This window comes from Pipistrellus hanaki (assembly GCF_964339955.1).
Source record: "Pipistrellus hanaki genome assembly, chromosome: 9".
NCBI lineage: Eukaryota > Metazoa > Chordata > Mammalia > Chiroptera > Vespertilionidae > Pipistrellus > Pipistrellus hanaki.
Genome location: NC_140511.1, coordinates 56,169,316 through 57,322,748, shown reverse-complemented (window position 1 = coordinate 57,322,748; position 1,153,433 = coordinate 56,169,316). Strand labels below are relative to the sequence as shown.

Genomic DNA, 1,153,433 nt, shown 5'->3' with positions numbered 1-1,153,433 from the left:
GGCTATGTTGGTATTCTCACTCACACACAAATCAGTCCCTGATCCTCAAGACTTCTTAATCACAGAAACACATTTTAAGTCTTGTGAGTGGTTCTGTAAGAACTTCCCTGCCTGGATAAGCTTCAAGTAAAAGTTTATCTGGGGTGAGGTCAAATGAGAACTCATATTATGGAAGCAGGTTTTTACCATTTCTTCTGCCTACTCTCCAGTCCTTCTGTATTCTCAATTTGATTGAGACATTCAAGAGTCAGTTAAAATTTCATATCTATTATATTTTGGAATTCTGGCCAAATCACACATACATTTATCAAAAGATAGTCAGTGAATGTGAGAGGCAGGAAAAAAAATACTAAAAATATTGAAAGAGATCAAGATAGAAATAGAGAGAAAACTAAGGATGGAGGAAAGATAGGAAGGAAAAGTAGGGGAGAAAATAAGAAAAAATATGCTAAAATATTAAAGGTTTTTATGTAGAAATGTACAAACAGTTAGGTTTTCCTCTTTAGATGTTTTGCATTTTTCAAATATTCTACACTGATTTTTAAAATAAACTTTTTATGTTAGAATAGCTTTATATTTACAGGAAAATTATAAAGATAGTAGGAAGAGTTTTCATATACCCATAAGCAGTTTCACCTATTATTACTATTTTACATTTATAGAGAACATTTGTTACATTAATAAACCTAAATTGGTACATTGTCATTAACTAAAGTTCATACTTGTTCAGATTTCCCTACTTTTTACCTAATGTCCTATTTCTCTTTCAAGATCTCACCCAGAGCACTATATGACCTTTAGTAGATCATGTCGCCATAGGCTGTAGTAGTTTCTTATTCTTTACTACTTCTGATGAATGGCCTCGAAAGTTTTGAGGTGTACTGGCCAAGTATTTATTAGAATGTCACTTGGTTGAAATTTTTCTGATGTTTTTCCTATGATTAGATTGGGGTAATGTAATTGGAGGGGGGGTGACTACAGAGATAAAATGCCATTTCATAATTTCAAGAGTAGGTACTATTAAAATGATATCACTGTTGATGTACATCTTGATAACCTGGATGGGAGTGTCTGGTAGGTTGCTTTACTGCAAATTTACTTTTTTTGCCTCCTTTTCATGCTGTACTATTTGGAAGGAAATCACAATGCACAGCCAACACTTAAAGAGAAAGGGATTTTGTTCCACCATCTTGAGGATTAATGATATAAATTACAGTATTTGAAATTCATCTGCATAAGAGATTGGTATCTTGCCCACATATATTTACTTACTCATTTACTTGTATCAGTAATATTTATTTTATACTTCTGGTTATATGATGTTTTTCATCTTCAGAAAAAATGAACATTGTAAAAACATTAGGTAAATGAAAATATTTTTACTTAGCATTAAATTGAAAACACATTAATAAGACCAGGAGAACCTTCAAATAAGCTTTATTCACATAAGTTAAATTTAATCAAATAATTTCTTTGTGAAATTAATTTTAAGTAACATAACCACAATAAAGGGGTTAAAAGATTTAACCAAATATCTTTTTAAAATATTTTAAACCAAATAATTCTTGAACTATACCTTTACTCTAAAGACAAAAAGAACTATGACTAATCTTAAACTCTTCTTGTAGGTTTGCATTTCACAGTAGCATGAGTTTAGCAATTCTGAAACTACTTTCTGTGTATTGCAGAGGCTGGAGTGAACAAGGAAAGACACTGATCATGTTCAGAGCCAAGGTTTTCACTCTGAGAGAAGGAGGATGCAAATATGGAATACAGGAATGCTAGAAAGAACTCTGCAGTGTTAGACTGAAATTTTCCAGAGCTGAGGCAGGAAGGAAAAGTACAAATGATCTTAGAACATTTTGTGATGCCACCAAGTAAGTGCTCCAAAACAATCAGTAAAGGAAAAATGATGGAGGCATGTCAGAGAACAAAGGGCCCTGGCAGGGTGGCTCAGTTGGTTAGAGTGTTGTTCCTAAACCAAAATGTTGCAGGATTTGATTCACTGGGGAGCATAAGGAGGCAACCAATGGATGTTTCTCTCTCGCACCAATCTCTCTCTCTCTCTCTCTCTCTCTCTCTCTCTCTCTCTCTCTATCTCTATCTCACCTTCAATCCCCTCTAAAAACCAATAAAAACATATCCTCAAGTGAGGAATAAAAAATAAAAGGGTCAAAGGGACTAGCCTCTAGTGGCTTCCCATGACCAAATCTGGCAGCATTGGAAGATCAAAATAAAAAAATAACAGTAATGGATTATAACCCATTGATTAAAAGAAAAATCCATGTGCCTATACTGCTGAGTAAATGGGAGAGAAAATAAAACTTTATAAAACAAAAGCTAACTATTAAAGGTGGAAGGAATGATGGTCAGAAAGTCATCATCTTGTGACTCAGGCATAAATAATGAAAGGATGAAAACACTCTAACATACATTTTTATGAAATACAGGATATGCATATTATCTCCAAGCATCTTCCCAGAAATAACTTATTAATCACCACAAATGGGACATACTATGTGATTTACTGAGGAAAAATATATTACTTCACTAATATCCCAAACAAAAATATATAACCTGAATTATAGTATATTATAAGAAAGTAACCTACAAATTGTTGAGAGACATTCAACAAAACTACTGGCATACAATCTTAAAAATAAAATGCTGGTATATAGTTAGTAAAATAGTTATTCTCATACCTTACTCATATGTGCATATATTGATGGATAGACAGATAATCAATAGCAATATATATTTTATCCTGAAAAAGGTCAGGTCTTTGAAATTACTCTCATAAGAAATGTTGGCTTTTGTTGTTGTTGTTGTTGTTGTTTTACTATTCTTGAATCTTATTGGAAACTTTGTTGGTATTGTTTTCAAAATAAAAGATAAAAAAATGATTTTCCCCTTCTAACCATATGGTTGGTATGTTGCTCATGATAGAAAATTTAGAAAGTATCAAAAATTTAAAAAAGAAAATGTAAAACTATTTGTAATCCTACTAAGTAAATCTAACCATCATTTATAAAGAAACATTTTAAGATATACTGTGAACATACTGTTTATGTAATTTATTTTCTATTTTTTAAAAATTTACTAAGATAGGGTAATGTAATTAAATATTATTTAATACTTTTTGAAGATTGAAATTTTAATGAGAGCATGATATTTTTTAAATGAAAGTTGTATTTTACTATTCCCATTAGATTAAGTTTACTTACACTTTTTACTATCATATTGCTCTGGTAACTGTCTTTGTACATTTATATTTTAGATATTTCTTGTGATTTTCTTAAGCTAAATGAAAAGAGGTGAATTTTTTCAGGTTAAAAACCTACAAACATGCATTTACACATTGCTTTCTGGAAGATTTAAAAAACAAAACAAAACAATTATTACTCCCGCAATGGTGTATGAGAATGTCTATTTTGCTGCATGCTCACTAGCATTAACATAATATTTAAAATATATATTTTTATTGATTCCAAAGAAGACAGGAGAGGGAGAGAGAGAAACATCAATGAGGAGAGAGAACCATCATTTGGCTGCCTCCTGCAAGCCCCCCTCTGGGGATGGAGCCCTGCAAGCCAGCACAGGCCCCTATCAGGAATCCAACCAGACTTCAGGGTTCATGGATCTATGCTCAACCACCAAGCCATACTGGCTGGGCTGGGTTTTTTTTTGTTTTATTTTGCATTGCTGAATTATTATTATAGATGAACATTTTTCCTTATAATTTTTTTTTGCCATGCTACTTCTGTGAGTTCTGTTTTAATACTTTGCTGACTTTTCTATTTAAATGTTAAAGCTTTTATTTTTTGCTTTGTGTAATATATATCTATATTTAGATTGATATATGTTTAAAGCTAGAGTTAAAGGTATAAAGCTGGAGATGGAGATAAAAATAGAGGGATAAGCATAAAGGGAGGAAAGAAGGAAGTGAGGATAGAGACGGAGAGGGAGAGAGGATAGCAATGGTATATATGATAAAATATAGGTTTTCTATCACTTTAAGATTCCTGAGGAAGAGATGATCTTTTCTGGTTGCTTTTTATCATAATCAATCCTGATAGTAATATGCTTCTTTAGATTAAATAATATGTTCTCTCTTAACAAAGCATATTTATTCTATTTTAAAAAAAACTCTTTTAAGAATGTATATAGTACATTATTTGAATTTGACTTTTTCTTTGCTCCCCCTAGTGAGAAAATCTATTTATGTGCATGTTATAAATTTGCCTTCTTTTTCAGTAGGTAGTGCCCTCTGGTGTTGTAAAGAAAAAATAACAATATATTTTGCCTTCAATTTTTATTTGCCTTCAATGTTTATCAGAATTCCTTGGCACTGATGAGTTATATCTATACATATTGAGATAATATTTGAATATACTCAAATTTACTTCAGAAATAAAATAAATGACAGACAATAGTTATTTGGGGTGAGTCCTGACATTAAAAAAAATCTGGTATTTTCACTTGGCAAATTAGAATACAAATTTCAGTGGCTCAGTGGTTGAGTTTGACCTATGAACCAGGAGGTTATGGTTTGGAAGGCAGCTATGCTCACCACTATACCACCAACTCGGAGGTTATGGTTTGATTCCCTGTCAGGGCACATGCCCGGGTTGTGGGCTCTATCCTTAGCGTGGGGTGTGCAGGAGGCAGCCAGCTGATCAATGATTTTCTCCCTTCACTGACATTTTTCTCTCTCTCTCCCTCTCCCTTCTTCTCTGAAATCAATAAAAATATATTTTTATAAATTGCCTAAGAAACTTACTTACCAGTGGCTCTCCTTTACAAAGTCACAAAAAGAAACATACACATTCAAACTATGAAGTTCATTTCTTGATGATATAGCAAATATGATGAGAGGGAAAGGGAACGATTCTCCAAGGAGGAGAAAAGATGAGAACAAAAGGAGCAATTCTTCTTTGTTACTAAAGGACTACTATATTTTTTCCAGGGGATTTTCCTCCTCTTGGCAATTTTTAAAAATTTTATTCTAATATAGAGATGTTATATTAGCCATTTTCTGCAACTTAAAGTTATTTCAGTCATTTAATGTGGGCTTCAAATTTTCTTAACTGTACATTGATATTTGCCTAGTTCAGTAATTTTCAAATTATTTTGAGGGAAGAGGAAGAGAAGGCACTTACTTAAAGAAAATATTCTATGGAAGTCTAATGTACACACAGCGAAAAGCAAAGTTAATCTGGCTCAAATTGGCGCACAGAGCTGGGGAGGGGTTAGGTACCCTGCTAGTTAACCTTCCCTTTAATTGACCTCCCAGTTCACAGATGGGTCACCTCTGAGGCTTCCCCAGTTCTTGAAGAACACATTATAATGAATAAGGGCAGCAAAAACAACATTTACAAATTGCCTCTGCCTCATAACTGGTTAAATGTTACCCTGAAATGCAGAAAGTCTGCTCTCTGTTTTTTTTTGTTTTGTTTTTTTTGTATTTTAAAAACTAGTAAAATCTGTTCCATTTATTAATGTTCTTAACAAATACATAATGTTAACCAGATAGTATGCTAGGTTCTGGGGGTACAAAAAATTGATACATTCCCTATCCTTCATCTTATATAATAAAAGGCTAATATGCAAATTGTCTTCTTGGGCAGTCATTTGACTAGGAGACAGGGAGTTCGACCTCTTGCTATGACATGCACTGACCACCAGGGGCTGGTCGGAACATGGTGAGTATGGGCGATGCCGTGCTGGCAGTGGACAGCAGTGGCAGTGCTGCTGGCCCTATGGTCCCCAATGAGAGCAGGACCATTGTGGGATAGTGGAGCAGATGAGTGAGTGGCGCCAGGCCAACATGGGTGCGAACTGGGGCCCAATTATCCTGCTGATTGTACTACAGACAGGGTCCAGTGGCAGTGGTGGGGTTGGGGCTGCTGCCTGGTTCCCAGGTGCTAAGGGACCTGGGCAGGGGGCCCAGCCCCTATTGATCACCCCACAGACAGGATGGTGGAGCATGTGAGGAGGTGGCACCAGGCCATAGCAGGGTGCCAGGTGGAACTGTGGGGCTTCAAGCCTGGGGGTACGAGCTGGGGCCCAATCTCCGCAGGCCACCCTGAAGGACCCCACCTGTGCACCAGGCCTCTAGTAAATCCTATAAGGGAGAAAAAGGAAAAGTTTATACACATAAATATAACATTCTGGTGGTGATACATTTAATGAGGGAGATGCAGAAGTAAGCATGAGAACATATAATAGGAAGTTTTGATCTAGATAGGATTATCATGAAGGCTTTCTAGGGAAAGTGATGAGAGAAGCCAGATCTAAAGATAAGTTAGGAGTTACCTGGGTAAAGCAAAGAAGCATTTCTTGCAGAACACACTGGTGAGAAGCAGCATGACACTTCAATTAATTGAAATGGTCAATATTGCTAAAACAAAGGAAGCTTGCTTCCTTTGCAGGGGAGGAATGGAATTAGTAGAGGTCAGGACAAAGAGCCTGTGAACTACTCCAAAATGTTGACCTATATCTTAAGAGCAATAGAAAGCTACTAAAGTTTTTTAAGGAGAGATGATATCAGCAGCTCACCCTGTGTATAGCATGGTGAATATATTGGGGTAGGTGGTGAGAAGTATGGACAAGGATACATATGAGATTTGTTAATGTCTGGTAAAGAGATTATGATGCCATGGACTTGGATGTGTCAATGGAGATTTATAAAGGGGGATATATTTAAGATATTCTTAGGGGATAAAACTGACTCAATTTGGTGAACAATTGGGTATAAGTTATATGGGAGAGGATGGTATCAAGGATAACCCTCAGATGTCTGTCTTATTTAATTGAATAGATCAGACTCCATCACAGGATAAAATTTTGAGCGAAAGAAGGAGAATCATGAGTGTCATTTGGATGTGTTATATCTGCAGCGTTTCTGAGACAATTTGTCCAGTGCCTATTGCAAATCCTTACTTGAAGTACAAAGGCACTATCTAAGCATGGGTATAGATTTGTGAGTCTTCTACGTTTAGGGACAATGGAAACATGAGCATAAATAATGGTTCTAAGAAAGAGAGTGGAAAGTGACACTATAATGGGGCCTTTGGTAGAATATTTAAAAGCTTCAACATTAAATGGATAAGTAAAGAAGGCAAAAGAATTCAAAGTGAGCAACCATAGTTGTGGCCAAATCAAGAGAGTATTATGATTATGTCCTGGGATGATGGGGAAGAAAGTATTTCAAAAATGAAGCAGCCAGCAGACTCAAAGCTGAGAGGTTAAGTCAGATAAGACCTATAAATATCCACTGGCTTTAGCAACCAGAGGTTTTGAGTGCCCTGTTTTAGTAAAATGATAGAGGACACACCCAGATTAATGTAGTTAGAGGAGTGAATTCAAGGTGAGTTGACTCATTTTTTAATATAAGTTTGACCTTAAATTTGAGGAGAGAGACAGACTGCTAATTGGTATAGGATATAGCATTGAGGAAAAGATTTTTAATTTTGGAAGGCACTTCTCTTAATAGGCAAATGGGCTTTATGTCCATTTTAACCAAGGAGAAGCATTGTTAGTTTGCTATATGGAGCAAATTTGAATATTTGGTGGCAATTAGAGAAAGCATTTGTGTTTGTACATGTGTGTATATACATCATTCTTATACTTTATCTGTAAAATAAACAGTGATATTTTCTGCTTAATTTTTTAAATGAGAAGGGGTGAGTTAAGTTTTGAGGTTAGATTAGTAGGTCAAAATAACAGAAGAATGAGTTGACCAGACAAATCTAGAAGGTTGCCCTGGGAGGGTTGAGTCTATGCCAAGATTGGTTACCATGAATTTATGGATAGCCATTCTGCTTTCCTTGAATGACTCACCTTTACAATTATGTTTTGTTTTTCCCTTTGCCATGTTCAGTTTAGCTGGAAGAAATGTAATAAGAAGGCAACCATGGAAATAAAATTTTATGTCTATTTCAAAGAGTCTGCATGGTGCTCTTCCCATTCACTGTAATAATAACCTTTTTGAAATTCCCTGGAGCCACACCAGGTGTAATTGAATAAGTACAAATGTAAAACAGGGATCTAAATAATTTAGAATATAAAATCACTTCGAACAGAAAAAGAGGTCAGAAGAGACCACAGGACCACAGAATCTAATGGGGCAAGGACATTTTGATATGCATGCTAACCTTTCCTGGCATTAGGGAAGGATAAAAGAGGCGTAGAATGGTTTCTTCATGCTTTCAGAAGCAAACCTAGGAGATGAAGCATGCTAGTATATATAAATAAAAATGTTGTTATACAGAAGGAAAGAAATGGGGATTTAATATGACTAATTTCACTTCTCAATCAATTTTTTTATGCCATTGTATGAAACCTTGGGTCCTAAAGCTAAAAGAAGAAGTAAAAAATGATGAGGTAACAAATCTTACAGCATTTCGCTGCTGCCTCTTCTTTTTAAAAATTATGTTTCTATTGATTTCCAAGAGAGGAAGGGGATGGAGCCTGCAACCAAGGCCTGGTGCATGGGATGATGCTTAGCCAACTGAGCCACACCAGCAGGGCCTGTCTCTTCTTTTTTATATGCAAGCTATTATCCTTTTTATGAGACTGACCTTATATAAGCAATAAAATATGATTTTAATATAATAATTACTATAGCTTTTTTGAATTTCAACTCTCCAGTGTATTTGGTGCATGTGTAGTAAGGAATTTAACCTGACCCAAGTGAGGTCTGGTCTTTGTTCCAGAGGTAACCTCTAAACCCTTGTAATTTCCTGAGTGACAGGAGTATCTTTGTTATTCCTGACGGGCTCCTTGGCGTTCACCTGGTAGTTTTATGCTACCTGCTATCCAGGTGGTGCAGGGTGGGCCCCTCTGTCCCATGTGATGTTAGCCCAATCTCCAAGGAGGAAGTGGACATTGGAATTGAGTTCAACCACATGAGCAATGGTCCAATCAATCAGGTTTATGTAATGAATCCTAATAAAAATCTCTGGATGTCAAAGCTGATGTAAGCTGCCCTGGGTGGCAGTACTTGTGTGTATCGTCATACAACATGGCCAGGAGGAGGTAACACTGGCTGTCCATAAGTTGATTGGGAGAGGATGGCTGGAAGCTATGTTTGATGTTCCTAGACTTTACCCTATGCTTTCATTCCTTTGACTGGTTCTACTTTCTATCTTTTCTCCGTAATAAATATGACCTTAAGAATAATAGTGAGCTCTGTGAGTATTTCTAGTGGATTATCAAATCTCAGGGTGGTTTGGGAACTCCCTAACTTGCATTGGTGTCAGAAGTCTTAGTCAGACGTGGCAATCTGGAGGACTGTGCTCTTAACCTCCCACTAACCTCCACACTAACTCCTGGCTGTGCAGATTCAAACCAAAGCTTTTGAATGTCCCCTCTTGGTTATTCAGATGATTTTGGATTCTAAAAGGCACCTTTCCTTTGCATCATAAACGAAGGCTTATCTGCCCTTTACATATACCTCTCCTCTTATTAAAAACCAGGTTTCTCTCTACTGACATCTCACTTCAGAAACAATACCCCTCTGGGAGGCTTAGCAGTGGGACTAGAAGATCCCATTCCAAATACCATCACCTCTGAAATCAGTAATTCCGGGTCTCAGAATCTTAGCGCTGTGTATCAGTCGATGCCCAAACAGAAGATAAAAACTACACAGTATTAAATAGGAAATTCTTAATTTAAAGGATGATCAGCTATAACAGTGCTTGGTGAGTAAGAGGTAAAGAGAGTTCTAAGAGGACAGGAAAAGCAGATTAAAGGAGTAGCCAACACCCCTAGTGCTAAAATAGAGCACCGAGGGTGACTGTCTCCTCAAGCCTAGGGCTGAGATCCAGACCTTGTTGAAGGCCCTGCCATGGCTCACTGGATAGTGGAGAAGTGGCTTTGGTGTCTCACTAATTCAACTTGCTGGAAATTCACCCTCTAATGGCTGGGGAATGTTATTTACAAAACTGCCTGGGTGAGAGGATTCTGGCTGAAGCTGCTGTCCACGGGGTGGTACAACTCACTGGTCACTGCAGGAGCCAAGATCTGGGGAAGCCACACTTCCTGCAGGAGCTGGGTGCCAGGGAAGGCCTCTGTGCTGCAGAGGCCTGCTAAGCAAGCAGAGTGTGACCGTGAGGGGAAATCTTTTCTCTCAGCAGTATTTCTCTAGCACCCTCTGCTGATAAATCTTAATATTGTGCCAGCTGGCAACGAAGAGATGTTTCAAGAGTCCAGTTCTATTTTCACATAGCAAGCAACAAATTATGGATTTAGATTTGAGAAAAAAAATAGATTAATGACTGGCGAAAGCTTAAAGCTATTTTACTCTCTGGAAGGTTAAGGGTGTTGTCCAAGGTTGCACAATGAGATGGGATCAGGTCCCAGGTCTTCAATACTCGATCCAGTGTATATATCGAGTATTGAAGACCAGTTGCATATATATATATATATATATATATATATATATATATATATATATATATATATGCAACTGGATGAACCCCTTTTTTTTAACCCATGGTTTTATCCAACTGAAAATTGCCAGGTATTTTTCCCCTCCAAATTATTTTCTTTTGGGAGAATTTTCTCTCTTTGAAGTTCTAGCAAGAAAAACAGCGGTAATATTTATAGGGTAGAAACTATATCCTTACAACAAACCAGAAAAAAAAAGAAACATTACTCTCATTTTATAGATGAAGAAAATAAGACTTGTGGAGGTTAAGAGATTTACTTAATGTCAGACAGTAAGTGGCAGAGTAATTTCTCTGATTCTACAACCTGGCTCTTAAACCTTTATGCTAGTTGAATCAAATGCCTTATTAATTAGAGCCAAGAAATTCTTATCTATGGGAAAAGAGATCATTGTAGAGCAATTATGGAAGCAAGAGGTAACTATAAAGTGAAAAGTACACCAGCCTGGGTGGGTGCTTGCCTATGGGAGTGAGTGGCGAGGGGTTGTAGACCGGTGTCAGTTGAGAGAACACTGGTTGGCAGCTGGGGAGAAGCTGAAGGGCACTGGGCAGCTGAGGTCAGGGTAGGACTGAAGGAGGCAGGTGACTAATGCCTCTTTCACAGCTGGTTAAAAATACAGCTTCCCCCTTGCTCCCTTCACATGGGCCTTTTCCCATGAGCTGTGGTAACGTGTGAAAATATGTGAGTGTGTGTGTCTGTGTGTGTTGGTCTCACCCATCCCGGCTGATTTTGGAACCACTGAGCTAGAACAACCCCCTAATTTTACATACAAGAAACAGGTCCCAGAGAGCAGTCGTGATTTGCCCTATACCATGGAGGGACTGTGTTAAAAGCATTCTGCTCATCTGCTTCTGGGTCTCACACATAAAGATCCTGATCCACAGGACATAAATTCAGCTGAGTTGTGAAGTTTCTTCCCTCCTTTATGCCTTGCTTCTTTAGCTGTGTATTATGAATTTGATATTAGGATGCATTTTATATTAGGAAGTGACTCACATCATTCAAATAAAGTAGGGTTATTATTTTGAGCAATTACTCTGCGGTTATAATGCCACCACAAACTGTATTATCAGTGGTGAAGGTTCTGGAAATATTGCCAAGTTCCTCAGGGTGCATACAGTATAGTACAACCCTCATCACAGAGCATAACAACTAAAGTGGTTTTATTTGTGTCCTTGGTTAGAAAATTTTCAGGGAGATGAATGAAATGTCACTTGAGGTTGGGAAAACAGCACTTTAATATTCTTGAATCAGCTATATTTAAATTAGCCTGTCCAGTAAAGGTACACCTGCAGTTCACTGTCAGTTGATAGACACAGATTAGCTGTTTCTAAGCCACTGAACTAATCTGTGCATGGATACTCAGGGGATGCAAATAGATTTTCTTGTGAATTTACAGAAAAAAGCCCAAATATCATTAGTAAGCATACTTACAGTAGAAAGAGATGAAACAAAAACACTATACAATACAAACTTCAAAATCTTTTTGTTCATCAGGTTATAATGTTCTTTATTTTCCATAAATGAGTGAGATCATGTGGTATTTTTCTTTCATTGCCTGGCTTATTTCACTTAGCATAATGCTCTCCAGATCATTATAACCTGATGAACAAAAAAAAGATAGATACAGAGGCAGTAAAGCATCGAACAGACTGTCAAATTATAGCGAGAAGGCTGGGGAGTGTTGGGGAGTGGGGAAAAGAGGTCAACCAAAGGACTTGTATGCATGCATATAAGCACAACCAATGGTCACAGAGAGTTGGGGTGGTGAGGGGGGAGAAGGGGGAGAGGATGAGGTCATGCAACAGGGAATAAGGGAGGCTGGGGAAAAAAAGGAAATATATGTACTACTATATATAATACTTTAAACCAGGGGTCTTCAAACTACGGCCCGCGGGCCACATGCGGCCTGCAGAGGAGTCTGATCCGGCCCGCCAGGTTTTTTGGGCAGTGAGCGCAGCCGAGGTGTTACAGTAGGAATTAGTAGTTCATATAGTCCGGCCCTCCAGCTCTCTGAGGGACCGTGATCTGGCCCCCACTTTAAAAAGTTTGAGGAACCCTGCTAAACAATAAAAATAAAATAAAATCAATAAATATAATTTTAAAAAAATACAAAAACTACAGTTCTATAAAACACTTTGTAGAATAATATAATTGAAAAATATCTTAGATATATTCTCATTCAGCCTATAATTTCACAAAAGGGGAACATGAGAATTGAGATTTTCCTCTGATAGACAACTTTGCTTTAGAAAGCCTTTTAATCGTGCAAATATAGCAAAACATAATGTATAGTATAGATAAAGAGTCAAACTTGTAATTATAAAAACACTAAAGCAAAACTACAAATTTAGACCTAAACCTCACTTCACTCCTCATTTCTAAATTGGGAAAGAGGGTACTATTCAAATGGAGGCTCTCCAAGCCAAGTTCTGAAATTATTATCTATCTATTTTTCTATTTGTAGCTCTGGCAGTTGTTAGGTATAGGACACCAGGCACTATTTTCAGTGACTTTTATTTATGTCCTTTGTAAAACTGGGGTAATAATTCTATATAGGATTTTTGTAAGAATGAAATGAATTAATAGCTAGAAAAGTAGTTTCAAAATATGAAGTACTACATATTTATATATATAAAATGAGTATAGTATATACTAATATATAAAATAAATGTAAGTATTGTTTTTTATATTGTTTCAAAGGGAAACCAGATAATTCTAAGCACTGAGTAGAGCTTCTATTTTCATGCAGAGAAACTCAGAGTTTTTTTTTTTGTTGTTGTTGTTCTTTTTGTTTGTTTTTATAATAAAGACCTGACTTTTAAATAAAACAGGCAACATTTAAGGCAAATACACAAAGTATATGATAAAAATTGATAGGAATCAGCACTGCAGGTATGAAAAGTCACTGTCTTTGTTTTGAAATTTGCCTAAGGCTTTGTTACTTTTAGTGCTGAATGGCAGACCTTTGATCACTTTAAATTATCTTCTCAATTAATGTTAGACTTAGTAAGATGTCTATTATTATGGCAAAATTTCCTTTGTCAGAGAGAGCAAACACAATATGGTGCATGTTTATTGTGATGAAGGGGGCATGGAAAGTCCAGTTTGGGGGACCTGTGGAAAAGGGCCTAGTGGAGTTTTACCCCCTCCCCATCATTTCTACTTCTGTCTTCCACCACAACCTTCCTTAATTTAGCACTTATAACCATTTCATATATATTCGTATACATGTTCTTTTGTTTGTACCCACCCAATAACTATATGTACTTTGAGACAATGAAATTAGATAAGCAAGAAGAGAGTCTGGATATTCTAGCTGCCCAGTAATCACTTGGATGAATGCTACAAGTCGGACTGTGGGAGAAACAGAGGAGTCAGATATAAGCACTAATTACCTAAGATGTTATTTTTGGAATCCCAAACATAGTCTTTACTTTCTGTGTTTTTGCTTATTCCCCTTTTTGGAACTTTAGCAATTCTGCTTTTCTATGATTTGTTGCCACTTCAGGGTTGGCCACATAATTCACCTGCAGTTCCGAGTAGGTTTCACTTTATACCTCCATTTGCCTAGTGAGGATTTAGTCATTTTAGGAGGCAAGTGTAACTCCTTGTTCCTATTGCAACCTGTCAAAAGTGTTTCCATTATTGATCTTTCTGCAGTGGACATATGCTATTTCTGCCTGAGAGTTAAGCCTTTTTGACATTAGTCTCAGTTTCCTCACATGTGCTTGCCCAAGTGCTAAAGAATGGCCCCTGACCAAGAGAATCTTAACCCCACAGCTTTACAAGGGCTTCTTCCTGACTCTAGGTCCCTGACCCCCATTTTCTTGGAGTATTTACTTTAGAAAACTTGTAATCCCAACTTCCGGTACCTTTGAGATGTAAATCTTTAAAAGCTTATTGCCAGTTTTACAATGATTTTCTCAAGGACTTGAGAATCCTCCTTCCAAAGGAAGACATGACTATGTCTCTGATTGTGTAAGAGGATAGGAGCCTAACTTTAGCTGGCCCCTGGCTCCAAATTGTAAAACTATCTTCTGCTATGAAGGCACATGAAAGCTTACTTTTCCTTTCAGTAAGGCCAGTTAACAAAGACAGATGGCCTATTAACCCACCCCAGATCTTAAAAACTCTCCAGATCTCATATATATATATATATATATATATATATATATATATATATATATATATATATATATATTTAGATGTTGACATCCAGATTTGGTCTGTGGTATCTCCCCTATTGCTGGTAGTGGTATTGGAGTAATATCAACTTCTGTCTGCTCATCTTGTCCAGTGTGATTTTTTTTCTTTAAGATTTCCCTTTTTCTATATCTGTTTTCAAAATCAGAACTCATTAGAATGCTCTGTGTAGACAGACCCCAATTGGGTTTTCTGGACACCTCTCTTGTTTCTTCCTCATAATATGGAATTATATATTTAGGATTTTCTTTCTAGAAACTTCTCCTTGATTTAAATTTTTGTTTTCTTTTGAAATTTCCTGTCAGATCACTATCACTATAGCTGAGTGTTTAGAGATATATTACATCATCATTATTCACAAATAATAATTTATATTATTTCAATACTACATAGCTCTTTTACATGGTACTTTATATAATGCTTTTATTTATAACTAGAGGCCTTGTGCACAAATTTTGTACATGGGAGGGGGGTTCCCCTCAGCCTGGCCTGCGCCCTCTCTGAATCAGGGACCCCTCAGGGGATGTAGCAGTGTGCCAAGTGGCAAGCAGCCAGGAAAGAGCCTGACCCACTATGCCTGCTCAACCTGACCTGCTGTACCTGTTGCCATTGCTCAGTAGTGCTGCCAGAGAGTCAGGAGAGGTTCCCACTGTCGCAGCTGTACTCACCAACTGTGAGTGGCTTCTGGCTGAGTGGCACTTCCCTTGTGGGAGCGCACTGACCAGGAGGCAGCTCCTGCATTGAATGTCTGCCTACTGGTGGTCAATGTGCTTCATGGTGACTGGTTGACCAGTTGTTCCATCATAACAGTCACTTAGGCTTTTATATATGTAGATTCCCCTGAAAAGCATGCATGTGCTCAATGAAATTCAGAAGGTTTTGTTTGAATGGCCTTCTTAGTATATTGATGTTGGGGGCAAGGGAGAGGGCAGTTGTTTGATTCTAGTTTTAGTAAAAACGCATTTTTTTTTTAGAAGTGTGTAATGGCTCAGGAACCTTTAAGGTAATTCCATCCAGATAAGAGCATTTGAGAAACAGGAATAATATAAATCATTATTTGTTGATTATTTCCTTAATCAGTGAAATGACAGGAAGCCACATTCTTGGCAAAAGACACTAAGAAAATAAAGCTTATAAGTAATATTTTTCCTGGGATTTTACTGAATGCAAATATAAATAAAAGGGAAAAGTAAACTTCCATTACACACCCCCCCCCCAAAAAAAACCCACATACACAAAACAAAACAAAACAAACAGCTTAAGTGTTAATTTTCTAGTGACATTGTAAATTCTTAATCTCAAGAATTTTGCTTACCTTTTCCTTTTGTGTCTCCACCATAGAGCAAAGCTTGGTTACCAGTAGGCTCTTATTAAGTGAATGGAAGAAAGTCTCTGTTTTAATTTCATTTTAAATTCATAGTTGGTGAGATTCATTGATACATTTTTCTTCTAATGGTGCCAAATGCATAGTGTCACCAGGAGGGGAGGGTACTATGGAGGTTCACTTTTTCACTGGGAGGAACCATTCAGTTACTTTCTGGGGAAAATTCTATTATAAAAATATAATAAACATTTATTATGTGCCAACAGCTTTACTAAATATTCTATATAAAGTATCTCCTTTTAATTTTCATTAACTGAACCATACATTTAACCTATTATTACAGAAGGGCATTCTCTAGTTAATATCTTGTCACTGATTATATCAGGAATCATTCTCCATTTCCCCATTTTTCCCCATTATAATTTCCAAAGAGTTGGAATTGATAATTTCAAGAAGGAATACAAGAAGGAAGAGACTAAATATTAAACAGCGTGAAAAGTTTTACCTGTTAGAGACTCTATTAGAAATTGAGAGCAGAGAGCTAGTTAGCTTTGGTAGGGTGAGAAAATAAAATTAGAATTTTGTGTCACCCTTCTCCCCTCTCCTAACACAAGAACAGAATATAAATATTCAGATAATCTTAAAATAGAAATTTAATTGGTTTGCTATTCTTGCCTTTCTTTGCTAACCTCCAAGAATTGAACGTAAATTTCTCTTTTTATCCCCTGGATAGTTTAAAGATTACATCATCTTTTCTCTTAAAGAAAAGGGGAATAAATTAGGATCTGACTTTAATAACCCACCAAAGTCAACTGAGGAAAATAAATAGAAAGGCTAGGGTTTGATGAAGAGGCTAAGAGAATAGGAGAAATGGAAGGCAGGAATGGGAGTGCTGTGTATTGGAGTAATATGATTTTAAAAATTCATTTGTATATGACTTAAGTGATGTTGTCTTAGTCCACTTTATATAACAAAGAAAAAAGTTGCTTTTAGAAGCAAAGTTGTTTTGATATAAGAATGCAGTAAGTTGTGTCAGGATGTCACCATCTCATCTGTTCTCATTGATAAACAGTAGCTTAGCAGCTGAGAGGCCATGCTGTGGGCTTTTCTTTAAGAACTTGGGGAGAAGCAATCATGGCCAGAGGACATTTAGACTAAAAACACCAAGAGTTTGTGAGAACTACTGAAGAGTTTCGCTCTGGGCAAGGCACACTTTACTGATCTAAACAGCTCTCCCAAGATCTTGGGAAATTTGCTTTCATTGTGGCCAAGGTGATTCTTTGGTTGGTAGTGATGGCTGAACCTTGCAGTAGTCTCTGGAGTAATGACCCTGGGTCTGTCTGTCAGCACTGCTCCTCCATTCCCTAGCAACCTGCTCTAGCAACAATGGACTTGTGTGTGTGTGTGTGTGTGTGTGTGTGTGCGCGTATGTGTGTGTGTGTGTGTGTGTGTATGTGTGTGTGTATGTGTGTGTGTGTTTTGTGTTTTGTACTGGCAGCTGGAAGTTCACTTGCAGTAGGTCAAGCCTTCAGGATACTATGATTTCGTAGTACCCTGATTTCTCCCCTGAGAAATCAAATTCATATGTTAAATTTAGACTTTATTTCTTTCACTACCCCTTGCCTAAGATAATAGTGTGATTAATGTATCATTTGTTTGGAGTGTGCTTTTTCTTTAATTGGCTTAGAGGCCAGGTGAATGAAATTTGTGCATGGTGTGGGGGGTGTCCCTCAGCCCAGCCTGCACCCTCTTCAATCTGGGACCCTTCCAGGGATGTCTGACTACCCGTTTAGACCTGATCCTGGTGGGATCGGGCCTAAACGGGCAGTCGGACATTCCTCTCACAATCCAGGACTGCTGACTCCCAACCGCTCGCCTGCCAGCCTGATTGCTATCTAACTGCTCCCCTGCCAGCCTGTTTGTCCCCAACTTCCCTCCTCTGCTGGCCTGGTCACCCCTAACTGCCCTCCCCTGAAGGCTTGATCACCCCCAACTGCCCTTCCCTGCAGGCCTGGTCACATCCCCCCCAATTGCCTTCCCCTGCTAGTCCAATCACCCCCAACTGCCTTCCCTTGCAGGCCTGGGTACTCCCAACTGCCCTCCCCTGCTGGACATCTTGTGGCGACCATCTTGTGTCCATATGGGGGCAGAATCTTTGACCACATAGGGGCAGCCATCTTATGTGTTGGAGTGATGGTAAATCTGAATTTTACTCTTTTATTAAATAGGATATCATTCTATATGCTATTGGCTTATAAAATTATTATAATTCTCTTAGTAAACCTGTGTTAATAAACAAGTGGCTGGAAAAGACAAAAACAGTTTCCGGGCTTAATTTTTGCCACCTAAAGCAAAAACAAAACAAAACAAAACAAAACAAAACAAAACAGAACAAAACAGGGAAGTGTGTGGGTCCTGAAGCTGTGGTGATCTGGCCTGGAAGTTTCCCAGAGGCCACAGATCCCTAGGGAGAAGGGCTGGGTGACTAGTCAGCAAGAGGAGATTCACTGTTCTTTTCCTCCCTCTTTGTAGGTAAGGACTGTAAAAATCCCTTTCCATGTCTCCCTTGTGTTATCAGTAAGTAGAGCAAGATATAGTTTTTGCCTTTTTCAAGCCAAAGTGTTCAACAGAAGGTGATGTAGGAGGCAGAGTCTGAGAGCAGGATCCCTATGAGGACCTGATTAAGAAACATTATCCCCCTCCCCACCTCCTCCCCACCTCAAAGGGAAGATGAAGCTCAGGACCTCTTGGGCAAATTACTCATGCAGATAGATATTCCTTCTGATGGCTGCTATTGGTGGATCTAAATTTTTGTTCTGTGATGGTAATGCTATTCAGTGCAGTCCTCTGAGGATCCCTGACATGACAAACCTAAATTCATAATTTAAGCTAAATATATTGTTGTTTATTCAGAGCTTTACAACTGAAGTGTTCTTCTCCTTTGGTTTATGGCTTGGGAAGCACTGCATTCGGAAGGAACCGAGAGAACCAGCTCCCAGCTCTTCAGTGTGCCCACCATGAGGCTTGGGTATGAGTACTGCCCCTTCCTGGCCTTGGATTTCCCTTTGTAAAAGTGTGGAGGGTGATCCTGTGCCAGTCAATTCTGATGATTGTGGATCTCTTTGCTCTCCCATAGAGAGTCATGTTATGCGAATATTAACCACAAGCTGCCAAATGGGGAAGTTAATAAGGATTTAAAAATAAAGTGACATTTAGAGATTGCCTTGGGGGTCAGTTCAGATTGAAAAGGGGGTAGTAAATCCCACAGAATTGAATATTGAAGCTGTTAATTTGGTGGCTTCTGCTTCTGTGCCTTCTTGGCTGAATTTTTAATGAAGGGAAGGGAATGAGAGAAGGAAGCCTGGAGAGGTGAGTGAACAATCATCCTGCTGTCTGCCTACACCTATGAAGCTACCTTCTCAGCTCTACTTGGACGCAGCAGGGTTCTCACGGGCAGTCTAGTACCAGTACTTGTGGATCAAGTCCGGAGGAGACCTGCCTTATTGTTATGAATAATGAAAGTGACAGTTTTACCATTTTGAACACTTATCTACATGCCAGCGCCAAGAACTTTTGCTACATGAGCTCAGTTCATTTGTACAGCAATCCTATGAAGTAGGTGTTTTTAGTCACTCTATTTTAGAAACAGGGAAACGAAGACTTCGAAAGTATTAGTGATTTGCCCAAGATGATTCCAGCTAAGTGTTTTTGTAATGGGAGGAGAAGTTCATGGCCATTATTTTGGAAGAGAGTATGAAGAAAATGGCTGTCACATCTATAGTTTATCCCCACTTTTACTCACCTGATAATCCTTTCAATTTTTAAAGAGGAAATTAAATGAAGAACTATATCCAAGCAGCAATTAAGGTGGGGGCAACATCTCAAAAGGGTACAAAATTGAGAAGATTTGTGTGAAAAGATTTTTTGTTGTAGATGTAGGAGATAGGAAAATGCCACAGCTGATGGTTTAGGAGCATAAGACTCATTTTTGTTGTTGTTGTTTGTTTGTTTGTTTTCTCAATAGATTTTAATCCTGTATCTTCTCTTCCTTGGTCAAAGTCCTGATGTCAGTCCCAGTAAGTAGATGAAGGTTTTCTTCCACTTTAGCAATCTACCCTACAGTGTGGAAAGGCTTTGATTATGAAGTCATGCTAATAGTTGAGGAAAGATGACTGGGCCATAAATACTCTAAAGAATATTTTTGGCTTTCGAATTCAGTGGATTCAAGGTAGGATACCTACCCACAAATATTTATCTCCCATCCACTGCCTCCATTTCCCCTTGTGTAAAGGGGTTGAAATAATTTTACTGTTCACCAATTAGAAAGAAAAATTCAGTATTGCATATTTGAAAGTTGCTAAGAGAGTAATTCTTAAAAGTTCTCATTACAAGACAAAATATTGTAACTGTGCATGATGACAGATGTTAATTAGACTTATTGCAGTGATGACTTGGTAATATATACAAATATCCTATCATTATGTTTTATACCTGAAATAAATGTAATGTTAGAAGTTAATTATATCTCAATTCATAGGTGGAGTGAGGGAGTGGGAGGTCTGGTTAATGCTATAGTCTAAATCTAAGTATACACCCTAGGCTAACTTTCCCAAAATAGATCCCAGAAAATACTAGTCTCACAAGTTGCTCTCTAAATTAAATGCTCTGTGGTCAAATTCCTTTAGGGGTTTCTCTGCCAATGTCAACAAGAGGTTACTAGCTTTTAATCCTAAACAATTTTTCATTGTGTGTGGGTTATCCCAAATATTGCAGGATGTTTAAAATTCATGATACCTGGCCTTTAAATGGAAGTAGAGGTCCTCAGCTATCATCATAATCAAAATTGCTTTAAGGCATTAATAAATGACCCTTGATGGGAGGTATCAAATCTCATGCAGAACAAATGTAGCTATCACCTTACGCACAGTGTCAGAGCGTATATATTAAAGACTGAGATTTATTTTTTTAAATATTTTTATTCTATTTAGCATATCCTAAATAGATATTGAACCTCCCCATTCTCCTCTCCCCTCCCCCTACCTTGTTTTCCTTAGAACACCAAGTGAAATCCCAAAGGGATACCTTTTGAAAAATACTGCTTTAACAAGAAGGACCAGGAAGGGAATGTTAGCATATGATGAGATACTAATGATCATCCTATACCTGGCACCCATTATTCACCCCAAGAGCCAGATATGGCCTCTTGGCTCTGGGGATTTTTAGAACTTTTGTTTTAAATGTGGTTACCACTCATGATCTTTGGAGCCACTGGGACTAATCATCTGTTTCTCTGTGAGTCTGACCGCCAGGTATCAGGCTAAGTAGCTTGGATAAGGGCATCATTTTATTTGATGCTGACAGTAATTCATTATACAGTTTGAGCTGTTCAGTTTTCATTTTACAAGCATCTCATCATAAAGCAACAGGGGATTCTTATGAAAGATTCTGGCTAAAAGGAAAATAGATGAGAGTAAGGCTTTCATGTGCACTTTACTCATGTTTGGGTCTTGTATAGTTCTTGTACACTTACTGTGGACCCTTTGACCCACCTCTTTTTTCAATTAAACATCTTAAACTAGGCAAGCACACGTGCATAACTGTCTATTTGTATAGTAGTCACCAAGAAAAACAAAATGCATTTTCTTCTTTTCTAACTTCTGTCTTTTGCCAATGGGAGAAACCAGCCCAGAAGCTGGTCAGTGACAGAGATGTAATTTGGCCCCACATATCCTGAAGCCCAGGCAGGACTCTTTATATTACTACATTTTGTTATTTCTTAACAAAAAACTACTGATATGGGAAATGAGGTCTTTTCAGTGAGAAGTAGATTAAAGAAAGAAATGGAACTTGATGGAAGGGCCTTATAACAGAATTCCCAGAAAGCCATTATTAATTGTTCCAATGACCCACCTTCCCCCCAACAAAAAACCCATTTCATGCCAAATATATAAGCCAAATAAACTTAGCAACTGCTTTGGTAAACCAGAACCAAGGAGCAGCGAGCCCAGATGGCAGGTCCAAGTTTCTTGGGGTCTCATAATAACAGACCAAATAAGGCTTTGCTTTTTATCCAAATGCAGTGTTCTAGTAAAAGGAGATTTGGGTTTACTCAATTCAGCCTGTCTTAGGCAGGTCTTGAGACAATCATATCGTCTTTTATTGAAAGTCCTGATACTCATTCTTTTCTTGGTCACAGTGCAGTTTTTCTTCTGCTGTTTAACTGATAAAGTTTTCTGGATATTGCTCACTCTTATTTCCCTTGCTATAAATGTAGAAATGGATTCATAAATGAAGTACAATAGTAACTCAACCCATGAGCAACACTGGCCGGGCTAAACTGTATTTTTTTTTTTTTGGTAGTTTTTCTTCATTAAGAGGATTATCCATATGTACTTTTCTCATGTTTAAACTCCAAGTGATAAGAGCTGTCTCATTAGCAGTTAAGTCCTGAATTACAGTTTTCATAGAATATTTCCCCCCAGGTATACTGGCCCTTTTTATGTCAAACTAAAAACAACAAAATTTGAACCTAAAAGGGGTTGAGATATGAGGATGTGGAGGACTCAATAGTAGATTTTAGAGAAAGTTTTGAGTTGTATGTCAAAGCAGAATTCTAAGACTCAAATACCAGATGGAATTAGGGCACAAAATAATAATGGGTGACATGTGCCAAGTACACAAAAAATAGAATAACTGCTCATGCCTGATGATGATGGGCAATTGATAATAGGCCAGTGTGGATGAGATCAGAGGGAATACCAGTAACTGTGGCAGACCCTAGTGGGTATGCTCCATCTAAGAAGATCAAACACTGTTTACCACACTCATGAGGCAATATGTCATCCTTTCAAGGGAAACTATAAATCTAGATATAGGCAACCAATTCATAAAAATATCAAACAGAATGGGCCAAGCCTCTCTGGCTCTTAGCCTAAAGGGACCGAGTCCTATCTTTATATCTCTCTGCTCTTCTGAAGGAGAATCTTCCAGCATTAGGCATCATTCTGAAACTTTTCCTCTATCTGAAGTTGGATTCCAATGTACAGGTATTGTGTTTTTCTGTTTTGATTCTTACAGTTGAATAGCCAGCAGGGGGAACCCACAGACTGTGTGACTTAAAACTAAAGGGCTAGATTTTTAATCTATCCAAGGAAAACAATTTAAAGCAGTTTTGAGGAACAGAAACCAGCTTCCAGGTATCTGGCCAGCAATTTGAGTTTACCTTAAATACCAACCCTTGCTTTTACTCGCCTAATAAAATATTATGCCAAATCATCATTTATACTATTGGAAACATTGATTGCAAAGTCTTTTCTGGAACTTAGGTCAGAATATGGCTTAAATGCTAAACATCCGAATCATTCCCTCATCTGGATTTGTCTGAGTGTGAGTGGGTGATGTGGCCTGCTATTGACACAAAATGGACCTATATCCATCAGAATGGTATTATTTAAACCTTACTATGAGTAGAGCAATGTACTATGTACCATGAAGTTGCAGAATTCTATAATATTGATTTGCTTTCTCAAGAAATATTAGGAATATTTAGATTAATTTAATTCTGAAAGCTGAGAGAGAGAGAGAGAGAGAGAGAGAGAGAGAGAGAGAGAGAGAGAGAGAGAGAGAGAGAGAGAGAAGAGAGAGAGAAAGAGAGAAGAGAGAGAGAGATTAGTATGGTTTGTCCTATGGGGATTCCCATAGGCCAGTGGTCGGGACTCATTAGTCAACAGAGCCAAATATCAATAGTACAATGATTGAAATTTCTTTTGAGAGCCAAAATTTTTAAAGTTCTTCTAATGCCACTTCTTCAAAATAGATTGGCTCAGGCTGTGGTATTTTGTGGAAGAGCCACACTCAAAGGGCCAAAGAGCCGCATGTGGCTTGAGAGCCACGGTTTGCCAACACTGCCATAGGTAAATACTTTAAAATGTTTATTTTGCAATAGCATATGTAAGCAATGATGCTTGTAGGCACATTGGGGAAAATCAATGAATCTGATGGTATAAAAGATGAATAGCTCTCTGACCGGCCCAGGCATTGTATGGCCATGAAGAAGGCTGTGGGGATCAGTATACGGGCAGAGCTTCAGTCGACTGTGGCTTTGCAGAATGTTATGGGACACTGATTTGGGAGGCTCCACTTTTGGAATATAAAGAAAGAGTAGATAAAAATAGAGGCAACTTTAGCCCAGCTGGTGTGGTTCAGTGGTTGAGCATCAACCTAAGAACCAGGAGGTCATGGTTCCATTCCCAGTGTGGGTCATGCAGGAGGCAGCCCATCATTGATTTCCTCTCATCATTGATAGTTCTATCTCTCTTTCCTTCTCCCTTTCTCTCTAAAAATCAATAAAAATATATATATTTTAAAAAATAGAGGCAACTTAAGGTCTGAATACCCTTTCTCTATTCAGTTTTTCCTAATGTTGGTTTGGTTATAAGTTATCAGCATCTGCCAAAAATAAATGAACTCATTTGTCATTTTTGTTTTCACTTTGAAAATACAAAATAAAATTAAATTTTTTCCAGAAATTTTTTATCCTTTCCAAAGTTCTAATGATGCATCTTATATCTAGAAAAGATGACATTTTCTCCAAGTATGTATTTATCCTATGGAAAAAGCTGGTTAGCTTTGTTTGGTTCATTCAGTCTTTGATGTACTGTTTTGGAGGAAGAGAGAGGTCAGCAACCGGGGATGGGGGTGGGGTGGCAGGGAGAGAGAGAGATAATACAGCCATTGTTGATGTTATTATTATTTCTAAATGAAAGTCTAATGAATGTCCATCAACCTCTATTTTTATAGAGAAATGGGTTGCTGCTATTTTGAAATAGAATAATGTTGAGTTATATTCAAGCATATTGAAGTCTAATGATAGTTATTAGTGACCTGAAACTTCTATCTTTATGCAGCGCAGTACTGAGTGACCACATTGTTGCATAGTGGCTTTCCTTTGTTCTTCTCTGTCAATCTAATCAAGATAGATTACCCTTATTAAGTACATATGTTTTCATGCTTTGAAACAACCCTCTATAAACAAAATGAGAGGTAAAAGGTGAAAACTCTCCCCTACAAGTTGGAAAACAAAACTGTAGAATTTTGCATTTTTGATGTTGAGCACAAGCTACCAAGAGTTCTGATAATAGCTTAGTTGGAATTTAAAAGGATGGGAAAAAACCTCTTAAGACAAGGGAAAGGTAAAGTAGTTTCTCCTCATTATCTTCTTGCTCTCACACCCACACCCCAGTTACATCTGGGGTTATGCTGTGCTGTGGAGAAGGGGATTGAATAAACCAGAAAGACTTGAAAATTTGTTGTAATTTAAAAAACAATCAAATGTTTTTAACAACGCGTTCAGTCTGAGTTAGGCTGGATCCAAGAAGATACTGCTTCACTCCTAAAGTGTGGGGAGTGCTATAAGACCCATATACATTTCCTGTATTCTTTCAAGTCAGTGGTGGCTCCAGTCTTTAGAATACCTCTAAGACTCTAGAGCTCCTAGCTACCAAGGTAATACATCTTTATTGTTATAAAATAAAACAAAACTCCTGAGCACTTTTCTTCAGTCTATTTTAAATTTTATTTGAGTAAAATCTCTCCCAGTAGCCCCCAAACCACCATCAGAACAATATTTTTATTCCATAAGAAAGATCTTACCCTATTTAATTATCTCCCTTGGACTATTCATGCCAGTGGCCTTCAAACTTTTCACTTGAAGAGTATACCTCATGCCGAGACCAGTTTGGCTCAATGGATAGAGCGTCAGCTTGGGGACTGAAGGGTCCTCGGGTTCGATTCTGGTCAAGGGCATGTACCTTGGTTGCGGGCATATCCCCAGTAAGGGGTGTGCAAGAGGCAGCTGATCAATGACTCTCTCTCATTGATGTTTCTAACTCTCTCTCTCCCTTCCTCTCTGTACAAAATAAAAAAAATAAAAAAAAGAATATACCTCATATTTCTTGAGTCATCAGTAAGAGCAGACCCACAGCAGATTTTATAACTCCTGAGTCAAAGGAGAAAGTAGCCATCATAGGAGTGATTGAAAACAAAGATAAATATCAATTGGATATAAATCAGAATGCAGTCAATAAAACCTTTCTTGGGTAAGTTAAGGCCATTGTATCTTGGAGTCTATGGGGAGGGTGGCTGGAAGGTAAGTGCATCTCAACTCAGCCTCTCTACCAAACTATATAATGATTCCCAACTTGGGATCCATAAGACAATAATGTGGGTTTTGTCTATTCTCCATAAATTTTTTAAAACCTAGTAGAAATTTCACAGTTTTCATAATGATACCCTGTAACTTAAAAATAAAAACCAAACAAACTTATGTTTTATTATTATTATTATTATTATTATTATTATTATTATTGGCCTGGGATTCTATTTGCTAAGTTATTTGCAATATATATTACTTGTGGCAGGTTCAAAATCCTGATCAGCTCTTGTTGGCATTGATTATCATGGTTCATGAAGAAATAGACAATATAAGAATTTATTAGGGATGAAAGACTGAGCAGTCTTACAGCATAACAATATTAATAAAAAAATAATTATATATTGTACTTAACATTTTATGAATTATCTCACTTATATATCCCAGTAGATCCAATGAAATGGGTAGGGTAAGAAAATTGAACACCGAGTACTCAAATGATTTTCAAAAAAATGGAAACAAATACAACTTCTCTAACCACTGTGATCACCACTTGGTACCATCCCTCTGTGATAGGTACTATATTATTCTCATATCATTGCAGTTATGGGAGTATAAACTCTGGACAAAAATTACTTGGGTTCAAATTCTGACTCTAATCCATAGCAGTGTGATTTTGGAAAGTCACTTAATCTTATTTGTCATTCCTCAGTTTTCTGTTGAGGATAAGAATATTCATCTTGAGGTTATGGTGATGATTATTAAGATAATAGATGTAAAGTATTTAGGAAAGTGCTTGGAATATAACTATTCAGTAAATGTTAGCTATCATTATTGTTTCAGATACAAAGATTGATTCTAGGGACTAAGATTCATAGCTCTTACATGATAGATGCCAGATCATCTTTCATTTAATTCTCAGACTTCTTCAATAATGTCCTTTCAAAATTTAAAAAGTTCAAAACTATAGAAAGCAGTGTTTGGAAGTATTAGGATAATCTGATCTATAGTCAGCCACATGCTTAATTAGTGGCAAACCTGGGAATAGAATCCACGGCTCCTTTTTTACAAGGCATGGCTTATTCAGTAAAATTCACATTTCTTATCAATTTATATAACAAATCTTAAATTCCCTGCAATGCCTTAAAAACATTTTACCAAAAGGGGAGGGATTGATGGTAAACTAAAGTCTCTATTATACACCATCTACAAAATGCAACTTTAATAATAGAAATCCTCTAGGACTGGGATTTTTTTTTCCATCTGAAATGCAATTGCAGACTGGAATACTAATTGAGCACTTGCTTTTGTGTCAGTGCTGAGGATGGCTAATCAATGCCACTGTTTGTAGAACATATTTTGGGAAAGTAAAATTGAGAAGGACCACAGCCTTTAGTGCTTTGTTTTCACAACTGAAATGAACAAAGGTGGAATCTTCCAAGCAAGCTTTCCTCCATATTTTTCCACATAGGAAAGATTTGAAGACTTGTTTTGATAATAATCATAGACAATCTGAGTTTGCCAAGGGAAGGAGAAGAAAAACTATTCTTTGATAAGACTATTGAACATGGCAAAGGATTAGAATTTCTATGCATGTTTTTAAAGGGCAGAACTAGACCAAGTGAATTAATGTTACAGAGAGACAGATTTTGCCTTACTATAAGTAAGAATTATTTTGTGAACTCTGTAGCTTTAAGTACAGCACATATGAAACACTAGTTGCACAGTAAGATTTGCTGATTTCTTCTCTCAGTATACCTGAGTTTATCTCTGTCTTGGCACTTTTATATTGTATTATCCTCTTACTTTACTGCATTTCAGGATAAGCTACTTGAAGTTAAGGACTGTATCTTTTTCATTATTATATCCATAGACCTAACATAGAACTTGTCATATATTAGCATTTAATAAGCATTGTGAGAAGAAAGAAAAAAACAAAACAAAAGGGGAGGCAAAGGGAGGGACAAATTACATTAGCATTTTCAGAAAATGGAATGAAATACTTTGCAACAAATTTTTGAACCATGGTTTCATAACCACTTACTGGAACTGTTATAGAGTTTAACTGAAATTTCTTTGGGTGATAAAATCTTTCACATGGTATAATCATACACAGTATATGAAAGGCTACATATGTCTTTTAAGTTTTCAGTTATTAAGAAATTTCATTCAAAATGTGGTAGTTACTTGTCTCCTAAATTACAGAGTTGTTATTTAATTGTCATAACATAGCTAATGAAAGCCTTGGCATTAAATTTTCCTATATCTTTGACAAACATGGCACTTAAACTCAGAAATGCTCCATTAGTCTTATAATTCTGTAACTACAGGAGGAAGATATTAAGTCATCATGGTCACAAAAAGAACTCTGAATTTTGTAGAAATATTTTTAATTATGTTAAATTGAGGCGAAGCTTGATCCCGACAATCTCGAATTATATCTGCACTATATCTACCATAGAAGGCTTCTTGGGAAAGTTACTTCTCTAATTATAACAGTCATTTTAGAACACATCTTTTTTTAAAAAAATATATATTTTATTGAATTTTTACAGAGAGGAAGGAAGAGAGATAGAGAACTAGAAACGTCTATGAGAGAGAAACATCGACCAGTTGCCTCCTGCACACCCCCCATTGGGGATGTGCCTGCAACCAAGGTACATGCCCTTGACCGGAATCGAACCAGGGACCTTTCAGTCCGCAGACCGACGCTCTACCACTGAGCCAAACCGGTTTCGGCTTAGTACACATCTTAAACTCATTCCAAGCTAACACATTTCAAGATAAATTTATATTTTCAGACCCAACAGATTTGTTCTTAACAACTGAATGTTTGTTTATTTCCCTTGATATAGGGTAATTTAGAACTTTGGCACAAAACAGATCTGGTTTGAATGTTGTTTCTTATGTTGTTCTTATGTATGTTCATCATAATTTCATATATTCTTTTTCACAAATGTACAGAAAAATAAAGGTCATTGTCTACATTATGAAAGGACTGTGACTTCATGTTACCAGTTGGGAGTAAGGAAGAGTAAAATCACTCATGGGGGATTCCCTGAGTAATGCCATTTGTCTGAAATTTCTTCTTCCAATATGTTGCCTCTACTCTGGCTTTGCTTGGAGTGACTCAGTCATTTTCTGAGAAAAAAATATTTTATAATATCTCACCAGGTAAAGATGTATAGCAAAAAAGCAGTCCATATAGAGTTCAGTACTGTCTATGGTTTCAGCCATCTACAGGGCAACTTGGAATGTTTCCCCATGGATGAGGGGGACTATTGTACATTAAAAAAAAAAAAAGAAATAAAGAAAAATACTTTTAACCTGTAAATTCTATGCTTTGACAAAACCTCTGACTCTGTGAGTATTTTAGATCTTTGTAAAGTCCTTTTGACAGGGTATTTTTCTGACTGGAAAGAGAGAGTTTAGCAAATATTTACACTGAGTTGTCCTAAGGTCTGTAAATCAGAATCTTCATGGTGGAGCCATCACTTGTTATAGGGATTAATGTTTCTGAGCAGAACTTTCTCCATGTTTTGTCAGTATTTCCAAATGATTTGTTTCAAGTGGCTTGCTCTGTTAATGAGTGTATACTCTAATTATTCACACCAAAACAGAGATAATCAATTATATTTAACAATTTTACCTACAGATTAGGTGTTTTCTCAGAACTGGTCTTTTTAAATGCAGAAATTTTTTTTTTCCAATTTAAAATTTGTGAGGACCTTTGCTTTTCTTACATGGAGCAGTCATCAGAGGTTACTTTTCTATTTAGTTAATTAACAGTGCTTCCTAGCTTTTTTTAGCCATTTATATTTTCAGACCCAACAGATTTGTTCTTAACAACTGAATGTTTGTTTATTTCCCTTGATATAGGGTAATTTAGAACTTTGGCACAAAACAGATCTGGTTTGAATGTTGTTTCTTATGTTGTTTAATGAATTGGACCCTCAGTTTCTGAGCTCTGTAACTGGTAATTAAGCATACTTCACAAAGAGAGAGTGAAGCATAGTCATTAAGAATATCTATCTTAAGGTCAAATATATTTATGTCCATATCTTAGGTCTATAATTTCTTAGCAATTTGATCTTGGAAACTTCATAACTCTAAGTTTTCTCATTTGTAAGTGGATATTAAAACTTGATAGCATTTTAAAAATACTGAGCACAATGCTGGTTTAAAAAATAAAAGTTATCCTATTTTTCTTACTATTGTCAAATAGGTAATATACAGTGCCAAACACTTAATAGGTACTTGACAAATTTTACTTCTCTACCTTTCTTCCTATAAAACCGATTACTTTTATTCATGTTTTACTTTATAAAAAAGCTAAGTAAAGAAAGCTCCTTTTTTTTTTTTTAAAAAAAAGCAACCTTTATAAAAAAAAAAAGCTAAGTAAAGAGGCCTGTTGCATAAAGAGATTCATGCAATAGGCCTTCCTTTCCTTGGCTTCCAGCACTGGTTTTACTCCAGCCCCTGGGACCCAGGCCTTTGTTCCGGTCAGAATCTGCCTTCTTCCTCTTTACTGCAGATTCCATAGCAAGGCTGGCGTCTGCCATCTTCGACTTTGCTGGGAGTCTGCAGTCTTGTCTTCGCTGTGGCACTCTGCTCCTGTAGATCCCTTAGGCCCCCGCCCTCATCTCATAGCAGGCATCCTTCCCCACCTGGCCACTCTACTCCTGGAGCAGCCGGGCTGCCACCATCTTTGAACTTTTAATTTTCCTACTCACTCTGATTGGCTGTGGGTATAGCAGAGGTATGGCCAATTTACATGTTTGTTATTATTAGGTAAGATTTATATTTAAATCTTTTGCTTCCTTTATTTTTCTCTTTTTCCAGTCAAATTTGAATAGTGAATTTTAGGAATATTCATAAGTACAGGATAGATCAAAAGTATGTTTATAGCTGTGAGTACATGAAATGCAGAGTTTACTCTTATATTAATATTTATTAGTTATTGTATTATTTTCCATACAAACATCTGTAAACCTACTTGGGCCACACACTGTATTATCTTAATGGTATTCAATTTTGCAACTTTGGGCCTTGTCTATGTAAAATATTTTCATCTACACATTTCATATATGTTTCACAGAACGTAGGTAGCCAGCCACACAAGGCATAGAGGCAAGAAGGGGGAATACTCTTGAGCGATTACTTTCAGAATGTGATACTGAAAGTATCCTGGTGTGTGTAATGATCAAAATGAGAGGCATTTTCATTTAGGATTTCAGTATGGTCAAGAAGTAGCATTTAGGAGCTTAAAACTGCCCTCCCATCATCAAATACTACAGAGATTTTATAAGATTCAGGAGTACAGATCAGAAAGCTTTGTCAGGTTTAGAGAGAGAGTGTGGATGTTCATTAAAACTACCCGAAAAAGCAAAGGGCCGAAGTTGGAAGAGTAACACTCTACAGAAACCAATTTTCAACATCATAATTAGGTGAAAAAAAATAAGTAATACATAATGAAAGACTGAGAACATCAGATAAGTAGTGGAGCAAGGAAGGGATGAACAGACATGTGTGGCCCATTGGATGTAAGTATTTCAGTTCTTCAAACATGCCAAACTTCTTCCTTAATGGAATTTTATAGTCACACCCATTTCACAGATTTCAGACTTTCTTTTTAGTAGTTTTCATTAGTTCTTATACAATAATGTGAATATGATTCATATCACATAGCTTGGATTAATTTGTTCTGGACAAGTTATCTTTATTTTCATAAAGTTCAAAATGAAAACAATCTTCCACATATTGTCATAGAGATGTGTGTGACTGGATGGACCTTAAAATAATTAAGAAATTCTGGTGCTTATCTCTTGTTGAATCTATTTTTTAAAAATTCAACTTTATTAGTAATCAAAGAAATAAATTTTGAAATAAAACAATATGCCTTATTAATTTATCAAATTTGAAAAAAAATAAAGATGACACTCATTGCTAGTCTGGAGGTAATGTAGCTCCTCTCTTATATTGCTAGTAGAAAGATACATTAATAAAATAATGCTGGAGAGCAATTCAGCGGTACATCTATATGATTAAAATAACATACTTATGATGTAAACTTTAGTTATTGGACTCTAAATGGAAGAAGTCATCAGAAATAAGAGAAATAGTTTATATACAAGGACATTTTATTGTTGTTTTTATTGTCAAAAGTTGAGAAAATTATAATTGTACAATATTCAGAGATTGGCTGGACAAAACATATGTAGATAATGTAATGTCATATAAACCTTTAAAATTGTTATGTTTAATATTTAATGTGGAGAAATTAGTAGAAAAATCTATAGTGTTATCTTAATTTTATGTATATATTCATGTATGTGTGTATACACACACACACACACACACACACACACACACGGGGTATCATATGCTTTTATTTATATTAAATATATGCCAAATGTGTTTATGCCAAAATAACTAGCAATTTTCTTGGGTTGCACACTTTATGGAAAATTTATTTTTTTCTTTATAGTTGTTTATATTTTCTATAAGGAAAATGTGCTTATTTAGAATATAAAGAAGCAAACATTCTGAGGGACCAGATGGGCATAACAGGTATTCAGTATACCTTTCAGAATACAGTGTTATCCAGATTATTTTTTGTTTGAGTCTTCTATACCTTGTACAAGTTACCTTTGATTGCTGATAAGCAGAAATTAAGATCTCTTTAAATAAATGGCTTGTCTAGCCTTCTATAATCAGCGACCAAAGAGAGATGGGACTAGACAGTAAAATTCTGGCCAGGCCCTGGGAACTTCAGCTGGTTTAGAAGCTTGACAGGACAATATCCTGGGTAAGTCCATCACTCCTGCTAAATTCAATGTGCCATGATAGATATTTGAGGCTTTCAGCATTCCAGGTCACCTTTACAAACTCCCTACAATGGTAACATGTGGTGGGAAATTCTGCCTTGAACTTCCATCCATTACTGTACTAGACATATTGTGGCTGCTCCCCTTAATGTTTCCTAGGCTGTACTATTAAAGGCAAGGTATTACTCTGCAAAGTTTATGATAGTAGTCTTGCTGAAACAAGCATATACCTTCTATTACGTTAATGTTCTATTTAAATAACAAATAGCTAGCCTCTGGCTCTGCTTCACCGTCTTATGTGTGTCTGGGCAGTCCTGCTTCCGTGCTGGTGAATATTTTTAGGCTCCTTCAAACAGCCAGAGCACCAGTGAACAGCAAGATCATCCTGACAGCCCTTTGAAAATCTCACCACCTGACGCTGTCTTTCTCTGAATGCTTTGTAAATACAACTTACACAATTCCAATCTCTAATGTAGTCATAAAAGTGTGATGTATCTTTTCAGAAGAGAACTCTGCTATAAAAAGGGAAAATTGAGTAAATGAAGTCAAGGAGCTTTCCAAGCTATCACATAAGATGCTATATACCATCATGACATTTCAACCCACAACTTGGTGCTGATGCTTATCAATTGAGCTGATGAGCTGTGTCTGCACAAAAATATTCAAAGCTAGTCAAATACTTTTCTAAGCAGCTTGCCTTATCACAATCTATGTTTCCAAGTACCTAATCAAGGGCATTTATTTCCCGTGGTTGCAGTAAAAATGGAAATATCAATGGAGAGCATTTGGTTATTAGAATTTGCTCCGTGGTTGAGCAAGGAACCTTGCAGGAATCTTTAGCTTCACATTCGCCCTATCATAAAAGCTTTGTACTTTAGCAGACTCCTTCCTAATTGGAAATGTTTCTTAATAAGCCACCAATAGGGTCTATCTTCATATGGTTATGGAAAGAAAAATTAAGTTACATGATACATGAACAGGTGATAATTCATAAACTAATTGTTAATGTAATTACTATGCTATAATAGTAACTAGCAACTTGTTTTTTTTTGTCTCAATGTCCTTTCCAACTGTAGTCTCCAGGTGAAATATTCCCATGACCTTAATTGAAACTTGCATATTTCTCATTACTTTACATCTTACAGGCAGATAATAAATTAGATTTATGACTCCTTAAAGTTGCAAATGCAGCTTTAATTTAGAAATTAGATGGATCAGTCCAAGATATTGAGCATTTCAATCTTGTTTCAAAGGTGAGATTCCTCCTTTACCTTTTCATGCCCCTAAAACAAATACTGTAATAGATCAGGAATGGGTATCACTGACCAGTAGGCAAAGCTGTCTACTAGATACCATTGCATTCTACTTATGCATAAATCTTCTGGACTGTGGCTTACAAACCATCTAAAAGAAGCAAATCCTTCTACCTTACAGAACAATCATGCTTCACCTTCTCCCACCCCCTTTATCTATAGCCAATACAAAAATCTTTCACAACAATGTACATCTTTCTTCCTTCTACATAAGGCATTAAAAAAAGCCATCGATTCCAGGATGGTGGGCAATGTTGCCTTCTCCACTTAGTCCTTCATTTTTTCCTCCTTAAGATTTCTCATTTTTTGAAGGGAGAAATAAAATTTAAATTCCTCATAGAAAAATTATAGTGATTCAATGAGATATGGATATAAATCACCTAGCATAAGGTCTGGCACATACAAAGACCTTGATTAATGTTGGTTTCACATTTGTCCTCCCACTCATAGCTGAAGCTAGGTTTCATACATTTTTGCAAGCCTTAGCAACTAAGACAAAGCAAAGCACATAGAAGATGCTGAGTAAATGTCTGTAGAATGACAAATAAGTCAAGTGTTATAAACACACAAAAGAGAAAGCAATTAATTACAAACTTATTAAAATAATCATATTTATTTTCCTTTATCTCTGTACTTAGCAAGCAACTTTAAAAAAATATTAATTCAGTTCCCAAAAAAATATGCCTACTAAAAAAATAATATACTACTCAGTTGATTTCAAATTTTTGGTTCATGAAGCAATAATGTCTCCCATAAAATTTTAAAAAAAGCTTTAAAGTTACTAATCAAGCTCTAGTGAATTTGATTAGCATCAGTTAGTCCCCTACAATCTGTTCAACCTTGAATAAATCAATAGGAGAGAACTTTTGACAATGAGAAGATGAGGATCAGGTTTTAGGTTCATGGAGACTTTGCAAAGAATCATGTAAGATACCAACCTTTTTAATGGGAAATTGGTAACTCTGAGTTTAGCAATGTGTGTACAGAGACAGGGAAAGGGCTTATTCCTTCCTTTTCTCTTTATTAAAATACTGCCTATATTTGGTTAAGACTTACTGTGCCACTCCTTACAGTTTTAAGCAATCAGGTATACTGAACAGTGATTTGAGGGAAATGAGAGTGTAAGGATATCTGGGTCAATACTGTTCCAGGCATTTGAATTGCAAGGGCACAGACCCTGAAGCATTTTCTAGAAGCCATGGTGGAGACATAGTGAGATGGGGGGAGGAGAGGGAGGAGCTCTCAGAGACCAAACTGGGTAAAGACTTGGTATTTTATTCTGAATAAAGTAGGAAGACTTTGAGGTGTTTGAGTAGAGAAATGTAATAATTGACTTATATTTTAAAAGGATCATTCTGGCTACTCTGATATCTGGGTAGAGACACAAGAATAGAAGTCATGCACCTCAGGGCACATGGTAGGGAGCTGGTTCTTCTTATAGGAGATGGATGCAGAAAAAAAAGATAATATCAGGAAGTGATAAACACAGAGAACAGCACTGATGCCTGGTTCCTGACTGTCATCTGTCCATGCAGATGTCTTCTGTGATATCTGTGATAGAAGCCGGGGGCTGCGAGTTACTTGTTCACTTTAGATAAGGTCATTAGGGTCAGTCTTTCTTAGGAAGTAACATTTGAGCTTAGAGTTTAAGATGAGAAAACCCAGCTAAATGACTATGCAATGGCAGAAGATGGTTGCAAAAATGAACATTGCTCAAATAGATCATACCAATAGCGCTCAATGACTTTGTAGCCAACATTAAGCCATCAAGCAAAATTTGAACCTTTAATGTGGTTCAAGCTTGGGGAGGTGTGTGGTATAGTTGTAGTGCATACACTTTAGAGCCGAGCTAACTTGACACCATTTCACAGTGTTCCCCTTATCAGTTTTATGACTTAAGATCAGTCACTAAAAATCTCTGCGCATCACTTTCCTCATTTGGTAATGTTTATCCTAATAGTGCTGTTGTGAGGATTAAAGGACATAACACATATAAAGTAGCTAGCATGTCTCCTGATGTATATTTTGTATTCAATAAATATTAATCTTTTCTGAAAAAGAAGGGAAGGAACATGTGTTGTAGCTGAATAAGATAAAGATGTCTTGCTAACCTGCTCCACTTCTCAGTGTCTTGCTTTGTATACAGATGGGTTCTGTCGAACTTCTATTAGAGGAAGTGGGTAAGTTTGTACCTCACAGTCACACAAGGAATGCTGAGCAAGCCACCTTCTTTGACTCAGCCTTCCTTATGCTCAACTGGTCACCTGTTATTAGGATGCTGGCCTTGGATAGAGGATTGGTGAGTTGAGAGGAGATATTCCTAGTCACAAATCCAAGAGATGCTGAGGATGTGGCGGCCACCACTGTGTGGAGTTAAGGACTAAATGTCTGCAACAAAATTTATTTTTTTCATTTAGCACAAAACCTTGAGTTTGCAGATCCAAATCCAAATATTAAATGAATGATTAAAAAATTTGGTTATTTTATTCTGAAAGAATTTTTTAATTCTTTAGTAGTGATGATTATTTCTGTCTACCCACAGACTCCAGTGCTTAAGAAATATACTCTCTGTTTTTCTATAACTCAGTAAAATTCTGTTTCAAGATCTTATTACCCTGATGACATGAACTAAAATTTCATTCAATTTAAGGTCCTGTCCCTTTATCCCCAGGATGGCAGCAAAATTCCATAGCTCATGTTGCAGGGCACGGCAATGCCTGGCTCCTATCATCTGTCTATACAGATGTCTTCTGTGATATCAATCAATCCTGGGTCATTGATTGCTGCAGATAGCTATCGTGCTATCCTTTGTATCCTCTCTGCTGCTTCAGAGCTCCTCTTGGGAGCATGAAAGACCATTGACTGCTCTCCCTGCCTACCCTGAAGCTATGGGAAACTGAGGGATGGAGTTAGGCATTTACCATACAGAGACTTCCATTTTAGTATCGCTGAGGCCCCTTTCTAGGAATCTCACCCACTTCTCAGCTCTCTTCAATTCCCTCTTCTTTCTTCTTTTTTTTTTTTTAAAAAAATATTTTTTTAATTTATTAGAGAGGAAAGGAGGAAAGAGAGATAGAAACATTAATGATAAGAGAAAAATCATTGATTGGCTGCCTCCTGCATGACCTATTCTGGGCATAGAGCCTACAACCTGGGGCATATGCCGTGACTGGGAATTGAACTGTGACCTCCTGGTCCATAGGTCCAGGGCACAACCCCTGAGCCATGCGGGCTTAGCTCCATCTACTTTCTTCTATCTAGACTTTTACTGCTCAAAAGCTACAAACTGAATTAGGCCTTTTATTGTCATCCCATTATAATAGTAAAGAAAAGACACTCAGTTGCTTTCATTAGGAGAAGAGGTTGCATAATAAATATCTTGGAGAGAAAAACATTGATTAATGTTTTAAAAATATTACTCTGTCTTCTATAGAAAAATAATTTAGGCAATTAATGAAATAACTTTTTATCAATTTTAATTAAAGCTATTCATAAATATCTAGAGAGGAGGACACATAAGAGGTGAGAGGGCCAATGTTTTTTATTGGACTATCTCTGGTGTGTCTCCTGAGTTTGGGTCCTTAATGTGTTTTTGAGGACAAACTTTTTTGAGTGATTCAGATTACCTCCATCTCATATTCTTATATGATTTTAGTCTAAATTATGTATCCTAGTAAAAAAAAAGTTTCACAAGCAAATTGGTTTATATTTATTTTGCACTGGTAAAACAAGGCTCTAGAGATTGTGACTTAGAAAGATTCCAATATACTCTATATCAGCACTCTTTTAGCCAAAAGCCCCAGGAACCTAATTTAAAATTCTGAATCAAAATGGAAAATTTATTGACTTACATATCTGGAAGCAGCTTGGATGTGCATATCAATATTTAGTGACAGAAATGATATCACTGTAGTTTTCTTTGTTGTCCTTCTGTCTCCACCTTTTAGCTCTTCCTTCTGTTGCAGGTTCAATTCTCTTTCTGTGGTGGGAGACATGAAAAAGCTTCTATCACTAATAGAGGCCCAGTGCACAAAATTTGTGCACGGAAGAGGGGTGTCCCTCAGTCCGCCTGTGCCCTTTCACAGTCTGGGACCCCTCGCTTTTTACTGCCTGCCTGCTTGCTGCTCCTTAGTGCTGCTGGGAAGGCTCCTACCACCGCCACTGCACCTGCCAGCCTTGAGCCAGCTTCTGACCACCAGGGGGCAGCTCCTATGTTGAGTGTCTACCCCTGGTGGTCATTTCATAGAGACCAGTCATTCCATCATTCTGTTGATTTGCATAGTGGCTTTTATTATATAGGATAGCTTGTGAGTGAAGAAGAAGAAGAAGAAGAAGAAGAAGAAGAAGAAGAAGAAGAAGAAGAAGAAGAAGGAGAAGGAGAAGGAGAAGGAGAAGGAGAAGGAGAAGGAGAAGGAGAAGGAGAAGGAGAAGGAGAAGGAGAAGGAGAAGGAGAAGGAGAAGGAGAAGGAGAAGGAGAAGGAGAAGGAGAAGGAGAAGGAGAAGGAGAAGGAGAAGGAGAAGGAGAAGGAGAAGGAGAAGAAGAAGAAGAAGAAGAAGAAGAAGAAGAAGAAGAAGAAGAAGAAGAAGAAGAAGAAGAAGAAAGGAGAAGGAGAAGGAGAAGGAGAAGGAGAAGGAGAAGAAGGAAACACATCCCCCACCTCGTGTTTCCAAATATCAGTTATCTATAAAGCTTGTATTATATTGGGCCACCTGTTCATGATTAGCTTAATTATTATAACCATAAAGATGGAGTACTCTGATTGGCTGGCCTTAATCACATGCTCACAGGTAGCTCATCATTCCACAGGAAATGTGGGGAAATTTATCACTGATAGAAAAAGCAGTTCTCTGTTACCAGAAAAATGAAGAAGGGCTACAACAACAATACACATCTTACTACCTGGGAGGAGGAGGGTAGACTCAGGCTCTCTTTTGTGTGTTTCTTTCCAAACCTGGTTTGAATGGTCCTTTATGATGGTACATGCACTATGATTGGAGAGCCATAATACCCAGTATCATGTAAGAAAAGCAAATGATTACTTCCATATTGATGAAGTAGATTTTCACCTTGTTTGTGAAGATGCTACGTGAATTTTCATTACGACATATTCTGTTATTTTTCTCCTCCTTCCTCCTTCCTTCCATGTCACCACATAAAAAAGGGGCTTTGTGACTACGTTTGCAGAGGGTTGACCAGGCTATTTACTTAGCCAGATAAAGTGGTAATAAATAAATATTTGGGTCTGATTTGATCCATATGTTTAAAAATATTTCCAAGTTTCCTTGGTGGTAACCTTACTCTAGGTGAAAAACTAAAAGAAAGCTGAATAGCAGAGTTCTTCATGGTATATCACACTCATATCTCATGAGCAAGTTCCTCTTCTTCACTTTGTTTCTCTGGCGTGACATATGCTCCTGCCAAAGTCAGAATTATCAGTGATATGGAGAATGAGACTAAGTCAGATTTACTGTAGCTTGTGGATACAGCACCTCCAAACCAGGCAGAAAATGTCAATATCATTGACCTCCAGGGTGATATGTGGTTTTTGCACAGTGTAGCTTTGGGCTCTTCAGCCAGCAGCAAAGCATTGAAACAGTGGTAGAGAGTGGTTGCCTCATGACCAGAATGTAAAGTGCCATCATTGATCCAGACCTCGGAAGGACTGTAACAGTTCTGAGCCTGTGCAGAGAGCACTGTCCATGAAGCCAAAAAACCTGAAATTCTAGCCCTGGCTCTTCTGCATCTCTCGGGGTTCTTGCCTAAACACTGGACTATTTCTGCATCTCTTTTATTTCAAATAAATATCATGGCAACAGTTGTCATGGAGTTCTGACTAGATATTTTATAACATAATATGAATAATAATCTACTTAGAATATTGTGATGTTTGGTTTTAAAAGGATGCCCACATAGCTGTAAAACATTACTTTTGAACTTGACTGTGAGAGTGTCTGCAGAATACTAGTATATTAGTATTTGAGTCAGTAGATTGAGTAAAATCTTCCTCACCAGTGTCTATTGGCATCATCCTATCTGATGACCCCTAAATAGAACAAAAAAAAAAAAGGTAGAGGGAGGGTGAGTTTTCTCTCTTTGCTTGAGCTGACACACCCATCTTTTCCTGCCCTCTGTCATTGCTACTCTTGGTTCTCAGGCCTTGAAATTCATTCCAGGACTTACACCAGAATCAGTTCCCTGATTCTCAGGTCTTTAGATTTGAACTTAATTATATCACTGGCTTTCCTGGTTGTGTAGCTTATAGAAAACATATCATAGGACTTCTACATCTCTATATTCTATTTGTTTTGTTTTTCTGGAGAAGCCTAAATAACAGAAATATCATCATTTAATGTTTCCTACATGATATGTGTACTTTACCAAATACTTTTCACATCTTTTATGCCATTTTAGCCTTTCAACATCCCAGTCAAGAGAGTATTCTTATTCTGATTTTTAGAATAAGAAACAGTAGTACAGGAGTGAAGTTGTTACCAGTGAAAATGAGATTTTTTTTTGTGGTGTTGAGAAAAAAGAATTTCAAACGGCACACATGTGGAGAAATTTAAATGGGATGGCAAGATTTTATTTGGGGTTAAGGGAATTAATACACCCTCGGGTACATGGAGGGCAGTAAGGCTCTAGAATCAACTGCCACAAAGCTCTTGTTATCCTCCACATATTTTCTTGGTTCACAGTAAAGAACAAGGTGCCATTTAAACCATCAAACCCAACTTTCTGATTCTTCCCAGGCTTGAATTGGGTCCTCTTCCTGTTACCATTTTAGTAACCAGCTAGTTATTATTGGTCCTTTACAGTAATCCTGCAGATTCTTTTACATATTGTTTCAGAGTGCAGTTTTCTCTCATTTGTTTTTTTATTCTTTCCAGCTCTGACTCAGGCCAGCCCAATCTGGCCTGGCACTACAGGAAGGATTTATTTTTTACCAATCTCACCTGATTTTCTGCTTACTCAGAGTGAAAGCAGGGAAAAAGAACACAAGCATGTCATGATCCATCTTTATTCCTTACCTCTCAGCTCTGACAACCAGACTGCATTTGCTGACTTAGCTCCAGGAGAGGCAATTATCTTCCCAAGTGCAGATTTCATTGCTGGCTCTGTTGGTTTCAAAGATCCAGCTGGCCTCCTGCTGCTACCAGACACTTATCCAAGGCAGTCACAGGTCCTGATTCTTATGATGGAAATGTTCCCGGCTCAAGTCATAATTAGAAAGGACATTGCTCCAGACCCTGAGGTTTCTAAGCAACAGATAGTCAATTGAATAATATTGGCTGCATATCTTGTTCTGTTGCTGCGTCCATGTTGCTTGATATAGGAACTCTTGGCCACTCTTCTGCATGCCCATCTGCTAAGATGGCAACCTGCCCTCTTGTTCTGTATTTGGATTCTGGCCATGGCTGTCAGGCCATGACAGACACCTGCAGATCAACAGGAGTGTTAGAGCTTTTCTACCTATGTCTCCTCTGGCAGCCACAGGCCTTGTAAGACATGATGCACACCTGTTGAGTACCATCTGCTAAACAGCATGAGTATTTGGGAATAAGATTAGGGGAAGGCAGCTGCCATGAAGACAAGCCTCACTGCATGTGAAAGTTGGAGTGTCAAAATACCCATACCGTTAATGAGAGAGCAGGCCTATGCTAGAAGGCATGATCAATAGCAAGGGTGCTTATTGATCATGACACCTCAGGCAAGCACAGACCATAGCAGGTTTTACTATGACTCCTCTGCAACATGGTCAAGAGAAGTCTATGTAATGAACTCACTCGTCTTTATAATAGAAAAAAAAAAAAAAAAAAAAGAGTCTGAAATATCAACCTTGTGTCTGAAACCTATTAAAAATGACTTCCCTTAGCCTTAGTTCTTAGTCATTTGAAACTCATGTGTGTATATATAATTATGTATATTACGTGAGTTTTCTTATTTTATTACTAGAGGCCTGGTGCACAGGATTCGTGCACTGGTGGAGGGCGTGGCCTGTGGGATCGGTCACTGTGGGAGTGCTGCTCATCCCAGTCATCCTGGTCAGCTGAGCGGCAATCCCACTGTGGGAGCACACTGACCACCAGGGAGCAGTTCCTGCCTTGAGCATCTGCCCCCTGGTGGTTAGTGCACATCAAAGTGACGAGTCAACCAGTTCTGGTGGTTCTGCCATTTGGCTGCTGGGCTTTTATTCTATAGGATTAGCTATAGAGGTGAACTACATGGGATGCAGAGGGTACAGCATCCTTAGGTACTGTTTATTTAGATTGATGAAGATTAGAATCAGGTGAAACAGTTATTTTGTTTTTTTAATCAAGACTTTGATAATTCTGGAATAATTTCAGTGATCTCAAAATATTAAGATATTGATCAAGAACACTATAGGTTGACATATTTAGAGAATGTAATTGATGAAACACTATAGCATTAAATTGATTTGGGATATTTAATGCTTTTATTGATGAGTCCTAACAAGAAGAAAAAAATGTATCAACATTTTTCATGTCAACATTTTTGAGCATCTATGACATGCTGGATATTTTATATGCATTCATACATTTACTCTGCACATCAAAAGATCTATGAGATAGAGATCTTTACCACATTAGTAATATATTAATCAATTATTATTATTATACAGTAACATCAAATCATTTTGTGAGGTTATTTAACATTTTTTTGAATCCTAGATACTTATAAATACTTAGGAATAATTAAGGAACTTGCTAGGTATAGGAGGAATATCAGGCAGATTTAGAGCAAATTTGTTTTACAGTTTAATTCTAGCAAGGGGAATGTATTTTGTAGATTTCTGAGTGAAGGAGAATTTTATTTTTTTACTTTTTTTTTCACACAAATGTTCATAGCACTTTTATTGTTATTGCCCCCAAACAGGAAACAGCTGAAATGCCCCCAGGAGTGAATGGCCAAACAACCAAGGGCACCACAGAACACTACTTAGCAATAAAACTAAATGAACTATTGACACAAGCAATAACTGTATAGGCCACAGGGAACTATGCAGAATGAAAAATCAATCTCAAAAAGGCCACATATGGTATGGTTTTATTTACGTAATATTCTAGAAAAACAGATTAGTAGCTGCCAAGGGTTGGAAATGTTGGAGGTATAGGGAGTAGGGTGGGAATAACTATAAAGTGCTAGCAAAAGGGATATCTTGTATTGATGGAATTCTTCTGAATCCTGGTGTAAAATGTAACCATTGGCACAAAATTGGGTAAAAGGTACATTGGGACCACTCTATACTCTTTTTGCAACTTCCTGTGAATCTATAATATTTTTAAAAATGACTTGCTCTCTATATAGTGGATTACATTAACCTCCAAAATATATAATCCAGGAAGAAGCCCACCTCTGCATTCTATACTCTTCCTATTTTATTCCTAAATCACACCATCATCTGTCACTTGTCACACTTATTTGTACGTATTTCATCATCCCTGCTATGGATTGAACATTTGTTTCCCCTTAAAATTCATATGTTGAAACCTAATCCCCAAGGTGATGATAATTGGAGGCGGGGAAGTTTGGGAGTTGGTGAAGTGATGAAGGTGGAGCTCTCGTGAATGGCATTAGTGTCCTTATTTTAAATTGGATTTACTGGGGTGACATTGGTCAACAGAACTATAGAGATATCAGCTGTACAACTCAAGAACACATCATCTGCATGCCACATTATGCACTCAGCGCCCAAAAGTGAGTCTCTATCCATTTCCATTTATCCCCTCTTTGCCCACTTCCACTGCCTCCAGATCTTGGCTGTTGTAAATGACACTGCAATGAACATACAGTTGCACACATTGTTTTGTATTAGTGTTTTAGGTTTCTTCATATATATTCTCAGATGTTGAATTGCTGGGTCAAAAGGTAGTTCCATTTTTAATTTTTTGAGGAACCCAAGACTGTTTTCCACAGTGGATGCACCACTATGCATTTCCTACTTCATTGCACAAGGGTTCCATTTTTTCCATATCATCACCAACTCTTGTTTTTTTATTTATTAACTAGAAGCTCGGTACATGAAATTCATGCATGGGATGGGGGGTATCCCTCAGCTAGGCCTGCACCCTCTCCAATCTGGGATTCCACAGAGGATGTCATCCTAAACTAACAGTTGGACATCCCTCTCACAATCTGGGACTGCTGGCTCCTAACTACTTACCTGCTTGCTAGCTTGATACCCCTAATTGCCCTTCCTTGCTGGCCTGATCCCCCTAACTGCTCTCTTCTGCCAGCCTGATCACCCCTAACTGCCTCTGCCTTAGCCCTGCCACCATGGCTTTGTCCAGAAGGACTTCTAGTCTAATTAGCATATTACCCTTTTATTAGTAGAGAAGCCTGGTGCACAGGTGGGGGCTGGCTGGTCTGCCCTGAAGGAGGTCCTGGATTAGGGTGGAGGGGCCTGTGGAAGTTTTCAGACCAGCCACACCCTGCTGGTGTGTGGGGCTGGCCTGGGTGATGGGCCACTAGGAGTTTGCAGGTCGGCCATACCCCCATCAGTGAGGGGGTCCCCATGGTGCCAGCCTGGGCAAGGAGTTGCAGTGGTTTGCAGGCCAGCCATACAGGTGGGGGTGTCTCTGCTGGGGGGGCGGAGTCAGCCTGGGCTAGGGGCTGAGGGCCATTTGCAGACTGGCCATGCCCCCATTGGGGTGAGGATCCTTGGTGGGGTGTGTGGCTGGCCTGGGTGAGGGACTGAGGTTTGTTTCCATCCATGCCCCCATCAGAGTGGGGATTCCCGCTGGTGAGTGGGCAGCCTGGGTGAGGTTCTGAGGGTAGTTTGTAGGCTGGCCAAGCTCCTGGCTTTGTCCGAAAGGATGTCTGGAAGGTCTCCCGGTCTAATTAGCATATTACTTTTTATTGGTATAGATGATAGCTATTCTGAAAAATGTGAGGTGATTTTAAATATGGTTTTAATTTGCATCTCTTTGATAATTAGTGATGTTGACCATCTTTCACATGTCTATTGGCCATGTGTATGACTTCTTTGGAGAAGTGTCTATTCAGATACTTTGCCCGTTTCTTTTAAAATAATAGTTTATTGACTTTTATAGAAGAAGGGAGAATCAAGAAACATCAATGTGAGAGCACAACATCAATTTGCTGTTTCTTGCACACTCCCTAGTGGGGACTGAGCCCACAACCTGGGCATGTGCCCTGACTAGGAACTGAACCAGCAACCTTTAGGTGCACAGGATGAAGCCCAACCAATTGAGCCACACCAGCCAGGGTGTCCATTCTTTTAATTGTGTTGTTTGTCTTCTTGATGTTGAGTAAATGAGTTCTTTATATTTCTTTGGAAATCAACCCCTTATCAAAAGGAGAGTTTTAAATGCTATATATTTCAATATAAGGTGAATTTTATGTTTTATATTGGCATGGGTTGCTTCTATCTTGATTATTATTTTAGCCCTAGAACCTAGCCCAGGAATTAAACTTTAATTGATTGAACAAATAAATAAGTGAATGGTGGGTAAGAGAATATTAACACTATCTTCAATTTATTTGTTATAACATCAATATTCTCTACAAACACACACATACACACACTTTTTTATTCACTACCAGGTGCTCAAGATATAGCTACCCATTAGGGATAATTATAGTCCAGGTCAGAAGAACAAACACATGAGCCATGGCTGTGAAAGTAGGACAAAGAACAAAAACTGATGGAATAGTATCTTTTGAAGAGGCTTTATAATATTTGTTTACTTGTGAAATGTGGGTTGTAAGGGCAGATATCAGAGAAGGGGAGTAGTTTGGGGTGACTCCTAGCTATCCAGTAGATACCCTTGGAAATAGGATAATGTCTGACAATAGCATAAAATACCTTGAAATGTTTTGAAAAGGAATACTGCTCAAAACTCAGTCTCAGATCTGGAGAGCTCAGACAACAAGAAAGAGCATGACTAAGGGAGTCTCACTTAGCCTCCTTGTTGTCACTGTACCATTACTCAGCCCCCCTCAGAGACCTGCAATGTTAAGGATATCACACAGGCATACCTTGAAGATTCTGTGCTTTTGGTTTCAGAGCATCACCTTAAAGCAAGTCACACAAATGTTGGGGTTTCCCAGTGTATCTAAAAGTTATATTTATACTAAGTGTGCAATAGCATTATATCTAAAAATGTGCATACCATAATTAAGAATACTTTATTGTTGTTCCATTTGTATAGAAGAATACTTTATTGTTGTTCCATTTGTATAGAGTGCAAGCAGAATAAATTTAGCATAGTTCTTGAGCGCCCTAGGATTTTCAGAAGGGTGAATGAGCACTGGCTTCAGCTGTAGGCCATCAGCTGCATTAGCCCCTAACAAGCATGTCAGCCTGTCCTTTGAAGATTTGAGATCAGGCATTGACTTCTCTCCAGCTATTGAAGTCCTAGATGGCACCTTATTTTAAAATAATGCTGTTTTATTACAACAACAAAAAAACTGTTGTTTAACTGCCTGCATTAATTATATTAGCTTGATCTTCTGAAAATCTTGCTGCAGCTTTAATCAGCACTTATTGCTTCACCTTGTACGTTTATATTATTAGGATGGCTTCTTTCCATAAGCTTCTTGAACCAACCTCTACTAGTTTCCAGCTTTTCTTCTATAGCTTCATCACTCTCTCAATGTTTATGAAATTGAAGAGAGTTAGGGGCTTGCTCTGGATTGGGCTTTGTCTTAAGGGACTGTTGTAGATAGTTTCATCTTCTATCCAGACCACAAAAATTTTTTCCACATCAGCAGTAAGACTGTTTCACTTTCCTGTCATTCATGTGTTCCCTGGACTAGCACTTTCAATTTCCTTTAAGAAATATTCATTTATTTTTACCACTTAGCTAACTGGCACATGTGGCCTAGCTTTCAGGTATACTGACTTTCGACATGCCTTCCTCACTAAGCTCAATTATTTCTCACTTTAAATTTCAATGAGAAATGTGCTCCTCTTCATTCCACTTGAACACTTAGAGGCCATTGTATGGTCATTAATTGGCCTAATTTTAATGCTGCTCTATCTCAGGAAGTAGGGAGGTCTAAGAGTGTGGGAGAGAAAGAGAGAGAGAAACACACACGAGACGGGAGAGAGAGAGAGAGAGAGAGAGAGAGAGAGAGAGAGAGAGAGAGAGAGAGAGAGAGAGAGAGAGAGAGAGAGAAAGAGAGAGAGAGAGAGAGAGAGGGAGAGAGAGAGGGAGAGAGAAAGAAATGGCTAGTCGGTAGAGCAGTCAGAATACACACTATTTATCAATTAATTTTGCCATCTTGTAAGGGTGCAGTTTGTGGTGCCCTAGAACAACGACAATAGTAACACCAAAGGTCACCAATCACAGATCACCACAACAAATACAATAATTATGAAAACTTTGGAAATATTGCACGAATTACAAAGATGTGACACAGAGACATGAGGTAAGCAAATGATGTTGGAAACCTGTACAAAACACAAAATCTGCGAAGCAAAATAAAGCGAAGCTCCATAAAACCAGGTTTGCCTATAAGTGCTCAGTGAATGCAAAGTGATTAAGGAAATGAATTTGTCACCAAAGTTTGTCTGGAGGCTATGACTTGTTGGAAACACTAACAGCACCTGTTATATAATAGAAATTACTCAAGGCAGTGGCTTCCTAAAAGACTTAGTGATTGTGACCAGAGGCTTTTCATTTTGTAAAGGCTTGGTTTTGAAGCTCAACCAAATTAAATGGTAGATGCCAGAAGAGATCTTGTTTCCATCAAACTGGTGACATTTATTTCCCTGGCTCTTGGTGTTGCACTAAAATTGCTATTAGTTTTTTTGTTTTTATTACCGAGTTTTAAAGAATAACATTTCGGATGGCATTTTTCTATGAGAAGGTTTTTTGCCATTAGAAAGTGCAACTAATCACTAGTCTCCCAAGTTACTCAGGTGATGCGTTCCAAAGTTACCCATGTCTTCTAAATAATTAATGAAGCTGTTTTAATGAAATAGCCTTTCCCCCTCTAATAAATAAGACTTAATTGAGCAGTGATAAATGTGTCCTTCTAGGTTTTTCTTTCATTTATTGCTTTGTAACCTATATATTATTGAAAGTCACCAAGAATCCAAAAGCCCTGAGTCATACACTAGAAATATTGGGGTGGGAAAATAAAAGTTGGAAAGATTTTTGTTAATTTTTTTTTCTTACTAGAATAGAATGTATCATTGAGATTAAATTGTCTGTGGAACACTTTTAAGATTATTTCTACATTGTTTTTTTGTATCTGGACTAATCCATTAATTATAGTATAAACCCTGATCATTGTTTTTTGTGTGTGTTTTTCTGTGTGGGTTTTTTTTTTTTTTTTTTTTTTTTTTTGTGTGTGTGTGTGTGTGTGTGTGTGTGTGTGTGTGTGTGGTTTTTTTTTTTTTTGTTTGTTTTGTTTTGTTTTTTAATGCAAGTGAGTCATTTAAGCTTTGATTACCAAGGCATCCACTTTAAAGACTGGCTATTTCAAATTAATACTTTGCCAGCCCCAAGAATAGATGAAAAGCCAGGCAGACACCTGCCCACACACACTATCCAGCTAAGTCTCACAGTCACTCTTGCCTCCTGCCACCACTTCTCTCCATCAGGCTCCTTTGTTTTAGACATTTTGGTCGATCTCAATAGCTGACAGATGGGGCCATTCCCCTCTTCCCTGATCTTGGGCTTTAAATTCTTGCTCTTATGTTTTAAATTCACCAAAATAGAGTGAGCCCATGCCCACCTTTGACCCCGATAAAGGCAGAATCCCAGGCTCACTCTCTCACTACCTCTGACCTCCAGGATCTGTAATAAACCCTTTCCTTCCCCCAAATTTTCCTGATGCTTATTGCTGAAGGCATCTTGTAATCACAATAAGAACCATAAGCGTGGGGCCAGCTACCTCATTGGTTATTGATGGGATAAGAATGTGTCAAGTTCACTCCCTCCTCTGTATCTTCATTCATGTTACTCTCCACATCTGGGTTATCTGAGTCTTATTAATTCTTCAGCATTGACTTTATACTTCCTTGTACTACTATGAAACTTTCCATGCTCAATGCACTCCATAATATACAATTTGTTCATTCATCATTTATCAAAAACTATTGGGCAAGTAATTCCATTACATTTACAGTTCAATATGGCAAGGGTTAGACTAGAGGTTGGGGGAAAGTTCTATGGAAATAAAACAAAGGTCTGTCTTCTTTCCTCCTATCTAACACTTTTGCCATTTACATCTTGCTTGTCACATCTCTTCTGTTAAATTTGACTTTTGTAAAACCCGTCTTTATTTTCATAACAGGAAAAAAATGTAATAGTAGGAGGGATGGAAAGTATGGATATAAGGTTAATTATTGGTTAAGAAATGTAGCTAATCTCCTAGTCTGGCTAGGATATAGGTACTAAAACGCTGATGCCTTTTGTAGTTTTTTCCCATTTTTTAAGGAAAAAAGAAAAATCTAGTTCTCATTAAGAACAGTGGAATATTAAGAACAAGTGTGTGTGCACCCACTCACACCCACTGCCTTCCCCACCCCTCACATACACATGTACTGAATGATGAAGAATCACCGTTTGGGGTCTTTATCAAATGGAGGGATGGATCTCTTTCTGATATATTATATTAGCTGAATCTTGATGTTTCACTTCTTCATTTTACCTACAGAAAAAGGGAACCATAGTGGGATATGGAACCATCATGAGATATGGAAAGGACATATAAGAGAGGATCAGGATGACTGCCCTGGAGACTTCCAGACAATTAGGTGGATTTCTGTGGTTCTCTTTCTCAACCTTCTTCTTTCCAAACAAAAGAAAACAAACAAACAAATTTATCAGCTGAATAAAATAAGACTAGCATAAATGGAAACATTTATGACAACAGTGTTGCTGTGAAATAATTTGCTAGGATGGAAAATCAAGAACTCCCTATTCTGAGATCACTTGTGGCTCTGCTATTAAAACTTGTCTTTAAGTAAGGGGGTTGAAAAGGGCCACAGTGAAATGGTTTTCATTGGTGGTGAGAGACATGCAGGTGGAAAAAGTTCTCTTAGGGATGTGGTTTTCAATAGATTGGCTGCAGTATATAGATGTCAGGCAAACTCTTCAGTACTTGACTGGCCATCAAATTTTAAATGAAGTGTAAAATTTGCTTTAGAAGCAGCTGAGAATACATATTATTACCTTGACATATAACAGATGGAATGTTGAACTAAGGGCTTTTTGCAACCTTTTATATAGGCAAGTCCCTCCTGCTGTGAGTTAGGAAAAAAGGGCAGCATAGTGTGGAAATGGCTTATTTACAGAAACACAAGGACTGTCTGCCAAGTGAAGGAAGAAATAATGTAGTCAAATGTTCTGTCAATGATGACAGAGTGCTGAAAGGGGAATGAGGAAATAGTAGAATATCTGTGAATAAAATGGACCCTTTAAGTGAAGATGCAAATTTTAGAATTTAGACTATAAAAGATTGAGAATCAAGATAGTATTCATGGAGAGTTTTTGTGTGGTGGAGAAATTAGCCTTGGGCAAGATCTATGAGACTCAGCTAATGGTTATATTCCTTTGAGGCCTCTTATCATTGCTCTAATTCATGGTCACTAGAGCTCTTGCCATTAAGTAATGCTGGTCAACAGAAAGCCAGGGTAGATAAGGTATGGCTTGGTGTAAACTCATAATACTCATTCATTTATTCAATCAAGAAATGCATTGTGACCTTAGTATGGATACATAGGACACAGTGCAACTTGACATATTTTAGTGTCCTGGAGAGAACACTAATACTAACTTGGTTCTCTGTTATAAAGACTACTAGAGGCCCAGTGTACGAATTTGTGCACGAGTGGGGTCACTTGGGGTGGCTTGGGAGAACTGGGCCTCAGCTCGTGCCTCCCCAGTCTCACAGCCCTACAGCACCCCACCATGGCCTAGTGCCGCCCCCTCATCTGCTCCACCATTCTGCCTGTGTGGTGATTGATCCAGCCAAGCCCCTTGCCCGGCTCCCTCAGTGGCTGGGAGCTGGGCAGCGGCCCCACCCCCTGCAGCTGCTGGTCACTGTCTGCAGCGTGATAGGGGGAACTGTCGGGCCCCCATTGGCACCTGCCTTGGCCTGGTGACTTTTGCTGATCTGCTCCTCCATCTTGCCACAGTCCCACTTTCATTGGGGCCAATTGGAACTGGAAGTGCCTCCACTGCCGCCCTTTGGCAGTGCCTTATCACTGATGCCCACCATGGTCCACGCTACCCCCTGGTGATCAGTGCATGTCATAGCGAGTGGTTGAGCAACCGCCCAATTTTTTAATTGGGCTTTTTGGTAGTAGAACGGAGTGAAGATAATTGGTACATTAGGGAGTTTTGCTTTAATGATAGTCTAATAATAAATACATGAGAATCATGCTTTAGCAAAATCAAGAATATATTATCTAAAAGACTGGGTATATTTGATTACCCAGAAAATCTCCTTGATTTTGTGCAAATTTATGACATCTCTCTGAATCATTTTTTAATCTTATTTGGAAAATGAGGGGAGCTAGATGATAATATACCTTTTAGTTTTAATACTTAATATGATATTAATTCAACCATCTTGTGATCACAGCATCTACCAACATTTAAAACAGCTGCTTTTCTTTAATTGTTAAGTATGGGCTAAATATAAAGAGGTATAGGAAGACAGTTGGGAGGTTATTGTGATGGTCTGTTTGATAAAAAAGAAGAGGATGAGGTAGGATAATGGCAGAGCAGATGGTAAGCAGAGGAGAGAAATGATGTAGTTATTGTAAAGGTGGGCAGTTAATACTTGCATATAAGCCTTTGTCCAATTTAGTTCTTTATAATAAAGACTGTCTTGATTATGTTCCTCTGAAAAGTTGAGATAGGTTATTTCATTCTTTCTGTCTAGGGCCCCCTACCACCCCATTTTCTCCTTTTCTTTCTGAGTGTTCCCTTTGAGAAAGAACTGACAAACACACATGAGTAAAGGCATAATTTGTTAATAAAAGCATATTTTGCTGCATAAGTTACTATATCTAAAATGCTTAGCTCAATGCCTGGTTCATGGTGAACCTTCAGTATATTAGTTATTACTACTTGTAAATAGTAAGAACAACAACAATGCCTTATAGTTGAATCATTATTATTACCTTTCGTTGTGAGAATTATTTTAGCCTTTAGAATAGGGATTATTCCCCGAGGTAGAGTCATTCTACAGAGGATGAGAGGTCATTTGTTCCTGCCTAAAATGTCCATGGAGACATTTGGTTCATGCCAGGAGGACCTTGATATTTGGTCCACAGTGACCCACCCACCTCACCTCATGTGCCATTACCAACAAGGCTCCCCCCAAGACAAGAAGGCTTATTACTGGAAATATAGCCACAGCACAATGATTGGGCCAATAAAACATGAGCAGCATTGTTTAGGTATTAATCCTATAAACCAAAGTTTAAATTAATGTTATGGGTTATATGAACCCAGGGACATTTTCACAGGACCAAATATCAAGGATTTTTGGTGTAAACAAAATGTCACCTGTAAATGTTTTGGAAAGGACAAAATATTGCGCAAGACTATGGGACTCTGATAGGTTAACTGGCAAATGCAACCATTAAAATGATGCATAGGAAGATAAGGTACCACAAAGTCTAAGAGTCAGTACATATATTTTAAAATATATATCTTGTGATAGTATCAAATGAAACAAAAAATTTTATGAGAAGAAAAGTTAGGCACGTTTATGATACAATTTTCATAGTAGTTTTGTTATGGTGGTATAATTTTTTTCTTGATGCCTAAATTTTTCTGATTCTTTTATTATAATTAAATCATAATTCTGATTCTGCTACTTACTAACTGTGATACCCCTAGTAAGTTATTTATCCTTTCTAAACCTGAATGTAATAATTTAAAAATTAAAGAAAATAGTAACTTTCTTATAAAATTGTGTTGAGCAGTAGGTGAAGGCAGTCTTGAGCATCAATGTTGGTTCATTTATTGTAACAAATCCTTAATAATAAAGGATAATACTTTTTTATTTTTAAATATATTTTATTGATTTTTTTACAGAAAGGAAGAGAGAGGGATAGTTAGAAACATCGATGAGAGAGAATCATTGATCAGCTGCCTCTTGCACACCCCCTACTGGGGATGTGCCCGCAACCAAGGTACATGCCCTTGACCGGAATCAAACCTGGGACCTTTCAGTCCGCAGGCTGATGCTTTATCCACTGAGCCAAACTGGTTTTGGCAAGGATAAGACTTTTGAAGTAAAGTTATAAATTGCAAAGTTACTTACATTAGTTAAATAAATAACTAATTCATTCATTTGAAAATTTATAACTTCAATCATTCATTTATTCAACAAGTACTTACTAGGCATCTATTATTTCCTAGCATTATTTTAGGTGGTAGGAACATTGAAGTTAAAAAAGCAGATAAAACTCTTGCCCTCTTGAAACTTGTAATCCTAATAGATTTATTTTGATGTAGCCATGAAATTGACAAAAACAAGCATCCATGAACATGTTATGTGCTGCTATGGAAACACCTTTGGGGGTGAGGGGTTTTCTTCGTACTCCTCAAAATATGTGATTTAGGTGTTGGCTTCAGCAGGTCAAGAAAGGATGATGTATGACATGGTCTGGGGAATGTTTAGGACGTGTATGGGATACTGACATATTTCAACTGAGCTCCAAATCCTTTAACACTATTTTCTTTTCCCATAATGAAATAGTTTCTAGGTAGTTTAAAATCTTTGTGCCTCTCCTCCTAAAATTCTGTTTACACAGAGTGTTACCACTGTAGGGAGAGAAGGGGGGGCTGGGGGGGGGGAAGACACTAGCTAAACAGGAACAAGGAATCATGAATCAGAAGTGGCACAAATGGATGAGAGGAGCTCAGATTAAAAGGAGCAAAACAGCTGCCAAGCCTAAAAATGGGAAGGCAAAGATTTATGATGTTTTTAAAAAGCCTATCAGACAAACTAATTAAAAGTACAAATTTTAATTGGAGTTAATTGGATCGGGTAGTTGAATGAAAGAAGTGGTGGTGGGTGGCAGGGGTGCTTCACTCTTTTTCCCTCCTGTCAAACAGACTAATGGATGATGAAGCACAGGCAGTTAATCAAGATAAAGGATCCAGTTTCCTCACCAATTCTGGAATGTCAGAGCCCGAGGGTTTACATTTAGATCAAACATCGAATACCATCATTCCACAGAAGGCAGCAATAAGAACAAGGGTGAATAAGTGACATGCTGAAGATTACCCATAATGCCAATCAGGGAAAGGACTTGTATCCAATTTTCCAAATTAGAACTTTTCTAAGCAATACACCATTACAGCTGAAGAGTGTGTGAGTCACCCCAGGAACAAACAGAAAAGATTTTCAGTTTAAGGCCATTCAGAAATTAGGTATTCAGGTTTCTAAATACCCAGAAATAACTCTTTTGATCACGGGATTCACTTAATTAAAATAGCAGTTGAGTAGTCCTTTAGCTGTTGTGAATGAGAAATGGTTACAAAGAAATGAGAGAGAGAGCAAATGAGGTGAACTTTTGATTGTAAAAGCTAATGCTGATGAACAAAAATAGATGCAGAGATAGAGAAATATCCATCAGAAAGTCAGACCTCAGGGAAGGTAGGGGGACAGTGGGGGTAAGAGAGAGAGAGAGAGAGATCAACCAAAGGATTTATATGAATGCATATAAACCTAATCAATGGACACAGAAACAGGGGTAAGGGCATGAATGGGGGTTTGGGGGAATAAGGACACATGTGTAATACCTTAATCAATAAAGAAAATTTAAAAAAAGCTAATGCAAGGTCCAGTATGCTTATATCCCACACCTCCCACTTGGGATTGAACCCACAACTTGGGCATGCACCCTTGGACATGGGAACCTTTCAGTCCAGAGGCTGACACTATCCACTGAACCAAAACAGCTAGGGTGACATTGGGATTTTAATGGGCATTGCATTAAATCTGTATATTGCTTTGGGTAATATGGTCACTTTAACTTTGTTGGTTCTTCTAACATAATTAAAAGTTGGTTCTTCTAACATGGAATATTTTTCCATTTTGTTGTGTCTTTTTCAATCTTTTTAATAATTTTGTAATTTTCAGTATATAGGTCTTTCACATTCTTTTTTTAAGTTTATTCTTTCATGTCCTTTATTAGGTATTTTATTCTTTTGGTTATAATTGTGAAAGGATTTTTTTTCCATTTCTTTTTCTGACATAAGTCAGACAAAGCTAGGAACTATATGATTTCACTCATATGTGGGATATAAAGCTGAAACTTGTGAACACAAACAGCAGTGTGATGATTGCCAGAGTGAAGAGGGTAGGGAAGAAAGGGTCCTAAAATATGGTGACAGGAGAAGGTTTGATTTTGGGTGATGGGCACATGATGCAATATACAGACCTTATAACATAGAAACCCACACCTAAACCCTATATGTTCTTGTTGACCAGTGTCACCCCAATAAATTTAATAATAGAAGAAAGAAAAAAAAATACAACTTCTATTTGAATGGGCAAAATACTACAGTTTAATATAAAATTGAATTATACTTAATTTTTAAGTATACCATTCGAAGTAAGAATTAGATATCTAAAACCTTGTTTTTAATCAAAACATTATGGTTCACTGAAATACTTATTTATGTCATTATAGCAAATATTTTTCTTAAGTGTTTAAGTTTTAAATTGAATTGATAATAGTTTTAAATTGAATTGATAATAGTTTTGAAAGTGAGAGAGAGAGAGAGAGAGAGAGAGAGAGAGAGAGAGAGAGAGAGAGAGAGGAGAAACACACAGTAATTAAAATACAACATTTTTGAGACAAAGTGGATATTAGATATAAAAATGAATATAATGAACAACATAAACTGATGAATAAAAATAGATCCAGAGACATAGAAACATAAACAGACCGTCCAACCACAGAGGGGTGATGGGAGGAGGCAAGGGCAAGAGATCAACCAAAGAAGTTGTATGCATGCATGCAAGCATAATCAATGGGCACAGACAGGGGGTGAGGGCATGTGCTAGGGGGTGGCAACTTCTGGGGAGAGGTCAGTGGTGGGAAAAAGAATACATCTGTAATACAATGTAATTAAACAATAAAGAATTTTTTAAAAAAATGCATTAATGGCTGTAATGTTTGCTCTATATTATTGCCCTCCATCAGTTGGATTTTAACACAAATGAGCCTTTTAAGAACTTTGAGGTCACCTTAGGGATATAAGCATACTGGACCTTGTATTAGCTTTTACAATCAAAATGTTTTATTTCTGGTAGTGCAGACTCTAAATAGATTTATTTTGATCCCATGAATTGGTTGAAATAATTGAAATATCATCGGACTTAATTGATATTTTAAAGTATATGATGATATGGATATAAAACTGCCATCATTTAAAACTGCAAAATTATTCTACTAATGGATCCAACACATTAACTGTAACTTAATTCTTGTATATACCTAAGAAAATTTGGAATTGAAAGTGAGCAAACTTAATTTTCAAAATAGTCATTTGGTTTACTTAGCCATGCTTCACAGAACAATATATAAACAAGTGTTTGCCAAAGTTAAATAGTCATTTTCTGGCACATTCTTCTTAATGAAGAACCTTTGAAGTAGACACTGATGCTTCTTTCCACAGATTTATGCCTCTCCACACATTTAGGTAATCGGTGATGTCATTCTGTCATTCATGATAGGCTGTAATTATTGACCAATATTTTGCACACATCATATAAGCATAATGAACTTTCATAAGAAAAGAAAATTCAGTATTTCTAGTTCTTTACAAACACCTTTTACTTTTTAATTCATTGCTGCCAAAGGAGTTACTATAAAATACATAAAATAAAAAACAAATGGTCTTAGATTTATACCATATAAAGTCATTGTAACAAGAATATTCTGAAAACTCTCCATCTGGTCGATGGCAGAATTGTTCAGCCTTTACCTCCTGCACTTACTGTATGTGCAAGTCAACTATATTTCTTAAACCCACCAAATGGTGGATTTATATACTTTGCATGCTGTACATAGCACAGTAAATTTGGCTTGTGTGTCCAATAGCTATAAAGTATCACAGAATCAAATAATTGTTCACTACTCCCTCAGACAACAGGAGTTAGCTTCCCTGGCTGCTTGGCTCCAGGGTCACTTTGTTGTATGAAAGGTTGTTTTACATTCTGTCCTTGAACTGGAGCTCCCGGAGAAGATCATAAAGCGAGAGAGGAATTATCACTGGTCATGTTTCAGATTTATCTTCCTATTATAGTAAATGTTCTGTTAATTGTCCATGTGGTTCATCCACGGCTGGGAGAAGCTGCAGCAGAAGCTGGGAGTACATAGTAGAGGGAGGTCTGCCAGATTCATTGCAGTGTGCTTTCTTACAATGACTAATAATGAAACTTCATAAAAAATGAAAAGTATGGAACACATGCTTAACTAGATAGGAAGTCAGACATATCACTGGGACTGCTTCAGGTAAACTGGGATGCATGGATAGTCTAGTTTTGGAGCCTACGTCAAGCTGGGAAGGGTATCACTTTAAGAGTTGCCTGGGGCTCAGATAGACACTTCAGTGGTTGAGTGTATATCTACTACCGTGTTTCCCCCAAAATAAGACATCCTCCGAAAATAAGACCTAGCGCATGGAAAGATAAGACATCCCCTGAAAATAAGACCTAGTGCAACTTTGGGAGAAAAAATTAATATAAGACATTGTCTTATTTTCGGGGAAACAGGGTAGTATGAATCAGGAGGTCACAGTTTGATTCCCAGTCAGGGCACATGCCCAGGTTTTGGGTTTGATCTCCAGTGTGGGGCATGCAGGAGGCAGCCAATCAGTGATTTTCATCATTAATGTTTTTGTGTCTCTTCCTCTCTTAAAGCAATAAAAATGTATTAAAAAAAAAAAAAAAGAGTTGCCTGAGATTACACTGAGGGAAGGAAGACTGATTCAAGCATATCTAAGGGGAAAGACAAATGATTGTGTGAGTGGGACTAGAACATGTATCAAGCTGTGGAAAGGTTGATAAAGTATAGGAATAGGCATTGTGATCTGCATGTAATTTAGGGGAAGTCTCAGGACACATTGTGAAGAGTTTGTGGCAAGGCATAAATAGGATTGGAAACTAAGTGTGTGAACCCTAAACATGAGGTAGGATATAGTAGGTTTTAACAATAACAAAATATCTTATTTATTGAATTCCTGTATAGGATAGGCACTTCACTAAGTGTCCAATCAACACAGTTACTGGGTGAGATTTGCTTTAATTTCTCCATGACACAGATGAAAACTTGTGGGAATAAAGGAGGAGTAGGAAACTGCTAGGGGGGAAGCTGAAATGAAACCCATATCTTTTTGCTCCAAAACAGATCCTTTCAACTATGCCTTTCTAACTGCCCTATTTCTTAAATAAACCGCTTACATTTTTCAAAGCAAACCTGAGCTGCCCATACCAGTATTTTTATCCTCCCTCTCACATTTGACCTTTATACTGTTCCAGGCTTAGATTCAAAGCAGTTGAGTCACTTGATTTCATGGGAGTCATGTGTGCTCACTCCTTTAGAATGTAGGCCTATTTCAGAGTAACTCCATCCTAAGTGTGCTCACTGACATCTCTGCTTCCTGGTAGAGGCAGGATATACTCAGGCTATGTTTTTTTATTGAGCTCCCTTATTTTGGGTTCTGGACCAAAGAAATCCAAGGTTCTTCCTCAAGCTGTAGGATTTAATTTTTTTGTTAAAACCAAAATTGAATACTAATGATTGAGTTCTGTACAGCCTCTTTAAGAAAATTTCCTTTTTCCAGATATAGAAAAAGCACCATAAGAAGAAAACAAAAGAATTCTTAACCCAGTCATAGTTTGAAACCTTAACTCTGTCTGACTCTTGAAATGTATGGTCTCTCACTTCATTGCTACATCTCCTATTTCTTGCTTCACCTTTATTGAGACCAGTCTGGTTTTCCTAGTTATCACCAAGGCTTCCCCTTAATGGCATCATAGTTTTTCTTCTTGAATCCCCTGTAAATTGGTATCTTCTTCCTATGGGGAGCACATTCATGCACTTTGCTCCAGCTTCACAGATCTAATAATCCCTAAGTAAACACAACATGATTCAAAATTAGTAGTTCTAATTGAAAGACTATGTATAAACCTTTCACTTTCATATCAAGAAAATTCAAATTCAAATACTACCCTGGTCCAAAATAACTTCATCTCAGTCATATCTGCCCGTATCTAATGGCCTGAGGAGAATGTGCTTATAAAGAACAAGTAGGGAGTTGAGGGTTGGCCCTTATCTATATCCACATAAAGAAAATTAATGAAACTATAACCTTTTAGGGCAGATAACCTGGCAGCCTGCAGATGGAATTCAGTCTCCTCAAAGACTGAGTGATGATATTATTAAACAACATCTGGCAGAGACTTTAAAAATCTTCCCCCTTTTTAGATCTTCATTAACTGCAGAGGAAAAGCAATCTCCCCTTTCATAAATTTAAGAAGAACAACCATCTTGATGGACTTCAGGGGCCCAGTGGTGGGCCGGCTGACAGATGGGCAGCAAGGAAAACCTGTCTCTGCCAAGTTGGGGGACTGAATGAGGCGTTGCTCAAGGAAGAAAAGCACATTGGCCAAGTGAATGATCTGGAACCCCACTCAGCCATGCCTGTGCTTTTAGGGTAAACACAACCACATTCTTATATAACCATTTGTGATTTTTTTCTCTCTTCACCATTTCCTGTGTCACTGATTGCTTGCTCTCTTTGTCACATAATTGTTTAACCTTGGACGAGAATTGCAACCTGTTTTTTTGTTTTTTTTAAGCTTATGTTTTTTGTATATATATATAAAACCAGAAGGTTGAATTTAATCAGAATTTTTCAACCTTGGCATTATTGACATTCGATGCTGGGCGAGTCTTTGTTGCCAGGGCTGTCCTGTGCATTGTAGGGTGTTTAGCAGTATCCTTAGGCTCACCTCACCAGGTGCTAGTAGCCTACCCCTTCCCAGTTGTGACAGTAATGTCTTCAGGCATTACCTTGTGTCCCTGGGGGCAGAAGCATTTCTGGTTTTGAAGCAATGCACTATAATTTTCTAAATTTCCTTTCACTTTGTACATTCTGTCATCTTCTGTTGCCTGGAGAGATATTCTTGCTTTTTCAATAGATCAAAACAACTCTTAAGAAATACAGTTCAGGAGGATAAGATGAAAATGAAGGGAATAGTGACCTGAGCTTATAATTAACAACACATGTTTCTCTGGGGAATCTAGATTTGGGCATTTGCTTCTTTTCTATATGAAGTTTGGTTTCTTATTTACAAAGTAATCTTGTTCACAACTATATTAAACTATGGAAGCATCAATGAAAAAAGTCAGTCTTATTAAAATAAGCAAAGAAAATCATATCAACAATCTGGTATATTTCATTGTAGGCTTTTGGTCAAAATGACCTAAGTTCTTTAATAAAGAAGCTTCAATCATATTTATTGAATTTTTGAATTCGCTGGTAAACTTGCTTGAGAAAATTGTTCTTATGGGAAAATTGTCTGTGCAGTGTTGTTCCCATTGAACAGTATAAATTACACTGAGATTTTAAGCATCACTTTGATGTCATTGTGAAAGAAATTCTAAATACTTGCACTTTCTTGCAGGATCAATGATGTGTTGGGCTTAATTTGTATAGTACTCACAGCTATCATGACTCCAGAGATTTGGATGCTGTGCTACCTTAGAATCCCATAGGAATATCTTCCAGGCTTTTTTTAAAAAATTAATTTAATGAATTCTTTACTTTTTTTTTCTTTTTCTTTTTTAAAAAAATATATTTTATTGATTTTTTTACAGAGAGGAAGGGAGAGGGATAGAGAGCTAGAAACATTGATGAGAGAGAAACATCGACCAGCTGCCTCTTACATACCCCCTATTGGGGATGTGCCCGCAACCAATGTACATGCCCTTGACAGGAATTGAACTTGGGACCTTTCAGTCTGCAAGACCTACGCTCTATCCACCGAGCTAAACGGGTTTCGGTTACTTGTGTTTTTCTATTTCGACTTCCTTATTGCCCAGGTTAAGCGAGTAGTATATTTTTAGCTTTCATATATTGAAGAATGTATTTTCTGATAGGTTTAATGTGTAAGAGATAAGTTGACTGACTATAGTCTCTAAAGATCACATCATTTTCCTTCCTATAGTCTCTATTACTTCATTGTTTTCTGACATCAAGTATCTTAAAATGGGATCTCATGTAAGCATAGGCCTTTTTTTTTTTTTTTTTTTTTTTTTTTTGGTATTTTAGCTCTTTTTCTGCAAAGGTACATTGAGGATTTTTTGTTTTTATTCATCTAATTCAGAAATTTTTTTCCTGGGATTTGTCTAGATAGGCACTGTATTTTATTATTTTCCCCTGCAATACACATAGGTTTTGTGTACATAGGATTTGCTTTGCTTTTTTAAGTTGAAGAATATTCTCTTTAGTTGTGAAGATAATTTTAGACCTCCTGTTTTTGGATTTTTTTTTCTTCCTTTTAAAACACAATTCTAATTACCTAGCTTATAGGGTGAAAGTGAAAGGTGAAGATGCAGTTTGGGTGACCATACATCCCAATTTGTCCAAGTCAGCCCAGATTTTTTATTTTTTTATTTTATTTTTTTAAAAATATTTTATTGATTTTCCACAGAGAGAAGGGGGAGGGATAGAGAGCTAGAAATGTCGATGAGAGAGAAACATTGACCAACATACATGCCCTTGACCGGAATCAAACCTGGGATCTTTCAGTCCACAGATCTACGCTCTATCCACTGAGCCAAACCGGTTTCTACCTGTCTGCTCTGATTTACGTCAGTTGTTCAGTGTAAATATTAATTATAATATTAATAGTTTTAAAAAATATCCAGTTTGGTCTGTGTTCATTGCTATTGACTGCTTACCCCGGGCTGGATAGTACCCTATAACCCACAGATGTTGAAGCTCTGTTCTTGCTGCTCCATTGCAGCAGCAGCAGCAGCAGGGAGGGAAATTCTAAGCCCAGGGCAAAGCAGGGGCATGTTGCTGACATACCTGAAGGAAAGAAAGTAGATAGCTGTCCCTGCTCTCTTCCATTCTGAGTCATCTTTATCTTTCCCCTCTTAGCAAGGGGACATGTTGAGCATGTCTTCATGATTCATTAACCTCTCACATTTAGAGCTACAGTATACAGAATAGTTGAAAATGAAAAGATAGAAAAAATGTGGAGCAGGCTAAATGGCAGCTAGATGGCAGTTTGGTACAATTGTAATTTCAGATTAAAAAAAGACCTTGAGGTAAAAGATGCCATGCATCGTTGAAAATTATTAAACACTGATAATGGTCAAGAGTAAAGTTTGCATTTAACAATATAATCTTGAAATAAGCAAAGTTATAATTTAGATAGTAATGGGGAGATCTAGATAAAATACCACCTGTAGTTGAGCGATTTTTAACAAACTGCTCTCAAAAAATGATAGATCAAGATGACAAATCATAATGAAAATCATTTAAAATATTCCTGTAGAAATTTACACCAACAAACACAGGACATATATTCTCTTTAACACACTTGCCAAGTCACAGCATTTAATTTGTACTAATGTCTTAGATTGGATCTCAAGGAAATAAAATCTGAGATGGAGACTTGTATGCAGAGTACGTATTGGGATGTGCTCTTAGAAGATATGCCTGTACATATATGAGAATGGCAGGATTAGGCATAGTGAGGTTGCAAGAGGCTCAACCAACCCTAGTGGGAGGTTTGGGGTTGAGAAGGACCTTCAGTTTTTCCAAACTAAGATGAGGGTATATTGTATGTCACTGGCTGCAAGCTGAACCAGGGAAGGCATAACCTTGTCAGGGGCATCTCCATGTATTTGAGTGTGGTTTCCAGTAAGGAACATGCTTGGAGTCATTGGCAGATGATATTCCCAACAGCTGGGAGATCAGTGAATCAGCTCTGACGAAGCCATCTGGATAGAGCACCACAGTATCCACTACAACTGGATCTCAAAGAGCCCTCCATACATTCAAGAGAATTAGCATCCTACATACCATATTTTCTGGTAACAAGACAACAATGAATGAAAATTAGAAATCAGTAACCAAAGAAGAGCTTAGAATTCCATATGTTTAGAAAGTTAAATCAAACTAAGAAATTATCACTTAGTTAAAAAGGAAGTCATAAAGATAAAATGATGAAATACTTAAAATTGTTTGAAATAAAAACACCACATGTGGAAATTTGTGAGATGAATATGGAGAGATACTTGTTTAAATAAAATTAAAACTTTAATTATGTTTATGAGGAAACAACAATGACCGAAAACGAGTAAAGAGTTCAACAAAAGAGGCTAGAAAAATTACAAAGACTTTTTAGTATAAATATAAAAGAATAAATACAAAGAATCAGGGAAGAAAGAAATAGTAAAGTTAAGGGCATGAGTCAAGAAAATAGGGAATTAAAATAGGGAAAATTAATAAAACCAAAGCATGGCTCTTTGCAAAATCTAACATGGCTGATAAACATCAAGTAGGAAAGGGGGGGTGGGGGGGACACAAGAAGAAGGGGAAAGATGATACAGTGGTGCCTCGCATAACGAACGCCTCGCACAGCGAACTTTGGACAGGTTTTTCATGAAACCATCGGCCAAAAAGCAGAAAATGGATGAAGATGTGCAAGATTCGGTAGACTCTACTTAGTCTGTCTTAAAATTAAAAAAAATGTGTGTGTTTTTTTTAAAAAATTATGTTTTTAGATGTATCTAAATAAAAATATGTCATCTTAGCATATTTTTTTATGTCATCTTAGCATATTTTATGCTACAGAACGAATTATTTTTTTTAACATGTATTGTTATGGGAAAACGTGTTTCACATAACGAACTTTTTGCATAACAAGCTTGCTCCTGGAACGAATTAAGTTCGTTGTGTGAGGCACCACAATAGAAACTGCCTCTGCTTTAAAAAAAACACAGAATGATAAAAGGGAAAATAATTGCATCTTTGTTAAGAGAATAAAATAATATTGTAAAGTACTAGTCAATATATTGGAGAGATGAAAAATAAAATAAAAAATGGGATAATTGACTCAAGAAGAAATAGAAAATAGAACAATAACAATGAATTTCATGAAAGAGTATCTTCCTTGCAAAATCCTTTACATACTGATGATATTAGGAGGTAATATTTATTTCATATGAGTTCTAGAAAATAAAACATAGGAATATTACCTAACTCATTTATTGAGGTGGATATCATCTCTATTCTAAGATTAAAAAGGACAATATGGAAAAATAAAACCATGAATTCACCCTTAAAGATACCTACAAATATCATTTTCTAATTGATTTTGAGAAAGAGAGAGAGAGAAAGAGAAAAACATCAATGTGAGAATGAAGCATCAATGGGCTGCCTCCTGCACATCCCTACTGGGAACTGAGTCTTCAACCTAGGCATGTGCCCTGACTGGAATCAAACCTGCAAGTTTTAAAATATATTTTATTGATTTTTTACAGAGAGGAAGGAGAGGGATAGAGAGTCAGAAACATCGATGAGAGAGAAGAATTGATCAGCTGCCTCCTGCACATCCCCCAGTGGGGTTGTTCCCGCAACCAAGGACCCTTGGAATTGAACCTGGGACCCTTCAGTCTACAGGCTGACACTCTATCCATTGAGCCAAACCAGTTAGGGCAATCTGCAAGTTTATAGTGCAATGAACTATGACCAACCAAATGAGCCAGACTGGCCAGGGATGTAAATATCTTACACAAAATATTACAAGATCAAACCAACTAGGCTAAAATAACTATCCATACCAAGTAACCATATAAAAATGGCTCCAGTTTAGAAAATATGTTAAGTCCCAAACAAGAAAAGGAAAAATATAAAGTCAATAGAATAAATAATAAAAAACAATCCGTGAGAAATCTGGGTGAGAAAAAAAAATTTTAAAACATGATTTGAAAAATACCAGCCATGTGGAGAAAAACTATTATCTATTTTACTACAATTTTTAAGGAGAAAAATTCAAATGAGTAGGGCCATAACTTTTGAAAAAGCATATGAAGAAGTTTCCCATTTGGTTATGGTGAAAAAGACCTCTTAGAAAACTAAAGATAAACTTACTTTAATAAAGACCTGAAGAAAGCCTATATCAATGTTTTCCTTAACTTGATACTTATTCCCTTTGAAGTTGTTATTAGAACAATGATTCTTCTGTCACTTCTATTGTTCATCAAAGTACTGGAGGATCTGACAAATACATACAATATAACTGAAACAAACAAAAAATATATATGAATTAGAATTGCCATTATTTGCAGATGATAAGAACTAGTAAGAGTTTGGAGAGTTGTGGAATACAAGATCAACATGCCATACAATTAATGGCATTTTTCAATACCAAATCTATAATAATAAAAGTATAACATGCTAATTAGACTGGATGGCCTTCTGGATGACATTTTGGAGGAAATGGGGGCTGCAAGGAAAGCCCAGGTCCCAGGTACAAGGAAGCCAAGATCAACAGTGATTAATATGAATGCCAGGAGTGCACCAGAAGGCTGAGTGGCTCCTTTGAAATTCACAGGGTGAATTTGCATTGTATTACCTACTGCTGACTCAATAGCCTAAAGCAAATATCCCCAAAACCTGATAATCTTACTGTTTACTATAAACATTACCATTGATATGTCTGTTTGCATTCTAAAAGGCAATTGTGTATTCTAGTAAATAAAAGCAGCTGGGTAAAGGAGATTCAGTGGAACTTGACTGCTATAGTTGAGTTTGCTCTGGCCTCCCCCCATAATTTCAAAATTAATCTTGTCTTTGTGTATCATTTGTGCATCAGTTCTTTTTCCAAGCCTTTGAACCCAAAAGCCACACCTGCCATGGCCTTTCATACCAGTGGGTACCAACATCCAGGGGAAGGAAGGTCTACTCTTGTGTGAATTTTGGGTGGCGTTGGGGGTGGGGTGGGGGAAGGAATTTGGTGGGACTCTTTTCCCCTCTCCATGTGGGAGTCTGGGGGTGGGGGAGGGGAAGGGAACTCTGTGGGACTCTTTCCCCCTCTCCATCTGGGGGTCTGTGCTTGTCCTATCTAATAAAAGAGTAATATGCAAATTGAGAATGACTCCAAGACACAAGATAGCCACCCCCATGTGGTCAAAGATGGATGCCCCCCATATGGACACAAGATTGCTGTCACAAGATGGCCTGCAGAGGAGGGCAGTTGTGGGCGATCAGGCCAGCAGGGAAGGACAGTTAGGGGTGACTGGGCCAGCAGAGGAGGGCAGTTGGGGGAGGACTAGGCCAGCAAGGGAGGGCAGTTTGGGGGACCAGGCCTGCAGGGGAGGGCAGTTGGGGACCAGGCCTGCTGGGGAAGACAGTTGGGGGGATCCAACCCTGCAGGGGAGGGCAGTTGGGGGGACCAGGCCTGTAAGAGAGGGCAGTTAGGAGTGAGCAGGCCTGTAGGGGAGGGCAGTTGTGGGGGGACCACACCTGCAGGGGAGGGCAGTTAGGGGTGACCAGGCCAGCAAGCGAGGGCAGTTAGAGGCAATCGGGCTGGCTGTGGAGCAGTTAGGCATTGATCAGGCTGACAGGGGAATTTTAGGGGATAATCAGGCTGGCAGGCAGAAGCGCTTAGGGACAATCAGGCAGAGGCAGGCAATCAGTTGGGAGCCAGTAGTCCTGGATTGTGAGAGGGATGTCCAACTGGTGGGATCAGACCTAAACAGGCATTCAGACCTCCCTCCAGGGGTCCCAGATTGGAAAGGGTCAGGCTGGGCTGAGGGACACCACCCCTATGCATGAATTTCATGCACTGGGCTTCTAGTTCTTCGATAAATTTCCACCTTTGCTGTACCATCTTCCATCCGTGGTTTCATTGTTCAACTCGGATGGACAAAGACCCAGGGAAGCCACCCTGCCCAGAGGAACACTGTGTGTTCCAGTCCCAAAATCCTGTATCATTCCCAAGCAGTAGGACCCCATTTCTTATTATTATGGGGGAATATATACTGAATTTTAATTCAAATTTAGAATAAGTCCTGCAATAGGAAATAAACAGTTAAGTGAGAGCATAATTCCATAGAGCAGAGACTCCCAAATGCGGTCTGGGGAGTGGAAGCCTACAAAAAGGGGGCTGCATTTGAGTTTGGACTTGAGTAAGTGTACAGTAGACAAAAGAAAGCTTGTCACAGGAAGAAGGAAGAGTGTACAAGGCAATGATGTGGCTGAAGCAAATACTGCCAGGCAAAGGAATGTGTTTGCTGTGTGTGCTTTGGAGGAAAAAAGGGGTAGCTAAGGCAATAAAGGCAGGTTGAAGGTACATTATTTTGAAGGATGCTGTGCATGGACATTATCCTCTGTCCATGGAGAGCAACACATCATTCTGTGCAGTTTGGAGTGGGGAGTTCCAATGAGAGGAGCATGTAGTATTCTAGGAGCAAAGATTATAAGAATCTGGATTAAGCTGAATTTACTACCCTGTTTCCCTGAAAATAAGACAGTGTCTTATATTAATTTTTTCTCCCAAAGTTGCGCTAGGTCTTATTTTCAGGGGATGTCTTATCTTTCCATGCGCTAGGTCTTATTTTCGGAGGATGTCTTATTTTCGGGGAAACACGGTATGTATATATTGAGTAGGGTTGCCAGATATAGAAAAATCTATCAATCAATCAAATAAACAAAAAAAAAATGCTGGATGAAGTCTGAACTTTAGGTAAACAACAAATAAGCTTATATTATTGATATGTTACATGCAACATTTGGGATATACAATATTTATACTAACATTTTATTTGTTGTCTACCTGATACTCAGATTTAATTGGGTGTCCTATATGCTATCTAGTAACCCTAATATTGAGAGAAAGAAGAAGAGAGTTTATAAAATTAGTCATTGTTTTAACTATCTATGAATGAAGCACGTCTTTTCTTAAACTGTAGAAATGTACACACGATTCAATCTAAATTGTATTTAAATGTTCCATGCCATTTGAATGTAATTAATTCTGGTATTGCTTTAGCAATGTTCCTTATTCTGAAATTTTTGTGTGTGTTTTTTATTCATGGAAATGCATTCTGCCCGTTATTTCTAAAGCACTCTCTCTTTGTTTAATTGCAAACATAATATCTATTGAGAATGGATTGCAAAGAAAACATAATAGTGCCAACACAGTTGACAAAAATGCCTTAAGGCTATAAAAGTATAACATTCGTCTGTGGGCTGAAATCCATTTTCACTTGGAGTAGTTTTACGGGGAATGTAACACCCACACTTCCATGGCTGCTTCAGAACTCAGGAGTGATTATTCTTCTTTGTATAAGTCTGTAGTCATATGCTCCTCAAGTTTTTCTTTTAATTGTATGTGGTTTAGTACATAGCTTTATACCAGAGCCAATCAACCAGCAAGAAATGTTTGCAGCTTTGAAAAGAACTGGCATTTATTGATCATTTACCAAATACTAGAAAGAGTATGTGTTTCAAATCTGTTTTGACTGCATCTGACACCATCCCAGTGAGGTAGATATTATTAGCCCCACGTTAAAAGTATGGAATTTAGGTTTCATAGAGGGGAGGTCACTTACCCAAAGCATGCTGCTTGGCAGAGTGAGATTTTGAGACTTGGCCATTATTAGTACATAGCCTTGATTCTTGTTTATTGTTCTACATCAGTGATTCTCAGCTGGGGCACTCTTGCTCCTCAGATGACAGTTGGCAATATCTAAAGACAGTATCGATTGTTATGAGTGAGGTGAGGATGTGATGCGGGTACCTAGTAAATAGAAGGATGTTTCTAAAAACTACAGTAAATAATAATCCAGCCCAAAATGTTAATAATGCTGAAATAGAGTAATCCCGCCGTAGAGTGCAGAATCATACCAAATGCCATTGGGAAACAGATTTAGATAAACTTAAAAAGATCTTGCCAATGATCTTATTTATCCCAGTAACTAAGGCAGGCTATGTGCAAGGCTCAATTTCCCATCACTTTAAGTATCCAAATCCAGGCTGACTGAATACCAATTAGGCCGACTATCATGGAGTTTTGCAAAAGAGGAGCTGCAGCCATTGGATGATAGTTTAGAACTAATACATAAGCTCTAAGTTATTATGATATTTCCATCTTCTAATACCCTGTTTCCCCGAAAGTTAGATAGTGTCTTATATTAATTTTTTCTCCCAAAGTTGCGCTAGGTCTTATTTTCAAGGGATGTCTTATCTTTCCATGCGCTAGGTCTTATTTTCAGGGAAACATGGTATAATCTGCATTAGAATAATTTAAAATATATTTATAAGGCACATTATAACTAGGTTTAAATTTTTCCTGTTTTTATTTATCCCAGCTTAGAGGAAAATAGAAGAAATATAGCTCTGGTTATTAAAAAAAAAAAAAAAAAGGCTTTGGAAGAATAAAATGACACTACTAAATGAAAATCAGAAATAATATTTTATAGAAAAAGTATAGGCTATTTTAATAAAATGTAACCTGAAGTACCAATGCCTGTTAAAATTGAAGAACGTAAAAGCTCTCTGGCTTTCAGCATTCACAAGAGACTGAACATCAATATTCCAAATCTTTACCCATGTTCCTCAATTCCTCCCACAGTTACCTTTATCCAGATATTATTGTCTTTTACTTGGGATATAACTACTACCTAGCAGCAGATTTTTCTTCACTTCAGGTTAGTTTAAGAAATTGATAATTTCCATTGTTCACATCAAATCCTGATGGTGAATGTGTTGTATCAAATTCACTACAATAATAGAATTTTGCTCGACTTTGAGTTACAGACTCTAACGCATTGTCTGTTACTAGCAAATGGCTGTATAATGGAGATTCAATCTGTGACATTTTACATCAAGCCTTTTTATAAAATGTGTTCATTAAATTTATATTGGTTTAACTTTTTTATCAGCATAGCTGATTATTTGGTTAGCTTCAGAATCTTGGCAATACAAACTAAATAAAATACCAAATAAAAAGAATTGTTCAAACTAATCAAATATTGCTGAAAGATAAAGTAATTCTTAGAAGAACGACAAAATATACAACCACAGTTTCTGATTTAAAAAGCTGGCTGTTAAAAGCAAAAGAAGAAAGGAAGAAGCATTTTAGGAATGGCAGGCTCAGGACTTTTGAAAATATACTTTGTAAAAGAATGAGAACACTGCTCCCCTTTGCAAATATCAAAGTCAACATTTTCAAAACTGGACATTAACCTAAGGTTTGCAGCAATCTGAGGAGAAATTTACTTCAGAAGTATCACTAAATTTCTATGAGAACAGCAAGCTTCCAAGCATTTATCTTACCATTTTCCCATTCTTCTATTCCCAGCTCTGGGATAACATTAAAAATAAGCAGCCTGTCATATAGCAGCCACTGGAGGGATGGGAGGGATTTGAAGCTCCGAAACAGCCTCATCTGAGAGAATTGTCATTATTTGATTTGTCTTGCAGCTCCCAGAAAAGTCCTGTTCACAGCTCTTGTCTTTATTGGACCTAACTCAGAGTCCACTCAGTGACAGAAGCTCTATCTCTAGTGCTTCTGTTAAAAAATAAATCCTGGTTATTGACTAATATAACACCATAGCTGCCTGAGAGCAATACCAGTTGAGGCAAACAAGAGGTTGACCAAAAAACTTAAAAGGGAAATTTGAGAGATTCGCTTAGGTTTTGAAAAGTTCCAATACATCCCTAAGGATAGAGTCATGATTCTCAAAGTGTGGTCCAGAAACTGCACAGGGCAAGCATTATTTTCATAGCAATCATAAGATATTATTTACCTTTTTTCCTTCTTATTTTCTCATAATGTGCATGGAGTTTTTCAAAAGACAGAAATATATACTCCATTCTTAACATGCATGGAGTTCTTTTGAGACCAAGAAGCTTTAAGTGTGTATGGGCATACACGTATGGGCATAAAATGTATGTATTATTTATTCTTATGAGGCCTGAGTTTAGTTCATAGCCCATTTCAAACCAGCTTTTGTATCTTTGTCTGCCAAGAAAAGAGTGAAGTGAAAATAGTTTCACATAAATTGAGCACCAACCTTAATAACTCATGTGATTACATTTGAATCGCCTTATAATAACTGATGTGGTGCTTAACAATGACCCTTGTTGTTTTTTTTTATTGGTTTTTAATGTACTTCTAAACAAGCCTCAAGTTGTTTAATACCTAGAATAGCATAAAAGCTACCATAATACAATACTCATGATGATCGATCATTTTTAAAAAACTAATACTATGCCAGACCAAACTCTAACAAAAGGGCCACAAAATTCCAGTTGAAATAGTGATGACAAACATTTGAAGTAACTACATACTGGTTGACTTTTATCTTGGTTTACATATAAGGGAATATGTCCATTTTTATTGCCAATTTCCTTATGTTTTCCTAGGTCATAATCACTCTTTACTAGACATATGTGAATATCTAAAACAGCAGAATAAACACTTCAGTAGTTATTTGTAAATAGTTATCATTATTACCTGCTTTCTTTGGAAGGAAATCATAAAAACACACACACCTATCAGCCTAAACAGTTTCTAACAGAGCATGAAGAATTGCTACTTTGCCATGAATGTTGACAACCTACAAAGAATGGTTCATAAATGCCTGAAGCACATTGCATAGTGTGCTAGGGAGGTTAGTTCATTTTGTACTCTTTGAATATAAGACTGGAAGTAGGCCTAGAAAATAAGGTGTTTATGTTAGCTATTCAAAATCTCCCAGTAAAGATTATAAATAAACTAAAGGCCCGGTGCACAAAATGGTACCCAAAGGGGGAATGAGGGGTTCCCTCAGCCCAGCCTGGCTCTCCAATCGGGACTTATAGGGGGATGCCTGACTTCTGGTTTTGGGCTGATCCCTGGGACTACTGGCTCCTAACTGCTTACCTGCCTGCCTGCCTGATTGCTCCTAAACCCCCCTCCCCAGCCTGGTTGCCCCCAACTGCCCCCCGCCTCTGCCTGGTCACCCCTAACTGCCCCACCCACTGGCCTGGTCGCCCCAAACTATCACCCCTGCTTGCCTGGTTGCTCCATGCAGCCTGCTGTTTTATTGTTACTGTGAAGGTGCCATAACCAATTTGCATATTATCCTTTTATTAGTATAGATAATGCAACAATGGAAGATATGCTGACAGGTTTTCTTCAGCTTGGTGCATGGGCTTAGATGTTCACATATGATTACAAACTTTTGCAAAACTTGGACTAACCCATGTGCAGGGAGACCTCAAGTTGTATTTGTGCCTGAGATTTAGATGCCTTCATTTTTATATTACAGCCCATCTTCAGGTAAGTCCAAGGAGACATAGATTTCAACTTTTGATTATGAAGCTGCCAAATGAGCAAGGTGACTGTTCTCTGGTAGTGGGAGTCAGCTATGAGTCTCTCCTCTCCAGAACCATTCCTACTCACCTCCACTGAACACTTTTATATTCTGGGTACTTTGAAGCAGTCCTCACTTGGGATGCTTTCAGTTATTTTTCACTAAGTTAATTAAGACTTTTTAATAGTTAAGTATAAGGCTTCTTAATTTAACCATTCTTCAACTTAATGGTAGAAATTAGAACTATATATCATTTGTGGGCAAAATCCCCAGGAAACTTGAAATGTGTTTTTTCACATTTTGAAAAACAAAACAAACAAACAAACAACAACAACAAAAAAAACAACATGTGACAACAACCAAGTTAAAGTTGTGCCTTGGTGACAGTTTTCCTATTACAATAGTGTGCAGTATATGAGGTGTGGAGCTAATATGGATTAGGCAACACACATCAATGCAGATATTGTTTAGTAGCTAATAGGATTATGACACTACAGATTGGGCTGTTGAGCTGAGATGTACATAGTGTTTTGAACAAAAGTACATTTTAGGATTAGATATAAATCAAAAGAGGTTCCTTCAATATTACTCCTTATCAATTCACAAGACCTCTTTCAAAGTAACAAGAGCAATTTTATTGCATTTTGAGCATTTAGAAGAAGCATTTATTCAGGTATGGATTGTTTTTTTCTCCTAGCTAGTCTTTGACCCTACATTTTTTTCCCTAACCATCAGAGAACCCCCACATAAGATTAGCCTTCCCATGATGGTATGAATGGACAAAGTACAATTGGATCTCTCTCAGGCCTGAGGAGCCAGCTTCCATTCTGCCACCACTATCCTCTCAGTCCTATGGCATTTGCCCATTTAATCTAGATTATCAAATTTGTATCCATAGAATTATTTATACTATTATTTTATTATCCTCTTAATTTTCACAGTATCTATCGTGATTACCCTGCTCTGATTTCTGATATTAGTAATTTGTGTTCTTTCTCTTTTGTTTCAGTTAGCCTGAGTAGAGGCTTATTGATTTTCTTGATCTTTTCAAATAATCATATTTTGGTTTCATTGATTCTCCCTATTAATTTGCAGTTTCATATTTATTTATTTTTGTTCTAATTCTTACTATGTTTTTACTTCTACTTAATTTGGGTTAAATTTGCAGTTTTTTTCTTCCTCTCATTCCTGAAGTGGAAACTTAGATTATTGATTTTACAAGTTTCTTCTTTTCTAATATGTGTATCTGATTCTATATATTTCTGTCTAAGTACTGTTTTTCATTAGGGGAGTTAGGTATTCCCCCTCCCCAGGTCATCAGGCTCTGATCATCCTCCAGAGATGAGGCTATGCCTAACTAGTTTCTGCTGGGGGAAGACTTTCTTCTTGGGTAAGAAGAACAAAGTTCTATGGCATCTTTCAAAGTGGTTCCTTTCCCCTTCCCTTTGTCAGAAGCATGAAGCAAGTAGTCTTTGATATTTACTGTGGAAACCTGGTCTAGCTCCTGGATAGATCTCACAAAATTGCGGGAGTTCCCATATGACTAATTCCCTCCTGGAGTTTTTAACTCTCAGATTTGACAGCACTGAGCAGCCAATAGTCATCAGTTACTATAACATTGGTTGCCATGGCAGTGTCTGCTCATGAGTCACTGCTTTGGTAAATTGGTGTTCTCAAAATTTACCTATCTGTCTCTCCAATCTCAAAGGCAGCTGTTTGCCCTGTGTCCTCACCTCTCTTAAGGATCCTAGAAGAGTTGTGGACTTTCCAGATTGTTCAGCTTTTTACTTATTGTTAGGATGGAGTTGTGACTTCCAAGCTTCTCACATGCAGAATGGGAACCTAGAAGTGCAGCTTATAATTTTGACCTCTTGAAAGATGGCCTTGAAGTTGCACTGCTGGGGGGGGGGGGGGGGATGGAATCAAGGATTAAAGGCCTCATGGGAATAGAGATGCAGCCACTTTAGCTACCTAATCCATCCCCAAGCTGACCACTCCCCACTCCAGCCCCCCCCTTCTCCACCCACCAGCTAAAGGGAACACATAAGTGAGCTTAGGCATACCAGCAGAATTGTCCAATCAAACCACAGAATTGTGAGAAATAATAAATCATTGTTGCTTTAAAGCTATTCAGTATTGAATTATAATATAGACAACTGAAAATTATATTGATACCTATAAATGGACCATATTAGGTAATGAGTATAATTTGATAAATCTGTTTTTTGACCTAATAAGCATATTACTTGAAAAAGTATATTAAACATAGTTATTGCTAAGGAATACTGAAACCTCATATATTTCTAAACCTTATAGGAGTCATTAGGAAAGTCTATTATTTTTCTTGTTTTCAGCTTTGTTAAGGTAAAGTTAACAAATAATATTGCAAGATATTTGAAGTGTACAACATGATGATTTGATTTATGTATGCAAGTGAATGGATTCCTATCATTAATTTAATTAATAGCTCACATATTTACCTTTGGTGTGTGTTTTTTTGTTGTTTTTCTTGGTGAGAACTTTTACATTCTACTCTCAACAAATTTCAAATTTATAATATAGTGTTATCAGCTACAGTCACCATGTTATCATTAAATCCTCAGACCTTAATTATCTTATAACTTAAAGTTTGGATCATTTTACAAGTCTTTCCTTACCCCCACCCCAGCCCTTGACAATCACTTTTATACTCTTTGTTTCTATGAGTTTGACTTATGTGATACCATGCAGTACTCATCCTGCTCTGCCTAGCTTATTTCACTTGGCCTCATGCCCCTCAGGTTCATCTAGCTCATCACAAATGGCAGGATTTCCTTTTTATGACTTAGTATTCCATAATGTGAGAGAGAGAAAGTGTGTGTGTGTGTGTGTGTGTGTGTGTGTGTGTGTGTAATCTTTTCTTTATCCACTCAGTTATTGACACCACTTATGTTGATTTAGGATCTTTTTTTAATTTTATTTAGTATCTTAACTCCTGTGAATAATGCAGCAATAAACAAGAAAGTAGAGGTACATTTTCAACATAATGATTTTGCTTCTTTGGAAATATACCAATAAGTGGGATTGCTGGATCATATTGTAGTTATACTTTTGATTTCTTGAGGAACCTCCATACCGTTTTCCTCAGTGGCTTTCTCAGTTTACATTCCCACCAAAAGTGCAAAGGTTACCCTTTTCTCTATGTCTTACCAACATTTATAATACCTGTCTTTTTTTATAATAGTCATCCTAACAGATGTAAGGTAATAGTTCTTTGTGGTTTTGATTTGCATTTCCCTAATGGTTAGTAATATTCAGTGCCTTTTTATGTAACCATTGACAATTTGAATGTATTCATTTTTTAGTGGGAGTCTATTTAGATCCTTTGTCCATATTTTATTTTGGTTAATTTGTTGATACTATTGAGTTTGTAGGAGTTCCTTGTGAATTTTGTATATCAACCCTTTATTACGGTAGATATGTAATTTGAAAATGTTTTATCCCATTACATTGCTTTTTAATCTTCCTTCCTTTCTTCCTTTCTTTTCATCCTTTCTCCCTCCCTTCCTTCCTTCCTTCCTTCCTTCCTTCCTTCCTTCCTTCCTTCCTTCCTTCCTTCCTTCCTTTCTTTCTTTCTTTCTTTCTTTCTTTCTTTCTTTCTTTCTTTCTTTCTTTCTTTCTTTCTGTGCAGGTTTTCTTTATGTTATAATTTCATATTTTTTCTGAAAACTAATCTGCAAAACCATTTTCATTTCTTGTTTATTTAGGAGTTTCCTTCTAGCTTTTGTGTGAAAATGTCTATTTAATTTTTTTTCCTTTTCTGCATCAGCTTATCATATTTGTCCATATTGCCTTTCAATGTTCCCTGATTTCTGAGAGGCACAGAAGGTTTCTGATGTGCATTAGCCCCCAATATTCTCTCACCCTTCACTGGTTTAATGTGTAGAAGCAAACGAGCCATTAAGATAATAATCCCTTTCTTACTTTTATGCCCTGAGGCTTGTTAGCTTGTATTTCTTTTCACTGAATATAGTCATTGCTTTCATCAAGTCAAATCATTATAAAGATTTCTACAGTCCCCCCCCCCCCCCCCCCCGCTTTCTGATGTTCAGCGTTCTGAATACATTTTCATTGACCCTTTGCTTCAGTCTCATTGCCAGACATAATTACATTTCTGCTTCAGGACAGATGAATGGTTAAAGTTACTGGCTTTGAAATCAGAGCTAGCCTCTACCCCTTGCCTTCTGTGTGATCTTGGTTAAATAATTAACCTCCTCATCTGTATAATAGATAGCAATAATAGCAACAAAATAAATGTATTAAGCACTTACCTTGTGTTAGGTACTTCTGTTCAAAAACCTATTCAGTGTGCTATCAACCCTTCCAGTATTACAGATAGAAGTGAAGATGAGAGGTATGGATTTACTTATATTGGAGTTGTTGAAAGTGCTGTGGAAATTAGTTCCTAATGTCCCATGTAGCCTAGGGAACACATAAATTGTATTTGATTAAACCAGTTGAAAGCAATACTTTGAAATTAAGTGGTATTATTAAATAGCTAGAGATCAAGTTTTCCCTGAGGCAGAACTAGGGTAATGACATATCTAAAGCATACATCTGGCCACAAATACCCAAGCATCTACTAGCATGTTCTTTAGGATCAAAATCTAGGGTGGCATAAAGCTGCCTCTATTGCCAGAATATATTTGCTTTAGAGACACAAAGAGTAAGAAGAAACCCTAGACACATATCTCATTCACCTCCTATCCCAGGTAGATATTGGTGAACCTTTGGTCCTTCTAGCCATTATTCCCAAGAAGGAATGATTTGTAGCCAAGAGATCACTCATTTACAGCGCCCAGTGCAGAACAAGACAGTTGGTCCTCAATACAAACTTGTTGAATGAAAGAACACATGAACTCCAGTTCAGTGGTCAAACAATTTGAGTTTTCATTCAGTTGTTTCTTCTATTAAAGGTGTCATTTATTAAAGGTTGTATTTGCTGCAGAGGACCAAGGAGAATATTCCCTGCCTTGTCTCAATAATAGGCTTAGCTTAAAGATTAGATGAGATGATGGATGTGAACATGTTTATGAAATTTTTAAATGTGCATTAGTAGTTGAGATGAGTGTTAATTTACCCTCCGTTTTTAACTTGGCTCATTACCATCATGAGCCCCATTAATCTTTGCCTGCATTGCTGCCCCTTATTTTCCTCCTCTGTAGAATATTCTCAGTTTATAATCATGATCCTATATTATATCATATCTTCGCTAAGTGTTTTAAAAAGAACAATATCCTGCTGATTATAGTCCTGCAGTTAAAATAATTCAATAATAAAATAATTTATTGATAATTAACCAGCTATAAAATATTATGTCTATTGTAATTAAGGCTGTAGTTAGTGCCATTGATTGAGATGCCAACAAATTCTATGCCCTTGAATAGCTGAAGCTTTCTTTACAATTTTTGCTAATATCTGGGCACCTCTAATCTCATGACCTCCTTTATTCTGCTTCCTGTCTCTCTCTCTATTTTTTTTTTTGTTTCCCTGGCACCTACTCAAACCCAGAAATAAACACTTCTTTGTGTTTCCAAAGGAATATATTCATACAAAAGCATTAGTAAGCAATGTAGAAATTACTTTAGATTTTGTTGGGGAGCTTAAAAAACTCTGTTTAGCAATTTTATTCTCTGATTTTTTTTTTATACTGCTACTCCCAAGGTTTCTTTCTACCACCCTTTTCCCAACATTCTTGTGCCTTTCTGAGTCCTCTCTGTTCATGAAGTATCTAAAGCTCTTTACCCACTGGAATGTCACACTTTTCGTCTATTATACAGAGTTGTTTTGTTTATTTTCTGAATCAATCTTGTGGCAGCCAACACATAGTCCCTATAGACTGGGTTGCAAATATTGAAGGCCTCAATTTCACACCAAGCACCTACTAATCCATCTTTATGGTTAAAATGGAACTTTCTCCCTTAGTCAAACTCTTTCAAATAAAACTTTCTCCATATTATTGCTGGTATATTTCATTTTGAGTCTAGTAAGTTATCTCTGTCCACAGGGACTTGAGAATAGATTAGATCTGAACAGTCACAGAGCAGAAAAACTGATTTATTGATTATGATGTCAAAGATTTATAAACACTGTTTCCTATAAATCATTTAATTTATTAATTTAGTTATCTTAATAACCCAATCGGGTGGGTAGTATTGTTTTTATTTTTATTTTTATTTATTTTTTTAAAATATACTTTATTAATTTTTTACAGAGAGGATGGGAGAGGGACAGAGAGTTAGAAACATCAATGAGAGAGAAACATCAATCAGCTGCCTCCTGCACACCCCCTACTGGGGATGTGCCTGCAACCAAGGTACATGCCCTTGATGGGAATGGAACCTGGGACCTTTCAGCCTGCAGGCCGACGCTCTATCCACTGAGCCAAAACTGGTTTCAGCTGTTTTTAAAAATGAAGAAGTTGAGGCAGGAAAGGGTTAGTAACTGCATCCAGTCTCAGATTTAGTAATGTCAGAGCCATCATCAAACCCAGACGTTTGGCTTCAGAATTAATGCTCATAATTACTATCTTACATGGACTTTAATATGTTAAGAAACTACTTAACTTTCCATTTTTGTTGACATTTCACCCTCCAGTCCATGGTGGCCAGACCACCATGGTAATAATAAGTAACAAGTTCATCAGCAGTTTCTCTAAAACAATGGATATTTCTCTTCTAGGTCCCTGGGTACCATTAAAAACTTTATTGATTCATTCCTAGCCATTGGCACTTAAGGATAAGTGTTAGCCTAACATGCAAACACCCATACAAATAGAAAGATAAATTATTCAGTCAAAGGTAGGTAATGCAGCCATGGAACCACATCTTAGGAATCAGAGCCTAAGATATGATTATAAAAGGGTTCTTATTTTGTTTATTAATTTATTTGTTTGGAGAATAAAAGTACACTGTATAAAATATATTTTAATTCTAGACATACATGAGCCATAATTCTGGATTTCCCATTTACCAGTGGAACTCTTAGTCTCAATTTCTCATATGTAAAATGGGGAAATATAACTCTCCTTGGAAGACATAAATGAAAAAAAGGCAAACTAATAGACATGAGGTAATAAACAGTGTTTGGCACCAAGTAACTATCATTTATTAGGTCCTCAGTATGTGACATACACCATGCTCAGCATTTCATGTACATTAGCATATTGTGTCCTCTGTATCATAAGCTCTCATTAAATTGAAGTGCTTACTATTATTGATGTAGATTTTTAATATCTGGACATTCTAGCCTTGGACTTTTTTTTTCCCTCTTTCAGGAGACTTTGAAGTTCATGGGCATACTGAATTAGGATGTAACTAATTTCAGAGGCCTATTCTCTTCACAATAAGATTCTATGTAAAAGTATTGGTATGGGGAAATGCAATCTAAAAAGTAAGTGTAGAAAAAAATAATGGGTTGATGACTTCAAAGAATATCAGACTTCAGAATACACGTGGAGAATGTTATTTCTGAACTTCCAACCTCTGGCAAGTCTTTCTGGAACATTTATTGCATTTCTGATATCTACACCAGATGCATAGACATAGTCTTCCCCTTTTCAACACGTCCATGATCTCTTGGAAAATAAGATGGCAAAAAGACTCTGCATTGGCTTGCAGCTTTTCTTCTGCTATATGAAAACAAGAAAGAAAAACCATAACAGTTGTGGGCTGCCTTGGAATAAATATACAGTGTGAGGGGAAAGTAGTTTAGAGTTGTTATTATGGAAAACAATACAATAATCTACACTAATAAAAAGCTAATATGCTAATTAGACTGTGAGACCTTCTAGACAAAGTCACGGTGGTGGGGCCAAGGCAGAGGCAGTTAGGGGCAATCAGTCTAGGAGGGGTCTGCAGTTGGAGGTGAGCAGGCTGGCAGTGGGGGACATTTGGGGGTGAGCAGGCCGGCAGGGTGGGGTCAGTTGGGGGTGATCAGGCCAGCAGGGGGGCAGTTGAGGACAAGCAGGCTGGCAGGGGTGGCAGTTGGGGGCAAGCAGACTGGCAGGTAGAGTGGTTAGGGGCAATCAGGCAGGTAGGCAGGTGAGCAGTTCTGGATTGTGAGAGGGATGTCCAACTGTGGAAATGGGCCTAAACCAGCAGTCGGATATCCCCCAAGGGGTCCCAGATTGGAGAGGGTGCAAGCTGGGCTGAGTGACATCCCCGCCCCCCATGCACATTTCATGCACCAGGCCACTAGTTAAGAAATAATAATGCAAGAATAATCTCTGTGTTTCACATACTCACAGCGATAAAGCTACTTTTGCCCTATCCTGTTTATAAATGTTTATAAATATATTCATATTGATGCAGATTTTGCCTTACAATGATTAGAAATCAGAAGGCATGAGAAGGATAGAATTATTGAGTTAAGTTAGATAAGGGTATGTTAAAATATGTAAATGTTTAAACTTATCTTCAGGGAAGGCAGAGTAGGAAATTTCAAATTGGTGCATTTAGTGTATTTGCTGCCTGCCTTTCAGCTTGCTGGAGCTTCTCCAGAGCCTGCTGTTATTATTTAATCCTGCAGCTGGAGGTGCTTCCCCACTTACCAGAGAACTCTGGTAAGCAAGGAGGCACAGTGCTAACTTTGGATCTCTAAACTTGATTTTACTTTGTTTAAAAGTGTTTCAACATTTCCAAATTTTCTGGAGTTGTATTTTCTTTTTAAATCACTTATACTGTAACTTGTAGTTCTAGTACTACATGTACAAAGCATTTCTAAGCCCATTCTGATTCTCTGCCTATGGTGAGGTGACAATACACCAGAACAGGGAAATCTTTGCAGTCTTTATGGAGAAGTCTAGAACAGGGGGAGGTAGATTTATTTGTTTCTCCCTGTTAAAAATGTGAATTGTGGATAGACGAATTAGAACATAAGGTTGTCTTCTTCAAGCTCCCATTCTCCTCAAATGGCAACTGATTCGGTCAGTATCAGTAGTCCAACATTGATTTAATTTGGAACCACAATACCTGGCACATAGTTGGTGCTCAAATATGAGTGAATGAGTAATTAATTGTGTGGCTACATTGAATGAAATGTCAGTCATAGGCTTCTCAGAGGTTTTCTATGAGACAATATTTGATATTGATCCTCTATTGAACATTTGAAAAGAAATGCATATAAGATCTCAGGTGAGGCATTGCAAAACCATTTAGTAAGATGCTGAAGTGGCCTCCAGATTAACTTTTATATGAATGACTTTGTGTTTCAGAATACTGTGTAGTTACAAGATCCATCAATGTTAAGCTCAGCCTTATCTCCCCAAATCTTTAATACCAGACAAGGGTTCAAAGCTGTCTTTCTTTGTTTTAGTCTGCAGTGTTGCACTATAGCTAGGGGACTTGCAAATTACTTCAATGTGGTGCTGCAAATATCTTCTAAAGTGGGGTTAGCTAGGTTAATGCCTAAGATCGGAGGACAGAGTAGTTGATAAGTGCTCTTTTCCCCAGCACTTTATTATCTATTAGTAGGCAAGTTCTTGTCTGACCCCTAGAAGGATTCTACCAAGAACAAAAACAAAAAAATTACTTTACCTTATTTCAGTCAAATTATCATTGTTAAACAGTGATTGAACATAGCCCACCTCAGTTTCTCTTGCTAGATACCTTTGTGCCTTAGTGCCATAATCTGCAAAGCAGGGGTGTGTGACAGTGAATGCCACAAGCATGTATCTTCTAGGGCATGACTTCCCCATCTTTAATGTGCATATAAGTAACCTGTGAAGCAGGTTAAAAATGCAGATTCTATTTATTAGCTCTAGGATGGGACCTAAGACCCTCCATTTCCACCAGGCTTCCAGCTGATGCTGACACAGGTGGTCCACAGCTCACATTTTGAGTACCAAGGCTCCAGGTCTATGTGGAGTCAAAGAGCATCCAGGTCTGATTTTAATAGTGATCAATAATATTTTATTCTGTGAATGTGTCATCAGTTAGTTAATATGTTGGAAATGTACTCTTTGGCTTTTGTAAATATCATTCTAATGAACTTTCTTAATCATAAATATTTGCCTATGCTGCTGGTTATGTTCATTATATACTTATTTTTTGATATATTGCTAGAAGTGTAATTGGTTTTTCAAAGGCACACATTTGGGAATGCATTTTAGTATGTATTCCCAAATTGGCAAGAGTTTTCAAATGAACTCTTTGATGAAGTTATTCTGTATAATTTCATCTTTGCAGCTTTTGCTGCCTACAGACTCATGCGACATTCTGACACTGTGACATTTTGAATAATGCCTTAAGTCACATTTTATTCCAGCTATCTGATCATGCCCCTTCTTCTTTATGCTGGTTAAGTATTTTAAGTGTTGAGTTTGTGAAGAATCATAGCTGTTGCTAAGGAAAGAATTTTTAAGTGCACTCCTGGTTCAGAATACAAATACAGTTTATGGCACATAGACAATATATGGAACTTCAAATCAGACAAAATGACTTTGCATCTTAAGATATGCATGCAACTCAATCAGTTGATTAAACATTATCCAGAACAGCTGGCAGCTGACAGGAATAACTTCTTTTAGAATTACTTGGATTCTCTAGATTCAAATATATATAAAAAAAATCAAGAAAAAATTCTTAATAATAGTTTAACACATGCAATAATAATTTTTTCATTTGTGTTTTCTACCAAGGAAAAAAGATTTATCTGAATAGTACATTGTTGATCTGGTCCTCTACCCCAACACTTTTTGGGTTGTCCTGGTTTTTTTCTTCCTGATATCTAACATCTAGATCTCTTCTGCTACAAATTGTCCAAAGCAAAAAATAGAATAAAATAAATAAAAATAAAAGGAAGAGCATGTGCTCTTTTAAAAGCTATAATGCAATACTCTCAACAATAAAGTTTTTTGTTTGTTTTTGTTTTTTAAAAGTTATAAAGCGAGGGCAAAGCCATATACTGGCAAGAATTTGCTTCGGAGTTATGTAACATAGCTTATCGAGAGGCTAACACTATGATCAAATGAGAGAATATAAATACAAATATTTTACAAACTGAAGTATCACTTACAGTAGTGAATGCCACGGTTATTTTTGAGGTGCAGTAGGGGCAGATGAACTATGTGATGCAAGCACATAACTTATCTCCTTATTTCTATCAAATACCAACATTGTCATTGTTCTTCCTATGGGAAGCTTCCACTTATTTTATACTTCAAAGTCCACCACAAATCTTATTTCTTTCAGGTTTTCTAGACTTCCCAGTACTTGGTGATTGTCCTTCCTCAGAATTTGTACAACATAATTTTTTGTTACCTCCTTGTTTACACGTGCTTTTAGATTATCTTCCTGTTATGAGCTGACCGGTGACCCCCTAAAATAAATATATTGAAGTCTTAATGCCTGGTAGTTCAGAATGTGACTATATTTGGAGATAGGGCCTTTAAGTGGTGATGAAGCTAAATGAGATCTTTAGGTTGAATTCTAATCCAATCTGACTGGTATCCTTATAAGAAGAGGAATATACCAGGCAAATAATACTTAACTTTGAAACTTAGTTTTTTTTTGTCTGCTAAATGAAAAGTATCCTTATTTGCATACCTCCCAGGGAGTTTTTGAAGATAAATATAAGAACTAAACATATGAAATTCAGAAGAAAGGGTGATTCATTTTCATAGTGAGGTGCTTTGTGATTGCAGAAACATTGGTTGTCCTAGCACAGACAGAGCATTTTGTGAAGTCTTCTTCATTTATAGAGTTACCTTTCTGGAGGCCATGAGCATGGGAATGTGGTGACATGTTTCCTTTTGGACACATTAACCAAGGAGAGCAAGATCATTGTGTTGGACACTAGACCTCTGAACACACACACACGCACACACACACACACACACACACAAAATCTATATTTCTTTGATGATAACTATAGAGAAGATAGGATCAATTTATTTTTCTTAATTTCTTTATATCTCATTGATCTTTGGGGCCCAAAACTAGTTTATGCTCAAATAAAAGGTCTCAGATAAGAGTTAATACAAAATATAAATAGCAAATTAGTATCTAGCACATCCCTCAGAGAGTGTATATAGACTGAGGTCCACTGGGTGTGATATGAAAAATAACTTGTATTAATTTATCTCATCATTAAATATTTTTGCTTTTAAAATGTATCTGATATATGATTATAACAAATAAATAAATATTTAGCTATTGGGGATGCATATTTAAAATGTGGTTATTGTTAGGAAATTGTAGTCCTAAAAATAAAGAGTTAAATGGCAGTGAGAAGAAAACACTAGGCTGAAAAGGTGGGTTCTGAATCTACTATTTTCTAGCTTCATCCTTTATAACATGTATAATCTTTTAGTCATTTAATCTTTTTAATTCTTAGTCATCTTCTTAATAAAATGGACATAATATTTATCATTCCTATTTCAAGGAATTGAACTTACATAAAATAATCTTATTTTCTACCCAACAAAAGATAAAAGAAACATAAGTAAATTATTATAATTGCCCTACTTTATTATCAATTATTATTGTTGATCTCTTATTGTGACTAAGTATGCATGTTTAGGAAAAAGCAGTATATTTAGGGTTTGGTACTATTTGTGGGTTCAGACAATCCTTGAGGTTCTTAGAACATATACAGTGAATAGTGGGGACTATTGTACCACCATGGTTTTTTAACATGATATTTTTTTAGCGTGCATTCTGTTTCTTTGATACATTGAAGGTAACAGATAACAGACTGTAGGGGAGCACACAGCAAAGGGCAAAAAATGGGTGGGGCAAAGGGAGACACTGACAATTGCCTGAAACCACATTGAGCTGGGACCCATCTTTGTCCTTGCACACTGTGTGCTATTTTGAGATAACCTATGTGTAGACTTTGTTACAATAAGGACTGGCTTCCTGCTTAGTTAACAATTGTTTGGAAATGTTACATTGGCTTACAACAAATCCACCAGAGGAAAAGCAAATCTATAGGGCCTGAAGGGGAAGATACAGGTCATATTCCAAAATGTAACCCTAATCAGCATAGAGCAAATATGACAGAGGGGTAAAATAATCACAGCAAGTGGCTGTTTGGCTGCAGAAATTTTTTTCAGGGGAAGGGGTTATGTACATGTCTAACTTCTGAGAGCCAGAAGTTCAAAGGGTTAGAAAATGCTGAAAGGAAGTGGTTTTCCTTTCCTGGATAAATTGGGGCCTTGGGGGTGGTGATGGGGGGGGGGTAAATTCAGATTGGGCTGCCTAAACCCTGACATTAGGTCAGATATCAGGAGGAGTCACCACCTGCATGTGGTGCAAATACTATGGTGTTTGGAATGGGGAGCTGGATGTTGGGGTGGTGTGTAGGGAGGGACAGAAGGCAAATTTAGCAAGAATTTGAGAGAGGCTTATCTAAACATCTTAAACATAGTTTTCACTTTCTCTCCTTCACTCAGAAAATCAACTGTGATAAATAGTTTGCAGAGGTGAGCCTTAAGCAGAGTCAGAACAAATATGATTTCAGGAGCTCTGGAATATCCCCTTCCCTTCCCTAAAACGCAATTGTTGGTTGTTGATGCCAGAAATGCCACTGTGAAGGGGGGTTGGTTCATATTTGATAACCATCCACTGATGATGGGCTTAGCCTGGCTGAGGAACATATAATAGATGAGCTGGAGGAGACTGTACCAGCAGCAGACAAAAATGGAAAGGTCCCCAGTGGCATAGCAGTATCCAGATTATGTTACCACAGGATGGATGCCCTATAAGAGGAGGTCACAGAGACAAGCAGGAGGACACTATGGGCCAGCACCTGTCCTGAGGATGTTGACCACAGCTGGTGGGCTCTATGAGCTTCTTTCATTATGCCCTTTGACAAATAAATTTCACGTTAAGGGCCAGGAGAGTTCAAATTGTATAATATACTGTTAAAACAAAACCTCCCAAAAGGGGTCGCTATTAAGCTATAATTTGGTGTGACAGCATTTCTCAGATGCTGAGAACAGGTTTGAAGCAGAGGATGGCTGAGGAACCAGAAGACACTGAGGGCTTCACCTAGGCTTCCAGGGGAACCCGTGCGGGAGGTAAGGGTGTGTGAATGGAAGGATTAAGGGGTCCAAAGAGTCCTGTATATGTTTCACAATTTTTCTTAAAGCAAGTCCTTGTTTTCAAGGCAAGGCTGGAGATCTTGCCTGGTGCAGTGGAGTAGCTATAAAAATAACTGTGTGCAAATTCCTTTTTATTCATCATAAAATGCAGCATTTTCTCTGATGGGGATAATGAAATAAATCCTGTCTACTGTATTGGATATTTGAAATGTTCAAATGAGATTACCCAATTCAGTAGTTTATTAAGTAATATAGAAATATGAGAGGATTACCATTTCTATGAACAATCAGCCATTCATTTGTTCAACTAATACCCACTGAATTATCTCCTATGTGTGAACAACAAATAAAATGATTCTTGCCCCCAAAGAAGCTAGTTATATGAATATCATTATTATGTAAACATCCTCTAAATTTCTTCTCATTTACACACAAAACAACTCCATTCATAATCTCTTTTTTTTTATTGTTTTTTTTGTGTGTTAATCCTCATCCCTGGATATTTTCCCATTGATTTTTAGGGAGAGTAGAAGAGAGGGAAAGACAGAGGGAAACATCAATGTGAGAGAAACACATCAATTGGTTGCCTCCTTCATGCTCCAGATCAGGACCTTGGCCTGGGCCAGAGAGGAGCCTGCAACTAAGGTATGTGCCCTTGACTGGAATAAAACCCGGGACCCCTTGGTCCACAGGCCAATGCTCTATCCACTGAGCTAAACTGGCTAGGCCCTTAATAAGCTCTTTTAAATTCAAAATTTTAAATCCATGGCAAAATTTCAGCAATTGTTAGTGAGTTATACTGTACTTTGTAATTTAGATTATGGCCAAAACAAATATTATCCATATTATATCCAAGAAATGCACAGTTAGTGATTAAGATGCATAAATAACTGATCAAACATTAGGAGCTGCCAACATTGTTCACTTAGGCCCTTGGTCAGCGCCAGGGAAAGTGCAAAGACAATTGCAAAAATTCAAAACTAGTACTTTGATTTAAAGGCTGCTTCTGAGAGTAACTGGAGTCTTGAAAGGACAGTCTTAGACTATTTATTTGAACAATGACAAACCCGTGAGTCACACTTTTGAAAATAATTCTTAGCCAAGATTGCAATGTGATATATGGAAAGCGCCCCTACTTCTATCTAATCTTTGGCTTATGGAACCAGGGCACGCATGGAAAGTGAGATGTCCCCTTGCTGCCTGTCAGAACAGAGTATGTATTTATTCCAACCTTTTTGCTATTTTCATCTGGGAGAGACAAGAGGAACATAGGCTGGAAGAGCAAACACATCTGACAAGGAGAAAAATATCCCTGTTTACCTGAAGCCGTGCTCATTACAACCTCATTTGCCCCTTAATGCGTCGCTCAGAAAGAGCCTTTCTTATCCTTACCCAGTGACCAGCTGAAACTTAGGAGGCAATGGGGAGTGGTCTTTTCATCCCCTTTAAATGCTGATCTCTTCACTTGGTAAGTGAGGTGAGTTCTACTAGTAAAGTGTAAATGTCTAGGCCAACTTTCTCTGAGAATTAAAACTATTCCTTTCATTAAGAGCTTAGGCTGCAAATTCATCAAGGAGGCACTTTCTATGCTACAATTACATTCTAGAATGAACAGGCAGCAACACCATTATGTAGATAGAGCACTGACTTCAAAAGCAGACACATTTTCAGTTTACTCTCTTCAACCCCCTCATCTCAATGCACCTACTAATAACTTTGTGGCCTTTGTAAAGGCACTTGACTTTTCTGAAAATTTAGTTCCTTCACCTGTGAAGTAGAAATAATAATGCTGCATGATTGATAAAGTGCCTTGCAAATACAACCCTGCACACCCTATCATAATCCATCCTTCACACTTTGACCAGGGATATTTCCCAATTCTAGTGAATGGTCCCTCACTGTTCTCATGATTAACTACACATTCCTTAATGAGACCAACATGTCCTGCATGGTTTGAACAATACTTCTCCGACTTTACCAATCACTTCTCTTTCCTACACTCAGGATCCTCAAGCATGCTTTGCCTTGAGGCGTTTTTAGTTCTAACTTCATGCCAGTCTCTGTCCCAATGCTTTTTTTTTTTTTTAATTGACTTTAGAGAAAGAGGAAGGGGGAGAGAGAGAGAGAGAGAGAGAGAGAGAGAGAGAGAGAGAGAGAGAGAGAGAGAGAGAGAGAGAGAGAAACATAGATGTCAGAGAGAAACATCTATTGGTAGCTTCTGGTACATGTCCAACCTGCAACCTGGGAATGTGCCCTGACAGAAAATCGAATCAGCTACTCTTTGGTACATGGCATGGTCCTCACCGAATGGAACAACACTGACCAGGGCCCAATTTCTTCTTTATTCTACTGCATCATCCTAATGACTTGACTAGTTTTCTTTAGAATTCTTCTTTGACATTTCTAAGGCTGGGTTAGGTGCTCCTCCCAAAGGTCTTCTTTCCCTCTCTCAGCACTTCCTGTCTTCACCTAATAGCTATAATACTGATGACACTGATTCTGTAAAGGTGGGCATGGTGGCCAACAGCAGTTGGTGTGTGGTGAGAGCACACCTCCTGGTTGTCTCTCAGCTGTGTCTTCACATGGTGGGAGTGGTGAGGGAGCTCTCTGCAGTTTACTTAACAAGGGCACTAATTCCTTTCATGACACCTCCATTGTCATGACCTAACCATCTCCCAAAGATCCCACTTCTGAAACCATTACAGACTTCCAGGCTACACCAAATCAATTCCTGGGTGTTAATATCAAATCAGAATTTCTGGGTGTTAAGTTTATAAATTTGTATTGCAAGAAAGATACCAACTAATTAATATGCACACTAAGATTTGACAGTGAAGGATACAATATGTATTCAAATGAATATTTTATAATTAACTCAAGCTGCACCAGATTTCTGTTTTCAGAATGCATCCCCAACTCTGGCTCAGCCATTGGCAAAGGCAGAATGCTGTGCTGGCTCCCTAAGGTTATTTTAATCAATTATGTAATGCTTCCCTGGAAGATGAGCAGTTTCCTCTAGACACCACTGCCATGTGCCATGCAAGTATGCACTGCGTGCATTAGACTGTAACATCTGCAGATCTAATGCAGCAGTTAACGACTTAAGGACTCTGCCTTCTCATTCATCTGGTGGATTACAACTCCAAAGGCACATGTGCTTGTTCTTGTACACTTAGAACACCCATACTGTGAGAGACAGGCCGGGGCGCCATGGGGTAGGTCCAAGGGTAGATATCAGTTCTCCACTTCTAAAACCAGAGCTTCTTTATGAAAACTTATTATACCTAATAGGAGTTATTCCTTACCAAGGCTATTTTCCTCTATATTACATCAGATCACTATTTTTAGGGACATATATCATCAGCGAATCTTAATAAGACATACTTTGTGCTGCTTCCATATAAATGTTATATAAAAAAAATAGCTCATTAGTTGGTTCGTAATGACCTGTCTTAGGAAAAATACACAAAGCACCCATAATGGAGAAAGTTACCACTTAGGAAGTCTGTCTGAATGTATGGAAATCAGAAGGGGAAGAATCTAAGATAAGCCTACTTTCTACAAAAGCTGTTTTCAAAGACATTGCCAGCTTTGCAGCATGCCCAATTTAATTACCGGGTTTGCATTCCAGAGTACATTTGCCACAGTGGCACGTTTGAAAATCACATGCAATAAGATCTCCAGTAGAATACATAATTCTGTACTGCATTTCAGAGAGGAGGCACAAGTACATAATTTGGTACTGCATTTCAATGTAAGACACAAGTATATATTAACTGAATTTTTTAAAATAAAAAAATATGCATTTGGGTCAGTATTCATTCATACCTTCTGCAGATATTAGAATCAGTGCTATGTCTAATCAATGAACATTGAGTGTGTGAACATTTACTATGCTAAGCACTAAACATAAATGATAAGCAGAACACCATCATGCCCCCAAGCAGTTCAGTCCGGTTGGGGAAACAGCCAGCAAACACGACATGAGGTGGGAAGAATAGAAATGGAGAGGATGTGTAGAGAGCCAAGAGGAGGAGATATGAACTCTAGGGCTCTGCAACAGCTTCTCAAGTCTGTTCTTCCTTAGGTAAGAAACAGAGCATCTACATTTCAGGGCAAATTTTCTAACAATTTTGTGCACTGCTTCATTGTCTAAAAAGCCCATTTATAACCCAGAGTCAGGGAAAACCTTATATCCCAAATGGAGAGCTTTTATCTTAGCCTGTGCTGCCTTGGGCACAAGATATTTGAGTAATGGGACCATCCCTCTGGGGAGCATTTACCTGAAATATATTTCTTTCCCCTTTCTAAAGCCAGAAATGTGTATAAAAGCAATCTCCCCATAATAGGCAAAGCGAGTCCCCATAAATATCTCACAAGGCAATATTTGCAGTCCTTAAGTTTATAAATTTCTGTAATAGCTAATAGGAACTTCATCTACTTGTAGCCAAGGAAAAGCCCACAAGCCTAGATGGCTGAACTTGGAACAGCTGCAGTTTTAAGAGACTGAGTGCTGAATAGAAGTAAATCAGACCTGCTATTAAAACTCAGCAGCCAGGCCTGGAATGTGAGGAGAGAGATAGCACAAAAACAAAGTGGAGAGAAAAGATGATCTAGGTTGGGACTTGAGACATCAGCTTCAAAACTCCTGGCCGGCCGTACCAGGTAATCACGGTAAGAATTACACCATGCTAAAATAATTTTTAAATAAAATAGACCATATTTTCCCAGAGAATAATCTCTTTTTTCCCCCCTCAAGGGTTTTTGTGTGTACAAATATACATTTTTTTTTTATGGATGAGGCAGAGACACTTACTGACCGAAAGCCATGGATAAATAATTTACTTATGACCTGCCACCACTGTGCTCTATTAGGTATCTCCCTGATCATGTTCGTGATTGGTGAATGGTTTAGTTCTTGAGGTGGAGTTAGTCCTGCTTCTTGCCTGTATGGAACCAAGTGAAGAAACCCCTGGGGTATTGTTAAGGCAAAATATGATACCTGAGCTCAGATGTAGGCAATGGGTCAGAACCTTTGTTCAATAGTAGACTAATTATTGCCACATTTCTGAGGTGATGAGTAAGACTCAAGAATCACAATTCCACCAAAACCAGCTTGGCTCAGTGGATAGAGCGTCGGCCTGCAGACTGAAAGGTCCCAGGTTCGATTCCAGTCAAGGGCATGTACCTTGGTTGCGGGGGTGCAAGAGGCAGCTGATGGATAATTCTTTCTCATCGATGTTTCTAACTCTCTATCCCTCTCTCTTCCTCTCTGTAAAAAAAAAAATCAATTATATATATATATATATATATATATATATATATATATGAATCACGATTCCCATTTTACAGATTAAGAAACCAGACTTCTGAAAGGTTAAGTTGCTAGTCCAATAATTTATAAATCTGAGAAATCTCATTCTCCTTTAGACAGGAGAAAGCAGGCTTGGGGAGATTAAGTGCCTTGCTCAAGGGCAGTTTTAAACTTTATAGAAGAGGCAGTACCTTAATTCAGACCCATCAACCTACTAACCTGCAAGCACTCTTTACTCTTCAAGCTTTATCGTAATGATGTAGGTTAGGGTTGTGCTGTTTAACTCTTGCTAACTTCCATAGTTTCTCCCATTCAGCATTGATTTCAAAGCATTAACCTCACACATTAGTCCAGGACTCTATTGGGGCTTGATTTGCCCAATTTCAGCCTCCAGTGAATATTCATGATTGCATTTTGAAAAGTCAGTAATCTCTGGAAGGTAAGCGCTGATAAAGGAATTGCTGACACATGAAGTCCTTAACTCCGGCAGCCCTGGGAGCAAAGGAAGGCAGTTTGCCCCACAGACAGGCTGCAGATGTCAAGTTAGCTACATTTTAAAAAGATGTGAAGTCAGCTAGAGCCTGTTTTGGCACTTTCTTAATTTATTTCTTACCAAGTAATTATGATAATATTAATCTCTTAGCTTTAGGAGTCTCTTTGGCAGCTTTAGTTACCCTCTATAAAAAGTCTCAGAAATTTCCTTTTCATACATTTCTGGGAAATACATATGGAGTATTTTGTGGAATTGAAAACATTTGCAATTACAAAAAAATATGTTTTATAACCTCTGAATAACATTCTCTTTCCTTAAACCTCCTCACTCTCCATAATAGCAGAATCTCTACCCATCAAAAGAGGCAATGTGCTTATTTTCATGGCTAGGTATTTAAGACCCTCTGACAAATAGATATGTACAATTCTGGAGCAAAAGAATAAGAAATTGGGATGAAAGACATCCAGTGAAATATTGGAAATGAATTAAGGCATCATTTTGCATGTATGTTTGTTTACAATTCTGCATATTAATGATTGGACCTCGTTATCTGTTGACTGCGAGGACATGCATAATAAGGATTGGAAGGGAGATTTTCTGAACATATGTTAAGGTCATGAGGCTTAATACTTTCTTTTAATAAGTTTCTTCTATTAATCTGGTTTAATATATTTAAGCTATCTTTTCTTATTCTCTGTTTCTTTTTCTTTTATGAGTTTAACAAGTTGTAATTTTAAAAAATGTCATCCAGGTTATCAGAAATCAGAAATAGTTAGAAATTACCTACAGGTACTATTTCTGTTTTCCATGGATATTATAAACAATATATGATTCCAATAAAGTTAGACTTGAGAATGACCCTTATAACCATACAATGAAAACAGTGGATGAATATTGAACTTCTTGAGGAGCTTGAGGTGTCACATTTAATAAAATTAATAAAATGTCCCAAGTAACTATGATCTGACTATCTTGTTTTCATGGAAGCTACCATTTACTGTGCATCTGTTATGTGCCAGTAGACTTACCCCTAAACTTTATAAAGCATTTATTATCGAAAATATTACAAGATGTTCTTTTTTTCTCATTGACACCTTCATTTTCTCATTGACAGCCAGTAATCCCCACCTCCCCCAACACAGGCATTCACCACCCTATTGTCTGTGTCCATGGGTCATGCATATAACATACAAGTTCTTTGATTGATCTCTTCCCACCCACCCCTCACCCCCATCTTCTCTCTGAGATTCTGCAGTCTCTTCCATGCTTCTATATCTCTGGACCTTTTTTGTTCATCAGTTTATTTTGTTCATTAGATTCCACATATAAGTGAGACCATGTGATACTTGTCTTTCTCTGACTGACTTATTTCACTCAACATAATATTCTTCAGATCCCTCTACACTGGCTCAAATGGTAAGACTTACCCCTAATCTTCAAAACAGCCTGGTAAAATACACGTTCTATCGTTCACTTCCCAAATGATAAAACTGAAATTCAGAGTGATTAAGTTATGTTATACCCAAGGTATAAGTTATATAGCTAACTTATATAACCACAAATAAAGTACTGGTATATAACCACAAGTAAATGTTGAAGCAAAAATTTGATCTGACACAAGTAGGGGAATAGTGCTCTCATGTGATTAGGGCACTCTACAAATATTTTTATAGAAAGTTTTACTTTGTGTGATTAGTCTAAGGAAAAAATATGAAGACCAATTTATAAAATTTATCTATCTATGTATCTTGGAGAAGAATGAGAGAGCAATTAAATACTTCTTATAGAAAACTCTCTGGGTGATCATAATGGCTGGGAAGGGAGAATGATATCAGAGTGATATGAGTGACTCACTCCTAAATACCTGAAGGGCCGTCAACCATTGAGTGGAGATACTAATAATAATTGTATGGTGAGATCAGTCACAGCTTGTGCCACCTGAGCCAGCCTGCCAGACAACTCTTGAAAACAGAGAGAGTCTCATTTATGTATGTGAGAAGAATCTGACCCAGGGTAAATCAGCCTCACAGTCTCATTCATCAACCTGATGGTTTTAATTGTTAAATCAGAAGTTTAATTTGCCATGCTTGGGTAACAATCCAATTCCACAAAAGCATATGCATCAAGTGATCAAAGGGGGACGAGCATAGAAAGTTAATTGTAACTAATCATTGAGTCCTAATGTAAATTAAAACAATAGGACAATTTTAACTTTATATTCTATAAGTATTTTATATTTTAGAGACCTATGGAAACTAACAAATTTTATCAAGTTCATTTAAAAAAATTTTTAATCTTCACCTGAGAATATTTTCCCACTGATTTTAGAGAGAGTGGAAGAGAGAAGGAAAGACAAAGAGAAACGATGCGAGAGAAATACGTGGATTGGTTGTCTCCTATATGCACCCTAACCAGGGCCTGGACCAGGGAGGAGCCTGCAACCAAGGTATGTGCCCTTGACCAGAATTGAACCTGGGATACTTCAGCCCTCTCTCTACTGAGCCAAACTGGCTAGGGCTCAAGTTTTCATTTTTACTTTTGAAAATTTATTATAGTTCAGATACACATAAAGACATGTATATTTTTGTTTAGTGTTCTGCTGACTAAATTATCAAAGGCTATTTAGGTTTGACTATTTAATCTCCACAGTAATGCTATGTTGTATTACCCCAATTTTACAGATGAGGAAAACTAATACTCACCTCTGATAAATACACAGTTCCCAATAGGTCACACAGCTAGTTGGGTTCAGAACCAGGACTCAAACCCAAGAGAGCTTGTTGTCAAATCCCATATATTTTTACAACCTTCATGTTGACTCCCATGCAAATTGAAGACAATGAAGAGTAAGCAACTAAGAGATTGACATAACAAAATGATATGAGAGAACCATGTCATATTAGCAACAACTAAAATAATTATTCATATCCATCCTAGCTAAGGGAGTACTCAGAGAAACATAAATGTTGCCTTTCAATTTATGAAAGATAATCACATGGAAGTCAGACTATACTTGGTCTCTATGCTCTCAATGGGGAAGAAGCAGAAAGCAGTATATTTTATTTGTTATGAGTGTGAGCTCTGTAGTATGGTAGTAGGATTAAGATTAATCCCCAGCTTAATTTCTCATTTTATTATTTATAAAATATGTATCATAAAACTATTAATATTTAGTGGAACTACTCTAAACATATTTTAGCGCTATATAGCAAAGTCCTACCAAACACCTGGAGCCATCCAGGAATGGCGTGGAGCTGCTCTTTAGTATTGACTTCCTCATGTCCAGTGGAATTTGAGTTAGGTAAGGTGACTATACAAAAGACTAGAGATGGTTTTAAACATTAAATGGAGGAGACTGTTGATTAGATTAGACTATTAATTTAACTATTAAGTTCCCCCAAATTAATTTCACCAAGTATTAAAAGTTTAAAAAGAATGTAATGATATGGTGACAGGAGAAGATTTGACTCTGGGTGGTGGGCACACAGTGCAATATACAGATCTTATAACATAGAAATGCATACCTGAAATCTATATATTCATGTTAACCAATATCACCCCAATAAATTTAATTTAAAAAATAGAATGCAAACAACAACAACAAAAAAATGTAATGCACAGTTCTATTTTACCAACTAAATATATATATAGAAACAAAACAACAAAGATTAATTTCAGCTATAATTATCATTTAATAAAACAATTCATATTAAGTTTAAGTATATAATCTTAGAAAATAGATTCTCTTAATTGACTAAATATAGCTTTATTTAAAATTTAGTAAAATGTCTTCTTCTAATTTTGCTTTGGAGCAAGAATAACTTTCTCATGCCTGAATATCTATCTGTGAACCATCATTTAGGAAACAATGTAGTAGATGGCTTTGAATAATTGCTTCAATATTGAGATTTCAAAATACTAAACTTCTAATTCAATGTGCTTATTTTTCAAATGAAGAAAATGAAACCTAGAGCTGTTAAGTAACTTGGTTAAGATCATATATCAAGTCTGTGGAGTGAACTAAGAGTTTAGACTCTAATCCCCCAGTTCAGTGATCTTTCTATGAGACCATACTGCCACTCAGATCTCCAAAGCTCATCTGCAATGTTTTCAGAGAGATGTTTCTAAGAAGTCTTGAATTTTCAAAAAGTAATTGACATGGTTCAGAGCATATAGGAAAAAGATTGATAACCTTGGTTTGAATCCTGGCCATGCCACTTGATAGTTATATTTTGGGCAAGTGACAATCTCTCAGAGTTTCATTTTATTACAGTGAGTGAGACATTCCAACTAGTGTTGCTGAGATAAAAATAAATGATGTAGTATGTTTAAAATTCTTAGCCCATGCCATAACTGGTTTGGCTCAGTGGATAGAGCATTGGCCTGTGGACTGAAAGGTCCCAGTTTCAATTCCAGTCAAGGGCATGTACCTTAGTTGTGGGCACATCCCCAGTAGGAGGCAGCTGATTGGTGTTTCTCTGTCATTGATGGATGTTTCTAACTCTCTATCCCTCTCCCTTCCTCTCTTTAAAGATCAATAAAAATATTTTTAAAAATTCTTAGCCCAGAGCTAAGCACATTGCTAGTGCTTCAAAATTTTTATTTTTATTATCAACTTTTACAGTTCCTTCAGAAATTCCAGAATTTCAAACTATTTTTATATTTTGTGTAAGTCCAGAATTATTTATGATGTTGCTTTTTTAAAATTAAATTTATTGGGTGAGACATTTGAAGTTTGAAATATATCATAATTTTAAGCTTTAATATATTTCAAAGTTGGAATGTCTCACTTACTTTATTAAAGGAATCAACAGACAGTATAGTGAACACCAAAAAGTGTTCATGGCAGAGGATTGGAACCAGTGCATCAGTATTGATAAGGCTCTTATGACAGCTTATTAAATATATATATAAGTTTTGTCATTAGGGCATCTGAATATATTCATATGTCTTAGCACACTGAAAATCTATAAACAGTCATAGAGTGCTATCCAACCTTTTTTTTCCCTAAACATCACTATTCTCTACCCAAACACAAACTAAGTAAAAATTATGTCCATTTCTTCTGCTCCTTCTTTGCAAACTCAGTCTTCATGTTCAATTTTAATTCCCCTTGTCTCCATTTATGGGGCAACTGTCTTCATTCAGATTCTCATTGGCTCTCTCTAGACTACCCTAAAAGACTAATCACCACACTACAACTTCAGCACTGTCCACCTGTGGTTCACCTCCCCACTGCTGCCAAAATGATCTAATGTTAAAATCTAACATTATCATTTGCCTGTTCAAAATTCACTGGTGACTTCCCATGCCTAAAAGGTAACAGAGAATCTTGTACAAGGCACACCCATGCAAAAGCTCTTCTTGAAGTATTTTCAACATGCTTGTCTAGTCTCATCTCTCTGAAGTCATACTTCAGTACCTAGCCCAATGTTAAGCATATGGTAGGCATTTAAGAAATAATGGCTGGCCGAAGCTGGTTTGGCTCAGTGGTAGAGCGTCGGTCTGCGGACTGAAAGGTCCCAGGTTCGATTCCGGTCCAGGGCAAGTACATTGGTTGCGGGCACATCCCCAGTAGGGGGTGTGCAAGAGGCAGCTGGTTGATGTTTCTCTCTCATTGACGTTTCTAGCTCTCTATCTCTCTCCCTTCCTCTCTGTGAAAAATCAATAAAATATATTAAAAAAAGAAATAATGGCTGAATTAAGAGATGAATAAGTAATTGAATAATAAATGAACAAATAAAAATCAAACACGTTTTTATTCCCCCAGTCTCCTTTTGAGCAAGTGACCTGCTAGAAATCAATGCAGCACAAATCAATAATTTCAGGCTTCCTTTAGCACAATTGTATTTCTTCCTTCCAGTGCATTACTCTACAAGTTTAAGACCCTGTATGCTTTTTATGGAACTCTAGAAATAGCTATACCATTTATTCAGTTTATTGTGGCTATTCCATGTGATTACATAATCCTATCTAATAAAAGAGTAATATGCAAATTGATCATCACTCCAAGACACAAGATGGCCATCTTCATGTGGTTAAAGATGGCTACCTCCATGTGGACACAAGATAGCTGCCACAAGATGGCCTGAAGGGGAGGGCAGTTAGGGGGGAGGGGACCAGGCCTTCAGGGGAGGGCAGTTGTGGGCGATCAGACCAACAGGGAGAGCAATTAGGGATGACCAGGCTGGCAAGGGAGGGAAATTAGGGGTAACCAGGCCAGCAGGGGAGGGCAGTTAGGGGCAATCGGGCCGGCCAGGGAGCAGTTAGTCGTCAATCAGGCTTGCAAGCGAGTGATTAGGGGGTGATGAGGCTGGCAGGCAGAAGCGGTTAGGGGCAATCAGGAAGGCAGGCAGGTGAGCAGTTGGGAGCCAGCAGTCTTGGATTGTGAGAGAAATATCCAACTGCCTGTTTAAATGGGTGGTCAGACATCCCTCAAGGAGTCCCAAATTGGAGAGGGTGCAGGTTGGGCTGAGGGACACCCCTTCCCCTCCCATGCATCAATTTGTGCACTGGGCCTCTAGTTTTCTATAACTTACATTAAATGGCTAAAGAGTATTTATTCAATCCTGTAAATACCTTATAGTTTACTTAACCAATTTCCTATGATCAGAACTTTAGATCATGTCCAGTTTTTCATTTTTATATGTTTATGTGGAATGCATATTACTTTAGGTAAAAAAAAAAAAAAAAAAAAAAAAAAAAAAAAAAAAAAAAAAGTTCTAAAAATGAATTAAATTTGTTGGATTTTAAGATTTTTTTTGTTAGATATTGTAAAATGTCCTCCAGAATGGTTTTAACATAGTATATAACTGCCAGTAAATTAAAAGAGTGCCAAGTAAAAAAAAAACAAAAAACTAGTGCCACAAGAATTACTGTAGAGGCATTTTTTTTTTGTCTTATGATAAATCTAGTCACAATATTGGTTCATATAATACCTAGTAATTATGTGGTTGAGTTTCAATGTTTTTTCCATACCATTTTTTCTTTTTCTTCCTCCCTCCCTCTATTTTGCTATTGCTTTCTCATTCTCTTCTCATAATGACTCTTTTTGCTTTTCTCATGGGATTAATAAATCCAGAATTGTGTGTTCCTCATCCTAAAAAGTATACTTACATAATCAGTGACTATTCTTTAGTATTTGGGCTATATTCATCTGAAATGGTGTTCAGAGTCCTGTCATTTCTGGGTTATGAACAAAGAAGAAACTACAGCACTAATTAATGTCTTCCTCTCAACAAAGCTTTTAAAAATTTAAATCATTATATATTTGGTCCCTTTATATTTTAAATTTTTGTTTATTTGCAGAGTCAGAAATTAAAGCCATTAAAGAAAGCAATTTTCCCTTCCAAATTTATGCTTCATTCTTAACACTTTGCAAAATAGACATTTAAAAATTAATAGATAGATATAATACCCTATTCACTCTTTTATGAGACTAATGCTCTGAGAACTTGGGCTTAAAGGCATAATTATATTTCAATTATCATGGAAAATATTAATTCTGTGATGCTTTTATTTATTTAACAGTCCTAATTGTTTTTATTAAAATTGACATGATGCTTACAGTGACATCAGGGAGTTATGTAGGCAGGAAAACCATAAGGATCTTGTAAATACCCAACTTCTTGGACTGTTATTCAGCCCAACTGCCTCTTTCTTATGAGCCCCAGGGACTCCGCTTGCTTATGTTCTCATTCTCCTTTCAGTGGCCACCACTCAGGTTTTTGGAGATTTAATCCTCCCAAATCTATGTATAAGAAGATGGAGCCTACTGGAATTCTGTCCCTTTAACAAGTTTCCTGGTTCAGGGAAACATCCTGAGTGAAAAATAGAAGTTACACAGCTGTAGAAAAACCTTACTAAGGGCTGCAGTTTCCGTTGCTTTTCTTAAGAGGCAACCTGAAAGCCTAGCATCCTTTTGTCTCTCTGTCAATGCTGTCTTAAGGTATGCTTTGACTTGTCTCTTTCACCCATAGGGGATGGATGGCTTTGGCCATTCCTGTGAGACCTCTTTGAGCTTCAGTTTTAAGGGACCATATATAATCCCATGTTTCCTTTAGGTACACAATTGCTCCCAGTCCCCTGCCTTTATTCACACCTGGGACCTTCATTAAAAAGCATCTCTAATTTTGTGCAGCCTCTCTGTCTTGTCAAACATACGTGTTGCCTTTTGGGGTACATGCTGGGTGATTTCAAAATAAATTACAGGGGAAAGAAATTTCCCACTAAAAGAAAACTAATATCAATAGAACCAGGAGGATCTTTAGGGGGAAAATTGTTCAGTACTTAACAATGAAGGACAGATCCTTTTAATACCAGTCTCTTTGTGGCAGGGACTGAATGATGATAAACTCCATTACTGTGAATGTCAGTTTAAGGGTTGATGAGAAAATTTAGTGTAATTCCACACTGAATGGCACATAGATAATCTGTTTCCCTGGCTCTCTACCTTTAACAAATCCACCTCTGACCAAAGTTAGTTGATCCTTATAAGAGCACAGCTCTCCATTATCATGAAAATAGAATATTTATGAAACCAAAGAGTTTGGAATTCTTCCATTTGTAATACATTTTCGTTGTTGTTCTAAAATAAAATGGATTTTCCCCTTTCTCATAAAACTCATTTTCTCGTGATATCCTTTGTTCTGTTACATTAGTTTACAAAAGTCTCTGTCTGCAATTAAACCTGAATGAGAGAATGTGTTAATAGGGAGGAAATAAGTTTTTTCTTCCACAGAGTACAGGTAGCTAATGGGCAAACAGATGAAGGGAAAAGATCAGGGCCATTTTACTAGAAAGTTCACCTCATTATTCATGATCATCAACCCCAATTTAAAGGGAATAATGATTCCTGTTTCTTATATCTCACCTAATTTTCTCCAATCAATGAGTCAGAACAAACTGGCCATCAAAGAAAACATTAAGGCCCCAAATTATTGAGAATCTGCACAATCTGTGGAACTTACTAGTAACTGAGCTCTTGGTATCCTGTGAAGACTAATACCTAGACATTTGAATTAGGTGTCTCAAAATAATCCACTAGCCATGTGTGAACTCTTTCCCAAATGCATTTGGCCTGAGTGGTTTCTGAAAGATGCACCATTAGTTACCTTTGGATATAGGATCAAAGGTAACTGCAGCTCTCTTCTCTGAAGATATAATGCTGATTAAAAAGAGAAGGAAGAAAAGGAGAAGATTAGTTGTATAATTGGGCTGCTTTTCATTCATTTTTTAATCACATTATTGCAAGCATATAATAAGATTCTAAAAGAATGATATTGTACTTGCTTTATTTCAGTTACATGGATGCTTTTAGTAGCCCACATGAATCACTTAGAAATCAAATTGAATTTTTAAAAGAAAATGCCAAATTTACTGGAGTTACACCCTATATAAAAAAAGCATAATATGCTAAGTGTCCAGTCGACCAGTCAGCCATTCAACCAATCAAAGTGTAATATGCTAATGATATGCTAAGACTGCTCAACCACTTGCTATGATGTGCACTGACCACCAGGGGACAGAGGCTCTGACTGGTGGGTTAACTTGCTGCTGAAGTCCGGCTGATCAGGACTGAGTGAGAGGGGCTGGACATACCCTGGAGCCCTCCAATGGTCCCTCCCTGGCTGGCCAAATTCCTGTGTTCTTTCCAGCCTCAGTCATGTACCAGTGGGGTCCCTCGGATTGGCCTGCACCCTCTTGCAACCTGGGACCCTTTGGGGAGTGTCGGAGAGCTGGTTTTGGCTTGATCCCTCAGGCCAGGCTGAGTGACCTCATTGGTGCATAAATTCGTGCACTGCGCCTCTAGTTGGTTAACAAAATTATATAGGTTTCAGGTATACAATTCTATAATACATTATCTGTATATTGTATTGTGTATTTACCTATTCAAGTCAAATTGCCTTCCATCATTATTTATCTCCCCTTTATTCTCTCCTCCCTCCCTCCACTCTTCTGGTAATCACCATACTGTTGTCTGTGTCTATGAGTTTTTTGGTGTTTTTTTTTTTTTTTCCTTTGCTTAATCCCTTCACCTTTTTCAACCTCCTTCTCCTCTGATAATTGTCAGTTTGTTCTCTGTACCTATGAATCTGTTTCTATTTTGTGTATTTATTTTATTCATTAGATTTCACATATAAATAAAATCATGTGATAGTTGTCTTTCTCTACCTGGCTTTATTTCACCTAGCATAGTAATCTCCATGTCTATCCATGCTTTTCCCTTTTTATGGTTGCTTAATATTCCACTGTGTAAGCATACCGTATCTTATTTATCCACTCATCTACTTATAGGCACTTGGGCTGCTTTCATATCTTGACTATTGTAAAGAATGCTGCAATAAACATAAGGGTTCACATATTCTTTCAAACTAGTATTTCAGGTTTTTTTAAATATAGTCCCAGAAGTGGAATCACTGGGTCATAAGGTAGTTCAATTTTCAATGTTTTAGGTTACTCCATATTGCTTTCCATAATGGTTGCACCAGTTTGCATTTCCACTAACAGTGCACAAGGGTTCCTTTTTCTCCACATCCTCTCCAACACTTGGTGTTTGTTGATTTATTGATGATAGCCATTCTGACAGTTGTGAGGTGATAGCTCATTGTGGTTTTAATTTGCATTTCTCTGATGATTAGTGACATTGAGCTTCTTTTCATGTCTATTGGCCATTTGTATATCCTCTTTGGAAAAGTGTCTATTTAGATTCTTTGCCCATTTTTTAAATTGAATTATTTGTTTTGTTGAGTTTTATAAGTTCTTTATAACTTTTTAAAAATATATTTTATTGATTTTTTACAGAGAGGAAGAGAGAGGGATAGAGAATTAGAAACATCGATTAGAGAGAATCATCGATCAGCTGCCTCTTGCACAACCCCCACTGGGGAAGTGCCCGCAACCAAGGTGCATGCCCTTGACCGGAATCGAACCTGGGACCTTTCAGTCCGCAGGTTGACGCTCTATCCACTGAGCCAAACCGGTTTTGGCTATAACTTTTATTTATTTTTATTTTTTTTATTGATTTTTGAGAGGGAGGGATATATATAATCAATGATGAGAGGGAATCATTGATTAATTGGCTGCCTCCTGAATATCGCGCACAGGGGATGGAGCCCACAACCTGGGCATATGCTTTAACTGGGAATCGAACTGTGACCTCCTGGTTCATAGATGACACTCAACCACTGAACCATGCCCATTGGGAAATTCTTTATAAATTTCAGCTATTAACTCTTTATCAAATGTATCATTGGTAAATATGTTCTCCCTTTTAGTGGGTTGTGTTTTCATTCTGTTGGTGGTTTCCTTTGCTGTGCAAAAACTTTTTAGTTTGATGTAATCCCATTTGTTTATTTTTTTATTTCCAGGAGAACTTTTGGTCTTATTTTGAGGAACACTCATATTGCCAACCTATAGTAAAGAACCCATAGGAATCCTTATTTTATTCTATTTTTTTTCTCTCTCAGCACATTAGATGTCTAAAAAGAGCTATCAGAGGTAAATAACATAAAGCAGCTTGCCTTATAGAATACATTGATCCATTTCTCAGTTCTAAGACTCGACTTGAGCACTACCCTGGCTTAGTTCATTATTGTTTTCCTTTGTGAGCAATAAAAATTACCCCCTCTCCTATCTTCCCCAGTAAACTATTTTGGGAGATGATAGGTCCTAAATGTATGGAAACTGGGGACTGAGAGGTCCCCACAGGTTTTGAGAATACCTGACATCAGTCCTTCAGCATCCCCCAGGAGGATGTCTCCACAAGGAAGGATCTAGGAAATCCAGCAGTCTGATTTTTTAGCCTGAGAGCTCAGAATTTCTCCATGGACTTAGTCTAGAGTTAAAGCCTGACAGTCACAGGCACAGCTATGTTTGGCAGTACATTAGATATGATCAACTTAACAAAAATAAATTGATGCTTTTAGACAGGGTATGCACTTTCCATTTGACAGAGGTGTCACTTCTTCCAGTTTTCTTACACTTCATATGTTTTAGATATTTTAAAGTACACGCCAGACCTTATGAGCATTTGCATTTATAACCTATAAAACTCTTTATAAGGCAGAGCAAGCCAAAGTTTTGTAGATCTAATTTATATTTCTCTCCTCTATCTCTCTTCCTTTTTTCCCCCTTTTTTTGTGGTTGTCACAGATCTACCTCATTTCTCTTCTCTCTACTTTTATCTTTAACCTCAGCCCTATTCTAAGTAGTTAATTTCCCATACAGAATTACCACTACTATAAGGGTGAATTGGGTTATTAATGTATAAAGGATTAGGTAGAAAGAAACTGTATAAAAGATACATTTCATATTCTATGTGTGTTGATTATCATTTTAGTCTTTGGAAAATAACTGAAAAAGAATCTAGCAGTATTTTTTTTAAAAATAGTTAAGGAATATAAAGTTGCTGGTTCATTCTTTTTGTTTGGCCTTGATCACAAGAAAGCACTGAGTTAAATTCTATGTTCATAGCAGGAGGCATTATTAGCCAAGTTTTCTGGTAAAACCACTTGTTCCTTCAATTGTTCAGATTTTCTCATTTTAAAATTAGCGTCATTTAAATTACCACATATCTATTATATGATATACATTAAGATGGTTGTATATTCTGTGCTATTCAGGAGTATTATCTAGCCCTGGCCAGGTAGCTCAGTTGATTAGGGGAATGGGGTATGTCAGCCTTCAGGCCATATAAGGCCTACAAAATCATTTATTCTAGTCCTGCCAAGGCATTAGGAGTGAGTTAATTAAATGTTTGACCAAATACAGCAGGCCAGTTTTTAAGTTGATAATTTTGTATGAATTGTGAATGATGCCATACATATCCAAATGGCCCTTGGCAGAAAACGGTTCTCCACCCCTGTGATAAGCCAAGGTTACATAAATAAGTGGAATAAAAAATAAATGTTTCTGTCTCTATTTCTCGAAAAATTAATCAATTAAAAAAAAAGTATTGTCTAATTTGTCTCGGTTTGAGTGAAGGCTGGCCTTACTGAGTTGCTTGACCTCTGGAATGTGATGGAAATCATATTCTGAAATCAGGTCATTCTCAAGAAGTTTCCGTTTCAGCCCAGGCCTCATGGACAGCTAGGTGACATGTAAGCAGTCCATCTATCCAATGACTGATGTGCTGTGACGAGGTTGCCTGGGTAGAACCCTTGAGAGAGAGGAGATGTCCACTTACCCTCATCTGTTAGTCATTCCAGAAGTGTCAGCGATGTGAATGAAGGAAAAATTATGGCCATTCTGTTACTAGCTGGTGTGGCATGGAGAAGATCCAGGGAAGCCCAAACTACTTGAGACTCTAGACATATGGCCTCAGCAATTTAGGGTGTTCAGACCACCCCAGTTGATAGTCCTGTCACTATGGAACAAAGACAAACCAAACCATTTCATCATTAATTCCCATGATCCTAACACACACATTTGCGTGTAGAATAAAATGGTTGTCATTTTATGCCCTGAAGACTTGGGGTAGTATGACACATAGCAACAAGAACTCGGGTTATCCAAGGCATTTTAGGTAGGTCACTTTAAGTTCTTTTGAGCAGAAGACATTTCACAAGTAATTAAATAATGTCATTTTTACCGATAATCAAAGAGAGGGAAATCCTTCAGTTGCTGAACAATGTAGTTTACATTTTTTCTCTATTTTAAATTTTATATCTTCCTCTAAAGTTTAGATTGGAAAGATAATTTATAAATTTTCAAATGCTATTGGAGTGAGAGAAAGCTTGCTTGCAAGATCAATTGAATTATGCAATAGCATCATTTTCTGACCCTTTAGCGCTATGTGGTGGCACAAGCAATGTGTTTAACAACCCCGATCATGGCATTAGTCATAAACCATGCCAAAATCACTGGATAGCACCATCTACAATTGACTGAAAATATATTACGTTTCCGTAAAGCAGCTTCTCATTCTTAAAAATGCTCTGGATGTAGAGACACTGCTTTCCAGGTGGACACATGATTTTGCCACAGAAAGACTACAATTGGGGAGTCTATGCAAGTGGCTTTTCTAACACATACAAAAATAAACACAATATACGTTATCCTCCATGAACAAACTACACTCTATCTCTTGGCCATTACAGTGATGAAATATGTCAGTAAATCACAGCCTTTACACTGTCCTTGGGTCTTTTGCAGGCTCAGCGGCTGCAGTAGTGGTATAATGTACATTGATTTCTGCCTGGAATTCAATGGCCAGGAAAGCTGCTTAATCATTTGGCTCCTGACTAGTTAATAAAGAATCTGTCTCACTTAATAAGTTTATTTCAGAGAGGACCACTATCATTGCTATGATCCCGCACCTCTATCTACTTCTTTTGGTGGTGGTGCTGGGCGGTGTAATAAACGAGGTTTCAGATGAGACAATGCAACTGTAATCTTCCTGCTGCTTTCCTTGACTGTCTCTGTGATTTGCAAGGCTGTTTGACAGTCCACCAGTGAAAGCCACTTAATCATCGTCTGCATCATTGTAAATACACAGCACCTTTCTGTGCCTTGGAAATCACTATTAAGTCAAAGAAATCTCGGTACCTCCATTCCAAACTAAGCCCGTGCTGCAATTATAGATGGCAAGCACCCTATTGCTATAATTTTCCACCCAATCACATCTCATTAGCATTCAATTTTGCTAAAACCACATGACATAAAAGTCACTACTAAGCCGCTGCATTTTGTAGGGTATTGGCAAAAAGATGAAATCAGATGCAACCGCATTAATGTGCTGTGATGGGAGCTTGCTAATAGGATTAGAAATAGCCAAAGAGGTTAGGGGGAAGCCATCTGAGAAAGTCAGTCCCAATGTTAAGAGAATCAATTACCTTGGCTCATTTTAGGATAGACGATGCAGTGCATTGACTAGGGCCTTGGGAGGAAGAAGGACAGAGGGGAGAGGATTTATTTTTGTTAGGGAGGCATGGTTAACTTCCAAGTACAGGTTCCAGAAAAGGTCCTCATAACTTTTATTAATACAAAGTAAGTGACTCCACCATCCTCAAACTTTTCTTGGCTCCCCACAGACTCTGATTTCTGGGTTCTGGCTAAACTTGCTTTGTGTGTTTTCATCTGAGCATTCAAACAAACTTGGCCTGTGGCAGCACAAAGTGCCATCTCAGACCCATCTCTAGAGTTCTCATAGAGTATCAAAACTGGAAGCGATTCTTGTAGAAAGCGGGGGCCTCTGCATGTATTCTAGGAGACAGCTGGCATGTGCCCTCTCTAAGGGCATATGCTTCGATCCACCAAGATTTGTTTGTTCTGTTTTTAAGCTGGCATGCCCATGTCCCAAACTTCAAAAGTTTCTTTTAGCTAAGTCACAGAAAAATAAATAGTGCACCAATCTTTTGCATAGAGTCTCCACTACTGGAAACCTCTGGCCAGGGAGGGTGTGTGAGGTGGGGAGCATCCCTGTCATATGTCAGGAAGTGTCACACAGGGCAGGTGACATGGAGGCCTTACATTTTAATGCTGAGAATTAATTCTCAAAGAATTAAAGGATCAGGTTCGACCTGTGAATCTCTAGCCATCTGAGTTGAAATGATAAAGGTAAACAGGTCTGGAGCCCTCCAACTTGCAAGGGGAGTCAGGTGGTCTGATCTGGGAAAAGGTACCTACAAAAACTTGAAATATAATAACAAAATGCATCAACAACCTTCCATCGTGATAGTTGAGCCTCATTACAGCCTTCAATACTTGTTGTAAATGGGTATCTAGTCAGTCAGTGGGGTTTTGTGGTTGTTAATCCTTACTGAAGGATACTTCTTCCATTGATTTTAAAGAGAGTGGAATGGAGCAGGACAGGGAAGAGAGAGAAACATCCATGTGAGAGAGCCACGTCAATTGGTTGCCTCCCACATGCACCCCCAACCCAATCCAGATATGTGCCCTTGACTGGAATCAAACTCACAACCCTTAAGTTCTCAGGCCAATGCTCCAACTACTGATCCACACTGGCCAGGGCAGTAAGTGGGCTTTAATAGCCAGTAGGCTGGTTTGGGATCCAGGCTCAGTCACTTACTGTATGCACTTTGGTAGTTTTAATTAACCCCTCTCAACCTCATTTTTCTTGTCTGTACTATCAGAAGAACAGGAGTCTGCCTAATAGACAGCTGTGAGGATTACATGAGTCAAAGCATGTGAACAAAGCACATAGAATGATGCCAATGGCCTCAATAGTCACTTCTACATGACTAAATAAATAGCAACACTTCCAGAAAGAAAAAAGTTCCCAAGAGGTATAAGCTGGCCACTAGTCTGACACTAACAATTAGTCCACGGCCTTCTCCTGTTAAATACAAATAGGGAATGGGGATAAGGAACGGAAAGACATAGGCCCTGCCTTTGAGAGCTTACATTCCAGTAGAAGCAATGACACCTAACAACTATCTTACACAACCAGTCCCAGCTGCCTAAAGCACCATCGTAGAGAACAGCAGTTAATCTTGTCTTGATCTTAGCACCTAGTGAATGGAGAGGGACATTGAAGACAGATCAAGAATGCTGGGAATGAAATTAAATCTTTCTAAATTTTGCTCCTAGTCAGGTAGCTCAACCAAAAATAAGACAATATTTCTGAGAGCTCGGTAACTATTTTAGCATTTCTATTTCTTTCTTATAATGGACACAACAGTTTTTCTTAATGGCATCTTTAGTTGAGTGTCCAGTAAATGCCAAGTACTAGAATAAATGATTTATATATATTATCTCACTTTAGTGCATATGTAATTCTATTTGGTAGTTTTGGTATTTCTTGCTATTTTAATTTTATGAGAAAACTGGGGCTTAGTAAATTTACTTTCGAAGTGACACATCATGTAGGTAGCAGAACAGAAGTCAGTCTGATTTCCAAATCTGTGATTTTATCTGCAGTCTGTGCTGCCTGCCTTTATAGTGGCTGTGGCTGGAGAACATCTTCAACATGAATTTTAGGCACTGCCATTTTTGCCTAAAATTATTCATTTTTAAAATTAATTTAAATTTAAATTTTTTAAAATTACAGTTGACATTCAATATTTTATTAATTTCAGACATGCTTAGACATTTATATAACATACAAGTGATTCCCCTGATAAATCTAGTACCAGCCTGGCACCATACATAGTTATTACAATATTATTGACTATATTTCTCATGCTGTACTTGACATCCTGCACTTTAGCTGTTTATGATGCTCAGATACCACCAAACAATTGCTTACAGCTTAGAAATAATCATTTTAAGACATGGCCACTCAGGGTATGTGACTTAATAACATTCTCCTTTTTTTTTAAGTACAAAGCAGCTGCATGCACAAGCTTGACTGAAAATTGCAAAGTGGAGAATTTGGTGCTGTCTTGTGTAGAGTAAATTTGTGCTGTCAATTGAATCTGGGAGATGGAGTGTTTTCTGAGAAATGTCGAAAGGCATTTAATATTTATGGTGTGGATGAGGAGCCATCAGAAGTCCTATAAAAGCATTTTGTGTTTTTTCTGTAAGGTATTTACAGTCTGGTAGATTAGACAGAGTGGAAAACTGCCAGATGCTCAGAAAATTGCAAAGGGGACCAATGATTGGGAAAAAGGTTCAGTTGGAACCCAGTGTGGAAAGGAGGGAGAGTAGAAAAACAAAGGTGACTCATTCTCTCTCTGGAAGGCTCGGTAGCTGGGTGACCTTCAATGACAGTAGCTGGTATGTCAGCTAGAGAGCCTGCAAATGTGAGCATTCATACTTCATAATTCAGGGCTCCTGCTAATTGCCTTCTAGGATTAGGGGAGAGTCAGTGCTCACCAAGGCTGGATAATAATAATGACATATTATCAGGCAACTAAGAGAAGTGCCTCGCACAGTGCCTGCTGGCACAATATTTATTATATACTGTCAATGAATGTTTCTTCCCAGACATATATTACTAGAAGCAAGTGCACAAAATTCATGCACTCAGGGGAGGTGGAGGAGGGGCTCCATCAGCCTGGATTGCTACAGGGCACAGGCCAGGCCAAGGGAACCCACCAGTGCACGATCGGGGCCAGGGAGGGATGTGGAAGGTTGGCCAGCCAGGGAGGGAACACAAGAGGGCTCCCAGGTGCATCCAACCCATTTTGCTCAGTCCAGATTCTCCAGACTCCAGCAGCAAGCTAACCTATCTATCAGAGTATCTGCCCCCCTGGTGGTCAGTGCACATCATAGTGTGTGATTGAGCAGCCTAGCATATCATTAATGTATTATGCTTTGATTGCTTGACCGGATGACTGGACACTTAGCATTATTAGGCTTTTATCATATAGGATACTCTTGGCCTATCTAGAGGTAATTCATTTTATTTCTTAGATCACTTAATTTCATTCATGCATAGTCCAGGATTTTTTTCCTTCTTTTTAATTTCTTTTACACCTGGTTTCTTACATATCCTCACATTAAACTGTCCAAGTAAGCAGGGCAGGTATATGTTTTCCAGGTGGTCAAAATAATCCAAGGGAGGTCAAATGGCTTATATAAGAGGTCATCATAAATCAGTCCTAAGCAGAATTGGAAGCCAAGTTTCCCTGATTGCTAGCCTTAGGCATTTCAATTCACACTAAGCCAATTTACTTTCTTGGAATATTCAGATACTTATAGGAAACAGCATTTTCCTCATTCAGGTCCCTGAGCCAGTTCACTCTGACAGGATTATGAGTTATATTATTATATAGGAGACCCTTCCTGGAGTGGTTCAAGCACACTGATTCTATTTCTGACAAACATTTTACAATGGCATGACTTTGCATGACCTAGCTTGGGCTAGTATGCATTTAATATATTCAGTGCACGCCATCCTGCCTCTTATTTACGCTGCTGTAAATCCTGATTTGCTGTTGTGTCAACTCCTTGATTTCATGAGCATAACTTCTCATTTAGGGCCTAGCTGGTGGAATTTATCCAAGCATGGAGCCCACATTTGCCACTGATAGTATTTGTTCTTCTGGATTCTTAAAAGTTCTTCTCAGTTCTGAATTGTATTTCTCTACATTAAAGGGCTGTCACCCAGTCAGCTCCTTAAACAAACCCGAGGCCCCCAAAAGTTAAGATGAATTGTTCAGAATGGCCCCTGGGAATTATTTCTATTCTCATTTTACTTAATTCAATAAAAATATGCTGTGTATTAGAGAAAATTGTGCTCAGCAAGGCTGGATAATGATAATGATAAATTAGAAATAGTAAATGAATAAGTTTACCTAGGATGGCCTTGACTCTGCAGACTTTGGGTCTGTCATTCCTGCTGAGTCCTAATTATTTCCCAAAACTGCAGATCTGAATACCTGTTCTGATAACCTCAGATGACATGTGTCAATCCCTGAGAAGGTAAAGAGTAAGAATGCCTCATAAAACACAAAATCACTTTACAAAGTGTGAAGTATCTTCAGCATAGGTGACTGAAGACCAAAATGGTTGCACCTTCACACTAAAGAGACTATGTTTAACCTGGCCAGTGTGGTTCAGTGGATTAAGCATATTCCCATGCACTAAGAAATTGCTGGCTCAATTTCCAGTTGAGAGATTCCATCCCAGTAGGGAGCTCGATCCCTAGTAGGGAGCATGCAGATTTTTATCTTTTTTCCTCCTTTCCTCTCTTTCCAAAAAGTTACTAAAAACATATTTTAAAAGAAACTATGGTTAGTAATTTAAATTTAAGGTGGTAATATCAAACTACGTTTGAATCTTGACTTGATAGTTTACTAAACCTTCAGTTTTGAGCAAATTTCTTAGTGACTCTTGGGACATACCTATAACTTCATTTTTTGTGTTTTTTTTTAATGTGTTAAATAGATAATAATAAGGTAGTAAAAGTAATTGTAGAGTCATTATAAAAATCGAAAGGTTTAATATGTAGTTAAAAACATGAAAGACCTGTAGTAGCTGCTCAATAAACTTTAGTATCCAAGTCCCAATGTCACTTTTCTAACAAATTAAAACAAATTTGAGACTAGAGTAGAAACATTGATTTAAAAAACCTCCAATTGTGCCTTAAATTAAGATTTATGTAACATTTATCCAGACCAGGTAATGTTTGCTAAGAGTCTAGATTTGGATGTAGATTTTTGAGCACTTTCCATCTAGACCACAGCATTTGCAGATGAATACTGAGGTGGAAGCAAATGACGAATAGACATGGGAAACGTGGAGAAGCTCCTCTGGAGATGCCTCTTAGACATTTGACTGGAAGAAGTTCTACACCCATCCATACACCTTCAGTAAAAAGGAGCAATTTGAAATCTTAAAGTTCATGCAGAAAATCTCAAGCTGATCTATATATCATGTTGGCTTCCTTTCAATTAAATAAAGCAAGACTATTCTACCATTTGTACTTTTCTAAAACTAGTGAGTAAGAAAGTTATTTGTATTTGACATATAATATTTAAAAATCTAAGATTAGAAATGAAAGGGATTTTAACCCTCATTTAAAGAGTGGAGGTCATTTGCCTAAAAATTCTCAGTTAAGTTAGAGTAAATATCTAGGTCTTTGTGAGTGCATGTGAAGGGGTCAAATGACCATTATGCCATATAATATATTATCTAGACATGTTTGTCAAGTTAAAATAAATCTTAATTCTAGTTTTACCATACATGTTAAGATAAAGATTAACCGAGGTGATATTTATCTATCAATTTCCTTAATTTCCTCATTGCTCAATTACTTAAGAAAATGTTATTTCTCCAAACTTAGTTTCTACATAGTAATAAATTGTATTTTCTTATATTAATTGGAGCATTATTTACAATAGCCAATACATGGAAACATTATAAGTGTACATCAACAGATGAATAAATAAATTTAAAAAAATTAAGTCAAATTTTGTTGAAGCTAGTTTGTGTCCCAACATATGGTCTATTTTTGGTAATATTCCATATGCATTGGAGGATAGTATATAATCTGATATTCTTAGATGAAAGTCTGTAAATGTCAATTATGTTCTTTTGGTCTAATATGTCATTTAAAGCTGATATTTATTGCTTTTCTGTTTGGATGATATACCTACAGCTGTCATTAGAGTATTGAGAACCCCATACTGTGATTGTGTTTTAGTTCTGTTAGTAGTTGCTTTATATATTTTGGTGCTCCCTGATTGAGTACATATATATTGAGAAGTATTATGTTTTCTTGATGTATTGCTCCCTTTGTTATTATAAAATGTCCATCTTTGTATCTTGTTACCTTTGTTATCTTGAAATCTACTTTGCCAGATATAAGTATGGCTACACCTGCTTTTCTGTGAATACATTTGCTTGGAGAATCATTTCCCACCCTTTCACTTGAGTCTGTCTATATCTTTGGAATTTAGGTATGTCACCTATATGATAAGGTTGGGTTATGTTTTTGATCCAATCTGCTACTTTGTGCCTCTTTATTGTTGAATTCAGACCACTTACACTTAGAATAATTATTGACATTTGAGAATTTCCTACAGCAATGTTATCTTTTGTTTTCTGGTAGCTCTGTTTCTCCATTGGTTATTTTCCTTTGTGTTTCTGTCTGTTGTTTATGTTCTATATTTTTTGCTTCTGTTTCCTCTTTTTTAAAATTATGTACTTCAGCTTTGGGTGTTTTCTTTGGTGTAGTTATTATTAGGTTTATGAAAAATAAAGTTTCATCATACAGTAGTGCTTCTTCTTTTGAATGCATCTGATCTTCATCCTCTTTTAGAAATTCAGACTTTACCCCACTCTCTTTTATAGTTTTATTGTTACAAATTATTTCTATTTATGCTGTAAGTTTGTTAGTGATGTTACTCATAGTTTTGTGACCTCTTTTGTTTTTTTGTTTCAGTTAGAATAACTCCCTTGAGAACAACATAAACTGATGAACAAAAACAGAGTATTTCCTTCAATGGAAGTCTTCCATTTCATATCAGAAAACACAGATATTTACATTATGATTCATTAACAGTAGCAAAATTATAGTTATGAAGTAGCAACGAAAATAAAATAATTTTATGATTGGGGATCATCACAAGATGAGAAATTGTATTAAAGGGTTGCAGCATTAGAAAGTCCCCCTGTATCTAGGGGGACTGAATGACTTGGTGAATCGCAATTAATCTATTATTTGCAAAAGTAATGATTGAACCACATTTTCCAACTTCTATATTTTTCTGAGTTTGACTCTTAATTCCCATAATAAACACACAATCTAATAACACCCATGTTCTGAATTTTTGGAATAGATTACAAGCAATCATACATTATTTTTCTCTTTCATCAATAGTAAACAATATGTAAATGATAAGACAAGTTGACTTTTTAATGAGCAAACATATCAAAGTTTATACAGTGAAATGAATTATATATTTCTAGGTATTCCCTTTAGAAGGATGAATAATTATCCAAGTATTGTGGAATTTACATAGAACATTGTTTGCAATAGAGATAATTTAAGTACTGGAAACAATTTGGACAATAAAAGGTACAGTTTTTAATGCTGCTGAGATCCTACAATGAATAGGTGGGTATATTAGGATAAGGAGTGTTTTCTCACTCTCATCATTTGAAAAATATACAGTGGGACCAGAAAAGGGGTAGAGGAGAAATTCTATGTCTTCTTCTGCACTTCATCACTAGTGGCTTTCTATGAAGCAAAAGAGGACAATTAAATTCCACACATAGTTGTTTGTTTTTTTTTAATAAGTATTTTTATTGATGTTTTACAGAGAGGAAGGGAGAGAGATAGAGAGAAACATCGATGAGTGAGAAGCATCAATTAGCTGCCTCCTGCACACCCCCCACTGGGGATGTGCCCACAACCAAGGTACATGCCCTTGCCCAGAATCAAACCTGGGACCCTTCAGTCCCCAGGCAGACACTCTATCCAGTGAACCAAACCAGCTAGGGCTCCACACATAGTTTTATTGTTGAAAGAGCCAGTGAATTCTTTTCCTTGGGCTTTAAATAGGGTTGTTATAGATATAGCAACAAGTGTAATGGGATACTCATACGGTGGTTATAAAATACATATGTAAAATTATATGTAAAGGAAGAGTTAAATGAGGGCAACAGTGAATACATAATTTTTCATTTTTAAAATGCTTCTTCATAGTGAATGATTATTGTGCGTTCATTTTCAAAATCATATCTGACAGCCTCAAGTGCTACACTTCCTGGAGCTTCTCTTTTGGAAGAAATAGATATAAATATAGAAGCCTAAGAGTTCCAGCTTTGATTGCCTAGAGTTGAAATGTTCATGTAAAGAACTGATCTTGAGTGTTCACTTTGTTCAATCATCAATCCTATAACCTGTAAAACATGCAGAGGATAAATCTCTTAGATGAAGGTAGTTGTATATATATAGTTTGTTTGTGTATACCACTTGTGGATTTCAGTAAACATAACTTAAAAATCTTTTAGATTATTAAATCATACATGATCCCAAATGTATGCATTTTCTATAGTACTCTTTTCACTTAATATATATATTAAGATTATTTGTTTAGAAGTGGGGGAAAAAGAAGCTGTTGAATTTTCTCTTGGAAATAACATTGGATTGAATAACAGAAAGCAATTTTTTTTTAATTTAAGGAGATATTAGCTATTTCAGAAACAATGCAGTTCAAGCTCTTAATTTTATAGATGAGGAAATTAGTACTGGGAAAGATGATATCATTTACCCAAGGTGACAGAGAAGGCTAGACACAGAGCTGGAATGAATCTTTATGTTTATATGATTTGCATCAAGATAGGGTACATTTATATAAATGTATTTGTGTGTGTGTGTGTGTGTGTGTGTGTGTGTGTGTGTTGATTTCTCAATCTATATCAAAATATTTGGTAGAGTAGGGCTTTCTAGGTTTTGATATATTATGAGTACATTTACATGCAAAATTAATTTTCTACTTATCTCAAACCTTTTTTTGAAACCTTTCTTATCTTTGTAATTTTTAGGAATTATCCAGTGATCTTGGATTAAAAGTTAAATATGATAGAGTCTATATCTCATTATATCTCTGACTTTCTCAGGTAGGAATTATAGCAGAGAGCAAAACTAATTAGGCAGGGGCAGAGCACAAAAAAGGGAGCAATAATCATAAACAAATTCATATCTTTATGTATTTATTATTATTGAATTTATTGGGGTGACATTGGTTAATAAAATTACATAGGCTTCAGATGTAAGAATCTATAGTTAATCATCTATATAATATATTGTGTGTTCATCACCTCAAGTCAAGTCTCCATCTATCACCATTTATCTCCCCTATATCCTCTTTTTAATATTATTGTTCACCATTATTACCTTGATAAATCTCAGATATCATTGATAATATTTGTAACTCATAGACAAATAATTTGTCTATCATTACCTAAACCTCAGTTTTCCAATGTTTGGTATATTCCCAAAAATATTATGGTGGGTTGGGGTATACAACTATAACCTATGATTGGGATTATAAAGGATGAGAAGCAGTATAGGCACCCAGAATAGAGAGAAAAAGGGATGCTATTTGGGAAGAAACAGTCTCCAAGTGGAGAGGTGGGAGAGTTTCAGATATCACATTCTTGTCAGTTCTTCCATATACTCATACTTCTTAATTACCATTCCTTGTAACCCTCTCAACGATTCCTGTTCTTCAGATTGAAAATTGGTTAATTTGAAAATTATATACACCAGGAAAGTGACCCTTAAACAAACTAAGTGACTTGCCCAAGGTCACCGAGCAGGAGTATTTGTAAATGTGGTTCTGGAGACTTCTCTCTCTGTGAGGATCCCAGCAGAATCACCAATAACCTGACTGGCTCACCTTCCTTAGTGAAATTCCAATGTCTCCACTTCCATGATCATGATCATTATCATTCAGACTTTGTTTCTTTATTTCCTCAGCCCAGCTGCTTGTTCTGTTGATGATAACCGATTCCCATAAATATCCACTCAGAGGCAAAATCACCCTTCAAATGGGAGCACATAAAACCATGAGTCTTAGTGCCTTTGCTCTTTGGCACATGACTTTATTTTTCTACTAGATCAGTGGTTCTCAACCTTCCTAATGCCGCAACCCTTTAATACAGTTCCTCATGTTGTGGAGACCCCCCAACCATAAAAGTATTTTCGTTGCTACTTCATAACTGTAATTTTGCTACAGTTATGAATCATAATGTAAATATCTGTGTTTTCCGATGGTCTTAAGCTCTATAGCAGCGGTTCTCAACCTGTGGGTTGCTACAAATATGAAGTAGCAATTAAAATAATTTTATGGTTGGGTGTCACCACAACATGAGGAACTGTACTAAAGGGTCACAGCACTAGAAAGGTGGAAAACTACTATACTAGATAGACCCAGAAGTGCCACAATGAGTTTGAAGAAAGTTCCATAGATGTGTGAGCTAAGTACCTAAGATCTGCACCCAGATCTGATTGAACTAGAACAATAATTTATTCTCTATTAATCTTCATCTCAATTAAAACAAAAAACTGTACAATAAAAGACCTGATTTTTATGTATTATGATGTTCCCAATCAAAAGGTTTATGTTGTTTTTTTTTTAACATATTTTATATTAATAAAACCAAAAGTGAGATAATGTTTAATTTTAAAAATATTATGATTATAATATGAAACCATAATTAAAATTCTCAGTGTCAGATATAAATATATATATTTGGCAATGAATCAAACTTTCAAAAGCAGTGAAAAAATTACCAAGGCCAGATTAGATAGAAAAAGGAGAAACAATATTCAAATACTTTATTTTCAACCAATTTTAGGATCTATTAAAAATAATGGCAATATTGACATAGTACTCATTATGTAGCAAACACTCTTCTCAAAGCTTTTCATGTAATAACTCACTTAATTTTCATAAGTTGATGAAGCAGGAGCTATTACTATATCTTTATTTTTTTCAAGTGAGGAAACTAAAGCATAGGAAGGTTAAAATGGTGGATGTGGAATTTGAACTCCAGCACTCTGGCCTTAGAAATTGAGCAGTTAAACACTGTGCTCTCCATATTAATGTTTTTTGTTTTTTTTTAAAATAATATCATTACATAGATGAAGCTCTGAGCTGAAACTCAGAATGGTGAAATAATTTTATCAAAGTTACATAAAGAGAGAATAGGATCATTTCTTAAAGTATTCTGAAACAGAAAGAACTTTAGAGATTATTTAGCATGTCTCCTTCGGTTCACAGATGATAAAACAGAGGGTCAAGGGGTTGTTGTTATTAGTTTTGCTTTGTTTTGTTTTTGGTCCAAGATTAAGTCACTGCTTAAGAGCAAGACTTAGCCTTCACATCCAGATTTCCTGGGTTTTAGTCTGACACATTTTTTCCCCTCCATAACAAATAGAAGAATTGCAGGCAAGACTTTGCATTGCAATTATAAACTCAGAAAAAAAAATGATCCTGATAGTTCTGCCGTTTAGGCCAAATTTCACTTTATTTCAGCTATCTGTCATGGGAATAGAGAGTAAATAAGGAAAGATTAAACTAAGAGGAGAAGAGACGAGCCATCAATAATGTTGCAGAAAGGTCAGGGGAAATGAAGACTGAGAGAAAGCATTTGAATTTTCTGGGAGGAGTTCTCTGGGGATATTTACAATAGGTGAATATTTCAGGAATAAAGTTTGGTTGTGGACGTAGGAGAGGTGAAGACATATGGAAACTAGACTTTCCTTCTGAGTACATAGATATAGAAACCAGAATGATCATGGATTGTAGAGATCAGGAAAGCATGATGTATATCCAAGTGCCATTCCCGGCCCATGTGATGAAACTTGGGCCTTCAATATTATTAATAGATTAGTTTTTAAATGGTAAGCATTAGTAGAAAAGTATACTATATAGATGCCCTAGCCGATTTGGCTCAGTGGATAGAGTGTAGGCCCATGGATTGAAGGTTCCCAGGTTAGATTTTGATCTAGAGCACATGCTTGGGTTGCAGGCTCAGTTCAATAATTCTCTTTCATCATTGATGTTTCTATCTCTTCTACTCCCTTCCTCTATGAAATCTACAAAAAATATATTTAAAAAAATAAAGTATAACTGGAGGGTATCTCTCTCAACTTCCTCATCTTCATTTTTCCAGAATTCTGTTCCATGTAGCTATTCTGAGAAAAAAGGAACAACAATTTTATTGAAAATTTAAAATTAGAGTAGGTTCCCTTTTTTTTTTTTTAATTCTCATCTAAGGATATGTTTCCATTGATTTTAGAGACAAAGGAAGGGAGGAAGAGGAAGAGAAAGAGAGATTGATGTGAAAGAGAAACATCCATCAGTAGCCTCCCATATACACTATGCCTGAGGATTGAACCCATAACCTGAGCATATGCCCTCACCTGGAATTGAACACACAGCCCTTTTGTGTACAATATACTGGATAATGTTCCAGCCAACTGAGCCACAAGCCAAAGCTGGATTCAGTTATTTTATTGACAAGGCTAATTATGGAAAAGCCACTATCTCTCAGAGTTCATGTGAATTTAAATAAATTTTGCCATTTTCAGATTTATATTGTGATATGCATTATAAATCTCAAAAAAAAGAGAGAGAGAGAAGATCTGTAATATGAATGTTTGCTCAAACTTATTTGATCAGAGATACTCTTTTTTAGAAATACCAACTTGAATATTTTATTTTCGACACACATAAAAACCTCTCCTAGAAATAATCATGTTTACTTCATTAAAATTTTTCCTTATAAACTTCTACTTCTGTGTTTTCTCTGGGATTGGATTTTCCAAATAATACACAGTCATCTTTTTAACAAATTGATAGATATGGTCATCACCCCTACCTCTTCACATTTCTAGTTCAATATGCTTAACTAGAATGTATCAGTCCTACATATTATGATCCAGTGGTATCTAAGTAGAATATCTTCATTTCCATTTATCAGCCATGAGCTTTGCAGACTTTATACCATGGACCATGTGAAAAGCCCTCAGTTGTTCTGCTTTCTGAGCACAAAATCACCACTTCAGAAATCAACACTTTCCCTCTGTGTTTTCCAATACAAAGGCTACCCCAGTGTGACACTTGGTTTTTAACATGAAATGCTTCCTGTACATGACAGTGCTTGGCAGATTGATTACCGCACAGCAGGAAGCATCCATCTTCCAGTTTTGCTGCTTTTGGTGTGTAGTGGTCCTCTTGACTTAGACTACATCCAAACATTTAATCTAATATACAAATTTCAGCTCTGATTTCAGCCCCAATCTTCTTTCCCAACCTGTCTTCCTGGAATTCCTTTGATTTTCAAATCATTGATTTATTTATTGCATCATAAATTTATCCAACCATTGTTTTCTATGCTATATGAATAGAGAGACAAATAGAGAGTTTGCCATATTTGGCTTAATAGGGGGAAAAGACATATAGAATATAATCAATGAATATAATGTGGTAAATAAGAAATTCTATTAAATAGGAGGAAAAAAAGGGCCATAGGTTTCAAGGAAGATTCTTCCTAAGAGTTGTCCTAATTCACTCTAATGTATATTTTATAACGAGATGAACACTTTTCTCTGGGATTCCTAGTTCTTCCTTTATTTTATTGGAATAATGTGAACTTCAATACGGTCACTGCAGATATATTCTGCACCTGGCTCACCTAACTCCACAATATTTTTATTATCCACCTTTTAAAGATGTCCAAAACCTAGGCCGGATAGATGCTTCATCTGGGAAGCACCCAACTCAGAGTTTTTTGCAGTAAATGGTCAGAATTTCTTGTCATACTAGCTGAGGTTGACAGTCCTTAGAGGAAAAGAGTGCCTAGCAAATGAAAATCTTAAAGGCATAAACAAATGCTAAGGGAAGAAAACATTCCTGCCAAATACGATGTGAATAAAATTGACGTTTGGTGTTACTGAATGAAAATATTAGCTGAATAAAAATGCTAACAAATGTTAACAGCTGAACATTGTTGGTAAAGCACAGCAGATAATATTTGCTGAAGATAATAACTGCAAGAGAAAAGAAAGGAGCCAGAATCCTTTATAAAAATCACCTAGAAGAGAGGATGCTTCCTGTAGTAAGAGACCACCAGAGTCAAACCACCTCAACCACAATTGACAGCGTTTATTCTTTTTTAAAAAAATTCTTATTCATTTTAAACTAAAAAAAAAAAATCAGTTCTGCAATGTTTATCTGCCCTTGACTTTTTCTTTTAAATGTGTGTATCCATCTATTATCAATCTACATATAAAGAAACATTTTAAAAAATGAAGAATATAATAAAGTAGAAATACGAAAATGTATCTTGATTTAATTGTGTAGTGCATGATCTGCCTCACACAACATTTAATAAAAATCTATACCATTGCTCACTGCTTGTATTTTTCTTCTTATTCTTTTTGTGTGTGTGTGTGTGTGTGTGTGTGTGTGCCAATTTTTTTTCTTCCTATGAGGCAATCAGATAGTATTAATCCCGCTTTTATACTTCATACTATTTTAGTATATTAATAATTGTAACTAGTTTAATGGCTTGATGTAATTCCGTACGAAGTTACCTGTGGGTCTACAGAGGGAGGGCCTCTGCGCTGTCAGAAAATGGTACACGTTATCTAACGAAGAACCTAACGCTTGCATCTACTCCGACTTTGTGGTTGTTGGTTAACATGGCTGTCCTTCTGATTGGGCAGGTCAGCATTTTAGTCATAAAAGGCAATAGTTGTGACATCCTGTACTGCATTGGATTGTAGTCCCCCATAGAGATAAGTTCCTGTGGTGATCTCCAGAACCCTTGAATGTGGCTCTGTTCGGAAAAAGACAAGATTTTGCAGATATGATTTAATGAAGACATTGAGATGAGAACATCCCACTTCATCCAGGGGGAACAAAGCCTAATGACACTTATGAGAAACAGATGAGGATACAACACAGCTACAGAGGAGAGAGCTTTGCGAAGAGGAAGCCAGAGGTGGGAGTTTGCATAGCAACCCAGGAATGCCTAGAGCCATCAGAGGCCTGAAGAGGGAGGATAGATTCCCCCTGGACATTCTCCCCTGAAGCCTCCAGAGGGAGGAGGCCATGCCAACACCTTGATGTTGGACTTCTGGTCTGGAGAACTGTGAAAGGAGATGCTGCTGCTGTTTTAAGCCACTGGTTCACCACAGCTTGTGACAGCAGACCCAGTAAACAAATAGCCACCTTTACCTGTTTTATCATGATTGGAACTGGCACGTGGTCATTCACAGCTGAGTATCATAAAGGGACAGAGGATTGAGACTTCATGGAACTAGATTTTGTTTATTGTGACACTTAGTTTTAAGAAATCACTTCTGAAATGTGATGTGCTTTCAATATAGCAAGTTTATCTTTGCTCTGGAGAGTGAAGCCGCTCATACATAGCATTTAGATAAAGAAGTGAAAATCTTATCCCGGCACAAGGGGAAATGGAACAGGCCAAGGCATACAAAACAACATTTAAATCATCTGAAGTCTGGACTATTTAATAAAAGGTAGGGTTCCTCTTGCCCACTCCCATTTCTAAATTATCACATACAAATAACAACCCAACTTGATCATTGACAGCACATCCTTATCATCCCCACTCATGCAGAGCACAGTGTCCCATAAACATTCATGAAAACTTTTCCCTTTTTCACTCATTCGGAATCCTTGCTTGGTGGACTTGTGTTAGATTTCTGGCACTGTTCAATATCAAGGGCACTGCAGCTTCCGCTGAGCAAATCATCCTGACTATCTGCAGAAATGCAGCTGCAGATGCAGATGCCACAAAGGTCCTACATCAAGATGACTGGTCCTGAACAGAATCCTTTTCTTACACACACACACACACACACACACACACACACACACACACACACAGGAGTTTTCTTCACCCCAGGCTTTTTAGCTATGTTCTTGGTGCAGTATCTTTACACATGTGGCGAGAGAAGCAGTATGTGTGCACCACAATGCTTCTGGCTGCAGAGATGCACAGATGTGTCTTCACATAATGGCACTCCTTTCAAACACGGGCAAGTATAAGTAAGTGACACTTCCATTACACGAATTGACATTTCATTATCTAAATGCATGGCCTTCTTTTTGCTTTGGGATAATTAGTTGTCAGTTCCCTGAAGCAATTACATTTTCATTGTTATTCCAGTTCTTCAAAGGACAATAGAGGGCATTAAAAAAAATCTTAATATTTAGACAAAACAAGCGTCTTGAGAAAGATGTCCTGAACTCAGAGGGTTAGGCCACTGGAAAAATAATAAATAAATAAATAAATAAATAAATAAATAAACAAACAAACCCAGCACTTTTTATGTTTCCTGAAGGAAAGACAGGAAAACAAATGACTTGGATCAGTGTCACACATCAGTGAAGTACAGAGAAGGGGCAGAATCACTGAGATTTTTTCCAGAATGGAGAATTGTAATTCTACAAGTTGGTGGTATCTGTCATTGTGCCAGACATGAAGTTCTCAGCAGGATGTGGTTTACCTCATCTAAACTCACACATTAAGAAGAAATTTCCTGTTAATTACTCTCTTCTCTGTAGCTTTACAGCATATATGGAAGCAATATATTTTTCTTTCCTCCTCCTCGTCCTCCTCGTTCTCCTCCTCCTCCTCTTCCTCCTCCTCCTCCTCCGTCTTCTTCTTTTGGTGCCAGGTATGTTATTGAATTTTTAAGTAAGTGTAAATTTACTATGCAGTGATATATATAAAGAAAAAGCATCTGGAGAATGGAAATGAATATATAGACAATACACAAATGTGAAAGATGCATGGCAGTGCACAGGGTCAGGCTTAAAAAGAGGTGACTTGATATTGGAATTAATTTAAATTAATAGTGATAACCATAGGTAAAGTAATGAGAAATCAAGATGGCAAGAAAAGGACTGACACAAGTGAGAAGCTCTTACCTGTCATCAATACGGAGCATAGAGGAAGTGCTCCCGAGCAAGGACCTTGGAGGAGGTGAATGTATGCCAGAAGGACATAGCCATACAATGCTGGACCTAATTGGGCCCTAGAGACCATCAAGTCTACCCCCTTTCAGTAGGTCAGCACATGCAAATTTAGTTTTTACTATAGATTAGATGCTGATCTATAGCTTCAATACTATTTCCCTACCTTATAAATGACTTCTATAATTGGTCGAAAATCAACAATGCCTACCATTGTTGATCAATTACCATATAAATTATACACTATGTGGCCAGATTATTATGATCTCTGAATGCATAACAATCTGGCCACTCAGTGTATATCCTATATAATAAAAGGCTAATATGCAAATTGTCCCCTCAACCAAGAGTTCTACCAGCAGTCAGTCAACCAACTGCCCATGACTCCTCCCCCTGGCCAGGCTGGCCAGACCCCACCCATGCCCAAATTCATGCACCAGAGCATTCTGAGGTCATAATAATCTAGCCACTCAAGTGTATAAGCCTACTTGATTAAAAAACTTACTTTTTTCTTTTCTAGACTTTAATTTGTATGGGTTTGTTTTAATTTTGTCATAACAATTTTCACAATATGTGTGCCAAAGTGACACCCAATGAATTTTCTTTTTTTTTCTTTTTTTAATATATTTTATTGATTTTGTACAGAGAGGAAGGGAGAGAGATTGTTAGAAACATCGATGAGAGAGTCATTGATCAGCTGCCTCTTGCACGCCCCCCTGGGGATATGCCCTGCAACCAAGGTACATGCCATTGACCGGAATTGAACCCGGGACCCTTCAGTCCCCAAGTCGACGCTCTATCCATTGAGCCAAACCGGTTTCAACCCCAATTAATTTTCTAACCACAAAAAATATTTATTTTTGCCAGTTAACTTAAAATATCATTTTCCACTCAAGGAGTACCTAGACCTCTTAATAAAATTGAATGAAATTATAAGGTTATCTGATGTTTAGTTTATGCCATAACACAAACTATTTTGTGACCTTGGCATAGTCATTTAATGTAGCTATATATACATTTTCTTATTACAAAAAATGAGAGATCAGAGTAGTTAAATTACTTTTTCTTTCCTTTTTTTCCCTTGCTAGGATTCTATGAATTTCCCTAACACTGAGGATGGGAGGAACCTAGAATTTAAAAATAAAACATAATGTCTCATCAATGGAATAGAGAAAAAAAATAAGTCTTATAGGTTTATTAAATTGAAAACGGAAAAACAACTATAAATCTCATTGAAAAGATGCATGTGAATTACTACCATCCAGAGACTCAATTATAGGCTACTCTTTGAGAGTTATTAACTAGGAAGCATCCCAACAATAATGGATAATCACCTTAGAAAACCCAGCCTGGCATAGCTTAAGTGTGTCTGGTTCCCATTCATAACCTATCATTTAAAAAAGATGCATCATTTAAAGGATAAACATAAAATATGAACTCCATAGCCCAACGAAACATTTCTCTCATCAAAACTGTAATGGTGTTTTAAATCTACACAAAGTGGCACAGAGGGAGCTAGGAGCATATCCAGGCAAAAAGAAGATTCTGCTTTGACTTGCATTTTCCTCAATTTCCCTCTTGATTTCTTCTTCCCTCCAGGGGAATGTGGACTGTGATAAGGAGCATAATGACCAGCATAATGTGGACTGCCTAGTCATATCCCCTTAATCCAATTAGAAATCCATTCAGAGCCCCTGCATGAGCTATCTGTTGCAACCATTTTTCCTCAGCCAATTTATGCTCAAATCCATCAACACCACTTAATGTGCACTGCTGTTCAGGGTCATTCAGTATTTTTTTTCTTTCTCTCCTAGTCATTCAAGCACCATGTGCATCAATATATCAACATATCTAACCTTACCCAGACAAAGCTACCTCTGGACAAGTTTTCTCCATAGCATTTTCTTATTCTTCTCATTATTTGTCTTCCCCCACCCCTTCCCTTTCTTTTCTTCTTTAATTATAGAAAAGAAAAACATTTTTTTAATTATAAAAAAGGAAATAGATGAACTCTACATAACTACTTTAATAATATTATTATTTTTTAATCAGGACAGAAAATGTGTTGGTGTATGATTTTATTTTCCAGAATGTCACCTTTTTCTTCCTTTCTTTTCTCTTGCCGTCTGATTCCAAGCATTTGCATAGAGCTTGCGAATCTCTGCAGCCCTGTTAACCTGGCAAGACACACAGCTTTCTCAGCTTCAGAATGCACTGACTTGGTATGTATAAGAGAGATTATATTTGATAGGGAATAAAGATAAGAAGAATTCTGCTGACAACTAACAGGCTAATTCTGAGCAAGGCACTTCTCTCTGAGTATCACTTTTACAATATGAGTAATGACAGAATTCATCTAGATTAGTAGTTTTAGAATGGGCATTGGATGGCCTGAATTAAAGGGCAAAGAGAAGACAGGACAGATGGTGTAGGCTTTGTAATACCCATTAGATTTTAATTTGAAGAAAAAAATTCAAGACATAGAAGTCTTAAACGTCCTTTCAAGATCTATGAGCCACAATTTGAGAAGTAACAACTAAAATGATAATCATAATAATATTTGCTAATAATGCTTTTCAGTTTATAAAGCATTTTGAATCTATTATGTAGAAATAAATGAAAACCACCAAAGGAGAATGTGCAATAGCCATTTATTTAGAGCTGGCTATAGCAAGGGGCCAGCCACCATCACTTGTGTTTGGCAGAGACTCTAAGACAGGCAGAGGGATGAGACAGATGTATAATGGGGGAAAAATAGAAATTTCTAAGTGTGCCCTGAAGGAGGCTGTTGGCATTGGAAGCTCCAGACAGGCTGAGTAGATGCAGGGTATTTTATAATATGATTAGTTAGGTGCATATTTGGAATTTTCCTGTTGATCCTAACTTGAAAGTGAGGGGAACATTTTGGGAAAACGTCAGCTATTAACCAATTCCTGGTCATTGGGGCTGATTTTTATAGATTGTTATCTGGCTGCTTGAACTGGTTACTAGAGATAGTTTGTTGGTTCCCTGGGCTGACTGTGGAAGGTAGTGAGGCACAGTTCTATTTTTACATGTAGCCTGGCTAATATGTTGTGTACATATTCATCTCTCAATGATTTCATTTGAGATCCTAAACAGCACTGAAAACATAGATGACTGGCTTTTATTTATTTTTTCAATCTGTTAATACTTTTCAATTCAAGGCCTCTCTTCATGTCAAACTTCCACATAACTCATTTATAAATCCCTACCTCTGATGTGCTTTTTCCCCTCTTTTATTTCTTCCTGATAAAGAAAATATAGGGATGATTAGTAATGTCTGCCCAGCCAGTGTGGCTCTGTGGTTGAGTATCCAGCCATGAGGATATGAATCAATGCCTGGTCAAAGAACATGCCTGGGTTTCAGGCTCAATCCTCAGTAGGGGGCATGCAGGAGGCAGTCCATCAGTGATTCACTGTTAACATTGATGTTTCTATCTCTCTCTGCCTTTCCTTCCTCTATCTGAAATGAATTAAAATGTATTTTAAAAAATAATGTCTACCTTGCATAACCCTAACTTAAGTTGAAATGAAACCTCTGACCAATATTTGCCTTCTGCCACCAATAGTGTCTCACACAGCTTTTGTGGAGCTCTTCTTTTAGTGACTACTAGGATGTTCCAAGTTCTGCTGCTTCAACACTACTTGGGATCCTTTGAAGCCAGCCTGCTACTTTCAGTTATAGAGCAGCAAGGACTTTTTACAGGATGTGTGCAAAATCTGCAACCTGATTCAGCCATGGTGGCTCAGTGGTTGAGCATTGACTTATAAACCAGGAGATCACTGTTCGATTCCAGGTGAGGGCACATGTCCTGGTTGTTTCTGTCTCTCTCTCTCCCTCTCCCTTCCTCTCTCTCTCTCTCTCTCTCTCTCTCTCTCTCTCTCTCTCTCTCTCTCTCTATATATATATATATATATATATATATATATATATATATATATATATATATATATATTTTTTTTTTTTTTTTTAAGGAAAGTCAACCTTCATCTCTATCCAGTGTCAGGCTTTGTCTCTACCCTTCAATTTTTTATTTTTTTTTCTGTAACAGGACATAAGTACACTGTCTCTTCTTTTGGGTTTACTGGGGCAAACTAAAAGGCAAAGTGACATCAAACAAACAAGCAAACAAGCCTAATCACCTTAATTTTAGTAACTCATTTTTCTTCACAGCAGATATACAAACAAATCCTAATGGTGGCCTTAGCTTACATGATTCTTGTCTTGTTGCACATGGTGGTACAAAAAGACTCAATAACACAAAAAACTAAGATGATTTTAGAATTATGGTCTTTTGGCTTTGGTCAAAAGTATGCATTCCACCATCCCACATGGTACTTTGAGTAAAAAAACCCAATATCAGTCATTCCTGTTAGGTAGATAACAGGTCCAATTTCTCTTTAGGCAGGAGAGAAAAATATAGTTTGAATTTCCTGCTCTGGATTATCTCAAGCATTTTGTTTTGAGTTGAACTAACTCAGATTGCATCTTCTTGGGTAAACATATGTTGAGCAGCACCATTAGAGATTTTTAAAGGACTTGAGTTACAGTCTTCCTTTGCTGAGGGAACATCTAGCCAGTCTTTCAGAATGTGCAAAAATATCTCAGAAATGCTGGCAAATGTGTTCTCTGAATTTAGTTATAATTAGATTTATCTACTGGTCAGGCAAACTGTTTCCTGATAAATGGAATCACTATACATGCTGTGTGCTTTAGTCTAATAGTATGGACTACTCAGTAATTTATTCCCTAGTAACACATATCGTGAACTTCCAGCAAGTATTTGATGATAATAACCTACTTCTTCATTCGACTACCGTGTTCTTGCCTCTTATATTTTACTGTTTTGCAGCATATTTTCTAATTTCATGACTCCAAGCTTTGAATTAATTCATCCAAAAATATTTTTAAACACCTTCTTGTATTGGCCTGAGTGATATATATTGTGAATCTGTTAATAGAAGTCCATTTTTCCTATCTTTGAGGACAAAATAATTCATATTGTTGTTGTTTTTCTGCCAGGGATACCCTTATTTTCCCCCTTAACTTGTTTTCTCCTACTTATCCTTCAAGACTAGCTCAAATTATCTGTGACTTATCTTAGCCAAATCAACAGAAGTCTTAAGATCAAGGTTGAGCATGATTTTTGACCTTGGGACTTCCTCCAAGATCTTTATTACCTGAATTAATCATACAAGTGAAATTTCTTTCCAATAAGATATAGTATAAGTGCCATGATTTTTCACTCTCCCTGGTTCTGAATGAGAAGACTGACTTTATTTGAGACAAAGCATGGAGGAGTTCATGCCTAACATTGTTGAAAACAATGGAGATTTTGTTGCCAAACAATTAAGAAGTGACTGCTAGTTCCAGGATCCTAGTACAACATGTAAAAATGAAAGACCAGCCTAGTTTGATAGAAGAAAAGAAACATCCATGAAGAGCCCTACTAAGATTATACTCGTCCCTGGGCTTAGTCCACTAGAAACAATCAGAGTGGGATCAGGGCAGACTTCAAAGAACAATCTAAGCACCACACAGATCTAGCAACAAAAAGGGAAACCTTTCTGACTCAAGGGGCGTAAATAGAATATCTAACCAAATCCTAATTGAACAATGTGATACTCTGAACCAGAGTCAATGCCCAGGAAGCCAAACTTAAAAATAATCACCCTCATTCCTGTTGACCTGGAAGTCCAAGCCCTCTTAAGAGTAATTAAAAAGGAAACTTGTGAGCTACTAGACCCTGGTTAAATAGGAGGCAAAACTGTAAACTTTCTGAACTGTGAACATGATCTTCAAGCCACATACAACTAAGAGTAATGAACAAGAATTTAACTGACCAATGGAACTTCAGCACAACCTTTGACCAACACATGGATTATGCTGCCTCTGGGCAAACCCCAAGAAGTCTGGCTAACATTACAACAATTATGAGTAGGAAAACTCACATGCTTCACATTGCATGGAAGCAAGGCTTCACAAGATTAATTCAGCCAAGTCACTGAATAAATAAATGAACATACAAGTCTCCGAGGCAAGGAGAATCTGGGTATAATGCAAAGTGCCTAGCACATTGCCTGGTTAGTTAATCACTAACTTTTGAGTCCTGACATTGCTCTGCCTCTCTGATCGGTGCAAGTTGCTTTTCTCCTCTGTGCCTCAGTTTTCTGTAATCCAGTAATAACACTAGCTCCCAGTTCACAAGATTGAGCATTAAATGAATGGTGCATGTAAAGAACTGGCCCATAGTCCAGTGCTCAATATGCTCAATGAATCCATATTAACTATGATTACCATCGGTGTGATTGCTTTTGTTTTTCCCATTCTACTTATGAGATCCTTGTAGTAGACTGCTATTCTTTTTGGATCAAGTGTTGGCACTTTTAAAATGTCAGTAATCCCTAGAAGGTTTTTCTGTTAAGCCATGGACTCCTTGTAGTAAATATATTCATCACTTCATCATTGTCATAAGCCAAAAGGACCAAGATGGCATAAGTTTGGCCAAAAAAGGAAAGAGGAAAACATTCAGGAAGAAAGAGGGGAACCAAGAAGGTGACTGGTTGCTGAAAGGCTAGTTATACTGCAATTTTACTCAAAAACATGCCCTCAAGCTCATTCTAATGGGTTATAACAGAAATAACTGACCTTTAATTATATAGATCAGGTCTTCTTTATTTTTTTGAAACTCTACATCCTATTGCCTGTTTCCAAGTTAGCTAGTTCTATAACTTAGTTTTTATTGTGAATGTACAGAAAAACACACTACCCTCAGATCTCTTTAGCATCCTGCAAGATTACTTGGCTTAGCATTCTTACAAACCAAACAATAGATCAACTTCCCCATCCATGGTTCCATTTGTTGGCATTATATGCCCAAGTCTCAGGAGAACTTTCCTGAGCACAGAACAGGCCTTGCTAACAGACTTAAATGCTTTATTTAAAAAAAATGCAGACAGATAGGTTTTAAGTGGATTAAAAAGCTGTGGTACATCTACACAATGGGATACTATGCTGCAGTAAAAAAGAAGGTGTTCTTACCATTTACAACAGCATAGATGGAACTGGAGAACATTATACTAAGTGAAATAAGCCAGTCAGAGAAAGATAAATATTGCATGCTCTCACTCATTTATGTAATATAAACTGATGAACAAAAACAGATCCAGAGACAAAGAAACATTGATCAGACCATCAAACCTCAGAGGGAAGGTAGGAGAGGGTGGGGGGTAAGGGTGATAGATCAACCAAATGTCTTGTATGCCTGCATATAAGCCTAACCAATGGACACAGACAACAGGGGGGTGAGGGCATGAGTTGGGGAGATAGGGCGGGTAATGGGGGAATAAGGACACCTATGTAACACCTTAATCAATAAAGAAATTTTTTTAAATGCAGAAAAAGAAAAGCTACCAATATCCCTTATGCTTGTATAAGGAGATGCATTTTTTTTATCTATGAGAATTTGGTTTTCTTGGTCTTAGCCATAAACATAATAATAAATATAAATAGCCTTAGGGCACTTAAAAAATCCCATTTAGAAAGGTTAGCAGTTGCATTACAATTTGAGTAAGGTTCATAAAAAATGACTTGATGTGCTATGTAAGTGTTTTATTTTTGAAGACAAATTAACCACTGTTTTCTGCTCCTAATTGGAGATCTATGTTTTCATAGAAGGCCTATTTATTTTCCTCTTCTCATATTTTATTAAACAAACATGTACTTTTCCTTTGTGTTATTTTCATTTAGTAAGAACAACTCTAAAAATTTTCAAACACTCACATAATAAACTGTGAGGAGCCCATAAATACATTTCCCCAACTCAACACTTTATCTAGGTTTTGTCATCCTTGCTTCATCTGTCACTTTCTATTCCTTTTTCTTTGTGTTTACATTTTAAAACACATCCCAGACATCATGTTATTTCAACCTACAGACTTCAATATATATCTCTAAAATGTATGCCCATTTTCTTACATAACCATAGTGCTGCTATTATACCCTAAAAATTAATGCTAATCCTTGGAACCATCTAATATCTAATCTATAATAAAATTTTCTCTGCTGTTTTCTTACTAATGGATTGTAAACAACTCAGGTCCACCATTGTATATGGATCTGAGCCTCTTTAAAGCTGGCATAGAAAATCTCTTTATCTTATTTTATTTTTGTCATGCCATTGATTTGTCAAAAAACAACAACAAAACAAAACCTGTCAGTTGAGTTGGAGAATATTTCACATTATAAATGTCTCTGCTTCCTCTATTCTAATTATTTCATGTAAATGGAAAGTAAGCTCTAGAGAATGCCAGTCCATTAGAATCAGGTTTAACCATTTTGGCAATAATTTTTCACAGATGATATTGTATGTCTTATTTTTATCATCTCAGGAATCACAAAATATTCAACCATCTCCCTCCTGGCAATGCTGAGTTACCAGTTGGTCAGCCTGTGACAGCTTCATCCTTCTATTCTTCTTCTCATCAGCATTTTATGTGATGGTTCCTGCCAGTAACCTTTGCAAAATATTTTTTAATAAATAAAAGTATTCTTCCCAGCCAGAGTTGCTCAGTGGTTGACATCAACTATGAACCAAGGGGTCACCAGTTCAATTCCCAGTCAGGGCACATGCCCAGGTTGTAGGCTCAATCCCCAGTAGGGGGCATGCAGGAGGCAGCCCATCAAGGAGTCTCACCATTGATATTTCTATCTCTCTATTTCCCTTCCTCTCTGGAATCAATAAAAATATATTTTAAAAATAAAAATAAATAAATAAAAGTATTCTTTCATATCATAGATTTGGGTGATCTAAAATATTTCTATAGGAATAGCTTTTAATTGTTACATTTTTATTTAAAAGGTTTGAGGCTCTTTTAATATAATTAATTAATTGAGAGAGGTATGAGTCTCTCTTTCCCTCTCTATACATTATAATGAATGTATAGATTTTCAAATACACAATGAGTTTGAGTCAATTTCGGTTATCCTTTTTGATGTTTAAATTGTTTCTATGCATATATGACCTGTAGGGGTGGATCCCTTCACGTGGTGCCTTTGACATGACCCATACATTTTTGATAATTGCATTGCTTTCATTTTTTATCCTTCCTGGATATCAAAAGCTATCCTAGACTTATCCATTTCCTATACTTTCCATATCTGGAACCAGCCATTACCTCTGGGCTCTGGGCCTCACAATCTGGACACTACATGAGCTCCTTGTTGTTGTTTTATACCTTTCCTGTTATGAAAGGTAGTGAATATGTATTTGAGGGAAAGCAACACTGAATTTATTCTGAAACTTGTTCCCTAGTGTGTTCCTTTAGGGAGGGCTCATGGGACCAATATTCCCCAAGTGATCTGGAGAAGTTTGGTGGAGATTAAGAAATAAGACTAGGAAGTCCAAGAATGGGCACATATGAGATGACAATCATATTTCAAGCCCATATGCCAAGCAATCCAGAGCTAATTAAACTAAAGTTTTTGCCTTCAAAAAGTTCACAGCCTTTAGAATACAACAGTACTATCTGCCATTAAAATCTCAAAATTCGGCTAGGGCAATACCTCGGTTGGAGCATTTTTACCTATATTTCCAAACACCCAACTTTCAGATCCTTTAAGATCAATCTGTTCCTTGCACTCGGCTTAGCTTGTAGCTCAACATATGAGTAAGAGTTGCACTAACGTACATAGGGACTGATGTCAGGCTGGAGAAAATTAATTGCATTAATAAGGAACTACTGAATCTCATCCTTGGTCTCTCTCCCATTCTCTAAGGCACATCATTTGGGCCACCAGGCTACAAGCTCTTTCCTGGAATATACACCATGCTCACAACCTTCCTTAGCATATTAATATTCTCCCATCTTAAAAGTTCATCTGAACTTTGTTTCATTTACCTAGGGCACTACTCTCATCTAACTTATTGTTCTAATTCATGGGTAGATAATACAATTCTATTTCTTATGCTAACTGATACTGACTACCTAAAAAATATACATTTCCAAAACTTTTAAGGCCATATCCGGTCTTAATAGAACTACTATGATTAATTAAGTATATTTGCCAAAGGATGAAGAAATAGCAGGTAGAAATCCCTGCATTTGTGATCTCTATGATAACTCAGGATGATGCTATACTACTTTACATAACCTTGCCCACTTCTATTGCAAAGACTAGGGTTCATTAAGTGTCTGAATTTTTAATTATGTAGCAATATGAAAATCAAGGAGGATTTCTTTTTAAAAATATATTTTATTAATTTTTCACAGAGAGGAAGGGAGAGTGATAGAGAGATCGACCAGCTGCTTCCTGTACACATTGGATGTGCCCACAACCAATGCACATGCTCTTGACTGGAATAGAACCTGGGACCCTTCAGTCTGCAGACCAATTCTCTATCCACTGAGCCAAACCGGTTTTGGCTCAAGGAGTATTTCAATAGAGGATTTCTATTTCTTGAAGATGTTTAGGGAGTAAACATTTTTGGTGTATTAAAAACATGTTAATCATTAGGTTATCATAGATACCAGTTATTCACTTAATTGGAAAAATTAAATGTCTTGAGCTAGGTTCTGGGTATGTAGAGAAATAAAGCATAGTTATTTTATAGCTAAATTTTATTGGTGAAAATAAACAAGTCAATTAGCAAATTCAATATTATATCATGTGTGTTTGCTTTGAGAGCACTGAGAAGCTCTAGTTCAGAAAAAAAGAATCAGAAAATTTTTCCTAACAGCTGAGTCTTAAAGAAGAAAAGGAGTTAGTAAAACAGAGGGTGTTGATGCAGGGATGTTTTTTCAAGAACAGAGAACACATGTGGTGAAAGCACCAGTGCAGGAAACAATGTGATGTACTTGTAGAACTATCTGTTCCCTGTAGTGTGGATGTAAGAAGCAAGTAGATGTGTAGAGAACTGAGACTAGAAAGGGAGGCAGAGACTAGTCATTATGCCCTATTGTGACAATTTCAGTTTCCTTTATTAATTTATTGAGCCAACTATTAGGACCCCAAAATATTTTAAGCAGGGAATACAATGACATAATTTAAAGATGTTTTGTGATAAGATATTCTAAGTCTACTGAACATGTTCTTTTATTTAGCAAATAATTATTAAGCATCCAGTATGTCTTGAGCACTGTGTCACTGAGTATTCATTCAAGGATTAGCAATGACACACAATTCCTCCCTGCCTTCATGAAGCTGAGGCCAACTTGCCATTTGTATTTTAGAGCCCATTCTCACCTGCATCATTCACTGGATTACTCTCGTAAAACACTTTAAAATATCTTTCTATGTTAAAAAATATAAAATAAAAAAATATTCTCCCTTTAAAATGAATTTATCTCTTTCCACTGCTCAATTTCCTTGCTCCTCTTCACCAAAGATCTACCCGCATCATCCCTCTCCTCTACTCTAAGAAGATTTTTTTCCCTATCATTTCACTGGAATAGCTTTTATTAAGGTTATGATAGCTATCTTGCCAAACTCATGATTAATTACATTTTTACTTCTTTTTAACCTCTCAACAGCAACGGATACCATTCTTGTAGCATTTTCTTTTCCAGCTCTGTGATTCCACTCCCTCCTGGTTTTCCTCCTAAATCTCAGCTTTCTTTCTCAGGTTTCTTTGCTGATTTACCTCACTCTTCTTGACTCTAAAAGTGACACATTGTCTGTCCTCCACTTTTCTTCTTGATCTGGACTCTCTTTTTAATTATTCCATCTAGACTCATAGCCTAAATACCATCCACATACTGACACCTCCCTGATTCATATTTCCAGCTTCATTTTACCCTCAGACCTCCAGATTCATAAGTTCAAATGTCTTCTAAACATTCCCATGTAGATGTTTAATGGATATGCCAGGCTGAACATACACATCTAAAGTAGAGCTCTGGTTCTTCACCTCTCACGTTCCCTCAGATCTGCTTCTTCACCAGTCTTTATCATTTCAGTAGAAGGTAGCATACATAGCTCACCCATTCACTGAAATGATAAACTATTATATTTAGAAGTCATCCTTGATGCATCTCTTTCCCATTTTTTACTTTCCACATTCAGCTAATAGAAAACCCTGGTTTCTTTTCCAAAATATCTTCAAACTGTTACCAATTTTATCATCTCTGCTGCAGCTACCCTGGCTACCATCATGTTGCCCTTGAGTGACCACAACCCTGCTCCCAAACTGTTCCCCATAGTTTATTGTCCAGCAAGCAGCCGGTATTTTTTCAAATGCAAATCAGGACAGATTCCAAAGATATTTCCCCCTACTTCTGCCAAAGTTTTCCCATTATAATGACAACAATATCTAGGCAGTAGATTGAAGGAAGGAGAAAAGAAGAGCTCATCCCCTCTCTTTTAAGAAGACCTTCAAATAAATAGTACCATAAAGCACTTCTGAAAGCTCATTGACTACAACTTGGTCATCTAGTGACACCTAGCTGTAGGCAGGTACAGGAAATGTGCTACTTTTTTGTTTGTGGCCAGGTACCCACTAAAAATTGGAGGTCTATTACTAAAAACAAAGTACTAATCTTGAGATAAGTACCTATTACTCAATGCTTCATTGCTCAAGTGACTCCTCCTCAGAAGGGTTTTATTGATCTTATATAAGGTGTCCTTGTTACTATCTCATTTTCCTGTTTTATTGTCTTCATAAACATCACTACCTTAATTTATTATACCTAGCAATCTATATCTGCCTATCCTTCTATTATGAAATTTAGCCATCCATATATTTATCTACTTGAAATCTGTCCATAAATTTATTGTCTGTTTTTTCCTTTAGATCTAAAGATAAGAAACCAGGGACATTATATGTACCTAAATCATTATATTCACAGCACCTAGAACAATGCCTGCTACTTAATAAACACTCAATGCATTTATGCTGAAAAAAATTCTTTCTGGGAAGTGAAAGATGAGGTTCTACTGGGCACAGGTGGGAAAAAATTAGGTTTACAGTTATCAGTACATGAAACACAGTTTATTCTTGCATTATTATTTATTACATATTAATTAATGTACGATTTTCCATATGAACAACTATAAACCTACTTTTGCTCCACTTTGTATGTTTGTACAGTTGGATGGTTTCAGCAGGCATATCGAAGTTTTAGGAGAATTGGTAATGTTTAAAACAGTTGGGGAGAATGTCAGAAAAAATAGTACGTTTTTGGTTGTGGTGTTAAAGACTCATTTCATAGTGGTGAATATACATTTTATAACTCCCATCTATTTTATTAAGTGACTTGCTTGGTTACTAAGATTCAGATTTGAGATATGACCAGTAAAGTTTATCTACTGTTCCAAGTTGAGGATATTGGTGAAAGTATTATTGAAATGATGGACAACTTTAACTTTTTTGGTGATTATATAAAAGAAAATAAAAATGGTTATAAGTGTTTTCAATGAAAATGATATAAAAGAGAAAAGTGGGTTAGAATAGAATATTACTGAATATTTATAGTGTCTTTTTGTATGAAGTAGTAGTGATGTGTTTTTTATTTTATTTATGTATTCTCATTTAATTTTCCTGAGTCTATAAGTAAAAATAACATGTTGGTTACAAAGTAGATATTACTATGTTTATCATATAAATAAGATATTACAGTTTAAAGAGTTTAACGACTTTCCAAAGCATATAAAGGAAACCAGAGGAAAAAGCAGAATAAAAATCCATATTTTCCGTTTATCTAATGATCCAACAGGAAAATATAGGAGAGACATCCTGATGTAGTTTACCCTATTAATTCATATGGTTTGATCTAATTTAATAACATTGGGGAATATTAGATTTCATCATATTTATATCAAATCAAAGGAAAAAATGCTTAGGTACTTAATTTTTGTTGGGAAATAAATGATGTTGGCTTTAACTCAAGCCACTTACACAAATTAAACCATAACTTTAGGTGGAGTAGTGTCATGAATTTCACATGAATAATGGATGCAAAAATAAATTCATTAAAGACATAGCATTTAATTTTGGAAGATGATAGGCGCATCTTAGTGTGATATGAATATTAACTGTAGGCAGCAAGGTGTGGTAGAAAAAAGCATGGGATTTGCAACACACAAATTAGAATCCTGACCTAGCCTTCTCTGAAAATTAGTGTTGTCATTCACAATACAGGGATGAAATTGACTCATTCATAGCATGGTTGGGAGCACTTTAGACTTACTACACAGGAATTAAATGTTTCTGCCTGAAAATGACACACTTGTGATCACATTTCTCAAAATTTAAGAGGCATATGGCCATATTTAACTCAAAGGAAAAGGGAAGCAAAACCACCATGTGGACATAAAAGGAGAATGAAAAGTATTGGTGAGTTACCTCTCATGTATACCATAATGACTACCAAAGTATGTTCCATAGAGCATCAAACTCTTCTCCATGCATGGTTTTCTTTCCCACCAGCAATGCATGAGAGTTCCAGTTGTTCCTTTTCTTACCAGCACTTGGTATTGTCAATATCGGCCATATTTTTAATAGCACTCAAAGTTTGTGCCAATATGCCACCCAGGTTCTCAAGGTGTGTCTATGGCCTCAATTTTCTGGGCCTACAAAACTGCTTAATTTTCCTTTTCATTCTCTCTCCCAGTCAATCCATCGTCTACTGATTTCATTTCCAAATATATAAAATCTTTTCATTTCTTTCCACCAGTTTTGCTACTACTACTGAAGATCATCTACCAGTGATACTACAGTGCACTGTCATCTTCTGTTTGGACTATAGCCTTTTTGTTGGTCTCCCTAATTTCACTCTTAACCCCAGCCCCACTGATCTATTCTCATGGCAGCAAGAGCAGTCCATTAATTCACCAGTGACTGACATCTCATTACATTATAACCCAATGTTAAGTATTGCACAATTTGATCCCTGTGCACCTTTTCCCATTGACGTATTTCTTGCCACTCCTGTTTTCTCCCAGTAGCCTCAACAGTCTATATTCTTACCTTGCTCAGAGGCTGTGCAACTATTAGTCTCAGTCCTTAGAATATTCCTTTGCTTCACTTCCTTACAGGCTACATATTCATAAAAATCTTTCTCTACTACCTTTTCTAAGGCAGCTAACACACTACTTCCCCCCCCCTTTTTGCTTCCTTAATAACACTTATCATAATTTACAATGCTGCTGATGTAATTATTTTATGATTAAGTTTGTCTGTATACCTCATTAGAATATAAATAATAATAAGCATAGTGAGGACAAGAATGATGGTTGTTTTATGTATTATTTAACCCCAGCAGCTATCTGGAATAGTGAGTTCATATAAAAGCAATACATATTAAAAAGAAACAAAGGAAAGTAGAGAAAGAAGGAGGGATGAAGAGGGAGAGGGAGGAAGGAAGAAAGTGAAAGAAGGAAGGGAGGGAGGAAGGAAAGCTATCACATGGTAGATGTACAGGCTGCCAACCAAGAGGCTAGTTATGTGAACAAATAAGCTATCTCCCTGTTTGTTCACATAACAGGACCCCAGTTAAAATACCACCCTCTTTTCCACCTTTATTTCATATTTTCTCTTAATAAACTTTCCCATGTAACCCTATAAGTTATTCCAAGTACTCCATTTATCTTTATATTTTGCTGTCTCTAGACTTTTGTTTATGACGAGCCAAATAATTATTTTCAATAAATGTCTTATTCCAATGCCACATTTTCTATGAAAAATAATCAGTCCTGACTCTAAACTATCATAATATTTTATTTAAATATTTATTTTTACATTTTTAAACATTTTTTAAAAATAAAAAATCACTTTCTAGTCAATGGTTTACAGACTTTCAGGTTTGTATTTTATGTCTTCTATACTGTGGGCCCCCAGAGCAGGAAGAATCTATAGCTAATTATTTTTGTAACCTTTAAAGTATCTAATCTAGTACCTTATCCATAGTGACTTTTTCCCCCCACTTAACTCTCCATCCATATACTAACAATTAAATAAATGTTAGATAGCTCAAATTTTTCAATAATATTTTAGACTTTGGCTTTCAACAAGGTTTTTATTTTTTAGACAGAAAATTAATTGTATTATGATTTTATAAGTGCCACATTACATTGATAATATAAAATATTACAGCAGGCAATTTCAATACACTTATTTGCAGAGCATGGAATATACAGGTATTTAGTGTCTACTCTGCACATAAACATTAAACATTAGGAAAATAAATTGCTTTTTTTAATTTTTTTATTTTATTTATTTTTTTATTTATATATTTTATTGATTTTGTACAGAGAGGAAAGGAGAGAGATAGAGAGTTAGAAACATCGATGAGAGAGAGTCATCGATCAGCTGCCTCTTGCACACCCCCTACTGGGGATATGCCCGCAACCAAGGTACATGCCCTTGACCGGAATCAAACCCCGGACGCTCAATGGATAGAGCGTCCCCAAGCCGACGCTCTATCCATTGAGCCCAACCGGTTTCGGCATAAATTGCTTTTTTATTCTTACTTTTTTTCTCCTTCCAAACTCCAGTACTTTAACAATTTTGCCAAAACCAGATGCTTAAATATCACGGTCTCACTCATCTGTGGAATATAATGAACAACATAAACTGATGAACAAAAGCAAACCCAGAGACGGGGAAGCATTGATCAGACCGCCAAACCTCAGAGGGAAGGTATGTGAGGGTGGGGGTAAGGGGGAAAGATTAACCAAAGGACTTGTATGCATGCATAAAAGCCTAGCCAATGGACACAAACACCAGGGGCATGAGGAAATGAATGGGGGGCCGGGAGGATGGGGAGAAAAGGACACATATGTAATACCTTAATCAATAAAGAAAAACAAAACAAAACAACAACAACAGCAAAAAAAAAAAGCAACAACAAAAAAACCCAAGTTGTTTATTTATGGCACCACTGCATTGGAGGTTATTAATGCAGACAAAACTGTTGACACATTATAGCTAAGCTACAGCCAAGTAAAAAGTTTAATCAGCTATAAAAACACCAATGAATTAGATTCCAACTATGATGGGCCACCACAGGAAAATGATTATTGATGTAATTCTGAAAATAAGGTCTTGGGTGGGGAATTTTGCTGATTAAGGACATTTGGGCTTGCATCATTCTGCCTTAAAGGAGAAGAGCTTGATGTTCATCTCTCTAATAGAAATCATTTGGTACCAGGCCATGAATGGTGAGCTTGCAAAATGCACAATGTAACTACATATGATATTACCTTGCCAGAAGTATGTTCATAGCTAGAACTCAGAGCTTGATGGGAAATACCCAAACTCATATATCCCTAGAGTGCAATGAGTATCATCTTTGCCTCGTACCTTGTCACTTCATCATTACACCAATAATGTGAGCTCAACACTTTTTCTGGCCTCAGGGTTTTCACACTGTTGTTCGCTACTTTGGAGAACTATTTCCTTAGATTGTTTCCTTCTCATCTTTCAGACTTTAGTTCAAATGCCACTGTTCCAGAAGGGCTTCACCACATCTTGTTTACCCTATCCTCTCTAGTCACACTAGGACACAAAGCTGACTTTCCCTACCATTGTAGAATCAGTCTTCAGCTTATTAAAAGAGGTCAATAATGCACCAGCTATTTTCCTGCTGAGAAAATGATGCAGAAAGATTTGCTATAAGTTCATTTAGAACATTAACTGTGAAAACCTGCTGGAGTTCTCAGATTTTACAAAGAAAATGAACACCTTAAGGGAGAAAGCAGAGGTGAAGAATTAACATTTATTCAGGATCTATCATGTGCCAACTAATATGTTAGGTGCTTTGGACATATTATATACTTATTAACCATAATAATAATGATACCAAAACTATTGAACACCTGTGTACCAAGCACAACTTTGAAATCTTTCATTTTATTCTATTTTTTTTCTCATTAAATCCACACCATTACACTTATGAGGTAGGTGTTATGATTATCTTCATTTTATAGTGATGGAAATGGCTTAATGGGAGGTATTATTTTCTCATTTAAGATTGGAAAACCAAAGTTAAAAGTAATGCTTGAAGGCTATACAAATAGAGTAAATGACAGCATTTGGATTTGAACTTCAATTTAATTGTCACTTTTGTTATGAAGGGGAATCATAAAAGGCTTTCTAATAAAAGTGACAATTGATCTGAGTCTTAAGGAAAATAAGTAGTCATTTTCAAGAAAAACTAGAGACAAAGGCAAGTGACATCCTCAACCCAAGACAGATCATGTGTGGAGGCTGGGAGGTTTAAGAAAAACCACTAGCACAAGTCTCACCTTTGCAGAATCACATGCAGAAAAACAATCTTTGCAGCCTTTCAGAAACCCTCTATTGGGTAATTAGCTTTCTGGAACACAGCCAAGCAGCAGCAAATTTTTCTTTCTCAGCACTCCTGGGATTATCTGAAATGCAGGACAAATATTCTTGCCACCAAACAATGTTAACATAATTAATTTGCATGAAACTCCATGTAACAACACCCGTATTCAATGTTAAATGAGTGGATTATTTTCCAGACACAGAATCACTTGACAACTTTATTCTTAAAAATGTGGTAAGCTCACCCACGAACTTAATGTAAACCCCTTTATTGAGGGAGTACTCAAGGTTTAGGAGTGCAATCACAATGGTTTTCCTGAATCGGGGGCAGAATCATGTTTAATTCAAACATTCTTCTCCAGTGATCATAACACTACCTCTGCTTATGGTGGCATTATGTTCTTATTCCTCCCCTCTGGCATATCGAGAATAAGAGCTCCTAGTCTTTATGTTCATTGTCTTGTCAATTCTCACCTAGGAAAAAGACCAGGTTGAGAAACAACAGGAGTCATAATGACCCGACATTATTGTGGGAGCAAGACCTGTGCCTTCAATCTGTTGCTAACCATATTTTCCCCCCGCTGGTAATATTTTCTCCTTTTGCTAGTGTCACAGAAACATCCAGGGGTCTCTGTTCCTTCCTGTGTTGCAACCTTTGTACTGACATATCACCCACAAATCCTGCTGAGCGAGTAGAGGTGTGTTCAGCGGTGCCTCAGCTGAGTCACACCTGCTGTTTTGAAGTCTTTTCCAGAACAGCAGTGTGGCTTCTCCACACTGGGAAGCATGAGGGGAAACTTCTGCTTTGGGTTAGTCACTTCGAACTGCCTCATTAGGTTTGATGCCCACAATGTACAGATTGGTCTCAATTTAGACATGATGTTAAACCATTTTTATTGAGCTTCTTTATTTCTCATTTAAGATTGGAAAACCAAAATTAAAAGAGTGCAATGTTACAGTGGGTGTAGCTCCTCCCTTCCTCAAACATTTTCACTGACTGAGATGGCTGAGACCTGATATGGAAGCTGCAGGCAACTGCAGGGTATATCAGCTGAACTGGGCTTGTGAGCTGTTCTGATTCCCTCTGTGACTGGCTTGTCTGCCTGTTAAATCTTGATGCAAGCAAGAGTTATCAATACTCTCTAATTCACAGTTGTAACTAAATACCAAAACGCAGAGACAAGAATTCTAAAGATCAGAGTCTTGGGCTATAGAGGTTGATAGATCTCAATTCAAGTTCTTGTTCCAATCACTTACTAATTGGGACAAATTACAATTGGGAATATGGCAATAAAAGAATTGATGCCTGGTTTAGTCAAATTGATTTCTTTTTTTTTCTTCATCTTAGAGAAAGAAGTAACTGTAGAAAGGAGGTGATAATGATCATTTGAGAACTCATTTTCTGATTGTTAGGTATATTAATAGTCACCACTAACATTTGTGTGGCACTTAACTGGGTCCCAGGCATTGTTTTACTTGCTTGGCATTTATTAACTCATTTAATTTTCATAAGGCACCTAGGAGGAAGACATTATCACTATCTCTAATTTATAGATGAGGAAATTGAGGCACAGGGAGGTTAAATGACAAAAGTTGTTTTTGCTGGCAGAAGAGGCACATTTTTTCCCCTTTTTTACCTAGATTCAGTAGAGCACTGGGCTCTCATCTGGCTCCTCTCTCAGGCCCACCTCTGTGCAGCTGGAATTGTCTCCTGCTCTCAGAGGGTCTGGGCTCATAGGCCAGAGGACTTTCAGTGTAAAAAAGGTACCTACCTCCATGGAAACTGATGAGGACCTACTGGCTTCCCCAAATTCCCCTCTGGACAGAGCCAGATAGCCCAATGAGGGTATATGCTGTATATAATAAAAACTGTTTAATATGGGATGTGTTTTTCAAGCCAGTAAATAGATAATTCCATTTTAAGACTTAGTATACTGCAAGAAGATAAATATTATGTTTACATATTAAAGTTTTTTAAAAAAAGCTTATAAACACAGACATCAGTATGGTGATTACCAGAGGGGGTGGGAGTGTAGAAAGGGGTGAGAGAGGGTAAAGGAGATAAATGGTGGTGGAAGGAGACCTGGCAGGGCTGAGGGGACTGGGTGCCACCATCTTGAGGCTGTGGATGCCTCCATATTTGAGGGTGTGGCAGTCAATTATATATAGATGATATACTATAGAACTGTATACTTGAAACCTACATAATTTTATGAATGAATGCTACTCCAATATAGTCAATTTTAAAAGCTCACAGAAATCAAGTATGAATGATCTTATGTGAATGGACAAGTGAATATTCTCAGTATCCTATAATTTTTATAAGTGGAATTTTTAAATGAGGCTTTAGTTCTATTTATTATGCCCTTGAAAGCACATAGTACTTCTCTAATTTATGATATACTAAAGGCAAATCTTAGCACAAGCACAAAACTAGATATGCTCATTAGTTTTTACAAATATGCACATACTTAACTGAAAAATGAACAGTGAGTCCTATCCAATTATAAACTACATTAACAGCCAAATTTCTTCCTTTTATCTGTCATTCTCTTCATTGCTGCTAGAAGGACTCATCTGTCTTGAGTCACATGTTCAAAAACGTGATTCTCTTTTCTAACATGATGCTCATTGGTGTACTTCTATACAGATGCTCCTATAAAAATCAGTTCCTCTGGGCCCTGGCTGCAAATGATGATCACTTGATGAACTTTACAAACATAAAAGGGCAGTCCCTACCATGTATCAATTAAATTCAAGTAGCCAGGCACTTGATACTCAACCTGAGTCCCTTAGTAAGTAGCATCAGCATCACCTGGTAGATTATTAGAAATGCAGACTCTCAGGTTCAACCCCAGACTCACTGAATAAGAATCTGCATCTTAAGAGACCTCTAGGTGATTTACATATATATTACAGTTTGATAAATGCTGCTCTAGGGCCAGGAGTCGGCAAACATTTTCTTTAAAAACATAGATATTAAGAATAAATATTCTTAAGGCCCTAAGTAGTCTAGCACATTTTTTTCTTTTTAATTAATGCCTTAAAAAGTAAAAATCCATTCCTATGTTGGGGCTCACACATTCAGACAATCAATGGGTTTGGATACCACTAGAGTTTATGAGTCCAATTTACCAGTGAATAAACTAAGGTCCAGGAGGTTACATTTATTACATTAGAAGAGAGAGTTGTAGAATGGGAACTAGAATCTAGAATCTGCCTTTATTCTTGCTAAAGTTGTATTCTGCTTTTTTTTTTTTTAAAAAAAAAACAAAACATTTTATGTGTTTCAGGGGTAATTGCATTTCAACTGTGCTTTAAAGAACAAAGAGTTAATACTGCATGAGCAATAATACCTTCACTTATTTAGTACCTACTAAGCTTTCAACTATGGCAAGGGGACTATAAACATTGAGAGTCTGTGTGGACTATTTGAGAACTTTGGTTTGGATGAGGTGACACCTCACTAACCTAAAAATACTCTCAAGACTCTTGGGACATTAATTCCTATTTTGGTAAAGCAACTCATAGACAGAAGCAAGAAACCTTGCAGGGACCCTGTGAAAGAGATCAAACTACCCATTAACTGCAGTGTCTTGGTTTCTTAGCAATGTGTTCTAGAAACAATGAACTGTTTTGCTTTAGGTTGTTGTTTTTGTTTTGGGGGGCTAAAAATCAGCCCTCACTTGGTTGTGATCTCTGGAGTGAAATTCTCATATAAAAAATATACCTCTGTTAAATTTGGACTTCATTCCTTCAACTCCCTCTGCCTAGAATCATAGTATGATTAATCTGTCATTTGTTTGGAGTATCTTAGTCTCTTTATTTGGCTTATTAAGATATATTACCCTATATTCTATTGGCTTATGAAATTATTATAATTCCCACCGTAAACTTGTGCTAAGTAAATTGTTGACAAAGACAGAATCAGCTTTTGGAGCATAGTTTTGCTGCCTCCCCCAAAGGAAAACAAACAAACTTTGTCTTCATTTCAAGTGTTGAAAAAGTAGAATCTAGATTGTAATTCCAAAACATAAAGAGAAAGTACCACATATTTCAGATCATTCAAAGGCATCTTTAAATCTAACGCAGCTCTGCTGAGGTCCTGATACCTTGCCTAAACTAACCCCATTGGAGGTTTGAGCAGAAAGGGTTTAGATCCTGCTCTCTTGTCATCCACTTATTGAATACTAGAGGAGCTGTACATGAAAAATTATGCACTGGCCGAAACCGGTTTGGCTCAGCGGTAGAGCGTCGGTCTGCAGACTGAAGGTCCCAGGTTTGATTCTGGTCAAGGACATGTACATAAGTTGCGGGCACATCCCTGGTAGGGGGTGTACAAGAGGCAGCTGGTCGATGTTTCTCTCTCATCAATGTTTCTATCTCTCTCTCTCTCTCTCCCTTCCTCTCTGTAAGAGAATCAATAAAATATATATTTTTTAAAAATCATGCACTGCATGGGGGAGAGGGAGGTCCCTCAGCCAAGCCTGCCCCCTCTCACAATCCAGGAGCCCTCAGGGGTGGGAGGTGACCTGACAATCAGCGAAAGGCAATGCCCCCATCACACCTCTGCTGCTGCCACTGCCAGCAGTGCCAAACCTCAGCCAGCCCTGGTTACTTGAGGCTTGCCTGCACCTCAGGCTGGCTTTGGGTGGCTGAGCGGATGAGAGGACTGGGGGACTCCAGAGGCAGCCCTGGTGAGGCTGAGGGGACTGGGCGCCACCATCTTGTGGCTGTGGGTGCTGCCATCTTTGAGGGTGTGGCAGTCAATTAGCATATTTCCTCCTATTGGCTGTGGGTGCCTCCATCTTTGTGACAGTGTGAGGGTCAATTAGCATATTTCCTCTTTATTAGATAAGATAATCTTGCTATGGACAGATTGCTTAGAACCACAAATTTACCATCTGCTTCCTAAGGCCTCAGCATGTGCCTGGCTCATGGTTGGGACTCTCACCATGGTCCACCATCTGGAACATGGGGCTCTGTATGGACTGGCCAGTTGCTCTGATGGCCTCTGAAGGGGGGTATTTTCTCCAGATCAAACACCACAGTGTCCCATCTTCTATTCCTTTTCCAATAGCTCACAAGCCTGACTTTTGTAAATAAACACTCTCACTACTAGACAGTGCCCTCAGCTCTAAGTTTTCAACAATTAGCCTGGTCTGTTGAAACTGCAGCTGGTTCAGTCTACTCTGCTCCAGCTTCTTCAAGTTCCCTTCTAACCACTGTGAGTTACAGCAACTAAAGCCCCTACAAATGGCTCTGAGCTAATATTCTTGATTTCTCATTGTCTCCCAGATCATCTCTCATTGCTCTGAGGACATTAAGCTTCATTCTCATTCCCCTCCCCATGGCTCTTTTATATGACAGGGAGCCTGCCAACCACTGGGCTTTCACTCCCCACTTACTATTCCACAGCACCAAACTGTTGGCCAGGAAATTTATAGAGCAGTTGGTTAACAACTCTTAAATCAGTCTGGCTGTTTAAAACTGGAGACAGCCTTTGGCAGCAGCATCCTTAAGCATCTTGCTTGGCTGGTATTTTTAATTAACACAGCTAAACACCTTATAGTATTAGGCCAGGCCTGCAGGACAAAATTAACAGAGAGACAAAGGCAAAGATGTTGACAGGGCTGAGAACCAACTTGGGAGAGCTTGTTCTTAATCTTATTGCAAGGTTAAAATTAAGTTTCCCTAAAATCTTTAAAGGATTGTCTCTTTCAGCCCTTGAGAGTGAAGTTGCTAGCCTTCGGCATCAAGGTTTAGTAGAGTGGTCCAGGCTCTTCAGACTTTGAAAGCAAGGGACTAGAATTAATTTATGATGAACACCTCACAATAAAAAATAAAAAAAATTAAAAAAGCTATCAAAAGCCCGGCTGGTGTGGCTCATTGGTTGAGCATCAGTGATTTGATTCTGCCAGGGCACATGCCCTGTTGCAGGCTTGATCCCCAGTTGGGGGCATGTAGGAGGCAGCTGATCACTGATTCTCATCATTGATGTCTCTCTCTCTCTCTCTCTCTCTCTCTCTCTCTCTCTCTCTCTCTCTCTCTCTCTCTCTCTGTCTCTCCTTCTCCCTCCTCTCCCTGAAATAAATAAAAACCATTTAGAAAATAGCTATCAACATTTAACACTTCACCTAACTGTAAATAATATAATTTTGACTGATAAAGTAATATCAATGCAAGAACTTCAATGCATTAATTCTCCAACTAACATTGGAAGTAAATATTATTCTTCAACCAACACTGGAGGCAAATATTATTATCCTAGTTTTGGATAACGGAAAGTGAGACTCAAAACCTTTCAGTGAACTTTTTAGAATTTAAGAGTGTAAGTATAAGAGTGGGGTCAACATTGAACTCAGCCCTTTTAAGTTCATGTTACCTATAATTATATCATGATCATATCATACCTGATTTAGGGATGTTAACCAATGAGCAAATTGCCAGTTTGTACTTTGGGGAGTGCTTCCTAACTAAAGGGAAGGAGACAGCTCTCAGCATAGCACACGTGATCAATTCATTCAAGACAGAATGTGCAAAAAACATGTCATTGCCATGACCTAATGTAAGCTTACACTAACAGGGACTTTGGTTGCTGCAGCTCTTTCTGTTCCCTCTTGATGAGAATTAGCCTGGGTTGTGATCCAAATGGCATAAGAGAGTATATTTTTATTTTTATAACCAAATAGAAAAAGGGACATAAATAAAAAGAGACAAAGCTCCAGATTGGGGATGGGTTGGTTCTCTGTAACTATTGTTTGAGTGGTTTGCCTGCTCCTTCCCAGGTGGGTTTCTGCCTTACAATGGGTGTGTTTAAGATGTTCTAGTGCAGTGGTCAGCAAACTCATTAGTCAACTGAGCCAAATATCAACAGTACAATAATTAAAATTTCTTTTGAGAGCCAAATTTTTTAAACTTAAACTTTTTTTAACACCACTTCAAAATAGACTCCCTCAGGCTGTGGTATTTTGTGGAATAGCCACACTCAAGAGGCCAAAGAGCTGCACGTGGCTCGTGAGCTGCAGTTTGTCAACCATGGTTCTAGAGAGATGTTATTATTAGGCAGTAAAACTTTAATTAACAAGAGCTCAATTAACTACATCATGTGTTTAGCTGATTTTTTTCCTGAACTATTCTCATCAAGATATTGAGACAAATCTCAAGATAACAAGCTGACAATTGAGATAGTTCGAGATAAATAAGATGATACCAGTATTAGTACCTGCACTAACTATGAGATCATAGACACATCCATTTACACTGTGGAGTCTCCACTCCCATTGTGGAAGGAGGCAGCTGTTTGTGGGCAGGTATGTAGGTACTGCCATGCAGATACTGTCACTTAACCTCTTAGTGCTTCAGTTTGCTCATCAATAAAATGGGGATATGATCACTAATTTCAAAGAGTGATATTTAAAGATTAATCATAATAATTTCAAAATTTCTATAATCTGTGAAGTACTATGCATTTAGTGATGATTGACATTGACATAGTTTAGTTTTTGGCTATTAATTCATTTCATCTTCACAATAACATGTAACAGAGAAAATTATTGATTTTAAGTATGAGGAAACTAAAACAAAGACTATATTCATATGAGCATTATTATTATTCATTAAAATATTTGTTAACCACATACTTTGAGTCAAGTATGTACTTGTCTCCTTTTATCTTTTTTTCCTTTTAACTCCTCCCCAACTTCCAGAACTTTCCCTTCCTCCTTTTTCTTCAGGCAACAGAGAAAGAATGCTGGACTCAGAGGCAAAAGTTCTGTGCCAGATCCTGCTGTTATGTGATCTTGTGCAAATGTCTGTCTCCATGTATCCATTTTCTGCCAATGTCATAGGCATGTTGAAATAATGATAGAATATATCCTAATTCAACAAGCTTATACAAAGGTTGAGGTAGTAAAAATGTTAACCAAATAGTTCTAGATAATCTCTAAAATCTTCTCATTCCTGACATCCTAAGAGTTGATAATTCTTCATCTCTAACACAGCACAGAACTGATACATAGGGTGATGACTAGGGAATCATCCAGTCTCAAGAAAATAAGGTCAGCAGATTAGAGTGCAACCTTTAGTTAACCAGGAAATGAAAATAGCTAAGTCATGCTTTAAACAATCTGGATTCTGGTATATGAATGCTTTTAGTCTGTATTGAGTAGGTACTAATCTGCCTGGGAACCTAATAGGGTAGGAAAGGGGGCAGACTACTGAAATGAAAAGGGATATGAGAGTTATGATAGCCATTTGTTACAGCATATCAACTGAATTAAGTTATGTGCTCTTACCAGGAAAAGAAATTGGGATTGTCTGCTCTGAAAGGGCATGGAATAAGTCAATTAAAGTTGCCCTGTGAAGCACTTGTCTGTTTATGTGGTTGCTGAATAATTGCTTATTGATGATGAACATGAAGCCTTGAAAACATTGGTCAGAAAAATCTTTGGCCACACTTCTAGCCAACTTAATGGATATGTGAAAGGCCCTGGTGGTTTTCATTTAATTTAGTCACAACTAATAAGCCTTGATCTTATGACAGGCACTTGGCTAAGCTCTGGTGACACAGCATTGACTATTGTTCTCCAGAAGCTTTATTCTCTGCCATATGAGTTGCCCTGGTTGTAATTATATAGGAGGGCTTTTATGGGAAAGATGGAAAATGCCTCCCAAATAGTGGGATTTGGAAGTAATTCCTCAACTTATAGAAGAAAAGAAACCCACACTGAGTCTAGTAAACTCTCCGGGCTGTTGGTTCAGTGGAAGAAGGCACAGCAGAAGGATTCTTAGGTGGCAATAGTGCTCTAACCATTTGAGAATCTCATTAGTTGAAGGAATATGGGAGCAGTCTTATTTCTATTGACATAAAAATTCTCTATGTGTGTTTAAGAGAGAGAAAAACTTTGTTTCCAAGCTAACACTCTTTAATGTGGTTATGAAGAATGCTGATTAGTAATTTGTACAGAAAGTGTTCAATGCATAAATAATTTTAAAAGATGTTGTCCGTGTATTACAGAGCTTCATGGAGACTTTAGTATGCTAATGTGATACTGTTGTAATTAGTTACTTATTAATAATAGAAAAGGAGCAAAAGGAAAGCCAGGTATTGTAGGTATGTCGTTTGGGTAGCTTCATCAGGAAGCTGTAACTTTGCACTTCCCAGTGAATCAGGGGACAATTCCTTACAGAACATTGAGGAAAAAGAACCCAACAAAGAGGAGAAGCTACATACCCACTAAAGTTGGGATGACATAGGGAGGATGATTTCCTGCCAATCACACCTGAGAACAGAAATCACTAGTCAGAATGGGTGTGACCACTGCAAGTGCATGAAAAATTTAGAAGACATAATCTCCTAAACAAAGGAATTTACTCTCTTGTGATTCTTGGCTCATGAGGCGCCTTTGCTGCTGTTTCCTTGCATTGGCCTATATGGGGACCCATACAAATGGACTGATTTAGGACTGTAGCTGGAAACACAAGGTAAGCTATTTGATGCTGGATTGGAAATTTTTCCAATATGGAATAGAAATTCTGGACACTGATTCTGGTTTTAGCTCTACTAAAGGCAAACTTGGACTTCTTCCTTGGCAGTACTGAGGGAAGTGAAACCTTGGAAACTCCAGTTGTTAGAAATAAAGCTTTCCACAATACCTCATCCTCCTGTGTGAATTGCAAAAATTCCACTCCTATGAACAACAGGTTGGGACAAGGGACCCTCTCTCCCCTGGTCCCTGCCACTTCCACCAGGAACAAATACATCTTGAGAATTTTTAAGAATGATAAAAGCCTGTTACAATGAGTGGGACCAGGGCTACCATAGAGTGGACCTACATTAGTATTAGTGACCAGGGACACAATTCTCACTGGACATATAAAGGCTAAGGGAATCCTGTAATATTTTAGGGAGTTATTTGCATATGTCCTTACCATCTGGAGGAGTATGATTCGATTCTCAATACTGCTTTAAGCTCTTCCAATTCCCAGACTAGGGTTTTGTATCATAATTCTTCTTATATCATAAATCAGATTTTGACACCTCCACTTATAAAATTCCATTTAGTTGTCATGATGTATTTAGTAGCTATCAGCAAGAGACTGTGATGGTTTCACTGTGTACATACTTATGTGTGCATACTCTCTGTTCAAAAGACAGATCAGTAGCACAGTTACCTGCTATTGTGTGAATGGTAAATACCACCATGCAGTCATTTATTGCATCCCAAATTGTTACTGGCATTAATAACTGTGAAACCATGGCTGTATGTGTCAGCTAGACATATTCCCACTATTAACTTTTGGATAACAGCAGCAGCTTGTCTAATGAAAAATAATGATTTTAAAACAAGAAACTCAAAATAAATTGATTCCACAGAGAAGCCAGCAACAGTAAAGCATGGCATCCTCTCCAAGTTCCCACATTTCTTGCAGCACTGTTTCTGAAAGACTTCGTTAGCTGTCCTCTGTAGCAGCATGGGAGACTTAAACATGAGTATAAATATTTTTTCCCAGGATCTGAGCAATGCATTTGACGTGGTTGATTGCATCATTCTATTGGATAAATTAACCTCCTAGTGTGTGATGCTTCAACTCAAAAAATGAATCACAACGTATGCAAATCTAATAAGCTAAAATGGCTGAACATTTTTTGTTGTTGTTTTGGTGGAGAAGAAAGGATTTTTCTATTCCTCTTAGTTATGAGATATCGGAAGCAATCACATTCTAAACCCAACAGGAGATTTAAAAAAATTTTTCTTGTTGTATATTGCTATGCCAATTCTAAATGTGCAGTTGCAAAATGGCATCTTGGCTTATAAGGCACACCAGTTTGATTGTGTGAGTTGTAAAGCCATTTATTTATGCACCCATTTATATACAGTCTTCATCTCTACAGCATCTGGGAGTCTGACATTATTTAAAAAACACAATTAGATTTGAATACCTCATACTGGAACCTTATTATAAACTTGTTATTTCCCTTTCCTTAATTTCATTCCATTACTCCTAATTATAGTTTTCTATCATAAACAGTTCTTCAATTATTTTCTCCCCTGGGGAATTTGCAACCAGAGATGAAACCGTTCCGTCTTCCTCCCACCCCTATGTTAGTCTCCTGAACAGTGGAGTGGGGGCTATGCATCCCACACTTTCTATTTCTAGAAATCCCTTTAAGAAAAGGGATTTCTTAAAGAACAAGGGTCCTGCTCAGGTGAGTGTAATTTATCTATAAGTAAATGCAGGGTCAAAAACAAATGAGGCTGGCATTCAGCTTGGCTTTTAATTTTTTACTAGAGTCCAGGCAAAGTTGCTCATTTTCTCTAAGACCTTGTTTTCTTTTTTGTAAATTATTTATAAAAATGTGTTGTGTTTCTCAGGAATTTTTATGTTAATGAGCCCATAAGAGTGTTTTTAAACTGTTGGGTCTTATACAAACGTTAGTAAACAGTTCTACATAGCTGTCCATGGAGCTCTTTCTATGTGTCAGACACTGGGCTAAGCAATTCATGGATATCCTTTCATTTTATCCTCCCAACAACTCTTGAGGTATCATTTTAACTCCCATTTACAGATGAGCAAAATGAGGCACAGAGAGGAAAATACTCCACCAAAGGCAAAGATGAACAAACCAATACTAGGAAGACTGAAATTTACCCATCAACTGCTTTTATGAAACAGAGCCTCATGAGAGCCTGAAAGGTGGCCAAGGTAGGAATGTTATCTACACCTGAATAATGAGAAATGTCATGTTAAACTCAACCTTTAAAGGGTTTGGAAATATAATTGGTATTGTGATGGTTAACTTTATGGATCAAGTTGAGTGGCCATAGTACCATTGTTTAAAACATTGTCTCTGATTCAGCATTATTTCTGAGTGTATTTGTGAGGGTGTTTCTAGATGAGAATAGCATTTGAATTGGTGGATTCAGTAAATTGTCCTCTCCAATGTGGTTGGGCATCTTGTAATCCTTTAAGAGTCTGAATAGAACAAAGGGTGGAGGAAGGAGTATTTATTACATTTTTCCTGTCTCATTGATTGCATAGAATATCTCCTCTTCTCCTGCCCTTCCACTAGAATTTATATCATAGGGTTCCCTGGGTCTCAGACCTTCAGACTCAGATGGACTTACACCACCAGCTTGTAGATGGCAGATCATGTGACTTCTCAGCCTCCATATCTGCATGAGCCAATTTATCATTCAGTCTAAGTATCTATCTATCTCACTGGCTCTGTTTCTCTGGATAATCCTAAGTATATTAATCTAAAGCCATGACTTAAATACCAAACTCCATGTTGCTGGTTGTTTTATGTTAAGGATGGAGCCTCAGGTTAGACGGCACTTTTGTTTGAGAGAAATCATTACTTGAACTAATATTTATGAGGTAATGGTAGCTCCTGAACTTTTGTAAAGAGGAGTTAAATGGCCTTACTAATGAAGTACTAGGAATTTTAACTTTTCCATCTATGAACAAAGAAAGCATAAGTCATGTTTTAGAGTGCTTCAGCCACATGGTGAGAGTGATGGCTACAGATAGTGATAACAGGTACACACTAATCTGATGTTCAGTTTTAAGATGTTTCCTAATTGTTTCTGTAATTCTGCTTTGTTTCCCTCAGCATTCCATTAACTTTATTTAGACAATTTATGTAGCAAATATTGAGAAAGCGCAGTCTGGGAGAGGGCAGCATGTTTAGGTTTCAGAGCAAAATAGACAAGAGAGAGTGTTGGGGCAACTTCCATTATGGCAGAGTGAAAGGGTCAGTCTGAGAGAAATTAAGAACTGAGCTGGAGGCTGGAACAATCCTGTGGCAGTGTACAAACACTACACTCCCCTACTTCAGGAATTTTCCAACTCTTGGCAAGGCGCTGGGCTTCTCACATTATGTGAGATTGGGGACTGGTGTTCTTTTATTTAGACACTAAAACAAGGTGGTTTCAAAATGCTGGAGGATGCAGTGATGCTTGAACATTGCAGATAACACCTATGAATGTCTGCAGTCTTTACTGTCCATAACTGTATTATCTATTTACTTTTTTAAAAAATAAGGGCACTTTAATAGCTTCTCTTGGTGTCATATGTGTCTAACTGTTGATTCTTGACTATTGGTGACAGTACTTTCTTCAAATTGTCTCCAGCATCTCACTCTGTACTGAAGTGCAGATAAAGCTCTGGTTTACTGGCTGAAGACAGGAAGCATTCTGTTTCCACTTATTATTGAAACTATTTTTACTTAATACTATTCTAAGTCCTCCATATCTTTCTGATTTTCATATGTTATTTGGGCAATTTTGTTGGAGATTTTTTCCCCTTTTGAAAATAATTTTATTGCACTAATAAGTGTGCCATTTCACGAGGAGGAGACACTTTCATGGTTTGGATGCAAAGTTTGGTGTGAGAGAAAAGTTGTTCCCTTTCCCTGGCTCATTTTTGGTAAAGGGCCCTGACCAAAAGATGCTGCACAGGATGCTTAGCACAGACAGGACCATGTATTGCATACAAAACACAATATTTCCATGTTGATTTATTCTTTATTAATGTCCTTTAGCTAGTCTCCACATATTTGTAAAAGACCTAATTATTTGGTAAGTGCAGGGCTTAAATAGTCATTGAAATTCATAGCAATTAAAATTAATTTGCCTTTCAGGAGAGCTGTTTCATCATTGTAGCTTTCTGAAGATTAATCATTTGACCTCAGGTTCACAGAGAAGATAAGCCCAAGGGGAAATATGACTTGGAACTAGTGTGGCCTTGGCAAAAGCTGAGCCACAAGGGTTATTTGAGTTAAATAGTGGGAACCCAAACCCACATATATTAAGGGCTTGCTCACAGTAGTAACCAACAGCTTTAGAAGCCTCAAACTCCTCACTCCCTAGCTAGTGATGTTTCCATAACAACACCATGTTCCTGTATTAAGCCATTTGAGTCAACCAGGATGCTTGGATAAAATGTGCCTAATGTTTCCTATTGAATGTGAAGATCAGCCTCTATTTCTCAAACTTTTCCTTAAGGGATGGTTTTCCTATCCTTTGTCTTTCCCATATTAATCCACCACATGAGTATTTTTGTGTTTTGAAGTTACTTTCTGTTCAAGTTCTTCCAATGGTCATTCAATGTTTAGGAAGTAGGTTCCTGATCTCATTCTGCCATTCAGAGCTTTCTGTAATCTAGTAAACTGGCAGTTCAAATTTTGTCTTCCATTCATAAAAATACAGCTTCCATTATGAAGAAGTTATTCAGTATATCAGAATGTACATCTCTTGTTTCATTTAACCTCATGAAATACAATAAGTCCTTACATAGAACATAATCAATAGGTTCTATGACTTTAATTGGAAAGACATAATTTAATCAATTTTACCATAAGCCAATTGGTGTAAACAAGAGTTAAGTTTCTACCCATCTCATCAATGTTATAATGAAACAATATTATTCCAGGACCTTCTGTAGATAATATTGTTATTTTTGTTTTACTTGTTGATTGATTTTAAAGGGAGAGGGAGAGAAAGAGAGGAATGTGGATTTGTTGTTCCATTTATATATGCATTTATTGATTGATTCTTGTATGTGCCCTGACCGGGCACCTTGGTGTATCATAACAATGCTCTTACCAACAACTGAGTTACTAGGCCAGGGAGCTATTCTTATTGGGGTAGGATTGAAAATCAGGTTGTCAGACCAGACCCTTGGTCTGGTCTGACAACCTGAGCTATATTCCTGAGCTATATTTCTTCTTCTTTTCTCTCCTGCAACTTGCTTTTATTTTTTTTATTTTTATTTTTAAATTAAATATATTTGGGTGACAATGATTAATAAGATTATATAGGTTCAAGTGTACAATTATTTGATACATCATGTGTATATGCATTGTGTGCCCAAAGTCAGATCATCTTCTGTCACCAAAATTGACCCCCTTACCAGTTTGTACCCTCCAACCCTGCCTTCCTTCTGGTAACCACTAATACTCTAGTCTGTGTCTATGAGGTTTTTTTTTTTTTTCTTGTTTGTTCATTTGTTGCTTTCAGTTTTATATCCCACATATGAGTGAAATCATATGGCTCTTAATTTTTTTCTGTCCAACTTACTTCGTTTAGCATGCTATTTTCAAGGTCCATCCATGTTGTCGCAAATGGCAGTATGTCATCTTTCCTTATGGCTGAGTAGTGCTCCTTCTTGTCATCAGCCTGTCCCAGCTCCTCAAATGGGTCAGGACCTACACTTCCCTACTGTGAATACGGTTACTTTGTTTTTTCTCACAGTTAAGTCTCTGTTCATTACCTACCAGTCACCCAAATTGTCTCTCTTTATTGTCTATTCAAACCCTTATCACAAGGACTGTATTGGTTTCCTATTGCTGCTGCAAAAAATTACCATAAACATGGTGGCTCACAACAACACAAACTTATTATTTTACAATTCTAGTAATCAATGGTCCGATAATGGGCATTAAAGGCTAAAATCAAGATCTGAGCAAGGCCTCATATTTAATCCAGGATAATTATATCAAATAATTCAGGATAATTTTCTTATTTTCATATCCTTAACCACAGCTAAAAAATCCATTTTTTCTATGTAAAGTTATTATATATATTCACAGATTCTAGGAATTAAAACATAGACAACTTTGTCAGAGCATAAATTTGCCTTTCATGGAAACCAATTCCAATTTCTCCAAATAGTCCAGCAGTAGGCTATTCCATGCCATATATATATATATATATATATATATATATATATATATATATATATATTTAAATATATTTTATTGATTTATTACAGAGATGAAGGTAGAGGGACAGAGAGTTAGAAGAAACATCGATGAGAGAGAAACATCGACCAGCTGCCTCCTGCACCACCCCCCCCCCCCCCACAGCCACTGGTGATGTGCCCGCAACTAAGGTACATGGCCTTGACCGGAATCATCAAACCTGGAACCTTTCAGTCTGCAGGCTGAGGCTCTAAACACTGAGCCAAACCGGTTTCAGTATGTTATATATTTTTTAAAGATATATTTTATTGTTTTTTTTTACAGAGAGGGAGAGGGATAGAGAGTCAGAAACATCAGTGAGAGAGAAACATTAATCAGCTGCCTCCTGCACAACCCCTACTGGGGATATGCCCACAACCAAGGTACATGCCCTTCCTTGACCAGAATCAAACCCAATATCCTTCAGTCCGCAGGCCTACACTCTATCCACTGAGCCAAACTGGTTAGGGCTCCATGCTACATCTTATTACCAGTATCTTCTTAGCCTTGAAAACTTTGTCTTCCACTCAGCTGTATGATTTTGGAAATTAAGCTTTATTTGTTATGGATTCAGATTGTCTCGGCTGTAGTCTTAGAGATAATCCAAGAATAGCAAGTAGGCTTCATCTCAAATGTCACATCCATGCAGCTGGTAGAAGCAGCTCAAGGTTATGTGTTAGGAAGGATTTTGAAACTTTCCTTGTTTGAAATTGAAGGCAATGAACAGTTTAGAATGTTTGCCATGGAGGCAGGAAAGGAAAATGCCAGTTCAGGAACGGCATGCTGGACACTTCTGTTCTTCTTCTTTATCTCTCACATCGTCATCATGAGGAAACAGAGTTGGAAAAAGGCAACTTGCTTTTACACAGGACCTGTTATGTGTCTGGCACCATTCTGTTATACTAGTATTATCTAACTTAGCCCCTTTGAACCTCATAATGACCTTATAAATAGATGTTAGAATCAGAATCTAGGGTTCCAGGAGTTTAAGAGACATGTTCAAATGTCAAGTCCAAGAATTTGGGACAGGAATACAAATCTGTCTAATTGAAAAGCCAATTCTGTTCACTCTAATGAACTTGGGATATAAATGATTTATATAAGGTCAAATGAAACTGGAAACAGAATAGGGATTAACTACATATCCCCCCCAAAACAAGGACTCAGAGATGGTCATGTGGCCATAATATTGAATACTTAAAACTGGGACTTTTAGCCCCATCTGCGTGGCTCATTTACCTGGAGAATAGTTCTGTACACCAAAAGGTTATATGTTCAATTCTCATTCAGGGCAATTACCCAAGTTGTAGGTTTGATCCCAGGTTAGGGCACATACAAGAGGCTACTTATTGATCTTTCTATCTCACATTTCTTTCTTTCTTTCTTTCTTTCTTTCTTTCTTTCTTTCTTTCTTTCTTTCTTTCTTTCTTCCTTTCTTTCTTTTCTTTCTTTTTTCTTTCTCTCTCTCTCTTTCTCTCTCTCTCTCTCTCTCTCTCTCTCTCTCTCTCTCTCAATAAAAAAATATTATTGTGTGAGAGAGAAAAGAACAAGAAAACTGGGACTTTTTAAAAGAAATCCAAGAGGTATTGTTACTGCAACCAATTATAGACACATAAAGCAGAGTTTTCTGTGTTTGATGACTTTCAGTAATCCCAGGGTATTACTTATTTTCCCTGAGTAAAAAAAATCCTGACTGATTTTTTGGCTTTAAGAACTTCCTTTCTTTTACTTACACTAGGGTATTTGCCTTTGGATTTCTTTAATGTTTTCCTATAAATCAGACCTTTCCTTGTCTTTATTAATGTGAATTGATTAGCATGCTCTAGAAACCAGAGTTCTGATGAAGATGTCAGGCACCAGCTATTCCGGCTCTCTGCCCAAGGCCCCCTCTGCTAAAGCAGCATTCCCCTTGAGCCAAGAACCCTTTGCTAAAGTGCCACTCATTGATAAAACTGCCCGCAATTAGGTCAAAATCAATTTCCAAGCAATGGATCATGTCACTGTCTTGCTTAAATTCCTCCAGTGCTTCCTATCTCTTTCTAGGGAAGTCACGATCTTATTCTTGGCTACCAGGCCTCCATTGCCTTACATGCTGTTGCAACACTGACCTCATTTCCCACTGCTCTCCCCTCCCTTAGCCCCAACAGTCCCTCAGCATCCCTAACCGTACCTTCTAGCTTTTTGGCTGCTTTCAATTTTCTTGTCTAGCACCCAGGTTATTGCTATGCCCTGAATTCTATCCCCTAAGCTGTACTTCCCTCTTGCCTTGCCCAACACAGCTGCTTGAGTGATTTAAATATATATATATATATATATAAATCTGACCATGTTATTTTCTTGGTCAAAATCTTTTAGTGGCTTCCTTTCCAGGAGATCAGTGGTTTGTAACCTGAGGATATCTCAGTTGTACTGATATATCTGAGTCTTACCACCTAGTTCATCCCTAAGCAAAGGTTCTAAAGTTTCCAAACTCTCAGGATCATTCCGATAATGAGCCAGGCCTACTGCATATGCCCAAGTACCTCATCAGCACACCCATGAGCCCTCTGGGTTGGCCTCATTACATTCACATTTTATTAGAATCTACACTAAACCTGACCCACATATCCTACCCTGTCCCAATCCTAGGACTGTTAGATTTTAGCTGTCCTGACTTTCTTGTGCTTCTCTGCATATAACATGCTCTCTTTATGCTTTTATATGTGACATCCTTTACTTTCAATGAGGGAAAGATGAACTCTGTGAAAGGAGTCTTCCAAATCCAGCTCAGGTGTATGTCTTCTCAGATATTAAGTCCTTGATGAATATCCTCCATTTCCTCAGAGCAAGTTGATCATCCCTCCCCTAGGTCACTTGATTACTGTATTTTGCTTATTTTATGTACAGTGCTCTATTTTATAAAATAGCCTATTTGGTTTTTGTTCTATACTAATAAGAGTAATATGCTAATTAAAACAGAAGACTTTCTGGAGACCTTCTAAATATCCTTCTGGACAAAACCAGGGGCTTGGCTGGTCTGTAAACTGCCCCCAAATGGCCCTCAGCCCCTTTCCCAGGTCAGCCATGCTCCCAGTGGAGGCCTTCACCCTGATGGGGACATGGCCAGCCTGCAAACAGCCCTCAGTCCCTCGCCCAGGCTAGCTTCACTCCCAAAGGGGAGCCCCACCCTGATCTCACAGACCAGCCACCCCTACCTGTGTACCAGGCCTCTATCTATATTAATAAAAGGGTAATATGCTAATTAGACCAAGAGACATTTCAAACAAAGCCATGGTGGTGGGGCCGAGGCAGAGGTGGTTAGGGGCAATCAGGCCAGGAGGGTAGGGCAGTTGGGGGTGATTAGGCCAGCAGGGGGGGTAGTTTGGCATGAGCAGGTTGGCAGTGGGGAATGGTGGGAGGCAAGAAGGAGAACAGGAAGGGGCAATTGGGGGTGAGCAGGTCAGGAGGCGGCAGCAGAAGGGGGCAATGAAGCCAGAAGGAGGGGCAGTTGGGGGCAATCAGGCCAGCAAAGGGGGACAGTTGGGGGCAAGCAGGCCAGCAGGCAGAATGGTTAGGGGTGATCAGGCAGTCAGGCAGGTGTGCAGTTTGGAGCCAGTGGTCCCAGATTGCGAGACCCGCCTGTGGGATCAGGCCTAAACTGGCAGTCAGACACCCACCGGAGGTGTCTCAGATTGGAGAGGGTACAGGCCAGGCTAAGGGACACCATTCCCCCGACCTTGCACAGATTTTATGCACTGGGTACTAGTCAAATAATAAGCTTCTTGTGTCTCAGTCAAATAGACATTGTGTTAGAGATACACCTCCTTTCTTATGCACATAACTGACTAAGTGTTTATATTCTTACAATACTATTCAGGACCCTTGTAACAGCTACAAGAAATAAGTGGTCCAGTATCATCATTTCTTTAGAGATAAGAGAAATAAGATTTACAGAAGCTGGCTTACCCCATATCACAAAGAAAATGATGAGAACTCAGAATTCTCATTCCAACAATATACAATATGTGATATATGATATACCACCTCATCATCTACACTAATAAAAGAGAGACATGCAAATTAACCATCACTCTGCTATACTAATTAGCCAATCAGGAGAAGTATGCAAATTAATCCAACAAAGATGGCCCTGTTAGAGTGTCCATGTCTGTCAGCCATGCTGGGGACCATGGGAGCCCAGTGGTGAGCCTGGATCCACCACCAGAGGGGGTGGAGCCAACCTTGCCACCCCACTGCTGCTGTAGTATCCGGGCCTGTCTGCCTAGCTAGGGGCCTCGCCACTCTGTTGCTGGAGTGTCTGGGCCTGTTGGCCTGGCTGGGGGCCATGGGAGCCTCCCCATTTCACCATGGCTTGAGTGTCTGAGCCTGTCAGTCTGGCTTGGGGCTGCTGGAACCCAGAGGCGAGGCTGGATCCACTGCCATTGGAGTGTCTGGGCCTTTCAGCCCCTCCATAAGGCTGGATTCTGTGCCAAAGGTGCACAAGCAAATTGTCCCCTCAGGAGTTCAACCGGGAGACCAGGAGTTCGATCACTTTCTATGATGTGTGCTGACCACCAGGGAGCAGCATGGAGTAAAAGAAGACCCTAGCCAGCCGCTAGGGAAGGCAGGCCCCAGTCAGCAGCTGGCAGCTGCAGGAGGGAAGCACCGGCCGGCAGCTGGAAGGCCTTTATCAGCCCTGATCGCTGCTGGCCAGGCTTAGAGAGCCTATTCATCCATGAATTTCATGCACTCGGCCTTGAGTGTTCCATATAACACCTAAAGACCTATATCTTATGGTGTAGCATATAACAGCACCAATTAATAGAGGAGTCAGATTGTAAATACAGCATAGAAGATGTTAAAAATCTCTATTAATCAATATAATAAACTATTCTATAAGAAGGTAAGATAATATTTTTATCAATAATCTTATCCATTAAAAAGAAAAATACCCAACTAACCTATTGGGTAAAATAAGCTAATAAATCTTCCAATCTCTAACTATTGCCTCTTTTGCATTTCTATCCCTAGCATGATTGGAATGTCCTAATTTCTATTTTGGTAAGTAGGTTTTTAGCTGCATTCCCTTGAGGTCTAGCAAGCACAGACAGATACAAGAGAGACTGCATCAGGAAAGTGTTAGACACCAAAGTATTGATCTAAATTCGCTTTTGCACAGCTATTCTTCAGTTTATTCAACAACTTTTGGAGACATAATTTATTATTAAAATGTCATGACTTTATTTCTTCTGACTGGTATTCACACTAGACAATTAGGATCAGGTGTGTGTAATAAAGGTTCCATTTGATTAGCGCTTCCTTCATTCAAATAGAAAGATTCAGACTTTCGCTTTCTGAAAAATACAACTATTGATGTCACAGGAGCCCAAGCATATAAGGAATTAATTTTAGGAATTTTGGCATAAATGGGGAAAAGGGAAACCTTCTGTTCCCACTAATGCTTTCCTATTAAAGCATCTATTAGAAACCTTGGACTTCATCATTAAAGGATCCCTGGTAGGCAGGCTCTCTAATTGAAAACCTTAATATTTTGTATTAATTATTATTCTTCTATCCTCACCAAGAAAAATCCTCTTTCAAAATACAGGAAACAATAAAGAAATGTATAACCTCATATAATTGAAATACCAGAGATAGTGTGAGCTCCAAAATGATATTATCAGTAAATCAATAGGATCATTAAAACCCTAATGTTTTTCTATGTTTTTATTCTTCCATCTTTGGAAGGTTTCTTCTTTAATGGCTACAGCACTGGTAGAGTTACGTTCAGAGAGGGCCATATCCAGGGCAGCCTCTTTCTGTAGCTATCTCTTGGAAATGAGGGAGACTTTCCCCAAATTAACTCCCATTTCATTCATGAAGCTTCATTAGTCAGAAATGTATGATCATCCTCCTGCATAGGCCAACTACTGGCAGAGGTATAATAAGTGCTAGGAGTTAATAAAAAAAATCTATCAAATGCCACATTTCAGGGTTTTTTTCCTCTATCAGAGCAAGATAGAGCAAAACTAAGAAGGACCAAGTCTAGTCTAGACCCAAAGATAAATAAAGTAGGGAATCAGAGTACATAGAGTATGGCCACCAAAAATCATGGTTAGAAATACAATAATCTTGTGGCATCTTTCAAAAGTAGGTAAAGTCCAGGTGGGAAAAACACATAAATCCACCTGGTCCATGGACATTGGCTTCCTGAAGAATGTACCTTTGTTGGCAGCATCACTAAGGCCATTTTGGTATTCTAGAGTATGAGAAGCTGTTAATGCTTTACTTTCTTTGGGTGAGCAATTTTAAAATATGCATCTGTGGGGAATGATAAGCAGCATTTTAAAAAATCCTTCTTTTTGACCTTATCATTTCTGTGTTGTTTTCTTTTCTTTCTTTTTTTTTTTTTTTTTTTTTTTTTTGTGTGTGTGTGTGTGTGTGTGTGTGTGTGTGCATACTAGTCATCTAAAGGAAACAAAGTATGCTTAGTTCAACTGCAGAGCAAGAAGAAGGTTCTTTAATCAGTCTAATAGAGATGTAAGTTCCTTTGATCCCAACAGGCAGATAAAATGAATAATTAGTCTCCCAACCGCATCCACCACAAATACACAATGGGATAAAGAACTGAAGCCACCCATACTCTCTACTAAAGCATCGATTGGACTGTGAGATTAAAAATTATGATGAATGGGTACAGATGTGGAAAAAAATATAATCAGGGGGAAATGTTCAAGTTAGGAAGGCTGACATTTTATCTGATAAACTAATTCTATGCTGTATAATGCTGGCCACATAAACAGAGAAAAGTATTTTTATGAGCCATCTGGATGCCCAAATCACATCACCAAATTATGTCAAACTAATTCAACTTATGACAAGTAATTTTTTTTAAAACTCTTTAACAATTTACTTAGACTTATCATCTCTGATCTGAATTTAGCTTCAGACTTGTCACGCTGCTTACTGTGAGGTGAGCATGTACTTTTTGCTCAGTATAAATGCATCAAGTGATATGCGGTGGTCATTGCTGTTTTAGGACATTTTTATCCTGTAAAATTTAAGAGAAATTTATTAAGGGAATTTAAGGTGAAAGTATCCAGCAAATGAGATCACCTATTCTGGAATGATAGAATATGATGATTGATGTGAATGTATTAGAAATGTAAACAGTTCCCCGATGTAGAATGTAATGATTATTATTGTTTTTATTAATTTTTTAAAATATATTTTATTGATTTTATACAGAGAGGAATTGAGAGGGATAGAGAGTTAGAAACATCGATGAGAGAGAAACATCAATCAGCTGCCTCTTGTACACCCCCTCCAGGGGATGTGCCCGCAACCAAGGTACATGCCCTTGACAGGAATCAAACCTGGGACCTTTCAGTCTGCAGGCCGATGCTCTATCCACTGAGCCAAGCTGGTCTTGGCTGCTTTTATTAATTTTTGACTATTAAATCTCTTATTAGCACAGGGCAGTAACAAAGTCTTCTCTAATCTTGTACTGTGGAATCTTCCTTTGTATTTCCTAATTACTAAACTCTTACTTGCAATTTTTCAAGAATCTAGCACAGCAGGAAAATGTAATAAGATAGAAATCCGCCCTTGAATTGCTCAATTTTATCATAATGAATATAAATTTCACACAGATTCAGAGTTACATAGAAATAAGGGCCAAATGATGTGGTGAAATCCATGTACATGACACTAAGGAGATGCTGATTGGTTTTCAGATTCCAATAGATTTCCTTAAGGAAATTAAGATTTCTTTCTTATGAGTCTTATTTCAGACCTTGGGGCTTTGGTGGAAGTGGTTATTCAGTTTTATTATCTGAAAAGAATGATGCTCACTATAGAGTCCTTCCCAAGAGTTCCCTTTTTCAAAAGGGTGATATGAACAATATGGGACTTTTCTAATAGAGTAAAAGGTCTGAGTACTACACAGTGAACAGCGTAAAGAAATATGGTGGAGGATTACCATGTGACCTGGAGACAATCTCAGTGTGTGCTTCTGAGGAGACATGGTTAATAGTGGAGGGAAGAGGCAATCAGAAACTGCTTGTTGAATGAAGAGAATTTTCGCTGCTACACTAGAACATTAATTTGCAGAAGATTATCTTTAGATTCTAAGAGGCTAATTGAATTTCCACCTGTCAGTCATTTCAAACTGAGCATGCCCAAAATTAAAATCTTCATTTGATCCACCTTTTAAAGCTTTTTCTCCCTTCAACTTTATTTGAATGAATAATGCTGTTGCTACAGCCCCAAACCCAAGTTGCTTTGCTTTATCTATTTTCCTTATACCTGGTTTGCTGTTCTTTAAATATTCTGTAGTCTTTATCATTAAGATACGTTGTAAATATGACCACTACTCATCATTTTCCACTGCTAACACTAATAAAATCTACCATCTTTCTTACTTGGATTATTACAATTCCTAAATCTCATCCTTGTTTCTACTGTCTCCTAGAGTCAATTTCCCCAAAAATGCTTAAGGCACTCTTTAAAAAAAATGAATATGCAGTCAGATCATTTCCCTGATGAGAACCATAATATGGCAGAGTGATTATAAAATGATTTAAAGTTCTTAGGGTCCTATATCACCTACCGGTAGCTCTTTCTTGCCTCTTTAAAAAAGTATTCACAACTACTCCCCTCATTCACTGTTTAGGCAACACTAGCTTTTGGGTATTCTCTAAATGCAGATGGCCATTCCTAGTCTGGGGCCTTCCCTCTGACTGGAATATTATCCTCCTCCTTTAATTTAGTTAAAGCTGGACTTTCTCTGAATAAGATCCTTTATGTTAGGCAGTCATTTAATACGGCAGTAATTAATAATGTAATAAACTCTACTACTGGCCAAGTAACAGGGACTAAATTTACCCTCCTACTTAAAACTACTTAAAAACCAGACAAAATATATATGAAAAAATTGCTCCCAAATTACTGGACATTAGATGAAAAAGGACAGTGATCCCTGATGTATACGAAACAAATGAGGGAAATCCTATTATTTTCTTAGCTCAATGCCTGTAGATAGTTTACAGGTGGTAGTACAGGGAGAGTCCATTGTATTGAGTGAGACAAGACATGATGTGAAAAGGAAATAAAGACAAGAAGATGCATGGCATAATTTTTAAAATTTATTTTTAATATATTTCTTTTTTATTGATTCTAGAGCAGAAGGGAGGGAGGGAGAAAAGGAGGGAGGGAGAGAGGGAGGGAGGGAGGGAGGAAAGGAGAAAGAGAGAGAGAGAGAGAGAGAGAGAGAGAGAGAGAGAGAGAGAGAGAGAGAGAGAGAGAGAGAATCAATGATTGGCTGCCTCCTGCATGCCCTACATTGGGGATTGAGCCAGCAACATAGACATGTGCCCTGACTGGGAATCTATCTGGTGACCTCTTCGTTTATGGGTTGATGTTCAATCACTGAGCCATGCTGGCCTATGAACAATGCAAGTGAGAAGACTCTTGACCAACTTTTAAAAATAGAAATGAGGGAAGAAAGTCCACTCTTAGCACTTCTAGTTATCATGTACTGGAGTTTCTAGTCAGCTTACTCAGGTAAGAAACAAAAATAACAGGCACTTGATTAGGGAGGAAGAAGTAAAACTGTTTTTATTTGCAGATGATATGATCATTTACAGAAGTAATTGAGTAATTGACTTAATCTGCAAAAACAAACAAAAAGTAAATATATACATATAATGATTTTAAATATATAATGATATATATATAATGGAATATATAAATAATGGAATATATATATATATATATTAGCAAAGAACATTTGGAAATTGAAATTTAAGTGTCATACTATATATATATATATATGATGCACCAATTTATGATAGCACCAAGAATGTGGAAGACATAGGATAACTAACAAAAGATGTGCATTACATGTATACTGAAAACTGCAAAATTTTGGAGATAAATTAAATTACTTAAGTAAAATAATAGATATACTTTGTTCAGAAATAGAAAGACTCAATGTTATTAAGATGCCAAATGTGCCCTAATTGATCTATAGATTTAATGCAATCTCAATAAAAACCTGAGTAGGTGCTTTTGTAGAAATTGATGAGCTAATTACAAAATTCAAATACAAAGGATGTAAAACAGACCACTTTGAAATTGGAGAACAAATAGAATGGATTTCAATGAAATAAAATGAAGTTCAGAAAAACACTTTACGGTCGATTGGATTTTGGTAAACTTGCAAAGGTCATTCTATGGGAAATATTATAATATATTTAACAAACTCTACTGGAAAAGATGACATTCCATACTTCATACCATAAGCAAAAATTAACAAAAGACTAATAAAGAACCTAAAACTAATACTTCTAGAGAACATATAGGAGAAAATCTTTGTGATATTGACTTAACACTTTTTTCTTAGATATAACACCAAAAGTATGATATATAAAATAATTTGCTAAATTTGACTCAATCCAAAATTAATAACTTTTGATCTTCTAAAAACAGTCTTAAGAAAATGAGAGTACAGCACATTTTGGGAGAAAGCACTTGCAAGTCATCCATCTGAGAAAAGACTCCTATCAAAAATATACAAAAGAATTCTCAAACCCAATAATATAAAAACCCATTAAAATACACTAAAAGGTCTGAACATAAAAAAAACAACAACAACACATGATGAACATATAAAAAGTAGTAAACATAATTCATTTTAGGTAATAAAATAAGATATTGATATACATCTGTTAGAATGGTTAAAATTACAAACTGATTGTACTGAGCATGGACTAGGATGTAGAATTTGTAGGGTTATGCTGAGGTCACCTATTGCATTTTTAATTACACATCGTAATATTTAATTCTTAGAATATATAAATACAACTTAATTGTATTTGTATCCCACAGCTTTGCTAAATTTACTTTTTATCTCTAGCAATTTTTTTTTGTCAATTCCATAAGATTACTTCTCACCTGCTATTTTTGAAAGATTCTGAGGCTTTCTCTAGGCTTATCTGGCAAGAGTGGCATGCTTGACTAGTGATACCTGTCACGAAAACATAAGGGACAGTGGTAGCAACTGTGTACCGATTTTCAGTACCAGTTTACCTTAACTCCCCCTTTATATAAATAAGAAAATTAAGCTTCAGAGCAGCAAAGTGACCTGTTCAAGTATGGTAGGATTAAACCAAAGCCCATGCGTTTTTACTCCCTTGAAACACAGCTTTGACTGTTTTCCATTGTCTTCTCACAAAGCCCCGCTGAAATCCCACTTTCTTCAGAAATCATTTGAGCCTAGTCTTCTCAAATAGAATTCTTTTCTCCTGGATAAATAGCCCGTAGGTCATATCTGTATCATGACAGATATCTTAGTATCTCTTTCTAATTATTACAAGGCAGTCTTTTTAGAGGCAAACTGAATTTATAAATTATGTCAGTGATTCCTAAACCTAAAGTAATATTTCTCAGAGAGATGTCTAAATGTTTTTTTTTTCAAATAAAAACCAATGTAGATTTAAGGGTTTAATCACATGCTGCTTTATAATGAATTCATTTCCATGTCTTATCTCTATGTCTTTATAATCTCCACTCCTTGCCACTAATTGAAATGCTTTTATAGAGTAGGTTCTCACTAAATACAAAATAATTCTGAAATATTCCGATAGTAGATTCTTGATGAATCAACGGGTTGACCTTTAATGTTAGAAAACTCATACTTAAGAGGCCAGTAAAAGATGCTTCTAGGCAGGTAACTTCCCAATGACACTAAACGTGAAATTGTGCAGACAGTTATATCTTCCTGCCTTAGATCTCCTTTGCAAGTATATACTAGTGACTAGAATCCTCATGATTTTATGGAAATTACATAATAACAATTATTATTATATTACAAAATAATAATAATTATACTTAAATTTAAAGTCAGGGAATCATACATATTACAAAAGGAATAGTACATGATCAATTCCATTGATTTGTATGGGACAACTTTTTAATAAAAACCAAAATGTATGCAATCAGACATTAGAAATCAGCATTGGCTCAGCACTGATCATGCAAAGGGATACACAAAAGAGATTCCCAGTTTGTCATGTAAATAAAAAGAATTTCCCAAACTGACTAAAAATCACTTTTTTTTTTTTTTTTTTTTTTTTTTTTTTTGCAGGACAGCATATGCATGAGAAAATAGAACATTCATTCTGACAAATAACAAAAGTATACACCTTAATAACAGTGGGTCTTTGCTGCAGGGTATCTATGCAGTTATTTTTACCAAAGCTAGAAACTGACTTTTGTCATTGCCTACACAACATCCTCAGAGAAAATCTAGCCGAAGAGTGCCAGTGAAAGGAGTTTTAAGGTGTATAGTCCATCACTTTATCAGTGTTAGCCACCGTCTTTCCTCTTCCCTAAATTCCACTTGTGCAGTTCTACCATATAATACAAATGCAAATCAAATTGTCTGCAGCTTAGTTTTGTAGAAGAAAATTAACTTTGTTAATAATGAATCCACGGTCAATTCTTGGCACTCAGTCACTTAAAATCTATGACTCAGGCAAATTACTTAACCTCTCTACTTTCCTTATTTGCAAAGTGTGGATGATCCTATGTATTTTGCTTGCATTGTGAGACTTAGAATAATAAGATCCTTAAAACTGGTGATTATAAATTATAATAGTAGTGTACATTTTTGTGCTTATGGGGGCAAATGGAATGTTTCAAAAGATTACCTAGAGAATCAGTATTTCATTTTGATTGCTAATTTGCTCTCGTTCTCTAGGCCTGAAATGCAATATCATTTGCTTTTTTTGGCCTTTGAATAGATGTGCAATATATAGTGTTGACCTATTGCAATGTTTGTGAGTTTTCAATAATAGAGTAAATTTACTCCTTTATAAAGTAGGTGCCAATGCGCAAGGTTGATGACCACATTACAAACTCCCCAATGTGAAAGTCATTGAACTGTAATATCCATCACTAAATACAGTGGGGGAATGATTTGACTTTTCCTTGAATAATATTTACTGGATCAAATTATTTTCAGCTCGAAAATAATTGCAGGTCTCAGGTGCCCAGTTAAGCCACTGCCTTCCGAATTCACACCAATGCTTCATGATCCACCATTGGTAATCACAAGGAGCAGTGCATGAAATGTGCAAAAGCAGCACATGGTAATGAGATGACTGAAGACTTTATATTCCGATGGCCTCAATTTAAACCCTGGCTACTTTTCTGTGTAACTAATTGGATGGTGTCTGTCAAAGTACTTCCCAATATTTTAGTACTAATAGAAAGCTTAAATGAAAAAGTATATTTTAAAATTGCTGTTGTTCAGTTCTAGTTCCTATGTGTAAAGAACTCACAAGTTCTTTTTCTTGAAACAAGAAAAAGTTGGGCACACTAACAATCAATTACTTTCCTTGGACCCATTGGATAATTGAGGTTGCTAACAAACTTTCACCCCCAAATCTAGAGATACAGGTATTTCCTGAGAGACACACATAAGCTCAGTTTATCTGGAACAAAATCAATCCAGTGGGGTCATAAATGCACAGAAATATTGGAATGGTACTTTTGATGAATTGCTGAAGGTTAAGTATGGACTGGTCTGAGAATGAGAATCTCCTGGTGGCTACAGCCTTACAATGGTCCCCATACTTTCATGGGTTGTGCCTCCATGAACTCCATTAGGTTCCCAAAGGGACTGTCAAATATCGGAAGTACTAATGGATCAGAACTTTAGAAAATTAATGATAGACATCAAACTACAAAGTCAGCAAGTTCAGAGGACATCAAGCAAGACAAATTGCAACACATACACACACAAACACAGCCCTACGTGTATATTACTCAAACTGCAGAAAACTAAAGAAAATTTAAAAAAAAATGAAATAAATCAGATGGAAAAATTTTACTTATAAAGGAACAATGATAAAAAATCACAGTAGACTTCTTATCTGAAACCATGTGAGCAAATAGAGTGGAGTGAAATAGTTAAAGTATTGGAAGAAAAAGAAACCATACCCAAAGTAGAATTCTATAACTCATAAAATTATCTTTCAAAAGTTAGAGTTCCTCAAACAAAAACTGAGGGAATTTATTACCAGCAGACCTGCCATGCAAGATATTTAAAAGAATTTCATGACTAGTACTTCTCATGAACATAGATGCAAAAATCCTCAACAAAATATTAACAATTCAAATCCAACAAAGTATAAAATTAATTCTGTACCACAACCTATATACAATGCTGGTGTAATATTGGAAAGTCAATTAACATAATTCATTAAATCAGTAGGCTACAGAAGAAAAATCATCTGATCATATTAACAGGTGACAAAAAAACATGTGATAAACTTTAATACCCATTTGTTACTTAAAACTCAACAAACCAGACAGGGGAGCTTTCTCAACTTAATAAAGAACCTCTGTAAAAGTCCTCTAGCTGCCCTAACCATTTGGCTCAGTGGATAGAGCGTCACCCTGTGGTCTTAAGGGTCCCAAGTTCTATTCCAGTCAGGGGCATGTACCTTGGTTGCAGGCACATCTCCAGTAAGGAGTGTGCAAGAGGCAGCTGATTGATGTTTCTCTCTCATCAATATTTCTAACTCTCTATCCCTCTCCTTTCCTCTCTGTAAAAAAAATCAATAAAATATATGTATTTAAAAAGTCCTATAGCTAATATCAGAGTTCATTATAAGAAACTTGGAGCTTGCCCTTCCACCAGGGACCGGAAAAAGGCAAAGGTGTACGATCTCACCACTTCTATTCAACATCATACTTGAAGTTGTAGACAAGAAAGGGAGTACTAATTGGGAAGTAAAAACTGTAACTCTCTTTTACTTTTCAGGTGACATGATTGATTATGTAGAAAATTCTGAAGAATCAAAAACTTCTGAAACTAATTAGTGATTCTAATAAGATTCCAAGATACAAGGTTAATATATAATGTCCATTAGTTTCCTATATAATAGCAACCAATAATTGGAATTTAAAATTATAAAATACAGCATCATTTACTTTAGGCCCCCCAATAAATTATTTAAGTATAAATCTAATAAAATATAATCGAGATATACTTGAGAAAAAGTAAAAAAAAAAAAACTCTGGTGGAAAAATTAATGATCTATTAATAAGTAAATGGAAAGATATCGTACTTTGTGTGCCTGGGTAGAAAGACTCACAACTTCTTTTATAGATTCAATACAATCTCAATCAAAATACCATCAAGTCATTTTGTGGACATTTGAAAAAAATTCTAAAGCAGCTTTATTCATAATTGCCCAGACTTGGAAGCACCCACATTGTTTTTCAATAGGTCAATGGATAACTTTAGTGCTTACATACAATAGAATATTATTCAGTGTTAGAAAAGAAATGAGCTATCAACCCACAAAGAGACATGGGGAAAACTTGGGTGCATATTTCTGAGTGAAAGAAGCCATTCTGAAAAGGCTATATACTGCACACTTTCCCCATGTGATACTCTGAAAAAGTCAAAAGTATAAAGACAATAAAATGATCAGTGACTACCAGGGGTTCAGGGAGAGTTAGGGAAAGAGGAAGAGGTGGAACACAAGGAATCTTTAGGGCAGTGAACGTATTTTTCTGATACTGTAAGAATGGGTGCATGATATTAAACATTTATCAGAACCCATAGAACTATACAGCAGGTAAATCCTAGTGTAAACCATGGATTCTAATCATTAACAATGTATAGCTATTGGTTTATTAACTATGACAAATGTCCCATACTAATGTAAGAAGTGAATAATAGGGAAAACTGGATATGAAATACATGGGAACTTTCTGTACTATAGTCACAACTTTTCTGTAAATCTGAAACTGCAATAAATTACAATATTTATTTAAGACAATACCTGGTTTCCAAATATAACAGGTTTTTCATGAAGCATTAGTTCCCCTTTACCATATAGACTATATTGTACATAACCTAAATTCAATTCAGTACTCTTGCCATTATGTGGGATGATGTAGAAGTGAATATCATAGTGAATTAAATATAAAATTTAATAAAGTATAATCATATAGTATAAAGAGATAGAATAAAAGTTAAATAATATACAGATGAATCTCTTTTAAACTTAATTTAATTTTTCTGAAGGTTCAGATGGCACTTGGGGATTTTTAGAAGCCTTTAAGTCAGCATAATGAACATCAATTATTTTTGTAACAAGCAGAATTTTACTAATAAAGACCTCTTATTGTGGGAATGCCAATTTTAATTGGTTTGGGAATATGAGTTCATCAAGAGCATTGCGGATTTTAAAAATCATACACATGAAATATCCATCAACATAAAAAAAAAGTAAAGGTCACCATTAGACCTTTGGGGGAAGCTAACTGTGTTAGCATTTCCCTGCATTAGTTGCCTGAACTAAAAGAGCTGAGCAAAGAATTTAAGAACTAGAGACAGGCCCTCGCTGGTTTGGCTCAGTGGTTGGAGTATCAGCCCTAGAACTGAAGGGTTTCAGGTTCGATTCCAGTCAAGGGCACGTACCTCAGTTACAGGCTTGGTCCTTGGCCCTGGTGCATATGGGAGGCAACCAATCGATGTGTCTCTCTGTTGTATCGTAAATCAACAAGATAGATAAGATACTCCTTAATGAGCCAATAATTAGGAGTCTTTATTCTTGTGGGCCCAGAGGGAGGTGTTTCCCAAATCTCTGAACCCCGATATAGAGGAAGTTTCCCCTATGTATACTTTTTTGAGTTTCTTTGTCTGCAGATTTCACAAAGAAGTCTATGTAGGTTATTGTTACAGTTTGTAACCTTGAATACATAATGAACCAATACTTGGCATACGAATTTGGGAATTATTATCAGTATCAGTATTAGCCTGTTATTTCAGGATGACTAGCTTGCAAGGTCAGCTAGGTTTTTATCTTTTTCTATTATTCAAACTAAAACAGTTATTTTACAGAATAAGGGACTATCTAAAAAAACAGATTTGGTCCCACAGAATAAGAGTGTCTAAGAATAATAGAGTATTCAAACAGCAGTTTTCCAAAGGAGGAATTACTATGCTTCATCTCTTACATGGATATTTCTTTCTCTTTGTCTCTCCTCCTTTCTTCCACTCTGTCTAAAAATTAATAGAAAAAATATTCTTGGGTGAGGATTAATAACAGCAAAAAAGAGCTAGAGACAGTCAGAAATAAACAGGAAAGCCATTCTACCATCTCGGATAAACAAGGGAACGTGGTTTGCAGGTCTATCAGAGTCTATGTTGAAACATGCTAAGACATGAGCATATTCTCTGCATTGCAAATAACATGCAGGATTCCTTTGAAGAGCTCAGTGGGTGAGGGTGAGAAAACTCCTTGAACTCTATCTAGCTCCCCAGGATGTCTTGCAACTGTGTGTGATAATCTGATAAGTGTTTATCCCTGCCATAATATAGGAATTCATATATTTTTCCAAAGAGGATTTTTCTCCCTAACTAAATGCTGCAAGAGCACAGAAAAAGAATATGAAAGTGATATAGGAAATAAACTGCATAAGCAAGAGGAATTAGACTCATGTGAGAACTAAGAGGATTACATGTACTGTACTACCATCTCCAAAATCCAAAGGAGTGTATGTGTGTGTGTTGCATGTGTATATGTATGTGTGTTGTAAATAAGATTTTTAAAAAATATATTTTATTGATTTTTCACAGAGAGAAAGAGAGAGGGATAGAGAGTCAGAAACATCAATGAGAGAGAGACATTGATCAGCTGCCTCCTGCACACCCCACCCCCCCTACTGAGGGTGTGCCCGCAACCAAGGCACATGCCCTTGACCAGAATCGAACCTGGGACCTTTCAGTCTGCAGGCCGATGCTCTAATTCACTGAACCAAACTAGTTTTGGCTGTAAATAAGATTATAATTGAGAGAAAACTTTCATGAAATCCTGCAAGTCTGGTGGTGGGTAGATATTAATTCAAGAAAGGAAACTAGCAATATCTTTGATTATGCTGATGTAACAAGACCTTTGTCAATGATAAATAACCTTAATCCAGTTTACCAAATTCAGTGCATTTGACTAATACATTGATCCTGTTGCCTGTGTAAAATGATGCTAGGCTTCTCTGGTCTGTAACGAAACAAAACATCCCAAGGGATTCAATTAAATGCAAATAGATTATGTCATGTCTCCAAGTCAAATATCTTTAGTCTTTTAAAATGTCCATTTTAGTGTGAAGGAATCAGAGAAGGTAGCCAGGGATTAAGTTTCTTCTAAAAACTCCAGCTATGAAGGACAGTTGCATTTCTTTTAATAAAAAACAAACAAACAAACAAACAAACAAAACACTAAAGATCATATCTTCAGCTAAGCAGAAAATCTATAATAGTTAATATTCTGCTTTGCTCTAGAATCTAGAGTCTAGATAATGCTCATCCTTATCCTTAGCCATCAGGAACAAGAAAATAACTTGCATATATATATTTTAATTTACCTTTATTGTTGAAAGTATTATAGATGGTCCCTTTGTGTGTGTGTGTGTTGTGTGTGTGTGTGTGTGTGTGTTTTCCCATTGAAACTTTCAGACATTTTGATGGGAGATCATTTCACAACACAATGTTATTTGGACACACAATTAAATTTATAAAGCCTATTTAGCTCAAAGGCAGATAAGCTGCTAACCATAAAACCAATACTTTATGAATGCAGAGACACAAAAATATTTATATCCTTATCACTAAGCCAATATTTAAAACTAATAGTAGATCTTTTATAGACTCCATTGCCATTTTAGATAAGGTCTGTATCTTCAACCCACTTACTGTTGCAAAAGCTAGTTAAATCAACAAATTACCATGGCCTTTTTCTTACTGTTCTTGTTAAGGATTTGACACTGTCTATTTTAAGCCTATTTGAATTAATACCAAAAAAAAAAAAAATCTTACCATGCTTGTACAGTTTTTGCTTATCTTTTTTTTTTATTGATTATGGTCTCACATAATTGTCCTTATTCCCCCATTCCCATCCCAAACCCCTCCCTAGATATGGCCCCCCAGCCCCCTTGTCCATGGCCACTGGCTAGTCCCATATGTATGCACAGAAGTCCTTTGTTTGATCTCTTCTTATCTTTTTCCAACTTTTTTGGATACCAGCTTTAAAAGCTTTTGAAATTCAGTATTATTAGATGCATTTGGCAGTCACTTTTCCTGAATTACTATGTAATAGGCCATCTTATTTCAATTTGTTTCAGGCTTCTTCATTATGGAATATCTATGCTGAGAGAGAGAATATGGTTTAGCGAAAAGATCAAATAATTTTAAATAAGAAAGATTTGGGTTTAAATTCTATAATAGTACTGTCACTTCTTAGCTGTAAGACTTCGGGGAAGGATCTAACTAGAGTTTCCACATCTATAAAATGGTACTAACACCTGTATTTCCTTTAGAAGGTAAATTCAAGGGTAATCTGAGTTCATGAGTATATCATCTTAGCACATGCCTGACATAGCATCTGTATTCAGCATTTGATATTCACTAATCCCCCATTGGCTGGAATGATGCTCAAAATATTCATATCAATATGACACAGGTACATTTGATCAGTATGAGTGACAACAATTAAACAATTGAGACAGTTCTGCCAAATCGTAACTGCTAAATATCAGTCCCAAGTGTTAGAAAGCAGAAGGAAATAACATTGGAAAATTGCAGTTGGGAGAAATTTCATAAAGGCCTCATTTTATATTTAGGAAAGCACTTAGAGGTACTTCTCTGGACCCTTTACCATGAGTGAAAGTACAGAAACCTGCAGCCCAGAGAGCAGCCTCTGCCCCAAAGCCACAACTCACACCTTGAGAACTGTATTTAAAACGATGTCTATCAAACTCCAAACCCCTGCTCTCTGCCGCACTAAGGGTGTTGACTTTAGCTCTATGTGTCTTCCAGTTTCTGAGATGGTACCTCAGTGCCCTGGGCCAGTACATTTCAAAACTGTGCTCCTTGAAGTACTAGGTTTCTGTGGGAATGATTGAAATTCTCCTACAAAAAGTACAGTGAAAGCTGAGAGGATAGAGCTCATGTATCTCCTGAAATATGGCCCTCCTTTCAATCGGAACCTTACTCACTTCCTTTACTGATATTTTATTTTTTTATTTTATTATTATTTTTTTTGAATCTTATTGATTTTTTTTTACAGAGAAGAAGAGAGAGGAATAGAGAGTTAGAAACATCGATGAGAGAGAATCATTGATCAGCTGCCTCTTGTACCCCCCCACTGGGGATGTGCCGGCAACTAAGGTACATGCCCCTGACCGGAATCCAACCCGGTACCTTTCAGTCTGCAGGCTGGTGCTCTATCCACTGAGCCAAATCTGTTTCGGCTACTGATATTTTATTTAAATAAAAAAGTTTTATTGTTTTTAAAAAGGAATGTTTAAAAGTCACTGTTGCCCTAACCAGTTTGCCTCAGTGGATAGACCATAGGCCTGCAGACTGAAAGGTATTGGGTTTAATTCTGGTCAAGGGCACATGCCCAGGTTGCAGGCTCAATCCCCAAATAGGAGGTGTGCAGGAGGCATCATTGATGTTTCTATCTCTCCCACTTCCTTCTTCTCTGAAATCAATAAAAATATATTTATTTTACTTAAAAAAATCACTGTTGTATCCCAAACTCTACTCCTTGTTCCTACTCATATCCAAAGAGAGCCTCAACCTAGATCTTTGTCCATACACTTAGATATTTCAGATCTTCAGGGCCTAGATCTCTGGCTTGACTTGGTTAAAAACTTGTGCTGAAGTTTGTCCTTGACTTAGAATTCAGAAAACTCACCTCAACTTTTCTACCTAAACTCTGAATGCCATTTGCCATTCTCTTGTGTGTGATTCTAAGAAAATACACTCTAACTCTGGTTTTCCTCTCAGGACTTCATGTGACATAGGATTTCTTAAATTTCACTCCTTCTGGCATGATCTTTAGCTATGTCATTCCTTGGCCAAGACCCTGGCTTTGCATTTAGTTTTTCTGAGCTTATGAATACCAATTACCAGTACATAGTTTATAATTTGAAGCTAATCTGGCAATCAACATGTTAACTACTTTAAAAATAATCTTCCCACCCTGGCTGATGTGGCTCCACTGGTTGAGCATCATCCAGTGTACTGAAAGGTTGCTAATTCAATTCCACTACAAGACCAGGTTGTGGGCTTCATCCCCTGTCAGGCTGCATGCGGGAGGCAGCTGATAAATGTTCCTTTCTCACATCGGAGTTTCACTCTTTGTCTCTCCCTCTCCCTTTCTTTCTCCCTAAAATCAATACAAACATGTTAAAATTAAAAAAAAAATCTTCCCCTTAGGCCAAACCACTTGATGGAATTAGGTTTTTAATATCTGTGTTTTTTCTCCATATCTACTTATTATCAATTCTTTTGGCCCCTGCCCATGACTCAGTCTCTAATGACCACTGCCCTGAAATCCTGATTGCTCATTTTGAGTGCCGTCTGATGAGAGGAGATGTGCAGGGAGTGCCTGCGATGGCAGCTAGGACTGTGAGGGTATCAAGAGGCCATAGACATATCAATTGTCTTACAGCGAGGATCTGATATAGAGATCACCCAGCTCATGTCGAACTTCCACCCCAGCTACCACTCTGGTGGATTCAATTAAGTTCAGGAGAAGCTGTCATTATGGAATATATGAGTACCTGGTCACTTCAGCCCTACAATCATGAACTACTGTAATAGAGATAGGGATGGAACCACTCTGGCCACCGAGAAAAGACAGGTGTTCACCTAAAGCCAAGAGTTGGGTTCCCTCCCACTTCTAGACCTGCTCATCTGTCAATCCTTGATAAAGTTCATAACATGCAGATTTTACAGAAGCTTGTTTTTATTTTCTGTGCTATAATTTGGATGCTTTTCATTGACATGCATTCACATTCATTGATCTCCTTTGCAATGTCCAATCTCCTAAAATGCTCACTCAGTGGATTTTTCATTTAAGTCTCAGTTCTGAAACTTCCATTTGTTTCTTTTTTATATTTTTTTATTTCTCAACTGAGATTTTCCCATTTCTTTGTTATGAAAGCATTTAAGTAATAATATATGTTCCTATATATAAGTGTAAGTATTATATAAGTACACAAATATAATATACATTATATATATATATATACACACACACACTAGTACATGTAATATTTATGTAATATATACTGTATATATTACAAATAAGTAATGTAAGGTATTTTAACATTCTTATCTGCTAATTCCAAAGGCTGTGTTTTAATAGCACTTTCTGTTGACTGTTTATTCTCCTGGCTATCGCTCACATTTTTCTGTTTTCAGCATATGTGGTAATTTTTAATTTTATAATGGACATGAGTACCAAATTGTTGAAAGAGGGGATTTTAGTTTCTTCCTTTATAGAAGGTTGAGTTTCACTCTGGCAACCTATTAATTTAGTGGAGGATAAGCTTTATACTGTTGAGGCTTGTTTTGAATTTTTGTTAGGATTGATCTAGAATACCCTTTATTCTAATGCTAGTATAATACTATTACTAAGGTGTGACCTTGCTAGGATATTAACTGAATAATGCCCTGGGAGTTACATTAGGTCTCTCTACTCTCTCTATTCTGGCTGATTGCAGCAGTAGTCCACAGTCTGTTCAGTTTATTCCCTCCCAGTAACCATTCTCTGCCATGCCACGCAGTGTTTCACTCTATGAACACAGAGTTTAATATTTGGCCAAAGCTGTGAAAGCATTGCCATGCAGATTTAGGCACACAATTATCTTCTATGTCATCCAATCTTGCACATTCTGGCTGCCTGATTAGTTAGACAAATAAACTATGATCTTTGCACAAGTAAATGAAAGTACCATGCTCACTGTTTTGACTAACTTTCTCTCTAGCATTCCCAAGCTATTGTCCAATGTCCTCAGTTTGTTACTTCTTATATTTTTTCCATGTTCTTTAGTTGTTTTGATGGGAGGATATCTGCTTAGAGATGTTCCTTTTGACTCTTCTATTAGTTTAGCTAATAGTTTTAGAAAATATTTGCTAATTTTGATAGTCTTCTTGGATTTCTTATGGAATGGATAGGAAGCTGTATAAAAATTTTAAATAATCCCTTTTCTTTTTAAGTTTTCAGTTGTCCCACAAATTTAGATTGGTGTAGTTGTCAGAAATTCAAGTTGATCATAAACGTCTGAGGGTACTTTTCTCCACAAATATAATAAAGAATATTATTCTGGAAAGTTCACACATTAAAACCTCTCCCTTTTCTGGAATTTGATGGGACAGGATTTCTATGTACTATATTAAACTTTATCAAGAAGAACAATTTTGATAAACGCTCCTGTAGTTTCCTTTGACTTTAGATGTATAAAAAGAATACAATGAATTCAATTAATAGACATTAACCTAAATTTGTTGTTGTTGCTGTTACCCCAGGAATCCCAGGAATTCATAACTCCTAAGTCTCACATTATTGAACCCATTATTCTTATTTGCAATTAATTGTTTAAAAGTTACCTCTCTGAGAGAAACATTAATAATGAAAGAGAATCACTGATTGGCTGCCTCTCGCATGCCCCAGACTGGGGATGGAGCCCACAACCCGGGCATGTGCCCTGACTGGCAAGCAATCCAACCATGACCTCCTAGTTCACAGGTCAATGCTCAACCATTGAGCCACATCAGCCTGGGTAGGCTCAGCTTTTAAATTTCAGCCCAGTTAGCCACCAAGGGCCTGCCTGGGTAGGTATTTTCTTTCTTGAAGCCAATACACTTCATCAGAATCCCTGAATGTTGCCAAGGACTCAATAGTTCAAAGGGCTGCCACGTGATTCTGACCCTTGATTGGCCAGAATAGCTCAAACCCAGTCAGCCTGCCCTCCCATGACAGCATCAAGCAGGGTCCTTCCTTGTTGTTCAAGTTCTCCAGAATTGAATTGGAGCCTCACATTAGCTCATTAAGTGCTATACTTTACTATGAAGACAGTACACTGAGTACACTGAAGTGTAATGGCTGTGATATTGCAAGGACACTACGTCAATTCAGATTTAAAGTCAATCTCCTCAGGATTTTCTTCTCTCTTTCTCCCTAGTGTTGGGGTGGAAAGAGATGGTAAAAAAAGAAACAAATAAAAACAAATAAATAAAAGTTACCTCTCTGGAGAGTAAGATGATCAATAAACATTACTTGAACAGAATCAAATTCTCATGGCCTGAAGGATTTTACCTCCGTATAAGAGCTGCCATACAGCCCTAAAACTATTGCCAAAGTACTGACCAGGAAATCTAACTTATCAAGTCTTCAACAAAAGTGTTCTAGGAATATACAGGTGTCAGTAAAATGCTATGCTTTAAAACAAGGTGTCCCTCTCCTATGTACTCTTAAAAAGTACTTGCTGAGAACTAATGTAATTGTTAAGAACACACAGAACTTCCTCTGAATAACACTATTTTTGATATGCAGATTCTGCAAAAGTCAACCCAGCTTTTGAAAGTAATGTGTGTAGTAATTTTAGCAATCAGAAAACCAGATACTTCTTAAAAATGGAGAATGGTATCGCTTATTGCAATTCTAATAGCGATTCTGCCAAGCTTTGGCTTACAAATTGATCATTCCAATCATTGTAAATCTTGTTCTTCTATGTTTAAACCAGGAGTAGAGTTTTATATGACTGTGACTCACAAGATGGAATATATACTTGATGCAGTCTTTCAAGTGTTGATAAGATCAATTTAGAAGATGGAGGAATCAGGCAGTGGGATAATAACTTTCTTCGTTCTTTCCTCCTTTATCCTTCTTCTATCTTGTCTCTATAATGTAAAATCTTGGGCATCCATATAACTTTTCTTACCCAGTTTATCTATTTGCTTGTTAGGCAAAGTTGAAGATATTGGATGATTTTGTTTGTTTGATTTTTATTCTGATGCTTATGGATGCATGAAATGATAAGAATAAAACACAGGCAGTGTTATGAAATCACTGAATGCTGAGGCAAAACCCATCTCAATGTCAATTTATGAAGAAATTAATGAAAATAATTGTGGTATAGGTGGTCATCCTAACTTTATATTTTTTAGAGTTTTATTATTTTCTATTTATGTGTTAGGATTTAAGCAGATAAGCATAGTCAATAGGAGGTATGCATTAAAAGATTTATTGCAAAATATTGGTTTGCAGATTTATGAGGACTGTCAAGGAAAGTCTGAGATCTATAGGACAGGCTGACAGGAAAGGTAGGCTGGAGTGTTCTGAAGTTGCTATCCATAAGTGCAATTTCTTAAATTACTCAGGGAAGTTCAACTCTGCTCTGAAGGTGTTTCCACTGATTGACTCAGAACCACCCAAATAACCTAGGATAATTTCCCTTACTTAACATTAAATGATTATGGATCTTAATCTCATTGATAAGGTACATTTATAGCAACACCTTGATCAAGAACTTAGGTACTATTGCCTAGCCAAGTTGACACATAAAATTGACCATTATCTTAGGTTACAACTTTCTTTATTTTTTTTTACTAAGTTTAATAATAGAGAGTTATGTCCTTTCTTATTAAAATAGTTGAAAATTATATATTGGTCTCAAAAATAATTTTCTGAAATTTTTGGTTCACAAAAGCCAAAAGTCTAAAAGCCACTGCTAAAGCATAAAATTCTTCTTCATATTTCCATTTCATGTTGGGAAGATATTGAGGCCCACATAGATACTTTTTTAATAAATTATGTATAATCATTATTTTAATGGAATTTAATTTACTAGTTTATTGGCTTCCTTTGTTATCTTTTAGGTTAAACCAGATTGTATCAGTTTATTGCCTCAAAGTGAATGATTATAAAACTTTATTATCTCACAGTTTCTGTGGGTTAGGAGTTTCAGGACAGAACTGCCTAGGGTCTCACCAGGGCAAAATCAAGTTGTTGTCTGGGGTTGTGATAGTGCCTGGATTTGGGAATTCTCTTATGAATTCAATGGTTGTTGGCAGAATTTATTTCCTGGTGATTGTAGGACTGAGGTCTTTGGCTTCTATACCAGCTGACTATTCTCTAAAATGTAGCTTTCTTTACAACATAGAAGTTCGCTTCTCCAAGGCTGGCAGGAGTCTTTGAGAGTTGCAATCATTTTGACCTCCTTTATTGCTGACCTCTAAATCATCTTTTAAAGGAATTATTTGAGCTGAAACTGGTTTGGCTCAGTGGTAGAGCATCGGTCTGCGGAATGAAAGGCCCCGGGTTCGATTCCGGTCAAGGGCATGTACCTTGATTGCGGGCACATCCCCGGTAGGGGGTGTGCAAGAGGCAGCTGGTCGATGTTACTCTCTCATCGACGTTTCCAGCTCTCTATCTCTCTCCTTTCCTCTCCGTAAAAAATCAATAAAATATATTAAAAAAAATAAAGAAATTATTTGAGTAGTTCAGAACAAGTATAATCTCTTTGATTAAAATTTAAAGTTTAGAGGCCTTCAATGTATTAGGTCTAGTAATAATTAATGTCGTTTTCTAATACCTTTTTTAAATCGAATTTATTTAAACAATACAACAAAATTTAATCAACAATATAGTTGCCGTTGTTTTCTACTACTTGTGCCCAATGCTCAGGAAGCATTTTAATCCCTCTGTTGTAAAATTCTTGTGATTTTGATGCAAAAAATTCGGTCAATGCATTTTTGAGGCATTCTACATTATTAAATTTTTTTCCAAGAAGAAAGTTTTGCAAAGAACGAAACAAATGGTAATCGGAAGGGGCAATATCAGGAGAATATGCAGGTTGAGGGAGAACTTCCCATTCCAACTGGCGCAGTTTTCCAGCAGTGATTCTTGCAGTATGCGGTTGTGCGTTATCGTGGTGAAGAATTACGCCCTTCCGATTAATCAGCGCGGGTTCTTTTTCTCTTAAAGCTTGGGCTAACCTTTCCAATTGGGCACTATACACTGCACTTGTAATGGTTTGGTTAGATGGTAAAAGTTCATAATGAAGAATTCCTTTAAAATTCCACCAAACACACAACATTACTTTTTTTGCATGCAAGTCAGGTTTTGGCGTGGGCTGCGGAGCCTCATTTTTGTCCAACCATTGAGGCCGCCTTTTCAAATTAACATACAGCACCCATTCTTCATCTCCGGTAACAATTTGCTCTAAAAACGGCAAACGGTTTTGACGAGAGAGGAGCGAACTGCAAATTGTGACTCTTTGATTACGGTTGTTGTCGGTCAACTCATGAGGAACCCATTTTCCAAACTTTTGGACTTTGCCAAGTGCACGCAATTGATTGGAAATTGTTTTTTGTGAACAATTTAAAGTTGTCGCAAGCTCTTGTTGGGTAATTTGAGGATTTTGCACCAAAAGAGCTTGAAGAGCTTCTTGATCAAAATTGGACACACGGCCTCGACCACTCTTGTCATCTAACGAAAAATTTCCCTCGCGAAATTTCTCAAACCAACGCTGGCATTTTCTGGCGCTAACTGCATCTTGACCAATGTCAAGATGTTTTTTGCAGCCTCACTTGCTTTTCTTCCTAATTGGAACTTGTAAAGCATGCAGTGCCGAATATGCTCTTCATCGGCCATCTTCTTAGCCCTAGTTTTGCAACAAAAACCAAACACAAACTTTTTCAAGCAAAACTTGTTAATTGCACTTCACACATTCTGTAGATACCACGTGTTTGAAGGTTATGTCAATACAAGTCAACACCAAGCAAGATTTTAAACGAATGTTTAAAAACGGCATTAATTATTACTAGACCCGATATCTACAAAATCACTTCACGTTTGCCATATAACCTAACCTAGTTAGGTACTGATATCCTATCATATTCATAAGTCCTGCCTACATCCAAGTAGAGGGGATTATCTATTGCATGTGCATAAGAGGGCAGGAATGTTGCAGGCCATTTTAGAATTTTACCTGCCACAGAGCCAATTGCTTTTTCAACACCATGCTACTTTTTATTTTAACTCGAGGCAAGGTGAAAGTGAGAGGAGAAAACTTAACTCATTTCAGTCAGTACATTTGGGGAGGCACTGAACTGAATAAAATAAGTTAAAATTGGGTTTATAAAAGCAATAATCACCAAGTCTTTTTATGTAATGGTTTTTGTTCAGCTAAATCAGTGTGTAATGGAATCTAGATAAAATTAAACTGGAAAAAGTACAAAGTATTTTACAAACTCTAGAGATAATCATAAAAAAATCGGGAAATAGATCATGAACTGACGTTTCTGCATCATTACAGGCTATGAATGTTGGTAGATGCATTTGCTAAAGGTTATGGTCTCCTCTCATTTGGCTGCCATTCAAATACACAATTGCTCATCATGAAATTAAAAAAATATATAATGAAGCTGAATTGTGATGAGTATAAAACAGCACTCAGCATCTGAGGGAGCTGCACTGGTCTCAAGGTTCAAAGGTCTGCAGTCCATGAGTATTTCATATCTGCCTTGGCTTTCATTCTTCTCCACAGAAGTGGATTTACTATTAACTCACGAAGCTTAACATCAGGGCCTCTCACTTGACTCTGCCCTGGGCGCCTCTGAGAGAGATGTTCACAGAGGTCATCAATTTTCACAGAATTTTAAAAATAAAAAGGACTACTGACTCTTTCCACTCTAACTTCCCCTCAGTTATACTTCCTCTTAAGTTTGGAGGCATGGAGGAGCTATGAGCAATTTTTTAATACAGGGAAGTGCAAGTTAAATTGGGGTCCTATTTACTTGGGATTCAGTATGATGTATTTATATGGCTCGCACTAATGTCTGAGCATTATTATTACAAATCATCCCAGTGTAACAGTAGCTTCTGGGTATATTCTTACCACCCACTTTACTAACTCATCTAGGAGTATGACATAAAAAGTTTGACAACAAACTTATTAATAAAAGAAACCAACTAGTTCTAGCCAGTTTTGCTCAGTGGATAGAACTCCCACCTGTGGACCGAAGGGTCCTGGGTCGGATTCTATTATAGTTAAGGGCACACACCTTGTTTGCAGGCTCCTTCCCAGCCTGGACCATGGTCGGGCACGTGCAGGAGGCAACCAATTGATGTGTTTCTCTCACATCCATGTTTCTCTCTGTCTTTCCCTCCTCTTCCACTCTCCCTAAAAACCAATGGAAAAATATCCTCAGGTGAGGATTTAAAACAAAAACATACAATACAAAACAAAGCAAACAAACCAACAACAAAAAAAGCTTGATATGCTTTGAAATATGCCTGATCACATGTATGAAAAATACTTACCTGATAATTCCCAAACTTGGCAAAATTTCCAAACATTTACACAATACTACCAAAGCAAGCCTTAAATCTGAAACATTTGTAAGCTATTATTATAAGATGGTTTTACATTATGTTTCTTAAACAGAGCCTCAAATCTTTTGAGCTTGCAGCCTTCCAAAATCTGGATTTAACCTAAGCTGTTTCACTTTGTTATCCTAAAGAACATCTTTAATAGAAAGTTATAATCACTCTCTAAGACTTGTGCTATTTTATTTATTTTATAATGACATAGCATATTTGCTTTCATTTTTATTTTATACAGTTAGCACTAACCAGCTCTAAATTTTGCTGTGGCTTAACTTCTTTAAGTCTAAATTTCCTCATTTTTAAAATTGGCATCCAGTTACCTATATCACATAGGAAGCTTCTAATAGTGTAACTTTCATGGTTTTTGTCACTATTATCATCATTATTATTGTTTAAATGGTAGTATGTAAAGATTTTCACTTAGAGCTGAAGTAGGTTAATCAAGTAAACATTCATTCAAAAAATGAAGTAGGAAAAAAGTAAAAAATTAATTTCCTTAATGTATCAGACTTCTAGATAAAAAAATTATAACGATAACTTGACTCTACTCATGAATTACTGTTAAGTATCTCCAATAATTTTCCTAAAATGCCTTTCCTCTTAAGCAGTGCTACATATGCACAATGGGTATAAACATGTTGATTGATTTACTTCATTAATACTGTTAAAATACTTGAACAGTTCATACAAATGCAAAAATTAACCAATTTGTGAACCTTCTACCTGATTTTACAATGGGTGGGTAAGGGTGGTGATTGAAGAAGGGGATAATTACTCAGGGTGATTGCTTCAAACTTCAAAAGGAAGATGAACTTAGAAATTTGATCTATGTTTTCAGAGATTGGGGGGGGGGGGAAGAAAAAGCCAAAAACACTATAAAATACTATAAAGGTGTAGCATTTGAAATTTAGTCTATAGATAATTTGCCTGGCCAGTGTGGCTCAGTGGTTGAGCATCGTATCATGAACCAAGAGGTCACCAAATGGATTCCCAGTCAGGGCACATACCTTTTTGCAGGCTTGATACTCAATAGGGGACATGCAGGAGGCAGCTGGTCAATTTTTCTTTTTCATTAATGTTTCTACTTTTCTCTCCCTTTCTCTCTGAAAATAAATTTAAAAGAAAGATAAAAAATTAAAACCATAATCATAATTAGCATTTATGTGGCACTCATGGTCACATAATAAAAAATGAAAAAAGAGTAAGGAGAGGACCAATTAGAGAGTAGATCTAGTGAGTGTCAAGTAGAAAATTGGTATTTCAGAGCATTCCACCTGCTACAGAGTGACTGTCCATCTTCAGTGAAGGCTTGAGCTGTGCCTGGAGGAAGCATTATCTCTGTGAGTTACTCCAGGGTTAGGAAGGTTGCATTACTAAATTGAAACGAGATTTGGAAATAAGAGTTTTGAGGTGAATATGTGCTTGCCCTGGCTTTTCATAGTGTACCCAGGACAAGTATCTGGTAGCTGTTACTAGTAAAGTGTCTTGAAGAGACATGTGGTTCAGACAGTAACTAAATAGTCTTTAGGTCAATAGTTTTCTAACTTTTTACAAAACAAAACAAAAAAACAATCAGAGGAAGAGTTTCAAGAAGGTGAAATAACTATGAGACTCTGAATTTGGAGAACAAAGCTAAAAACATGGGCTTTATTCTGTAACTACTGAGGAATTTTGAATGATGTTAAGTGAAAAAGTAACATGCTTACATCCTTTTAAAATTTTTATTTTTGCTTGTGTGAAATTTTTTCTTGTATAATAAAAGAATGGGTCTCTCAACCTCTTCTAGGGAAAAAGAGTCCAGAATTTTAATCAAAAGGGAAAATGTCCCCTTGCAGAAGAGTTGGGAGTCATGTTTTAAATGAATATGCATAAAATGAGTTTAAAAATAAGACAAATCCAAATGATATGATAATTACCAGTAAAAGGGCAAGGGAAATGATATCCCTAATGAAAAAGGATTTTCTGACTTAAAAGAGAAAAGGGAGTAGGAGACTATTTTTTTTTTTTTTTTTTAAGGTTTTCGATCAGTGTATATGCCAAGTCAGTCCAACCTTTTCTCCCAGCTTCACTGCATGTCAAGTTCCAGCTGAAAGCTTAGGCTTCCTGATGGGCACATAGATAAGATCTGATATGTATGCTCCTAACAAATTCTACTCAATCTTTATAGCCTTGAGTGGCAATTATACTATTTATAAAAGGAAGAAGGATTCTTTTCCCTGCCTGCCACTACTACTCAAGAGAATCTCTAACTTTCCAATCACTCCCCAATATTTACACAGTGGACAATCACTGTCAGATTAACTTTCAGTCATGCAATGTGTAATTAAAATGCAAATCAATGAAATGTAATAGTGTCTGGCTGCATTACATTTTTTAAAAACAGTTTAATAACAATTGAATGAAAAGAGCCATTTTTCTTAACACAATCCCGAGGGTTCTATCCTAGAAAAACTATAATAATTTATACATTGACTTGAGTTAGCTAATGAAAGACTTATGCAATATTTAGTTTTATATAAGAGAAACTGTGTATAAAATAGTTCATAACATTGACCTAACTTCCTCAGGATTGGTGGTGGCGTTTGATCCAACTTCTGGCCTAAAAATAGCTCAGGGCCTTTTTTAAGGCTCTTTCTTGATAAGTCACTGGTTTTTTCTTCCTTGAGCTGTGGATTTCCATAAGGTTCAGGAGGTCAGGATTTCAGAGGTTTACTAACTCGTTACTACTGTCCTCTCTGTTTTTACTGTTGTTCCTCTTATATTCTATTTGCTCTACCAGAACTAGAGTGATATCTTTGAAATATACATCAAATTATGTTACTGCCTTGCTTAAATGTTCTCCATTGGCTTTTCAATGTATTTAGAATAACATCTAGTGTACTTAAAATAGCCAATTCCAATATACTGGTGTTTTGTGTGTGTGTGTTTTTTTTTTTAATTATAAATCAGATTGTGCTTCTCAAATGATATTTCAGCAACCATGGACATTATTATGTAGTTTTCTACTTAGATCTATTAATATGGTATATCATAAGAGTAAACAAAAGCGGCATTCTTCTAATAAATCTTACTTGATTATAAGGCATTATTTTCTTATTATGTTGGTAGGATCAGTTAAAATGTCTTATTTTACATTTTTATATGTGTTATAAGTATGTAATTTTTTTCTGAAGTCTTTATCAGGTTTAGGCTTTAATGTTATAAGGCATTTGAAAGTGTCCTTCATTTCTGCCTCTGAAGAAATCTATATATAATTGGAATTTTCCAGTACATGAAATTGGGTAAAATCCTTTGTGTTCATTTGTTGTTCTTTAATAACATTTTCTGTTCCTTCTATGAAAATTGGTGTAGTTAAGCTTTCCATCCCTACTAGGTTCTCAACAATCTATACTCTCAAGATTTAACAAGTTATTGTTTTATAATTATTTTTCTCTAGTCATTTATTATTTTGTATATGCTTTATTTTCTCTTGATTAACCATTAATTTGTCCACTTTATTAATAAAAATGGGATTCTTTATTTATTAAATTACAATATGCACTTCTTTAAAAATTTCTGTTTGTAATTAAATCATTTGTTTTTTATGCTTTTAAAAATTTCACTGTTTTAATTTTTTCTAGCATTTTAGTTGGAAACCTAATCTATTGTTTTCACTTTTTATGGTTCTTGAATCTGTTTATTTATGTTTATTTTAATGTTCCCCTGGTAATTCTTTAAATATGTCCCACTGATATTGACATACGGTAAATTAGTAAATTTTAGAATTTTTTAAATTTGAATTTTATTTCCCCTTTCAGCTCTAAGTTGTTTACTGATATTTTTTCAATTGTTAAAGGACTTTAAAAAAATTAGAGAGAGATAAGGGGAGATGGAGAAAGATAGAAACATTGATGAGAGAGAAACATTGATTGGGTATCTCCTGCATGCCCCCAACCTGGGATCGAGACTTAACCGGGGCATGTGCCCTGACTGGGAATCAATAGGAAATCTCTTGGTACATGGATTGACACTCAGCTACTGAACCACCAGCTGGGCAAAGGGCCTTTCTTATATTGCTACTAGTGCACAATTCATGCACCAGAGGAGTCCCTAGGCTTGGCCCGTGGGATTGGCTGAAACCAGCTCTCTGACATCCCCTGAGGGGTGCAGGATTGCCAGAGGGCACAGGCCAGGTCAAGGGACCCCATTGGTGCATGATCAGGGCTGGGGACCAACCCAGGAGGTTGGCCAGTCAGGGAGGGACCACTAGAGGTGTCCAGGGCGTGTCTGGCCCATCTTGCTCAGTCCTGATCTGCTAGAATCCAGCAGCAAGCTAACCTACCAGTTAGAGTGTCTGCCCCCTGGTGGTCAGTGCACAACATAGTGAGTGGTTGAGTGACTTTAGCATATTATTAGCATATTATGCTTTGATTGGTTGAACAGATGACAGGACACTTAGCAAATTAGGCTTTTATTAATAGGATTTGTTTTTAGCTTGTTACACTGTGATAAATGTGTAATTTCTTCTTGAAAGAAATTATTAATGCTTTTCTGTGCCCTATACATGACTAATTTTTGTGAAAATCTCAAGTGCTCTTGAGATGAAGGTGTATTCTCTATTATCAAGATGCATACATAGTTTAAGGTACAGCTGTAAGATTGTTCTTATTGACTGTATTTTATTTAGGATCCTATACTCTTATTTACTTTCTGGCCACTTGATCTGTCTTGTATAGAGAACTGAGTCTAAAATTGTTCTATTATTATTTTTATTAGTCTCTGAATCCTTGGATAGCCTTTAGTTTTTGCTTTATAAAGACAATTGCTGTCATTTTTGTGCACGTTTAAATTATATAGTCACTCTGAATTATAACTTTTAACATTAATAAAGTGACCTTAATTTAATTTGATACTTTATAATGTAAATTCTACTGGGAAATCATCAGAACAATGCCTATTTTGTTTCTATTTGCCTAGTATGTATGTGTCCATCCTTTTGTTTCTTAGCCTTTCTTATTTAATTTGATGTTTGCCTCATATACAAATTAAAGTTGGCTCTTCCTTTCCTAGCCAAATTGAAAATAACTTTTACAAGATGGCATATGCTTATTCCGTTTATTGATATGACTGATATATTAAATTACATTACTTTATAATCTTCAGGTTGGGAAAGACCTTAATAACTATATATCTAACAAATGTACTACAAGTTTAAATCTGTTAAATAAATTCAAAGATTGAATCAGACTTTCTTCTGGACTACCGAAACCCTTAATTATAATGGTACTATACCTTTTATCTTGCCCAGTAAGTATTAGTATGTATATTTTCATGAGCATCTTTTGAGCTGCTCTCTACTTCCCTTCACTAATAAGAGCCACTTGAAAACAAGCATCTTTATGTGCATTCTCTTTCCCACTAGTCCTCATTCTGCTGCCACACTTACACACACATCTATACCAGGCATATCGTAGTGCTCAATAAATATTTGCTGAATTATATTTGCTCAATAAATATTTGATGAATAACTCTGAGAAAGGAGCCTCTAGAAAGTTAATTGGTTGTTAAGTTATGTGAATTCATGGTACTATTTGTCTGTGGAGTAAAATTATATATATATATATATATATATATATATATATATATATATATATATGCCATTTATCTTTCTGGTATGGGCAAAAAATAGTCTAATTGGTTTAATGAACCCTGTTTTCATGTAATGATCTCTCTCTGTAAGTTGCCAAGGTCATACAACTGTTAAGCATCCAGATATGAGCCCATCTTTGTTAAACTGCACTGCCTGAGCTTTTAACCTTATCATAAAATCACATCTCATTTGGAAAAAAATTTATACTGTTGCCCTGGATCCTGGATATAGACATTCCCATCACACTAGGCATGTGATTCCGATCCCAGCCTCAACCTTATTATTTTGACTAACGTAATTGCTCTTTTCAATGAACCCTGGGAATTTGAAATTATGTCGATTTATTGGCTACTTAGAAAAGCACTGGTAACCCTGACTTGATAGTGAGACCTCCCTGGCATGCTTTCTCCCAGCTTTTCTTGCTCTGATTTTTGTTTCCTGAAAGAACTATGGAGATTTTAAGTTTTATTTTGGATCATTAATTTCACTAAGTCATTTGGGCAGCAAGGTACTTAAAGCTTCCTCAGCAATTTGAATGAAAGAAAACTTTGAAAGTGCCTCAGTTGAATGCTTCTTATTCTATGCTGAAGTGTTTCATTAGCAATAGACTACACTGTCCATGGAATATTTATGAATATATGATTGAACCAGGAATGACAGATATGATACTATGTGAAGCTTTCACAAATTCATAGATAAAAATAATCATTTTCAAAGAACATATATGCATAAAGACATAGCCAATAATATGGTGAACACAGATTAAACATGCATATTGACAGAGACACAGACAATAATACGGTGCAGGCCAAGGACAGAAGTGGGGGCTGGGTAGAGTGGGGACAGAGGAAGGGAAAATGGGGAACATCTGTAACAGCATCAACAATTAAAAAATAATTAAGAAATAATTATTTTCAGTGTTATGAGTGGTATTAGGAATTTAATTAAAATGAAAACAAGCTATTGGAGGAATGTGTATAGTATTCAAATAGGGTATTCCTACCAACCAGGTGGAAGAATTAGAAGTTATAAAAAAACAAAGCAATAATTGAAGATTACTTTAGTAATCAGTTCTTTAAAACACAATTAAAGTGGTTTTACTATTAAAATATCATTTCATTGTTTAAATTATTTACAGAATACTGATTAGTAGAAGAAAACAAATGTCCCAACAAATAAGATTTTGGTATTATAACCATTTTTAATGAACATACATGTAGTGGTTTACACACCTTTTACATATGAGTAGCCACATCCATATCCGTACTAGGGTTGGCATTCTTCATTTTCTGAGGGTCTGGTATACGTACATTTTTTATTCATTTGAAAATTCCTCGCCTTTCAAGTCTTGGTGAAAAACTGAACTTGTCTCTGATTATTAGGCTGGAGACACTTCGTCTCTTTCCTAGATTCTGTGGCAGCAAGTTTGTAGGGAGGTAACCTAATCTCAGCTAATCAATGCACTCACTCAGCATGGCTCATCTGCAGCTACTAACAAAAGAACATTCCTTCTGGCAACAACCAGGCAGGGAGCAGTCCCAGTTTTCACTGATTATCATGGTGGCAATGCAAGCTAGTTTCCCATGTTAATATCCTGTTTCCGCAAGGGCTGTTAGCCATCCGAGTGGGTGTGAGTGTTCTTTCCTGGTGGTACTGATTTGTCATGAACACGTTTTTACGCCAATCTTTGAACACATCCTTTTAAAAATTAATTCCTAGAATTAAAATTGCCTGGAGAAAGCATGTGTACATTTTAAGCCTTTCATAAGTGTTTCTAAATTATCCTCTAGAAAGGTTGCCTCAGCTTTGTTGCCCGCAACCTAGATAACTTGATAGATGAAAAATGGTTCCTAGTGCTTATAGTTGCATGCTAGTAAAAACCGCCATCCCAATGAGACTTACTGACTTGCATTCCTCTCCTGCTATGGATAGGATGCATAAACCCCTTCAATTAAAAAGCTCAGCTTCAATTACAATGGATCTCTGACTAATGGCAGCCAGCCATTTTCATTCTAGGACTTACATGCTGTGGACCCATGCAGAACAGAGTCTGGCCTCATCAACTATAGAATTTCCCATGACAAACTCCTTGAGGCAGCTATCTTTCAGCTACACAACAGAATGCACGTGTTTACAGCTTTGCCAGACAACCCCTGCTTCTGCCTGCTGCTGGGATACAAACACTTCTGCTCCATCTCAGATCCTCCACTGTGACAAAAATCTTGTCAGATAAATGGAAAGCCAGGTTGGGGTATGGCTACCTGCCTGTGTGATATGTTGGTATCCATGGGAAACATTTGTTGGCCTCCAAAACTGTGTTTTGGTCTAAGATGCAAACTCTTCTTCCCCATAATACTCATTTTGAAGAATAATTTTAAAAAAGCAAATTTAAGATGCATAGTTACTCATATTTTAAAGTGACTGGTAGGTTTATTTTCATATGTGTAATTGCACATACATAAACATATTTTGATGACATCACAACTGAACTTGAGTATTTTTAGCTTACAGGTTTTTCATTTCAACATCTAAGTGCATCAATGTTATTGATGAGAGAGTTGTGAACAGAGACCCACTTTCTATCTTTATTTACATATTTTTATTTCTTTTCATTTTCCTTTCACACTTTCAACAACTTTGATATTTTCAGGCATTCCATCTGATATAAACTTAGAATAGCATCAGTAATATATTTTTTATAATACTTCAGTGGTATAGGCTGGGCTGCAAAAAGTACTAGATAAAGTTTCTCTGACCTAAGCCACAAAGAAAATATTCTAAACAGCTGATGTCTGACGCCAACATTTTTTGGACATGATACAGAATGTTTAAATTCCTATTGTTCAGAGTTTAATGTAAAAAATGCCCATAAACTTTCTGGGTGAGAATTTTCAATTGTCTGTTTATCCCATTTTCATTTCCAAACTGGTTCATAAATTGCTGGATGAAGCAAGTTCATTTTAAAAACTGAAGTGAAGTAAATTTCATCCTGCATTTATTTTAGAGAACTTTATGGAATTTAATTAAATAACTGAAGAAGTGTAAAGACTTCTACACTGAACTGTCAGTAGAGCCCTGTGTTTGCAGGCACAGTCTCTCATTTCTGCCAAAAGCCACGTATTGTCTACCTTAAGTCAGTTACTTCATCTCTCTGAGCCTGTTTCCTGATAAATCAAGAAGGGTATATCCAGGCCAACCTTACACATTTTTATTTAATTATTTAAATATGTTAAATGCATTTTTGCATTATATGACCTCTAGCATATAGATGGCTCTCCATAAAGGACAGCTAGCATCCTGGCACACAGTAGGTGCTCAATAAACTCTTGTTTAATGATAAAATATCTTCCCTAAGAAACCCAAATTGAGAGTAAATTTTCAAATTTGCTTTTCCCATTGTGCAGAAAATGTGAGAAAAATGTCTAGAGGGCTTCTGCGTGTGTATGTTTTGTTTGTCTTTGTTTGTTTGTTTTTGAGGGCTTCTTTCTTTCTTCATGTTTTTCTATTGCTGCAATCTCATGCATTGAGCACTTACAAACTTCCAGGAAGCTTTTCCATGAAACCATTGCTAATCTTCAGTGGCATACTGTCCATGGTAGAAAGGACTTTACAGTAACCTCTTAAATCAGTCCCTCGCCTGAATGCTGCTGCCTCATATTTTACTTTATTTAATTTTACATTTCTTCCAGGGAAGTAGTATGAAAAATTATTGAAATTTACAGTTATGTATTATTCTATAATTCTTAATGTAATTCAGTCAGCCTTGTCTTATGTAATCCTCATGATGGACTTGGAAAGTCTCTCATCCTATGTAATAAAAGGCTAATATGCAAATTATCCCCTCAGGAATTCTACTCACCAGGAGTTCAACCACTCACTTTAATGTATGTTGACCACCAGGTGGCAGTGTGGAATGAAGGAAGGCCCTAATGGGCCCTGATCCCCAGCCAGGCCTAGGAACCCTACTTGAGCATGAATTTCATGCATCGGGCCTCTAGTTGATAAAGAAATTGAGATGTCAGGAAGTTGTGACACATAGTTAAATGTCTACTGAGTGGCAGGGCCTTTGTCTCCTAACTCCTACCTCACTGCCTGTCCCCTCCATTTTAGCCCTCAAACTCCTCACACTTGCTAATAGTGCAGGAATTACATCCATGGAGTGATTTCCTAGAAGTCTGCTTCTACCAAATGCTCACATGTGTAATCAAAATGATTCCTCTTTGTACAAAAGCATTGATTTAAAGGCAGATATCCCTGAAAGAAGTTAACCTAAATTTGAACTACCTTTGTGATATTAATAAGGGGAGTCTGAGAGAAGATTTTTAAGTGACATAAACACATGAACATGGGAAGCCAGAGCTTGGGAGGATTAGAAGTCAGCCTTTGTTTCCATTAAAAATTGGTCTATTTTACTTTTCCATTGCCATACATATTTTCATAGAAGCCTATTTCAGAAAAAAAGCAAAAAAAAAAAAAAAAAAAAAAAGAAAGAAAGAAAGAAAGAAAGAAAGAAAGAAAGAAAGAAAGAAAAGGAACTAAAAAGCAATCTTTAAGGTTTCCCAATTTGGGGTCAAACTCTCTTATTCTCTAATTTCCTTTCATTTGATGTTCACATCACACTGGTGAGGTAGTATTATCTCTTTCGAAAATTTGCATATGGTAACTGAGGCACAAGGATGTTCAATAACTTGCCTGAAGTCATCTTTCTAGCAAGTGTCTGAGCCAGGATAGGAATCTAGATTGGTCTAAATGTGAGGCTCATAGTTAGTCTAATATTAGATTGCTATTGTGTTCTTGCTGATCTTTCTCAGAATCAGGAAGACATATATTGGTGACTATAAAAGCTCTTTGTCGTAAATCTTAGAGTGTGGCTTGACAAATGTTAAGTCAAGCTTTGGCCTGCTCCGTCCTCAGTTCCATAATGAAGAAATAAAATAATGCCCTTTCTCTGGCCCCTGTAATATATGCAGAGACAGAAGCCAAGACACCCATATTCTCACTCTCCTGCTATAATTTATTGCAGATAATAATTTAACTCATATTTTCCAATCAACATTCAAAGCATAGGGCTAGGTAATAAAATACAAGACAGATTTTAATAATCAAAGAAAATTGGAAGCAACAAAATTTCTCTTGTTGTTGGTACAGAATATTGTATGATTAATGAAAAACTAAGATTTCCCAGAAACACAAAAAGCCAAAAAACATTTCTCAGGAGTGAGGTATTTTATCATCTTTAAAGGTATTTCAACACTGAGAGGACAAAGTTCCGATTCTTGGTTCTTGACCCATCACCAAAATTCCCTTCCTTAGCTAATTTTTATTTAGTCTACTCTAGCATTGTTTGTAACATTTGTCCATTCTTTATTATCTTTATGTTATTGTTATTTCTCTATTTCCAGAATTCTTTCCATGTCAGAGACCATGGACTCTTTCCCCATAAAAATAAATCCTACTCATCTTTTTTTTAATTTTAATATATTTTATTGATTTTTTTACAGAGAGGAAGAGAGAGAGATAGAGAGCTAGAAACGTCGAACCTGGGACCTTTCAGTCCGCAGACTGACGCTCTACCACTGAGCCAAACCGGTTTCGGCCCTACTCATCTTTATAAGCATTAGGACCACCTCTATCACACAGCTTAAGTATCAGGAATAAGAATGGAGAACATCTGTGTCAATAAGATTCAACTATTTATTCCAGGAAGATTTTAAACCAATAAATAATGCCACTGTTTGCTTCCGGATATTCCTGCATATTATCTTATGTGAACAAACAGTTTGTTCATCTGGGTAAATATTTGTCAGAGGATTGCTCAACTGGGCAAATAGCTTGATTGTCAAACAAGACTTTCTTCAAGGTGGTCACTGTGCTGTGTCTACCAGACTTAAGCAATTATGTCATGTTTTTATCTCAATCTCAATTAGTTACAAACTTTGAAAGACATTTAAACCACTGGAATGGAACTTAGTCCCTAAGCCTTATGCAGACCTTTATTCTCTCCTTGTCAGAGATGACTAAGGATTTGTCTGGGTGCTATCAAACAGTTTTGCTTATTTAAGACTATTATGGTGTGTGTGTGTGTGTGTGTGTGTGTGTGTGTGTGTGTGTGTGTGTGTAACTAAGTCCACACTATTATATTATACTAGAGACCTGGTATATGGAGTCATGCACCAATGGGGTTCCTCAGCCTAGCCTGCAACTTCTCGCAATCTGGGACCCCTCGGGGGATGTCAGAGAGCCAGATTCAGCCAGATCTCCATGGGCCATGCCAAGGGATCCCACTGGTGCACGAATCTATGCACCGGGCTTCTAGTATGCATATAAGATCTTTGGTTCTTTTCTTTTCTCCTTTCTCCTTCCCTCTTCTCTCTGAGATTCATCAGTCTGTTCCACATTTCCATTCCTGTGGTTTCTACTCCTGCATTGAGCATCTTCCCCCTGGTAGTTGCTTAGGCTTTTATATCTATATCTATATCTATATCTATATCTATATCTATATCTATATCTATCTATATCTATCTATATATATCTATAGATATATATTCTATTATATTAATTATATATTATATTATATTATATTATATTATATTAATTATATTATTATATTATTCAGAATTCTTTCAGAGGCAAAATAAAAAACCTAACTCAAAGTCATTTAAAACCAAAAAGGGGATATTTTGACTCATTAACTGAAGGTCCAACAGAAAATGTCAGAACCTTAGAGAGAGGTTTAAACATTGTAGCCAGGACTCAGCTCACCACACTCAAATTTGACCCCCAAATGGATTCTTCCCAGGTTAGCTTTATTACTGTAAAATGCATATATTGTTTGCAGTTAGCTTCAGGCTTACATTCTGTCTAATATTGGTTCCCTGAGAAACAGATCTTGAGAAAAAGATTCAAGCCCAAGGGATTTATCTGATACGTGCAGGTTATGTCAGTAGAAAAATGGGGATAGCAGAACAGGCCAGATAAAGAGGAATGAACTATAAATAAGGAATGAACTATAAAATCAATTGCCACTTTGGACAACTGGAGCTTAAACCTGATGGGAAAGTTTGGGCAACACAGAGCTCAAAGTTGCACCACCTAAATGGCCAGGAAGATTAGACTATTGTATATATAGTCTAATAACCAACAATAACCAACTACTACTGGTTATTGTTTATGGGAAGAATGTCCAGAGTGATGTACCTGAGGTTGGAGTCAACTTAAATGTCTCTAGAGAGTCTTTAGGTTGCAAACATATGTAAATGTCTGCAACTGGAGGTTAGCAGGCATGCAGTGAAGTCAGAGATCTGGGGATATGGGCAGTGCAGCTAAAATTACTATACTCAGATGGCAAACCCTCTGCATGTACAAAAGTAAAATTATTTGTCTTAGGACAAGATTAAGTCACATACTTTGACAGAATCGGCCACTGCAAAAACTAAGGTTATAGTAATATCTGTTACAAATGGCTGAGTAAGGACTTTCAAAAATCCTTTCATTCATAGAAGCAATGAGAACCCTGGCAGATATTGTCACAACCAACCATTTCAGAACTCTGCATCTTAACTAAAACTTTTAACCCATCTAGGGAGTGTTTATTTAAGAAAGAAATCTCAATATTGATAAGAGCAGTGAGAAATATCGAATTTTACCATCTACTCCCATTCTTCTTTTCCACAACAACCTAGAAAACCAACTCGCCACACTACTGTGGAAAACCAGCAGCATGGAAACACTAGGGAGAAAAGAATGAGACTGCAGCTTCTTCAAGGCCTGTTTCCCTTTTATACATAAACCTAGGGTTGTTGTATGGCTCAGTGATTTCACTCATAGTGTATACCCAAGATAACTGATATCATATAGTCTCACAAATGCTTGTACACTAATGTTCATAGCAACATCAGTCATAATTGCTAAAAAGTGGAGTGTATATCAACTGATTAACAGATTAACAAAAGGTGGTATAGCCATATGATGGAACATTTACTCAGCCATAAAAGGAATGAAATACAGATATATACTGCATCATGAATAAACCTTGAAACATTGTGCTAAGTGTAAAAAGACAGGCATAAAATGCCATATATTGTATCTTGTGGGATTCCATTTATATGAAATGTCCACATGGAAAAAAGCATAGAGACAGAAAGTAGATTAGTGTTTGCCAAGGGCTAATGGTGGATAGAAATGAGGAAAAATTGCTAAAAGGTGCTAGATTTTTGGGGGGATGGCTAAAATGTTCTGAAATTAGATATTAGTGATGATTGCAACAATACTGCAAATATACTAAAGATCAATGAACTGTATACTTTAAAAGAGTGAATTTTATGGTATGTGTATTATCTCTCAATCAAGAAAATATGTATGGTGCTCTGTTTTGTTAGATCTGGATTAAATCCCACTCCTGCAGAATGAGGGGAGTCCAACAGGGGCTGACAGTGGGATGGTTTCAGAGAAAATTCAAAGTGTTTTTAGCAGAGGAAGGCATAATGGATGCTGAACAAGCAAAACAAAAAATACTTTTCTACTCTGGCTATTCCATCAAAAGCTCACAAATCCTTTGATCAGAGCCATTTGTCAGTTCTGCCAATTCATGCTTTTATGAAAACGACTGCTTTTCTGCTAAAAGCTGCCACATGCTCTAATGGTTCTCTTCAGTCTGTCATGTGTCAGGACCAGGTTGGTTTCTTCTCTCTCCCAGCTATCTGTACACTAAATCATCCCTTTCTTTGTCTACAGCCAAAATAATGCAACAACACTACAGAACCTTCCAAACTACACAGGTTTCCCCCCAGATTCTTATGCATTCAATTAGTATAAATATGCCCTGGATAGTGGGGAGGGTCAGAGTAGACCCCCATACTGATTTCCTCCTAAATGCTCAGATGAATACACTAGGATTACGAGAGCATGGGTGGGAAAGTAGTCACACCTTCTATTACATATCTTTCAGTATGAAGTCCTATAACTAAGCATGTGGTAATCTCTATTAAAAGAGTAAAAATTTGCTAACCAAAATCTTAAACTTATTTCTTCAAAATATTAGTATAAAATGGATGGTCAATGTACCATGAATTTCAGGTACCCCTACATCTACTTGCTCTCTTTCTCAAAATATTTTGTTGCAAAACTACCAGATAAAATTAAATTTCTTCCTGTTTTTTTTTTCATTATGTTGTTCATGCAAATATATTAAATATTCCAACAATTAGCTTGAAAATAACTTCAAAGAGTTATTGACTTTTATTTTCTGTTTGCTTGGAAAGATGGCTTACCATAAGGTTATATGACCCAGCCTGCAGGGGAGAGCAGTTGCTGCTAATAATGACCAAGCAATCCTCATATGTTAATAAAATATGTGACTGGTCTTGCTTACTCCTGCCTCCTCTGAAGCAGTAAGTTCTCAGGTTTTGGTTCTTCTTGTCTGACTGACTAAGTTGAGCAAAGCTGAGGGACAATCCATGAATAGCTAAGGATTCTTTCTAAAAGTTCTCCCCCATCATGCTGGGTTATAAGAATTTAAGTTTACCTCAATCCACTTTAAATTCACAAAATATAGGAAAATACCATGATCTTGTTCTGTCAGCTACTCTCTTCCAAAAGTCCTAGAGTCTTTTCATTCAGCAGGGAAGTAGTAGAGTTTCAATTAAAAAATATTTATCTTTAGGTTTCTTTATCTCTTCTTAGACCGAATCATAAAAAGCATCTATTAAACTTTGCTTTTCAGGTCTCCTCTTTGCAATACTAATCCTCTCTCTTATAATTATTTACCCACAGATTTAAAGTTAGGAGTTACTTAAACTCTGAAAGAAAGCAACAAGGATCAACATTCTTTTAACACTTTCAAAAGATGGCATCATGAAAAATGCGTAAAATTGATTAGGGAGAGGAGTAAGGATAAAAATTTCTTTTATAAAGCAATTAAATTTTAGATGTATGAAAATGGTCTTATCACTAAAAAGTATCAGATAATATACAGGATTATTTTCAAATACAATGCAATATACTAAAATAATCAATTATCTTCAAGTGTTTATTTTGTAGTTTTTTTGTACAGTTAACAAAGAACACAGTCATGATTGGTAATAGGAGTTTGGAAATTATGAAGTTAAGTAATTAAATTTTTCTCCAGTTGGATAGAATTTTCTAAAGTTTTTCTGTTAATTGATATTGCCTTTGTCTAGAGAGAGAAGTTTTTATCAGAAAAGAATAAATAAATACCATTACTCCTAAATTTGAACTTTTGCCTTCATGTTTAAAAAAAAAAGTGAAAAACAAAATCTTCATTTTCTAAATGGCTCTGAAGTGAAATTATTCTTTCTTTTCTTTAAGAAAAATTGTAATAAGAAACTTAAAATGTAATAATTTAGCAAAGAAAGGTCGAAGTTTTCTTTCTTTTTTTAAAAAAATATATTTTATTGATTTTACACAGAGAGGAATTGAGAGGGACAGAGAGTTAGAAATGTCGATGAGAGAGAAACATCGACCAGCCACCTCTTGCACACCCCCCACCGGGGATGTGCCCGCAACCAAGATACATGCCCTTGACCGGAATCGAACCCTGGACCTTTCAGTCCGCAGGCCTATGCTCTATCCACTGAGCCAAACCGGTCCCGGCAGCCAAGTTTTCTTTCTGATACCAATTTTCATTGTGCTGTTGAGAACCTCAGATAGTGAGATTTTATCTTTTGGGTAGATATTGAGATATCAGATTATGCATGGAAAAAAGATGAAGGCAAGGGTACTGGTGTCTGAGCATAAGTAAAACTAATGCATAAATAGGCTATTTTCTTCTTCATTTAGACTTCCTTGCAATATCTTAGAAACACAAAAGAACATTTGTTCTGCCCAGCTGGTGTGCCTCAGTGGTTGAGTGTTGAACCAGGAACCAGGAGGTCTCAGTTAGATTCTGGTCAGGGCACATGCCTGGGTTGCAGAACCATGCCCAATAGGGGGGTACAGAAAGCAGCCAGTCCATGATGTTTCTCTCTTATCAATGTTTCTATCTCTCTATCCTTCTTCCTTCCTCTCTCTCTAAAAATAAATAAAAACATGAAATAAATAAATAAATAATGCTTTGTAACAACCAAAGGTTGATTTTGGAAACAGGGCTTGACAAAGAGCAAAAAGAAAGCACACCCACACACAAACAAATGTATGGAGAAGAAGGGTGCTGATACTGAGTTATTGACATAATGTTTCTGAGGATGAATGATGCTAGTTTATTTATTTTTTTACTCTGAGACAATGAATTGGAAAACACATATTTGAGAGAATTAGGAAAGAGACTGAGACTTTGTACATGTTCTACAAGCTCTTTATCCTACAATGGTGCTGCCCAGAAGTTGAGTGGTAATAAGATATGATTAGATTTCTGCTTAAAAATCAAGTCAGATACCTTATGAGAAAAGTAATACCTGAAGACTTGCCTGATTTCTAAACCAAACAACATGACTGTGAATACTGTTCCACCCATGAAGAAAAAAAAATGACTACTAAAACTTAATGTTTACATATTTTGAGAATAAAAATATATTCTTTTCTTAAAAAAAAATACAATTAGGTCACAATGCTGTAAATACACATAACTTGTCAGAATGTTATCAGGGAATCTGTGTGAATTTGAAATTACAGATCCTTCAGAATGTGGAAGGACTGAGCTCATTAAATTTAGAGGAGCCAAGTGTAAACATCTCATGCACTTTACCTTCTAATATATGCTTTTTTTTTTTTTTGGCAATTTAATCCTTCCTGATTCCCAGTTCTTAATTGTTGCTCCTTGTCATGTTCAAGAATTCTACCTACTTTGTCTCTTCCTATGACTATTTTCATTTATCCAGATGCTACTCACACTTCAAGGTACAGCTAAGAGCCATCATCCCCATAAAACATGTTATGACCTCATATCCATTTATCCTTTTTAATTAATTTCTACAGCCCACATTCTCTGTACCACTCATCAAACACTTATGTATTTTACTGTATGCAATAAAATTCTCTGTATACCTTTGACCCAAAACTCATCCCAGTAATTCTAATTGGTATTGAAATCTAGTGAAAGATAAAATGTTCTTTGAAGGAAACTGGGCATTTTATAATAGTTCATTGGGACCACTGTGTCAAGCCATAGATGCTGCATCAGTTTCCCAGGGTTGATCAGACTCTGAAAGAACAAGGACTGACTTGTTTGAAGCTATGTCAAGAGTTTTGTTCTCAAAGAGATATGGGGCTAAGCTGGAGGGAAAAGTGAAGTAAAGGGAAGAAAAATATTTGTTGGAATCTTCTGAAAAAGGTTTGAATGTTGTTAGAAATGATGCAATAAAGGGGGAAAAATAGCATGATTCAAAAGCTGAAGTACTATCCTTGAGGAGAGAAAAGGGAAGATAAATTGAGAACAGGAGAAAAATTGGCCTTACCATGAGAAGTACCTTCTTTAGAAGGCAAGGTAGGGTACAGATGTTGGGTAGAGTGTATGGGTGGGAATATATGGAAATTGTCTTTTGATTGCTTCTATTTTCCATGCAAATACGTTGCAATTATGTCAGTTATGAGAAAAGAGAGGTTATTAAAGATTTGAAGAAAAAAGAACTCAGTGAAAAATAATTTATGGAGCTGAGTGATCAAATGACTGTATTAGAGAAGTGGTTTTAAAATTGTGGTTTGGTGGCTCCCTTGTTCCTTTAAGTGGATCTATAAGGTCAAAATTATTTCAGCATAACATTAATATGTTATATCTTTATTCACTCTTATTCTCTTGTGAGTATACAGTGATGTTTTTCAAAGACTACATGACATATAGTGTTGCAACAGATTCAATGCCAAAAGAAGACATGGGAATCCAGCTGTCTTCTATAAACCAGACATTGCAGAAATTTGCAAAATTTAAAAAGATACCCTTTGCATATTTTTGTGTGTATTGCAAAGTGAAGTTATTACACATGAAATATTTATGTTAAAATAATGGATTTATTTTGCTTGAAAGGTATTAATAAATATTCTAAACTTCCTCTACTTTAATTTTTAATGTAACAAGTGTTCATAGATATAATCCACATATATAGAAGTTCTTAATCCTACAATTTTTAGGAGTAGAAAGAGTCTTGAGAGAAAAATCTTTGTAAACTATTGATTGAGGGAAATCTAGTTTTATTCCTTGTGGCACTAAGAGTAATCTTAAAATGAATAATTATGCATTTAAAATAAAGCCAAAAAACATCTTAAAATTTGTATGGAATCACAAAAGACAAGAATATTTCAGTAAATCTGGAGAAATAAGAGAAAGGCTTAAAAGAAAGCATCACATATTTTCTAACTATATTACAAAGCTATAGTAATTAAGCATGTATGATATTGCCATAAAAATAGATACATAGACCAATAGAACAGAATAGAAAGGTGAGAAATAACCCAATGAGTATATGGTCAATTAACTTATGACAAAATGGCCAAGGACATACAATGGGGAAAGGATAGTCTCTTCAATAAGTGGTGTTGTGAAAACTGTACAGACACATGCAAAATAAATAAAATTGGACTATCTTATACCATACACAAAATAACTAAAATGAATTAAAGACTTAAACATAAAGAATTGAAACCATAAATCTCTTGGAAAAAATGTATGCATTAAATTATTGACATTGATCTTGGAAATGTTTTTTATTATTATTATTTGACATCAAATGCAAAGAAACCAAAAGCAAAATAAAACAAGTGTGACTTTGAGAAACTAAATTTCTGCACAGCAAAGGAAATCATCAACAAAATAAAAAGAAAACCTACAGAGAGAAAATTTTTGCAAATCATATTTCTGGGAAGGGGTTAATGTTCAAAATATATAAAGAATTCATACAAATACTCTCAATAGCAAAAGAAATAAAGTAATCCAGTTAAAAATGGGCAGATAAGCTGAATAGACATTCTTTAAAAGAAGATGGCCATCAGGGACATAAAAAATATTTAGTGCTGCTGATCATCAGGAAAATGCAAAGCAAAACCACAATGAGATATGACCTCACACCTGGGAGAATTGCTATCATCAAAAAGACAAATCATCACAAAAAAAATGTTGCAGAGAATGTGGAGGAAAGGAAACCCTCGTGCACTTTTAATGTGGGCACTCTGGAAAACAGTATGGAACTTCCTCAAAATATGAAAAATAAAATTATCATGTGATCCAGCAATTACTCTTCTTGATATATATCCAAAGGAAATTAAATGAGGACCTTGAACAGATACACGCCCCCCCTCCCATATTCATGGCAACATTATTCACAATACCCATGACATAGAAACAACCTAAGTGTCCTTATAAGGTAGAATTGATAAAGAAAATGTTTTTATACATACATACACACATGTGTGCGCATGCACACACACACGTAGACATGCATATATACAGAATGAAATATTATTCTGCCATAAAAATAAGGAAATTATGCCATTAGCAATAACATGGATGGATCTTGAGGGCATGTACTACTAAGTGAAATAAGCCAGATGAAAAATAAATACTGTATAATTTCACTTATATGTGGAATCTGAAAATACTGGACTCATAGAAACAGACAATAAATTGGTGGTTGTCAGAGACAGGAGGGAGGATAGGGTGGAGGAGTGCAGGAAATAGTGGAGGTGGTCCAAAGGTACCAACATCCAGCTATATGATAAATTCTAGATATGCATGGTGACTATACTATAGTTGACAATACTGTATTGTATGTTTGAAAATTGCTAAGAAAGTATATCTTAAAAGTTCTCATCATGGAAAATAATATATAAGGTGATGGATCTTAACTAAACTTAATATCTATCTATCTATCTATCTATATCCTATTTAATAAAAGAGTAATATGCAATTGATCATCACAACAAGACACAAGATGGCCTCTCCCATGTGGTCAAAGATGGCTGCCCTCATGTGGACACAAGATGGCCACCACAAGATGGCTGTCACAAGATGGCCTGCAGGGGAATACAGTTGTGGGAAGTTAGGGGTGACCAGGCCAGCAGAGGAGGGCAGTTGGGGATGACCAGACTGGCAGAGGAAGGCAATTGGGGGAGACAAGGCCACCAGGGAGGGCAGTTGGGTGTGGGGGGGACCAGGCTTGCAGAAGAGGGCAGTTGGGGGAACCAGGCCTGCAGGAGAGGGCAGTTGCAGGGGGCCAGGAATGCAAGGGAGGGCAGTTAGGGGGGGACCAGGCCAGCAGGGGAGGGCAGTGGTGGGCAATCAAGCCAGCAAGGAGGGCAGTTAGGGGTGACCAGGCCAGCAGAGGAGGGCAGTTGGGGGAGACTGGGCCAGCAGGGGAGGGCAGTTGGGAGTCAGTAGTCCTGGAGTGTGAGAGGAATGTGCGATCAGGCCTGAATGGATGGTTGGACATCTCTCAAGAGGTCCCATATTGGAGAGGATGCAGGCTTGGCCGAGGGACACTGCCCCCCCCCCCCCATGCACGAATTTCATGCACCGGGCCTTTAGTATATATATATATTTTTTTTTTTCACCTTAAACTAATACATAGTTATATGTCAATTATATTTCAATAAAATTGGAGAAAGTAAAATGAAGCTAGTTAGTATTTTTGTTTTCCTTTCATAAATTTCGATGCCTGGTCCCTGGCAAAATGTAGATGGGGCACTGAACTTATCCAGGGCTTCCTTTTGCCAAGTAATTACACCAGAGGGAGAAGGAGTGAGGTCCTTAGGCTGGGCAGTGGAATTGAAGCTGAACAAGGAGGGAAGTGAGAAGGTAAATTCTCCTGAGAGGGAGGCAGTGTGGAGGTTCTACATATTGTATTGTGAGTCTGGAATAGAGGCAGTAGGCAAGAAAGATAGGCAGTGGTTGATGAGAAGTGTGATACTTGGAATTGCCCTTATGAGTGCAAGAAGTCAGCGAATCAAGTTCAGGGGATGGATTGCTGAATATAGTGGAGGACGAGATCCTTGGGTGAGAGTAAGTTATTGAAACTATCAAGAAGTGAGATACTGATCTGGATGCTGAAATCCTTGAGGAAGGAGAGAAAGAGAGGAGGCTATGAAGGTTATAAATGTGAAGCTCTTGAAGGAGGGTCAGAGCTTTCCTGTCAGGGTTTTCTGAACCTCACTAACAGGAAGAACCAAGAAAGCCCACCTCTGGTAAGACAGATGCGTCATTAGCCTCTCCTACCTCCATTGTGTAACCTTGGGAAAGCCTCTCATCCTCTCTGAACTCAGTTTTCTTTCTATGAATTGGATAGATTAGTACCTACCTATAGGGTGGTAATAAAAATAAATTGAGACAACATCTATAAAGAAGCTTGACACCTGGTAAGCGCTCAAAATACATTAGCTATTATCATTATGATTATCTCTCCAGCAAAATTATACTCTCTCTGAGGAAAGTCATCTTATTTCGATCACATTGCTATCCCCCTATGCAGCTAGCATAATGCTAGGTATTATAAATGTTTGCTAAATTGAATTTGTATGTCTTACTCATTTTACACTTCAATCAGCAGTTTTGTTTTTGAAAATGGTAGTAAATGATACATTTAAGATATAACTTAGCTTCTACGGCAGCCTTCAGTACCCAGCAGCAGGGAAAAAGCTGCTCCATTAGTTGCCTGAAAATACTAATCTCTGCCTATGCTTTGGAGTTTCTGTAAAACGAGGATAATGATAAAGTAAGCGTTTGCAAATGTTTTTTTGAGAATGTAGATGAATGCAGCACTAGAATTAAATTGTCACCAAATTTAAACTAGAATCTGTTTAATGCAAGATGCCTCATAAACTGTTGTTTTCTATTTAAGACCAAATCATACCAATAGTTTTAATCTTGGAATCGATATTTTAAACAAGGAAGTCTATATTTGAATTCAAGTAATGTCTTTTGCCTTCATAATTTTAACTTGTCGATGATTCACCATAATATATAATTAAGGTGCAAATGTGACTTGAGAAAAACAACTTTGCTTTCAACTGAATTAAATGTTTTGCTATATTTCACCAGTTTACTTGCAATTTCTAATTTTCTCTTTGGAATATGAAAGTTAATTTTGACCAAGGTCTCAGTCTCCTCTCTTAGTTATGAAAAATGGGACAGGATGGTACAAAGAAGAATGCATGCTATTACATAATTTTTAGGGCATTTAACTCTCACCAAAGCCCCAACAGTGAGAGAGGCCATTATTGGTTTCATTGTACAGATTTAAAAAAAATCTTTACAAATTGGAATAGAGATTATATCACCTGCGCATGATCACACAGCTAGTAAGTGGGCAGCCAAGATTCAAACCCAAGTAGTATAATAGCATTAGTGTGGCCACTTTTCAAGCAGGATCTGTATGCTTTGATACTAGCCACGACTGCCTCTTTGATGTAGAAATGGCCTTCACCTTGTTTCTAGGTAGCAGTGGACTTATCTCTTAGTATATAGCATCTCTTGTATCTAAAAGGCCTTGGGCATATAATAAAGTTTATTTTTATGACTGCTTTATTTTATTTCCAAGGAGACTTCTACATGAATAAGTACATAGAAGGCTGTCTCTTGTTTCAGATATTATGAACACCCCTTTTGAAGGGGTGTTTAATTATTCCCTTCTAGTATAGTTGTTGCATGATTAAAGCTAAAATTTGTTGGGAATAATTCGTTAAGTGTGGTTGTGATGGAATGTCATTGAATGTGGGCAACATTTTGTCATATGGAGACCTGTTATGACATCTATTATTATGACGTAAATAACCTGAGAGGTAAAATCTACACTCTCAACATGAACAATTATTTCAAAGTGACCTAAAGCTTGAGATAACCTATTCCAGGCTTACATGGGTCTCCATTACAACAATTTAGCTGTATATCAAAAATGATTGAGGGAAAATGAAAGTACTTGTTAGAGGGCCAGAAAAAATACATGGTTTCTGGACCCAGGGAAAGTAACACTGAATTAGAAGCCTCCTTCTAATTTGTGCTTTGCTTTTAAGTGACTGATATCTTGAAAAGAAAAATGTATCTTCTTTTATGAAGTAAAAGTATTGAGCTGGATGTTCCATTGTCCTTTCCAACACCTATTCTAGTATTTCCTTTTCAGGGAAGCTCAGTGTATAATAATTATAACTGTTGCTCTCTTTTTTTATTATATCTCACTAGAAGCCTGTTGCAAGAAATTTGTGCATGGATGGGGGTCTTCTCAGCCCAGCCTGCACCCTTGCACAATCCTGGATGCTTCAGGGGATGTCCACCTACTGGTTTAGCCCTGATCCCAGGATCCCACAGGAATCCCTGTGAGAGGGGGCCTAAACTGGCAGGTGAACAACCCTCTTGCAATCTGGCTTTGCTGGCTCCTAACCGCTCACCTGCCTGCCTACCTGATCACTCCTAACCCCTCTGATTGCCTGCCTGATCACTCCTAGCCACTCACCTGCCTGTCTAATTATCACTAACCACTCTGCCTACTTTTCTGATTGCTCCTAACCACTCTGCTGCCTGCCTGATCACTCCTAACCACTCTGCCTGCTTTCCTGCATGATATCCTTTAACTGCTCACCTGCCTGCCTCATCGCCCCTAACTGCCTCTGCCTCAGGCCCCATGCCACAGCTTTGTCTGGAAGGTTGTCCAGAAGGATGTTCAGAATGACATCTGGACATTCGTTCGGCTGTTCAGTCTAATTAGCTTATTGTGGTTTTATTATCATACATATGTCTGTAGGTGTTTCAAGAGTAGATGAGAATTTCAGTTTCCAAGTGGTTTACTCTAATGGTTTTAAAGAACATACATCTTGAAATTAGGACTTAGTATTGGGAAGGAAGTGAACCATACAATAGTCAGACCGCCATATGGAGACCTTCATTTGGTCATTTGTCACAATCATTCAATAGATAATCCATGATCTATCATAACTTTTATATTCATAACTTTACTGAATTAAATATTAAATTATTTCCTTATGTCTAAATATGCACCTTTTTTAGATTAAAAAGGTTTATGATCTTTCTGAAATAATCTTTGCTTTTGAAACCTATTTTATTATGGCATCTTAATCCCATAAATAATTATCAAAACTATTTAAACAAAAAACCTTTAAGGCTTCAAAAGATATTGTCAGAGTTTATGTCCTTGAACATTATTCTCCCAAATAATTTTTTTTCATAACCTTTTCTCACGATCAGTCCAGGTTGGTTAGCATAACAGGACAACCATAGCCAATTGCATGAGGCTTACCATTCTCCCATGATTTTTTAACCAAGATGCTTTCTGAAATGACTCACCTTCCCCACCCATAGTTTACTCCCAGTAAAGTGTCAGTGAAGCTAAAATACATATGAGGCTTACTTCTGACTACTGTGGCTGGCTGAACAATGTAAGTGGACAGTTATTGATTAACTGTCTAAAGTTATGGACACTAATTGTATTAAGCTGGCACCTTTGTCTCTTATTTCAGCCTGCTCTTCAAGAGTTCAGGACTTTATTCTTCCTTTCAGTCTAATGGAATGACTTGGTGACTTTTTTTTTTAAAGCTTTTCCTGGTCAGAAAAACAAATTATTATGAAAGCCCAGAGGCTGAATTGTGATTTTATAAAGCAGCTTTTGGTGTCTTAATGTGTGACTTGCTGTTTGATTGCTTTCCAGATAATTAAAATGTTTTACTGCCAAGCCCCTAATGTGAACTAAAGAACCTCAGAGTATTTCACTTTAAGAAATGTAAATTGTTAGTTATGAGTTGTATTTACTGGTGCTGTGTAACAGTAGCTAGCAAGTGAGCAAGCTACCTCAAAACAAATGTGAAAGCTGTACTGGAAGAATGTGTCTTGCATGTGTGATACCTATTGGATAAGAAAAATATATATCTTTAACAAATGCGTGTATTTTAAAGCCATACTTCTTCTTATGCACAATAATTTTTTTAAAAAGTCTTTGTCGGCTAAAAATGGGATAATGATTGGGAAGTCCAAAAAACAGGCAGTACTTAAAATAACAGGCAGCCCGTTTAATGACTCCTTCTCTTCCCACCACCACCTTGCCTCCTTATTCTAATCACTGGATCATGGACTAAAAGTTGGATTGAGTGCTCCTATTGCATATTGTAGCATCAAGCATTAATATGAATCAGCTTGACCTTGAGGGGATAAATCTCTATAATTAAAGAATAAATAATTAGAAACATGTTGTGCGGGTATCCTCTTTCTCCCTCTGGGAATCCAGCGTTTAAACTGAGATGATTACAGTCCTATTTGTTCTCCTCCAAATGCAACTAATTTGATTGCATTTTTTGCTTACTCCTGAAAGGAAACCATGACTAGTAATGAGAACGTCCATTTCTGTTTCATCTTCACAAAAGAGTATTCCTTGCCACGTGCTCATACCTGCAACTGTGTTTTCTAAATCTTCATTGTTTCCTCTAATTACTCCTTGATTGTGAGTAAATTCTTCAAGCTGTAGTGGAAAAAAAAATCATCGTCTTTTTATCACCTCCCTAGGGAATTCATTCCATTTGTTTACTGATGTGTATGGCTGACTGAATAAAGTATTCCTAATTAGAATATATGAAATAATCAGTGGTCTATCTGGAGTCATAATTAATGCATTAGGAAAAATTTACTGTCAACAAGATAAGTATTAGCATAAATGAGCTTCTTTACTTTGAAACACAGAGGATACCTTTTAAATACTGTGCTTACTAAAGCAGAGCAATAACAACATAACAATTTACTAAAATCTTTAGAGCACATCAATCGAAATATAGATTATTGGATCTTAACTCCCTTCTACATAATGTACCACATGGGGGAGGTTGGAGGGAAGGCTAGTCTGATACCTTAGTAAATGTAACTGAGGGCTTAAGGAAAGGAAGATTTCATTTGTTTTCTGCAGTGCTCCTTTAATAACTGATAAGATTTTTATTTAGCATTTTCCTGGGTGTAGGGAGAAAAAGAACTTGACTAAGAGAATTTATCTTCACTTGGGAAGGTGAACAAAACCTTTTGATTGCTTTAAGTTTATGTTTCTGAGAAGGAGGTAGTAAACTTTTGAAGCTCAGGACACAAGAGTCAAGATTCTCAAGGAAAAGTCTGGTGGCTGCCAAGGGCTCACATGATGTCCTTAGTTTGGAGAATTCACCTCAGTCCACAGTTTGGCCGCCGCCTTGCCAGCTCAGAAACACAATTCTAGTAGCATATTAAGAACATATTTGTGTGGTTTTTTGTTGTTGTTGTTGTTGTTGTTTTTTTAATGAATTCCCACACATCAAACTCAGGATGAGTGATGTAAAAAGCAAAGGCTATCTTACTGATTTGCAATGAAAAATGTAACTTGCTATAAAGCTGAGCACATTTGTATTAATATGACCACTTCGTTCTCCCACTCAGGGTATCTTCATGGGAAGCCAGATTACAATTTGAGTTTGCTTGCTGAGTAAGAGAAAGGATCAGGTCGACAAGTGAATTGTGTGGTTTGCACACAGAAGCGCCAGGCATAAACTCTAATGTCTCAATGAATCACCTCCACAATGGAGAACATTTTGCCTCACGGACTAGGATATTGGTGGTTTGTGTCATGAAACACACTAGGATCCAAACTAAGGTGGAGTAACTCCAGAGCCTGTGCTTTAAACCACAATACTGTCTCCTGTTTATCATTCAGACTCCTCTAAACTTCCCAATGCTTTCTAGTCTTCCCCTTCTCTAACTGATCTCCTGTTCTTCCTCTCCTCGCATCCATTTCTACTAGGCCCTCTGGAGCCCTCTGCAATCAATACAAGAAACACCAATTTTTAATTTTTTTTTATAGAAAGTCTGCTTTACACTTCGCTCTAGTCAAAATATGATGCTATCTCTGCAATCCCTGCGCCCCTTTGCACCCATTTCAGGAGAAGCTGTTCATCCTTCCTCAGTCCACACACCTTCTGCCCTACTCTGGTTTCCAGAGCAATAATCCCATTCTCTTTTGCAAAATGCTCTTCCTTTGAGCTGTACGCTGCCATGCTCTACTACCTTTTACCACTTCTTGTGCTGTCTCCTGTTGATATATTCTGCTACCTTCCATATGTTTTTTCTACTCAAGTAATCTTATCTTCTAGGGGCCTTTAAAACTATATAGATATCTCATTTAACACCCTCACTCACAGTCTCTTCTCTAACTCACTCCCTTGGCCATTGACCCCAATCCATTTCAACCAGATAAATCTTAAAATTGGGCCATCTTCCACCTAAAAAATATTAAATTTTATAGTTGAAATTTTAACTATAACTCCCTAGGTCTCTCCAATTGAGTTATTCTTCCACTTTATATAGTCCTCTTTCCTTTGTTCCTCTAATGGTTAATCATTTCCTCTTGGCTTAGCTTGTTGGCTCCCACTGATCAGATTTTCCTCCCTACCTAGCCTGGACTTCATGGTTGAATATCCCAATCCCTTCCTCACCAAAGCCATAAATCTCCACACTCTTTTATGTTTATGCTGCATCTTTCCAGTAAATGGCAACATTAAATCATCACTGCATCTGTGTTCTCTGCTTCTGGGAGCATCAGAAGAATATTACCCTGAAATTATTATAAATGCTTATATCAGGGTTCTTCTACTAAAATGCTATACATGTACTATCAGCATCTCTAAGGGATGTGCAGCCTGCCTCATGAAAGCCAACCCTCACATATCCACATGTATATTTATTATCAAAAGCATTTAGAATTATATATAAAGAGGCAAGACAAAGTGGATCGTAGGGAAAAAATTCTAACTTTCTGCCATTAATTTTTATGTAGCTTTGAGAAAAATCTCTGCCCTTTTCTGTGCCTCATACTAAAAGGTGAGATTAATAGGTGGCTTCAAAATACATATTTCATGAATTTCCTTTTTACAAGTCTATGGAAATTCTTTCCCATGAAGCAGAATATTATTCCATTACATTAATCTTAGTATTGGCCCAAAAATCTACTCAGGTGTGTACCTATATCTATGAATTGTATGTGTGCATATGTGTTAGTACTAGTGTAGTGTTGTATGTTGGTCTATCTGTATATGTAGACATTACAGTAGGAGGGAATTCTTAGGTTAACCCATTATATGTCATAAGCATCTATCAATGCTTTAAAATCATTTTTTTCATGAGAATTTTCAACTGAAAATATTCAAGAACTGAATTGTGAGTAATATATTTATTTTTATAATATTCATTGCAAATTGATTTTTTAATTAAATTCAAAATATTGTGGCGTGTGGAGATGGTTTTTGTTTTGGATGCGTGGCAGTTAACTGGTTAATAAACTTTGGAAATTTTTAACTACAAAGCTGGAAGTAAGCTAGAGCTCTTATGGAAGGTGTATAGAGCATTTGCAACCTTTATTTAATAACGGAAACTTCTTTGTGAAAAGTCAGTTCATAGGAACTTGTTTTCTATAGAAAATATATCGGCAAAATTAGTTAAAAGGAGTTTATTGCCTGAAGCACATTATTAACCACCACTTTTGATTCAGTTCACAGAGAGACAAGATGACATAGTTGTCAATCAATCAGTAGAATGTTAGTTAATAAAAATGAAGTGAATAAGGAATGTTATTTAAAGTAAATAAGAGACTAAGTAAACACATTATGGAACATTCATATAATGGAATACCACTAAGTATTAGAAAGACATAGACTCCTAAAATATAAAACAGTAATTGTGAATCTTCAAAATATTATTCTGAGAGAAAGAAACCAGAGAAAAACTTCCTTTCTTAGTGATTGCTTAATGGCCTATCATATACACATTAAATCGAAAGAATGTACTTCAAATAAGCTATAGGAATATTACTACTGTATATCTCTAATCTCTTCTCCCTTGTGGTAATGACCATTATGTACTCATCATATATATTTGATACAAAGCCAAATATAAATGTTATAATTATACTTTACATAAATGTGTGTCTTTAAAGAAGCTGAAAAAGGAAAGGAGAACATGTATATATTTACAAGTTGTCATTGATTTTCTTGTTTACTACTCACTTTCTTCATTGTTGCTGTGGATTCCTGTTACCATCTGGTGCCATTTCCGCACTCCAGTGCAGCTTGTTCTCATCTCTCCCTTTCTGCTTTATTGTCAAATATATTGCATATAAATGTTATAGGCCCAACAGTACAATCACATGTACATAGTTTTTGGCAATTGCTTTTTAAATAATTTAAGAGAAGAAGCGGGGAAAAATTGCAATTATACTGTCTGTTTAATTACTACAGAATTTCCTTTATCAATGCTATTTGGATGCAAATGAATGTGTGAGGTCACTTGCTTTCTGAAAAACTTCCTTTGTGTTTCTCTAAGATTAGCCTGGCAAAACAAAACAAAAAAAAACAAAAAACAACTTCTCAGTTTTTGTTCATCTGGGAATGACTTCATAGTGTCCTTATTTTTGAAGGGTAGTTTTAGTAGGGTTGAGATAATTGGTCACAGAGTTGTTTTGCCCTGTCAGAACTTTAAACATGTCATTCCATTGTATTCTGGCCTACATTGCTTCTGATAAAAAGTCAGAAATTTTTCTGACTGGGGTTTCCTTAAATGTGACAAAGCATTTTTTTTTATTGCTCCTTTCAATATTTTTTTTTCTTTGAGTTTTAATATTTTTTACTGTAATTTCTCTGAGTGTTAATCTCTTTGGATTTATACTACATGAAGTTCATTGAGCTACTAAAGTGTTGGTTAATATATTTTTATTTTTTTCATTAAACTTAAGAAGTATTCAGCCATTATTTCATAAAATATTCTTTCTGCTCCTTTTTTTCTCCTTTCCTCTCTTGATGCTACTTCCATTATATATATGTTGTTCAATGCTTAAACATATCCTATATTGTAGGGAGCGGATATAGGCTTAAGCCTTGGACTGACCTGCTGACAAAGCCGAAAACAAGTCCCAGTTTAGAGGGCACAGCCCTCTTAGCATAATTAATCTTGATCTTGTGACTGCTCCTTAGATCATTCCTGGGTAGCTAATGGGCTGTGGGAGGTGCAGTAAGTGCTGCCAAAACAAGTAAAACTTATCAGAACATTGTAAATTACCTTGTTAACTTCTGACTATAAAATAAAGCATCAGCTTGCAGTCTGGATCTGTTCTGTGGTCTCAGTCATGCACAGAAGATTCACCTTGACCCAACTATTCTCTTTGTCTTTTCTTCATCCTTCGCCACCCCTCCCTCAAGCTCGCTGAACCCTTGGCTGTGCTGGTGAGGCACACTCTATTTCTAATTATTGTGAACATCTTACTTTATTATTTTTCTGTTCTTCAGATTTCATGATATCTCTCAAACTTTCAAGTATAGGTGTATATTTTGGACTTGTTTGAAGGCCTAACATATGGCTTACCCTGAAAGCATTTCTTGTTCACTTGTGAAGAATGTGCATCTTGCTGTTGTTGGATGGATATGCTATTCTTCCCTGTGCCACCTCAAATCTACTATGAAACTACTCTCATAATTAAAAAAAAAAATTATTGTAATATCAACTCCAAAATTTTCATTTGGTTCTATTTTTATAAATCTACCTCTTTATTGATATTCTCTACTTTTTGAAACCTTGTCCTTGTACCTTTCATTTCTTTCTTAAGCATGGTTGCCTTTTGTACTTTGAACATCTTAAGAGGGGGCAGTGCAGGCCTTTTCCTATGCTGCTGTGCCTGGGGCAGAGTCTCCCTTGCACCATAGGCTGAGGAAGTTCAGGAGTCTTTGACTTCTTGGTTCTACTTGCCTGGAATTTATTGAACCTCCTAACTAGGGAGTTGAGATATACTCTGGCCTTCCTTTCCAAAGGAAAAACCACGTCTATTGACTGTGATAAAAAAAAAAACCACGTCTATTGACTGTGATCTGGTGAGAGAAAGCCTAGTGTTCTTGGCTCAATCAGCTCAGAGGGGCATTTCCCTCCTACTAAACCAGGGAGGGGCAAGTTGCTAGTGGTTCAAATGACATGGTCTCTTACTATTTTTACCCTAATTTGGTAGATGTACTTGAATAAATGTTTTTTACTTTTATTTTCTCTATGCCTTTAGGGCTATTCCCAGATATTTTGTTTTATTTAAAAAACAAACAAACAAAAAATAACATTTTCACCACTTACTGTCATTTCTTCTGGAAGCTCCTCACACATTCTGGCAGTCAACTTTAAGAGCAAGTACCTATTTGTTGAGGATTACGCTTCCAGCTACTGAGATAAGTTTTTATACATGTATTATATCTTTTTACTTACAATAATCCCAAGACATACATGATAATATTTTTCTCATTTTATAGAGGATGAGGCTAAGCCCACAGATGTTAAATCATTTGCCTGAGCTCTTTTAGGTGCCAGACCTCTGACTTGAACCCAGATTGATTGGTTCCTATATCCAAGGTTTTGGCTGTATCATTCCTGTTCCCTCCCACACCCTTCTCTGATTAAGTTTTAATTAGTTAACATTAATTATTAATGAATTAAGTGTAATCATACTCTGCAATTAATTAATTCTGAAAGTAAGAAAAAAGACCAAATCTAATGAATGTATTGGGCCAGGGTTTTCTCATGAATGGGTTGCTCCCAATTAAGTATGTGGAACTTGCCTGCACAGAAAGACCTTAACTGCCGGGGCAGCCTAGCCAGCTGCTGGGAAATTGCGCCCTTGTTTAGAGAATCAGGTCTCTTTTTTACTCCTGCCAGCAAGCTTTGGGATTTCTATATTCTGATTTGATTCTTCATTCAATGTATAATTGCAATACAAGATGGAAAATGCTGTTTACAGTGTAATTCTAAAGTAGTTTATACACTTGCATAATTGAAATGGCTTGCTCAAAACAGCTCACTGCACCCACATATGCCAAGTAGCTAAGCAGGACTTACAGAGCCATTGTATACAAAACATTACAGCAACTAGGTGAACTATATTCTGCTGCTGGCTGAGTTTTTCTAAACTGGTATATTTATGTTAAAGTTTTTCAGTTTAAGGTGATCATTCTTTCATGCTCATCAGCATAATATTGTAGGGGGGGTCTATTTATAAGTTTATTAATGAAAATCATTCATTGACTTAAAGAAATTGTGACACTACGTCAAAAATTTTAAAAAGTTTTCCAAATGCAAGGTTTTATTATCATTACTCAAAGACAACACCAATAGTTGGTATTGCCAATATAATAGTTATTACACTGCTAGAGATGAATTCTACATTTTTTTTTCAAGACACACATTATGGAAATGAACAGTATAAATATTCTGTTGTATTTTCTAGTTTTCTTTCTTTTCAAGATTAATTTCTATGAAATGTCAGCCTCTAAGATTTTAAACAAATATTTTGTGGTCATCTAAGATTTACAAATCACCATGCTAAACAATGGGAAAAATACTGAAGAAGTGTAAGACATAATCCCTGCTATCAGGGATTATGTCTTACTAACGCATGCTACTTAGGAAGATTACATAACATGAAAGAAGTATAAAAAGTTCAAGCTACAGCTCTAATATATAGTGATGGGACTTCCAGCAAGCTTTTTATCCTTTCTGAGTCTCAGTTTCTTCATCACTAAAATGAGCATCGTTAATATGTATTTTTTAAAAAATGTATGATGCTTAAATGAGACTATCTAAATACAGCACTATATCAGACACAGAGTAGAACTTATACATACTAGTGATGGTGAGTGTATGTATGACATATGTATATCATAATCATCTTCATTACACTATAAATACAAAAGGAAAAGTGGATACTATACATTTTCAGTGGCCATATCATATTAAAAGCTAATTTCAAGTTCTGAGTTCTTAAATATAATTGTGCATAAATGGATTAATTAGAAGCTTCAGTATTTTTAACTTGACAAATAACTAACATGGTTTATGAGTGAAAAATCTGGTGGATATAAATCAAAGCATACAACTTTATTAAAGTTAACTATCTGATTATATTACCAAGAGTCTGAGGAATGCCTGTATAATAGGATGGAATAGGTATTTTGATATTCACAAAGATGGAAAATAATAAAAACAATTAATATTGGCACTAGACTAAATGTTTGATTCAAGAAAGCCTGGGATTTAAATTCTGATTCTAATTTCTAGCTGTGTGCACTACACATATAATCAAACCTCCTTCTTGCTTGGTTTATTCAACTTAAAAAAAAGATATAATTTATACAAATGCTTAACATGAACCCTGATAGAGAGTCATTGCTAAAAATGGTAATTATTGTTATCTTAGCTATTTTTAAATGTTTTAATTGAATTGAAATTTGTATTGCATTTCTGACCATGAAACATCAGTCTAAAGGAATTCCTGGGTCTAATGTTTCCAGGCACTCAGGTCAGTGATAGGTGGGTACAGAAAACTGGGTTAGTTGCTAAGAGGATGCCTTCATAGAATAAATATGCAGGGAAAGTGATTCTATGCCTGATTCCTGAGCCACGGAAACTGAGATGATAATTTTTTTATCCATTCAGTTGATGGCAATTTGCTGTGTAATAATGGGAAATTAATTGGAAGCTCAAAACAAAGAAATGTGTATGCGATCTCCATGTTTCAAGATCCAAATAGGTGCAAATGTATTACAATCTAGCTCTTGTGTGCACTTTTAATTAGAATATGATGACTCTCTTATACAGCTAATAAATCAAGTTTTCAAAAATAGGCTTTGCTTCTGCCCTCCAAGGAGCTAACAAATTATTGGGTGGGATAGACATGTTAATACATTTTAAGACACAGGAAATGAACCATAAAGGTGGGACAAAAAATGGTGCTGTGTGTGTGCTTAGCATGGAGGGTCCCGTTTTCCCAGCTCCCAGGTGAGACCCTGGCTCAATAGTATAGAAGAAAATTTTTTAAATCTGCTCTAGAGACATTTCAACTATGAAAGGCACATCTTCTGCGCTTTCCCTGATTTCAGCAGAAACCACTTACACTCTTCACATTGTGAACAACAAAGCACATCTTTGGTCCAATGTTGGGATTTTATGCAGTACTTTGATTATTGGTCTGACCTGTCAAGAGTAATAGATTGTCTCACCAATCCATCAACTTAAATCAAGAGCCCCAAATGCAACAGAATCTGTTGTTATGGAAAAAAATTATAAATTATAGTGAGAAAAGACTACCCATATAAAAATAATATAAATGGTCGTATGCAAAGGATGCTGCTCTGATTTTTGCAACTCCCTTTTATTCTCTTTTTTCAGTGGAATCTAATTATGATCCTGAATGATAGGCATTCTTGGAAGAAAGGTAGAAAATGGAGACTAAAAGCCTACATTGTACTAATGGATGCAATCCATGTTTAACACTCCCACCAATATCACCATTTATTTCCAAATCCCAGAGTCTCAGTAATGTATGGTTATTACTTTACAATTTAGTGCTGCCTCCCATACTTTAACATAGTGCTTGCTCCTCCTAACATCACTTGACAGCATGAACACAATGAGAAGGCTAACAATCCTGCACCAGTGTATGCATTTAATGAGAGTAAATTGTCAAAATCTATGGGGGTTTCTATTTTACATAAAGAGCCCAGATTTTCATGCTAGGAATCAAGTAACAGCAACTCATTTGGAAGTTCTCATTAATAAGTTATGATTTAGAAGAGGCAAATAATCAATTACGTTTTCAACTTCCTGAAAAAAAGGTCCAGTCAATTATTTTATTCATTCATATGTCCTTTCATTTATACATTCAACATCTGCCAAGGACCAATTCTGCTAAATGCTGAGAATATAAAGATGGCTAAGATATGTTTCCTGTCATAAGGAGCTTTCAATTAAGAGGAGGAAATTATATGCTTCAATCACATAGGCCCCAAAGGACATTATCTATAAGGGATTTGAGGGCAGAGGAGACATACACCTGCTTCAGGCTGGAGGAAAGGGGGGGCTTGTGCAAGAGAGTGCTTTGAGGTGAAAACTTTTAAAAAGTCAAAGTGAGAGAAGAAAATGAGCAAAATGAGAGTCAAACTGAAATTTAGTTCAACCAATCCCCATCAGGAAGACTGGGAGCATGAACAATACTGCAGAGGTGTCCCATGCTGAGGTAAGGGATTGAGTTTTTTAAGGATCATTTCAAACATTTATGGGCTAAATGCCACTCCCATGGGACAGCTTATTCTCTGAGGGTCTAGCTTTTTTTTTTTTCTATTGATCTTAGGTGCAGCTGTGAGTTAGCAGCTGGATTTGGGGTGAACTTTTTCTATTTTTTAACATGATTTTTTTTTGTTTCTCTTTTAAAATCAATTTTACTTAATATTCTGTTTGTTATGGTACCTGACTAATATAATATTGATTTTTTTGGTATTTCTTTAGACTTCTTTATAGACTAATCATTAGGCTTCAATGTGTGATAAACTACGCAAATGCTTCATGTGTACTTGGAAAAATATTTGTGTAGGTGATAATGTCTATGAGAGTAGGGATTTTTGTTTGGTTTATCCCCAGCAACAATAAAATTGCCTCACATACAAAAGGCCCTTAAAATATACATCTTAATAAATTCTCACCATGTTCCTTTTAGAATATAAAGTTCATTGCTGTCTTTTCCCTCCTGCTCAGGAAATATAAGCATCCATGTCTTTATTTCCAATCTTCCATCTTTCACTTTATAGTTGCCTGGTATTTTAGTTTAATATTGTTTTTTCTTATATTTTCATTACATGTAGCCCAAGGCTCCAATTTTTATTTCATGCCTATTTGTTTCTCATCACCAAATTGTACACAAATGCATACCAATGTGTAATTGGAGGGTGAGATTTCTTTTGTTTTCACTATATAATCAGTGGATTTATTTCATGAATATTTAATAAATCAAGTTTATAAGGTGAATTTTATGGACTTTTATTTTTATCTATTTTAAATACTTTTTTTATTCTTAAAGTAATATATGCAGATGATTTAAAAAGTTAAATAATACACAAACATTATAGATATAGCTTTTCCCATTACTTCCCTTTTCCTGCCTTAGAAATGCTTCTTCCAGTTATTTTTTGAACTGCCTCTTATTTACTTTTCCAATTGTGATTACATGCACATACACACACACACACACACACACGCACATACACACACTCATCTCTTGAATTATTATATATATTGATTAGCACAGTATAATGCTGTAAAAAGTTAAAAGTATTCTACCATTTTTATAACTCTTACTTCTCTTCATCCACTCAATAGAATTGCATCATAATTAAGTCAATATTCAGTGTTTTAGTTATAACTGTTTTTATTGATAAACCAATTTTCTCAATTATTTCCTGGAGCTGATCATTTTTAATTTTTCTTATAACTCTTGCAAAATATCTTCACACATTCCAATAATTCTGTTAAAATCCTCCAGTTTCATGGAGTCAATTCTATCTGATAAAATAGTCACTCAGCCAGGAATAAACTCCTCAACTATTCCATTCCTCTGCTAAAAAGATGACTTCTATCCTCACTCTTGATGAATATTTAGGCTGGGTTTTTGGATCCTAGGTTGAAAAACAATTATTCTGTCCACATTTTTAATATATGACTTTATTGTCTTTATTTTCCATTACTGCTGTTAAATATGAGTTTATAAAATATTCTTCTGATAGCACAAATCTGTACCTTCTCAATCATATCAGGTGGGTGGATCTAATGAAGGGCTTGTAGAAAGATTGGGCTAGTCAGGCAGAGTAAATTCCAAAAGATTTTAGAATTGACCAAAATATAAAGTCTAAGGTGAACAACCAATGCAGAAACTATATATCAACTTTATTACTGACAATACTGAAATAGATTGTGGTGTAGGTGTGTGTGTGTGTGGCAAAAATTGGCTTTCTACTGCTAAACCTAGAAATTAAACATATTTATATGCCCATTCATAGGCTGGGCTGAAAAATAAAGTACCCACACACTTCTCTGCTTTATAGACCATAGAAGAGGAGATCAAAAGATAGGATTTCTGGTGGCAGCTGGCACCCCCCTCCCCCCAAAAAAAGGGGGAAAAGGAAGAGGGGTGCCATACATGGCCAGACACTACCCTAAAATATAAATTCACACTCACTCTCTCCCCACAGAGATGAGAAAATGAAGAGGCAGTTGAGAAAAGCCAAAATATTACATTAAATGTTCTTCTACACATGAATTAGTTTCTCATGGCTGCTGCAACAAATGATAACAAACTTGGTGGCTTAAAACAAAATATATTATCTCACAGTTCTGAAGACTGGAAGAATTTTTTTATTTTTTATTTTTTGAGAAATATGGAAACATCAATTTGTTGTTCTACTCATTCATGTATTCCTTGGTTAATTCTTATATGTGCCTGACCGGGGCACATAACCTTGGGACAACACACTAACCAACTGAGCTACCTGGCCAGGTCTGCAGACCAGAAGCATTAAATCAAGGTATTGGTTTAATGGGCTGCACTTCTAAAAGCTCTCTTGGGACAGAATTCCATTTCCTTAGTAAACAGGTATGAGAATCCTGTGGAGAGAAAGACCCATATTTGTTAAGATATTTTGATAAATCTGCTTCCATGTAAGTAGGAGCTGAGACTCACAGGTCTGCATGTGGACCTGTTGCCTCCTAGACTTTAAAGAAGTCAGTCTCTGATAAAGATGGTGGGATTTCGCTTGAGCCTAAGAGAGAGGAACAAGTGAGTAGGAAAAGCTTGGATCTACATGAAGAAATGATGAGAGAGAAAAGAGGTGATGGAGTGAGATGCTGAAAAGAGACCTTGAAGGAGATAGAAATGACCAACGAGATTTCAAAGTTGTTTCCTGCAAGGTCTGTGTAGACGACCTCCTACCTCATATCTCTAAAGGAATCTCAGTAAAGTCTATATTAACATCAATCTATGAGAGCATAAATCTTCTGCAACACAGAAGGTGGGGGTAAGCTATGGTTTTGGATTGGCATGGGGCAAAATCAGAGAATATTCACTAGAAGCAGTAGCCAGAAGGTAGAGAAATGTTGATTCTGGGGTAACAGTAACAACAAAGTTGAAATTAAAATGACTGGAATTTATAACATCATAGCTATATCCTTGTAAAGGTTAAAGTAGAATTTTGCTTTAGTCTTTGAATCACCTATATAATCATCTATCAATTGATTAAAAAAGATGAAAGGATTAAGGAAATAAAAAGAAATCTCATAGATACAGTCAATAGCATAGTGATTATAAGAGAGAAAGAGGATGGGTGAAGTAGAACTGGGTAAAAGAGGGATAAATGATGATGGAATGAGACTTGACTTTGGGATGGGGAAGACTCAATACAGTATACAGATAATGTATTATAGAATTGTACAGCTGAAATCTATATAATTTGATTAACCAACGTCACCCCAATAAAAATTTAAAAATAAAAGTTATGTCTAACAAAAACCACAAGAATTTTCTATCACAATTTTGGAGAGCATAAAAGGAATTTGTTATTGGTCTTCTTAGTTTCATGCAGGGCTAAAATCATAGTTGTTTAAATCATGTTAGAGTCCAAAGCTCAGCTTTTTAGTAAGTTCTTATTAGTAACTTAAAAACTTTCTTGCCCTAACTGTTTTAGCTCAGTGGCTAGAGCAGCACCCCATTGACCGAAGGGACCTGGGTTCAATTGCAAGGGCATGCACTATGGTTGCAGGCTTGATCTCTGGTCCTGTTTGGGAAGCATGTGGAGACAACCAATTGACGTGTCTCTCTCATATTGATGTTTCTCTCTCTATGTCTATCCTCCTCCCTTTCCTTCTATCTAAAAATCAATGGAAAGATACCCTCAGGTGAGGATTAACAACAACAAAGCACAATAATTGTCTTGTGTCTGTGCAGTTTTCCACACCCCACCATGAACCCAAATGTGCCTAAATTGAAGTACCTAAGTGATGCAGTAAAAAAGTTACTTAACTTTGCACCTGCTAACATTACATTTTCATGATGATCAACAGCAAACAACCCAAGTATTACCACTAAATTTTGTTCATCAGTCTGGTTTTTCTCTTATGGCAATGACTTTCCAATTCTCTCCTCACATTTTTTAGGTTATTTAACATCTCACTCATCTTTATCATATGTCCTTACCTATCCCAAGGGAAAATCAAAATCATCAGATATGAACTCTCTCAATTTCTTGCTATCACAACTTTAAAGTTAACAACCTCCAAACCCAGTATTTTCTTATATTTTCTTAATTAAAAAAGGTCTATTCCTCCTCATTTTCACCCTTCTTGGGAGGCTATCTTCTCCCATATTTTCTAGATATTTGTCATATCAATTTATTTCTAATTTTAGCTTGCCTTATTAATGTGGTACTTCCTGTTGGTATTTTAAAATGCTCAAGACACTCTAGATAACTTCCTCAAAACCAACCCGGTCAGCCTCCCCTCAGCCCTCCCGGGTCGGGGGTGGGCGCCAGCGGCTTTGGTGACTCTAGATAAAATGTTCAAGACAATTCTATAAAAAGTAAAAAAAAAAAAAAAAAAAAAATCCCTCTCTAACCCTTTTTCTCCTACTTTATCTCTCTATCTTCCTCTTAAGAAACAAATGTCTGAAAAGTTATCTATGCTTGATGTCTCCAAATTTTTCATTAAACTCATACCTCAACTCATTTAAAGTGGTATCTGCTTTAACTATTAATTCCCATGGAGTCTGTCCCCAAACTTCTGATGAGCTGGAATTCATCACACTTCTAATTTGTGCTCTCATCACAAATGTAGCTTCACTTCCATTCATATTATGCATGTGTTTGTTTGATTTTTCTGTCAAAGACTCTCTCCCCACACTAAACCTAACCTTTAGGTGGATAAGAACTATGGTTATTATTTGCTCACCATTGTATCATCAGTGCCTTGAACAGTGCCTAACAACTGGAAGTATGTTTAAATTTGTTCCTGTTGAAAAGTTATGGCTAATTGTAAGGTCAACATTAACTTCATTTTATGCCACAGTTAAGACCCATGATGTATTTAGTTTATCTCTTGTCTATTGATAATATTGCTTGAATGCCCAATATATACTGAAAATAACTGGTCCACAGGTATATAATACTGGTTTCAAGGGAAACTTTCATGGGAATGATCAAAACTTTGCCTTCATCCCATTCAAATAGTTTAATTGTATTGTTATCTTGCTTTCATTCAGAACAATTCATTCATTCACTCACACGTTCATTCATTCATTTGTATGAATATTAATTATTTAGCACTTAATAGGTATGAAACATTTTGTCAGCCCCTGGAATAAACTTGACTGTACTTTCCAGACAGAGAATCTCTGATTCTTTGCTTTTACAAAGAGATTCCACCATAATCCTTGTTACACTTTTCAATGGGCCTGTCTTAAAACATTACATTAAATATTTGCTCCTGCTTGTCTCACAGAGACCCAGAATATTTGGAATGGCAATAGTATAATTATATTTGATTTGTGATTGAGCTTACAAAAACCCCTTCCTTTATTTTATACAACAACAACAAAAAGAGAGAAAGTGGATGTTGATTATAATGTAGAGCACTAATGTAGAGCATTCATGTGTTGCTACAATACCACTCATGAATATGCATAGGCTATGCATTAGATGTTACTCTCAACAGTAGAGAAGCTATCTCAACTAATGCTACACTCATTTAGGATTAGAAAGCAGACGGGATATTAGAAAGCAAATCTAGAGAAAATATTTGGCAAAAGCCAAGCACTATGGCTTATGTCACATATGGACGTGGTCCCTAAGCCTTTCATCACATGAAAACACATCTGCTGATTTAAGGTCTCAAGAGAGGAGCAAGGACAATCTTTAGTGGCAGCTTGGAATGATGCTGATGTTAGTTGTATAAAACAACAATAATCAGAAGTAACATAGTTCAGTGCAAAGGCTTTAGCTTCAAGCAGCCCCTATTTCAAATGCTGCTTCTGTTGCATTCTAGCTGGGTCCCCTTAAGCAGAGAATTTTCTTCTTTGCGCTTCAGTATTCCCACTTGCAAAACTGTAGTATCAATGCCACCTCTTTGGATGTTTATCCAAAGTAAAAGGAAAAAAAAATCAGTAGTACTTAGGCATGCAAGTAATGCTTAGGAATGAAATATATTAGTGACATTTCCTTTATATATGTTTTCTAAAGTATTTGAAACATATGTCATTTAAAAAATGAGCTTGGTTGCAACTATTTTGTCCTCTCTTAATATATGAGATAACTAAATGATGATATTTTACCTGTTTTTTTAATGGTAATAATTTTTTAACTCTGCCGCTTCCATGGGATCCAAAGTGCTCTCTCTCTCACTTACTCTATCCTATGTGTAATAGGTTACTTCACATATATATTAAACTCACATATGCCTTCCTGAGAATTTTCTATCACCCAATTAACTAGCTCAGTGGTCGGCAAACTTATTAGTCAAGAGAGCCAAATATCAACAGTACAATGATTGAAATATCTTTTGAGAGCCAGATTTTTTAAACTTATACTTTTTCTAACGCCACTTTTTCAAAATAGACTCACCCAGACTGTCGTATTTTGTGGAAGAGCCACACTCAAGAGGCCAAAGAGCTGCAGTTTGCCCACCATGGTACTAGCTGAATGCAAGCCCATCCTTGGCTCCCTTTGCACTGTCGCCAGGCCTACCCCAGCTGATTGGACCAACAGAGAATACTTGACATAGGATAGACTTTAAGACACTCAGTTAAATTTGAATTTCAGGTAAACAATGTGTAATTCTTTAGTGTACATCCCAAAAGTTGCATGACACACTTATTTTTTAAATCTGCCAAGCCTAACATGACACAAAATGGGCCAGAGTTTCTCCCTTAAGGGTTGTGGAAGAATCTAGTTAGTCCACAGTGGGTATTGAGACTATTAAACCATGTATACCCACCTTTGTACAGTTAGAAATAAAGAAAGTTGGTATACAGAGACAAAAGAAAGAGTGACACGCACTTCTGAAGTGCCCAGGTGAGAGACCACAGAGGGATGGGAAAAAGTACCCCATTTTGAAACTTACTGTTTCTCTGATGCTCTTCATTCTGGATCCAGACTATGTCCTTTCTGTTATTGCAGTCCATGAAATGCCCCTGCATCCAATACATTTCCTTTTTTGCTTAAGCTAGTTTGAATGAGGTTTTAGCTTTTGCAAAAGATATTCCTGTCATGAAGGGAAACCTTTTCTATTCACCAGGGACACCCTCCCACACTGCTTTCAGGGTTCAGAAGATCCTGAATGAAAAACTGCTTATGAACTGTCACAAAAGATTGCCAAATGTCAGGCTGCATACAGCAGACAGATTAGAAAAATTAGAATCACTGAGAATTAATAAGATCTTATGTATTCAAATTAAGAATGTTTTGAAATATTTTAGAGTTTGAGAGACAAAGAAAAAAAGTTATTTGGGGAGAAACTGAAGTCTGGCTTTCTTTAACAAGCCTTTCAACATCAGGCAGGCTACGGTTTCTCCTGAGTTCCATCATTAATATATATAAATGTTAGTGAGAAACTCAGCAGATTCCTGCCAAACTAGCCTTTTAAGTTCCTTGTCAAATTAGGCTTTTAGTTCAGTTCATTTCCAGGGCTTTCCCACTTCAGATCTTTATAATTGCTGTTCTGCTTCTGATGGGTCTTTCTAGAGAATGATGGTTGCATCTGAAGACTTTAGCTGTTAATATTTTAAGGGGCAGTTAATGCACCATGCCCTTCTGTTTCCTTTTCCTCCCTGCCTTGTGTTGCATTTACAATAGCTCTGGTTGTTTTCCTATCCCAGGAAAGAAACTGAAACCACTCGTGGCCATGTCAATCTCAAAAATATTCATAGGATAGAAAGTTATATTGGTATTTAATGTATTTTTATTTTGAATACAAATAAAATCATTAAGTGCAGATAGACTGAGTAACAATGAAAGAGGCTATAGAAAATAAATTGAAATGTCAATGATAATGTTATGTTTATATTTTGTTCATTTGTTCACTTTATATACATCTTCGATTATTATTGTTTGCCAGGCATCTACTTTTTTTTAATCAAGAAATAAGCAGAGAAAATATCATTTTAGACCTTTTAGGGACATCAGAGAACATAGAAGAGTTCAGAAACGAATAATAGTTTAATATATCAGAAATATTCATTGCTTTATTCATTCAACAATATATCTTGTAGAAAAGTGAAGGAAGCCAGAGTGGTAAGCAGAAGGCAACACACACATCCTTTCTTTTTAACATTTTCCTTCTATAGATACCATTCATTTTAAGATACTTCAGGATACCTGTTATTTAGAACAAAAGCTGAAATTAATAATTTGGGAGAAATTTACGAGTTTTAAAACCCAAAGGCTATGAGAACCTCAAGGAAAACTCTTGGATTTGTCCAAAGCCAACATATGCTTCATTGTAGGACTGAGGAATGAAGAAGGGATGTCAACATAAAAAATGCCCAAACCACTGAAACTGGTTTGGCTCAGTGGATAGAGCATTGGTCTGCGGACTGAAAGGTCCCAGGTTTGATTCAGGTCAAGGACATGTACTTTGGTTGCGGGCACATTTCCAGTAGTGGATGTGCAAGAGGTCAATGTTTCTAGCTCTCTATCCCTCTCCTTTTCTCTCTGTAAAAAATCAATAATATATATATATATATATATATATATATATATATATATATATATATATATATATATTTAATGCCCAAACCTGTACAGAATTTTTATAAAAGTTTATTTGAGTCAAATTGATGACATAGGTCAGGGAGCAAGATCTCAAATGCTCCCAAGAATAACAGTTTTGCAGCTTGTTTTATGCATTTGAAATTAAGGTGGGAACTTAAGGAAGATTACATGAAAGTGCTTTCTTGAGAATGATTATGAATTATTGCAAAAGTGTGCTAAAAGATGCACAGAAACAATGGGACAGGGCTTAATTAATGCAAAGACCAGTGGCTTACTAAAGAAGCAACTACCCACCAACACCTGCCCAGTGAGGGATTTATTATCAGATCACCCTGTGAGGTTACTTTCTATACAACGTGTTTTGTTTTGTATTTCATCCACAGGAGAGGGGCATCAAAATTCTGGGCTTTATGACAATAAGGCTTCTCTTTTACCAGAATCTCTTGGGATAGGCCCTACTCTGCTCATTTAAACTCTGAGGCTAGATCATGATAGCTAGCAGTCAAAGAAATCACTGTGCCTGTCTGGCATGAAGTAACATTTTTAAGGTAAATGTTCAAAATCTTTAAGAGCTTGTAATTCTGGATCAGTAGATCATAGAAACTTGAAGTTAATTTTGCTTCCTTTCTCCCTATCTAAGGCCTCAAGCTATTGTAGAAGGACCAAACCACATTCAAAAGTCTCTTTCAACTATAAAAAGTATATCCCCGAGTTTCTGTTCTTCTCAAAATGTTTCTTCAGTCTATCTCTGGGGCTTTGTGAAATCAAAGATAACTTTTAGTTTGTGCGTGTGGAAACAGGACTTTGAAATTCATATTCTCTCTTTCAGTGAGTTGGTTTGAGGGAATTCATGCTTTTTATCCCCTTGGGATAGTCATAGTTCTTAAAAGTTTCTATATTTTAGCAAAAAGATAAGTAAAGAAAAGGTTAGAGAAAGGGATCGAGATTTCACTAACACATTTATAGACTAAGTTCTCCTTACCATTTTACTCTTACATACATCATTTCCTGAAACGTTGTGTTCACATTGCCAATGTACTAGCTCTAGTTAAAAATTGAGAAAATTGTATGTTAGAGCTTGTTAATGACAGAATGAAAGTTCAAAACCATCTGTGAGCTGGGCCTGTGTGGCTCAGCGGTTGAGCATCAACCTATGAACCAGGAGGTTTGGGTTCGATTCCCACATGCACAAATTGGGGGTTTGATCCTCAGTAGGGGGCATGCAGGAGGCAGTTAATTAATAAAATTCATCATTGATGTTTCTATCTCTCCCTCTTCCTTCTTCTCTGAAATCAATAAAAATACAGTATTTAAAAAAACACAGTAAAACAGCTGTGTTCATAAACATTCTGCCTCCCTATATTCTTTGCTGCATTGTGGATGAAATAATCTACCCAGAAAACATGTAATATCAAATAGGTGTATCTGTGAGATCCATAGCAAAATCCATTTGAAAAAAAAATTACTAAATTGTGAGGACAATATGAAAAAGAAAAGAAAAAAAAAAGAAAAGGAAAGAAAGAAAGAAAGAAAGAAAGGAAGGAAGAAAGAAAGATATTTTTCAGGTGTTTCTACAGTTGTAAAACAATATTTTTGTGGAAGACAAGTTGTTAATGTAGAAGGATTTGTTGGACAGCAAAATGTATTAATTGTTTTGTTATTTATCATCTACAGTTAATTTGATGACAGGGGATTTAGAATGTTTTGGCATTAACTGTTTCAGGTTTGTGTCCACCCACTAAACTTTTTTTTACTCCTGTAGGAAACTAATAAATTCTATATATCTTTATAGTCATGGTGTGATGGTAAAAGGTTAACTATGGACTCTCTGGGGGCAAAGAACAAAAAAGCTCCTGAATATATAGCACTTTCCTATTTCCACGTTCTAAACAGTCCTGCCATGGCTAATTTCAAGCTCTCACTATGATATCACTAAATATGGACTTGGGAAGAAATGCTCCTTAGGTCATCATTATATAGTACTAGAGGCTCAGTGCGCACAATTCATGTACAGGTAGGGTCCTTAGCACTTGTAAGCTGCCAGCAGGGGCCTCCCTTAGTTCCTCTCCACCCTCTGGTGGTCTGCACACATTATAGCAAGTGATTGAATTCCTGGTCAGTTGAACTTCTGCGGGGACACTATGCATATGTATTGTAAATAATCAAAAAATTGAAAGAGCATGGACAATAGTAAAATGCACTAAAATTATCAGGAGGTGTTAAATTTTGAGTATTTATTGACCATTTTTAATATTATTTATTTACATTATATAATTTAATTTTTAATAATGACTGCACTGAAAATCTGGCTTATGAAACTCCCGAAAATTGAGATTTGGTCTCATGAGCAGTGCTACATTCTATTGGCCTATGTGTCTGTTTTATCTCCCATCAAAACTGACCTGTTCAGTATCTTGCTCTTTCATTCCCTGGAGTGATAGCTATGTTTGAAAACTGTCTAATAGGTTAAGTATCCCAAAAGGACTTATAACAATAACACAAGAATAAGAATAGTAATTTATTAATTGAAATTAATGGATGACCAGTGGTAGAATTTCAGGGACAATAACTGAACAGTGGGTAAGTATTCTAGGCTGGTGGAATTCTCAGAAAATTTCAAGCGTCACTTAGTTATTGATCCTCATTGAAGGCCCTGAATCCAGATAGCCTAATGGTATTGAAATGTGATAGCCAAGTCATCTAATTTTTCTTTAAACAAAAACCAAATCTGGATTTATATGCAACAATCCTAATAGTTCTGATGATCTTTCTTGGATTTTCTGAATAAAATAGCCTCTAAATAGGTGGATTGTTGTTTTGTTTAATAGTAAACTGACATACTGCACATGTCATCAAGAATTAAAGCAAATAAAAGCCCTAGAACTGTATAATCTTAGATCTAGGAAGGATAGTGTCAGGTTATTGAGGTGAAGTGAGTTGAGACCTTTTTTTTGAATTTGACAGTGTTTTGTCCATCCAGACTTATGAGAGTATCTTTATTTTAATTTTTTTATTAAGATATTATATGTGTACATACCTTACGAGAGTATCTTCTTTAAAGTTATCCAACTACTCATATTCAAGTTCAGGGATGAAACCTTTTCAATAATAATAATTCCTTCTATCATTCCTCAGCCTTTCCTATTGCACTTTAAATTTCATAGTCTCCTCTTACTGACAAATTAAAAAACATATTGGGTGAGATTGGCACTTGGTCGCCCCCTTCAACTACCATTGGGTGAGGTTGGGAGTGGGTCCCACCTCTCAATAATCACTGGTTGATGTCGGAAGTGGGACCCAAACCTCAACAACCATTGGGTGAGGTTCAAAGTAAGTCCCACCCCTCAACAAAGATTAGGTGTCGTAGGAAGTGGGTCACGCCCCTCAACTCCCATTGGGTGAGGTGGGGAGTGGGTCCCACCCCTCAACTACCATTGGGTGAGATTGGCAGTGGGCCCCACCCCACAACAATAATTAGTTGTTGTGGAAAGTGGGACCAACACCTCAACAATTGGGTGAGGTTCAAAGTAAGTCCCACCCCTCAACAACGTTTGGGTGAGGTAGGAAGTGGGTCACGCCCCCAACTATCATTAGGAGAGGTGGGGAATGGGTCCCACCCCTCAACTCCCTTTGGATGAGGTTGGGAATGGGACCTGCCCCTCAACAACCATTGGGTAAGGTTCAGAGTGGGTCCCGCCCCTAAACAGCCATTGGGTGAGGTTGGAAGCAGGTCCACAAGGCAGGGCACAAATGAATTACAGGAATACAGATCTCTCTGAACAACCCTCACCTTTAGGCCCAGCCCTTTTGACTGGTCCCACCTCCTCCTCACTGCCCATGCCCAATGCTAACCTGAAGGAGGGGGGCAACTGTGTCATCCCAAAGCACTTCCCACCCCCTCCAAATTCCTCCCATTACCAGGAGGCACTATGTGTCTCTCTCCCAATGCTCAGACTGTGGGATGGAAACCACAGGAGTTGTACACTGAAGACCCTGGCAGACACCCCAGGATCCTGGCCACCAAGGCCAACATCAGCAGGGATCCATGGAAAAATCTTGTTGGTACCACGTGCCCTGACTATGTGCAATGAGCATGCTCCACACCAGTGGTGCTCTTCCCTAAACCCCAGTCTAATTATGACGAAAACATCAGAGAATCCAAAAGGCATCCTTCAAAACAAAGGACCAGCACTGTGCCACCAGACAAGGCCCAGGGGGGCCTGAGGGGGGGGGGGGGCTGAAAAGCTTGGAAAAGACAGACAAGAGAATGAAAGCTGGTTCTCGGTGGGATGCTGCTTCCTGAGAGACAGCACCCAAGCTCACAAGCCGAGTCTTTATTTTGTAGCAGATGCCAGGAGGCAAAGGAAGGGCTTGGTCAAGAAGTTTACAGCATTCTCAAGGGTTTCGATCTTACTCTGTTACATGCACCTGACCAAATTGGTTTACTTGAAGCCTGTATCACTCAGGCAAGTGGGCCCACGTGTTCAGACCACAGGTTCAAGCTCACAGCTCTAGCTGTTGGATGTAATTGTGCTGGGAGGCTCTGCCTTTCAAACTGGGACATACACATGGCCAAGAGAGTTAATTTGGTTGCTCACCACTCTTCCCTTTCCATGTTTGAACAAGCTCAATCCCTTATTTTTTAACATATGTGTTATTTGCATGTTTAGTTTCCCTCTGTGCAAACATTTCAATCTCTTTGTAACTAATTACATTTACCACCACCATCACCACCCACTTATCCACTTATTTTTCTAGCTGGCATGGCATTTAATTTTGGTATTCTATGAATGGCAGCAACCTGCAGCCACCAAGGAAACTGCAGCATCCCCAAACTAATTTATACTGATGTCCCCTCTTTTCTGCCTTGAAACCGAGAGATGAAACCTGGGACATTGGTACTGGCATACATATGGCAGGAAGTCAATGATGAAAAGAGTTTACTGGCAATGAAGTTCAAAGGGGATCTGCAAATCTCTACCAATGATAATGGAAGCTGTGGTAATATCACCTGCAAAATGTTCTAAGCCTGTTTTTATTAATAATGATGTTGTTTAATAAGGCAAGCACTGAACTGAGCTCAGTCACTTTTTAACATAGTTAATAGAATGAGCCCTGCATTAGAATTCGGGATATTTGGATTAACGTTGGCTCTGTCTTAATTGATGAGTTAAACAATTTAATTCCATAAACATTATTGCATATCTACATTATGCAGAGTGGTAAGTGTAGCAATATAAACAGAAATACCTCTCACCTTCAAAGTATTCCTATTGTAATGGGTCAAGTCAATTAATCTCATTTTCCAAATTATAAAATGGGGATTCAACATTACATTAAATTATCCCTAAAATCATGTTGAGCTCTACATTACCAGTATGTAACTGAAACCCAATACTGGCTTCCTGCCACCAAGAGGTTGATTCTAGTGCCAGTCGCCTGAGGAGATGGGGGACACTTGTCTTCACCCAGCTGGCATGGTTCAGTGGTTGAGCTTAGACCTATGAACCAGGAGGTCACAGTTCAATTCCTGGTCAAGACACATGCCCAGATTGTGGGCTCAGTCCCCAGTGGGGGTCTTGCAGAAGGCAGCCGATTGATGATTCTCATCATTGATGTTTCTATTTCTCCCTACCTCTCCTTTCCTCTCTGAAATAAATAAAAAATATAGTTTAATTTTTTTTAAAGCCCATCTCCATGTCTCAGTGCAGTCAGTGGTTTTTATAAGGAGAAAGAGGGAAAGCTGAACAAAAAAAGATCAAAGGGAGTGGGTTGAAAGGTTCTCTACGTGCAGACCAGCACAGTTCATTGTGATAAGGATCTTGAAATTGGTCAAGTGATAGTCTGGTTTGTCCTCGTCATGATGGTTCTACAGTTGAAGGTCAGTAAATCTCCCAGCGCTGGCATGATAAAAGGTCAGAGTCTGCATCTTCTGAAGCTAGTTTCTAGGCCAAGGCACCCCACTGGTGGATGATCAAGTCTGGGAGGGATGTGAGAGGTTGACCAGCAGGGAAGGGACAAAGGGAGGACTTCAGGCTGTGTCTGGGCAATCTCGCTCAGTCCCAATCCACCAGACCCACCAGCAAGCTATCCTACCAGTTGGAGTGTCTGCCTTCTGGTGATCAGTGCATGTCATAGCAAGCAGTTGAGCAGCCTTAGCATATCATTTGCATATTATACTTTGATTGGTTGAATGGACCACCAGATGACTACTTAGCATTTTAGACTTTTATTATATAGGATGGCACACTACCACAATAATATACTTTCTAAAATAAATTTACTTCCATTTTATTGTGATAAAATATACATCATAAAATGTATTAATTTATCCTCATAGAGTGTACAATACAGTGGCATTAAATACATGCATAATATTAGGCAATCATCACTACTATCTCATTCTACAACTTTGTCATTGTCTCAAAAAGAAGCTTTCATTAAACAGTCATTTTGCTTAGCCCTTGGAAACAACTATTCTATTTTCTGTCTCTATGGATTTGCCTATCTGGATATTTCATATAAATGGAATTACACAATATGTGACCTTTCATGGCTGGTTTCTTTTATTCAGTATAATGTTTTTGAAGTTCACACATGCTCTAAGATAAATCAGTACTTCATTACCTATTGTGGCTAGTAATATTCTATTGGATCCATATACCATTTATGTTTATCCACTCATCAGTTGATGGACATTTAAAAGGAGGCAAAGCCTAAACTATACTACATTAAATGCATACATCCACTGAAAGACACATTCACATGTTCAAAAGATTTAAATATGGCAAAATGTGCCCCTTAAAATTGAAGTGAGATCATTTACTGAAAAATATATATATATTTGAGCTGTGTTCCTCTGTGTGTTTAGAGGATTGGATTGGAGGCTGGATTTAGTGGCTGTTCTATTATAATAAGTTTTCATTTTATTGGTGAAACACTGGTGTCTTTGTTTGCATTTAAAGCAAAATTAATGAAGAAGAACTAGCAAATCAATGAGCCATATTTCTGCTTGTCACCTACTATTGGCTATGCCAAGGGAAACAACCTCAGGTACCATATTTTCCGGCGTATAAGACGACCCCCTAATTTTACAGTTAAAACATAGGTTTAGGCCTATATTCGCTGTATAAGACTATCCCCCCACTTCAAAGAAAAGACTTACTTTGCCGTTAAGATCTGCAGGTAATTTTTGTGCAATTTTGGTCTTTTGCCCCAGATTTTCGGTTGACTTTTTTTCATTTCACAGGTCATCTTATATGCTGGAAAATACGGGATATGCATTTTGCTAATAAAGTTATTTGGGCATGAGTAGGAATCTATGTTTAGGCCCTCAAATTTTAACCATAACTGTATCAAAAAGATGCATGCACTTCATTCCTCCATGAGGATGTTAAAAAAAATTAACAAGATAAATATGTCTATCCTAGAATAAGCAGAGCAAAGCTAGCAAGGATAACCTAGTAGTTGGAAATAGTCCCATTATTGTATTGGTCAGCTAAGTATACCACAATTAAGAAGTGAATGTTGACAATTTAGTTAATGCTAATTCTTGGTGGACAGTCTGAGTGGTTGGAAATTCATAAGTCATTCATGAGCTTAAAGATAGCAGTATGTTCAATAAAATAAATTAACACTAAAAACTGGCCAAAATGTTCTGGTTTGTCCATTTTAATAGAGTCTGAAATATAACAGTCAATATACAGATTATATTGTTAATTATAGGATTTCCTTAGCATAGAACTTTTTGAAGTATACAAAAATCACTTATGGAGGATGAAGACACTGTATTCTGTATTGAAAATGATGTTTATGGTAGAGTCCTAGAAAACCAGTGGTAAGCCATATTCAATTGTTTCTACCCTAATCTCTAGATACTCTTCACTGAGAAAGTGAGAGATTCTCAACACACATAGCTAACAATATAAATCAATTTAAAAACGTTTCATATCTATTTGTGTGAATACCCTGTGACCTAGTTCCTTTTATGATGTCAACTTCTTCCAGTAGGAGCTCTAGTATAGTTATTGGTCATCTCCAGTCAATCCCCAGAATGGTTGTGTGCTGCTAGTGCACTGTTTCTTCAGTCCGTGTATTTTAAGCTCATGCTATTTGTAGCATCTAATTCTTTTATGACCATCATTAATTTTACATCCTCTGACCCTTGTCACCTCAACACCTCAATCTTTTTCAAGTCTCTCTCTCTCTCTCTCTCTCTCTCTCTCACACACACACACACACACCACCACCACCACCACCACCACCACCACCACCACCACCACCACCATCACCACCACCACCACCACCACCTCAGTGGGAATATTTACTTTTTGCTTTAAGTCTTGCTGAAAACCCATTGCCTATTGGGCAGACACGTGGAAACTTCAATGCCACATATCTACTTGTGCAACTCTATTTACTGTTCTCCAGGCAACAGCAGCTCAGGGAGTTACTGCTTAATCACATCATGTGAGCTTTGCAAGCCTGAGCGGCAATCTCCACTACCTAGTAGAGATCAGGACGCTGAGTGTGCCCACGTGCATCATGCACAGAGTAATTTTCTCTCCCTGCTGGATCCCAGGATTCTAATTGTGTCTCAGTAATAGAAAGTGTGCTTCATCCTTCAACATGTTCCAAATGAAAATATTAAAACCCACATCAGGCAAAAGACATAATGAACAGAAAACATTATCTGGGATTTCTGATGCAGCAGCCTTTGGTTCCCATTTGCTTTGCTAATTGGAAGGTGGAACAGATGGTGGCCAGCTCACAAAATATGGCATACCTATAAAAATGGCCCATTCTGCCAAGCAATTTTTTACAAGCAAAGGAGGCATTAGGAGAGGCTATGGCTTTCAAAAACCGAAGTTGATCTCTGCAGGATGGACAGTTAATGCAGGGGGCAGAGTGGGCGGTTTATGGCCCTCACATGCAGCTGCTTTGTAAAACTCATGACACCTGTTACTATTACTATCCACAGGGGAAGACAATGGAGACAGAAAAGTGGCAGCTGAATTCAACTAATTATTAACATCGTAGCTCCGTCAGAAAAGCTTCAGACCGTTCCCCAGTGAGGCTCAAATCTCCCCAAACAGCCCCCTATTTCTGGCCCTCCTTGAAGATGAAAAAAAGCAACGCCAAACTATGTGTATACCTCACCTTTGGAAAGGCCACAAGAAGCAAATTCAACCATTGGCAGCATTGGTACAAAATATAAATGGAATGTTCTGTCTCACTGGATCACTGTCAGGAGTGAGCAACAGGTAAGTGTTGAAATAACCCAGCTTTCCACATTTCCAATCCCATTGGGGAAAAAAAAGAAAAGAAAAAAAAAAGAAAAGAAAAGAAAAGAAAAAAATCCTCTCCAATTATTGTAGCAAATGCAATAACTTCAAATGAAATTGGTATAATTCGTAAAATGCCACAGGTGAATGGAAATCAAGGTACTTGTAAATACGATATGCCTTGGTACATTTTCCAGTCCGCTGGGAGTCTTATAGAGACTTAATTAAGCATTCTTGGTAATGTGACATTTGCTATCAATTTATTAGTTTGAATTTGCAAGACAAGCAATCAAGAGACTGGCTATTTCCTTCTGGGTGTTTTGCATACAATTAGAATAAGCAGAAAGGGACTAGAGGTTGCTCCAGGTTCTGCTGGGGTGTGTAAAAGAAACTCTCTCCTACCAAAGGAACCAATATTTTACTCTTTAAAACAACACCAAACTTTTTCTGCTCCCCATTTAATATCTGCTCAGAACTTATTGGTATTGCTTACAAGTTCCCATTAAATGTAAGCTGTGATTCTCAGCAGCATTTTCAGCCTGTGTTTTCTAAAGGAATAACATGTTTTAATGTCCATTGTATGCCCAAGCTTATCTGAAGTTCCCTTCTTACACAGATTCAAGCAGATATTTATTTTATATTTATTTTTCTATTGCAAAAAGTGTAATTAAATAATTACACACTTACTAAAAAAATGAGGCCACCAGACAAAGAAAACACAGGAAAACAAGAATTTACATAAATCCATCCATGTTAACATTTTGATGTATTTTTCCACTTTTTTTATACATAGGTTTTAAAAGTTTTTTTAAATAATTGCAGAAATACAGTTCTCTATATTTTGGTTTGTAATTAATTGATATATTTTTTAAAATGTAATTGTTAAATAATATTCTATAGGTTAGATATTATTAATTATTTTGAAAACTTTTATTATATTTGTGAATATTGAATTTTCTAAGAGCTTTGTTACTACAAATAGTATTATGACAAAGAATTTTGTGTATAAGACCTTTTACATTTTAATTATTTATTTAGAAAAAATTTAGATTATATATATTTTAAAAATTTTGTAATTTTATACCCCATTAGCAGTTTATGAGAGCTATTATGAATATTACAAGGTTTTTTTTTAATTGTTTACTCGTCTGATAAACAAAAAGGCATTGCATTTTAATTAGCATTTCTTTGATTACTAGTGATTTTTTTCCATTTGTTTTTAATCTAATTTTATTTCTTCTTTTATGAATTGCCCATGTCTTTTGCATATTTATCTATAAGAGGCTTTCTATTCTCCGCCTCCACAGGTGTTCTCTCTAGTAGTAATGTGCTGTCACACTTGATATATTTTTGTTTCCTAACTTGTTACATTCCTCTAAATTTTGGTTGTTTCTTTGGGGAAAAGTTTTAAATTACATGTAGATAAATGCTAGTTTCTTTTTCTATTCATTCTGTACCATTTAAGCTTTAAAACTCCCCACTGAACATCAATAGTCAAAAGCTCCATAATTGAAGACAAAGACTATATAAAATCTTTTAATGAATTAATGCTTAATCCACCCAAAGTTTATATTCTTGATAAACTGTGGAAGCCATGATGACTTAATTCTACCCCAAGTCTTAATCAACAGTCCCAATACCATTTACTTAATAATCTTTCTCTTTGTTACTGACTAGTAATGCTCCATAAAACACACACACACACACACACACACACACACACACACACACACACACACCCTACATAAAAATAATGTATTACTGTTCTTTTAACTCAGAAAGGTTTGCTCCAGCATAAAGAATTATTGTCTTAAATGCAGATATCACCAGGGCTGAGACTCTTGTCAGAGCACTCTGTGCTGAGTCAACCCTGCTCAGTGCCACCTGGTGAATGACATCACAGTTCATCACTTCCCCAGGGATCCTGTTGACCACCCAACCCCCTTAGATTAGCTTCCTAATACCAGCCATGCTACTCCCTCTCAATTATCAATAATGTTTGCCTATGAAGTGGCAACATACTTTCCAAATGATCTCCTACCCTCCCTACTTCCCACCAAACTAAAACAGGGCTCAGTGTCTTAGAAACTCGCAATATAGACTACCTCCCAACTCAGGCCAAGAAGAAACTCAAGACTAATTATTTCACTCTCATCCTATCGAAATTTGTATCTATTTTCCATTCTCATAGGATAAGAACACTCTCTCTAATTGCTCAAGAATCATCAATCTATCATACCCAAATCCTTCAAGGCTGAAACTAAATATTTTATCAGAAACCACCACTATACCTGGTATATTGCAGCTGTAATATATTTCTACAAATCATAGATTTAGTAACATAAAACAAAAATTTATTCTCTGGAAGTTAAAGATCTAAACTGGGTTTCAATGGGTTAGAATCAAAGTACCAAGAAAGACTGTTTTCCTTCTAAGGAGGAATCCTTTTCTTTCCCAGCTACCAGAAGCCACCTGCATTCCTTGGCTCAAAGTCATATACTCCATTTCAAAAGCCAGCTGCCTGGCATCTTCAAATCTCTCTCTCTGCCTCCCTCTTTCACTTAGAAGGATCCTTCTCACCCTGGTCAGGTAGCTCAGTTGGTTAGAATGTCCTCCCAAAAAAGCCAAAAAGCCAAGATACAGGTTCCATCCAGATCATGGCACATACAGGAATCAACAACCAATGAATGCATAAATGAATGAAACAACAATTCTTTCTCTCTCTCTCTCTCTCTCTCTCACACACACACACAAACAAACAAAAAAAGGATATTTCTCATTACATTGGTCCTACCTAGATAATCCAGTGTGGGGGCCTGATGTGGCAGGGATCTCCCTTTTCTGCATCCAGCAGGGAAAGAGATGAATGAACCGGTTCTAAGTGGAGGAGGCCAGGGATTGAGAAATAATAGAAATAAAGAGAGAAGACACAGAGATAGATTTTAAGCTGGGAGCTGGGAGGGCCGCGGACCTCCTCTGCTAGAGAGACAGACTGAGGACCTCTGAGCCACACAGCACATCTATTTATTCTCCAATCCACCGAGGGGGTTTCACAGGAAAACAAGGAGCCTGGGAGGGCCCAGGTCCCACCCACTCCTTCCTCCTGGACAAACACAAGCCAGGAACTAAGAACATCTCAACACTCCCAGGGCAGGAGTGCAACTGACATGACTCCGCCAATATCCCGGATCCAGTCAACAACAATCTAAAGAATATCCAGGTGTCTTCCCATTTGGCCCTCTACAATTTAGGATGATCTTTCTGTTCCAGAATCCTCAGTCACATATACAAATTCTCGTTTTGTCATGAAAAGAAACATAAATATGCGTGGACATATTTAGAGGTCATTATCCTGCCTCTCACATTAAAGTTGAACTAACTGAGTGAACAATGAGCCCATAGAAGTGGTGATTTTAGGTCCAAAATAGGAGCGATCTAGTATATGCAAAGTGATACCTCAGCGGGAGTAAGACTGGGAGAGAACAGGAGTTCAAATGCTCGCTATGATATGAGCTGACCACCAGGGAATGGCACGAAATGAAGGAAGGCCCCTGCAAGCAGCCAGAAAGCCCCGATTGACCTAATTGTGAGCCAGGCCTAGGGACCTTATCCATGCAAAAATTTCATGCACTGGGCCTCTAGTATGGTAATAATTACATTTGTGTGTATTAGGTGGGTATTTTGTCCATTTTACTCTTTCATGAAATTTTTGTTAGCTAATTCAGAAGAAACAACATAGAATACTGCTTAGTTTTCCATTCACTGGAATCAGACTGTCCTATTTTAATCCCTGATTCTGAATCTTACTGCCTAGCAACTTATTTAATAAACACTCTGTGCCTCCGTTTTCTGAACTATAAAATTATATATATATATATAATCTATCTCATAGAGTTGTGTCAATTAAATAAATAAATTTATATAGAGAGCTTAGAATAATGCCTCATGTATAGAAAATATTCCAAAAGGGTTAGCTGCTGTCATCCTCAACAGTTCATTCATTTTTAATAAACACTTGAGTTTCAGGTACTAGGCTTTGTACTAGGATTCAGTGTATTTTCTTTCAAAGTCCTCAAAATCTAGGAAAAGTGACGGGCTCCTAATAAATAACTGACACATTAAGTATCTGTTGTTTAAGTCTCCCAGTTCGGGGCACTCTATTATGGCAGCACTTAACAAGCCCAGGGTTACCTAACAAGCCCGGAATCATTATGGAAGATAAAACTAAGGGCATAATACAGGGAATCCTCAGCAAATTGGGTGACAATATAGCATAGACCACATGTGTCAAACACAAGGCCCGCGGGCCAAATCCAGCCCGCCAGGCCTTGCAATGTGGCCCGCACTGCGCTGTCATCACTGCAATCCACTGTCAGTTTATGACATTGTCAGTTTATGACTGTTCAGTAAACCATTCGGCCCGCGATTTAGGCTGGATTTTAGATTTTGGCCCCTTCTCTGATTGAGTTCGTCACCCCTAGCATAGACAGTAGAAAGGTAAATCATTGGGAGAGACTTCCTGGTATATTTAACTGAGTATGTGCCTTCAAATTGTTGGGCCTTAAAATCATTTTTAGTTGTTCCTCTGTGTTGCTATGCCATTAACTTGATCCACAGTTAAGTTCATTTGCTTCATTTTTCTTTTAATTTTAGGGATATACTTCTAATATTGTTTCAAAATTTTATAAGTGATTTACATTGCCCCAGAATTCACATCTATAAAACAAAGTACATTTGAGGAATTCTAACTTTCCTGGCTGTTCCTACCCTGGGATATATTTTATCTATTCATTGAATATAATAATAATGAATATTCTTCTTTACACCTACCTTTATACATATGACCCTTACCACATTGAATTTTAATTCTTGAACATTCCTATTTCTTTCCTAATCTTATAAACTTCTCAAACAACAGATATTATGTCTTATTTTTCTCCCTGTCTTCAATATATAACTTAGTTATTTACTCATTTAATTATTTAGAGCACATGTGTCAAACACAAGGCCCGCGGGCCAAATCCAGCCCGCCAGGCCTTGCAATGTGGCCCGCACCACGCTATCATCACTGCACTCCGCTGTCAGTTTATGACATTGTCAGTTTATGACTGTTCAGTAAACCATTCGGCCCGCGATTTAGGCTGGATTTTAGATTTTGGCCCCTTCTCTGATTGAGTTCGACCCCCCTAATTTAGAGGTTCAAAATGTTTACTTAGGGCCTAGAATATGCTAGGTCTTAGAGACATGATAATGAAGAAGACACAGTTTCTATAGTCACAGAGCCTAAATCCTCACAGAAAAGGTAGTCCTTAAAATAATAATCATGATAAAGTGTAGTAAATATTGTGGAAGACAAACTACTCTGAAAATGCTTACGCAAATTAATGTTGTTTTTCTGCCAAAGCATTGCTTGAATAATTCTCATTATTTTACTTCTGTGAAGCTGAACATGCCTTGAAATAGGACTTGAATTTACTTGTCCAGTTGATTTGGTGTGTGCAGAATTTCCTATTTTTTCCCACCTCTTAAACTGACAATGACCAATCAGGTGGTTTTGAAACATGACAACTTTTCAATGACATTTTCTGCAGTGTCACTGCATAAGTCAATCATACACAAACAACAGAAAGAATGTCAGATTAGAGAGGGGAAAGGGTCAGGAGTAATAAACATGGAAATTAACACATGAAAAAAAGTCAGCACCATTCAACATAGTAAGTCTGCTTACTTTTTTAAGGGAGTATCCAGGTCCCTTCAGTCACAGAATTTAATCAGGAGCTAGAACAAGTAAAACCTATCAATTATTCATGGACACACATCAGTAACCAGCAACGATGGCATTGGTTTATAGGAATGCAGTTGGCATTGAACATAGTCTGAGATAGCTTTACAGGAACCAATACAACATCCAGAAAAAGATAACATATATATCTAAGTGGCAGCCATTGCCTTTAGTCTGCATATTTTGACAGTGTAATCCAGCATTTCTCAATTCTGGTTGCACTTTAGTGTCACCAGGGATACTAAAATAAAATAAAATAAATCTGTATCTATATCTATCTATTTATCACCATATGGACACCATCCCTCAAGGATTCTGATTTAATGGGCTTGGAGTGGGGCCTCTCATAATGTTCTTTATAAGGTCTCAGTGAGACTTTCCAATATGCAGCCAAGGTGAGAATAATTCCGGTATCCATTTCAGATTATCTTTAGGTAAAAACAATGAGTACAATCTCGTTGACATTTATTTAACCTCACTGCCATTTGCATTACGATGATAACGAATTAAAATTCCCACTGGGGTCATTGCCAGAGCCCTTGTTGGTATTCTCAGGTAAGAGCACGACCTCTATTGCTCACTCACTCTGCAATTTTGAAGAAGTCATTTTACCTCTGAGATATTCAATTTCCTCATCTGTAAAAGGAGACCTGGGTCTAGATCCGAGTCACAAACAAGAATGCCTGCAGCAGAGCATAAACATTGCAAGTCTGGCCTCTGGAGTCAGGCGGCCTGGATTCAAGTACCTGTTGTACTAATACTATGTGAACTTGGTAACGTTGCTTCATTTCTTTCAGCCTGTTTCGATTTCTACAAAATGTTAGTAGTTATATTGCCTCGTAGTGTTGTTGTGAAGATTGAGTTCATGTATGTTAAGTACCCATCAACAGGGCGCCACTAGTGTTGTTGTTATCATTTGCAAGGCAGTATAGTTTATAATATAAGCGTGACCTGTGGAAGTAAACTCTCACTGGATCTGAGTCAAGGTATTAATAGTTTATTTGTTCTGTTTGTTCCCTCCACTTAACTTACTCTGAGTTAGACACTCCTCATGGAGGAGTGTGAGGGCTAAGCAGTTAATGCAGGTAAAGCTCTTAGAGCAGTGACAAATAATCGAGCTTTAAAACACAATAAATGCTACCTATTACATCATTATTACATGGAGGGCAAAGCAGATATATTTGCAATGGCAGGAAGCTTCATGCTGTTTAAATGGAAAGCTAATACTAAGCTGCACTCGATTTTGCTATGCCAGATGATCTGATCTTTTCAAGAAAAAGGTTTTTATCTGAAATCTTTGGATTTCTAATATTGACCACTGAATAAATGATTTAAAATTAATCACCGTAAACAAAGATGTCTGGTGTCATCAGTTTGCAACCTTCTGGTCTAAAATGTGTTGAAACCTTTTTAGCTGAAGGAACCTTTTGCTAGAGTGTTTTTTAGAAAATTAATGTATTTTTATTGATTTCAAAGAGGAAGGGAGAGGGAGAGAGAGAGAGAGAGAGAAACATCAATGATAAGAGAGAATCATTGATCGGCTGCCTCTATACATCCCCAACTGGGGATTGATCCCACAACGCCTAGGCATGTGCCCTAACTGGGAATTGAAACTTGACCTCCTGGTTCTTACGTCAACTCTCAATCACTGAGCCATGTGAACAGTTCTTAAATCCTCCCCAAAGGGTATAGTTACACAGTGGTTTTCAAAGTGGGGCCCCTGGACAGGTAGCATTGGCTTTGTCTGACAGCTTGTTAGATATGCAAATTCCCCAGTCCCTCTGCAGCCAGAAGCTCAGGGTGGATCCCAGCAATCTGTTTTAATGAGCCCTCCAGAGGATTCCAATGCTTGCTCCACCACTGAGCCCCGGTTTTAGGGGGAAGAGCAAAGTCTTTGAAAGAAATTCAGATCCCAGCTCCATAGCACAGTAGCTGTACAACCTCGATCAAGTTGCATGTGGTCTCTGAAGCTGTGGTTAGGAAGGCCAAATATGAATTGCTCTTTTGCATGCAGCCTCTCCTTTCTGTTTCCACTAGAAAAGTCACAATCCTTCTGCCTGGTCTTCCTTACTTTTAGGATAATATTTATTAATAAAATGTTCAACTTCTTCACTCTAGGAGTCAAAAACATGCCTTTTCATGTGGTCTACACCTATATGAAAACACACACACACACACACACACACACACACACATAAATAAATAAATAAACAAACAAACAAATAAAAATAATTAAAAAATAGGAAACTTCTCTTAAAAAGAAAAAAACAAAAACCCTCCTGACTGATGTCTCCTGGAAAGCTCTCAAGACTCCAGAGCAACCCAATCCTAGTGCCTTGGCCTGTCTCATTCTAGACTCTCCTTTTCTGTGAGTTTCCATCTGTGATTATTAAGCTTCTTATCTGTAGACTCACAAAGTACTTTCTGCCTTCCCTATTCTTACTTTGGGACATGTCTGATTTTATGTGTTTCTTATTTTATTGTGAAACACCAAAGTAGTAAAACATAAACTTATTCAGCTAGTAATTTAGAACTTTATATGAACTCATAAAGAAACATAAAGAACAATTCTGTAATCTTAGGCCACATGGATGACATAGAAGAATGGAAGGAATTACATTAATTTTTCCTTTCAGTCCTGACCTTCCTCAGCCTCCTGCTTTTGGGAGAGAAGACACACAAGGAGTAGAGGGCAAAGAGCGGTACAGGAACACAGGTACTTGATACTGCAAAAAACTGCAAAAAGCCTCCAGTCATATCCTTCCCAAATGTGAATAGACGATGAGAATGAACTGGAAAGAGGGCTATTTTAAAAATACAGATTCCTGAGAAGCACTCTTACTAAATCCTAGACTGTTAAGGAGGAACTTCAGAGTTTGAATTTTGTTTTTCAACTCTGATACAGTGGACTGGTATATGAGAATCCTAATCTAGTATTCCTGTTTATTTAAAGCTACAGCCCCAACGAGAAACTTTTCAATTTGCATCTGAGTAGTCTCAGAGGGAAGAAACTCACTACCAACAGAGTAATATGATGCTGTGTTTATGAAGGTTGGTTCTAATCCTGGTTTTGCTACTGTAGCTACATGACCTTGAATAAGTTACTAACCTCTGTGTCCCTTGGTGCCTTAGTTGCAAAATGGGGCTAACACATGTTTTAGTACCTGCCTTAAGTTTATAATGGCTGCATAACAAATTGCCAAAGATTTAGTGGCTTGAAAGAATAGACATACAATCTCTTACAGTTCTGGTATTGGTGAGAGGATGAGACCTCCGTTCTTGTATTTTTGAAGGAAAGATATTAATCAGAGATAAAGTATAAAAAAGCAAGCAAGAATTTATTGACTGGAGCAAAATCATACTTAGGAGAGTGAAAAGGGGAAGGGCATAGAAAAAAGCAACAGAAGAGCTTAGGCTTTGCTTCACTGGGAAGTCAGAGCAAAAGGGGCCTTCGAGACAGGTTCAGGGAGCACTAACCAGTGCTCCCATGGTTGCATGTAGGAGCTACGTACCTGTGGGGGTAGGAGAGAAGGAAAGGAATGGCACACAGAGGTCAAAGTGTAAACTTGCTACTGGCTAAAGCTAACGGACAATTCTGGCTTTACATCTGCATCCAATCCAGCACTAAACTTTTCCCACCCCACTGCGGGCAGGGCTGGATAACTGTAGCAGCTGCCTCTCCCTGGGGTAGAATCTGTCCTGCCAAGCTGCGCCTACCAGAATAGTGCAGATCATCTGAGAACTCCTGCTCTCTGGAGACAGGAAGTTGAACAGGGAGAGCCCCAAAGACTCCTTCCTTCAATTGAGCTGTCCATCAGATAAGTCACACATGTTCTCTGAGTGGAATGTCTGGTACACATGCTGGTGCTCAGATAGGCCAGGATGGTTGCTTTGATGAAACATAAGAGAATCTCCTCTTAACAATTCTGCATTGAAGTTACCTGTTGTTTTACCTATCCCCAGATTTCAGGGACCCTAATGTACTGGGACTATATTTGTTCATTTTTTTTTGTTTCTAATGTGAAACACTGGTTCTAGCACAGGGGCAACACTCAGTAAATACATTTTGTTAAATGAGTGACTGACTTGTACAATAGTGTGAAGAATTAGTACTTACAGCCACAGTGTGAATTCACTGAAAGGCATTCATGGGAATAGGGCTGGCAAGAGAATATTTGTCCCTAAAAAAACACACACAAACACACACACACACACACACACAAAAAAAAAAAAAAACCCAAAAAACAAATGGTATCATGGAAACATCTTTCATAAATCTCTAATGTGTCCCTGGTGGTCTATGAAAACATAGCCAAATTTACTGCATTTCAGTTAATTCCCTTAGAAAATTCAAGGTCATTGTTTAAGCTGTGGGAAATATTTATCTTTTTACTGACAATATGGCACGCAATAAGATCTTCACTAGACGCTGCTTGAACTCCTTAGGAAAAGCTTTACTTTGACATCAGGACTGGGGTTCTGAGTCTTATTAAGAGAGTCAAGCATTGTTCTGACAGTTCAGGGTATCTCTGAGAGTTGAAGCATCATGAGGATGGACCCTGCTGTGATAGCAGCATGCAGAATCAACATAGCTATTCCAAGGAAGACTATTGTAAAATGGAAAGTAAAAGAGAAAAGCAGTCTGGCCTTTTCGAGAAGTTCAAATAGGGTTGGAAGTCAAAGAAAGTCAAAGAAAAAGCTCATTATAAAAATCTATACCCCTTGGGTGATGCTTTTGTATACATTCATCAGCTGCATACAGTATTTAATTAAATGTGTTCTTTCACCTCTGGCTATTTTTTATGCTGAATTAAAAGTGCAGTAGCACCATGAAATGGTGGAATTAATATAGGGCCCTTATTCCAGGAACAATGTGTTGCATGAAGTCAAGTGATAATAAGAAACGCTGGCCCAAAAAGTCCTTCTTGTCACATGGGAGAACCTGTAGGTAGTTCAGGCTTAAGAAAGCTCTAGGGCAGTAGAGTTTATCTTTTAGAAATTGATCAAGCAAATCCATCCCAGGGTGCAGAGGGTCTTGAGTTCAAATGCAGCTTCACTTGGCAATGAAAATAGTGTCAATAAGCCTAATTCTTGCTATAGGTGACACATTAGTGCCCTTACCTTCAGGATAATGTCCCTGCCCATTATGGGTTAAGTGGTGTTCTCCTGCCATTTACCTGCTTAGAAAGCTGTTCTTTTACTATACCTCAGTTTTCTCAGGCTCTTGAATTTTGGATACAGGTTTTCCAAAATTCTAATTTTTGCTTGAAAGCTCAAATGTTATCTTTGGTAAAATATGTGGCCAGTTGTGTTCTTTGATATGACAGGTTCACTTTGTTCATTAACTCTAATTTATCTGTCAGGTGTTCTTTCAAAGTAAAAATGGTGTTTCATGAAAAAAGCAATTAGTTGAGTTCTCAACTCAAACAATCCCAGATTGTTCTCTTTAAAACCATCATTGCACTTCCATATGGAACAGAATGTCATATGCATATCTTCCATTTGTCACACAGCATATTAAACAATCTCTTTAGAAGGTCAAGATTAAGTAGAGTTAATATGTTTAAGGCTTCTTCAAGGGCATTTTTAGGTGAAACTGATATGTTTTTCCTTGCTGGTGACAGCAGTGCGGAATACAACTAATAGTGCAATTGGTGCCATTGCCCTGATTCATGCTAAAGCACCAGCAGTTTTGCCTACTATTGCTTTTGCAGCATCAGTGCAAATGTGAACACAGTGAAAATAAAAATGTTAATAAACAATCTTTGTTATTATATTTTTAAAAATCTTGTAGATCCCTGAAAGAGACCTCCAGGCTTCAAGGGATCACAATTTGAGAACTGCTGCTTTAAACTATTTAGGTATTTACAGTATTGTTTGGCAGGAAGGTCACACTTTTTTTTCTGAATACTTAACCAATCTCCTTGATTCCCCAAGTGATTTGTATAAATTACAAGTAATTCACCACACACACACACACACACACACACACACACACACACACACACACATACACAGTCATTCTCTGTGCTATTGATTTGTTCACTAATTCTTCCACCAGTATTACAGTTTTAATTACTTTACCATCTAATATGTTTTAAAGTCCAGTGGGACCAAGAATCCAATTATAACTCTTCTTTTTAAAAAATGTCAAAAGTTGTTTTGCATGTTTAATCACCCAAGAGAAATTAAATTTTTTTAGGCCACAAAACAAAACACAATAATTCTAACTTTAGTTGAGTGAAATTGATCTTTGTATAAGGGAATATTTAACCCACCTGCTTAATCAGAGGGATAGTTTTTATTAAACGTAAACCAGTTTAAAAATTAATTCAAAAATAATTTAGAATTTTCTAATATTTTGTTCTTTCCTGGGATGTTTGGTTTCCCTTTATTTGAGTCTATATACCGTTTTTCAATGTATAATTCTTACATGTTTCATATTACTGTAATTATTTGTATTATATTTTTCTATGCTGTTATTAAGATTACTAGAGGATGGTGCACGAAATTCGTGCATTGGGGGGCAAGGGATAGTGGTGTTCCTTAGCCCTGCACCCTCTCCAATCTGGGACCCCTCAAGGGATGTCCAACTGCCCATTTAGGGCTGATTCCACTGGGCAGTTGGACATCCCTCTCACAATACAGGACTGCTGACTCCCAACTGCTCTCCTGCCTGCCTTCCTGATTGCCCCTAACCACTTCTGCCTGCCAGCCTGATCACTCCCTAACCACTCCCATGCCAGCCTGATTGATGTCTAACTGCTCCCTGCCAGCCTATTTGCTTCCAACTTTCCTCCTCTGCCAGCCTGGTCACCCCTAACTGCAATCCCCTGCAGAGTTGATCATCCCCAACTGCCCTTCTTTGCAGGCTTGGTGCCTCCCAACTGCCCTCCCTTGCTTGCCTGATCACCCATAACTGCCCTCGTTTGCAAACCTGGTCCCTTCCAACTTCCCTCCCCTGCTGGCCATCTTGTGGTAGTCATCTTGAGTCCACATGGGGGCAGGATCTTTGACCACATGGGAGCAGTTATCTTGATCTTATATGTTGGAGTGATGGTCAATCTGCATATTACTCTTTTATTAGATAGGATAGAGGCCTGGTGCATGGGTGAGGGCCAGCTGGTTTCCCTTGAAGGGTGTCCTGGATCAGGGTGAGGGTTCCCTTAGGGTGTGGGGCTGCCTGGGCGAGGGGCCTGTGGTGGTTTGCAGGCCAACCATGTCCCCTGGCAACCCAAGTGGAGGCCCTGGTATCTGGAATTTATTTACCTTCTACAATTGAAACTTTGTAGCCTGTTGCGGAGCCAAGCCTTCTGCTTGCTCCATGGCTGCCACCATTTCTGTTTGGATTTGTGTACCTTCTATAATTGAAACTTTGTAGCCTTGAGTGGAGGCCTAGGCCAGCTAGGGCAGGCAGAAAGCTTGGCTTCCTCCATTGCCAGAGAAACCCAAGCCTCCCTCCTGCTCTCTGTGGCCACAGCCATCTTGGTTAGGGTTAAACTGCATACTCACTCTGATTAGCTGGTGGGTGTGGCTGGTGGGCATGATTTCTGGTTGTAGCGTAGGTGTGGTAATTTGCATATTACTCTTTTATTAGGTAGGATTATTTTTACTGATTTTTTACCTATTGCTAATATGAAGTCTTTTGATTATGTTTTTAAGAATAGGTTTAATTTTAGTCATGATATTAAACAATCTTATAATTTTCCTCCTGTTTGTTTTATTGATTTTTATAAGACACTTAAATCTCCTACAAGTAAAGATAATTCTATCTGTTTTATAAAAAAGAAAAAAAGATAATTTTATTGTTTCCTTCTTGTTTTATATCTTACTTCACCTTTAAAAACCTTTAACAATTTTAAGTAAAATTAATGTTATTCTTTTCATTTTATTGGAATACCTCTAGTGTTTTATCATCAACCAAGAGATTTATAGTTTGGGAGGGGGAAAACCTTGTTTCACCATGGCAGTATTTTCAAAAATAAAGATGTACCATATATATATATATTAAATAACAAAAAATAGAGTATGTTTCCAGATACACACTGATTGAGTCTTTGTACTTTGAAGATAAAGAATCCCCCAAATATCCCAGAAAAACATTAATTAAGCTAATGTTAGGTAGACTCCAAAATTTTCCTTTAAAAACACAATCTGAAGACAAAGGAGTACCATTTACATAGCTGTAAAGGAAAATGTGTGTGCTGCACAATTCTATACCTAGCTAAATGACTGTTAGGCAGTTAGGGATGCCTTCTGAAATACCTCAGATATTCTCTAAATATCTTTAAAATTGTTCTTAATTTTTTTTTCATGAAATAAATTTATTTCAGTTTAATCCAACTTTTTTGAAACTTCAGAGATTTTTATCAATTGTAGACTCTTTTTATGTTTCTGGAACTTTTCCCTGTTTGTGTATCTGCACATATTTCTATTTGCCTTTTAGTGGCTGATAGTGAAATAGAAGCTGAATTCATTTCTGTTTAGGAGTCTTCTGAATTCTTTCACCTGCTACATTCAGATGGAAAGGAGATATTTAGTCAATTATTAATATGGAAAGCCAGCCAAAACCAATTTGGCTCAGTGGATAGAGCGTCGGCCTGTGGATTGAAAGGTCCAGGTTTGATTCTGGTCAAGGGCATATACCTTGGTTGCTGGCACATCCCCAGTTAGGGGGTGTGCACGAGGCAGCTGATCAGTGTTTCTAACTCTCTGTCCTCTCCCTTCCTCTCTGTAAAAAATCAATAAAATAAAAAAGCAACATTAGAAAACCAATAGCTTCAGATAGCATAGTATCAACAATTCTCATACCAGTATAAAGACCTAACATTGAGCTCCACTTTTTGCTTAGTGTGGCTGTTTGTACCAGAAACAAAACTAAGGTATTCTCCCATGTGGCTGTCAGCAACTCAATGCTACTTGTCAACCCAAGCAAGATGAACTCCAAAGGATGGAGAAACTTACAACTGCACCAAAATCTGCCTTCAATAAGAACCCCAGCCTCTCTGTTTAGGGTATGTTGTTGGAGAGCTGTTAATGCTCTTCTACTACCTATTCTTAGGCATATCTCTACCTGGGAGGAGAAGTCATGATCAACTCCCCAGTTGGTTTCTTCAGTATTTCTGTTGATGCAACATTTAGCAATTTGTGGTGCATGGAAAGAACTCATCTCTGATGACCAACGGTCTTGGTGCAATCATTCTTCCAAGTGTATGCATTGCAGTTTAATTCATTGAAAGTAGTGTTGGGAAGAGGGCAACAGAAAAAAATACCACAATTTCCAGATCTTCATATTGATTTATTCCTTTCCCATATTAGTAAAATATCTTTTAATTTGATCATTTCTATGTATTTTTGAAGTTCCTTTTGGTGTACTTAGCAGTACATAACTAATTTACCAAATTTCTATTTTAAATAAATAGAAATAGGAGGCCTAGGTTGAGGAAAAACATTATAGTGATAATGGTACATATTATAGTAACTTCTAAAACTGTGACCAAGAGGTTGTTTTTATTTAATTTGTTTGGTATGGGTTTTTTTTTGTTTGTTTTGTTTGTTTGTTTGTTTGTTTGCTTTGATGATAGTGATGATAATGATTAGTCCATTCCTGATACTCCCACTCTGCAGGGTTAAAAGTAATGACATCCTAAGGAGTCAGGATATGAGTCCCATTGGATTGTAAACTCTGGCTTCTGCCTGGGTTCTTTGGGCTCCTTGTGTCAGGGAGCAGCATGTAAAAAGAAGAATTACTATTTTGGCAGAGACGATTGGCTCTAATAATCAGAAAATACTGGGGATGCTGTTTTACAATGCAGGAAAGGGTATGTATATGAGGAACTCAGGTGACCCACTTGGTTGCCTCTTGTCTTTTTTGTTTTGTTTTGTTTTGTTTCTTTTTTTGTTTGTTTGTTTTTTGTTTTTTTCTTAAATTTGATCATAAATGCACTGAAACAGCAGCCCGGCCTGTCCAGATTAAGGACAAATACATTTATTAAGGGATATTAATAGTTTATATTGGGAGGGTTGGGAAAACAAACTCAAGTCTGGCCTTTCAGGAACTACCTTGTAGGATGTACAAGCTGCTGCCTCCTCCAAACCAACCCAGAATAGCACCTCTGGATAAAATTCTGGGACTGGGGGACCTTATCGGCAAATATTAAGTCAATTTTTTGCAAATTAGCTGTGAGGTAAGCTGTAAAATAGAGCTTTGCTTTCCTTTCACTTAACCTTGGAATATGATAATATATTATGTGGTAAATATACTATACTAAAATAATATACTAAAATCTAGAAAGGGTGATCAAAAGTTTTTGGGAAGACAAATATCGACTACAAATACATTATCTTAATGCATGCTGGCAAGATTCTATCTGTATCTTCATTTTCGGAAAGATAAAGAGACAGTAACTCTGAGAAATTAAATAATATGCCTAAGACCATACTGTTAGAAACAGATGGATTCATTTAATTCATTTTTTAAAATATATTTTTTCATTGATTAGAGAGAAGGGGGAGGGAAGATAGAAGAAGAGAGGGAAAAAAAAGAGAAATAAACATCAATCAGCTGCCTGCCTCCTGCACAACACCTAGAGGGGACCGAGCCTGAATCCCTGGCATGTGCCTTGACCCGGAATTAAACCAGTGACCTCTCAGTGCTTGGGAGGATGCTCAACCAACTGAACTGCACTGGCCAGGGATTAACTCATTATTTTAATCAAAGAGATTAAGTTCTCTTGAGGTGGTCTTCCAGGTCATGGATGAAGGAAACACTCCACTAATACATGATCCTGTGACAAGAGTCTGAACATCCTGTTCTAGTCTTAGTAAGCAATGGCACTTCTTTTAGGTTTTCATGTACTGGTTATTTTCAAAAAACTGTTTTCTTAATTAAAGGAAGAAATTGGATGAGGAATGCTGAGGCCATTTTTACATTCCAAAAGTAAGAGCCCTAACAACTCAGCAGAGCCTAGAAAAATATTTTTTTTTTTTCTAGTTAAATTGGTGCTCAATCAGGGCCATTTAATTTGCCTCCACTCTTAAGGGTTAAAAATATTCCCATTCTGTAGAAAAATGTTTCTTTTTTTAAGGCACATAATTGGACTGAAATAGTTCACAACAGTGGTATATCGTAATATAAAATGCCCTTGCTATGTGACTAATATTTCTGAATTTCCCCCACTTTAAACTCCAGTGTTGTAAAAGGAAACAGTGGTAATTTTTTCTAGTGCTTAGTCTTTGTCCAGATTTAGAACAAGGATCCAGTTACTCAGAACTCTATTTTCCTTTAACACGATTACCTGGAGAATATTTTCTAGATTAACAAAACAAAACAAAACAAAAAAATCTGCTCAAAATTTTAACTCAGAAACTGCTCACATGGCTTTTTGTGTAAGTTTCTCATATTAAAGAAAGTGATATTAAAAAAGAAAAAAAGAAAAAAGGAAATACAAACACCAACAATCTCTTTCCCTAGTAGAACATAGAAAAGATCTTAGCCATAATAGAGAATAGAGCAGGTCCTTCAATCTGGGAAAAATCTCTAATTTTTGCTGTGAAGGATGTTTGGAAAGAAAAATAAATAACTGGACTTAAGTCAGAAGACTTAATTGAGTTTATAAGTATGTTACTATATACCTTGGAATCTCTGAGTGTAGTTTTCCTCATCTTATAAATGGGCAGGATAAAACTACTCTTACTGTGAAATTGGACCCAAGCAATTGTGCTTGTAAAAATATGTAGCCATTCATGCTCCTGCATTTTTTTCTCTCCATGTACAGTTATTCCTAATTTATTGGATCTTTAGAGGGAGGGAAAGGAGAAAGGAGGAGAGCGAGAGCAGATTAAGTGGATGTTGAGGAGGGGAGGCAATTCTAATGAACAGCAAAGTTTGGGATGACTTCCTTAGTGTAAATAAGTGTAAGTTTCCAACAGCAAAGAGAAATTAATGATTTGCATCTCTATTTTCTCCTAGAAAGGTCAGTACTTCAACATACTCTTGGTTCTCAAAGAGGAGTCAGTCTTCATCTTCTCCCTGGAAAGCACAGCATACACAGAGCATATATCTGTGTTTCACTAAAATGAGACCTGCAGGTGCACTCTGTAGACTCCCATTTTTTGGCCTCAAATACCCACTGGCCCCTCTGAATGGAGTATTCTCTTATAATCTCTACCCATTGATATCCATCTTTTAAAGCCTTGTACAAATGGTACATTCTACTTGATATCTTCATTCCCTGTCAGAATTGATCTTACCATAGGTGGTATCCCATTAATATTTATCTTGTCTCTCATTTATTATAGTCTATTATACATTACTAATTTGAATAAGTCACCTTGTTTGGGCACTGATGTAATCACCTAGTAAAATGAGGGATTTGGAACTTACACTTGCAATATTTTCAACTCTCTTCTGGCTAAAAGTTCTTGTATCCTGCACACTCTCCTAGGAAAACAACTTTTGTCATTACAATGTATCTTAGTGGCACAACACATCAGTTTTCAGCTGGTAATTGCTTTTTGGTTTCTAGGCTGTCAAGAGCAGAACAATTTCACATACATGTATTCCTTTTCTTGAAAAATAACAATAGTAATTATAATGATATCTAATATTTATATGTGTATATGAATTACTATATACACATGCAGCAATACATATAGCATTTTATTTATTTATTTATTTATTTATTTATTTATTAATATATTTTTTATTGATTTTACACAGAGAGGAATTGAGAGGGATAGAGAGTTAGAAACGACGAAAGAAACATCGATCAGCTGCCTCTTGCCCACCCCCGAGTGGGGATGAGCCCGCAACCAATGTACATGCCCTTGACCGGAATCGAACCCCGGACCTTTCAGTCCGCAGGACGATGCTCTATCCACTGAGCCAAACCGGTTTCGGCTACATATAGCATTTTATATGTTTTTAAATGTTATTCATCCTAAGAACCTACAAGATAGGTGAGTAATTAAGTGTATACCATACCATCTTGCAGATAAATAAACTGAGACTCAAAAAAGCTAGCAATTTTCCCAAGGCTTCATATCCTTAATGATAATGTGACAGTGCTCTGTCTAGAATGGATCTCTTCTGCTTCCTTGGTTTAGGGTTCTTTCTATTTCACCAGAAGTATTTCTGTATATATAACACTGTGAGATTATAAATGAGACATCCATGCTGTGGACTACTGTACTCCTATTGTCTTCTTGTTTTTCCTCAGAATTGAAAACTCAAAACTCAAGAAAATGCCAAGGTTATGGAGCTCAGTTCATGTGAGACCAACTAGAAGAAATGTAAATCATATGCTCTCTGTGTGACCTCCATTTACTGATGAATATCTGAGCCAGGGAAATTGTCCTTCAGTTTTCTCTGACAAATCAAGTATTTCTGACATTAACTATCCTTCTCTGTCAGGTATTTCACAGCATGTGCCTCAGAAATCCAAATTGTTGTCATCCCTCCACAAAGCCCCAGCAGGACACTTTGTTTACAAGACAGCAGCAGTGTACATGTTTCCTAAAAGGAGGATAGATGTGTAGTTGCTGCTCAGCGGACCATGTAGAGGAGGGAGAGATGACCCTGGACCAATCTTGTATTAGAATAGCATTCTGTTTTAATAAAGTGACCTTACATCCATTATCCCCATTCATTAATAGAGGAAACTGAGGCCTCAGAGTTATAATGCAATCATAAGAGCAGAAATGGGAGAATCAGAACATGTATACATCTTTCCTGGCAGCTAATTTAATTGAGAATAGAACAATAAATTGCCCATCCCACTCCAACCCAATTTCTTTCCCTTGACTTTGTTGTCTTCTGGGCTCAGGACAAGGATCTTCCAAGCAAAGACTTGGGGTACTCCACAATGGTGCACAGCCTTTATCTAAATGTTGGCTATTAAACATAGATTAGAAGAAGGGTAGGCATGGCCTTAGCTGGTTTGTCTCAGTGGATAGAGTTTCCGCCTGCAGACTGAAGGGTCCCAGGTTTGATTCTGGGTCATGTACCATGGTTGCAGGCACATCCCCAGTAGGGAGAGTGCAGGAAGCAGCTGATTGATGTTTCTCTCTCATTGATGTTTCTAACTATCCCTCTCCCTTCCTCTCTGTAAAATTCAGCTATATATATATATATTTATTTTTAAAGAAGGGTAGGTGTGAATATAAAGGTGGTGATGGAATAGTTCTAGAGAACAGTTCTAGATCTTGATTGTGGTGATGGTTGCATAGTTGTGATGAAATTATACCAAACAGCATGCACACTCTCATGAGTGCATGTAAAATTGGTGACATTGGAATAAGGTCTGTGGGTTATATTGAACTACAATATATTATACATTGTGGTACCACAGGGTAAAATTGAACGAAGAGTACACAGGAATGTCCTGCACATTTTATACAACTTTCAGTGGCTCTATATTTATTCAAAACTTTTACAAATTTTAAAGATAGCTGATGAATTAGAGCTTCCAATGCAAAAAGAAAAGAAAAAAGAAAGAAATTGGATTGTTCTGTAGGAGTGACCTTTTGGCAGAATATATTGCAAAGTTAAACCATGAGGACCTCAATGATCTCTTCTTGCATTTGGAGGATAGAGTTTACTGGGAGGGAATAGAATTTTCTGCTTTTAGCTTCCTATGAGTGTTTTTCAGGCTTTACTGGATGGTATAGAGCTGCAAAAACAAGCTATATAGGTTCAAATCCAGGCTCTGCTGCTTACTAAATAAGCAACTTCAGGGAATTTACCTTGCTTCTTTGCACCTCAATTTTCTCATCCACAAGATTTGGTTATAAATGTATCTTTTTCATGGAGTTATATGGAGCAAGTAAGTAATCATACTGCAGTGTATAAGTGGATCAAATCAACATGATGTACACTTTAAATTTATACTACTCTTACTCATATAAACCAAGTGATATACATGGGAATGATCATATATAAGAATATTTATAACAACTACAAAAGAATGGGAATAATCTAAGTTACTATTAACTTGGAAATGATACGTTGTGGCATGTTCATATAATGGAATCATGTGCAGCAATGAAGATAAATTGTAGCTAGAAGTACCAACATGAATAAATATTGCAACTATACCCTAGAGGAAGATAAATCACAAAAATTTTCACACAGTGTGATTTCATTTTACATGATTCAAAAACATTTAAAGAAAACAATATTTTGTTTAAACCTAAAATTGAATACAGAATTGAATCTGGGAGGAGCAGACAGAAAATTTCAGAAGAAATTTATTTTTCTTAAAATGGATGGTTAAATCATATATTTTTGTTGTTATTTCTTTTAGTTGGCATAAGTTTTAATAAATATTTTATATCTACTCAACATGTAAAAACATGTAAAAATGTTTTTGCACTTTAATGTCCTTGCCTTTGAAAGGAAGCTTTTAGAGGACACTATATTTATTTGCCATGATAACAAAAAGAAAGCGTTTGATTATCCAATTGTTTCATATCTCTTTGGGCTGCTTGAAACTGTGCCGTTCAGCATTATAAACTGCGAGTGAAGGCCTTTGAGAAAGGCTACAAATCAGAAATGCAAAATGCCATCACTGATTAATTTATGAAAAAGAAATTTCCAACCTACCAGAACCAGGAGCAAAACAAAAACATAACTCACTAGGGGTCCATGAGCCCATGAAGTGTGGCGCTTGGCCATGTGTAACTATTCATCACTCCAGGTCTCAAATCTGAATGATATCAATCATGCTGCTGGCCATGGAACCAACTGAATACAAATCGGCCTTTCTGGGCATCAGCAGGCCTCGTTCTGCTAAGTGATTTGATAGTTTTTTTATTTTAAAACACTTAGGATGGATTATAGAATGAAAGCACACACTTTGGAGCTCTTTAGGAAAATCAATTCAAGCCACACGTAAGGACAAAGAAAAATCCTTTTGTTCTTTCCGGTGACATATTTTACTCAATAGAATGGTCCCATGGAGATGCTAATACTTGTAGTTTAAGGTAAAAATTTCGGTAGCGATGTGATTGTTAGCGCATGCATCATGACAGTACAATCCTGGCACCCTGTGAACTTCCAAGTTTACTCCAATGATAATGCTGAGAGTGCTCAAAATGTTTCTGGAACCCCTACCGGGAAATAGGCCCTCAGAAGCTTGAATAAATGTTTACAGTTTAGGGGTGGATTTCATTGCTGTTTAGAAAATGCCAAACGTCTTTTGGAACCAAAGTTCAGAGGATAAAGGGAGTATTCAAGGGGAGGGGATTCTGATTTGGCAGCTTATTGGGGGAAATGAGTCTTTTTTTGGTGGTTAAGTCTTGTTTCTGTGGATGGTTTGCAAAATACTCCTTAAGACCAGGGAAAGTGGAGCAGAAAGTCCCCACTTCAGATTCAGGCAGGGCTCAGCAGGGAATCCTACCTCTGGCACTTACTCTGGAGCAACCAGTGAGATACTGACCACTGTGAATCTCAACTACCTCCCCTGAAGTGAAGATAATCTTGGCTATTTTGAAAGTTATTATGACAATTTAAGGTATACATGGCTTCTAACACATAACAATATTCAACAAGTATCAAATAAAACTACCATAGAAACATAAATAGTAAATCTAAGGTCTACAGTTTAGGCAATATTGAATAGCAGGTAGGTACATGAGCTTTGGATCAGATTTACTTGGATTTAAATCACAGATTCTCCACTTCCTAAGTAGGTGATTTATATAATTTTAGGTAAATTATTAATATCAGAAAGACTCTGGAAAACAGGGTTATCACAGTGTTTGTTGAATTATCATAATAATCATATAGATATTCAGTATTATAATGGAATTGGTAAAAAAATTCAAGTGAAGTCAAAATTGAAAAGATTTAAACCTTATCTCATTTGTAACAGAAGAAAGGCTTAAAGCAGAATGATTTGGAAGAGGTACAGCATAGAGGTACAGGATTTCTATGGCTTTCTTGGACTATGCATATTAGAAGTGAAAGATTGTGCTCAAATGCAAACATCCTGGGATTGCATCTGGCTTTGCCAACATTACCAGCTACACAAATTTGGGGAAGGTTTTTAAACTCTCTATGACATAGTCTATTTGAATCTTCTTATACTCAAGAGTGTATCTAGGTGTTGAGAGCCTAAGGCTTATACAACTTTAAAAGTATCCTTTGTGAAAATAAATGCAAATTGCAAATATAAAGTTATATACCTGATTCTGAAATTTAAACTTCACAAACTCTAGAGTAAATTTGCCTTTGAAATCTTTCAGGGTTGGGGATGTCATATATATTTTAAATGTTTTCAACAGTCCCTGGTGCCTTGATTACTGTATGTGTTTGCTGTGATTTCTATCTCATTTCCATAAAGATATTTTTAGACCTCCTATACAAAAAATAAAATAAGTAGAAAAGAGGAAATAGATTTTTCCCCCCTGCCTATGTTATACATTTCAGATCATCATGGATTGCTAAAAAATGCCTAGAGTCGAGGCCCTAGACAGTACAGGTTATGGGTGGGTGCTAAAGAAGTAAAAAAAACAAACAAAAACAACAAACAAACAAAAAGAACACACCTCCCATTAAGATGCTACCAAATGTGCCTGAACGCTGCTGCGTCTAGGGCATGGCCTTGAGAAGAATGTAGCTTTGGGTATAGGTGTTACTTCCTTCAGCCTACATCTGCTTTTAGGAGCAGGTCTGGTGCATAAGCATAGAATCACCTTTAATCTATGCTATTAGATGTTATTAAGTGATGCATCCTGTGATAAATGATAAGTTTTCTCTGTCAGTCTTCCCAAATTCTGCCTCTAGGATATGCCCAATGATATAAGAGAAACAGTAGTTTAGGGAAATTAACTCCAGGGGCAAACAATGGGGGTGGGAATGGGGAAACAGGAGCTAGAGGAGGGATCCTGAGAGTGTCTCCTTAAACTCTGGACCCCAAGCATCTCACTTGCCCCACTGTAGGCCTGGCCATACTTAGGTCTCTCTTTCTCTAAGTCCCATCTCTTCATACCTAGCAGTGGTAATGGTGCTCTACTGATACCAGTTTCAGGGGATTATCCCTTCTCATGTTCAATGATCTTCTGCGTGTATCTATGCAAATAATCTCATGACTAGATTATGTTTAAATTACTCTAAAAATTAAAAAAAGAACTCACAAAAATAAGATCTAAGAAGCCCACCCCATGCAAGTACCATTGCTCACTTTTCCCCCTGTGGTAATGGTGTTTGGTAGGAGGGCCAGAAAGAGTATTGTGCCTCACTGGGACTTACCTAGGCTAAACTCAGGAAAATGTTAGTTCACCTTTTAGTCTCACCTGCTTTCTCCCTTCACTTTCCAGCTCATTCCCCACCTTATCTCCTCTTCTCCCCACATCACCATGATTAACCTCCACACCTAAGGAGCAGATTTGATCAAATAAAGCTTGCTGCACAAATGTTCTGAATATCATTCATTTAATGTTCTCTTCTATTTGGTGTATTTTATGTGCACAGAGGCAATAAGAGGTGAAAATCCTATATAATTAAAGGCTAATATGCAAATGGACTGAACAGTGGAATGACTGGTCACTATGATGTGCACTGACCTCCAGGGTGCAGAGACTCAATGCAGGAGCTGTCCACTGGTGGTCAGTGTACTCCCACAGGGTGAATGCTACTCAACTAGGCTCACAGCTGGGGAGCATAGCAGTGGTGGGGGGAGCCTCTCCCATCTCTGCAGCAACGCTAAGAATGTCTGACTGATGGCTAGGAGTGGTCCTAAGCCATGAGCTAGACATCCCCTGAGGGCCCTGGACTGCAAGAGGGCACAAGCCAGGCTGAGCCCCACCCCCCTCTGAGTGCATGAATTTCATGCACCAGGCTTCTAGTTAGTACAAAGAAAATTTAATGTATAGTTCACAGAACTAAAAAAGAGATTAACTTCTGTCTGGAGGCTTGGCAGGACACTGAGTCATGTTTGATCACTTTATCTGGTACAAATAATGTGTACTGCCTTTGTTTACCCATTCTGAGGCTATAAAGCAAAAAACATCCAGTTTGCATCTATCAGCTTTCAACAATAGAATCTATAACTGAATGAATATACATTTTTATGAAATTCTCCAAGTTTATAAAAATTTCTACTCTACTAAGAAATATAATTTTTTACTAAACATAATTCTAAAGCATGGAAGAGGGACTGGACCAGTTTCCCAGACAGTCTTTGTATGTATCTTTTCTACATACGAAGTGAAGTTCTTATTTCTGAATAGCTGGCTTGTCCTATCTAATTAAATACAACTTGTTCTCAAATGTGGCATTTCTGGCATGGGTATGGTTATAAATTTAGTTTATCCAATTAGATCTTGGTAGAAATAGACATATTTTTATTGAATTTTTGCAAATAGCTATATTTTCATAAGAAGTAAAAATATTTAATAAAATCCTGGATAGTTTTGTAGGCAAAGCCAATCAAAATGTGCTTTTATTTTCACAGAACCATCATCCTAAAGTTCTCCTAATGCTTCATTAGCTAACAATTTACATGAAAATTACTAATAGGATATTTTTCCCTAAAATTGAAATAACTTTTAAGGAATTCAATTTAGTTTGCACAAGTTTCCCTAGCTATATTGAGGCTTAAAATATGCCAAAAATGAATGAAAATGGGTTTTCCTAATGCTCATAAAAATATAGCCTTATAAAAATGCCAACCATATGTTAAAATAATAATACAATTAGATTTTATTAGGTTAATTTAATTCTACAAAATTAGTGCCAATTTGAAAAATTATACTAAAATATTAAATTGAATGCCAAAATACCAATGAAAAATAGTGTACAGATGGGATGGAATCATAAGTTAAGCACTGTTAAATGTTTTATTGAATGTAAGTATAGAAAATACTGATAAATTTTAGACTCTTATAAAAGTAAATATAGATGATAAAATTTTAAGAATACTGTTTAAAAACCAGAGATAGAGAGATGGAAGGGAAAGAAAAAAAATAAATGAGGAAAAGTATCATTAATCCAATAGAAGGAAATAAAGAGAAAAAATAACCATAGAAAAGGCAAAGCAAAATAGGACAAAATGAAATGAATTAGAAAGACTTGTGGAGGCTAAAATGAGAAGACTTAATGCAAATTAATTTATAGTTCTAGAAGAAAAAAAAAACAACAGAAAAAATGTAGTTATTGTGTAATATTAACAAACTAGAGGCCTGGTGGATAAAATTTGTGCACGAGGGTGTGTGTCCCTCAGCCCTCCCTGTACCCTCAGCCCACCCTGCACCCTCAGACCAGCCTGAACCCTCACAATCCAGAACAGCTACCTCCCAACTGCTTGCCTGCCTGTCTTTCTGATTACCCCTAACTGCTTCTGCCTACCAGCCTGATCACCCCCTAACCACACCCCTGCAAGCCTGATTGATGCCTAACTGCTCCCCTGCCAGCCTGATTGCCCCTAAGTGCCCTCCCCTGCAGGCTTGAGGTCTCCCCCAACTGCCCTTCCCTGTAGGCCCAGTTGCCCCCAAACTTCCCTCCTCTGCCAGCCTGGTCACCCACCCCCAACTGCCTTCCCCTGCTGGCTTGATTGCCCACAAATGCCCTCCACTGTAGGCCTGATCCCTCCTAACTGCCCTCCTCTGATGGCCATCTTGAGGCAGCCATCTTGTGTCCACATGGAGCCAGCCATCTTGTGTGTTGGAGTGACAGTCAATTTGCATACTCCTCTTTTATTAGATAGATAGAGGCCTCTTGTGGGTAGGGGCCATCTGGTTTGCCCTGAAGGGGGTCCTGGATCAAGGTGAGGATTCCCTTGGGGCATGGGGTGGTCTGGGCGAGGGGCCTGTGGTGGTTTGCTGGCCAGCCACACCCCCCAGTGACCCAAGCAAAGGCCCTGGGATCTGGGATTATTTTAACTTCTATAATTGAAACTTTGTAGAATGGAGGCCAGGGCTGGCAAGGAAGTTTGGCTTCCTCCATTGCTGGGGAAACCTAAGCCTCTTGCTCAATCCATGGCCACAGCCATTTTTTGTTGGGATTTGTTTATCTTTTATAATTGAAACTTTGTAGCCATGAGCTGAGGCCTAGACTGGCCAGGGTGTGCAGGAAGCTTGGCTTCTTCCATTGCCAGGGAAACCCAAGCCTCCTGCTTGCTCCATGGCCACAGCCATCTTTGTTGAGTTAATTTACATACTTCTGATTAGCTGGTGGGCGTGGCTTGTGAGTGTAGTGGAGGTATGGTTAATTTGCATATTACTCTTTTGGAGACCCTCAGCCTAGACTGTGGATTGGGCCAAAAATGACTCTCCAACATCCCCTAAGGGGTCCTGGATTGCAAGAGGGTGCATGCCAGGCCAAGGGACCCCACCAGTGCACGATTGGGGCTGGGGAGGGATGTGGGATGTTAGCCAGCCAGGGAGGGACTGTAAGAGGGCTCCAGGGCATGTCTGGCCCTTCTCACTCAGTCCTGATTGGCCAGAGCTCAGTAGCAAGCTAACCTACCTGTTGGGGCATCTGCCCCATGGTGGTTAGTGCACGTCATAGAGGTTGAGTGGCTTTAGCATATCACTAGCATATTACACTTTGATTGGTTGAACAGTCAAATGGATACTTAGCATATTAGGCTTTTACTATATAGGATAATTGCTCTAAATTTTTATACTGTGCAGATTTGCAGAATATTTCATGTCAGAAAATTCTATGTAGCAGAACTGTTTCTAGTCAAACATATATGACATTGTTTGTACCAAGAGATTGACTCAAGAATGATCCTAGCAAAATAATCAAACAGAAAAACAAATAATCTGACTGTCCATCTATAGAAGAAGGAAAGGTACATATTATTTTCTGATATATGTACTTAAAGCTTAAATTTCCCATTAGGTACTGCTTTATACTAACATCATATTTTTATTGTTTTAAATTTGTTTCAAAATATTATATAATTTTCGCTTTGATATACTTTTCCATCTATTTGTATACTTTTCCATCTATTGGTAACTTAGAAGATACATTGTGGCTGATTCTAACACTAGAGTGGTAAACAATAATAAAAATAAAAGGAAATTAGCTACAGCTATCAGCATGAGAGGTTCTCATGATGATGTTAAGTTTAAAGTAAATGGCAAATAATATATAATTTATAGAGACCCAGAACATATACAAAACTATCCAACACATTGTTTAGACATATATTAAAGAAGTAATAAAATACAAAATTCAGGATACCTTTTATCTTTGATGAAATCAGATAGTTATAAAAAAGAGGAATTCAATCAGAGAGGAACCCTCTCGATATACTAGTAAATGGTTATTTTTTCTTTTGCTATCCTGTGTGTATGAGGGATATTATGTGTACATTATGAATAGTTTTATACATATAAAATATTTTAATATTTTATTAAGTAAGTGCATATTTTATTTTATTTTATTTTATTTTATTTTTTTACTGGTTAGGTCTTGAGTTTATCATCTTTTAATATAAATATTTTCAGATAGATGTTATAATTAGAATATTTTAGAGTGATTTTTATATTTCTAGTTTATTTTAATCAGAGTAAGAGTTGAAACTTACCAAGTGATTTTTTTAATAATCGCTTGGGATGATTATTTTTGACCTATTTAGATTCCTGCCCCAGTTAGATTCCAAAATAATAAATCATATTTGCAATTCAGTGGTGAGTCCGACTTCTTTTTGTACATTATTCTCTTGATGCACTGTTGGGTTTATTTTGAATAAATAAGTCTTTTTGATCCAGTTTCCTTTTATATGCCATCTTTGTAATGTTTTGAAATCAGCTATACTTGCTTCATGAAGAAAATTGAGTGGCTTTGCATTTTTTATATTTCTGGAAAAATTGATTTTTATAGCATACAAATTGGCTAACACAAGTCTGAAAGATTCCACAATAAAAATGACCTCAAAAAAATTTTAGAAGCAATTCTTAGATGACATTTAAAATATTTGCATGAGTGTTCATATATTGTTTTTCAACTTTATCCTATTTAATGTATATGGTTATATTAACAGGGGGGGAAAAAACTTTGTTAGGATTTTTCACATTTGTATGTGCACACAATATGTAACATTACATCATCTTTGCATGAATTATTCCCCCAGCAATTTTTCTTTTTATTTGTGCCTTCTTACTTTAGCTTTTCCAGAAGCATGTACATTTTATTGTAATAATTTCTTCTGAAGTTGCAGATCTTGAATATATTTAACAGTTGAGCTATTTTTGTGATCTACTTTCTAATTTATTTTTCCCCCTCTTTTGTCTTCATGTCCTACCTCATGGGATGTTAGCAATCTAGGCCAAAACAATGGAGATAAAGGGCCCCAGGAGACTTAGGTTGAACCTGTACTTGTGAAAGAAAAGATGCTGGCTCCCAGGTGCTGTGTCTATGTGCTGAAGGATGTCAGGCACTAGCTTTTGTTTTCTACAGCTGCTCTAATCTTTCTCATGACCAGCTTCCCACCCCACAAGCAGGTGCACACTGCTGAGCAGCAGTGAAAGTATTTCAACTTTAAACTTACTAGTTGTGTTTTTATCTTGTCAGTTAGTTCCCTTTTTGTAAATACCTCATTAATGAAAAAAGCGTACACACCTTCTCAAATGGACCCTTCCCCACCTTTTCTCCTTTCCTACATCTTGACAGAAGCTCTTAGAGATTACATTGTTTTTAAGTGTTTCTAGCTTTACTGAGGAATAATTGAGCTGTATAATTGTATACATTTGAAGTATACAACATGATGGTTTGGTATACGCATACATTGTGAAAAGATAGAGATAATTAACACTCATCATATCATCTCACTTAGTATACTCTTTTTCATTTTTTTTTATTGTGAGAATGCTAAACTCTCTTGGACTCCCCACCCCAAAAGTGTTTTAATTTATTTTAAAATCAGGAGAAAAAAAATCTTTAAAGTCAAATATGATATCTGTCTTTATATCAATGCAGTCATAAAATATGATTTAAATATGTTTTTATGGAAGAATGGGCCCACAGAAGCAAAATTGCCTAGAGGCCTACAAAAGTCATAATGTGGCCCTGAAAAGGTGTTATTACACTTTGCTTAAACAGATTTTAGTGTCACACACACTTTAATGGCACATGTGTTCTCACAATTCTCAAATGTAGGTTTCTTTATTTTTGGTTTGTTTTTTTTAGGTATTTTTAGTTCCTCATTTTATGGATCATGTCTTGGAAAGGATCAGTGTTAGAGCTAAAATTTGGTTCCAATTTCCACCAACTCTAACGCCCAAGTACATAAACTTAGAGGGAATGGTCTTGTTCCTAATCTAAAATGGTGTGGGCTAGGCCTGGGCTAAGCTGACACTCCTGTGCTCTGGGTCTGGACATCCACATGCAGCTGTGCCTGACCCTTGTCAGAGGTCCCTAAGGAAGACTTAAGTACTAGTAGTGGCTTTAGCAGTTCCTCCCTCTGAATCTACAGCCTGGCCTCTTCTACCAATTTGTTTCTACAAGTTGCATTTTGCCTTTTATTTATTTTTCTATTTTTATTGACTTCAGAGAGAGGAAGGGCCAAGGAGAGAGAGATATAGAAACATCAATGATGACAGAGAATCACTGATCAGCTTCTTCCTGCATACCCTCTATTTGGGATAAAGCCCACAACCTGGACATGTGCCCTGATCTGGAATAGAACTGTGACCTCCTGATTCAAAGGTTGATGCTTACTTAACCACTGAGCTACACTGGCTGGGCCATTTTGCCTTTTAATGTTTTAAGTTCTGTCGCAGTTTGATGTTCCCAATAATTCATTCATCTCTACCTTTATTTGATGAATTTGTAATTATTTATTGCATATAGCAGAGAGTTATTTTCAAAAAGTCCTAGGGAAACAAAATGAAATTTTCAGTTCTTCAACTCATTTACTGGAGAAAACCAAAGCTCAGAATGAAAAAGTTTTTACAGTTAAGCAAACAAATGCACCTACTCCAAACTCTCTGTCATTATTCATTTGGCCTTCCCACAGCCTTTCCTGCCAAACTTACATCAAAAGCTTCTAAGGCTCATGGGTAACACAAATTCAGAGATAAATCTTGACAAGATTGTATTGGCTCCTTTGCTTCCTCACTAGAAATCATGTAATGAGACAGACTAAACCAGCAACAAAGAAGTTTTCATAAGGATTATTACAAGCATTAGCATTAAAAGTATAGTAAAGTTCTATATCAAATATCTGCAGCTATATAGTCCACCAACCAAACTTAAAAGCTTAAAATAACCATGTATCTGGTTTCCAATTCCACTAAGCAGGTCTGGTGTGCCCACAGCTTTCATATCGTCTTGCTCATGCACCTGTGGTCAGATGTGGGATGGGTGGGATTGGTTGGTCCAGAATATCCTTAGTCACACATCTGACAGTTGACTTGCTGTCTGCAGGGGTGATGAAGGCAGCTAGGATATAGGTCACATGTCTCTCATCCTCAAGCCAGCTAACCCACATGTGTTTACATGGTGGCTTGAGGCTTTAAGAGCAGCAAGAAAAGACAGCATTAAATGTGAAAACGTCAAGTCTCTGCTTGAATCATATTCACTATTGTCCCCATGGCCTATGCAAGTCCTGTGGCCAAACCAGAGTTAGCATATTTGTGAATCCAAGGCACTGATACCAGCAGGCATAAACAAATTAGAGGTTGCTATAGCAACAAAGTGTCATTTATTCCAAGCATCTTGTCTTTTTTCCACCTACCAACATAACCTAGTAACCATCCCTGGGGAGATAAATGAGAACATTATCAAAGAGGCTTGTAATCTTACACTTTCGTGTAGCCAATCATTCTCCCTAGCTCCATACAGAAAGCCAGAACAATTTAAAATTCCAGAATCTAAAAGAAGGGAGAAAATATTCTTCATATTTTTTGACTCACCTGTTTCTGAGAACCTCTAATTGGGTTTCATATTTGGACTCATTTCTTTAAAAGAAATTTTAAATCAGGGATACCAAATGAATATGTGTGAATAATTAAAAAGTAAACACACTCTACTTGGAATAGGCTTATTGGTGGAAACTCACTGAGAAAAGAGCAGTAGCAGATAAAGAGTGCTTGCTGCCAGTTGCATTAGGGGCGCACATACAGATGTAGCAGGTCTTGGTGAAGTACCAGCCACTTCCCAGGTATGAGCAAGCCTACAGCCCTAGCCCATCCCAGCACTGAGGCAAGTATTGATTGCCTTAGGCCAGTGGGTCTCAAATTTTTGGTCTCTGAACCTTTTTCAACTCAAAATTTATTGATAACTCTAAAAATATATGTTTATGTGAGTTTTATTTGTTGATATTTACTCTATTAGAAATTAAACCAATAAATTTCCTAAAATATTTATTAATTCATTTAAAAATAAACCCTTCCCCTGTTAACATAAACAATAAAAGTTTTAATTAAACATTGTGTTTTTCCAAACAACATATTAAATTAGCAACAGGAAAAAAAATAGTGGCATTGTTTTCCATTGTTGCAAATGCCTTTGATGTCTGACTTTCTGGAAAACACCTGGATTCTCATATCTGCCTCTGCACCCAGTCGGCTGTGATGTCACATGCCAGGCAGATCCTGGAAAACTCCACTGTACACTTAGGAGAGAATGAGAGACAGAAAGATAAATAACATCTGCGTATAATTATAAAAGTAATGTTGATGGTACCAAAACCCGGAGAGAGTTTTGAGGCACCCAGAGATAGAGGAACACAATTTGTGGCTGTAGCAGGTTTCTAAGAAGCTTAGCAGGATCCTAACTTCTGATCTGGCAGGGAGTCTGCCTGGAATCTGTCTTGGATAAGGTAATCCTGAAACAAAACCAAACAAGACAAAACAAACAAAGGGAAAACCATTATGCTGATGTGTGGCTTTGCACTGTGAAAACATCCCTGGAAAATATTGATAGAGATGGGGTTGGGTAAGATATGGGAGATTAGAGAATTTTTAAAAAGTGATTCATTAAAAATCTGCATAGTTAATGATCTCCGTATAATCACTATGCTCAATTCTTTAAAAGTAGTGAGTTTCCTAGGATCCCATAGTCAGTGTCACAGCCCAAATGAGAATTTGAATTTCCTGATTAACTTTTCCCTTCCTATTTACTCCTACAGGTACTCCTTCCTCACATTGGACATTAGAATTTCAACATATAAATTCTGGGGGGATCACAAACATTTAGACCAAAGCAGATAGTTTTGCTAATTTCTTTCCAATATAAATGCCTTTTATTTCATCCCCCCCCCCCCCCCCCACTAATTTCCCTGGCTACAATCCCTGGTACCGTGTTGAATAGAAATGGCAATGACAGACATCCTTGTCTTGCTCCTGATGTTAGCTCTGGTATTATTTTAGATGCTTTTCACCAGGTTAAGAAAGTGTCCTTCTCTTCCTAGTTTGTTCCATATTTTTATCATGAGTGAGTGCTGAATTTTGTCACATAGTTTCCTGTATCTGTTGAGATTTTTATGTGGTTTTGGTCCTGTGTTATATTAATTACATTAATTTATTTTAAAATATTAAACCAACCTGGTATTACTAACATAGATCCCACATGGTCATGGTATATAATATTTAAAAATTATTTCCGGGTTCAATTTCCTAGTATTTCATTGAGGATTTTGCATCTATATTCATAAATAGACTTACATTTAAACATTTTGCCACTGAAGGGAATTCTAGGAAGGAAACCATCATGTTAATATCTTTGGCATATGTTTTAAGATTATTCAGATTATACAAATGGAATTCAAATTAAATTAAATCCTCAAAAATGTTCCTCAAAAACCCTCATAAAGGGTGGGGCTTTTCTCAAAGAGCACTCAGCTCCCTTGCCTATGTTTTAGGTCTCATTAGGAAATGTCATTACCTTGAAAAGAGATATGGGTAACAGTTATCTAAGGATGACGGAGGCAGAGAAGGATTAAGAGAGCACAAACTCTCAAACTAAAACATTTAGATTCGAATTCTGGTGTTTATAATTGTTAGCTATATGACATTGGGAATTTATTCAATCTTTAGTGTTCAGGTTCCTCACCTGTAATATAAGAGTAATAATATGACTCAACTCATAGTTTTCTTGAAAGGATTTTAAAAAGCATTTAAAATAGTGTCATATATACTAAGAACTTAATAAATATTAGTGCATATTATGACATAAGCCAAAATACTTGGATCACCCACTATCATTTTGAGCCCCAATAATCTGGTCGATATACACCACAGAAGAAAATGCTGTCCTTCTAAACAACAAATTTAATCCCACCATCATAAACATGAGGAAACTAAAACCTAGAAAGAGGACATGACATTCTCCAAACTCTCCAAATTTGTCATAGAGCTGGGATAAAAATTCACAAGTTATGACTTTGGTAACACCCATTTACTAACAGCTTTTAGGATTGTGGACTTTAACCATTAAGATTGTGGACTCTAACCATTTTTCTTTTCGTGAAACAAACCCAATTTTAGCATTCACAAATTAAGACACATCATAGTCACTTAACTTGTGTTCACACATATTACTCAGGACTCTCCTGGCCTGACAAATTGTTTTAAATACTGAAGGTGTGCATGTGCTTTTGAATAAAATAAATGCAGGTAAGAATCCCAGTTTTTCTATGTAAGAGCTGCATGACCTTTAGTCAACTTATTTAGTTTCTCTAATTTCTGATTTTCTCAATCATAAATTGGTCAATCCTAATATATACTTGGCTCATTAATTTTCTCAGAGAAATAAAGTATGCTAATATATATATCTAACATAACAACAAGCATGAAATTTTGCTTTTTGTTCTTTTAAACCTATTTCTGAATGTGTCTGCTTTTTGCTTGTTTGTTTCATAGTCCTGTTAAGATCTCAAACTGACTTTTAGACTCAGTGCTTGCAATTGATATTCACTCTCAACTTTTTTTTTTTTAACATATATTTTTATTGATTTCAAAAAGAAAGAGAGAGGGGGAGAGAGAGAAAAATATCAATGATGACAGAGAATCATTGATCAGCTGCCTCCTACACACCCCACACTGAGGATTGAGCCCACAACCTGGGCATATCCTCTAACTGGGAAAGAAGTGTGACTTCCTGGTTCATAGGTCAAAGCTGAGCCACATTGGCTGGGCTTAACTTTCTTTAAAAACTTTGGGGCAGTTTTAGTTCTTCTACTGTCTTCACTCTGGCTCATCTTCCAACCTCCCTGAGATAATCCAGTCTCCAACATAATCCATTTACTCACTCCCAGCCACTTGTACAAAAATGACATCATGGAGAAAGCAAGTCACCAATCACACAATCAAACACTTTTTTTTTTCTTCATTAAGTTTATGAAAACAGAGATCATTGTCACATTGGGTGGTCTCCATTCATGTTATTCATGACGTGCTTCTTCACAATGATTTTGCTTCCATGTATATCTCATAAAATTAAATTGAATTTCACTCCTTTTCTCCAGACCATGGAAGTACAGATGGTCTGTTTAATTCCAATTACTTTTTTTTCCCAGGGAGATGTTTGGTTAGATTTCAGCTGTTTCCAGTGTAATTAGAAGCACTTTCTCTTTTTTTTCATGCTTCTCTTCCAAATAACTGGTTTGGTCATGACCAAGAATCACTCTTCCTAAATGCATGTCTACCTGCATTGCATTAAATGGTGATGTGATGTAATTTTCAGGCAGGCAGACTTGATTGCTCAAGGCTTCCTTCTAAGCTATGATTCATGGTGCTAAAGAATGAGCCTAATTTTTATATACCATTTAAATATAAACTCAAGTAAAATAATCTCCAATTCAGAGCCAATGACTGTTCCATTCCTACCTAGGTTAAATACAGTAAACTTCAAAGATCAGTTGGGATTTTAAAAATTAAATAAAAATAGGCCTTCATTTTGCCAGGTCAGATTTCCAGAAAAGCAGCTCCTAAACATAAACTTGTGGAAAACAAGGAGAAATATTATTGAGCAAGCCTGAAACATACATGCTGCTGATTGGGGTATTCCTTGTGGTAGCCAACTTAACTGCACACATCTGGATCCCACAATACTATACAAATTAAATAAATATGATGGTCTAGTTTAATCATAAATAACTATTTAATCTTATATATCCTGGAAACCCCAAATGTATAGGACCACTGGACTGTGGAAAGCATTATTTGTCTCCTGACATCTAATATCATCCTGGAGCACACAGTTGGGGAAATTATGCCTTAATTTCTGAGTCACTCTAGCCGGCTGAGAGGAGCAGCCTGGAGTCTCCATCCCCCTCCTGGGTTCTTAGCTTTACCTCCCCTTGTTGCAGTCTGCCCAGCAGCAGCTCTGCAGGAGAAGGAGAGGTGGGCAGCAGAAAGATGGGTCGTGAGTCTTGCTAAGTCCGCACTGAAGCAAAGTGCTCGCAGGCAACATTACCCTAGAGAAAAGGGTGGATTTTTAGACCTAATTTATATGCGTCGGACAGATAGTTGCTGAGTTTATGGGCATCATTCACGAAGTAGTTTTTAAATTTCTGGGAATAAACAAGGATTCTGGCAGATTGTTGGAAAAGTTCTGGACTTTCACTCCAACCGCTCTGAAGAGATGGATGTGAAAGGATGTGGTGTTCATGGGGGCTCCAAAAAATAATTATGGCACCTTTGACCTTTTTCTGTGTAGCATCGACTGTATCACTTTTCACATTGCTGCTTACCCTGGTTGACAGTCTGCAGCTCCCATCTGCACTACAGAAACATGAATACAGGGGAGCTTCTGCCATAAAGAACATGGGATACCCCTTCCTATTAGACCATTGATTCTTCTAGTAACCACCAGAATTTCCCAGAAGGGCCATGACTTATAGAAGAACCAATCATCGATGAGAAAGCATTTCTTAATTATTCTATCACAACCACTTTTTCTCACCTTTGCGGGACTGCTCCACTAAACATTTGGCCTCTCATAGGAAGTAGAGACATACTTTTATGAACCTCTGGATTTGAAAACATTAAATTGTCTTCTTTAGTTCTCAGGCATTTGTGTTAAACTCCAAATGGTTAAGGACATTTTAAATCCTCTGATCACAGCATGATGAAGGGTGCATGACTTGTAGCATAGTACAGAGAGGATATTATAGCAGGTACTACCATAGAATGTCTTCAAATAATTACATAAAACATTAATTGAGAAAAACAGAAACATTTTTAAGGTCTCACAAGAAATAGAAATATGTAGAAATCATCCTATATGCTTAGCCTATTTCTTAATATTACTGGAATAATAACACATCAGTGGTAATAATATGTGCCTGGCACTGACATAAAAGCTATACAAGTATGTTCTTATTTGTTCTCTAAAGCAATAATGATCCATGTTTATTTTGTCCTTGCTTATCTGCATTGCCTTAACTACTAGGCACAGGGAAAATCATACAATTCCTATGGTGGTCTCTTATCCTTATTTTGCAGAGAAGAAAACTATGCCACTAAGAAGTCAGTGTCATGCTAAGAAGATGTAGAGTGAGAATTTAAACCCAGGAGCCTCCTTTCCCATGATGCCAAGCAGCCTTCTAGACAGCTGTGAGTAGCTTTTTACAACATACAATGCACTTAATATTCAGCAGTTCTGACAGTCTTATGAGGTTGGGCATAGGTACTGTTTCCCCCATTTTACTTAGGAAGATCCAAGTGTGATTAAATGACTAGCTCCAGCTTGCATTAGTAGTAAGCAGTTGAAGTCAAACAAATTCTGGTCTTCTTGTGTGAAATCCCATTCCCTTTCTGGCATGTCATTCTGCCTCTTCTGCCTCATTGTTTTTTTGTTTTGTTTTGTTTTTGTTTTTGTTTTTCTTTTTTTCTCTCTAATCTTTCAAGTTCTTAAATTCATATCAAATAGATGACCAGGGTTATCATGAACCCCACTATCCTTAATCCTATTCCAGGGGCACGGGAATTATTATTTTTAAAATATGCTTTTATTGATTTTATAGAGGGAGAGATAGAAACATCAATGATGAGAGAAAGTCATTGATTGGCTGCTTCCTCATACCCCCTACTGGGGATCGATCCCACAACCCAGGCATGTGCCCTTGATTGGAATCAAACTTGGGACCTTTCAGTCTGCAGGCCCACAGTCTATCCACTGAACCAAACAATTCCAACTAGGGCAGGAATTCTTTAATGTACAGCCGGGAAGGATGATCTGCCTCAGGCTGGAGAAAAATATTGAGGGCAGATACCATATCAAATACATCCTTGGATGAAATAGGAAAATCTAGTGCTAGAAGCAGCTAGGACCCCAAGATACTAATAAACTAAATGCCATTATATGGCAGAGAAAATAATATGCTACAGAATTTTTAAAAACAGGTCCTTGTGAGCAGAAGTGACCAAGAATGAATTCACATGAAAAAGATCAACTGATATGTAAAGTTCATACTGAATGATGAGGAGTGGAAAGGAGTAGCATTCCATCTGAGAGTTCATGTTTGCCATTCCACATGTCCAGGCTGAGATATCTTGTACATATATTCTCCCAGAATTCTATGGTTCAACTTATGCTCAAACTCCCCAGTACTTAGTAGTAGGTTGGCCCAACTCTACCTTTTTCATCTTCCCCCACCTCCATTCTCTTCTAGTAACCACCATTCTGTACACAGATTACATATTATAAAATTGGACACCTAAAACCTATAGTATATTATTATTAACCAATGTTAACCCAATACATTTAATTAAAATTTAAAATTAGGGGGAAAGCCGAAACCGGTTTGGCTCAATGGATAGAGCGTCGGCTTGGGGACTGAAGGGTCCTGGGTTCGATTCTGGTCAAGGGCATGCACCTTGGTTGCGGGCATATCCCCAGTAGGGGGTGTGCAAGAGGCAACTGCTAGATGACTCTCTCTCATCGATGTTTCTAACTCTCTATCTCTCTCCCTTCCTCTCTGTACAAAATCAATAAAATATATTTTTTTTAAAAATTGGGGGGAAAATCTGGTAGGGGCAGCTCTGAACATATCTCTAAATATTCCTACTGCAGATGAAGCCAATGCTAACATTTTTTGTCAGGTAAAGGCTGCCGATCTGGGTCACGGACCACAGCTTTTGTGATAGTACAATAATTAGCCTCTTGGCATTTCATTTAAATAGGCCCTTTCCCATTGCATGTTAAGCATTATTTCATAGTCTATTATCGGTGTCTGTTTGCATTCGGTGCAGTTGTTTCATTATTAATGTACAGGAGTGATTCAGAATTTCATGATTAATTTTAATATAGAACTTCCTTCTGTAAATAATTGATGAGAAATATGATCACATCAGTACCAAAGCAGAAAGTGATATTCTGTCAACTGTTATCTTCTCAGTTGCACGCATTTCCAAATCCCCTTTGAGCACCTTCATTTGGTTGCAAATGTTTTGTATTCCCTGACTTCCTGTCACTTAGTTCTTTGGTTAGATGCCTACAAATCCTATGATCGCTTCATAAAGAAAATAAAACACTATTTCTCCACCATTTTACTCCAACGATTTATAGGAAGAAAACTCGAGGCAGCAGAAATCAAGTTATTTCTATCCTCCTGGGGTGTTGAGACCGGTGGCAAATGAGTTAGGAGAAATCCGAGAGAGGAAAAACAACTTACATCTCTATAGCCCATTACACAGTGCTTTTAAAATTAAAAACCGAGGTGCCAAGGCTCATAGCTCAGTAGATTGTAGGTTATTTCTTTCCCTCTTCCTCTCTTCAAGGGCCATTCTCCCCTCCCTGTTGAATTAGTAATCACTGGCGTGCGTTTTTTTGCCTGGAAAGTCTTGTAATCACCCCAAGCTTTGCTATAAGGAAAGAGAAATTACCAGCCTCTCAGGGCTGCTGGGCACAGCATCCTTCAAAAGCGTACTGTTATTTCCTGTTAAAGATTGAAATGGCTAAGGCATCAGGAACTGTACTCCTTAGGCGCAATGATTGCCATGACCTGAGAGGTATGTACAGGACAACTTCCACATCCCTCTCCAGGCTGACGAGGGCAGCTCTTCCTCCCACGTGTCACTGGAACTGGTCTTGGGCTCCTGGGGCTTCCTGGTTCTCACACTTGGATATTGCGTGGCTATCTGTCTCTCCTTGTCCCAATTACAGTGAAGCAGGAATAAAAAAGGGAAATTAGATTTATGGAAATTACACATTGAAATAGGTGCTGAACAGGGAAAGTAAGTTATAGAGCAGAGAGGAGGCCTCATTTAACTCTGGCTCCAGATCTGTTTGCAACAATTAATTATCCCTCTCTCTCTCACCCTTGTCTCTTCATTCATCTGGACCTATGCATGTTATTTGTGAGGAATCCAGCCCAGGCCAACATCATCTCTGTGATCCTTCAGGCCTGGATACAGCCTGTTACAAGGCTTGGTCTGGCTCACCTCATGGGATGCTGCCCTCCCCACACCAAACTTGGTGCACAGCTTTTTTGGAGGGAGTTTCAATAGATGACTTAGCCCCCTGGACACTCCCTTCCCTCCAGCAGTGCTCAGAGGAATGGAATATCTGCCTTCCTAACTCAGACACCTCCATTTAGGAAACTCTCTATTAGGGGCCATGGCTCAGGCTTTATTTTTAAATGTCTTATAGTTCTCCAGGTACAGGTCTTTTACCTCCTCAGTTAAGTTTATTCCTAGGTATCTTACTTTTTTTGTTGTTGCAGTGGTAAATGGGATTGCTTTTGCACCTTCTCCAAGACCTCCTCACCAGGGACCTTGACCATGGCACTTTTCTCCTCTCTGATCAGTACTTTTTCATTCCTAGTTTGTTACTCTGTCCAACTCCTGTCACCTGAATTCCTAAAAGGCTGAGGCCTTCTGTGTGATATTCCTTAGCAGTGGGCAGTGAGAGAATCCCCATCTGCTCTGCATGTCATCTGGCCCTTAATCAGTGTTTTATTGTGGAGAAAAATGGACCCCTGAGGAGCAGTACCTTTCTCTCTGTCTCTTGTCTGCCTTGCCACACTAAGAAGGAGACAGGCTTGATTGTTCCTTTCAGTTGGCTTCTTATTGTAATTGACAAATGAGCACAGTAAGCAGGTGGTGAATGGAGCACCATGCCATTTTGGAAGTGCAATGGGCTTGAGGGTTTCACAGAGCACTTTGCTGGTGGAGCCTGGGAAGTGCTAGCAGAATGTGTACAAACACCTGTCAGGGCACTGGGGTACCACTGGCCCTTCTCTCTAATCCAAAACAACCTGGCTGAGGTCACCCAGTAGATCTAATCACAAATCCAACAAAGGAGCTCTAAGAAAAGTATGCAGCACTGCCCTCGCCATTGCCCATGATTCTCTGACAAGGAGACCAGATATCATAATGCCTTTAGCTGAGATGTGCCCAATAATTCTAAGCAGTTATGAGATCTATGGCTGATCCCTGAATGTGATCAGCCATAGATCTCATAAGGAAAAGAGATATGGACAGACACAGGTGTAGAATGGGCTAAGTGGGAAGGAAGATGGGATGTTGTCAGTTCAGAACCAGAATTATCCACCCAAACAGATGTGAGACAAGCATGCTAGTTGATGAAGCCGCCCCAGTTATTCTTGCCCGCTGCTGCCTGAAGTTTGCACAACCACCTGCACTGGAATGTGTACTTATAACCCCCATGCCATATGATTGAGTGAGGAAGACTCCACCAAGTCATGCTCTTACAAAACACTATGCAGCTTTGACTAACATAGCTTTCCACTGAAACATAAGAAGAGAGTCTTACAGAGAGAGTAGTTTCTATGCATAGTTGCAAATATTTGTTAAAGAAGAAATGAGTGAGCAAAATAATTAAAAGCCTGGGACCAAATAATAAATGAGAGATTAACAGAAAGGATGTTCTCCATGGAATGGAATAGTATTCTCAGTGAAAGTTAATGCATGGAGAGAGAGAGAGAGAGAGAGAGAGAGAGAGAGAGAGAGAGAGAGAGAGAGAGAGAGAGAGAAGAGACTGAATTAACTGGTATTGGGGGATAATGCTGGGTTAAATGAAACTCAACATATTTTTTATTGTAAAATTCTTTGAAAATCTAAATTATACATAATATAGTGTTTTCCAATCTTATAAAAACAACAATAAACCATGAGCCACGAGCCAAGCCTTGTTTTAAAGAGAAGATTAAGGGGATACTGATATACAGAACACAAATTGCTTAATTCTTAAAGCCCAGTCCTCTAGATTAGTGAATTCCATCTATAATTGTGCATATGAATGCACACACAAGATCAAGATAGCTGCCCCCATGTAGTCAAAGATCCTGCCCCCATGTGGTCAAAGATCCTGCCCCCATGTGGTCACATGATGGTCACAATATGGCCAGCAGGGGAGGTCAGTTGTGGGAGATCAAGCCAACAGGGTAAGGCAGTTGAGGGTAACCAGACCTGCAGAGAGGGAGGGCAGTTGAGGGAGGGGGCAGGCCTGCAGGGGAGAGCAGTTAGGGATGACCAGGCCAGCAGGAGAGGGCAGCTGTGGGTGACTGTGCCAACAAGAAAGGGCAGTTGGGGGACCAGGCCTGCAGGGGAGGGCAGTTAGGAGTGACCAGGTTACCAGGGAAGGGAGGGCAGATAAGGGCAACCAGGCTGACAGGGGAGGGCAGTTGTGGGGGACCAGGCCAAAAGGGGAGGGAGGACAGTAGGGGAGAGTAGTTAGGGGTGACCAGGCTGGCAGGGGAGGGCAGTTGGGGTGACCAGGCCAAAAGGGGAGGGCAGTTATGATGCGCACTGACCACCAGGGGGCAGACGCCCATAGCAGGAGCTGCCCCTGGTGGTCAATGCACTTCCATAGAGGAGCACCACTCAGCCAGAAGCCCTGAGTTGAGTTCACAGCTGGCACTAAGGATGTCTGACTGCCAGCTTATGCCCGCACCCTCTGCCATCAGTCAAACATCCCCTGAGGGGTCTTGGACTGCAAGAGCGGGCAAGCCAGGCTGAGAAACTGTCACCCAAGTGCACAAATTTTGTGCATGGGGCCTCTAATATCACTATACGTTATCAGTCACATAAACCAATCTTGGTACAATGCAGAAGGGGACACAAGACTAAATAGCAGGGTGTGGGTGTTATTTCAGAGGCTGGCTACCATGGTGATTTTTCCAAACCTGTTTAGTATAGTGTTGGGGGCTAAAGTCCATCTAGGATATGATGAATAAAGAATGAGAGATAAAGAAGTACAGATTAATGATATGGGTAGATCTCTTATGAAGTTCTATAGAAGAGAGAGTAGAATAGTGAGACAGTAGCTGAAGGAAGATATGGAATCAAAAAGATTTTTGTCTTCCTTTTTCTTAGGCATCCTCAGTGGGACTTATTCAGTAGAGCAAGTTTGGGAGGTTAGAGATTAGAGGAATGAATTACATGATTCTGACCGTGATTCGATTAATTGTTAACAGAGGTAAGCTCTAGTCCTTGGCCCATCACTAGCTCAGTAACCTTAGGCAAATGACTTCACTTCTTGAAAGTTAGTTAAAAATCTGATAAAATATAAGTGCAAATGTACCTACATTCAATGACCTTATAAGGCTTAATTGCTATTACATATGCGAACGTCCTTGATGAATAGGAAAGAGATCTCCTAATGTGACGGAAAATAGCAGCTATTCATCCATTAGCTTTTACCAATAGTCATTTCCCCAAGAGAAATTAGGCTTTGTCCATAGGTGCTCTCTCGGCACAGAACTCTATCTTGATCATCCAGTTTTAGATGAACACAGTGGTAGCACATGGCTCTTTATTCATCTTGCAATATAATTAGATGTACTTCTGGTACTTTACATAGAGTAAAATTTCAGACCCATCATGGCTCATTTTGCAAAATGTGGTTCAAAAGCACTATTTATGGGGCACTGATCAAAGGCTCTGCTATTCATTAACTTTTCTCAATCATTGCTGGAGACGCATTAGACTCAGCTGAGAAACTTTTGAAAAAATACCTTTCTGTGGTAGTCACCTACAGAGGTTATGATTTAATTTATTGGGAATGGCATGTGCTCATTAGTACATTCTAGTGCACAGTTGGGGCAAGAACCACTGACCGAAATTATATTTTATCTACTTCTGCTTTAAGCTGGATCGTCAAAATTTTATTCTTGTGCTGCATCATATCACTCAAGCTCAGATTCTCTCTGGTAAATTATAAGTAGTTTAATATGTTTATAATTGGAATGATGACTGCTACCCTACATTGAGAGCAGTTATTTGATACTTATCTGTATTTGGAATAAAGATTTTGATTGTGATGTTATTACTAGAGGCCTGGTGCACAAAAATTTGTGCATTCGGGGGTAGGGGGACTCCCTCAGCCTGATCTGCACCCTCTCTCAGTCCAGGAGCCCTCTGGGGATGTTCAACTGACAGCTCTAGTTCTTCGTGGGAGCATGCCTAAGCCAAAGCCTGGCCTCCCTCTGTGGGAGGCAAACAGCAGGCCAATCAGCAAGCAGCTGGTCCTGCCCCCCATCACTCCTCCGCCACAGCCAGTGGCTGCTGCACCCTCTCCTGCCAATTGCCATCCCCTCCCTCTGCCCTCTGGCACCTGCCTTGGCTACCCTTCCCTACCCACTTGCTCACTCCCCCCCCCCCAAACTGGTCCTTATGCTGTTCAGTTGATTTGAATATTAAGTTTTTATTATATAGGATATATCCTTTCATTAAAAATTCTTGGGAGGAGGCTGGCCAGTGTAATTCAGTGGTTGAGCTTCGACCTATGAACTAGGAGATCATAGTTTGATTCCCAATCAGGGCCCATACCTGGGTTACGGGTTTGATCCCCAGAAGGTAGCAGATTGATGATTCTCTCGTCATTGGTGTTTCCATCTCTCTCTTCTTCTCCTCTCCTTTCTGAAATCAATAAAAACATATATTAAAATCCACATGGGAAGAAATGTGTTTTTTTGATAACAAAAGTTCTTTTTCTAAAGTCACTGGCTTATTTTCCATCTTTTGGTCACTCTGAACCATGCAGAGAGTAATGTTTTTTTAGACCTATTGATTGCTAGAAAGCTTGAGGACAACTTAGCTCTCCACTATTGCAAGTTGAGAAGTGAAGAATTACTGTTTCAAACTGATTTGTTTTTTTAATATCTTTATTGATTAAGGTATTACATATACATCCTCTTCCCTCCATTAACCTCCAATTTCCCCTCACTCATGCCCTTACCCCCGTTTCTGTGTCCATTGCTTAGGGTTATATGCATACATATAAGTCCTTTGGTTGACCTCTCCCCTTTACCCCCCACCCTCCCCTACCTTCCCTCTGAGGTTTGACAGTCTGATTGATGCTTCTTTATCTCTGGATCTTTGTTTATTAGATTATATTGTTCATTATATTCGATAAATGAGTGAGATTATGTTATTTATCTTTCTCTGATTGAATTATTTCACTTAGTATAATGCTCTCCAGTTCCATCCCAATGGTTGCAAATGTAATAATTCCTTCTTTTTTTATCGCACCGTAGTATTCCACTGTGTAGATGTACCACAGTTTTTTAATCCACTTATCTGTTGATGGGCACTTAGACTGTTTCCAAATCTTAGCTATTGTACATTGTGCTGCTATGAACATAGGGGTGCATATATCCTTTATGATTGGTGTTTCTAGCTTCTTGGGATATATTCCTAGAAGTGGGATCACAAGGTCAAATGGGAGTTCCATTTTTAGTTTTTTGAGGAAACTCCATACTGTTCTCTACAGTGGCTGAACCAGTCTGCATTTCCACCAACAGTGAACAAGGGTTTCTTTTTCTCTGCTTCCTTGCCAACATTTGTCGTTTGTTGATTTATTGATGATAGCCATTCTGACAGGTGTGGGATGATACCGCATTGTCTTTTTTACTTGCATTTCTCATATAATTAGTGACTTTGAGCATGTTTTCATATGTTTCTTGGCTTTCCTTCTGTCTTCTTTTGAAAAGTATCTATTTAGGTCCCTTGCCCATGTTTTGATTGGGTTGTTTATCTTCCTTTTGCTAAGTTCTATAAGTTCCCTGTAAATGTTGAAGACTATACCCTTATGGGTGATAACATTGGCAAATATGTTCTCCCGTGCAGTGGGCTTTCTTATTTTGTTGATGGTTTCCTTTGCTGTGCAAAAGCTTTTTATTTTGATGTAGTCCCATTTGTTTATTTTCTCTTTAATTTCCATTGCCCTAGGAGCAGTATTAGTGAAGAAATTGCTTTGGCATATGTCTGAGATTTCGCTGCCTGTGGATTCCTCTAGTATTTTTATGGTTTCCCATCTTATGTTTAAGTCCTTTATCCCTTTGATTTTATTTTTGTGTATGGCATAAGTTGGTGGTTTAGTTTTAATTCTTTGCATATATCTGTCCAATTTTCCCAACACCATTTATTGAAGAGACTGTCTTGACTTCATTGTAAGTTCATGCATTTTTTTGTTGAATATTAATTGGGCATAGTGGTTTGGGTCAGTTTCTGGGCTCTCTATTCTATTCCATTGATTTATATGTTTGTTCTTGTGCCAGTAGCAGGCTGTTTTAAGAACATTGGCTTTGTAACAGCTTGATATCTGGCTTCCGGTTTGGTCACTGGATTGCATTGTAGGGAACAGATTCGTGTAGTGGCAATGCAGCCCGAGAGGGGTGGGTCTATCCATTACTGTGGTGCTGCCTGCGAGCCTACAGGGAGGGGTATAGGCTCTGTGACTCACAGAAATCTGCAGCAGAGATGACTGGATTCTTGGTGTTTGTGGGTCTTCAGGTGTGGTTGCAGGTCTCTGTCCCCAGTGGCTGCAGGATCCTTGTTGGTGCTGAGGCCAGGATCCTAGTCTCAAGCAGCCCTGTTTCTCAAGATGGCTGGTGTGGTCTCTGTTCCAGCAATGGCCACCCTGGAGTGTCCGAGTTGGGAGCGGGGCTCAGCCATCTATGACTTCCCAGAGTGGCAGCCCCTTGGAAGACCTGCAGAATCTAACTGTCCCTAGTTCATACACACACACAGCACGCATGTCCACACACTCCTCTATTGCTCCCTCACTCTCTCACACTCTCTCCCTCCCCACCCTCCTGCCGGTCACCATCTTCCTTCCTTAAAATTGTTTTTGACCTCAAACTGAGTTTTGATCCCACCTTAATTCTTTACCTTCCATTTCCATATGCTTCAATTTTCTTCTAAATTTCAAGTTTCTAAATTGTAGGCCTTGCTTTAACTATCCTAAATCCTTTTGAGAACAAGGTTGGCTGTTTTCAAACCAGCTGATAAAATATACCAAGGAATAGTATAAACAAAAGGCTCTATTGTTTGGGTTATGAATTAAAATATCTGATCTGACATGATGATCCATCCTCCAATTTTACACAAAAATTTGGATGTCTTAAGTGTGTTTAAATTCTGAAGTCTAGCCACTTTGAAGACACATGTATACTGGCTTCATAAACAAAAGAAATTGTCTATTAGTAACCATCAAACTCTTTCTTATTCTTGCATTTCCCCTGTGCCTTTCCCATGGAAGTTTCCTCTTTTGAAAATGGGTTTAGCATGTTGAATAGGACTGAATATTCTAAGCAAGAAATAAGCCTAATGAATTTCTTATTTCACAAATACTTAGTACATCTGTCAGAAGTTCACCCTCAGAAATGAATGTTTAAATCTAATCCTTATCTACTTCAGTCACTCTATCTGGAAGCCTTCGGCTGCATATGTTCCATGTTAACATGGAGAATTAATTGGCAAATTTCCAAGCAAAGTTGATCACATGGAGAACAATGGGTTGATTTCAGACCATTTATACTAATAAAAGGGTAAATGCTTATTAGACTGGATATCTGCTGGACATCCTTCTGGACAAAGCCATGGTGGTGGGGGCCAAGGCAGAGGCAGTAAGGCATGATCAGGCCCACAGGGGAGAGCAGTTAGGTATGATCAGGCTGGCAAGGGAGGTCAGGAAGGGGCGGTCAGGCTGGCAGACAGAGGCAATTAGGAGGTGATCAGGCTGGCAGACAAAGATGGTTAGGAGCCAGCAGTCCTGGATTGTGAGGGGGATGTCAGGCTAAACCGGCCATCAAACATCCCCCAAGGGGTCCTGGATTGGAGAGAGTGCAGGCCAGGCTGAGAGACTCCCTTGCTCCCATGCACGAATTTCATGCACTGGGCCTCTAGTGTGTGTGTTTGTGTGTGTGTGTGTGTGTGTATATATATATATATACAGTCAGCAACTGGAACACTGGAACAACCAGAACAACCAGTTGCTATGACTCCCACTGAGGCCAGCAGGCCATCTACATGGGGCTGGGGCCGACTGGCCAATCTCCTGAGGCTGCTCCCCCATCCACCCTGCCTCTGATTGGCCTCTCTCACCCCGATTAAGGGTGGGGCAGGCGGCCAACCCCCTGTGGCCCTTCTCCCTAGCCTGCCCCATCCCCAATAGGCCCCCACCACCCTGATAGACCCTCAGCACCTCCCTCCAGCAGGCCCCACCCATGATTGCCCCATCACTATATTGAGGGGTGGGGCCAGCCAGCCAACCTCCTGCAAACCCTCCCCCAGGCTGCTGGCCCCCAATAACCCCCCCATCCTGTGTGGGGCCAATTGGCCAATGGCCCGAAGCCCCTACTCCCAGCCAACCCAGCCCTGACCTGCCCTTATGGGGCAGCCAAGCTGGCCAACCTCCAGTCATTTTCTCTTCTGACAGGCCCAGCCCCTATCTACCCTGATTGGGGCCATGCCAGCCAGACCCCACCAGTGTACAAATGCATGCACTGGGGCTCTAGTTTAATTACAAAGCATAGCAAATGTATGGTGATGTGGGGGTGACTGGTGGAGGGCTACGCTACCATTTTCAGTATAGTATCATCATTTTTACTACATGTCACTGGAATGACCTACACTCCAAAGTGAACAAAATGACATTTCAGGCAGGGAAGTTTAGCATCTGTGTTTATGAAACATGTCTCTGTGGTATGCTGAGTTGAATCTTAGGAGTTGTAGGAAAGGCATATCACAGCCTTATGCCCTATAAATCTTTCAGAATTGAGGGTGAAAATTTCTCACCCTGCATTCCATTCTGGCTTTCTGGCAGGAGAGACAGCTGCCTGGCTAAACAGTTAGGCATAGGGACTGAACAGGGAATCTCTTTGTATGGATCATCCAACTGATATCTGCCAAGAAGGCTGTGCTTTCCTTTTCTAATTACCAACCTTTCCTTGTTTCTCTGCTTTTTAATGCTACCAGCCTTCCCCAACCTTCCCAGGTGTCAATTGCAGGATTTCCAGGGATCTCAACCACTGTGGTATCATCTAGGTGCACTATGAGCATCTAGAAGGGATGCTAGGCATCCCTGAGAAGTGCTGGGGACTTCCTGGAAGTGTCAGGAACTGCCAGGACCAAGGCACAAGGAGATACTCTAACTTATTATTCCATCATCTTTCTTGTTAATACTAATCTACTAATGTCAAGGGTTTTTTCCCCCCTAATATTAATATTAAAGGAGCACCCAAAATTCATCTGTTTTTATCATATCTGTATTGTTATAATGTAGGATAGCTAATTATAAGTGCTTTTTGGTAACAATTTACCACTTTACAGGCTCCTTTGCCTGTAAAAATACCTAGTTTTTCCATATTCAGTCCTATCTAATAAAGAGGAAATATGCAAATTGATCATCACACCATCACAAAGATGGCAGAGCCCACAGTGGAGGTGGGGTTTCAGTAACACAAGATGGCAGCACCCACAGTGGATGCCAAGTTCCCTTAATGAGCAGTGAGCAGGGACCTGAGGCTGCGTGTGTCACTGGGCCAGGGCAGGGGACCAGGGGCTGTGCCCCCCACCCAGTTGGGCTTTACAGGGGACCTCAGACTGTACCCCCCCACAGCACCAGGCTTGGAGATCTCAGGACATGTCCGCTGTCTGGCAGGGCTTGAAGGGGGACCTTAGGATGCACCCCCCACCTGGCAAGGCTTGATGGGAGACCTGAGTCTGTGCTCCCAACCCTGTGGGGCTTTATGGGGATATCAGGCCATATCCCTCACCTAGTGGGCTTGATGGGGGACCTCAGGCCATGTCTCTGGCCCAGCAGGGCTTGACGGGGCACTTCAAGGCGTGCTATCCACCCTGGTTCTTGGCTGGGGGACCTCAGGCCGGGCCACACACCCTTGTGCCAGGCCAAGGACCTCAGATCACACCCCCCTGCCCCGGGGCCAGACCAGGGGACCTGAGAGTGTTCTGGGGGATCTGAGGCTACATTCTCTGCCCTGCATGCACTGGGGGAGCTGAGGCTGTTTGCCCCCAGCAGGGCTTGACAGGGGCCCTGAAGCTGTGCCCCCATCTAGCGGGGGTTGACAAAGGTGGGACCAGCCAGGTTTGAATCTCGTCCCATGGGTTTGGGCCTGCTGGGTCTGGGTCTCTCGTGATTTTCAGATGCCAAGGATGGGTGAGGATTTGACTCTGGATTTGACTCAGACATGCCCCAGACTGATGGTAGGAAGATTTTCATATACATTTTACTAATTTTCTTTCGTCTCTGATACTTCTATTATAGAGAAAGGGCAAATAGCAATATTAAAATATTTCCTCTAATTAATCCCCTTTTAAGGTGCTCAAATTTCATGCACTAGGCCACTACAGTTATTTAAACATTGATATATACAATATTATGTTCCCTTGACTATAATCTATTTGAAATATTATTATTTTTATATTTTTTCTAAGTTCATTTGAGTGATGTTCAAGTATCAAGATTCTGGCCACCTTTCCCACATAGGCATAGTAATTGTCTGTTCAGGGAAAGACTTTGCATAAAAAAAAAAAAAAAGTGGCATTAGAGCTAGATGCTGAATAATGAAGCCAGACACACAAAGGCCAGGGTAAAGTTCATTCCAGTTGGAGAGAATATGAGGCCCTTTAGTGAGGTAGAGACTTCTCCCATGAGAGTCAGAAATAAGATTGGAGGCTAATATGCAAGAAGGTGATGTAAAGGATACAGCATTGGAAAGGGACTAGTCACAAGCCAGGGAACAGCATTTGAATTTTATTCTAAGAGCCAAGGTAAATTCTAGGCAGATAAAATATCCTACTTAAGAAATTGAACAGATAAAGTCCATTATTTAGGCAGAAATATTCAATAGGCATGTCATCACCAGGTAGTGCAGGTGACAATTTGATTAATTGTGATGCTACTGCCTGTCATGTATTGCTAGCACCCCACTTCTCATCAGCAAGGTGCTCAACTCTGCTTTCAAATTAAAGGACATTTCCAAACTAATCCATAATCTTGTCTTGGATGGTCTATTTTTTGGTATCAATTTCTTTTCGATGTGAGAAGAGTTAGAAATCACACCAGCAATTTTAATGGGGGAAATTTTACTATAAGGAATGGTTAACTAGATATACAGCTAACTAGGTGAGTGAAAGGGTATAAAAAAATCTAAGATAATGATTGAATGAAGCAGCTAATCTGCTAGGATTGGGGAACAAAGGCAAGAAGTTGGACTAAAATGCCAGAAGGAGGGGCTAGTTGGTGCTGAAAATCTGAACTTTAAGGACTTTTCCTTGGCATGTGCTGGATTCCAAACTTCTGAGGATGGGAGGAAGGCCAGGTAGCTGCTGTGGATGTGTGTGAGATGGCTGGAGGAGGTTGTTCTGTGAACAACTGCAAACCAGACTCAATCTGGTTCCAAGGCTGTGAGGGTGGAGAAAGATTGATGGGCTGATCACAAGAAGGACGGGAAACAGAATGAAAGAAGGTCTATTCTCACTCCTGCAAAAATGTGGTTTGCACACTCAAAGTCTCTGATGAAAGATAGGGACTTTCATTAACTGCCCAAGCCTGTGATGCAGGAAAACTCAACACAGCAGATGAGGGATTTGTATATTTTGGCAAAAGCTAAGGTCTGTTTCCCAAGACCTTCTTCACTATATGGTCCCAGATTAGAGCCAGCCAAAGAAGAAACTGGTTGGGATTAGGAAGGTGAAGGGAAGCAGGAGCCAGTACTTTTTGAAGACTGCCACGAGCAGACCTGATGATGAGTGAGTGTGGAAATCCCTGGCACTTTCAGCTCGCCTTCTCGGTCCTTCCTGCCACAGCTAACTCATTTTACCAGCTGGCCCTGACGACCAACAGTGACGCACCCTACAGTCTGGCACTTGGTTGTGGACTCACAAAAGCAATAGCTACACAGAGGCAGCAGTTTCCCATTGAGCCACCCCTTTGCAGCCTTACTTCAATGGCCACTTGTGGTTGGCCTCTTACACTTATCTGCAAGCTCTGATTTTTTCCATTTGTATCAGTCTTTCAGGCTAACTGGATAGGGATGATTTCTCTGATCCCCTCTAAATCTCATCTTTCAGACTTAGGTTTTTCATATTTGTGTAGGTCTAATTCGAAAGCAAATGCCTTAATTCTTTAATACTTATAATGACTCTCTTTTCTCATTTTAGCCTTAACTAACTAGAATATCTGTTTGATGAGGTTGTAAATAACAAAGCTTGGCATAAAGTAATGGCACAATAGATGGAACCTGTGATTATTATTATCTAAACTAGAGGTCCGGAGCATGAAATTCATGCACTAGGGCGAGTGTCCCTCAGTCTGGCCTGCACGTCCTCCAATCTGAGACTACTTTGGGAATGTCCTTGAATAACATTCGTTCATTGAGTGTTATTTCATTATAACATTGATGAGATTCCATAGAAACTTACATCTTGTTTATATCAACTAGCAAATGGAAAAATTGGTTTCATTATATGTCATTTCATGTAATGTTACAGAACCTATCAAGGATATTAAATGAGGACTCACTGTATATAATAGCATTTCATTTTCTTACAAAGCAGACAAGCAATATAAAGCAAGTGTTCGCCAGGGATTTTATGCAAAACAATGTGAAAGAGAAACTAAATTGAAAGTGTGACCGGTAGAGAAAATTATGCTTAGGTAGGCTATCTCATAGACCTGGCAAATTTTTATTTTCTTATAATTTTTATTAAGGTATAATTTGCACCCAGTGAAATTAGAGTATAGTTTGATGAGCTTTGACAATTGCACACACAGGTATTCAGTGGTATGCTTGAACCAGCATTTAAGTACTAATTAGTAAATTTCTAAAAGTTGGCAAGTATCTATCGAACCATTTGTGGTTTAAAAACAGCCATAATGGGGATATTTATATCAAGAGAAAAACCTAAAATGTCACAAATGAAGACTATTAGTTGCTGAGAGTCAGTTTGTCAGCATACCTCTGTAAATTCTAGATCTTATCAAGATAGCAAACACACTGTCATACTAGAAAGATCCTCTTGCTCCTTCCCTCTCTATCCCAACACCCCAGATTCAACTAGTGTACTGATTTTCTTCCCTTACATTAGTTTAACCTTTTTTTAGACATTCACATAAATGTAATAATACAGTAAGTACCTTTTTAGTGTGTGGCTGGTTTTGCTCATTATTTGAGATTGTGTTTGCTTAAGGATTTTAAGATTTGTCTATGCTGTTTCAAGTAACAGTGGCACATATATATTGGTTGCTGTGTAGCATTTAACTTTTATAAATACACCAACAATTTTTACTCATATCTTGTTGCTAGATACTTGGGTTTTTTCCCCCCAGTCTTTGCCTATTATGAGTAAAACTGCTATTAACATTCTTGTACAATTTGTTTTGCAAACATGTTTTTATTTCTATTGGAATCTATCTAGAACATGAACTACTGTCTCATAGGACAGGAACATGTTTATCTTTATAAAAAAATTGCCAGACTTATTGCCAAAGGTGTTGGATAATTTTTTCTTTATCCTCATTTGAGGATATATCTATTGATTTTAGAGAAAGAGAAGGGAAACATCAGTTGCCTCCCATACGCACCTTAATCAGGGAGGATCAAACCCACAGCCTTTTGGTATATGGAACAATACTCCAAGCAACTGAGCCACACAGCCAGGATGATGTTGGATAATTTTACACTCATGCCAATAACATATGGAAGTTCTAGATGCTCCCATTCTTGCCAGTATCTGTCATTGTTTGTCTTTATTTTAATCATTCTGCTTGATGTGTAATGGTATTTCACTGTGTTTTTAATTTTGTTTCCTTGGTGACTAATCATACTGAGTGCTCTTTTATTTTCTCAATCGCCATTTGCATATCTTCCTTTGTTAAGTAACTGTTTAAGTATTCTGCCCATTTTTATTGGTTTGTTTGTCTTTATTATAGAATTATAAGAGTTTGTTTATGTATTCTGAATATGTGTAATTTGTCAAACATATGTATTGTGACTATTTCCTCCCAGTCGTGGCTCACTTATTCATTGTATTAATATCTTTTAATGAGCATACATTTGTTTTATTTTGTTAAAATTAATTTTAACAACTTTTTCCTTTTATGATAAGTCCTATTTATATATAAAGATCCTATTTATAAAATACTTTCTTATCCCAAGTCACAAAATTGTTCTGTTTTCTTCTGGATTCTTAATATTTTAAATTTTTTGTTTACATCTATATTCTTTTATATATATATATACTACAGGCCCAGTGCACAATATTCTTGCATGGGGAGGGGGGTCCCCTCTCCAATCCAGGAACCCTTGAGGGATGTCTGACTGCCAGGACCAGGCCTAAACCGGCAGTCAGACATCCCCCTCACAATATGGGACCACTGGCTCTTAACTGCTCACCTGCCTGCCTGCTACATCACCCCCAACTGCCCCCCTGATGGCATGGTTACCCTCAACTGCCCCCCCTGCTGGCCTGGTCACCCCCAACTGTCCCACTCACTGGCCTTGTCACCCCTACCTCCCCCCATGCCAGCCTGATTGCCCCTTACTGCCCCCTGCCTGCTGGCCTGGTTGCCCCACACAGTCTGCTGTTTGGTTATTTGGTTGCCCCTCACTGCCTGTCCTGCTGGTCTGGTCACCCCACACAGCCTGTTGTTCAGTCGTTTGGTCATCCATCACTAAGCCTCCTGTCATCCTGGTCACCCTATGCAGCCTGTTCAGTAGTCCTTTCAGTTGTTTCAGTTGTGACTGTTGCTTAGGATTTTATATATATAGACTAGGAGCCCGATACACAAAATCCGTGCATGGAGTGGGGGAGGGCAGGAGCAAGGGGGTGGTCCCTCAACCTGGCCTACACCCTCTTGCAATCTGGGACCCCTCACTCCTAACTGCCTGCCTGCTTGATTCCCTACTGCTTGGCTCACTGCTCCTTAGTGCTGCCACGAAGGTGAAAGAGGTTCCTGCCACCACTGCTCCATTCACCAGCCATAAGCCTGGCTTCTGGCTGAGTGATGCTCCCCTCGTGGAAGTGTACGGACCACTAGGGGGCAGCTCCTGTGTTGAGCATCTGCCCCTGGTGGTCAGTGCATGTTATAGTGACCAGTCATTGTGGTCATTCTGCCATAATGGTTGCTGGCTTTTATATATATTATATATACTGGAGGCCCAGTGCACAAAATTTGTGCATGGGGACAGGGTCCCTCAGTCTGGCCTTCACCCTCTCCAATCCTGGACCCCTCAGGGGATGTCTAACAGCCTCTTGCAATCTGGGATTGCTGGCTCCTAACCACTCACCCAACCCCTCTGCCTGCTTTCCTGATCACCCCTAACTGTTCCCCTGCTGGCCTGATCACCCTTAACCACCTCTGCCTTGTCCTGTACCTGGGACCCTGTATTCTATCCTCTGGCTGGCTGCAGGCCACCCAGGACCTCTGCTGGCTTCACTTGGGCTGGTTGCAGGAGACTGTAGGCAGGGGCTTCACCTGGGATGCTGGCGCTGGCGGGTGGGAGGCTTGTCCATCTTCCAGGCCTCAGCCCCAGTTGCTGGCGCCCAGGACCATGGGGCAGGCAGCTTGTCCCTCTCTGGGGCCACAGGCACAGGTGCAGCTGCTGGGTGGCTTGTCCCTCTCCTGAGACACAGCCTGGCTGTTCCCCATTCCTCTCTCACAAGATCATTTGTGCCTAGCTAGTCCCCATTTCTCTCAAGTGAGCTCATTTTTGCCTGGCTGGTCTCCATTTCTCTCTCCCCAGTTTTGAGTGTCCCCACTGTTGAGTGTCTGAGCCATTATAGTATGGCTATGGTGGTGTGAGGACATGATGACCATTTGCATATTAGATCTTTATTATATTGATTGATTAATTTCAGAGAGGAAGGGAGAGGGAGAGAGAGAAGGAAATATCAATGATGAGAAAGAATCATTGATCAGCTGCCTACTCCACATCCCATACTGGGGATTGAGACCACAACCCAGGATGTGCCCTTGACCAGAATCTAACCCAGGACCTTTCAGTCTGCAGGCCAATGCTCTATCCACTGAACTAAACTGGCTAGGGCTCTACATTCTTTTTAAATCAATTTTTGGCCAAAGCCGGTTTGGCTCAGTGGATAGAGTGTCGGCCTGCATACTGAAGGGTTCCAGGTTCAATTCTGGTCAAGGGCATATACCTTGGTTGGGGGTACATCCCCAGTAGGGAGTGTACAGAAGGCAGCTAAACTATAATTCTTTCTCATCAATGTTTCTAACTCTCTCTCTCTCTCTCTTCCTCTCTGTAAAACATCAATAAAATATATATATTTTTAAAAAATGTCTACCATTTAAATAAATTTTTGTATATGGTTTGGGGTATGAGTCATTTTCCTTCTTTGATAACATAGCCAATTGTTCCAACACTATTATGTGGAAAAATGCTTTACTTTCCCTTCTGATATGCTTTATGGTTTTATAAAATAACAAATGAAAATTTTATGGTCAAAAATGGTCTATTTCTGGGCTCTCTATTCTTTTCCATTGCTCTATTTGTCAATCTGTATGCAAGTTTCATGCTATCTTCATAACCATATTTTTATATAAAGCCTAGAAATAAGACAAGTGCTTCAACTCTTGATTATTTGGTTGAAGATTATTTTGGCATTTTCACATTTTAGAATAAGCTTGCCAACTTTCACAATAAGAAAAACCTGCAGGGAATTTATTGGGATTATGCTAAATCTGTAGATGAACTTGGGGTAGTTTGATATATTAAAATACTGAAACTCACAATTCCTAAAAATTGTATATTTCTTTACTTAAGTCATATTTAATGCTTTATACCATTCAGTATCTCACACATATTTTGTAAAGCTTATTTCTAAGTCATGTATGTATTTTGAATCCATTGCAATTTTTAAAATTTCGTTTTCTACTTTTTGTTGCTGTTATAGAAAAATACCATGGATGGCACATGTTGGCCTTGTCTCCTGCCAGTACCTGCTATCTAATTTTCATAACACAGCGTCTTTCTCTGTATGACATATTTTACTAAGTATAATACCTTTTAAGTCTATCCATGTCAAAAAATGGCAAGATTCGTTCTTTTTATGGCTGAGTATTCCATTCTCAGTAATATATTTGTACCACTTCTTTGTGTATTCCTCTATCAATGGACACTGAGTTTGACTCCATATCTTAGCTATCCTATATAATATAATAAAGAGGTAATATGCAAATTAACCATCATGCCATCACAAGATGGCTTTGCCCACAGCAGAGGTGGAGTTCCCATAAAGAGTGAAAAGCAGGGGTTTGGGGATGTCAGGCTTCACCCTCTGCCCAGCAGCTCTTGACTGGGAACCTCAGACCACACCCCCAACCCCAGCACTGGGCCAGGGGTCCCCTGCCCAGCAGAGCTTGACAGTGGACCTCAAGGTATACCCCAGTGGGGCTTGATGGGGTACCTCAGGCTGCTCCCCCAACCCAGGGAATCTTGACAGGGGACCTCAAGGCATGCCCCTCCCCCCCACCATGCAGCTGGCCCAGTGGACCTCAGGCCACATCCCCTGGCCAGTGAGTCTTGATGGGGGACCTCAAGGTATGCCCCCCCCCACTATGGTGCTGGCCTGGGGGACCTAAGGCCATGCCCTTTGCCCAGTGTGGCTTGACAGGAGACCTTAATGCGTTCTCCCCTCCCTAATGCTGGGTCAGGGGACCTCATGCCGTGACCTTTGCCCTGGGCCGGGGGACCTGAGGCCATATCCCCTGCCCCAGGGCCAGGCCTTGGGACCTCAGGCTGTGCCTCCCACCCCAGTGCCAAGCCAGGGGACCTGAAGGTGGGCTGGGAGACCTGAGGCTGCATCCCCCCGCCCAGTGGGGCTTCAAGGGGACCTGAGGTTGTGCCCCCCACTCAGTGCCAGGCCAGGGGCCCTGAGGCTGCGCCCCCTGCCCAGCAGGGCTTGATGGTGGTAGGGTAGGTCGGGTCTGGGTCTTGCATAATTTTGAGGCACATGCAGGTGGGCGGGGACTTGACTCTGGGTCCTAGGGCACACCCCAGACTCTGACAGGAAGAAGATTTTTATATACATTTTAGAAATTTGCTCTCATCTCTGACACTTATATTATACAGAAAGGACAAATAGCAATATTAAAATATTTCCTTTAACTACCTTTTAATGTGCACAAATTTTGTGCACCAGGCCACTAGTTGTAAATAATGGTGAATATAGGGGTGCATATATCTTTTCAATTAGGTTTTTTGGATACATAGATGTTTATGAGAGTTATATTCCCTTTTTGGACTGATTTCTTTTAAAAAGAAATGTCCTTTTTTTTGTCTCTGGTTACAGGCCATTTTTTAAAGTCAGTTTTGTCTGATACAAGTATTGCTATGCCAGCTTTATTTTTGTTTGTTTCTATTTGCATAAAATATCTTTTCCACCCCTTTACTTTCAGCCTGTGTGTATATTTTGATCTTAGTGAGTCTCTGGAAGGCAGCATATGTAAGGATCTTGTTTTTTTAATCCACTCAACCATCCTATGTATTTGATTTGAGCATTTAGTCTATTGACATTTAAAATAATTATTGGTGGGTATATAATTATTGACATTTTATTAATTGTCTTCTCTTATATATCTCTTGTAGATTTTTGGTTTGTGGTTACCATGTGCTTCCTATATACCAAGCTAATTTTACAGCAGTCTATTTTATGTTAATGCTTACATAAGTTTGAACACATTATGAAATCACTAAAAGTTTTACTCTCACCTACCAAAGTCATGTTTTGTTCATTATTTTATACTTCTTTTATGTGCACGTTCATTAATTTGTTCTAATTACACAGTTTTCCTATTTTTGCTACTTAACTAATGTATTGTACTACATTTCTAGTTGGTTGATCCACTCACTGTTTTTAACAAATGTTTTACCTTTGTCAGTGAGCTCATTTTTCTTTCAGACACAATCCCAGCTAGTTTTCATAGCCAGATGTTATGGGGACTCCTCTTCTTAAAAATGGTGTCCCAGGCTGGGGAGCTCAGTATGCAGTTAGGACCTTGCTCCTCAGGGGAGACCTCTGCAACCATGATATCCCTCTTGGTTCTTAATCACCACACTATGAGTAAGGCCTTACCTATGCCACATCTCCATCCCCTCTTACCAGTCTCAACTTGGTTTCTTCTTTATATCCTCAGTTATAGGACTTCTGTTCTGCTAGTCTTTAGGTGGATCTCAGTGATGGTTCTGAAATTTAGTTGTAATTTTAATATGTTCATGGGAGAGGCAAACACAGCATTTACCTACTCTGCCATCTTGACTGAGAGTCCTCTGAATTTTATTTTTGAAGTTGTCCTGTGTATATTTAGAAGACCATATGTTTGTTCCCTCCCCCCTTTTTTTCTTTTAAAGTGAATTCCACTGAGTGATTTTCAATTGTGAAACTAATCTTGCATTACTGGAATAAGCCCAACTTATTCATAATGCATTTACTTTTTTATAAAACCTAGGATTTCCTATATAATTTGTTTAAGAATTTTTGTGTCTATGTTTTAAGTTCTTGAGATGAATACTTATTGGTTTTTATTTGTTATTCTTTTCTGAAATATGTACTTAAAGCTTAAATTTCCCACTAGGTACTGCTTTATACTAACATCACATTTTCATTATTTTAAAATTATTTCAAAATATTGTTTAATTTTCTCTTTGATATACTTTTCCATCTGTTGGTGACTTAGAAGTATTTTGTTTTAATTTTAAATGTTTTCTTTTGACCTTTCTATTACTGATTTTTAGTTCAATTCCACTGTAGTCAGAGCATATAGTCTTTGATTTAATCCTTAAGATTTCTTGAGCCGTCATTTATGTCATAGTATTTAGTTTATCTTCACCATTATTTGTGATAAAGATTATTAAGACCTTCAGTTTATAATGATAAATTTCAGCAGTGATTTATGACTGATTTCAGAATACTGTGCTCTTCAATTAGGTTATCAACTGGAAGACCAGTAAAAATGTTTTCTACTATGACTCACAAGATGAGTGTTTATATTATGAGCTAGAGCTGGTCTCTTATTCTCAGATATTTCTTTGTGATGAGTGGTTGTCTTGTGCATTTGGCAGTATGCTTGGCTTCTAACAATTGCCTGATGTCCTCTGGGGGCAAAATCACCTCCAGTTATAAACCACTGACAAAGAAACACACTTTTATAAAACATATATATGTCATAGTAACCAGACTGGCTTTTATTGTTAAAGCATGGCTGTATGTTCAACAACAGCTACTGTTTGTGATGGAAGATATGTACAATAGTGCTTGCCTAGCAGGGCAAAGTAATAAACAAATTTAAATATAATTTAAATAAAACCAATTTCTGTAACATAAAAGCTCCAGAATTCAAAGTATGGTACAAACTAAAGAGGAATAACCATCAATATCCAAATGAAAATAAAAGCTTTAAAATAGTCCCCAGAGAAAGAGAACATATCTAAACATGCAGTACATTTCTCCATTCAGATTTGCCTAAAGCATTTAGGAGTCTCTCAACATTCATGATGAGTTTATGAACACATGAAAAGTTTGATTGTATTAGCTAACTAGTGGCCCAGTGCACGAAATTCATACACATTAAAAGTGGATTAACTAGAGAAAATATTTTAATATTGACATTTGCCCTTTCTCTATAGTAGAAGTGTCAGAGATGAAAGAAAATTAGCAAAATGTATATGAAAATCTTCCTCTTGTCCGAGACTGGGGTGCATCACAGAAGCCACAGTCAAGTCACCACCCACCCAGTGCACCTCAAAATAGTATGAGACCCAGTCCTTGGTCCGCGCCCCCCCCCCCCCCCAATTGGGCTATATCCAGACCTAGCCAGTTCCACCTTTGTTAAGTCCCGCCAGGCAGGAGATGCATCCTGCATCCTCAGGTCCCCTAGTCCAGTGCAGGGCATGGGGACCATCCTGAGATCCCCCAGCCTGATGCAAGGGTGGGGTTGTGGCCTGAGGGTTCCTGGCCTGGCACCAGGATGGGAGGAGCAACCTGAGGTCCCCTGGCCCAGCACCTGGCCCAGCACTGGGGCAGCAGGTGCATCTTGTGTTCCCCTGTCAAGCCTGCTTGGTGTGGGGCATGGCCTGAAGTCCCCTGGCCTGGTGCTAGGGCAGGGGGAGTGGCCTGAGGTCCCTGAACCTGATGCTGGGGCTAGGGGCTTGGTCTAAGGTCCCCTGTCAAGCCCTGCCAGGTGGGGGGCATGGCCTAAGGTTCCACAGCCTGGCACCCATGCTGATTGCTCATTAAGGCTCTTTATGGGAACTGGACCTCGTCTGTGGGTGCAGCCATCTTGTGTTATGGCAACCCCTTCCTCTGCTGTGGGTGCTGCTATCTTTGTGGTGGAGTGATGGTCAATTTGCATATTCCCTCTTTATTATATAGGATACATGTGGTTACAAAGACTATATAGCAAGCTCTTAATTATTAAGCAATATCTATATCATCTTGGCACTATGTCCTAAGTCCTCTTTCTGGAAGTCTTGCATTAGAAAAGTGAGTATGTGATCTCTATCCAAAATGTTTATTAGATGATATGCAGCATATAAAAATGCACCACCAGCTGTGCGATTTCAAACAGATGCAAAGTATTCTTATGTGCCATGGGTGGAAACCATAAGATGCACTCTATTGAATCCTCCATGCTTTGGCAGATGCCACAGTTCAATATTACACTGCTTTCCCGCTGAGCCTAGGTGTGTCCCCAGAATTCTTTTCAGTAGAAGCATGCTGATGTTACCACCAATATATCAGAGTGAGGAACTCTGTCATCTCTGCATCCCTGCATGTAGTTTTTAGATTCTTCTCTTCATATTCCACTTCCACCCATTCATTCAATGGGTAAAGGGCCACCCATTTGCTCTCTAAAACAGCACAGACTCTCTGTCTGAGGCTATGTGGACCATCAGGTTGGCACAAAGAGTTTGGGAACCCTGCTCCAAACCGTGAAACAGCAATAGCACTGGGGAATAAACTGATTTTTCAATACAAACCCACTCTTCCACTTAGAGATGGAAATAAATAAGATTCTAATAATCTGAGTTGTGAATATCAATTGTGGAAATGATTGTCTCGACGCAAACAGATTGTATAGTCCTGCAACCCTCAAAACCATGCTGCTTACAAATAGAATCAGTAGCAAAATGTATGCAGATTCATGGTACCTCCAACAGGCAGAGAGAAAATGTTGAAGAAGTGGCTTGGAGTGGAGTGTATCTTGGGAGCTTCCCCTGACAGAATGCCAAGAGTATAGGAGGAAGGAATAGGAGGAAAACCACCATTAAAGAAGAGAGACAGAGTGAAGCCCACATTTTGCTCTAACTCAGCACAAACTCTTTATTCAAGAATTATTTTTAAACTGCATTTTTGTATCTTGATACCCCTTCCTATTACTTTTCCAGGGATCCTTTTTCTCCCAAGAAACACAAGCCCAGAAAAATCACACATTTTGTCACAAAAATGACAAATTGATAAGAACCCCAGGGTACTTCTTGAGTATTGTGAGGTGAAAAACAATTCTACATTATTCCAAAATAACTCCCGCAGCTAAGACTTGAGGAAGTGATCCCTAAATGATGGTTGAAAATAAACGAGGAGAATTGTGAACTTTTTAATAGGGAGTTTTCAGCCTGAGCTCAGATATAAATATCAGCAAATGTCTCATGGTGCTTCATTGCGTTCCTCCAGCGCGATTTGTTTAGTGCTTCGAGATATGAGACAGCCATATATCTTACTCTCACTGCTAGTAGCCAATTTGCAAGAAAGCAAGTAATATAAAAATGGCTATTTACTCTGTTACAAGTGGTACAGTCCATTATCACTCTCCACTGATGCCGTTACAAGGATAGCAAATCAATAATCAGTTCTCATTCCCTCACTCAGTAAACCATCTGCTTCCATTATTGTAAACCATGCTCAGTTTGGATCCAACCTTTACTGCTGTGCCAGAAGCTGATTCATTTGCGAAGACCACAAACATCACCACAGGACAATGATTCCTTAATTACCTTTCTCCAAAATTTAAACAGTTAAGGGCAAGAGGATTTCTTTGCAATAGTAGAAACCCAATTTATAAGACTTCCTAAATATATCTGCAAAGAGAAACACATTGTCTATATTGTCATATTACATAGTCCATCTTGCACAGCTTTTTCTGAACTAAGATTGCTCAAGTAAGTATTTTTTTTCTCCATGGGGAACCTCAGTGAGACGTTTTACACAGCCTGTAGGACATAGCTTCCAGAGCAGCCATTGAGATCAAGCACACACAGTTCTGAAAACGGAGATGAAAATTGGTGGATGCATTGCAGGTAAAAAAAGTTAACAGCCCCTTCTCAGCCAGCATTGCTCAGTGGTTAAGCATCAACCTATGAACCAGTAGGTCATAGTTTGAGTCCCAGTCAGGGCACATACCGGTTTCAGGCTCCATCCTCTCTCTCTCTCTCTCTCTCTCTCTCTCTCTCTCTCTCTCTCTCTCTCTCTCTCTCTCTCTCTCTCTCTTTCTCTCTCTCTCTCTTCCTTCCTTTCTGAAATCAATAAAATATCTTTTTAAAAAATTAATGGCCCCAAGCCCAAGTGTATGAAACAATTTCTTTCTTTTATAAAATAGTTTAATTAGTGATGCCAAGTCTCCATTCAGCCCAATTCAGAAAATGTCAACCAGTAACTTCCAAGCAGATTCACTAAAATTCTGTTTTCTTAGCCAATTCACATTTTAAAAAATATATATATTATTGATTTTTTTACAGAGAGGAAGAGAGAGGGACAGAGAGTTAGAAACATCGAAGAGAGAGAATCATCAATCAGCTTCCTCTTGCACACCTCCTATTGGGGATGTGCCTGCAACCAAGATACATGCTCTTGACTGGAATCGAACCTGGGACCTTTTAGTCCGCAGGCGAACGCTCTATCCACTGAGCCAAACTGGTTTCAGCAGCCAATTCACATTTTAAGCTCTGTCACTGCCTCTTTCCAAGCCCACTCTTCCCCACCCTCTTGCCAGTGTTCAAAACTAAGTTCTGAAGAAGCTAACACCAATGTGGAAGGAGGGCCTCATTTCCAATCTTATCTATTTGTTTAAAATAGCAAATTTTGAGATACTACTTGCGGCATCTCATCTCAAGTGCGTCCCCTTTGTCACACAGGTAATGCACCAAGACAGAGATACAGAGGCACGGAGATGGGTCAGCCTTTTGTGATTTATTGTCAAGTTCCATGTTCTGAGCCTTCTGGTCTGCAGGTTCCCTCCATGGACTAACTTCTATGCCCCTTCCACAGGCAGGGGTCGAATCAGTTTTGTTTTGTATCATTTTGGAACTACAGGTGGATCCAGAGCAAACATCCATCATGGAAATCAATTTTATGAAGCTCATAGTAACTATCACCCACATCATATTCTCCAAATAGTTCTACTTAACATTTTTAAAAATCTCCTCATTCTTTCTCTTCACTTTTGCTCAATTGCTGCTAAATTCAGGCAGGAAATAGGAGTGCCCATTTATGAGAGTTATTTTTACTGATAGGTATTATCAGTCCTGAGGTATTTCTTTCAATCAGGATTTTCACAATGACAGAAACTATGGGTTTCTATAAAAACAAAATCAGACATTGAGAGCCTGGGGAGGAAAGGAAAATGGGTTTCTGTTTCAGAAATTCAGCCAATCTACTTACTATGTAAGCTTTTTCTCACTTCATTGTTATGTCAAATGTTCTCAAGCTGTCTACACAGGCAAAATGAAATATGGAGATGCCGTAACAGCTCAGCAAATTTAGACTTATAGAGAAATGATGCCACACTAAGATGTCCTGGAAGAAATTATTGTACTGGTTTGAGTTCCAGATTATCCTTAGAAACATTTTACATTCTTTTGTTGTTAATCCTCACCAGGGATATTTTTTCATTGATTTTTAGAGAGAGTGAAAGGGAAGGGGAAAGACAGACACATTAATTGGTTGCCCTCCACACATCCCAACCAGGGTCTGTGATCAAGCCTGCAACCAAGGTTGGTGCCCTTGACTGGAATCAAACCCAAGACCCTTCAGTCTGAGGGCCAGCACCCAATCCACTGAGCCATACAGGATAGGACTAAAAGCAGCCTACATTCTTAAGTGTGGTATCCTTCATAGAGGCTTCTGACCAACTGGGTTGGAGATCAGTGAACTCAGAGCCTTTCAAGATGTGCTGTTCTATAGCAGTTTGGATGCACATAACTAGAAATGAAAGTTTCTGAAAGTAAAATTGTAAGAACAGCATCAGGTCATGATTCAGGATGATGCAATGTTAATAAGGAAGCTTGGTAGCAGGGCTACTTTGTGCATTTTTTAAAAAATCAAGACAGCAACACCACTGGCCATCATCAAAAGTGTAAAGGTAGCCGAGTACTAAATTTTTCAGGAGGGTGAGAAAGGGGCCCTTTTATTGAGTCTTATTTTAGACATTCTGAGGTCTCTGAATTACTGCAGAAGGTAACTACTACAAGAAGGTAGCTGACTATCTGTCAAAATGCTTTAATATACTGTCTAGTGTCCAATAGTTCTTTTAACTCTCATACATGCTCTGTATTTTTCTTATCAAATATTTGCCCATATGAAATGTTGCATGAAAGAAAATGTTGTCTTTTTTTTTCCAAAAGGAAAAAAAAAATATGAGTCAGTTCTGCAATGAATAGTGTTGTCTTTTGGGAGCTCCTTTAGAAATTATTAGGGGGTGAAATACATTAAGAAGTTAATGACCGAATATATCTAACTGTGGCATTGAAAGTGAGACCTAACTTCCTTAGGTCATTAAATTCCAAAAAAATGTACCATTTTCTTATATCTTTCTAACTTCTCTCAATGCCATGTGTCACTGGCTACCATCCAAGGGAAAGGTAATCTGTTTCCCTCAATAGTGCACATACTTATATTCTGTGTCACCAACCCTAACTTTGATAATAGATGCTTGGTCGAAACCGGTTTGGCTCAGTGGATAGAGGACAGGCCTGTGGAATAAAAGGTCCCAAGTTCGATTCCAGTCAAGGGCATATACCTTGGTTGCCGGCACATCCCCAGTAAGGGGGTGTGCAAGAGGCAGCTGATCGATGATTCTCTCTCATCGATGTTTCTATCTCTCTATCCCTCTCTCTTCCTCTCTGTAAAAAAATCAATAAAATATATTTTTAAAAAATAGATGCTTAACTTTCACCAGCAAGCAATATCTTTGGTTTCATTGTTAAAATGGGCTCATTGGGCAATTTGCTGGTTTGTTCTCATATTCCCTTCAGTCCTTTCCCTGTTCTATTGCATTTTCCAAACTTTCTATCACCTTTGACTTAGCTAGGAAAAAAGGAAGGAACCGTAGAATACTAAAAGGTAGAAGGAGAGAAGAGGTCAGGGTATTTCTCTTGTCTCTCTGCCTTGAGCAATGTCCTCAGTAGTGCCGGTTTTTTTCTGTGACTCCCACTCTCTCCAGGCAAGCTTGCTTTTTGTGGTCCCTACCCAACAGAATGGCTCTCACCTTTTTCTAGCTTCTGCTGGCCAATCAGGACCTTACTGGAAAAGTCAACACTGAAACATCTTTTCCCCATTTTTGACTTCCATATTAGATAATCAAATGATTTTTCCTGCTCCATGTCTAATTGCTCCATATATTGACATATAAATCCCTCCAAAACGTGACTCCTGCTGCATCTTCAAATTTTCTTATCATTTTCCTCTATGTCCCATTTTACGCTTCTATCCCTGCAGTATGAAAGTACTTATAGATGCCACCATATAACTTGTTAGGCACAATGGTTTCTGGTGCTTGATTGGATCAATGCCATCTTAAGAAGCACATTGCTCTCAGTAAATGCCAATTCATGCCCAGATAAGTAGGCCATTAAATTATTTACTGCTTTGGAAAATACAGCTCTTAACAAGCACATGCCACATGGCTCCTCCTGCTGCAGCCTGACTCCTCTTTGGTATTTAGTGCCCTTAACAAACTCAGTGTTTAAGTTGGAGTTGTCAGCTTCATTCCTGGGTATCTTGGACCCATCCTCCTTTGGAGGTGAGTTCAATACACCTCAGAGCAATTTTCCCACAATCACCCCTCCATGAATTTCCTAAGGTTGTTCTCATCTCTTGGAGCACTATTCCCTTTAATATTTCCAACTCAATTCAGTCCTCCTGGGACCTTCCCTGACAACTTTCCTCCCAAAAGGATGGGTTAGATGCTCCTCCTTTTCATTCCTTAATATCTTATGTTTATCTCTGTCAGAACCTCACCACATAGCTTTTAAATTTATACTCTATAACTGCTTATACTCTATAGCTCCTCAAGGACAAGGGTCAGTATTATTTCATTCATTTCCTTTCTTGATTGACACACAATGTATAACAAATACTTTTGCTGAAAAAAAGGTCAAAAAGTGTCCTGAAAATTTTAGCCCCAGGGTTTCAATATAGTTTTCCCCTAAAACTTAAGCAATTGTTTTGGTTGTCTTTTCCTTGAATTATCTAGATAATTGTATATGAAAGAGATAATTATAATAGCTCATGCCTATTTTTTGAATACCATGTTAGTTGCTTTCTTTCCATGAAAATGCCTACACTTTCTAATTCTATCACTGTCAATTCTTTCTTTGCCTTATGACAATGAGTATTAGAATCTGGGTGGGCTAGGAAATGACTCACCCATTTCAGTCACTCATCTGTCTTCGTTGAAAAACCAAGGCTTTATTCTCAATACTAGCTATTGTTTTAAATCTACCCATATAATACAGTTCAGTAAATAGTGGTTGATCTGGTTGACGGATACATCCAATAGAGAGCATGTGGCAGCCCTCATGGTCTTGAACACATGGTGGAAACTGGGAGTGGATTTGTTGAAGCCGCCAAAAAAGCAGAAATTCATGTCAATCTACTCAGAGTCTTCTGTATAATTTAAAAAGCTCTTTTTGTCCTTTATTATTTGAAAAGTGTCACTCGGTGTATTGTTTCTTCTGAAATCCCCTCCATTTCCTAACTCTGCGGAGGAATGGGGTGGTCCGCATGTAGCTTTAAAGGTAAAATGTTTCTTCCCTGGCCGGTTTTCCAAGGGAAACAATATCCAGCTTTTCAGGACCATAAGGTTTATCAGATCAAATGACTTCGAATTACCCAGCTGCTCTTTACAGTTGGATGTTTGGTCCTCTGGCCAGTAGGTAATCATTTCCAATCATTACCTACTTGCTGGCAACCACTTATCTGTAATACACCCCTTTATCATCGTGCCACTTCCCACACAGCTTGACAGCAGAATTCAACTGCTGAGCAGTTGCAGGATTTACCTGTTTTGTTAGCAGTTTGTCATGCTTTTAGAATATTTTCCCCTGAAAGCAACTTCAGATGTTGAAGTCACTCATTCATTTCCTTGGAGGGGAAGAAAACAAATTGGATAAGCTGTGTATTTTCTTGGTGGCTCATCAGTACAGCTCAGATGTTTTGAACTCTGAAGAAGGCCATGGCCTAAACTCTGACCAGTTAGTTTACAATTGCCTAAGAGGAGGAGCAAGAGGGGGCAGGGCATAGGAAGGGGTCAATATGAGAAAGCATCAAAGACAATTCTCCTAATAATTATATTCACCGAGGAAGTGTAAAGTTTATGAACTTCATAAAGCATTTCTTAATGTAAGAAAACCTCCTCAAGGTATGTGGTATTAATGTCTTTTAAAATACACACAAGGGCCGAAACCGGTTTGGCTCAGTGGATAGAGCTTCAGCCTGCGGACTAAAAGGTCCCGGGTTTGATTCTGGTCAAGGGCTTGTACCTTGGTTGCGGGCACATCTCCAATAGGGGGTGTGCAAGAGACAGCTTATCCATGATTCTCTCTCATCAATCTTTCTCTCTATCCCTCTCTTCCACTCTGTAAAAATTCAATAAAATTAATTTTTTTAAAAATAAAACACACACAAGGATGCTGCTATTTAGGCAAAAATTGTAACTTGTTCAGTCATCTCAACTCAGTAATGAAACTGGGATTCAAACCCAGGCCTATCTGGTTCAAAGACATGTACACTCTCTACTTTATCACGTGTCCTCTGGTACAGTTTATTCTCATTCTTCTTTCACTTGCCACTTTGTTTTCCATTGTCTATGGGGCAGGTAGCTTCATTCAGATGTCTCATTATGGCATCCAAATCTAATTCTGTGACATCCTCTCCATGCTCACAATTAGACATCTTTTACATTAAAACTGTAAATCTGGGGATTCTGAGCCCTCTCCCGAAGCAGAAAGAGAGAGCAACTGAGGATCTTGTGCTGTGAGTGTTTATTGGCAAGCTGGGAGACAGCGAACACCAGAAGAAACTGCTGGGGGGCTGCTGACAGAGGTGCCCCTCACAGGGAAGCACCCACGCGGGCTGTGTCCCTGCCCGGAGCTACCTACCGGCTTGGACGGGAAACCTCGCCATCTTGAGAGGAAGATAGGATCGTGTCAGAGGCCTGAATATCCACAGCCGCAGCGACCACCAAGCATCTGTGACCCCCAGAACGCGGATCCCAAGCGGCGCGAACACTTGCCCTCACAGGATTGCCCCACTGCTCAGCGAAAAGGTCAGATTTCGCGGGGAGAGGGTGGAGAGCACTCGCGGCGAAAACAAAAAGCCTGTGCGCACAGAGTGCGCTCCCGGAAGCTGGAGGACAGGGGTGGTGATTACAAGTAGAAGCCCCCGCTGTTGGGCGGTTGTCACCCTTGAAAGTGGACGGGGCTCCTAACAGGGGAGATATCTAAAGAGCAACACATTTGGATCCGGCTCGGAGGGATATCGGAGAGTTGCGGGAGATTGCAGTTGCTCGGACCTGCCCCCTCCCCCCCTCCATAGTTCCAGCTTCAGAGAGGACGGAAAAAAAAAAAAAGCTGGAGAGGCTTTAGAGTCTGGGAAGTCAACCTAGAAACACTGCCCCCAGAGGCTAATTCACAAATTGACTCTAGTGTAATAAAAACAAAGCAAAACCTGCCTAAAAATCAGGACTGGATCATAACAATAGAGGAAGCGAATGACCTTCATTACTGCTAATTTTAATTAAATTTTTAAAATTTTATTATTATTTTTTTTTAATTTTTAAATTTTTGTTTTTTACTTTTGTTTTCATTATTTGCAACGTTTACTCAAGAAACTATTTTTTTTCTTTTTCCTCACTTGATTTTATCTTGATAATTATTACATTGTATATGTAATCAACATTATTACTACTACTAATTTACCTTTTTCATCTTATTTTCTTTTGTTTATTTTTATTATTTTTATTCCATTTGATTATATATATATTTTTTTTAATTTCAGGATTACTGTTCTACAGTCTTTATCTATCCTTCTTTCTCCAACGCTTTATTCTATCTCAACCCTACCTTTATGCCCTCACCCTCTTTCCAATCTTTTCCTTTGATATCCTGTTTATCTTAACCCTTTCCTGCTCTAGATTTCCCCCATTCCATCTGTCTACCCCCTCCTAAAATTTCACCCTACTTGTATATATCTAATTTCCAACTACCTGCTCCAAACCCATTCACACCTCCCTCGCAGTTGTCCTAAAAACAAAAAACAAAAACAAAAAAAACAAAACAGTCTTACTCTCTAACTCTGAAGTTGTATGTTGAATGTTAACTTTACTGAAGTTGTATGCTTTTCTTTTATAAGATTGATTTGCCTATGCTTTTTGTTTGATTGCATGTTTTTGTTAGCTGGGTTCTAGTCACCCTTATTGGTGGTTATTAATATCGCAAACACATTTCGATTCAGTGCCTTGTGTGTTGTACCTGGTTGTGTTGTATTTTGTGCCTTTAAATCAAAGCAGGAGAGAGAGAACTACACAACCAGACATCATAGATCATGGGGAGACCAAAAAACAGCCCGCATATGAAAGAAAAGCAGGCTTCACCAGAAAAGGAAGTAAACGATATAGAGGCAAGCAACCTACCAGAGCAAGAATTCAGAGTAACGATCTTAAGATGGCTAAAAAGAATGGAAGACAAATTTGACAATTTGAGTAAGACCCAAGAGGAAATGAAAAAAACTCAAGAGGAAATGAAGATGACTCAAGATGAAATGAAAAATGACATCGCTACTATGAAGAACTCAATAGATAGCATCAAGAGCAGACTAGAAGAAGCAGAGGATCGCATCAGTGAGCTAGAAGACAAGATGGAAAAAAATACCCAATTAGAGCAGCTTCTAGAAAAAAAAATTAAAAAGCAGGAGGAGAGCCTACGGGAGCTTTGGGACAATGCAAAACAAAACAATATTCGAATAATAGGGGTTCCGGAAGGAAAGAAAACCGAGGTAGACATGGAAAATGTATTTCAAGAAATAATGACAGAAAATTTTCCTGAGATAGAGAAGAAAAAACCCACACAAATCCAAGATGCTCGCAGAGTCCCAAGCAAAATGGATCCCAGAAGACCGACGCCAAGACATATTATAATTAAATTGGCAAACACCAATGACAAAGTTAGAATCTTAAAAGCAGCCAGAGAGAGACAGAAAGTTACATATAAAGGAACCCCCATCAGACTAACAACTGATTTCTCAACAGAAACTTATCAGGCCAGAAGGGAATGGGATGAAATATACAAAGTCATGCAAAGAAAGGGTCTGAATCCAAGAATACTGTACCCAGCAAGACTATCAATCAAAATTGAAGGGGAAATCAGGAGCTTCACAGACAAAAAAAGACTAAAGGAATTTATCTCCACCAAACCAGCAATGCAAGAAATGCTCAAAGGTCTACTGTAAAAATAAATAAATAGGAAGCGAAGAAGGAACACAGGGGTATAGAATAAAAATGGCATCAAATGAGTACCTATCATTAATAACATTAAATGTAAATGGTTTAAATGCTCCAATCAAAAGACATAGGGTAACAGATTGGATAAGAAAACAAGACCCATACATCTGCTGTCTACAAGAAACCCACCTCAGAAAAAGAGATGCACACAGACTGAGGGTGAAGGGATGGAAAAAGGTTTTCCAGGCAAATGGAAATGAAAAGAAAGCTGGGGTAGCAATACTTATATCTGACAAATTAGATCTCAGAGTGAAGGACATAACAAGAGACAATGAAGGCCACTTCATAATACTAAAGGGAGCAATCAAACAAGAAGAAATAACCCTGGTAAATATATATGCACCCAATACGGGAGCACCCAAATACATAAAAAAACTGCTGGAGGACATTAAGGGAGAGATTAACAGCAATACAATCATAGTAGGAGATTTTAATACCCCACTGTCACCCTTCGACAAATCATCCAAACAAAAAATCAGCAAAGAAATATCAATCCTAAATGACTCACTAGACCAGATGGAATTAATTGACATCTTCAGAACATTCCACCCCAAAGCCACAGAATATACATTCTTCTCAAATGCACATGGGACATTCTCAAAGATAGACCACATTTTGGGACATAGGCAAAGTCTCTTCAAATTCAAGAAGATAGAAATCATATCAAGCATCTTCTCAGACCATAATGGCATAAAACTGGAAATTAACTACAATAAAAATAATCCAAAGAAATCAAACACATGGAGACTAAACAGCATGCTATTAAACAAGGACTGGGTTACCAGAGAAATCAAGGAAGAAATTAAAAACATCCTGGAAACAAATGACAATGAAAACACAACAATCCAAAATCTATGGGACACAGCAAAAGCAGTTTTGAGAGGGAAGTTCATATCCTTACAAGCCTATTGCAAAAAACTAGAAAAAAGTGTAACAAATGATCTAACTCTACAACTCAAAGAGTTAGAAAAAGAGCAACAAGAAAAGCCCAGTGTAAGTAGAAGGAAGGAAATAACAAAAATCAGAGCACAGATAAACGACATAGAGACCAAAGAAACAATACATAAGATCAACAAAACCAAGAGCTGGTTCTTTGAAAGGATAAACAAGATAGATGGACCTCTAGCCAGACTAACCAAGAAACAAAGAGAGAGGACCCAAATAAACAAAATCAGAAATGAAAGTGGTGAAATAACAACAGACCCCACCGAAATACAACGGATTGTTACAAAATACTATGAACAACTCTACTCCAACAAACTGAACAACCTGGAGGAAATGGACATATTCCTAGAAAAATATAATCTTCCAAAACTCAATCAGGAAGAATCTAAAAATCTCAATAAACCAGTGACTTGGGAAGAAATTGAAACAGTCATCAAAAAGCTTCCAGCAAACAAAAGCCCAGGGCCAGATGGCTTCACAGGAGAGTTTTACCAAACATTCAAGGAAGAACTAAAAACTATCCTCCTCAGACTATTCCAAAAAATCCAAGAGGAAGGAACACTTCCAAATTCCTTCTATGAAGCCAGCATCACCCTAATACCAAAACCAGATAAAGACAACTCAATGAAAGAGAATTACAGACCAATATCCCTCATGAACATAGATGCTAAAATCCTCAACAAAATTCTAGCAAATCGACTCCAGAAGAGCATCACAAAGATCATACACCACGACCAAGTAGGATTTATTCCAGGAATGCAAGGATGGTACAATATCCGCAAGTCAATAAACGTGATACATCACATAAACAAATTGAAAGATAAAAATCATATAGTCATATCAATTGATGCAGAAAAAGCATTCGATAAAATCCAACACCCTTTTCTGATAAAAACTCTTAACAAGGTGGGAGTACAAGGATCATACCTCAACATAATAAAAGCTATATATGATAAACCCACAGCCAACATTATACTCAATGGGCAAAAACTAAAACCATTCCCTCTAAGAACAGGAACAAGACAGGGATGCCCACTCTCGCCACTCCTGTTTGACATAGTACTGGAAGTACTAGCCATTGCAATTAGACAAGAGGAGGAAATAAAAGGCATCCAAATTGGAAAAGAAGAAGTAAAGTTATCCTTATTTGCCGATGACATGATATTGTACATAAAAAACCCAAAAGACTCCATTAAAAAACTAATTGACTTAATAAATGAATTTGGTAATGTAGCAGGATACAAAATTAATGCCAAGAAATCCATGGCTTTTCTATACACCAACAGAGAAACTGCAGAAACAGAGACTAAAAAAGCAATTCCATTTACCATCGCACCAAAAAAATTAAGATACCTAGGAATAACTTTAACTAAGGAAGTAAAGGACCTATATGGGGAAAACTACACGACACTGAAAAAAGAGATAGAGGAAGATGTAAGGAGATGGAAGAACATACCATGTTCATGGATTGGTAGGATCAACATCATCAAAATGTCCATACTTCCTAAAGCAATCTATAGGTTCAATGCACTCCCCATTAAAATACCAACGACATATTTCACCGACCTAGAAAGAACTCTCCAAAAGTTCATTTGGAACAATAAAAGACCCCGAATAGCCACAGCAATCCTGAGAAAGAAGAGTAAAGTAGGAGGGATCTCAATACCAGACTTCAAACTATATTACAAAGCCACTGTTCTCAAAACAGCCTGGTACTGGCACAAGAACAGACATATAGATCAATGGAATCGAATCGAGAACCCAGATATCAACCCAAATCACTATGCTCAACTAATATTTGACAAAGGAGGCACGAATATACAATGGAGTCAAGACAGTTTCTTCAATAAATGGTGTTGGGAAAATTGGACAGACACATGCAAAAGAATGAAACTAGATCACCAACTTTCACCATTCACAAAAATAAACTCAAAATGGATACAGGACTTAAACATCAGACGGGAAACCATAAAAATACTAGAAGCATCCACAGGCAGCAAAATCTCAGACGTATGCCAAAAGAACTTCTTCACTGATACTACCCCTAGGGCAATGGAAGCTAAAGAGAAAATAAACAAATGGTACTACATCAAAATAAAAAGCTTTTTTACAGCAAAAGAAACCATCAACAAAACAACAAGAAAGCCCACAGTGTGGGAGAACATATTTGCAAATGATACCACTGATAAAGGTTTAATCTCCAACATCTACAAACAGCTTATACAACTAAATAAAAGGAAGATAAATAATCCAATTAAAAAATGGGCAATGGACCTAAATAGAACATTTTCAAAAGAAGACAGAAGGAAGGCCAAAAGGCACATGAAAACATGCTCAAAGTCACTAATTGTCCGAGAGATGCAAATCAAAACAACAATGCGGTACCATCTCACACCTGTCAGAATGGCCAACATCAACAAATCAACAAACGACAAGTGTTGGCGAGGTTGCGGAGAAAAAGGAACCCTCGTGCACTGCTGGTGGGAATGTAGACTGGTGCAACCACTGTGGAGAACAGTGTGGAGTTTCCTCAAAAAACTGAAAATGGAACTCCCATTTGACCCAGTAATCCCACTCCTAGGAATATATCCCAAGAAACTAGAAACACCAATCAGAAAGGATATATGCACCCCTATGTTCATAGCAGCACAATCTACAATAGCCAGAATTTGGAAACAGCCTAAGTGTCCGTCAGCAGATGATTGGATCCAAAAACTTTGGTACATCTACACAATGGAATACTATGCGGCCATAAAAAATAAGGAATTCTCATCATTTGCAGCAAACTGGATGGAACTGGAGAACATCATGCTGAGTGAAATAAGCCAATCAATGAAAGAGAAACACCACATGACCTCACTCATTTGTGGATAACAAAGAGCATTATAAACTGATGAACCAAAAGATAGATATAGAGACAGTAAATCAACAAGTAGACTGTCAAATTACAGCGGGGAGGGGAGGAAGATCTGGGGGAGATAATAGATCAACCGAAGGACTTTTATACATGCATATAAGTATAACCAATGGACACAAAACTCTGGGGAGGGAGGGGATGTGTGGGAGGGAGGGTGGGGGGCAAAAAAAAAAAAATCAATAAAATATATTAAAAAAAAAAAAAAAAAAAAAAAAAAAAAAAAAACTGTAAATCTGGCTAGGTGTCAGAAAATAGGCAGATCTCACATACTGATACCAACTCCCTAAAAACCTGCTGGCTGCCCTCTAATTATGCTCCAGAAATTAGGAATGCTGGCCTAGTCCCAGTTCCCTGTACTCTGCCACCACAGCCAGCCACTGCTTAGACCCTGCTTCTTACAGGGCCTTCAAAATAGCCTGCATGGCTTTTATTCTGAACATTAACACTTGAATACCAGCCTTAGCTTTTTTACACAGAATTTTTTTTTCTTTCTCAGTGGGATGCTGTGTAATTATATGCCTTTATATGGGTGCAACATCTTTCTTCTGAATGCCAGGAACATTTTTTCCCTGATTTATCCCTGTTTTCTTAAAAATGCTGTCCAAAATAAATGTTCAATAAAATAAGTATTCAATATCTAACCTAAATATAAGTTCATAAATGATTGAAAGAATAAATATAAACCATAGGCAGTTGGTTTCTTTTCAATAAAGAGAGCTCTTTGAACCAAGATGTGTGTATGTGCTTGGGGGACATTCTCAGAGCATCTATTGCAATTCCCACTGTCTTCCTTTTGGGCTCCAAAGCTTGAGCCAAACACAATGACTTGTAATATTACCTTTTAAGCTCCCACATCCTGCCTATTTCAGACTTCTCCAATTGTGCATTTCGTGGGCTGTTCACAAAGGCCAGTCAAATCTTTTTCTCTTGTTCTGAGTTCCCCAGCTTCACTCTTAAATTTTGTCTTTCTCACAATATGTCATTTTTGTGTGTTTCAAAGAGTGGGCATTTTAGCAGTTTTACCGATTGTGGAGTGAGAATGATTTCATATATTTTCTAAGATTGCTATGTAAAGTGACTAGAAAGATAAATCTCCCCACTGAAAAGCCGTGTAATTGAACCATCAAGATCCAGAGCAAAGAGGCAGATGATAAACAAGCTTCTGTTAGGACTGGACAGAAGTGTGCATTTCACAGCTTGCAGTGCAACCTTACTTACAAGAACAAAGGAAGAGTCACGGACTGCAGAACAGCAGCAGTAGGATGGTTGCAGACAGCTGAATGTAATTACTAACCTCACCCAGAATGAGAAAGTGAAAATTAACATCCATTGAATCATGGGGCGAGAGGGCCCTTCTAAGCATACATGTGCCAGGCATATACTTAAAAAAAACTCAGATATAGTGTAGTAAAGTCCTATTGAAAATTACAGTAAAAATGGCAGTCCTACAAGAATCAGAGTGAATCTCAGGTCCTGTGCAGCCCAGTCCAAAATCACTCAGCCTGCCATAAAATATCTGCTCTAATCATTACTCATGCTATCTTACTCTCAGTGCCCACTATTCTCTGCATAATTATTTCATTTCCCCCTCTTTATTCTGGGAAAGCCTTCTTGTTCTAATTCTTCAAGACAACTTAATAGTTCCTCTTTGAGTGTTTCTTGGTTACTCCATATGGCTTGTTAGCTTTAGAACCAGAAACTCTACACACAGCAGTGTTATATGTCAAGGTCATATCTTCATTTCCTCATTAGTAAAATGTGGATCATTATCCCCAGCTTTCAGGATTAGTTTAAGTATGAAATGAGATATCATTTTGTGTAATGCTTAGTATAGTCTTTGTCAGGTAGGAAATTAACTCTATATTCATCTTCTTGTGTCAGCTGCAGAGTTATAGAGTTTGGGTAAGTTGCCCATTAAACATTGATTTGATATTAACTGAAGTGGATTTGTTACTTCCTAGTCTACTTTCTGAGTAAAAAAAAATGCCCAAATATCTTCAAATGCCCAGAGATAGATTCTTTCAAACTACTTTTGAACTTAATGAAAAGAAGAATTTATAATAAACTATTTTACTTATAATTTAATATACCCTATTGTACAATAAAAAGATACAATATAGTGCTTTCAAGTATTCTAGAGAGATTTAACTTTATTTTTATCTTGATGGGCAAAGGGATATATTTGCAATACATACTCCTATACAAAGCTTAAAGAGTATTGGTCTCAATCTTTATCTGGGATACTATCTATTTATATAAAAGCCTAAGTGACTAAACGACAGAATGACTGGCTGCTATGATGTGCACTGACCACCTCCCATGGCCAGCCAATCTCCCGAGGTCCCAACTCTCCCCTCCTCCCCACCCCTGCCAGCCCAGCCAAACTCCCTTGGTCCCTCCCCTGCCCCAAGCAGCCAACCTCCCTTGGTCTCTCCCCTGCCCCTGCCAGCCAACCTCTCTCTGTTTCTCCCCAGCGGGCCAGCCCCAATCACTGGCCAGGTTGAAGGATCCCACCTGTGCATGAATTCATGCACCAGGCCTCTAGTCAATTATAAGGGAAAAATCTTGAAATTGATTTCACAAGAGAATTAATCAAGTTATTAGGGTCAGCTTGAAATTCTAGATAAACATCTGATGGACTATTGGTTGTTGTGTGGTTATGGGTGTTGTTTAAAAAGGAAAAGGAGCAGTTAGCTCAACTTTCCATTTCTGAATTTTTGTGATGCCTATGAACTGTGAATGGACACTAAGTACTGTTGACTATAGTGTCTTATGTGAAAATGAAGTAGCAATGACCTCATTACCTCCTTTTAAATGTTTATAATTTCCCCCTGAACTCCATCCAGGGTTTTAACCCTTTAAGATCTTAAACTTAAGATTCTCCAGAAAACAATTGTGAACTATAGAAGTTCTAGTCTATGTAAATATTTGGATGGAAGGGCATCTTCTCTATATGTGAGAATTACAGTCATGTATCTACTCTAGTGCATAAAAAAGGAGGAATATCACAACTCAACATATAAAAGAATTAAATCAAGATTGTTTTTAGTCTTTAATCCATGTATAGTAAAACAAATCACCATTTGTTATGTTCACACCTTAGAATAGCCCCAGAACCTGTGATTGTTATCTTATTTGAAAAGAGTAGTCTTGGAGAATGCAATTAAAGTTAATGATCTTAAAATGAGATTATTCTGAATTGCTGGGTGAACTCTAAATACAATGACAAGTGTCCCTATAAGAGACAAATAAACTAGAGACACACTGAGAAAAGAGGATGCAATGTTATCATGGTGGCAGAGACTGGAATGTTGTGGCCACAAACCAAAGGTTAAGTGGAGTTATCTAAAAGTTGGAGAAGGCAAAGAAGAATTTTCCCATAGAGCCTCTGGAAGGAATATGACCCTACTTACACTTTGATTTCAGACTTTTGATCTGAAAAACTATGAGAAAACAAATTTCTGTTATTTTAAGATATTAAGTGTGTGGTAATTTGTTACAGCAGCCACAGGCCTCTAGTACACAAGGCTAGTTTATTTTTTATTATTATTTTCTGAGAGAGGAAAAGAGAGGGAAACAGAGACAAAAAAAATCAACAATGAGAAAGAATAACCTATCAGCTGCCTCCTCCACACCCCCTACTAAGGATTGAGCCCTCAGCCTTGGCATGTGCCCTGACTGGGAATCAAAACATAACCTCTTGGTTCCTGGATCAACAATCAGAGCCACACCAACTGGGCCACAAGACTAGTTTTACTTTAAGTACTCTTTAATATAAATACTCGCTTCAATTATAAAAAATTTCCACCCTGCTTTATTTTTATTTATTCTCTGCATTTTTCTTCTCTGTTGAATAACAGAAAGGAATGCCAAACATTGTTTTCTCAAATGTACTGCAACTGCCAACAAGCTCTGCCATTGTTAATGAGAAGGTCTCTGCAGATGCCACTCTAAGCTCCTGCCAGCAGGTCACAAGCTTTCTGTCGTCTTATCCTACCTGGGCTTCTCTGATCTGCTGCGTTTTATCTGCTTGTGAATCAGAGTAAGGTTGGATCCTGGGTTCAGCTGTCTTGTTCCCCCAATCTAACACATCACATTTAGTCATCATTAGTACACTGTGTGAGTTAATCCTTATCTGTTGTCTTGGCAATGAGCACTTTTGATAAAGAATAAGAAATTATGATTTTAAGCTTTCTGAATGAGTACTTCCCATGAGAGAAACAAATATTTATGGTGATTGATGATAATGTTCTAAAAGTTAGGTAGGATGCTGATGTTTCACTCACCTAACAAAGGTTTCCAGTTCCAATAGAATTGAACTAATCGATAGGAATGTCAATATACATACTTAGCAAAAATAGATACAGAACATAACTGAGGAAATTCTGGGGCTTAGGCACAATAAATTTAAGGTGATTAAAGTGAATGATAAAAAGGAGGATGATATTAAGGTATGAAGAAAAGTGATTCATTCAGCTATAAACTTTGAAGGAGTATTAGGTAACTTCTAGCATTCCCTGTGGCTCTAAACCAGAGGTCTGTGGCGAATTCATTCTATAGGTCAGATCATTTTACAGGCCACATTTAGTGTGGCCTGAATGTATTCTTTTAAACTTGGATGTAGAATTTAAGACTCATAGTATCACACATCAAAATCCAAGTTTGTGGCTTCTCTTATAAAATGGAAAAGTCTGGGAATACCTGGCCAACTTCAACTGACAACAATTGGCTGATAGTCTACTGAGATCTATGAGATACACACAACTTATACCACTGCAATTCTCATGGTTCCCTCCCCCTTACTCTGTGTACTTCTATAAATGACTTTGTCTCTTGTAACATTTGATATTTTAAAATCTGTTTCAAGCTTCTGTGACCCTGATTTCTAGTTTAGTGACTCGTTTCTTTAATAAGGCATTCTCAAATTTTATATGTGAGATTAAGAACATTTCTTCTCTGGGAGTGCCTGGTCCACAGCAGGATCATCTCAGCTCTGTTATGCATGCATGATCGAAGACAATGCTTCACCATTTTTATTATTTTTTCAAGTAATTTATTGATTTTAGAAAGAGAGAGAGAGAGAAAGGGAAAGGGAGAGGAACACCAATGAGAGAGATACATCCATCAGCTGTCTCCTGCACACCCCCTACTGGGGATTGAGCCTGCAACCTAGGTATGTGCCCTGACCAGGAATTGAACCTGTGATTTTAGTGCATGGGACAATATTCAAACCACTGAGAAACACCGGCCAGGACTACTTCACCATTTTTAAACATCACAGCATGTAGTACTCCTGGATTTTTGTTATATTTTCTTTACAGTGTCTTCAAGTACCCCAAGTTAAGTTAGTGTTTTATGTTTTTGAACAAAACTCTAATTTTTATTTTGCATTTTAAAAAAAGCCTTCCTGCTTTGCACCTTCACCTTCGTTTGATCCTTTATGTTTCATTTGCCTTTAAAAAATTATAGTTGGCATGCAATATTCTATTAGTTTCAGATATGCAACATACTGATTCAACATTTATATATCTTAGGTGATCACCACACTAAGTCTAGTAACCATCTGTCACTGTGCAAAGCTATCCAACTGTTACTGGTTATATTCTCCTATATCTTTTCCATCCATTGCTCTACCCCCACCACTCTGTGGCAACCATCAGTTAGTTTTTTGTTTCTATGAATCTGTTTTTGTCTTGTTTCTTTAATTCCACATATTAGTGAAACCATGCAGTATTTGTCTCTGAATTATTTCATTTAGCATAGGTCCATCCATGTTGTTGCAAATGGCAGGATTTCATTCTTTTTATTGCTGAGTAAATATTGCTGAATATAATTCTTTGTTTGAAAGTCTAATTTGTCTGATATGAGTATTGCTACCCCAACTTCCTTTTTGTTTCTAATTGCATGAAATATCTTTTTCTCCATCATTTTCCTTTCAGTCTATGTGTGTGTGTGTCTTTCAATCTAAAATAAATCTCCATAGGCAACATATAGATGGGTCTTGTATTTTTTCTTATCCATTAAGCCAGCTTATGTCTTTTGTTTGGAACATTTAATACATTTATATTTAAATAAATTATTGATAGGTTTGAGCTTATTGTCATTTTGTTAATGGTTTTTTTCATTATTTTTATAGCACTCCTCTGTTTATTTTCTTCTCTTAATTTTTTTTTCCTTTTGATTTGCTGGTTTTCTTTAGTTTTTATTTGGGTTGCTTTGTCTTCTTGTAGTTTTTTTAATTTTTTTAAATAGGTATTTGGTTTGAGGCTCATATATATTCAACTATTTCGATAGCAGTGTATTCTAAGCTGATAGGTATTAAAGTTCAAATGTATTCTAAAATAAAACATTTTTACTTCCCCCACCGCACTTTGCTTTTAATGTCATATTTTATAACTTCTTGTTTGTGTATTTCTATTATTTATTGTAGTTGTAGCTAATTGTGTATTTTAACCTTTATATTAACTTTTTAAGTGGCAGTTTCACTGTGTTATATATTTGCTTTTACCAGTGCTATTTCCCCCTTTACTTTCTTATTTCTGATTATGGTCTTTTCTTTTCTGTGCATTATATACCTTTTAATATTTCTTAGAGCCTGTTTAGTGGTGGTGAACTCCTTTAGTTTTTCTTTTCTGGGAAACTATATTCAATTCTGAATGATAAGCTATCTAAAGCGAGATTAATCAGTTCCTCTCCAGTTTATCACTTTGCTTTTTTTTTTTTCCCCCTTACAGACTAATGCAGTCTGTAGTTATATTGCTCACTTCATTTTCTTGTTTTTCAGTCATATGTTTTATATGAAGCTACAAAGGCCATGAAAATAGAGACCAATTTTGTCTATTCTATATTTGCAGAGCCTGACACAGTAATGTTAGGTTAATGGAAGATAAATGGGTGAATGAATAATGTTATCAGAAAATAGGCTATAGACAGGATTGCCTTTCACTATCAGATTTCATTTTACTCTGAGGTATGTTTGTGTGTGGAATGGTGTTTTAATCTCAAGAAAGAGAATTACTGCATTTTTAATTTTCCTGCAGTTATTTTTCTATAAAGCATGAGACTGGGGGATTGGACAAAGGACTTGTTGCTGTTATGGGTTTAGATATGCTGTGTGGGGTTTTCATCTGAACATTTCTTATTTCCTACTATCATAATTTTCATAAAAAATACCACAATCAGGAGGGATCTATAACAAAGAGACAATAAACAGATATTACAGCTCATCCATGATTGTCTTTTACTGTCACTCATTAAGAAGTAGTAAGAAAAGCTCATTTGAAATTGAAATGTGGAAAAAACATTTAGAATCTTGAGAAGGATGGCAAAGGGGAAAACTGTGGCTTGGGTGGTAGTTCTAGGTCTATAACTAATTAGTATGAACTTTGGGCAAGTCACTTAACCTCTCTGAGTGCTGGTTTTATTTGCAGAAGTGAAGGGGAGGCATTACGTCAATGACTTTCAGGCTATGTCTGGTTAAAGTCTGTGAGTTGTGGTGGGATGTGTAAAGGAACTCTGGTTTTACAGCCCCTGTCCAACCAGAGAAACTCTGCTATAATCTGATTTTTATATTAGAGCACTAAATACAGTTTGATTTAAAAACAGGTATTACTGCTTAAGAATGTTTGAAAGCCACTAGAGTTGATTGTTTCCACTATTCCATGATAACTTTGATGCTACAATAGATAATGAATTCAATTTTAAAAATAATTATTTGAAAACCCATACTATGCAAAGCATTATGCTGGATGCTAGTAGAATTATATTGTACATAGCCTAGCACTTAGCCTATTGTAACCATAATGCAAGGAAAATGTTTATTAAAAGTCCATAAAACTGATGTAAGCACCAAACTATAAAGCTCAGAGGAGGGGAAGCTCTAAGATATCCTATATAATTAAAAGCTAATATGCAGATTGTCCCCTTGGGAGTTCAACCAAAGAGGGGTTCTACTGCTTGCTCTGACATGCACTTACCAACTGGGGGCAGTGCGGAACAAAGGGAGACCCCTGCTGGCATCCAGCAATGAGGATGGAGAGGGGGGAAGGAAGGCCTTGATCAGCCCTGATCACCAGCCAGTCCTAGGGACCCTACCGGTGCATGAATTTTGTGCACCAGGCCTCTAGTATTAACATATATTAATTACACATAACGTATATGCATTATAAATTATACAGGGGTGGGCAAAAGTAGATGTACTATACTTTGTGATTCTATTGAGTTACTAAAGTTATTGTAATAATCATAATCTGCATATCTTCCATACAAACATCTCTAAGCCCATTTTTCCATCCATGTATATATTATATATTGGTATATCTGTAAATATATATATATATATGTGTGTGTGTGTGTGTGTGTGTGTGTATATATATATATATATATATATATTTGCATTTATATATTTCATATTAACATGGGAGGAAAGAATGAGGCAAAATGTGTATCTATAATCCTCACTCAAGGCTATTTTCTATTTATTTTTATCTAGAGAGAGTGAAAGGGAGGAGAGACAGAGAAATATCTGAGTCACATCGATTGGTTGGCAACCAAGATAGATGTCCTTCACTGGAATCAAATCCACAATCCTTCAGTCCACAGGTCAGTGCTTTATCCACTGAGACAAACCAGCTAGAGAGCAAAATTTGTATTTACTGGGTGTATTTAGTTAACAAGTATGATTTTCATCTCTCATATTCTACTCTTCTGAAACATAATACTGTCAGACTATTGATAATTGGATAGTAGCTTCATAATTGCTTATCTATTCATCATTTCTTCCCAAAGCATACATTAGCATCTTTATATTTGGGATGGTGCAGACAGTGGTTATGATCTGTAAGGAGAGATTTGTCAAATATTGCTTTGGTTCATTAAATTAACATTCTTTGAAATATGATCACGAATTGGTCACAAATATATCCTCAAAAAATTAACATTGTTTTTACACTGCAAATTGCAGCATAAGAGTTAAACAGATTGCATCAGGAGATTTATCACATTATTTTAAAAGTAACTCTTTTTTCAATTTCTGGATCAAGAAGGTATTTTAGGCAGTAATTTATTTCAATAGTATCTTCTAAGGATTCAAAGATTGTCAGTACTTTCTAAAGGTGATCTTTTTATAGTAAAGACTATTCTGTTCATCCTATTTCCCTGACAAAGTATCTCAGGTATAGAGCACTCAATAGCTTTTAATAAGAAAATGTCACCAATTATTTTATAGGAAGTAAACCCCTTATTGATAGGAGCTGGCAGTAGTTTAAAGTGTGCTAAGTATCAATTCCATTTTGTCATCCAGTTAAATTCTGTCATAAAGATTAAATTTGCCCCACAGGCTCTAATGAAAGGAAGAAAATACTGAGTCTTATGATTGTCCTTGTAAAATACCAGCATGGCTCTGCAGTGTAGTATAAACATACATACATATGTTGGATATTAGCCCCTTATTGGAAGTATTGTGTGCAAATATCTTCTATTTGGTTGGTTGCCGATGGTTTTTTCAGGGCAGAAGCTTCTAAGTTTAATGGAGTCCCATTTGTTATTTATTTATTTATTTATTTATTTATTTTTTTATGTTACTTTTCTTGCCTTTGAGGCTAGTTCATAAAAACTCTTCGAGAACAAGGTCTATAAATGTAGTGCCTGTTTTCTTTTATGTATTTTATGTTTTATATCTTACATTATAATCTTTAATCCATTTTATGTCAGTTTTTGTGTATGGTGTCAAATAGCATTTGTTGCATTTCAGTTTTCTAAACAGCGTTTATTGAAGACTTTACTTTCTCCGTTGTATGTCTTTGGCTCCTTGGTCAAAAATTAGTTACTCATATACGTGTGGGTTTATTTCTGAGCTTCCAGTTCTGTTCCATAGGTCTGTATCTGGTTTTCTGCCCAAACTCGAATGCTTTGATTATTACAGCTTTGTAGCATAGTTTGAAGTCAGTGAGTGTGATACCTCTGGATTTGTTCTTTTTTTTTTTTTTTAAGCTTGTATAGGCTCTTCCAAGTCTTGTGGTTGAATACATTTTGAGGGTTTTGTTGTTGTTGCTCTACTATTAAAAATGCCATTAAGATTTTGTTGAGGGTTACATTAAATCTGTATATTACCTTAGGTAATATGGGCATCTAATGTTAAGTCTTCCTGTCCATGAACACAGATTATCTTTCCATTTCTTTGTGTCTTTAGTTTCTTTCAATGATGTCTTATAGTTTTCAGTGTACAGGTCCATTATCTCCTTTGTTAATTCCCAGGTATTTTATTCTTTTTGTTGTAATTGCAAGTGGGTTTTGTTTATTTTCTGATATTTCATTGTTCTTATATAAAAACATAACAGTTTTGGTTTTTTGGTAGATTGATTTTGTATCCTTTAATTTTATTGTATTTGTTTATGGAATCTAGTAGCCTTTTGGTGGAGTCTTTAGTGTTTTTTTTTGTGTTTTTTTTTTATTTATTTTTTTATATAGAATCATATTGTCTATAAAAATAATGGTTTTACTTCTTCATTTGGATGCCTTTTATTTCTTTATTAGGGTCCCAGTGCATGAATTTGTGGACCTTGAAAGGAACTGTGGGCCACAAGGCTATGGTGGGCACAGGGGTGGGTCTCAGCCCATACTCTGTGCCCTTGCCCAGCCCCTCCTGCCATGGTCCCTGGTCCCCTCTGCCAGCAGCCCTGCTTCTGCTGCAGCCACTTCCACATGCTGATGGTGCAGAACAATTGGGGCCAGCACCAGCAGTGGATGTGAGCAGTGACTGCTGCCCTGATTGCCCCTTAGGAGCAGGGGTAAGTGGAGAAGCCTTTAGGAGACATTAGGGCTGGCAGCTGCTGCTTGCACCCGCTGACAGCACTGAGTGATTGGGTCTGGCACAAGGCACTGGCAGCAGGTGCAAGCCACAGCTCCAGCGCTGGCTGTGGGGTTGAGCACTGGCTGGGCAGGACCATGGCACGTGGGAGCAAAGAATTTTCAGTAACCACCAGAGGCACTCCTGATGACAGGGACTGGCATCCTGCGTTGGTCTGGAGCCCCTGTTCATTTGCTCCACCATCCCACTGCAGCTGATGCCCACCATGTTCACACACACCCCCTGGTGGTCAGTGCACATCATAGTGACCAGTTGTTTGGTTCCAGTTGTTCTGCTGTTTGGTCTATTTGCATATTAGCCTTTTATTATATAGGATTGGGCTTGATTGTTCTAACTAGGATTTCCAGTACTATTATAAATAATAGTGGCAAGAACAGGCATACTTGTCTTGTTACTGATCTGAGGAGAAAAGTTTTCAGTTTTTCACCATTGAGTATATTAGGTAAGGGTTTATTTTATATGGTCTTTATAGGTTGAGGTACTTTCTATGACCACTTCACTGAGTGTGAATCATATAGGAGTGTTGTATTTTGTCAAATGCTTTCCTCTGCATTTATTGATACAATCATACAGTTTTTACTTTTATTTTGTTAATGTGGTATTTTACATTTATTTGTGTGCTTTGCCATCTTTGCATCCCTGGGATGAACTTACTTGATCATGATGTATGATCGTTTTAATGGATTGCTTATTTGATTTGTGAATGTTTTATTTAGGATTTTTGTATCTCTGTTTATCAGATACTGGCCTTAATTTTCTACTTTTGTGTTGTTCTTGTCTGGTTTGGGTATCAAGGTATTGTTGACCTCCTGAAATGAATTAGGAAATATTCCCTACTTTTCAGTGTTTTGAAAGAGTTTCTCCCAAATAGACATTACTGTTCTTTGAATGTTTGGTAAAATTGACCAGTGAAACCATCTTGCCCTGGACTTTCATTTCAATTTCCTTACTAGTGATCTATTTAGGTTATTCAATTTTTCATTATTCCATATAGGAAGGTTATATAGTATTTCTATGACTTTTTCCATTATCAACTTTAGTAGCATATAGGCTTTCAGATTATTCTAAGTGTGTTCAATAGTTTGAAATATTAATAGGATGCAAATAGACTCTATATGCATATTTATCAATTCAGTTCACAGGGATCTCAATACCAAGTGGATGGGACAAAATCACCACAGGCAACTTTATTTGTAGAATTTGTTCCAAAAATTAAGAAAAAAAATAAATAAATGGAGAAGAGTCTCTATTATGTTAGTACACAAAATAAACCAACAACAACAAAAATACATCAACGTTTACCATGGGATCATTTAAATGTATTTGCAAATGATCTGATTAGGGAAACCTGATTTACAACACGGGCAACTTCTTTAACAACCATGGACTGAAATGCACTGCACTGTAGGTCACCTAGACTAGTAGCAAGAATGAGCAAAGTGGCAGGTCCAAGAGGCAACCCCCAAACACCTTCCTTAGATGGAGACTTTGGTAACTCTCTGCGGTAAAAATCACACCAACTCCCGTTCTTCATCATGTTGGATGGGCATTTGTCCATTTTCTCCCATGACGATGAGTCCACTGTAAATACCTCAGTTATTGTGGAGACACTCCAAATCCACCGAACAGCAGACACTTCCATTCTGTGCACAAGACACAAGCGTTAGCCAGTTGAGACACAGGGTATAAATAAATTAGCAGGATGTACTTTTGTATTCAAAATAAGCATCTACTTTTGAGACAAACTCCATGAATGCTTTGGAGAAATTACTATGGAAAGAGCAGGAAGGAAGAATGTCTGAGCTTAAAGCATATTTGTGACTTTTCCCCTTATTCCCAAATTATTCACTGGACTTATTCCAAATGAGATTGTTTGCAAAAACAGTTTTCTAAAAGATAATAATTAACCATTAACAATGCTATTCGAAAGTACCTGAAGGGTTCCAGAAAGATTGGCATATTAGGAAAAAAAATATACATTCTCTCATGGTGATGATGAAAGGCATAGATAATTTTAAAAAAGTCCTTAAAATCAATTACATGTATTAATGTAAATATACCTTTACAACCCCTGTAAGTAAATCTCAGACCTAATCTCATAGAAATAATAATAAATAATAAATCTCCTGTCATTTTGTTTGCTGGGCAGCAGGTACACATGGAAACATGGCCCTTGGGCTACATAAAGTTTGATAGAGCTGTATCTTAAGGTGATATTTTCTGGAAAAGAGGAGGAAAAAATCCACATTTATAAGACCATAACAAACAAACTAGTAACCTTCCACTGGTGCCTAGGCAGGACTTGATAAAACCAAATAGACTAGTATTGTTAATAGGCTTAATCATGGGAATCTTAAACAGATGTTTTGGCACCAGTTTGACACTGCCTCACCCCCTCATTCAGGTAAGCTCAGGACACAGCTCTTCTAGAGCTTTGAAGGGAGGAAGGAATCAGTGTTTAATTTTAAAGACATATGAGGATACCTCTTGGAAACTCCTCCCAAAAAAAGAGAAAAACAATTAAATCCTGTAGCAGAGGGTCACGTCCCAGCATTAAGCACCATGATAATTAAGGCAAACAACTTCACAGAGCGCTTTGTTCCTAACTGTGACAGTTTTCATGAAAGAGCTGGTACTATTGTATTTTCCAGGATGACATGTCCTTTTTGTTGTTGTTGTTGTTGTTCTGTTCTTTCTTTTTAATATATAGGTCAAAATAGCTTAAGTCAGCCATCATTGGGACTAGTGTCAATTGTTAAAATTCTGTAATTTAAAGGCAAGGGAGAGGACTATTCTATTCCATGTTCCTTTGGGATTTGCCTTCATATACAGTGCAGCTATGATGCATTCAGACATAAGACCTCTTGTGAGAAGTAAATGCTACTTCTGTTTCTACCATGGCCCTTGGCACCTGTACATTCAGAAACCTAGGAGTTGACTTCCTGTGAGGCATGGTTATCCCAGGACACCCAGTTACCTTGCACTTGCAGGTTGTGCAGGGAGAACCAGCCATTGTCCATACCGAGCCGCTAAGCCTTGAAACCCCAGTGCTATCCAGGCAAGTTTTCCTGATGTCGTAAGTGATGCTATCAGCCAGGCAGGGGTCACTGACGCAGCGGGGACAACAATCCCCTTCCAAGGTGGCTGAGTACTCACAGCTCAAAGTGGGGCACGCGAGTGGCCAGCAATCTACCTCCCCTTCCTGTAGAGAGAAAGCCAAAAATGCTTCATCATTGTTCTTATGCACAATTATGTTGCTAATGCCCCAGAGAGGGAAGAGGCACAATAATTCTCATTGTTGTTCCCGCTGAATGTTCCTATTTACACCATGTGGGCACAATGTGCCTCTTCCAGGGGACTTTTGATGACCATCTGTACGGTAGCCCCAGAAAGAGTTAGGTCCGACAACTGTGACAAGGGCAGCCTGTAATTATTTTGTATCATATTAGTTATCATCATTATCAGTACAATTCCACAGTAAGTTTTGAGCTTAGATTTGGTCAATAAGTGCCAATCAAATGAATAAATTGATGGTAAGGTACTGGCTAGTGTGCAAAGAGAAATTCCTTTCTTTGGAGGTCAAAGGGAAACCCAAAGCACTGTAATACTGCAACCATGTTATAAACTGAGTTGCAAGTATCAAATTTAAAGTTAAGGTTGGGCAAATTCAGGAGAACCATTTCACCATGCTTTTAAATGTGCTATGTAACCAGTGGACCTCCTATGTTACACTTCAAAGGGAGCGTTCACAGATCTCAGAACCTGGTCACTGGGGCTCCACTGACCCACACTAGAACCATTTCTCTAGGTAGCTGCTTCTTCTGTTATCACGGCACTCATGTCTAATGATTTGGTCAGCTTCACAAGGCTATTGTCTTTGATTAGCTTCATGATGGGCCATGCTTACCATCCAGAGTCTGGCACAGGCAAATTCTTCAATGAATATTTCTTAAATATGGCCTACATTATTCTTCAGTAATTATTTGTTCAATTGTTTCAATTTCCCCCATAAAATAGTAAACAGGGCTAGGAATGGAAGAGGAGACATTTCTGAAATTTTGCAAAAATTTCTAATACCAGTTCTTGTGAATGTCTGATGATTGGATCTTAAAAAGGAAATGGAATTCTCTATACTGATTTTCAAGCTTGTTCTCTAGTTGTGTTGGGTTTGTCCCTGGATAGAAGTGTGAAAAAATGGCTATGGTTTGAATTTAGCTCAGTTATACTCTTCAGTAGTAAGAATGATTAAGAAGGATGTGTTCTATTAAAATTATCTGTACATTAACCAGGAGATTTTAGACAATCCAATAGAAATTTGAAGCATAATTTCTCCCAATACTTGTTTCCATATAGTATCCCTAGAGTGGATCAAATAATTAACTATGGAACTGAGCAAATATTTTCCATTAAAAAGTTGACTTAGTACGACTTAGCTCCAATGGTTATGTATGACTCCTCACAGAGGAAACATCATTATTTAGATAATAAAGTATCCTAACAGTCTTTATATACTTGGAACTCTTTGTTTATAGTATAATTTTAAAATAGAAATTAAGCATTTTCTCTGAACTATCTCTCTAATCTGATTATACCATTATTATCCCTATATTAAAATCCAAATTAGTATTTTTTCTACATGAAGGTTTGGCATCTGAAACACATTTTTCAATCTAGGAAATATGAACAATAGGAATTATTGTGCAGTAGGTACCATCTCTGTGCCAAATAATATATTTTCCCTATATCTCTAATATTCATAACAGCCCTACAAAATAGGTAATGTTCATCCATTTATGTATATTGAAATTTAAAAGTATTGATTAGTGAAATGCTATTGCCCAAGTTAATCACACAGAGCTAGCACACTGGAGAACCAGGGTTCGATTCTCGGCTGCATAACTCAATCCCTGATATTTATGTTCTCTCCCATATTGGAACTTTTGAAACTTTTTATCAAAAAAAAGGTTTTTCATTATATGGATTTGCTAAAAAGTAGCAGTTTCAAGCTAACATAATAACTTGGGGCAAATGTGTCCCATAATTTTGTTCTTTTTGTCTCACACAGTGTTTTATTTATTTTTTTAAAAATATATATTTTATTAACTTTTTACAGAGAGAAAGGGAGCGAGATAGAAACATTGATAAGCTGCCCCAGAATCAAACCTTGGACCCTTCAGTCCATCGGCCGACGCTCTATCCACTGAGCCAAACTGATTTCGGCTCGCACAGTGTTTTAAATAGTGGAATCTGCCTGTCTTCAGGCAAAACACATACTTCCTAGTGACAGAACCCACATTCCCTGCACAGGATTACAAACAGCAGGAAACTAAAGCCCACGGACCAACCTCAAGAGCAACAGGCTAACCCCCTCGGAAGGAAGAGGACATACCAGGCACCGGCACTGCTGGCAGCTGTGAGTCCAGTTGTCTCCACTCCGATAGAGCTTGTGTCCGTTTTGATCTAAACATTGACTCGTGACCCTGGTGTCACACTCCGGGCAACAGAAAAGATCAACGCTTGGATTCTGGCAATCACAAGCTGTCCGTCGGCAGAATATCTTCCCATCCTGTTTAGAAATGAGGTTAAGGAGGTTTCATCATGAGGGCTGCGCTGTGAAAACCAAACCTCAGGCTGTAGAGAGCTCACTGGAAACATTTCTTACAGTCACTGTATGCCCCCGGCCACCTCCTGATTTTTCAAAAGCGATGCGCAGGCGTGTCTCCCATACACATGCCCTTTTCTTTCCCTGGCCTTGCCTGCAAAGTGGCCTGAGTGAAAATGAAGACATTTGTAACTTTAAAAAAAAAGGTCAGTATATTTTTGGAAGCTTTTTTTTAAGTGTTCTTTAAAAGTCATATTTCTTGAAGTACCCTTTCTAAGGAACATTTAGGGGGGGGGGGAAGACAAAAAATAAACAGATAAGAATACAAATATGAGCAAGAATTCAAAATCATGATATTGTACTTTCCCCAGTTCATAATGATACGGACTACCACATTAAAATGCATCCATCTAATTTTATCTCTGCCTCAACTCTGGGAGGAAGTCTGACCATCCCTTTTACAGGAGAAGCAACTGAGGCCCAGAAGGGCTAAATGTCCCTCAGTATCACAGAGGTAGTGATTCTCTAAGCAGCATCTCCAGGTTTTCTGGTTGCATAACAACCTGCTTCTACAGGACAGACTTTAGGTTATTGCTGGGGGCTGTAATCAGGTGCTATCCTGAAGCAGTTAGGTCCCCAAATTATAAACACAGTAAAATGTCTGCAGTAATAGCTCTGGAATTATAAAGGTACTCTATAATGATACTTTTAAAGCATTCAAATATTAAGACTGAACAATTTTCAGCATATTTCTTTTATGTCTGTTGTTCACAGTAACTTTTCACCTCATACAGGGAAGCTGAAAATGTAAGGTGAGACCTGTGGTCAACCATTTATGATTATAACTGCTTTGCTGGGTATTTACAAAACCATAGAATCTCAGGGCCAAGGGTACCTTAAAGGACACATATGAAACCTCTGACCTATACTTTAATCCATTCTAAGGCAAAAATATTCAAAAGTCATCAAGCCTGTGCTTGAACCTCTCCAGAAACTCACTCTCATGGAAGTCATTTAAAATATATTTCTCTGTATACGTCCAAATGATAAAAATTGGACTTTTTGTTGCCTCTAATTATTGATCCTTGTTCATAGCTTTAGTAATCACAGAACTACCAAACCCATCGGTTACATTTCAAATCTTCTGTTAAAAGAAAGCATTTATGCAGCCACTGAATCATCTCATCTCTGGATTAAAGATCTCCAATGTTTTGATGAGTCCCCAAAATTTTGAAATTTATTGTAGTTGCCTTCTTCAACAACTTTGAGTATTTTCAATAATATTACTAATTTACCATAACTTCAACACTTATTTTGTAGCACACATTGTGCTGTCTTTTCTATGCATTATCACATTTAATCCTAATAATTATGTAGAGTAGAAATTTATATCTCAATTTTTCAAAAAAAAAAGAAGCTCAATTAGAGAACTAAATAAAATTCTTCCGTAATTGTCTGACCAACACAGAGTTCAGTGGGATTCATGGTCATCTTATTTTAAGTGCTGTACTTTCTTACTCTGGCTTGTCATAGTGTTGACTTATATTGAGCTTAATGAAGACTAAAACCCCATTGAGCCCTATTCCATCTTGCACAGTTGGTTGTTTGGAGGCAGAAAGTGTAAAACTTGATGTTTATCCATACTGTATTTCACCTTGTTAGATCCATTTCATCTCTGCTGCCTGTCACAATGATTTCTAATGCTGTTTCTGTCATCCACTATATTTTGTCCTTCACAGGTAAGTGACATCTGTAAACCTGATGGACTTTCCCCTCAGGGTCTTCATTTACTTCATCAATAACACCAATGAATAAGATAGGACTTACTGACATAAGCATACAGTTAACTAGAGTGGCAATCTTTAAATGCTTTACACTCTTTATGGAGAATGAAAAGGATATGTACTAGCTACATATATAATAATTTAACAGGTTGAAAAATGGTTTCTCTCAAATCCTATGCACCAGCCCTATTATATGAGAGATGGTAAGAAATACCGTGTTTCCCCGAAAATAAGACATCCTCTGAAAATAAGACCTAGCGCATGGAAAGATAAGACATACCCTGAAAATAAGACCTAGCGCAACTTTGGGAGAAAAATTAATATAAGACACTGTCTTATTTTGGGGAAAACAGGGTAAGGAATGACATCAGCATCACGGCAAAGTGATAGACTCCATTGTTTCTTCCCTTAAATTTACAATTTGGATAACTTAACCACAAACACACCTGAAAGACCTATGCCTCAGGGCATTTGAAGGAGGGTGAATTGGAACAGATGCGGGGCAGTGATGTTTGTCCACCATGGCTTCATTTAGTGCTGTGATGGGAGAGGAGATACTGTCCTCATACTATGGTCCGGAGTGTAAGAAGGGCAGAAGCAGTTTCCATCTCCCTTCCTGTCCTCCCCATCATATCAGAACCGGGTGGATGTGGTTGGGAAGCTTTAAACAAAAAGATGGAATCAAAAGCCATAACCCAAAGTGGGTAGAACCACTAGATCATGAACCTGCCTCTCCCCCAAAGGCTTTGGCAAAGCCAAAAACAGCTGCAAAAGAAGATAGCTCTGGGAGCTAGCAAATTGGTTTTCCACCACCTGCCACATTCCCCACTACAATGGTGGTGCCCCATAACTGAGTTGAGCTGGTGACAGACAGCACACCAACCAACCATCAAGCTGAATATGAGGCACTCTTCTTGACCAAAGCAATGCAGCTACACCAAGATCCAAGCAGCACAAAAAAGTGTGCTATAGTAACACATACTGAAAACAAATAAAGCACTCTCCTTACCAACCTGCTGAATTATTGAGCAAACCAGTATTTACACAAGAAAAGAGAGCACTACCTCAAAATGCACAGACTGCAAAACAATACATCAAATACGGAGAACAACCAAGATTATATTGGAGTAATGTAAGAAAATAAAAAGTATCTAGAAACTAAGTTCAGAGTCATGAGTTACTGTGGTTTAAATAACAGAGAACTCAAGATTGCAGTCACAAAGAAACTCAATGGTATATAAGAAATGAAGGCTTTCCCAGGCAAACAAAAGTTAAAAGAATTTGCCACCACAAGAACTCCATTACAAGATATATTGGGAGGAGTTCTATTACTAGAAATCAAAGACAAAATTATAGGAAACTCTGAGTAAGATGAACAGACATACAGAAGCAGGAAACTGCAAATCTACATAAAAATAAATTGCTAAACTATTACAACATAAAGGTTAAGTGGAAAAGAGTGTTAAAAATGCTGTAACTATTGTACATTAATTTGATAATGAATGTACAGCATAAAAAGGGGTCAGGGAAAAAAGGACTGAGCAGGTACAGGTGAATGAAGATACACTGCAATTAGAAGAAAAAGGATTATTGTATGTACGCGACATTTTACACAATCATAATGGTAACAAAACAAAATTCCAGAGCTAAGGCCCAAAATACACAGGAAAATGAGAGAAAACCATCAAATTACAATAGAAGACAGAATCACTAGAGGAAAATAAATGAGATAATTATTCTAAATGTAAATGTAAGTTCATCAATCAAAAGGCACACAGTAGCAAGATAGATTAAAAACAAACAAACAAACAAACAAACAAAAAAAGACCTAATTATGTCACCAACAGGACACTCAACTCCAAAGACAAGCATAGATTCAACAAAGTGAAGTCATGGAAGATACCTTAAGCAAATAGCCTGCAGAGAAAAGTGGGTGTAGTGCTACTTAGACAAAGTAGATTTCAAGATACAAAAAGTAACAAGAGACAATGATGAGCAGTTTATAATGATAAAGATGACAATTCACCTAGAGGACATAACATCAATATATAATATTTGCACCCAACTTGGGAGTACCACAATATATTTTTTAAAAATTATTAAAGAGAGAAAGTGACAAAAAAAAAAACCCACACAATTATAGTAGAGGATATGAATATCCCAATGACAGCAATGGATAGATCACCCAAACAGTCATTGATCTTACATGACATATTAGACCAAATTGACTTAATTGATACTTTTATTGTTGGTGTGAATCCTTACCTGTGGATATTTTTTCCACTGATTTTTCTTTGGAAATGGTGGGAGAGAAGGGGAAAGATAGAGACATAGACTGGTGGCCTCTGCTTAGATCAGGAACAAGACAAGATGCCCACTCTTGTCACTGTTATTGATCCTACTGCTGGAAGTCCTAGCTAGAACAATAAGGCCAAAGAAATAAAAGGCATCCAAATTGGAAATGAAGAAGTTTTACTGTCACTTTTTGCAGAAGATGCAATTATAAATATAGAATATTAAAGACTATTAGAATCAAATAAGTAGCTTATATGCGAAATATATAAAGAATTCATACATTTTAATAATAAAATAAAACCATCTGATTAAAAATAATTATTTTATTTTGTTGTTGAGATATATGAGTTATTTATTATATATTTGCATTTACCAATGTCACTCTGTTAAATTTAAAATTTAAAAAAAGGGAAATAAAAAATGAGAAGAGGACCTGAAGAGACAATTTTCTGAGGACATACAGATGGCCAACAAATATATGAAAATATACTCAACTTAACTAATTATAAGGGAAATGCAAATAAAAATCACAATGTGATATCACCTGTCAGAATGGCTATCTTACCAAATATTAGAGATACATATAAAATGACTGAACCTCGGCTAAGCCCACAGCCAATTAGAGTGAGTATGCAAATTAACCCAACAAAGATGGAGGTTGATTTGCATACATACCTGGGTCCCAGGAACCTCCTCAGCACCCAGATGGACTTCTTTCCTTAAGAAACTTACTGGAGTTGACAGCCCCTTTCTTGATCTCTTGGCTCCTAAGAAATTTTACATAATAACATACACACACACACACACACACACATATTCATGTATGTGTGCTTCTGGAAAGAGAGCAACTCATTGCTCAACTAGAGTTGAATTGAATCAGAAATCAGCTAGTCTAAACAAAGAAGTGGCTATATCCTAGGAATCTTCCAATAGAGTAATGGCTTATAGCTCATATACCATTCTTTTTAGCTCACTAATATATTTTGTTCACTTATCCAATGTCTAAAATGACTCCCTAAAGGTTTACTTTAATCAACAGAAGCTAAGAAAAGCAATGATAGCTATGACAATGATACAATGTTGTCAGCTCAGTGGGCACAATATTACTGTACCCCCCCCCCCTTCGTCCCGCACAAATACAGAAGGACTGGGCTTCAGGACCCTACATGGCTGTATCCATGAGTACCAGGAACACAGAAATAGATTATTTTAGAAGTGAATTCTATATAACAGGCAAAGAGTTCCAGTCAGAGTGTCAGGATTCTCCCAACGCACAGACTAAAAGGATGAATAAGAATAAGCGAATAGCCTCCAGCTTAGTGTAAAATAAAGCAATTTCACATCTCATCAATTATGTGAAAATGCCAAATGGGCCCCTCTTAGTCTCTAACATGTTCAGAACAATGGCTATGTTCACTTTGGCTTTAAATTACAGGGTAACTGTCAAGAAAATCATTTTTAATAATGAAAATGTCACAGGTGACTTCATTAATTCAATGAGAAAGCCATTATAAAACCTCAGCTCACAGAGCACAATCGCACTAGAATCCAAATTTGGCAAGAGAATGGTTCCAACTGAGGGTGAGTAATCCTTTTTGCCATGATCCCTGGGGTCATTCTCAGAGCTTGACCTTTACCCCAGCTGGAGTGGTCAGAACATCCCCACTTAAATGCCAAAGATGTATTTTCCAACACTTCTACTATAGTATCTAAATGCTTGTATGGTGTTTTATACTGATAGTTCAGCTATCTATAAACAACTAATAAGTATTGTAATATTTAAATTGCTTCTGAATTTTAAAAAGCAGTAACACATACTTTACTAGGAAATTAAAAAAAAAACCTAATTTATTCTTACTCAGTATCAGAAAATTATGGGTTTTATTATGTAAATTACACATTTTATTACTGAATAGTCCACACATGATACATTTACTCCAACTTGCATAATTATTACTGGTTTTCTTTCTGCCACAGTTTCAGAACTTTCAAATCAAGAAGGTGGACTTAAGTAAAATTATTTATGTAAATTGAATAATAATATAAAGTAGGGTTTGGCAAACTTGCCACCCAGAGTCCAAATTTGGACAATCACCTGATTCTATGAATAAAGTTTTATTGTAACATAGCTTCTCTTATTCATTTACATACTGACTGTAGCTGCTTTCACACAACAATGTCAGAGTTGAATATTTGAGACAGAAACCTTACAGTATTCAAAGCCTATCTGGGCCTTCACAGAAAAAGTTATCTGATCTCTGATATAAAGTATACAATTAGGCATGGTACTATAGACACATTTGTTCTACGTCCTCAGATACAAATTTATTTAACTGTGATATCTAATTGTTTTCTAAAATATTAATTATGCCTTCAGATTACTTCTACAAACTAATCCCTTAGTCCTCTTTAATTAGCTCATAGGGTTGACACCTTTAGCTGTCATTTAATCCAACTGTCTCACTCTAATGAAGAGGAAACCAGGTCCAGAGAGAGGAAATGGCTGTCACATGTAATAACAAAACAGGAACTAGATCCCAATCTGGAATTTTACAATAATGATTTTGTATCAGGAGGCTAGAGGGTAGGAAAAATGATTTCAGACAAACTGAGATATGAAGGGTTTATTACTGAATAGTACACACATTGATACATTTACTCCAGCTTGCATAATTATTAATAGTTTTCTTTCTGCCAAAGCTCTCAAAGTCCTCTGACCAGCACCATTAGAATTTCCCAGGAACTAGTCAGAAAAGCAAATAGTTGTGCCCAAACCCAGACCTATTAAGTCACAGTATGTGAGAGTTAAGTCAGTGATCAACCAGCCCTCCAGGTCATTCTGGTAGGGGAAAGTTTGAGAACCACTGATGGAGAATCAAAGTGCCCAGTCAATTAGGGAATTAGCGTGGTGTAGCCCTCAAGCTCCTGTGATGAAAAGAAAGGGTTTGAAACAGCACAGTAGGAAGATGGAATGGGGGGAATGGACATGAAGACCCTGTTTTCTTGACAAAACCAGAGTTTTGAGGTCAGAACTAAACCACCCAATATGTTCATCTTTCAAAGAAAAGGAAATAATCTTAGAGTTTATACAGCCAACTCCTGCCATCAAGAACACCCTAGCCAGGAGGGTATTGACAATGCTGCATATTAGGCTTAGAGAACAAAGAAAAGCAGGTTTCTTTTTAGTGAATAGGTTGCAGGATTCCAGAAAGCTAACTTCTACTATGGCCCCAGGCACAGTCTGACTCATCCCTGTTCTTTGCTCTAGGAGTGAGTGTGGAGAATGGCAAGACTATGTTACTCCTTGCAGATAGGGTTATTCTCTCACTGCCGGAAGGAAAATGAAGGAGCCCTACCATGGCCATCTTCTTCAATTTCTGGGCAAAGACTTCTAGGAGGGCAGGTGAAATGGCCAGCATTCTAGACGATCTTGTAGCAAAGGTCTTCCTTTGGGCAGCTAAGTCTCAGCGGTGCCACTCTGAAGCTTCCTCTTTGCTCACAGAATGCGGGCACACATGGTGACAGAGACTGAGTATCTGACATCATCATCCATCAGGACCCATCATTTCATTTCTGTGTCATCTTTCATGTCATCTTACCTCTCTATCCATCTTTCGGGTTCTTTTCTTTACTCTCCTGAACCTTTCCTTCAGCCTATGTGATATCTCTCCATTTAGTTTTGGTCTCTTTGGTCTTTCCCTCATGCTGTGAATCAGACTTTGATTGGGCCACGCTAACCCTAAATGAAAGCACTCTCATGATCCTCTGTTTCCCATATGATAAAGTCTAAATTCCATAGCCCGACACTGTCCTGCCAGCCTTTATCTCCAGGCTCATCACCAATTAGATCTTTCTCAGACTTTACTTGCTCCTGATATTCTAATATCATCATTCACTTCAGATTTCACTTAGCACAACAGATATTGTTATGCTTGGTATCTTCCTTGCTGTTTTCTATGTTTGAGATTCACCTTCCTACATCTCTAACTGGCTGAATTTCTTATATTTTAAGGTCTTACTCATAGGTTACCTACTCTGTGAAATCATTCCCTTTTCCATTCTGCATCCTCCCAGAATAGAGCCTACTTCCCCACTCTATGTTCCCACAGCAAACTGTTCATGACATTACCATGGCATGACAGTTGGTTAATTGTGTTTTTCCATTTCACTATTCATCTCTGTGATCTCCACTATAAAAACGCTGCATTTCCTAGAATATAATAAACCTGAGATCTCTCCATCTTCCCATGTGGAAAATAAAGATGTCTTCCTAAGGCTATGGATACATTTATGAATGAAAGAGCCACACATGGGTATCTATGAAAAGAAGTTGGATTGTAGCTAAGATTTAAGAATCAAGCTCAGAGAAGGACCATTTTTTCAATCTGTGTTTCTGTGGTATGGATAATGCGGGAGAAGCATGGGTTCTAAACAATACAGCAATCATTCTGTGCCTAATCAATTACATGGGCAAAAGGTGCACAAAACCATTGTCCCTGCCAAGGAAGCACGTAGCATCTAAACAAAAGCTAAATCCACTGTGCCAGCCTACCTTTATCTTTGAACTCCATTCAGTATAGGACTCGTTTCAAGACCTTTTTTTCCAATCGGCATAAAACAATAATGTGGTATGTTGACTCTCAAGGGCAAAGTGGCCTTTTAAAAGAATGCTGACCCTGCTTTATTTTTTCCCTGTGTTGGCTTGTGTAATTTGGTTTTACTTGGATTTGAAACATCATGGATATGATTAAAAAGCCAGTATTTTATATCCCAACCTTGATTATATTTCTTAGCCTCCAAAATGTTCAATTTGGCAGATTAAGTACTGGACTTTTTATTATTATTGTTAAATTAGAATAAAAGAGAACACCACCTACTACTTCCGACAGAATACATATACTGCCTATGAGAGACCCACTTCAGATCAAAAGGAACACACAGAATGAAAGTAAAAGGATAGAAAAAATATTTTATGCAACTAGAAATTAAAAAAAAAGAAGCTGGAGTAGGAGTAGCAGTACTTAAGGGACAAAATAGACTTTAAAGAGGGGCTGTAACAGACAAAGAAGGGCATTTCATAATGATAAAGGGATCAAGCCAACAAAAGGATATAACTCCTATAAACATTTACACACCCAATGTAGGACAAACCTGGAAATATTTATAAATTTCTAGAAACATACCAATCTCTCAAATCTGAATCAGGAAGAACAAAAATCTGAAGAAAATGATAACTTCAATAAAATAAAATCAGTAATAAAAAACAAAAAAAACCTCCCAAACAAACAAAATACCCATACCACATGGCTTCACAGGTGAATTTTACTAAACATTCAAAGAAAAATACTTCTCAAACTATTCCAAAAAAATTGAAATGGAAGAAAAACTACCATGCTCATTTTACAAAGCTAGCATTATACCGATTAAAACACACACACACACACACACACACAAAAAAAAAAAACAACAACAAAAAAAAAAACACTATAAAAATTTTAGAACAATATCCATATGAATATAGATGCAAAAATCCTCAACAAAATGTGAGCAAATCAAATTCAATAAAATATTTTTAAAAAATCATATACCATGATCAAGTAGGACATATTCCTGGGGTGTCAGCCAGGATCAATATCCACAAATCGATTAACATTATACAACACATAAATAAAATGAAGAATAAACATCATATAATCACATCAATAGATGCAGAATAACATTTGACAAAATCCAACACCAATTTATGGTGAAAACCCTCAGGAAAGTGGGAATAAACAGAATATAACTCAATGTAATAAAGGCCATAAATGTCAAACACACAGCTAACATCGTATTCAACAGTGGAAAGCTGAAAGCTTTTTCTTTAAGCTAGAAACAAGAAAAGAGACATCTTTTATTCAACAAGATATTGGAAGTTCTAGCCACAGCATTCAGACAAAAATAAATAAATAAAATAAAAGATTTGAATTTGAAAAGAAAAAGTAAAACTGTCATTATTTGCAGATGACATGATAATTATCTATAGAGAACCCTAAAGAATCCACACACACACACAAAAAACACACAACACAAACAAACAAACAAAAAAACACACACAAAAAAACACACCCTATTAGAACTAATAAATGAATTCTGTAAAATAGCAGGACACAAAATTATTATTTGGAAATCAGTTGCATTTATATGCACCAATAATCAACTATCAGAAAAATACTTTAAAAAAACAGTCCCATTTACAATTGTATCAAAAGAAATACCAAACCACTACAAGTTTGTAGTAGTCAAAACAGAACAGGAAATGCATAAAATAAAATGATCCACAGGTCAATGTAGAATAGAGAAGGCAGAAAATAAAACCATGCTTATATGATTAATACATCTATGAAAAAAGGAGACAAGAATACACAATGGGGTAAAGCCAGTCTCTTCAATAAATGATGTTGAGAAAATGAACAGATACATGCAAAATAATAAATTGGATCACTTTTTTATACCATATACAAGAATAAACTCAAGGTGGACTAAAGACTTAAATGTAAGGCCCCAAACCATAAATTTCCAAAAAGAGAACATTGGCAGTACACTCTTGGACATCACTCTTAGCAATATTTTTTTTGATATGTCTCCTTGGGCAAGGGAAACAGAAAAAACAAACACATACAAATGGGACTACATGAAATTAAAATGTTTTACACAGCCAAGGAATCCATCAAACAACCTACTTAATGGACAAAGATATTTGCCAATATTTGCCATATGCAACAACATGGATGGACCTAGAGGTTATTTTGCTATTAAATCAGACAGAGAAAGACAAATAATGTATTATTTTACTTATTGTGAAATTAAAAACAAACAATATAAATTAACAAAACAGATGGTTGTCTGATAGGAGGGGTTTTGGAGGATAGATGAAAAGGGAGAAGGGATTAAGAAATACAAATTGCCAGTTATGAAGATAATCATAGGGATTTAAAATATAGCACAGGGGGTATCTTCAATAATAGTGTAATCACTATGTATGGTGTCAGATGAGTTCTAGACTTACCAGGGCAATCACTTCATAAGTTATGTAAATGTTAAATCACTATGTTATATACCTGAATCTAATATAGTATTGCATGTAAACTGTAATTGAAATTAAAAAAATCAGAATGGAGTACCTTCAACTATAAATAATGAAAACAAACAAGAAGGGTCACAAATTCTTTTTTGATGATTATTTATAAAATTTGATTTAAGGGTCTTTATTCAGCTCATTAATTAAGACCTTCTTCATCCTCCACAACCCCCTGAAAGATATACTATTAATGAATAATAAATCAGATTATGAAGAAAAAAAGATATATGAAAAGAAATCTGCCTAGTACTTTATAAAGGAGACAATGGCGATGGAGTTGGCATTATATTAACAAAATAAGATTAACAAAATACTGTGTATCTCCTGTGGCAACTTCAGTCTAATTCTCTTAAGACATAAAAGGAACTTTATGAGTGAAAATTAAAATCAATCAACTTAGGCTGGTTGGGTTGTTAGCACAGTTAATGAAGCTTCGGAAAGCTGTAAATGATTGGTAAGTCCCTTGTTTTATCATGGGCTTAAATAAAACCCAAACTGAAAAAGAAATGTTAGTTTTACCCTAGTCAAGATTTAACTAAAATGTTTTGCCTATTCCAAGGCATGGGGATCTAGAGAGCCTCAAATAAATACATAAATACGGGGTCAGGTTGTGATCATCTTCCAAAGTTCAGAAAAACAATATTTTCTGGAAAAGAACTAGTGGAGGAAATTTTCTACATTTTGTTTGCAGAATGGAGACCTAAGTGCCAATCTTCCATAAGTTCTCAACTCTTCTAACCCACAACGAGCTTCTCTTTTCTTAAAACCTTTTTCCCTTTGAGTCAATGCCATATGGTTTAATATTTGTCCTTAATAACTTGAAAACTTCTTGAGGGAAAGTCCCACACATTCATTAACTTAGTACGGAGTTGGGAGTTTGCCCTCAAGCAAGTTGGGTTGACTGATTGCTTAATTGGTTTCACATGTGCCAATTACATCACCATAAGGTCTATAGAGTGTTACAGGACATAGGGCAAGATGAGAAAACTATGAGATGGGGGGCAAACAAGTGAACTTCAAGTCCCAGCTTAAACATTACCTGTCTTATGACTTAGAAACTCAAGTTTCCTCACCTTTCGAAGTTGAGCTATATTAAACGTGATACTGCTTTTAAATTACAGATTGCTTGGAACATGGGAGGTACTCCATAAGTGGGGGCAGTAGATCTAAATTTGGATGTACTGAACTAGGTTTATTAAAAGGGGGAAATAGGTGTTGTGGGTAATGATCTAAAGACTTGATAATATAGGTCTCCTAAGTAGGTGCTCCAGGTCTCTTGGAGGTATGACCAATTAGAAGGCAAGTAAAAGGATTGGAGCTTTTCAAGGTCTTTTCAAACGGTTTCTAGGGAGCACTCGAAATTTCTCAGGAGACCAGCTCTCTGAGGCTACTCAGCAAGTAATTTCTTGTGGTTCCCGTGCCCATAAAGCCCAAGATTAAACAGCCTCATCCCACAAGACATAACTATACAATGAAAGAGCTACAGCAAAGCACTACCAAAGGAAACTGAATAGGCAAAAAAATAACGCACAAGGAAATAACACACAAGGAAATCAAATGCTTGATAGGCCCATATTGCAAAAGCATAAAGCAAAACCAGTCAATGACAGAATTTTATTTCCATAAGCATTAAAGTCACTTCCGAAAAACTTAATGTAAGGAGCAGCCTGGCGCTGAGAACAACAAAGAACCTATCATTTAAGAGGAGGCCTCTATAATTATCGTTATCATTTGTTCAGCAGGGAGGCTGGCCTGTCTCTGACCACTGGAGGCAGGTCTCTGAGCCTCGCTTTTCTGGACAATGTCACCACAGGAAGGAGCAAATTCATACAGATAATCTTTTAGGCAAAGACTACTAATTCTAATTAGCAAGTCTGTATACATGTGGGATGAGGGCTCAATACAACTCTCAGCCCACCAACCTGAAAGGCACTGCAGGCCCTCAGGGGGAGGACTAACTGGCTTCTTGGCCCTGCAGCCCCTTCTCAAACTCACACCTCACTTTCCATTAAGAGCAAGTATGCCTGCCACCCAGCATCATCTTTAGCTGTTGGTGAATTAGAACCACAGGACGCCCGTGGGTCAACAGGCTGGGGGAAGAGGTGGGGAGGAAGAAAAAAAAAGCACCATCACAAGTTCTCAAGCATACATAACTCTTACCTTGCAGGAGCAGACAGAACACCTATCTTCTTTCAGGGTCCACACCTGCCCGTTGCGCTTCACTCCTTCTCCGTGGGGGCAGTCACCAGAGCAGGAGGGCCCCGAGGGACAGAGGCAGTCGAAGCCTCCGGCCAGGTTGATGCAGGCAGAATCATTCCAGCAGGTGTGGGTTCGTAAGGCACATTCATCAATGTCTGCAATAAAGAAAGCACAGGACTTTCAAATCTAGCCAATTATTAGAAAATACTCATCAGTTGCAAAAGCATCAATTAACAGTACTGAGCATTTACTTTGTCCCAGGTACTGTGCCACACTGCTCACATGCATATTCTCATTTGTGCTGTGGGACAGTTTTGTGGTGTAGGATCTGTTCTTTATTTTGCAAATAATAGAGCCAAGGTTCATCACAGAAGTTAATTATCATGCCCGCTGTCATTTAGCTAATAAGTGGCAGATCTGAGGTTCAAACTCACAACTATTGCACTCCACTTATTAAATTATCTGGTTGCAGCTCTGTATTAACTTTAGGATAATCTCAAGAACCATAGAAATATACCACCCTTAACAGGGTAGATGCACCCTATGGGGATCTGGGTCTTTTAGCAAAGGTGTGAATAGATGGGTTACACCTGAGTAGGAACAAGTGGGTAATTAGGGCAACCCTGAACCAGTTGGACTTTAGGCAGATCCTGGGGCCAAGGATGAAAGAGGGAATAGTTCTTGGGAGGAGCTTTCCTAATCAAGCCTCAGGGTCCTAATGGCCAGCAGCATGTTGCCAAATGAGAAAACATCTCAGAGCTACCACTACTGTAGGATATGATGTGGATGGCAATGAAAGACCATTTATTTTGCTTGTTTTCATTGATATCCAGGTATGGAAAGAAAACATAAATCCAGTCAGCCCCCCACGATATTCAAAGCTCAGGTGACCTTAACAACAATCCAGGGAGTTGTTCAGCCCCAGGGGCAATCTATTTCCTCACAAGGCAGCCAACTCCATCACTGAATTACTGTTACAAATGTCTACTTTAAATTGAAATGAAATATATTACGCAATAGCTTCTACTTCTTGGTACCTAGTTCTGAGACCATCCAAGGCAAGTCTTTTTCTTATCTATGACAATATTTATGCTATTTGAAGACACTGGTCATTTGTCTATCAGAGTGTACTATTCCATTGATCTGTCTACTGCCATGCCCTTCAAATATCCTTCAGATGGCAACATTGATTCCAACAAATTGTTGCCAAAAGTTTGCTATGCATAAGATTCTTTACATATAAGACATTGTCCTCATGAGATAAGGAGAAATACAAACTAGAATAAGAACAATGTAAATAAACTTATTCTATATCCCCAATTTCATGTTAAATATGTATAAGGTTGCAAGCACTTGATTATGGACTAAATTTAAAAAAAAATTGTCATTAGTGTTAGGGTCACCAAAGGAGGGACGTTCGAGGCCAAAGTGGTAAGGGAATATAAATTTATTAGGTCATCTGGATAGCAGATGGGCTGAACCCCCAAATGGCACCAGCCCCCAAATATGGGAAGTCAGAGGTTTTAGAAGTTCTTTAGACGGGCTTTTTCTGGGCAGAGAATTCTCTGGGCAAGTCCAGATTCTGGAAACTCTGGAGGCGAGAGATTATTATCTTGGCAAGTGGAATGTGGTCTAAGCAAGTGGAATATCCCTTGTGAAGTGGCCTAGAGGTCAGTTCCCAGGGGCGGGGGGGGGGGGGGGGCGGGAGAGTATCAATTCATTTATTTGATCAGACCTAACAATTGGCATTTCCCCCTAAAGTGTTCAAAAGCATAACATAAATTTAACTGCTACCACTTTTTACATATTGCTTCCAAGTATTTTAAAACCTTTTTTTTTCCTCATGAATTTTGCCATATAATTAATTGCAAGATGAAATAGTTATTCACATGTTACAAAAGAAGAAACTAATGTGCAGAGATGGCTGAGTGGTCACACGGCTAGTACACTTCAGAGCAAGGACTGTGTCCTGGAGCTTCTGAGAGGCGCACTAGAGTTCTTCCCACTATCCCATGTCAACTCAACATCCCAAAGTCTGTGCCATATTTCACCTTTTGCACTCCGCTGTCCCCTCTCAGGGGACATCGGAATTCTAGCATATCACTCGGATGTCCCCTCTCAGGAGACATTGCAGTTTATTAGTGATTACGGGGAATTGAGTTATTTCAACACAACTTTTTGAGACAGGCGTCAAACCACTTATTACTGTCAAACATGCACTAATCAGCCTGCAATGCATATTGGGGAGTGTTTCAAAACTTATCATACTGTACAAAATTATAAACAATAAAATATTGTTTTTTTTGCAGATATACATTCCCCGATGTCACCCAATTCATATAAGTCCAATATCATTATAATACGTTACTTGGTTCCAAAATTATACTAAATAATACGAGGGTCTGTAAATGCACGTTTCCGCCGCAAAGTAGAGTCGAGAGTAGCTGGTAGCCAATGTCCAGAATGGTTCGGAGTGCAAAGGGTTCAGTATACTATATTATTCTGTGATTTGTCTCCTTTCAATGATTTACCCTCTGGGCATTGCAACTCATTTTCAAGAGAAAGATCTTATGTGAATCTTCTTTAGTATTTTTAGTTAAAATTTTGAGAATGATACAATTAGTCAAAGTTCGCTAGAATCTTGAAACTACCTCAACTTAAAAATAACGAGAGAGAAATGACCTGTCTCTTCTGCCTGAATGTATGCACTGCATTGGTATAATTCTTGGCTTCACAGCACAGTACAAAGTAGAAGACGTTAAGGAATTCCAATAATATTTCTGGAAGCTAATTCATTCTGAGGTTTACTTTTTTATTTTGTTCCACCGACTATAGCCTGAGTCCATACATTTAGTAATGAATAATGATTTCTGCTTTGAAAACTGTGGAGATAATCCCAAATTAAGATGCCTAGATTTTAGGTTAACTACAATCAGACCTCAATTACTCCTCATTATTCCTGGTCATGCCCATGTCATTGCCAAAGCATTTTACTAGATGAAGTTCTTGACTAAAACCTCTTTCAACTTCCACTACTCCAAATCCTCTTAACTACAAGTGTGGGAGTCATATTTGAAAACAAGCTCTTTCATTTAATTGAATGCATACTATGTACAAGTCATTTGAATTATTGCACTGTATGTTCTTTCTTTTTCTCTCATTAGGTAAATGTTTTTAATTCATTTGCAAAAGTATCACATAGTTGTAATACTGCAGACTAAAAATTTCATCTTACTAATAACACCAATTGGCCAAAGTTATTATAATATTAGACTAATGAGGAGTTGGTTGGTGTTACTTTTGGGGATATAGTGAGTTATTTTTTTTTTTAAATCCCTGTGGACATGTCCTTATTAAACAACAAAAACATTAGTCAGCTATTGATAAAAAGAGCATGTTTGATTGAATTAAATTCCTGTGCATAGTAGTTAACTGATCATTAAAAGTTGCTTTTGTTCTTTATCTGTTTTTAGGTGATGAATCATAGGTTTCTTTAGTGTGTGTTCCATCAGGAAGCCTGGGGCAGATACAACCATGGAATTGGTGTTCTAAGAAAAATCAATTTAAGTACTTATTCTATCTTGGCACTTTTTAAAAGTCAGATTTCTTAACATTTGCTCAGTGCCTGTTATAGACATTTCTAATGTAAAAGGTCACATTTGCTACTTTATTTTCCTAGTAGAACATTATAATCTTCTGTAAATGGGTGGTACTATATCAATTTTTTATTTTGCCTGGAGTAGATATTAAATGTGTTATAAGAGTTACATATTTTAGTTTTCATGTTTTTACTTTTTTAAAAAAAGATTTTTATTATGTGGCTTCTTTGTCATATAATTTTAAAGTCAAATTTATTTTAAAGCAAGCCTTTCTGCAAGCTAAAAGAGAAGGAAAATGTAGGTTAAGATGAAATAGCATTATTAATTTATTTGAAATTATAACTGCTACAACTTAGATTATTCTGAAAGTTTATTACTGAAAATTAAAAATCAAATTGTTTAAACAAAAATAGCTACTCACTCAGCAGTCATGATAAAATTTAGAACTGTAGTCATTTTTTAACTAATCTCTATTTAACCATGTAAGCTTTCTTCTGACCAGCTGGCTACAAATTTTGGGGTGTCTTTCTAATTTGTCAGGGAATTAGTACATTAAAGCTTATTTATTTGTGGGGATAAATGGGGGAAATGGGAGACATCTGTAATATTATCAACAATAAAAAATATTTATTATATAAAAAGCCTGTGTTGTCACGTCATCGTACCATAATGACTGATTAGCAGGAGGCTGAGTGCACAAAGAGGCACATGTGGGTGGGTGGGGACTTGACTCTGGAGGATTTGACCAGAGGCATGGGCACATTTCTAAGTCCTGCCAAGCTGCAGGACTCTGGGTCCTGGGTCTCACATGATTTTGCGTGCTGGGCCCCTAATATATATATATATATATATATATATATATATATATATATATATATATATATACACACACACACACACACACACACATGTATGTATGTGTATATGTATATATGTATATATATGTATATACGTATATATGTATATACGTATATATGTATATATATTGTATGAAACCATATTCACTTAATCTATGATGTTTGAAAATAAAAATGTAGGTAACATAATAAAGACTAAATCTTTGGATTTTGACTTATTAAATATAAAGATTTAAGACAAAGTTCAAGCCCCATCTCTTCAGCTAAGTATCTCACAACATGAAGCCAATTCATAGTAACCATTCACATCTTCTGAATTCCCACTGTAATGGCATTAAGTGGAATAATACTAAAGTGATCCATTTGCATTATTCTTACTCCCAGTTTTTACTGAAACAAACTATTCAATCTTATGCTTTTCTCACCACTTTTATAGTTGAGCTAATATATTTAGGAGATATAGATAGTAAATTGATAGCTAGACCAATGGTTCATTATATACATAATTATAAAAATTAAAATTCAGATTTCCTCAAATTCTGTCTTAGCTCAGATCAATATTCTTATCACTGGTACTATTTTATTAGCCTCCTTTTTGGTCTCCCTGATTTTAGTCACTTCTTACTCTAAGTATGGGAGTTTCAATTGTGGGCCCAGTCAAAAGCATTTAGGGAACCTGAAAAACTACTGGTGGGCAATTCCCACTACTACAGATTTATTTAACTGGTATAAAATAGCATGCAGATATCTTGACTCTGTTCATCCAGATGAATATCATTGCATATGGGAGTAGTGTTTGTTCTAAAAGCAAAAGCAAATGTATCCATGTCACTCCTTTGCTGAATACCTCTCAGTGGTTCTCTGGTGCTTAGAATAAAAGGTTCAAATTCCTAGCATATACCATAAGCCCCTATCTTACACTTTAATGGTTGCCTTCTGCCTTTCCACTCAAAAACCATAAGTGCTACATGGACCATCTTGTTTCCTCAATCTGTGACCTAGAACATGCCTTTTCTTATTTGAGTACCCTCCCCCTTCCTAACTCTACTTTTTCTCAGCCTATTTGGAATTGGGTGGAGTATAAATTAATTCATTGTGCTATCTTAACTCCAATGTTTTCATCAAAATTGTGATCAGATATCACCACCCCTCATTCTACATGACAGTCACTATTCACATTTTGCTTTATCTGTACTTCATATATCATGCTGTTCTTGCATTCATCTCTTAGGAGTTACATGTTTAATATACCCACCTCCCTAGATAAACTAGTGAGCTTATTGAGAGTGGATACTACATATTTTCATTTTTCTCACCTCAGTGCCAACTACAATGTAATACACTCAGGATGTTTGATGTACTTTTTAAATTACTTAAATTCAGGACATTTACAGATGGTCACTATTATAGAGCCTACTTTGCTAAAATTCACTCTCTGGGTTGTTCACTAAGCCTAAGACATAGCCACAACCCTCTTCATCAGGGAATACATTTAATTGTGAAGTTTTTGTATGGAAAAGTCCTTGGGTCTGGTTCAAAGTATGATAAACACAGCAAAACAGGAACCACACTCAAATAGCAGGCAACATACCCTCTTCCCTCCCATCCCAGTTTCTTGTCAAATGTTTGAATATAAATACAGAAGAAGGCCCATTAACAAATCACTAAATAAATTGTCTGGAAGAGTAACAGATCCACAAACAGTGGCTACAGAAAGATATTTAATTTATGGTCTCCACTAAAATCTTTAAAAGCGGCATTTAATGCTCAACTAGAGTATGCTTTTTCAACATTTTGCATCACAAAGTTGCACACATATTGGCAGTGCTTTCCTCTCATAAATTAAGAAACCTGAGCATAAAGATGAACACCCTAGTGTGAGCACTAAAAACAAGGTGCAAAACCTGGATTTGCTTTTGTCGTTTCAGAATCAAAGGATTTCAGACTTGAATTTAGGACCACATTGCCTACAAAGCTTCATGTAATTGCTATACTTATGACACAGAAATCTCATTCTGCTCCTATGCAATTTAACAGATTTATGGAAAGCCAGATGTTAGCAATTATGGAAACTGACATTATTCATATTCTTGGTAATACAGACCTGTTTACTCTGCACAAAACTAACTTAATCTATTATACATGTCCCAAGGCATCCAAAGGGAGGAGGCACCCTATTTACATATAGCAACTGTTCTCTGCTGAGCAAACAAAAAGACATTCACCCATGATATTTACCCACATCATCAGACCAATGACAAAGAGGTGATGAAACAAAAATCAGGCAAAATATTCCACACTCAAATCTATAGTAGCCACTGATGTGGATCTGTTACTCTTCCAGACAATTTATTTAGTGATTTGTTAATGGGCCTTCTTCTGTATTTATATTCAAACATTTGACAAGAAACTGGGATGGGAGGGAAGAGGGTATGTTGCCTGCTATTTGAGTGTGGTTCCTGTTTTGCTGTGTTTATCATACTTTGAACCAGACCCAAGGATTATTAAAGTATACTTGGGGGAGATCCAAGATGGAAGAATAGGTAAAAAACCTATACTTGCTGCCTCTCAAAAGTACATCAAAATTACAACTGAAAGGCAGAACAACTACTACCCAGAACTATGGGAAGGCTGGCTGAGGGAAGTTCCACATCTAGAGAGGTGAAGAAAGCGCACTGATACTGGTAAGAGGTGCGGAGGTGCGGAAAGTGCTGGCACCTGGATGTGCTGCTCTTTTAATTGGGAGGGAGATGCAAGCTCCTGATTGCTCTGAGCTCCACTAATAGGCAAGACTCAGGGGACTTGGACAAATACGGGGAGAAACTGGACTGGCTGGCATCAGGACAGGAATGTAAGGGTGGCTTTCTCTCAGAGGTGCCCACAGAGATCATTGTTCCTACACAGGGGTGTGGGACGTGGAGACCCAGGGACTCTCTGGTGCAGGGATGACTGGCCACCATTGCTGTTTGCTCTGCCCTGGTGCTTCCCAGAGACCCCACCCCACCTAATTTACAACCCCACCCAAGCTGGGTGCATTGACTTTTGCATATGAATGGCCTGTCCTTTTTCTGCCTAAAACCTGTCAAGCTACAGCAGGATCAGAGAGTCCCAGAGCTTCCAAAAGAAGGCCCAAGTCCCGCAGCAGCAGCCTACCTTGCTTCACAGCTGAGCCTTGTCTGGGCACTTACAAACCCCATACAAAGAGGAAGAATCTGCAGATGCCTCTATAGCTCCTGCTGGGAATCCCCAGACAGTGGCTGACCTTGCACTTCTTTGGAGATCCAAGAGCCAGTTTATCCAGTGGTCAGAGAGAGGCCAAACTGGATTATAGCTCTTCACATCCATAAGAGACACACTCAAAGGGCAGACTCAGTGAGCATCAAAGCTCCACTGAAGCAAGTCATGCCCAATTAGAGTGTCTCCTGTGCAACAGATCTTCTAGTATACACATAGCTGGTCATCATAGCCAATTGGCCTGGAGGTCAATTCCTCCAAGTGATACCAACAGTAATCAAGGGTTAACTACAACAAGACTGTGCGAACAGCCCACAAAGGGATGCACCAAGAGCATCCACCTCAGGTGACTGGAGAGGCTGAACTACTGGGCCCTATAGGGCACCAACCACACAAGGCCAGTCTATCAACTCAAGGAGACTTAGCAGCTACCCAGTACATAGAAACAAATCCAGTGAAGTAACCAAAATGTGGAGACAAAGGAACAAGTCATAAATGAATGAAATGGATGAAAGCAAAATACTGGATATAGAGTTCAAAACAACGATTATAAGGTTACTCAAGAATCTTCTAGAAACCTCTGAGAAATTTAGTGAGACCCTCAAGGATATGAAAAAGGACCAATCAGAAATTAAGCATTCACTGACTGAAATAAAGAATAATATAGAGATTCAACAGCAAACTCGAGGATCCCAAACTCAAGGATCCTCAAGGATTCACTATCAACAAGTGAATCTAAAAATCAAATGAATTAAAAACCTGATGTACAGTACAGACTGGTGAATGTAATAGAATCAGGGGCATGGGAAGGTAGCAGATTGACAGTTCTCAGGGGGAAGGGATTGTGGGGGTGTGGGAAGAGATTGGACAAAGAGCCTATACTTATGGATGAGGTCAATGGGGAAGGCCTAGAGTGGGGTGAGAACCGAATGGAGGGGAGGAGCTAAGAGGGCAAAAAAGAGGAACATATGTTATAATCTGAACATTAAAGATAAAAAAGAAAAGCTTAAAAAAGTAAACTTTTTTCTTCTTATTATTGTAAGTTATGGTTTTCTGTAATTTTCTTTTTTTTTTTTTTACTTTGTACATTCACTATTTAAATGGTCCATGCTCTGATAAAGTTTTTTCAGTAAAATTCCACTGCTAAGCTTACATTAGAATTAATTTTCTTGCATTGACATTTTCACAATTTCTGAAAGCTATCATTGTACTCAATTTTGCTTTTAAAACAGTCTGTGCCTAAGACTAAACGACCTGCTTTGTTCTTTAATTTGAGGTTCTTAGATTACTTGAACATGCAAGAAAATACAATTCAGAAATATTTATACCAGCAGCAAGTTAACCAACCCAACCTAGCCCCAATCTTCAGTTAATGTGACCTGTTATTCCAGTTTGACTGGGACTAGTGGGGTGGGGGGGAGTTGTCCCTGAGATAGTGACTTTCACAGCTAAAATCAGACAAAGGGGACACATGAGTCAACTGTATCACAGTCCTATCCCCGCAACTCTCTATGACAATGGAAAACTTGCCTAATATCTCTGAGCATTGGGCCTATCATCTGGAAAATGTTTATAAAAATCCCCTTGGAATAATCTGGTAATTACAGTATCTTGTAATAATGGCTCAAAAATTATTAGCTGCTGTTCTTGTTTGTATGATCTGTATACTTTCCCTCTTATAGAAATCACTCATCTCATGAATACCTAGGTCGCATCTCTTCAGGATTTCCTCAGATCTGTACCATTAGCCCTGAGCTCTAAGTATGCAACCAACCCCGCCACTGTCTGCTAACTGGAGACTGCCACTTGAATTCTGAATTCCCACACAAATTTCCAGGGATTTGATCAGCACTTTGGATAGCCCAATCCAGAAATGCTGACACTCCACCTCTCTCTCCAGCCTCAATCAGTAGACCTGGGCTCATATTACCTGACTCAAATTGAAAGAGTATAGTTGATTGACCCACCATGGACTTATCTTGGTCACTGACTACATTTTATTGTAGGCTGTACACATTTAGTAAATGTGTGCACATGTTTTACTGCAGATGGATAAAACACTTTCTTTTAGGCAGGAAAATTAGAGTAAAATAAAAGCAGAGCAGCCTTCTGAATTAACCATTAGTCTACTTTCTGCCATGAACAAATCATGCTTAACTAGTGATAAAAATTTTGTTTAAAATCAATTCAATTCTGACCGAGAGAATAAATTTTAAAAAATCTATAAATATAGAAATACTTGGTATCCAAAGAGAATTTTACTGCATAGAGGCTACAGTATTGATGCCAATGATTTTAGATTTATTCATTTTTATAGCTGCTTACAGGTGCAAGAGGGGGTTTATTATTACTGCATCTGTATCACAGAGAAGTAGGACAGGTATGTTTTTATAAACTAATCAATGCCTAACCCTGGGCCATATACATTCTATTGTTATATTCATTGTGTTGTTTAATCTCTTTAACAAAATGTCACCCTCAACTGAAAAGAATTATCCCTCCTACTTCTATTTTGTTACCATATATCTTTGTTGCCTTGCGTACTTAGCTGTGAACATACTTTTCCATTTTTCTTTTTTGTTCAAAAGTAATATTCTGGTTTATTTATCTTTGTGTCCCCCACCACACTTTTTTTTAAAGAGAGAGAGTGGAAGGGAAGGGTAGAGACATAGAGAAACATCAATGTGAGAGAGACACATCAATAGGTTGCCTCCTGCACATGCCACCAACCAGGACTGGTGATCAAGCCTACAGCCAAGGTACATGCCCTTGTCGGGAATCAAACCTAGGACCTTTCTGTCTATAGGGTGATGCTCTGTCCACTGAGTCAAACCAGCTAGGGGTCACCATTCCTTTCACAGTATATTTCATATACTAAGAAATCTGAAAACATGTATTGAATTTGAATTTGAATCTGGTTGAGCTGGGATTTAGGAAATTATTGTTTGTCTCATTTTTTATTCTTATAAGTATATGTCTAATAGGACATGATATCACTCGTCTAGGGGAAATGGTGAACAACATAGACTGATGCACAAGAACAGACCCAGAGATAAGGAGCCATGGGTCAGACTGTTGGACCTCAAAGGGAGGGTGGGGATAAACGGGAGAGATCAACCAAAGGACTTACGTGCACACATATGAGCCTAACCAGTTGTCAAGGACAATAGGGAGTGGGGACATGAGTGAAGGGGATGAGGTATTAGAATGGGGGGTTGAGGTCAAATATGTGATACCTTAATCAATAAAGAAATTAATTAATTAGTTAAAAAAGAAAGAACCCTGTCCTTTGGGTCCTCAGTGTTTTCTTTACATGAGTACTTCTCACCTTTGCAGGACTGAGCTAGAACATGAGTGATGACAGATGAAGAGCCAGGTAGAGGTTAATGGCAGAATCCAGATTCAGGATAACAAAGAGCTTTCTAAGAATTAAATAGTCTTCTCATACATTCCATGTTTATGGAAACATCCCCAGTCTCTCTTAGCGAGTATATGCCAGCAGGTGCCAAAGAGAGAAAGCCTGGCATGGAGCAGCATGGTTTCCTGGTCTGCACTGCAGCGTGTGCAGCAAAATCCTTAGTGACAAATATGCATGGGAGTCCAGCAGGGGGAAACCAGAACTAGCTCTGGTTGTGTCTTTTTTTAATACATTTTTATTGATTTCAGAGAGGAAGGGAGAGATGGAGAGAGAGAGAAACATCAATGATGAGAGAGAATCATTGATTGGATGCCTCCTGCATGCCCCCTACTGGGGATGGAGCCCACAACCTGAGCATGTGCCCTTGACCAGAATCAAACTCTCAGTCCACAGGCCAATGCTCTATCCACTAAGCCAAACCAGCTATTGCAGAACTAACTCTGTTTTGACAAATCATTATCTCAAATAAGTTGTCAGATGAAAAATAATGTCTCCTCTTTCCCACATGGAGGGAAGATTTTAGGCACACAAATGTCACAAAGGAATTTCATTTACTACCAGGAACACCCTGCAACCTATGGAGAAAGCAACAGTGGAAAAACACTGTCAGAGGTGCAATTCTAAAATCATGTCTCAATGGAAATAACATTCTATCCCCAAGAATTTAAAGACCTTCCATGGCTTTTATTTATTGTTTCTTCTCACCACTTCATTTTGGCCCCAGACTTCCAGGAAGTGACAAACCTCTTCCAGAAACTATCCCCGGGTAAGGAGAGTTAGGGCATTGATCAAGAACAATAATTGGGACTACCACAGCCAAGAAGGGCAGTCTCTACAGAGCAGAACGAGTAGCTACAAATAAATCTTAATGGCAATCTCATTATCTCAAACATTTTTTAGCAGGAAAATGACCCAGTTTGAGTTGCTACAAGGTCATGTATCTAGGGATTGGAAGAAACATATTGGAACCCATACTGTACTTATATGTGTCCCCACTAATGGCTTTAGTAAGTCACATAAAAATTTCTCAGCTGTGTGGCAAAGGAAAATTCAGACTGCACTGTTCTTCAAGTTTATGAATCTATAACATGGGGGATCATAACAAATAGCAGTTATGAGAACTACAGGACAAAATGTTAGCACATACTAGTTTATTCTTGATGATGATCACAGTCAATAGCTGGCTAATTCTAATGACCTCCCCTTTTTTTTTTTTTTTTTTTTTTTTAGAAAGGCATTTCAAGCAAAAGAAATCAGAGAACAAATTTGCACAGGTATACAGAAAATCACATCAATACAAGCAGAGGGTAGGACATTTTGTCAGAAACACTACTATATCTATAGACTCTATAGTATAGAGCTATATTTTATATTAAAAATAGCCATATATATATACATACATATATATATATATATATATATATATATATATATATATATATATCAAAGTGTTTTCATAAAAAAAATAAATGTTTCAACAACATTTAGAGATACTAATATTATGAAATAGGACTCACAACTTTCAACTCATCCTAGAATATAGGAATCTTTATAACCTGGACTCTATTTCCATATTCAGGGTTCTTTTTTGTTACTTCCCACCCACAGCACACCATGTATATCAGGAACTTCATCTGCACTAAAGTCTTGCCATTCCTGGGACACATTCTGATTTCCTTCTTGACTTTGTTCAATCCGAGTGCTATTCCTGCCTGAAATGCTTACCTTAATGCCTGCTTTGCCTTCTTATCTAATAGCCTCAGTGAAAATATTATTTTGTAAAAAATCTCAGATACATTGCCAATCCAAAAGGCCTCAACCCCAAGAGGAATTAGTCACTTTTTTCTTAAAGTCTTTTAGTTTTATTTATTTATGTACCTAGATGCTCTACAGCTCCACCTGCCCTAATCCCTACCTACCCCCTCTTGCCCCATTCTAGACTGAAAGGACATTTGTCTCTGTGTGCCTTAGGCTCCCACGATGAGCACAGACCAGACCCTCTCAATAAATGCTCGTTGAACAAGTGAATGATGACTTTATGCTCACAGTGTTTTGTTTCGTGTGAGTACAGCAGGTTAAAATCCCCTCCTCATAAACCCACAGGTAAATATTTCAGAGCAACATGAGTAACCTCAACTAAAACAAACAAATCAATATTCATTTCAAAGAGGTTGTAGATGCTGATCTTTGAGTTGCTGCAGAAACAGATTTCAAGCCAGAAATCTCTCTTATGAAATACTTGCTTTCACTGTGCTTCAAGGAGACAGGAGGCTGACAACTACATGGAATTCAATACCAAGAAGCACTCAGAAACAAGAGAGTAGGTAACTCTCTCCTGAGACTGAATTGAAGATCCCTAGGTTGAAAACATGAAGAAATTAGGACAGAGTCCTGCCTGGAAACACAGTCTGGATCCTGATATTTCAACAGTGGTTTCTACATCGTTGGCGTCAGTGTCGTTCTGAGATCCCAGTGACAATTGGTTCTGGTTCCTCCCAACGATGCATATACACACATATACAGAGCATTCATGGATACTTCTGAAGGCTTTTAAAGAACCCAAGGAAGTGGTTTTCAAAGTTGAGTCCACATTAGAATCAGCTGAAAAGGGCTTGTGGGGGAAAAAAAAAAACCCACAAAAAACAACCAATCAAGCAATCAACAAACATCTCCAAGCCTGACCCTCAGATCTGCTGATTGAGGAGGTCTGGGGTAGTGCAGAGAATTTCTATCAACTTCCCAGGGGATGCTGATGCTGAGGGTCTGAGAATCACACTTTGAGAATGACTGCCCCACGCTCCACAGAACACTGGATTCATAGGCACTAATATTCAGGCAACTATTTTTTATTTTTATTTTTATTTTTTAGGAATACCCTACTCATTCTGTTGTCACTCAGCTCTCTGAGTAACTGCCAACTATTCAGGAAAAAAATTAGAAAATAAAGTCATTTAAAACCTATAAAGAAGAATTTGCAGGATATATGCTTCAAGACACTGTGCAGAAAAAAAAAAAATGCTGCTTGATCTTTCAAAAAAATGTCAAGTTCATAGTGAAAAGGAGGCCTTAAACTCGTAGGGATGTCAAACTCAATCAGAGAAGGGGCCAAAATCTAAAATCCAGCCTAAATTGCGGGCAGAATGGTTTATTGAACAGTCATAAACTGACAATGTCATAAACTGACAGTGGAGTGAGTGATGACAGCACGGTGCGGGCCACATTGCAAGGCCTGGCGGGCTGGATTTGGCCCGCGGGCCTTGTGTTTGACCCATGTGCTAAAGCAAACCATAACCACAACGCAAAGCAACTTTTAGGGGAAAATGTCAGTCTTTTCCTGCGTATCAGCCACATTATTCCTCTGGTGTGCAGTCCACCCCTCCAAAAAAGCCTTCCTACAGCCCGTCTCTACTTGCTTCCTTTTCCCAGAACTCCCACCGGGCCTGTTCCCACAGTACAAAACTGTCGTGAGTGCCTCTGGAGATCGGTTTCAGTCCCCTTTACATCCCTAGAGTCTGAATAAGCAACTGGCTTCCAATTACTGCATCTGAGTTGCCGTGGCCTGAAACATAACATTGCCAAGTCTCCACTTACCACAATGAAAAGGAGAGCAGTTGCCAAAATATTATTAAATCATTAGAGGGTAGGTTGGCAAATGAAAAGGTAACAAAATATCTATTCAAAGGAGAGCCACGTTAGTAAAAAACATAGGGACTAACACTATTTAGCTTAGAGACAAAGCGGCTATTCATACCAAAAAAGCCTTTAGAAAAATCACTCAATACAGTATGGTAGAGTTGAGTGGATTACATTTTTGAATGATTACAGAAAAAAAAAATGAAAGTAATAGACAAAAAGTCCCAGGTTAATGAGTTCCTTACACCAAAATGAAATGGTAGTGTAAAAATTGCTGGCAATAAAAGGACAAGTAGTGTGCTTAATAACTTTTTGTTACAGAAAAGCATGCACAAAATGTCTTTTGAGCAGCTCATAATTCCATAATACTGAACAAAGAAGGTTCCTAGAAATCCCTAGGTTAGGCTCTATTCATTCATAAATTTTCAGTTAGTGTATACTATAGAGTGACAATTCCAAAAGGTGTCTGCCAGGAAAAAAAGAGTTTTAAAGCCAAATACATTTGGGACACTGACAATGCATCACAAAGGCTCTGAAACTGCAGTTAATAAACTAGCTAAATTTCATTAATTTAGAATATCCTACATATATTTCCTCATAGAACCCATTCTTGAAAACACCCCAGCATTAGTATCCTAAAGTCCAGAGTTTAATAAATGCTCTGTTGGAGCCACTGCCCCAGCTGGGCTTTTACCACTGATGCCGACTATATGGCAACAAAAGGCTTCAATTAGTCAAAATCACCTGGTTGTTGCTCTCTCTCTGCCAAGCAGAAGCCAGACTCCACTCAAAAATATGTGTCCTGCAATGCAGAGCTGTGCTTCCGAGTTCCCTGCAGCTGGGGACAGGAGGCAGTGACCACTCAGACCTCAGCTGCTGAGCGCAGGTGAGCTAGCTCTCCTCACCTGCCTGCCAGGCACACCAGTCTTTCTGACTCCCCATGATGGTGCCTGAATATCATCCCGTAGCAACATCAGACACTTCCATCATCTTGAGGCTATTTTTCCCAGGGAACATGCTGATGCACTCAGGTGACCTCTTAGATGGCCATCAATCTAGGTCATTTGTTCAGTTATGAGATGACCCCATGGATAAGGTGACCAGATGTCCCGTTTTTTGGCGGGACAGTCCCGATTTTTAAAAATTTGTCCCGTATCCCACAGCGTTTTTTTTTTGTTTGTTTTTTTTTTAATTGGGACTTTTTAAAAATGCCGTGGGACGTGGGACAAATTGTTAAAAATTGGGACTGTCCCGCCAAAAGTGGGACATCTGGTCACCTTACCATGGGGCAAAACTTGAATTCTTCTGCACACACACACACACACACACACACACACACACACCACAAAATAAACTAAATTAAGAGATCAAGCACTTTGTACTAAGGTGTATATATGGGAACACAATGAAGTAGAAAATTAGGCAATTAGCTGAATAATCATCACTATTTACACCTTAATTAATCCTTTCATAAGTTACCTCCAGTTAATAAACAACTGGCTGAGGCAATTGTGGGAACAGAAAGATACACAGCTCTTTCACACATGGCCGTGCCATCAGATGTTTCTCCTCATTGGATACCCATCTCACACGAAGACTTTGGCTCTTGTATTATCACTGGTACAGCAAGACCTGAGCAGGTAATAAAGAAATATTCTTGTTGCTTTACTGTAGATTTCAAAAATCTTAAACATGTATACAGTCCTTAGGAAGGATGTTGAATGTCATTTCCTGGAAGAAGAAATCTACATGATCACACCCAATGTACTAAATATCTCCCTGCCTCTTTTTCTTTGCCCAATAAACAGATATTATAACAGTTCCCACCTGGTGGCCTTGTTTTGAGGATAAAAGGAATTAGAGAGTGCACAACTCTTAGAAGAGTGCCTAACATGAAGAAATAATTCTTAGCTATCACTAACATTTATTTTTGTAACTATTATATACCTAAGCCTTCCCATCCTTTGAGTCTAATCATCCCCATGCAGTCTGGAAAGACTACTCTTTAATCACCTACATATTTTATAAAGTTGACAGTTTCACAGTTAATTATAATCATATCAGAATACTACTGGTCAGTATGTGCATGTTGATTTTTGTCTCCAATTTGGAGTTTTACACTCCCTGAGGGAGGAATTCTCTGCATCCTCCATACCATCTAGATTAGTGCTAAGATCAAGCAGATTTATTTTTATGGATAATCCTATCTAGTAAAAGAGTAATATGCAATTGACCATCACTCCACCACACAAGATGGCCACCTCCATGTGGACACAAGTTGGCTGTTGCAAGATAACCTGCAGGGGAGGACAGTTGTAGGCAATCAGGCCACAGGGGAGGGCAGTTAGGAGCAATTAGACCAGCAGAGGAGCAGTTAGGCATTGATCAGGATGGCAGAGGAGTGGTAAGAGGGTGATCAGGCTGGCAGGCAAAAGTGCTTAGGGGCAATGAGACAGGCAGTCAGGCAGGTGAGCAGTTGGGAGACAGCATTCCTGGATTGTGAGAGGGATGTCCCAGATTGGAGGGGGTGCAGGCTGGGCTGAGGGACATATGCTCCCCCATGCACGAATTTCATGCACTGGGCCTCTAGTATACATATAACCCCATGATTATTATGAAGAGTTTGTTTTAATAGAGTTCTAATTCTCCTCCTCTTCGTTATCACCCATTTTAGTGTACTTGGAATAGACCTGAGGTTTCCTGGCTCCCCATACACGGAACACTGCTTCAAAAGCCAAATCTGTTCCCTCTGCTCCAGGGTTGACCATGACTGCCATTCAAAAGGTGTTTGAACAACAGGAAAATTGTCTTTGGAAATTTACTATACGGTCTGGGTGTGGCTTACAGAATAGACTCTATAGTTAGCTTAATGTCCTGTTAGAATAAGTCCCTAAAATGTCTGGTTTTAGTTCCAAAGTTCAAGTGGAGAACAGCACATAGGTCAGGCTATTTCAGCTGGACAGGTTGAGGGTGAACAAGAACCATGGGTTTGTGACTGAGTATACTGCAATGAACTCTATTCCGGTATCATTTTGTGAAGTGTTTATCACCAAACTGGAGGGCGTACATTGACCCTTCATTAGAAATCCCAGAATATATCCAGTTCATCATACATTCTGAACATCTCCAGGTACATGTATGTGTGCCTGGACTTGAAGGGGAGCAGAAAGCTCCCAGAGGGACTCATGGGACAACATCTGCAACATGTGTTCATGATCACTGTCTCTTTTCTATCACCAGATGTGCAGGGAAGGTACTGACATCAGTGGATAGCCAGATGATGTTATTGCCAAGGCTAAGATGAGGTCAGATTTACTGTCAAGAACCTGCCCCCTTGACATCCTGCCCCATCCCCAAATCCCTGCCCTTGAGTTCAGTGGATAAAGTAATTCCCCAATGCTCTCAGACCAGACTGGATCGAGTACATCGCCATCTGGGTCACACTCATTTTGTCTCATTCTATCCTTGCCTTATCTCATTGACATCCAGCTGCTCTATGTAGAGTACATAACTGTAGTGGTGGGTTCATCACTGATCTTACTTCCATTAGCATATTAAAAGCAAAAGCTTTGAGATCAAACACACCCAGATATGGCATGTGTGTGTCATTTATGGGCTTTGGAATCTGGAACAAGTTATCTTAATCCATGGGCCTTTTCTTCATCTTAAAAATGGAAATAGTAAGGAGGTTTCCCTTGTTATGACAGTTGTGAGATCTCAAGTAGACAAGCATGCAATTCCCTGGCAGAGTGTCAGGCTCCTTCCACAGGGGCTCAGTTGGTGAGGATGGCTGACATCATGGGGCACTTAGAATGCAAGTGCTGAACCTGCTCTTTCCATGCTAGTTTATTTAATCCTCACAATTCTGCTGGAGCAATTATGAGGATGGCACTTTTGTAAATTGCTTAGAGCAGTGCCTGGCACAAAGTAAGCTCTCTATGTTAGCTCACATTAGTATTACTGTTCCTGTCTTCATTTGACTGATGAGAGAGTTGAGGTGAAGGGGGTTAAATGTTGACTATTAGTACCTACTACTTGCCAGGACATTTGCATAAAGAATACTTATAGCAGGAAACATTTGCCAGCACCTATTACTTTAATCATTGTATGGTAAGGACATGAAGACTTAGAGAAGTTAAATATCTTGCCAAATGCTTCTCAGTTAGAATATGGCAGAGTTGGGATTTGAACCTATGTAGACTTACCACCTGCCTTTCCACTATATTGCACTGTTACCTCTAAGGTTCCATTGCCCTCGGCCCACCTCCTCAGGGAGGTTAGCCCAGGAAGCATTTCCAGGTTCCAGCTGTTTTCATCTCTGCTCCTATAAGAACCACACTCTGGTTCCAAATGCTGCCTTCTTCACAGAACTGGATTGTGGGAAGCCAGTTCCCAGAATCCAGGAACTGGCTTCCCACAATCCAGTTCTGTGAAGAAGGCAGCATTGTGAGTCCAAGAGGGGCTGTGTCCCATAAGAATTGCTACTGACTAATAAAATGGGGGTTACTGGTATTTGAAAATCTTCTTTGATGTCCAAATATGTATGACCAACATAATTTAATTCAATACAAGGTTATAAAGGATAGCAAAAGACCTAAACAACACTCTGGGCTACAGAGAACTGATGGAAAAGACGAGCCTGATATGTAAGTTTCATCAAAGGGGTAAAAACATATAACTGTGGGGACATATAAGAGGGAGGCATTTTTATTTTTTCATTATTAGAGAAAATCTATGACAGTGATTCTCTACATTAACTGAATACTCTTTCTAATCACTTGGAGACTTAACAAAAATAAGGACCTTCATCTAAATCCTACAATAGATCAACTGAACTAAAATCCCAGATGTGATGTCCCACTGCAAGTATTTTTGAAAAGCTATTCAGGGGAACCCATTGTAAAGCAGGTTTGAGCATCACTAATTTAGGAGAAGGCACTCATCAGGAATTTGACAAGTGGAAATGGGGATAAAAATAGAAGAGTGATCAGGGAAAAGCAGACAAGAAAAGGAGTAGAGAAAAGAGAGTACAGGATTTGGAAAGAGTACAGGACATATTTGAGTAGGCTTGATGATCCACACAGAGAATGAGGGCGCAGAAGAGAACAAAAGATACATGCACACAAGCAAGATCATGGAGATAGATTGACATCCGATGGAGTTGGAATCTATTTTTAAAATATGTAAAAATTCTGCTCTTTATACATGCCACTGTTAATCATATATCAGTTTTCATTTCCAAATTACCCAGATAATTATCTATAATAATAAAGGCATGATATGCAAATTGACCAAACGGTCAAAAAGTGGGACCACCTTCTGGATGAAGCTGGGACTGCTATGAGGGCCCAGGCAGCTGTTGGGGGCAGCTGCGAAAGCCTACCCTTGCATGAATTTTGAGCATCAGGCCTCTAGTGCCAAGATAAAAATGCAATTGCTCACCACTTCTGTTAAAATAAGAATCATTGATCCCTACCACTGTGTCCAAACAGAGTGCTCAAAGATTGTTCTGGTTGCTATTTTTTTAAATGTAAGCAGTAGTAGCTGATATTATTAAGGGCTTATTCTGAGGAGATAACTTTCAGTGCCATTAAGATAGGCTCTTGTGATTCATAATATTTCTGGTCATAAATTCCTTAGGAATGAGATCTTGCCTCTTTCACACTCATATTCCCAAAGACTGTGCTGATACAATGGTTATTCTCAATAAATATTTTTTTCTGAATGATAAGACTCACATGATTTTGTGATATTTGACATCTTGTGTATGTATCACACTCTATAAAGCGAGTTATGTTACACTAAGTAGAAAATAAACCTGACCTTGATGTAGTTTTGTCTATTCCTTAATCATTCATGCCTCAAATGCCTACTACTACATGACTACAGTAGTCTACATGCCTACAGTGTTCTAGTGGTTGGAGGTGCAGTGGGGAAGGACATACATGCCAAAGTGGTCTGTAGTTTCATAAAAGAGGTACAAACATATAACTGTGGGGCCATGCAATAAAATGTTTTATTACAGAAAATTTACAACAATGATTCTCTACATTAACTAAATACTCTATATACTACCACATGCCTACAGTGGTCTAGTGGTTGGAGGTGCAGTGGTGAAAGACAGACAAGGTCTCTGGCTGCAGGGAATTTGCATGTTTGTGGCAGAAGACAATCACACACAGGCATATGCACAATAAACTTCAGCACAGAAAATGGTATAGAATATGTGGAGGATAGTGAGCAATACAATGGAAGTGACCAGGGAAGGACTACTTTAGACAATTTTTTTTTCAAGGGACCAACTCCTTGAAAAGGTTGAACTGTAGCTAGGACTTAAATTTAAAAAAGAACAAGATAGAAGTCGAGTGTTCCAGACACAGAGATCAGCAAAGGTCTTGAAACTGGGTGAGTTCATTGTCATGTTCGAGTGTGAAAAGATTAAAAACGGCTAACATACATAGGGTACGAGTCCAAGAGTTAGCCCTGCAAGCCACGGGAAGAAGTTGGAAATTTATCTTACATTCAGTGGGAAGGCAATAGAAGGCAGAAACAAAACAGAGACATGATCTGATTTATAAACCTCTTTCAATGAGAAATAATTCTGAACTAACAGTGTTCCCTGAACTACCAAAGGAACAATAAATGATGCTCATATTTCTGTTCTTATTAAGACTCATTACAAAGATATTTCTAAAAGTGTAGAAATGAAGGGAAATTCAGATGAACAATTACCCCCAAGTTAGAAATGCCATTAATAAAAACAACTCTGTTCCCCTGGCAAAGTATCTCATTTGTGAGGTTTTCCTGGAAGATCAGCGATCAGTTTATGGATGAGCAAAATGCCTCCCAGGGATGCAGCAGCTTATGTTCCCACTGCTCACCCTTCACCCCCGACACATGCCACTCAGCAGAGCAGAGAAGAACCAGCAGGTAAGGGGACATGACATCTATCATCCTATCAGGGACATTTATGAGAGTGACAGGGAATGCACTGATGTAATTGATAGTTACATAAGAACAACAGGTATAAGCAGGGACTGTCCTTGGGATTTGGGATGCTGAGTCACTCATGACCTGGGCTCGAGTCTCCATTTGTGTGACAATAGCGATGCGCCAGGGGTCAAGGTGTCATCCTTTCTGTGACTGTGTTTCCTTACCAGCACATGAAGTGGTTGCATTTTTGTGTTTACTGAATACAAACTACCAAAGGGTGTCATTGGAGAGACAAAAAATAAATAAAAGCCTATTTCATGCTCACAGTCTAGTCTGAGAGCACAAACATTGTGTGGTGGTATAATAAATCAAGTTGTAGAAAAGCACACCAGCTCTAGTTAGCAGAGGGGATGAGTGACGACTCCTCTGAAGATATCTAAGAATGCTCCTGGGGGTGTGGTGGTACAAGAGCTGTTGGAGCTTGATCTAGTCCTAGTCACAGAACACCTGTTTATACTGAGCTGCATATTCCGAGCTGTATGTAAGGCAGGAATATGAAGACACAGGATAAATGCAAACTTCTCCCTGAGGTTGCATTAACCATGAAGAATCATGGGTAGAGCATGGGGCAGAATATGGAGGGACATTTAAGATCCTAACGTAACAAATATTTGTTGAACATTTAACAGATATGAATTCAATTAATTCTCACAACACTCCTATGAGGTACAGACTAGATAAGACCTTGCCCAAGGTAACCTACTTAGAAGAGGCAGAGCTGGAATGTGACTGCGGGGAATCTGGCTCAAGGGTCCATGCTTTTAACAACGACACTGCAGACTTCTCAACAGCAACTCTAAGCTGTGCTAGATAATTCATGCTGTTGCATATTGGCCTCTCATTCGTCTTCACTTTCAGGCAATCTCAAAGGAGAAGTTAAAAAACACACACAAGTAGATCCTTTACAAAAAGAGATATGCAATGAGCAGAGACAAGGAATTCTAACTCAGCCACCTGGGCTTTGGGAACCCCTGGTCAGAATGCCTGCTTGCTAGGTCTGTCCAAATCAGCCTTCAGAATCAGCTGAGTCCACATGACATAGAAGAACTGAATCATCCAAGGCTCTCATATCAACAATTACTTTTTTTTAATTAGCTGTTTGGATTTCAGGAAAGTGGTGAGGTCCTGAAGGTGAAGAACTCCATTGTTAACTTCCTCCATTCAGCATTTAATAGAACCGCAAGCAGGACTGTGATTAAAGGGGACCTTGCAAGGATGATGGTGGTTAAGAGCAACAATAATAAGGTTAATGCCACTACATGTTTGTGCATGGATTCAAGTGTATCATCTTTAAATCACGGTATCCCATTTAATCCTAACCATGCATGAGTATTTTTATCCAAATTTTTGCATATTTACAGATGAAAGCACAGAGAGGCACTGTGACCTTTACAGTACAAAAGCTCCAATTCAAACAAAACTTTCAAAGTCCAGCTACAATTCCTTCTCTTTCCCAGTTGTGTCTCCAACAGCTAAACATTCCAGCAAGCCTCCATGATGTCCTTTGGAAAGAACTAAATACCTTAGCATACAAACTCAGGCTCTGCCCTCTTGACTGCCCCTGTTTCTGTATAAAAATTAAAAAACCTCACACTGTTTAATTCCCAGCCTAATCCATGAATTACCGAGGGAGGGAGCTTGAAGACAGATGGGTTTAACCAGCGAGGGGTCGTATTTTAACACCAGGAGCTGAAGAGGGTACCAGAGCTGGCTACCCCTCCTGCAAAGGCCCTAATGGATGGAGGGCAAGGCTGAAAGCTGCTTACCAACACAGGACTCCCCGGCCAGTGAATAGGTCCCATCGTCATGGAAACCGCTTCTGCACTCACAGTGGTACCACCCTGGCAGGTTAACGCAGCGGGAATGGTGGTGGCACTCAATGAGTCCCTCTGTACATTCATCAATATCTGCCTCAGAGAAAAACACAAGCCCACCAGGACATTAATTTCTTTTGGCACTAACCCTTCAGCAAACACCTAAACATGTTCATGCCAACAAAGCAATTACAACTGCTCAATAACCTAAAATGCAAGTTGCAGGAAGAACCAAATCCCATTTTCTCCAGAATCCAAATTGAAAGCTTCATGTTCAGATGCTTTCCTATTTATGAACCAAGGAAGGGGAGCCAATGGCCATGGAGACAGTCCCAACTGCAAGTGCCATGTAGGCTTCGGAGACACCAAAAACTAAACTGAGGATGTCTGGCCCAGCTCTGTGACTGCGTGCATCTGCCGCTTCTCTGATTCAGTAACTCCAAAGTAGTAATTCCAGATCTTATTTGGGATTCTTTACCATATTCATGAATAAGTTGAATCTACTCTGGACTCACTAGTGTTAAACTGATGTTTCTTATAGTACGGTCTTAGAGGCTTATCACATTTACGTGCCCGCACAGCTTAGAGAGGAGAATAATATAAATGCCCTGCTTCCCAACTACATTTGGCTGGGGGAAGCTTACTTTGGGGGTGAGAGGTGGGGATTCCTTAATATCTTGGAAACTAGTGTTCTGGGGAGCAGGGAAACTACTGTTCTCATTATTTTAAACCTGATTCACTAGGAGACTTGATTTATGACCATCAATCAAAGATGCTCATTCTCAGTCATTCCCGACAAAGGAGAGTCCTCTGGGTGGTGTCTGCTCAGTGCTAAGGACTATAATTTTTAGCCCAGCAAACATGGGGAGCGTGCATAGACTCTACAGCCCAAAGGCTGCCTCTGGGCTGGAGGACCTGACCTTTGCAGGAAGAGGAGCTGTCAATAATGAAGCCAAGTGTCAGCTCATTCCCGCCAAGTAATTATTTCTTGGAATACAGCCACTGCTGGCTGGGAATCGTCCCCTCGCTGTCCTGGAAATGACTGAACCTTGGCAGCCTTATATGAATAGAAATCTAATTAATATTGGGATATAGCACATCATGATTAAAACCCTCTTTGCGGTCTTTTTCACCAGTTCCCTGCTGTAGGTGTCAGCTCGGGGCAATCAGCCACCAGTGGTCCTATTACCTAGACAAATTCTGAACTGTGCAAGGAGCTGTACATGCGGTTTGAAACCTGTCACTCTCATCATGCCATTTCAGCCAAGAAAAGAGATAAAAGGTGTAGTAGTTATTCTAGGCAGCTCTGGCTTTAGCTTTAGTGTTTCCCCACCAACTTCCCTCTTCTTCCTTCATGGCTTTTATGAAGGGTCCATGCAGTCTTTTGACACACAGTGTCTCTTAGGTTTCTAAAATCAGTCTGCCCTCAGGGCTTCTACGGCCCCTTCTGCAGCTGCAGCCAAGGTGTGTGGACATGTATTGTAAATCTCTACAGAATGAACTTGCAACTTCTACTTTGCCATTTCTGAAATTATACAGGTGTGCAGCTCTTTAGGACACACCTTGGGTCACTAATATCTTCAAAAATTGAAACAGAGAAGTGATTGGAGGCGATGTTTCACCAAGAGGCAGGGCTGAGGTGGCGGTTCAGTATTTTTTAATATGGGTTACCCAGGGACACACATAACCAGAAGACCGATTTTCAAAGGTAACATCTCTACATTCAGCTCAAAATACTCTCTGCGGTGCAGCAGCAACAAATTCTCCCTCAGGCATTTATTTCCAAGGCTCCTAAGAAGGCAGTCTGGATCACCACAGACACTCTCACTTCTAGACAACCAAGAGCATTTAGGCAACAACCATCTGGCCATGGTGAGTGTGGTGGGGAACCAGGAGATGCCAAAGCAAAGCTTCTGAAGTAAACAAAACAAGGCTATGTCCTAGCTCCCTCATTCACATTTGCTGCCCTTTCAGATATTTTTATTCCCAAAATGGGATGATAAGAGAGAGCAGGAGTAGTTCTCTGGGCAGGGCTCTCTCAGGGAGTGAAGAGCATCACAGGTACGCATCTCTGACTTCCGCCCAGACAAGCAATCACTGCATGGCACTGAACAGGAGAAAAGGCGTGGAGCTGTGTCTCATCTGTGAGCTATATGGCTAGGGACCCGCTGGGAATAACCGGAGCTCATTGCACACTGGCACCTAGAAACAAGGCTGGACATTGCTGATGTGGGTGCAAGGTTTATACCTGAAGCCAAACATTTCATTCCCTGTGCAACCAGACTCCTTGAGAGGCGCTCATGTTTTCATCGTGTTCCTATAACCGCTTGTTTCTTCTGCAGTCACAGCAGGGTTAAAAGCAACCACCACAGACCCCAACCCAGAACATGCTGGAAGGCTTTTTGGCAACACTGTGGGGGCTTTAGATATTATAAATGGGCTGTGGCTGCCTTTGTCCTCAGAGATCCGCTTCTCCTAGCCAGCACTTGCCACAGGCAAACAAACAAGACAGATGCTCTGGGAACAAGGACTCCGGTGAGTTCACTATGGAATCCAACTCTGTCTCTCAAGGATTTCTGATAAATTATAGTGAGCCTGGCTCATCACACAGGTTGTCAGCCATCTCAAGGGAAAGGGACAAACAAAAATAACCATGTTTCCTTCCTATATCAAGTCCTAGGATTGTGTTTAAATTTCAGCTTAATCCAGCATGGACCTGAAAATATGGCAAAGGAAACAAGAGATGCTGGGGAGTTGAGAGAGGAACCTGTAGCCTTCATTTCTGGGCCCTAAGTGCCAAGTGTCAGCAACATAAAAACTCACATTACAGCCCAGGTCAAAGGGCTAACAAACAGTGACTCTGGGTTCAGAGTAACCCAGGATCTGTATTTGTCACTAGCCTCTCAAGAAAGAAAGTTGATCCCATCAAGAAAGGAAGCTTTACGCAAAGATAACTTATTCAAGTCATATTGGTTGAGTTGGAACTATGTGCCAAGGATGGTTTTTGTGCCGTGGTGGCTGGAAACCCAGGAGCACCCAATCAAGGGAAGGGAATATTCACACTCATCCTTCAAATCTCAGCCAATATCACCTTCTCCAACTCCTCCAGGTACACAGTCCCCCACCTCTATATACACACACATCCATGTCAGCACACATCTTACTCTATATAACACCTATTTTCCTTTTGTGTCCATCTTACAAATGTAATTACTCAAAAACCCAAGAGACAACATCTTAGGTTGACATTTCTTGTGATAGGATCAATAATACAAACGTGCCCCCAAAATGTTTATGGGAATGAATGAATGAATGAATGAATGAAAATAAATGACAATGAACTAAATGAAAGGAACAATGAAAAAGAGCTATCCTAGAGACTCTAAGGACCACAGATTTCCCGGTGTTTGCAAATAACAAAGATGTATTGTCAATTCACAAAACTAAACGTAATGGGGTTAGTTTAATCTTCATATGTTATTTACCCTTAAAAAATGCCATGTGGTTTTATTTAATACTTGCTTCTATGTCTAATCTTTAGAGATGGTTAAGGAGGCACAATAGGCAACAAAAAAGAAGCATAGTTATAATTGCCTTCAAGGAAGGATCCTGCCTATACCTGGAGTTTTCTTTTATCAATTGGGAAAAACAGATGACTACCAAAGGTTTTTTCTTAGGATGTGCCCTAAGCAACACACTTAATCCGATTTGGAATGTACAGTGAATTTGCTCCCTGAATCCATTTGCAAACAAATCTGATTCTTGCAAAATGCTAGTGTCTTAAACTGGATGAACATTTTCCTTTATCTGATATCCTGCCCTCTCAGATTTGCTTCTTGAAGATTTATAAAAGCAGCAAGATTTTTCTTAAAGCTTATTTCCAAGGAGATATTTTTGCATTTCATATTAATTGGTTCATAGTGAAGTACAGGCTTAAGTAGCATTTGAAATACATATTTTATCAGGGTTGAGGAGGAGGTGGCATCATAAGAAAAACTTTTGATACTTTTATTCATTCAACAAAAGCTTATTGAGCACACATATATAAAGTATACACCCTGTGATACTGAGATGAAAAGATAAGGTTCCTGTGCTCCATACACTCAGAGTCTATCAATCAAACTGAAATGTAAAAAAAATAAAATAAAAATAACTGTGGTGGTTAAGAACATGGGCTTTGGAGACAAACATGACTTCAATTTCCCACTCACCACCACAGTAATACATTTTTTATTTTTTTCCAAATCTTTATTTTCTCATCTGTAGATTGAAGAGAATAAAGATGAATTCCACAGACTGATGAACAAGGAAGACTGTTAAGCAAAATCTATTATATTTCTTCTTTTGTATAGAATATTCACTTTGGAATCTTTATTGCTGCCAACAATCAGAAGATGGGCAAAATAACTTATATTAACTTGGAACCAGGAAACTGGTAGGGATTGCATGACTTCTGGATCTTTAAAAAAAATCACTTATATTTTAAGATAATTATAACATTATAAAACTTTCAGGAATAAAGCCAATGAATCTATAATATATGCCCCCATTAAAATGTGAATTCTCTCCTCCCAAAAGGTGAACAAGTACACTGAACACAAACCTAATTATTATCTAATATTTGCAGAATGCCAGGATTGTACTCAACAAAGCATGAGTCAGAATGTTTCCAGGGAACAAATACGATAGAGAGAGAGAGAGAGAGAGAGAGAGAGAGAGAGAGAGAGAGAGAGAGAGAGAGAGAGAGAGAGAGAGAGAGAAACTCTGTGGTAGAAAGAGGCTATCTTTCTCATTTTCTCTTCTTCTTGGGCTCCTGAGGCTGTGTCCTGAGCACTCCTCCTTTGCCGATGGGTGAGGCTATGTGAGTAAGCCAGAAATAATGTAATTCCAGCATGGCTCACAACAACAACAACAACAACAACAACAAACCAACAACAACAAAAAACAAACCACACACACACACAAAAAAACAACCCGTGTCTGAGCCTCCACCTGTTTCTACCTGCCCACTGGGGCTAAGGTGCGGGGAAACCATGAAGCCACTTGTTAAAAATGGCAGTGTGTCTGCCTGGCTGGCTTCCTGCAAGACTGCAGCACAAATCGGGCCCTGTCATGGACTATTTATACGAGCAAGAATACATTCCTATTTTACTGGGCCAGGACACAGTCTGGGCCGTCTTATTGCTACAGCCAGCATTTTCTGTTTGGATAGACTCCTTTTCATATTCAGGAGAAAGATTGTGCTCTGATCAGAACTCACGCAGACGCAAACAAGCAATCTCTGAAAACAAGCAAACAAGAAAAGAGGCTCTGCACCAAATCACTGACTATTGTACTTAAGTCAAGAGTCAGATAACAACATGCAAACAAGACCACACTTTGTAGTTAGCTATGCTTGAGTTTAAGTCCTGGCTCTGCTCCTTCCTGGCTGGGTGACTCTGAGCAAGTGATTTATCTATTTTCAGCTTCACTTTCCTCCACTCTTAAATGAGGATGCTATTACCTAGCTCATAGTGCTGTTTTAGGGACTGAATGAGATCAATGTAGAACCACTCTACAAAGCAAGACAAGAAATTTTTAAGTATGCAAAAATGAAATTCTCTAATTTCTGTGTCCATGTCAAGACAGTCCAAGTATCAAGTCTTCAATTCCCTACATATAAAATGGAAGAACTGTGCTACAGAATACTCTAGTCCTTTCTAAGCTATACCCTAGGATGGGAGAAATGGGCTGTGTGCTTATGCCTTCATCTGCTACAAACCAGCTAAATGGCTGCCATAAGGTTTAAGCTGCCTCTTTGAACCTTCATGAGCCAAGCTGCAATAAATTTTTTTTTAAAAAAATGCATGTTTTGTCTGTTTCAAAAATGAAACTCTGATAAGGTATGAAAAAGCTCTGGATGTCAATTTACTGCTACACAAAGTATATGGTGATATCATTATTACTGTGTCTTCTTTATAAGTCCTGATTAGCCACTAGTTTTGGTTCATTAAGCTGTAAGGTGCTTGTTATGAATAACAGTGGCAATGTCATTGGTTGTAGAACTGTCTGTCTGTTGTACATCTTTCTTTACTGCTTGGAATGAGAGAATCAGTCTCCTCTTGGTGTTGCCTTTCTAGTGTTATCTCTAAATTCTTCCTTTTTTGTCTATTTTCTAAACACAGCATTCCATAATCCTTCCATAGAGGACCAATTTGTGTGCACTGCAACTCTCCTCTCTAGTCTGCAGGTTCAATGATAAACATCTCTACATTGACCTCTAACATAAGTTCATATACAAACTTATATCACCTAAGAATTCACTAATCTCAGAGGCACACAGAATATATGATTCTGCACATCAAAACCAAAGGAAGAGTCAAGGAAAAAGGAGAAATACAGATCTAGGAGAATGGGAAGCAAGGAAGCATGGAGAGATGCCCAGAAATAAGTACCTGAATAAGTAAGTAGGTTCTGAAGCTTCTTTGACTTTGGGCCATCAGTTGCAAATTACACTTTAACCTTGCTTCATACCCCTCACCCTCTAAAAAATAAACATATTGGTTCACACAATTAAAAAGTGTAGGGGCTCTACTCTCTGGGATGTAGGTAATCAAGCAGTATCATCAGGACTTTGATGCCCTCTACTTGCTCTTCATCATAGTAGCTTCACTTTAAGCAATGCCTTTCCATAGAGTAGTCCCAGCTGTTGCAGGCTAATATCACTGGAAATCCAATGAAAAGAGAGATTCTTTTTTCTTAATTCATTTTTATTTATTTCAGATGGGAAAAGAGATGGAATGAGAGATAGAAACATCAATGATGAGATAATCATTGATTGGCTGCTCCTGCATGCCCCACCCTGGGGGGTCAAGCCTGCAACATGGGCATGTGCCCTGACTGGGAATCAAGCCATGACCTCTTGGTTTATAGGTTGATGCTCAACCATTAAACTACACAGGCCAGGCAAAAGAGAGATTCTTAACAAAAGTATTGACAAAAATCTATAATTTGAGCCTCACTGGTCCCATTTTGGTCCCTTGATGAGTCAGGAAGTAATCACCGTGGCCATGTCTGGATTCCTAGCCCAGCCCTGGAGCAAGAAATAAAATCATCTTGACTTAAAGTAATTTGAACTGATACCTGAGCAAGGGTTGTTCCCCAAGAAATATTGGAAAGCCATGCCTAGAATGGGTGGTATATTTGTGGGAGGTAAAAGCAACAGCCATTAGCCCCCTTTTATGTGACAGCAGATCATGAGATGGGTATGCTGGCTTACAAAACCATGCTACTTGGTACAGTCTGCAAATTTTTCTTAGGGTTGCTTCTCAGTCTAAACGGTACCTTCAGATTTCTATTCTCCTCTTAGCATCAGGTCAAAGTTCCTGATACATGCATCAGTTGTCAGAAAATCCAATATAGATATTAATGACACTCCAAGAAGGAAGTATAAAAATTTCCTCTTTGAAGATTCTAGGAGGATGACAGAATAAACTGCCTACTAGTAAGGGTCACATAGAGTGTTCTGGCAATTCTTTGGGACAAACATTTCATTTCATCATCATCATTATTGTTGCTGTTATCATCATCACCATTTGAGACCTTGTTTTATAATAGTTCTGGTGTTCATTACTCTCAATATGTTTTTAAATTCCTCTCTCAACCATACTTAAACAAAGATTTTCCCAGCCCCCTGGTCCAGTCATTCATCTGTTGGATGTATACGCAGGACCCGCTTTTCCTCTGTTGACCCCTGAGAGCTGTATTTCTCAGATTCTTTGCCAACTGGCATTGAGCTAAGTGTGGCAGATTGGAGGCCTGGTGAAACTTAGGAGGCAGAGGAAGAAGTGGACATCTACCTTTGGTGGCACCTCTGCCAGTGGCTATGCCTCTGCAGCCCAGGCAGTAGAAGTGGCTCAATGCTAATCTCTAGGGGGCTCTTACTTCCCCCCACTGTTCATTCAACTCTTCTAGCACCTCTGTAAATAATGTATTCTAGTAAATCATCTCCACTGATTTACTGCAGATGCTTTTGTTTAACTGTTAGATTGTGACCCACACACCACCTTCCATTCTTTTCTGGAAAAAGAACCTTGACTTGTTTATGTAAAGAACAGTGATTCCTTAATCTCAACATAAAGAGTAGGCCTGTTTTCAGCCTCAGGGAATGACTCACTCCTGATCTAAATCAGTGGTTCTTAAAGCCTACTCATCCAACTAGCAGCATTAATACCAGCAGGAAACAAAACAGACATGACAATTATCAGATCCTATCCACTCATACTGAACCCAAAATTCTGGAGGTAGACCCCAGCAATTTGCATTTTAACCAACTTGTCAGCATCATCCTGAGGACCATACTTTGGGAACCACTGGTCTACAATAATAAAGTTATCCCTGCCCTGCTTCCCAGTGATTTGTCCAGATCTGGGCATGTGACCAAGTTCTGGCTAATGAAAAACAAGGGAAAACCTCCAGGGGAAGAGAGAGGGAGTGGGGTTGCTTTTCAAGATGAAATAATAGAATTCCTGATATACTCTTGCTATTTAGCAAACTGGATGGAAGGCTTAATGACTGGAGATGCAGCCAACTTGGTACCATGGGGGAAATCCAATGAAGTCACAGACACACAAACTGGCCTTCTGATAACAGCACGCTACTGAGCCAACTCTGCCGCCAGATTTTTTATCATGAGATAATTTAGGATTTTATAAGTAACTCACAATCACTTGAGTTTCCTGTTACTTGCAACCTAAAGCAATTCTAACTAGTAGGTTATTCTTATTCCTGTATTAAAGATACGGCACCAAGTCCCCAAGAGAGCAAATAATTTCCATCTAGTACACAGTATGGTAGATTGAAAATTGTTGTTTTTTTTTCTGATTCCAAATCATCAGTAGGTTACTCTACCTCTCAATAGGTCACTCTGTCATTCTCAACAAATTTGATCTCTGTGACCTGATGTGTTCAGGGTACTAAGAGGCTAAGCTTTACTTTTCCCTCCAATGCCATTCCATGAAATCTGAGAACATTAATCATTGATTAAGACAGTGGTGAAGCCATCTTGAACAATGCTTTGTTTTCCAGCTTAAAAGGAGGAATGCAAGTTTGTTTTAAACGTATTCTTGCAGGATGTTAAACCTATCTCTTTAAAAACAGTTCCACATTTTTTTTAAGTATTTCAAAAGGCTGCATCTTTTGTAATGGAAGTATTTAAGCAAACACAATAAATACCATAATTTATCTGCAAATAAAATAGAGAGCTTCAACTCCCCAGTGAGAAATGTGGAGAATTTAAGTAAGTCCTTTAGAAACCTTTACCATCACTATTTGATTATACTGAGAGAAAAAATTATTGCATGTTGCATAATGGCAGACAAGCAACGAATATAATGAAAACGTTCCTTTGGAGAAAAAATATAAAAGCTTTTATTTGTCACATTCACCAAGTCCTTAAAAGGATAGAATATTTTTTCCCTCTCTTCTGTGAGTTGGGGGAAAAAATTCAAAAGAGAAAAGTGAAGTGCACTCTTAAGACACAGGCCCTGGGTTTAAGATTCCTGAAGGCATGTAGGCTGGTTTGTCTGGCTGTAGCTCCTCAGCATCCTAGATGCATTTGATTTGAAAATGTCTTTGCAGGAATGATGCTGCTCACATGGGATCCAGAGACAGGAGTGGCCCCTTGAGTCAAATTCTGAATCTTGGTAACTTCAGGAGCTCAGAGCCAGGACCAAGTAATTACAAGAGGAAACAAGGTGTATAAATAATTTCCCTTTGAATAAACAACCACTCAAATTGAGAAAGCATGTAGGCATCTAGAGAAGACAGGTTACTGAGAGTGTAGATTACATATGGTGAGGATCACTCAGAAACTAATCAGAAGATGTTATCATTGCCTGTGGTCATGGGTTCTATGTCCTTTTTTTTTGGGGGGGGGGGTGTCTATAAAGAAACAATAGCTCCTTTGAATTGTGTCATTTAGCCACTGTAATACCTGTGATAACTAAGAATGTCTAAATTCTATGTGATTAGAAAGCATTGAATCATACAAGAACAGAGGATGGATTTTTTTTATATACTACCATTGTCAAGGTCATACACTCCAAGAATTAGAGGCTCCAAGAAGGCAGTCTAGTGGATGATGTAGCCCAGGCATCAACAAACCAGGCGGAAAACATGCCTGCCCCTGGGGAGCAGCTAGTACTTAGGTGCTAGAAACATCCCCACCCAGGCCATGTTGGAATCCCAACAAAGACTACTCCTTCATGCAGTTAAATGTTCACTGGTTAATTCTGACTATATGGTTGGTCTTATTATTATTTCTAGAGGCCTGGTGCATGAAATTCATGCATAGGGGTGTGTGTCCCTCAGCCCAGCCTGCACCTTCTCCAATCTGGGACCCCTTGAGGGATGTCTAACTGCCCGTTTAGGCCTGATCCCACTGGCAGATGGACATCCCTATCACAATCCAGGACTGATGGCTCCAAACTGCTCACCTGCCTGCATGCATGATTGCTCCTAACCACTTCTGCCTACCAGTCTGGTCCCCCCTAATTGCCCTCCCCTGCAGGCCTGGTCACCCCTAACTTCCCTCCCTTGCTGGCCCATTGCCCCTAACCTCCCTCCTCTGCCAGCATGGTCACCCCTAACTACCCTACCCTGCTGGCCATGTTGCCCCCAACTGCTCTCCCCTAAAGGCCTGTCCCTCTCAACTGCCCACCCCTGCAGGCCTGGTCCTCCCCAAACGTCCTCCCCTACTGGCCTGGTCCCCCCAACTGCCCTCCCCTGATGGTCTGAATGCCCACAACTGCCCTCCCTTACAGGCCATCTTGTGGCATCCATCTTGTGTGTACATGGGGGCAGCCATCTTTGACCACATGGGGATGGTCATCTTTTGTGTTGGAGTGATGGCCAATTTGCATGTTACTCTTTTATTAGACAGGCTTATTTTAAATACCAGTTAGGCCAACATATGGCAGGACACATGAAACACACACACACACACACACACACACACACACACACACACACACACATATATATATATATATATATATATATATATATATATATATTTTTTTTTTTTTTTTAACTTGAGCCCTCTGTTGGCAAATGTTGAGTCCTATTACCAGCCTTTTACATATAGAAAATGTGAGGCTCAATGAAAAAAAAAAAAGATTTATCTGAGGTCTCCTACTTGTTGGGAAAATACCTAATAACATACGTCATAATCAGTTCAACAATTGTGTAAAAAGTAGTGATGCCAAACTGCTAGAAAAGTGCATTCCCCCCTCCCTTTCTCTCTCTCTCTCTCTCCCTCTCTCTCTCTCTCTCTCTCACACACACACACACACACACACACACACACACACACACAGGTATTTATTACCTTGCATGTGCCCATAAACTTTTCTAGATGATGCAACATAAAAAAAAGAGACTATATGGTTAGTTTTATTATATTATTATTATTCTGATATCTACTAAGTGCCCAGGCACTGTGATTCAGTCTCCATGGCAGCCCTAAGAAGTACCACTTATTCTCCTCATTTTTTAAGAAAACTAAGAACCCATGTCAAGAAAACCAAGAACCCATGTCACTCTCCTAAAGCCACGGGACAGTCCACAAAGGAGTTGAGATTCAAGTGCAGGCTTACTAATGTGAAGTACTCCTTTTCCTGCTATGCAATACTACCTCTTCATGGTGCCTTCTGTGGAATCTTAGGTAAGCATACATGAGTACATGAACTCTTTGAAAACCTCACTGTGTATTGAGGGAAACAGACTTAGAAACAAACATCTCTCTGGGGGAAGCCCTATGCTAACTACACCGAGAATCTACATAATTTATCTGGGACACACCCAGCACCAGGTCTGCAGGAAGCTACTCACTCAGCTCAGTCAAGCTTCACTAGCTTGCCCCTCTCCAACCTGCAATGAAACAAAGTGGAGAGTCCGACCTATTCCCTACAATTTCTAGAGGAAGAAACAGCTCAAGGTGGAAAGCCCCGCTGAGAAGTTCTGCCTCCTGGCTCAGTGTTCTCTGTAGCCTCTCATGCTATCTGTTCAGGCACTTGGGGATAGAGGAAAAAAGGATGTTAGAGGCAGGAAACAGAGAGGTTCCCCTTGGAGTTAACATGTTGCAGTGGAATTTGATTGCTGTTGGTGATATTTCTATAATCTCCTTCATCTCCTGAGCTTTCACTTTTATTGTATTGTTTTGGTTTCAGTAATTTTCCATCAGCTACTCACATTTGTCCTCTCCCATCATTTTCCTTGGTTTGCACCAAAGACTGAGATTTTTCAGAAAGAAGGACAAACACAACAGCCATCAAATTCCGACTGTTTAGGTTCGGGACCACTGAAGGTCACTACTGCAAAAACGATGCAAATGTCTAAAACCAAACAAGAAAGAAGAGTGAGTAAATAATTTAAGCATCCATTCCTGATGGCTCAGGAAAAGTAAAACCATCCTTCAGAGCATGTCACTATTGTTTTTTATCCTCACCTGAGGATACGTTTTAGTGTGTTTTTAAATTTGATTGCTTGAGAGTGAGGAAGAGAGAAAGAGAAACACTGATGTGAGAGAGAAACATCGATCAATACCTCTTGTACCTGCCCCAACTGGGATCAAATCTGCAACCCAGCCATGTGCCCTGACTAGGAATTGAACCCGCAACCTTTTGGAGTATATAGGACTATGCTCCAACCAACTGATCCACCTTGCCAGGTATCACCATTTTTTATTATTGCTATTGATTTATCCTCAGTCCTATCCCATCTTTAAGCTACAGGAAAACTTTCTTCTAAGAAGGACTCCATCATCCATTACCATCTCCCCGACCACTGGTATCACCTTCATCTCCTAACTCCTGGCTTCTCAAGAATGACACTGGCAAAGGAACAAATACATTGAAAATCGGTCTTCAACAAAGTGGAACAGGAATGAAACTGTACAAAGAATAGTTTCCCATTTCCTAGGGCAGGGATTGCCTGTCACAAAGCACAGACCTCTGTGCCAGATCTATTCTGAGGCCTCAGGACAGATGACCCAAACAGTCAGCCCTGGCAACGGAAATAGCCCAAGCACATTGCGTGCTCTTGCTTAGCACGCAGAGAGTTATATTTAACAACTGACCCAGGTGCCAACAGAAAGAATCTGGAGATTTCACATACAAATTTTGGATTCCTGGCATCTCTAAAAAAATCTTATCTAGCAACATTGGACCCACGTTGCCACATGACAACCACAGGTAGGAGATGAGCAGCTACCGCTACCTTTAAAAAGGGCTTAGACTCTCAATGCAGAACGGTCCATACGTGGCTCACTTTACTCATGCTTGTCAATATCTGAATTTATGACACCTGCCAGAAGAGGCTGCCCTCATGCTGGCAAAGGCAACAGAATGTCTACACTTCCTGTATGGTGCACATCTGATATTACAAATATTCATAGTGTACAATTTCTATAGAAGCATTTTGATATACTACATAAACACAAGACTTGCACTAAAAATCATAAGGTAAATATTTAAATTAATGTGTTCAGGATTTTAAGTCAGTGGATGTAATGAGGTGGAATGTAAATGGGCTTTAGCCAAAACCAGTTTGGCTCAGTGGATAGAGAGTCGGTCTGCGGACTGAAGGGTCCCAGGTTTGATTCCAGTCAAGGGCATGTACATTGGTTGCAGGCACATCCCCAGTGGGGGTGTGCAGGAGGCAGCTGGTCGATGTTTCTCTCGCATTGACATTTCTAGCTCTCTATCCCTCTCCCTTCCTATCTGTGAAAAATCAATAAAATATATATTAAAAAATAAATGGGCATTGTTGGTCTACATCTGTTGCAAATGTTTTTTTCATGGTCATGTAGATTATGTTTTCAAATTGTTTGGGGTTGAATTCATAGACCTGTCCTTTCCTTATGGTGTGGTTTTGGATTCTTTTTCCTCATCTTCGTTACCTTTAAAATAGAGATAATAATTCTTGCCTGGAGATTGTTGGGACTATTAACTGAGGGATGAACTACTGTTTCTAGCAGGGCAATAAACATGCTGGTTTCCTTTTACCCTATATCTTTGCTACCAAGGTTACAAAGTAAAATTCAATCTGTTTCTGCCTTTTAGGAGACACGTACATATACAACTAAAATAAACGACAATAAAATAATACAGTTATAAATCAAATACAGTTAACTATAAAATCAAAACTACTACATCATTCTCACCAGCAGTAAAATCCTAGGATGGCATACTCCCTGATAACATGAATTCAAATGTATTATGGTTTCTGAGTGGAAACTACTTCTCATTCTCTACCTAGCCCTCCTTATCAAACATAGGTGAAATAAAGTGCTTAACTTTTGGGAAGTTAGAAGAGAAGGCGAGGCCAGCAGTAAACAGAAGGTGGCCCTGTTTCAGGGATGAGAATGTGTCCCATTTGCCCAATATTCTTGTGGGATCCTTTAAACCAAGAGGGTACCAATTTACTAGGACATTTTTAGAACAGCAGCAGTAACCAGCCAGGACAAGGAACTAAAACCATCCTCAATGCGATATTGAGGTCTGAAGACGATCACCACCAGGTGGCACCAAATAGCAGCTCGGCTTGGGTGAGTGTGTATCCTGCAGCTGACTCATTTGGCCAGCCTCATTCCATCCTGATTCCTTAACTTTGTTATGAAGTATCCTTGCATTTTATACATTTTAATATCTTAGGCCCACTTTCACTTATGCATGGGTGTTACTGTGTTTGGATTTTAATAAGATTTGAACTCCATTACAAATCTCTATAAGAACTGGAAGCTCCTTACCTCCTTACTCACCCCACACCACTCTTCCCTGAGCTCCCCACACTCCAGACACTGCCTTTATCAAATCCATCATCTATCTTGAAGCCTTTGCACTAGCTATTTCCTCTTCCTATGTTCTTTTTTTTTTAAATATATTTTTTATTGATTATTTACAGAGAGGAAGGGAGAGAGATAGAGAGCCAGAAACGTCGATGAGAGAGAAACATCGACCAGCCGCCTCCTGCACATCCACCATTGGGGATGTGCCTGCAGCCAACGTACATGCCCTTGACTGGAATCGAACCCGGGACCTTTCAGTCCGCAGACCGACGCTCTACCACTGAGCCAAACCGGCTTTGGCATCTTCCTATGTTCTTAATACACACATCCTGCTTCTTCTATTATTTAGGACACAGCTCAAATGCGACCATCACAAAGAATGCTTCCTAGACCACCTTTTGAAATAGCTTCACCTCTCAAGTCGTTCCCTGCTCCATCACACTGTGTCTCTTCTTCACGACACTAATCAGACTCTGACATCTGGTATATACGTTGGTGTACTGCCTCTTTTTCTCCCCTGACTATAGGCCACGAGGGAGGGACTTTTCTGTTTTGCTTACTGCCATGTCATCGCATCACCCTGGTTGTTGGTGGGGAGGCAAGCTTCATGGAAGGCTACTGTGGGTTACTCCTGCGCTTTATTAAGCAAATAGATTAAGCCAATTAGTAACTCTAGAGGAAAAGTACAAATAGGGAAGTTGTAGGAAACTAAGCTGGGTTAGAGGAAGTAAGAGAGTATTCAAGTGAACACAGCTGCTGGAATATATAGGAGTTAGCATCTTAATAATAATAGTGATAAAAACAACTAGTATACATTGAGGGCTTACTCTGCCTAGCACTCTTCTAAGTCCTTCACAGGTCTCAACTCACTCAGTCCTCTCAACAGCCTGATGGTATAGATACTCTTGTTATTTCTAGTTTGCAGATGAGGATACAGAGGTTCAGATAAGTTATGTTACTTGTCCAAGATTACACAACTAGAAAATGAAGATGAGACCTACACCATGGTCATCTGTTAGCATTCTCTTATCTGAAACTGTATAGGGCCGCCTGAGAAGGCACATGGACATCCTTTAAATTTTCAGCTGAACCGGAGGCACTGCCAGAGTCCATGTCCGGTCCCCCCCCCCCCCCCCCCCCCCCGCAAAGAGGGCTGGGAGTATTATTCAGTTTCTGACTTACCTTTGTACAGGTGTCAGCAGGGGTGGGTCTAGATGTGTAAATCCAGTAATGCTAGGGCCTAGTTAAGAATGCAAATAAGCTCCTTTGACCCTATAAAATAAACCTGCTGCTTGGCTCCATTGCTCGCTGCCTCTCCATCAGAGAGGATGGCGCCCACCTAGCGCCCAGCTTGATAAATTTATTTCTGCCTCTTAGTCTCTTTCTTTCTTTAATTTCTTAATCCCAGCTCGTCCACTCAGGAACCTGACTGTTTCCTTTTCCGTGATGGAGATGGACACGAAAAACAAAGAAACTGCATGAAACTACCATTTCAAACCAAATCATGAAAATGCCCAACACTCATAAAAGTTACTCTTAAAAGAAAGGGAAAGAATAATCAAAGAGCTAGGAGAGATGGGTCCAAGTGTCTAGTCAACATGAAAGTAGGTCACATAATAAATAGGAAGATCACATGTATGGTGGTCAAAAGAATAATACATATGAGGCAATAGGAATTGGGGGATGATTATGAAACTGTTGAGAAGGCTCAAAAGCTCAGGTTAGAAAAAATGTGCTCACACCACAGGTTGATCTTCTCATGCTGCAGGAATTCATACCATCATTTAAACATGCTTTTGCCAGGCTAGATCTTGACATTTTGGCAGATTTGGACAAGAGCAAATGCCTTACAATATGTCCTCTTGAGTTATATGTAAGTTTAGCAGTTAACATATGCTCAGATTTTATATCTTCCATATCTACCAACCAGACAGTGTGAGAAGGAAAAGACTGACACCAAGAAAAAAAGAAAAGAAAAAAAAAACTCGATTGAACTTTCCTTCATGTTTCTACACAATTCAATTACAGGGCAAAAAATGGGAATTTTCCCAGTTCTGCTTTAAGAAAATGCTGTTCAAAATCCATGGAGCATATCTAAATTGCATTTGGATTCTGTGTTCCACTCCAGCATGGTTATTTATGGTGTTTATTGAATACAGCCACTATTCTCTGCCTCTCTGCACATTTATAAATACAACGTCTAAAAGGCATCCATTAAGCCTTATGATCTATAATTGCAAACAAGATGTGACCAGTCATGCATTCAGCAACATTACAGAATCATGTAAAGTCAGCCTGGCCTACTCCGAAAGGGCTGGAGAGGTCTTATTATTCAACACAAGTGCCCCCGATGTTAATTAGGCCTCAGCCCCTGGACTTTTCAAAAAGACTTCCAGTTCATGGGTTATCTCTGTGTACATGCATCCCCTGCCTCTCCTAATAGATCAAACACAAGGATCAACGCTATAATCAGCAGCAGTAATCCTCAGCAGTTTTGGAATTAATTTTAATCACCATGAAGCACTGAGAATACTAATAGTCTTTATTGCTCACCTGTCATTTTTATAAAATACTAAAGTAATTTAAATTATAAAAGATAATACAATAAAAGGATCAATATCCACCATCAAGTTAAGAAGGTAAATCATTACTAATACTGTTGACAGCACCTCTGTATGCCTGCCTCCCTGATCACATTTTCCTAGAATTAACAAGCATTCTCATTGCAGTTTTGCCATTCCCATCTATTCTTTTTAAAACATATATATTTTATTGATTTTTAAAGAAAGAGAGGAAGGGAGAGGAAGAGGAGAGAGAGAGAGAGAGAGAGAGAAAGAGAGAGAGAGAGAGAGAGAGAGAGAGAGAGAGAGAGAGAGAGAGAGAGAGAGAGAGAGAAACATTGATGTGATATGGAAACACTAATCAGCCGCCTCCTGCATGCCCCTGACTGGGGATCGAGCCCATAACCCAGACATGTGCCCTGACCAGGTTCGCAATCTTTTGGTACACAGCATGATGCCCAACCAACTGAGCCACACCAGCCAGGGCCCATATATGCTTTATGTATAAATCCCCACACAATGTATTGCATTTTAAAAATTATATATGTGGCATCAAGCTGCACACGTATTTTGGTAACTTGCTTTTTTCACTCAACATTGTTTTGACATTTATTCACACTGAGAGGAGTAAGCCTAATTTGTTCATCTTCTGTGCTATTATCTTCTCATTAATAAGAATTTAGTTCTTAGAGTTTTGCAATAATAATGAATACTCCTGTCGATGTATTCTGGTGCAAGAGTGAGTGTCTCACGTATATTTCTATAGGTGGGTTTGTTAGGTCCCAGAGCCTGGGCACAGTCACCTTTATTAAAGTACAGAACAATTTGCCAAAGTGCTTATAAATCTACATAAATATATGCTGCAGCTAAAAGTGTGCAATTTTTCCTGTTGCTTCATTTATTTCTCAACTCTTGGGATTATCGTAAATTTTGTTACCACAATAGCTGTGAAATAGCAGCTCACTGTGTCTACATTCCCCTGATTGCTAGTGAAATAACATCCTTCCATATGCTTATTGATTTTTCTTGTTTCTGTAAATTATCTGCTTGCAATTTTCCTACATTGTTTGACTTTTTCATATAGATTTTAAAAGTTATTTATACGTTCTACATAATACCTTTGTTGGTTTATTTCTATTACAAATATCTGGTCTCCAGGCATGCAGCTTTATAATTTCACTTTTTCTAGGAGATGGCTTCTTTGATGAACAGAAGTTAATTTCAGCTCATATGAAATGATTTTCAATCTTTTGCTTTATTGTGTTTTTTAAGGGGTAGTTTCTATTGATTCACCATTAAATTTGAGGCTTGATATAGGTTTTAGTACAGGTCCCATATTTCAGTTGCTAAGATTTTCTTTCTATAACACAGTGAATAAATTTTATTGAAAGCTTTTTCTATTTGACAAGATTCAATATATTTCTCTCCCTGTCTCATTTAATGTAATGAATTGTATTGATATGTTAGGTATTGCTAAACCAATCTTGAATTTGTAAGATAAAAGCAACTTGTTCGTGATATTTTTAAAACACAATCTATTTTTGATATTGTTTTCCTTGTATTTGTTCTCAAAAGAATTTTTCATTGAAATGATATGGAACTATGATTTTCCTTTATTAAATTGATTCTTACTAGTTTGTGAATACATATATACTATCTATATTTAGTGCAAAGTTTTCCCCCTCTTGTATTACCTGAAATATTTTATAAATGTCAGCATTATATATTTCTTGGATGTTCAATTGACCTTGTTGTATAATGTTTATGCTTAGGTAGCAATATCTATGTGAATAATTTTAATTAATTGAAAAATCTAATTGTTATATGTCTACTTAATTTTTACATTTCTGCTTGACTCATTTTGGTAAATTATATTATTGTGAAATATGTATATTTCATCAAAGTTTCCAAATTTTAACATAAACATATTTTTATTTGCATTTACACAATGGACAACTATTTGACCATAAAAATAATAAAATCCTACCTTTTGCCATAACATGGGTGGATCTGGAAATTATTTGCTTAGTGAAATAAGCCAGTCAGGGGAAGACAAATATCATATCATTCCACTTATATGTGGAATATAAATCAGCAAAATGGTATAACATACAAAATATAATTAGAACTATAGATACATAGAACAGGCTGACAGCTGTCAGAGGGGAGGGGATTTGATGGGCTGGGTAAAAAATAGGTGAAGAGATTAAGCAAAAATATATCCTATATAATAAAAGGCTAATACGCAAATTGACCCCTCTACTGAAAGTTTGACCCAGAATTTGACTAGGGGATGGGGCCGGCCTGCCAACTGTCCATGACCCTCCCCCTGGCCATCCCCAATCCCAATCGCCCCCTGCCCAATTAGGGGTAGAGCTGGCTGGCCAATTGCCTGTGGACCGTCCCCACACTGGCCCTGTCACTAATTGGCTGCCCTACCTCAATCAGGGGTGGAGCTGGCCAGCCAATTGCCTGCTGCCCCTCACCCCAGCTGGCCCATGCACAAATTAATGCCCTGGGCCTCTAGTATATATATATATATATATATATATATATATATATATATATATATACACATCTATAATAATAAAAGCATAATAAGCTAATTAGATCAGACAGCCGAATGACCTTCTGGACAACCTTCTGGACAAAGCCAGAGATGGTGATAGCCAGAGGGAAAAGTGTAGAGAGCGCCTGGGAAGGCACATGGGCATTTCTTTAAATTGTCAGCTGAATCCAGGGTTGTTGGCAAAGCCATGCCCTGGAAACACATTCTGCCAAAAGGCAGAATTGTTATCACTTGACCTTCATTTCAGCCCATGTGCCAGGGGGTGGGTTTTATTATGTAAATCCAACCAAGCACCTGGAAGGAATAAGAAAACTTCCTGGTATTTGGGGATATAAAATAAACATGCTGCATAGGCTCCGGTCACTGTCTCTCCATCCGAAGAGGGCAGCAGTCCCACCCAGTCCCAGCTTTTTCTTTCTATCTCTGTGTCTGTTTCTTTCTCTCATTTTCTCAATTACCTAGCCGCCCCTACTCAGGAACTGGACATACTCTCTAGCTACGCTGGATTCGGAAGAGAGAGAGAAATATTTACAGAAAAGTAGTGGTGGTGGGGGGGAGTAATAGAAGAGGGCAAAGAGGGAATAAATGGGGTTGGAAAGACACTTGACTTTGGGTAATGAGTGCATGATGCAGTGTGTAGATGATGTTTTATGGAGATGTACATTTGAAACATACATGGTTTTATTAACCAATGAATTCCATTTTAAAAAGAAAAAAAAAAAGAAAACTTACCTAAAATATTATGTTTTTATTTTTAGAAATAAGTTGTATCAGTATCTACACTTATGTCCCCCTTTTTATTCCTAATAATGACTGCTTGTGCCTTGTCTCCTTCTCCTTGATTAGTGACATGAGGGTTTTGTTTTCATAATGGATCTTTTCTAAGAAATAACTTTAGCTTCGGATGATCCTCCATTTTCATTTCTCATTTTACTTACTCTGGCTATCTTTATTATTTCCCTCTTTGTTTTTCATTCTATGGTTCTTTTTACTGACTTCATAAGTTGTACACTTTATCATTAATTTTAGCCTTTCTTCTATTCTCACAGAAGATGTGAGGTACCTTAAAAAAAATCTAAGCTGTATCCAACCAATGTAATACCATATTTTAATGCCTGAAATATCTATTGTGTTTCCAACAATTCTCTTTTTTGAAACCCTTGAGCAGGTTACTGAGTTTATTATTTTTCTGATTCCTATTCATATTATTTAGAGATTTTTGAGTGAAAGATTTTGGAGCTACACATGTTGGAACCTGGTAAGACCTGAGTTCCTCCAGAAAGAATGAGCCTTTGTTTCTGCCAGATGTCCAAGAATGATAAAAATTAAATAAAAATAAAAAACACCACACATCAATATTTCAGATGCAGGTTCTCCCCATTCATAAAAGTAATATAAATCCAAGCTTTTTATTTAAATATGTTTTTCTTTTATATGAAGGGAAGATGGATATTCAATGAAGAAGGAAAAAAAAACTGCTTAAAAAACAAAAGATACATTTTGATCAGGATGTCCCAGGCATTGTGAATTGATGGAAATAATTTAGCAGTCCTGAATTAGAATCCTGACTTTGCTTCCTCCAAATTATGACCTTGAGCAAGTTTTTAAAAAATATTTACTGTTGAAAGTATTACTATGCCCCCCCCTTTTTTTTCTCCACTGACCCTCATATTCCACTGAATAAGTATTTTAGATGTGAAAGAGTATGATCCTGGTTCCTTATGTTTAAAGAATGGGGAATATATTATATCAATAGAATGAAGATTACATGCACATAGTATAATCCCACCTAACAGAGTGCCTAGAAAATAATGTATTTAATATATGTTGTGAAAAGCCCTGTCTTTTCTTCTTGCATTTCTTTCTTGGGCATGAGAGAATGGCAGCTGAGTAAATGAAAGGACCCCTAATCTATTATCTGTCTAGCCATACTCCTAAATCCATGGCATCTATTCCAGCGGTCACCAACCAGTGGTCCACAGACCACTGGTGGTCAGAAGGGTTGGCAAAAGCTGACAACTACTTACTGACTTCATCTATGCTAAGCTGTAAAGATAGGGTTACATGGTAGAAAACATTAGAGTGGATCTAACATCTCTCTCTAGAGCTTCAGATTTTAATGGACTTAAGTTGCTAGATATTTTGAGGTAATCACTATTTGTGTGCTTTGCATATTTTATCTCCTCTAATCCCCCCATCAACTGCATAAAGTGTTTTTCCTCCCCACTCCTGATGAGAAACAGAGGTCCCAAATCACACAGTGAGAATACATCAAAGCAGGACTAAAGCCCAGGCAATTTTACTCCAGATTCTACATCAACTGTCTTAAATAGTGGCTCCTACTAAAAGTATAAGTCATAACATCACATTGTTTTCTTAAGTGTCTTAGGACCAATTAAGCCAGAAAATCATAGACACATCATCCCAACCATGCTAAGTGCCATGACTTGGGGCGAGTGTGGACCTATGAATTGTTGGGGGACCAAGAGGCACTACATTGCTGAACAACAGCCACACTGAAATGCTGAGTGTCTGGATCACAATGATCAGGCTGCCTACAGTATTCTGAGAATGTTCGAGAATAAACGTGTCAATTAGCAAATGGCAGCCAAATTGACAATTCTTTAAAGGATAATATTCCAGCCGAGACCGGGTTTGGCTCAATGGATAGAGCGTCGGCTTGGGGACTGAAGGGACCCGGGTTCGATTCCGGTCAAGGGCATGTACCTTGGTTGCGGGCATATCCCCAGTGGGGGGTGTGCAAGAGGCAGCTGATCGATGACTCTCTCTCATCGATGTTTCTAACTCTCTATCTCCCTTCCTCTCTGTACAAAATCAATAAAATATATTAAAAAAAAAATAAAAAAAATAAAGGATAATATTCCAACCCTCTTTGGGTGTTGACCTTTCTAAAAAATATTATTTTAAGACAGCACGCTGACTAACAAAATGTATTTTAACACAGGCACCAGTGTGATTTTTTTAAATTAGTCTTATACCTGTCTCGTCATATTAGAATATTTGTATTCTGAGATTCTGACATACTGGTGGCCCCGAACTAGCCAGATGGTTCTGAGATTTTGATGTATGCACCCTAGGGGAAAACTCAGAATTCCAACATTCAATCAGTCGTCAATCATTTACTGAAAGGCTACTGTGAGTGAGAAGGAAGCACAAAAGACATACATAGAAAAGGCATGGCCCCACACACCAGAATTTCATAGTCCAGTGGAGAAGAAATAGACAAATAATTACAACATACTCGAAATCATAAAGTTGAAGAGATGATGCAATATGTTTTCAAAGAGATGAAGGGAGCTACCTGTGGAATAGAGATGAAAATTAGAGAAATGGCATAGATGAGACATCTCAGCAGGGCCTTGGAAGACAAACAGAGTTTTACCTGATGGAGATAAAAGAGCACTACAAGGCCCAGGAAATGCCATGTGTAAAAACACCTGGATGCAGAGTAAAGTGCAGAGCATTTAGGATACACAGAGGAGGTCAAGGCAGAGTGAGTGCAGGGCTTATGGAGGAGTGAGGAGAGGAATAGATGAGTTTATAAGGTCCATGGTATTCTACAATGAAAGACCTTGATTTAAGTCCTATGAGAGGTTAGTCACCATCACATAGATCAGTGGTTCTCAACCTTTCTAATGCCGCGGCCCTTTAATACAGCTCCTCATGTTGTGGTGGCCCCCAACCATAAAATTATTTTCGTTGCTACTTCATAACTATAATTTTGCTACTGTTAATGAATCATAATGTAAATATATGTGTTTTCCGATGGTCTTAGGTGACCCTGCTAGCAGTTCTCAACCACTGCCTAGGCTTTATATAATTTCTTAAGAAAATATATTGGTAATTAAAAAAAGAAACACCCTGTTAATTATGAAACATTTTCTGAACTCTAAATCCCACCATATTGAAATAATCAAAGCAAGAACTACCGAGGGTGACAGCCACAGAGTCTGCAGAGAGGAGAGATTGAAGAGTGGAATCAGTAGTATCTGATGGCAACCTGGGGATGATACAAAAATGAACCAAAGATGATCATAACTTTGAAATTTCTGCTATGAGCTAGTGGATAGGTAAGTTTAAAATAAATAAAAACTAATTCAAATAAAAATTAAAGTAGTTTACATCCTCTCTGGCAGTCAGAGGAAAAGCATAAAATTGATCAAACCTACCAGACTAGGGAAACGACAGAAAAAGAGAGAATCGGAACATTTGAAAATCAAGCTTCCCAAAGCCTATTACTGGTACCCTATGATGAGAATCAAGTTCATTAAGACAAAAATTACAAAGGCACCCTGCAAGTTTATTCATTTATGCACAGAAATTGGAGTCAGACCTGGGGAGAAGCTGTGTAAGTTGAAGAAAGTAGGCAGGCCTTGTGATCAAAGACATGAGCTCCAACTCCTACCCTGCTGTTTACTCAGCTCTCTGAGCTTCTGCCCCTCCATCTGAGAACATGAAATAACAGTCCCTGCATGGAGCTCATGGGAGGATCAATGGATCTGAATGTATTTATAAACTGCAAAGCCCTTGACAAATAGGAGGTATTATTCCGATGGTATTATCACAAGAAAAGTTAAATGCACTTGGGCAAAAGCACTCTAGCTTCCAGTTATTCTGTCAAAATATTGATTGGACATTTATGTGCCAGCCTGCTGCTCTAAACCCTGGAGTATGCACAGGTCCCTGCTCTCACAAAGCCCTCATGGAACCAGAATGCTCACAATTAAAAAAAAAAAAGTCAGAAGTTATTGGGCAACCAATAGATATTTCTCTCTCACATTGGATCGATGATTTTCTCTCTCTTCCTTTCTCTCTCTAAAAATAAAAACAAACAAACAAACAAACATAAAACTGGGTGAAGATTAAAAAAAAAAAAAAGCCAAGTGCCATAGCCATGAAAAAAACATCCAAAATTAAGGACTAGAATGGATAAATGAAGAACTTATATATATATATATATATATATATATATATATATATATATATATATATATATATAGAGAGAGAGAGAGAGAGAGAGAGAGAGAGAGAGAGAGAGAGAGAGAGTCTCAGAGAAGCAGGGGCACCATCTGAAGTAGACATTATTTGCAGGGTCTACCTGACTGAGAATAACAGCTTTTAGACAACTGAATTTATACTCCAGTTGTAAATGCTATCTGGTATTTGAGAGCCCCTCAGGAAGGACAGGGCACAGTAAGGGACAAACTTGTCATAAACACACCACAGTTTGCCTAGCCTCATGGTTGGCAAACTGCGGTTCATGCGCCATATGCAGCTCTTTGACCCCTTGAATGTGGCTCTTCCACAAAATACCATGGCTTGGGTGAGTCTATTTTGAAGAAGTAGTGTTAGTATAAGTTTAAGTTTAAAAAATGTGGCTCTCAAAAGAAATTTCAATCATCATACTGTTGATATTTGGTGCTGTTGACTAATGAGTTTGCCGACCTCTGACCTAGCCTGACCCTTCCTACAACTCTCCAGACAGTTGTGCAGATGTCAGCCTTGGTGTGGAGGCAGCTCCTGTGCTGCCTAAAGCAATGCTGCCCAATAGAAATATAACATGAGCTGTATGCAAAATTTCCACTTGCCTGGAAGCCACGTGAAAAAAGTTGAGGGAGGGAGGAAGGGAGGGAGGGAGGGAAGGAGGGAAGGAGGGAGGGAGGGAGGGAGGGAGGGAGGGAGGGAGGGAGGGGGGGAGGGAGGGAGGGAGGGAGGGGGGGAGAGAGATAGAGAGAGAGAGAGAGAGAGAGAGAGAGAGAGAGAGAGAGAGAGAGAGAGAGAGAGAGAGAAGTTAATTTCACTGGGCTGGCATGGCTCAGTGGTTGAGTGAGGAAGTCATGGTTAGATTCCTGTTCACAGCACACACCCTGGTTGTGGGCTCAATCACCTGTGTGGAATGTGCAGGAGGAGGCAGCCAACAATGATTCTCTGTCATCATTGATGTTTCTGTCTCCCTCTCTCTTCCTCTCTGAAATCAATAATATTTAATTGAGTTAATTCCAATACTATACTTTAACCCAAATATCTAAAATATCATTTCAATATGCACTCAATATGAAACATTTATTAATGATTAGAAGGATGATTAGAAGTCAACAGTTACTCTGCAACACTAATAATATCTTACTTAATATAATGTGATGGTTAAAGTGAGATGCAATCCTACCAAAACAAAAGTAATTTACATTGTAAAATACCAAATATTTTTGATACTTCAATTAAAAAATTATAAAAATAAAAAGTTCCTCATCTGCACTAACCGTATTTCAAATGCTTAACTTGTGGCCAGTATTCTGGACAGCACAGATCTAGGGTTTAGAAAGAATATTAGGAATTCAAGGGAACTTAAAAATCATTAGATTGTATGTGGGTAAAAACACTCTAGCTTCCAGCTAATACTAGGGGAATTTTTATACCCATTTCACAGATGAGAAAATTCAGGCTCATACCAATAGGAGGGTTTACCTGAGGCACATGGCAACAGTGTGATACACATGACTCAAATCCATAATTCCTGATTCTTCCTTATTTGATTTCTATTTTAACATTAGTATATTCATGTGTCTTGATCCTCCTTCCAACTGATACATGGTTTCTTTGGGAATTTCAACTTACTCTTTAGAAAAATAAAAAGGCATAAACCTGAGCCTCTATTCATACTCATTTCTGTTTCTTTCAATTTTCTACTTATCATTCAAGATATGCTGTGTGTGATCTCTCTTTGAGAACAAAGCACAGAAAATGAATTATTCTATAAACATTATAAATAACAGCCTTTCCAAGAACCGGCTCAAGGAGGAAAATCATGAACAGTTGTTATATCAGTTTTATTTCTTCCCTGCACAGCCACCATGTGGGTGTATAACCAGAAAGGGCCAGCACAATTTATCTGCTCGCTGAGAGAATTCTAAAGCTCAAAACTGTCTGAAAGGCAAGAAACCATAATGAAGACTGTGAAAAACATGATAAGAACAGGGGAACAGATATATTTTGGACATCACTTCCTTCAAAATCCAATTGAAAAGGATTCTGATGACTCAGGCTGCAGAAACCCCAGGAGTGCTTAAGTCCCACAGGCCATGTGGTAAATGTGGATGATAACAGAGCTGCCAGAGTTAGGCAGAGACAGTGGGAAACAGAGTCCAAATAAATGCGATAACCAGTTTTAAGGAAAACCTGCATTTTTACTGCAGTGTATTTCAATAAAAGATTGTAGATTTTGGAGCCAGAAGCTCTACTTGAATTCTAACATTCCCTTGTCCTGTGGCCTCTCAATTTCTCAGTTTTCCCATCTAACCCTTGTTAGGAAATCAATATTAGTGCCTCAAAAATACTAGTTACTTATCCAGTATAGCACCCTAGTATGCTGAACTGATCATATATATATATATATATATATATATATATATATATATATATATATTTATTATTATTATTTTTTTTTACAGAGAAGAAGGGAGAAGGATAGAGACCTAGAAACATCGACCAGCTGCCTCCTGCACATCCCCTCCCTACCGGGATGTGCCTGCAACCAATGTACATGCCCTTGACCTGAATCGAACCTGGGACCTTTCAGTCCACAGACCGACGCTCTATCCACTGAGCCAACCTGTTTCGGCTAAACTGATGATTTTTATTCACCTCTCTATTCTTTTTGAATTTTCATGTTACCATCCCCTACCTCCATAATTGATAATATTATCAATAAGAAAGCAATGCTCTGACATATTCAGGGCATTTGTCAACTCTAAGTCATCAGAGACCTCCACCATCTGCCTTCTAAGCTGTCAGTGAGTTCTTTCCTGGGAGAGAGTTGGCAACATGCATCAGTAAGGACAGAATTTCAAAGCTATGGTCACTGTTTGCCAAAGACCAAAGGCATGAGTGGTGCTGAGCTTTTACCAGGGCAGGTGTTAGAACAGATTGAGCTTTTGGGACTTGGAAGAAAAGTACAAAATATTGGAGAAGGAGAAAGCACAGTAAGAAAAGCTATAAACATATTGGCTCTGAGACACTCTTTGTACATAAGACTTACTCTAGTTAGTCCAATTTTACTCCAACACAAACAGATCACCAGTCATGTAAATGGCGAGCTAAGGCCACGCAGAGGAGAACCTGATCTACTCCATAACATCACTGGCTGAGAAATAGCTGTCAATATTGTTTTTTCATTTAGGACAGATTTGTAATAATTAGGCAGATGGAATAAACCCCATTTAAATCCCAATAATGTGTATTAGTACCCACAATTGATTACACATTATTTTGTCCAGTTCATTGGTAGTGACTCGAATAGTGGGAATTCCTGCTTCTTTGCTTACAGGATATGCAGATGAGAAGAAATAGTAGTTGTCACAATGTTCTCCATGTTAACAAATAGGAAAAAAAGGCAAGCCCCACAAGGTAATTGCTAATGTGAGATTTTAAACACAGTATCCAAGAAGTGTGAGCCAAACTCTAGACAACACTTGGTAAGGTGAGACAACTGCACCAGCAATTTCCCAGTACAAAATCACACATCTTCAGTCGCTTTTCAGATTGAATAAGAAAAAAAAAAAAATGATAGGGAAACTGAACAAGTATTTACTGAATTATCAAACTCAGAGACAAAAGTATTCCTCTTCCTTAGAAAAGTGTGTGAGATAACTTTAGCAGTAAAAAAATTACTGAGTTCTCTCTCTCTCTCTCTCTCTCTCTCTCTCTCTCTCTCTCTCTCTCTCTCTCTCTCTCTCTCTTACACACACACACTCCAGTTGAAAACCCACAGTTTATGCATGCTGTCAAAGTCATCCTTACTTTCAGGGTCTATTTATATTAAAATACTAGGTGCATGAAATTCATGCACTGGTGGGGGCTGTGGCCTGCGGGGATTGGACTGCTGTGGGAGCAACACTCATTTGGTCAGCAGAGCAGCTGTGGACCTGCCCACTCATCCTGGTAGGCCAAGCGATGCTCCCATTGTTGGAGCACACTAACCTCCATGGGGCAGCCTCTGCCATTTGGTGGTAATTGCACATCATAATGACTGACCATTGTTCCATTGTTCAGCCAATTTGCATATTAGGCTGTCTACCTACTAAAGGAGTAACATGCTAATTGACCGTACCTTCATGTTGCCCACCAGCCAATCAGGAGTGGATATGCAAGTGAACCCAACCAAGATGGTGGGCTAATTTGTATACAAAGGCGCCAAGGGGCTGGGGGCTGGGCAGGAGGCTTGTGTTGTTGCCATGGTACTGACACAAGCATACCCCACCAACCCAGCCACTCCGGGCCTCTGGGCAGCATGGGAAGGCAGAAAGACAGCTCCTGCCAGAGTGAAGGCAGTGCCAGCAGCCAGGGGAAGAAAGGCCCATTCTTGCATGAATCTTCATGCATCTGGCCTCTAGTTATTACATAGGATTCTTCCATCTACAAACATTAGGACCATCAATGGCAAAACTTAACCCCCTACAATGATTAAAATATTTAAATGCTCTGGATATTAAAATATAACATGGGGGTGCGGGAAGTACTTGATGGAAGTCAGAAAATGTAAGTTTTAGTCCTCTCTTACATTTAATAATTTTAAGTATGATGTTGGACCTGTTTCCTGTTATAATGGTGAAAATAATTTCTCCTTTGCAGAGTAGAAAGCAAGTTCATATAAGATTGCACATCAAAAAACATGGTCAGCAAACTTGCACAAGTTTGAAAACATAACTAAAACATTCATCAATAATGAAAAACACAGGATTATGTCACTATGAACAATAAGGATACAGAGTAACAGATATAACCATTTAAATGAGAGCTTTTATCTTCTTAAGAAATAAAAAATAATTATTAAATTAAACCAGAAATCGGGAAGATAGAATCAATTTAAAGGCCAAAATTTGTGAACTATAAATAAAAAAATAAGAACAAAAATACATAACAAAAATGGGTCTTTTAGAAGTCTAAGAAATGCAAAGGAGGGGAAAAAAGACCAATACAAGTAGAAATGGGAAAAGGCATAATCATAGATACTAAAATATTAAAATAATTACTACTAGGGACACTATAGGTAATATGTATAAATATTTAGGAAATGGACAATTTTCAAAACATTAATTACTATAATTGTGCATAAAAGTAGTAAAAATATTTTTAGAAATCCATACTTAGAAGAGTTTGGAAAAGTAAAAAAAAAAATCTATATTTTCAAAGGCTTGAAGATCACTTGACTTTATAGTCAAGTTTATCTAATCTTTATAACGCTTATAATCTTACTGTAATTTACATTGGAGTAAAAAAAGACAACTCCCAAATATATATTTATAAAGCAGCATTATTAGATGTAGGTAACAGAAAAATAACAAAATCATCATTCAACTCAAGTGAGAACATATGAAAATTCTAAAATAAATATTTTAATATGCAAAATACATCAAGAAAAAATAAAACCCAATTTAAAAATGGGCGGAGGACCTGAATAAATATTTCTGCAGAAAAGATACACAAATGGCAATAAGCACACAGAAAGACACTCAACATCATCAGCCATCAGAAAAAGGCAAACTCAAACCAAAATGTGATACCCTTAAAACCCAGCAGGACAGCCAGAATCAAAAAGTCATATAACAAGTGCTTGTGAGAATGTGGGAAAATTGGAACAGTAATAAATTTTTGATGAAGATGTAAAATATGGCAGGTGACTATGTAAAAACAGTTATTAGTTACTAAAATGGTTAAATATAGAATTCTCATATGACCCCTCAATTCCACTCCTAGGTGCATACCCAAGATAATTAAAAGTATATATTCAAACAATAACTTGCACAGAAATATTCATTGCAACATTATTCATAATAGTAAAAGAGTGTAAACAACCCAAGTTCCATGAACTGATAAACAAACGTGGAGTGTGTGTATGTACATAGATAGAGTAGAATATTGTTCACCATAGGGGAAAAATGAGGTATTGATAAATGCTAAAATATGGATAAATCTTGAAAACATTATGCTCACTGAGAGATGCTAGATACAAAATCCACATATTATATGATTTGATTAATATGAAATACCCAGAATAGGCAAATCCATAGAGACAGAAAATAGCTTAGTATTTTCCAGAGGTTGCCGAACTGTGTGAGTATATTAAAAATATACTGATTTGCATACTTTATATGAAGAATTTTATGGCATTTGAATTATATATCAATAAGCTATTATTAATCTAAAAAAGAATAGCAATTGAATACTACACTATGACCAAGTGAGATTTATTTAAAACAAGTATCAACTACACTAATAAAACAATCAAAATGATTCTTGATCTCAAATATTATTATAGGAGCAGAGTCAGTGAATGCAGCCTTTTTATTAACTGCTTTTTCCCCCAGTACAATTATATTTAAAAGACTCATCCATATTACTAGAAATATCTAGTGTTCATTTATTTTGAAACAATCTATAATATTACATGGTGTGAATATACCATAATATATTTATCTATTCTGTTATTGAACACTCAGATTCTTTCTAGATAAGTGCCATTATACACAGTGCTGATGATTATATATGACTCCTATACACATATTTATTAGCTTCTCTTTGGTGTATATCTAAGGATAGAATTGCAATATGGTAAGGTGTGGTCATATTTATTTCCCCAAATATATAGTATAATGCCATTTTTATAAAGCTCAAAAACTAGTAAAAATATATAACATTTGTTTAAGTAGATGCATTGTATGTGTTGAAATTAAATATTTTAAAATGTAAGGAAATAATGAATATACAATTCTAGAAAGAATTTGCACATAAGGATAAAGGACCCAATGGATAGGACAGTGAACAACTGTAATATAAATTCAAATTATGGGTAATGTTTCTTATTTTTAACTGATTTTATTCATGAGTTTTCACACCATATGCCTCCTAACATGTGTATGAATTATAAATGCTTTTTTGTAAGAATAATATTCTTACATAATAGATATTTAAAAGACATATGACAATTTGTAGTAACTATTCCAAATAAGAACTTTATATAAACTAGAAAGATAAAAAAATTAGTGAACTATCTAAAGTCTAACAAAAAACAACAGAACCTATATCAATGGATAAACCATAAAGTTAGTTCTTAAAAAAATCAAGAAAAAGACAAATATGATCACTATCATCTTTATTATTATTCAGCAATATAAGAAAAAATTTAGCCTAAGACAAGACAAAATGAAAAATTTTGAAAATATCAAAAATATTATTAAAATCTGTCTTTGTTAATAGTACATGCAAATGATTGTTAAAAATCTATATCCTGACAAAAATATCTCCTTCATATATAAGAGCATTTGTTATCCAGAATATATGTACAATGATGATTATTGAGGTATTATTGGTGCTGAGAACAACAAAGAAAATGCTTATCAATAAAGAAAAGGTTGAGTAAATTGGGGTTTCTCCAAACCATCAGATATTCTTTAACAATTTTAAAATCAATGAGTCCATTGACTTTAAATTGATATTTTTGTATACCAAAAGCAACAGAATATTAGCAATTTCATTTTGTTATTATGATTTTGCATATATTAATACAGATCTGTATAATATGTAGTATTATTAATGGTTGTGGGCGCCACCATCTTTACAATGGCATAAGGGTCAATTAGCATATTCCCTCTTCATTAGATAGGATAGCAGAAAGGAAGGGAGAGGGAGAGAAAGGAAGGGAGAGGGAGAGAGAGATAGAAACATCAATGATGAAAATCATCAATTGGCTGCCTCCTATATGCCCCCTACTGGGGATCAAGCCCACAACCTGGGCATGTGCCCTTGAACTGAATTGAACCTGGGACCCTTCAGTCCATAGGCAGATGCTCTATCCACTGAACCAAACCAGCAAGGGCTGTTTTCATTTTTAAAATGCCATTTTTCTATAGGTAAAAAGACATTAAACTGTCTCTTACTGGTAAACTGTAATTGACCAATATTTTTTCCTGGAAGCAGAGTTAGATTTTTAAGGGTGGAGTATGGCCATGGACTAAGGAAATATGAAAACAACAGGAATGAAAAAATACCTTTTCATTTCCCCTTCACCATCAGGATTTGATAATTCCTTTAAGACAGGATGATCTGAATGCCAGAGTTACATGCAGGCTTCTTTTCCCCCTTTCATATTATTTGGAATATCCAATATGGGGTCATTTATTTGTTAAGTGTTCATTCTTCATTTAAGATTCTCCAGATATTGATCACCCATATATAACATTATGGCCTATAAACTTTTGTGGCCCTAATAGAAATTCAGGTACCTCTTTGGCATGTAAATTTATATAATGCAAAACCTTCTACAATGAGATGCTGGCTAAGGCTCTAGAAAATAAGATATATTAACAATTTGTTTCTGTTGGACATGTTAGTCATGAAAGTCAAGAATAATATATAACTTTGCAAAAGATGGGTATCAGAAGCCTTCCTTCCACGTTTGAAAGAAGCAGGTTCTATTACTTACATGAAAGATAAGTAAAAATATTAAAGACTGTAAAACATTTAGACACCAGCTTGAATCTCCTTGAGCCCTTCTTCCATGAGGTTCAATGTTAGAAAGAGAAAAAAAAATTCCAATGTCATCTAAATAAATTGTACTTTTATTCTTTTCAAGATGATTCTGGAACTTCCAAGAGTTCACCAGGGCTGAGGTAAGACCTTAATGCATACTGGATATCTGTCCTGTATTCTAGTTCTAGTCCTGTGTTCAGCTGGAATACTGACTCACAAACTTGGTTGCTCCTTGTAAAAATGGTAGTGCCCACATGCCATACCTAGAGGTTTGAATTCAAATCTAGTCTGAGTGCCTAGACTTCATATTGTTTTTGATGCTTTCTTGAAAATTCTAATGTGCAGCTATCATTTGGAGTCACTGATATCATTGGAGAGTTAGCAATCCCCCCTCAAGGAGATCACAATTAGAGGAAGACAGAAATTATCCAGACACAGACCCTCCTGCATAATTTCTCCCAATACTGCACCAGTGCCATAGTTTTTATTAAGACAACTAGCATTCTTCATGTTAGTATATGTCATGTGCATCAACCATAATGGTAGAATTTTACCTCCATTTTGCAAAAGATAAAAGTCTTTACCAGGCCCTATCACACATTCACTATGAGTCGGGCTTTGTTTGGGGCAATAGGGGTATACCTCAGGTCAAGAGGCAAGATTACAGTCCGTAGGCAGACCTCAGGAAACTGCCTGAAGTCCAGGAGGCAGAGCCTTCTCCAAAATGCCCAGCCTCCTGCCATCCAGATCCTGCCTCTGACAAGTACCCAGGCAAGGGTTTATCCTTGATTCCAGCATCAGTATCAGTTGTCCTTAGAAATAGGAACTTTTTCTCCTGTGCTCTCAGGAGATATCTAGCAGGTCTTGGGGAAATGATAAGGATGTTTCTACATTAATGCTACCCTTCCATTACTCTTTCAGTTACTTACATCAATCATGCTTGAAGACCATTAAGTTATGCTATAATCTTCACTTGCCCAGATTAAAGAATCTGTTTCCTCTAACCTTTTCCTGGAGGAATGACCTTATGGACCTTTCATTATATGCACTGCTTTTTTCTGAGCTCTCTTCAACAGTCTTTAAGTCTTTTCTGAATAGAAATCATGAATAATACCTACAAACCCTTTAGGAAGGTGCCTTTGTGGGCTTGCCCTATGGGATCTTTGAATCAGAATAGACATTACCTGTGAGGCATTCCCATGAAAAAAACGTGATTTAATATTTCTTAATTCTAATTCTGATTTGAACACCAGTTACTTACTAGTAGGTGCTAGGCAGCATCCTAGGGGACTTTCCCATGTCATCTTACTGATACTTAGAATGTCTTTTGGAGGATAGCATTATGAATTCCCATTTTATTGAGGAATAAAACTGAGGCTCAAAGAGGTTAAGTGGCTGGTAATCCGCCTAAGACCATATAGCCAGGAGCCAGAAAAGAGGCTTAGAAGAAGAAGTAAAAGGCAGCAAGCCACAACAGTAAAATTTAATTCAAGGGATATACTCCCACCTATCCAGCCCACTTAAGCTAGAAGGGAAATGTTAAAGAAAAAAAAAATAAAACAAACTCTTTTGAGAGGAACAGAATGCCATAACATTATAACTGGTTGAACTGCCTCATCCCCCTCTCCAGTACTATTGGTTAGGCACATATATATGCTAATGAGCAATTTCTGCAAGTGAGAAGAGCAGTCTCCTTCCCATTACACACACAGGAGCTTTAATCAGGTATTCTACAGGACAGTTCAGATAGTTTCGCTGTAGACAGAGGTCTGAAAGCTCTTTTAACTCAAAGGAAGGAATTTCTGTGTAGAATTTTCTGTCAGAGACGTGTGGCAATTAAGCAGGTCTGTGCTGACACTGCCAAGCTGAACAGACAGTCTAATAGGTTCACTTACAAAAGAGTCTGACAGGTTGTGTGACAGCAGGTTCATCCCAAGATTTGAAACTGCCCTTCCTCTCACCCTGTTTGGTCTCACCCAGTTTGACTAGGTCCTGTTGCTCCTTACAACCTCGCACTTGACTGATTTGCATTTCTTCTTGAATGCAAACAATAGGCAAGGTGTAGGAACAGCAGCCATGGGTCTCTTCTTGGTAACTGAATGGTTAAAACAAAAGTAGCCCCTGGGCTTAGAGTGGCTTCAAGTTTTCCTGATTCCCAAACTCATAGTCAAAGCTTCAGGAAAGCCCTAACCAGTTTGGCTCAGTGGAGAGAGCATCTGCCTGTGGACTCAAAGGTCCCAGGTTCTATTCCAGTCAAGGGCATGTACCTTGATTGCGGGCACATCCCTAGTAGGAGGTGTGCAGGAGGCAGCTGATCAATGTTTCTGACTCTATCTCTCTCCCTTCCTCTCTGAAAAAAAAAATCAATAATATATATATATATATTTTTAAAAAGCTTCAGGAAGACTTCTCATGATACTTCAGAAAGGGAAGGGTTTTTTTAATTAGACCAAAGAGAGTTGATCATTAGTCATTTGTTATTTTCTAAACTCTCCCATTGTGTACCAATTAAATTTGAAAGATGGGGAAAAAAACTACACGAGTAGTTTTCAGACAAATATAATTGTTCACACATAAGAACAATTTTATTTGTTCTACTCACTTCTGCACCAGAGGGAGGGAACTGGACAGGAGACAAGCCACAGCCCTAACCACTCTTTATTGATTTATCTTTCCCTCTTCCTGGTAACAAGAAATAAGACTCAATTATCTAAGACCTCCTACTAATTTTTGTTAAAAAGCGAAAGAGAAAGGCCCAGGACTGTTGGAATAGAGCACAGCTGGAATTAATACTGTTTCATTTCTATAGTTTGTCTATCAGATGACCTTTGCTGTAAAGAAAGCAACTGAAACCTTTTTGGCAGTGATAACAAGCAGCCTGTTAATTAATTTATTTAAGAGTGGAATTAAAGAGGAATTATAGGTAATTACACAAGTGCAATTCAGTATTTACAATATCACACCAATAAGATAAGTTCCAGGAATGCTTAAGTAGTTGGCAAGATAGCTTCCTGTGAGTAGAGATTTTCGGGCAATGGTTTGATGACTGTTTGTTGTGGTATTATAGAGTCCTATACAGAACTCAATGGTTTCTGATGGATCTTCAACCTTGCGATTTTATAATTTTTTCTTTCCTTTCTTTGAACCTCTGTTATTCAGCTTGTGCTACACTAACAAACACATTTCCCAATGAATCACAACAAAAACAACAATAAAACATTTGTTTTTGCTCATGCTACATAAGGTTGCCAGCCAGCTCAAGCTCTGTTCCAGGTCGACTATGAATTTGCTCCACATATCTTCCATTGTGGACATCGGGATGAGAGAGAGGCCCCTTTGTACAGCACCTGCCTGGATGCAATCTACAGCCCATTCACTCTTATGCTAAGGGCCAAAGCAAGTCACATGGCCTACAGGGAACACTGTAAGTGATGTGACAAAGGATACAGATGTATATTCCTCATTTAAGGGTGGGAGTATCAGATATCTATGAATGACACTGCAATTTACCACAGAATAATTCAGGAAGGAGACATGTGGATCAAAACTAAAATATTCCCAGTAGGGCTCAATGTCAGACATCAATACTTACAGTTAAAATGACACTGAGATCTGGACCTGCCATGTCTCCACATAATCAAAAAAAAAGCATAGATAAAATCAATAGAAGAGCTTTCAATGAAGGTGGGTTATAACAAATGTTAACACAATACAAAGGAAACATTTAGGGCATTAAGATAAATTTCATTTTTAGTTATTTTTTTTTTGTGTGTGTGTGTGTGTTTTGTTTTGTTTTTGCCACCTTTGGTGTTTTTTCATAGGCAGATTGTAAGGCTGATGACCATGTTAAAAGGAACATGGAGACTCACTGCAAGGATACACAGGACACAGAAAGAATCTCTTTCCACTCTGGTTCTCTTCCTAAGATGTCTTCCAGCTCTGATATTCTTTGAAATGAGATAAGAGATGTGAAAAAGTTTTGTCAAATAATTAGGGAGGGGGGAGGGAAAAAGGGGGAGGGGTAGATCATCAATAATGTTAGTTGTATTAGCTAAAGTTGATATACTTTATGCATTAATCAACGATTGCCATGTGTTATGTTAAAGAAGATGACAACCCAGATTATCTTTATTGAAATGGGAAGTGAGAAAAACAAATACCCAATTATAACAAAGGTATTGTAGAAGGAATGTAGTGCTTACCTCAACCTCTGCAATACAAAGGGCGTGGGAAAGTTTACTACAGTGAGTTCTTTCAATGTACTTTGGACTACAGAGTTAGAAGCATTCTGGTTTCATTCCCAGCTGCTTCAGTTACTACCTTGGAATCTTGAGTAAATTTCCAATCTCTATTGACCACAATGTGCTCCTCTGATACAGGGACAGCAATATTTACCAAAAATTTAATATATTTGGATGAAAAACCCATTATGTGCTGGACATTGTTCTAGGCTTTGGGTATTCAGTTGTAAGCAAGGCAGAAATCTCTGTTCTATTGATGTTTGCATGAAACCCAGATAGTAAATAAATGTGTTACTCTATACCATAATGTTAGGTGGTGTGACTTAGGATGGAGAAAACTAAATTGGATGGAAAGCAGCCAAGATCAGTGGTAGGAGAAGTTCTATGTAACAGCAGGCAGTTAGGGAAGGTCTGTTGGTGCAGAGACCAGAATGAAGAAAGAACAGGCTCTTTGGGGGGATGACCACTCCTGACAGAAGATACAGACAGTGCAAAAACCTCAAAGAAGACACGAAGTTATTATGTGAAACAATAACCTAAAGTCAACATGACTAAAGCAATTTAATGAAGTAGATGAGAAGAAAGAGGTCAGTGGAGGCCAGATTATAGTTTCATAGGCCCAGGTTGAGACTACATGTTGACATGGATGGGATGATATGTCAGGAGACAGCTTTGTAAAGGAGTAATAGCTTTAATGTAGTACATGCTACATAATGTTACTTAAAAAATACTCTATTTTCTGTCTCTTATTCCTCACACAGTAAAGTAGAGCATTCCACAACTTTGAACCACAAGGCTCTTGGAACAGAGATTTGTTCAATTTTAAGAGATATTTTGTTATCTAAGGCAGATTAGTAGAAGAGTGGACTGCTAAGCCTGGTTTGACTAATATATTACAGGTTGCCCATGAAAACCTCTAATTTCCTCCAACTCATTTGTCTACCCCTCCTCCAAATAGTACTGGATATATACAAACTATCGTGTCCACGAACTCCAAACCGGATTCAGGCTTTCCTTTGCCAGGTGACATTCAACAAATTAAATGCCAAGTTAGCCATGAGAACAGTCATCTCTCTAACATGGGGAAAAATTGAAAGTATTCCTACGTTCTTAAAAAAAATACTCTGATAATCTAATATTATATGAGTAGAATTTGAGGTCATGTCTCAGAAATTTCTTCTTAAAATATGAACAAGTAACCTCAAGTGAATAATATAATAGACTAATGATATTTTCATCTGGAAAAATCAATAGATTAGCCAGTTTGTCACCTAAAAGGCCCTAACTATCCTTCTAACACACAGCAAATGAATTTGAGCTTGTAAAATAAATGGAAAAGAGTCTGAAGAGGTTAGGGCTCAAGGATTGCTGGCCTAGAGGCCCAGAGCCATGGAGCAGAAATGAAGAAACTAATGCAAACATGATATTTCTCATCTCTCTATTGTTCTATATTTCTCTACTGGAATGTTGCCCTCATCCCCAACACTCATATGTTTTTTTTTCTGAGTCCAGTTCAAAGGCTGCCAGTCAAGGAGATTCCCTGATTCCCTAGCAGGAAGAATCTCTCATCTGAACTTCCACAGGCCTACCTGTGCCTCTCTATGGCACTGAGCACTTCCTAACGTGGATGTTAGTTACATTTTTGGACTCCATTTTTTTTTTTTTTTTTGCCTCCTCTACTACTATAAAAACAATTTGAGGCTAAGTCTTAGTTGAATTAATCCTTGTTCCCCTCTCCAAGTCTGGGGCTTTGCACAGTGCTTTATCCAAAGTAAGCATCCCATAACTGGTAATAACATAGATGGTTTAAGAGGAAGGAAGGAAGGAAGGAAGGAAGAAAGGAAGGAAGGAAGGAAGGAAGGAAGGAAGGAAGGAAGGAAGGAAGGAAGGAAGGAAGGAAGGAAGGAAAGGAGAGGGAGGAAAAGGGGAAAGGAGGGAGGGAGAGGGGAGAGAGAGGGGAGAGAAAGGAAAGGAGAAAGAAACTACTAGTAACATTTCCTATTTAGTTGTTTCCTCTTGGACATTCCTGTCATTCATCAGACACCAACAACACATACTCCACAGATTATCCAAGCAAAGTGGAGCTGTCATTTCTTCCTAGGTATCGCTCCTTAATTTTTCATTCCAACCCACCTGCTTTGATTCAAATACTACACTGAGCATTCTCCTTCTTTCAGTATAATGAGAAAACATGACATGTAACAAGTAGAGGAGATTTTTATTTTCCAAGAGGCATTTCAGAATGTGTTATTAATAGCTAACAACAAACCTGGCAGTGGGTAAAGGCCAGGTAGTAATTTATGACTCAATAATAATCAAAGGAGTTATGAGCTCAATGGCAGGAGTTAAAATAACATAATGCTTCAGATCTTTAAAGTTCAACCATTTACAGTAAGGGAAAGCAAGTTGTACTTCATAAGCAGTATCTCCAATATCTGAATGTACAATCACACTAATGATGAACCGAGCTGGAGGCAGGAAGGGGGTTGCTAATCAGGGAAAGGAGTGAATTGAATTTTTCCAGTGACTGGAGGTGTTAACTGAACAGACAGCCACCGCTGAGCAAAGTTTCAAAAAATACAGAGAGTGAATGTTGTATAATTTTTTAATACTCTACTTGCAGCTTCATATACTCTGGAGTATATATCCACTGCTTTCACTCATATGTGCAGATGAACATGTCTGTATGTATATGTGTCTGTTCAGAGAAGTGGTGAAGAGCATAAACTTGGCAGTCATATAGAATTAGTAGAGTGTCTCATTATAGTTTTTAATTTTGGACAAATTCTGCAATGTACAAGCCTCAGTTTCTTTATTTCTATAAGGAGAATAATGATGTTAAATTCCTCGTTGAATTGTTGTGATGAATGAATGTAATAAGAGATGGAAAAGGAAGTCCTTATCACAACAGGCAAACAATAGATCATAGTTATTATAGTTTATATCACATTCATTTAAAGTTTGAAATTATTTTCAGTTCCTTAGAATCTATATTAAGGAAATATCATGCTTCTGCCATTTTTATTTACCAACATTTCTAGTTCACCAGCTAAGAAACATGGCTCTGTGAGTTGGAAAGACCTAAGAATAAATCAGAAAAAAAAACACAGACCAAAATAGTTTTATTACCGAGTGTTCTAGTGGGCAAAACTGATAAATTTATCTTGAGTTCAATTTTATTCATATCCCCCAGGTTACTTTCCCTCAACTTTCTGAATTCATTTCCAAGACTATAATCCTTTCTCAAACATTGAGAAAGAGATGATCAAAGAGCAAAAAACTATTGGTACACAATATGATCCATGTACAGAGGCATTTCCATGTCGATTCATGACTATAATGATTGACAGACACTAGCAAATGGCAGGGAAGGAAATGTAGGGGAAACTTCTCTGAAGGTTTTGTAGTATTAATCAGATATGCTTTTATTTTGGATTTGGGTATGATCTTTTATAAAAATAACAATGAGAACAAATGGCCAAGAATGTTTCTTAGGGACAATCATGTACAAAAAACTTGCTATGTATTTAACATTCATCATTGTGTTTAATTTCCACAACAACCATGGTAAAGATAGTCCTATTTTTTATCATTTCATAAACTAGAACATTGAAAGAGTTGAAGTCATTTGTCCAGGTGACACAGCGGTGACTGGGAATGCAGGATCTGAAATCTAGAGTTACAACTCCTAACTGCTGCCCAGAACAACCTCTGGACCAGGACCTTTTAGTCAATGTGTCCCAAACATCCACTCTGCTCTACTGTGCCAGATGCTGGCACTATGAGAATGAGGAAGGCATAGTGTCTGTCCCTGAGGCATTCACAGTCTAGTAAATAGGAGAAACACTTAAATGGATGTCAATGCAGTGTGGTAACCTCTGGTTATAAAGATGCACACACTGTCAAATACATATATGTAGGATAGGTACCACTGAATTTAATAGGAAATGTCCAGGAAGGGGTGACATTGATGCTTAGTCTTCAAAGAATAGGTAAATAGGAAGTAGATATCATGAAATTTAAAATGATGAGGATAAAAATATAAAAAGAGGTATACTTTGAGATTATATATATATATATATACATTTTATATAGATACATATGGCTGAAATATATAGTTAAAGGAAAGAGAAGGCAAGAAATGAGAGTGGTGATGTGACCAGATCATAGAGAATCTAAGATAGCACAAGGGACACTGGATGTTACCCTCTAGATTGTAGGCAAAGGCAGCCATTGAGGCTTTTAGCTAGGAGTGTGTGTGATTATATTTGAATTTTATATAAATGATGACTTTAGATGAATCTTGAGTTTAACTGGGTTAAAGTAAAGCCTCAGTAATGGTTAGGTGTTATTTATTTTTATGGATGGAGGTTAGAAAACCTTAACCAAGTTCTATTTTTCATTATACTCTTCAGGTGAAGAATTCAAAGAAGGGTGCTAAGTGGCACCAGTGGGAACATTTGCATCCAGAAAGGTCTGCTGTTTGTCCCAATTCAACTTAAAAAGGGGAGAAATCTGGGTATCTGGCTGCAAAGAGATAGACCTAATCTTTCTCTAAACACTGTAGCGGTACTTATGCTTTGACAATGTCTGTGAATTCAAAGTGCTGAGAACCAACACCCTTTATTTCCATAGAGCTTCTTACTATGTCAAACACAGTGCCACCTCATTGCATTATCATGGGACTCACTTGTCTGTACCAGGAAGACCCTGGATTCTGAGCAACTTGAAACCATGTTCCCAACCTTTGCATCCAGGGTGAAGGGATTAGCCAAAGAATATACATGGTTAACCCTTGAACACAGACAACAGTGTGGTGATGACCAGAGCTGTGGAGAGCTGCATGGAGGTAGACAAAGTGGGGATGAGAATGGGGGACATCTATAATAGTGTCAACAATAAAAATAAAGTAAAAAAACAAAACAAAACAAAACAAAAAAACAACTACCTATATGCACAATCTTGAAAAAAAAAATGAACATAAACTAAATTTAAGATACAAAAAGTATGCATAATAAAATAATACATACTCAATATGTAAGGAACTGGGCATGGCTATCCTATGAAAAGTACTAAGACAGTTGGATGCTTACTCCTGGTAAGTTATAATTTACGTGAAACAGGACAACAGTCAATGATTGATTTTTAATGCTTTTTTCCCCTCATACTTGATACTTTTAAAGTAGACTTAAATATGTATATTCATACCCATATCATAACTATCAGGAATACAGCTGGCTCTGCAGAACAATGCAAGTATAACTATATCAGAACCACAGACCATATAAGTTGCATTGCCAGAGTAACAAGATTTCAAGATCAAGCCACAGCACTAATGTCAAACCAGGAAGTGCTCTAAGTACATGTCTTCTTGGCTCATTTAATTCTCACAACATTTTAGTAGGCACTGTTATTTTCTCCATTTATAGCTATAAAACAGGCACAGAATGGTTAAGCACCTTGGGTAAACTCACACACACAGCTCGGAAGTGTAAGTCTGGGATTAAAAGCCAGGCAGGCTGGTTCCAGAATCCTTGACTTTAACTTTCTGTCATGTCCCTTGGTGAGCAATTCCCAGTGAAGCATTTAAGAAAACAAAAAGTACACTTTTCCTCCACGTACCCCAGTTGTAACATTTCTGTGAAATGTGGTGCATGTTAAAATTGTATAACAAACAGCTATAATACTTGTCATATGTTAAACAGTGTTGGTTTATAGACCCAGTTACTTATAAATTACTTTTTCACCTACATGACTGGCTGGATGAATATTCATATAAGTCATGGAAGACATGGGACAAGTCTTCAATGTCAGTAACTATCCTCCACTTTGTAAGGCATCTGACATCCCTGGCTACCACCCACTGAATAACAATAGCATCCCCTCTGATCACCATGGAAACCAACAGGACCACCAGAGATTTCCAAAACTCCTCTTAATGCCAAAGTCTTCCCTGATCATTAGTATCTGAACTCGGCTGACTGGAGCCTCAGAGGACAGACATCTATCTATTTTCTCCTCAAAGTCACCCAGAGCAGCTCTGCTTTTATCCGTTTTATGCACTGGAGATCGAAGTAAGATTTTGTCTAAAAAATAAAAGCTTTTTGCTACTTTAAAAAAAAGTCTTCAAACTACTGTCTCAGAGTAGGACTCATTTCTCATCCTTTTTCACTGGGCATAATAGAAACACCTGTCAGCAGTCCCTACCATCTGCACCTGTCTTATCTCCATTTTTTTCCAGGTGAGAACCCTGCTAATGCCCCAATCACCTGTCATAACAAAGAGTTACAGTGACAGACTGCTGGCACAGCTGGAGAATACAGCCCCTGATGCTGCTAACAGTGCCTCTGTCTTAAATGATGTCAACTAGATCTTTGTGACCCTCCAGGCTTGTGTGCCCTCTTGACTTCAGCTAGCTGGGTGCCTTGACTAGTCCAATCACATGACATCCATGGTCTCCTGTGATATTGGGAGCCTGCATCTCCACCAAGGTTTCTCCTGGAGGGCACTGGGTTAAGCTGGAAACAAAAATACACCTGCTGTTGCTGATGGAGCCCTGAATCATGGGTGAGGAGACAAGGTTCTCTGCCACTAATTAGTCTGTGGCCTTAAGCATGTGACTCCCTGTCTCTGGGTTTTGGTCTCTTCCTGGATAAAATAAGACTAGATTTCAAAATTCCAGACCCCTTTCATCTCTGCCCTACTCTGCTTCTCTGATGCTCAGTGGACTGTAGATAGAGAGTGTGTGTAGTTCCAGGGCAAGGTCTGCTGAACAGCCAACTAAAGATGATCAAGAAAAAAACTTTTCTGAGGATGATGGTTTGCTTTTTTGACATGCTAACAAGCTACCAGGGTTATTCTGCCCACTTTATAAAATCAGCAGGAAATGGCTGGAATGGGTGAACAATAGCCAATGATAACAATGCTTTAAGGAAAATGTTTTAGAATGAGCTTTTGCCTGGATTTTATTGTCTACTTGGTCACTGCATCCTACTTGCCCCTTTCCTCTTTATACCAGAACATAACTTGTCTGTGAGGCTGTCCATGGAACTAAAACGTGAATGAATGAGACTCATGGAAGAAGAGGAAAAAACTGGGACAGGAGAGAATTCTATAAGGTGATGATTGAAATGTCAAGAGTGGCCTGCAAGATACAATAAAAAAATGCTGTGGTAAGTCTGGACAGTTGCCAAATGAGATTGTTAGAAGATGGACAGGGGAACTTCACAGCAAACAGAGGCCAATTTGCCAGGGAATCATTAGAATGCTGCATATTGAAAACAGGTCAGGCCTTGGTGTGGGAAAAGCTTCCAGTTAGAGTGCCAGGTTAGTTTTGAACTAATTGGATGACTTTGGGCAAGTTACATAATGAGCTGGGGTTTCAGTTTCCTCCTTGATAAACATTATTATTGCCAATATTTTCTATTATTAGCTGCTGAAATTCTGTTTCAGTAGAAATCCTTTCAAAATTTAAATCTTAGTAAGAGTCCAAATATCTGAAAAAACAAAGGAGGAGCTACTCTAGGTCCCCTGCTACTGCCTGCCCACATATCTCAAAGGTAACCTCTAACTCACCTCTTTAAGAACCCTGGAATGTTTGAAACCCATCAGATGGTATGTTCCCTAAGATCTCTTTCATTCTAAAGTATTCAACAAGCATTTATTGTGAGCTGCAGCTATAAGAGACACTGCTAGCACTGAGTATGTAAGATAATCATGACATCATACATGCCTTCCAGAGTTTTGTCCAATACTTACAAGTAGCTTTCTAATTATTCCTTGCTTTGTCTCCAGGGATAGACTGAGAAAGCCGGAGAATGGAAGTATCCCTAGCTAGTGTAGCTCTCCATATACATTAGTAAACTTGTCTCTGATAGTCTCCTGCAACTAGCTTCATGTGATCTCATCACCAAAAGCATGCAGTAGCCAATACTGAATTTCATATTTTCAAGACTGGGGAGAAGACAGAGCTCAGATCACAGTTAAGAGCCCCTTTGTAAGATCTTGTAGCAGCCATATTTAATACTCATGTTTAATATTTCCCTTTTAGGGTGTGGTCCACTGGTCCCAACATTTCTTGGTAAATATGTTCAGAGGCAGCAAAGCCTCTGTCAAATTTGAAGACAACTAAAATGCATCCCATTGAAGTCCACAGATCAAAACAGCTGATGAAGCTAGGGAATGTCCTTCGGCATCCAAAGAGAAGAATGACTACAAATTGATGATGCTGGTGTTCTCCTGAGGTCCCAAACTGGCCCTGCGCTGTGACCCTGAGATATTTTTGAGCCGTGAATATGTGTCTAGGTCCAAAGTACATTGTACTAAATAAGCCATATCTATTTGGAGATTACTGGGATATGTTGAAAAGGAAGTCTCAACACTTTGTTTTGCTGGTCACCGAATGTGGCAGTTTTAAAACATACTTTCCTACAAGAGGTGGGAGTAGATTATCTACTTTTGATTCTGGGAAGGCTATGACAACTTCAACTTTTGGAGTTGACATTAATATGTAATATTAAAATCGAGATCACAAAAACCATGCACCTTCTACTTTGTTTACTGAAACACATGAATTTGGATCTCTGCATATCATGGAAGAGATCCTACTACTCTTAAGTCATCATACTGTGTGAAAGCCCAAGTCCCATGAAGATGCCATGTGTAGTTGTCCTGGTAGACATGTCTCAACTGAACTCAGCCTTAAAATCATCTTAGCTGAAGCCTGTTTGGCTCAGTGGTAGAGCGTCGGTCTGCAGACTGAAAGGTCCCAGGTTTGATTCCGGTCAAGGGCATGTACATTGGTTGCAGGCACACCCCTGGTAGGGGGTGTGCAAGAGGCAGCTGGTCAATGTTTCTCTCTCATCGATGTTTCTAGTTCTCTATCTCCCTCCCTTCCTCTCTGTAAAAAATCAAAAATATATATATATTTTTTTAAAAAAAATAACTAAACTAAACTAAAATAAATAAATAAAATCATCTTAGCCTAGGCTCCAGATATATATGTAATTGAACCTTCAAATGATTCCAGACCCAGCCATTCAAGTCACTCTTCTCTTTAGCATCTTTCCAAGTGAAACCCTAGACATCATGGACTAGAGATAAGCCACCTCTGCTTGGCCTTATCTGAAGAACTGACCCAATGAGCCATGGGGATATTTAAAATGTCATTGTTGCCGAAACCGGTTTGGCTCAGTGGTAGAGCATTGGTCTGCGGACTGAAAAGTCCCAGGTTCGATTCCGGTCAAGGGCATGTACCTTGGTTGCGGGCACATCCCCGGTGGGGGGTGTGCAAGAGGCAGCTGGTCAATGTTTCTCTCTCATCGATGTTTCTAGCTCTCTATCTCTCTCCCTTCCTGTCTGTAAAATATCAATAAAATATATTTTATAAAATAAATAAATGAATAAATAAATAAAATGTCATTGTTTTTTGCCATTAAGTGGTATAGTGGTTTGTTAGTAGCAATAGATAACCAGAGCAGAAGAGGTCTGAGTTAGGTATTCTCTCAGGGGCAAATAGAGTTCTCATCCCTTACAAATGAAGAAGAGAGATCTTCCCAGGGCAGACTCTGCAAACAAGAGATGACAGATCTGATCTGGAAATAAGGAACCTTCCCAAAGCTGCCCACGACTGAGGTACTCAGCCTCCAAGGACTGGAAAGGATAACTTTAGGTTAAAACAAGTACAGAGCTGTAAAGTACAGAGGAGGAGGCCCCACAGTCATCGGTACTGTTCTGTGATCCTCACTAATACAGCACGTTTATGTGAATCTCTACTTCAATGTAGCCAAACATGAATTTACTGCAAATCAAATCCTTAAAAATCAAGCCACCAAGTGAGCAACTCTCCAAACACCATCCAAGACTTAGATCAGGTCTTGGAGAGCTTGCCACTCTCACTAAGAGTAGGAAGTAATAGCCAACTACTGCCCAAATGACAGAAAAGGGTGTTCCTCTTTTCGCACATTCATACTTTATTTTCTCTTCTGGATGGAGATCCACCACCATGCCTAGGAAAGATAAGCAGAAAAAAAGGTTCCTAGTCCTGGAGTCTGCAGTTAAGATCATTTTGGATAGGTTTTACAGAATTACTCAGCAAGTATATCCCCAGTGAATTAGATCAAGAAATCTATTTTGAATCTGTGATGCATTCCTAGCTACACTTTTTCTGCATTTTAATCTCTCTATCTCACCCAGTCCATCTTAAATGGTATCCAGATAGTGCTGCACTCAGACAGGTACTTAGATGCAACTTTGGAGAGTTTTCTTCTTTGGCAACTTTGCTGAGTTTTTCTATGGGGGCAGAAAAGGAGCAGAAGCATCCAATTCTCAAAACTGTTCAGTTTGGGTCACAGGGAATATGTACAACTTGCCTAAGGTAGCAGAAGAGGACAGGTTCATGGGTGCATATGAGCACAGGAATTTGAGGGGATGGGGAGGGCTTAAGTCTGAGAAGTCACCAACTTTGAGAACTTAGCTTCTGTCAGTTTGTATGTGATGAACAAGGGATCAAAAAGAAACCAATACAGGCCAGGTACATTGGCATTGGGGTGAATGGAATGATGGATTGCTTCCTGTCCAAATGTTCTTCTCCAAACCATATAAAACCCTCTGTAAGATGAATAAATTATAAACCTTATTGTTTTACCACTCATATGGTTCCCATGTCCCAAAACGGAAGCCCTCTTAACCCCAGAGAGAATGCCTGGTCTTAAAAATGTATCCATTTTGACCATTCTCCTCTAAATTTACAAAGCCATAAATCTTGATAAAATAGGACATGGAAGTTAGCTGTTAGAGTTAAACTAAGAAGCAGGCATGCTTAATCCATCACGATGCAGTAAGAAGATTCCTTCACATGAAAGAATTTTTAAACTCCAAATGGAACATAACAATGACTGCTGCCTTCCTAGATATATTTATTTGACCCAGTATGCTTCCCCTTTATTTAATTCTAATTGTATGAATCTTTACATTGAATAGAGTTCCATGGCCTGCCTTAATGAAATTCTCCCATTGAACCAAAATGTCCACCCTTTCATTGGACTTTTACACTCAGCAGGCTTGCCCACACACAAGACTGTGACTGACAGATAAAAGCAAACCGCAGACAGCATGCAGCAGCCCAGAAAAATGCCCCACATTTCTCTCCGTTTATTCTCAGCTCACTGCTCCTGCTTCCGGCTTTGCTTTCCTGGTTCCCTAACTCTTTGCCCTGGCTCCCCACATTTTCTCTGGCCCTTAGGAATATGCCACTGCAGGGGGCTCTCTCTTGAGTTTCTTGGTCTTGCATTTCCTCTTGGCACCCACTGAACTGCACTAGCTGACTGAATCCCAGACTAGCACAGCAGTTTCAGAAACTGTCTGTTTTCAAGTCATCTTCCTCTGGTTCTTCGTTTTATTACCTTAGGCAAGCTGCTTACATTCCCTGTGTCCTTGTCTCATCAATTACAGGATGGTGATGGTAACAGTACCTAAAGGAAGCTGTAAGAATTAAGGTAGACTTTATAGTTAAAAATCCATAAGACAGGACCTAGCTCATAGTGATCCCTTCATAAACATTAATTTGCCACTGCTGTTAACTCCGACTCATGAACAGGAGGGGGATTGAAACCTTACATCAGTGTTCCATAAAGTGTTCTGAAGAACTTTGATTCCGTAAGAATTTAATATGTTATGAGGTGAAGAAAGGTCTGGCATTGAATCTATTGGGAAATGCTAGGTTAAATAAAGTTAAAGTGATTTCTGAAATTCAAGGCTATCCAGAGAAACTTTATTGAAAAGTAGGTTGTTCTTGATCCTCAAAGCATAAATGTAAGAGTTTAAAGAAAAGCTGAATTATCATGAAGCTGAACAATAAGTGGATATTGGATACTGATAATAGGATTGAATTGTATTATATATATGAACCTTAAGTGAATTAACAAGAACTTGCTTGGTGCCAGGCATTGAGCATTGTTCATCCAAATAAATTTTCTCATTTAATTTTTTATATTTACCCGGTGAAGCTAAAAATTATTTTCATTCTATAGATGAGGAAGCTAAGGCTTAGAGAAGACAGATGCCATCTCCATGCTAGTAAGTGGTGTGTCCCACTTTAAACCCAAGGCTTCTACCTCTGACTCAGCCTTCATGCCCTGGACTACCAAACTTCCTATGTCATTGAGCACTTCTAAGTATCTGGAGAATTCTGTTCTCTGAACTAGTCAGTTAGCTCCGAGCTGCTTCTGTGTTTCAGCAGAAGTGACTGATATCAATTATGAAATTATTAACAATGCTTCCCATCTGCCTCCAGTTTCCAGCTAAGAATGTTAATTAAAACACAAATCCATCCAAGAAGTTGGGGAATTTATGACTGAAGATGTTTACCAATGATTCTGGTAAAAACACCCAGCATGTGTTCAGTAAATAATACAGATATTGATTTCACAATTCACTAGATGTCGATAATTCTTCCTTTAGAAAATTATATTACCTCCAGGGCAATGTGAGGGAGCTGTGGGTGTTCCTCTCCTCTGTGATTCATCTAGTTCACCCATCTGCTTCAGAACTACTATATATTATCATGTTTTTATATGCACAATACTGACATATCAGCTACAGAAAAGAGGTTATGTCACTTCAGAGGCTCTCCCCAAATTGTTAAAGCAAAACAATGGAACCAGGCCAGTAACAGAACGTGAGGCTTCAGGCTTTCAGCAACCAGATGTCTACCTCTACACCACTGAAGACTAAGTCATTGGATAAAATAGCCAATTTATCCCTAGCCACACACACAAAAAGAGCTCTACTGTACTGACCAGTTTGCTCAGTGGTTAGGTCATCAGCCTGCAGACTAAGGGGTCATAGGTATGATAACCAGGCAAGAGCACATACCTGGGTTGCAGATTTGATCCCTGGCTCTGGTCGGGGTGGGTTCAGGAGGCAACCAACCTCTCTCTCTCTCTCTCTCTCTCTCTCTCTCTCTCTCTCTCATTCTTCTCTATCATCATCTCTTCCACTCTGTCTCTCTCAAAAACAAACAAACAAACAAATAAAACAAAACAAACAAAAAAACACAGAAAACAAAAACAAAAATAAGCTCTACTTAAGGGCAGTTTTTATCCAAGCTGTTCTATGATACCTCGTTCTTGACCAGAAAAAAAAAAAACAAAAAAAAATAACACCCCAAAACCTGTCCCATAGCTACTTCAAGCCAATGATCCTCTGGAATCTGGAAATGGAGAAGTTCACAAGCCTGCTAATCATTTCCAATAACCAAAGCAGAATTTTTATCACCAGAGGCCCAATGAATGAAATTTGTGCATGAGTAGGGTACCTAGGCCTGGCTATCGATAGGGGCCAATATGTGGGGTGACCAATTGGGGGAGCCCCTACTGGCACCCACCTTGGCTGGTCTGGGGCCTGCGGGCTGGGGGCAGCTCCTGCATTAAGTGTCTGCCCCCTGGTGGTCAGTGCACATCAGAGCAACTGGTTGTTCCGTTGTTGGGTTGATTTGCATATTACCCTTTTATTATATAGGATTCTTTTTGGTTAATCCTCAAAGAGAATATTTTTCCATTGATTTTTAGGGAGAGTGGAAGAGAAAGGAAAAGATAGAGAAATACATCAATGTGAGAGAAAGAAATTGATTGGTTGCCTTCTACACAAACCCTGACCAGGACCTGGGCTAGGGAGGAGCTTGCAACCAAGGTATATACCCTTGACTGGAGTCAAACCCAGGACCCTTTGGTTTGCACGCCAACACTCTATCCACTGAGCCAGACCAGCTAGAGCTTATCTTTTAAAAAAATAACCATCATAAAAGTTTGTCCATATCTTGCCATTTAAATAGTGAGCAGACTACTCACTATTTTACCACCTTTAGCTTGTCAGACTACTTAGGTTTTAGCCAGCCCAGTTTTATAGACCTCAAAACAGCCAATGGAAGGCACATCCTTTATGCCAGCTATCCCCAGTCACAAGCCAGAACACCACTCCTTTCAATGAACAAACCTCTATATGACATGCATCCATTATTCTTTGCATTTTCCTATTATGTTCTTTCATCCATTTCAGGTTTTCATTACAGGTTCTTTCCATTATGACCTCTGGAACTCCCTCTTACAAGGAAAACAGCCTCTATCATTACATCCTCAACACTTCTCAGAATATATCCATCTCCTGGTATGGGCCATTAATGTTTATTAAGTCATTTGTCTAGATAATGAGAATGAGTTTGCATTCAGCATTAATCGTGCATCAGGCCATGTTCTAAGCATCCTATATAATAAAGTGGTAATATGCAAATTGACCCTCACACCCTTGAACAAGATGGTTGCTCTCATATGGTCAAAGATGGCCACCCCCATGTGGTCAAAGATGGCTGCCCCCATGTGGTCAAAGATGACTGCCACAAAATGGACAGTCGGGGAGGGTAGTTGTGGGTCATCAGGCTAGCAGGGGAAGGCAGTTAGGGGCAAGCAGGCCAGCAGTAGAGGGCAGTTGGGGACAATCAGGCCGCCAGGGGAGCAGTTAAGTATCAATCAGTCTGCAAAGGAATAGTGGTTAGGGTAGGGGTGTCGAACTCAATCAGAGAAGGGGCCAAAATCTAAAATCCAGCCTAAATCGCGGGCCGAATGGTTTACTGAACAGTCATAAACTGACAATGTCATAAACTGACAGCGGAGTGCAGTGATGACAGCGTGGTGCGGGCCACATTGCAAGGCCTGGCGGGCTAGATTTGGCCCACGGGCCTTGTGTTTGACACATGTGGGTTAGGGGATGATCAGGCTGGCAGGCAGGTGAGTGGTTGGGAGCCAGCAGTCCTGGCTTGTGAAAGGGATGTCCTAAACCAGCAGTCAGACATCACCTGAGAGGTCCCAGATTGGAGAGAGTGCAGGCTGGGCTGAGGAACACTGCCCCTAGTGCATGAATTTTATGCACTGGGCCTCTAGTGAGACTATAACCTTCTTCAAATTAAAAATCCTTCCCCTTATACCACAAGGCTACAAAGTCCAGAATCATTCTTTTATTGCTCTTTGCTGACCTTAGGTCTTTATTTCATTGAATAGAGGCCCATTGCAGGAAGATTCCAACAAGAATAGGGCTTCCTCAAGCCTATTCCTGCAAGAATAGGGCTTTCTGCAGCCGGAGTGAAGAAGAGAAGGGAGTGAAGCCTGCCGAGGCGGGCTTCCCTTCCGACTCTGCCACCTTCTTGCCTCCCTCCTGTCTCCACAGCTTCGTTCCCTTCTGTAGCACTTGGCTTCCTTCTACACTGTCTTCCGTATTAGCTCTGCACATGCATATGTAAATTTACTACTATCTTTGTTGGGTTAATTTGCATACTTGCTCTGATTGGCTGGTGGGCATAGCGGAGGGGTGGCCCATTTGCATGTTTCTCTTTTATTAGTGTAGATTCCCATGCACACCCCTTTAATTCTTTTAAGCTTATGACATCCCACTTTCTCAACTTTGCTCAACTTCCCATTTCTGTCATCTTGAGAGCTTCTGTCACTCCATTTCATCTACTAAGCATTTTACAACATGCCTCAGAATCTGTACCTCTAGTATTTTTTAAAAATATATTTTATTGATTTTTTTACAGAGAGGAAGGGAGAGGGATAGAGAGAAACATCGATGAGAGAGAAACATCGACCAGCTGCCTCCTGCACACCCCCTATCTGGGATTTGCCCACAACCAAGGTACATGCCCTTGACGGAAATCAAACCAGGGACCTTTCAGTCCACAGGCTAACATTCTATCTACTGAGTCAAACCAGTTTCGGCTGTACCTTTAGTCTTGATTTCTACTATCATAGCAATGATGCAAGTACTCATTCCCCCATCTTCCCCACACCTCCCTCCCTATGCCAGGGGTTTGGGCATGTCATCTAACAATATAACCATATAACGTCAAAGTTGTCAGTGTTCTTTATACCAAAATCTTGTATCAGTTTTCCACTTCAGCTCTTTACATTTTATCCCTGACCCCCGTTAAGTACCATAGTCCTTCCTTCCAATTTCCTTTGCTCTCACCCTCTATAAAATTCCTGTAGATCCCATTCAGCTTCATTTATTGCTAACACCCTCTCTTTCCCTTGAAATGTCCTACTAAATCATAATTTTCAATTAATGCAAAATTCTGTTTGTTTATTTATTTATTTAATATATTTTTATTGATTTTTTACAGAGAGGAAGGGAGATGAATAGAGAGTTAGAAATATCAATGAGAGAGAAACATAAATCAGCTGCTCTTGCACATCCCCTACTGGGGTTGTGCCCACAACTAAGGTACATGCCCTTGACCAGAATCGAACCTGGGACCCTTCAGTCCACAGTCCGATGCTCTATCCACTGAGCCAAACCAGTTAGGGCCAATCTTCTTTTTAGAAAATATATTTTTATTGATTTCAGAGAGTGAGTAAAAGATAGACAGAAACATCAATGATGAGAGAGAATCATTGATCAGCTCCCTCTTACACGCCCCCTATTGGGAATCTAGTCCACAACCCCAGCATGTGCCCTTGACTAGAATCAAACTTGGGACCTTCAGTCCGAAGGCCAACACTTTATCCACTGAGATAAACCAGCTAAAGCAAGCTAATCTTCTTTTTTCCCCTTGCCTACATCAAAGCATGTAATTGCATGTGGAGAAAATAAATTTATTTTTGTGATCTGGTGACATTTCAAACAGATGATCTTAAGAATACCCTGAGTACCTTTCCACCCTTTCTTTTCTTGTTATCTCTAGTCAGAGCCCTTCAATTTCCCCACAGTTATGAATATGTAAATTTTAATAGTTTTTTATTGATTTCAGAGAGAAAGATAGAGGGAGAGAGAAATAGAAACATCAATGATGAGAGAAAATCATTTATGAGCTGCCTCCTACACACCCCCTAGCAGAGATCAATCCTGCAACCCAGGCATGTGTCTTGACCTGGAAGTGAACTGTGACCTCCTGGTTCATAGGTTGATGTTCAACCAGTGAGTCATGCAGGCCTGGCTGTAAGTTTTAAGTCTCTCTTTATCAAGGTTGCCCACCTCCTCTTTTAGCAGAAAGCTCTGAACTAGACTGTGGAGACACATAGACCTGGGTATGAATCTCAACTTCACCATTTCCTAGTGTGTGTAACTCCTTCCCTTTTCCATGGAATGACTGTGAATATTAAAATATATATAATACAAAATATGTCACAAAATTAGTCTTCTAGTTACTGATTATTGGGGGTTGTGATGAAAAAAATAAGGATTTGCCTCTTGGCAAATGGAAAAAAAATTAATTTCCTTCCCCACATCTACAAATATTCTTCTATTTTCTCATTTATCTAAAACTAACACTTAAGTAACTATTGTGAGCCAATCTCTTTAAAGTTTATGCTAAAACATTGCTGTTTTCTAGTTTTTCCTACTCATTTTTATATTTTCCTTTTTAAGTTTTATATTTCAACTAGAGGCCCGGTGCACAAAATTCATGCATGGGAGAGGTGTTCTTTAGCCCAGCCTGGCACCACCTCACCTCCCTCCCATATCTGCAGCTTCGCTCCCTTCTGTAGCAATTGGCTTCCTTCTAATCTGGGACCCTCTCCAATTTGGGATCCCTTGGGGGATGCTGGTTTAGGCCTGATCCCTGCTGGCTCCTAACCACTCACCTGCCTACCTGCCTGATTGTCCCTAACCATTCTTCCTGCCAGCATGATTGTCCCAAACTGGCCCTATCATCTCCAACTGCCTTCCCCTGTGGGATTGAGAGGAGTGGGGGACTCAGGCTGGATGAGGAGGGACTGAGGAAACTGGGGGACTGCAGCTGGATGAGGTGGGGCTGAGGAAACTGGGCATCACCATCTTGTGGCTGTGGGTGCTGCCAATTTGTGAGGGTGTGGTGGTCAATTAGCATATTCCCTCTTTATTGGCTATGGGCACTGCCATCTTGTTAGGGTGTGGTGGTCAATTAGCATATTCCCTCTTTAGAATATAGGGTTTTCAATGTTTTGGATTACTCTCTATATCCAGCTTTTTTATTTTTGTTTTTCATTTTTCACTCAATAGTGTATTGCAAGAGCATTTCCCCCCAACAATTTCAAAGCCGTTGAGAACAGGATTTCAATAGTCATGCAATTCCTAACAATACACTATAATTTATATAACTATGCCTTCTTTGTTGGACATAAAAATTGTTTCCATTTTTCATTACTAAAATTAGGCTGTGATTATTATCCTTGTACATAAACCTTCATCTGCATCTCTGATTCTACCCACAGGGTAGAATTTTGTAAGTGGACTTACATGGTCCAAAGCTATATTTTTAAGGCTTTTTACACATATTATCAAATTGCTTTTCAGGAAAATTATATCAATTTATACACCCTCCAGCTGTGTATGAAAGAGATGGTCTCACCATACCCACACTGCAGTTAAGAATACTATGTCCTATTATATTTCCAACCTCACTCTCTCTCTGCTGGTTCTTACAACAATGACTAAAAATATATTCAAGTGTTGTGCCTCCTAAAAATAATAATTTTCTACCCAGTGCCTCTCTTTGCAGACCATCTTATTCTTCTTTTCACAGCCAGGTTTCCTGGCAAGTGATAAGCCTTTAGCCTTGGTCTCAATCATGTAATCTTCCTACTGTCATCTTAATTGTATCCTCACCTCTCCACTACTAAATAGAAACCTCCTAATTACTCAGTCCTGCAGATTGTTCTTGCCATTTACTACACATTAAATTTATGCACATGATTCTGCTAACCTTTTTTCTAGAAATTCTCGATTCCTTGGCTTCTGAGACACAATTTTCTTTTTCTTCCCCCCCCCCCCTTCTCATTTGTCCTTAAATATTCATTTCCTTGGCTACTTTGTAGGTTGTCCTCTATTTCTCTTTACATTTCCTCAGCTTACTTAATATACACACTCATGGCTTTGGCATCAACCTATTGCTGATAAATCCCAAATCTTCACCTTTAGTCCAACTTCTTCCATAAACCTTAATCAGTACATTACATTTAAATGTGAATTAACTATATTTAAGTAAATATAATTGGGAACTTAAAGCCTAAAAGTCTGAAATTAAATTAATCCTCTCCTCAAGCTCCCTACTCTTTTATTGCCTATACTGGTGAAGGGCACCACTATCCATGCCTATCTTTAAGAAGAACATCTAGAATTAATGCATTTACCTCACTGTTCTTAACCAATAGTCAATAAAATCTTGCAAAATAATGTTCAACCCCACACAAATGACCCTTGCAGCTGTCTAACAATACTCATCTTCATTGCATTCTGGATTTTCTGCATTTCAAACTTCTTCTAGATTAGAAAGCACAACAATATGACCCATGTCTCTAAGACTTTTCCATTTTCCCCTATACTGTTCCACCCACACAACACATTATACCAACCTACACAACAAAGAAATACTCAATTTTAAATTACCACCAAGAAAAATTCCTTAATCAGGACTTACTGCTTGCTCAGCTAGAATCGGCCTTTTCTTCCCCTGTGCTTGATATTGAACACTTACATATGTTTTCTTATTCAGACCAGAACACTTCCTTAAACTTGCTTATTTATTCATTTTTGCTCTGCTCAACTGCCTGCCCCCTGAGGGACATACCACTTCTATTTATCTTTGTAATCCTAGTTTAGGGAACGTATTGAGAGTCTATAGAAATGATCCTGGTAATCTGAAGTCAATATATCAGGTTGAATAAACTATCTTAAAAAATTACCTTCTTTGGTCTTGGCATCCCATGGAAAACAGGCTTTTATCTTCCTCTGCACTTCCTACATTTCTCTGATTAAATTCCAACTATGCTTCTTCAACAAACCCCACTTTTTACTAAAGTATTTTTGATTTACATAGTTATCTTGCTCCTTAAGGAGAGACTCAGATTCTTCTTCATCTTTTTTGTTTCTATAAAGCCTATTGTAATCGATTCCCAATAAATATTTGTTTATATAGTTGAATGTCAAAAGTGATAACATAGATCAATCTGAAGAAAATATCAAAATCTACTGAGGGAATATTTTCACTCTACCCTAACACAAAATGCACTCCTGCATTTAAAAAGTAGAAATCAAATATATATTTTTTACAAAATAACTCTCTTAGACTATAGAGAATAGGCAGTACAGGGCAGTGATCCCTAAGAAAAAAGAGGAAAATCATGTCATATAATTTCCCCTAGCATAATGCCAGTATCCAGGACACAGTGCAGAGAGATAGGTAACTCCAAACAGCAGATTAAACTTTGCAGATGATATATCAATAAAATTGAAGAGATAACAATAGAACATATGCACAAAGAGAGAAAAACAAGGAAAAAGTCTGATTGACCTGTGGGAGAATATCAAGCAGTCTAACACACAAATAACTGACTCCTGAGAAGTAAAAAGGAGGAAAGAGTATCAGAAAGTAACTTATTTTAAGAAACAATGGTAAGCTCATGGCCATAATTTTTCCAGAGTGGAGGAGAACCATAATGTTACATACTCCAAAAATTCAACAAACTCTAAGTAAAAGGACATAAAGAAAACCTCACAGAGGCATATATTAGTCAAATAGATGAAAATCAGGGATAAAAACTTCTTAGAAAGCCACCAGATTAAAAAAAAATACATTATGTAAAAGGGAGTAATGATAAAATGATCACATACATGTATTTATCTTCAAAACAAACAAACAAACAACATTCAAACCAGAAAGCATAATAACTTTTTAAAGGATTGAAAGGAAAAACTGTCAACCTATAATTCTACATTCAGTGAAAACATCTTTAAATAATGAAAGTATAAGAAAGGCATTTTTAGACAAAAGCTGAGAGAATCAATCACAAACCAACTGCAATTCACTGAATATTTAAGAAAATCCACATAAAGATGAAACAGCTCTAGAAATTGTAAACATGTAAGTAAATATAAAAGGCACTTTTCCCATTTCTATTATAGTTTTGAAAAGATAAATTGGCCTTGAAGACATAATTTTATCTATTTTGGAGTTTAAAGCACATGTAGACATACAATGTATGACTAAAATAGCACAAGGGATCAAAAGGTAGAGATAAAAATTTAATGTTACATAAAATAGAAAAAAAACTGTGATAAAGTGCTTATTCTATGTGTTAAATAATTTAATATTATCTGAAAGTAGATTGTGATAAGTTAAAGATGTGTATTGTAAGCCCTAGAGCAATATCTAAAAGAAATAAAACAGAGAGTTATAGCTAACAAGCCAAAAGTGAAGATAAAATAGAATCATAAAAAACAATCCTAAAGAAGCTGGGAAAAGAGAAGGGCAAAGAAATAAAAGAAAATATGGTATAAATAAAATACAAATACCAACATGATAGATGAAAAGCCAACTATAAAATAAATGTTTTAAATGAAAATACACTATTCTAATTTAAAGGCAGAGATTGTGAGATTGGATTTTTTAAAAAGACCCAATTATACACTACCAAATTAAGTTATTAGAATATAGAGACATTGGTATAAAAATATATACTATGCACACACAGCAATAAAAATAAATCTAGAGTAACTATAATATCAATTACTTCAAAACAAGTAATAAGGAGGGATCTATATATAGAAAAGCCTAATATACTAAGTGTCTGACCCATCAGTTGATTGCTTGATCATTCACTATGAAATGCACTGAACACTAGGGAGTAGAAGCTCTGACTGGTAGGTTAGCTTGCTGCTGGGGTCCAGTGGATTGAAACTTGGTGAGACCTCCTGGACACGCCCAGGAGCCCTCCCATGGTTCCTCCCCAGCTAGCTGGCTGGCACCTGTCAGCCTGATTGGGACTGAGTAAGCCTGATTAGCTTCAATCGCCAGCGAGGCTGAGAGACCCCTCCCATGCATGAATTTGTGCACCAGGCCTCTAGTATTATATAATGCTCAAACAGGTCAATTAATCAATAAGACATGATCCTAAATGTGTATGCACATACTAACAGAGATTCAAAGTACACTAAGAAATACTGATAGACTTAAAACAGAATGATCTTCAATTATTGTTTGATATTTCAAGACTAGTCTCTCAAAATTAAAAGATAAATCACATATACTGAGAAGATAACATGCAAATTGACCTAATGGGGAACAACTGGTTGTTATGATACACACCGATTATCAGGGGGCAGATGCTCAACACAGGAGCTGCCCCCTGGTGGTCAGGGTGCTCCCACAGGGGGAGTGCTGCTCAGCCACAAGCCAGGCAGATGGTTGGTGAGCACAGCCTCTGTGGCAGGAGCCTCTCTGGCCTCCACAGCAGCCCTAAGGATGTCCAACTGAAGCTTAGGCCTGCTCCCGCCATGGTTATTTGAAAAGCTCAATAAAGCTATTAAACCTCTAGACAGAATTATTAAAAGAAAAACAAAAATCATAACTACAGATTTTAGAGATGTCCAATTGATGCTCAGTGAACATTGTAAACCATAAATAAAACAACTTAGATTAAATGACAATATGGTGAAGACCTGGGAGGACAGGGGGAGGGGAGAGGAAGGGAGTCTATGGGAAAAAAGGGGACATCTGCAATACTTTCAACAATAAAGATAAATAAATAAAAAATCATTTGAAAGCATCAACTACCAAGGTTATTGAAGAAAAAAAATAAATAAAAGACTTCCACTTCTAGCCAAAATGTAAATTAGGGACTAGTTTTACCCACACAATACAATAGAAATCTCTAGGAAAATATATAAAATAACTGTTTGCATGACATTAGGCATCAGACAATGAATAACAATGAATATTCTGTGCTTTGATTTTTTTTCATCTATCAGATAAAGGAACTTCTTACTTGAGATATATTGTGAGGAGCAAATGAGGTTGTATATGTGAAAATCTAGCAAGACAACAGAAATGTCAGTAAATGCTTCTTTCTTTCACCACTTCCCCCTTTTTTTCCTGGAAATACTTAAACTTCTTCAAGCCAAAATAATTTAAAGGTAGTTATGTGTGTTACTATGGAAGCTCTCCCCAGAATACTTCAGGTCCAAAACAAATTCTAGGTAAAATTAAATACCACTTCTAGATAATGTTATCCTATCTCATACAAATACAGAGACACATGTGTGTGCACATATGTGCCTACATATGCACCATAAAGAAATTAATTAAGGAACTTCTTAAAGAATTTTATTTCTTAGAAGAGAAGAATCAGTCTTTTTAACACCTTTCTTAGCTCCAAACATTTTAGCATCTGTCAGACTGAATTAAAACACATATACTCTTTAAGTTACCAAATGTCACTTAATGTGAATTCCTGATCCTACTTTCCCAGAATCTTTTATATTTCTTTTAGTGGACTTAACATAAAAGTAATTACCAAAGTAGAAGTCTGAATGCAACCTCTAAAAAACAGCCTCTTTATTAACTGGTTTGCAGTGATTTCATAACAGTCAATATATTTGGATAATTGTCTAGGAAGAGCATGATCTTTGGAATCATAAAATCCTAAGACTAAATTCCAGCTTCTCACACTTAACTCTTTTTCTGAGTTCTGATCCTACCTTAGACTTAATTTCATATTCACTAAAAGAACATATCAGTGTACTGGAATACAAAGAATTAAATCAGAAGATACAAATGAAATGAAATGTCTGCCACAGTGAATGGCAAACATCTATTCATTCCCCGCCATTTATTTCTAAATGTCTATACTAATAAAAGCCTGCGTGGCCCTCACACCCTCGTGCAATGCTCTCACATCATCACAAGATAGTCACCCCCATGTTATCACAAGATGGCTGCCACAAGATAGCCACCACATGATGGCTGCCCCCACATTATCACAAGATGGCCAGCAGGGGAGGGAAGTTGTAGGTGATTGGGCTGCCCTCCCCTGCCAGTCTGGTCTCCCCTATCTGTCCTCGCCTATAGGCCTGATCTCCCCCAACTGCCTCCCCTGCTGGCCCAGTCACCCTTAACTACCTCTCCTGATGGCCTGGTTACCCCCAACTGTCTTCCCTTGCAGGCCTGGTTCCCCCCAACTTCCTTCTACTGCAGGCCTGGTCCACCCCAACTGCTTTCCGCTGCTGGCCTGGTCACCCCCAACTATCCTCCCTTGCCCACCTGGTCACCCCCAACTGCTCTATTCTGCTGGCCTAGTTACCCCTAACTGCCCTCCCTTGCAGACCATCTTGTGGTGGCCATCTTGTGTCCACATGGAGGCAGCCATCTTTGACCACATGAGGGTGGCTATCTTATGTGTTGGAGTGATGGCCATTTGCATACTACTATTTTATTAGATAGGATATATCGATATATTAGTTCCTTTTTGTTGAATTTCATGTTACAGCGGTATTCTATGATAATATTTAAAAATATCATAGATTTATTTCTGAAATGCATATATTTTATTATATATATATATATATATATATATATAGAGAGAGAGAGAGAGAGAGAGAGAGAGAGAGAGAGGCCAGATTATTATACATTCAGAGATCATAATAATAATAATCTGGCCACTCAATATATATATATATATATATATATATATATATATATATATATATATATAATAAAATATATGAATTTCAGTAATAAATCTATGATATTCTAAAAAATTATCATAGAATATCACTGTAACATGAATTCCAACAAAAAAAAACTACTTAAAATATTTTATAAGCAATGATAGATGCAGAAGTAACCCAGAGTACATATAATTCCAACCTCTCTTTTCCTGTGTATAGGCATTTTGCTTTCTTCCAGATAAGTGAGTCAATATACAGCCTTTTCCCAAACTCATCAGGTAGACTTGAAATGAACGTGATGGAGCTTCAGGAGGGGATTTGGGTCTTCAATGACTGTGCGAAAGTAACATTTTCTATTTTCCAAGGTACTTTTAAAGTTGTTGGGATTTCTGATACATGACTCCATCGTTTCTCATTTCATCCAGATTGAAATTACTTTCATCATAGGACATATTAGTTATAGCATAAATAATATTTCTATCTACAGCTATAAATATAAATGTTCACAACTGTGAAGCATTTTAAAATATTGCAAACTGAACCCAAAAGTCTTTTCCTTTTAAATTAACAGTATTTTTTTTTATTATTGTTTATTTTCTTCTTCTTTAAGGCTTTGCAGAAAATTCATTGGATTTTACCCTCAGGGTTATATCAATGAAGTTATAAGGAAAAAGTGGACACATATATATAATTATCAGGTCAAAATAATATTTTTATTTTTGGATAAATACTTTATTTTTTTTTTAAATCAAGTAAACAACAATAGAATGGAAATAAATGTCTACTTTTTTCCTGACCTTTAAGAAGTAAGCTACAGCTGTATCATACCTATTCATTTCATTAGTGTTTAACAGGTCACCAACAAAGCAAATTGAAAATGTTTTGATAGCTTTAAAAAGGATGAAACAATTTTGAAAAAGTTGGTTTAACTCTATATTGTTCTAGGATTTATTATCAAGCTATAATAATTTCATATGGTGATGGTTTAAAGAAAGACCAATAGATCAATGGGCAAGAACAGAATCCAGAAATATACTTAAAGGCAATTCCACAAAGAAAGGGTAAATCTTTTCAACAAATGACGATTGAATAATGGATGTCTACATGCAAAAAAAATAAATGAAAAACAAACAAACTTTGATCCATATTTTTCCTCTTCAAAAAAAAATTAACTCAAAATGTATAACAGACCTAAATATAAAACATACTAAAACATTTAAATTTCCAGGGAATACATTGGAGAAAATCTTTGTGCAATGGGTAGCCTAACTTTTGTTAGATGCAACACAATCCATAGAAGAACAAATTGGACTTCAACCACACACACACACACACACACACACACACACACAAACACAGAATATATACTGCAAAATACCTCTAATAATTATTCTGAGTGAAAATCATAAGAGAAGCAGAGCACATTGTAGGTGTCCATTGATTGCAAAGTATAAAAAAACAAATAATATAAGTAGTTTTGGTTGCAGGGAAGGCAGAGAAGAATGGAAAAATAACTTATGAAGACAGATAAGGAAACTTTAGGATTGATCAATATTTCCCCCACAGGGATTGTGATAATGGTTTTGAGGGTACATAACTACATAAAACTTTTCAAATTGTAAACTTGAAACAGGTGCTATTTTTTTCTATTAGACCTCAATAAAGTGTTAAAAAGAACATATGCATGTGTTAAAAAGAATATATACACTCAGCATAGGGCAAAAGTAGGCTTACAGTTGTAAGTATGCAAAACACAGTTTATTCTTGTATTATTTAGTTATTAGTTATAGTATCTTTTCTGTACAAACAACTGTAAACTTATTTTTCCCACCCTGTATTTAGGTGGGGGAAAAATAAGTTTAATGAACTTTGTACATTATTTGATCAATTTTATGCAACACTTAATAATTATAAATAAATTATGACATAGGGAATTCTTAAGATAAGATTTTATGACAGATTATCAGGTTAAAAATTTTAAATATTATACAGACTTACTGGGTAGAATAAAATAAGAGCAAAATGAAAAGAAGATATAAGAAACTATAGTCAACAGATAGCATCAAGTTTCTAAGGTCAATAGGATGGGTTATTTCATAATCAGAGACATTATTTTTATCTAATTTTAAATGTAACATTAATAAAGATGAGTCAAAATAATATAATGATAAAAAATGATAAAAAAAGAATGTTGGTAGTGTAATAAAATGCCATTCTCTTACCCAACTGATGGGAGTATTAATGAATATATAACTTACTTAGAATGATTTGTATAATAGGACCCTTAAACTTTTGCATATCAGGAAAAATTCCACTTCCAGAAATTTTATCTGAGGACTATGTGCAAAAAATGTACAAAGAGAAAATACATAAGTCATCATGGTGGTTCTTTTGCTAGAGAGTCACCAAGTTTCTCTTTGCTGGTCAACAGTAAGAAGCAGCTTGGAGTGACAACATTGTAAGTCTATTCTCTAAAAATATAGTCATGATATTCTGTGAAGGGGAAAGTTTTGAAATTCTACATAGCATGATCTGTGGTATCAGTTATGGGGGCTGTTGGGAGGAGTGTGTAGATTCATATATTTCCTATTTTAATAGGAAATGTCTGTAATTATACATAAAATATTAATGTGGGTTATTGCCAGTTAGAGAAACAGTGATTATTACTTTTTTCCTTTTATGATTTCATATTCTCTGCATGTTCTACATTAAAACTGAAGCATATTTCAAAATCAGGGGGGAAAAACAACTTCCATTTTAAATGAAATAACAACCAGAAAAAAACCTTCAATTTCCATTTTGAATGGGACAAAAAAAAAAGACAAATGATCCTTCAGTTTCATGACTATCAAGTTTTGCTTCTCACCACGATGTCTAAACAACTGCAATCACTCAATAATATGAGCACTGAAAATCATTCATTAGCCATCCCTCTAGTTCATAATAAGTGCATAATAAGAAGTGTAGAATGAAAATAAATAAAAAGAAGGGAACACTTCTACTCACAGGGAGCAGTAAAACTAATAGCGGCCAACTTCCCCTTCAGAATGTGAATGAAAAAGGGGCCACATGCTAACCCTGACAAATGCAGGAGATGCCTGCATGGCAGGCCTTACAAACTCAGAGAACAAAAGAAACCACATAGGACTGTCTCCACATAGACATTCCTAGCTAACAGTGAGTCACATGCTAGGCCTGTAGCTTCCCTGACAAAGGTCAGTCTTTACATGAACTGAACCTGTCTATTATCTTTTTGCATGGATGATAACATATCTTGGAGTGACAGAGTAATTCCCTCTCCTGGACCCCTCAGGGCACAAGCTCCTACCAGAGCAGGAAACCATGGGACCCCCTCACTGTTATCTTATCCCCCAAAACCCATCTTCATGTGCTGCAAATATTAACTATCCTATACCCACTAATGTAAAGAAGTACTTGTCTCTCCATTTTACCCTTTATCCAATCCCAGGGATTTCCCCCTCTTTATTTTTTCCTGCCTTCCTAAACGTACCACCAATGAATTCCATGTAACTCCTCTTATATACTTTAATGGTAATGTATAAAATATTAAATGCAAAACTTCAAATATCCAGAGCATTTTGTCAATCCACTGAGATTTTGCTTCCCAGCAATTGTCAGTTTGGCTCAAATAAACTCATAAAAATCCTCTACAGTTTTGGATGTTTTTTAAATCATCAAGGGTCCTCACTTATTAGTGTCCTCATCCACTTCCATTTTGTTTACATTGTGGGCCTTGACTCTCACGTAGGCGAGCTCTCAACATACCTGATGTTGAGGTGTCAATGTCAAGTTGTGCCTCAGCTCCAGTGCTGTTATACACCAGTTTCTTGCAAACCTGTGTTGAGTGTACATTTGTATTATGGATCTCTGAAAGCATGAGATGATTCTACTGAGCCCATCAGAGTTCCAAGCACATAAATGGGGCTCAATTAATATAGGTAAAATAAGTCAACAGGTTTCATATTTGAGGGACCATATTTAAACGTCCCTCCCCAAATTGAATTGGAGTACTTGACACAAGTGGATGACTCTGCATAATTTACTTTCATGTTTATTAAAATTAATTTTGTTCATCTTCCTTCCTGTTGACCCATCATTCACTGCCTTCAAACAAGTGCTTATGGAGTGGATCCTCTGAGGGGGTTATAGTTCAAAGGGGTGGATGATCATCCCTGATGGAAATGAACAGGAACCATGCAATCATGAATCTTATTCTCCATTGTTGGATACAGAGGAACCAGGAAGTATTTGGCCAGCATTAATACCAGGCTCTGAATCACAACCCTAGGCAATCACAACAAGCTTCTTATCATATATTTATTTTAACTGACACCTGAAGAATAAATAGACATTAACCAAGTAAATAGGGTGACATAGTGAAACTACAAATCATTTTAAAAACCAGTATATTTTCTCCTCTAGTTTAGTAAGTGAAACAAATAAGTCTTTTTTGATGACTTAGGGTCAGAGTAAAGAACCTGAAGATGAACTTATGTTATAGGAATCTGTACATGTTCTTTGTTTTGCTTTAAATTAAATCATTTTTGCGCATCATTAAAATATCTAAGGGGGGATAAAAGTAGCATAGTAAAATTGCTGGTTAAATATGCATTACATTAACTCGGGGTCTTTTTAATCAAGTTTCAATTGTGTATTCAATAAAAAGAATGTCAAAATAAATTGAATATAGGACTATCTGTTTAGCCAAGGCATTAATGAAATATCTTGAAGATGTATTGCCTACTGATGCCAGATCTGATCAATCAAACAACTGACAAAGCAAGATAACTGACAAAGCAATATAAAAATTTATAAAGAAACTAAAGAACCAAACTCTTACTATACATTTTTTTTGCATTTTCATAGCTGCTCTGTAAAGCAGTTATTTTTATCTCAATTTTATAGCTGGAAACTGTGGCTTGAGAGTTATGATTTAAATCTGGATTTATCTAAAGCAAAAGTTACATCACACAGACTCCAATTATTGTGCATATATTAGTGCAGAATACTGTGAAAATGCAAAGTACAAGGCAGCACCCCTGACTCCAGAGAACTATGCAATACAGCTGGGAGGATAAAACATATTGAAAGACAATTCAGAACATAGCAAAGTATGCCAAGTGACAAGTGATTGGTACACCCCCCCAACATTTTTTGAGTGATGGTATGGTGGTTCAGGGTTGTCTTGAAAAACATTATAAATAGAGATATTTCAAAGATAGGCAATTTTCTGAAAGGAAAAATAGGGAGAACATTTGAGAAAGAAGAAACAATATGAGTCAAAGTTTGGTTTGGGAAAACTGTATTTTGGAGAATAGAGACTGTTCAATGCCCATCTTTGTGCTAGAAATAGTTCTTTATTGATCATGGTGCAAGCGGGCTAAACAGTGTGACATAAGAAGAGATTGAAAAAATAAATAGAAATGAGCATAGTGCTTTCTATTTTCATATGTATCTTTAAGGTCCACATGAGAGCATCTGCTTTCACAGTAGTTAAAACCAACCAACCAGGGCACTTTAAGGTGAGATAATCATTTAGTAAATAGGCATAGGAGGTTCTCTAAGGCATACAGAAAGATGTATGAAGCCTGGATGGTCTTTACACTCAAGAAATCTATAGCACACTGTTGTCTGCTGGTGGTAGAGGTTTTTAGACGAAATAGTTAAGAGTCTTCAGTTTTCTGATTTACACAAAGTAGAAAATGAAGTTCACAAGAATATCATTCAAGACATTCTTATTACTCATAAAATGCTACAAAATGTATATATTTTTAAAAATATAGTTTTTTTAATTTTTTACAGAGAGGAAGGAAGAGAGATAGAAACATAGATGAGAGAATAACATTGATCAACCGCCTCCTGCACACCTCCCACTGGGAATGTGCCCACAACCAAGGTACATGCCTTTGACCGGAATCGAACCCAGGACCCTTCAGTCCATAGACCGACACTCTATCCATTGAGCCAAACTGGTGTTGATTTATTAAAATCATATAAGAAACATCTTCACTGAAAACAAATACAACCTTAAACTATCCCCAAAATGTCAAAATATAGGAGAATAACCAAAGAGATAGTAGAATGTTCAAAAGTGTTGGATTTCAAGCTCTTAATTGGATAAGTTGGTCAGAGATTATTTTAACAGGAAGCATAACAAGGCAGTTGCTATGTTTAGTTGTGATAATAAAAGCCTAATATCTTTGTCTTACGTGCACTTGTCTCATGGATTTATACTACCTGCCAGATACCACAACAGAAGCCTAAAACATGTAGAAATGGGTGGAAGGAGAGCATATAACAAGTGTCTGAGATGTTCCAAGCACTGCATAGAATGTTGCTATTTTATTTCATCTGCACTACCACTTTTTAAGGGAGACATATGTTATTCTTATCGTTTTTCAGGTTAACAAATTAAAGGATCAAGGTAGATCATTTTGCCTCTAAAAAGGAGGGACTGCTCTGAAGTTTTAGGGTTCAAAGATACTCTCTGAAATCTTGTGAACCCATTATCCCAGGCTGGTCAACTTATCTTACATATAGAAACTGCCTCTTCTTACTAGTAAATATGCAAAGGCTTTGTCATCAATCCAGTCTGACATGGGAGACTACATCAGAGTATATTTCCCTCCTCAAAGAAGGTGAAGAGAGTAGCCAAAGAACATGTATGCACAGCCCACGGACAAAGACAACAGAGTGGTGAAGGCCAGGGAAGGGGGTTGCAGGGACTGGGTGCAGGTGGGCAAAGGGGGAGAATAGAGGATATAGTGCCAACAATGAAATACAAATAAAGAAGAAAAAGAACAAAGGGATTTATAAATTATATGGCATTTGAATTTCAAAGATGCAGCAGCTCAAGATGTGTGGGTTTTGAATATCAAACTTGCTTGGAATAGCAAGTCATACTTTTGCTGGGCATTGCACTGAAATCGGGGTGTATATTGTCAACACGGGATCAAAGCTTCTTTGCCTGCCATGGTTTTCATGCCTGCAACACACTAGCTTTCACCCTCATATGCCAGTTTTAATAAAGTCAAAAATTCCCCTTCATTACTTTAATAGCTAAAATAAGAAACTCAGATTCAAGCACTGGATTGGAAATCAGTTAAGACATATGAATCATCTTTCATTCCTCCCAACTTGTCAGGGTTACTTTAATATTTAAGCCCTAGAGTTTTATCTAATTGTCTTAAAGATGTTTTAAAACATTTTTGACTTTTCGGTTTAATATTAAGTGTTTTAAAATCACTATTTCAGTGAACAAAGCAATCACATTGTTAAAGCAATTTCTTTTCTGCATGAGCAAATGAAAAACACTACTTGTGAATGTAAAAGTGGAATTCACATCAGCGCTTTAGAAATTCAATGTCATTAGGAATAATAGGACCAGAACAACAGAATGAATTGGTCTGGGACATGGTGTTGGCTATGAATCAGACACTGCAACATACAGGCTTATAATGGACATGGCCATGAGGCTATTATTACCCACATACGAAATGCCAGTAGCAATGCTTAGCAGGTCTAGAGGCCCCATGTGATCATCCATAGATTTTTCACAGATGATCACAGCTAAGCAAGTCACTGGTGCTGCTACTTTTCACACCTCTCAGAGCTCCTAGATCAAGTGCATGTGCTTTAAAAACCTTTGGGCCATATTTTATCATTTGTGAAGTAGACACATTATTCTCTCTCCCTTCCTTCCTCAGCACTTTCCCCCAGAGATCTCCAAGTCTCTCCTCCACAGTGGCAGGTCAGCTAGGAAAGATGGTATTTAGAGTTCCTTTAAGAAAGCAGACGATTCCCAAGCCTTAAATCTTGTGGAAATAAATGCCTTATGAGGTTTTCCTTTTAAGTAAATTAGGACAGTTCTTACTTTTCCATCTGAAACATTCTATCAGACAAAAATAAATAAATCAAAAGTTGGAGGGGAGTAAAAAATTACTATTCCTAAAATGTTTATCAAGCAGGAACTGAATCCAAATCATTTGCCTAGAGTAAAAAATAATAACTTGATCAGAAATTCCTAAAATAAATTCATGAGTTCAGAGTAAAATTGGCTAAGAATGCCATAAAAAACACACTTCTGTTTCACCCCTTTGCCAGGAAACTATTTGCATTAATGATATTCTCCATAGAAGACCTTAGCTCTGGCTCTACTAAGGACTCTAGGAAAATGGAGGACAAAAGATAATACCCTGCATATTCTCCCTGGAGCTCAGAATATAATACAAGCTTTCTACTACCATGTTTCCCCGAAAATAAGACATCCTCCAAAAATAAGACCTATTTACAGGTTTCCTTCTGAGTGAAATAGAAGGCATCCCCCCAAAAATAAGGCCTCCCTAGGCTAAACATGAGAGATTTGGTCCACTGATTCTGAAAGACATGGAGCCACAAGAAATTCGCCAGGAAATTCAGGAATTGGATTGTTATGATGATGTTCCAGAAGATGATGACATGATTGGCATTGAATAAATGAGTAAATTCTTGATACTGTAGGATTCAGTTTGTCTTGTTTGTGTTGACAACTACAGTACTAGCGTACTGTATACAGGTAATACATTTCTTTTATTTTCATTTAACAATAAATGTGCACCGTATTCTTCTTCATGGAAAAATAAGACATCCCCTGAAAATAAGACCTAGTGCATCTTTGGGAGCAAAAATTAATATAAGACACCGTCTTATTTTGGGGGAAACAGGGTAACACTCCTTTGCTTCTTTCTCAAGTAAATTTAAACTAGAAAGTTTTTCCAAAGCCAACTGCTTGAAATACCCTATCTGTTCACTGAAAATCTATATAATTTTATCTTTAAGATAACAGTTCTACCTTTGATTGTAGGAACCTCAGGTTTTTCTACCTAGATTCAGCACCCAGCTTCTTGAAAGTATAAATCAGGTCAAATTCATCAGTGTAACCACTACACCCCTTCTTTTTCCTACCCTACCACTGCTTCTGATTTTCCTCCACCACTTTACTATACCTTAATTGACCAGCTCTTTTCACATGGGTATAAGATTAATTTTTTAAACTAAATTGCTTATTGCCATAATACTTATAATAGCTCACTTATCTAATTAAATCTTCACTGATATATACCCCATTGATGTTGAACTTGACCACATGCTTTGCCCAATGAAAGATTAGAGAGTAAAACACAAGCAAAGGATTTAAATACTCTTGCAGAGTTGGCTTAATTCTGTAATTCAGCCATCACCATGGGTAAGAACATGTTCAATAGCTGAAAGTTCAAAGGGAATGAATAGATACGTGGAATATATCTAAGCTGAATCAGTACCTGAAATTAATTCCAGCCAACTATTTGATGAACCTAACAGAGCCCTAGCCATTCTGCTAGCCAGAAAAAAATAATGTTTGCTATTATAAGCCATTGCTTTTTTTTTAAATCAGTACATATAATTATTGCAACAGTAATTGACAAATACTCTCAAAGAGGTTAATAAGAGATTTATAAAAATCGGATTTGATTCTAGGTTTTTAGATCCAAGTCCAGGATGCCTTTGCTCTGTCTTGGCATTCAATGGTTTGGTAATACTAGTCATTGGGAGAGGGATAAATATAAATTATTGTTAAGTATTTTTTAATTGTTCTAATAGACTGAAATAGCTGTAATCATCATAGACAGTTTCATTTCACTGCCACTTGGCAATTACTGTGAGAAATGTATTACAACTGAAGACATGGAAGTCAACTCCAGATAGCTGGTAGTATGTTGCATATCCTTGTTAGTGACTGGCTGAGATGACCATAGTGATCAGCTGTGGACTCAACCACTCAATACAGTATGAAGAGACATTGTTAAAAGTGTACATAATTATATAACACACTTTAAAGTTATGAAGGGGAAACAATGTATTGCCTGTATAGATATAGGGACATTTACTCAAAAAGGTTTCAAATATCCACTTTTCATGCAAAATCTTTCAAAGTATTTTCTTTCTCACATTAACCTGTGATTTATGCTGCTCATGAAATCACAATAATGATTATGTATTTATTCCTCTTTTTTTGCCAGAATTTCATTTATTCAAACACTCTACATTGTTGGCCACAAACTTTTACTAGATTCTGGGGTAACATGATGAATGGGACTCAGAACTCAGCCCGAGTAGATATGTGCCACTGCTGTCACTGCACTGGTACTACAGAAGCAGAGCTCAGGGACCAGTGCAGGAAACAGTCCCTTGAACATAACATTATGTGTGGCATCCAATGTAAAACTCAATTTCAAGGAAAAGTAGAAGTATTTATAAAAAAAAAAAATAGAAATGTGTGGTACATCTACACAATGGAAAGCTACGCTACTGTAAAAAAGAAAGAACTCTTTTACCATTCGCAATAGCATGGATGGACATAAAGAGCATTATGCTAAGCAAAACACTATGAGTCAGAGAAAGAGAAACATCACATGATCTCACTCATTTATGGAATATAATGAACAACATAAACTGATGAAGGAAAATAGATCCAGAGACAGAGAAGCATCGAAGAGACGGTCAAACTTCAGAGGGAAGGCAGGCAGGTGAGGGCGGTTGGTAAGAGATCAACCAAAGGACTTGTATGCATGCATACAAGCATATCCAATGGACACAAACACTAGGGTGTGGGGGTGAGGGCATGTTCTGGGATATGGGGGTGGCTGTAGAGAAGTCAATGGGGTGAAAAAGAAACATATGTAATACTATACTATGGAATACTTCAAACAATAGAGAATTTTACAAAAAATAGAAATGGATTCCACTAGTGAAAAAAAGAGTTTTCTCCTTTCCCATCTCATCACATTTCTTTTTGTGTATTTCTAGGCCAACATAATCTATAAACAGGGTTTAAAAGTATCAAGTCCTTCTTATTTCTGACATCCAGTTTCCAAAGGCAAGCATATTCTTCCCTTTTAGCTATGTCTGCTCTTATTTATCCACATATGTAAAGACAGTTTGCTTTTAATCCCCATTTCTTGATTTTTCTAATTTTTAACTTTTTATTTATTTTTTAAAATATATTTTATTGAGTTTTTACAGAGAGGAAGAGAGAGGGATAGAGAGTTAGAAACATCAATGAGAGAGAATCATTGATCAGCTGCCTCTTGCATACCCTACTGGGGAATGTGCTTGCAACCACGGTACATGCCCTTGACCGGAATCGAACCTTTCAGTTCAAAGGCTGACGCTCTATCCACTGAGCCAAACTGGTCTCGGCTAATTTTTAACTTTTTAAATTGGCTTCTTTCTTTGGAAGATCAGATCACCTTGTGCTCTCTGCTACTTGCACATAGTTATCAGAAATAACATAGTTATTAAATAACATAGTCCCAACATAGTTATCAGAAATTTTTGTCTGCCAATCTTTAGTGCTTACATTATGAATATGGAAATAGTGTCTATGGTTGGCCCAAGTTGATCTTATAGTTATGTATCCCATCCTTTAAAATTGTTCTCCTGCATATAGATGCTGACTTCGCCAAATTCCTACATATTCTATGATTCCCAGCCTCACTTTGGAGGAGCACATCTCCAGTAGCTTCCTAAGAAAGCAAGGATGGAAGCATTTTTGGGAACTGGCATCAATACCTATAGTTGTCTTTATTTTCCTAACAGAGCAATATTTAAGTAGTTGCAGAAATGTAGACTATAAATAACTTCCCTCAAAAGTGCCTTTATCTTTGTATTAGTTTCCAATTGCTTCTGTAGCAAATGACCACAAACTTAAAACAACACAAATTTACCATCTTATAGTTCTAAGAGATCAGAAATCTAAAATATATGAGGGGACTGTGCCCCCTCTGGACGCTCTAGTGGGGGGGGGGGGTGTGGAGTCCATTGCCTTACATTTTCCAGCTAAAGGCTGCCTGCATTCCTGGGTTCACTGCCCCTTTCTGGCATTGACATCACTTAAGCCTTTCCTTCCTTCACTGTTCAAATCTCCTTATCTGACTCTGAGCCTCCTGCTGGCCTCTTATAAGAAATCTGTGATCACATTAGGCCCAACCTGATAATACAGGATAATTTCTCCTCATCTAAAAAATCCTTAATTTAATAACTTGTACAAAATCCCTTTTGCTATGGAAAGTAGCATATTTATAGATTCAGAGAATTAGGACATGAATATCCTTGAGGAACATTAGTCTGTCTACAACAATCTTCATAATTTACTGATATTTAGTTGGCTGTAGAATGGTAGACTCTAATTCCCTTAAAATTTTGGACAACTTCTTCTACTGTCTTCCAGTTTCCAATTCCAGTGGTGGGAAGTCCATGCCTTTCAGATTCTATATCCTTGATATATGACCTGATTTCCCTTCTCTTCTAGAGTTATTTAGACCCATCCTCTTTCCTCTGTTGTTTAAAGTTTTACAATAATGTGATTTTAAAAAAATTTACCTAAATATTTAGTGAGTTATTCATGTATAGCAATTCATGTCTGTGAGTTCTGGAAATTTTGTTCATTAAATTCCTGAATGTGGTTTTCTAATTTATTTTGATTTGTTTCTGAAATTTTCATTTTCCAGAATTAACCTTCTGAACATGTTCGCAAATTTTTTTTATTTGTTCTCCTTTATTTCCTTCTTATATTTTTTATTTCTGGATTTTACTCTGTTCTTCAGATATCCTCAACTTGACCTTTTACCTAGTCTAATCAACTTTTGTATTTCTATCACACTTTTCTAATTTCCAAAACTTTTTTATCTTGCATGTTTTGTTTTATAGCACCATGGTATTGTTTCAGAAAGACAATGTCTTTTTCCATTTCTGAAAATATTACAGACTTTCCCTTGGTATTTTCTTCTCCTATTTTCTCATTCTCTGTGGGTTTTCTTTATCCATTTTGATTGTTTTGTCTCTACCTTTCATCTTTTAGACTTTCCTGGCTACTCTGTTGCAAGACATTCAAATTCTAGTATACCAAAGGGTCTTTTCTTTTGGGTAGTCAGTGTTTTCAGAGAGGAATTCTCTAATCATCATTTTGAGAAGTAAATAGGAGACGGAACTGAGTGGGGATGCTGTAATTTTGGAGGTTTCCTTTGATTCTCCTTCTACAATTTCACCTTGCCCAATGCTGTGCCTAGTGCTCCTGTGTAAGATGCTTTTCTGGTACAATTTCTCCTGACAGGAAAACTTCACAATCTGAAGGAGAAAACGGTATAGCCTTTGTCTGCAAAAGGGAGGGAAGGACCTAATTGCTCCTCAGACAAGTTTTCATCCAATCCTACTCTGTTCATCCCATGTTTGATCCTCATCTCGAGAGATAGCTTGTGGTGTCAATAGGAATAGCATGTACAAAGTCAAAGCAATGAGAAAGAAGTTATTATAAGCATATAAGCATCAGGAATGAGAGACATTTTTTAATTGTGATGTGATCTGTATGTGATGAAAGAATTTCTCCTAGGCTGACTGAATGAAGGTCTTTATCATCTGAAATTGTATTTTTGCAATCACTTATGTGTACTCTTACTTACATCTTTCAGTTTTTTTCTTCATCAAAGTTACAACCTCAGTGTAGTCCCCCCAGGACTTAGGTAAAGTTATATTCTGGAGTCACATTTCAAACATGTGCATCAGACTAACTGCTTCAGGGAAAGCTGTTCTTCCCTGGGACCAGCCACAGAGAATATTCAGAGAAGAGTGTCAGGTTTCTGAGAGAATTTCAGCACATGCCTTTGATGACAATGGCAGCTGCAAAGAAGTATGAGAAAAACTGAATTCATGACTGATTGGGACTCTATTTCTGTGACCCATCAAAGGCTCTTCCTCTGCAACATAGTGAGTTTCTCTCTACTAATACTCAGGTTAATATTTGTCTGAGCATTATTTAAAAAAAAAAGGAGGGGGGGCGATGGATTCCATGACAACAGACAGAAAAACTTAGCTGGTAAGATTCCTCCCCCCAATTTTATGTGGCAATTTCAGAACTCTCAAAATTGGTTTTGCAGGATTATAAGAAATCATTTGGAGATTTTTCTTCATAAAGACCCTTTCTCTCAATTGCTTTTACCTTTATCAGCATTTGCTGCCTCTATTTCATACTTTTTGGTAGTAAGACAAGCTCTCCAAGTATGAGGGCCTTTGTCAAAGGTATTATATTACAGTGTGATGTAACCAGGGGAACGTGCTGTTCATCTGTATCTCAATCCTCTTCACTCATCCAGACTTCCTGGAAGAAGCCTATGTGAGCAGGGATCATTAAGAGGAAGAATGGGTGGGGATATCTGTCTGCTTTTGGGAAAAATATTGGTTATTTCAGGCTAGACATGCGGCAGTAATAAACAACTCTAATAATGCCCGTTTCTACAGCAGTGGTTTAATTCTCACTCACTGTGCATGTGTGTTCAGGGGACCACAGCTCTGCTCTAACCCTTTTCACTCTGGAATCCAGACAGAATGAACAACCTATATTTTGGACATGCCATCCACATGGAAGAGATGAAAAAAAAAAAAAAAAGAGAGATAGCTGAACCATGCAATGGGTTTTCAAGCTTCTGATCAGAGGTAACACAAGTTTCTCTCATTTATATTTCATTGGCTAAATCAAGTCATATGGCCAAGTTTGATGCCATCAGGGAGGGCATATAATTCTGCTATGAGAGGAACCCAACAAGGAATAGTTTAGCAACCTGGAAGGAAAGCCCACCCCCCTCAAAAAAAAAAAAAAGACAAAACAAAAAAATTAAACAATAATATAATCTACTTCAAGGAAGAAGGTACTATTCCTCACTTTGCAGCCCTGGGCCCTCACTGATTTTTTGGCTCAGAAGAGCCTTTATCCTGATGAAAAGAGTCTCCCTATCCATTAATAAAGCAATGAAACTTGTGTCTCTGATCACAACTATAATCTGAAAGTTGCCTACTCATAATTGTTGTCCCTGTCCCAGACTAAATCCCTTGAAAGAAGCTGATGGTTTCGTATTCATCCTTGTATCTAGGGTATTAAACTCTACATACTGCAGTTTAGTATTTATTGGACTGAACTGAATTGAACTGAATTTCATAGCACTGACCAGAGAAGACATAAATTCTACTACATCTTTATTCATGAATTTATTTATGTAAACATCATTTATTTAAAGGTCACTGAATACCTACTATGCATAAATAAAGACACAACATCTGCCTTTATGGACCATATAGGCTAGGCGAATCAAACTTATTTTATTTCCTCTATAGTGTGTCAAACGTTTTATGATTTTTGTGAACAGATATACTGCTCACATTATCATAGAAAGGTGGTCTCTGGATGAGAGCCTGCAGGTAAACTTCAATTATTAAGTCTGAATTAAGTACAAAAACACATATCGAGTGCCTCTCTTTTGTATAGTAATAAAGGACAGCTAGTTGTTTATATTCTCCTATTAGACTAAGAGGTAAGAGTAGGGACTGGATTTTCTTCATCTGTGTGTCACCAGTGATTTGCACAGCTTTAATACATGTTTAATTCATGTGTGCAATGGAATGAATGGTAGCCTGCTTCCCCAATTCCATTCACACCTACACTTTGTATTCTGATTTATCCATTTCTATTAGTTTCTCAGTTGTTGCAGAGGCCATAATGTGACGCTAGCTGCAATTAGTAGATAACAGGGCAAACATCACACAGTCAGTCACTGGGATCTGAGACTGGCTACTTGGTTTCAAAGGCTACTCTTCCATAGCTCCCTCTAGTGTCCATCTACTTCACTTACCTAAGTGTTAATAACATATTCATTTGAATGATCACTTCATGTCCTTCACCTCCTTTCCAGGAGCAGAAGCCCTGACTATTTTGTTCCCTCTAATATATCTAGCATACCTCCTAACATAAGTAGATGCTCCATAAATGTCTGTTGAACACATTAAAGACCAACCAACTGATTAGAGTAAATAAAGATATCAGTATATCGCATTGGTATGAAAATAGCCTAGCTCATCCAACAACTGGGAGGACTAACTAAGGAAATGTATACAAAAAAAAATCAGCATAGTGCTAGAGACATAGCAGGCCTATAAAAGAGCAGTGATTAGAAAGAATAAAATTCCTACGAGAAGGTGTAGTTTGAACAGGTGGGGTTTGGAGAGGACAGACATGTTTTGTTGTTTCAGAGAAAAATAACAAGGGTATTGGATGTGAGGTGGGATAAAGGGGGAGTGGACGGGGCATTTCGGAATTGGGTCTGACTCTGGTTAGAAATCAAATGGTAACACAGGGTCAGATGCAGTTGCCCTTGATAGTGATGGAATCCTGAGATAAGTCATCAAGCATTCCTAACCCATTAACTCTTTTATTCAATTTTAAAAGGCTTAACATGGCAATGCAATGTAGTAAAAGTCTGATTTAGAACAATTCTAAAAGGTACATCAGATAATTTATTATCTGAACAGTCATGTTTGAGAGATGAGCAAAGTATCCTCTTTTGGTTATGAAAGCTCTGTAAACAAGGATTCTGAGTTTTGTAAAAATCATGAACATTGCCGAAACCGGTTTGGCTCAGTGGATAGAGCATCGGCCTGCGGACTGAAAGGTCCCGGGATCGATTAGGTCAAGGGCACGTACCTTGGTTGTGGGCACATACCCAGTGGGGGGTGTGCAAGAGGCAGCTGGTCGATGTATCTCTCTCATTGACGTTTCTAACTCTCTATCCCTCTCAATTCCTCTCTGTGTAAAATCAATAAAACATATTTAAATTTTTTTTTTAAATCATGAACATTGCTAATGTAAAAATCACCAAATACATGAGAAATATATGAAACTTTCAATAGTGAATGGAAACCTCTCAGTAAGTTCTGAGTAAATGTATCAAAGAAGGTACTAAATGCAGCAACTTATTTAATGGTCAATTGTATCTAATATACCACATTGTTGAAATAAATATAGTAATAATTATTATATAGTGATTGAGCATTAGGAGGAGGAGGAGAAAGAGGAAGTAGAGAAAGAAGGAAGATAAGGGGGTGGGAAAAGTTGAGGGGGTGGAGGGAGGAAAATAAGAAGAACCTGCAGAAATAGCAAATACTCAGATAACATATCCTACATTATAGGCTCTGCTCTAAGTCTTTTACACATATTAACTCATTCAATAGTAAGAGGCAGTGTCATCCTGTTGAGGTATATGGACTTGGAGCCATGCTGCCCGGATTTGTGTCCTCAATCTGCCACTTACCAGCTATGACTCTTTGGAAATTACATAATTTCTTACTGCCTTATTTTCCTGATCCATAAAAAGAATAAGATCATAATTTTTGTGGGGATTATATAAATTAAATATATCACCAATACGACATATGAGACAGAATATAAATGAATAAAATGCAATTTACACAACTGTTGCTGGGGCACAACTAAATATCAAAGGAAAACAAAGGGCTTAGAATCTACTCCAAATGTGTCCCATAAGGTGAAGATCTATCAGTCAAGTCACCCAAAAGTTGCCTCTAGTGCCATTTCCTGTCACTTCTCCCTACCCCCAGTTTTGATATATGATTGAAGAGCCAATTCCCCATTGTATGGTTTTTGTGTTGAGCAGTGGTAGGAGATCCCATATATAAAAATCATCGCATTAAATTAACATCTTCCAGTTTAAAGCTGGGAAGATAGGAAATCCATTTATCTTGCTCTCATCTGAACTCTCTTCAAAGAATTCTGGCCTGATTATGTGAAATTTAAAGGAGATATTTACAACCAAGAGTCAATTTCAACCCCCCTTTTCAATTTTCTTTGCAAATGACCCATTAATGCAGGGAGTATGGGCACAGAGATGGGGTGACATTTGAAGAGGAAGTGAATGCCCACAGTGGCCACCATTGGTGAAACCAGCCACCTAATTAGTAGGCAGGAGGCCTTGCCCCAGAGTCAGAAACACTGAACTGTCTTGTCCAAGGTAATACTCATTTTAGCATATTACCTGGCAATGAGTACCCATTTTCATCTCTGCCTTTTCTGGACTGACTCCCAAGCCTGAAATCCCAGAAAAACTACAGTCAAGGGGTGGGCAAAACACAGACAATAATCTTGGTCTTCAGCAGAGAATCAGCATGCACTTGGAAATACCTCGCATGGAGTTTTGTTTTCTCTCTGAAGGAATACATTGGCTCCCCGGAGTGTGGTAGCAACAGGGCCTCCAGGAGACCAAAACATTGCATAGCTCAATTGTTGCAAGAGGCATAATTTCTTTGCAGGCACACAGCATCAGAAGTTGGTTTACCAAAAGGCTGCCCTCCCTCCTTCCCTGTCCCTTCTGCATCGGGAGAGCATGCTGAATTTTAAAGAGTGTGGAAATACCAGTTCCTGGTGCATGGAACCTAATTAGTGACAACTAAAATGTCACAGTGACTTCTACTTTCTTTCCAAGGGTTTGTGACAAAGAATAGAAACCCCTCCCCTCCAACCAGTCTCCTTTTACTTAACTTTTTTTTTTCTTTTTTTTTTTTTTTCAGTAAAGCAACTGGAAGCAAAGGTTTAGAAAATCCTCTTTTACAGAGTAAGGGCTTAAAGGCCTCTACCTGGGTGGTCAGTTGTCATTAAAAGGAGGAACATCATAGTGACACAGTGACTGCCCTAGACCATTGTTATCAAATATAGGAAAATTGTTGAGAAAAATGAAAGAAAAGGAATACAGAGCTAAACAAACACAAGAAATCCATAAACACAGAGATCAATAAATCTAGGATCATTTTTACATTTTTTTAAATATATATTTTATTGATATTTTTACAGAGAGGAAGGGAGAAGAGTAGAGAGTTAAAAACATCGATGAGAGGGAAACATTGATCAGCTGCCTTCTGCACACTCTCCACTGGGGATGTGCCCACAACCAAGGTACATGCTCTTGACAGGAATCAAACCCAGGACTCTTCAGTCTGCAGGCCGATGCTCTATTCACTGAGCCAAACCAGTCAGGGCCATCGTTACATTATTTTTTTTAAACATATTTTTATTGATTTTTTACTGAGAGGAAGGGAGAGAGATAGAGAGCTAGAAACGTCGAAAAGAGAGAAACACCGACCAGCTGCCTCTTGCACACCCCCCACCGGGGATATGCCCGCAACCAACGTACATGCCCCTGACCGGAATCGAACCTGGGACCTTTCAGTCCACAGACCAACGCTCTATCCACTGAGCCAAACCGGTATAGGCCCATCGTTACATTTTTAATCTGTACATACACATGAAGAGTCTTGTCAATCTGCTAAAAACAAACAAACAAATAACCCAAAATGGCCTGGTGTTATCAACCTCCAATCCTTTATAAATCTGGGAAAGTGGCACCTACCCATCCAATCTAAATAATTTGTTCCTCTCCAGAGCAATTGGCTTTAAGGCAGCCACAGGCTGAGCACTTCTGAACAGGGCTGGCAAGGAAAGGTACATTTACCTATCTTTTTCTAATGGCTCTGGCCTTCTCTTCCATAAAATTGCTGAGAGCAAGGGCAAAGGAAGGTGGAGGAAATGATACTGTAATTGTGCTTTCAGGACTAACAGTTTCTCTGGCGAGCCCAGCTTCCTCTGTCAAGGCTCCTGCTTAGTCTAGTTTCAGAGAGTTCTCACAGCCCCGAGGAGTGAATGGCACTGACTGGGCATGGTTAACTGCGTGATTCAGGAGGCACTTTAGAGATTTTCTTCATTTGATTTTCTTCATTTCCTGCTGCTTTCTTTCTTTGGGGGCATTTCTTGATTCTTGAAGGCCTCATTCTGAGGCCGAACAAGGGAGAGGAGAAAATGGAAACTGCTCCCAGTAAACGTAGTTGTCCATTAGAAACTCAGGAGGGGAGGGGATAACTATGCATTGACAAAGACAGAAACTACTCCAGAATGATCGGTGGAGTGCATTCACCCAAAGTAACCCATGGCAAGAGGGCTGATAACCAAAGTCCCATTTCCAAATGCTAGACCCAACCCCACTCCATAAAATGCCCCTTAACATCTCAAAGATGCAGTGAAAAACAATAATATATGGGAAGAAAGGAAGGGTATATATTAGAAAAGGTCTGAAGAGTTTTCACATTAAAGAAAAAGAGTGAGGGAGAAAAGAAAGGTTTCTCAGGCATAATATAAAGCAAACCACACCTGGGTTGGTCTTTTGCTGCACCTGTGATTCTTAAGCTGTGATCCATGGATGCCTAATGTCAGTGGGTAGACTTTAGTCAGTCACCAAAATCTTTTTCTTATTCTCAAACATGTATACAAATATTTCTGGGGATATTATTGATAAGCTCCCAGCAACTTCCCAAAGTGGTATGTGTATATGTGAATCAAAAAGGTTTAAAAAAACAAAAACACAAATGCCCTGCATACACTATTCTCACCAGTTCTTGCTTCCTTGACCCACCACCTTTTGCCCACCCCTCCTCCATAAAAATATTCAAATTAGCTTGATTTCCAGAGACCCTTCGGCAGAACCAGTGACACAAAACTCTCACCTGCTTCCAGCTCATTAAACACATTAGTCTCTGTGGATGAGCACCACGGTTGCTCAAGTTCATGAATTTCTTTCTCCCTAATCTCCAATTCTGTATGGGTTTGTGTAGCAAGGCATCAGAAAGACCAGCCTGTCATTAAATGAAGGGCTGTAAAGATTTTACTACCATCATGAGCAACACAAGCCTTGATCATACTGTTACTGCCTCCATAAGAGGAACATAAACAAAAATGCCTTTTCCATGTCCCCACTGAGGCCCGCTACCTCCTGACAGCTGATGAAATATGTCGTGCATTTTGCCTCCGGAGGGACTGATTCAAATTGTGACAGGTTATGAGAGGAAATAAGTGTTGCTATCTTGCCATAGCCTCAAAAAATATTGTGTGTGTGTGTGTGTGTGTGTGTGTGTGTGTGTGTGTGTGTGTGTGTGTTTTCCTACATCAGAGCAATTGGTCTTCGATTCCTCACAGATGACAACTAAGGTTTGAGGAGGATGGGTGAGAAGGCCACTCAGATGCTTTGGACACAGTCAGGCCACAGTAGGGAGAAAACCTGAAGCCAAATGTCAGAAGATTCTGGTTCCCATTTAGTGCAGTTAGTAACCCAGGGTGAGTCCCTAGGTAATGGGATTTGATTAAAGATTTATTTAAGCTTCTCTTTATAAGCAGGGATTTTTTTATTCTTCAAATCTATCCTTATATAAAAGCCTAATACATGGAACCATAAAAGTAAAGCTTCTCTGATCGACCTTGGGATACTGCTAAAAGCCCATTACCACATCCATCCCACCCCCAGCCACCTGTGTTATCATCTTGGGTTAGGAGGTATCTCCCATCCCATCTCTGTGAATGACAGATGGCTCAGCAATCCTGAATAAGCTGCCCAATGGTGATACTTATCCTTAAGATAGTGACAAGGAGCCACTGAAAGGGTCGAAGGTGCCCTCTGAATTGGCAATCAGAGTATTATTGGATTTAATAAAGTTTCTCATGGGTGTAGTTACTGCCCACATTTTTATTAGCCAATGTACTAGATTATCCATAATACTACATTCCATACACATGGGAGAGGAGGGAGAGTGTACCATGATCAGCAGCCAGGACCACTGCCCCCCGGTATATCTGCAGAACTAGAGATTTACTTCCCATACCTGTGAAACCTCCTGGTTGGTTAAAGGTTGCAAAGTGACGCAGAAGCAATAGGCAGGCTCATTCAGGTAGGGCAGGTGAGACTCAGGGGAAGACACAGCACCAGACCCAAACACTGTACACTCAGGCCTCTGATCTGGCCCTACATGGCCTTCCTCCCTTAATGACACACACACTCTCATCAAGAGTCACACTGAAAGTCGTTATATTCCATCTACTGTGCTTCAAGAAGGTTACTTTTGTTTTTCTATGTATGGAAGCTTTTCAAAGGAGGTAAATATTTCTGAGGTTGATCCCATTTTTATTCCTGATACTTCATTTTTCTGAGAACTCATTTGCCTCCAAATAAAAAGTAGAGATTCTCAAGACTCAACCCTTCCCTTATGTATTACACATGAACATCAGAATTAGGAACATGGGCTCAAATCCTACCTGTCACTAACTGACTGGGTGATCTTGAACTCAACTTCTCCAGACCTCAGTTTCTTTACCATTATATAACCCATGTTGTAGAACTCATTTGAGCATTAAAGCTGATAAAGATGAAATGCATTTGGTTCCTTTTTTGGTATAGCAGAGGCACTCAGAAATGATAACGGTTATTATTTATTTAACAATAACATTAGTTTCTACTTATCTACAAATTTATAGTATACAACCCAAACAAAATTAACAAGTTTCTAATACCTAGATTTAGAAGAGGAAAATTTCTTTCTCTTGAACACAATTTTAAAAAAAAGTTATTATTAATTTCAGAGAGGAAGGGGAAGAGAGAGAGAGAGAAATAGAAATTTCAGTGATGAGAGAGAATCATCGATTGGCTGCCTTCTGCACACCCTCCACTGTGGATCAAGCCAGAAACCTGGGTATGTGCCACCGACTGGTTCATAGGTTAAGGCTCAACCACTGAGCCATGCCAGGCAGACTGAACATAATTTTTGATAACTATAAACTCACAAAAATTAAGTAACTAGACAAAAAAAGCTGCTATTATTTTCCATCAATCATACTGTTTTGACAATATAATTAATATTTTACTTGAACGTGAAAAATGCAAACTTGCCAACAAAGTACTAGAAAATTAGTTACCATTAAGATTCCCTCTCTCACTATGGCCTCTGGTTAAGGTTCCTCAAACAAGAAAATCTAGATGACCAGGTATTCCTGTTATTGAAAACCAATGGGATAACAAAGGTAATCAATATAAATATCACATTATATTGATAGTCAAAGTCATTGAGTCAAGTTTGTCAAACTGCTTCTTCTCCAAAATCTCCCAACCAACATTTAAAATCTCCAAAAGGAACTAGTTTATATACTTCATACTTTCATTGACCTTCATACCAGCATTTTCCAACCCATCTCACTTATTGTACCTGAATCCCACTTCTGTTATATGCTCTCGTTATTAGAAACTTGGTATTTTGTTCATAGATTTTTATATTAATTTCAATTTTATTATTATTTTTTTTAATTTTTATTTATTTATTTATTTAATATATTTTATTGATTTTTTTTGCCCCCCTCCCTCCCTCTCACACATCCCATCCCTCCCCAGAGTTTTGTGTCCATTGGTTGTACTTATATGCATGTATAAAAGACCTTTGGTTGATCTATTATCTCCCCCAGATCTTCCTCCCCTCCCCGCTGTAATTTGACAGTCTACTTGTTGATATACTGTCTCTATATCTATCTTTTGGTTCATCAGTTTATAATGCTCTTTATTATCCACAAATGAGTGAGGTCATGTGGTGTTTCTCTTTCATTGATTGGCTTATTTCACTCAGCATGATGTTCTCCAATTCCATCCAGGTTGCTGCAAATGATGAGAATTCCTTCTTTTTTATGGCAGCATAGTATTCCATTGTGTAGATGTACCATAGTTTTTGGATCCAATCATCTGCTGATGGACACTTAGGCTGTTTCCAAATTCTGGCTATTATAGATTGTGCTGCTATAAACATAGGGGTGCATATATCCTTTCTGATTGGTGTTTCTAGTTTCTTGGTATATATTCCTAGAAGTGGGATTACTGGGTCAAATGGGAGTTCCATTTTCAGTTTTTTGAGGAAACTCCACACTGTTCTCCACAGTGGTTGCACCAGTCTGCATTCCCACCAGCAGTGCACGAGGGTTCCTTTTTCTCCGCAACCTCGCCAACACTTGTCGTTTGTTGATTTGTTGATGTTGGCCATTCTGACAGGTGTGAGATGGTACCGCATTGTTGTTTTGATTTGCATCTCTTGGACAATTAGTGACTTTGAGCATGCTTTCATGTGCCTTTTGGCCTTCCTTCTGTCTTCTTTTGAAAATGTTCTATTTAGGTCCATTGCCCATTTTTTAATTGGATTATTTATCTTTCTTTTATTTAGTTGTATAAGCTGTTTGTAGATGTTGGAGATTAAACCTTTATCAGTGGTATCATTTGCAAATATGTTCTCCCACACTGTGGGCTTTCTTGTTGTTTTGTTGATGGTTTCTTTTGCTGTAAAAAAGCTTTTTATTTTGATGTAGTCCCAGTTGTTTATTTTCTCTTTAGCTTCCATTGCCCTAGGGGCAGTATCAGTGAAGAAGTTCTTTTGGCATACGTCTGAGATTTTGCTGCCTGTGGATGCTTCTAGTATTTTTATGGTTTCCCATCTGATGTTTAAGTCCTGTATCCATTTTGAGTTTATTTTTGTGAATGGTGTAAGTTGGTGATCTAGTTTCATTCTTTTGCATGTGTCTGTCCAATTTTCCCAACACCATTTATTGAAGAAACTGTCTTGACTCCATTGTATATTCGTGCCTCCTTTGTCAAATATTAATTGAGCATAGTGATTTCAATTTTAAAACTACATTACTCTCTGCTACCTCAACTAAGGTTCATCATTATTTATTGTTATTGATAGGCACATATTCATGTACATGTGTGAACATTACAGCCATTGCATGGAAATAAACATTCCTCAAGTTTATAGTTTCAAAAAAAAAGAATTCCTAAGAATTGTACAACAGAACAAAGCCCACAAACTGGTTTACAAAACTCAATGAAACTATAAAGCATCTCTGAGTGCTCATTTCCTCTTCCCCATCCTTCCCCCATAAAGCAGGATAGCAACAATTTTTTTCCTAAATGCCTACTATGTAACAGATAGTACGCCTGGGCATTTTCCAGGTACTGCATTTAATTCTCTCAACCTTGTAAATTAGATATTATTTTCTTCACTTCCACATGAGCAAATTGAAAAGTAAAAAAAAATACTAAATTATCCCCGAGTTTATGATATTAATTCATGAGAAAACCAGTATTTGAACTTGGGTAATCTGACTTTCAAATTGGTGCTATCTCTACCACATTAAGTATATAAAGAGGGGGGAAAATTGGCCAGGTAATAGTCTCTTCAAAAGATATATAGTATATGCCATCTGTTGGAGTGGGAGAGGTAAAAGGAGAGCAGAAATTATTGGTTTGTATTAAGTTAATCCCTCCATAACTGCATTGCTTTGATCAGCTTCCAGCCATAGCTTCTGTAATCCCACAGATCAGCAGGTGCCATATGCTCCTGTGCAGGGCTGGGAGCTCGCCAGGCACAGGGCACCACAGGAACTTCATGGTAGGCACACTTGTATCAAATATTCTCTCCACTGAGATAAGGGAGAACAAATCATTTTTGTGATCAAACAGCATAAAGCTTTTAAATAGGTAGAGATTACATATTATATCTTATTGCTGAAAATCTCAATAAAGATACCATAAACAGAAATCCACACATATAACAAATCACATTTAACTGCGACTGGTATCTGATTTATATTAGATGGTAAATTATTGAATCATGTGAATATATTGCTGGAATGGAGCCCAGAACAGGAAATATGAAAAGGATTTTTTTTTAAAGGGTGGAGAAAAAATTCTCTCTTTTCTCTCCTCTCTTTTCCTCTCCCTACACCACTTCCTCTCTGTTTTAAAGCAAAACCTGATGAACCTGAAATTTATTCAGAATGAATTTTTCCCAGTTGGCAATGTGCTTCCCAAAATAACTAAAGGTTTCTCAGTTTACTGTGGAATGGAAATGAAATGAATGACATAAGAAGTGCATACTCGCTGCACCTCAGACGTTAATCATCTTGTCCTCTCAAACAGGTTTTCTTGTATCTACAGGACAGAACAATGGAAGAGAAAAAGCAATCGACATGTTCAATGTACCAGAAGAATAAAACAAGCCCCACATAGAGAAGAAGGGGGATACCATGCAATGCAGAAAGAATAGTCATCAAGCAAGTTCTTTGCTAAGCAAAACAAAACACAAAATACTCATCTGAAATATGTAATTATTATTATCTTTTTAAATATATTTTATTGGTTTTTACAGAGTAGAAGTGAGAGGGATAGAGAGTCAGAAACATTAATGAGAGAGAAACACTGATCAGCTGCCTCCTGCACACCTCCTACTGGGGAATGTGCCCGCAACCAAATTATATGCCCTTGACCAGAATCGAATCTGGGACCTTTCAGTCTGCAGGCTGATGCTTTATCCACTGAGCCAAACTGGTTAGGGCTGAGATATGTAATTATTTAAATTAATTTCAACATAAATGAGTTCTTAATGAAATGATTGCATGTGCTAAAATTAAAAATTCAAAGCCCATTAGAATGGTGTTGTCTTTTCCTGACTTTGATTCATTTTTCTCGCATTCTTTCCTTCTTTGTACTCTCACTGTCATGAGTGTATGTTGATAGTGGTTTCCTGGAGTGTTATGTTAGAAAGGATTCTGAGGTCATCAGTACCTGGGATTCCTAGGAAAGGGAGCTGTGGTGAACTCGTGGTGCCCATCACGGGCACAGATAAAGTATACAAGCCAAGTACTTGCCACCCTATTATGTGCAGCTAAAGACTCTGTAACACAAGAAAAGAAAGGGGCGGGGCGGGGGGAAGAGGAAGCTCCATTAGAAGCATATAAGAAATATATTCTAAGTGTTCAAGGAGATAGAGAGTTGAGAAAGAGAGAAAGAGTATGCAATGTGAAGAATCAGAAAATACTTTATGGAGGAGAGGGTCCCTTTGAAATTGTCCATAGAAAGTAAATAGAAACTGAACTGGTAAAGATAAGGAGATGTATTTAGGGTATAGGAAAATAGAAACAAAGTACCCAATAGCAATGCTTAAGGACTCTTTGGAGGAATAATGAGTAGCTTTATTTACAGGAGGGAGATGAATGCAGGAGAGGGATGAGTTATGAGGTAGGAAGGAAAATTTGGGGAGATCCTGGATAAGGCACTGCCTGCTGGTATGAAAGTGTATTATCAGTCTTGGCAGGTGATGAGATCCACTGAAAAATGCTAAGGAGGAGAGTCATGTAATTAAAGTTGGGGTTTATAACAATGATCTGGCAAACAATTCAAAGAAAAAAAATTGACAGAAGCCTATGTAGAAAACAGAGAGACCAGCCACTGCATCACTGTGGACTAGAAGTGTTGGGAGCCTGAGCTAAAGACAGAGTTCTCTCAATTCAACAGAGAATTCAGAGAATCTATTTGATGTCAATAATCAAAATAAGTAATTAAAAAAATTCATCTTTTGAGCCTGAGTTATAAAAGTAGCAATAACAGAAATAAGGAGATAATTTAGTGAGATGGCTAATTGCCTAATTCTGAAATCAGCCAGTTTAAAATGACCTTGGACAAGAAATTTGTTTCCCTAAGCCTCATTTCTTCATTTGTACAAAGTATAATCCTGCTCACATCAGAGTGTTTTGAAATTGAGAAGTTAATGAAGACAAAGTACTAAGTAGTGCCATAACTGGAAAAAAAGTAATCACTCAATAATCTTCTTGTGGTAATTATTATTATTTAAAAATTCAGGAAAAGAAATGCCTTAAATGTGAATAATTTGGTTACCAGAGATAAAACCTCACTTAAATTTAAGGGCAAGTATGATTATTTAAAAACATATAGAAGACCTTCAATGAACCGTGACAGAAATTGGTACTGATCTTCCAAGGAGCTAGATAACCTCAAAAATGGACTCTTCCAGCCTGGCCATTGTGGCTCCATAGTTTAGCATCAATCTATGAACCAGGAGGTCACCATTTGATTTCCAGTTAGGACACATGCCTGGGTTGCATGCTCGATCCTCAGTAGGGGGTGGGCAGAAGGCAGCCATTCAATGATCTTCCCTCATCACTGATGTTTCTATCTCCCTCTCTCTCCCCCTTCCTTTCTGAAATAAATAAAAATATGTTTTAAAGAATTTACTCTTCCCAATCTATTTAATCCAATTGTCTCTGCTCCTGCTGTAGACTGGCTTACAATACTCTTATTAATGCTTGCCTATAAGTTTAGTTTTCCTAGTACCAACCCTGCTCCTAAGAACATATAATCATATAATTCCTGTGGCCAGTACAACCTTCCTCACTCTGTAGCTGCTTTCTGTTTTGAAATCCCTGGAAGACAGAATCCAGTTGGCCCAACATGTGTTCAGGGTCCATCTTGGCCTACTAAGCATCTTCTTAGGTGTCAGAATTTAATTTGATTATAGGTCCCTCATTTGTGGCAGAAAAAAAGGTGTGTTGGGGGAGAGGGAAAAAGTATGGTGGAAAGGAAATTAATAGAAAATTTTAGCAGAAGGAATTACTTGAGGACAAGAAAATATACTATGTCCTTTTTTGACCAGTTCAAGGGTTCAAAAAAAAATGAGAAACCAATTTCAAAGCAGCATGTGGATCTGCAGTTTGGAAAGCATTAGGCCCAGGAATAAAGACTGGTGAGTCATATGCTTAGAGGGTGATAATTGATGCTGCAGAGGTAATAATGAAACTCCTACAGAAGCAAACAGTACATGGGGAGAACAGTTTGTTTTGGCCAATTTTCTCATGGCCCTGAATCTAATTTCTCGTATTATCTTCACTGGAAACATTTCCACTGACCTCAATTACCTCAGGCCCTAGACCTTCATGTTCCCTTAGTACAGAACATGATGACAGATCTAAAATAGTAAGTAAAGCACACACAGAATTAGAATCTTCTTTCTTTTAAAAATAAAACTATATTAAAAAAAAAAAGCTAACCAAATACAAGATCTTATACCCTTTACACAGTTAGGTTGGGGCCATCAATTATAGCCATTGTTGGGATACTAAACAAGACACTGTTAAAATGAGTGATGGTGTTAGCCAAAGGGAAGGCATGAAGAAGCAAGGCTGGTGTAGCAATGTGGCTTGTGTGATTGAACAGGAGGTTGGCAGGCCCAGAGGATCTCAGGGTAGAACCATAGCCATCAGACGCTTAGAGATGAAGAGACTTGGGCTTTTCGGGGATCTTTCTGCAAAACATCATTCCATATGTAAGATTGCTTACCATGCCCTGTTTAAGACATGAAAAGGCAGAGCAGCATGGCTGAAGTGGGAGCGGAGGACTCAGTATGGGCTGATTGGCTCCCAACGCATCCCCAGTAAGCAGCAAGCTAATTTTGCTGAAACCCTGAAGCTCCTCCAAGAAGCAGAATTTGAAAAACATTGACAGAAACTAGATCCTCTTGGCCACTGAGGAACGTCCCCTGACTGAGATTTAGGAGACTCAGGTACAGATCAATCCCAACTCTGGGGCATACCAGTTACATGTTGAGTGCCTAGATTTCTTTATTTTTTTATTTTTGTTGATTTTTTTACAGAGAGGAAGGGAAAGAGATAGAGAGTTAGAAACATCACTGAGAGAGAAACATCAATCAGTTGCCTCCTGCACACCTCCTACTACTAGGGATGTGCCTGCAACCAAGGTACATGCCATTGACTGGAATCTAACCTGGGATCTTTCAGTCCACAGACTGACCTTCTATCCACTGAGCCAAACCAGTTTCGGCAAGTGCCTAAGATTTCTAATCTGCATCATTATTATTTCCATTTTACATGAAGCTGTTGTGATGACTCAGTATCACCGTATCATGCCAATGATTGCAAGCCCCCAGGAGAGGGGAGTTATAAACTAGTCCAGATGAAGACATTTTGAACAATTCACAGTATGTTTGGTCTTAAGTTTGCCTGTAAAATGATAGTTAGGACAAGAGTTTCTAGGGTCCTGTGAAGCAGAACTGGACACTGGACAAGAAATTTTAAATAAGAAAATCTGGTCTTATCTTAATTGCTCTCATATGGGCCACATACTCCAAAGTTCCTGATAAAGCCTCTGAACTCTAATATCTGCCCCCAAAATGCTATATGAGAAAAACTACTTGAAAAAAATGCCAAGAATTAGGTCAATCAGCCAGTCCATTCTGAACGTATGACCTACTGTGGATCAAGAAAAAGATAACATGACTCCAAAGCAAAAGTGTAGAAATATTATTTGTAGTCTCTTCCTTGTATTTTTCCATTCATTACCTCCAGGAATAGCCAGGCTCCTGCTATATTTCAGACCTGACAATAAAGTGTCTTGCAGGTCACATGTCTTTTGTGAAAACTAAGGTACCACAATGACATGGAACTAACATGTCTCCGAGGGGAGGAGCCCTGTGCTTTTGATCACAGAGGTGGGAGCAAGAGCTCTTTTCTGCAACACCCAAAAAAGGAGGGAGGAGGATGCCTTTTACAGGTAGTGGGAGCCTATGTCCCTCATCCTCAACACCCCACAACAAGGGACAAAGCTGGGATTAGAGATATAGTTGAACAGTAAAAGACAACTCACAAAATTGGGCTCCCAGCTTTGGAAAGATTCCCATTTTCAGTGCCCAGGTAGACACTGGTTGTTTTTGCATGACCAACATCAAATCCCATTCTTTCTATAAGATATTTGACTTTTATTTAGGGATTTCTTCCTCCTTGGTCCCTGGGATTTGTGAAGAATAATCAACACTACTTAGTCCAAACAGTGCAATGAGAGCCAATGAAGGACACAATGGTTGGAAGGGCTACTAGGATAACCAGCATGTGAGTGAGCATGGGTGCCTTGTGTGGCAGGCAGCCAACATTTCACCATTGGGGCAAGAGCTTGCTGATAATGAAACTAGTCCAGATGAAGACATAATAATTCACACCCATTGTTTGAGCACCTTTATCTTGCTCTGCCTGAGACCAGACTCTTTGGAGTTTTCAGTAATATGGAAAACATTTCCTGTTTTTTGAGTAAGGAAAGTTAGGTTGGATTTGTGTCACTTGTAAAGCCTCCAATGTTAAAATGTATTCAGTGAGCATCCCAGCATTGACCACTGTACACTATATGATATGCTCACATGTTTTGTGCCGCCTGAGACTTCATAAGACTCTTGGAAGAAGTAATTCCCACTATTCTAGGAAATGAGCCCACAAAAAAGGACTATAATTTAATGCAATAAAAATAGAGGATGCTGAGTTTTGTGTATACCTGAATCTTTGAAGAATAATTTCAGCAGCAAAGCGTGGCCTCTACAAGAGGTTAACTACCTCTTACTTGATCCTGTCAGTAGCTTCCCTGCAGATATTGATAATGGAGTTACTGCTCAAGTCTTCAGACATTAACCAGTATCAACAGGTCCAGATAACTCTTAGCTGCTCTCACCTCTGCATCATTATCCAAGTCAAACCAAAAGTTGCAATGATCAGCTCTATTTCAGGGTGACTTTAGAAGTGAATGGGAGGAGTTCAAACTCTTCATGTGTTGCTGATGGAAAATGAAGGAAGACCTTCCTTTCAGATGCTCTCTTATGTTATAGAATTGTAGTTAAACTACCCTTCACATGATGGGAGATAAAGTTTATATTTTTACTCTTTAGTAGAGTGGTAGAGACCAAGGTACCAAGAACATACATCTAGATTAAAAGGCAAATTAGTGAAAATATAGTAATTAAAAAAGAATGCAGTTTTCCATCAAGCATTAGATTAGGGTACTCTGTAGTTGCAATTGTTCTTCTTAATTCTGCTTCCCGCCCCCCCCCCCAGATGAGCACAGTTGGCAACCTGGTAATGGGAGCTTAGGGGCTACATTATAGGAATACCCAGATGCCCGGATCATGGCTGACACTACATACATTGTGACACTGTATGAGATTACACCATCAGAACAGTGCTATTTCATGTAAAAACCGTAACCACTTAGTCAAATGCAAATATTGTGGAGAGATATCTTGCCTAAAGTCTTAAATGTTTTCTGTCAGATGATATTATAAGGTTACTGTCTTCCCCAAGTAGGATGAGGATGAGGAAAGGAGGCTGCAGGAAGTAGGAGATGAGACCAAAAAAAGAACTGTTCTAGAGTGCATTTGTCAAACTCATCTATATAAAAATTTTAGTATAATTGACACTAAAAAACTCAAATGAGAAACCAAGCATTACCATGGCCAATTCTTGACAACTGGGAGGACTGACTAGAAGGCAGATTGAATTATATGAGCCTGCATCTGTTCTTTGAGATTCTAGGTATAAATATTTAAAGATGGAATCAGATTTGAACATATTTTCTCACATTTAAGTGGCAATCTAACTCTTTTCCTGTTCAAAACATTTAAATCAAAAAAGGATAGAAATTATATCTAAAACTATGCTGTGGTTCAAGGCATTATTACATTTACTAATCACTGCAAATTTGTGAAGTAGAGGTTATTATCCCATTTTTGTACTTTAAGTTTGAAGAGATCATATGAGTCTGCATATAATACAAAGTTATTGGCAGGTGGACACCGGATGTACACCCAGGAGTAGGACTTGAAACTCACACTCCTATTTTAGTATATTGCCTGCTATAAGGTCAAACTTGCTTCATCCTTAAGCTAAAGAGCTAAAGAGCCTGCCTTGTTCTCTCTGACAGTTCAAACCTGCTACAAGTCCTTTCCTTACGTGCAGTGATGCATATTTCCCTGACAGGTACAGCTTAACATCCTTGGGACAATTCTGAGGTTATGAATGAAACCTGCCTCCAGTGGGACTCAGAATAACTTTTCAGGTCAGTCTGCACGGTATGGGTTACGGTACCACAGGGGACATAGTATAACCTACCTAAATTGCTGACTTCAGTAGGATGCTGGATGCCCGAGTGTGACAGTCCTTCATAGCCTTCACTTAGGCCTGTTTGTCAGGCAAGCATTTTGCATTTAAGAATTTGGGGGGGGGGGGGGGGATTGGTGCCATTTTTTAATCTATCAAAGTAACAAAATCTTCCAATTGCTCCTTTTAATGATCTGTTTCTTATCCTGTACCCTGAATGACAGCTTTCTGGTTCACAGGTGACTTACACTGCATATATATATATATATATATATATATATATATATACACAATATATATAATTTTCCCCCCTAAGGACCTCTGGCTGAAGATTTATATCATAATTCCAATATTTTTTGTTTTACATTTGCACTGAAAAGACACTTGTATGTTTTATTAAGACTGCTCTACAGAAAGCAGTCTTTCAGTGTTAACAGCCAATGTTACAGAAAGGGTGGTATAATTTAAAGTAGAAAGGAAGGCATAGAGATGGAATGAGGTGCTTTTCTTTGCCATATCCTGTCTATAGCTCTGCAACATTCATAGACACTCTGTGAAATTTGCCACTATGGCCATTACTGGGGTCTGAAATGTGTTATTTTCTGTATGACTGACACAGGACCTTTCATAGTCAGTCTCTCTCTCTCTCTCTCTCTCTCTCTCTCTCTCTCTCTCTCTCGCACGCACGCACGCACACACACACACACACACACATCTCTCCTCTTATATTCTCTCTCTTTCTATGACTTCTATGCCAAATGCTTCTCCCTGGCAGGGATGTGGTCAGGAATCATTAACTATGAAACAACTGTACAGCCAGATAGAAAAGAGCTGAAATCAGTGCAACCAGATAGGAAGATAGATGCTAAAAGGTGACAAAGTAGTGAAACTGATGGTTTAATTCTTTCCTGTGTTTGTGGTATAGACAAGTCAAAATACATGATGATTTTGCTTTATAATCTGGTTGATTTTGGCAGAGCAGAAATGAATGTTTCCCTCAAGTCAAAAATGGGGAGAGAGACAGAGGGCATGGCACATTTATTAATGTTAGAGAGGAAATGAAACTGGGAGGCAGACTGTGAAGATTCAGGATAGCAGAATTATGACCCAAAATGAACTTGAGAGCCTGGAGCTGCAGGTCTAATCCAAAGGGGAAGTTAAGTAAGAATAAACTTAAGACTTGCCACTTAGCTACTGGAAAAAGGTTACATGGATAGAGTTAATTTCCTAATTGGTTCAAGATGGAAAAGTAGGACCAACAGCTGAATTATAAAAAGCTGAGTTATATAAAAACAGCTTTTTGCCTGAACATAGAAATGACTATAAATATTTGATGAAACATGCTGCTTTAGTGGGAGTGAGCTCCTTTTCCAGAAAACAGACAAACAACCACCACCACAACAAACAGACTACTAGAATGAGTTTGTAAGAAAACAAGCTCTGGGTGCAGCATGGGGAATGGGGTAGGGATTGAACAATAAAATATCTGATGCTCATCCCCGATTTTGAGATGCTAAGAAAAATTCTGTGACCCTCAATGAGGGTTTTATTAAAGTTGAAGAAGTGTGAAAATGAGCAGGGAAGAGACACACAGAGTTAGATGTTATGTTAAAATCCTATGGAATCTCAGAGTAGGCTAGCAGGAATGTGTACAGAAAAAAATATTCCACCTGTGAAATTCTATACAAGCAGGCCAGGAGAAAGAAACTTGCCTAGAATGTTCTTTTCTTGAGTTAGCACCACTGTCTCTGTCAACCTCCATTATCAGTATCACCATTACCTCCCATCAGCAGCATCAGAGCTCTCACAGAGGGCGTATTATGGCACAGTAACAGAAAGAAGAGTGCAGTGTCTGTGAACCAGGTTGATTCTCACACGGGTCCACAAGGGAACGGCGCAGGGGCTGTTAATAACAACAGCTGTGGTCAAGGGGACTGCAGCTGCCTGAGTTTAATTTCGAGGGGAAAACGTATAAGAAAAACCTGATGGAACACACTTACAATACACACTTAGAATACTGCACCATGAAGCATTGCATGCCTGAGTAAGTGGACTTTAGGGCAATTGATGTTAATTTTAAATTCATATAAAGATGCCAATTATTGGATCCCAACAGGAGAGTCCTAACTATCCTTGCTCTCTCCCCTCAACCTCCTCTCTGGTTTGCAACTAATTCAAAGCAGAGCTGAAGCATAATTGTATTTGCTCTTGTTATCCACACAACATTTGAAATAACCTGTTCTTGATTATTAATAAAAGCGATATTTACTAATTCATTCTAAATGGTGCATCCATAGATGAAATTTCAGTTTTACTCAAAATATAAAGATGCTAAGTTTTTAAAAGGGAAGAATAATAATAAAATGTATAACATTGTATCATTTAAATAAATTGAAAAATTTTTAAATGCAAAGGGGAAAAAAAGAAGCCCGACAAAAAAATTCACATGAAAAGGAACACATATATGTAAAGAAAAGCATTAAGTCATTGTCTGTGAGGTGGAATGAGGCAGGAGAGTAATGAGCAGTGAGCGAGAGAAGGGATTAAATAAAAAAGAGAAAGCGCACAATGATAGCATGACAATAACTGAGAGAGATGGCTGACTTATCCTTCTGCATCTGAGCTAAATGCAAAAGTGTAATCCCAAACTCCCTTGCAAACTAGATCGCTCAGCTTTCCCAAGCAATTTTTGTAATTTCACATCACAAAATTTTGTACATGCCATCCTCTCTCTGGAAGGCCGCTTCTCCACTTTGAGTTGGATATGTCTGAATCATTCTTTAAAGCTCCATCCAAATGCTGTTACACATGGCCATTTTCTTGATCTCTCTATTACTCCCAAACAAAAGTAATATCCCTGATCTAAAATTCCACCAAAGCTTTTTATGGCTCTCTTACAGAATGTATCATTTAAAAAACCTGCATTAATAATTATGTGGCCCTCATCTCCCCTGGTAGATCATGATCTGGATTCATTTTAAATTGTTTCTGTACATAGCAAGTATTTGGCAACCATTTATGGGCCAAATGAGTACATGTGAATTTTGTAATTCACATGAGGCCCTAGAGGCCCTAGATGCCAGGTCATTATCTTTTGTTAGCCCTTTCTTTAGAAATCCGCTGTTTCACTGGGATGGAGCCTGTTTAGGCTCTTGTATCTAACATTCTAAAACCAATTCTTATTTTCTGGATGAATGACAGGTTATTTTATAATTTTTGTATGTGTGAATGAGTCAAACAATTCTGTAAATGTGGTCATCTCCTTAGCTGGCATTGGGAAATTGCTTTAGGAAACAATTGCACCCAAAACTTCCTTCTTGCAAGCTTAAGTTTTCTGCGGATTGCTCTCTTTAGGACGAAGGTAACACTACGGGTGATGAGCAAATTCACAGGTTACGACCCATTTAATTACAATGCTTCTATGACAAGCACTGGGGCAAAAAAATCAATGTATGTGCTGAAGGAAGGCTCATCATCAGGTATGTGCAAGTGAACACTGCTTCTGCCAAAACTTGCAACTGCACGGTCCTGGAACTGAAGACCGTGGCAAAAAGACATTTGAAATCTGCACCAGTTGACGTGGTCTCTCTAGGTCAGAAGTCCTCTTAGCTAGTGTTTGGTTTTCTTTTCCCCTAAAATCAATAAATTCTCCTACTTGGTTGATTTTGAGGATTGATGTTTCTTTTTTATTTTTTTTTTCAGGCTGCTTCATTTTTGTTAAGACTTTGATTCAGGTGTTCTTTCAGAGAGGCCAAAGTAATTTCTGCTGATGTCAAAAAGTAGAATTGTGTTCTTAATATTTCATGCTTTTCAAGGCTCTACATGGTAACATGACCTGTGGTATCTTGCATACAGTGTTAAGTAAAGAAGGAATTACTATTACAAACGATTCTATACTCTGCCTGAAGAAATTTCTCCACAATCACTGATGCCATTTTAGTGGGTGAAGTGAGCCCCAGAAACTGAATGAGTCATTTAAGTAATAGTTAGAAAGGAATGCATTTTAGGTCTCTTGCCCCAGGGACTAAAACAGGGTTTCCCTTCCATGTGCTTTATCTAGCCAAAGATAGATTCAAAAGTTAGAAAGAATAGTCTTGTGACCAGTGCACTAAAATCATTTCATAAACTGCTTGATCTCTCCCAGAGGGGACACCTGACTTTCCTAAATGTGATTAACTTTGAATTCAGACCACCTCACTTTTATTACAAATTCAGAAGCCTCAGGAATTCTGATTAGTTTCAAAGAGGGCATAGAGTCTAAAGCTGTCAGTCCCCTAGACATCTCTTCCCACTGATAATCTTCTGGATTTCCCCTCACATCTTGCTCACTCTCCAGTAAAGCTACCTCCAGTTTACCCTTCCATACACCCATCTCTTAGGTGTTTTTGGTACAATTCTCATGGGTAAACTTTCTCATTCTAACGGCTTCCAAATTAAATCATAAAGTGTTTCTTAATTCTCTGTAATCTACTGAATTTCTCTTATATTCCACAGGTATCCTCATGGCTCTAAACAAACCTAAATTATCTGAAAAACAGAGAGTTCTCCACAAATTAAAATGGAGCTGCCATACATTCCAGCCATTTCACTCCTGGGTATTTATCTGAAGATAATGAAAACACTAAAAAAAAAAATAATTTAAGAAGACATACACAGCCATATATTCATTGCAACATTACTATTAATAATCAATATATGGAAGCACCATAGATGCCCATCAATAGATGAATGGATAAAGATGTGGTACATGTATACAATGGGATATTATTTAACAATAAAAAAGACTGAAACATTATCATTTGCAACAACATAAATGGACCTAATAATGCTAATAAGTCAGAGACAAACACTATATGTATGATCTCTTATTTGTGGAACTTAAAAAGAAAAAATAGCTGAAACTAATTTGGCTCAGTGGATAGAGCGTCACCCTACAGTCTGAAATGTCCCAGGTTTGATTCTGGTCAAGGGCATTTACCTTGGTTGAGGACACATCCCCAGTAGGGGGTGTGCAAGAGGCAGCTGATCAATGTTTCTCTCTCATCAATATTTCTAACTCTCTATCCCTCTCTCTTCCTCTCTGTAAAAAATCAATAAAATATATATTTTAAAAAAATTTTTTTTAAAGAAAAAATAAATGAATAAATAAAACAAAGCAGAAACAGACCCATAAATATAGAGAAGACAAACTGATGGCTGCCAAAAAGAGGGCAGGATAAAAATTAACTCAATAAAATAAAAATATTATTAATAATAATAATAATAATAATAATAATATAATGGATGGAAATAAAATAAAATTGGTGTTCTAATAGCCTATACACAAGAAATTGATCATTATTTTTCCTTCTGAGTAGGGAAACTTGCACCTGAAGGACAGATAGAGTTTTAATGGATCTCCTTAATTAAGCTTGTAGAATATGTGAATATTCTAACAAGCAATACCTCTTAAAATATTAATTAATACTTAAACATTTTAAAACATCGTGACTCTTAGGAGTCTATCTAGGTGACAACGGTAGGAAATGGCATTGATTATGTAATTTCTGCTACATGTTAATTAGTTAATGCGTCTTCCCTCCCTAGACACAAAATCAATTTACCTAGGTACAAATCGTTCTTCCTTTAAAATGATTTGGGTTGGAAATTACAGAGGGATTTCTGTTCACACACTATATACAAGACTAGCTTTGCCAATGAGAATTGTAGAATAAAAAATGTTTCTCTGCTTAGGACAAGTACTGGTACCTAAAACTCTGAAGAACAGACAAAATATATACACATATTAGTTCTGCATATATTACTTATGCCAATATTTTATGAGAGATGGTATAACACAGTTGAAAAGAGAACCATATATAAATCTTAGAAGCAGGCATCCCTTGGTTTGAATTCCAATTTTCCTACACTTGTTAGCATACTAGTGGCCCAGTGTATGAAATTCATGCATTGAGGGTGGTTACCTCAGTCCAGCCTGCACCTTCTGCAATCGGGGACCCCTTGCGGGATGTCTAATGCCTGGTTAGGCCCGATCCCTGTGATATCAGGCCTAAACTGGCAGTTGGACATCCCTTTCACATTCTGGGACCTCTGGCTCATAACTGCTCACCTGCCTGCCTATCTGATCATCCTTAACTGCCTCTGTCTTCCTGCCTGATGGTTCCCAACTGCCCTCCCTTGATGGCCTGATCTCACCCCCACTGCCCTCCCCTGCCAGCTTTATCTTGCCCCCAATGGCCCTCCCCTGCTGGCCTGAACTTACCCCCAACTGCACTCTCCTTTTGGCCAATTTGGTTCTGATTGGTCAGTTTCCATGCCAGTCAGTGTCAAAAGCTCCACCTCCTAGGAATCTATTGGATTCTCACAGCCCACCCAGATTTGGTTCTGATTGGCCAGTTTCTATGCCAGTCAGTGTCTCTGGGCCTATCTTCAGGCCTGATCAGAGAGGCAGGGCTAATCAGCAGCCCCCTATGGAGGCCTGGAGAGAAACAGTTGCAGTTGCTGGCGAATCCCAAAGAGAAAGAGAAAGGCAGCAGCTGATCAACAGCTGCCACAGAAGCTGCAGATCAGACCTTGCCTCTCTCTCTGAATCTCTCTCCTGGCTTGATCCACAGTCTCCTTGGTAGTCGGTGCTGGGTAGCTACATCTGTACCAGCTACATCATCACCACAGCAACCCAGCACTGACTGCAGGACTGACTTCTGGTGTTTGGTTGAGCCTTTAGTCAGTCGTTATGGATCCTAGATTTTTTTATATATTCAGATTTAACCTCAGGTGACTTTCTTACATTTTTCAGGCTTCAGTTTTCTTGATTGCAAATTGGGGATAAGAATAATGTCTTAGTCTTTAGGATGAGTGTGAGAATTAAAGGAGTTAATTTATGTAAAGTGCTTGGAACAATCATGACACAGGTGAGGTGCTTGATAAGTACTTAACATCTTTTCTACGTGTGACTTTGCATAGAGATGATTCTGATTCATGATTTGGTTGTCACTATAACTTAACCCAGGCTACTCTCCAGCCCCTAGATCTTTGTGGGATTCTATTCTGTTGACATTGCCACTAAAATCAGACAAGCTATTCCAATACCCAGGTCTGAGAGGTTTCCTACCATGAGTACTACAGGGACAGCATATAAAATTACCCACCACTTTCCATCACTTTAACACAAACAGTTAACATTTGAAAGTTAAACTCAATTCCTTCATAGTGTGTCCATTCTCAGTGGTTCTCCCCATGTCATATCATCCTCTCCAACACTTCTTTATCTTAACCACACTGATCCATTATATATACATTTTATCCTATTAGAATGTAAGTATATCTGAGAATTAGAGTAACTCTTGTATTTGTAAAGCCAGCCTATAACTAAATGTTTTGTGAATATTAGGCATAAAATTATACTTAAAGTGCATCATCATTTTAAAATGAATGTTTTTCTAGAGCCATCAAGCTCTGTTCTTGTTTAAATAACTTACTCATCCAATACAAAATTTATTTTAGCTTTACTATATTCTAATCATTAATTTTTTGCAGTTTAACTTCAATTTTTTTCATTGAGCAAAGTGTATTTAATTGTAATTACCCTATCCAAGTTTAATTTTATTCTTCTGTGCTCAGAGCTATCAAAGCTCTTGACCCCTAGGTCTTTCTATATTATTTCTCAGTTCTCCCTGGTATTTGTAACTTCCACTAAGGACCATCTGTTGACTTAATTAACTTGTTGAATCCTCCTTCTTTCAGATCATTAATGAAGTTGTTAAACAAGTCTGAGGCCAGTGCTCATCTCTGTGGTATCTAGATGGTCCTACAACCCCAATTATGTACTACATTTCCCTTTATCTTTTTCTGTTATTTATATTCCCTTGATCATTTCTAAAGCCATTGAAAGGCTCACTTCCAAATCATTTGAAATTATATTTTAAATGAAAGTCATGTGAAATAGCTCTTGATTTGTCTTTAAACTGACTTAACTATTCTTGGGAGAATGTCAGTTTATAGACCCAATTTCCCATAATGTCCTACAAATGTAAAGGAATAATTCAGATAGTTACATCTTAAGTAATGCTCTATTGGGCTTTGAAATTAGGGAGATACTCTAGTTCCAAGGGGGAACTGTCTATCCCCCCACCCCCGAAAATATCTTCTAATACTTTTTATAAAGAGTAATTATCATGGGATAATTACAAAATGAAATTGTATCCCTTCTTATAATAATCTTTCTTAAAAAGAAATACATTTTGTACAACCTGATTTCACAGTCTGTTATACAACTATTATTGTATGTACATCTTCATGTTACCCGGGTTCCTTGTGACCTTTCATCTATGGGTTAGAAGATATTTTTGAACTGAGGGGATAGCTTCCAGTTAAAAACATTAGACTAAATACTCAACATTTGCCTCTACTTACTTCACCAAATGCTAATAGAATAATATTAAAGACAATTATAAAATCACAAGCCCTCAAGGAAAAAGCACATGGAGAGGAGAAAAGAGCAACATAATTTTGGAAACTTGAAAAGAGATATATGAGGGTTAACTCACTCAGAAGGCATGAAAGAAAATGATTCATAGCTCACAGTGAAGAAAGACAAGGAGCAACCTGATTTACATCACAGAACTCAGGAATTGGTGGCATCAGCTATCTGTGGAACTGTGGGGAATAGTGAAGCTGAAAGAAAAAGCACTAATTGGAAATTAGATAAAGCAGCAGTTAAGATTCCTCAAAGCTGCTCTCTCCACCCAGCCAAACTCCTGCTTTTAGCCTGCGCCTTTAAATACTGGAGGTTTATTCTCAGCAGAAGCTACCATTAAAAACCAAAAGACAGTTGACTGCCTAGTTACCATACTAAAAACAAGAAAGGTATGTGAACATTTACATACTGAATTTTAAAACCCTTGCTTTATACTACCCCCTCACCCCCAAACTGGCTCTCCCAGAATGCTAGCAAACAAGTTTAATTCTTCCACAAATTTAAATAATTCCTTCCATTAGATTAGAAAAATCATCTCTATAAGAACTCTGAATATCTCAAAAGAATGAACCTAAAATCATTTACATCAACATCCCACATAGGTAAACTAGCTTTTCAACCAATCTTTTGAGGTCCCAATCAAAACAGTGAAGCAGATAGCCAAGGCTACTTAAATGTTTGACCAAAAACAAAGACAAAAACAAAGTAGCAGAAAAAATCAACTTAGATAAAGCGAACACTATTAAGCAATAAGAAAGCTTTAAAAAATTCTTGCTATTTTATACACAAAAACATTAAAAAAAAAAAAAAAAGAGAGAGAGAGAGAGAGAGAGAGAAATACTATCTACAAGAACAGGAAATAATCCTAATATATAAAAACTCTGGGTCTGTCACATCCGCAATGACTGGAGAGTCCACCAGTTGCCCAGGCTGAAGGCTCTGGTGGATGGGGACTTGTGGCAGCGGAGACTGGGAGGGGGGAGGTGGGGCCAGCACTCACACTCACTCATAACCTCACACACACTCAGACACACAGCCCACAGCCTTTTCTCCCCTGCTTTCTCCCAGCTCCCTCTCAGAGCCTCTCTCAGAATGAGGAAACAAAACAGACAGGGCCTTAAGAGGCCTGGGTGGAAGGGAGGGCGGGCAGAGGGTGGAGCAGCCCCCATTGGACCCACCCCCTCCCAACTGGGAAAGAGGAAGAGGCACAGGACACAGGAAGGCAGGAATGTCTGAAGGACTGCTGAGAAAAACAAAGTGAGACAGAGACTGGGTGAGAACAGGCCAGCAGGGGAGGGCAGTTAGGGACAATCAGGCAGGAAGGCAGAGAGTTTAGGGGTGATCAATCATGCAAGGGGTTAGGGGCAATCAGGCAGGCAGGCAGACAGGTGAATGGTTAGGAGCCAGAGGACCCAAATTGTGAGAGGGATGTCCAACTGGAGAGGGTGCAGGCTGGGCTGAGGGATCTCTCCATCCCATGCACGAATTTTGAGCACTGGGCCACTAGTAAAAACAAAATATTCAGAAAACAATAATAAAATGGGATATCAGGAATGAATAACAAAACTTAGGATGAAAACATTGATAAAATATCTAAATATTCTGAAAATGAACAACAACAAAAAAAGGAAAATGAAAAACGAGGGAGAAGTAATCAAACAACTAAAAGATTAGTCTAAAGATCTGACACCCAAAGAATAAGAAATAAAAATTAAAAAAAACACACACACACACACACAAACATGCAGGGTTGTAGATCATCCAAGGATTTTTTTCTAATTCCAGAAATGAAAGCAGGAAATTCCACATTGAAAGATTCTTCAATGTGTCCAGACAGAAGTTTAATAACAGACCCTCACATAGGTACTACATCATCAAATATTACAACACTACAGTTTAAAAAGGAGGTTTAATGCTCCAGAAAAATTAAAGTAGGTGTCATACAAATGATCAATAAAAAAACGGCACTGCATTTCTCAAAATTTACATTACAAAATATTACAATTGTGTTATTCCTATGACATTCTGAAAAATAATCCTAGTTAGCCTACAATCCTGTACCCATCCAAACAATCAATTAAATATAAAGTGAGTGTAAAAACGTCTTCAGGCATGCAACATTTGAACAACGTTTCTTCTACACTTTCTCAAGAAGTTAATAGAGTATCTGCTCCATAAAAAGTAGGGTATAATAAATTAAAAAAAGAGAAATAGGCAGTATTCAGGAGACGGTCAATTGGATAAAAAGATATTATGTTTGAAAGAAGATCCAAAGAAAACAGCTGTGTTGTAGATCTAAAGAGCTTCCAGCATGAAATGGAGAAGGTCAGAGGGTCTTGAAAAACTTTCCTTACGAAGTTAAAGTTATAAAACATAAAAACACTTCAGATATTGGGGCACACTATTTGAGGAACATCTGGGTTGAAATAAAAAAAAACAAACTGAGCAACAATAACAAAATGAGAAAATAGTTAAAGCCAGGGAAACCAACCTTTTGTGTAATTGCAGAGAAGTAATGATAGCTAACTCCATAGCTCACTTATAAGTATCACTTACATAGACATAATAAGGAAAACAACAAATATTGATCTAAGAAAAATAGAAGAAATAAATAGAAGAAAATGTTCATGTGTGTAAATGTGTGCTTATGCCTGTGCACTGAGCTGTGGGTGAGAGATAAAAAACAAACACACAACTAAATAATTATCTTCCCTGGAGATTAATAGATAATACCTAAAATGAAAAAAATCAAGAAATAATAACAATATTATTATTATTATTATTATTATTATTATTATTATTGATGTGGGAAGTAAATGACTGACTGACTCCGGAGAGCAGGAATGGAGTACTATAGGAACAGGGAAGTGCTGGTTTTTTTCATAACTAGTCATGTAGAACTACTTGACTTTAAAAACTATATGCATTAGAAAGAACAAACAGGCTCAATACTTAAAAGGGCCGAATATAACTAGGCACTTCACAAAGCACTAAAATCAAATGTATTATACTCACATAGTGTAAGATCAACTATATTATCATCAGAAAAGTGCAAATAAAACCACAACAGAATATCACAACAGCAGTATGGTTAAATTGAAAAAGACAGACAGTACATAAGTACTGATAAAATTATGATGCAACTGTAATTCTTATTACTTCTGGGAATGTAAATAAATACAATGACTTTGGGAAACTGTTTGACAGTATCTATGAAAACTGAACCAACACAGACCCAGCAAATCAATTCTTTCATACACAAATAAAAATGCTTATAATTGGTCACCCAAAGAATATTTATTGTACCAAAATAACCAAAATTGGAAGGAAAAAAAAACAAAACTCCAATGTCCAACAACACATTTTGTCATATTCAAAAAATGAAATACTATTCCACAAGGAGAATTTAAAAATGACAAATACAAGCAACAATGAGGACAAAGCTCACAAATCTAATGTTGAACAACAACAACAAAAAGACACAAAGGAGGTCTTATGGTTTGATTTCATTTGCACGATGCTCAAATAGGCAAAACTGAGGCACAGTATTAGAAGTCAGGACAGTGGTTTGGCTTGGTGGGGTCTTAGAAGAGGACAGAAGAGGGAGAGCCTGGGATACAGCTAATGTTCTATTATTCAAAGATGCTTTTAGTTTATAAAAATTCATTGTGTGGTAGAACCATGTCTTGTGTGCTTCTCTATCTACTTGCAACCTTTCAATAAAAGCTCCTTTACTTTTTTTCTGTTTTGTTTTGTTTTCCAGAGCTCCTGCTTTCACCTTTTCATCCACTATTAGTATTATATTTCATCCACTATTAGGATCTAGTCAAGGCCCTAGATATCCCCTTAGTTAAAAGGAGACAAAATGTGATATTTACAAATCAAAGGCCTGACTTGCTAATAACTCTGCTAAATATTTCACAACTGAAGATAGAAAGAGAAGGTTATTTAAATACATAATTCCAGAAATAAATTTTTGGGATACCTTCAAAGAATAAATAGCTAAGAACTTAAAACAGCAGAAACTGCCAATGGTGTTGTGGAAGCAAATTCCAGTCTCAAACCTAAGAGCTATTCAAGCCTCAGTTTCCTCACCTATAAAATAAGGATAATAACAGCATTGCTCCTATAACTCATTTAAGCACTTACAATAGTGGCTGGCAAATAGCCACCTCAAAAATACTAGTGATAGATATGTTAGTAGACAGGAGAACACAAGGTTCCTCTCAAATGCCCAGCACTTGGGAGCTACTAACTACTAACAGGTAAGCAAGATGGTTCACTTCATGAAAACGTATTTACTTGCCACTAAAATAGGTTTTCTTTGAGGGGGAGTGAACTTAAATCAGGGAAATATCTTCAGATATATACAAAACAGACTTCAGATCTTTCCAGAAACATCCACATTGTTCGTACAATACTTATTTGCAAACATCTGTTCAGAGATCTGGCTTCTCTCTGATTTCTAAAATTTCACTTCTATGAGGATGTGGTCTGTCATGCACTAACTTGTAGGGGGTGTATTTAGAGGCCTGGTGCATGAATTCATGCACAGTCGGGGTCCCTCTGCCTAGCCAGTAATTGGGCTGATCAGGGCTGGCAGGCTATGGGGAGAGACTACCAGAGATTGGTTGTGGGAGCGCACTGACCATCACGAGGAAGCTCCTGCATTGAGCATCTCCCCCCTGGTGGTCAGTGTGTGTCATAGTGACTGGTCTACTGGTTGTTCAGTTGACGGGTCATAAAGGTCGCTTAGGTTTTATATATATATATATATGTCGGTTAGTCCCTATTGGGGTGTTATCACCACTGAGAGGCTCATGTTGCTTTTATTCCATTTCAAGTATAAAAATTGGAAAGGTAGAACTGAAAGACTCATATACAATATTTGATTATCAGCTCAATGCTTACAGATCCTATAAATGCAGGCAAGTCACTTTAACATACATGTTTCTTTGTCTGTAAGATGAAAATTAATTTAACTTCACGATGCTTTCTTGAGATACTTTAAAAAGAAAATGTCTTTAAAAGAGTCTGTGATTATAATATAAATATCAGCTACAAGTAATAACATTGTCCTCAAATAGAAAAGCTTTAGATGACAGTCTGTATGCTGTTTTTATTTACAATCTACTAATTTATTATCTCCTGCTATGTACTAATTGGACTTTCTCTAGTTCTTACAACAATGTTGAGAAGTAACTGCAGATTGAAAAGTTATATATCTTGGACAGTGCCACATAGTGAGTGGCTGACCCAGCTTGTGAAGTTATATTGTTCCCCATTGTCCTGTGAGAATGCACAATGGGCAAAACAGTATTACAATGGCATCCTCCTGGCATTTTCAAAATTAAACCTCTATATTAATAACTCGGGGCCAAGAGAAATGAATACTCCTGTAGGAGGGAGGTTGGGGGGTGGCATGACATAATAATGAAGAAAAAAATTAAAGCATAAAATTTTAAACCACCAGAGAATAATTCAATTCCCACCTGTCCCTCTTATTAGTGTTATAAATGTGAACAGGTTCTTTAATCTCTTAGCCTCAGTTTCCTCATCTGTAAAATGAAGATGATGATAATATATCCCCCGTGGAGTTGTTAAGAGATTCAAAGAGTGATGATATGGTGCCTAGAAAAAAGTGTTCAAAATTTGTACTATATGAAATATTATTGTTACAAGGTCCCCTTCTAAGAAAGGGCATATTAACTAAAGTATAGAAAGGAAAGTTAGTTTCTCAGAACATCAGTGTGGTAGATATAAATGAAATACAGAGGAATAATTGTGGCACACTCAGAATTCAGAGGTCAACTGAGAAGATAACATGCAAGAGATCAGCTCTGACACTTGTCAAAGCCCTTTTAATCGTCTCGCCTTTTTGAGAAAGGCAGCAAAGGACTGTGTTTTAAGCCTGAGCTTTGAGGTACAAAGAACTGTTCAAATCACAACTTTGGCACTTCTTAGGCCTGTAACCTTGGGCATGTTATTGTTCAGTTCTTATTCTCTACTTATTCAATAAATGAGGACAATCATTCATCCACTCAATAAATATTTCTTGAGTGCATACTAAGTTCTAGGCACTATAGCTGGAGATATAACAGCAAACATGGACAAAAAACCTCAACCTTCAGGGAAGGGGGACAATAAAGATAGATGAGTAATATGTTCAGTGTCTTAAAAGCCAATAAGTGCGATGAAAGAAAAAAGGCAGAAAATCGAGGTACTATCATTAGGGGCAAGATTTGGGGTTGCGATTTTAATGGATGGTAGGAAACATCTCACTTCAAAGTGACATAAATAAATAAATAAAACAAAACACATTTGCCAGTGGTTTAGATTAGGCAAAAGGATACAGAAAATAGACTGTGATGATTGATTAAATTGGAAAGTGAGGGAGGATGAAAAGCCAAAGATAACTCTGACCACATAGGATCTAAAAATATCAGGAATGAAGGTGTGTGATTGACAGCAATAATTTGCTCATTCTTCCCAAGACATATCATGATGACAGTAGTATGGCTTTGGAAACTAAACTGAAAACTAAAAGAAAGTGTTATTAAATTATTTCTTTATTTAACTTTTGGGCCACTGCTCTGGGCCCTGGAGATACAGTGGCAATAACACAAAACACCTTGCCCTCATGGAGCTTATATTCTGGCAAGGCAGTCAGACCACATACAGAAAATATTATTGTGTCAGAGAATAATTGGTCTAAAGACAGTGAGACAGTGCCAAGGATGGGAAGATGTATTTAGTTAAGGGTGAAGATCTCTCGGAGATCTTCATGAAATTTCTAAGCAAACCCAACTGTAAAGGAAATATGGCTATCATGGCATAGGACAATCACAAAGACCATTGCATACCTTCCTCGGAAGGAAGGTATACAAGTAAGGGGGAACAGAAGGAATGTTGAGGGTAAAGAAGTAATAGAAAAGGGGGGCCAGAGCCTGGAAAGACTTACAGACTATTGCAATGACTAACTTTTTCTGAATGACAATATGGAGCACAGAGAATCTGAAGCAGAGAAACAGCTGAGTCTAACTTATTTTTAAACAACGTCCCTTTGACTGTTGTAAAGAGTCTATAGCTGCACAACAGTGAAAGGGAGATGAATTAGGTTTTTACATGAATCTGGAGTACAGATGAGGATGTCATGGGCAAGAGGAGTAGTGTCGGAAATCAGTTGAAGATGTGTGAATTCTAGATATACAGCATTTAGAAGGTAGAGCAAGGTTTTGGGCATGAGATGTAAAAGAAAAGAGAAGTCAAAGATATCAAGATCTCTATCCTGAAAATGTGAAAGGACAGATTTTGCCATCAAATGGAATGAGGGGGACTACAAGGGAAATGATTTGAGAGGGGGAAGAGCAGGAGCATTCTAGATTAACAGAGACACTTAATGACCAATATTTCAACTAGAGGCCTGGTGCATGAAATGTCATGCACTGGAGGGTGGTGTCCCTCAGCCCAGTTTGCCCCATCTCACAGTCCGAGAGCCCTTAGGGGCGGGAGGCAAACTGGTGATCAAGGAAGGGAACATCCCATCTACTGTTGCCACTGCCAGCAGCGCAAGCCTTGGCCAGCCCTGGTTACCTGAGCTGTGTGCAGCCAAGGGCAGCTGGGTAGCCACCATCTGAGGCTTGCCTGCACCTCGAGCATCAGCTGGGCTGCTGCCATTCAAAGCTTGCCTGTGCCTCAAGCCAGCCCTGGGTTTCCTTCTCCTCCTGACTTTCACAGTTCAACAGTAGGAGCTAGCTTGATGGGAAGAAAGAACTTCCCATCATCTAAATATGAGGAGACTGGGGGACTCCAAAGACAGGCGCATGGAGTGGCCAGGCCCACCTGTGGGCAGGCCCAGCCTTGCTGCATGCCTGCCGCCCCAGCAGGGCTGAGGTGACTAGGCGCCACCATCTTGTGGCTGTGGGCACTGCCATCTTTGAGGGTGAGGCAATCAATTAGGATATTCCTTCCTTATTGGCTGTGGGTGCTGCCATCTTTGTGATGGCATGAGGGTCAATTAGCATATTGCCTTTTTATTAGATAGGATTATTTGAATTAATATCACATATTGGTAATCAATGTAAATCTGTTATGAACATTAAAAACAAAAGCTGAGAGATTTGAAAAATGAAGAGGGATTTCAGTGAACAGAAGTACTTTATACTGGGCTGGAATTTGAAATATATGTGTAGGAAAAGGAAGAGATAAAGCTGGAGAGGTAGGCAGAGACCCATCACAAAGGTCTTCAGTATCACACCTTGAGATTTGGACTTTATCTTGTAAGCATCAAGGAAGTACAGAAAGGTTTTTCTTAGCAAAAATTCTTTACTGAAATCATCTCCCAGAATTTTCCCTCAGGACTCAATCTACTAAGTTACTAGTAAAATTGCTGTCACTCATAGGTAACTCCAAGTTATCTTTAAATTAGAGAGTGCTTTTAAAACCACATTAGCCCACCAAGCTAGAAGATGCTTATGTTATTAACCACTGCAAAATGAATGCATATATCTTGATGTTTGATTCATCGTATTTTAGACCCAAATGAACATTTTCAGGGAACTACCTTTTCTAATCAATGGATCCTATTAGGAAAGAATGATGCAAATCGGAAGAGTTATATTCCTTCTCCTTCAGTCTACTGGCTTCAATTAGTCTTTTTCCACATCATGATTAACAGTGCAGTACATATTATTGGATACAAAGATTCCTTGGATAGCAGTTACTAGGGAAGCTTGTAATTTCAAGGCTCTAATTCATATTTTCAAAGAAACATGGGTTTCACTTCTGTTTAGTCATTGTGCTGCAAGTTACAGTGATGTTTGCATTCCCCAGGGTATAAAATTAAAAAATGACGGTATGAACCAAACTCCTGACTTTCACAGGTCAACAGTAGGAGTCTGCCAGTTGGGAAGAAAGAACTTCTCATCAGCTAAATATTCAGGAATTATTTTCTGCACTACTAACAAGACAAGGTAAACCCTAATAGATACCCTGTGTTTGACAGGGAAAGCAAATCTATTAAAAAATTGGCTTTCCTCACCTTGCTTTCTGGAAAGTCATGCTGACAAAGCTACTGGAAATATATAACATTTCTATACTATTCTTCTTCTTTTAATATATTTTATTGATTTTTTTATAGAGAGGAAGGGAGAGGGAGAGAGAGTTAGAAACACCTATGAGAGAAACAACGATCAGCTGCTTTCTGCACACCCCCTACTGGGGATGTGCCCGCAACCAAGGTACACGCCCTTGACCAGAATCAAACCCGGGACCCTTCAGTCCACAGGCCGGACGCTCCATCCACTGAGCCAAACTGGCCAGGGCTATGGCCAGTTTGGCTCAGTGGAATTTTTCTCCTCCGTCCTCAATATGATATACTTACTAAGGCAGCATATTATTTGAGTTTCAATTTTATCAGCCAGTAAGTTGAGGATAGATCCTACAATAGATATAATCTCTATATACCTACTGTGTGCTACACACTCTACCAAGTGATCTAATTAGACTATCTCATTCAATATTATGATATAGGTAATACTGATATCCATTTTTAGTGCTAACTGAAACTTAGAAACATTGCATATATCTCATTCCATATCACAGATTCCAATAAATAGTGGAACTTCAACTCAAACTAAACTAGCATGACTTCAAAGATTGTGCTCTTAAACCCTATGCTTTTTCACTCTCTTCCTGCCTTAGGCACAGTAAAGATATTGAAAGGAAGATAAAAATAAAGTACATAATCAAGCAGAAAAGCATGGCTCATTACTCACAGGAGAACATCATTTATTTGGCCTCCCCCATAATCTTAGATTTAATTTTCCATGCACACAGGTAATGTGATCAAGAGGCAACTGATATTGGAATGTGTATAAGTTTAGATTCAGTCATACACAGATTGGAATCCCATTTCCACTAGTGATTGGCTGACTAAATACTTATACAAGTCCTCATAAGTTTGATGGTTGCCAGATTAATGGAGGCAGGGTGGGGTAGCTAAAAATGGTGAAGGGATTAGAAAGTACAAATTGCCACTTACAAAAATAGCCACAGGGAATATAATGTACAGCATAGGGAGTGTAGTTAATAAGATTGTATGGTATCAGATAGGTACTAGATCATTAAGGTGATCACTTCGCACATTACATAAAAATATAATTACTATACTGTGCATCTGAAACTAATATATTGTATGTCAGCTGTAATTGGAACATTTAAAAATTAATTAGAAAAAAGAGAACAGGCTTTTTAATAGTCCCAAGTAGCCCTGAGAGTTAAGTGGCAACTCCATTTTGGAGGCATGGGTAAGTATATTAGGTCTTTAGCTCAGTTTCTCCATCACAGCTTCAAGGAGAAAGTTGAGTGGGTAGAACTGAAGAGAGGAAGGGGGTCCTTAACAAGGTCCTCTAAGTTCCACAGCTGAACTCAATGCTGAACTGCTCTAAAAATGCGTTGTTTTTAGTGTCCCTGAGTGGGATCTCCTCTCAAGCTCCAGCACAATGCATCTCCTCTGCCATTCTATATCCCTGCAAAGGTCCCATGCAGGACATAGATCCAAACTCAAATCCATATCCATCTAACTTGGATAAAATTTTAAAAGAGCATCTATGTCCATTCCTTTTTGGTGGATTTAACTGGATGAACAACTCAGAGAGACATCAAATCCTCATATTTCTCTTTTTAAATGATGCCAGAAAAGCACTGCTTACTCTTTTCTGGGCATCTATCAGTGGCACAATAGCAACAACAGCAATGTTAATAATAGAAGCTGCCATTTACATGTGCCAGACAACCAGAGAGATCCTGTTGAGAAAAGTTAAATAAATATTCAGACTGCCAAGATGTTGAAGAGGCACATGTGCACTCATCTCAGATGCGTTCTCCACAGTGCTGTGATGGGTGGGGAGAAAGCAGAAGAATATTTTCCATTAACAGAATGGAGCTATTATCTACTTCTTTTTTTAATATTTTTTATTGATTTTTACAGAGAGGAAAGGAGAGGTATAGAGTTAGAAACATTGATCAGCTGCCTCCTGCACACCCCCCACTGGGAATGTGCCCACAACCAAGGCACATGCTCTTTACCAGAATCAAACCTAGGACCCCTTCAGTCTGCAGGCCAATGTTCTATCTACTGAGCCAAACCAGTTAGGGCTTATCTACCTTCTTAAAGGCTCTTAATTTTTTCCCCCTGACACAAGGATGGGCAGAGAAACTACAAATAGATGCATGCCAGTAGAGTTATCTGAAAATCAGGCAATATTTAAAATTTGGAAGAACATAGAAGTCTTTATTTCTGACCATTCTCTGCACCTGATGGGTAAATAATATGCATAGAGCAAATAATTACCTCCTGTCTACATACCTGCAAGTCCCTGAGGCACAAAAGAAAGAATAGAATAAATTAACTTGTAAAAAGTCATTTCCCGCCGAAACCGGTTTGGCTCAGTGATAGAGCGTTGGTCTGTGGACTGAAAGGTCCCGGGTTCGATTCCTGTCAAGGGCATGTACCTTGGTTGCTGGCACATCCCCATTCCCGGTAGGGGGTGTGCAGAAGGCAGCTGGTCGATGTTTCTCTCACATCGACGTTTCTAGCTCTCTATCTCTCTCACTTCCTCTCTGTAAAAAATCAATAAAATATATATTTTTTTAAAAAAGTCATTTCCCTTTAAGAAAAGTTAATAGATCCTCAAGAACTTTTAAAAACAAAGTCCTTTACATGGCTTTTATGTCCTCATAATTTTAAGCTTAAAAAGTATCACTTCTTATTATAAACAATTTATATTTACTGTGGAAAAAAATAGAAAATTTAGGTAATCAAAATAGAAAAAATAACTAATGGAAGCCATATTGAGAATGAATAATGCTGTTAAACTTGCTGCTATTATTAAATTACCAGAATATTCTTGATCAGATATTTAATACACTTTACAAAGGCTTGGGGACTGTGAGAAGTTTGATGGTTATGTGCATTTATTGAATGATATTTACAATAAATGAACCCATTTTGGAAACGAATGAGGGGAAAAGTCCAGGTCTATTATTTTTTATAATTTGAGCATGTTTTTAAACTATTTTTAATACCACACTATGGTCTAGCTTATAGCTTGACTAATTTTGTCCAACTCTCACTGTCTGATTCACAAGGCACTGGTTGTAAGTACCTGATGTCTATACAATTGCATTTACGCAGTTTATAACTCATGTAATACACAAATAGGAAAATGCAGTAAAATTATTTGTCAGATCTATACCATCACAAATAACTATCTTGATTTATAAGTTGAAACTCCTACTAATTGAGAAGTCTTATATTAAAAAAGTACTTCATAGCAAATAAAATTACCATCTTACTACATACTTTGAAAAAGTTATTCTAACAAAGAAATAATAAAGGGTTTTATTCTTCTTTAAGTAAACAGTCACATGGTCCTTGTGTGGGTTTGAAACATCCATGTTTACTCCAACAACAAGCGGGTGAGGACATAGAACAGGCCCAGCTCCTACATCTATCCTATCCCATAAGAAAATGTCCCCCATACAGCATATATGGATACCAGCTAGTCCCTGGCTCTTAAATGGTTAAGAATTCTCTAAATATAGTAATAAGCACTTTAAGAATGTTCAAGGGATGCTTTAAAAATACTTGTTTACCAAAAGTGCTTATAATTGTATGTTATCAAATGCACTGAGATACATTTACCTATTATATGTCTGTGTGCGCACACACACACACACACACACTTTTTAAAAATGTTTAAAATGCTACATCTAGACCTGGCATTGCAACAGGTAGGTTCTGCCTCCCAGGAGACATTTTGCAATGATAGGAGACATTTTTGATCATCATGGCTGGGGTTTGGAATACTAATGCTATCTAGAGGGTAGAGCCCATTGATGCTGCTAAGCATTAAGAAACCCCTAACTAGACATATAATAGTTTAATACCTTACAGTTAATTTCTACTTATTGTTGCTTGTAAATTTGCTTAATACCAAGTAAAAAACAATGTGATTCACATTTCAGAGGATGATGTTCTGCTGTTTTATGACAGGTAATATACTTATGGATTTAGTGTAGCTACTTGATTTTACATTAGGAAGACTTTGCATTGTTTCATTTTGTGTGATGGTTGGCTATGTATGTCAGTGTGGACATGATATCCTAAGAAAAGAGCTTTTGCCAGCAGCCCTTTTCTAAAGAGTAGCAAAACTATTTTCTTTACTGATCTGATTCATCTCTCTCTATGCATCTTGATATTAAATGTGAAACAAAATCAAAGCTAAGGGAACAGAGAGAGAACAAAGGTAAAAAGACCCAACATAATATGTTATCCAGGAACATATGTTTATTTATATTGAATGGGGTTATGAAATGTTTAAGTTTACTAAAATCTCATCACCATAAAATAAATGGTGTTGTTCATCTTTGAATTATTATATATGGCAAACACAAGTGGGACTTTTAACTCCAGATAGGCATTTTCTTTAACAAATGATTTCAATAATTTAACTAACAGCACTTGTATTCTGAAAGGCTAAATATCACAAACAATAAATAAAACCAGTAACTAAGGGAACCAAGGGAAATCTTTTTAAGACTAAATATAAGCAGATTTTGTATGGCTCAAAAGGGACCACTTAGTTAGTCTTCAAATTAAAACAAAGCAAATCAGAGATTTAGTGTGATCATGCCATTGACAGTTACAATGCACTTGCATTTTTCCTTTGCACCCTAAATCTCAAAGCATCTAGCATCACTAGTATATGGAAAATAGCATTACTTAATGCTCATTGCTAATTATCTATGACTCAGTGTTTCCCAAAGTGTGGTACATGTACCCCCAGGGGTATGGGAAGAGTTTGGTGGGGGTACGCGTTGCACCGGAGTTTGGTGGGGATACGCACTGCACCGTGCTTAGCTGCGCCTAATTCTACGTTCTCATGAGTACGAGGGGTACTCAGCGTTATGAAAATTATAGAAGGGGTACACATATGTCAAAAGTTTGGGAAACAATGATCTATGTGATAAAATAATTCAAACAATATATGGAATATATTTTCAGTATTTGTTCTATAATTTTTCTAGATTCCTTGCACATAATGAACTGAAATATATGTACTTTATCCTCTCCACAAAAAATTACATACTTGTATTGAAGATGAAATACTGCCATTTGCAACAGACAATATAGATGGACCTTGAGAATATTATGCTAAGTGAAACAAGGCAGTCAGAAAAAGCCAAGAACCATCTGATTTCACTCATATCTGAGATATAAAACTGAAACTCATAGACACAGACAACACTATGGTGGTTACCAAAGAGAAGGAGGAAGGGGTAGTACAGGGTAAAGGGGGCCAAATATATGGGGATGGAAGACGATGTGACTTCAGGTAGTGGGAACACAATGCAATATACAGATCATGTATCACATAAATGTTCACTTGAAACCTACATGATTCTACTAATCCAGTGTTTTTCAACCTTTTTTGGGCAAAGGCACACTTGTTTCATGAAAAAAATCACGAGGCACACCACCATTAGAAAATGTTAAAAAATTTAACTCTGTGCCTATATTGACTATATATAAAGTAATTCTCTTGAATAGGAATCAAATAAACACAAAGAAAGTATTTTATAATTACTTTATTATGAAATATTAAGTAAACAAAATAGTGAAAAATTATAAAATTCTTGTCTTGTCTGCACCTACGGCACACCAGGCAACATCTCGCGGCACACTAGTGTGCCGCGGAACAGCGGTTGAAAAACGCTGTACTAATCAATGTCACCACAATAAATTTAATTTAAAATAATATTGGCCAATATTAAAGGGAATGGTTTTGCTGCTGATGGGAAATAGCATTACATGCAAAGAGACCTTGTTATTTTATTTCAATTTTACCTTAAAACAACTGTGTAAAAAATTCAAGAATATGCAATCTCAATTTTAACTTTTACATAGGAACTCATGTCCTGCCTATCTCTGTTTTATCTTTTCCTCTGACCTTGACTTTCTCCTTTAATTCTAACTTTTCTTGTTTCAGGTAATAAACCAGAATGTAAGCATTCATTCAACCAACCTCTTCCTGAGCAGAGAAGAAGATACAGTCAAATCAACAAGCCATAAGAAATGATAATTAATTTTTCCTAGGCTGCCTCCAATTCACCCCCAAGTTTAAAATCAATGTTCTATCCCAATTATTTATAATGTAAAAAGAATTATAACGTCAGAGTAGATTCCCCAGTTAAATATCACACTAATATAACAATAACCAATTTATAACAAGCAACCAGAGGTGCTTGGTGAAAGTGTAGCTTCATGGACCCTCCCCGAGATATCCTGATTGACCAGGTCGAGGTTGCTGGCCCAGGAATCTGGGTTTTAACAAGAAGTTCATGTATTACTTTAAGAAACACAGGCAAGGATTTACAACGCAGGCTTTGTGGAATTTTATTCTCATTTCTAATACTGACTGTAGCATTGCAAAAGTTACTTTGCTTGACTAAGCTTTATTTTGCTATTTATAAAGTAGGAGTAATAGTATTTATCTATGTTGTTTATTCTTAATATATTAAAATATTCATTTAAAAGACCTAACACATAATTATTACATAATAAATGGTCTATCATTACTAGTAGTATCCATTATCATCAACACTATCATCATCACCATTCTGTCCCCATTACTTCCTATACACTCATTTTAGGGGATCACAGCAGTGCTAGAGGACATAATGAGAAACCTTTACATATATTTGTTTTTTCACTTTAGAAAAACTAATTAAAATCTAATGCATTGAAATGAAGGCATGTGTTCTAAGTTACCATTAAGTTTCTTTGCTTTTGGCAAGAATTCTCCAGCTCCATGTGGTAATTCTCATGCTGCTCAGAGGCAGTACTTAGCTCTAATATGTGTCTCTTTAAAGAACAAACCAATTAATTTTTATTTCATAAATGACATTCACTTCATTGATAATACAATAAAATATGGAAACAACAGGGCACATATTATTTGTTGTCTTCCTTGTTGAATAATTTACATGTTACACTTTGACCTGTTTTTGAAAGGATTGGCTGCCTTATACAGGCAGTGCAAAGTAATACGTAGAACAAGTTGGGGTATAATAACTAGGATCATTTAAAAATGTATTATCTAACTTCAGAAACCTTTTTTACATGAAGAAAAGGAAACCACAGCTTTGCTTCAATAGTTGGCATTAAAGCCATCCTCTCTCTCATGAAATAACAGACATAATAACTACATCATCACATCTCCATATTTTTATGCTGTACTGTAAGAAGTGTCAAGTGTGATATTCCAGACTCAGGGAAAAAAAAAACACAATACAGTAATATCATATGGGCAAATACACAGAAATATTCAATTTCGCAAGACAAGCCATCTTGCACTGATATGTATGTATACAGTAGCACACTGGCATTGAGGGTCAATTTAATTTGTACCCAGGTGGAAGGACATCTCCAATTAATAAGACAGCTGATTTCACCAAATAGCATCAAGTGTAAACACTACATTTATTGCAACTAGAATGATGCACATCGTGAAATCTTAAAAACACTGAACTGGCTTCTATTATCAGGACCGGGAATAATAATGTTCCTTATAAACCAATATTAGAACCACATCCCAAGCACAGCGCTAAACCTGCTGCCAGAGTTACTTAGTGTGCTTTAATGCGGGAGCATGTGGTTCTAATCTAAATTCTGTGGACACTGCAGACTGCTGAAACTCCAACAGTACTATGTGATGCTATCCCCAATAGCTGGTAATAGGGGCAGGTCAGTTCTTCAGGCTTTATCTCCCATTAGCACTAAAAAGGCACACTCTAAACTACAGCAGAGAAAGACTCAATCTTGCTCTATTAGAAACATTGAAGGGAGGACAAATGAAGCTCTATTTTCAGAGGGAGGATGCCAATTATATAGTAATCAAACGTATCCATTTTGGGGAGCTACATCCTCCAGCAAGACATAATGCATCAAGTCAACCCACAATACTATATACTCCTAGAGAAAAAGTTTCCCTTCTCTCTGGAACTCTTTCTGTCCCCCCCCACTTCCCAAAAAGGGCTAAGGTTACCTTTCTCACAGTTGCTTCCTGTGAATCCAGAAGGGCAGACACATTTGTTAGGCGCCACGCACGTTCCACCATATCTGCAGCCCTTTTCACAGAACGCTGTTGCAAAGGAATGAGGGAATTTCTATTAGATAAAATTGGAATAAGAAAACTCATGGGAAATGGCATAAGCATTGAAATCATTCATTCTTTGTTGCATAGAAAATACATAGCTGAGTTGATATATTTAATAGTTTTGGCTGTGAAAAGAAACCAATTTATTAATACTTACTTCACTGATTTACATAAGGTCAATTGTGATAATGGAGGTAAAGTGGTTAGCACTGGGCTGCAATGTGCTAAATGGTAACTAGTATGAACAGCTATTACGGTTGCTACTGTGGTTTATTATTGACACATGTGAAATCATATTGGATAGATCAAGTAACTAGAAAGGGTAGGATTGGAACAAAAGCAAAGGCAGGAATTTTAAGTACTTATTTTATGACCACTTTTTTTCTCTAAACATTTTTATGACACTAAAAACACTTTTTCATCATCTTTAAAATAGTTGGGTAGATATAATTTTGATAACATAACACATTCAACTAACCACTTATTTTTGAATATTTAAGATGTTTCCAATATTTCTGTACTAAACCGATGCCCTGCCAGTATAGGTAGAATGTTTAGCACACCCCAAATTATTCCCTTAGGGAAAAGGGCTCAGTGTGAAAATACAGTTTTAGAGTGTGGAGTGTGTTAAGCCTTTGACAAGCATTGCAAAGTTATCCAACTCCATCCCAGTGCTACCCTGCTAGCCTTCCCTCCTCAGTGGGTAAGTTTCCCTCATTGCACACCCGAATATCTTGGCACAGGTCCACGTACAGCTCCATACATCTCTCCTTTGAAACATTAATATTATTGTTTACTTATTTATAAATGCTTATCATTTCCTGTCAACTCGTTGGGATTGTGCGGCCTATAAGGACAAGTCACATGCTTCTTTTTGCTTCCTGTTGTACATACAAAGCCTTAGTAGCTGAGTGCATGGTAGATACTCAAAACATATTTGCCTAATGGATTAATGTATATGCTGCAGGTTGTTTTGACAGAAAAACCCTTCCTCCAACAACTCTGCAGCACTTCCATCCAGAACAACTTTCTTTTCTATGCAACCTTGCTGGATAATCGATAATTTAGTGTTCTAACGCTGCAAAATGTCTCATTAAGGAAGATGGTTGAAACTTGTTAACCCAGGGCTTCCTTTAGTCACAGAAGAGGTAGGTGAGAATTATTTTATTTATAATTGCAGTTCGAAAATGTCAGCCTGGAAAAATGTCATGGTTATATTTTGCCATCAACATATAAATAAGATGGGTTTAACTTCAAAAAAGCCACAGATCACCTGGAGGTAGTTGAACGCTAGTTCAAATGAACAGAAATTCTCATAATGTTGTCATTTTTCACATCATTTAATATCTACTATATGATTTTGGAGCTTAGCAATTAATTGTGAATTCCTTTCTTCCTTCCAAAGGACAGACAATGGGTACCTATTTCCAGCCTTTAATTATCATGAACCTATGCACACACAAACACCCCCCACACACAAACACACAAATGCACACATGCACATGCACACACACACACACACACACACACACACACACATGCTGTCTTGTCTCAAAAATTGCATCTTGTGGGCTCTGGTGATGGACATTTCAGAAGTGTAGCTCCATATCAAAGTTAATAAGAGAACAGTAAATAGTAAAGTGTTTTTGAGGCTAAAAGTGAGAGATAGAAAACCGTTAAGGAAGGTTTTAAGTGGCACCAAAAGAAGACAGAGGAAGCAAGAAGTTCAGCATGGGTTTTCTTGTTTTTGTTTTTTCCCCCCAGTAATGTAGTCAAAGCAGCACTTGATCTAGATTTGTGTGTGAGCATACATTCACACACCTGTGCACACACATATTGTAGAACTGGTTAGGAGACTCGGTGTTATTTCATGATACATGTGTGCTTTTGATTTATGCAGCCCATAAACAGAAACGATAATAGGAGATTTTTGAAAAAAGCAGGAGAGAGCTGTGATGTCCTATGAATGTAAAGATGTGCACAATGTACACCCCTATGTTCATAGCAGCACAATTCACCACAGCTAAGATTTGGAAACAGCCTAAATGCCCATCAGCAGATGAGTTGATGAGAAACCATGATACATCTACACAATGGAATACTATGCTGTTATAAAAAAAAGAATGAATTCTTACAATTTGCAACAGCATGGATGGAACTGGAGAGCATTATGCTAAGTGAAATAAGCCAGTCAGTGAAAGAAAAATACCACATGATCTCACTCATTTATGGAATATAAAGAACATTATAAACTGATGAACAAAAATAGATACAGAGGCAAAAAAGCATCGAACAGACTATCAAACTACAGCAGGAAGGCTGGGGGGGGGGAGGTGAGGTAAGAGATCAACCAAAGGACTTGTATGTATGCATATAATCATAACCAATGGACTCAAGACACTGGGGGGGGGGGGGCGGGCGCAGTGAGGGCATGTGGCAGGGCAGGAGGAGAGAAAGGAGGAGGCCGGGGGAAGGTAAATGGGGAAAATAAAGGGACATATGTACTACTATTTCTAATACTTTAAACAATAAAAGAAAACTTAAAAGAACCTACCTCATAAATGGGGTGTTATGAGGATGAAATGAGTTAACATTTGTCAGTGACTTTAAATTGTGTTTGGTGAATAGTGTTATAATGTGCCTTTTAAAATAAAACTAATTATAATGATAGTAATGCTATTATGAGTGTGCATCATGGACCCAGAACAAATTTTACATCTAATACTCAGATAATTAAACTCAGCCTGAAGGTGTCCATTTTCACCGGGTTGAGTTGCTATGACCTTGTGAATGATGCTTGCTTTAGTTTCTAATGAAGGTAGTTGTAGCCCTTATTGTGGAACTATCCAAGAGCTGTTACTGTTTTCTCTGTAAACATGGTGAAGTAGGGGCTCAAAAATCAAGTCACCTCTAAGGCTACACAGGTAGTAAGTAACAGAGTTAAGATTCAAAGTCTTACCTACTCTCCATATAACACAGTGCTGGTTTATCTGTAATCTAATAATTACATAGGCAGGCTTCTTTCTTTTTTGAATAGCTTCATAAGGGCTAAGGAAACTGAATCCAAGTTAAAAAAAAAAAAAAGCACAATGTGCCAACCTTGCCAGTTTGGCTCAGTGGATAGATTGGCCTGTGGTCTGAAGGGTCCCAGGTTTGATTCTGGTCAAGGGCACATGCCTGGGTTGCAGGCTTGATTCCCAGTGCAGGACGTGCAAGAGGCAGCCAATCAATGATTCTCTCTCATCATTGATGTTTCTATCTCTCTCTCCCTCTCTCTTCTTCTCCGAAATCATATATATATATATGTGTATATATATATATATATATATATATATATATATATATATATATATATGAAAAATAATGTGTCAAATAGCACATGTGGCATTAAAGAAGGCAGGTAGGGAACTGTTCAAGTTCATGACTTCTAACCTACCTCTGCTACGGTCTGAGACTAGTCATATTTCATCTAATCTAGGCATATACTTATTATTTTTAATGAAATGGATCTCAGGTAAAGAATAAATTCATTGCCTATGTGCACCTTACATAAAACAAGAGTAATTAAAAAAAAAAGAAGCATGTCATTCCAAACTTAAACTACTATGGGGAAATCAAGATCAATGTGCATTTCCTTTGGATACCTCATAAAACATCTAAGCATATTGTTGTATCCTAGTCTAAAGCTTGTGAAAAAAGCATGTGTATCTGGCTATGTTCTTCTTGATCATTTAGGAACCTAGCAGTTCAAAGAAAAGGATCCTGATACTCTGAACACCTGTAATTTGCACAGCATCACTTGGCAGATGGCATGACCCAAACAAGAAGCCAAGTCCCCAATGCATTTCTTTCTAGCTTAAGAGGAAATGAGGTGGTAGAAACTACCTGGTCTAAATCCTTGCTCTGTAGGTAATAGCTCTATGACCTACAGCAAATTATTTCACCACTCTGTACCTAACTGTCCTCAAAAGCAAAATAGCAAGGATAATAAGTATAACACCCAGGCTGTGCAGGTTAAATTGAATTACCAACGGAAATGACCCAGCACAGACACTGCCAGTGGAATGTGAGCCAAAGCTACATGTGATTGTTATTTATCAACAGGACTCTGCCTTTCCGAAGAAGAATATTTCTGTGCACTAGTTTCTGTTCTAGATTCTGCAGATGCAGCCGTGAGTCAGACAGTAAAGATCCCTGTGCAATGGAGCTTATTCTTCAGTGAGAGCACATTACCACTCTTGCCTAAACTTGATGGTCTTTGCAGTGTCATGAGGCTTGCAATGAATGGAACTTGGCCCCTCTGCAGACTTAGAAAAACTCAGGCATCCTGGTATGTTGCTCCTTAGTCAACCCATTTCCAGATTCCCAAGTATGGCTTGAACAGATTGTAGATATGTAATAAGATTACAAACCTGAACCTGCCATTGGTTATTAACTTACACCCCAGGGAGATAATGGAAGGGGTCAACTCTAAAATGGCCTGATTTCTATTTCTGAAAGGATGCTTTGCATTGTGTAAGAAAATAAAATCACAGAACTCAAAATTAAGGGAGAGTTAATTCACAGAAAGACTACTTTTTTATATTCAAATTTTCTCAGCATGAGTCATGACATTTGGAGAGTATGGGAAACAAAATGAGAAGGTGGGTTTGCACATGTCAACTGTATAAATGCCCAGTATCCCCATCATGTGCTCAATTGGACAAGAATAGTTTTATACTAATAAAAAGTAATAGCTCTTCAAGTTCTAAACACTTCTCATGGTCTTCTCAAAGATTTACTGGCATGTGTTTAGTTCAGAAAGACACCCTGTATCCTGATAAAATAAGGAAACATACATGTTTCAGTCATCTGTTAGAAGGAAATCCTGCTTTCTTTGAGGAAGCATTTTCCTCCAGATCATTTCTGACCTCTCTTTGCCAGCATTGCTCATTCTGCCCCTGTAGAGGTAGAGGAGATTATTCTATTGATAACTCTGTAAAAAATCTATATCAGGCTGATGTGAGTCAGATGGGAAAAGCAGGAGGATGGGATGGGAAGTGCCATAAAATGAGCATTTCTTTGGACACTGAGATATCAGGTGTGAATTACATTGTTAAAATAACTACCAGGATATAAATAAAAGTTGTTTACTATGCATAATTACAGGGTGTCATGACAAAGATTGTAATTAATTTGATTATGTGCACCTAAAATCCAAAGTGGGGAGAAAATATTTACAATTTGGTCATGCCTAGCAAAACTCCAGGCCCACCTCACTTCTTGACTTCAGATGGCATCAGGTTTCCCTTCTTCCCTGGAATTGGTCTTCATTCTGTGCTTATTCTTAGCAAACTAGCTTGGTTTATAGAGTTAAATTTATGTTTCCCCATCAAGCTCTGTCAATAATAGAAGCATCTCCTCCGTGTTTACTTTGTGGTTTATTCGTTGTCTTGTTCAGATTATGATATTTACCACAGTTGCCTCAAATATTTTGATTGTCACAAGAGGTGTTGTGGGGTCAGTGTGTTACTGGCATTTGGTGGGCACAGGACAGGAATGTTGCTAAACATCTTACAATGCACAGGACAACCCTGCATAACAAAGAATTACCTGGCTTAAAATGTCAACAATGTTGAGGCTGAGAAACCATTATAACTTTACACAATTAAGTCTACTGAGTAGCTTCAAGAGCAAAACTATGAGATTTTAATCCCTTTCCCATCACCCCTTAAGTCCCCCCCCAAAAAAAAAATACAGTTTAATATATAGAGAAAAGGTGAGAGTGAAAAGCATCCAGATGGTTAGTCTGAAATACAAAAACCAAACATGCTGATGTCTGCAATGATCACTTTTTCATATCTCCATTCTGGTCTTAAGCAAAAATAAAGTGCATAGTTTAATATTTAATCATTGGCCCCACCAAATCACCTTCAACCCTACCACTTATGTGTGTCTATTTACAGCTCTACTAGCCATTTCCATTCTACTTTTCAACAATAACAACAACAACAGTAGTAATGGTGATTCCATTTATCAAAGGCCCTTTAAGTGCCATATAGACAGAATACTCCATTTCACCCTTACAGTAACTCTGTGCATTATTCCTTCATGTCATCCTCATTGTCAGAAGAGAAAGCTAGCTTCTAGAGGTTAAATAAGTTATCCCAGTCACTACGTGGCTTCCTGGGTTTCAAACTCAGAGTTGAAACCGCATCATTAAGACATCTCCCTTTAGGGCTGGGCCACCCACTATATGCAGACAATGTGCTGGGGACTAAGGAGTCTACAACTGAGCATGAAGCTGTCTCTGTCCCTAAGAAGCTCACAATCAAGTAGCAGAGACTGGCATGTCCAAAACCAAGCATAATAAAATGTGATAAATGCCATTGTAGCAATATGAATAAAGTGCTGAGAGCATATGGGAAGGGGGACATGATTAATTGTGCCCAGTGGACTGAGGCAATGCTTTGCAACAATGCTGGCATTTGAGTTAGGCTTGGAAGAATGGATAGGATTTTTGTTACGTAGAGAAGCACAGGAAATGGGACAGTTCATACCAAGGTTTTGTCCTGGGCAAAGGCAAAGAATAGAGAAAGAAAATGAACAGGAGTTTATCAACATTGGAGACTGAATGTAGAAGACAATGCAGTGGACCATGCAAGGAAGCAGGGACATTTCAGAATCTGTGAACCACCCTCTCCATCTCCCCATCTCCATCCACTACCCGGATTTATTAGTTACCTTAAAGCATAATAGTGTAATGCCTGGATATCTGTCTAGAAACTTCTCTTTTCTTCTGTTCATTATTCTAGTTAACCGAAGACAGTGCTTTGCTAATCTTTTTTTTACTACACTGAATAGTAAAAAAAATGTTTTCAATCAGAAACCCTTACACACACACACACAAACATCCAGAAATATAAACCTTATTCTTAGTGCATGTATGCATTCTCATATTTTCTGCTGTATTGACTTCCATTGTATTGTATTGTATTGTATTGTATTGTATTGTATTGTATTGCATTGCATTTTATATTATTATAGAATGCAGCTATGATCCAACGACTTGCTTTACTAACCCGTTAAACCTGCAGTTTAAACTGTGCATTTGTTTCACATACTTGGTAGTTGCCATAGTCTTCTACCCCAAAACATTCTGTGATAGGATGGGGGCACAGAGTTACTTTAATCTTGATATATTCAAATGGAGATGTCGGTCTTAGCTCTAGAAAGACAGATAGGAAATGGCCATTTTCTATGGCGGTAGCTGCAAAGTTGAAATACTTATTGTGTAGGTAGGCCTTTATAGATAATCTCTGTTACAAATGAACTCAATGAGGGTGATGCAGGTTGAAGGGAGAGATAGTGTCCTTTTGCATTATTTTTGGCCTGTATACATGCTTCTCTAACTGTGAGATTCTCAAGGGCCAGGGTTATTTCTTTTCAAACTCTCCATTCCACTCTATCATCTTGAATGCTGATGATACTAAACACATATTTATTGACAAATTATATAGAGAATACAACAAGTTTGATAAGACATTCTTATCTATAAAACTGTATCATGAAGTCTGAGATAAATAAATGACATATAGTTATCAAGTTAGGTCAATTAGTTTTAAATACTTATCAAGTATCATCTTGGTCAGGTGGCTTATTTTGCTGGAGCACAATCCCTTACACCAAAAGTTGTGAGTTCAATTCCCAGTTAAGGCACATACCTAGGTTGTGGGTTCAACCCCAGGTTGGGGCATGTACAGGAGGCAACCAATCATTGTTTCTCTCTCTCTCCACTTCCTCTCTAAGGAATTAAAAATGATAAAATAAAATTTGTTAAGCATCTACTATGTTGATACTCTAATATGACACGATCCCTTTTCTCCAGGATCTGAGAGTCTAATACAGTGTGGCTCTCCCTGAAGACAATTCCCTGTTAGGGGACATTTGGCAATGTCTGCAGTCATTTTTAGTTTTTGCAGCTGTGGGAGTGCTACCAGTGTACTTACACCAACAATGCTGCTAAACATCCTGCATACACAGGACAGACCCCCCCAGAAAAGAATTATTCAGACCCAAACTTCAACAGTGCCCAAGCTGAGCAAAGACAGGCAGTCATTTACTTAGTCATTCAGCAAATGGTTATTGAGCAACTTCTCTCTCAAAGATTATTCTGAGAATCAAGGCTCATGCAAAACAGCTTAAAAATATTTTAAAAGGTAATGGTTTATATTCTACTGGGAAAATATGGCATAGCAAAATCAATGTGTAAGTTAGATGATAACAAGCTATATGACAAAAGATATCACAGAGCAGAGGACAGGGTCTGTGCCAGTGGGAAAGACTGTAATTAAACAGGGGGATCATGATGTGGCCAGCATGGCTCAGTGGTTGATCATCACCTATGAACCAGGAGGTCAGGGTTTGATTCTGGTCAGGACAAATGCCTGAGTTGTTGGTTCAATCCCCTGTGAGGGGTGTGAGGGAAGCAGCCAATCAATGATTCTCTCTTATTATTGATGTTTCTATCCCTCTCTCCCTCTCCCTTCCTCTCTGAAATCAATAAAAATATATTTTAAATAGAGGGATCATGAAAGTCCTCACTGAGTAAGGAAGAATGAGTGAGTCAGGCAGGTATCAAATAAAAGAATGTTCCAGGCAGAAGATACAGCAAGTGCAAGGTCCCTGAGGAGTGCGTAGAGTGTGCAGATCATGAAGTACCTCACAGAGCCCAGCAATGCGGCCTGCACAAGGTCAGTAGGAGGTAGACAAAAGGAAAGGGTTGTTTCTGCTGGAACATCAAGAACAGCCCCACAGAAGAGCCAAGGCCTCAGCTGAATCAGAACAATAATAACCAGGCAGATTGGGGCCAAGGATGTTTGAGTCACAGGACAGGAAAAGCGTGTGCAAAGGTGTAGAGGCAGGAGATTCCTGGGTAGGGGGAAATGGCTTCAGCCCTCTGGAGGATCTGCTGTGAGGAAGGAGGAGCAGTGACTACAGTTGGTATTTTATAAACTCAGGCTTTTGGCAATTTCACAGAAGAGCCGCTCTGCTTGGCCTTTTTCACCAGATGCCCACCAGTCCTAGGAAGGATTTAGAATCACCAATACTGCCTTATTTTTCTACAATTTCAATTTCATTCAGAATAAGAGTGGTGGTTTTTTCCTAGGAAGTCAGAGTAGAAATGTTGAATGAGTCCATTTTTATGAGTTTAAAATCTCTGCAATGTATACATGGAAGAATCATAAAAAAGAAACAGCAATTCAATAGGAAGCTGCTAAGAAGTTGAGAGTGAGGAATATTCAGCCTTGACTTTTCATACCAAGGTTGTGTGGTGTGTGTGTGTGTGTGTGTGTGTGTGTGTGTGGTAAATGACTGGCATATTATCCCAATAATCTGGTGCCCAGACAGTTCTCCCACACAGAACTTTGTGAGCAGTTAAGCACATGAGTCTGGTTAACAGAGACCTAGGGGCCAGTCTCAGTTCTAGCACTTATTAGCTGATTAATTTATTTCCACCTTTATTCAGATAGAACTGATATGTAATATTGTATATGTTTAAGGTGCACAATGTGTTGACTTGATGGACTTATATGTTGCAAAATGATTACCAGCATGACTGAATTTTAAAATTTACTTCATCTCCTCCAACTCCCAATCCCCTATTTGTATGACTGGGTCAATAAGAGAATCTAATCTATCCATACAGGTATTACCAGGATTAAATGGGATGGTGGAGATGAAGTACCAGGCATAGTGCTCACACATACTAAGTGCTCAATAAAGGTTAGTTTCTCTTCAATCTGTCAGCCTCTTTCTCTCCAGTATAATCCCCAGAGTGCAGCACTGTCTTCACAAATATTGAAACACTTTGCCATCTGCCTTCCTTAAGAAGATGCCAGATTTTGAGATCTGGAAGAGTACTGGAATCAATTGCAAAGAAAAAGATGAGGGATTAAGACAAAAACCTAAGAAGAAGAAGAAAGAGCTAGAGATGGTGTTATAGAAGCATGAAGTGGCTTTCAAAAAAAGCAAACTTAAAAAAGGTAACTTCAGGAAGTTAGGTAAGAACACCTATAATGTAAAAGCTAGGGCAATTGTCAAATAATATCTTTGCAACAAAAACTATAAGAGCAATTCAAACTTTGGTGCTCAGCAATTACAGGAGCATCCCAGAAATGGGAGCTGGAAGGTGCTGTCTGTGAAAAGCAGCTGAGGAGAAAGCCGGGGTGAGATGGTCAGAAGGTTGTCTGTTGCACTGTCCTATTGGTTCCTACACAGCTCTATTATCCCTGAATAAGAGTGGTGGCTTTTACGAAATAAATTTCAGCAAATTTTCCCAGGGAAAAGCATCCTTCTTTTTTTATGTAACCACATGGAATTTGATGCTAACGCCTGAGTGAGACATGCATGCAAGCTGCAGTGGTCCTAGCTGGATAATGTAGGTAGACCAGAGCTCCAGAGAGGGCTTCTCTACTTCCCACCTCTGTCTTGAACCTTGAGCAGTTTCTCAGACTTGTGATGTATTTTGTGCTTCTTTTAAAAAAAAGTGCTTCCCAAGAACCTTAAAAGATAAGCTGTAAGGATATCTTCATCTTTTGATGAATGGGGACACTGAAAGAAGAGAAGTTAGATGACTTGCTCAAGAGAAAGTGAATAAGAAAATGGATACTGAGAATTCCAGGCCCCGGGATTCTGACATTGCATCAGGTGCCTGAGCAATGAGGCCAGCTTCAGCCAATGGGATAAAACTGTTGGGGAATTTTAAAAGATGGGGAAGAAAGGAGACATGGGAAAATAATGGGAGAGAGCGATGAAAAGAGAAAAAGAACAGAGGAAAGAAAATTAAGAATTACCTTAGTAGCAAATACTGCTCTCTCCACCCCCTCCATTTCAATACTAACACAGACTGACAGCTAGGCTGTCTGGTAATGGATTCTGGGACAAGGCAATCTGAGTGAAAAGCTCAGGTTCTCCTTTTTCTAGCTGTGCAAGATGCAGCTAATCTAGAAACATTTGGAAACCTTATTTTTCTAATGACAGAACAGGAAGTTAAAAAACACCACCTTCTTGATATGGTTGTTATAATAAAGATTTCTGTAGGTTGAGCACTTAGATCCAGGTGCAGTCAAAAGATACTGAGTATTATTGACATTATTATTATTAGTAGTAGTTGTTGTTGTTGTTGTTGTCGTCGTTATTGAAATAGTTAGATGCTTACATACACAGTGGGGGAACCCATTTGGGAAAAATACATTGACATGGGGAACTAAAGGTAAAATAAACCATAAGTCAAGGTTATTAGGCTGTCATTTGTATTTTGTGGAAGATGTACTAGTTTTTAATTTTCTGCTTAAATATCTGAACCGAGGAATTCAGAATTAGAATTATTAATTACCATGTTGTAGAATGCAAAGAATTCCAAAGAGCTCTTGCTAGAGGGTTCAAAAAGCACACATTTGACCTTTCTTTGGCTGCCTTCAAAGTCAAAATGCAGGGTCCTCTTAAGTGAGCAGGTCTGATTAATGGCCACTTTCATGCTGCACACGCCTTCTGGGCCTTGATCCTTCACCACTGCATGGTTATCTGTCTTCCTGGATGTTTAGCTATATCTCATCTATAACATGTGCTGGCCCCGTTCTTGAGCTAATGTTATTTTTGAAATATCTAGGCTCAAGTCCCTCAAAGTGTATTTCTAATTTATAGGCAGCATGGTGCAGGTAAAGAGCACAGAGGGACCTGGATTAAATCACTAGCTGTGTGACCTTCAGAAAGTCACTCACCTTTTCTGAGCCTCAGTTTGCCCACTAGTGAAATAAAGACCTGAATAGCTCTTCTCTAAGCTGCTAAGAAGGTTAAACGGCAGGAAAAATATGAGAACAAGTGGCCCAAAGCCTGATACATTGCCTCCCTCTCCAGATTTATCCCTGGCCACTTTCCACCAGCAGCCTTATCCCAGCAGGGACAGACCTGCAAACATTCTGAGGTTGCTTTTCTATCCATGTGGTCAGCTCACAGAATACTAGCCATGAAGGGAGTAAGCAAGATGCCCTGGCTGGCTACTTCCTGAGGATGCTATGCAGGAATTTTTGTGATGTCCATCTTCCTGCCTGCCTAGGGGGTTGTTCATGGAGAGAAGTTTAAAAGATGTCCCCCATATGCACAGTGTGCAGAGAATACTGAATCTGATCAGTGCACCGATTCCAGCTGAGAAAAGTCAGGTACAGAGTACTCAGGGAGAGGGACAGAAAGAAAGGGCACCTCACAGCCCCAGCCTGCATTTTACAAGTAAACAGAAGAGAAGAGCAAAGCCTCCCATAGAAATCACTGAGTAACATTCGGCCTCTAGGACTCTGTTCTTTCCTTGTTTAAGAGTAAGAAGAAGAAACTCAAGGGAGGGAGGAGGAGTACCTTGCAATAAAAACTAGCCTGTGAGGAGTCAGAATATCATTGAACAGGATCTGAATGGACCAAATCTACTATTAAAGCCACACTGATTAGGGGTCATCCTTATTTTTTTTACTTGATCACTTGTTTATTATTTTAATGCGAAGGCATGTGAGATCAATATCAGAATCCACTCCATACCTTAGAAATCTGTGTTCTATAATGCCACACTTAAAATTTATCTAGTATTATAATAAAGCATGAGTTCAGCTATGCTCATCAAACATTTTCATTTCTTTTATAAAGTTCTCAGTTAAGAAAAATCTAAGAATTGTTCATCCATTGATCTAGCAATTGAAATTCTACTATGCACCCAGTGCTCTGCTGTACAGTTAACATATCAAAAAACTATCAACTGAAATTCTGCAATGCATCAAGCACTCTGCTAAGTAGTTAACATCATACAGCAATGATCAGAGCATACAATGTCCTTGATCTTATGAAGCTTATCTTTTGGGGAAGGAAAACAAACAATAAGCAAAAGCACACACACACACACACACACACACACACACACACACACACACACACCAGATAACAATAAGTGCTATGAGGCAAAGGAAACCAGATAGGAAGATAAGAAGTGTTTGGAGAGGAATTATTATTTACTTAGGGTAGTCCTTGAAAGGCTTCATAAATTGGCATTTGCACAGAAACAAAAATGATGACAGAGTGCAGAGGAGGCAGATACTGGGGTGAGGAGTGTCTAGGCAAAAGGAACATGGGACTACACCTACTGCATCCAGGGATTGCAGAAAGGCCAGATGAGCCAAGAGCTGAGTCATAGAAATGGCAACAGAGAGCTCATGGGAGGTCAGTTCTCCTGGGGCCTTAAGGAGACTTAACGGATTTGTGTATGTTATTGCTCTGAAAGAAATTAAGAACCACTGGAATGTTTTGTGCTAAGGAGTGATATAAAGTCACCAAGGTTTTAACAGGATCTAGAAAATACAGCATGGGGTAGACAGACAGTAATGAAAGTACCAGTTAGAAAATTTTTATAAAAATCAAGTGAGGTTCCCCCCAGCCAGTGCTACAGAAGTGGAGAGGTGAGAGAAGTCACTGATGCTTCCAGTATCTACAGACCCAACAGACTGCTTGTTAGTAGAGGTGAAAACTTTGTCAAGAGGAGGAATGCTAAGCAGATAGGGTGCCACTTGCCTTCTATAGAATTAGGAACCAAGGAGGCAGATTTTTTTTTCATTCTGACAATAATATGTGCTATATTTATATGTATTGTCTCTGCCTGTAATATTCTTCCCATTGATAAATAGAGTAAGTTCTACATGGCCTCCAAATCTCAGCTGAAATATCTCCTGAACTGGGAGGCATTTTATAATGGATGACCTTTCCCAACCCCAGGCCTCCAGTCTAAGTAAAAAGCCTGTCTCAGTTTGTCAAGGCTGCCACAGCAAATTGCCACTGACTTGATGACTTAAAACAAGTAAAATTAGGCTCTCACAGTCTGCAGTCATTTGTTGGCAGGATTGGTTCCTCTGTAGGCTCTGAGAAAGAATGTGCTCCAGGCCTCCCTCCTAGCTTGGAGTGGCTGCTAAGGATGCTTGTCACTCCTCGGCTTGTAGCTTCCTAAATTCAATCTCTACTTTCATCTCATATCACCTTCCCTGTGTGTCTTCATGTCAAATCTTCCTCTCATTTTTCTCTTAATGACACCTGCCACTTGGTGTAGGGCTCATGGTAAATCTAGGTTGCTGCTATCACTTCAAGATCCATAGCTAGATCTTCAAAAACCCTATTCCAAATAAGGTCACATTCACAGTTTCTGGGGTTAGGTCTTAGATATTTTGGGGGCCACTATTCAACTCTCTACAGGTCCCCTTTTTTATTCATCTTGTGAACAAAAGAGGGATGATGTAATAAATCCTAAATTCCTAACTTGGAAGTTAGGAATTTAGTGAAAGATTTTTGTTTGTTTGTTTGTTTGTTTTTTACTATATTTTTTATTGATTTTAGAAAGAAAGGGAGAGGGATATAGATATAGAAACATTAATGATGAGGGAGAATCATTGATTGGCTGCTTACTACACACACCCTACTGGGGATTGAGCCCACAACCTAGGCATTTGCCCTTGGATGGAATCAAACAGAAGACCCTTAAACCCTTAAGTCCGCAGGCGGATGCTCTATCCACTGAGCCAAACCAGCTAGGGCTAGTGAAAGGTTTTTAAGACAGCCCTGTACATTGTTCTTGTGCATCTAGGCTAACATACCTTCACAATGCCAAAAATAATACCCCTTGAAGGTACAACGACCTTTGAAAGCACACACTGTAATTATCCTGTAATCCAACCCCTGCCTTAATTTCACCTTTATGTAATATGCCTTACATTCCCTCCTTCATTCCAAATGCACAAGAGAAACTGCAAAACTGGTATTCTCCAAAGCATTTAAGATCTTGCTTCCCGGCAACTGTCACCAGTTTTGGCTCAAATAAATGCTGATACAAATTCTCTATAGGCATTAACACTTGTTAGTTCTAACTCTTTTGGCACACTTCTTCATAGCACTTACCATCCAGTCTTCTAATTGCCTTCTTACTGATCTGTTTGACCTAATAGGTTTGAGCTTCTCAAGCAGACAGGCCGTGTTTTTTATCACCCTATCTCATCCCATACACACTTCCTGGCACAATACATAATCAATAACTCCTTATTGAGTACATTAATTACAGATCATAAAGAAGACTTGTTAAACCAGCAAAAGATTTAGCTGACTCTCACCAAGTAATTTAAGCTTCCTATTATCAAGAGAGAAGACACTAAGGTGTTGGCATGAAACACTGGACTTTTACAGATGCTTTGGCTTCCATTTCTTCTCCAATATAACAGAAAATGCAGTATAAATGGAATTCTATATACACTGGGCAATGGAGAACAAGAATTTTTAACCTTAACAACAAAGGCTTTGTTCAACATTGGTGGTTTTAAGTTGGTAATCTATCTCTCTAAATTATTTCCTCCTTCTTTCATTAGCCATTCATAGTGCTTTTTCTATTTGCTCTTTTTAAGAACTGAATCACGAACCTTCAACATCCAGAATGATACCACATCCAATGATACCACAGCCAGGAAATTACTGGAGTGGAGAAACCATGTCAAAGCAGTGAACACAGGAGAAAACATCTAGATAGCCAGAATAAGTGAATGAAATTATTAACCAAAGTGTGTTTTGATTGTGTTAGGAAATTCAGAGTAAAAGTGCTTGATGACAAGTAGATATAAAAGCTCTCAACTTGAGAAGATTGGTCAGAAAAGAAAGGGACATGAGAGAGTTAGAGATCATAATCCAGTAACAGGAGCTATGTCAAAGATTAGAAGCAGGGGGTTGAAGAAGTATGACATTTATCAACATGAACATGAGAAGAACACATGAAAAGAGAGGGTAGCGGGTGACATGGTCTCTTAGACTAGGAGTTCCCTGAGATCACAGTAGCAACTTCCTGAGTATGACTACAAAAATACCCCTATTTATCAGATTTATAAAATCTGCTGGCTGTGTCAAGACAGTTGATGAAAGGACTAAGTATTTGCTTATGTCAAGAACTGCATAATAAATGGTAATGATTATAATCTAAGAGGCTGTGAATATATAATGAAAATCCAAATCAATTCATGTTCATTTTATTGCTTTCATAGGGTTTAACTATAATCAAGTGGAGTCATACTGACAACACATTGACCAAACCAGGGATTCAGATGATGTGCATTACCAATAAAGTATGAAGCTAAACTGTAATTTAATAATATGGAAATCTACAGTTTCTTTATACACAAGTAGAAAACATAAAAAGTTACCACTATCAAAAAGACAATCTAACATAGATTCCAAAACTTAAATAATCAAAATAAATCAGTACAGTAGGTTCATTGTTAAATAAAAAGGATAACATTTTACTAAGGAAATACAGTAGACTAAGTTCTATGTTTATTTTTTTTTTTCTTTTCCCCCAAATAAAGGCACTTCAGAGTAAGACAAAGCCTTGTGGACATTAAAAATGACAATAATGACAAAATAAATAGAACACCATTAAACACCAATACCATTTTTGGAAAGATTTCATCAACCTCTTTTCTTAATGTGGTGCATTTCTGAATAGTTTTTCATGCTGATAAAACTGAGGTAGATGCTTCCAGTACATGCCAAATAGACTATGCCAGGTGCTGGTGAATTACATTTCCAGAAAATGTAATTCCTGGAACCATACAGACCATGAACAGGTCAACTATTCTCAGACATGGTAACACTGTCAGCTCCTATAAAATAACATCACTGATGAGTGGTAAATTTCATCTCACAGAGTCATCTAAACCATCACATGTGTACTTCCTGCTTTCAAAGCAAAAATTATTTGTTCCTCTCATTGTTCTCTTAACATTCATCTAAGAGTTGGAGGTATAATATGGAATCATCCTCCATAATTCTATGCTCAAACACAGATGTCCTTTAGGCCTCTTCTCTCCATACCATCCCCACTTAAAGAAGTTTTCCTTGGAATGCCACAAAGAGCCATAAATACGTGTGTAAAGTTTCTCTCAATATTTCTCAACATGTTTTATGTATTCTACCATACATATCGCCCCTTTCGCACTTCATATTATTTTGCATGATTTTCCAACCTGTAATGTTATTTCCCACTTATCCATTCATCCTTCAAGACCTAGTGCACATGGCATCCCATCTATAGAGATTTTCCCAGGCCTCAAAAAAATATAATATTTCTCCTTCCTTGTTATCCCAAACCTTTGCTGTAATCACAAGCCCTAGAAAAATTACTGCACTATATCTGCATACTACTGCTCTTAATACTGTTTATCTCTTTTAATCCTTCTCTAAAATATTATAAGATAGGTGCCATTATTATTTCAACTTAAGGTAATAGAGGCTTTAAGAAGACAACTACCTTCTTAAATTTACATAGCTCTTGAGTAGTGGTGTGCCTGCCACATACGTTTGAAATTGTTGGTTTATATATCATGATTGCTAAACAAGTTTATGAAAGAGCAAGATCCAGAAATGCACATTTCTGTATTTCATCCAGGACCCAGCCCAGGGCCTGGTACACATTAGATAAATGGACAGCAGGTGTTTAGCAACTGAATGAAAGGATGACAAATACAAAGAACATTATTCGATCTAACATGTTCTGTCCTATTTTTGCCATTCATCTCATGCTCAAAGTCTTCATCATACTGAAAAAATAAAACAAGGTTTTGGGAAATAGCTCCATCATGTCTCTGCCTCTTAATGTGATCTAAATGATTCCATCTAAGAAAAAGAGACCTTATATTAAACAGGAAAATAATACATATCCTAGAAAGCATCTCAACCCAAGTTGCACAGCAATACTTCACCTGCTTCTGAATTCCCAGCCATAGAGGATCATTCTGAAACTCCTTGCTCAGCCACATCACTGTTGGCTCTCCCTGGTTGGGTTATAAGGCTTTCCTCCACTCTCTTTCTAACTCTTAAGAGCTTAACCTTCTTCTGAACCAGTTATCCCAAGTCAAACCAGGACCCTTCTTCCAGACATGTCTTATTCCAGGGGTTCCACATACCACTGTCAGTGTAAAGGACTTAGTAAGTACTCTATTCTCTGGCTCACAGAGCTCTGCCAGCAAAATCCTGTGCTTGGCTCAGCTCTAATCTTTTAAGAAGGGAGATTCAATTAATAAACATTTCTTGTTCACAACAATGACTTGGTGCTTAATTTTATATGTGTCTATAATCATGTTGAAAGTTAAAAGTGACTCTCTTCAGGGGAAGGGCACCACTGATAATGTCTTCTTATGATTCTGTTTCTTAAACAAGACAATTCTTTACCGCTTTGGGGCTTTTCCATTTGTTGTGCCTCTGCCTAGAATATGCTCCTTCAAGTTGTTCACATGACTCACATCTTCCCTTCATTTTGATCCTCCACTCAAATGCTACCCTCCTCAGAAATACCTTCCACAATTGATAACTTCCCAAATGGCACCACTGCAGGGTGACACTCCCCCTGCCTCTGTCCTGCTTTGTGCTTCTTCACAGCACTTATTTCTCCAAAATATCATAGTGTCAGCAGCAGCAACATGGCACTATGATATTTTGGAGAAACAAGTGCTGTGAAGAAGCACAAAGCAGGACAGAAGCAGGGGGAGTGGCATTCATGGAGCACTTAATTTTCACCAAAGACTGTGTTAAGCACTGGCACAATTGGGCATAGAATCTCCACAACTAACTTAAAAGTTGATGATTTCTATTTTGTCCCATGTTGCAAATGAGGAAACTGAAACATATAGAGCTTAAATGACATCCAAACCATCTCCATAAAAGGCTTTCCAATGCTTTGGAAACTGCAAAGCTGTGTGCAAATATCATTATTGTTATTGTCATCAAGAGATCCTGGATTGGATCTAAGCTTTGGCACTCAAATTCTGTGTGATGATGAGCAAGTCTCTTATTTTACTTTTTTCAAAGATGAGATAGGAGGGGAAATGAGAAGAGATTAATCAAAGAATTTATATATGCATAACCAATGGACACAGACAATAGTGTGGTGAAGACCTGGTGTGAGGCAGGGGTTGGGAGGAGGTGGGTAAGAGGAGGGGGGGAGAATTGGGGGACATCTGTCATACTGTCAACGATAAAATAAAATAAAATTTTAAAAGATGATATTGAACTCAATGGTGTTGAATATTCCTTTCAACTATAGCAATATTTTAGTAATTCTCCAACTCTGCACTTTGCCTTTGTGGAAAAGAGGGAAATCACCTAAATTAACAAAGTGGCCAATTGGAATTTTCGAGAATGCAAAATCCAAGCTATTTAGGAAGCCAATGCCCAATCACAGGCAAGTCCTAAAGCCTGTGCACCTACAATTACAGTGCGGATAACGGACACAGAACTCCCCATGTTAACGCGGAACAACAAATGGGTTAAATCTGCATCGATTATTTGCTTAATAAAGCGGTCAGTGCATTGTGTAGTCTTTGAGAAATGCTTCCATAAAAAATGTTAAAATTAAACTTATGGAACTTAACGGATTAAATTACAAGGAAAATTCACTTAGGGTTGACACATCGTTCCCTGGAGAAGCAGAATAATTGAAGTGTTCATAACACAACAACTATCAATGCATGGTATTTTAACAGCCAAAAACTGCTAGAAATTCAGTGAGATGCCATGATGAGGCAGTCAGGTGTTACCCCCATTGTAAAGATGGAAAAGTCCTGATCTGATGTAACTTCACTCACATCCAACACACAGTTAGTATGTGGAACACGTGAAATTTGGATTTGGGGTCTTTTGACTTACAATTCTCTTTTAGGCTATATTCCCTCTGAGAATCAACCTGCCCAGAATTACTACCAGGTGCCACTGTTGTTGTTTTTGTTTGTTGTTTTGTTTTGTTTTTTGTGTGTGTTTGTTTGTTTTGTTTATTTGTTTGTTTTTCCTTTATGTTATGCACATAGAAGAGACTGTTGAGTTTTTGAATGGGGATAAAAAAGAAAGCTGTTATGAGAGACCTAGACTAACTGAGTGCCATTCAGCAGATTTCAGATGAGTTTGCTGTCTGGGTTTACACAACCAAATACACATCATGCAATACTCCTGCTTCTAGGACATATTTCAGGCCCGATGCCCACACATGTGATTGATGGGACTCAATTAATACTTCTCTCTACTGTCTGATTTGTTAGTGACACCAAGTTATCTCAGCATGCTACGGCTGCCCTGAAATCTCTCCACTGGCTCCTGCTACAATTGGGTATTGATTGGAAAATTCTATTACTGTACTTAGTTACACAGCTTTCAATAAACAGGTCACAGACAGTGCTGAGGCTCTTTGCAAGGAGAGCTGAAAGACCTGAGGGCAACAGGATACCTGAGAAAATTAGCAAGAGCCCTTAAATGCTTGGGCAGTCTGCAGAGATCTCCTTGTTAGTGTGTGACCTGGCAAGTTAGCAAGTACTGACTCACTCTGGTCCTTAAATGAGGGAAACATGCTGTATACAAAATTTAAAATGTTTAACAGTCACCTGATTGTACTTCAGATAAAAACAAGAATAAACACTGGACATGTGTTTTTTTAGAGGGGTTAACACATGCCCAGTTCAATTAAAATTTATTGAGCAATACCTCTATCCCAGACACCAAGCTAGACATGATTATCACAATCAAGTGTTGACAAACTAGCCGAAACCGGTTTGGCTCAATGGATAGAGCATTGGTCTGCGGACTGAAAGGTCCGGGGTTAGATTCTGGTCAAGGGCATGTACCTTGGTTGCGGGCATATCCCCAGTAGGGGGTGTGCAAGAGGCAGCTGATTGATAATTCTCTCTCATCAATGTTTATAACTCTCTATCCCTCTCTCTTCCTCTCTGTAAAAAATCAATAAAATATATTTTTTAAAAAAAAGAGTTGACAAACTATAACCCACAGGCCGAATCTGGCCAGCCATATATTTTTATAAATAAAATTTTATAGGAACATAGACTAGCTTATTAACTTATGTATTGTCTTTGGCTACTCTTGTTCTACCATGACAGAGTTAAGTAAGTGACAGAGGCTATATATCCCATATTTACTAACTGGCTCCTGACAGATAATGTTTACTGACCTGTGCGCAAGACAAGTGTGAGAGCAACAGGTAGTCATGGATGGGTGATTTGAATATAAAATCCTAAATTCCTAATAATTGCACACAGAGTGATAAGAAACCATTAAGGAAAGGTTTCTAAGCTTTCCTAAGGCTGCCAGGAGGAAGTGAAGCATGAGTGTTTTTTTTAAAGAATGAGCAGAGTTGGCTAGGTGAAGCTAGATAAGGAAAAAAGAGGAGGTGCAAAACAGAAGGACCTGCACAAGCAAAAACACAAAGTTGTAGCACAAGGTCATTCATGCATGTGGAAATGCAACCTCCAAAGGAGCAGCTGAACTCTACTGGTCTCAAGAGGAAGCCAGGGGTCTGCTTATATCTCATGCTGGAGGGTCTGAGCTTTATATGCAGGAAATTGCAGGCAATTACAGGGACAAAACAAGAAAATATACAGTCAACATTCTGTTTTGGAGAGATCTTTTTTGGAGCAATGAGAAAGATGAATTGCAAGAAACAAACTTCTTAGACTTGTGAGGATATTCAATAGTCCCAAGGACAGGTATTAGGTCTGGGCTATGGCTGTGGGGAAATTTCCATTCAATAATATCAAAAGGCGGAGACTAAAGAAGAGTTACATGAGCCTCATTGATGAACTGCCTGAAAACAATGCTGACCAAAAACATGTCTTACAAGCTTTTATGCATCTGATGTATATGTGGACATAAAATCACAACACAACGTCTTTGGTGTGTTCTGAATGTAACAAAGGAAAGATGAAAAAGGTAACAGCAGCTGAGTAAAAGAAGAGAAGGATAACTAACAATGTGCTCTGTCCCAGGCACACTGCCAACCTCTTCACATACATACTATTACTTGAATCTTTCAAATGCCTAAAATAAACAAAAGAAGGGATGAGTGAATGAATGAATGAATGAATGAGTGCTAGTATACACATTTTAAAATGAAGGAAAGGATCTCCCTTAAGATTTTGTGAAGATGCTGGGGCATGACAAGTGCTTGACAAAGTTTTAGTATCTTTTCTTATGGGAACGCCCTGAGAAGGTATCCTTACTGAATCCAACCAGAAGTGAGGGCTCTCTTATGCAAATAATGGTTTTATACACCAACTCTCACCCTGACTTTCTGCAGGTACTCAGGTTCCAATAAGAACAACAGTTTAGACTTGGCCTTAACATCATAGAAGTCGGAGTCCATGGTACTGCTATACACATATCTCTTAGGGTAGTGAGGGTAGAGTTTGGAAGTAAATATCAGAGTTTGAGTTAATTCCACATTTTGACCATTTACTAGTATATATAGGGTGCCCCAAATATGTATACCCACACTTTAAATAATTATAAAGACAGTGTTTATTAAAATTTATTTCATTTTCAAAATTGAGTTATCAACTGTGAAAGTATGTATACATTTTTTTTTGGGGGGGGGGCATCCTGTACATAAACAAATACACGTGGCCCCCTAACTATGTTGGAAAATATAAACAGGGAAAATAAGATCCCAATTAATTTCTTCTTAAGAAAAAAAGTATTAAATATGCAAATTCCTTTATTTGAAGCTCTTAACTCCATGTGAAGTTTGCTTGCTTTTTTTCCTCTAAACCTGTATAAGTTATACACATCAAGTGTTAAAGTAATTAAGCCAGGACACCATTAGACTGAGGTGATTCTAATGCATCTGTTGCATGCAAAAGCAAATGAAAACTTAAGTCAGAGTCAATTACTGTAAATGCCTTAAGATTCAGAAATTGAAACTTAAGAACAACTAAACACAAACAACCAACTAGGCTTTCCCAAATAAAACAATCACTGGAGCTATAGCCAACCAAATAATTTCCTTGCTTTATTTCCATGTCTGCTCTAAAAAAAAGACTTCCCTTAGCTCCTGCTTTGGGAATGCTGCTCCATTCAAATAGATGCTTGCCCAAAAAAACTCTAGTAAATCTTACCAAACCTCAGTTTATCTTTAAAATCAAGAGTGGGGGTTCTAAGAGCTGGTTGGCTCTGCATTTAGCACAGTGTGAGGTGCAAATAAGGACTCTATAAATGCCTTCTGAGGAGGGTAATGGCTTGGTCAGGGGAATAGATTTAGCCACTGGCCATGTGTACTTAGCTGGAGAAATTGTATTTCCTTACCCTCCAGTGTCAATTCACGCCCAATTAATACAATTCCTCACATACACTCCAGACTCCCACAGTCATAAACACTAATTACTTCCTCTGAATTGCCAACATGGGGCCTTGTTTACAAATGCCTGAGTTTCCCACTTGAAATAAGACTCCCCTTTGCCTCCCACAAGCCCACTGGTGAGAATTCAAAAATTGTACAGAAGACACTAGACCTATATTTGTGTTGTTTAGCGATACTAGGAAACTACAGCAGAAAAACAGGATTCCCATAGTCAATAGTTTATTTTGTAATTCTGGAAGCTTATGGTGAATCTCCTTTTACTGACCTCTATCCCAATATAAATATATAAATATATCAACATGCAGCATTGTGTGTTATCTAATTGCTGGGGGGGGGGGGGTACAAATTAGACAGGTCTTGCCCCAAATCATGAGTTTGGTGTGTTTTTCTAAATGGCATATATCCCTTTTCTATCAATAAATGCCCAATACAGGGATAACCACACACATATTAAAAATCAAAACAGGAGTAAAAGTTATATTTTCTTAAGTTTATGGAAAAAGTAGGGGGATGATGGCCCAATTTAGTGAAAACAAGAAAGAGAAATTGAGAAGTGAGGTAGAGAAGTAGCTATATTTGTTTGCTAGCACTGTGCATAGGGCTACCACATAAATTTTATCTTTTTCCCCCCAAAATTGTGATTGTACTTTCACACAGGAGGATTACATTTATTTCACTTCCTTAACATGTGGTCAATCAAAGTGCTCTGACGAGCATTTAGCAAATGCTGCTGAATGAACCAAGTCCCACAGCACATTACCTGTACAAATTATATGACATGTGTTTGTCTGTTTCAGACTGCATTGTCTACACATCAAATCTCCCTTAAAGACTGTGAACAACCAGAGCTTAGAAATCATGTTTGATTCTTGTATGTTCCTCAACTTAGAAACCACCTGGCTCAGAGTGGTTGGGCTGGGCCAAGGGAGAGGCAAGAGAAGCATCTAGAGCACATAACTTAGGAGTCATTCCCTCTTAGCCTTGTACAGTAGATATAAACTTTGTTGGATAGTGGTTGAATGAAGGGAAAACAAAACAAAAAAAGCAATAATGGAGGAGCAGCACTTGAAGGAAGATAGGACTAGAAAAATAAAAAGAGGGAGGGAAAAAGGCAGGGTAGCAGGACTAAGGAAATGAATCGGAGTTAATGGGTCAGAGGCATCATTGGCCAAATAACCAATTGCTCTTCTACATTTCTCAGCCTCCCTTGCAACTGGCTGGGGTCATGTTACTTGGTTTAGCCAATTAGCTGTGAGCAGAAATAACATGTGCCCTGATTTGATGTGCTTTGTCTATCCCTCCTTTATAGGCTGCAGTAATGATGTTAAAGGCCAAATGGGACACATGGTATAATTATCAGATGGAGGAGGGTAACTCAATGCTTATCAGACTGTAAATGAGCAAGAAAAACTTTTATAGCATATGCTACTGAGATTCTGGGGTTTACTATCAGAATGGCACAGTCTTTCTATCCCAGTTAATATAATGACACATCAAGTGTGATGGAGTTATGCAGATTATATTGTTGTTATTTTGATCATAGGAAAAAAACAAAATGAGAATAACCTTTACTCTATTATGAAATAAATGATACAGACTGATAAGCACTTCCTGGCCTCTCTAATGCAGGTTCATTTTTAGGAAATATTGTACTCAGTGGTCCTAAGCCAAGTACCTTGAAAATTGTTCTTTCCCTGAGAAGAGCCTCACCACCTGCCTAGTCTCAGCTTGCATCAAGAATTCTTTGCATTGAAACAACCTACAGGAGAGTTCCTTCTCAAAACATCAGCTATTCTAATGACCACATATTGTTTAACTGAGCATAATACTCGCTGAGTTTTCACATGCAAAATTGGTCTCAAATTTAAACCCAGTTATCCCTTTATTTAAGTATTACTCTCTCAGCATCTCAATAAGATCTTCAAAGGGAAGACCTTTTATTTGCTGTTATTTTTAGAGTTTAACTTGTTCTTGCTCTAATCCTCAAATGTAATAACTTCAGTAATTAGAAGTTTTAAAGGGCCATTGGAGTATAGCAATGAAAAACAGATAATTAAGCTAAAAAATGTATCCTGAGTACAAAGAATTTTATGTGTGCATATTATGTGTATATGTATGAGGCACAGGAAGTGTAGTGCCAAAAGCAACAGATTAGCAGAAAAAGGTCTGAATTCTGGTGCTGCCTCTGCTTGTTACTCATTATGTGACCTGAGTAAATCAAACTATTATTTGTTTGTTTTGAAAAAGGTTGAGAGAATAAAGCAAAACTAAAAAAAAAACAAGATGGAAGATCCTAAGTTCTGAGTATAATAGTCCTGGGAAGGAAACCTAACCTTCTTTAGTGACTGTGGCTTGGGCAAGTCATGGGCCTCTACCAACTTCAAATGGCTCAGGTGGACAAAAGGGGATAAACTCGCACCATTCAGTTACTATGAGATTCAATCAGATAATGTATGTCAAAGGGCTCAACACAGAGCCTGGCATATAGAAAACACTAAATAAATGTGTTTCTGTAAGTGCTACACAATTATGGAGCGTTACTATTACTCACTATACACACAAAGGTTCTAATTAATACTCAAGGGCAAGTTTATGTCATAACCTCAGAAGTTTATAAGAAAGCGGGGCTTTGACATCACAATCTTAGTTCTGATAATACTCTTAGGCATTATCTAAAGAATGTTGAAGGTTTTTTTAATGTATTAAATAATGTGCATTAAGAGATGTACGGCAATGGCAGTTGATTTTGCATATGATGAATACTGAAACAGACTTGGGATGAGCTGTGGTAAGAGCTGCTAGTCCATCGGAACTGAAGCATACTGTGCTCTGGAGTGGCAGGTTTTGAGTCTATCAATTCTGCCTTTGGGCTTGCTTCCAATTAGCCATGTAAATTGATCTGACTAGTGATGTGAACTTGGACATATTGGTTTAATCTCTGAGTCTTAGTTTCCTCCTGTGCAAATTGTGGAAAATAGCAGCAGGGACTTTGCTAACATTTGTGTGTGTGTGTGTGTGTGTGTGTGTGTGTGTGTGTGTGTGTATGTGGATGGGGGAGGGGTGTCTTAAAGAAACAATGTAAACCATTTAGCAGAGGATAAACTCAACACAATAAATATTGACCAGGAGTCATAAAAGATTGCACACTACTTATGAGGAGCTTGGTCCTGACATGTTGCTTAAACTTTCTTTGGACCTGTATCTATATCTAAAAATTGGGGGTAACAATAATATCTGTTTTCTTAGGTTCATGTGAGAATTAAATAAGCTAATACATTTAAAATGTTGAGAATGATCAATAAGCAAGGTATGGACTATTATGATCATTAGGACTGGTTAAAAATTATGTGGTGAGGGTGGGTAAGAAGAAAAGTTATAGATATCCCTCAAAAGGAAACAAACAATTGCTTCTGTTTGTTATTAGGGAATAAAGAAGAGTTCCATGAAAACAGCAAGGAATTGGGAGGGGGAGGTATGAGACTCCTGTAGAAAACCTCTGTGGACATCTCATTCTGAGTTACTCTATGGATGGGGCCCTGGTACTCATGGTGAAAGCCGGCATTATTGGGTGAATGAACGACTCCAAAGTTCTGTCAGCCACTCTTTGGTGCTACAAAGGGAGTAGATCCTGTGTAACCAATAAAAATGCATTGTGCCCAGATGGTCTGGCTCAGTGGTTGAGCATCGACTTATAAACCAGGAGGTCATGGTTCAATTCCCAGTCAGGACACATGCCTGGGTTGTGGGCTTGATCCCCAGTGTGGGATGTGCAGGAGGGAGTGATCAATGAATAATTCTCTCATCATTGATGATTCTCTCTCCCTCTACCTTCCTCTCTGAAATCAATAAAAATGTATATTTTTAAAAAGCTTTGTAATCTATAAAAAAAGATACAAATATTATCTTTGGTGCTATTGCTATACAACATCATGCCTGTAGAATATTGTTCATTCATTTCCAACAGATGTTTACTTATTCTTTCCCACTGTGTGCCAGACACCATTCCAGGGAATGCCTCAGTGAACATGCAATCCTGTGCTCATGAAAACAGTCATGGGAGGAAATGGACATTACAAAAATACACAAAGAAGCACAAGAATACAAGTTATGAAAACGTGATGAAGTAAGGATGGTATAGTGCTTAAGAGCAAAAGCTTTGTTAAAATCCTGGCCCTCCCACTAACAAAGGATGTGGCTTTGGGCTGACAACTTAACTTCTCTATGACTGAGAAATTCTCCTGTAAAAGAAGAGAATGGATTTCTTCATGAATTGACTATGACAAATCAAGTGAGCAAATGTTCAGCAAATATTACCTATTACTATTTTAATTGCAGGAATTTAATTTAAAAAAAGGCCTTATTTACTGTTTAATAAATACATCCACATGGCAAAAAAAATTACACAGATATATATATATATATATCATATGTACATAAAGATCATTAGTCTCAATTATTATTCTAATCTGTTAGAATGCATTGTGCTTTATATACAAAACATAATGGCTTAATCAACCTTCCCTCTCTAACTGGATGTTATGTATCAATAGAAATGGATGCAAGATTTTAGGAATGAAAAGGACTCAGCAATGTCACTGGTTCTACTTGACTCTCTTAGCAGGCAGCTTCCCAGCTGCCCTGACAGTGGGGATCCATCCACTTCTGAAAGATCTCCTGGGAAGGAGACATTTTAATCTCCATTGGCAGATAGCAAATAACTGACATTGGAAATTTCATACCCAGATGAAGGGCAATGCTTAATCCTAAGTGATTTATGGCTTGAGTCACAAGGTTATTATTGACAATTCCTTGATTAGATCTTTGGCATTTTCCCCAGTCATATGATTTTTTTTCCTCAGTTTAAATAAAATATGATCAGATAAAGTCAAGACACTGAAACAATTAGAAGAAATTAGAAAAGTAAAGAGAGAGAGAGAGAGAGAACACACACATGCAAGGGAGAAAAAAAGAGGAATAAATAAAATATAATATTTGATAATTTTTTACATTTGAATTTTTTTATTCCTTTCCACTTCTTAGTGTAACTGCAAAAAAATATTTAGAGATATCTATAGGAATATTTGAAGTAAACCTTAGGATAGGTTTATTATGGAATACATCAAATTCCTAATATTTTAAGTGTTTTAGGGATTTTAAAACTATCATTAAAAATATTGTATTCTGCAATATAATTAATATAATAGGTTTTAAAAGGTAATAAATGTTCTATTTTTTTTCTAATTAAATTTGAATCCCCTTTTGGGGCCCACCCAAATAACTTAGTGTGTTCATATAGGATATTAGGCCTTTGATTTATTAAATACAAATAGATTTGTTTTAACCTGAGTAACAGTGGACAGTCAAAACTAGCACGTTTATTAATTTTGCTCTGGGACAGTGAGACCTTTTAATTGTTCTTTTCTCTTCCTTGTCTGGTCCCTCAGCACCTAACCTCAATGGCCCTCTCTTGCTGCCTCAACAGATACAACACACCATAGTGATGGATTAGCCAGCTACTGCCATGTAATCTACATACTGCAGTAACTTCCATAAAAGGTGCCAGAACTTTGTATGAAAATTAATTAAAGGCCCTGGTCAGGTGGCTCAGTTGGTTGGAGCACTATCCCATATACCAAAAGGTTAAAAGGTTGTGGGTTCCATCCCCAGTCAGGTGCTTATGGGAGGCAATTGATTGATGTTTCTCTCTCACATCACTGTTTCTTTCTCTCCCCTCCTCTAGCTGTAAAAGAAATATCAACAAAAGCATGTCCTCACGTGAAGATTTTTTAAAATTAAATAATTAAAGGGTTAAATCTGCTCTCAGAAAAGACACAAGGGCAGCCAGATTAAAATATCAAAAAAGGTATTGGTAAACACACATGCCATTTACTTTTTTTAAGTTTATAGGATAGATTAAAAAAAATAGAGAGAGATATATATAAAAGAGATAAATGGAAACAGAAACAGGGAGCTATCCCTCTCAGAGATCCTTTAAAAGAATAGGAACCATTCACAGCACCTGGGTAGAGGTAGTATCCATCAGAATTTATTATATATTATATAGTTGGCATAATTAGGGATAAGCAGACCACAGCTACCAATTGTTTTTGTAAAGTCCATGTGACCTAAGCGTGGTTTTTATTTTTAAATGTGAAATGTGAAAAAGACTATTGGCTCTTTGGCAAGTGCAGGTGCGCCATTTTGCCCATTGGCCCACAAAGCCTAAATATCTACATTCTGTCCCACTACAAAAACTTTTGCTGATCCCTGGTCCACACTGTTTACCACCCATGGCACCTTGCACTTTCCTTTGCAGCACTCACTATCCTCATGCTCACTTGTTTAAGTCTGTCTCTAAACAAATACTTTGAGGATCAAGACAAGGACAGGTTCTGTGTCTCTAGTACAAGACGTGGTGTCTAACACACAGAAATTACCCAATAAGGATTTGATTTAAAAGGTAGTAAATGAATTCTAACACACATGCAAGACTTTTTCTGGCCCTTAAGCCAAACACCAAAATAGAAGCCAAAGAGGAAAAGGGACCTTCCCCAAATCTCACACAACTTAACAGTGGAAAAAAGGAATTTCAATGCAGTAGTTGTTGCTCCTATTTCAATGCATTTTCACTACAAACTTCCATTGAAGCAAAGGAGAAAAGAGCCAATTTTGTCTGATGTGTTTGGCACGTGTGTCCATGAAGAACAGATAAACTGGACAGAGCACCTACTCTCCAAGATACAAAAAGTCTGTAAACACGTTAGCCTCTGTTTCTCCCAGCCCTTCATCCCCGTCAATGCTTTGATGCTTAAGGAATCTGTTCAAAAATCAGGAACTGAAATCAGCTTACAGACATAACATAAATAACACAACAAATAATAATACAATAATAAATTTATTTTATATACACTGTAAAGTTACTTTTCCACCTCTGTATGGTAACTCATGCTAATAGTATGCAGAAAGAGATGGATGTAAGGAAACCACTTAATAATGGCATATATATATATATATATATATATATATATATATATATATGTATATCAAGTGACCAGAACTCCAGAATGACTGGAATAATGGAAATAACCAGTCCTATGATGCACACGGCAGTTAGTCAACTGGTCCAATGGGAATGAGGGAAGGGCCAGCTGGCCAACCTCTCATGGCCCCTCCCCAGCCTACCGGCTGATCCCATTGGCCCCAACCTGTGCACCTGTGATGAATTTGTGCACCAGGCCTCCAGTGTGTGTGTGTGTGTGTGTGTGTGTGTATGAAATCAAACTTAGAAGCACACTATCCTACTTGCCTTTTAAAGAAATTAAAACCAGACCATACTCCCTCACCCTTGCCCACTTATATCACTCAAACTGCAAGATCACTTTTTTTTTATCTTTCTGATTTTCATCACTATAATCACAATGATAATGGCCATGGTGCTGATGTGTCAGGAACTCTTAACCTACACTGTCTGATTTCACCTTAGCCATAACCTAGAAAGTGGAGTAAAAGTTCACAGAGGTAGTAGCTGATAGGTCAAAAATTAAAATGTATATATTTTGACTGCTAGTCTGGTCATTTTAACCATTGCCTTAAAGAGCAGCCCACCTTGGCTGCTGCTTTGACCCTTACTGCTTGTCTTTATATCCTCATTTCCATTTTTATTGCTTTTCAGCATATTTTATCTTTTAACTAGAATCATACAGTATGATTTGTGTTGATCTCATAGCAACCAAGAATGACCTTTAACCCATGACAAGAGATTATTGTGCACTAATTCAAAAACAATTGACAATACTTAACTTTGCATATATATATTTATTTATAAAACACCTTTGTCGACAATTTTAAGAAAAATAGAATAAAAGTCTTATGAAACCATCTTATAATATATACCAAAAATAATCATGGTAGAATAACAATAAAATAGAAGAAATGAAGTTCCCTCCCTAATAAAAGTCCATAAAACTTAGATAAATGCTTGATCTCTAGTTGGGAGAAATTACAAAGAAAATACTAATATAAGTTGACAAAAACAATTGAAAATAAAGGCAAATTATATTTTTAAATGGCAGCTAATATAACATACAAAGGTCTAATTATTAGGTTTGTAAAGTGCCCACTCAAATAAATAAGAAAACACACACACACACACACACTAAGTTAAAAAAAAAAAATCAGGCAGGACTTGTACTCCCTGAGCTGACAGATTAAATATAAGATTATTACTTCTAGACATACCTGTATTGCTATAGCTGTATAAAATATATAAAACAACTGTTTTTAGACATCACACAGTGGGAAGCACAGAAGATGATACCTCACAGAAGGAAAACAAATGAGATAATCCCTAGGATTGCCTTAGCTTTCTGCCTGGAGGAGCTTTCAATACACTATGAGGTAGCCCAGGCAGAGCACAGTATTCTTGTTGAGGTTAGAACATAAATATTAGAGTTCCAGGAAGCAGAAGTGACTGGAATGTGAGGATAGAGTGTCACAGAGGAGAAAACCAAACATAAAGTTTTTGGAAAATCTGCCCTTAAATCTTTAAATGCAAAGCTGGGCATCCTTGAAGTAGTACTCAAAGAAGCAAGGCTAACGGGAGCGGGGGGGGGGGGGGGGGGGGGGGGGGGGGCATGCGACCTGAAGAACTTACTGGACCTTAACAGGGCTGGAAGACATTTGAGTTCTAACAGTTGAGAGACTTTATTACATACCCAGGGCATTCAGAATAGATGCCAGAAAGGCCACATTAAGAAACAGGGCTAACTGATTCCTAGAGTATAAGGCCATATTAGAATCACTCAAACTAAACTTAAGAACAAGCCTCAAAGGAACAGAAAGCTTCAAAGCTCCAAAGATTTTTGACCTGCATTTAGAAAATTATGAGACAATGAAAAAAAAAAAAGAAATTGAAGAAGATTCAAATAAGCTGACGCATATACCATGTTAGTGGATAGAAAGAATTAACATTATTAAAATGTAATGAACAATTTAAAGAAAAATAACAGTCTGGGGTTTTTTAACATGATTGATGTGAAATGTACAATATAACAATAAAAACAGATGCTGAAAGGGAAAAAAAATTGAAGTACACTCTTTTAAAGATTTTCATTTAACCATGAACTAGAATAATAGCATTTGAAGTTTGTGATAATTTAAGGATGCATACTGCAAGCAGTGCAACCATTAAAAAAATAGGAAAGATTAAATGTAATAATAAAAAAGTACTCTATTAATCTAAAAGGGCAGGAAATAAGTAAAAGAGGAGCAAAGAACAGATGAACCAAATAGAAATATAGCAGATTTAAACCCAAAAAGAGACTTAGTGTAAGTCTTCATTCCAGGTTTACTCATAATAGGGAAAAAAAATGTAGACAGCACAAATGTCCCTTCACAGGAAACTAGATAAACACATTTTGTTATGTCCATGCAATTAAGTGCTATTTGGAAATAAGATGGAAGAAACTACTGATATACCCAACCAACCAGATGAACCTCAAAAACATTATCAAGAACCAAAGAATCTTGTTACAAAAGCATTACACATTGTGTGATTCCATTTTCATAAAGTTCTAGGAAAACTATTGTGAAAAACTATTGTGAGAGAAATCAGAACAGTGATTGCCTCTGGGTGAGAAGGGGCATAAGGGAACTTTCTGAGCTGATGGGAATGAGTATAGCTTGATAAGGATGAAGTAAACAAGTGTAGGTATTTTTCATAGTTTGTTGAAAAGCATAGCTATGATATGTGTATTTAATGATATTCAACTAATACCTCAATTTAAAAATGCTTTACAATAGGTAGAAAATCTTAACATAAAAAAACATGCAAAAGACCAATACACAAATAGAGGGAAAAACACCAACCTTCTTAGTAATCCAAAGGTTCACTTTAAAACAATGGAATATTAACTTTTTACTCCAAAATTGGTAACAAATTAGGAGATAATATTCAATGCTTGCAAGGTGCAGCAAAATGAGCATTCTTATGCAATACCTTTGAGAAACTAACTTTGTTTAGCTTTTGTGGAAATTCTACTTTTGAGAATCTATTCAGAGGAAATAAATCTGAGATGTAGACAAAGATTAATGTACAAAGATCCTCTAAAGCATGATTTAGAACTGGGTAACATTGGAAACAAACTAAATGCTTAATAAATTTTAAGAGGAACAAGTCAGAAAACAGAATCATATATTCCATATGACAAAACATGCCATACAAAAAAAAAAAAAACATGAAGTAGTCAGACTCTAAAGGAATTAATAGTATTTTCTCTGAATGATGAAACAATAGTTGTATTTGTACTTTTTCAAGTGTTCTCAAAGATGTTTCTTTCTCCAAACATGAAAAAGAATCTCTTATTTTAAAAAGGCACACAGAAGAACTAATAAAGAGAAAGTCAGTGTTGATTTACAAAAATGAAGGCAGATACGTTTACAATAAAGAAAAAGCAAATATGATTTGGAAATTCTTAGCAGACAGGAAAGAAAAGGGAAATGTAATACATTATTCTCTTTAACTAAAAGGAAAAAATGCAATTGTTGGTAGAGAGTAAATGTTTCTAAGACCTTACTCCATAGCAACATGTCTTCCACCTCTCACCCTTAATTTTTCCTTCTCACCCTTAATTTTTCCTTCTCACTTGCCTATTAATGTTGTCCCTTTTATTATTTGTATAATTTAGAAAGAACAACCATTGCATTTTGAATAGCCCTTCTTCTCTAGCACTTTGGCAAAGAGGTACAAATTGACAGATAACCCAGATTTCTCAGAACATTCAATTAACCACTGGACTGCACTTTGGTTCAGAGCAGATTCTATAGTTGCTAATCTTTTTAAATAAAGCTCACACTGCACTATCTGTAACAAACAGGCACTTACTAAACATTAATGGTGACTGGAAAACTTTAATCTGTTTCACAGGGGTTGCCACTAGAATTTCTCTGGTAAGCAGGTGCTTCTATCACCAGCGCCACAGTTATTTGAAGAATATGCAGGAAATAATAATAAAATAAAATGTAAGATCCCTTGCAGGAATTAAGAGCACTACTCTTAAGAATCAAGACTGAAGCAACTTAACTTTAAAATTTCATTCACTAATTTTTGAAACACTTAAAATAATTCTCTAAGCAGAGCCCAAAGGACTACAAGAATGAGAAAAGAAAGTAGAAGCAAAGGCTCTTTTATGTGAATACCATCTCTGCCATTAGCCAGCTAAATGAATTGAACAAATCTCTTAAGCTTTTAAACCTAGGATCCTCATCTACACAATGGGGAAATAATAACTACCTCATGAGGTTGTGGTGAGTTCCACATAGGTAGATAATAAATGTTAATTTCCTAAATAAAATGCTGTGCTTTCCCTTTGGAGCTTAGAGGTAGCAGAAAATGGGCACATTTACATTAGAAATGAATGGCTGAGACAGAAAGTAGTGCAAGAGCAAGTTCTTTTTTTAATTTCTTTATTGAATAAGATATTACATATGTGTCCTTATTCCCTCATATCCCCCATCCCCCATTCATGCCCCCACCCCTCTGTTGTCTGTGTCCATTGATTAGGCTTATACGCATGCATATAAGTCCTTTGGTTGATCTCTCTCTCTTACCCCCACTGTCCCCTACCTTCCCTGAGGTTTGAGTGGATTAAAAAACTGTGGTACATCTACACAATGGAATACTATGCTGCAGTAAAAAAAGAAGGAATTCTTACCATTTGCAACAACATGCATGGAGACGGAGAGCATTATGCTAAGTGAAATAAGCCAGGCAGAGAAAGATAAATATCACATGATCTCACTCATTTGTGAAATATAATGAACAACATAAACTGATGAACAAAAACAGATCCAGGGACAGAGAAGAGCAAGTTCTTTGAAGAATGGGAAAAGTGAACATTATTTTTTGTTTATTTTACTTTATTTTTAGATTTTTAGTTTGGAGTTAGGGGGTGGACAGTAAACACCTAATATGATACCAAATGCATTAGGCAATGTTTTGGCTTTGGGTTACAGTGGGGAGCAGATATAGTCCTTCCCTTCAGATAATGAACATGAATACAAATAAATAAGAAATTTTAGATGACAGAATTTAAAGGTGTCTTCTAGACCACTAAGAATTAGGGTAAAAATAAAACCAAACTCATGGATGAAGAGAAGTGGGGGAGAAAACCACAATAAAGTATTCCAATAGGTTTGGTTAAATGACCACTTCCTTCCCCATAACCTTATTAATAGCCTCACAAGCAACAAAGCAGAAGTCCTGGGAGAAAGGACTCCATGGAGTGACCAGCCACTGAGCTCAAATATTCTGGGTCCTGGTGTGAGGAAGTCACTGTCTGAGACCTCTAGTCTTTAGGGCTCTCAACCTCAGTTTAAAAGCCTGTTGAGTAGCACAATATTCCTCCATCAGGCAAAGGGAGAACACCTGGCTAATAATGAAGCCACATCCCAAACTGCAAGTGCTTTACGGCATTGCTGTATACTGACAAAATATGGGTGATTATTTTTTTCCTCTCCGGTTAAGCTCCCTGCTGCATTAGAGAGTTTTAAAGAGCTCTTTGATGATTGAGGGAAGCAGTTTTATTTCAAGCTGAATTAGCTGATCACTTCTTCACACAACAATGGCTTGTGCGTCTATCCTAAGGGGGCACTTTCAATTCACTTAAAGGAGAGCAGAGGGTCTAATGAATCATGGAGGCAAAACAGGAAATTGGGAGGGATTGTCTGCCTAGTTAAAGAGGGAGGAACAATCATCCCAGGGGCAATGAGGAAATTGCTCTTCAGGATGAAGTATTATATATATATATATATATATATATATATATATATATATATATATATATATAATTTTTTAAATCTTTCAAAGCAAACAAGAGGCAGATGCAGCTTGACCTTGGAAACTCCTCCTTGTGGTCTGATCCTATAGAACCAGGCACAGGTAGGGGGTTATAAAGTCAATATGAGGTTAACTTATTAGATCCTGGTTAGCACGTCTACAAAAATGAAACAATGAATAGACTGGAATAAATGAAATACAATAGATTATTGAAGAGTATACTATATAAGTGATGGTATTTTATGAAACTTTCCCCCCTGATATGTGTGTCTATGTGCATATGCTTGTATATTCAGTCCACAATGTAAAATGTATACTAGTATCATACTATTGGTAATAATAAAAAAATAAATTAAAAGCCACTGTAGCAAGGGGATATCCCATTCAGGACATATATCATAAACTCACAAGCAGAGCGTCTGAGCTAGGACAAGCCAAGAATACCATCTACACAGGTTAGTTTGCTGACAGGGAAACAGCTAAAGAAGTGAAATTACTTTCCCAAGATGACACAGGGTTCAAGACATGAAATTTTCTGTAATTCATAGTTAGTGATTTTTACCTTACACTACAATTAAAGTCATAGTGTAACATTGAAGAGGAGTTGTTCTAAGAAACAGAGTTGTCCATGGATTTTCCTGCCACTGAAAAAGTTGGGAGTTAACTTAGACTCTAGGAGCTCAAAATCCATCATTCAATGGGATCTTCCTGCCACACTGCCCCCCAGAAAGTGAGTTCGTCTGACTCATTTGTCATATCCGTTTCTTTCAATCACACATCAGCAAGTGTTTGTTATTACCACCTCTCTTGATCAGTGGTGGTGTTTTTATCTTTATTTTTGAAAGTATAACAGATGTCCCCCTACTTCCCCATGCACCCTGCACCAGCCCCCACCCAGGCCTTATTGAACTACTGTCTGTATCCATGGGTTATGCATATATGCAGACAAATTCTTGGGTTAATCTCTTCCCACCCTTTTCTGCCTCTCTCTTCCCTCTGAGATTCAACATTCTGTTCCATACTTCTCTATATCTGGATCTATTTTGTTCATCAGTTAGTTTTGTTCATTGGATTCCACATATGAATGAGATCCTGTGATACCTGTCTTTTTCTGACTAGTTAATTTCACTTAGCATAATACTCTCCAGGTTCCTTCATGCTGGCTCAAAGTGTAAGAGACCCTTCTTTTTTTACAGCTGCATAGTATTCCATTGTGTAAATGTACCACTTTTTTTTTTTTTTTTAATCCACTCCTCTACTAATGGGCACTTGGGCTGTTTCCAGATCTTAGCTATTGTGAATAATGCTGCTATGAATACAGGGGTGCATATATTATTTTTCATTGGTGTTTCGGGATTCTTTATTCCTAGAAATGGGATCAATGGCAGTCCTATTTTTAATTTTTTTTGAAAACTATATACTGTTTTCTATCAGTATTTTTCTTACTTTTAACTGAAGAGAACTTCCTTTCTTAAAAGACAACATATAAAATATGAGATAAAATGCAAACCTATTCAGGAGTGCTGGTGGTAGGCCTCCTTCTTGTCCACCGCAATGACCCCTGAATCACCTCTGAGAACCCCAGGGTGGATCAGAATCCTGCAGGAAAATGACTCCGTGGGCCAAGGCCTTTCCCTCTCTCTGGCAGGATGACTGCTGAGGCTGATGGGGATTGCAGAGACAGGTCGGAAATGAAGCCCTGCAAGGAGCACCTGTCGGAGCCACATGACTGCAAATCACCTGGGAGACAGCATCCCACTGCTCCTGGATCACACCAGGACACATCCTTAGATCCAGGGAATTTCAGAGTAGCACAAAACACCACATCCTGTGAAAGAATCCAAGGGAGGAAGGCCTACTCTAAAACAAAACCTGCAACCTGCAGAAACCAATGTCAGAGGCATGTGCAATTCCGCTGCATTTCTGGAATTTATTGATGGCCCCATGTCTAACAGCTTCCTCCAGGCACACATTTGCATATGGAAATGTGCAATGCTTTTTATTCATTCTCATTTCTTTCTTAATGTTAAATTAACTGGGCCAATAAACCGCAGGAAGTATTACTTGAAATCTGACTTCAATCACTATTAACATAAAATATTTAAGTGCACGTATGGAAGGCATATTTCAGAGGGCTCGTTCTGGAGAGCAGCAAGTAGAAAGAAACATCAGAATTTCATGCGAGGTAAGGGAAGGTGGTTAATGCTGCTCTGGAGCTGCCAAGGGGACCACAGGGAAGCAAAATGGGAGATTCCCACTTGGCTAGGAAGAGCCAGAGGGGCTGAGAGAGCGATTCGGAAGCCTGACTCTGCCGGGATAGACTGCAGCTTGAGCCTGTTGCTTTGGTACAACTTCTCCATCTGTCAAACGGGAACCATACCATCTACTTTCCAGGGATGTTGTGAGAACAAGATAATGAATAAGAGAGTACACTGAGTTCCCTGCCAGTACAGTGTCGTATTCACGCCAAGTATTTTCAGTATTTAATGGGATACTTCACCACGTTGCAGTGAAGCTGTGAGTGTGTCTCAGAGGATCAGGGTGATGCAAATGCACACTGTTAGGTTTTAAGTGTTTTAATGAAGGATGAAGGCTTCCCCTCTCCCATGCTCTCTGGGGCAGTCTGTTGAAGAGCTTTGTATTTGATTTCCAGAGAGTAAATACAAATAATTATTACAATGATTATAAATAATGCCAATGACAGAGGCTCATTTTCAAACATATTTGCTTTGAATGGGAACTGAAACCAGTGTTTGGAGCAGAAAGATGAGTGCTGGCCAAGAGTGGAGGAAGAAGCAGAGAATTCCTTCTTGCCAATGCTTAGCAGGGAGGCTCCACCAGGAGCTGAGGGGTCTGCAATGATTCAGGACAAATGAAGTGCAGTGATTTACTGGGCAGCCTCTTTGGGGGAGGGGGTTTGAGGTATATCTGAGGCCCCTGCCTTCTCCCTCCCATCAGAGCTCTCCTGGGTTCTATTCTCTCTGCTTACTTAAATCTCATAAACTAGTTCAAATAATATCTGTTCCAAGGTGTGTTGATGCAAGAACGGGGTTAGGTGTCTGTAGGTCTTTTAGCGCAGTGTTTGCCATAAGCCCTTCAGGCAACCAGCATACGCCAGGCATTTTGTTATAGTTGCTAAATAAACAAGAGAGGTAAACATTGCAAAATAACCTCAGCTCTCCCAGGGTTTGCAGTCTAAAGCATTTCACGAGGTTGACAAATGTAACAGTTACCAGTGCTTTGAAGACTTAAACGGTCCAAATTTCTGTGTCCGTTACATTTGATAAATCCTGCTGAGACCTTACTATTAGATGAGAATCAAGAATCAATGCTGAATGAGGCTCTACTTGAAAGAAGCTTCTCAGTTAACAAATCATATTAACATGCATACTAATAATGATGAAAAAAGCAAGTAACACAAGCTCTTTACAAGTTATTATCCCATTTAATCCAAAGAATAGCCTTACAAAGGAACACCACTTTGCAGATGAATATACTGAGGTGCACAGGAGTTGGCCATTTGCCATGGTCAGTCACACAGCTCTCAAGAGCAAGAGCCAGGATTCAAACCCCCCACAGTTTGACTCTTGGGCAGGTACTCTCAACTATTATGTTTCAGTTCTATCAGAAACAGAGCATAGGAGGAACACCAAGGGGAGGATTCTTCCTGGGAAAATTATTCCATCATTTACTGTATCCATTTAACAAACACTTATTGAATACCTACTAAGCTTTGGATGCTGGGAATGCAAAGATGTATGGGATGCATTCTGCTCTGGAATTTACATTATCAGTGAGGGAGATGAATAAATAAAGGAGAGGAGGATGATATTAAAAAGAGAGATGTCATGGGGATCACTTCCTTCTTAGAAGAAGGAGCACTTCAGAGGACCTTGGAAGGATGAAGAAGACATTCATGGTGCGGTAGAGCCACAATGGCCTTGTTTCAAGTTACTTACAAAAGTAGTAACTTCAGAAAGATGAATTAGCCCCTTTCTAGGCAAAAGGGACCTCTTATGTGGCTTTCAAATACAGTTCTGGGGTGAGCTGACTGTGGCTGCCATCCAAAAGCAGCTATTTTCAATCTGTTTTCATCTCATAGCACACACAAAGTAATTACTAAAATGCTGTGGCACACCAAAAAATATTTTTTTGGCCGATCTGACAAAAATAAAGTAGATGTCATTTTAATTCACTCACACCTGACAATTATTGTATTGGCTACTGTTATTTATTTGTTTGACAATTTAAGGGGAAAGAGATCAGGGCCCCTGACTAAATAGTCAGGTATTTCAAGTTTGAAAAATTCTTGCCACATACCAGTTGGAAATTGCTACCCTAAAGTATTGCCTCCATGACCCCAAAGAGCAGATGGTGCCTACAGGACTAAGAACATGGATTTCATACTGTTCTATCTCTATGTGTTAATGTCAGATTTGGCTTGATTTACATTTCCTCTAATTTTATAAGAAACTTTCTCTACATTACCAGAGAAAGAACACCCTGTACTACCCAGTCCAGTCAAGGTCAGGGAAATCATATCCTCATAGGCTGGAGAGAAAATAAGAACTTTGGGGTTTTAAATTGTTCACAACTGACATATATCCCCACGATTCATCCAAGATTATTAATTATCTTCTGAAATCTGATAGCTTTTACTTGAAAGCATATAGATCCTACCCTATAACCAACACATATTCTTAGAATTCAAGTGACATATTGAATTTGTATTGAGATATAGAGAATATTAATTTATTTAATTTGCATGATTATAGAACAACTAATAGTAGAATTTTAAAGACTCTTATAAGCGTCTAATCTAATTTTATCATTATAGCCTACTAAAAGAATGCCCAGAGAGCTAAGGTGACTTGCCCAGGGTCATGTCCCCTTGTTTGCCCAACCCACAAACATTTAGTCAAACTAAGTCCAGGTTCAAAAAACAATGGCTTTACTTTTCAATGTCTGTTTTTGCTAATGTTTCCTTTGCTTAAAACTCATTCCCTCCCCCATACCTCTTATTTCCCATGGTCAAAATTACCTCTAGGATATCAAATACACCAAAAAAATGTCTAATTCCCTAAAGGAAATAGAACATCTCTTACATGAAAGCCAACAGAGTGCCTTCCACCTTGTAGGTTCCCCATGGGTGGTACACAGAGAGGCAAAATAAAGCTGATCTTTGGATGACAGTGGGAATTAAACCACATTGAGGGAGGCATTTTGACATATATATCAAAAGCACAGACTCCTTGCTAAACTTTGAGTCAATAATCCCACTTTGATGAGTATTTCTTAAAGAAAAACAAATATAAAGCAGTGAATAACAGAGCAAGATGATCACTGATCACAATTATATTATTTATAATTGGGAAAAAATAAACTGTAATAACAGTTCTTCATTTCAGTAAGAATAATTAAGTAAATTTTAATTTGTACAATCAATGTCATTCTATAAAGTGACTATAATTATGCTTACAAAGAATTTTGGCAATAGCATTAGTAGCTTAGAGCATGAATTCTGGTTCCAGCTTCAGTTTTACCACTTACTGTGTGATATTAGGCAAGTTTCCACAAACACTGCATAAGTGTAAATTATTATGATTATCCTCATATATGCTACCCTAAGAAAATAATGTTTGTTCTGGTTCAAATATATTAACAGGAGTAAAGTACCATCTAGGCAAATAATGATATCTTATGATCACAGTCAGAACTACACAAAATAAGGAACCACTATATCAAGATAATAATTTGGGTCCCTGGTCTTGTGCTTATGAAGTGTTTTCACTGCAGCCTGAGAGCTCACCCCTCCCCCACCTCCCTCTGCAGGAGGAAGCCATCTCATAACCAGAGACTCAGTGGTCACGTGGACACCCAGGCATTTCCCTTTGCTGTCCAGTGAGGACCAGCTGCCAGCATTCTTCCTAAAAATTATCTATCATAAATGCCACTCGCCAGTATTCTGAGACTTTCCCCAGACCATATGCAACTCATCTGTTATGGAAAAAACTTTCCATTCAGTGATCTAGGACACTCTTCAGTCCTCAGGATTAGAGAAGGAAGCCCTGGCTGGACAGTTTAGGGGTACATTAATGGTGGGAACACCTGATCATGGTGAGAATAGATGAAATCAGTTTGAGATTTATCATTAAGACAGGGAAGAAGCAGGTCATCCCTGTAACTGTATCTCCACCATAATTATAATACTAAAGACAGAATTCAAGATTGGAAGGAAATATATTAACACATAAACGGTGGTATTCTCTAAATAGTAATATTTTGCTATGAGTGATTATTTTTTCCCTTCCTTTTATTTATTCTTCAGTGTTTTCAATAATGGTTTAACTGGCCACATATGTTCTTTATAATTGGGAAAAATAAACTCTTCAAACGTGTAAAAAAAAAAATGGATATTCCTCAAGTGCTTCAAAGGAGTGTGAATAGCATGATGTCAAATGAAAGTCATTAAGTGGACTTTTTTCCATGTAAGAAATGTTCCAAAAGAAGTCCGCTGGGCACCAGCAGATTTGAAAATCAGGGATTTAGCTGTGGGAACAGGGAGGATTAGAGCTGTGAATGGCACACAGGGAGGAGAAAGCTGGCTTTCTGAGGATATTACTAAAAACCAACATCTTTTTTACACTCAGATTTAGGAAATGCTCCAAATATGTACTAAGGAACACTAGGCTTTTTTGAACAAGAAATAAACTTAATATATCCATATGGTAAGACTATAAGATAATAGTTGGAAAGTCATTGTATTTGTAACTTAAACTTTGCCTTTTACAAGGAAACCTCTTTACAGGGGGGAAAAATATATGTATATCCTAAGTAAAGTAATTCCTTTAATTGGCTGACTGACCAATTCTTGTGGTCTGGTGTCTGGTCGTTTCGGTCGTGAGGCCTCTGGCTTTTTATAAATAAGATTATTATTATTTTAAATTTGATAAGTTTACTGATTTCAAAGAGAGGAAAAGTTCTAAAGCTCTGCAATATGTTTAAAGGGGGAAAATTCCACCATCCAATATATGAGGGAGAATGCTGTTATTATATTCAGCTTTGAGAGTGACTGACTGTACTGACTGTGGAGAAATAATTACAACATTCTAAATATTCTTCCAAAATGTGACAATCATTTATAGAGAATATCCCAAGACCTTTGCAAATCTCCAAGATTTAGAGATACCTTCAACATAATTGAGATCACACAATGCAGTGACATTTGGGAAATTTCAGTGACCTCCACAGACTCTTTTACAAGCATTACATTCAGTTGAGTCCCATAGAAAGAGCCTGGCCTGTCCGCTATATGCAACCCTTCATCAAGTTCTGTCCATTCTTCATCATAAAGTCTTCCTGGGTCTGTGTCCTGCTCTCCATCATTAATGCCTCCACACTCCGCAAGCAAGCTACCATTGTCTTGCCTATATCACTGCACTAAGCAACATCACATGGCTAAGAATATAGATTCCACTCTCAGCTTCACCACTTACTAGATGTGTGTCTTTGGGCAATTCATATTTTAATAAACCACGAAATGTTTCTCTTATCCATATACCTGCCAATATCTGTGTTACATGCAAAAGTGTTTACTGTGGGGGCTGTGCAAGCACTGGTTAAGAGCCCTCATGTTGCTCACTAGACTGGTCCTCTAAACCTTCCATTGTCTGCCAGTAATCTTTCCAAATCCTACATAATAAAAGGGTAATATGCAAATTGACCAAATAGTGGAACAACTGCTCACTATGATGTGCACTGATCATCAGGGGGCGGTGGGTGGCAGTGGACACTGGCAATGCCAGGCCAAGGTCCTGCCCTGTGCCCTGCTGGTTGCCCCCACACACAGAGAGTGACCCATGGAGGAGGATGGGGCTGGTGAGCTGGCGGGAATAGCCAACCTCTCAGTCCCTCACTCCCCTCCCCCCACTCCGGCTGCCAGGCCTATGGATTAAACCTGTGCACGAATATTGTGCCTCTGCCTCTAGAGCAGGGGTCCTCAAACTTTTTAAAGTGGGGGCCAGATCATGGTCCCTCAGAGAGCTGGAGGGCCGGACTATATGAACTACTAATTCCTACTGTAACACCTCGGCTGCGCTCACTGCCCAAAAAACCTGGCGGGCCGGATCAGACTCCTCTGCCGGCCGCATGTGGCCCGCGGGCCATAGTTTGAAGACCCCTGCTCTAGTGTATATATAACATGTCACCTTTCCTTCTTAGCCACTTTAGTCGCATTCCATTGACTTGAGGATTAATGCTAACTGTTACATTTACAATCTCCGGTTTCATCTACCATCACTTCCCACTTCCTATGCTCCAATCATGCTGTTCTTTCAGCTCCTCAAACACTGCTTTCATGAGAGTAGAGAGCACCTCTGGGCTTGCTCATCATTTTGTTCCCGCACCCTGTAGAGTACTTGGAAAATGATGCTCTTAATAATAACAGCTAACATTTACTGAAACTGTGCCTCACATGTGCTAAAGTGCTTTCCTTACATTACCTCACCACACCTCTATGACATCAACTCTATCACTACTCATTTCACAGACGGGGAACTAGGGCTGACAAAGCCAAGAAACTTGCTCAAGGTTGCAGTCAGAAAATGACAGCAGGGATGCTAACCTAGGAAGAAGGGCACTGGAAGGTGTGCTCTCAGCCACCCTGAGAGATGCTCCATAAACCTTTGTGGAATAATTAATCGAGTAACTGTCTGTTTCCAGAGTGCCTAATGACTTGACCCTGAAATGTAACAGATACAAATCAGCACATCAGCAAAATTGAGAATTATCTTATGTTAATGGCCTTTGAAGTTGCCTAAAAATAGTCAAGCGGTGAAAGCCGTGAAAGTAAGATTCTTATTATAGGGTATCGAAGGTCATATTCCTGATGGAAGATTCAACAAGCCAAATCTACTCTGTTTTCCTACTTATCTCATTGAATTCGGTGCTCTCTGAATCCTGGAGGAGATATGGCTTTAGGTGGGTCCAATGGTAAGTACTGTGAATCATGAAGGAGAGAGGACATTGGGCGGGTCCAGTGATCAGTGTGTGAATCCCAGAGGAGAGCTAGCATCGGGCCTGCTCACTGCTAGCTAAGTGCTCAGGATCAGGCAGCCAGATTGCCAGGCTTCATTACTAGGGAAGATTTCAAGAATCTCAATTTTAAAAAAGGAAATTAAAGTAACCAGACAAGTAATGATAGTCATTACCCGTTAGTTTTTGAAGATTAAATGAGACAATATATAAAATAACTAGCATATAGTAGTTACTCAGTAAATGTTAGCTACTATCTTCTTAGGTGTCAGAAGAGGCTATTCAACTTCTTTTAATGCAGAAGCATGGGATTATACAGTTTATAGAGGATATGTTCAAAATGTCTTGGGGATAGCTCTAATTTTCACACTGGAAGTTAATGTGGCATGTAAAACATGATCTATGTTAGAGGTTTGTAAAGCAGAATCCCAGGTACACAGGATCATGTTATTAATATTTGCTTTAAAAGATAAGAAAATATATATTTAATTTTATGCCAATGTACACAAAAAGTAGTTCCTAAAATGTATATGCCCTCAAAACCCCAATTATACATATGCAAAACTGAAGGACAACAAGGGCAAAATAATGTACATCTTTTCACAAGGACAGATAATACATACTTTTGGGAAAAGGTAATTAAAGCCTGCCAATCAATATAGGCTAACAACATAAACTTCTTGAACAAATATATTCCCATGGGTTTATGCTGCCTCTTTTGCTCCAATATAATTTTATGACATTTAGTTTGCAAAAATTGACTAAAGAGATGTTTAGTATATTGCCATGCAATGCAACATTTAATTTTATAGCATGGATAATGCATTTCTTTTTGCAAATGTATTGGTTCCCAAATAGCATCAATAAGCTTCTTCAGAGTCATTAAATTCTATGTGAGAAACCAGTAAAGCTACAGATTCTGCTACTGAAACACACAGATTAGTTTTCAGCTCATAAAGTTACTACATGGGTTACCTGCCTGGTGTCTGCAGCCCATACACGGAAGTTGGAAAGGAAAGCTCAGTCAACTTGGATGACAAGGTTGCACACAAATTAAGCCTTTCAATGAATGCTCATCAGATGCTAATAAAAAATTCTTAACATGTACTCAGGGCTCTGCAGGATCCAGCCCTGTCACTTTATCGGCTTCCTCCTGTTCAGCTCCAACATGCAAGTCCTTCTTGCCCTTGAACCTGCACATAGGCTGTAACACCATCCTCTGAGTGACCACTACCCTTCCAAACCACCAACCTTTGTGAAATTCCTATAATGTGACATCAACCCTAAGGGATGATAAAGGGGAACGTGTTTGACACACAGCACATAAGTGGTTCAAGAAGGAAATTAAACCATTCACCATGTCTATAATTAGAAATAATGTCAGTGGTTTATGGTGCTATCATAAGATAATGTCATAAGAAAATGATTCCCCACTGCTAGGTCAACTTATGAGTAAAGTTGAAGAGCTAGGAGTGAGCTGGAGAGAGGAGAGATATTGTAAAATAAACAGAAATAGAGTTTTAGAGGAATGGAAGAAAAATAAGATTTTGATGTTCCCTTTAAATTAAAAACAATTTTCTTCCTAGAAGACATAGTAATGTTAGAAATGGAACTGTAAACTTTATGATAAGAGAATAAGACACTTTATTATTCTTTATAGTTTATGCTACTCCCATCACATTTCCATATCTTAGATGCTCTTCACACAAATTTTTTCACATCCTAACAAGGAAATTCAAGGTCATACAGGCCAGTCTTACAAGTCTTCAGTCTCCCTAATGACCTAATATCAACCCTCTCAGAGGGACAGTTTAAGGAGACTAAATGTGCCCTCATTCTCAACTTTCTTGGTATCTCCACTCAAAAACTAGATCTTCAAATCTGATGGGCTATCTCTAACACAGGTGCTATACCGATCAATATTGTTATTTTAATAACTTCCTATCATGTTACACTGGCTATACCATCCTCTACAAGCAATATCTCCTTGAAGCTTTAAAACAACTTCATGAGGTGTTTACTCTTTTATCCCTATTCTATGGGTGAAGATATAACACAATGAATATGTGAGGAACTTGCTCAAAGTTGCACAATGGTAAGTGACAAAGACAAAGCTGGCTGATACTCTACAGCTCATGCTATTTCCTGCACATGCCTAGCAATACTTAGCATTTGATATCATAAGAAATGTTTGTTTAGTTTGACTCTATCTATGACAAATAGCCCTGAATCCTTCTTAGGTGAAATAAGAATAGAGAATCATACTTCCTTAATAATATTTTAAAATGAATTCTAAACAGGTTTCCTTGTTTCTACCACTCACCAATAAAATTGGGTCTTGAGTTCCTTACAATTTGAGTTAACCAGACTGCTGAATTGTGTTTCAATCTGCTTGTTTAAAGCAGATGTTTAGCTGGAACTTTCCTTTGACAGACTCTAGAAGGCTTTTCTGCTTTTAACTTAGAATTGAAGCTAGGGAGCTGTCCCTATACTTAATCATAGTGGGGATGCAGAACTGGTGTGTCTGTCTTGGGCTGGTTTGTGGGGGCAGGGCGTGTGATTAGATCTCTGCCCCATTGATGCAGCTGATTTGTTCAGAACAGAGAGCCCAGAAAGGAACTATGCCCGGCTGAGTTGAAAACAATTATAACTTTATTGTAATTGCTCTTTTGAGCAGAGGTGTTTTCTTGTGAGTGTGTCTATAAATATGTGTGAATGTGTCTGAAAATGGGTGTTAAAATTTTTCTAAAAGGGAGAAAGGAATTGTCCACTTTTTTCCTGTTATCTTAATTCACTTCTTTAAAAAACACATATACATTTGCATACATTAATATACAGAAGTTGGGCAAAAGTAGGTTTACTGTTATTTCAAATAAATTATAAATTAATTAAGTAATGCAAGAATAAACTACTTCATGTACTCACAACTATAAACCTACTTCTGCCCACCCTTGTATATATGTATTTGAGGGTAGCAGCAAATGGGTTAAATGACTGGAATATTTTCATCTATAAGAGCTCAAGTATAATCCAATTCATGCCACATGGATACTAACATCTGTTAATTAAATTTTAATTAGCCAAAGGGCTGTTGATGTTGACAGCAGATGACACCTGCCAGGACAAAATAGCATCCCCTGATGCAGGACCAAGACTTGTTCCACCAGAACAAGAATTCAGCAATAATTCATTTAGAGGGTCTATTTTTAGAGCAAATATCCAAAGAAACACATACACAAATTGCATAGCTGAATTGAAAATCCTGGTAAAAGGTACACTGTTTTTTTAGTTTCTGTTTTGTTTTGTTTTATTGATTTCAGACAGGAAGGGAGACAGAGAGGGAGAGAGAGATAGAAACATCAATGATGAGAGATAATCTTTGATTGACTGCCTTCCACATGCCCCCTGCTGGGGATCAAACCTGCAACCCAGACATGTGCCCTTGGCCAGAATCGAACCTAGGACCCTTCAGTCCACAGGCCTATGCTCTATCCACTGGGCCATACCAATTAGAGCAAAAGGTAAGCTTGTTAACCCTCAATCCTCTGTCAAACAAAACTATAGTGAAAGCATAAGTTCCCATTCAAAGCATGGGATAAGATAAAAATAACTCAGACCCTTCTTATGCCTGCTGACCTTGGCTCCTACTGCCTCTAAATGTTATTATCTCTTAGGGTCATAATGGCAAAGTTGGAGATATCACTACTAATAAAAAAATCTTCCATAGCGTTAGAGGGAAAAAAAGTTCCCTCATTAACCTCCAGTGCAGTAACCTTGAACTCATAATTTCAAATGGTTTCCTATCATCTCTTTATCTCTGGATCTGGCATTTATCCAACTGCAGAGTGCAACCCATGATAAATGAGCGGAAGAACTTCCTCATTTATTAAATGAAGTCGATGAGAATTTCATCTGGCAAAGGGTCACTGAAAGGAGAGAATCAAGGCTGTTAATTTCCAGGGGAAGATTACTCTCAGAACGTCCAACTGGAAAGAAGATAAAAACATGGACATACTGCAATTAGAGCAGAGGCTCCTAGTGTACGTGAAGCAGCAGCTGTTTCCTGAACTTTTTATTGTCCTTATTATTATTATTCCTTAAAAAGAATCGGAAAGGAGGTGCATGTGAACTCATGAGCAAGGGACAAACTAGTTTGTGCAGCTTATTATCTGATTTTCAGCTCTCCTGTCTAAGATGAGTGGTTGGATGCACCTTGATTCCACCAGATGTTTCACTAAATTGATCCACTCATACAGATGAAATGACCTATCATGCCAGGAGATTGACCAACTGTTCCAGAGAATTGACTAATTGTTTCAGTATATTGACAATTTGCCTTGACTGGGAGCTCTGGCCTCTGCATAGATGGAATTCTCAGTGAGATATCCAAATGAAAAACACTAGGCTCCCAGAGATGAAAGGTCCAAGTGCAGAGCAGAGGAAACAATTAAATATCATCTCAACCTCATTAGTAAAAATAAAAAATGAAATAAAAAGAAAGAAAAACACCTAATAAGTGCCAATTTCCACTCATCAAATTTAGCAGACAGAATTGATGCAAAAATAATTCATATGCTTTAACCAACTAATTTCACTGTATGGTCTCTTTGGAAAATAATCCTTAATACATAAAAAATGGTGCATGATGTCGGGACCGGTTTGGCTCAATGGATAGAGAGTCGGCTTGGGGACTGAAGGGTCCCGGGTTCGATTCCGGTCAAGGGCATGTACCTTGGTTGCGGGCATATCCCCAGTAGGGGGTGTGCAAGAGGCAGCTGATCGATGACTCTCTCTAATCAATGTTTCTGGCTCTCTATCTCTCTCCCTTCCTCTCTGTACAAAATCAATAAAATATATTTTTAAAAAAATGGTGCATGAAGATATCTATTGCAATATTGGTTATGATGATGAAAACCTGGAAATTGAAATGTCCAAAGGTATGTAAAAGGGCTAAAATAGTTACAAATGTTCAAAATAGAATAATACGCAGCTATTTTCTTAAAATGATGCTTGTGCAATGTTTAGAATCTACATTGTCTAGATCATGCTCTGTAGACAGTTTTGCAGCCTGTTCACCACATGGCTTTGTAGCATGGGTCTTTTGCCCTGCTCTTTATCATAGTCTTTTCATATCTTTTGGAAGCATCCTTTTGATAAACACATTGCTTCGTTTTACTTGCTAGAAAGGCAATTATGATTAATTTGGATGCATTTATGCTTGTCACCCATCAGGAATCAAATTATGTTCTAAGTATCCCTAGAATCTATGTGCTCCTCAAGCCTTTTACAGTGTAACAATCCTTTTAATAGTTTTTTACTGCTAAATTAAATTTAAAATTCAATTACCATAAATAAGGAATAACACATCTGCATCTGCACATTTTTCTCACTGAACGCAAAGTCTAACATCTTTTCTTATTTCCTGGATTGCTCTTGTCATTGCCGAGGAAAAATTGACCAGACAATTGAGCAAAACGTTAAATGTCACCTCCAAATACAATTAAGTGTCAAAGGCTGCCACTTGGGCCCCTAGAATTTTGGTGTCCTTACAAGCACTGGTGATCAAACTGACTTTCTATCACCTAACAAATAAAACCCGGACTCTTATGTGTGACATTGAAGACTTGCTCCACTGTGCATCCCACCTACAGTCTCATTTTCATCCCTCCTTGCTCCCCGACATAAATTAAACTCATCAAAAAACTAAGACACCTATTGTCTTACTGTCCCTTCTCACCACGTATTCTTTATCCTGAAATGCCCCCTCCTATCTTCCACCTTCATAGCCCTTTAAAAGAAAAGAACACCATGTATTTAATGGGGGCCTCCTCTATGCAGCAAAGCTTGGGAAGCACTTGACATTCGTCTTTAAGCAAAGCCAAGGACAATCCCTAATTTATTGGAGCTTGTCCTAGAAAAGGTGAGTCAGAAAAAATGAAAAATAAAGAATAAGTAAATGATATAGAATATTAGGTGATAAATGCTAAGTAAAAAAAACAAAAGAAGAAGAAAAAGAACAACAGAGTAAGGGAGATTAGACATGCAGAAGATGCCATGTAAACTGTGAAGAAAATGTAGGCTCTAAGTTAGCATACTAGTAGAAAAGTGGGCTGCAAATGTCTGTGCTTTAGAGAAAGGAGTTAACTTTTTCTTTTTCAAGCAAGAGAAGTTGATTTGTCCAAGATCACAGAGCTCCTTAGTTCAGTGCTGAGGACCAGAACTTAGGACCAATATTTTTCCTCTTGCTATTTCTTTGTTACAAACCTATAAAGAAAATGGGTGTGAGAATCTAGAGTGGCGGTTCTCAACCTTTCTAATGCCTCGACCCTTTAATACAGTTCCTCATGTTGTGGTGAACCCCCAACAATAAAATTATTTTCGTTGCTACTTCCTAACTGTAATTGTGCTACTGTTAATGAATCATAATGTAAATATCTGTGTTTTCCAATGGTCTTAGGCGATCCTGCTAGCGGTTCTCAACCAGCAGGTCTTAGCTTAGGCATTCAAATTAAATGAGCAACTCACAGGTTGAGAACCACTGATCTAGAGGATCAGAGTAAGAGCAGTGGCTCTGTGTGTATTGAGCAAGTTAGTTTACTCTTTTACTTAACACTTTCTTGTCTAGAAAATAAAGATAATTACAGTACCTACATCACAGACATGTACAAAGGTAAAAGAAAATGATGCACAGAAGGCATTTAGATGTTAAATGATATTGTTACTTTTATCTTTGTTTTCAGAACTCATTAGAATACCAACTACTTTTATTATAATAAGGAACAGCAGGTCTTAGCTTAGACATTCAAATTAAATGAGTATCTATTTACATGTAAAATTTTATATTCTTCAGAAACCTGTCATACACAAGATGAATAGATTGGAACTTCTCATTCCAGTGTTGTGTGTGTGTGTGTGTGTGTGTGTGGAGTTGTTGTTGTTGTTTTATTGGAAGCTGTCCCTGGAAGACTTCAATGAAAAAAAAAAATCAATACTGCTTAGTGACCAAAACCAGTCAGAGACCAAATAAAGTTGGAGGTCATAGTAGCAGATGAAATTCTACTTCTTCAAACATTGAATTAACCTAGATACTAGTTCATCTTTGAGAAAAATTGATTTTTCACAAAGCCCTCTAATTTTCTGAAAATAAATAAATAAATAAATAAATAAATGCTTCAATTCTTTTCATGGTGGAGAAAATCATAGCAACCAAGAGAAAAGTATAGAGTTTATTAAAAAAGAACATGTCTCTGAAATTTATTGAGCCCTAAGAGCAATTTGTAATATATCTAAGGTATATATTCTATCCACCAACTTGTGCCTATTTTTAAATATATATATTTTATTGTGTTTTTTTTTTTACAGAGAGGAAGGGAGAGGGATAGAGAATTAGAAACATTGATGAGAGAGAAACATCAATCAGATGCCTCCTGCATACTCGCCACTGGGGATGTGCCCGCAACCAATGCACATGCCCTTGACCGAAATCGAACCTGGGACATTCTATTCACTGAGCCATATCGGTTAGGGCTGTGCCTACTTTTTTAGGTACTTACCTGATAGCATAATATTTTCTTTTAGACTCTATGAGCCTTGGGGAAAGAACCCATATCTTATTCTGTTCTTCACAGTGTTTTACTCATGGTAGGAACCCAATAAATGTCAACACTTGAGTTATACATATCTGGTACCTTAGCTTATGCTTAATTACTGAGTCTTACTATACCACAAAAGAGGAGATTCTTCCCATACATTTCTGTATAAAGGCAGAAGCTACTATAATAATGTCATAGGTACTGGAGGATCCTAATGAATCCTCCTCCCATGTGGAGTCTTTCCCTTTTAATGTTAGACTTGTCTATATGACTTGCTCTGAGGTAATGGCATCATCAAGGATAATACAAGCAGAGTTTGATAAACCCTTGCACACTAGGGCTTGTCTTTCTGGAATGCTCCCTCTTGGTGCTCATCTAACATGTAGTAAGAAAGCCTGTCTAGCCTACTGATGGTTGAGATGTCACATGCAGGAGAACAGAGACACCCCAGCCACCTTGCACCAGCTGCTAGCCATGGGAGTGAGGTGATCTTGGATAGTCCACACCCTGATTAACTCTCATCTGTTTACAGCGCCCTGTTACAATCCCAGTCAACAACACATGGAGCAGAACTGCTCACTGAGCCCAGCCAAACCCCAAATAATGATAAATAAGAAACATTGCTGTTTTAAGCTATAACACTGGTGGGAAGTAACAGATAACTGAAATATACATGAAAAGATCCCTTGTTTAAGAACCCGAGAAGCATGGGTCTTAGCCTCCCTCTTCCACCTACCAGTTTTAAGACTCCGGGCAACATTGAACACACTATTAGCATATTAGTTTCTTCATCTTTTAAGAAGGTAAAGGCAATTACAAAATTGCCGTGAGGATTAAATGAAGCAACATCACACCTGGCAAGTACCCCACAAATGGCTATCACTGTGAGCATTACTAAGGTTATATAATCTGGACTTCATCTCTTGTTAGTGTTATTGATGAAAATCTCATTTGGTAGTGCAACCTGAGCTGAATATTATATCACTCTTTCTCCTCCGCCCCAGTCAGATGCACAGGTTAAGAAAAGTGTTAGAAGAGTCCATGGAAAAGCCTCTATTTTGGACTAGTCTCCTATTGCCCTCCTGGCCTCCACTCTTCTTCCCCATCACAGTCCCTCATCCACACAGCAGCCAAAGGGATCTGTCCAAAGGCCTAAACCATTTCCCATCACTTTCCAGCTTTAAACTTATCTATGGTCTAGCACTGAAATATTAATAAATCCCAGAGTCTGACTTGGCCTAGGACTGCCTTCCTTTCTCATTACATGCCCTCCTCTTCCCCTCTGCAGTGGCCTCTCCAGCCAGACCAATCCTATTGCTTCTTTAAACACCCAAGTTTATCCCAACTCAAGCTTTGCCTTTTCTGATCCTTCTTCCTGGACCAGACATTCCCATGTCTCGCTGGCAACATTCAGAGGTCAACTCAGATGCCATCACAAAGAAGTCTTCCCTGAGCACCTATAGCAAACCACACCCTCCATCCTTCTACCGCCAGTTGCCCTCAGTCACTATACCTATGTTTTATTTTGATGTTTTGTTTTTTGTTTTCTTCTTTCTTCCTAGCCCTTAGGACTTGACATAATATTCATTATTTAAATGTTTCCATGCTCACTGTTTTCCCTCCTGGAAAATGTAAGTCACATGAGATCAAGGCTTTGGTCTTATTCATTACTTGAACCCCTTTGCCAAAAGTAGTGGGTCAAAAATTATGGCTTGCAGGCTTGCTTTTATATGGCACATGAGCAAAGAATAGCTTTTCCATTTTTTAATGGTTGAAAAGAATCAAAATAAAAACAGTATTACATGACATAATAAGTTCAAATCATAGTATATCCTTAAATAAAGTCTTATTAGAATGCAGCTATGTTTACTGTCTACTAGAGGCCCAGTGCATGAATTTGTATACCGGTGGGATCCCTCAGCCTGGCCTGCATGGATCAGACCAAAACCAGCTCCCAACATCCCCTGAGGGGTCCCAGATTGTGAGAGGGTGCAAGCCAGGCTGAGGGACCCCACTGGTACACTATGGGGGCTGGGGAGAAACCACAGAAGGGCTCCAGGGCATGACGAACACATCTCACCCAGTCTAATCAACTGAACCCCAGCAGCAAGCTAACCTACCAGTTGGAGCATCTGCCTCCTGGTGGTCAGTGTACAGTATATCATAGTGACTGGTCGAACAGTGGAAAGAACAATCAGACACTTAGCCTATAAGGCTTACATTATATAGGATGCATTATTATATGATGGGAGAACTGAATAGCTGCAACAGAGGCCATCCAGCCTATGATGTGTAAAACATGTACCGTCTGCCCTTATTGTCTCCCTACACAAAAATTGCTAACCCTGGTCTAGAGTAGTGTCTGACTTATTACAGGTGACCAATCCATATGGGTCCAAGGAACTTTTTAAAAGGCAAAAAAATAATAATAAATAAAAATAAATAAATAAATAAACAGAAAAGAAAAAAAAAATGTATGCAGACCCAGGCACAGGCAACGCCTGACCAGGAATGCGCTTCTTTGTGAAAGGTTAAGCACAAGTTTGGGACAAGGCCCTTTGACATCTCTCAGGTTCTCTGATCTTCTCCTAACACAGTGCATTTCTATAAGGAGCAGGGCCCCATGTCTGCATTCTCAACAAGTCTTCCAATCGATCCACACAGAGGAATGCTAAGTGAACAGCAGAGAAAACGAGTGGAAAAATTAAACACAGATTTCTTAATAAACCCGAAAATAGCTTAATAAAGCTGAAAATAGGCTCCTGGCATCCCAAGGCATGTTTATTTTCTCTTTAAATAGATGGCTTCCCATAGACTGTTAGCTCAGAGGGGATCCTGGGAGAGAGTGCTTCCCTCCTCCTGTGCATGTTAGGCTTTTTCCCGATGACACTCAGCCAGACACTGAGAAAAGCATCTGTCAGTCTGGATAAAAACAATAATCATGGTCAAATAAGGCTCATACCTCAGCTGCCCATTTCTGGAGGGCTCTACACAGATACAAAATAGCTTCCAAGGAGAAGATTGAGAGCTTGAAATCCTTTTGGTAGAAAGGCTACTTGGAAAAAGATGATGAACAAATCAGACAGAAGAGTCAGTCATTCTCATTAAAAATGCTGTCTTTGCCATTTGTTTGTTTATTTAGCTAAAGTTGGAGTGTGGTATATGTTTTGCCCAAAGCGGGGAATTGATGGCACTGGGACTATGATAGATCCCCAGGCTGAGGCTGGATGGCCTGTGGAAATCTTCTCCAGGCAATCGGGTGTAGAAATAGGTATAGTGGAGGAGGGTGATAAATAAGATACCAAATGAACTCCAAAACCATTTCCAGGAGGAGTAGGAGATCCAAATAGTATCATGACAGGGAGTTCATTCAGCAAAGAGGAAGAAGAAATGATCTCTTTCTAGAAATCTATGTCACTATCAAGAAGGCATTTGAGGAGGCATTAAGAAAGCAGGAGATGTGAAGGAAAGAACAAAATGATGAAACCCACTTGCTCCCAGAGTGAAACATGAAAAAGAACAAGCAGACTTTGAAGAGGCAGCAATTGGGTTGAGCGGTAGTTTAAGAAAAAACAATAAATCTTTTAATCACAAGAATTAGAGCCACCACAAACCAATAGGTATCTAATCAGGTTAATTAGTCAATGTGGAGAGTTCATCATTCCTCCAAAAATTACTTCTTAGAAAAATCAGATGTTCACCTTAATTTTTAAAACTTTCACCTTATAGAAGATCAGAAGCAAGGTAAGTTTTTGTAGGTAAAATGAGTTCAACAATAATTATATGCAAGATAAGAAATGATGGGGGAAAAGTAAAAGCTTTGAATACCAGGTAATGAGCAGATGGTGGCCTGTGATGACAGCTCTCCCAGCTGTCAGCGTCTTTGTACTCACCCAGAATGCCCACGCTTTTTTTCTCCTCCTCTTTCTTCTCCCCCCATCCTCCTACCTCCCTTGTTCTTTCACTCATCCATTCACTCATTCATAGAGGGACAACTTCCTTTGGTGAGCTTTGTAATTTCCCCTCTTGTGTGCTCTCATAGCACCTGTTTATACTTCTGTTGCAATACTTATATAGTCCATTATATTGCCCAAAGATTGTTGATTCCCTCAACCCCATGGGATACTGGAAGGAAAGGACATCGATTCTTAAAGCTTCTACCTCTGTGGCTTGCACAGCGCCAGGGTCAGCTCAAAGCAAATACTCAATAAAGACAAGCAACATTGTGTAAATGCAAGTGAGCCCACGAAGAGATGAAGTTATTGTGTAAACAAGGATCTTGCTGCTGACAAAAATAAAGTTAGATTCAAGATAACCTAATTCCATCACAACATGAATACCTTGAAAGGATCAATCCCAGAGACTTTGTCTTATCCTGGAGAAAACAAGATATTTATAAATCTGGCCTTCTAACATCTCTTTTTGATGGCTTAAAGTGAAGGTAATTTTTATACCTTTTTACAGAAATAACACCTTTTATCAATCTGAAAGACAAAAACTAGGTGAAGTTACCTTAGTGAGCTCTAGACACAGCCTTAAATTATTCAATATAATTTCAGTTGAATGTCCTTTGCATTTCTTTCCACAATACTACTTGTATATCCAGAGATCTCAATTTCTTCCTTTGCTATTATATATTATTACTCAATGGCTTCAAAATCTCCTTTCCTTTCCCACAGAATGTTCCATTTTGGATGTAATGTAAATGCCTCAATAATAAGCAATCACCAAAATAAGAATGATGATCCCCTGGTTATTAATGATATGATCTAAATGAAAGAAAAATGTGCTGGGCAAAGCTGAATGACTTTGAGGAACATATTAAGTAGATAATTATCTGTGTATAATGTTTGATTAATGGATTCACTTATGCACAGGTTATTAAATACATTCTTTAACAGACTATATTAAATAATAAACTAATTTAGGAATATTACTTTTTCTTTACTATGATATCATGAAATAATTTAATTTAATCTCTTCCCATGAATCTTTACTTCAAATCTTTCCCAACCCAAAGCCATTTTCAACTTCTTTAAAGTTTCTAAACCTATTCCATTTGTCTAAGTTGTTGAGATAAAGCACTGTTTGAATACATGTTTGATGCTTTCATTGAAAATGTTAAGTGAAGTTGCAAAAGTCCAATTGCATCATATTAGGACTACTTGTTTTCCCATTTATCTAAAAGGTAGGTTTGTGACCAAAAAAACTAAACTGTCTTAAGTGATTTTTAAAAAGCATACACATAATGGCAATCAATACCTGCAACTGTGAGAACATTCTCTCAAAAATAATAACTATTATTCTTTATTGAGGGTTTTGCCTCTTTTTAAAATTTATTCTCCTGATAATTTCTATGAAAATTCAGAAATGGCATTGTTAATGTTATTGTTTTCATCCCTAGAGTAGTTTCTTCTTGTTCAAAACAATAAAGTAAAATAAAATAAAATAAAATGCCAAGAGAATAGCTGATAATCTAAAAACATTTATAAAGATTTGAGTTTAAGGCAGTTCCTTTTTTCTGAGGAAAAGTACCAATGAACTCCAAGACCATTTCCAGAAGGAGTAGGAGATCAAAATGGTATCAGGAAAGGGTGAAAAGTATCACCTTATATTTAGATATAAATATTTTCTCTCTCTTTATAGCAACACTCATTCATTTTATATCCATTCTGCATGGACTAAATTTGCCATTAAACTATAGCAATGCTGATTATAGCCAGACTTAAGTTTTCCTCTATGGACACTGTTTCGACTCAGGATGTGTTCGTTTTTAAGCATTTGCAAAATTGGTGGCAAGACATTCCAATTTTTTAAATTGATTTTGTGAAACTAAGCCTTTTTTCCCCATTGAAATATGTCTCCTTTCTCTTTTAAGTGTGTTTTGGCACAATCACAAGTGGAATACATGGAGCTTCCCATATCAGTGTAAGAAAATTCATTTTAGTGTGAATAACATTTTACCATATTGAGTTTCTATGTTGTACAAGCTGTCAGGGAAACTCCAAGGACCAAGCGCCTCCCTTCCAAAACCTTCCAGCTCTGTAATCAGCTTCCAGCAGATATTTTGCATAGTCCCAACTGAGCCATTAGTAATACTGTCAGTGTTGAGCAACCTCTGTAATGACCCAGAATTGGATCAATTTCTTGCAAATCCCCCTCCTATGTTCAAAAGTCAGCATTGCTTTGTTTCCACTTCATATCATTATTTTACTTTACTCTCTTGCTTTAAAAATACATAATATCTCTACTAAGTTTTGTCTCTTTTTGTCTGCCATTACAACAAAAAAAGTAATTTCACTGCTTAATTTACCATTTTTTTCAGATGTCCTCTCTCTTTAATCTTTGGTTCAGGTACCAAATAGTCTCATTTATCTAGTCTGCCTGTCTCACCCTGGACTATAGAGGTCACCCAACATTTTGAGAAGCAGCTATGGTAGCAGTAGTGGTGTCACCAGCTTGATTTTCTCCTGGCTCCACTCTCTGACTGACCTGGAGCAAGTCAGCTAACTTTTTCTGTGTGTCAGTATCTCTGTCAATATAATTGGTTCTTGTGAAGATTAAACAAGTTAATATATGTATACCACTTAGGACAGTAGCTGACACACAGTAAATGCTCAAAAATGTTAACAATTACTTTCCCTTTAGGTTACATAGAGAAAGAGCCAACTATACTATTGTATAAAGAGATAATATGCAAATTAGGTCGGGATTCCATTATGGGTCATGACCAGACAGGAGGAGGTTGCCTGCACAGGTGAGACTCAGAGCAGATACAGAGACAGAGGCAGGGGTGCCTGCCCCAGCCGATGCGGTGGCTTGGGCGGCCCAGGAGCAGACACAGGCAGTGGGGCTGGGAGACATGGGAGTCAGATACGGGTCCCGACCACCCACAGGGGGCCTCCTCCCAGGGCGGTAGGTAAGGCACCTCCTCGTGTGATTTCAATTGTGCACTGGGCCTCTAGTGGGATAATAAAAAGAGAACTGTATCTGGGATCAGAAGCATAGTTCTCATCCTGACTTTGTAATGGACTAGCTGATAAATTAAGTAAGGTATTTTGCCTTCCAGGATTAATATATGAAATGAGTGAGTGTTCTAAAACTTTTTTAGTTTCGTACATCTATGGAATTTTCATGAGGAAACATTGATCTATGGCTGAAACCTAGTCCATTTTCCAATAAATGTATGAGAAATTCACAATGCACACATCCCCTTGGTCAGGTCACACTTGGGTGCTAGAGACCCTGCTAGAACTGGAACTCAGCATTCACTGGGTGTCCCTCAGCCCAACCTGCACCCTCTCCAATATGGGATCCCTCGAGAGATGTTCAACTGCCTGTTTAGGCCAGATCCCACTGGGCAGTCAGACATCCCTCTCACAATCAAGGACTGGTGGCTTCCAACTGTTTGCCTGCCTTCCTGCCTGAGTGCCCTAACCGCTTCTTCCTGCCAGCCTGAACACCCCCTAACTACTCCCTTGCCAGCCTAATCGACACTTAACTGCTCCCCTGCCAGCCCAATTGCCCCTAACTGCCTACCCTTGCCAGCCTGGTCACCTTAACTGCCCTCCCCTGCCAGCCTAATCACCCTAAACTTTCCTCCCCTGCAGGCCTGATTTCTCCCAACTGCTCTTACCTGCATGCCTGGTCCCCCCAACTACCTTTCCCTGCAGGCCTGGTCACCCCCAACTGTCCTCCTCTAAAGATCTGGTCACCACCAATTGCCCTCCCTTGTAAGCCTGGTCCCTCCCAACTGTCCTCCCCTGCTGGTCACCTTGTGTCCACATGGGGTGGCCATCTTATGTGTTGGAATGATGGTCAATTTGCATATTACTCTTTTATTAGATAGGAATACCTAATAGGGTTGATGTAGGAACTAATAAATGCAAAGCATATATTATAGAATAATGCACAGCACATCATTAACAAAAAAATATAAAAACTATAATTATTATCATATTTAATCCGAATTGGTTGTTGTTTACTTAGAACCTACTACATGCATGGCACTATGCTGAATACTACACGATCCAGAACATTGGGTAAAATATGTTTTCTACCTTCAAGGAGCATAGGATTGATTATGGCTCAAGTCAAGTAGATGAACAATGAAAACAAGACATAACGTGAAGTAGTCCAAAAGTCCAATAAAAGGTTTCTGGGGTTTCAGAGAAAATAAATGGAATATTTCTGGAAAGGAATAATCAGAGACCTTTTCATTAAGGAAGTGTCATTTGAACTAGGCCTTGACTAATGGACAGATTTGAAATGGCAGAGACTCAATTGGGAATGTTCTTAATGAGAGGAGTTAAAAGACAGGTCATATTAGGTAAATGAAAGTAACTACACTGGCTAGAACATATGGCATATCTAGGAAAATTAAACCTTCTAACAGTGGGAAGAATACAGTGTGAGCTAAAAGTTTGGAGGGCCTTGAATACATCCCCAGTTGAGGAAAATTTGAAGGGAACTAACTTAACAGGGAAACGGCTATCTAAACACTGCTTTCAAGAGATGTAGTTGAAGTCAATGTTGAAAATGGACTGGGATGGCCCTAGCTCCATGGTCGGCAAACTGCAGCTCACGAGCCACATGCAGCTCTTTGGCCCCTTGAGTGTGTCTCTCCCACAAAATATCATGGCCTGGATGAGCTTATTTTGAAGAGGTGGCATTAAAAGAAGTATAAGTTTAAAAAATTTGACTCTCAAAAGAAATTTCAATCATTGTACTGTTGATATTTGGCTCTGTTGATTAATCAGTTTGCCAACCACTGCCCTAGCTGGTTTGGCTCAGTGGATAGAGCATCGGCCTGTAGACTAAAAGGTCCAGGATTTGATTCTGGTCAAGAGAACATGCTCAGGCTGTCCCCAGGCTATCTCCTGTAGGGGGTATGCAGGAGGCAGCCATTCAATGATTCTCTCTCATCACTGATGCTTCTATCCCTCTCTTCCTCTCCCTTCCTCTCTGAAATCAATAAAAAATGTATTTTTATTTAAAAAAAGGGGGGAGGGAGAAAATGGACTGGGATGAAGAAAAGGAATGTGAAAGTGAAGAACCCATTTTTCCTTTTGTGTTTAAATAAAAATAAAGCATTAAAGACGGTGAAGCAGTAAGCATGGAGTTTTAAGTGGCTCACAGTAAAACAAAATATAAGAAAATGGAAAAAAGTATAATACATTAAATTCAAGCAATAATAGAGAATGAAAAGAGAAAATTTCATAGAGAAAAAATGTTCAAGATTTTTACCTCCATTTCCTAGTAGCCAAAACAATTGTCAATGGATTAGATACCTCACATTATCTAGCAGGAGGAGGACATAATGCATGGTAGTCCTTAGTTTTGAGAGGAGTCTTCCCTATTGGCCTTGGAAACAGATTCATTGCTCTTAAAAAAAATGAGATGTCCCCCAACATGATTTTGCATAGCAGATCTTGAGGGAAGCTATTAAAAGCACTCTTCTATGAACTCTTCTATGAAGCAAGTCTATGAAAATCATGGTGAGTAGAGACATTTAAAGGGCGATTTTAGTTCTCCAGCTTTATATTGATGTCAGGATTTGACTACTGGTGAGAAGTAGTACCACCCTACAGACTCATATAAAATAATTCCTTTGTAAAATTAACTGAGATTGAGGGAGGAGAGAGAGAGAGGGAGGGACGAAGGGAGGAAGGGAGGGAGGGAGGACATCAATTTGTTGTTCTACTTATTTATGCATTGTTTGATTCTTATATGTGCCCTGACCAGGGATCAACCTGCAACTGTGGCATATCAGGATGAAGTTGTAACTAGCTGAGCTGCTAGGCCAGGCCAATAATCACTTATTTTAAGCCATTCAGTTTTAAACTGGTTTATTATGCAACCATAGACAACTAAAGCAATGTTACCTAATTTTTACAACAATCTTATAAAGGTAAGCATTTGCCTTTATTTTACAGGTGAACAAACTGGAGATCGGAGAGGTTAAGGAACTTAGCCAAAGTTATAGGCACAAATGTCAGCTATGCTGCCTGAGTGAGCAATTTGTAAGGCCATGAGCTTAATTACTAAGAGCTAATTTTAAAAAAATAAGACTATTTATAGTTGCTATTCTTTATCTCATAAGGACTTTAAGGCACTGATTATTTAATTTACAGTACTAATTAGTTGATAATATTATTAATGACATTTCATATGGTACCCTGGCCTCTAATGACTAGAGTATAGACATCTTTCTTCTACAAAGATGCCAAGACTGTAGTATGAATGGGGGTGGAGCTTAAGGTAACCCAGCATAACACAAGCCTATAGCAGCATGCCAGTAGGGTTGGCCATATTCTTATTGCCTATATTCTTGCCTGACTGCCATGCAGCTGTTTCAAATACTGCATAGTTGGCACCAGGCATGAGGCCTGCTCGCCCAACCAACCCTGTGCAGATATTATTGACAATGTTGCCATCAAGATCTGGCTCTTGAGTCTTCTGTTCACCCTCTTGTCAATGCCTCTGGTCTCTACTAGTTTCAATAAATTGGACATATCTGTCTAACTTCTTGGTCCTCTTTTTTACATTCTTGTGTTTCATGAGGGGTCTGAGGGCAGCCATGATGCCGTAGGAGATGGCTTATGTTACCATCTATTTTTGAGAACTTTCTGCATTCATTGATATAATCATGCTTTTTTTCTTTTTCAGCCTGTTGAAGTGATGGATTACATGAATTGATTTTCTTTTATTTTTCAATTACAGTTTACATTCAGTATTACTTTGGATCAATTTATTTTGAAATGTTGAACCAGCCCTGCATAGCTGGGATAAATTTCACTTGACTGTGATGCATAATTATTTTTATACACTGTTGGATTCAATTTGCCAATATTTTGTTAAGGATTTTTGCATCTGTGCTTGTGAGACATATTGGCCTGTAGTTTTTTTTTTTATATAATATCTTCATCTGGTTTTGTCACTAGGGAAATTTTTGTCTCATAGAAAGAGTTACATCATATTCCCTCTGCTTCTCTCTCCTGAAATATGTTGTAGAGAACTGGTATAATTTTTTTTCTTAGATATTTGGTAGAATTCTGTTTTGAAAGGCTATTAATTATTGATTCAATGCATACATAGGTGTATCCCAGAGATACTGTGGGTTTAGTTCCAGAACACGGCAATAAAGTAAGTCATAATTAGGACCCGGGTGAAGAGAGTCTTCCCTTCAATTTGTAAGCATCACATCTGTGAAACACAATAAAGCAAAGCCCAAGAAGACAAGCTATGTGTGTATATGACCATATCTGTTTCTTCCTGTGTGATTTTTTGCAAATTGTGTTTTTCAAGGAATTGATCCATTTCATCTAGGTATAAATTTGTGGGTATAAAATTGTTCACAGTGTTCCTTTATTATCCTTTGAAAGTCTATAGGATTTATAATGATCTCCCCTCTTTTGCTTCTGATTAAATTGTGTTCTTTTTATTTTATTTTTTAAAATTTATTTTTTTATTAAGAAGTTACATATGTGTCCATATTCCCCTATTATCCCCCATTACCCACACTCATGCCCTCACCCCCCTGTTGTCTGTGGCCATTGGTTAGGCTTATATGTATGCATACAAGTCCTTTGGTTGCTCTCTTCCCCTTACCTCCACCCTCCCCTACCTTCCCTCTGAAGTTTGATGGTCTGATTGATGTTTTCTTTGTTAACCTGACTAGAGGCTTATCAAAGACCAATGTTTGGTTTTGCTGATTTTCTCCATTTATTTTTCTCTTTTCAATTTCATCTTGAATTCTTAAGATTTATTTTCTTCTGCTAACTTTGGACTTAACTCACTCTCTTTTTACTAGTTTCCTAAGGCAGGAGCTTAGGTTATTGATTTTAGAGCTTTCTTCCTTTCCATTATATTTATTCATTACTATACATAGTACTCTGAGTACTGTTTTCACTTCTTTGTACAAACTATCTTAAGTTGTATTTTTATTTTCATTTTGTACAACATATTTTTAAAATTTCTCTTGAGTTTTCTTCTTTGACTCATGTGTTATCTAGAGATGTGTTGTTTACTCTCCACATTTATTTTTTGATTTTCCAGCTATTTATCTATTGCTGATTTCTAATTTAATTTTCCTGTGGTCTGAGAACAGACATTGTAAGATTCCAATTCTTTTGACTATGGTAAGGTGTGTTTTATGGACCGGAATGTGTGTGATCTGTTTGGGTGAATGTTCCATGTGAGTTTGGGAACATTGTGTATTCTGCTGTTGTTGAGTGAAGTAATCTATAGATGTCAAACATATTCAGTTGATTAATGGTGTTGAGCTCAACTATGTCCTTACTGACTTTCTGCCTGTTGGAGTTGGTTCTTTTTTATTGTTAACTTTTTTAAAACTGCCAAATACTTTTCCAAAATGGCTGTACTATTTTATATTTCCACCAGCAATGTAAGAGAATTACAGATTTTCACATCCTCACCAATACTTGATATTGTTGAATTTTTATTCTTAGCCATTTGAATGGGTTGTGGTCATATTTCACTGTTTTTTGTTTGCATTTCCCTTTTCACTATGATGTGGGTGTCTTAGAGCTACCAATATTAGTAACTGATATTTCTAGAAATCAACCAATTAACCTGCAAAGCAGGCCACTTCTATGCTTCCCATCCAAGTTATGGCATTTTATTGAAAATTAAGCACATCTTTATTTTTTTAAATATATTTTATTGATTTTTTTAAAGAGAGGAAAGGAGAGAGATAGAGAGTTAGAAACATCGATGAGAGAGAAATATCGATCAGCTGTTTCCTGTACACCCCCTACTGGGGATGTGCCTGTAACCAAGGTACATGCCCTTAACCAGAATTGAACCTGGGACCTTTCAGTCTGCAGGCCCCCGCTCTATCCACTGAGTCAAACCAGTTTCGACAGCACATCTTTAAATATAAACCAATCACAATCCCACTCTCACTTAACTTTCAGGTACCAATGGCCCTGATGTAGATTACTGGTTGGTGAAAGAGGTAAGTGACTTATTTATAAAGACTTCCAAAGGACTGTTAAAACACAAAAAGATGAAGATACAGTCCTAATAAGGCCTGCCATAATGGGACACTCGCTCCCCCTGGGATGATGTGCTGGATATTTTACACCCATAACCATAATCCAACAAGGCAGCCATTACAGTCCCCATTCTATAGGTGAAAAAGCTGGTTTATCACAGATCTTATAAAACCATATTATTGCAAATGCAGAGAATGGCAATAGCTGAAGTAAGTATTTATAAGTGTTGCTGAGGCTAGGGCCAGTGCTTCTGAAACTTGATCAACCTCTTACAAAATTCCAGGGCAGGAGGAATAGGGAAACTGAGACAGGAAAGGTAAAACAAGGCCAAACAGCATGGGTTATTTGTAAGCAGCTTGTAATGAACAAGCCATTATCTTCCCCAGCCAAGGACATCAGTACAGATGCTAATGCCCCCCTCCGCTCCCCCAATGAGAAAATTCAGGAAGGGAAGAGAAAGGGAAAGGGGAAAAAGGCTATTTACTCCCTAAGCAGAGAAGTCAGCAATCTCAAGGCTTGGCAAGATAAAGTTGCCAGGTGCTTTTCATGAATTCCAGGAAGGTCACAACAAAGTAAAAAAAAAAATAAATAAATAAAAATTAAAAAAAAGAAACTCTAAAAATTAATCTGTACCAAAATAGTCAGCAGAGGAATTTGAGACCTATAGACAGGAGAGTGTATAACACCTCAGATCCCCACCCAACTTGCTCTTCAGATTAGCTGAGAGCCTATCTGTACTTCATAAGCCAGGTGTATAGGTTTGCTTGCTTTATTTTTTCAATAAAGATTCGTGCTTTAATTGCTATAATGAATTGGCTTTTCACAATGCAGATAAGGGGACAGCCCTCTCCCACTGGCTGAGGGAGATGACCTACCAGATAACACCCCTATGCTGTAAGTCAGAGGCACCTATAGCAAATCTAGGTACTCAATGAACTGGAGATTCAGATTCAGCAGTTCTGTTGAGGGAAGGTTGCAGGAAGGAGCTCCCCAGTGATACAGATTCCAAAGGACCCCCCACCACACTTTGAATCTCAATGGCCTGTCTTTCCCTCCTCACAAGGTCCTGTCAGGTCAAGATCATCACTTGGTGTGTTTAGAGATAGCTGTTCAGAGTTAAAAAAGAAAAAGCAGTACTGCTTTCTTTTCCTAAAAACTGATATAAAGTGGCTGCAGAGTAGGAGCCATCTGGGTACCTGTCTGTCACTTAATATGTCAAATAAGATAGATAACAGCTGTCCACCACCAGTGCCAGAGCAAATGATAATAGCAGGAGAGGAAGTTGGCCAAATGAAAATACCAGGAGAGAATGCCGGACCCAGCTACACAATTTTGTTTCCACCAATTGGCCACCCTTACATACGCATACACTCCACTTCTCTTACTGACACTGGAAAAGAGAGAAATCTTTTAAAGCTATGAATAAAGAACAAAGCAAGCCTTGATGGTTATAATTTCATAGCCAGACTGGCTAAAAATATCCCTGGACAATAGAAAAAGCTCTTAACTTCAACAGAACAGAAATAAGATGCTTATTGTCCAGGTATAGGACGGCAAGATTGTCACAGTTTCCCATATGTGAGTAGCAAAAGTTCAACCACATCTATTTCAAGTGTGATACTGAGATAGTAAAAAAAGATTTAAGTAAGAGATAGATGTAATCAGACTTGTATTTACAAAAGCATTTTACTAGCAAATGAGCAAAATCATCTATTGAAGGATCTCAAAACATCACTTTTGGTGAAAAATATATATGGCTAATTTAATATAAAAATGATATAAAACTATATATTTTTTTAAAAAAAATCATTATTGTTAATTTAAGAGAGGAAAAGAGAGAGAGAGAGAGATAGAAACATCAATGATGAGAGAGAACCATAATCCTGCAAGCCCCCCACTGGGGATTGAGCCTGCAACCTGGGCATGTGCCCTGACAGGGAATTGAGCTGTGACCTCTTGGACTATGCTCAACCACTGAGCCATGCTGGCCTGGCTAAAATTATATTTTAAATATCTCAGTCCTCTATAGTTAATATAAAAAAGGAAACATTTGTTAATTAAAAAATAACTCACATTTTATGTTAAAAATGTACAGAATACCATAGATTTTGTCAAAATGCTAATATAATTAATTTCATTGCACATGTCATTTGGATGATCACACTGCCTTTAATTTGAAAACTATAACTATGATCTCATTCTCATTTCTAGGCTATGCATATGTAGGTGGCTACACATAATTTCTTCATCTCTCTCCTCAGTAAAACATGTACCCATGAGTAAATCAAAGAAACAAACACAACTGAAATCCACAGTTTACAATTTATAATATTTCAAAATTGCTCTAACTATCAATGACACATAAATAACCATAGTCCATGGATATTTTCAGTCAATATAAAATAAGGTCTGAATTATGGGCAATTCCCTTCCAGCTCACTCTAATTATACCTTTCTCCACACAAGCAAGCAAGCCCTATTAAAATGCAAATGAGTGACTGGGACATCCTTAGAATGATAACTTTGAGATGAGTGTAATTATTTTAAAAACTAAATCATTCACAAGTGCTTGTAACTTAATGTTTATGAATAAATGAGTGGTTTTGACACATGTCATGACGGACTATAACACTGTAATATGTCATGCCTCTAAGGTCAAGAACCACTAGGCTGGGAAGATGATTAAAAAAAGCACAGAAAAATGATGACAAATTTGGGGATCATTAATATTTGAATTATTACAGGAGGATGACTAGAAAATAAGTGACCTGGGGGGCAGGAGGGGAATGGAGAGAAAAGATGTCATGAAACTTGCCAAGGTCATAGAAGCCAAGAGATGTGAAACACTCAAGGGATGAGTGTTCTGCAGTGTCAATATCTTGTTGGGAGTTTAAGTAAAACTAGAGTGACAATGATGAGGTCACTGACAAACTCCATGAGGCTGTGTAGGTTATTGACTGAGAACACGGGTGCCAGAGCCAATTGTGTGCCTTGTATGACTTCTATGACCTTGGCAAGTTTCATGGACATCTTTTGGAACTTAGATTCCAGTGAGAGGATAGACAGATAATAGACAGACATAATAGTAATACATAAGTGGATCTCTGAATATCAGAAAGAAGAAATTCCATGAAATAAACATAAAACCTACTGCCTTCAAGGATCTTACATCCTAGGCAGAATTAAATTAAATGTATCTCCATAGAATGTGAATTGCCAGTGGGTGCTAACTGGATGCTAAGGGACTAAGCTGAGACATGAAAGTCCAGAGGATGGATTGATTGCATAGTTGGGCTATCATGGTTAGGAAAGGGCTTCCATCAAACCTTAAAGAAGGGCTATCATCAGGTAAGTGCAGGAGGAAAAAAGGAATTTCTGTGATGGATGCAAAATTGAAAGGCCTGTAGGGTAAACTAAGCATTCCCATTCCGCTGAAAGGAAGGGTTTATGTATGTAGGAAAAGAGTGGCAGACAATTGAGGAAAGTAAATTGGGGTCAGAGGATAGACAACTTTGAATGTCAAACTAAGAAAAAGTACAATACCTTGAAGGCAGAAGAGAAACATTTAAAGTTTTCTTGAAAAGAAGACAGGTAAAGGCTCAAGATTACAGGTAAACTGGAAACAGTTTTTATCTTTTTTATCTTTTATCTTTCCTTCTAACTAAACTTTATAGCTCAATGAGCAACTTGATTAAATACTTTTCCATTACTACTTCTGCCTTGACTGTGGCACTCTAAATTTTATCTCCCTGTCTACCAGGATGGTGATCTTCCAAGGACTATTAATATTTTTTCTTCATTTTCTACAGTTGAGAGGCTTTCCTCTTAACAGGATATGTCAAGATAACCTTTTTTGGCTAATAATGACTGGATATTTCAATTAAGTCCTCTCTATGATAGCAATCTTGGTTTTTAGTTCAACACACACACACACACACACACACACACACACACACACACGCTCATCTCACAACTCTTAACACCAGCTCAGGCAACCATACATTGTGGGTTTTCTCAAAAGTTCCCAATTTCAATTCACCCAAAATCATAGTCCCTATAACCACACTCCATGCTTGTTAAACCAATGTAAACCACTTTTTATAATAAGATTATTATAATTATAGAATCTGGAAATCAGAGAGGGGCATCTGAAGCCAGTTATTTTTGTCAACTGATTTCTTCCTAGTCAATATTAGAAAGTATGCTCTCAAATGGATTCCCACCAGCCTCTCTCCCTTCACTCAAGATGGAAAATGGCCTCAAAGGGGTATCATATCTAAGGCTGTGTTGGGTATCACCTTATCTCAATTGATTAATAAATAAGAAAAGTGATATGTATAGTGGATTAATAACTCCTGCTAAGTCAGTAGAAGATTCAAACGTGGGCCTCTTCCCTCTAAGCTTGGGCTTCTCTCCAACACCATGCAGCTTTTTTTTCTGTTCTTTTATACATCTCCATGGGGAGGTAAGGGAGGGTCTCACACAAAAACCAAATCACCATGGTAGGCTGTCAGACATCTAACAGAAAAACTATAATTATACAAAGTTAAAGATACCAACAAACACATTCCCAAGTAAAGATAGCTAGTTACATGCAGGTACTTGCAAGGGCTCCCTCTTGAAATCCCATTAAACTACCTTTAAGTGTTTTTTTTTTTTTTTTTTTTTTTTTTTTAAGATTGTATACCTACCAGGACAAGGAGAATGACAGAGACAACAGAAATGGAAACCGGAGAGTAGATGGAGTGAAGATTGACAGAAGATCTGAAAATGCTTAATCACAAACACTCAGTGAGAAAAGTTAAGAGACCATTTGTTTTGTACCACAGAACCTAAAAAGCTCAGGAAGAAGCAACACCACATACCTCTGGGAGTGGCAGGTAAAGAAAGTTTGAAGGTCTCTTTAAGAAGTAACACCAGTTACATGACTGCCCCTCCACCAGCCTAGAGGAAGATGGGACATTGATGGTGTACAGCAGGGAACACCATTCACAATTGAGTGCAAGTTCAATATTGAATTCAGGGGAAATAAGTTTGTATAGCAAACAGAATCCTGGAAAATGAGTTTAGATTCCCTTGGAAGGGGTTTAGAACTGGATTTTCTAAGGAAACCAACTAACTAAAACTAAAATATTTAAAGATATTGAGAATCAAGAATTTTCCAAGAGAATGGTCCAGATCACCCTAAAATGGATTCTACTGTTAACCATCACATATGCATTTGTATAGAATTTCTGACTAGTGCTTTTATTGTTTAGTTCTTCCATATAAGTGAAGAGCCAGGTTCAAATACTTGAGGGAAGATTCTAATATAAAATTTAAAAGCCCAGCCCTGACCGGTTTGATCCAGTGGTTGGAGCATCGACTCTTGGACAGAAGGGTTGCAGGTTCAATTCCTGGTCAAGGGCACATACCTTAATTTTGGTTCAATCCCCACCCCCAGTTGTGGCACATGCAGGAGGCAACCAATCTATGTGTTTCTCTCACATCGATGTGTATCTTTCTATCTGTCTCTCCCCCCTCCCTTTAATTCTCTCTAAAAATCAATGGAAAAATATTCTTGGGTCAGGATTAACAATAACAAAAGCTGGGGGGAAAGTGCACGCGCGAGCGCGCACACACACATACACACACACACACACACACACACACACACACACACACAGGATAAAAAGTCAGAAAGGTATTGGATTTCTCAAATTCCACATTGGGACCTAGTAGAAGATGGAACAATGCCTTCAAAATTATATATATATAATTTTAAAACACAATGCCTTTTCAAATTATCAGTCAAAGACATTTACTGTATAGTTTTGTTTGCTATGTTCCAGATTGTTTTCTAAGCACAGTGCTATTTACAATAGTCAAAACCTGGAAACAGCCCAAGGGCCCATCAGTAGATGAGTGTATAAAAAAGCTGTGCTACATTTATACAACAGAATCCTACATAGCTGTAGAGAGAGAGAGAGAGAGAGAGAGAGAGAGAGAGAGAGAGAGAGAGAGAGAGAGAGAGAGAGAATGAACTCTTACCCTTTGCAACCTTTGCAACAGCATGGATGTGCCTGGAGATTATTACGCTAAGTGAAATAAGCTAGTTAGAGAAGACAAATACCATATCATCTCACTTATATGTAGAACCTAATGAACAAAATAAACTGACAAACAAAAATAGTACCAGATGCGTGGATGCATGGAACAGACTAACAGACCTCAGAGTAGAGGGGGTGGGGGAGGAAACTGGAAGAGATTGACCAAAGAACATATATGTATATATTCATTACCCATTAACAGACAGCAATGTGGCAAAGGCGGGGGGGGGGGGGAGTTACTGGGGGGAGGGGGAATGGGGGACATCTGTAATAGTGCCAACAATAAAAAATAACTCCTTTAATAAAATATAGATTTCAGAGAAGCAAGTTCCCAAAGTGTGTTCTCCCATGTGACTGAGTCATGTATTTCATTAAGAATATGCTCCATCCTGCCAGAGCAGTAAACCAAGAAAGGGTAACCATGGTGCACTGGAACAAAGGCTACACCTCAGGAACTCCCAGAATCGTGCTGAGGAGAGATTCCCACCACATGGGCTATAGTTAGCCTAAAAATCAACCAACATTTGGGGAGATTTATTTAAAAACATGAAAAGTTTAATGTCTTTGAATGTATTCATACAACTGGTGGAAGTTTGGGGATAAATTATGGGAAATCCATGGTAAGCAATAAGACGATAAACTAGATGATTATTAATGACAGGGAACAAAGAGCTGTGTAAAAAAGGAAATCAAACGTATTTGATAATTCATTTATCAAGCATACACAGTCATGATAACATAAACACAGAATATTGATCTAACAAAAAAATGTGTGGGGAGGTGTGTGAAAGACAGCCATATCCCCATCTTTTGCAAAGTTAAGTCTATAAAATATGCCAAAATTGGGAATATAAAGAAGTAGCAAAGAAGCATGCTATTTAGAGATATGGAGAAAAACACCATATGAATCTGTTGAAAGCATGAAACTGGTTGCCTCTGGGGTTATGAAAGTTTTTCAGGGGATTTATCTTTATAAAGCTGCCTGATTTACTTCTTTAAACCACATGCAAGTATATAAATTTGGTAGAATCACAAATTAATGTTTTAATGTTTAAAATTAATTTTCCTTTGAGCAGCAAAGTCTAAGGGTTAAAAGCCAGCAGATAGCTTGTGTTCTGATTCTGGTTCTTTCATTTATAACTATTTGATCTTGGAAAAATCCTACCTCTGTCCCTGCCTCAGTTTCCTCTCATGAAATAATATGAGGATAATAATATCTTCCTCAGAAAGTTTTGTGAGAATTAAATGTATGCATTTTGAATAGTGCTTGGATCAATGCATGTTTATAATCATTATTATTGCTGCAAATGCAATATTTAAGGTTATTTTGTATCAGTCTAAAAATAATAAAAGAAATTAAACTGCAACATATGTTAACTCATTTTATTTCCATTCCAAATTAGATATATTGGCCTAAAACTATAATTTAAAAATTCTAAGAACCAACAGACTAACATTCCAAAGAGTAATAATTTATTAAGCAAACATTTGATAACTGCATACAGTTGTTTATTCTATTCACTTCAATGCTTATTCAATAATATATAGAAGGTTCCTTAATATTATATCCACTTAAAGAATATTTATAGCCTTTAATCTTTTAACTTCATCCACTTAACCATTTGAGAAATTGATGAAAACATGTCTTCTAGGGAAAAATGAATTAACTTTCATTCATAATTATGTCATCAAAAATCTATCTTCATATTTCACAAGCACTCCCTAATTTTTTTAATATTTTAGGGACAATATGAGCTAAGTTCATCAATCTAGAATATGCCAAGTAAAAAGAGAGGATCCTTAATAACCCTCAAGAGGGAAGATCATTTTCTCTCACGTAGATAGGACTCTATCTGATGCATATTCATTACTGTGCTCCATTACCAGTTAACAGACAGACAATTTTCCAGCAACTAAAACCACTTCTCTTTACTGAGCTACAGTTTGCTATGAATGTCAAAGCATGGGAATGTGCATATTTAAGTGGTCAATTGAAAATGAAAGTTCTATATGGCTTTTGTCCCAAACTGCCAGAGACTGTGTTAAAAAGAAGCTACATCAGGATTCTCGAAGCTACTAATGAGCCATGTTTGAATACTCACAGTGCCAGCTGCATGATCCTGGGTTCCTCCGTAGTGCAAAGGGACATCTAATGAAGACATTCTCATGATTCTAACACAGGCTCATGGAATAATCCCTGTTTCCTGAGGAGACTGCAATACTGCTTGTCAAATCCAATTAACAACAGAAGAGCAGAAACCTATCACTTGTCTAGTACCTTGCTAACATGTCCCCAATGAGCCAATATGATATGAATACAATAACAGTGAAATCCACTGGAAAAAAACCTGGGAAACACGGTCTATGTATTTCTCAAGGTCTGAGCATCAGAAAGATTATTATGTGATAAAACTGAGTAACTATTTCCAGATAAATACATAATGTGCTAAGTTTGCCAAAATTAAATTCAGTCACAGGTGAGAATGTGAGTGTTTTCTGTATTATTCTGGTCTACTTTACTTGGGTACTACTTGATAAAATTATTTTTGGAAGGTTGTATGTCTGTTCCGAGTCTACATATAATGTATCAGTTTGTGCATCTGAAAATTAAAAAGAGCATTTTTTCTTTCATTAATCTCTTCTTTTTTCTTTCATTAATTTGTAATAGCTAACTCAACCATGGCAGTTAGTGTAGTGAATCAAGGGGGAAAAGTTCAGCTTACAGTGGAGCAACATTTGTACATTTAAATGTTCTGTGAGTAGCAACGGAAATGAATAGGGAAGAAAGGGGAGAAAAAGGAGAGATGGAGGGAGGGAATTGGAGAAGGACAGGGGGTGGGAGGGAGAGATAAGAAAAATATTGTAGCCTGTTGGTGACTCTTTATGCCATTCCACTTTACTCTAATAAATGTTTGCTATAAAATGAGAGAGTATTGTATGGAAGCTGGGAATCTGTTGTTGTCCAAATCAATCTGCATTGTTCCTTCATGCCTCTAATAACACTGGTATATACTGATGTAGTTTTAATGTTTGAAGACAGTATTTATTTTTGGTTGCTTCCAATGTGGCTCCAAAATATTCATCTGGTGCTTGACTAAAGAAACCCGAATCTCTTCTAACTCTGCATGAAAACTGGTTGAGTTGGACTTATCAAGTTCAACAGTTGTTCTTCTTGCTTTCTTGTCCATCTCAATATATGGCTTTTTTGGGAAGTGGCGGGGGGCGGTAGGTTGGGGAAGGCTCACACCAAAGGCCTTGGAATCATCACTCTTTCACTTTATTGTCTCTTATACTCACACCCAGTCCATCAACAAATCCTTTGATACTAAATTCAAACTTTGACCCAAATCCAACCACTTTCAAGTCCTTCAGGCTATACATGAATTACTGCTTCCATTTTGCCTCCTTTCAGTGTGAAATCCTCACTGCAGCCAGAATAATCCTTTTAAAAATACAAACCTAATCATGTTACTACCTTCTCAGAAAACCTCTAAAGACTTCCATTGAGACACAGAATAAAATCTGAACCACATATCAGACCAAGACTTGCCAGTCCCTGGTGATGTGGCCCTAGATCCTCTGAATGTAGCTGCTCCTATCATTCTTGATCCCTTTGCCAGGCAGCCATGTCTACTTGCAGCTCCTCCAGCATCTCCAGCCTCAGGGACTTTACACTAGCTGTTTCCTTTGAGTGGAACAGTCTTTTCAGATACCTATGGAACCTCCATCCTCATCAGTTCAAGTCTCTCAGGTATCACTCTATCAGAAAGGCCGTTTATGTTGAAGAACAGCCTCCCTCTAACCTTCACTCTGTATTTTCTTACCATCCTTATTTTTCTCCTTGGTACACATCACTAAATGAAAACATTTGTATATTTATCTGGTTATTTGTATAATCTAATTGACCAGCTCAGGGACTTTAATCTGATTCCCTGCTACCCTCACTGTATCTTGAACAAAACTCAATAAATATTTGTTACTAAATGAACTGAGAAACTGCTGAGCTGTACATACTTTATAGGAGAGTTAGAGGATTCAATGGCAAATTTTATTGCCCATATATGGTTCCACTATAAGCATATGGTAAGGACAACTCAATTTATATTCAACTTTAATACAAATCTGCTATATAGCTGGTCTGTTTTTCACTAATCTAGTGACTCAGCATCATCACATTATATTCTGTTCTCCAAAAAAGATCATGAGCAATTGTACCTCCATAATTCTGCTCATATTATTTATTCCTCTGCCCAAAATGCCTATCTCTCATATCCTTTTGGAAAATTTCTACCTGTTCCCTGAAATTCAGTTAAAATGTGGCATCTTATTACAGCAAGTAAGTCCCACTATGCTTTATAGTGATACCTTCTTTAAGGTATAATCCTATATAATAAAAGCCTAATGTGCAAATCGACTGAACTATAGAATAACTGGTTGCTATGACACACACTGACCACCAGGGGGCAGATGCTCAATGCAGGAAATTCCCATACCCACAGGCCCCAGGCCAGCCAAAATGGGTGCCAGTGGGGGCCCCCCAATAGCCCTGCCAGTCACCCCACAGATTGGCTCTGATCACTGGTCAGGCCTAGGGATCCTACCTGTCCACCAATTTCATGCACCAGGCCTCTAATAGAATCATAAAGTTATCTAAAGTTTACCCATCATACATTATAACATCCTCAAGGGCAGGTATGACACCTTATTCATCTTGAATCTCCAAATACTAGTGTAATACTAGTGCAGTATTTGGTTTATAACAAATGTTTAAGAGCATTAATCAATCATTTTTTCCCTCTTTCAAGGGATACAAAATGAGAGATTCTTTGTCCAAGACCAGATTTACTTTAGGTTTCAATTTATCTTATCCCAAGGATATTCTTTTCTGACTCCTCTGACTGCTGGCTCACATTTGATCCTGTGACTCTATTCCTCTGAGTTCCCTATTTCCTAAGCTTGGGTCAAATTCTTGCTTCTCTGAATGGCCCCTCATTATTAATAATTATGGCCCTCATTTCCTGAGCCTCTAACTCTGCCCACGCTTCACAAACACTCTCATTTGCTCTCTACGTAGCCCATGGAGTGACAAAATGGATGCACAGAGTGGGAGCGTGCTGTTTAATCTTACATGGTCAACTTGACTGGGCCATGAAGTGCTCAGATATTTGGTCAAACATCATTTTGATGTTTCTATGAGGGTGTCATTGAGTTACATTCACATTTAAATCAGTAAAACAAGTAAAGCAGATTGCTGTCCATAATGTAGGTGGGCCTTATCCAATCCAGTAAAGGCCTGTGAAAGAACAAAGGCTGAGCCTTCCTGAAGCAGAGAGAATTCTGCTGACAGCCTTCATACATGAAGGAAGGAGATATGTTTTAAAGTTTATTTTGCTGGCATTTTTGTCGACAAATATAAAAATAGAAAGGATATAATGCGCAATCAGGAAACACAATAGATTGTTCCTAGGAAATAGGAAGATGCAGATTGGTTACTATACAACTGTGTGAGAAGCAACTTCCTTAACAAAGTGTCTTCATTTCCAATTTCCCAGCTATACTGAGGTCCTTTCCTCCCCCACACCCTGCCCCAGATGTTTCCCCGGATATAATCTCGTCAATTGTATCCTAATTCCCTCTCCAAACCTAGTTCATAAAGCTAGCTTGTTACCAAACTTGGAGTGTAGTTGTTAGCTCTGTAGTAGATGATCCAAGTGGAAAAATCTATTTGCCGTACAATATATCCTGAGGGTTTCGTAAGGAGAGCTCCTCTGTGCTTCAACTACTAAAAGAGCGTGGCAATTACTTTCCTAGGAAACAAAGTCTAAAGAGCATAGATGATCAACAAACATAAGAAAACTGAGGTGCCAGACTGAGCAGACAGTTCAGCTTCTGTGGACAGGTTAGATTAATGTTAAATCCCTGTTAACCATGGTGGTGGGGGGGAGGGGGAATGCTGGCACTCCAAACCATTCCACCAAGACCATCTACCCATTGCTGAGGATATTCTCACCAGGCTATATGAAAGGCCTATGGATAGTTCATCAGGCTTCTAGTCTCTTGGTTCTTAATTTCCTCTGCAAATCAGTTCATCCCTGTCCAGTCTGGCTGTCATTTCAGATCAGTGCCATTTCTTCTGCTCCTTTCCATGTCAGAGAAAAGGGAAGGAAATGTGCTTCTGGAAAGTAATTCAGGGAGTGTTTCAAGGTTGCAGGGCTTGCTGAGCTGCTCTCAGATCAGATGTCCCTGAGCTACAAGCAGTCACGCTGCATCTCCCCTCTGACTCTGCCACCCCACCCCAGTGGCCATCTCAGCACAGCTGGGCTCTTTTGGAAATGGCTGTGAAATGTACTGTGAAAAGAAGAGTTGGCCAAAGGTCGCTTAATGGCAAAGAGGAAGCTCAACAACTAGACAGCATGGTTCAGTTTGCTGGTCTTTTCATCAGTGACTACCAGCGTGTCTGCCTCCTTTATAGCTGTTGAGTTAGCAACAGAGACAAGCCTGGTCTCTCTGAGATTGTTGAAAATGGCTGGTGGGCAAAGATGAATATCCAGGGAGTTCAACAGACTTCTGCTCCCTTGGGCATGTGCCTGATCTCCTGCTGTTCAATTTTAAAGCTCCCTTTCCATCCATCCACCCACTTCCCTTGTGCCAAGTTCTTTTTCTTTACACAGAGTAAATGGAACATTAATATTAACCTTATTCAAGATAGGAAATGTATGCATTTGTTTGCTGGGGAGTGGTTTTTGTTGTTGTTGTTTTTAAGACATCTATTAATTCATTCTGATGATGCAATTTCCATAATGCACTTTTGTAGGTAGCAAGGGATAACCTTTCTTCCATCATTGCATTTTCTTCAGGTACATTATGAGCATTTCATTTAGTCTTGCAATTAGTCTTAGATTTAACATATGCTGACCTCACAGAGACACATTTATTATTTTCAGTGCCTAATACTATAAAAAGAAATTCTTGGCATAGATCAGTGGTCAACAATTCTTTGCCAATTTTGGTAGTTGGTAGAGAGGGAGCAGTTCAATACACTTCTATGCTTTCTTGCTACTGGTCCACATTGCTCTTTTTACACTACCTTTTTTCTCTTTTTCACCCAGACTACCCCTCTATGGAAACCTCTGATTTTGTTTACCTCACAAGTTTACTCACCCTCACTTGTCAGCTTAACAATAACCTGTTCAGGACTTCCCAGACCTCTCTCCCAAACTAAGGCTGAGGTTTTGCTTTGACAAGCACATCCCCGGTTTTAAACATGTGACATATTCATGAGTGACCAAGAAGTGCAGAGTGAATTATAAGATGACTACATGCACTACCACAGAGTGTCTAATAAGGTACTGCTATATGTACCAATGACATAATTAATAGCTCCCTCTTTTACTCTCAATAGTGTCAGTTGGACAGTACAGTATCTGGTTGCATTTATGATCAGTACATTGTAAGAAGAGTATATTCTCTATTCAAAGGATCTACATTTGACTCTGAGCCCTAGTATGTCTTTGGTGTGTGGCCTTGAACAAGTTACTTCCCCTCTTTAAACTTAGTTTCATCATCTCTTAAGCAGGGTTGAAGATAATATCTCTCTCAAGGGTTATCTGGGAAATAGCAGAGTGAAAATTACTTTGATAACAGGTAAATTGCTGTGTAAATCATAGTTACCACTCTATTACTATAGTTGTAGTATGTATAGCAGTATATACAAATAGCTTTGAAACATACTAGTCCAGTAAGAATGTTTTAAATTTTTGCTTTTATTAAGGAAAAGCTTTATTATGAAGTAGGCTTAGTCCTTGAAAATGTACTGTGTTTTTTTTTTTTTTTTACGTGCTAGCTGTTCTTATCGTAATAGGGGTGAAATAACTTCAATCTGGTTTGCCCATTTCAGTCACGACTCTGGTGACCAAAGTCACATTCAAACAGAGACCAAGTGCACTATTACTTGTGCTTCACAGGAAAATGTAAAACCCTTTTCTATATGATGTAGATTCCTAAAAGTGAAGTTTAAAAGAAGTGAAATTAATATTTTTTGGGTTTCTACTATGTGCCACAGAGGAGAGGTAAGTTATTTTACTTAATCCTCATGACAATTTTATTACTCATTTTCCTCAATAAACATTTATTAAATAACCCAAATGTTGACTAGGACATGCTGTCTACCTTCCCCAGCCAGTGAGCAAGGTAGAATAGCAAATTAGCAGTTACATCACAGTGTGAAAATACCAAGGAAAAGACTGATATGGAGGACCACAGAGTGGGGGTGAAGGCAGATTGCATAAAAGATATGTTTTTAAGCTGCATTTTGAAGAATAGCAAAAAAAATAATAATAATAGGGGGACTATATTTCATTCAAAGAGAAGGCACAGCAACTAAAAATATAATAGGTATAAAGCACATTATTTAGCCCTCAAGTCTGAAAAGTTTAAGAATCTTCCAAGGTCATGAAACTGCTAAGAGCTAGAGACCAGTTTTGAGCCCAGCAGACCGAATTCAAAAATCCATGTACTTTACCACCAAGCTATTCCATAGCTAGGAACACTGTAAGTAGCTTGACTAAAGTTTTGTTGAGGAGGAAGTGGCAGAAAATAAGGCTCATGAGGTACGTGGGAGGTGGATCCAAAAAGGCCAGTGTCCTAGTCTAAGAAGTGTGAGTTCCATTCTAAAAGTCATGGGGATGCACAGGAGGGTCTTCAGCATAGAGTCACAGAGTAGACAGACAGATACTCAATAACACCCACTCTATGCCAGGAAGCACCTTAAGCACTTACCACCACAATCACCCCCGGCTTAACTCTACAAACAGCCTGTGGAAGTAGATACAATTATTTTCCCCACTTGTCAAAGTGAGGTACAGATTGGTTGAGTGACTTGCCCAATATGGCACAATCAGCTAAGAAGAAGAGCCAGGCTCCCAAGCAAGCAGTCAAGCTCCTGGAGTCACACCACTCACACTTCCGTCACCCCTGCAGGCAGGTCATGGAAGATCACTCTGGATGTCTGCTGAACTGATGGAAAAGCAGCCAAACTGAAAAAAATAGGTGGTGGTGATACCTACTCCAGAGTTTGAGTCATTCCCTCCATGTTCCTTAGGCAGGCAAATCAGCTCAGGGCAGCTAAGAGAATTTACTGTAGATCACACAGTATGTGTCAGAGATGAGATTTAATTTCAAGAGTATCAGACTCAACAGCCCTTGTATTTACAGTGTCTGAGGGCTCCTCCTGCTATTTCAGTTGCAATAAAATTATCACAGATTCCAAGTTATCTGGGTCTGAAATAATGAGGTTTTGTTCCCTGTAAATTCCAGCATTTGAGTATGATCGCACTAAGTGTTAAAGCATGTCAGATAATTATCCACAAAAGGCCATGTTTCCCCTCAAGAATGCATGGCTCTCCTCTGGCTAATGGCTGTGAAAAGAGACTCTAGAGCATGTCACTATTTAAAGTTGATAAGCATCATTGCACTGAACAGGTTATTATGGAAAGCATTATGCCTGCTCTCTTATGAAGTGTTTTTAATATGAAATTGATCTTGAAATGCAACCAAAGTAAATGCTCTAGACTTGTTTTCTTTTTTCTGTCTACTCTTTCATCTGAGTGTAATTGGAGTTTTGATGAATGCTTCTCATCGCTATTCAATATCTGACTTCATGGTGAAATTCCACCCTGACACAGGAAATGTTATGCTGTGGAAGGAATTAGACATTCTCAACCTCTGGCATATGGATTCCATCCCTATCTGCTTAATAAACACAACTGTTTTGCATTCAATGTAAAGTTGGACCTGGGTTTCTCAATAGAGCAAAGAAAATCACAGCGAGTACCATTTCTTACTTTAGGGTAGCCATACTTCCTTCCCAGGGATCTCTTCTGGGTGCTTAGGGACACAGATGAAAAAGTGTGCACCATATTAATTTCTTATTACTTGAAACCCACCCTAAATGTTTTAACATTGCTGAGGTAGCTAGCCACTAGCCACAGGTGGCTGCTGAGCACTTGAAATGTCTGAATTGAGATGTGTCAAGTATATTTCTTCTCACCCTTGTTAAGACAGCTTTTAGAAACGTTAAAATAATGTGTGTGCTTTATATTATATCTTCTAATTTCAGAGATTACACTTGTACATTTACATGTGTGTTCTGTTTTGTTATACATAAAGCAAGTCCTCTTCCAAGAAATTTACTGCACCTTGTTTTCCTCTACTTAATATAGTCTTCAAAGAGATAGTGTGGTGTGACAATATGAAGGCCCAATATCCTTATATCTACAAAAGGCTGCAAAAAAATTGTTTTCCACCTAGATGCCAAAGATGGTTTCCTAGTTTTAAACAGCCCAAGAGGCTGAACCTAAACCATTTTCCAATCTAGTCACATCTCCAAACACAGGCTATGTTTTAGAGGAATATTTACAATCCCTCCTTACCTATAAAACAATTTATACAAGCAAAATATCCATACTATGAAACTATAGTCTACATACAAAAATGTACCTTAAACTAGTTTATTATCCCTAAATAAAATTAAAAGTATGGTTAAACTAAATTTAAATAAATATTTGAATCTCTGCCTTATCCCTGCCTGATGTCTTTTCAGAATATGCCACATTTAAAAAGAGTATTATCTCCAAATGGGTAAGATGATACAAGAACACTATAAGGGACCCAATGCATGACTTAGTTCTCTGTTGTGAGTTTAAAAATAGAAAATTCACCAACTAGGGAAGGAATGATCATGACCATTAACCCCAGGAAGAGAATTGTCTTATTAACCAGTGGGATTCCATTACTTAATAGAATTCTGAGAGGCCCAGGGGGCAGTTGAAGAGTTCTGTGTCGGTGGCAGTTCTACTCAAGGAAGATGTAATGATTCCAAGTTGTTTGCACTACTTTCAAGAGACCCATGAAGCAGTTTCTCAAATATTCTAAAACCTGACAGGGTCAAAAATTTAGATAAGAAGTTAACTGTCTTTAATTTGACTGCAGCCAGACAGAAGTGGTAATGACCTGGCTGAAAGAAATCAGTTCACTCAACTGGAGAAAATTTTAAGCCCTGGATACTCCCACGAGTGATCTTCACACGGTGTCAACTAGAATCCACTTCAGCACTGCAAACAGGTTCATTTTCCACAATAAGAGTTCAGCCACTTTTATTCACTTAGCATTTTATTCACAACAGCAATATTGCAGAGACTAATAGAGCTCACACACAGCTGGGTCTCCCACACACACACACCCCCCCCCCCCGCCCTCCTTCCCAAGCACACAGACATTCAGCTCTATTGTCAGGTGTCACTATGACCTTAGGTCTACCCAAGATGTTGGGAGTCAAGCATATGTACCCCTTTCAGGTCTGGCCAATAAAAGCCTCCCAGGTATGACCTAACTTTCCTTCGCCATCTGCAAACCAGAGTGGTAAGGAATCTCAAAACCAAGACCTCTGTGAATCCAGAGGTCACAGCCACAAGATGAAAGGTGAGTGGGTTCCTGAATTCTGTGTGCAGCACAGTGTGCACTCATCACCAACTCTTAGTGGAAAGTGATGGGTCAAACATAGAATTGATTGCTTTGGACACATTGGAGGTTGGAGCTTGTCTATTACAGTAGCTATGGGTGTTTCCTTACCTTACACAAGCAGCTTCTACATGTTAGCCATTTTGCCCTATGGTTTTCCCATTTAGGAGCTGAGGGTGAAAAGAAAATTGAAAATGGCATCATGTCAATTAACAAATGAGGCAATGGCTGACAAGAGTAGGTCACATGACTGGTTCATTATCAAAGAACAAGGTGTAACCCAGATGTACTGGCAAATAGCATCTAAAAATAAATCAGATTAGGCAAGAGCAATAGAAACAAACATGGAATTCCATTTGTGGCCATGTTGGAAGACCGCTGTGTTTTATGGACTAAGCTTTGAGCAACTGTCAACAGAGCTGAGGCTCTGTGTCATGAGCATCTCTGACTTTATATAACAGAGGAGCATGCATGAGGCTGAAATGAGGAAACCCATCATTGTTAGGGGATAGGATGAGACAGAAAGGGAAAGGCTGTAAACCACAACACATTCTACTGGTCAGTACTAGTTAAGCATTCCACCAATATCCTATTAAGGAAAGGTTGCAACTAGCACTACCCCAAATTATGTGGACCTTTGAACACTAATTGTAATTGTTTTTCAATTTTTCCTTTGTATCTTTAGAGTCAAGAGAAGCTTCTAACTATTAAAAAAGTATCTAGGTCAACCCAATCAGTGTGGCTCAGTGATGAGCATTGAACCATGAACCAGGAGCTCATGCTTCAAATCAGATTTGATTCCTGGTCAGGGCACATGCCCAAGTTATGGGCTCACTCCCCAGTAGAGGGTGTACAGGAGGCAGCTGATCAATGATTCTCTCTCATTCTCTTTCTCTCTCTCTCTCTCTCTCTCTCTCTCTCTCTCTCTCTCTCACTCGCTCTGAAATCAATTAAAAATATAAAAAAAAAAAGAGGTTTCTGGGCCAGTCAGAGGCTGCAACAGTGCTTGACCTAGGCTCCTGACTGCTTAGCTCTCACAGCACAATAGACATTAAGAGGGAAAAGATCTATTGAAGCCAACCTTGCCTTAAAATGTGGCCAACTAGGTACTACAGTTTCTTTGTTTTTTTTGTTCTAGATAAGGTGAATGTGTTTTGCACATATTCTGAGCTACTACTATGGGCATGTCAAGTATAAATGGCACCATTCTAAAATCGTACTAGTTGTTAAATACTTTGAATTATGTTGTGAATTATTGCTCCCCAAACAGACCATAATCCAGCAGGTAGCCTAGATATTGCCTATGACATGTTTCAATAATGTTGCCTAAAGAAAGTCTCCTGGTCCATTGAGAACTATTTCTTAGGAAGGAAATATAGCCTTAAATTGATTGCTCAACAGCAAGTCGATGTTCAGTAGCCTGTTTTAAAATAAAATTGACTGATATATATTTATTTGGCTCTGTTAATCTCATGAGTCATCTCAAATGTGACAATTATGGATAACAAACATCTATGTACCACATCAAAGTGCAACCTCAAAATGCACTCAGAAGTATCCGAACTTGTCTAAGTGTCAGAACTCCACACCCTCTGACATGCAGACTGGTTTAACATGTTTTCCTCAAACCTCGAGGGACATCATTACTGTCCACTGGGCTGCAAATGTTGAAAGGTAAGCGCAGGCTCTGGTAAATGATGAAAAGTTCTTTAAGTGCATCCAATAGGCTCTTTTTTGTTGCACAGTGGAAATGTACTTTAAGGAGAATATCAGTGGCCAGGATGAGACTATATCAAAGTCAGCCTTGTTAAGCCAAAATACCACAACTGATACACTGTGTCCAAAGCTAGACAAAGTCCCTTGCCTTGCAGTCTTGTGGCACTGTTGCTGGTTTCAAGGCTTCAGTATAACTCCTGTGTTTGCCTGCACATCTTTGACAAACTGACAAACATGTCTCTTGATAATGCTGACTAGACAATCAGTTTTACTTTCTTGTTTTAGTCACATTTTTTTTCAAAGAAAGCATCATTAAAATTTAAGCATAATAATCTTACCTTTGCCCAGATAACCTTCCTTCTCTTAAAATTAAATTAGCATTATAAAGCCCCCGCTCCTTTGGCAGTATAACAAATACACCCATGTTTAAATTTAGTGACAGGTAAATATTTGTAGGACAATGAATTTGCACAAAGGTTTGAAGTTATTTAAATACTGCTGAATCAATACACAAAAACTCATGGTAATATTATTACCCTTCTATTTTCACTATTACTATTAATAATGCACTTATAATAGGCAAACATTTCTGGAGCTGGGGGAGTGGGCTATGAGAGTCCTTATCTGCCCCAGCCCTTCAGAGATAATGTTAGTGGAATGATTGTTTTAAGTTTCTTTGTTTCTGTACCTAAGACATAACTTTTCCCTTTATGAAAAGGAGAGTTGGTTTGCAAGTCTGAGGAAAATTGGTACACATATGTTAGAGATCATGGCTCAAGCATGGTACAAGACATCTCTTCTCTCAGACCTCCTGCACTCAGTCACAGTGCGATCTCCAGAGGTTCCCATCCCTATGGCAACACCTTATCTGCTCCTGTCCTCTGAGCAGTGTGGGAAGGCAGAAAGTCAGCTCTGGCCAGAGCAAAGGTAGTGCTGGCAGCCAGGGGAAGGAAGGCCCATTCTTGCATGAATCTTGCATCAGGCCTCTAGTAAAATAAATATATGTTCTACGCACAATAGATAATGTCTTTGAACTTAAATAGCAGGCCCATTAATGTTTTTCTAAAAGTAAAATAGAAATTATACCAGCATTTACTTTATAATTTTAAGTTCTCTTTGATTTTCTGAATGGTGGTGCAGTAGCAATTAATACATCAAGCCACAAGAGCAGAGCTGGTCTGTGTCAGAGGAACTGGCCAGTACTCTGTTGGCATCAATATCTGTTTACTGAGCACCCAGGAAGCACAAGGTCTCATGTCAGTGGAAAAGGCTGATGCATAAACAGCAAAGTTTAATGAGGCATAATGCTTTAAATACTATAATCAGAATTGAGAGGAGAAAATTTATTCTGAGAAGATCAGGGGGAAAGTAGGATTTGAGCTGGACTAAGAGGAATGAACAGAATTTCAATTAGAAGAAGAGAAGCATGAAAAAAAAGCTGATCCTGTGTATTAAATGATCCCTAGTAAAGGGAGGAAGGCTTGAGATGACCTGGGCTGGCCTATTAGGACAGGTAGTTCACTCTCTGGAGTGACTGGTGAGGTATTGGGGACAGATGACATTGTAAGATACGAGGATCCAAATATCCAGATGGGGCCAAGTGGTAGCAGGTCCTGAATGCTAAAGAGTTCATGTTTTATTCAGTAGGAAACAGCTTTTCTAGTAGAAAAATTGTGTCATCATTCTGCAGCCCCCTCCTCAGGTCTATACATATGTAAGCAAGGCATTATGGTTCTGCATATTCTGAACAAGCCATTTCCTGCCGTTATTTGTTTACATTTGTATCCCTGTGTTAAGAACACTTTCTAATAACTGTTTGAACTGATCTAAAAAGTGTTTTGTCATAAACATAAAGACATGAGTCCTGTCTTTACGTTTATTTTTGTGTAGTTAAATCATCTAATAATAGCAAAAAGTATAAAGTCACATCTCTTACAGTCATCTGACCCGGCCTAATTATTTCAATATGATCCTGAAAAAAAATCTTAAACACTACCAGAGGGACACCCTTCCACATCATCTTCTACAGGTGGAAAATTTTAAGAGGCTCTAATTGCAAGAAGGGTAGTCCACATTGGTTGCAAAAAGTATTTTCTATTAACAGAGTCTAATCCTGAGCTACTTTTAATCAACCTTCTTTCTAACTTTATAAATGAATTGGTATAAAGTACAGCTTTAAATATTTCCTCTAAATATTATAAAATTGCTCTACAACCAGAGATGTACTCTTAGAAATACACTCACCACCCTTAGCCATGTATCACTATGAATGTGTTTTTACAAAGACCTGTTCAAAATGGGTCAAGCATCCTATAACGTTAGTGCATTTTGCCTCCCGCCATTCTCGGTAACATTTTGTCTCTAAACCTAAAGGCAGAGTTTTAGATGGAACCTTCCTAAGGCTGCCTCATTACATTAACCACGTTTGAGAACTACATCTAGAGTTCTGTAAGTATTTTTGCCAGAGGCTCTCCTATTCCCCATGCTATTTGCTTTAAAAACCTCAAATATCTATTCTCTGATTCACAGCCCAGCAGTTTATCAATTTTATTATCATCAGTGATGTCTTATTAAGACAACTTACCTTTCTACTCTCCCTTCCTCCCTCCTATGTAGCCTGTGAGTCTCTGGAAGCATCTTTATGCATGTGAGCCTCATATATTACTTATTTAATTAGATATTTCATTTCCACCTTTATCATGAGCCATCGCATGTGATATAATTTTTCTGTTTATATTCTACAAACCTTCTGTTCCAGACTATCTGTGTCTTTCTTGAACAATTTTCCCAGCATCCCATCAAACAGAAACTCCTAGGAAGCAGTGTGTCTGCAGGTGCACCTCAATGTCAGCCAGCACATAATGACTTCAGAGCACTGAGGGATTCCAAAGTGCCTTAGAATAAGCATTCGCCTATGATGCAGGAACTTCCACAGTGAACTGGATTTTATTAAAATGATGTTCTTTGAAAGCCAGTCATGCATTAGCAATGCAGACTCCACATTAGAGTCAGTTTGCACAGCTACCATACATTTGGTAGTGACTTATGGACGACTGCCTAGTTAGAGCCCACCTTCGGTTCCAGGCTATCTCAGGACTGGTTGTGTAAATCTAACTTGAAACAGTTTGCACATGTTTTCCCCACTTAACTCCAAATAATCGTATTTAACAGCAGCTACTGCCTATTGTAAAAGTTCTTTAGTCTGTTTACAAAAATGTCCATAAAATATTTTTAATTGTAGATTCTCATTGTACTCTCTCTTCCCTTTTTATTTTCTTTAGAGTCTCTAGTTAGAATATCAAGTGAGTGAGAGAGAGAGAGAGAGAGAGAGAGAGAGAGAGAGAGAAATGGTGAACAGCCACAGGAAAGAAAAGGAAGTGAAAGCATAAATGGAATTGGAGTAGGAAATGGGGGGGGGGGGGTGATGAAAGAAAACAAAAAGGAAGGGAAAGAGAAGCCGAGGGAAGAAACAAAAATCAGTCACACTAACAGAGTTAAATCAGATTCAACTATGTCTTACTCAAGTTTCACCTGTGAAATAGACGAATGCTAGCAGCCTGCCAGGGAAACAATGGGAGCTGAATGAGATGATGCATGTGAACACACCCAGCAAGGTGTCTGGCACATACATACTTGTGACTGTTGTTGAAGCTGAATTGGCATGTTCCATCCTCATGAGAAGTCAAAAACTCCTCAGATGGACATAAGCCTCTAGGAAAGCCCATCTGACAGAATTCACACCAATTAGTATTTTTGAGAAATAGCTGCTTTGGTTGTTACTAGAAGTGTGAACAGGTAGTCAATTCCATCAACATCATGTCTAGAAAAGCTCTTACACATTGCCAAAAAAAAAAAAATTAGTTGTCTGGTGATCCTTATCCACTCATTGCCTCTGTAAATGTTTCAGTTACAGGTGGGAAAGTCACTGATAAAATGCCTGCCCTGAAACCGAGAGACAAATTTGGGTACAGGTACATCTCAGAGACATTGCAGGCTAGGTTCCAGAACACTGTAACAAAGCAAGTATCAATAAAGTAAGCATCAAAATGAAGTATTTCAATAAACCATCTCAATAATTTAGGGGTGCAGAGTCTTCCCTTCCATTTTTTAAAAATGCAACATCCGTGATGCATGATAGAAAGGGCAGAGTAATAAAATGAGGTCTGACTGTACTTCAGTCAGAAGGCTGAGCTTCAAGTGGCTCATGAGTGTCCTCCCCTTTTTCATCATCTTTGCACCACTAATAATGCTGCCTTCATTTCTTATAGCATTTGATAGTTTAAAACTCTCCCATACATACTCCTCTGATAAGGCTTTGCAATAATAGCATTGTTGGATAAACACAGAAGGTGGTACTAACTCGATTTTACTAGGTAAAAATATAGAATTTGCAACTTGCCAGTGATAAAATTGGTTCTAAACCTCAACTCTCCCAACTGTTTGTCTAATTCTTCAACTGCACTGCACTGCCTCCCCAAGCAACGTTTATATAACACAGGATTCTCCCACGTTACTGAGGTCAACACAATGGACCATGAAAATCACTTCAAGAAAATTATTTTTCCTAATTCATAACTTTCAAGAAAAGATGTATTTCTAGACACCAGAAACATTATTTGAATACATATTTTTCGCAGAGTTGGACTTTCAAATCCACAAAGGTGAAGTGACCACTTATCACAATGCTGTGAGAGGGCTTAGCAAACATAAACTCACTGCACCAGCGGAATTAATATTATTTGACAAGGTAACATAATTCTGAGACAAACGCATTAAAATCAAATCCCTGTGTTGCTCCCTCCTCAGATTTACAGCATGAGTGTGCAGCTACTAGCAATGGGCTTGGTAATCCGGAGAACTCTATTAATGTTTGTGTTTTATTTTGCTTTGAAAATAGCTTCAGTCTTTTTCTAAAAGCTGAGTACTGGTTTCTTTATTTGCCTCATGGAACTAAAAAACACACACAAACAAACAAACAAAAAAACAACCAACACACAAATATTACATGTATAAATTCCCATTGTAAGAGATGCAAACAATACTGAATACATAGCAATAAGTGAATTCTATTTCTCTCTCTCTCTCACACACACACACACACACACACACACACACACACATACTCGCAAGCACCTCTGAGGAAGATGGTGAACAGTTTGCATGTTTCTAGTGCCTATGCATTTGCATAAATATATGTTCAGATATTTTAAAATAATGAATTATATATGTAGAATGCTATAAGTATTGTCCTATAAATTGATTTTATTTACTTTTTTATTTCTTTTTTTTCTCCAAAATATGTCTTGGAGATCTCTCAGAATGCATGTGTGTGTGTGTGTGTGTGTGCGCACGCGTGCACACACACATGCATGTATACATGTATGTGCATATATATACACTTAAGAGCTTCTAACCACTCTATTCTATTCCATAATACACAAAATAGATTAAATCATTCTGTTACTGATGAGTATTTTAGCAGTTTCTAGTTTTTGATGAATACAAATGCCCCAAAATATCACTGTCTGCATGTCATGAGCATGTGCTTTTTTAGGACACATTTCAACCGGTAAAACCAATGGAATCAAGAGAATCCCTACATTGCTCTTTAGATTCATAAACAGATAGGCTTTGTCAAATTACCATTAGAAAGGTTCACCAATTTAAACTCTGTTACGTATGAGGCTATTTACCCCAAGATCATCAATAAAATGAAATCAATCTTTTCAAACTATCCTTTCACCTAATTATTAATATAGTGAAGTAAGTCATTATTGCTCTCTCATCATCAGGATGTCATCTCTGTAGACGATAATGTGCTGTGTGTCATTGGGCAAGATATTTAAACTTTCTGTGTCCCAGTTTTGTCACCTCTAAAATGAGGGTAAAAATAATACCCAACTCCAAGGGTCATTTTCTCTTTGGGGGGTGGAGCTGTACATTTTGCCTCTTCCAATGTGATTGTGTCTCCTTTCCCTTTGGTTGATTTAGTCACTTAACACTTATTTAAGGAACACCTACAATATGCCAGGCACCCTTTCAGTTGCTGGGGACAGATCAGGGAGACAAGGCCAAGTGGTCATTCTTGTGGAGCTGACATCCATGGTGAGACAGACAATGCATAAGCATGTAGATGTGCAATATTCTATCAGGTTGTATCAGCAAAGAAAAAATGAAGTAGGGCACAGAACTAAGAGGTAATAGGGATGTCATTTTTAACAGAATGGTCAAAGAAAGCTCCTGTAATGGATGATACTGGGAGAAAAAATGAGCCTGGGGGTTGAGGGAACAAAAAGCAAAGTCCTGAGACAGGAATGTGATTGGCATTTTCCAAGAATAACATGGTCATGAGAGAGGAGTGAAAGGGAGAGAAAAGAGAGAGGCTGAGAGGACCCAGGGACCTGATGCTGAACCAAAGGGAGGAGTTTGTATTTTATGCTAAATGCAAATGGGAGCAAGGGCACTGATCTCTGAATTTGCTGAGCTGCTACAAACACAGGAAACAGCTGAAATTTTAGGCTCCTTCCCCAAATAGATGCCTCGAGTGTGACCACGAGCAGTGCCCACTTGCTCTCTGAGCAAAGCCTCGCATGGAATGGAGGCAATCAGAACATCCTTCACCAGCTCAGGCCCAGAGGCAAAGCTGAACAGCCATCCAATTGTGGGACCATGCCCCTGACCTGCACGCACACCTTTTTCATTCAACCCAAAAGGTACACTCAAGGCATGTCTCCTCTCCTCTGATGCACAGTGCCCCTGCCAGCTGATCAACCAGGAGCAGGAACCCTGACCATGCAAAGTGTCGAAAGCACTCTGCACATGAGTACTGAGAGCCCAGGTAGGGTGGCAGCTCACAGTGTACCCCCCGGGCAGCAAGCCTACCTCTGCAGATGGTCCCGTTCCCCACATAGCCTGGTTTGCAGGTGCAGCTGTGTCCTCGGACAGTGTTGGTGCAGATGGCATTCTCATCACAGTTGTGCTGCCCACTGCCACATTCATCGTGCTCTGTACACAGAGGGAAAAAGAAAGAGAGACACCTTTATTTAAATGGGGATCACTGATATTGAAAAAATTAGTTGGAACTTCCCAAATAGGAATGAGAATGACTATAGTCCATGTACTGGGACGTTACTGTGTACAATCAGGTTTCTCTGCTTGATGTGGTTGAAATCTCGATGACTCTAAAAGATGATGTTATTCTCCCCACTTCGCAGGGAAAGTGAGTGAGTGTCAGAGAAGTCAAGTGACTTATGCAAATCAAGGATTGATGTGTGCTTCTCTAAGAACATTGCTTCTTCCACGTTCTGTGAAGGTTTCTGCAAAGGCTTCAAGGCAGTGGTGCTCAACAGGGGGCCATTTGGAGTCCTCTTTAACCCTTGAAACATTTTATGGTGTCTGGAAATGTTTTCGAGTATCATCATTTGGATACAGGATGCCATAAAACCTAACGGACAGAGGCCAGGGATGCTGCTAAGCATCTTCCAAATGCACAGGAAAGCCCACCACAACAAAGAACTCATTAGTGTAAGATGTCAGTGGTACCAGGGATGGGAAACCTTTCCTCCAAGGTTATAAAAAGACACAAACCTACATGAGATTCTATGGCTTCTTTCGAACAGATGAGACTGGAAAGGAAGACAGTTACATACTCTGGCAAAGGAGCACTGACCGAAGATTGGCACTGGTCTCAGGGAATGTTAGCCAGGCCCAGCTGTGCTCTGAGTAGAAAAGCAATTTACTCACAAGACACTCTAAGGCTTTCAGCAGTTTAATTTTCCATAGAACCCATTTACATAGGGTTCAGAATTTAATCTCTGGTTTAAATGTGTAGTACTATGGTTATATACAGGGTGGAGCAAAAGCAAGTTTATAATTGTATAGAAAAAAATATAATAATTAATAAATAATAATACAAGAATATAAACTGTGTTTCATGTACTCACAACTATAAACCCACTTTTGCCCAACCCATATATTCAAATAATGGTGACATCCTTAAACCACAAGATGTGTTATTAGGGGGCAAGATCTAACAGTACACCATGGACCAAAAGATTCCAAGGAAGAAATCAAAATTTCACAGACAACTATACTTTCTACTTATAGTTAGGAAGTTTAAAGCCATCTAAATTATTACTTTGGAAATAAATAAATAATACAGGAAAGGCTATGTCCTTTAATCTCTTTAACATCTGCTAGTATAACATTCAAGAAATTTTAAGAAGAAAAATCAAGTAGGGTTATTAAATCATAAAGGTTCTAAAGTAATGTAGAAGTTTCAGGTAAAAAAAAAACACAATAAAATAACACTAATTGAATAAAAATTAAAATCCAATACAATTTGTTAACTATCAAGCCCAGTTCGATTGATGCAGAATACAACTGAAATATCATCTATCTTCATTAGTTTTCATTCTAAATTTCATAACAGAGACCCAGAAATGAGCTGTTTCAGTCATACAATTAAACTAAAAGCACGCACATTTGACTGGATTTAACAACTTGGATTTTTCCAAAGGAAAGTCTTCTTTAGGCCTCAAGACCAACCGGAACTGTCAGTGAGAAACGTGCACAGGTTAGCAATCACTGGGAAAGAAGGAGATTTATGAGCACACACTTCTAACCTGTGCTACAGACATTTCCAGCACACTCCCAAAATAGCATAACCCTGTGGAAGTCTGACCAAATTTACAGACCTATCAAGCACCTGATATGGGCAGCTGCAGTACCAGATGGTTTTAGGAATCAAAAAAAAGAAAAGAAAAGGTCTAAGAATACAGAGTTTGACTCCAAGAGCTTTCCCACCTCATTTAAATTCACTTAAAAAATAATTATTAGTGTCTGTACTGGGAACACAAAATGAGTAGATATGATCTCAGCTCACGTGAACATTTTAATAGGGGCCACCAGATGGACATATGTAGCACCAGAGAAGAGAGATAAGAGTTAAAAGTGGGTGACCTTACAGTTTATCATACAAACAAAACATATTTCAGAGTCAAAGGGGGTTCTGCTAGTAAGTATATTAGAAGGGATAATAGGCACATAACTCAGGATGACCTAAGCAAACCTGCGAGTGTGGTCACGCCAGATAAGAACAAAGATGGACTAAGAATTCATTACAGGAAATTTCTAGGAATAAGGAGAAAAGGCTTCTTGTAAAACACAGTACTTGAACTGGTCTTTAAAAAATAGTCACGATTTTATTACCCAGAATTGTCCAAGAAGGGCACTCCAGAAAAAAGAACAGTGTGAAGAAAGGTATTGTTTTATGCAACATTCCAATCTATATCTTAGTTTCCTGATATATACAAGTGTGCATAATAATAGAATTTATCTCCTGGGATGGTTGTAAGGATTAAATTACTACAGCAGGTAAAATACTTACCACAGCACATCACAACTAGTAAATGCTCCAAAAGTGTAAGCTATGTTATTATCACTATTGCTATTGCCATTACTACCACTAGTAGTACCACTTCTATACCACTAGTACTACCTACTACCATTACTACTGCAATTACTTGTGAGGAGACTTCATTGTTGGATGGTGGTAAAAACTGGTTTAGAAAACTTTCTCTTTCCTTTAAGGCTGATAGTTCAGGCACAAAGGCTGTGAATAGATATGCTTTTGAAGACAATTAAATTAGAATGCCTCTGAAGATCCAAGGAAGTTATTTGCTTAGATTCAATTATGGTCCCCAAGAAACAAGACTATGGATTGGGGAGGTAAAAGATGTATGCTTAAGATTGTTTATGTGTGACCCGAGTTTCGAGTGTCAAACCTCTTAGGACAAAGGGTAATGATGATAATAATTACTGTTATGCTGGCTAATATTTATTGAGCGCTCATGAAGCACTGCCATTGTCACGTAGTTCCTTGCTCCTTTCCCTTTTCTCTTTTACAGGGTAGCTAAGAAGGACTCTAACTAATCCACCTCTGTAACATTGCAATCAATTGCAATCAATAGCCATTGTCAATTAACACATTGTTTTCCTTAGAAAACTCATCAGGACCCACACAAGCTACTGAAACAATCAATGCAGCTATGGCTGCAAATGATTCATGCATAGGATCTGGCTGGTGTGTAGCTTTACTTCGTTCAAGGAAATCTCTTTTGTATTTTAGAAACATTACAATAACCTCACTGGGATATGCCAAGCTGGTCTACCAGTCACATTTTACAGATGGAGAAATTGGAATTTGGAGTACATTAGAGGCTTTTTTTTATAAGTACATAGGTAATAAGCTTTAAGCCCAGAACTCAAACTCCCATCTCCTCATTCCTTCTCTTGCACTCTTTCCAAAACCCCACTTAGACCACAGTGTAGGTCATATTTACTTAGAAATAATTGAATTAGGAAACTTAGAAGAAAAGAGCTTACAAATAAAATAGAATCAGATAATGATATGTTGATGCTTATTTACAACAGTGATTTGTGGGGGGAAGAGAAAGAGATGTGTTTCAGAAGCTCTCTTTGAGGTAGGCCTGTCATTTCATTAAGAATTGCTAGAGACACAGTCCCTGGACTGTGAGAAAATATTTACAAAACATATATCTTATTAGTGCCTTGAATCCAGAATATATAACGAACCTTTAAAACCAAGTCAAAAAAAGATAACCCAATTAGAACATAGAAGAAGTATTTAAATAGACAAATCTCCAAAGAAAATAGACAAATGGCTAATATGCATATGAAAAGATGCTCAACATCTCCATTAACCAGGGAACCCCAAAGCAAAACCACTGAGCAACCACTGGAATGGCTATCATTAAAAAGACAGAGTAAATATTTATAAAAATGTGGTGAAATTGGATCCCTTGTGCATTGCTAGCGGGGATGTAAAATATTCGGGAATACTATGTCAGTTCTGCAAACTATTAAAGACAGGATTCCCACATGTCCCAGCAACCCCATTCCTAGGTATATACCCAAGAAATATGAAACACATATCCACACAAATATTTGCACACTGATGTTCATATCAGCATGATTCACAATAGCCAAATTGTGGAAACCACCCAAATATACAACATCTGATGAATGCATCAAGAAAATGTGATAGTAATATAACAGGATTCAATAATAAAACAGAATGCAGCACTGCCACATACTACAACTTGTATCATGGATTAACCTCAAAAACATTTTTTAAGTGAATAAAGTCAGTCACAAAAGATCATATGCTATATGATCCTTTTACATAAAATTTCCAGAATAGGCCAATCTATAGAAATAGAAGTAGATGAGTGGTTATTTAGGACTAAGCTGGAGAGAATGGGGTACGACTGGTAATGGGTACTATGATGAAAATATTCTAAAATTAGATTATTATATGGTTGTATAACTCTGAAAATATCCTTAAAACCACCAAATAATATACATAAAGGAGGTGAACTTTATGCTATGTAAATTACACCTCAATAAAGCTATTAAAATTATTAAGGAGAAAGTTATGAAATAAGTTAACACACTAACCAGTGTCATGTTTTAGGACAGTAATGTAAAGACTCAGTAGAAGTCATTCTTAGATTAAATGATCTTACACAAACGAGGATTAGAAATGTTAGTTATTACCAAAACCGGTTTGGCTCAGTGGTAGAGTGTCAGTCTGCGGACTGAAAGGTCCTGGGTTCGATTCCGGTCAGGGGCATGTACATTGGTTGCGGGCACATCCCCGGTAGGGGGCTGTGCAAGAGGCAGCTGGTCGATGTTTCTCTCTCATCGATGTTTCTAGCTCTCTATCTCTCTCCCTTCCTCTCTGTAAAAAATCAATAAAAATATATTTTAAAAAAAAAGAAATGTTAGTTATATCTAAGAACTACGCCATACTTCCTTAATTGAAAAACAGCATTTATTTAATAGCAATATTTTTGAGAAAAGTAATTATGTATAAAATGTATGCATCAACTACAAAATGATCTAGTTTCTTAAATGTGAAATCTGAAAATCTTTGCCTTAAGCTCAAGAACATATGTTATTTATAATCCAACACAGTGCTTGAATTCAAAAAACAACTTCCTAAATCAAAATAAATACTACTCTTGCCAAAACTGGTTTGGCTCAGTGGATAGAGCATCAGCCTGCAGACTGAAAGGTCCCAGGTTTGATTCCAGTTAAGGGCATGTGCCTTGGTTGGAGGCACACATCCCTAGTGGGGGATGTGTAGGAGGCAACTGATCAATGTTTTTCTCTCATCAATGTTTCTAACTTTCTATCCCTCTCCCTTCCTCTCTGTAAAAAATCAATAAAATATATTAAATGAATGAATAAATAAATGAATGAATAAATAAACAAACAAATACCACTGTAAACACCCTACTTGCCAGAATGGACAACTAAAAATCATTTATTATCAGGCTCCTTTCCACCCCACTTTGCCCTCCACAGGAACCCACTATGGTCCAGGGGGTCTTAGAGGAAAGCTTGTGAGAGAGCTGTTTGATTTTTACACTGGTTATTGACTTACTCTATAAATAGTAGTATGAAGCCCTACTAATTCCCTGTTAAACTCAGGTGTTGAGATTTTTGCCAAGAGCAGGCCCTCTAATGTCAGGGTCCTGAATTTTGGGGAGTACCACAAATCCATTCTCCCCACTCTGAGAGACACTATGTAAAGAACCTACAAATCTCCATCTTCACTCTCCTAGGTCTAAGCTACTTTAGACCACTTTTGCCTTCCAAACACAAAACACAAAACCCCAGTTAGCACAGTCTCATTGAAAATGTGGACTAGTTCTTTCAATTGGCCAAGAAGCTTTGAGTCCCTGGGAAGCTGTCCTTGAGTCTAAGCCTTAAAAAGGGTGATGGGCAGAATGATAAGGTAATAGGGTTGCAAAGAAGAAGGTGGGGATGGGGTTGAAGAGTGGAAGGAAACTAGTTCCCATACTTCGTGTGTGTGTGTGTGTGTGTGTGTGATTTGTATAATATAGTTTTCAATTTTTATTATACTGTATATTCATCTTTTCTCATTTTTCCACAGCAGTAAGGAACAAATCACAAAGTAGTAAGTCAATCAAGAGCTTTTCTTCTCCGATATATAGTATTATGTTTTAAATATGGCAAGTTATTTATAGTATTTATTAATCATCTATATGTGATAAATGATACATCATAGAAAATCTATAAAATATAGGTTAAAATATTTAACAATTATTTACAATAGGGGATGGATACAGGATAGTGTGAGGTACTTACACTATTTATTCACTTTGCACTATTTCTATTCATTTAATATTTTAATTGATTTTTATAGAGAGAGAGGGAGGGATGGAGGAGAGGAGGGAGGAAGGAACAATGATTTGTTGCTCTACTCATTTGTGCATTTATTGGTTGACTCTTGCATTCTGATTGAAACTCAATCTTGGCGCACTGGGACAACACTCTAACTAGGAACTTTGTTAGTCTCTGAGTCCAAATCCAGTGTTGTCACTTGCTGACTTTGAGCCCCTGAGTTGTCACTCTAAAATGGAAGCAAGAAGAGTCATTGCACAGAGCTGTTGAGAAGATTAACAGAGAGAGCTTGGGACAAGTGTCTGGCAGTGTGCCAGACAATGGATTCAGTGACTGTTAGTTTTGTTCCACAGGGACACTTAGAAATGCATTACTAAACTACAAAATTAATGAAAAGCAGAACTATAGTGCATTATCTCTTGGGTTTCTTTTAAAACACCTAGTCCAATAGGAATATGCAAAACAAGAATAAAAGAAAGAAGTGAAATTGTTGTTTAACTGGTTTTGTAAAATGGTCACATAAGCATCCCCCAAAGTGACCCTTTTTCTGAGGCCCTTTATCTCTCTACTAAGAAGAGGTTGGTCTGTGTTTCTTTTGGTTTCACGACCACCCAGAGGAACTCAGAAGAAAACCAACTAAACATAAAACACAGCAAGAAAAATAATACTGCGTTTTCTTTATCAAAGAAGTTTGCCATCTCCTTTAGGGAATCTTGGCACGAATGTGCTATTTTTTTCCTTTTCTGAAACCCCATGATGGTGCAAAAACAAATAAAAGAAACCTGGGAGAATGACTGGGACAAGGAGGAAGGTTATTTTCCTCCCCTTTTACCAGTGGTTGTCAATCCTTAGCCAAGTGCTCTGAAGACCAGTTGATTTCTGAGGTCCCAAGGCAGATAGAATAAAATCAAAGAGAGCACAGAACCCTGAAAATGTGCTAGGCCTATCACCCTGCTTTCCCATACATCCTACTGAATTCTTTCTCCATGTTGTGGGGAGGTTGAATAGTGTTCCCAAGAAAAGGCATGTCCACTGAAACCTTAGAGTGTGACCTTCTTTGTAACAGGGTCTTTGCAGATGTAATTAGTTAAGATGAGACCATATTGGATGAAGGTGAGGCCTGTAGCCAATGACTGTTGCCTTTATAAGAAAAGAAACACATGCAAAGATACACAAGGGAAGAAGGCCAGGTGAAGATGAAGCAGAAATGGAGTTCTGCTGCCAAAAGTCAAGGAAAACCAGGAGCCACCAGAAGCTGAAAGAGGCAAGAAAGAATTCTCCCCAGAACCACCGGAGGAAGCATGGCCCTACTGACTCCTTGATTTTTTATTCTGACCTCCAAAATGTGATGGGGGGAAACTTTTGTTGTCTTAAGGTACCCTGTGTGTGAAAATTTGTTACGACAATGATAGGAAGCTAATATATCAACCTCACATATAATTTCATACCATAAGGTACTGGGGAATAGAGTAGAGGCAAGGGGCCATGAGGGACTTCCTGGAGGAAGAAGCATGAAATGTTAAGATTGACTGTGAGTAGCCAGGCAAAATGAGGGAGGGGATCACCTTTGAAAATGACTGATTAGATGGAAAAAGAGAAAAACTTAGTCCAAAGATGGGGAAATTTCCCTGGCTAGGTAGCTCAGTGGGTTAGAGCATCATCCCAATAGGCCAAGGTTGCTGGTTCCATCCCTGCCCAGGGCACATACAAGGATCAACCAATGAATGCATAAGCAAGTGGAACAACAAATTGGTATTTCTCTCTCCTGCTCTCTGTTGCCTTTTCTCCTTCTAGAACAGACATGTAAAAAGAAAGCAACTCTCTTCAATAATAGGTAATTACCTCCCTCCCTTTGAATCCTGGCTGCCTTTACAAAGTGCTTATAACCAAGGGAATGTGACAAAGTGTATTGCATGATTTCCAAGGCAAGGTTAGAAGCTAGAAGCTTCTCAAATGCTCATTCTCCACATGCCCTATATCTCAGGCGGTTATTTCTTAGAACCCAGCTACCAAGCTGTGAAAAGCTGAGGACACATGGCCAAGCACAAGTCCATACTCCAGTCAGTGGTCCCAACTGAGCTCAACCCAGGCACCAGACATGTGGGGGGGAAAGCTTCAGATTGTTCCATTTCACAGCTGTCTTGAGTCTCCCCAGTCCCTGAAGTCTTCCCAGCTGAGGCCCAGATATCAAGGATATAGCAGCCATCCTTGTTCGACCCTGTCTGGATTATTCATCCACAGAATTGATAAGCATAGTAGACTGGTATTTGTCCTACACCAATTGCTGGCCACTACACAACAATCATAACCAAATCAGCATCTTTGGCTCTGAGCCCAGGGCCTAGTGAGAATCAGGAGCTCTAAGAGGTCTTGCAAAACTATGGTGAAATACAATCAAAGACTGTGTGTGTTCCTCTGAGACAGCCTTCCATCTTAAAAGGGAGGTGGATTAACGATGACTCACTATCTGTCAATCGTTTCATGCTGTCTTTATTCTGCAAAGTCTTCAGTTATCATCTAACATGGACAGACCCTAAAATGAACCCAAATGAAGACAATTTTGCAGCAATCAAAATATATTTTCATCAACATCAGCTAAATGATTGCCCTGAGAACTCCAATGCACATGTTGATGGCACTGTCAAAACCTGTCACCAAATTTTACATCCAGTTTCCTGGTTGAAGCTGTCTGATAATGCACTCATAGGAGAGGAAGTAGAAAGTCATAGTAACAAAACCAAAGGATTTTCTGGAGAGTTGATAGGAGGCCAGAGCATAGATGAATGTCGCAGACAAGGTCCTATCCTAATTAGAGGTGGAGGCACAGGGCAAAGTGCCATGATGAGCTAAGGACACACAGTCTCAGGTTAAAGTCTCAATTATGCTCCCGAATGACTTTGTGAACTTACATTTGTGATGGGTTATTCCTCACACTGTTTCTCCTGGAGTAAGAAAGGCTGGATAAAGAGTAAATTAGATAATATGTATGCAATGTTATTCAAATATTTATCATGCACCTGCTGGGTTTGCACCACTCCAAGCTCAGAAAGCAAGATGGTGAACAAAGATAATTTCCCTCCCATTATAGAGATCACACTCTAGCACTGTAGTCGGGGAGAGAAACAGCAAATATGCATGCAAAGAAGTGTGTGATATAATTTGAGGTAGCAATAACTAATATGGGGTAAAAGAAAGCAAATGAGGGGGTGAGGTGTGCTGAGGGTACTAAATTAGACCGTGGTCTGGGCAGTCTTCTCTGACAACATTGTAACATAGACTTAGATGAAACATCTAGGCAGAGAGAATGTCAAGAAAAAGGCTGGAAGAGGAAAAAAGAAAAGTCAGGAGGCCTGGGTGGCAGAAGTAGAGTGAGGAAATGGGGTGATGATAGAAAATCAGGTCTTCCACGTAGCTATGGGTCAAACTAAGGAGGTCTTTTTAAGCCATCGGGATTGTATTCTCAGTTCAGAGGGAAGCAATTGGTGGGCTCCCCATCACCTTCTACATGAATTGCTTAACACAGCGCCCATCATATCACAGCACAAGATGAATAAGCAGTTGGGTTGTCACATTATTATGGACCAATGTCAAGGTAGGACAGCAGAGACACCTTCCCATCCTGCAGGTCAACCCCACATTCAAAGTGAGCGATAGGATCAGAGAGTGTAGGGTCTGCAGACTCCAAGTGGGGCTGATATTTTGGGCCAGACACACAAGATATAAAAACAAGGAAACAAAAAAAAGTCTGAAAACATGTCAGGCATTCTGCTCTCACCCAGACCACATTATTCTGTTCTCCATGAAAATCCAACTTGGGAAGTGACAATACGTCATGCAAGAAAGTATTATTATGTGCTTGTGACTGAGTCACTGAATAAACTCTGAACTTATTGAAGCTATGACCAGGCCTTGTTTCTGCCCTTCACTTACAGCAGCCTCTAATCATATGTGGCTATTGAGCTCTTAAAATAGGGCTATTCTGGATTGAGATGCCCTCCAAGGGTAAAATACACACTGGATTTCAGGACTTATTTCCATAAACAAGAGTGTAAAATACTGCGATGTTTTTATATATCAAAATAATAATATGTTGGATATACTGCATTTCACTCATTATATCTAATTTTCTTAATGTGGCTACCATTGTGGCGAACATTGTATATCTATTGGACACTGATATATCAGGTGCTCCTTAAATGTGGGAGCACATTTAATTCTTAATTCTTGTTCTTTTAATTCTTAATCAGAGATGACAAATTAGCTTTATCTTGAAAGCCAGGTCTGTCTGACTTGTGATTGCCTCAAGTGCTCTATTAGAAAGCAAACAAGTCCCTAGCTTGCTGGAAAGATTGCTGGGGTTGATTTATAATATTTACCATGTATAGAAGAGGAGAATGAGACAGTCATATACAGAGTAATGATCATTTTTATATGGGAATAATAATACCAATAATTTCCTGAGACTGCATTGTGCAGTGGGCATGTGGTAGATATTTAGGCCTGCGAGATATTTTCCAATCACAATTATATTCCATTTTTCAAAACCTTGAAAGGTGGTAATTACCATTCCTGTTTTAACTATGTGAAAAAATTCAGAGAGGTTATTTTCCTAAACTAACTAATCACCAAGATTAGGATTCGAACTTAGAGTAGCATCTCTTCAAAGCTCACACTCTAATCACAACTTGCTGGGACCAGATAGGACATCCTAACAGCAGAACTCCCTGGAATGCTGGGATCTCCATCCAGACAATATGGATCTCTGTCTTTTGCTCGCTCCCAAAAGGTGGTGTTTGATTTATTCCTTGACTGGGATCTGGGCTGCCCACTTTTTGAATATAATATAATTGTCTCAGTGGAGTGCACCCTCAAGCCTTTTGCCTAATGTAGAAGGTTAGTCTAGGCCAGTGGTCCTCAAACTTTGGCCTCCATGAGGATAGAGAGCTATTGAAACACAGACTGATGAGTCCTACCCCTTAAAAGTTTCTGAGGCAGATGGTCCTAGGTAAGGCCTAAGGACTTCAATTTCCAACATGATCCTGAGCAATGCTCCCAGATATTCTTGGGAATACATCTTCTGAGTCATGTTTTGAATGAACCAATGTCCAACTGAAGCAGAATCTTAATGGTGGAATCCAGACATAAACATTTTTAAAATCTCCCAGAATAGATGTGAAGGTTGAAAACCACTAAACTATCTGCTCCTTTTGTTTAATCCTCTTTCTACCTGTTCCAAAAGATAAAACTGGAAGAAACACACACACACACACATAAAAAAACAACACACAAACCCCACTCAAGGGAGGGGGCCAAGCCATAAATGTTTCACTGTAGACAAGCACAACCTCAGGACTGAGCTCCTGCCTGAGTAGTGATAAGTGGGTACAGGGTAGTCCGGAGGCCATTGGACATGTAAGGCAGCAGGAGGCAGAGCCCCTAAAAATGCCACTGGGCAGCTGACATTCATCTACCCTATAGCGATACTTTAATCGTGATTAAAGTTCAATATGGGCTTAGTCTCTGTCCTTTGCTTCACTGGAGAATGTTCCAATGTGAAGTACACTGACATTATAACTATCATTGGCTCAACAGGAATTAAATTGGATGGAATGGAAATCATCTACATCTGTGAAGCTCCCCAAGGAGAAGGCCCAGTGCAGCTTGCACATAATCCTATAAAATCTACAAAGCCAAGAATTTCAAGTATAAACACCATGATATTTTTTTTTCCATAAAAGTAGGGCAAATCCTAGGACTCCAGAAATCTGATATTGACTTCTCCCTCTGCAGTGCCAAAAGTAGAAATAGCTGACGATCTCTAAAACCTTTCCTTTATATCTGTCACTCAAAAAAAAAAAAAAAATCAGAAACATCAAATGACTTCTTATCTGTGAAATGTTCTGGTGTTTGGTAACTTTCAAGAAGTGCAACTTAACACCACCCAGCATCTCCTGGACACACAGTCCTGAAACATTTCTAGCTTAGATTCACTTACAGAAGAATTTCCTCCCTCTATAATGACATTTCCCCTCTTTTTAAATGCTTCTTTATTGCCTTGTGGCTATGCCAAAGATGCTTAATGGATCTAAAATGCAAACACATTCCCAAATATTTATTGATTTGATTTTTCAAGACTTCTGAAATGAAATGCCTTTTATTTGCATGGTTCCCTCTATGGGGTCTGCATTCACACCCAATCCTTATATAGTTCTTGAAAAATGACCCAATTCCCACCCATTTGCTATATAATACTAGTATATCAAGAGATACTTTCATTCCTTATTTCTGGTTGACTTGCTATTACTGAATTTCATTTTTTAAAATTTCTTTATTGCAAATTTCAGTTTTCCTGTCCCACAGCCTTTTAAAAAAAGAAGCATATTTTGTAGAAAGCAAAATCACTATTTGCAACATTAAAAGTTACTCCGTTTACCTATCCAATCTTAACTTGTGGATTGTCACACATTAGTAGTCAAATAACCAGATTTGCTCCCCATATGTCATGTTAGAAGAGAGCGATAACAAGAAATAAACTGTCAGGATATGCAGTAGAGTCATATTGATTTTCATTGTTTAAATATTACAAATGACTACCACTTCTTAGAGATAAATGGTTTAAAAGCTTTGAGTGAAAGACTTGTAAAAATCTCAGTCATTAAAGACTACAAGATATCCAACTTACTCTTCTTTGGACTGATATATTTTGTGATAAGTTTGCCCTATGAGGGAGAAGAAATAGCTCAAACACTAGACCTGATGTAACTGCTGTTGACTACCAGCTGCTGCCAACCTTTTGGATCTGCAGACCACCCATTTATGAACACTGGACTAGATTATTTATCCAAAGAAGTATAACCACGCATCTAGTTTTAAGTTTCTGATAGGCCTAGTAGCAAATCTAAACAAACCTCTATTTGTAAAATCTCTATAGGAAGCATCTCACTTATTTATGTGAAAATGTAAATAATGAAAATCAATTATAATAGCTTTATGTTGACTTTTCATTACATACACATACATGCAGCGGAAATGCTACTGACCTAAATGAAGCAATACTTTACAAAGCAAACAAGGCAAATAAGTCTTAATTTTATCTATTCAAATTTACCTCTGCAATTGTATATTTAATCAAGATTCACCATAAATATTTGTGAAATGTTTAATCATTAGCAAATAGTAGGATTGGAACATTGCCATCCCACTTAGTGAAAAGTAATACACCTTTTAAAATACACAAAATTTGTGTTAGGTGAGGTATGATAATTATATCCTAGACAAATAAGTGATTCCTCCATTTTATCCTCAATCATATTAAGTCAATATCATTGTGCTTACATTCAGACATTAGAAACAAAGGATGCAATTTAAATTGCATCTCTAAGATTTGAAGTAAAGAACCATAATTACTGGCCCATAAATAGAAATAAGAAAATGCTATGAATATAGAACATCGAAAAGGAAAAACATTATACCATTATTTAGTACCAATCAATGGAATTAATACCACTTATTACTCCAACACTTTCCTGTAATCAAATAGTGGTTCATGTGTAATATTTTGCCTTTTTCCATACATCTATGACAACCTAAAAAGTCCAATTGAAGTGTGTAAGTTAAATTATAACAAGAGGTTGCAGCTGAATAATACTTCAGTTAAAAAATAAAAGTTAAGACATAATTTCATTTGCTTCTCAGATCAGTGCCATAGGAAAGACCTTATTACTGCCCTCATTTCGCCTGGGACCACAACCCAAGTCTCCTGTAAAGCTAAGGATTTATTATTCCTATTTTATTGATGACCAAACTGAAACTCAGCAACATGAAAGAGACTTATCTAAGGTCACACATTTGGAAAACCAGAACTGACAACCAAAGCTACCTGGATCTAAATCCCAAACCAAAGGCTTTCTTGCACTCAAAGACCAGAGGCAGTGTGTACAAATATGGATCTTTGTGTATTTTTTCCCTTCTCTCAAATGGTGTCTAATACAATTGTTTATCCATATTCCTCAGTTCCTAACTAGGTCTCCCTAGAGCCAACAGGGTTTGCAACCCTGGACGCCCAAGTGATGTAAAAATGAAACTTACTATCCTCCAATAAATAACATTACTGTTCACCAAGGATATTGGACATAAAACCAAACACATTATCCTCTCCTTGAAACCAATCATACTACATTAGCACGCAGAACACTGTGCCGCTTTGGTTGCCACAGCTCAATAAGACTTAACTAGACTTGGAGAAGGTCCAGGGATAAGCAATTAAAGCATCCTAGGAGATGGAAAAGAATGTCTTAAGAGAACAAAGTAAAATCAATCAAGACCCTTAAGTTTACCAAGATAAATACTGAGAGCTGATAGATTCAGAGTCTGCAAAAACATGTTTTTTATTTGTTTTGTTTTGTTTTGTTTTTTCCATATAGCACCCATTTCCCCTTCCCAATGGTATCTAGGACTCCTTATGGGAGTTTCAAGTCCTTCGTCACTAGTATGTGTGTAGTAGTGGTAGAAGGGTAATTCCAGAAACTTCCTTCCTCCTACAGGATCTTAGATAATTTGGCCTTCTTTTTTATTTTTTTTTTAAATGTTTTATTGCCGAAACCGGTTTGTCTCAGTGGTAGAGCGTTGGTCTGCGGACTGAAAGGTCCCAGGTTCGATTCCGGTCAAGGGCATGTACATTGGTTGCGGGCACATCCCCGGTAGGGGGTGTGCAGGAGGCGGCTGGTCGATGTTTCTCTCTCATCGAGGTTTCTGGCTCTCTATCTCTCTCCCTTCCTCTCTGTAAAAAATCAATAAAATATATTTAAAAATAAATAAAATAAAAATGTTTATTGATTAAGATATTACACATGTGTCCTTATCCATTCCCACTGCCAACCCCCCCACTCATGCCCTCACCCCTTGGTGTCTGTGTCCATTGGTTATGCTTATATGCATGCATACAAGTCCTTTGGTTGATCTCTTTCCCTTACCCTCACCCTCCCCTACCTTCCCTCTGAGGTTTGAGTATCTCATCAATGTTTCTCAGTCTCTGGATCTGTTTTGGTTCATCAGCTTATGTTGTTCATTATATTCTATAAATGAGTGAGATCATGTGATATTTATCTTTCTCTGGCTGACCTCTTTTGCTTAACATAATGCACCCCAGCTCCATCCATGCTGTTGCAAATGGTAGGAGATAATTTCTTTTCATAGCAGTATAGTATTCTATTGTGTAGATGTACAACAGTTTTTTAATCCACTCATCTGCTGATGGGCACTTAGGCTGTTTCCAAATCTTAGCTATGGTGAATTGTGCTGCTATGAACATAGGGGTGCATATATCCTTTCTGATTCATCTTCCTAGTTTCAGCATGCCCCATAAAGCCAAAGATAAGTCATGCTTCATCGTTGATACCTTAATGTTTTCTTTTTGCCTTTTTAGTCCTCTAATATATAGTTTCAGCTTGTTATACTAAGTCTCTTTTAAAATAACCTGTATGGTTTCAGTCTCCTAGGTGGACCCTGATTGCAAATTTTAGTGGAGCCTATTTTCTTCAGTCTAACTGCCACAGTCTGAATCTCCACCACTTCCTAGTTGTATAAAGTTAGCTGGGAATTAGCTCACCTCTCTGTGTCTGAGTGTTCTCATGTGTTATCTTGGGGTAATGGTAGTACCTAGTCTATAAGGTTATTGTGACAATTAAATGACTCCATATATGAAAGGTATCAGAATAATGCCTGACCCATAGAAGTAAAATTTTGCTACTATTCTCACAGGGTGAACCATACACTCAGAAGCCTCTCCCCTGCGGTGCACTAGAAGAGATGAGGATGGTAATTTAAGGTGTTGCATGTTTTCTTCTTTAAATAAAGAGCTGAGGTTGCTGTAATCCTTTTGTGATCCAGTCAAGAAAGTGAGGGCACTTAGCTTGCTACAGCTGAGAAAAAACAAAGGAGCAAATGTCAACAAAACTAAGCAGAGACACTCTCCATCTCTAATTTTATAAAAATGGAAGCTTCTGAGTATGTCGTTCGGAGACAGTAAGAGAAGAGGTGTAATTCCCCAGCTGTTTTCTTAAATTGGCAGGTACTTACTGCTAATGTGACACTGTGGTGGAGAGAGAAAGAGAGAATGAGCTTTGGAGCCAGAATTGAATTCCAATCCCAGCTCTGCCATTTCCTCCCTCTGAGAATGACAAGTGACTAACTCCTCAGCCTCAGATTCCTGGGAGCCGCACAGCCCTGGCTCTTAGCAGGCATTCCATGAATCACAGCCACTTTTCTCCTTTCAATAAATATTCCCTGAATAAATTCACTTGCCTGGTTTCACCTTGTGCTATTTCTTACGCTTTTCCCCATAAATACAATATGAAAGTCCTGCTCGTTCCCATATATCAGTCAAACGAAAGCGAGCAGAATTCAATGATGACTAATAAATTAGGTTTAAAAGGTCTAAAAGTGGTCCAGCTCCTGTGATGCTACCTTGGAGTCAGTTTTCAGCTCACCAGAGACTTGTGGACTTTAATGGGGAAAGGCAGGCACCTGAGGTGCCTTCTCACTTTCAGATAAGCTTTTCCAGCGTGCTGCTGACTCTGCCTACTGCATAAATGGGCAGAGAAATTAGATCTACTGGTGATGTACTATAGAATTGGACATTTAAAATCAACATAGCTTTATTAACTGATATTACTCCAGTAAATCTAAAAAAAAAAAATTAAGTCCATTAAGATATATGTATTTTACTAAAATTAGAGTATAAAAAATTAAGATGAATGAGACCAGATTCAGATTTTCTACAAAGTGCAGTTTTTTGAGCAGATATATATTTTTTCAAATAAGGTGTTCAATTATTAGGGGAAACCACAGAGAAGGCTTTGACAAAACCACAAAGAAGACTTAGGCCAAAGAAATGGGAAAAGGGGGTTCCATGGACAGTAACCTCACAGGTTGATCTGATCAGAAATTCCTAACTAGGCAGGTCATGGTGGGTAGTCATGCCCCAGGCATATAATTGCTTTAGTGAAAGCTTATTTTCTTATTGATTTAGAAAGAAATAGGGGGGGGGGGGGGAGAGAGGGAGAGAGAGAGAGAGAGAGAGAGAGAGAGAGAGAGAGAGAGAGAGAGAGAGAGAGAGAAAGTAAGTGTGTGTGTGTGTGTGTGTGTGTGTGTGTGTGTGTGTGTTTCTAAGTGTTTGTGTTGGGGAGAGGGGGGGAGAAACACTGATCCATTGTCCCACACATCTAAGGTATTTCTTCCCAACAATTGGTTCAAATAAAATATTTAAAAGATTCTTTACAGGTTTGGATGCTTTTGCAATGACAGATTTGAAATGGGCCTTCTAGATGACCTGACCAAGACAGTGATGCCTACACTTGGCCTGGAGAATGGACTGGAAACATGCCAGAGACAAATAGAAGGGAGTGTGGAAATCACAGCCAAAGAACTTCTGAGAAAATTCAGAAAAAGGACCAGACCAATGTCATTGCTACTCTGCCAGAGGAGGAACACAAAATCTCCCTTCTAAATTAAACCCTAAACAGCTCCTAGCTATAAATAAATAGAAATGGGTAATTTATTTTTACATTATTTGCCTGCTCATTTCTCTCTTGCTCAGAAATCATGTCAGAGGATAAAAGAGAATCTCTATGTAGATGCTGTGAGCAGCAGCCTGGCAAACAGAACCAGACACAAATTAGGAATTCCAGATCAGAACACTCTGCAGTCATCTGAAAATTTGTTTTCTAACCAACACTGCCTAATTTGCACAACAAAAAAAGCATCTACTATAAACTCAGCTTTGGAATCCACCACAGTCTTCCAAATAATAGGATGTAAATCGAACAATACAGGTTAATTTAATTCTATAAATATGCAACCAGAGGCCTAAAATGTGTGTGCAGGTCTATTTGACTTGTCTTGCACTTGGCCTTAGCCATAAAACAAGACAAAACAAAACAAAACAAAACAAAAAGCATAATTTCACTCACCTGCTATGTGTCCCAGCCAGCAGACAAGCCCTTGAGAATAAATGATTTTTTAAGGTATGTAGATTTTTGAGATGCTTATATTTCTGCTAGTCTCCTGCTTGAAATATTTTCTCTTAAAATTTACATTTTGGAAATATTTTCTATTTTCAGGACCTAGCTCCAGTCCAACTTTTCTAGGGATAAAACTTCAATTGTTGCTCTAGCTGATTTGGCTAGAGTATCGGCCTGGGAACCAAAGGGTCCTGGGTTCGATTCCAGTCAAGGGCACATACCTTGGATGCAGGCTCCTCCCAGGCCCCAGCCCTAGTCAGGGCTCCTGCAGGAGGCAACCAATTGATGTGCTCCTCTCACATTAATGCTTCTCTCTCTTTCCCTCTCTCTTCCACTCTCTAAAAATCAACGTGTGGCCTGTGAATGATTTAAAAATGTCAGTTGTTAATCTGATAATGTGTAAGACTCATTAAATATTTTTAATTGATGGCCACATATAAGGCCAAAAAAAATTAGATAAACATCATGGGGGAAAAAAGAAATCCTTACATGAGAAGTACTACCATAAAAATGAGCTTACTAGTTTATTGACCAATTTTAGGCAACTTATATTAGTGTCTAAGAATTCAACTTGACTAGATAACATATTATTACTCCTTAAACCTGGCGTCCATTAATGTCCCTGGAGACCACTAACGTGGCTTTGGGTGAATAAGGGTCAGGATAGAGAAAGAGATGGTATACAGTCTTTATAAGGAAAGGGCATGAGCTTCAAAGAATGGAGGATCTCGATCTAAATCCCAATTCTATGATTCATTACTTGAATGAACTTGGACAAATCCATAACCTCTATGAATTTGTGTCCAGATCTTTCACAAAGAGATGGCAGCACCTACTTCATAATTCTGTAGTGAACATTAAATGAATTAAAGCAGATATAAAATCATAGTATAGATCAGACTCATACTACAGCTTAATAAATATTCATAGTTCCCTCCACCTCCGTATTAAAAAGGCAAAGCATAAAGGGATTCTGGGGGACACATAGAAGTTCTCAGACAAGGCTGAGGCACCAGGGGTCATGAGGTTTACTACAGTCGGTAAGGAATTTAATTAAAGGGAATCAATAAGAGAAGCAAACACCTCTGTGCTTCCCACATTGCTGGCGCCAAAACTGCCACAGAGTTCTTGGTGTAGTCATTTTTAAAGTGTAGAGAACTCACACCAAAACATTAGGGGATCTTTAAATTGCAGATTCCTGGGTCTCACCTGCAGTCTACAACTCTAAATTTCTGGGGTGGACACTCCAGAATCAGCATTTGCAACCAGTTCTCTGGGTATGATTATGCCACCTGAGATCATGACCTATTAATATAACTCTCAGGAAGCCTAGAGTATTTGCCAAAGCACATATACTGTAGGCAATTCTTCTTGGCTTTGGGGAAAAGGCAATGTCAGCCAAGCCTGTCACCTACCAGGGTTTCTTATTACATCTGAAGTCAATAAGACCAGCCACTAGGGGAGAAAAACACATTTAGATAATTAGGGCCAGGAAAACGGAGTCTTGGTGCTAGTGTCGCCACTAGTTTAATAGTATAACTTCAGGCAAATTGTATTTTATTGCCTCCTAGAAGCTCATTATGCCTGGATTTACTGTTAGACTTCTCAGTCCTGGGAATTCCTCGTTCCTACTACCAATCCTCCTGGAGCTTGTAAACACAGACAGAAACACAAGAGTCTATGATGCTTTGGTCAGGATTCACATCAGGCATTCACATGAGCTACCAGCTAAACTTTTGATTGACAGCAACCTAAGAGTAGAGAGGACCCATGCTTGCTGTACATCTATTGCATGTGACACAGATGTAGGCAAAATGCACGAGGAAGCCAGGCTCAACTCTCTCTTTTGTAAAAAAGCCTTCATTGTTCTGGAATTATAATGAGGTAATTTCAGTGGAATAAAATTTAAAGGCCTAAAATACTATAATGACTCTTCCAATTCGATAGCAATTACTAACTGGCTTAAGCCTAAAAGGATGAAACCTGGCAGGAAGCTGTCATCCATTAACACCGTATGCTCAAAACCTCAGGTGGACCAGGTTTGGCTCACAGGCAGATTTTTAAAGTGCCCCCCCCCCACCCCGGTAATATGCATAGAACTGTTATCATATGCCCAGCATCCCACTTGAGCAAAACAAAGGGACTTTTGAGCCAAGTATCTCCTCCATCACCACAATCCCTTAGAAACAATCTTACCTTACCTCCTGGGAAAAACACATTTTACTGCAAAGGGAGAACTCAAAATAAAGTGAAGCTGATGGAATTCTGGACTGGATGGTACAGAAAGTTCATGGAGACAAAAACTCATATAAGACAGCTCTACTTAAGTAGCACTTACTATGTTCCAGGCACTATATAAGATTGTTTTAGCTTATTTTATCCTCACAGAAAAATATGAAAAACCTTAATCATTACCATTTGTTCCTGTTCGAGGCAAATGGAGGCATAGAATTAGCAAGAAGAAATAATGGGGTATTCTAATATTGGGGTGAAATAATGGGGTGTTCTAATATCTAGCTTAGCATCCCATGTTTCCACCTTGAAGTTGAGAAATGCATACATTTTGAACCAGCACTGTCACACATTATTTCAGTGGATTCCTTCAGAATTATATATTGGACCAATGAAGGACATGTTCCACCTGATTAGCATTCATCATGAATTCAAATAATAATTGGGAATATTTACAGTGATTAAGGGATAAAAATACCTTCTCGTAACTCTTTGTATTAGGGTATAACATATGTGCATTCACAATAAAAGCGAGCTCTAACACTGACTCTTCTGTTAGAGAAAAAGAGACAGAACAAACATGAAATTGAAGAATGGTTAAAAATAAAAACCCAGTCATGTGGAAAGGCCCAGAAACTCAACAAAGGAGAAGATGTCATTTACCAGGTGCTAATGGAGCTACTGGCTCACATGCTTGCCAGAGTGTAGAACGGATAGAAAACAGCTCAGTAAATAGGGTATTTCTTTTGGAAATGAGAGAAGGCCAGGATAACCCTGCTTCCAATTTTAAACAGCATCTCAGGAAACTTCCCTTTTTGCAAGATCTTTTATTTGTACCCTGCAGCAGGATTTCCGCACACAGTGCCAAGACATACTTAGCCTGGCCTGGCTTATTTGTATGAGAGATGAATAGCAAGTGATTTGCAAGTACTCATCATTAAGGTACAAAAATTTAGAATGATTTACTTCTTGAATGTCAATAAGAAGGGATTCAAGTTGATCCTAATTACCTGTTCCCACTCATCCACTTGCATGGAGAGGGAGGGAAAGAAGTGGAGTCAGATTACAGGGATTAATTACACACAGCCTGCTGCCTTTCTCATCTGCTCTGCAGCCCATACCGAGAAATCACAAATGATGTGAGGTGAGGGCTAACCTGAGCATGCCAAAGGACTTTATTCATCAGGGAACTAAAGCACACAATCAGCAGAGAACCATGTGGCTAAGACATCTCCCAGCCTAAATGGATGTGATGAATTATCACTGCTTCCTTTTCTTTCCCTCCTCTGAGCTCCCCCATGCTGCCACATGCATTGCCACAGCCATGGCACTTTTTCTCTTTCCTTCCATCCCCATTGTCTATTATTCACTTCTATTATTCGAGATAGAGATTGCATTTAACCAACGATCTTATAATGCGAGAAGACAAATAGGGGTCTAGACCATCTGATACCTTCAACTGACAGCAAGGTCAGTAGCTACCCTTTAGCTAGCTACCTTGTACTCCACCCATCACTCTCAGTGGTACCGGACACTATGGAGGATGGGGAAGAATAACTGAGTGCTGGAAAACACTTTGCAGGCTGTGATAAGTATTTTGAGAGAAATGTGAAATTTATTAAGCAGGGGCTGTTTGGTGTTGTGGCCACACCTTTCAGTTTATCTAGAAGACTCGGTTTTTCTGCCTGAGTCTGTATTGTCCTGGCTTAGTTATACAACAGCACCCTCTTTCACACTCAGGAACAACTCTGTTTGAATGAAAAATACATCCTATGCAGTAATGAGGATGGTGTCTCTGGGATTCAAGTCTTGTTTGGCTAGATGACTCTGGACAAGCTTCTTAGTTACTCTAAATATTAGTTTTCTCGGTTGTATAGTAGGGATAATAACAGAGCTTGCATCATTGTGAGCATTAAATAAATAGACATACATAAAGCATTTAGAATAGCTCCTGGCATGCAGAAATACCCATAATTACTACTATCATTTAAGATACAGATCATGCATTACCTACTCTAAGAACCTTCCTTGAATCTGCTCCCAACCGAAAATCATACCTCCAGACCAGGTCATTATTTACGCGCGCGCGCGCACACACACACACACACACACACACACATATGCACACACACACACACACACACACACAAACACACATCGAAGAGTCAAGCTTTATAGGCCCCACGAACTGCCAACATTAAAAAATACCAAGTTTGTCCCACCCTCTTTACCTAAAAATGTTTAGGTTAAGCTGCAAACTGCCTTAAAAAACAAACAAACAAAAAAACATTAAATAAGAGTTACATTTCTGAAAATGTGTATAAATGGCCTCAGTCTTAAACACATACATAAAGCGTTTGGCACAGTGTGTGACATATATCAGACAGCCCATAAAGTGTCATCTTTGTATAATAGTAATGCCATCCTATATAATAAAAGGGTACTATGCAAATTGACCCTAAAAGTGGAACAACTATTCCCTATGACATGCACTGATCACCAGAGGGCAGATGCTCAATGCAGGAGCTGCCCCCTGGTGGTCAGTGCTCTCCCACAATGGGAGCTCTGTTCAGCCACAAGGCAAACTGAGAGCTGGGAGCTGAGCGCATTGGTGAGCCTCTCCTGCTTTCATGGCAGCGCTAAAGATGTCGGACTGAGGCTTAGGCCCACTTGCAGCCAGGAGCAGGCCTAAGGCATCAGTTAGACATCCCCTGAGAGCTCCAGAGCTGCTAGAAGGATGTCTGACTGCCAGCTCAGGCCCTGATCCCCTGGGAAGCAGGCCTAAGCCAGCAGGTGGACATCCCCTGAGAGGTCCCAGACTGGCAGAGGGTGCAGGCCGGGCTTAGAAGACTCCCCCACTCATCCAGTGCATGAATCCATGCACCAAAACACTATTCAATAAAGGGAATAGGAAAAAAGGATTAACAAGTAGTCCCTGAGACTAATTTTTTAGGAAAGGTACCTGTGCACACCCAGGATAAGAATGCAAACAAAACTATCTAGGGGATAATATCTGAAATCAAGGCTATGCTTTCAAAGCCAGGAAAGGAAGAGAGTGGATTTAGAGCTGGGATCAACCATATGATCACAGAGAAGGAGCATGTGATCAAATGAAAAGAAGCATCACAAAATCAGCCTGTCATTGTCTGGCTGGATGAAATGTTGCTTTGTCCCTACCAGTCCACATATGGTATAGGAAACCAGAAACTAAAACACACAAACAAATAAACAAACAAAAAACAACAGAGAGAAAAGTGTGAGCTAACAAGCCTAAGCAACCCCTTGGTCTACTGATCTGGAACTCTCCTATGGAACTGCTATTTGTTAAAATCTAATAACCCAGAATCGAGAATTTTAGGACTTAAAAGGAGCTCAGGAGAAAGGCTAGATTAGACATTAGTGACCTTACAGGGTTCCATAGGTAGGTCTAAAAAATAGCTCGGGGATATACTTTTAAAATGCACTTGTTGGACTTCCACTCACAGTGGAGATGGTTGAAAACAAATTTGAAACACAGTTGTTTGGGCCTTTGAAAACCAGATCATCACAAAATCCATTTTACCAGGTTCAAAGGAAGTTCAAACACATGCACATGTAATTTCAGCTGCCAGAGTCATGAGAAGAATACTTTATTTTCATTGTAATAAAAATATCTTTCTTAAAAAAGATCAGTACAAATGCAATTACAAAGCATTAAAGGAGGTTGATCTAATTTAAAGAAAACTTGGAAGAGGAGGCTAAGGAGAAAACATCGGAAATCCAGCTGCAGACCCCACAGCCCCAGAAGAGTAAGTACTGCATTACTGAATTTAACACAAGAACTTTTGTTTGGACCAGTGGTTCTCAACCTTTCTAATGCTGCAACCCTTTAATACAGTTCCTCATGTTGTGGTGATCCCCAATCATAACTGTAATTTTTCTACTGTTATGAATCATAATGTAAATATTTGTGTTTTCCAATGGTCTCAGACGACTGTGCTAGCAGATCTCAACCTGTGGTTCACAACCCAAAGGTTGAAAACCGCTGCTGTAGACCTTTACAATGTTAATAATTTGAGGGAGTACTCACATTGTGTTAAATGGAAAAAAAAAAGTGATTCATTAAAGGTTCTGTAAAGTTTTGCTGCGTTTTTTTTTAAGCAAGTGTATATTTATTTTGTGCATGAAAAACAATAAAAGTATACATAACAATTAATAATTATCTATGGGATCAGTTACCATGTTTCCCCGAAAATAAGACATCCTTCGAAAATAAGACCTAGAGCATGGAAAGATAAGACATCCCCTGAAAATAAGACCTAGCGCAACTTTGAGAGAAAAAATTAATATAAGACACTGTATTATTTTCAGGGAAACAGGGTAATAATTATCTCTGTATACATGTAAATATACATAGCAAAAAAGTGACTACATAAGCACACACACACACACACACACACACACACACACACAGGCATACTACCAAAAATTTAAAAGTTATCTCTTGGTGGGGCTACAAATAAATTTTGCTTTCTTCTTTCTGTATATTTATATCACACCCATAATCCACAGCAAGCATATATTTCTTTATGATTACAAACATACATCTAAAATAGTGGGGCTAAAAAGTGTATCATTTTGTTAGTACCCCATACCACACTTTAATGAGATCATCTTATTAGTAGGATAAGGGAATATAGGAAAGATGATGTTTCAGAAAATTAGCAAACTTCTAAAGAAGAGCATAAGGTCAAGGTTGGATATGTTTGTATTCACTAATGAAAAATGACCTAATCCAAGTCCTGACTATGGGGCTGAACCAACCTTTAGCATGGTCTCTCAAAAGCATGCATGTGACCAACTCTGCTATGTTTATCATTTTGGTCAATGATTTACATGGCCAAATATAGAGATGACACATAACATGTTAGTAAGGACAAAAGGTATTAGAAAAAAGAATTTACATCCAAAAGGATCTTAACAAGCCAGGAAAATGGAAATGAGTGCCACAGAATGCACTGATACTTAGATAAGTATAATTTTTTTTTATCATTCCCATCTTTAAAAACCAATGGAACATATTTCACACACATACTTTCAACAATATATTTAATGAAGCTTACAAAATGCATACAGCAAATTAAAAAAAAAACAGTTTTATACATGTGAGAAACCAAATATAATTTTGTTTCGTGTAAAAATAGAAATATACACTGAGTGACAAGATTATTATGATCTCTGAATGCATAATAATCTGGTCACTCCTTTTATATCCTATATAATAAAAGGCTAATAGGAAAATTGTCAACTCAACCAAGAGGCAGGCTAGCCAACCTCCCATGTCCCCTCCATCTGGCCAGGCTGGCCAGACCCCCACCCATGCACAAATTCGGGCCTCTAATACACACACACACACACACACACACACATACTGATTGGCCAGATTATTCTGTGTTCAGTGATCATAATAATCTGGCCACTCAGTATATTGTTTCATAGAACTATCACACATAGGGTGGATCTGCTTTTAGTCCTTATTGGATTTCAAATGATATCTAAACAGTGTTTGTTCTTTATCTATCTCTAGCTCTTCTTTATTTGTCTCTGTTTCTATTCATATGTCAGCCAATTCTCTTAACACAGTATCACAGACAAGCAATGTGGGAGAGAACCATGTGGAAGAAAATATGGCCACCAAGGGCTGAAAGCCCACACCTTTGCAATTATGAGCCAAAAGGAAAAGAAGTTTTTCCAACTTCTCCAATGAGATGATTTGGGCTTATTTTAATTAGTCTCTCTTGAATCAAATGCCCACCCATGTGTTCAAGGTGACCAAAGAAATTATGATTGAATGCCCCATTAAGTACAAATGGACTAAGGGAGAGGTTCTCCAAAGATAATAGAAAAAAGGAGATGTAAAAGAGTACTCTCACAATAAAAACTTCAATTAGCATCACTAATCAAATAATAGAAAATTATAAACCAGATATTATAATTTAATGTAAAAAGAAATATGGGTATGAGATGAGTCACATCAACAATAATAGCAGCAACAGAAAGCATAACATATAGTCCTGCATAGTTAATATGTGTGAGCCAAATTATAGCTGTAAGCTCCTAAGAGTCAAATGAAAGGGAGAAACATGAACAGTTACCAGATACACAAAACCACAAATAAGGATAAGCCATTCTTTAGAGAGAGCTTCAGCTTTTCATTTTGATGCTGAAACAAAAAATTTCTCTTAAATCTTCAGAATAAAAAAGGAGACTATTCTTTGTGGTAGTCGAAATGACATCCTTAACAACACTCCTCCAACAGAAATAACACATTTCTCTTGGTTATTCCCATTTACATTCCTCAGTATTTGGTTATAAAACCAAACAAAAGTATCTCAGAAGGAGAGGGTAGAGGGGAGGGAGCAAGCTCCAAGGTCCCAATAGACTTTGCTCCAGTGATCTGGCAAGATTAAAAGGTATAATTTAGAGCGTTTGGAATGATAAATAGACTGAATATCCCTTCAGGCAATCCTGAGTTTTTGATAAGAATTTTATAATAGTAGTGTCAAGGTCTTATCTTGCACCAGAATTCAGAAAGCAGCTCTACTGCATCACCAATAGAGAATTGAATCATATGCTCTGACAAATATCTGGGAAGAAGGCAGCAATAAAGTCCTCTAGCAGGACTCATGGAGTTTATTTAATGCAAATGCCGAATGACCACCTGACCTCCACACAAAACAATTCTCTGCCTGTTTCACCAAAAAAGAAAGACGAGTCATTAAAAATATGCATAATTTTGCAAGTTCATGGCCATGAGGTCTGACAAAAGCACTTGAAGAAAAATACTTAGAAGTTTTCACTGTCCATAGGTTGTTCAGAATCAGCAGCTAAGCGATTTTAGGACGATTTAAGAGGATTACAGTATTTTAAACAAGACAAAAAAATGTCAAACTCAATAGATATTAATATGGTGGCTGCCACGGAACACAGCTGAAAATACATAAATTGGAGCATGATAATGGATGAGTCACTGCCATTGAGGAAAGTAAAAAATTTTGTTAGATAAGAAACAAATGGAAACATTGGGGGAAATATGCATTTAAAGAAAACAAGATACAGAAAGGAAGGAGGGTAGGAGAGCTATCTTCAATGACTTAACAAATTGGACCCCAAGGAATAGAGCTAACATCAGCATGTCTGGGTCATGATGAGACACTATTACTTAATTCAATATAAAAGGGAAGAAGGTTCGAATGGTCAGAGATAGCCAAAGATGAAATGCAGTGCCTGGGGAGATCATAAATTTCATGTCACCAGGATTCTTAAGGCAAAGAATGGATGGTCATTTGTCAGAGATGACCTTTTAATTTCTTTCTACCACGGAGATTTTTATGGCTTTCAGGACCCATTCATTTATCACTTATAAATACTTATTAAACACCAATTGTGTTCTTAGACATTTTTCTACATATTAAGCACCTAGTATGGAATAAGACTGATATGATATTAAGTATTAAAATGTAAAGGGGAAATGGGCAATAAATATTAAGCAAGCAAGTAAGTGAGCCAGACCATTACAGATTTTGATGAATACTATAAAGGAAGTGACATAGATAATGTAAAGTAACTATGGTGGGGTTAGCGGTAGCAGAAAGTACAATTTAGTCTATTTTAGGTAGCCCAAAAAAGGGGGGTATTTTAAGAGGGTGATTTTACAATTAAATCTAAAGAATGAGAAAGAAAAAGCCATGAGAAGTTCTTGGCGGAAGACACTTCCAGGCAGAGGGGATAGCCAGTGGAAATGCCCTGAAGAAAGAAAGAGCTCAACTTACCTAAGGAATAAAAAGAAGAGCAATGCAACTGTGGAATATTGAATATAGGAGGAGACTTGTACTCCAGAAGGTCAAAGGCAAGAAGGATCATGTAACATCTTTGAGGGCATCTGTCAATTGCCAATCTCATGACTGAGTCATTCCCTCCTTCCTAACAATATCCTAAATTTTGTATTTTTGGTGTTTGGGAAGAATCCATTCCAGCAGTAAGCCTGGACTGGTTTAAAGCAACCACAATGATCCATCCCATTGCCTAAAATTACTATGGAAAAGCATGAGACCCAAGTCAGGTCTATTCAGGCCAACACTTATTCCCAGCACTTTTGTATGAAATATTCCAGGAGTATAATCTCTCTTTCTTCTTAGGAGTTAAAACTAAAAAAACACGTTGTTGTTCACAGACATCTCAGACTCCAAAGTGAAGCTGTGCCTGAGACTGCAGCAGTATTGTATAATTAAAACCAAGAAATGAAAAAAGAAAAAGAAAACTGGTCACGATATCATCGATTCACTGGATCAGTCCTCTCCCCAAATCAATCTTCACCTGGACTTATCAGTGTTTGATTCGATACATTTTCTTTGTTACTTGAGTCAAGTTGGGTTGTTTTTTACTACTTACTAGTATATTTTTTTTAAATATATTTTATTGATTTTTTTTACAGAGAGGAATTGAGAGAGAGAGAGAGAGCTAGAAATGTCAATGAGAGAGAAACATTGACTAGCTGCCTCCTGCACACCCCCTACCAGGGATGTGCCCCAACCAAAGTACATGCCCTTGACCTGAATCGAACCTGGGACCTTCAGTCAGCAGACCGATGCTCTACCACTGAGCCACACCAGTTTCAGCTACTTAGTATATTTTTAAAAAGCCTAATTTATATACAAGTTGGTCCGAAGGTTGTGGGTTATTGTTAAGCTGATTAACATTATATACAAGGTGAGGGGTTACAACGCTATCCTATGAAGAAGGGAAGATACTGGAAACATTTAACCTTAAAAAAGATATGATTTTGTTAACATTTTGTGTGTTTTTTTTTAAACTACTCTGAAAGTCCTTGTATTTTATAATAAGATAATTTATTCTTTTTACATTCACTGGCCAACTGATACTAGTATGTTTCACTTACTCTGTCAAGATTGGAGATATAAATTTTGAGGTCATCAACATGTATAAAAAGTATTTGAAAATAGTAGTTTCCCACCATCTTTAAGATATCACCATGGCAAGGACATTCTCACTACTAATCTAAGAAATAAACATATCCAAAGTCATAAAACTCAGCGGTTTGGAATGAAGGATAGAAAACACAGGGGAAGGGTCTGTCTCTGATTATGGCATCAAGAGGTCATCAGCTGGAAAATGCTATCATGCTTTCTGAAGTCAACCTTTGAAAATTAGTAACAACAAACAACTCAACACAAATAGTTAGACGTGCTTTATCTATGGGACGCTATGAATCAAAAGGACTTTTATGGTAAATTGCTTAAAATAAATAATCAAGGATATTTGATTGAATATGTGAGAACCAGTGAGAGAATAATTGAAAAGTGAACAGAAAAAAGAAAATAAAAAAGCTGCTGGTGAGGAATGTTTGTGAAAAATGAAATCATCCAGAGAAGCACCAAGTGATAAGACATAGGTATGATTCCACTTGTATCCAGAGTAAACTCTTTAAAATGAGGAATGAACCAGAAGATTTTTCTCCTTCCATCTAAGAATGCATCACAACAGAAAATGCTCTAAAGAACTGTACTTTTGACCATATTCTATTTTCTAAAGCCAAATCACTAAATGCATTTGTATAATAACTTTTTTTTTCAGAAATGGGGCCAGTGGAGCATTTTGGATAAGAGATTAAAAGTGTGGTATCTAGTGTATGCAGTCTAACAGGTGAAAGCAGCATTTGCCCAGTGAAGGTGACTTTGGCTAAGCTGGTTGATGAAAAAAAAAAAAAACAAACACTCTCTCATGTATCTAGTACCTGAGCTGAGCATACAAACTCTCTTATTAGCTCAAGAGTCAGAGCAGAAATATCACATGTAAAATTCTGAGACTCACACAGTTGTCCTAGTATCCAACAAAACTCTTGTAACTTTACCCCTTTTAGCTTCTTACATTTTATTTTTTAATATATTTTATTGATTTTTTTTAGAGAGAGGAAGGGAAAGGGATAGAGCGCTAGAAGCATCCATGAGAAAAAAAACATCAACCAGCTGCCTCCTGCACACCCCCTACCAGGGAAGTACCCAAAACCAATGTATATGCCCTTGACCAGAATCAAACCTGGGACCTTTCAGTCCACAGACCAACGCTCTATTTACTGAGCCAAACCAGTTTCAGCTAGCTTCTTACATTTTAAAGGAATTTAAGCAACCTTGCTTCACAACCTCTTACAAAGAAGAGCAAGCATGTCAAACTCAGGGCCAGTGGGCTGCATGCCTCCCTGGCTGTGAGTTTGACATGCTTGAAGTAGAGTGTAAAGAAAATGATGAAAAAGCCCACTAATAAAAATTATTTATAATTTACATCTACTTGAAATAAGCCATGGTGTTAGTATGCTAGGACTGCCATAACAGCATACCACATACTGTTGGTTTAAATAACAGAAATTCATTTTTTTACGGTTTTGGAGGCTGGTAGTCCAAGATCAAAGTGTTTAGTTTCTCAAGAATCCTCTCTCTGGCTTATAAATGAATACCTTCTCTCTGTGTCCTCACATGGCCTTTTCACTGTGAGCATGAACCTCTGTGTCTCCTCCATTTCATATAAGGACAGTAATCCTATTAGAATAGTGCTCCACCCTTATTAAAGCTTCATTTAATCTTAGTTACCTCTTTTAAAGCCCTATCTCCAAATGTAGTCACTTTGAGGGTTAGGGCTTCAACTCAGGAATTTGGCAGGGGACACAATTCAGCCCATAATAGTCACCAAGCTCTAAATGTCTATCTTTTAAATAGCAGCTCACAAATCCATCCCCAATGCCATTTATTTACTTCTGGCCATCTTTGTCCTTTAAAACCATCTTTCTTGAGACAACCATCCCTCCCATCATCCTCAAAAAGATCGCTAAAGCACTGTGATCTAAACTCAATTGTACAGGATGAAGTGTAAGCTTCTAGTGTGATGAATGAGGCCCTGTCTGATCTGAATGTTCCAGTCTCCCCATCTTCTGGACCAGCCACTCCTTCCTGACACCGCCTACTCCTCTCAGACCAGCTTATCTGAAACCCCCTCACATTTTCCCCTGACTCCTGTGCTTGGACTACCTTTCCCCATACCTCAAGGACCTGGTTTTTCTTCAATACTAGCACTGGTGTCATTAATTAAAGTCTCACTGTCCCCTAGACAGGTTTAATCCTTCCAATCTCCATATAATCTCTTCAAATTACACCAATTTCCATTATTATACTTTGTCATTATGACATGTCTCCCTTCCTAAACTATAAATATTTTGGGTACACAGCAGCTGCAATTTATGTCTTTCTGCATCTCTGTGACTCAATGAAACTGTAGAATTATTTAAAACATACCATTATACACACAAAGTACATATCGCACAAATCCCTAAGCTAGTGGCTGTTTTCCACAGGACTCAAATGGTGGCAAATACATAAACAGTCTTTGGCTCTGCTCATTCTTTGCGTAAGATTCTACAATGACTGCCATGTTTAACAGATTCAAGATCTTAAAGCTCAGACTCAACCAATTTCACTGAAATACTAATGCTAAGCATGGTGGATTCTTGGGGATATTGCTTCATGTTTCTCTTAAAACTTGGTTATATCTACACACACACAAAAAAAAAGCACCAACACATTATACTTAGACAAACCTGCCAAACAGTAAGATCCATTTGGATCATTATCTTTAAGTACATTCAGCTAGTCATCCCAAGCAGATTCCCTGCCCCCTCCTTCTCTCACGGATATCCATCTCACTGGGAACAAATCCATACTCCACCCACCCCCACCTCCTCTTCATTCAACTCACACTAATGCAGAAAAACAAAAGCAAGTAAGCAAAAATTCCCAGCTAAGTGTGAGATAAAGATTCTCTCATCAGAGGCAAGCTGGGAGAGGGAAATTTTACTTCTTAAAGCTGCATGATTCAATATGTAGCCAAATGCGACTATTCCAAATTGAGATGTGCTGCTAATATAAAGTACATACCCAATTTCAAACTTAGTGGGGAAAAAACATATTGTTAATAATTCTACATTAATTTACATATTGAAATTATATTTTGAATACATTAAGCAAAATGTATTAAAAGTGTACCTGGGTTTTTGTGTTGTTATTTTTTGCTTGTTTTACTTTTTTAAAATTTGACTAAGAAAACGTTTTAATTGCAGATGACTCTCACTATGTTTGAAAAGTGCTGTGCTATAAAACCTGGGGGAGAGAAGAGTGAAGACATCAACGGTTCTAAAGAAGAAGGAGGAAGATCAGGAGAAATAACTAATAAACCAGATTGAAGGGAAGAGGTCCTTCTCCCAGACACTCCATTCCTTTAACATGAGCATTTCTCCTTTTGGTCCATCCACTCCCATCCTTAAGCATTAAGCCCTTAGGACATCAGATTTGGTCAGCATCAAACTGTCTTATGAACAAAGCCTCAGGTCTGCTGCCCACAGAAGCAGAGTTTCAGTTAAGCTAAAGGAAACGTATTGACTTCAGTTGTGTTTCAGTCCTGGGCCCTTGAAAACAGAAGGACCCTATGGATTACAACCTCATTAACCCAGACAGAAGGGCACCATGACTGATAATCAGGACCTACAACAAGCATGTCAAACTCACAGCCCATGGGCCAGATGCCTCATTTATTTGGTCCATGCTAGCCTTTGAGTTTGACATGCTTGACCTACCATGTTCAATCACTCCCTACCCTGGCCCCAACTAATAGTAGAGCCCACAACCACAACTGCTTTAGCTATCACAATTAATGACTTTCCCCTACATAATCCTTGCCCTGGAAGCCATCGGGGAGCAGGTCTTTGAACACTAGCTACCTGGGTCACAGGCTTGGTGCCATTTCCTCAGCTAACAAACCCTTCTTTTCTTGGCTACAAGTCTCTGTTTGCATTTAATGGGGCTTTGATGAATATAGGCAAACAGACCCTTTAGTCCAGGGACAGGGACAGGGAACAAAGTAGAGTGGAAGGGTCTCTAAGATAAGTTTCTCATACTATTAATATTATCCCTTATATCTTTTAGTTTACATATCTTAAATATTTCTAAATAATTTTAAATTAAAATACTACTAAAAATATGTGTGTGAAGTGTAGCAAGAGGCTAAAATCAGTTAAAATAGAAAATCCAGCCCAGCTTTTATGCTCAGTGGACCATTGACCTATGAACCAGGATGTCATGGTTTGATTCCCAGTCAGGGCGCATGCCCAGATTGTGGACTTGATCCCCAGTGTGAGGCAAGCAGGAGGCAGCTGATCAACGGTTTTCTTTCATCATTGATATTTCTATTCCTCTCTCCCTCTCCCTTCCTCTCTGAAATAAATATATATATTTATGGGGGGGAAAACTACAGCAAATGCATGAAAATTATACATGTTTGAATTAAATAGGTTATTTAAAATCAGTATATTATGATAAAATAATATTTTGCCCCAAAGTGAGTGCAATAATACACATAGGGTAAAGATGACCTTTCCATCTATAGCTGAGCTAAAAGAGAACATGAAATCCGGTAACAAATATTACAGAAATAGTAATGTATGTTTCATCTCTTTCCATGAAAACAAGGTATTAGTCAAGTTCCTTTTGCCTTGAAATAAAATATCCATTGCTCAAAACTTACTAAAATATTCATAAATTACTTTCCCTAAAAGCTCCTTTTTTCTCTTTGAACAATAGAATAAGGATATTTCAAATATTATGATTACATACACAGAGATATAAGTGCCAGTTGTAGACTATCAGAAAAATATAAGTTGCTAATGGATTCTAGACTCTGTCATAGCTGGGAGAATCCTATCCCCTTGTAACTGGTATTCAGGAACAAAAGGGCACACTATGAAATTAAAACATGCCACACATTGAAAGTGATTTAAAATAAAAACTTCTTCCCATTGTGAATAATTAACCTAGAGAACATGTCAAGATATTTACAAATAGCAAACATTCAGAACAATGCCTAGGCATTTGTGACAGGATCTAAAGAAACATTAGCTGAGAAAAATGCCCTCCAACCAGAAACAGAAAATAGTCCCCAGCTGAGGATACTCATTATTTCCTACATGGTACAATACGGCAGTTTTTTATACTTTTCCAAAAGCTTTCACCTGTCCTCAATTTTAAAAGGGAGAGGCAGACTTAGATATGCATTCTTAGTATTCTTTGAAGAGATAAATTTGCTTGTACTTAATATGGTGGAAATAGACAGAATCTCATTGTTCTTTTGATTACATGCAGATTAGTTAACAGGACAAGAGATGGCTGGAGAAACTGCTACAACCTTTAGGAACTACTGGATTCTGATTGTCAGTCCTTGGTTCAACATCCAGTCTTAAGAGTTGACCACAGTTGAATAGAGCAGATGAAGAGGGTCTGAGTCCTAAAACTAGACATAGTATTTGGCTCAGGTAGGAGGGACACTATTATAAGCAATGAGAGAATGAATTGTTGGGGCTATGCTTAAATTTTATGTTTAAAGATGCTTAGCAGCTAAGCATATTTAATGTTGACAATTATGTCAAGAACGGTTATAGGCAGAGCACCACCTAGCATTATAGATACCTAAGAGACAGATACCTCCCTCTCCCTCCAATACCAGGATAGCTAAAACATGTGACTTCAGCAGGGACAATTACATGCTCTCTCTCAGGAACTTCAGCTCTTGGGTAGCGAAGCCAAGGAATTGGCCAGTTAGACATATTCAATGTAGAAGAAATTTAGGTTTGAGACTTCAGTGGAATGATTTTGATTATCCAGATTTGGCAAAATCAGCTGGAAGCATTCAATTGCAATAGTGCCATCCACAGCATCAAATCATCCATTCCTAAAGCAATATCATATATGTGCATTTACTCCCTTGATTTATATCTCCGATCTACCCATTCCCACATTCTTTTAATACATTTCTTTTCTACTTAAATGAATCATAGTTAAGTTTATTAACTTAACCCCATTGGAGAACTGAGAAGGATGCATGCATGGAGATCTAAGAAAGCAGCTTCAAGGAATCCGGTCACAAGCAAAAGGAATCAAAGTCTAGGAATTCAGAATGACTGGTAAGAAAAAAAGGCAGGGGCTCAGCTCATGGGGATATAGAGTAATCGAAAAGTTATTGAGATGGAGCTACTGGCAGAGAAACCAGGTCCCAACTCCCAACAGAGCTATGAGAGCCAGGCTCTTGGTCTCAAAAATAAGGCATTAGGTACTAAAAGAAAGAAATAAAACTATATATTTTTCAGATAAAAAGTAAAAAAGGCATTAGAACCAAGGTATGAGGTCAAAGCCAAACCAGCAACATTGTGCATGGTATATTGAGCAAGCACACAAATAAACAACACCATAATGTGACCCTGCACACGTCAAGCAACCTCTCAATCCCTCCATTTTTTAGTCTTTCAATATGTTAGTACCATATGCCCTAATTCTGAAATCAAAGGAGTTCATATACAAAGTTTTCTGGAAGAAGCAAAGCACACCTAGATAAAAAAGGATGTGTTACTAGGTAATACATAAATATGAATTTCATAAAGGAATCTAAACCAAAAACTGCTTTCCCACTCAGTCCCTTCATTAATGAAGGAAGTTTGAATGAAACGTTAGATATGATATGAAGACTGCAAAAATATTTTTAAATACAGAAAAAATCCCTAAGCCATGGTAGGTTTGCTCATTTACTAAGGAGATTTGTTCATCTACTATAGATACCCTGAGATATCATATGAGGAGACTAAAAACCAAGGTGAAAATATGAAATGTCAAGGTGTGAGAATCACCTATAGCATTCAAGTGATTATGCATTGGCATAAAGTATATTTAGAAAATTAACAATAGGTGACACTCATATGGAATGCCCAGTCTCTGTTTTTAAATACTAATTTAATCCTTACAACTTATTTAATCTTTAGAACAATACCATGTGGTGAAACTACTGTTACATTCATGTTATAGTTAAGAAAACTGAGGCATGGGGAAGTTAAACTACTTGTCCATACTCTCAGCCATACAACTACAGAGGGGTTTCAGGTAGAATCTGTACCCCAGCAACCGGGCTCCAGAGTCGATGTTCTAAATTACTGCATTGTATTGCTTCTCAAAGAAGATAAAATGTTATTGAAGCACAAGGACATCAGAAACATAAATTCAAAATTCAACAACCAACATATATAATCAATTTAAGATTGCAGTTTTCACTGGAGGCTGGGACAATTTGCTTTCTCATGCCTCAGCAAGAACTGTTATGCAAAGACAGATAAAGATAAGTGCATGCACTCTGTCAATTGTCAATGTGCAATTCTCAAAAATGCACAGAAGCTGGTGATAAACATGTTAATCATTCAACAAATATCAGATACCTGCTTTCATACACAATGCTTATTGTAATATGCTTGCATAATTTTCCATTACAAATAAATATAGCTAATACTACATGCCCTATTTATGTGAGGAGGAAAATGAAATCCTGTAGAGATATTTATATTGATGAGTCAGCAAGGACAAGCATAATACCAAAGACAAATATTTCAAAGATGCTGGGAGTTTTCCTTTTTTAAATTCAGCACATGTTATTAACTACCCAAATGATTTTACCCCTACTCTCAGCATTATACTAAATTATTTCAATATTCATGTAAAGGACACACTAACCACTGTATATTCAAAGCTTTTTTCAACATACAGTTTTTAATCTTCACCCAAGGATATGTTTATTGATTTGAGAGAAAGAGAGAGAGAGAGAGAGAGAGAGAGAGAGAGAGAGAGAGAGAGAGAGAGAGAGAGAGGAATATTGATGTGAGAGAGAAACATAGATCAATTGCCTCCTGTGACTCCCCAGACTGGGGGAATTGAACCTGCAATGTAGGTATGTGCCATGATCAGTAATGGAACTGGAGACCTTTGTGATGTACATAATGATGCTTCAACCAACCAAGCCACCTGGCGGGGGCAATGTTTTTTATCTCTTCTAATCTAATCATCTTCACCTCCTTCCCATGTCAGTGTCTTCTCATAATCATCTCCTGGGTACTGTTTGGATTTTGGACTGATCCTTATGAGGAATCTTAAATTCCAATACTCTGGCCCCTGACCACAAATTCCCTCCTCCCAGATCTACCCCTTCAATTTTTCTGCTACACATATTCTTCAAACTATGTTCCCTGGTCCCATCCCTTTTCCAGCCATCTAGCCTAGATAAGCTCCATAGTCCATCACATAAATTGCAGTATCTCCACATGACACACTTTCATGGCCCCGGCCAGTCTCAATCTGACATTCAGCCTCTTCTACCTGGGTAACAGTAACTGGGCATGTTGGATAAAGGTCATTTCCTGAGGAAGACTGACTTGGCTCAACATTTAAGCTTTCTGACTTCATCAGGATCTTCAACTCTTCTAATTAACTTTTTTGAATAATTCCTTTTAGGAAGCTCTCTTTCCCATATATTCTCACTCTCCTCAAATATTTACCTTCTTTTTCCCCCCAGCAAATTCTTTCAGTACCAATAGGCCCCATTAATAAGTGGCCAGTCGCAGTAAACTCCCTCAGTCTCCTGCCTTCTGTCCAAATACAGACATCCATCTCTTTGAGATACCCATAATTCCTCCTTCCCCCTGATTCTGAGGGTGAAACAGCCCTGTTCTACTCAAGACCACATTTTCTATGTGGACTCATTCATCTATGGACTATTCAAACCTGGCCTCTAGACTGTTTTTGAAACTTGTCTTCAGCTAAAGGCATGCCTAAGTCTCTCCCAATCTAATCAATCTCAATGATCTCAACATCTCCTCCCTATCCCCATATCTCTCTCTTGCTACTATCCATCTCTCATTTCCTTGTACCCAACCTCTCTGAAAAATCAATTTACACTTGCTGTCTTCAATTGCTAATAATCCACTTACCCTTTAATAAGTCCCCAGCTCTTCCCTGGCAAGAGTCACAATTCAGACCTAAATGCTAACCCAAGGGACACTTTACAACAGTGTTGCTTGACATCTGGGTGCCCTGTCCCCTCCTCCTTGAAATTCTTGTCTCTTTTAATTCAAGAACAACACTTTCCTGGTGTTTTCTCTACTATTAACTACTTCTGTTTCCTTCTCCTTAAATTACTTAAGTGTTGACTCTCCTGAGTTCTAGTCTGTGATCCTTCCAAAGTTCAGGTCATATATTTCCCCGTTTTTAAGTGTGGCTCTTGTTTTGACAACATCCAAACCCAAACACATATTTCCATACCCAATGCTAGAGTTCCAGACACATCCATTTACCCGACCCCTAGTCATTTCTATAATAGTTTCTAAAATTACCTTTACCAACCTGTCCAAATTCAACAAATGATCTATCTGTCCCACCCCTGCCTGGTTTGTTCCATGTCATCCTGTGAAGCTCTCCCTCCTAGAAGATTACATATTATTCTTCCTCCAGGAAGCCATTCTTAAGTTCCTTCTTTCTTCCTTCATTAATCTCTCTCTTCTCTTGACTACTTAAGAAACTAATATATTTTTTATGTTTTTGCCCTGATCACCTTGAAAGAGAATCTATACTTTTACATGTATGCCTCCTCCACTAGGTATGTGCTCCTTATAGGAAGAAACTGTGGCTTCTCCAATCTCTAGTCCTCAGAACTCAGCACAATGTCTCATAGATAACAATCACTCAATAAATGTTTGATGGATTGCATTGAATTGGATTTCACAGCTCAATTTTGCTTTTCAGAAATGGCCACAAAGATTAATTTCCCTTGCCACAACAAGTCCTGGACCAATCATCTTTCAAACCATGATCAATGCCCCAACCCCCAAGGGCAAGAAAATATTCTGAGATGCATGCATTCAGTTTTCATCATCAAAAATTTCAGCAGAACTAGAAATGGTGCCTTGAAAATAATCTACCTCCTACCTCCCCCAAAAAGAAGAGGTAGAAGTTCATTAGACAGGCTTTAGTAAAGACTAACATATTACCCACAACCAGTCTCAGCTCAAGCAAACCTTTCAGCACCAGCCACTGAGCCATATGGTTTATTACTAGCACAATCTAATCCCATTTTTCACAGCTCTTTTCCTCTTGTCCACTAACTGGGAAGACAGAAAGAACCATGAGTTTTGTCACACATGAAATCTTTAACACTGCCCATAGCATGGTTTTCAATCCTGCTAAAAAAAGATTTTATAAATCAATGGCTATTTCCAGAAGTTGGAAGTAAGATTTCATTGGGATAAGAACTCTTTCTCACCAGCTAAAGAAAGAGAGCAGTAGGAAGAGAACAGACTTTAGAGTCATATAATTCTAGATCTACCTCTTATTAGTGGTATTATAACCTTGGGAAACTGACATTAATCTCTGATCCTCAATTTGTCTCACTGGTAAAATAAAAATCACATATACATTATTGATTTATAATATTTATAACTCAGATAATGAAGGCAATATAGTAAATTAAACTGTCTAGCAAAATATCAGGTACATTCTAGGTACCAAATAAGTAATATTTCTTTTCATTTCCCTTATTCTATCTCCCAAAAGCCATACAATGGATGAAGTAAACGAGGGCAGACACATTGTAATGTCTGTCTTGTTCACTGCCGTATCTCCACTGCCAAGCAGAGTGCCAGGTAAAGAGCAAGTCCTTAATAACTACTGATTGAATGCTGGGAAGGGGAACATCTGGCCCGTGGGCCATATAAGGCCCATGAAATCATCTGGTCTGATCCTGATAAGCATTAGAGGTGAATTAATTAGATGTTTGGCCAACTATAGCAGGCAAATTTTTAAGTTGATAATTTTGTTTGGCCCTTGAATAATGTTATAAATATCCCAATGGCCCTTGGCAGAAAAAAAGTTCTCCACTCCTGATTTAATGAAATAAATTTTCTCCTGACAAGTCTCTTCCAACAACCCCTATCAAAACATATCTTAAATTTTTCCTAGTCAAATTAATGCACACTCTCTCTCTTTCTACCAACCCACAACTCACATACACTCACACCTGCATGCATGCATACACATGTGTTTGTGCGCACACGCGCGCGCACACACACACACACACACACACACACACATTAACACATACATAAAATCCCAAGCCAAGCTTCTCATTTGTGTGAGTTTATCTGTCGACCCCAGATGGGCTTAATGAATGGTCCATCTGGTTATATCTGAAACATCTATTTAACACACTGGCAATTTTATGATGTATAAAATACCTGATAAAAACACAATTGTATCTCAAATGCCTGGACTAACATCCATCTTCTCTGAGAAGGTTAAGGGGAACATAAAAAGTCCCAACCATGTAGGTGCCATCTGCATCAACAAAATGAAGGCAGCTCATGAATTTCAGAAAAACAATTTAGAAAGGTCACTTTAAGGGGCTAAGTGGCGACATAAATGAAGATTATAGAAAACACATCTCAACTGAGATCACACTTATCTGTGGAAAAGTCTATTTAAATACAGAAAGACTGAACCTGTTGAGACCACAGCATTAAAATTGTGCAGGATATAATTAGGTGAAAGCTCATGGGAATAGACAGCTTAAAAAAAGAACACAAAGGTATAACGTACCTCGTGGCTGAAATACTTCATTCTTGTGCTCATTCTTATAATTTCTTCTTTAATTAAAAAGAAATGCAGCCAGAACCGGTTTGGCTCAGTGGGTAGAGCTTCGACCTGCAGACTGAAGGGTCCCAGGTTCGAGTCCCGTCAAGGACATGTACCTTGGTTGCGGGCACATCCCCAGTGGGGGGTGTGCAGGAGGCAGCTGATTGATGTATCTCTCTCATCGATGTTTCTAGCTCTCTATCCCTCTCCCTTCCTCCCTGTAAAAAATCAATAATATATATATTTTTTTAAATTAAAAAGAAATGCATTTGAGGAAATTCTAATTTGAAACCCAACTTCCCAACACTCAAGTGCACAGGCAAAAGTTGGGTTTGAGACTTCATACGATGGAAATGCTAATAGCTTAATAGCTGAGAATCCACAGTATTATCATGGCTCATCAAAGTCAATATTATTATCAGGGGCCAAGTTCTATCGTTTCCTTCCTCCATCTCCCAACATGCTCAGAATCTTTCTGACAATAAATAAATAAATAAATAAATACATAGATACATATAAACTGAATTTTTCAAAAACATATTTTGAAACCATGTCTCTGTGCCAAAATTACAGTCATCTTTGCTGGTTCAATAGTTAGTATGCACCTCGTTTTGAGCAATGGAGTTGGAACTTTAATCAATGTCAAGCAAAAACATACCACCTGTCAAATGGCCACATGGGGGAAAGTGAGCAGAGATGAGGGGTGGTGAGGGGAGAATTGGGATCAGGAAATAGATTAAAAGTATAAATTCTCTCAATCAAACTGATGCTACCTTTGCTGGACAAGTGTTTTGTGTAAACAGAAAAGCTGTCAACACCCTCCACCCCCTGCCTTCCTTTGCTGGAAAGCATATGAAATTGTGACAGGAAACAGCAGGCATCGGAAACAGGCCTGCCTGGTCCTTCAGGAGTGGTCTAAACACTCTATTTGCAAGCGCATGAAATCAGGCACTTCACCTCAGGAAGCGTTTGTGTCAGAACAGACATCAACACTGTCAGCCACTGTTACCAGGAGATTGGGAAGAGACAACAGACTTCCGTTTATTTGGAAGAAAGAAATCAGATAGGCCTAATGGATGGAGGAAGTTGTTCCAATGGACACTGAGAGACCTCCTTCGCTTTGTGCACCACTTTAACCTGGAGTGATGTGTGAGGATACGAATGCACTAGATTTTTGCCAAAGCACTTAGTAACAATGATTCCCATTTAATTGATACAGAGAGTAGGACAAACAGGTTAAGCAAATGCATCAAGATTTTGTCACCATCCTGTAACTTGTTCAAGGGCTTGCCCTGTGCTAAACATTTTGCTAATAAATGTTATATGCATTATCTCATTATCAAATTTTAGATGTGGAAATCAAGATGGAGAGAGGTAAAGAAATATAACTGAGGATATTACACATGATGGATGGTTGAAGTAGTCTGCAAGATCCACTTGAAATTCACACACAGCATGCACACAGATGCACAAGGAAACACACATCACTCAAAGCACACATGCATGCCTCACACACATGACACACACTACATGTACCCTACAAAAACTCATATCCCATTTAAACCACACACATCTCCACACCATGCATACCTTGTACCCATACCACACACACCATACACATGCCAAACACACCACCTGCATTACACACATTACATGCACTGTGCACTCACACCATCGACACCTATAACATACACACCCTTAACCGCCATAAGCATTCCACACAGAGCATACAAATGTGCCACGTCCACACTGTCAAATACCACACACCTTGTACATGTACTACATACATGCCTTCACACTACACTCACATATCGTGTACATGTATGTTCATGCACACATGCTACCATAGACACACGCCACACACTGTTTGCAGATTGCTACCATAAGTCCCTGGGATGCTACCTCCACTCTACTCTCTGAGGCAACTTTGTAACTTGGTGAAGGACCACAGTTATCAAATCAAAGGCAAAACAAACAAAACAACTCTGCCAAAGCAGCAAGTATGACCCTGTAGGTCAGGGATACACAACCAAGCTGCATGGCTGGGCCACATGGTATTCTGCCTGGGCGCTTCAGGAAAAACACCTAAGTCTAGGTCTCATTCCAGATTGAAATCTCTGGGTGGGAGGATGGGTCCTTGGTTTCAGCATCTTAGGAAGCACCCACCCCAGATGATTCAAACGTGCAGCCAGAGGACACTCTGAGTGGCAGCCTCCACTCACCTACAGCCATAAAACCAAACCAACTAGGAAGCTGCTGCAGTGCCCAGGTCTGAGCCTAAGGCCCCTCTGCCCCTACCCCAGCCTAGGAAGCCCCTTCCTTGGCTGCATTTGCTAAGTGATGCTTGACAACTGTGCAGCCATGACTGGATAACAGCAAAGCCAAGGTCAGCCCCTAACAGTATACAGACCCATCTCTGCTGACACCAACTTTCTTGCCCTTTTCAAAGGAACTCCTAAAGCATCTCTCCAACCTGAGCATCCACCACTCAGCCCACTGCCCAGGACCTTTGTAAGTGCTCTCCTGTCTTGCTGAGACATTCTCCTCCCAAGTCTCTCCAGGGCTGGTTCTTTCCAATTCTTCAGCTCAAATGCTACCTCCTCAGAGAAGCCGTCCCTCACCACAAATCTCATGTGGCCCTCCCCTCAACCCTAGTCGCTTGCTAGCTTTAGCTCACTTTGTTTTCTTCATAGCACATATCGCTAGCTGGCATTCTTTTTAAACTAATGGTTGTCCTTATTCCTACCCAAAACTGTCATAAATGAAGTAAGTGAGTAAATCTGTTTATGTGTCTCCTCTCCTCTCCTAAAACATAAACTCCATAAGAACAGGAATTCTGTGCATCTTTTGCACCTCTATGCCCAACATAGAGCACCTGCCACATAGTAGATGCTCAAAAACTATTTGACCAAATGAAAAGGAAGAAAAAAAAAAGAGCCAAAAAAAGGTTTGGCTCAGTGAATAGAGCGTCAGCCTGTGGACTGAAAAGTCCCAGGTTCGATTCTGATCAAGGGCATGTACCTTGGTTGCAGGCACATCCCCAATAGGGGATGTGCAGGAGTCAGCTGATCGATGTTTCTCATCGATGTTTCTCTCTTTCTCCTTTCCTCTCTGTAAAAAAAATCAATAAAATATATATTTTTTAAAAGAATGAGTAAGTGAAAAGCAAGGACTGTCCCTTTAGGACTTAAACTATATTCTACAGTGGGAAGGAATGCCTCTAATAATATGCTGTCCAGTTAAACTTGGCCAGGCCACCAACAGAGGGGAGTCAAACTCAGGTCAAGCGGAATAACAAAGCAGGTGCTCTCAACCACTGTCACACAGAACGTAAGTCACAGAGCAGCCCTGCCTCAAAGGTCTCATGATTTTCCCCTGATGCTCTGTTCTGTGTGCTGTGACTGGTGCTAGGAAGTGAGGGGATGGGAAAGAACTAGCAAAACCAAAACAGATAAGCCCACTATCCATGAGTCATTATTTCTCTACATGGAGGATTTATTATGTTCCAGCATCGCAACGTGGCCCCTCCGCTAATGCGATATAATGAGTTATGCCAACACAGGGTTTTCTCAGACACACGGATTTTAGAATGGGAAACTTTCTGCTCACATTCAGAGACTCAGGAGGCTTCTATTTCTCCGCAGAAAGAAAATACCTCCAGTGAAACTCACCGTGGTCCCCAATCCAATTTACCAGCTCCTTACAGATGAATCAGTGTGAAAGGTGTGCAGGGGGCTATTTCCTCTAATTAACTTTCAGTGGGCGAAGAGCACACTAATAGCCCCTGGGGAGAAGCTGAGCCCACACTGCTCATCAGCAGCTCCAGGAGCTGATTGAAGTAAGGCTCATAAACTCCCCTTTACCTGGAAGCCACCAAGAGCAGAGCCAGTCTGGCTTCAGAAGTAAAACAGTCAGGGCTTGGCCCCCTTCCTCCCATCTATCCATCCATCCATCCATCCATCACCTGAAGGGAAACTTGCTGTCGCTGCTAAAACCTTGCTCTTCCCATTTTTACAGCTTCTCCTGCCTGTGCTGTCCTTTACTCTCAACCTCTCTCAATCTCTCACTCTCTCTATGAAACCCCCATCTTCTGGGAGACCCGGGTGAGACTATGCAAATGTGAGGAGCTTTCTTTATCTACATGCACAACCACAAGCAATTACTGAACACCCCTTGGTTCTATAAGGGGTCTTGTCATTTGATAAAGGATGATGCCGGATGCTTTTCCCTTTACAACAGCATTTTGAGTTCCCTGGCATCAGAGATGGTGTCAAGCCCTTTCTGTATTTTCCAGTGTCATAAAAACTTTAGACGCTTGTCAAATGTGTACCAGGGATGTGAGCAGAGGCAGCTTGCCCCAGGAGGCCAAACAGGGACAAGTCCAGTACATCTTTGTCAGCCCAGGCCTCAGCTTGAAGACCATTTGTACATGATACCTCAAATCTCCATGAGGATATGCCCGCTACTGCCAAACTAATGCAAGGCAGCCACCTTCCTGAGGGACAGAGACATTTTCAATCTGGGGATCTGCCCCGAAAACTATACCTCACATGCATTTTTTAGAGCATCCCAGAAAAACAAAATCTCACTAACTATATACCAGAACTATATCTAGATGCACAAGAACACATCATGTAGAAAAAGGATAAATCTAAGCAATCATTTCCTCCCTCCCGCTGTCAATAATCTTTTTAAGTATGTATATTTGCTTTAAACACACACACACACAAAAAAAACAACAACAACAAAAAAAAAAACAACACATTGCAGATAAATACATAAATGCACTTGCCAACAAGTGCTGACCGACACATGGCCACTGAGGGCTCTGACTCAGGAAGTCTGGACCCTAATTGTATTAGAGAAGCAGAAGGAAGAGGAGAGTGGATGGCCCCTATGCTGTAATTCCCAGATACCAATTTCTTTCAATATGTTCCAAGGATTGTTTATCCATTAAATGCTCCAAGGATACAGATTTGGGGAATGCTACACAATCCCACAGAGGGATTCAAATTGCTCCTGAGTTAGCAAAAGCTCTGAGAAATCCTTCAGTAAATAAATCTACTTAATTTTGTTCAACTCAGCATTTCCCACTTTCATTTGAGCACGGAGAACATTTTTTTTCAAGTATCAGTTATTAAAGTCCCATAGAACTATAGTTGCTCTAACTAAAAATATTCTACATAAATCCCTTCAGTACCATTTTTAGAAGCCCATGCAGTGGGGAACTCTTAGTCCTATGAAGCAGGAAATGCTTTTCTAGATGATTAAAAAGAGAGCTGTATTTTTTTTTTCCCCTTATCCTCTTTCTTTACTACTGGGTGTGGGTACCAGTGAGTGAATATTTCCCTCCATCAACCATACCCCCCATTTGTTCTCATCTTCCTCTGCCCTGCCCTGGGCCACCTGATGCTCTCTGCTGGCTGGCCATCAGCTGGAGAACAGTAGAGGGAGATGGGAAATTCTTCCCAGTTCCTTCCCTTATTTTTTTGGCACTTTCTCTGTCTATATCTTCATGCCTCCAAGAGGACAGCTCTACTGGGAAGCCCAGCTCCACCATCCTCCTGGCTCTCTCTTGCCTCTGGCATCATGAGTCCCTACCCCCACCTCTCAGACCTTAGGATGGCAAAGGCTTCTAGTACTGTGTTTCATCTTGCTTTTTATATATATATATATATATATATATATATATATATATATATATATATATTATTATTATTATTATTATTCTCACTCAAGGATGTTTTTATTGATTTTTAGAGAGAGAGAGAAGGGAAGAGATGAAGAGAGAGAAATGTCAATGTGAGATAGAAACATCCCATATGTTCCAGACTTGGTCTTGGCCAGATGCTTTAGATGCCCTGACTCAGGATCAAACCCCAAAACTAGGTATGTACCCTGACTGGGAATCAAACTCGCATCCCTTTGGTGAACCAGAGAATGTTCAAATTGACTAAGCCACCCGGCCAGGGCTCACCTTGCCTTTTATACTCTTAACCCCACCCATACTTTGTGCAGTCCCATCATTCATCTCCTTAGTTGAAGTATGTGGGGAAGAATTCTTGTGTGTTCTTCTGTCAGCCCCTGACTGGTAGAGCAGGGAAGGAAACTGACATCTATTTAGTGCCTTCTGTATATCAGCACCACAATAGAGAATTTAATACATATTACGTCACTTAATCCGTATGACCTTTGATGATAAGCATTCTTACCCCAGTTGATAAGCAAGTAGAATGAAACTGAAAGGCAATGAAATAGCTTGCATTAGCTCATGTAGCCCAGGAGTGGCAGAAGCAGAATTGGGCTGAGAGACTCAGTCTATCAATACTTTCTGTGAACTTCATTCTAGGCCCTGGGCTAGAATGAGACAGAGTGAGGAGGGACATAAAAGGAGAGAGAAGAAAAAGAGGCCTTCCCCTGGTGGGAAAGTCCTCTAGCCTTGAAATTCAATGTTGGAAAACAACATCAAACTCCTGGTATATCTGGCCCACCATCCTGATCCTGCCATTGCTTCCACAGGACACACTGGAGACAGTAAGGTCAAGAAGGGATGCCCATTGCCATCTTCTTACTGGACCTGGTCTACTTGAGTGTATCTGAAGCATCTGGCCAAGATCAAGTTTAGTTGACTGCTTGGCTCAGTATATAGAGCGTCGGCCTGCAGACTGAAGGGTCGCAGGTTCGATTCCAGTCAAGGGCATGTACCTTGGTTGTGGGCACATCCCCAGTAGGAGGTGTACAGGAAGCAGCTGATCGATGTTTTTCACTCTCTCTCTCCCTTCCTCTCTGTGAAAAATCAATAAAACATATTTTAATAAATAAATAAATAAATAGAATTTCTTATGTGATTGGATAATTAAGTGATAGCAGCACCATTAATCTGTGTATTCACACATTAATTTTAACATTTCTCTTCTGCATCTGACACCTGATTAGTATTTCATTTACCATCCCACATCTTTCTATCTAGATTACTTGGTTTAACTCTTTCCTTCTATCACACACCAATTCCATTTCAAACGATTACAGTAGTAACTATTGTTTACTGAGCCATTAGTATGTGTTAGGCATCTAACCACTTTACATAGTTTAGCATTGGGGCTCTAGATTTGGCTTGTCTTGGTTTAAAACACAAACCCTCCACTTACTACTTGAACAAATTAATTTATTTAAATCTCAGCTCCTTCATTTGTAAAATAGTGATAATAAGAACACCTACTCTTGGATTTGTTATGAAAATTAAATTAGAAATCTCATATTAAACACTGGCCTCTGTGCCTAGTACATATAATAGCAGTAGTAGTAGTAATAATAATAATAATATATAATATAGTACTTCTATATACCTGGCATTTTCCCAAGTACTTTGCATGTATTAACTAATTTAATTATAATAAAACCCTATATTTTAGGTATTATTAAAGCTTTGTGACTGAGGACAAAGAATGAAATGATTTGCCCAAAGGCACAGGCCCAGATGTGATAAAGCAGCACTCCTAGCAGGCCAGCCTGATCCAGAGCCAGAGGGGGAGAGCATGGCGACTGGCATCAGAAGGACCTCTCCATCATAGGAAGCCCCACCTCCTCTCTGGTTTCAGGGCCCAGCAGCCTTTCTCTCCCTTGCTCTCCAATTATAGCATGTTCTGCTTCTAAAGCCACAGCTCACACATGGCATTCTATTCAGGCCCATTATTCAGGGACTTTCAGCCTTTGAAGGAAGTTTAGCTCTTAAAATGGGTATCAGGGGCCTTCCACCTGCTCCACTGCTACCCTCACTCCCATCGTGTTCCTAAGTCAACCACACTGAGAGCAGCAGACCTCTGGGTGCAAATATCCACTCCCCCTTGTTCCCATGAGCCTCCTCATGGGAATGAGGCCCAGTAAGAGACTAGCAAGGACATAGGAGGTCAGCATCTGACACAGGAGAATCTTGCTGGCAAAATAAACCTATATCAATCCTATGTTATTTTATCTTTCTCTTTCTCTCTGTAGATAGATAGTTATAGACATTTGACAAATTTGAAAACCAAAAGCCTTACATGTGTTGTTTTGTCAGAGCTTATTTTCTCAGGTGTAATCTCTTAACACAAAAACAGATGCAGGGATGTGAGCATGAATGCCTATTCCATACATTGCAAATTATTTGACTGAATCATAATGCAACTCTCCCTATATTAAATATGCAAGAAAAACAGTGGCTTACTGCTAACTTCCTTTTCCCAGGGACTTGTCCCAAGGTGTTTATCCTTCATAATCCACAGCATTGTTCCCTCAACCCTCACATGGTCCACTTGAGGTTTCTTGCAAAAACAGCTAGACTGCTCTGCATGTGCCATGCTAATGCCCTTATACACTTCTCACCCACACATTCTCCCCTGAATGCTCCCAGCATGCTCCACTGTCTCTTGCTCTCTCACTTGCTTTGAGATACCATTTTTGAGTTGTGATCTGAATTCTTCCTTTCAGTCCAGATTTTATACTTTTCCCTCTCCTGCTTTTTTGGGTTTACTGCTTGCTTACCTTCTTACTCACCCCCTTTCTGGTTTTGGTGGCCCCACAGTCCATCTCCTTGCTCTCTGTCCTTACATTGGTCTTTAGAGACACTTGATTTCACTTGCACAATACATCATTTCTTTTATCTTTCCAAATCTCACCTTCTGCTCGATTTTCACACACTGCCAGATACTGAAGTCTCCTTGGGACTTTACACCGGTAATAGACATAATGGACAACCTGCCTGCAAGAAGAGAGCTCCTTGCAAAGAAACATAACCTAATTGTCAGCTCAAGATTCCCTAACCTACTACTGCACGACTGTCTGAGTCCCAGGCCCTATGTTAGACTTAAATAAAGTCCAACAAGCTGGGGCTGAGGCACATCATTTTAAAGACTTCATTAAGCTTATGGATAGTTTTACTATTTAAGTACACTATTTTTGTTTCCCATGAAATACATTTAGATGTGAAACTCAGCCCCTCCCTTGGTTTCTGAAAGAATGAAATAAAAAAATAAAAGGACAAACACCTCCATAATCTGTTCTTATATGAGTAGATATATTCATTTACTTTAGAAGAGGAGGGCCTTACATCCCCTCTATAAAAACTTAGCATAATGAACGTAAGATATTCTTGTTCTTATAAGTCCTTGGGTCATTCCTTCACTGAGGATTATTTTGCTAACAGTTTCATGTCACATAATGTTCCAACTTCACATCATCCCCCCTCCCTTCTCCTCCTCCTTCTCTTCCTCCTCCTCTTCGATCAACTTCAAATTTCTGTTCAATTCTATGGCCAAGCATTCTAATCATCCTTTCCATTCCCTCAATTGTAACCATTGGATTTATCAAATTATTTTCCTAAGCAAAAATTCCTAAGAGGAATTCTCTCACCAGCTATTAAGATAATAAAAAGTTTGCTCCACTACACAAAGTTTATCCAAAATTGTCCTTGAGTTCTAGTGAACTGGGACAAAGTAACCTTTGACTCTTGTGCTTAATGGCTGAACAGAGACTCATAAGGCACTGCTAGAGGCATAAGGAGAGAGTATGGGCTGGAAATGCATGCAGTAAGCGATTCCATAAACCCTGGCCCAGATCCTCCTCGTCTCCCTGCATCCCAAGCAGTCTGCACTTCTGAGAATTTTTGTTCATTGGTGTATATTTCAACCTCACTTTACTTACATATAACTCAGGACCCAGACAGAGCCACCCTTAGCTCCCAGGTGCCCAGGAACAGTTTTGTTGGTGCTATACTGCACTCCTTTTCCACGGGGCCTTAGGATGAAGCTCAGCAACAAGAAAGAGTGATTTGACTAAGGGCTTAATTACTGACATTTATTTCTCTCTCTAACACTAGTAAAACAGTTCAGCAGGCAGGCAGTCCAAGTATGATGCATTGGCTCCATGGTCAGCAGGATCCACACTACTTCACTGCTGCAGGTGAGAAAGAGGAGGCAAGATGGAGAGGTGGAAAAACACAATCCAGGCTGAACTTCCAGGAGCACTTACACCAAACCACATCACAGAGTTGAAACACCACTGAGGATGCCATCTCTGCCACAATCAGGAGGCTGCAGAACCAGAAAGCTGCCACCTCACCAGGAGCCCCACCACGTCTGCCCTGACCAGGAAGTGGTCAGAAAGGATCCACAAAAAGCAGGAAGCTGACACTCAGCCTCTGCTATGATTTAAACCACCAATGTGGAATCCTCCATCATATCCTTTTTTCCCATACCACTCAGCTCCTCATCAAAACTGCCAAGAATTCATCTATTTGGAAGACCCTGAGGCACAGTGATCATACTGGGGACCCTGAGAGGAAGGGGATTTGGGATGTAGATTCTAGCTTTCAGGCCTTAAGAAGGCATGTGCCAGCAGGGGTCGGACCAGGTGTTGAGTGAAACAACCCAGTCTTTGCCACCCTAGGATAATGTTATGTATATTCCATCATCACTCAATGCATGTTTCTTGAAAGGAGTGGAAAGATTGATCCTAACAGGAGACCTTCTGCTCATCAGCAGACACACTCCATTGGTAGCATCTGATGGAAATGGAAAAGAAAAACAAGAGTAGAATATGGCTTCAGAGTATCTGACCTTTGAGTCATGACTCTATTTAAGAATGATAGGAAAGAGATAAAAGGAGAGATCAAGAGAAAGAGAAAGAGAAAAAAAGAAAAAGAGGAAGAGGACGAGGAAGAGGAAGAGAGAGAGAGAGACAGAGAGAGAGAAACAGAGAGAGAGAGAGAGAGAGAGAGAGAGAGAGAGAGAGAGAGAAAGTCATGAAATCCTATACCCACCATTGCTTTCTGCTTTGCTAGGTGCTTAGAGTTTGCCCTCTGCTCTAAGCTACTTTCATTTCCTTAATCATTTCTCTTATCACTCCTCCTTGGATTTATAAGGTTCAAATACTACTGTCAATTTATCTTCAAAGATTTCTTATTCAAAATTCACTGAAGCATAATTTATCTTTACCATCTCTCTATGTGGTAGGGAGGAACTAATTTTTATTATCTGGAGTTCAGAGAAGTTAACTGCCTCATCCAAGGTCACAGGATAAGGCAGAAGGACAAAACACCTTTAGAAATGTCAACTCAATGGTATGTCCTTCCCAAAGGGCACAAGGTGGGGGAGGGGAGGGAGACTAGCTTCAGATGATGCCCTGAAGGAATAATTAACTAATATCAAGGATTCAAAGTTATGTAGTGAGATTCTTTTTAAAAATTCTTTTGAGCTTTGAGATTTCAACTTTGATTTTCCAGATCAGTTGGTTTAATCAAGCAATATTTTTCCTTGCAAAAGCATTATGTGTGGGCACAAGATGAAATAAAATGGAGGCCCCAATTTTTCAAAAGGATAACCTTAACCATTTTTCATTTGTGAAAGTTACGTTCTACAAAGTGCTTGGTTTCTTGCTCTCTTGGGTCATAGGAGCTAATTCTGTGGGGGCCTATAAAAATAGTGGTTCATGTATTTTCCCCAAAGTCAATAAAAAAGAAAATTCTGACATATAATCTAGAAAAAAACTCAATCAGAGACTGATGATCCGGGTTTAAAGCAGTTCTGTCATGAACTTCCTGTGTAACCTTGGAGTAAACTAATTTCTCTGGGCCTCAGTTTTTCATTCATAAAATGATGATAGTTTTATGACCACTAATCTCCCTTGCAACTTAAGAGTCTCCAGCATTTATAAAACTCTGAAGGAAAAGCTTCCATTAAAGAGCTGGCAACAGGCTATAAATGTGAATCTAAACAATTCTTCTTTTGCTTTTTTAGACTCATGACCTAAACAAGAAATAAATAAATGGATAATTTTTACCATGCAAGAGCTTTATGATCTGAAGCAAATGCCTTAAAGTTAATTAACCAAACTTTCAGCACTGTGGCTAAATGCTAGTCCAAAGCTGGTGATGGGCAAAAGAGATGAGCATCATAACACCCTCCCAAGGCTTTTATGTATTAAATTAATAACAATGAAAGCAATCTAACAGCAATTATTACACTCCAATGTGTCCAACCGTTCCAGTGCTTTACAAATGTGATCTCATTAAACCCACACATCCATGTTCCCATTTTAGCACAAAGCATATGAGTCTAATTGCATATTTAATTACTTCAGAAGACCTTGGGCTTGTGAAGCAAGTGATCTTGCCTGTTTGAGAGAGCTTTGTAGTTCTCTCTTTTCCATTTGTTTTTCTTTTTATCGATAACTTGATTTTTATTAGGGCACCCACACCACAACTCCATTCACACAAACACACACACACAACTCTGGTGCTTTGGGAGACATCAACTCCAACCCAGGCTCTTGAGCTGGAGCACTGACTAAAGCTAATTGTCACAATGCTTGATTCTGGGAGTGGAGATAAAAGCTTGGACCTTCTGGGAAAGAGCTTCCTAGAAATTCTGACAGAATTTCTAAAAAACCATCCTGTCTCCCCAGGCATGAAAGAGAAAATTGCTATTGGCACTCATCCTGGAATCACAATGAGTCTTAGTATGATGCTCAAATTATTGTATGATAGTCAGAAAAGAGAGATGGGAAAGGGGGAATGAATCAGGTTCTTGGTGACCTTCCTGTGTTTCTATGTCCTCAAAACTGCTTGACCTCTGGATGGATGTGTACATAAGCCAAAAATTCCTACTACTGTTTAGTCTACTTACAGCTTGGTTTTTTATTTGTAATACCTGTAACATCTACTGCAGTGCCCAGTACACAGAATATTTATTGATCACCTACAAAGTGAACAAATATTTATTAAGTTCCTACTATATACCAGACACTTTTTAGATCCTAATATATGGCACAGAAGAAAAATGACAAAATATCCTTGGCCTCATGGAGCCATTCTGCAGGGAGAACCAGGCCATAAGTAAACTGAGTGAAATATATGGCATGGTAGATAATGACACATTTCAAGGAGGAAAAATAAAACTGAGAAGGGAGAAAGGAAGTGTCAGGAAGAACTGAAATTTTAGAAAGTTGGCCCAGGGAAGTCTCACTGACATGGAGACTTTTTTTTTTTTAATATATTTTATTGATTTTTTACAGAGAGAAAGGGAGAGAGATAGAGAGTTAGAAACGTCGATTAGAGAGAAACATCGGCCAGCTGCCTCTTGCACACCCCCGACCGGGGATGTGCCTGCAACCAATGTGCATGCCGTTGACCAGAATCGAACCTGGGACCTTTCAGTCCACAGACCGATGCTCTACCACTAAGCCAAACCGGTTTCAGCTGATATGGAGACTTTTGTTAGAGGCCTGACATAAGCAAGGGAACAAGCCAGGCAGATGTGGGTGGATGGGGGGAAAGGGGGGCGGGTAGCGGGGAAGCACATTCCAGGCAGAGGGAACAAAAAGTGCTGTGGCCCTGAATCACTGGACTCATGCTACCATTTCAGGTCATGATGGCACATTTAGAAAAGAGCAACTGAGAGAATGTATGAGAAAAGATCAAACTCTTAATCTAAGAAGAAGGCCCTCTTCCCTACTTCAGTAATGCAAGGAGGAGAAACTTGTTCTGTTCTAGCTCTGTCTAAGCCACTCTGCATTACCCAAAGGATAGTACTCACTGAACCCTCAATATTCCCACTGCTGTTACTCTTACAAAAATACTCTAAGCAAGATACTCATGACAAACAGCACAATTGTTAGTTGACTTAACAGAAATAGAATCCTGGAGAGTATTATGCTAAACGAAATAAGCCAGTGAGAGAAAGCAAAGATTCACATGATCTCACTCATATGTAGAATCTAATGGACAAAATAAACTGATGAACAAAATAGGTCCAGAATGAGGAAACTCAGAGGAAAAGGGAGTGGGGGTGGAGATTAACTTACAGGCATAACCCATGGGCACAAAAGTAGTGTGGTAAAGACCTTGACTGGGAGAGGGGGAGGAGGGGAGAGAGTGGAGAAGATAGAGATTGTCAATGGGGAAGAAAGGGGGACATCATTAATACTTTCAACAATAAAGATAAGTTAAAAAGTAGAGTCCAACATTTCCTTGAATATAATTAGCTGCATCCTGGGATCACTATCAATCCAAAAACCCTGACTCAAGGCCAAATAAAGGGGAACCTGCATGGATGTTTTGAAAAGAGGGAGGACTGGCCGAAAGCGGTTTGGCTCAGTGGATAGAGCATCGGCCTGCGGACTGAAAGGTCCCGGGTTCGATTCCGGTCAAGGGCATGTACCTTGGTTGCGGGCACTTCCCCGGTAGAGGGTGTGCAAGAGGCAGCTGATCAATGATTCTCTCTCATTGATGTTTCTAACTCTCTATCCCTCTCTCTTCCTCTCTGTAAAAAATCAATAAAATAAATTTTTTAAAAAAAGAGGGAGGACTCCTCCATTGGCCCTCCTTTCAAATAGAATTGATCCCAGCTTCCTAATTACAATTAGAAACATCCTTAATTTACTGTTTCTTGAGTGTGATTTTAAAGTGGTTAAACACTCTGATAAAGCATGCCTAGTCACAGTTGGATTTCAAATTTCATATTTCAACAGCACCAACCCAGCATGTCCCAAGAAGCATTCTTGTCCCATTTTATTTTAAATATTTTTCCAGCAAGGTAGGGGGCAGATTTTTGTTTTTAAGAGAAAATTTCACAACAGGCTCTACATACAAAACAACATTTAGGTCACAAAAAAACATATATTTGCTTTTCCTTTTCCTGCTGATGTGTCTTGGGTGATAGATGGGCTGCCTCTGCTTTTGCCCTAGCAGAGAAATCATTATCTCTTTACAAATGCACAGCCTACTGCCATGGAAATGAACATGAGGTAATAAATATATCATTATGAGTGCCATCATATCTAGTAGGTGGGTAATGACAGCACTTTGCATTTAGAATCTTTCCGGTGATTTATAAAACATTAACTTAGTAATCCCCCTCAAGCCCCAGGGAGGAGAAGGGTGGTTTTATACCAGTTTTGCAGATGGGGAGACTGAGAGAGCAATTATTAGATTTCCCTGAGAGCATTGAAGGAATAAGAATTAAATGCCATTTGTGCAGAACTTGCAACCCCAGATTTAGTTGCTTACCAATGCCATCAGGTTCTTCCCACCCTCAGAGAGCAAAACACCTTCACAAAACAAAGTGCTGAGAATGTGACAAAGCAATAAGTATAGAATATATTTCAAAGGTACCTCCACTGGGGGAAGGGGAACCTAACATCCAATCTAATAAAAGGGCAATATGCAAATTAACCATCACTCCATCACAAAGATGGCAGCACCCATAGCCACAATATGGCAGCACCCAGTACTCTGAGCCCCACTGGAGACCCCCAGCCCAGGGGGGTGGCCGCTGAGAGTGAGAAGCATGAGTGGCCTGGCAGAATGTTTGAGGCATCAAGGAAAGTGTTCCACGCCCAGCTGTGAATGTGCCTCTGGCCAGGCTGGGGCACGGAATGCTTGTGTAAGAAGAGAAGGACAAAAGGACTTATATGCATGTATATAAGCATAACCAATGTATGCAAAACACTGGGGAATGAGGGCATGTATGGGAGTGTGGTGAGGGCGCAATGGTAGAATATGTACACATATAATATATAATTTTAAAAAATGGACAAAAAGAAAAAGAAAAGAAAAAAAGAAGAGAAGGATCTGGGCAAGCTGAGCAAAGTCCAGTGGTCCCTGACTCTTGGGCAGGGTCAAGTCTGGACAGCCAGAAGGTGGAGGGGGGTGGAGGATAGTGTGACAGGAAGGGCTGGTAGCAGAGGCACAAGGGTGAAAGCTGGTTGAGAAAGAGGAAAGAAGCCCTTTGTCAGAGTTCCTGAGAACAAGGAGGGAAGGCGTTTGCATTTCCCAGCCATGGATGGGCCTCTGGCCAGGCTAGGGCACAGAATACTTGGTTGTCACCCAGCAACGAGGCAAGCATTCTGTGCCCAGCCACAGATTGGCCTCTGGGCTGCAGAGAGCCTCTGGGCAGTGGACACAGAGCAGCCAGGCCCTGCAGAATTACTGGCACAGGGATTCATGCACAGGGCTAGTAGTTTCTATAGAAAAGATGGAATTAGTACATTGCAGAACATGGGTCTGACTACCTGGCTTTCACACTAGACCCTCTCCCTTCCTCTTCCCTCTAACCCTTCCTTCTAGCCTTAGAATAAAAGCATCCCAGCCTCATCCACAAGGCCAGTTCCTCCATCCATACCCTGTTCACCCATAATGACTCCTTCCTCTTATGTGTCTTCAATATACTTCTCTCAGGGAGCTTTCAAATATTCTTCATCTTAAAATTCAGTTTGAGGTGGTCAAATTTATCTTCCACTTGACCTTGCTATCCCTTTCAGGTTTCTAAACAATTATTTGTAAGAGCTTGAGTGTCAAAATCCTTCAAATTCTCACAGCTGTGCAACTTTCTATCAAAATACCTCTTTTATAATCCATTATTGGAGACAGCAATGATTCTGTTCTTGGAATATGGCTATTGACTCTCTTATTGTCACTTATAACATTTGCAACCTCCTGAGCCTCCCTCTGAGTCTCTAGCAATACTACTGACCACCCTCTTTTTCCTCCTTTTATATCAATTTTATAATATCTTTATTTTATTGCCACTTTTTTTAAAAAAAAAATTGTTGTTGATTTCAGAGAGGAAGGGAGAGGGAGAGATAGAAACATCAATAATAACCATTGATTGCTGCCTCCTGCTCACCCCCTATTGGGGATCAAGCCTGCAACTTGGGCGTGTGCCCTGACCAGGATTCAAACCATGCACGACCTCCTGGTTCATGGGTAGACACTCAACCATTGAGCCACACTGGCCAAGCTTTATTGCTACTTTCAATGATGCTTCTTCCTCCTCCCCTCCCCGCCATGCCTCTACCTGGAGCATTTTGTCCAAAGTCATAAAGCCAGCAACAGTCAAAGCTGAGATTTGAATGTGGGTCTTCTGATATGTAGCTTCTACTCTGTTCATGATCTTTCATCACTTCTTGCCTCCTCCCCCCAAACCCACCAGGCAACTCCCAAAGGAAAGGCACCATGGGCCCCCACTATCACTACACCACAAGCCTTGCCTTGCTGCTTTGCCTCTTTGGGCACCAGTTTAAACAAAAAGCAGAGTGACTATCAGAGGGGTGACATTTGCCAACAAGTGTTCAAAAATATTTACAAAACCAGGCATGAAAGAACTTCAAAGCAGGGACCAGCTGTCCACCCCAAACCTGTCTCTCCAGCACTCATCCCCAGAAATCCCCTGATGGCAAAGGAAGGCTCTTCCATCACTGGTATGCTAACTCCAGGTCACAAGTCAATAGTGGTTAATAAAACATCATATGGCCCAAGTCAATATGCAGAAGTTACATGAAATATTCAGTGCAGCAAACACGAGCAAAGGTATATGTTGGTATGATGGTCACACATTGTTTGAAACCATCTGTTAAAAAGTTTTAAATATCAAACTAAAAGGCACCTTTAAAGTAAAGTTTTACAAATTAAACAAAATGGCAATTGCAAACATGATTATAGACATAAATTTAAGAAGAAAAAAAGAGAAGAAGAAGAACAAAGAAAAATTGGTGCCTATCATGGCAGGCACTGAAGATAAAGAGATGAAAGGTGATGATTCTCAGCTTCAAAGAGGTAAGAATTTAATGAGCCCTCTGTAGGTATATTTATAATCTAATATTCTCCTGTTACAGATGATAAAAACTGAAGCCCAAAGAAATAAAATGACTTACCCAGGGGCACATAGTCTGTTAGTCTGTATTAAAATAAGTCTCTCTAGTAACCCATTATCAAATGCTTTCCTCTCTACTAAATTCCCTTTGGCAAATTAATCATGAGCATTTATTGTGAATGTTGACCCAAATTATGTGCTTAATATATGGATAGTACCATTGTTTTAGACATAAACCATCCAAACAATAAATAACCCACAGAAGCCAGCTTCAGACTTTACTTTGTATTAGAGATGACTTTCAGAAGTGAATAAACAGATACTGTAGTTGAGTGAGTGTGGATATCCTAGCTACAGGGGGAAAATTCCAACCTGACATCCCTCCTCCCCTGCCAGCATGCACTGGTTCCGTGATGCTCAGGGTAGTTCTATAGCCCATGTCTGCTTGGGTTCCAAGACAATCACCTGATGTCACCAGGGGTCCTCAAATAACCATGTCTCTGAGCCAACCTGCACAACCCACCCAAGCCACCAGTCTACCTATAATATCTTGCTGAGCAAGTCACTTAGGGACTGTGACAATGTGACAGCATTAGTTCAGTGCATCTCATACACCAGGCCTCACCTTTCTTCTGGCTAAAAGAACAAAGCCAGATGCTTACAAAGCCCAGAAGGCATGCTGCCCACCAAATACAAAATATTGACCTTCTTGCCAAAAGCCTGTGGGTGTTTGGAGACCAATGGCACAATATATTGCTCCTTTGCATTCAAAAGCCAGGTTGGAGCATCCTTTTCTTTTCTGAATTATTTATCAACAGCAGGGGGAAATGGAAAACCACAGATGTAAAAATAAAGAAAAAAGCAAGGCTCTTTCAGGTCCCTGGTTGCTTAGGGGTATTTTTTAGCCCTGACTCTCCGGTTGTCACATTTCTCTGTAAAATTAAACATGGAGGCCTTGTTAACCATAATGGGACTTGGGTGCTGAATATCCTACATGCTGTGTTCCAGGTACCCCTTCCTGAACTCTGTTCTTCTTTGAAAAGGGGTATTGTCCCCAGTAATGGCTGAGGCCATTAAAGCTTTCCTTTCCATTTAAAGAAAAATATAATCCCATACCATTTATCCCATGGCTTAACTTCTATCATCTCTAACTCCTAGCAAGACAGCCATGACCCAAACTGTGTAAAAGAAATCTCTGAGGCATATGATAGCCATGAGACCCATATTTTTTATTCCACCAGAATATACTAGAAACACGTGTAAGGTAGAGAAGGAAAGATTAGAGTGCATTCATTTAGTAAACTCATTATCTATTCCTGAGTCATTCAAGAGACGGCTAGTTTGTCCATTTCCTGTTCCCACAGCCTAGAACACTGTCATTTTAGAACCAGCAGGACTTGCTCCTTCGCTCTTCTTCTATCTTCACTTACATACCCCTTATCAGTGAGATCTTTCCAGATCCCCAGATCAAATTTCACCAATTTCCCTTCCCTCACTCTATTGGTCTCCATAGTTCCTACCTTCTGGCACACTTTCTATTGTTGACTCCCTTCAACTAAAATATAGTAAGCTCCACAGATAGCAAAGTTTTGTCTGTTTTATTCGCTGATGTATTGCTGACATCTAGAATAATACCTAATACCTGATGCTTAGATTTCTCAATCTGTTATTTTTTTAATGAGTGAATCAATAAAATAATGAAGGGGTAAATCACTACCAGAGCTATCATATAAGTTGATGCCCAATATGTGTTAGGAAACTAGAAAAACTGTGAAAATTATTTCTAGATTTGGACTACTAATAGGAAGAGATCTTTCTCTGATGATATTTTTCCCCAATGTTTTTATTGTGGTATTTAATCATTTCAAGTTCAGTGGTATTGCCTACATTCATGTTGTTGTGAAACCATCACCAGAACTCTTTTCAACATGTAAAACTGAAGCAATTAATTAAACAGTAATTCCCCTCTCCACACCTGTGGCAACTACCATTCCACTTTTTGTCTCTATGAATTTAACTACCCTAGGTATCACATGTAAATAGAATCACATAGTATTTGTATTTTTGTGACTGACTTATATAACTTTGTATAATGATCTCTGTGGTTTATCCATGCTGTGGGATGTGTCAGAATTCCCTTCCTTTTTAAAGCTGAATAATATTCCATTGCATGTATATACCAAACTGATCTGACAAGGGACACTTTGGTTCTTCCATATTTTAGCTATTGTAAAATAAGAGCCATTATCAATATGGATATTCAAACACCTCTTCAAGACTCTGCTTTAAATTATTATGGATAATACATCCAAAAGTAAAACTGCCAGATCATGTGACTTTTAATCTATTTTTAACTTTTTGGGGAAATGTCAAACTGTTTTTGCACAACAGGTACACCATTTTATAGTCCTAGCTACAGTGGACAAACATTCCAGTTTCTCCCCAGCCTTCCCAACACCTCTTGTTTTCTATATTATGGAATTTTGGACCCTGAATCTCTTATTTGACTCAACACTTGTGGGGTTTGGTCATCAAGAATAATGCATACACATAAATAAAGCTAATGTAAAAGGTAAAGGAAATAAGATTCCAAGAGAAAAACTAGATTAACACACCTCAGAGTAGAGTCAAGAAAAAACAAAAGATGAGAAAAGAGATGAAAGAGATTGAATATATCCTGTTCAAACAGTAGTGGAGTAAATTCAAAACTTCAGTAGCTTTGAGAAGGAAGCATAGTATGTTTGTGCTATTTTATGACTTGTCGGTTCTCTAAATCCTGAAAATAGAGGACTAGGGGCACTACTCTCTGGACTCCCTCCTGGGCTTAGTTCCAAAGCTATGAACTACTCCAACTTGTTTAAAAGAATAAAAGGGGGGCTTTGCTTAAGGCCAAGCAAAGCATCACAGCGTATGTCTTCATTTACTTGCCTCACCTTCATTGTAAACCACTCAGGCTGGGCAGCTGTAACTTAGTCTTTTAGTACCACATACTCTGGCTGAAACGAAAATTGTCCCCTCACACTGAAAGGCAGGGATGATGTCTGCATCCTCCAATCAATGCCATATTTTTAATATAACCACCTGCTTGGGTTAAAAAACAATAAATAATCTTGCCCTAACTGGTTTGGCTCAGTGGATAGAGCATCAGCTTGCAAACTGAAGAGTCCCAGGTTTGATTCCAGTCAAGGGCACATGCCCAGATTGTAGGCTCAATCCCCAGTGGAATGAGTGCAGGAAGCAGCTGATCAATAATTATCTCTCATCATTGATATTTCTCTCTCTCCCTCTCTCTTTCTCTCTTAAATCAATTATATATATATATATATATATATATATATATATATATATATATATATATATATATATATTTAAAATAGCCTCCTTAATGAGAAGATATCCTAAGGTTTTGGATAATCCATTAGATCTCATTTGGAGGACACCCTGTTTCCATAAGACTGTGTCATGGCTGTAGAGGATCCCACGTGATAAGACTGACACAGAGAAAGCAGTCTCTGGTCCTTGGCACAAGAAACACACAGGTCAGCATGGAATTGTTCCAATTACCTTTAGACTTGGAGGCTTCACAGCAGTCATGTCACAGTAAGAGATTCAGGATCCTCCCATGAGGCCTCACCTGCACAGGCACCCCATTGGCTTTCTCTCCCCAGAGTCCTACACACCCTACTGGGTAGATTTGGAGGCAGAATCCTTCCTCATGGACCCATCCCAGTCTCTGCATGGATTATCTCCTGGCCTGTATATCCCACCACCAGTAAGTACCAGGGCATCCTTTTTTCTTTGTTTCAAATATATTTTTATTGGTTTCAGAGAGAAAGGGAGAGGGAGAGAGAGGTAGAAACATCAATGATGAGAGAGAATCACTGAATGGCTGCCTCCTGTGCTCCCTTACCTTGAGGATTGAGCCTGAAACTCAGTGTGGGGCTTGTGCTCTGACCAGGAATCAAACCATGATCTCCTGGTTCATAGGTCGACATTCAACCACTGATGCATGCCAGCTGGGCACCAAGGCATTCTTTTCTAGCCTAAATATAAAGGGTCATTCTTCTTTCCTCTGACTGTCCTCTGATTTTCTCTCCATTCTCCAACTCTCTCCGATCTACAAAAGTAGTGGTTCTCAACCTTGAAAGCACATGAGGATCATCTGGACAATTCAACAAAAACACTGAAGCCAGGTCACAATCCTAGACTGAGAGAAAATCCAAATCTCAAGGGGCAGGTCTCAGGTGTCCACTTTTGTTGTTGCTGCTTATTCATTTGTGTCCCAATGAATGTAATCTAAGTTGAAGGTTGAAAACATCTGGCCTAAAGATTTAGGGTTTTAGAATCCTGCTTTTGGAACTGTCACCGCCGTCCTCTGAAGGGGAAGGAGAATAACAGAGTCAACTATTTAAAATGAGGAACAAGCCCCAGCCAGGTGGCTGAGTTGGTTGTAGTGTTGTTTATTACACCAAAAGGGCACATACTTAGATTTCTAGTTAGATCCCTGGGAGTGTATGGGAGGCAACCATACACACTCTCTCTCTCTCCTGCTATCTCTTTCTCTCTCTCTCCCCCCCCCCCCCACTTTCCTCTCTCTCTCTCTCAAATCAATAAACATATCCTCAGGTGAGGATAAAAAAAATAAATCAGGAACAAAGTAAAAGGATGTACCAGCCAAATAAATCAAAACAAAAGACAAATGTCTCAAATGATCATTAGAGCTTCTAATTGGGTTTTGAAACATCCAAAGGTACATATCTTATTTTGACTTTTCTTACCAACATATCAATGTTTGTTTTCTGGGCTCTTTAATAAAAAGGATTTTTGAATTCTAAAGCATTTGTATTTTCCACTAAAGTAAATGTAGTCTACATGCTATGTGTTTGAAAGATAAGGGTATCAGTGGTTCATTTACCACTGAACTCCATCAAAACAGAGACTGTGCTATTTTAGCTCCATTTTAAATGGCTCTGCTCAATGAGAAAGCACCAGGTATCTCATATTTGAATGAGTTCTGTATTTCATCAACCTTAGGAGGAAAGCCTTTTCTAGAGAACTCATCTAACAATTTTAACAGCTCATTTTTACTACTAAGTCTTTATACTGTTGCCTAACTTCTTTTCATTGCAGGTATTTATTGTAATTTAAACCATTAAATTAATAGACCATTATATCTAACTCTTTAACTAAGTTTGCTCAGAGCATTTCTCTTTTTTTTAATATATTTTATTGATTTTTTACAGAGAGGACGGGAGAAGGATAGAGAGTTAGAAGCATCGATGAGAGAGAAACATCAATCAGCTGCCTCCTGCATACTACCTACTGGGGATGTGCCTGCGACCAAGGTACATGCCCATGACCGGAATCAAACCTGGGACCTTTCAATCCACAGGCTGAAGCTCTATCCACTGAGCCAAACCAGTTAGGGCTGCTCAGAGCATTTCAAGCATATACTTATTTCCAGCTTTCACCCATGCCAATATCAAGAAAATAAAAATCCTTTTAGCAAGGTAATAAAAATCACATGGGGTATTTGTTATCTCACTTGTTCACTTTATTTCTTACCTTCATGGGTAGTTTTTGGCATAAAAATGAATGCTTACCCATTACTGTCAAGTACCTGTCTCACTGCTGTGTGCTTTTGTCGTAAATCACAAGTATCCTCCTTGAAAGCTGTCCAAGCACCTAATGATAACATCTTATCAAACAGCCTAAACACGAGAGTTTACATGGAGATAAATGCAAGTCAGGGACCAATAAATCAAGTAGGTTGACCATTCCAGAAATCAAAAGGCATAGAGGAGAGATTAGACCACTACCCCCCCCTTCTACACACTCAATTTTGGGCACTCCTCTGTTTCCAAATTCTTAACAGAGCAAGAGCAACTCAGAGATCTCTGTGGGAGAGAACATGATTTAGACTCACATGCAAATCCCAAGGCCAAAACTTCGCTCAGAGTTTGGGAACAAGTGTTTTAGATTCACCTTTTCAAATGCAGAGGGAAACTTTCCTACCAAAAGCACAGAGCCTCTTATAAAACAAATAGTTATAACAGGGAATCCTCAGCCCGGGGGGGGGGGGGGGGGTAATTACATTAGAGCATACTTTTTAAGGACTAGATAATTATCCTCAATGTTGATCTCTCAGAACTTTATTATCCAATGGAATATGATTGTTTTTCCTTGAAAAATAACTTTAAAAATATTTTTATTGATTTGAGAGAGAGAGAGAGAGAGAGAGAGAGAGAGAGAGAGAGAGAGAGAGAAACATCAATAATGAGAGAGACAAACATGGGGGGGAAACATCAATGATAAGAGAGAATCTTTGATCTGCTGCTTCTTTTTTTTTAAATATATTTTATTGATTTTTTACAGAGAGGAAGGGAGAGAGATAGAGAGCTAGAAACGGCGATGAGAGAGAAACATCAACCAGCTGCCTCTTGCACATCCCCTACCGGGGATGTGCCCGCAACCAATGTACATGCCCTTGACCGGAATCGAACCTGGGACCTTTCAGTCCACAGACCGAAGCTCTACTACTGAGCCAAACCGGTTTCGGCTGATCTGCTGCTTCTTGCTTGCCCCATACTGGGGATAAATCCACAACCCAGGTATGTGCCCTGATGGGAATCAAACCTTGACCTTGTGGCCCAACACTCAACCAATAGGCCACACCAGCTGGGCTGTTTCCTTTTTAACCAGAAAAAAGCTCAAGTTGCTTTTCTGTTCACCACATTGCCTTTCCCCTCCAGCATCTTGCCTGGCACTCACTGTCTCAGGTAGGGTTTTTCTGAAAGGGCTTCAGTCAGTGCAGAGTTCGGAAATGCTATTTTGGAATTCTTTCTGTCAAAGACCCACAACTACAGGTTTAGACTTTGAAAAGAGATTGATTTAGTAAGCATTAGAACAGTTTTGATGGTGAATGAACATTTGAGTTTTCTCATTTGAAGAAGTTGCGTCATGAACCTTGAACTCTCTGAACACCAAGATCATTTCCCACTAATCTCAGTGGTCATATTTTCTAACTATCATAATTGTACATTGGATACAAGAGTAAAATGATGAATGAGTAGGTGAGTGGATGAATGCATGAATTAATTATTCAATAAATCAATTATCACCAAAGCTGATGTACCTTCTTTAATTCTAGGCTCAATAATTTGGGAACAAATAGAATTTTCAACCTCATTATTGACTTCTAAAAAGTTAGTGTCAGGCTAAATGACATACTAAAAAAACGGGAAAGAATTATCTTATCTTAACATACTTGGAAAACCAACTAAATGGTGGAAGTAGATACTAATTGATCTGGGACAGAGAAGAGAATGATTTTTGGAAATAAGAAATGTCAATAATAAGAAATGCTGTGTCAGGAACTCAGGGTGAACAAAGAGTGCCTTCAGGCTTGTCAATTTCTCCCAGTAAATTGTTTTCTGAAAATGAAACACTGAAAATACACAGCAGCAGACATCTATTATATACCTCAGTTATTACACAGGCAAATAATCACTTAGCAGAAGAAGTCTTCTTTGCCAATAAAGAAATGACAGAGATTAGAGGCAGGGGCCTACTCTATTGTATAAAATAAAGAGCACAATTGGCCAGACTTATTTTCCGGACCCCAGGGTAAATGTCAGAGTTTTAGCTTACCATGAAAGTGTCTAAGGGATATCTTTGAACCTGGTCTGGAAAAGAAATAACTGCAGGGAGAATGCTTGTCTTCTAGGTCTCCTCATTCCCATCTATATTCCCAACTGTAAACTTAACATCCTCCAGGCACCGCCATGCTCATGTGCCTTGGGAAACTCCATCAGCTACTCTTGGCTGGTAAAACACAGTCCAAGCATTCCATTCTGGCAAACAAGCAACTTTTTCTTTGATAACCATTTTAATGAATTTATTGGGGTGACATTGGCTAATAAAATGATATGGATTTCACGTATACCATTCTATCATATACCATCTATATTGTGTGCTCACCACCCCAACTAAGCACATTTCCTTAATGCATTTGGCTTGTACTTCATTCATAGAACTTAGTCCAATGTGCTTAATATCATAATTAGTTTTGAGATGAATTTCCTCATCACATTGTGAACTTCGGTTGAAAAAAAAAAGATTATTTTAACCAACAGCTCCTCATGTCAAAGGAAACAAAATTTGTTGAGAAAATATTCGGTGTCAGTCACTTTGTATTCCTCAGCTTCATTTACCCAATGTTTCTGGTTCTCTACCCTTCTAGGTACAAGGTAGCACTGCATTTTCTCATCCCCTTGAAGTTGGCTGGGGACTGGGGACTTGCTAGTCAATGAGTTATGGGTAGGAGGACTATATATCATTCCCTGGCAAGAACATTGAATGGCTGACTCTTGACCCTCCAGGCTCTCTTTTCCCTGCCTTGGTGGCCAGCAATGTTCACAATACTGATAACTTCAGCATTTAGTAGCCCAAAGTAATAATGATGAGCATCAGCATTCCTCCTATTGACCAATGACAGGCATAATGCATGACCTAGAAATAAAATCTTATTCTTTTAAGTCCCTCATAATTTGGGTTGTTTCTACACAATATCCTATTCTGACTGATAAATGCCATGGGAAATATTTTTATGTATATAATTTTATTTTTACAGTAACCTATAAGCATAGCACATATAAACAATATTTTATAAACAAAATTTAGAGAAATAAATATTGAGCCTCAGGTCAAGTGTTTTTATTCACTCCTTCATTTAATAAACATTATTGAGTGCTGCTCTGTGCCAGATTATGTTCCAAGATAGAGTAATGAATAAAAGAGAAAAGGTCCCTGCTCCCAGAGCTTACATCCTCAAATAAAGAGATAATTTTTTTAAAGAGGCTGTTGAAGAGGGGATGATGGGTTCAGTTTTGAACATTTTTATTTTATTTATTTATTTTTAATATATTTTATTGATTTTTTACAGAAGGAAGGGAGAGAGATAGAAAGCTAGAAACGTCGATGAGAGAGAAACTTCGACCAGCTGCCTCTTGCACACCCCCTGCCGGGGATGTGCCTGCAACCAAGGTACATGCCCTTGACCGGAATCGAACCCGGGACCTTTCAGTCCGCAGACTGACGCTCTACCACTGAGCCAAACTGGTTTTGGCAAAGGGACAATTTTTTAAAAGATTATATATAAATAATAAAATTTCAGGTAGTAATAAGCACTGTCCAGAAAATTAAAATCAGGTGATAAGACAGAAAAATGGGTGGTTAATTATATTAATCAGACAAAGCTTCTCTGAGCTGATAATTTTTAAGCTGATATCTGAATGACAAGAAAAGCAGATATCAAGAGGGAAAATCTTTTAAGAAGAAGCAAAGCCCACGCAAAGGTCCTGGGGTAGAACAAATTTGTTGAATGGGGGGGAAAGACAAAAGTCAGGATAGCCACCCAATAATGGACAAGGATGGAAATGGCACAAGATAAAATCCGAGAGGTAGAAAGAAGAAAAGTCATATAGGTTTTTATATCAAAATAAGCAGAATGAATTTTAATTTCTGTGCAATGGGACACTACCTGAGAGTTTTAAGTGGATTTGTATAACTTCTGCTTTAAAAGTCTGCTCTAACTGCTATATGAAGAGAGTTACAGTAGAGGAAAATTCAGGCAGAAAGTGCTGGATGGTGGCCACTGCAGCTACTCAGCAGCTTAGTGGTACAGGATATGGACAGAAGTGGGATGACTTAGGACAGGGGATGAAGAGTAGAGTCAACAAGACTGGTGAATGGTCTGACAGTGGAGGAGCAAGAGGACAAAAGGAATCAAGTATAACGCCTAGCTGTTTGGCTCAAAAATTGGGTAAATGGTGCTTTTATTCATTGAGATGGAGAAAAGTGGAAGAGGAGTAGATTTCCAGATGTGGAAGAAAAAAAATCAGAGTTCTGTCTGATACATGTTTAACATAAAATGCCTATGAAATAGCTATGTGTAGATGTCAAGTTGAATCTATGATTCAGAAGCTCAGGAAAAGATTAAAACTGGATAGAAATTTAAATGTTATTGACAAATGTGCTGAAAGTCCTAGGATAGAATAAAGGCATCTAAAAAGAATATAGGAAGACAAACAATCCAATTAAAAAATGAGCAAATGACCTAAATAGACACTTCTCCAAAGTGGACATACAGAAGGCCAAGAGACATATGAAAAAATACTCAAACTCACTAATCATCTGAGAGATGCAAATTAAAATAACAATGAGGTATCACCTCATACCTGTCAGAATGGCTATCATCAACAAATCAACAAATGACAAGTGCCGGTGAGGATGTTGAGAAAATGTAACCCTAGTACACTGCTGGTGGGAATGCAGGCTGGTGCAGCCACTGTGGAAAACAGTATGGAATTCCTCAAAACATTAAATATGGAACTGTCATTTGACCAGTGACTCACATCAAGGAATATATCCTAAGAAATAAGAAATACCAATCAGAAAGAATATATGCAGCCTATGTTCATAGCAGCACAATTTACAATAGCTAAGATTTGGAAACAACCCAAGTGCCCATCAGCAGATGAGTGGATCAAAAAGCTGTGATACAGCCCAGCCAGAGTGGCTCAGTGGTTGAACATCCACCTATGAACAAAAGGAGTCTCAGTTAGATTCCTATCAGGGCATATGCCTGGGTTGTGGGTTGGATCCCAGGTGTGGAGCATGCAGGAGGCAGCTAATTGATGATTCCCCCTCATCACTGTTTCTGTCTCTCTCTCCCTCTTCCTTCCTCTTTGAAATCAATAAAAATATATATTTTTAAAAGCTATGGTAAATTTACACAATGAAATAATGAACAGCTATAAAATGGAAGGAACTCTTGCCATTTGCAACAGCACCGATGCTAAGTGAAATAAGCCAGTCACAGAAAGATACGTATCGCATGGTCTCATCCATATGCAGAATGTAATGAATGAAATAAACTGATGACCAAAATATATCCAGAGACACAGAAGTATGGCACAGACTGATGAATTTCAGGGGGAAGATGGGAGTGAGCGGAGATATTAACTGGGGAACTTATATGCATATATACTAGTACACAGCCCATGGGCACAGACAATAGTATGGTAAAGGCCTAGGAGAGGCAGGTGTGGGGTGAAAGGGGTCAATGGGGAAAAATACAAAACAAAGGGGATATCTGTAAATGCTTTCAACAGTAAAGATAAATTTAAAAAAATAATATATAGGTGAACATAGAATGGGTCTATGATAGAGCTTTATGGCATTCTAACCTTTAAAATGTCAACAGAGCGGGGGAATTGCTAAGGATACTGGGCAGGAGTAACCAGTGAGATAGGAGGAAACTCAGGAGAAATGATGTCTCAAAAGTAAAGAAAGTGATGTGTTTAAAAGAAGAAGGTGTGATCAGCTCTTCTAAATGCTGCTGAGAGACCACAAAAGACTTGGGAAAATGGAGTTCCCTGTGACCTTGATAGATGATGAACTTGACAGATGTAGTCTCGGTGGAGTGGTGATATGGTAGCCTTACAGGAGAGGGTTGCAGAGGATATGAGCCGAGTAAATGTCAAGGAGGACAAGAACCACAGACAAATTAAGAAGTTTTGGTGTGAATAGAAGCAGAAAATGGGCAGTGAGTAGGAAGGAATCTGGGATCTAAAGAAGTTCTTTTTTTTTTTTTTTTTTTTTTTTTTCCGAAAAAGATCTCACTCTCAATTCTATGACTTATGAAGTCCAAAGCTCTCGTCCAGGTCTCTGAAGTTGCTGGCAGTAGGATGTGGTGATAGCAATGCATGCGTGTATATGTAAATATTGGGAGGCGGAGGAGGGAATAGGAATGGCTGCCTCTGGGGTTTCAACAGGCTATACACATGTATACATTTCTGCTGCCCACCACATTGACCTGCATTCTACTGAGGGAGGGTCTTACCTAGTACTCAGGCTAGGGAGACACGGCTGGAGGTTTGAGGGTCATGAGGAAGACCTGCATTGCATAGCAAAACAATGCAAAGACCTCATCACACATTCCTACCATTAAAAGTACTTGCCATTTTTCTTCCACTGGGCAGTCTTCACTGTCCCTCCATCTTTCAGAGAACCCAGTATTCTGTTTCTCCTCCACCCTCTTGCTTTTCTCTCTTGTGTTCAAACTGTTATTCCCTCTCAGACAAAATATACACATACAAACAAAACCAAAAAAGTGCATGCATGTGTTTGCGTGTGTAGATACTTTCCTCCAGAGTAGCCTGGTCTATTTGAAGATGGGGAAACAGGTATATTTGGATCTCCAAAACCTGGCCTTTTACACCAGACAGTACAGTTTCCTCTCCAAAAGTAACTCTAGAGCTAGTTCCTAAAATAATCCATTTTCCATCTGGTGCTCTCTCAGCCACCAGACAGACCACCTGTCCTAGTAGGCGTGCAACAAGCAGCAGCTCCCGCCTTCCTCCCTCAGAGAGAAAACAAGGGCAGAGGTGGAATTCTGATGTAACTTCCACAGGGCTTTCCACCAGCAGGGTCTGGGTTAAGATTTCTTGAGTTATAGGATATGGTGCCGCTTCCTTGGGAGGATATGCACAAGTTCCTTCTAGTCTTAGGGTTAAAATAAGTGAAGACATTGATTTACTATTAAAAACAGAATTGTCATCTATAACATCACAGATTTGTATATCTGTGTTTGTTTACAGGTCCAAAAGATTTTTGCCCCCTTAAAATATTTAGATCTCAGCATGTTGTGCTTATATAGTCAGTCTCTCTCTCTCTCTGTCTGTCTCTCTCTCTCTCTCTCTCTCTCTCTCTCTCTCTCTCTCTCTCTCGGAACTTTACTTATATTATGTAAAAGAGAAATAAATGAGATGTGGACTTCTCCATTAGACTCCATTAATATGAGCTCAGCAGCCTCTTAAAGAACAGTAACTTATAAATATACAACAATCCATGATAAAGATATTTGGACATATAAACATTGCTTCCATAACTTTTAAAATATATACATATTTTTTATTGATTTCAGAGAAAAGGTAAGAGGGAGAAAGAGAGAAACATCAATGCTGAAAGAGAATGATTGATCAGCTGCCTCCTGCACAGCCCCTACTGGGGATCAAGCCCACAATCTGGGTATGTACCCTGACAGGGAATCCAATCATGCCTTCCTGGTTCATTGGTCAACTGAACCACACCAGTGGCATGGCTGCTTCCCAAAATTGTGCAACTTTTTAAAAAATATATTTTATTGATTTTTTACAGAGAGAAGGAGAGAGGGATAGAGAGCTAGAAACGTCGACGAGAGAGAAACATCGACCAGCTGCCCTTGCACACCCCCTACCGGGGATGTGTCCGCAACCAATGTACATGCCCTTGACCGGAATCGAACCTGGGACCTTTCAGTCCACAGACCAACGCTCTGCCACTGAGCCAAACCGGTTTCAGCAAATTGTGCAACTTTTTATTCTTCCCAAAAGAATAAATTTATGAAGAAAGAAGTGCATTCCATTCTCACTGAAGAATCCAGTTTTTATATACCAGGATTAAGAGAAAGATGCAAGAATCAGAAAAAAGTACAACCTGACTAAAATCTTGTGTCCACTGGACCCTTTTCTTATAGGTTTTAGACTCATTTAAAGACATTTGACCAAGAGAAGAAAGCCTCAAATTCTTCTACCACTCTTAACCAATTTACCATTCATGACTCCATATACAGTATGTGATTGGAAGTACTAGTATTTTGGGATCTCACCCAAGTGCCCCACAAAGCCAGCATTACTGTCACAAAGGCACCCCAACACAGTCCCTGGTTTCCCATTTTAGTACTGATTGCCCAGTGATGCTGGAAGAAGAGGGAGGAAACTATGTTATCAATCAAAAGTCTTGATTAGATCTCATATGCCCAATCTCTGCCCACCATCTACTCCTACTTTTCCTTTCAATTTAATCCTAATTTTTCCCAGGGGGAACAAAGTTCATTTTCTCAGATGCAAAAACAATTCATTATGATGGAAGGAAAATAGTTTGATACATTTTAGAACTGATGTCTCTCAGTCCCTCAGTGTTACTACAGGCAACTGGGACTTCAACTCCAAATCATGCACCCATGCACACATGCTCATACCCACAGGCAGAAATGCAGGGAGTGGAATTAAATTTTGCAGATAAAATTTCTTTATAACTTTTTCCTCTCAAAAAGTTAGGGCAAATAATTCAAGAGAAAGACAATTTAGGCAAAAATAGTACTGAATACACTTGATGTTAAATGGAACAACACAGATGTGGTACAGAGAAGGGTTGAATCAGCTTCTTACTGCTTACCTGTGCAAGAGAAGTCATCCACGCGAATGTATCCCGGGACACAGTCACAGCGATATAAGCCGGGCAGGTTGACACACACGGTATTGGCATGACAGTAATGCATCTTAGCTGCACACTCATCAATATCTGAAAGAGAAAAAAGAAGCAATATTCTGGTTAGTCGAATTGTTAAACTATAGTGGATTCATCTTCCAGTGAAATTAGAAGATGTGAATGCTCATTGAAACCAAGAGAAAAAAGCAAGATGCATTAAAAACAAAGTTTAAGGCAAATTTGGCTGGAGCACTAGATCCAATCTTGAGCAAAAAGTATTTTACAAAAGATACAAGATGCCAAACAACAGTTAAAAGCCCAAGAAATATAACAACTAAATGTACTATTATTCATCTTTCACCATCAAGAGAGCTTGATTTAATGTCCAAAATAAAATAGTTCTATATCCAGTGAGTTGATACTAATTAATATTTATTGGGTATCTACTTCACATGGTATAGCAGTTATCAGCAAGATCAGGGGCATATATCCCCTCCCCCTTGTGTGTCTTACTAAGACATGCTTTAATCCATCTGCTACAAAATGATGGTACAGCCACTTTCTCCCATGTTGCACTGTGAATACAGATAGCAACTGTTGCCTCATGCAAATTAATGTCTTTCATCTCTTGACTTGGAGATCTAATCCATGTGATAGAACAATGGTCTGATTCAACAACAACAAAAAACTTTTTTTCTTTATAACAAAAGTCAGAGCATCACCTCCTTTCTCATAAAACTCCACAATAAAAATTAAAATAGCCTACAAACGTAAATACAGAGTTTAGTCTTTTTCGGAGGTTGTGTTAAAAAACGACTTTATGATCATTTTACTCATACTGCTTCTGTGTGATGGCTGGAGAGAGGGAAAGATATAAATCCAGTATGGGAACCCAGGATAGAAATGTGAGTTCGAGCTCTGGTTCTGTTAGTTACTAGCCTGTGACTTGTATTTAACCACTGTGAGTCCCAGAATCCTCATCAGCTTGTCACATTGGTCAGTTAGGAGCCTACTGCTTTATGTCTTTATATACATTATCTAATTTAATCCACATATAATTCCATGAGTGAAGTATAACTTTACTCCCATTTTAAATCTATTTATTTTAAGAATAAAAATACATATTCTTTTCAATGCTAAAGATCTGTCACCCTATAAATATTGTGGGGCAATTAAGGCCTGGGAGAATCAGACAGACTTCTGTAACTATGATATAAAAACAAAACAGCAGAAATTAGTGAAATAATTCATGCAATGAACAAAGTGCACTATCTGCACAATACCATGTACACTAGTGATCCAGGACAATGCATAATAAAAACAACTGAACAATAGGAATATAAACTGTATAAGATAACATCAAGCAAGGGTGAGGAGGGAACATCTCCAGATATTTGAGATAGGATAGTAACTGCAGAGGAGTTATAACTAGAGATAAGGTTTAGGCAAGTATGATGAGTAAAAAGAGATACAAGGGAATTGAGTATGTAAGAAAAGATGTGATGAGAATGAGGTGTGAGGAACCTCAACTATTAAGGGGGGAATGAATACATGAAGAAGGAGGAAGACAGTTGAAATGGACTGGACATTATGGTGGACTCTGTGTTGGATTGCCTAGGTATCTCCTCAGAACTAATGATCTTCACCTGTTAGCCTTTCGAAAAGTTGTCCTTGGTTGAGGAGATATAGCTCATCCCCCAGTCACACTCCAACCTGAAGGTAACCTACAGTTAAGGCTGGTTCTCCTTTATCTCAAGGATGAATAATTCTAAAGGATTTCCCCAGGTTCAGAGTACTCAATGGATTGAGCTAACTCACCCCTCTACCCTTCCCATCTCCTTTCTCTCACAGGTGTGCATCCCTATAGCACTCCCTGGCAAACTTCCTTGTATGCCACCCTCCATTACATGGGCTGCTTCCTGAGGAACCAAATATCAGCAAGCATCCTGATGGAGGCAAGGAATTATCACAGTGAGGGTACTAGAGTGTGTGGGCTGGAAAACTGGGAAATGGAACCACAGAACAGCATGCTTGGCATTAAGATGTTGTAGGAAATTTAGTTATTGTCGATTACAAGGTCTTTCACATAACTACTGAAGCCTGGAAGAATAGATCCCTGTGGGGGTTGGGGAACACCAAGAGAAGTCAGGCACTGAAGGGGTTGCTGGCATTAATGTTATTCATCAAAGACCAGTTTTCCTCCTTCTGGGTACATAATGCAACAGTACTGGCCCCTCCTTTTCGAAGTTAAGCCTGGCTCTATGACTGAGCATGAGCATTAATTAGCCCTCTACTAAGCCCCATAGAAGATTGATGAAAAAAATGCCATCATGGACCTCACAGTCTGGAAAAGCACTGAGCAAAACTTGCTAAGGTCTATTGAGAAGTTAAGACTTTTCAGGCTGAAACCGGTTTGGCTTAGTGGATAGAGCTTTGGCCTGCGGACTGAAAGGTCCTGGGTTAGATTCCAATCAAGGGCATGTACCTTAGCTGCAGGCACATCCCCAGTAGGGGGTGTGCAAGAAGCAGCTGATTGGTGTTTCTCTCTCATCAATGTTTTTTCTAACTCTCTATTCCTCTCTCTTCCTCTCTGTAAAAAAAAATCAATAATATATTATATATATGACTTTTCAGCAGGGAAATTTGACCTACTCTTTCTAGGGTCAGAGAAGGATTCTCAATGGAAATGATGCTCCATTTGACACTTCAAATGAAAGTGAAAGAGGAGAGGAATAACATACCCAACAGAGAAGAATGTTTGAGAAGAATTAGTGTTAGAGGAAAGGAGTCGGGCCTACTTAAAAAGAAACCGGAAAGATAAGCTGAAGCTGGATCCTGCTGGGCCCGGTAAGTCATGTGAAGGAGTCTGGACTTTAATCAGGGCAGTGAGTGACACGATCCAATTTCTGTTTTTTTAAAATATCACTTGGCTGCGGTGAAGAGAATGGATGGAAGCAGGGCTAGCTGAAGGCTAAATCACGTTGGAATTTTACTCAGAGAAACAGCCACACTGAACTGCATCTCATTCTGCTGGGATGCCCAGCCATTCTTAAAGATGAGAAATGAATCAGGACTTGCCTTAGAGGCAATTCAATCTTCAGCCCATGGGCCTCCACTGCCAACCAAGCTGCTGACTACAATGAATGTTTCCCTGTCACAGACCCTCATCAGCTCCTCCCAGAGGGAAACCCTGGCTCATTTCCCCCAGGCCACTGGCTAACTGCTGAGAGGTGTCTGCCTCATCTAGATGGGAAGGAGTTGCTTGGCTCTAACAAGCTTATTTTCATTACAACAGCCAAGCCATTTCCTTGTTTCACAGGGCTCTAAGGCTTTAAATAAAAATATTTTCAAAAACTAGACCAGGAGATGGTTAGAAAAACCCAGTGAGGATTTTTCCCATAGGTTTATCCAACTCTTGCTCTCTGCAGGTTGCCTAGGCCACCCTCCACCCCCACCAGACACCCCTGCTGCTCTTCTATGTCTCTGAGTCTTCAGTTCATACCACTGGCAATTCTGGCTCTTGCATATCTGATAATCTCCTGGTGGCAGTCCAGAAAGAAACAGCACCAAAATAAAACAGGAAAGTTTACAAATGTACCAGAAAATTAAACTGTCATAACCTTGTCATTGTTGCTGATCTTCCATCATGTAACCTCCAGATATAAAAACTACTTCCTGGTATAAATGAGGCAGAGGGGAGAAAGGAAACGTGGGGAGCCATCCAGCTGGGCCCTGGTAATAAGATGGTGAAAAAAAGGAAGAAACTGACAACTTCCTCAGCAGTTTTGGGGGATGGGGATGGGGATGGGGATGGGGATGGGGATGGGGATGGGGATGGGGATGGGGATGGGGATGGGGATGGGGATGGGAAGGAAGGTGGGGGGATGGGAGTGGAGAGGGAGAAAGGGAAAGGAAGGGGGAGAAAGAAGGGAGGGGAGGGGGCGAAGAGCAGGGGAAGGGGTGGTGGAAGGAGGTGGATGGAGTGGTAACACATTTGCCAAAAGACTGTCTCTCCATCCTCAAGGAAAGAAACACCCTGCAGACAGCTTCAATAGGACTCAAAAGTGCTTCAAAAGCAAAACTGATTACAGAGAGAATCAAAACAGAATGGATAGCTTCAGAGAGCTAGGATATCCTGAGAAAACAATTTTGAGAAATAGGGAACAACTGAGATTGTAAAAATGAGCCTGGGACAAATACTGCTTTTGGTTCACAGACAAAACATTCTGAAAGATAATAATTACAAGCAAAGACAACAAAATAAAAAGCAGAATTCCCTAATGAAAGAATAAGCTGATGCTCAGAGACAGAGAAATGGAGTTGGCCCAAAAAATGAGGACTTTATAACCATAGCCCTGAGAAGCCACCTGGCCTTTGCCTAAATGCTGAGAGCACTCTTCCTAAAGCCATCTCTCTCTCTCTGCCAATGGTTTCTACCAGTGTGATACTCACCCAAAAGCCAGGAGGCCAAAAGAGGCTAAGTCCTGGGCTGAACCTCAAGGTGAGAGTTGAACATACTCAAGTTCAGACTGAATCAGTGGAGGAAGCTTTTCTAAGAAGAACTACACTTTACATGACATCTACTTGAAGGATACTCAATAAAGAGCTGCCATTTCTCAATATCAGACACTATGCCTCATCCATGTACAATCTCATCCCTCCATTTATTCTTTATGACTAGTGTAGGAGGTAGGTTCCCCCATGTTGTGATGAGGAAACTGAAGCTCATGGATTATTAGGTCAGTTGCCCAAGACATGTAGTCAGTAAGCATAATAGCCTAGGATTGAATCTGCACAGTCTGATCCAAAGTTGGCATTGTTTTTACTGTGCCAGTTCTGATCCTCAATAATATTTCAATCCTATGACTTTCTGATAATCTGATGCTGTTGCAAAGTATATGGAAGCAATGCTATCTCCAAATTCTATGTCCATGAGCTGGTCATAACATCAGTTCTGGAATAATGCTTTCTGTTAAATGCCAACATTATCCCATACACCTCTGCTTCTTCGGCTCTTTTAAATCAATCCTAATGCTTTCACACTTTGGGCTCCAGTCACCCAGCTCCTCCAAACAAGTAGCAGTATTCTGCTCCCAGCTGAATCCCACAGCATAATACAGTCTCTATTCTGGTTGCTTGAGATTATCAAGTGCCTCCTATTGGATTATAAACTAGAGACAGAAAGGCCTGGGTTTGTTTTTTGGGTTTGTTTTTCCCCCCCACCCCATTTAATTTTGTTAGAGAAACTCCTATATACCCCACTGCAGCATATATCAGATCAAGTATAATGGGACTCAAACTGTGATTCATTCATATAGATTGCTTGTCACCTTTGAAATATTAAAGCCCATCTTCTGGTGGTCTTTTGAGGTAATAAAAATACAAGATTTATGTCCCTACCCAAGATTCTGAAGAAGTTTGTTTTGTTTTAAAAAGGTATACTTGTGGACTTTAAAATGAAACTTGATGTGGCATAATGATTCTTCATGTATTACCAGCCTCCATCTGCATAAGAGAATTTACAGCATACAGACCCCAATTTGGCATCATCATTAAATTTGAGAGCAGTGTCTGGTTGCAAAGGGAGAAGCAAATACAAAGAATTCTCTTAATAAAATGATGTGATCCACTCAGGCTTATTCATAATAATTACCTAGAAAAAGGATCAGGAAGGTGGGGTTGGAGATTAGGATGCCTCACATCCTGAACACAGTTAAAAAGGAAATAAAGTAGGGAATGAAAAACAATATATATTGAGACTACTATGTGCCAAGCACTGGATCTCATCTCTTTACTCCCAACCATACCATGGCCTGGCATCAGAAACTACATTTACAGGACCTAGAATTTCAACTCAGGTCTCTGTGACTCCAAACAAACTTGTTCCACTCTGACTATTGGACCAGGAGCACTGGATTAACAGTACAGATTCAAGTTCCATTCCTGCTTTCTCTATTGGCTAACTGAAGTACTGAGCAATCCAATCACTTCTCATCTCAAGACATCAGTTTTCCTATTGGTAAAATGAGGGAGTTGAAAGCATCTAAATAGCCCCAGGTTCTAAAGTTCATGATGCATTTAAGTTTATCTGCCCATTTATCATAAAGCCTGACTGCCTCTGAAGAAATGTCTCTTGAACTGCCTCCTCTCCCTCTGTTTTAAGGATGATCCAAAACAGATGATCCAAATGTCTTTCCCAAACACAGGTCTTGGAAAATACTACCAAGACAATCTGAGTCTTCACACTGTTTCTTGATACCTTTGTCAACTGAGTTGGCATCTATGCTGAAAATAAGGAGCAGCTATGGCTAGCAAACCGATAGGCACACAAAACCAATGGGCAAGTTCTCTGTGAATCAATAAGAGAAATTGCAGAACAATTGTGCCAGACTTTTATCTCCCAACTGCAGAAACTATGAGCTATAAAAATATGGTGGCCTGAACAGTAGTTTGTCATGTTAGAACTATCAATACTTTCTATCTGTGTCATACCACATATTTTTTGAAAGTCAGGGTCCATATGCTCTCCAATTTATAACTTATAAAAATCCAGTGAAACAAACAAGATCTGGATTATGATGCCCTTTTTAAGGTGATAAAATAGAGGCCCAGAGAAGATGGAAATAGAAGCCCAAGGAACCCAGATAATCAAAAAGACAGTAATAGAATCAAGGTCTTCAAACTCTGGAATTCATGTTTAGCCAATACTCCACACTTATCTACAATTATAATTTTCTTCCTAAGGCTAGGGGAGAAAACCCAAATGCCTATAGAGTTAAATAGAAGATATACATGTAAAATATGTCCCTTCCACAAATAAGAAATCTCGGTTTTTCTTAAAACATATCCCTCTCCTTTTCTATTCGTCAAAGAACAAATAAGGGGAAAGGCACAGCACAAGGCCTAAGACACATGGCAAGTGACAAGAATCCTCGGTGGTAAAAGAAAATAGAAAGAGTCAAGAGTCTGCATTGCAGAAAACTAGAGCTCTACTCTAATAATGCCATGAAGAAGCAATAAGAAATATCAAATAGAGGGATCCAAGATGGCTGCCAATGGGATGGCAACCTGCAAGATAATGTGTGAGTGAAAGAATAAAAGGAAAGTACATGGGTGTGCAGGGTTTGTCTGTATTTGTGAGTGAGGGACAGTTACATTCTAAGGAATTAATTGTTGGGGACTGCCAGACCAGGCTCCCCTGGCCAGGCAGCCTCTACTGCTGCTGAAATATCTCCCTGAGATGCCAGCTCTGTCTTAAAGAGGAGAGTGATGGTGATCTAAATTCTAGTCTTACCTTCAACTAGGGACCTCAGATACATCCCTGGATCCCACAACCACAACTCCCAGGGATGATCTGCCTCAGCTGCAAACCCAGGAACACCAAGACTCCAGCCTATCCAACCATGGGTGTCTGGAAAGTCTGTCCAGAAGGAGACAAAGTGGCACAAATATGCAGACGAGCCCTGTGCATTCTCACAGAGCAGAGAGAAGGAACAGCTGAACTGATTAATACCCACCCAGAATTGGTGAACTAAACATAAGTCAGAGATATCACCTAGTGAAAGGTGAGATCTGGGATCCAGGTGAGGGTCTCCATAAACTGATGCAGAGAATCTACCAGGAAAGAGGCATGCTGAGTGAAAGGTGATTACAACAGTTTTGGCCTTAGATTGTACCCCACCCTATTTGAATCTACCAGTGTTAGAACCCCCTTCAGCCACTAGTACCAACACAGTTACTGATTGCCTCCAAAAAGGACCAAGGCTTTCTCATGATTCGTGACTTAGACCAATGGAAGAACACAATGGAAGTGTAGAGGCTAGGATAGTCTTGTCTTCCCTACAACTGGAAAAGGAAAATCAAGATACATTTACATAATAGAATACTATACAGCCATAAAAAAATAAGGAATTCTTACCTTTTGAAATAACCTGGATGGAACTAGAGATTATTGTGCTGAGCGAAGTAAGCCAGACAGAGAAAGACAAGTACCACATGATCTAACTCATATGTGGAATATAATGAACAAAATAAATGGGCAAACAAAATAGAGCCAGGGGCATGGATACATGAAATGGACTGACAGATGACAGAGGGAAGGGATGTGTGGGGAGAACTGGGTGAAAGAAGGTGTAGATATTAGCCAAAGAACATACTAGTAAATGCATAATCCATGAACACAGACAACAGTGTGGTGAAGACCAGGAGAACAGGGTGGGGGTTGTGTGGAAGTAAAGGGGTGGGAGGCAGGGAGAATGGAGATATTTTTAATAGTGTCAAAAATATAAATAAATAAATAAATAAACAAATAAATAAATAAAATGTCATGCTATCAGAAAAGAAGAAAGAGCGCTATTGAGAGACTGCTGGATTCCAAAGGCAGCAAAGGTTCCAAAGGTGAATGGGAAGTGGTCCCTGCCTCTTGACTTTTATGCTAAGTGCAAAAAGCCAGGGCATGCAGAACCTATGCTAATCCAGCAGAGAGACAATCACAGGGCATGAACCTTGAAAGCGCATTCCATGTTCTCCTAGAGATATTATAGGCTAATTCCAACAAAGGGGACAGGAGAAGGATTTACCCAGAAGACTTTTGTTTTGAGTATTGGGAAGGCAAGAAAGATACCTTCATAACATGTTGATGTCCTTTGCTTATTACTTTTATTGGACTGGACAAATCTCCCTCCTCCCACCAGCTTTCGTAGTAGGAGCCATGTTTTAAGCACTTCATGTGTTTTAATTCATCATATCTACCTAAGTACCATACACGTAGGTTTATATAAATATGCTTTTTATTTTATGGAGCCTCAAGAAGTTAACTAGCTGAAGATAACCTCATGGAATATGAATTTGGTATCTACTATATTCTGTCTCTTTATAAGACCACCTTAGCTTCCCCACTCTCAATAAGAATACTCACATTCCTTTGTTAATTGAATAGCAATTTCCTATAGTCACTTGGTCAAATCATTCATTCACTACTTCCTCCACATAGTCAAAATAAAGTGTACAGGCTGTGGTCTTTTAAAAATATATTATTTGTTGCTTGAAGTTTAGACCTGATTCACTACTTCATCAAATTAACCAGTGATTAAATGCACCCAACTCCAAAATACACAAACAAACAAGGGCAGGCAGTTAATGAGCACTAACTGGATTCAGTAAAACCAGGTCCTGTCTTCCAGTGCCTATATGATGAATGATGACCAGTGGAATATATCCTGGAAATGAGCTTCTTCTCTTCCCCACATGGAGAGATTCCTTAGGTAAAAACTCATCTTGAATTGAAATCAACATTATTCCCAATTCCAGATCCTTATACATCTGACTGAATTCATGGACTCTAATATAAAAACCAAACCCATAAAGTATCTAAGATGGTCCTTCAAATTCACCAAGCCCAGATGCCAATGCACTGTGACTGTTGAGAAAATAAAAATGAATGAATGGCAAGAAAATAGAGAAAAATTAATACAGAATAATAAGTAACCCGTTTTCTTCTGAAAAAAAAAAAGGGAAAAAAAAAACACACAACAACAATCTAATGATGGACTGGAAAACACCATTCAAAGGTGGAAAATGCAACAGAATCTGGTTCCAAGCAACCCACTGGGTTTATTTTTTAACTATTTTTAAACAGAGGAACCCTTTCAAAAACAGTAATAGCTAAAATTTATACAACACTTATTAAAGACTAGGTATTGCCCTACATATATTGCCATTTAATCCTCAAAAAAAACCTTTGAAGCAGGTACTGTTTTATAATATCCCAAGTCTACAAATAAAGAAACTGAGACATGGAACTAAGGCACTTGCCCAAGGTCACAAAAGCGATTAGGGGCAGAGCTAGAACTCCAGGCCAGGCAGACCCGGCTCCCAATGTGCGGCCTTACTCTCCACCCCACTCTCTCTCACCCAGAGTGACCTCACCCACAGGAGTTAGCAACTAGCTCTTAGGGGAGCAAATGAATCTCAGATATTATAAACAGTTTGCTATTCTCCAAAGGACCATAATCCATGAACATATATATAGTGTATCTGTGGTATTAAAATTTCATGGGGGAGAGATAAGGGAAAAGTGTCTGAAAGATATCTTAGGCAGGTGATAATGAAAGAAAGATCAAGAAACAACTGAACTGCGTCTATCTGAAATAACATCTAACTTGGAAGCTCAGTTTGTAAAATGGAATTAAACAGAGGCTATGGTACAGTAAAGGCTCAGGAACGTGGTTGGGATGGAGTGGAAAAAGAACAGTCCACAGTTAGCTATTGTGAATAATGTTATAAGGAACAAGGCATAGGTCCAAGTACCCATTCAAGTCCCTGCTTTCAATTCCCTTAGGTATATATCTAAGATTGGGATTGTTGTACCAGCTGGTAATTCTATGTTTACATTTTTGAGGAACAACCAAACTGTTTTCTCATTTCCAGGGTCTGGGAGGAGGGAGGAATGGGCAGTTAATGGTCAATGGTTACATGGTTTCCGTGGGGTGATGAGAAAGTTCTGGAAATAACAGCAATGATGGGTGCATAACATCGTGAATGTAATTAATGATGCTGAGTTGTAGACTTACCAATGGCTACAATGGCAAAATTTTATGTTATATTCTATCATTAAAGGTAAAAGAGTGTAGTATACCCAAAATCATTGATTTGTGCACTTTAAAACATTAAAATATATCTCAATAATGCTATTGTTTTTCTTTTAAAAAATGGGAGGAGGGGAATAATCGCAAGTTGGCATTCTCTTTCCTGAGGGAAGAAGAAAGACTTGTCCGTGAGAATTTCAATGCCATGAAGCCTGGAAACAATGTGACAGACCTCATTTCAAATCCTAGCTTTGCTGCCAATTTGTGTCACTCTGGGAAAATTACCCAATGCTTCTGAACTTGGACTCCCACATCTTGCATGCTGACTCTGCTCTCAGGAGCTCAGGTGGCCAGGAACTATGCTGGGTGACTGGGTCACAGACATGAGGTCAGTGTGGTCATGACCTCCACAGTGAATAGGAGAAGACAGAGGAATAAACAAAGAGGGACACTGAAGTTGAAGGAAGAAATATGCGTGGAAGAATCACAAGGAGGTAATGAGCAATTCTGACTAGCGAAGGGCATGTGAAGAGCTATAATAAAATATGAGGGAATGTTTACAAGATTGAAAAGGGAGAAGGTGCAGAATGGGAAGGAAAGGAGTCCCTGGAAAAAGAAAAGACCCAGGACAGGAAGTAGATGCATCTGTAGTTGTGACTTCACATAACTGAAAAGTGTTGTTAGGAACAGACAGAACTCGGGACAGCACAGGGCAGATCACAGCAGGCCTTGAATGCCATGCTAAGAAACATGCACTTCATTTCTGAGGTCCATGAGCTTTCAACTGAAAGATGCTACCAAGAGATGAAAATTTATGATTTTAGGGGATCATGAAAATACAACCCACCTGATGGTAGCAATCTGAGGTGGGGGACAAATTTTAAAATATTTTTATTTCAGTCTTAAAGAGAACAATGATGAAATGTATATACCTGTCAAAAGCAACATTTTTTACTTCTTCATTTATTGTTCTTGATCTGTAAATGAGTGAGTAAATTAACATAGAATTATTTAATTGCATTAAACTAAGACATGATCACAGATGTATTTTTAAAAGATCATTCATTCTGGAAACACATGGTGAGGGAGACTGTCAGGAGAGCCCTGGTGGCCACATTAAGAACAGCATGAGAATGAGGGTAGGAGTCTGGCTGCAGTGAGTTGATCAGTGGGGTGAGAGGACACAACCTTGCAGCTGATCGGAGCTACTGAGAAATGGGAGTTGGTGGTTTTAGGAGCAGAGCAGTTAAGTGATGTCAAAGATCAGGAGCATAATGAAGTGATATGGGAGTGAAGGTAATTATAGCCCTGAAGATAAAACCTCAAGGCTGGAAGTTTGCCCAGAATGATAGCTCAGCTTAGCTAGGCATGGAAGATCTCAGTGAATGAGAGGGCAGGGGCTGGCCCAGAGATTCTTCACTGACAGCCACTAGAAGAATTAACAGGTGTTATGAGCAGATGGCTGGGACTTCAAAAGAGAAGAGGTTGTTATGAGGAAGGACGAAATTACTCTAGATGCAGTGAAGCTGTCTTTGAAGAAGCCAGGTGCTGTGTTTGGGATCCAAGGTACATTAAGTTTCAAAGAAAATGCAGCCTCCACTCAGAGCTCCAGGAGAGTTGTATCCCCAGAGGAACTCAAGGAGGCTGAGACAGAGGGGCATTCTGCACAGTTTGTGGATGTGGGGGCACTTGTTTACAAGGCAACAGGAATTGTGGAGAACACAGTACAATTGGAGGAAAAAGAATGGGCAGAAAGAAGAATCAGCTTAAAGGACACAGAACACAAGATTGGTAGTGGGGTCTACAAGTCAATGGATGGTAAGACCTTGCAGTTCAGAAATGTGATGCCATCAAGGCCAGGGAATGATGTTAGGCAATACCCAAGGCCTAAAGAAGATGTTCAGTTAACAAGTACAGCCTTAGTTGGGGAACCAAAAGGAAAGCTAGAGAGTTATTTCTGGCCAAGGAAGAGGCAGAATGCTTGTGACTGCAGGATGGATAACCCCAGCAAGAGGAGTCTGCTCCGTGGTGAGAGATGGAATCAGTGTGTTATAAGGATAACTGCTACAGGTTGGCATCTGAGTCTCGATCTGGGACCGGACCTTCAGTGGTGGGCTGCAGTTGGCTTGAATGGGCTCATGAAAGCTGACTGTGTTCATATCTCCCCAAATCACAGTCAGTGACAACATTAACCACTTGGTGGGAGCATTCAATCCATGAGATACAACAAACTTCACAAATCATGCTCCTGCTGCACTGATCTTGAACCAACATTAAACAATGACTAGCATAGCACTGCCTGCCTTACCCTGGTTCCAGTACCTCCAAGGAAACAAATTCTATGCCTCTTCTCCACTCTGATCCCAGCAGACTCCTTTGAAGGAATTTACCTTCCCACTTTGGCTTCCCCAGTGGGTCTGCTCTAGGTCCTCCTTCACTTTGGGTACTCTCTCACCCTAGACCTTGGGATCCCCAGGTGCCAAACTCTTCCAGTGATTGCCCACCACCACATACTCCAGCCATCAGCTCTGTGCATGGTGAATATTAATAGTAGATGAGTAGAATTGGATGCTGATTCTCCTTCTGTACTTTGCTATGCATATGACCTTGGGCATATTCACCATCTATTTTCTCTTCTATAAAATCTCCACCTATTTCCTCTTCTATAAAATCCTCCCTGAATTTTTCTTTATTTTTTATTTTTGAGAATTTATTCATTTTTCTCATTTACTCAATAGGCAGATGATAGTAGTAGTATATAGTACTTCTGTATGCCAGACAATGTTCTAAGCTCTTTACCTACATTTACTCATTTTATTCTCACTAAAATCTTATTTGGTAGTACCACTGTTCAAACCATTTTACAGATGGGGGAAACTGAGGCACAGAGGAATTCAGTAACTCACTGAATTCAGTAATTCAGTATTGTACAGCTAATATTTAGTAGAGCAAGGGTCCAAAGCCAGGCAGTCAGCTTCAGAATGCTCACTCTTAACCACTTATCTATCTTCCTAGTAGTCCCTACACCCTACTTCCTTCACTCCTACTCCACATGAATATTTCTAGTCTTTAACTTGCCAATCCAGTCAAATCACGGCTGGCCAAGATCCTGAACTGCTAAGTCCTAGTAAGCAGTTTAAACCAAGAAAATGATAAAGCTATATTATGTTTAAACAAACAGAAATAGACTAATCAGGCCACCATGGAATACTTGGTGACACTTCTCACGTTGTTCTTCGATCCGGGGTACTTTACTCATTTGTCCTTTTAGCAAATATATTCTCATCATCCAGAGCCCATTTTCAATTTTACTCCACAAAAAAAACCTTGCCTTCCTGTCCTCTATCCTTCCACTGGGTTCCCTTGGTTCCCTATTCTTACTCCTGGCTAGGACCTACACTGATTAACATGCACTGAACCTCCTCAACCTCTTCTATAAAATTGACTTCTATAAAGTTAATGTATAGCATCATTGTTTGTACATTTGTCTACTTCCCTACTTGCCTGATTTTTTTTTTAAATACAGGGGCTGTCTTACATTTCTGTGCCCCTAACAATCAACATACATAGCACCTAAAATCAAATATGAACTAGGTAATATTTGAAAGCCAGTGATTAAAGATAAATAACTAGACTAGCACAGAGCAGGATAGATAAACAACACACACAGCAATAGAAAAGACATATGACAAACCTCTTAGATATTAAAAATTAAGCTCAGAATTAAAAGCATGGTCAATAAAATGGTTTTATCATGATTGCTTTTTCTACTGCTTAGTTTCTTTGATGAAAATTCATCAAGTTTTTAAAAACTTTGCTCTCTAAAATTGAAAATGAACTTGCATAGATCATCACCCACTCCTATCCAAGCTCCTGCACATTTACTATCAGCTTTAGAAATAACCTCATTTATTCATTAAGTCCTTTTTCTCATATAACTGGATTATTTAAACCAGAATTATATAAAGTCAGCTTTCAATGAGCTGGAAATTCCTCTAGGTATATATTATAATGCTAAGAAAATATTCTGAGATCTTTGTCGAAGCTTTTTAAATAGCGAGGTAAAATCTACTGAGTAAGCTGGTATATTTCCCAGTTCTGGAAAAGGTCTTCAGGGAAGGGGGTGTTATCAATGAGAAGATATTTACTCTTCCATGAACTACCTTACATTGGCTGAGGTCATGAATATATCATATAAAAACTACTATAGTTTATTAGCTACCTATTATGTGCAAGAAAAGGTACATTCCTTAACTTTAATCTACATGATTTTGCAAGGCATTAATTTTCCATTTTACAGAAAAAGAAATTAAGGTTTGGAAAAGTTAATTAAGTTTCCTAAGATCATGAGATTAGCAGGTGGGAGAGCCAGGGTTGAAATCTAAGCCTAATTTATTTTAAAGCTTCAGCTCTTTCAAAATAGGATTCTCATAAATAGGTTGTATAATACTTAATAACAGGACAGTTGGTTGGGAGAGAACATATTATATTGGTATTCTTTGCACTTTTATCTGGGTAAGAAACTCTGCCATGTCTCTCAACAGACCAGGATCCCCCAACAGGCACAATCATAAAAATGTTTGGCCGGGACCAGTTTGGCTCAATGGATAGAGCTTCGGCTTGGGGACTGAAGGGTCCAGGGTTCGATTCCGGTCAAGGGCTTGTACCTTGGTTGCGGGCAGATCCCCAGTAGGGGGTGTGCAAGAGGTAGCTGATTGATGACTCTCTCTCATCAATGTTTCTAACTCTATCTCCCTCCCTTCCTCTCTGTACAAAATCAATAAAATATATTTAAAAAAAAAATGTTTGCTGCCCAGGAATTTGGCTCAGTGGTTGAGCATCAACCTATGAACCAGGAGGTCAAGGTTCAATATAAATATATATAAACTAGAGGCCCTGTGCATGAAAATTCATGCACTGCAGAGTGGGGGGTCCTTCAGCCTGGCTTGCTCCCCTTCACAGTCTGGGAGCCCTCAGAGGCAGGAGCCGATCAGACGATCACAACTCTGCTTCTGCCATTGCTGGCAGCGCAAGCCTCATCCGGCCCTGGTTACCTGAGCCTCAGGTGGTCCTAGGCAGCTAGGCAGCCACTATCCGAGGCTTGCCTGTGCTTTGGGCTCAGCTCTAGGTGGCTGGGGTGCTGAGGGGACTGTGGGTCTCCTGAGGTAGGCTGAGGGGACTGGGCACTGCCATCTTTTGGCTGTGGGTGCTGCCATCTTTGGGGTCATGGCAGTAAATTAGCATATTCCCTCCTTATTGGCTGTGGGTGCTGCCATCTTTGTGAGGGTATGATGATTAATTAACATATTCCTGCTTTAATACACATACACACACACACACACACACACACACACACACACACACACATACATTTTAAAGATGTTTGCTAAGGTCCATATAAAAAGAAATCCATTTCTTTTGCAAGTGAGCAGGGCCAAGATAGCCAAAGTTTCAGCAGACCTCTCTACACTTATGACACTGATCTCACCCCTCCTAATTTGCCCTGCTCAAGATACCAGGCCTCTCCATGAGCTCAAGGTCACACAGCTAAAAAGTGACAGAGCTGAGACCAAATACAGGCAGCCTGACCCAAGCTTCACTGCTGCTTGTCAGAACTATGCCTCCACACCACCTACCAAAATATCCCTCTCAGACCTGGAGAGAGAAACACTGAACAAGCAAATAGGGAATGCTCCACTGCTTTTCTGTTATTTATGATCCTTCCTATGGCTGTATTCTGCTGACCCTCCCAGAGAGGGGTGTTAACCAGAGCTTTGTGGCTAACACCCATGCCATCAACCATGACAAACGATGCCGTTGAACACTGGGAAGATGAACTGGCCTTTATAACCCTAGCTGAGACCAAATGTTTCTGGGCCATTTAACTCCCATTCTTGAGCCATACCTCTTCTTTGTGGACTCTCTTTATTTTCTCTATCATTGTACTTCTCAACCTGCAGAAAGCGGCATGACAGAAGCTAAGCTCAAATAAGAGCTGAAGATAGTGGGCTCACGGATACACTGGTTCCGTGAGAAGCCCTGCCTCCCTCCTCCACCAGTTAGAGAAAAATGAGCATCCAGAAATTTCCTGCTGTGGCAACCTCTCCCCCTGCCAAATAAGAACCAATAGGACAATCTGAGCCCCAAAATGCACCCCTTCAGCCCACATTTGTTCTGGGAAATGGGCAGCCATAGAATGCCTTCCTCCCTAAGTTGTTTGAAATATGCCTCAATTGCTCTCTGGGTCCCTTGCCAAACTTCCTGAACAGCAATTAGAAAGTCCCCCCCACTTCCAAAAAAGTCCCATCTAATTAAAATTCATGTCCAGAGACCATTTCAGCCTCTCTTCTCTCTCTTCTCTCTCTCTCTCTCTCTCTCTCTCTCTCTCTCTCTCTCTCTCTCTCTCTCTCTGTCTGTCAATTCTCACATGAAAATATTTTTCCATTGATTTTTAGAGAAAGTGGGAGAGGGAAAGAGACAGAGAGAGAAACATCTGATATCTGATGTGACAGAAACACATCGATTGGTTACCTCCTGCACATAACTGAGGTACATGCCCTTGACCTGGATCGAACACAGGACCCTTCAGTCTGTGGGCTAATGCTCTATCCACTGAGCAAAACCAGCGAAGGGCAACAATGACTTGTTGCTGTGGGTACAAATCTGTTAAATTTGTCTTTTACTAGATAAAACTGGCTCTCCTTTGTAATACCTTGAAACCTGATGAAACTAAAGTAATGGCATATGGATACCTTTGCTGCTGTTTATAAATAAACAGCTTTGTTAACTTTGTCTTGAACTTGGCTTTCTTTATGACAGAATTTATAGTTTTCCATACCAATATGCATCCTAAGTAAGGTGTCTGCCCACAAGCAGAAGCCATTAAAAGAAAAATGGCATGGTCTAAACATGGGAAGAGATTCACTCACAATTATTTTCATTTTAATCTTACTCATAATTTTACTTTAATACTGTTCAAAACTTTAGATGAATTTTAAGGAATCATTACTGTGGCTACTTTTATACATGCCTTTCACCCACCTACAAGTGAAAAAAAAAAAGTGAGACATATTAATATCATTAAACCAATTTCCATATTCATTTAATACATATTTTACTTTTACAATCCATTAGACCCAATTCTGCTACTAGTTCAGAATGAACATGAGATTATTGTACTTGAAAATGAATAATTTTTTACTTAACACTGCCTTACTCTGAATAGTTATGTTAAAATAGTTGTCTCTCTCAGCATTTTTGTCTACCTCCCATCCCCCATCCATCTGGGAGGGCTTCTCATCTCTCTTTTTTAATCTCTAATGCTATTACATTGGCTGAGTCCTATCTCTGTGCTGTGATATTGACTAGTCTCTCTTTAAATTCACATAGATGCTATCTTCAAATGATAAATCGTGGCAGGCTACCCATATAATTGATCTCCAATCCCCTGTGCCCCCAACAACCTTTAGCTGTGGCATTTTGAAGGACTTTGCACCTCTTTGAAAAATTAAATGCTGATGAGAATTCTGAAGGGAGTATGTCTCTCTCCCTACCTAAAAAATGTTGCAAATCTCCCAAGAAGTGTGAACACTGACCTCTAGAACCACTTTGAAGATATACTTTTTAAAAATTAGATGTGAGCTATGGATAACAGTCTATGGTAGGAAACTAATATTCTCTCACTGTACAGCTGGTAAAAAATGTATTTACTTGACCTGTACATGCAGCGTAAGATAGTGTCAAGTTAAGGAAAAATGACTTGTTGCTATGGGTACAAATCTGTTAAATTTGTCTGGCTTACATCGATAGCTTACCCAGAAAGAGGCAATGAGGTGGTAGAAAGGGCATATATGAACTTCGGGGTCAAATTCAGATTTCAATCTAGACTGACTCAGATTTCTTGCTTTAGGTAGATAATTTCTCTGAGCCTCACTTTTCTTATATGAAATCCTAACCCTACCTTGAGGGTATTTGTTCTAATTACTGACAAAAAATACATAGCATAAATCCAGACACACAGATGCACTCTGTTAACATCCGTTTACTTCCATCAAGATTATTATTTTGCTCAGACCACTGCTATGTATCTCTTGAAGCATGCACTCTTGAGTCATGTCCCTTGAAGCATGAAGATGGTCATTTATAAACTGCTCCAGCAAGGTATATAAAAATCTAGAACAGTAGGCTTTATTGGAGCTACAAAAATTATTTTTGAAGCACACATACATACAGTCTCCGGGACTCACAGAAAACAAGTTGTCAGGCTAGATGACCAATAAACAATTTGTGCTTTTTTGCTTGTTTTTGATTATGACTATTTTTAAATAAAGTTGTAGATACATAGCAAGATTGACAGGAAAGTACAGATATTTCCAATGTCCTCCCTCCCTGCCCCTTCCTTATAAACATCTCCCACTAGAAAGATACCAGTGTTCCTACATTGACACATCATAATCACCCAAAGTCCACAATTTATACAAAAGTTCATTCTTAGCGTTGTACATTCTATGGGTTTGAACAAATGTATAATGGCATGCATCCATCATTATGGTGAGGTACAGAGTATTTCACTGCCATAAAATCTTCTAGGCTCCTCCTATTTATCACCGCCCCATCTCCAACAACTGGCAACCACTGATCTTTTTACTGTCTCCACAGCCTTTTCCAGAATGCCATGTAGTTGCAATCATGCTGTATGTGACCTTGGATAGGCTTCTTTCACTTAGTAATATACGTTTAAGTTCTTCCATGTCTTTTCATGGTTTGACAACTCATTTTAGTGCTGAATAACATTCCACTGTCTGGATGTACCACAGTTTATTTATCCATTCACCTACTGAAGAAACTTTATTTATAAAAATGAACAGTGAGCCAGATTTGGCACAAGGAGCATATTTTGCTGACTCCTGATCTATAGAAAGCAGAGTACCTAGAATCATCATTTTTTTAAAAATTCCTTCCTTCCCTCTGGGGTACAGTTCACCCTGGTATTTACAGCACTTTCACATCTAATCTGTTTCACAGAACATCAAGTTTGGAACATTCATAAATAATATCAGGGAAAAATAGAGAGGTCATATTGGTCTTAAAAGATTCATTTCTCACACATTATAACATCTTTCACTATAACAGTGAAAAAATAGAGAACAAATATTTCTCTCTTTCAATGACTTTTAGCAATCTACTATAATTTATAACACTAATAACTAGGAGTTTACTTCCATTATTTATTTATTTTCTTTCCAGATCCCATAGGCACTAAATTTCTTAGGCATAACCTAAGATGATTCAAACAATATATTGATATATATATATATAAAACAATATATATTTTTTAAACCCCGGGGTATGAACATAAAAATTTCTCACTCTTTTTTGTTCCATATTTGAAGCTTAGTGAAAATTCTGATTTTGCTCCTAGCTACAAAATAAAACTAACATTTTTGTTCTGTTGCTCCCAATGTCAAAGCCAAGCTTTATCTTTAGTTAAAAACCACTCTATTCAGGCTCAGTAATCTACTGGTTACTCTCTCCTTTTTTTTCTCCTATTCAAGATTTTTCTCTAGCTGCCTTTAAAATTGGTGCTTTTCATTTGAAAGTCAGGCTGAGTTTTATAGGATTTTGAACCTATTTTTGGATAAAGGCTGATAAAGCATTAATGGATTATTATGAAAGTGAGTGAAAGCTTCCAGGGTTGACAATGATGAAATAAGAATCTCCCAGATGCAATCGGGACCAAAATGCTCTCAGTTTAAGTTTACCTAAGCGACAGAAGTCCATGGGTAATAGCTGTCTACTGTGGGTGAAAACTATAGTCTCAGACTCAGCTCAAATTCCATCTACTGGTTGCAGCAATAATCACTCAAGAATTCTCCCAATTCCCCCCTACTCCATACTTTATAAATAAAAACATATTTATTTTAATGAAAACACTATAAGAACAAAGCTCTTCTTATGCTAAAACAGGTCATGTGTCTAAATAGAAAGCAAAACTGTTTAATGTTACAAAGTTGACTTTTTTATGGATGCACTAGAAGCTCAGTGCACAAAATTTGTGCACAGGTAGGGTCCCTAGTGGCTGCTGGCTGCCAGCCAGGATCTCCATTCACCCAGCTGCTTGCTGCAGCTGCCAGCCAGGGCTTCCTTTCCCCCTGGTCAAACTCCAGGTCGAGGGGACAATTTGCATATTAGGCTTTTATTATATAGGATAATTCCCATGCTGTCAGGAAGAGCTCTAACAAGCTAAATTGAAGATCCTGTATCAAAGTGCCTTCCAACCTGTGTGCAATAGTCCCTGAATCCTATCACAATTTATAAGGCAACTTCCAACAAAAGGAGTTCTGAGGAGTCCTGTATGCCCTGGTGACACTAGTAGCATAAGGAACACAGCTAGGCAGGAGTGTGACCTAAAGCAAAAATTTTATTCTCCAAGCCACCTCTTCTTTCAGAAGTCTTTTATAAAAGGAAATTTAGCAGCCAACTTTGGGGAGAGTGATCCTTGCCTGGGCTTCTGACCTCAGGCCATCTGCCACCTCACACAGTTACACTCTCCAGGCAATCTGCTCACTGTCTGCTCCCATTTGTCCACTACACTCATAACCATTTTCTTCTGTCATGTTCACAGTCCTCAGCTCTGACACTTTTGACCTTCTAAATGGCCCAATAAAAAATGTACTGACAATTCTCATGTATAACTTGCTCCCTTCTCTCTACTACACCTGGGCCAGATGCCCACTCTTTTTGGTCAGTTTGGTGAACAGCTATACTCCAAGCCTAAGGGTCTAGCTGCCCCAAATAATCCTGCTCTCTGCATTCCCATCAACCCATCTGTAGCAAAAACCCCTGAGCTCTCTGCATCCATGCCTCGCTATCCACTTTTCTGAATCCCTCTCCTGCTAAAATTCATGTTATAAGGAAATCAAATAAAGAGTAGCAAATAATGGCAATAATCTTACATCTACCAAACACTATGCCATATGCTTTCACGCCTTACATAAATATTTTTTAAAAATCCTCCCTGGAAGATATATTTATTGATGTTAGAGACAGGGAGGGAGGGCAGAAGGAGGGCAGAGTGAGAGAGAAACATTGATGTGGGAGAAAAATCAATCAGTTGCCTCTCATACACGCCTTGACCAGGGATGGAGCCTGCAACCTAGTGTGTGCTCTGATCCGGAATTGAACCCAAACCTTTTGGTGTAAAGGACAATGTTCCAACCCACTGAGCCACACACCCATGGCCATAAAGATTTTTAAATGCAGATACTGGAGAGTACAAAGCATCTTAAAGAAGCTATAAAAAGAAAGAAATCTTGAGAAAAATATGAGTTTGTGTAAGAAAAAGCAATTTGTTCATTACTGAGAGCATAATGTACAGAAAAAGGCAGAGGTAAGTCTGGGGGGAAATGGCACTGGGGGTCTTGAATGCCAAAGTGGAGAATGGGCCTTCCTCCAGCAGGCAGTGGGAGCTGCAGAGGTTTAAACCATGAGTTTGCTGAATCTGGACTGTATGTTAGAAAGGTGAATTCGGCAACATAGGGAGGATGGCTTGGAGACAAAGAACTGAAGTTGCTGGTCTTTATGCAAACCTTCCTGAGGAACTTGTCCTATAAGGACAGGACTCCACCTCTGCATCTTTGATTACTATGATTAATTTATAAGAGGCCAGTGGGTACTCTGTAGCTGCAGAAAATGAGTGTGTCACCATCATTTTATTTCTACAGACTCACCTTGGTGCTTTTCTAAATTAATCTGCATTTGGGGAGGTGGGGGGGGGGGTTTGAAGTGTTTTTATCACACTGACTCCATATCAACCGCTTCCTGAAATATTGTTTATAAAACCCCATTCATCTGAATAGAGCCTTCTAGTTCACGGTGGAGCCCTGATAAGCTTGTCCTAAGTCAGCTGACTAAAACAAGACTCCCTCTGACACTGAGTGCCAGAAAAATAAATGATCCCCATTGTAAAGAATTCAGCTGTAATTTTCAAGGTCCCCAGAGGCGATACAGATGAAGTATTAAACTGTAAGAGTTCAAGTTACTGTTAGGAGGAAAATGGTACATTTCTATGAAAGAGCATTGCTTGGTGATTCAGACTATGGGCTCTACAGTCAGTCACTGTGGGTTTAAATCTCAGTTCCTTCACCTACCTTCCTTGTGACCTGGAGTAAATTACTTCATAAAATTGTTTTAAAAACAAATGCAATAATCAATGGAAATCACTTCACACATAGTGGGTGTGCATATTATTTTATTTATATTTCTTACCAAGGTCACTCTGACTCTGAGGTATAGACAAGATAGGATGTGGAAAAAGGGGGAAAGTAAAGAGCAGAAAAGAAGCTACTTCACTAGCCCACAAAAGAAACCATGGCAGGGGGAGAAGCAGATGAACTTGATTATATTTTCTGGGTAAACAGGATAAAACTTACAGATGAAGTCTTCTTTAATGAAGTCAAGAATAACTCCCATGGCTCCAGCATTAGAATTGCCTGGGTTATTGGTATAATATATTAATTATACCACTAACCCAGGACTGTCAGAGACCTATTTACAGTAGAAATTCAGGAGAGCCTTTTAGGACACATATTATAACTGAGCAATTGGATACAAACTCAGAGCTCAGAAAACATTTGGGCTGAAGGATTGAATTTGAGATCACCTAATGTGAATATATAGAGGGAAATGAAGCCAGGTCTCTTGAAAAACATGAAAGGTTTTGATTTTGAGAGTAGGGGAGCCTTCAAAGATGGCCAAGAAAAAGTGAGCACAGTTTGGAGAAGGAAATAGAAATAGGTATTATAGCAGAAGAACAGAGAAGAAAGTGTCCAACACTGTGGCTAGTGACCAGCCAACGTGAGATGCTGCTGGAGAGATAAAAAAAGGTGGCACCAGCCCCAGGTGGTTTGCCTCGGTAGATAGAGCATCTGCCTGTGGACTGAAAGATCCCAGGTTCAATTCTGGTCAAGGGCACATGCCTGGGTTTCGGGCTTGATCCCCAGTTGGAGGTGTGCAGGAGGCAGCCAATGATTCTCTCTCATCATTTATGTTTCCATCCCTCTCTCCCTCCCCCTTCCTCCCTGAAATCAATCACATTATTAAAAATTAAAAATAAAAAAAAGGTGTTAACAGAGAGCTGTCTCCTGGATCTGATAAGACATGAATCAGAGTAGAGTGATCTGGCTGGAAGTGAGACAGAAACAGGTTGCAAAATGGGAGTGAGAAAGAATCGGGGAAAAAACCTAGGGAGACAATTATGAGAAAAGGCCGCCAAGGGACATATGGATAGAAGCAGGGACTGTTAGAGGATGTGAACAAAGACATTTTTGTAGGTTGAAAGATAATGCTAGCATACTAAAGGAAATATACAAAGAGAGAGTGAAATTGATGGTGCAGAACAAAGAGGGAGGCCCCTGGAAAGCTGAGAAGGGGAGGATGCAGAGCACAGAGAGGATGGCCTTGGATAGGTGGGGGAGCACTTGTCACAGCAGGAAAGAGGGGCATTTGGCAGCTGACATGTGTGGATCAAGGCTGGATGCTGAGGTATTTCTCTTTTCCCTAGTTCTACTTTTCTCAGTGACATATAATATGAAGGAAGGTCACAAACTAAGGGTGGGAATGACAGCGGAAGGAGAGGGGCTGAAAATCTGAGGAGTAAGAGAAAGCATGTAAGCTTACAGGTAAAACATTAGACAACTGCTGAGTGATGTTGAATTTCTAAGTGAAAGTTTGTGATCCTGAGTATAAAATGCAATGAACTTGCCTGGTTGCATTACATTCTCTGCTAATGTTCAGCCACTTGTGCACATGAAGAAACTGGACATCTAAGTTAACAAATACAATGTGGAAGAGGACAAGGGCATTGGGGACTATTTTTCAGGTGTGATTATAATGATGAGACATGGAATTCAACCTGCCCAAAAAAGAAAGGCATGAAAGGACCTAAGAATCATGGAAAGGTGGAAGCAATAGATTAAACATTTAAATTAAGTAAAATAATTTATTTTTATTTTTTATTATTTTTTATTTTTTTGCAATGGGAGTCGTTGAGCAAGGAAGACAGAGATTTTTCTGCCTAAAGAATGGAATGATTTAATATTTTGGAAGTGTTGCCCTTTCTGATGATAAATTTTCATGCATGAACATGGAAACCATCAGCAGAAAAATACTGTTGAAACCATGAGAAGGGGTATATGGATGGCAAGGGTCAAATGAAATAAGAAGTTTATGAAAGTGAGATGTCAACATGCTGGATAGGTTCATCCAAAGAGATGATGAAGTAGTAGCACAGTGGTTTAGAGCATTGTCCCGATAAGCCAAGGTTTTGGGTTCAATTCCCAGTTAGGGTACATACAACAATCAACCAATGAATACATAAATAAGTGAAACAAATCATCGATGCTTCTCTCTCTCTCTCTCACTCTCTCTTTCTCTCCCTTCCTCTCTCTCTCAAATCAATAAACAAGGAAATAATAACCAGGGTTATCATGTAAAGGACAGTGAATCAGAAATTCCATGAATAAATTACCCTTGTATTCATCTGATATAAGGGGAAATTATATAAGAGACAGCAGCAAGAGCAGGAAGAGGTTGGTGTAGTCAGATAGAGTGGATCCTTAAGATGAAAGAAACTTTTGTTATAAACTCTTTAGAAGAAAAGTTATTAATATCTACCAAAATTTGAAATGCACATACCTTTGATATAATCCACATATGAATTTTTTTCTTCTTACAAATGAACATAGGCATGTACCATGTTCACAAAGATATAAATGCAAATACTAGACACCCGGTACACAAAATTCATGTACAGGTAGGGTCATTAAGCCTGGCCAGTGATCAGGGTCAATCGGGGCCTTCCAGCTGCCAGCCGGGGCCTTCCTTCTGGCTATCAAACGGGTCCACCCTTCCCTCTCCACCAGCTGCTAGCCAGCGCCTCCTTTCCCTGGCTGCTGGCTGCCAGCCAGGGCCTTCCTTCATTCCACAAGCGATCAAACTCCCAGTCTCCTGGCCAAACTCCCAAGGGGACACTTTGCATATTAGCCATTTATATATATAGATGATGATTGGTTGAGGTAATATTTATAAATCATTTAGCACCAAGCTCATAATAAAAATATTTACTGCTATGATAATTTATATTGCAGTAATAAATCAGAAGCCAATATATCCAAAACCAAGGTCATCATTTTCTCCACCAGTCATCTTTTCCCCTCCTCATCCAGAAATCACTTTCAAAAGGTGCCATCTTTCCCACTATTAAACTATCATTTCCATTATCTAACCAGAATTTATAGCTCTTTAACAATTGAAAACTGAATCCTTCAGTTTTCTTCATCTTTACTCCCCATAACATACCTTTTGCTCTAATCAGTCCTAGGGGTACCTTCCCTAGAATAACAAAAGTATGTAAAGGTATTACTTTACATCAAAATAAGGTGAGCTCACACACCATCAATCTAGCATGCAGTGCTATATTTTCCATATTCTAATAATTCTAGATAACTTGTTGCTTAAAATTTTAATTCTTCTTTTAGCAAATAGTTATTTAAGAGATTATTTATAATATATATTCCTTGGTAGTTGAGGTTTTTATGACTACTGTCATTCTTTTTTTTTTAATTGATTTTTTTACAGAGAGGAAGGGAGAAGGATAGAGTTAGAGACATCGATGAGAGACAAACATCAATCAGCTGCCTCCTGCACACCCGCCACTGGGGATGTGCCCACAACCAAGGTACATGCCCTTGACTGGAATCGAACCCAGGTCCCTTCAGTCCGCAGGCCAATACTCTATCCACTGAGCCAAACCAGTAAGGGCTTAACTACTGTTGTTCTTTAAGAGTATTACTGTGCCAAATGTCAAGAAGGATAGCCTAGCAAATTTCTGGTTTATGTACTTTACTGCTGTTTCTATTATCATCACTAGAAATGCTCCATGAAGATTTGAAAAATAGGTATATTCTCTACGGACTGCACATATTTAGCTATATCTATGGGTTCACTTTTATTGTTTAAACCTTATGCACATTTTTTCTATTTTATTAGCCTCAAACTACAAGTAGCACATTAAAAGCTGCTACGTTTCTGTCAATTACTCCTTGCTTGTCCAACAGATTTTGCTTTATGTGTTTTGATTTGATGCTTTATTACTAAACACAGATTCATATCTATGATGTGTTTATTATGAGTTTTACCTTTCCTCACTATTAAGTGACTATTCTCATTTCTTTTAATGCATTTTGCCTTGAATTTTATTTCGATTGATATTAATATTGCATTCCCTGTATCCTTTCTATTCAGATTTGTTTGCTGTACCTTGGCCCAATTCTGGAATTTTATTATTTATTTTTAGTCATAGCTCTTATAAGCTAAACATTGTTAATTTTCAAAACACAAGAGCAGGATTTTTGTCTTAACCATTTATGTTTAATTTATAACATGCTTAATCTTTTGTTATCTTATTTTTGACATTCTGTGTTTTAGGTTCCCTTGCCATGTATATGCCTTTTTATTTGTTCATTTTATTAAGATAATTGTTATTAGTTTACTTGTATCCTCTGTGGTGATTTGGAAGACTGACTATCTTTAATTCCACTAGTATTCACTTCTAAGATTTTCAGAACCAGAATCATATCCTTCTCCTGCTCAGATGTGTGCATAGTAAGTGTGGAGAGAGGGGAGTATAGGAAGGGGAGGAGGGAGAAAAGTGAATGGGGGAGAAAAATGAAAGGGGCAGGGGAGAAAAAGGACATTCTTCAGAGTCACATGTGATATAAGAAATTTAGTTTGCTTTCAGTTCCGTTTTTATGGAACTTTTCGCTATTTAGGTTATATATTGTAACTATGTACTTCCTTAACAAATGATTTATATTAAAATGGTCTGTTTTCTTCTAAGCAGAATCAGCTTTGATATTCATTTATTTTTAAAAAATAAAATGATTACTCCATTCCCAAGCTCCTAATTTTCAATCACTTCCTGGTTATGTGTCGTGACTCTTACAATGTATGAATTTTGAGTCCCTAGACATGTTGCATCATCATATATAAAGAACAATTTGACTAGAGAGGCATTTCTTGTATCACATAATTTTCTCCATCAAAACCCAACAGAATTTTTTCTTTTATCCTTTGATAACTTGTTTTGCACAGGAAAAGTCTGGGACCCAACAGATGTTTGTTTCTTTAAGTGTATAACTTTATTATCATTTTTATCTTGTCCTCCACAGGATTCTATAGAATTTTTAAATTACTTGTCTTTGGGGGGGGGGGGAAATCATCAAAATATATTTAAGTGTACAACTATTTCATTTTCACCTGGAGTATTTTGTTCTATGAATGAATATATGCTTTATCTTTATAAATGTTTACTACATCATTTACTAATTTATGCTATTTTTATTTTTTCACTTTAGAAGCATGATTATGGTTACATCCTATCTACTACATTCTGACCCATTTTGTTGTTGTTCTTTCCCTCTGTTTCCTAAGTCAACTTCTTAAGTTTGGAATATCTGCCATTACTTTTTTCTACCATGGATTTCACTTCTGTTATGTATGGAAGTTTTAATTTTGCTCTTAAATTTTCAGTATTCCCTCTCAATTGATATTTCTATCATCTTGGATAGCACTTCAGCTTTTTATAGCATTTTGACATCTGCTTGAAATGACATACCTTTACTTCCTATCTTAAGAAGATATCATCTAAAATTGCTTTTTGTTCCCTATGGCACATCATCTACAAGATATGCATGTCTTCTACATCTTCAAAATAATACTGTCTATGCTATTCTGGTGAATTTTTAATTGAGCTCATTTACTTTCCTTTATATACATCTTTTTTAATTGAAGTTACTGGAGTGACCCTGGTTTGCAAAACCATACAGATTTTAAGTGTACAACTCAATAAAACATCATCTGCACACAGCAGCATGCACCATTGCCCCAAGCAAAGTCTCTTTCCTTGTTTATTTGTTTGTTTGTTTGTTTGTGTATTCAGAAATAGTGATTACTGGGTGTAAGGCACCCTTTCCATCACCACTTTTATTCTCTTGCCTACTTGTTATTTGTCCTTCCGTATTTAAAACTGGAAGGCAGGCTGACATGGACCAAACATAGTCAGCTTCTACTAACACTCACAAATAAAGCTCTGCTGGCTTGAGACAGTGTCTTCTCTTATCACTCCTGCCTGCCCTGTAATCTTGGGGGGAGGGGGGGTTGTCCCAAGAAGCTTAGAGGTTTGTTGTCTTTGTATAATCTAATTCAGCTTATGAGTAACTATGCTTCCTAGTGCATATACCATTTCCAGGTCATCTTATGCATGAGCCCCTGCCTACTGCAGCGGGTATGAAATAATCAGTGTCCCATACCTTGTTTATGGGTATCATTAAGGTATCTGGGAGCCAATCAGGAGCAGCTGAGGAAAAAACTCAACTAGATCCAGCTCAGAATATGATATCCTGGCATGTAAGATCAGCCCATTTCTGGTTGATGATGTCTATACATCCAGCTTGAGGCTAAAAGTGGGGATAAGTTGAGATTGCTTCCAAACTTCTTCCTGTTAGCTGTGCTGATCACATATAGAGAATAAAGGGCTGTTCCCACAAGCCAAGCCCATAAGCATTAGGAGTCAATAAAATTTCCTCTAGACTCTGGAAAACTGTTTAGTCATGTGCAGTTAACCATTTAAGAGTTCAGTTGTTTCTGTGTTCACGAAACTTCATCAAGAATCACTAAGAACCCAAGAGAGATATGATCAGGGATCCTAATAGATTCACACTTGTTCTAGGACCAGGATTCTCTCCTCTCAATTCTAATAACCATGTTTCTTCTGAACTCGGTAGGAAATGAACCATCATAGGAAATTAATAAGATCAGGAGAACACAGCAGGGAATTTAGATTGCTAGGAGTTTAAGGGTGAAGTGAGCCAAAAAATACTGTAGAGTTGAGACCTTGGCAAAGACTAAGAGCTTCCTCTTCTTGCTCATGACATTATAATAAAACAGGCACATGCTAATGAGCTTTCACATTGGAACAGCACAGGTACCAGACATCTTAACTCACCTTGAGGGAAGGTACAAGGAGGTACTTGGAAGGTTTTATACAACACACAGTGGATAGATAAAAAAGGAGATTACCTTTAATTGCAGCTTTAAAAGGTACTAAGCTCAAGTGTTCAGGAAGTACTCTGGGATGGTATAACTGTTGCTGCTTCTGTTGAATTTAGTCATACTGCAACTAACATACAGGTCTAAATACTCCATACATCATATTGCCTCCCTAATTGCTGGTTGAAAAGCGACCCCATATAGGAAAGAAGGAAAGGAGTCTACAGGTGTATTTACCCAGTCTGTCAAATAAAATTGACATAATCCTAGACTTGTCCTAAATCACTTGTCTACCCCATGCCAAATTAATCATTAAATCATTTTACTTCAGCCTCAGAGAATTCTCTAAACTCTTCCTGCATAACTGCCTCATATATCCACACACATCTTCACTCAGACTCTGCCAAATTGCAATTCTCTTGTGTCTTCAATCTGGAGAGTGTAACAGCCTCCAGCTAATCTTCTTCCAGGCGCTCTCAAGCCTGGCTTCACATTAGAATTAACTTTAAAAATAATCATGAGTGGATAAACTTTGTGGAACATAAATTATATCTTAATAATGCTGCTCAAAAAATACTGGTGTATAAACTTCAACCCAAACCAATTAGTATCTCTGGAGGTCTGCCCCTCGCATTGGGATTTAAGAAAAAAATAAAAAACACAACAAAGGATTCTAATGAACTGTCAGGGTTAAGAATTATTGCTGTGGTCTCACCAACCATCAGAAGCATTCACACCTGGATTATGAGATTGTCTGAAATGTAGACACTGTATGATATCTCTACAACCTCCCAGCATCCCAGCAGCCAACTTCTATTCACCAGATCTGAGTTACTGCTCTAAAAAATATATAATCCATGTGTCTCTAATTCTGATAATTATCAGTCAGTTGGGTATCACTGCATTACAATAGACTGCCCAACCGAGAATACTACTACCTCATACCTCAGTGCTTCACAAATGTTGAAGTGCCAACAAAGGACCTGGGAGTCTTGTTATAATAATGTGCCATCTGCTTCAGGAGGTCTGGAAGGTCCCTAAGATTCTGGATTTCTACCGAACACCCCAATGACACTGATCCTATCTGTCCAAGACCATACTTTGAGCAGAGATGTCCTGATCTTTTGGAAATGCCAAACCCCCACAAAAACTCACCCTCAACTACTAAGGCTTAATGACTGGCTTTCCCAGCCTTGCTCACATCCTCTAATCTATGATTCCAAAGGTTTGCTATTCAGATCCCTGACTACTTTAAATCCAATAGCTACTGGAAGAAGGTAGTTCCACATTTTCCCCTGCTTAGATTTCCTCTGTTTTGCCTAAAAGAAGCCTCTTTAAAATTACCTCCACTCACTTTTTATATTTCATAACATGTAATAGACATTTACTTATTCCCTATTCAATAGCACCTAGATTAATTGGTTGAACCTAGCTACAAATTCACTTTATAGAAATATATTAGTAAAATGTGAAGCGATAGAACAACTGAAATAGTGTTACTGTTTTCAAAACTCAGATTAAATGCTACTTCTTCCAGGAAACATTCCCTAACTGTGTTTACTCATAATAATCATTCTGTCTGTGAGCTGGTGTACTACCTTCTGACCCCATTGGTTATCCCTTGATAGCATATGGCTGTGATGCCATGCATTGACTTTATGCATCAAGGTCTGACCTTATCCACTAAGGCTTGAGATCTGAGGAGCTGGCATCTTCTGTGGCTCAACACTGAACAATTGCACAAGGACTCAACCTGAAAATCATCACCTCCCTCATTATATGAGTTGCACTTATTGACATTCGTATGTATCCAACCACAGATTCCCCAAATTTTCAAGCTGCAATAGACCAAAATTAGTTCCTATTCGTTCTTTTCTCTCTTCGATTCAAGAAACAGACCCAAGCCATACTGGAAATTACATCCTCTGAATCCTTCTTTAAAATCTCAAGACATTCAGTCTCCAGATCATCCCTAAGAAATCCATTTAAAGATTCCTGTGATGATTACCAAAAATGATTTGCCAAGTGCTGGAGCTGATTAGGGTTCATTATCTACCTCCAAGGTGATGAGACCAGACATGCATTTAACCTAACTGCCAGGTGCTGAGAGGCTCCAAGCCATCTTCTACCAAACTGGCAAAGAGCAGCCTACCATGTTAACAGTAGAAAGATAAAGAGAGGGAGAATGCCTTGGAAGAGGGAGTTCCGAAAGCTTTGATGTTATAAATGGAAGAAAATGTTCTAAATGGAAGATGTGGAAATGAAGTAAGAGCAAGCCAGATAAAATCGTCAGGGGCATATTTTCGGGTATTGTGTATTTCAGCAGAAAGTAAAACACATGTTAGTGAAATGTGGGCTACAGCCTTACTGCTAACTAAAGATGTACACATATGGCTAATGGCACATATTCTGAATAATCAACAGAAAAAGAAATGTTTTGCTTCCGAAACAACAAAACTAGGGCATGCTATTCCTTCCTGATGTTGCCGGAGGCAGCCATGTCTCATTACGGCTCTGAAGCATACGTTCTTCATTCCTCTTCCAGCTCCTCTTTACTGATTTATCTGGCATGAACAGCACTTCTGTTTCTCTGTATAAATCTTTGCCAAGCTTTATGTGCTGGGTTTTGTTACAACTTAACCACCTATCTTTAGTCTGTCATTTTTTTTATATCTTCCAACCATATAAAGAATTGTCACTGTGTTATATTCCTCGTAGAAAATGCCAAGGACTTTCAGGCCCAAGAATGCTCTTACACAATAAACTATTGATGTTTACAAAAAAAAAGACAGGTGGGGAGAGGGAAGGGGAAGATGCAATTGAGCTAAGAATTTTACGTCAAATTCAGACGTTATTCTATTTAGGACAATCATAGTGAGAGAACGGTGATGTATCAAGTTCAATATTTCAATGTATATTTTCTTTCTTTCAAATACCACTGGAGTAATTTATAAGCATTCAGTTTCTATTCCAGGCCATTACACTTGTGTTTAATAAATCCCACATTTATTGACTCAATCATTGTATGCCATTTGGCTATTAGCCATGTCAGCTATCCAGAAGTTCATCATCTGCCACGGTAGAGACTCTAATGTCTTCCAATATGAAGCTAAACAAGTTAGTAGACCTAGCCTTGATCAAGATACCTTAGTTGCCAGTTTAAATTCATTCACGTCTGTCTGTATTGGCAACAAGGCAATCCCATTCTGATAATGAGGAGACTGTGGCTTCCAATTGTCTTTGCTTCTCATCAGCTTCTGCTATCCAACCGAGCAGCATGATGAACACCTGCTAGTTGTGGTGAAACAAACTGGGCCATCAGGGAGAAGAAAAACTCTCCCCAGACATCAAAGGCGCCAGTCCTGAAAGGGCCAAATAGTTTCATTTGAAGATACCCATTCTACAAGGAAGAAAACAGAAATGCTCTCCAAGTGATCACCTCATTCAGGCCCCTATTGAGCTGAGGATGCTAAGAGCTTCCCATCTTCTCCCCTCTTAAAATCAAGCTTTGAATCCAGATATCTGAGTTCATGAGCCACCTGCGCTACCTGCTGCTTTTGAGAGCTATCCTCAACAGTCTGAAACACAAGGCTAAAGAGAGAGCAGAAGTCAGGTCATCCTCATGTCTGATAAAATAACAGTTGGCTAGAGACCTATCCAAATCCACACTAGCGATAAGAAAGGCCTTTGGGTGATAGGAGGTTGCTTTGGGAGATGCCATTTTAAAGGTACCCGGTCCTCCTTTCTGCTACAAAAATGTTCTTTGTAGTTGTTATTTGGGCAGATACGGTAACTTAATGCTAATGATACAACTATTATCATTACTTCTATCCATACATCCTTTATTGAAAGATCAATATATGCCAGAAATATTGCTTACCACATATTATTCATTAATTCCCTTAAGTAATATTTATTGAGTATCTGTATGGGCACTGAGGTTATAGCAATGTTCAAACCAGACTCAATCCCTTCCCCAGATAGAGCATACATCATCGTTTCTTAGTGTATTTATTCAATGTTCACAACAAACTTACTAGATAGGTGTTATTTGCATTTTGCAAATAATGAAATTGCATAGAGAATAAGTTATGGGGCAGAATTTAAAACCGAAGCACTCTAAATAGAATACTAAGCAGCTGTAAAAAAGAAAGAACTCTTACCATTTGCAACACCGTGGATGGATCTGAAGAGCATCATGCTAAGCAAAATAAGCCAGTCAGAGAAAGATAAGTATCACATGATCTCACTTATATGTAAAATCTAATGAACAACATATGAACAAAAATAGATCTAGAGACATAGAAGCACCAGACTGTCAAACTTCAGAGGGAAGGCATGGGGTGAGAAGTGGGCAGGTAGGAAGAGAACAACTTATGAATTTATATGCATAACCTATGGACACAGACAATAAGGTGTGAAGGCTTTGGGTGGGAGAAGGGGGCCAAGGGCGGGCTGGGAGAGGTCAATGGGGAAAAAGGGGACATATGTAATAGTTTCAACAATAAAGATTTTTAAAAACTAAATAATTAAATAAAACCAAGGCACTCTAATTCCAAGCCACACTCTCAACCTCTTAACCATATTGATGTTCTAAGATCCAAGGCAAACCTAGACTACATAAGATGGCAGGGCTGAAAATAAGGTTAGCTCTTCAAGTACTTAAGTATCTTTACGATGGGAGACAAGTTTGTCATCTTTTAAGCAAGCAGGATGAGCAGGGCTTCCAGCTGTCAGAATGAACAAAGAGAAAAAGTGTGCCTGGCATTATCCATGGGGCAAGTGAGACAGTGATCAGAATCTCTCCCACCTGGAGAGCTGTTTGAGGCACCTTCAGGCTCAGATATGGGACAATGATTTTCAAATACCTCCAGAAGCAAATCTTAATGCCATAGGCTCTTTAAAACTCATCACAAGCTACTGAGACATTATAGTCAAATCACACTGTGCTGAATACCAGGCTCTATATGAGATAAGAAATAGCAGATGCCGACATTAAGAAAACAAGTGGAAGACAATCTTCCCCATAAACACATTCTGTTTATTAGTATACTTACACGCAAATTAGGAAAAGATCAATATCAATCCATTTTAGTAGCAGAATACTGATGGAGCCCCTGGAGCAGCAATAATAGACTCACTGCTCTTGGGTCAGCCCCATTGTGTGGCTTTCTAATTCTTTTGCCTCTAACTGTAGCCTCTGAGAACCCAACCTCAGTACTCCATTTGGAGAGAAGAAAAAACTCTAAAGTTCATCCAACATCCTCAAACACCAAGTATACCAATTCTAAAACCTTCCTCTGCTTACAAGGGCTTCTTAAACTCCTGAAATTTGCCATCTCTTTTAAATAAGAAAGCATATGCACAAATCATATGCACAAATATTAGTGTAGAGCCAGAGGAAAAATCATATGCACAAATATTAGTGTAGAGCCAGTTTCCTTTGAGTTTTCTTCTTATTTAATTTAGCACAATGCTGTATGTTGAAATAACCATCAATATACCCTTGGCATCAGGCTACTTCAGCCGGGGAGTGACCAGGTATAACTAAGCTACTTAGGGTGTGAGATGAACATGCTACTTTGAGCAGAAAAATGATTTTGTCCCTTCCATTTAATTGACCATGTTGCCCCTGACAACACCATAACGATTTTTGAGTACTTACGTATCCAAGAAAAGGGAAGAAAATAACTCTAGAGAAAGTATCATTTCTGTGTTGGGCATTGTGCCCAAATAGTTTTGAAAAGGTGCAATGACCTAAAAGAAGCTCAGAAAGATTAAATCACTTTCCCAAACAGGATCACACAGACAGGAAGTAGTCAAGTTGCCATGAAACCCTGATTTTCTATCTCCAAAGTTCCTATTTCCCAATATATTCTCTAGCCCTTAACTGGTAATTCCCAGGCTACAGTATCACAGTCATTTGAAGAAAGAGTCTAAAACTCTCCAAGTCATACTGCAAAAAAAAAAAAATCTAATTTTAAAACCTTTCATAATCAACATCTGCCATGCAACCCTATGTGCAGAAGAACAGACTAATTAACATCCGGTTACACAACTTCACAAAAGGTTGGGTAGGACTTGCCAGACTAAATATACAGATTTTACTCTCCAAGTTGCCTCCCTCCTGGCCCCTCCTCCCAGAGTAGCACCATCAGAGTGAGGTGCCAGCAATGATACTCGAAGGTTCCAGTCCTTGAGATCTTTAAGTGGTGCTGACAGCCTCTAGAAGCCCTCACCGCATCTGAAAGGTACGGTGTGTAAGAACTTGCCACGTGGCAAACCATTCAAAGGGCTTGAAAAACAAACACATCTGTTTCCACATTCCAAGGTCTTCTCTTCTTGCCAAGTGGATAGAGATATTCCCTGTTTTCAACTCCACACAGTCAGAGCCAAATGGAGTGTTTCCACAAGAAAATTCTGAATGAAAGGCAGTGTCTGCCTCTGTTCTACAGGACTGAGGTCCCTCAGGACCCCTGAGGTATGTGCACATACCCGTACACATGTGCGTTTACAACTAATCCATTCCCTCTGCCACGGCCTTTGTTCAGGGGTTCACGGGGACTCAAAAGCCTTATTTAATAAACATCAAGCTCTTTAGGGGACCCTGAGGATTTCCCCTCAGGCAAACATAAGGTCTCCTAAAGGAAGTCCTGCACAATTCACCCAGCTCCAAGACTGTTTCGTTCAGTCAGTCTCCAGCCAAACCACACATCTCTGGTGCAGAATCTGTTGGTCAACAGCAGGTAGTCTCTGTTGCCAGAAGAATGACCTCGTCTTTTTTACTTCTTTCCACTCTTCAAGGTTAAGATTCAGACTGTTCTCTCAGCAGCCCCAGCCACTTACTGTACCCATTTATCTTCAGCTGACAACTAATCAAAACTCTAGAAAACGTGTGTTTGAAAGTACATGTTTCTGTGGGGGGGGAGGGGGGAGAGATGTATGTGTATGTGTCTGTGTGCACACAAATGTGTGTGGTAAAAGGCAAAGAAAAATGAGAAGAAACTGAGAGTAAAGCCCCATAGAGAACTTCTACATCCATTCTAAGTCAGTCAGTGTGTTCTAATTCTTACAGAATTAGCCACTGCTTATCTCATGGAATGGGAAAAGTAGTCTCTGGACTCAGCCTGGGCTGCTTTTAATCCTGGCTCTATTTATTGATTCAATGGCCTTGGGCAAATTAGTTAACCTCTCTATTTCTGTCTTAAACAGCGAAACTATTTATTGTGAGGATTAAATAAGGTAATAAATGTAAAAGGTAAACAGCTGAAAATCCTACATGGTACCTAAGCATTCCAGAATGTCAGCCATTGTTCACACCATTCCTCCATTCTAATAAAGCAGGGACCTTTGCTGCTTGCGTTTATGCTGATGAAGGATCCAGAATATACCCAAAGTCCACCAGACACCAGATTAGGAAAAGGACTTACAATAAGAGAGTGACAGATCTGGGAGAAAAAGAATATAGATTGTGGAGTTTAGAAATATACCTTATTTATGGCATACGCCAAATCAAAGCTTCCCTAAGCATTTGCATTTGCCTCTCGTTCATCCCCCGACTCCCTGGTTAACGTACTTTGCCTCAAAGCAGACCCTCTCTCTGCAAAACTTCTCTGTCACGTTTTTCCCTTGTTCGAAGACATGGCTGAAGATAGTCTCCTGAGCAATGTGAACTGCCTTCCCCCAAAAAATGGAAGGTCTCAGCAGAGCAAGCCTCACTCTAATTAGAGACAGAGTGTTTCATCCCAGCCCGCACCAGGGAGACTGAACACAACTTCAAAACCCGAGGCTCTCAGAAAACATCACGCTTGCGGATGCAGGTTTCAGCTCTCTCGCAAACAGAATCTAGGGCATCTGACTTAGCGTGCTGCCCAGAAATCTCCCTTGATCGTTTGCTCTCCTTGTACTTGTTAGGGACTCTCAGGTTTAAAAACTATGACATCACCACTTGAAAGCAAACCAGCAAACAAAAAATAAAGTAAAATACGATAGTAAGAGAATTAAAAATATACCTTCTCTACGCGAATCCCTTACTGTGAAGGGAAGGAAGCAGCATTGCATTTAGGAACTATTACTTACCAGACGGTCTCAGGCGCTGTCATATTCAAGACTTACTATAAGGGAGGATGCAAGATGGCAGGAAGTCTTTTACTGTCTTATATACCCAGTGCCCAGAACACTGCCTGGCACACAGTTCTCAATAAATACACATTGAATGACTAAATAGCAACTTGTCACTTACAGACCAGTGCGCTCATAAGACCAAGAGAAATACATTAACTTGTCCAAAGTACCCAGAGGAGGGAAAAGCTACAGATTGAAAATTCTAAATCCACAGCCCATTTTTCATCACTATCTCTTGTTATCCATTTTTATGGTGTATTAAAAACCAGAGCAAACACCAAAAAAAAAAACAAACATCCAGTTACCAACTCCATTGATATAATAAGTGAAGAAAGTAAAACACTTGTTATGGATAACTGTCAATGCAAAATGCAAGTTGATCGGACAATGAGCTCAATTGCAGTGCCGACTGCTAAGCTATAAAAGTGATGTCCCAGAAGAACCAGAAGAGAGAATGTCTTTGTGAAGAGGCCAGCAGCTGCAAGCAAGGTGGGAAAGAAAAAGGTGCCATCATTTGTCATTCAGATACCCTGCCTGAAAAGCCTTTGGTTTCGTTACTAGCAAGGTCTCCAGAGCAAATGAGCACAAGATCACAATCAAATCTGATGAACTGTATTCATTTAAAAGTGGAAGGAGGCATCCCACTCAGGAAAAGGCTACAAATCAGATAAATTGAAATATTCAAAAGTTTAAATGAATTAAGGACACCTAAGGCAGACATGGATGAGTTTCCCTGCAAAGGAACGAAGTGTTTATAAATAGTCCCAGCCAGAGAATACTGACAATAATCGGAAAATATTTGATCTTTAGAGATTGCTAGTTTGATCTTTTTAACTGATACTCTCTTTCTTCTGTGGCACACAGAATATCAGAACATTTAATCCCATAAGCACTTACTCAGTTGACTGGGGAAAAGACATTTCTTCCCAGATTCACTGTGAAACCTCTGGCCCTGTTTTATAACTGAAAGTGGTTTCAAAATTAAAATGAGCAGTGTCCCTTTAAAATTATTTACTTCACAGTTAACATCTGGCCCTATATACTGATATAGCTAGGACTAGAGATCTCTTTGAATTCAATACATGTAATCCAATGTCAGGTTACCAAGAAAACAAAAAGGTGGTAAAAACAAAATCAATGCTTTGTATTTTTCTGAAGCCTCTTATTAATTCTCTACACATTCTCTCTGAACCAGGGTGCAAAACAGTTCCATAGTGATATGAACATATTATGTTGTAACAAATTCAGACTCATCGATTCCCAGCAAATCCAAGATCAGTGTGTCCAAGAGGCACAAGGTGACTTTTGTTAAATAAATATATTTTTAAAAAGTAAAATTATATAACAAAAGCTAGGACACTGTCCATACTTGGGCTTCCCCAAAATCCTGCTTTCATGAAGCCAGCATGAACCAGATCCTTTTAAAAGGTCCCTCTCAGATAACAGCTTCCAGTTATCCTGGCATCAAGGGTCATTTAATCCATTAGGCTTATGAGCCTGTAAGCTTTTTAGGAGTCTATAAAAATCTTTAAAATGTAAAAAAAAAAAAAAAAAAAAAAAAAAAAAAAAAAAAAAAAAAAAAGCATGTGCTCAAAAATACAAAAAGAAAGCTACACAATCAATATTATGTGTTGATTTGTCTACAAAATATAGCATTATATCAATTTCTTAAAGGATAAAAATGTACATCTGTAAAAATATAATCATAGTCTTTGATTTTTCTCACTTACCCTGGCTATTCATAATGAGTGCTGAGAAATCAGAGTAATTCATGAATTAAATACGTAAACTATGCCAAACAACTTCAAAAGTAAAATTAATAAACTCCTTTAAAATTTTTATAGTAAAAAGCGCTACTGAATAGAGCACGTGGGGGTGTTTCAATTAATTCAACACAAACTGGTTTGGGTCCTTCACGTATGAGCACTTAACACGTAAAAGAAGTTTACATGGCCACCACACCCCCAGAATCCTCCACTCTCTTCCCCTTTCCCACCCTTTTTCCAGAGTGATGTCTGTAAAATACTAGACTGGGAACTCATTTGCTTATTCTCTTGAGTGGCTTCACACAGGGCTCAGGATAAAATCCAAACTCCTCCCCATAGCCGAGAAGACACCCAGTGCCCAGTCTCTCCTCCACAACTCAGTCCCTCACTGTCCACTGTTCGAGGGAATCTTATTAATTCTACCTCCCAAACATACCCAGAGTCTGGCCATTGTCACCACCTGTTCCACCCTACTACTCTGCACAACCACCATCTCCTGGCTGAATGAGGATTGCCTCAAAGCAAGTGTCGCTTCTTCTATCCTTACCGGCCAGAGTGTTTTTACTAAAGCAACCTGAGTGAATCCATTTAAAAATAAGTCAGTTCATGTTACTTCTTGGGGAGATAGACCTCCCAGCTCAGTAAGAGACAGAGACATCACTAGGTGCTCTTCACCTAATTAACATGCCTAACCCTATGTGGTTGGTTCATTGGCATAAAACATTCTTCACTGCTGCTAGACTGCTGCGCCCACAAAGGTGGACTCTTGAAGATGTCATAAATGATTTAATTGTTATAATGTAAGACTAGAGGTGCAACTTCTAAGCCAGCAACAGCCTACTCCACTTAGTTCATCTCAGGACATCTTCACAAGTCACTCTCTGCAGCGATGGAAGAAGCATTAATAGAAAGCAGACATATTGATTCATCCTCATGCTCTGTCTTTCTGTGGGTCTCAGAGCAAAGAAGAGATAATGACTGTCCCCAAGATATGAGATGCCAGAAATATCATGTTAATTATTTATATATAATGTATAACAGAAAGTAGGAGGCTCTTAATTTCCCTGAGTTATTAAATATCAATTTTCCTTTTTCTTGATGAAATAAAATTTTCCATCAGAGTAATTAAAAATTGCTTGTTGTTCACATGAGATCACCTTGCTTTCCTAGTACAGGATCAGCACAAAGATCACTACTAGGGTGTCAGCAGTTAGAGGCCTCAGTGTCACCTGGAGATCAGGGTAAAATGCTGAGAAGCTGCTCATGCCATTTCCAAAACTAATCTCAATGCACAGTGCAGTCAAGCAAGGAATGACACGGGGTGTGCTTACTGAGAAAAGCAAAAGGAAGCAACAATTTAATTTAAACAGGCTAATCCAAACACTGGCTTCTCTTAAAGCTTGGAAAAATGCCATTTCATTAAATCATGTTTTCATTTCAGGAGATGACTGTCAGACCCAAACTATTTTATTGCAATAGAAGATAGGAACATGTAAAGATAATACAATTTTGGATTAAGTTAATCAAAATGTATTTGAGCTCCTTTAAATTTTTTTTTTCTAATGAACTTATAAATTTCTAAGCCTAAACCAGGGACAGCCTTGTACACATTTGCTGCATATAACAACCATGGACTCATACCCATACAGCTGCTTTCTGCCCACAAGCCCATCAGTTTCATCTTATGGGAGCTATGCCCTCTGGTGTTAAAATCTCCTTGGAGAGAGGACTTGGACTTATACACAATCACATTGCTTAAACTCTGGGGTGGACTATCTATACCCTTGATTTGTACTCAAACTCAATTTCCTTTAACTAGAAGATGGCAAAGTGACATAGAAGGCTTTAATCAACAAACTCTGCATATAATATAAGGTATAAGGAAAACTAATTATAGACTCTTTGAACCATTTATATGTCTTTGGGAATAATTCATATAACTTTTTCTGAGTTATGAAAATAACATACAATCATTATAGAAAAATAAATATAGATTGGTAAAAATGTATAAATCCTTTATATTCTACTAGAGGCCAGGTGCACAGGATTCATGCACTGGTGGGGGTCATGGCCCGCTCTGGGAGTCGCTGCTCATCTTGGTCAGCCAAGTGGTGCTCCCACTGTGGGACCACCAAGGGGCAGCTCCTGAGTTGAATGTTTTCCCCCTGGTGGTCACTGCATGTCATAGCAATTGGTCGACTGGTAATTCTGGCCATTCTGCTGTTCGGTCACTGGGCTTTTATTACATAGGATAGCCAGTAAAGGGAGTAAAATTCCAAATATTTTTATAATTTTTCAAAAGAGAAAAACCTTATTGAACACCCCATTTGCAGCTTGCTCTTATACATGAGAATAATATATCAACTATTTACTTCTGTTTTGTTGCATATTTTCTACAATATTATTTCAAAGTCCACATTTTTTAACTATATACAATAGATATATATAAACTAAATGTGACCCGTTTCTTGTAACTGGGCATTGTTCATTTTAATCTTCCTCTATTTTAAACAAGTGGATAAACATAAAATACTAGACGCCCGGGGCAAGGATTTGAGCACCGGTGAGTCCCTAAGGGTGACCTGTAGAAATAGGGCCAAAACCAGCAGTCCAATGCCGCCTGCCACTCCTACCTGCCACTCCTGCTCATCCCAGCACTGCTGCAACTGCTGCTCTGTACTAGTTATAATTTCTAGGCTGTGGCAGCCAGCAGTGAGGTCTGAGTCTGGTGCCTGTTGATCAGCTGAGTAGCACTCCCTCTGTGGGAGTGCACTGACCACCATGGAGCAGCTTCTGCATTGAGTGTCTGCCCCCTTGTGGTCAGTGCACATCCTAGTGACCAGTCAAATGGTCAAATGGTCAAATGGTCACTTAGGCTTTTATGTATATAGATTGATATGATATCCTAAAGATAAATTCCAGAAAATTGCTGGCTCAGAGGACATGAAATACTTTAAGACTTGATGAATACTGACAAATGGCTATGTTTGCAAAATTGAAAAAATGGCATCTAATTATTTCAATTGGCATGAATTTGATTATCAGAGAAGTTTAACAGTTTTTAATGAACTTGCTCTTTTATAAAGTGCCTTCTTAAATGTTTTGGTTTGTGTTATATTTAAATTTCACATTTATCTTTTTCCTTATTGATTTGACACAGTCTTCATATACTAAAAATATACTCAGACATATGTATTACAAATCAGTTTTTTGGACTTCACTCTTAAAACCTTCAAACTTTGAAATTCAGAAACCCACCTTTCTTGCCTTTTTTCCTAGACATTTGTTAAATTTTTCAGACCATTGCTACCCAAATATTTTTACCATGAAAAATGACTGGCATTATTTAGGCTGCAGATAGATGCCAATTATTGTTTTAAAGAACATTTTTATCATCCAGTCTTTGTGTAACCTCGGAAGTAACTCACCATCCCTGCATTTCAGTTTCCATATCTGTGCTAGACAATTTCTAATATCCTTTCTGCTTCTAAAAGTCAATGATTCAATGTATTGGCAAATACTGAAATTTTCATTTTGTGTGCATTTGGTTTTAGAGGAGCATTTATTTTTAAATTTAATAAAAATAAAATGGAATTTATGAAGAGAAGAGCTTGCTAAAGCAACTGACTTGTTAAAAGCATATACTTTCTACTCAGTGTGAAAATCTAGTTGGCCTCAAATGAATGCCCATATAAAAGATGGGTCCTCCAGAAGGCTGTGTTACAATCACAAGTTGTTAGAATTCCAGAAAAGTTCCCTGAAGTTTAAATAACCCACCTCATCTTTCATATGATGACTCTGAGGCAGACAGGGAAGCTAACTAATAGGTCGCATAGGAAGTCAGAGGAAACCTTGAATGGGGACCCAAACCTCCTTTCCTCTGAGGGTAATTCTTCTGCTTTGGTACACTTTTAGCCTTAGATCCCAACTATTCAAAGTTCAACTTTTGAAAATTAGCAAATAAGGTCATATTATTAACAATGTCATGTCGTACTGCCATGGCCAATATAATGTCACACGATTCATTGGAAGGGAGCTTCTTGGTTACATACAGGAATCCATGTAATTTAGATCAACACTTAGAAGCAAGAGCTATGGAACTGCATTGGCTGGCTCCACCTCTTCTGCCACTGTGACCTGGGCAAGTAGCTAGACTGCTCTCACTTTGGCTTTCATGTCCTCAAAATGGAGAATAGGAAGTACCTACTCACAACTGTGTTGTGAAAATGAAATGCATTCATGCATGCTCAATGCTTGGCCCAAAGTCCTGAGAGTTAATAGTGCTCATTCAATGTTAGGGGTTCAGACTATTGAGATTTAGATATTACAATATTCCAAAGTGTATGGAGTAGAAAGCAGTATTTTCCTCTATCCTTCTTATTGGCAGACATCAAAAGGGGTAATTTGAATAACCAAGAAGCACTTTTTACAAAAGTTTTTACTGAGTTTCTATGGGTTGTTCAGAATGATGCTGAGCTGTCTAAGGAACAGTGATAAAAGAGAAAGAATCCATGTTCAAATGTTTCCTCTTATAAGAGGCATAAACAATCCCTCCTCAGAGTGTCCTCCACTTAATATGAAAGCAGTTAAAAAATAAAGCCATAGATCAATCTCCTTCCTAAATAGGACCAGTTAAAAAAGTTAAGTGAACTTTCTACTCATAATAGGGAACCATATATTTAACTACAAAATAACAAATTTATAAAGAGATATATAAGGCCTATAAGAAGAAATAAACTTTAACATTTTATTAAGGGATATGAAAGTTGCTTGCAAAAGAGAGATACTATATTTTTGTGAATATGTCAATGCTCTCAAAATTACTTATAAATGTAATGCAATTCCAGTGAAAAATACATATTTGATATTTGATATAATAGAAAGCACCTTTGGAAAAATCAATAAGGAAGAGGAGTCAAGCAATGTTTAAAGAAGAAAAAAAAAAAAGACAATGCTCAGTTCAAAATTTGTATAGCCCATTGCTGAAAGCATAGTGCACAAACTGACTTAAATATAAGCAGCTTTTTCTTATGATAAAAGGTATTTTAAATTAGCAATAAAATGAGGATTATTAAGTAATCCGTTTACTTAATTATTAAGTAATATGTTTGATCAACTATTTGGGAAAAAAAATAACATTAGACCCCTACCTCACACCATAAGGTGAGTTAAAGCACAAATAAAGAATTGCTTAAAATTAAACTGTAAAACAATGTAGAAATTAAAATAGTCTGTCAGTGAGGAATGCTTTCCTAATCACAAAAGTGAAGGCATAGAGCAAAATAATGAAAATGTAAAAAAAAAAAAAAAAAAAAAAAGAGAGAGAGAGAGAGAGAGAGAGAGAGAGAGAAAGAACCAATGAACATGGGCTATACTATGGAGATTGCAGGGGGAAAATGAGTGGATGGAAGAGGGTGTAGGGGGGTAGATAAATGGTGATGGGGGAAAATAAAAAACCAAAAAGCAGTGATGACGAATATCTTAAAGATTTGCTGTTAATCAAAAATCTTCTGTCAATCCTAGAACACTGTAAACAAATTCAAAGGTAAATGACACACTTGGAAAACAACTGAACTTATCCTTAAGCCCTAAAAGTTTAAAAGGTAAAGATAAATACATTTTAAAAATAGGCAAAGGGAATGAATTTGCAATTCACAAAAGACATGGATATGTGCAATATGCATATGAAAAACATTTAACACATAGTAATAAGAATCATTTAAATTAAAACAACACAGAGGGATTATTTACCCACCAAATTAGAAAGATTCAAAACTTTAATATCATAAAAATGATCTGCTTGGGCTAAAAGCACTTATATACACTATATGGTTTGAACAGTCATACAATATTTGAGGACTATTTAGCAATATTTCATAAGAACTTTAACACAGTAGTATCTGTTATATTTAACAATTCTATATGTTTAAGAAAAATAGAGATATTTACAAAAATGTGTATATAGTCAACACAATTATTCTAAAAACCAGAGGCCCCATGTATGAAATTCATGCATGGGAAGGTGTGTCCCTTAGCCCAGCTTGTACCTTCTCCAATTTGGGACTCCTCAAGGGATGTCTGACTGCCCTCTCACAATTCAGGACTGCTGGATCCCAACTGCTCGCTTGCCTGCCTGCCTGATTGCCCCTACCCACTTCTGATTGCCAGCCTAATCACCCCTAACCACTCCCCTGCCAGCCTGATTGACACCTAACTGCTCCCCTTCCAGCCCGATTGCCCCTAACTGCCCTCCCCTGCTGATCTAGTCACCCCAACTGCCCTACCCTGCAGGCCTGGTTGCCCCCAACTGCCCTTCCCTGCTGAACATCTTGTGGTGGCCATCTTGTGTCAACATGGGAGCCGCCATGTTGTATGTTGAAGTGATGGTCAATTTGCATATTACCTCTTTTTTATATAGGATAGTAAGCCTTAGAGAATTATAATACACAGGAGGTATAATGCAAGAAGTCATTCAAACTTATGGCCTTAAATATTTAAGGTTGAAGAATGTATTATTAAATAGAAAAGTATTTCACCACATAGTAAATGAAAGTACTCATATTAAAGGAAGAAAGAGATAAAAAGTGAGATACAAAGTCAGAGATAGAAATTTGAGAAGTGCATATCAAAATGTTAAATGTGTTTTATCTTTAGGTAATAGGATTATGGATGGTTTATTTTGTCTTTTGAGATTTTTCCATATTTCAAGTTTTGTGAAATGAAAATGTATTCCAGTCAGACCTCTGTATCCTTGTGTTCCACATCCATGGACTCAACCAACCACAAAGCATAGTTGTTTATTTTAATGTTGCATAGTTGCTAATGTGTACTATGTAGCTAGGCCTGGAGACTGAGTCCGTATTAAACATGTAGAGACTCTAGTTTCTTGTCATTATTCCCTAAACTGTACGTTATAACAACTATTCACAAAGCATTCACATTATTAGGCATTATAAGTAATATTGAGATGACAGGAGGATGTGTGTAGGTTTATGAGCACACCCTTTTATATAAAGGACGTGAGCATCTGTGGATTTGGGTATCACAGGAGGTTCTAGAACCTAATTCCCCGTGGATACCAAGGAATGCATGTACTTTTAAAATCAGGGATAGAAATAATATCTTGAAAGAGATATAAAAAATAACTACAAAATAGATAGATCACAGGGAAATAAAAGCCACATCAAGGATTTTATTGCTGCTGGTATTCCTATTGTTTAGATTTCATATAAAGAGCAATTGATTTTGACCAATAATCTGATTTGTCAGAAACATACATTCACTCAAGTAAGGCACCTGAAGCCCAAAGGAAACCCACTGTAACCACAAAAAAATGTCTCACACAAAGCAATACAATGAAAAGCAATTTTGCCAAACAATTAAGGAAAGCTTCCAAGGCTTGACAATGGCCCCTGTTCCAATGACCTCTAATAAAATGCAACCACTGGATCTCATTGGGTATAGAGTCCAGAAAGTGAAAGAAGCTCCTCCTAGAGACTCTTGTCACTGGGACCCCTTTTCATCAACAGGACCTTACCCTCAGCAGCAGTGACAGCCCTGGAGAACCAGGATGGCGGAGCTCTTTAGGAGTAGCCCCCTGAACCCTGAGTCAACAGAGACCTAGCCACCTGTCTGCTAGAATAAACATGAGGCTCACAGAATGACAAAGTCACATGGCACCTTAGTGTCCCATAGTCCAACCCCCACACTTAATAGATGAGAAAATGAAGTCCCATAGAAGTTGACAGACTCTGAGGTCACCCTGGTATTTCCTAATCCCAGCTACAGGAAACAACAATCATTAAAGAAAACCTTTAAAAAAAATGTTTGCGCCAGAAAGAAGCTCTTGTTGACCCTAAGCCAAGCTGCATAAGCTGATCAGGGTGTAGGTGTACATACTGATGTGTCACCTCAGGTTCAGAAATAATTCCTCTGGTCGGAGTCAGATAACACTGGGTAGTCCTTTCAGAGTCTGTGCTATCTAACATTCACGTGACACCTTATTAAACCAACTTCCTAAGAAAAAGCCAGTTTAAAACAGACTGCCTCAAAACTTACATCTATATAATTTATGAGTTTTAAGTAATCTCTATTCAGACTGTCACTTCCAAGAATCTAATTAAAATTATTAGTATACAGAAGAGAGGCAGAAGCAAGCTGGAAAAGAATAAAAAGAAAAATGTGCAGATCTTCTCATTTCCTCATCTATCTCTGATACAGCAATGCCAAATAAAACCAAGCATATTATCTGGGGATGGGAGGGGGTGGGGCAAACCAAGTTAACAATACTGCGGACAAAGACAGAAGATATCTTATTTTTATTCATTGGCTCTGAAAATATTTAGAATGCAGCAGAGCCAGCACCAGTGACTGACATCAACACCTGTGTTTGCTTGTAGCATCAGTTGTCTAACTAATATTGCATCAACATATACTTTTTTTTTTTCCATTTAAATTTTAATGCATTGGGTTCAGGCCTGCAATGAAGAGCTGCCATGAACTACAGAGTTATATAGGTCTTCAAAAGACTTGGCTCATAGGCAGCAACACAGAGCTGAGATATTTGTTGGGATGAATCTGTATGTTCTGAGACCACCACGCTGCGGGGGAGGCCTGAAGTGATTCCGGTGAGTAGACATCCAGCCCTAATCAGTTTCCCTCATCTGATGCCTTAGCAGGAAAGCACTTAGGAAGCACGGTATTTATAGTTATAGCCTGAAGATGCAGCTCAGAGAGCTTAAACACAGTTCACTTCAGTGTAGAAAAGACAATGAAAAAACTAGGGAATAGGAAGAAGAGCCCACCATAGAGCTACACCCTCAGAGGGCACCATTCCCAGGATATTCCCATATTCCATGTGAATAGTGTTCCTAAAGTTATGCAAAAAAAACTCCCCTTTTTCCCTGCTAACCTCCCTCCTCCCTTCCCTACTTTCTATTATCAGAATCAAGATACTGACATTTTTAAACCAGTGGGAACATACCCAAAAGGCAATAATAAGGACTGTGCTCTTTCCTATAAAAAAAAAAAAAAATTAAAAAAAAGTACTTGCAGCCCAGCTGGTGTGGCTCAGTGGTTGAGTGTTGACCTGTGAACTTGGAGGTCATGGCTCAATTCCCTGTCATGGCACATGCCCAGGTTTCGGGTTTGATCCCATGTGGCGAGTTCAGGAGGCAGCCAATCAATGATTCTCTCATCATTGATGTTCCTATCCCTCTCCCCCTCTCCTTCTCTGAAATCAATTTTAAAATATATATTTAAAAAATAAATAATTCAAAAATAAAAACAAATACTGCTATCTATCAGTAATGCCCTTACTTCACTCATTCTCTTCATCCATTTATTAATTCCGCATTTACTGATGGCTCACATTTTCCTAGGCATTGGAGAATCAGAGGACCAAGTTGAGTAGGTAAGAGTTCTATAAGAAACGATATCTAATGTGCAGAACCACCTTGGTCACCAGGTTTCCTATTGGCACAAGGAAAAAACAGGGAGGGGTCTCGGGGCCTTGTAATTTTGCTCCAGGACATTGCAACTCCAGATTCTTGAGCAAAGAAGGAAGAGGTCTGCCTCATCCTCTGAGGATGGAACCTGTGGTAGATTGTTGGCAAAAATGGCCCAAATCCCCTAATAATTCTCCTCCATACCACTAGGCCTTTGGGTAGTCCCCGAATTTTAATATTGGCCATGTGACTTGCTTTAACTAATAGGACGATAGCAACCATCACAAAATGGACACATAACAAGTGCTTGTGTGTTGGGGCTTGCCTGCTCTTGCTGCTATTGGGAACTCTGAAAGCACCACCCTATGAGCAAGCCCAAGACACTGGAGAATGGCAGATACTCACCTAATTCACCCATTGCCCCACCTGACATTAAGCCAATCTCTAGTGATCTGAGTGGGTTGTTCCTGGCCAGCAATTTTCAACCAGTGGGCTACAGACTTTTTAAAGCATGACTATGTAGTCAGGACCACTCATCTCTTTTTTCTTAGATTGTCAAATGTTTAAAAATGACAACAGCCAACACAACAATAGCCACCTGATGTGAATGAATCAAAATTACACCTATTTTTTTGTCAGATGGGGGGGAAAAAATTTTTTTTTGGTATGCTGCAGAATTTTAGTAATTAGTTTTTGTGTGCCATGAGATGAAGAAGGTTGAAAATCTCTGTCCTAATCTATTCCTTGACCTAAAGAAACACAAGAAATTAGTATACATATTTTTATTATAGGACAATAAGTTTCAGGGTGATTTGTTACTTAACAAAAAATGATTGAGTCAGTACTTTAAAGCAGTTTAAATGCCAAAGATGGTCTATGATGGTGGCCCTGGTTAGAAAAGAATGCATTTATGTGCAATACTAGACATTTTAATCAAACACTCCCTAACTCAGATCTTAAGGGATGTGATTTATGTTTGAATCGTGAACACTTCAAGTCTCTAGTTTCTGGCATGACCTAAAAGCCAAATAAAGCCATTTGGGGATGTGGGTGAGAGGTACCATAGGGATAAAATTTGAAAACATCTTAGGCAGAAATGGCTGGTCAGAAGTTTCATCAACAAAAGGGAGTGTTGAAAACGGTAACAGTGAGACTTCCTGGAATGCCTATAGGGGCTACACTGTTGGTATCGATAGTTAAGTCTCTCTCTCTCTAGGAATTTCAGCTGAGGGCCCCGTTTCCCAAGGTCAGGGCTTCTTCATGACATTGCGCAAGGTCACATCCAGTGACTGGTCCATGCCCTGCCCAGTTGATACAATCCTGTTATTCCTGTGTAGAGCAATTCTGCTAAGCATCCAACCCCAGAGCTGCCCCATGGAATTGGCAGAGGCTTTTCCTGCAACTGGGTATCAGTTCAACTTCTTCCTTTTTCCATCCCTCTTCCCTCATTTCTTCACAGACATTGATCCTGGGAGCACTCACCAATAAAACTCCTGCATACCAAGAGATGCTTTTGGGGAAACTGGACCAAAGACACTCCCAGGAGCACTGCTTGGCAGATGGGAATAATAACGGGCAGTGGTTGAGGATGTTTCCATCACCCAACAGGATGGTGGCAGGCAAGGAAAATGATAAGAAGCCATCAGAAGCATGATATTTTAGAAGTTCATAAAATGAGAAGAACCCCAAGGAATTAAAATTAGTTGATAAACAGTACTAAACGCCATGTGACTATGTCCCATGGTTTGTATAGGGCAGAGAAAGCAAAAAACATGTTTGGCCACAATATTGAAAGGTCAACCCTAAGTTGCAGGAGCCAGAAAATAAATTTAAAAAGTTAAAAATAAATAAGTGGAAACAAAACAAAACTCCTTTCTCTGAAGGAGAGTGCAGTCCTGTTGTCCAAGAGAGGACTGAAGAGACAGGCGAGGTCAGCAGACTGAATGAGGCACAAACCTCCATAGTTAGGCATGCAAATGAGAATCTAACTAATGACCTGAATGTCTGGAAGTTACTTTGGAATTTTCAGTTGTTCTCTATGTTAGCTCCAGCGGAACTTTCTGATGGCAGCTAATATTTTTTTAAAAATTACAGGAGGCATCTTGTGTGGGTTTGTTGTTGTTGTTGTTTGTGATTCTATGAGAATTCTGTGTTCAAAATATTGAAAAATATTTAGAAATGTTTTGACATTTTTTAAATGAATATAAACATTTTAAAGAAATAGACTGCTTTCTGAGAAACACATAAGCACAGATTGATTCAGAAGTATAAACTAATCTAAATCAAACAGCACATAAAAAATGTAAAGGCATCCAATAGTGATTTTCAAAAAAGCTTTCAGACCTACTTTCACCAGAAAAATGTTTCAGACTTCAAAGTTACTGATAACCCCTATGCTATGTAAAGGGATGGGGAGGGGGAGTCGATGTTTTCTGATAAGCACAGTCCTGTGCTAGGACTGATGAAAAAGTAAAAAAAAAAAAAAAACAAACAAAAAAAACACACAGAAGAACCTAATTATGATAGGGCAAGCCTTAGATGGTAAGAGAGAAAACTAGAGAGCTACTGGGGACTATATTCATTTCCTTGTATTCTCAGCTGTAGTATAACCTTTAGACTACATGTTAACTGGTTTGGTAGACAAACCAAGTAAAGCAGCCTTGAACTGAGCTGCAACCTCAATCAGCCCTCAGCAGCCGGCTAAACTCCCTCCCTAAGGCATTTTATTAACAAACCTTGATATGACAACAGTAACAATTAGAAAAGCAGTTCCAAGATAAAAGCCAATTTCTTACAGAGTAATAATCTACTATAAAGTAGTTATTTTAGAAATTTAGAGATTTTAAACCTGAAATGTTAAATTATATACAACTATTAAAATGATATGCATTTAGTAATGCAAGAATGGCTTAATATTAAAAATCTATTAATAAACTATATGAGATCATGAATTCATCTATTAATAACAAATAGGATCAAATAAGTGCCTGAAATAGATGTGATAAAATATGACAACAGATTGTTGTGAAATACTAGGAAAATTCCCATTAAAATCAATCAATTAAAAAACAAGATGTCTACTATCTTTTTATTTTCACTATCATTTTCTTTAAACATTAGTTACCATGGGCCAGTAAATTCACAAATATCAACTGAAAAGGAAAAGATATAATTGGTAACATTTTGCATAAAATATAAAATACATGGGTGCTTTATTTTATTTTACCTAGATTTCCCAAAATCAATTGGGTTCATAGAACCCTAAAGGTTGCTGGGTACATTCTCAGGAAACTCCAGTACTCAATAGTGGCTTTGTATTTATGTTTTTATATCTCTGATCATCTAAAATGTAAATATAAGCTTTTTAAAAATCTCCAGTGGATAAATGGGTATAGCTGGATTTGGACTACAGGACATAGAAGATTATAACTGTGAATAGCCAAGTACTGCTATTTTAATTTTTTGAGTCCTCATAACAAAAGAACAAAGTCAGACATAACATATAAGTTTTGCATTTTCATCAAGTGATGAGAACAATGAAAAGTGGGAAGAGAATGAACTTTCACAATGAACTTGATGTCTGAACTTAACCCAGCAACCCCGGGGTAAGGCAATCAGGACACTGTCACCTCTCAAACACACTTTTGAATGCAGTAAGATAATCTACACTAATAAAAGAGAAATATGCAAATTGGCCATAGCTCCATGATGCCCAGCAGCCAATCAGGAGTGCGTATATAAATTAACCCAACAAAAATGCTGGGTTGGTTTGCATAAGCAGGTGCAGAGTGACTGGGAGGGGCAGAACGCCTACCATGAATGGGAGGGAGGAGGATGGAAGGAATTGCAGGGTGGCCGGGAGTGAAGCCAGGGGAAGAAAGCCTATTCTTGCATGACTCTATGTGCAACAGGCCTCTGGTTTATAATAGTGTACAATGAATGCTATTATTTTGACTTTTATTAGTTTTGTGTTTTATGATTAAGAGCTACCAGGATAAAAAGTACATTTTTAGTTTAGGTGTTTCTGTTTTAGAACTGTTATTCTAATTATCCTCGAAAATAATTTAAATCACAAGTTGTCCAAAATATTTTTTCCTTTAAAAACTGATCCAGACCTTACTTAAATTTAAGAAACACAACCTTAGACAATCAATTAAAAAGCCTTTAACACTAATTTTAAAAAAGTTTGGTGATAAAGACAGATACAAAGTGAATATACCAAAATCAATAACATGCTTAAGCACCAGCAATAAAATGGTAAAAATATAATAGAAAATATAATCACCATATTAGCAGCACAACCAAAGATAATGAGAAATAACATTAAGAAGAAATATTAAGGCAGGACATATGTTTCTGGGGCAGGGAGGGGGGTGTGGGACTATAAAACTTAACTTTAGAAACTCAAGAGTACCTGAATAAATGGAACAGCATTTGGAATACAACTAAATAATGTTTAAAAGGCAATTATTCTAAAATTTAATTATATGTTTAATACAATTCAATTAAGTCAACACGGAATTATTACTGAAGTGTGACTATGTAGGAGTAGAAAATAAAATGGTGAGAATGTTTAAGAAAGTCTCACAAAAAGTAAGAAATGAAGATGTGCTCAGGAAAAAAGTTACAAAATAGAATTAAAGGTAATCAATTTAATTACTAATAAACAAGTATCTTTCTACCAGAACTTCCTGGAGTCTTCTACTTCTGTCTGTTTCTGGGGAAGTGGAGTTATAGAAAGGCATATAGTATTTACCAAATTTTTTAAACAAACCAACAAAACACTTCTTTATAAAAACAGTCCCTATACATCTCCAGTACAACATAAAGCACAGCTTGAGAAATGCTCAAAACACTACAAATGAAAGAGACTCCTGGACTCTCAGTCTCTTGACCTCTGCACTCTTTTCCCTCAATCTACTTTAGCCATTCACACCATTAGTCATACCCTGGACTTCCTCATCAACAGAAATCATACTACCTCCAACAATCTCATTTCAAGCCTCTTATATTCAATTCAAACCACTCTCTCTCCTGTTTTCAGCTCACTTGCATTGCTTACTTCTGCCACATCCTTCTACCTCTTGGGGGCTGCCATTCCTTAATCTACCATCTATGTTCTTACTGTTCATTAGCCTCTGCCCTCTTTACATTGCCCTGTATAGCTTAAATTCTGTGTCTTTCTTTTCTTATTAAATTTATTGGGGTTATTTGATTAAATTATGTAGAATTCAAGGGTACAATTTTATGACACATTGCATGTGTGCCACCACCCAAGGTCTAATATTCTTCTGTCACCATGTTCAGTTCATCCCAAACAAAAATATACAGACTTTAATAGCTCGATTTTTAAAAATAAAATGTATTTTAATAATAAACAATGTCTTTAAAGTTATTCAATGTGTATATTCATTTTTGGGTGACAACCTATATTTGAACCCATTTACCTTTCACTATCCCCAAACCCCTATCCCCTCCAGTAATAATTTTTGTCTGGGTCTATGAGATTTTGTTTTTCTTATCTGTTCATTTGTACCTTTCAGTTCTATATCCCACCTAGGAGTGAAATCATAAGGTTCTTGACTTTTCCTGTCTGACTTATTTTGCTTAGCATAATATTCTCAAAATACATTCATGTTGTTGCAAATGGTATCTTTTCATCTTTTCTTATGGCTCAGTTATAATGGGATAGTACTCATCCATGTCTTCTTTTCAATCATTTCCTTAACCTCCACCACCACCCCGCCACCCCCATGGCCATCTGTTCCTCTGTATACTTGTTTAGGCAAAGTTCTAAAACTTATGAAATCAATTTTCCACCTTTCTTTGCCTTCACACAATCAATTGAAAGTTTCAAAAAAAATCAAATTCCCACAATCAGTCTAAGGTAGCATCAAATGGACATTCCTATACATTGCTTTTAGCCTCTCTTCCTCACCTCTGAGAATATTAGTCAAGACTTCTCTTCTTGTGGACTATATCTACCCAGCAGCTCTCATCTGATGACTCCACTTCCCCTTCCACAGAGAAAACAAATTGCCTCATATAGAAACACTCTCATCTTTCTGCCATCAAACTGACACTCCATCTGACATCTGCCTTTCACTTTGTGATAAGATAAAATGAATGCCCCCACCAAAGGGATGCTTTTCTACTTGCCATCTAGATGCCATACCACTTAGCCCCTAAAGGATCCCATTTCTTGGGCATCACAATTATCTCTTCTATCGTATCTTTCCCATCCATGCTTGTACAGTACATGCTCTGATGCCTCTCAGCTTAAAAAAATGAACATATGTTTATACAACCAAACAAAACAAACTTCACCTTGTTCCTGATCTGTCCTCTGCCACCAACCCATTTTTCTGTTATCCTTGAAATCTCAAAAGAGTTGCCTGCATGTGCTTCTCCACAATCTTACTTTTAATTCTGCCCCAACCACTCCCAAGGAAACTGCTCTTAGACAAAATCCCCACGAGACCTTTTGTCAAAACAAATAGATACGTTTCTGATCCCCTAATGTTTCTTGGAAGCATGTGACACAAATAACTCTTCTTTAAAACCTTTTCCTAGGCTTCTGCCTTCTTATCAAAGTCACCTTCTATATCACTGGCCACCATTTATCAGTCTCCTTTGCTAGCTCCTCCATCTCTACCCAAACTCAAATCTTCAATAGTCCCCAGGATTTGGACTAAGCCCATATCATTCTTTCTTGATGATCACAACCATTTTTATGACTTCAAATATCACGTATATCTTGATAACTCCCAAATTTATATCTCTGGTGTGGACTTCTCCTTTGAACTTGAGATTCATTATGTCCAACCTCCTACTACTTGTCTTCACTTAAGTACTCCACAGGTATCTCAAATAGAATGTTTGAATGTCCCCTCTTCAAATGAAACCATCAACCACATAATTACCAAAGCCAGAAATGTTGTGATCATCCTTGACACATCCTTTTAGTTTACTCCACTATATTCAATCTATCAGTGAGTATTACCTACTTAAGTGTATCCCACTTTTTATCCATCTTCACTGCTCCCACACAATCACCATCCTCTGCCTAGGGTGGTTCGCTGGAGTCCTTGTTCCACTGTGGCCTCCTCCAATGCATTTTTTATGAACAGACATTGGGTCATATAAAAATCTAGGTCACATATTCTGCCTCTGCTTAGGATCTTTTAGCAGTAAATCATTATACTAATAAAAATTTTAAAATTACTTAACATAGCTCCCAACCCCTTCAAAATATGTACTCTGCTGGCCTCCTCAACTTCGTAATATGCCTCTTTCCCCCTATTTCTCTAAGCAAAAGACACTTTCCTATTTTATTTCTTTGTTTTCTCATGTAATATCCATCTGCCACACCAAAATGCAACTTTCACAAATTCAGAACCAGGCCTTGTCAATCTCTTTACTGGTGTATCCTCTGCAATGAGCAGAGATGCTTGGCCATTGCAGGTTCACAATAAATATTTTATTTATTAGGGATACATTACTTAATATTAGATATGTTTCACAAATACAATTCTATAATACATCATCTGTGTATTTAATTATGTAGTGACCATGCAAAATCACATATTTTTTGTTAGTGAATGAACAGAGTACTCTATATGCCTATACACTACTCTTACCCCAAATAGCACTACCGAAATTTTTTGCAACCATCTTTAGCTCTTTGAAAAAAATAAAACTTTTCATAGTCATGTCCCATTTCCTCCTTGATGAATTATTCATAGCCTTATAAGCAACTCTCAGTGTGCTTATGAGAATTTCAAAAGCTGCTTCCATGCACTGTTATTTCTGGGTCCTCAATTTACCAAAAGGCATGTTGCTTCATTAAAAATGGTAGTAGGGGGGTGTATTCCAAAGGAAAAAAATCTCACAAAGCTTGACCTGTGTTATCCATGTTACTGCCATGGTGATGAGCCAAATACATGGCTTAGAATGTGTGTCAGCAACAGTCCCCTCCCTCCCATTTACCTCTCACCAGATGTTTTTGAGCATCATCACCCACATGTCCCCCAGGCCTGCGTGGCACATAACTAGCGCTCACCAACAAGAAATGAAAGAAAGGCAGCTGCACTGAGGAAGCCACTGTCTCCAGAGCGGGTTCCATTTCAGTCTCCTGGTGCTGAGAGTTCTGACTTCTCTGTGTCTGGGCTCAGCTTTTGGCATTGGTTTAAACTATTTGGACTAAGACCACTCTGTCATAGATATAGCTCCACAGAATGACTAAATTCATTAACACCTGTGAATATTTATTTTCCTAGCCCCTGTCCCATTGCTTTCGAAACCCTGTCTTCCCTAAGAGCTGAAGAGCAGAGCAGATTGGCTCAGTATCCAAAAATAGGTCCATGGAACATGAGGAATATATACATATGTTCAGGGGTCTAAGTCCTATACAGTACAATACATTTGGACAATAACCCTACCATGTTGGTGTAAGTATGTTTGGGATTATTCAGATGAACTCTTACTGAGTTCCACTACATAACTTCTGTGTCCATTTTTGTTTATTTACAATGGGTTGTGCTATGAGATGGTAGTGTAAATACAGTTAGCAAAGAGAGGTTGACATGATTGCTAAAGAATGTATTTAACCCAAGTGAAGGCCAAATGGTATTTAGAACATGCTTTTCAAAAGAAGACTTCTACAGCAATCCTGAGAAAATAGAACAAAATAGGAGGGATCTCAATATTAAACTCTAATATAAAGCCACTGTTCTCAAAACTGCCTGGCACAAGAACAGACATATAGACCAATGGAACAGGACAGAGAATGAAAAAATCAACCCAAGCCAATATGCTCAATTAATATTTGACAAAGGAGGCAAGAGCATATAATGGAGTCAAGACAGTCTCTTCAATAAATGGTGTTAGGGAAAATTAGATACTTGCAAAAAAATGAAACTAGATCACCAACTTATCCCATACACAAAAATAAACTTAAAATGGATAAAGGACTTAAACGTAAGATGGAAAACCATAAAAATCTTAGTGGATTTTACAAGCAACAAAATATCAGACATATGTTGTAGCAATATCTTTACTGATATAGCTCCTAAGATAATGGAAACTAAGGAGAAAATAAACAAATGGGACTACATCAAAATAAAAAGGTTCTGCACAGCAAAAGAAACGATCAACAAAACAACAAGAAAGCCCACTGCATGGGAGAACATATTTGCCAATGTTATCTCCGACAAGGGTTTAATCTCCAAAATTTACAGGGAACTCATACAACTTAACAAAAGAAGGATAATCCAATAAAAAAAAATAGGCAAAGGGCCTAAATATACACTTTTTGAAAAAGGGCATATACCTGGTAGAAGGCCAAGAGACATATGAAAACCTGCTCAAAGTCACTAATCATCTGAGAGATGCAAGTCAAAACAACAATGAGATACCATCTCACACCTGGGAGGATGGCTATCATCAACAAATCAACAAATGGCAAGTGCTGGCTAGGGTATGTAGAGAAAAATAACCCTCATTCACTTCTGGTGGGAATGCAGACTGGTGCAGTCATTGTGAAAAATAGTATGGAATTTCCTTAAATTTTTAAAAATGAAACTCCCATTTGACCCAGTAATACCACTCCTAGGGATATATCTCAAAAAATCAGAAACACCAATCAGAAAAGATATATGCACCTCTATGTTAATAGCAGCACAGTTTACAATAACTAAAATAACAGCCTAAGTGTCCATCAGCAGATGAGTGAATTAAAAAATGGAGGTACATCTACGCAATGAAATACTATGCTTCAATTAAAAAAAAAAAAAAAAAAAAAAAAAAAAAAAAAAAGGAACTCTTACCATTGGTAACAGCATGGATGGACATGGAGAGCCTTATGCTAAGTGAAATAACCCAGTTTTAGAAAGACAAATATAACATGATCTCACTCATTTGTGTAATATAATGAATAACATAAACTGATGAACAAAAATAGATCCAGAGACAGAGAAGCATCAAGTAGAGTAGACCATCAACTCTCAATGAGAAGGTAGGGGAGAGGGGAGGTAAGAGATCAACCAAAGGACTTATATGCATGCATATAAGCAAAACCAAAGGACACAGACAACAGGAGGGTGAGGGCATGTGCTGGGGGGTGGGAGTGGCCAGGTAGAGATCAATGGGGGGGAAAGAAGACATATGTAATACTTTAATCAATAAAGAATAAATATATAAATAATAAAACATTATTAGTTTCAATAAACACACAAAAAAGACAATGACTTACTAGTAACAGTGGTTCAGATACTGAAAGTGAAGACAAATGAGTGATCAGGCCACAATGTGGATGTATACCTCATATCCAAAAAGCCTGGGTCTTAGGATCCACACTGTGTACACCCCACCGGCACTGATTTAATTTCAGACCAATGCTATCCCTAGTCCTGTTGCATCGGTGTAATTAATTCATGTTTTATTGGTCTGTGGTTTTGTTTACACTTCACTAGTAAATTGGTTTGCCTCAGTGGTTGTTTAAGAGCTGTAATTATCAGGAATATATACCTGAATTTATGTTTGCCCATATTTAAGAACTACTAGAATAAACATATTTAAATTAAGCTCTATGATTTTGTTTGCTTGCTTTTCCCTTTTAAAAGTTTGTGAATGCTTATGCAGGATAAAAAGCAGCATGTTTGGAAAGAGATCAAAACTCAAATCCCAGCTTTGCCAGCAACTTAGCCATACTGTCTCCTGGAGCAATTTACACATTCTCTTTGAAACACAGTTTCTCCGGAATGGCCATAGCATTATGAAAGATGGTGTGTGCTAAGTGCCCAGCCTGCAGACAGTGAGAAATAAAGTTTACCTTCCCTGAACTTGACTTTCTGGCTTTCTGCTTACTTAAAATTTTAAATATCCATTGACTATTGACCCATGAGTACCCACATTACATTAGTTTTAAGCCTTTATATTTTTATAACAGATAACTGTTGTGATAACTTGTAACAATTTTGAAAGGTAAGCAATTAAGACATTATTAGCCTGATCTTGATGTGGAAAATGAATTTTAAAAGCAGGAAAGTGACTGATTGAGGGACATGCATTGCCTTGTGGTAGGTGGTATAGCTTGGACTCGGCTCCTATAAGACTTTCACTCAAGTGCCACTGTTCTCTCCACTAGACTGTGTCCAGGGTACAGTCAAAGGAGTCCTCTAAATTCTCTCAATGTAATGTTATGCTGTGGTTTCCCAACTGATTCAAGAAGGGGTATGGCTATTTCATAAGTAATGTACATACGCAATTTATAAGGCAAAAGAAAGTTGAAATGGTGGACAACCTTGACGGGGGACACTGATTTTAAAGTAAGGACACTGACAATTCCATTTTTCCCTTCCTTTAATGGTTCTGCTCACAATTGCATCCTTTTAGAATTTAAGGCCTATTACCAATTCATGCTGCAAAGAGGTTGTGTAATGGTTTTTAAAATTATATTAGGCCAGAGAACAGCTTTTTCCCCCTAATTATCCAAGATAATGTGAGTGATAAGTACTTTAAGCATTGGCCGTGAAAGCACAGGTACAGTTGAATGTCCACTGAAATTAGGGGAACCACTCACTCTTATTTTTTCATCCAAGATTAGCTATAAGGGCCAAAGAAGTCAAAGACTGGCTAACATCACTGATAGTAAAATTCTGGTTTCCAAGCAGACATAAAATTCCCTGGGAGAACACCAGATCTTTCCCTGTGCTCAGATCAAAAAGTGCCCAAGTCAGCATACCAACAAATCCATGTCTTCAAGAACACAAGGTGACAGCGATTGAACATAGGGACACTACAAAGATTAGAGACATGTGATGCCACATTTGTACACATCCACTTAGATGATATTATTTAATTCCTTCAAAATGTAGACAAAGATGAGCCTGCATTTAAAGATGAGATGCTTACATTTACTAGAGAAAATAATCAAAGTAACTGAAATGTCCAAACAGTAATTATATAGCTTATTCTATCCTTATGACAGGACATTGTTCAGCCATTAAGTTGATGTTTACACAAAATTCTAAGGACATTCTTAGAATAACTCAATAAAAAATTTAGTGGTGTATGTCACTTGATTCCATACCCATAGGAACAGGAAACTTAGTCTGAGTAGCTGTTGATTGACCAAGGACATAGACTATTTCTGGGCTCCTACAACAGGTCACGTGCAGGATATTCCCAGCCCCTTGCTAACTGTCAGGGACTCACCAAGTGTGCATCTACCCAACTTCCACATGGAGCCCAGCATGAGTTGAGCTGGGCATAAAGGATTTCCCCTATGTTAGCCCTTGTATGGAGATGCAACAATGCCAAACCTACTATATCGCTGCACCTTTCTGTTCTGCACAAGGAAAACTGACCCAGTAGGCAATGATGATGTTTGATAGTTTTAACACAGATCTTCCCCAAAATAATGAATTTTTCCCCATTCAGAAAATCATCAAGCACTGGTAACTTTTTCTTTATAGAGCTTGTATGAAATTTCTCTAAAGGCACAGTAAACATGAGCTTTAAAAAGAAAAATTCCTCAGGGTTTCTCTCATCTAGAACTCTCTCCCTGTCTCTCAACAGAGCACCTCCCATTCACCTCTGACCTGACATCTACTTCCCATTTAGTCTTACTCCAGCTCCTTGTACCTCCTTAATCTTCAATTCTTCCTCATCCTCTAACCCAGTGTTACCAGAATTGTTATGTTGATATGGTTTGCTACAGTCTAAGGAATTTATACCAGACTAAACCAGCATGCTATTTCCTTCATAAATAATGTAAAAAACAACTGCAATGCAAGAAACAAACAAAATGATCACCCGAAATAAGCAGCATACTTAGTGACTTAATTGGTTTACATTCCAGAGTATGCTGCTTTGCTTGCCATGGACTAGTAGCAAACATTTTTGGAGCAACATCAGTCCACACACCACACTTTGAGTTGCACTGCTCTACCTCTTTCCACTTTTTCCAAAATTTTAGTTCAGACAGTGATAAACGCATTGGCTAAAATAAAACAGGGCAACAAACCAGGATGGGCAAGAAAGAATTATATTAGAAGGTGACTTCTGAGTTAATAAGAAAAAGCTAATCAAACAAAAATCTGGAGAAACAATTTCCAGGTAGAAGAAACAGCCAGTGCAAAAGTCCTGGGATGGGAGATAAAAGTTAAGTAAAAATATGACAGGATTATGTGCCAGTGGATTTTAGAAATCACCTGGGCTACAGTTTCCCAAAGAAAGTACTACAGCTCCACAGGATGGTAAGTGGTTTCACATTTTCAAAAAGTTCTCTGGTCAGGCAAGTTTGAGAAAAATTGAATTAATTAAGTTTAAATTGTGTGTGTGAGTGTGTGTGTGTGTGTGTGTGTGTGTGTGTGTGTGTTTTAATTCAGTTGCTATTGTACATCATGAATCTCCAAGTGTTCCCTGGAAATAGGTTCAGGCCTGCTGTCCAACACTGTAATTTTATGAGTGAGAAACTGAGGTTCAAAGACAGTCAATGACTTGACCCACATCCAGTGGTGCACTGATAAATGTTTCACAATCGCTTCTCCGCCACCACCTCACCAACACCAGCAGATAGATGCTTACTGTGACAGGCATGCTTGCCCTCTGGTGTTCATCTCCTGGTGCTCAGACCTTTGCATATGCTTTCCCCCTTGAATGTGGGTATGCACAACCTTGCATAGGTGATGGGATATCACTTCTGTGATTAGTTTCCATTGTACAAGAGTCCCTTGTGCTAATGGACTCTCACTAGAGACTCTGTTTCTCATGAATTGGCCTTTAGGAAATAAGGCCCACGTGGAAGGAGCTAATAGTGGCCTGCAGGTGATATCCAGAAAGACGTCAGAGCCTTCATTCTTTGTAAGGTATAAGTATTGCTACCCCAGCTTTTTTTTCATTTCCATTCGCCTGGAAAACCTTTTTCCATCCCTTCACCCTCAGTCTGTGTGCATCTTTTTTTCTGAGGTGGGTTTCTTGTAGACAACAGATATATGGGTCTTGTTTTCTTATCCAATCCGTTACCCTATGTCTTTTGATTGGAGCATTTAGTCCATTTACATTTAAAGTTATTATTGATAGATACTTATTTGATGCCATTTTTATTCTATACCCCTGTGTTCCTTCTTTGCTTTCTATTTCTTTAATTTTACAGTAGATCCTTTAGCATTTCTTGCATTGCTGGTTTGGTGGAGATAAATTCCCTTAGTCTGTGTTTGTCTGTGAAGCTCCTGATTTCACCTTCACTTTTGATTGATAGCCTTGCTGGGTACAGTATTCTTGGATTCAGACCCTTCCTTTGCATGACTTTGTATATTTCATCCCATTCCCTTCTGGCCTGATAAGTTTCTGTGGAGAAATCAGTTGCTAGTCTGATGGGGGTTCCTTTATATGTAACTTTCTGTCTCTCTCTGGCTGCTTTTAAAATTCTTTTTTTGTCGTTGGTATTTGCCAGCTTAATTATAATGTGCCTAGGGGTCGATTTTCTGGGGTTCATTTTGCTTAGGACTCTGCGAGCGTCTTGGATTTGTGTGGGTTTTTTCTTCTCTATCTCAGGAAAGTTTTCTGTCATTATTTCTTGAAATACGTTTTCCATGTCTTCCTCAATTCCATTTCCTTCTGGAACCCCTATTATTCTAATATTGTTTTGTTTTGTATTGTCCCAAAGTTCCCTTAGACTTTCCTCCTATTTTTTAATTTTTTTTTCCAGAAGCTGTTCTAATTGGGTATTTTTTTCCATCTTGTCTTCTAGCTCATTGATGCGGTCCTCTGCTTCTTCTAATCTACTCTTGATGCTTTCTATTGAGTTCTTTACAGTAGCAATGTCATTTTTCATTTCTTCTTGGTTCTTCTTCATTTCCTCTTTGGTCTTACTCATATTGTCAAATTTGTCTTCCATTCTTTTTAGCCATCTTATGATCCTTACTCTGAATTCTTGCTCTGATAGGTTGCTTGCCTCTATCTCGTTTACTTCCTTTTCTGGTGAAGCCTGCTTTTCTTTCATATGCGGACTGTTTTTTGGTCTCCCCATGATCTAGGATGTCTGGTTGTGTAGTTCTCTCTCTCCTTTTCGCCGAGCAGTGGGGCACTCCTGTGAGGCCAGGTGTTCGCGCCGCCTGGGATCTGCGTTCTGGGGGTCACAGCTGCTTGGTGGTTGCTGCGGCTGTGGATATTCAGGCCTCTGACACGATCCTATCTTCCTCTCAAGATGGCGAGGTTTCCCCATCCAAGCCGGTAGGTCCTGGCAAAACCCGAATATTGGATGGATCCACCTCTCCCCCTGCCTTGACTCTGCCTGGGATCACTGAGTACAAATGCACATGCAGCTTTTGTTCCGGTTCCGGCACGGGGCGGGGAGCGGCTGTAGCCGCCGTCCACCCGCATCTCCAGCAGAGTTCACAGAGCCTTCATTCTTAACACTGCAGGGAAAATGAGTTCTGCCAACAATCTGAGGGAGCCTGGAAGCAGATCCTTTCCAGTTAATTCTCCAGACAAGAACACAGCCCCGCTAACACCTTGCCTGAGCCTCGGGAGATCCTGAGGAAAGAGCCCAACTAATCTGTGCTGGGCTCCCAAGCCACAGAAACTGAGAAGTAATAAATGTGTGCTGTTTTAAGCTGATAAGTATATGGCAAATAATTCTGTAGCAATTCCATTAACTAATACACACACGTCTATGCATATATTTACTACCATTCTACTGCTATATAGTACTGCTATGTAGTGCTAAATATAATAAAGTATGCAATAGTCTTTATTATATATAGCCACTTGCCTCTCAAAAAAAATGCGTCTGGTGATTTTTGCTGAATTACAGCATCCATAATCTATGGTTGCAACTGATGAGTAAGTGAGGCTTCAGCATGAATGTTGGTTGATATTTTTATTTACACGAATGTGCAGGATGAAAGCGAAACAACCAACACATATTTCAAAACTTCCTTCAATTGCCAGGGCTGAGAGACTTCTTTGCTGAATTGCAAAACAGGTTTTGAATCCTCAAATGCTATTTCTCCCATTTTTGGTACTATTCACAGTGTAACTACTACAGACATGAAAAGCTTTTAAGTTTCTGGGTATTATTAACACTTTCTCCATCATTCTGCTTGGAATGAGCCAGATGTCAAGAAACATTTTCAGGGGGGGGGAAAAAAAAAAAAAGATAGTAAATATTTTAGACTTTAGACTTTGCAGACCACTTATGCCTGTGGTCATATATTCTTTGTTATGTGTTTGTTGTTGTTGCTGTTTGTTTGCTGTTACAACCTTTAACAAATATTAAAAAGCATGCCTAACTCTCTGAATATACAAAAATAGTCCTGGGCCATTTTCTTTCATAGACCATAATTTTTCAAGTACTCGTCAAAGAAACAATTACTCAAAGAAACACTGATTTGTAATATTTGCCAATTTCTGTGATGTCAATACTTCTACCGTGGTCACTTTCAAACCCCTGACATGATGTCACTAAATGTGGAGTTGGGGAGACACGCACAAAGCCCACCATTTGTCAGTCTGCTCAGGCTGCCATGGCAAAATACCAAGGATCAAGTGGCTTAAGCAACATAAATTTATTTTCCAACAGTAGTTCTGGAAGCTGAGAAGGCTCAGATCAAGATGCGGGCACATTTGGTTTGTGCTGAGGGCTTTCTTCCAGAAAGAGAGAGAGAGAGAAGGGAAGAGGGGAGGGGAGGAAGGGGAGGGAGAGAGCTCACACCAGGTCTCCAATATCTCTTCTTCTAAGGACAACTAATCTTATTCTATCAGGATTCTGACGACTTCATTTATCCTCAATTACCTGCTTATCTATCCCCAAAGTCAGGCACATTGGGGATTAGGGCTTCAACCTATGAATTTTATTAGGACACAGTTTTATCCATAGTACCTTTAGAGAGCATTTCCACATACAGATATAAGATCATAGATAATAATAGTAAAAGTGGAAGAAATAATTAGGAAGTGATGAGTTTTCAGTAGTAATTACCTTTTTTTTCTTTATATAATTTAATTGTAAATTGATGTCATTTAATTTTAAATATGGACTGTATTAGACAACTGGCTCTCAAGACTCCTGAATATCTCCTCAGTGCCCAGTACAAGCAGTTCCCGCCATCCCTGCCGAAGCTGGATAGCACCAGAGCTGGTCCTAGAACCCGTATTTGTAAGCCTGGGGTTCTTTCTTCTCTCCCCTTCCGCAAATAACCGAGACAACACTGCTGGTACATATACTGTTTACTGCCAAAAGGAAAAACAACCAAACTCTAGCCTTTGTGACATGTCATTTCTTTTCCCAGGTTTTAAAAGGTATAAAGACTAATAGATTTTTATCCCATGGCCTATAAATAGCTGGATTTCTCATTAAATACATAATTTCTACGCTCATTTACTATTTGATTTATTGCTAGTGCAGAATTTTCTTTTTTCTTTTTTTTTAAATTTATTTTATTGAATTTTTACAGAGAGGAAGAGAGAGGGATAGAGAGTTAGAAACATCGATGAGAGAGAATCATAGATCAGCTGTCTCTTGCACACCCTCCACTAGGGATGTGCCCGAAACCAAGGTACATGCCCTTGACCGGAATCAAACCCGGGACCTTTTGGTCCGCAGGTCGACGTTCTATCCACTGAGCCAAACTGGTTTCGGCAGTCCAGAATTTTCTTGGCCAAACTTTGATAAAGTGCCATCTTAAAGAAATATTATAAACCAGTAGTCTCCCAAACATCTATGCATTAGAATCAACAGAAGATGCTTTATAAAATGATATACCACGCAAACTTAGTAGCATATCACAATTTGGGAGGAATGGTCCCCAGGAACCCCATTTTAACAAGTGCTGATGGTGATTCCAATGTAAATAGGCCAGCATCTGTTGTCCAATACACGTTTGAGAAGTATTGGCATAAATGATAAAGTTAGTCTAAAGAATGAGCCATCCAGCAAGCCCAGTGTGTCGTATTCTTTCATACACCTTTCCAGGGATCCTTTTCAATCCTATCTGTATTGATCTTTACAGCACTGCTTTGTTTCAGTCCTGCAGAGAGTATGAATAAGATATAATTTCACTAGCTTTCTTATAAAGGTTAATAAGGCAAAACTGTAAGCATACAATGTTTCTCTGAAATGGTTCCAATCTTTCTGTTTCCATTTCGTTTTCCTGAATTCTCTAGCAAGCCTGCTCTAAGGAATTAGAAATGCTTATTCTCACTAACATGTAAACTATTAACTCACTGTACACCATAAGAGTCTGTAGACTCAAGTGGTGGGCCTTTTCCCCATGCCTCGTGTGTCTATTAAAAAAAAAAAAAAAATTGTTTTCCCAAGTGGCAGCCCTGACCAACTTTAAAGTCATTTTTTTTTTTTTTGGTGAGAATTTTCAGCTGAAAATATTCAAGAACACCCAAATTGTGAGTAATATTTGTTTTTATAATATTTATTAAAAATTTATTTAATTAAATTCAAAATATCATGGCAAGTGAGGATGTTTTCCATTTCGGACACGTGGCAGTTAACTGGTTAATATGGGATCAACCTCACTTTCACTCTTTCTCACTCTATCTCCAATCTTACCAACAAACCCTATCAGCTTCATGCTGTATGGATCCAGAAGCCAACCCACCTCTCACCACCGAGAACCCTAATAAACCAGCCACCACCCTCCTGTGCCAAGTAGTTAAAATAGCATCACAATGGGTCTTCTTGCTTCCGCCTTTGCCTCCCATCAATTATCAACACACAGTCGGAATTATACTTAAATGTATTTAGTTAGTGAGTTGACAGTGATGCAGAGTGTCTTCTGATCAGCAGCTATGGAGCAAGTGGGGAATGGAATGGAGACCTCTGCCAGGCTTGCTTTCCCTCCTGTCTCTGAAGCTGGCAGAATATTAGGCACTCTCCAGACACAATCCTGGGAGGTTCTGAATAATATTTTAAGGTGTCAGTAAAATATCATTTTTCTGCTGGAAATTCTTCGATGACTCCCTATCTTACAGTTTTGTGTGTATTTGTGTTTTTGTTTGTTTGTTTTTTGTTGTGTTTTTTTGTTTGTTTTTGGGGGGTGCTGGTAAAAGAAGGTAAAGCCAAAAAACATATCCAGGGTGTTCCAAAGAATGTATATACACTTTAACAGCTGATAGCTCAATTTTTAAAAATGAAATGTATATCAGTAAATACTGCCTTGATAATTATTCAAAGTATGTATACATTTTGGGGAAAACCCTATATAGGTAAAACATATTTTTATGTTTATACATTTTTGGGGGGGAAACCCTATGTAGGTAAAACATATAGACACAGACAACAGTGTGGCGATAACTAGAGTGAAAGGGGGCTGGGAGGTAGGTGGAGGTGGACAAAGGAATGTGGGGACATGGGGATGGAAAGAGACTTTGTTTTTGGCAACAAGTGCATGATGAGGTGCAGATGATGTTTTGCTGAGTTGCACACTTGAAACCTTTTGGATTTGTGAATGATTATCATCATAATAAATTAAATGAAAAAGAAAAAGAAATCCAATGTCATTACTTACTATGGTCTACCATCTACATAGCCTTGCGTTCCCTGACCAACCTGTGTAAAATGGCACATACCCAACATTTCCCCATCATCATCTCTCCCACCCTCCTGCATTTCTTTTTCAGAGCCTGTACCTTAACCCCCACTTGGCATATTCTGTGTGTCTTCCTAACTAGAAAGTGGGCTTTGTGAGAGCAGGGATTTGTTGGTTTTGTTCACTATAGTTTCCCCATTCCTGGCACAGTGTCTGCCATGTATTTGGGTAGTCGCTGTTCAATTAATATCCATTTCACATAAATTATTGAGTAAAGGTCATTATTGTCACCTTCCAACAGCAACTTCTCTTTTCACAAATGACCTACATCTTCTCCATCTACCCTTGAGATCAAGCCTTTAGCATATCCAATTCTTCTCAATCAGAATGGCCTTCATACTTGTGAAACCCAGTGCAAAATGAAAACTTGGGCCCCTTGTTAAAAAATTATTACTAAGAATTTCAAGATTACAACAGCAGAATATTAAACCAAGCGTGAGGCCTTTCTATACTCAGAATCCTGTGCAACAGTCCACATTACTTGCCCATGAAGCTGGCCCTGCTTTCAGTTCTCTGAACATAACACACTTATCCTTGTGCCAAACCTACCACCTGAACCTACCACCTTCCCCTTCTCTCCTATCTTTAGGTCCCAGGCTCTCCCTCAGGGAGGCATGTCCAAGTTCCCTGGGCCAGACTAGCACACCTTGCATTCCCACTGTGTATTACCTCTTTCATAAAACCATCGTCCTTATGATAACTGTTGATTTGGCATTCTCTGCTAAGCTATCCTATCTAATAAAAGAGTAATATGCAAGTTGACCATCACTCCAACACACAAGATGGCTGCCCCCATGTGGTCAAAGATGGCTGCCTCCATGTGGACACAAGATGGTCACCACAAGATGGCCAGCAGGGGAGGGAAGTAGGGAGGGACCAGGCCTACAAGGGAGGACAGTTGGAGGTGATCAAGCCTGCAGGGGAGGGCAGTTAGGGGTGACCAGCCAGCAGAGGAGGGAAGTTGGGGGCAACTGGGCCTGTAGGGAAGAGCAGTTTGGGGGGGGGGGGACCCAAGACTGCAGGGGAGAGCAGTTGGGGGGACCAGGCCTGAAGGGGAGGGCAGTTAGGTGTGACCAGGCCTGCAAGAGAGGGCAGTTAGGGGCAATCAGGCTGGCATGGGAGTGGTTAAGAGGTGATCAGGCTGGCAGGCAGAAGAAGTTAGGAAGGCAGGCAGGCAAGCAGTTGGGAGCCAGCACTTTTGGATTATAAGAGGGATGTCCCAGATTGGAGAGGGTGCAGTCTGGGCTGAGAGACACACACACCCCATGCACAAATTCCATGCACTGGGCCTCTAATAATATATAAGAAGGCAATGCATTATGTAACTATATTCCCATCACCAGGCCTGGAACCTAATTGGTACCCAATGACTCCTTGTTAAATTGTCTAACATGAGAAATTTGCTGGTTATGGAATTTGAGATATCAGAAAATAGAATGAAAGTGATTGGGGTAATCAAAGCAATATCCAGCCATGATAAAATTGACTCCTGTTGAAAGAGACTAAGATCCAAGCAGTCGATTGGGCATCCCTGCTTCAGGACTGGGAAGGTGTGGACTAAGGTACTAAACGTTGACAGTGGGGGCAGCCTTGACAGTGAAGCATGTGACAGAAAGAAGAATAAGATGTGAAAGTCGGGATAGAGCAAGCCTGGGAAGCAGGAAAATAAAAGCACAGTATTCCCCAATCATGTTGAATCTGAGACCACCCTGCTGGCATCTCAATTGAATCCCTACGTGGGAGCCCTGGCAGCCAGCCAGGCAGCGGGAGTGGCAGTGATGCTGTCATGATTCATTAAACAGCATCAGGGGAAAGGCCTACATAAATCTAATCCAGGTGTCCCAACCCCAGAAGGGTCTGAAGTACAGTCAATAAATCAAGACTGAACACCAGCCACAGGAATTAGAGAAGCCTGCTGGCATTTAGGGAATAACTAGAATACTCAGCAAATAGGTAGAAGATAGGGTCTCCCAGCCAGGCCTTCCAGAAGCCTGGGGTTCAGATTCATTCCAGATCCCAGTCCCAAGCTGGTGCAAACAGGCGTGGCTCTGGGATTGAATGGGGCTGGATCTGCACATGGACATCTTCTGGGCCTACACCAATATAAATATGAAAAAGGCAGAGCTGATGCAAGTGGGACTTCCTGGATCCCACTCTGTGATTTTCTCATCCAGGTGAGTCTCAGAAAATTCATCTCACCAAATACATTCCAATCTAAGTTTCCAGCACACCACTGGAGCAGACACTGTTACTCAATTATCTTGATACCCATTCCCAACTCCTTCCTTGCCTACCTATTACTACAGAGTCTGAAAAAGGTGAGCTATGCAATTTTCCAACATCCTTTGCAGCCAGGATGGCCATGTGATTCAATACCATCCAATGAAACAGAAGAGGCTGTGTCTGTGGGAGCTTTAGGCAAAGACTTTTCTCCCCTGATGCAAGGGGCAGACATAGCTGCCACTACTTGTCCTTTCTCCCTTCCTTGAACAAGAATGTGAGGTCTGAAGAATAGAAACCATCTGGATACCACAGGCAAGATTGTGGATGAAAATAAATATGTGAGAAATGGAAGAAAACTAAAAGAGTCTTGATCCCTGAAAGCATCATTGAACCAGTATCTAGATATCTTGCTATGCGAAGGGCGGGGAAAACAATCTTATTGAGGCAGAAAGCACACCTAAAATGTTTAATTCATACCATTGATTCTGTCATCACCGAAATCAGTCTGTGCAACATTAGAGTGTATTTCTAAAATGACATACATTGGTTAAGAGTCAGACATTGGAGTCTGGGTTCAAATCCCAGCCTTACTGCTTACCAGCTAATTTCCTCAATCTCTCTGTGCTTTTGTCCTCAAATGAAAATGGAAATTATAATGGAACCTCCTTTATATAGAAGTTGAAGGGTTAAAAAAAGAAGCTTTTAGAACAGTACCTGGAATATGGTTAAGTGCTCAGAGAATACTGGCAATTACAATGATGATGCTGAAAGCCTCAGCGAAAAGACTCAGAAAATGAACCATCACTGCTAGCCCTTTTGTGTCCTGTTAGCCAAACTGCAGTCCTACATTTCTCTTTCTAGTACAAATTAAGTCTGGCCTTCTCTTTTTTGTATTCTATAGCTGTTTTGCCTGTGGCAGCATCTAACTCATATATGCAATTTTAAATTGAGAGGGATAGAAATAGATTGCCTACTTATCACCAATAGACTTGTCAAACCAAGATCATCTCTGCAAAACAACCCAAGACAAATACAACAACAAAAGCATTTATAAACTACTGCCTTGCCGTTTGAACCTGTTCTCTCCCAGGCTTCTTGTATGGCTGCAATAAGGGAACCTGGCCTTCATGGACTCAGGGATCACATATCAATAACCCCATGTGCCTCCATGCAGCTGGAAGAATAGGATGTTTACAGCTTGCTCATAAACCAATTATGTTAAACCCTAACTATAAATAAGTAAACAGTATTCAGTTGACAATACAAAGTATCGTGTTTCATCTCTTTTTATTCTTGAACTTAACGGACCAGGAAAAAGACCCATTTACATTCCTGTTCTGTTATTTAACTACCAACTCATACCTCTCCCCATGCCCCCAGGAAATAAAGGCTCTCAATATATCTGTCCTCTACAAAGAAATTAGTCAGGAAAAAAAGAGAGACCCTAATTTTCAGCCATCAGCCAGAAAAATAAACGTCTTGATAAGTGCCTATTTCAAAAGTTAGTAATATTTTATAAAATAGAACAATTTTTCTCCAAATGACTATCTGAGCTTGCAAAAATATAGGGGATATTTGCAGGGGCCAAAAAAAAAGAGGAAGAAAAAAATTTTTTAATTGACTGTTGATCAAATGACTGCCAGGTTTCAATGTTCAGGAAAAGAGAAAAGGACAAACCATTCAAAGAATGAAAACAAAATTCTTCATTCATGCATTGGGAAAAGTAGAGACTAAAAATGTATCTGCTCACCAGAAAAGGGAGATGGGTAAGGAATATGCCTCTCCTGTATATATAATAATACCCCAGTGAAATGGTATAACCCTCCGCCTCTACTGACAGTGCCAGGATCAAATATATTTATCTGTGTGGTATGGGATACCTCTGGCCAAAAAATTACCATAAAGTGGCCCCATATTGGTAGTTCCCATGTGCATCTGGAATAAGAAAAAGAATCAAATACTCTGTAGCCCTATGCTGTCTAATAAGTTGGCCACTAGCCATATGATACTAAATTAAATTTATAAGAGTTTAAATTTAATTTAATTTAAAATTCAGTTCAACACACGAGGCACATTTGAATTTCTCAATATTCAGCCACATGTAACTAGTGGCTACCATCGTAGAAGCAGAGACATAAAACATCCATCATTGCAGAAACTTCTGTTTAAAAGTACTGGTCTTAATCCAGGCTTCAAAGGATTCCCTCAGCCAACTGCTGCTGGAAATAAGTTCACAATCCACAATTACAAAATAAACAAGCCAACCATGAGTGAAAATAATCAGAAAAATAACAGTGGAATGTAAGTGATAATAACTTTAAATAAAAATTTCCAATAAATACTATAAAATATATATTTTTTAACATTTTTCATTGAAGATTAACACAAAACTTTAACAATGAAAAAAGATACTATCAAATGGGACGGAATAGATTTGAAAAATAACTAACAGAACTTCTAAACATATATATGGTATATATAAGCATTCAATGTAATAATATGTGTGCTTGTGTGTTTGTGTGTATGTAATTACTGAAATTTTAAAAATTCAGTGAATAAAGAAAGAGTTCATTAACTGTCATATACATCTAAAAAATTACCAACAATGCATCATGGCACTTTGCATGGAAAGCATGGAAATATGGTTAAAGAGATATGGATGACCAAGTAAAATCTAAATGAAGTTCAAAGAGAGAGAAAATAGAAAGAATTGAGGGAGAGAATAGCTGAAAATTTTCCATGTTTTAGGACAATAACCAATGTTCAAATTCAGGAAATTAATACTAAACAGGATAAATATGAAAAAATCCATACCTGGATAAATCATAATAAAAATACAACTGACCAAAGACAGAAGATTACACGAATACAGTAAAAAAGCATAACCCACAATAGAATACTGATGGTGATAGCAACAGCCTTCTTGACACCAATAAAGGGAACTCAGAATATCATGGAATAATGCCTTCAAATGCTGAGAGAAAATAAATGACAACCTAGGATTAAATAATGAGATACATCCTTAATTAAAAATAAGAGTAAAATAGTCATTTTCATACAAAAACTAATGTATTTACCACTGAAGAAACTTCTCACAGATACATTTTGACAAAAGCAAAGTAAACTAAAAAAAAAAAAAAAAGACTGAGAGGTAGAGGAATGGTAAGCAAAAACCATGAGGATAAATCACTCTGACAATGACTATGCAATATAAGAAGTAACAAAACAAATCTGACCTAAAATTCTGGGAGAGTAACATGAAAGACAGAGGTGTTTGGACTTACACGGTCTAAGTAAAATATGTTCACTATTAATTTTGTTAAGCTAATGGTGGTTGTTACAACTTCAAGAGTAACAACCAGGAATAGGGGAATATAACTTCAGAGCTAGAGAAGATTTGATGGGAGTGATAAAGACAGACATCTGGAGGCCTAGGGTTAGGGTTAGGGTTAGGGTTAGGGTTAGGGTTAGGGTTAGGGAGGGAGAAAACGCAATGTCTCAACTGGGATGGGTAACAGGTGCATAAAGAAACATGTTCTTTCTTAAAACAGATGTTTCCTTTACAGACTTTCGTATTGAACTTTTTGTATCTTTCCAATTGTCTAAAGTACTTAATAAATTAAAACCCAACAATGATATGCCCCAATTGAGAATTACTTGCTGTACAAAGAATAGTAACAAAAAGCCCACAAGAGTCAAGTGCTTTAAAGTTTATAAAGCACTATATGACTTCCACTCCCTCATCTGATCCTCACAATACATGGAAAAGAAAGTAAGGTGTTTCATATTCTCCATTTTGGAAACAAGGAAGGAAAAATGACCTGGGCAGTGAACTGCCTTCCTAAAGTCATACAACTAAGAAATAGCAGAACTTGCCTGGCCAGTGAGCTTCAGTGACTAAATGTCAACCCATGAACCAGAAGGTCATGGTTAGATTCCTGGACAGGTCACATGCCTGGATTGCAGGTTCAATCCCCAGTATGTGGCATGGAGGAGGCAGCAGATCAAAGATTCCCTCTCATCATTGATGTTTTTCCCTCCCTCCCTCCCTTCCTCCCTCCCTCTTTCCTTCTCCTTTCCTCTTTATGAAACCAATAAAAACATACTTTAAAAAAAACCACAGCATAATTTGTCCTCAACCTAAATCTTCTAACCTTTCCTAATCCAGTTTCTTCCCAGAACACAATGCTATCTTGAATCTGTCAACAAAGTTAAAAAATAAATTAGAGAATTTGCAAACCCTGTAGAAATGGCATTTTACCTGGAAAAAAATCTGAATATTAACAAAGAATATTTTTAATAATTAAAAATATTTTAATATGAATTTTATTCTATCTTAAATTTAATTTTAAACTTAATACTTCACATATTTTAATATTCAAGAAGAGTTAACTAGCAAAACTTTGATGTTCCCTCAAAGAGAATAGTCAGAGATTTAAAGAGATTTATACAAAAGGTGAAAGATTTACACAAACTAAATAGAAGCCAGAGTATTGACTTGGGGTAGTGAACACTCAATAGAGTATACAGATGATGTGTTGTAGAACTGTGCACCTGAAGCCTGTATAATTCATTAACAATAAATTCAATAAAGAGGGGAAACTTTTTATATAAGGTTGTTCACTGAAGCAGATTTAAAAGTGAAAGTTAAGTGGGTGGCTAGGTGGCAAGAGATCAACCAAAGACCTTGCATGCATATATGCATAACTCACAGACACAGACAATAGAGTGGTAAAGGCCTGGGGTGGGTGGCAGGGGTGGGCTAGAAGGGGACAATGGGAGATTGGGGAAGAGGAAACATACGTAATATTTTTAAAAATAAAGTTTTAAAATTAATAAATAAATAAAATAGAAGTAAAATTTGAAAATGACCTCAATATCTAACAATAGGCAAGTGCAGATTGGTATGTCTGTATAATGCAATGGTGCATGAACATTATACATCATTTTATAAAAGACTATACCTTAGAAAAATGCTAATGGTGTAATATTAGGAGGAAATATGATATTAAAAGTATGATATCCATTCTATTCAACTAAAGATGTTGCTGTAAAAATTGACAATGATAGATACATTCATATTAAGAGCCTGAAGGCAGATATGCCAAAACACAAATAGAAATTATATCTGGGGTTGAGGAGTTGAAATTATTGGTGATTTTTATCTTCATTCCCTAAAATGAACACATATTGCTGCTGTCATCTGAACAGAACAGAATTAACAAGTAAGTTTTAGAACGGCTTTCCTGTGAAAGCACCAGCAACTTTAAATTTTAATCTTCCTCCAGTATTGGGTTCATCAGGTAAAAGTTAACGTGTTGCAAGGAAATAAAACCAAAAGAAAATAAGCCAAAAATGAAGTTAAAATGTCTCTGAAATTGATTTCTATGAGACCATAGCCTGGTTCTCATTACCACTGAGTCCAAGTTAAGTAAGTTAACTGGCCTCAACTATCCAGTTGAAAACCAAACATAGAAGGACCCTCATCCCTAAGCTTCTGGTTTAATGAGAGCATTAGCTGAATGTCAAAAGGGTCAGCCATGCCGAAACCAGTTTGGCTCAGTGGATAGAGCATCAGCCTGTGGACTGAAAGGTCCCAGGTTCGATTCCAGTCAAAGGCATGTACCTTGGTTGCAAGCACATTGCCAGTAGGGGTTGAGCAAGAGGCAGCTTATCGATGATTCTCTCTCATCAATGTTTCTAAATCTATCCCTCTCTCTTCCTCTCTGTAAAAAATCAATAAAATATATTTTTTAAAACGGGTCAGCAACCCCCCAAAAAAAACCTCAGCCAAGACATTTCATCTATAACAGTTGTCTGTGCTACTGAAAGATCAAACTGTGTCTCAAAAAGCACAAACCATCCAACCACGGAGATACATCCTATTTTCAGGACCCTTCCTAATCACCCCCAGTTCTTAATCCTAGACATGCAAGGATAGCAACGGTTTTCTTACCGAACACACCCATTCCACCACGCCTCTACTGCTGACCCCTAAAGACAAATCTAATGTAACCTTAATGTTTGATTCACAAGCTAGCCTCCTCTACCACAGGCTGTCACTTTGCACAACTTGTGCACCCCGATCATCTAATGTATCCTGATGAGCCTCCGATCGCTCCATTTAGTTCTATCCTGGCAAGCTCTCAAGTTCCTATTCAGTAGGTCACTCGAGGTCTTGCTGAGGAGGGAGAAATGTTAAGATCTTCAATCTTATTTTCGGGTATAATGTACCTGCCATCAGAATAAAAGCGGTTAATGGTTTTCCTGTGTCTTTTCCATTAGATGAATGGAGAGGGGATTGAAAGCTGGAAGCTAATCCACTAGGTGATTCTTCCCTTTATTTAAATCAATTGTTCTTTGGTGCCCTTTATTCAACCCCTCTCCTAAACCCTTCTTCCTTTCATGCTTCCCCTCAGAAGCCTTAATCCAAGAAGACTGGTGGCAGCAAGCAGTGCAGGGACAGATAAGTCTGGAGCTCAGAAAACCAGATGAATCTCACTAAAGGCAGTCAAGTGGAGTTTTCAGAGAAAACCCTGGTAAGTCGGGCTCTTAGAGCTGGGTTTTCCTAGTGCTTTTGGGTGGTCACAGGGAGGCTGGTGGTAGTGATGACAGGATGGGGAGAGCGAGGAGAAAGATGAGGAAGAATAAATGTAATAAGCTGGGAAATGTAGCAAATATAAACCCATCAAACAAAATAAATATGTCTACAAGCACCCAACTGACAAAAAAAAAAAAATGTAACTCAAAAAGGAGACAGTACAGATCTAATTATAATGTAAAGTTTAAGTGAAGCTGAATTTTGCCATATATTTAAGACAAAATCCATCTCTGCCTTCAGTAGATGTCCGTAAAGCATAGGACATCCCTCCACTCCTATCCAAACAAGAGGTGCACAGGGAAGCAAACAGTTCTGTGATCCCTTAATCCCCTTATTTCCAAAGACAAGTACAGAATCTGTGTCATTCTATGCTTGGTTTTTCAACACTGAAGTTAACACTAACAACCCCACAAAACAGAGGACGAGAAAGGGACAGTGTTAGCTAGCTGGAGGGCTTCTCCTTTAACTTGTGCTGCATTAACCCAGGAAGGAAATCTATTTCCCGTAGACTTCCACATTTCACAAGAGGGAGAGAGCAGAGTTGGGGGATGTGAACTTTTCAAAGCAACATATAAATTTAAAACACGAGAGCTTTTTAAGTGAAAAGAAATATAAACTGTCCAATGAATTTGCTTTTAAAATAAACCATGGGTAGTTCAATAGGTTCGAGCATCATCCTGATACACCAAGATTGGGAGTTCGATGGGGCATGTACAAGAATCAACCAATGAATGCATGGATAGGTAGAACAACAAATCAAGGTTCCTTTCTCTTCTCTCTCTCTCTCTCTCTCTCTCTCTCTCTCTCTCTCTCTCTCTCTCTCTCTCTCTCTCTCAATTAAAAAAATAAAATAAATAATTGAAAACATAGACAATTCCTCAATAAACATTGCTGATAAAATGTATCTCATCTTGTATGATTGTCAAATACAGAAAAAAGAAAAGTGTAGGGGGCATTGGAGAATAAAAATCAAAGAAGAGCCGACACCGGTTTGGCTCAATGGATAGAGCGTCGGCTTGGGGACCAAAGGGTCCCGGGTTCGATTCCGGTCAAGGGCATGTACCTTGGTTGCGGGCATATCCCCAGTAGGGGGTGTGCAAGAGGCAGCTAATCGATGACTCTCCCTCATCGATGTTTCTAACTCTCTATCTCTCTCCCTTCCTCTCTGTACAAAATCAATAAAATATATTTTTTAAAAAAATCAAAGAAGAAAGCAAAGAAAGGGGAAAAAGAAATAGAGTGTGGATACAAGTGAAAGAGAAGAGTGAGAGATGTATAGAGGGGGGGAAGATAACTGGAATAAAATCAGAGGAGGAGACAGTCAATTCTCAGGGAAATAAGTTAATGAATATAACTGTTTTTGTTAATCCCTGCTTCTCATTTCATCAGTTATTTCTGACCTTTGAAATATGGATTAAGTCAAGCTTAGCATCATTCATCTAAAGCCCCTGTGCTTCCTAAATGTTTTTATTTTACATTTTTTAGTGCTAAGTGGGTCATATTTTTCGAGCATAACTCGTCCACAGGAGGAAATGATTCTCTTAGCACCTAGACCAGAAATGGCTTAACGCACCTGTTCTCAACCCTGGCTGCAAACTAGAATCACAAGGAGAGCTTTCAAAGAAAATTCTGATGTCCTCATAAAACACAGATGCCCTATCCTAGCTACCCTGGACTCATTAAATCAGCCTCTTTGAGCAACAGCCTCAAACAAGGAAATCTGGGCTGGGTGCAAACCACTTCAACATCCCCTCAAACATGTAGAATGGCATCTAGAGTGAAGGTATATCATATTTTTTATATAATTACATTTTGGTTTTTTGCTCTATTTTCAGCTGGATTCTGCAGGGAAGAAATTGTTTTGTTGTTTTTTTTTTTTTTTTTAGCATAGGCAGCTAAGGAGTTAACAAGAGAAGGGGCCTAGATTGGCTGGGCCTAGTTAAGTCTGGAGCTGGCTTCAGACACCCCAGGGGAAAGCCACATCCTCTGCCAAAGGGGACCTAATCCCCTGAAGATCAGCTTTCCAATCTCCCTGGGGACAACTGGCTACTAGCTGGAATTACTGAGGGAGGCACAGGGGAAAAATCATTTGCTAGGTACATGCTCAACAGAAGCCAAAGTGGTGCAGAGAGCAGTAAGCTCATGTGCAGGAGAAACCAGTAGGAACAGAACTTTGGGGCATGCGGAGTAAAAGCCAAGATGGCACAGGGGGAAGTCCTTCTACTGTGAGGCATGTACAACAGGAGTCAACTTGGAGACCATAGAGGGGAGGAGTCTAACCTGGAAAAACCTAGGGAAAAGACTGAATTGAGAAAGTATCCGGAAAGAGATTGGTAAGTTTAAAAGAGTGCCCTTCTCCCCCAGCCCAAGGTAATATAATCAAAGTTTAACAAAGGCCCACCTGGGTAGCACTGGCAGCAGCATGGGCTCTACATGTGGGCCTAGATAGAGCGCACTGGGGAACAGAGTCTAGCTGAACGGGACAGAAGCTGAGCTGGCTAAGCTGTGACATGGCCTGAACGACAGCAGCTTCCAAGGCCCTGCCTATGCAGGGAAAGGGAACAACATCCCCAGACCCTGGCCCTTCTGGGCTTGGTGAAGATGAGGCTGGACTGCTTCCACAGCAGCACGGAGTGAGCCACCTGGTCATGAATGAGACACAGCGCTCCTGGGGCCAGTTCTTTGTGTTCGCTCCAGCCTCAATAAATCTTACGGGTGCACCTCATTCTCCCAGGCATCCGTCCCCGAAATGCTTTTCCTGTGACTCCGTGAAAGTACCTTATTTCCACGGGCAACACTTCTAAGAACAAATTTTGAAGACATGTTCTTCCTGCAGACTCGAATCTGCCTGACTTTTTGTAACATAAGCGGGAGGATCTCAGGTGCTGGAAAAGATAAGCTGCAGCAGGAACTCTGCCATAAAGGGCCCTGAAGCACACTCAGCCCATTCCCTCTGCTCCACTGCCAGGCCCACCCCAGCAGGCCCACCCCAGCAGGCCCACCCCTTGTGACTTTGGATCTTCATCCCCCCAAAAATGAACCGTTCCAGGGAGGGCGCTAAAATTCCAGAGAAACTGCCTCTGGATAAAAATCAAAACATACAAACAAAAAGGTCTTTTAGGAACTGTAAAGAAGAAAATTATCTTTAAAGTTGAACTTTTGCCCTCTGGGTCCATTTGAAGAGTCCCAGAACCTGAGAGGTGGTTATCACTGAGATGAGCCACCTCAGAGCGAACCAAAGATATCATTTAATTAGATTAGATTATTTATATCTTTAATTGTCACATAACCCCATGGACAGCTAGGAGAGTGAACAGTACCATGGAAGAATATACAGGCATGATCAGTGTCAACTCCAGGCCTGGAGTGAAGAGTGGCTATTTAGGAAAGGACTCCACACAGTCAAGTTATCCCTTTATTCTGCAAGTTTCAAATTTAGTTTTGTTTACTTTTGTGAACAGTCTCTAGCGCGTCACTTGCTGCTAAATAGAAGAAATGGTCCTTGCTCTGCAGAACCTTGAAACTAGGTAGAAAAGCCAGAAATACAGAGGATACAGCCAAGCCAGGCTTTCCCCAAGCACCCAGGGGAGCCGCCTTGTGAGCTCCCATCAGAGGTGTCCTGTGAGGCTGGCACTCTTAGAGATGGTGGGCTGCTGCCTCGCAAGAACTAAAACATTTTTTCTACAAATGTCTTTTAAAATAAATGTCATTCCTAAACCTTCCCCCCATCCTCCCACCCCCTTATGCTCAGTGAAAGAAGAATGATCACTTAAGGTTGCTTTTTCTCCTTTACCCCAAAGAATGCTTGTTAATCCTTCACAGGACACAAGTAGGAAATGCCCCAAGAGGACTAAAAATAGCATGTGTTTCTAAGAAAGTGGGGGTCAGAGATCTGGGCTGAATATCCAAAGCCAGCAGAATGTAATTGTTTGGAGTGGGGGCGTTAAGCAGACCCATGTCTAACCTTAGCTGTGTAACCTTGAGCAAGAGAATTCAGTATCTCTAAACTCAAGCTTCTCATCTGTAAAGTGTGTACAGTAAATATTTCATTCAAAGGATCATGTTGAAGGTATTTTACAATTTATTACTTTTTAATATATATTTTTATTGTCGATAGTATTAAAGATATCTCCCATTTTCCTTCCCATTCCCCCCACCTCCTCCCAGTTCCTACCAACAGCCCCCACTCCAGGTCTTATTTTACAATTTAATTATGAATGCAAAATGCTCAGCACAGTTTCAGACACAAAGTAAATGCACAATGTACGCATTCACTCAAGAAATATCGCGTGCATGTATTAAATGAGCCAGGCCATGTTCTAGAGTCTGGGATAATGAACACAACAGACAAAAATCCCTGCCTTCCTGTGGCTTACCATCTACTGTTAATTAAATTGCACAGTGTTTTAGATGGTGGCGATTGCTATGGAGAATACAGGGGTGGGCAAAAGTAGGCTTACAGTTGCATTTGTGACATTCTGTTTATTATTGTTTACAGTATTACATATGTGCATTGTGATATTCTTTTAAGTTAGCAAAGCTACTGTAATAATCATAACCTGCATGTCTCTCTCCATAGGAACAACTGTAAACCTACTTTTGCCGTGTATGAAAGTGGAGAATGTGGACAGGGAGTCAGGCTGACAGGCAATTTTAAATAGACCTTTCTGGTTTGGTGATTGATTGGGAGTAAAAAAACTGCAACGATGAGAGAAGGGCATGAGCCACAGAGAAGAAAGTCATCGCAAAGGCCCCGAGGGAGAGCGTGTCTGGTGTGTTTGCAGAGCAGCAAGGAGGCCAAGATGGCAGGAAGAGGCTAAGTATGGGGAACATTAGGAGGAGATGAGATCTGGGACTTACGGGCATATCAGACTAGGCAGGGCCTTGACGCTTCTTTTTACAAGGACTGAATTAGGAAGCTGCTGAAGAATGAGTGGAAAAATGAGTGACATGATCTGATTTTTACTTTAACCTGATCACATCAGCAGCAGTGTCAGCTGAGGTGGGGAAGGGGAGGGACCTATGCAAGAGCAGAAACAGAGAGAATTGCTAAGAGATTAATGCAATGATAGAGGTGAGAGTTGATAGTGACTTAAACCTGGTAATGGCAATAGTGATGGTGAGATGTGGTCAGACAGATTGTGGCTATATTTTGAAGGTTGAGTTGACAGAATTTGCTAATAAATTCAATGCACAATTTAATTTCACACAAAAATGTGAGAAATAGGGATCAAGGATGATTCCTACCCAATGTTTTAGCCTGAGAAACTAGAATGACTGGAGTAGAAGCAGGTTGGGAAGGGCAGGTCAAGGAAATATAAGTTTTATATGCCTTCTGCACATTAGAGATATAACATAAACTGTAAAATATCTGAATCTAGGATTAAGGGGTCAGGTCTAGACTCAGATGAACATCCCTAGTACATAGATGCTGTTTAAAGGCAGGAGACTGAATTTGATCACCAAGTGAGTAAAAACAAAGAGAAGTCTATGAAGAAAGTCTCAGAGTGCTTCAATAGAACTCAGGGAGGTGATGAAGAGCTAGCAAGGGAGGCCAAGCAGCAGCAGCCAATGCGAAAAACCATACATGACCTAAAGTTCCTTACGTGCAATCCATTCATCTAATTATACATGGCCACCCCCTTCCCCATGCATCTATCCATCATCTAGTCTAGCACAACATTTCAGCAGTTGGATTTCAGAATAAGATAAGCCTGGATTCTAACCAGATTCTTCCACTGACCAGGTCTGGGGCCCTGTCAAGTTACTTAACCTTGTGGAGTCTCTGCTTCCTTGACTATAAAATGAGGAGCATAACGGCCACAGCATGGGATTGTCAGGAATGAATGAGACCTTATATATAAAGCACAGAACTTAGTACACCAAGAGCACAATAAAGAATGGCTACAGGTTTGATAATTATCATTCATCAAGTTATTTTCTGAGCACCTACAGTGAATGCAAAAAACACCATGTCAGGCACTGAGGAGAAAATCAAATCCCACAGAAGATAAAATTTGGAAATTTCAAAAACACTCTATAGCCCACAGTCCCAAAGACCTTTCCTGTCTGATTTATAAAGTATCCTCAGCAAGTGAGGCAAGCATGGCACTCTACTGTTTCATGAATGAGAGACTGACATGAACAAAGACTTTGAGTTTGTGGCAGATAGAGATCACTGGGAGCTGAAATGGACAAAGAAAACTTCATTACTGATATGGGAAGAGAAGCTTTAGGCGAGTTTTTCCCATTGAATGAACCACAACTTACATAAACAGGCAAGATGAGGCGGGAAAAGTCCAGATTATTAAAAACTATATTAAAACTTGATATATTAAATTGCTTTTACTCCCTTGGCATTTGGGATTATTGAATAAGCCTTGGAACCTAAACAGAGGGAGGTTCCCCGATGCTTTAATCAATCTTGTTTTAGGGAAATTGGTTTTGATTCACATTTGTCACCCACATAATACCTTTCATGGGGGAATCTATAATAATAAAAGGATAATAAGCTAATTAAACCGAATGACTTCCAGACATCATTCCGGATGTCCTTCCTGACGAAGTGAGGGCTGGAGGAAATCCAGCCCGGGTCCGAGGAGCCTGCAGGCGGCTGGAAGAGGAAAACAGTCCAGATTCCAAGCGCCTGCCAGTGGCCGGAGAAAGGAAGCCCATGTCCCAGGTGCCTGAGGGAAGCTGGTGCCAGCCGAAGAAAGGCCTACTCTTGCACAAATTTTTGTGCATTGGGCCTCTAGTAATAAGAATAAAAGTGAACAGTCATGAAAATCTAACTTGTTCCAGGCACTCTTATAAGAAAATTTATATGTAGTTTACTCTTCAAAACAATCTACAAGATAGGTCCTATTTTATTTCCACATGATACATGAGGAGGGGAGACAATACAGTTTTAGCTCACACACTAAGTGACAAGAGAAGGAATTTATGTCTCTGACTCCAGAAATGAGCCCTTAACTGATACAGTGCATCCTGTGGAGATCATCTGGGTAAGAGATCAAAATACGAACAGTTCTCAAAGAACCTATTAAGTAAAGAAAGACATATAAGTGAATTCAGTCAGATTAATGAAGCAGATGATAATCAATATCATTCCCCAACATTTGATTTTAAGTCAACCTATTTGTCTAAATTGATTTCCTAGTTCAAATATTTGTGAGTAAATGAAGAATGATGATTAGATTAAATTAGATTAGATTAGATTAGATTAGATTGATAGGTAAAATGCACCAACACATTCCTAAAGTTTCCCAATCTCTGAGAGAGGCTGACTGTGTCTGTTCACACTCTGGAACATCAAAACACCTCTAGGTCTTTCTTCTTCTCTGTAATGGATGGGAATTGATATTGCGTTTAACTAAATAGCCATCTCTATTTGTGTGGAGGGTTTTAGAAAACATTTGCATCTGTTTTGGTAAAGCAGCTTCTATACAATGCTGCATTGCCTTAGAGAAATACTTAGTGATTATAGGTACAAGATGAAAAAATAAAATGAGGTGCACTAAAACCCATCACAGCAACTGAGAAAAAAGCCATACCCGTCAGTTATCCCCCGAGCGATGGGCCAGAAAAAAGACAGCACTCCACCCACCTGTGCATGTGCAGCTACATGGGTATTAGAGTGGGCAGGTGTCACGCATTGTTTTTATTAGCATGGCCCATGGTACATGATCTCTCAGGTAATGGTAGACAGGCCCAGTAGGACTGCACACCCCCTTCATTCTAAGTCTTAAGACACACAGGAAGTTTTTTGTGTTTATTTTTTCCCCTGGGGAGAAAGTATTTTTCCCACTGGCTTATTAAATTGGTAGATTTGTAGATTTTTCGAAATGAATTAGCAGCACTAAATATTTTCTGATTTGAAAAGTGGTACATGTGCATAACAGACTATATTTATACAAATAAACACACACACACACACACACACACATAAAAGCCATCCATACTGCCACTACACTGGAGGAATCCCTTACATTCACAGAATTTTAAGCTCAAAATCCAAGTGTAACTAGTAGCAGTGATTTGGAGGGATGACAGTCGTGGTCAAATCTGTAGTTTGTTTTCCTATTCTTTTTAACCTGACTCTGAAGTCATTTTGTGTGTAATTTTTAATGGAAAAGAAGAACTAAGGACTTAGTCCCAATTCCTTTTATGGTGAGAAAGCCAAGGCTCAAAGGAGGGAAATGCCCCACTCAACATCACAAAGCAGCTTGTCTGTGAACAGGACTAAAGGGTGGGGTTTCTAACACCAGGAGCAGCACTCTCCCCACTGAACCATTCAAGGGGAAACCCCACTGTGCGTGAATTTGGGTCTTTTCATGGCTGTTTTTCCAAAGCGCCCTATAAATCTGAAATAAACTAGGAAGTCAGAGCTTAAGCTTTGGGTGACAACATTTCATTGAGTCTTCTTTCCAGATGCAAACCTCTCAAAGGAGCCAGGGGGCCCTGACAGGTAACCCAAGCTGCCCCTCAGCTCAGGACCCTTCCTGCCTATCACAGCACTAGGATTCTGCCTGCTTTCCTTTATATCTCAATATCTATCAACATTTTACTGATTGCTAATGTATACCAGGTGCCATCCATACATACCTAATTTAATACTATGGTAGCCTTGCGTTCAGTTTCTTATCTCTATTGCAGGGGTCTTCAAACTACGGCCGGCGGGCCACATGCGGCCCACAGAGGAGTCTGATCCGGCCCGCCAGGTTTTTTGGGCAGTGAGCACAGCCGAGCTGTTACAGTAGGAATTAGTAGTTCATATAGTCCGGCCCTCCAGCTCTCTGAGAGACCGTGATCTGGCCCCCACTTTAAAAAGTTTGAGGACCCCTGCTCTATTGTATAGATGCAGAGATAGAGGAGACATATTTTCAAGGCCACAGAAAAATAAATACTCAAACCCAGACCTGAATCCTAAAACTGTGCAATTCTCAGTTCTCTCTTTTCCCTTCTGGATAAGGAGAAGGATGAACTCTTCTGGCATCTCGCTGTCACGGCTGGTCTTGAGATTCTTGTAATGTTAATAGTTACTATAGCTCACCGTGGAGGTGTGAGACAGAAAGATCAAAACAACCAGTGGGACTTTAGATTTAAATAGTCCTGATTTCAAGGTTGAGCAACCCAATTTAGTAGCTGTGTATGCTGACCTTTGGCAAATCACTTTGAATTTCTGAGCCTAATTTCCCTTTCCACAATTATGAAAATGTGAATATCTTCCTCAAAACTAGAGTGTTTATAAAATGTGTCATTTAAACCTGTACACTTTTGAATGTGAAAGGGGAAGCTATTAATAAATTCTGTGGGACCACAGATATAAAACAAGACCTGCCCTGGGAAATCATACATATGGTCCCTATAGATAACCATGTCAAAGAACCTTGTGTATTGCCCCGCATAACATTGTGTCTTATCGTAATGGGTTCCTGTCTTTTCTGTACAAATGAAACATTAAGTAGCACAGTGGCTTTCTACCGGGGGCATTTAACTCCCAGGGAACATTGGCACTGTCTGGAGACATTTTTGGTTATCACAGTGCGGGGAGGGGATGCTACTGGCATTGAGCGGGTAGAGATCAGGTGTGCTGCTAAACACACCACAACGCACAGGGAGAAAAAAAAAAAGCAATCATACCAAGGTTGAGAAAGCCTGAAATTGCAGTTTTCATTAAGAGTGTAGAACAAAGGGTAGAGAGGGTCTGATGCTGAGGACAGAAAGTTCACTTTGCTTCTCATGGTGTTATCCTGGGTCGGCTAAAACATGGCACTAATAAAAATCAGTCCCCTTGGAATTCAAGTGAAGTGGTACATTCTTCTGATACTTTAATTACAATTAAAAAAAAACTTGCAAAAAGACCTATTACCACTCTATGATTGGTACTGTCTCACATCTCAGAGCCAATTTCCTAAACAAGAAAACAAGAGACCAGGTATCGTGTACATAATGAAATCTGTGTATATTCAAGGAACATCGGTTGACGAGCAATCAACACAGATGCTTCTCTAAAGGTGCAAAATTATAATTAGCAGCAACAAAGCCTTCATCTGACTCGCCTTCCCTAGGACAGGCTTGGATGGTAAAAAATAAGTTCAATGTTTAATGCTTAAAACGTAGCCACTATTTGGGGAACAACATTTCTTTGAAAGAGAATGAGCAATCATCCACAATTGTATGGGCTATAATTAATTGATCACTCGTTCACATTTTCACATCTCAGATAATCACGAAAGAGATTAAAGTTTTCAAAGCTCTTTTGAGATGCACACCCATCCCTCCCTTATCCCAGCCCCATCAAGCCAAGTTCAATATTCAATGTTGCATTCAGCATGAGCAGCCTGGCTCAAGAGACTGGCTGTTAAGATTGGATATGTAAATACACTTATCCCAACTCTTAAGGCAAATGTAGCTCATTAAAATACAGTTACAAGCAAAACATAATCCCTGTTTCTCTGTAGGAAAGGCACTTTATAGTTTGGGTACCCTTCTGAAGGTCTAAAAACTCCAGGAAAGAGATTTTAATTTTTTTTTAAGTCCTAAGTTTCTCTCTACACTATTCAGCTAGCCAATACCTACCAGGAAGGGGTTTTTTCTGATTTTGATTGAGGGTGACCCAGTTCAAACAGCTCCCCAGACCACTGCTTTCTGGTACAATGTCCAGCTCTTGCATGGGCTCCCACACTTAGTGGCTGTTTTGGGGGCTTCCTTCAGTGGTATCTGTCCCAAGCAAGACAAGGATGAAAGGGGCATGTTCAGAAACTCTCCACACAAAAGTGTCTTTTCTGAAACACCCTTTTTAGCAAGAAGGAGTGATGTCTTCCTGCTTCTGCAGCCCAGAGAGATGAATTCAATGTGCTAGACAGTCAGGGAGATCACACAGCTGAGACCTGAAGAAGGTTCAATAAGAAGCCATCTTGGGTTCAGACAATGAGAAAAACTTTCTGTTTTCTGTCTGGAAAGCCCTTCTCCCCATGGGCTATGTCATCTTTTAAAAATTAAACTTCGGAGGGAAAAATAAATAACCTTTCTTCCCACATGGCCTTGGAAAGAATGAACTACTCTCAATTTGGAGCTCCCACAGTAGAGTATCCATAGCTCTATTACAATAAATGGTCTACATAGTAATAAATATATTTATTCATTTAGGATCTTGTCTTATTTCCCACTGTTCAGCACTGTGTCTGGCACAAAGTGAAGCAGAAGGTAAAATTTGGACCAGCTGAATTAAAATGGCATGGGAACCACATAGGGATGCTACATCGCTGTATACTGACTCTGAAGCATAGCCAGGTAGATATCTGCTGAGTGCCTAAGTGCCAAGCACCATTCTATGTGTTTAGTAATTGCCACACAATATTATTATTCCCACATATTAATTGGCCTACACTATATAAAATGGATACTAATATCACCATCCATCGTGAAGTAAGAGAAAGTACAGAGAGTTGTCTGTGTTCACATGGAGAGTAAATGACAGCCAGGATTCCAAGGGGACATTCTATCTGTAAAGTCTATATCCTTAATCCTCAGGTTATGCTGATGCAAGAGACTACTCCAGGGCAAACAATGGGCAGAGAAGACTCTAATGCAAGTTCACATCATAAGCAAGTACCAGGCTCTTCGGCTGAAAACCTGGAGCAGAATTCAGGACTTGGGTCCAGGAACCTATCAGAAATAGACCTTAGTCAGGCCTGTCCCTGTCCTCTGGGTTCTCTGCATCCTGATACTGCCCATCTGATTAGTCTGAAGCCTGAAACAGAACTAAACAGGATGCATCCGAGCTTCTCAGCCACAGCACTGTTGGCACTGAGGGCCAGCTCTGTCTTCCTGTGAACAGCTAACCTTGTGCACTGTAGGATGTTCAGTACCATGCCTCGCCTCAACTCACTGGATGCCAGTGGTACCCTCTCTCCCTCTCCTGTGGTTACAACAACCAAAAAATATCTTCAGACATTGCAAAATGTTCCCCAAAAGACAAAAGCCTCCCCCCGGTTAAGAATCAATAAAGTACCTGTAGCCCCTAACCAGATGAGAAGGCCTTGCAGAGTGTACAATGAGCCTGTTCTCCTTTCTGACATCAGAGTAAATCAGACTGTATCTGGGATGGAGGGAAACCCTTAATTCTCAAACCCCCAACTTGAGCCAAACATAATGTCACCCTTTCTGCCCCCACGGGATGCTGACAGGATAGGAGGTGATGGTCAAGTTCGGCAGCGTCTTAATCACTGTTTGTTCCTGGTGGAATGGCACACTCATTTAGAGGAAAAATAAATACTGGTTCTCATGTTGCCCCAGAACCAGAAAGCCTTTAATGAGACTAATACACCCTAGGCGATAAGAAGAGCAGTTGTAATCATTCCTATTTAAGAGAGCATGAACACGAGACTCAGAAAGGTTAAGTGATCTGTCTGAAGTCACAAAGCTAGTTTGTGGCAGAGCTAGGAATCACACTCAGACCATTCTGTCAAACTGCATTACCGTTCCCTGCCCTCCCCGGGGGAGTAAAGCTTTCCCAAGACCAATTAAAGCAGAAAGAAACGTGGAAATGCCCCAACTGGCTTCTGATGACTGAATCAGCTTGAGTGCAGAAGGGGAGATGCCCAAGCATTGGGAATACTTAAAACAAAGCAGGGTACGGGAGCTGAATGGGAAGCAGTCTGTGCCGATGAGAAAGGAGTAAGGCCTCTGCCACATCCCATCTACTTCAAACTTGTACCATTTACTAAATAATAGATCTAAGCATTCCTGCTGTAAACCCGCTGGCTAGACATTTCTCGCTATAGCCAGAGAGTCGCTGAAAATATATATCTTCTCTTGCACCAGCTCATGGGGAAATCACTATGCTGATTTCACGATGAGAAATTAGGGAAGAGAAAAGATCAAGAATAACGTCAGGTTTCAGATTGGATAGCAGTTTTAGAGGCTGCTAAATGAAGACTATCCTAATCTATTCTTTGCCCAAGTTCTTTTGCTCATGTGAAGAAGGAAAGAAGAAATCGTGTTCAAAGGCTACTCTCTTCACTTTAATGGGACTGGAAAAAAAAATCTTAGCTCATGGTAGTTGGACCATGAAATTGTCCCCCACACCCGTGACTTTAGCAGCCTACAGCGAGTGCCAAGACAAAGGGATGTGAAAGCTCCCCTAATTGTGCTCTAGGGGGGCACAGCAGAGGCGCTGGGGTTAGGAACTGGAAGCTGCCCTTCCCAGGTGTGGGAGAAGGTTGCCCTACTGGTCCCAGGATGAAATGGCTTTCCAATTAGACTCCTACTAGTACTAACAGGAATGGGCAATATCCCACCTATCAGAATAATGTGGCTTTCCGTTTCATAGACCTTTACCCAAAGTTTTCACCTTGATCCAATTGTTAAGAGACACAAATTTTAAATGCCTCAAGGCTTAAATAACAATGACTTAAACAGATTGTTTCAAAACTTGTAAAAATCCTACATGATCTATCAAAAATAAAGCCAATATCTATACTCAAATGAGAGCCTATATAATCCTTGCTTCATTCATTCATGCATGCATTCATTCATTCACTGACATCTCTGTGCCACACATTGTTGCAGGGGCCAAAGCTATAAAGATGACAGTCACATTCATAGAGACCAAGGGTAAGCAAACTTCCTCTAAAGGGTCAGATAGAAAATATTTTTGGTTGTGCATGTAGATCCCTGTTACAGCTACTCAACTCTGTCATTGTGGTGTGAAAGCAGCCATAGACAAAGAGAACAAATGGACAGGCTGTTTCCAATAAAGCATATTCAAAGACAGGCAGTTGATTAAAGCTGATCTGGAAGCTATAATTTGCCATCAATGGTCTAGACCACTAGTTTATAAAGAATGGCCCCACCCCACCCCCAATCATAAACATCAGCACCTAGGAACCTGTTAGAAATTCACATTTTCATGTTCTACCCTGGACCCACTGAATCAGAAACTCTTGAAATGGGCCCTGGAAGTCTGTGCTTTATTATCAAAGTCATTGTTACTTTATAATAAGTTCTGCAAGAGATACTGATACGTGCTCCAGTGTGAAAACCATTCGTCTAGACCTGCACTGTGACTATGGCAGTAGCAACCCACTATACAAATTACATTAAATTTTCAATTCGTCACTTGCACTATCCATATTTCAAGTGTTTAATAGTCACATGTGGCTGCTGGCTACTATTGTGAACACGTTCCCTTCGCTGTAGAGAGTTCTATTGGATACCATAGGTCTAGACACACACTTGGACCAAAAACGGACAGCTACCATGATGAGTACAAGAATCTATGGACTACAGTGTGGCATGAAGTCAGAGACAGTCAATTATGCATGTAGGGAAGGGAGTCACTGCAGGTTTCACAATGAAGGGTGGTGAGCCAGTGTATCTGCTGGTGGTGCAGAGTGGGAGACTGCAGCTAGGAAACATTTGAGGGAAAGGTAACTTTAAGGAAGAGCACAGAGCGTGGGAGGCACCAAGAGGTGAGGCATGGTTTGCTACAGGATCTGCGATTTCTTCACTAAGGCTGGAACAAAGAGTGCTTGTAGGTTAGAATGGAGAAAGGAAAAGACGGAGATGGAGAAACTACATCAAGGCACACCTACATGCCTTTCTTAAGGGCCTGGGGACCTACTGGCTGTTCAGAGTACGAATGGCTAATGTTTACAAAGATCACCTGACCAAATGCTCCCAAGGCCTAAAACAGAGTAAACTAAATGGTCTGTTTACTTATCTGATTCATCCCAAGGCTTCTCTGGGTAATTTGTTTACTTTTAGTTCCCAGAAGGGAGAACGTGGGTGAATTAAGCCAAAACTGACTTGTCATTTAAAAGAATGCATGTGATTACGCTCACCTTGCCCTGAATGGTCCTGCCTGTCCTAACAGACAATGGAAGTGGGAGGCTAGACTTCGGATATATATTCATTATCCGGTATCCATCAGTTAGTGCTCAGTGATGCCAGTAAGCACCACAATGGAAGCGCCTCTTGCCACCTCAGGATCTGAGGGACACAGTTATGTTCTGCCAATACTAGAAACACAAAAGGCAAATGCTATACGGGATCCTGCGGCTCAGTGTTCAGACACAAAAGCTCTATACATTGTTTCCATAAAAGGTGGACCTAAATGCCCATTTATACAGCGAAACAGTCACCCCAAACTGTGGCGGAACAAGGATAATTACCAGGGGGTGTGAGGGAATGGAGAACATACTGGGTTTCCAACAGAACGTGCCTACTTAAAATGGGGCAATGGCGCGTTGCACTTGAGCGCCATGTTAACACCTGAAAAGAAGAGTCATTTAGAGGAAAACACAGATGGAGCTCCGAAATCGATTCCTTGTGGGAGGGAAAGGAGAAAGGGGCAGGGGGAGGGGGCAAAGTATCTTGAAAATGGGCCTTACATTTCATTACAAACCAAAGGCATTTCAGAAGCTGCTGACCTTTTCATAACCACATTGATTTGGCCACAGGACAAAAAAAAAAAAAAAAAAAAGCCACAAAGAAAATAAAGTCACCTTAACTGGTTAAAGCAGATTGTGAGAGGAAGAAAGAAGGTTGACCTTCCAAGGCTGATACTGTCACACCAACACAGCCTGGACAGGCATTTATCACCAAGGTCACTCCCAAGTAGCAACTGCTATTCCCTCGGGGAGCAGGTGCTCGTTTGCAGAGCAAGTCCTATGCTCACTATGTGCTCACGACAACTACAGCAGTGATTTCAACAGCAAAATGAATCTCTTCTCTTCTCCCCTCTTCCGAGGCCTTCACTGACAACCCTGCTTTTATTCCCACTTGGGTCTCAAGAGACTTTCTCATTCTTTATAGAGTCATCCAGCAATAAGCAGAAAGAATATATTAATCACAACTCCTTAATGTTAAAGCTTAAGAGCAGCATACTCCCAGAATAAGAAAAACAATGGGAAAACAAAACAAAACTGGTAAACAGAAAGAAAATTTGCCAATAGATAGTAAGCTTAAGACAAACAGAGTTGACATAGCAGGGAAAAGTGCAGATATCTGAAAGAAAAATTTAAAAAGGACCAATTTCAAGTCAGTGGACAAGTATGTTCAATGATAAGTGAAAGCCAAGAGGAAAAGTATCTGATAAATGCAATTGGGAAATTTAGCTAAGGAAATCAAGGGCCAAAATCAAGGCTATTTTTTTCAAAAGTACTTTAGAGGTTGATAATAAAACAACTACAATGCAGCAAGGGATAAGGGGTGTATACAATTTTCCTTGAATATCAGTTTTATTATCTAATTTGATTGTAAGATTTGCAGTTCACCAAGTTAGAGAGACAAATTACTTTTCCAGACCTGTATTCATTTATTTAATCAACATTGTTAAGCCCTAATATAGCACTATGCTGAACAATAAATTCACAAATATGCCTTCTAGGAGTTGACAATGCCCTGAGATTAGAACAATCAGCAACCAAATTACAGAAATGTAAGTGCACACATTGAAAGATGGGCTTATCAGCCTCATAAATGTCAAACGTAACCAGGAAATAAGCCTGCCTAGTGCCGGGTTAGAAAAAAGACCAGACTACTAATACTTATTCCTTATAATGTCAGAAGCACTCTAAGTAAACAAGTACAAAATGGCCCAGCCCTCGTGCTCAGTGGTTGAGCATCAAACTATGAACCAGGAGACCATGGTTCAATTCTGGTCAGGGCACATGCCAGGTTGCAAGCTGGATCGCCAGTAGGGGGTGCACAGGAAGTAGCCAATCAATGATTCTCTTTCATTATTGATGTTTCCCTCTCTCTCTCTCTCTCTCTCTCTCTCTCTCTCTCTCTCTCTCTCTCCCCTCTCTCTCTCTCTCTCTCTTTCTCTCTCTCCTTTCCTCCTTCACTCCCTCCCTCCTCTAAAATCAATAAAAATCTATTTTTTATATATAAAAATAAAAGCCCTGATCATTCTGGTCTAACAAGGCATGACTCTGACCTATAATATTTGCTCCTGACCTTTGTCCTGTTGGTATTAGAACGCCTCCCTCTTCCCAGTCCTGCTTCCTCCCCTTTCCTTTCATAGGGATTGATCTCTAGTGAACATTTAATACCCCACACTCCCTCTCCTCAGCATCTGCTTCCAGAGAACCCAACCTGTACCAGGGAGAGCATAGGAATCTGGACTTCACTGGGAAGTCCACAGAGGCATCAGGAAAAAGGAAATTCTGAAGTTGATTTCTGCAGGATGATTAGATCTTAAGAAGCAAAGAGAAGAGAAATAAGGTTGCCACGCAAGAATTTTACTAGTAAAATCCACTTACAAAGGGTGAGATCAGCCGTCTGGGGAAATAAAACCAGAGAATGTCTGTAAATGTGTGATTGAGGAATTCGGGACACTGTAAACCCCAATCAAGGTGATTTGAGAGCAATCTCAAAAAAAGAACTGCTGTGTGATTATAATTTGCTAAGCAGAAGGAAGCATAATCAATGGCATTGTACCTTGTTTTGAGTCTTTCTCCAAAGGAGTGGGTGGGGCAGCCACAGTGGGAAGGCTCTGCAGAAGGTGAGGGAGGCAGGCTGCGAAGCTGAACAAGCTAAGGACAGTTTGCTGTGGTTTATTAAAAAATGATCTGGGCCTGGAGAGAAGGGTTTGTTTGTTTGGTTGGTTGGTTGGTTGGTTGGTTGTCTCACATGCTTTAAAGTCACCAGTAAACAATGCTTCCCATCCAGCTTTACGGCTCTGCACTATTCAAAAGAGCCCTGCAGGTCCACGGCAAATATCACCACTTTGACTTTGAGGAGGATGGGACCCAAGGTCGTAATTTGAAATGGCTTGTCCTCAGTCTCAGCATGGAGATCCCAACTGCACATTCAGCATAGTATAAACATCTCACAGCCCACCTGAGGTTTCCTGTTAACCCTGGCTCTAAAGGGGAGGGCGGGGAGAGAAAGGGAAGGCAAGGTGAGGTGGGGAGTAATTAGCCCACTGAATCCTCGCTGGCTGTAAGAGAAGGACAACAGATAATGGATAAAACTGTGTGAAAGATAGCAAGACAAGCACATCCTTAAGAAAAAAAAAAAACAAAGGAAGTAAATAGTGAAAGAAACTGCAACAGAAACTTCCTTAGAGAAGAGTGGGAAAGGATGAGCAGTGGACTGTTGTTTTTCATCCTGTAACATTTTGTCATTAAAAAATATGCAAATGCTTTATTTTTTTTAACAAAAGTAGTATGAAATATGATGCTCCAGTAAAATATCCTATCTAATAAAAGAGTAATATGCAGATTGACCATGAGTCTAACACATAAGATCACTGCCCCCGTGTGGTCAAAGATCCTGCCCCATGTGGACACAAGATGGCCACCACAAGATGTCCAACAGGGGAGGGCAGTTGGGAGGGACCAAGCCCGCAAGGAAGGACAGTTAGGGGCAATCAGGCCAGAAGCAGAGAGCATTTTGGAGGGACCAGGTCTGCAAGGGAGGGCAGTTGGGGGCAATCAAGCCTGCAAGGGAGGGCAGCTAGGGGTGACCAGGCCAGCAGAGGAGGGAAATTGGGGGTGACCAGGCTTGTAGGGAAGGGCAGTTGGGGGAGACCCAGGCCTGCAGGGGAGTGAAGTTAGGAGCAAACAGGCTATCAGGGGCGTAGTTAGGCTTCAATAAGGCTTGCAGGGGAGTGGTTGGAGGGTGATCAGGCTGGCAGGCAGGCAAGCAGTTAGGAGCCAGCTGTCCTGAATTGTGAGAGGAATGTCAAGACTCCCCGTTTAGGCCTGATTCTACCAGGATTGGGCCTAAATGGGGAGTCTGACATCCTTCAAGGGGTCCCAGATTGGAGAGGGTGCAGGCTGGGCTGAGGGACACACCCCTCCATTCATGAATTTTGTGCACCGGGCCTCTAGTATATATATATAAAAGGCTAATATGCAAAGTGCCCCCTCGGGAGTTCAACCTGGAGTTCGATCGCTTGCTGTGACATGTGCTGACCACCCAGTGGCTGGCAGCTGGAGAAGGGAGGCCGCTTCCAGCCCTGATCTCTGGCCAGGCCTAGGTTCCCTACCTATATACTGGGCCTCTAACATACACACACATACACACACACACACACATACTCACACATTTGTGGAGCACCGTCAAAAAAACATAATCAATCTGTTCCTCTAAATACTTTACACCTCAAAACAGCAAACAGCCATACCCCCAGAGCACAAGGGACTGGGCAAGTGGCAGGGCCTGTCCTTTAGAGAGGGGTCTGATGATGGCTTCAGAACAGCCACCTCCTGTGTACCATCCAAATGGACTGAGCAGCCTAAGGAACCTGTTACTAATGACACCTTCCTCTGTGCACATGCTCGTTAAGGAACCCTCTGATCACTTCAAGGTGAGAATATCCTGGTCTATCTGAGATAAACGTCTGGCCCGCCTGACAGTTACTGTAAATTATTGAATTGACATTCTGAGATAGCGTATATAATCAAGTGCTATGAGCATGTCAAATATAAGCCTGCCCTAAGGGACAGAGCTCTTCTCAGCAAACTGCCAAAATCAGATTTTCTGAGACAGCAAGATGCAGACCCTGGGCAATGGTGATTTGCACCAGAGCAAATGCCCCCTCGAGTGTGATCTCTGCGTAAGCTATCACACATCTCTCTGCTTCTCTGGGAGCCACAGGCTTGTCAGGGAGATCTTATGAAGTCAAATTAAGGCCCGAGATCTTATTTCTCTTTTCTCACTACACAGAGAACACTGTGAACACAGACAGAGGTGTCTTTTCATCTTCATATCCTCAGCAGGTTGTGTCCCATCCAGTAAATAGAAGACCTCTGGGAAATGGTAGTGGAATGGATAAGCGTATGGTTGAGTGATGCTCAATGCCATGAGACTACTTAAAAGTGGATGTGAGACAACCATGGGGACCAATGCCAGGGAGAATGCTGGATTGGGTGAACTGGTATGCCAAGGATGCTGTTCATAGCTGCTACGAGTCAGAGATGACCATTGCTGAAATCCGGCAGAAGTGGTTGCAAAAATTACAATAGTAAACTGAAGTGAAATGAGTTGAGATCCCATCAAACAAACATGGGCCCAAGGACATCTAAGTCTTTAGAAACATCCACCTCCCACCAACCAAACTGCCCCATTTGCACTTTCTTTCTCCCATGAACCTATCGGGGGCCCGTTTGAGGCTATGTTCCTTGGCATTTTGAATCGCCTCAGCTGAAGGGATCTTAAGAACAACATTTTAGGAACTTCATCTTCTCCTCCATGTTAAATACCACTTTTCTTCTCAAGGGCCCAAGGTTGGTGTGTTAGAAGAGATGGAATGACAAGACAACAGAGTGGTACTATGCCCAAGCCCTTGAGAGAGACCTCTTACTCTGCCTGTCACATTCTAGCCCAGGACCCACGTGAGGACGAGCATGGGTATCCTGAGAGGAACGAGTTTGTAAGGCTCCTTACAAGCTCATTCCTCTCCCCACCCTTCTGTTCCATAGCTTTCTTTCCTTATTAATTCTTAACCCAGATTGTTTCATTCACTTATCCATTCATTCCTTTGTTCAGAAAACCCTTATATCAGCACCTACTAAATAATTGGGAAAATTGTTATAATGGAGACTTTGTCCTGAGATGCTTACAATCTAGATACCATCCACTAGGAAGAAACCTAAAACATTTAGATTTTTTTTTAATTTCCTAGTATCCTTTTATTTGAGATCATGTAGATAAAATATCTGGATATTTCAATCCAACAATGAATAATTGCTGGGTATTTCCACTAAATGATTCTCTTCAATCTACCTTCGTGATGGAAAAGCTTTAAGATGCAGCTGTTGCCCTCAACCTATTTCCATGAAGTCAGTTAGACAAGTCTGCACATATGACACAATAAGCAACCAAAGCAAGAAGTTCCAAAATGTGTGAGCCAATCTCTAATTATCTGGGGATTCAGAGCTACAATACACTGAGAGAAGGTGAGTGGGATCAGTTTAGCCAGAGCTGGTGAGTTCCAACTCTTCCACGAAGAAGCTCAGGCAAGTTATTTTGCTTCTCTGGGCATTTCTTTCCCCTCCTGTACAATGAGAGAGTTGGCTTAAGTGATTAACAAAGTCACTGCCATCTCTGAACTCTTTGGCATGTCTCTAGTCCAAGTCATAGGAGGTTTCATGTTGGAGCACAAGCTTCGTCTGAGCCTTTGCAAACAAAGAAATGTAAATACTTCTGTTCATATTTATGCTTTTGCTCTATATACAAAGTGTTACAGAAATCATCTGAGATAGTAGGCCACACCTTGATTGTTAAAATTGCTTGTTTTCGAGTAGGCATCTAATTCTATTATCATTGTTCTTTAATTTGAGATTTGGAGGATGTGATAAAATTACTCGCTGTTAAATCATAATTACACAGCATCTACAATTGCAAATGAGTTTGAATGTGGGTGTGAGCAGCCCTCCCACACAAATCCAGCACTGAGACACCAAGAGGATGGCATCTGGCTGCTTCGTTTCTAACAAAACAAATCTCCAAGAGTGGGGAGAGAATGGCAGCACGGAAGGCTGGCAGGGTGTAAAATACACATGCAAAGAGCTCCCAACTAGAGTTGCAGCAGTTACACAGAGAGCAGCCCCGGGCTAGCAATAACTTTCATCCCAATCATTTCTGCAGTCTCTCACCCCATGCCTGATATATACCCACTGCTTGTGAATGCCCCGATCCTATCAATATGTCACATGTTATTATGTCTTCTGGGGAGACTATGTCACTGAGAACTAACATCTGTAACAAGTTTAAAGGTTCCAGTCATTTCAAAAACGCCTGCCTCCACCTCAACTTTGGAAAAACAAAATGTAACCAGACAGTAAGAGCATATGGGGGAGATGCTAGGCGAGTTACCTGCTTTCTCTTGTTTCCCAGGTTATGGTGCAGGTGGGGGATTAAGTCTGAAACAGAATGCTGCCTTGTTCAAGAGGAGAGGTTTGTGAACTTGTGCTCTAAATCCAACAATGAAGCAGGATCAGCCCACCTTCCCCACGCCTTTTTATATGTAAATATATCATCCACTATGCCACCCACAGGCAGGTATCCATAAAGTTAACTCTGCTCTTAATTTTATGTTTTACCTTCCCATGACTTGTAGTGTCAGTGTCTGTTAGAGATTATATATAATTTCCTCTTAAGACCAAGGAATTGACTTGCTCAGCTTCCCCACCTCCCTATGAAGTTATCAGAAAGAGAGAGTCAAGGAAATGGCAATGACAACTGAGACGCAATGGACCAGAGTACCCAAAACTCCAAGATGAAGCTCTCAGGTGAATGGAACGTAGGGAAGTCTTGGAATTTTGTCCCCCCATGGCCAAGGGCATAAAAGTCCATGTCACTGAGAATGACATGAAAGGTCAGGAAGGAGGGGAGTGAGCACCAGAGAGGGCTGGGTCTGTTCAGGGAGCAAGGCCTGACTCACTCACCACCTGGAGGGAAGACAAGCAAGAGGAAGGTCATGTGTAGTGACCCCTACCCACTATAAGAGGTGGCTCAGTCGCCGAGGTACATTGTGACCCAGTTATATGGAAGGCCCCACTTCTTGAGAAGGAGCAAGGAGAAATTTGGAGAGAGGGATCAAGACCTCCACATTCAGCATCCTCAACAAAAGTGGAGACTCAACCTCGAGGGGACACAAGGAGAAAGCAAGAAGGCTTCTCATTGGCTAACATCTACAGACAAAAATTATCTACTGTCTACAGACACAGTCTTTGATTAAAAGGAGTTCGTGGAATACCACCAGAACGATAACATACAGAACAGAGTCCATCCTAGTACTTTTCTAGATACTAGGCAAATATTGTGTTCTTATTTAACCTTCCCCTGAACTCCATGATATTAGTATAATTACATTGACTTTATAGGTAGAGAAACTGAATCCAGGTTAAGTAACCTGCCCAAGAACCCTGGACACAAACAGGGGGGCTTCAAAGTCAGGTCAGTGCAAAGCCTGCTTGACTGCCCCTTTGTTATACTAGTGTCACGTGACATGCTCCTAGCGTTAAAAACCATTAGCCAAGAATGAGCTCACCATGGAGGCACCCACCACTTCAGCTTGTTTCTCCAAAGCATCCGCCTCCATTATATCTGCCTCTGCAAAGCATGATCATTTGAGCTGTGATGAGCCAAGCAGGGGTGCACAGACAATATTAAAAGTGAAATGCCACAGTGAGTTAATGAAACATTGGAAAGCTTTTAACCTCAGGGATGCAAAACTGTGCCATTAATGCCGACGCTCATGAGCACCATCTTCCTCGAGAAAAGACATTGAAAATACAGGCTACTCATTCAGAAAGGCAGGGGCCAAGAGGCAGCAAAATGCCACTGATCAGGCAGCGAGCATCACCCCTTCGCTATGAAGGGGGATCCAAATGCCACCAATGAGATGACCCATCCATGTTCCCTTCTCAGCACAAGTTGAGAGTCCCGTTCAATGGCCACACAGTGGGAATGGCCAAAGTCCGGGACCAAACCACACTCCCCTATTGCTTCCAGGATTAACCCCTGGGTTGCAAAGGGGGAAATCTATAGCATTTCCTAATTTGTAAACACAGAGAAAAAGGGAATTGTCCAGGATGCTCTGGAAATCATAGGATATTAATTTAAGATGAGGTTTAAATGAGAAATAACAATAAAACTCGTTTTAAATCTTATGGTGGAATATCATCCAATAGATGTTTTTAACTACCCCTAAGCATCAGTAAATACCGTAATAATAAAAGACAAGCTCATAAGAATAACATGAGTATAGCTATTATTCTGAATATGAGCCCTTAGTTTCCAGGGCTGTAACTAAATAAACATGAAAAATTAGATTTGGGATATTCTGATTCCAGGATATGTCCCATATGGTTTCGGGGTGGATGTTTGTCTTGATTAAATTTTTGATATGAGTTTGTTTTCACATCATTCTCTTCCAAAGGCAGGTGTGTGGGGGGGTTGGGGGGGAGATTAACTAGTTGAGCTTTTCCACCAAGGTAGTAGTGATTCCAGGCTTTGCAATTAGCAAAATGGTAATGCTCCAAAAATTTTAAATAATGTTCATCTTACAAATTTTAGGACGGTAAAGACTTTTTCAATATACCATATGCTGACACTATCATTTTATTTTAAAAAGGACATTTTTAAAACAAAAACATAAAGAACATTTTTTTTATTTTTAATTGAGCATTGTAAACATCTCACTTATTACTCTTATTTTTCTCATTTAATCTTGAAAATGTGAAAAGTATCAAACTGGCCTCAGTCCAGGCCTGGTATTTAAAACCTCCATGGAGAGGTTAGAGCACAGTGGCTCAGAGCCAGAACTCCTGGGCTGCAATTTCAATTCTCCCATTAAATAGCACTAAATACTGCTGCCTTCCTCTAATATTACCTGCTTGATGGGTTTGATATTAGAATCAATTAAGGCAATAAACAACAACACTGTGTAATAAAAAAGGGCTGTATTGATACTAATTACTATATATGTTATTACACTTAAGTCATTCTAATTAATTAGATTTTAGTATCTATTATTTCAATGGATATATATTGAACACCTATCAGGTCCCAGTATCTGTGATAGGTTTTAGAGCTGTACAGATAAACATACTCTTCCCTGCCACTCAAACTCACAGCACAGCCAGAAGAAGGCATGGATATGGGCAGCAAAATGTCCATACATGAGTGATACACTGGGCATCATAAGACATAGTGGGGACACAGATGGGAGGACCTGCAGGTAAGATCATAGGGCACTAGTGAGGGAGGGATGGACGAACAAGATGTCTTCCATGTAGAGAAGCTGAGGGAGGGATTCCAAGGCCACAGAAATGTCAGAGGACATGCAGGGATCCTCCCTTGTTTCTCATGTCTATCACTACAAATATCCAGAAGAAAGATTCATCTGTAATATGTGTTTAAAAGCTTCCATTTCTTAAAATGTGAGCCTACAAAGTTTAGAGGCTCCTAATTTATAATTTATGTAGAATGCAAAAGGAAATTTGGCTTTAGTCCTCCCAGTTTGTTTCCTGGAGTCAGATATATCCTTAGAGCTGAGGATCCTGGGTCCAAACCATTCTGAAGCTTACACAGTGACAGCATCTCTTCTGGTTTCCTTGACACAAGGCTACTGGTCTCTGCACTAACACGAGTCAGAACAAAGCAGAGCATGGAGAAGGGGGTAGAATCCTAAGTCTTGCATTTATGGGATTTATGACCTTGGGCAAGTCACTTGCCCTCTTTCTCCAAGCTTGGGTCTCTGAGCCATGAAATAAATGATCTGGGCTAGATGCTCCTTCACCCATCCAGGCCATCCAATGTACACCATTCATAACAGAAAAATGGCATTTAGTAACTACTGCATTGTTGTTGCTGTGGGCTTATTCTTTGCATAAGCACATTCTGATGCAGGGGTAGCTGTCCAAATGTGGCCCACTCTGTCAAAGAACCAGGGATCCATCAATAAAGTTAAAAGAAAAAACACAGCCCTGTCTGGTGTGCCTCCTGATACAGCCAAAGGTTACAGAAGAGAATCCAGTGCAAGTGGAAGTCAGAGAGAGAATGTGTGACAGCTGATGGGGAGAGGGGAGGAATGGGGCAGGGTTTATAGAAGAGGAAGGACAATGTGCCTCACCAAGGTGACTCAGCAGAGGAGGAAAGTTTTCCACTGGCTGAGAGCCACCAGATCTCAGTCAGATGGTCCCCAGACAATAGCACCTTGTGCCACACTGAAAGCCATCCTTTGTGACAAAGCAGGAGACAGAGCGAGGGAGGGGGTGGGTGGGATGTGGGAGGCGGGTTTGGTGCAGGTCCACAAAGACATTTTCTGAGAAAAGTACCAAAGTGTAGATCCTCCTTACTCTGCAGCACACTGTTATTCTTTACTTGGTAAGATTAAAGCATCCTAACAAAACAGAATGGGATAAACTGGCAAGCAGGAAGACCTTCCACTGACCTATCCCCCCCACACCCACCCTCAGCTTTTCCCATTCACTGCTGGGATGTAAAGATTACCAAAGGCAGAATGGTCAGAATGCCCAGGTACCTGCAGAGCCTTCCCTTCTGTTCATTCATTAATATGGGCAATTGTTACAGAATATTCTTCATCAGCCTCCATATTCTTTTAGTCAAAAGCCTTTCATGGCTGTAATAGGTGTCTAGATTCCCCTGAGAAATACTTGCTGCGAAAGTGCTGGAATGGCTGGGAAACATATGAAGAAGCATTTGCCCTCCCTGGTAGCCATGGAGATGTGCTTTGGATTTCTCTTCAAGGAAGGCTCTGCTGTGAGTTGTGAAGGCACAGTTAGCTGACACCCCTCATTGACATCTCACTGGCTGCAGCACTGGGCAGAGCCACATTCTTCCTGGCTGTCCCAGCCAGTGACTGAGGACGCATAGGTGCTCAGGCCAGGCCATCTGTGCCCAAGACGGGACCCCCTAACAAATACTCTTCATGTCGGAGTTTCCCACTGACTGTCCAAGACTGCGTCAGGTTCACGTGTGGTCTCAGGCTAGCTCTGTCCAATGCTGCTTCTCCCCACATCGTTCTTCATAGGAATGTCCTTCTTCCCCAATAAATCATTTGCTCTTCAGATTCTAGTTCAGCACCTGCTTCCCAGAGAACCCAATTGACATACACGGCATATTTGAAATATGACTCCAGAGGGTGCAGGTCCTTGCGATTGGAGCCCGATACCCGGCTGCCCAGGCCTGGTATCCCTCTTCAGCTTTACAAGGTGTGGGTCAGACCCCAGTCTGCCATACTCCCCAACCTCCTGGAAACACACGAATTATCCAAAAGTATCTTTGAAGCTCTTCTCACCAGGCTCTCCCATTCCCGATGATGGGAAGAGTTTGTCAACTCTGTTCAAAGAAATGCTGTTTCCACTCACCAATTCCTCTCTCTTCCCCAATGTTTTGATGGGGGTGAAGTGGGTTGTCAAGAGTTCTCCGGTAACTCTTTGTAAGTCCTGCTTATCTGGTCCAGCATCTGTGTCTGGACTGAGGGAGTTGCCTCCTACTATCTTGTTCCATGCCCGTGAGCATCCCTCCATGGGACAGAAAGAGCCGTATTTTAACATCCCACTACATAAAGAACATTTGAATTCAGAAATAATGGCTATCAAAAGCTTCACACCTTCCGCTGTAGCTTGTAGAAAAGCAATTTATCTGATTTATGTAAACCCTGATCAAATGGACTCCACTGGGAGGAGTCAGTGGCATTACATGATTTTCTCTGAAGGAGTCTCCTGACTTCAAAATAAGATTGCTGAGAGCCAGCTTTATCTTTCCTATGTTTTCTTTAGTTTTTTTGTTTTCTTTTAAAGTATGTATGTCCACAACTGCTAGGGGAGAGGATGTTAAGAATCTAACACATTCAGAGGATTCTGGCTAAAGATCAACAACCAATAACCACACTGAGGCTCTAACTCTGGGCCCCCTAAACATGATCAGAATGACGGGACAATTCAAACAGGTGCTCTTGAGTACATCACACTCAAACATTATACAAGAACCTTGAGTCACTCACTCTCAAAGTCAGAGGAAACTGGATTGAGGCTCTTTCTTATTCAACATCAAACAACTGCGAATGTCAGCAGATGAGAAAAGTTCCCCAAAGCTAGAGTCACATCTCTCACTGTGGTTTAGTCAGTCATTGCCAACAGCTCATGTCCAACCCCATTCATCTGCCCTTGGGGGATCTGAGGGACACTGGACATCATCCATCAACACTCTAAACACATACTCACACTCACCCCCGACAAACACACACTCTCTAAGCCTCCATAAGACCTTCCAAGTAATACTATATAATAATAGGCTAATACGCAAACTGTCCCCTCAGGAGTTTGACTGCTCACTATGACATATGCTGACCAGCCAGGGAAAGGAAGGCCCCAATCGTCCCTGATTGCCAGCTAGGCCTAGGGATCCTACCCATGCACAGATTTTGTGCACCGGGCCCCTAGTCAAATATAATTAGCAAACACTCTGGAGCACTGTTCTTCACAGAGCAGGCAGAAGGCTAGAAGCTGACACTTTGATACCAGAATGAACGAAACAACAGAACCCACCTTATTTGAAGCTGAGACACACTTCCAGTTAATACAGCTTAAACCTCAAATTTAAAAAAGCCCACACACTTAAAGGTAAGGGAAAAACTCAAGTAAGGGAAGTTGAGGCTTTCTGTAGGGGTTTTAATAGTTTTATCAATGAGATTTTTTGAAAATCAAGGCTCAGAAGAAAGCACATATTAGTAAGCATGTCATGCTTTAAAAAGCACCCCATTTTCAATGCCACCATCATTGTGGGATGGGGGAATCAGTACCAATTTAGCACCAGCACAGGGGTTGGGGGAGGGGGGGGGGGTCTAATTTTGCAGTGTGAATGTAATGATGCTCCTCAGCTTCCCTTAAAGGCTTTACACATTTGCCTTGGAAATTAACATTGACTATAACCAAAAGGAAATTCAAAATGGGGCATAGATTTTTAGGATGGAAAGTCAGGAACTAGTTGACTATTTTGGGACATATGTGTTGTCAGCACTAAAAATGCCATATACCAGACAAAAAAAATATGCCATGATCCCAGCATGTTGAAATAAAGCAAAGCTGTAACATGGCTGGTGTGGCTCAGTGGTTGAGCTTCAACCCATGAAACGAGAGATCACCAATTCCATTCCTGGTCAGGAACCTGCCTAGGTTATGGGTTTAATCCCCAGTAGGGGGTATGCAGGAGGCAGCCAATCAATGATTCTCTCTCATCATTGATTTTTCTATCCCTCTTTCCCTCTCCCTTCCTCTTTCTCTAAAGTCAATAAAAACATATTTTATAAAAAAAAAAATGCAAAGCTGTGGACAGACTGGCATCAGGATAAGAAGGCAGATCGTTTTAAAGCCTGATGGAGCCTCAACTCAGGAAAGAGAAGACAGAGATGGTCACAGAAGCAATGCAGACAAACAACGCAGTAAGCAGCAGGTTGCAGTAGATTTTTAATGGATAGTGTTTTGTCATCTGAGGTTTTATTCCTGTCTTGCAGGCATGATACCCTCACTCCGGCATTTGATGTCCATCAGTGACTTAGAGTAGGAACATGGCATATAATGTAATATATTACAAACCACCACGCAGTCCAGACTTGGATGCCATGAGTCTTTTTGCAAACCTGAGTCTAGCCTAAAGGATAATAGGAATGTTATTTAATTTGAACTGTCTAGTTACATTTGTAGGCTACTAAGTGATGGTAGGCATCATCCTTTAATCTGGTTTCCACTGAAAATGTAGATTTCATTTTAAGAAAAGCTGAGTTTACAGAAAGAAAGGTTCCATCAAAGTAGCCTTTACAAGGAGGTAAGAGATGAGCAATTTTCATCGTCCTTGGCATTATACAGATTGAATTTAATGCCATCTCCTCTTACACAGAAGCATGCACTTCATTTGACTGCGGAGTTCCTAATGCTGACCAGCGGGAAGATGAAAGACAGTTGGCGTTTTCCTACAGGTCAACACTATTGACCAAGCCAAAGCTGCTAAATTAGCTGCTGCTTTGCCTCGGCTCAGTAGCTGGAAAGATGTATTTTGGTGAGGTGCTTACACACCTAGGAAAGAAGATTAATTTTTGCTAATGACAGGACTGAGGGTACCTAACGAGTTTTAATGAAATTTGAAATTGTAACCATCAACATTATGAAGGGAAAAAAAAAACATCATAAACTAAAAGTGTAAAATACAACCTTACAAAATAAACTTTGGAAACATAACAACAACAAGACCAGCTGTGGCTAAAAAAAAATTTGAAAAAATATGTATGTTATCTTAACTAAATCAATTAAATGCTAGATGGCTTGATCATACTATCAAAGGTGATAGAAGAGAGGCATTTCTTTTTATCTAAATATATCTAAAGGGCTATTTATTGAAAAGAACACACGTAAATAAAACAATGAGAAATTTTTATATATCCAAAGAAAGAAATACAGGTGTTTTTTTAAATTGATTAACATTCGTATAATTTTTAAAAATACTCTAAAAAACATTCAAGAACAGAAAATATTTTAAAATATAGGAACAAGATTGTAACAATTTACAGTATACAACAGTTTGCATTTTGCTTCTTGCTTTCTGGCTTTGTCCGCAGGTACAAATAACTTCTTTTAAATAAACTTTCTATTGCAGAACAATTTTAAATTCACACAAAAAGTTGCATAGATAGCACGGAGAGCTCCTGAATTCTCTAATCTAGATTCTCCTGATGTTAAAATCTTATTTCTCCGTGATGCACTTGTTAAAACTGAGAAACCCTTTGGTACATTATTATTAATTAATCTCTGGACTTGATTCTTCACTGGATTTTTTTCAACTGATGCCCTTTTTCTGTTCTAGGGTTTCATTAGAAATAACGTGTTGCATTTTAGCATTGTTCTCTTGATCAGGCTAGTTTGGGGAGATGGACTCCGTATCTAATCCTTGTCCTCTGGGTTGTAAAATACAGAAGAACCTGAATCCCCAGGTGTCATCCTTTAGCTTTTTGATGATGCCCAACATCTAGTCTTATCACATCCCACACATACCACTGACTTGGTATCAGGAAACCAGAAATCTTAAAATCCAAAGCATTTCACCGAATTGCAAACCAGGAAAATATTGTTGGGTCATATATTGCATTTATTAGTAGGTAGGTAAATTTTGTGAAGTGCTTCTTAAAGCATCTTTCCTCTTGATTATCCAATGATTTTGTGGTTGTTTTTCTTTCCTTGTAGCCTTTCACATCATTAAGGATAAGGTATTTTTTGTATTTTGTTTTGTTTGTTTTTGCCAAAGCAAAATGAAAGGTATGCCTACAGGGCAGGAAAAGGGAGAATATGATGAAGGGAAATTCCTACTAAACACAAAGAGGAATTTGAAGCCTTTTCAAATGGGGCAGCATGGAGGTAGGAGAGATTGAGAGAGAATATATGATGAATGAAGGTATTACAGACCTAACACCCCAAATTTTTAGTTTTGTGAGGACTGATTCATCCCCAAGAAGGCAGAGAAAGATGAAACAACAAAGAATTTCCACTTGCCCTGTGGAGGTCTGGAAGGAGATCCTCTAACAGTGGTTCCCAACAGGGTGAGGTTGCAGTGGAACAGAAAGGGCGGTACATAATGCAGAGAGGATGGGTGATTCCTGAAATCCTGCTTATGGGGCGGAAATGACTCAGGAGGTCCCCACAACAAGGTTATTAAACACCAGGGAGGCCTCACCGGAGTGTCCTACAGGATGATCCCCAGGCTGACTGCCCAGGGAGGGGAGCAGATGAGCGTAGCAACAAGGTCTCAGAGAGTCAGCAGCCCCAGGGACAGCAGAGGTGGAGCACTGGTCAAGATGGAAAAGCTCCCTGGGAGAACTCAGATGGAGACTGGACTAGGGTACAGCAAGAATGATAAGAACAGAGACCACACCAAAGACCGGGCAAGATAAATGGCATCTCGACCAACAGTAGACAGAGCAAAGTGGCTGGGAAGAATAATGCTCAGACCAGACACCCTTGCCCCACGCCAGAATGATGCAGTCTCACCTTGAGAAGATGGATCTCCAAAAGCTATGAGGGAGCCTAACACTTCGGCTTTCCTAAATGAGACTGAGTTCACCCAAATAATAACTTTCAACTAAGAGAGACCCAGTACCACTAATTTGATACGCCCACTCCCTTCTTTGACCAAGACCAAGACAGAGGAATTAGATCCAAAGAAAGAATATAAATTCTTAATACTGTATTGATTTCAACCCCAATATAGGAAAATTAACATATTAAGTGTATAGTTTTGGAGAATAGGCATAGTATGTTTCTCTTCTTCTGTCCTACCGCCCAAATCCTGTTCATTGGCCAATTCTCACCTTCTTCATGAAACCCCGTTCAGTGACCTAACATTTCTCTGAAGCCCTCCTCCCCTCAAACTCATTAGCATTCTAGTGATCCTGATTTGCTCCAAGGAGCTGCTTTCAGGAAGACAGAGGCCATGGCTTATTCTTCCTTTGATGTCGCACAGTGTCCAGCATAGAAATGTATGCTAATTGACTTATTCACTGACACACGCTAAGGCAAAGAGAACTGGGGGAGGAGATAACAAAGGGAAGAACAGAGGGATGGCATGAAGCCTTCTCCTTCTGGGATGGGGAAAGTGAAGCTGATTTTTTTTAAATGGTTTGCTTCCTCTGAGGCTTAGGCATTCACTGTTCCTGAAGGTAGTAACTGTTAATCACAGGAAAAGGATGAGCCAAGGTAATTCCTGGGGACAATCCACACACACTGTACCTAACTCGATCAATTTTCTTTGCAGCAATTAGGAGTGGGGAAAAGGCAACATTAAGTCTGTGGGATACCTGCCTCCTTTGTGGAACTCTGCACTTCTAAAAAATAACATAACATTGTGCAAGTGAGGAGAAAGAAGAAAGAAAAAAGTTTCCACCAGGGTTTCTCCCCTATTGTTATTCCAAGATTTCTAAGGACGGCATGGAGGAAATACGGGAAAGGCTAAAATCCATGTGTAACTCGGGTTGTTACAATAAGATCTGATTGCTGCCAGGTTGCATCTGTTGGAAACAATAATTATTTATGGCACTCTGTGGCAACACCCTCCAAAGCATATGGTTTACCTTATTAGAAATTAAAACTCGTTTCCATATAAACCTCAGCAGGATATTACAGCAGAATAACTAGAATAACTTCAGGGGACAGGGAATAATTCTAGTCTAGCTCTTCTAAGGCCTGACGTTTGTAATATACAATTGAAACTAATTCACTTGTAAGTACAACGTCATATTTGGAAAATGTGGGCCATCTCTCTCCTACAAGCGCAGGCATAAATAGCACTTCTTTACCACTTCCAGGACATGTGAAATTTGCATTTCCACTGCTTGGTTTTACATTTTTTGAACATAAAAAAAAAGACTTTCTGTTCATTAGCAATGCATTTGCCGTCCTTTCTTTTAACTGCAGATGTTTAGAAAGCACAGCTGACTGGTTTTCTGCTCCTTCAACAATGAACAATGCATCAGATCATAAAAATAGGTGTGCTATTGTGGGCTGTGGAGGCACTGATGCACTACAGATATTTCTCACCGTTCGATACCACGTAGGTTCCATCAAGTTTCTTTTACTGCAGCATTTGACTGCTAAGGGAATCTTCATGTGTTTTCATAGCGCTCCAAGCTTATTTTCAAAACTGGCCTGCTGAGTTTGTGTCATGATTGTTTTTATATTAGGCCGTGTGCGGTGGACATGGGTTTGCATTTGTCTCCAAATCCTAAACAGCAGCTACGAAACCTGAGGTTCCAAAACCTCTGTACGCTGCAAAAATACTCAAAAGGACATCAGGCTCCTTAAAAGTCGTTTTATTATTTGTAAGCCAGATAGGGATAACAGAATGATCACAGTTTATTTATCTTTACATGATCATCTTTGCAAAGATGAAAGGATACACGAATCACATGTATTTTGCTATCAGATCTCATTGAGAATGCAGATAATGGTGATGCCCAGCTAAAAGAATAACTAAAGCAAAACTCATTTCCTCTACTCACAAAATCCTCCCGACACCAAATGTGTGGGGTGTTTTCCCTCACAGACAGTGCCCTCGCTTGGGTGCTCCACAATTCAGTTCCACGCTGCCCTGTCTGTGGAGCCAGCGTCACGTCCCACCAGTGATGGGCACATCCCCCCAAGAAAGCCCCCGTTCAGGTGCCAATCACAAACCCGGGTCACCGTACTTCTGACTGGCTATAAACCAGAGTTCCCCTGACCCCATCTGTAATTTCCATTATTCGCTAATGTATTCAGCTCATAGAACTCAGGAAGGCACTTTAACATTCCCAGTTTATTACAGAGATATTTTAAAGGATGCAACAGGCAGCCAGATAAAGAGATGTATGGGGTGAGGGCAGGTAGGGTCCTGAGACAGGCGCTTCTGACCCATGGAGTTGGGGTGTGTCATTCTCCTGGTGCATGGATGTCTCCTTGTTGTCCACTCAGGAGCTCTTGCAATCCTTAAATTGTGGTTTTTATGGGAGATTCAACCTCCTGCCCCTCTCCCTTCCATAGATGGGGGGTGGGAGGTGGCCTAACTCGCTAACCACATGGTTGGTTCTCCTGCCAACCAGTCCCCATTCGAGACCACCCAGGAACCCCCAGCAACCAGTCATCTCATTAGCATATAAACAAACACATATCACTTCAGAGGCTTCCAAAGGTTTCAGGAGCTATGTGCCAAGGGTGCCAGGAAAGGGGAAGGGGGACAAAGACCAAATACCTATTTTTTATTATTCACATGGGTACACACAGATTTTTCTTTAAAAAAAAAAAACAACAACAACAAACCTTTACATATGTTGATTAAAATTCTGTTTGCTGGCCACGCTAAAGGGCACTAGCCAAAAGCAGTACACCACTGCCAGCCTAAGTAAAGAGTGCTGGCACGATTCCTGGCTTGCTGCAAGTGTCACCAATATTCTTGCCACAGCCCAGCAATGCTGTGTGATCATTCAGCAGTGGATACCCTAGGCCAGAACCTGCCCTCCAACAACTCAGTGTCACTCATCATGATTATTTTTTAAAAATATATAATTTTATGGATTTCAGAGAGGGAGGAAGAGGGAGAGAGAGATAGAAACATCAATAAGGAGAATCATTGATCGGCTGCCTCCTGCATGCCCCCTACTGGGGATAGAGCCTGCAACCTGAGCATGTGCCCTGCCTGGGAATCGAACTGTGACCTTCTGGTTCATAGGTCAATGCTCAACCATTGAGCCATGCCTACTGGGCAGATATCATGATTATTACAGGAGAATTATAATGAGTAGAATATATAAAATTACTGAAAATATCAAAGTCTACCCTTTGATATTCAAGAAAGGCTTCATGGAAGTGGCATCTAAATGCAGCCAGGAATATCAAGGAAGAGTTTGCTGGGCACACAAGCAAGAGGAGAAGATTCTAGGCAGACAGAAACCTGCTTCACCAAAAGCTGAAAGTGTCACAAGGCTGTGAGTGATAAGCTACGAAGTGGTCAAACAGGACACTCCACGCTGGGGGAGTAGCAGGAGAAAGAGCCCCAGACATGGTCAGAAGACAAAGGTTCTGCTCCAATCCTACCAACCACTATTCCCCTAACCTTGACCCGCACCACCTGATGGGGCCATGGACTTGCAAGTGACAGGAACAACACCTTGAATCCAAGCCCTCAACTCCTTTGGGTCTGTGTTCCTGATCTACAAACTTATAGGGGTTGGCCCAAATAATTGCCAAAGATCTCCGCAGTCTACATCTCCAAAGGCAAAAAGTAAAAACACCACAGACAGCAGCCAAAAGTACACAGGACCATTCCACCTTCTGGCAACCTTAGCCTCCAGCATTCTGGGAAGCAAGGAAATGTGTAAAGAATCCAATTTAACAAAATGGGCCAGAAATTAACATCACAGACTAAGCGAGAAACCCAGAAACCCCATCTGTTTGTGAGGTGTGAGAGCAGAAACGGAGATGACACTTAAATGGAAACTGTGGCCTGCCCCACTTCCTCCTCTGCGAAGCCCTGTTCACAGTGATGCCTGGGGAACTCTCCTTACTTACATATTCAGCAGCCTGTACCTCTGAATTAATGGCCTTGCATGTAAACACCTTTGTCTTCATAAAAATGTTATTGGGTTAAATAAAAATATTTTTAGCATTTTTTTTTTTGCATCCAACACAGGCTTTGGAGGAACAAAGGAAGGACAGGGGCTGCCAGGCCCTTTCCACACAACACCTGTCACCTTGGGAATGGGATTCTCCACAAGCACAACACTCCTAGACAAAGAAGAAGAGATGAGTTTCATTTCCTTCTGCCAAAGTAGCTTCCTCTGCTGCTGCGAGTCACGTTCATAACAAGAAGTCTGGAGGATGGGAAGCTGGTGTGGACCAGCAAGCATGGTCCCCAGAGTGGGTTCCATGCAAGAGCATGCACTCCGCAGGCCTGAACAGACCATTGGTGTCCTCCTAGGAGGTCAGTGCCAGGGCCTGGAGATGTTTACCCAAATCCAGGCCAGTTCATGCACACTACCACCCAAAGGCAGTAGGTGCCAAAGTGCTGGTCTGGCTGGAATGCAAGCCTCCTCTTCTGTCTTTTCATGGTGATGTAGGGCAAAGAACTAAGGCTTTGGGTATCAGATCATTTGGGATTTTAATTCTAGCCAAGGCTGTCCCCAGACTGGGCATATAACTTACACTTCTCAGGGCCTCAATGCACATCTCCTTAAATTGGGAATGGGGTCACTCAGCCCCCAAAGTTGTTGGAAAATTTGAGAACATGTGTATGAAATTTGGAAGGCACTCAGTAAAGGTTAATGGGTTTGCCTTTCCCTTGTTGAACTGATATCTTAGAAATCTCAGTAGCAGTTACACAGCAACTTTATAAATCAGCACAGCTCATGGATGTGCAGAACAAAGACTGTGTATTAGTATAAAACCAATAGATGCCAGAAATGTTGTAACAGAGACTGAAATAATGAGACAGGGGAAGACACGCTGGGGCCTATGCTTCCTCAGTAGACAAAGACTTGCCTCCCCTGGTGATGGCACATGGCTCCAGGCTTTCTCTCACCAAGCCCTGGTGGCCAGTCTGACCCTCTCTAGATAGCTCCCTCTCCTGGGAGTCAGAACACATCCTAAAAAGCTGGGCCTGCTGGGCAGACACTAAAGTTAGTTTTCAGGAATTGGGGCTGGGTTGAGACTATTTTGAGTGGAGAAATCCAGGAATGGAAAGCACCAGAAGACAGACCCAGAGCATGGACAAGGACACAGCTGGGGTCAAGACACAGAGACGCCAGTGCTCTAGGATATTGACAAGGACCTCTCCTCAGAGCCAGAACCAGCCTTAAAGATGAGGATGGAAAGAAGTGGGTGCCAGACACCCTCTCTCTCTGAATCACTGCAACTCCACTCCCCTCCCATCTACAGAAGCAAAAGATGATGGAGCAGGGAAGCAGGAACGTGTGTCATGAGTCCTTGGCTTGGGAGGAAGGCCTTGGTTCTGAGAAGGATGGTTCTGAGAGATTGGGGGTGCCAGCAGGGAGAAACTGGGAAGCTCTGCAGCTGGAATGGAGTTTACGCAATGAATATATTGATCTTCTCTGTGTCTGAATAGCAGGAGAAGAGTATTGGAGAGGAAGGGCCCCGGGGGAAGAGAGATCTGCAGAGGAGTGGTCCTGTCAAGAATGCATGTTCCCTGTGTGCCAGGTGAACACTGGGGAAGGTCACCTCCTGCCAGAGCCACATCTCCCAGTCACCAGTTCAGCAGGGAAACCCCAGCAGCATGAGGCTATGTGGAGGACACTAATGAGAGAGGAAGACAAAAGGTAGGGGTGGTTGGACTTTTAGGGACATGCAACCAGAGATCCCCCGGGACCTGTTATAGATGGTACACACTGATCCAGGAAAGGGCTGTCTTTGGATCCCCAAGGGGAGGCAGAACTTGAAAACCAGGTTACTCCCCGCCCCCACAGCACACCCTCAGAACAAAGCATGGGCGGTGCTAAAAGGGGTGGAAAAAGAAGAGCATTAAATTGGATGGGAGGATGAAGTCTCAATCTGGACTTTAGAGCGGAAATCACTAGAAGGCTGTGGAATTTGCTGCCTAGGGTGTTATCAAGGAAACAACTGAGGGCAGAGAGTGAAGGAAAATCACACTGTTTTTGCTTTATACTCCAGCTAATTTCAGACTGTCCCACTGACCAGTGGCAATGACTTCTGCTGTGCAATACTGAGTCTGGGTGAGTTCAAGGTCTAGAAAGGTCAAAGTCAAGTTCAAAAAGATACGGCTTTGGCCGAAACAAGTTTGGCTCAGTGGTAGAGCATCGGTCTGCAGACTGAAAGGTCCCGGGTTCGATTCCAGTCAAGGGCATGTACCTTGGTTGTAGGCACATCCCCGGTAGGGGATGTGCAAGAGGCAGCTGGCCGATGTTTCTCTCTCATCGACGTTTCTAGCTCTCTCTCTCTCTCCCTTCCTCTCTGTAAAAAAATCAATAAAATATATTTTTTTAAAAAGATACGGCTTTGGAATAGAAGGAATAAGAGCAAAGCAGGGGAACCAAACCAATAAGAAGGGATCGGTGCCCAGGCCTAGTTCGTACTGGTCACCCTCCCTGTAATGAGTGGTGGGCAGCTTGATTTTTCCAGCAGATTTGGGAAGATGCCCTTACCCAAGAAGAGGCCCTGCCCAGCTTATCTGCTGCAACCCACCTGCTGGAATGGAAGCTCTTGCTCAGAGAGTCCAGGCCTCATTAGGCCCACAGAGATCAGGACCAGAGACCACAAACCACCACTCTCTCTAGAAACTGGAGAAAACGATAAATAAGAGAGAGAGGGCTCTGTGGCACAGACCTGGATTTGCACTATGCTCTACCTCTAGTTGGCTGTGTGAGTGTAGGCAAGCAGCTCTCCCTGATGCATTTCACCAACACCATGATGGAGCACTACTCTTACACATGGAGAAACTGAGGTACGGACAGATTAAGCACTTGACCTGAGTCCAAATTGTTCGCTAGTGAGGCAGTCAAGTGACTCAGGTCCTCGTGAATCATAGTTTTCAGTGACACCAAGCTGAGAAAATAATAGTCTTCCCTGAAGCATTCTGACAACCCAATAAGAAAAAGGTTTGGGGAAAATATGCAAGTATTACAAGCCTAAGATGCTGCTATTATTCTCTATAAGCAGATGATAGTAAGGCTCCGGCGGTTAAATTCACAGCTATGATTTACCCTGTTAGGTCATTTGACTCTGCCTCAGATGAATACTGCCTGCTCGGGAGAAGGGACCCACATCCCCATGGGAGAAAACAGCAGGAAATGCAAGGGAAATTGGTCAAATTAAGGAAACAGTATTTCTTTACACAACAGGGATTCCAACTACCAAACAGAAGAGTGGAAATACCGCATCATATTTATGCTCTCTAACGGGAGTTGTAAATGCAGCAGCTGAGCACTCGAGAAGGCTGAGCTGCGGATGGTTACTTTGTAAGCACAGGCACATCCCAATCTTTTTTGTGCCTTGGTTTTATGTTTTACTGTGTGGGAAACGGCATATCATGGTTTTCAAAACCAAGACGTCATGTCCACAAAATACTCAATGTCCTGGGGAAGGCAAGACTTCCATTATAATGTGAAAATACGTGTGAAGCATTGTTCCAAACCCTTTGCCTGTATTAACTCATTTTATCCTTAGAGCAATGGTATGGTGTAAGTGCTATTACTATCCCTATTACTTAGATAAGAAAAAACGAGGCACAGTAATGTAACTCACCCAATACCCACAGTTAAGGCAAAGGGAGGGATTTCAACCTGGGTCATCTGTCTTTGCATAGATTTTTATAGACAAGAATAAATATAACTGGAGTCAGATTAGTTGAAGAGGCTTACAGATGGAGAAGAAATTAAGTAGGTTGTGTCTACAGCAAATTCTACCCAAGTTAAAATGGCTTTAACCTTTTTCATTAGAATTAGACAATATTTCAGTTCTATGGGGTTTCTTTCTTATCTATTAAAAAAGGCCGTTTTGATGATTGCCTATCATATGCCAGAGACTGTACTAAGCAAATACTGCATGCAATGGCTCCAGTCACTTGTTTCATTGATGAGGGCTTAAGAAAGGTGAAAAGATGCCCAAATGTCTAGAACTGTGATTTCCCAAGCATGTTCATGAGAGAAGGAGGCTGCATCACCTGGGAACTTTTTAAAATGCCCAATCAGCCAGGTCTCCTTGGCTCAATGGTTGAGCATCAACCTATGAACCAAGAGGTCAAAGTTCAATTCCTGGTCTGGGCACGTGCCCAGGTTGTGGACTCGATTCCCAAACGGGGATGTGCAGGAGACTGCTGATCCATGATTCTCTCTCATCATTGATGCGTCTATCTCTCCCTTCCTCTCTGAAATCAATAAAAATATATATTTTTTTACAAAATGCCAAATTGTCCAGCCCCACTCCAGAAATAATGAATCAGAAACTGGAGGTGGGACCCTGCCATCCAGCTCCAGGTGGTTTTGATACAGTTTGAAATGTGTGAGCCACTAACACCTGGTAAAACCTGACTCTTCAGGGTCCTTCAGCAGGTACTGGAGATCACAGTTACCAAGGGCTCAGAGGGAGAAGCCAGGAGAAAACCAACAGGATAAGCATCTCTAAATCAGGGGTAATGGTGACAGTGGCCAGCTGATAGGCCATCTCCCCTGACAATCTTCACTTCATTCCCATTTAAGAGAGTGGCAGACATTGTCGTGGGAGAGAACTAGACCTGGGACAGGACTGAAAAATGGTAGGATATGGAAGAAGGGTCCCCAGACCCTAAAAAGTCCTGATGGAAAACCCATGCCTTTGACACTAGCTTTAGATGTCACCTGATCTCTCCAGGGGTTCCCTGCTCCCAGAAAGGACAGCCAGGTGTATCCCCAGGAAGACTGGAAGGGGAAGGTGGCAAACTAGAGGCTGCAACCTGTGACCTGTCATCCAGAGAGAAATGTCTGCAGACCAAATATGGTCCACAGGACACCAACTTGTGACTTCTCATTCTGACTCCAACTTCCTCACGACAAGGAAGGAAGGGGGTCAAAAAGGTGAAGTCTCCTTGTAAAGCCTCACAGAGCAAAGTGGCAGCAGGAGCGTGGCCTTGAATCTCAAAGGCTCCTTCTTCAAGGAAATGCCATAATAATTCATAAAATGCATGGGCAGTGTGAATTTTATAAGTGATCAGGGTTCCTCTTTCGCTCGTAAAATAGACACAGGCCAAATTTACTATCATATAATACTGTGGCCACAAATTCAAGTACAAAATTTCCTCCTGTCTTATTCTTCTAGTCTAGATCTGATTATATTGCTGCGTGGAATTTTAGTTTAAAATTTACTTCTACTAACTGTTCTTTCATATTCTGGGAAGTCACCTAAAACTCTGTTTGGAAAGAAACAGGATATCTAATAGAAAATAATTTTATTTAACCTCTTTCTCTTCCTCATGCCACATCCTTCCAGGTACTCAAGGTTAATCATTCTGATAAGCTGACGAGGTAAATCAAATCACAAAATTACTTTACTAACATTTTCATGCAAACAGAGCTGTCTTAAACAACCTTGAAGGACTCAGCATAACTGGGAGCAAACTACTCACTTGGTCAGTTCAATAAGGACTCTCTTTATTTATTGAAACCAGGCTTGAAATCGAAGAGGGTCTAAAGTTGAGATGCTATTTGGGGACTCTGAGAGGAAATTTAATCATCGAATCTTAGTAACCAAAACGAGTTAATGTACCTTCAAAACTAAGCAAATTATTCCCATCTCGCTGCAAATGGCCCGTCATCATAAATGTTGGCCATTAAGGTGCCCTGTGATTCTGCATGGACCACTTGGAGGATGAGGTATGGTGATGACTTATCACTAATAAAGTGAACAGCATCCAAGAGGAGTCATGCAGATGCACAGCCCAGGCTAACAAAGGAGATGGCTACAAAGATCATGAAAATATGGAGAAGAGCATCCCTCCATATGTGAACATAACCTATCCTATTCTTAGGAAGCTGGAGAGGAGGAAGAAGGAAATGATGCTGAGTGTCGTGACAGGCCTGTGTTAGGTGGTTTACTACATTATCTCATTCACTTCCAACCTAGGCAGTAGAACCACTAGCACATGTTACAGATGAAAGAACTGAGATGCAGAGAATTGGAGTAATTCACTCAAGTGAATTACTAAACTAGTAAGAAGCAAAACCAGGATACAAATCCAGATCTGTCTGGCTTCAGAGATTATGCATTTTCACAATAATAAAAGATTCAAAACTTGTTGCTCATCAAATATGTCAAACACTTTAATAGGTACTAGGGATATCATGTTCAGGGAAATAATCAAGAAATCGTGCAAACAAATATAAAATTAGTATTCTGAGGATACAAGGAAGAAAAGAGATATGGCTCTAGCAGAGCATATATTAAAAATCTGACCTGATGAAGTCAACTGAGAAGGTCAGTCTGAGACCTGAAGAAAGGATGGAAGATAACAAAGTGAAAGTTGTAAGCAGTGGGGAAAGGATTCTGTGGGAAAAGGGACTAGCAGACTGTTAGTGAGAGATGCATAGCGTGAAAAAGAGAAAGGAGAACCGTGCAAAGTGAGGCCAGAAGCAAGACCCTACAGGTGCTTGTGGCTTGTGATAAAGATATGCCTTTTTCCTCAGAGCAATGGGAACTCATGCAGTAAAACCAGAGGAATGGCATGATCAGTTTTGCATATTGCAAAGATTACTCTGTGTGCAGCATGCAAAAGCAGCAGTCATAGAGATGTAAATTGCAGCATAGGGAATATAGTCAATAATATTGTAATAACTATGCATGGGGCCAGGTGTGGCTACTTGAAAGTATATGATTGTCTAACCACTATGATGTTCATATGAAACTAATACTGAATAATATGGAATGTAAAATAAAAATAAAATAAGATGAGTCATTGGAAAAAAAGAGAGAGACAGAATAAGGAAGTTAAGAGGCTACTGCTGCCCTTGAGATGAGAGACAAGAAAAGCTGGGACTGACAGGAGTCCGAGAACGTGGAGGGAAATGGATGGATTGAAAAGATACTCCGTTGATAAAATCAAGTGAACTCGGTGATGGATTGGACACTGGGGTGAAGGAGAGGAAAGCATTAAGGACGTCTCATAAATCTGTGGCCTGTGTAACAGGGCAGCCAGTGCCATCACTCACAGAGAGCGGATGTGCTGGAAGAAGAGCAGGTGTTCTGGGGGGAGATGATCCATCTGTTTGGCCACATTGCAGTTGAGATGCCTTTGAGACATCCGAGTAGAGCTGTCAAATATGCAATCAGACATGCAGGCATGGCGTTTAGATGAGAGGCCTCAGTGGGAGTCCAGTTTAAGGGTGTTAATCACTTATCCATCAGAGCTAAACAAAGCTCTGATCTAGAGGAGGCAGTGGGATGCGGGGAATGAGAGTGAGCAAAAACAAGATCTATGATCAAGCCTGAAGGAGCTCCATCATTTAATGACTGGGGCAAAGAGCATGAGCCGAGGGGGAGCAAGAATTTCCACAGTGCAATTTAAGAAGGTGCAGGTATGCCCTAGCCAGTTTGGCTCAGTGGGTAGAGCATCGGCCTGTGGACTCAAGGATCCCAGGTTCAATTCTGGTCAAGATGTACCTTGGTTGTGGGCACATCCCCAGTAGGGGGTGTGCAGGAGGCAGTTGATTAGTGTTTCTCTCTCATCAATGTTTCTACATCTCTCTCCTTCCTTTCTCTCTGTAAAAAATCAATAAAATATTTTTAAAAAAATAAGAAGGTGCAGGTGGGGTAGAAATTGAACAGTTTAAATGCTGCTGAAGGTGATAATATAAACCCACAGAGGATGAAGACCTGAAGACTCCTGTTAGCCTTTGACTGGAATCGAACCTGGGACCTTTCAGTCTGTAGGCTGACACTCTATCCACTGAGCCAAACCAGTTTTGGCAAAACTGAACTTTTTAAGAGACCTGTGGCTCTGCAACATTCAGGAGTCACAGGAATAATTGAATAGATATCTATGGGCTGAAATGTCAGCCCTGGCCATCATCCTTCTGGGATTTACAGCCTCTGTTTTAAAAGTGAGGATTATAAAATCTACTGAGTAGGAAACTATGACCATTAGACAAGAAGATCTATGTAAAGCACAAAATACCTGTGATGTGCAAGATGGACTCAGCAAATGTTAACTCCCTCCTTTCTCAGTAGTCTCAGCACTGAGCCAAGTACCTGAGAACTAGAAGTGCTTAGTAAACTCAGGGTGGAAATAGGAAGGAAGAAGAGAGATTAACTACTCAAAATACTTAAAACCTCAGTGGTTCAAATATGTCTATTTTTAACTCATTGGATATTTATAAAAAAAATACTTTCAAAACAATGCCATGAACATATCAGATGTCAGAGATGAAACCATGACTAAGACATCTTCACGTGGCTGCTGTGGCTCAGTGGTTGAGCAACAACCCAGAAACTAAGAGGTCACTGGTTCGATTCAGGAACTTAATAATTTTTCAGCAACAAGCGTTCCAAGATTTCCTCATCAGATCATCAAAAATTCCAATTAATTAAAATAATGCGCTCCTCCTTCTCTGAGTGCATTATGAATGAGTTTGACTGTGTTTTCTATAGGAACAACTTTAAGGTGCCTGGTTTAAAGCAAGTTATTTCAAAGCAAATATTATTTTATTCATTTGGGAAACCTGGTAATACGTATGTTTTACATAGATGATAACACACAAGCAGGCCCGGTAGAATTTTTTCTAACACAAATATATATATTTGTACACATAATACACACACACACACACACACACACACACACACACACACCTTCTAATCAGGAAGAGGTGACACACAATTTCTCAGTTTGGGTAAACTAATTTTCTTTTTACGGGAGCACAGTTTGTTTCTCTTTTTCTAAAAGAAAGCCACAGATTTATTATGCTCCGCCCCCACCTAAATGAGCAGAAGGGAGATTTATAAAGCAAATAAACTGAAAGATTTATGGTTCCTTTCTCAGAAGAGCTAAAAATTATGGAAAAACTCATTGACCTTTGAAGAGAAGAACTTGGTTCAGTCGGCCAGAACCTAAGTGCATTGTAAGAGGTTTCCGATTAATCCTTTAATTTAAATCCTTTGTCTGGTAAAGATGCTGGGGGCCTGCTGAATCCCGCGTGTTCTTTTTGAAGCATAACTACCTGTGACCATTACAAACAGCATGTCCTGTCACACTAAGCATCAATAATGTTGCCAATAACTAGAAAATGAAGGAGTTGGAGGGATTAGGAGAAGGGATTTTGCAGAGTAGCCTAGGGACACCATATGGGTTTTGAAGGAGGAGGAAAGGAGGAAGATGGGAAGGTGAGAAGGTCCGGGTGTAGTTCTCCACGGGGGAGGCCTGGGAAAGGGATCTAGGAAACATGCCTGCATCTAACAGGGGCACTTATTCCTCAGCTGAGGGACGTACGATGGTGAATTAAGTGCTGCCCAAATTGTTCCCCATCTAAGGTATCCAAATTATGTCCCCAGGACCCACAAGGAGGAGAGAAAGTAAAAACAAGGCAAAACATTAAAACAAAACTCATGAAAGCCATTATGTTTCTTTTATACCTGCTCTTCATTTTTGTTCTGTTCTGCTTTTTCACGGATACAAATACTACAGCCTTGGCTGTGGGCAGACCATTCTTTAACAGTGAAACCTTGGGCAAGTCATTTACAGCCTTCCAGCCTCAGTTTAATGGGAATAATAGCTATGAGAACTAAATGTAACAATGCCTATAAAATGCTCAGCACACTCTCCCTGAATAGGGGCAGTATCATCACATGTGCCCACCACAGAGCTGAATTAGATCTGGAGAAACAGTCTGGGTTGGTACAGAAGCTACTGGAATGGGTATTTAAAAAAAAACACACAGGTTTAATTATACCACCGGAGCCTCAATTCCCTCTTGCAGAGATGAGGGCTAGGATTGTAGAATCAAAGAGCTCTGACTTCCATTACTTAACTACCAGGGGAATGTAGGGCAACCATTTGACTTTTCCTAGCCTCAGGTCCTCCTCTGTAAAATGAGAATAGAATTTTTATTAGGGTAGAATATGGGGAGAAAAAAGTTTAAAAAGTGTGTAAAGTATTCCCATCTAAATCTATAAAATGTATTAATAAGTATTAGCAGCAAAGACGACTAGAATTCATTCATTCCCTAATGCAGTCAACAGTTATTGATCCAACAGCTGGTATGACCCATCTGAGCCTTGATGTTAGAAACCAGGCCGGGCAAAAATCCCCAGTCTCTCGGAGCCCAGTCTCTAAGCTGAGAGTGCCTTAGGCACTCAATAAACACCTCGAGAATGTTTTAAGTGAGGACAACCTGTGAAGAGCCCTCACTCTGATTAAGATTTCATTTTTAACTGGGTTCATTTCCTAGCCCTGATCTTTGAGCAATGTTCCGGACCTTAGTTTCTCCATCTCTAAAATATTCTAACAATGAGAATCCGTGCTGATGAGAGTTCACAGGAGATTAAGACAATATATTCTAAAAACTGCAATGCACAATGTGAACATTTGTTGTCATCATATGTATTCTACTCATATGCACACTTAGTAGTTAATTATTCACTAACATCACACCCAAACTTTACCAAATAAGAAAAAACACCATAATGAACCAGTCTCTTACTCTCTTACTATGATAAACACACACACACACACACACACACACACACACACACACCCCAAAATCTAGATTTATAATTTTCAGGTCAGGCAATTTAAGAAAGAGAAACAGTACATTTTGTAGGTATTTGCATTAAAGTTTCTTAAACTTTTACAACACACTACAGTCATGATAGAAAATTCTAACATTTGCAACATAAATATCCAGAGATTTCTAGGAATCCTCAGATTTGTAAAGATTACTAGGAGCATAGGATTATGTAGTAAAACACATTAAGTAAGGACTATTTTCCAAAATGTTCCAAAAAAGTATAATCTTATGGAGTGATCATAAATTTCACATGTATTAGGATAACTCCATGTACAAATAAATTGAATGGATGTTAGATTAAATACAGTTTTCTAAGGCATTTCATTTTCAAACCCATTAAATGCAATTTTGATATCTTGTATAGACATGTTGTAAAATAATACTTGCACTAAGAATCATTTTTCCCTCTCTTCTTAGGACAAGTGGAATAAACATTAGAAATATGACAGCAAATACACTGAAACATTTAAGTGACCACTTTAGATTTTCTTTTTTTAAAATATATTTTTATTGATTTTCAGAGAGGAAGGGAGATGCAGAAGTAGATAGAAACATCAATGATGGGAGAGAATCATAGATTGGCTGTCTCCTGCATACCACATATTGGGATTGAGCCAGGACCTGGGCATGTGCCATGACCAGGAATAGAACCATGATCTCCTGAGTCGCAGTGGCCAGACAATCCCTCTAGATTTTTCAAGGAGAAGGGTGCAATACCCAGTGACCAGTGCATAATGAAAAGCTGGGTGGGGATGTAGATACTGAATGGCCTGCTTATCACTCAGTAGCCAATAAGAAGCAATATGTTTTGACCAGTTACTACCTGTCACAGACACTCATTGCTAACACTAAGATGTATTACAGATTATGTTCAAAAGTGAAAAATCCAACCTGAACACTAGATAGATGATAGATGATATAGATAGATAGATAGATAGAAACTTATATCAGAACTAATCACAATAATTGATAGATTTCAATTATGTCCTCAGAGAGGCCAAGTTCTTATCTTGGAAAAGGATGGTAACACACTTAGAAATATCCAAAAACACTTAAAGAAAGCCCCTGAGTTTTACCACCTGCAGGAATAGCATTAGTGAATCATCATTCACTACAAATGAATTGTAATTCATCAAAACGGATTTGGGAAAGAAACCTGTTTTTTGGAAATACACTGAGATAGCAGGTATGTAGAAAATCCTAAAACCAGCTATCTTCTTGAAAACTTAAGCATTTCTAATGTCACATGAAACAGATTCCTTTGACTATTTACACCTCAGACAACTAGAGATACTGCAGCCTCGATGTGGGAGAAGTCACCCATCTCCTTTGGACTTGTGGAAGAGGAGCCAGAAAAGGAGACTTAACTACTAAAGATCCCAAGAATCCTGAGAACTGCTATTTATTACAACATGTCTGCAATTGAGAAAGGACGCTCTGTTTACCCTGCCTACCATAAAATGCTGAGCTGGTGTGTCAGAAAGACAAATGTACATTCAGAGAAAAGATTACTTCTGTGGAGGAAATTGGCCTTAGACTAGAACTGGAGAAAATGTGTGTCCAGCCAGATGTCTCCTGGCAAATAAAGACAGTATTAATGGCAATCAAGTGTAGCTACTTTTTCTCTGGATCATTCCACAGGACTATGTGAATTATTTTTTGTGTCAGGAGGGCCTGAGGTGATATCCTGGCCCGGTGGTGTCAGATGTGCAATGTTTGGTTCGTTCATTGACCGCACAGAGAGAGTTAGAATGAAATAATATAACAAGGATAAAGACCTGCACAGCACTGTGAGTGGCACTGTACAGAGTGCCAAGGACACAACTGTGAGCAAAGCAAGCAGCAGCCCCAGCCCTCACAAGGTATACGTTCAAGTCTTATAAACAGAACCCTAAACAAATAAATGCATGACTTTGTCAAGAGCAAAACAAAACATTGCACAATGCTAGAAGCATTGACAGGGGAACTATAATCTTTCCAACACACCAGGTTTCTTTAGCTGGGCTCAGAAAAGTTTCTATTAGAATTCTGAGGAGCCAGGTGTCAGCATCAAAAGACAAAATTCAGCATTGGGCAGCAGCAAGAAAAGTGGCAAGTATTCAGAAATGAATTTTTAAAAGTCCATTAATCTTTACAGCAGCTCCTTAGAAGCTATTAGCCAGCACTGAGCTTTCTACAAATATTTTCAATATTCAAAGGAGGAGGAGAAGGTTCTTGAAAAGATGTGTCAGCCATCATTGGCACACATTTCAACAGGGCTTTTTCCACTTTGAAACTGTAAAAGAAATTAACAATATCTCTCTATGAGATGCTAAATGTCTTTCTTTTTTTTAATTTCTTTATTGCTTAAGGTGTTAGTGGAAAGACGCTATAGAGCACTAGAGTTCAATCATGAAATCACACCTTTGTTTATTCATCAGTTCATGCAGAAAGTATTTGCTATGTAACCACCATGTTCCAGGCCCTGGACTGGGTCTTGGTTTACAAAGATGAATCAGACACAGCCCTGGCCTTTGAATAGCTCTTAGCCCACAAAATATGTTGGGAAGTAATTAAGATCCTGTGTGATGGGCAGTCTTATAAAGGCTTGAACAAAATGCTATCACAGCCCAGAGGAGGAAGCCACAAAGCAGGTCATTAGAGTTTGATGGGATACCGGTAAAATAACAGAGAATTGATTCTAAGTTCACTTTTTATAGACTATCCCATCTAAAATCCATCAGCCAATCCCACTGAATTCACCTCCTGCCCTTTTCCACCTCCATGTCCACCATCACACCTTGCCTAGAGTGCTACATCAGAGTAATAATCGAGTTCCTGCCTTGCTTTGCCTTCTGTCCACGGCTGGCAGAATGACTTTCCAGATATGCAAATCAGATCTTTTAAAACCTGTCAACAACTTTCTGCTGGCATTAGAGTAGAATTCAAACTTCATAAAGCTGACCAGACCCCCAAATTCTGCCTCCCTCTTGCACACAACCACTCTCCATCGCCCATCCTGGGCTCCATGCAAACTACATGCATCTTGGTTCTCTTGTACCTCCAGGTCTCCAGAGATGTTGTGCTCAACTCTTACATTAGTCTCCTCTCCTGCCTCTGCTTTTGCCAACTCCATCTCATCCTACAATCTCAGCTGAATTCACCCATAGTATCCAAGACAGCCCCATCAAAAATTTGTCATCCTCCACAGTCACTGTTGCCCAATCTCAAGACCCCTCTTTTATGCTGTCTTTCTTGCTCATTTCAATAATTAATCCTCTCCTTCCTTACTCTTCACTGACACAGTCCTGAACCATATAGTATAGGACTTAGTTATGTCTAATTGAGCATGAATTATATTCCAGCCTGCTTATTAAAATCCTATTTTTAAGCAAAATCTTGCCTTACACTGTTATGTTCACTTATGTTCTTATAGTTATTCTTAAAAGAGATTGCTAAGTGTTAGCACACTGACTTCACAAAGGGGAAATACAGAGAGAAGATAATCCTAATGCAGTTCAAAGAATAACGGCAGAGCCAGGACATCTAACCCAGGTGCTGCAAGTCTTTCCCCCATTCTTTGGCTATTTTCCCTCATTATTATGAGTGTATAATTCTTGTATATCCAGACAAGCTTCAGAAGCTAGAGCCAGCACCATACCAGTCACAAAAACAAAGGCACAGTGAAAATGTACTGAGTTCAATTCTTCTCAATAGTGTCTAAATACTAGGCATCCTGGAAATAATCAGGAGTTATTATGTTTTAAGTAACCAAAAAAGTTTAAATCTACTAAATTTCCATTTCCATTTAAAGCTCTAAAAGCTCCCTGAAAAGTGAGCAGGAATTTTCCCCTTTCCTTTTTTTTTTTTTTACATAAAAATGCTAACTACTGTATATAATGTAATATATGCACACTATCTTTCAAGGAGACACTTTAAAGTCCTAACATGTGGCACAGTGAGCCAAACGATGTCTTTGTAACTCCTAGAGATGAGAGTACATTACTGGAAATTGACCTCAGGCCAGGCTCAAGGGCTTGGCCTCTAGGTACCACCAGACTCTCTGACAGATTTACCAAAGAGAAAAGCAAGGAAGACTCGCCTGGGGAAATGCCAGACACAGGAGCTCTCAACCCTTGGAGGGAAGTCATGGCCAAAATCACATGTAATGTGTCTGCAAGGAATTGAGGAAAGGTGACAGAGAAGCTTGTCTTAATGATTCCAATTATGATTTCTCTCCTCAGTACCCACCATGGCCAAGCCTGAGAACCCATTCAGACACCTATTTTTTAGGCAGTGTTACCTTATCTGGCTCCTTGCCTTCAGAGTCTCCCCAGGCAATGTTGCCTCCATGTCGCCATGGTGATGACCTTCCTAATATCCTAATCTGATGACAACCTTCCCACCTCAGATCTTCCATGAGATACTCTGTGGCCAATAGCACTGATTTCTGTTTTGAACCATGCATCCATATTGATAATTTTGAGGCATATGCCTCCTATATGGAAATATTCACCTATTTAATAAAACATGTACACATATGAACATACCATGTACACTCTAAAACTTAAACAAAACAAAAAAAGGATGAGATGGAAATAAATATGAATAAAAGTTCTAATATGTTTCCATATACCACTGGATCCAATTTTTCACTTGTTGGGATGGCTGCATCCTACATGGGTACACACTACAGGATACAACGGAAACTCTTTAGCATGTGTACAATGCTCTTTGCCACTGGAGACACGGCTGTATCTCCATCTTCTTCTCCTACCAAACTTCTGTTCCAGCCACGTGAACCATTTCATTCTGTACTTTTATAGATGCTGACCCCTCCACTGGGGATGGCCCTCCATCACACCTCCTCCTGAAGAATGTCTCATTCTTAAGAACTCAGCTGAAATGTCACCTCCCCTGGGCAGTCTGGGCAGACTCCCATCAGCCAAGTGCACTGCTCCCACCAGTGTACTCCCAACACTCTATTCAAATCATAGGATGGGACAAATCCTATTGTGTTTCATTATCTGATTACAAGGCTTTCTTCTCCTTTAGACTGTGAGCTGCTCAAGGATAGGAACTATTACTTAATCATCCCTGAGTCCTTGGGACCCAGCACAGGACCCACCCACAGTAGGTTCTCAATGTTTGCTGAAAGAATGAGACAAGACTCTAGGTCTGATTCTTCATTTTGTCCCCGGTAGGGCCACCATGTGCAACCTTGCAGACTGTACACTGCATAATTCTAGCAGGTGCCATTCACCTAAATTAGCAAATGCAGCTGCACTTATAAAACCCATAGTGATCTGAAACCGGTTTGGCTCAGCGGTAGAGCGTCGGTCTGCAGGCTGAAAGGTCCCGGGTTCGATTCCGGTCAAGGACAGGTAAGTTGGTTGCAGGCACATCCCCGGTAGGGGGTGTGCAGGAGGCAGCTGGTCCATGTTTCTCTCTCATCGGACGTTTCTAGCTCTCTATCTCTCTCCCTTCCTCTCTGTAAAAAATCAATAAAATATATTTTTAAAAAAACAAACCCATAGTGACTAGCAGAGGGCTCAACACATAACAGTGGCTCAATATACAGTGGGACCTCATTTCTCAATCTTAATTTGTTCTGGAAGGCTGTTCTAAAACCGAATCATTTTTTTTTCCGATGAGAAATTATGTAAATTGAATTAATCTGTTCCAGACCCCCAAATGATTCCCTGTTTTAACCTTTCTTACATATAGTACCTGTCTCTTATATTGCTTAAGCTGTAAATAAGCACTTTAAAAATAAAAAGGACATGAAATGTAAATGCAAATTGGAAATGTACAATAAAAAATGAAAATTTAACAATAATTAGAAGCAGCAATGAAAGAAAAAAAATTCACAGTACAATATCCTGAGATTTTAGCAGTGGTAAACTGACTCATGTTCGTGCATTCTTTCCTTTGTCACTTGAGAAAAACATGACTTATCATAAGTATCAGCATGAAAGGATTGTCAGGTTCAGAAGTGAGTTGTTCGAGATGGGAGATGTTTGAGAAATAAGGTTCCATTGTATATGTTGGTAGAGTGAGTCCGGGTTCTCCAGACAGATAGAACAAATAGGATATACAGAGATACAGATAACAGGAGATTAATTATAGAGTGTTGGCTCAACAAATTAAGGAGGCTGAGAAGTTCTGCCATCTACAAGCTGGAGATCCAGGAAAGCAGGTGCATACCTCAATCCGGTCCAAAGGTCTGAGAACCAGGGTAGAAAAAGATATGCATCCCAAGTCAAGAAAAGAAAGAATTTGCCCTTTCTTTGCTTCTTTGTTCGATTGAAGCCTTAAACAGCTTAAATGATACCCACCCACATTGGTGAGGGTGGATCTTTTTGCTCAGTCTACAGAATCAAATGTTAATCTCTTCTAAAAGCACACTCACAGACACACATCCCTTGGTAAAGTGGAGTTGACACATAAAATTTTTCATCACAGATAGGTATATATCTAGTGTGTGTGTGTGTGTGTGTGTGTGTGTGTGTGTGTGTGCTGAATAGCTCAAGATCAAGCCCTAGTCCAAGTCCTACTACTATAAATGATGGCAATAATTATTGCTATTACAATAATAATTATATAACACACAATTATATAATTATCATCGTAAATAATGTCACAGTACAAGGCTATGCGGCTTCAGCCTTTATAAAATGCTTTCACAGTCAATATCTTATTTAACCTTTCCAACCAAGTGGTACTATTTAAAGCCTATTTGAAAGTCCTTTGTTGACCATGAGAAAAATCAAGACAAAAGAATTGAGTGACTTGCCAAGGTCACCGGCTGGTAAGTGGTAGAGCCAGGATCAATCAAGATCTTCTTATCCTTAGTTCAATGTTCTTTCACTACATCACTGCCCTCAGAGTTGTCAAGAAATGGAGGTAGGAAAAATGCTAGAAAAGAGGGCCATATCAGGACAGCTGACTACCACAGAAAACTTCAAGCCAGAGACAGTCTGCTAAGTCGCCCTGCCTAAGAGCTCTCTCCTCCACATTCACATTGCTTTCATTTTTCATGTTCTTTTGCTATGCTACTTCACATGGAAATCTGGGGATTTTCTTAATTAACAAGCACCTTCTTGTAAGAATACATTTACCCCTGGAATCAGTATGTGGCTATCAATCAATTACAAAGTATGTAGGCTTGTTCCATGAATTGCTTTCCTTCTAGCATGAGATGCATAACTGCAGCACATGAGGGGCTGCAATTTTGTTTGGAAGAAAAGATGGGCTCACTTAGGAACATGACGTTACACTGGGGATGGAACAAATCTAGGTGAGATGCTACAGCGGAGTCATAGGGGAACCTGAAGATAATGCAAACAAGAGAGTTGGAGCAAGATAGCTTAGTTAAATCCTAGCTAGTTTCCAAATAAGCAGGATTAGTTAAATCCTAGCTAGTTCTCAAATAAGCAAGTTTTAATACAATCAACTGAAGCCAGAGGACCATTTGGTGGGACACAGAAAACAAAAAGTAAAAAGCACAAAACTCACAGGGGAAATTTTTTTTTCACTTATTAACTCTGCCAAGATTGAAAAACTGTTCATCAAAACAGATTATTTTTCCTCCTGGACACAGAGCCGGACAGCATTTACTAGCCTCTCTTGCAGTTAGGTGTGGCCAGTGGCAAAGTTCTGACTAGTGGAATGTGGCCCAAGCTGGCCCAGGAAAACCTCCCATATGTCACCTTCTATGCCCTTTCCCTGCCAACCTTGGAAGCCACATATTGCTCATGATGGAGCCTGGGTCCCTGCATTGCATCATTGAAGAAAGCCACCTGCCAAACAGGCACACTCATTTAAATGTACATATGAATTTTTTTTTAAGTATTTTAAAGCTTCTATTATCTTTAGCCCCAGAGAATGTTTTCCCTAAAAGCAGCGGTCCAAAACAATTTTGGGGTTTTTTTTAATTGAGTTATAATCTATCTATCTATCTACCGTATTTTCCGGCGTATAAGACCACCCCCCCACTTCAAAGAAAATATTTGCTTTGCCGTTAAGATCTGCAGGTAATTTTTGTGCAATTTTGGTCTTTTGCCCCCGATTTTTGGTTGACTTTTTTTTGTTTCAAAAGTTGTCTTATACTCCGGAAGATACAGTATCTATCTATATTGAAGCCTAAGTGACTGAACAACCAGTCAAACCATCACTATGATGTGATCACCAGGGGGCTGACAATACAGGAACTGCCCTCTGGTGGTCAGTATGCTCCTGTGGCCCAAATTGGCCCCTATAGCCAGGCAGGCCTAGGAATCCCACCTGTGCACAAGTTCATGCACTGGGCCTCTAGTTCAGATATAACATTATATTAGTTTCAGGTGTATGACATGATTCAATATTTGTAAATGTTGTGAGATGATCACCACAATAAGTATAGTTAACTTCAATTACCACACATAATTACAAATTATTTTTCCTTTTAGTCTTGTGATGAGAACCTTAAGATCTACTTTCTTAGCAATTTCTAAATATGCACTATAGTATTAGTTATTATATTCACCCTGGTGTACATTATTACCTCCATGACTTGTTTGTTTTATAGTTTGAATTTTATATATTTTGACCCTCTTCACCCATTTTATTCACTGCCCACTCTCTCTCTGGCAACCACCAATCTGTTCTTATCTTATGAACTTTGGTTTTGTTTTGTTTTTTTTTAGATTCTACAAATAAGCGAGATCATACAGTATTAGTCATTCTCTGACTTATTTTACTTAGTATAATGCCCTCAAGGACCATCCATGTTATTGCAAGTGGCAAAATTTCATTATTGTTTATGGCTGAGTAGTTTTCCATTAGATATCCACATAGGTTGTTTTTGTATCTTGGCTATTGTAATTATGTTACAATAAACAAGGGGGTGAATATATGTTTTCTATTAGTGCATTCATTTTATTTGGATAAATACCCAGAAGAGGAATTGGGTCATATAATAGTTCTAGTTTTAACTTTTTGAGACCCTTCCATCTGTTCCAATTTATATTCTCACCAACAGGACACAAGTGTTTCCTTTTCTCCATATCCTTGACAACATCCTAACATCTGTTAGAATGACAGTCATTCTAATAGGTGAGAGGTGATACCTCATAGTGTTTTTGATTTGCATTTCATTGATGATTAGTGATGTTGAACATCTCATCTCTTCAAGTGCCTTTTGGCCATTTATCTATATGTCTTCTTTGGAAAAAATCTGTATTCAGATCTTCTGCACATTTTTTAATTGGATTGTTGGTGGGAGTTTTTTTGCTATTGGATGACCAAAACAATTTAAAAAAATAATTCCCTTCCTTCAAAAGTAAGCAAGATCAACAATTTCTCTATTGCTTTTTGGTAAAGACAGCCAACCTATAGCAAGTAACAATAGTGCAGTTTACATGGACTAAAGTGAGCAGTAAGCCTTTTGACATCCCATGGACCGGGCAGATGTTTTTGTAAAGTAGGAGTGGGAGGCAGAGAAAAGCTAGGCTCAAGAAGAAAGCTTATCTCTATTTGCTGTTGGGCAGGAGATGGAATATAGTTTATTGTAGGCAAAGCAAAGGCTAGAGATTTCTGTATTGGAAAGCTGGGGCATGGAGGGAGGAAGAGAATGACAGATACCTGGATATCAAAGATCTCCCCAATAGTCATGCAGGCTAAATAGAGGGAATGTGTAGGGATTTTTTTTTTTTTAATTAAAAATATCATGAGGGATTTTATTAAGAATTCTGAATCCCTGGAAATAAATGGAAGCAGTAACTTACAGTTAAGGTTTTACTAACATGAATAGACTAAGGAGGCTTTTGACCCCTATGCTGTTCAAAGCAGGACTTTAGGAGATGATGCCCAGATGTGAGCATAAATCAGGCTACGTGCATCATGAGGTTCATGCACTTTGTAAATAATGCAAAACAACTACAGTTACCTCGTTAATCTTTAGATAATTAGAAGTGTAATTAAGCACACTAGCCATTTTCCCACAAATTCTCTTAATCAAGAATTTACAATCTTGTTTGTATGGAGGTACACTCATGCTAGCCTTTGTATCCAATAAATACCCTTGAGCTATTATGCATCTGCTTTCTCTTTGAACTCTGACCTCTCTGCCACTTTCCCACCCTCTTAACACTTCCAGTATCAGACGCTTTGTCATCACCTCCATTCTGTAAAAGAAGTTATAAATCACCTTGCTAATCAGTTGCTGGGTCTCAGACATTTCGGTAGCTTTGCTACATGAAATTATTAAATTGATACTAATACAGGTGACTTTGTTCCACAACACAGCTCTTTAAAAACAGCTTCACTTGTGTTCTTTTTTTTTTTTTAAATAAAGCTTCTCCAATAGTGGTTTTCAAGGAAGAAATGACTTTCCCTTATAAATTATGATGTTTGATACCTCACTGCCAGAGTATGCTCCTTGCGGGGATGAGGAAACCTAGGCCTCCCATCTAAGAACAATTGCTCCTGCTACCTGCCAATTCCCCCAAAAGATGTAGATGAGGGAAACCCACTTCCTCACAGAAATTGCCTCAGTGAGTACACTCTCTTTCAATTCCAAGAAAGATCCTCAGAAACATTAATGAAGTAAGTTGATGAAAATGGTGAGGAGGATAACTTCTGTAATCCACTAAATGTTTAGTGAATACCATCCAGTGAGCTATGTTTTTGACACGCATTTCTCATTATCACCTAAACTAGGAAATCCAATTGGCATTGGCTATTTAAAAAAAAACTAATTTGCAACTTGTGGTCTGCACAAATTTTTTGCCTGATACAAGGACCACGGTGGACTATTAATGATCCACATAATCTGTACTTTTTTTTAGGAACTCTCTATATGTGCTCTACTTAAAAGGAAATAAAAAAACTGCTTTCAATCATAAGCACTGAGCTAAAGGTACTTTTCTGAAACCACGAGGATAACTACTTCAGGCAAGTAGGTGTACGCTCAGAGTAAATTATGCAAAGGTAACAGGAATGGTATTCTACAAAATTTCAGTGATTTACACAATTTTTTCCTACTCATGCCACATGTCCATCACCAATCAGTGGTCATCTTTATTCTGGAAGCTCAGCCCTGCTCTGTAGCATTTCCAGTTTTGTGTTAGAGAGAAAAGAGGATGAGGTGGAACCCTGTGGTAGATTTTAGAGCTTCTACTCTGAAATAGTACATTTCATGTCCACTCACATCTCATTGGATCAAGAGGAACAATGCAACACTGGAACAGAGTGGGATGGGAAGGTAGGGCCTGCACAAGTCAGGGCATAAATGAGCTGAGTATTATCTTTATCTCATTTCTCGTAATCTTAGTGTTCAAACTCATAAAGTGGCATTAATATGGCCAATGTTGCCATTTCACCACAGGTTTATCATAGGCTCAAAGAGCACACTATCTATAAAAAGAACTTGAAAACTTCAGAGAACTCTGCAAATATAAAGTACTAGAAGCCCGGTGCACAAATTTGTGCATGGCTGGGGTCCCTCTGGGTGGCCTGCAGGGATTGGGCCAAAATCTGCAGTCCAACAGTGCCTGCAGCTCCTACCTGCTGCTCCCGCTCATCTCAGCTCCACTGTACCTGCCTAGGGCTGGCGCCCAATCAGTCCCCATCAGGAGAGGCTTGTGCAGCCGCAGCAGCACTCACCAACCATGAGCCCTGTGCCTGGTACCCTCCCAACGGGAGTAACCTGCAGGATTGGGCTGAAACTAGCTCTCCAACATCCTCCAAGGAGTCCCGAATTGTGAGAGGGCATAGGCCAGACTGAAAGACTCCACCAGTGCATGATCGAGCCCAGGGAAGGTCCACGGGAGGCCATGTCCAGCCCATCTTGCTCAGTCCCAATCAGCCAGACCCCAGAAGCAAGCTAACCTACTGGTTGGAGCACCTACCCCTTGGTGGTCAGTGTACATCATAGCAAGCAGTTGAGCAGCCTTAGCATATCATTAGCATATTGTGCTTTGATTGGTTGGTTGTTCTGCCATTCAGTCTTTTTGCATATTACCCTTTTATGTATAGGATTATCATTTAATGCTAATCATTTAATGCTTGGCAGATTGCATCATACATATGATGTCACATTGTTCTTTATTCTTCTAAATCACGTTTTACTTCAGGAAGAAAAATGTTTATGACACTCTATGTAGACTCCACATTCAAAAAAATAAGATCTTAAGTAAGCCTCAACTGCTATACTTTGCTCAGACACTACCTGTAATTTAAGCTAATGCATCTGAACCTATTTAAGACCAACCCACTGAAAATGTCTTCAGAAAGGTAAAAAGCCTCAGTACACCAGATTCATAAAGCATCAAATTCCAACAAAAGTAGCTTTCAAATGGGGACCCTTCTTGCTTGAGTCAGACCAAGCAACATGAAATGAACTCCTGTGAATTGTATCAGAGGTGTCAAAGGATCTTATTACCTTCTATTGATTGGCTTAGAGTTCTAATATCTTCTCTATGGCAGTTTCTACAGCAATCTCTGCAAGCAGGAGTCCTTAACACCATCTCTCTGCTACTACCCCAGGAAGTTAAAAAATTTGAAAGCTTTTTGTGCTTCCTTTTGTGCCAAGAGACTGAATAGGCTTTTCAAGATGGCCTGGACAATGAGTATAACATTTTGTTTTAATTTCCAAGCCAGTCTTGTTCCTCACAGCTTGTGCAGTATGTGTCATTTTCACTCCATTTGCTCAGAGTAAAAAAATAACTTGCCTGAAGCAGTTCATAAGTATCTACTTCTCTCTATATTATGGTGAGCCAATGAACTCAGACCTCTGAGTCCCTGGTACCCAGGAGATATTTTGCGACCTCTCACCTTGTCTATCAGATCATCCCAGAGGGCAATTCTGAGGACAGAGATAGGGAAATGGCAATAAACTAAATTTTATCATAAAAGAATGGAGTCAACATAGCTTTTTGCCCACCCAAAGCCATTTCTACACTCTTCTTATTGCCACAACCCAAATTGGTTTCAGGTAAAGGACAAAGATCATTTTGTCTCTGGGAAGGGAAAATCCTACTCCAGCTTCAGGGCATGAACCCAATCAGCCCAAACCAGTGACAGTCATCTCACCCACTTTTCTCAAGCATTGGTCTAGGATGTAGCTCAGGTCTGAAAAGCATTGTTAGTAAGGGTGATTATGGGGGACCTTCTAGGAAGGAATGTCCTTAAACATTAAAAAAAAAAACACAAAAAACATATTCTTACACAGAAAAGGTTTAAAACCCTCCCCTTCCTTCCTTGCTTGTTTTGGACACTGGTGTTAAGAACAACGTGCTCGGTGCTACAATAGCTGCCACCATTCGACTATAGGAAAATAAGCCCAAAGTTCAACTTGCTGAGGATGGCAGAACAGAGAGAAGAGCAATGGCTCTCAATGCTGATATTCACTCGACATGGTTCTCAGTGCCTCCCATCCAGATGCCCAGTATTTGACTCCCTGGGTTCCATTCTTCTACCATAAGTGAGCTGTAATGCTTAGTAGTTTCTTGTTAGGTGCTGACCTCCTCTCCATGAACAAGCCCTCTGGAATTTGTGGGAAGTCTCCATGATGACAGATAAATGAGGAATCCTAAGCACATCACCATTACCAAAATGGTGGTGCCCATTGGCCCACGGTCAGGCACATACACTAAGCTGAAAAGGAGTATGTCCCCCCAGAAAAAAAAAACAAAAAACTGTAATTAATACCTAAAATCATGCAACATAATGAATAAAATAAGACCTCACACAGGAGAGCAGGTTTAATATCACAAATGGCTCCCTGGAGTAGGTTCTATGGAATAAAGAAATGTATCAGCAAGAAGAGAATCAGAGTCCCAAAAAGTATTTGCATCAGCAATTTTCTCCTGAATCCTGCCATCTCTCGGGATTTTTCCACAGTGAATGGAGATGAGGATGTTTACATTTTTTAATGTTTTTAATTATATTAATTTTCTGACAAAAAAATAGCAAATAGCATAGATATAAAATATCAATGTGAAGTATTGAAATCAATAGTCATCCAAAACTGACAATAAGTAATATGCTATTAAAGGGAAGAAAAAAGGTTCATGACCAAAGGGACAACTTTATCCTTCCAAGCGGCACGTAGCCCTAATCAACTTCAAATCTGTAAAGGTAAGCAAAAGGGGAAAATGGGTGAAAAGGAGAGGAGGAAAAATGCATTAGTTAAACAATATTGTTAATGAGAACCAACGAGGCAATGAAGAGTCTTCCAGAAGAGGTGAAAAGCAGAGGCACTGCCTTGCACTGATCAGACACATTTCCTAACAGCTGAAAAGGTCTTTAGTCAAAGCCAAAAAGTGAAGCAGGAGTCAATTATATAAAACAGCAGAACAGAAAGGGATTTACCACTCTTCGCACCAGTTGTCCTTACCTTGAGAATACCTAACCCACGCGAGAACCCAGCTGTTTGAAAGAGAGTGACCAAGACTGTGCAGCATTAATTCTATTCAAAACATCTACCTCCTGATCACCAAGGCGCAATATATTGTTAGTGAAGATTATAGGAATGATTGGGTCCAACCAGGCCAGAGAAACAATCTAGCTATCATTTCTCCTATTAGTTAAGGGAGGGAGCCAATGAGCAGCCTGAGACTGAATGGGCTCAGGCATTAGAGTGCTATCACATAGGCCAGGGTCAGAGCTCATCCCTGCTCCTCTGGTATATTAAAGGAGCAGGGGTGAACAATGCTCCCCATGAGCAGTTGAGTTCTGAGCTTGAAAAGAGGGGTTCTGCTCTTTAGAGTGAAAAGTGGGGTCCCTGATGCATAAGGCCACTAACCCATAATAATGGCATCAGTCCATGTGCCAAAGTTATGCATCTATCTATCACCTTGATTGTTAGTAGAGCTTGTTAATTATTAACCCATGACACAGTCATTAAAACACAATTGGAAACAAATGCTGACCTTGGGAAATGAAGAAAATGGCAGTAGGGTATAAAAGCATCATTCAAAAAAAAGGTCCACCACATAACATTTCATTGATCTTAGAGATGATGATACATTCAAAGAAGATAGAAAATGATGTGTTTGTGGTTTTGCTGGTGATTGTTAAATACAGTGATAGCAGAACATGGGATGTGGTATGGCCTGACTGCCCTCATTGCTTTGCTGTTTCATGACTACATTCAAAGGTCTTGCTTTCAAATGTTTCTAAGCAGTTGAGAAAAAACCAGGAGAATATATCACCTAGGTAATTGACAGAGTTTTTTTACAGGATCCTATAGGTCCAAAATCAAGTAATGGCTTTCCATCTTCAACCATGTCTATCAGGAACACATTTCTCACAAGTGACTTCATTAAATGGCTCACTTACCTTCACAGTAGGCGGGGTCTCCCTGGACAGAGATGTAACCATTCTTGCACTCACAAGTAGCTTTTGTATTCCAGTTTTTACACTCGGAGTTTTCACCACATTTAGGTCCTTCTGCACAGAAGTTATGACCTAGAAATAGCACATATATTTTTTACATCATAAATGAAGAGAATAAAAGACTGCCAAGTAATAAATAAAGCATGAAACATCAAAGCATGGGCCCTCAAGGGGTGAGGACATTTAACTGTGGACTGAGGGTTGGGCCATAATGATGGGCCTGTTAGAGACTGAGCTCTGTATGCTCACAGGTTCTATCTTAGAAAGCAATTAGGTTTTGTCTGCAATAGTTGACACGTAAGAGTCTTCCTATCCCAGCAGCCTGGCCTTTGTATCTGGCCCCTCTCTGGGGTGATATGCCTCCTTTAGGAGGCTCCCTGGACCCTGGTCCATTGTGGCACTTTGAATAGCACAGACTTCATGGACTCCCTGAGGCTGCACACTCCTTCAAATGCCCCATGTTCCCGGCTCAACAGTGTAATAGATAGCCCTGAGTGTCCACTTAACCCAGGGCTGCAGGGATTTTGATCAGATGCAATCTGTTGATGTGTGGAGGGCCTGACCCGTCTACAAACTTCTATTTAGGCACTGAATTACATTCTCACAGAGTACCTGTTTTCCAACCTCATTCCCTCTCAAACACCCTGAAATCCTCTCTCTAAAACATTTCAATTACAAATTTCACCTAAAATGATAATATAGAATAGAGGGGAAAAAGTCATATGACTCCAGGACTCTTTGGGAAGATTTAATTGAAGGGCATAAAAATCTCAAATAGCACAAATAATCTCAACTAATATCAGTCCAGGCCAGATGACAAGGCAAATGAACAAGAATTAAAATGACAGATAAACTCATTGGGAACAGATGTCGGAGAGAACTTTTTACCCAGCACCAAAAGTTTTAAACACGCAGCAAAACCCTGCAAAGTCATTGGCGACATTGAAGATACAATTAACGTCCATTACGAGGAAAATGAAACCCTGAGGAGTGTTTCAAGAGTTCGGGGATGGGCCAAACGACGTGTGTTTTCCCAGAGGGATCTTGAACATGCGCGGTCAAGATGGTTGGCTTTCTTTCCTCCCCCTTTAGCTGAGAGCACCAGCAATTCGAGAGCGGTCTTTTTTGCTGGAGCTACACACACGCTTTTATTACTTCTTCCCAGGAAGGAGCAGAGATGTCACTGCAGTGCCTACTCCTCCCTTCCCTGCCTCCTGGCCTCCCACTGAAGCAAGCAGGATCCAGCTATATATAGCCATTACCTCAAGGTGATGATGAGGGTAAATAAATTTCATGCTGCCTCAGGCACAAACTGTCCTGAGGTGACAAAGAAAAATGCTGCAGTGATTAGGGCTGCTCTGGGGGATGTGGCTGGTGACTGAGACCTGGGCCCCAGCAATTGCACAGTGGCCTCTTCCTGCCAGTGTCCATCACCTTGATCCTTTTTGCATGTCCTCCCTTCTAACTGTCCTGCAGTTCTTTCCCTGGGGGCATCCTGGCTGCACCGACAGCCCATTGGGTTTAACCACCTGTTCAGCTGATTGCTTTTGCTCTAAAGCACATGTGTCAAACACAAGGCCCGCGGGCCAAATCCAGCCCACCAGGCCTTGCAATGTGGCCCGCACCGCGCTGTCATCACTGCACTCCGCTGTCAGTTTATGACATTGTCAGTTTATGACTGTTCAGTAAACCATTCGGCCCACGATTTAGGCTGGATTTTAGATTTTGGCCCCTTCTCTGATTGAGTTCGACACCCCTACTCTAAAGGACTGGGAAATCTGTTACAGCCTTGGGCCTGACCTGAGGTATCAGAGTCCCTAGTCAGAATGTAAGTTCTATTGATACGGTGAACATCCTAAGTCAGTCACAGCCCATTATTCTTAACTCTAAGGTCTTAGGTTTACTTCCTAAAAACAGACAAACTCAGTGGAAAGCTGTAGTCTACCCTTCTTGATTAATTTGTGGTGGTCAAGTATGAAACCACATAAGAAGATGGGCATGACTCAATTAAAAAAAAAAAAAGTTAGCTGCAAAATCAAGCCACAAGTTATAACCTGAGGAAAACAAGTCCTATCTCAGCAAAATGGGCTCCACCATTATTCACACGTGCATAGGTGGAGCCTATCAGCTGGTACGAAACATAATTTCCTTCAAAGGCACTGACATAAAAGTAACAGAAATGTAGGATAGGAACATATCTTCATCTACCTTGTCTCTTACATTTAAAGAATCCTATATGGTAAAAGGCTAATATGCAAATTGACTGAACAATGGAATGTCCAGTCGCTATTACACACACAAACCACAAGGGGGCAGGCACTCTATGCAGGAGCTGCACCCGGTGTTCAGTGCACTCTCACAGGGGGAGCACCACTCAGCTAGAAGCTCTGAGCTGGGCTCATGGCTGGTGGGCCTAAGCTGTCAGTAGAACATCCCCCGAGGGTTCCCGGACTGCAAGAGGGTGCAGGCTGGGCTGAGGGCACACTCTCCCCCGCCCCCCCGCCATCACCCCCAGTGCACTGGGCCTCTAGTAAAATTCTCAAATGTGATTAAAACAATTGTCATTATTTTAAAAAGTTGGAGAGCTCTCTGGATATTCTATAATCAGCCAATTGGGATCAGGAAGCAGAAAGTGCTATGCTTCCTCCAATTCCCAGCCAAAGTCTCCTCAAGTGGTGGCTCATCAGAGACCTCAGGAAAATAAGCCTTAGAAAACTTCACTTTCCTCAACAGGTGTAACAAAGGTTTGGACTCTGGGGAATAATACTCTCCTGGGGTGATTTCCCTCAAACTGATTACCTAATATTCACAGTAAGACAGAGAAGATAAATACAGTAATTGAAGGGCCTCCTAGGCAAGTATTGAAAGAGGCTACAGCCATTTCATTTCCCATAACCAATAATATCAGAGTGGCAGGAACCAGCCGGCAAAAAAAACATGCTCTGTGCTCATCCCTGAACCCTGCATTTGAGGCCATTGGAGTCCCACCTCCCCTGCTCCCCTGCTGCCTGCCAGTCAGGGCTTAATCTCAATCCACAAAGCAAGCAGCACAGCCTTTCCCATATGAGGGACAAAAATTACTTTACATAGAAATTGAGTGTTTCTCACCTTTTCATTACATTCTGTTTTAGAGTGGGGAGGAAAGGGGGGAGAAGCACTGAATAATTCCCTTGGCTGAGGCACACTGGGCTTTCCAAGGCTCCTCAGAAAAGTAATTGTCCAACCCCTCCTCCTCCTCTGGCCAGACTCGCCTCAAAGAACATGAACAGGGAGAAAAGGGTAAAAGGCTACCAGAAGTCAAAGGGGAGAAAACATTGCCCACAATATTGTGAGAGACTATTATGTTTTCTGTGAAGATACCCTGGGAAATAAGTTGGAATGAAGAGATGTGGAATAAAATTCACGGAGAGCACCGTCTGAGACAGTAGGCCTGTGAGCTCATCCGAATTTATTTTTTATTAATCGTCATATAAATTTTATGTTTTCGTGAGAAAAAGAATACCCCGATGCTGAAATAAATATGCCTTTCATTTTCTGATTGTCCAACGTGCAAAGCAAGCCCCAGCATGTGGACAGGCAAGCTGGATGTTTTGTGCTCCTCTCTGCTCTGGGTCAACAGGGAGAAAGGAGGTAATGACAGGAAGTGCTCCTAAAAAACCTTAGTGAAAAATGATGCTTTCTACACTCCAGTGTCTGAATTCTGGGATGGGAGGAGGAACCCAAGAGGACCCATATACCTCAATAATTTAATTGCACCCACTCCCTACAAGAGGTATCCCACACCCACCATATGTCTTCTGAAGACATGCTCCAATTACTATCAAAATGTACATAAGTAATCCTCTCTAATACGCACCCCTCCAAAAAACCATCAGCAGCCAAAAAAATAATAATAATAATAATAAAAAGAGTTGGTCGCTTCCAGGCTGAGAAAGGAAGAAAAAGAAGATCCTCAATGTCCCAGATTAGCCCTGGTTATGATCTCATCTCTGAAGCCCTGTGTCTACCTCCCACGTTCCCTCAAGCTGAGTCAGACTCAGTGAAAGCCACCAGGTTGCCTTGCATGAGTCTGGTGTTTAATGGGATGTCACATCTCTCAGCATCTTCATTGGTACAGAAGCACGTGCACTCATAGAAGTGCTAGCAGAAGCAGGAACACCTGGTCTGTTGTGAATGGGTCAGAGCACCTCTTGAATTTCTGTGGGATAATCAATGATTCTATTCTAATGAAACCATAAATCAGAAAATATTTAAGTAAACGGAGTCCCACTTGGCATTTCAACGAATAGCAGCTGATGGATTTTGCAATAAATTGCAGGACCTCCCTAGCAACCCTATCAGTTTCCGATAAATGTATCCCCCGGAAAATTCCACTCCACTGTGAGGTTTTTCTAAAGTATCCTAGTGGCAAATGCGCTAGTAACCCTGAAAGCAGAGAAATAAGGGAAGATGCTCTGAGGGCATGGTGATCATGTCCCTGATTCTAAGAGCCATTCATGCCTATCAACATCCCAAGGTATCCCAGGAATCTTTCCAAAGTGCTGCTCTCTCTCGACCAACCACAGACAGAAAGCGCAACCCCACCGAAACCGGTTTGGCTCAGTGGTAGAGAGTTGGACTGCGGACTGAAAGGTCCCAGGTTCGATTCCGATCAGGGGCATGTACGTTGGTTGCGGGCACATCCCCAGTAGGGGGCGTGCAAGAGGCAGCTGGTCGATGTTTCTCTCTCATCGACGTTTCTAGCTCTCTCTCTCCCTTCCTCTCTGTAAAAAAAATCAATAAAATAAAAAATAAAAAAATAAAAAAATAAAAAAATGAAAGTGCAGCCCCAGCTGAAAACACTCCATGATCAAATACAACATTTTATGTGTCAGAAGGTGTAGCGGAGGGCCCAGAATATAGTGGGCTGCCACCTGGTTTTGTAAATAAATTTGCATGGGAACATAGCCACACTCCTTTATTTATTTACCTATTGGCTGTGCTGTTTTTGCAATACAACAGCAGAGGTAAGTAGACGCAATAAAAAAAACAACGTTCTAATCTCACAAAAAGAAAAAGAAAAAGAAAAAAAAAGAAAAAACAACAAGAATATTTACTTTGTGGCCTTTTATAGGAAATATGCCAATCTTGTACTGAAGAAATATTTTTAAAAAGTAAAATATGAGATTAAATGAGCTAACCTGCTATACTGCTGATTCTTCTTCACTGTAGAAGCTTCAAAGTAAGCCAAAAGGGATCTAACTCACTATTTGAGGATGTGGTAGGCTTTTGAAACAATAGCTGCCAGTTTAACTGGGTTTGTTTTTTAAGGTTTCAATTAAATTTAAGTTCTTCCTAACTAGACATCCTCCTGCCTGGGCGAGAAGTTTTAGAGAGAAAGTGATATTTGAGCGGGGGTTTGAGATATAAGAATACTGTATTTTTCGGCGTATAAGACGACCCCCTAATTTTACAGTTAAAACATAGGTTTAGGCCTATATTCGCTGTATAAGACTACCCCCCACTTCCGAGGCAACACCAGTTCTTTTTTTAATAGACCGCCTCTCTGACTCTGGCCAATCTGAGCAGGCTTTTTACTAGAACACAGTGTTGCTTAGGGTACAGAACATGTACACTGTGTTCTAGTAAAAAGCCTGCTAAGATTGGCCAGAGTCAGAGAAGCGGTCTATTTAAAAAAGTACTGGTGTTGCCTCGGAAGTGGGGGGTAGTCTTATACAGCGAATATAGGCCAAAACCTATGTTTTAACCCTTTGCATTCCACTGTCCCCTCTCAGGGGACATCGGAATTCTAGCATATCACTGGGATGTCCCCTCTCAGGGGGGACATTGCAGTTTATTAGTGATTGAGTTAATTCAACGCACGTTTCCACCGCAAAGTAGCGTCGAGTAGATGGTAGCCAATGTCCAGAATGGTTCGGAGTGCAAAGGGTTAACTGTAAAATTAGGGGGTCGTCTTATACGCCGGAAAATACAGTAAATTTTGGAAAGAAGGTCATTTCAAGAAGAGAAAGCAAACCAATTTCTCCATAAGAATGAATCAGCAATTAGGTATTACTCACCTGAACTGTTTCTCCTTATCGGAAATATAAATGTTATATGCAAATCCATGAGTTAGGATTTACTGTAAGTCATCCTCTGTTGGATATGAGAATTGACCCATGAAAAGGACTGAAAAAAATGCTTCCAATCTCACTCATGAGAAATATCTATAATAATGAAAGCATAATATGCTAATTAGACTGAACATCCTTCCAGATGAAGCAGGGGCTGAGAGGAAGCCCAGGTCCCAAGTGCCAGAGAGAAGCCGGTGCCGGCAGCCGGGAAAGGAAAGCCTACTCTTGCACAAATTTTGTGCATCGGGCCTCTAGGGTGATAATAATGATGATGATAGTCATTATTGCAGGATCATTATCATTATCATAAGAACTACTGTGTATTGAAGACTTATCACATGCTAGGCACGATGCTAGATGCTTATGCCTTATCCCATTTAATCCTCACAATAGTCCTAAGAAGGAGAGGCTTCCATTATCCTCACTTTACAATCAAGGAGACTAGGACTGAGAAAGGTCATTAGGGTATGCAAATCTCTAAGCAGCAGAGCAGACTTTCAGAACTTGTGCTGTTATCATCACACAATTCACTCAGCCCTCATGTCCCCAAATCTACCCACACCCTCAGCCCAACCGGGGCCCGCCACCAAGCCCTCTTACCTCGACACACTCTACAGCACTGGCTCTCTGGGAGAATGTGGTCCTTCTCTGAGCAGTTCAAAGGAGGGCATGCTTCGGTAATTTTCACTAAAACTCCACCCTGGAAGTCAAATAATAGGGAAACAAAACTGTTCACTATGTTTAACAACCCGCAGTGATAACCAGCTACCACAATTCACAGTACTCCCAAGAATCCCACAATCATGACAAAGTCTCAAATTAAACTGATGAGCTTCCTGGAGGGAAAGATACATGTCCCTTTCTATGCCAAAAGAGCCTCAATTTCAACAAACGGTTTTGGAGAGTCTGGTCTCTGTCACAGAAGGCAGAAGGTCACTGAAGGTGGTATGCTGAGAAATTGTAACAATCAACTATTGGGCAGGGAGGGGAGCAGTGGGGGAGCCTCATTTGTAGCACATGCTGATTTCTGTGTTGCAAATATCCTGATGTGGCACATTTTAAAATATATATATATATATATATATATATATATATATATATATATATATATATATATTTTTTTTTTTTTTTTTTTTTTTTTTTTACAGAGAGGAAGGGAGAGAGATAGAGAGTTAGAAACATTGCTGAGGGAGAAACATCGATCAGCTGCCTCCTGCATGCCCCCCACCGCTGGGGATGTGCCCACAACCAAAGTACATGCCCCTGACCGGAATCGAACCCGGGACCTTTAGGTCTGCAGGCCGATGCTCTATTCACTGAGCCAAACCGGTTTCGGCCTGATGTGCAGATTTTGAACTACCAACCTGATATCACTGAACATACAGGGGAAAGGAATGCACAATGAGCTCAGAGCTTCTATGAGCCATTTCAGTTATCTACCACATCGCAAGCACTGTGGACCCTAACATAAATAAGACATCTTCCTTGCCCTTGATCAGCTCACAGTTTGAAGAGAAAAAGAAAAAACATCTTAATCCAGAAACTATAATACAGTACAGTAAGTCCTTAAAAATGTGATCTAATTAAGGTTTGATAATATGCCATGGGAGAATAATTAATTCTGCCCAGATGTGGAGAAATTATGAAGATGCCACATTCCAGGGAACATGATTAATGGGGTAAAAAAGGAAGAAAACACTTTCCCAGCAGAAGAAACAGAGGAAGAGGCAAGGTATACAGGTAAGAAAGAACTAAAAAGGGTTGTTGACATGAGCACTAGATTTTCCCTAGCTATAAATAGAATCACAATAAAATTTTAAATATTCAGCACATGAATCTTTATGACCTCACTTCAACAAAGGCTGATATTATGAGCATCTGTATTTAGATTTGCTCTGAATTTGAAGAATTAGTCCATTGATTATTATAAAAGAGGGTTTGACGGTCCTTTTTAAAAAATGTTCAGGTTTTTTCTTTTTTCTTTTTTATAACTATAGCATATTCTCACTGGTATTTTATTTTTTCAATTACAGTTAATATTCAATATTATTTTGTATTAGTTTCAGGTGTACAGCATAGTGGTTAGACAAATATATATTTTACTCTGTTCCATTCTCAAGAGGATGTTTAAGTCAACCAAAAAGCAAGCTCAAGAAAGAGCCTCAGGTAAGGCCACTCTAGATAAGAGAACAGGATAGAGCTGGGAGCCAAGAGGGACGAGGAAGACTCTGAGTTTTCCATCCCCAGAGACTCTATCATCTCAGTGACCACACAGCTCGCTGATTTGGCAGTAACTCTCATTCATCAGGCACATCCATTTTTAATAATCATAAACTAACTTTGCATGCCAAATATAAGTTTAATTTGCAAATACTCATCATTTGGATAACTTGCACCATGACTTCCTGGCCTTTCTTATCATTCTCAGCCCAGACAGTTGAGCCTCTGGCATTCCTTGGGGTGTCTTTTCTTTCTTCCCCTTTGTTCTTCATACTTGATCTGCTCAAAGGCAACTAGATCTCTTAAAACAAGCCCTAAAATCTGAGAATTGATCCTGCTATTCACCCTCAGTTCACCTTTTCAGCTACATTCCATTCTGTCTCAATCCAGGCCACTCCAGGTGGCACACAGCTGCAAAAATTAGCACCAGTCTTTAAGCCAGTGTGCCTAGCACAGTGGTCAGCAAACTCATTAGTCCACAGAACTAAATATCAACAGTACAAAAGAAGATTGAAATTTCTTTTGAGAGCTAAATTTTTTAAACTTGAACTTCTTCTAACATCACTTCTTCAAAATAGACTAGCCCAGGCCGTGGTATTTTGTGGAAGAGCCACACTCAAGGGGCCAGAGAGCCACAGTTTGCCGACCACTGGCCTAGCAAATGTACCTTCCCTTCTGCAATAAACCAGTTATTACAAACCACTGGAAGTGAATGACCTTACTATTAGGACCACAAGCTAGGTGCAAAGGAACACACAATGCTTAATTATTTACCACTATGGCCTCTACTTCTATCCTTTAATATTAATATGTTGATTCATTACTTATTGCCTCTTTACATAAGTAACAAGAGTGGACACTGTGGGACCTCTTTGATCAGTTCTGGGTGCTCATCCCCCAGCTTCTGAATGCTTCACTGCTCCTGGCTCATCCCTGCCACCCTCAGAAGGTTGCCCCTGCAGAGAGCCAGAATTACCTATAAGTTCTACATCTCCCTCTCCAAGGCCAAAGCCAGTGAGTAACAAGCATGGGAGGATCTTTACCCAGAGGAGAGACAATAGCTGGAGTATAATCCCTTTACCTCAAGGGATGAGGGTCTGTCTGGCCTTTCACCTAAACTCCCCCCATGCTCAGCTTCTTGCCCTTTCCTCTCCTGCATCCCCCACTCCCTTACACTGGTTTCTCCTGGGAGCTACCATAATGAATCAGTTGTGCTGAAATCCTTTGCTTAAGGTCTGCTTCTGGGAGGACCCAAACTAGGATGCTAAGACAAATGTCACTCTTACTATCAAAAATTAAACTATTAAAAGAGATAGTCTCTAAGTAGTGAGATTCTGTAGTGATTTCCATTTTCTTCCTTATACTTTTGCCTCTATATTCCCAATTTCATATCATATCTGCTTTTGTAAAAAGAAATATTAAAAATGCTACAGAAGACTTTTTTCAAATAATCCCTAGGAAAGGTTCTTTTAAGATAAAAAGTGCTTGCTCTGCTGATTAAATCAGTCAACAATTGTAATCAACCTTTAACATATTTGATAAGTAAGATCATTCCAAATGTTTAAATAGAGACAAACCCCTTTGCCTGAATTAGAAAATAATATAAACTGTGATTACAGTCTCATAAGTGCCTCCAAATCCATTTAGGCCAGCCACACCATTAGGCACAAACCTTTCTTAACTTTATCTTCAAAACTACCTCTAGCAAGAAGTAGCTCATGATTAAGATTTTTTAATCCTCCTGATTACAGTATGTTATATGCTGAATCTTGGAACTCTGCACTATGGGAAAATATGATTCTTCCAGTTCTAATTTAGATCGAACAACTCCATGCCGTTGGTCAAATATAAACACTTCCAAGTTACTGATCACTGTGCTTCAACCTGAATTTCTAATAACATAAAATTCACATCTTTAAGTAAAGCAATTTGTTGCTGACCTAAATACTGCAGGGCATCAATAATGGAACAAAATTGAGTAAGACAGCTAGAAAATATTATTCATCTTGATTTTTAAAAAGTATATTGCCCTAGTTGGTTTGGCTCAGTGGACAGAGCATCAGCCTATGGACTGGAGGGTCCTGGGTTTGATTCCCGTCAAGGGCATATGCCCAGATTGCAGGCTCATCCCCAGTGGGGGCTACGCAGGAGATAGCAGATTAATGATTCTCTCTCATCATTGATTTTTCTATCTCTTTCTCTCTCCCCCTTCCTCTCTGAAATCAATAAAAATATATATATATTTTAAATAATATATTAACTTCTAGAAAAACTTGGTGAAAATATTTGAAACAAGAATTGTTTTTGTTTGTTTGTTTAATTGGTGTTGCTGAAGCTTTAAAATGGTTCCAGGAAAATGGAAATGAATAGATCTCCAGGCAGCCTCTGGTCAACTGTGGATATACACTGAGTAGCCAGATTATTATGATCTCTGAACACATAATAATCTGGCCACTTAGTGTATATCCTATATAATAAAAGGCTTATATGCAAATTGTCCCCTCAACCAGGAGTTCAACCAGCAGGCAGGCTGGCCAAACGCCCATGTCCCCTCCCCCTGGCCAGGCTGGCTGGGCCCCACCCATGCACGAATTCATGCACTGGGCCTCTAATATAAATATTGAGTGACCAGATTATTATGTGTTTAGAGATCATAATAATCTGGTCACTTGCTGTGTATGCATTTGAACCACAGAACACTCGGAAAAATATCTGAGTAATTATTTGCTCAATTCTCCTAAGGATGGCACTTACATAGTACCCTTTTAAATGCCTATGAAAGAAGTTAATTCATTACATACAACAGGTGCCATGGGGCATTAGGTCTTCTATCTTGAGAAAGGCTGCCAAGGAAAGACCTGAGGCTCTCTGAGCCTATACCCATCACCCTCCCTTCCTGCTGACAACATCTGTTAAATGTGTCCCCAGGCACTCCTGTGGCCTTTTATAAATGCTACCCCTTTATCAAGGCAAATCAATGAGCCACTGCCTGATCAATCTGGTCTCAGATGGATTAAAAAGTGTAATTCAATCATTCTGAACTTACTGTTTTAAAATTCAGAAATGAGAATTATTTCCAAGTAAGTCTAACACTCTGAGGAGTGAAAGAGGGAATGACTAAGGGCCAGATGACACAGGTTTAGATCCCAGCCAGTTTGCTGACTCTCTCTATGACTTTGATCTCTTGTGCCTCACTTTCCTCATCTGTATAACGGGGATACAAATGGGACTTACCTCATAGTGCTATTATTATGTTTATATGAGGTAAGATGTTGAAATGTTTATATAGTGTTTAGAAAATACTAAGTGATTGAGGAATATTAATTGCTATCAATAACCCTTCTCTTAATACACAAAGTAAACATTTCATAAGTTACTGTAGAAATACCTGGTATGGTAAATTAATGACTCTTCAAAGAGGATGAAATTATTCACAGACATACATCACTTGTGCAAAGATAATAAGTAATATCTGCCCCAACTTCTTTCTAAATTATAAAACTATAAAAAAAATAAAAATAAAAAAAAACAATAAAAGGTGAACCAAAAACTATAGAGCATCAACAATGTGCCAGCAACACTGGTAAGTGCTATTCCAAACATCTGGCATTTGAATCCATGTCCATATCTTCTAGAAATGGTGTTTGTCTTGATCTCCTCTGATTATAGCAGGGATCAAGTCATAATTGTCAGCCAAATGTTTCTGCTCAAAAAGTAAAAGGGGTTGCCAGTTGTGACAGATATATGGCAGACACTGGGGTCATCAGCAGAGTGGACAAAATGGCCTTAGGTCATCCCAGCTTTCCCAGAGGCAGAAGAAACAGTAGGGGTTTTAGAATCCAAATCATTTCCCCTCCCTTAGAAGGGAAACAATTTGCAGAGAACATGACATGTGTCTTACAGTCAGGAAGGACATGTGTGGTCATGTGGAATGACAAGAACAGCTCACAGTTAATGAGGACTGACTATGTGCCAAACACTCTGCCAAGTTCTCCACCTGGTTTATCTCATTTAGTCGGCACAACGTCCCTACGTGGTGATATGCTGGCCCCAGATGGGAGACCACCCTCCAGCTCCCCCATTCCCAGGCCTGGTAGCTGGTCCTGCCAATGGAGAGATCACACCCCCCTGCCTCTGCCACAGCATCGGGAGCCCCTGCCGCAGACAGACCACTGCACCTGCATTTCCACCAGACTGCCTGCACCCATGGAAGCTCTGGCATTCCCAATAGCAGCCAAGAAAGAGCGAATGGGAAATACAACAGGGAAGTTCAAGGGACTTAACCCCTGGGATCAATTCTGACTGATGAGAGACAGGGAACTGGAAAGAGCCTTCCCTCCATTCAAGTCCCCACTATAACAAATTGGATTCAAGCTTCTTGAGAGAATTCTGCAGATCTCTAATGACTCATTCTCCCCTATTTTTTCCCAGCAAATGAAGTAAGGCAGGGACACCTGGGAGCAAAGGCGGCATATTCTGAGACACAGTGGTTCTGGTCAAAATTTCTGTAGATGCCCCACAAAAGCAGCCATGCTTTGTTGTGGGGCTGTGGCTGCTCTGATGCACCAGCTTGCATTGGCTCCCCTCCTTTCCTTCCTTCCCTCTGTCTCTCATGCTTCCACTCCTGAGGGGACTTCACCCAAGTGACTGCAAGGCCAGCTCCCACATTTAATCCAGCACATTGTTCAAACAGCACCTCCCCAGAGAGGCCCTCCCATCCCTAGGGCAAAGCTCTCTATTCCTTCACCTGGTTTATATTGTTTATAGGATTATAGTGTGTATTTACTTGTTTATTTCCTTACTGTCTGCCCCCTCCACTAGATTGCCAGTGCTATAAAACAGGGATGTTGTTTTGTTCACCATTGTACAATCCTGGTATGTATCACTGGCTGAGTGCATGTTTGTTGAATGATTATTGAATGAGATATATGGTTCTACATATCTTATTTCAAGAAACACATGGGAGGCCGAAACTGGTTTGGCTCAGTGGATAGAGCGTTGGCCTGCGAACTGAAAGGTCCCAGGTTCCATTCCAGTCAAGGGCATGTATCTTGGTTGCGGGCACATCCCCAGTAGGGGGTGTGCAAGAGACAGCTGATCGATGTTTCTCTCTCATCAATGTTTCTAACTCTCTATCCCTTTTTCTTCCTCTCTGTAAAAAATCAATAAAATATATTTTAAGAAAGAAAGAGAGAGAGAGAGAGAGAGAGAGAGAGAGAGAGAGAGAGAGAGAGAGAGAGAGAGAAAGAAAGAAAGAAAGAAAGAAAGAAAGAAAGAAAGAAAGAAAGAAAGAAAGAAAGAAAGAAAGAAAGAAAGAAAGACAGACAGACATGGGAGGAGGCAGGCAGAAGACACAGGCATTTTCTCACACTGTACCAGGAACTTTGTAGTAAAGGTGACACTATCCCTTGCTGGTATTGCAGACCAATTCCAAAACAACTTAAAACCCGTTCCCAGGACCACCTGTCACCCTCTCTGACTCACAGTAGCTTTTACCTCTCTTCCCCTTCTCATATCCTTTCCCTAATAGCTTTTCCCCAAAGCTACCTGACCCATGGCTGACCAACCACAAGCCAATCACACAATGGCCGTGATAGGGACTCCAGTGGACCACAGAGTCCTTCCCCTCAGTGACCCACTCAGGCCACATGCTCCACTTTAGAACCCGACCTAAAGCCAACATGTCTACCTGCAGTTCCCCACCAGTGAGAGGGATCCTAAGACTGAAACTCACTCGGCATTCCCGACAGCTCTTGGTTAAAATCCGCTGGCCTTCTGCAAGGACTTTTCCTCCAAAGATACATTTTGCTGTAATAAAACAGAAAAAAATGGGTCAGACAGTCATGCTATGCAAGAAAATATCCTCAGAGGTGCCATCAAACTCCAAGAGATTCCACAGAACATAGATGCTCTGATTCTAAGTATTTCAAATACCTTTGTCTAGAGTGAGACATGGGAATAATGTGAGGATAACTGTAGAATCCCCCAGTCAAACCACAGCCATAATTATGTTTGTCATAAGCCCTTCACACCAAGGAGACACAACTATTTCCATGTTGCAGTTCAGAAGGAACTAGAGAGTGAACTGATGTGGCTAGAAGTTAAAACAAAGAAGGGTTATCATCTCCGGGGAGAACAATAGCAGTAGCTTTGATTCTGACACTCCAGCTATAAGACAAATGACCAGGTGAGAGGGAACTGGTAGATGCTCCATTCATCAGAACCTCAGCCACAATGCAGAATGATGCCATTTTCCCTTGTGACCATGACAAGTACAAGTCCTTAGCCTATCTGTTTCTGAGAAGCTCAGAAACAACTGAGAAATATAAGCCACGCCGTGAAGTGTTTTATCAATGCATAGAGAGACTGCCCTTGGAATGCTGAGCTTAATAGGCTAGCAGGGACATGGAGTAGATAGGGCTTGTAGAAAAGTGAAAAGAGAAGCATAAATGGAACTCCCACCACTCAACTTACATCCTACTAGGACTCAGTCTTAGACTCAGCTTGCTGGCCCACTTTTAAGCAAATGAAGGTGGATGAGGCTGAGTCTCTTCCTGGAGGAAAGAACAGGTATGCAAATCCCATCAGTTTTAACTGAGGTCTGGCTGCCCCGAAGAAGTTTCTCTTGGTTTTTAACACTGGTACAATGCCTTCACTGTGTGCTTCTGTGGTACTCTGGACATAGACTAACACAGTGCGTATGATGTTCTATCTCAGTGGCCCAGGTAATTACACATTCCCCTGCCAACTGCAAACCCCGTGAAGGTAGAGGCTATGTCTTTTCCATATTTTTATCACCAGCCCCAAACTCAATGCCTCTCTTGGCTTATTGTTAGTAACAATAAATAATGTTAAAATTGATGAGTCTCTAGTTAGTAGTTAAAAGCCAGTTAAATTTCCTGATTCTCAGATAAGAGTTCTTTCTGCTATGGAATGCAATTTTTTACATTTATTTTTAATTTTCAATTACAGTTTACATCCAGTATTCTTCTTTATGAGCTTCAGATGTACAACAAAGTGGTCTCCCTGCTGCTCTAAGTACCCTCTGGCCCCACACATACTCATCCCAATATTATTGACTCTATTCCCTATGCTATAATCTATATCTCTGTAACATTAAAAGCAGACATCAAGGGTTTCTGAACAAAAACAGCAGTGATGGCAATAAACAAGTAGAGAGTTGATATGATTTTCTAGATAGGTCCCTTACTCCCCTCATTAGATAGATAGATAGATAGATAGATATAGAAGATGATAGATGAGTAAATGATAGATATCTGTCTAGATATTTACTAGTAGGTAAGTAGATAGATAGATAGGTAGATAGATAGATGATAGATGAATAAATGATAGATATCTGTCTAGATATCTACTAGTAGATGATAGACAGATAGATAGATAGATAGATAGATAGATAGATAGATAGATAATCCCTGATCATCTTTTATGCCTCAGTTTTCTGGACAAGTCATGGCTCACTGGTCCTAATGATGATGCAGATTCTCCCATTTACTTGCATGAGGAGACCAGGCCTCCCAAAGCCTGGAATTCCTGTCTAATGAACTCCCATACTCCCCAGCTCAGCTGCCACCAACTTGGCAAGACAGCTCACTCCAGAGTGACAGTCCTGCTAAATGCCCTGCTGTCAAACCTGCCATCTGCATCGTGGCCCAGGCTGAGAAGCCAAGAAACAGACTTATCTTCCTGATTTTGCCCCTGGCCACCACTAAAATGGTAGGAGCCCACGGCTACCCTGTCTTAAGACACAGGCCCAAATCCTCCCTTCCTCAGATACCCTCATCCCCAAACTCCAAATCTGGAGAAAAGAATGTCTTACGGTTTACACTCACAACACACGTGGGAACACATGCAGCCTCAGATCCACCAGTCTGTTATAAAAATTAAATATCTGCTGAACTTTATGTCCCCTGAACTTTATGTCCCCCACAAAAACGAGCTCTTGGAGCTGGGAATGAAATCAGCATGATTCCACACACCTCGGCCATTTCGCTTTGGGACTGGTTGGGGACGTGTCTATGATTACGATATCAAGTACTGATGAAATCACCTTAGTAATGCTTTTGAGATCATCACTGGAGGTCACAAGACGGTCCCCTACTTTCTCACACTCAGCCCACTTCTCAGAGGGCACCCCTCCTTCCCTGCCACTGCCCTGCATATGCCTAACATCAGTCCTCATTATGGAGGACTACAGCCCAAATGCTTACTTTCAATGTCTGAGGAAATTCAAGCATAAGGTAGGTCAGGCTCCGGTGCCTTTGGCCGGGACATTTGGGACTCCAACCAAGCAGCTGTCGGTAGGAGCAGAAATGTAAATGGATACCTGCAGCCCCTCCTATCCCACTGGGGACCTGCAAACGAGGATATTTCACAGCCTGACCATGAAATTGAAACTGGGCACCAACACACACTTCTCCAAGATGTCAGAAACAAATGGACTGGGGGTTTTTGCACCCACAGACATCTGGCCCTTCAAATGTGAACCTGATTTCTCCAGTTCAATGACTGGACACTTCTGCCATTTAAGTGCACGCTGAATAAACGACGGACAGATACAACACAGCAGCCCTGTCAGATGTGGGCAGGGGTTGCTGTCTTTAATTTGGTCTTTGTACTCGCCATCCCTTAGCATTCTGCAGCTTAGGATACCAGAAGCAGCCCTCCATGTTACAGTGTAAAGGAAGGCAGCAGATCAGAAAGGCTGGACACCCACTGACCTTCCTGCCTCTCACTCATAAAGTGGACTCATTTACAAAGTGGGCTCCAGGCACCACCTCTGCAAGTCACATCCAGTGGTTTTGCTGGCAACACCTTTGCCGCAAGCATTTTCACCACAAACATTTTCACCACCTAACTGGTCATTGGCAATGTTGCCAATAGAAGAGAAAATAACTTTGATAATTCAAGTTTATTTCTCCATAGATCAGTTACCTTCAGCGGACTTAATGTATTTAAGCTAGTTGTCAATTTCATTTCACTTCTCCACTGACAAAGTTCTCACAGTATTTCCATTTTTAAAAATATATATTTTTATTGATTTCGGAAAGGAAGGGAGAGAGAGAGAGAGAGAGAGAGAGAGAGAGAGAGAGAGAGAGAGAGAGAGAGAGAGAGAATCAATGATGAGAGAGAATCAATGATCAGCCTACATGCCCCCTACTGGGGATCGAGCAACCCAGGTATGTGCCCCAACCAGGAATTAAACTGTGACCTCCTGGTTCATAGGTGGCCACTCAACTACTGAGCCACACTGGCCGAGCAGCACTCTCATTTATATATCGTATAAACCTTAGCCAGGATGCATCTTATACTAGAAGATGATTGTATATCAGTTTTGTGCAAATCCTTTGGTGACCAAAGTCATCCACTCCCATCCATTGAAATCAAACAAGCTATGGCAAGTAGGAAAAAAGCAGCTACTAATTTGCAACAGTCTTCGAGAGCATTAATCATTGATTCTTTAATAGGAAAATGTTACCTCTCTTAATCAAGAAAGAATTTTCCATGGGGGGGGGGGGGTAAACTGCAATTCCAAAAGTGGAAACAAATCAGCAAACAAATCAAAAACAAACCCAGAAGTATAACACTATGGACAAAAGACTTCAAAGTTCACAAATGTTCATTTTATGCAATGAAATCTTTTTAATTTTGTTACTTATGTTTCCTGTTGTGTTATGTCCTCTTTAATGTCCCTTTTTAATTTTTCATCCTCTTATCTTTTATAGCAAAATTGTCTTTCATCCATTGCACAGAAAAAATGCTTGCAGCAAACATAGTTGTGGCGAAGATGCTCATGGGGAAGCCACCTAGAACCCTCAGAGCTAGACGCCCACATCAAACTGGCTGCTCCTTGGGCGTCTCCAACTCAAGCACACCAAACAGAATGCACTGCTCTCTGAACTACTTCTTCCACCTGCCTTGTTTCTGTTAATCACACTGTCAGTCCCCCAACAGCCCTTGTTCAAAATCTGGCACTTTCTCCCCTATAGACAATCTGTCCCTGATTTATTTGTCTCTTGAAAAAAAAAATGCTTATGGAGTTCCTACCACCCGCCAGTTTTTCAGCTCCACTCACATGGCTCTCTTCTCTTCTCCCTAGGCAGTGCCTACCTGCAGGCCTCAATGCCTCCACCTGGAATACGCAGGAACCCCACACCCACCCCCCCTCCAGCTCCAGATGCAGCAGGGTTTGTAAAAGCACATGTTTATGCCACAACTCTGCTTTAAAATCTTACTTCTGAATACCAAAACCAATGCTTCTCTTACGTCCATCATTTTGCACGTGCAATTCCCTATGGCAAACTCCTAGTCCTTTGTCAGCACCCTGCCCAGCTATTATCCCCCTATGAAGTTTTTCCTAGCACACACGCACACATGCACACACACGTTTCTGAAGGAGTTAATCTCTGCCTGTGCTACCACTTCTCTGTGCTACCACTGTATCTTACATAGAGTGCATGCTACACAGTACTCTGCTGTAATGATATGGCATATGCATCTGCCTGGACAGCAGAGGATGGAGGAGATGGATTAAGAGCATCAGACCTGGAGCCAGACTACCTGGGTTTTATTTTGGCTCCACAAAGGCTGAGACCTTGAAAGTTACTTCTCCTCTCTGTGCTTCACTTCATTATCTGTAAAATAATCATGAGGATTATAGCTTCCGGGTGTTGAAAAAATTAAATGAATTAAACACATAAGGTGCTTGACAAAACGAAAGATCCATATGTGAGTTCTGCTACATCCAGAAGTAAGGACAGTGTTTGGGAAAGAAACCTCAGTAAGAACAACAGAACAAAAGGAATGATACGATCATCATCCAACACACCTTTACAGCTTTATTTATACTCACCCATGAGAACGCTCTGTTATCAGATAAACTTTCTCCCTTTCCCTCTGCTACCTCTACTCCCTTGTTAATGCTCTTCTGCATAGTACTGTCTTCCTCAAATCCGCCTCCCAAAAAAATGCAGAGTCCAGGACACCAGGTGATTCTAATGTGCATCTAGGCAAGACCAATGCCTTGAACAGAGCAGACACCCAACAAACATAACTTCCACACCACTCGCTGGACTGCGTGCTCACAGCTAAGAAATCTAGAAGGCTCTCACGTTTTCCCTGATGCCTCCCGAACAGATAGAGGAATATTCTAGTATCAAAACTGATACCTCCACTATCAAAATCTCCTCATTCTTTAAGAAGGCTTCTGTTCCAAAGAGGACTAAGTGCTTTTTTTAGGCAGTGAACCAAGACATGGCCACTGAGACAAAGTCCTCTCCTATTTCCAATCAGACACCCCCTTTTGTAAGTGCTGCAGCTCCTGAGGCCATGACAAGGACATGAGCACTTAATAAGTCAGCAGACAAAACAATTTGCTTTTGTGCACGGCGCCTACTGCCAGCGCCTGCTTAATACCTTTCCTCAGAGTCCCTGCCCCCACCCTAGTGGTGGACAAATTCATTAGTCAACAGAGACAAATATCAACAGTACAACTATTGAAATTTCTCTTTGAGAGCCAAATTTTTTCAACTTAAACTATAATGGTAAGTACATTGTTATTAACTTAATTCGGGTACTCCTAAGCTGGCCTTTGCTAAAAACTCAAGGAGCCGCATGTGGCTCGCAAGCTGCAATTTGCCGACCACTGCCCCACCCAAACCCAGAGAGCAGCTGAAGGAAATTTTATTGGAAAGGGACAACGAAAATAACTATTCGCCAACCGCTCTCTGATGTGAAGATATCTGAAAGCATAGAAAATCTACTGACTGATGTTAGAACTCTGATTGATCAATCCTCATTCTCCTCTTCTCCATCCCACTGATCAACCTGCCACAGTCATCTTCTAGAAGTTAGAAACATTTAACTTGGCTCCACTTCCTCTGGGGAGCATGCCAGGCCCACCATCCATGCAGGCCGCACATTTGACATGCTTGGATAGGCTAACATTCCCCATCCACATACCTAACAGGACTGCACTTATACCCTGGACACTGAGAATCATGCCTCTAAACTTGGGAGTGAGGCCTCTGAAGCAGAGACATCCTTTTACCACTATTCCAGGCACTAACAACGAGTAACTGTCTTAACACACATTTCTTTTAAAAAACAAGGAAAAAATGAAAACCCTCTAGGCCAAAGGTCTTCAACCTTTTAATTACCAGAGGTGCCTTGTATCATTTCTTTTTCATTTTTTTAAGTAATGGTCTTAATAAATTATCTGCATTACCATTTTATTAAACTATAAACATGCCAAACTACTGATCAGAGCTACTGAGAAAATGAGTGCTACCTAGAAAAATGCTAAGAATTCCAGATAAAGGCAAAAAACATTAAGTTAGCCTGTGGATCAGTATTTAGGTAAAACTGGACAAGTTACTAAAATGATTCTTAAAACTTAAACTCTCCAAAAAATTAGGATAGCTAAAAATGACTACCTACACACTTTGAGAGAACAATTTGATGATATGTATCATTTGAAAATGTCAGTCTTTGGGCCTAGTAATTCTACTGTGGAGAATTCTAGCTTAAGAAAATATAATATACAGAAATGTGTTTTTTATGCAAAACATATTATTAGTGAGTAATTTACCAGAGTGGAAAGTAGGAAATAACCTAGATAACCAACAATTGCAGAATGATTAAATAAGTTATGCAGTAGGCAAACAATGGAACACTGATGTTCAGTAGGGAGAAGGAGTAGGTGGAGGTGGGAAAAGGGTATGGGGGATAAATGGTGATAGAAAAAAAAATTTTTTTAATATGTTTTGTTTTTTTTAAAACTGGACTACACTTAAATGATAATGGTAACTCAACAAACCAGGATAAAATTTATCTGCACAATAAGATCCCAACTGTACACAAAATAAAATTTAAAAACTAAAATCTGCTAAAATTTCAAGTGTTCATTTCCAAGTAGTGGGATTATGGGAGGGTTTTTTCCCCATCTTTACCTTTATTCTCCTCTGTGGATTTCAAGTGTTACACAAGACACACATTGCTCTCACAATTAGAAAATCAAAAGGCTAAAACAAAACAGCTAAAAGACTCATCTATCCCATGTCCAAACAATAACTTCTAAAATATAGCATTAACAGATCTGTCCAGGGAGTTCAAAATAATTTAAAATACCTCATATTTTTTAAATACAAATCCCCAACATTTTTTCAACTTCTTCCTCTGCTGACTGTTACATAAAATATAAAAAAATGGAAAACATATCTGCACCTACTAAAAACTATCTTTCCACTATGGCAGTAGATTATAATCTCAACATCTGGGCATTTGAGCTATTCGTTTTGCCAGATGTGATTTCCAAAGTCCCTGATACAGAAACAAGAAAGTTTCTTTTTCAGATAATTCCAAGTATGCTCTGCTGAGTAATTGGTGTGCTATGCCAACCATGAGAAAAGGGAATATTCAAAAATATTCCTTTTGAAAAGAGTTCCACAAAAGTTTGGACAGTTGGATCAGACTAGCTCTCTCCATTTCCACTGTCATATTAGGTGACATACTAGTCTTGGCAAAAAGCTAGACCATTATCCTTTTAAACTTAATGATGTTGGTGTTTTTCAATGAAGAAATGATGTTGAAAATTATCGGCAGGATGCTACATTTCTAACTATTCTAAGGAAGACCTTATGGTTTGATGAGAGATCACAGGCTTTGTAATCAGACAGAACTAGTTTTACATCTCACCTTTGCCACTCACTGGTCTTGTGACCTTGGTAAGTTAATTTCCCTAAGTCTAAGATTCCTGTAAAACAGGGATAATAATAATCCCAACCAAAAACTAAAAATAAAAAAATAAGGTGAGGATTCAATAAACTAAGAGAATTCAAGCACCTATAATAGTAACTGGCACATAGCAAGCATTGTAAATGGCAGCTTTTACTCATTGCTTGTTTCGGTGTTTCAGTCGCTATTTCACTTGAAATGGTGTGCTTTGCAATATGGAAATAAAAGGATTCTTAAATCACTATATAACTTGGACAAGTGAACTTTGAGGGAACTTGTTTTAGTATTATAACTGAAGTTCATCCCAAAATTCCTAACAAAGACCTTTTAATTAACAGGAAATCTGGCCAAGACCTCAGGATGCCAAAACACTGAATTTGGCCTTTAGATTGATGTTCAGGATGAGGAGGACCAAACAGATGGAGCTTTGGAGTCATGACGTTAGAGATCAGATCCACCCATGACCAGTTGTTTGATCCTGTACAAGTGACTTAATCCCTGTAAGTTCCTCTATATAGAATGAGAAGAAGTAATTAGAGTTGAGTTGAGAATTTTTTTAAGTAGCCTATATACAGGTGATTAAAATACAGCAGCTCTTCTTATAATACATTTAATATTATATCAACTCTTGGTATTTCATTGCATCAGTGTGAATCTGTTGAGGCCTAAAATATAGAGGGAAAAGGTTAGTACTTACGTCGGCAGACCTTACAGCACTGGCCAGCAATATGCACGGGGAGAGAGTCTGGGGAGCAGTTGAGAGGGGGACAAGATATCCTTCGGCATTCCACAGTGCCACTCTGAGGAAGGAAGGACCAGGGAAGAAATCTTAGAAGTGTCTTCTGAAAGTCCCCTCTGCTTACACAGCTCACAACTCCCCTCAGAAACCTCATCAGGGACACAGAAGCCATGTGAGGAATACCCTGTCTGCTCCAGGACCACAAATAAAATATTTCCTCCTGCCTGAATAAACCCGTGCCACCTCAATTACTTTTCTGATATACATCACTGGCTTCATTCCACCTGCCCATGTGGGCTAAGGAGATTAGGCAGAAACCAAAAAGCTTATTTCTCAAGAACATAAATAACGCCTTTTTCAAATCCTGTCAATCATTGTTGAGGCTCTCACAATCTGTTTTGTATTTTCTCAGACAACAATGGCAGTCTTCAGATATGTATCAAATAATTTCAGCTGGACAGGGTTTACATATTAATTTGGGAAGAGGACTTTCGGAATTCTCTGCTGAATTCTCTGAAACAGATAAAGGAGTCCACAAATGATGACTACCCTAAAAGTCCAGCAGTCTTGTCATTCTCTGAAACATGATGGATACCTTGTAAAATTCAATAAAAACACTTCAGGAACTAATTAGCCCCCTTTTAGCATCTGTTCAGGTAGAGAAAAGTTCCAAATGAAGCTCACCAGTAGGTTCTCTGACAACTCAAAGGAGTTCTTCCTCCTTCTGATAGTCTAACCTCCAAACTCCAAACAGAGAGCTTCTTACAATAATATTAGGTCACATTAGAGTGTTGCCAAGGGAAAGTGGATTTTAATTTCCTAGTATTTTATATATAAAATGACACTTTTCCAGTTTCCCTCCGTAACTCACAGATTACTAAACAGCGCCTGGTAGAAAGGTAATTCCTCTTAGTTAGCATTCTATACTGAAGAACCAAATCACGTGATAATCAGTGGCACTGCCCCGTTAAAAGTGTCTTTATTTCCTTACAAAGAGTCTTACTTTGCACGTGCAGTTCCTGCAGTGGTCGCCGTCCACCCAGGAATCTTGGTCTCTATACAGCAGTCCACTCACTTGACAAGTCTTCTCGCAATGACAGTTTTCCAATTGACTGAGTCTCGTCTCTGCATAATTTAGCTGCAAACGAGAGTGACTAGGTGTAACTTCTGTAATTCCATTGCACAGTCCTAACAAAGCTAATAGCAACAAGGAAAAAAAATTCAAGTAGGAGGGAAACAATGCTCAGAACAGCTGATTCTTAGTCAGGTCTGGTTTTTTGTTTTGAATATTTCTTCTTTTACATGAGGTGGAATCATTCTAAATTAAAGACATACTGACTCCCATGGTCTAACGAGCACCAAATGAGACATTAAACTGTATAGCAGGGACTTCCTGGTGTTCAGAAGCATCCGTGCTCTCAGCTCCTAGCCCACATGGCAGCACTATAATGAATGTGTTCTCAAGGACTCATTACACTGTTTACAGGAGATCTACTGAGGAATTCCAATGCGCTCACATTTGTCTCCCACCTTCTTCTCCGTGTTCTGCACATACTAACCAGAGTGCCATGCTTTACAGGCTGGGAAGTCATTGCTTCCTCTCTTAGGAAAAATTCTGGGGAGCAGGGATCAGAAAAAGAGAAAGTCACAGAAGGATCTAGTTTCTCTCCATGTCCCAATCCCCCAAACAGAATGTCCCAAGAATCCACTTTGGTGTTCAAATGAAAGTCAGAATAGGCAACCAACCCTCAGGGGAGATCAAGATTTGGTGACAGAACCTTTTTTCGTTTCTCTAAATCACACAACTGTTGCCATTAACCACAGAATCATAGAATCTTTTATTGGAAAGGGGATATACAGCATGGATGTGTTCGCAAGTCTTTGTACATGGACAGTGGTGGAACACTTATTATCTTCTAAGAAAAAAAAATTTGTTGCTGTTAGCTCTGGATGACTTAAATACCCTTCTTGGATTGAGTCCTGAAATCTCTCCCTTTTTTCCTATTACACCCAGTTTTGCCTTTTAACCATCCTGAGCAAGTTCCACCTCGTTTCAAATACTTGAGGTTATCCTGTCCTCGTGCCTGCTCTCGACCACAGTCAGCCCCTTGTGATAGGGTCCCAATCCTCGCTTCTGATCACCTTCCATGCAGCCTGCTCCATTTTGCCTTAAAAAAGATGGTGTCAAAAAACTGAACTGTCGTATGGTCTGGCTACTGCACATCCATACTAAGGAGTAACTCAATCCAGTACCAGTATTTCCCTTTCCTTACATAGAGACTGTCTTGATTGAGAAACAAATATAACTTCCTTTAAAAAAGAAATCCAATAGGCTTTCTTCTCCTTCTCAATCATACTTACACCTCCAAGTCTTGAGTATCTTCCCCTCCTGGAGACCAAGTCAATCCCTGATTCTCCTAAGACTATATCTAACCAGTATTTTAGATACTGGTTATATACTGTATATGTCTGACCCTGGGTAATGATGACTCCCACCATTCTTCCACATCAACTATCATTCCATTCCATACATGACCCTCTCAATTGCTCTCAACAGTGCCACTCTCTGGAAATGGAATCCATATGTAACTCCAACCTTGGTATTTATCACTTATTTCATCCTCTCTCTCCAAGCTTTTGGAATTTCTCATGAAAACTTATTTGTGGTCTGCATTTCATGGGTGATGCCAATGGGCAGGGAAAGAACAACAGGATCCCAGACCGACTGCCATGCACTATAATCAGCCCTGAAGAAAGCAGAGTTGACGATGCCTAAAAATTGGCTTCCTTTGACTCTTGTAACATGTAGGTTACATTCCAAAAGTTCAGGGTACATGTGAATCTCCAGCCTAATCATAGAGTTTCTAGAATTGATGATAATTAAGTTCTTTGAGAATTTTTTTTTGAAACAAAGGGAAAATACACTTCTAAGTTGGGTGAACTCAAGTGACCAAAACCATGTATAGGTAAGAGATAATAAAAAGGAAGTGACAACATCACACATTATCTTTACTTCATTCCATGGCCCCAATAGTTCCTACAAAAGGTAGTGATTGATGTGGCCTGGGATTGAACAAGAAAGAGCTGAACTAGATCAGCATTCCTCCTAAGACTGGCTCAGCATGAGGTACCTGTGAGAAGAAATGTGCCTGCCTCACTCAGAAAAGCTGGAACAACTCTAGTGTCTGTGTCACTCAAAGGAGGAAACTTCTTAAAGATTAAATGACCCAAAAGGAGATTCTTCATCTGTCCCAGTTTCTAGAAAATCCAGGAGTTTGCCTGGGGGTCACATTGGCAATTTCCAGTAAAGTCCAACTAGCTAAACTCAACCTTAAAACTCAATTCCAAGGAAAACCTCTGTTTTAATATAATAAAAGCTATTCTAAGGACTCTTATTTACCTTCTGAACTTCATTTTTATTTTTTAATATATTTAGACTTTTCTGATAACCTTGTAAAGCTCTAAATTCTATAACATAAAAGTGTATCAGACAGATACAAAAACAAAAGAGATATAAAAGCAAAAGGCTAATTTTTCAAAGGCATTTAATGTGTAATCTTGCCTCTGCTACATCATGTTGCAACAGTAAAGGAGACAACATTGAATCAAAAAATGAGTAACATTTTCTGTCACTGATATTAGCATGCTAAATTACACAAACTCATTTTCAAACATATTTCACTACCTGCTACTTTCTCCAAGAATGCCTGCAGATCCAAAATAAGATACGGTATCAAATCTACATCTGTTCTGTTTTACCTTTGCTTGTGTATTCATATAAATAACCATGGACCAAATCACTTGTTCTTAACGCTACACATTCAAAGACAGACAGCAGCCGCCTTTTCTGCAGTAAGAGACCACTGAATGGATCTAAGTCCGTTAGTCATGTGGTAAACGGCTCATTGATTTCTTTTTGTTTTGTTTTTTCTTTGAAATACTACTTATTTGGCATTTGCTAGATGGAAGGGGGGAAAACAAATTCTTCTATTGTGTTAAACCTTTAAGCTTAATTGAAAAATCATTACTGAGCCCCTCAAAACAATAAAAGTCTCCAAATTAAATATGTTACAAACTGAAATGCCACTCCAAATGCTCCTTGATTTGCATAACTAGCTTTGTCAAAGGTTTAAACAGAAGTAATCAAGAAATCCCCAGTCTCCAGCATCTTTGCTTCCTGAGCTTGGAGAGTGGGGCAGAGTCTGACCCTAGCCCAGTGCACCTGGCCAGGGTGGTGAGGCTTCCCACAATGTCCAGACTATCTGGGAACCTCCAGAAGAAGCCAGGGAAGCAGTGGTCCCTTAGGGGACAGCTTCGCTGCACCTTCTCTGCCTTGGAAAATAGATGATTTTGCCAGAATGCCAGGACTTCTCAAGAGGGCTCCTGTGTGCCCTGACCCCTATAGCCTGTAGGTGCATGCAAGCTGTTCCCATGACCCGTCCTATATCAAGCAAAGGCAAAGTCATTCTCCAGCCTTCCCAGCTGAAAGGTGAAAAGGAAGAGCAGCAGGCCCTCTTGGGCAGACCCGACCCCTGAGCTAATCTGGTGTCTGCATCTGTTTGGTTTGGTGTGACTCTGGCTACCATCCCCTGTCCAGCTTGTGCACTGAGCTTGCACTTTGCTAGGCTTCCATGGCTCCCACTCAGACCCATGTGGGAGACTTTCTCCTGCCTCCCATGACCTCCTGGAACCTGGCTCTGGACCAAAGCTCTGATGTCAATTCACTGCCTCTGCGAGGCTGTGTGATATGAGCCACTGGGGAAGGTCTATAGTACGTTTTCTTAGGGACCCTCTCCCCACCCCAAGTTGCCTATTTAACAACAGCCATTGCTTACTGAATGCTCACAGTGTGCCATGCAGCAAACTAGACTTCCAAATCTCTCTTGCCTGTCTCATGGAATCCGTATAAAACCAAGAATAATTTTTGCTAATTTATATATGGAAACATTGCAGCTGCAAAAAGTCCAATGAACCTTTGAGCTTCACCTTGATGGCTGCCCAGGGTGCAGGGGGAGAGGAGTCAGAGCACAGGGTCTGCTCAATGGGGGGCATTTGAAAGGAAACTCTTCCATGAAGATCCGGCCCCTAAGGGCTGCAACCTCAGTTCAAACCTGAACAAAAGGAAACATGGCTTGCACAAGGCACTGAAAGAAGGTCTTGCTGTTCCGATTTTGGCACATGGACTAGAGGGAAGTATATTCCATTAAGAATCCACCTGGCCTATCCTGTGTTTGCAATTTGATTCTGAGCAGCATCTGTGATCTGAAAACCCTTAAGGAAATGACGTGGTATCAGTTGGCCCCATGAGGTGGTGACAGGACTCAGGTTGAGACTAGGAAAAAATCCACAAGTTTCCAAGGAAAACAAGAGTCAGCGGCCAAAAAATGTATGAGTGAAGGGCCTTGTTTTTGTCCTGCCCTTCCCCTTTTAAAAGCTGCTAGAAGCTCTGTGCCCACTCTTCACTCCCAACAGGTACCATCTGAGAACGCATTCCTCTTGTCCTGTTTTTTAATGCTCATTCCTCTTCTCACTGACCCCTTCATCCTCCTGCCTATGGCAGCCACCTCCCTCTCTCCATCACTCACTTCTGCTCACATGTCTTCTCTCTCTTCCTAATCCTCTCTCCCCCAACTATAAACTCAGTAACGATTCAACTCTCAGAATCTGAGTGTGCATCTTAGAACAAAGTCCTCTCATTGGAAAGGGGGCTAACACATCAAGCCTGGCTCGCAGGATGATTGTGAGGATTAGAGTGACAGGGACTATAAAAAGGGGAAGCATTTTAAACAGCACATAGGAAACAACAAATATTGCCTAGTATGATTTTCCTTCCAGCTTCTTCTACATGCGGGGCTGCCAAACTAAGGCCCATGGCCCAAAACTGGCCCACAACTTATTTTTTTAAGTATATTTTTATTGATTTCAGAGAGCAAGGGAGAGGGGGAGAGAAGAGAGATAGAAACATCAGTGATGAGAGAGAATCATTGACCGGCTGCCTCTTGCCCACCCCACACTGGGGATTGAGCCCGCCACCCTGGCATGTGCCCTGACCGGGAATCAAACAGTAACCATCTGGTTCACAGGGCAACATTCAACCACTGAGCCAGCTGGGCCCACAACTTATTTTTATATGGTCTGTGAACTAAGAGTAATGTTTCCGTTTTTCAATGGTTACATTTTAAATGGTTATTTTTAAATAAAACAAATATAGATATGATATCCTCAATTTGCCTCTTGGTCTGCAAAACCCACCATGCACTAGCTGGCCCTTTACAGGAAAAGCTTGCCTTTATCGTAGATTCCAAATTGTGCGGTGAAAATGGAAGACTCAAGTTTTCTCAGTGTAATTTTACTCATGGTTTGGAAGAAACAGACTTATAAGTCTTCCAAAGTGCAAGGAGTGGGGGGTGAAACGGTGGACTACATTATTTTCTGCTTGCCACTGCCCGCAATTAAATATCTCTACCTCGCAAAAGCTCATTTCACATAATACTGTTTGGAGGACAGGGCTCCTGGATAATGTACGACTAGGAAAGAGAAGACTGCCATTCCCCGGAGCAGGCAGGGCTGAGAAAGAAAAAGGCATCCTGGGAGCGAGGGAGGAGGCAGCCACAATCACTGGAGACCAGGTGACATGTTTCTTCTTCCAAAAGTTGGGCAGCGAGCTAAAGTATAATTAATGGTATTGAGATCAAGCTGCTCCACACAATATGAAATAAAAGCCTGCCTATGCCACAAGCTGAGAAGGCAAATAATTGCCTGCATTTCCCATTTCCACTGCACTCGGCAGTGAACTGCACACAATGCTTCAGGCTCTCCGGTCCCCGCCTCAGTTTCTTAGAAAAGTGCTCTGTCTCTCCATTTCCAGACAAAAGGGGACGTGCCACACACCTCGTTGGAAATAACACACCGTCTGCAGCAGCACAATCTACGGGTCCAAAGAAATAGTCCTATCTCCAAAGCATCTCTCCACCAATTTTTTTTTTTTTTTTTTTTTTTTTTTTTTTTTTACCAGGTTGCCAGGGCGGATGGCAGGGAGCAGTCCTAGCTGCGGGTGGAATAGATTAATGTATCATTTTCACTGTTATTAAAATTCTCCCTTTCACGGAGTCTCCCATCTCTGAGGCCCAATCTAATTCTTTCTTCGCCCTGGGCCGGAACTCATGTCCACGGCGGATGGGTATCGTAACAACACAGCCACATTTTCTGTTTATTCGTTGCCTTTCTCCACAAAGCTCGGGGCTTTTCATTACGAATCTAAACGTTATAAATATATTTATATTCATAACTATATTCATAACGTTTAGATTTATGAATTTGTATATGTATATGTATATGTGTATGTGTATATGTGTATGTGTATATGTGTATGTATATGTATATGTATGTGTGTATGTATATGTACATGTATATGTACATGTATATGTATATGAAAGCCCCTAATTGTGTACATGTTTGGCTCTGCCACTCAATATGAACGCCTCTGGGGTAGAAACCCTGTCTTGTTCACCTGCGTCTCCTTTGAACCTGACACAGGACTTGACAACTGGCAGGTCCTCTAAAGATTCTTGGTAAGTGGATGATGAAGGGTGAAAAAAGATGCAGAATTATAAAACTGGAGGTGCTGGAAGGCAACTTGGTCTCCCTCCCCGTTTAACTCAGGGCCAGTCCTGCCATGAATCACGTATTACACATGCGGTACAGTGCCTGGCTGTGACAGTGATCTCTCCCTAACAATAGCTATTTTGCCCCTTCTGATTACCGGCAATTATTCTTACATCCGAAATGCATTAGCTCATGAGCCACCGTGGCTCTGACCATAGATCATCTCCCAGTGGCAGCCGTTTAATAGCCAACGGGCAGACTCTTTTCCACTCCCAGGGAATCGGCGGTGATACACACGGCCTCTTCCTTCCAAACATTTTTCAAGAAAACGTTTTGATTCGGCCTAGTAGTACCGAAGACAGAAATAGTTGTGTTCACAATAGGTAGTGCTATTTCCAGAAATGTATTGCAGATGCCAATGCCAAAAAAATGTTTCCATTCGAGCACATCACTCTGCATTCCAGACAGCACGGCAAGAGAAGTGAAACATCACGGGTGAAATTTAGGTACCTACCTTTGCCGTCATCTTGGCCAAAAGCTCTTGTAAATCCATTATTCCTTGCACCAGGCTTAAGAAATCACTACAGGTGGGGCAAGCTCAATAAAGAAAAGAGAACACCAAGGTTGATACAGTGCTAATATTAAAAAAATAAAAATTTTTAAACAGTAGTTGTTTGGCTATGTAGAACGCTTTTTTCTTTTCTGTTTAAGTGCTACTTTGAAACTGGCATAAAATAACAGGGATTTCAGGTCTAAATTTCTCCCTTTTATTAATAAGTCAACAGGAAAAAGAAAAGAACTGCTCATTGAATAGAAAGGCAGTATGACATTTTTAAGTTAAAATTAAACCCTAGCTTTTATCGAAAGGTTAATGGGAAAATATAAATTATCATAGGAGAAGAAAAAGAAAACTCAAATCCAGGTCAAGCAGTTTAAAGAATAGTTTTTAAATAAATTACAGCATATGAAACATAGTCAAAAATACTTTAATAACTATGTAAGGTGTCAGTTGGGTACTGGAAATATCACTTATAAAGTATATGATTGTCTAACCACTATGCTGTACACCTGAAGCTAATACAAAATATCCAATGTAACTATAAGTTTTAAAAAGTTTTTAAATAAAAAAATGTAAAATATAGCAATAAGTTTGGCAACTAACTCTCAAAATTAAAGAAATAGCAATTCAAAAAAGAACAGCTTTTTAAAATATGTATAGTTAAATTAAACATATCTTTCTGTACCAAACTACTGAACCCAAGCTGCTAATGTAATTTTTCTTTCCTTCAAGAAAAGGAAAGAAAAATTACATTAGCAGCTTGGGTTCAGTAGTTTTTAATGCATAAGCTTTTTAGAAATTCAAAGACAAAGAAGTATTTATTATAGATAAGTTATCTTCCACTAACCTTGCCACCTCATCAGTCAACACTGTAAATAGTGTGTAGGTATCCTTCCTGACCTGATTCTCTGACATTATCAACAAAAAAAAAAAATGTTACAAATTTACAATGTTAAATTTCTACTTACTGCGATTCAGATTTGGACACTGCGTTATATATCCATTCGGCATAAAGATGATTTTTCCATCTTGGATGATCCCCTGGGCAACAGAAGAGAAAAGTGGGTGTTTGATATTACAGTTCCCAGCAGTTCACATGGGCCTGTCACGTGTTCTCTGTGGGGCAGATTATTTTCAAACAAGACTGAGAGCCTCATTCAAAAGTTGAGTTGGCCATGGTCTACATTGAACTACCCCAAACTGTCCTCTTCCAGGAATGTTGACAAGTACATTCATCTTGAGAAAGCTACAGATAGTAGCCACTGCTTGAGACAAAAGACATCATTACATTAAGGATCCATCAATAAATATTCTTTAACTACGGGACTGAAAAGTCACTGAGGTCATAAAAATTCTCTCCAAAGCCCAAATCATCCTGGATCATTAGATATTCATGACTATGCAGATTTTTTTTAACACGAGAGAGAAAAAAGATAATAGAAACATATTAAACTAAAATGTTCCTACTGATTCATTTAGTCAAGGGAAAATAAATTTGACTTGGAGAAAATTTCCTATCAGTCTTGGCTCTCAGCTAATTAAGTGACATGAATTTTGGCTGGTAAATGTTAAGAATGGCTCAACATCTCCCTGTGAGTAAAGGGTGGTCTTTTAATTCTGTGACTTATTCAGGAAGTACAGCCCCCATTTAAGAAAGTCATTGGGGCTGCTATCTCTCAATGAAATAATGACTTAGCTTTGGAGTGTGCACATAGGATTTCAAGATTCTATTTCTAGGTGGGTGTTTGTTTTTAACTGATTTGAAATATTACAGAACAGATGATAACTGGGGAAGCTGGTTCAGAATATTGAGCTCAATCTATAAATAAAATACAGGCTTAAGTGTGCAAGTCTTTCAAAGGAAGTAACATTTAACACGTATGTGCTCATCCTCTAAACAGCAGATGGTATTCAGTAAATGCTGTTTTCTGCTTATTATTTCAAGATAAAATACTAATTGGAAATAGTAATACAGTAGAAGTAACAGGATCATAAGACCTCCTCCTCAAAGTGAGACACAGGCAGTATTGACCTCCTCCTCTCCATGGGTCATGCAGTGCTTATGACTATGAGAGGAGCCAGCCTCACCATGGGGAGGAAGTCCCAGCCTCTGCTCCTCATGGGCATTCAGAATCTCCTGCAAGAGAATTCCAGGAAGCAATTAATGGAGTGTAATCTGAATGCATCAGCTTCTTCCTGGTGTGAAGTTGCTCAGTTTTTCTAAAGTAAATGAACTCTTTTAAGAGGACAGGGTATCTTTCAAGCACATTTTAGAACTTTGAGAGAAGCACGTGATTGGAAGCCAGAGGGTCTGTGTTCAAGTTCTAGATCTGTGTCTGGTCAACTGGGTGAACCCAGACAATAAGAACCATCTTCTCTGAGCTTTAGATACTTCATCTGAAAGGGGAAATGCTGTATGCAAAAGCGAAAGATCTTCCCAGCATCAAGGGCTGGGTCAATGAAACAGGTGACCAAACCGAAACAGTTCCCTATGCATTTGCTACCTTTCAAGGTGAATGAAAAAGTGAATTAAGGGCACAGAAGGCTGTAGATTTCCATCGTAGGAAACTGAGTATCACATTAGAAAACATCAGTCGAATCAGGTTGAATACGAATGTATTTAGAGTGACTGACTGTGTGGGTTTTCCTAGGATTTAGGGATTTCAGTGCTAAACTGAGAGAGTCCCGGGCAGACCAGGATGTTTGGTCTTCTGAGGCGATGAGGAAATGGTGGAAGCACAAGACCAGGAAAGGATCAGGTACATCTATTATCTGTTTGTTGCAAGATCCTAAATCATTCCTACTTTTATCAGCCACAGAAAGGCACTCAGAAACCTAGGATACATATATGGTGGTATTCATTACCTTTCCAAAAACAAATGGAAAACCTATTTGAAAGAGATACTCCACTCATTCTATAGCAACATAATATAGTACACAACAGCGATTTTGCTTTTTAAAAAGTGACTACTGATTTTGTTCCATTATAAATTACAAATTGCCTCTCTCATACCTTTCTTCCACCTGCCTCCCTCCTCACCTCTCTCTTTCTCCACTATGAATCTCTGGCACGCACTTGTGTGTTGCACAGGTCATTAGGTAAAGGTCAATGATGTTGACTTGAACAAAAACAGAAATAAGGGCTGGAAGCTTCTCAGTGCCCATTAATGCAAACACTCAAAGCACTTGGTGTTTTTTTCTAAGGAAGGTCATGAGGGTCAGCCCACAAATTGCATGAAAATATGTTCTTGCCAAATGAATCAAGATGGAATGTTAATTTATTTGACTGGGTGTAATTCCATGCTGGATTTAAAGAAGCATGGCAATCTATTGCGCAAACACCAAATGTAACCCAGAGAAGTCCTAGTGCATATGTGTATGCATGTGAAGACATACCTGTGCACGTATTCCAGCACCTCCCCCAGAACAAGAACCCAAAGGCTTTGCATTGAATTGCCATATTGTGTATTCAGAGCATGGACATTTGTCAGTAAAGGAACATTGATGAACTACGTAGTTTTCCTTCCAAAACGACCCCCAAGAAGGGATTTTATTCAGTATAAAGCTACAAAGTAGCTCCATCAACCTTATTTCTCCCAGGAAAATTATCAATGAGGATTTCTATAGATAAAAATTTGCCTTCAAGCACTGCAATTTCTCAAAAGAGAAAAAAACGATGAAATAAGGGATCAAAAGGTAGAATTTCTATTATTTCTCCTTATTTAACTTCAAATGTATCTACACTCAAATGCAGCTCTGGCTGAGTATATATTAGTTGACCTCATTTGATCTCATTTATTCAGACCTAAGCTTTATTTCATATCATTCATCAAGGCAATGTTTCTCAAAAGTTGAGTTTCTTAAGAATTATCTTGAGTATTTAACATTATGATTCCTGGGCCAACACCCAGATTCTGTTTTAGTGAGGTAGGAGGAGGTCCAGGAGTCTCCATTGGAAAAAAGAAAAGTTTCATAACTTTATTAACATCTACTTTACATACTATTAATTCATCCATTTTAGAAATGAAATAAAGAGCTCTGATACATATGGGGGGGGGATTTTAAAACTGTTATGTTAAGGGAGACACATTAGACTACGTATTGTATGATTCCATTTACTACAGAAAATGTCTGGAAAAGATGAAACTCTTGAGATAGAAAGCAGATCATTGTTCGCTGAGGGCATGGTGAGGGGAATGGGGATTGACTGTAAGCAGTCATGAAGAATTTTTGGAGTGATAGAAGTATTCCAAAAATGGACTGTGGTGATGTTTTCAGGAATCTCCATTTTTATTTTTTTAAATATAGGTTTTTATTGATTTCAGAGAGGAAAGAAGATGGAGAGAGAGATAGAAACATCAATGATGAGAATAATTGATCAGCTGCCTCCTGCATGACCCCCACTGGGGATCCAGCCTACAATCTGGGCATGTACCCTGACTGAAAATCGAACCCTGATCTCCTGGTTTATAGGTAGATGCTCAACCAATGAGCCACATCAGCCGAGCTGGAATCTCCAATTTTAAGGCTGTCCCCGATGACTCTGAAGAAAGGTCACATTGAAACCCCCCTTTATTGTCAATCTTTTGTTTCTTTGGGAGCAAGAGGGTTCACTCATTAAAAGTTCACAGTGGTGCCGAAACTATGAGACAAGCAGTTTTGGCAGCCCCATTAATTAATAATTAACTCATTAATGCAATAACCCTGGGATAGGTTGCCAATAATTCCAGAGGCATCTCAGGGAAAAAAACAGATAAGGAACTTATTCACGGTTTGGCTCAGTGGATAGAGCGTTGGCCTGTAGACTGAAAGGTCCCGGGTTCAATTCTGGTCAAGGGCATGTACCTTGGGTGTGGGCACATTCCCAGTAGAGGGTGTGCAAGAGGCAGCTGATTGATGATTCTTTCTCATCTATGTTTCTAATTATCTATCCCTCTTTCTTCCTCTATGTAAAAAAAAATCAATAAAATATATATTTTTTAAATAAAAAAATAAAGTTCACAGTGGTGAAAACAGCATCTAAATCCAATATATCCATAGGGTAAAATCTCCCTGATTTGAAACTGAATGGCAACCCACAGAATTACTAAATTATCAACACCATATATTTTCATCTCAGTATCCCCTGCAGGTCCTATTGTAACATATTTCATACAGGAAGCACAATAAATACCTTAGAGGCATCAAACTCCTGAAAACTATGAATTATACAATATTGAACAATATAATTTTCAGAGCTATTAGTCTGATATGTAAACTAGGAATGCACATCAGAATTTTAGGAGAGGTTGAGGAAGGACGGTCACACATATTTTGCAAAAGCTTCTGAGTCAATCTTGTTACACCCCCCATGAGGACCACAGATGTGAGGCCTGATCTAGGGCCAGATCACCTGGTCACGTGACCTATGAATAAAACCTAGAGCATTAATACCTTAAGAAGCTTTCCTAAAGGCAACCTAAATCTTAGGCCATCAACTACAGGTTTCCTAACTCCAACACCAGTGCCGGACCATGATACAACATGTGTAAGTAATAATATATCATTTGAGAAAGTTTTAGAGCTATAGGAGCTAACCAGATGTTGCTACAATTAGATCCTGTTATTAAAATAAGGTCCTATCATAATTGTCTTAACTGATAGGTACTACTCACTGTCCATAATGAATTATTTGCATTAGATGCTAACAGTTCACTAAAACAGTCCATCAGTACTGGGAAACACAGGTCCTTTTAAGTAGACTAATATCCCCCACCACCTGCCACCATCTTATTTACTCTATTAAGTTGCTAAACCATCCATCTCCTCATTGTTAGTGCAATGCTAAACCTCAGCCCATCTGAGTAGCTAAATAAATCCCTAAGATACAGAGCCCAAATAAATAAACTTTTACTATTAATACTGATGGGAAGGAGACAAATGAGTTTTCCCCCTTTGTTATATCCACCTGTTGCCACCCTCTACCTCCTGCGCTCAGCTCACCAGGCAACTGAAAGAGAAATTTGCTCCAGACAGGTTCTACATGGGCTTTTTGTTTGGAGAACTAATGCCCAATTATTTCCATTGTTCCAATAACATTTCTCACTTCACAGTGAGAAATATAGGAAGACTCAATTAAAAAAGATTAGCAAAAGTATGCTATTATCACCTTTTTATGTATGGAATAACTAAGATTAAGCAAGTTCATCTAAGACTCAGAGCTCTCTGGTACAAATAAAAGTAGATTTACCACCAAACATGCTAATTCTTTTTTAAGGCTCTCATTTCCCTACAGATCCCTGTTTACACTGAAGAAAACGGTTGTATTTTTTATTTATTTATTTATTTATTTATTTATTTTGTATGCTGAAACACTGCAACAAATTGCTTTGAAAGACAAAGGAAAAGGGGTGGGGAGAGTTCCTGCAGGGCATGTAAATACAGGGATGAAGACATGTTCTGTTTATAAACTGGCAAGGACCCAAGCTTTGGCAACAGGCTAACGAAAAGTAAGACTCCAGGAAACTCGCAAGGAGGATTTTCAAAATGCAACCAATTATGTATTTCTGCCCCGGAGACAGTTAATAAAATATTCCAGCTTGCACAGAAACCAAGAAAGACATTTGTCGACTTGCATTACGATCAATAAACACTGTCAGCTCATTAGCATATCATTAGCTGTCCTGCTGCTTCCAAAGTCTTAATGCACAGAAATATTAATCTACAAATGTATGAGATTCGCCAGCTCTGCGCCTTGGACTTTCCGCATGAAAGGAAAAACGAGAGTTAGCGATGGGAGGAATCCGGCAGAGCTGCTTTCTCTTGGTGCCTCTAAACATATGTTTACCATCTGCGGAATTATGGGAACCAGCTGAGGTAAAAAACAACAGCTGTGGCCTTAAAAAAAATTAATGCCATCCATTTTAACTTCCCAGTGACAGCTGAGCTGTTAAGAAAATGGTGATGTCCAGGTAAGGGTGAGATTTCAGACCCAAGTTCACCCAAGAGATAGGGAAACTGAGGGAGACACAGAGAGAGTGCCTTGGCCTTGAGAATTCTCCCTGAGGTCTCAGCTATTTTAACTATTTAGAAGCCCCCAAAGGACCAAACCCACCAAAGCATCCTGAACTTATTGCCATTAACCTACACTTGTTCTTTATTTCTTTCACTTTTTTTATAGAGGTTTTGGCTTTATTTTTTTTAATATATTTTATTGATTTTTTACAGAGAGGAAGGGAGAGGGATACAGAGCTAGAAACATCAATGAGAGAGAAACATCTTCCAGCTGCCTCTTGCACACCCCCTACTAGGGATGTGCCCGCAACCAAGGTACATGCCCTTGACCGGAATCGAATCTGGGACCTTTCAGACCGCAGACCAATGCTCTATCCACTGAACCAAACCAGTTTCGGCAGTTCTTTATTTCTTTACCCTCTGAAACTCACAGCCTCATCAGCTCAGAATGACCAGAGAGAAACTGAGTGGTAGTCAACCATCTCGATAATGGAAATCTGCAACAAGATTCAGATAAGCCCAGTGCTAAGAGCCCGCTATGCTCTCAGATGGATGCTGTTTTGAAGTAGAAAAAAAAAAAATCCCCAAATTGTGTTCTGTGTCTCTGATAAAAAGGACCTAATGCTAGCAACCTCATCAGGCACCATCCTGTGCTCTTCAATCAGCAGCCCTTTTGTTCTTGTTGTTGTTAATCCTCGCCCAAGGATATTTTTCCATTGATTTTTAGAAAGTAAAAGGGGGAGGGAGATGCACACACAGAGAGAGAAACATCAATGTGAGAGAAACACATGGACTGGTTGCCTTTTGCAGGTGCCCTGACTGGGGTCGGGGATCAAGCCTGCAACTGAGGTATGTGCCCTTCACCGGGAATTGAACCTGCAACCTTTTGGTCCCCGGGCTGAAGCTCCACCCACTGAGCCAAAATGGCCAGGGCAACCAGCAACACTTTTACAGTGTGATCCATAAGGACCTCCAGGGTCCAGAGAATTAGGGTTGACAAGTGAGGAGTTTCTGCTCTGACTTTGCCTAGGAAGCAAAGTGTTAATATTTAAAGCAGGGAATAATGCTATTTTAACCTGAAAACACATAATAAGCATTTTTTTTGTTCTGGAGCAATAAAGCAGAAGTGGTTGGACCCAGGAGGCAGCTTCTACAAGATAAATATTAAAAGCCTGAAGATGTGCTGACTCACCGGAGCAGGGCTGCCTCTTTTACAGGGGCATTAAATTGATGGAGGTAATTTCTGTAATGAGTCACTGACATATTTTCCCAAGCCAAGCATCTCACCTCACCAATGGATGGCCAGAGCACTGCCACACATACGGGACTCTAAGGGAAAGGGGAATTTCGAAAGGCTCCCTTCTAAAGAGTCATTAGGTTAGGCTACTCCTATTGGGGAGCGAAGGGATTCACATTGCTCCCTAGGGAGACAGACTGTGTGGAAACTCCATCCTTTCAGACGCTTTTCACTGGGACCACCTATTCCTTTGAGCCAAAGCCCTTGAAAAAGACAACAGGGTCTGTCTCCACTATGGACATGCTGTAGTTAAATGAAATGTCACCACCATCTAACACAGTGACCAGCACATGGTAAGCAAGATTTAAAAAAAACAAAACATTTATTGAATGAAATTATTAAGTGAAAGTTTGGATGAATGAACAAAAACTGAAATAAAAAAGGTCAAAACTTAAACCCCATTTCCATCACTTAGACTGGCAAATTGCTTAATCTCTCTGAGTCATACAGACTGATTTATATAATTGGGATAATAATCAACTGAGACAATATGTGTAGGGCCACACAAAGTCTAGAACAGTGGTTGGCAAACTGCAACTCGCAAACCACATGCAGCCCTTTGGCTAAGGTGACCAGATGTCCCACTTTTTTGAAAAATTCGGGACTTTTTTAAAATGCTGCAATATGCAGGACAAGTTGTTAAAAATCGGAACTGTCCCGCCAAAAGCAGGACGTCTGGTCACCTTATCTTTGGCCCCTTGAGTTTTTAGCAAAGGCCAGCTTAAGAATACCCTAATTAAATTAATAACAAGGTACATACCTATAGAGTTTAAGTTTAAAAACTTGGCTCTCAGAAGAAATTTCAATCGTTGCACTGTTGATATTTGTCTCTGTTGACTAATGAGTTTGCTGACCACTGGGCTAGAACATGGAGAGCATTCATTCAATGATTGTTGGCATTCTCTTCCACACCATTACAACTCACCTCTACAGCAAAATGATTGTCAAAGCTTTGAACACCCTTTGTGCTTTCTGTCTTTATCAGGCATGTGGGCTCTTAAGCACAAGGTCCCTTACCTCTTCAGAGAATCATGAGTTCATCAAGCTGGAATAAATAATAGCACCAACTGTTCTCCCTCTCTTTATCACAAACTCCTACTGAAACAGAAGTCCCCAAAAAGGCTGAAAAAGCACCTGTCATTTATATAATATAGTATTAAGCACACAGGGAGCAATAAACACATAAGAAAAAAGGAAGAAGATGAATATGGCAAACTTATTATGTCATCTGCATTACCATTCTGAGAGCTATCTCTGCCACTTTACAAATAAGAAGACAAATTCATAGCTGTTACATTCATTCATTTTAAGATTATATTGTCTGCCAACTGTGTTCCTAGTACTATTCTAAGCATGTGCTGAATAAAATAGACACAGTTATAATCAAAGTAAAGCTTATAGGAAAGAGTGACCAATAATAAACAAGCAAGACCATCCTTCCCCAGTCTTCTGAAGTATTGCAATGTCTACTTTCAGCTTATGCTTTAGGTTTATGTACCTTAAGAATTATTTATCGTTATGTGATCAACTCCTCAGCTTTTAAGTTTGCTATTGCCTGAGATTCTACAGTTTTCTCATGTTTGGTTTGGTCTATTTTCTTCCTCCTTTGTTCCACTTCACTCTCAACATTTATGAATCCTTATTTTTTTATTGTTTCAATATAAACAACTAGAGACCCAGTTCATGAAATTTGTGCACTCAGGGAATAGTTCCCATAGCCCTGCACCCTCTCACAGTCCGGGAGCCCCATGATTTATCAATCACACCCTGTAGACTGTAGGGGTGTCGAACTCAATCAGAGAAGGGGCCAAAATCTAAAATCCAGCCTAAATCGCGGGCCGAATGGTTTACTGAACAGTCATAAACTGACAATGTCATAAACTGACAGCGGAGTACAGTGATGACAGCGCGGTGCAGGCCACACTGCAAGGCCTGGCGGACTGGATTTGGCCCGCGGGCCTTGTGTTTGACACATGTGCTGTAGAGGGAGGCCCTGCCTACCCACTGCAGCCTGCTGATCTGTGGCCTGGGAATCTCTCTTTGGGTTGATCATGGAGGCCCCCCCTGATTGATTGCTCCACCGGCCAGTGGCCTGGGCCTTCGTCTACAGGGCAATCATGGGACAATGGCTGGGCCCACAACCAATTGCATCACACACACCTTGGCTGGCCTGGTGCCAGGTGATGTCATAGTGTGGCTGTCTGTCCGGATGGTCATTCCACTGTTCAGCCTGACAGTTGATTTGCATATTATGCTTTTATTATTATAGATATACATCAGAATTTGAATCTTATGAATCCAATATAATACTTTGACTTTAAGCACTGAGTGTAAATTACTTAAATCTGATAATAAATATTATGAAATGGAATTACATCTGCCATATTAAAAGACAGCATTTTCTCTCCTCTTTTTGGGTTGGCAGAACTTTTTAAGAAATCCTCTCATTCTCTCATAATTAAATTTGAAAGTTAAACACTATCTGTTTTTTCAGCGTTAATTTGTATTTTAATATGCAAACTTAAAGTCTAAAATTAATCAATTTCTGTACTAATTTTTCTGACTAAAATAAGACCTTGTAACACTTTACATCAGATAATCCCCTATTATTATCATTTAATATTTATTTTCAAAACACACCTATTTTTTAATTAGACATTATTATTAATATTTAATCAAACAATGATTATTCAGGTTTGTGTATGCTCTCAACAATGTATTCATCAGTTCTCCTTGCACTATATGTCTTTCTTCTTTAATGAAAATCTACTGGTCATAAACTAAAAGTTTTATTTGTTTATAAGGTTTTTATTTCACACTCATTCTCAAATAATAATTAAGTTGGATATAAGTATATACATTTGGGAATCATTTTATTTTAAAAGTTTGAAAACTTTTATTATTATATTTGGGTTTCTGCTTTAACTCTTTAAAAGACAGCTATTCTAGCTTTGTTATTCTTTTGTGGAAATTTTGCTTTTTCTCACTGGCTACTTTTAAGATATTCTCATATCTTTGCGATTCTGCTATTTCACTAAGATGTCTAGGCCTGGCTGTCTTTCAACTTATCTTGATTGGTGTAAGAGATTATTCAAATGATCAACACTTCTCCTCCTCCTTGCATCTGTATATTTGCAAAACAAATTACAAAATAGTTCTTCAAAAGATGGAGTCTATATATTTGGCCTTTGACTATATTTGGCCATAGGACTTGCTTTGGGTAGTAAATTATTAGCAAATGAGACCAAGCAAACAGAGCATTGAAGAGCACTAGTGCATCCTCTCTTCTTGTACTTGAAACCTTAAGACTGCCATGTGGATAAGCCTGAACTAGGCCGCTAGCAGATGACAGACCATCTGGAAGAGAACTGAAGCCAGTCAACAGCCAGCCTACTATCAGAGCTGTAAAGAGGCTTGGGTCATCCTGCCACCTGGTGACCTATAAATTGACTACGGACACATAAAAGAGCCCAGTAGATATAAGTATAGCCAGCCAGACTAGGAAAATCATCCAATCAATGCAAAGAATTGTGAACTAAATAAAATGGCAATTCATTAATGACCCCTGATACCAAAACCAGAAAAGAACATTACAAGAAAACAAAACTACAGGGCACTAACCCTGATAACTATAGATGCCAACATTTTCAACAAAATATTAGCAAAGTTAAATAAAGAGTGCATTAAAAATCATACACCATGATTAAGGGAGATTTATCTCTGATATTTAAGGATGATTCAAAATATGCAATCAAATAAATGTTATTATATACCACAATAGAATGAAAAACAAAAATCACATGATCATCTCAATAGATGCATAAATATCATCTGACAAAACCCAACATCCTTTAATGATAAAAATTCTTATCTATGGATAGATAATAGATTGATAATATTCAGCCACCAGAAAGGAAAACATGAATGGACTTTGAGGGCACTATGTGAAATCAAATAAGCCAGAGAGACAAATACTATATAAAATCATTTATATGTAGAATCTATAAAGCTGAACTCATAGACAGAGAGTAGATGGTGGTTGCCCGGGGTTAGGAGAGTGGGGAATAGGAAGAGGTTGATCAAAGGGTACACACTTCCAGTTATAATATGAATTCATTCTGGGGATCTAATGTACAGATAGCATAGTGAGTATAGTTAATAATATTGTGTTATATACTTGAAAGTTGCTAAGAGAATAAATCTTAAATATTCTCACTGTAAAGAATAAATAGCACTTACAAGATGATGATATTAGCTAACACTATGGTGGTAATCATTTTGCAATATATAAGTAACATATGAACCAATCGTACACCTGAAACTTAACACAGTGTTATAGGTTAATTATATCTCAATAAAGTTGAAAAAATAAATGGGGAATAAACTTAAGTCTCTAAATTCCTGGTATTGGCAGACATTCCACTGGTTTTCATTTCCTTCCATATATTTGGGCCCTTTGAGTCTCCCCTTTTATAAGTGCAATGATAAATCTTAAAAGATTTTGTCTGTTTTATCCAGCATTTAGAGGCATTATGAAGTACAAGGATTGTTAAAATATCTACTTGACCATATTGCCAGAAGCAAAATTCTGCCATTCTATTAAAGAATAAGACTATCTTAAAATTTCATGATGTTTTTAACTTTTTCAATTCATTTCAAATCAGTATCTTTATGTTTTTATAAAGTACAATAATGCAGTCATTGTACTGTCCTCTTTATAGACAAGAATATCAACATTCCTAGACACTGGTATGTTTCCTACTCTATACCTAAACATCACCCCCAAAATTATTTAATATATAGTTTGAGAATGAAAATGAACTAAAAGATGACCTTAAGAATTAGATTGAGAAATATTATAAGGATCATTTACATTCTGAATCTACATACATTCTACATCATTCATACCTGGCACCACAGTGAACTGTGTGACCTTAGGCAAGTCCCTTAACTCTCTGCCTTGCAGAGAGTTTCAAAGCACCTACTTCATAAAATCATGAAGATTAAATTATTTCATTCACATCAAGCACATAAAAAAGCATGTGTCAGAAGTAGCAAGTAGTCCTTACTTTGAATAAGCCATGCTTTTGGTTGCGCTGACCAAGCCATAAGCTGCTTCCTGGAGGAAAGTTGGTCTCAGGAGGGTCTATCACACGTTCATAAATCCTGTGGGGGCAAAGAACACGGTTACTAATACATGCTGCTTGAAGTACTCATGGCAATAGTTTCTGCTATGGAGATATGGTGCCAATGGATGGCATGTTTTAAATGACTGGTAGGTAGCCCGAATGTACACACATGTTTCTTGACAATACTTGAAGTTGTTTCACAACCTCAGGTGTTCCCTGGGTGAAATAAAAAAATGGACCCCCATACACTGAGGGCAAGGAGAGACTGAAGAAAGAGGAAGACCTTTCCCAATTAATAGATGGGAGTTTCCTTAAGCAAGAGAATTTACATAGGAGGTTTGTCTCAGGTGGCCACAGAGATCTCCACACCCACCTGCCAAAATCTTTTTTACGTAGAGGCTTTAATGGGTTTTAGGCATGTAGACCGTCCAGATGGTCTCAATAACACACTACTCTCTAGGGCTATATCCTTGAGTGACTCCTAGAATGGGAACAGTGGATGGAATGTACACTCTAAGGATAAGGGACAGGGGAGGAGCCTCCAATTGCCCAGGCCCAGCCTGTGGGTCACCCAGCAGTCCAGTCCTCTCAATGACCTCTTCCAACATTTGGACACATTACCTGGGCCCCTCATGGCTTTCTATCTTCATCCTTTGTCAGGGAAGGGAGGAAGAGGGTAACCATGAGTGTCTAGTGTGAGTAATGAACATTCCACAAACTCTTTGAGCAAAGCACTTTTATCCATGTTACAGGTGGGAAAGCTGAGGTTCAGGGAATATAAAAAGAGCCAGTTAGAGAGTAGTAGAGTTGGGATGAGAATCTCCAGTTGCCTGCTTCCAAAGTCCATGCACATCCCTTTATACTACTTCTCCCTGGCTTGGTTTATTTAGCTGCTACTCATTTCTACAATAACAGGCTATATTCCTTTACACATGTGAGTAGCAGCTGCTCAGATCACAATAGGCTTAGTCTACCTTGAAATCATCATCCAAAAAGCTATTGAGCACTTCTATGGTCTGAGTTCCACATGGAGCAACAAAAGATATAGCAATAAAACACACATACAAAGTCCTGCCCTCATGGAACAATAAACAAACAAATAAATAAATAAGATTATGCGCATGAACAAAATCTTCATATATGATATGATAAATGAAGACATATGACTAATACAGGGAAGACAACAGTCCCAGGATCATTGAAGGTACCTACTAAACAACAAAATTATCTCTGCTGTTCTGCCCTGTTAGTCACAAATATTTAGAAGTGTGCTCCCTTCAGATATCATCCCTGCCTCCACCAGTGGATCACAGGCCTCCACCCACCCTGGCATGGACCTCCCAGCACCTGGGTGCTGAGAAGAGGAAGGACAAGCTTGCCTGAGAACTGAACTTGTCTTTATATGGTCAGAAGATTCTGGGTGGGGAAAGACAGATGACCATCTGTGAAATTCAGTGCATCCTGATGGCCCTTCCTGGCATTCTCCAGTTCTTGCTCAGGAACAGCTGCAGGAGGAGCCAACACCAGGTGGGTCCAGAGGTCTACCAACTGCTCAGTCTTCCTTGCTGAGATGGCCCTGGCTGGCTACCAATGGCCAGTGGGAGACAGGCCCCTCCAGGAACTCTCAGAGGGAAAGTGGAAGAACTGAAAGATTATCCAGCTGTGTCAAGGCAGGTGCATGAGTGCATGACTCTTACAGCTGGGAGATGTCACGCCACAGCCTTGTATCTTAGCAGCAGCATCCATGACTCTGCTATTTCCCACAGAAGCGTGCTGTTTCCTAACTATCCATGTAAGATATTCACCTGACAAGGCTCTACATATATCAGGTCCTTCTTTACTAATGTTTTGTTATAAATGGAGGCTCAAAACATAAGTAAACAAAAATAAGTTTCCTTTAAAAAGACAGGATGGGTCTCCTCAAGAATTCAGCCAGTATTTTGTCTGTTAGAATGAGCCATGTTAAATTAAATAGTTTATCAAAACTGCTTTAAGGAAAGAATGTGCTATGCACTCCCTTAAGAAAAGTTTTTCCTAAAATTAGGAAGACGACAAATTTACAACAGGAGAGAAATGCATAAGTTAGAGTAGATGAGCTTGATAGAATTTACTACAGTCATTAACAGTGATAAATATGCTGGCTATGAAATATGGGAAAGCAAGCAAAATAATTTTCACTGGAGGAAAGTAGGATGCAAAATTATTTATGCACTATGGAGATAATGATGCAAAAATTATGTTCAATGTTGGTGAATTTCAGAGGCAGCCAGAGAGAAATGAAGTCCCTGTGCTTAGGGGAACAGGCAGAATTTGTGATAAGGCTTTCTTACTAATCAATTGAAAATGTTGTCAAACTATTTGAAAACATTTGCATTTGTCAGGGTGAGAGGAGTCTTTGATACCAACACTTTTTGCTTTCACAATACAGGAGATGGAGAGTCCCAGTGAGCAGAGCAGGCCCTTCCTCAATGTGTAGTAAGTCCTCAAATAAAAGGAGAATGACCAAAACTTAACTTCCTGTCCGCCGTGTCTCACACCAGAGTAACCATATGTGACTTAGAAGCAAACATCTGCGCCCACCCACTATCAGCTAAGGCAGGGCAGTGACCCATGCACCTGTGTTAAAGAGGCAAGTTAATTTCCAGTGTCACAGTTCCCATTAGGAGCCCTGCCTCCTGACCCCCCACAAAATAATTCTGCTGGCTACTACCTTCCCACCAGTTCCAAATTCATTCCAAGAGGCAGTCTTCACTTAGAAAAGTCCATGCAGCAAGCAGAGTCAACAAACTGGATATGGATATGGCAGAATGCAGAGAGCTTTAAAAACATAGTGTGTGTATAGATAGATAGATAGATAGATAGATATAGATATAGATAGATATATATGGCATATATATAGCATATATAGATATATATAGATATATAGATATATATATAGATATATATATATCTCCACACCAAGGAAATCATTCATATATATATATATATATATCCACATCGAAGAAATCTAATCACGAGGAAGTATCAGAAAACCCAATTTGAGGGACATTTCATGAAATAACTGCCTGTGCTCTTGAAAATGTCAGTGTCATGAAAAGTAAAGACAGGCTAAGAAACAGTTGCAGATTAAAACAGACCCTAGGGACATAAAAATGATATACAAGGCAGGATCCTAGATTGAATCTTGGGCAAGGGGAAAAAAAGTCCCATAAAGGACATTAATGGGAAAATTGGTGAAATTTGAATGGGAACTGTAGGTCACATAACAGTATTACATTGAGGTTCAATGTTTTGATTTTGAGAACTGGGTTGTGTACATTTAAGTAAATGTCTTGTTCTTAGGAAATATACACTAAAGTATTTGGGATAGAGGGTCATAATGTTTGCAACTTACTCTCAAAGTAATAATTTATATATATGTAAGTACACACATATAAACACACACATTATTATTTTGAAAGAGAGAGAAAACAAAAGCTGGGCAAAGGGTCTATGATTGTTTTTTATGCCATTCTTAAAATACTTCTGTAAAATTAAAATTATTTTAAAATAAAAATGTTTTAAAAATAGAGTTAAAAGCAAAAATGTCTATAAAGTGTGTGAACTAAAAATACACATACACAAAACAATTCTATATCTATTAGCCAAGGATACAGACAAAGACTCACATAAAGAATATGCTACTGTTTTCTTAAGAGAATTGGAATGGTTAAGGGGGGAGTAAATGAATGGATGAAACAAGAAAGGATAACCACACAGAGTACTGCTGATAACATAGCAAAAGCTAAGAAATAGCATGCCGGAGTACATGGCCAGCACTGGTTAGCTCTCCCAGAATCCACTTTCTCTTCCCCCCAGGCTCACACCTGTGCTATATTTCCAGACTCCCTCACAGCTAAGTCTGGCCACGAAATGTGAGTGGAAGGGGTGGGAACCACTTCTAGACCTGGCCACTCCCCCAAATTCCTCTCAGCATCTCTCACATTCTCCTCTCCCTTTCAAATGACAGGGCAAAGAGGTGGGCACAACCACAGCTGAGGACCCTGGACCCCCAAACAATGACTGAGAGATCACCTCCAGCTAGACACATTCGAATGGATGCTATATACACAGGAAATGAAATGCTATGTTAACCCGCTGAGGTCAGAGATCTTTCCATAGTTGTGGCTAATGGTATTCACCCCAACAAACATAGCCCACTGAAAAACAGAAAGGTGACCCATTGTATTTCCATGCCCACAAAGCCAAGAGGTCTCAGGGATAGTGTGATGTAGCAGAGATAACATGAACTGTGATAAAACAGATTTGGGTGCATGTTCCAGTTCTGCGTTCTACCGGCTACATAATATTATTTATTTTCTCTGTACCTCAGCTTCCTCGTATAAAAAGTGGGGACATTACTGCTGACTGGATGGATGGTGTTGAGGCTTACATGGAAAGGCATAACACCCTAGGGACAGAGTGATGCTGCCATTCTCTGAAACTCACAGATGCCTGCGAATGCAAGCTAGATGGGTCACATGACCCACTCCAGCCCTGTGGCTGCATCTCACGCCAAATAAATCCAAGGAGATGTGCTTATTAGTATCTTAGATGCCTGCCTGTGCTTTGGGATACAGTTCAAAGGAATGACATCTCTGTCACATGAAGAGGATGCAAGAGTGTGAGATTTTAATATTCAAAATCCAAGAATGTAGGGAGCAGCTGGGAGAGGTCAATAGGGGGAAAAGGAGACTCATGTAATACTTTAAACAATGAAGAATTTAAATTTAAAAAAAATTCCAAGAACGTAGTGTGCATTTTATCATAAACCTCCACCACTTAAACATTTTAAAGCCCTACGTTTCTTTTCACCTTCCACAATTTAAAAAACTAGAACAAGTGAATATGCAACAGGAAAAATAAGGAATTAACAGCACTAATTTTCTGTTACTGTTTAAACCTGATGCACTATAGAGCAAACAGACAGCCTCTTTAGATACTAAACTTTGGATTGAAAACAAAAATAAATTTTCTATGACATCCTAAAATTCTAGCCATAAATCACAACCTTTTCTGTGTGAATTATTCAAAATTCCAAGCAAATGTACTATTTAATATCTTTTAAATCCTTCCAAAATATATAATCCTTTGACACTTACAAAAGTTTGACTTTTGTTGAAAGTCCATCATAAATACATAAGGGCTCAGGGAAAGGGAGCTCAAAAAAAAAAAAAAGCAAAAGGGCTCAGGAGAAAAAAAGAAGTAGAAGAAATAATTTATAATTTATTAGACTGTGTGTTTAAGCACACAATCAACAAACCTACAAATACACTGCTTTTTATATGAGTAAAATACCATAGGACAATGTCCCTAACACCTTCTCTCAGTCCATACTGGGCACTTTCCTGGCCCATTTGGGACCATAACTGGATTTAGCCAATCCACAAACTCCTGAGAAATGGAAATGTGAGCAGAGGCCCTCACTCTTAAGTTCTTATTTCACACTGCCCTTCATACATGTTTTATACAGTAATTTTTATACATCCCAACTGCCCTACATGTTTGCTCTTTACAGGTCTCTGAGCTCCTCCCCACCTATAGGGCCCATCTATCTATACTCTCCAGAGTTTCAGGCATCTGACTCTGGACCCTCACACTACCCACTGGAGCCTAAGACCCTGGTCCTGGCCGGGCCTGCTTCCCCAGGCCTCTCTGCCAAGGAAGGAGGCATTGGTCTTTCCTGGCAACCCTGGGCCCAGCACGTTCACCCTCAAGCTGTGCTTGCCCTCACTGACTGCCACAACCACTGATCATCTACTGAGGAAAGAAATTACACCTCACACAGCATCTCTGCACCTGCTCAGGTGTCCCCCACCCTCCTAGATAAAGTAGCTCCTAACACTCATCACTTGCTTGTTTTACCCTTATCAATGCAAATGACTCTCCAAAATTATCTTAGCTCTTTCCTGACTGTCTGCTCCTACCTGACTGCAATCATCTTGAAAGCAGGGTCCTTGCTTGTCTTTTTCATGTTTGCATCTCTAGCATTTGGAAGTGTCTGGTCAGAGTAGGTGCCTATTCCATATATTTATTGAAGGAATGAATGAATGAATGAATGAATGCTCCCTGATACTATATTTACAGTGAAAGGGCTACAGTCAGATAGTTCTATAAGCCCTGAGGTACTTACTATTCAAAAGACTTCTGATGAACAATTCGAAAAACTTAACATTTTATGCAGACAATCATGAAGGATTAGGTCAGACTTAACACTATGCAGGTCAGATTTAACACTTTATGCAGATAATCATGAGGGGTTAGGTCAGATTTAACACTTAATGCAGGTCAGACTTAACACTTTGCACAGATAATCATGAGGGAAATGAAGCCAATGAAATCAGGTCAGACTTAACACTTTATGCAGATAATCATGCGGGAAATACAGCCAATGAAAGTAAGTGAAATGTAATAACCCTTTTCAACCATCTTCCTCCACTATCCCCAGCTCATGAGATTTGCATAAGAAGCAGGAAAGAAAGAGCATGGTGAACCCTTCTCACTGGTTTTCACCCAGAAAAGAGAGAGGGATGGAATTGGTCAGATAGACGACTCACTAATAGGAAAGCCAAGAGAAGCAGTCAGCAACTTGAAAATTAACTAGATTAAGTGCAGTCCTTTTGACAAGCCTACCATGTACTGCTTTAGTCAACTGCATTATAACCAACCTAAATTTTTCCCATCCCCACAGTTTTATTTGCGCCACAACTATCTAAAATCTACCCTTTCTCTTGGCTAAAGACACCTAATTTCCACTTCATCACATTTCCAGGCCTTGCACTCAAAGGTGTTGCCTAGTAAGCTGTGTTGGGAGAATTACGGGAATCTTGCACGCCATTAGTGTCCAGTGTTATTTTAAAGGGTAAGTAGTTCATTTCTAATACAACACCATGCAAAATTAAACATTCAATCAACTATAAAAACTGCCTGAGAGGAATGAACAAGAGTAGCTGACATGTCCCTTGTAAAAGTCAGTTACTGATCAAGGGCTCACATGAAGAGTTTTCTTCACAAGGTACAACCTTCGTTTATTCTCGACTTTGGTTAAGAATGCCCTCCCTAAGCAAGTGTCCCGCCTGCTTGAAAACCAGTCAATATTCTACGAAGAACTCGATTTTCTGTTAAAAGATAAAACCCTCAGAGCTCAACACAAAACAGATACAGTGATTCGACAACACGCCGTGTAAAGGAATATTGGATTTTTATTTACCTGAATGACGAAAGGCCTCTAAAGGGACTCCGAGGCACCTTTCCCAATTATACAGAAGAATGAATTTCCAATGAAAACCATGTGAATCGACATGTGTTAGCCGCTGTTCAATAAGACAATGTGATGCCCAAATGAGACGCTAAATGAAGAGGTTTTATCTTGGGCTCTGGTTGGAATTGGAGAAAAGCATTCCTTCCCTCCCAGAAGAGGAAAGTTGCGATGACCTTCCTTTGCTAGCTGCAGCCACATCCTCACTGCCTTTTAGCTGGCACATGTGATATCAGGGCACGCCTTGGAGAAAGTTCCGCATACAGAGCACAAGGCAATTCCCATTCTACTTCCCCCTCACTAACAGGTCGGTGGGTGCCTTTGCACAAGAGCCTTATAATAAAAGGGGCACAATGTAACCTTCCCCTTCTGGGCCTCATCAATGTGATTAATAACCAAGTTCTTGATCTCCACTAAGAAAACAAAAGACTTCTGTGGCATCATGAGCATTATTCTGAGCCCTGACTGCGTTGAGTATTCATTCCATGGCTATCTACAAAAATGGTTCCTTAAAGCTTACTTTACCCACTATAAACAGGAACAGGAATGCTTGGCAACTGTGCACACTGATGAGCTACTTGTTGAATTTCCATGTCGACTGCCTGGCTGTTGTGAATTATGTGCAAACATGGAATGCACATCACACGAGCCTAGTACCAGAAGAGACATGAAAGGAAGTCCACCAAAGGGGAGCTTTGCAGTCCCTGCCCACTAATCTATTTTACAAAACCAGATAACACTTAACAAATGACAAGATTTAAAAATGTCCTCCAGGTGAGGAGTAGGAAAAAACAGACCTTAATGGGGAGAAGGATTATAGGGATGAATACAGTATACCTCCAATATGAAAGAAGGCATAAATTACAGCCTAAATCCATGCAGAATGATAGCAGGACTCAGAAGGTTTCCAACCTGTTCCTTCAGAGCCGACACAAATGCAAACAAAAAAGAGGTGAAATTGAAATCTGGAACAAGATGCCCTTATTGTGGTAAATGAGAAGGCAGAAGTGTTGGGGTGGGATTAAGAAATACTGCTGGCAGGGCAGGGGGTAAACCCCCTCCAAAGAGAGAAGAGATCTTCCCAGAGAAGATCGAGTTCAAATGTGAGCTGCTTCATCCATTCAGAATACACTTATCAAACTCATGCTTTTTCTTTCATTTTACATTTATTTATTGACTTTAAAGAGGGAGGGAGGGAAGAATAATAATTTATTGTTCTACTTACTTATGCATTTATTGCTTGATTCTTATATGTGGCATAACCAGAGATTTTTCACCCAACCTTGGCATATTGGGAGGATGTTCTAACCAACTGAGCTAACTGGATAGGACTCATGCTGTTTCTTGCCTAGCAATTTTAACTAACTCCTTTTTCTCTCATATGGAGCTGCAAAGTAAGGGCACTGCCCTTCTTAGCTATAGTTAATGCTCTTAAAATCTATCTTCCACTACCTCTTACCATCTCTTACACACTGCCGAAAGTTCATGATTCAGATATCACCCCAAGCTGATGCTGATTGGTCAGGGTCAAAGCACCAACTCATACAAGACTGCCCTATTTAGCATTTTACCTATGGTTTGGCCAATGTGCTTATTGAATCTGCAAGAAAATACAAAGTTAGTGTTATAGGTTCAATTATAGCAGATTAAGGATGATAACATCAGGATTAAAAGAGACTCTAATAGGCAGGAGTTAGGGCCAACTGAAATTAATTAATTACCATGTAAAAATGAAAGACCCCATGCTTAGCGACTGCACTTCTCAAAGACAGAATATGTGATCTAAGGCTGAATAGAAATGCATATTGAAAAAAAATACTTAGTTGTTTTGATCAACATGGAGGTAAGATAAAGCTGTCAATAAAGGATGTTGTGATCTTAAACTGTATCATGAGAAGGGAATTATCTCATTCTACTGAGTCAATCTGCCCAGAGATAATCATATATAGTTGTAGGAATGTCTCAGATGATAAACAGACACATGTTACAAAGAGCCAAGCAAGACTATGAGGGCTTCGCAAGCCGAATAAAATGATGAATGGCTGAAGAAGCAGAAGATATTTAGTCTGAAGATGTAAAGATTAAAAGTGGCATGATAAAGTCTTCAAATATTTGAAGGGCTGCCATGTGGAAGAGGGATGAGACTCATGCTATGTAGCTAAAGAGGGAAAATGTGTACCAACAATGTGTAAACTGCAAGGAGGCACTTTTGGCTCAATATAATAACTTTCTAGCCATCATATAATACAGAGGGAAGGAACCACCTGGGGAGGCAGGGAGCATCCCATCTCTGAAGGGCTTCCTGGCAGATGACAGAGGATCCGTTGGCAAGGACAGTAAACCTCTTACTCAGAGAGGCAGAGAGAGACTGACTGCCTGAAAAGTCATAGGAGCTGCCTTGAGTGAGTACCTACTACACGCCAGAACTTCCTATGCTTCATAATCCTTGAAATAATCCTAAAAGGCAGGCCTAGCTATACTCAATTGACAGATGTACACAAAGGCCAAGTGACTTGCCTGAGACCATTCAGTAAGTGGTGAAGCCTAAATTCAAATTCAGGTGTACATTTCGGCCCTGCCATATTGCCTTATCATAATCTGCTGAGTCAGCTCTTTATAAGTCCAATATTCAACCAGTGGGATACATAAACAGAGTGACATACAGAAAGATCACTGAACAAGGTTCAGAAAGCTTCTGTGTGTGTCTTACTTTTACTAATTACACCTTATGACCTGGGGCAAGTTACTGAACCTCTCTGGGCCCTCATTTTATTCATTCACCAAGTTTTCATAATAATACCTAGTGCATAGGTTGGTTTTTGATGAACATCTAAATATATAAAACAGACCACCTAAATAAAATTATTTTGTAATTTCTAAAATGCTTTGAGTGGAACATTATTAATGTTATTAGGTAAGATCAATACTCTTAACTTCAAAAAACAATCAAAAAGATACTTCAATTTGAAGTATTTTCAGGGGGAAAAAATAACAGAGAAGCCTCCTCTAAGCTGTTTGGCTCAATTGAGTAGAAAACAATACCTAGTGTCAGCTTTATAACTTCTGTAAAATAGGAGCTTAAGGGCAGCAATCTGATAGGAAAGAGAGGAGGTCACTACCTCCAAAATCACCTCTAGGTATTGCCATTGATGGCACGCTAAAGCCATACTCACTGGTCCCATTTTTCCTAGAGCTTCAGACAGAACTGTGCTAACTAACAGCAGCTGGCTGCCTCCAAAATATTTGCTGAGATTCGTGAGTCGGGGGTAATTTATTGTAAGCCATTTTATTCTTCATTTAGATGAAGACTTACATGTTATGGTAAGTGAAAAAGACTGCAGCTCACAGAAAGCACACACTGATAACCAGGGTTTTCAGGGTTGGAAAGGACATTGAAGGTCTTCTGAGCCAACCTCCATCTGCTACTTGTTATATTAATGTTAAACACCCAAAAGCCATCTGTCATGCATGGAGAGTATGCGACATCCTCACACGTTTTATAGCTTCCCAGAGCAAATGGATGTCTCCCCAAAGACCTGATGATTGACCATTTCCTAACAGCCCATGTGAAATATGTCAGGGTTTAGCAGGTATGGTGAGGTACAAGGGGAATATTTTTCCTTCTCTACCTAATCCTGATGCAACCACAGAGCAACCCCGCACAAAACACTGGCATCCCCAAGATTCAGGGAAGTATACATATCCTTTGAACTGCTTTACATTTTTCAGGACCATGGAAAGCGATAAGAAGGCCCCTTTGCCATTCCCAAACCTGGCTGTATGACATCTAGTGAGCTTTTCAAACATACAGATTCTTAGGCCCCTCATAAAATCAGACTTACAGGGGGAGGTCAAAGGGGGGGAAAGAGGGACATATGTAATACTTTAAACAGTAAAGATAAATTAAAAAAATAAAAAACAATCTCTGATGGCATCCCAATGTGAGCAGCAAAGTCAGGCTAGACCTGGAGCTCTTGCCCCACCCACTTCACACTAGCCAGGCCAGCCTATGAAGGGACCAGCTGGAACTCCACTTAGGGAATCACCAAGGTGAGTGAGAGGCACATTCTCCTTTGTGGGGCCATTTCTAGAGGTTTTTCTGTTGGACTAAAAAACAAACAAGAATGAAAATACAAAGAAAACTCCTTTAGCATTCCAGATTTTTGTGGTTCAGATAAATAAGTTCTAACTATGCTCCATGAATAATGGTATAGAAGAAGGAAGAGAGGGAGAGAAGAAGGGGAGGAAGGTTGGTTGGATAGTTGGATGGATGGATGGATGGATGGATGGACAGATAGATGAGTAATAATACACAGCCAATTATATATTTATTTTTACAAAGAATAATATTATATCCCTGGCCTCCTGAATCCTGCATCGTAGTGTAGAAGAAGAACAACAACAAAGTAAACACACAGTTTTATAATTTCAAATAGTGGCAAGTGCTATGAAGAAATATAAGTGAGTTGAACTGGCTATCTGCATTTGCCCCTTCCAAATAGACTCTTTGTTCCTCTTTGTCTTGCTTTGTGCCAAAGAAGACTGGCAGATGCCCTCTCCTTTAAGTTCCAGTTGTTTTCAGCCTGGGGAAAATGCCAGCAAGGGGGTGGGAAGGGAATGGGTTGGGGTACGGGTTAATTGCTATAGAAAGGACTTAGCATGGTGCTGGGCACATGGCACTCACTGCGTAGAGGAAGCTGCCTCTACTGACAACACTAGTGAAGAAGGGTCTGGACTACTAAGTGATGCTTTCTTGTTTATTTCTTTATCCCTCTCTCTCAGCTCTGTCTATAGTCTTCCCAATATAAATGTGTCAATACAAACTTGATTGTTTTTTAATAATGTTTACAGAGAGGACAACTTGTGTGCCCTGACTTCTGCTTTGCAGCAAGTACAATGAATTATTCATTTAGTTTGGGGCTCTTTCTTTTAAAAAGTAATCATCACCTCCTTGAGAGAAAATTTTATTTTTTTCCATGCTATCAGTCCTGTCAGACTTTAGAAGTTCACAATCACCAAAGAAGAGCAAAGCAATTTAGATAAAATTTTCCTGTTCTGAGGGAAGACTTTTGTTATTAAATGTGAGGCATTCAATAGTAACTGCCAGCTGTTTAATCAAAAAGTTATTGTTTGCTGTGGAGGGAAAATTGGAGTTTCGAAAACAGTGAGGCTACAATGCCAAGCCCAGAAAGTGTATGATGGTTTCAAACTTTTTTCAAACTCCGCCTGATCATTTAAACTATAATGGCCCGTTTCTGATCAGGTATTTCATGGATTATAATAAGAAAATCACTGAGATGACTGAGATCGCCTACTGGTGTCTTTAATTATCCCCTTTTGTTGTGGCCCCTTCATGTTCTGATTACAAGGTATAAATTAAAGTTTTCACAGATATCTCAAGCCTATTATTGAGGACACAGGGGTGACTCCTTTAATTCCAAAATCAAAATGAATAATAAAAGAAAAATTAAGAAGGTGAAGAATTACAAGAAGGGAAAATTTCTGTATGCTAGTAAGAGAAGATGGTTTTGAAGAAAACTAATAGACCTAAGAGTCAGAAGGCCTCTGTTCCAAATTCTGGGTTTAACCCCTAAACTTGGGATTATTGTCACACCTTTCACATAAAGAAAATAGTGTGGTTCAGTGGTTGAGCATTGGCCCATGAAGCAAGAGTTTCCTGGTTCAAATCCAGATCGGGGACATGCCCAAGTTGCAGGCTCAATCCCCAGGAGGGGGTGTGCAGGAGGCAGCTGATCAATGTTTCTGTATCTCTCTCCCTTCCTCTCTCTAAAATCAATAAAAACACATTTAAAAATAAAAAAGAAGAAAACTATGTCTGCCCTACTTACTATTTTTTAGGCTGTACAGTCATTGCTTTGAAAACTGTTGCCCAATTCTGATGTGAAACTGGCCTAAGTAAAGTGATATTGAACCACCTGAAATGTTGTTGGGTTTCCCCCAGTGACCCAACTACATCCCTTCCTTAGCTTCACACCATGAGATAAGCTGGCAACCTTTTTACAATTTTCCACATTTTTATTAAGTTATTCAATTTGATTTCAGTGACTTACAACCTACATGTCTTAACTAGAATATGTGCAGGAAGATAGACAAAGTCAAACAATTCTGCCCTCAAATGAACTTCCATAAGGCTTGGGACCTCGCTCACCAGTGCACATGAAAGATAAAATTTCTCATTTTCTTACCTACATCCTGTGATGTAATCAGTGCTTTGTGAGCAACCTGAAAGCAGAAACCAGCTCTTATTTGCCATGGCATCCCCAGTACCTCAGCCAGGGCCAGACATAGAATATATGCTCCAGAATAATGGATTTCATTCCACTTATTTTTGCACTCATGTCTGTCTGATCAGTTCCTAGAAGCAGCCATCTCTCTCTGATTGCATGATTACCCAGTGGATGGACTGGGTTGGCTCTCCCTACCTCTTCAATGAATTAATTGCACACGTAGGTTGATGGAAAAGATTGAAATGCAAACTCTCAACCTGGGAAGATGTGTGGAATAATAGAAGCATTATTCAAGTCAAGGCCATGCTACATTTCCATGCATCAATGGAGATCTACGTGCTCATTCCCCTTATTTCCTTGACCTCCTCCTCACCTTTTCATCCAGATCTCATAAACAATTCTCAGTGACACAGAACTAATGGCACTGATGGCAGTTAACAATCATACTCAAGAACTATCAATTAAGGGAATGAATAAATGAGTAACTTTATGAAATCTACAGTCTCAGTAGTCTCTGCACTTCAAAGAGACTCCAGTCACACTGAACTATTTGCACGTCTGGAAGTTCCATGAACTCTCTAGCTGCTGTGCATCCTGGTCCCTTGGCTTGAGACACCTTCCTAGCACTTACCTGGCTATGTAACACACCATGATTCAACTAAACTGGAAAGCCTCTCTCATAATATTTTTCATCCAGTTTTATTAACAATGCTACATTCTTTTTTGGTTTCTATGTTGCTGAATAAATGTCTGATGCCAACCTGAATTTCTTTGCTTTGTAAGTGATTAGGTCTTTTTGCCTTGAAGTCCTGAGGATATTTTTATTTTATTTAAAATTTAATAGTTTTATACTAGGACTAGAGGTCCAGTGTATAAAATCTGTGTGTGTTTGGGTCAGGGGGGTCCTTCAGCCCCGCCTGCACCCTATCGTAATCTGGGACCCCTCAGGGGATGTCCAACTGCCAGTTTAGGGCCGATCCTGCAGAGATGTCCTAGCAGTCGCACATCCCTCTTGCAATCCAGTACAACTGGCTTCCTAACCTCTCGCCTGCCTGCCAGATCACCCCTAACCACTCCCTGCCTGCCTGATTGCCCCTAACCACCTCTGCCTCAGCCCTGCCACAGCAGCTTCATTGGGAAGGATGTCTGGAATGACATCAAGAAGGTTGTTAAGCTGTTCGGTCTAATTAGCATATTATGCTTTTTTATTATAGATATATCTTAGAATTAACTTTAAATGTCGGTTTTCTCAGATTCATGATTGGCCCACTCAATTTATAGATTTGAATTTTCTTTTTTCTTGCATTGTAATTTTCAGTAGTTTGAGATATTCACATGCAACACAATTTATCCATTTAAAGTATATACTTCAATGGTTTTGGTATATTACATAACTAGCTTTGTTATATTGTTGTTAAATATATATGACATTGTTTTAATGATTTTACATGTCCAATTCAGTGAGATTAATTATATTCACAATGTTGTGAAATCACCACCATCTAGTTTGGAAGTTTATCACCCAAAACAGAAACTCTTAAGCAGTAACTTCATTTTTTCACTGCTCAGCCCCTATTAACCTCTAATCTTTCTGCCTCTATAAATTGGACTATTCAAGACATTTCATGTAAATAGAATCATATAGTTGTCCTCTGTGCCTGGCTTATTTTACTTAATATTTTCAAGGCTCATTCATGCTGAAACATATATGGAAACTGCACATAGTTGAATAATATACCACATTCTACTTAACCATCTGTGATGTACATTGAGTTTCTAACTTTTGGCTATTGTAAAAAATACTGCAATAAACATTGGCATGCATATTTCTGTTCAAGTCTCTGCTTTTCATTCCTTTGGGTATGTACTTGCAAGTGGAACTGCTGGCAATTTATGTTTAACTCTGTGAACATTTTTGGAGAGAATGTGGAGAGGTTCAAATTTAGGCAATCACCATTTTCCTAGAAAAATCAAAACACAAAATAAGGTTTCCTACATCCCCTCCACTCCTCCAATCCACAAGCTAGATCAATAGCAGCATCACCTCTCAGTCTTACAACATCCTTTTCCACACCACAGCGGCACCTACCGTGTTTCCCCAAAAATAAGACCTACTTAGAGGTTTCCTTCTGAGTGAAATATAAGGCATACCCTCGAAAATAAGGCCCCCCCCTAGGCTAAACATGAGAGATTTGGTCCACTGATTCTGAAAGAAATGGAGTCACAAGAAATTCACCAGGAAATTCAGAAATTGGATTGTTATGATGATGTTCCAGAAGATGATGACATGATTGTCATTGAATAAATGAGTAAATTCTTGATACTGTAGGATTCACAGTTTGTCTGGTTTGTGTTGACAACTACGGTACTACCGTACCGTATACAGGTAATAAATTTCCTTTATTTTCATTTAACAATAAATGTGTAGCATATTCTTCTTCATGGAAAAATAAGACATCCCCTGAAAATAAGACCTAGTGCATCTTTGGGAGCAAAAATTAATATAAGACACTTGTCTTATTTTCGGGGAAACAGGGTAGCACGCAGGGTACAGGAATCACTTACATACCTGCCTGTCTCCCAACTACACCCTGGGATCCTTAAGAACTTGGATCTTTTCTTCAGTACAGGTGGTTAGAACTTTACTCTTAACCAGCTTAACTGGGTTTATAACATGCCTCTGCCACTTGCCAGCAATATACATTACTGCACCACTGCTTTCTAGTTTCCTCATCTGAAAATGTAGGTAATAGTACCTACTTTATATTGTTCTTGTGAGAATTGAGAGAACATATTTAAAGCATTGAGAATAGTGCTCATGCTCATCGTATTTTAAATATTTAATATTCTTATCGCCAACATCATCTCAAAATCCCCAGAAACTCATATGGAACCTAATACATAAAACACAATAAATACAAAACTGATGGATGGTACAGATGTCTCCGTCTTCTGAATTGTAACAGCACTGAAAATACAGTTGATATACAGTTCAACATGGCATCAGATACTAATGTGTATTACAATTTACTAGTCTGTGAGTTGTTTTATGTTCCACGTAACACTATACGCTTCTCAGAGAATATGATATATATTAATATATTTTAATTCTATATCCCCTATAGCATTATGCTGGCTCAAAAGGAAAAAAAGTTTGACATGTTTTGAAAAATGTACTAAACACTGAAACCTGAATATTCGGGACAGTTGACCATGTGGTAGCGCGCGCGCACAGACACACACACACACACACACACACACACACACACACACACACAGAATCTGAAGAGACCCCTAGAGCTACTTTCCTATGCCTCACCTTTTCCCCTCCACCAAGGAGATTCCAGGGACACAATGTCCAGCTCTAACTCTTTTGAGCCTGGAAAAGTTGGCACAGTTATTCAATCTCTCTGCAAAATGAAGTGATAGATGCCTCTTAGGTTTTATGTGATATTAAACTATTTGTAAAGCATGGGGCTAGTCTTATAAGTATCATGCCCTCCACCTCCTCCCACCTGCTTCATCTGACTGACTCCCCATCACTGATTGGGTCCAAACAAGGAAGAGACCCAGCAGCACTTCCAATCAGGCCAGCAGATAGTTTTGTTATATATTTATTGCAAAACATCTTCATGCATATCCTCTGGCCTAGCAAGTCTGACTGTCCAAAAAAAAAAAAAAAATCAATGCCATCTGTTTGGGGTTTTTTTGTTTTGTTTTTTAGATTTAGGTTTGTACCAATTGCATATCTAACTTAAAATGCTCAGCAACCAGTGACATAAGATACAAAAGCAGCAGCATTATATAGTCAATTCAATCTTTCCTTCAACAGATATTTACTGACTGTCCAAGGTGGGCACTGTGCTAAGTTCTGAAGATACAGATATGAGAAAAGTCCCTGCCACCAGGGGGGAATGTAAAAAGAGGAGGAGGTACAAACACATAACAAGCAAACAAATACAGGAAGTGATGAAGGCAAAGAGGAAAAAAACACAGTAAAGGGGGTGGATGCAATATGGTGAGAGGGTTTCTGATGAGGCAGCATTTGAATAATTGAAGAAGTCAAGAAAATGGATAAAGGAAAAGTATCCCAGGCAGAGCAAACAGCAAGCACAATGGCCCCAATACAGAATGCATGTAGAATGTTGACATAATGTCAAGCACTTAGGTGTGACTGGAGCACAGGCAGTAGGGAAGGGAGGAGTAAGGGATGAGGCTGGAGAAGTGGCAAGAAGCTCAATTACCTTGGACTTTCAGGCCATGCTATGGCTCAATCTTTTAAGTGAGATGAGAAAAGCTTTGGAGAGTTTGGAGTAGAGGATTGTCATGATCTAATTCATTCTGGCTGACCAGTTGAGAATGGACAAGGAATAGGGACATATTGTACATAGCAAAGGTGATATCAGGGACACCTGTCACAGACTACCGCAACACCACAGATGAGAGACAGTGGTTGGCACAGGCTAACAGTTGTACAGTGAGTGAAAAGTGGTCACAATGTAGATCTATGATGAAGATAATTTTAATAGAAAGTGTGATGATAAATTATATTGAGAGTGTGAGAAAAAACAAGGAGTACAAGATTACTCCAAGTATTGGGTGGCCCAAAAACTCAGGGAAGAATAATTTTCAAGTAAGGAATGACCAATTATGTCAAGTGCAACGGATGATAAGATAAAGACTGAGATTGAACCCTTTGGAACTGTTGATGTAGATGTCTTTGATAAGAGTGTCTTTGGTATGATGATAGGGACCCAAACCTGACTAAGGTGTATTCAAGAGGAAATGGGAGAATAGGAAATTAAGACAGAGTGTTTACTAGCTCCTTTTGGGGTTTTTACTGGAGAGGTGAGAGGTATCAGCCGTAGAGGGATATGATATTAAAGTATGGTGGGTTTAGAGAACATATTGCTGCTACTTAAGATCATCCTGTTGATGGAAAACCCTGATGATTTAAGACAGGGAAAATGGTTGAAGTGTGTCCTGCATGAGGTAGGAGATAACCCTAGACAGGAGCATGTGGAGAATGCATTGTAACAGGAGATGCGGAATCCATGGTCCAAGAGCAGGTCAGCCACTGGAGGTGCTGATGGGTTTTCTTCTGATTGCTTCTATTCCCTAGGTGAGGCAGGAAGTTCATCCACTGAGTTTATCAACTCACAGGACTAAGTGCTGAGTGTGTGGAGAGAAGAAATGTAGAATGATCACCTCCCAGAGGAAGAGAGTATGATGGCTTTGGAGTCATCCAGGTCTGGGTTCAAGTCTACCTCTAACCTACCTCTTACTTCTGGGACTTAGATGGGTTAACCCTCCCCAATTCTACTGCCTCATGGTCAAAGTGGAAATAAAGATCTCTTAAGAACACACACTCCCACACCTCACAGAGTTGTTCTGAAGGTTAAATGAGGCCTTTGTGTAAACTCCCCAATACCTAATAGATACCTGATAAGTATTTATTCCTTCCCTACTTTTTCTTTCTTATATCCACTCTCTATTTCCTCTTTTTTAATTAAAGTATATATGAGTGAGGATAAGACAAATGTCTCATTAACAATTTAGAAATTAAAGAACGGGATGATCCTTTACCGTTTCCTTTCTCTCTCTTCTAAACCCCCGGGGACTCTTGCTAACCCTAACACCCAATCAAATCAGTCAGCCCAGCAACCAATGGGTATTTGAGAGCCTCCTTCATGCTCAAAGGTTGTGTGTGTGTTGAGGTAATGGTGAGTGCAAGAGACATGAGGTTCTTTTATTGAAATAACCTTATAGTATGAGCAAAAATAGATGAAAAACAGATGGAAAGCTATCCTCCCACATGCAGGCTACACTCTCTAATACACAAATACTGTTCATCCTTCAAGCCCAGGCCTAAGCACATAACCATAGTTTGAGGGCACCCAGAGACCATCAAGTTCAAACTCCTCATTTTACATGATGTCCAGAGAAGGGAAGTTGTGGCCGAAGGCCACAAAGTAAAAGAGCGAGAGCTGGAACCCAAATCTTCTCATCTACTGGCTGGAATTCACTGACTTTTATTTCTTAATATTTTCCTTCTCCTATTATTACTGGTAGTAATGATAATAATAATTAAGTAATATTTACTGAGTACTTGCTATACAGCAAATATAAATCTATAAACAGACCCATGTAATACTTCAATTAAACCCATAATGTAGGGTCCATTATTATCTTTTTTTAATATAATTTTATTGATTTCAGAGAGGAAGAGTGAGAGAAAGAGATAGAAACATCCATGAGGAGAATCATGGATCAGCAGCCTCCTACATGCCTTCACTGGGTATCAAACCTTGACTTCCTGGTTCATAGGTTGATGGTCAACCACGGACCCATGCTGGCCAAGTCATTACTGTTTTGGTTTTGTTTTTTAATAAATGAGAAAGCTATTTCCAATTAATTTAGGCACAGGGAAACATCTGGTAAATGGAGGAGCTGGGCATGAACACAAGGGCCTGGTTCTAATCTAAAGCCTTACTCACAAACCACAGTTCATTCCACCTTCCCCATTCCCACTGGAAGTAGATTCTCCCACTTAACAGTTGGCTTGTGTCTTTGCTTCCATGCGGTCCTTATAGAAGGACCTGCCAGTGAGCTTGGCTTCGTAAGACAATTCCATGTCTTGGAATTGTGGGTTTATGCCCAGCTCTTCAATATCGTCTCCTTAAAGGCCCAGAATTTTCTCTCATGACTACCACAGCCACTTATAGTATTCCTTCCCGCATTTGTTCATTCATTCATTCATTTAACAAATACCCAAACAAGTACCCTCCCTGAGTCAGGCATCTGGCCAAGTGCTGGGGACAGAGCATTAAAATAAGACAATTTCAAGTTGCTGACATTCATTAATGGAAGTGAGGGGTACAGATCAGAGAGCATGAGACACAGTAAAATTGTAAACATGTAAGTGATCAAGATAATTTCCCACAGTAAAAGTGACCATCAAAGAGCACAAGATCACTGGCATGATAAAAAGTGATCAGCTAGTGTCAGTGCGACATCCCTCTGGAAGCTCAGACACAGGCCTTCCAAAGCAATTTCCAGCATAAATACCATCACCGTTTCTTTTCAGCAAACAGTGTCAAATTACCAAGAACACAAATAACAAGATTTATGCTTGCCAATACCGCACTCTCTGAAGAGCAAAAACCAAAAGCTAAGGGATCAGCCTTTTTATCTACCTCTCTCAGCACCATTTTGACAATTTCCTCTTCTCTAACTACATAATTAATTATATTTAGCAAAGGCCTTATTGAAGAGTCTACCTTAGCCAAGGCTAATGTCATCTCTAAATAGGGCCACTAATTGGAGGGATCTCATCTGTATTCAACGTGTGGTGGGCCTGTGGGCTGAGGTGAAAGGCAGAGCAGGTCCTGTGGGTGCTGTCCTCCTGTCTCCTGTTGGATGTGCTTCTTCTTAACCGTGTTGGGTAAGAGGGTGAGGATGCAGGGCCTTCTCTGGAGACCTGAAATATCCATCCTCAAAACCTCCACCATCCCAATTCTCACTTCACAGCACCATTCACTTGACATTGTTAGCACCCTGTCTTTCTTCCTGATGAGGTAGACAGAAGCAAGGGTTGCTGCCACCCTAGTTTTATTGATGAGAAATGCAGGACTCTAAGAAGTTAAGGAACTCACCTGAGTGTACACAACTGGGAAATGGCAAAGCCCAGGTTTGATTTGGGGTTTCTGACTTGGAACCTCTAGCGGTCAGGGTCCCAGTGACAAATAGCCATTCCAGGTATGCCCTGCTTTCTGAAAGTTTGCGTTACACAGCTTCACTTTTATGAAAGGCCTGCATTAGTACAATAATGACTTTTTTGTAATAGTGAAATTCCTCTCTGGATTTCTCTTGGTTAGCGAAAACAGGTACTAATGTAGGACTTTCATAAAGATGAATTGGGGTCATGCAAACTTTAGGGAAGCAGGGGCCAGTCTTCGCTTTACACCATTTTGGCTTAGGAAAGTTTTCATAAGAACTCTCTACTTTCAGGTAGCAGAGGAAATCTGTATACTGAGATTTGGCAATTTGAAAAGAGAATACAGTACTCTACTCTCACCAAGGACACAGTTTCGCTTTCCATGATTTCAGTTACCCACAGTCAAATGTGGTCTGGAAATATTCAGTGGAAAATTCCAGAAATAAATCATAGGTTTTAAATTGTGCTCTATTCTGATCATGTGATGAAATCTCATGCTGTCTTGCTCCATCACATTTGGGAAGTGAATCATCCCTTTGTCCAGCATATCCATGCTCTCAATACACTGCCCACCAAGGCATGGCAGTGCTTGTGTTCAAACTCACACTTATTTCACTTAATAATGACTCCAGAGCGCAAAAGTAGTGATGCTAGCAATTCAGATATGCCCAAGAGAGGCTTTGAAGTGCTTCCTTCTCAGTTTAATAAGGAAAGGGGGGAGGGAGGGAATGTATGTTGAGGTTACCAAGGTCTACAATAAGAACCAATCTCTGTCCATAACATTGTAAAGAAGGAAAAAGAAATGTGTGCTAGTTTTGCTGTTGCAACTCAAACTATAAAAGTTATGATCACAGTATGTGGTAAGTGCCTCGTTAATACAGAAAAAGCATTAAATCTGTAGGTGGAAGCCATGCACAGAAAATGTGTTCTAATGGACAGCAGTGTGTTGAGCCAGAGAGCACTGAGACCTCAGCAAGGAAATGGGGGACACCGAGCCAGTTACTGCGAGGAAGGAATTGTCACCATGAAATATTTTAAGTGAAAGAGAAAAGATATACATTCATATAACTTTTATTACAGTATATTCTCATAATTGTTTTATTGTAGTTTTAATCTTTTACTGTGTCTAATTTATAAATTAAACTTTAGATATATATGTATAGAAGAAAACAGTATATATATATATATATATATATATATATATATATATATATATATATATTGCTACTATTCAAGTGTCAGGCTTCCATTTGGAGTCATGGAATATAACCTCCATGGATAAGATAATTACTATAAGATATTAAAGGAATTATTTACAGAAGTATGGGCAGGGAGTAGATCAACAACAAGGAATGGTACACTACTACAGAGTTTGTACTTTTTAATAAAGAACTGGGGAATCTTTTCCTTCCTATGCTTGAAAAGGCAGGGAACCCAAAGTTGGCCACCTGAAAGGACCTATGGCTTACAGTCCTGTGGCACAGCCAACCCAAGGTAACCCCACAGAGAAGGAGCCACGGAATTGAGACCCTCTCCTCCCTCCTTCCTATTTTCCCTGCTGATAACATCCAAAGGACTCAAATGGCAAAGAAGCCCCCAGTGCAGCCCATGCAGGTCAGCCTGCTGGGATGCAGAGCAGAGTGAAGAAGAGAGGGGAGAGAAGACACTGTGCCCAGGCTCCAACGCTTCTCCACCATCCACTGTCTCCCCATGGAGGGAAGACTGGAGCCAATATTTAAGTACACTCCCTTCTAAAGTGCTTGCTCATCTTGCAAATATGGGGTCAACTTTTTCATGTGGCACTTAGCAAGCATGGGCTCTAAGGCAAGGCTCAGTCACATAATGTGTATGTTAAACAGCTTCGCGGATATGGTGAAGGTTGCATTCATTTTCTTCTCTGTAAAAATCTAGACTGCAGATTTCAGAATTACCCCCAAGACTTAAACCCATCTGTGGGGTACTGGCATGGCCATGGCATATTCAGCCCTAGCGCGCCTTATGTGCAGTGCCATCTCCACCAGGTTCAGTGACCCTGAATCCTTCAGTGGTGAAGGATTGAGAAAAGATAGACAACAGAATGAAAGCTGGAACTTGGTGGGACACTGTTTCCCTGATAGAGACCCAGCAGCTCCAAGGACTACAAGCTGTGTCTCTAGTTTATAGCTAGATGCCATGAGGCAGAGTAAGGGTGGGGCAAGATGTTTACAACATTCTCTGTGGGTTTTGATCCTACTCAGTTACATGCACCTGATCAAGCTTTGTTTACTTGCAGCCTAAATCACTTAGGCCCGTGGAGCCAGTGTTCACACCCTAGGTTCAAGATTACAACTACAGCTGTTGGCTATAATTGTGCTGGAAGGGCTCTGCCCACCAGGCTGGGACTTGCACGTGGCCACAAGAGGACTATGCCCTCTCATCAGTCCAAACCCTGTACCCGCGCCCCACACCCATCTGCAGATGTCGACGGCATTGGGGCATGGCTCTAACTCCAGGGGAAGTAAGCAGCATCCCCACAAAGCTGGGGATCCAACTTGCAGTTTACATATAGCAAGAAAAACAAAAAACAAAAATCCAGATAAGGCAAGAAGTCAACATCAGGTAGTTAGCGAAGGCAAGGTCTGGATCTCTCCTGAGGACAGAATGGGCTGCCCTGCCAGGGAGATGCCATGGAGTGGGGCTGGCAGGGGAGCTGTGAAGCTCCGAGAAGGAATCCTGTACACTGATCAGATGGAGAAGCAGGCATCAAAAACCAGGAATCAGTGGACCAAGAAGGGAGGAGGAGGAGGCAGAGGATATGGGAAGGCAGGCCTGGGCAAAGCTACCATCAGGCCCTGGCTGAGATTGGCCCCCATTGCACATTGTGGGAAGGAGGGCTGTGTTTACAGGACCAGCCAGAGAGCCATAGCTACAGGCAGATGAGCAGGGACCAGATTTCCCAAAATGACAGCCTAACCAGAGCTGCCCCTGCCAACAGGGCTGACGGATGGCAGAGGCGGGAGCAGGATGGCCTCTTCAACCCGCTCACATTCTGCCCTCCATTTGATCATGGCCTAGAAGAGCCATGTATACAAATGACCACTGATCAACCAGATACTGGCATCATCTCCTTGGATTTGTCCTCCTGCTCACTCTGCTTCACAGAGGAATCATCATGGCTAAATTCAGCAGCAGCAGCATGGAGGCATAGATTGAACTCCGGGTATGGGGCTCAACTATTCATATGCTGGGGCCACCGTTCACAGCCTACCCAGGGGCCACTTCCTCCTCTCCTTTGCTCAAAGTGCCTCAGTTCTGTGGATGGAGCAATGTGCCAGCTCCATGGTAGGAAGGATGATTGGTCTGTGACGATCATGGTGACCGCCTTTCCCTTCTGCCAGGGGAAAGCATGCCAGGGATGACAGGTAGAAGGATATAAAGTAGGGGTGTCGAACTCAATCAGAGAAGGGGCCAAAATCTAAAATCCAGCCTAAATCGCGGGCCGAATATTTTACTGAACAGTCATAAACTGACAATCTCATAAACTGACAGCGGAGTGCAGTGATGACAGCGCGGTGCGGGCCACATTGCAAGGCCTGGCGGGCTGGATTTGGCCCGCAGGCCTTGTGTTTGACACATGTGATATAAAGGATAAACAGGCCCAGATGACAGTCCGAACATCAACTCATTTCAGGCACTGTCTCCACTGAACTTCCTGCTTATGGGAACACCATATGCCCTCGGAGTTTAAGCCTCTGTTATTTGCAACTAGGAGAGCCCTATCAAATTCATGAACACTGTCCCTTTTCATTCCATTATAATTAGCCATATCTGACGACTGAGGCTTAGAAAGTTAAGGAATTTGCCAAGGGTCACAAAGCCAGTGGCAGTGCCAGAGTTGAAGCCAAGGGCCATCCAACTCTAAAAGCTTGTGAGCTCAGCCATTAAGCACATTGGCTCCTTGCCTGACCCAGTACAGCATCGGCTCCCCTTCAGCCACACAAAATAAAAATGTAGCATGATGCCTGTGCTCAGAGCAAGTGACCCTCATCACACGCCCGCTTCAGTCTTGTATTTCCCATCTCAGCACAGGCTAATTACCATGGTTGCACCTCGCTACACGGCTGAGACAGGGCACACTGACCCAGAGACAGGAACACTTGGCTCCCTGCCTTGTTTCTATAGTCACTGCTGTGTGTGACCGGCCAGAGGCATGGATGATAGCCCAAGGCAGGAGGCTAGAGGCCTGCAGGTGAATGCTGCTCCACACACACTGCCAGGCAAAGAGCTGCCCAGGCTTCCCACAAGACTCGGAGCAGCCCCCATTCCTTCTGCGTACATTCCTGCTGCTCATCAGTGGTCTATCGGGCTTTATTCTGTGAAATGAAAAAGCATATTGAAGAACAGTGCATACAAGGCTGTCTCATTATTGAAAAAAATGTGTTTGCATATGCAAAGAAAAAAATCTAGAGAAGGAAAATAAAATTGTTAATGATCACTTCCGTGGAATGGAATAAGGGCAGGGTGGTGGGTATTGTATGGTTTTCAATAGCTTGCACCTTTCATATTTTTATGTTATTCAGTAAACTTATTACATGTTTTGTCATTTACATGGGGAATGCATTATTAGAAGTTTTAGATATCCCATTACATAAAGCTAAAATATACCTATACTGCAAAAATTTTCACCCCAACCTTCACATTGTTCCTTAGAATTTCTCTTCTTGTAACTTTCTGTATATGTGGTTCTTTTTGGTTTGTTTTTTTAATTTTCTGAAACAGGCAAGCACCTTTCATAATTTAAAAACAAATTAAAGAAAAAAAAATACATCCACTGAGTGTCACAATAAGGCTATATCAAAACAGAACAGGATACTCATGAAACCCTGCCCAAAGGTTTAATGTAATGAGTTTCAGAGGAGACCCCTACTGTGGGCCCCAAATGCAGTTTTAAGAAGCACACCCACAGAATTTCATGATGGTGATATGTCCACCATACAGGCAACATACAAACACATGTACCCAAAAGTGCTTGCTCTCCAGCAGAGGGGGCATGTGCCCCTCCTCCTCCCGGGGATGGGCATATGCTCCTATCCTCCCTGTACATTGCCTCCACTCCCTCGTGCCTGCCAGAGCTCCCTCCAACATGTAAATTCAACTTGAGAGCAAGGCACAGTTCACCTTGTGCTGTGAATCAGACTGGGAAATCACCGAAAGCCTTTTATAGATTAACTGCCTTCCTCAAAAAAAAAAAGATAATCCTCAAAAGTTCAAAGCAGAAACACTGGGATTACTTCCCCATTCCTTTAGCTTGATATTTAAAAAGCACATTACAATCTACAACACACATTCCCACGCAGGTTCTCACTTGATCTTCACAATAACCCCGTACAAGTAGACTGGGTAGAGGTGATGCCCATTCTGGACAGAAGAGGAGATCGAGGCAAAGAACAAGGAGACTGAACTAATAGGTTCATCTAGAAGGCTAGAGTCACAAACCAAAAGCCACAAATACAGAGATCTACGTCAGAGCTCTTTCATTTATATATTCATCCAGGAATCACAAGTGTGTGTTCACTACCTGTTATGTGACAGGGCTATAAAATATACCGTGGATACAATAGTGAGCTCTTGGGGTGATTACAGCCCATGGGAAAGGAAGACATTAATAAAATGATCAAAAACTACTAAGAACAGCCTGCTGACATGGCTCAGTGGTTGAGTGTCGCCCTATGAACCAGGAGGTCACAATCTAATTCCCAGTCAGGGCACATGCCTGGGTTGCAGACTTGATCCCCAGTGTGGGGCATATAGGAGGCAGTCGATCAATGATTCTCTCTCATCATTGATGTTTCTATCTCTCCCTCTCCCCCTCTCTCTGAAATCTATAAAAACATATTTTTAAAAATACTCTGAATAAAATGAACACTATTCTATGATGAAAATATGAAATAGACAAAAGACTTCTTTCTTTTGTCATAAAAATTAAGGATAAGTTAAAGCAAACTTGACATGCTAGAACTAACCTGTACAGAGATCCTGTGGCTTAAGTGGACATGATGCACTTTTAAAACTAAGAGAACTTGAGGTCAAAGGAATGGGAAATCTAATGCAATACATAAACACACACCAGACTGCAAATTTTTCATATGCCTACAACTAAAGGAGGCCATTAAATGAGCTTATGTGAATATTGGAGTTGGAAAGGAATACGGTGATCAGATTTGCAGTGATAAGTCCTTGTAGATCAGCCGAATGCCCAGGAAAAATTGCCATCATGAAAATTCCTCAGAATTCAATGTGCTCACCTATTTCCTGTGCCTTCCCGCAGGCTCTAGGATGCATCTAATTAGATATCAATAAAAGAAGCATTAACAACAAATGCCCACCAAAATGGGGTCCCCCACCACCCAACCATTTATATCATCGCCAGTAGTTTTTAATGTGACCTTGTGATTGAGAAGTCACCTTAAAGAACACAGTTCACCACCTTGAAATGGTGAATATCGAAATTTATATTGGAGCTGTGTAAAACCACCCGTGTAACACTGGCAACCAGCGTAATGCAGCTATTTCACATTTGAAGAAATAGCCGAATGGCTCATTTGCAGTCAGTCATGATTTAAGATTAGGTCCTTGGCCATTACACATCAGCACAGAGGCACATGCAAGGCATACAAATCATAGGAGGAAGACGGGCCGTTCGAAGGCCTGACCCAACATTATCTCTGTGGTATTGAGGTTGTGAACCTGTCGATCAACACTCTAGATTCTAGGGGGAAAAAGGAGAGTCTTTAAATCTAAAAATAACACCGCATCAGCTTTCTAGAGACTAAAGACCATCAGTGGTTGGAATGTAAAAGGAGGTAGATTTTGATCCAACAGGAAAGTAGGTGAGCAGCATTCCCGTCTCAGAAAATAATACATCAAACTTGGCTTTTGTTTTCAGTTTATAAATGGGATACCTTACAGCAGTGATTTTCAACTGGTGTGCTGCAGGAATTTTTAAAACATACAACAGCTAACTAGTCAGGGGCACCAATCTCTTTCCCCTTAAATTATCAAATAAAAAAGAATGATAACAGGCAACACAACAATAGCCATCTGGTGAGAATGAGTCAAAATTATACCTATTTTTGGTCAGATCGGCAAAAAATATTTTTAGTGTGCCGCAGAATTTTAGTATTTAGTTTGTGTGCCATGAGATGAAAAAGGTTGAAAATCGCTGCCTTAGACTGTTTTCCATGAGAAGTTAAAAGTGTTACCTTGTCACATAGGGGTACTGACAAGAGGGAGGAGAAGGAGGAAGAGAAGGAGAAAAGAAGGTGAAGGGCCTGGTAGAGAATAAACTGCCTGAAAGAAGACTAAGGAAGGACCTCTGGTCTCTAGCTGCCCCTGACTTACTGTGAACCCCTGGACAAGTCACTTCTCCCTAATGATGCAATAGCCCACCTCCAAGGGCTGAAGGAAAGATCAAGTAAACATCATAAACATCATCCCTAATGGCACAGAAAACACTAACCTCAACTCAGTTAACAGATGAGCAATATGTCTGAGTTTCCTTTGCAGGGTGCTGGGCCTGGGAGGACAAAATGCAAAGAATTCAAGAAATGTGTATCACGCATTCCCCAACTCCTTCCTTGTTTATGCTTCAGTGACAGCATCAGAGCTAGAGAGCAGGTGTTAGCAAAGGTGCAACCAAGTGGATTAGGTGTCCTGCTGAGGACATACCAGGCCGTAGCACAGCCTGAGGCTGTTTACCTTCGGTGGAAATAAAATCCCCGTTCTGGGTCATAAGGGCATTCTGAGTATCCCAAAGAAGCCAGCTAATGCCCTCCCACCCCCCACCCCCACACACAAGCCTGTGAGTTCCTGTGTGTGAAATTCGCTGTCAGGAAAGTGATGCCCTCAGACTAATGGACATTAATGAGAACAAATGTAGCGTGACATTCCAAAGGAAGAGTTAGAGATGGCATCACGCAGGCCCTGGGAGGAGAAGGGAAATTATTTCCACTCTAATTGCCCAGAAAAACCCTCAGGTGAGGGCCCAGGCACATTAACCCACTGGGTTAGTGGCACTGGAACTACTGCTGGGAGAGGCACTCACAAGTTCAGAAGGATGAACTGAGAGACAAAAGTCAATTGGATTTGAGGTCAGAGATGGGGAAAAGAGTGCAGAGAAATCTTTTTCTCCCAAGCCTCACACCCCACCCATATGAGACCCCCTAAAAGAAAAACAGCCAGACAGCAACAGCTATAAATGTGTTTCCTTGCTTCCAACTGTTCTGGCTGTGATTATTTATAACATTAATTTAATTAAAGTTTCCATAGAGATAGATGAATTTCTTTACGGTAGTGTGCAAAATCAATTCTTTTCAATGGCAACATCAGTACCCTTGTTCAAAGTAGAAAACTAATGCATATTTGGAATTTTTTTTTCAATTAAAAAGTCCTCATGGCTCATGCATTTTTTATCTCCCAATGCTCTTTTCTAATGAGTGAGGCATAAAGGAACAGAGACAACTAATATATAAATGTACATTTCTTTTTTTAAAAAAAAATAGGTTTTATAATATGTATCGTTCTGGTTTGATGTTTTATTTTCTCTTTGCTTTCCTTAAAAACAAAATAATCACGCATATCCATCACAAAAGGACAGAGTAAAATTACAACAATAAAGATGCAAGCGTTGATATCTTTTCCTACAAGAAAACATTTATTTCTCTTACAGTCTAGTATTTCCCTTCCATTTTTCCTGTACAGACCCAGGTTCATACCGATACAATACAATCCAAAATACATCTGAAGGCATATAGGTGAAATCACTAGGAGGTGGAAATACGTATTATCTTCCTCTCTATGCTAATATAGGTTAGGCCCCATGTCTGCAATAAAGTGCCTTCTTGTTAATCTACTCATCACCTCAGGTAGCCAGCAAACCCCCATATAAAGTTTGATTCTATTGTATTTCTTTATAGGCCTTTCCATTTGCAACTTTGAAAGTCTGAGAGTACAGGTTGCTAGGGTGAGATGCAGGGCACTCATTTGTCATCCACTTCAATTAATCCTCTCCCTCCTACCTCTGTCTGCCATGGAGGCCATGGTTAACCAAAGGTATATTTAAACCCATCAGGGAACAAGTGGAAAAAAATAAAGGTTCTTGAAAAGACAAAATGAGAAAAGGTCTTCTATTGATGTCATTACAAGGCAGGGTAAAGTTAAACTTGGAACCCACCTAAGGAGGTTGAAATTAATAAGCCACAGGGTGCACAGCATGGGCAGAAGTGGTGGGGGAAGTCAGTAGAATGAAACATCCAACACAGTCATGTTTGAACAATTAACCACTCCCTACTTGGCCAAAGAATCTATAACTTTGAATGTATTACATTGGCCACTTTGATATTTAGATTCATTCTCTCCCATTACTTAAATATCTACAGTTTGGTAGCAAAGTACTTTTCCCCTTCAGAAAACGTGTTATGTCTTTCAACAGCACAACTATCCATCATCTGCTGGCTACAGTACACTATCTGTAAGTCACCAAACTACCAAGGTCCCCATGGCCAGGGCAGCCTGCATGCCCACACCCCACCTCTCCCCAAAGGCTGTCCACTGTCACATGTCTGGGGCAATGGACACTGGAAGACATGTGGCATTTACTCTAGCAAGGAGGGTGCACGCGAGAATAACAGAGGAGGCCATCTGGGCTAAGTAGTCTTTGCTTGCCAATAGCATGTTGCACTATCTATCCACATTTCAATTCAGATGATTCAACCCCCCTGGTGGTCTACTACAAAAGTGGCCCTGTGAAGATGGCAAGGTGGGAGGGGGGGTGGCACGCGGGCAGAGAGAGAAGTGCATGCCCATTACTTGAGTATTTCAGAGATGCCCAGGTCAAAGTTGAAAAACCTAGTCCTAGCCCTTTATTATATGCCTAGAGAGCTAAATAAGTAACTTTTTCAGGTACACACAAACTTAATTTCTTTTCAGCTCAAGTTTTCAGTCCAGAATACCTTTGTGCTACTAGTAAAAGCCAAAATTTCTAAGTAGAAAAGCAAATAGGGCATATTTTATTTAGGCAACCCAGGAAATCATAACAAATGAATTTTTCCCACTCAGTAAAATTTCTCCTGGCAACCTGTACTCCAGGCTTTTAAAGTTGCAAATGGAAAAGTCTAAAAAAAACACACACAAAATAGAATCATCCCTTTACACAGGGGTTTGTTGGCTACTTGCGGCCATGGGTAGATTAACAAGACAGCACTTTATGGCATACACAGGGTAGAGAGGAAGATAAGACGGCATTTCCAACTCCTAGTGAGTTCATCCACATGCCTTCAGACACATTTTGCGCTGTGTTGTATGGGTATGAGCATGGGTCTGTCTCTCCCTGCAGGCTCTTCCTCACTGCCAACTTGATACCACTTTCCCATACATACTTTTCTCCCACTTAACCCTATGATTGGCTTTGTAATACTTACAAGATGAACCTCATTCCAAGTCCAATTCTTCTGTGACTGACACACCATCAAATCACACAGTAGCAAAACTGTGAAGTTGCAGAAACTGTCATACGCTCTCACTTGGAGTGTTTAGAAATTAAGAGGCTCTTCCCCATCCCCAGGAGCTCTCCCTTCTGTGATCTCCCAGACCTGATTATCCCTACCAGGAATCCAGGAATCCACCGCGTATTCCCTTGTGACATCCCTTACACTGTTACTTAAATTTACACATGGGGATGTCCTGTCTTCCTAACTCACTTGTCATATCTTTCTGGACAGAGGATCTGGGGCGGTTGGGTTAGCTGCACAGGAGGCATACACTGGCTTCTCGATTTAATCATAGTTCATTTGATGATGAGTCTTGGGCATGTGTTCCCGTTCGTGACGTGAATAATACATCAGTGGGGGAACCAAGAGATTGAGAGTCTTGGCCCAGCTCTCATGGAAGTTGTAACCTTTGGTAGTCATTTCTTAATTTCCCTCTACTGATTGTAAATGAAAGTGTTGGTGTGAAATCAATGCAGTACATTATACATGTCGCTTAACTACCTTAGGGAATGGGAGGTCTAACAAGATGATGTTTGTAAATACTTTAGGAGCTCCCTCAAAAGGAAGATGTCATATCCTCATAACTCATAATGAAAACCTACAGCTATAAGCAGATGCTCGCATCCTAGAGTGACTCTGAAATGTCAGACAGACACCTTGAATTACTGACTTATTCAGTGGCTTGCAGTAAGTTTATTTTTCTAATTCTGCGTGCAAAAATTGAACGTGAAAAAGCAGCATGTGTTACACATAAAATCTACGTATGTTTATTGTCTAAACTATAATCACTGATTTAACCCCTTGTCAGAGTGACTATCAAGATGCAGGAGAGTGTGTGTGTGTGTGTGTGTGTGCACTGCACACACTTGCACAGTCTGAACTAATGAGGCCAGAGTTTGGAGCTCTGTTGCAATGTGACTGTGGGAGGGATTTTTCCCAGCACGAGGGAAGAGGAGGTTGGCTTAGACAGAGTGAGGACACTGCATATGACAAAATGTGCTGCCGAATGCTAGGTGAATGTACCATTTGATTACCAACACCTTTGAGTCCAGCCGTTAGCTGCTGAGAACCTCAGCTGCACTGTCACTTCAAGACCAGATGCCAGGAGTAACTATTTGCAGTTCTCTCCACTGCTCAGCTGCTAATGGGCGCTGTCAATTCAGCCTGCTCACAAGGCTCAGCCCGAGTCCACGCTTTCTCTGAATCCAGGGACCAGGGCTAGTCACCGTTAGGGACCTGGAGGTTTCTGAGTTTAAAAATGACTGAATGAATAAGCCATGAACTTTCTGATGGCAAGGACTCTGTACTCTCCACAGCCTGGCAGAGACAGTGTGTCCAATACATTAATGTGATGGGTTGAGGGATCATTAAAAGTCACAAATAAAGACAAGGAACGAAAATTCCTTTTGTGATGAAGGAAAAAGAACAGTCGGTCACTAATCGAGCATCAGTGGATTGTGGGCTTTGAGTTTGGGGACAGGCGGCAGGGTGAGCTGGGAATGCAGAGCGAGAATCTGAGGAAGGTGAGGCCAGGCCTCACCAGGCTTGGGTGGAAACTATTACTATAATATAAAGGCAGCAGGAGGAAAACCCACGGCAGTGGAGATAAGCAGTCTGGCCACCCGACTGAATGATTCCTTTCATGTTTCTAGCTTGAGGTAAGCTGCTACCCACACTTCGGGAGCTTTTAGTCAGGCCCAGCTAAGCAGCTGAAGCCAAGAGAAAGGTGCCAATCCCGGGAGCAGGCAGAAAGTGTTGAACTGCTGACAAAAATAGCAGTCACTTTCCTTTGACAATTTGTGTAATCGGGTCAGAAAAAGGCTCTGTTTTTCAATTCTATCCTTAAGAAGGTGGAAAATCCTGCCACATATGCAGTGCCTCGGAGCAAAGGAGAAATCATCTCCACCTATTTTCACGCATTCTTATGGTTCCCACTCCTTCTGCAGCAGCTCTCCCCGGGAAGGCTCCCTGGTAGGGCCGTGACCATGTCCTGGGAAGTACATGAGTTACACAGTGGGGTGGAGGGGTGGGGAGGCTCACGTTAGATCCAAGTTCAAAGTTTTGGATCTATGTTTATTACATTATATGATTGAGACCAAGGTGCTTATCTTCTCTGAGCCTTTCTAATTTCAAATCTGAAACTAATAAAAGTGTCCCCACATGGCTATCCTAAGGAATATCATGCTGAGGACATTAATTAGCCTGTTGTAAATACACAGTAAATGTAGGATCCTTCCCCGGTCCATGACAATGCAATGGGTTCTGTTCATAAGAGTCCACATCCTACTGAACAACTCCAATGATCAGCAACATAAAACATGTAGGAGGAAAATACTAGGAAGGAGCAAACTGCTCACACTGCACCAGGCTCTTGCCTTTCCTCAGTTCCAAGTCCAGGGCTAATGATCCCCACTGTTGGGCTGAAGAGCAGAGTGGCCAGAGCAGACACTCATGCATCAGATTTGGGTCCAAATCCTAGCACCACCACAGATAAGCAGCGGAATTGCAGACACATAATGCAATCTCAGTTCTATCATTTTAAAATGAGAAAAATAACAGCATTGAATGTGGGGTGAATGAATTATGTAAAATGCTTAATTAGCACTGTGCCTAACACAGTCAACATGCAATAAATCTTTTCTCCGTCACATCACCATTGATCATCTAACACAGTGGTTCTCAACCTTTTTAATGCCGAGACCCTTTAATATAATTCCTCATGTTGTGGTGACCCCCAGCCATAAAATTATCTTCATTGCCACTTCATAACTGTAATATTGCTACTGTTATGAATCGTAATGTAAATATCCGTGTTTTCCGATGGTCTTAGGCAGCCCTGCTAGCAGTTCTCAACCTGTGGGTCACTGCTGTAGAGCCTAAAACCATTGGAAAACACAGATATTTACATTACGATTCATTAACAGTAGCAAAATTATAGTTATGAAGTAGCAACAAAAATAATTTTATGGTTGGGGGTCACCACAACATGAGGAGCTGTATTAAAGGGTCTTGGCATTAAAAAAGTTGAGACCCACTGATCTGACAGGTAGAACTCTAGTGGGTGACAGGTAGAGAAAAATAAGACAGCATAACTCTAAAGTAAAAGGAATAAAAAAGTAAGAACCTTCTGATCGGATGAAATGCATAGCTTAGAGTAAAAATTCAGCTGAAGTAAAATTCATTCTCCTGGGAGGGTGGCCAGGATAAGGAGGAGGAAACCAGTATCTCAACAAGGAACTCAGAGCTACCGCCATTCTAACACAGCCAGTGCTGACCAGGAAAAAATTTGTGGAAAACATTAGCTTGTTTTGTGCACTAGGCACTAGGTACCTTCTCCTGATTCTTCCCTCCTCCTTACTGGGGACTGTTTTGGGTACTTAGTTTCTGAGGGACCCCCATTTATTTGTTGCATCCCAGCCTCTCCTCTGGTTCCTCCCTTCTAGCTAATGCCAGTCCAAGGAGCTGTATTAAAGGGTCTCGGCATTAAAAAAGTTAATCTCACTGCTTACATTAAATACTACATGTAGAGCTTGCTAAAAATATACCTTCTCAGTTTCCAGCCCTCGGGTCTGATCCAGTGAGTCACATGGGGCCTAGTTTCCCATGTATTTTCTTAGAGGTTCCCCAAGAATTCTTACATGCAATCTGGTTTGGGAACTATGTTTCTAGACTTCCTACTCCAAAATCAAAATTTACCTCTCCTATGGCCCAGTCATTCTGGGCCTTTCTTTCCCCTAACCTTTCTGAAAAAATTCATTTGTGTTTGGACCCATGAATCATCAACTGGCAACAACTTTATTTTTCTCCTCCAAAACCTTACACAAAGAACATGTTATAGCATGAACCAAAGTATGAAAATTTTCAAGAGAAGGGAAAGAATATTTATAATCCCCTCAATCCATTCTTTATCAATAGGGCTGATCATAGAATACATTGTGGATTCCAGCTCTCCCATAATCTTCCAACTTTACAGGTAGAGAGGTCAAGGTAGCCAAGAAGAACATACTGTGGATGAAAGTTTGGAGACGAAGAGGCACGAGAGATGTGCAGAATAAATAATCATAATATCAACAACCACCATGTATTGAACATCAAAGGCCAAGCACCACCCCACCGTAAGCACTTTACATGGGTCACTTAACATTCCCATCTATGAGAATATGTTAGTTTTTTATTTCCAGTTTCCAAATTTCAAAAACTGAGATGCAAAGAAATTAACATGCCCAAATTCACACACACACAGCTAACACGTGGCTGAAGATGGGAGAAGAGGACATCTTGTGGGTACCAGAGAATTGCTGAAGTCATCTGAATTTTTACAGAGAGGAAGAGAGATGGAGAGTTAAAAACATCGATGAGAGAGAAACATCGATCAGCTGCCTCCTACACACCCCCTACTGGGGATGTGCCCGCAACCAAGGTACATGCCCTTGACGGAAATCAAACCTGGGACCCTTCAGTCTAAAGGCCGATGCTCTATCCACTGAGCGAAACTGGCCAGGGTGCCTCTCTCCTCTTTATTCTTCTCCAGACAGAAGAACATTAGGGGAGGGGAATCGAATTTTGGAAGGAGAAAGCAAAGAATTGCATAGCAAGATAGCAGCAGTGTCTCCAGGAGTTCTCAGTTGGGAATTACTAAGCTATGGCTTTGAGGCCTCTTTCTGGCTGAGGACATAGGAGGGCATGCAAGGCCCTTCCTCACTCTCCCATTTGGGCAGCATACGGAGGGGGGAGGGGGAAGATGGAGCAAGAGAGCTACCAGTCTTTGGTTCTAGGTAACTGAAGGAGATGATGAGCTCTTGAAGGTAGAAATAGAGATGGCAGCATGAAGCTAGCTTTATGCAAGCTGCCAAGCCCAAGACTGCAGGGTAAAAAGACAGTGGTTTCTATGGAAACTTTGTCCGTGCACACATATTATATCTGCATAATTCTTTAGAAATCCAGAAAGTACCTTAAATAGATAACATCAAAATGGACCAAGACTCACTTCACATGGTGGAACTTCCCTTAAGACTGACACCAGTTTCTGTTCTGTGCCCTTGTAGGTCTTTTCTGAAAGAGACTACAGACCAAGGGTGGGATACATTAAATATTTCATCAGTAGTGTAGTCTGCCCAGCTGGAATGGCTCAGTGGTTGAGTATAGACCTATGAAACAGGAGGTCATGGTTCAATTCCCAGTCAGGGCACATGTCTGGGTTGCAGGCTCGATCCTCAGTCTGGGGATGACTCTCATCACTGATGCCCCCCCCCCCTCTCTCTCTATCTATCTATTGATTGGCAGCTTGGGGTGTGCAGGAGGTAGCCAATCAATGACTCTCATCACTGATGCCCCCCCCCCTCTCTCTATCTATCTATCTATCTATCTCCCTCTCCCTTCCTCTCTGAAATCAATAAAAAATATTTTTTTAAAAGAAGTGTAGTGTGGGGCTGATTGGCCTTGGGTTATCCCTCCTTCTGTTGGGTTCTGGAAGGGGGGCTGTCCCCAACATGCCTGCTCTTTATTCTGGGCCCAAAAAAGCAAGCCCTGTGGCCACACAGTCATTTTCACTTTGATGGTACCATTAATGAGAACTAACAATTCATAGGCAGTGCTTGCAATGCAAATATTTCTCTATAATAGGACTCAGATCACTATCCAGAAGGATTTTCAGTGGCTTCTGGGAAGATGAAAACATTCCCCTTGACCACCATTACCCAGCTGCCCAGCTGCAAATGCTCCAATGGAGACCAATAGTCTCCTTTCTTTAGCCGGCAGTAAACATGACCAATGATGGATACAGGGTACAGCATCTCCTTCACACCCGGACCCACCACCTCCTGTGAAACCCTCAGACCTCACAAATAGTCCTGTCATCCTCAAATGAGCTAGAAAAAGGCTCATTCCTCTGCAGAGAATGGATGGCATCAAAGATTCAAAGACCAGCCTCTTAAAAAGCCTCCATTCGGAAAGGATATTTAAGCAAAGCTGTGCCTGACGAAGTGAAATAGAATTAGCCGCCTCAGTAGCACAGGCTTCTCGAGTTCGTTCTGAGGGAGGCTGGCTTATCCGTGTCCAAGGGGAATGAACTGAACAACAATACATCATAGTTAACTGTGATCACAGATCCATGAATTTCCGACGGTGCCTGGGGTACACCGAGGTGCACTTACTGTTCCCCAATCTGTAATCAACCTTTTGTACGTCTGTTCCTAATCACAGAATACGGTTTCATCCTAATGAACTGTTTTCTTAGCGTTTTACAGTTGGTCATTTCAGCAGGTCTCAATGGCCTGCTGAATAGGTTAAATTACAATGAGGGTCCCCCTTGGTTTTTGTTTCCCGGCAAAGCTAGGAGGGGCTTGATTTCCCCCCTTTCCCACGGCTCGATTTCCAGGACAGATCGTGAAAGATGAGATATCAAAGGCAAAGACGTACCTGTTGCAGTCGACGTGAAGGAGGAGGTGAGAGGCGCTAACTGAAAGCGCGAGCTTGTGCCACTGTCCGTCTGCCATCCGGTATGGAAGGGCCTCTGTCCTGGGCTTCCCGTTATGTATGTAGTGATACCGGATCTCATCCCTCAGACCACTGCTCTCCAGTTCAAAATAGCTGTATGCGGAGCAACAAAAAACTGGTTTTATTTTTCTTCCAGATATCACAGGCATAGTCAGTCCTTGCTACTTACTAGCTTACAACCACTTTACTCAGAATCTAAAATCAGTGAAATGCAATACAATGAGCTACACAACCCAAAATCAATTGGACAACATGGAACCCAATTCACCCTTTTAGTGACACACCTTGAGTCTCTGAAATGGTATTAACTGACCCACTGTAATGTAACTGGCCACAAACTAATTAGCAAAGCACTGGGCAGTGTCTCTTAAATACATAAAAACAGTTAGATCCCTCTTTCGATTGTCTAAAAGAGACCATTCTTGTGGAACTGATTTATGTCATTTTTATTACTGCCATTTTTACTTTTTCAAGAATTAGAAAAAAATAGAAGTCATTTTGGATATCAGGGATTCAAATAAATTGTCAGAGTGAAGACAGGGAAGAGATTAGTAAGACTTTTTTATCTTTTACTTCGCCCCGTACAGAAAGCTGTGAGTGGCCACTATTCCTAGAGGTGGAAATGCTGAAGCTACTCACATATGGACTAGAATTTCAAATCATCTCAGCATGGAATAAAACATGCAATTCCCTGTTTCTTTGCCCAGATTGTGATCAACTTTCAGATCCATGAAAAACTCTTAGCACCACCATTGTGGTCTGCGCTTCAGTCATAAAACACAGCCCGGACTTGGGGACACTCCTCAGACACACAACAGGGCCAACACTTTTACAGGTGGCAGACCCATCTGTCTCCTGGGTTCTCCTGAAATGTACCATCATCACTGGGCTTAAGCTCACTGTCAGGCATGGCATTGGGCCTTTAACATACACTATCTAATTTATTACCCACAAAAACCTATATGGGGCTGATATTATTTTTTAACTATTAAAAACAGAAATTTTGAATTCAACAGCATACCCAAGTCAGAATTTAAACTCAGGCCTCAAGTTGATGGCCTATGTACTTTCTTTAAAAATATATATTTTTTTTATTGATTTTTTTTTTTTTTACAGAGAGTAAGAGAGAGGGATAGAGAGTTAGAAACATCAATGAGAGAGAATCATCAATCAGCTGCCTCCTGCACCACCCCCACTGGGAATGTGCCCACAACCAAGGTACATGCCCTTGACTAGAATCGAACTCAGGACAGTTCAGCCTGCAGGCCGACGCTCTATCCAATGAGCCAAACTGGTTTCGGCTGGCCTATGTACTTTCTACCAGTTTTCTACCCATCTCAGAAAAGATGGTCTCAACTGGCACTATCTCACAGCAACTCATTCATATAAATTCAATAACTACTCGCCTACACAGGTAACCTGGCTCAATCCCCAGACTTGGAAGGTCCTACTGCTTCTCCTTTCATCCACTGAGTTGTCCTGACCCCATTAGCCAGATCGTATTTAATCTAAAACATGAAATGCATCTTCTATGAGAACCAAAATGAATATATCATGAAACTCAGCCTCTATTATTCACAACCCCCAAATCTCACATCAGAGAAAAGGGCATATTTCTTGAGCATCTTGCACAGAGATCTTCCCAAGAGAGCAGGGCAAGGGGAAGCAGAGTCAAGACCAGCCTCTGACCTATCGCATTTGCAGGAGGCAAAGAATCAGGCCCTATGTCAGGTATACGATTGCAGCAGGTTCCTGGGCCCACATACATACTTATTAATGAGAAAAATAATGCAGATTTTATAAGACTATTAAAGAAGTCCCACCAAAACCGGTTTGGCTCAGTGGATAGGCACATGTGTCAAACACAAGGCCCGCGGGCCAAATCCAGCCCGCCAGGCCTTGCAATGTGGCCTGCACCGCGCTGTCATCACTGCACTCCGCTGTCAGTTTATTACATTGTCAGTTTATGACTGTTCAGTAGACCATTCGGCCCGCGATTTAGGCTGGATTTTAGATTTTGGCCCCTTCTCTGATTGAGTTCAACACCCCTAGGATAGAGCGTCAGTCTGTGGACTGAAAGATCCCAGGTTCGATTCCGGTCAAGGGCATGTACCTTGGTTGCGGGAACATCCCCAGTAGGGGGGGGGGGGGGTGTAGGAGGCAGCTTGTTGATGTTTCTCCCTCATTGATGTTTCTAGCTCTCTATTCCTCTCCCTTCTTATCTGTAAAAGATCAATAAAATATATATTTTTTTAAAAAAAAAGAAGTCCCTTAGCTGAGAAGATATTCATTTTAAGAGAATTCTCTAAGCAGCTAAGATATTAGAAGAATCAAACAACCAGAAAACTTCAAACATCAAGAACACCTTATAGATTACCTAGTCATTCATTAATTTATTCAAGACGTTACTAAACACACAGTGAAGGACTAAAAAAGAATTTAAATATAGATCCTGTTCTCAAGATCTTTGAGATTAATAGAAAGAGAAATAAAATATCTGTCTTTTCCACAAAAGGCTAGAAACTGGCCTAAGAAAGAGGAATGGGAGATATTTCATGAGCATCAGCAGTGGGCCAAGTACTTTCATAAACATCATCTCATTTCATTTCTTCAAGGAAGATATTATTTTCTCTATATTACAGAGGAGTTTACATATAGTCAAAGATATCAAATACCTTGAGCAAGACAATACAGCTCCTTGTACAGAAAATCAGCATGATTTTAAATTTGAGACCTTAACAAAAGTAACGTAGTGTGATAAATCTCTGTTACTTTACTTTGACAAATAAGCTATTGCTGAGAGGATGAACATAACCTTGAAACAGCATCAATAAATAACAATAAAAATAAAATAGAAATAAATAACAATGAGAAATGCTCAGAGAGGTCACCTGGTGGAATCATTTAAAAAAAGAAAGAAGCAGATTCATCTCACCAGATTTAATCATTATTCCTGGGGTTATGACCTCATTGAGCAAGTGCTCAATGTATTATAAACAGATATCTTTTTTTACATTTTTATTGAATTTATTGGGGTGACATTGGTTAAATAAAATTACATAGGTTTCAGGTGTGTAATTCTGTGATGCATCATCTGTATATTGCACTGTGTTCACCACCCAAAATCAAGTCTCCTTCTGCCAACATTTATCCTCTCTTTACCCTCTTCTACCTCTTCAAGCCACCTTATTTTTTTTTATGTGATTATCAATGGTTCTGTTTTCTTAGTTTCCCTTTCTGATAGTTCATTATTGGTGTATAAAAATGCAACTGATTTCTGGATATTTCTTTTGTATTTTGCTATTTTACTGAATTCAGTGATCAGCTCTAGTAGTTTTCTGGTGGAATCTTTAGGGTTCTCCATGTACAGTATCATGTCATCTGCACAAACAGGTCTTTTAAAGATCACTTTAGAAAGCATCGAGTAAAATGGTCACCTTGGGGGAATAACACATCATCAGAAATCTCCCTATTGTTAGGCAAATGGATACCTGTGTCTCTGTGTAAGTTTCTGACAGCATCACACAAATTCAGAGTGCTGTATGTCATACAACTTGGATGAAAATCAGGATGGTGTGTTTTATATTAAAAAAAAATATCTAGCTGACTGCTGAAGTGTCCCTAGGGATGACAAAGGCCACTATGTGGATGAGTTTTATCTGGATAAAATTGTTTCATGGATGCCTGGTGGGCAATGAGACAATATTTCTGAGCAGTAACCCTCGGCTAACCGAGATGCGAGGCAGAGTCTTAAGAGCAACCTGGAGGAGGTGGTCATCTGGCCTGATGGCTCTGGGCTGTAGCCTGAAGGGAAGCCTCAGGGTTTATAGCAGAGCCTTGCTATTCAAGGTATGGTCCACAGCTGAGCATCATCATCACTTGTGAAATTCAGATTCTGGGGCCCCCACCCTGACCAACTTGAACCAGGATCTGCATTTTAATAATATCCCCAGATTATCCATGTGCACTAGCGTTTAAGAAGCACCGCAGTGAGTACACCAGGTGCTGCTTGACTTCCTGGCAAATGGTCACGATGGGGGAGCAGAAGCCTGATACTATGAGCAAGTGAGTACCAGCCCTGTGGTGCTACCAGGGAGAGGAAGTGCCTGGCAAAGACTGTAAGCAAGTGCCTACTGAGTTCTCTGACCTGCCCAGTCCTCTCTTCAGGCCTCGAGTGCTTTAGGGTCTTCGAGGGGTTGGTGGAGGGGGACAGCTGGATAAGTGATGAAATCACCAGCCAGATTGTGTGGGCAGCATTTCTCCCTTAGCCTTGGACCTCAGCCATTGTGCGATGTTCCAATGAACTGCTTGGGCTCCCAGAAAAGCCTGTTCACCCTGCAAATATTTGAAAACAGCAATAATATCCATTGCTAAGTTCTCTTCTTCAGACCGATCTTCACAACATCTTCCTTTATATTTCTGCCTCCCACCTGGACTAAGAGGCTATCCTGAACAAGGATTCTGCCTTACTCCTCTTTTCAGATGCTTCTCCATGCTGGTCCCATGCCTTAAAGACATCATCATCCAGGAATAAAGACACTTTCTCTGCCTACACACATCTATGCATGCATTCTAACACATCATTTGACCAGCAAGTGTTTTCACACAAAATGCTACTTTTACTGACATACTTAAAATTGTTAAACCTAAGCCCTTGCCCAAGTGCTAGGCAGACCCTATCTGGAATCAGCAGGATTGCCCACTGCTGGGATAATGAAGAGAAGGCACCAAAAACAGTAGGGCATACTGTGCCCTACTTCAGGTCAGGGGCCTCGTGGTCTATGTGGGGAAAAGTGATGGCTTATTTATTTATTTATTTATTTATTTAAGTAAATACATAGTAGTGCAAAGAGCACTGTCTCCAGGATGCAGAGACTCAATTTCAACCTTAAACCTGTTACAGACATCCATGAAACATGCCCATGCCTCTCTGTGCCTCAGTTTCTTCTGCCCAATAAAGTGAGTAGTTTTGATCTACCATGCCCTGGGATACCTGGGAAGGGCCTTAGAGTCTAAGTCAGGAAAAAGGACAGGGCAGGGAGAAGCTTCACTCTCATCAGTTCTATAAGTTGGAGTTTCCCATGAGGTCTCACTTGAATAAAAGAGACCCCCTTACAAAAATAGTCTGAAACAATATAACTCAATAAGCTTCAAGGCCCAGGTTAGGTCTCGATTCCTACACTACTTTATAAACTGATAAACTCTATAAGAAACCTAATAATTGAATGGTCAGTTAGTTTCATGCTACCTTGGACTCTTCTGACAGTGCTCAGGTTCCAGGCTCATGAGCAGCCTGGTGATGAGAGGACAGGAGATGGAAGATGTAGCTGGCACAGCTAACATTCATGCCCCGCCCTTCTCCCAGGGCACACATGAGACCATAGTTTCCAGGCACCTTGACTCTCAGAGGGACCTCACAACTAGTGATCACCAACAAAACATGAGCAGAGGTGCTATGTGTAGCCCAGGCTAGGGAGTTAAGAGGCTGTGCCTTACCCAGTCAGTTACATAGGGTCAAATAGAGGTTTCTGAAGCCTTAGTGAGTGGTGGTGTCATTAAAAATAAATAAATCCGGGTCCTTAATTAGCTGTAGGAGGCAGAGATACCATTCCTAACTAACACTGAACTAGAACTAAACTAAAATAAATTGTTAATGATAATAATCCACAGAGATTTAGCAGTTCTTCAATTTAGAGGTTACTAGATAGACTACCTCAACTCATTAAAGAGAGATACAGGAACATGAAACTGAGGAAAGGCAACAACTGAGAAGTAACCATGGACAAAAGCTATTGCTAGACTATAAATAGAAAAAAAAATTCCAGGAGGCATGAATACAGTTATCTCCTGTCCTGTGTAACACAGATAATCTCCATTGTGTGGACTAAACAATCTGTTTGGCAAATGTTTGAGTTTTTTAAATACCCACACCATCATCTCCCACCTCACATACTCTACTACAATGTAATCTTTACATTATTCCAACTGAAAGGTGGGATCTATGCCCCACGACTTGAACTTAGGTGGTCTTGTCAGTGCTTTAAGAACGTCATGCTGGGTGACTACTAAGGCTGGGCCATAAAGCATGATGCATTTTCAATCTTGTTTGCCAGAACACTTGAGCCTGTAGCCCAAGTCACTGTAAGAAGTGTGACTACCCTGAGGCCACCATGCTGCAAGGAAGTCCAAACCAGACTGGGGAGGCTGGATATAGGTACCTGGTTGACAGCCAAATGGTATCCCAGGCAACCACGAGTATAAGCCAGACCTATGAGTAAATACACCTCCAGATGGTTTTCCCAGCTGAAACCACACACTGTGGAATATAGACAAGCCGTCCTTCTGGACTCTGTCCAAATTCCTGATGCATAGAATCTGTGAGCATAGTAAGTTTGGGGATGGCTTGTTACAAGACACTAGAATCGGAAAACTATAAGTCCACATATACATGTTTTTAACCTTGAAAAATTGAATCCATAGTTTAGATCTATCCCTACTAGATGCTTGGGGTCATTGGGCAATGATAAAATCACAAAGTGCCAATTTTCTGCTTAAAGCTTCACAGACTTATAACTATGCCTTTTCTTCTAACATCAAAAATGGAATTCTGCCCAAATAATGCAACTTAAACAACATCAATAAATCATATATTTTTAAATGCATGGATTTCTGTAGCTTTTTAAAGAAATAAATATCAAAGGAATACCCTGGTATCTTTCTAACTAATCCATCATTTTTTGTGTGTCAAGTCCCAACATTTTAGCCTCAAATTTCATGGAAGTTACCACCTCAACAGTCCTTCTATACATCAAATTATCTTTGGTTTCTAGTGCTAAGTTGTCTTCCAGTCTACAGAGTTACCTGTCTAACTTAAAGAGATGTCCTAATTTACGTGGACAGACTTCCCTTTATTCCCCAAATGTTTTTCCTTTATTCAAAGCTATATGTTGTAGCAGAAAAAAATATCTAGAAAAATTGTGCCTGGTGTACAAGAGGCTTCAAGCCCTACCTCTGCCACTTAATCCCTGTGTGAATGGAAATAAAACACATCATTTCCCTATGCCTTCGTTCTCCATCTAGCAGAAAATCATATCTACTTCAGAGATTTCGTTTTTTTAAATTTATTTTATTGATTTTTACAGAGAGGAAGGGGGAGGGCTAGAGAGTTAAAAACATGGATAAGAGAGAAATGTTGATCAGCTGCCTCCTACACAACCCATACTGGGGATGTGCCCACAACTTAGGCACATGCCCTTGACAGGAATCGAATCTGGGACCCTTCACTTCACAGGCCAATGTTCTATCCACTGAGCCAAACCAGTTAGGGCTTCAGATGTTTCTTTTGAGGAAAGAAATGACATAACATTGGTGATTATTTGTAATTATAACACTGGCAATTATAATTACCCTTCCTTCTTTCTGCATGCCTGGAAAAGAACAGCCTCTCCAAGTTGTGATGCTGTCTTTGCTCACAGAGAGGTGTTTCTTTGTCTTCCCCTTTCCCTTGTTTAGACTTTCCCAGGTGATTTTATTTCCAGTTCTGAACTTCCGTATCCGTTCTGTACTCAACTCTAGTTAGCAAACATCTAGCTAGAGATCAATGGTGATAGCAATTACAAACTGCCTCTGTTGTTGAAAATAAAACATTCACGGTTAAAAGAACTGTAAAAATAAGTTTTTTTACACCTATTCAAAACAGTTCCATTGCAGCCTTAAAAAGCATGAGAGCAGCCATGCTGTTCTTACTGAAGTAAAGGCTGGCATCTAACTTTCCCAAGTGTTGAGAGCCCAGAGAAAAGGCATGGGACTTTGCAAAGTTAAGATAGAAAACAATTTTTAATTGGGGGAAGAAATTTAAAATAAAAGCAGCCAACTATGAGCTAGTTTACTAGAACAAAGGAAGAATGGATCATTCGTTTTTTACTGTGAAAGCCTGCAAATACAGTTGAATATAAATATTAAGCAAACAAGTAGAGGGGATAGAGCTTAGCATCACAAAACTGCATCTTATCTTATGACAGGTAGAGCCTCAGATCTCCAGGAACTCAAAATTAAGATGTTTCTAAATATCAAGTTTCAAGAAATAAGAGCCAAAATAATAATAATAGCTATAGTTGTAGTTATGGCCACACACTTATCGCATTTTCTACATTTCTTCCTGAGTTTTCCTAAAGACTTAAAAAGAATATTATTGTTCCCAAACAAGAAATATAAAAGTCTTCTGTTTTCTTCATGCTATCAAAAAAAATTTTTTATTCATGATCCAAAACTAAATTAATGTATCTTTAAGATGCTCAGTGAAATTTTTTTCTCCTATCCTATATTCCATCTTCCCAGAACCCAACATCCCTCACAAGGCAACCATTGTTATTAATTTGGTAGGTAATCCTTGCAAAGTTTTGTGAATACATTTTAAAAAATAGTTTTAGATTGCCAGAAAAATTGCAAAGTAGTACAGAGACTTCTCATATATGCCAGTTTCCCCTATTATTAACATCTCACATTCATATGGTGCAATCATTACAATTAATAAACCAATACTGATACATTAATATTAACTAAAGTCAATACTTTAATCAGGTTATCTGTGTTTTTATCTACTATCATATTTTCCCCACAATCCCACCCAGGATACTACATTATATTCAGTTATATAATCTTAGACTCCTTGTAGCTGTGACAGGTCAGACTTATTTTTTTATGACCTTGAGGATTTTGAGAAGAACAAATGAGAAATTATGTAGAATTTCGCCCAACTGAGATTTGTCTAGGTCTCATGCTTAGTCTTGGGTTGTGGGTTTTTGGAAGAAAGACTACAGAGGTAAAGTGTAATTCTCATCACATTAAATCAAAGGTACAGGTTATCAACATGAATCACCAGTGTTGATGCTAATCTTTGTGTTAACCTACCTGGCTGAGGTAGCATCTGTCAGGTTTTCTACTGTAAAGGTACTCCTCCCCCTCTTTTCTTTACATACTGTCCTCTTTTGAAGAAAACCCCTACATGCATTTAGGATTCATTCATGCCTCCTTTTTAATCACTGAATAGTATGCCATTGCATAGATGTACCACTGTTTACCCATTGACCTATTGAAGAATATTTTGTATGCTTCCTGTTTTGTGTATAAAAATAGCTTCATGATATTTGTATGCAGGTTTGTATAAAAACACATTTTCAACTAAACTGGCTAAATTTCTAGTACTGTGATTATGGAATTGTATAGTAAGACTACATTTAGCTTTGAAAAAAAAAATTGTCAAACTGCCTTCCAAAGTGGCTGGATTACATTCCATTCCCAACAACAATAAATGAGATTTGCCTTACATCCTCACCAGCAATCGGTGTTGTCAATTTTACTTCGTTTATTTTAGCCATTCTAATTATTGATATTTAATCTAAGTGTGTAATGGTAGCTCATATTTAATTTGCATTGCCTTGATGTTAAATAATGAGCATCGTTTTATAAGTTTGTCAGTTAAATATCTTCTTTAGTGAACTGTCTCTTCAAATCTTTTGCCCATTTTTTAAATGGGTTGTTTGCTATTGAGTTTTAAGAGTTTTTTATGTTTTGGATATAAATCCCTTACCAGATGTGTGTTTTACAAAAATTTCTCCCAATCTGTGACTTGTTTTTTTCATTTTCTTAATGTTTCTTGAAGAGCAGGTTTTAGTTTAAGTAAAATCCAACTGATCAACTTTTCCTTTCATAAATTATACTCCTGGTGTTTTATATAGAACTCATCATTAAACCCAAGGTCATATAGATTTTCTCCTATGTTTCCTTCCAGAAGTTTTATAGTTTTGCACTTTACATTTAGGTTTATGACTCATTTTGAGTTAATTTTTGTGAAAGGTATAAGGTCTTTGTCAAAGTTCATTTTTTTTTGCATAAACATGTCTAATTGTTTCAGCATAATTTGATAGACTATTCTTTATTCAGAGCTTCTTATACTATAAAAGCAAATATGAATATATTCTCTCACACACACACAAACACACACACCTTTATAACACAGATGGCTGCATAGTAGCCTCACTGTTCTACACCTTAATCTTTTCACTTACTTTAACAAGAGATCCTTCTACACACAGCTTCCTCTTTATCCTTACATTTTTCAGTATTATTTAATACATATTCTCTCACTCAAAATCACTTGCTTCTTTATAGCACAAATCCGGATTACAACTACTAAAGGCCCATTTCTCAAGGCTAAGCCAGGCTTACCTACTGTGAAAGCAAGATTGAAAATCACATACAAGGGGCGGTACTAAATGTTGTGATAAGTACTAAGTATCGAGCACTGAGTAGTACAAGATCTTTGGTATACTTCAAGGAGGGGGGAAATAGGAGCAAGGATGTGGAAGAAGAAATGTGTCTGGTGCTCTCAGGAAACAGAAAAAGCACATGCGTGAAATGGCATTTGTACAGAGCAGAGAGCAGAGGAGTTGGGAAATAGCCAAAGGGGGCTAATACAGAACCAGTCTCTGACATATGGCACTTATCTTGTAGCCTAGTATTTCTCAAACCACTTTCTGCTATGACAAAGAGACAGGCATGTTCAAAGGCATGAAATACTCCCAAAGGTGTCAAAAATTTTTAAATGTTACTTCTAACTCTGGTCCTTTCTCCCTCCTCTCAGCAAGCACATCAAATCAGTGCTCTAATGTACCCTGACTCCACTCTGTTAGATATATCTCCAGTCTAGACCTGTCTTCTAAGCTATATTCTTGTATAGCCAACTATCTACTCAACATCTCCACATGGATCCTTCACACCCAGTAAGCTCAAGACATAACTTCTGATCTTTCATCCAAAACCCTGTCCTTATCTATTATATCCTTCTCAAAATTAAAGCTATAAACCTAAATATTGCCGTTGTCACTTTTCTCCCCCATGACAGATGTGCAACCCATCAGCAAGTCCTACTGCTTCTGCTCCTAGATTACCTGTATCCATTCACACCATCGGTATCAAGATCTTACAAGTGGAGTCCAGCTGTTGAGATGTGCAGGTTAGACTGGAGGTGAAATGCACTGGGTAGCAGGAGGCATTTCAGAGGTCATCTTCTCTGCTCTTGCAGAAGGCCAAAAAGGAGACCAGAGATTGACTCATATATTCTTAGAGTCGGAAACTGTGCCTAAAACTTTTCTCTGAAACCAGAGAGCATTTGCTAGGTAATTTCTTTCAAGATGCCAAGAAACTTCAAAATCAAAACTCCTAAAAGATGGTGAAGTAATTGCTTTCCATACCGGGAATTTAACAATCACATAGATTATATCCCTGCCTGTCTTGGAATTGCATTCTTAAGAAGAGTTCCTCCTTTCCCATCACACCCAGAGGCCTAGAAAAACTATTTTTCATGCTAAGCATGTCCTTTAACAGACCTTGCAATGAAATATAAAAAGAAACTCTGCTGGCCTACTTAAACCCCGAGGAAGTTAGATAAGTGAGGTGAAGAAAGAGGCTGGGGAGAGCAATGGGGTTAGGATAAGTCTATGTGTTACTCCCCATCCTAGTCCTTCTTCCACAAACAGGCCAATTGGAGCACACCTTCTCATTCTAAAACTTAAAGGCAGTCTCCCATTTCAGGCTTGGGAAAGACCTCTGTAAATTACTACTTCCTTAAATTACAAAAAGAAAAATATAATTTTACAGGGAAGAAAACTGCCAGGCTCCCTTTAACCAACAAATTAAGGTTAACGTGACAGTAATAAGATATATCAACACTAGGAACTCCTTGGACATAGAGAAGATATAATATCACTTCTCTAGTATCCTTGTCCCCCAAAATATATCACAATCACAAGAAAATGTCAGAAATTCAAATTGAGATATATTCTATAACAAAACTGGTCAGCAGTCATGAAAGATAAGGAGAGTCAGAGGAATTGTCACATTTTGGAGATTAAGGAGAAACAATAACCCCAAATGCAATGTGTGATCCTGGGCAAGATCTTACAACAGAGAATATATATGTTGTGTGTGTGTGTGTGTGTGTGTGTGTGTGTGTGTGTGTGTGTGTGTGTCAGTGGAGAAAGTGGTCAAATTCAAATAAAGTCTGTAATTTGGTTGATTGGTAGACTGGCAGCAATGTTAATTTCCTGGTTTTTATAATGTTTCCATGGTTATGTAAGATGTTAACATTACAGTAAGCTAGGTGAAGGACATATAAGAATTCTCTGTACCACTTTTGCAACTTCCCTCTAAGTCTAAAATTAGTTCAAAAGAAAAAGTTATCGAACAAATTACAGTTTTCTCACCCAAAAGGCAGAGCCAAAAGGTTAAACCTGTGGTTAATATCTCAATGAAAAAGTAACACTGTTTGTACTTGGGGAAAAGGAAAAGTTGGATCCTCTGGATATTCTCCCTCAACAAGACCATGATTCTTGACTTCTCCTCATCTCCCTCAGACATTGGATCATTCTTCCAATAAACCAAGGGAAGCCATAAAGTCACCCTGATTCTAACTGTCAAGTCCACTTTCTGCCTGTCACATAGTTGCAGAAAAGCAAAACCTTAAGAACAGCAGCTAGAAAAGGAGCTACTAAAACTTTCTGGTAGAAACTTTCTCCAGGGGGAATGGTGACAAAGAGATCAACACAGCAAGAGGAAGAAAATAGGAGTTCTCCTACCTATGATTGGCAGGCATCTGAAAGTAGGGAAGGTCTGAGGGCATGCAGAGGTCAGTGACCAATTACTAAGGAAGAGGAGCCCCAAAATAGTTCCATAAAGCCCACATCTCCAGCCATCCCAAGCCTGGCATGAATAGGCACAGGCCTCTATTCTAAACCTTGGGAAAGAGATGGGCAGATGGCTCATTAGTCACAAAGATAACAATAAGCTTTTATTATTATTATTATTATTACTACTACTACTACTACTACTACTACTACTACTACTATCATTATTAGTTCTTTTCTGGGTCTCTAGTATTTGCAAGTTAAATGCACTGGCCAGATTTCAAACCTGAATGATTTTAATAGGTAGTATTATAAGAACAGAATACACAAGATAAAGCAAGACATTAAAAATAATTTAACCCATCCTCTTTGGGCTAAGAAAAGAAAGCACAGTGGTTATATAATAGTAATAATAATAATAATAATAATAATAATAATAATAATAAACCAATGATTAAGTGCCTACCATATGCCAGACAGCATCTCAAATCTTCAGAATAAGCCCATAGGGAAGAAATTATATCTAATTTATAGATGAAGAAGCTAATGTTGGAAGATATAAAGTGATCTGACCAAAACAACTAAGATCTGACTAAGTGATGGATCCCAGATTTGCATCCAGGTTTATTTCACATTAGCCATGACCTTTCTGTTCAATGGCACTGTGTCTAAGATGCTGTGCAGGACATAAAGTTGCTGGCACCAGCAAAGACACACAGAGACTGTTGGCACGGCATGGCATGAAGGCCTTACATGTTCATAATGTACTGTGCCCATCACAACAGATGGCATTCACTGTTTATCAGCCAAGTTTATCCTTCACAACCACACCACTCCTCACAGAGAAGAAAGTGTTTTCAAAAGTAAGAAAGATGCTACATATACACTCAGCATGAAAGACACTCCTAGCTTATCACCAAAACCACATACTTCTCTTTTCGGCACACAGCTAGAATGATTTTCTGGCCTCTTGCTGTTAGATATCGCCATGCACTTAAATTCTGAAGAAAGTAAACAGAAGAAACTAACTGTTCAATGTCATCTCATTATAACTCTGATCAGATGCCATAGGAACTTAAATCTTGTTAATATCAATTAGCCTATGGCAAAATTAGTTTCATTACAGGTCATTCACTTAAAGTCACATAACATATCAATGACATTAAGAGAGGACTTCCATTATGCTGCTTTTGATTGTCCCTAAGCCTACCACATGCAGTCCTTCTCTTTCTGGTTGCCTGAATGAAGATAACCCTCAGAGCAACCTTGAATACCACATGCTGGGAGCAGAATGACAAAGTGACTGAAGCTTGGGTCTCTGACTTTCCATTAAAAGATCTGCCCAGGAGAGGTGAGAATCCAGAAATACCTGCATTGGTCTTTTATCTGAGTAACAAATGAATACAGTACCTCCCTAGCTAAAACTGTCCATGAGAAAACAGTCTCCTAAAGTCAGTCCCAGGAATCCCTCTGAGTCATGCAGGGAGCTTCCTGCCACTTCATTTGATAACATAATAAGCACTGACATTGTCTTTAGTTTTATAGATTTCTCTTTGAATTTAAATCATCATATGAATGACGTCAAGTGAAATAAGTCAGTCGGAGAAAGGAAAATATCACATGATCTCAGTCATATGTGGAATCTAATTAACAAAATAAACTGATGGCCATGAACAGAGTGGGACCAGAGACATGGAAGCATGGAACAGAGTGCAGAATTTTAGAGGGAAGGCGGAGAAGGTGGGTGGAAGTAATCAACCAAAGACCTTTTATGCATATATGCATAACCCATGGACACAGACAGAGAGGTGGTGAGAGCGAGGGGGGTAGGGGGGTGATCTGGAGAGGGTGGATGGGGTAAAAAGGGGGCCATATGTAATACTTTCAATAATAACGACTTTGTAAAAAATTTAAAAATTAAAAAAAATCATCATATGATTGAAATAGGTTCTTTGGATCAGAAGACAATATAAGGCACTCCATAAAATTAGAAATTATGCATTAAACTTAACTGGTACCATTAGAATTCCCATCCTACAGAGGAGGACACTGAAACTAAAATAACCCAAGACATGACTCCTTCTTTCTGTGCTCTCACCCCAAAACCAAGGCTTTTTTTTTTTTTTTGCAATTCTAGCATAAGCCCCTAGGGAAAAAAGAGATAGTTAAACTAACTGCCAGTAGGCAACATATCCAGGTTTGAAATTCAGGTATTCTGCATGGTTATAAGGTACCATCCCATATAGAATGCAGTTAACACACAAAAACCATACCCTCAGCAAATCTAGTTGCCTCCACCTCCACTCAGCCACTAATAACCTAACTCAAGACCCGCCCTCTCTCCCTCTCTTTTATGCAAAGGTCATGTTCACAGAGACAAGAAAATGTAAACTGTATCAGGTAAATATCAATACTTAGGTGGGCTCCCGCCAGAGCTCCTTCTTGCTTGGAGGAGTTTTATGATGATGAAAAGTTCCAGGGAAGCCCGTTTCCACAGCCAGCTTTTGGATAATTTTCCAAAATTATTACTCCCCGCAACCAACTCCTTACCCAGAATTGTGAGGTAAAAAGTAATTATCCAGGAATTCACATTCACAGGCCCAGAAAGGAGTCCAGGACTCTCAGCAAAGATTTGAAAGACTTACAGACAGAGAAAGTCAGCTGTCCCCCAAGGTGCATTCTGCCCTCCTTCTTTTAGCCATGGAATCCCAGTGGGACACCTGGCCACTCAGAATATAGGCTATATTACCCACTTCCTTGCAGTGAGGTGTGGCGATGTGACTAAGTTCCAGCCATTAAGATGTGAGTGGAAGTCACATTAGGAGAAGAGGAGCATTCTTAGTGAGCCACCATGACCCATGTGGACAAAGGCAAACCCTAGAGATTGCAGGGCCATCAGAACAACCTAGTTCCCTTCCCCTGTGAGGTTGTCAGATAAACTCTGGGCTACCTACATCCCTGCATTCAAACTGCTGCATGAGAGTGTTAAACATTCATCTTGTCTAAACCACTACTGTTATGTCGGTCATTGTCTCTGTAGCCAAATTTGTATCTAATCAATATAGATTCCTCTCAGCAGGCACTGGGAGATTTCTGAGGCATTTTCATGGGCCTCAGCTTACCTTCCAGCCCTGGATGGACAGCTCTTTCCTCTCTCTGGCTTTTTGAGAGAGAGAGCATAAGGCATAGTTGGAAATTCCTTATAGCGATGCCCATACCTTTGTCCTCAGAGCGTTTGCATTAGGATCACCTGGAAACTTACTTAAAACTGAGATTCCTAGAGCAAATTCCCATTAATTCAGATTCAAGATATTTATAACAACTCCTAAGGCCTGTATTCTAAAAGCTCTCCACCTAATTAAAATATCCAACCAGGCCTTCTGTGGCCTGCAGTTCATGGGGAGGTGGGTGTACGTGCAGAAAAGACCTCACTGCTTCCTTGAGGTCCTTCCAGGATCCCCTGCCATGGCTTCCCCTCAGGCCCTGTTTTTCTCCCTTTGGTGCAGTATGTTCCTTCACCACTCTGTTATGGCTTGTATCCCTGGGGCAAAGCTGTTCTCTCTAGCTTTCCAGATCAAGCACCTTAGATGCACCTCAAGGGACCATTCTTCACGCTGCAAACTGAACCTGCTTTAAGCCTCTCTACCCCCTCTGCCTACATGAAAAGCTCATCATTCAGTCACTCAAGTCCAAGCTCTTCAAGAAAAGCCAAGCATACAAGACTCCTAATGACACCACCAACCTTCCAAGCTTTCATCTCCAACCTTAACCTGCCCACCCGGCATTTGTAACTGCTCTTTTTTCACCTCTGGATACCTACCAACTCGTACCCATCCTTCAACACTCCACTCCAGCGTCCACAGGAAGGCCTGTGAGAGTAGTTACTATCCTGACACTGGTTCTGTGTCAGTGTCTGCTGGAAAACCCAGCTTCACAATTCTCCTTTTAAACAGATGGCTCGATTCACACCTCTCTGAGGTGTTTCCCTCTCTATATCCGCACGCCCTGTGCAGACCTACCTTCCTGGTGGCTCTTGACCTAGAAAAAGACGTCCTTTCTCAGAGAGAAAAAAAAAAGTTTATCTCATTAATTCAGTCAACATATATTAGGCATTTATGCCATGTTACTCCCTGTTAGGGCCTGAGGATAGAAGATTAAATTACCTTGTTGCTAATGGCTTACATCTGCTATACTATTTGATTTCTTTCTATGAGGGATTGATCTCCATTACCCAAGTGCTCTCGGAGTTCTGATTTAACCCATTTACTGAGCCATTCTCTTGACCTTGACCTCTTCAACTTCTGCACGCCCCTGGGAGTCTGTCTGCTTGGCTTCCAGCTCACTGCTGTGCCTGATAATCTAACTTGTGCGTGCTCCCTGACCCCCAGTGTAGCCTCACTGTCAACTCATGACCTGCTCTCTTTCACTCCCATCTTGGCCCGGCTCTCTTGGTTCTGACTTGGGGCCACCCAAACCTGCCAAGGACCTGACTAAGCACAGTGACCTCATTAAGCACTTGGATGCCTATGGAATAAGTCTCTTTGAAGAAAAGAACTGTCCAGCAGAGAGTTAACAATGTTGTATTAAAACTTTGCTAAGAGAATAGATCTTCCTAAGTATTCTTACCACACACACACATACACACACATGCAAAATAGATTAATAATAACGAGAATGAGATGGAAGGAAGCTTTGGAGGTGATGGATATGTTTATAGCACAAATTGTGGTGTTGGGTTCACAGATGTACACTAATCTTCAAACTCAAGTTGCATATGCTAAATATGTACAGCTTTTTGTATGTCAATCACATTTCAATAAAGTGCTTTTATTGAGAAAGAAGAAAAAAAAACATCTATGTGATTAGTAGCCTTCCAACATGCCCTGACCAGGAATCAAACTTGCAACCTTTTAGTAGATGGGACAATACTCCAACCAACCTAGCCACACTGGCCAGTGCTCACTAAAATGTTTTTTAAAGGAGAGGAAAATAGAAAAAATCTGGACCTCTTATTACTGCCTACCCAGGGGATCTAGAGAGAGGTCCTCAGCTCATCTATTTGAGGTTATTTAATAACTTTCTGATGGCTCATCCTCCTTTGCTAAGCAAGTGTTCCCCAGTGCACATAAAGGAACAAGAGAGCAGCCCTGATATTCAGATTAGCGATATCTGGATTGCTCCAGAATCCAGGCTGAGCCTGTTGGATCTCAGTTATTGCTGTCCTTTTTAAAAATTTAATTACAGCGTTTGAACATTATCTCGTTTTAAAGATCTGGCTACAGAGGCTCAATTAAAATTCCAAGTATCAAAGTGAGAAAAAGCCCCAAGTGGAAATCGAACTTCATCCTGAGTTTTAAATGTATGAAAACAGTTGGCCATTGTACAATCATAACAAGTCCTTTTGGAGATGGACATTATTACCCTACAATCAATTCAAGATGTTTTACAATCCCTCTGCCAGGATGTGAAACCCCTGTCTACTTCATATAAAAAGCTGGTTATAAGCTGATAATGCTCCCTGCATTAGAATGAATACACCCACCCCTTCCCCAACCTCATCATAATCATGCTTAAGCTCAATCAGGCACTTGACACATCTTACTATAGTGTGGGAGCCTGAGAACAAGACACTCAGTGGTAAACTCCCCCAGAAATAATGCTAGCTAGTAATCTGTATGCTGGAGGCAGCCGGAGGAGGGAGGAAAGTAGAAGGAGGGGAGTTAATGAGACATGCCTTTGCTTTTGCTGTCATGCCCAGAAATAGATATCTTGGTCCCTGCCTCTTACCACCTACCTCCCCAACCCACACATCCTGCACCAGGCAAACTCACTAATGCTTCAAGTTCCAGGTTAAATGCCACCTTCTCTATGAAGCCTTCCTTAATTGTCCCTGGAAGTGACTTCCTTCTCTGTGTTTCAACAGGTTAATTTCCCCTTTTATTCATTTAACAAGCACTGAATGGTGCCAGGCACCGTTTATGCTGCTGGGAATATAACATCAAGGTTTTTGCCTGTGTGTTGCTTATCTAATAGAAGAGAGGGGAAACAATGAAACATATGGATGTAAGATGAGGATAAACTTCATCGAGCATAAATAAAGCAGGGTGATGGGGCTAGAGCATGTCAGAGAGGGCTTCTCTAATAAGGTGTAAACACATAAAAGGATCTGAAGGAAGCTAGGAGTGAATCCTGCAGAAGAAAAAAGAATGCAAAAGCCTTGTGGCAGAGGCAAGCAGCTGGACAAGTATGTGGAACAGAAAGGAGGCCACTGTGGCTAAGCCCAGTGGCAGGGTAGGAGGGGCAGGAGGTGAGCGCTGACAGGCAGGTAGGGGCCCAATCACAAAGAGCACTGGAATTTTATATTGAACCCATGGGAAGCTTACTGAGGATGCTGAGAAAAGGCACAACATGAACTGGCTTGCCCCTCCTATACCAGTAAGTCTTACCTGGTGTGTTGTAACTGTTGATGGATCTCAACCTCCCCACCAACACAGCACTTGGTTTATAAAAGGTCCTTAGTAACTCTTCAGAGATGTGAAGAGCTCAGCAGGTGGCAGGTGGAAGGTGCTGGACCAGCTGTGGTTGCACATGATACAGAGCACTGGATGTCTTCCATGGATCTCTCTCGGACGAGGCTCTGCCTCCATTTGTTCTGCCACTACCTTGCATCAGGCTTTTTTTGGAAACCATTCTCCAGGCACAGAAAATAAGCAATGATTCTAGTCTTCCAAAAACTAGAGCACCGAGTTCAGACTGAAAAAAGATGCTCAAAATTTCTGTACCCAGACTTCCTGGGCCATCAAAAAGGCATTGACTACTGTCCTACGGTTCAAGTTCCAAGGCTACTACAGTCTGAATTGAGCCTCATCTCACCCTCCAATAATACCCACCACACATCTCCCTAAACAGTTTTCCTGGAGAGAGCTCAAGGGAGCAGGTGGATTCTCTCTGCATCCCTGAGGCACCACAGAGTCACAGTAAATTAGTCTCTGAGTCCCCCAGGTACTCCAAAAGATGAGAAAAGAACTTATTTTGAACCCCAGCAGTTGCTACACTTACCATATTTCAGAGCCTTTGCAAAAAGAAGTGGGGAAACAAATCTTATAAATTCTCGTGGCTTTCCTCAAAAGTAAAGTGTCAGGATTTTAGCAGCCAGTCCATTCATTTCTGGGATCCACTCTAGCTTAAGGGAATTTGACATCAGGAAAGTCCATGAGTTGCATTTTTCATTGACTAGACAGCTTGGGAATGATTTATCTTAACTTCATCTGAAACATTTCAGCAATCCAAAAAGTCTCATCTGACAATTGAGGCTGTTCGGCCCCATCTGCCTGCCTCTGAACCTTGCCAGATGGAGAAAGCACCAGGCATTGCCCTCAGTGTGTCACCAAAACCTGGCTGGGCAATGGGCACCATTGCAGCATTGGACAGCAGGCACTGCCCACCACAGGAAGGCAAAGTGTAAGCACCAGTTACTAAGGAGACACCTTAATTTGGCTCAATCCCATCACACTTCATGTGACCTCTTACTGCCAGTTCCCTGACACCTTCACCCATTCCACCATGTTCAAGGTTCCAAGACTCTCCAAACTACTTCTTTCTAGACCAACAGCCCTTGAATCAATGTTGTATATGCATTTCCCAGTGTTTGTTAGAATGATAGTTCAACCAAATGATATTAAATAACACTTCCCAAAGTACTGCATGATAAAAAAAAAAAAAAAAAAAAGTTTGGGAAATGCTATGGAAAGCAAGTGTAAGGAAGCAAAAGATTGGTTTTTAAAAAAAAAAAAAATGTGCTGAAGAGCCAGATGTGACTGGCTGGGTTTGACTCCAAGCTCTGTCATTTCACAAGCTGGGTGACCCTTGACAAAGCCACCAACCCTCTCTGCTTGTTTTCTCATCCATGAAATGGGACTAACAATAGAACCTACCTCATCGTTTGTAAGGACTCCATGCAACAATGCTTTTGCAGTGCTTCACACGGTGCCTAGAACCTTATTACATGATTTTACAGAGCCTTTAGTATGCTAATATTAATTGTGATTCTCCAAGAGAGTGTGTCATCTCCCTCAAGTTTATTTCATCTCATAACTCTTGTTCTGCAAGACTATCTTACAGGCTTGGTGACCTTGGAACCTGATAGGGGAATCCCCCGTCAGTAAGTGATATGTGCCCTGAGGCAGGCTGGGATTACATCAATCTCTACATGTCCAACTCAGCAAGACTGCAATTCCTCACTTGAAGCTTACCAGTGGTGAAGAATGATATGTAAAAATAAGGATTGGGGCCCTAGTTAGTTTTTCTCAGTGGTTAGAGAATCAGCCTGCAAACTAAAGAATTGTGAGTTCAATTCCAGTCAAGGGCATGTACCTGGGTTGCAGGCTCGGTCCCTGTCCACTGGTTGGGGCATGTGTGAGGCAACCAACTGATGTGTCTCTCTGACATCAATGTTTCTCTCTGACATCTGTTTCTCTCTGTGTGTCTCTTCCCTTCCCTTCTACTCTCTATTTTTTTAAATCAATAGAAAAAAAATATCATTGAGTGAGGATTAACAAAAAATAGATAAATTAGGATTTGGGTCAAAATCCTTAAGTACCCTTCTGGGTCATATTTCAAATTCTTCAGACTTGGGCTTTGTATTCTGGCTCTGTCATTTTCTATTACATAACCTTGGGTGAATTAATCAACCTCTCTGACCAGCAAGTTCCTGATCTCAAAGATGGAAAAATAACACATCTTATGTTGGTTGTGATGGGGACAAAATGAGATAATGAGGTCAAGCATATGGCACATTCGATGCAGCAATCAATTCTGCCTTCCTTTCACTATGTGTGAAAAGTGCAAATTCAATCTGACATCTGTCACCATATAAGTAAGGGTAGCCAGACCAACAGCTCCAGTTTCCAGCCCAAGATTCTTCTGTGAACAGTGCTGAAGTCAAAAGAACCAAACACACTCATCTGCTCTTTTACAAAGTACAGTCATGTTCTGAACGCTGGAAGCAGTCACCGCGCTTTCCCACCTCTTACTGGCTTAAATCCAGATAAACTCGAGACACTGAATATGCAATATCCAGAAAGAGATAGTTTATTCCTTATTCCCAAGGACATGCATTATTCAGATTTCCAGAGTCTCTATCTATCCTGGTTGTCTCCCTATCACTGTGAGGCCATGTGTTGATTTTTTTTTTTTTTTTTTGTTAATGTTACATTAGGAGAAAAGTAAAATGCATGTACCCATGTACAAAAGAAGCTGGACAACTGAATCTTAGGACAGTTCACCCAATTTTTAAATGTTGGCACTAATTCATGATTATTAAAATTTTTAATCAAAAAGTACTCTGGCCGAAACCGATTTGACTCAGTGGATAGAGCATCAGCCTGCGGGCTGAAAGGTCCCTAGCTCGATTCCAGTCAAAGGCATGTGCCTTGGTTGCGGGCACATCCCCAGTAGGGGGTGTGCAAGAGGCAGCTGATCAATGATTCTCTCTCATCAATGTTTCTAACTCTCTATCCCTCTCTCTTTCTCTCTGTAAAAAAATCAATAAAATATATTTTAAAAATAAAAAATAAGTAAAAGTTTAAAAAAAAATACTCTGGCAGCCATTTCAATGTGAGCCAGCCAAATAAAGCACTTCTGCAAACCAATGACAGGCCTGCAATTTCAACCTCATCTTATAACAAAGTCCATGCTCACCCACAAACCCTACAAGGCTACCTCTCACAGACAGGAGCCCACCAGTGTCAATGCCCCACATCTTTGCAAGTCCCCTGCCCTGCAGGCTGCACTCCAGCCAGAAACCCCTTTTCACAGCACCTCACTCCCACACATCACATCTTCCTCCAGCTCCGTGTCATGCCTGACTTCTAGAGGACGAGGCCTTCCATCTCTCAAGAAAGCCTATTACTGGCTAAAAGAACCTCATTCTGGCTGTCTCCGGATGAGCTGATAAAGCTTCCGATGGTGAACTGTGAAATCATGCCTATCAGGCTATGATCATTGGCCACCAACTCCATCAATGAAAAGTAGGAACAAGAATCTGAAGAATTAAAAAATAAATTACTGATCAGATTTGTTCATTTGCTCTAAAAATTGATGTAACTATTGTAGAATGACAAATTAAGAAATTATTTTGATTTCCAGGGAACAATTCTGATGGATGCGTAAACTTTCTTGGCATATAGCTGGTGCTCAATAAGTGATTTTTGAACCAGAAATGATACAGCGTATGTAAGGATCACACTTGTCATTTCTGAAGCACTCTTTCCCACACTGTAAAACTGACAAGGCAACTATCACTGTTAGCACTCACCTCCAACCACTCCCCACCTATCCTCACCCGCAACTTGCAAAGCTCTGTCTACACCAGCCCTTCATCTATCCCTGGCACACCAGGCAGGATCCTGCCTCAGGACCATCAAGGTTAGCAGCTCCTCCACCTGGGACATTCGGCTTTCTGACTTTCTCATGGCTGGCTCTTCCTTAGATTCAGTTCCAGTGTCCCATCCTCTCTGGCCTATTTTCCCCACTTGTCCCTGTTTTATTTTCCTGCATGACATTTATCATTTGGTTTCCATATGTCCGTATTAATCCTCTGATTCTCCCCACTGGAATGCTAGCTCCCTGAGGACAGGCCCCTTGCATGTCTTCTTCACTATGGCAGGATCCACCAATGTGCCTACCAACATTTTCGTGTCTGATGATGGTTAGTATCTAATGACAAATGAATTCCAATTTGACAGGTAAATAAACTGAGGTACAGGGAGGGGTCTGCCCAGGGTCTACTGGGTATTCAGTGACAGAGCCAAGACTCAAGCCCATAACTCCTGACTCCCAGCCCAGTATCCCAGCCACTGCACCACCTGCATCGATGGACTGACAGTTGGGGTGCCTTCCACCTAGAACTCAACAAATGAGGGGTTAAATCTATCTTTCACCAGTGACAATGCTTGTCCACCTACCTTTCTCACCACAGAACCAAATATTCTCCTGATATGCTGGTGTTTCACAGCTACTAATTCCAAAGAAGGTCAAAGACAATAGTTTCTTTTTTAATTCTCTAGAAGAATTCCACTGAACTTAAATGATTTGGTGCATAAATATTAATGGAATTGTGACGTTTTACTAAAAAGTAAAGGTTAATGGCTACATTTGCTGTTTTTCCACTTCTCAAACATTAAGCAATCCAAAATTTTACATGCATTTTACAAGCAGGAACAATTTGTTCAAAATATTACCCACTATTGCTGTGATAGTCTTAATTGTCTTCAATTAAGGTCAAAAGTCATCTGAACAGCTTCACTTCTTCTGATGAAGATTTAAATTTTACTTAATTAGTGTGTTTCTGAAAAAAACCTCATTTTCCTGACATGAGATCCTTCCATTCATTTTCATCTGTCTGAAAATTGCTTTCTTATGCACACTGCAGCCTTTACCCTCTGCCTTGAAGCTGTGTCTATACGCCACTAGTCATAGAGATAGAAGGATGGAAACCCAGATTCCAAACCCATTTGGATGCATCTCTGGAAGATGCACATTTTCAGCTTCTAGCTGTTTCCTTCTTCAAGCAGCGGCCTCGATCCAGAAGTGAGTAATTCCATTCACCAGCGAGTTATCTCCTGTCCTTTTTTACCCTTTTCAGCTCTTCTCTATTTTGGTTAATTTATTCAAGTTAAAATCTCAAAGTAAATTCAAAGAACTACACTCTGTGACATGAACTACCCAACCCTTCCTCTCAGCACATAGCATTCCCCAGAGCCTGAGCCAGAACCCTGGGTATCACCTTTGACTCCTCCTTCTCCACCCTCCAAGATGCTACACAGAACTATAATCAGTTCACTCTATCTCCTGACAATCTCTTAACCAACTTCTCTCCATTTTCACCACCATTATCTGACCTAGTCCAGGACTCATCCTCTAGATTCTAGATTTTAGGCAGTGGCAGCAACCTAACTGGCCCTCTGTCTCCAATTTTGCCTTCTCCATGACATTCTCCACAAAGCAGTCAGTGCCATCTTTCTAAAACACAAATCTAATAATGCCACACCTTTGCTTACATCTCTTTCATGGCTGTGCACTGACTATACAGCCATTCATGATCTGGCCTTTTGCCAAACCTTGCCCCTTATTTCCTACCTAAGTTCTCCCCACCCTCTAATAACGCTGAATTTATCTTCGGTTCTTTTAATGCACCATGATTTTTTTCATCTTGGGCCCCTTCACTCATGTTGCATGCAGAACCCTCTTCCATTCATCTTCTCCTGGCTGGTTCCTATTTGTTCTTTTTTGCATAATAAGCATAACTCTCAGTGGAAAAACTTTTTCATTTCTTTTGGGTAAGGCCAGGTATCCTGCTCTGTGCTCCTGGTAGTCCTCCTATCAGGGCACTAACTATCCATGTGTTGTGTTGCCAGCACTCTATGCTTTACAGTTGTAGCCCAGCATCCATCACCACACCTGACTACTCCCTGAATGTTGATAAGGGAGCTTACAGACTAATGAAAGCATAGTTCTAAAAGGAAATCCTCTCCATTTATATGTAGAATGTGGGGACCGTTTGTATACTTTGAAAGCAGCATGAATAGATCTGTATTAGGGCAAGATTCCAATTTCAACTTTGCTCCCTTCCTTCTCAAATGTAAGCAATTTAACAACAGAAAATACCTACTTTCTAAATAATATAAGCCTTATATACTATATCTCCTTGAAAAAGGAATTAAACTTCTAACTATATGTAAAAGATATAATTTCTAGAAATGTACTACCTTTTTTAAATAAATGTATTGGGGAGGCATTAATAAAATTATACAAGTTTCAAGTGTACAATTCTCTGATACATCATCTGTATATTGATTGCCACCCAAAGTCAAATCTCCTTACTGCTAACCACCCACCAGGAAAAGTTCTCTCTTGGGCTGGCTTCATCAAACCTTAAGACCCTCTTCTGATATTTCCCCCTCACTGCCTACCCTACATTCTGATATTCTTTAATCAATTATCTGATAGTACCAAATTATTTACATATAAGCTTAAATAATTCACAATTGGAAAGGTAAGCCTGCTATTTACCAAATACATTCCATTATGGATAGCCCTTTTTGTTTATTAACTATAACAAACTCTTGATGTGAAAAACCTAATTCCTCTGCCAAGTGGTGAGAAGAACCACTTTTCACTTCTGAAGAACTGGGGGAGAAATTTTAAAAATACTGAAAGAAGCCACGAGGAGAAGGAACATGGCATGTGTTGACTGCCTAATAAATAGGGTGTGAGGACCCATTTACCTCCATACTCTTGTTGACTTCCCAGTTGACTCCCAAGATACTGTAAACCAATATCTTCACATCACCTGAAGGTTACACTGAGGCAGGGAACTTAAGAGCAGTTGCAAAAGCTTACACTCTGGTGACTGATAAAGCAACAAATTAAACCCAGGTTTATTTGGCATCTAAGAGGAAAGTTCTTTCTACCACAAGAACTCAGAAAACCGTGTAGAGTATCTTTTGAAATACAAAAGTTTTGTTTAAATAAAAGAGATGCCCTCTTAGGAAGCCCAAAATGTCCTCTTCATCTTCTCACAGATCTGTGCAACAGGTTTCTCGTAGACCCCTAGATTTCAGCTTCCTATAATATTAATTACACTTAGATTTCATTTTATCTATCATTTAGGGATAAAATTTGAAAACAGAATATTTACCATCATATCTTTTCAAGTTGAGTATACTGGCATTACGTTCCATTACATTTAATCTACATTAATTAAGCTTTGCATTTTAACAATGCCCTATATTAACACACTTGAATTATACAAAAAAAAATAAACATTAAATCTGCAATGACATTAACATAGTTCAGCAAGACAGATTCATCTTTGTTGCTCTTCCAATGTGCTCTATTGATACTGTAAAAAAAAAAAATCCATCAAATTAGGAATATAGATTAAAATAAGAGTGCCCATTCCATTACATTAAAAAGTCTATTTTAATTGCTACCCCTAGGTACGTTTTTTAATCATCTTTGTACTTAAGTTTTCCATTTCATTTTATCTATCCACTTAAGATATCCATGGGAACTCAATTGGCTTGGTTACTGGGAAGTGTGCGGGTATAGCTGTGCCAAAAAGTTCAGTCTGGTTTAGGGAATCACAGGCTCTCAAACCACCCACTTCTGGCTGCTGCATCCCCACCCAGTGAGAGAGATGCCTGCCTTTGCCTGGAAGGGAACTCAGCCACTGAATGAACTCTCCTGCCATTAATTCAATAACGGCCTCGCCTGAGAATAGCCAGAAGCCTAGCAGAAATTGGAAACAGTAATTTCCAGAACAGTCGGTGCTGTTTCTCTGGACGGCAGGTGTCAGAAAGGCAGTGGATGATGACTTCCCGTGGTGCACATGATGGCCATCGCGAGCATTCAGGTCCCAAGTGCCATTCCGCAAGTTCATCAGCAGAGGGGAGCTTGGACTGGAAACTGAATACAACCATAAGGCCTGAGAGATACTCATTTCCCTCTTACCACAGAACTAGGGAGGAGTGACGGCTGCTTACCTGGCCACCTCTCAGCTTCCTGTTTTCCTTCAGCTTCAAATCTCAACATCATCACCAACACTGCCACCAACATGGCCAGAACCACATCACAGCCATGCCACCAAGACTTTTTTTATACAAATTTAAACTTAAAAGGTTTTTTCATTGAGTTTTGTTCTAGGTGTTCTACAAATATTTCTAATACTTACAAAAATCTCTAGGAATTATTTATTGATATTTCACTCTCCAGATACCAACACCTCTGCCCTTTGCCCTGTCCTGTACAACCTCTACATGCAGTACCTCCAGGGCAACCTCTGTGCCTGAGACAACATACATTATGACACTAGCCATGAATTTCTGGGCAACCCTAACCAGAGAGGAAACATCCCAAACAATCAAGACAGAAACTGCCCAGTTATTCCACTATCCATGTTCTCTCATCCTTCACCTGCCGCTAGACCCAATTTCCCAGGACTGGTCAATGAAATGGGATACAAGTAGTAATGCGTAACATATCTAGTCCTGCTGGCTTTCAAACCTACCCAAGGAGAATGACAAAATTCTCATCACAGTGAAAGTTATTCATTGACCTCTCCCAGAATGTCATCATTCAAGTAAAACTAAAAACACATAGGAGCCGGATAACTGAACAGCAGTGCATACAAATTCGTATCTGTGTGTATCTATACACACAAAAGCTACACCTTCTTTTAAAATGTGCCCCCAAAATCAAAATATTGAGCATGGTATATGGACACCATTTCAGCAAAAACCCAATTTTAGAAAAAAAATTTCAGCAAACTCAAAAGTCTAGGAGTCTTAAAGCACATTTTGATGTCTGTAAACAAAACCAGGTCATACAATATAGTTATTTTAATCACTTTGAAATTTTTAAACACTCCCCTAAGTGTTTGGATCAAAGAGGATGTCAAATTGAAATTTAAAACTATAGGAAAGCTCAGAAAATGAAAACACATACTGATATTAATGTGCTGAATTCAAAGTAATACAAGAAAATATAAAGCCTCAGTAAACAGAAAATAATGAAAACAAATGAACACTCAAGAAGCTAGTAAAATCACCACTAAGATGATTGAAAAGGAAATAAGAAGCAGAAATCAATGAACTTGAAATGAAAATCAGTAGCCTTGATCAATAAAACTAAGAACTGTTTCATTTAAAAAACACCAATAGATTACACAATCCCATGATGAGCCCAGCCAAGAAAAGAAGGAAATACATGTTTTACACATTACAGATTTTAAAAGATATCACCACAAATATAAAGTGTTATTACATAAAATATAATGTCCAACTCTGCTCCAACAAATGCAAACATAATGAAGTATGATTAACAAAATTTAAGTTTATTTTTTTAAAAAGTTTTAAATTAAATAGAATAACATGAAAGAAATAGAAAATGAACATTTTCAACAATAGATTTCCCAGCCTCCCAAAAATCAAATTATCAGCCCATAATATAGTCATGCTAATTCTAGCAGAAACATTTATAAAAGAGGTATTGCCTATATATTTAAACCAGTCCAGACATTAAAAATTTCAAAAATCCTTGAACTAACTAACATCCACCAAAAAAAACCTACAGTATCTTACATATCTTACTTAAAATATCTTACGTATTTAACATTTTAGTGTAAATGTTTAGAACAATGGTTGGCATTAATCAGTGCTCAAAATAATGTCAGTTACTACTATTTTTACCAACCCACCTGTTCCATCTCAAAATCATGGCAACCTCTTTCTGGGATGCTGTTCTTCTGATCCCTTACTCCTTCCCGTTCAGCCTGTCAAAGATCTACTCACTTTTGTCCTTACGCAACCGTCACCCGTCCTGAAGCTTTTCGTGGTTTACCACAACCCATCCTGAGATTAACCACTATTGCCTTTATTTCCTTTACACAGTGCATTAGCATTGCATCTATAATACTCTGTGACATTTATTTGTCCATCTTCCCCATTAACTTATGTGATCCTTGGAATAAAAATTCCCTATTATTCACCTTAATATTCCCAGTGACAAGCACAGTGCTGCACAATAAATACTTATTAAAGGTTACTGTTAAATATTGCTCATTAGCTTGCTTGATGACCTAAATATGATGGATAGAAAGCTATTTCATATGAGCAAGGTCCACCAGAAGCTAGAGGTAGCTCAGAAAGATACCAGTGAGCCATCCTTGATGTGCAAACAAGAAAGCTGCTTGGCCCACGGTAAATTCTTAATGCAAAGTAAATGTACTGATGTGTTCAACAGAAGCAAAGCCTCAGCCAGCTGCATGCTCTCTCGGAGCTACCCCCTCTAAATCCCCGGGCGTTCTGTGCAGTGCATTCCTCCTAGGTGGGTTTCTGAGACTGAGCTTTCTTACCTGTGTTCCAGTTCCCGAATGGACAGGATCACTCCAGCCGTCGACGGCTTCTGCTGCACAGTGGCCACAAAGGTGAAGTCACTCTTGTTTTGGAACAGCTGAATTAATTTCTCACTCACGTGAGGGGCTGCATGGATCTCTCTGTGTATGTCTGGGAGTCATGAAAGAAGAGCGGGAGAAACAGGAGTTAGGGTGGGAGAGAGGAGGAGGAGGAGAAAAAAGAGGAAAGGGAGCATGAGAAGGAAAAGGAGAGAAGATGCACAGTTAAAAATGCCACGTCCAAAGGAAGTGAAAGTTGCATTTTTCACTTCTCCCTCCTGTCAATAGTTTTCATTTTCAGACCCCAGCCACCACTCCATACAGCTCGCTTATCCAATGCAAAACCCAGAAATGCCAACCCAGCCACCATGCCCACTTGGCACTTTGACACATTCACAATTGGCAATTGGTGTTCTGATGGGAGTTTTGTGGGGGGCGGTTTAATATATTTTATTGATTTTTTACAGAGAGAGGAGGAAGAGAGAGTGATAGCGAGTTAGAAACATCAAAGAGAGAATCATTGATCAGCTGCCTCCTGCACACCCCCTACCAGGGATGTGCCTGCAACCAATGTACATGTCCTTGACCGGAATCGAACCTGGGACCTTTCAATCCACAGACCGACGCTCTATCCACTGAGCCAAACCCATCATGGTTTCAGCATGATGGGAATTTTGACAGGACACTGAGAAAGGTGGCCTGCTGCAAATAGATTAGGTTGCTGTAAACAAGGTGAGAAGCAGGCAAATAAATGGGGCCCTAACTTCAGAGAATCCTGAATCTAGTCAGATCCAAAGCCACTCCAAAGACTCCGAATCCTCTTTTCCCAGGAGCTCTGTGGCCTTCTCTCCACAGGGCACCTAGGGAAACCCGTCGTCCCTTTGTACCCCACCAAGATTTACTAGCGCTGATAATACCAGACAACTCCGCTGTGCCTAAAGAATAAATACAAGCCATGCCCGTGATCCACACACGTGCCTGGAATGTCTCTGCACATATGCAGTGGGTGACTTTCCTCATAAAATATTTATTCAAGTCCAGGCCTAGAGGTGCGGGAGTCCAGGCAGGAATCTCTCTCTGCAACATCCGTGTACGAGAGACATTCATCATTTCATGCTCAGGCTCCCCCTTGTCATGATAAACCGGGCATTATCTCCTCATTTTACACTGTGCTGCCTGGCATCAGAGAGTGGCACCAAGGGAGCTGAGTGAGAAAATTCTTCAAAGAATGACAAATGAACAGCAAAGGGGTTTAGTGGGACTCCGAGTTCCCAGACCACGTCCTCTGACTGTGTAACTACCTGGCTATTTCTCGGGGGCTGCAGGAGGAGCCTTCGAAAACACAGAACGCAAAGGCCCCACCGCTGCGCTGCCCATCAGCATCCCAGACCTGCATGTGGACCTTAAAGCACCTCGGCTGCAGGGTGGCTTCTGGCAAAAAGAAACCCTTGAATTCTTGACCTTAGTTTGGCCTCAGTCCCTTCATCTGCAAAATGAGGATATGGACTAGGTCAGTGATTGGCAAACTGCAGCTTGAGAGCCACATGCGGGTCTTTGGCCCCTTGAGCGTGGCTCTTCCACAAAATACCACAGCCTGTGCAAGTCTATTTTGAAGAGGTGGCGTTAGAAAAAGTTTAAGTTTAAAAAAATGTGGCTCTCAAAATAAATTTCAATCGTTGTACTGTTGATATTTGGCTCTGTTGACTGATGAGTTTGCCGGCCACTGGACTAGGTCAATTGTTAAGGCCTCCTAAACTTAACCTTCCATAATTTCATGAGTAGCTGGTTTAAATTTGCAGCACAGAAAAGAACAGCAAGGTCTACCATCTGCAAAAGCCAGGCTAGGAATGACTTGAAGGTTGGACCTCCCAACCCAGGGAGATCACTCTACCAGCATAACCCTAAACCCTACTTGGACATCTGCTTTTCTGACCAAAAAAAAGGCCTTCACGACTGCACTAGTAGGCAGCCTGCTGTCAGCTTTGGTCAAGGGCTGAGATAAGGAGAAGGTATGCTTCCAGAATACCTTCTCTTCTCCATTCTCCACACAGCAGCCAAAGAGTTCTTTAAAAGCATAGGTCAGACTCATTTCAGTTTCCTACTTGAAACCTTCTATTAGCTTCCCACTGCTCCCAGGGTAAAATCCAGGATCTTCAGCATGGCCAGCAAGGTAACCTAGAAATTGACTCTTTCCTACCTCTCCCCACAGCATCACACTCTTCTCAGTTGCGAGAGGAATTCCCCAAGCCCACTCTTACTTCAGCCTCTTTGTCCACTCTCTCTGCCCACAGTGCTCTTCTCCCACTGTTCACATGCTTGGCCCCTCCGCCTTCAACTCTGGCTGCAAATGCAACCTCCTGGTTCGTCCCTCCAAAACAGGCTCTCCGTAAATGTCTACACACCACTCTGGTTATTCTCTCCATCTCACCCAGCCTAACATATATATTGTGATTCGTTTATTATTACCTTAGATCATAATTGTATTTCATATTCCTTACATTATTTCCCTTCTTTTGCCATGAGATCACCATGAGACTATAAGCTCCGTGAGGGCAGGCATATTTATTTATTCACTGTTCTATCTATAGTTCTTAGTGCCTGGCAGAAAACAGGCAGCCAATAAAAACTTATTGAATTAATGTATTTTCCACCTATTTTTGTCATTTACAGTGTTATTTCAAGGAAGCACACATATTAGAATATAGGGATGTCATTTGGAAAACTAGGGAATCAATGGGTACTTCTCAAGTGCCAGCAGCCATGGAATTAAAGAAAATGAGGGTCAGCGCCAATTCAGCCCCTCCTCTTTGTAGGACACCCTGCCTACGGGTCTCATCCATCCCACCACACCTGCCCACACAGCCCTCCTGAGAAAGGGAACATTTCTTCTCCAGTTTTTCCCACTTCTCTGTGAGAGTGACTGGCATGTTGAAGTAAAGACCCCATTAGCACTCACCAGAGTGAAATATAAAAAAAATCTATTTTGATACATTGAGACTTTATGTACATTCTCATTCTCAGAAAAGCTCTTTTGAGTAAATGTTTACCATAATTCAGCCACTAAAAGAACACATGGCAGTATTTCCACTTCTTACAGTACAGAGGCGAGCAAACTAGACCAGGTTTCAAGGGACTGATGACTGCTCTGAGTTTAGCAGACACCTCGCTGTGGTCGTAGCATAGGATTCTTTACCCCGCTGAGCCTCACCCTCCACATCTGAAAACTGAGGCCTGAACTGCACAATCTCTGGGTTCTTTCCTAGTCTCACCATTTTGTTTAACCCCTCATAGCAAAATAGGGTATTGAGGCTATTTAAACACCCAGGTTATACCATTTTTCTCCTCCACTGATTTTCCAGGTCACCATAAATGTAAAGTTGTCAGTTACTGCGTAGAGTGACATGTCACCTACTTTGCAGTAGCTTGCTTTTATCCTGAAGTTAAAAGAGCAACCAATGAAAACCAATTGAGAACTTACAGTGAATATTACACTTGCATATTCAACCACTCTAGTGTATGTTTGCTGTATTTCAGAATATTCAATTCCGCTAAAGAAAAACAAGTGGGATGGATAAAGCTCATGAGACAAGTTAAATATAGATAGCAAGTTAGCAACCTGTGAAACGTGTTAAGCATTGATGGAATAAATGGAACATAAGTGAGTTGAACACACATTTAAAAAGGATTAAGAGTGTGATTTATAAATAGAAAGGGTGGGAGGACCAAGTCATTATGTAATACAAATCATGACACCTTCAGAATGACAGCTGTGTCATCCCTAAATCAACACCCATCTCTGACACTCACTCCACTCACACTGTGGCCCCATGTGTACTCTGAGAAATGCTAAATAAAATCCACTGCTGATCACAAAATTAACAGGTGAACTACAGCTGTAGGCAGATGTGCTTATCCCTGCTTCTCTCCAATAAAAAAAAAAAAACATGCTGTCTTCAGGCACCTCGCCTCCACTGAACCCCTTTTTTTCTTTATCCCCCACCCCAAACAGACACCATAAGCTGATCCAGTTAGTTGCAGCTTAGGAACTAGTCATCCAAAATGCTTTTCTGGGATGTATCTTGGTCTTAGGTGGGTGAGAAGAGATTTTTTTTTTTTTAATTTAGGCAATACATTTCTACCTGTACTGTATCCCTGTTTTTATAACCTCAGCTCCAATCCATGTAACCACAGCATCAGCAACAAAGCTGATAGGGCAGAGAGGAAATGTGAACATAGGACCAGTGGATAAGCCAGGAATCCAGTGGGGTCTCCTATTCTCCCCCCACCTCCACCTGTACGCTTTTCTAAGTGTGTCAGCCTACTCTATCGCTTTCCCTTACTTCCTCTTGGATATTTTTAATTGCTTTCATGAGAAATGATTCAAGCATTTGAATTTGGTCTGTCTGTGAAGCTCTTTGTTTTGTGACCTCTGGGAGTGCACTTGAAGTCTATCACTGCATCACAGTGATTTCCCACACAACCACTGCTTTGGGTGAGCACTTTACATGTTTAAAGGGGGGGGCGGGGAAGGAATGTAGTAACAGATACCCAGAGGTGTTGCATGATCAAGTTAAGAAATGCTAACTCCACAGCAAGGGTTAAGTGCTTTTTCTTTCCTGGGAAGAGGCAGCTCTACCTAGGCATTTTTAAAGAAACACTAAAAATGCTAATGTGGTGATTAAGCATCAGTAAAACAGAGTTGAGGGAAGAAGGGAGGAGAGTCGAAGTGGAGAAGAAATTAAACAATGGTACTCGCACTCTTCTCTAAGATACAGGCAACTTCATTTCTCTTCTCCCTGATGCCTAGGGTGCAATGGGTATTATTTTCATTGTGAACAAGCATGTATTTATGTTTCCTTTGTGCCAGGCACTGTGCGGGGCACCAGGGAAATGAATGTAAAAATGCAATTTCTGCTTTCGAGGGTGGCTTCCTGAGTAAGATGTTACCTGGTGACAACAGGTAGAGTGGGGCAATGCACACAGGAAGGAGGGAGCCCGTGAAAACTGGGAATGACACCTGTGGAGGATGTATCGTTGAGCCTAAGTCAAAAAAGATGAACTGGTTTGGCTTGGTGAATAGAGTGTCGGCCTGTGGACTTAAGGGTCCCAGGTTCAATTCCAGTCAAGGCATGTACCTTAGTTGTAGGCACATACAAGGTAGGGGGTGTGCAGGAAGCAGCTGATCGATGTTTTTCTCTCATCAATGTTTCTCTCTATCCCTCTCCCTTCCTCTCTGTAAAATAAAAAAGTCAATAAAATATATTTTTTAAGATGAATGAGCATTTACCAAGCAGGAGAGAGGGGGAGAAGAGGGCCTTATTGAGGGATCACTCTGAAGATGTGAACACCCACATGCTTCCCATTATCCTTGTTGCATTTTTCTTTCTCTGCAAGCATATCGCTCACTAAAAGTCCAGCAGGAATGCATCTACTCAACCTATTATTTTTTTAAATATATTTTTGGTGACTTTTGAGAGGAAGGGAGAAGGAGAGATAGAAACATCAATAATGAGAAAGAATCATTGATCAGCTGCCTCCTGCACCCCTCTACTTGGGATGGAGCCCATAACCAGGCATATGCCCTGACTGGGAATTGAACCATGACCTCCTGGTTCATAGGTTACAGTTCAACCACTGAGCCACACCTGTTGGGCTACTCAATTTAATCTTGAAAGGAACTCTCCAACACTCAGTGAATTGAACAAGCAAACACAGAAACATGACAAAACAAACACACCAGGGCAGCCCACCTCAGCTCTGACTGATGGGGAATCCAGGCCACATCTTAGCAATTATAGCACATTTACATCGAGAACCTCAATCCAAGGCAGAATCCTGATATTGGACATAGCACAGGCTCCTAGCCTGAGTCCCATGTAAGCTGGTGGTAAGACTGGCCACAAGAGGTAAAGCAGCACTTGTTCATTAAGAATGGCTGTTGGCTTTTCATTTCTGACTAACAGTGGAAGTTTGCCACTTCAAAACCTGCCAAGCATCCACAGGCGAGACTTGTTGTCAGGAAGGAGGGGGTCATGTGTCCCACTGTTAGGTCCTGCATCCTCTCTTTGAGAACGTCAGATGTTATTGATCCAAGCAGCTTTCAAAGCAGCAGAAATCACAATTAGAAACTGGTGGGGATGCCAGGAGACTCCCACTTAACATGTAGGAATTTCTATCTCCACTAACAAGTTCACAATAGCATCCCATTAAACCGTCATTAGCTCCAGAAGCCAGAATGATAAAAAGCAAACGTGGTCACGGCTTATGATGGTGCCAAGTGCAAGCTAACTGTTTTGTACATTTCATTTCCCTTACAATATTTTATTACCTTTCCTGTTTGATGGACAAAAAAGACTGAGGCTTACGGAACTGAAGTAATTTTCTGAAAGTCACTGGGGGCTAGGAAGCCATGGTGCTGAGATCCCAATGTGGCAGGCCACCCACCGCTTCTCTGTGCTGCATCTGCCTGCCACCCACGTGTGTGAATTCGGTGCTGGGGTGTGAAAAGGGGACGGATCACCATCGTATACCCAGGACCTGACACATTATAGTCACTCAGAAAATATTTATGAACAGTCTATTTGTATAACACTTCTGTGAGCTACATAGCAACATCTCCCCATTTTACAGGTGAAGAAACTGAGGTACAGAGAAGTTTTATGGCTTACCCAGGCTTAAGGAGAGTAAATGAAGACAAAATATACTCTCCCATGACACTCCATGGCATTCACCTGGCATCCCCGCTTACTTTTTATTCATCTTCTCTGTCTGCTTCCCAACCTCCTCACGCTCTGCACTCCAGCCACACAAGCCTTCTCCTTCTTTCCAGGGTCGTGCTCCTCCCCACCTTGCTGCATTCCTATCTGCAGTGACCTCTCTCTTCTTTTCCTCTTCTTCCGGGGCAAGCTTCATTGTCACTCCTTCTGACTGCCCCAGGCCAGCTCAGGTTCCCTGAATTGTTTCATTGTATTTCCATCATCATCAAGGTTTCATGTATGTAATCGTGTTATTAAATGGCTACCATGCCCACCAGGCTGGATATTCCAACAGGAATGGTTTTCCAGCATGTACCCACCCCATACACTGCACACTGCCAGGCATGTGGTAGAGCTTTACCACATGTCCATTACATTAATAATTAATATGGCTTGACTCCAAAGTCTGGACCAGAACATAGCAAAAGAGGTTTACCAATGACACTCAACTGTAACCCCAACTTGTTGTTGAGAAACGGTGCATTAAAATAATGAGCCGCCTACGGAATAAACAAGCCAGCTGAGCGTCCCCAACTCCTCCATCGGGGGACTAAGCCTAAAGGAACCCTATGCCACACGACAGTAATCATTTTTTGTAATTACTATGTTATTCAATCAAAAGAGATTGCAGCACCCCCATAATTTTACTAATTAGGCAGGCCTGTGAGGCAGCTGAGCTCTGCTCATTGTAAACATTTCAAATGCCAGTTAGAAAAAAAGCCCCACTTCCCCCTGTCACTAAGAAATTAGCAAACTGTAACCACTCCTTCTCTTTAGGCTGCCTGCCCACATTCCAGTGATCTAGTCCCCCCCTAACCCTCATCCCTCCACCCCATCTCAGCTGGACGCCTCTGAGAGAGAGGTAAAGCTGGGATGCCAGCTCTATCTGAAGCACAGGGCAGAACAGAAAAGGGAAGACTGGTGAAAAGACTGCATATTAAGACTGCATGGCAAATGGTACACATTTCCCGTTAGGAGATAAACAAGTCATGGGATATAATGTATAACATGGTGCTTAGTGTGCACAGTGCTGTGCTGTGTATTTGAAAGATGCTAAGAGAGTACATGAACCTCTGTCTCTCAGCCCCGTCCATCTAGCTTAGCTCAACCAGTGTCTGAACGCAGCTCCCCAGAGAAACTGGGAGAGCTCAGCTTCCTTCCTTCAGGCATGAGTTGCCTCGCCCACCAGCAACTTGGCAGTAAAACCACCCACCCTGCAGGGTTCAGTAAGGAGAAATTAAAGCATATGTGGACCATGACTAGCACGCAGCTTGTGCTCCATAAGGGTCTCTCCTCCCTCAACCTTGTTTTAGGACATTTCTGAGAAGATTTGCAAAGAAGGCTCAGAAATCGTTACCCTAAAGTAGGGGTGTCGAACTCAATCAGAGAAGGGGCCAAAATCTAAAATCCAGCCTAAATCGCGGGCCGAATGGTTTACTGAACAGTCATAAACTGACAATGTCATAAACTGACAGCGGAGTGCAGTGATGACAGCGTGGTGCGGGCCACATTGCAAGGCCTGGCTGGCCGGATTTGGCCCGCGGGCCTTGTGTTTGACACATGTGCCCTAAAGTGTGAGCTTTAACGTTTGCCAATGTGTTCTCACACATGATGGCATTTCATATTCATAGGAGCCCATTGGAAAGGCGCTGATTGCCTCATTTGAAAGATACGGAATCGCTGGCTTATTGAAGATGAGTGACTTGCCCAAGATCCCACTGCCAATAAGTAGCAGAGACAGAGCTTCTGACTCCAATGTTGCAGCTCTTTTTACACATTTCTGCATCGCTTCTCTAGTCCCCAGGCAAGAAATAATCCTTAAACTTGTCCATTCCATTTCCACTCCAAAGCTGGGTCTCCCCTCCCTAAGGGGCGTCCCTCCTCCAGGACCCAAAACTCTCCCATATATTAAAATTTGTTCTCTAGCCTGCTTAAAAACCGGATCGTTGGGCTGACCTAATTATAATTACTTCCCTTCGGACACAGTCCCAATTCTCAGGCATGAAAGGGACATTTTAAATGTGGTCTTGCCACATCTACTCAAATTCAATAGTAAACAGTAGGATATTCTTTTAACTGCCAAGCTAATTCATAATTATTCATTTTAAATCATTTGTACATGTTGCTTCAAATTCTCTGTTTCAAGAATAAAAATCTGCCTGCATTGAAATGCACAGTAATTTTAATATGCAAGCCTCCTACAGAGATGATGTCTCATTTTAATTATTGTTTCCGTTTAATAGGTTTTCATTAAATTAGAGGATGGAGCAATTACTGGGGTGAACAGCCAACGTTTCAAAGGTAAGCTCCCAGGTTCGCCGGCAAAGATGGAGAAGCAGAAGGCGACTCTTCTGGGGAAACCAGCGCTGGCTACTTCTTTTCCCAGCCTCAAAACAGAGCTGGCAGCCCCTCACGGTGACATGCAAACAGCTCAAGCATGTGTTTAACTTAAGGCATCTTAATTACATTACTGTTCTATCGGGGATCCGGGCTCCCCTGTCATCAGAGTAGAAAAATGCTCTTAAAAGTCCACAACCTGCAAAGCTAATATGTCAAACCACAGGAAAATACTCCTGATGAAATTGTCTTCTCTCTCACATGCCAGTAATTTAGTTGGTTTAGTGGATTAATGTCTGACTTTTCACCCCTGGGAAATTGGCTCAACTTCAACACAGGCTGTGGTGACCAAAATCATATTAATTAGCAAACTGTCGGAGCCACAATGAGAAATTACTTTGGTGGCCTCAGCGATATCTTACCCTAGAAACTGCACAAATTTGGCACTTGGGGACCAAGAGGGCAGTATTACATCTCAGAGAGAGATGAGGGAATGAATGAGAAGTAGGGAATAAGGGTAGGGTAAGAGGTAAAATCTGCTTTATTGGGGTCTCAGGGGTCAGAGGTGAGGATGCTTGCAATTACATTGAGGGTTTGGGGGCTCTGCATTGCAAAATCTGCACCCAGGGAGAAGAGTGGGGGCTTGACATGCTTCAAATGGGCAAGTCTTTTCTCTCCAAATGAGCTGAAGGAGGACAAGAGGGCAGCTAGAGAGAATGCTTGCAGAAATAAAAGGCCTATTAGATTAGGGCAGGCCTGGTCACTCTAACCTGAGTTGCCAGATTATTATGATCTCTGAACGCATAATAATCTGGCCACTCAGTGTATTTGTCTCTCAAATGGGTACCAAAAGTATTCTAGACTTTTGCTGGAGATCAACCACCTATTTGCCCTGAGCTTTCCATCAGCCAGTGCAAAGGAAAACGGATCCGGTACACGATTTATAGTATCTTTGATATCAAATAAATGAGGTACTCAAGAGAAGTACACTGAGTGGCCAGATTATTATGAGTTCAGAGATCATAATAATCTGGCCATTCGGTGTAAATGCCAAGAAAGTAATGTGGGAATCTCTCCCTTTGCTATGGGAAGGGGTGAAAATGTTTTCTACAACTTTCCACAACAGAGAGTCATCACAAAGCAGCCTCAGTCCCAGGAAAGCCAGAAGTAACCAAGTGGTGAACAAGGTACCATCACTGCTCACCACCACTCCATCCCCAGCCTGATACTGACCATGGGTTAGGGCTCACGCTGGACACGGCTGCTGGAGATGGTTCTTTTCTCTGTCACTACTGGTATTCTGAATATTTCCAAAAGGATTACTAATGTGGAACTCCTCAAGGCAACGCTTTCTTTGCAGCTCCTTTATATCCACTGTCCTAAAAAGCACATCATCAGCTCTTACCTCATGTGCACTGATCTAATTACACGCCTTGTTAGCTAATTAGTTCCAGAGTCACTGCCAGGGAGGTCTCCCTAGCTCTCTATCTCTCTGTGCTGGCCACAGGGTGTCTGTGCTCTCAGCTGCTGGGGAAACTACAATTATTGGCCTTTCAACCCTGAGCAGGGGAGGGACGGTGAAGCTCTCTGGACACCGGAGACTCCAGGCTTTGAGTGGAAGCTCCAGGAAATGGGTGTTATCTGTCCAGAAAGGGAGCTATGGGTGTGATTTCTTACAGACTTGAAAACTGACCTCTTCTTTAGAGATTTTATTCCAATTAAGGGAAGCATTAATGTCAACCTTAAAAAGACTCATGGGAAGTACTGCTTGCTCCTGAACTCAACTGCCAGTGGCTTCCTGGCCACTGGCTCCCTCTCCACCAATTTTTCCCTACAGTCCTCCCAAACAAGATCTACGACCAAGGGCAAAATTACAACCCCCGTTTACTGAAGCTCTTTTAAAGAAATGAAAATGTCAGTTTGCGGAGAAATTGGTCTTTGATCATTCCTGCAAGTAACTTGGCTCTTGGATGTCCTAGGTAACAACACTGAGTCGGTGTTCGGTACATTAAATAGTGTATTAAACAGTGTCTTCATGATCATTCATTTCAAAGGGTGTCTGTAAGTTCTCAGGGAGTCCATGTGGGTATGACTTAGCCAGCAGATACTCTTTGGGACTCCCTGGACTACCCCCTCCAAGAATGGTGGTTAGTTCATTCTGCAGCAAAGCCCTCTCGGGCCCCTGGTGAGCTCTCTGAGTGCTGAGCACAGGTGAGGAGCTCCACGGGCATGTAATCTCATCTCAACTCCTCCCACCTGAAGCTCCAGCCACCATCTCCGTGCCTATCCAAACCCTGCCCGTCTCTCAAGGCCCAACCCAACACTTCTAACTCCACGAAGCTTCTGGTGACACAACTAAGGGTAGTTTTCCCTCCCTACTTCAAAATCCAATCATTCATCCATTCCAACTTATTTGTAGAACACATTCTCTGTGGCAGGCTTTGTACTGTGGTGAATGAGACTCAGTCTGGAGAGAGACATCCAGGCAGTAGTACAACTCATGCTGACCTATCTTACAGCCTGCATCGTGCCAAGTCCAATGGCCAGCTCTCTATCCTCACCTAACAGACCTCTGGCAACCTCGCAAACAGAGTTCTTCTCTCTTTTTTTTTTTTTTTTATTAAATTATTATTTTTGTACATATACCAATGCCCCCCCCCTCCTGTACATACCCTCCCTCCCCAGAGTTTTGTGTCCATTGGTTGTACTTATATGCATGTATTCTTCTCTCTTCTTGAAGCATTCTGTCTTTTGGGCACTTTCTTCCAGTTTTCCTTGTAGCACTGGGACCATCTTTAAACTCTTTCATGTCCTCCTCTGCCTGCTCCCTAATTTTCAGAGTGCCTCTGAGCACTTCCATTCATCAGCAAGCCTGAGTGCCACCTCCATCACCACTGTGACCCTCAGTCCTCTTGACTAGAATATAGCAGCAAACACTGTATGTCAGCTTGCTTCCGCTTGTGTCTTTCCTTCTCTCCTTCCTTCTCTTCCCTCTTCTCCCACTTTCAGACTCTGTCTATGCCTGTATCAATCAATTTGATCAAGGAGACCTTTTACAAAATCAAGACACGTATCAATCACCTCATCCCTTACTTTAAACCCTCAAATAGCTGCCTGTATTAGTTTCCTGATGCTGCTACAACTAATTACTGCAAACTTAGTGGCTTAAAACAACACAAATGTATTATTAACTCACTGTTTTTGGAGAGCTGCACTCCCTCCGGAGATCCTAGAGGAAAGCCATTCCCTTCCTTGCCTTGTCCAGCTTTCCTTGGTTGTATCCCCCTCCTACATCTTCAATGTCAGCAGCCAACATCTCATAACCAACCATCTTCTGCTTTCATCTCCTCTCTGATCTTTTTGTTTCCATTTCATGTGGACGCTTCTGATTACATTGGGCCCACCTGGATAATCCACGTCATCTTCCCATCTGAAGATCCTTAACTTAATTACATCCACAGAATCACTTTCATCATGTAAAGCAGGGTTTCCCAAACTTCTCTCATGATGAGAATCACCTGGTGGAGTTGTTAAAACACAGATTCCTGAATCCCAACTAAGAAGTGCTAAACTAGAATTTTTGGGAACATATAGGTAAAATTGTATACTTAACTACTGCTCTAAGACAGATTTTATATACAGAGCACTAAGTTAGGTATGCAATTTCACCTATATGTTCTCAAAAATTCTAGTTTAGCACTTCTTAGTTGGGATTCAGGAATCTGTGTTTTAACAACTCCACCAGGTGATTCTCATCATGAGAGAAGTTTGGGAAACACTGATGTAAAGCAATGGTTCTGAACCTTTCTAATGCCTCGACCCTTTAATACAGTTCCTCATGTTGTGGTGACTCCCAACCATACAATTATCTTCGTTGCTACTTCATAATTGTAATTTTACTACTGTTAATAAATCATAATGTAAATATCTGTGTTTTCCAATGGTCTTAGGCGACCCTGCTAGTGGTTCTCAACCGCTGCTGTAGAGCCTAATATCATCGGAAAACACAGATCATTACATTACAATTCATAAATAGTTTGGAGCAGAGAGGGTTGGCCATGAGCATGAGAAGTCGTGGGTTGATAGGTGTCTTAGGATAAATTAGTTAATCAATGAGGAACAGACTAGCCCCGTGTCAGCAGAGGAAGTCTACAGAACAGTAGTTGGTCTGTTTGGTTGTGTTGCTCCATGAGGTTGATATATATATATATTTTTTAAAGTGCTTCATATCACTTTTCAAATTCATGATGTGAACCCACAGCTTCTTTCCTAAACTCTTTGCTGTTGTCCCACATCGACAGGGCATATGCATACTTTTAAGTGGATTTTCCTGCCAGGATTCCCCCCAATCTCCCCACACCAATCCAGACCCCATATCTCATATATAAAAAAAAAAGGATAAAAACAGGAGAAGGCACTCTTTTGATCAACCACAGAGTAATAATGTGAGCATAATAGATGCAAAGATGCCTGTCAGCGTTTCTATTTCTGTGTAAAACTACTGCTGGGGCCGTTCCTTAATTATGCTCATATTCACCATATGCAGAGTCTGTTGGTGTGGGTCCGCATCGAACTGAGTCCAAGAGCCCCAAAAAGCATCAATACACGCCACACCCCCTGTCGTTCCCGGCAACCTTTTCAAAGGAATGATTAGAGAGATTTAAGAATTCTTCAAAAATGTCATAATAATAACTATTTTGTCTTTTCTTATGCCGTGATGACAATTTGGAGCTTTGCTTTTCTTATTTCGCCCAGGCACACCACAACTCATGAATAAAATATGACAAATTTGATAGCAGCTATTGGAGAGGGTTCACTGTAACTGGAGACGTGATTGGTGTACAAAGAGCTTTTGTACTCTGACAGCCTTTGTCTCTGGGATAGACTTTGATCTCAAAGGACCTCAAGGGTTTTCCCATCTTCCCTATCCCCCTCCCAGCTTCCCTTTATTCCCGCCTTAGGCACAACACCTGAAACCGTGTTTACTTTGTCTTTTAAGGAGGACATTTCCAAACAATTATGGAACAAATCAAAACGACCAAAGGGCGCTCTGCTCACTAGGCAACTGGCTTGAAACCACACAGTCAAACAATCGACTCAAAGAGACACAATCAGAACCACAAACTAGTGCCTAAAGTATGTAACCTGACATTTTAAAAAAAATCACTCCCGTGACTGCACCCGGCTGGCAAGGTATTTAAAGCACTCACAAGGTGCTCACTGGAGAAGTTTCCTCTTCTGCAAAGACTGTCAAGTCTCTTCAAAGTTCAGACGCTGGCCTGCCTCACGAAGAAATAAATGTGAAAAGAGAGAGAAGGGACGAGTGGCTCCGCAGAACTATCACCATTTATCACGTGGCCCAGAGACCTCAGTCCTCAAGTTTCAAGGTTTCATTTTTTTTTTTTCAAGCTTGTTCTATCACACATGCAGCTAGCTCTCTGAGTTTCCTTCCAAATACAATTTCTCACCCCCTCCCCCAGGTGGTTTCAAACTATTTAAAAGCAAAAAGACATCATAAAGCCATCCCTTGCCTAGAACTCAGCGGACTGAGATTTCGACCTCCTGGATGAGCTGTTTGCCAAGCATTCAAAGCTGTGGGTTTGTCCGAGGAGCCAGACGGATCAATCAATGATTAGGCTGAGACTATGAGACATTTCTAGCACTCCTCAAGAAAATGAACCATAGTGTCAGCAAGAAAATCAGAATGCAAACGCTTACACATATGTTGATTTCTTGTGTTTACTGTGCAGATGGCACAGTGGTAGCTATTTTGGGAAATTACAAGCGTGGATTGTTTAACTTCACCCAGATACTCCAGGGTACCAGGGAGAGCTGAATTGTGACTCCCTTCTAGCAACGAGAACCAATCTGAAGCCCAGGTGGCTACTACATTAAGGCTGTAGGTTCTGACGGGGCCAATTTGGTCATATTGTTTTATCTCATCTCATGTTGCATTAAACTACACCTCACCAACAACTTGACACATCATAACATCAGGCAATCCATAGAGGGTTAGGTGCAGAGGGAAAATACAATTTTTCCTCCACTACCACTCCATGCCCCACACTCACACTCGGAAGCCAGAAGTGTTTGCAGTTGCAGCAATAAGCTGAGTCTGAATCATTAGCCAATAAAGAAGGTGGCAGCTGCCGAGACCGGTTTGGCTCAGTGGATAGAGTGTCGGTCTGCGGACTGAGGGGTCCTGGGTTCGATTCCGGTCAAGGGCATGTACCTTGGTTTCGGGCACATCCCCAGTAGGGGGTGTGCAAGAGGCAGCTGGTCGATGTTTCTCTCTCATCGACGTTTCTAACTCTCTATCCTTCTCAATTCCTCTCTGTGTAAAATCAATTATATATATATATATATATGAAGGCGGCAGCTTGAGCACTCATGAAACACAGTTCATTTTTATTTCCATAGGACAACACACAATAGCAGCATTCGGCACCCTGAGGAGCTGGCCATTTGAGCTGAGCCTTCCTTCCTTCAGACTTGATATTTCGGAGGCCAAATGAAGCATGGAATTTGGCACCTGGCATTTAAATTTTTAACACACACTGTTGAATGGGGTTAGACACCAAACTCTGGGTTTAGTGTAAAAATAAACAAAGAAGGAGGATAAAAATATCCCCAATTCGGTCGCATGACTACCACTATCAACAGTGCCTGAAATCCTGAGAAATATTGTCTTTAAGTCAAAGGATCTCAATTGGGAACTCTCAGAGTCTTGCCTGGTAGATCTAGACTTTGGTCACTCTGAGCCCAAATGGGTCACCCCCCGCTCTCCTCCACTAGCTGGGCATTTCCTTCCACACTCCATTTGCCTCCTCCCGCCCAGACCTTTGAGAGCAGAGACAGCACAACACACTTCAGATCCACTTTTCCCCAGATAAAGTCTGGGCACTCATAGCCTGGGATGTAAGACTGATCCACCTATGTGTCAACATCAGTGTGCACCCAAATGTTTCTGGGGCTCTCCAGCCACAACTCTGAACCAGCTGATAGGTGGCACCCTAGACCCACCTGTGCAGTAGAGAAACGTGTCACACGCTACAGGTTAGTCAAGTAAACCAAAAGGATGGGTCACACGCACTTGAGAGCATTAGGCTACATGCAATTCCAGCCTAAACCTTTCCTTTTCATGGATGGTACAGAAAATGTTGACGTTTCTCAACAGAGGGGAGTATTACACCTCCTCTCTGGCTGGTGTAAGAGGGCCGGGTGGTCACCTGAGCAAAGGCCCAGACCCCCAGGTAAAAGCAAGCCCCCCCCCCCAACCCACACTATATACACTGAGTGGCCAGATTATTATGATCTCTGAATGCATAATAAATAATCTGGCCACTCAAAATTTATATATTATATATATATTAGAGGCCCGGTGCATGAATTCGTGCATGGGTGGAGTCTTACCAGCCTAGCCAGGAGGAGGGGACATGGGCAATTGGCCCACCTGCCTACCGGTCAAACTCTCCTGGTCAAGGATACAATTTGCATATTAGCCTTTTATTATATAGGATATATACACTGAGTGGCCAGGTTATTATGTATTCAGAGATCATAATAATCTGGCCACTCAGTGTATGTCTGGCACTTCTGGAGAGGAAAACAGAAGGGTTTTTGTTTTTACCGGGATGGCAGCCTGAACATGGAGATGTCTGCTGTTGATGTCTGCTCCCTCCTCCCGAGGCCCTGGGGCAGGGTTTAAGCTTCTATGTCTCCTCTTGAGGGATAAGATTACACAGGAGATGGGTATTTTCTTGAGAGATTTTGTGGATTCTGGGTGAAGCAAGGATAACTAGGGGCAATGAGGCAAAGTGTGAAGTAGTTGGAATAACAGTTGTTCTCCTACTTAAATGTAAAAACACTCTACTCCTCAAAGGGCTGGGTCCCCAGCCACAGCAGGGGTGCAGCTCTGACTTCAAAAAACCGTTGCGGGCACCTGCTGTATACCCATCCACTAGCATCTCTGTGGCCCATCGAGCACAGAACCTGACCATGGTGGCACCCTGATCTTGGACTTCCCTGCCTTCAGAATGGTGCTGAGAAATAAACGTTTGTTGTGTAGGCTGTGGTTCTTGTTATGGCAGCCCGAACAAACACAGCCTGTTAAGAAGCAGCAGAAGGAGCTTACCAAAATGTCAAGAAAGTGAGGGCACGGCTATCACATCAGGTGCTAGAGGCAAGAGACATAACCATAGTCTCAGGTGGGACAATGAGCTTTAGAAATTTTTTTTAAATGATCCTCCAGACAAAGCCTAAAGGAGAAGTAATAGTGTTAGGGTGAAATTCTAAAAGGGAAAGAGCTTAATAAATTCATATTAGGTAAAATCAATTTGTAGTGATACAAAGGCAAGATTATAAATGGCCTAACAGGAGGATAATGGGGCAGGGCCAAATAAGAACACTGGAATGGTTGGGGACACCTGCTGGGAATATAGGGTATGAAGGCGTTTAGGATATACATGAACTGAGAGGAAACAGAGCCCAGCTGAGACCAATAATAGGTATCCGAAGTCAGCAGCCAAGTCTCACCATCTCTGCTGAGCCTGGGGGGCGGGATTCATCCAAGGTCAGGGACTACAGCAAGGCTCTGTGCCCAATGATGGGGCAGAAGAATAAACTCAGTGGATGCTGTCTGGAGTGATGAAAATTTTTGGGACAGCAACAGCGGTGGTTGCAACAATGCTGCCAAATTATATACTTAAAATGGTGAGAATGGCAAGTTTTGTTACATATATTTCATCACAATAAAAATCTATAATAATAAAAGCACAATATGCTAATTAGACCAGATGACCTTCCAGATGAAGCCAGGGCTGTGAGAAAAACCAGGGTCCCAGGTGCCAGAGGGAAGCCAGTACTGGCAGCCAGGGGAAGGAAAGCCTACTTTTGTACGGATTTTATGCATTGGGATCTAGTAGCTATATAAAGTTGATGGAAAGTAAGTGAAGCCAGAGAAAAGGAAAAGGGGGGGCGGGGGGGGATGATAGGGAAGAGTTACAAAGAAGAATAAATATTGGAGGAAGAAAAAGAAGAGAGGTGGGAAGGAGTTAGAGCTGTCCTTCTCCAACACACACCATCACCCAGTTCCTTTCTCTTCCCGTCTAAACACTCCAGTCTAAATATTCTCCAACGTTCTAATGACAAGGCTGCTATGCACCTCCCCCAGGTCCATCCCACTCCTCCAGACATGGTAACCCTCACATAATGGAGAGCCCAGAACCAAACACAGCTCCCCATGTGGCATATGCAGAATAGTGGTTCTTGACTAAGGGCATTTTGCCCCCTCCCCTGGGGATATTGGGCAATGTCTGGAGATCTTTTTTTGATTTGTCCTGGAGGGTGCTACTGGCAACAGGTGGGTTTAGGCGAGGGACTAGTGGCAGAGGTTCTTCCTGCTCAGTCCGAACTCAAGTCCATTAAAAGTTCCAGCCTTTACCACATGGACTGCCCTCATCATAGGATTGTTCTCATGGAGTTGAACTCCAAACCAATGGGAAGAACATTCTATTAACCCCTGTGAAATCCCAGTTCCTGCTGCCTGCCCATGGAGACACTGAGAACACAGGGAAGGAGCTGTTTCTCCAACAGCAGTTCCTAAACAGGGGACTTCAAACAGGATCTGGAATGGCTGGGCGTAGGAGGAGGAGGATTTGGGTTTCCCCTTCTCATCTCGCTCAGCTCCTTTCCTGCCTCCCTCATTCAAGACCATCAGGGCCTTCGCCTGGGCACCAACATGGGAGCAGCCCCCTAGGTAAGGGCATCCCTCCACACATAAACCATCCCTCCTTCACCCATCAGCATCCTCCCTGACCACCTCACCACCAGATAGCACAGCTTGTTCCCTGCATCCTCAGGAAAAGAAGGCAGATTGGCTGTGTGTCAGGCCAGACACATGCATGTATGTGGCATAGGCATGGGTGATTTGCTTCCCAGCCTCTCTTTGTATACTGTGAAATATTTTAATCAAGTGAAATTTGATTAAGAGCATTGAAAGTATTGTTCTTGCCCTAGCCGATTTGGCCCAGTGAATAGACCTGCAGACTGAAGGGTCCCTGGTTCAATTACAGTCAAGAGCATGGACCTTGGTTGCAGGCTCCTGGCTCATGCAGAAGGCAACCAATTGATGTGTTTCTCTCACATCATTTCTCTCTGTCTTTCCCTCTCTCTTCCACTCTCTCTAAAAATCAATGGGAAAATATCCTTGGGTGGAGATTAACAACTACAAAAAGAGTATTGTTCTTCTATGTTTGTCAGCAGAGCTACTAGTATGTGAATCCGAGCTTTCCACAACATCTAAAAAACCAATCAAGACCAAGTCTGACATTAAAGCTCTATGCCATGATGCACTGTCAAATATAAATCTACAAAATGACAAATCTATAGAGAAACCTGCAGAAATTACATTCATTGTCATTTTGAAAATTAAACTTTCATGTTGCAATTTTTGGGGCTACATCTATTATATTATTTTATTTTAACATCAGTTTAAGGCAGTCAATTATTCTTCCTTGGGAAGGGCTTTTTCTTATGAGATATGTCCTTCCTCCTTTTTTGATATGAAAAATCTTAGTAAAATATTGGTGACATGAATAGATGGTAGTTAATACAATATATTTACATCTTTACCCTTGGCAAAAATAAAAGACAAAGATCCTGTATCATATCCTCATTTTTTTCCTACAAATTTACCAGATTGTGAAGACCAAAATTCCAGGAGCCATTGACTTAAAGGATTGGTAAGTACTGCTATGCCGCCTTCAGCCAAGTGGCTGCTGAACAGTGCCAGCCCATGAAGGTCCAGATACAAAATCAGACAGCATGGCCCTGGGTCACCACCTTTCCAGTCAACATCAATTCATAAATCAACACTTTTGGGATATGTTTGTTCAGCCAACTTTAACCGCACCCATATATTAACAACAAGCTCACATTTAAACATCTTGCCCAAAGATCCTGTGAGACTGCTAACGGCTCCAATGAAATCAAAACATAATTGTCTGCGAGGTAATAGATGAGCTGATCAAGAACCCAGGGGTGGCCCTTCCTGGTTTGGCACAGTAGATAGAGTGTCGGCTCTCCCCGGCCGCAGAGAGGCAGCAAGGCTCAGGGTGAGGTGGACAGTGTGGACTGGGAAACCAGGCTGCCAGGACCAGCTCCGCACGTCCACATGAGTGACCTTGGGCAAGTGACCTAACTTCTGAACGGGGGTGAGTAATACCAGCGTGCATCTCGTGGGGTGGCTATGCGGTGGAGTGGACTGGGACAGTGTAGTTGGGGCTCAGGAAGTGTCAGCTCTTCCCTCGCAGCAACAGAAATGCCACTCGGACAGGAGTGACTGCCTGCGCCTGCCTGCCAGCAGCGTGGTAAAAGGGAGCTGCTCAGTAGGTATTTCCTGTGTGAATGAACTGTTCTCTCTTTAAATCTGCCCCCTAGATTAAGGCTGGTGCTTCAGGATGGGTGCATCAGAACTTCTGTTTCTTTATCCTGTTGTCTAGCTCTAGGGTTGTCTAACCTAGGCCTTTTGAGTTTTCTGAGCCGTTTCACAACTTCCTTTCTCATTCTATCCCTTAGTGTCTATCAAGCAGACAGTGAAGGGAAGTCACTTTTGCTCTTTGTGCCCAGGGAATGGCTGGGGTGGGGGCTGGGGCGGAGGGAGAGGTCCATTAGCGTGTCTGGCAATTACCCAGCTGAATCCCATCCAGATCCCAGGGCACATCAGCTAAACGAGGGGCCCCCTGTCACTTTCCCTTTCCAAGGTTTCTGAGGAGGCACTGGTGGGGGAGTGACAGACATGGAAAGGGGCTTTTCCCCTGCGGCAGCCCCCAGCCTCTACCTCAACAGAAAATGTAAATACAGCCAGACAAGGGGCTGGTTATTGTCTGCAGGGAGGTTAAATGGCTATATACACAAAGCACAGCAGGAGGCAGAGAGAGGCATTCATTTATTCATTTCTGGTGAGCATTTGGCTCCCAAGAAGCAACCTCACAACCTGGTGTGTGTCCTGCCCATCCTGGGGGTCAGGATGGCATGGACAATGCATGAGTCCACTCTCACCCAAGGGCGCTCTCCCCTGCAGGCCTCCCTGGGCCGTGTCAGCCAGCCCTGGACGGTGCAGCCAAGCACAGGCATCCTCTCAGGACTCTGCCACCTGTGGCCACCCTCCCTACCCTCCCCCACAGCGCTCTCCACAATGACCGCTGTGCAGTCCAATGTCCAATACAGTAGCCAACACAGCGTGACTACTGAGCACTTAAGATGTGGCTACTGCAACTGAGAAGCTGAAGTTTTCATTTTACTATTTAATTTTCATTAATTTAAATGTAAACACCTGCAGTGGCTTATGGCCACTGTATTGAGCAGCGCAGCTCTAAGGCGATAAAGGAGGCCTTCTGGAACCTCTGCCCCCAGTTCTGACACCTGAATGAGTTGCTGCTTCAATAAAATAAAATTAAAAACTCACACTTTCAAGAGATACATGAATTGAAGCAAAGTCTGAGACTAAAGACGCGGTGCAGTGCCACCTCTGAGGGATAACTAAACAAGCCCATCCTTCGCACATCCACCACTCTTACCAGTTTACAAAGTTCTCCCCCAGACGTTACCTCACTGGCAACTCATAATACCCCAAGAAATAAGTGGGACATGGCCCAAGGTCATGAAGTTGGCCACAGCCAAACTGGGACTGGAATCCAGGTCCAAGGCCAGAGCCAGGCTCTTACTCGATTTAACTGGAGAAAAACAGGACGGGATGAAGGTGTGGGGGTGCGGGGATGAGGAACTGCCTCTTTGAAAAACCGCAAATTTTCTTAGAAGAATCCAAGCAGCATAGTACCCCAATTTTGATTCCACAGCAGCTCATTCTAGTCTCTCCCAGAGCCTGTGTCTGCCAAGCTCAAGGGCTCCTGCTTAAACCAGCAGTGATTGCCCATCACCTGCTCTCTGCGTGCCTGCAAACCCAGCACCCTGACAGCAGCTCAGACCCTTCCCCTTTCACTCACTCAGTCTGTGGGCACTGAGCACTCCTGAGCACCAGCACTCAACACAGAATATCTCCTGCCTGCTTCTCAACCTGATGAAAGACCCTTCACCCACCCAGACTCCTCAGAGCACCCTCTTCTGGAATGCTTTCCCAGAAACATACACACATGTACGCGCGCACACACACACACACACACACACACACAAACTTCCAACCCCCAGCAGAAATATTTGCAGTCCTTACAATCCTCTAGATTATCTTTTTTCACACTATTTACACTTTGTATAAATACCTCTCTATATGCTACTCAACTGAGTGCTTTTCATTACTTCATTTATTTAACAAATACTGTCCCAATTGCTAGGATATAGTGGTTGAACACCACAAAGAACCTAAATTCACGGAGCTTATACCTAGCATGGAAGATCTACTGTGAACAAATTCACGTATGAATATAAACTATAATTCCTGATGGTTCCAATTCAGAGCATTGCGTGGTGCCTAGATAACAGTAGCTTCAGTACATACTTGATTTTTTTCCACTTTGAGTTTTTACACTTGGACTATTTATCATGGGATGTTTTAAAGTAGTACATTGAAATAATGTTAGTAACAATGTTAGTTATGATTGGCACTTATTGAACCTTACATGCCATTCCCTCACTAATCTCTCTATAGGACTTCTATTTCTTAATCTTTACAAGAGTCCAATGAATAGGATACTAGTGCCTCCCTGTTTTACAGCTGGGAAAATTGAGATCTTTAACAAAGAAGTTAAAGAATTTGTTCACGGTCCTAAATCATATTCCTTTTGAGCATTATCAGATATTACTGCGACCCTCCTCCTTTCAGCCTCACCTAACCGCCTCTCTCCAGAATTTGCAGCTCACTCTGGCCACCGGTTCCAGGGGCTCTAGCTCTCTCCTCTGTCATTCAGCCTCCGACCATCAGCCCGCAAACCCAATCGAGTGATGTCCCCATGTGGTTCACTCTGCACAACAATCTCAGCAGCTCATCTCCCAGGTGCTGTGAGCCGTGCAAGCCTGGCAGCTCATCACAGTGGGGAAGGACTCACAGAGCATCTGAGCCCCAGGCGCTCCCACGGAGGTGCAGACCTCTTCTGGGGAACAGCAAAGCTAAGCGGCGTGGGTGTCCAGTGCCCCTGCTGGGCCTGCAGCAGAGGACACCAGACAAGCCAGGCCTGGACACAACAATTTACTCATCACTGGCCTTCGGACATCAGGAAACTACAGTGTATTTAGAACCACAGAGGAAATCTGTGACCAAAGGAAGCCTTGTAAGTCTCTGTAACTTCCCCTGATTTCAGACAAAACCTCTCACAGCAGATCCCACTCTGAACGCAGGACGGTCCTCCTTAGGTGTGCACCGCACTCCTCATGCAGCTACACAGGGGCTCTTGTCTCTGTGGACACAGGGACACCTGCCCCCACCATCACCCTCAGCATGCACATGCAGGGACCCACAGGCAAGCCGCCTCAGACTGCAGCTCTCCAGGCCCTGGAGCCCACGGCTCAGGCTTCGCCCTGCAGTACTGACTTTCTATCCCAAGCAGCTTCCACACAGCAGTGCTGGACACAAATCAGAGCTAAGGGAATGTGCCCACCACTGCTTACCTCGATTTTCCCCTTCCCAATGCTGCAGGCACACACCATGGCAAAGTGGGCCAAGCACTCGTTGTTATTTGTTATTCATGAGATAATAATATTAATAATCTTTTACATGTTTGCTTATCTTCCAACTACACTTTCACCTGCTAGAAGATAGGAGGCATAACGTGGACCTGCCTGTAATTCAGTTCCTGCACAGGGCCTCGCAGATTCTGAGCCACCAGGCCCTTGGATGGTTTGGTTCCATGAGGAGACTACATCTAAGGTTCCATGGGATTCAGAGAAGCCAGGGTCCTCCTCGGAAATTCCTTTTCTCCCTACATTCCAGAGCTGCTGCCAATACACTGCAGCTCAAGCCAGAGATGGAACAGATGCTCCCCTCTTCCCTTGGCCTGGACAACCTGTCGTTCCAGCTATCACACGTCCTGTATGCATCCAATTTCCTCCCCACTGGCTCAGCTCCACAGACAGTTAGCCTTCCCAACCTCCACAGCAGACGGAGCATCAAGTCAGGAGAAAAGGCAACTCGAAGTTCTTCTCTCCAAGTGCCCCATTCTCCTGTGAGATGTGCCCAGCACAGCACAGCACTAGATATAAAGGAAGCCTTCAGTAGAGGGCAAGCACAGAGATGGTGTGTGTGTGTGTGTGTGTGTGTGTGTGTGTGTGTGTGTGTGTGTGTGTGGTGGACTGATGAAAATGAGCTGAAACTGAGCTGGAGATCTGCATATCAAGATACCTCAGAACTAACCCTTCAGAAGACATAGATTCTAGTTTCCATTCTGCAATTAAATAAATCTCTTTTTCCCCACTGGGCATCCGTTTCCTCACCTTTAAAGGAGAAAATGAGACTAAAAGGGTGATTATGCCGATAAGACACCCCAGACGCATGCATATACTTTGGATTTCAGGCCAGAGAGGCCCTAGGTGGCCACTTGCACTATTCCCATGACAATGCAGCCGCCGCCACCAACCACTCACAGACCGCCTTGCAGGCTGCTTTCCAGGTACTCTTGTTGCTCATGTGTACGCTCCAAGAGTGCCTTGCCTCCTTTCATGCCACACCATCCTCTCCTGTTCTGGGGCCTCCCTGATGCCCCTGAGACAGGAGCTGTCACAGGGCTCACGTGGCATCCGTCCGGGCAACGCAGAAGTCTGGGAACACATGCTTCATGAAGAGAACCTGGACCAGGGGCAGGGGGAGTCAACAGATACATTCCTCTCTCCTCCTCTGACTGCACGGACTGTTTGGAGATGCAGTGACTATAGATGTGTGTCTCCCAGGAACACATCCTGAGAGACTGGACAACCCTTGTCAGGAAAGGTGTGCCCCAATTAGCAATGAACTCCCTCTCTCATATTTTTTCTCCCCCTTTCTCTGCTTCAGCCCCCATTTTCCTGACTCTGGTTTCTTAGACTTGTACTCCCCAGTAAATGATTAGTGCAGAAAGTGATGATCTTGCATTTATTGCATGCTCACTGTGAGTCTGAGACTGTGTATCACCTAGTCCAGTGGCAAACTCATTAGTCCACAGAGCCAAATATCAACAGTACAATGATTGAAATTTCTTTCGAGAGCCAAATTTTTTTAAACTTAAACTTTTTCTAATGCCACTTCTTCAAAATAGACTTGCCCAGGCCATGGTATTTTGTGGAAGAGCCACACTCAAGGGACCAAAGTGCTGCATGTGGCTCACGAGCCACGGTTTGCCGACCACTGACCTAAGCTAACTGCAACTACAGTTAAAACAATTCTCATGTATTGAGCATTTTCTACAAGCCAGGCAATGGTGTTAAGTGTTTTATATCATGACATCCTTTTTAACAATCTTACAGAAAACATACTAGTATCTCTATTGCATAAATGAGGAAAATAGAGCATGTATAAGTACTTTGTCCAAGGTTACACAATTACCCAAAACATTCTGTAAGGTGTGTGATTCTGCTATCCCCTTTGACAGGTGAGAAACAGACTGAGAGAAGTCAAGGAACTTAACAAAAGTCACACAGCTACTAAGTGGGAGGGTGCAACCTGAAGTTCTGGAATACAATGCTTTAATATGCCCCCCCCCCCAAGGATTCTTACATGTTAACCTGTTAAGTCTCTGATAAAAGAGATTTGGGCCTAACTCCAGTTAGATCTCAGTACCAAGTCCTTCTCTTCACCCCTGTCTAGTCTTCCCACCTGCCAAGATGTCAACTTCTGACATCTCTCTGAACTTTCCTGGAAATATTGATCTATTGTGCTAGCTGTAATCATACTCACAAATTTTTCTTGCCCCTCCCCACACCTCAGCTAACAGAGAATGGTACTCTCCATCTCCTTTGACTTAAAGCTTGGCTATATGACTTCCTTTGGCCAAGTAAACTTGAGCAGAAGTGACACATCTCACTTCTCACCCATAGCTTAAAGGGCTAGTGGCTGCTCCACCTTCCTTTTCCCCTTCGTCACAGCACTGGTCAGCCCACTGATAGACTTGGCACTGAGTCTAAAGAGAGAAAAATGTGAGTGAGTGAGGTAGCTTGTCTCTGATAGACAAGTAGCATGAGCAATAAATAAACCCTTGATACTGGAAATCACTAGGATCTAATGGTTGTTTATTGCCATAACACCTAGCCTTCTTGTCAATACATAAGATGCTATTGTTGTACATAATAATACAACAATAAACTAAAAATATTTGGCATCAGCTTATGGCAGGAGACAGAAGGAAGCAGTTAATTGATGCTGGAAAGATGTTTATTCACATTACACAGTGATGGAATATTTGGCAAAGCTATCGTTTAAAATAAACTGGAAGAGAAAAATGTACCTAATGAGCTTGAAAAACAGCAGGTTATATGTGTCTTCATGTGTTCTGCAATGAATTGCATTTCTCCAAAATCCACATGTTAAAATGGACATATTTGAAGTTAAAGACCTATACAAAGCCAACAAGTTAATATGAGGTCTTTAGGTTGAATCTTAATCCAATACAATTGTTGTCCTTGTAAAAAGGGGAAATTTAGACATAGAAATGCTCATAGAGAGAAAATAATGTAAGAAAAGAGAGAAAACAGCCATCTACAAGGCAAGGGGTGTGAATCAGGTCCTTTTTTTGCAGACCTCAGAAGGAAATAACTGCCAACACCTTGATGTTACACATTTAGCCTCCAGAACTGTGAGGCAATCCATTTCTGTCACTTTAGTCACTCCGTCTGTGTTACTTTGTTAGAGCAACTCTAGCAAACTAATACAAAGGTTGGGGGGGGGGGGGGGAGAATTGGCCATCTTGTAGCTTAAAATGAAAGGGAACAGAGTCCAGAAATTCCAGAACTTGTAAAGTTGAAAGAGATAAGTTTTTTTTCCATCTCCAAACAATGAGAAAGATAAAACTGAGGAATACCTTCAGCAGGCCAATCAAAACTCAGCCTTGAGGCAAGGATCAAATCAAGGATTCGGATGCTCTACCCATGTTAAAACATCTGCACAAATTAAGGTCATGCCAGTGCATCCTCTCAGCTGGGGGGGGGGGGGGGGCTGGGGCGGGGCCTCAGGCTCTTGCTCAGCTATGAGAACCTCACAGGTTCCAGGTGATCAAAATTAATTGTGAGGGTGGCTCTTGGTACATTACACTGACCAGAATTAAATCAATGAGAAAATGACTCAGTATTATCCTTGCTTTATAAGCAAGGAGCCACACTATCCCTCCTATATAATAAAAGGTTAATATGCAAATCAATCAAACAGGGAAATGCTCAATATAGGAGCTGCCCCCTGATGGTCAGTGTGCTCCCACAGGGGATGTGCCACTCGGCCAGAAGCTGGGTTCGTGGCTGGGCTGGGGAGCCAGCAGGAGTGGCAGGAGCCTCTCCCGCCTCTATGACAGCACTGAGGATTCCAACTGCCAGGAGTAGGCTTAATGATGTCAAACTGTGGGGAGCAGGCCTAAGCCATCAGTTGGACATCCCCCAAGGGCTCCTGGACTACGAGAGGGTACAGGTCGGGCTGAGGGGATCCCCCATGCCCTGAGTGCATGAGTTTCGTGCACCAGGCTTCTAGTCTTAGATAAAAGAGACTATGACTTTTCTGGAAACAAAACAATACCAGGGCCCCCCACCTTTTGTGAGGAAGAAGTTGATTTTCAGCGACCAAAGAAGTTCATGGGAGAGAAGGTGAAACCAAGAGCCATGGGAAATGACAGATTGAAAATTTACATCCAGGGAGAAAAAAAACACGCCCACTCCCAAAGGGCTCTTGTAATGGCTCTCCCAGTAAATCCCCAAATCATTGTAATTGTATCTCCCATTCTTCCCTTTTCCTAAAAGATTTGAGTTATTCTGGCCCTGTTATAGCATTGTATATTGGGTAAATGAGAAGCAGGTGACTTGCCTTTTTAGTCCCTCTGAAACAAGAGGGACATAGGAGCATTCAGATGTAAGGACCCAGCCCATGATCTTTGGCCATTAGTCCACGGCAGTGACTGGGTCGGATTTTGATATGGTCTCCGAGACAGAGGCAGGGGTGTGAGTGTGTTTTGTAAGCTGAAAGGAGACGGAACCAAATATTTGTGATGAGAAGGGAAGACAATAATAAACTGTATTAACATTCACAAATATTTGCTGCTCTTCCTGGGGAAAGGCCACTTCCTTGCTTGGTCATGGAGGTTGCTTTGAACAAAAGTGACTTGCAGAAGCTTTTGAGGCCAGAGTGGGCTTTGCGTGCTCTCTTTCCCTCTGTCACACCCAGCCACGTCCTGCACAAGGATGCTCGTCAGCCTGTTCACAGGCCCCAGACATCCCTTCATGAACATGTAGAGAGACACCAGCTCTTGCTGTTATTAGGCACAATGAAATCCAGCCATACTGAGTGACACAGTGCTAAATTTCCTCCTCCTGGAAGGGTTCAAGTCAATATTACTTCAACCTCAGAAACATTCAGCTCTTCATTCTTCTCCTCCCTCTGGGGCTGAGTTTCAGTCTCAAGTTCTAGACTCTGGATAACTGACCAAGACTACAGATGAAAAAAGGACTGGGCAGCCCTGGCCAGTGTGGCTCGGTCGGTTGGAGCATTGTTCCATGAACTAGAAGGTCACAGGTTTGGGTTTGATTCCTGGTCAGGGCACATACCTGGGTTGCTGGTTCAATCTCCAGTCCAAGGGCATACAGGAGGCAACTGATCGATGTATCTTTCTCACTTCAATGCTTCTCTCTTTCTCTCTCTCTTCCCTCCTTTTTTCCCCTCCCTCCCTCTCAAAACTCATTTTTTTTAAAAAGGGGAAGGGAGAAACAGAGAAATTCAATTTGAAGACTCATAATACATTTTGCCAGGAAATAAAGTTCATAGCTTATATTGAACTTATGTCAAACGCTTGCAGGGTTAACACTATCACACAACAAATAAGACTACTGTAGGTAACTGATTTCCTGGACTACCATGCTTCAGGCAGTCGTTCCTACTTGGGGAGGGAGGGTTGGGTTACATCACATCTAAATTCTCCACATGAAGTGGAGGCCTTTAGAACAGGCAAGAAACCTCCCCACCAATGTGGAACTTTAACCAGGACTCTCCCCAGCTACTTCTCAGGAAGGGCACTTAGGTACCTTCCCCTGGACCAGGATTCTTAACCCTGACTGCCAATGAGAGTCACCAATGGAGTTCTTACAAGACTATCAAAGTGCAATGTGGGCCCACATTAGATGTAATGAATCCTAATCTCTTAAAGCTTGGTCCTAGGCATCAGAATTTGTAAAGTTTCCTCAGTGATTCTAAAATGAAAGTAGGGCTGGGACCATGACCCCAGGTAGGAAATCCCCTGAGAGCAGGACCATGACTGCCTTCTTCACAGCTATAGCTCCAGCACCTAGTATTATGCCTAGGACATAGGTGATTCTCCATGAGAGAAACAAATGCAAAAGAAAAAATCTATTAAATAAGGAAAAGAAAAAATTAAATAAAAAACTCTGAGTATGTGAATCCTGGCCCTGAACAGGCCATTTTAACCCCTCGTTTGCTTCCTCCTATGTTCTATACATACAACTTCATCCTTTAAAACTATGATATGTTTTCTCTAGAACTGCACTGTGCAATAGAGTGTCCATTAGGTACATGCAGCTACTTAAATTTAAAATACTAAAAATTGAATAAAATCTAAAATTCAGTCTCTCCGTTATACAAGCCATAATTTGGGTGCTCGAGTCACCTGTGGCTGGTGGCTACCATGCTGCAGGGTCGTTATAGAACATTCCCATAATCACAGAAGTTCTACTGGACAGGGCTCTTCTGAAATAACCAACATCGTTTTTACCAGCTGCCAGTGGCCTTGGTGATGTAAGCCAACCCTCTCCCTTTATGGATAGTAATGAAGTTTAATGGTAATGAACATAAGGACATAAATGTGGGTACAAAAACAACAACTGCCATAAGATTTTTTTTTAAGGGAGAAGTCAGAGCTTAGCAGTAATAAGTAAAAACATCATACAAACAAACCTCCGTGGGATCTTGGTGCACATTAAGTTTAATAAGAATTAATTATGTGATGGGGCTGGACAAATGACCAGGCATTTGAACAGAGAAAATAATGTCAGAAATCTGAACTAAGCCAGGTTTCCATCAATAGGCAAATGGATGAATACAGTGTTATGTGTGAACCGTTATGCAGCAGTTCAAACTAATAAACTAGATGCATACGTCCTCAGAGGAATCATGGTGAGTGAAATGCTAAGTTTCACAAAGATCCATACGGTGTGATGCCATTTATATATTTTTAAACCATGCAAAGCAACAGCTAATATGCACTAAATGTTCACCGTATTTCCAATAATACACTGGAAATACATTATATATGAATCAACTCTCTTAATCCAGAAAACAATCCTATGAGACATGATTTATAATGTCTATATCACACATGGAAAAAGTGAGAGATTAAAGAAATTGTCCAAGGTTACACAGCCGGTAAGAATCAGAGCTGGGATTTGAATCTAGGCAGTATGGTCCCCAAAGACTTGGTCACTATACCTATGCCCTCTCTCTTCTACCTCTTCCATATGCACACATATAAACAGATACATGTGGTAACATATAAGTGCACACACACACACACATTCACATGAACTTAATATTCATAAACTGTGTTAGTGATGGCCTTTAGGGAGGTTGGGAGAGGAAAGGATTTGGGAGGGGAACATAGGGATTTCAAGTTATTCTGTAATTTTTTTAAGATTCTAAGCAAATAGGAGGAAATGGTAACATTTGTTGAATCTGGGAACAGCCACGGCATTGTTCCTTCTGTAATCCTCTGTGCTTGTATTTGCTTTTTGTTCTGCAAAGTAATTCCTTGTCAAAATAAAAAATTCTGACTTTAAAGCCTTGAAGCCCAGAGAAGTTAGGTAACATACTCCGAAGTCAACCGTGAAGACCAAGCTAGAACCTGAGTCCCCAGACCCATGGCCCCGTGCCTGCTCTGCAACCCCGCACTGCCTTATTTGTGAGCAGACTGCAGGCATGAGAACTGAGCCAGCCTAGCTCATCAGGACATCTTGGCTCCACTTCATGCATTAGCTGCATTCATGAGAAGTTGCATTTAAATAAAATATTTGCATATCAAATCATATTATTCCACTTATTTGCATTATAATTTTGGAGATGTGTCCCCACAGAGAAGAGTTTACTCCCAATGTGTTAACATCAATCCCAATTAAGAATCACAGCATTCATGGAAGAGCATCGCAGTCCATGCCAATCCAACTCTCCCACAAAGCTCTCTCAAGAAAACCCCAGTCAGCTGGCCACAGAGACAACATCTCCAAAGGATACATATTAAAGTGTAACCCTATGTATTAATTCTGATTTTCTGGCATGCTCCCTCTAGGCAGCCAAAGAGATTACCAGGTATTCATCCACAGGTAGTCAGCAGGCCCCTCCAAGGGAAAGAATCATAAAATTCTATTAAACAGAATTCACCAGCTGACAAGATGCCATCTGTCCTGGTTGATTTAAAATACCTGCCAAGAGATATTTGGCCAGCTGTCCTTCGGTTACTCTTAGAGAAGCTACATCTTTATCACGTTGCCCGTATTTATTCATTCCCACTCTCCTGAGTCAGGAAAACAACCAGGAGGTGGAGTGGGGCCAAGGCAGACTCCGCAGGTATAGACTCCTGAGTTCAAACCCGCAGTTTGCCTCCACAGACAGTGTGAGGGAGTGAAACTCCCTGGGGCTCCAATGTCCTCATCGATACAAGGGATAGGAAAATAGTGCATACACAGACGTGTTAGTGGAAGAATTAAGTCAAGTAAATTTTAAAAGTTGAGATAATGTTCCTTTTAAAAAACAATCCAGTTTAGACAAGTTATCCATTCTCATTAGGAATTAAGTACAGCAGTAATTGCAAGTATATGTGTGTGTGTCTGTGTGTGTGTGTGTGTGTATTTTTTTCCTTCAGAAAAAAAAGTTTCTTAAAGTTATATATGTAAGTTTTTTTTAATTATCTGAACTAACTTTACACTTATTTATTTGCTCATTATCTGTTTCACCTTAAGAGCCAGACTTTGCCTGATTTGCTCATTGCTATATTGTTTGTGCTTGAAAGAGAGCCTAACACATAGTAGGTGTCCACTGTATGCTTTCTGAATAATACTTTTAATAATAATAATAATGATTAGCATTTAAATTTCATTTTTATCACTTTCATTTTATATATATATATATATATATATATATATATATATATATATTGGGTCGGCAACTAAGTAATTGCGGGTTTCACACATATATGGCTTCAGTTGAATTTTTAGGTTTGCAGACGTAGTACAAATGTAAAACACATTTTGTATTTGATAGTTGGCTATTCAGCTGTTAATCAATAAAAAAAGTTTTTTGATCTGTTTTGTAGTTTTTGTTTGGCGTTCGTTGAAAAATGGAAAATCAAAAGGAACATTTTCGTCATATTTTGCTTTTTTATTTCCGCAAGGGAAAAATGCATCACAAGCTCATAAAAAGTTATGTGCTGTTTATGGTGACGAAGCCTTAAAAGAACGGCAGTGTCAAAATTGGTTTGCCAAATTTCGTTCTGGTGATTTTTCACTCAAAGATGAAAGACGCTCTGGTCGTCCAGTTGAAGTTGATGACGCCCTAATCAAAGCAATAATCAATTCGGACTGTCACAGTACAACACGTGAGATTGCAGAGAAGCTTCATGTATCACATACATGCATTGAAAATCACTTAAAACAACTTGGCTATGTTCAAAAACTCGATACATGGGTTCCTCACGAACTGAAAGAATCACAGTTAACGCAACGCATTAGCAGCTGCGATTTGCTAAAGAAATGTAATGAAAATGATCCATTTTTAAAACGACTGATAACTGGCGATGAAAAATGGGTTGTTTACAACAATATCAAGCGGAAAAGATCGTGGAGCAGGCCAGGTGAACCAACTCAAACAACATCAAAAGCTGATATTCATCAAAAGAAGGTTTTGTTATCAGTTTGGTGGGATTACAAAGGAATTGTCTACTTTGAACTCTTACCACCCAACCGAACGATCAATTCTGATGTCTACATTGAACAACTAACGAAATTAAACAATGCAGTTGAAGAAAAGTGGCCCGAATTGACAAATAGAAAAGGTGTTGTATTCCATCATGACAATGCAAGGCCACACACATCTTTGGTCACTCGGCAAAAATTAATGGAGCTTGATTGGGATGTTTTGCCACATCCACCATATAGTCCTGACCTTGCACCATCTGATTACTTTTTGTTTCGATCTTTACAAAACTCCTTGAATGGTAAAAATTTCAATAATGATGATGATGTCAAATCGTACCTGATTCAGTTTTTTGCTAATAAAAAACAGAAGTTTTTTGAACGTGGGATTATGATGCTGCCTGAAAGATGGCAAAAGGTCATTGATCAAAATGGGCAATACATTAAAGAATAAAGTTATTTAGTTCCATGAAAAAATTGTCTTTGATTTTCTTTAAAAAATCCGCAATTACTTAGCTGCCGACCCAATATATATATATATATATACATACATAAAAGCCTAAGCAACTGAATGACCAAACAACCAAATGACCAGTAGACCAGTCTATGGACTATGACACACACTGTCTACCATGGGACAGAAGCTCATTGCACAGGACAGGGCTCCCTCCTGTTTGGATCGGGCCTGCGGGGATTGGGCCAAAACTGGCTATAGACATCCCCCGAGGAGTCCCAGATTGTGAGAGGGCTCAGGCCAGGCTGAAGGGCACCCCCCCAAGTGCACAAATTTCATACACTGAGCCTCTAGTGTGTGTGTGTGTGTGTGTGTGTGTGTGTATATATAGATGCCTAAGCGACCGTTGGACTCTTCGACCCTTTGACTGGCAGCTATGATACACACTGACCACCAGGAGGCAGATGCTCAATGCACAGGCATGGAAACATGGAACAGACTGATGAATCTCTGAGGGAAGTGGGGAGGAAGGAGAGAGGAAAGAGATTAACCAAAGATTTTATATGCATACATAGAGGCCCTGGCCTGTGGGGTTTGGGCCATCAGGCCTCCAACATCCTCCAAGGGGTCCCAAATTGAGAGAGGGTGCAGGCCAGGCCGAGGGACCCCACAGGTGCACAAATCTGTTCACCAGGCCTCTATTAAATTTATATTTTCAAAATTAATCCTTAAAAATCTCTTGTACCACAGACATTGCATTATTACCCAATATAAGGGGTAATAATGTTTGAAGAGGAAACAAAGTCTAAGAAGTAAAGTGATTTGCCCGTGTTCAATTTGTTAGTATGGAATTGGCTCATATACCTAACAGTTTCTAAAGAATGCTTATCTTTTTATATTCTCTGCTGTCTCTCCCCATCTCTGCTTTCCTTACTGTGCTATTTGATGGAGAAGGAGAATGACTGAGAAAATAGACTCAGTGCAGATGTTAGAAATATTCAGATTTGGGAAATAAATACAGAGTTTATTTGCTCTATGATATACACTTAATCACATAACCACTTAATGATTTTCCAAAACATGCCAGCGCAGGTGTTAATTTGCCCAAGAGAGGGACTTAAAAGCCCACTCCACTCCAGCAGCCTGCTTGAGTTTTATTTTGGCAAGAGCAAAAATACCTATATTTGGGAGATGCTGGTATGTGAATTGAATCACCCCACTAATTGATTAAATGCAAAGTTGCACTAAATCACTCCACTCAAAGTGAGGTTGACTCATAAATGCTCCCAGAGGTAATTAGCAACGAAGCGCATCCAATCAACAGGAAAAACAATTCAGACTTGAGCAACAGTGGGTGGCAGAAAATCTGGAAGATCAGCATTAAACAAACCCTTTGGGTAGCTCCATCTTACTCAAATTTCCAAGCATTAAGAGCAATAGCTCAAGCTTCAAACATCGTTTTGTAAAAATGAATACACTTGGGCAGTGCTCCTATGCAACAGAAACCACAAATTTAATTCCCATTTATCTTCCAAGGCCTCGTTCAGGCGCCTCCTCTCTCAAGGAGCCTTCCCTGGGTTATCCAGAGAGAAGAAATTACATACTCGGGACTTCACCCATACCCCACTGCAAGCCAATTCTATTTTCCTCCACATGAGAGTGTCTGAGGGCATGCAGTGTCTGTCCTTCTAGACCTGAACCTCACTGAGGTCAAGATCTTCACCTTATTCAGATGTGTCTTACACAACATCTAGCATTAAAGCCTAGCATGCCAACAGGTGCTAAAAATCTCAATAGTCTCCTGCAAGTATCCCACATTAGCCTTTGTTCTATCTTGTCACATAAAACAAGTTACTTGAAAGGTACTATCTAATTTTTTTTCTCTTTAGAAACTCCTAAAATAGAACTCATGAAAGATAGCACTTTCTGAGGGGAAATAATCAACACAAAGAATTTTCACTCATGCATATCCTAATTCGCTTTTAAAAATGAAACACCAATAGACAGACACATCCTCCCAACTACGTGACAGTAAGACACTGTCAAGAAATATTGTTCCAAACCCTCATATCTTCTGGGTTCCAGTCAAGGCAAAGCAGAGGTATTCCAAAATGATTTTTAAAAAGTCTAATGCTGGTTCAGGGGAAGGAATGGAGAAAAAAAAATCTCATGGACATGAACACAGTATGGTGATTGTGAAGGGGGAAGAGAGTGGGAGTATGTGGAGGGTGTAGTGGGAATAAATGGCAATGGATGGAGACTTGACTTGGGGTGGTAAACCATACGGTTTCATATGAATTAAAAAATGCTAATACTGGTATTTAGGATGTTTATTAGTTTACAGGAGATGGATACCAGTCTTAAACATAGCCATTCATTCTTCCTACCCCTACCCCCAATCCCTAATACAACATAATTTGTTTTGGGCAAGAAGAAAATAAAAACCTGATTTAATTTTGTGCACTATACAAGAACAGCAATAACAAAGACAACCTTAAAAAGCTTGGTAGCCCCAAAGTAAATCCTATCAAACTTTAGAGTTTGGGTTAGAGGAGAATTTACAGTTAAGTGAGCTTTCTACTTAAATGTACCAATATTTTAATAGGCTACTATTGAAACAAAGGGTTTCACTCTCTTAATATGTGTCAGCTCAGAGCTGGACTGAGATGGTGAAATATGAGAAGAAATAAACAGTAATGAAGGAAAGAATAATAAATTTGTTTTTATACTTTACACTTTTCAAAGTGCTTTCTCATTCACTGTCATTTAGTTATTGCAATCAGTCTGTGTATTCTTCTCATTTCCAGATGCTTGAAGACATTAAGAGACATGTCCACTGGCAAACCTAAATACTCCCTCCAAGTATTTTCATTTACTCATTGATAAAAGGCAGCAATAATAGTACTTTCCTTATATGGCTGTAGGGAGGATGAAATTAAGGACTGAGCCCTAATCTTCTGCCCACTCTCCAGTCCTCTGCATCCCCCACTATCCAATCTATCTCTGCAGGTTAAAATCTGACATCACTAACACTCAAGATAGTTGATACACATAGGAGAAGAAGGCCAAAGTTACACCCTATAACTTAAAAATGTATGGACTCACATTTAATGAGTTAAGGTTGGGATTAGTACTGATGTAGCACTTCATATGTATTAATTTATTTCACCCTCACTATAACCATATACAATATTATTACCCCAAGATCAATGAGTTAATGGTGATAAAGAGCTTAGGTAGCTTGCTAGTTGTTATGATACATTAACATTGAAAGATAGGATTGTGTAGCTTTCCCATGTTAACTGAGCAGTGGTAAAACAATAAAATCTGCAAGCCTCTTCAGACCTGCGCTGTCCAAAATGGTAACCCCTAGCCATATATGTCAATTGAGCACTTGAAATATGGCTGAAGAAATAAATCTGAATTTGAATTAATTTGAATTTAAATGTAAAATACATATTCAATGAGACAGCAGTTTTCAAGGCACTGGATATGAGTCAATGAAGGGCAGTGATCTCTGAGAGATGGAAAACAAAAGAAATGAGCCTTACAATTACCCAAGCTTACTGCTCTGATAGAGTTCCCAGACTGTGGAATAGGGAGAAGGAACTGAGGTAGAGCCCAGCAATCTCCCTGAATTGAAGTGAGGAAGCTGAGAATCTGGGAAGACCAAGGCACGAAGATTTCACAGGACAGTATTCATAAGAGGAGACCACAGTCCAGGGAAGAAAAATAGGGGTCTTTCCAACAATCAGTATTCAGTGGAGTACTGATGAGTGCATGCATGTAAGAAAATTTCCCAAGAACAAAGAACCACCATCTAAAAGATTACCGTGCCCAGCATATATTCAGGACTGAGAACAGTACCTATTCCCACGAGTTAAACTAGAAAATCTCATGATTTATGGGGATTGGGTAGAGTATTGAAGGATGGAAAATAATTGACTCTACTCTAGCTATTGGCACAGCACTGATCATGGTCATCTAAGAAATATTAAAAGTATGATCCAAAAATATCAAATTGTTTTCCAGTAACTTAACTGTGTCCTAGAGCAAAAGTCAATAATATCGATAAGAATACAAAAATATCCTGCACCAATACACAGAAAGAAAGAAAGAAAGAAAGAAAGAAAGAAAGAAAGAAAGAAAGAAAGAAAGAAAGGAAGAGAATTTTTTAAATGAACCAATTATCATTGAACTGTGGAACAACTTCAAGCAACCTAAGATATATGTAATTATAGTTCCTAAAGAAGAAGGGGGGCAAAAACATTGAATATATAATGGCCAATTTGTTTTCTCAATTTGATGAAGCTCAATAGATTCACTCACACAAGGAATATGATGAAAACCCACACCAAGATATGTTATAATCAAATTGTTTAAATCGGTGATAAAGAGAAAGTCTTAAAAGCAGAGGGGAAAGTTGCATTTCCTACAGAGGAACAAAGATAGGATGACAACAAATTCTCTTCAGAAACAACACAAGTGAGAAGACTCTGGATCAACCTCTTCAAAGAATTGGGGAGGAAACTGATAACCCAGTATTCTATACCCAGAAAGAATATATTTCAAAAATGAAAACAAAATAGACTTTCTTAGACATACAAAATCTGAAATAATTTGTCACCAGCAGACTTGCACTCTAAGAAATGTTAAAGGAAGTCCTTCAGGCTGAATGAAAATGATACCAAATGAAAATGTGAATCGACATAATGGACTAAAGAACACAGAAAATGGTAACTACATGAGCAAATATCTGACTGATTTGTTATTAGCTATAGATGTTCAAATTATAATTGAGTTGATAAAAATAACAACAATGTATGTAGTATGGGGTTTGTAACATGAGTAAAAATAAAGTGTATAGCAATAATAGAACAATAGTCAGGAAGGGAGAAGTAAACTATTAAAATTTTCTCATAGATAAAATTGTAGACTATCACTTGAAGGTAGACAGTGTTAATTTAAAGATATAAACTATAAGCCCTAAAACAATTGCAAAAATAATGAGACAGAAAGTTATATATAGCCCACCCAGTTGGCTCAGTGGTTGAACATCGACCTATGAATCAGGAGTTCACAGTTGGATTCCCATTCAAGTACATGCCTGGGTTGTGGGCTCGATCCCCAGTAGGGTGCATGCAGGAGGTAGCCAATCAATGAGGCTCTCTCATCATTGATGTTTCTTTCTCTCTCGCCCTCTCTTTCCTCTCTGAAATTAAGGAAAAATAAATAAGAGACATATATTTTAAAAATTAATTTGTATATGTCAAATATGAACATTATAAATCAATTATACTTCAATAAACCTATTTAATTTTTAAAATCTGATAATTAATATGTATGCAATAACTTGGCAAATAAACATTTTTGAGTTTAAATTTTATTAAATCTAATACAGTGCAATTATTTCAGGTGAAAATTTTGCTTCCAAATTAATATACATTGTAAATATAAACTAGATGTTAAAGACTTTGTAAGAAATTACAAAATATCTATTAATAATTTTGTGGCCATATTTGGAAATGATAATATATATTATATACTGGGTTAAATAATAACCACTATATAAAATTAATTATATAGGCCCACCCACATAATTTAATTTCACCTGTTTATTGTATTTAACATGGCTGCTAGAAAAATTAAAATTACAGGTACAGATCATATTATATTTCTATTGGACTGTGCTGTGCTGCAAAGTAGGACTTATTTGGAATACCCTGAAAGCATTATAGTGTTAATATTTCTGCCCAATAGTGGGTAACCATCCTATGGTAAACACAATTATGCACCCCAATAAAAAAATGTCCACATCTTAATCTCAAGGAGCTATAAATGTGTAACCTTACTTAGGAAGGGGCGGGGGGGGGGGGGGCGGGGGGAGGGGGGGGGAGAGACTTTGTAATGTAATTAAATTGTAGATCTTGAGATGAGATTACCCTGGATTATCTGTGTGGGCCCAGTATAATTGCAAGGGTCCTCATAAGGAAAGAAAAGGAGACGGAAGAATCAGTTCCAGAGATGACAATCTGACTACAGAAGCAGTGGTCAGACAGCCGTAGGGAGGAGTCATGGAGTGTGGCAGTCTCAGGACACTGGAAAAGGCAATAAACTGATTATCCTGTGGAGGCTCCAGAAGGGACACAGCTCAGCCAACACCTCGATTTTATTTCCTAAAACCCATTTAGACTTCTGACCCCCAGAACTGTAAGATCATAAGTATGTTTTGTTTTAAACCACTAATTCATGGTTATTTGTAATAGCAACAATAGGAAACTAATACAGATTTTGGTATCAGGAAGTGGCTTTGTGGAGTAATATGAGACTGAAACATATTTGAAGACCACAGTAAAAAAAGCCTAACTGCCTTGAACATACGGTTAGTATGCTGGATACCAAACATTGTCACTAATAGAGAAATGTGAAAAGAGAATCCGGAAGGCTGGTCAACCTTAATTGCTCTGAATGGTCAGAGCTAATCACTCATTGTTTAGTTGAGACATTGATAGTTAAAGCAACCTCCACCTATTAATCATATGTAAATTCTTGCTGATTGTCTATTATTGAAATTTCCTGCCTAAAGGACATGGGTGCTTCTGATAGCGTCAATAAAAGGGATAGCAAGGCCAGAGCAGTAGTAGTCCTCCCACTAGAGGTGGACTCCCGCCTGGCCCTCCATTTTCCTAAATTAACTCTTTTCCAGTCTCTTTTCATTTGTGTGCAACCTTCTCCAGAACACAGAACCCTGAAGAGGAACCCTGAACCACACAGGACGTTAGTAGAAATCTGGGTGATAAGTGGGGACTCAGAATGAGGAAAAGAGCATGGTTAAAAAAATAGAACCCCTCAATTTTCTTAGTGAACATCTAAATCATTGTCTACAGGCTATTAAAAATATGAACATTAAAAGTAATGCTTATAGCCGAAGCCAGTTTAGCTCAGTGGTAGAGCGTCGATCTGCGGACTGAAAGGTCCCAGGTTCGATTCCGGTCAAGGGCATGTACATTGGTTGCGGGCACATCCCCAGAGGGGGGTGTGCAGGAGGCAACTGGTCGATGTTTCTCTCTCATTGACGTTTCTAGCTTTCTATCCCTCTCCCTTCCTCTCTGTAAAAAAATCAAAAAAATATATTTTAAAAAAATAAAAATAAATTAATAATGCTGCCAAAACCGGTTTGGCTCAGTGGATAGAGCGTCAGCCTGCGGACTGAAAGGTCCTGGGTTCGATTCTGGTCAAGGGCATGTACCTTGGCTGCAGGCACGTCTCCAGTGGGGGGTGTGCAAGAGGCAGCCAATCAATGATTCTCTCCTATCATTGATGTTTCTAGCTCTTTCTCCCTCTCCCTTCCTCTCTGAAATCAATAAAGGAATATATTTTAAAATAATAGTAATAATAATGCTTATAAAAATAATACTGCCTGTGAGGGCTAAAAAGGAAAGAAGGAACATGTTACTGGAATTGGAAACTCAAAGACACGGGATCCTGGTTATGTAATAGCAAAATCTTAGCCAAACTGTGTCCTGTTTTATAAGGGAAGCAATTATAAGTGATGAATTTGGGCATTTGGCAGAGGAACTTCCAAGCAAAGTGCTGAAGGTGGGTTCGCCTGGCTGTTATAATGAGTTGAGACATTAGGATGCAGCAGGCATGAATTTTTGGGGACCAGAGGGCAGACTTTGTGATAAGCAAAATAATAAGTCCCCAAAATGTCCATATCTTCACACTATGTTTCCCCAAAAGGGACTTCGGCCTCTGTGATTAAATTACCTTGAGCTGGAGAGATTATCCGGGTTTACCCAAGTGGGCACAATGTAATCACGATAGTCCTTACAAGGACCTCAGTCAAATTCCCATAATGAAGTTACTCTTCCCACAGAAGCAGCCGAGTACCCCTCCCTGTGGCTAGAGCCTGGTAGGAATCCCAGAGGCAGCTTCCAAAGCGGAGAACACAGCTGTGAGAGAGCAGCGTTCTAGCCCAGTATGTCCACACTTGTGGGACAGACAGATGAGTGAATAGTGGGGAGAGCAGGCCAAAGATCCTCTTATAGTGCACACTGGACAGAAGACATTCCTTCTTCATTTTGTATTATAGTTAACTGCATTATGGAACGAAGGAATTTTAATTCAACTCAAAAGGTCTATGTGCCATGCCGAATACAGGCCCTGGAGGTGAAGGGGGAACTAGAGAGGCACGACTTCTGCCCTCACAACCTCTGCCCTCACGACGCTCACAGACAGGCCCGGCTCCCACAGCAACTCTGTGGACAAGTGTCAGCAACTTCCCTGGCAAAGAACGTCAAGGCCACGCAGCAATACCTGCGCAGATGCACAGTGAAGAGGAGAGGACTCCGTCGGTATTCTCCTACCCACACCCAGCGTACCTCCTTCGATTCCTCAGTAAGACTAAGTGGAAATGAACATACCTGTCGTCATCCTATGGGTCATCACGTAATAACTGAATGCTTAAGTTACCTGCACAGTAAATATGTAAATTTCACCCCACCTTGATGGTTCAGTCGCTCTAAAACAATCCTTTTGTTATCTTCACAAAAGGCCAAGAAAACATAAAAACATCCTGGCAGGCATTTCACAGAGGACTATCCAGGCTGCCCCACCACCTCTGATCGGGTCACTCCCTGCTCCAGCCTCCACCCACTGCTCTGAGAGTAAAGTACATAACCAGGCTGGAGTAATATTTACAACTGTCAATAACAAGAACATCCCCACCCGTTGATCAGAATGGACACTGCGCCTATCAATCATCAGTCCCCCACAGCCATGGCTCCCAGCTGAATACCAGTTCTGCTTACAGGGCCCAGTGCAACCCAGCCCCTGCCTACCTCTCCAGCCACTCACCACCCTCAGCCATGCTCCTCCGCTTTCTGCCTTGAGACCTTCATAGGTACTATTTCCTCTCCCGCAATGCTCTGAGCCCCACCCCTTCCTACACCAGCTTTTCTACTCATTTTTCAAATCTCAAAGGACATAGCACTTTTTGAGGGTACCTCTCCCCACGCCAGTTAAACCAGGTCTGCCTGCTACTCTTCTTTGACAGCCTCTACATCCCCTTCGTTGTTAAGTATAACAACTGGAATTCAAGAACCCCTGTGTAATGACTGTTTTCCTCACTCTATTTTAGAGCAGGGGCTGTACCTCGCTTATGACGCTTGCTGGTAGCCCTACTATTAGCATGTTGCCTGGTTCGCAGTAGGAGTTCCATAATAATAGCTAGTACTTACTGAGGGGTTCCCTGGTGCCAGCACTGTTTTAACCACATCACTTGATTCACTCCTGGCAACAGCCTCACGAGGTAGTATGAGTATTTCAGATGAGGACACAGCAGAGTCAGATAAGTAACTGCCCAAAGCCTCAAAGCTTGTTAGTGGCGGGGTAGGAGTCTGATCTCAGGCCCTCAAGCTCTGGAGCCCATGCATTGAAGAAGCACATGATACTGCCTTTGGATGCTTGTTGGATGATTTAATGAACTGTAGTCAATTGTAGTGGGCATCACCCACTACACAGCACCCCCAAGAGAACAGAGCCATAAGATACCTGTGTTCACGATGTGTCCATTAGATGAGAAATGCAGGAAAAGGTGTAGTTTTAGGTAAATGTACAGATAATAAAGAAAAAAATATGGCTGGCAATGGCTTTCAAGGACTTTGCAAATTCATTCCACTTTACATCCCCACCAAAATCCCCAGAGAGCCCAGTTGCTGTGGCTCAGGGGCTAAGCATCACCCCATGAACCAGGTCAAGGGCACATGCCTGGGTTGCAGGCTCGATCCCCAGTAAAGGGAATGCAAGAGGCAACTGATCAATGATTCTCTCTCATCACTGATGTTTCTATCTCTCTCCCTCTCCCTTCCTCTCTCTAAAATCAATAGAAACATTTTTTTAAATCCACAGAGAAGTTTCTCACTGCAAAGCAGTTATTTCATGTCCTGTCATGCCCCCTCTCACACCATCAGAACAACTCCGGAATATCTGAACACCCTCAGCATTCCTGAGCATTCCTTATGACAGTAACACGAGACACAGCAGAGATGATCTTCCAACAAATACACGCCAGGTGAGCACCCCTCAGGCTGCCCTCATCCCCACGCTCTGCCCTGTGCCAAAGAAGAAGCGCCTTTACCTTGAAATAAAAATGCTTTGCTGGCATTGTGCAGTCCGGACACCTGTGTGACGCCGAGGGTAGTGTTCACGAGGTCAAGTTCGGTGATAATATCCATCTGAAGGTTGGGATCTATCCCAGAGCCCAGCACTGAAAAAGAAACAGAGGGCTGTCTTGGCTTCAAATGCAGACTGCTGGCAGGAATGTGGAACAGAAATTAGAGAAGCCAGTAGTGGCCGGGAATACGAGGAAGCCAGTGATGATGCTTGGGATGCTCTCTTGCTGGGCAGAAAAGAAGGCAACTCTGCTCAGTTATCCCCCTGACATGATAATTTCCTGGTCCCTTTTCCCACACAAACCCCCATTTGTTAAAGACCGATAATCCCTTGTCGTAAACCAGTAGTCAGCAAACTGCAGCTCTTTGGCCCCTTGAGTGTGGCTCTTCCACAAAATACCACAGCCTGGGCAAGTCTATTCTGAAGAAGTGGCATTAGAAAAAGTTTAAGTTTAAAAAATTTGGCTCTCAAAAGAAATTTCAATCGTTGTACTGTTGATATTTGGCTCTGTTGACTAATGAGTTTGTTGACCACTGTTCTAAACCTTAAGGGGCTAATATAGGTCAGATTCACAATATATCATACATTAGAAAGGTAATATAATACTACATATTATGCAACATCTTCAGCAAAACCTAAATCAGTACCCCATAATCAAATACAGTATTTCTGGAGCAAAAAGTATGACATTTTCCTCTAATTGGCTAAATAAAGACTATAAATAGCCTCATCTCCATTGAGGTCAAGTTTCACCACCAAATGAGCACAGCTCAGGGTAGGTTTTGCTGTCAGGTGAGTAATGGAGAAACTTTGGGTTTCTTTTTAAAAATATATATATATATTTTTTTTTATTTCAGAGAGGAAGGGAGAGGGAGAGAGAGATAGAAACATCAATGATGAAAGAAAATCATTGATCGGCTGCCTTCTACATGCCCCCACACTAGGGATCGAGCCTGTAACCCAGGCATGTGCCCTTGACCAATTAAAACCTGGGACCCTTCAGTCCGCAGGTCAATGCTCTATTCACTGAGAAAAACCAGCTAGGGTGAAACTTTGTGTGTCTGAGCTTTTGTAGATCTAGGGTCTGTGGATACAGAATTGCAGCCCTAAGAATCGTGGCATCAGAGTCAGATACAGCAGCGAAATCTGACCTCCTGTCACCAATGAAGACCTCAGTGAGCACGCCCTACTCATCAGGCTCAACCACCTGTGTAAAGAGGAGGGCAATGGAGAGAGAGCCTGTCCCTGGTAGAGAAGGGGCAGAGGGACTGGCCAAAAAGGAGTCCCTGGAACAACAAGTGTACAATTCCATCCATTGGACTCTAGATATGGAACTAGAAAGTTAGACCCTGACTACTGTTGGAGAACTTTAATGCAGAGACATGGTCCTGAGTCCACTATTGCCCCGGCTAAGAAATGGCAAATCCCTAAGGCTGTGTCAGAGCCACTCCTACCATCACCACCCCCCGGGAGGACAGTTTTGCAGCATGATATACCCAGGGCTGCCAAGTGACTCCCAATTATATGCATTAATAAGGCTACAGCTCATTCTAAGGGACTGTGTTTAAGCCATTCATAAAGCTGTGTCTGTCTACGCTTAGCATCTCAATGGTGCGGTTCTGCTTTCACAGTTGGGAATGTTTTAATCAGCAGCAGCTGTCAACTTTTGTTTTCATGGTAATGCAGCCGCTGAGGCAAGATTTGGAGAGCCTGAGCCCAATGTGTCCCGGAGAGACTGAGTGGATGTTCATGGGGACATCATGAGCTAGTACAGCCTCATCTGTCCTCCCTCCCTCTGCCCCACCAATCTGGGAAGGCAATCTGCCCTCTTTGCTCTTCCCATGAGCAGCAATCAGGACTTCTGTCAACAGAAGGTGGGTCAGCGAAGGGTCTCTGAAGCTAAAGCCTGTCACAGCCAAAGCAGACTAAGAGCTAAGTTAAAGACACAGTGCCTATAACTGCCTGCTCCGTTTGTGTCAGGCCTCCCTTGTCCTCTGCCCTGAAGATTAAAAGTTTCCCCTTGGCATTGCAGCAGATATGAGACCGGTTTACCCAGAGGCCCCTCTTCCATCCATCCATTTATTCCACATTCATTCATTCATTCATTCATTCAATACTTTTCCAACAGGTATTCCTGGGGCTTACTGTGTAACATCCACATTGCTAGGCTCCAGGGATGCCCTCCCTGAGCGTGCATTCCTGGGGCAGGGGGTGAGGAGTGGGCAAGAAAGAAACAAGATAATCTGAGACAGCAGTGAATGCTAGCAAAAACCAAAACAGAGTAACACAATCAAGAAAGCAAGTTGCATGGGGCTTTAGAAAGGATGGTCAGGGAAGGTTCTTCTGAGCTGAAACTAAATGATGAGAAGGTACCAGTAATGGGAGACCTGGGGGGAGGGGGAGAAGCTCTCCAGGTTTAGAGAACAGCTAGTGCAAACCAGGAACAAAGTCGGCATGTTCAAGGAACAGAGAAAAAAGCCTAGTGTGGCTGGAGCAGAGTGGGCTGGTGGAGGGAAGAGTGGTAGGAAATGAGGCCAAAAATAGGGCCTGCCTTGTGAGCCCTGGAACGGGGTGTCATTGGAGGGCTTTCAGGTGTGTGTTTACAGGGCAGAGGAGTGGGATAGGCTAACTTACATTATGGTTTCATTAAGTTTCCATCCTGCCTCCTGAAACTACTCATCCCTCACACAGACTCAATTCCCAAAGACTGACTGAGCACCTACTGTGTGCAAAGAAGCACTGAGCTAAGTGAGTGTCTACCCTCCACCCAGAAAGGGTTGTGGAGACAACACTAAACTAAGAGTAGCATGGGCCTCCTGCTGAGAGTGAGCTCAGCTAGCAGCAGTGCTGTGAGCTCCTGGAAAAGGCCGGGAAGGAGCTAATATTTCAGTGTGATCTATCGTGTTCCACACCTCTATGGCAGAAATTAAATCAAGAGTGATCTCAGAGGACCTCCATGGTCTTCCTCTGGACAGGAATTTGGAAAGGACCCTTAGCAGGACATGAGAAGAAGGACGCATCCCCGTAGCCCCAGCGCCTTGCCCAGGGCCTGACATGGCAGGCCCTGAATTTAGGACCCAATTAATTAACTGGTAAGTTGATGTATGATTACCGCTTTGGGTGCAATGACCTCAGAGAAATATGCATATCTGGGGAAACCATGAGAGGACAGGATGGCATTCAAGCCAAGGAAACTTTCTAAAAGGGCTGTGGTGGACTAAATTATTGACTTCAAATCTCCACCCCTCCCATATTCACAGCCTTGGCTGTGTTGCTTTGTAGTTCCCTCCACTAGGGCGGGAGTGTAGTCCCCACTCTTTGACTTTGAGCCTGGCCATGTGACTTGCTGGGGTCATTGGGAAGCTAGCAATGTCACACGAGCAGAAGCATGAATGGTCTCTTGTCCCTCTGCACAGAGATGGTCCAGAGAGACTGAGACAGAGGGAGCAGATACCCTTCCTGAGTCTGGACACATGGCCAGCCAACTTGGCCTAGATCAGCCAACAGCTGATCAACCTCCAAACACGTGTACTAATAAATGTGTTAGGCCACTGAACTTTTGGTAGCTTATTACACACATTATTGTGGCAATAGATGGCATGCAGGGATTGAAGACCCATCCTTACGATGCCAAAATCTTCCAGACTAGGAGCCCTGCAGCTGGACAAGCCTAAGAGGCACTCAAACAGATTCTGTAAACCTGACAGAAGACCCCTGGGGGTGCCCCTGGATCCCTGTCCCCAAATGAGAACATAGCGCCCTCAACCCAGAAAGTGTTATGGAGACAACACTAAACTAGGAGCAGTTTCAACCTCTCTCACCCCCCTACTAACTCTGTGCCCTTGGAAAAATCCCTTCACCTCTCAGAGCCTCCCAGCCTCCAGAGGTTTCCGTGGTAACGATGTGAACACTCCCAGCACATCTGAGGTGCGCTGCATCTGTCTTTCATAAGCCCAGCTCTTCAGGCCATTCCAGCTCCCTGGCCCCCTACCTCCCAACTCCTGCACTTGCCTAGTGACTAGAAAGGTTCTCCCTCGGGTTTTGCTTTGTAAAATCTATACATTACCAGTACACCTATATTCACTCCTCCCCCTACAACAGGGGTCCTCAAACTTTTTAAAGTGGGGGCCAGATCACGGTCCCTCAGAGAGCTGGAGGGCCAGACTCTATGAACTACTAATTCCTACTGTAACACCTCGGCTGCGCTCACTGCCCAAAAAACCTGGCGGGCCGGATCAGACTCCTCTGCGGGCCGCATGTGGACCGCGGGCCGTAGTTTGTAGGGCCTACAACCTTTACTTGAAGGAGCTTCCCTGGCTTTAAGATAATCCCTTTGCTCTTGCCATGAAAACAGCCCTCAGAAACAGAACAAGAGAAATCAGTAAAGCTTCCAGATACGGTTCTCTCCTCTTCCTTTAATTGGTCCCCCTCAGGATGAAAATGCCTCATGCCTGTAGCAGCCTATGTAAGAGGCAGCACTTTGCACACTGCCTGAGGAGTCAGACAGTGTATTAATGAGATAGCATTTACACAGCCTCTCCTGGACCTGATGAGGTATGAGGTTGGTTTCATGAAAAATAATTCTACTTTAATGCTTCTGCTTCTGGTCCGAGCATGGAGCTGCTGCCCTTTCCAAGGAAACTCTATTAAAGTTTCCCACTTTGGCTGTAAGTGCTCTACAAATGGCTGGAGCTGAGAACTGGCATTAAGCAGAATAAAAAAAAATAAATTAAAAAAAAAAAACCTTCTATGGAAGAAATATGTTTTAAAACCTGGAAGGCAGAGTGTCACTGTCTCAGAGGCACTTGGGGCCTGGCTCTGGGATTCGGAACCTCCACCCTCATCTCCCTAATCTCCTAGGACACCTGCTGCTGCTACTGGCCGATCCCCAGCCCTGCCCGGGGAGTACTCAGGGCCAGAACCTACTCAGTCCACTTCCTAGTAACAGGCCTACGCTCCCAAGCAAATCCTCCTGGGCCTGGCTCACTTCGAATCTAATCTGGCTCATTGTCCATGGTGACAGCTGCTCCCCCCTGGTCCATGTAGAGGGATGTGATGCTGCAGAGATGTTCCAAGACCTCACTTTACAGCAGGATTTCACAACCACCTGATAGAACGTGGGTCCCCGGACTCCTACAGAAGTCGTTAATATCCCCAAAGGCAATATCCCTGCAGGATATGCTCTAGGCCTGTTCCAATCAGCCAACATTTCACACGATCACTGTGGGCTCTGTCCACAGCTCCATTCATTCAGCGCATAGTTAATCAGCAGCATAGGTGTTTCAGAAAGGAATCTCTCCTTGCCAGCCGGTGGCCCCTGGGTCCACCTCTGCCCCCTGCCTGGCGACTAAAACACGCTGGCAAGCCAAGGGGGAGCAATCACTGAACTGATGTCATTCACACTTCCAAGCCATTGGAGAAAACTCGTGGACAGGATGTGGCATTACTGCTATTATTGTAGCCTTGGAACTTTTCATTATTAATAATGTACCTGGAAGTCTCAGAATTATCTTTCACCCACAGAAGATTGGAGAACAGCACCACCTATCTTGACCCCTCTTTACTCTGTAAAACAAGTTCTCTGAACAATGGGCCGTTTCAGCAGCTTCCGGTGACACCTATCACTACATCTTCTCCTGAGTGACTGCTACCGCACTGCAGCGCTGCTTTTAATTAAAGTGTGCCTGATATCATCTACTCATTTCCATTAAAAGGCAAGGATATCGGAGCAGCGCCCTAAATGGCCCGCGTGTTTATTTCATCTTGGACTGTTAACAGCCCAGACAACAATTGCGCCACTTGACAAATAAACTTCCCAGGCGCCTGTTTGGATCCTGATAAAGTAATCACAAGACAGCCTCTGCTACCTAGGAGGATGGATGGGTGTTGCAGAGCTGATGGTTAGGGCAAAAGCAAAGAGGCTGCCCCCAGAAAGCTGCTGAGCAAACCCCTTCAAGCAACAATAAGTTCTAGTAAAAGAATTGAGATATAATTCCCTTCCCACCCACCTCCCACACACCCTCACGGCTTCTCTGATTCTTCCGATGATTTTTGCAGAAGAAAGGTGTGGTCTCTGGTGTTGGAGTAGTGCCAAGTGGCACTGGAAACCAGGCTCCCTCAGCAACTGCCACTACCACCGGGGCAGCCCCTGCCATGCTCTTCTTCGCACAGGCTGTGCCCTCTGCCTGAAATGCTTTCCCACTTTGTCCGCCTGTCCCTGCAAAGCCTTCCAGACCACTCCCGATGGTCGCCTCCTGATTAAAGCCTTCCCTCCCCAGAATCCACTCCTACTACGCCCCCTCTGTGTTTTTTAAAGACAAACTTACACTCCCACCACCTTCCCAGCATCCTCCACCAAACTGTAGAGTAAGAATACAATGCTTTGGGACGGAATGGGAATGAATACACAATGCAATATACAGATCATGTATTGTAGAATTGATGCCTATATAATGTTATTAACCAGTGTTACCCCAATAAATGTATTGATTTATTAAAGCTTTCCAGTTCCTGTCTAAGGTTCTCAGCTAAACTGTAAGTTCCTGAAAGTCAAGGACCACGCCGTTTCCTTTTTGCATAAGCAATCCCTGCGGTCAGCAAGACCTCAGCTGTTCATGGAATGAATGGATAATCTTCCCTGCCACAGAATGCTTACGTGCTGCAAAGGAGTTGGTGTGGGGAAGGGGGAAAGACCTTGATCTTGAAGATCGAACCCTGGAGGCACTGCCCACTTCCCAATGGAGGCACTCTTTGCAGACTTTTCGGAGGAGTAATGAGAACAGAGTCAGGCAGGCTCGGTGGGGATGCGCACCTGTGGGTGCGAAAGGACCGGCGGGTGCCCCCCCCCCTTCCAGGTTCCTCCCAAGGCTCCTCTGAAGATGCCCAGTTCTCCGAGCACCTGGCTGGGAGCCCACCCTCTGCACTAGCCTCTCCCGCCCTGATCTTCCGGGGGGCGCATTTCTCCAAGTTTGTTCCGGATTTTTTATTATTATTATTATTATTATTATTATTATTATTATTTTAAACTAACGCAGCCTGTTAGGGCCTGAACTCAACAAGCAACTATTCTGGGCTAGATAGAGCCTGGGCCAAGTCTCCGAAGCCTGGAAATCGCGGATGCAGACAGGAAAGGGATGGGAACTGGTTTTGTCCGTGGATCAGTTCACACACAATCTGCCGCTAAGCAGAAGGAAACCTGCTGCCCAGGTCTGTCCCAGCAGAAAGAGCCGGCGGGGATCGCCCAGCTCCCATGGCCTCGGCGGGCGAGCTCACTGCCAGCGGGGGGCGCCTGGGGCAGGAGGAGGGAACTTTTGAGCCAACCCAAACCAGGCCCTCTCCCCAGCCCTCGGGATAAACTTTCAGTCTAGCCTGGGAGGGAGGCTATGCCTCCAAGAAAGGGGAATAAGAAGCGGTAAAAGAGGAAAGGATAAACGCACAGGGGATCACTACACACCGGTTCTGAGGCTCAAAATCGGCAGCGCGCACTGAGGTTGGCTGGGGTAGGAATAAAAACTACACACACACTCACCCGAGAGCCCTAATGTAGCCAGTTTCCTACTCCATCCTACCTCATCCCCATCTCTCCACATCAACTAGCCTCCGGGAGAAGGCGGCAGACAGCCGGTCCCCAAACCCCAGGGGGGCCGAGTGGAAGCTGGAGGATGGAGGTGCCCCTAGAGTCCTCACCACTGCGTGTCTGCAGGCAAAACCAAGTAAGGACCAGAAAATTACTCCCATTAGCCTTGTTCTCACCCCCATCCCCTCCCCAACCTCCACCCGCAATCACAGCGCAGGGAGAACGGGTGTGGAGCTGGAGAACATCTCCCCGACTGTCTCCACCGCTCCAAATCCCCAGTGATTGTAAGCCCAGCACGGGGCACCGGGGCATGGGGAGGGCGGGGTAAATGCTCCTGGAGTCCCCGCTGGGGAGGGCCAGAAAGGGGGGGGAGGGGCCGAGGAGAGCGCGGAGCCCGGGTTCGCACGCAGCCCGCTCCCCGCGCCGCGCCCTCCGGAGCCCCAGCGGCGCCCTCCGCGGGCGCGACTCCCGGGCCGCCCCTGCTCGGCCGGCGGGCGCAGACAGGCTTCAGTGCCCCTTTCAAGTTGTGGGGTGCGGGCTCTCGGGCCGGCCCTGCGGTGGGCTTCCACCCGGAAGCCGGTTCCTAGCGGCAGGAGGGTGCGCTCCTGCGGCCGCGCCCCTCACTCCTGCGTCCCCGAGGCTGCGCCCTCCCCCCCCCCCAAAGGGGTGCTCCTCGGGGGCATCTTCCAGCCGGGGGTCCCACTTCCCACCCTGGCACCTGGCGCAGGACAAATAGGACCGAGGGACCTCTCCACGCTACACCGCCCTGACCCGGACCGGCGTGGGGGTCGGCGCCAGGTCCCCCGGCGCTGGGGTGGGCGCCGGGCACGGCGGAGGGGCTCCCCCTTTGCCTGTATCCCTGCGACGACCGCCCAGCCCGTTCTTACCTGCTCTGGCGGCGCACACGCAGAACCACACAACTAAAACCACATCCAGCGGCATCGCTCCCGGGGGTCCCCGAAGCGGGGCGTGCGGGAGGCAGGAGAATGCGCCCGGACCTCGAGGCGCGCGGGGCTCGGAGCGGCCAAACTTGCTAGCGGCGGCGGCGGGGGAGGTGGCGCGGCGGCGCCGGGCGTTGCGCTCGGGGATCGCGCCCTGGAAGGCGGCCCCGGCCGCCCCGCCCCCGGCCCGCCCCCCCCACGGCGGGCGGCGGCGGCGCTGGGCTCCGACCCGGCCCCTGCGGCGGCGCCGCCTCGGCCACTCCCGCAGGTTGCGCTGGGCGCGGGGATCCGACGGGATCGGGCGGGGATCAGGCTCTCCTCCTGCCCCCGTTCAGCTGCAGGCGTGGCCGCCGCTGCTCCCGGGAGCTCGGGCGCCGGAGTCCCTGGACCTGCGGCCCAAGGGGAGGCGGGAGGCGGGAGGCGCCCTCGGTTTCACGGGCTCCAGCCCGGGCGAGCTGGCTCCGCCGCTGTCGCCGCCTCCGTCTGGTCGGCGCTGCTGTGGGGGCTCCCGAAGTTGCCACCGATCATCCCGGCCGAGAGGAACCGCGGGGCCCCCGCGCGTGGGCTTCTCCCCGGGGAGAGCCCTGACGGGGAAGGTGCACGGAGCGCGCCCAGCGCCTCCCGGGAGACAATTAGTCGGGATTCGCTCCGGCAGCTGGAGGGGAGGAGCGCTTAGGGAGCTGCGGGGAAGGATGGATGGCAAAGTCCTGGCTCCCACGTGCACCTCCGGTCTGTGCTCTCCGGGGCCTTCAGAGCCGGCGCACGGGAGGGAGGCGGGGGGTGGGGGGGTGTGCACGGAGAGGGCGCTGAGGCAGCGGGTGCAGAAAAAAGGTTCCCCAGCGGAGCAAGCTGCCGTGGGGGTCTGGGAACCTCTCTGCAAACCTTCCGGTTCTGCAGGGCAAATGCTGCCACTTAGGGGACATTCCTAATCATTTTATTTCCCTTGGATGCCTTTCTGGGTGGTTTTGTCAAAAGCCCTCTTCTGCGTTCCTGGTCCCATGTCCGCCTCTCCCAGGACCCTCCCCCACCCACCCCCATCCCAACCCCCATGTTCGAAAGAGAAAAGCTGGGCTTTGTGTTATAGGCGCGTACAGGGCGAGAAGTCCTCCTCCCTCTCTGTGGCACTCCCCTCCAAACCCCGGCCTTCTCGGTACAGATCTTCCGGGTTGTCTCCCTTCCACCCAGGAATGCTATTTATCACTAGATGCAAAGCCGTGAAATCAGATGACTTGGAACCTCTGGTTTGTACCAAAGGAGCCCCCACAGGAGGTAACGCCCCCTAGTGTGCTCACACTCTTCCTAAGAGCCCACACCACCCCTTTGATACACTCCACGGGGGTCCCAGAGGAGAAGGGAAACTTCTGGAACAGAGCTCCCTCACATCGTGGGAGCCAATCCAAAGTTCCCCCCATAAGGAATCCACTTCCCTAATAAGGACCTTCTACCCTTGTCCCCTCTTGCAGCCCCTCTCACCTCCCATAGTCCTGACCCCAGGAGTCCCCATTGGAAGCCATCCAATGGCTGGCACTGCTTATTAGGAGAGAAGGATTTGCCTGCGTGCTCTGGTCTCTGCCCTCTTTTTCTGGATATTTCTGTGTGCAAGCCACGGTCCCACTTGGTCCTTCCCAGTGTGGCCCTTGGGCCGATGAAAGAGAATGAGAACAAGCAGGTCGACTCCGGCTCAGGCAGCAGAGGTCGAAGGAAGGAAGCCAACCTAGAAGCAGGGCTGCCCTCTCCAGAAGCTGAGCTGAGAGAGTAAGAGATCAACTGATGTCAGCCTGAAAGGATCCTCCAGGTCTCCTGGGATTCAGCTGAAGCCTAGGAGGGATCTGTCTGCGTTGATTCTGTTTCCATCACAGCACTTTTTCCCAGGCACTCTCCTGGAGCTCCTTACATTTACAGCTACTAGTAAAAGCACACATCTCGAGGAAAATGGAATTCCTTGAGTTTAGTTAGGCCTTGTGATGTGGACACCATAAACCAGTTCTGCTGTGAGAGGCAAGCCCCTCTCTCTGCAGTTCTTTTTTAAATATATTTTTATTGATTTCAGAGAGGGAGAGAGGGAGAGAGAAACATCAATGATGAGAGAATACGCCCCCTCATGGGGATTGAGCCCGCAACCCTGGCATGTGCGCTGATTGGAATCGAACCTCCTGGTTCGTGTCATGATGCTCAACCGCTGAGCCACACCTGGCTGGCTCCTCTGCAGTTTTTAAACCTCCACAGGAGCAGCTTTTAGTCACTCGGAACTGTTGTTTCAAAGGCCTTTTTATTGATCTCAGACATCCCAAGATCCCTAGATGTCCCAGTGACCCCAACAACGGGAAAATGTGGTCTGGGTTAGAGCTGTATCTTAAAGTCTCTGTATAATTAGTTGGTCCTGTGGGATGGGGCTTTTAGCGTGTTCCATTAAAAAATAAAGCCAGACATATGTCCCATCAAAGCTTTGCTGCATCACACCCATTAGCAGTAACAAGGGCTAATCTCAGCAAGGTCATCAATCTCCTCGGATAGCTGAGCACGTCAGTCTTCCTCCTGTGAGTGCATTTCTCGAGGGGGGACTTTGAATGTGTCAACCTGTTAGGCTAAGGTCCCCTTCATAGAATTGGCCCGCAAATCTCTGTAGTGGCAACGAAGGGACTATGTGACCATTTGTGGTTGTTGTTGGGATGTTGTAATGGGACCTGTACTCAGTTTACCCAACGCCTTATCCCATGTCTGCCCTGCCCTTCCGAATGGTCTCCCTCCACAGTTTTCCCAGGAGCCTGGAGCTCTTTGTCTCTTTGTCCTGTCTGCTAAAAGTTGGAGAGCCTTTTGCTCAGCGCTCCCCTTGTCTCCCAGCCACACTCACTCCTATGTGTTGTCAACCAGCCTAATAGCTTCAGCTACTGTCTGTATGGGTGACTCTCAAAGCTGTGTCTCCAGCTCAGCCTCTCATTTGAACCCCAGGCTTACATACCCAACTTTTTTTTTTTTTTTTTGGGGGGGGGGAGGGCAGGGCCATCTTAAGTGTAATATGGCCATATCATCAAAATTAAAGACATTTGCACTTCAAAGGATGCCACAGGAAATGAAAAGAGAATACACAGAACCAAAAAAAAGAGTGTACAAGTCTCATACCTAATTGAAACTTGTACTTATTAAAAACAATAGCTTCATAATAAAAGATAAATATAGCCCAATTATAAAATGGGTAAAGTTTCGAGTAGACACACACACACACACACACACACACACACACACACACATATATATACAAGCAGCCAATAAATACATGAAAAGATGTTCAACATCATTAGCCACCTGGGAAATGCAGATCAAAACCATAATGAGCCTGGCGTGGCTCAGTGGTTGAGTATTGATCTCTGAACCAGGAGGTCACAGTTTGATTCCCAGTCAGGACACATGCCCAGGTTGCAGGCTCGATCCTAGGGAGGGAGCGGGGTAAGGCATGCAGGAAGCAGCCAATCAATGATTTTTTTCATCATTGATGGTTCTATCACCCCCTCTCCCTTCCTCTCTGAAATCAATAAAATATATATATTTTTAAAAACCGTAATGACAAATCACTTCCACCCACTATGGGTGACTAAAAGACATAATAAACGTTGAGAAGAAGTGGAGAATTTAGAACCCTCATAAACTGCTGGTGAGAATGTGAAATGGCTCTTCAGACAAAGTTACCATGTGATCCAGCAATTCTAGTCCTGGGTACATATACGAGAGAAATGAAAACATATATCTGTACATGAGTTGTACATAAATGTTCACAGCAGCATTGTTCATAATAGCCAAAAAGGAAAAACAGCCCAAATATCCATCAACTGATGAATGCATAAATAAAATGTGGTATATTATACAACAGAATATTTTTCAGCAATAAAGAAAAATGAAGCTCCGATACATGCTACAACATATAGGAATCTTAAAAACATTATGGTAAGTGATGGAAGCCAATCACAAAGGACCACATAGCACCATATTATTCCATTTACATGAAAGACCAGAATGGGCATATCTATCAAGACAGAACATGCTTGCCTGGGGCTGGGAGGATGAAGGATTAGCAGGTGAGGGCTAAATGAGTACAGGGCTTATTTGGGGGGAAATGAAAATGTGCTAAAATTGATTATGGCGGTGGATGCAAAACTCATGGATAGTCACAACATACTAAAAGCCATGGACTTATACACTTTAAAAGGGTGAACTGTATGATATGTGAATTGTATCTCAATAAAGCTTTCTCGAAAACTTCCTCAATGATCATGAAAAAATACCTAATATGACTAAATAAGGACTCTTGACTTTTTCCTCCTCCCAAACTCTCTTCTCAGGGTGCCAGGAGTTGCTCTAACCAAATAACCTAGGGCCATCCTAAACATGCTTTGCTGATACCCCATGTCTAAGCCATTAAGCCCTTCAGGAAACCTTCAAGGAAAAACCCCAAATCAAGCACTTCTCACCAGCCCTCACTTCTCCTGCCTTCCTCCAATCCATCAGTGTCTCTTCCTGGGCTACTGCCCTAGATTCCCATTATTCTCTTGCCCTTGACAATTTAGACACACACACACACACACACACACACACACACACACACACACACACTGGCAGCCACTGTCTCTATTTTAAAACATCTATCAATCAAACCACATTCCCTTGCTCAAAATTCTTTCTGCACTTTTCCATCATATTTTTTTTTAAATCCAAACATCACACAAGGCCTTTGCCCACCTTCCCACCTTTTGCTCTCCCCGTTGCTCACCCCAGATCAGATTTCTCACTGGTCCTCAAAAATTCTAAGTTCATACTATCCTCACTGTCTTTACTATATTCACTGTTTCCTCTCCCTGGAACATTCTTTCCATCATCTTTGTGTGGGCCACTTCTCACATGGCTCAGATCTCTGCTAATGTGTCAGCGCCTCTAGGAGACCCTGCCTAAAGCAGCATCTCACTTCACCCTGGCCCTCTGCCTCCTTACCCTGCTTTAGTCTGTATAGTGCTCATGAGTATCAGGGATAATGATTTACTCACTGACACTTACTCTCTCTCCCCCAATAGACGGTAAGCTCCACAAGAGCAGGCTGTTTGTCTTTCTCACTCACCACCGCTCCTCTCCACCGAGAACAGTAGCTGGCACATTTTAGGTGCTCACTGACGTCTGCTGAATGAATCGATGCCTGCCATACTCTCCAGGAGGCAGCATGGAGAACTTCTTGTCGGCTTTCACCCACAGGCAGACTGCCTCGTCCCACTGGCCCCCAGCTGTTGCATTGCTGACTCTACGTAGGGCAACAAATTCCACAGAGAAAAAGAAGGGGGGAAAAGCCTCCTTTTTTGGACCCAAACCAGCTTTATAAGCAAGAGGCTTTTCCAAGGCTGAGAAACTCCCCATCTCACTCAGTGACTCCAGTCCCCTTTCCTAAGCCACTCCCTTTCATCCACGCAGCCTCTCAACTGCCTTCTCACAGTGGGCACACTAGTTCCTTTGTAAAACTGGGGGCAGAGGGATGAGAGGGCTGTGAGTACTATTATGGATCAGATTGTGTCCCCCAAAAAAATATATGTTGAAGTTTTCACTCCCGCTCCTGACTTAACTTGGAAATTGGGTCTTTACAGATGTAGGCAGGCTAAGATGGGGTCATTAGTGGGCCCTAATTTCAGTAGGGCTGGTGTCCTCATGAGAAGAGGAAAATGCCCTGTGAGGACAGAGACCTGTAGGGGAAACACCTGTGACACTCAGGGCAGACGTGAAATGCTACAGTGGCAGGCCACGGAAGGCCTGGGCCCTGCCAGCACCTTCATCTCAGACTCCTAATCTCCAGAACTGTTAGAGACTCAATCCCTGTTGTTTTAAATCTTCTGGTTTGTAGTGCTTTGTTATGGCAGCTCTAGGAAACTGGTAAAAGAGCAGATTTACTGGCAGAACAGCCCCAATGGTCTTGGAACTGTACATGCCTAACCTGGGAGCAGGGGTTCATCTCCCGGAATCTATGTGCAATCAGTCATAAGGAGGGGTGAGTGAGTATATCCGTGTGTATACCTCTGTCTTTATATGAATGGGTGGATGAACTCTACGTGGAAAATGGATTCTCAACTCTAGTCAACTTCAGTGACATCCAAATCAGAGGGGCCCATACTTTTGCTGAGTTAACGACTGTCGTCTCTTGCAGCTTCAAACACTTTCTGGAACAAAGCTAGGTATAAATAAATAGGAAGGCACATAGAAAAACCTACAAACATATAGATAAAGGCATCTCATAATTCTTTGGATGAAATCTCCCTAATTCATAGCATCCATAATCTCAGATGTGTTTCTAGTTTCTGATGACAAGGTGTGCACGTGCCAGGTTTTGTTACGTGTTATGGGTGTGCATGTTGTCCATTGCTGTAGACCTTCAGACTGGATTCAGCTCAGCCGGCTGTCCTCAGCAGGGCACCTGTGCTTCAGGCCAGGGTGGCTGAACCGACGCCACGTCTCACAGCAGGTCTGTGTGTCAGTTGAGCGCTCTCTCTGACCTGTCTTTCCTCTTCCTTGGATCAGGGGCCCAGCGAGGACAAGTTCTTCTCACGGCACAAAGAGGCACAACTGAGCAGGTGAAAACAGGCCAGGTCTCCTAAGATCTAGACTCAAAACTGGCACATGGACACTCTTCTCATGGGCTGTGAAGGTCCAGGGGCAAGACGTGCAATCACCCACAATGAGCACAGAGCCAGCAGGGACTCAGGTGGGGTGAAGACGTGCAGTTCACCGACCATGCCCGGCAGCAAGGGAACTGGGAAATGTCTCATTGTGATCAGGTGACAAGCCTCTCTCCTGTCAGAAGTGTTCCTGAGAAGGAGAAATCCAGTCTCTACAACTCTCCCTTCTTTGCAAAATGCCAGTACTGGGCAGTGTAAGTCCATAGTAATTCTTCCCCTCACCTCAAGACACCAGCTGTGTAGATTTATGAAGTACTTGCAAGAAGGCAAGAAAGGAGAGAGAATGTGCATTGAGAACGCGTGGGCCTGCGCTTAGCAGTGCCCTCCACTTCTGAGCAGGTGGACAGAGTGATTTTTTTTTTAATATGGTCTATCTCAAAGCCCTCAGCCAAGAAAGAGCAAATTCATACAACCTTAAAGGTAGGGCCCAAAGCTCTCCCTGTGCCAGTCTCCCCAGTACCAGAATGAGGTGCAAATGGCAGGCAGTCAGAAGACAAATTATGCAAATTGAGTATCCCTCAGAAATAACCACAGAACCCCTCAGCCTCTGCTTTCTGAAAGAACAAGGCAGAGGAACCAAGTAATGGGATACAGATACCCAAGCTGAGCCCCCTAAGCTCCACCTGCTGCAGCCCATTCTCTGACTCTGAGATTTTGCAGAGATACACAGACATGGCAGCCCCTGCAGGACAAGAATCTCCAGTTGGAGCCCTCACTATTCCTATTACCTGGTGCCACCTCCATGCAGACTGCTTAACTTTTAAATAGATATTTTTATTTATTTCAGAGAGGAAGGGAGAGGGAGATAGAAACATAAATGATGAGAGAGAATCATGGATCAGCTGTCTCCTGCACATCCCCTATTAGGGATTGAGTCCATAAGCCAGGCATCTTCCCTAACCTGGAATCGAACTGTGACCTCCTGGTTCATAGGTCAATACCCAACCACTGAGCCACACTGGCCGGGCACTTCTAACCTTTTGAGAAGGCTGGTTCCTTGCACAATCCAACCAGTGTTCTTACTGCAAGTGCCTTCCCACTATGATCCGTCCTTGACACTGCAACCTGGTCAGTATTCCACATGGACAGGTCAGACTCTAATGGAAAACACCCAACATTTATCTGCATACAAATTTCTGTGCTATCCTGGCAGCTGTGTGAGAGGGGCACCATAGCTCCTGCTCTACAAAGGAGAAGACCTAGACTGTGTTCCTAAGAAACAAAGCTGGAAAGCGAACCTAGCGCCTTGTGTCTGTGGCACCCTCGCTGCCTCCACCAAGAAACCTTCTCCACTTGGTTCCCTGTGGCCTGTCAGGCAACGTCTGAACTCTTTCTGTTGGCACTGAAGGCATTTGACCATCAGGTTCTAAGCTACATTTTCAGCCTTCGTTCTCACTCCTACAAGCATATACTCCACTCTCCAATTCTGTTCCATCCCTCTTTCTTGAGACGGCCTGTCTTACCCCCTGCCAACCCTTACTTGCTCTCATTCACCTGTAAAGCTCACCTCATAGTCAAACTCCTCCGTGTCCCCATGTCACCAAGTCCTGCCTAATCCTCTGCACCCCCTCTGTATGTTCCTGTCCTGAGTCCTCCTGTGGCACTCGGTACTTTGCACTGTGTACTGTGGTGATGTTCGTACCCCTCTCTGAAAACCCCCCCTCACTCTGAGAACCTGGAGGGAGAGACTTGGTCTTATCCATGTTTTTCTTGTACATGATAGCATTCAACTCTGCTCGCTGTACAAAGCCAATACTCAATATTTGCTCATTCAATTTAAAAGTGCATTTATTGAGTATCTACTATGTGTCACAAACTGTTAGGTACTAGAAACATATAAATAATTGAGACACTGAGTAGATCATAAGAATAAATAAATGAGTGAATGGGTCAGTAAATGGTGAAAATGTGGACCTACACTATATCCTAGGCATTATTTTCTTTTCATACTACAAATATCTGAAGACATTTCCTGGAAAGTGGAATAGCAGTGGGTTAAATGACTTGCAGTATCAAAATGCTCAAAAAATCACAGATTGCACCAAAAGTAAGGTGACCAGACGTCCCGCTTTTGGCTGGTCACCTTAATCAAAAGACAAGAAAGGAGCGACCCAAACCACACGCTGGCTCTGTTTTACCGAGGAGAAGGTGAAAATCAGAGGAGTAACCCCAATTTTTGTAACGCTGAGCTACTGTAAAGGCACTGGAGGAGTTCTCTGTTGTCAGGAGCCCGCCCCCCCCCCCCCCCCGGGTTGCCGCTTTTAGACAGTGATTACTCATCTCACATACATCTCTTTGTAAATCCAGCTCCCACAAAACAAGCTGTTGTAGAAGAATGTGTTTCAGACATGCTGGAATGAATGACGTTGGACTTCTGTGCAACTGTGAGGTTCTGGATCTCTGGTTCCAGGAAGGACATCTGGGAAGGAGGCGGAAGGAAGCTTAAACAAAAGCAGAGAGGAATCAAAGGCAGCAAGAGTAACTTGGTAAGAAAAGCATTGCCCAAGTGAAAGCCAGATGAAAGATTGGACAGCAAAAGCCAGGGGAGTGGTCAGAGCAAACACCACATGACAGGCCCCCATACCCCTCTTTACCTGCCCAGAGGAGGTTGGTCCAGCTAGTGATATGTGAGCTCAAAAATTCCCACATTTTGTCACTGTCCTCACTTAGGGAAGGACTATCTAGAAGGGGTATAAAAAAAAATACAACATGTGTGATGTGAAGTACAGCATAGGGAAGACAGTGATACTATGATCACTGTGTGTGGTGTCAGATGGGTACTAGACCGATCAGGGGATCACTTTGCATTTTTACAGATGTCTAAGCATTTTGCTATACACCTGAAACTAATACAACATTGAATGTCAAATGTAATTGAAAATTTTAAAAAAATAATTTTAAAAATCAACAGGTAAGAGATATGAAGAGAAACACACACATATCAGAGCATGTTTTAAGTAAAATCCCGTGATAGCTGGGATCTACTGGAATACACTGCACAGGAACAAAGTCTCAGGTCAGCATGGGGAGAGGGACACATGAAATAAACTTGGACAAAAGCTGATAATCGTTGAAACCGAGTAATATGGGCGTGAGTTTATTACTCTCTCTCTCCGCTTATATGGATGCTTGGGTTTCCCGAATAAAACATTGAAAGAAAATACAACTGAACAAGGGGATCTCAGGATGGAAATCAAGGATGATGAGCCGGCTCTGAACTCTGGTCCCACAGGGCACTCTGTGCCTCTCAGCGTAAGGTTGCACTGTCTGGTATTTGCTGCTCAGTCTGCCCGTTGAAGCGCGGTGTATGGACAAGCCTTGGCACATGTGGAAGTCCCATTTCCACAGAATGGACACGGGTGCTCTCAGCACATGGTTTACAACCTCAGAGGGGAGGGCATTTCTTTTCCCACTAAAGGCAGCCCAGCTCCTCCTGCCAACTGGGAAGCAGAAGATGGGGCTGGAGTGAGGGGAGTGTCCCATGTCCAGTTGAGGACAAGCAGAGTCAAGCTTCGTGGTTGACAGAATGAAATAGGAATGCCCAGCAGCCAGTCTCTGCACAAGACACTGGGGCTCGGGCTCATCTCTGGGAGGAAACCAGGGGCTCCACCCACTTAAAAGAGGAGAGATGGCATTGACCGATTTGTATGTTTGTTTACTATGAGTAGTCTTGCCCTGGCCCTATTTCTAAGTGGTTAGAGCATCGGCCCATGTACTGGAGGGTTTTGGGTTCAATCCCAGGCCCAGTTCGGGGCACTTGTGAGAGGCAACAAATCAATGTGTCACTCTCACATTGATGTTTCTCTCTCTCTCTTCCTCCTCCTCTCTATCTCCCTTCCACTCTCTATAAAAATCAGTGGAAAAAATATCCTCAGGTGAGGATTAACAACTATATATATATATATATATAGTCTTATTACTAGTCTCTCTGAGTCCCCTGAGATCTGTGGCTGTTTTCTTTTTTATTCAGTTTTGCCTAGGGTTCAACTCATTGCAAGAACTGCACACATGTTTGCTGAAGGAAAGTGCAATTGAAGACGGACAATATGACCATTAGCACACTGCCCAGTCCCACTGTTCAGGTTCACTCTGATTCTCTCCCTCCCTCTCTGACCTTCCCTAGAAGGGGTAATGAATAACTCAGAAAACAATAGTGTATTCTGGTGGTTAAGAATATAACAATTTAATTAATATTTGTTTCTTCAATAATGCCAATCTCATTTACCCAGGAGAGCAGTTTTTCATTTCTGTTCCAGGTTTCTCCCAATAAAAGAGATCAATCCTGCAGGTACCTGAAGGCCATTGGTTAAACAAGGATGTGGGTTTGTAATAGACACAATACTGTGATCATCATGTTTTAAACACAGACATTTATTTAGGGTTTTGTGAACTCATACATTATTAGCATAAATTCTAATTTATATCAGTATATAATAAGCAAATATAGAATACAATAAATTGCATTTGTGTACATAAATACAAACTTTGAGGTAGGGCCTCAAGAATAATGACTTCTTAAATGAATAATACACAGTATCTAATATGTACTCTATAAGATATATATATATGGTGCATCATTTGTAACATAATATATTTTCTTCATGTACAGTTAATGAAAAAATAGAAGGACCTGATTAGCGAACATATCTTTATTCATAGGCAACAGTACTACATTTAGGACTTTAGCCAAGTATGCAATTTAAGAATAAACCTATTCCATGATAGGTCCATAATAAAGTGCAAAGAAAGACCTCAAAAAAATGAGAGACAAAACAGCTCCTAGTCAGTAAGTATCATCCTAACAATAAAATACACCTATAAGGCAAATGGTTACCTGAAGATGTATTTAATCCGGCAGGTAAATCAGACCACTGCCTGCTTTTCAGCCCATCTGAACACGCTTTCTCTTTGGCTGCAGGTTGCTCAGCCATGACCGAGCAGAGACCACCATTCAAAACTACTCGGCCTTCCTGTGCAACTGAAGCAAAATCCGGGAAAGCTAGGAAGCTTCACCTTCACTCATCCTAGGGCCACTTTGGGGAGAATTTAGTGCCAGGATTAAGTCACCCAAAGCTTTGCTCCCAGCCTGGAAGTTTTGCTCATCATTGACCCTGAACTTCTTTCCTTGTAAGACAACCTGCCACACCGCATGCCCTCATGCGCGCCATCTGCCATGAAGAAGTGTGTCCCAAACACAAACCTGGGTGCCATCTTGCCATCGCGCGAACGTGAAGCAATAGTGAGTGCCCGAGTCTCTGGGAAGAGGACAATGGCCAAGGGCCAAGGGGACAAACAGGAAGGAAAGTTCGCAGTTTCAGGCATGGGACAGACATGCTGACAGGTGGAGGTTGTCAGGAAGCACTGAGGCACGTGTAGATAACAGGACAGATCTTAGAGGAAAACTCAACCCCAATGCGACATCCCCAAGTCTGGTCTCCATTTAACGCTCACTGTGTGAAATGTCTTCTTAAAGTGCTGCTCACTGGAATACACGTTGATTACATTCCTTACATATTAAAAACACATGGAAAGTCTCAAAGACGTTGAGGTCATTGGTTTGCATTGACCACAGATTTCATGCAATAAATCAATAGGAAGGAAAAAGGAACAAAGGTCAGCTTGGACACATTGATACACGACAAACACATACCCCTAAGGACTATGTTGCTAAGATGCTAGACAAGTATTTGCAGAAGTAGCCACAACACCAATAGTTAAGAAATATACATGTTTTTCTCCTTTAAGGATATTACAGGGTTACTGTTTTTAACATATGGCTTTTTTTTTTTTTTTTACTCAGAATCGATTTCTGGCATTGGTTGGTGTTAGGAAATAATCTCATAGGTGGAAAACGACCCACATTCTGCACAGCGAACCAATAATGTCTTTTCTCGGCAACTTGGCTTTCTCCTCGGTTTTCAGGGAAACTCTCGAGTGGTGGTTTATGGCAACGCTGTTCATTTTCCCTTTATTCAAATTTTTTTTCTTCCAGCTGACTGTGCATTTTAACACAGCATGGAAACACCCCTCTGGTCGCATGCATCTCCCCGCCCTCAGCGTTCCAGCCAAGTCTGCGGGAAGGTAGGTGCGCCAAGACAGGGGGTAGCTCAGACACTGGACACATCTGGCAAAGAGAGCTTTGAAGTGGAACTTAACTTCAGAAATGGGCAAAACCACATCTCCAAGGTAACTGTTTCCAGCTAATTTCAGAACCTTTCGCCTTTAAGAAAAGTATATGTAAAACTTTGAAGTTGGAAGGAAAAGGGGGGAAAAAATCCAGCTGCTCTTACCATCAGAAAACAGGAAACAGAAACCCAGGCCACCAGGCCACACTATTCTAAATTCACCTTTTCTACAGGGATTCCCAAAATATTTTTAAGGAAACACCACTAGGGGTACACATTCTATGTGACCACATATCACATTTGAAAAGTTTCATCTACACATGTTCAGGATACAAGAACTTAATGAAGTTACAATTTCCCCAACCTCTGCAGACACTCGATTCATTCTCATCAGAGTGTGGTTATAAGTACTGTGAATTGGGAACTCTTAAGATTGAGTTATCTAAATGTAGTCTCAAACACTATACTTAATTGGCTCACTCACTACTTATCAAACTGTATTTATCAGGAATTTCTGTAAGTACTGTGACCTAAAAGCACAGTGAATATCATGGTTGTTTTCTAGTAAACTCTTCATTTCCTTGATTTCTCTGTAACTACAATTGGAATTGACTGTGAGTGAAAAAGTTGAGAGTAAAAATTGAGAAGTTATCTGTCTTTTAAGAGTTTGTTTTTATATAGAGAAATTGTAGATAAACCAGGTTAAGTCTCATTGTCCCAGAGGCTGAGAGGCAAGGTATCTGCAGCTTATAGAAGGACATGTACAAAAGAAGAAACACTGGACCATGACATTGAACCATGGTGCTAAATGTCATGTAGAAACTGGAATGGAGCTCTACTATGAACGTACAAAATTAGGCACAAATTATAGGATGGCTTCTTGTGGAGGGATGAGGATATGACAAAAGAATTCACAAATTGGGGTGTGTTTTTTTTAAAGACATCAGCGGGAAGGGAACCAACTCTTTGTTGAGGTTCTTGTGCAGAGTGAAGTGTCTGCGTCCTCGCACTCGAGACAGTTGTTCCACAAGAAGGAAACATCCCCAATTGTGAATCAAAATAGGAATTTAACCACCTTGATGGTGCCTAAACCCACTGGCCTTGTCTTGCTCTAAAGCATGTCCTGACCACAGCTGATACTCCAAGTGTACCATGCCCTGGTCTTTCTGTGTCTGAATGAAAGCTCTATACTGCTCAGCTCAGCCCTACAACACCCAAAAGTCTGAGTTAACGGTCCTGTGATTCTGCCATTCGGCAGATGCCTTACGGGCACCACGGATAACACACAGCGTATATTTTTCTGTTGGCCAGATCGTACATTCCTCCTTGTGACATCACCAGAAAGCGCTCACCTAGCTGGTCCGCTCCTGTGGGGTAAAGCGCGTGCTCTTTGGACCAACCCTACTGCCAACAGACACCACGGACACAGGTGAACAGCGCTTGAAGAGGTCCGTCTAGCTCTTCACTACAGCATGCGACACTAGGTCCTACGGAACCACTCTCATGCACAGATACGAACCAAGAAGTGGGGAGAAAGAAGCAGCAAAATGGGAAGGAACCTGGGGAAACCAGTAGGGGGAGGCAGAGAGGGAAAACAGGACAAAGTCTGGGCCATCTCATGCCATCAGACTAGCACTGGGTGCCCAGTTCCAAGTCCTTCACAGGCATTTTGAATCCCAGGGAGGAGGTTCCCAAGGGGTCGATCATGTTCTTGTAACGCTCCCCACGGTGCTTAGCTAAGAATGGGCCCCAGTCCGGCTGCGGCGAACACACCAGCTTTAGCCTCTGCAAAGAAGCCAAAGACACACAGGGTCACAGAAGTACTGCCCCTCCTTCCCCAAGGTACCAAGCCACATCCCAAACTGTGCAGCCACATTTTCCAGGTGCCCCTTGATCCAAAAGTTTCCCCCCACCCCTACCCCCAGGAGAAGCAGGTGGAAATCAATTAACCAAGCCGTGGACTCATTAAAGAGGAGAAGTCCTTTGGTTCACTTGAAGTTATTTACATCACCCTGCAAGCAATATTACAATTGCTCAGGATTTGCCTTGCACAAGATTAATAGAGGGAAAAGGACCCAGATTTTAATTACACATTTTTTTTCCCTCTCCAAATGAACAGAACCCACATACTTCTCCCGACAGTGCCAAACGCAATTTGCAAAGGACACATGTGCTCTATTACTTTGCTCTTTAGTTCCAACAGTGGGTTGCTACATCAAAATAATTGGATTTTGTTTAGCATATTTCCCAAAAGTATATAAATGGCCGGGAAAAAATATCCCAACCTCAAAGATACATTGCCAAGAGTGAGCAGAGATTTTAATTATCTGTTGACAAAAATATATGCTTCTGACTTGGTTCAGCAGGGTTGGGCGCTGGCAGGCAAGCTGCAAATAACGGGGTCTCTCTAGTCCTTCAATGGAACTTCTCACCGAAAACGTAATCTCACGGAAACGTATTTTAGAAAGAGGAAAGAAAACATATTTCTCCCTACATAAGGGGGAAACAATTATATGTTTATTAACTATTAAAGTGAAGCTGCCTCTTACAGCTGTTCGTTTAATCTCTCCTTAATTATCCATTTGCAACCTCTGTGTCCCAAATCAACCATAGTAAATTTATATAGCCAACTCTTCAGATAATTTCAGTCTGACACAAAATAGTAGCGCTCCACCGTGTTCTGTTCGGGGAGTGGGGGGAAGAGAGTTCTGCATCAGTGGTGGGAGGTTCATCAGGGAACCAGCAAGCTTCCTGGGGGGGGGGAGGGGGGGGGTCTCAGTAATAACCTCAGGAAACAGCGAATACCATTTCCTGAGGACGGAAACCGGGGATCTGCCTGAAGGAAGACTCTGACCCCTCCCTTCACCCACTCTACCTCCTCCTTTAGTCCAGTGAAAACCAAGGCTCCTTCTCGGCACATGGACACCTGGCTACACGTTTACTCACAGGCTTTATTCCCTTCGGGCTTCTCCCCTCCGCAGCCTCCACGGACATCCCAGAATCCGCTCTCTTTTTTCAGCCTGGCCGACCCAGAGCAAAGCCTCGACAGCTACTCGGCACTGCCCTCTGTCTGCAGGTGTTTCTGCCTCTTGGTCTAACGCTAACCCCCTGGTCGGCAAACTGCTGCTTGTGAGCCACGTGCGGCTCTTTGGCCCCTTGAGTGTGGCTCTTCCACAACATACCACGGCCTGCGTGGGCAAGTCTATTTTGAAGAGGTGGCTTTAGAAGAAGTTTAAGTTTTAAAAATTTGGCTCCCAAAAGAAATTGCAGTCGTTGTACTGTTGATATTTGGCTCTGCTGACTCATGAGTTTGCCGACCACTGGTCTAATCCAATGCCCCTCACCTGTGGGTGTGAATTAGAATCACCTGGGGAGCTTGTTAAACTGTAGACTCCAGGGTCCCACTTCCCCAGGGCTCTGGGTCAGTGGAGCCATGCTGGAGTCTGATCCTCTGCATCTCCAACGAGCTGGTCCCCGGGCCAAACCCTGAGGAGCACAGGTCTGGTCCAAAATGCCAGGCCTCTGGATCTCCAAGACAGAGTCAGAGCTGCCCTATTCCCAGCACGTCTGAGCAAGCAACTTGTCGTAAACAACAGGAGCCTGGCCACACTTTACTGGTGGCCCAACAAGTGGCAGTCAGCCCCCTTCCCTTCCACTCGGGAGTGAGCGTGTGGGGGTTTTTATTTTTGTTTTGCATTGTAATTAAGAAGTAGGTCCAGCATTGTAATTAAGAAAGACAGGTCTCATCTCTGCCAGCCATGCTCTGGGCCTCTTGTTACATGATGGTGACACTTTAACCAGCCTGGACCCCAGCCATTCCTAACCCAGGCACAACGGAAGGGCAGTGAGTGTTAATTTCATGGTAACACATGCTTGGAGGGAGGAGCCTTGGACAGAGGGGGGCATTGGGAAGGGGGAATCTGATGGGTGGTAAAAAACCAAGCACTGGGCTTTAAACCACAATGAGAGGGGAGGAGGCACTTCCATCACTCATTCCCCTCGGCTGTCACTGTGCTGAGCGATAGCATAATAACAGCTCTGCCTGCGGATTGGCTCAGTGCCTCCATTAGAGGAATAATACATAATAAAAACGGGTTTAATAGAAATGCTGGCAACTGTAATCACTTAATCTCCAAGTCTCCCTCTAGAATCGGTTTGCGAATCTCTTGTTTCTAATGCCCAGGGCTCTCAGGGCTTCTCCCCTGAGAGGGGGAGCCAGGGGAGAGCAGCGGACAGACTCACCTCAATAAACCGGCCAGGAGCCAGGTGCATTTTTATCACAAACATAATGGGGATCCAGATAACGGAACAGGCTAGCATCAGCCATCCGAGCACCATGGACCAGTTAGGGTAGCGATAAGAGCCGTAGGTCATGGGCTCCCACTGGTAAAAGCTGAAGCAGAGGATAAACTAGGAGGAAAAGAGAAACACAGGCATCAGGGTGGTGAGGTATCTGTCCATCCCACAGCCACATGTCAAACCCCTGCTCTGAGCTGGATGCTTATCTATCTATGAAGTCATTTTATACCCATAACAACCCTGAAAGGGAGGTGTCAGTAATCCATTTTCCAAATGAAGAAACTGAGTCTCAGAGAAGTGACAAGGACACACCTAGCTTCTGACCCTGGCTTTGGCCTCTCGTAGGACTGGAGCACATGTGTCAAACACAAGGCCAGCGGGCCAAATCCAGCCCGCCAGGCCTTGCAATGTGGCCCGCACCGCGCTGTCATCACTGCACTCCGCTGTCAGTTTATGACATTGTCAGTTTATGACTGTTCAATAAACCATTCGGCCCGCGATTTAGGCTGGATTTTAGATTTTGGCCCCTTCTCTGATTGAGTTCGACACCCCTAGCGGAGCATTGCACCTGCAGGTGTGGGCACAGACAGGCTGAGAAGACAAGTCCTGAGAACATACATACAGCACGGTAGCTGGTGGGTGGAGGTGGGAGGGGCTGGGGGTGTTTTTAAGGGGTTGTCTATACTTCCTATGATGGGTCATCAGCTTCTGTTACAAGAAATAAACCTGTTAGGTTTATATATTTTATTTTTTAACAATTTTATATTTACAAGAGAGAGAGAGAAAGAGAAACATCAATATGATGAAGAAACACTAATTGGTTGCCTCCGCAGGTGCCCTGAGCAGGGATCCAATACACAATTAAACCTACAACCTGGGTATGTGTCCTGACCGGGAATCAAACCTGCCACCCTTTGATGTATGGCAGTGTTTGCCAAAGTGTGGTACGCGTACACACAGGGGTACAGGAAGAGTTTGGTGGGGGTACGCGTTGCACCGGAGTTTGGTGGGGATCTGCACTGCACCGTGCTTAGCTGCACTTAATTCTACGTTCTCATGAGTATGAGGGGTACTCAGCATTACGAAAATTATAGAAGGGGTACACATATGTCAAAAGTTTGGGAAACACTGGTGTATGGAATGATGCCCCAACCAAGTCACACTGGTAGGACTGTATTTTAATTTTTAAAACGTGAATTGAATCACTACTTCTTCTTACTGACGGGGGCGTGCTTGCATCCGGGAGCTGGCTATAAAGCTGGCTGAGGCCCTGAGTGGTTCCCACGTGGTGCCTGAGCCAGAAGCCTGGCCCAGTGATGAGCTGTGGGACAGAGAATGGATGCACAGCCTCCCTTTTGACTGGCTCAAGGTGAAGGGGACTAGTCACTGAGTGGTGAGCTGAGAGCCAGGAGACCAAGAGGCTAATCTCAGCTCTCCCACTAATGAACTGAGGGACCTGCTATAAAACGGACATATTTCACACCCTGCCTGCAGCATGGGGGTTCTCTGGGAAGGATAGCCTGGTATTTACTCTAGAGTTCCCACTTGTTTTAAGAGTGGTCCTGATGTCTTTTCTGCCCACTATCTCCTACCACTGCATGCTTCAACTGGCAATGCCAGGGAGAATCTCTGCAGACTGGTTAGCGCCGCTGAAAAGGAGCAAAGGGAGACGTGTGCTGAAAAAGGAAGCACGAAAAAGACAGAACAGGGGCCCCAGCTGCTCTGGCCACGCCTCTGGGGACACTGCCCTGAGAAAAGCGTGTTATTCCCTGGATTCGTCCCGAATCAGCCTGGAGTCACATACATTATGGTGACTAAGTTCGTCCTTCCTCCCCACCTTTCTTCTATCCTAAGCAATAACATAACTGTCCCAAAATGATTGGAGCAAATTATGTCAGGGAAAAAAACATACGGAAGTGTTTGGGGGATAGTGTGAATCTCTGCACAAATGTGAGGCATGTATATTATTGCTGCAAAGCCCAGGCTGCTAGGGCGAGCGAGTATTTCAATGCAATAATAACTCAATATATTTGTTTGAAGCAACATGAGCCTGAAGACAAGTACTGAAAAACACTGCTTTATGGAAAGAGATGCCGTACTCTAGGCCCCCTTTTAAACATTTGCCCCTAGAGTTATAAGCTTTATTAACCCGTCTATTGGAAGCGCGGCCTAATGTATTTATGGTAAGTTGCTCCATTTCATTTACTATATAAACAGCAATACATACGCTTATGTGTGCACATAATTCAGTGGCGTGATCTGACTATGTATACAATGATTGCATGGGAAGTATTTATAGCCCTATAAATCCAGGAAGGCATGTATAAAAATGATCCATTTTATTTCAAGAGTTTTGAAGTAATTTAAACCCATAATCTTAGCTTGTCCCAGCACACCGCAAGTATCCATTTTATAGAAGGGCAAAATGGAAGAAGTGTTAGGGTTGGTCCTTCGACACCCATTTCCAGTTGGACAAACATCATACCAAACATATTAGCAACACACTCCCCTGGGTCGAGTCAGCTTTGATAAAACACTACCTAAGAGATGGTAATGTAGCCACCGAGTCAGGCCTGCCCTGAGCTTTTCTGGTATCACCCCGAGTCGGCCAGCAGAGGGCCCGTGATTGGTGATGATGATGGCATTGACCACTTCTGCTTGCCTGTCCTTCCCCAGAAGGGAACTCTGGTTCAGGATATTTTCTGGGACCTCTCCACAGGTCTTTGACAGGATTCTTATAGTGGAAATCAAGTAAAGCACAGCATAGTTAAGGGACTTTCTCAAAAAACATAGCAAGTTCCTAGAATTCCTTTTCCCTAACAGTCTGCTCACACACAAAAAAAAAGATGTTTTTAATCCCAATCTGGAATTAAAAATCTGAAAAGCACTGGGTGTTTAGAATTTACCAGTGTGGCCTAGACAGCCCTGGACTCAATGCTTGGCTCTGCCACCTGAAAGCACAGGGGCCTTGGACAAGGTTCACCTCTCCATGGAGAAGGTTCACCTCTCCATGCCTCAGTGCACCAGGTGCCACAGGGAAAGAATCACCCCTGAGCGGGATGGTCATGAGCTTCAGAGATGGTGTTCGTGCAGTGCCCACCTCTCATTGACCTCCACAGGTAGCATGCTGACTGTTAGGATGTGAGGTTTCCACAGAAAATAATCAAATTCTTTGACACTCTCCAACAGAGGGGGAAATGCCAGAGGCAGGAGAGTATTGCTTTTTCCTCCCACCAATTAGGTAAGTCTGAATTCTTCATACACATTTCGGTCCTGAATTCAAGAGACTGGAAATTCTATCTTACTTCTTTTCAACTCGCATGCCCAAGTCTAGTGGGACTTTTCAGGCAGATAACAGCCTCTAAAATGTGAGTACAGATGGGGCCCCAGAATGCTACCTGTGTCTGTCCTTGCAAAGGGAGATAAATACTGAATATTTTTTCATTGTAAACTTCTGTCTTCTTAAAAGGAAGTTGATGTGTTTTGATTAAAACTGTGACATTATTTTTAAAAAGGGAAAACATATTTTCTTTACTATTTTACTTCCATCCTGGCTTGTTTTCCCTGAGAGAGGTTGGTACTTTGGAGTAAAAGAAGGGTCTTAATCTGGTTTCTACTGCCACCTGCTGGGTATAGGCGGAACTACAACTGGCTTCCTGCCACCTTGCTGAGAAGACACCGACATGCCTCAGGCTAGGGAGAAGAAGGAGGAAATGCAAGGTCTCCATCAGTTACTGTGCTTGGAGAGTAGATGGAGGCAAAGCCTGCAGCCTATGGCTTGATGAAAGAGGTGACGGGACGCGCACATAAGTCCCTATTGCAGATTTACTGATACATGAAGAGCTCTGATCTTTAAGATGAATGTCAGATGATCTTGAAATGTCATCACCACACTTGAAGAAGACAAAATAGTTCTCAGAGCAATAAAAAAAGAACAACTGAGTATCTGTACTGAGTAGTGGTTAGGAGTAAGCTTTTTGCAGCCAGACTGCCTGGATTCGCACCCAGCCTGTTGCTGATTATTGGATGTGCAATGCCAGGCAAGTCACAACACTTCTGGGCATCAGCTTCCTCACCTGTAAAATGGAGAGGATTATAATGCCTACCCCACAGAGCTGCCATGGGAGCGCTGAGGGGAAACATACAAAGCACCTTGAACAGAGCCTGGGCCTTAGTCAGCAGTGAGGACCGTGGCTGTTACCAGTGCATGAGGCAGACCTCTACCATGGACACACTCCATAAGGATGCCCCAAACTGTGCATGAATCCAGCTCTGCACCCAGCTGGCCAAGCACCTTTAAGCAAGTTGTTCCCCCTCTTTTCCTCATCTGAAAGGCAAGACAATTAATGCCCATTACCACCGGCTTCCCAGGCTCTTAATGTCCGCATCGTCCTTGTTCAAGAACAAAGCACCACCTACAAGGTCCCATCTGTACCATACAGCATGCAGTCCTTACGGTTAAGATGGTTGGAGTCACAAATGCCCAGCAGACTTTCCAGAAAATGTTTGGCTGGAATCCGATCATCATCTCTATGTCTTCGCAGAATCTCTGCAAGCCTGTGAACAGACAAGTGGAGGCCGAGCATGAGGTGTGGTGGCAGGAAGGGGGAGGGGCAGCGCTAGAGCCCCTCCCTCAGGTGCCCTTGGCCAGAAGACAGCCCCAGCCTAGTGTCAACATGACCCCTATTATGTAGGAAATTATCAGACAAATGACTCAGTGCCAGGATGATTAGGAAAAATGGACATTTAAGAAGATATTAAATACTTTCCATGGTGATATGCAAAAATGTCGTCCCGCGATGACTTGTCAAAGCTCAGGTTCTGCCCAAGTGTCTCGGCACTGCCACACCCTGGCATAGTCACCTGCGTAGCCTTATGTGCTTAGCAACAACTCTGGCCAAACCAACTAAGATCGTGGCCAATAAGCAGTGTATGATGAAAGCCTTGGGATTCAGGGTAAAAGCCCCTGTACATGCGTGGTTGTTTTTTGTCCCCCACCCTCCCAAGGACACCTTCCACAAGTCAGTTTATCTTTGCTCTGTGTGAGAGGATAATGTCAGGCAAAGACCCATGTAAATCCCAGTGGCCTTTGTCCACGTTGCTGAAACTCAAGGGACTGTGGCTTCTTGATCACTGATCAACTAAAGCCACATGCAGAGGTGACACTGTTCTCGTGGCCACACATAACCCCACACACTCTTGGTTTAGAAAGGTATCTATACCACTCCTTGAAAGAAAAGGCCATTGAGAGATGTTTTCAAATCCAGCAAGTTCTTGCAAAATTGGTTTTTAAGGGGGGCAATTCGAGAATGAAGTGTTAACAGTGAATTTTTGCATTTCTTATCATTCTTATGGTTCTAGGGGCCTTATATATATAAATCTATATTGTGACATACTTATGCATTTCAGTTCTCTATGTTTTGAAACTTTATTTGCTATTTTTTATATCACTTCATATTATTATTGTTATTTTTAAAATTTCTTCCTCAGTACTCCTTTCATTCTTTTATTTTTCTCTTTCATTGATGCCATGTTCTTTGGAAGCTTGATAAGAGCAAGTTACGGGCCTTTTAGGCTTCCTCCACGTGAATAGTTCACTTTTTAAATAAGAATTATATGCCATGGGTGGGGGAGCATCAGGATTTTAGAGAAGCTTAGGTGGGGCGTGACCAAAAAAAGGTTGGGAACCACTGGGCTAGATCCCCTGGGCATATGGGAGGGGTGAGAACCAACGGAGTAGAAGTTAAAGCTGTTTCTTTATTAACTCTGCCCCACAGACAAGCTTGGAATAAAGTGCTGCTCTCCTGCATCTCTTAGGTATCAGCAAGTAAGCCCTTTCACTGTCTTACTAAATATGGGAACCTGAGTATCTACACTCAGCTTTACCACAGCAGCAGGCAGGATGGTTCCCTTACCGTACACATAGGAGATCCCCACGAGCTCAAAAATGGCAATGATGACGAGGGCATAGGAGGCAGCATATGTGTCCACCAGCTGAAACATGTAAATCCCACCCTAGCAGGAAAGAGAAACAATTGAGATCAATGGGCCTGGCTCAAGGCTCTGTCCCATTTCTAACAGGAGAGGAGAGTCAGGTGCAAACAGGAGTCAAAGGATCTCCCCTCCCTAAAGCTGATCCAGCATGCAAGCTGGAGGCCTTGCCATGTTGGCAAAGCAACACCACCCCCCGACCCTCGGAGACTTGAAGCCCATCAACAGAAAAAGCACAGAAAAGGGCCTAACATCTTACTCTAAGAAGGTCAAGATCAGCATCTGAAGATGTGCATGTGAGAGCAGCCGGGTCAGTTTATTTTTGCTTTAAGCAATCGATGAACATTTCTACCCATACACCTGCATTTGGTTGACCTTCATATAACCTTGGGGCGCCTTCAGGCATTTCTCCTGCATCCCCCTGCATCGTGGCCTCACTCTGTAAGTCTCTCTACAATCCATGAGGCTGAAAGATCATCTCTTTCCAAGCCATCGTTTTACAGATGAAGATACTGAGGCCTGAAGTGGTGACACAGAGAGCAAAAGCAACATGTCCACTGAGTGAGCTAATACTCTGTGTCCCAAGGCCCTCAGGCTAGAAAGTGGCTGTAGAGACACTTGTGTATGAGGAGTAAGCAACTGGACATTTCTCTGGTCAGTAAATTTGGGTTTTCTAAAGTAGGACACACCTGCCTCGTTGGCTCAGGAAGGCTACATCTCAATTATGGAAGATGTAACAAGTGCCATGAGTAGCCAAGGTGACATATTTCCCTCTGTGGTCAGAGTCCCCAATAGCCCGGGGCCATATGCACAGAAACACCAGTGACTTGGCTACCGTTATGAGATCTGAGCGCTAAGGGTGAAAGGACAGACAGCCACTGGGTCCCCACCCCCGTTACCTGAGTGATCATCGGGAAGCCCATGATGAAGAAGCAAATGCAGCAGCCCAGAGTGAAGACCGGCTTGTGGGTGCGCAGGTACTTGGGGAACTCGTCCGAGATGGAGGTCACTATGGTCTCAATGGTGGCAAACTGCAATGGTGCCAGGAAAAGGGCGTCTGAGATAGACCACACCATCCCAAAGGCTCCATAAAGCCCTCTGTGCTTCCCACGGGGTACATGGTACCTGTACTGGGTTTGGCTTTTAGGACTGCCTTCCCTTGAAGGCCCTGAAAGGCCATGCTGGGCCCAGTCCACAAGGCCACGAGGGAATGCAAGCAGGATGTGAGCTCTAGACATTACCTCCAGCCCCGCAGAGCCTGTACTCATACTCACCCGTCAGGGTAGCTGAAGCTGCACTTTGTATTCATGAGATGTAAATCCTCCTCCAGTTTACCTGCATTTGATCTTCTGCTTGAGGAAAAACCCTCTTTGCACCCACCTCCTAACCTCTGAGCGCCTGTCAGCATGATGGGTAGTAGCCTCAGACCCAGAGCAATTCCGCTAAAAGCGACTTGATATTATTCTCCCTTATCCTGCCCCTCAGAATTTGCTTTGGCAAAATGACACCAAAGTGGTAAATACGTTGGCTAAATCATGCACAGAAAGTGGAGCGAGGAATAAAGGAAGAGAGGGCCGCTCTCTGGCACCATCTCACGAGTCCCCCACAAACGCAAGGTTATCCTGAGTCCTGGACAGGTAATTCACCATCTCTTCACAGCTTGAGAGAAAAATGTCACTAAGCCCATCCCCCACTGCAGGCAGGATGCAGGACCCAGGAGAAGGGCTTCTTCGGAAGGACCCTGGGGCAGGGATGGAACGGGAGAGGGCTCACCATGGTGTCAAGTCCAAGAGTGAGGAGCATCAGGAAAAAGATGATGGCCCAGAACGGAGAGAGGGGCAGCCTGGTTAAGGCTTCTGGGTAAACCACAAATGCAATGCCTGGCCCTGGAAAGAACAAGACAAATGATTGCAGACAGGCCCCTTCTTCCTGGAAGCCCACTGGGCCTTCTCTCCATGGAAATCCTGAATTTTTACTTATTTGCAGCTCCCATTGTTTTTTTTTTGCTTGTTTGGTTGGTTGGTTTTCTTTACTTATTTCTACCCATTTCCCCATTAGATCTTAAGCTCCTTGAGGGGAAGAACCAGGTGAATTATGGTTGACATACTATAATTCACGAGCCACTTGTGGCTCTTTGGCCCCTTGAGTGTGGCTCTTCCACAAAATACCACGGCCTGGGTGAGTCTATTTTGAAGAAGTGATGTTAGAAGAAGTTTAAGTTTAAAAAATTTAGCTCTCAAAAGAAATTTCAATCGTTGTACTGTTGATATTTGGCTCTGTGGACTAATGAGTTTGCCAACCACTGCCCTAGAACAGTGGTTCTCAACAAGAGGTGATTTTGCCCCAAGGGGGACATTTGGCAACAGCTGGAGACATTTTTTAATTTCACAATGGGGATGGTGGAGGATGATCACTGGCATTAGTGGGTTGAGGCCAGGGATGCTGTGAAGCATCCTTCACTTCATGGGGCAGTCCCCACAAGAAAGAATTATCCAGCCCAAATGCCAATAGGGCTGAGGTTGAGAACCCTGTTCTAAAGGCTAAAACACACCCAGAATGTCTTCATTTCAGGAGAAGCCATTTACATAAAACATAAATCCATCTAACACAGTTCGGATCTTGCCCTACAAAGACTTGGGAATGATGGGGGTATGTCAGTCCACGGGGGGGGGAAGAGGGTGGTGAAGCCCACTGTAAGGGTTAAGAAAGTTTGGGTTCTAATGGTCAGGCAGATCTGGGTCCAAATACATACTCCATGACTTACCAGCTGTGCAACCCTAGACAAGTAATTTCATTTTTATTGAGCCTCAGTTTTGCCCATCTGGGCAATGGGAATAACAACAGTACCTCACAGGGGGGACCGATGAGAAAATGCAGGCAAAGCACAGAGACCAGTGCCTCACTTGCAGAATGTTAGCTTCCATTACCAGTGAACAATGAACTTGGAAATCAGCATTTCTGATTCAGGTTTTTCCAAGGATACCACACGCTGTTGGTGGAGGACTCTGAGCTGCCATTTTCTCTGCCATCATAAAGCCCTGCCAGGGCTCCTATCCGCCTCACAGCCTGGCTGGGAGGATTACTCTGACCCAGGATGGCTAACGATCAGCAGCTGTGAATTTAAGCCTAACCAATGGACACAGACAACAGGGGTGAGGGCATCATGGGGGGGCGGGGGGGAGGGCATGGAGGTAATAGGGGAATAAAGACACATCTGTAACACCGTAATCGATAGAGAAATTTTAAAAGAAGAAAACTCAATGATAATGGGCAGAGACAATGCCGGGGTAAAACACGTCTAAGAACAGGAAATCACAGCACCTGGAGTTTTTACAACTCGAGCCTAACAGCACTTTTAAACTGGAATTTATCGGGTTGTTTGTTCCAAACGATGCTGAGGGCATTGGGGTATTTAAAGCATAAAGCCCCGAAGGCCTCGGATACCCCGCTTTATGCGTTTATTGAACACACAGCTGAGCCAGCCTCGGAAGGCTCCCTGTGTGAACCATAAAGGAAAAGGCTGTATTACACTTCGGCTCCAAATAGGTCTCCAATGGCAAACACTGAGGAAGCAGCAGCGCTCGGCGACAGCCGGGCCCATAAAGCGGGCAAAGGGTCTCGGGATGGCCACGGTGGAGAACGGGGGCTGATGGCTGTGGCAGGATCCAGCCCCTGGGGGTTACTGTTCTTTCAGGGTTAGAATGATTTCTTGTGCTGCCTCTGCCTTCTCAGCGGCCTCCATGAGGTATAAGGGAAGCATCATTTTCAGTGAACTCTGTTCCTCCAAGAGGAACTTTGTAAAGTTCAGGTTTTGTTTTGTTTTTTTCTCGAAAGATGGATTGTATGAACCACAGTGGAGATTCCCCACATGAGATCCATTTGGGTTTTAGCGACACGTACCCCCAAATTCCTTTCCTGGGGCAGAAAAGAACTCAGATGTTGGTCACAATGAACACGATAATGTCACAAAAATAACAAAACACATCAGGTCTGCCAGGGAGTGGGGCAGGGAGGGTCCTCTGCTGAGAGGGAATGAGGACAGTGGGGGTGGCACAGGCACCCCTGAAGACAGAGCCCTCTCTTCCTCTCTTGCCCTCCGTGCTCTCCGGGGAGCTGCAGGTTTTCCCGGGGAGAGGCCTGGCTCAGTTCTGACCCAGGGCACTGCTGCAGAACTGCACACCTGCTCTCCAGGGAGAGAAAATTACCCCCTGAAGCAGGCCACCTCTTTAACTCTTTGAGGCCTGCAGTGCACCATCAGCGCCACGGAGGCACTAATCATATTTTTTAATATATTTTTATTGATTTTTTACCGAGATGAAGGGAGAGAGATAGAGAGCCAAAGACATCGATGAGAGAGAAACACCAACCAGCTGACGACCAGCTGCCTCCCGCACACCCCTTACCGGGGATGTGCCTGCAACCAACATATATGCCCCTGACCGGAATCGAACCTGGGACCTTTCAGTCTGCAGACCGATGCTCTACCACTGAGTCAAACCGGTTTCGGCACGGAAGCACTAATTAATTACCCGTGGGGAGCCAGGAGAGACGGGCAGCCCACCAAGAAGGTGACACTTCCAGTCCTCTCGTGCTGGCACCTGAGCCACTGGCTGAGAACTGCAGTGAGCTCCTTGAAGAAAGGTAAGTGCATGGCGAAGCTGCTCTGGATTATGTAGGGCCATAGTCAGCAAACTGCAGCTGGCGAGCCACATGCAACTCTTTGGCCACTTGAGTGTGGCTCTTCCACAAAATACCATGGCCTGGGTGAGTCTATTTTGAAGAAGTGGTGTTAGAAGAAGTTTAAGTTTAAAAAATTTGGCTCTCAAAAGAAATTTCAATCGTTGTACTGTTGCTATTTGGCTCTGTGGACTAATGAGTTTGCCGACCACTGATCTAGGGCCACAGCCATGTCCCTATAGCCCCTGGCATGGCCCCACCCTGAGGCATCCCCTAAAGATCTGATGAGAGAATGGTCATAATGATAAGCAATAGCCACAACGAAGTCCCTTAATCCCAAAAACCTTAATCTCCAAACACCCAAATTCTTTGAAGAACAAGGCTGGGTGGAAATCAAGAGTTAAAAAAAAAAAAAAATTAAACACACTCACTCTCTCTGCAAAATGCTGTGCTAGGAATATGAATTAAACAAGATAAAAATATAAGCTCTCTGCAAACTCAGAAGTGCCACACCAATGTTAGCCATGAACAGAGGATGGTTTGGGTGGAGAGTCAACATTTATTCTACGTCCCTCCCACCACCACCAGCCAACCTTTCCTCCCCGCACTGGGGAAAACTGCGGGTCTGTCCTGCTGACTAAGCAGAAAGCCCTGAGAGCACATGTGACCCAACAATCAGGAAAGTGCTTCGTCAGGAAAAGGCTGCTCTGGAGGCAATGCTCTTGTGAGGCGTTAGCACTCAGTCCTGGCGTCCTCTGCAAGGGACACATCCTGCAGTCACCTGTGTGCACCTCAGCCCCGCTGGCTTCACTAATGACTCCTTGACCCACACCCATCAGGGGCAACAGGGGAAACTTACTTAGGCTGGAGCTGAGGTCAGAGGGAAAAGGAAAAATGGAGCAGAGGAGAGGGGAGCAAGGCAGCGGCTTTTATAGCAACCCCTCTGGCCAGGGCCCAGCTAGCCCTGACCCTGTGTGAGCTTCTACTGGGGATATATCTCTGTCCCTCCCCAAAGGGGAACCCAGGTGCCCAACCCCCGTCCTGTTCCAGAGGCCAACTTCCTAGCAGAGCATAACTTAGGTCTCCTGAGGCGAGCTCGGCACCTGCCCTGCAACAGTGGCTGACAGCGACACTGTACCTTGGTCCGCCACGTTCTCAATGTTGACCTTGCGCTCATTAGCCATGAAGCCAATGACTGAGAAGATGACGAAGCCGGCAAAGATGCTGGTAGCACTGTTGGTGCAGGTGACAATTAGAGTGTCCCTGGAGAAGAGATGAGAGTTGGTGGTTAGGTGTGCCTGGTGGGCAGGAAGAGGCAAGGGGGAGGACACAACGTGTGCACACGTATCTGTGTGTACATGCTATTTCCATACATGTATTTGCTGCAGGGTGGCCTTGTTTTCTTTATTCACAAGGACAGGGACAACCAGTCCTGACCACAGACTCCCTTGGGCTGAATTTATAAGCACCAAAGGCGCAAACAGATCTCCCCTAACTGCCCCGTCCTGATGCCTCTGGCTCCACATGCTGCGAACTGACAGAGGCAAGTCTGTCCATCAGAGCAGAAATGGAGGGGGTGGGGCCTTTTGGGGACAGGAACCATGGATGAGAGAAGGCAGTGGAACCATGAAATGCCACCAAAGTATGGTGACAACTGGATTGGGGCACCCTGGCTAATAAGGCAAGGGGGAGCAGAGGGGAGAGAGACCAGCGCCCTCTGCTGGCAACAGGCTGCAGTTTCCCAGCCTGCCCTGCTCTGGTTTTAAATGGAGACCATGGCCCTGCCTCCCTCACAGCTGTTGTGAGGACAGAAAGAGATTATTCCTGCACAGCACAGAGGCCAGCACAGGCAACTGCTCAGTAAACAACCCTCCTTGTCGGGCTCCTTAGTTCACCGATGAGGAAAGTGAAGCCCAGGGGGAAGTAATAGCTAATTAAGGATAGGTTGGGATTTGAATCCAGACTCCCTGCCTCACTGCCCGTGTTCCTTCTGCCACACCACCCTGCCTCATCTCTAACAAAGCACAGAGCAATGCTTCCCCCTGGGACGATGTTCAGACTGATTCTCGGTTACAAGCTAGTGAGCAGCAGTGGCCAAAGAAGTCCATACACCATAGTCTGACACCACAGTTATGGGCTGAACTACGTGCCCCTAAAATTCATATGTTGAATTCCTAACCCCAGGTTCCTTAGAATGTAACTGTATTTGGAGACAGGATCCTTAAACAAGCAATTAAGTTAAAAAGAAGTTATCAGGGTGGACCCTAGTCCAGTGTGACTGGTGTCCTTATAAGAGGAGGAGATTAGGACACAGATACACGCACAGGGGGAGGACCATGGGAAGACACAGGGAAAAAACAGACATCTAAAAACCAAAGGGAGAGGTCTCAGCCTTGTCAACATCTTGGTCTTGGACTGCCAGCCTCCAGAACTATGAGAAAATTCTGTCGTTGATGTCACGCACTATCGGTATTTGCTATGGCAGCCACAGCAGACTAATTCCAAAGGCTCTCTCCAGCCCCCTGTGCACACAGCATCAGCTCCAATCCCATTGCTCTGCCCCATGTCCCTGTCACTCATTCCCACTCATCTCCACCTCTAACTGTCCTTGCCACCTGTAAAGATTTCCTCCTGCCTGCACTGTTGAAATTTGGCCCAGCCTAGATCTCACTCCTGTGAGGCCATCCCAGCCATCCTAGGCCACAGCTTAACTATAGCTGTTTCTTCTGGGTTCACAAAATATCCCATACTTTACTAAAACCTAGAGGCCCAGTACATGAAATTAGTGCACAGGGGAGGAGGGGTCCTTCAGTCCGGCCTGCACCCTCTTGCATTCCAGGACATCCCTCTCGCAATCTGGGACCATTAGCTCCTAACTACTCATCTGCATGCCTGCCTGATTGCCCCTAACCACTCGCCTGCTTGCCTGATCTTTTCTAACTGCTCACCTGCCTGCCTGATTGCCCCTAACCACTTCTGCCTCTGCCTCTGCCTCTGCCTCAGCCCCCGCCGCCACAGCTTCATCCAGAAGGACGTTCGAAAGATTATTCAGCTGTTGGGTCCAATTAGCATACTATGCTTTTATTATTATAGATAATAATAATAACTTCCATTTAGTGAACACCTACTATGTGCACAACATTGTTCTGAAAACATTGCAAACATCATCTCTATTGCTCAACAAAATATAATTGAATTTTATAGATGAGACAGCAATGGTTCAGAGAAGTGGCATTCCTTGCCCACATCTTGGAGTTTTAGTAAATGTTGAAGAAATCTCAAATACAAGTCTGTCTGACTCCAAGATACATCCTTCTCTCCATCCTTCTTTCTTCCTTTCTTCCCCAACTCCCTCCTTTTCTTCTTTTTTCCTCTCCCTCACTCCTTTTCTCCCCTCTATTCTTCTTTCCTCCTCCTTTCTTCCTTCTTTTTTTCCCTTTTTCAGCTCCCCAAGAGAATGGGCCTTATTATCCTATTGCTTGTCATAACTCGTCTAACTTTCAATAAATATCATCTTCTGCAGGAACCCGTCAGGCTCTATCTGGGTCTTTGGGTTCCACGGCGTCCCTAACATCACACTATCCAAACATCACCGTCCTTGACTCCCCTGTGGATCTTGCCTGGATCTTTAGGTTCCTGGGCCTGCCCACCTCCAGACATGCTGATGAATAGATCTTGGAGGGGGACTCAACATTTGCATTTTTTTCAGCTACACTGAAGTATAGGTGACAGATAAAATTGTATTATGTTAAAAGTGTACAATGTGATTATTAATATATATGTAGACATTGTCACAGGATCCCTAACATCGAGTTAATTAACACACGCATCACCAAGGTGTTCTTTTCTAATAGGATCTCTAGAAAAACATCTGTAGAGTGACTGAATGACCAGACTTCACCAGTGACTCCCATACAGCTGGGCCCAGGGACTGGGCTGCTGACAGAACAACCATCACAGGACACGACTCCCTGCACACAGCCTACAGAGAGACTCTCCATCCCACATGCCAGGGTCAGCAGTGCAGTCGGGGGGCAGGCCACTGGAAGCCAGCAGCCAGGCCTGAGCAGGGTTCACCTGTGCCAGGGCAACTCTCTGGCTCTCCTCAGGTGCAGGGTGAGGGTGTGGCCTCAGTCCATTTTCTGTCCGCAGACCCTAACGCCCCTCGCCAGCTGCCACTGGGACTCGAAAGGCTGCCACGTACCTGTAGCAGTTGTTGTGGAATTTGTTGTAAGAAGAGAGCGTGATCAGGCCTCCCCAGGCAGCAGACAAAGAGAAGAAAATCTGAGTGGCAGCATCTTTCCACACCTAGCAGGCAAAAGAGGAGAAGGTCACTGAGAGCAGCCGACCCAGGCCGGGGTGTCTGCTTGGCCCCTGGCCTCACCCCTGACCCAGGCGAAGGAGGTCGGGCACGAGGTGACTTTGGCATTGATGCAATGAGAAATCTCATTGGTGCCAGATGCCAAAAAGGCAGTGAATTACCTGGCAGATTTCAGCTCCATTCTACCCAAAGGAGAGGAACTCAATAAACTACGCACATGTTCTATTTTCCATTTCCTCCCATGGAAAACTATACAGAAGGGAGAGTCCCTTCTTTAGCTGTAATCACTCTAAAAAAGAAACCAATGTGCAACAGCAAGATATATGTCGGTGGATAAACAATATAAGCCATTTAAAATTAACATTTCTACAGATTACAACTGCCATTAAAAATCTGAACTTCTGTGGCCCCTTTTGTAGCAAAGCTGTGTCTGCCACGGTGAAGGGGGTTTTATAAGCCACGAGCTTCTTGAACCTGGCTGGCATCGCCTCTTTGTTCTCTTGGTGATTTCTCTTAATTGTCCCCATAAAACTCCAGAAGGCCACTCAAGAGTGTGAGCTAGAGATTTACATGATTCGTATGATGGACCTGCCATCATTTTTTGTAAATTAAATCCAGTTTTTAAAATTGTGCTTAAAATACGCAAAGAGAAAGTTCAAAGCTGTGGGGTTTTTTAAGGCAGTCACTTGTCCAGCTAAAGAACCACCTCCTCTCATCAAGGGGATATGCAGCTAGAAGAGGATGATCATAGCATTTAGTGTCCGGCCAAAGGTGTGAAAATCAAGTGTGATGTGGACTTCTGGGGTTTCCATACTTTTAAAGAGTGAGGGTCCTATCTCTACCCCTTACCTCGCCCTTCTGTGCTACCTGGAATGCTGCTGTGATGGCTGGAACTCTGGCAGCCACAGATGGTGAGGCAGGAAGATGGGAGCCTGGGCCCCTGGTGACACCTGGAGCTGCCCAGCCAATGCTTGACTGTCTACCACTGGGCTGCTTCAGTGCATGCAAGTGAAGTCAACTTTTACCTGGGCATTTCTGTTATGTGCAAACTCACTCCTAGCTCACATATTCTGGAAAAGCACATATTTCCTTAAGGTGAGAAAACTCACTTCTTAATACACAGCACCCCTCATGTGGAGGTTTGTTCTGGGAATCTGTGCAGAATATGCAAAGAGTAAGTGCAAGTGTATACGGCTATAGCCCTGTGGCATGTGCTGCAAGTATTCAAATGCGTCTGGGCCCTTTAAAATAGAATTGCCTAAGTGCTATTATTTTCCAACCAGCAAAACTCCATCTATAATTAGTAACAGATAAGTGGTGTGAAGTGGCCCAAAGCTATTAAGGGGATTTCATTCTTCATTCCGGCCTCTGCTGCTAACCCAAATGTAGGACAACCATTCCTGGAATCTGAGGACTCCCAGTTGCCCACTTCTCATTAAGGATTTCCTGAGTGTGTGCCATTCCCAGATTAGCAGGACTTTGTCAAGGGGACAGTGAGATGCCCTGTGGGAGGAAGTCTGACCCCTTCTGTCGAAGAGTGTCCCAGCTTGAGTCCCCTCCCCATGTGCCATCCCCCAGTCTCTTCCCCCCCCCCCCCGCCCCTGACTTCCAGGTGTGTCATAAACAAAACCGTAAGCTCACCGTGGCATCCGTGAGCTTCTCCCACTTAGGTGTGATGAAGTACCAGATCCCATCGCCAGCTCCGGGCAGGGTGACCCCTCGGATGAGCAGGATCACGAGCACGACGTACGGGAATGTGGCCGTGAAGTAAACCACCTGGAAAAGCCATGCAACAGAGGACTGGGTGGGCCTGCAGCGGGTGCCTGAGGAGCATCAGCAGAGGCAGGATGGGAGGGCATCGGGTAGTCTCCCCAAACTCTGCTGGGGCTGGGGACACGGGGAAGGCACTGGGACCAAAGGTGACCCAGAGGGGACCCGAAATAAAGTCTGTGAGAGGACACCCAAGGCTATGGGTGAGTCAGCCCCCAGTGAGGATGGCTATGGGCGATCTCACCCCACCCAGCAGCTGAGTGGACAGCTGCCTCCCTAACTCCTACCCTACCCTCTGCTTGAGGCTCTGATTCCACCATTAGAGACTAATCCTTTTAGCTTAAGCTTCCCATCCTTATTCATAGATGCTCTGTTGGGTGAAGGCCCCTGATCTCATGATCAGACACTTTCAGTTCAAATGGAATAGCATCCCTGGCGATACTCTTCTGAGGAGCCATGAGAGCCTGGACGAGCTACTGAGCCTCCCAAATCTCAGTTTCTGCCTCTGTAATAGGGACAAGGGCATCTTTCTTTAAAATAAGTGATTGGGAAGATCAAATGAACCTCAGCATAGTGTCTGATTTTTAATAGATGGTTATTAGATACAACTAAGTTCAACAAGCGTTCACCAAGGGCCTACATGAGCCAGGCACTATGCCAGGCATTAGATGCATGAGGATCCAGGGACTCATGACCTGGAAGACTCAGAGACAGCATCCGAACAATGGGCTAAACCATACACCCAGGACACGGTGACATCCGGGGAGGGCACTGTGCTCAACCTGGGAGTTTACTAACAGGTTCATGGAGATGGTGCAGAAGCTGGATCTGGGAGGACAGTGAGGCGAGGAGAGGGGGAAGGCGAAAGAAGTGAGTGGGCAAGCAGATGTCTGAGGGCAAAGCTCCAATCACTGGTGGGACAAAATAAAAGATTGAGGCTAAGAGTGATGAAGAACTCCTATGTTCTTCCTTCTCATTAATGCCCCTCCATGGACCATGTGATCACTCCACCTTACAGGAGGCCTTGACTAGCAGTTGAAGGATGTTCCCAGATTCTGGAGAGGAGGGAAGGGACAGAGTCAAGAAGCATTTGAGAAATAATAAGAGCAGAACTTGGGGGTTGTGGTTGGATAGGGATGGGGATGCGTGGGAGGTGCTTTCCTTCCTCATCTGTCAATCAAACCTGGGGATGGAGGAAGGGCCTGGGATCAGGACTTGGTAGATAAGAGAAGAGCAGGTGGTAAGACAGGTTCTATAGTCCCACAGGCCTACGTTCAAATCTCAGCTCCTTCACTTATGAGCTGGGCTGCCTGGAGAAGTGACTTATCCTCTCCGAGTCTCAGTTTCCACACCTGCAAAGTGGTGATAACAGCAGCATGTTCCTCACTGGCGCTGCTGGGAGAGTACAATGGGACAGTCCATTCAAAGGGGCACAGGCCTGGGGGCCCTCGAAATACAAGTGCCACTTGGTCTTGCCTGGGTCTCACCAGTCTTGATAACACTGACAACCTTCAGCTCACAGGCCAGTGGCAACCCAATGGTACCTTAAAAGTCACCGGGAAGGCTGAGGTTGAGCTTCCATCCTGGCCCACCAAACCCACTCTGATCCATGGAGTGGGCATATACAACCATTCAGTGAGCACTGTTGGCTCAGAGCCACTCCAGTCCCACTTGCACCTTCCATCCTGGGCACCTGCCCTGGGAGGGAGACAGAGATCCCACCATGCACTGGCTGCTCAGGCTTTTGGGCCTGGCAAGGAGGCTCCAGGGTGGCAAGGACTGGCAGACACTGGGATCTCAGGGCTCGGGCAGATTTGGGAACTTGCAGGGAATGGGTTGGGGGTGGTGGTGAGATTAAGACATAACTCTTGGGATCATTTCACTAAGTATGTGGGGTAAACACAGCAAAGACCCGTACCCTCAAATAGCTTACATCCCAGAGCAGGAGACCAGCAACCAGTAGTAATCATAATACCATTCGTGGCATATTAGAAGGAAAAAGTAGAGCAAAGCAAAGGGGGTGGGACATGCAGGGGAGGCCTCATTGAAAAGCCCAGATTTGAAGGATGTGAAAGTGAGCCACTGGTTTCTGGGAGAACACTGGAGCCTGGAACAGCTAGAGAGGCCCTGAGAAGGGACTGCACCTGACCCAGGAACAGCCAGGAGGCCAGAGTATCTGGGGCAGAGCACGGCAGGAGCAGCGGGCAGAGGGCAGAGGGCAGAGGGCAGGAGGGGAGGGGGTGATGGGCAGGGGGGCGGTGGGAACAGGAGGGTCAGATCCTGTAGAGCCTTTACTGGGTGGGGAATGGGAGCTGCAGCAGGAATTTGGGCAGAGGGGTGACCTGCTCTAACACTTGAACCACACCTGGTGGCTGGTGGCAAATACACTGCGGGCACCAGGGCAGAAGCAGGGGCCGCTGTTGGAGGCCATGGCTGTAATCCAGGCAGGGAAGGACTATGGTTCCAACCAGAGTGTTTTGCAGGAGCTAGGAGAAATGTTTTGCAGGGTGAGCCAACAGGATGTTTTGACCCATTTAATGCAGAATGAGGGGCAGGAAGTAGGGAGGCAAGGATGACCCCAAAATGTTTGTCCTCAGCAACTGAAAGGGTGGTGTTGCCATTAGCAGAAATGGGGCAGGATGCAGGTTAAGGAAAACAAGTTATTTCTTCCTCCAAACCCAGTTACTCATCAAGGCCAACCTCTTTCGTTCTGGCTAGACGGGGGAAGTGCTGGTCTCCTTTCTCTGCACAGCTACCTCTCCTAATCTCTTCCCTTGCTCCCCTCCCTCCACCCTCCACCCTCCACGGAAGTCACCCCTCCCTCCTGCCTAGAAGCTCAGGGATTGCTAGGGGGTTGGGGGATGCAGGCTCTCCCTCCTATTCTTGCCAAACCTGCTTCTCTCCTTCCTCTTAAGGAAGCCTTTCTACACGGAAGTTGTTATGAAACCAAAGGCATCTGACATCTCAGGGGAAGACTGACCTCCCAACCCCACCTGGGGGGCGCCTCCTGACCACGTGGGGCTGATGGCAGTGAGGATGGAGGAGGCAAAGGAGAGGACATGACCCAGACAGCAGGGGGCAGGAAGAAAACCCCAAGACTGGTACCTATCTAACAGGCAGAGACAACCCTTCCCATTTCACTACCAGAGAGTATACGAACATGACCCCCTCTGTGGACCGGCTATTAGTATCTCCATTTTGCTCAAGAGGAAACTGAGGCTCAGATTCTGTCTCACAAGGGGTTAAATATCTCACTCAAGGTCTCCCAGCTGGAGCCAAGATACAAACTTGAAGCTCTCTAACTCCTATGTTCTTCCTTCCCATTGATAACCCTCCGTGGACCACATGATCAGAAACATAGGAGGCAGGGCCAGGGTTAAGAAGAGGCCAGGTGAGTGAGGCGCTGAGAGTCCAAAATTTAAGGAGGCACCCACTCTAAGGGTCCAACTGGCACCTGCAGGAACCTGAGAGTGAGGGCCGCCTTAAATGTCAAACCTTAAGCACTTGCTTGCCTCGCCCAGGTCTGGGCCAAGGTGTGTCGGAGGATGCTCACTCTGTGGATCGTGATCTTGCTGAAATAAAAGGGCCTGCAGTTTGGCTTAGAAATCCTGGGCACGCCTGAGTGTGAGTCAGGTGTGCGTGGGGGCTTTGTGCCCACTGGTCCCACTGGTCCCCTGGGCCAGGGCAGCTTCAGAAGGCACCTGTTTCAGCCGAAACCGGTTTGGCTCAGCGGTAGAGCGTCGGTCTGCGGACTGAAAGGTCCCAGGTTCGATTCCGGTCAGGGGCATGTACCTTGGTTGCGGGCACATCCCCAGTAGGGGGTGTGCAAAAGGCAGCTGGTCAATGTTTCTCTGTCATCGACGTTTCTAGCTCGCTCTCTCTCTCTCTCTCTCTCTCTCTCTCTCTTTCTCTCTTCCTCTCTGTAAAAAAATCAATAAAATATATTTAAAAAAAAAAAGAAGAAAGAAGGCACCTGTTTCAGAAAGTACTGTCAGAGGAATTAAACTTGAACTAATGAGTTACACTTGGTAGGAGTGGCAATGACTGGTTGGTCTGAGCCTGCTGACTGACACCTGGCCGCAGCCTCCTCACCCTCTGGAGCCCTGAACAGGTGGTCAGGTGAGGCTGCACCCGCCGGGGCTAGCTAATTAGGTTAGCGCTGTTAGCCCCTGAGGAGAAGGAGGGCATACTGTTTAGAGATGGCAGTGTTCGTGGAATTTCAGTCACAAAGGAGCTCTGGCTGCATTTGACCTTCAGGCTGCCCGCTGGTCACCCCCTGCCTATGGAATTCTAGCTGCTCAAAAGGAAGTGTGAGCCCTGGCTCAGGGTGGCTCAAAGAGGTTGAGCTGTGGCCCATGCACCAAAAGGTCACTGGTTAGATTAACAGACAGGAAACACACCCAGGTTGCAGGCTCAGTAGGGGGCAGGCATGCAGGACACAATCAATGTTTCTCTCTCATCCACATTCCTTTCTCTCTCTCTCCCTCCCTCTTCCCTCCCTTTCTCCCTCCCTCCTTATCTCCCTCCCTTCTTCCTCCCCTCTCCCTTCCTCTATCTCTAAAATCAATAAAAAAGTATTTTTTAAAGTTAAAGAGGGAGATCTCATAGAAAGCACTGAGCCAGCCTTGTCTCCAGGGCGCTGAGCAAGAGGAACTGAGCTCATCTCCCTGCAGGAGAAGGAGGACATCGCTGCTTAGCAATGGCCTGTTCATGGAAGTTGAGTCACAGAGAAGCTGGGATAATGAGAGGCCTTAGCCGCCATTCACCCAGGATTCCATGGTTAACATCTGCACGCTCCCAGGCAGTGTCATCACTTCTGGTGGTGACTGATCATCAATTCCTAGTTGGCAACCTTTCTCAAAGAAGCAGATCTAAAAGGAAAACTGCTCAAAAAGCCCATACCATCTACCACCAAGGGCTACATTCTAAATGGGGAGAGGCCGTGGCTATCATGTCCTAAACCATTACAAAGAACAGTGTGACCCGAGCATGTCCTGAGGGTCCAGACTCCCTGCCTTCATGTCTTGAGCTTGGGGTTGGAATCCCATCACCTCCAAAGGGCCAGCCGACGACAGCGCAGCAAGTCGCCAAGTATTTTGCTCAACCCAGATCCCCAGGCGGGACTGTCAGTGTTGGTGCTGGGGGCACACGGGGCACCGGGGCACATGGGTTGGAGGTTGGAAGAAGGGCATGAAGGGCTGAGAGTGTGGTGGTCGGGTGGAGAAGAAGGGGTCCCTTCCCAATTTTGATCTTTTCCCAGCATCTTGGTAGCAGCAGTCACAGCCTGGCAGCCAGACCAAGAGGCAAAAGGCCAGCAGCACTCGTCTAGCTCAGGAGAGTGACAGAGCCACGTCAGGGAGGGCCACCTGCTGAACAGAGCAGCAGCCCCGACAGAAAGGAAGGAACCTCCCCATAGTGCCCCCAGGAGCTCTGTGCACATCTGTCTCATTTAAGCCTTAAAACAGCCCTGAATGACAGGTGTCATTGTCCCGTTTTACAGGCAGGAGTCAAGTCACTCCTGAGGCCCACAGCTACCCGGGGCCAGAATCTGAACAGCACGTCTCAGGACTCTCCTTCCAGTGCTCTTGGACCTGCTCGTGACACAGTCCCCCTCCCCTGGGTGTCCCAGAGCTTTCTCGTAGGTGAACCCCATTTCTTACTTTTCCTGAAGACTTGATTCCTTTTGCCAGAGACGCATACACAATGACCCAAGCCAGGAATAGGCAGAAGGCTAGTGGCCACCTGATCTCCCCAGGATATTCAATCCCCGCAGAAATCTTCAGCACAAAGTACCTGTGAGTGGACAAGAGGAAGGAGGGAGGGGTGAGAGTCTTCGGGGTCTAATCTCCCAGCAGAGCCAGCAGCCTCAAGCCAGCTTGGCAACCACACACCCCATCAGGGACCCGACCAGATCAGGTTGTGAGGGATTCTCTGACCAGGGCTGCTGCAGAGACCCATGGGATGGACCCTGCTCTTCATTATGTGCTGGGGAAGCCACAGATGGCCTCAGGGAAGGCTCCGTACAAGACTGTCAGCACCACCATCACCCTGAGATGCCCCAGGAGGACAACAAATCCCATGGCTTTCAGGGGTCCCAGCACAGCCCCCACGGCCTTACCAAGGGTGATGTCTTCACAGAAGGCCACATCACAAACAGAAACGCTAAACTGTCCAGGATGGCTTTTGTGTGTTTTCTCTGTTCTACTCTTTTATGAGAATGCATCGCAAAAGTGTTTGCCTCGTTTTAAATGTTAAAGTTAGTACAGGGTCTGTGTGTTGAAGTCACCATCTGCCTGGAGACCCCACGTCTCTGGCAGTAGCTAAGAGCCTGGCTAAGGGTAGGCAAGCAGTTTCCCTTCTGGGGAGGAGAGGCAGCTATAGGACAGTGAGTTCTAGTAAGAATCAAACCATCACCGATACTGGTTTGGCTCAGTGGATAGAGCGTCCGCCTGTGGACTGAAAGGTCCCAGGTTCAATTCTGGTCAAGGACATGTACTTTGTTTGTGGGCACAACCCCAGTAGGGGGTGTTCAGGAGGCAGCTGATCAATGTTTCTCTCTCATCGATGTTTCTAACTCTCTATCTTCCTTCCTCTCTGTAAAAAAAAAAAAAAAATCAATAAAATATATTTTTTTTTTTAAAAGAGTCAAACCATCCCTGCAACTCTGAAGCAATCCTGTCACGCCTCCTGGATGAGGGGCTGTGTTGGGTGGTTGGTGGTTTCCTGTGACCTGAGCAAAGGCCCGGCCAGAACCCAGATTCTACGGGACTGCAGACATGACAGCCCATGTGCTCGCTTCGGCAGCACATATACTAAAAATTGGAAGACATGACAGCCCAGAGCTTTCTGAAGGCAGCAGCACCACACCGCCCCCACTCCCCTGCCCTGCCCCCGAGTGAACACCTGATAGGCTGTTTTGCAAGGCCTAGCCACACTTTTCTGAACAGGAGTGGCCACGTGACAGAGCCTGTTTCAGTCTCAATGTCTGAGGCAACCTGGGCTCAAGAGCTTAGCGGAGCTCCAGCTGGCTTGGCTCAGTGGATAGAGTCCACCTATGAACTGAAGGATCCTGAATTCGATTCTGGTCAGGGGCACATGCCCAGGTTGGGGGCTTGGTCCCTGATTCGGGGCATGCAGGAGGTAGCTGGTCAGTGGTTTTCTTCTCTCATCATTGATGTTTCTGTCTCTCTCCCTCTTCCTTCCCCTCTGAAATCAGTAATATATATATATATATATATATATATATATATATATAATTTTTTTTTTAAAGAGCTTAAGGGAAGTGACCAAGGGTGGAAGTGAACTGGGCTCCCAGATCTTCCCTGAGCAATGAAAGGGCCTCCCCACGTTCAAGGGTGAAACACTTAATTCCACTGCACCTCGGCCACCTCAAACACTCCACCCTTTAAAAAGGGCTCGTGGATGAAGCTCCTAATATCATTTCCTCTTGAAAACGAAGACTGGTCCCAGAGGACTAGTGACAGCCTCAGAAAGCTGATTCACAGATATTTAACCACAGACTTAACCCCGTGGGTTATGTGGTCGGCCCTCCTCTAACCACCAGGCAGATTCCGTTTCTCAGTGCTCAGGGTGAGTCAACACACATCCTCCCTGCTCCTGTATCATCTGGAAAGGGATTATTTCCTCTCAGCCTCACCCCCCCCTTCTGTCTGCCTGGACAGAAGAGAAATCTGATGCAGAAATTGACGGCAGCCAGGCAACTAGTAAAGATATTAGTGAGCACTTTTCATCACAACCCAGGGCCCCACTGATACTGCATTTTATTTTTTTATTTTATTTTATTTTATTTTATTCAGTTCGCTAACATTTAAAGTGCGAGACACATAGCAATTTGGACTTTACCTCCAACTTCACCTGTAACATGGAAGCTTAGCTGCGCTGCTCACAGACAGGGATGTGAAGCCGAGCACCAGCAGCTGCCCTTGCTCTTGACTGGCATCATGCCCAGTAGGCCCCAGGCCCCGCCCTTCTCTATCCTCCTGCTCATCTGTACTTTGCTCACTAGCCTGGTGAGCAGGCAAATGCCCCTGCCAATGCCCTGAGCACACAAGTGGACAACCCCCAACTTGAGGACTAACTAGAGAACATGCTTCAGGTACCCTCTGCTGGGACGCTGCCTGCACTGACCTCCCTTACAAAATAACTCCATGAATTGACTAAATCGTCCTGTAGGGCCGATGATTTTCCAGGGTCCCTGGACATCAATCCTCAGCATCTCTCAATACTCATGTAGAAAGTGCAAAACTGGGTGAAAGCGTTCTTTAAAAATGATTTCGTTCTTTACATCCTTGACCATGACTTGGTTCCTGACATTTGGCCTCTTTCCTTCTCAAATGCAAAAGAAAAAAGCAACAACTAGTCAACGGAAGGTCTGCTTAGATCACAGTGCATGGAGGTTTTGCAAAGTGTGTGTCACATCATGGTGAATTACAGCAGCAGCGATTCTGTCCCCACCAGCACTCTGCCAACTCTCACCTCCAGGCTCAGAAGCCAAACTGGGGACAGCTTCTTCCTCAGTGATCACTCTAATGGGAAGGGAGGGCATAGAGGGAGGCAGCCCACCCCTCAGGCCCCCACACCTCCTTCTCCAAGTCCGTTCATGAACTCACTGGGGGTCTCTTAGAAAGTAACACAGAGCCCTCTTACTTGAAGTACTCTTCGCTGCCACTGACAAACGTCTTATTGGCCTGGCTGGTGAAGTTAACCATGGTCAAGTTGGGATAGGCGGTCATGCAGAAGGTCGAGTTCTTGATCTGGATTTTGGGATGCTCAGCGATGACGCAGGAATCTGTAGGAGAGGACAGGATGGAAACACGGTGGCGTCTATGCGGAAAATACACCCATATACTGTAGCAATTGAAAACCAAAAGCCAAAAAGATGTGCCAGATATTGAAGAGTAACTTCAGGAAAGCGTTAGCTGAACCAACCTAGATGGAGATGAACTGCAGAATTTTATGTGTCACAGACCCCAGAACCCTGATCCACACAGATAACAGTGGCTCTCGTTTATAGACACTCCCTGTGTGTATGGTACGCACTGCGCTTAGCACTTTATGCTTTGCAGCATTATCTCATGTAACTCTCACAATAGCCTATGTGGTGAGTACTCATACCACTGTTTTTAAATTGAGGTAAAGGCTCGACGAGGTAAGTAACTCCTTAAATCATACAGCTAATGAGGAAGAGAATCGGTACTCAACCCAGGTCCTCAGAACTCCACAGAAAGTAAATGACTTGCAGAGATGAATTAGACATAAGCAAACCTCCTGAAGAGCTGCTGCCACAGAAGGCTTACTTATACGTTCACCTTGAACCCACAGCCTGGCAGGATGAATGACACATAGTAGGAACATATGACATTGTTTTCTACACACCCACATGGGCTATTGGAGGCAGCAACCATGCGTGTGCTTGCGAGCCTGCAGCAGGACCTAACCCAGGGGTTCCCTGGGGGTGAATTTGTTAGTGCCCAATGTCTCCTGCAAAGCCCCTGGGGCTGAGAACCACTGCTCTTAGCGTCCTCAAAATGCCTTCTTATTCACTATTTTGTTCTATAGTCTAATCAAATAGCAGAGAGTTGCAAGGGGTCTCTGAACTAATGGAAGCATCTGCTTCCCCAGCAGTGATCTGAATGCAGACATTTAAAGCACCATCCATCCACATCCCTTTTCCCTCCCTAAACACAGTATTTACCTCTTGGCCTCCTGCCCAAAAATGCACCCATCCCCTAAGACTGAAGAGATCACTAATATGCGAGCAAATCCCAAACTGCTTGTTTCCCAAAGTGCCATTGTGAAGCTCAAGCTAGCAGGCAGCTTCTCGCTTCGCCAGCATCTTGTCTAGATCATCCCTGCTGCCTGCAATACCAGGTCACGTGCTCCTGAGGCACTGCACCAGAGCTCCCGGAAGCCTCCTGCAATACTCCATCTCACCGCCAGATGGCAGAAGCGTGCTTCCGCGCCGTCAGGTTGGGCTCGAGCCTTCAGAGAGCTCTGCGGCCCAGCAACCCTGAACAAAGAGCGGCGATAATGATCATTCTAAATTGGAAGCTGTTGGAAAGGAATTCTCTTTACTCGGGCAATTATTAATAAATGAAAACACATGAAAGGCTAGGGAGAAAAGGAGTCATTTAATTAAAGTTCTAATGAACATTAGGCCATTCCAGAAATAGAAATGGTATTTATGTGGTTTCTGTTTTAAATGGCCCAGCTAAGCCTCCTAATTTCACAGAACAGTCGCTGGTCTCACTTGGCAGGCATGGATTATCCGTGTTCCATTACAGATACCTGGATGGTGCAGTCCGCCTAAGGAAGACAGTCTTCCTTACAAAATACACCTTAAAGACGTGTGGCAAATGGCTTCTACCCATGGACAGGGGGAGGTCAGGTCTCTGGGGCTGGCGTGGGTACCCGATCCCAGCATCTGGATGGCGAGGCAGGGCTCCTGGGCAATGCGTCCCTAGCAATGCTGAGAGGGACCTGAGGTAAATACCTCCCTGCCATGGCTGAAGGTCACAACAGCAGCGATTCATCCCCTCTCTCCTGGGACGGGCTGCTGCTATCACAGGATAGATAGAGTGGTTACAGGGTTTGGAGGAGAGGGTGAGCTTGGGAGGTTATTTGTGGAACACTGCATCCTGGAAGGAGTTGTTCTGTTTTCTCTCTCAGAGTGGCCTTTTGGGAGAGAGCCTGAGATACCCTTTGTCTGGACTCTCGACTTGTCGATCAGAGCAGTGGGGCTCTGAAGCCCCCTGGGTCTCTGCAAGTCAGACCATCATCATCTTTCTAAGTCACCCCAGGACCCCAAAGGACCAATACTACTTCTGTCTAGCCTCCGTAAGGGAACACACACGTGTAGCTAACATAGAAGAACAGATAGGGGGTATACACACACACACACACACACACACACACACACACCACACACACACACACACACACACACTTGCTTTTTAACAAACAAGTGAAAAAATTCAAGAATGAGATAAGGTCTGCCCAGCCTGTCCATATGCTCCCAGGAATAATCAATGGGAAATGTTCATTGTCTCTGCTGAGAGCTTACATAGGTTTTCTGGTTTGTACCAGTCCACCAGGAGCCTAGCTGTGCATTGTTTTTTTTTACTCTGCCTTTAAAGTTTCCTAAGTATTGTGAGCCAGACCAGGAACTCTACAAACCCAGAGATACCCCCGTCCATGTGCCCTGGCCTAGTCTATGTGCTCAGCTTGCTTTAAACAAAAACAAAAACACACACACATGCATACACATACAGGACTATCCTATATAATAAAAGTCTAATATGCTAAGTGTCCAGTTGTCCATTCAACCAATCAAAGCATAATATGTTAATGATATGCTAAGGCCACTCAACCACTCACTATGAAGTGCACTGACCACAAGGTGGGCAGACACTCCAACCAGTAGGGTAGCTTGCTGCTGGGGTCCGGCCAATAGGGACTGAGTGAGATGGGCTGGACACTCCATGGAGCCCTCCTGCAGTCCCTCTTTGGTCCCAATCATGCATGAGTGGGGTCCCTCAGCCTGGCCTGCCCCCTCTTGCAATCTGGGACCCCTCAGGGGATGTCGGAGAGCTGGTTTCAGCCCAATCCTGCAGGCCAGGGCGAGGGACTCTACTAGTGCATGAATTCGTGCACCAGGCCTTTAATAAAATAAACACATGTCCATGACAGATAATGAAGAAAAGAAAGAACGTCCCCAAATGTGCCAGTGAACAAATTGTGTATCATCTTCCTATGTTTTCGATCCATGCATATTTTCTTAAGAATAATAAAAGTACACTATAAGTCTAAATCCTGTTTTTACATTTAACACAATATGGTGAGGATGTCTCCATATTTTATGAATATTCATTTTTAATGACTATAGAAAACTTCATTGTATGGATGCACTATAATTTATTGGAACCATGGAGTTATCCAGCAATTGCTAAATTTTTATGTGTGTTTCTGATGTTTTTCCAAGATTGGAAATGTGCAATGAACAATCATGTATAGTCCTTTACTGTGTCTCTGACTCAGACAAGCTTCCTTTTTACCCCATAGAACTTCAGCTACAAATAGGTAGGGAACATCCTGCAGGACTGAGGGAGTAGAAACCCCTGGGACTTTTCAGGAACCCTGGCTGAGCAGAGAATCAGGGGTCATGAGACCCAAACCCCAGTGCTGGCTGGACCTTGTGACTCACAGCCTGACACTCCCACTCTCTGAGCCTTTAAGTCCACCTTCTCACCTACAAAACAGTGATCCTGTCACCTGCCTCTTGGAACTCTTGGGCACTTATTACAAATAGCAGAGCCATCCTTTATGAAGCTACTTTGTGGATTAGGAAGCATTTAGCATGGTAGTTAGGACCAGGGTCTTGGGAGGCAGGTACTTGGTTCAAACCCCAGATCTACCACAGAGCTAGCTCTATGATCTTGAGCTCCAGTTTTTATCACCTTTAAAGTGAAAGTAATATTGGAAGCCATATATTGGTTTATTGTTCATGTTAACATTGGTAATACGAGTAAAAGGGTTTAACAAGGTGCTTGGCATGTAGTAAGTGATGCTGGGTATTATCATTAAGTGTTAAGGTGCTGCACCAATATTGGTGGATATTGTTAGCAGAGAAGAAAGGTGTTGCTGAATTACTATCCCTCCTGGGGGACAGCTACAGGCACAGATCACTATGGTCCCTGAGGGAAGACACTGAATCAAGACAGCAGCCCTCCTTCAGAGGGCACTCCCCTCCCTGGCACAATCTGGAGGGAACAAGCTGGGCTCTGGCATGACGTTGAGATATTTCTCCATTCCAGGCCCCACATCCTGGGAGATGCTCTTTGCCTACCATGGCCACCACCTTCAGGGAGCCCTCTGGCAGCTGGGTGTTGGTTGTGAATCTAGGAACAGCTGCCCAGGGGGGGTTCTCTCAGACAGAAGCTTTTGCAGAGGTGACCACCAGAATGTGGGCAAACTGCACCGTAGTGTTCCTACTCTTGGGTGTACCCAGGGAACCTTAACAATACAGATTCCTAGGCTCCATCCCCAGGTCACCTGAATCCATTGGGCTGCCATGAACACTAGTGATGTTCAATTTGTTAGTTCCCCGGGTGAATTTTATTTATTGCTATATCCCAAGCACCTGGAGTCGTGCCGGGTACACAGTAGGTATGCAAGCAATGTGCAGCAGCTCGGTTAGAAAACCACTGCTCAACCCTAAGAATACGTCAACATGGAGATTACATAGATGAGGACACTGAGACCCAGAGAGTCTAAGAGACACTTACTCCTGCTCACACCATTAATGAGCCCCACAAACCCCCATCTCCAGGTCTGAGCACATCCAGGTGCACAGGGTTTGAATTTCATAAACACCCTGGTTTTCACTCTTCTCCAGTCTTACCTCAAAGCCTCTGCCAGAGGAGCTTGGTCAGGTAAGTATGTACGTGATCACCTGTGTGAAAATGCTCTTGTGTGAACGACTGTATGTGCCTCTATCATGAGGGGTGGGAGGGAAGGATGCACCTTCTCTCTTAAACACATCCCAAGGTTTAAATAACATCTGAGTTCTGCAAGGGCAAAAGAGCTGATTTGGGGGCCAGCAATAAGAGCCAATCTATAGAGATCACAGGATTCTGCCCTCAGCACAGTCCAGCTTAAGGAAAATGACATCACCCAGGGAGAAGACACCACTTGTCTACGGGGCCTGTTAAAAGGACCAGAGCCTTCAAAGGTGACTGATAGAAATAGCACCTTCTGTTTGTGGAACTTTATACTTTTTAGCTGCCATCATCATATCCTTTCATTTCTTTTCTCCTTATCACAATCCCAGGAGGTGAGCAGGATGAAGGATATTGTTACTGTTTGTTTTGCAAATGCAGAAAACTCAGACACAGAGGAGAGAAGTTATATACTTATCCTTGGGGCTAGGATGTTTTATGGACCAGAAGCCTTGCCCACGAACCAGTCAGTGTATCCTCACACTTACTACTCACCCTTGACCCAACAGGCTGGCTGCTCCCAAGTCCTCATATGCTGTGGTTTGAAACCCCTAGAAACACTCTCTAGTCTCCCAGGCAGAATTCCTATCTTCTACTATTACATTGTGCACATTTCTACTAAGGGCTTTTGTTGAAGTGTCTGTTTCCATATGAGCAGTATTTTGTAAAGTGTAGACCCAGAATCACTTGTATCAATCACTTCCCTAGGCTCTTGGACCTCGTTGCTTTTCAAATTGTACTATGCATACAAGTCACCTCGGGACCTTGCTAAAATGCAAATTTCCCAACTCTCCCCACCCCAAATCTAATAAATCAGACTCTAGTGGGCCTGCAAATCTGCATTTTTTTTAAACAAACATTCCAGCTATTCCTGAGCACACAAAAATTGTATTACCCCTTTCTAGGCCATAAGCTCCTTAAATATTAGAATTAAGTATATTTGGTGTTGTTTTTTTAAATCTCTGTGCCCCCAGCACCTAGCCTAAGGCAGGCAAACATAATATGTGCTCAGTTAATCTTCACTGAATGAATGAATGAGTGAATTAATGAGTACTTCACCTAATGTAGGTATATCCAAACTTACCTAATAAAAGTCTGGTTTTATCTTTGCATTCTGGCGTGTTCCAAGGGTTGTTGCAGGAACCCCAGGGCAGCACAGCCACAAAGGAGGCAAACAGGTAGAAAAGTGTGTAGCAAATAATCACGTTGTAGTATATGGCTATTAGGACGGAGATGATCAGCATTGCAATGCCACAGCCTGTGGAAGCAAAATTCCCAGGGATTCATTTCATCCCACATTCTACAGAATCCTTTCAGTGGGGCCCAGGCAGAGTCAGATCTTGGTTCTCTTACACAGAGGGATACACTCATAGTGGTGACTTTGTGTTGACAAAGGGCATCGAGGCAATCTGCCAGGAATGGGACATGCCAAAAGTGATCATGGGCCATTCTTTAGTGGGTCTCAGAGGTGGTATTGGTCAAATAGAGAAGGAAGGAATGAGTTCTATTGATCACCAAAGCAGGCCGTCCTCCCTGTGGCCGGAGAGAGCAGTGTGAGGTGGAGGAGGCTGAGAGGCAGGGGGACTCACCTTGCAGGGCTGGGATGGCCTTCCACACAGACACTGGCCCCTGGCTGGCAAACTGACCCAGCGATACTTCTAAGAAGAAGATGGGCAACCCAGCCAGAGCCAGCATCATCAGGTAGGGGATGAGGAAAGCACCTTAGGAAGAGAGAACGGGAAGTGAGAGGGCTGGGAGGCCAAGGCCGGGCTTGGGCCCACTTTCCCCCGCCTTTTCCAGAGAGCTTTTGATGTCCTAGCTCAACCACAGGCACCCAGGGACATTAAAGACATTTCACCCTTGTAAAAAATACAAAGGTTCCCTGAAAACACACTCCTTTTTTCCAATTCCCCACTGGATGAGTTACTAGGATTGTGTGCTGGCTGGATTTTAGTCTTTTTTTTTTTTTTTTTTTAAATTGTAGTGTTTCAGTGTCCCAAAATTAAGCCCTTCTTGTGTTTCATAAGTCCATACCTTTGACTCATTGCTGAAGTCAGATTTGGTGAAATCTCCCCATCTCTACAGCACCCCCACCCTCCAAGGACTTACATCTGGGAAACGAGACTTTGGGAGCCCTCCTTGGCTTACAACCTGATTTCCTAGTTACCTGCACACCTTCTCTCAGCCACGGGGGCCTGCTTTGACAGACAGGTGGCCAGGTGCCCATTCCTCTCCCACCACCGCAGCCATCACACACTTCTCAACTTCCCTCTCCACATAGGAAGTCCCTTCCATTCTCCAAGGACAACTCAAATGCTTCCTCCTCCAAGAAATCTCCCTTATCTCTCTCCCTGAGCACTTGACAGTATTTATGTGGGTATCTCATCTAGACTATGGCTTTCTTTCCCTTGGAAGATTCTGTTGGGTTTTATTGAAGGCTTGGGGAATACCCATGATCTCTGAAAAGGTTTGGGCCAGGAAGCACTGTGGCATGGGTCAGGCCAATTCCAGGACTAGTGGTGACAGAGCTCAGAACACAGTGCCCAACGGAATGAAGCTGATCCTTCCTAGGGCCCTCTTTCTGTTCACCCTCCTCCCAACTTCCTGTCTGGAGGAAAGACCTTTCCTGTCACAGGAACATCCCCGAGAGACTCTCCAGGCCAGGAAAGACCGGTGGCAGGCACAGCACTGGGCTGCTGAGGATTAAAATTAGGGGTCATGATGTGCAATCCTCTTCTGTTCCTGGGAAGGAGGCAGCAAGCTCTGCACCCCGCGCTGAGGGCTTCAGAGCCTGGAGCCGCAGTGCGGAAAAGTGGGGGCTCTCCTCACACCTGGCTGGGTGTGCAGCTCTGCAGCTACGGAACCTGGGCGTGTGCTCTGCCCCACAGTTTGCAGATCCCGGGCTAGCAAAGCCAGGGCAGGTTCACTGATCAAACTGGAGCTCTGTCCCTATGTGATCCTCCTGTCACTGAAAGCTTTATTAGAGCACCTTCCTTTCAGTCGGTTCCTGCACCCTGGTCTAGGAATTCCCTGAGAAAACAGCGGAAACCTGGAAACCCGGAAAACGGCTGTGGTGCCCTTATTTGGGTGGCCACACACATTTTTTTTTCCGGTTTCCAGGGCACCCTGGTTGCAAACGCTCTGTGATCCTCATCAGTACTCGTCAGCTTGTCCTAATTTGGAATTGGAAGGAGGGGCATTAACATATTTTTCCCTTTCAATTGCACTGTGTCCATTGTCCCTTTGCACCAAATTCCGCCTGGAGCCCATCCAAGAAGCAAAAACAAAACACAAACCAACAAACAGAACAGAACAAAATTTAAGCTGCCTGACCTGATGGGGTGAGAGTCAAGTTTAAACAGCTGTGGGAGTGAGTTCCAGGTGCAAATTCCTATTGTAACAACCAGCAGTTGGGGGGCAGCCACTGGCCCTGGGCACCTCAACCTCGGGAGGGCCAGCCAGGGACGTGGTGTCCCTCCTTCAAGGGCACAGAGGTACAGCAGATCCCAGAGGCCTGGCAGCTCGTGCTTGCTCACTGGTGTCCTCGCCCTTTCAGCAATGCTTGTCTTTCAAAAGCATTTCCTCACCCAGTTAGGGCAAATGAAAGGAATCATTTGACTACATGATTTTGCTATTCAAACTGTGGCTCTGGTGTCCAAGGGGACGTATGTGTGGGGATACTTCTGAGAGGGTTTTCAGAGCACAGCTCCTAGCCCCTCTCTGCTCACACCTGGTTCACCAGCAGCCAGTGTCCAGTATCACCCAGGTGCCCATTCCCAAGGTCTTCCGCATAGAATGGGATTTCCAAGTTATACTCTTAAAGCATCCTGAATTTGGTGTCCAGCACCACACAGAGTCTGAACTTCCCCGCATCAATGCCCACTTGGCTCAGGACCCAGACCCCCTCCCCACAGAATCAGTGGGGAATCATGCGGGCCCACCTCTTCCCCAAACTCTCTCCAGGTAACAGCCTCTGGGATCTGGGGTGAAACAGTGGCTGAAGCTCCTGCCCTCTGGCTTAACCCTGTTGCCTCAGGGGCTGAGGCTGGAGTGTGAGGAGGTTGTTCTGAGCCTCCCCTCGGGGCCATCCTAGGGCTCTGGGTCCCTCCCCCAACCCCCAATGCCCACCCCACAGGGCCACAGGCGGAAAGACTGGAAAAGCCATACCTCCCCCGTTCTGGAAGGCCAGGTAGGGAAACCTCCAGACATTGCCCAGCCCCACTGCATACCCCACCATGGACAGGATGAAGTCCAGTTTGCTGGACCAGTTCCCTCGGGCCTTATTCTCATCCCCTTGCTCGTCCTCCTGGGGGCGGAAAAGCACATTGTCGGATAACAGCCCCATGTTGGTCAGCAAGCAGGTCCCCTTCTAGCCCCTCCCCCGCCCCGCTGCTGAGGGTCTTTCCCAGCAAGCAGGCCCCCACTTTTCAACCAAGGATGCATCAGCAAGCAGGACCCCAATTCCAAAGAGGGAATGCATCTACAAGCAGGAACCTCACCCCTCAACTCTACACAGAGAGTCTTTCAGCAAGCAGGCTCCCAACCCTGATCTGAGATCCATCTTAAACAACCCCTGAGCCCCTCTTGCCCAAATCCTGCAGTCAGGACACACCAGCAAGCAGTTTTCCCCAAACCTTGAACGAGTTGATTGATCGCAAGCAGATTCCTCCATCCCCAACCCCTGACCAAGAGTTCATTAGGCAAGCAGGGCCCCAATATCATGCCCAGTCTCCAGCAAGCAGGTCCCTAACCAACCCACCCCTCCCCGCCCAAACCTCTCAACACACCCCTTCTCCAGCTCTTTCTCCCTCTGGAGCTTGTGCTAAGGCCAGAGAGAGAACTGCAATGCCTGAAGCCAGCCAGAGCCCCTGCCTCCTTTTCTCTGCCAAAGCCTGCAGGCAGACTCTACCTGGTTGGTTAATTTAGAGGAGGGGATACTTTCGGCATGGGGGAGGGGAGTAAGGGAGATGAGCAGGAGGGAGATGTGTGGGTTAAAAAGGGGGGATAATAGAGAAGTGGATATGGTAAGAGATAGGACACTTAACACCTTGAATTCTGGTCTAAATATCACCATTAACCAGCTATATAGTCCCCCAAGCTTCTCTCTGAGCCTCTGTGTCCACATCTGTAAAATGAGGAGCTTAGAACAGCTCTCCCCTGAGCACCTTCCAGTTCCTCTGCAAACTCACACTGAGATGTGTTTTTTTGTTTTGTTTTTGTTTGTTTGGTTTTTTTTTTGGGGGGGGGGCATACCTGATTCTAGAATGTCTAATTACTAAGCAGAAAAATCACCTCAACTAAAACTCTGAAAATGTTCAGGACACCAGACACCCCATAAAGCTTCTAGGACCCAGCCACTGCATGGCTTTCGTCTCCTCATTCACCATCCACCTCTGTCCTAGCAACCCAGGATGTCCCACCCTGGTCCACAGACCAAGGAGGATGAAAAGCAGCTGTCAGGAGAAGAAGTCGAGGGGAGAAAGGCAGGCTGAGGTGAGTGTCATAAAGGCAACAACAGAAAGATGGGCAGAGCTAAAAACAGGCAAATGCAGGGCTTGATCCTGAACATTTTAACATCCCCTTGCATTCCTCCCCACAGGTACTAGCCCCACCCCCACCTCCACCTCTCGTTCTTCCAGAGCTGGAAGGGTGGGAGTTCCAGCGGCTTTTGCCGCAGTGCGGAGGTTAAGAAGACACGAGAAGCAAAATTCTGCCTCCATCTGGGGTTACACTGGTGGGCACATGCTGCCAGAGGCAGTTCATACACACAGATGGACACTCCAAAAGTGGCCTCCCCAAAACAAGCGCCAAAGTGTCTGTTCATTTCTAGTTACTCTAACAGCTGAGCTCCTGCTGCATGGGTGTGTGTGTGTGTGTGTGTGTGAGAGAGAGAGAGAGAGAGAGAGAGAGAGAACACTAGAGTGACTACAAACAGAAGGGCTATATAAATCCAAAATATCTCATCCAGACAGATGTTCTGGTTTAGGCACCCACCACTGCATTCGTGCCTAGCCCCTGAGCCCAGGGAGGGGAGGAGATAGTAGAAAGGCAGGAAGGGAGGAGCTGAAGGAGGTGGAATGGGACAGAGCAAAGAAGAGAGCAGGGGAAGGAGAGAGGCTGGGGGAAACTGGAAGACGACGAAGCCTGTGTGGGAGAAGGGACCACCGGTCATAGTTGCTTATCTTTCACCCAGGATTGGGGTTTGCTCTGTGGGTTTTTCATGCCTCTGGTTGAGCATTAAAGGATCAAAATGCAGAGCTGGTTCCAGGTTTGTGGAGCCTGAAGCTTATACAATTGAGGGGAGAAACCATATAAAATTATGATGACAAAATTAGGTATCAGATTTATTTTATTTTACTTATTTTTGGAAAAGCCTTGAAATTTAAGTTTCGGGAGCAGGCTCCTGTAAACCCAACTCTCATCAAATGAGCTCTCACGTGATAAAGGGAAACTCACAGTGAAAAGGCTACAAAGCTTAAACGAGCATTTCCTCCGGGTTTTTCTTCTTTTTTTTTTAATTAAGAAAAACAATTAAAGACCCAGTTATTGGCAAGTGGGGGTTGTCTTCGTCAGGGGGTAGGAATGTATCTACCTCAATTGCTTAATCAGGCTGCGCCCGGTTTCTGCTCCCACTGAGGCTGGGAAGGGACAGGGAGCTGCAGGTCCTGAGGTCTATGCCTGGGGCCGGGTCACTACAGCCCCTTCCCCGCCGCCCCGCCCTGAACTGGAGACCCCAGCGCAGTGCCAGCTTCCGAAGCCCCAAAAGCTGCCGTCAGCACCCGTTACCTGACCCTGCCAACCAGTCTCCGCATCAGCACACGTGCACCCGCCCCTGCCCGCTTCCCTGGCGCGCCTGGGGAGCAGGAGGCTTGCGCGGGGGCTGAGAGCAACCTGCTTACCTGGGCGGCAGTGGTCGCCACGCTGCCAGGCAGCACAGACGTGATTCCATCCGTGCCCAGTACCACGGTGCTCTGGCTCATATTCACCCAGCCCACGGCCGGGGTGTTGTTCCGCTCCAGGGTGCCTTTGCCCACACTCACGTCCGCGTCCTCCTCGGGGCCCCGGAGGGCCTGGATCTTACAAGGCATTGCGTTCCCAGGCCCTGCGCCCGCAGGAAGGGTAGCCTGCGCGCCATGAGCCTCGCTCAAATCCCGCAGAACCGCGGACGGGGCTGGCGGCCTCGGCTTCTGGCTACTGAGTTTGCAAGCCCCCAGCCCCTGGCGTTCGGCCTCGCAGGCTCGTGCATCCAGGGACTGGAAAGTTTGGGCGCCGGTGGAAGCCGATCTGGGCACACCGAGCGGCGTGGCTGAGGCTGCGGGAAGGTCCTGCTCCGGGCTGGTCCTGGGCGCGCATGAACCCTCCTGGTGGCCCAGCGCCACCGCCCCCGCCGCCTCCAGGCTGCTGGCTGGTGGTTTGTTCATTTCCTTGGGAGCACCGCAATCCTGCAAATACAAGGTGAAATTCGTGCAAAAAAAAAAAAAAAAATCAAGGCAGCTTTGAAATGAACCTGTGTCTACCTATAGAGATGTTCGCAGCTCAGGTCCAAAACAGTATCTGAGGAACAAATTGAAATCTGGATTTTTTTTTTCTTTCCTTTTCCAAGAAAAACTGCAGTCAGTATTTTTTCAATTTGCCTGTCTGGTCAATAACCAGATGACATGAGGAAGCTAACATTCTCCTCCCTGACGGAGTGGAACTAGGAAAAGAGGCAGAACTGGCTTTTTGGAGTGTAAAGGGGAGGAGGGTGGAAATAGCCCTACAGTCACGAGCTCCCGCCCTCTTTGGATTTCACATCACGGCTGTAGGGCCCGTGTCCCCATCGCCATTGTAGAGAGATTCTTTAATTTTCCGCCCCATTTCCTTTGTCATTCAACAATGCACATTGCCTCTTTTTTTCCTTCCCATAAGCGATAGACAAGCTGCGGCCACAAAGCTGATGCCCTGGCACCCGCAAGGATTTCAGGCCAAATCATTTGTGCGAATCCCACTGATCCAAAATCCCCCCTGCCCGCCAGGTAGCAAAGGCAGGGAGAGCAACAACAACCCAACAACAATGACAAACCACATTTAAAACACCAGACAGTAACCAGGTTTGTTATCTTACACAATCTACATTCTCTCCCAGATTCCCAGACATGTAAAAGAACATGCAAAGTGCCAGCCTCCAACCCAGAATACCTATACACAGAAGTCTGATAACCTTCAGGGCCCTACACCTGCATGAGGACCAAAACTCATGACTAATTTTCATTTGCTTTTTCCCAACTGAGGTTCAAATGAAAAGAACTACCAGCGGCGGTTTTTCCGTCTGCTTTCTTCCTTCTCGTTATCTTTCAAGGATCCCTCAACGTTAGTACCAGAAATCGTTACTATACCGTGAGAATAATCGTATTATCGTCAGCTCATCCACACACCTCTCATCAAGTCTTCTCGCACAAGTGCACATTGCAGAACTCCTTAATTTGCACCAGTCTAAAGTACCTTGACTCCAGCAAGCGTTCTTAGCCTCTAGGATCCAGAGCGACTAGCCTCCTACCGGCATCTGATTTCAGCACCAAGGACAGTGCCGAGAATCCGCAGGGTAAGGGACCGCGCCAACCTCTCAGCTCCGTACCTTCCCAAACCTCTTGGACCTCAGCTGATGTTCACAAGTGCAAATACTACGGCTGTGACAACCGTCCTCCCTCCTTCTTCCAAAATGTACAGAACGTTTCAAAAAGAAGTATTCAAAAACGAATCTGCTCCTCCTCACCCCGCAGCCCCCTCTCTTAAAAGAACAACAAAAAAAGCCAACACTCACCATGTCTGACACCACCGGCAGCAGATTGAATAGGTAGAGAGAGTGAAACCAGCTACCCACAAGACTGGTTTCCACTCCAGCAAGAGAGGCGCTTTCTATATCTCCTTAGGAAAGGCGAGGCGGTTTGCGTCAGTGCAAAGCAAGGTGCCCTTCGTCTGACATTTTCTTGATAATACAAGTTTGATAAATCATTACCCCCATGGATTCGAGTTTTAAAGGGACAACAGCCGTGAGTACGCTGGCCCGTTGCTGTCACTCGGGAGGGAGGGGGGCTGCGTGTTCAGCGTGACTCATGTGGGTCTGATTACTAAACCGAAGCCAGCGGGAGGAGATGACAGAAGTTTGCCTCTCCCTAATTAAGGAAAACATGGGAAGGGACACGTCCCACTGCACCCAAGGCGAGACGCAGAGCGGATTGGGCTGCCGAGGTGGGCGCTGGGGAAGGAGTTAAATCACCATCATGTTCCCATCTTTCTCTGCTACTACACCCGTAGCTGCCTCTCCAAATCTGCAAGCAGAGGATTCCGCAATATTAAACCTCCCTCCCCCCCAAAAAAAACACACACAAAAAAACAATTGAGGGTCTGCTCGTAGCACCACAGCTCTGCGATGGCTGCCACATAATGACGGCTGCTCAGATAAGGGTACTCACCTGCGTGTATGGGGACTTAGAGTCTCACAGCCCTACCCTTCCAGACGACCAGTGTTAGAGGGATCCTGGACTTCCGCTTAAAAATTGAGGTCTACCATTTGCATTCCTGTTTTATCTCTATTGGTACAACAGAAATCCTTGTGTAAAAATTACGATTGCCCTCAATGGATTTGTTAAGTTCCTCTGGAAATATTTTAGAGAAATGAAAAGGAAAGTATCTTCAACACCGACCTGGTTCTTAGGTCACTTTCAAAGTCAAAGGAGACTTATGTTTTCTTCTTAGCCCTCAAAAAAAAAAAAAAAAAAATTCAGCGCAGCGAGGCCTGGTTTGGAAACGGGAGGTCTCAGACACCCTCAGAACCAGGGTCCGGGCAGCCGGTCATCCCAGAAGCCATGGGAAGCTGTGCTGCCCTACTCCGATGGGGGTGAGGGTGGCCGTGGAGATAAAAAGAGGGACTTTCCTTTGGGTGCAAAAACACCTTTTTACAAGGAAGGTGTAGTTTGGAGAGTGGAAGAGGATTCGTAGGTAAACCGCTTCCCCTCCCTCTTTCCTGAGGGCCTGGTTTGGGTAACCCCTGCCCTCTCCCCCCCCCCCCCCACCCCATGGGGAGCTACAGAAAGCACTCAGTCCCTTCGCCGCAGCCAGCCTTGGGGTCAGCGCGTTTGCACGGGCTGGGCCATCCCCACGCAGCGGGAGGGCAATGCCCAGGGCGGGGAAAGCTGCTGCAGCAGATTGTGGTGGGAGCCTGGGGCGCCGTGCAGGCCCCTCCCGCCACTTTCCAGGGGCTCGCCCTGCTCCCAGGCTCACCCGCCTTCGGGGCCCTCTGATGGAAGAAGGCTGGGGATCCTGGTCCGCACCGATATTGAAGGAGGACAGGTTCCCTGAAGAGACCCTCCTTGAGAGCTGCCTTGCGGGTTCCAGGCCGCGTTTATCGCAGTTTTGAGTTAACATTTACTAAGACCTCAGCATTGAACCACTGTGCAAGAGCTTTCCATGAACTGACTCATTTCGTATTGACAACAACCTTTCACCAGTTTTAAACCTGGGGAAACGGAAACTCATAAAATCTCCCCATGACCCTAGAAAATCTCCCAACCCCTTTCCCAGGGCTGGGCCGGGCGGGGAGAGAAGCACCTAATTCTCCCCGGAGACCACGAAGGACACCAGGCTAGTGAGAGAGACCGGGTGGGTCTGGTGGGTTTTGGCTGCGGAAGGTCAGGGCCGCAAGCGGAGCCAAGAAGCCCTGGATCATGAGCTTGTGCTCACTGGGTGGGCACGGGGAAACACCCGGGACTCTGGGAGCCACTGGGAAACCTGGGGAGAGGGGGCTTCCTTCAAAACAGATCTCCCGTTTTCATGGAGCCAAACCAGGACGCTAGAACGTGGAGGGGTGGAGGCGCTCCCCCTCTCCAAGCTCCGAGGGCCCCGGGCCAACTTCCACCAGTCACGACTACGAAAAGTTCTGGCCAGTTTCCTCAGTTTGCATCTGAGCCACTCCCGCACCATGCCGCGTGATCGCTGAGCTCCCACCCAGCTCGTCCACGCTCTGGGCGCACAGATGTCCCAGGCCGGCGCCCCCGGAACGGGGAGAACGCCCCCAGCTGTGACTCTAGGTCCCAGTGACGCCACTCCCCACTCAGTCCCCAGGCCTGACGTTGAGCCTGCAGGCCCTCCCTAGCCAAGTGCGCACTTGGTTTCCTGCGTGAGGCCCTGGATGGTCAGAGGTGGCTGACGCAGGAGGAACACAGCCGCCCTGGGAAGGGGAGGGCTTTGGCAGAAGCTCAGCTTTGGCTCCCTCCCTCCCCCGCGTCTAGCCGCAAGGTTCTGGAAAGGAGGGGCTACAGGGAGAGTGGTGGGAGGGTTTAGAGCCAGCAGCCCTAGGAAGGTCGTGCTGAATCCAGAGCGGGGGCGGGGGACAGGCACCCAGCGGGGCCGCAGGGTAGGGTTGGAGGATTGGAGGGGGCGTGCTGGCGCGGGAGGCCGGGGACAGCTCAGGCACAGGGCTGTGAGTCCCCGCTCGGTAAGTGCCAAGGATGGAGCCTCAGTGTTAGAATAAAAGGCTCAAGTCCTCCGGATGCGGCCCCCCCCCCCCCGCACCCTGTCTCCTTCCCCCCCTCCCCCCCACCCACCCACCCAACACACACAGGGCTGCCTGTTTGGAGTGATAATCCGCCGGCCGGTGCACCACTGTCTCTGCCGCCGAGGAGGCCGTAAATCCGCATCCATCACGGCGCAGCCATTCGGGCGGAATTAGCAGTCACTATGGCCTTAATTACTTTGTCAAAGATGAAAAATAGTAATTGATTTTGCCCTCGATCACACCCCCCCCCTTTGTAGATAAGCAAATAAATAGCTATTTTTGAAAACCCGTGTCCACCCCGCAGTATGGAGGGGGAAGAGGTAGTCTATTGAAACACAGGCCATCAGTGGCAGCCCTGACGCCAGTGTCTGTCCCAAGACAGGAGAGGAGAGCGGTGAGGCGAGGGAGCAGCAGAGGGCCTGAAGGGCAGACTTTGGCATTCATGATGCTGACCTCCCCGCACTAGGGAAGAGGAGAGGACAGAGAGGAAAAGATACTTGACCAGCTCCTGCTCTGGTTGGGTGGGCGCTTGCAGCAGCGATAAAGAACTGCTAGAAAGAGCTGCAGGGCCAGGTTGACAGAAAAGCCAGGAAACCTGCCTAAGGTCAACCCCAGAGTCAGGATTTGAGCCCAGGCCTCTGTTGATTTCATTCCATCCCACCCCGCAGATTTAATGTGAGCACCTACCTGTGGTTTTGATGTGGGAGCCATAAACACCAAAAGCCTTTACAGCTAACGGATGCCAGGCCGCTATGTGGGGTGAGGGTGGTATTGTCAAGAAGCCATGCAGTATTTTTGTTCCACTTGCCCACCACTGCCCAGTTCCACTGCAGTGTGGTTTCCTACTGCAGAACACCACCCCCTAGCTCTGCGACCACAAGGGATATTCTTGATCTATAAAAGGAGGATAATAAGATTAACCTACCTCAAGAGTTGTTCAAGGATTAAATGAGATATGTATGTATGTAAAGTGCCTAGACTGAGGCTGGCTGCTTTCCATAAGCAAACCTTATTATTCAGTCTGGGAGAATCATCTGTTTGAAGCTCCTCAGATTTAGCAAATAAAACAGTTCTTTCTCCTTGGTGCAGAAGGTTTAATATGGGGACGCATGCACAGAATAGAAAGCCTTACTCATTGTGCAACATTTCTCCTCCTTATTCAGGGGTTTGGACAGGCAATAATCAAGTATGCATGTTCATTAAAAGAAAATAGGAAGCATTCTGAAAAAGTGCTCAAACACAGAGGCTGCTGCGAGTGTGTTCTCAGGCACCTTTTGTTTAGATCAAGGTAAACCTAAACATAAACGACAGAAGCTCGGGGCTTTGCAATCAGCTGCATTTTCCATTTCTCATCTGAACCCTGGTGTCAGGGAGACAAACTAATCAAGACAAGCTTCCCTCACTGTGGCATTTCAGAAGAGTTCATACTTGGAAATCAGTGATTCAGCTTAGTACCTAGTCTGCGTGCAGAAAATGTACATCCAAAATCCCGAGACTGAAACAGGCAGGATGCGTGTCCCTGAGTCAGCAGTAGTGATGATCCTCACTTCACTGCAGCAAAACACAGAACAGTGGGTGGCGGCACAGAAGCAGAGACGTTTAGAATAAGCTGCAAAGGACAGTCAAGGTTATCTGCTTTAAGAGTGAGAAAACAGAGGTCCAGAGAGGGAAACTGAGTCTGCAAGGTCACTTGTAAGTTAGAAACAGTCTAGCAGCATCTCTTCCTTAAAAAGGAAAGAGAGAAAAGAACTACGCTATCCTTTGATCCTGCAGTCCCACTTTTAGGAATCTATCCCAGTGGCACAGTGCAAGAATGTTTAGTATGACATAGTTGATAAATGAAAGCCTAGGTGAAGAATATCCATATTAGGTCAGTATATCTAAAGCATGGGGTGATCTGCAGCTGCTAAAAGAATAATTTAGAGCAGGGGTGGTCTGGCCTTGCCAAGGCATTAGGGGTGAGTTTATTAAATGTTTGACCAAATAGAGCAGGCTAATTTTTACGTTGATAATTTTGTATGACCCAGGAATGATGGTATAAATATCCAAATGGTCCTTGGCTGGAAAAAAAAAAAAAAAAAAGTTCCCCACCCCTGATTTAGAGCCACACAGTTGGCTTGAACAGATTTTAATGAAATATTGAATAAGAAAAGCCAGATGCATTAAAGTGTGCATAAGTATGATTCCAGGGTGTGTGTGTATATTGTGTGTGAGAGAAAGAGATCCAATAAATAGTGAAAGCACACACATTAGGAAGCACCTGGGATTATTGGTGAGCAGTATGGGCATTGATGTGGGTGGAGAGGAAAGGTAAAGGAGGGGAAGATCTAAACAAAAAAAGAAAAAGCGAGGGAAAGACTGTACTTTAAAAGATGACTGTAATTATCATATTTATAAATTTATGTAAAACAAATAAAAAGAAAAAACTTATCACTAGAACCTACTACTTTAATTAATGAGGACATTCACCAAGCAGAGTAGTTTAATTAGGAAGTCTTTCTCTGAAGAGTAGAGCTCAGGATAAAAAAAAAAGTCAGTTAATTAAGGATTCAATTTCCCAATATTTGCCTCACCTTCCTTTCTAAATCTCTGGTGTTTCTGTCTCTAAGCTCTGCTGGGCTGCAACCAGGGTATAATCAAGACCTTTACAGGACAAAGCCTTAAAAATATGACCATGCTCTTCTCCCCCACCCCCATTCTTGTTATATGCATTAAACTATAAAATGAACTAAAATGATACTAAACTGAAAATATCTGATTTCTAATTTTTCCATAATGAGAACATTGATGCTTTTCTGATAAACAACACATTCACCTCTTTACTCTGCTTTCTTTTCTTATCATTCTTTGGGTAGCTCTGTTTTACTAGTTACAAATGTTAGGCATAACTACTTAGTAATTTCTTTCTATGTTTAAGTCTTCAGTGTTTATCCATCTGCTCAAATTTCCCAAACCCCAATGGGAGATACCAACTCTGAAAGAGAAATTAGGTCTCAACTATATTCCTTATTGGTAATAAGAGATTTCTAATGCATGGGATATAAGAAAATTGATAGTTTATGTCTACAGTGTTCATAAAGAAGATTCTCTCCTTTTTTTTTCTTGAATGCCCCCTTTTCCCCTGGCTTTCTGATACTGAGTTCGACGTCATGCAAATCTAGCAGAAATTCCCACATGTAGAGCAGAACAGATGTTGGGAAGTTTCACTATATAAGCAGTTGATGGAGTTAATCAATGCTATTGAATGGGATCTGAACAAGGTTCAGAAAAACACAAGGACGAGGACAATGATCAAGGAAGTGGAACTTTGAAAATTCAAGACCCTTTAATTTATACCAGTAAAAACTGCCAGGCAGCACAGATAAATTTCAATATCTTATGATTTTGCCACAGGGTGATACCCTTGTAAATTGGGCCTGAGGGGCTATGGACATTGACACCAAATTTGGTACTGTTGGTTCCAGTCATCTGCAGCATTCAATACAGGATGAGACCATATCAAACAATGGCTAGCCCACTCCATCATCTTTGATAGACAACCTAGAGTTAACTAATCATGATGATAGCTGTCTCCTGAGATGTAACCATTAGAGCTTAGTGATTATTTAACATAATCTATTAGGGTCTGCATTCTGTTTCAGAGTGTTTCTGTTTTCAGTGTAAATATCTTCCTGGGTTCGGGTAACATGAAATAGTGGAAATAGGGTTTTAAGTTAGACATAAGTCAAGAGTTTGAATCCAAGTTCTGGCACTTATTAACAGTGATTTGAGGCACTTACTTACCCCACCACTCCAAAATATATCCTATTAACATTTTGGTGTAAGGCCTTCTAGACACTCATGTGCACAGAGATGTAGTTTTTTGTTTTTACAAAATGGATATCATGCTGCTCATAGTCATTTGTAATCTGCATTTTTCATATATATTGTTGATACATATCTGCCCCATTGTCCTGAAACCTGCATTATGTTTAATTGCTGCACAGATTTTCACAGCAGGAATACTCCATAATTTAACCAATAAACAATTATTTTACATTTGGATTGTTTCAAGTATTTCTTACAAATAGTACTGCATTACAGGTCTGCACCTATCTACATTTCGCTTTGGTCACATCTTTAATTTGGATTCTTAGCATAGGCTCCTAAATATGGAATTAGTATTTAAAGGGATTGCACATTTTTGAGAATTGGGTCCTTTTTATCTGGACCTGCTTTCTTTTCATGTCTGCCTGAAACGCAGGCATGGAGCTGTATGTGAAGATGCACCCAAACTTTGAGCCGAGGCTGCCAGCGCTCTGTGCTTTGTTTCCACCCCTCCTTCCAATGGTGCCCAGCAATCTGTGACTGCCTCTGGCTATAAAAAGCCACGAGAGCAAATATGTTTCCATAAAGGCTAACTCCGCTTTCTTCTTTAGCATAAAGGAATTTTTTAATGAAAATATTATTATTTGGTAAATACAAATATTTGTAAATGTCACTAGGCATAATATCCAAATTTTCCAACTATTAGGACCAAACAAATAAGCCCGTCTGTTTACACAGGATTTAATTAAACAGTTGTGGGAAATAATGCAAACACTGTCGAAATGTGTGCAGGATTTGTGAACGATTCCTCTGCAGTGGCAACACCTGATTCAGGGTGCTCTCTGGTTTCTGCAGATTATATGGATGATGACATGTTTTTCCAAGTCATTAACTTGGGCACAGCTTTGGGGCCAAATGAGAAGCTACATTCTACGAGTCTGGGTGATTGGTGGAGCTGACAAAGGCAGGACCCTCTGTCATTCACCACTGTGGGAGCATTTGGAGAGTGTGATTGTCTGTGACGACTCATGGTTCAATGATCCCATTGTTTCAGGAAGGCCTGGTTTCACTGATATTAAGAGAAAAAGGTACACTTTGTCCCCGCATCGGCTATTTAAGGTTACACTATTAAAGACATTTCCTTTAGAACATTATTCTGCCATATGTGGCATTAAAATGTGGTGTGTGTGTTTTTTCATTATAGAAATACATAAGCAAAAAGAAGAAAATAAACATTATACCACCAGAACTCTTTCCATTGCAATGTACAGAAACCCAACTCAAAATTAGCTAAAATTCAAGGTATCAAGTAATGGCTAGGTCAAGGTCAAATGGAGCTAACCTCAAGGTGGGCTGAAGCCCAGGCTGCCTACAGCATCAAGATGCTGTCTCTGAGTCTTGGGCGCTGTCTGTGCATTTGTCTCATGTTTTCAGATTCTCATGTTGTAGAAGTCATGCCACATAGCATTCTGGGTTCCCAGACAGGGACAGAAGAAGAATCAATAAAGAGACTGTTAATGAGTGAGCTCCACTGTGGGCAATCAGAGTTCAGGCCCCCTCGGGCCACTCTGGCGTACCATGTGGAGAACATGTCAGAATTCTCCCACCACCCCTTCGAAATTCCACCAATTCAAAATTTATTTAGTATCATAACCAAGTTTTTAAAAAACAAACAAACAAACAAACAATCAACATACTCCTCAATAACTAATTACATATTAGCACCCTGGTGTTAAGTTTAATATATTGCTTTCTTCTTTATATCTAGAAGACACTTACAGTATCCAGAAATAAGAAGACTAGTTAACGAAGAAAGGAAGGGAGACAGTGCTATACCACAGGCTATTGTGGTGTAGAGATCTGCATCACCAAAAGAGAACAGACATTTCTGGATTTTGGAGAAGTCAGAGAAAAATGAGACACTGCAAAGATCCCTGAGGAAGGTCAACTTTCTCTCTTATTTTTCAACTATTTTCAATCACTATTTCCCGAGAATCACGAATAAGAATGAATAAATTTGTTCTAGTTGAATTAAGTTTCAATTTCCAGTTTTTCCCCCTATAGATAGAGATCAAGCATGTCAAACTCAAAGGCTAACACTGGCCAAATAAACAAGGCTTACGTTGATGTGGGCTGCAAAAAAACAAAAGCTTCAATTTTCATAGAAACAGGTTTATTTCAATAGAGACATGCTGAATACAAATGGATGAAACAAATAAATAATCATTAACATAAGCCGAAACTGGTTTGGCTCAGTAGATAGAGCGTCTGCCTGTGGACTGAAAGGTCCCAGGTTCGATTCCAGTCAATGGCATGTACATTGGTTGTGGGCACATTCCCCAGTAGGGGGTGTGCAGAAGGCAGCTGATCGATGATTCTTTCATTGATGTTTCTAACTCTCTATCCCTCTCTCTTCCTCTCTGTAAAAAATCAATAAAATATATTTTTTTAAAAATAAAGCTAAGAAGTCACCAAGCTCTGGTTAAAAAAAAAATCATTAACATAAGATAATAGAACATTTTAATAAAAAAATTAATATTTTTTTTGAACATTTACTTACCAGACACTGAATAACGGCATAAATTAATAAGAGTAATGCAGATAAAACTATTTTTCTTGTTCTCCAAAAATGAAATATTTCCTGTTGCGCACACCAAACAAGTCAGTCCAAGACTAATGACCTGACAATCAGCTGTTAAAATATCTGCTGCTTACATGAAGTGAATAGAAATGGTGAATAGAAATGGTGTACCTTCATGTAAGGTGCGTAAGGGATATGAATGCAACACGACTATAGTAATCAGTCATTAGCAAGCATTGTAGTTTGTTATTAATAACTAGAGTCCTGGTGCATGAATTCGTGCAGGAGTGGGCTCCCGAGTGGGGTGGGAGGGAGGGCTGGGATGCAATCAGCCCTTTAGGTGTGCCGTTAGATGCCCTTGGGCCCAGGATCCAGATCCATCCTGTTGACATTCAAGCCAGTTGTCAGGAGCCACCTGATGGCCGCTTTTATCATTTCTTCCTTGCTGAGCATCTAGGAAGGGGAAGGGGCCACAGTGCCCAAGGCTGACTTCCAGGAGGCCAGCAGCACTGTCCAGATCCTGCAGGCGATACAGGTGCCTGGCCTGTTCTCTGGAGAATGGGCTTGCAGGACTACTGAGGAAGTGAGTGGCTGCTGCTGGGTTGGTAGGCCGCCAAATGGGTCGGTTAGCTGAGCGGCGCTCCTGCTGTGGGAATGCACGGACCACTCGGAGGCAGCTGCTGTGTTGAGTATCTGCCCCCTGGTGGTCAGTGTGTGTCATAGAGACTGGTCATTCTGGTTGTTTGGTCATGACAGTCACTTAGGCATTTATATATATAGATTATGTATAACAGGATATTGTAAAAATTAAGTTATGAAATTTTTATTAAAACGTTTCTTACATACTGTTATATTGTCTGGGCTGTGAAAATATTCCTTGTAGTCCGCATGCAGCTGCCGGCTGCAAGTTTGACATGCTTGATCTAGATGGAAGAGAATCATTGATTGGCTGCCTCCTGCATACCCCCCACTAGAAATGGAGCCTGTAACCTGAGCATGTGCTTGACTGGGAATCGAACCGTGACCTCCTGGTTCGTGGGACGGTGCTCAACCACTGAACTATGCTGGCTGGGCCAAAAAGTGATATTCTTATACTACCTAGCTTGTAATGGTTAATGTAAAACTTATCAAATAAACATTTTTTTCAGCTTTTCTTTCTTCCCCTTCCCTTTGCTTTAGAGGTCTGACTGCATCAGACTATTTCAAAGCACTGGCCATGTCTGAAAGATTCCCCTTCTAAAGCATGTGGACACTTAAGAAGGTTTCTATTTGAAGAAAATAGAGGGAGAAATAGAAGTTTTGAGTCTGTGGCACACTGTGTCTTCAAACAGTTTGAAGGAATGAAAACCTGGATATTTAAAACCATGAATTAAACATTCCAGTAGAATATAAAAATGGAACATACATTGCTCTTAACCTTGAACATAGTGACTTGGAGATACTGTTTATCAGTTTTGCCAATAAGACCGTGGACTTCCTGATTGTTGTTGAACTTCTGGGTTAACCTCAAATGAGGTGAATTTTGCCTACAAAGAGTTTATTTGCTAAGAAACAACTTAATAGTTCTGAAATAATACAATACAATAATAGATATCAGTACAAGTAGTTCATATGTTTAACCACTTAGTTTGGGGCTCTGTGTTAGTTATATTAGCCTTAAATCAATGCAGTTTTTTTTTTTTTAATGTACTTATTGATTTCAGAGAGGACGGGAGAGGGAGAGAGAGAGATAGAAACATCAATGATGAGAGATAATAATTGATTGGCTGCCTCCTGCATGCCCCTCCACCGGGGAACGAGTCTGCAACCCGGGCATGTGCCCTTGACCAGAATTGAACCTGGGACCCCTCAGTCTGAAGGCTGATGCTCTATCCACTGAGCCAAATCAGATAGGGCAAATCAATGTTGTTTTAATGAATGATTTGTTCTGAATGGTTGCTAATACTGTAGATAATCTACTGAGGGCTACCAACATGTGAGTGTGGTATTGAACTTCAGGTTTAACTGTTGGAAGCATTGTAAATATTCAGTTCTCAACTAGGTTGTATGGGAATAGGAGACTCACTGTGTTTTTTTTTAGTAGTTAAATTTATTAAATCCCCATTGCATTCGACAGGCACATATTGAAAGAGCATTGTCATTGGTATTAGTGAGGGCATGTATTCCTTCATTGTATTTGGGCCTTGTATCACTCTCTTGATATTGAACTAGAGGTGCTTTGAAACAGAAATAATAAACTAGAATATATATATATATATATATATATATATATATATATATATATATATATAGGAAGGTCACTTCCCTAGTGCCCATGGGTTTTTCATTGATAAGCCCAGAATGGAAAAAAGATCCCATGAGTTTGATGTACTAGCTGTCTCCCCCACTATTTGTTCTCTTCTTCCATAATAGGTGGGTGTCTGGCTAAGCACTGGCAATCCATTTAAAGATGACAATCACAAACCTCCTTTATAGCTTGGCCAGCCTTTGGTCACTCCATTTTGGCCAATGGGATATGAATGAGCAAATGCCTTAAGAAACTTGAGCATATGTTCTCCTTTCCTGCTGAGCAAGGGGCTGTCTTTCTTGTTGGCTGGAAGGACAAGACCTGACAAGGAAGAACCACATGTTAGGAATGGCAGAGCTGCCTACCAGCACAGCACCTTTTATCTCTTAACTATGGTATAAATGACAAATAAATTCTTATCTAGTTTAAGTTGCTGTCATTTAGGGTCTTTTTGTTACAGCAGCTTAGACTGCTCTAACTAACATACTGGATTTCTATACATCAATCTGAGCCCACCCCAGCCCACAGATATTTCTCTGCAATCGCTCTTATGTTAGACTTTCCTTCTCACTTTTACACACACACACACACACACACACACACACACACACACACACACACTCACACACACACTCTCAAGGCTTTTTGTCAAACTGAGGCAGTCCCCATGCAATTAACTTAAGGGGATTCCCTATCACCCTTATTGAATGGGAGACCAATGAGACATTTTTCCCTACTACCCTCAGACTAGACCAATCCTGCCAATGCTCTGATTTCAAACTTTACCGTCTAGAACTGTGAGACAACAAATTTCTGTTATTTAAGCCACGCAGTCTATGGTACTTCATTATAGCAGCCCTAGCAAACTAATACACAACTACACATATTCACCATATTTTACATACAAATTCCCCAGAATATCCATGGACCCCTATTGAAGGACCACCACAAAATATTATTTCCTGAAAATATTCCAAAGCCAACATGAAAAGATAACATGAAAACAAACAAACAAAAAAAACTGTTTTAAACCACTGTTTTAAGGGCTTTTTGTGTATTAAATTATTTAATTCTTCCAATAATTCCAGCAGCCACAGGAAACTAAAACAGATTTTGATACCTAGAAGTGAGCTTTTGCTGATGTTTTTATTGCTGTTATTTCTCTGTTATAGAGTGATCTCTGGAACTGACATCCTTCCACTACTGTGGCTTAATGTCTGATTGATATAGAGTCCACAAATATTTTAAAGATAAATTCTGCATATGGCCCCAGACCTGTGTAATCCAAAGAATTAAATTCCAATTCCCTTCTTCAAATTCTTCCTGCAAAGTAATAAGTGGGAATATTAAACAAGAATTTTCATTCTTCTGGATCTCACTAAAATGCATACCTTTTCCCCTTTCTTTTCTCTTTGCCTCAGCTCTACAAGTTATTTAAAAAAAAAAAAAAAAAAAAAAAAAAAAAAACCTTTAGAGAAGAAAAGTGGTCAGATTTGTAAACCAGTTTTCCAATTACTGAGCTCTGCAAAGAAAAATGCCATGATTGCTTAAGGTAGAGGGAAAGAAAAGAGATAAAAAAGTAAATTACCTGAGGATCAATGCTAGAAGTTTTCTGAAGACCAGGGAGTATTTTCCCATTTTACTTGTCAGCACACACGAATAAAACTGCACACTCACCAGAAGATACTGCTGTGCAATCATTCTTGTGTTAGACTTTCCTTCTCACTTTTACACACACACACACACACACACACACACACACACACACACGCTCTACAAAGAATAACATTGTCATGAGCTTCCAGTGAAGGATGAGTTGGAGGTCCACAGAGAGGAAGTTGACTTGCTGACAGTATGAATGGCAAGAAAAAACACGGTGAACCAGCATAAAGAAAGATATTAAGGGAATGGTTATCTGGAATTGGTTGGCTTTAATAGTTATTTCTCACATTCTATTGTATCTTTGATTACAGACTTCATCTTAAGAGGGTGAGGAAAAAGGCTTATGGACAAGTGGTCCAACAACTGACCTTTTAATATCTTTTGGCTGATCTAGTGATTTTTTTTTTCTTGCTTGAGTGAAGTTCACTAGCCAGGGGCTTTGAAAGCACAAGGGTATTTTGTCCTTTGACCCAACATTGGGAATTCTTCCTGCAGTAGCCTTGTAGAACGCACTAAGTTGCTTACTTTTAACTCCACTGGCTTAATGTGAAGAAGAAGAAAAAAAGACTTTCCAATTGGGTTCTGTTTGACTTGGTTTACTTTTCATATACTTTTCACACTGTATGATATATGCTTATTCATTCAGTAAACATTTACAGGGCAATATCTCTACTATCCATAAGAATATAGCAATAAAATAGACAGATGCAGCCTCTGCCTTCTTTATCTTTACAATATCTCTGGGAAGAGGACTATTAGGCTATTAAGATAGAATATGATGAAGCTTATTTTAATAACAACAAACATTAATTGAATGAATTACCAGGAACCAATTTCAAAAGTACATTACATGTATTAACTCATTTAATCCCTGTGACAATTAGGTAAGGTTAATAAGATTCTTATCCCCACTTAATAGATGAGGAAACTAAGCCATAGAGAGGATCAATAACTTGTCAAAAGTTATTAACTAGTAGGTAGTAGAGCTGGGCTCTGAATTTAGGCAGCCTGGCTCCAGAGCTGGTGCTTTTAATCATTAAGCTATAATTAAAGAAGTTATAGAAACTTAAAGTCAGGGATGAAGGTTCTTTAACCTGGTACAGGTATTACAGGTGGAGACTCTGCTGAGTCCTGAAGGATGAGTAAGATTTCACCTGGGGAAGGTAGCTATATCCAGCAAAAATACTTTCAGCTTCAAGTAATGCCCTGTCAACTGTTGCTCAGCAAAAGGGTGTTATTTGTCTACATAAGAAAATGTCTGGTGGTAGGAGTTTCTAACATTGGTGCAGAGGTTCCAGGAAGCCTGGGTTCCAGTCAGTATCTTTCCTTCCTCCCACTGGTCTACAGAAGGTCCAGACCTCACAATCAATTTCTGGGAAAGAAAGCTAGGGGAGATTGGGGTTGAGAGTTTTTGCTTGCATACCTTCCTGTTATTAGGTAGGGAAAATCCTTACCCATTTTACTTGTCAGCACACACGAATAAAACTGCATACTCACCAGAAGATACTTCTGTGCAATCATCCTTCCAGATGTTTCATCGTGACTTCCTTGAACAAATAAATAGTTGAAATGGGTGATATGTCCACCTCTAGACCAGGTCTTGGGCTCACTTTCCCTGAGACCAAGGATTTCCAGGATTCTGTAGGAAAAATGAAGAGTGAATTTTGAGTAGGTAGCCAACAGGGTCTGCCAAAACAGAAAATAATATTCCAGGTAGAGGAAATCACATGTGCAAAGACTTGGCAGAAAACCAGAGCATGACAAACTGAGGAGTGGGAAGTATAAGTGGAGACGAGCTTGATCAATGGCATGAGATGAAGCTGGAAAATGATGGAGAGCCCAAAGAATGAAGGGCTGTGTATGAAATTCTGAGTTTATACAGGGCCACCCACTGCTGTTACAAACATCATTTTGGCAGCTCTGTGAAGAATATTTTAAGGAACAAGAAATATCAGAGGCAGGAAAAATAGGTGGAAAATGCAGTGGTCCTGGTGAGAGATGATATCCTGAACTCTTGCAGAGGCATGGTGGTGGAAAGAGTTGGGCCACAATATTTTGGAGGTAGAATAAAAGATAATGATTGAATTTGGGATTGAATGCCTGGTGACTATCATCTGCATTTCCACTAGTCAAAACAGAGCCAAGTCAGGACTGCTGAAGCCAAATTTCGGGGTTCAAGTTTACTATAGTGAATTGGCAATTACTACAGAAGAAATCCATAAAGTCCATTTCATTTTTTTAAATTTGAATTTTATTTGTTATACATATAAGTCACATCTAACAGTTTGATAAGGCTTGCAATAAGAATCTGCAATCCTTTGTTCCAACTCGCCCGCTAAGGTTTCTGTTCCACAGAGACATCTACGTAAGCTTTTAGCTGTTTCTTCTAATATTTATCTCTGGCTTTCAACTAATATGATTATTCTGCTATTTCTTAACTTCTAACTATGAAAGAGAGGATTCAAGTTTTTACCCTGTTTCACCTCAATTTCCATCACACATGTATACACCAGTTCCCTTCTTCTGGCCTCTTAACATCATTATATCATAATTTTAGCTTAAAATAATATTAAGCATTTGCTTTATTATGGTTATGGGAATATCACTCATAGATGAGACATGTAAGACATGATTGCATTTTCTCCCTTGTACAACTTTTTAAATAATAAATTGCCTACTTTTCTGTTAATCTAAAAGTAAAATCATTAATTCTCCACAAACAATGTATTATTTTTTAAAATATATTTTTATTGATTTCAGACAGGAAGAGATAATAGGGTGATAGAAACATCAATAATGAGAGAGAATCATTGATTGGCTGCCTCCTGCACTGCATGTCCCACACTTGGGATGGAGCCTGCAACTTGGGCATGTGCCCTTGACTGGAATCAAACTCAGGACACTTCAGTCTACAGGCTGATGCTTTATCCACTGAACCAAACCAGCTAGAACTGTAAATATTCTTTCAGCATATTCCAACACATTAGCTTATCTGACAACATCATTTTTTTTTTTAATCTTGAATACATCCATCTGTGAGCTTTCAATCCTCTTGTTCCAATGTGGGCTGGTTGTTCTCTATGCCTGTGTATCAGTTAGCTATTTCTACATAATAAATCCCCCTAAAATTTAATGGTTACAAATAATCATTTAGTTAGCTCACAATTCTGAAGGCTGGCATGTTGGGCTGAGCTCTGCTGGATGGCCTCCCAGGTTTCAGCTTGATTCCCTCAGACACTTGCAATTCACTGCAGTTCTGCCGGCTCAGGTGGGAAGCTGGCCATTGGATGGCATGCCTCATGATCTCATCCTCCAGCAGGTTAGTCCAGGTGTCACAGGGGAGATAAGGATCCAAGAGAGATAAAGGAAAATATTCAAGGCCTCTTGAGGCAGGGACTGGAACTGGAGGAATTTTTTCACATTTTATTAGCCAACAAATCACAAGGCCAGCACAGAATCAAGGGGAACAGAAACTGAATCCAAGACTTGGTGGAAGAATCTGAAAAGTCACTCTGCAAAGAACATGGATACAGAAAGGTTACCAACTGTGGCTATTAATTCAAGCAACCTATCTACCTGGGATCTCTTTTCACTAACATCCTTCGAGTTCTTGTGGTTGCTTTTTACCTGGTATTGGATCCCCTGTATAATTGTCAGACTTTGGAATCCAAAACAGCTATTTTAACTGTGTACCTGTGGATTGAAGGGGTGGCTTAGATGGTACTGGTATCTGAGGGAGCACAGGAAAGCTGATTCTGCAAGTGCTTGGAAAATTGCAAACTGGATTCAACTGTTGCTCAAGGAAGGCACTGTTTCAGCGGGGTGAAGACCTGCCAGAGGGATGCTCTCAGGAACTGCAAGTAGACTGGAAGCAAATAGGAGGGAAAAGGTCTCTTCCTCCAGCCCTCAGTGTCCCTCTAGTAAAACCCTCCCCTTCAGCAGCGCTTCCCAGGGAGCCACTGGCCAAGGTGAAAGGGTTTTCAGAATCTTGGCCTCAGCATCACAAAGCAGAGTATTGAAGTGTGGATTTGCAGCTCTGAGACAATAAGGTACTAACTGGCACACCCCAGTTTTATCTCTTTTGATTTACCATTGACCTGGATAGCACCTCTATAAACAAAAAGCAACAGAGACATGATCACATTAATTGGGAAGTATGGTAAATGTGCTTCAGAGGTTGTGGTAGATGGTGGCACTAATGTTCCACAAGGAATCTTGTGTAACCTTTCCCACATGGAATTTGAGCTTGGCCACTATGACTTGCCAATGTGAAGCAAGCAGACATTCATGCTCTGGGTTTTGTTCTCTGGCTGCTAGGAATCCTGAGACCACCCAGTGAAGAAGTAAAGGCAAGCCTCCAGGATGGTGAGTGACCACATGAAGAAGCCACACCATTCCAGCAGAGCCCAGCCCTCAATTACTCCAGCTACCCACTGACTACAAATGAGTGAGGTCGGTTAATCCCATGGAAGATCCACCCACCTGAGCCCAGCCCAAATCACTGACACACACAACTGTGAGCAAATAAAATGACTTTTTTTTATAAAGCAACTAAGTTTTGGGGAGGTTTGTTATCGAAGTGATAACCGACACATAGATGGTACATAGAAGCTTTCTCTGTTTCCTTTGCATTTATAGATCACACAGAGCAAAACTATGCTGTTTTTGTTCTATGTGTCTTTGTAAGTTTACACTTATTTTTCTCCCTTCATTACCATTTTAGCATGGTTTTGGGAAGTAGGAAAAGTAAACATACACGTCACTTCTATCACATTTAACTGGCAGTCTCTATCCACTTCTCTTTCATCAGCCCAAGAGATGTTTTTTTAGTATCTTGTATGTAGCAGCCCCAAGCATTTGTAGTGCACTCTCATTTAATCTTTACAATAACACTGCAGTAGGCACTGGTTTCCCCCTTTAACAGGTAAGCAATCAAGACTTAATGAGGTTAAGCAACTTGCTGGAGGTCATACAATTAGTAAGAAGCATTTGCAGTTAGAATTTGTGCACAAAGTCCCAGAGGTTCCAATACACTTTATTGAACTAGGAAATAGGCAGTAGAGTTGCAAAAATTGGGAGGGATGCAAGACCCATCACTGAGTAGCTGTGACCTGACAACTGACTGGATATGAGACGTGAAGAAGAAACAATGTCTGAGAATGCCACCTCCCGTTGATACGCCTTTGACCCATGAATGCTGATGGAAAAGTTTGCTTTCAGGAGCTATCTTGGATATTTCTCTTTCTTCACCTCTGCATCTTTAGATTGAGGCTCTGCTGAGCATGGTTGTCAGCAATGTTTAAGATCTTCTTTTATTGGGGAAGATTGGTTGGTGCTAATTACAGGACATTTCCCCAGGGTAAATGGTAGTTTCTGATGTTCCTCCGTGGTGGGTGGGGAGCTAAGCCCTGTGAGGCTGCCGAATGGTTACAACTCCAGGCATTGCCTGGGAAGTATTCCCAGGAGAGTGCCAATGTCTTTTGCACTCTGTGTAAGGAAAATTAAGTGCCAAGAAAAGCGTGTTCAATTTAGATCCATCTGGTCTGGGTTGCTTCTTTCCCTTCCTATTCTCCACGAAAGAGAACTATTCAAAGAGACTTTGTGATCACTTTAACCTGGTAGCAAGTGGGGGTGTTTCTGGCCTAGCATATGAAGAACAAAAAGAAAGATGGCTCTGATTATAATTGGTAGTATTTTAAGCTCAGAGCAGAACTCATCATTCAGTGCTCATTATTCTATGGCTACCCAGGACATAGAACTTGGGAGGAAAGAAAGGGTGTCTGGTTTGAGAACATCATGTTTAGAAGAATGAATAAGTGGCCCTTACATGACAATGTTGTGGGGTTGTTTTTTTGTTTTTGTTTTTGTTTTTTTTGGGGGGGGGTACCTGCTAGCCAGCATGTGAATACCGGAAGTTTCGATGAACAATGTCACTGGATTCCAAATAAAACCAAACCACACATACTCCTTCTGAGTATTAAACCATGACTTTGGAGTAACTGGTCAGTGAATCTAGAAACCACCTGGGTATATAATAAAAAGGCAAGTCAAGGGTAAAGTACATCTTTTTTAAAATAGTTTTTTTGAGTTGTGATTGACGACTCTAAAATTCACTCATTTTTAAAGCATTACCAATAATGTTTAATCACTTCATTGAATTTAGTAATTTGCTAAGTTGAGTAACCATCATCACTGTGCAGTTTCACAGTATTCCTATCACTTTTCACAATTCCCCTGTGCCTGTTTACCATCAATTCCCATTCCTACCCCCAGCCCCAGGCAATCACTGATTTGCTATTTCTACAGATTTGTCTTTTCCAGAAATTTCACATAAATAGAATCATACAATATATAGTCTTTTGTGTTTCCCTTCTTTTACTTAGCATAATCTTCTTTGAGGATCATCAATATCATGCCACAGATCATTAGTTTCCTTTTATTGCTGAAGAGTATTCCATTGCAGTATTTCACTTTTTTTTTTTTTTTTTTAATCCATCATCAGTTGGTAGACATTTTGATTGTTTCCATGTTTGGTTGCTATGACTAATGCTACTATGAACATTCCTGTTCAAGTCTCTGTGTGGACATATCTTTCCACTTCTCCTGGGCATGTACTTAGGAGTGACATTTGCTGGGTTTACATTATTATTATTTTAAAAAGAGTTGCTTATATTCTTTTGGAACTCATTTTGGTAAATCAACACTGCTCATGGTATATGAGTTAGAAGTACAGTACTCTTGAACCACATGTATTTGGAGCGGTTGCAGTTGTGTCAAATCATATGCATGGTTCTGTGCATAGGTGTAGGTTTCTGACTTCTTCATGTGTCTAGTGGGGTTGTACCCCAACATTTACATATTGCAGTATATATTATTTCTAATAAATTATTTTTAACATAATAGATATAATATGGATATTATAATAATTTTTAAAAATCAAAGATAGCCTATAATATTTATGAGTTTCATTTCAGGATAGTAAAGAGGGTATTATATTTTTTATAGAAAGGGAGTCTTGAGACAGATTGGGAAGGACTGGTGATTTTAAGGGCCCTGATACCTGTGAGTTTTTAATCCTGTGCTTAAAGAGGCTTAATTACAAAGTCAACTAGTCATCCTGATTCGAAGCAAACAGCAAATGAAAGCAATTGTCTTGCACCAGTTGCTGTGATCATCAAACTGTGGCCCAGTTCTTTCAGGCCAGAATCAGAGATGGAGCAGGATAAGCAAACCCAAGAGAACCATCATGAAAAAGTACAGAAAGACCTTCAGGTTCTATTACTCGCCCTAGGTTTCAGAATGAATCAGACTCACAGGCTGACCCAGCAGGCTGGGTCCTGAGAGACCCAAGCAGTCCAGATCCACATTGTACAAATGCAGAGAGAGGCCTGGGGTGAGAGGGAGGAGTTAACAAGCTACAACACAGCCAATCTGCTCTGGGGGATCAACCTAGGAGCCTGACACTAAATGTCTCTCCAATCAGATGTTCTTTACTAATTTAGAGAAGAGACTGAGCCCTGAGTGTGGTGAGGAGCAGGAGGAGGTGACTGTGTGTGGGGGTGGAAGGCTGAAACGGAGAGCACAGAGGACAGAACTCAGTTTCCTTCTTTCCTGCTCAAGCAGCTCTGGCTCATGCTTCCCTCTCCTGCAACCTACCCCCTAATTAACGTGGTTGACTTTCCCAGGGTAAGAAGGCAGCACTTAGCTGTTGTTACTCGGGCAAAAGTGTTGGGGAGGTCTCACCACCTCCATCCACTTCAAGTGGTTTATCAAAGCATGTCCGTGGTACTTGACTCCCATGGAGTCCTGGGAAACACAGTGACCTCCATCTCATTCTGTGCTTTTTTGCCCCCTCCTTGCAAGGACTGGAGGTAGTTGATTCACCCCTTGTTCTGGCTCTGCACCCAGTCAGGTTTTTAGCACTCCTGGGCTCCCATTCCACTAGAGCAGCAAATTTAACCCGGGAGATCAGGCCATGCAGGAAGGAGACCCTGTAAGTGGACAGGGAATCCCAAGGTTAGGCTCAGCATCCCAGGGAGGTCCTCGCTGGAAGGGGGCATGTGGAAGGGGCAGGAGTCAGTGTTGTTTTGTCACCTCAGGTGAGGTCATCATATAACTCTTTAGATTTTGAATTTTTTTAAAAACACAAACCCAGACCTTGGCAATATATTCATGCAAGTACTTGCTTGTTATCTGTAAAGAAAGTATCATTCCAAAGGAGCCTGTAGTGCCCCATGGGGGTCCCTTGAGCCAAGGAGACTGAAAAGCACTCCTAGAACACAACAGCACTGTGGCCTCACCAGGGAACAGGAAGCAGGCTGGGACCTGGGCAGGACCAGGGCCTGGCCTTGTCTGACAGGCTGCCCACATGGTGGAGGCCCAGATGCCCAAATGAAGTGTGGCAATATTGGTCCAGTGCTAGGCAACACCCTTCCTTATATCTTGCGTCCGTGGTAAGCTCTAAAGCTGGCCTAAGGTTTCCCAGCACATCAGAGCAGACACTGGAGCCTTTCTGTGCAGCCTCTGTGGGGCTTGGGCTTCGGCCTGAGCCACTACCTGATAATAGCAAAGGGCTGGCCAATACCGTGTTTCCCCGAAAATAAGACATCCTCCGAAAATAAGACCTAGCGCATGGAAAGATAAGACATCCCCTGAAAATAAGACCTAGTGCAACTTTGGGAGAAAAAAATTAATATAAGATACTGTCTTATTATATTTTCGGGGAAACAGGGTAGTAGCATTGGGCTGAGCCTCCAGTGTAGGAGGAAGGGGAGGGCTGTGGAGAGGTGCACCCATGCAGTGCAGGCTCTGACATCAGGGCAGTCTGCTGTAAAGGCTGGGCCTGCACAATTTGTCATCTCCCAACTGCTCACTACATTGCCAGAGTCATTTTCTCGTGTTTATGACGGAGGAATTATTGGTTGTGGAAAAATTACTGTGTGGAAACAACGCTTTACGACTGGAGGTGAGAGAAAAACAAATAGCAGGCACTTTGAAATCTGGTTTCTTTAGGGCTTCTATAGCAAATTTGAGTAGTGGCTGGATTACAGATGTTTACAAAGGAAAAAGAAAAAAGAATAGTTATCCTGGTTTAGATAAGAGGTGCACATCTAGCCCTCAGGAGCCAGGAGTGTATATCTTGCAAGCAAATCGCAGAACCTGTCTGGGCGTCAAGGAAACTGAACTCAGGGCTTAAAAAAATATATGATCATACTCCCTGCTTTTAAGAACTAGAGCAAGAAATGATACATGGGCTATTTTTAACTCAGTTATATGCTCACCGGTGATTAAGCACTTTCCTTTCACACAGATTATAGAGAAAGCAATAAAGTATGGAGAAAGGCAGGACAGAAAGAGGTAAGGACCATAGGCCTTGGAGTCCAGTTTTGTCTGCATTTACATCTGACCCCTCAACTTCCTGTCTTTATAATCCTCCAATCCTCAGTTTCTCACCTGAGTTTCTCAATTGAAGACTCATAATGCTGTTATGATTAGATGAAATCCATGGAAAGTGCTTAGAACAAGACCAGGCATGTGATAGGATCTCATCAAACATTGGTAAAGTATTTGACTACCAATTTTCTTCTTTCTTTTTTTTATAATATATTTTATTGATTTTTTGCAGAGAGAAATTGAGAAGGATAGAGAGTTAGAAACATCGATGAGAGAGAATCATCGATCAGCTACCTCTTGCACAACCCCTACTGGGGATGTGCCCGCAACCAAGGTACATGCCCTTGACCGGAATCGAACCTGGGACCCTTCAGTCTGCAGGCCGACGCTCTATCCACTGAGCCAAACCGATTTCGGCTTGACCACCAATTTTCATATATAGTAGCTGACTTGTGAATTAGCTAATTTTTATAGTAGGGTAGTGGGATTTTGTCACTGCCTACAGCCTAGGTTACCCAGCTCCTCTCCTCTGTTGTACACTAACACGAGCATGGGCATTTTTCTGTAGGACCAAGCTCAATTTCAGGATGTGCTTCTAGTCGATAAATTGGGCAAGATCCAAATATATAATCTTGTCCAGATGATTTAACGTTTTAAGTGTACAATTCAAACATTTTTCATATATTTACAGAGTTGACCAATCATCACTATAATCTAATTTTAAATCATTTTCAGTACCCCCCCCCAAAAAAAACTGTACCTACGAGCAGTCATTTCCCATTCCCCCCAACACTTCCTCCCCAGCCTTAGACAACTACTAATATATATTATCTCTGAAGACTTTGTAAAAATAGAATAATATAATAAACAGGCATTATTATTACACTTAAAGATGTGGAAAATGATGCTCCGAAAGCTTTTAAAGTAATGTGTCCAAAATAACACAGTTAATAAGAGGCAGAGCTGAATTTTAAACCTAGGCTGTCACTCTTCTTGTTAGGTTTCCCTATTAGAGAAAAAACTAATGATTACGACAAACACCCAAATAAAGAGCCTCTCACAAGATAGGAACCTGCTGATGATATGACTAGATCCCAACTGTCAGGGTCATTCCTTGTCACATCTGTTGGTAATTTCTCTTGGTGAGGCTGGGTTGATTTGCAGTGGGGAGAACCCAGCCATCACAAAGCATCTGGGTTGCAATGATGTCCTGATTCTTTTTCTTAAATCCAATTTTCCACTTGGTTTGGCTAGGGCAGGAGGATGTCAAATCCTGTGGCAGAGGTCAGTCCTATAAGGTGTTTGTCTCTATTTACATAATGCATTGGAACATTTCGAGGGAGGAAATCCATCTTCACTGACATCAGCCTTGGGAACCCTCCCTGGATGGAAGAGAAGCAATCCCAACCTTGGATTTCAGTGTTAGCCACTGACTGAGGTCTCAGTTTGCCTTTCCAATCAGGCGTATTTATTTACATGTGGAAATTCCCAGTGGGAAGCTGGAGAACACAACTTAGGAGTGGTCCCCAAGTGGGAAATTGAACAGTACACTGAGCTCCTTTTATTTCCATTTAATTTACCATCAGCATCATTACCATTATTTTGTTAATCATTTCGCTAGCAATGATGTAACTGGGGACCAAGGTAATTGCAGCCAAATGGGGAAGCTGCTTCTCTGCAGTGTTTCGTTAGCAAAGACTTTCATTCACCTTTTAGGGGGTGGGTATAAGCTCTTTCCTTTACTCATGGAGCCTGGAGTTGCTTTAAAATGCTGGAGATATTAAGTGCCCCCTAGAGCTTAATGAACTCTTCACTGGGTTGAAGAGAGCTTTCTGTAATTTTCAGCTCCCCGCTGTCTGAAAGTCTATCTCACTGCACAGGAAAGTGGCTTCCTGAGACACTAACAAGGCCAAGTGAAACAGACCAGTGGGGCCCCATGGCCTGAACAATATGGAGTAAATGATCAGGACTCAGCACTCAGAGACCCGTCTCTACTATTTGATAGCTGTGTGACTTTGGGCAAGTTACTTATGCTCTCTGAGTCTCTATTTCCTTATTCAAAAGAAAGTAATACGACTTATCTCACAGGTTGTTGGGCAGTAAATGAGGTAAGATGAGTGAAAGGCTCAGTGTACTCCTTGGCCTGTAACAGGAGTTCAATAAATGTAGTTTTACCCTAGCTGGTTTGGCTCAGTGGATAGAGTGGACTCGAAGGGTCCTGGGTTTGATTCCCCAGGTTGGGGGCTCAATCCCCAATAGGGGCCTGCAGGAGATAGCCAATAAATGATTCAATCTCATCACTGATATCTCTCTCTCTCTCTCTCTCTCTCTCCTTTCCTTTCTGAAATCAATAAAAATATATTTAAAAATAATAATAAATGCAGTTTCTTTCTTTAAAAAGTGCTGGCATGGAGGACCTTTCTTCTAAAGTCTCAAGATTATTTGGGAACCAAGTGGATGGAAAGTACCTTTTAGTTGGCAAGAAGGAAGATCTTGGAGGGCTATGAAGTTTTGTGATGGGACTCAGTCTCCATGCTCACCTTGAGACTCCAAGTCTTGGTTTGAAAGATAGAGATCCTGTGTGACCTAGCCCTGCCCCCTCTGTAATTTACCCTGTGCCCCTCCACTCAATCACTTGTCCTATCACTCTCACAGACTTCATTTCCACTCATGTGCTGGACATCTTCTCCTCAGGGTCTTTCCATAGGCTACTGCCTCTGCCTTGTCTGCCCTCTTCCCTAGCCCCTTTCACTTGGCTGAAGGCTCCAAATCACCTGGCTCTTTGCTTCTTTGTCATTTTCTCTGTCATGTCCTTTCTGGACATGCCCCTGATAGGCTCTGATGGACTACTGGGTGCTTCTCTGCACAGCATAGGTTGGTTTATAGCCAAATGGGCTTTTGTTTGTGTGGGATTTTAATTTAAAATACCCCCCACCATCAGGGAGTTTTTGAAGCCTGGGGCTGGGAGTACTTGGTTTACACCATCTCCCTGGGAGGTGTTCAGTAATACCTGTTGAAGAAACTCTTGGGGTAAATGAATAGGGGTCTTTGATGCTGACTGTTGAGCTCTCTTCTAGGTGTGAGGATACAACTGTAACAAGAAGTCTTTGTTGTCCTGCGCATACAGCCTTGAGAAGGGACAGATAACCAATACGTATGCATTTAGGGGCCTCTGTGTTACCCAGCCTTGCTGAGCTGGTCTGCACTTGAGCCATCTGTTACCTCATTCATTCACTTGAAAAACACTCTGAGTGCCTAGAAGCACTAGACTATAAACTAGGAATTTCAAAGCAACACAGTCTGTTTTCAAGATTTAGCCAGACTAATTAATGGAAGTATCAGCATTAAGAACAATGGAATTATGTTGTTATTACCACCCTATATAATAAAACTCTAATATGCAAATTGACCAAATGGTGGAGGACTGACTAGTTGCTATGATGCCCATTGACCACCAGGGAGCAGATATTCAATGCAGGAGCTGCCCCCTGGTGGTCAGTGCACTCCCACAGGGGGAGCGCCACACAGACAGAAGCTGGGCTCACAGATGGCAAGGGTGGTAGCCTCTCCTTGCCTCCACAGCAACGGCAGGCAGGCTGCAAGGAGCCAGGGGTCCCGGACTGCGAGAGGGATCCTGATCTGCGAGAGGGTGTAGGCCTGGTTGAGGGAGACCCCCAAACACACACACACACACACACACACACACACACAAACACACACACCCCCAGTGCACAAATTTTGTGCACCAGGCCTATAGTTAGTAAATAATAGCTAATATTTTTTGGATCTAAATTATGTACTAAGTCATTTCACTTAACCTCACAGTACCCCCTTGCAGTATGTGATATTTATCCCTACTGTTCTAGTAAGGAAACTGAGGCAACACAGTACTTCCTCAAGGTGTGCATAGTGGAGTTACGCTGCTTCCACACAAGGGAGTGACAGGCAACCTGGCTTTGGGGAGAGGCAGGCATGTCCCCCAAGCCTTTTGACTTTCTGGCCCCCAGTGCCAACAGTAATTGACCTTCCTCTTAATCAGATGCCTCCCTGTATTAGTTTGTTAAAGTCATGCTGGCTACATCAGGGAAAGATTTTGAATCATCTTCCTTGGGATCTGAAAACCTGGGCTCATGGCTTGACACTGCCACTCAGCTGCAGGGTGGGGAAGTTGTGTTAGTGTTACACATCAGATTCCCTGCTGTGCCTCAATTTCCTCCTCTGTAAAGTGAAATGATCAGATTACAGCTTCTGTAAGATAACTTCTATGTCTGCAACTTATTGATATGAAAGACAATTCACATTAGTGGATCCATAATAATTGAAGACAGAGATAAAGGCTCTTGTAGATGAGATTCAGAAAGCAAAACCTTTTTTTAAAATATTGATATAATGGACTATTTCCAATTCAAATTTTCTCTATCCCAAAAGATACCATAAACAACATTAAAATAAAAACACCTGGGGAAAAGTATTTGTAAAATACACCTGCTTAGTTTACCTAAGGTAGGGGTGTCGAACTCAATCAGAGAAGGGGCCAAAATCTAAAATCCAGCCTAAATCGCGGGCCGAATGGTTTACTGAACAGTCATAAACTGACAATGTCATAAACTGACAGCGGAGTGCAGTGATGACAGCGTGGTGCGGGCCACATTGCAAGGCCTGGCGGGCTGGATTTGGCCCGCGGGCCTTGTGTTTGACACATGTGACCTAAGGAATTCCTCAAATTACTATGAAAAAGTTAACCCAGAAGAAAGATGAGCAGGTCATGACTAGGCAATTTACAATTAAGAAAATTCAATGCAGCACGGAAATATGAGAATGCACTCAAATTTACTAGTAACAAGGGAAATGAAAACTAAAACAAGAGCTGAAACTGGTTTGGCTCAATGGATAGAGTGTCGGCCTGCGGGTTGAAAGGTCCCAGGTTCGATTCCGGTCAAGGGCATGTACCTTGGCTGTGGGCAGATCCCCTGGTAGGGGGTGTGCAAGAGGCAGCTGGTCAATGTTTCTCTCTCATTGACGTTTCTAGCTCTCTATCCCTCTTCCTTCCTCTCTGTAAAATAAAAAAAATCAATAAAATATATATTAATTAAAAAAAAAAAACTAAAACAAGAATGAAATGCTGTTTTTCATCCACTGGATTGTAACACATAAATATTCAGTACTGTCAATGATTGGCACACATATAAGGAAGTAGTGACTCTGTTAGTGGTAGTAAGAGGGCAATATGACAATATCTGTTAAAATTTAAAACATCAAATACTGGGACTCAGCAGTTCTCTTCCTCAGTATGTCCCTTAGAGAAGCACCCATACCTGCCTCGGGGAAGGCACATATGAGAATGTTTCCTTCAGCACTGCTTGTCATCACTGGGAAACAAAACAAAACAACAAAATGGGAGGAAAGTGGCTTAAATGCCTGTCTACATGAACTTCATTAGTTCTGTTATGTAATAATATGCAAAAATTTTAAGAAGAGTGTGGTGGAGTTATGTACTAACATGGAAGAGTCCATAGGATATATCAATGAGTGAGAAAAAAAAAAAGTAAGTTGTGGAATAATACAGAATATGGTACCATCAGAGGAAACAATCAATTGTTCCCATAGAAACTGCATAAAAGAATGTCTGGAAACAAATGCCAAATTGACAACATGAATTAGTTCTGGGAAAGGAAGAGAATTAGTGTTGGGAAGGCCTTATCTACTGGTAAGGTATCTTTAGAAGGACAGTTTAGCCCGGCTGGTGTTGCTCAGTGGTTGAGCGTCAACCCATGAACCAGGAGATCATGTTTTGATTCCATACCCAGGTTTTGGACTCAATCCCCAGTAGGTATCATGCAGGAGGCAGCAGATAAACAATTCTCTCTCATCATTGATGTTTCTATCTCTCTCCCTCCCTCTCCCTTCCTCTTTGAAGTCAATAAACATATATTTTTTTAAAGGATAATTTATTCATGCATTTACTGTGTAATCTTAAAGATTGGATTTTTAGAGTATTAAAAAATATCAGTGGTTGATTGCTGGCAGTTTCCCCTTTTCCCAACTTCCTATGCCATAAATTATAAGTTCATCCTGAACCAGTCCCTGCTCTCACTCATTCCCCCGCACGTGCCTTGCCTGATTCTGCCCTGAAATGATCCTGTGTCCCCCCTAACAGTCTCAGAGGCCAGGCACTCAACTTTCCCTTTCAAAGATCCCATTAGAGTTGTTTACAGTGCTTTGACATTTACTCAGCCAGAGCTAACTGCAGGGCAATTCTATGATTACAGTGGTATTTATTTATTTATTTTTTCAATAAAGAGAAAGGTTGAACATGTAATGTTAACATTCAACTTGGTGTAAAAACATTTCAAAAACTTTGGAAATTGATTTTTTGTGTGTGTGGTGAGCAACCTGGAAAACATTTGTTACAAGTTGCTCATGTTAAGTTCAGCTGGGGTTAATTTAGAGCAGTGGTTCTCAAAGTGTGACTCCGAGGTAAGCAGCGGCAGCATCACTTAGGATTTATTAGAATACACATTGTTGGGCCCCAGCCCAGACCTGCCATCAGAAACTGCAGGTAAGTCCCAGCAGCCAATGCAAGCCCTCTAGATGACTCAGGTGCACACTCAAGTTGGAGAACCCTTGATTGACATGGCTAAATATACTAGTAAGCTGCCTCTGGGAGAGCTGGTCTAGGAATCTACAAAGTTAACAACCTGAATTAAACTCTAAGTTTCTATTCATCCTTCATATGTCAGCTGAATCATCATTTTTTCAGGAAAAATTTTCTGATTCTATGCTTACATGACCCCGCGTGCCTCTTCCTTCTGCATTGGAGATGCATTTTACACTTATTTTGTGATTATTTGATTATGAATTGTTCCCCACCACCACCACCCACCATCATCTGCTTGAGTATATATACTACAGTGACAGGCACACTCAATAAATAGTGGTAAATGAATGAATGAAAAACAAATCTTTCCTAGAGAGTTTCTCCTTGGCTTTTCAACACATGTCCCACAATTTAATAATAATGAAGCTTTCATCAAAATTATCACTATTTTTCCAAATTTGAAACTTTGGTGACTTTTTAAATCTGTCACATTCATTCATCTCCAGGTACCAGCCATTTGCCTAGTCCTGTGGATCGTCCCACTGGAATGTCTTCCTTGCCTGATGGGCATTCCCCTTGCCAACCCTTAGCCAAGCTCTCATCAAGGGCCAAGTCCACCAGTTTCCCAGTCCACTCCAACCTCAGCCCACCCAATCAATTTTATTTAAATATGGTGCTCATTAAAATTGTAGGTTGCAACTATAATGTCTGATTGTCATTGCACTGTTTACAAAGTGCTTTTACCCATATTAAAATAGTAGCAAACAATTTGATGGCGGCTTGTGTGCCAGGTACTGAAATGATTCCCATGACTATGAGGAAAATATTTACTTATTTTATATTATAAATCCAGGAATAGAGGAGCCTAAATAACTGGTACATGATTACTCAGCTCCTAGGTGCAGATATAGAATGACCTCAGCTTTTGTGACCTCTCCTCTATGATAACATCCTCCATCTATCCTTTATCTGTAAGAGCTCCTGTATTGGAGTTCCATACCTGGTGCCTCCTTGTCACTCATCCATGTCCCTCCTTCTGCTGAAAACCATGCAGTGAGAATAAGCCTGAACTGAAAAGATGGGCTCTGGAGACAGACCTGGGTTCAAATCCAAGCTATGTAATCCACAGCCAATTATTTACTGTCTTTGAACCTATTTCTTTCTCTGTAAAATAAGAAAAGGTAAAATTATGACCTCATAGAGTTGCTAAGGGAACTAAACTAGATAGTTCACTTACTAGCATACTCAGAGAACGCTATAATCAATGTTAACTATTATTATTATTTCTACCTCTAGTTCTTTATATATCAAATTTGAACTCTATCCTGTCAAGGCTGCATGTAAACGGGGCTCCTCTTTTCCTCTCTAACTGCCCTTTCTTTTCTTCTCTTCTTTTTCTTCTTCTTCTTCTTTTTTTTTTTTTAAATGTTTGAAAGCCACAGCACTAAATTTTATTTTAATTTAAAAAATATATATTTTATTGATTTTTTACAGAGCGGAAGGGAAAGGGATAGAAAGTTAGAAACACTGATCAGATGCCTCCTGCACACCCCCTACTGAGGATGTGCTCACAACCAAGGTACATGCCCTGGACCAGAATCAAACCTTGTACTCTTCAGTCTGCAAGCCAATGCTCTATCCACTGAGCCAAACCAGTTAGGGCCTGCCTTTCTCTTTATTCTACAAAGATGTGTCTTTCTGTCCTCTCAGGACATATCATAATCATTGTCATACTTCCAATTATTAAAAAAAATGGATGCTCTTTGAAAAATGAAATCAAACAATACACAAAACTACAGAGTAAAGAAAGGAAATTTCCTGACCTCACCCCCCAAAAACAATCACTTTCTTATATCTGTGTGTAAGTAGTGTTCTGAAATCTAATTTCTTTCACCTAACAATATTGAATAGACATATTTCCATATCAGTGAATGCAAATCATATTATTAATAACAGTTGCATAGTATGGCATCAGATATGTTTACTTGATGGAGTGTATTCGTTAATACTGCTCCATAACAAATCAACCCCAAGCTCAGGGCTTAAAATAGTTTTTATAAATATTATATATAATACATACTCTATGTAAATGATACAGATCCCATATAAATTCCTTCTAGAGCTATAGGTGGGTATATACATCATATCTGCAGATTGGCCAGAGATTGGCTGATGTGGGCTGGCCTCAGCTGAGCAGTACTGCTTTACTTCATAGCTGCTCTGTCAACAGGCTGGCAAGGGTGGCTCTCCTCTGTGTGTGTCTCATCCCCTTTCTAGGGCTAAAGAACCAACTGAGACATGCTGTGAAGTTTACAGAAACACAAAAGGGAAAGCAGAAACACTAGAGGCCTCTTAAACATTAGGCTTAATGTTACTTCTGCCCACAGACCATTGCTCAGAGCTTACCACATGGCCAAGTACAAAGTCAGGCGATGTACAATAGAAACAAACTTTGCTTATGATCAAGACATGTGAGTTCAGATTGGGGTGAAGAATTGAGACCAACAATCCAATCTATCACACATATAATTAGTTTCCATTTTTTAAAATTATGAGACATTTTGAACCTCTTTAAACATACACTGTTGTTTACTTGCCCAAATTTATATTCTTGTGATAAATTTCTAAAGTCAAATTGCGGTGCCAAAGGGCAATGCATTTCAAATATCTTACCTAATAGACAAACATGTAAATTGACCATACCTCCGCTACGCCCACAGCCAATCAGAGTAGGTATGCAAATTAGAAGGCCAAAGATGGCAGCTGCCCAGCTGCTCCAGGTGCAGAGTGGCTGGGTGGAACAGGATGCCTGCTATGAGAGTGAGGGCAGGGGGTGAAGGGATCTACAAGAGCGGAGTGCCACAGCAAAGACAAGATTGCACACTCGGCAGTCTGCAGCAAAGACGAAGATAGCAGACTCTGGCTGGAGAGAAAGGCCTGGGTCCCGGAAGCCAAGGGAAGAAAGGACTATTGAATGAATCTCTTCGTGCAAAGGGTCTCTAGTTGATATATATTGTCTAATAATATGCTAAAGAAGTCATATAATCCTAACAGTGTATGAGAGTGCAGGTTTCCTCATACTTTTGCCACTACTTTAAATTTTGTCAATTAAAAATAAAATTTTTATAAAAAAATAAAATAAAATCTTTGCTCTGATAGAATATATCTTAACTATGTTTTTATTATTAGTGAGGTTAGAAATATTTTGTCTGTTTGCCTTTTTTATTTGTGAATGATCTCTTCATGCCCTTTACTCTTTTAAAAATAAAATCTGATTTTCACACAACGAGAATGAAATCACAGCTAACTTCTCTTAACCCAACCCTTGTAGAATTCTGTGTGCTGTTAACTCACCAGCATCCCTTCCTAAGGCAGAATGCAATTAACTAAGTTGGCAAGGAGGCAAAACATTAAAGGGATTTGTGCCCTTCACTAGACTGGGAAAAAGCTATGGATATGACAGTTAGGAGGTCAGAACCTGGAGCAAGTCTTTGTGAACGGTGACAATTCCTGCTCCTGAGGATGCTGACTCAGAAGGAAAAAGCCTACTATAAAACCACTTCTATTTTTTTGATGACAAGAGAAAATACCTGACCACCAGCATGGGCATCTAAATGGTTTCTAGTTAAGGGTATTCTTATTTAAATATACGCACATCTAAAATCCCAGTCCCTGTTGGCTAGGTTCTGGTCAGGATAGCAAATCCCAAATCCTCCTAGTGTGGCTAGAAATGCTTTGAACTCAGGAAAGAATGTCAAGAAACCCTTCCTTCCCATCCCTTTGCTTTCTTCCATATCACTTGACAGGGAACACGAGAGTCAAGGACACTGGCATGATTGGGCTGGTAATCGGTATGAGGATAACGATGATAATAACCGCTTACAGGCATATAGGAATTTCAGGTGCCTGGCATTGCTCTAAACACTTCACCTACCCTGTTTCCCCGAAAATAAGACAGTGTCTTATATTAATTTTTGCTCCCAAAGATGCGCGAGGTCTTATTTTCAGGGGATGTCTTATTTTTCCATGAAGAAGAATACGGTACACATTCATTGTTAAATGAAAATAAAGAAAATCTATTACCCGTATATGGTACAGTAGTACAGTAGTTGTCAACACAAACCAGGCAAACTGTGAATCCTACAGTATCAAGAATTTACTCATTTATTCAATGACAATCATGTCATCATCTTCTGGAACATCATCATAACAATCCAATTCCTGAATTTCCTGGTGAATTTCTTGTGACTCCACTTCTTTCAGAATCAGTGGACCAAATCTCTCATGTTTAGCAATAGCACTGTCTTTAAATGAGTACTTCTTGTCAAGGTAGCCTGCTTGCCGTGCATTTGCAATGAACTGTCAGTGATTTCCTCCCATGAATTCTTCACTTAAGTCACAACTTCTTGAAGTTTAGGTTTCACAAAGTTTCCACGCTGATTTCTCTCCATTCTATTTTCAATGTAGTCATTAATTTCCATGCACCCTAGCGACCAGTTTGCGGTAAATTAATTTTCATTCCGAGACAGAGCCTAGGGGGCCTTATTTTTTGGGGGGATGCCTTATATTTCGCTCAGAAGGAAACCTGTAAGTAGGTCTTATTTTTGGAGGATGTTTTATTTTCGGGGAAACACGGTATGTTAACTCATTTGAGTTTTGCAACAATCATATGAAATAGGCATTATTCCTATTTTATAGCTGAGAAAGTTGAGACAGGAAGGTTATATTTGCCCACAGACCCACAATTCGTAAGTGGTGGGGCCAGAATTCAAACTCAAATAATATGGCTTGAGTCAGTGCTTTAATCTCTTTGCTCCTGTAGGATGCTTACTGATACTACATGAGAAAGGAAAGTTAGATTTGAGGTTAGGTCTCTACCTCAGCCCTTCTCAGGACTTATAACATGCTAATCTAAGCGGTGGGCTTTAAAGAAAAAATTAACCATGCAGCATTTCCCAAACATATCTGAGCCTTTACAATTTGTTTCAGAAAAAATTTTAAACAATGTATATTCCACATTCCACATGCTATTAAACACTAGTATAGAGAGCTTTTGAATCAGGGCTTGCATCAGTTCATTAAGCCAATTGCTAATTTTCAGGAAACCAAGTTGTTAAACTCAGTCATTACTAAAAGCTAGAGGCCCAGTGCACAAAATTTGTGAACAAGTAGGGTCCCTAGGCTTGGCTAGTAATCAGAGCCTATCTGTGGGGCAACCAGTGGGGCGATTTGGGGGGTCCTCACTGGCATCCGCCTTGGCTGGCCTGGGGACTGCAGGTTGGGGGCAGCTCCCGCATTGAGCGCCTGCCCCCTGCTGGTCAGTGTGCATTATAGTGACGGGTCATTCTGCTGTTTGGTCAATTTGCATATTAGGCTTTTATTATATAGGATTAAATTATATAAACTTACAATTAAATAAATTATATAACCAAGAATAATGAATACTCAAAACTTACCAATTCTTAATTTTTTTTTTACACTTTAATATACTCTATGCTTTTAAAGTTATTTATATCTATAAGTGTCTATGTCAGTGTCTACATGGTGGAAATATCTGTGTGCTCTTGAGCATCTCTTCCTAATTCTATGTTCAGTGACATCATTGTTGTAGCTTGAAATCAGTCATGGTGAGTATTTACACCACCAAAATTGGCAAAGGCTCTGAGTCAAAGCTCCTTAGAGGGAAGTTCTGTTTTTGGAGAACGAGGTGTTAAACATTTAGCAGCACCCCACTGCAGACACATATGCTTAAAATATTGATGTCACTGTAAGTGCAATTTCTGGAAAAAAATGACTCGATGTTTTTAAAGTTTGGTCTTCTATTTCTTAAGATTGCTTTGAGGGTTATCTAAACTAGACTGGATTAAAGCAAGGGTCCCCATATCTGTCTGCATATCAGAATTACTAGACTCCTGAATGCACTCAAGACCTATAGCATGAGTTTCTCCTTGGAAGGTGCCCAGGGACCTGCACTTTAAATAAAGCTCCCCTAGAAATGCAGACCTGCATTTGGGAACAAGTGGTTAAAACCACCAGTAGAAAATAATATGTAGACTTCTGGACTAACAAACTCTGAAGAGTTGTATTCTCTTCCAGCTGCAGCATAAGCAGCAAACACAAAATCAAGATTTCTCTTTCCAAAGTGTGACTTATTACATAGCTGAGGCTTAGAAAGGTACCCCACCCCTACCAGAGTTATTTGGCGTCTATATCTTCTATAGCAGCAATTTTCAATCCTTTTCATATCATGGCATACATAAACTAATTATTGAAATTCTGTAGCACACCACAGTAATTTTTTTGCCAATTTGACGACAAAAAAAAAAACAAAACACAAAAAAAACCCAAAAACACACACACAAAAAAATACACACTTTTGATTCATTCACCCAGGATGGCTATTGTGTTAGCTGTTGTCATCTTTTTATTTGACAATTTAAGGGAAAAGGGGTCAGTGCCCTAAATACTCAGGTATTGCATGTTTTTTGTTTGTTTGTTTGTTTTTAAATATATTTTATTGATTTTTTATAGAGAGGAAGAGAGAGGGATAGAGTCAGAAACATCAATGAGAGAATCATCGATCAGCTGCCTCTTGCACACCCCCTACTGGGGATGTGCCCACAACCAAGTACATGCCCTTGACCGGAATCGAACCCGGCGCTCTATCCACTGAGCCAAACTGGTTTCGGCAGGTATTGAATGTTTTAAAATTCTGGTGGCACACTGGTTGAAAATCACTGCTCTGTAAGTAACTCAACAAGGAGAGGACCATTTTTCTAGGCCATGCAAAGGATGTGGAAAGAACTATTATGACATCACACTTCATAATGCTCTTTACTATCTCAAGCTGTCTTGCATCCAAATCTTGACAGAAGGCCAAGACACCTGGACCACTGCAGGCTGTACTAACCCTCTTGCTCATCATCCATACATGAACAAGGCCAATGGCAAAAGCTGATATACTGCATCAAACCCCTGAGCCAGACATTCCAGTCCATGCTCGACCTCTACCCAGCCCCAAGGCAACCAAGGAGTCAAATGGGCACTAGTTTTGGTTCAATTTAAAATGTTTTATTACCATATAACTATATGTAAATAGGCCCATCTCTATCCAACACAATAGCTCCACAATATGGAGCTTGGGCTGGGTAGAGGTGGAGCACCTTTGTTCTGTCACATCTTACCACAACTTGACACTCTTCAGCAAACGTGACATAATACAAAGAATACAAGAGATCATAAATCATGAGTCCCTCTATCCAGTCCTCTGCAACCTAATTCCTACCCAGAACCGACTTCTTTACTTTGTTAAACTATTTGTTTTAAATTTTCTCGTGGTCACTATTACATCCCTAAATAATGTTTATATATCTACTTTATGGTGCATCCATTTTAGACACTATCTTCCTCTGATAAGAGTTTTGCTTTCTTTTACCACCCTAAACTTCCCAGTACCTATTACTCTTATTTCCATAATTGGTTACTGTAAACATTTCACATGCACTTTTATCAATTATTCCATCGACACTAAATTTGTTTTAAATTCTCACTCCATAGGACAAATTTTAGGGTTTCTTAGTTCTCTGCTTTTCTGCACCAACCCATTTCCCCTCTCAGCTAATGTCTTCTGTCTCTACATTATTAACACTAAATGGATTTCTGAGAGAGGCAATCTGCCCAACCGTGCCTGAGATTTTGAGACTAAGTGGCTACTGTGATCTTCCTGGCTCAGCATATTCAGGATTGTCATCAAATGTCAGTCACAATAAAATGGCAGGAAACAAAACACAATTTTGAATTCCCTCAGCTATCCTTTAGTCTATTTAAGGAAAAGATAGGCTTTTTTTTCTTTTCTGGATCACAGGAGTTGTCTCATTAAACCAAATACCATAAAACAGCATGAGGATAGGGGCAGAGGAAGGTGTAAGGGGAAGAAATCCTATTAGGGTTCCCAGCAGGAGGGTCATTGGAGACACAAACACTAATGAAACAGAGACCTGGGGCTCCATTCATGTTCCTGTGATCTCAGCTCCAATTTCAAAGAGGGGAAAATGTGCTACTTGCTTTCAGAAATCACTCCAAGGGCACTCAAGCCACACAAAGATTTTGTTCTTTCAAAAACGTTAAGGATGGAGATGAGGATAAAAATACCACTTTAAAAAAATCCTTGCTGTTACTAATGTTATAAAACTATTATCTATATAAAAATTTTAAAAAGTTACCTGACCAAGATTTCTCATTCGCTAAAATATTCCTAATTATTGGCATTATTAGTTTATAAAGTTATATGTTGAAATTTTTGGAGTCACTCCTAATTTTGTCCTTGTTTCCTGTTTAATTCATAAAGAAAATATTAAGAAGTTTTATAATTTGATTTTTAAAACAGTATTATCTGTGCAAGCAATTTTCACACCTATCAATTATTACCCTTTGCCAATTCTAAAATATATCAAATTATCTACTTTGTGAAAAGGAACAAGTGCAAGTAAATTAAAAATAATTTAAATGTGTATATAGGGTCAGAACCATTTGATGGTCTAAGGCTGTGAATTTTAAACCATCACAGTGGTTGGGAAAAAAAGAAAATTTAAACATGTACTAATACAGTAGAGGTGTCCTAATTCAGAAAGGCAAAATAAAGTAATTTAGAGATAACAAAGTAAGTAATTAAAGAGGAGAAACTGCCATAGTACCACTGGTTAATTATAGCAAACCACCAGTTTGGATTATTGGCCAATATATTTCAACAGATATTGACTCCTACTATATGCCAGTGCACACTACACCAATTAATAAAATGAACAAAAATCCCTATCCTCCTGGAGCTCACATTCTAGTGGAAGGAAAAAGAAACAAAAAAGATAAACTGGTAAAATACAGATAGTACCCTAAATAGCAATAAGTGCTAGAACAAGAGGTATGGGAATGAAGGTGGAGGGAGTGTGTGGGTTTTACAACTTTAAATTGGACAGATAAATCTCATTGAGAAATAACTTTTGATGAAAAAAAAAATTTCAAAAATATTTAGTAAGAGTTGTGTTTAGCATTTTTACAAATCACTTCATTACCTGGTTTAGTAGAAAGGACACAGCTGTATTCTTTTAACTGCTTCTGCATTCAGTCTGTTTGTTGTTTTGGTTGAGATACATTAAGGAAAATATAGCCTCATATAATCTTCTTGAATACTAAGTCCAAGCTTGAAAGGTAGTTTCTTAAAGGCCAGTGGCAATGTGAAACCTGAAACTTTATCAATAAATTTTTATTGTTTCATTAGAATCCAGTAATTTATCTTGCACTTTGAGTGGATATTTGTAACATTATGTATTTGGGGAGGGGGGAGAATATTAGTTCCTTGAGTGATGCAGATCTTCAAAATGTTGATTCATTTTATCATGCAGGATAAAAAAATCACTACTGCTATTACTGCTGACCAGGTTTAGAGCACACTACCCCAAAATACAGCAATTTGGCATACTGGATATTTCAACTCAAGGAATGTGAGGAATGAAAGATGAACTTTCCTTTTTCTGTTTTGTTACTTCTTATGACCTATTGCTTCCCTGTAAACAGGTGAATCCAATGTTCAACAGCCACCATGAGAACGTATATTTGATCTATTTTTATGGTTTCTTTCATCTTTAGGAAGGACTTTCTGACCTACCCCTGAAGCCACTCATAAAACCCTTGTGTGAGAGGTGCCCTCCCTACATCAACAGGAAAGGAATACCTCTAAAAATGAAGGGACAGAGAGGAATCTGAATGATCGGGCCTTGCTAAGTTTGCCCCTACTTACTATACTGACCTCACCTTTGTCCTGTCACATCTTACCATGACTTGACACTCTTCAGCAAACCTGGCAATAAAAAGTCAGGTTCAACTGCTTTCAGGTGTTTATTTACTTCTGAAGGCTCCTGTATCATGTAAAACTTCTATTAAGAGAACTTAATATTGAGACAACTTAAAAGAGTAGAAAAAAATATTTTTCCTTCCTTTATGACTAATCTCAGTCTTTTTAAGAATCTGCAAGCTCAGTGGTGGATACATGTTTTCCTAAATTCTAATTTGAAAATTTGAATCTTATTAACGAAAAATTCTATCATTGTTTTATTTGAACAAGCTTACTTTTTTTTTTTTTTTTTTTTGCAGGACAATGTCTTTCACCAATTGGATCAGAATTACTTGCCCCACGCATCAAACATAGATTCCTTAAGCAATAAATGACAGCTCCATGACTTATTTGTGATCCTGGCAGTCGGCACTACTTTGGACCTTGTGCAATGCTGCACACCTGCAGAGTTGTGTTTCCTTGGAACACTCCTTCCAAAATGCTCTGTTCAGAAGATACTGCTCTACTCGATAGAGATGACTGCTATACTTGAATAAACTGCACATATTACAACATTATAATGTCAATGTTCACAAAGGAAAATAGGAAAACATGTATTTTCTTAAAGGAAATAAAAGAGAATTCTTGGGACAGAGTAATTTGCTATCTATAATCGCCCATCTGTCACAGCATGAAAGGACATTATGTTACTTTGTCAAGGGTGACAAAGTACTTATTTTTCACAATAGTTCAATGGCAGAAATTCCAAATGAAGAGCTAATATTTGGACTCTGAAATTTTCATAAAATGTTTAGGTACACAAACTATGGTTGGGCTAGTTATAATTAGGAGAAAACAATCAAGAGTCACTAGATAAAAATCCCATGACAATTAAAGAAGTTTTGAAGAGTAATCATTTTTGGTAAAACTTTTTAAGTAGCAGAAAACAATGGTTATGCACATACAAGAAAAAATAAATAAAAAATTAGAAAGTTTTTGGTTACTTTAATAATCTATCAAACTTCTTACAGGCTTCCTTATTTTTGTTTTATCACCCCACCCCACTCAATTTTGTTCATGAAGCCATCCCAAACAAAATTGCAAGTACTTTGAGCTGTACTATCTGCACCATACATTTCCAGCAATAGTCTGAATACAAATTCACGGTGAAAACAAGCTGGCTGATTTAACCCAGTGAACAGAAAAATCACACTCATGAAAAATAACTTTAGAGACTGTGCTCTGAAACACCATTGTTTGAAGAGTTAAGTCTAATTCTCTAATAAAGACCAAAGGACAATTTCTTTTCAATACAATTTTTGCTATATTAAATATTAATTTCTGTTGTAATCTTTCCACCTACTCATGTATTATGGTAGTAGTTTTTAATAAGGTTGACAATTCTTCAACTGAACTAATGTAAATGTCATATGTTCTTTGGAGGGGTTCTTGACTATGATGATGATGACGACATTATAACTTCCATGGACTGTTTCCAATGTGTCAACTACTACTAATCTAAGTAGTTAAAATGCATTAACTCATGAATTGGCACATTTATGGAGAAAGAGAGAGTTTAGGAATGTGACTAAGATCACATAACAAGTAAGACCTGGAGCCAAGGCTTCAACCTAGACAATGGCTCCAGATATCATACTTCTCACCACTGTGGCCTTGCCTCTGTTTTGTTTGGAAACAAACAAATAAACAAAACAAATTACCAGTGATTGAACTGAGAAGCATGTGATCCACCTCTTTAAAAATCCCTTCTTAAAAAACAATTCCTTTAAGTCTTATCAACATCAAAAAACCCCAAACAATCCAATTTAGAAATGGCTAACATCACTAGTCATCCGAGAAATGCAAATAAAAAATACAATGAGATATCACCTCACATCTGTCAGAATGGCTATTAAAAAGTCAACAAGTAATAAGTGTTGGTGAGGATATGGAGAAAAAGGAATCCTCCTGCACTGTTGTATAGAAAACAATATGGAGATCTCTCAAAATATTAAAAACAGAACTACCATAGAAGCCAGAAATTCCACTTCTGAGTATTTATAATGAAGAAAAGTTAAAACACTAATTTGAAAAGATGAATGCACCCTTATGTTCATTGCAGTATTATTTACAAGTAGAGGCCTTGGGCACGACATATTCGTGCACTGGGGGGTGGAGGGTGTCCCTCGGCCTGGCCTGCACCCTCTCGCAGTCCGGGACCCCTCAGTGGATGTCTGCCTGTCAGCAGGTATGTAGATATCCCTCTTACAGATCCGTGGCTCCTTACCACCCACCTGCAGTAGAGGTGGGAGAGGCTCTTGCCACTGCCACTGTGCTCGCCAGCTGTGAGCCCAGCTTCTGGCTGAGCGGTGCTCCTCCTGTAGGAGCACATTGACCACCAGGGGGGAGCTCCTGCTTTGAGTGTCTGCCCCCTGGTGGTCAGTGCACATCATAGCAACCAGTTGCTCCGCCACTGGGTAGATTTGCATATTAGGGTTTTATTATATAGCCTAGCCAACTATGGAAGCAACCTAGGTATTTATCAATAAATGAATAAAGATGATGTGGTATATATACACACAATGAAATATTACTCAGAAATACAAAAGAATGAAATCTTACCATTTTTGACAACATGGATGGACCTAGATGATATTATGGAAAATGAAATAAGTCAGCTAGAGAAAGATAAACTACCATGTGATTTCACTTATATATGGAATCTAAAACAAAACAAAACCAGACTCACAGATACAGAGAACTGATGGTTGCCGGGGGGAGAAGGAAGAATGGATGAAAAGGATGAAAGGGGATGAAGTACAAACTTCCAGTTATAAAATAAGCCACTGAAATGTAGCATACAACACAGGGAATATAGTCAATTACACCATAACATTTTATGGTGACAGATGGCTTACTAGACTTATTGTGGGGATCATTTTATAATGTTTATAACAAATGTCACATCACTACATTGTACACCTTCTAAAACTAATGTAATATTGTATGCCAAATACACATTAATATATTTTTTATACTTCTGATTTTATAAAAGGCCTTAATATTTTGAAATGTCATTTTATAATGCTAATGGCTGTTGCATATATTTTATTAAATGTTTTCAATTCTGCATTTCAAACTGAGTCAACAATAAATAACACAATTATAGAGAGTGATATATCAAGTTACACATTTAACTTTGCACAAAAATCTAGTTTGAAGAAGGTACTATATTAGTAAATAAATACACTTTAAAATCTTTTGTGAAACCTATAATAAAGATATTGAAATTAGATTTCCTGGGCAATGCTAGAAAAATAAATGGATAAAGAATATTTGCAAAGAGAAGCTACAAAATGAAAACTACAGAACTACAAAATAATCAAGCTGTCTACAGATATGATGTGTGATGCGCTTTTCCATATTTTAGTCCCTTACACTTGGTCTTAAATCTATTATATACTGATATTCTAACAAATACAATTAAAAACTACCCCTCCTCAGAGAGGAAATCTGCAATAAAATGTGCGATACCTTGTGTGTAGTTACTACTTTAATAAAACATTACCTAGATAACAACTAAGTACTGTTTAAAATTTGTAATAGGAAACTTTTAAACAATAACAAAGACCATGTCTGTTCCATATTTAGGCCAATTTAAATGATTTTCAATAAAGCTAAACTTAATGTAGGGGTCACATTTGGTTAAATCTCACCAACCAGACTTCTAAGAATGTGGCTATGTAGGTGGACCACTGAGAGTGGATTCCCTTCCTTGGCTGTATTACATTGGATTCCTGCCACCATTCTACAGAGGAGACTCATTAGGAAAGGATCTATCATCCATGTGCTCACATAAAACCCCTCCCCCTTCACCCACAATGCTCCCACCCCCACAATAAAAATAGCAAGGTAGTTGTGCTTTTGTGGCTTTTTCACTGGAGACCATAAGTTTGAGTTGAATTATTCAATGTGAGGGTCACGATGAGAGAACGTGGATCTTTCTTATTCTTCTGGACCGAGATCTTTCCTTTTAAGGATTCACCTATAGAAGGCAAAAAATATGTTTAAGAATTCAAGGAAAACAGTCCTAACAGAAAATTAATAATGTACACCAGCACTTCTGTTTTCTTATTTTTTTGTTGTTTTTGTTTTGTTATGTGAGATGTTTCACTAATTTTCAAAAACTTTTAAATTGTCAAATCCTTGAGAAAGAGCAAAACTTCGTGGTCATGTGGGGTTGGGGAGTAGTTTTACTGAACTCCTGAATATGAGTTCCTATGGTGAGTCCTGAGGACACAGAAAGATTCAAGATATGATTCCTGTCCTCAAAGAGTTCACATGATGTCCAGGTAAAGAGAAATAGCTACACCAACATTTACACAACAGGTTTATGTCTAAAGTGTGCTGAGAGTGAAAATTGGGGATGGCAGAAAAGCAGTAAAGGCATGTTTCACAAGAATTAATAAAAGAATGACCTGAGGGCTAAAATTATGGTTAACTTAAGGAGTGCACATGGAATGACATTTAAGGGAGAAAACACATGTTACAGAGAGCCTTCAGAAAATGACATTCTCAGGTACAGAAAACTAGTTGAGAAAACAAATTTATATTTTATAGAGTCATATGACAAGGCTGTTAGTCTTGAAGGTACTAACATTGTAAATGGAATACAGAACTTCACAGAAAAAAAGTTAACACACAAAAAAATTACATATTTGTTTTAAAGGTAAGAACTGATTCTCTAAAAATCTTATATAGCATGCTCCAAATTTTATTTTATTCCAAAATGGAATTATATATTGTATATATATATATATATGTGCTTTTTCTGAGTACAAATACTTCTCATTTAAGTTTTTTTTTTTCATTTATTTACCAAGAGTTATTTAAAAATAACAGATTACTAAGTTGCAACTAATCACCATTCCTTGCTTTAATAAGAGTAAGATCACCCCCAATAGCAGCAGGCATAGCTTCACCATCTGGATGAACACAGGAAGAGTCCATATAAAGTGACTAAGAAACCTATATAAAACTACCCAAGGACTGAATCAATATCTTACTTTTTTTTTTTTTTTTTTTTTTTTTTTTTAACTGCAAGTGCCCCAACATTAAGAGATAATGAATCTGGATGTTTTTCAATATGGTAGTGAAACAGCATAGTAAAACACACCAAAACCATCTAATACTTATATTTATTTCAGAGTATAAAGATATCATTGTTGATACATTCTATCTATCCCACAGAAAAGGTAAAGCTGACAGTTTCCCATCACTAGATATATCTTTGTGATAAAAGAAGAAAACCTATTAACTAAGAATTTGACATCCAGCAAAATCTTTTTAAAGTAAAGGTAAAATAAGGCTTTTTTCAAAGAAGTAAAAGACAAAACATTTTACGAGTAAATCTGCACTACAGGAAATGTTAAAAGTTCTTCAGACAAGAGAAAAAATGGTACAAAAAAGAAGCTTGGATCTACGCAAAGAAATAAACAATGCCCAAAATGTTAGGTAAATGATATACTTTTTTTTCCTTTCAAAAATTTATTTAAAAGGTAATTGTCTGTTTAAAGCAAGAATTGTAACAACATATGTGGGGCTAAAACATTTAGGGAAAGTTTTATAATAGCACAAAAGATGGAAGAGGATAAATGGAAGCATAGTGCTGTAAGTCTTAACTACAAATTAAGTGGTATAATATCATTTGATGGTTGTCTGTAATAACCTAAAGATACAGGCTGGAAACTTTAGAGTTACCATTATAAAAACAAATCCAAGAGGTACAACTAATTGGTCACGAGTAGAGATAAAATAGTAAAGAATATTTAATAATTAAAAAAATAAAGAAGAAAAGAGGGGCAAAAGACAGAGAAGATAAATAAAAAATGACAAATGACAGAGTTAAATTCAATAACATAGGTAATAATATTAAATGTAAACATGTCCAACATACGTTATAACGATATAGGTTAAAAGTAAAAGAAGAAAGTCTATATAAACATTAATTATAAAGAGGTTGGAATGGCTATAATAATTTCAGACAAAGTTGACTTCAAGAAAAAAATATAACCAGAGATAAAGAGAGACATTTCAATAGATAACTTGTTCAATTCATAAACGACACATCATAAATTTCTGTATGCACAGAGTTTCAAAATACATGACACAAACCTGACAGACCATCAAAAACAGAGAACTCTATATTTATTGTTGGAAATTTCTCCTCTCCTTTGTTGATAACTGCAATAATTAGACAAAATCAGAAAATATGGAAGATTTGAACTATTATCAACATGACTCGAATGACATCTATAGAAACAAGACAGATCATAGCTGGGTCATAAAACACTCTTAATGTACAGAAAGCATCTACACTAATAAAAGAGTAAGATGCAATTGACCATACCTTCGCGACACCCACCAGCCAATCAGGAGTATGCAAATTAACCCAACAAAGATGGCGGGTTAATTTGCATTCACAGGCGCCAAGCGGCAGGGGTGGGACAGGATGCTTGGTCGTCACAATGGCAACCACACAGGCATTCCATACCACCCTAGCCGCTCTGGGCCTCTGGGCAGTGTGGGAAGGCGGGAAGGGGGCTCTTGCATGAATCTTCATGCATCGGGCCTCTAGTACATAATATGTTCTCTGACAAAAAAAATCTATTCTGACCACTTTTATTTTTTATTTTATTTTTTAAAATCTATTTTATTGATTTTTTACAGAGAGGAAGGGAGAGCTAGAGAGCTAGAAACGTCGATGAGAGAGAAACATTGACCACCTGCCTCCTGCACACCCCCACGGGGGATGTGCCTGCAACCAAGATACATGCCCTTGACCAGAATTGAACCCGGGACCTTTCAGTCCGCAGACCGATGCTCTACCACTGAGCTAAACTGGCTTCGGCTATTCTGACCACTTTTAATTAGTATTCTATTAGATGCCCTAGTAAGGGCACTAAGGTGCATGAGGAGAAAAAAAGGGATATAAATTAGAAGGAAAAAAGATATAAAACAAACTGTATTTGTAGACCACATTTCCACAGAAGCAAGAAGAGAATCCAGAAGGTTGAAGATAGTGTAAGAAAGCTCTGGGACAATTTCAAACGAACCAACATCAGAATTATGGGGGTACCAGAAGAAGAGAGAGCAAGATACCGAAAGAATACTGGAAGAAATAGTGACAGAAAACTTCCTCCACCTGGGGAAAGAAATAGACTTACAAGTCCAGGAAGCGCACAGAACCCCAAACAAAAGGAATCCAAAGAGGACCACACCAAGACACATCATAATTAAAATTCCTAGAGCAAAAGACAAAGAGAGAATATTAAAAGCAGCAAGAGCAAAGCAGGTAGTTACCTATAAAGGAGCACCCATACGATTGTCAGCTGATTTCTCAACAGAAACCATGCAGGCCAGACGGGAATGGCAAGAAATATTCAAAGTGATGAATAGCAAGAACCCACAGCCAAAAATACTCTACCCAGCAAAGCTATCACTCAGAATCGAAGGCCAGATAAAGAGCTTCACAAATAAAAAAAAGCTAAAGGAGTTCATCACCGCCAAACCAGAATTATATGAATTGCTGAAAGGGGTTCTTTAGGAAGAGGAAGAAGATATAGATTAAAAATTATGATCAACAAATACGTAACTATCAACAAGTGAAACTAAAAGCCAAGGGAATTAAAAAACCTGATGAACAATATTAACTGGTGAATATAATAGAATCAGAGGTATGGAAGGGGAGTGGACTGACTATTCTCGGGAAGAGCCTGAACAAAAACTGTGCACCTATGGATGAGGACAATGTGGGGTGGGAAAAGGGCAGAGGGTGGGGTGGGAACCTGTGGAGGGGAGCAATGGAGGGGGAAAAAAATGAGGAACATTTGTAATAATATGAACAATAAAGATTTATTTTAAAAAATAAAATAAAATACTTTTATTACTAAATAAAGAAAGAACATAAAACAATTAAAAACTCCTGTTTTGAGATAAAAAAAAATCATCAGAATCTGATTGCTTTGATTGGCATGTCAGTGATTATCCAAAGTGATGGGTATTATTTAGAATGTCTAACCACTATCTTAAAAAATCCTTTGTGATCTGGCTGCAGTAGCTCAGTGGCTGAGTATTGACCTATGAACCAGGAGGTCAGGTTTCAATTCTTAGTCAGGGCCCATGCCCTGGTATGGGCTGGAACCCTGACGATGCATGTTCGTCAATGATTCTCTCTCATCACTGATGTTTCTATCTCTCTCTCCCTCTTCCTTCCTCTCTGAAATCAATAAAAATTAAAAACAAATCCTTTGTACATTTTAGGGACTTTCTTGTTTATGTATATGAGGTATTTTTACAAATATTTCCATTTGGCATGTATATCCTAATGATTGCTCCTCTTTGATTTAAGTTGCCTCCGAAGTGTTAAAAATATCTAAGTTGGCTTGTTTGTAAATGTTCTATTCAATCCTTAGTGTAAGGATCAAAAGAAGAATGTTCCAAGTTCATTTCAGGTTTAGAGAATATGCCTACAAGAGCTCTGTGCAATGAATTTAGCCATAGAGCCCAAGTCAAGATAAACTATTAATGGATATTTTTGTTAAATTTTCACACAGAAAATTTTAAGCATCACTACTAAACAAGCAAAACATCTGAATAATTTAAAAGGTAAAACATTGCCTTATAATTTCAGTACAATTTTCATGTCTTAAAGTGAAATACAAGTAAAATAGCTAGTTTTACAATAACCTTAATTTCAAAATGAGGGTGCAAATACCATCTATTTAAGTTAATTAAATAGCAGGAAGGGTCACAGTAATAAATACATAATTCACACTGCTGAACTCCCTTCAATTGTTTAGGACAGTGTCTGTAGCACCAGAATAGATCGGAGTAATTAATCAGTGTCAAATAGATATAAAATGACTGATGTTGTTGAGAGTGTATACCGTGGTGAGAGCTGCGAAGGACATTCTCTATGGAGCTGAGCTGCACCACCTTGTTTAATCATTGGCAGACGGCTATTAGAATACCACAAAGCAGAGCCGCAGTTCAATCAAGAACAAAATTAATCTCATTTCATGTGGTTTAAATTCAGTGGTTTTTAGAAGTTATTTTCATTCAGAGCAATGACATTTCATTTCCCCAGAAGGAACAAAAAAATTCATTATTGTCACTAATAAAGCTCAGAGTTAAAAAAAATAAATGGATTCCCCATTTAAAAACTTACTACGTATATTCAAAAAAAAAGAGAAATAGCCTGATTTTAATCATATTTCCAAAGCCAAATAACATAAAAATGATCTGGGTTTTTTTTAAGTAAACACTGCTATATAAGTCTGTAAAATAAAATTGTACAGTAGAGTATTCATTCTTATTCCCAAAATGTTGGAAGTGCTCAAATGTTTAGAGTACTTCTTTTGCAACTATTTTTTTTTTAACTACATTGTAAAGAAAATAACGAACAAAACAAAAACAAACTAGGCTCATTATTGTACAGTTCCATCTTACTTTTGGCCAAATGTAGAATCTTAGCCTGGGAAATTTCCTATTCATATTGTCTTTGCTTACTTTTTTTTTTTTTTTTTTTTTTTTTACACTATAAAACATTTATTGCTTAGAATGTTTATCTTTTAAAAAATGCATTTATCAGGGTGACATTGGTTAAAAAAATTATACAGGTTTCAGGTACACAATTCTATAATACATCATCTGTGTATCGTTTGCTGTTGACTTTGTGTGGATGTCTTTATCAGGTTGAGAAAGTTTCTCTATTTCTACTTTGCTTGAGTATTTATCAGGAATGGACACTGAATTTTATCAAATGATTTTTCTATAGTCACTGGTGTGATCATGTGTTTTTCTTCTTCTTTAGACTGGTAGCTTGTGGAGCACATTAAATGACTTAGAAATATTGAATAAGCCTTGCATTCCTGGAATAAACCCCTCATAAGGTCATGGCATTGTTGTTTTTACAATATTGCTGGATTCAACTTGCTAGTATTTTGTTGAGGATTTATGTATCTATATTCATAAGGGATATTGGTCTGTAGTTTAATTTTTTGTACTATCTTTGTCTAGTTTTTGTTATCAACAATACTGCTCTCATAATTTTAGCTCTCTTTTCTGAAAGAGACTGTATAGATTTTGGTGTTATCTGTTTTTTAAGCGATTGAGAGAATTTGCAATGAAGAAATTTGAGCCTGGAGATTTGCTTTATGGAAAAATTTTGATGCAGGCTACCTGTTTTTGTAAATAAAATTTAATTGGAACATAGTCACAGCCACTCACTTACCTGCTAGTGTTTACCTGCATCTACTAAATTCAACTTATGCATCAACAGTGAAAACAAAACTGTAGAGTTTTATGAAATATTTTAAATGTATAGAGAATAATATAATGACTAGCTGGGACCCACTACTCAGCTTTGTTCAATACTAACATTCTCCCATAATTCCTTCAATATTAAAAAGAAATAGTTCAGATATATGGCACTGAACCCCCTTCATAGCCTTCCCTGACCTTATTTCTGTCCTTCCCCAAAGGTAACCACTTAATGAATTTAGCGGTTATTTCTTACCTCTACTATGTGTGTATGTATGTTTTTAGAATTCATATAAATGGTATATTGTAGGAATCATTCTGCCACTATTTTTCTGCAATGTTGCTTTTGATGGACACATATGTGATTTGTTTTATCTGCTATATTTTATTGTATGCATCTACCAAATTTATCTATCTTCTATTGATGGACATTAAGGTTGCTTCTAATTTTTCACCTCTACAAATCACTGTTGTGAAAGATTGTGGGAGAGATTGTCAAAATAAATGCCTAGAAAAACTGTCGTCGTAGGGATGTTACATGTACTCTTACCTTGATGGTATCAAATTGTTTCTAAAGTTGTACCAATTAAGACTACCAGCAGCAGAGTATAAAAGCTACATTTGCCTACATTATTGCCAGCACGTGGCACTGTTAAATTTTATTGTGTTTTCTCCCCTCCCTATCATAGTGATAAGAAACAGTGTCTTCTTGTTTTAATTTTCTTTTCCCTGAGTTACTAGTGATTTTGAATAACTTTTCATTGAAGTTTGTTGTATTTTCAGCTTTCCTACAGTCAGGAAGCTTTCATAAAACTGAAACAAGAACACTTATGTAATAAGCAGCTTAAATTTAAAAAAAAAAAAAAAAAGGTTTTATAACCAAATTCTAACTTTTGGAGCTAAATGTGTAATATGGAAGAATTATGGGTGCTCATTTAAGCGAACGACCAATGAGATATAAAACAAAGGAAGGTAGAGGTGACCAGTCCTTGACCACTGTAGGATTTGAGGAGATGGAGACAATAGAGTGAATTCCAGACAAATATATTTTGAATATGCTAACTATTGAAGAACATTCTCTTTTATTTATACTTTACCTTTATTGGTAATATTACTCTTTAGTCAGATGGGAAATGAAAATATCATATTTTCTTTTGGTTATATTTGCAACTTAGTAAATACTAGTTATCGTTAAAGAAAAGTTTTATGAATTCTTCTGAGGTACTCAAAATAAGAAGTGCATAATATGAAACATACATATTAACTGGCAGAAATTAGATGTAAATATGTTTACTTTTAAATTACTTCTTTAAAAGAAATCTTATCCTTAGCAACAGCATGGATGGACATGGAGAATATTATGCTAATGAAATAAGTAAGTCAGAGAAAGATAAATATCATTGATTGCACTTATATGTGGAATTTAATGAACAAAATAAACAAATAAAACAGAAAAAGACTCATAGATATAGAGAGCAGTCTGACAGCTGTCAGATGGGAGGCAGGTTGGTAAAAGAGATGAAGGGATTAAGAAAAAAATACATAGACAGTAGTGTAGTGATTGTCAGAAGAAAAGGAGGGTGGGGAGAGGTAGAAGAGAGTAAAGGGGGGATAAATGGTGACAGAAGGAGACTTGATTCTGGGTGGTGAACACACAATGCAATGTACAGATGATGTATTATAGAATTGTACACTTAAAACCTGTATAACTTCCTTAACCCGTCACCCCAATAAAATAAAAAAATTTAAAAATTACTTTTTTAATGAAATGATATGCCATCTAAAATTTATTTAGATAGTAAGCTCTAAGGACATCTTATTTTAGCATCTATTATACTATTATACTCCTTCAAATAGAGTGGGCACATAAAAGTGGTTGTAGAATGAATGAATATTGTATGCTTCAGAATAAATAAGACACTTTACCCCCTTTTTCTCTCTCACCTGCTTTAACTGAAAATGGCTTTTCCAATAAAAATATTGTTTGTTTCCAGTGTGTTTCGGTACTCTGGGGGCCCGTAGAGAACAGGACCTGCAATGGTAGAGTTCAAAAGTATCTGATGAAGTACAAGATATTTAATATCATGGTACATTAATCTACTACATCAAATACAAGCTCCAATTGCTTACAATAGCAAAATGCTTACGATCAAACACCTTGGGGCACAAAAATAAAATGCCATGTATTTCACATAATTAATTCTTATGAGACAACCCATAATACTTACCCTCTTGTGACAATTCTTCTCAAAATATATATCAAAGTAACCAGCAATTGCCTGTTTTTAAAAATAAACAAACAAATTACATGACATAATTTACTATTCAGTCTTTTAAAACATGGCAAATAAAAAAAAAAAAAACTATTTCAAAGACCAGATACCTCTTAAACTTATTGCAGGTCACCATTTTTTCTGGAAAAGATTTTATAAGCAAAAACAAAGTAATATAATTTGGCTCTTTTCCCACCGAAACAACACAATAATAAGGGTAACAAGGCTAATCAAATAATCAATACACTTTATTAGAGAAATGATCATGGTAGACTACTGAAAGGGGAGAGACTATAAGAAGAGAGAGGCTCAGCAGCCCTTTGTGGGTCCAGACTCTCCCGCTGAAATGCTGCCATGGGAGGTAAAGCATCCTGGACCCTGCGGTTCTAGTCAGGCCTCCAGACAACTGCAGCAGCTCAAGAGACCCAGGAGAGACCAGCAGAAAAACTAGTAGATAATCCAGTCCAGACTGCAGAATCATAAGCCAATAAATCTAAATGATTGTGACTTCAAAGCATTAAATTTTGGGGTAGTGTGTTACACAGCAATAAAGAACTAAAACATACTCTTTTATATAAAGATAGCTCATTAAATTTCTTCTGATATTATACACCCAATTTTAAAGCAAACCACTATGAATATTTTTGCAATGAGATTATGGAATATTTAAAAGTTACTTTTCTTCTTCTGAAAATAAAATAAAAATCAGTAATAGTACTCAAATAAAACCTATGTTTAAGCAAATAGCCAAAAGAGAAACTCAAAAGTAACTCTAAGTGTTACTATGATAGTACAAAAAGGTCTCTAAAAGAAATTAACATATTCAGATGAATATAGAATTTTCATTTATTTTGTTTAAACTTTAAATACCATTCCTTTTTCTTTCACTACTGGGACTAGGCTGACTTAATCTATTTTTAAAATTGGCATTAAATAAAGCTCCTAAAGTGTTAAAAATAGGACACTGCTGCTTTTGTTGAGAACGTGAAGTTTCATTGATCTGTAGGTTAATATGGATTGAATCCAAACCAAATTCAATATTTAACCTTCGGGTTCATTATACTTTAGATACCAAGAGAAAAATCGAAATGCTATTTATAGTTCTGTCAAATAGGATTACAAAGCAACGTAGTGTTCAGCTACAGATTATTACAGAAAACCGTGTAGCTAACGAGAACATTTCTAAAATAATACCTTTTTTCCCCCAGCTGATTTCCTGATACCTCTCCAATGACTAATTTAACTGTTTTCTTAAATTTATTTCTAATATGTCTATCTTGTTCACCACTATATCCTTCGTGGCCAGAGCAGTACACAATTCATATTTGCTGACTGAATGTGCTATGATATACAATTTTATTATAGTACTTATCTATATTTTAGTTTGCCCTATCAGACTGTAAGTTATTTATAAGCAAAGCCTATGAGCAATTTATATTTTTATGACCTTTACCCAGCACAAATCTGTTATATAGCAGGTTCTTAATAAATTTTAAATTTTTTTTAGTCTTCAGTTTCTTAAATTAACTAACCTTAATTAAATAGTGCACTTGACAAAATTATTGAATAACTACACTTAGAATGGAACTAATAATTTTCAACTCTGAAAAAATGGAGAGTGCAGATCAAATATGGGGAAGAGAGAGAGCAGAGGACCCCCTAATTCTATGTATAAAGCTGCACAAGTTTCAGCCTAACCCCTGAGCTACACAGCTCAGGTGAGATCCAAATCAACATAACAGAGGCTGAAAAAAATTGAACTAAAACTTCAATCACTGGCACAAGTCCTAGGATTAAACCCTGAATAAATGTGTGTGTGTGGGGCGGGGGGGGGGGGGGGGGCGCGAAGCCAAATCAAGTGGCAAAGACTTAGAGAACTGAATCAAGATTTGGAAAAACCTGTGCGAATCTCAGACTAATTCCTTAAGTGCATATGTGCAGGAGAGACCCAAAGCAATATAACATATGCTTAGAGAATGACTAAGATTTGAACCACTCTCTGCACAGACACTATTGACAAAACTTGGATTTTGACTTGAAATGGTCTAACTGCCTGCTAATTCCAAACATGAGCATTATCCGGACAATTATAACATTACAAGAATTCACACCACAAAGCATGCACATCTAAAAGAAAACACAGTGAAATTAATCAGAAGATAGAAATTCTCATAAAAAAAAGAAAAAGAAAATATCCTATAAAATAAAAGACTAATAGGCAAATTGTCCCCTCAAGAGTTCGGCCGACCAGCAGTTCGACCACTTTCTATGACATGTGCTGACCACCAGGGGGTAGCACGCAATGAAGGAAGGCTCTGGCCAGCAGCCAGCCGGCAGCTGGGGGAAGGAAAGTGTCGGCCAGCAGCCAGAAGGCTCTGATTGGCTCTGATCGCTGGACCCTATGGACCTTACCCATGCACAAATTTTGTGAACCAGATCTCTAATGAAAAAAAGAAATATAAGGAATATTGAGAACTGAAAAATAATGGAAACAAAACAAAACAAATAATTTTTTAAAAAATCAGTGAGTATTAAGATAGATTAATCTAAATTATTTAATTTTAAAAACCAAGGGAAAAAGATTGAAATAGAATGCAGAGAGTTGCAGGGAGCTATAAAGCTAACTTATATGTAATTGGTAGTCATGATGGAAAAGATAAAGCTATTGAAGCAGAAAAAAAAAAAAAGACCTTTTATATTTCTATTGTATATCCAGCAAAAATATCTTTCAGGAATAAAGGTAAAATAAAGACATTTTTAAGTAAAGGAAACAAAAAAAATTCATTGCCAATGGACTTTTTAGAAGAAATTTTAAAGGAAGTTCTTCGAGCTGATGAGCTATAATACAATACTAGAAGGAAAACATAAAATATCAAATATAATACAAGAACAATAGGAGTAATAAATAATTAGGTTTTATAAAGGATCACTTTTTCCCTTCAGAATACTTATAACTGTTTAAGACAAAATTACAACATCATCTGGTGGGGTTATCAATTTGCACATAAAATCATAAAGATCAGTGTAGTAGGTAGAAGGGTAGGAGGGAGGAAATCCCACCAACATATGTTTAAAAAATATAAGTGTTTATAAAATCTGGAACTGAAGAAGGCTTTTTAAATGCTACACATGGGCAGACTTAATATAAGGGAAATTTAAAACTTTAATATCAAAATTGAAAGGCAACAAATCTGAGAATATTTGTAATATATATAAAAGTGTTCTTTGTACAATAAACTAAATTATTAAGAAAACAATATGTCAAAAGAAATTAAGACAAAGAACATTTCTAAAAGAAAAATCAACTGATCAATAAGCATGTGAAAAAAGATGTTTGACCTACTTAGAGAAAAATGAGTAAATTAAAATAATCAAAACTTTTTAAAAAATAAAAATATTCACAGTTTAGTGGGAAACATGGCACTCATTGTGGGAAAATAAAATGAAATAACCTTCTTAAGGGAACTTAGCAATACATATTAAAAGACAAAACATTTGATCAATAAAAACAAAAGAAAACATTTGCATTAGAAAGAAGTCATACATGAAATAGTACAAATAATATAATTCCATTTATATAGAATATTCAAAAATAGCAAAACAATGGTACTGTAAGTCAGTATTATAGTTACCCTTATATAAGGATAGAAACTGAAAGGGGTTATCTAGTGGGCTCCTATTCTTAAGTTGAGTTGAGTACATGGTGAATATTTACTTCGGGCAAATTTATCTGACTACACTTACGATTTGTGCGTGTTTTCTGTCTTCTAAGTGCATGTTATATATTCAATTAAAATGTTTACATAATGTATATACTCAATGACTCAGGAATTCTAAAAAAGTATTCTATGGAAATTATTAAGTATGACTGCAAAGATTTAGCCATAGGATGTCAATTTTAGCTCAAATTTCCAACAATAAGTGACCAATTAATAAATCATAAAATCTCCAATATAATGAAATGTCATTTGACCATCAAAAGTAATCCTATAAATATTTATTGATTTGGAAAAAGTCACAATATATTATTTTATAGTTTCCTTGGAAATGCATTATATCTTCAGCTCCTCATGCAGAGTTTACTTTCCTAATGATGTTTGGTTAAGGGTAATGTTAAGATCAGTTCTTCAGCACATATTAAGCAGAAACATGAGGAACATTAGGAAGAAATTCACCAGAGATTAAAAATTATGTGCAGCCCTGGCCGGTGTGGCACAGTTAGTTGGAGCCTTGCCCCATAAGGTCATACGTTTGATTCCAGGTCAGGACACATACTTAGGGTATGCATTCCATCCTGGTTGGGTGCATAAGGGAGACAACCAATCAATGTGTCTTTTCACATTGATGTTTATCTCTCTCTCTCTCTCTTTCTCTCTCTCTCCCCCCCCCTTCCTCCCTCTCTGGAATCAATTAAAATAAATAAATAAATAGATAAATAGATAGATAGGTATGTGCACTTAATCTACTTGTTGATTAGCATTCACATAACTGAGAAAGTGAAAGACTCTTACTCTGAAAATCCAAAGAAAATTTCTGGTTTAAAAAATTGGTAATTACCCTCAAACACAAGCAAGACCTAGAATGCCACTCAAAGAAAACATAATTTAAAAATCTTTTTTTCTTTTTGCTTAATAATTAAAATACAAGTTAGAAAAGAGAAAAATAAACCTTAATCTTGAAACAATTATATAAACCAATTGACCTATGACTAGTGTTTTTATTTCTGCAAAGCCATTATAACCAAATAATATCAGTTGATTTGGAAACAAAACTATTTTGCTTCAGAATATGAATATGCCACCTTTTTTCACTTATAGTTTCACTATCTTATTATCATCATGCCATCACATTAACAGGGTATCTCTAGATCTTTTAAATGTTAATTTCAATAAATTTATCCTTTCTCTGTGGACGCCATTCAATTATAAGAAGAAAAAAAACAAGCATAGGAAATTGAAAATGAAGTCTAGTAGACAATGGTAATAAATAACTGCAGCACAGCTTGACATGTGCTTAGAAAAGATCAGATATGTTGGGAGACCTGACCACAGAATAAATTCCTCTTTGTTCCACATATATATCTTGTCAGGGGCAAAAGGAACAGCTGAGGGGAAAAATAAACATTAAAATCAAATATCTGTAAGAGCTGAGCTAATTTCCAAAGGCAAGGTTACAATTAAATAAATAAAGTTACACTGAATTACGCAACAGCCCTTAGATTGAGAGAAAAGAACAATACTGATGATGATGGGGGGGGGGGGAAACAAAAAACAGAATGAAAGGAAAACACATGCATACAGTAAATTTTTGGAACAGTTTGATCATATTTATAATTTGTTGAAAATCCTCCATAATTACTTTGAAGTACATAGAAAAATAAGACATGTAACTTTATTGTGCATCTTAAATATTCCTAACCATCAGAATAGTTTCAGAATGATCTGTTCATCTCTTTGTGCATTGCACAAAAAGAAAAAAAAATTCACAGCATTTGTAAATTAAATCATTAAAAAATCTGTTTTAAGCCACAATTTGCTTGTTTATCCAACACTTATAAAGGTAGATGCAGCTTATTTGAAGAACAATGCTCATTTTAAGAACAATGATTTGAAATAAAAATGAATTACTTTCTCATGTATTTTGGAGTGATGAGTATTTCTTTAAAGAGACCGTAGTGTGTGTGTGTGTGTGTGTGTGTGTGTGTGTGTGTGTGAAATAAGATCAGACTAGACCTTATGAAAAAGAAGGAAATTAAAAATTATCATTATCACTATCACCTGCAGGGAGTAATTTATCATTTCTGTTCTTCATTGGTATCATGTTCCAACAGCGTGTGGTTACAGCAGATACAATTAGGCAGCTGTCCACAGAAGTAGGAGGATAATGTGCTTTTGATGGAGTTTATCCAAGCATGGAGACAGAGTGCTTGTAATCCATGCAGCAGAATCACTATAACAAAAATACAATTCATTTTTTGTGGAAGTATTTCAGAATCTTAAAATGGAATTCAAAAGCCAACTGCTAGGTCTAAAGCATGTAAAGAAAGAGTAAGAAGATAATGCATAAAAATGATTATTTTAGCTTACATCACTGTATATGAACCAACCAGACAAAACTATAAACAAAAGACATACAAGCTACTGCAAAAAAAGCATAAACTCTGCTAGTGATAAATGGCATTAAAACTAAGAAAGCATAATCAACAAACATGAAAATTGCATATCAGGATTTTCTCCCAATATTAATTATACCTTAAATTATGGACTCTTTCTTCTTCAATTAATTTTCTATTTTATCCCAAGAGAAAATTTGCATCTTTTCTTTCTTTCATAATTCCTCTAGGGAACGGTATACATTAAGTGCCGTATACTACTTCTCAAGGGATATTGCCAAATTGAGTAGTTTAGAAACAGACCTAGCAATACGGTCTGCAGCAAAACAGACAATAGGTCTAACATTTCCTAAAGGTACTTTCTTTTTTCCAATTCTTGCCTCATTTTCCCACAAGTACTAGTTCTTCCTGTGAATACACAGATATGCATATACCAGACATCTGAAAACATAGGTACTTTAGGATTTTTCGAAAACCTGGATGGCAATATTTACGATGGTTTGTACCAGAGCATTAAGTCAAAGAAAATCTGAACTGGGAAGATTACCTCTTTATAGGTCATACTAGGGAAAGTGCCTGAATCAAAGAGGAAAATACCTGGTCAAACTCATTTATTATCACAACCTAATAATTCTAATTGACAGTCTCTGAGATAAGTCTGGGGAGAACTCCCCTGTCATCTCTAATCAAGAGTCTACTCTTATTGATTATTTGATAAACAAACCATTTTTATGCTATTGCTATGCTTGAGATAAGTATTTCAGTCCTGGTTGAGTGTGATTATTTCTCTCCTAAATATTTTGACCCTTGACATTGCTGATTTCAAGGATAACCCTATACCTATCTACAATTAAAGTATGATTATAATGTAGCTTAAGAATTTCAACATTCCACTCATTATATTTTAGAACAATTTGATATTCTAGTCCTTTTTTAATATAACTCAAAATCAACGTTAATGAATTTTTTAAAGTGCAGATTCAAAGGGGCTGTAAGCTTGGCTTTCAAAAGGAGATTAAGCACAATTAGCACAATTTTAAAACATAAAAAGGCCATCAAGAGTGTTAATGTTGCTAAGAGTGTAAAGGAAACAAAGATCACAGGCCACTGAAGATATAGGGAAGCTGTTGTTAATTTAGATAAAGAAAAAGCAATTAGCCAGTGACAGCATTTTGGAGGCAGTGATATATGAACAAGCAAAGATGCTGCATGCTGACCTAAAAGACATCCCTGGAATGAGGCCACAAGGTGGTTTGATAAATTTTAGAAAAGTGATTATTTATAGATTGAACAGTACATAAAAATAGCTGATATCCACCTCATGTGCCCCTAAATGTTCACTAAATAAAATGGAGGGTATGATCGTCTGCACTATTTAAACCATTATTTCTTTCATAGACTCTTCTTTTTTTAAGTGTAAGTAGTTAATTTAGTTTAAGTTATAATTAGTACATGATGCTATTCCATTGGATTTGCTCTTTATTTTAATTTTTAAAAGTCATTTGTACTTTTCAATTAGAGTTGACATACATTATTATATTAGTTTCAGGTATGCACCCTGGTGCTTAGACACTATATAACTTACTAAGTGATCTGCTGATAAATCTTGTACCCATCTGACTCCTTACATAGTTATTAAATATTAGAGGCCCAGTGCACAAATTCGTGCACACTTAAAAGAAATTAGAAGGAATATTTTTGTGTTGCTATTCACCCTTTCTCTAAAATAGAAGTCTCAACCAAATTCACAATCGACAATAACAGATCGTAACACACATGTGCGATTGGTGTCAGCAAGACCTTTATATGTATCGTGCATGCACGAGTCAACTTAGCCTTTTATACATAGAGAATAAACTTGCTTAATTGGACCTGCTTTCTGATTTAGCTAAACTTTTTCCAGCCCATTGAGGCACCCCAACTTCTCTTTCAGGTAATTGTCAGCAACACAGCAGTAAATATCAACATGAAGCATATTATTGTAGATCACGCAGGGAGAACAAAGGATAAAATATTTAATACAGCAGTGTTGACTATATGCTGTGAGAAAACCTGAAGTCATTTTCAAGGTCCACCATTTATTTCTTTTTCAGTCGGATCAAGTTTCTAAATTTTCTAAATCTACTTTTCAGCTAATGAAAAGAAAATAGGAATCCACTAAGTCTCTTATCTACCTACTTCAGGATCAAATGAGATGAGGCACAGGAAAACACTTCACAGACATCTGGTTAAAGTGTGAAATGTTTGCACCTGGCTATAAAGCAAGTTGTGTTTCTGGGCTGAAGAAACTGCAAGGAGTCTAGTCATCATGAGGAAGAAGAAGCCAGACATTGCTACATGACATCATTACCCAGTGCCCACAGCAACTGTTTCCAGGCTGGGCTGGGCTGTGGGCAACATTTTGCACCACGAGGGTCCTGGCAGCATTGGCTTCAATTTGTTGTGTTGTTACTCCAGGGTTGTGGTGGGGTCTATGTCCCACTTGGGGGAAGCCGAGTTTTGCTTTCTGGATGCCAGGTCCATGGTGCTGTTTCTCTGTAAATGTCCAGTGTGCATAACAGCAGCTGCTGTGTTGAGCGTCTGCCCCCTGGTGGTCAGTATCATAGCAACCCATTGGATGGTCAGACACTTAGCATATTAGCCTTTTATATATACAGATTATTGACTATATTCCCCATGTTGTACTTTATATCCCCATGACTATTCTATAACAACCAATTCTTCTATATTTTAAATCCAAAGTGTGTTTATTAGGATGGTTCCCCATTTGTCAGGGTGCTTTTAATGCTGCTTCCTTCTGAAGGAGCATCCTGTTAGCCTTGCTTTTCCTTCTGTAGGCTGAGAGAGGACAGTGGAGCTACCAACACATAACTACCATTTTGTGCATGGCTAAAGGAGGTGATTTTATAGCATCCTGGTCACTGCACACCCATAAAGTAGGAACTGAGGCTCTACACCAGGAGCTTTTTCTTGTGTTTCCCTTCTCTTCTAGAGATGAATGAAGGAGATCCTTAGCAAGATGTCTAGAGGAAGCTGTCACTGCAGGAAAGGCCAATTTGTACTTCTTAATCCCTTCACCTTTTTTATCTATCCCTTAACCCCCTTCCCATCTGGCAACTTTCAAAATGTTTGTATTTATGAGTATGTTTCCATTCCGCTTGTTCGTTTATTTTTTTATATTCAATTGTTTATAGATATGTATTTACTGCCATGTTGTGTGTGTGTGTGTGTGTATGTGTGTATATATATATATATTTTTTTTATATATATATATATTTTTTAATTGATTTCATAGAGGAAGGGAAAAGGGGAGATAGAAACATCAATGATGAAAGAAAATCACTGATTGGCTGCCTCCTGCTTACCCCACACTGGGGATCAAGCCCATGTGCCCTGATGGGGAATAGAACTGTGACCTCCTGGTTCATAGGTCATTGCTCAACCACTGGGTCATGCTGGCAGGGCATTGATTTGTTAAATATCACAAATATGCAAAAATACACAGATATTTCTTTTGGCCACTGTGACAATCATTGAATATTTCAAATAATATTTTATTGAAATACACAAGTATAAAAGTGAGCAAATCGCTAAGATACAGTTCAGTAAACTTTTACAAAATGAACACTCAACTACTACCCAGATCAAGATACAGACCACTCTTAATACCCCAGAGCTTGCATTATCCCCCTCCAATAATTAAATCCTCCCACAAAATGTAACCATTATTCTATTTATCACCATGTATTAATTTAGCTTACTTTGAAAATTTAAATATAGAAACTCTTCAGTATGCCTTTTTGCCTTTTTAATGAACATTCTGTTCATGAACTTCATTTATGTTGTGCAGTTCATCATTTTCACTGATGTACACTACTATATAAATATACTATTATTTATCCATCCAATCTACTAATGATGAATATTTTGCTTGTTTCCAGTCTGGAACTACAATGAAGAATGCTGCAATGAACATCCTTATTCCTGTGTTTTAGTGAACAAATGAATACATTTCTACTGTTTAAAGACTTAAGTGGGATGGTTAAGCCATAGGGTAAACATGTGTTCAGCTTTGGTAGCTACAGCAGGTAGCTGAGTTGTATAGAAATGACTTATCTCAATGGAATTCCTTTGCCTCATCATTCTTATACATTTCTTAGAATACTTTCACTAGTATGATTGTTAAAAAAAAAATCCAACTATTAAAAATTTCAAACATAGACACAAGTATAGAAACTCTAAGTACCTATATTCAACAGTATTTGGTACACTTACTTCATCTGTTCTTCCTCTGCCTCCTGCCTATGCCCATATTTGCTGAGCCATTTTGAAGCAATGCCTGACATCATGTCATTTCTCCCCTGTATACTTCAGTTTATGGATATAAACTGCAAAGTATGGATATTTTCTTATATAACTACAATGCTTCTATCACATGGAATCACATTATTAACTCTTTGGTTTATCTAATATTCATAAGGTGAATTTTAATATGTCTCCCCATTAATGCCTTGTGAATAGAACTGTCTGCTTGGCTTGTTACTATATTCCCAATGCCTTGCAGCTCTTAGCACATAATATCACTGAAAAAAAACTTTTGATTCCTAGAAATAAGAGATTTAAGTATTCCACCGCCAACCTAGCCTAAATAGTCTGAAAGAAAAAAAAAAGTTCAGAGCCATGCTCTAGATCACATGGTTATTCATACAAGGAGAAACCTAAAACTGGTTATAGAGGTAGAATCAAATCATTAAAAATGCTCTCCCCCGCCGAAACCGGTGTGGCTCAGTGCATAGAGCATCGGCCTGCAGACTGAAGGGTCCCGGGTTCGATTCCAGTCAAGGGCATGTACCTTAGTTGTGGGCACATCCCCAGTAGGAGGTGTGCAGGAGGCAGCTGATCAATGGTTCTCTCTCATCGATGTTTCTCTCTCTCTCTCCCTTCCTCTCTGAAAAAAAAAAATAAAAAAATAAAATGTTTGTTTTTTTTTTAAATGCTCTCCCCTTTCAAGACATAAAATTTACTTAATGGAGCCTACTGAAATATATACCAGATGTCCCACTAAAATCTATGATGCAAGTTCAAGACAAGTCTTACTATTTCTAAGCAGCACAGATGTGATTTAATAATTAGTTTCTTTAGCTGATTAGCTTTCCAAGGTTAAGATTAGGTCAATGTACACCCCAAAGTACTAACAACTGACTTAATACTCAAGAATGAATTTGGAATTAGTAGGTTTCTATTGACAGAGATTTTCTAAAAGCCTTGAAAGAAGTCTTAAAGAAAACAATTGCAAAGAAATAGGCTCATTTTGATTTTTTCTTAAGCCATTAGAAAATTTTAAAGCTTAATTAAAAAGTAAAATGAAAACAAAGAGTAAGGAATCACTAAAAATTTGAATTTTAAACATTTAAAAGTTTCTTTTAATAACATCTACGTTAGCCTTAGAAAACAGTAACTCAAAAACCTGGTTTTACTCCATCCAAAGATAAATTTATCTTTTGAGTACTTATCAAGTATATGATAAAAAGAAGAAGAAGAAGAAGAAGAAGAAGAAGAAGAAGAAGAAGAAGAAGAAGAAGAAGAAGAAGACGACGACGACAAAGTAAGAATTGGGAGGTAACATACTATTTATTACTGGTTCACTAATAACTTTTATTTTTACTTACTTTTCCTAATTTTAAAAAAAAACTCCTGTTTCTAGTGAAGATATAACAGAAAGAAAACACACATTTTCCATGAGAACCATCAAATAGCCTTGGAAGAAAATAAATTTAAATAAACAATTTTTAGTGAGGGGTGAACCCTTTCTAGTTGAGCAGACAGAAATAGTGGCTTTCATAACTGAGGAATTTATTAAATGTTGGATCCATGGGGAGTGAGGGAGGGAAGGAGGAAGGGGAGGAAAGGAGGAAAGGAAAGGAGGGGAGGGAAAGAGGGGAGGGGAGGAGGGGAGGGAAGGAAAGAAGGAACAAATCATAAGCACAGGAACATTGCTTGAACAAGGAGAACCCAGCCATTTTTTTTATGGCTAGGTCTGAGCTAATATGATGCACAGGAATTTAGAGAAGCCTGAAAGATTGAGATAGTCCTCTCTGCAAACGGAGAATGTGGATGAAGCTGCTGGTTATGCTCCAAAAGCAGGAAGAGAGAGGTTTTCCTTCAGTGCTTAGATCCAAAAGCCAAAATCATCTGCAACTACACAGTTCACCATCACCATTAACATCACATTATTATTCAGTTCTCTGCTTTCCAGAAACTCTTGCCCAAGAAGAGATTCTTTGTTTCAGTCACTCAAGAAAAGCTATTTATATAAACAAGATTCTCTTCAACTAAACCTGTGAGTAAATACATTTTCTCAAGAACAGATGCCTCAGCTAGACCACTTATTCTTCTAAATTCACTCAGAAAGCCAACCCTCACAATGTCCACTAATTCTCAGCTAGATAAAGAACCATGACAAATCTAGACTAGCACCTTTTCTCTCGCTCTAACCCCTTGTTCCACACTGAAAGACCCACCAAAAATCAGATCCCCAAAACCTCATAAAATCCTGACTTTGTCTTCTTCCCTAAAACCTGCTTTATTCTGATGGTCTTCCCAGAAAATTGGCAAGAGAAAGAGGCCTAATCTTGAGCTCAAGACACTGGAAACTAACAGTGGTACAAAGCTCTGATCAAACTCAACTCCAGTTTAGATAAAAGAATCAGCCCCTTATCCTAGCTACCCAGCAGGCTCTTCTAGGGGAAATATTAACTACTATAGTCTGTACTAGTCTTTTATACAATGTCTAGCATAAAATATAAAATTACAAAAACAAAACACAGTGCCATAAATAAAAGAAGTAGAGTTACACATATCTCAGGGAATTGGTAAATAGACCCTAAAAATGATTATAAATATATTAAGGAATATAGATTTTTAAAAATTCATAGTTCTAAAAAGATGAACTATGATAATTCAAAAAATTAAAATAGAAATCCTGGAACTAAAATATTTAGTATTTAAAATAAAAATATTTATTGGCTATCAACAGCAGAAAGAATACAGACAGATTAAGAAAACAACAGTGAGCCTGGCTGGTGTGGCTCAGTTGTTCAGCATCAACCTATGAACCAGGATGTCACGGTTCAATTCCCAGTCAGAGCATGTGCCCCAGTTGCTCTTGATCTCCACTAGGGTTGTGCAGGAGGCAATCAGTAGATGATTCTCATCCTTGATGTTTCTGTCTCTCTGTCTCTCTGTCTCTCTCTCTCTGTCTCTCTCTCTCTCTTCCTCTCCCTTCCTCTTTGTAAAATTAATCAAACCATCCTATCTAATAAAGAGGAAATATACTAATTGACACACTCACAGTTGCAAAGATGGCAGTGCCCATAGACAATAAGGAAAGAATATGCTGACTGCCTGCCCTCAAAGATGGTAGCACCTAAGCCAATAAGGAGGGAATATGCTAATTGACTGCCATGCCTTCAAAGATGGCGGCACCCACAGCCACAAGATGGTGGTGCCAGTCCCCTCAGCCACTCTGTGTGCCTGCCCCCAGAGTCCCCCAGTCCCCTCAGCCCCTCAGCCACCCAGGGCCAGTCCGAGGCACCGGCAAGCCTCGGACAGCAGCTGCCCAGCCTCCCAGGACCACCCGAGGCTCAGGTGGGAGTGATTGGGTTGGCAGGCAGTCGAATGGTTAGGAGCCAGCATTCCTGGATTGTGAGAGGGATGTCCGCTTGCCGATTTAGGCCGGATTCCTGTGCCAGTCGAACATCCCCTTAGGGGTCCCAGATTGGAGTGGGTGCAGGCTAGGCTGAGGGACACCCTTTCCCCCCAGGGCACAAATTTTATGTACCGGGCCTCTAGTATAATACAGTAAAAAATGCTCAGAAATTACTATGCATGTGTTACTAATATCCATTGGAAGGTTAGCCTTTAACCATTATAGACAACCAAACTCAAGACATGTATATATAAATATCACATGTTAACATAAAGTTTGTTAATGTACAACATTAAATTAAGAATGCTACCAAATTTCTTTGATGGGTGTATGAGTGTGTTTCTGTGTCTGTGCTGGTGAGGGTCATCATTAAAGATTCTAATGAGCTTGAGAAAGTCGCCTAAAAACACTATCAGTCTATAACACACATTGAAATTAAATGCAACGGGGGTGTTCTTAGCATCTTGTTAATTTGAAAAATCCAATTTTCTCTAATATTTTAATTAAGCCACAAATTTAAAATCCCATTAAGAAATAAATGGTTATGTATATACTTAAAATGGCCTTAGCAACTCAGAGACATGGTCCCTCTTATTTTTAAGCTATGCATTCAAGTTTCAAGCACAAGAATAAAACCATTTCATATATTTGAAGGTTTGTATTTAGCAATACAAAACTGTATACTGCTTTCTTCGCTCCATCTAAAAAAAACCACACCACTTCCTCCCCAAAGTAACTTCTTCCAATTTTTACCAGGCATTGTTTTTATTTTTAGTATTTTTACCAATTCTTCTAACTAATAGGAGAAATAATGTTCCGATTAGGCACTCATCCTTTTTAATTCCTTTGTTATGAATTATTCCCAAGTAACTGGGGGAATAATCTATCATTCAAAAGTAGGCTTATAGAGTAGGCTTGCATAATAATTATTTGCAGTAGAGGAAGAGTGTAAGGAGTTGGCACCACCTCAAAGAACAAAATAGCTGGAGTGGATATGGGTGGATAGTTGGGACTCACAAATAATGAAAATGTACTAAAAGCATTAGGCAACAAACTCTTATTCCTGTCAGGCTTACATTAGAGGAAGCATGCTGGGGAAAAAAGGAAATTTCTAAGAAAATGTAGATGCTTAACCAAATAACTACAAGCTTACTCTGAAAGTATCAAGAAAAAAAAAATTCAAGGTCTAGTTTTCTCTGCTACAAAGAGAATATGTGACTTATTTTATCATATAAATCTGCCAGTTCTATTGCTGAGGAAGAACACATTCCCTTTCCCTTCCAACAACTGCTGGATTATTGGCCAACAGTAAAATTTTTCAAGTCTGTTTTAAATGTAACTTGCAACATCGTTTATTCCACACCTAGAAAATCTCATTCATAACATTACTTTATGCTCTTTTAAAAGTTTGTACATTCCACGAAGTTTTTTTTGGTCAAAAAAGAGTAAGGATATTTCACAAGTAAAACTTTACAGTGATTTATTTTTTTTCTTCACCCATAAAATGGGGAGTAATATTAGTACCCACTTCATAGTTATTATGAGGACTAAATAAAATAATGCTTTTAAAGTGATTAGCATATTGCCTGATATGCAAGAATCAATGACTCTGAGATATTATCACCATGGGAAGACAATTTATTCTAACTAAATATTTCACAGAATAATCTCAGAAGAGTTAACACTAACTGTTAATTACTAAAATTTACATCATCAGTGCCTGGCATGCATCCAATAAATATGGTTTGAAACTATACATTCCTCTCAATGTGAGTTATTCAGCAGTAATCAGACATATACAAATCTACTCCAACTTCCTGCTACCTCCTCCCAAACCCTAAGCTTGACTCATATCCAGAGTCTTATATTAAAACCATTCAGGCAAGTTAGAAATAAAAATCTATAATAATACAAGCATAATATGCTAATTAGACCAGACATCCTTCTTTTTGGACAAAGCCGCAGTGGGCAGTGACCAGGCAGAGGCCCCGGCAGGAGAGGCCACCAGCCGCAGCGGCGACGGGTGGGGGCAGGGGACAGGCCCTTGCACAAATTTTGTGCATCGGACTTCTAGTGTAAATATAAAAGGGTCTTTACAGCTACAAGATAACTCTGTTTCTGATTCCTTTTCTTATGGAACTCTGTACAGGAACAAATGCAGCAAGTACCTATTTGATACATTCTTCTTCAATATAAATTTTTTTTTATAATCTTTGGATTAAACACACTTCATTTTTTGGTTTTGTTTCTATTTTACTCTTTCAGAATAAAACTAAGATCATTGAAAGATAAATGCAATTTTTTAACCTAAAGCTTCTTGAACTCTATCTACTATTAAAACACAACACTATTACAGCTAAAACCTCTTTCCAAGACATACTGATAGCTAGGGTACAACACAACCTAGGTTCAGCCAAGCAGAAGTGCTAAATGAAGATGTGTGTAAGGAGGAACTAGCCAGCCTGAGTTGGTAGGGGAAGAACAGGATGGTAGTAGAGTTTTATTCATCTGGGGTTGTCAATGGTGGCTACCACTTACTGAGTGGGTCAGGAGCATTAGAGTTGGTAGCTTGGAAACAGGCCAGTACTATGGTGTAGTTTTAGTTGTTTCTAGAAATTTAAAATATAATCCTTTCCTTTAGCTCTCCCAATATGTCTGGAAATTATCTCATTCTCTTTAATATATTTTATTGATTTTACAAAGAGAGGAATTGAGAGGGATAGAGTTAGAAACGTCGATGAGAGAGATACATCGACCAGCTGCCTCTTGCACCAGCCACCCCTCCCCCCCCCCCATCCCAACTGGGATGTACCGGCAACCAAGGTACTTGCCCTTGACCGGAATCGAACCTGAGACCTTTCAGTCCGCAGAACGACGCTCTATCCACTGAGCCAAACCGGTTTCAGCTATCTCATTCTCTTTAGTAAATAAATCCCTTTCTGCTTAAGTAAGCTGATTTGTACTCTGTTGTCTGAAACTAAGAACCTTGATCAATACCCAGAAAATAAAGAACTTATCAATGAAACTGAATCAACTCATCTGTCTATATAAATTTCAAAAACATGCATAACTAAAAACAAACATAGTGCTTAAAAGTCTTCACTATAGTTTTACATTTGTGAAGGTACTGAAAGTAGATTTGAAATAATATTATTAATAATACTGGTGATATAACAACTAATTTCTTTGTAAGAATTCCCTTACAGGATTGGTCAGTTGTTATTAATCAAGAGGTCTTTTATAACTCATAAAGATTACTAACATCAAATTAGAGTAAGTTTAGGAGCCAAAACCTTTATTCTGTAACTTCAATTGATCATATTTCAATTACTGAAAGCAGTAGAAAATCTGGGAAAGATTAAAGGGAAGGATGAAATTTTGCTTTTCATCAATTAAATAAATAACTACAATGAGTGACCCAAAATCATAAATCTGGGATCTAGATATTTAACTTTTAAAAATTGTAAAACAAACTTCAACATAAAGAACTACTCAAAAAAGCAAAGCACACTGTCAAACTTATTTAAATATAAAACTATTGAATCAAAATGAACTGAAATTATTTTAAAGCAAGCCATAACTCTTTTGTATGCCAATCTGAACAAAATATTTAAAAGAATCGGTTGAAGAGTCAAAGTTAACACAACCATAATTTGTTTTACAGTTTCTAACAATGCAGTTTTCAATAAAAACTTTACTGCCGAAACCGGTTTGGCTCAGTGGATAGAGCGTCGGCCTGCAGACTGAAAGGTCCCAGGTTTGACTCTGGTCAAGGGTATGTACCCTGGTTGGGGGCACATCCCCGGTGGGGGGTGTGCAGGAGGCAACTGGTTGATGTTTCTCTCTCATCGATATTTCTAGCTCTCCCTTCCTCTCTGTAAAAAAATCAATAAAATATATTTTTAAAAAATGTAACTACTGAAGATATATTTAGTATTTATATATTTTAGTATTTATAAAATGATATAATGATATAAAATGACGCTCAACCACTGAGTCATGCTGGCTGGGTCAGATCTACTTTTTCTTAAGCCTAAACTTTTCTTATTACACCAGGTTGCTTTTTTTTAAATAAAGAGAAGAGAAAGCATCAATTTATTTTTCTCACATAAAAATAAAATATTGTACCTAATAATATAATTCTTCCATCTCAATTTAGTGATAAGAGTTATTGGGGCCGAAACCGGTTTGGCTCACTGGTAGAGCGTCGGTCTGCAGACTGAAGGGTCCCAGGTTCAATTCCGGTCAAGGGCATGTACCTTGGTTGCGGGCACATCCCCAGTAGGGGGTGTGCAGGAGGCAGCTGGTCGATGTTTCTCTCTCATCGACGTTTCTAGCTCTCTATCCCTCTCTCCTCCTCTCTGTAAAAAATCAATAAAATATATATATTTTTTTAAAAAGAGTTATTGGGAGGACCAGGACATGAATTCTGATCTATAAAGATAGAGTGCTTTCAATTAATTATATGATCTATAATAATAAAAGCGTAATATGCAAATTGACAGAATGATCGAAAGCAGTACGACCATCCTGACAACCTTTCAGATGACCACACTATGACATGCACTGGCACCACGTGAGCCAAGGAGGGTGCGAAGGCCTGGGCTTCCCTCCTCAGGGCGATTGTGGGGTAATGGCAGGCTCCCCAACCACGATCTATAGCCTCAAAGAGGGAGGCCCAGGCTCCCTCTGCACAGTGATCAATTACAGAGCCCTGGTCAGGTAGGCGGGGCCTCCTTCTGCAGGGCGATTGATCTGTGGGCCCTGCAATCAATCACTCCACAGGAGGAGGCCCAGACCACTGGCCAGGGACACTGTGGCGGGTCTGCGGGGGCCGGTCAGCAATCGCTCTGCAGGCCAGCCAAGCGACTGCACCCCATGCCTGAAGAGGGAAGTGACCGGTGGCAGGGGGAGGGGCAGCGCCCCACAGATGGCAAGCAGTGGCAGCATCTGGGACAGGGCCAGCTGCCGGAAGCTGGGGGAAGGATAGCCCTGATAGGCCCTGATCACCCGCCAGGCCTAGGGATCCTACCCGAGGGGGTCCCAGATTGTGAGAGGGCTCAAGCCAGGCTGAAGGACCCCCCCCTCCCGCAGTGCACGAATTTTGTGCACCAGGCCTGTACTAGGTAATAATGAATAATCTATAAAGAAAAATCATTTTGTGAATGTTGTTTCCTAATACTTTCTCTTCTGAACTAAACTACCCTTTTTGAAGTCTACTGGCCTATTAAAACAGATCTGTTCAATAGCTTAACCAAGGCAAAGACAGACTGTCAAAGGCAATACTATTTTTCATTTATCACAAGAGTGGCAATTATTTCATTAGCTTGACAATCAACTGCACTGCTGGTGATATTCGCAAAAGTCAAATGAAATAACTTACCGTGCACAAGGATGTCTTTGTGATTTTCAGGGTAAAATCTGAAGAAAACTCCAAATCTGAGACAGATGCTTTATGGCAATCTATGTGCTACCCATTACAAGAATGGAGAGAATAATTTAGTAAAAATAGTAAGGACAAAACAAAAACACAGATAAATACTTCCTTTTGTGCAAAAAGGATTACAATAAATTAATGTTTTGTAAACTTTAATCATTTACACCCCACTTTTGGGATTGTTTCCAAATTTAAAGGTTACTAGCACTATCACTTAGTTTATTTATTTTTTTAAATCACATTAGTATTATTTACTTGAACTTTTTGTAAGAATAGTGTAGTGGCTCAAAGCATGGCTCTAATGTGGTCAAGATTTTTCTAAGACATAATAAAGTACTTTCAAATAAAAAATGTTTTCCAATTAAAATTGTGTATACCACTAGTGCAATACATTTGCTAGAAACTGTATGATAACAGTCATTTCTTATAGGAAATGACAAAACATATCTTATATAATGAAAGCCTAATATGCTAAGTGTCCAGTTGTCCAGTTGGCCGTTCAACGAATCAAAGCGTAATATGCTAATGATATGCTAAGGTTGCCCAACCACTTGCTATGATGTGCACTGACCACCAGGGGGCAAGACAGAGCAGTCAACCAGTCGCTATGACATGCACTGACCACTAGGGGGTAGATGCTCCAACCAGTAGGTTAGCCTGCTGCTGAGGTCTGGCAGATTGGGACTGAGGGAAACAGCCTAGACACACCTGGAGCCCTCCTATGGTCCCTCCATGGCTGGCCAACCTCCCACGTCCTTCCCCAGTCCAGATTATGCACCAGTGGGGTCCCTAGGCCTGGCCTGCATCCTCTCACAATCCAAGACCCTCGGGGATGTCAGAGAGCCAGTTTCAGCCAATCCCGCAGGCCAGGCTGAGGGACTCCAGTGGTGAACAAATTCATGCACCAGGCCTCTAGTACTAATGAAAAGAACAGAGTGATTTAGAATTCATTTTGTAAAGGCAGTTGAAGATAAGTTGGATATCAGCAAACCAACTATGAAGATTCAACTAAAAAAAGTCAAATATTCTTATTTTCCCAATCTGCCCTAGTTCAAGTCCTTTTCCATTTTATTATGGAGGGTAGATGGAATCAGTTACAGTAGTGTGACCAGAGTATGTTGTAAGATTGTTAACAATTGACTTTACATGAGTAGATTATAACACAGTGGAGACAATGCATATGATCATATACCTGAACCATTACTCTATTTTAGATAGTTTTAGAAAATTTTAAAGTTGCAAAGTGGCTGCCTTTTATTTATAGGAGGATTGGGAGTACAGAATAAACTGTATTTACCTAAACAAACAAACAAACAAAGATTGATGCTTAAAAAAAGAGAAAGGGTATACTTTTTAAACACCTTCATCTTTCAGTCCTAAATTTTGTATTTCCACTATTTATTCATAGCATTTTTTGGCACTTAAGCAAAGAGATCACTAGGGAGAGAAATTAGCCCTGCCCTCCCCCACATAATCCTCTTTCTTCCTTCTGCTCAGCCCAAGGGCTGAGTTGGCTATAACTGTACACTCCTACTCTGAGCCAAAGAGTCCAAATAAATCACTTACTATCAGTACCAGAGCACTAACCAGTCCTATTATCATGAAGCAGGCTGTATTTTTTTCTTAAAAGCTGAACACAATTTTAATAAGCTTGTTCTTATTGAAAAACTTTACATGTTTATTATTCTATGCTAATTTTAAATACTTTATCCATCTAAGAGAATTGATAAACATTTACTGAATATCTTCTTTGTGTAGAAAACAATTATTGATGTTATAAAAGTAACAGTGTGAGTAAAAAGAGGAAACAATGTTTAAACCAAACACTAAACAATCTATATTTATTTAATTGAAACAAACAAATTAAGGAGTTTTAAGAAAAGCAATGTTATTATTCAACCCTTGTAAGTTTGACATAGCAAAATTCATAAAACTGGATACTTACAAGGTGAAAAATAAGATATTAAAACACTAAAGAAATTAACTGAACATTCTGAACATAGTTTAGTTCAATGGAAAAATTCACTGTACTTACTCTGCAAGGGATAGAAGGACAAGCTAAGTTGTGTGGAATATGTGATATGAATGAATTATCTGGCTATTAAAGGGAAACTAGAATAAATCCAGGAGGTGGTGATGAAGCAGAAATGACTATATAGCAGGACAGGACTTTTCACCTTCACTAAGTCAAAAATAAATCACTTAGGAGTGATTTAACTGGAGTATAAGAAACTTCAATATATCAAGAGAAGTTATTTCAAAGGGATGATATAGTTAACTGGTAAATATTATGACTTTAAGTTGTTTTATACTGATTAAAATAGGAAGATTACTGTTTGAAATCTCATATATAAAATCAACATTAATTTCAAATACTGAATTCAGAAATGTGGCAAAACTATTAGAGAAAATAAAATTGGTAAAACACCTACCTTAATACTACAAGCGTCTGAAATAAGAGTCTTCGGATCTAAAACTTCCACAACAGCTTCTGGAATAACTGCCTTCTTCATGCAGGACATGTTGAAGCCATAGACATCATCCCAAAAAGCAATTCTATCAGCATGTTTATTCACATCACTTACTGCCAAAAGGCTGATAGTGCAAATATCAGGATAGACTGCAAGAAATAAAATATCCAACAATTTAGCATTAGTTCCCTTTATTATAAAACAGAATTTAAAAAGGCTAAATATAAGTATCAAATCCATCAGTATGGCTCACTAGCAATTGATTACTAGTAGTGGGGGATTTATGAAGGTATAGCTCATGGAAAATAACCAAGTTCTATCATGTAGCTCCCTTAAATAAATAAAAAGATTTCCATCATTGTGATGGTAAGATTAAAATAAGGATTTCACCAATGGGTTGCTATTAAAATAATTAAAAGAGAATCACATAATTAGGTAATCCTGAAATGGACATATTTATTAATATTAAATTTACAGCATGCTGACGTTAAAAAGATACTAGATCTTTACTTATAGCTTTGGAACATGCAGAGAGGGACAAATTATTTTAAAAGTTAGTATCTTAAACATTCATGTGATGGAATATTATAGTTGTGTAGAAGACCACTTCATATCACTGAAGAGATATATTCAAGAAATATTTAAGAGGTTGAATTCATAGGATTGTAAGACTGACTGGCTATGGAGGTGAGGAAGAGAAAAGAGTCAAGGATGACAGTTTTTAGCTTTATAACGGCAGAATGTGATACTAATCATTATATGGAATAAATAAGGGCAGATTCAAGAAAAATATAAGTGTTTAATGCTTATGAGACAAACGGGTAAAAATATCCACTAAGCAGCTGAGTATAGTAGGTGTGAAATTCAAAAGAGATTATCTGGGCTCAAGATATAAATTTGGAACCATAAGCATATAAATGGACATTAAGTAATGGGAGCTCATGAGGTTCCCAAGATGAGTACCAGAATTTAAGAGATGTATAGAAAAAAGGGATGTTGAGAAGAAATGGCTGAGAACCTGGGGCCACAGGAATAAGAGGAAAACCAAGTGTTAAGAGCATTAAGGGAAGAGCATTCAGGAAGAAACTTTCCCCAATAACGAACATAAATCTTTATAGCAAAACATTTTAAATAATACTGATTTTTTTAGCAATAAATAAAAAATGAACTTTGTCCTTCAAATGTATTAAAATGAATTATCACCATATTACCATGATTTAAAATATAAATCACATTTTCTTTTAACAACAAATTGAAAGCAAGTACATATGTTCCAAAGAAATGCAAAAAAGAAGTAATTTTATGGCTATCAATTAGCCTTCAGACTTAAGCAGTAGAGAAATACCTTTCTCTTTCCCCCAAACTTTGTTTCTATTCACAGCCTTGGAAATTTTATTATTCAATGACAACAGCACTAAATTATCTTCCAAATGAAGCCCATGATAAGATCTGCTGGCATCAAAGCAATTGCTTCTTCCACACCTGACACTTGAGACTCCAAGAATAAATACTTGGTGCTATACTATTGTTAAGAAGTTTCTCCAGTCCTCCCCACAGAGGCCTGTCAGGCAGATAAGAGAGCTGAGCTAGAGTCCACTTCCATGCAAATTCAGATACTTCTACTCTCCTCCACAGATTCAGTAAGCCTCTTGCCTGTGCTTAAATTTTGTATTGATACAAATTCTTCAAAGTAACTGATTTGTTATTGCAAATGCTAACTGAACAAGAACATCAGCCACATGAAAGTATATTTAGTTTCTTATACCAGATATTTAAGATGAGAAACACTGAAGAAACAGTATTCCGAAGCAATTTTAGATATTTGGAAACTTCTTTATACATCCTTCCTGGGACTTGGTATGACAATAGTAGAAGCTTTCCCACATTATGCTGCTAAAGCAGCTACAGACAATCCTATATAATAATACTATATAATAAAAGTGTAATATGCAAATAGACCGAACTACAGAATGACCAGTTGGTGGGGGCAGGGCCGGCAAGCAGGTGGCCAGCCAAGGTGTGTGCCAGCAGGCAGAGGGAGGGAACACCGATGGGGATTGGGGGCACAGCAGTGACCAGAGGTGGTGAAGAGACGATCGGGGGCCCACCCAGTGGCCTCCCGCAGAGAGAGACATAACCTGAGGACTATCGGACTGTGAGAGGATGCAGGCTGGGTTAAAGGTCCCTCCCCTCCTCCGACCAGGGAACAAATTTTTGTGCATCTAGTACATACATAAATGAGCATGGCTATGTTCCAATAAAACATTATCTACAAAATCAGGCAGCAGGCCAGGCATAGATACCTCTGATACAGAGAAATGGATGTGGGAGGGATCAGGGCCACGTACTTCAGAGCGTGCTACACACACTGCAGTCTATGGGAATCTAATATCTTCTGGAGTTCACAAACATTCAATTTACTTAACATGGTTCATAGAGTCCTTCTACTTTAGAATAGTATTTTAAATCTTAGTGAAATTTTTAAACTATCATCAATCTCTTTATTAGGAAATGTCAAATGACAGGCCATGGGTCAAATTCAGCCCATTGCCTGTTTTTATAAATAAGTTGTTGTTCTTTCTTTTTTTCTTTTTTCCTTTTTTTTTTTTTTAAGGTATTATATGTGTACACATCTTACCATTGCCACCCCCGCACACACACACACTCCATATAAATAAGTTTAATTGGAACACCGCCATGTTCTATGGCTGTTACTGTGGAAAAGCTGAGTAGCTGGGGCGAAACTGTGGCCTATACTAGTAAAGCTGAAAATATTCATTATCTGCCCTTTGGTAGAAAAAGTATGCTAACTTCTGGCTTTGTATCTATTAAGCAATCCTATATAATAAAGGCCTAATATGCAAATCGACTGAATGGCAGAATGACTGATTCCTATGATGCGCATTGACCACCAGGGGGCAGAAACTCAATGCAGGAGCTGCCCCCAGCCCTCAGGTCCTGCCTGTTGCCCTGTAGAGGGAGGTGACTGGCAGCGGCGATGGGGGCAGGTATGGCAAGTGGGCAGTGCCAGGCCAGCCAAGGTGGGTGCCAGTGGGAGCCCCCCGATTGTCCTGCCAGTTGCCCCACAGATTGGCCCTGATCTCCGACCAGGCCTAAGGACCCTACCTGTGCAAGAACTTTGTGCACCGGGCCTCTAGTGTACTAATAATTAATACTACTAAGAATTAAGGATAAGTTTTTCATAAGGAAAAAATGGTATCTCACTAAAAGTAATTTTAAAAGTTTTAAAAATATGTTGATAAAATAAAGAAATAATCTAAAGAGGCATAAATTTTATTTTTTCTAGTGTTGAGCTAATTGTATTTCAAGCTAATCACATTTCACAAAAGTACAGAAATACCATAGTTTTTATATTTGTTAGAATTTAGAAATGGAATTATCTTTCAGTTAGTAAGTTCCATGAGTATTCATAAAGGACTTGTAATCAGTGTTATAGGTGTGTTTGGTTCTATATCCACTTCCTCACAACTGGCTAAAATGTTGGGCCACCTGCCAGAATCCTGACTAACTCTTTACTTTCACATTCTGACACATTTGTCATTTGATTTTTGTCAGATAGAATCATAATTGAATAATTATTCCTCCTTATAGGTGAAATTAACAAAGCGCTGATTGGACAAAAGCACCCTCTTAACAGACCATTTATAAATTCACAGCTTTGACATCTGTGTCCTTCTCGATTCATTGCCCAGAATTCATTTGTCACTAGAACAGCTCACATTGTGAAGAGATAAAGGTGGGAAAGCCTTTATCCCTTAGAAATGCCTCACAAACTTTTGGACACTAAAGGATAAGACTGAGCTGCATAAAGGAACAATTCCAGTAAACACTAGCATAAAAAGTTTAGAACTAAAGGAGATAAAAGTAAAAATAAACTGTCTTCTTTACAATATCTACCATGTTTCCCCGGTATACTGAACAAGTGTCTTATAGCTTCATTTAATGGAAATATCTTTCATCTCTATTGGGAACTTTCTCAGTCATGCATAGTTTATTTGAAATCCAAAGGTTCATTTGGTTCTGTCAGACTAAAATAGGTTATTAAAACAAGAATTTTATACTTACCCGATCCTCCTTTTGTCAAGTATTTGTTCTTTGCATAAAGAACAGAATCTAACATAGATTCGAAAAGAAGAAAATAACCCTGCAGAAAACAGGAAAAAAAAAATGAAGTTTGGAAATGTGTAATATCCTCACAGAAAGATCAATTTAAATATCTGCCTATTCTTTTTATAAAAATACACTGTATATACTTTGTCTATGCCATAAAACATTCTGCAAAAGTTGAAATTATTTTTTTGTAGTAAGTTCTCTACATAATAATTGTTAGAAAACCAGGCCAGGGTATAAAGTGAACCTAGAAAATTTATTATGGTAGAATCTACTGAACCTTTTTAATCTGTGCTTTCACTTTTTAGACTATTGTTTCTTTCTCATTCAAAGAAATATTTCAGATGGAAATTGTTAACAAAACTTGTAACTCTCCGGAATATCGAAAAATTAATCTAGAGAAGGTCCTCAAGATTTTGCTCTCTGGGAGACGTCTGGACACATTTTGATTGTTGAGAGGGCAGGGCGGGGCAAGGATGAGCTCCCAACTCCGCCCCGCAGGGCGGAGTTATCCCTAACCCTCAAAACCCCTGGACTGAGAGAAATTCGCTCTCTTCCGCCATGCTGCCAGCATGAGTTGGGGGGGCCCATGCTAGCATGGTGAAGGCTCTTTTGTTTATTGCATCGGACTTGGCTCCCTGGTGGTCCTTGGGGGATCACGAAGTCTGGGCATAACATTGTCACTAATGGGGATGGGGTAGAGGGATGCTATTGGCATCTATTGTAGTAGAGAAAGCCAAGGATGCCGATGAGCATCCTACAATGAACAGAAAAGCCCCCATAACAAAGAACTGTTTGGCCCTAGATGATATATCCTGGTTGATCTAATCTGGTCTAGAACATCATTTCCCAAACAGTTTCCTGCCCCAGTGACTCTCCCTTTGGTTAAAAGAAAAAAAGGGGTGGGGGAGTTGGCTTTAATCCAAGAGATTTGAGAAACACCAGATGCTACATCCTCCTCTTGAAGATGCATAGTGCACATTATCACAATAAGAGTTCTAAGAAGTGTTAAGGTAAAGAAAACTGAGGAACATACTTTAACCTCTCTTTGACTAGACACCTCTTTTTCCTATTTAACATCTATCAACACCTTGCACGGGGAGTGTTTGAAACACAGTTCATGAAACATAGCCCCACTGCACTCCAGATTCTAGAGAACAGTAATGAATCCTCTGCCAAGAAAGAAAAATCATAGCACAAAAGAAAAGATAACTTGTCCCTACCGGTGTCACAAACAGTGCATTCTTAACAGTATGCTACAGTTTATTAAATAAATGACAAAGTAATCATAAGTCAGAAGTTAATGCCAGTTTCAGTTAGTCTTTCTCCTTCTAAGGGCCCATCCGCCAACAGCCCTGATAAGCAAGGAAAATTAAATGCGTGGTGCAGAGCTTAACACATACTATACCTATTGGTCAGGGTGAACCAATATGAATTCTACCCCGATGTTAGCATTCTAAATCAAAACTGTTCTCACTCATTTGCTTTGTGTTCAAATAACTGTTCGACAGGATAAATACAACTGCCTTTAAACACAATAAGAAGTTTTTTTTTTAATGGTTTCTCTAGAACAAGAAAATGCAAATCCGGATGGATAATCTTCCCAAGAGATTAACAGCAAATTTAAATTACAAAAAACACAGCTCTCATACTTGAATCACTTATGAAGGAAGCTAATTAAATTGCCTCTAGCAACTCTACTTTGGCATTTACCTCCAACACACTAATTCATTGATAAGAAAATAATTGCCTACAAAAAAAAAAAGATTTTGCAACAAAGCTTTTACAAATGTGTTTACATTAGGAAAATTAAGGATTTGGTGGAAAGTCTTTCTCTAGATAGATTTCTTCAGTAACATGTCTAACTCTTTCAAGTTAGTACCCTTTTAACATCATCTGAGTATTCAAAGCATAAGAGATTTTTGGAATTCAAATAAATCTTTTCAATCTGACATGACATGCAGATCTATGCACACAAATACTAATAAATAAGCATTCATCAACTGACTAAGGTGAATTATAATTTATGCTAAGGAATTATTAAAAGAGGAGGCATCACCCTGGCCAGTTGCTCCTGCAGATCGAAGGTTTGTGGGTTCGAATCGAGTCAAGAACACATACCTTAGTTGCAGATTCCCCTACTGGGGTACCTGGGGCGGCAACCAATCCATATATCTCTCTACTGTCAATGTTTCTTTCTCTCTCTTTCTCCCTCTCTGCACATCCTTCCTCCCTTCCACTCTTTCTAGCAATCAAAAAAAAAAAATCCTGGGGTAAGGATTTATAACAACAAAAGAGGAGGCATTCATTTGCCCTATGAGAAAAAGATCTGCTGATAAAACATGTTAATAGGGTGAAGAAATATGGTCCCTATTTGCAAGAGTGCTAAATGTTAAAATAAAAAATAAATAAATAAATTCACATTTTTGGTACAAATTAAGTATTCATTACATTCCAATCATTTTTGGAAGGGGGTATTAAAAACTGCTACTGATTTGGCACGGTGTCAAAACTGTTTCTAGTATTACTCTTTCAAAGCAGTTAGCTAAATCTAAGTACTTTGCTTCCATATGCTCAAACACCACCTTACTTTCATGTACTACAAACCAAAAAAAGTCTTTAATCAATAGGTGAAAGTACTTCCTTCTAGCAACACCTTCCTTTATTGCATTTAAAATAAAGGTATTATTAGCCATTCATCAGAGATTAAATTACACCATATTTTAAATTGGTATTATAGTCAATACCAATTGTACAGTGGTTGAGAGGATGGATTCCTGGATTTAATCCCAGATAAACCCTCTTTTCTATGTGACCTTGGGTAAGTCAACATCATTTGCTTAGTTTCTTCAACTGTAAAGTGACAGTGACAATGACATTGTATTTCATACAGTTGCTGTGAGGATTAAATATGTTCATACATGTAAAAGGTTTAGAACAAATTTTATTAGCCCAGCTGAAAAAAATTAAGAGCTATGTAAAAAAACGTATTTGTAAAGGCTAATCAGAATTTTGAAATTATGTTTAATATTAGAGGATAAAGGTTTACCAGACTGTCCAGATTGATGTAATAACATTTATTTAGTGAGGAGTCTTATAATTCATAAGTAAGCAGTAAAATTCCTTTTTCCCCAGGAATTAATCAGGTCACATTTTCTTGTATCACTTCTTTTTTCACATCAGCCAAGACTATGAATATGTATATACACACCACAATATATATGTAATAATATATATATCTACATATACATCTGCTAAAATTTTACTTAAAATTAATAAAAATTTAAAAATCCTATCAAAACAATTTGATCAAATTGTAAACATTAGTGCCAATTCCAAGCTTCTTCTTAAAAAAGATAATCACAGAGATTTCCACCACCACCCCTCCTCCCCCCAGGCCAAAAAATCTATTTTACTTAATACTCTGAACTGGTATTTATAATTTAAGACTTTCCCATCTACTTGCTTTCATTTAATATAATAAAAACCAATAAGTATTTTCATATTTACCCCTTCATGATTACCTTAGCTAAGATTAGAATCCTGATAAAAAATATTAGAGATAGTTTCAAAGATTCTAATTATTTAAAATAACCTAATTTTCATATGAGAGAAATCAATACTAGAGAGGTTAAGTAACTTATTTTATGTCATGCTGATGGAAAAACAATACTGGACAATTTTTAACATCTCTTACAAAATAGTGGCCTTAAGATTCAATTCTCAATATTGCTAAACTAAATAGTGAGACAGATTGCAAACAAACAAAAGAAAATCATCATCCCTGGCAGTAAAAATACTCTATCATAAATGCCATGTCTTTGCTTCTCATTTTTTAGAATCAGCCAACATAATATGGTCAGAGAATTTATGAAAGTAAATCATCAAATGCTCTTCCTGATATATCATATGTAAAGAAAGCATTCAGCACAGTGCCTGGCACAGAGTTAACAATGACCATATGGCAGAGCTCTTTAATTGAGTGGAAGTCACTATATAGGAGTCAGTTACTAAAAGGTAGAACTAGACTAAGCTATATAGAAGCAGAAGGACACAGCAAGTCCTTTCCCCTATTTTTAAAAATAATTTTTGATCTTCACTGGTGTATAATTAAAAAATACTGCCTAGCCAGCATGGCTCAGTGGTTGAGTATTGACCTATGAACCAGGAGGTCACTGTTCAATTTCCAGTCAGGGCACAAGCCCGGGTTTCAGGCTCAATCCCCACTGTGGAACGTGCAGGAGTAAGCTGATTAATGATTCTCTCTCATCATTGATGTTTCTATTTCTCTCTCCCTCTCCCTTTCTCTCTGAAATCAATAAAAATATTTTTAAAAAACAAACAAAAAGCAAAAAAACACAAATTTCCTCTAGAAAGTATTATTGTTTTGCTTTCTAAAATTAAAAATTTCAAATAATAGTGGTGATGACTTTAAGTTCATTGTGTTAAGTGTCTTTATATGGATCAACTTATTTAATTCTTCCCTAAAGCATATTATTGTTATTTCCATTTAACAGATAAGAAAATAAGGCTTAACCATGTTCAATTAATACTTAAAATAAGAGGACTTAAAAAACAGCTCATAATCATGGAAACAGTTGAAAAAGCCAGGATGTGAACTGTGGTGTAAAAACACAAACCAAGTTCTGAATCATTATTTTATATTGCTTCTTAAGTTGATTTGCTGGATTGAAAATAAGATTTACTACAGCTACAATTAAGTATTCAAATGTTCTGAAATAAAAAATCTCCCCTAGAGCATATTAAACAAGAATTGAATTTACAGTAGGTATTTGATTCATAGTGTTTCAAATTGATAGTTTAGTTGGCAACTATTACCACCATTTTATTGTAAAAATTATCAGTTTAGAAAAATCAATTGAAGTACCAGAATATATGTAAGAGCAATATATGACATTTGTGAGATAAATTAATATGACTTGTTAAAAAACATTAGCAAATGAGAAGAGTCATATATGTATTGCTAAAGGTTACTGTCCTTTCTCTCAACTTTCCACTTTGGTAAACTTCATTTTACTATAGGCTCCCTCCGTGACCGTATAGCCTTTAATTTCCTGGGAATTGTCCTTCGTTCTGACCAAGTCATTCATTACTGATACCAGAAGGCTTTGCTCCAAATGCCCTACTCAAGACTATAATTTCACAGGCTGCTGCTTCACCTGTAGGGGTGCCATCTGGAAGAGAATTATACACGGTATTTTCTCCCAAAATGCTCACGGGGCACTCTTCTTTCCAAACTGACATTTACTTTTCAAAATTAAAGTTTGCATTTACACTTTAAAAATTAATTATTAAGAAAGGAATACATTGATTAAATCTGGAACTAGAATATTAACATTGTTCATTAAAATGAGAGCCTATTTCCCAGTTCATATCTTCTCATAATAAACAAAACTTATGATATCTTTGAATAAGTTTCTTTGGTTGTCTTTATTTTTTCCCGTTCAAATAACTGAATTGCTGATATACCACTAGGTAGAGTTAATTATTTAAAAGAGTGAGGCAAGAGAGAAGCACAAGTACAGTGAAGAGTGAATCTATAGACAGTTTAGTAACAAATAGTCAATAATCTTGATTTAAAGATAAAAATAAAAGATTACTTCCAATAAATAAACAAGCCTACAAAATCTAATTCCTAATTCTTAGTATGTCTCTGAAGTATAATCAATATCGATATTTGGTAACATTTTTTCCAATACTACCATAAATTCTATAAGATTTACCGTAGATATAATTTTATCCAATTTAATTAGGACTACTAGTCATTTGTTAGTGGAAAACAGTATACTTTAAGTAAAAACATATAAATGCAAATTTGTTGAACAATACCTTTGAGGATGGATCTACTGATTGGAATCCTTACCATCTTCCTTGCATAATAAACCTCACTCAAAATGAATTGTAAATAATTTCCAGTTTGGGTTATTTTAAAATAGAAAAAAACTTATTAAACAAAGTCACCCCAATAAATTAAAAAGTAAAAAAATAATATAAAAACAATCTGAGGCCATTTGCCAAGTGAAGAGTCCCTGAATTTTATAACTCTCACCCTCCCACACCTACTTACTCACAATTTGTTTTACTGATTATTTTATTCAACACTAGAGGCCTGGTGCACGAAATACGTGCAGGGGGGACAGGGGGTGTCCCTCAGCCCAGCCTGCACCCTCTCCAATCTGGGACCCCCTGAGGGATGTCAAGCTGCCCATTTAGGCCCGATCCTAAATGGGCAGTTGGACATCCCTCTCACAGTCCAAGACTGCTGGCTCCCAACTGCTCGCCTGCCTGCCTGCCTGATTGCCCCTAACCCCTTCTGCCTGCCAAGTTAATCACCCGCTAACCAGGGGTCCTCAAACTTTTTAAAGTGGGGGCCAGATCACGGTCCCTCAGAGAGCTGGAGGGCCGGACTATATGAACTACTAATTCCTACTGTAACACCTCGGCTGCGCTCACTGCCCAAAAAACCTGGCGGGCCGGATCAGACTCCTCTGCGGGCCGCATGTGGCCCGTGGGCCGTAGTTTGAAGACCCCTGCGCTAACCACTCTGCTGCCAGTCTGATCAATGCCTAATTGCTTCTCTACAGGCCCGTTTGGCCCTAACTGCTCTCCCCTGCCAGCCTGGTCACCCCTAACTGCCCTCCTCTGCTGGTCTGGTCTCCCATAACTGTCCTCCCCTGAAGGCATGGTTGCCTCCAATTGCTCTCCCCTGCTGGCCCAGTCACCCCTAACTGCCCTCCCCTGCAGGCCTGACCGCCCACAACTGCCCTCCCCTGCTGGCCATCTTGTGTGTTGGAGTGATGGTCAACTTGCATATTACCTGTTTATTATATAGGATTTTTTACAATCCTGTTCAATATTTATGTTAATATTAACTGATTTTACATAAATAAGCAGGTAAACAGTACAAAAAGCTCTTGGTAAATGCATAACCCAACTGAAAGGACAAAACAGGAACAGCATACTGAAGGTAACTTATTAGGTTTAAATGTTCAGGTAGCCATAAAAATCTAACAGGTATTATACAAAATGAAAGCAGAACATCAATTCAATTGCATAACTATGTGACAAAAAATACTATCATGATTTCACCTTTCACGGAAAGTGTTCTTTGATGCCTAAGATTAGGTTAGGTGGCCTTTGTAGTATCATCTAAATTGGAGGCTAAGTTATTAATAATGCATAGAAATTAGATCTTCAAAGCAGGGTTTCTCAATCCTGGCACTATTGACATTTGAGGCCACATAATACGTTATTGTGGAGACTGTTCTGTACATTGTAAGATGTTTAGCAGCACCCTAGGCTTTACCTGCTAGAGGCCAGCACTACTCTTCTCCTGTTGCTACCCTTTCCTTTCCCGACTGTAACCTAAGATATTTCCAGATATTTCCTACTGCCCAAATAACCACAGGAGGGAAAAACTGAACAGCCTCCCTCCATGGAGAACCACTGCTCCAGAGATATCAAAAAAAGTAATTAGATAAGCATTTTCTCCCATCTACAGTGTTATTAGCTAAAAATGTACACAACTTAAAATTTTATAGGATATGTCTGATCTCAGAAGATTTTATAAGGATGTAAAGTAACCTATTTATTTCACTCTTATGTTTAAAATAGCCTTAGTTATTGAACACCTGAATTGCTAAGTTTTTTAGTGATTTCCCCATTTTATTTTAAAATGTACTGATGCTAAGCACTTTATCACAAATACAGTAATGAAGTTATAGAGTTTTAAAAGTAATTATGCATGAGGTTATTAAAAGTTATATATTATGCAATAATGTAAATAGAACACATTCATATCTGTTTATAAATGCTTAGAATAGTACACAATTCTACGACACAATTAGAAAAATGATAAAATAGACTAAAGGGCCAAAAATATTATCTCATAAAAAATACAATATTTCAGAATGAGAAAGAGGCAAAGCTTAATCAAGAATAGATAACAATCCTAAAAACACATAAAAATATCTGACGTGCCTGGCCGGTGTGGCTCAATGATTAAGCTTCGACCTATGAACCAGGACCTGGTCATGGTTTGATTCCTGGTCAAGGCACATGCCCAGGTTTTAGGCTCTATCCTCAATAGGGGGCATGCAGGAGGCAGCCAATCAATGATTCTCTATCATCATTTATGTTTCTATCTCTCTCTCTCCCTTCCTCTCTGAAATCAATAAAAATATATTTTTTAAAAACCTGATGCAAAAACTGACTATTGAAAAGAGAAACAAACAATTCCTATAGGTAGAAACTGCATTATTCTTTTTTAGTACTTAGTAAGCAAACTTAATAAATATTTAAAAGATTAAATGATCCTATGGACAATTATATGACATTTCACGCAAGGATTGCAGAATACATGTTCATTCTAAATGAATGTAGAACATTCAATGAGACATCATATGCTGAGCCATAAAACAAATCTGAACACATTTAATGGAATGATAACATGTATATTATGGCCTATGATATCAACCAAATCAAACTAGAAGTCAGTAACAGAAAGATATCTAAAAAAGTTCCAAACACTTGAAATTAAACAACATGCTTCCAAATAATTGTGGATTAAAGCAGAAATCACTAGGGTAATATTTTGCATTTAATAAAAACAATTGTGGGATATTGCTGTAGCAGTCATAAAGGAAAAGCTGAAGGTTTAAGAGTGGTGGAAAAAACAAGGCATAGAAAAATATGTAGACTATGCTTACCTGCACTAAATATAAGGGTGGGATTTGTAATCTATTTTGTTCACTGCTTTATCCTGCCTAGGGCAATGCCCAGCAAGTAGCAGCCACACAGTATTTGTTAAATGAATGAGTGTGCCAAAGGGTGGGATGACACATACATATTTAAAATGGATTAAAATATTTCAGGTAGGATACACTAAAAACTGGTAACAGACTTTATTGGCAAATTCAAGGTAGGTCCTGAGTGGTAGGAAGGGGCAAAATTTGTAACTTCTATATATTATTACATAGTCCAAAAACAAAAATAAATCTTATATGTATATCACAAATATTTGTCAGAGCAGCTCCTACTGCATTATTATTTCACTAATCACTAGCTTAATGCAAGAATGAGAATAATGTAATAACTACCACCTTATTTGGAACCATTATGTGCGCTTGCTATTGTCTTGCATGAATACTTCCTTTTCCTCTTCTCATCCCTTACAACATACAGTTCTAATTTTCCAATGGCATGGACTTGTGGAGAACGTAACTCAGAACAAGAGCTGATTTCCTCTGCATACTCTTCTAATGGTTTGAAACACATTAGTTTAAGTCTTTCCTCCACTAGATGGCACTCTCACTTAATCTACAAAAAACTGACAAGTCAAATTAGCCCTTTCCCCCAAACTGCAGCTAACTGTCCAATCAGCAAATTTACAAAAAAAAAAAAAAGTAAATCACCTGAGATCTTTCCAAATGTACATGTGGACCTTACTCCAGACTCACAGAATCAGTTTCCAAGGACAAGGGTAGAGGATGAATGCAGTTTTCTAAAACAACTAGCCTGGTGCACTGACTCATCCAGGTCATGTCTGGCCCATCCAGTCCTGATCAGGGGATAGGGAATACTAGGAGATCGGGGTGACTAGGGCCAGCTGGTAAGGGGCGATGGGAGGGCTCAAGGGCCAATCAGTTGGACCCCAGCAGCAAGCTAACCTACCGGTCAGAGAGTCTGTCCCCTAGTGGTCAGTGAGCGTCATAGCGACTGGTTGAACAGTGGAATGAATGGTTGAACACTTAATATATTAGGCGTTTATTATATAGAATTCCCAACCTCCACAGTGATTGATAAAAATCATTAATTATAACCGAATATTCTCTTAAAAATACAATTATATTATTAGATCGCACTTTTATTAAAGAAAATTATGTTAAGGTACCCATATATAACAGAATGATTCTATAATACTTATAAATTATACAATATTGAGGCTAAAGAGAAGATGAACAATATTAACAGTCTGATTCAAAATTTAAAGAACAAGATCTCATTCCATTTCCAGCAACAATGCATTTTAGGAGATAATGACCCTCTAAGTACAACAAATATGATAGAATAAAAAGAACAATCTTGTTAGATGCACCAGTAAGCTGGCTTTCACCTTGAAAGCATTTGCTAAACCTAGTGAATAAACATAGGAAAACAGGAGACAAAACCCCAAACTGGAAATCCTTCAAAAGTCAAATGATTAAGCAATGATGTATCCATATCATGGAATACTACTCAGAAATAAGGAATATACTATTGATAGGTATCATAATTTGGATGAATCTCGAAGGAATTATATTAATTTTAAAAAGCCAATCCCAAAAGGTTATATACTGCATGATTCCATTTGCACCACATTCTTGAAGTGACGAATTATAGAAATTAAGTATCTCAGTGGTATCAATATCAAGATCCTATTGCTCTACAGCAGGGGTCTTCAAACTACATGCAGCCCCCAGGGGAGTCTGATCCTGCCCGCCAGGTTTTTTGGGCAGTGAGCGCAGCCAAGGTGTTACAGTAGGAATTAGTAGTTCATATAGTCCGGCCCTCCAGCTCTCTGAGGGACCGTGATCTGGCCCCCACTTTAAAAAGTTTGAGGACCCCTGCTCTACAGTGTAATAGTTTTTCAAGATATTTTCATTGACACAAATGAGTAAAGAGTATAAGGGATCTCTGTATTATTTCTTATAATTGCATGTGATAATCTATAATTATCTCAAATAAAAGCTTAATTGAAATAAAAATTTATAAAATAATCAAATGCAATATGTGCACCCAATTCAGATCCTGATTCAAAAAAATGAAGTATAAAAACAAAATTCATGAATCAATCAAGGAAATGTGAACACAGACTAGATATTAAGGAATTTTTCATGTAACATGGAATTGTGGCTACACTGATAATTTTGTTAAACTTCACATTGGCATAATAAAAAACAATATATATATATATATTTAAGTTCTTATCAGTTAAAGATAGCAAGAAAATGGTAATACCATGGAGAAAGATAAAACAAAAAAGGGCAAATGTTGATAAGTTAGATGATGGGTGCATGAAGTTCAGTGAAACATTCATTCTATATTTTTTTACATTAAAATGTTCTTTAGTCAACTCTTTTTATAATATTAAAATTAAATGCAATGGCTTTGCATTTACTGTGTCATTATCCCAGGTACATGGCAATACGGGGGGGAAAAGTGCAAATCATTTAAGGTAAAAACCCAGGCATAAAAGAACTTTCCACAGGTAATTTCCTGGGAAAATATATAGCCATTAAATAGCACTAGACACTCAGAATACACAAGAATAAAGCACCATGAGTGAAGGGCAACAGAAACAATAGCAAAAGCAATCCTGCAAAAATGTCAAATACTGCAATCAAAAACACAAAATGTAAAGTAAGTACGTATGTTATGATTTATTAAATGGAAAAAAGCTTAAAGATAATAAGCGAGTAAAATTTTAAAAGAACCCCCCCAATGAAATTCCTAAAACAAAACTGAAATAAAAATTTCAATGGATGAGTTTAACAAATTATTAGAAATTACTTTAGAGCTCTAGCCTGTTTCAGTCAGTGGATAGAAGAGCATCAGCCTGTGGACTAAAGGGTCCTGAGTTCAATTTCGGCCAAAGGCACATGCCCAGGTTGAGAGCTCAATTCTTAGTGTAGGAGGCAGCCGATCAATGTTTCTCTCCTCTCCTCCCTCTCTCTCTCTCTCTCTCTCTCTCTCTCTCTCTCTCTCTCTCTCTCTCTCTCTCCCTCCCTCCCTCCCTCCCTCCCTCCCTCCCTCCCTCTCTCTCTCTCTCTCTCTCTCTCTCTCCCTCCCCCTTCCTCTCTGAAATAAATAAAATATTTTTTAAAAAGAAAAAAAGAAATAACTTTAGAAAGAATTAGTAAATTAGTGGACAGAAATGAAAAATAAAATTATCCAGAATGCTGCAGAGGGCCCCTTGGGAATGCACATGGATGACCTTTAAATTAATGTCAGCTGAGTCCCAGGTGACTGGCATGGCCATCCCCTGGAAACAGCAGCCCAAAAAGTGGAGAGGGTTATCAGTACAGATTTCTTATCTTTATCCAAGTGCTTGGAATGAGGAATGAATAGGACCTTGATTTACCCAGGTCTGGATATGCTAATCCCAGGAATGAGGGAATGAATAGGACCTGGGCACACCCAAAACTTATTTGCCATTAAACAACCCCCCACCACCACCACCACCCTCCCCTTGCTGGAAATCAATAAATGTGCTGTGTTGTCTGACAGACTGTCTCTCCATCAGAGTGGCAGCCCCCCACCCGGATCCCTCTTGGTCTTTTTTTTTTTCCCCTTTCCTTTAATTTCTTAATCCCCAGCTCCTCCACTCAGGAACCTGTGGTTTTCTGTGCAGGTCCCGGAAAACAGAGAAACAGCCCCCCACAGAGTGCAGCCCAGAAAGTCAAAACATTAGAAACTATAAAGGAGGTTAAGAGGCATTAAAAAATCAACACACTATTTCATGTACAAAAGAGTAGCAATGACAGTCACTGACTCCAGATTAGAACTTAACACTACATTAAATCTGAACATTTCAAAATCTCCCTGAAACCCCAGCTATTTGGCTAGAATTTTGTTTATTCAAAATTGATCATTATAAAATAAAACAGATTATTTTCAGTTTTTGATAAATTCATTTAATGAAAACATATGTATCAAATACAGTTTTTTTGTTTTGTTTGTTTTTTCTAAATATATTGATTTCAGAGGGGAAAGGGAAGGAAGAGAGAGCTAGAAGCATCAATGATGAGAGAGAATCATTGATGGCTGCCTCCTGGGCGGAGGGGGGCACGGCCCCCACAGAGCAAGCAATCCAGGAATGTGCCCTTGGCTAAAATTGAACCTGGGACCCTTCAGTCCACAGGTCGAAGCTCTATCCACTGAGCCAAAATGGCTAGGGCTCAAATACTGTTTACAAAAGCTTAAAACTGACGAAATGGTTAAAATTTTGTCTATGTAGAAATACTATATACCTTATCTTCGTCAAATTGGCATATCAGTAAGTCAAATCAGCTGTCAAATAACATTAATTTTTCTTTACACATTTAAAAATAAATATTCTGCTTTGACTTATTTCAAAAGTAAATAAAGTTCTGTAGTGTACCTTAATTATATTAATGCCAATAAATTCTACTTTATGCAATAAAAGACACTGATAGTATGGCCTAACAAATAAAAAGACAGGACATTCAGTATGACAAGCAATAAAAGCAACAACATGTTAATTTTGATAAAACAGTACTAATAAGTCCTTACTAGCCTGTGGAAGCTTTTAGGAAAACATATTTAGTTCTCTAAAATTTAGAAAGTAGAAAAATAATACAGAAATTATTATGACTTTAAAAATAAAAAAAAAATAAAGTTGATTTATGCTTAAAAAAAAAATATTAGGAATGACCAGTAAATAAGAGCCATTTCAGAATCAAGTACCACAGGAAAATTACAGCTGCTTTAAAAATAATGCTACCATTCTGCCACTTGTCAAATAAAATTGAATGCAGAAAACAGCTACCTTAGCAGTTTTTTTTAAAACCAATAAAAGTACTTTTTCTACTGATACTTACCATCCACTCAGATATAATAACATCCACTTTTTCTACAGGAAGATGAACTTCTTCAATCTTTCCTTTAATTAGTATGATAGTATCTTCAAGTTTATTTAGTCTGAAAATTATCATAATGAATTAAATTAGTATGTTAAACAGATTCTGAAAACTAGTTAAATTACATAATTTCTTGACAACTTTTCAAATTATTTTGTGGAACTGAAAGTATATTCAAAGTTTATTTCCTGGGCATATAATTAATATTTGGTCACTTCATGAATGCCCAGGATTATTGTTAGTTAATATTACAATGCACCGGACAAATATTTAAAACTTCATCTTGAGCCCTGGCGGGGTGCCTCTGTTGGTTGGAGCATTGTCCCTTATACCAAGGGGTTGTGGGTTTGATTTCCGGTCAGGGCACATGGTCAAGGCACATACCTAGATTTCTGGTTGTATGGGAGGCAACTGATTGATGTCTTGATGTCTCTCTCTCTCTCTCTATCTCTAAAAAACATCAATAAAAACATATCCTTGGGTGAGGATTTAAAAAAAACTTCATCTTTAAAAGAAATTCTAATTTTATCAAGAGTAGATGTCAAGCCGGGACCGGTTGGGCTCAATGGATAGAGCATCGGTTTGGGGACTGAAGGGTCCCGGGTTCGATTCCGCTCAAGGGCATGTACCTTGGTTGTGGGCATATCACCAGTGGGGGGTGTGCAAGAGGCAGCTGATCGATGACTCTCTCTCATCGATGTTTCTAACTCTCTATCTCTCTCCCTTCCTCTCTGTATAAAATCAATAAAAAATATATTTTAAAAAAAAGAGTAGATGTCAACATACCGTTTCCCCGAAAATAAGACAGTGTCTTATATTAATTTTTGCTCCCAAAGATGCGCTAGGTCTTATTTTCAGAGGATGTCTTATTTTTCCATGAAGAAGAATATGGTACACATTTATTGTTAAATGAAAATAAAGGAAATTTATTACCTGTATACGGTACGGTAGTATGGTATTTGTCAACGCAAACCAGACAAACTGTGAATCCTACAGTATCAAGAATTTACTCATTTATTCAATGACAATCATGTCATCATCTTCTGGAACATCATCATAATAATCCAATTCCTGAATTTCCTGGTGAATTTCTTGTGACTCCATTTCTTTCAGAATCAGTGGACCAAATCTCTCATGATTAGCCTAGGGGGCCTTATTTTCAGGGGATGGCTTATATTGGGTCGGCAGCTAAGTAATTGCGGGTTTCACACATATATGGCTTCAGTTGAATTTTTAGGTTTGCAGACGTAGTACAAATGTAAAACACATTTTGTTATTTGATAGTTGGCTATTTAGCTGTTAATCAGTAAAAAAAGTTTTTTGATCTGTTTTGTAGTTTTCGTTTGGCGTTCGTTGAAAAATGGAAAATCAAAAGGAACATTTTCATCATATTTTGCTTTTTTATTTCTGCAAAGGGAAAAACGCATCGCAAGCTCATAAAAAGTTATGTGCTGTTTATGGTGACGAAGCCTTAAAAGAACGGCAGTGTCAAAATTGGTTTGCCAAATTTCGTTCTGGTGATTTTTCACTCAAAGATGAAAAACGCTCTGGTCGTCCAGTTGAAGTTGATGACGCCCTAATCAAAGCAATAATCAATTCGGACTGTCACAGTACAACACGTGAGATTGCAGAGAAGCTTCATGTATCACATACATGCATTGAAAATCACTTAAAACAACTTGGCTATGTTCAAAAACTCGATACATGGGTTCCTCACGAACTGAAAGAATCACAGTTAACGCAACGCATTAGCAGCTGCGATTTGCTAAAGAAACGTAATGAATATGATCCACTTTTAAAACGACTGATAACTGGCGATGAAAAATGGGTTGTTTACAACAATATCAAGCGGAAAAGATCGTGGAGCAGGCCAGGTGAACCAACTCAAACAACATCAAAAGCTGATATTCATCAAAAGAAGGTTTTGTTATCAGTTTGGTGGGATTACAAAGGAATTGTCTACTTTGAACTCTTACCACCCCAACCGAACGATCAATTCTGATGTCTACATTGAACAACTAATGAAATTAAACAATGCAGTTGAAGAAAAGCGGCCCGAATTGACAAATCGAAAAGGTGTTGTATTCCATCATGACAATGCAAGGCCACACACATCTTTGGTCACTCGGCAAAAATTAATGGAGCTTGGTTGGGATGTTTTGCCACATCCACCATATAGTCCTGACCTTGCACCATCTGATTACTTTTTGTTTCAATCTTTACAAAACTCCTTGAATGGTAAAAATTTCAATAATGATGATGATGTCAAATCGTACCTGATTCAGTTTTTTGCTAATAAAAACCAGAAGTTTTTTGAACGTGGGATTATGATGCTGCCTGAAAGATGGCAAAAGGTCATTGATCAAAATGGGCAATACATTACAGAATAAAGTTATTTAGTTCCATGAAAAAATTTTTTAAAAAATCCGCAATTACTTAGTTGCCGACCCAATATTTCACTCAGAAGGAAACCTACAAGTAGGTCTTATTTTCGGAGGATGTCTTATTTTCGGGGAAACACGGTAGTTACTAGGTCTTTTTTTTTAACGGAGGGACGGAGACAGACTAGCCAACAAAAGTATGTTTTAAAGGGAAGTGTGTCATATTGAAGAGAGAATTAGAAGCCAGAAGTCCTTACTTTGAATCCCAGATTCTCTAGCACTTGTCAGCTAAGAGATCTTCAGCGAATTTTAATACTCTCACAGAGCCTATGTGCTCATGTGTAAAAGAAAATAATGATACCTGCTCTATCCATGTCACGACTTACTATGAGGATCAAATATTTATGAAAGCTATATATATTTTCAAGCACTACATAATGGTAATGATATTATCATAATAATAAAGTGAGGTATGCTGTATAAAACTTGAAATCGTGCTCCAATCATAAATTAATTTTGTCCAGTAACATTCATTAGACATTTTTATATGTTTGATTATAGTATTAGCACATACCTTTCACCCTCTCTTTTGTAATATGAAATAAGTAACGGAGTTAAAGAGATCATTTCAAAATGCTAAAAGAAAGCTAAGTTTATATCTAGTTAAATAAATTCTCAATCATTAGAGGACGTATGTGAATTATAAAGGATTTTTTTTTTTCCTGCTAACAAAAAGAAAATTCCCCCCTCAACTTCATCAAGGTATTTTTAACATAAAATAAAATACATTTATTATAAGGGTAAATTTTGTTGAATTTTAAAACTGAGATACTTAGGTGGCCACCATCATCATCAATATGTAGAACATTTCTATCTCCTCGAAAAGATTCATAGGTGCTCCTTCCCAGAAAGTCTTCCCTTCCACAGGCAACCACCGATTTTCTTCCCTTCCACTATATCTTATATTTGTATTTTGAGGAGTTTCATATAAATGGAATCGTACTAAATGTATCCTTTTGTGTCTGGTTTCTTTCAACAGGCATACTTTTTAGATTCATACGTATTTTTGTGTATGTAAGTAGCTCATTCTTTCTTATTGGTGAGTTGTATGTCACTGCATGATAAAATACAATTTTATTTATCCACACCACAGTGAATGGAATTCTGGACTGTCTCCAGCTTTGAGCTATAAAGAATAAAGCTGCTATAAATATTTGTGTGCAAGTAGAATTGCTCTGTCAAATGGCAGTGTATATCTAATATTTTAAAGAAACTGCCCATTTGTTTTAAAAGTGTATGTACAATTTTACATTCTCACCAACAATATATGTGCATTCCTGGTCATTCAAATCCTTGTGAACATTTAGCATTATTAATATTTTAAATGTAACTGCATGGTGAGATTTCACCATTGCATTTTCCTAATAATCAAGCATATTTTAATATACCAAATGGTAATTTTCCTGTACCGTCTTTTGTGCAAATTTTTTGCCCATTTTAAAACTCGGTTCAATTGGAACATTATTATTGAGTTTTTAAAGAGTTCTTTACAGGTTCTGGATAAAAACCTTGTCAGATTTATGTATAGTGAAATGGAGGTGGGTGGAATTCTAAAATAAAATACATTCACTATAATTATTGTTATTCATATTATAACATATTTTTTATGTTTCATACACTTAATGTGTGTTATATTTCACACAAAAGTTTAAAAAAGAATGCCTATATCATATTTGAGTTTCTTCAAGGAAATATTTAATATAATTCTTTCTTAAGAAATTGCTACAATTGTTTAATATTGACTGAAATATTTATTAAGGCTTTAACAGTTACAAACACTTCAAAGCAAACAAAAGCAAGCTTCTTAAAAGAGAAAAATTTTCCCGTTGCCTAAAAATATCTTCATAATGCTTATGCAGAAACAAGATGTGCTCTGTAAGAGGCCATCTGCTCAGGTTGTTTATTGTCTCCTACAAGTCATAATCCTATTTGCATCAGTAATTACTTGTTCAAATATAAATATAGCAGGAAAGATTAAGATTTCAGGGAATACATAAAATAAATGACAAAGACCGTAATTCCCAGTAATTCTGTATTAAAACAGCTTAACACAGATATCATTTACATAAATAACCTCTTTCATGAGACTATTTACCTTAATCACCATCTAATATCTCATTCATGAAAAAAACTATAGATTTTACTTACTGTTTTCAAGTAGCTTCTCACTATACCTTACTTTTAGCATAAAAACATTCTAAATGAATTCTATCTCTGGAAACACCTGCTCAAATACTATTATACCTTTAATCTATAGAAATATGACACTGTAATATAAAAAGGTACCTTAAGTAAATCTCTTAACTAATCCAATAGGCAAAGAAATTACTAATTTTTTAGTGGAAATTTGTTAGAAAAATCAACACTTTCCTATCTCATAACAAGATCGTAGGTAATTGTCAGTTCTTTTCTATTCTTTCTTAAGTCTTCTTAACATAAAAATATCTCCCCTTTCTTTAATTTAAAAGGGAAGAGAGTTGGGTAGGGAAGTAAAATTGGCTGCATTAGAGAATGAACGACAGAGAGCTGTGGGAAGCAAAGACGAACAAATAACTGAGTCGGTTACATGCAAATGCATTAATTCAGGTGGGAAATGTAAAAATGTGAATTAAGGCATTCGCATAGTTATTGGGTAATGATATTATTCCATATTCCTGAAGCCATGAACCAAAATAAACCAGATGACAGCATATTTAAAGTAAACATAAAGATTCCTGATGTGCACCTGGTATCTGACATGGTATCTGATATGACAAGTATGTCATGTCACCTGGTATCTGACATGACAAGTATGTGCTGCCTATGTGACCAGCCCTTTGAAAACTATGAACCAACTTCCTTGGGTAGAGACATCTTACAAGACCTCTGAAGTTCACGGGTACAGAGAAAAGTACATTGTACTCTTACAGAGAAAAAGGGATTACTTGGGACCCTGTACATAACCTCTTTAGTAATAGCTCTCCTTTTCTTGCTGCCACTGGACTATATCCTTTGCTGTAAAAAAAAATCTTAGCTGTGAATACAGCTTTCTATTGAGTCACATGAGTTCTTCTAGGGAGCCACTGAACTAGTTAGGTAGTTATGGGATCCCCCTCCCCAAGACAGGACCACTGAGTGGACAGGAAATTAAGGACTTGGTAGGGTGGGAGAAGAAATGATTTTAGTTTCCTTGTAAGGTGTCCTGACAATCTTCATTAGAATTCTGTGTCTTCACAGCAGTAAAATATTTTTTTTGTCATTTTAGCTTCATCAGTGGTTCAAAATTCTGTTCAGTTTAAACTCACTTTTCTGTAATTTCTATTAAATTTAGAAACAAAGCCATAGCTGGTTTGGTTCAGTGGACAGAGTGTTGACCTGCGGATCCAAGGGTCCCAGGTTCGATTCCGGTCAAGGGCACATGCCCACGTTGCAGGCTCAATCCCCAGTGGGAAGAGTGCAGGAGGCAGCCAATCAATGATTCTCTCTCATCAATGATGTTTCTATCTCTCTCTCCCTCTTCCTTCCTCCCTGAAATTAATTTTAAAATATTTTAAAAAATAAATTTAGAAATAAAATATAAAGGAACATCCCTTACTTTAAGAATTTTATCCTGATGTATTTTGTTCTCTTGTTTCCCATCATACACACACACACATACAAACACACATAATATCACTACTTTTTAAATCATTATGTTGTTACTTTATTCTTCTAAAAAGCCTTTACTCACCATCTAGCATGTATCAATTTGCTAGGTGTTAGGGATAAAAAGGTTAAGATAAAACTCCTAACCTAGAAACTAAAGAAGGACACATAAATGTAATAACAGATCAAAATATTCTCCTGGCTTTTATAAATGTTTCATTTCTAACAGTATCCTAGACACAGGCAATATGAAAGATTTCATCTTTAATGTCATACTGAGATTGAAAGTATTTCATTGCAGCTATATGATGGATCAACCTTCTTACGAAAACTCCTCTGCAATAACATTCAAAAGTCTGAATAATGAGCAATTCCATGACAGAGCTGATGAGAAACAAGCAAAATAATAAAAATATTACCAGAAGCTATCTCTGCTTCATGAGCGTGAAAATGTACAATTGTCTGGCAACTGAATGGATTTGCTATCCTTAGGTAGGTTTACGTTTCTAAAATGATCATGCACTGCAGAGTTCCAAATGTAACAGCAAGAATAAAAAACAATTTCTCATTCCTTCTATGTATCACATTGAGCACTATTTGGTCCTGCTAATATAATACCTTTGAACATCTATATTCTTCTTTATACATGTCTGTAACCTCAGAATTATAAGTCTTACCTTCTTTTCTTTTTATTTATAATTAATATATACTATACATATAAGCCATATAAATATATATAGATATATAGATAGATTTATATCACTTTATTTAAAAAAAACTTCATTCTAAACTCATTTCTTTAAAGATGTTAGATCTCTTTTCTAAATAGAGAAAAGAGATAAAAATTATGTTGAACACAATTCAAGGATTGTAAAGGGAATATATATATTTAGATCACTTTATTTAAAAACAAAACAAAAAAAAACTCCATTCTAAACTCATTTCTCCCAACTGCTTACCTGCCTGCCTGCCTGATAGCCCCTAACTGCTTCCGTTACCAACCTGATCATCACCTAACCATTCCCCCAGCCAGCCTGATCAACACCTAACTATTCCCCTGCTGGCCCCATTGCCCCTAACTGACCTCCCCTGCTGGCCCAGTCACCCCTAACTCCCCTCCCTTGTAAGCCTGGTCACCCTTAACTGTCCTCCCCTGCCCACCTGATTGCCCCCAACTACCCTCCCCTGCAGGCCTGATCACCCCAACTGCCCTCCCTTGAGGGCCTGGTCCCTCCCAACTGCCCTCTCCTGCTGGCCATCTTGTGGCAGCCATCTTGTGTCTGCATGGAGGCAGCCATCTTTGACCACATGGGGCGACCATCTTGTGTGTTGGAGTGACAGTCAATTTGCATATTACTTCTTTATTATATAGAAAGGACTAGAAGCCTGATGAACAAAAATCATGCGAGAGTATGCCTTCCTTTCCCCGGCTGCCAGGACCTGCTTCCCTCTAGCCACCAGCAGGCACCCAAGACCTGGGCTTCCCTCCGGCTGCTGGCTTCATCCAGAAGGTCACCTGGAAGGACATCTGGAAGAATGTCTGTCTAATTAGCATATTACACTTTTATTATTATAGATTAGCATACATATCGCTGTAATTGGAAAGACAAAGTTATATAAAAATAATTTTCATCAATGAGAACTGTGAAAAGATTAGTCAGATCACATATGTCTAAATCTTATTATTCTGGAATAAATTTTTACTGAAAGATAAATGTCTTGAGTCTGCATTAGACAGCTACTAAAGACAAGAAAACCTGTTAATCATCAAACTTAAAAATAATCTTAAACCAAGCCTTAAAATGCATCTACCTTATGATATCCATTGCCTGGTAAAGAATTTCAGATTGATCAACTCCAAGAACCTTCTTTGCCCCGGCTTTAGCAGCAAACATAGAGAGAATTCCAGTTCCACAACCAACATCCAAAACTACCTAGTGTGATAAAAATTAAAAAACAGATGTTATCGAAAAAATCTAATATTTTAAACTCTATTTATGTAGTATGCTATTTCTGATTATGAATTGATCATTAAATTTTAAAACTTTATCAAATATGGTAATTTCTAAGGATATCATTAAAATGGGTTGTTTTATATTTATAACAGGATATCTGGCCACAATCTGTTGCAATCGGAAACAACAATGTAAATTTAAGAGATGTTTTATATGAAATAAGCAACTTCCACAGACTTCTTAATAGAAAAGTATCTTGCTTTTAATTTCCTTATTATATGCATGCACTAATTTGGGTTTAGTAATTCTAAATTTTACAGAAATAAACTATCTCAAGTTTGAATGGCAGGAATTAACTTAAGCATGATAGCCTGATTCAACAGAGTTAAAAATAGTCACATAAATCCTATACAGGTAGTCCTTGAGTTATGTCAGACTCAAAATATGTCATTTCGTGGTTACATTGCCATCTCCCATTTATTTATTAAAAAAAAAAAAAAAAAAAAGTTCTGTCATTTTGATGTATATACATATGTGCTTTCTGTTTATTATTATTTACTTACCACAAGTAAAGGTCAGGAATTGTTATCTTTTACATTTTTTTTTACCGTTTCATTTCATTACTGCTGTGTATGTGCTCCATGTGAGGGACATAGGTGCTTATATAGGTGGGTTCTGACTTATGGCAAAAATCGCATTACATCATGCCATACAAATGAGTCTCTGACGTAACCCAAGGACCTACTATATAATAAAAGCCTAATATGCTAAGTGTCCGGTCGACCAGTTGGCCATTCAATGAATCAAAGCATAATATGCTAATGATATGCTAAGCTGTTCAACTACTCGTTATGATGTGCACTGACCACCAGGGGGCAGTCAACCTTCTGAAAGTTTACTATGACAATGTTATAAGTAATCTTATATCTAATCCCATTCACACATGAGTAAATCAATAGGATATATTTTTAGAAGTGAAAACACTGTGAAAATGTGTCAGACAGTATATGCACATTTATAAACCTGTTTACCATAACCAAATTGCCCCTCACAGGGCAATTATACTCATGAAGACTACAACCAGCAATGTCTAAGTATCAATTTCCTCATAAGTGAGATTAGCCCATGAAACAGATAAACTTTTGTATTCTGCCAGTTTGGCAAATGTAAAATAATAATATGCCAGTTCAGATTTAATATGCATTTCCATTATTGTGGAGTTTAGCATCATTTTATATACTGTATTATAGAGCCAACTGTAGTTTTTTATTATGTGAACTATCTACTTATATCCTTTCTCCATTGTTACTAGTCCTTTTCTTATCAATTTTCTAATCAAATATTTCTTACCAAGTCTTATCAAATAAGAGTTCTTTGTAAATCAAGGAGATTTTACTTCTATAATTCGACTTACAATGTTTTTGCTCAGCATATATTTGTTTTTTATTCTGCTTACAGTGATTTTTTGCTATGAAGAAATTCTTTACTAACAGTCAAACTCATTACTACTCTTTTAAGACTTCTGGATTTTGATCATAATTAGTATGATCTTCCTCATGTTCTCTACTATTTCATTCTTATACATTTCCTTCTACTACATTTATAGTTTCGTTAATACAGTTTGTTTTCTTATCATGGTATACACTGAGGTATGGTTCCAAAATTACTTCTGCTCAGAAGGCTAACCAATTGTCCCAAGATGTTATTAAAAAGTCTGTTTCCCCCACTGATTTGATATATGGTTGCTATAGTCTGAATGCTTGTGTATGTCATCCCTCCCAAAACCAAATTTATGTATTGAAATCCTAAACCCCAACCAAGGTGATGGTGTCAGAAGCTGGGGCCTTTAGGAGGTGATTTAGATCATGAGGACAGAGCCCTTATGAATGGGATTAGTAAACTTATAAAAGAGGCTCTTTTTCCCTTCCTCTCTCTCTAAAAACAATAAAAACATATTCTCTGGTGAGGATTTAAAAAAAAGAATTATCTGCCGAAACCGGTTTGGCTCAGTGGATAGAGTGTCGGCCTGCAGATTGAAAGGTCCCAGGTTTGATTCCGGTCAAGGGCATGTACCTTGGATGCGGGCACATCCCCAGTAGGGGGTGTGCAAGAGGCAGCTGATTGATGATTCTCTCTCATTGATGTTTCTAACTCTCTATCCCTCTCCCTTCCTCTCTGTAAAAAAAAAAATCAATAAAATATATTAAAAAAAAAAAAAAAAAAGAATTATCACTAAGAAAAACTGAGCGACGTAAGCTAAGTACAAAAGAATATGTATTATCCACTCCAATTAGAGGTTGTATTCTTTTGCAAAACTCTCACACACACAAACATATAATACAGAGGCCCGGTGCACGAAATTCCTGCATGAGGAGGGGAGGTGCCTCTCAGCCCAGCCTGAACCCTCTCCAATCTGGGACCCCTTGAGGGTGTCTAACAGGGATCGGGCCTAAACAGGCAGTCAGACATCACTCTCACAATCCAGGAAGGCTGGCTCCCAACTGCTAGCCTGCCTGACATCCTGATTGCCCCTAACTGCTTCTGCCTGCCAGCCTTATCATCCCCTAACCACTCCCCTGCCAGCCTGATTGATGCCTAACTGCTCCCCTGCCAACCTGTTTGCCCCTGACTTCCCTCGTCTGCCAGCTTGGTCACCCCTAACTGCTCTCCCCTGCAGTCTTGATTGCCCCCAACTGCCCTCCCTTGCAGGCCTGGTCCCTCCCAACTGCCCTCCCCTGCTGGCCATCTTGTGGTGGCCATCTTGTGTGTTGGAGAGATAATCAATCTGCATATTACTCTTTTATTAGATAGGATAGAGGCCTGGTGCATGGATGGGGGCCAGCTGGTTTGCCCTGAAGGATGTCCCAGATCAGGGTGGGCATTCCCTTGGTGCCCATGGTGGTTTGCAGGCCGGCCACGCCCCCCGGCAACTCAAGCAGAGGCCCTGGTATCTGGGTTTCATTTATCTTCTATAATTGAAACTTTGTAGCCTGGAGCAGAGCCAAGCCTTCTGCTTGCTCTGTGGTGGCAGCCATTTCTGTTGGCATTTATGTATCTTCTATACTTGAAACTTTGTAGCCTTAAGCAGAGGCCTGGGCCGGCCAGGATGTGCAGAAAGCTTGGCTTCCTCCATTGCTGGGGGAAACCCTAGCCTCCTGCTCTTTCCAGTTCCTTGGCCACCACCATTTCTGTTTGGATTTATTTATCTTATATCATTGAAACTTTGTATCCTTGAGTGGAGGTCTAGGCAGGCAGAAAGCTTGGCTTTCTCCATTGCCGGGGAAACCCAACCCTCCCTCTTGCTCTCTGTAGCCACAGTCATCATGGTTGGATTTATTTGCATACTCACTCCTGATTGGCTGGTGGGCGTGGCTTGCAGGCATGACTTATGGGCATAGCGGAGTGATTGTTAATTTGCATATTACTGTTTTATTAGATAGATCATGCATATATATAATTTATTTAATCCTCATTTTGCAAATAATAAAAGTAAACATCAGAGAGGGGAAGAAACAGGTCCAGGATCAAACTAATTTGTAAAGCTGGCATTCAAACATAGGTCAATCTGTTTCTAAAGCCTAGAGTATTTTAAATTATATTTTTAATTCTATCTTAATTATCTATCAATATATACAGTATAAACTCCTAAGAAACCAAACGACTGATGGCTATGACGCACACTGACCACCGGGGGGGGGGGGGGAGGGGGGGGAGGCGCTCAATGCACAGGATCGGGATCTCTCCTGTCTAAATTGGGCCTGAAAGGATCAGGCTGAAACCAGCTATCTGACATCCCCCGAGGGGTCCTAGATTATGAGAGGGCACAGGCCAGGCCAAGGGGCCCCACTGGTGCACAAATCCATGCACCAGGCCTCTAGCTTATTATATCTAGCTGAGAATTAGATAAATGAGAAAATAAACTAAAACTTGATTGAATCAAAAAGGTACAAATAATAACAGAATAAACTAACGCATAAAATCATGAAAGAATTTGATTCACTTTTTCAAAGGAAAAAATGAATTTTAACAGTAGCTCATAATCAAAAGCATAAAGGAGGCACCTCACTGTGAATTTCTTCAATGGACCACAAATGGAAATTAATTACAAATGGGTGATAACACAATTAAATGCCACCCAAAGTTAAATTAAATCTGAGAAACCATATGGCCTCCACAGGAGCTGTGAATTGAAACAATATTAAGAAAGGAATGAAGGGAAAGTGGCAGGAAGGGAGGGATAGACAGAGAAGGAAAGGAAAAAAGGAAGGAACACATTTTCAAGTATAACATCTTTTTGAAAAATAAATCTCTTCTTGCACTATGTAATATGATTTAGAAGCTAGTGTTGTGAAAATAAAGTTTGTCTACCTAATGGAGATAAAGCAAACAAAAACAATGGTAATAAAACTTAGGAGAGCCCTATTTCATACATTTTAAAAGAATTATATATAAGTAATTTTGTGAACAGAAACTGACCTATATAAAAAATAGTGTGACTTAAAATATAACTAATGAATGCCACCCTAATTACTCATTCTATTTCAACATAATGGTACTAAAGTGTAGTGGCATAGGGTAAGGGCACTAGACTAGGACTAAAAGTCTTCATGTTTGTTTATTTTTAATGGCCTATTTTACAAAAAATCAATTACCCTATCGGCATCAAGATTCCTCATGTGTGAAATGAAGGTAAATAGAATATTGTATAGGAACAATGAGGCAACATGTTTGAAAGTAACCTATAAATCAGTGTTTCCCAAACTTCTCTCATGATGAGAATCACCTGGTGGAGTTGTTAAAACACAGATTCCTGAATCCCAACTAAGAAGTGCTAAACTAGGATTTTTGAGAACATATAGGTAAAATTGCATACCTAACTTAGTGCTCTGTATATAACATCTGTCTTAGAGCACTAGTTAAGTATACAATTTTACCTATATGTTCCCAAAAATCCTAGTTTAGCACTTCTTAGTTGGGATTCAGGAATCTGTGTTTTAACAACTCCACCAGGTGATTCTCATCATGAGAGAAGTTTGGGAAACACTGCTATAAATTATCAAATGCTATTTAATTATATTGTAGTATATTTTCTAAATCTGCGCCCATAGTATTATAGAAAAGTATGCCAAATCATTGAAAAATATGAGCCCTCGATTTAATATTTTTAATTACATAAAACCCCTTGAATGTGCTTTAAAAAGAAATTGATATATGTAATATTTTACATTACAGTATATTTTTGAGAAACCATAAATGCCAACCAAAACTAATTGCACATCGATAAGTTAAATAAAAGTGTCTTAAGCAAATAACAAAAAATATACTCCCAACTTATTAATAAGCTCTTTTCTGACTTTGGCAGATTTAATATCTTCAGTAAGAGCAGCAAAAAGAAGACAAAATAGTAATAAACATTATATGCTTTCCCCAGTCATGTATTTTGTCTGAAAATATATATAATATATATAACATTTCTATAATACTGTCACAAATGAAAAACAAGAAGCGGAAAGTGACTGTGTATAAGGTCTATGAACCAATAAGATGTGCTCCATATAATAGAAATACTCATAGTTGTGTAATTTTTCAATGATTAATCTTATGATCCTAACTTACCTTCACTTAAGTTCTTATGTTATATATACATAGCAAAAAGTATTAAGAAAAGATAAGTCAAAGAAAGAAAATGATGGTGCTTTTGTTATAACAAAAATAATACAATTTTAGAACCCAGAGTGCTTTAAAAATCATTTTATAGATGAAGTTCAAAAACATTCACCACTTCTTTGAAATTATTCAATAGCTAGTTCCTGAGAAGCCAGGCAAGACTAGGGATTCCCAGACCAGTACATTATGTTCAGATATTAAGAAAAAAAATAAAATTAAAATCTGAGCATAATCTCATTATAAATATAAAGCAAAATTTCTAATGGTAACATACCAGTAACTGCTTTATTAAAAACAAAGTGTTTTTTTAATTCTAACTTAAAAAAAAAATTTTTTTTTAATTGATTTCAGAGAGGAAGGGAGAGAAATAGAGAGAAACATCAATGAGATGAAGCTGTCACCCAACCCAGGCATATGCCCTGACTGAGAATTCAACCATTCATAGGTCAACACTCAACCACTGAGCCACAATGGCTGGGCTGAAGTGTTGTGTGTTTTTTTAGACACATATATTAAATAAAATTTTTCCAGCACTTGCATGTAAATAGAAAAACTATTTAAAAATTCTGTCTTCCCCAGTGGACATGGCTCAGTGGTTAAGCATCAACCTATGAACCAGGAGGTCACAGTTTGATTCCTGGTCAGGACACATGCCCGGGATGCAGGCTCAATCCCCAATAAGGGGCATGCGGGAGGCAGCCGATCAATGATCAATGATTCTCTAATCACTGATGTTTCTATCTCTCTCTCCCTCTCTCTTTCTCTATGAAATCAATAAAAATATATTTTTAAAAATTCACAAGGAAAAACAAATCATACAAATTTCAAACATAAACACACACAGTGTGAAAGATCATCTTTGAAATAACCTGAGGCAGTTATGAAGATTAATTGAAAAATTTACTGTCTCATAAAGGGGCAAATAAATGAGGTCTTAAAAGAAAGCACATAATATAAACTCTCCCTTACATTATTTATCCCTACATACCAGTAACTTCTTAAAATTATTAATTTTTAATTAAATGACAAACTGGAATATTAATGCAAAGTGGGCTTTGGTATGGGATTTATCAGATATTTGAAATTCACAAGCAGCACAGTAAATAAAAAATATAACTTAAGCAATATTATCTGGATAACCAAAGTTTAACTAAGCTATGTCACTGTAATTAATGATTTCAGTTAAAGAAAAGAATATACTGAATGATAAACAGTACCAATCAGCATTTCTGTTATCAGTATTCTGAACCACAGAGCAACATCATAAAAGTCTTCCATTAAATAAAGCCAGAGTACAAGAGAGGATTTCTATTTGCCAAGATCTGCATGAAATGTACAATTCTGTAACCTATGATACTCACTTTGTCTTTGAAGATATGTGGATTTTGGTATATAAAATCTCGGTAACTTTCTGTTCGTATTTTGTCCTATGGTGGAGAAAGAAAAACTTGTGTTTATAGAATAGCCTAAGCAAATAAAAACATTTTTAGAAAGTTATTTGGTATTTTATTACACATTGTTAGTTTCCATAGCCACCTTCTGCCTGGAAAACCAAGATTAATTTTATTTTCCTAAAAGAAATTAATAAGAACAGAAATAGCAACAAGACATACACAAAAGTTTAAGAATATCATTGAGTCAAATAAAATCTAAATTCTCAAAAATGTATACATTTTCACCTTGACATGCATTATCATAAGACTTCAACTGACAGTTAAAGCTAACAGAAGATAAACATGATATTTTGCTCCTTTAAATAGGTTTGGAATGTAGAACCTGGCTCCCTATATTATGAGTTATGTTAAAATATTGGAGGGGGGAAAAAAACACAAAATAGGTAACTGTAAAGTTACATATGAAAAATGAAGCTTAAACTGAGTATGGTTTTTCTAAGAAAGTCATTTGTCAGCACCTATCTGATTTATAATCCTGTCTTGTTTCTACAAATGTCTGTGGTAGGAAATGATGCTTAAAAGTAAATCATTTGAGCCCTACAGTTCACATTCTGAGACTTCTGCACTCTGGAATCTCACGTGACCTGTGACAAGGCAGGCACTGAATGCTAACATTTATGTTGGTTCATGAACAGAGCTGATTTCCTTTTAAATTACCTCACTTGAGATACATACAAACAGCAAAGTAAGCAGCAAAGGGTTCTGTTGCCAAGTGAGTAAAATGAGAACAAAAAAAAGTATCTCAAACTAGAAATTCTAGTTTTGGGACTCATACTAGGTACATTAAAACAAAAAACAATTACACAAAATACTACAATATAAAATTTATATAAGGCATCCACCCCCCCCTAAAAAAATTTTATGCCAATATTGTGATTTAAGAACAACACAAAAAACATTTAAAAGAAGCCTTAAATTAAAAGAAAAATTGTCTTACTTAAATACTGGATCTAAAAAGGGGGAGTTCCATAATTAATTCCACACTTTTTGATAGTTATTACTAATTGCTTTATAAACAACATTTTAATTTGAAAGATATTAAATCTTTCCCTGAAAGATTTTAAGAATTATTAAAAAGAAATCTAATGTTTAAATACTGTTACACATATTAACTAATTTTAAAACTTAAAAAAACATAGCATTTCATACATTTGTGCCATTTTTATACTATTATTATACCATAAGCAGTAATATAAAACCTATAAATGGGGAACATCAGTCAACGACCCAGTCACTTGGAAAACCCTCACCAATCACATTGCTTCACTACTGCTCCAACTTAATCATTAGCATCCCAACTCCTGTCCTAAGTTCATGCACTGCTGCTCTGCTCAACTATAATCCTTCATCCAGGCTCTTTCTACATATCCATCTGTTACTGTTCATATGCTCATCCTGGTGCCATGAAATCCAAAGTATACCTAACATAGTGCTTCAGACAGAGCAGTTTGAATTTAGTAACTGAAGTTTTAAATAAAAATCCACTGAATACGAAATGCAAGCATATAAGACTAGCCCTTTTAGGGAAGATGGGGATTGAAGGAGGTGGGGGTAAGAGACCAACCAAAGGACTTTTATGCATGCATAATAGTGTAACCAAAGGACACAGACAGTATGAGGTGAGGGCACGTCCTGGGGGGTGGGAGCGGCCAGGGAAAAAAGGAGACATATGTAATACTTTAAACAATAAAGAATTTAAATTTAAAAAAAGGAATCAACCAATGAAGGCATAATGTGTGCCAATTAATCAAAGTTTCTGTTTCTCTCTTCTTTCCTCTCTCTCTAAAAGACAACAAAAATTTTAAAAAGAAAAAGATCTTTTAGTTATTGATATATAGCTACAAGTACCCCGGACAGAGTATTAGAAATAAGTGCTCAAATTGGAATTTCCTGAATACTGTGCTAAAGACACAGTCTCAACCTTATCTGTCTGAAAAATGCAACACAATTTTTATGTCAAAGGCATTAAAGGTTTATGGCATTCAGATTGATGGGATGATGTAAAAGGACAAACATGGGCTTAGATTAACTACTTCAAAGAAAATATTCTAGACACAATAAAATTAATTTTCACAACCATCACAAAAAAAATGAAGTGAATGTCTTTTATACAATTTCATTATGGACTTAAAAGTTATGTAGTAGTTCTAATAAGATAACCACTATGTGTAATACTATGTCATTACCCAACTGACAAGAAGCATAACCATGACATGACATGTCATTACTAAAAAAAATAAAAATAAAAAATGACACGGTACTGCTTTAAAAAAAAAAACCTTAAGTAATAATAATTACTATTAATCAGCAAGCCTTCATTCTTTGAATCTACAAAACTGAAGAAACAAAATATATACATTATTAAATCCCCTGGTTATTTCAAACATATATGTTTTAGGGGAACATAGTCTTGAGGCTTCCATAAAAAAACAATCTTTTGGAGAATCATTTAGAAAGGAATTACTTGTTTGTTTCAAGAAAAGGTTGTGGATTCTAAAATTCAGAGAGATAAACATCTAAAATTTTCAATAAGTTTTATATTTCAATATCTGTTTTACTCTAGATATTTTCAATTTTACTAAATTGAAAAATTATCTTACTAGTTTACAATCCTATCTAATAAAAGAGTAATATGCAAATTGACCATCACTCCAACACACAAGATGGCCACCACAAGATGGCCAGCAGGGGAGGCAGTTGGAAGGGACCAGGCCTGCAAGGGAGGGCAACTGGGGGTGATCAAGCCTGCAAGGGAGGGCAGTTGGGGGGGACCTAGGCCTGCAGGGGAGAGCAATTGGGGGGGACCAGGCCTGCAGGGGAGGACAGTTGGGGCAAACAGGCTGGCAGGGGAGCAGTTAGGCATCAATCAGGTTGGCAGGGGAGTGGTTAGGGGGTGATCAGGCTGGCAGGCAGAAGCAGTTAGGGGCAAGCAGGAAGGCAGGCAGGCGAGCAATTGAGAACTAGCAGTCCTGGACTGTGAGAGGGATCCCAGATTGGAGAGGGTACAGGCTGGGCTGAGGGACACCACCGCCCCATGAACAAATTTCGTGCACCAGGCCTCTAGTGTATAATATAATACATGATTAAATATATAACTAGAAATCTATAACTATCAGGTATAACTAGAAATCTACTTGTATTTCATGTGGACATTACTATTATATAAATTAAAACCAGTCAAACTTAAATACCTGATTTAAGCAATTTAGAAAATTTCTCTATATATTAATGATTTCAAATGTAAAAGAGTTATGCCATAACAACTGAAAATAACTTATAATTAAACTTTGTACCAAGGAATTGTTTGTCCAAACTGAAATCAGTATAGCTATTTAAAACACTAAAATTAATCATTTCCGTTGTACGTTTAAAGGCAAAAGTATAATTTATTTATTCATATTTAATAGTTGTTCTCGAGAAGACTAGAGCAGTTGTTTTTTTACCAATGTTCTATTTAGAGCAAAAGTAATTCCATAACGAAGGCTAATAATGATCTTAAACAAAACTTAAATGACTTTGATGCTTCTGCAATCTTTTCAACCCAAGACTATCAAGCACCAAAGAGATTTAAAAAGCAGCTATAAAATAAACAAACAAACAAACAAAAACAGAAACCAGTTTTCTGTAGCATATGTATTAAGGACTTGTCTTATTAAAGTTTTTCTTAATTATAGATTCGGTGCATTTGTGCTCTTTTCTAACCTTTAGCATTTCTTCATGTATCCCATAATGCCCGTATGAGCTGAAATAAACACCATCCTCATCCTCCTGAAGGTCTGCAATGGCAGAAGTAGATGCCGACCAGGTTCTGACATCTGCGTTCATCACAAAATCCTGAGCAAATTGTCTGTAATCAATTTGAAATACACCCTTGAGACAGGTTTATTGGACCATGAAAAAGGGAAGGCTAGAGGTTGAGGAAGAGGAAAGGGGGGGCAGGAGTGAGTAGAGTGTGATGAGCCTTCTAAATAATTCTATCATAAGCAACTGAAAGCTCCCCCTGCTGGATCTCAAGCAATGGCATATTCAAACCCAGTTGTAAGCATTCTTTCTGCAAACCACAAAGCACTGCCAACTGCAGATTATTAGCTGTTTATATCTTTCAGCTGAACAAAATAAGTGATTACCTTTATTCAACTTTATTATTCTTAATATTCCAAAAGCTTATTTTAGTAGTAGCTGAATCAATGTAATACAATATTTCAGCACTATTAATATTCTTTAAAACCTTTTATCTCATCAAAGGGTTATATGGGCAGAAAGTGGACCCAATTTGGGATTTATATACACCAACACCATCCACTGCAGCTCTAAAACTTAGTTCCCCTCTCTGATCATATATTAGAATCTGTAAGGTAAGCATGTGGAAGAAGTGCAAAAATGCAGATAGTAGACTTATTGGTGGTTACTAGGTTACCCAGCATAAAATCTCAGAAACAGGCAAGGGAAACTGCAATCAGCTATACTATCCTTCCTACTCAACATTCTGGCAAATCATAAAGTGGGTACTCGCGCAACAACCAAACTACAAATCCAGGAGGTAAAGCTAGATGTATACTTGATAACAAGGCAGAATCTCAGGCCCTACCAGAGACCTCCTGAATCAGAATCTACGGTTTAACAAGATTCCCAGCCGGGACCGGTTTGGCTCAGTGGATAGAGCGTCGGCCTGCGGACTGAAAGGTCCCGGGTTCGATTCCGGGCAAGGGCATGTACCTTGGCTGCGGGCACATCCCCAGTGGGGGGTGTGCAAGAGGCAGCTGATCGATGATTCTCTCTCATCGATGTTTCTAACTTTCTATCCCTGTCTCTTCCTCTCTGTGAAAAATCAATAAAATATATTATTAAAAAAAAAAAAAAGATTCCCAGATGATTTACATGCACATTAAATTCTGAGAAGAACTAAGCCAGTAGAATACTAATTTACTCACTGGAGAAAACCATATGTGTCTGGTTTCTCTGATTAAATACTATACCATAATTTAATTATATTTTGATTCTTTAAAAACAAACATTTTTGGGGAGTAATGGGGGGATAAGAACACATATGTAATACCTTAATCAATAAAGAAATAAAAAAATTAAAAAAAAAAAACATTTTAACCCCATATTCCTCCCAAATATAAAAAATATTAATCCTGCCACTTTAAAAGCCTGGGAGAGCAGCACAAGCCAGTGTTGCTAGAGCACTGGCCCTCACACCAAAAGGTTGCAGGTTCAACCCCCAGCCCCCAGGTTGGGACATGAGCTGAAGACAACCAATCGATATGTCTCCCTCACATCGATGTTTCTCCCTCTTTCTCTCTCCCCCTCCCTCCTTCCCTTTCACTCACTCTAAAAATCAATGGAAAAAAATATCATTGGGTGAGGATTAACAACAAAAAAGCATGGGAGAGGAAAGTAAAATAGAGAAATCTATTAGAAACAGGGTAATTCAAAGGAAGGCAGCATCAAAAAACAAAAACACTTCAGATAATTATCATTAGTATAAAATGATAAAATATATGAGAACTTTATATTAATCAACAATGTCACAATATATTAAAAAATGTTAATATATTTAATATAATGTATCGTTTTAATATATTAAAATTAAATATCTACGTTGTATTTTCCAGTATATATTATTATTAGTTATATTATTTTGGGTGAGTCTAAGCAATTAATTTTTTATAGACTGACAAATTACCTCATTCTTTGAAGATCCTCACGCGCTTTAGCTAATGCAGCTTCAGCAGACAGTGCCCTGGCTTCCATATGTTTCAATTTTTCAACAACAGAGGTATTTTCACTGAGTCCATTGGGGAATGAGAATGGGACTGACACTGGTTCATAAAGGTCTTCTACATCTAAAAAAAATAAATGGACATTATCAGGCCATTTTATAATCTATATATATATAAAGAGCCAGGGTCCATCACGTCTAAAACGACTGAAGGCTTAACTGAGCACCAGAAGTTAGTCCTGCAGTCAATGGTGTGGGCGTGGTGACCCAGCACTGACTGCCACGGGGGCTGCAGATCAGGCCCGGAGAGAGGCCTGAAGAGAGAGGAAGGGTATGATCTGCAGCCTCTGTGGCAGCTGTTGATCAGCCATTTACTCTCTTTTTCTCTCTAGGTCTCTGCAGGGGCTGCTGATCAGCCCTGCCGCTCGGATCAGGCCCAGAGATAGGCCCAGAGATGCTGACTGGCATAGAAACCAACCAATCAGAACCAAATCTGGGTGAACTGTGATGAGCCAATGGCTGCCTAGGAGGCAGAGCTTTTGACGCTGACTGGCATAGAAACTGACCAATCAGAACCAAATTGGCCAGCAGGGGAGGGCAGTTAGGGGTGATCAGGCAGGCAGAGGCAGTTGGGGGCAAGATCAGGCCAGCAGGGGGAAGTAGTTGGAGGTGAGATCAGGCTGGCAGGGGAGGGCATTTAGGGGCAATCAGTCAGGCAGGCAAAGACAGTTAGGAGCGACCAGGCAGGCAGGTGAGCAGTTGGGAGCCAGCAGTCCCAGATTGCGAGAAGGATGTCCAACTGCCGGTTTAGGCCCAATCCCTGTGGGCCTATACTGGCAGTCAGACATCCCCCAAAGGGGTCCCCGATTAGAGAGGGTGCAGGCTGGGCTGAGGGAATACCCCTCTGTGCACAAATTTCATGCACTGGGCCATTAGTAAATATATAATTATGTTAGGAATAAATACATATATACTAAATGCCTACTATGCAACTAATTGAAAAAAAATTAGTAAAAGTACTTTAAGTCAATGTATAAATCCAAACTGCTTCAATTTCAATTTAAAGAGCAGGCTGTTAGTCTGTTTTTCATTAGTTGGCTAAATTGAACACATAAATAAGCATTAATTATAAGGAACCAAAAACTGAAAGAAACAATAAAATGGAAGGAAAAAACCTTAATATTTACTGATTACCAGCTATCTTACATGCATTATATCTCAGTTAATCCTCAAAAGCAAGCTAAACTGTAAATAATTATCCCTGGATTAATGCATGGGGAAAATAAATTTTAGAAAAATTAAGTGACTAGCCCAAAGTTATACAGCTGTTTAATGAAGGAAATAAGATTCAAACTCATGCCTGCCTCAATACACTTGGTTGTGGCCTGCTGGATTCCTCCACTGCAAAGTTAACATCTCCTTTGTAATTAATAAATGTCTTGGGCCCTGGCTGGTATGTTCAGTGGTTAGAACATTGGCCCATTCACTAAAAGGTTTTGGGTTTGATTCTTGATCATGGGCATGTACCTGGGTTGCAAGTTCAATCTCAGGCATGTGGGAGGCAACCTAATGCTATGTCTCTATCACATCAATGTTTCTCTCCCCACCCCACCCCCCCAAACTCCATTCCTTCCCTTCTACCCTTTCTAAAAAAACAGGAAAAAAAAATCCATGAAAAAAATATCCTCAGATAAGGATTAACAAAAACAAAATAAATTTCTTGGGACGATACTTTGAACTATGCAAATCATGTTCCACTCTAAATCTTTGTACACTAGTAACCCTCAAAACTGTCAAGGTCATCAAAAACAAGGAAATCCTGAGAAGTGTCATAGCCAAGAGGGGCTTAAGGAGACATGGCAACTAAATATACTGTTTATCCTACATAGTATCTTGGAACAGAAAGGGGAGAGTAAGGAAAAACTAATGAAATCTGAGTGGAAAAAAATGGAGTTTACTTTTTCTTTAAGTAAGTATAATATTTGAAACATATTCCAGAAAGGATATATTCATCTTACCAAACTGAAGTAAAAGGTCATCTTCTAATACTGGCTTCAAATACTCTTCTTTTTCCCAAGGCACTGGATTACATATGGAATTCATATACTCAACTGTAGGATTCTGGATGTAAAATTAATTGCATGTTTTTTCAATGCATCTATATATATATATATAAAACCCTAATATGCAAATAGACTGAATGGCAGAACAACCAACCAACCAATCGCTATGACATGCATTGACCACCAGGAGCCGCATGCGGAACTTGGCGGGCATTGGCAGCAGGCAGGACATGGTAGGAGTTGGCCATGGCAGGATGGTGGAGCAGGTGAGCAGGGGCGCCAGGACATAGCAGGGTGCTGGTCACTGTCATGGGGCGAGCCTCTGGTGGTTATTGAAAATTCTTTGCTTCCTTGTGCCACGGTCCTGCCAGGTGCTCGCATCCACTGCCGGCGCCCGGTGCTGGTCCCAATCGCTCGGCGCCGTCAGCTGGTGAAAAAAGCGGTTGCCAGCCCTGATCGCCCCTCAGGACTTCTCCATCTCCCGCTGCTCCTGAGGGACAATCAGGGTCAGCAGCTGCCTCTCACACACTGCTGACGACAGCCCATTTGCACCCACTGCTGGCACCTGGTGTCAGTCCTGATTACTTGGCACTGTCAGCAGGTGTAAGCAGGGCCAGTGCCCTCAGCATGTGGAAGCAGCGGCAGGAGTGGGGCTGCTGGCAGAGAGGGGATTGGGGGCCGTAGCAGGAAAGGCCGGAAAGAGGCACAGAGGATGGGCCGAGACCCGCTCCTGTGCCAAATCGTAGCCTCGCTCCCCACAATTCCTTTCAAGGTGCATGAATTCGTGCACTGAGCCCCTAGTATAATCATAAAATTCCCTTAGCAAAAACTAGGAAAATTTAACAAAATAGGAAATCATGTTGACATTATACAAAATCTCTATTTAAGGAGTCTATGTTCAATTGTCATTTCCTTAACTTGATTGGATGACTGCTTAATCAATGGTATCACTGCACAATTTTATATTGTTTGGATCTGGAGGAAGTGGCAATATAAATACTCATTTGAATAGAATAGAAAAAAGAACAAAGTATTTGAAAAATAGAACAAAGAGAGTAGTAATTGAAATCACAGTAGAAATTATTTTGGATTTTACAGGAACACTTTTAGTATTTCCCCTTTATCTGACTCTGAATTACTTTTCTATAAATAACATTGATTCATCTTAAATGCAATTAAAAATGACACTTATTAAGCATGGTGTGCATACATTTACTTCAGGGGCGGGGAACATGTCACCCTCGGGCCTATAAGGTCTGTGAAATCATTTGGTCTGGACCTGCCAAGGTATTAGGGGTGAGTTAATTAAATGTTTGATCAAATATACCAGGCTAAATTTTAAGTTGACAATTTGGCCCACGAATGATGTTATAAATACCCAAATGGCCCCTGGGAGAAAAAAGACTCCCCAACCCGATTTACTCGGTCCTGTTAATTGTGGCATTTCCTAATGTCCATGATTCCAATATGACGTCTGACAAATTTAAAACCGTTTCTTGTAAAGCAGTTCTTCATATTCTTTTAGTCACCACTGGTAGTGGTAATTCTTTAGTTTCAAAACAAAATTGTAAATTACGTAGCCAACTTACCTTAAGCCTAATAAAATTTATTAGTTTAATGTATCCATAGAATTCAAGTCCTAAAGGGGGAAAAAAAGATAATTTACCTATTTTAAGATGAGTTTTGTTTAAATGACCTGTTCTATAGTGGCTTCTCTGGTTAGACAATAAAATATTTCTGTCCTCTAAACTACAACTTATAATAGTTTAAATTTCTTGTTAAGAACTAGAAATAGTAATTTTGATACTTCTGAATATTGTAATTATTCAGCTAGCATAAATGACAAGTTTTTACAGTTTTTCTTGCATTTCTAAAATATGAAAAATTAATTTTTAGAATTCTTCTCATTTCTAAGAGCATAAGAAATCAAGAAACTTAGGTCACAAGACTTTTCCAAGTATAGGGCAGTTGATATTAGAACTTAGTTTCTACATTCCCAGTTTTTACAGTGCCTACCAAATTATAATTTAGCCAGAATATGGAGTATACAAAGTGTATTAACTTTAACATTAAGTTAAATGATGCATGTTGGAAAACAATGAGGCTTGTTATCTGGTTCCCATATCTTTCCAGAAATGAAACAGCATTTAAAACAGGGGAAAACAGCCATGGCCAGTGGTTAATTGATTAGAGCGTCAACCTGAGCACTGAAGGGTCTCAGGTTTGAGTTCAATTCACTAGCGTTTCCAAATATCTCTCCAGAGAAATGTTGTATGAGGAACATAATAGCATACAAATTTTTTTTTGTGTGCAGAATAGCATATAGAAATCCTTATGTGGTGAGAAAAAAATACTTTGTAATAAAACCCTAACATGCAAATTGCCCAACCAGTTCGACCGCTCGCTATGACATGCGCTGACCACCAGGGGGTGTCACAGAACATGGCAGGCATCAGCCACGCAGCGCTGGCAGTGGGCAATGGAGGTGCTGCTGGCCCCGATGGGTCCCAATGAGAGCAGGACCACGGTGGGATGGTGGAGCAGGTGCGTGGGCGATGCCAGGCCAAGGCGGGTGTGAGCAAGGGCCCAAATGCCCCGCCGATAACCTCACAGATGGCGACCAGCGGCGGCGGTGGAAAATGGGGTGCCACCTGGCTCCCAGGCACTGAGGGAGCCAGGTGGGGGGCCCAGTCCCAATCGAAGGCCCCACAAGCGGGATGGTAGAGCAGGTGAGGGGGTAGTGCCAGGCTAAGGCAGGGTGCCAGGCTGGGCTGTGAGGCTGGGGGCACATGCTGGGGTTGTGAGCTTGGGGGCATGAGCTGGGGCCCTATTCCTGCAGGCCCCCTGAGGGAACCCAGCGGTGCATGAATTTGAGCACTGGGCCTCTAGTACAAAGTTATATTTACAGTATGATTCCAAGTCACACTTTAAAAATGCTTGTTAAAAACATGAAGAAAAAAAAATCCAAGAGACTAAGTTATTCATGTCTTTCAAAAGTAGCTGCACTTAAATTTATAATTTATAAACATGTTATATCATGTTTATCTAATGTCCTTTGCAGTTGTTAGTAAATACAGGGGCCAAAAAAAAAAAACAAAACCCTATACTTAATTTTAGTGGAGAAGTGCAGGTCTTTTACATCCGTTTAAAGAAGTGGAAGACTTTATTAGTAAAATAGGTATGGTTAAATGCAAGTCTCAAAAGGATCATCATCTAAATATTTTACTTACCACCTTAATTTCATCAATCCTTTTTCTATAATCTTTCACCAAACTCCTTATGAAACTCGACCTCGTAAGCCTTGAATTTCACGTTATGCTTTGACTTGGTAAGTTGTCTTTTTTCATAATGTTCCACTTCCTTTCCCAAGTCCACCTTTATGCTTGCTCTCACTAATTCTAATATACTCTCCTACTCTCCTTAATTCTAACATTTATATGATAAAAATGCAATCATTATATTGACTTCCTTTTGAGTTGTGAAGTCAATATAAGCTTACAGTAAAATCCTATCTAGAAGAATGACTTATATTTAATCTTTCCTCAAAGGCTACTGTCACAAAAAGATAGGCTGTTGCTGTGTATTTCATTATTGTTTAGAAAAGGAAAGGTCTGGAAAAATATAGTTTGAGCCGAAACCGGTTTGGCTCAATGGATAGAGCGTTGGCTTGGGGACTGAAAGGTCCCGGGTTCGATTCAGGTCAAGGGCATGTACCTTGGTTGCGGGCATATTCCCATTAGGGGGTGTGCAAGAGGCAGCTGATCGATGACTCTCTCTCATCGATGTTTCTAACTCTCTATCTCTCTCCCTTCCTCTCTGTACAAAATCAATAAAATATATTTAAAAACATATATATATATATATATATATATATATTTTTATATATATATATGTTTTTAAACTTAAATTTCACAACTAAAATGTTCCTTATTCTAAAAAATACTCACCATGTTTATGGACCATGGTATCAATATTAAATTGATGCTCAGACTTACAGTGCGAAAATGTTTCTTCAGGAGATGTAAATAACCTGAAAAATCAAGCAATAAATAGCTTCATTAAAAAGTCCCCCGGAAGTCTAAATATTGATTTTATGTTAAACATACACTCCCTTTACACCCCCTCCCCATAACCTGCTGGTTTCTAGTTTTATTCCCAATTAAGAGAAAACAAACATTCTCTGTAGAGTCACAAACCAGAGGGAATCAGTACTTCTCAGTTCCATTTCACACCTAAAACCAACCAACTACCCATTAAATGTCAAAGGCAGTTTATTTGCCAATTAAAAGCACTGAATTTACCAAAAGTCTTTTAAGAAAGAGAACTCCCTTTGATAGATTCTGTTTCTCTCAAGATATGAAAATTCCCTGCGTAAGACTCTTTTCTCCTCTGAAGCGTCAATTCTGTTTTTAGAGGCTTTGAACTGGCAAAGCTCAAAGTACTTTCAGAAATAAAGCACAAAATGTAATTTTACAGCTGGCATATTCCCTAAGTGCTGTACTTCAAAGGTGATCTTGTAGTGTTCCCAGAGTACTTGCATTAAAAGACTTGTGAGGACCAAGTCTCGACTATGTGACCTGCAAAACTGTAGGATGCAAAGTAGGCATTCGCAGCAAAGAAGCTGCATTATCTCTTTTCTATGCCTCGCACAGTGAGTGCCATGCAGCAGTTAGCTTTCAACCAATGTTTTCCAAGACCGGCCATTTTTGCAGCATTTATGCAGCCTGTCACAAAGAAGTCCATCCTGATGCTCCACAAATTTCACTCATCTAATAGCTACCCAAATGAGGCTACAGGTGCGAACAATGATGAATCTATAGGCGCTAACAAAACCACCAACCAGCACCATGCCCAGAGTTAAGGAAAACTGGAAAATGTTTACTCAAGTGACCCTGGCCGATCCACACAGGCCTCTTTCATGCCCACGTGCCAGGACAGCAGCCCAAGTCAATGCTTGTGGAGATGAAGAGGCAAAACTGTACGTGGAGCCCAAACCAGTTTGGCTCAGTGGATAGAGCCTCGGCCTGCGGACTGAAAAGTCCCGGGTTCCATTCCTGTCAAGGGCATGTACCTTAGTTGCCGGCACATCCCCAGTGGGGGGTGTGCAAGAGGCAGCTGATCGATGTTTCTCTCTCATTGATGTTTCTAGCTTTCTATCCCTCTCTCTTCCTCTCTGTAAAAAATCAATAAAATATATTTTTTAAAAACTGTACGTGGAAAGAGCATGGGTGACCTTGCGCAAGTTACTGATATCGGAGTCTTTTTTATTTTTTTAACCTAAGTGAAAAGGCATCAATTCCTTCCCCTTCAATAGGGGAGGACCCCTACCTAAGAAGGGTTCAAATGGTTCAAGTGGTCTTTAAATGATTCAAATCCAGCACTGCACCTGAGAAGCTCTCTGCTTGTCTGAGAATTACAGAATGGTAAAGTTGGACGGGTCCTCCCGAGAGATTAGTCTAGTGACTCTGAGATTGGGGCCTTTTATAAAAAATAGATAAGATTCCTGGATCGCAGTCCTGACTTAAGAGGGGCTGTGGCGCAGAGCTCAGCATCTGTGTGTTTCTTCTAAGTGTTACCGGTGACACAGGTGCACAACCAGAACTGGGAACCACAGACCCAGTTCAAAACCCTATCATGTCACACGCGGGGAAACTGAGGCCCGCCGGAGACAGCCTGGCTTCCAGGTCCATGGCTCCTCCCTCTATCCTTCTCCACCAGCCCTCACTCCACACCACTGGCCGGAGCATTCGCGGGCAGGGCACCCCTGGGCAGAGGAGCCCGGCGCTGGGGAGGGAGGACGAACCTGTCACAGAACAGGCAGGGGGTCTGCTGCTTGTCGTGGGGGAGCTCGGCATCGTCCTCGTCCTCCCAGGCGGCCTCGTCCCCGCTGTCGGACAGGTCTGGCAGGTCCTCCTCCTCCTCCACAGCGCCCCGGCCTCCTAGCACACGCAAAAGTCAGTCCGCTTCGGGCGCCAGGACCCGCCCGGCGCACGGGGAGGAGGAGGAGGAGGGTGGGGAGAGGGAGCACCGCCCGCATCCCGCTCCCCGGCACCTTCCCAACCCCCCTCACCCCCCAGCGAGGCCCCGCCACCCGGGCTCCGCGCCCCGGAGGCTGCAGAGGGAGGAGAGGGTCTTTCCACAGCCCCTCGGCGGCGGCGCGGGTGCTGAGGGGCCGGGAGTACCCACCAGTAGCGCCCGACGCTAAGGAGCACATGGCGGAGGCGCCCGCGGGGCCCGGCGTGCTGGGGGCGGGGACCTGGCGGGGCGGCGCGCGCGGCCGGCGCGGAACTCTCGGACCGGGGCCCGGGGACGAGCGCGCGCGTACGCGCGCAGCGGGGCAGGAGTTGGGGACACTTCTCACGGGGCCGTCTGGACACGCGAGAGCGCGCGCACGTGGGCTCGGGAGCGCTTCCGGCCCGGAGATGGCGGCACTGGTCACGTGGGAAGGGGGCGTGGTGAAAGCCCGGGGTGGGCGGGGCGGAGGGCCGAGGTCCGCCTCTTTCCGCCGCAGTGTTGACGCAGTGCACCCGGAGCCGGCTCGTTGAAAAGAGGTCTGAGCGGCTCAGCCTCGGATGCGACTCTAGTGTCTTCCTCCCGCTGCCACAAGTTTAGCGGAAGGTGCCCGCCCGCAGCCCTGTGCCCAGAGGTGGGGAGACGCCGCAGTGGTTTTGTAGTCGGCACCCCGCCCTCTGAGCTTCCCCCATTCTGGGTTCACGGAGGGGAGAGCGGCTCGCAGCGCCCTCTGGTGGCGGAGGAGGCAGAACGCAGGCTGGAACCGGACTCCTCTGGTTCCTGGGCTTCCCTCCCCCCTCACCCCCTGCGGTAAACTTGGGGGAGAGAGATGGGGGGTTGCCAGCGTGGGTGTATTACTGACCAAAGCCTTGCAGGCTGCTTTAAGAATTTCAGTCTTTAATGTCCAGTGGTGAAAGGAGAACATGGACTCCATAGCCAACCTAACTAGTACTTGGTTTGATTCCTTCTAGCCCTTTTCCAGGGAAAGTAACTTCACAGAGTGGTATGACCATAAATCCCTAACTGGGCAGGTCAGGTTGGGTAATCAACCCCAGGCATATAAACTTTTAGTAAAAGGTTAATCTTGACCTTAAGCAAGCCCTGTCCATTGTTTCTGTGTATCTGGTTTAATACACCTTTGAAATTAACCATAACCACCTTCAAGAAAAGCACAGAACCTCGTTAACTATATCCAGTAACCCAATCCTGGCCTTGTTTTTTCCCACCTTTATGTAATTTTCCTTACATTCCCTCCTTAATTTTAAATGCATAAAAGAAACTGCAAGACTTATTCTCCGGAGCACTTGAGATCTTGTTCCCCAGCATTATGTCATTAGTTTGGCTCAAATAATTTATTAAAATTCTCTACAGGTTTGGATATTTCTTTTATAGACTCTATGATTTTTGACATCTCCTTACCTCCATTTCCTCAACTACAAAATGGAGATAATGCACTAACCACAGGGTTATTATAAGGATAAAAATGAGTTGATATATGTAAGGTGTTTAGACATAAATGTTAACTTTATCCTCAGTAACTGTAAGCAGTTGACCTGTTTGGTTAAGCAAGGGAGTAATACTGTCAGATGTATTTACTTATTTTTGTTTTTTAAAAGTTTTTATTGATTTTAGAGGGAGAAACATCAACTTTTTCCACTTATTTATGCACTCGTTGGTTGATTATTCCAGTGCCCACAGAAACTTGAAATGTACTTGGCAGACCCTGTGAAAATCGACTGAACCACTCAGATCACTTTGCTCCCCCCCCCCCCCCCCCCCCCCCCCCCCCCCCCCCGACAAACGTTAAGCCATGTTTCACCACCAGCCTTTATTCCATGATGGAATTATCACTGTGTGCTCCTCTTCACTTTGACCCTTCTGCCTTTTCCCTTCCTTTTCCGTCATTTTTAAGTTGCAGCACTTTGAGAAGTACTTTCACTGCTATGTGAACATTTTGTGGTTAATCGTTACAGGGAGAAACCCAAATGTTTTTATTTAATTCACGCACAGCACGTACTGATGCAGCAAAAATTCACTGCAGCTTTCTGGAATTATACAAATAGTGGATGCTCTTGCAGAGCGGTTAAAAATACACGTCATGGGATCAGGCTGACTTGGGTTAGAATGCTGGCTCTGCCATTTCCTGGCTTCGGGTCTTCAGCTTTGGCCCCTCGGGCAAGGCACTTAAAGGCAGCGAGTTTCAGTTTCCTCCATCTAGGATATGAGGATGACCGTGTAACCACAGAGCCTGGTCCTATCCCGTTACTAACAAGGCCCGGAACCAACGTTTAGACCTTGAATACACCACTTACGAGAAATACTTGGGAAACACCACTCACCAGCAACTCTTGTGAACCCTTTACTGCTACTTTTTAAAAATATATATTTTATTGATTTTTTTTTATAGAGAGGAAGAGAGAGGGATAGAGAGTTAGAAACATCCATGAGAGAGAATCATCAATCAGCTGCCTATTGCACACCCCCTACTGGGGATGTGCCCGCAACCAAGGTACGTGCCCTTGATTGGAATTGAACCTGGGACCCTTCAGTCCGCAGGCCAATGCTCTATCCACTGAGACAAACCAGTTTCGGCCTTAACTGCTACTTCTTAAAACCCCACCCAGAGCCCTGGATGAGACAGATTTGAGCCTTGCCTCCTGTCTTCTCGCCACTGACTTTCAAATAAAGCTCCTTTCTTTTCTCAAAGAAAAGCCTGTGGCTCCGGTGTGCAGTGGGCAGTGAACCTGTGTTCACTAACAGCAAGCACTGCCTATAACCATTACAAGAGTTTTTTGGAGGGTTCAAGGACAGATAGCATGTGTAAAGGCTGACGCTTAGCAAGCACCCAGGACTTGTCCATTTATTTTTATTCCTCTATTAATTAGGAATTATAAAAGCTCAGTTGTATAATACATTTTATTATATATTCTAAAGAAATAGTAAGGCACAATGTTCACTTACACAATTATATGCAGTCAGCACTGAGTACCTTGAAGACCCAAATGTCAACAATTTCAGAACAGAACTCATCTGTAATGCTACGCAAGGTCTGCACTGCTGCCATCACTCTGCAGACAAGCACCTCAGAGCTGGCCTCCTCACCAGTGGCATCAAACTCACCAGGGAAAACTTACACAAAACCACAGATTCCTGTGCCCATACCCCCACAATATTGGCTTCAGGACGTCTGAGGCAGAGACAGGGCCTAGGAAGCTCCATGTTTGAAAAGCTCCCTGGGTGCTGTACAGTTGACCTTTGAACCACAGGTGTGTTAGGGGTGCCACCCCCGTACAGTTGAAAATCCACATATAACTTTTGACACCCCCACCCCCAAATCCAACTACGCCCTGCCCTTCAGAGCCACAGGTTTGACACCCACAGATTTAAGCAACTGTGGATTTAAAACAATATTTTCAATCTAAAGTTGGGAATCTGGAGATATAGAGGGCCAACTGTACTAACAGAGGACTACTGACCAGAAGTCTCCCCAACAACATACACAGTAAAATAACACACATGTTGTATGTTGTATGCATTATATACTGTATTCTTACAATAAAATGAGCTAGAACTTGATCTCCCCACCAATAATAATAATAATAACAATAAGCTAAAGAAAAGAAAATGTTAATAAAACATAAGGAATAGAAAATACATTTATAGTATTTATTGAAAATAAATCCATATATAAATGGAACTGGTCAGTTCAAACTCATGTTGTACAACGGTCAATAATTGCTGTGGCAGAGCACAGTTATTTTTTAATTGGGCCCGGGTGGCTGAAAATAGTGAAACCCCAGTTAAAGCATGCTTTTTTTTTAGACTTTTAAATTAACGATTAGATGATGAGTGCTGAGTTTGACCAAAAAAGCACTTCTCAGGTGTGATCATGGCTTCAGAGGGCCATCGGCTTTCCCCAGGTCATGGATGGCCTTGTTGTCCAGCAGCTCCTTCTTCTTGTCACTTGGTCTCACTAAGTTGTTCAGCATCGCTCTAACCACGGTCACCACTGGTACAGAGTGCCCACTGGCCCAAGATTCTGGTAAGGAGCCAAAGAATTTCCTAATCACCCATTCACCTGGGCGAGATTCTTGCCTATCACATAACAGAAATCTAAAGAGAAAACAAAAAAGCAGAGGAAAGGATGGTAAACTACATTCAGACCAGAGAATGTGATAGACTAAGCCAGTGGTAATTTTGCTACTGTTATGAATCAATGTAAATATCTGTGTTTTCTGATGGTCTTAGTCACAATCCACAGGTTGAGAACCACTGCTGTAGAGTCTAAGACCATCGGAAAACAGTTATGAAGTAGCAACGACAATAATTTTATGGTTGGGGGTCACCACAATATGAGGAGCTGTATTAAAGGATTGCTGCATTAGAAAGGTTGAGAACCAGTGGACTAAGCTGTGTCTCCCCTAAATTCATGTTGAAGCCCCAACCCACACATGTGATTGCATATGAAGACAGTGCCTTTAGGAAGGTAATTTAGGTTACTTTAGGTCATAAAGGTGGAACCCTAATCTGATAGGACTGGTATCCTTACAGAAGGGGAAGAGATATCAGAGACTCTCCCTTTCCCTCTCCCTCTCCCTCTCCCCCTCCCCCTCCCCCTCCCCCTCCCCCTCCCTCTCTCCTATGCCCACACAGAGGAAAGATCATGTGAGGGCACACAGGAAACTATCTACAAGCCAGGAAGAGAGGCCTCGCCAGACAGTAACCCTGATGGCAACTCAGTCTTGGACTTCTAGTCTTGGGAATTGCAAGAAAATGAACTATTGTTTAAGCCACCCAGTCTATGGAGTTACTCTGTTATGGCAGCCTGAGCAGACTAACACAGTGGCTAAAAGGTCTAATTTGGTGCATGGAAAGGATTTTAAAAAAGAAGACAGCAAAAGCCACCCAGGAAATTCCACCCTATTCTGAACCTGGCACAACCACCTGCCCCCCCCCCCCCGCCCCCTTCTTTCAAAGCCAAAAGTTGGGCTTTTCAGAGAATAATCCAACTCTAGACAACTTCTTTCATGCCCTAGATATCTTATTTGTCAGTCTCTTCAAATGAAAACTCCCTTCTAGGGAATAACCAACAGTGGTGTGTTCTTAGGTAGCGTGAATACTCACCCAGGCCTAAATATGGAGTAGCGATCAAATTTTAATTCTTCCACCCTATCTTCCACTTCTCCCTGTTTAAAAACAAAAAAAAACAAACAAAAAACAAACAAACAAGCAAACAAAAACACACCACGCACACACAAAAAACACACACCACATTTTTAGTATTTAATCAAAACCAATGTACTACAATATAATGTTCAAGAGAGAATAACTGGGTTTTGAAGATAATCTGCTTCTGTGGGTCTCAGTAGAACTGACCCTTAAGCAATATGGGATTAAACTGCGTGGGTGGTTTTCCTCAAAAGACTCACACAGTTCAAACTCACATTTTTTCAAGAGTCACTCCAAGGCTTCAAGGACATCCACATATGCGAGGGGCCAACTGTAGTTATACGTGGATTTTTTACTGCATGTGAGGTCAGTACCCCTAAGTCCCACCTTGTTCAAGGGTCCACTATACTTATAAATACCCTTATTCAAATTTTCCTTAACTTTCCAGAGAGTCTGGGAAGTTAAGGAAGAGATCATTTAATCTTGACACGCAGTAGAGTTAAAAAAGAAAATGCACTGAATGAGTGAACGTCTGCATAGTCACCTAGCTTCTCATTTGACTGATACTAACAGATCCTGAGAGAATCCGTGACATGTTAGGAGTTCAACCATAAAGAGTAACCTCCCATTCGTCCAGAATTAATGGTATAGACTTGCAGACATTAACCTTTTTCGGTTTCCAGGTAATTCCAGTGGGTCAGCAGTTCCATAGACCCTCTATATTATTCATTTCCTAACAAACCCCAAGAGAGCGATTACATCTAGATAATGCTTTAAATACAATTTGTTAAACAAACCATGAATTTTCATGCCAGGCATCTCCAAAAACAGAAATGTCAGAGGAACTCAGGTACATGTGAAAGACTGATAAATGAAGCAGCATGCTCTCCTCCCCTTCTTGGCCTGTTCATACCATTCATTTGGCACTTAGCCTATAATCTTTGTCACATCCTATAATCTTAGGTAGCCTTTTTTTTTTTTTTTAATGTTTTATCTTTGGTGGTCTTATGCTTAAATATTTTCTAATAAAAAAATATGGTTTTGTTTATTTTGGAGAGAGAGGAAGGGAGAGTGAGATAAACGGATGTGAGAAACACCAATTGGTTGCCTCCCACATGCACCCCGAACAGGGATTGACCCGAAACCTAGGCATGCGCCCTGACTGGGAATCAAACTGGCAACCAACCAGGACAATCTTAGGTAGCTTTTAAAAATATATGTATGATTTCTATGCCATAGATGGTTTGGCTAGGTCCATATAGAGTCAGCCCGTGGAGGGTCCTGGGTTCAATTCTGGACAAGGGTATGTACCTTGGTTGCAGCCTTGATCCCCAGTCCTGGTCAGGATGCATGCTAGAGGCAACCAATCAATGGGTCTCTCTCACATCAATGGAAAAATATCCTCAGATGAGGACTAACTAACTAATGTTTTCTAGTATATTCAGCAAGTTTTGCCCCTTTCATCTGCAATCTTAGACTATTTTATTACCCCAAAAAGAAACCCAGTACCAAATAGCACTCAGTCCCACCCTTCCCTCTGAGCTTAGCCAACCACTAATCTTCCTGCCTCTATAGATTTGCCTATTCTGGACATTTCCTATAAATGAAATCATACATGTTGTGTCCTTTTGTGACTGCCCTTCCTCGTTCAGCATAATGTTTTCAGGTTTCACCCATGCTATAGCATGTATCATTCCCATGTAATACACTTTGTATGCATATACCACATTTTATTCATCCAGTTATCAGATGATGGGTAATTGGGTTGCTTTCACTCTGGCTCTTAGGAATAACACTTCTATGAACATTCAGATAGAAGTTTTTACATGGACACGTTTCTCAGTTAGCTTTTTACAAAGACATGATTTGTCTCTGTTAGCAGGGTGCTTAAGAGTTAACCCGGCAGGCTGAGACTGCTATCTCAGAAAAGCTTGCTTGCAAGGTTGGCCTTTGGCTTGAGAACTTGGATTTCAGGAATGCTCCCCTCATTACCTAATTGATATGGGTAGTTCACTGTGCCTGCACCATTTGAACAAACAATGTGTTTTGTGAATAACTCTTGCTTTCCTTCTGGAAGTCTGTAATTATTTCTAAGCTGAGGGTGCCTATGGGACGGACCCCCATGAAAACGCTGGACTCCTGAGCTCAGATGAATCTTTCTGGTAGACAATACTCACTGCTGGGGAAATTAAGCACATGTAACTCCACTGGGAGAGAACTTTTGGAAGCTTATACCTAGTTTCCTCCAAATTTCACTCCATGCATTTCTTCCCTTTACTGACTTTGCTTTATAGCCTTTCATTGTAAAAAGTCATAGCTGAGAGTATGACTATATTCTGAGCCCTGTGAGACCTTCTAGCGAATTACCAAACTTAAGGACCCTAACAAAACAAGCATATTATAGCCGAAACCTGTTTGGCTCAGTGGATAGAGCATTGGCCTGCAGACCGAAAGGTCCCAGGTTCGATTCCCATCAAGGTCATGTACCTTGGTTGTGGGCACATCCCCAGTAGGGGGTGTGCAAGAGGCAGCTGATAGATGACTCTCTCTCATTGATGTCATCCCCAGTAGGGGGTGTGCAAGAGGCAGCTGATCGATGACTCTCATTGATGTTTCTAACTCTCTATCCCTCTCTCTGTGAAAAATCAATAAAATATATTAAAAATAAATAAACAAAAAGATTTCCTTTAAGAAGAGAGAATAAATTTCTTTAAACACACACACACACACACACACACACACACACAAAAAAAAAAATTTATTCCTTGAGGACAAAAAACATACACAATAAAATATCATCTACTTTGGAAATTTTTAAGAACCACTGCCTCAAAGTCTCTCCTAATGTTAAGATTCCATGCTGATAATTCAAGATCAGAGCTGTCCTATCTCATTTCATGATTACTGGGTCCTCAACAGGGGGCAATTATCTTTCCAATCACTCTGTTTACTAACTGTATCCCTGCAAACAGTCCCTGTAGCTATAAAAGTGTGTAGTCTAATGCAATTAGGGCATTTTTGTAATATTTAGCATCCTATATTATTTAGTACTGCCAATTACCCAGGGTTCTCCAAAGTATCTATGAGAGAAACATGCACAAACCTTAACTTGCAGATACAAAAAACTGCTCGACTTGTCAGCTCCTTTGGAGGACAGCAGGTTGAAATGTTTGCACCCTCCAGCTTTTGCCAGCTCTGCAGATTTCAGGATATAATCTCGATCGACACGAACAAATCCCTCCTGAGAAGGAAGAGAAATAAGTTATTTTCAAAAAGTTGTGAGTTCATCTTAAAGGTTACTACTCAGCCTGGGTGGCAGCCTAGGAGGTCTGATGGGGGGAGGGGTGATAAAATCTAAATAAAATGCATCCAAGCAATACATGAATGTTGTTCTTACACCTTGGGAAAGGCTCCAAGTGTGATCCTCAGGATAGATACCAGCTTTAGCAGCAAAGCCAGACCGCAATGAAAACCAAAGCTTATGGGTGAACTGTCGTTGTTTTTCTCGTTTCAAAAAATTAAATAAAAATTAAAAAACAAAATGGTATTGAAACCCAGACACCAAACAAATCAGCAAGGAACAAAAGTAACAATAATATCAAGTTGCAAGACTGCTTTTAGTCACACAGTTCTTTGTCTTGGTGTAATTTTACACCTTTACAGCCCTCTCTGTTTTCTCTATTCTATGTCAACTCTAACATGGTAGAGACAGCTGAGAGCGGAGTGCACATTTAAAATTGTTTTTCTTGAAATAAAAAAAAAAAAAAACTGAAAAAAAGGGGGAAGGAAACTAATACAGAATTCAATTTGAAAACAATAGCCCCAAGCATACATTTTTAACTTTGTACTGAAGTAAACCATAAAAGAAAAGTAAGCATATTGTACGTATAGAGCTTGATGAATTTTCACAAACTGAACATTACTCTGCAACCAGCTTCTAAAATCAAGAAATAGAGTCTGGCTGGTGTGGCTCAGTAGTTGAGCATATGCCATGCACCAAGAGATCTCTCTCTACTTCGATTCCTGGTCAGGGCACATGCTTGGGTTGTGGGCTCGATCCCCAGCAAGGAGCGTGCAGAAGGCAGCCAATCAATGTTGATGGGATATTTCTCTCTCATCAATGTTTCTATCTCTGAGAGAGAGAGAGAGAGAGAGAGAGAGAGAGAGAGAGAGAGAGAAATATCTATATCTATCTATATATTTTATTTTTTTATTTTTTATTTTTTTAAGAAATAGAGCATTACTATTATCCTAAAAGCCTCTCTTATCCTCCTATCTCATGTTCATAGCATAACAGCCTCATGTGTCTGTCTTACTTTGGGGAATATAAACTCAAGTCTTAACTAATGAATATCTTTTTGTATCTATACTTGGACATTCTACCCTGACTTGACGACCTGTTCTACATACTGATTTGAACTTAGGTTATTGCTTTCTTAAATCTAATTTTAATGCTCGGCACATCCTGAGAGAGGGATGGAATTCTCCTCTGAGCCATCCTCCGAAATGAGATTTTACATGTGCTGATAGTGTGCCAAGAAAAACAATCCAAAACTACATAGAAAAATTCCAAAACACTCACTTTCTCTCCTAGGTCTATTTCTTCCCCTCACTGTAATTCTCCAGAACTCTGATTTTAATAACAGGTTACTTATTCATAGTAAAGTGACATAGTTGACTAGAGAAATAAATTTATTTTTGTGGTGGCTGTGGTTGTAGCACTGTTTCTTGGAAGATGCATTCTAGTTGTCCCTGTTAAAATGCTTTTCTTTCATCAGCTTCTTTAAAAAGAAGGGAAAGATTCAGCCAATCACCAGTCTCTAGACCGACGCTGTCTCCCTCACTTAATCCACAGCCAGTAAAGGGATAATTTGATTAAGTTGAGACCCTAATTTATTTGGCGTTAGTTCTGGATCAACCTCTCCTTAATAGAGTGCTGTCGGCTCCAATTGTTTGGTGAAAATTAAAGTGACATAAATACCATGGGACTTTTGCAATCTGATTAGTCAGCGAAGGCACATCAATACCACCCCAGCCATCAGACGCTGGCGTCCCTCCTTTCACCCGCCTGGCTAACAACTGACAACCGCGCCTGGAAGGAGGAGCACCCACGCTGCTTCGGAGACCCCCACGCTTAACCCATCATCCCTGCTCAATGGGCCCGCTTGACAAGGTGCCCATACCTTTCTCCACCGCTGTTCTCCGGACAAAGCTAAATATTGTTTTATGAGCTATCAATGGCTGTTAATCCAAACCGATTTCACAAATCCTCTGAGCCCTCAAGCGGATTATAAATACGCATTTTTTTTCCAGGCCCACAAATTTTGAATCTCACTTCCCCCGCCCTGATGCCTGCCTTTTTAGCTGGTGAGTGAAATTCAAAAGCAATGGGTTCCATGGCTTTCAAGGACTTAGAAACCAAACGTGAACGTGGGTCCTGCCGACTGACTCAGAGACATCGACACATCAATTTCTTTGGAGTGAGGAAGATTCCATGGATAGATAGAAAGCAACCATCTTTAAAATCTTATTAATACCTTTTCTTATTCTCTAATGGCGCAAAAAAAAAAAAAAAAAAAAAAAAAAACACAAAAAAACAAACAAAAAAAAACTAAAACAAGCTACTCCATATCTCAGAAACACAATTTTCCAGAAAAACTGTATTTAGGTTAGGGAAACTAACATCTCTTCTGAGAGCATAAAGTCCATTATGCTAATGTGTCTTTATGATTCCAAAGTCAGTGTAGACCACGCTAAGCTAAAAATTAGAGTTCCTTCTGGAAAAAGGAATTGATGAAATACGGGACGCATTTTCTTTCCCAGTACCTACTTGAAAGAATAAACACAATGTAAAACGACTCGGCAGAGGTATCTTCACAGGTTCCACAAACATCCAGAGAGAAAAACTCTCCAATTATTCTTTATTCAAATCTTATTAAAATCCAAAGCTACTAAGTATTTTTTCTAATCTTCTTTACCAACGGCTGAAAACTGGGAACACTGGCTTAAGAACAACTCACCCTAATGGAGTATTTCAGCAGTGACTGATGAAACCAGCAAGCATGCCAAAATGACTCAAGGTCATGGGGATCCTTTTCCAAGAAGGGCAGATCTATCATTCTGTACAGGGTCCCACTGAGCCATATTTTTGCTTCAGATTCTTTCCCCTTTACTCCAACCCTATAAATCAGACTAGACTACAGAGATGCTGATGAACAACAAATGCTATCATCTGACACCCCAGTTGTTTGTATCCTGGAGGGCACTTCTGTATTCGCTGTGCAGTGGTGGAAGCATGATCATGGTTAGAGGAAGAGCTCTGGGTAGAAAAAGTCAAACAGGAAGATTCATGAGTAAATCTCTATACTCGCACAGAATTTTCCCAGTTGGGAATTTCTTTTCTCTGTGTTAGGAAAGTCAAAGAATTCTGCAGGCCAAACGGGCTTTAGTGGTCACCTGCCTCTCAGTACAGACAAGGAGGCAGTGGTCCACAGAAGCTAAGCACACACCGGCAGTCCCACAGCTACCTAGTATCTAGAGCTTATGATCTGGGTCCCTCAAAGCACTGAGGACCTTGTCACTTCACACATGCCCGCCCCCCCCCCCCCAGACATCAAATTAAACAGTAGAAATTACAATGGGGGTGGGCAACCTTTTCCTGTAAAGGATGGGATGGCACTTTCAGATTTGCAGGCTTCTGTTGCAATTGTATGGCTCTGATGTCATGGCACAAAGTCAGCCATATATAATAAAGTAAATAGAATAACTACGTTCCAATAAAACTTTATAGATACTGAAATGTGAATTTCTTATATTTTTAAGTGTCAGGACATATTATTCCTCTTTTTAAAAAATCATTTAAAAGTATAAAAACATTCTCAGACAGGGGCTATACAAAACAAAGGCTGTATTTGGCCCCTAGTATGTAGTTTACAAACCCTGGCATCAGAAATTGTCAGCTTACTTTTGGTCACCATCGCCTTAAACCATGTAGCCCTAACTCATTTCTGAGACTACCTTTGCCTTACCAGTCTTTCTCCTGCTTACTTACTCATTATGTTTGTTTTTTTTCTTTTCAAACTGATTTTGGAAAAGAAAAGATATTGAGCACCCTGAGAAGTGGGGAACCAAATCCATCTAAAAAACGTTCTAAATAGGAAAGACACCCAATGCCTCTGATTAAAATTGCATTACACAATTTGGATGCAATAAAGCAATTTCTTCTTTCTCTATGAGATTTGCCTTATGTCATGAAAATCAACTGCTCTATGCCTAATGCAGTGTTTTGTTTTCTTGTTATTTTTGCTGAGTCACCACCAAAATCAGATTGGCGCTTCAGACAGAACAAAACTTTTTGAGTGCTTTTAGAGGACACACCGCTTGTGGCTGTCTCTGGGACAATGAAGACTGCACTAGCCACCGAGCAGGAGCATGACCTTTCCCAGGAGAGAGAATGTGCCAAATCCTGGGACACCTCTCAGCACAGAGCTCAGAACCCAGCTGTCTTCCAAAGTGGACATGGTGGAACTGCAGAAGATTTGAAAACAGATCCCTACTGCATACATGGAATTATTCTTTAGATTGCCAGGAGGCCCAGAGAAATACAACTGCGCCTAACAACTTGGTTGATATACACCAATAGTTCATTTTTATATATTTTTTTCTTTATTGATTAAGGCATTACATATGTGTCCTTATCCCGCCATTATCCCCTCTACCCCCAATCATGCCCTCACCCCCCTGGTGTCTGTGTCCATTGGTTAGGCTTATATGCATACATACAAATCCTTTGGTTGATTTCTTCCCTTTACCCCTGCCCTCCCCTACTTTCCCTCTGAAGTTTGATGGTCTGATTGATGCTTCTCTGTCTCTGGATCTGTTTTTGCTCATCAGTTTATGTTGTTCATTATATTCCACAAGTGAGTGAAATCATGTGGTATTTATCTTTCCCTGGCTGGCTTATTTCACTTAGCATAATGCTCTCCAGGTTTATCCATGCTGTTGGCAATGATAAGAATTCCTTTTTTTTTTAACCACAGCTTAGTATTCCACTGTGTAGAGGTACCATAGTTGTTTTTTAATCCACTCATCTGCTGATGGGCACTTAAGCTGTTTCCAAATCTTAGCTGTGGTAAATTGTGCTACTACCAATAGTTCTTAAACATGTGTTCTCCTAATGATTCTGATGCATGGACCTGTTTATAAACCCACAATAAGCCCCCATGGCAGCACTGAGGTCACGCATATTTAATGGACATGTTTAGCTCCAGCAGGTAAATTCTGCTAGAGGGACAAAGTATAAGTTAAGTAAGAGGTATTAACACTTGCCCAAGATCTATGCAGTAAGCTATGACTTCTAGCTATGTAGTAAACTATGACTTCTAGATAAGGGCAATGCAATTTAGAGCACCATTAAAAATAAAATAAAATGTGCTGGAACAGTTCTGCGTCAGTGAAGGCCGAATCACCACGGGGGTTGAATCATTGCTGGCGGCTGAGTCATCACTGGAGGCTAGCTGAGTCGTGCCTCTGTCCTGATGTTCTCTCCCAGGAGTTTAAAGCTTGGCACAAAATTAGGTTGAAGAAAATCACTCAAGTGAGAGAGAATGCTTTAAGTTTAAAATATTTATAAAGAAAACAAATTTTTTTAAAGCTTATTGCTAATAGCATGAGCTAGTTACTTTTATTCTGATATAACTGGTTTAGCCAGCAATATTTGCCAGACAATATAAATATGCACACAGGCCTGAACTCAAGGATTATTCGGAAGGAAAGATGAACTTATCACTGCTATTCAAAGTACAGCAAAGGATAGGGCAGCAGGTGAAACTTTCAATAAGAGTTTATTTACAATTAAGGACTGCAAAGGTAAAAAAAAAAAAAAAAAAAAAAAAAAAAAAAAAAAAAAAAAAAAAGAGTAAGTAAGAAAGGAATCTGACAGCACTGGCCAATGAAAAGAGATAAGGATATATTTCTTCCTTACCGCCCCAGCTTTTTTTCTGGTGGTACCCAGGCAACAGAATCCAACATCATGACCTTGGAAGGCAGAAGCATAGTCGTCCAGCTTTTCAAAGTCCACCACTTCTTGATTCTAGACAACAAGGACACAGCTGAATAGAACTTGATGTTATTCTTTAAAACAGCCCTCTACATTTAAAAAATAAATCACAGAGCATTAGTGAAGAGTCTGACCACTTAACATCAAATTTTGCAAGCTCATTTTCTCTCACCAAAACTCAATTAATCTGAATTTCAAATCAGTAAGGCACTAACACAGCCCTGGCACACATAATTGGACTAGGGGTGATCCAGATCACCAAAGTTAGGTTCAATTATAATTTTCTCTCTGGAAAAATAAAGCACCTGTCTGCATATTACCAGGAGGAATAGCAATGCAATGAGGTAAAATGTGGGTTAAGGATGGCATTTGGAACCTCAAATACCTACATTGGTGTCTTGGGCCTTCTACTTCCTAAACATGTGATTTTGGCCAATTTATTTTCATCATATGCCTGTTTTTCAGCAATAAAATGTAAATTATAATTTTTCCTTCAGCCCAATCCACGAACTACCTGCAGTGGGTGCTGGATAAAAGGGCATATTCTTAGGTCTCACACCAATACTTCTGAGTCAGAAACTGCACTTTTTTAATTAGCACCCTTAAAAATTCTCATGTTCACTAAAACTCAAGCACCATCATCTAACCTAAGTTTGTTGTGAAATTTAAAAAAGAAAGTTTGAGAAGTTCCCATCCATCACCTCGGAACTCAAGTAAAATGCTGCTTTCCTTCCCTACCATCACCTCTTTCAAAAGAATTTTCCCAGCACTGTACACAATGCTAAAGGAAAATGTTTGCATTAAGTGCCTGACCAAAAGATGTGCCACCAGTCGAAACTGGTTTGGCTCAGTGGATAGAGCTGCAGCCTGCAGACTGGAAGATCCCAGGTTCGTTTCCGGTCAAGGCCAGTAAGGGGTGTACAAGAGGCAGCTGATGGATGTTTCCAACTCTATCCCTCTCTCTTCCTCTGTGCAAAAAATCAATAAAATATATATTTTAAAAAAACATGTGCCACCAAAACTAGACTTTCAAAGCACAGAACTCGATTTCAGTTTCTAATTACCAGAAGTATCGGACACACCCCATGAAGCCAGACTAGGAAGGCTGCATGTTACTCCCTGCAAAGTTGTCCATTTTAAACAGGAAAGTCCTGATGGACCAAAGGCATATGCAAAATGACCTGACCTTGGACTTGCAGGAGTCAAGAATGTTTATTTGTGAGACCATTTGTTATCTGGAAGGTTCCACCTGTGAAACCTGTGGGACCAAGTTCTATAATTAGGGGGTCTCAGGATTATATTATAATTGACTGGGTTTCACAAATAACTCAGGACTCTCCACGAAGCTCAGACTTCAAATAGTTAGGGTGTTTGAACCACCTTGAAGTCGGTGTATTGTTTGGTTAGCCATGAAAGTGTAAGTGATAGTCAGGGGAAGGAATATTTCACTTACAGACACAACACTTGCAGCCCTGGGAAGTCAGGCTGGGCAAATTCTTATCTGTGAACCCAACTTTCAATGCCAGAGATGGTTTCTGCTGTGCACAGCATTTCCTGATCTATTGACAAGATTGGTATAGAGTGAACAGGGAGACAAAACAAGCAAAGTGGACTGTCTCGAGAACTCAGATTGAATGATGCTGAAAGCTATGCTGTTCTTTTTTTTTTTTTTTAATATATTTTATTGATTTTTTTACAGAGAGGAAGGGAGAGAGAGAGTTAGAAACATCGATGAGAGAGAGTCATTGATCAGATGCCTCTTGCACACCCCCCACTGGGGATGTGCCCGCAACCAAGGTACATGCCCTTGACGGGAATCGAACCCGGGACCCTTTAGTCAACAGGCTGATGCACTATCCACTGAGCCAAACCGGTTTCGGCTGAAAGCAATGCTGTTCTGTCTCCCCAGCTCCCACTTCAATCGAGGCCCTGCCTAGACTGAGAGGACTTTGCCCAAGGCCGCAGAGTGAGGGAAGGCCTACAATCCAGGCCTCCAGCTTCCAGCCACCGGGCTCTCAAAGGCCGACCTTGGCCACCTTTAGATCACCTCTCGCAGCGCCCACCACTGGCAGGCAATGTTCAACCATTAAACACAAAACTCTGTCCACCCACAGCTGAATCACTGGGTCTCCAATACCCACCACATCTGCATAAGCTTCCTCCTTGAAGGTCAGCTTCCTCCGGCCAATGAGCGTGACTCTGGAAAACAGGCGCTGCTCCAGCAATTCCCTTAGGAGCGCTTTGCCCGTCTCCCCGCTGGCGCCCAGAATAAAGACGGATTTATTCTGCATCCGGAAGTCTTCCCGAAGCTTGGGCAGCAGCGCCTCTGCCCCAGCCATGCTACAGAAATAACATCGACAGGTGCAGATCTTAGGGGTTTTAAGAGACAAGTCGGGCATACCCCCCTGGGAAATGTGTGTTCCTTCTGGAGGAAGATGTTATTATTCTCCGCAGCCTGGGCCCCGGGGAGGGTGCTGAGTCACCTGCAGGGCCGGCCTGGGACAGCCCACACCTCGGAGGGGCCCACAAACTGCTGCACCAGGAGGCCTCTCTCCCACTGGTTACCCCAGGTTCTGATCTCTTCTTTCTCCGCCAAAGGGTGCGGGGCCCAGCTCGGTCCCCAGAGCAGAGGGGTTACCTGGAGCCGGCCCCCGGCCCCGCGTCCTGGCATCGCAGCAGGAGCAGAGCGGCCACCAGCGCCGCCACCGCGGCTGCGGCCCCCGCGCCCAGCGCCGCCGGCAGTTGCATCCGCATCCCCCCTTCCCAGGGGTTCCGCGGCCCCTCGCCCCGGACGGTGGGCGCCCCTCCCAGCTCCGTCCTGGGGGTCGGCGGCGGCCACGCCCATGTCCTACCCGCTTCTCCTTCCTGGTGACTGCGCGGTGAGTGACTCCCTCGCCCCGCCTACAAGGGCGGGACTTGGGGGAAAAGGCAAAGTTCTTTCTGGGTGCTGGTCAAGTGAGAGCATGTGCGCTGCACAGCGGGCACAGGATGAGGCCCTGACACCTCCAGGACCCTCTCCCCTGCGTTCTTCTTCACCCCCCTGGGCTGACTTGACCTATAGCCAAGATCTCTGCAAATAGGCTTGACTTTCTCTGGTCCCTTTCTAAAATCTGTCCATTTCAGTTGGGCACTGGGCATTTTCATCTCGAATTCACCAGGTCAAAATGTAAACCTTGCCGAAACCAGTTTGGCTCAGTGGATAGAGCACCGGCCTGCAGACTGAAAGGTCCCAGGTTCGATTCCGGTCAAGGGCATGTACCTTGGTTGTGGGCACATCCCCCATAGGAGGTGTGCAAGAGGCAGCTGATCAATGATTCTCTCTCATCGATGTTTCTAACTCTCTATCCCTCTCTCTTCCTCTCTGTATAAAAAATCAATTATATATATATATATATATAATTGATTTTTTTATCTATCTATCTATCTATCTATCTATCTATCTATCTATATAGTAAACCTTTCCACCCAACCACACCAAAGAGGAATAACACAAAGGTATTCCTTGCCTTTCTCTGGTGTCACTATTCCTAAGCATTCACACACTCTTCTCCCCTCCTCTTTGGGCTGCCTGGTGATCCGAGCACAGTAATCATCAACCTGGAAAAGCCCTGCCATGGGAAGTAAGACACCACATCTATCTCATTGCTGTA

General features: G+C 39.5%; 4 protein-coding genes across 7 annotated transcripts; all 4 read right to left on the bottom strand.

Moving 5' to 3' along the window:
* Positions 1-328,753: 328,753 nt before the first annotated feature.
* On the bottom strand, positions 328,754-959,716 carry NELL1 (neural EGFL like 1). 2 transcript variants are annotated; one of them, XM_084895301.1, is made up of 20 exons: positions 959,358-959,716; positions 950,860-950,988; positions 907,050-907,200; positions 877,374-877,544; positions 839,109-839,205; positions 826,718-826,790; positions 825,705-825,787; positions 818,589-818,723; positions 817,544-817,646; positions 808,829-808,902; positions 801,475-801,574; positions 794,705-794,833; positions 655,621-655,746; positions 582,523-582,645; positions 490,499-490,594; positions 370,147-370,287; positions 346,608-346,801; positions 333,036-333,212; positions 330,624-330,848; positions 328,754-329,289 (listed from the first exon to the last, which is right to left on the bottom strand). In XM_084895301.1, exons 1-20 carry the CDS (start codon positions 959,410-959,412, stop codon positions 329,239-329,241), a joined length of 2,433 nt encoding a protein of 810 aa, XP_084751427.1. In that variant the 5' UTR covers positions 959,413-959,716; the 3' UTR covers positions 328,754-329,238. The 2 variants fall into 2 exon arrangements, with proteins under 2 accessions (XP_084751427.1, XP_084751426.1); XM_084895300.1 differs by lacking the exon at positions 370,147-370,287 and having other exon boundaries at positions 959,358-959,548.
* Positions 959,717-970,477: 10,761 nt separating this feature from the next.
* SLC6A5 (solute carrier family 6 member 5) lies at positions 970,478-1,015,680 on the bottom strand. The gene is made up of 16 exons (XM_084893661.1): positions 1,015,613-1,015,680; positions 1,013,712-1,014,254; positions 1,010,980-1,011,118; positions 1,008,402-1,008,533; positions 1,007,897-1,008,070; positions 1,001,963-1,002,104; positions 998,956-999,088; positions 993,167-993,301; positions 991,409-991,512; positions 988,343-988,467; positions 984,301-984,413; positions 983,427-983,558; positions 982,452-982,551; positions 980,993-981,093; positions 976,480-976,647; positions 970,478-974,022 (listed from the first exon to the last, which is right to left on the bottom strand). The coding sequence occupies exons 1-16, from the start codon at positions 1,015,613-1,015,615 to the stop codon at positions 973,867-973,869; spliced, it is 2,400 nt and encodes a 799-aa protein (XP_084749787.1). The 5' UTR covers positions 1,015,616-1,015,680; the 3' UTR covers positions 970,478-973,866.
* A 41,910-nt stretch (positions 1,015,681-1,057,590) lies between these two features.
* PRMT3 (protein arginine methyltransferase 3) lies at positions 1,057,591-1,135,960 on the bottom strand. Of its 2 annotated transcripts, none has more exons than XM_084894739.1 (16): positions 1,135,731-1,135,960; positions 1,135,348-1,135,483; positions 1,133,492-1,133,574; positions 1,131,134-1,131,183; positions 1,129,500-1,129,602; positions 1,127,446-1,127,605; positions 1,125,459-1,125,603; positions 1,121,664-1,121,729; positions 1,114,493-1,114,614; positions 1,106,577-1,106,676; positions 1,092,910-1,092,988; positions 1,088,785-1,088,972; positions 1,086,299-1,086,385; positions 1,067,051-1,067,101; positions 1,066,767-1,066,854; positions 1,057,591-1,058,544 (listed from the first exon to the last, which is right to left on the bottom strand). In XM_084894739.1, the coding sequence occupies exons 1-16, from the start codon at positions 1,135,756-1,135,758 to the stop codon at positions 1,058,435-1,058,437; spliced, it is 1,596 nt and encodes a 531-aa protein (XP_084750865.1). In that variant the 5' UTR covers positions 1,135,759-1,135,960; the 3' UTR covers positions 1,057,591-1,058,434. The 2 variants fall into 2 exon arrangements, with proteins under 2 accessions (XP_084750865.1, XP_084750864.1); XM_084894738.1 differs by having other exon boundaries at positions 1,135,348-1,135,480; positions 1,135,731-1,135,925.
* A 3,248-nt stretch (positions 1,135,961-1,139,208) lies between these two features.
* On the bottom strand, positions 1,139,209-1,152,702 carry HTATIP2 (HIV-1 Tat interactive protein 2). 2 transcript variants are annotated; one of them, XM_084894737.1, is made up of 6 exons: positions 1,152,636-1,152,702; positions 1,151,925-1,152,123; positions 1,149,709-1,149,816; positions 1,143,829-1,143,966; positions 1,140,681-1,140,742; positions 1,139,209-1,139,669 (listed from the first exon to the last, which is right to left on the bottom strand). In XM_084894737.1, the coding sequence occupies exons 2-6, from the start codon at positions 1,152,120-1,152,122 to the stop codon at positions 1,139,444-1,139,446; spliced, it is 732 nt and encodes a 243-aa protein (XP_084750863.1). In that variant the 5' UTR covers position 1,152,123; positions 1,152,636-1,152,702; the 3' UTR covers positions 1,139,209-1,139,443. The 2 variants fall into 2 exon arrangements, with proteins under 2 accessions (XP_084750863.1, XP_084750862.1); XM_084894736.1 differs by having other exon boundaries at positions 1,152,422-1,152,662.
* Positions 1,152,703-1,153,433: the final 731 nt, after the last annotated feature.

Bases quoted from the DNA above. Each gene is read 5' to 3' on its own strand.
- NELL1 (XM_084895301.1), bottom strand. From the start codon at position 959,412: ATGCCGCTGGATGTGGTTTTAGTTGTGTGGTTCTGCGTGTGCGCCGCC. The intron at 907,201-950,859 runs GTAAAGGCGCTT...CATGACTCCCAG, and splicing joins CAAAGCATTTTTATTTCAAG to ACATACACAGAGAGATCCAT. The intron at 370,288-490,498 runs GTAACCTTAGCC...TCTCTGAGGCAG, and splicing joins AGGAAGCAACTGTGAGAAAG to ATATTGATGAATGTACAGAG.
- SLC6A5 (XM_084893661.1), bottom strand. The intron at 1,002,105-1,007,896 runs GTAAGTTTGGAT...CCTCTCCTACAG, and splicing joins TAAAACCAGACTTTTATTAG to ATTCCTGCGTCATCGCTGAG. The intron at 983,559-984,300 runs GTGAGCCCTCTC...GCACCATTGCAG, and splicing joins CTCTTGGACTTGACACCATG to TTTGCCACCATTGAGACCAT.
- PRMT3 (XM_084894739.1), bottom strand. From the start codon at position 1,135,758: ATGTGCTCCTTAGCGTCGGGCGCTACTG. The intron at 1,131,184-1,133,491 runs GTGAGTATTTTT...TTCCCCCTTTAG, and splicing joins TACCATGGTCCATAAACATG to GACTTGAATTCTATGGATAC. The intron at 1,066,855-1,067,050 runs GTAAGTATTATG...CTACCATTGCAG, and splicing joins AGAAGAATTGTCACAAGAGG to GTCCTGTTCTCTACGGGCCC.
- HTATIP2 (XM_084894736.1), bottom strand. From the start codon at position 1,152,537: ATGCGGATGCAACTGCCGGCGGCGCTGGGCGCGGGGGCCGCAGCCGCG. The intron at 1,152,124-1,152,421 runs GTAACCCCTCTG...TTATTTCTGTAG, and splicing joins GGGCCGGGGGCCGGCTCCAG to CATGGCTGGGGCAGAGGCGC. The intron at 1,149,817-1,151,924 runs GTGGGTATTGGA...CTTGTTGTCTAG, and splicing joins AGGAAGCTTATGCAGATGTG to AATCAAGAAGTGGTGGACTT.